Genomic DNA, 862430 nt, shown 5'->3' on the forward strand with positions numbered 1-862430 from the left:
GTCTAGAGCATGGCTTAGTGCTCATATATTAAAAAAATGTGTTTCCTGCTCCATGCCTTCATTACAAAGGACCTTTTATTGTCCTTATTTCAGGAATTCAATATTTATCCTATTTTCCTTCACTTGTAGTCTTAAGGACTTTTTTTATTTGCTAAACAGTACCAGTTCCTGTTTTTCTTCACATGTATTTTGTGAATACACAGACTGGGCAAGGTCTCTGAATCTATTGTATCTGGAGGCAGAAATTTAGATCCAATTATGTTTTTAGTTGATGACTATTACACAGAAATTCTTTGCTTACCACTAAGGAATTAACTTGATCTGAATTTTCTGGGATATTTGGGAAGGCTGTATGGTTGTAGTTTTGAAAGAAGAACTTTTGAAGTGAGCTTGGAAAGGTCAGTTATCACTTCTGAACTGAGATACTGAAGCAGGAATCTGGTTAAAGGGTCTTTTCAGAGAAGGCTAATATTACAAGTGATGGTCCTATTATGTCCTGTTTTTTCGACTCAGTTTTATATATTTGAACTTAGGTGTTTATTGTATTTATTCTGTGCTTGATGGAAAACTTAGCTTAAATAATAACTTAAGATACTGGAATTCATCTAGTATCATAGGTCTCCTAGTTGACCCCTTTGACCCAAAATACGGTTTCAAGATCTCCTAAAAAATTTCACATTTCATTGTGTCTGAATTTCTGCTTCTGACTCCTCTTTTATGTCTACAGAAAGATATGAATTACATAAAGGTTATCACTGGGTAATAAAATGACTCATGGGTGGTGATGTGATGTCTTTAATGTTGGGTTGTTTTCTCTTGTGCCAGGACTGCATCAGCCTGGGCTCGGGAGAGCCGAGCAGGAGTGCTTACCACTCGTTTGTGCTGTACCACAACAACAGCCCTCGCTGGGGGGAGATCATCAAGCTGCCCATCCCCATCGACAGGTTCCGCGGCTCCCACCTGCGCTTCGAGTTCCGACACTGCTCCAGTGAGTGCCTGCCCTGAGCAGGGCAAATCCACAAGGCCTCAGCTCTTCCCATGGCCAATTGAAATCTGTGTGAGGCTGGCACTGGGTGGAAAGCAGGAAAGAGGGGCCAGTGTAAATACACTGAAGGAGTACTGCTAACCACCCTTTCTCTGAATTTATCCAACAGTGCACTAAAAACATGGTGAACAATCAGTGCAGGGCAAAACACTTTGTAGCTGTTTGTCCCTGATGGTTTTTTGTTGTGTTTTTCTGTAGAATGTTTTCTTCGCAGGATATATTGTAGTTTATATTTTGCTATGTTTGGCATGTCTGTATTTGATTTGAAGCTTGTCGGTCCTTTACAGAGAATTAGAAAAAAGAAATTAGAATTAGAAAAATTGTTTGTTCTGTAAGCTGCTTGTTTTCTTCTAGGCACATGGAGAAGTTGGTGAGTAATCTTGTATATATTGACAGACAGGGTGTGTACAAATACAATTCCTTCTTTCTATCTCTTGCTGCAGCAAAAGACAAGGGAGAAAAGAAGCTCTTTGGTTTTGCATTCACCCCATTGATGAGAGATGATGGCACGACCTTGTCGGATGATATCCATGAGCTTTATGTTTATAAGGTACCAGTTCTCTGCAGACTTTTCACTGCTTATCTCTACTTCATTACTTAAATGAGTAATGGTCATTACATTATCCTTTTACCCCTTATTAGAAGTGTGTGAGGAACAGATTAATAGTAGTTTCAAAATTTTATACATTCAAAATCACATGGTTTGGCTAGAGCCTTCTATTCTAGGTGCAGCTCACCTTTTCCATCCAGATGATGATGATGATTTATCTGCTGTTAATCCCATCCATTTTGACTTCAAACACGCTGGTGTTCAAGACCATTCAGCACTTCTGCCAGCCTAAGGCATTGCTCTGTGCCTTTGTAAGATGACATTGTGCTGAACTCAAATGCCTCATGTTGCAGTGCCACAGCTTGGCAGCCCTGCAGCAAGAGATTCGAGCTTTGGGGTTTTTCCTTCCTGCTGATTCACCTGGGTTTATTCCTTCAGCACAATTTTCAGGCAGCAGCACTAAGTTTACAGTTGGAAGATCTGGTGATCTTCTAACGAGGCAGTGGTTAGAGACCACTCTGTAGAGCTGGGGCTGTTCTGGGCATGTCCAAGGTGCTTAAGCACAGTTTTTCCTTAGAAGTGTTTGTGTGCAGCCACAAAATCCCAACACATGCAGGGTTGGGCAGCTGCTGGCAGGCTGTGGGCATGAGATGGACAAGGTACAAGCCCATCCCTTGTATTGTCCCCTCAGTGTGACGAGAACAGCACTTTCAACAACCATGCACTGTACCTGGGGCTGCCCTGCTGCAAGGAGGATTACAATGGCTGCCCCAACATCCCCTCCAGCCTCATCTTCCAGCGCAGCACCAAAGAGACCTTCTCAGTCTCCACACAGCTCTCTTCTACCAAACTGACCCAGAATGGTGAGTAGCTCATCCCTCAGAACTGCCCAAGGCAGCAGCAATTAGGAAAGAGAGCAAAAAAAAATCAGTTAGCAATTCTACGCAATCCAAAGTTTGTTGTGTTTAGCTTGTACAGAGTAGCTAAGTAAATAAGATTTTTTTACAGCAATGTCCCTGAAGCACAGGCAGACAGGAGTGGATTGTCCACAGTGCAATGTGAAGTCACACAGGGAAAAAGACAGCCTTTACTCTTTTTTAAGCATTTGGCCATTCCTCCATTCCTTTCTCTCTTAGCAGTATTAACTCACTCTGTATTTTCCTTCTTGTTTTCCATTATATGTATGTATGTAATTTCCCAAGAAGTGTGAACTGCAACAAGAGGTGAAGTGCAATGTGATGAATCTCTGGTGGGTCTGGGGTTGTCATTCTTCCCCCTCTGTGCGTGGCTCTAGCTCTTCCTCCTTCTCTCTGCAGTGGATCTGCTTGCCCTGCTCAAATGGAAAGCTTACCCAGATCGAGTGATGGATATTCTGGGAAGACTGAGACATGTCAGTGGCGAGGAGATTGTTAAGGTACTGCATGAAACAACAGCCTTTGGATGTGTCTGTGATAGGCAGTGAGTTCAGACCTGTGGGACACTTCTGAATGCTCCCTCTCACCATGCTTTTTGATTCACCCTGTGATCTTCCACCCTGTATGAATTAGGATTTTATTACAATGCAAAACTGGACAGGAAGATACACATAAGAAATCAGCGCATAGTTAGTCCTTGGGATCAAACCAGAGCTAATCCTCAGCCAAGTTCTCTCAGCCACACATGCTGGGTCCCCAGCACCAGTAGTTCCAGCCTGCAGCCCCACACAGCTGCTGGTGTAGACACAGCCACTGGCAGGGGCTCTCTGGTGCATCCAGCCAGCAGTGCACCAGTTTTGTGTCTCCCAGCCCATAATTTCACCAGGTTTTGTAACTACTTTGTTCTACATATGATAATCTTGTGTGGTCTGAGCTTCTGTAGGTCTGAGGAACTTCTAACTGCATTTGAATCCTTGTGGTCTCAGCAAAAAAAAGTGCACTCCAGATAGGCCTCTGACAATCTGAGGTGTGTTGGGAACTCTCTCTAAAATTTATTTCTATAAATCTGGAAGTAAAAGATGATTTCTAGCACAAACAACCAAGGGGAAGAAACTGAAGACAAATCCCATCACTTAATAAGTAGTTTATCATTAAAGCCACTTCACTGTAACTCATTTGAATGTTGCCAAATCTGGAATGTTACTTGTCATGATAACTTGGTAACAGTAACAGGGGAGCACAAATCCATTTATATTGGAATTATTCAAGAATGCCATGTTTTGTACACTTTGTTTGTAGGGCAGTACAAGTATCTGTTTTTCATAGAGAAAGAAAAAGAAAAATATGGATTGAATTATTTCATGGGGAAAAGTAATTGATTCTCCCCATAAATCAGCTGTCATTTGGCACTGGATATGAAGAACAGAATGTAATAATTCAGAAAAAAAGGCATTTTATCATTTCGGAGACTTCATAAATTGTTATAATTTATTTCTTGTTGTCCACATCAGAAATATAAGTAGAATAGATTAAAGAATCATGAGAGAATGTGCAGTTAACGATCTCCAGCATTCTCCTTCACACTCATCCTTTTGGAGACTGTGCTTTCAGAAAGAAAATCACTGAACCGTCAGTGCTCAACAGTGGAGTTAAGGGTGAAAGAAGCAATTGGCAACATGCAACTTGCCCCAATTAATGCTTGTTAGGAAAGCTTTACTTTCTGTCACATAACAAGTTTCAATATTCAACATAATTTAATGTACTGCCCAGCCTCAGATTTGAGGCTGAGCAGTTACCTGAGACACTCCAGTGATTTGAGAATGAGAGCGAGTTGTTTTGCCACTGTGTTGGGCAGCACTTCCAGTCAGCTTAAAGTGAAAGGAACATTCAGTCGAAATTACAAATCAGGCATGTAGTACGTATTTCTTTTTTTTTGTTATTTCTTTTTTTTTTTCCACTCATTTTTGTTTGAAAATATTCCTTGTAAAGAGAAAAATTTTTCTTAATAAAAACAAATTAAAATCTGTCCCATCCTATGGGTGAACCTGAAGTGATCTGTTCTTGGCACATGTTTCACAAAGATATTAACATGTATGAACTAATTAAAGCAGGAGAGAAATAACCTTTTGAATGCAATATAAGTTGAAATTCTTTGTTCATGTCATTTTAGTTCCTACAAGATATTCTGGACACATTGTTTGTAGTTTTGGATGACAACACAGAGAAGTATGGTCTGTTGGTCTTTCAGTCGCTGGTAAGCTGCTGGATTGTTATTTATCTCATGCTCAGTGAGTTTTAAGTTTCTTATTATCATGTTGCTAGTATTTTACTTCCATAAAAGATGAAATATTCAGCTGGATCCAGCCATATGTTTTCAGTAATGATCTTGGGTGAGGAGGGCAGGATGACCTTAGCACATCCAGGGGCAGCAGTACTTGCTCTCACATGGGAGAAGCAAACAATAATACCTGCCTGATAAGCCAACTGTGACTGTTTAAAGCAGCTCATGTATTTGAATGCTCCTTACCTTGAGTAAGCTGTTTGTAGACACTTGGCAGCAATGTGCAGTTCCTTCAGATTGGCTTCCCCTTCCATGTCCCCAGGTGTTCATCATCAACCTGCTCCGTGACAGCAAGTACTTCCACTTCCGCCCTGTGATGGACACCTACATCCAGAAGCACTTTGCAGGAGCTCTGGCTTACAAGTAGGTCCTGTTTGTCCCTCTATTTGAAAGATGGCATCACCAAGCTTGGGAATGGTGGCACCATTAGGATCACAATCTTCCTGGCAGCAGTGGTCCCCAAAAGCAGAGCTGCTCACCTGGAAGTTTTCCAGCACAGCTGTAGGGAAAAGCTGCTGAATGTCACCTATGGCTGAGCATGGCCATGCTGGGCATTTCTCTTGCCTTTCTGGACTGGCAAATCTTTTTTTTTTTTTTTAATTTTTTTTAACTGAAGAGAGACTCAGCAACAACTCATTACCAGTCTGTACTAATGAGCTACCAAGAGTACATGCATTCCTTGTCTTAAGGATGTTGGGATACAAGACTTGTGTGAAAGCTTAGAGAACTAATTGTAACCACCTTTTGCAAACTAGATAGGTATTCATGTATGATATTCTGTTTGTTTACAATTTAATTTCAGTAGATCAGAAATTTTAATTTCACTGTCAATTTGAAGATTCTGCCTTATTTTCTAGTATTCAGAAGAGTCTTGCATCAGAGAATGGGACAAATTTTTTTAAAGCAGTAACAGTTACCCTTCAGGGTGTTGTTTTTACTTTCTTTTACACCATTGCTTTTGTATATTTGAGCATATTCTATCTTTGGCCACAGTAAACTATTAAAAACAGCTAATAATTGGTTTTAACTTTCTAAGCAATTCACTTTTTGTGTAATTAAAGTAAGTATAAAAAATACTCTATCAACAGCAGGTAAAAACCCATAGATACTATATAACACTAGAAGACACAGTCATGTTCAGAGGGTAAAAAGGTGTTCTGCTTTGTGTTAATTAGCATTTCTTTCAGACAAAACAAATGTTTTTTGGTAGTCTGATGTCTGAAATAAAACATGATTTTAATATACATTTGTAACTTAGTCCAGATGGTATCATGTACTTACCAAAATAGATGCAGGTATTTTCTTTGTGATCTCAATTTCTAAAAGCTTCTTACTGAGATGAGAGCTGAGATATCTTATTAAAACAAAAGTATATTTTGGTCTTAGAACCATGCCTTTATCAAAGCTGTCTCTCTAATAACATCTTTTTTATGTTCTCTTAGTGTTCCTCATGATCCAAGTCAATTACAGAGAAGAAATTATTTTCTGGTTTTGAAAAATAAATGTAAATGCTATGTAAATTCAGCATCCAGGACAGCTGTAACTGACCGCTGAAATGAATTGAAATGAGACTGGTTTGGAGATCTCTCCCTAAAACCAAAATGTTTGATGCCTGTCTAGTTTTAAACTGGTGCTGAAGGTTCCTTTTCACTGTCTGTTCCCCCAGGGAGCTGATCCGATGTCTGAAGTGGTACATGGACCGCTCGGCCGAGCTTGTGCGCCAGGACCACATCCAGGAGGCAATGAGAGTAGGTATCCAGTGGGAGTACTGGCTGGCTGTTCAGCTGGGCCTGCAGAAGGGCTGGGAGAGCTGGAAATGAAATCAAGAGTAGTGTGGCATTGACTTATTATTTAACCAGATTTTTATACAGCCGTATAGCTACAATTTTAGTTTTAGGCAGCAAATCACTTCTGTGCAGAAAAGATTTGAAGAATTATGTTCCCTTAAGCCCTTTTGCAGCCCTGTGGAGAACGTAGTGGGACTTACATCCATAGCCAGTGCATAAATACTCCACTGATGTGGGCTACACCTTGCCCTCCAAGCAGCAGTAGTTTTGAATGTATCAGGCACAGGTGCTGTGGATCAAAGTTCTGCTCTTCGTTTCTGGCTGTGACACAGCTCCATTGTACCATGGGTTGAAGTTCTGGAGTATTTTAAGCAGCAGATAAATGAGCCTTTAACTGGATGGAAATCCTTTGAAGTAGCACAGGACCTGACCTATGGTTCTTTGATGGGAGCACAATGTCCCAGGGAGGCACAGCTGTGAGAAACACAAGGAATGTTTTGGTGCTATTACAGAGAAATTGGAGAATAAATAAATATTCATTTTACCATGTGTAATGGGAAGCCAGGAAAGTAGTGTGTCAAGTGCATAAATACAAGATGCCAACATTTGCAGGAAGATATTTTTCTTTGAGTGAATGCCCACCTGCACCTTCTGCATCCAGAGGGGCTTGTGTCCTAACAACTGAGTCTGGGCACCTGAAGAACTGAAAGCAGTGGCAGTGATCAGCATTTGGGTTTTGTCACTTTTAAATACAAACAGGTGAAACATCTCCCAGCTAAAGGACACTGCCAATGCCATCTTCTCACTTTCCAGATCCCCTGCTAGGATCCTATTCTGATAATACAAGGGCATTACACCAGTGCTTACTTTGTCCCTGTAGATATTTACATGCTCAGAAACATCTTATTTGTAATTTTCAACCACAGATTCAAGAGGAATGGTAAAAATAGGGCAAAGATGTCTTTTCAAGAAATTATCAACTTTCTTACTCTTTTTTCCCTATCCTTCCTTTTTTTTCCTTTTAATTGCAAAGAAAGCTATTAAAGTTATGAGATGAGAGGAAGATCTCTAGCTGCAATGACTTCGAGGAGGTTTTCTTGCCTCTCAAACCACTCATTAGTGCTTTATGCAGTGCAGCAAATAGAGATGTAGGATATTGTCCCTATGTGATCTTCATTTGTTGAAGCTCATAGCAGTGCTCTTTAGAAATAGCAACAACAGGAATGCTGGAATGTCTTTCAGAAGCTGGGGTTAGTGAAATCAGTTTGTGAATATGGAACTTTCTGTCTCAGGCTCCAAGGCAGCTCTTTGCTTGCTGGGGCTCTCAAGTGCTGGTGCAGAACATGGCTGCTCTCTCTGTGAGGGAGGTCAGTTTGCAGACCTGACAGCCCAAGCCTTTCCAAGCACAGGAATTAAAATTACCACCAGAGTTTGCGCAGACCTGACAGCACATCCTCTGCCACCCACACTGCTGTCACATCTTATTCAGACAGTTGCCTTTGCAGGTATCTCTTGCAGACCCAAATTCTGGTCTTTAGCTTCTCCTGTTACAGTGAAGTGATTGATTCCCTTCTTTGTTTCCAGATTTTATTTCAGGCATTTGCAGCAAATTTGTACCAAAGCCATTATCATTGCTAATGTGTCCTTACTAGTACCAGATTTTACTGTTGGGGATTTCTGTGGTCTTTGATGTGTTCACCACACTCTGCATTAGTAGTTCTTTGACTGAGAAAACAGGATAGCTCTGTATCCCTTCTTCCCTGAATTAGCTGTTCAGTGTAGTACCCTACAGCTGGTGCTGAAATACCTCGGCACTCCTATGGTTCCTGCTGCTTATGTGCATTCATGGTGGACATACAGGCATTTCATAGGATTCTAATTTCCAACCCTGGCATCAGCAGACAGAGTTCTAGAGGATTTCTAAAATTTCTTATCTCCCTCAAGACTGCTCTTAATTCTCAAAAACTCCTGTGCACCTTGGAGGAGCTCTAACTAAAAGGACATTTCTACGTAGATCACAGTATCATGCTCCTTTATGATGCTCTATACCAAGCTCCATGAAAGCTGCATCCAGCAACAGCTGCCTGTGCCTCCCAGGGGACTTTTCTAACCACATGTCCCTGAATGCTTCCACAGCCAGTTTTGTTGTCCCTTAGAAATAGAAGACTTAGGAAATGTCTCTAGGAAATGCCCTTCCAACTTCAGTTATGTTCCAATAGTAGAACTATTGGTGGGTTTTGTCTGGATTGAGAAACCAACAGCAAAGGCTTTTCTCCCTCTGGAGGTGTTCCATAAGTATTTATGCTGCTGATCATAGGGCAAAGGTGCTCACCTGTTACATGAACGTGCACATAGACTGCCTTGGTAAGGGACCTCCTTTAATGTGACACTGATTTTTTTATATCATGCCAAACATCACTGAAGGCTGGGATTTTATGTCCGTGCAGCTCTATGTCTTTAGGCACAAACAAACATCATATTTGTGATGTCGTAGGCAGCAAGAGCCAAAGTTAGTCCAGGAGCTGACTTGTCCTACCAAGAATTGGTTTGTGTTTTTAGCATCCCAGCCACGTGTGCAAACACAGGGAACACTTTGCTTCACTGCCTGTGTGGGCTCATTGTCTGTGCTAAGGAAGTGCAGTGTTTTGAGCCCTGCTATCTCACCTTCCACAGGCAATTATGGAAGTTCACACATAAATGCTCTAATTCACTGCAAAACATAACCCTCACATTGAAGTTACAAGCCTTCAAGTGAGAATGATGGTTGTGTGTACTGAACTCCTAAAGCAGCTTATACAAGCACTGCATGTTCTGGGTTTGGTGTCAGCACAGGGATGTCAGCCCTGGAGAGCTGACTGGGAACCAACTGGCCTTTGTCTGGAAACAAGCCAGGAATCCAGCTGTAATTTCCCAATGAAGTTCTTCGGTGTAAGGACATTCCACTGGGAGATGGTTTAGAACAGTATAAACAATAACTGCTTAATTACCAAAGTTGCCATAATTTCTGGGGGGAAAAGGCTGTAAGAGTCAATGGGATTTTGAAATTCATGATGGCTTTATGAGGAATTTCACATTCCCATTCTATATCCTTAAAGCTGTGGTATTCTAAAGTTTGCAACATAGCATTACATATTTGTGCATATTGTGGTGGTTCAATGAGAGACATCTTATGGATGCAAAAATATCTTTTGAGATCAAAATTTGTATTTGAATTAACTTTCAGTTTCCCAGCATTGAACTGAGACAAGTATACTTTCCATGGAATACCGTGGAATATTACTAAGGTTGCTGTGTAGCCTGTTATTGCTGAATCTCCAGCCTGTTGTTTTTCTGTGCTGGGTTTTGAGGATATCATCAAACTATGTATTATATCTTCCCTTAGTCCTTCTTTGCTGGTGAATCCTGTTAAGCACTAAGGGAAGGAGTGAAGTGTGATGTCCCTGATATCTGGTGCATTCTGGTGTTGACAGTTGTGCACAGCCAGTATCAAGGAGGTGTGTGAAGTGTCACCTTGCTGGGCTGGTGGCTCAGAGTTGTTGATAGGGCAGTGACTTGTTACAGCTGCTCAGAACAATGTGTTTTCTCCATTGTCATCGTTGCCAAATAAATGCAGTTCTAAATAATGCCATTTACAAAATTTTGAAAGGAAACAGTAGCCTCTTCAAACACTTCAGTCACTGTGCCAAGTCATAAGAAAACCAGAAGTTTCTTACCTTGACCAAGATTTTCCTCAAATTATGTAATTCAGATTTGTCTCTTTGATGTAAATGCATACTTTTTTTGTTAGTGGGACTTGCAAGTAACAAAGATTATTGGTTGAGAATGGGTACTTGCCTAAGAGTAGCTCTTCCTCAACTGAATTATGTAACTTATAAAACCTGTTTTTCATTCTCCTTTCTAAAGCTCAAGAATTTAGTTATTATGCATGTAGAGTCTTTCCTGGTTCTCTTTAAAGCTCCTTTATTTTTCTTTCTCTCTTTTTCTCTGTCTTGATCTCCTTCCTCTCCTGCTCCTTAAGGCCTTGGAATATCTTTTCAAGTTCATTGTCCAATCTCGGATCCTTTACTCCAGAGCTACTTGTGGAATGGAGGAGGAGCAGTTCCGCTCCAGCATCCAGGAGCTTTTCCAGTCCATCAGATTTGTGCTCAGCTTGGACAGCAGGAGCTCTGAGACTCTCATCTTCACACAGGTTTGCTATTTCCTACACTCCCACTGGCAAACCACGAGGCAGCTGTTCCTGCACGGGTAGGAGGTGTGGGTACATGGGGATTAAATGCAGGTCAGTGGACTTTTTCCCCCAACAAGCTGATGATGCTGGAAAATGAGACACCCATTAATGGTATTAGACAGTAGCTTTGCACAGGTGAGCTGGACTGGGGGGTCTCTAGGGGGAAGTGACTTCTCACATGAGAATACAATTTTTGCTATTCACAAAAGTAAACTGCGTTGCAAACTGTGTTTGTATTCCTGTGTCTTATGGTTGGCCTCAAGAATTTCTAAATCCTTCATTATAGTACTTCAGATCGATACTTACAGTTACAGCAGCATCACAGTGAGAGGTTCAGCTGATATATTTGCACTCAGATGAACTTAATTCCAGCATGTGGTAAAATTACAGTGAGAATGTGTAGCCTGACCACAAACAGTTGTGATGCCCATACTCATATTTAATGCATCATTTTGAATGTGGCCCAGGGGACTTCGTGAAGATTCCGTGTGGGCTGAAGACAATACTGAAAGTGAGTAAGGATGCTGCTGAGTTTTGGGTTCAGTTTTAAAGACCACTGTACTGCATTACATACTCCTGCATTTAAGTTCTAAATGTCAAACATGCTGCGTTGTGCCTCTACTCAGGGAATGTCAGGATGGACCACCCAGAGCTCCCTGGTAACGTGAAGGTGGTTTGTAATCACTAATGCAGAATTACAGATGTTTGGAACACCTGCTGTATTTTGCCAAAGAAGCAGCTGCTGTGAACATTGCAGCCAAGCAATGACTCTGCTGGTTCAGGAAGCTGCCAGTGGAGTGATCTCTTTCTTAAGGAGCTGCTCTGAAAGATTGTGAGAACAGCTGTTCTAATCTTTTATTTAATCACCCATTAGTCGGTATAATAGGATGAGCCAGGAACAAGAGAAATCAGTGCACAGAATTTTGCAGACAAAGTGATGGTGAATGGAAACAGCATCTGATAAATGTTTTCCAGTTGTGTTGGTCCCAAATACAGAAGGAGACTCGCATTGAGGATGGGGGATTTTCCCTTTTTCTCTTTGTTTCTCTTTTTAATTTTTTCCTCCTTTCTCTTGCTATGGTATTTCTTACTTTGGACTTTTGTAATTTGTAAAGCCTGTCCTTGTTGAATCTTTGAAAAGTTTACTTTTTGTTTCCCCCTTGCCACTGTGTTGCCCCCTGATCCCATTGCCCCCTAGGCCTCCCAGCCTGGAGGGCAGGCGAGCGGAGCCGGGACAGGTGCCCCACAAAAATGTGGGGGCACAACAAGGCCGACATTTAATTCTGTAAGTAATGATCCCCAGGACTGCTCAACTGTTTCGTTGTGGATGTTCCCAGTTAATCTCTTTTCCTACCCCAAACACTCTTTTCCTGCATATAAACCTGGAGTTCGATGTCTTAGTGGCTGGTACTTTAAAACTAGGAGATGTGGAATATTTCAGTTATTAATGGAGCAGTTTATGGCATCCCCACGCTGAAGAGACAGTACTGAGGGAGTGCACAGGATTATATAAGTCAAATTGTTCAGGGGAGCCAAGCATTTGTTTAGTTTTTGATTATTAGTTCTGGAATGTGGACAGTTGTTAAATACCCACCAAAAATGCTTGAGGCCCTGGCAAACAATTTCCCTTACACTTGTCCTCTTCTCCCAGGGTATTTGAGAGGTCTTGGTATCTCAGTTCTTTCCAGCAGTGAGAGTAAAACTTATTTCCATCCTCCCAGGCAATTAGTTTGACATGAGTAATGTTCCAGCATATTTTAGGGTGTTGTGCAATAATGGACCCTTCAAGGAACTGTTGAAACGATGTCACCTCAGGACAGCTCCAAATCTTCCTGAAGAGATCCCATGCCTGCCCTCGGATTGCTGTGGGTTATACAGTAATCCTTCAGCTTTATAAGTAACAGAAAGTTTAGGAAAATTCCTGTAAGGATTTGTTGGGCCAATATTGTAATTTCACTTGTATTATCCCAAAGGTAAAGACAGTGACTGGATTTGTGGTGTTACTGCCTTCCAAGAGTACTAGGAGCTATGGAAATGATTTATAATTATTTAATTTGTTAGTACATTGTAGGTATGTAGGAACAAATAAGTGGCAACACCCAGGAGGCCCTGTGGGGGTTTGTGTAATCTGAGTTGATTGTAACAAAATCAGATGTTGAGAAAGAACGAGCGGAAGAAGGAGGAGGAAAATTTATATTCAGAATAATTTAGTGAGCTCTACAGTGTTAGTTGCAAAAATAACTTAGATTTTTCTCAAATACTATTAAATATATTTCACTGTTGAAGGAAAAAATACTTGGAGCAAAGACTTGGCAAAAAAGGAGGCTGGGATTATATGGATTAGGAGAGTCATGTCAGAATAGAAGAGATACAGAAATGTTTATGCAATGAGAAAACAAAAAGTCTCTGAGGAAAAGGAAACATGACAGTGGTGAGACTCTGGAATTGCAAAGCTGAACAGAGATCTGCAGTAAAGTCTGGTAAATCTGAACTTGTGCAGGAAATCACTGGGGTTTGTGAGGAGAGCTTCAGGCAAGGAAGGTGGAAATGGCAGGAAGGGAAGAGTGGAGGTGAGGCTGGTTCAGAAAGCAACCATTCAGGAATTTAAGTAGTTATAATAAGGAAACAGGTATGGAGCTTGGGTAGGATGTAGAGGAAGAGAATAATTTCAAAGTATTAGAGGTGGTGGCATTTGTTTGATAGGACACCAAGTGTGCAGAACTTGAGCACAAATAATGCATGGAATTCTCATGAAGAAATAAATTGAAAAATAGGAAATAAGAGATGAGGCTTTTTTGCCATTGTGCTGACACTTTCTGCACTTTAAGAAGCACTTTCAAGGATAGCTCCAGCTTACTGGAAATATGTGTTACTGCAAGAATCACATGCACACTCACATGATGTGATGCCTCTTTCACATGGACTCACACCCCACCCCTGCTGCAGAAATCCTGGAATGTCACATGGCAGAGCTGCTGTGGTTAAAGGTCTGTCAGCAGGTTCTTCACTTCAGAATATTTTCTGAAGAGTTTTAACTGTCTTAGGTAGTTGCTTAGTACAACCAATTGGTGAGGAACTCTCTAATCAGAAGCAAGTGTTGTATTAACTGAAAAAAAGTAAATCAACAAAAATGAACTATTTTCTGTTTTGATATCTCAATTTCTGTTTTATAAGCTGTGTCCTAAAATACAGCCTTTTGAAGCTGTATCTATGTGTTCAACTTATCCAAAGATTTACTATTGCAGCAGCACTTGATTTTTCTCTAGTACATGTGACTGGTTCACTGGGAGCTCCAGGTATCACAAACCATGAGCACCAGCCGTAGCTCAGTCTGTAGTAGCTTTGTGCAGACCCTTCATTCAGTGTTCCCGGTGTTCCTGTCTCCCTGCACTGAGCTGCAGTCTGGAATTGCAGGCGCTGAGCTCCCTCTGTATCCGTAGGCCGCCCTGCTGAACTCGTTCCCTGCCATCTTCGACGAGCTGCTGCAGATGTTCACGGTGCAGGAGGTGGCAGAGTTTGTGAGGGGAACGCTGGGCAGCATGCCCAGCACGGTGCACATCGGCCAGTCCATGGACGTGGTGAAGCTGCAGTCCATCGCCCGCACAGTCGACAGCCGCCTCTTCTCCTTCTCAGGTGACACTCAGGGCTCAGGCCTGCTGCTCGCTGAGGGCAGCGACTCCTTGGGTTGTTTTTGCAGTGGCTTTGTTGCAAACATTTCCTTGCTGAATGCCAATAATGTTGGTAATTATTTCTCTTGGCAGCATTGTTGATAAATGTATTCATTAGCTCAGCTGGTTGGAGCAGGGTGCTAATAACCCAAACACTCTGAGTTTGATCTCTCTTTTCACAAGTAGCTTTCACTTCAGAGTTGGACTCCATGATCCTTGTGTGTCCCAACTCAGAATATTCTGTAACTCCATTAACTCTGTTCGACACAACACTTTACAAGTTTCCTTGTGGTAGGAGACATTTATAAATCCATCATAGATAAATTGTAGTTAACTAAAGGTTGATAAACATACATTTAAAAAATCAAGTCAATTATTAAAACTGCCAAATCTCACTTGACACTTAGCTATGCTCTTACCATGGATAGGGAGAAAACCTCTTTTCCTGCCAGCTTATGCCTGAAAAACAGAGGGGAAAGTCAAGTGAGAAACCCACAAAATTACTTTAAAATATCTTTATAACTTTAGTATTTCTTTAGCTCAACACTTTAGTAATTATTTAAATCTTAAAATTTTACTTAAATATATTATTGCTAACATATCCTTTAAAAATCCAAAATTTAGAAAAAAACTTTAAGAACTCAGTGGAAAATGGGTGAAGATTGTGAGTTTATTTCATAAAGGTCTGAATAAAAGAAGTTATGAAGTGGAAGACAGAAAGCACCATTGGGTTTCTTTTCCCTGTAGTGAGGACCTCAAGTTAGTGCACTTAAATTATTGTACTCAGTACAAGGTGAAAATGATACCACAGAATTTTGCTGAAACCATCCATTGTAATTGTTTGTAAATATTTTTCCTTAAATTTGAAATTATTTTCCTTCATTCAGAGTCCCGGCGTATCCTGCTTCCTGTAGTCCTTCACCACATTCACCTTCACCTACGACAGCAGAAGGAGCTGCTTATCTGCTCTGGGATCCTCAGTAGTATCTTCTCCATAATCAAGACCAGTTCTCTGGTAAATCTGCTGCTTGACTTTAATTTTTTATTTGCACCACTGATTTAGTAAAATGAAGAGTGAAAGATTTTTATAGGTTAATACAGGTTTTTCAAAGGACCCTTTAAAAACAGAATTGTGCTGTCAGCAAGAGAATATCTGAAATGAGGGTCTGGCTCTGTGTATGTGACTCAGAGCATCCTGATAACACAGTGTTCTTGCTGTTAGGAGGGGGGAAACGCACATGCCTCCAACAGCTTTGACACTGTTTAATTTTCTTCATGCAAGCCCAGAACTTAGATGTCAGTGGAGTTTAAAAGTTCTACACAGCTCAAGGACTCATAGTTCTGCAAGAGACAGTAACTAGCACTTTGTGGTTAACATTAAAAGAATACTCTAAAATTATCCAATCAATGAAATCCCACTTACTTCTGGAAATTGCTGCTGAGTTTCAACACCCAGCTTTGACGGTCATAATACTCTGATCTCAAATGGTAACTAGATCATTTAAAGCAATGCTTACAAAGAGGGGGTGGTGAAGTTTCCCCACCTGACTAAAGTAGGAAGCTCATGCTGCTAAATATAATTCATACCAATGTCTATTTCCAATTACGAGTCATGGTTCTGTGTGAGAGGAATGAGATGAAAGGTATCATGGAAATAAGCTAAAATAATACTGCCATGGAGTAAAGGTTCCTGAACATAATCTGATCCTGTTGTGTTCTAGACCTTTGATTATAGACTAACCTTTTATGGCTGTGACCCTGAATGTTTCCATCAGAGGCTGGTGAGATAACACACACACACATGCACACTGACAGAACAACAGGATCTGGGACCAATGAGGAATTTGACTGTACTTCTTTGAACCTGTTACGGAGCTTTCTGTCCCAGAAAGCCTGTGGTATGGCTGACTCGGCAGAACTGTCTTTACCAGTTCCATCTCTCCAATTTCTAACTGTATGTTTGCTCACCACTTGCTGTAGGAGGGAGATGTCGTGGAGGAGGTTGAGATGATGGTGGAGAGCCTCCTGGATGTGCTCTTACAAACTCTGCTCACAATCATGAGTAAATCGCAGTCTCAGGAGGCGGTAAGAGGGCAGCGCTGCCCGCAGTGCACAGCAGAAATCACTGTTAGTAACTAACAATCAGTTTCTATTTCCTGCTTCTCTAACCTCTGGTTCAGTCCCTCACCACCACTGGCACCTCATCATCATCTCTGCTGCATGAATGCCCAGAGCTTTGTCTCTTTCCCTTAATAAGCCACAAACCCGTTCCTTCCTCCCTGCACTAGTGAGCGCTGCAGGAAGCAGTGGAGCTCAGGAAGCTTTGTGGCTTTCCAGGTTGTTTTCTTGTTTATCTTTGCAGCTGGGATTGAGAGTTATTGATTAAAACTGGAGGTGCTGGGGAGCTGCCTGGGGCTTCACCCCCAAGGTGGTATCACCAAGGGCTACATGAGTATCAATCAGGCTGTGATACCCAAGACTGAGGATATCACAGTGCTCTGTGGTTAAGTCCCTTTGCTAAGCACCCTGGAGAGTTTCTGCCTGGGGTGACTGATTATTTCATGCAAATGAAACACAACATACTTTTTCAAAACAAATAAACAGATCCTAAGTCAAGTGAGCTGTTGAGCTTGGTGGGAAGAGTCACCATGTTACCCAGGCTGCCAGTGGTAGCCACAGGGAAGAAATTTTTCTTTGACATGCAGTGGAAGAGAAGAAAAAGAACGGCATTTTGCTGTTCAGCCTTCTTCATTCCTGGATTTGTGCTCTTTTCTATTCTAGCCTATTTTAGTCTATTTTTGTTTGTTGGAGACTCTAATGCAGCTTTTGCACAATGTAGGATGTTAAGCTGCTGTTCAGAACATCCTTTTTTTAGACTTGTTTTTTTAGCAAATGGCTGAAATCTCAGCAGTGCTGCTGGTGGCAGATGAGCACTAAGGTGCACTTCTCACACAAGAGAGAAGGTTGGATCTTTCCTTGTCAGCTCCGATAATGAGATGTTCTTTGATACAGGACAAGAAAGGCACTGGCTTGCAAATGTCTAGTAATATTTCAGTTTCCTCTTACTGCTGTTTACCACATGCCAGCCCACATAGAAGAGCACACCTTTCTTCCTAGTGGAGTTCAGCCCTGAAAGTTTATTGGAACAATCTGTGTCAAAGCTTCTGGGTAGGTGCTTGAGCCAATTAGACAAACAGTAAAATTGAATAGACAGTCCCTTGGTTTTGCTCCTCAATTTACATTTCACAGCACAGTGATATGTGTATTCTTATTAGATACATCACAGATTTGTTTATTTCCCAAATTAGTTGTTCTTTGTTGCAGAAAAAAAACAGTGTTGTGCAAGAGACTGGCAGACAACAGACTCAGTCCTGATGTTCTTGGCACCACCTTGCTTGTTTTCTTGGACAGATTGCTTAACTTCTCTGTGCTTTACTTTCAGATTTGTAAAATGGGGGAGCTCCTCTTTGGAAAACACTTTGGGATGCTGTGGTAACTGGTCAGGGTGCATCTGCTTTGCAGAATTACAGAAATGTAATTGTAGCTCATGTAGGCTTACCCAGACTGCTCAGGAAATCTGACCGCAGTGCTGTCAGTACTGGAGCTTTGACAGCACAGAACTTGGTGAACACTAATAAGCCATATATTTACAAGCTTCCAGACACCTTCTGTAGCCCAGCCTGATCCCAAGCTGTCACTGCTTTACTGGTCTGAGTCAATTAGTTCAAATAATTGCTGGTCTGCTGGCATGAGCTGCAGTCACACCTCTGACAGACACTGTATATTAAGTACCTGAAAAAGGTATTGTCAAAACCTGCATGCTTGGAGGGCGATTTGTTAATGTCTGTTTTAATAATTTTAAATTATTTTTCATCAGACTACAACTTTGGTTTTATTTAAAACTGGCATCTGTGAAGGAACCTTCAGGAGGTGTATCCCTGTATTAAGAACAATTCAGGAACTGTTAACCTGCAGTACTTCCAATCTCTGTGCATGTCAGCTGTCCCCTCATAGGCATTGGGGCCATTTCAGACCCCTCCCTTTATACCTTCCCTCGGGTTAAGCTTTGTATCTAGGAAATTTCAGATTGTCTGAATGAAAGAGTTTCTCATTTTGTCAACAGGGAGAATATGTCTCCTGCCTTTTATCTTTGCTTCGTCAGATGTCAGACACTCACTTCCAGCACTTACTGGACAACTTCCAAAGCAAGGATGAACTGAAGGTAGAAAAGGACATGATGTTTGTAGGGTGATTCCCTCAGAATGGGAGAGCAGAGGGGAATTTCTCCAGCATCACTTGCCCTGTTAAACATTCTCATCCACTGCACTCTGTTCAGGGACCTTCCTTTCACTGTTATAATCATTGGTGTAGTGTTGCAAAAAAACATTTAAGACCACAGGGCATCAAATTATCTTTATAACAGCAAATAAAGTACCAGGATGGATGTTGTTAGACATAAAGGATATTGTAATTGTCACATATAGAACACAGGCAGAGGAAAATGGTTTTTTTAATCCTGTGAATGTGAAGTCAGTTGTATAGCATTTTACTAGATGCTCAGTATGCACTGGAGCTTTCTTATAAAGGGTATTGATTTTATGCCAGAAGAGAATTTCAAGCCTTTTGGGGGATACAAATGTCTCTAGCAGAGGAAATCTTTTTTGGAAAGCTGTAACCTTACTACTCCACTTGCTATATGCTTCTTTGTGAATATCAGCTTAAATTATGGCTCTCCATAACAGCAGGGGTTGGTGAGGGGTACAGACCTCTGACATTTTGAAATGGCACATCTCATATCTCATATCAGCAGAAACTTTTTTACCTCAACTTCCACAGGAAAAACGAGTATCTCCCACAACAGCCTGTTTAAAAGGCAGACTAATGTATAAGACAAGCTTTTATATAAAATGATTTTGTTTAGCATGGTACTCAATAAAAGATGCACAATAAGAGCAATGTAATGTGGCAGGAACTTCTGTAACCTTAACAAATGAAATGGAGAGGAATGGAGAATGCAGTAATAAGTCCTTTCTGGATAGACTTTCAGCTTTTAAATATGTTGTGCGCATATAGAGAGGCTGAATAAATCGGGGAGATGAATTTGGGATGATAAAATTCTTATCTTTAGGTGACAGGGTTCAGTGTATCTCAGGTTGATTGTTATCCAAGATTGCTGCTTTTCTGGTAACTTTCAAATTGCTTGGAGGAAAATTATTTGGTAAATTAATTCATAATAAATTTTAAGATATTTTAAAAGCCATCTAAACTATAATTCTTACGTCAGACCAGTGGAAAGGTCATTGAACTGAAATTTGTCTTTATGCCCATAAGAACTGTTGTATCTCTGATAATCTGAGTTTATGTTCCAAGACTATCACAAAGGTTGAAGATTTTATATATTACTCTTTTTTTCCCCTTCAAATATTGCTTTAATAATATTTCCAATACTACTTCTGGCATGGAAAGGCATTTTGTTCACTTATCACTGTTACACTTTGGGCAAAATGAGGCCAACAGTCAAGGAGCTTCTAATGCTTTACTCTGAGCTCAGTTACACCAAGATATGAATCACACACCCCCCATTAAGGCATAATGGTAGGATGGTTTTGAATCCTGCACTGCTACTTTCTCTGCTATTTTGATTTTGTGTGGAAGAAAAACAAAACAACAAAATCATAGTTTGCAAGGCCAACAACTTGTCGTGTTTGATTCTCACTGTTGCTCTATGCAGACATGGGGTGCAGGTTATCAAAAAACAGAAATGTCTTCAGGTTTGGGGGTTTGTTTTTGAAAAACAAGAATTCAGCTGAATGTGTCTAAGAGCTCCTTCCTGCTGTGTATTGCCAGAAATGGGTTTTCTGTTACTATTTTAGAAAGCATGTGTAGGAGTTTTATTGGGCTGGGGGTGTGGTTGGTTCTCAAATTGTGACGTAAGTCCAAAGAAATTTGGACAGATAAGTTAATTAAATGAATGCATTAAAAACTGATTATAAGTCCAGTATATTTGAAAATAGCTGCAAATTGACACAGGAACTCTGGGTGATAATATGAGAAGTCATATACAATTGTGCTCGAAGGGAAGCTTTTCATCTCCCTGTAGAAGTGAAGATTTTAAAGAAGCTGCAATTTGCATATTAGATGCAAACAAAAGTAACAGAGCCATATTCCAATGTATGTTGCTTCCATGTTTCCAGGCAAATGGCCTTGCAAACTAAGCTCAGGTAGAGCACACTTACCTTCATAGTCTTTCTTACAATCAAGAAAATAGATTTACCTACAGCTGCTGCTGATTTTTTTAAAATTATTTTTCCCTTTGTGACAGGAGTTCCTCCTGAAGATTTTCTGTGTGTTTCGGAACCTGATGAAGATGAGTGTCTTTCCTCGAGACTGGATGGTGATGAGGTTGCTCACCAGCAAGTAAGTTGAGAAGCAGGTGTGAGGTGTTGCCATTCTGTGGCAGTTAAAGCCTGGGGCACAGAGTCTTTCCTCAGACTGAGATGTGAGGGTCAAGACAGGAATTCTGGAGCGCTCATTCTCATTCTGCTGTTAACACTCTGGACCAAACCTGTGTGTTCATGGTGTTTGTTAAACTCTACTGGTATTCTCAGAGTCAGGAGTTGAAAGCAGAGCTGAAGGAGCTGCCCTGAGAGTGAGAGGCAGAGGGGCCCAGCAGCTCAAGCACACAGGGCAAGAGCCAGCTCCCCACACCAAGGGCTGTTAATGGCCTCTCCCTCCTCCCTTGCCAGGGAATCCCTGCATTGAACGTCTGTCTCTTCCCATAAACATCCCTCCTTAGCTGAGGAGGAGGATTCAGGTATTTTGGAAAAGGGAGTAGACCCCAGCCATGACACCAAAGCATTACATAAAGAGTTCTTTCTCAATTTAGTTGTCATCTGCCATTTTAATGCTTCGTTTTATCCCAGTTTCTTGCTTCTGCTGGGTTAAGTACTGTGCTCTTTGGATTGGCAGCACTGTTGAACACAGGGGGGCTGGAATTATTCACTAGTTTTCTTAGCTAAACTAGCTATGGAGTTCCCACTGACTGACTGACAGCTGGAGGGTTCCCACTCTGAGGAAACACCATGGAACTGCTACTAAAGGCTGCCTGCTCCGCTGAGCTGAATGCTCTGTGAGTCCACCCTGCTAATGAGAAGTGAAAGAAGTGGATTTCAGTAATTCAAGCATAAAGATTCAATGAAGTGCTGCAGGAAAAGAAAAATCCACCTGAAACAGTAGCTCCCTCAGATGCTGCAGGTTACCTGTTCCCTTGGGCACAATTTTGCCACAAACCTTTAGACTGACAGTTGCATTTAGCAGTTTTACTGGAGTATTGCTTGCATGTGAATCAGAGATGTGCTCTTCTTTTGATACTATTGTTGCCTTATCTACATGCCATTTATTAATTCCTCAGTTTACCATGTGCCTCGATTGCCTTTTAAATACCTTAGTGGTGTATTTAGCCACCAACAAAAAAAAACAGGGAACCAAAAATTGGTAAAATACTTGCAAATATGTTGAGTTGAATGTGAGTGAGATAAAAGACCATTGTATAGCCAAGAACAAGGATAATTGGAACTTTCTGAGTTACTCTTCTGTGGGGAAAAAAAAATCTTTCTGCTTAAAGTAGGAGGAAAAGGAGCGTATTATTCCATTTCACTGGCGATCATATGGCCCAGCTAGGCAAAATAGACATGATTTTAAATGCTCCTGTGTAAATTCTGAAAGTTGCAATAATAGTGAAAGTTCATAATGTTGCATCAATTAGTACAAATGTTCATTAAAGCATAGAAAGAATGGTGGCTTCTGTGTAAATATCACAGTAATTACACAAAGAATGCTCATCTCTGTCCCTGTAGTGAAACCAGCACCACCAGTCTCTGTAATACGTTGTATTGCAGATTCAAATGTTCTCTTTTTGTTTTCCTCTATTTGTTTTTGGTTGCAGTATCATTGTTACAACAGTTCAGTACCTGTCTTCTGCCCTGCATAAGAATTTCACAGAAACGGACTTCGATTTTAAAGTAAGAATTGATTCAGAAAATGTTCTGACATGTTTTCAAACCAGCAATAACAAAGGAACAGGAGCTGCCCTCTGCATTAGCTGATGATATTTGCAGCATTTTATTAGAGTGTCTGTCAGGAAGATGACCTAACTGATAAAGGACAGGAATGGAATCTGCTGTGGAATTGATGGGAAGTAGAACAGATACAGTGTGAGATCAAATCAGGAAAATTGAGTCCCTGGTAAAGGAAACAAGTAATTCCATAAGCAGTGGGGCTAATGGAGGGTGCTGTCTTCCAGGCTGATGGATAATGCAATGTAAACTCAGGCAATGCTTTTCCTGAAGTTGGGGAATTCATGACTTTCCTCTCCCAGAGGTCTCTCTGGCTGATGCCATAAAACCTGGAGGAAAACAGTATCCTGGGGAGTGTTGTCCCTGTGTCTTATGTAGTTGGAGATGGGCAGCAAGTTCAGTGTTAGTCAGGAAAAGCTGCCAGACATGCACCCAAGGGCATCTGCATGCACCAAGCTGGCACAAACCTCATCTCTTTGGGAAAACAGACCAATTTATAGGGTTCTCATTCATGATACAATGTGATCTCTGGGGATTCTTGACAGATGAAATCTGTTTAGCCTACAGAAAAAACAATTTAAAAGTTTGCTGAAGCCACCAAGTTTATTCCTTATTGAGGTCTGGTGCAAAGAGGAAAACCCAGTGGCATTGCTTTTGTGGGGGTTTTAATTTCAGTTCCTGCCACGGTTTACATAATCCATTTGTACCCTAAAGAGTTAATTTGTGTCTCCATAGTAAGAGACATATTGATGAAGTTCTGCTTTGATTACAAAAAGGAGTCTGTCTTTCCACACTTCTTTTCAACTTACTCTTGAAGTGACATTATAAAATGTAACATTATAAAATTCCTTCCCTTGTCACAGGTGTGGAACTCTTATTTCAGCCTGGCAGTTTTGTTTATAAACCAGCCAAGTCTCCAACTAGAAAATGCCACACCACCTAAGAGGAAGAAGATTCTGGATAAGTAAGGACATGTTTTGTTGGGTTCCCACCTCAAAAAAAGAGCCTTATTTTCCTACCATAAGTCTCTGTGATTTATTATGAAACCTGGGATGTGGAAATGCCTGGGAAATAAATAAGTACATCTCCCAATATAGCATTCAGTGATTAGTCATGTTGTTCGATATTCTTACATTGACATAAATGTGAATTGAATTTTTTTTAACAATTTGGTTATTTTTTCACATCACTGCCTTGCCAGTTTTTGTTCCCTGGGCAATTCTGTCTCTGTTCTCTCTCAGGTATGGTGATATGAGAGTGATGATGGCCTATGAGCTCTTCAGCATGTGGCAGAACCTGGGTGAGTCTTGCCCTCTCTCACGTGACAACCAAAGCCAAAGGAAACCCCTGTTTCTGTTAGATTTTTAATTTTTTTTAAATGTTTTGTGGCATCACAGAATCCTTTGTTTCTCTGAAAAGAAACACTTCTCCCAACAAAACTAAGAAAGCAAAGGAGTGACACAAGTCAGATTGGATAACTTGATAATGTGGGTGCAAAATATTCACAAATACAAACATTTTACGTGTAGGAATATAGGTAGAAAACAAAGACTACAAATGTACCATGCTGATAATCAGCTGAAGGGGAGCAACCTGTAAAATGCCATCAGTAAAAGACATTTTGTAATCTTTGAGAAAATAAATAAGAATCTGGAGTAAGAGAAGAGGAACCATATTACTCTCGCAGTGTTTTTCATAACTGCACTTGATTCTAGATTACCTTGCCCAGTCTTGCTTTCTACAGCTAAATGAAACAACAAAACACAAAAAGTCATCAAGCCAGGGCAGGTTGGACAGAGTTCAGACAACAGTCAGGAAGACTACAGAAGCAAGAAAACTGAATAAGCCTGATTTGTCCTGTACAACTAAAATGGTACAGCCAGAGCTGGTCAAGTTCAAAGGATCTGTGTGGAGAACACAAGGCCTCCCAAGATAACAGAGATCCAATACCCAGAAAATGATGCTGAGCAAACTCAGCTGAGAAGTGAGAAGCCAGTTTTAGATGTCTAGATGCAGATCACTGCAGATAACTGGATGCTGATCCAAATCAGGCTTTGTGGAGTTCTGCAGTATTGAGGTTCAGAAGAGATTGTGAGCAAAGTGCCTCAGGTTTCTCCTGGAGCAGATCCATTTGGTCCCAGTCAAGGGCAGTTAGGAAAGCTAGACAGTGCTGAGGATCAAGAGCTGTTCTTTGAAATCTAAATGTGCTCTGTTAACTACCATTGTTCTCACCAGTCCTTTCAAAACCTTTTCCTTCATGAATTAGAAGTACCTCTGGCTTCTTTTCCCCCATTTAGTATGCTGTAGTTCGGTTACTTTTGACAGTTTGAATTCCTTTACAAATAAAATGTACTGACAATTTTTGCTGAAGGCTTTCACAGTGAAATTAAAAATGCTCTTAGAGACTTTGCAACAAATGGTGCAAAGCAAATACTGATTTTTCATCCCTTTCAGGAAAAGAATGTTTGCTTTTGTGATGCTCATACCTACTACTTTGTACATGTCATTATTGCAAGGGTTCTCTGTTTTCTCAGTCACAGATAGCAAAGGCTTTTCTTTAATTATGGTTGTTTTGTGTTATATAGGTGAGCACAAGATTCACTTTATTCCGGGAATGATTGGCCCCTTTCTGGGTGTTACACTTGTTCCACAACCAGAAGTCAGGAATATCATGATCCCAATCTTCCATGACATGATGGACTGGGAGCAGAGAAAGAATGGCAACTTCAAACAGGTGAGGGCACTTCCCAAGCACTCCTGCTCTGTCTGTCTGCAGTGTCCAGCTGGAAGCAAGGAGTTTGTATTTGTTGGTCTGTTTCTGATTGTGAAGATGTCATGTAAATATATATAAAAACAGAATATTCGAGACCTAATTCACAAAACTATCACAAGACCCCCAAGATAGTTTAACCCCAGTGCAAACTGCATTTCCCATGAGCATGGGAAAGAGGAGGGATGTGCTCTGCACACCACAGATGGGGAAATTTTGTAAGTGCTGAACTGTCACTGCTCCCACTGGTTTCTCTTAGATTATTAGTCAGCCATTAAATGGGTCAGACAGAGAACCAAAAGCAGGGATGTAAAGATTTAGCCAGTATTTGTGAAAACAGTGCTCTCTGCTTCTCTGTCTTCAATTTGCATCTAGGAAGTGGCATTGTATAATTAAATCATTATACCATGCCTTGAAACAGACTTCTTAGCTGTTTTTCTTTTCAGAAATTGCAGCAGCTCTCCTGGAAGGGTTAAGTCCAACAAGAGCTCTGCAGTTTCCACCTGCTGTGAGCTCTGATTGCAAATCAGGGAGAGAAATCTTCATCATTCTGTTTCCCAGTCATGGTCAGAGAATTGCTTAGATTTTCCACTGCAAGCCAGATCCCTGAAGTGCAGAGCATTGCTAATGAAGGATGGGTTTGGACTGGATTCTCAGATGACAGTGTTTCACTGTCATTTTGCTGGGGCAATACTGGGGGGAAGTAGCTGCAAAAAAGTGCTCTGAAGGAGTAAATCACCATTAAATTATCATAATTAATGTGATTAATTATTCACAGAGTCATTAAAATGCCAGATCTAATCTATCATTCCAGGAGAATTGCAGACCTTTCCCATAACCTGATCTATTAAAGGCTGTGTGGAAAAGTATTATCCGGAGCTTATTTTTCTTCCTCTTCAACTCCTGTGATTTCTACAATTATTGTTATTTACTATTATTATTGCAATAGCATTTTGATCATAGCCCTCTTTTCACTTGTTTTTGCATAACAATAGAACAGTCTTTCTCTGGCATTTACAGTTATAAGCACCTACAGTCACCTTCAAGTTTCTGGGCCTATTTATATTTTCCGTATCAACATGAACTCCTCATAATCTTCATTTAATTTTTATACTCACTAATGTGTTCTAAACTACAGCTCCAAGAATATTTCCTAAATTACCTGTGGAGCACATTTCCACACTGTTTTATGAAGCATATATTGTAACTTTCTGAGGTTAAAGATGAAATAATTATCTGTATTAGTGAGAATAAAATAAATAGTTAAATACCACAAGAGATAATAAACCCCATTAACATTATCTGCTGGAACCAGGGAATTATTTACTTTCCAGTATAATGCTGGACAGCTGGACACAGGCATTACTGATTTCTGTTGTCACTGTAGATCACAAACAAAGGGAGGGTTTTTTAATTGTGAGCTTCTTTTCACCTTTTGAATGTTCAGTTGTTTATCAGAAAATATAAAAATCCTGAAAATTCTTTTTCAGGCCCTTTTTTGTTTTCTTCAGTAGCTCATGTTTTAACAAGGTTGTTTTTTCAGCAAGACTGGATAACAATGCAGTCTGATTCAGGGATGAAATCAGGTCTCCCTTTAATGATTTCAGCAAGCCAGAGTACCAAGTCCATTTGTGTGCCACTGGCTGGTTTGCTTTTGCATCCCATCTTTACTTCCTTTGCAATTTGGCAGCTGAAAAACGTAGAGAAGCTCAAACTATGCTTGTCTTTAAATAAAAACAAGCCATATTTCTGCAAATGGTTTCAACCTTTAGAAATCTCTATCTTCAATAGCAGTGAAACTGTGTCTTCTGCAAGATTTCTGATTACATGAAATTGCTTTGTTTAATGTTATATAGAGTGAAAGAAAAAGTAAATGTCATGTAATCATAGCGGAGCTTAAAAAGTGGGGTTTAACGAACAAATGATTATAATGATGCCTGGGTGATTGCAAATCAATTACCCACCAGCAGAACCACCCCAGCAGAGCAGTGGTGTTGTACTTCAGTATCCAGTTTAGCTGATGTGCTGGTTCATTGGAAGTGTGTCTGAGTGATGGGTTTGGTCTCTTCTTCCTGCAGGTGGAAGCCGAGTTGATCGATAAGCTGGACAGCCTGGTGTCCGAAGGAAAAGGTGATGAGAACTACAGGGAACTCTTCAGCCTGCTGTAAGCTTTGCCAGTTTGTGCTCCTTGTGTTGTGCAGGGCCATTGAGAGAGTCCAGGCACTGATCTGTGGAGCCACAGATGCTCAGAGGGGGCAGGAAAGGCTTCCTGGCAGGTTTCTGTGGAATGGCTCAGCGAAGTAATTCTGAAAATAATTTAGGAACTTAAATTCTTCTTTGTCTTCTCTCTGTGACACCTAATAAAATGCTGCACAGGTTGTCATCCCCTATCAAAAATTCATTTGCTAGAGGAGCCAGTGACCTTCTCTTTCCACAGCAATGAGTGAGATTCTGGCCTCAGGATTGTTTAGAGAGACAGTGCACTATCTACCAAGTCAGGCCTTGTTAGAGCAAAGGAGATTTTCCTCAGCATTTTCCTTTGCTTCCTCCTATTTTTGAAGGCCGTGTTTTGGTTGGCTCAACAGTTGCCAGTTGCTTCCTTCAGAGTCCATTGTGACAGTGTATTTCTAGTCCCTTTCACACCAACAATTTGTACTCAAAAGGATAAACTTGAAGATTTTATGTCTGACGTTACACTTTACTACCTCTGATTACTGATATGTTTCCAAATTTCATTTCAAGTGTTCCTAGTTTATTTTGAAATTATTTATTTTGAACTCTGACAGTCCAGAGCAGTTAACCCAATTTTTTTAATATTCCCTAGCAGAATTTTAGCCCTACATTCCAGACAATTTTATGTGGCCTCCAGTAGCACACTGGCTGTTTGAGGCATAAACCTTTGTTTTGCTGGAACCAGTAATTCTATTTCTGAATTTGCAATTGCACCTTAATTCATTTCAAGCTGGATAAGCCTGCCCATCCCATGCACTTATCCTCAGGAAGTATGGAAATGTATTCTGTTTGGATTTGTGTATATTCAGCCTTGGGAAGTCTTGGATCTTTTGTGTACAGATAATGTAAGTCTATTTCAGGGATAAGGGAAAGGAAATATCTTTCTTTTTTTTTTTAAATTCACCTGGCAAGAGGAATAGTGTGCCTTTGCTCCAGTTGAAGACATTTGTTACCTGAAATGTTAATTCAAGGGCTGTAGCTTTTTCCTTATTTTTAGATTATAGTGATTGGATGTATTACCAAGAAACACAGCCTGGAATTCCAGCAACCATTTAGTTTATATTTGCCACTGACTTGTCTGAGAACAATATAAGGAAACTATTTGAGGAAACAATTCCACAAATTAGTAAATGCTGTGTGAAAAAAACAGTTGACCCTGAATCCTACTGTCTCAATTATACTGCTGAAAAGGGAATGGCTCCCTCAGCTGCAAGTCATCCCAGTACTGGAGAGTTTGGTTCTTCTGAGGATGTGACACCCAACAGAATTTCTTTATAGAAGTGACAAGTTCTTTGACTGGAAATCCAGTTTCAGGAAACTGGCGTGTACATTTGCTTTCTTTCTTCCCTTTTTAAACACAATGTTTATTGTTCTTGTTCCACTCTTCTCCTTCACAGTATGTGAGATGGGTGCTCACTGTATTGTCTATGCTAGGCAGGAACAAGTTGCTTTTATTTCCAGTTTAAATGTCTTGTGGTTTGTGGTTGGTTGGTTGCTGATTAGAGATAAAAATTTATGGAGGGATGAGCAGAGAAGAAATACTTGCAGTAGGTTTGGACTCTTCCAGTTTCTGACTGCTGTAGGCAGTGTTTAAGCTACAGGTAATAATGTGGGAATCAAGTATTGCCATGAGTGTTGCTCTTTTTCATATCTGTGAAATGGCAATGTGAGGATATTTTTCCTTCTCCTGTCAATTCTGTAATTTCCTTGTCTTTGCTTCATGCTGCCTGGAGTAGAACCCAACTCTTTGGGCCTTATCCCAGGTAAGATGGTAATTCTTTTGGAATTTATTTCATGAGGGAGAAACCAAGTTGTCTGTATCAGCCTGCATGCACTGTAGCATTTCCCTGGAAGCTTCACCTGCTGTCTTTCCATCTCCAAACAGTTTGCTGGAGAAGATTGAGCAGGAAACTTGGCGGGAGACTGGAATCTCTTTTGTCACATCCGTCACTCGTCTCATGGAGCGTCTGCTCGACTACAGGTATCTGGCACCAGCAATAACATACTCTAAGCATAAGAAGTCTGTAAAGATACAGTACCAAATTCCTACAGGGAATATTTCTATTGACTATCAAGCTGCACACTTGCAAGCCTAGCTCATCACTGCTGGGCTCTGCACAAACATCCAAAACCCTCACCTCTAGAGCTCTAATTCTGATTGCTGTGTGCTCATTTCTCATAGTTTTGTACTATGGTTTATTCATGTTGCTAAAATATTAATTCCTTCTATCACTGAAATTATCTCACCTAATTCAGCAAAATAGATGGTAAATGCAAGAGTGATCCCCAAAGCCTCACTGAAGCAAGGTGTGCTGAATGCCTCCTCCAGTCCTGCAGGGTTGGAGAACTTCCATCTGGGAACTCTGACATGTCAGCTGGTGGCTCATGGACAAGATTTCACTATAAATTAGGCAGCCGTCATTTAGTTTTCGACTGCAGTTTGCAGGTCTGTTGTGTCAATGCAGCTGAGCTTTGACTCAGTTAGAAGGAAATATTTTAACTTTAGATTTATATATATACACACACACTCAGAGGGGTTTTCTTTAATAATAGACAATTTGAACCTATATAGAACTGCCCCAGATATTTCTATCTTTAGCCTACTGACAAGAGTTCAAATAGTTTTTTCTTCTGCTGCTGCTCATTAGAGGTGAAACCCTCTGACTAGACTGGGTGTTCTGCAGTCCCATATCCTTTTCTGTGCATTTTAGTTTGCTCTTTTTGTTATCCCTACCACTTTGATCCAATCTCCTGTTTTTGTCCTGGCAACTGCTCTACAACTACTGTGCACAACCAGGTACTGGAGACGCATTTAAAGGGAATGCAGGGGAGCTGATTGGGGTTTTTTGGTTTTGTTGGGGTTTTTTTTGGGGGGGGGCAAGGTGGGGGAATGTTGTGTGGTTTTGGGGTTTGTTTTGTTTTTTAATGATAAACAGCTGCCAGCTTTGACACACAGATACACATTTCTATGCTTGAGAAACACATACCAGTTTTTAATTGATTTTCAATCTGCAGCAGATTTTTCATTCCCAGAAGAGAACAGGGAACTGGAATGTGGCACTGGAATTTGGAAATACACAGTCATCCCTTACAGTCCAGCTGCCAGTCAGTAGTAGTAGTAGTTCTCAAGATAGTTTGCTGTATCACTGCTTTAAAAATTTAATCTCTTGTACTGTTTGAATAGAAGTAATTTCTAAAATATTCCAGAAAGTAAAGATAAATTTTGTCATTCAACTTACCTATGCAAAAGTTAGAAATCTAGTCCAAATCACTCAGGTTGTATCTTTGTGTGCCACACCACACTGCAGAGCTGCATTTATGGAAGCCAAGCCTTTGACTAGCACTAAATGTTTACATCTGGATAAATGGGAGTTTTTTACATTTATAGTAGATCTTGCATTCAATGATTTTTGACCACTATTGTCCGATTTTTATTCAGATTCTTGTAAGAAATGAAGGAACAGTCATTTCAGGTGCTTTCAGATGCAAACGTAGGGGACACTCAGTTTTCACATCATTGTATCTATAACATGGAAATTTTTCTTAGAGGAGCTTTAGAAAATTAAGTATATGATTATCTGTTTGTCATCCAGGGAAACTCTGGAAGATCAGATAGCTTCAAATTTATGTTTAAAAAACTGTTTTTGCAGATGTTTGTTTCAACATTGCTCTGCTTTCTTAGGGACTGTATGAAAGGAGATGAAACTGAAAACAAGAAAATTGGCTGCACTGTTAACCTTATGGTAAAGATGTTTCCTTTGTCTCTTTGTGATACTGTGCAATGTTGTTGAAATTGGGATGGGAAAGGCTTGGATAGGAATCTGTGTCAGGCAAGTGTAGCTTCAGAATCCAAGCGCTGGGAGGATGGAAGAGAAAGATGAGGATTGTGAAGATCCTCTGGAGGTCCCTGGTCCAACTCAATGCTTAAAGCAGGGCCAGATAGCTCAGGCTCCTCAGGGCTGTGTCCTGCTGAGTTCTGTGTATCCCTGTGACAAAGATTCTACAACCTCTCTCACCTCGTCTTTCAGCTTTTGACTACCTTCATTTTGAAAAAAAATCATGCCACAATAAAGTTAGTGGGTTAGATCAGTGTTAACGAGAAAAGCATTGTTACTTTCCCACTCAGAACATACTCTTTTCAATAACTTTGCACATGCACAGATGCTGCTGAGCACTTGAATGAAGGAAGAGTCTCAAGAGTAACGATTGTGTTTTTTCTTTCACAGAATTTCTACAAATCTGAGATTAACAAGGAGGAGATGTACATCCGCTATATCCACAAGCTGTGTGACATGCACCTGCAGGCTGAGAACTACACAGGTGAGGAAGACATTCCACAGAGTCTGCTTGAAATCCTCATGACATTTTTTAAACTCTCCCAATGTTATATAATACCTAGTTCATTCTTTTGGAAAAATTTTGCATGAATCAGTTATGGCAGTTGGGAAGACAAGAAGCTGAGGCCCGGCTCCTTCCCTCAAGTTAAATACTGTCTGTTTATACCCACATGATCACATGATTATTGGATTACACTCCAAATTTTACATTAAAGTGTTCTTTGAAGAAGATGGATCAAAAAAAAAAATCACAACAGTGGAATGAAATTTAGAGGAAGATTAGCAAAACCACCATTATATTTATTCCCTTGCATTGCAGTGCTGAGGGAGCACTTGGAACATGCACAGACTCTAATGCTGTGTTGTCCAAGCTCTGTTTACAGCTGCAGGCCCCAAATCTAGTTACAGATTTGAACATCTGACTGTGCATTTAAATCAAGTAGCTGGTAAAAAGAAACTTGACAGATTTGTACCTAAAAATCGTGTGCTGTTATTTTAAGTAATTGAATGCTTTAATGGCCCTCTAAGACTTGAGATTTTTTTCTCAAACTGTAAATCAGAAATCGCAGACTGTTCCAGAAGTAGGTGTGTGACCTTTCAGTATTGGCTGTGTTTGTTTGCTGTCATTGATTCAGTGTTCCATAACTGCCTTTCCTACAGAGGCTGCATTCACTTTGCTTTTGTACTGTGAGTTGCTTCAGTGGGAGGACAGACCTCTGAGAGAGTTCCTGCATTACCCATCTCAGTCAGAGTGGCAACGTAAGGAAGGTCTGTGCCGTAAGATTATCCATTACTTCAACAAAGGGAAGGTATGCCAACTTCTTCTCTCTTCCAGCAGCTTCCTTCCCTTTTCCTGACTGACTTAGGGCTTGCAAGCCACCATCTCAGTTCAGTAGTCTGGAAGTAAATTTGTATCAAAAGGATTTATAACATGACAAATTGGCTCTCTGGACAAAAAATCAGATGAGAAAAGGTATTTCATTATCTGTGGCATTTGGAATGGGCTAGGGAGACCAACAGGACAACACCAAAACATTTTTATATCTTTAAACCAAGCCTTGGATCAGCTGATGTGGCAGAATGCCAGTTCCTCAGCTTTTGGGGGGTGGGATTGCATTTTGTAGCTGTCAATGCAAACTGCTGTGCTATGACTCACTTTAGGACTTGTTTTGTACTTAACCTACACAAGGAAATGGCAGGCAAAGTGCTGTAGGGGTCTCTTTATTAAAAAAAATATTTAAGTCCTTTCAGTGTCACTGTTATTTTAAAATGATTTTCAGCTATGATGCAGTTCCATCCACTGCACAAAAAGAAAATCAATCCATTTCAATTTCATATATTGAGTATGGGTTTTCTACAGTTAATTATATTTTTCTTCAATCACTGCAGAGGTAGATGTTTTAGTTCCTTTTGTCATGGCATTTTGGGAATGTTTCAGAGGTGAACCTTAAAAGTGATATCATCTATTAGAGTATTTTCAAATTTTTTCCTTCTCTAGGAAAATTCCTGCAGCTTATGTTCTTGGGAGATAACATCTGTATGTGTGCCTCAGGGCTGATTTTGCCTGTGATGGCAATGACAGTGGTATTTAATACAAATGTGAGTTGGTTCATATGGGGTTGCCATTCCAGATAATTCTTTCCTAGCCCTGATAATAGAGAGTTGCATATGGCAGAAGCATTCTCTGCAGAACCTGTGAAAGGAAGTCAGATTCCTGTGTGAAGGAAGAAATGGCCCATTTATGAGGAAGTGATTAAGATTTTTTTGTGTGTCTGCCAGAGTTTCTCTTTTGTGATAACACTGCATATGGTTCTGCCATTTCAAAAATTTTCAGGGGTTTTCACACTGCACTTAAAAATAAATTACTGGCTTGTGCAAATATTGCAGTACTGTACTGTCTGGCTAGACAAAGATGATAGAGACACTATGGAAAGCAAGTGAGCCTTTATGTTTGAAAAAAACAGTGAATCCATATACACAGTGAAGGAGAGTAAAAATTGACTGATGTAATTAGGCTATAAAACTCCTAACAGATTATAGAGTGTTAACCTCTTGAGGTTTCCTCCCCACTGGATGTTTCTGGAGTTACTTGATTTGTGTTTTAATCCTCCTTTATTACAAATGGTAGCCAAATGATTAAATAATCCATTTAAGCAGTGTGTATGTCACTCAAACTGTGGAAGTGAAAGATGCTGAGAAGCCAAATCCTTCTTTTCAACACACTTGCTGTGTGACAGGGAGCAGCTCAGGGAATGGAAGAAACCTGCTTTCCTCTACTTGTGTGTGACAGCTTCTTTCTGCACTACCCTGAGATGGTTCCTCCTCAGGTTCTGCAGAGTGGGATTTGTTGTTGTCCTTCAGTTGCATTTCCACCATTCCATTTCTCATGCTGCTCCTGGCCTCTTCCCCCAAGTGAGGGTGTCAATGCAGAGTGTAAAGGGTGTAAAATTTTGTGTTTGTTAATAGGACAATTTTCTCAGCACAGGAATGGGAGGAAAACTGGCCACAAGGGTGTCTTGTGACATGCCAGTGGCACAGCCTGTGGCAGGCCTGGGGTGCTGCAGTGGGTGCAGAACTGAGTGACTCCCACTCTCAGCAGCATCAGCAGCAGCCTTGTGCTGGGAAGGAACATGGTGTTCCAAAGCCCTTATAGCCTTCACTGGTCATGTGCCCTTTCCTGCTGAGTTATGCTATGCTGTGAATTGGTTTATGGCTCAGCTGGCAGCATGTGCAAGTATATAACTTAAAATGAAGATATTTTTAACTCATAGTTATAATTTTGTCTGTTAAAACTCAAAGTTCTCTAGTTGAAGACATCTGTGAATGGAACAATTTGATCCCGACTGACTGTGTTTCTGCACAGCAATAGCCTGAAAACTACACAACCCTTTTCTGTCCAGATCACTGCTCAGTTTATTAACTGACAATTCTGACCAGCTCCCACCACAGCATCGCAGGGTCTGTTCTCCTTAGTGCCAGCCAAGCATGCACAGAGACCCAAAACAGTGCTCCTAAAACACTTAGGTTTTGATCATGTGCTCCATACCCAACACTTGAAATCATTTCTCTTCTGTACCCTTATGGGAATCATATTTCTAAAAGAAATCTGCACGTTGGGATGTCAGTAAATAAAGGCTGGCATTCAGAATGGTTGATTGTCTCTACCTGTGCCTCCTTGTGTGCAGTCAGCTGAGAGTTGCTGGTGCCATAGGAGAAAGCTGCAAGAAATATCTTATGAATGTCGCTTTCAAGTAATACACAACATGCAAACACATCAGAGGTCAGCAAAACAGGAAGTACTAATGAGGGAAATTACCAGCAGAGACATCAGAAGTTACTTGAAGAGGGAAGTGATACTTGCATGTCACTTGGAATTACTTATTAAATATCTACACTGTGAAGATGCTACTCGTTAACATCACAGATTTTAAAACTGACGCTCCCAGTGACTTGGGTATCCATTCATTCCTTTTCCTTTCAAATACCTGCAAACTCTTTTCTCTTTAAGAAGTTACCTGTGTATTGTTTGTCTTCACTTCTCTAGCTCATGTTGTATCTGCAGAATACTCAGCTAGCACGGTGGAATTTCTTGGTGTGGAAACTGAAACAAAGAGAGAGCCTGAGTTAGGATGACAGGAATGGTGTCGAGGTACATGTAGAACAGGTAGCATAAAGAGAAATCAGATGTGGTTACATGTTGTTAATTTAATTGACATCAGAAAAGGAGCATGAAAAGATTACATCCCTCAGATCACCTGGAGGGAAAACAGCCAGTGAGCTTTCTGCTGCTGTCCAGAACACAGATTAGAGAGTTAGGTAGGCTTTAGTCACAGCATCCCACTTGGAAGTAAGACTGCTCACACTCTGTGTGGAAAAAAAAAAGCCATTTATTCCTGATGTTTTAGAGAGACTTTTCTTTTTCATCCTTTCAAGTGAACATCGATCAGCTGAGGACTGAAAATCTATGTATAATATCTCTGTTAAGAATATTGCAACATATAAAAAATGCAGTGGTGTTTGAGTTTGCAAATACAAACACTTAACTGGCTATTGCTGATCCCAGTTCAGTGGATCAGTTTGTTTGTCATGGATTTTGACAATCCATGGCAAAAATCCTTTTAATTTGAGATTACAAATACCTCAGTAATATTTGGAGTAGTCAAGAAACTGGTCTTTCAGTTCCTTTCCTATTGTATTTATTGTTTTGATCTAAATAAATCTCCCATTGGCCTCCCATTCCCCCAAACTATCAGAATATCCAAATTGATTCTGATACAGTTCATTATTTAGCAGGTTTTTATTGAAGTTTTTGTAATTAACTGAAGCTAAAGAGTCATAGAAAGGAAGTGGTAGCAAGGATGAGACAACAGACACTACAAATGTGGGTTTAAAGGGAAACACTGTAAAGTACCTCATGCACTAATCAAACAGTGTAGAGATTCACTTTTTCATGTGAAGGTACATGTAACCAGAAAAACTTATTTCCATATTAACTGCTAATATTTTACATAATTGCTGTTAATGACTATTACCAATATTTTATTAATTATTTTATTTATGCTATTAATAGTCTTAAAACTAAAGGTGATAGTCTAACTCACACATTAATCTTGTTTTCACTACAGCAGAGTCCCATGTAAAACAACTGGCTATTTAGCCCAGTAATGCAGAATAAAAATTAATCCAGTAAAGGTTCAACTGAGATCTTGGTGTTCTAAATCCTTTACTATAAGCATGGTAAGAAACAGCCACTCCCCCAAATTATTTCCAGTCTGTGCAGGTAAAGAGTGATGGAAGAAGAGATTTCAGTGGAAAACGAGCTCTCTAAAAAGCCACATGAGGTAACAGGAGAGTCTTTCAGTGTGGGTGTGCCCAGAGTGGGTCCCTCCCTCCTGACCTCTGTGATGATGAGTATGGTGTGCTAGGGGAGATTTAGTGGGTGGGATTGGAAGCTGAAGAAATGAGTGTGGCTTTCTGAATATGGATATTGACTCACTGCAGTAATGCAGGTCAGTTCTGAGGATGTTTTGTCTGTGTGTTGGAATGTTCCCACTGCCTGACAGTTTGTGCTTTCAGTGGGAAGGAACAGCCTGGGAAGGGGAGCACTTTGCTGGGGAGTTAAGGCCTAACTCTGTACTCCAGGGAGTTCTAGTGCAGGAAGCAAAGGAGCTGTTGGGGGTGGGTTGAAGGGGTGTCTAGCAAGAAGAAAAATTGTTAGGTTTATTATCTTTCTCCCGATAAGTTCCCAGTCTCATAAATGAACTGTCAGAACAAGCAGTATGTGTGTGTAATTTCCACGGAACATATGCTTCTGTTCCCATCTTTTAGAAGGAATTGATCTGCTATTTAATGGAAATGGTTTCATCGCATTGCATTTTCACATCTAATCTCTGCCATTTCATACCAAATGAATTCCCCGAATTGAGTTTCCATATTCCTCTCAGCTGAGCTGGCAGTAGCATTGTGTTTGCTGTGAGTGTGATTTGCTTTGGCCCCGCAGAGCTGGGAGTTCGGCATCCCGCTGTGCCGAGAACTGGCCATCCAGTACGAGAGCCTCTATGATTACCAGAGCCTCAGCTGGATCCGGGTAAGTAGCAGCACTTTCCCTCCATGCAGACTCTTAGATCATTCCCCCAGAGCATTTTGCTCTCCTGTCAGAGCATTCTGAATTTAAAAAATAATCACATTCTCTGTAGAGCTCCATACACTCACAGTGAATCCTTACCATTGATTCATTTTGATGACTTTGTAGGTCCACTGAAATAATTCCAAAGTCTGGTTGCAGTAAAATTCCATGAGTCTATGGAGACAGCACACACAAACAGGAATTGGGCTTGCTATTGCAGTGGCATATTTACATATATTTTTGCATTAAATATCCTATTTTTTAATATATATTTCATTTTAATTCTGAAAGAATCAAGGACAGCTTGTGCCTCAGTGAGCTAAGATGAACAAGAGAGAAAGAATGAAGAAGGCAAATGTTTATGGCATTCTTATCAGTTTACAAGGATTTGATCCTCTGGTACAACCAAACGTGATGAAATCAGGGCACATTTGCAGCATCGTGCTCTAATCAGAAAAAGTTGAAGTTCCTGTTTCTTAATGTGAAAATAGTTCATCTCCTGTCCCCTGGGGTAGCATTCATGTATCCAAATTTGAGATTTATGCTACATGGATATATCCTTATACACAGTGGTTTAAATTCTCTGTCAAAAAAGTCCAGTTTATTTTTATCTGAAGGCACCTGTCTAGCAAGGTCTGATAAACTGCACTTCTGAAGAACCTGTTTTCTCCAAAGTGGCCCCAAAGAGAGCACATGACCAGGCTGGCTGTGCACTCTCTGTGCCATTGACATCACCACCACATTCCTTGATGCTTCCTGCAATCATTTTGGGACCTTCTCCTTTCTACAAAAGGAGTTAATGTGTCTGAGAAGTGAGCACAAACCAGGATGCAGTATTCCAAGTTAAGGTTCCCTACAGTGGAAGCAATGGTGTCAAACTGGTGGTTCTTTTTGAAGAGCCATCTTTTTTCTACAGGAAATTCCTGTGAGCATTTCAATTGAGGTTTAGTTTGCCAAAGGGTCTGGAAATCCCATTCTTGATCTGTGTTGGCACAGTGCCACAAAACTAGTTATTGGAACTAGAGAAAAGTCCTTTTCCTCTTTCCAGCTGCCTTTTTCTTCCGTGTTAAACCTTCTGGTGCACAGAGCTGTAGAAGATTTAATTTTGTTTCATCCTTTTTCATGCCCCTCAACTCAATTAAGGCAAACCCAATTAGATGTAATTTTCCAGGCAGTGGTATGGATTTTGATCTGTAGGAGAGAATAGAACACTGTGAGCCAGGCAGTGTGGATCTTAATCTTGGCTTTGCCATTAATTTCGCAATGCAAAGAAAATTACATGCAAGACCTGTTTAATTGAAAATAAGATAAACCAGGAAAAATTCATGTCATCTCCCAAAATGTAAAATTGGTATGGTGATATTCTGCTCTGTTCCACCACATAGACAGATTTAATTAATATTTTTTATCTTTAACAGAATGTTGGTCTTTTCATAAAAAATTGTGCAAAAGAGCAAATGTGGTATTTTAATGAGTATTGAGATGTTAATGTTTTAAGTGCAGCTTTAAGGGTCTGATAGCAGCTACCTCTTTCCTTCCTCCACAGAAAATGGAAGCTACCTATTATGACAATATCATGGAACAGCAGCGCTTAGAACCAGAGTTTTTCAGAGTTGGTTTTTATGGTCGAAAATTCCCATTTTTCCTGCGGGTAAGCCAAACTTATACAAGATGTGACAAACAGGCTCGGAGTAGCTGTTAAAGCTTTGTATTTTTGTTTTGTGGAGGTATGGTATTTTTTACACCTGAACAAATAAAAATAGTTCGCTGGCTGAACTGAAGGATGCGGTCCACTGGGAATGTTCTTGGGAACAGAGATCAGAAATTTGACTCATGCTGCTGTGAATTTTTGATGATCTGCAAATGCAGCACAAATTGCCTCTATATTAAGCAAAATGCTGTATTGCAGCAATGTTGGGTCATTACAACTAATTTTCATCATCTCAAATTATCACACTTTAAAAAAAGTCTCACTTGACAGAATTCTAATCCCAGCCTGATGACTGTTATGCTATGTGCAAGTGAAAATTTCTCCTCTTCAACAAAAAGCCAAACAGCTTCTTTCGACACATCCTCACTTGGAGCTCATTGTCTGCTGGTGTACCAATCCATTTAAAAAGTGAAATTTTCTTCTTTTCTTAATGAGAAATCAAACTTTAAATGGGGACTTGTTTATAAAAATGTCTTGTTACTAGTTCAGAGAAAGGAAGGAATATAATCTGACAACTGCTCCAAGAGCTGCCTGGAAACTGAAGGCAGATGCCATTGAATGTGACAGGACAAGGTAACTGGAAGCTTTCAAGGACTGGAGGTGCCTGGTTTGTGTTCTCTTTGAAGGAATGGTTTGACAAGAGGTGGCACCAATTGAGGTACACTGGATGAAGCCATACAAAGCCAAGCCATTCTGAAAGGTGCCCTCTCAAATGTCCCTCTGATTATGAAGTTGCTGGGTTTTTTAACAAGGATTTCAACACTAGGGTTTAATTACAGTCTTTTAATGGAAATACAGGCAGGGGCAATAAAGGCAAGTTGAAATTAGTCAAAGAGAAGAAAATACCAGTGAGTAAAGGGTGGTGTCCTCATGTTATTTGAAGGTGAACAGTGCCAGAATCAGAGAATCACAGAATCATTTAGGTTAGAAAAGACCTCCAAGATCATCAAGTCCAAGCTTTGACCAATCACCTCCATGTCAAACAGACCATGACACCAAGTGCCACATCCAGTTATTTCTAGAACACCTCCAGGAATGGTGACTCCATCACCCTCCTGGGCAGCCTGTTCCAATGCCTGACAACCCCTTCTGTGAAGTAATTCTTCATGATGTCTAACCTGAATGTCCTCAAGCCTGCAGCTTGAGGCTATTTCCTCTCCTCCTGACGCTTGTTCCCTGGGAGCAGAGCCTGACCCCCACCTGGCTACCACTTCCTGTCAGGGAGTTGTGGAGGGTGTGAAGGTCCCCTCTGAGCCTCCTTTTCTCCAGTCTGAGCCTCTCCTCCCTCAGCTGCTCCTCACAGGATTTACAATGCAGCAGCCTGAAGCAGTGTGTAGAACACCCTGCAGGGGTATTCAAGGAAAGGATAGGTGCTACAATGTGAACTGGGAGCTGTCCTTTCATGAACATCTCCAGAGAAAACTGACAATTCCTTTTTTTTGTATCTAACCACAAATATTTCAGCAAGTGAGTGACAACAAAGTCATGTTCCTAACATCTGAAGTACTGTCAGTGACTCGAGCCTACTTTTTTAGCTTGTGGATCCTCACTTTTACCTGGGATCCTGCATGGCCGATGTTTATGACACTGCTTGAGTTTCCTGTGCTCAGCGCTGACTCTTTGCAAAGTGCTGTAACAATGTGGATCCTTGGCTGGAGACATTACCAGCGAACACGAGCATACATAATTATAATCCTTGTTAATTCTGCAATTATATTTGGTAGCACTGCTTCTGATAGCAGATTACTAATGTAGCAATCTCATTAAAAGTCATCCTCCTCCTTTCTCTCCCTAATGATCCATACAGCACACACATTGTGGAGCACAGACTAAGCCCATTAGCAGTCACATCAGCATGGATCACACTATAAAGAGATTGGAAGCAGCTATTCTAGAGAAGAAAAAGATTTACATGGATTTAAAATCTTCAAATGGATGCGGGAGTGATTTAAAGTGATCAAATAACTCCAAACCTTTTTCTCATGTATTTTTCTATTGCTGTATAGCTTAAGACAGAAAATTGCCATTTTTTTTCTACATCTTTGATTTTTGAAGACCCTTTGTCTAGAAAAGTCATTGTTCATGTTTCTGTGAATTCTGCATTTATTTCTAGCCTTCCTACATAAGTAAATTTTAATTAAAACTGTCCATATCTTCCATCTACCAGAAGTTCAAGTAAGGCCTGACAAACCATATTTTGAAATCTTGTCTTGGCATCTGTCTGAAAAGTCTTATTAAATTTAGCTTTGAGGTGTTTTCAGGGCATTATTTTTAGAATCTCAGTACCTTTATTTATAGGCTTAGAGTTTTCTAGATTGCTGCAATCAAAAGCTAAAACAGAGAATGCAGTAAGTGTCATGAAGAGATTCACCTTCAAACATGGGCTCACTCCAAATTTAATAAGAGCTGCAAAGTTTGAGCATTACAGACTGGACTGTCAAGATTCATCATGCGATTCTTCTCCCAGCCCATTGGTTGCTGTGACTGATGCATACAAAGTGACACATGTCACAGCCAGAACATGAGATCCTTTCCAGAAAGTTGAAATGCAAAGCCAAAGATAACTGAACTCCTTGGCTGTGTTTTATGATCCAGTTTTGCTACTTTCTCTTTGATTTTGCTACAAGATCAAGAACTTCTTGGCCACATCCCTTTTCCAGAGCAATTAAAAAAGCATTCTTGAATATACTGCAGCTTTTAAATGCAAGAAATAAAAGGCTGTTCTTTGATAGATTTTCTAATTGTTTTATGAAGGTGAAAAACCTCCCCTTACTTCTAGTTATTATGTATCTAAGAGTTTAAACTTCCAGAATTAGAGAATTTGCCTGCTGTGATTGGTCTTGCACCCGGAGATATTAACACTAATGAAAATGGTGGTTTGTGAGGGTTAAGACACTGGAATACAATCTTCAAGACACTGAGGACTTTAGAAATCCTGTATTGTGCTGTTCAGAGTTAAAGACGGCTCAAAAAGCATCCAGGAACTCTGCACAAGTGGTTTAATGCCTCAAGAGTCATATCTAAATGCAGCTTTCCATTATTAGCAGAAATGAAATTTTGTTCATCAAGAGGAAAGTGCTTTTAGGGCCGAAGGGGAATTTGTTAAGTGGCCATTGAGAATTCTTGGTAAAGCTTTTCTGTATTACTCCACTATAGACAGGGGAGTTCCTGAGCATGTATTGTTCAGCATGATCAGGGCTGGGTTGTATGGCTTTGATAATACAGCAGTGATTAAACAGTGATTTTTCTGAACAGTTTGTTGCAACTTCTCTCTAAAGAGAACTGATAGAATGATAAACATGTATCTCCCTCTGTTCTGTGAGATCCTCAGGACTTCTATCCATCTGGTGTAAATCGTATTTGACAGCAGCTTTCCCAGCGTAGAACAGCAAAGCTGGTGACTTAGTTGATACGTTTCAGTATAGTCCAATGAAAAACAGTGCCTTTTCTGAAAGGCAGGTAAGAAAGGACCACAAGACTGAATACTGTGTGTGCCTGAATCAGAGGCATTGTGCTGCTCAGAGAATGGAATAGTCTCCTCATTCACCACCTCTTCATGAAATACATTGTAAGGGAAAAGGAAGGGACAAAATATATCTACTGTGTTAAATGCACATTTTACTCTCACATTAGCAGATTGCCACTGTCATTTATCTTTGGTTTTGAAGTAACATTTAAAGTCAGATAAAAGTCAATAGAATTTAAGTTACTTTTAAGGACACTAATTTGTGCTTGTCCTCCTTGCAGAACAAAGAATATGTGTGTCGGGGCCACGACTACGAGAGGCTGGAAGCCTTCCAGCAGAGGATGCTGAGCGAGTTCCCCCAAGCCATCGCAATGCAGCACCCAAACCACCCTGATGACTCCATATTGCAGTGTGATGCCCAGTGTATCCTTCTGTGACAGGGCAAACTCTCACTGGAGCTTGGGCAGAGCACAGAGGTAGAGCAGGGTATGGACAAAACCAGACACTGTCTGCAGCAGACAGTAACTGGTTCATTGCGGGATGTGGTGTTGGAGAGAGCAACTTTTTATTTGGGGAGTAATGCAGGTCATGTTCCATGTAGAAGGGAAAGGGCTGTGCTTGGTTGCATCCATGTTTTAATGCTGTACCAACAGCACTGGCATCACACACAGTTTGTGTCTTGAAGAGTATTCCTGGTACCTTCTCTTGGCCAGTATTTTGTTGGGAACAGATAGTAGTTCCAAAGCACTATTTTCCATTCTGATTTTTTTTTTAGTCAGTATTTTACTTTTTTGCAGTTTCCCTTTCTTTAAAACTGCTGAACCCTTTTATACCCAAGGCTTTGAATCTTATTCTTCTCATTGGCCACCTGTACTGGGATTTGGTACAACCAATACAATGCTCAGTGCACTGAGCACTGAACCACATCACATTTAAAGGGACTGCAGGGACTTTGGAGAGCTTAGTCATGGAACCTGCACTGTTTGGCTTCTGGGAAAACAGCAAGGATATTGTGCGGGACTTGAACCATAAGGACACTGTCAGCAAATGGAGCATCCTGCCATGGATTGCTGTTTCCTACTTGTGTTTCCTAACACATGGATCAAAGCTTTCTTTGACTGCACAATTAACAGATTTACAGATCTATGCAGTGACTCCCATCCCAGACAATATAGATGTGCTGCAAATGGACCGTGTGCCTGATCGCATCAAGAGCTTTTACCGCGTCAACAACATCCGCAAGTTCCGCTACGACAGACCCTTCCACAAGGGCCCCAAAGACAAGGAGAATGAGTTTAAGGTAGAAGGAGCAAATGAGCAGTGTTTAAGTGTAATCTCTTCAAGGGGAATAGTCTGTTGTTATTTTATGCTGATAGAGCTTTCAAGTAATCCTGAGTTGATGGCCAAAGATACCACAGTAACTCAGGTTACAGGTTAAGTCCGTGGTCTGATTGAGTCCTGACCTGATTAAAGCATTGTTCAGTTTAAAGGTGAGTTATTTTAGTGCCAGGAGAAATGCACTTGGAAGCAAGGATGGAGCGTTCTTGTCTGGCTGGACTTCTTTTTTATTACTGACACATAAGTCGGTCTTCTTGGGTCCCACGACACAATTGGTGGTCAAATTTTAAAAAGTAATAGAACTGTTGAATGTGTTTGAGCACATTGAATTCCTGGTTGTTTAAGTGACTTTCAGGAAGGCCTTCTACAGAATTAATGCTCAGGAGGTTAATGCATTCTTTTCTGAGCTTTACCCTCTTCGCACCTATAGTAAGAGTACAGATGATGTGGTTGTGATTCACTGTGTTCCTCACAGCCTTAATTACTCCTTGCAGAGCTTGTGGATTGAACGTACCACTCTGACCCTGACTCACAGTTTGCCTGGGATCTCTCGTTGGTTTGAAGTGGAGAGAAGAGAACTGGTAACATTCATAGTTCCTGTAACTGGGGTTTGAAACAATGAGTTACTGAGGATATGAGACAGGCAACTTAAAACCTGTTGGGCTGAAATTTTGCCGTTTAAAATTATGTTTACCAAGGATTAAATACATCCTTTTTCTACTACTTCATCTAAATAATTGCTGAATGTAACCAAGCAAATCATATGGAGTAATAGTATGATGGAGACAGTGGCAAAAGGATGGAATAATTGCATTGCTGCCATGTCTTCAGTATACAGTGACCTGAAATCCAGCACTACCAACAGTGGAGTTTGTTAATGTAGCTAATTTTCTACAAAGCAGTAAAAGCGAAGGGAGAGCACTGAACAATCCTGGAGTATCATTTTATTACAAGGAAGATAATAAATCTCAGTGAAGTGTCCACGGAATTAAAGTATATTTTTTTGCCTTCAAGGTTGAAGTAAGTCCTTTGGAAAATGCCATTCAAGTGGTTGAGAACAAAAACCAGGAGCTGAGGACACTGATAAGCCAGTACCAGCATAAACAAATGCATGGCAACATTAATCTTCTCAGCATGTGTCTGAACGGAGTGATTGATGCGGCCGTTAACGGGGGAATTGCGCGGTACCAGGAGGTGAGCCAGGCTCTGCTTCCCATTGAGTATCACCCTTCTTCCATTTTATTTGCATTTCTGTTTCAATGACAGTATGTCTTTATAAGATAAGAAATTCTCATGTACATTATCTGAAGATGGAGTTATACCCCCTAATTGGTTATTCTGCATCAGTGCTTGCACAGCCACATGTCAGGAGGCTCCATAGGTAGAGCTGGGAGCTCACATGGAAGTAGGTAATGGTGGCAGTGGGGTTTCTCCAAGATGACACCTGGCTTGCCTGGAAATCCTCACTTGGCAGGTAAAACAGTGAAGCAGCTTTTTTTATACTGCTGACATTATAAATTCATTTTGCAATAGAGGCTGTGGGACTGGTAGTAACTGACTGATTGGGTCTGGAATCAAGGAAAAACCACTAATTCATGGTATTGAACCATTATCTTTGCTGATGGGCTAATTTCAGACTTGCTGTAGAACTAAACTGATCTTAAATAGAATATGTTATCTAGCATAATCTCTGGCAAGCTCTTACTTTAACTGAGCATTGCAAAAGGTAGATTTAGGGTAAAATACTGAAAAATGGAAGCAGTGGTTCAGGAGCGTGAGATGTGTCTTTCCAACAGAGCCGTGGAGAGAACGCTCTTCAGGTTTTACATTAGTTGCCAATTTACTCACGAAATTCCTTTAGCTTTAGACAGTTATGTGAGGGAAACTATAAAATTCAAATAACTGGAAGATACAAGGCTTAGTGGTATTGCTCATCACTGTTACAGGGAGAAACTTGATCAGAGTCATGGTTCAACAGAATCGTTTCAGCTGCCAAGACCATTTTCTCTGCATGCCAGAGTGCTAAAAAACAAAAAACTTAAATTGTGCTGTTATCTTAATATATTTTGTTTTCCTAATATTTTTGGACCTTTTCCTCTCATCCTTTGACTCCAAGTTGTGATGAAATACCTTCCAGTAAGCAAAAGGCACTTTTTTTTCCTTTTCCTGCAGGCCTTTTTTGATAAGGATTATATCACAAAGCACCCAGGAGACGCAGAGAAGATCACCCAGCTCAAGGATCTCATGCAGGAACAGGTACTATTTTTCAGGTGCAGAAGAACATTGCTACATTGTCTGGATTCATCAGCAATCAGTCTGAACAGCAGATCCACCTGATTCAATCAGAAGCAAAGATTTTGGTACAGGAGATCTAAATATATTCAAACAAAAAACAAGAGGGAGGTGGGCAAGGAGATTATGACAAGTCATTCACCTACTGGGATGTGAGGTGAAGCTCAGCTGGAATTACATTAATTTTGTTTTCTCCATTTATTATCCAATAGACAACTTGCAGTATTTCAAACCTGCCATTTGTTTTTGGCATTTTGAATTATGTCTTCCAAGCAAATTCCAAAGATAATCAGAGGAAGGACAGGCCAGGCTTGAGATTAAAGTGGCACAGGGACATATGAAAACTTAATGCCTATTTATATTATCTGCAGTTTTATTTTTCCATAGTGTCTCCATGAAACATCTTGGTAGATAAAGCTGCGGGATGCTTTGATGGGAATGAAATCAGATAATCACTTCTTCTTAACTGAAAGTTTGGCAAGATACACCCCATTAAACAATGTGCCCAAATCTGAATAGAGCTACTAGACCTGTTTCTTCAACAAATTACTGAACTGCATTTCAGATTCCCCATCTGTAAAATAATGCTTATCTCCCTTCAATCCTCAGGAGATGTTTGAAGATTGATTAGTTATTGTTTGTATGGACTTTAGATCATGTAGGGAATGACATACATCTTAAGCCTCTTATCATTGCTATTTTCTTTCATCTGAGAGCTCATATAATCTCATTCAATCATTAATATTATATGTTTGACCTTTGAAAAAGTGATCTTTAGAAGTAACTAATGAGGAACAGGAGGAGTGACTGCGTGTGCCACACTGCTGCTGTTCAACTCAATTATCAGAAACTCCTTTTAGAAGTCTCTGTTGGCAGCTCCAGCCCCATCCCTGGCACTGAGAGAAGGCATTCCTTTGTCGCAGGGCATTATCCGTGTGAGGGCATAATGCTGTTCACTCTGCAGAGAGAATCTAGCTGGAATCTAGAATCCAACATGACACAAATGTGCTTGTCTCACACTTAAGAATGTGTTGGAGTAGTATGAACTTGCCAGGACTCCAAGGCTTGCTTAATTATCAGCAGTCTTGTAATGGACAGTGGCATATTCCTTCCACATTGCCCGAACTGCAGGACAGGCTTCTATTCTCTCTCTTAGACACAATTTCTTTGGGTTTGTGATGTTACATTTTCTTTTTCACAGGTGCATGTCCTAGGAGTGGGTCTGGCAGTCCATGAGAAATTTGTACACCCCGAAATGCGTCCCCTGCATAAGAAACTGATAGATCAGTTCCAGATGATGCGATCCAGCCTGTACCACGTAAGCCACTATTCACTTTTCCTATTTTTGAATTGTATGATTAAACATCTGTCAGCTGCAGTAAGATTCACAAAAGGACTGGGTTGATAAAGCATTGATTGAACCTACTGGACTGCCAAATTACCAAAGTAATTCTTGATTTTTTGCAAGAAGGCAGTCGTAGCAAAGATGTTAACTTGGCCTTTAAACAAGAATTGTTAATATTTGTATGTTCTTTGTTGTATCAAAGAGTGATTGTAAAGCCTAACTTTCAGCTGATATCTCACATAGCAGAAAATTATGTAAGACAGAGGAAGATTAACAGGAGGTGTTGGATGTTGAGCTCTTCAAAAGAACTGCCATAATTCGAAGTAGCATGACATGAAGAAAACTTGCAGTTTTCCATGACTGACTTAGGTGAGGTGTGTTTGCTCTGCAGGAGTTACCTGGTTTGGATAAGCTGAGCCCAGCCTGTTCTGGCTCCAGCACGCCCCGCAGCAATGTGCTGGTGTCACACGGCCCCATGAGCCCAGAGAGCATCAAGCTGGTGCATCGACACAGGTACCTCCCTCTTCTTCCCAAACATCCAGAGTCCCTGCACACTGTTCCACCAAGGTTCAAGGATCTAAGGAGTGCTTAACAGTACTGCAGGAGGGGCAGCATGAGTTTAGGAAGAAGTGCCTTTTGTCTTCATTCAGTGCTAATTATTGAAGATTGAGAATTGGAATAGGAAAGTTGAGAAATCCAATTTGCAGCAAATGCTGAACACCTCCAGGTGTGACTCTATCACTTTACTTACTGTAGAGGCAAAAACACTAACCTGCCACTCAGTTCTCCAGACTCAATCTTACTTTGAAGGTTCCAACTACTCCTACTTCTGTTATGTTAACAGCAAATAACTGGATCCTTATTTACCATAAAAGGAAAATTGTATGGCATGTTTTAGAACCCAACTCAATATGTACCCATTTTGAAGGATCACAATTGTAAACATCATTATTTTTGTAATTCTGACCAAATCAGAAGCCAAACACAAGAAAGGCTGCCAAGGTGTTTTGATCAGAATATCAAAAAATGACTCTGTGGGTTCTTTTTCAAACTGAATGCCCATATATTAAATGTAAGGTAATGACAGAGGATAAAAATTGGGATTATAAGGACAAAACTGTGGTTTTTGTATCCAGCCAACATTGCTTATTTGAAAATTGCTAATTGCTCTTCTGTGTTTATTTTTCTTACTGAGTCACTATAGTTTAGCTGGTTTTAAAGCCTGGCATGAAAAGTTGTGGAAAGTTGGTCCATGAATCCAGGATGATGACATTCTTTATGCTATTAAAACTGAGTAGCTTATGCTGCTTCCATAGCTTAGCAGTTGACACACAGTGTCTGGGTGATAACATCTTTTTTCCTCAAAAGTCCTCCCTTTGTAAAGGCTTTTTTAGGTTTTAGGACAAACCAGGGAAATTCTATAGTGCACAATGTATTTGTGTGTATGGTTCAGAGTGACAAAGAGAAGTCCATTCCCTGAGGGAGATCAGGGTGGAGCCTGTACACTAGCTGGGCTGTATTAATTTACTGTCAGCTACAAAATTGCCTTCAACTGTAATGCTGAGGCCCAATGGATGCAGTAAGGAAAACTGGATTTTGATCTATGTATCTTGTGCTTGGATTCCTTTGGAATATTTTTTTAAGCTGCTCCCACTCAGCATTAAAAATGACAGTGGTTTTGTGTGTTCTGTTATAAACAAATGTGCACCCAAGGTCATGGTGTAACATTACCCTGGGCTGGGGTTCTGAAATTTGGCATCCTATATACTATTTTGTCTTACCTGTCGCTTCTTTCATATTGACTCGTATTTATAGATTTGTTTGAGCTTATTTGGCCTGATTTTTCAAAAGTGTTTGACATCCAGAGGTGACCTAAAGCAGCAGGTAACTGTAGGTACTTACTAGTTTGGAAAAAAATCAGGCTTCACAAACAGGTTCAAAAAATAATTATGCCCTTGCTCTGTCTGTTTTTTTCCAGCCCACTGAACTTGCTTGGTTCAGTCCGACACTCCTCATCCTCTCTGTCGTCCCACACCTCCAGTGAAACAGGAAACCTGGTTATCCTGACAGACAGTTCTGTGGGGGAGACTGCTGAGGATATGTACCACATGCAGGTACAGCTCCAGCACAGCCAGGAGCTGTTCTGGGAACAGCATGGAACATGTTCCAGAGCGTTATGCTTAGGAACTGTACCTGTATGCATGCTTGGAACATGCTTGGATCTGTCTGTGATATTTTTTTCAAAGAACTGAATAAGTAGAATCTAACATTGTTCAAGAAAGGTGACAGTAACTCACTAAATTAACTTTGGGAAGAAATCTCTTGTGTTTGTACAGTGACTATGATGCTGCATGCCAGTGTCCCACTGCTGCTTTCAGAAAGTGACATTTTTGTCCCATGTTGTTTACCTGCCCCATTGAACATGTGCAGTTAGCGTTGCTCTTGGTCAAGGGAGGTGGAACAAGTCCCACAGTCCTGAGAGCAGGTTAACAGTGGCCTGCATTGAAACTGGGCAGATGCTGCCCTGGCTCATCCAAGACTGGTAAATCTCTGAGGTACTAATCTGCTCAGGTCTCTCTCAATGGTTTCTCTGCCTCCTGCAGCTTGTTTACCCTAAGCCTGGGTACCAAGGCTCAGTCACCAATGTCTCTGTTTTATCTTCATCCCAGGCTAGTCCTTCCACCTCCAGCCTGAGCTCCACTCACTCGGCACCATCCCAGATGATTAACTCTGCCCCTTCCAGTGCTCGAGGTAAGCATGGACAGGCCTGAGAGAGGAGCCACCTGCAGGTGTTCCCTAAAACTGGCAACCTTGCTAACTTACTGGTGAAACACCACCTACACTGACATGTAACACTGTTTCTCTTTTGGAGATGTAAATGCCTCTTCAATACCTTTTCTTTACTAATGGTTTAATTCTCCATTTAAGCATTTTTTCATCAGTATTTGGAATGTATCTCTAATACATGCTGGTTTCAGGCAGTTGAATTTCATAATGATTTCCACTGTTCCACCACAAAGTTGTGGCAGGCAGTCTAGAGGAAAAATAGTCCTCAGTATAGTACTTAAAAGAGAGATCATGAATACAAAGGCAAAGAAATAATTTTACAAGTTTAGAGAAATTATGGCACAAAAAAGGACTTGAAAAATTATGGCACAAAAAAGGCAGTTTAGCAGAAACATATGTATACAAAAGTATACGTACAGAATGAATGTTGAAAGATATGAATTTTAAGTACTCGAGATAAAGAAGGGCTTCCCTGCTGGGAAATTCTTGAAGAAAGGAAAAATATAAAAGCGGACTCTGGGGTACCCATATTGTCTTTGTGTTACAGTGGCTGCTCTTGATATTGCTAATAATTTTCTTCCCAAGCTGAAGCAAAACCACTCCATGTGATCTCCTGACTTTCACAACTTCTCTTCAAGGTTTTGTTTTTTTTGCTCTCATTTTGCGTTCTCAGTTGCAGGTTCTACATCTCTTTTCACAGGTATCTGAAGAAGGTGTCCAGGATATAGTCAGAGATAGAGGCTGATATTTAAATCTTACCCCTTTTTCTATATAGGGGAATTCTGTGTCTCCTGATGGACAGGGAATATGGAGAAGGGCCCTTTCTCTCAAGCCATCTTGGGGCTGTTTTGCTCAATCTGGCAGTAAAATCCTAATTGACTTGCTGTTGTTATGACACAGATGCAGCAGAGTGATTTAATTGAGGGATCAGATGGAGTAGGAAGGTGAGAACTGAATATCTTCAAATCAAGGCAAATAGCTGCACTAATAACCAAGAGCTGGAAGAAAAATAATGACAAAAACAGTAAAGTAACCAGGTGAAACTGACATATCAGAAGAGGGAAGATGGAACTGAGGAGAGGGCTATCATGTCAGGAAGACGTCCCTAAGTGGATGTGCCTCAGCTGGCATGTGAATCTTTTGGGGGATCCTGAAGGGTTTGGTGCTCGTCCTGTTTCACGCTGTTTTCCACTTTAGAAGTCCAGTGACAGGCTCACAGTGACAGGCTGTGACAGTCTTTCTGAGCCTGATGACTGCACAGCATCACCAGCTTCCCTCTTTACGGTATTATTCACTGTTGCTTAGAAACCAATGTGATGAATGCTCCAAGGGGTCTGGGCTGCTGGGTGAGCCAACAGCACCTCCCAGGGATGGGACCTAGACAGACTTCAAATGGGAAACAGTAAGAGAAGTAATGAGTTTGAAAAATATTTATATAGCCTATGATACAATATTTCTTCTCTGCTGTTCTGTTCACTTTTAAAATTAGATGAGCACAGCATTCAGACATTACCTACTCATGGGATTTCACTTCTGGTAAGGTCCCAAGTGCAATCTGTGTTTCCCAGTGTTCCAGTCACTGTTCTGGTTATTACAACACTGCTATTGGGAATGGAGCTGCTCCTAATGAGAAAAAGCCTTTACACTTAAACTCCACTGTGGTAATGCAGCTTTGTTCTTCTCCTTGGTGATTTTTCCTTTTGTTTTGTTTTTGAACTGGGTGAATTTGATGCTTATGAAAATGAGACCATCACTGGCTGGAGCAAGGTACTTCACAGACATGACATGTGCAGCTCTGCCAATGCACCTCTATCCTTTTTTTTTTCCCTTTTTTTTGTATTTATTTATATTCTTTTTAATTTAGCGCTGGTGAAAGGTGCTGGATTGACACCACTGGAGGCAGAAGCCCTCTATTTACCCACAGAACAGATACAGCATGGGCGGCAGCCGTGCAAGTTCCCCCACGCTGCCCCCATCCATGTGCCTCATCTCTGTCCTGGAGGGACCACCTCTAGAGGTGAGAGGATAGTTCAGTCTCCATGACCCATCCAACCCTTGGCCTTTCTGCTGAGACTGCCAACAAAGCTACAAGAGTCACGATGCTGCAGCTGAACACTTGTCAGATGGGAAATGGACAAAGGCCAACAATTAATTTCATTCAGGCCACCTAAATTTATCAGCTTACTATCTTTGTCACCTGTGGCTTTAACCTGAGCATGGTTGGGTAGGATTTCTAGGGTTTAGCCTGATTTTTAAATACTTCTCTCATTTATTCAAATGATAATGCAGGTACTTAGACAACCTGTTTTACTGCAGAGTAAAACTTTACTCCTTTCCTGAGGAGACAGGTATCTTTATAACACAAATTAGTTCCGTCAGTGACCAAAGGAGGCCATGATCTTTTGTATTAATAATCCAGCAGAAATTTAAATTGTTCTCCACTTCCAAAAAATTTTCCTTTCATGGACCTTTAAAATAGTAATACTGGCATTTATTCGGCTTGTCCAAAGAAAATAGCAAAGCTATTAATCTAATATTAATCTATTAATGGAATTTTTAAAGGATACTCATTAGGAAAGTAGATCAATTAATTTGATTATTGAACTGGAGATTATGGCATCAAAATTTACACTAGTTATACACAAGTTAGAGCAGAAGTCTTTAATAGAACTGAAATCAGAATGCTGCAAGAATTTGCTAATTCTATGCTAACAATAATGACATTAATAGTCACTCATTGTACAAGTATGTATTTCTCAATTTTCACCTGGCTTGACCCTTATGTATTTTCTTCCCTCAGGGAAGCACCACTGTTGTTGTGTAAAGGGTCAATGAGAAATTCAGTTTGGTTTGGCTTCATTTGAGGTGGCTCATGAGGCAGTGCTGTAACTTTACTGGATCTAAAAGATTAGAAGAGCCAGGGTTCAGAAAGCAAGAAACTGTAACTCAAAAAGGCCTGGAAAGAGCTAGGAGTGAGTTAGGTTTTTTCAGTAATTTAAAATACAGTTGGGACTCCTCTGATGCACTCAGAAAGCAATTCCCACTTGACACTTGACTCCCCTCTAAAGGCATCTCTACTGCTTCCTCAACACTGCCCCTCATTAAGGTATAGAAAATGAGTCCTGGTGTCTTATTCAGCACTTTGCAAGAATTCATATACTTACATTAAAACTTCCTTTTAAAATAAAAAAGTAACGATTTGGTGCAGGAGCAAACTATTCATAACAGTAAAGAAAATGATGGATCAGAAGAAAAGAGTCAATGAGTTTAAAGTTTACATTGATGTTCTGTTTCATTCCTTAAAATTAATACCTTTCACAAGTGGATTAATATATTTATAATTAAAAAAGCAAAACTAGCACAGGTTTCCCTTTCTCATTAGCCAGTACCTACAGTGCTGCACACATCAAGTGCAGCAAGCTACCTGCTAAAAGGAGTAAGCCGTGGCACATGCTGCAGCATTTTATTATGGCAACTGGTTGCTCTGGAAGCTTTAAAAGCTTTTTTTGACTTTGCTTTTTAAGTTTTGCCAGGCCCTGAAACGAGCCATGGTTAGTCTGCTCTCTATCTGTCCAAAGCAGCAATACTTAATTTTGTTTGCAGACTAGACACTTGGCATAATCTGTTACCATTTTTATAGCTATAGTTAATTACAAATTTAGGGTACCAAACAGCAGAGCTGTTTTTTTAAACTACACTTTGCCAGCACATGTGGGTCTTTTGAAGCTGTAATCCCATATAAACTGACAGCACGTAGAGGTAGTTTGCGTCTTTGATACAAAAGAACAAGGATGACAAGGTAAATAAAAAGTGAAGAGTTTACAGTGTAGGTTGTGCTTTGCTGTAGTTCTGGGCACACCTAAAAGTTCAGCATCTTTACATATGTCCTGCAGAACAGGACTATCTGTGACCTGTGAGGAAAATTCTCAGCACAAAGCGTTAACACTGTGTTCTCCAAGCTGATGTTGTACATAAAAGCAAAGAATGTTGTCTACTTATGTTTCTGTTCTATGTCTGGGGAGAAAATGAGTTCGGGACTAGAATGCAGATACTTTGTCACTGTTCATGTCAGAGTGGGGGTGTAGATTAATCTGGCATCTGCCCCCCCAATGGAATTGTTGCAACTGTAGGACTTTATCCTGCATTCTGCTGGACACATTATTCCTTCCACTGTGTGCTGAATATTAGTCCCCAAAACTGCATGTTTGCTTTTGCTGGGGTAAAAGCTGCATCAACCAGCACCAATGCCTTTGCTCATATGTTGGAGTGCTGTCCAGGTAACATGTGTGGTTGTGGAAGTTTGCCAAAGGGGGCATGTATTCCCCAAAAGCCGGCATGGCTCTGTAATGCGCTGTGTGCTGCCATCTGTTCAGTGCGTGTTTGTGACGCAATCAAACAATCAGTGCAAATTACAGCTCACTTCAGCAGCTTCACAACATCAATTCCTGCCTAATATTGTGCATCCCAAGGGTTGCGTGTATCAGTAGTGTCAGACTTCAGGAAGTCACTAATGAGAATCATTTTTCTGGCAAATCCATTGTCAGCTGTTGTACATCAGAAGGAGTATTGTTATGTGGCACTCATCTTGAAGGACATGAGTCCCAAGTAATTCCACCTGCCAGGAAGCTGTTACTTGAAATACCCCAGTATCCTAATTGACCACTATACAGATAACTAATAGATAAATCAAGCTCATTATTCCTACTATGAAACTCTAAGCAATGGTAAATGTCTGATGTCATCAAAGGGCTCAGTATAGCAACACAGTAGTAATCATCATTACAGCAGCATTGTAAGCAAAGTGCCTCACATTTATAGAAAATGCTGTTTATTATTGGAATTTGATTTGCTTTAACAAGAGGAAGCTGACCAAGATAGCACCAATTAAATGGCAACATTTCTCTCTATCCAGAACCAAGCAATGAAGTATTTTCCCACAGATTCCTGCTTTAACTGAATGGTGTATCTCAAGCTTTTATCCCTTTCTCCCACATTCAGTCCTAAAATGCACAATTTTACGGCATTTCTGTAACTCTACAATACTTTATGGGGCAAGGGACCGTTAGGCACAGCCACATCTTATTCCACACAGATACCCACTTCTTTTTATGTGTAAAAGGAAGCACTTTGCAACATACAACTAGGGACACCTACATCTTACACCCCCTACATGGTATGTCCTTAATTGTATATAACAAGACAGTTCTTACTCCATCCTTGTGCTATGCACCCCACCAACAGTCAGCTGCTTAGTGGGCTCAGCACCATGTTTTCTTGAGTCCCATGAGCTCATCCGTCCGAGCCAAGTGCACAGGAGGACTGAGATCCCTGGGCATGCAGAGACATGGCTGTTGTTTGTCCCGTGTACGTGATTTTTCTCACTTGTTTACAGGCTCTCCCTCTCTACCAGATAAGTACCGCCACTCTCGGGAGATGATGATGTTGCTGCCAGCCCACCGGGACCGACCGAGCAGCGCCATGTATCCTGCAGCTATCATGGAAAATGGACAGGTAGCAGCTCTAATTTCTTCTATGTCAGTTCAACCACCTCAAACTGTGGCTTTATTTTGACTGGCTTTGACCACCTTAAAGCTTTCTTTTTTAATTTTTGAAAGCGCAGCAGCTTAGGATCGTTTTCAGAGGTGACACAGAACTTTTCCTATTAATTTTCCCCTGGAGCCACCCAGTGTGGCAGTTCAGTGATACAAATTGTAGTGACTGTTAAAACTGCAGGTATGTCCTGTGAAAGGGATTCACTTCCCAACTTTATCCTATGAGCTGTGGACTTTGCAAATAGTCACACAATTTTATTTATTTATTTAGAACCATGGCCATCCATCTTGCAGTCTAGCCTCCAAGTTGATTCTAAGTAACTTTATTGGTGATTTCCAGAGGTATCAAAAACCATGAGTGACTGAAATAATATGCTGATACAGGGTCTCCAAAAAATCTGTGCCCTAACTCATTTCTCTGCACAAATTGAAAAGTGTGCCTAGATGTAAGCATTTAAATCTCACCCTGACCTGCACTTTTGAAGGGAATCTCCGGATCCTGCCTATTTATCACACTTGAGTTTGCATTGGAGAGCTCTCTCACAGCATGCAAAGTCAATGCTCAAACTGAACCAAAGATAAGCTTCAGGGGGCAAATGATGCATTCCAGCTGATAATGGGCACAAGGCCAGGCTAGAGCTAGACTGAAATAACTCCTCCAGAGAGCAGGAATTGTGGGCCCTCAGCACTGTTACACCCTAGAGATCCATTCACATTGCACTGCAGTACCTGCCATTGTAGGCACAGCCTAAGGTTCCAAGGGAACCGTCAGTTAAAAAACTTCTTTGCTTAAAAAAAAAGGAACAGAAAGCACCCATGTTGCCCCGGCTGGTGTGTAACTATTTTTTTTAACGCTTCTTTGCTGACTTTCTTCTCCCTTAGCCTCCAAATTTCCAGCGTGCTTTGATCCAGCAAATGATTGGACCATGCAAACCTTGCAGTGATCCCAACCTGTCTGTGGCTGAGAAAGGTACTCCTTTTCCTGTTTAGCTTGCATGCTTGCAAAAATATTATTCCTTTGGTCATGCTATAGCAAGTAACGAATGGGCTTCTACATTTCCTGGCAGCATGCATTTCTCTCACGCTTTTCTAATTAACAGTTTAATTAACTGGGCTTTCTGCCAACCTACCGTTATTTCAGAGCCTTCACAGAAGGGTGGGGTTGCCCAAACCTCTCTATTTCAGAAAGCTTTCTGAGTTTAGCATTTTGTTATTGAAACAATTCCTGCAGCCTTTGTCAAGCAAACTTGCAAAGCAGCAGATGAGGCGTTATCTAAGAAGAGTCCAAGACTGGACCGTATTTTTTTAGTAAGGAGATGTACTGGTTTAAATATATATTTACTGCTCAAAATACAAACATTCCTTGCAATCCCTCTCTGAGGTAGTTTTATATTTATTTATCATTAGGAATATATGCTTTTTTAACTCACTGCTTTGAAAAAAACAGGCAGAGCCCCTGAAGGGAAAAAAAATCTGAAACAGGAGAAAGAACTTGTTTGGTGTAAGAGAAAAGGAGCAGCCTGTGAAAGGGGTGCCATGGACAAAGCGATGGGCTCAAAAATTATTTAAAAGGCAGCATTCTGAAAAAGCAGAATAGGGCAAAATTCCTAAATCAAAATCTGAGACAAGGAGGCTGCCTAAGCAAGCAACAGTCATGTATGGCTGGGAAAAAATGGTATCTTAAAAGATTTTTAAGGCCAGGAAAGACCACTGCAACTCTCTAGTCTGACCTACATCATACACCCAGATTTTTATCTGTCTTTTTGTTTCAGTAACTGTGCCAGAACTATACTGTACCTTTCTGGGAAAAAAAATCCAAATTTTATTTTAGAATTTCTAATAAATCACAATCTCCTATTTCAACATGAGCAGTCCAGATTGAAACCAAACACAACATCCACTTCTGAATAAATGGCAGAATGATGACTTGATAACAATAATGAGTGATGACAAGAGAGTTAAGTCTGGGGGATGAGGGATTAAGAGCTCCATCTTAGCCATGTTAGTGTGAACCGAACATATGACAGAGATGGTGAGATCTTTATACTGGACAGGAGAAAGATCCAGAAAGGGATGGTAGATAAATATGTATTATCTGTCTGGGAAAAAATACTTGAATTTTTATTGGTGGGTGACATTAGGCAGGAGTGTCATATTCAGTGCCAAGAGATCAAAGACAGAATCCCAAAGAAACCATGAAAGACACAGGTGATGTTCAGTAGTTGTTCGCAGGGGATGGTGAGATGGGAATCCCAGCCCTTGTGCCTGGCTGGTAGCAAAACTGCAATTACAGGTGCTCTTGGCAGGCCTTGAACCCTTGTCAGTCTTTGAAGTCAGGATGCCATCTGCCTTGGATTTTGTTAGAAGTCAGGGCTCTGACTTCTCCCACCCCCTCCTCGCCATGTCAGAAGTTCCGCTCAGTAATTCCCAGTGACAGCAGTGGCATCAGCTGCCTGGAGCAGAATGGTTCAAATGCAGCTTCCCTTCTAATTAAACTTGGCCACCAAGCCTCTGAACAGTCACAGAGAGAGACATTGGCTAAGTCAAAAGCACTGGGAGCTCCCTGCTTAGGTTCTTCCCTGAAGCATTTTGGCTAAAACACTGGTTTAAACAGACAGCAGCCACTCTTCAAAATCATCTGACCTTCGGATGGTTTCCAACACTCCTAAATACTCAAAAAGCTGTGAATGAGGGAACACTGAGAAAGCATAAATGGACTTTTCACTGGGGTACCATGTACACATTCTCATTTTGCATCTCAGTGTTAAAAAAAAAAACAACAAAAAAAAGCAAAACAATAGTTTTACAGGCCAAGCAAATCACATTTTCTGCCCTTTTCACTTGATGCTGGGACTGCTGTGCATCTTGTCCCTCTATTTTAGCCCTTTGGCATCAATTGCAGTCGTGCAAATTAGAGCACTCTGGGTATGTGCACAGGGGAAATCCATCTGGAGCCACATTATTTGTATAGAGATGTAGCTCCTCCTTTGAACCTGCTCTCTGTCAAGATTCTTGGTGTCTTCTTCATGTGCTATGCATTTCTCAGATTCTCAGGTTGAGAGTATCTCTTTAGAAAAAAACATCTACTTTCATATTTTATGGGGTCTGTTCTGTCTTATGAAGCTGTCACTTGATAATCTTTTTTACTTTAGGGAATTTTAGGCCTTGGGGAGCCTGTGCTCATGCTAACTCATGAACTAGAGAGACAAAAAAAGAAAAAAAAAAGAAACCTTTCAAAGTCATTTTAGAAAGAAATGCAACAAAAATGGCTGCAGGCATTTTAATTAAGGAGAAATCCTCTTCAGATGTCAAACTCCATGTTTATTTCTCCAGGCTTCCATTTTCCAAACTGAAGATGGAAAAAGCTATTTTTATCTCAGTTCTCTTTGGCAGGCTCAATTAATTACTTTTCTTTTTCTTTCTTTGCTAACCTGAAGAAATTGCAGTTGCTTATTTGTTTTTAAATAAACATAAATTTATTGTACATCTCAGAATAAATCAAGTCTTGTTTGGAAGGAAGGTGCATTTTAATAATGTTCAAGGTTGACAAAATTCTCAATATCTAGAAAAAGGTTCATGTCAAGAAGCAGCTTTTATTTCTATGAAAAACCAAGTTCACAAAGATCATATTCACACTCCGTTAAATGCAGCAAGCATTGCTTTCTCTATACTTCCTGATTCACAAAGTATTGATCTCTTCTGGAGACTTTGTAATACAAGGAGGCCAAACAGCTGGGTTTAAATATTTTGTGATCAAAGTTCTTGATCAACTCTGTAGCTTAGTAAAACTTGGAGCTTTCAAGTCATTTCTCTTGCAACAGATTGAGGTGCAATTTCCTTCACGTCCTTTATTCAGTCCTTTATCCAGTAATGCAGCCCCAGGCCATCCTGCATTTCCAGACGGTTTTGCCATGTTCCCTTGTCACCACTCCCCACCAAGCAGGACAGTTCACCCCTGAGATCCAGCCACCATTGGCATTGCTGGGATTTCATTTTTACCTCCACACTGATTTGCAAAAAAACCTGCCAGAGTGCAACTGTTCTTCAGATTGGCTAGAAATGAGCCCAGGGATGAAGGGGAGCTGGGCAGACTAACCCTGTGATCACCTAACTCTCACTGCCTTAACAAAGCATCTCCAAACTTAACCCACTGTAGCCTAGATGGTGCCTTTCTGTGCTTTCAATCCTGCCATTCACCGAGTCCCTGGAATCTGTCTCTCTACTGCTGAAGAGCACACTGGAAAGCCAGTGCTGGCCCCACCAACTCCCTGTCATGTTACCCGAGTTACATCTGTTTCAATCCTTCAGCTGTGCCAGCAGCACCCAGTAGCTGGAGCCTGGACAGCGGAACCCGAGAGGCCCTGCCATTCCTGTCTGCCCACGCTGGGAGCATCCTGGCCCCACCAGTGCCTCCCCGAAGCCTGCCCCATGGTAAGGACATGCCCAGCAGGCCTGCTGCAACAGCCTGCAGTCACGAACACACAAAGCCAGACAACCTAACAGCTGACCTTAGCCTTTCCTCCCCACCCCTGTCAAAACAGTCAGAAACAAGAACCCCATAGTCTTTCCTGGTCTGATAGGTTTACAGGTCTTTTTTCTTCCAAGTCTTCAAATTCTTGCAGTCCTTAAGCAGTGTGGACTTGTGTGTACTTTGGGACTAGAATTAAATGTGAGAGTGCTGAAGCTTGGTCTGGCTTGTTACCAATGACCAACTTCAGCAGTAACTTAAGCTTACAAAGCTATTAAATGAAACTTCAAATTTCATTGTTTAAGAGCCTGTTGCCTTGCCATGAGATCCTTCATAACGGGGCAGTGAAAAATCTATCTCTGCACTTACTATCTTTTTAGCAGCCTATGTGTGTGACAGATGTACTCTGCAGTATCCATCACTTGGGCAACTCTAGGTCAGAGTTAGCAGCATTTGGAGCTGTTACCTGGCATTATAGATCTAAACCCAGCTCTGTGGCTGCAATGAAGTAGTACAAGTCTGCATTTCTGACCCTTGTCTCATTCCAGGACACTACTCACTGCACTTTGATGCCTTCCACCACCAGCTCAGTGATGCTCCTCCGGCACTGCCTGCACGAACGTTGCGCAAGGTAATGGCAGGAAGCAGAGAGGGATGTAGGACAACAATAGGCTCCTGAAAGGTGGTTCCTGTAAGGAATCCCCCTCCTCTGCTCCCACCAAGCAGCTTCTGAATACAGAAACACTATTTTTAACATGTGAATTACTTGCACATGAGAAAACCCTCTGAAACCTCTTAACCTATTCTACAGCTGAATGCTACAGAAATAACTTATGTGTTGTAGGTCCTTCCCTTTTCCTTTTTTTGCACCATATGCTGTGATTTCAGCACTCTGATCATCACCTCAGCTACTGTTTCTCTAACAGCTCTGGTGGTGTTGAGTGCACTTGTCTGCCCACAAGTGGTACTTCCATACATGTAAACCAATAATCCTTGACATTTTGAACACAAATGGAACGGCGCCGTTGTTAACAGCACTGTCAAAAGCAGAAATGGGGATCAACACACAAGATGGCAGTATTGCCTCCTTTGTCAATTTTAACCTGGTTTTGTTTCTCTCCAAACAGTCCCCTCTTCATCCCATCCCTGCATCGCCCACCAGTCCGCAGTCTGGTCTAGATGGGAGTAACTCCACTTTATCCGGCAGTGCCAGCAGTGGTGTCTCTTCCTTGAGCGAGAGCAATTTTGGACATTCTTCTGAACCACCTCCTCGCACAGACACCATGGATTCTGTGCCCAGCCAGGCCTGGAACACTGATGAAGATCTAGAGACACCCTACCTCCCTGTCAGGTACAGTCTCTCTGAGCCTGATGTCCTGGAGTCGCTCAAATCCCAGCCATGCCGAAGCCACTCTGCTCCATCTGGAGTCATTCCTCAGGACAACATGGACCCTCCTGCTCTACCCCCCAAACCCTACCACTCCCGGCTGCCAAACATGGAGAATGAGGAGGGGATGATAATTGAAGATGATGACAAACACCGCCCCTTGCATCGTAAAGTGTCCCAACCAGTGAGTGGTGGAAAGGAAGAGCAGGCCAGGGTGGCATGGGAGCACGGCATTAGCGAGCAGTAGGGACAGCTCCTGGTACACAGCTGGCATTGGCATTCCAGGTCTGGATACAACAGAGAGAGAGCAGGACTCGGAGAACAGCAAACCGATTTTCTACTGCCACAAGGTTATGTCTGAAGCCCTCAAAAGCAATTGGGCCAGCATGGCAGGTTGCTGCTTTCCTTTTTAATTTCTTTTTACACCTTTCCGTTATGTTTTTTAACTTTCTGTGCAGTGGACAGTTAATTCCTTCTGCAGTTTCTTAACCACATCATACGGCACACGAGCCATAGAGACTTGCAGAAGCTGAAAAATACAATTTTAAGCGGAGGGGAAAAAGGGGGGAATGTGGCAAGTTGATTTTGAACCTGCTTTCCTCCAGTTCTGAGACGCACATGAGTAGAAGCAGTTGCACTAGGGACATATTTCTTTGCTGTACAGAATTGAAAGCTCATTGCTGAAATCAGGGATTCTATGAACTGTCAGGCTGGAAGGTGCATGAGCTGCAGGCAGTGGAAAGATGGCAATTCTAAGAAGAAATTGGCTCTTTTGAGAGCAGGATTGTACATATCTGTGCAGTGATCTCCCTGCATTGGTTCATAGGTGCTGAGGCAATTCTAACCAGTGCTGATGCACTGATCTCCAAGATATCATTTCCAACAAACTCTGCCTCCTTTGTTTTTTATGTACTGTTTCATTTCTTAAATTTTGCGTTCACTGGCTAAGCCAACCTGCTTTCTCATGGGAATCGTGTTATTCATCTGTGCTACAGAATGAGAGGAGGTTGGTAGCTACTGGAGCTACAACCTCATTGTAGGCCTTTCCCATGCCCAGCTTTGGGCAGGCTGTTGACACCAGCATTTCTATTCCAGATTAAAACAAAACCAACCAAATTGAGTTTCTCATGCCACGAGCTGGTTGATGACCCAGCCAGTAAAGAAAAGGTGGCTTAAATGCATCATATCCAATAATCCTTGCCTCAGGGCTGAACATCATAATTCTCACCAACTTCCATCACCCAGGAGCTGAGATTCATTCCCTGTTAACTCAATATCCTCAGTCCCTCCCAACAACTCACTGCAGCTGGTGTGCAGAAAGAATCTCCCATCTCTCAGAGCAGACAGAAAACACCACGATGCGAGCAATGCCCGGTATCCAGTGTACACCCCAGAGTCAGGGACCTTAAAGGCAACCTGTAAAGAACAAGTGTTTGTTTCCTCTTTTGCTTCTTTAGAATGTGTGGTGAGAGCTGCTGCTTCTCTCTTCTGGAAGGTTGATTTCTTTTTTCTTTTCTCCTCAGGCAGCAATATAGCCTTTCCCCATCCCACATTTTTTTATTGATAAGCTCCAGAAAGGGCTGGAGAACACTGAGGGGGGACACTAAGCCACACCACACAAACCAGAACTGTGCAGAGCTGAAGACAGTACAAGTCTATGAATACAAAACATGCCTTTTAATCTTGTGCAGTACTTGCACAGTTCAGGAGAAAAAAATCTGTGGGTAATATTGTTCTTTACATTGTTCTTTACAAAGAAAGTATCTTGGCTCTAAGAAATCTTTTATTCCTGTTTTCATATTTTTCAAGGAACTTTCAATCAAGATAGTATCAAATATTTAATGTTTTTAGATAAACAAGCCACCTTCCTTTCCTTTGCCACACCCACACACATTTTAGCCTTCCATACAACCCTTTCACCTGCAGACTGCAAAGCACACTCCATAGGATGGAAACAGCCCCCTCTCTTTCCTACCACTGAAAAATCTGAAGCACATTCAAATAAAACCTCCACCATATAAATTAGTGCCAGAAACAGGAACAGCACTCAACTCACATCTTGAATTCTTGCCTAACTGCTCAAATTCTCCTACTAAAAACACCATAAAGAAGCAAAAAAGGATTATTATAAATCTTTTACAGGTCACCTTTAGCACTACCTCTAAATACAGTGACTGGGCAGAGTACATGGTTTCTGAACTGGCTAAAGATGGTCTGGCTATATAAAGTCTGGACTCAGCAGTTGTATGAAGGGGATTTTAAGAGGATTTGTTTTCTTTCTCAAGCTCTAGCCCATGCAAAACTACTAAGTTATGGATTTGTTTCTTAAATGGCCTATTTGGCTGGAACAAAGTCTCTCTTGCTTCCTCTACTTTGTTACTAACACAGGCTGCTTGTAATCATTATATCCTTCACAGTTTAAACAATGATTATAAAATCTGGCCTATAGTGGATGTTTCATCTTTAGCAGGAAGGAGAGTTTTCCAATGCTAGGACAGTCTTAAATTTTAACAAACCAAGCTGGATCTCTGGTATAGAACAAATGTATGAAAACAACTGATGTTTTCAGTAAAGGTAAGTCAAGGTAATTCCTTAGAAAAGGGTGAAATGTTTTCACATGCTATTCTCCAATCCCACTGAGACTCTTCCAGTGAAGTTCTCAAAAGAGCTAAGTTTAAATTCCATCTCCCTTTCCCCTGGTTTCTTTTTTTTTTTCCTGGCAGCAAGACTAAAAGTAGTAAATGTAGTGACTTATGAAGCTTCTTTAATGTGAAAAACCAGCAGGTCTTGCAAATAAAACTTTGCAGAACCAAGAATGCAATTACCATGGGACTGAGTCCCAGGCAGTTGAAAAACCTGCCCACCAGAGCTCTAATCAGTCTCACAAAATGCAGCATCCTGCTCTGATTAGAGAACTGGTACAACAGCAGTGAGTCCATTTGGGGAGTCTGGCATTCCTATGTATTTGGAAAGGTTTGAGGATCAATCAGGTGATGTATACAAATACCTAATTTATGGCAGGTCCACATAAAGAAGGGTGGAATAAATTGCTGAATTTACCAAATTTAAGCCTCTCTGGAGTTAAATTTCTGTTATTGTTCTGATATCTACCAAGTATTCTGTCTCCCTTTTCAGTGTTTGCCTTAAAAGGGACTGAAGGTAAAAAGACTATTATTAAGATTTTGTGAATCTTGGAACTAATATTGCCTGGAACTACTATTTCTCTGTAGGGTGAGGTGTCTTTTAGCGTAGTACAACTCCAACGTCAAGCTCAGTCTTGGAGTAAGTGGAAGCAACAGCAGTTGTTGCATTTGCCCAAGGATTTGAAGATTCCTTGTATAAACCACAGCAACAGGATGTTTTGAACAGGACCTTGACATTCTATACCTAACTCTAATTCAAACGTCAGCGACTTGCCTTCATTGGGTTTTCTTTGCATAATAAAACAGCATGTGCATTCCTGAGAAAATTGGTGGAATTCTGCTATAAATCTCTCCATCGTCAGTGTACCTGCTGGCCCCATCTGAAAATTGAGAAGGAGCTACAGTGGTAGAAGAAAAGCAATTAAAACAACTTCTTTGAATCCTACTTTTTTTTTTTTTTTCCCCAATAGTTGGGTTGGTTTTATTGCTGTATGCAAGACTCAAATCCTTTTTTGTCTTTTCCTCTGTTTGGTTTTTAGCTTATTTACCCTTTTTTAGATAAGGGATATTGCATATCCCTTCTGTGGGAGTATCAGCCAAAACTGGGGAGGCTGGAGAGAGCAAGAGCCTTTGGGAAACAAATTGTGATATTTAAAATTTCCTCTGATCATGCTTCTTTGTAAATACCCCCATTTGAATGCTGTGTATTTGTACAGGAAATTGAGCAAAAAATGTATAGATTGTGATGTCTGACTGGTATTCTGCCCTGTAAATGTGTTTTTAACCTCTGGCATTCTGTGCTTATTTAAAAAAAAAAAAAGGCAAAAACCTCTAACCACTTCTCTTTTGTGTATTCATGTTTAAAATAAAATGAAAACAGCTATCTTATCTATAATGGAAATCAAATTCAAAAGGAAAAAATTAATTTGTACAAGTGTCCTAAAGGTACTTCATTGTATATATTGTGATAGCATGTTTCCAGAACCAACAAATAAGTGGTGTGAATTTTAGATGTAAATATCTGCCGTTTGTTTTGGGTTCCTTTCCCTTACCCATTCACTCGACTGCTGTGATGTGGAATTAAAGATTAATACCTGATATTAAAACAGTACAGCTGTATGGTCATTGCTGTCCTCGAGGCAGGGCTACCCTTGGGCTGCTGCAAACCTTCACAAGGGACAGAGGAACAGCCTTCACTTCCCACCTTTGTGTGAATGAGGAAAATGGGGGGCAACCAAAAGGACTTTGTGTATGGTGGGGGAACAGCTTCCATGTTACTCTTTTAGCAGACAGTGTGTTATTTAATAGCGACTTCTTGAAGCAAGCAGCCGGACATCCCCCTCCCGGTCTAGTCAGGTAAACTATGTACATACAACAGCCCCAGGCACAGTTTTGGGGCAGTACTTTCAGAGACAAAGGGAATGGAATTAGCTCCTCCCCTAGGACAGCTGTGGAGTGGTTCTGTGACACTTAGTTACCAGCTGGGGTTAAACCACCACTGCCTCGCTGCCTAAAAGATTGCTACTCTTTTATTACAATTGTACTTAAGTAACAATCATTTTAACAGAGTAGATGTGAAAGAATAATAGTTAAGAGATACAGAACACAGGATTTGGGAATTTAGGGCTATGGTGACTTCCATGTGCTCCTAATTTCAAATTTTCTTCCATTGCCACTGTTAAACCAGGTCAGCATACAGGAGACAAAATAACTTATTTCTTGTCTTGACAAACGAACCAAACTTCTGAAACCTGTCCCAAAAAACATTTAGCAGCAAGTCTGAGTCTCCAGCTGGCCCCAGAGTGTACGTGGATCACCAAGGCACCCTTTACACACACCACATACAAATACTGAGAAGAGAAATTAACACGGTATTTCAATGCGCCTAAAATACCAAAGCGTGGCTTAGCTAAAGTGTTCACCTGACACCTGAAGAAGTCTGTATCAGTCATGAATAGAATCATAGAATCATTCCGGTTGGACAAGATCTGCAAGATCATCAAGTCCAACCTTCAGCCAAATACCACTCTGTCCTCTAAACAATATCATGAAGTGCCATGTCCGGTTGGTTTTTTAACACTTCTGGGCTTGGTGACTCCACCATTTCCCTGAGCAACCTGTTGCAGTGCTTAACCACCTTTTCAATGAAGAAACTTTTCCTAATATCCAACATGAACCTCCCCTGGCACAACTTGAAGCCCTTTCCTCTTCTCCTGTCACTTGTTCCCTGGGAGAAAAGGCTGACCCATACCTGGCTACAACCTTTCAGGTAGCTGTAGAGAGTGATAAACCTCCAGCCTAAATACCATGGTACCCTCAGCCACTTCTCTTAGGACTTATGCTCCAGACCCTTCCCTGTATCTTCAATCAGACCCTTTGAGACTGTTCCTAAGCCAGTTTATTAAATCTTAGCTAAGTAAATATCTTTTTTTTTCAGATAAAAACTATTTATTAACCAAGCACAGGAAATAAAAACTGTATTTGGCACAACAAAAGATGTATGACACCCTCAGCTTTAAATAGGAGTTTAAAAAATAGTCTAGTTTCTGTTAAAACCAACAGAATATTTTTCTTCAGTGCAAGTCCAATACTTTATTGAAGCTGCCACTAGCCAGATTGAAATCTAAATTCCATGTCCAAATACCTCTCTTTATCTAAATAAGAAAACTTCAGCACGGTTTCAATATACGACTTGTCCGACTCAGTATAAAGTTCATTTCAAAGCTGGTAAGAGGAGAAATTAAGCCTCTAAAAATTACTCTAACCTGGCTGATAAAAGATTCAGCCTTCTACACCCTATGCATAAATGTGCCTCCATTTGCAGATGATTCTTAACAAGTCATGGACACAGACACACAGTTCACAAGGCAGTGCTCTGAGCTCAGGTCTCTTATGAGAAGGTTCACACACTCCTTTCTCCCTTTTGATGGGCTTTATTGTCAATCTCACATAAATTAAAACCAAATTTGGAATAGTAGATCTATTACACTTCATCTTCTATTCAGCATTCATTCACAGCAGCACTGCATTACATTTTCCCTGTTTCCCCTCCCGCTGACAGAACCCAATTCTTTGTCCTCACAGCCCAACACCTGAGGCTGAGCCCCTTCATCCACCCCCCACCACTGCTGTAACAGATTTGTGTTCTCAGACTGCAGAGCCAGCACAACTCCAGCCCCCACAGCAGCCTCACCATGAACATCCCCCATTTGCCTTCACTTCCCAGCAACTCCGAACTCCACACATCCACCAAGCCCAATTAACTCTCCTTGCCCACTCACTGGCTGACTAGCCCAGAGGACAGAAGGCTCTGGGCAGACCTTACAGCCCCTTCCAGTGCCTAAAGGGGCTCCAATAGAGCAGGAGAGGGACTTTGGACAAAGACCTGGAGTGATAAGGATGTGAGGGAATGGCTTGATGCTGACAAAGACCAGGGTTAAATTGGATATTAGTTAGAAACAGCAGCGAGGACCAGCAGCAGCTCTCCATCTCCCAGGTCTCAGACAGGACAAATCCCTAATGCTCCAGACAGACAGTGCCTGGAGGGTGGTGAAACCAAGAGAGCCCCAAAAACCTCACCATGGATCAAAAAGAAATGTAAGGTAAAATGCAAGGAATCCATTCTAGCTGCTGAATCAAAACTATAAATAAAAAGAAGGGGAAAAAAATCAAAAGGAGTCCTTTTCTTTCTCAGACCTATTTGAGGATCCCATATTGAAATACAAAGGCTCATTTCCCAATCCAAAACCAAATAAAATCACTCCTGTTCTACCAAAAAAAGTGATATTTAAAATTTATATTTTAAATTTTTTATTTTATTTTTTATATTATATTTATATAAAATGTGATATTTAAAATTCCTGCTCCGTTTGGACATGTTTCATAACTGCACTATTTTGGTAGGTAAACTCTGTCCTTATTGTGAATCTCCTAAATTCTCCTTAATCCAAATTTAAGCCCTATTTCCAACTAATTAATAAGACACTTCACCTCATAGTTCTTTTGGCCACTATTCTGATAAGAAACAAGGGCACTTTTAGCCAGCACTTCTCTGCACAGCTAAGTCACTTTAGTGGACATTTAGCATAAGTTTAGAAAAGCCAATAATCTTCCTAAAGTACATTGATATTGGGTAATTCTGGGAATCATTATGGACTGACTTAATAATATTAATATTGATCTTAATAAACACATACGAAGAGATAACAAGATCTAAAAAGGTGCAAAACCACCTCTCCTAATAAACACATGATGTACTCTCACTAGCAATTAGTGTCCTAATTACTGCTCACCTGCTAGGACCGTTCCTGAATCAGGTGCTGCTCCTTCTCCCTCTCCCCGTACTGCCTGTATCACCTCGTCAGGCTCATCACTTGCACCTGATGACCTACATGGACAATTCTGATTAGGCACTGCCCCACCAGACTGCCTCAAGAGCCCACCTGTGCAAGAGAGCCCCCCAAGCTATATGTGGGCTCCCCTGCTGTAGCACAGGGCTGTGTGACTTTGCCTCTCCCTTCTTTCGCTGGAATGGTATCCCAGGATACATAGTTACACGTAAAGCCCCCAGGGAACTATCAGCAGGTGTGTGCTCCTCTTCCAGGCTCAAGGGATTTCAGTTAGAAGCTCACAAGGCTGGGGATTGTTAAAGGTAGTTAGCAGTACAAAGCATGAGGGCTTTGGGAAGAGAATCATAAAATATTCTGAGTTGGAAAAGATCCACAAGGATTATCAGTCCAAGTCCTGGCCCTGGCACAAGACAAGCCCAAGAATTCCATGTCCCTGAACAAAAGGTGATAGGTCCAGCAATTAGGATACCAAGTTGGAATTTAAAAAAAAAATTCTTCGACTGTGCAAAAACACTCACCCAAGAAGCGGGAAACAAGCTGCACACCGTTTGCTATTCTGACCGCTCAGCTCTCCGCTGTCCCAGCTGAAAGCATGCAGCCCTTGTACCTGCCGGGGTGTACCCAGAGCCACCCGTGCCGGGCTGTGCCCGCGCTGGCCCTAGCCGCTCCCTGCCGCTCCCACCCTCACGGCTCACACTGCCCACGAACCGCCCGCTCTGCGGCTCCTCTGCCCCGCTGACCTCCGCGACACCCACACACAGCCCCACCGACCCCACGCTACTCGGGGGCCTCGAGCAACCCCTCAGCCTCACCTTGGCTGCCCGCTGCCGCCCCGCCACAACCGGGCAACGAGCGGAGGGCGGAGCCCGGCCAGAGCGGCCCCGCCCGCCCGCAGGTGCGAGGATCGGCCCCTTTCCAAGATGGCGCCCGGACCGCCCTCAGGGAGCGCACGCCAGCGCCTTGCCCATAACAAAGATGGCAGCGAAGGCGGGGCGGGTACCCGCTCCGCGCGCAGGCGTTGCGCCGCCTCCCCCCAATCAGCGGCCGCCAACTCTCCCGTGGAGGCGGTGGCGCGGCCAATGGGAGGGGAGAGCGTGGCGGCCGCGCGGGGAGCGGGCCAATGGGGTGGCGGCGGCGGGGGCAGCCGGCGCGGGGTGGCGGTGCCGGTGGTGCCGGTGCGACGGGCGCTGCCGGGCGAGGCGGGATGCGGGCGGCCCACGGGCTTTGCGCGGCGCTGGCCCTGCTCTTGCTGCCGGCCGGCGGCCGAGCGCTGCGTGACGGGGACTGCGAGGGTGAGTGCGGACGGGCCCGGCCCGCGGGCACGGTGGGGGGAGGCCGCTCCTCGCCGCCCTCTCCCGCAGTCCGGCCCGTCCGCCCGTGTGCGGCGCCGGGACGCGGAGCAGCTTTGGGGCTGTGACAGCCTCGAGTGACAGCCCGGCCGTCGGGGCTGTGCCGGGCCGGCGGGAGCGCTGCCTCCAGTGGCAGGAAAAGTCTCCCAAGTGTGGCCAAGTGCGGGCGGGCCAGGTCGGGCGAGCGGCCGGTGCCGGGGCGGTGCTCGGGGTGTCCGGGGCCGGGGCGGTGCGCCGGGCGGCCCGCGGCGCAGGTGGGACGGGACCTCCCTTCCGACGGTGCTGCATTCTGCCGCGAAGTTGCCGGTCCCCTTCCACGGGGTCAGCGGTAGTGTAGAGTCCCCACGGGAAAGAGGAGCGACGTCTCGGGAAGACCGGACCGTCTCCAGGCTGGGAGATCAGCACTGGTGGGGCAGCGCTCCCCACCGGCTCTCCCGGCCGGGTGACGGTGAACAGGGCAGGGAGCAGGGGAACGCGAGCACCTCACCCGGACCTCGCCGGGACTCCCCCTTAGTCATCACAGCACCACGTTGACGGACTGCTCGGAGTACTCTTAGTGCGCCCAGCCAGGAGCCGTGAGCAGCTGATCCAAATCAAGTCGGGCCCTTTGTGTACCACGGAAATACAAACGCCTCGAGGGTGAAACCTGTTGAGCTGCACGGCAAATTAAGCTGCTGTTGTGCAGCGAACTGAACAGATTCCCCAAGTGAAGCAAGAAGAACTTGAGGTGGGCTCTAGTAGCTGATTTGCAGTTTGGGATACTAATACCCCTCCTTTACAGTAAGACAGAATGAGGGGAGGGAACTCAGTAAATCAAAACTTCCACCAGCTGTCCCAGCACTAGACTGGAAACTTGTATTTATCCTACTGTGGCCATCAGTGTCACTGCCTGCAGCAATTTTTATCTTCCCAAGGTTTTCACTTCCCAACAGCTTACAGTGGACATCAGCGTGTCTGTGACTGGAGACAGACTGGTGGGAGGTAAATAAGGGTGCTGTATGCCTACAAAAAATGTTTTCTAAAATGACCCATCTTATAATTAGTTCTAGTTTTGATATAATGACAGTAAGTTTCTACTCAGTTCTGTGATGGCCATACTCCATTTCCTGTCCTGCCCAATTACTGTGCCATGCATTGTGTTCTGAGTTGAACATTAGCAACAAGTTGCTAATGGCAATAATATTTGCCAGTCCCTTCCTGCTGGGGTAAACAAATCCCGTAAAAGACGTAACTCATGCCTGTTCCTTAGAGGCAGAATAGTTCCTTGCAGTCGTTGGGAAGGTGTGAGAATCACCAGGTGCTGAGCAGGAATTGGTAAGGCTGCAGAGTGCTCAGTCCAGGTGATGCTGATGTCCACAGATGAGCTGTGAGCAGCAGGATGACCAAAATCTGACCCTCAGGGTGTCCCTCAGTCATCCCATGGGTTGTCTGCCCTCCTTCCCAGCCACACACAGAGCTGCTACTCTTTGGAGCACGTGCGGAGTGACTGCTGCCAAGGGAAGGAGCAATGCCCGAGCTGTGCAGCCCTTCCCACAGGCAGGAGCCTGGATCCATCCTCTCAGCTGCAACTGCACTTGTGGGAGTTGTGTTATGTCTAAGACTCTTTCCATCTGAAACTGCATCAGAAGCTTGTGGAAGTGAAAGAAGGAGAAAGGTGCCACATGGACACAGAATGGGATCACAATTCTTCTTTTCTTGGAAGTAATTTCAACTGGAGCAGCCTGGTAATCAGTGATACCCTGTTACTGAAATCAGCACACGGGAAGTCTCAGAGGATTATGTACAGAGTTGGTTTTCTGTCAGCACTGGGTTTGACACCTGTGTTCTTAAAAGTTGCTTCCCAAAGCAGCAAGACAAATTTAAATTTACATTTTTGCATGGGCGTGGTTTTGTACCCATCATATGATCCTGTGCTCACTCAGGACAGTGTGCAGAGGCCCCTGGACACTTCCATGGATCTCATTTCTCAGATTGTCACAAACCCACCAAAAGTACGAGGGCATGTTGTTGATTCACATGTGCTCTGAATGACTTTTTGAAACATGGGTGAAGTCATTGACTGCTAATGCAGATTCTGAAAAGTTCTGTTATCTAAACCCCCTACTCTATTTTCCTACAAGTGTCCTCTGAGAGCTGCCGTGAGATTACTGCTCTGGCTGATAACTCCATCCATCTTGCCTTCCAGTGTGTGTCACATTCCTGGGAAGGTTCTACCAGAGTCTAAAGGACAATGATGTTGAATTCACACCTTCCAGTATTGAAAAGGAGCTCTTGAAATCCTGCAAAGAAGCAAAGGGCAAAGAGAACCGCCTGGTAAGTAGAGGGAGTCAGTAATATTTGCCTCCTGCAAATGAGGGGAAACTGGTGCTTCTGAGGTTGTATGATATGGCTTCCCATGGGCTGTTCTTCCTGGCTCTGTGGCCAGTTGGTCCTGTATTTTTTATAAGAGAGGACTTGAAAAGTTCAACCTCTTCACCTTAAAAAAAAAAAAAAAGGAAAAAAACACCACTCTGACAACAGAGATTGGACTAGCTGTCCCTATGTCTCACTGGTACTGAAGCACTAGAAATTACAAAGCTTTTGTTTGCTGTAGGGGCTTCCCTGTTCCTTAAATGGTATTTGGGGTGCTATATAAGCTGTTAAAATATTTATATTCTTTGGCTGTTTAGCTGAAAACTAAATAAAGGAAAATGAAATTGCCCTAACTAAAAACCGGAGGCAATTTGTGAATAAAGAGCCCCAGGGAAAAGGCCCTGAACTCTCCTCACAGAACTGCAGAGATCCTATCTGACAGGCAGAGGGGAAACACTTCATAGAGTCTCCTTGAATGAAGGAGACTTTATTCCTAATCCTGTTCAGTTTTTATAAAGTTAAAGAAACAAGACCTCCAGCCTCAACAGCTGTAAAATCAGTGCAATGGAAAACACCTGCTCAGTATCCTGGGCTCAGCGTTAAGCTCCTTTTGCCTGGCTCTAGCAGTCCCTTGGGAAGGTTCTGTAACAGTAAACATCCAGCTGCAAAACCAGATGAGGACAGGGATAGCAAACTCTGCTTTTAGAAGCTTTTTTGCCATGCATCCCCACTTCACTTATTTTCTTCCCTTTAGTGCTATTACATTGGGGCCACAAGTGATGCAGCCACCAAAATCATTAACGAGGTATCAAAGCCCATGAGTCACCACATCCCCGTGGAAAAGATCTGTGAGAAGCTAAAGAAGAAAGACAGTCAGATCTGTGAACTAAAATACGGTGAGTTGCCTGCACAGGAGGAAAGGCCCATGATTTGCTGGGGTGTGGATCACAGTGGGGTGAAGCAACATCCTAAAACTACTCAGTCTTGAGTTCTGTAGCCTAGTTAGGTTGCACAACCTGGATTGCTCTCCATGAACATCCTAGAGAGTTTTATGGAGATGCTTAGGTAAGATTGTTGGCTGCTAACCCTTCCTGGCTTCTTCCGAGACTCTGATCAGCCCTGGAATAACTAACTCGCAGGTGTAGCAGCACTGTTGCACTTAAATTGTTTGGAACATAGTGTTTGGGATGGTGTGTGGTACAGCCTGCCCTGGCAGCGGGCAGGGGTGTCGCTGTGGCAGGGCTCAGGCCCTTGGCTGAGCTCTGCAGTCCCAGCTGCTCTCCTGTTCCTAGCAGCGGGGTGATAAATGCTTCTTTCTCACCTCCCCTGGTGTCTCCTCAGAGCATTCCATTCTGTTTCTTACCACCTTCCTTGAACTCTCGAGTTCCTAGATAACTCCTCTTCCTGCAAAGACTAATACAAAAAACAGGCATGGAAATGCCTCCTTCTGCTTTCCCTTATTGCTGCCCTTACATCCCTTGGAGACATCCTTTGGAGACACCCCTTGGATTGTGGGTCTTTATATTTCTCATTTCTCCTACTAATGTTGTGTTGCTTCCTGAAAAGCTTTTTGTCATTGTCATTTGCTTTCTTTCCTTTGAAATCCCTGTGCTACATTTCTTTTATCCAGTGAAAGTGTTCCTGCCTGTATAATAAAGGGGCTTTCAGGGCTATCGTGGAACTCCTGTATCTAAGCTGCACCCAAGCTTTCTGTTTTCTAACAATTTTAAGCATTAAGAGCCTTATCTGCTGTCCAAAACCTGACTTAGATGTTCCTTCCACCCCCGTACCTCTCTCCCTCTCGGGTTTTGGCTTCCTCGCCCAGCTGGTGTGTCTGAGCGCAGCTCTGCTTTCCCCGCAGACAAGCAGATCGACCTGAGCACCGCCGACCTGCGCAAGCTGCGCGTCAAGGAGCTGCGGCGGATCCTGGATGACTGGGGCGAGGTGTGCAAGGGCTGCGCGGAGAAGTCTGACTTCATCCGCAGGATCCACGAACTGATGCCCAAGTACGCGCCGAGGGCGGCTGGCGCTCGGGCAGACCTCTGAGGGCCGAGACCGGGGCGAGCCTGGCGCGATCCCGGGGCTCTGAGGGGCGAGACTGGGTCTGCGAGGGGACTGTGACGGGCGGCCTCGAGGCTCTGAGGGGCGACCCCGGCCCCGCGCTTTGTACGGGACTTTCATTAAAGTTCGCCGGTGTGTACCGGGCGGAGCCGTGCCGTGTGACGTGATTACGAGACACACACCCCCTCCACCCCCGTGCCGCCGGATCCCGGCACTCGCCCGTCCCTCCTCTCTCCATCGCGCACCGGCCCCGCGCCCCTCAGCCCGCCGCGGGGTGGGGCTTCGCCGCCCGCCCTGATTGGCCGCTCCGCCGTCGCGCGCGGGCGGCGGGAAGCGCCATGTGACGTCACGGCCCCGTGACGCCGGCTTGCGGCGCGGCGCGCGCGGAGCGATGACGTAGGGCCCGCGCGGCGCGGCGGCCGGAGCCGCCTTCGCTCCCTTTTGTCCAAGATGGCGGCGGCCGCCGGAGGCGCCTCCTGAGCCGCGGGCCCGGCGCGATGAAGCGCGGCAGCGACCGCGACTCGAGCCCGCCGGGGGCCGCGGGCGGACGCGCCGCCGCCGCCGCCAAGCGGCCCCGCGACCGCGACCGCGAGAGCAGCAGCCGACGCGGCCCGCACCGCAGCTCGGGCGCCTCCCGCAGCAGCCGGGACAAGTCCACGCCCGGCGGCGGCGGAGGAGGCGGCGGCGGCACCACCACCAGCGGCAGCAGCGGCGGAGGAGGCGGCTCCAGCTCCCGCAGCCACCGCGGCGATGAGCGCGCCGGCGGCGGCGGCGACTCGAACCACCGCCCGGCGGGGAGCGGCTCGGCCTCGGGCGCCCGCGGCGGCAGCCAGGCCGCCCCCTCGTCCTCCTCCTCCTCCTCGTCCCGGGCGCTCGGCGTGCCCAAGGCCAAGGCGCTGCCGGGCGCCGTGGTGGCCCCGTCGCTGCTGCTCGCCGGGCCGCCGCCGGGCGCCGCGCCCTCGCTGCTGCTGGCGCCGCTCGGGGGCTCGGCCGGGCTGGCCGGGGAGCCGCCCGGCTCCTGCGAGTACAAGACGCTGCTGGTGAGCGGGCTGAGCGCGGCCCTACCCGACCAGCTGCTGGAGGACGGGCTGTTCCGCCTCTTCCAGCGCTTCGCGGGCGGGGGCGCCGGGGACATCAGTGTCAAGCTCTCCCACACGCCCGAGCTCGGCCGCGTCGCCTACGTGAACTTCCGACACCCCGGGGACGCCCGCGACGCCCGCCGGCACGCCCGGGCCCGGCAGCTGCTCCTCTACGACCGGCCGCTCAAGGTGGAGCCCGTGTACCTGCGCGGGGGCCGGCGCAGCCGCACGCCGCCCCCCGCGCCCTCCCCGGAGCCGCTGGGGTACCTGCCGCCCCTGCACAGCGCCTACCAGTACAAGCAGCGCTCGCTGTCGCCGGTCACCAGCCCCTTGCTGCGGGAGCCGCGGCCCCGCCACGCCGCCGCCGCCGCCTTTGCGCTGGAAGCGGCCGCCATCGGGCTCTCCCGGGAGCGGGAACGGGCCCTGGATTACTACGGGCTGTACGATGAGCGCGGCCGCCCGTACGGTTACCCCATCGTGGCCGAGGAAGACCTGATGCCGGAGGATGACCAGAGAGCCACCCGCAACCTCTTCATCGGCAACCTGGACCACAACGTGTCGGAGGTGGAGCTGAGGCGCGCCTTCGAGAAGTACGGCATCATCGAGGAGGTGGTGATCAAGCGCCCTGCACGCGGCCAGGGTGGCGCCTATGCCTTCCTCAAGTTCCAGAACTTGGACATGGCTCACCGGGCCAAGGTGGCCATGTCAGGCCGCGTTGTGGGCAGAAATCCCATCAAAATTGGCTACGGGAAAGCCAACCCCACCACCCGGCTGTGGGTGGGGGGCCTTGGCCCCAGCACTTCTCTGGCCGCCCTGGCCAGGGAGTTTGACCGCTTTGGCAGCATCAGGACTATTGACTACGTGAAGGGCGACAGCTTCGCTTACATCCAGTATGAGAGCCTGGACGCTGCCCAGGCTGCCTGCGCGCAGATGAGGGGCTTTCCCTTGGGCGGACCGGACAGGAGGCTCCGAGTGGATTTTGCCAAAGCAGAAGAGACGAGATACCCACAGCAGTACCAGCCCGCGCCGCTCCCCGTGCACTACGAGCTGCTGGCTGACGGGTACAGCCGGCACCGGAGCCTGGAGCAAGACTTGAGGGTGCGGGATAGGACTCCTCCGCATCTCCTGTACTCGGACAGAGACAGGAGCTTTGTGGAGGCAGAGTGGGCCAGCCCTGCCAAAAATGCCGAACGCAGGAACAACCTGGAGAGCTACAGCCGGTCCGTGCGCAGCCGGAGCGGGGAGCGCTGGGGCAGCGACGGCGACCGCAGCGTGCCCAAACCGTGGGAAGAGAGGCGGAAACGCCGGAGTCTTTCCAGTGACCGCGGGAGGACTACTCACTCGCCTTACGAGGACAGAAGCAGGACAAAGGCCAGTGGGCCAGCTCTAGACCGCAGCCCTGACAGGGCTCGCAAGGAGAATCACACTACAGAACCCGGAGCCGAGAAAGAGCAGAGTAACTCCCTCCAGAACAATCGTCACACGGCCGAGGAGAAACCCCATCGCGAGCCAGCCGATGCTCCCCAGCCCAAAAAAAGGGACAGCGAACGCAATCATCGAACTGGTGAATCGGAATCAAAAACTCACGAGGAGCCAAAATCTGAGACCAAAAAGCTAAAGAATTTATCAGAATATGCTCAGACACTGCAACTTGCTTGGAATGGGCTTCTTGTGCTTAAAAACAGCTGCTTCCCCACCTCTATGCACATCCTGGAGGGAGACCTGGGTGTCATCAACGGACTCCTCAAAGACCATTCATCCGGCGGGAAGCTGACGCAGCTCAAAATCGCTCAGAGACTTCGGCTGGACCAGCCCAAGCTGGATGAAGTCACCCGGCGCATCAAACAAGGCAGCCCCAATGGCTACGCCGTGCTCCTGGCCACCCAGTCCGCCCCGGCAGGGGCAGGGGCCGAGGGGACCTTCCCTGTGGTAGAGCCTGGCTTGCAGCGACGGCTTCTCAGGAATCTGGTCTCCTACTTGAAACAGAAGCAGGCTGCTGGGGTTATCAGCCTGCCCGTGGGAGGGGCAAAGGGCAGGGACAGCACAGGCATGCTTTACGCGTTCCCTCCTTGTGAGTTCTCTCAGCAGTACCTCCAGTCAGCACTAAGGACATTGGGGAAGTTAGAAGAAGAACATATGGTGATAGTTATAGTCAAAGACACTGCCTAGCCCACACTGTCTTTTCAAATTCCATGTTTTCTTTGTGTGTCACACAGCCCAGTTGTTTTTAAGGCTGATCATTTTGGTTGAGGCTCAAAACACCTCGATCAAAGTGGTAAGATTTTTAGTTTCTAATTAATTTTAATACCTATAATATCTATTAAAATTTTAAATAGAGCCCATTTTATTCGTTTTTAATATGTGACACTGTCCGCTGTTGTTCTGTATTTTTATTTTTTAACTGTATGAAAAGTTGTCAGTAAAGCCTTGTTCACTGATGGATTTCTAAACTTGTGCAGTATCCGAGTTCTTACAGCCCAGGAAGGGTGAGTTCCTTGTGCTGCGGGAGCAGCCACGCCAGGTGAGGCCCCAGCTCAGCTCAGTTTCTCAGATCCCAACCTCAAGCACCTTCTTCATCTTTATATGTGTCCTTCAAGGTAGGAGGGGGAAGGGGGGTTCTTTGTGCTGTATTAGGGACTGAAAGGTTGGTTCTCTATTTTTTTTCTGTCCTGTTTGCCTTTTTATTACATAAATTTTCATCTGGATGCTTTCCTGTTGAGTCCCGATTCAAGGATAGAAGCTTCCTAGAAAGCCAGCTACCAAGGAAGCAAATCCTGATCAAGAATAAAAGTATTTTTCACACACACCAAAAAAATACAGTTGGTACTTGGCAAAAAGTTTGCTGCTAAAGAATGAATCCTGTATTCCAGGTGGTGAGGTTTGAGAGCACCTGGCACATGTCTGTGTCATAGAAGTTCTTGGATAAAATAAAAAGGTTTTACATCCTCGATTTTTATACAAGGAAAAACAAGCAGAAGAAAAAGAAAAGTGATTTAAGGGGGAACCCTCTTGGGCCCATATTAGATGTGGACAAGCCAAGGGCATGACAGTGTTTGAACTGGAGGTGCTCATTTGCAGTCAATCATGTCGTACTACCTGAAATCCTTTATTGAAAGATAAATGGGTAATTTTTTCCTAAAGTTAAAATTTGCTTGCAGGCTTACAGAAAAAGAGAGAAACATATCTGGCTGCCTGAGAAAGTGTTATGTTACCACGGGTGACCTGTGACTGAGGAGCTACCAGAGATCAAAATCTGAGCTCTAAAATGGGGTGGATCCATCACCTTTGGTGTCTGTGGTCTGAGGTGGTTGTTTGGGAGGCCAGAACCTCTTGAGTGCTCAGCAACATAAGGATGTGGTAACAAGTCCAAGTTGAAGTTAAAATCCGCACTGTTCTGTTTGGGGATATTTTTATTTTTTTAAATGATGCCTGTAGATGTTAGGCGGCTTACAGAAAATTGTGTGGGATTAAAAATGCTACATTTTAAAGTTTCTTTAGATTTGCAGGTGGTTTTTTGTTGTTTTGGTGGTAAGCAAGTGAACAAATTCGTGGGAGAACCAGACTTGCCTTGCACCAATCTCTGTGACCAGCAGCTCGCTGAGGGCTGACAAAAGCGCTTCTCAAACTGCTCTCAGGTATGAATGGTGTCACAACCAATTTAGCAGGGAGCATAACTCTGTCTAATGATGCTTTTATTTTTCACTTTTTAACCCTGCAGCTGTAGGGACATCATCAGCTGATGATGATGTGTGAGAGGTTGCTGCATTTAATTATATCAGCAAGTGTGAGTTGGTTTGTTTGGGGCTTTTTAAACATTTAACGCTGTGATTATATTACAGGTAAATCTAATGAGTTAGTGTGATCACTTGATGCATCTTCTGTACCCCAGAAAATCATTCTTTCCTTAAAGGCCCAAGTGCAGCCCCGAGGCCACAAAGGGTGTTGTCCATGGGGTGCAGGCACGGGTCAGAGGGGAGCTGGCTGCTCCACTGGGAACAGCAGGGCTCCGGGAATGTGCTGTGGTAGCGGAGGAGCAACTCCACTGCCCCTAGCAGCCAGGCTGCACGGGTGGCACTGGGCTGCCCCGGTCTCACAGGGTTATAGGGACACCAACTTCACCTCCGTGACAATGCCCCTGATGCTGCTGTAAGGCAGACAGCGCCAAAAGTCAACAGTTGTAACGGTTCAGTGTTATCTGAAACCAAGTGCTATTAAATACCCTTCGTGGCCAGTCCTAGAGCAATTAGAGCCTTTTGTGGGAGTATCCTGCTTTGGAGGTGTCTGGGCAGCCTGAGGCAGAGCAAAGTGGTGCCAGCACAAGTTGCCTGCCTGGAGGGTGGTGCCAGAGAGCTGCAGCTTGTGGTGCTGTGGCTTGGCCTTGCGTGTGTTATGGTGTGGGAATGTTAGGAAGGGAAGGAAAAAAAAATTACAAAATCTGCAACTCTTTGCTGGCAAAGGCAAGGAACAGCCCAAAACCCCCCCATCTCCCACTTTCCTTGTGAAATAAGTAAATAATATTGTAGGGTTGTTTAGAATACAAAGGTTGGGTAAGATCTTTAAAGATGGGATTTCTGTTCCCAGAGAGGTGGCTGAGAAGTCAGAGAGTTAAGGAAAAACACCTGGGAGAGAATCAGGAGCATCCCTCTGACACAATGACCTGAGCCTTCCCTGTTTCCCAGCATGCAAGGAAGCCCCACCATGGCTTTAACAGACTGTGCCAAGGCCAAAGGCCCCATTCTGGACTCGGGTCCACCATCCCATCCCTTCACACATGTGCTCGTGCTGATTCCAAGAGAAACAGCCCTGAAAAAGGGTTGGCAATTACAGCAAAACAACTCTGCATCTGGATCGTTCAGCATCAAAGACTTGGCCCTTAAATTGGGATGGGTAGCAGTTCTGGGGAGAAGATAGAGGGGGTGGGAGGCCTGAGCCCCTCGGTGATGCTGGAAGGTGCTGGGCAAGGCAGTGCTGGGGGCTTGTTTTGGAGAGGATGGCACCTTTCAGCCCAATACAGGGGGGCAGTAAGGTGATCATGGCAGGGAAATGGTGTCTGGCTCCTAGGGGTGATCTGAAACTCCAAGGGGGAACAGGGTGTGAGATGGATGGGCTGGGCTGAGTGTTAGTGCTCAGACTGAGCTGCCCCATTCTAGGCACCCATTCAGCAAACATTGTCTTACAAGGCCTCTTTAACAGCAGTTGCTGGCTGTCTCTCCTACTGAAACAGGGATGAGGGCTAGCCCTGGGCATGCTCTGACCAGTGCTGAGGTAGCCCTTAGCTACCCTTGTACCCTGCTCTCCTAGCCATGGCCTGTGGGAGATTTCTTAACTGCAGCCCTGCAGGGATGTGCTCCTCCCTGTCAGGGTGCTGGCAGGGCATTCCACAGGCTGTGCTCCATGGAAGGGTGGTGCAGTGCAGCAGATGGGCCAAGCAGTTACTCAGGTCCAGACCAATGAGAACCACGTTGACAGGAGGGCACAGGCTGTGCTGGGCTCCTCTGCTCACATCCTGGGAGGAAACAGCATCCTCCCTGCTCCCCTCTGGTGCAGAGAGGTAGCAGTATGTCTTAGCCAGCTGGCAGGACAATTAAATCTCCTTCCACCTCCTAAGCCAGGGTCTGTAACTGCTGCATAGAAGAAATACTGTATGGCACCACACCAGCCACGTGCTGTGAGTATTCCAGAAGATTATGGGATTCTTTCCAAGCAACATGCTTTTAAATAGATTAAATCATGATGCCAGGGTGGCAGGTGATTTTCCAAATGCTGAGCATTCTCCCCATCCCAAGCAGCTGCAGAATTATGGCCTGACAAAAACAAAGTAATCCCTGCTAGTTCCCAGTTCTGAACCCCAATTTGTACCCAGGCTGGTGCAGTCACCTGTTCCCCAGATCTCTTCAATGAGACCCCCAGAACTAAGGCAGTAGCATGGGGTGCAGACAGCCTTCTCAGCTGTGTATTTAACTTCAGAGAGGCCAGGTCTGCCCAGGACAGGGGCTGGGGGGGCTGCTTCAGCAGTTTTGGGGGGTGACCTGCAGGTTCTGCCTCCTTCCCCCCAGGGTAAGGCCCAAACCCACTCCCTTTGGCTCTGTTCAGTGGAGTCAGGGCAGGTGAGGGAGGGGAAGGATGGCTCACATACTTACAGCACTTCAGGTTCAAGTCAAATGCATACACAGGAGCTCCATCCCTGGTGTTTTGGTTCTGTTCACAAAACTAGCTGGTAAATTTCTCCGAAAGAGCCAGGCCCAAACCAGCAGCAGATGCAGCTGATTACAGCTGGGCCAAAACAAGATATGGACATCTGGCACTGCATCTCCCTGGGAGTAGTGGCTGAGTACATGCTTTATTTTTTTCCTCCTCCTGAGCTGCATATTTTTCTAGGGTGAAGATGGGTAGGATGGCTTCTGATAAGGCAGAGGCTACTTCCACAGCTGTTGGGTGGCATATCTGATTTTCAACCCCCTCATTTAATCAGAATGGTGCTCCACTTGGTCTTAAATGCTGTAATAATCACAACTTGTTCATCTTTATTGACTCTGTAGGGTACAATTATCCATTAGAAGTTGCAGCAGAACCTTTCTTTTTAATTATTAACAAGCAGCCCTGGGTAAGTACATTAAGTAGATGCAATGCTGGAGGGAAAAAAAAAAAGCTATCCCTTCTTTCAGTTAAAAAGCAAATCCTTCCTCTTCAAGCAGCAAGACCTTGAGCCTTAGTTGAAACAAGCAGTTCTTGTTGGAAAACTGGTTGTAGTGTCAGAGTGAGAAGTCTCCAGCTCCCTGTTCTGCCTCAAACCCTATTCTGAAAATGGTCAAAACAGAAAAATGGTTAAAAGGTGAGTGGAACACCTGGGAATAAACAGCACAGTGGCTTTGTTCAGGCAAGCAGTGAGCACACTCACCTGCCAGTCTGAGCACAGCACCAAGCTGTGCAGTTGGGTGCAGCACTGTGAAGTCAAACACTCCACTGCCATTTCTTCCTCCTGTTCTCAGGGCAGGGCCTTTTGTCATGTCCCAGCAGGAGCACCTGATTTGCCCTCTGCCCCAACAGCCACAGGGCAGCCTGGGCAATGCCAAACCACAGGAGGAGGCTGGTGCTGCTCCCAGCCCCTGGCACACACCAGGGCATGGGGAATTCCCTGCCTGAACCACAGAGTGCACACTCCAGAGCTCCTTCCCACACAACCACAGCCTGGCACCACAGCCCTTCTCCAGCTCCCACTTGGTGGGGTGAGAATGCCACTGAGAATTCCAGGCTGTCAGGCATCCCAAGGGATCAGACTGGAACCCACAGCTGCTGTGTGATGTCCATGCTGTGCTCCCAAATCCCATGTTTCCTTTGCTCTTCCTTACTGCAGCCAGGTTCCAGCTACACCTGGCTGCTCTCAGCCAAGCCCTGCAGGCACATGGAGCACTGCTTTTGCATGGCTACAATTCACAGCCATAAACAGAGACAGGATTTTTATTTAATTTTTTAATAAATACACTTTACTTTACACTTTTTATTAAAGAAAAAGGCCTTCAATTTGCAGTTTCCACACAGAGGGCAAGAGAAAAAAAAAAAAGAAAGAAAGATTAAAAAACTTGAACCACAAAGGGCAGAGGGGAGAAAAAGGGCTCAAACTTCAATCCCAGATTCCCATATGTTCAGGAATACCAGGCTCTGACTAGACCCAGCCAGGATTTCAGCCTCCCGCTATAGCTGGTATCACAGCGCGAATCTACACTAGCGAACACCCCAGGGGCTCTTCCCTGGAGGACAAAAGCATCTGGAACACACTGGTGCATTAGCAGGTATAACACCTGTAGTTCTTCTTTTCTAAAAATAAAATCATATTTAAAATAAAAATATTCTCACTCCTCAACAATATTAGAAACCATGATCCTCTTATTCCACTTAGTAGTTGCATAAATTTTAATTTCTTTTAATTTTAAACAATTTTTCTCCCCAAACCTACCCCATGGTAACAAGGTACTACAGGAATACAAAGGTCTCCCTTCTTTACTAGAACACTTGCCTTTTTTTTCTTTTTTTTTTTTTTTTATAAAACTATTTCTGTTCTTTAGGAAAGAACTTTATACAAAGAAAATATATTGTGAAATATCTTCAGAAGTTTCCTTGAAGAGAAGAGTCATCTCAGCCTAAAATAAAAACTTAAAAAAAAAAAAAAAAAAAGAAAAAGGCAGAGAGAAATGAGGCCTAACCCCAGGTCTCTTTATTGAGACTTAGCCCCAAGCCTCAAACTGACTCAAACCAACACAGCCGATCAGCAGGAGTTCCTCAGATTTTCCCAGGAGAAGTCGGGCTGAGGTGCTCAGAGTTGGTTTCCGATTTGGTCTCTGGTCTTCTGTTGGGAAGGTAGCATCTCCTCCTGCCCACACCCCACCCAGCAGCCACTCCTCACTCATTCAGAGACAGGATGATGTCGTCCTCCAGGTCGGAGTTATCGGAGCTGTCGGCTGCAAAGGAGACAGGGGGTAATGTTTGGTTTGTGCCAGAGGCACTCGGCCAGGCACAGGAGATGGTCAGCCCTGCACGAGGCTGCAGCTCCCCGGCACAGACAGAGCCAGCACCATCAGTGCTCCACACCACTCAAAAGCAGCCAGGAAATCTGCACCACAGCTTTCCTCCCCTGCTTAAAACAGAGGCTCAAGGAGAGCAGCTTTAGCAAGTGCAGTTCCTATGGACTGGCAGGTTTTTCCCCTGACAAGATGGGGAGGACACCAGTAGAGAGCTGCCTGCACAACCTCCTGTGCACAACCAGCAACAGCTCTTCAGGCCAGGGGCTGGACAGATGTGGCAGTCACTCCTCATAGCTGGACAGTTCCACCAGCCTGGCCCCTGTGAAATGTGCACGGGGTAATTCCTTGTGCTGTGAGCTGGACCCCACTGAGGTGGAAGCAATCCACACATTCACAACTAGAACCTTTCTCTAATAACTCAAAGGCTTCTGTGATAATTTAACTACAGGTCACTTACTAAAGGTGACCTGCAAATTGTGCTTTTCCTGGTTTTCTTCATTGTGGAACAGAATAAAGATATGAAGGGGTTTATCAGAAGCAGTCACACACACACACACACTTTTTATCTCAAAACATGAGATCTCCTCCCTCAGCTGTGCAAGAGGGAAGTGGTAGCAGCTCTGGCAGCAAGAGGGCTCCTGCCTTACCTTAGAGGTGATGTTGGCTCTTTTTCTTATGCGATTTCATTGGATGCAGCAGATAACTGGGTGTTAAAAATAGTTATAAAAGAAAAAAAAAAAAAAGACACCAAGACTTCCACTTAGCTATCTCAGTAATGGTGGATCTCTAAAATGCCTGTTAAGGTAAGAAAGGCCTTCTGGAAGGTTCATCCCTTCTCAGATGCTATCCTTAGGGGGAAAAAAAAAAACCACAGGCAAGCAGAGAGGGCACCAACCCTTTCCCCCAACCCTCCTCCCTGAAGATCAGCCAGCTGCCTTTGCACTGTGACCAGCAAGGGATGCTCCATCTCACCATCCAACAGACTGAGCCTAAGCTGAGGGGTCATCAGTGCTCCCAGAACAACCACAGCCACGTTGGGGAGTTGAAAAATGCCAGCCAGTGCTGCAGCAGCAACACTTACACAGTAAGAGGCAAAGCACAAGCAAGATAACCATCCAGAAACTCTGGAGAAGAAGAGAAGCTGGAAGAGTTGGAGTTTTGGAGGTTTTTTGTTGTTTTGTTGGTTTTTTTTAACCCCAAAGGAAAGCTTTGAGGAAGGATCTCCTCACTATTCCCCAGTTCACCACATAACCTTCCAATTCTGAGCTCTATGTCTGCAAGTAAACCTGACTGCAGTTAACTGCTTGGCATAGTTAGTTTGCACAGACCTGCCTGGAAGTTGCCATTTGGGATTATAGAAGAAAAGAGGAATCAGAATCAAGAATCAGCCATGCTGTTGCTGAGAATTCCATATATTTCTTCCACCCTATGTCACATGTGCATTTCAAAAATTATACCCAGCCAGCCCAGGAGCAAGCTCTTGAAAGACCTGCAGAATGGATGAACTGCTTTGACAAACAGATCTAATGTCCCCAAGGTGGAAACAAAGGGGGAGGAAGACAAATTCATACTTTAAAGGTTCTCCATGGATTATTTTTAAAAAAGGAATTAGAACCTCTTCTAAAGCACAAGGGACTAATGCCACTCACTCCCCTGTTTCAATTGTTCTCTGACTTATTTTGCTTTGAAAACACCCACTGTATGTTACAGAGGTTCACCCACAATACAGCAAGAATCTGCAGTAAGGAGCACTCTAAATGCACTCCATGCCTCAGATCTGTACTCTGCTACAGTAGCAGTGCCCTTACAACTTTTAATTCTGAAACAAACAAAAGCAAAGAAGAGGAAAAAATTTAATTGCTCTTTGCCTGGTGAGAAACAGAAAGAAGTCAGATGAAGCTGAAATCATAGAGAAGCTGCCACAGAACCCCACTCATCAAACCCATCAAGGACCATGCGTGCATCAGCCTGGCAGAGCTGCACTCCCTGCTCTGAATTCCCAAAATTGCTGCTAAGCAACCTAACAGCCACTGTTAGAGATGGACTGGCTGCAGGCTCACAGCCATACTAGATGTAAGTTCTACTCAAGTGGCTCTATCCAATCTACAGATGTGACCACTTCGTAACACACAGTGCTCTGCACAGCACACCTGAAATTGCTGTCAAGCAGCACCAGGCTTGTTCCAGGAATAGTTATTGAAATGGCCTGAACACCTGGCCATTCCCCACCTTGGACAATTCACAGCACAGCACTCCAGGTGCTCTCTGAAGAGCTTCTGGCCCTGCATTCCCTGAGGAAACACAAGCGGAGTTATGTCACAGAGATCCTGCTCACTACTGGGACACAGAAGTTCTCTGTAACCCCAAAATGTTGCACTGTAATATGCTGAGCTGTGCAAATGTCTTATATGGCCCTACAGTATAAACCTATGTCCTTCTAGAGAACAGCAGTGACCCCACAGAGTAACTCCGGCAACCTGATGTGGCCACATCCTTAAAAATGACCGAGCTACGTTCCCACAGAAGACATGGATGAGTCTGCCAGCCACATCAGTGCCAAAGAGAGGCCTGGCATGCTTAATCCTCCAGCACACCACAGGGAAGACTGATGTGAGAGCTGAGATGGGAATCAATCTCCTATCACTGCAGGACTTCAAACACCTTGCACACAGCAATCACTCATCCTTACCAACCTTTTAAGGTAACTACATTATCCCCATTTTTACAGCTTGAAAATTAAAAATAACTAAGTGGTTTGGCTGCACATACTCAAAAATTGTGCTGCAAAAAAGGGAACAGAATCTCATGTCACTAACCCCAAGCCTGATGTTATCCTACTCACCTCCTTTCTTGTGAAGCATTTTTCCAAATCTTACTGCTACATAAAAAGTTCAGACCTTTCTTTCACACACACACTCACACACACACACACACACACACACACACTTTGTACTTTCAAATCACTGCATTTGTGGACTGCCAGAAAAAGAGAACAATTTAAATTGTTTAGTTATGCTGGCTTCAGAATAGTCTAATAAAGGAAGTGAAGTCAGAAATGCCATGTTGGCTTTGCACTTTAAGCAATTACGAAAGAGAAAAAACAGCACCAAGGACCAAAAGTGCTTCTCTATCCTTACAGGCTCACATGAGGCAGAGAGGACAGCTGAGGTAACAGTTAAACCTGTGTCCCCTTGAAGGGCAAGACAGGCAAGCAATGAGACAAAGCTTCTTCACATGGAGTTCTCACACACACGCCTGGAAGCACTTGAAGAAAGGAGATACCTCCTTTTCCAGAATGCACAGTTGTTCTCTCACGTAACAGCTGCTTTAACCAGCAGATTACTGAGAGAGGCCACAGGTGAACAAGCATGATGATGGTCTGTGACTCATACCAGCAAGAGGCAAGTCAGTTAAGTAATTTCAGGGGAAATTTAGATGTTGCCTCTTTGTCAGGACCTTAAGCAGCAGACAAGGTCACCAAGGTGGGCACACACTTACTATCTCCAAGAATCAGCTCAACTTCCTCATCAGCATCAGAATCTTCATCTTCACCCTCATCTCCCTCTTCCAGGAGGTTGGCAATCTCCTCATCATCGGAGGGAGAAAAGTCATTTTCTCCATCCTCACCAGCATTCTCGTTGTTTTCATCCTCCTCCAGCTCAGCCTCCAGCAGCTGGTCCGTATCTAGTTCATCAAGGTCATCTGTGTCATCATCATCTTCGTCATCATCTTCTTCCTCTTGCTCCTCTTCCTCCTATAAAGACAGCAAAAATAGTCCATTGCAGACATTAAGATAAATGTAAAATGGAATAAGAGTAATTAAAGAAAACCTATAGTTTCCACTTCTCCCCATATCCAGACATCAGACATTATAAACACTCTCCCACCATCCATCTAAACACTCTCCACAGCTACAGAACATCACACATGCTAGATCACTTGCAGGCCTGCAAAGTCTTAACTGCAAAATGCTGGTGCAAACAGGTACCATTGGCTCAAGCTCCTCTCCAAGACTGGCCACCAATACACGTCACCACAATACACCCTTGAGAACGACATGCAGTAAGACCTGTTAATCCATGGCTTTGTTGCTAGTCTTGTGCAAACTGCTTTAGTTTCAGCAGGACCAAAACCTCCACTTGCCATCAAACCACATGCACATTCAGTCTCTGTCATTCCCATTTAGATGAGGTGTAAAATGTAGAGAAAGATACTTTCAGCCTAAGCCAATCTTTGAATAACTCAGCTTCAGATGACAGAACTGTTAAAGGCAGCTCAGAAGTCTCATCTTTGGTATTTACCTGTGGATCAAGATCTTTCTCTGTCAAACCATAAGAATTTGCATTCAGTAAAGCTCCTCATTGTACAGATGAAATCCAGAAATCTGTGTGTAGTAGGTAAGACTGAGTGGGAAGGAGCTGTAACAGTTCTATCCTTCTTCCAGACAAACTGCCATCACAAGCCAAGCTCCAGGAGGTTCCAGGACTGAAAGGAAAGTTTCAATCCACCTGCACATCTCCTCAGTCACAGCCTGTTTCTCTAACAGAATGCTCTCAACTCATTCAGTCTTAATTGCCTTTTTGTTTTGGGAGCAGACATATTTTTCAAAATTAGGAAGCAATTAAGATAGATATCTAACAACCCACTTCAAGGGCTCCTTTGGTCCTCAAACTCTCCACACTCCCACTGAGCTCTTTAGACTGCTGCAATTTTAGATCTAAAGGGACAGAGGAAAGTCCTTTACTGTCATCTCCCCAACCTACTTTTTCTTCAGTCAGTGCTATAAAAAACCACCACACCCACACAAATGCAACATCTGTAACAGGCAAGAGAAATAAGGAAAGCCAAAAAGCCTGAGTAAAATGTATTGTTTCTTCACTTGCAAGAGGCAGCTAAGTCTCCACTGCTGACCACAAGTGCCATGTTATTAAATGCAGATTACAGTATAAAAGCAATGGTTTGCTACATACAGTTTCCTTCATGAAAGAGCTCATATTAAATATAAAATTAAAACCAACCTGTATTAAAGCCTGTGCTTATTTCAGGCAATTACAACTTTACTTTGAGTCAATGAGCCCTCAAATAAACAGATGTAAGTGTATACACACTGGGAAAGGAAGTATCTTACTTGCAGTGCCATACTGGGTAAAATTTTCCATAAAATATATTGAATTGAGTATAATTATTGCCTTAATAATTTGTATTTATTTTTGTTCTATGCAGTATCTGCAGAGACCAATGTCTTAAATTTTATTACTCCATTCAGAATTGAAAAGTTGATAAAAAATTGGAAAGGCAGGAGAGTTTATTTTCCTTTTTCAGTGTATAAACAACTTTGAAGCAGAAAAGAGATATCAATTTATTCAAAAATCTTGGAAAAATTAAGCCAAGTTTCTCAGTATCGGGAGATAGAGACACACCTGTAGACATTAGGAAAAAAGTGTGTTCTCCACCAGATTCATTTAGAGTCCATGCAAGTAAAACTTGAAGGACTCGGAAATGAGTTAGGTCTCCTCTTTGTTTCTGCATCTGTGGAATTTCTGAAAGTATTTTTTTTCCCTAAATATCTGGTCCACAAGGACTCAAAATGGCAAAACTACTAAATTTGACTATGCTTCATATGTAATGTATTTCTTGGAAATTGAAATGCTGTTTCATCAACATTCTAATTCAAGCTTAAGGCAAGGCATTTATACCAACATCCTTCAAATACATGATGAAATGAAATATAGTTGTATAGAGTTAAAAGTCCCTTCTGGCTGACAAGGGTAAGAGCCAAATTACACACAAAGGTTGTATATTTAGCTGCAAATTAACTTTGAAGGGTTATACCAACCAGGGAGGAAAATGTAATTTGTGAAAATACAAACAGAAGAACTGAAATGTTTCCACTTTTACAGTTTAAATTACTTAATCTGAAGTTGGTGATTAGAGTCAGGCCACATTCATTTAAAAACCACCTAAGAACAGTAAGATGACATCAATATTATACCTGTCCTTGGTAAAACAGAAAATAGCATGTAAATCAGGCTTCAAGAAGTCACATGTGCATGTGAGTGTGACACACGCAGTGACATCCTTACAGAGCTGGAGGGGCAACACATGACAGGGTTCAAGAGGAGCATCTTCATCACTGAGGAGGAAACCTGTACCTTGTCATGTATGAAAGAACCCAATCAGTAACTCTGACACTGTGAGGCTTCTGCTAATCTACAGGCAAATAAATTCTGCCTCACCTTCTGAGCCAAGCCAAGCACAAGCTCTACAGGCCCAGTGCAGCATTCCCAGCTGGAGCTCACAGCTTCACTCAGAGCCTGGGAACAGCTCTCCCAACAAGGCACCCAGAGCTTCTGCTCCCAAACCCAACGCCTGGGACACACAGCTGGCAAAGGGGTGAGGGAGTGCCAGTTGCAGTCTAACACCACCACATGTAAGTGATATCCAGGCTGTTCAGGAGGATCTAGGATGAATCCTCACAAGACACCACAACTGTCTCATGTAAGGATCCCTACGTAGATAGAAAATGGCACACCTCCCTAGGGACTCAAACACTCTGAGTAAGAGCAGAGAAAAAATCCTTGTGCTGTGTCACAAGGCAAGCCAAGACAGCTACTCCAAACCATATCCAGGTTTGTGTAGGAAAAACCTGCCAAAGAAAGCTCCTGCCTACTCATCAGCGGTTCGCAAGAGCTTTGGGCAGTGACACAGGTGCTGCTGAAAGAAGAACCAGCATGCACATCCATGCAAAACAAGGCACCTGTGCTCATCTTCCTCACTGGAGTAAACTGATCCACAGAACCCATGGGCCAACACCCTCTTAACAGCAAGGAATTGTTTCAGCCATGAGAAACTCCTTCAGATGCCTAAAGATATTCTTCTGTCTGGAATGTTCTCTGTAAAAGCTACTTGGATCAGAACTTGAACTGTTCATGGAGTATTCACATTCCTCCTCTGCTTCCTTAGAGAATATTCTCTTCCCACTCCAACAGAAGTCCCTTCACAGCTGCCAGTTCCCTTTACAAAAGGTACTATAGAATCCCAAACTGACCACCTCATAACTTTCCCTCTGTAAAAGGTTCTACCTCCCTGTGAGCACTCTGACTCTTGGTCTGGTATTTGTGTGTGCCCTGTGCTACAGTGAGCACATGGTACCCATGATTGCAATGTAGCCACACCAAACACCCCTATTCTCATGGAATTCATGGAAAATTACAACCAACCTCAACCTGATGCAGGGGGGGGAGAAAAAAAAAAAAAAAAAAATCTACGGGCTGCTTCTTTAAACATAGAGCAGGCAGAACTCAGAAGGCCATGGTGGAGTTCAGCTTTTGAAATAGGGATGTTACACTGCTCTCCATTTTAGTTACTCTGTGATTCGGGTATATTAATTACCTGTAGATACTTAAAACTGGATTAATTTAAGGAGTTTTACCTTGATAGATGCCAAAAGTAGAATTAAGTAGAGTACTCATTGACCCTTAGTAAGACTCAAATTTGTAATTAGATATTACAGAGATACATATTAATGTTATTAATTAATGAATATGAACACTAAGGAGTTTCTGTGTTATCCTCTCCATACTGTACCAGTGTTACCCCTCTTTATCTCCAGCACACACAATGTCACTACATAACAACTGACATTTTGGTATCAACATATCTGGATGGCCAACTCTTTCTGCTCATCAAAAACACAGTGTCATAATTACAAATAATGGAATTTTCATCTATGAAACACCCACCCTATTTCATACACAAAACGGCTTCCTGGTCTCACTCTCTGAAAAAATACTGACAGATTATTTCACCCTAGATAAAGCAAAAAGGCTGCAAAAATAAGGCAATGAACAATGGTGACAATTTCAATCAAACAAACAAAACCCAGTTATAATAATAAGGGGATAGCAAAGAAGAAGAATGCAATTTTCATGTGGAATAGCTATCCACAGGATAGGATGTCCACACAGGTACAGGCCCCATTATAACTTACAAATTGTTTGACTCTAGTTAATTTGATTCAACTCATAAAGACTAGTCATACATCATATATATGTATAAACAACTATACAAAAGGGTTTGTACCAGTTTAACTCAAAAAGCCTTTAGCATGTAAGTTACTAACATACAGAATCATCAGTTATACATGTTAGAGGAACTATCACTTCTTCCAGAACCAGGCTTCAAAATGGGACAATATTTTAAATGTGCACCTTAAGAGAAATTTCTCAACATTCACTAAACTCACCCAAATTCATTAATTCACTTACACAGCAGCACATAAACAGCTTCAACACACAGTCCATGACCCTGGAGCTGCTTTGAGGATGTTTAAGAGGGCAAAAGTGCATCAGCTTTCTAACACACCTGCATACATGAAGATTTACAGAGATTTAACAGTACAAGAAAACCTGGACATAAACTTAGAGAATCAGAAAAGTTGATTACACAGCAAAGGATTATCTCAAGATCATCTCAAAGCAAATTACTGATAACTTAACTGTACTACCAGTTTGCTTCCAGAAAGCACAGTAGATTTGGTTCAATGAATTTATCATTTATAACTAAACAACATCCCCTAAAGGAATAGCAGATACTGGGATGGCTGCACTGGAACAAAAAAACCCCCAAAAAACTGCCTGACCTAATTCTTTATACGGCCAGTTTTTACAGTCCTTTCAGAGCTTAGTAAATACCCTTTGCATTTGTTCAAGCATTATGTGTTTTCTGCCACATTGTTCTTTGATGTTTGTTGGCACTCACTTGGTAAGCTTTCATCATCATCATCATCATCGACTTTCTTATCATTCCCCTTTGCCAATCATTTTGCACACACAAAATTCACAAATCTGTCCTTTTTGTGCAGCACAGCTTATTGATACTTAACATACTCACTGGTGTTCATCTCTCAAAAATCATTCAAAGTCTCAGGAAAACCCCAGTATTTCACTTATTTAAACTGATGCAAAATAAGTGTTAGCTGAGCAGAATTTAAACAACTTGATTTTAACATATTTCTGTAATGTATTCTAACATTAAATTAATATATGGACAAAGTGCTGCCAGAAGTATGACATACAGCTCTGCTGATGTGCAGTATATAAAAGTAGACCAGCCTGCTTTTAAGTACTCTCGAGAGTTTCCTATAGAGGTTTTTTACATTTCTTGAATCCAAACATTTTTTATGACCACATGACCAGAATTTGAGACTTCTCCACTACAGATTACATAATCTCTCAAATTTAAGGTTGGTTGGCCTTTAGTCACCAAAGGAAGACCCCACAGGTCTTTTTCAATTGTTGATACTTGGGTTGGACATTTTGATTCAGTTTTGACACTGACACGTCATTGATTCTGTGCTTATTTTACATGGTTTCTGCTATTACAGAAAGCTTCATTTGTTTTGTCTCACACTTCATTGACTTTTTCTTCCTCTACCAGGAGCTAATTCACAGTGCAAAACCAGGCAGCACATCAATAGTTCTGCTCAGCTTCCTGGGACTGCTCCATGAACTCCTTCCCCAGCCCCTACTCACCTCCCATCAGCATCTGCAAGGCAGCACCTCTCACCTCCAGCTGCTTTCCAGCAACACTTCCTCCTCCAAAAACACAATCTCTATTGCACCTCTCAGTCTGAATCATGCTATATGGGATTACTCTAACTACTCTTATTTTCATCTATGAGGCCGCCCTTTTTCTACCTGCAGAACATTTAATCCAATACTAGTAAAGCTTTTCCTACTATTTCAAATGTTTCAGCTTGTATTTAATTCACTTCTGGTTACTTTTAGCCAAGTCAAATTTTCTGCTGGTAACATCTGCTTCTAGCAGTTGTTTCTTTCATCTAGGTTTGTTTTCTTTTTAAAGAAATCCATGTTTCCCATAGTGTCATTATTTCGGTTAATTTATTTGCTTTTGCAATAAACAGCCTACTGGTTTACTTCACCCTCCTTCCCCAAGTTTCTTCTACAGCAAATTTGTAACTTCAGTAATCTGATCCCTTCCAGATTATCATTATTGTTTCAATTACTCCCTATTTCCATCTTGGAAAGGGGCTTTGCTTTCATATAAAAGGACATATGATCATTGCTCAAGTACAAGTTCAGTGAAGAATGTTTCACCCAGAGGACTAAGTCTCTCCTTCTTCTAGTAATTTATCTTTCTCCACACACAGTCCCCTTGTCATATCTTGTGACAATTCTACTCTTTGCTGGGTACCATGTTGGTACTTTCTAGGTCTTTGCTACAGTATTCCCAGGAGTGACAATGTCCAGTTTTCAGTCACTTCAGAGATTCTATCCAATTCCTCCCCCAATCACTTCTTAACACTCCTGGACAATGGGCAGTGGAAAAAACTTAAATATAGCAAATAGACTCCCTGGTCAAGCATGTAAGGAATTTCACATCCTAGATTACCTAGTGTCCATCCTTCCCCTCAGCTAGTGAACCCATTTCCCATTATGTACCATTAAATTAATTCTAAGTATTCATCTCATTCACACTACAGGGCTGCACCTACTTTTACCTTCTTGGCTACTTCAGGGTTAGAATTTCTACTTCTTCATAGCCATTCATCACAGAGCTAAAAATGTAGAAGCCTGGGAAGGTGCAGAAGTTACTATATGTACCAAGCAAGGAATCTTACCATAGGCTTCTATGCAGGTGTAGGTATGTGCAGATTTAAAACAGGAAACAGCACACAGCGTACAGAATGTCACAGAGGCAAAACATGGAGTGAAGAAATAAAAAGCAGTTAATCTCTTGGTCTGTGTAAGTAGGTTTAGCTTGTCTAACAATGACTACTTACCTGCGATGAATGACAAACCATCTATGACACAAAAACCCAAAAGCTTTAAGGGAATGGGCTTCACATGGATTGGGAGGTTAGGGTGGGGCTCTTTTGATCAAACTCTGGTTTTGCCTATGAAATGTTTCCACTTCAACCTGACTGTATGCACCTGATGATAATCAACATGGGTCCAGTCACTCTCCTCTGAGGCATGTGCAAACCACCATTTCACAGCTAGTACTTAATGCTTGGGATAAAGGGGTTCTAAGGTGACTTATATTATCTGAGATGCAGGACTCAGAGGTAATTAAGGGGTACAGAGCTAGGTACAATTTCTCAATATACTTCTCCTCCTTCCTCTCACTGATCTCACTCTCACTTACAAAAATAAATTCATTCCTTTAATTCCATGACAAAGAACAATACTGCATAAAAGAATTTCAAAATTTGGCAGGTAAATGAACTCTCTCTCTATGGACAAGAATTTGTTCCTTTATTTTCTCAAGCTTCTGACTGGCATTTCTCATCAGAGCTGAGGCAGCTTTTATTTTCTTCAATCCCAGCTACTGTGGGAATTCTAGAAAGATGTGTTAGGTAGGAGGAAGGACATCTTTGATTTATGTCACTGAACAGGCAGAATATGTTTTCATCTTTGCTGAAGCTGTTTTACTCCATAATACTAAGTTTGCCCTTCTGGAAACCCCAAATACTTATCTCTTTCCAAGAATTTCCTCTGTTTCACTGCCTCAGAGCTACTGAAAATAGATTCTGAAACAGCAGAATAGGCTAAAGCAGTCACAATTATTTGCTACTATCTAAAATGTGGTAAGAAGTACAGGCACTGTTCTTTTAAATATCTGTTTTGAAGGATGCCTGTTCAAAAGATGTGTCTGTTATATAAAAAGGTCTTTTATAGAAACCACTCTTTACTCAGCCCCTCTAGGTGCAACTAAGCTCAAAGATTCCTATGAAGGTGTGCAATAAACACATATTATCATTTGAGACATTTGTCTGAAAACACCCATTCACAACTATTATTCTGTAAACCATTTTATCCTTGAGTAAGATTTGAAATCAAACCACATCTTCAAATATTACATGCACAGCTCCTGAAACAAACCCTTACTTAAGGGTCCCTGATGACATAAATCATTCTACTGAGCTTATAGTGGCAAAGCACCACCATGGTCTGATGATTCCCAAATACTTGTGTCGATATGGATTAAGGTTTGTGGCGTTTTTACCACAGCAAGTAAGTATCCACATGAAAAAACCAAACTAACTATATCAAACAACAGCAATAAAGTACAGTGGAGTTGCTGTTATAATTACTGTTGTGGGCAGACATGGGGAGAATCCTAAAATACAAGTAGAAACTGGGATCACAAAGACCACATAGAAAGCTGAGGAAAACATTCTCCACCCTGGATAAATATGTGTTAGAACAGTGATTATCTTTCGAGTCTTTATTGCCTTATCACCAAAGCTTATTTCCCATCACCTAGAATTTTCTAAACCAATGCAAAAAGACAAATTACACACCTACCATCAACCATTTCGATAGCCCAGAAGCACTGCAGGATAATTAACAGTTCTTCAGGTCTGGCAAAAGAAGTAGAACACACTTTATAGGACAGGGACAGCTAGGTGAAGCAATGTGCTGCTGAACCCATAAATCTCTCAGAAAACTGTAATAACTGAGGACACTACTTGAGCCTCACAGATGCAACATCACCCACACATACCACAAAGAGAAAAACAGGCCTTAAACAACTAATATGGAAAGAAAAGCTAAAACAGGGAAGTAAAAATGCAGACTGAAAATCCTAAAACCCACTCAGAAAATCACATCATCCAGACAAGAGTTTCACAGTTTTGAGTCTACTCTGTGTTCCCTTGGTTTCAGCTTTTCTGAGCACATAATATTTCTGCAGTCTCCTTTTCTAGCCCGTAGCTGCTGCCATGTGCCATTTCCTCTGAAATTCCTGGCCTGCCTCACTACAGAAGACAGTAGATTAACAAGTGAAACAGGGGATACGAATCAGCCAAGAAAGAGAAATAAGTAAGAATAAAGCAAGCTAACAACTAAAAGATAGTCCAGGATCTGTACCAGTAGCTCAGGCACCCAACTTTAACTAAAGGAGTGTATCAGAACAGCGGCAAATACAGGAGGAAAAGGAGGAAGATCTTACAGCCAGACTGAAAAATAGGAAACCCTTACATATTTCCCCATATGTTGAACATAGTTTTGCAAATACTTGTGAGTGAGACTGCTGGTCATTGATGGACACATTTGAATACTCACCCAGTAGTGAAATAATTCACAAAACTCATGGCAGTTTAAGGCAGGAACACTGGTGTTTTTGGAGTAAAACACCCACCAAAAGAGCTTGCAAACAGACTCTTTGCTAAGCATCTTACATCTCCAGTGTCCCTCAGTACATAGTAAGAACAGACCACAGAGTATCAATATTCATTAGCATTTGTTCTGTTTTTAACAAGGCTTGACGACTCTGATTACTGGCCACACTGAGGGAAAGGCAGCCTCCCAGGGATCTCACTGGAAAGGCTGGTTCAGAAGCCAGGGAAGAGCCTGACCACAGCAGTGCTGTCCTCAAGCATTTCAAACAAACCCACAAACATTTACTGAAGTAGCTCCATGCTCAAGCCACTGAATCAGCCCCATCATTTAATTTGAGGGCAATTTATGTAGCACATCAGTTAATCTTACAAGGTTTGTATTACGAAAGAGGAATAACATAGTTGTTTTGTTTCTTAAATTACAGAAGGAATTGAAAGATATCTATAGGCCAAACGTTCCCACTAGGTTCACTTTACAGACTCTGAGTCTTCACTTTTTGAAAAAGCTGTCATGGAACCATCAGCTGACATTTGTCAGAACTGACAGCATGAGGCATCAAAATTCAAGGTAAAAAAAAAAAGTCAGGCAGATATTTTTCTCCACAGCTCTTGTCTCTTAGCACAATTTTCTAAGCAATTTTATTATGTATCACATGACCTCTGAGCAAGGCTTGCCCATCAGCCGCCCTTCTATTTGAGTACTCACTACCTTCTGTACAGGCAAAAAAATGGACCCATGGACCCATGTAGGTCAGACACAAAAATATGCATCAAGTCAAAGTGTGAAGAGACATGCACCAAATAGATTAGTTTCTGCCTTTAAAACCTTGATTAAAAAGATACCAGATTCATGTCGATTCATGTGGATTTCCCCCCCACCACCACTTTCATGAAACATCAGAAAGCATCCTCTTTCAGCCAGAAGAGGTTTTAGAGTATCTGTGAGAAGTTCCAACAAGTTTGAAATGTTATACCCAATTCTTCAAAACCTAAATCACAGAAATTAAATAGGCAAGTACTGAACACTTAGAAATGTCTGAGGATATGCATACAAAGAAAAATCCATTCATCAGAAAACCTCTTTTTGATCTCAACAGACAAGCGTACCAGAGAGATTCTGTCTTTATTCAGGAAAACCTCCATTCTACTTCAACGCTGGATGTCTCTATAGAGACAAAAGCTGTATTTTGTAAACCTAACACTAAAACAAACCTGAAGAAAAAGCACAGAACAGCTATGGGACAGAGAGCAAGTGGCTTAGTTTATGTTTGGTTAGATATATGAACATGGAATTGAATTTGGGTTCATAAGTGTTGTTTATAATAAAACCCAATCTCTGTTACGTAAGAAACTTGATTATAACAATCCCTAAAAGTTGCTGTCTAGGAAACACGTACAGACCCCAGAAATGGAGACCATAAAAAGCTGCAGTTATGCAATACCAACTAATCACTCTTAGCTTGCAAATCAATCCAGGAGCAGCTTTGTTTGAACACTCCATCAGCTTCATAGAAAAGCTTTTAGCACACTTAGATTCTTCCTGGGGCCACCTCTATTTGTAAGACAGAAAGTGTCCCCAGTCACATATGATGGATGACAGATCCCTTACCTCTGCAGGGTACCTGGTGTTGCAGCCTGGAACCATTGACTGCTTTGAACAAACACAGATCTCCCTTAAGTCAACACTTACCAGTGATTTTGCAAAGCAGTGCCCTGACAGCTGCTAGTTAATCATTGTACAAGACAAACCCCATTTCTGCTACAAACTATTTCTGGAGATTTTATAATGAAAATATGAAATAGTTTGCTAAAATATATATGGAGTGAACAAAAACAGTGGAATTAGAGATAGAAATAGTAAATATTGCCCAGGGCAAGCACTGGATGGCTTGGATGTAGAAAGGAAAGAAGGAGCAATAATCTCTCCTCCCTCTTCATTGCTTCCCAAGAAATTCTATTCTTCTAATCCATCCAATCTAGGGCTAGAAAGTGACCAATGACTTCAAAAGAATGCTAAGACTTCAACTGCAACCTTGTAGCACATTCAGTGGCAAGGAAAGCAAACTTCACACTCAAACCAGAACTACTGCTTTACCTTCAGAATTAGAGTGGAAGTGTAATAACGACAACAACTCACTGTAAAGAAAATTACTCTTTCCTGAGACCTGCTCTCCAGTCTTCTGAACTGGAGTACAAGTTTTAACCAAGCAACAGGAAGAGTTAGAGATAGAAAGGGTAGCACAAATCCAGCTTTCCACACAGTCTGGAAAAAAAACCCACAAAAGTATTACCTTCTGGCATTCTTTGGAAAAAGGTGAAGTCAGCTTATCTCACAGGAGATACAAACGTATGATTTACTAGAATGCAGACACCAAAGAGCAAAGAATAATGCATTTACAATCTTTAGGAAATTGAAGCATAAGATTTTTGCCTGTCCAAAAAACCTCCCAAAACACCTGACAGCCAGAAAGTTACAAATTGATTCTGTGGAATTTTAATTCTCACTTTACTGTAGTAAGCATTCTGTGCTACTGTGTATTCTACCAGCTGCACCCTGAGGGGCACTTACTGCAGTTCTGAGCTCCTTTGTCAAGTTGCCAGAGATCAAACAGCTGATCTGAGAAGGAAAACCAACACATCCCAGTGCAAACCTACATCTCTCTTTACAATTCTTTAAACCTTTTGCCGTTCAGAAGTACTGTGTACTTCTACATTAGTCACAACCTGTGTCTCTTTCAGAAATTGGTGATAAGTTATATCCAAATATGGGACTTGAAACTCGAACAAGGAAAACCTCAAGCACTACTGTCTATATTGGGGATCAAAATACTTTAAAACCAAAAAAAGCAGAACAAAAAGCAAAGTTTCTGATCAAGACTGAATACTTAAGGAAATTAATAAATAAACTATAAATTATTGTGTTAGTTTGCAGTGCACAGAGTCACTGTTCACACAGGTTCTGCATAGATAGTCTTAGTTTACACTGGCAGTAAAGTGATCTATTTCACATTAGGCAAGGCCATAAGAGGCCTCTGTCCTTTCTGGGTAATAAATGATCACATGTAGAGGGCTAACAGCTACTCTTAAACACCCAGGTTAATGCTATGCTTCTCACCTGATCTTCTTCTTCATCCTCCTCATCTTCTGCCAGCCGCTGGCGGCCCACTTCATAGAGCCTGCAAACCGTATCCATGTTCATGGCATCCATGCTGCCTTGGTTCTGCAGGGGAGATGCCCACATGGAAGTTAGCCCCAGAAATTGAACTCAGCATTTTCAATGCTACACCTGATCTCAATCACAGCAACATTTCCAAACCCTTTACCTCCCATTTCCCAGCAGAAGGTCAATTAGCACTGAAAATGAGGTTTTTGATTTCAAGACATGCCATGTTCCCTGAAGTAACATTTCCAATTACTCCTATAAAAGAAAATTCTCTTAGTCTCACAACCCTTGTCATCTCCAACTTCAGTAGTTAAACATGAAGTTTGCCCTGCTACAAATTCTTGACTTTCTTTTGTGGTCTGTAGGGATCAGTGGTTCACAGAGTATAAAGTTGTCAGGATTTTACATTAGTCACTGCATGTGCATAACCAGGCTTAAAAAAATTGGGTTCTGACAACATATTATTGAGCAAAGAACTGCATCCCTAACAAATCAGAAGCTTTGCTCAGGATTTTTGATTCAAATTCTTAGCTTCTGGGATTTTGATAGGAAGACGTGTAAAAGAAACAAGAAGAGATTCACAAAAAAGTTACATGGGAAGCCCCCGAAAGATTGCATTTCCCAGTTATTTGGTACAGTGCATATTTTAATTTGAAATCACAGGAAATTACTGCTACAAATAGGAAAAAAACATATTTCTCTTTGTGCTCATGAGAAGGAAAACCTCTGCACGTTTTATTGTGGGGAGAGTTTGAAGAAGAGAAGCAAACGTGTTTGGAAATTTAAGGAATGAGAAGCAGCAAAACAAGACTGCAGGGGGTGCAGAATAAAAAGCTACATAAACAGCATCCTTAGCACCATTAAAACACCACCACTGTTTAGGACATGAATTTAACAGTGGGAACTACAAAAATGAAACAAGCATTGCACTGAAACCACATCTACAGAGACCAGAGTTTATTTTAGCTGCTTTACCTCAATGACAGCCAGATAGCAGTCCTTGCTGTCTGTGCACAAGTCAAAGATATTCCGCTTTACATCTATGGTAGCTGAAAAACATCACAAAACATACTCGGTGGTTAACTGCAGGTTACTTACTGCTCAGTGAAAAAAAATGGTCTAAAAGCAAATAATATATACTTGGGACAAGAGAAAACAGCTGTAACAGAAGTGAAATGAATGTCTGTAGGTAATTCAACAGTAATAAATAAAAAGAAATGCTGGAGACCATTGTGAAAAACAGCCATGTAAGCTCTTAACCTGCTCTGCACAGCACCTCCTCCCTTGATAATACATAGATTGGTTTCCCTAAGCACAGTAAACAACAGTTCATCCTTCAGAATAGGTGGCAACAAAGAGACTGAATGTGACCTATGTCTCCTTTCAATAGCAAAAGCCACATTTGTTTATGTCCTCAGCCGCAATTAGCTTAGCTACAGGAGCTAAAAAAAGAGCCCCATCTGAAATGAGACCAATGCCATGCTGGCCAACTGACCTACTGTCTCAGATTATGCCTTACTTGGAAAGAAGATAGGAAATAAAGCCAGAACTGCTGAACAGTAGTATGCAAGGCAGTCACACACGGAATGGGATATGAGACTTGAAATAATTTCAGCGATAAACCCCACTCTTGTGCTTCAAAAGGATATAGCAGTTTGTTTCCTCACACATGCAAAGGAGAGAAGTGAATATTACTAAGCAGAACTTCCAATATACCTTCAAACCTCCAGACAAAGCTATTGGCTTCTCTTACCTATAGGTTTATAATCAGTTGCATTAAATGTCCTGAAAGAAGAGCCAAAGGGACTTCTCATTCTCTCCTCCAGAAGGTCATCCTCATCATCTGCCTGCAACATAGCTGAAACAAGACAAGATTATTCCACAAATCTGACTTCCATTAGTCACTATCATTAATCACCTTCAGATCAAATCAGACTCTGACATGAATTTTCTTTATATATAATAGCTTGGCAAGACCCATTTAATATCTGCTCTTCCAGAGATGCCTTTATTGATACTACAGATCATCAAAACTTAATACAGAAGACAAAATTATTTTCTCAAGCATCACCAGACCTGCCCATTATACAATAGGTTGCTTTTTAATCTCACAGATTAGTTGTGATATTGCTGGTGTTACAGAAAACTGTCTTTGTCAGCAATAAGTGTAGCATGAACATCCTGGAAAAAATCCAGTTCACACATGCCAGTAAGGCCTGGAGTTACACAGTCTCTGAAGCTTCCCATTTCACTGAACAAGCATCTACTTAGCTTATAAGAAGTGACCCAGGAGAGTGATGTAAGGGGAGAAATCCTACCTCCATACATCACTGTGCCAGTATAGTTGAAGACCACACGACACTGATCCAGTGCAGGTACTGTGTGTAACAAATGGAAAGTGCGGAGGTCCCACTGAAAAAACACAGGCTAAGGAAAAACAAACAATTGAAAGTCTCTACTTTTCAGTGAAGTGGCAAAGAACTGACTAATTGCATTCAAGAAACCCCACTGCCACTCCCAAAATATGATGGAACCAGGGTTGGATTCTAGCACTACAATTACATTCCCTGTGTTCAGAATGAAAAAGCTCTTACTCAAAATGCCATTCCCAGTCACGAGAGGTTACTGCAGTATCTTCAAGATTGATCTTGTTAAAACATGGGAAGAGAGCTGAGGTGCCATGAAGTGTATCAGACAAGAAAATCTCTTTTGCACTCTCTCTGTATTAAGTATTTTCTCTAGGCTATATCAAAGGCAGAATCTAGATTTAAATTAGCTACCTGCCAAACAGTCCCTACTTTCTTGATTCACAGACGGGAACTCCTTTTACCACATGCAACATGTAACACAGTAGCCCATTAACACAACCTTGCAAACAGCCACTTGTTCCTCCCTACCAGTTCTGTAGGTGCTAGCAGCAGTTACCACAGAGGCTAAAGGATACAATTTCAGTGTTGACTATGACCTCCAGCCCATTGGGATGGAAAACACCACTGATAGTCATGTTGAATTTGTCAAACTTGTGGATGGCTTGTGCTGATCTGACATCCCAGAGGACACCATCATTTAGGACAAGGTCATCAGTGGGGTTAAAGGTGGCACAGTTCTTCTTGTAGTTGTTGGCAAGATCTGGGTTAAACAGAGTCAATAGCTTGTTGCCAGTCTGAATATCATAGATCTTTTAGATTAAAAAGAAAAAGAAAGATTAGTCACAATTTGTAATATACCTGTGCCTAAAATCATCCCCTGTTCCCCCTTCTAGAATGCTTACAGAATCACCCCATTCCCCATTTCACTTTTCCATTTCATGTGACAGCATTCCATAAATAACCCTTCCTACCAGCCCTTTAATAGTTTTTCTCAGCTGGAACCAAGCCTCACAACAGGTTTTGGCCAGTGCTTGGCTTACTGAAGGTTCACTGACATGTTTCACTACCATCAGGATGAGTTCCAAATAAAATAACCCCACTATGAGGAGTGGGCTGGGAAGCTGCAATCACAAGGTACTACTTAGCCAGAAACTATTTCAGAAATGGAACTGCTTTCAGAGCAGATGGTATTTACAAACATTAAAACTCCAAAGCACACAGTGAGGGAAAAAAGCCAGAAACTACAGAAAAGGAAGTTAAATTCCTGGCATTTACATTGAAAGGCAACTTTGCGCCTCAGCACAAGAAACTTTTGGAATATAAAAAGGGTTTTAAACTAGTACACAGGGTTTATGATCAGCTCCTCAGATAAATCTGATCTGTAACATCCTTCAGAGTCTAGCTCTTGTTCAAACTTACAGAGGAAAATATTCTCTAGAACTGGAAAACAAATCTGTTTACCAGATAAACACAATACACAAATTGATCTGACTTCCAGCTAAATCCAAGTTGAAAACTGGGCAGGAATGGAGAGTTTACTTAAACAAATCAGAGTAACATGTAAAATTATAAACAATTTGAGTAAGTTATATTTCATGACAAGTTTTTACACAAATTCTCCTTCAAGAGAGACAGGGCTTGTAACAAATGCAAATTAGCCCTGCAAAGCAGCAGAAGCTCTCTGAAGCCTTGTCTGTCCAGTTTGCAGGTATTCATCCAAAGCACTACAACAGTGCTCTCTGAAGGTACGGTGGTGAAGCTAAATTACCCAAAAATAAGCTGCAAATTTGGGGGGGAAGGGAGAAGAGGACACTTCTAATACGTCATTTCCCACAGCTGTTGACTGAGATACTGTTTACAGCAGAACTTTATTATTATTACTATTACTGAGAAGTAAGGCTAAGAAAGCAACTCCAGAGGGGAAAAAAAAAATCCTGCATGATCTCTCTCAAACGAATAAAACAAAGCAGACTACAGTTGCCCAGAATACTTTCCCAAAGAGGTAACACATCCACACTGCTTGTGCTACAGCTGGTTGGGATGGTCAAGATTATACCCTCACGAACAGGGAGTTTTCCTTCAAAGCTTTCCTCTGAAGCTCATCAGTTACACAGATTAAAGCACTCACATCAGTCAAACATCCTACGGAGAACTATATTCCTGCCAGAGCTTCATAGCTATGAGCTTTCCTGGTACTTACATGTGCAATGTCTCCCTTTGTGCCAATGACCCTGTCCTGAGAGTGCTTGCTGAACTCCACATACTGGTCATCAGGGAAGGAATGCCTGCAGATACAGTTAGTAAAGAAGTCAAGGAATTACAGATTCTACACAACCCAAACGACCCAAACACTTCCAGCACAGGTTTCAACAACAGAGAAAGGATGCAGAAAAACCTCTCTTTTGCCACTGACCACAGCATACTGCAGTAGCAAATTCAGACCTGCCATCAATAGGGCCTGCCATAAACATAACACTCTTTGGACAAATCAACAATGAATGGCATCATGAACATTGGAACACATACAGCCTGAGGAAGTTAAACCTTTCCACTGAAGAAAGGCCTCCAGCTGACTCCACACAGGTCACACCAAAACAGTTGCTTATAACTGAAGAAGACAACAACCAAACCTTTTAAAAATGAAGAGTCTTCCACTTGTTTTTGTTATGGAAAGGAACAATTGCAGATACTGAAATAGATTTTAAAGAGCTTGCATGCAGGTCTGACAATTTCACCATGCAAACCTCCATGCTAGTCAAATTCTGAACTGGCTGCAGAAAGATTACCAAGGTAATTTACAAACATGAATAAAAACACAAACATGTTTCCTTGCCTTCAGGAGTAAGTGACTTTACTGATCTATCTTGCATTGAACATGACTTCAGGTAGAAATTACTTAGAATTTGCTCAGTACCAATTAAAATAAGGAAAATACCACCCTAAGGGATCACATTCTACTTTTCACAAGTAAAATTGTGAGATCTGTGCTATTCTGTTTTACAGAATTTATTCCTTTATCAAATGGTTCTTCCAATGGCAGCACACCCCACAGCTGAATCAGAGTGTACCTACTTCATATCAAAGACAGATTTCATTCCCCACAAGGCAGACAGAGGTTGGCTCCACGTAGCAGATGTCAGTAATAAAGATCCATCCTGGATTTCCAGATCGGAGTGGAGGAAGGGAAAAGAATACCAGAGAAAACAGAGGTTACAATTTTACCTGTACACTTTTAACTTTTAAGCTTAATTCAGGAACTAAAGAGCAGATTTTTCTGCCTCATACTACTCCTACAGGGATAAAATCTAATACTATGTATAACATAAAGAGCCCTTGGCAAACAAAGTAAAATTTTACAGATAACAATGGGAACAATCTATGATGTTAACAGTAGATCAAATGAGGATAATCCATGGCTGAATTTTGATGCCCTGTGAGTGGAATTCATTCTGCTTGTAAAACTTTTATTTCTTCCTAGAATCATCCCCTGAAAGACGTTTTTTCTCCAGAAAAAGGAGGATATATGAACTCTGGTATCTTATCTCACATATAAATAAATGTGTGATAGTCAGTTTAAGCATTTTTCCACTTCCAGATATGTATATTAATTTCTTATGAAGGCACATAACCACTGTGTATCTTATTATCTTGGGAAGAAAAAAACCTAAAAGAAGAACTAACAACAGGGAGAATATGCAACTATTACAAGTGCTTTCATGACAGGCATTGCAGGCCAGCCAGTGGGTATATTTTAGATGCACATATCCAGAGGGACCCAAAACATACCAGGGCTTAGGCAGTGAGAATTGCTAAAAATCAGAACAGGTCTGTGATTCCTTACCCTGGATGGTTCAAGGTGCGTGATGGCAGAGTTATGGCAGTTGTAACTGGCCTCTTCCTGTCCACTGAACACGTTATAGAGTTTCAACTGCCCTGTGCAAGTACCCAGCATTAAGAATCGTTCTCTTGCAGAAAATGCGCAACAGGTAAAGCCACTCTCATCCTCATTTGCTTCCCTGAACACAGAAATTGGACGGAACCTAGACAAGGCAAAAATACATAGGTAAACCAAAAGAGAGAAGCAAAACTGTAATGCTGTGTGATGATATTAAATCCAACCCTTAAAGATTACATAGGTACAAGTTACAGCCTTCTTCCAGAGCAAGTTAAGTGTCAGTTTGAAGACTAGTGCTCCAGTATTACAAGAGTGCTTGCAATCCTTGAGGGCTTGTTTTCCACTACATGGTACTTCTGTTAAAGCACATCATTAAGCTGAAACACTTGAACTCCATCTTCAAAGCTGGATTGAAGGAAAGTCTGTAATGTCATCACCTGGATAAGTACAGAGAGCTAGCAAAAAAATTCGTAACAGTTCTGAAACACTAAACACAAGACAACATCACATCAGCCAAATAACCTCCTGACATAACTTCCCATGGTGACACTGCTTTCACTGTGAAGATGCCTTCACGAACGTGTAGTCTTTATTTTGATAAACTTTTCATCCCCTTTCAGTGTAACTTCAGGAAAGGCCATATAAAAAGGTAACAGGTGCTGAAGATTCAGTTGCAAGAAAAAAAATACAGATTCTAACAGCCAACCATCCTCCATACTGTGCTGCACTCTCATGTAAAACTGGTGTTACATACTCACCTTCCAAAGGAGAACAAAGAGCTAGAAGCTTCATTAATCAATGTTGCTACTGAAAATAAAGTGTGTTTTGCGTACTAAGGGTCAGCACTGAGGACAAGACAAACAGAACTACTGAAAAAAGCATTTCAAGGCTCTCACTGTCACTGTGAATGAAAACTCTTTTGTCTCCAAGGATACTCCACTGTGGGACTGCACAGCCTGAATCCAAGTAAGGCTTTTCAGCACAGCATACATCCTGAGAGGGATCACAACACATTTTTCTTCCTTACCTGCTAAATATAAGGTGTCTATCAAAGCAGCCACCATCCACCCCTCCGTACTTCGGAAAGGCCGCCCTGCGGGTCAGCCGTGAGGTAAAGTTAGTGGGCGCCTGGCGCCTCTGTTTTGGCTCAGGACACTGGTGGGGAGTAAAGAGAGAGAAAGGGGGACAGGTGGCAACAGGGTTCTTGCAGCGGGCATGCTGCTCCCTAAGGTACTCTGTGATTATACTGTCCAGCGTGGGTGGGGAAGGAAGGTGTCTGTCCAGCTGCTTTTTGATAGCTGGGCTCTGGCTGTAGGCGCCATGGTCCGATTTTTGTCGCAACACTCTGATTTTCCTGCCGTTGCAGGGAGACGGCCTCTCCCTGACAAAGCTAATCCTGCCAATCAGAGGAGAGTTGCTGGCGTAAGAAGGGCCTGGAAGGGCAGGTGGACCTTGGGACACAGACGGCCTTGCCTGAGCATGGACAGAGGTGGCAGTGGAACCTACAGCAGTGTGGGTACTCAAACGGGCTGAGATGCCATTAGCTATGCGAGGAGTGCGAGGCAGAGTCACCGGAGAGGCTGCAGCTGCAACAGGGGTGAAGGCAGAAGAGTGAGATGCTGCAGTCATGGGCAGGTCAGCCTCCTTCGTAAGGACAGACGCAGTTTCCCCAAGGCCCTTAGAGATGAGGTGGTTCCGAATCAGCAGCAGCAGCTCCTTCTCGGGAAATGTGATCCTCGACTGGGCCACCACATCCGCCTTCTGCAGCCGCGCCAGCGAGACGTCCGTGCCAATGAGCAGGGGCTTCCCCGAGACGCGCTCGATGAGCTCGGCGGCGTATTTGCAGAACTTCACGTGCTCGCTGCGCTTGTCCTGCAGCACCGGCTCCTTCATCAGCTGCTGGATCTGACAGCTGCTGAACAGGGGCAGCTTGCTGATAATCTGCCGCACGGTGCTGCTGCGTGATAGCCCCACCAGGGCTTTGCAGGCCAGCGCCCGGATCTGATCTGCGTCAGTGATCGGCATCTTCACAGACAGCAACGACAGCAGCACCTTGATGCCGTTGTTGGACTGCACCACGTTCCACATCTTGGCCAACGTGTGCTCACTGCTCTTGGGGGCCTGAGGAAGCTTTCGCCGAGGAGTCCCAGAGATGAATTTTCCGATACTGGAGATCCGGTTATCTGGGCCACACACGCAATTGATGATGATCTGAAGGGCTGATTTCTGAATCTCGGCATCATGGATGAAAAACTCACCCTCAGCAACGCCAAGGATGATACTAATACCTAGTGAGGGAAAGAAGTAGTTTCTTTAGTACTCTAAAATGTGTCTTACACAAGTTGATCAGACAAGTAAGGGAGGCTTCCAACAAATTTGAAGAAAGTAGGTAATTCCCTTAATTCTGGAAATTCCTGAAATTCTACTAACTAGTCTAAGACATATCCTTCAACCTCCTGAGCAAAATGTTTTCCTGCACTGCTGGTCCTGCACTTCATCATCAGTGGGAAGTGTTGCACAATCTGTGAGAAGTGGTGATCAAGCACAGCCCAGGAGTGCAAAGTCTAAGGTATCAGAACAATGATGCACAGACATGCTCTGACTCTTGCTGCAGTGAGCAACTCTCCTGTATAAACACTAACAAAGTAAACACTCAGAGAAGGAGGGGGACCACGTCATTAAAGAAAAAATAATCATATCATAACTTTCAAAAGGAATTAGGCAAAAAAGGAACTTTCAGGTTATTTTTTTTCCCCACAGGAATTCTGTTAGTTTAATGTCTGCTTCAGAAGACCCAAACCCTCACAGAATTGTTATTTGCCTACTGAGTTTTTGTGGAAAAGAAACTGTCTTTTGCCTGTATCTAGTACTCTGCCTGCCTTTTATTTTCATTATTCTTTTCTTAAAAAAAAAAAAAAAAAAAAAAAAAGTGAGGCTCCAGAGGCTCCAGGTAAAGCAGAAGCCTTGGATCTGATCCAGGCACATCTCACTCATTTACATGCTGAACCTGGAGGTAACCAGTTAGAACATAACTAACACAGCAATAATTGTTCCTCTCCCATACTCTCAAATGCCATATCCTCAGGGGAACTAAATTTCTGGGAAACCAAGGAAACATAATAGTCCCATTATAAAAGTATATTTGCCTCCACCTGTATTTAACGAGCTCTTGAAAACAAGTGTAAGAGGAAGACCTCTGAATTTGTAACCCAATCACAGTGCTAATCATGACATAATTTTAACCACAGTGCACTCTCCCATTTGTTTGCAACCTTGACAGTAACTCTGAGTACGTGAATTATTTTAACCCTTGCCACACTGTAGGTGAGGAAGAGCCAGCCAAAAACCACGTAGCAGAAGACAACTGATAAATGTGTAAGGCATCAGGACCATTCAGCTTACCCACAGTGGAAACAGTAGATCCAGCTTCATCTAACACATCCACAGGTTCTGCCAGTTGCAACTGGATTTTAGGAACTACAGTCAGGATGGCCAGTACATCCAAAGCATATCGTACTGTGTCATTCCTGGAAGACAACAACAGAAGAATTTCTTAGAATTGCATGTCCAGAGTTGTTTCAATAACATAAAATAGTATTCAATCTACTCTACTCCAACAAAAGGAAGTAAATCAGTCACATCTGCTGCATCTCATGGTGCCTTTTGATTTTAGAATGAAAAGGGCTGGTCTCCACAGAAGGCACTGCTCACATGTACACCATTGCATGAAGTCTGCCAACATTTATCCCCACAAGCTCCTAAAAGCACTGTAATTTTGTACTTATAAAAATAAAAACATTAAGACTTACTCACAAAAGCACTATAAATTAAGCTTCTAATTCTAATCTTACTCTACATCTTAGCTAGGAAACACTGCTGTCCAAAATACTCTGTCATAAGTCAACTAGAAAGGATGTTTTTCTGAAGTCAAAAGAAAGTGTTTAGCAGCAAACCAGACAACTCTGATGGTCAAAAAACCACCAACTTGGGCTCCAGTTTAAGAGAGACATAGGTGTGTGGAAGGTGAAAAGGGATGTTCAGCAAGAGGTGAGAGAGCAGAACAACACAAAAAAAGAGGAGGTCTATAAGCCTGTGTGGAAAGGTAGGAGTTAACCCAGGTAGTAATTAGGAAACAGGTGCAGAAGGAAAGAAACAAGAGAACAGAAACTACCCAGGAGAGTGCAACCTGAGAGACGGAGGTAGGCAGGGAATTGCAGAAGCAAAACAAATTTCAAAGGCTTTCAGGTTAAGTTAAGCAAGGACCTCCTGCAGGCAGCAGAAATAAGGAGGAAGGAGTCCTAATCCTGGAATCAGGTGGACTAAGTTATGTTTTGATTTCACCCTCTACTTGGAGCATTTTCTAGCCTTTCTCTAAACAAATTTTGAGACAGACAGAAAGTGGTGCAGCACTGCAATTAAGCTTTCCTGAGAAATCAGTGTCATAGTTAAAGGCCTGAGGCATTTTGGCTCTTCAGAAATTTCTTGACACCCCTCTCTCTGCCTCAAAATTTTAGTCCTGCTTTCCCCAGAGTTAACTTTGATAAGCACTGTGTGGCTCCAGCATAGGCCCTAACAGCACTAACCAGCATGTGCCTGTTTTAAATGCTATCAAGATAGAAAATCTGGAAGTGTAAAGTCCTGCCCAAGAGCCCCAAGTGCTGCACTCAAATATAACACTACAGCAAACAGCTCACCTTGCATAGTATGTCTTCCAGTTGCAGGCAATGGAAATGAGCTGAAGCATGAGTTGGACACAAGACAATTTGAGAAACACCTCTGCTGGCTCCCAGTAGAGCTGTGCTGGACCATACTCAATCAGGAACTCCATCATCTCTACAATCTGCTCATGAGTATAGGAGCAGGCCTGCAGGGAAGAGACACCATTAGACCACAAGGGTTACAAACTTGCATATCAAATCCCCCACCGCAGGGATTTAACTGAAAACAGCATCTACAAGATTAGACTACCACTGTGTCTTGCAGATTAAGTATTTACTTTGTGGTTTATTCCCCAGTTATAAAAGAATACAGCAACTGTCACTATAATATACAATAATAAGCTTATGGATAATATCCTTTAAGTTTCTTTACAGTGTTAGAAAGCTTAGGCCAATTTAAGAAGAAAAGTTACATTAAATTAAAATTCTACTCTGCTTTTAAGATACTAATCTAGTTGCTATTACACCATCGTTGAAAATATTAAAAAAGGTTGTTAAAAGTATCCAAGTACAGTTTCTAAGTTTTGACTACAAAACACACTGAATAAAAAAAGAAATTCCTAGCAAGTTGACCTTTCAATATTTTTAATTACACAGGAAAGCAACAGTTTATATACATTTCTTTAGTTACCGAAAATAAGTGATTTCTGCAGAAGAAAAAAAACACCCTTATATTTTCTTTTTTCAGTTCCTCTAGAAAATCATTATAAATTTAATCAAACCACAGGTGAATGTGCTCTCTCAAACCAAGCAGTCATAAAATCTGGTTTAAAAAAAAACCCAACAAATTGACCAAAAAAATCCCAAAACAAACCAACAAAACCAGCTTTACAGAGAGAAATCAGAAAAAAAAAAATGGCCAAGATTATGGGTTATTATCTATCTGGATCTCCCGGGTAATTTCTAAAAACAGTGGAGTCCAAAAGACACATTTCAGTTATTATCAAATCAAACTTATTTCCAAGTTTTTCAACATTATGCACCTCTATACACATACAGATTTTCATTCTTTCAGAGATTCAAAGCATAGGAAACTCCCCCAAGTATCAAAAACAACCTGCCTTTGAGTTTTTGAGAGATGGAAAGGGAAGCACAGCACATGAGCAGGAGCCTTAATCAAATGTAATTCAGATGAACCTCGAGGGCTCTTCTGCATTTTCCTATTGCAGTGTCATTCCACACGACAGGAAAAAAGCACAAATAAAATGATTGCACACTGCCTAGTTATTGCACTGACTTCAAAGGATATCTATACATATCTGCAGCTTGGAATCAATTGAAAAATGCAACAACCACGTGAAAAGATTGCAATGCCCTCCTCACCTTGTAGGGGGGCTGTGGATGGACCAGGATGCCACCCTCAGTGCGCTGCAGCGACTGCTTCACCTGCTCCAGTTTGATGGCAAGGTGAGCCTCGAAGTACCGACGCAGGGCCATGCAGGTGTGCTTCCCCGTCTGGCGACTGGCAAAGATCTCATCATCACTCAGGAGGGCTCCTTGGTCTTCCAGGTTTAAGATCTCTAGAGTGCTTATCTTCAGAAGGAGATTGGGTGAGAGAAGAGAAGTTTCATCAGCTCAGTCTTCAGGAAATAAAGCACCTACAACTCTCAGTGGCTCTTGTACCAAACACAAACACAATGCCATTGCTGTACAGGACATGGAAGCACACTGAGAGCTGACAAAGGCTGTCTGAACAAAAAGGGGTCTGTGAGGGTAGATAGCCTAAATTGAACCATGCCCTCTCCTTCACTATATATGAAGACAGAAATCCAGATGTCACACCAGTGTAGATCTGGAGGCAGCACTGTGCCAAGTACTATTACGCCTTATATGGCACCATACAGTGTTCTTGCACCCTACAGCACTGATGTCCCTAAGTTAGACACAGCCCAAGCTGCAGTAGTGCACAGCAACACCCTGCAGACATTCCAGCTTTTGTACATGAACAGTGTCACTCATGCCCAGAAAGTACAGTGGTTACTGCAGCATACACAGTTGCTCCTCTCCTGGAACAAGGCTGCATTTATCCATATCCAACAGGGTGCACATGTATGTACAGCGGAAAGAAACATCCGGACTACTCCTAAGCCACCACTGCTTGAATGAGTACTGCTTAACCCAAGAGTTGTACTAAAAAAGCTCCCAAAGGGTAGCAAGTCTCTAGACAACAATCATAAAAATAATAAAGATAAAAGGATGCATGTGAATATTACTTAGAAAAACTCAACTAACCTCTCGACCTCTTGGGAACCGAGGAGGAAAAACCCCAAGCAAAACCAAACAGAACAAAACTCTCCACTGTTGCACTTACAGGATGCAGAATCTGACCCTAAACCCATTTCCTACTTAAAGCCACATCCCTTACCAGGTTAACCAGACGTCGCAGCCCATCGTGCCTGTCAAAGAGCTCCAGGACAGCACGGAAGGAGAAGCAAATAGAGAAGAACATGGTGGCATGGCAGCAGCCCGAGGCATGGGAGCACTCCATGAGCCACAAGGTGTAGTTCACTACATCTGAAAGCACATTATGGGGGTGCATGCACACCTAGAAAGCAAAAGAACAATCCTGAGGAGGACTTCAAACACATTGCTGAAGAGAATTCATCTGAGGAGAATGAGGGCTCTTTCAGAAGCCAAGGACAAGTATCAGTTATTCCCAGCTTGACTTGGGACATCTGAGACACGAAATGAAAGTCCAATTTCCAGACCAGTAAAAGAAAGCTGCTGTGAGATTAATAAAGGCTATGATTTGGCAATGCAGGACTAGAAACTGGTCCATTCCCAGAGCAAAGTACAATGAATACAGCAGCCTTAGTGTAATATAATTCCAGAGAGTCCTTCTCCATATCACTTCCAGATATCCAAAGAATGCTTTGCTAGAGGCAGACAAGTTTCCACTGCAGAAACAAAAATTCTGCTCAGTGTAACAGAACCATAAGCTATGCTGAGATTCTAGCAAACTCTGGCAGCACTGAAGCCTAAGGGAATTGCAAGGATCATCAAATGCAAGTCTAAAGCCTGACTTTTCTCTAGAAAGAGCTGATCTTCTCCTGTTCCTCAGACCCTGCCTCCAAGATGTGCAGACCATGTGCTCAGAACTGCATGTGTGCATATGTCTGTTAATTCCTACTGAGGAGGAACTGGGAACCCTCTGCCAGGGTCAGTGCCAAGAGGAACAGTACAGAGCTGAAGTGCTGGCACCAGCTGCTGTGTGCCAATCTCTGCTGGTGTTGGATGTACTCACAGAATACAGCACCATCAGCTTCAGACCTGAGGCTTTGCACAGACTACCTGACAAGGGACTGTACCCTGAAACAGGCTTCCTCTGAAATCCAAAATGTACCACAGACACCTGCTCTACCTGGTATCTGTACATATTGGAGGTAACATCTGGAACCATGCATGGTGAAAAACAATCTCACATATAGGAGTCCATTGGAACAGATAGAAAGACAAATGAGAATGGAGGAAGGTTTTGTTGGGCTTTTTTGAGGGAAAGGGGGAAGAATAGGATGGAAAGGGTGATTAAAGTACTGAGACAATGCTGACAAGGTCTTCAGTTACTTCCCTGCATGTATCAGTCATGCACATAAATTTGCTTTTTAGCTTAGGAGATATTTATTCACTGTTTGAACACAGGTAGAAACACTGAGAAATGATGGGAATCACTGCAGTTACAGTACAAGGGCAACTCTTACCCTTTCCATAGCATCTTGATTGTACGACAAATAATACAAACACATGGACACTCCTGTTGCTGCCATGGAAGGACGAGGAATCTCCAGCAACTTTTGCACTCCTCCATGAGCAACAAACTCTGTTGCAAACTTGTTGTGCAGCAGCAATGATGCCAAATGCTAAGGAAGGATAAAAGCAAATAAATTAGACTGGAATTCTTCAAACTGTCATCAATGCCATCAGTCCCCATCCCACAGAAAAACAAAAGGCAGAAAAAGCAAGTGCTCTGTGCTTTGTCCACCTCATTTCCTCCCCCCATTACATTTAATCCAGAATGCAGTATTTATCCCAATGACAACAGCAAAAGAGGCACTACCACTCTTTTTTTTTGCACATCTTGCAAAAGAAATACAAGGCAGAGCAACTTAGAAATTATCCAACAGGCCACATTAAGGTCTTTCTATTGTCTTCAAATTTCAAAAGAACTTTCCATTATCAATAAGCACTATTTAAATTTCCACTAATTTTTTGATTATGACATATTGCTGACAAAAGGAATTTTACAAAATGAAGTGTAAAGGCAATTAAAGGGAAGCCTGCAGCTGCACTTAAGTTTACTGCACACTGTTTTGCTGTGTTACCTACATCTTAAGAGGAAACAGTAAGAACCACTGTAAACCTCACTCCACTCCCAACTGCAGTAACCTACAACTTCTGTGGGGACACTGCTCCTTTGAAATAAATCCTCAAACAAATGACAAAGATAGAGAGAGGAAGACTGGAGGATCAGAGGCAGAGAAGTTATAGTGAAAGAGGAAAGGAATGCACAGAAAGTTTAACTTGTGCTGCTGCATTGCAGATTTGGCTTGAATAAGATTATTTTGTGTGGCTTTGTACCTTTGGGAGGTAACCTTAAAGATTATTCACACAAAACTAGTATCTCAACCACTGAGCTCAGAGATGTCATGCTGGAGCTTCTGGGAGCAAGATGTTTATGCTCCTTATCCCTCACAAGTGTCCTTTGAGATGGCAGCCAGTGGAACAACTCAGGAATGCTATCTAAGGGCAGCAGGAACACAACCATTTGACAGAAAAAGAAGTTTTTATCATCTTCAAATAGGCAGATGAAAGATGAAATTAACGGCCCTGCACTAATAAGATCTCTTTATTCCCTCCTCCCTTTCCTGTTTTTTTTTTTTTCATTTTAAGGGCTTGAGACTTAAAAAAACAAAACTGAAAGGCATTCCAATTGAGTGGAAGCCAATTCCAATCCCAGGGAATGCTGCGAGAAACAGGCCTAAAGAAGATGAGCACTTGCCTTTGACATATAGCAAGCATGTATTCAATGCTTTTGTAATGTTTATAGTATATTTTATGTATTATGAAAGTAATTTACCTTAAGGGCTTCAAAAGTGAGCAGCACATCATTGGTTCGCTTCAAATCGATGTAGTACATCATCAGCTCCCTTGATCCCAGTTGCATAAAGATGGGTAGCAGCTGAGAAAAATAAAAATGGGACACTAGCTGAATGTTTCATGAGAATTACAAGGTCTCTTTTGGTTTATACTCTCTCAAACCCCCAATTTTCCCCTATTAGCAGATACCTGTTATGAGAGGTCAGTGGTAACCAGCTCCATCCATAGGAAGCAATAAAGGTTAACAGACCTCTTGTAATACATCTGCTGACTGCAGCAAGGTGCATGGCAGCTGCCACACGGAAATCTTAAGACTCTCCTTCAAGTGCGGCTATGGAAGTCCACACAGATACCACCCTGGAGAGAGGCTCCACCTTCCATCTGTGCAAAGACAACTACCCAACAACTGAACAGAAAAAACAGGAGAGCAGGGCAACAAACCAAAACCCTTTGCATCATTCTTTGTAACACCTTTATGCTATTAATTCCTATTTTTATAGCCTGTTATTGCTGGCATATGAAGCAATCCAGTCAGCATGCAGGGTGTTATGTTAGGGGGTAATGGTTTCTGTGGCTCTCACAGAAGCAAGGCACACATGTGCACACACATTAATATATATCACAAAGCAAAACTGTGTTGCTTTGTTCCATTACAAATGAAGCTAACCCACCAAAAAAACCCAAAAAACCCACTGGTAAATCTGACACAGCCACACTATTTTGTCCCTTTAAGTAATACCAGCTTTCAAGAGCATCTGCATAACATGGGTCCTGCCACTTCTCATCAGAACTGCTCCAGAGGTTACACAAAGCACTTCATTTAGAATTTAAAGTTCATTATTTCCTCAGACTTTTAATTGCAGGAATCTATCACATCCCCCATAGGAAACAGGAAAAATGTCTGCATTTCAAACTAAGTGACTCGCCCTGTGCCATGTAAACAAGCAAATTCAACAGAAACACAGAATAAAATCCTCAGGGCCATGCTCCAACCACCAGACCATACACCTGCTAGGTTCAGGTTTGAGTATTACCTAACAAGTAATATTCAAACTCATGACTTCATCAATCTGAAAGTCATCACCAGCTCAGGAAAAGTTATCAATCTTAATCATGACAGGAAATACCAGAGTGATATAACAGTTCTGCCAGTTTTCCCCCACAATTCCATTTGGCTTTGTTTAGAGAACTAGAGCACAGAGTGCTTCCTCCCCCACTTCATATGCTCACCTCTTGGTACTCGCCCAAGGGAGTCAGGTACTGAAGAATCAGCCTCTGCTCTATGGCAGGAGTCAAGGGGTAAAGTGTGTAATTAGTGCCAATCACCCACGGGGACATTTCTGACCAGCTGCTGTTGGACAGTTCAACAAACATCCGCTCTGGTTCCGAGGTGGAGAAGCCCAGTTTTTGCTTGGCCTTGCGGAAGCCATCTCTTTCATGCTGTTTCCCTGATTTGCCTTTTCTCAGTCCCCCATCATCTAGCTTTGTAGCAGAGTTTACTCTGCTACTGGTTTTATGACTTGAATCAAGATGAAAGGAGATCTCCATATCACCAGAAACTTCCTCTTGCTCTCCATCTACTGTCATCTCCCCGTAATCCATATCCACAGCCTCCTCATCGAGGGGCAGCAGAGGATCCAATGGCACTTTCCGAGGACTGGGGCGCTTGTTTTCCTGTTTTGTGGTCATTTCAGTGACCTGCAACTCTCGCAGCCGACGCAGCACCAGAGCCACCTGTCCAGAAAAGCAGCACTCATGAGAACACACACCCTGCTTCGATCATACAACTCACCTCAGCCGTATTTCTTGTTACCATCATATAAACCCACTTTTGCTGAGTATGCTGTGGTGTACATTTGCCCAGAGAAATAACAATTTCAAAGTGAATGAGAGAACTCAAATACATTTTGTTACAGCTACTTTCATTCTAAAATTTCAGCACCATGACTCCTCTGTGAGAGTAGCTTGAAAGCCACTAGGAGCAGATGAACCATATTGATGCTAACAGAACCACACACCAGCTTGCAGCACCCTTCCATTATCTCTGCCCAGCCTGGAATAAAGGCAACATTCCCTTTCCAAGCAGCAGCTCTGCTAAATTGCAGTTCCACCAAACCAAAGGTCATGCTTTTACTCTCAATGTTTAGAAGAGAAGTGAAGTCATCACAATTCCAACATAGTTGTCTCCATGTTGACTTACCTTTCATTTTAACACCTCTGTCTGGTGGGCAAATTACAATGTGCAATAGTTACAGATGTAAAGCTTCTGAAAATTCTTCTTTAAGGGAAGTATGAATATAAGTCTCATTAAAAAGTGAAGTATTTGACTTTTTAGGTTTCCATTGGCATTTTTAACACAACTGCTGTTAACAGAATAATCAGGCCATATGCCCCAACCTCAGCAGACACAGAGTCAGGAAAGGATGGAAACCATGAGCTACTCACTCTTACAGATATTACAACCACTGTAAGACCCATATATTAATCCATGAATGTGAGCTCCCCATAAATAAATATGAAAAACAAAAAGGTAACTGTCCTCTACAAAAGAGAAGTGATTGAGAGATCATTACCAGTTGTGAGTTCTCATCCCTGTAATTTGCAGCAATGTCCTGGTTTTCCATAGCTCCTCCCAACAGACCCGTTGCGTATGTCCTGAGTGGCTGATCAGCCTCTCGTGCCCACTTAAAGAGATTTTCAACTATGCCTTCCTAGAAGGGAGAAAACAAGAAACCAGTTCCAGCAGTTACATTTCATCTTCAGCTTCTCAGTCCCAATGAAAGCACCTGTTGGGAGGAATTCTAGCTCTAGCAATGAACAGGATGGATTTCCTACCAAGCAAGTAACAAATAAAAATACCTGGATTTAAAAAAAAAAAAAATCTAAGATTTCAAGCTGCATGAAACTATGCTCAAGCAGATACTTGGATTTGCACACCTGCAAAAAGCAGCCAGTCAAGGTACTTCCCAGGAAACAGCAAAATACTACAGGTATGAATTAGTCCAAACAAACAAGCCCAAAGCTCCAGTCAGTTTCACTAATAAAAATATCCAGCAATGTAGCAGATTTCAAAGAAACTATGTTGAATTTACATCAAGTAGAATGAAATCTGACTAAATTTAAAAGTCAATTGAAAAGACAATGGTTTACAATGAAAGATTATTTTGTTTCCTCTAAATTGCTACTGGATTTTGAAACATTAACAGTGCATCATTATCATGACAGGAATCTTGCACATAATTTGAATTATAGGTACAATACAATAAAAGATTAGTGAAAAGTAATAACAAAGAGACATTTTAACAGAAATGCTCAGCTTACAGATTTTTAGAGTTGCCTGCTTTATATTTGAAGACAATTGTATTACTATTTCAACGCTCTTATGTAACCAAAAAGAAAAAAAATCTAACTGACGGGATGTGAAATCCCTTGGTCGCTAGAGGGCCTCTTTGTGACCAGAACAGCACCCTCTTCCCAAAGCTTCCTACATCAAGGAGCCCTAAGTGTCAGAACAGAGCTCTAAATAGTCTCAAGTCAAAAGGAAAAAAGTCCTTAAGTGCAAAACTTAATTTAATTTCGGTTTACAGAAAGCTTTGGTCTCTGGAAATAGCTATATTCTCCACAAATGGGGAACTATTGTTTTGGTTTTAAATAGTTTTTTGATCAAGGCTTCTCAGCCTCAGCTTTTGGAGAGATCACAAAGAGCTCAAATTAAATTACATCTTTCACAAAGGGTGCACATTATTCTTTTCTTTTATCATGCTTTAGAGTTCCTATCCATATTTCCAATGGTAGAGAAATCACTTCCAAACTTTTACATAAAGCGCTACCTCATTTCCAAACTTCAGAAAAACACTAATTCTTACAGATGAGGAAACTGTGGCTTAAGTGAAATTCAGTTTCTCCTCACTTTGCACTCTGTGTGCATTCCTTCAGAACAACCCATTTGTCAACATACGGAAGTCTGATTCAGCTGTCCATCACAGTTCCAGATAATCCTCACAAAGCGTTTGGATTTTAGACCGCTTAGTTAAAGTATGACTTGCTTATCACTCAGCTCTAGTAAAGCTATTGCTCTGCTGGAGCTGGGGATTACAGGGCAAGTCCTCCATGTTCTAAACAGCCATTCACAGGCCTATAAAGCAACAATTCAAATTATAACATTTCCCAAAACATTAGATTAAATTCCAGCTCCTCTGTTTTAATCAGTCATATCACACCTTAAAAAGCTATGGAATACCCAAGATTTGATTAACTGAACAAGCCAAGAGCAAAAAGCCCCAAACTGTTAGTAAGACTGAACAGATTGGCTCCCAAAGACAAGACTTCAATATGGCTTTTTACTGGTTTCTCCTTTGGGAAGTCTTGTTGGAGTACAAAATATAGCAAGCTTAAAACCCAAGCTTTAGTACAGGTGATACCTTTTCCTGAAAGACAACGGCTGTTTCCAGTCCTGGCATGATGTCCAGAAGAAGTCTGCAGGCAGCAGTGTTCAGTGGAGGTTCTCTGCTTGTCATCACATAAGCATTCACTAGCTGGAGAAGATCAGGAACAACACTGGCTTGAAATTCAACTCTGACCAAACCCAGAGCAGTGAAAGCCCTACAGCTCCCACAGCAGCAAAACAATAAAGTAAGCAATGCCAGTCTAAGCCCTGGATCTCAACATGACCAGCCTTTAGCCTGCTCCCTTAGGGCCTTAGAAGTTGAAATTACTTCTCAGAGAAGCAGACAGCCTCTGATCTGCTGTTCACTGAATAAATATCTATCTTGAACTGACTTGTAAAGACAAATGCCTTTAAAAACTGTAACAGTAACAGCACAAATATGAAAAGATAACAAAAAAATTAGCATAAGAAATTGCACATTTTTAATTGTACCTGTATTTGCTTACCACTTGCAGTTTAAGACAGAGAGAAACATGCAAGCAATCTGTCAGAATCCTTACAGCAATGTGTACTGATACAGGTGTTTACAGGGATGCAAATGTAACAAAATTCTAGCTGTTAAGTCATAGAGGCTAGCAACGCAAATGGAAAGCCAGACTCTTGCTTCCTGATTCTCTGCCTGAGTCTTCTAGAGCTGCTCTTGTGCTCCTACAGGCAACCCTGAAGTTCCAAGCATTCAGAAACAAGGCACTGGAATTAGTGGTATTCATTTCCGTTACAGAAAGAAATTATGCTTTTGGACTTGTGTTAGAGGAGCTACATTTTCTTTAAAAAGACTGATAAACCTTGAAAACAGTTAATTCAATTGTCGCTACACACATTCCAACGGCTCATGAACTCCCCTTCACTTGAGCCACTTTGTTAAAGTGGCAAATGAGTTGCTCTTAAACCGATTTTAAAAACCAGTTACAGAAAAGAGAATTCTGACACCACTAAAATAAATATTAAACAAGTACCAAGGTCAACCAGCACAGAGCAAATAAAAGCCATAAGGTGATGTGAGGAATTGACAGAGAAAGTTCTCAGAGCAAACCTACCGCATTCATGAAATCATCATTCTTGAAGAGTATCCTCAGTAGGTGACCAAGCATACACTCTGGGTCTGCCCGACCTGCAGGACAAACAGGAAAACACTCATCCTTCTACCTCAAGATGCCAACATTAATATTGAACTGCTACCTTCAAACTGACTGTGCGATGCTCTAGTGTCAGCACCACAGAGCACAACTTCCCAGTGCAAAAGCAGTGTCAGACCTCCATCAGCAGTCAGCAATTTCAGGCTAAAAACTGTTTACTTTTAACTATGAGCTACCAGGTAAGCACTGGGACAGCTGGTACTGCCAAAAGCACTTGGGGCACCTTACCTGGGTGTCGGTCATCAAACGGGTCTGGGTCCCCTTTGCGGTACTCCTCGGTCTCCTTCTCAATCAGCTCGGACATTCTGCAGAAGGAATGACATCAAGTCAGCAGAATTCACACTCAGCCTGATGGAGCACAGCTCCTCACATTCACCGATCTGTCACAGCACTGCAAACCAGCCCATCAGCTTTCACCCAAACAGTGTTCAATGCCACCAGAGGATTTCTGACTGTCCACAACAGGGGGGAGAGGAAAGACTGGCCTCTACCATCTCATCTCATTTTTAGCTCCAAAAACCCACACACTGAACCCATAGCAACCCCCCAGAGATGCACAAACATGACACCCAGAGGGGCCAACACCTTTTATTTACTGATGATAGACTCCTGGTGGTGTTCTACAACACAGTGTAGAGAACAAGAGCAAATAAAGTCTATTCTATAAAGTAAATAATAAAGTTTACTCTACTGTGCTGGTGTTCTCACCACCACAGTGTCTTTCTTTTGCAGCAGAACAAGTCCTGAACAGGTGACTTAAGTCTTCCTCCCTGCTCAGCCTGTGGAAGGGCAGCTGTTCAAACTGCCTGCACAGTTTTTTGTTATTTTACACATTAAATTTCAATAATGTTGGCTAATTAAATATAATTATAAATATTTAATAAATATTAAATACTATTAAGTGCTGTGTAACCTCTCTTCAGTTATCAACCTTTTACCATGTGTCAACTACCACCACGGATAAGACAAGGAGAAACTCAGCCAGCTCCCTGTTCACAGACCTTCAAAATACATTAGATGGTCCTCTGTATCAGAAAAAAAAAAACCCCTCTGAGTTGTTTTGGAGCTATGCCTTCCCCTAAACTAAGAAGCAGCCTCAGCAGACACAAGAAATCATATGCTCTAATTTGTTTAGAATGCTCAGTAAGAGAATGAATAATTATTTTTATTTAAATAAAATCAAGAAGAAGAAAATTATCTCATGGTCAAGCAATACATAATTCCATAGTCATCCACTGTACTTCTCCATGTAATGTTACAGCACAAATACACGCAGTTTGATGTGAAATAAAGAGCACTCAATTCAATTGAAAAAACATTAGCAAATTAAATCTCATTTCCTTGGTATAAAACATTATTCCATCCCCTCTACCAATGTCCAGAGTGGGAGGCAGTCTATGTGCAACACAGCATTTTAAAACAAGGTCTGAATACCTCAGAGTAGTTATCTAGGCAGAGTTTATTATAGGAGAAGGAAAACTGCTGGAAGGCTGCAGTAATCCCTAGAAAAATATTTGTCTTTCACAGGGGATTTCCCTTACAGAACACTGCTGACTTCTACTCCATTCCTGCTACTTTCCAGAAAATATCCAGTATTCCCAAGCATGATTAGAGGCAAAAATGTACTTAGTCCTGCCTCTGTGAACTACACTGACTTGCCAATGTAACAGAGGATGATGCCTGCCAGATTCTAGGAACAGCAAATTAGGTCATTGGGAATGAGCAGAGAACTTTCCTGCTTGCCTTTGATCTGACAATTATCTTTCAACAAACTGTTGATCCTGTGGGGTTCCAATATTTACTTTTATAAGCCTGATTGTGAAGGGATGCAAATTGTGTCCCTTTTTAATAATAGGTGGCACAGCGTGAGCTCTCAAGAAATTCTGGCAAAAGCAAGTTACTTAAATACTCCACTGCCAGCTCCTCATTTTTTTCCATGAGAACTAATAGCTTGAGGGGTGCCTGCTGACAGAATACTCAGACAAATGGGGAGCTGGGAAGCAGCACCCTCGCCTTGTCAGGTCTTTTGAGGTGATAATTAGCATTTTGGTGACATGCCAGAAAGGACAGACAAGCAGCATGGAAAGTGAGCACAACACTCTGGCCAGTGCATCCTGTCTGGGTAGGCAGCCAAACAGCGAGCCAGCTCCCAGTGCTTTCAGGGACAGCAACATTATCACAGGCTCAATGAAACACCAATGTGAATCACTAATTATGGAGGGTTTTGAGACAATTATTCACAAGTGTTTGACCAAAATAAAATTTAAAAAAAAACCAAACCACTGCCTTTTAAAAATTTATTTTCCAAAAGAAAAAAAAGAAAGAAAGAAAAATCAAGCTTGCTTACAATACCCTTCTTTTAACTAACACATACAAAGGTGTTTTGTGACGTGACTTGGATGTATCTATCTAGATCAACAGCTTTGTCAATTCTCAATTGAAGCAACAGGAGTGTCAAATAACTACCAAAGCTCATTCCTGCCTTCTAACATAGGCACCTGGAACACAGGGCTGTAACTAAACACAGTTCACAAAACCACAGAACTTTTATTCAGGTTTCAAGACTTCCTTCATCCACTTGGCATTATACTAGTTCTCCACTTCCAAGTTTGCAGACAAGATGTAGGATTTACATGGAGCCATTTACTTCTAACTAATTATTTTTCTCTTTACAACTGTCTTTGGAAAGTTAGTCAGATCCTCATTTTCACTTGCCACAAACTGAGCTCACCTTGGGAGGGGGGAAGGAAGGGACAGGGGTATATAGAAAAGTATGTCAATTTTGCAAGGCTCCCAGTGATCTAGATGGCATAAAGCCATCCTAACCCTGCCCTGTGTCATCACTTAGCATTAATGACCAACTTGAGCCTTTACAGCAGATTGCAACAGCGTAAGATGCTCTAGGATCTCATACCAAAATACGGCTGGTTTGTAGAGATGAGGTTATGATGTTAAAATGTTGATTTACTCCCTTGATGAAAGAGGCTCCTGGGATGCAGTGAATGATCTGAGTCCCAGGATTTGCCTGATTGGCTGAACATGACTTGCAACCAGTCTATGAAATAATGCTCTTGCAGGATCATTTCAATTCACAATATTTTTGAAAACCACTTGTATTTATTATCTGCAGTTTGTTGACAGGCTTTCCAAGCAATTGCTTCAGTTCATACCTTCTAACACTCAAGTGTTTGTAAACCCAGAAATCCAGCTTTGTAGAAGTGACAGGTCAGTTGTGGTCTGTAACTGGTGCCATCACTGTTGCTGTCCTTGTCACGTTACTGCACTCTCACCTGTGCCACCTCAGCACCACATTTAACAGACCCCAACCCACACAGGGAAGTCTTCTTCCATTCAGCTCACGAGATGGAAGGAAGTTAGAAAAATAACTCACCAACAAGCGTGACCACAGCTCCCTCTGCCCTAAGACTGAACCAATATGCAAGGGCATTACTCTGCCTCAGGACATTGGCCAGTGCATGTTCCAGTTGGTAAGGATTCCTGGGGAGCATCTCTACCAGCAAATTCTAAATATCTAAACATCTAAAACTCTCTCCTACAAACAGAAACACAGCTTTCATTGATACCAGAAGCACTGTAAATCCAATATCCGCCAAAGCCAGTAGATCCTCATGCCACCTACCTTAAATAAATCTGTACTATCTACTCTAAAGCAAAAATACCCAAGCTTTCACCATTCATAAACATTCTGCTGCACAGAAACCTTGAGAATCAACAGAGTTATCAGGCTAGTCTGAGCATAAATAATGTAGGGAGCTCAAGGAGCTGAGCAGTAGCAAGAAGTGCCAGACTGCTACAAACACAAGACAATACGTTTCATCCAAATGACTTTAAATTTCTTAGAATACAGTAAATTTCTGGTTATGCCTACAAGAAAAAGCCTTGAAATAGCACATATGTTTCCTTCAGACAACACACAAATATATACCAAGACCCATCTCATGATTTCCAAGAAACCCACTAATTTTCAAATGTTTAGGATTGGCTTTCTGTTGCTCATCTCCCTCTTCTGTGCTGCTACTTTTGAAATGCAGCAAGAACAGCCATATAGTTGTGCCCAGTGGGTGAGACACAGCACAGACCTGAGCAAAGAAGCTCCACCAGGTTCCTCTAACTTCCCCGCAGTGCCAGCCCCAGCTCTGTGCACTGATTTGTCTGACCCAACAAGGCAGAAGAGACACCTGGATTGCTCCCAAACTACAGAGCAATTCAGCCCTGCACACACAAGGCAGGACATGGGTCTGCCAGCAGTGGTGTGACAAGGAATTGGAGGAATTTCTGCAAATTGCCTCTTAAAGCAGGACTGAAGACCTCAAAAGAGGTCTGGCTTGGGAAACCATAAAAGCAACTGATAATCCAAATCTCTCTCTTGTACTAGATACTGTCTTAACATTAATGGTGTTATGTACACAGCTCTAAAAAATTTATTGGTCCAGAATATATTTTTATCCCAATACAATGCCAGTCAATCATCACACAGCTTAAAAAAGAAATCAATCAGGTTTTAAAATTTCACTATAAACATGCCCTTTGAGCTTCAATAATATCTTCTCAATATAGTTCCTCCTACTCATCCTACTCTTATCCTTTCATTTAATCTGATCAACGTCACTGCAATCTCAAACCCCTCACACATTGCTTCCCATCTTGATGTTTTACAAGATTCAGGTGAAGATACCGAAGTTATTTCAAGTATTTAATGATACTCCTGACTTCTATTATTTCAGAGAATTAAATTCACTTTTTAGAGACAGTTTGTGTAAGATGTCTTTGTAATACAAATTTCTTACTAAAAGTTTATATTTAAACACCACATTAAGAGTTCAATTTCCAGACCAAGAAAATTAATTACAGGTTATCAGGTATGTGAAAACCTCAAGAAAACATATGGTAAAAGCCGCTGCCAACTAACTTTAGATCCTCAACTTTAGGAACTTCTTAATATATCTTACCTGGTGAGAATAGGGACCATGTCTTGCCCGCTGCCATGTTCTTTCTCCCATTGCTCAAGCAAAGTGGTGAGCTCAGCCTTGGAGTCCACATGCCCAGATCCTGAAGTCATGGCTTAGCCTAAGGCAGAGGTAACAATCAGAAAAAAAAAGGCATACAAATAAGCATACCCTTTCACTACATTCATTGAAATAATCTAAACCAAATATTACAAGTAATTTGAAAGAGGCAAATAATACTCAGCCACAAAGACTGAGAAGATAAAGTGACATAACAGTGCTTTCAAAGGTGAAAGTTTCTTTCTGGTACTTTGCCTGCAGACCAAAGAACACGTGCACCTCTGAACACAAGTCCTGACTGGTGCTCCCCAGCCCTGACCAGGCTGGTTGGAATGCACAGCTCACCACAGCTGTGTTCACTGCTGAGCCTTTTAAAAGCTCTACCTCAACTCCCTGAGCAGACCTGAGTTACCCTTTGTAGTGATTTACTCAAGAACCAACCCAGCCAGGGCAGCAAGATTGTGATCAGTGTCGTTATCCCTGTTTAACACCCTGCAGCCAGCGGTGGAAGTGCCTACAAACTCCTCAGGTCCACAGTGTCGAGGAGCAGAGGCAGCTGCCCTGAGCACTGCGGGCAGTGGGAGCAGCCCAGGACAGCCGTGGCTGGGAAAGAGCTGGGCTCTTGTTCAGGGTTCCCACTTGTTCAGGGTTTCCAAGAACAGCCAGTGGCTCCAGTAGGAAGGAAGGATGATCACAGGAGGGAGCACTGGAGCAATTACTTCAGATTTATCAGCCTTTACTGGCATGACAGCAGCTGACAGAAGATTTATCTTCCCATCCTCAAAAGTGAGAAACTCCTGCAGTACTGAGTGACTTGTTGAAGTACCATTTAATGAAGAGAACTATCACTGTAGGTTCTGTTTAAGCCTTTAAATTTCCAGGTGTCAGCTTTTGTCAATCTGATAAAAATCTACTAGAAATATTAACAGCCTAAACTAGAAGAAAATCTGTCTCAAAATACTGCTGTGCCCTTAGTTTCCAACCTGACAGAGGGTGATTGCTGAAAAGAGTTGTAACTTCTGGAGGAAGGAATACCCAAACCTAATTTAAACACTGACTTTGTATTGGAGGTGGGGGAGAGTAAACACAGCAAAAGAGATTCCTTCACATCCAAAAACACACAAAGATTTCCAACATTTCATTAGCTGTAATATAGCCAGTATCTATCTGCCATGAGTTTAAATACCCATATGTCATAACTGACCCAGAGAAAGAAGATTTCAAACCAATATTAAAACCAGAAGTGTTTAAGACAGTGACATACACATCAACTCCTGAAATACATGTTCAGGAATCAGTCAAATGACAGACTCTAAAAGAATCCATAGCATAGATTACATATGCATTTATAGCCTAAGTTCTCTCTGAGAAACATCACCACAATTTTAACTTCGTGTGTGTTGGACACTAACTGTTTTAAAACCTTTCCTCACTTAGGGAATGGATGAACAATCCTACAGTTCTACCTCTTGTCTCATAGGTGCTTCTGAATTAATGTACTGTGACTAGTTAGTTAAATGAGGAGCATGAAGTTAAGATCACTGGCTGAAGATTAAACTGGCAGAAGCTGCACAAAAGTCATAGCCCAAAGACCACAAAAAGATAAACCTGTGACTACAAGAACACCATTTTGATACTTACTATATGAAGTGGACATATGCTAACAAAAAACTACCTAAGCATGACAAAAGATTATGTTTTCTGAATCACAAGTAATTATGATTTTATCTAGGGCATTCATTATTCATTCATTCATTGCAGAACTACATCAGGAAATTCAATGCAAATGCATAAATTGCTTAGGAAGAAACACTACCTAGATGCAGGCAAAACCATAATGAGATTGTACACACACACACCCCCCCAAACACCCTTGAAAAGAAAAACTATTCCAAGCTCATAAAGCTCCATTTCCTTTTTCATTAACTGAACATCACTTGCCAGCAGCACTTCGGAGCTTTTAACCATCACAGAAAAACATTCAGACAAATCCACTCTGGGCTTCAGAATGCAAGTGCTGTAACAAAATCTGCATTTAACCACCGCAGACATCCCCACCTTCATTCTGTACCCAACGGATACAGAAAAAAAGGGCCCTGTGACCTCAGAGCTAGTCTAGGGCCTGTGCAGGCTCTCTGCAATCTAGAGAACAATTTACTTCCTCCAACAACCCTTAACTGCTCCTGCTGGAAAATAAGAAAGGTCCAGCAATACCTGCAACAGGTCAACGAAGTTTCAGTCAGGAAGGCCACAGGAACTGCTCACACTGCCCTCTGGGACACCCTGTGCTATACCAAAAGCACGTGAAAACAGAAAAATCCCAGCTATCCCTAGAACCTGGAGAATTGCCTCAGTAAAGCACATTATTGATCTAAATAACTAGTGCTGACACAGAGCTGTTTTTTGAAATAAAGTTACAACATAAAAATGCCACCCCTTCTACTGGGACACTGCAATGATAGTGAATGTCTTGCCAAGGCATCTCGCCTCTTCCACAGCCTTATCCCTCCCAATTTATTCAAATAAATCCAACTATTTTAGATGGCACCACAGAAATTCCTCCTGGGCTCACTTTTTTTCAAGAATTCCATCTTAAATCAAAGCGAAGAGCTCTGCAGAGAAGACAAGAACATGAACAATATGAACTAACCTGTAACTATCAGCAACACACCTGGTCTGATGGAGAGGAAACCTGGGATAACAGCTCTGACTTTCACTATTTCCCCTGGAAAAGTTGCTGAACGAATTCCATCTTAAACTGCTCTCCAAGAACCAGCAGAACTGATCATATTAAATTCAGGGGGGCAGGGGGGATGTAATTTTTTCTCTTAGTAAGTTTTGAAAATCATGGCCTGCTACAGATTTCAGTTTGAACATCTAATAAGCTAAGGAATGGGATTTTTCCCCAAAAACACCAGTTTGGCCACTGCCACTGAAAACCCACATGCTTTAATATTAAAGACTACTTGGTATTCCTGTATCACAGCAAAGGGTTTATGGGCGTTTTATCCTTCTGAGCTCAGATGTAAAAATTTGACAGAAAAGGGAAACCCAAAGAAGTACTGAGACACAGATTCCTCAAGGTACTCACATGTTTTTGAAATGTCAGACACTTTAGTGCTTGAGTCACCTTAGTGAGACATCTCTGAACAGAGAGGACATAGAATTTCAGTGACCTCTAACCACAAACCTTGATTCAGTTCCTGGAACAGCTGGAGCAGTTCAGCTCCACCCTTCTGTCCATTGACACATTGGAGCCTCACTCCAACTGCAGCACCACTACAGCTCATTCCCTCACTGACGGTGTGCTCAGGGAAAGGATTAGGAGGTTCTGAACACACTGACTTCCCACTGATAAACATTTTAAAGCATGAAACCTCCTAGTGAATATATAGATACTCGTAAAATCTGAAAATCAACAGATTGGTTATCTGGGAAATGAATGCAAAAGCCCTAAAATAGCAATTTAAATGGAAAATGAAAGAGCCACATAATAATACCAAAAATTATACCTCAAGCAAAAAAACCAAAAAAACCAAAACAAAACAGAAAAAACAAACTCCTGAAAACTCCAATTTTAATCAATTTTGTAGAAAGACTGCACAGTTAAATTAATGTGCACATTAAATTAATGGACAAAAATTACAAGAGAATTTGTAATTCTACATGCATAGGGGCAACTCAAATTCTAATAACTGCTCTTTGAGTCAGCTTAAACAATCAAGTTCCACATTGCTTTCAAACGTGATTCTAAGTAAGGCTGAGGACGCAATGTAGAGGAGAAGACAAATGTAAAAATGTAACACCACTAATGCATTACCATAGTTAACCACAGTTAACCATAGTTAAATGCCCAGCAAAGCTGAGCAGTGTATCTGTAGGTTCTCTCATAATAATGTTTTAACACAAAAAATTCCTTACTTTAAGAAAAGGTAAAATTCTCCCTCTCATCACAAATATCCTTTAAAGAGGTGAGGTACCTGACAGCTATTTGTCCAAACCTATTGAGTCTTAAATAACCATGTGGAAGTTAAAGCTGAAGTATCACAAACCGTCAACACTGAAGTTCACTTGTGGAAATAATACACCACCAAGTAACAAAAGCCTCACAATCTCTGAAGCACAAAAACGTGCTCTGGTGTCTTACACTGAGGGAAACTCTGAGGGAAGTCCTCGTTTGTTCAACTTCCCTGTTTCACAGAGCTCCAAATTGCCTGTTACTACTGAACATATCCCTAACGTTGCTTTTAAGTATTTGTTTAAAAACTCTTTTTTTTTTTTTTTTAAATCAAAACATTTTAAGGACAGGGAAAACCACAAGGTTATTCCGTGTCCTGGAATTTCTCCTTTTACAAAACAAACTCGGAACTACGTTCTGATACGGCAGGACAAACCTCAAAAACAGGAACAAACTTCTGCTGTCTACAAAATAAGGGGGGGGGAGGGGAGCGAAAACAACTGCTCCATTTCAACATCAGTTTCTCTTCGCGCGGCTGAAGGGGAAACACGCGGGCCGCACCTCCCGGGGGCGGGGGCGGCCGGTGACAGCTCCCCGGGTCCCGCACCGCCCGGCCCGGCGGGACGCACGGGCCGCCTCAACGTTTAAAGGTCGGCAGAGGCCAGAGCGGGGGGGCGGAGAGCCAGGGAACCTCCCGCCCGACAGGCCCGGCGCAGCAGGAAGAGCCCGGCGGAGGGGGCGGGCCGGGCGCGGGGGCCCGGGGCGGGCGGGGCGGCGCAGGCCCGGTCCCGCCGGGGGGAACGGCACGGGCCGGGGGCGCACGGGACAGGCCGGGACAGGCCCGCCGGGCCCCCCGCCCCGAGGGCGCCCCCTAGCGTGGGGGCGGACCCGCAGCCGACCCCGCGCCCCTCAGGCGCCTGAGGCGCCCCCCCCACCCCGCGCCGCTGCCCCTGCCCCTGCCCGGCGCGGAGGCCGCGGCCGCCAACCGGCCCGGCCCGTAGAGGCTCCAGGGAAGCGGCGGCGGCGCGTCCCGCCCGGCCCGGCCCCGGTTACCTGCGCGCTGCCCCGCGGTGCCGCCGCCACCCCCGGCCCCTGCTGCCGGCCCCGCGCACCCCGCGGCGGCCGCGATCGCTGTGGAGGGCGCACACTTTTGCGCGTCACCGCGCTGCGTCACAGCGCGCGCGTCACGGCCGTGAGGGAGCGGGGGACGAGCCAGGCTCTCGGCCGGCCTGCCGGGAAAGGGAGTTCGCGCGGGACGCATGCGCGTGCGGGAGCTGCCGCCGCAGGGGCTGCTGGGAGCTGTAGTTCCCGTTGCGCGCCGCCATTGCCCAGCGCGGCGGTGCGGGCAGAGGGGTCCGTACCCTCCTGGCGTTCTCCAGGGAGAGGGGCCAGGCTGTTGGCTCTGCTCCTTCCGGCGTGGCACGGAGGGGCCGCAGAGCAGCAGCTGCCGGCGCTGATACGCGCGTGTCCGCCCCGATAGCGGCGTGTTGCTGGGCACGCCGCCACCCGCCCTCCAGCCCCACAGCGCAATATCCCCAGCTGCGGCTGCTCTTCCTTTCTCAAGGCTGAATGTTGTTCGCTGTGTTGTTCACCTGTTAAGGTCACCTCCAGCTGCACAGCGAGGTGTTTCAGCGGGAGGACAGCTTGCAGGAGAGCTCGGATAATCCCCCTTCAGAGGGGTTCATCCTCTTATCTCCCCCTCGGGAACATCGTCCTGCTTCTGCACACCTTAACAAGGGCTGATTTTGGCAGCTGTAGCTAACCCCACAGCGGAACTGAACAGCCACCTCTGCTCTGTACCACGCCAAAGGAGGAAGAGGAACCTTGGGCTCTCCTGGCTATCTCGGGAAAACTCTTCCCACGTTCCCACCCTTCTTCCAGCTGCTCATGATGAGCTCTGGGGAGGTCATCCACTCCCCATTCGTTGCCTCTATCACTCCAGAAGTTGTGCACCTGCATGCGATGAGAGAAAGTCTGTGTGCAAAGAAACCCTTCAGCACTGCACAGTCCCATCCCTGTGTGCTTTCCACATGAGAAGCCTTCCATTCCTCTGGGATTGTTTTTCTTTGTCTGTTGGTTCCACAGTGGGAATATCCCTACTCTTGTGTGCTTTTACAGTGGTAACGAACTGTTATTCTGCACAGCCCCCTGCCCCTGGTGTATCAAGTTACTCACTGAGAAGATCCACATCCTCTCAGCAAAATTACCATTTCTGAGGGAAGGAAGATCTGGAAAAGTCCACTCCTCACCCAGGCCCTCATGGCTGGTTGGAGCATCAAAAGTATCAGACCTGCCTGCAGCATTATTATCCAGGGAAGATCATCACATCCATGGCTGCACCTTCTCCCCCTGCAAGGCACCTGGGAGCCTCGAGGCAGCCACCAGCCTGTTCAGATGGAGCTGCAGAGCTCAGCATTCCCACCCCTCACCTCCAAGTTCAAAGGGCTGAGAGCAAAATTAAGGTATCCAGTTTCTGCCATGGCTATGGTGCACTGGAGACAGGGTCTCTACTCAGAGATAGTGGGGTTCAGTCCCCAGCTCACCTGAGCAGGTGAGGAGGCTTGGAGCTTGCTGCTCATTGCCAGAGCCTGGCACACTGTTGGCATAGGGCACAACTTGCAGCCACCCACTGGCTCTGCCACAGCTCTGCCATAGCCTCCTCTACAAGCTGCCTGAAATGCTCAGGCCTCCAGCTCCTGCATTTCCAGACCTTAGGTGATATTTGGGAAGGATTCAGTCTAACATTCTTGTTCCTCATAGGGCAGGTGAAAGTACTACTGGCTCACCTGTCAGGAAGAAGACAGCATGAAAGCAATGAAGTCCCAATTTGTGCTGCTGTGCTCTAGTAATTGCCTGGGTACTGGCAAAATCTCTTCTCATAAAAGAATAAATATTAATAAAATGATTAAATAAGGGGGAAAAGGGTCCTTCCTCTCAAGGAAAAACTTCATAAGCACCGTTCCTATCTAAGATGCCCTGCAGTGCCCACGTTAATCCACCTTCTTTCACTGCAACTGTATAAATCCCTGCTCCAGGCAATGTTTGCACAGGTAGAAATCCTGCTACCACACTTACAACATTTGACTGTCAGTCTTGGTTAACTCCAGGATAACGAGTGCAGCAGCGAGAAGCACTGGATATAGTGAGTAAGCCCCCACTGTCACAACAACACTTTGCTTTAATGATGCAATTGGAAGGGAAAAAAAAAAAAAGGGCCATGGATTGCAGAGCAATAAAAACAAGAGGCCAGCAGTGAGGTGGCGCTTCTTGCCCTATGGGATCTTGTAGCTGAGAGGCCTGTGGTGTGCAAGGAAGGGAAGGTTATCTCTATGTTTGCTTCCATGGGCTCCCCAGAAGAACAACATATTCCACAGGATGGTCAGCTGATAGTAACCATGACTTGTGATTGAATCGCAGATTGAGGTTCCTTGAACAAAGTAACCAGTTCCCCCCACTTCCATCACATCCCAGGTCACCTCACAACACTGTGGTTTACCAGGAGAGGATAAACCCATTTCATTTAGCTCTAATAATCTTCTAGACTTACAGACAATTAGTTGTGGGATCAGAGGAGGAACAGTACTGGTAGGAGAAGCCAGGAAGACACAAATTTGGGTTCCAAAGGATGCCTTGAGTACAGCTAGGGGTGGAAGCATGTGTGTTCATTTCTCACAGCTGCTAAGGCAGAGTGTCCCAGACGGAGGCTCCAGGCAGCAGCTTCACCTTCTGCCTGAACAGACCTTTGCTCTGAGAGTGAGAAACAGGTCGTGATCAGAAAGCTCACAACATTCAGACACTCCATGACATCTGCCCTACAAGGAGTGGAAGGATTCTTTAGGCTTTTAGGGGTGTTAAGTGCTCACCTTGACCTCCAACACAGATCTATCGTGATAAAGTTTGTTGGCTTCCTACACTTAACCTTTCTTTTATTGTGCCTTCCCTCGTGGGAGTCAGTTTGCTCGTCACCGTGTTCCTCCATGCAAGCGAGTCTCTGTTGAAGGGCAGCTGTGACAGTGGTTACTGACCGAGCAGTACCAGCCTCTGCAGCATAGTTTTGCTGCATGACTCATAGCAGGTGAGTCGTGAGCCCAGTAACAGAGTTCAGTCCCTTCCCAGCACTCTGTATCATACAGCAGCTGCAACTGCACCCAGCACCCAGCTGGATTTCCCAGCAGCATCCAGGGAAGGATACAATGCCGGGACCTGAACCTTTGGGAGGGTCTGAACCTGCCTGCTCAGCTGCTTGTAAACTGGCGGGTGTTTCTTTGCAACGCCCATGCCCCGGGGGACTGCAGGAACCAGGCTGCAGGTCAGACGTCTGGGGAGCTGCACCTGGGAGCAGAGCGCGTTTTCCAGGGGAGCAGAGGAGGTCAGCCGGCTGCCATGCACTTCTCTGCTGAGTGCCTTTCTCCTTTCCATCCTGCCAGGCTCCTGCGTGCCTCTGGGAATCTGGGCAGTGGGCAGCAGGCACAAAGCCCTGACAAAAAGGCCTCAGCTCCAGCCTCAGGAAGGACCATCTATTGCTTTCCCAGCCTGAATCTGCCCAAATAGTTCAGAAGTGGTTTCATGAGGTGTGAAGCAGATAAATATTTGCAGTGATATCCCTCATGCCTAAAGGGCTTTAAACACTGTCTAGGCTCCCCCAGAGCATCTGATTGACATCTATCTAATGCTAAATTTTCACATGGTGCAAAAATATTGCCTTATGGATTAGATTATGGCCATGGGTGAGCTGCAAGCTGGCAGCCAGCACACCTCAAATGATCTCCCATTTCTTGCCCACATCAGAGAGACAGCAGATAATACAGTAGAAAGAGATATAACGGAAGAAAAAAGGTACGAAGTGAAATAAGCAGGAAAAAGCAGTTCAGTGGGATTCCTTCTGCCTGGACAGACGGAGCAGAGCCGAGGGGCTGCAGGCATTGCCACAGGTTACCTGCAATCCAGGTAACTGTGGGTAAATGGGGCCAAAATACGTGCACTGAGTGCCCCCGATAAATGATGTGCGACAAGGGAATAGCTCAATCACTAGGTGGCACACCGGCATCATCGCACCACACCAGCGTCCTCTTGGGAGTAGAGGAAAAAGCTCAAAATAGCCCAAAGCAAAAATTAACAAGCAATCATCCGGGGCCGAGGTGCTTAGAGGAGCCATCTGTGTGCTCACACACACAGAGTAAAGCCACCCAGCAACGGGAGAGAGACATCAAATGTAAAAGGGCAGGCAAGATGTGTTCATTCAATCGAATTCTGCCTGTGCTTGTTTGCTATTTCTGAGTGACAGTGGAAAAGGCAGGGGAGGCCCGTTCATGAATGGAGTGCAAAGAGGAAATGCACAGAGGGCAACAGAGGTGGACACTGATCCAGGGAATGCAGTTGCCGCCTTTTCTGAGAGTTACGCCTGCTCTTGTGTGTGGAGAGAGCATCGGGGTTTCCTTCCAGCAGAAAAGGCCAAGCAAAGCTCAACGAGAAATTTCTCACAGAAACAAAAAGACAGAGTGGGGAACAGTGACAGCAGGCTGATGGCACCTACTGCAAAAAGAATTCAAGGGTAGCTGTTTGCAGGGAGAGGAAAGAGTGAGAGGAGAATGAATGATAGCAACACTTCTGGGCTGGAACTAAAACAGCAACACAAACTAAAACCAGCTCAGGTATTTATGAGGAGGGGGCAGGGAGAGACCTACATTTTGGCAGTGGCTGAGCTACCACTGTGTATTGTTTTACTAGTGTAGATCAGTAGAAATAGTTCACTCTTGAGAGTTTCAAGGACTGTACCATGGCCAACTACACTAACTCTTCTGGACACTCGCAGGATCTGCAGGACTTGCCTTCAGGCAGGCTGCTCCCCAGGCTCTCCAAGTGTTTGCATAGATTCAGCAGTGCAGACACAGGCTCTCCAGCCAGCTCCCCCTGAGCATTTAGCCCAGACTGAAGAGAGAAGCCAGATCTATATCTAGGGACGTGGAAATGCAGAAGAATGTCGTTCATCAGCTCAGATACTAATGAGAACATGAGCAGGCAAACAGCTCTCTTCCAAACAGGCTGGTGCCAAAACACTCCATTCAGACACTCAGTGCAATGCCAAGAGCACATAACTGCCTAGCTGAGCATCTGAGTGACAGCACATCTGTGTTTGCAAGCTGAAAGTCAACAAAAAAGTTAAATAATACAAAGTGATCAGCGTTGCATGAAGTATACACTGACATACACCTCTTGCTTTCTTGCAGCATGGCCCCTGAATCCTGACCATGCTGCAGCACTGCTGCTATTGCAGTCTTGCTCAGAGCTTTTTGCTCAGCTTCTCACACACACCCAGCAACTTCAAGCAGATTTTTGTACCTCTCGTTTCTCCCAAATTAATGAAAAGGATGGTTATTGATGTGTCCTGTGATATAAGAGCTATCCAGGAGTATAAAGCTATGATCCAGCAACTGGGAAAGAGCCTAAGGGAGAGTGGAAGTGCACAGTTAAACAAATGCACAGAGAATATACAAGGGAGAACATGAGAAAAGTAGGGGACAGTTAGTACACAGAAAGTGGCATCATGGCAACAAGGCATTGTTTCCTGACTAAACTAATTTCTCTAACTGAGAGTCAGTTAAAAGTTCATTTCAGGCTCCACACAAAATCCCTTGCTAGTTTTTGTGGTTTAACAAGGGGTTTCCTTTTTTTATCTGTTTTTATCTGGTTTTTTATCTGTTTTGTTACTATAGGAAACAACCAGCAAAGAAAACTTCATACAGAAGGAAGCAAGAAAAGACTGTGCACAGCATGCTGTGAAATGCCTGCAAGACACACACTGGGAATACAAACAAATTCTTCCTTATGTTTTCCAGCAACAAGGATCTTAGGGATTACTTGTAACAACAGCAGCTTTGAAAAACAAAGACTAAACAGAACCAGGGAAAAGTACAATTTTAAAACTACTAGCGTATTTAAGAGGAGAGTGGGGTTTGTTTTGTTGGGGGTTTTTTCTGGTTTTGGTTTTGGTTCATTTTTTTCCTTTTTATCAGGCCTTAAGTGCAGGTTATATATCTGTTCTTTTCATGACTTCTCCCTACAGGAGTTAATTAGGTCAAATGCATTTATGTCTCAGTTTTTGATGCACATGGAAACAATAAGCAAATTGATGAAAGTGGGCTATAATGGTGCCAGGCACATGTGCAAACATGTTAATTTTGTGTTCATGAGTTGTTTTATCACAACTGTGATGGATTCCATCAAGGGTCTTAATAACAAATATGTGGTATTTGTCACATGCAGTATCTGTATTTGGCAAGCCTAATCTTTAGCTTGTCCATGGTGGTGGTTATGGCTCTGGGAGCTCTGCAGATATGAACTCCCAGCAGCCACATGTGTTGCAGGCACTGCCCAAACACTGGGACCTGAAGCACTGTAAAGTCTGAACACTTGGTTCTCACATTCAGCCATACCTAGGAAGAATCTCAAAGCTCCCTTAGTAACATAAAGCATCCAACAGCATTTGAAATGGGGAAAATCTCCAGCTGAAATGAGGTAATGTAAATTCTGTGCTGGAATTCACCCAGGACTCTTGCCCTGAGTTTTCCTCTCCCATGAAATAGTTCATGTTTTTTCACCCAGAAGGAATGACTTCCTCTGGCAATACTTCTGTCTTGCTGCCCTGACCCTGAACAGCCTGTGCAGCCCCAGAAACATTCTGGGACTGGGATGTTTTAGGGCAGCTTCCTGAAACACTCAGCACCTCCAAGCCCAGGTACCTAGGAACGCAGGTGGGCCTTGGAGCATGATGCTACTGGTGCAGACTTAGATCCCTGACATTGTGGTGACTTAAAGTTCAGTCTCTGCTGCTGAACTGAAAGTGCCACATCAAGACAGCATCAGCAGCCCAAGGCTCTTTGCTTCCCTCTTCCACTTGTCCCCTCATGTAGATGACAGTGTCTTTTCTTCCTTCCAGGAGCTTCAAATCCCTGGTCAGTGGAGAGGGAATATAGCAAAAATGGAGCTTCATAAATTTCCTTTGCACAAATAAATCAGGAGTACCTGACAATATGGCAGAAGGGAAAGGGAAAAGCATTGAATTTTTAGGAATCAAATTGGATGCCAACCCACAAAGAAGAAAAATCCCACTGCCTCCCAGGGCACAGCATGCTGTGTTAGTAACTGCAGGGACATACCCATGGGCTTTGTTCTCCAGGGACCCTTGTTTGTGAACATTTAGCTGCATTTATAGGAGTGCAGGGTATTTTATATAGCAGTCTATTCCTTTTGGGATGTAGATAAGTGCTGGGTCCTTATCCTTATTCTAAAACCAGCACTAATAAATGATAACCAGAAAAATACCTGACTGTCCTCTTTGCTTCTGGAGCTGGGGTTAAAGGCAGCTAGCTGTGCAGTAATGGCTGCAAACAACAGTAAATGGCTGATGCAAAGCTCTGCATTTCCATTCACTTTGAATACCAGGCATATGTGTAACACACACACACACACACACACACACAACTTTCCCTGTAGTGGAAGAGGTTTCTGAGTAAGACACATTTGTACCACTTCTGGACACAAAGGAACAACAAACTATCAAAATACCAATTTCATCAGTGAGCAGTTGCAGAGAAGTGGATAGCATTCAGAGCCTGGGAGTGCACTTGATTCAAATATTGCAGGGTGCATTTGCAACAAGGTGTCTGTATCTACCTGCTGCAATATGATTGTTAACTTGCAATAAAAATCAACTAATTATGAAATAGGGACATGCTGGAAGGATCATTTTGGCATTCTGCACTGAAGAATTTTTTTTCCTGAGATTTTTTTATCTTGCATCTTTTTTCATCAAGTCTTCTCCAGAGAAAAAAGATAATTTTCAGTTATTTGGTATACAACAAATGACTAGTACAACTGGATAGGATCAACAGGAGTTTTCCAAGTATTACCTTATTTCACAGTCTGTGTTTGTGTTTAATGTAACATTTGTGTGCTTATCATAATTTCATTACATTTAAAGTAGTACCTAGGCAGCAGTCTTTAGTGTAGTCTGGGAGGAAAACAATGCTTTAGCCCAAAGAGAAGTTAAAAAGATGGGAGGACAAAATGAGAGATGTTTATGGCTTTTACAGGCTGTTTGGACAGCAGAACTCACAAGAGATTTTAGCAATAGGGATACAAAGCTTTAAGCCAGGAAGGAAGAAGAAGGCGTGTTTAGCCACTCTTCAAGGCTAGGATGCTATTTTCTATAAATCAGAGTTTTGCACTGTGGCTGAGAGTACCAAGATTTATTTTGCTTTGTCTTTGGATCGTGGGAGTAAAATGCTGGTCTCCCTGAAATATGTGGGATGTTAGCGACTAAGATAATAAAGGAGAGATTTCACCATAGACATTTTGAATTATCTTCATCCCAGCCTCTCCCAGCAGGCTGGCTGGGATTGTTCCCAGCCTGTTTTGTAGCAGACAGGTGCATCAGGCCAGATGAGCTCCTTGAGACACAGCCTTCTCCCGCTACTTCCTTTTAACTGCTGTTATATTCTCCTGCACTACAGAAAACTGCCATGAGCGAGGAGAAAATCTCCTGGAAGATGGATCCCCAAGGGAGAGCTGCAGGGAACAACATTGCCTGCTGTGGAAAGTTTTACAAGCAAGCTGCGGTTACCCACCATCCAGATGGTGAATATTCAGTGTTTGCTTTAGAGCAACATTTCCAGATCCAACCATGCAACTCCTCATTTCTCCCTTGCACAAAGAGAAAAGGGAGTGCACAGATCCGGCTCTTCTGAACTAGTTCCTCCTTGCCTGGACTTGATCAGCATCACTCTTCCAAGAGCCTTGGAAAATGGCAAAGGAGGAGGAAGAAAGCTTTCTTCCAGGCAGGTTCACAAAACCTTTTCTCTTGCTGGACTGGTTGCAGAGACACCCCACACTTACAAAGAAAAGTTTTTGCTGCTATTCCTAATGCTGCTTTCCTCTTTTTGTCTTCTCTGGCTGAACCTTTGCCAAGATTTTGATGACACATGGATTTTGAAGTTGGTGGAGTTGTACCCCTTATCATTTGCACAGAGGAGAAGTTGTTACCCTGTAGGCACTATCAAACTCCAGAGCCTGTATGTTCTCTCTTAAGGATGTGTGTCTGAGGCAGGGGGGTTTGCTCAGTTAAGAATTATCCCCAGGAGGGATTAAGTGCTGACTGAAGAGGGTTTGCTGGAGGGAGAGCTATAGCTCTCCTCTTCCCCATGCAAGTGTCAGATGCAGCATCCACATCCCTGAGCTGTTTTTTTCTGGAGGATTCTTTGACTTCACCCTGTGCTTCAGCCACAGTCACAGCATCCAGGTCTGTTAGCTCTGTTCCCATCTCCAGTCAGTTGATGCTGGGAAATTGCTGGGAGTACTTGTGTCCCCAACATCTCTTGGGAATTCAGCAGTCTCCTTCCCACGCAGACACCAGCTGGGAGCAATCCATTCCTGCTCAGCTCTGCACCCAGACTGTACACAAGCAATTTTAAATCCAGGGTGTGGACTAGCTGAAAATGACTAAGAAAATGAAAGATGACTAAGAAAAACAAGTTTGTGTACTGTGGAATTATCTCCAGCCTGAAACAGCTGAAGAGCTCTGCACTTCTCCTGCAAAACCCTGAGAGGTGCACAGACCTGATAACATCAAGGCATCCCAAGAGCCAGAGTCCCTGCCTCCAGCTCCTCTGCCAGCAGATGTGCCAAAACACCTCCTCTGGCTGCTGGAGTCCAGGAGTCTCTATCAGTGGAAAAACCTGCTCTGCCCACTGGTCTTCACTCCTGTGGAGAACAGGACTGTGCAAAGGAGTGAGCAGGGCTGTCAGCTCCATGTCCTGTCCATTTGTGACTCTGGCAAAGCACACTAGGGCTGTGGAAGCTGGTGGCAAGTATATGCAAACTTGTCTGGGTAAACTCCACTCCTACCACTTGACTAATTTCTAACCCTCTGCATCTACAGTTCCTGTCATTCTCTGGCTTCTTCTGTCTCTTCTTTTGTGTTTTTTCTTCAATTTTGCCCCAATACTTCACATGATTCTGGTTGCTATGCAGTGTTTGCAGGCTGAGCCACCTGTAACAAGCCCTCTCCATGGGTGTATGCAGCTTGGCTGCAGTGAGGACATTTTGCTGATTAATTTGCCCTTTTTTGTGTAGCTATTTTAGTTGCTTGGAAATAAAATTAAGCTGTTACTAATACCTTCCCTCTCCTAATGCCAATTAACTTCAGCAAATTAATCTTTATCAAAACCATCCTTTATGTGATCTAGACCAGGGTGCAGACAGGAATACAAACGGTATGGCTTAATTTACTTCCCATTTTTGTTCTCACCAGGGCCATAAGGTGGATGGAGAGGGGCAAGGAAGCAGCACAGTACAAATGCAAGTTATGAAGGATATATTTGGACATGTGCATGGGTCCTGTGCTGGGTCACCAAACAGGGTGATGAGGGGAATCCCAGAGGCTGCTTCCTCTACCAGAAGCTGGAGAAAGGGAAGGATCTGAGTCTTGTTTCCCCACATGCTGAACACATGTCCCTGCACTGTAAAAAGAACCATTTGCTGTTTCATAACTCTTTGGTAGTGCCTGAAAGGGAGCCCAGTACAGTTTCCAAAGGTCTTACAACAGGTATGTTGTCACCTTAACTGCTATTCTGATCTGTAAATGGTAAGTTTCCAAAAATAATTGCCCACCCTCTTGATTGCATTGTCCTCCCCTCCCTCCCACATTGGCCTAGCTAGCAGATCTTGTTGCATTGGAGCAGGGAAGGTCATTCACTATGACTCTAGCCATGCAGGTGTAGAAATCATGTGTTAATAGTGCTTCCCATTTTATGCATGAGGACATTTTATGCATATAGGCACGCCCAAATGACTTCTTTCATGTATACAGTTCCATGATTTCCCTATTTAAATACATCCACCATCAAAACTGTCTAGGTAATTCATGCCCCAGAGATTGAGCCTTCTAGGAATGAACACGTGCTTTTGAAACAGAGAAAACTTCCTTGAGCTCCTAAACCTCAGAAACAATTGTAAAGCTAGCAGAGTCAATGAAGGAGAAAATTTAGTTTAGTGTAGTTTAAACCGCTGCTGTTCAGGGGCTGCTTTTCAAAAGAGTGAATTCAGTTATTGTGGAGGAAAAGCAAACTACCACGATGTAGTTGCCTATTTCAAAACTCAGATACCACCCACTGCAGAAAGACAGACTGCAGGGAACACTGAGTTCCACCAGTGTATTCCCACTGAGTGAAGAAGCAGGAATAACTGCTGTGAAGGACCCCTCCCAAAGACAAGAGGTGCTGGGATGAATGGCATAATGAATTGTGGCTTTCAAGCATGCCAGATTTTGTCATTAGTATGATTACATCCCTCTAGAACAACTGGCTCTGTGTGGTGGATAGTGGGCAATGCCTGCAAGGCTCCAGCTTTGGATACCAGGGGTATGTAGGGAAAGGAGCAGCCCCTGGTGACACTCATTGCCTGAACAATTATGTGTATGACCAGGGAGTCTCACATAGTACATTGTTTCAGGATTATGATACTAAAATGAAGCATTACTGCTAATAAGGGAAAAGTGAAATCAACACCGATCCCTACATATGGGCTGTTAAAGAATTTGGAATTATTACAAGTGTTCTAATAAACAAAAGATTAGCTCCCATGTGAAGAACAAAAGAGTAGAAAGCATACTGAAAAGCAAAGAGAAAAGTTCTCTACCTTGTTTTATGTCTGCAGATTAAAAATAAATCCTGGATGAGTCTACAGATTGAAGAAACAAATGTAGGTCTTACCAGCATTAATTTGAAAATTGCACTAAATTCTCTTCCCAAACCTTGATAATCCACTCATAGGCCTTGTGTCTATTGCATATCTACTCAAAACCAGAAAGTCTTTTGTTATTAGTCATTTAATTACATGTATTGTTCTCATCTCCTAAAAACCCCTCCTTTTTGTGCCACCCTCACATGTAAGGAACAGTCAATTAAAACACAGTTGTGAAATGAGCAAAACAGAAAAATCTTACTCTTTGAAGCAATCTACAGCCTTCCTCCCTGGTAAAGCCCCAGGGTCTTCATCAACACACATTCTGAGGGTGAAGGTCAACAGGTTTAACCACATGGAGAAGAGGGGAGAAGAGGTTGAGTAGTCCCTCACTTCTCCATCAATAGCAAATACCCAGTGCTCTTCAAAGGGATAAGAAATCAGGGATCCCAGGACCAGCAGGGCAGGCGTCTCCCCAGTCAGTGCTTGAAGAACAACACCAGGGTCAGAAGAGCCAGGCAGGCTGAGGGATAATAATTAGCATCACCGAGGGTGCAGATCATCAGACAAGCTCATGGTAATAAGGCAAAGTGAAAGTTAAGGCGGGGGGAAGGTCTACAGGCCAGACCCAGCAAAACAAAACAGGCATAGACTAAGTGCCCAGAGCTGAGTTTAAATTGAGCCTCTGCGCTAAGGGGCACTGCTGGGTGTGTGGGTAGAAGTCCCAGGTGAGGCTGGTCAGGGCATTAGGGACACTGTGGCCCTGACATCTGCAGCCCAAGGAGGACAGTGTCATCACACAGGGGAACCCACCTATTATGGACTGTTGTCAAAGTTAATTCCTCAGGAAAAAGCTCACTGTAGCATTAAAAAGGAGGTATTGGCAGAGCACTGACAGTAAAAACCTATTCACCTTGGTCATAGATTGTGTCACCTTCCCTGCCCAGAACTAATGGCAGAAAAGTAGAGCTGGCTGTAGGCAAAAGCAAAGTGAACAGCAGCCTCTCCCAGCACCGTGACCCAGCTCTTCTCTTGGCAGGAGGTTGCCTTGCCTTTTTGGAGTGTTGTAAAATTGCTTGTGCCTCCAATAAGGACCAGCCAAGAACTGCCTACTGAAAAGACTTAACCACTTGATGCCTTCTTCTTGTAGCTTCCAAAGCACAGCTGGGAGCAGGGCAGTCCTGACCAGCAGGTGGTTTGTTTTTCACTAAGGAAGGTAAGGGTGTGTGTGTGTGATTTTTTTAACTCTGTGCTCACGTCATGTCCTAGGTGAGTGAAAGGTCCTGGGGTGCAGAAAGCCCGTGTTGGCCAGGAAGGGATCAGCAGATTTCAGGGGTGGTGTGAGGGTGGATGTTTTTGTGCTCAACTTGTTGCACCTCTTTGTAACCACCTGACTGGGAAGGAGGGCTTAAAAGGAGCAAGCTGAAACTAGAGGGGAGTGTGGAGATGTCTAGTTTCTTAGACTGGGCTTAAAAGCAAGCAGGGTAATGCCTTCTTGCAAGACTGTATTTTGCTTGTTTACTTCTCAGTTGCATCACGCTGTGGTTCTGATAAAGCAGAACAAGAAGAAAGCTACATCAGAATATTTTTGATTCTGCTGTGAATTTGCTAGTGGGCCTTCTCAAGGTAGTTTAATGATGCAGTTGCATGTACTGACAGTGTGGGTTTAACTTTGCTCTCTCCTGTGGGAGGTCTGAGCACTGTGGGTGTCTGGGTTCATTGCTGGCCTCAAAGACATCACCCTTGGAGTGGCTTTCTAAGCAGGGTGAGCTGGGGTTTAGCCAGTACCCTGCTCTGCCAGCAGCAGCTATGTGACATTTTCTGCTAAGGTATTGCCTTGTATTGTTTAATAAACTTGTTACTTTTAACTATTTAAATATACTACTGCCACTTCTATGAGCAAAACACCCTGTCTGGCTCTCTCTCCCACTTGTTATATCATCATATCTATGCTATTTCCTTTACTTGCCTGAAATTGTAAACACTTCCACCTTCCCTTGGAAGAGGTGGTGCCTTTTTTTACCTTCCTGCACCCAGTTCCACCACCCAGTGTTTGAAAATTGAGTGTTGAAGACTGAAGAGTGTTTCAGGTTAGCTGCGCTGAGTTATGCAATGACATTACAGCGTTTCAGTACTGACATCCTCCCCAAAGCAGCTCACCACAGGGTTTAAGAAACCAAGGTACCAACTTTTCAAGCAGCGAGATCTTGCTTTGTAGTGACACTGAATCCTTTCTGAATTGGGTTAGTGTGGAGCCTAACATGGAGAGAAGTGTTCAAGTAGTTTCATGCGGTGGAGTTGCCTTGAACTTGTCCCTAACGGGAGTCCCTGTTCCTGCCTTGCAGTGGCTGGTTCTTAGCCCCGTCTAGCGGGGAAGGAGGACGCTGCAGGCTGAGTGTTGAGGTGCAGGTGAAATCCAACCTGGCTATCATGACGCTGATTAAATGCCCGAGAGGCTGCAGAGCCACAAACCTGGCAGGCTGCTCTGAGCTGTGGCTCCCTCGTGACTCCTTGATCAAGTCCTTCAGCACGAAGCTCGATGATACGTTGTGACATTAGAAATCGAGTGAACTTCTGCTTCTGATTTCCACTTCCCCCTGCATGGCTGCTTGAGCCCTTCTCTCAGGATGGAAACAGCTCGGCAGCACGATCAGGTTTCCCTTCCTGTAGCTGGGATGTGCTCCCTGTGAGGGACTGGCTACAGTGTGTCCCTTTCTTTCACTATGGGACAGTGCAGCAGCAAACAAAGGGACCAGTGAACAGCATCTGGAACACCAAATAGAGAAATGAGGAATATCAGAGATTAGTAAAGGCATGTGGAAGAGGAGGCAACTCGTTGTTAATGGTGAATGGTGGTATGTTACAGAGCACTGTGTGACGTCCCTGGCACTGAAGGTCTCCAGGGAGCACAAGTGGTGGCACACTGATATCTGTGACTCTTCAGTGTCAGGTTATGTAAGGTTAGACCCCACATTCGAAAGAGAAGGATCTAAGAAAGGCCATGTCCACCAGCAGTAGGAATTGTGCTGTCATTAGAGTACTTGAGAAAAAGTTGCTGTGATTTATGATCCCCTCAAACCCACACACTTGTGCCAATGGTGCTTTGAATAGGGTGTCATGTGCTGACTTGCAGATGCTTGGGTTGCAGAGTGAAATTCAGACCTACTCATCTGACTGAGTCTCTGGACTTCACCTTGATAGTATGTGCTGTTTCCAAGCATTCTGTCACAGGCTTTCTGTTCCAGAACTCTTGGTCAAAGCTTAGGATGAAAGAATCTAGAGGTATTCTCATGTAAGTAGGATATGTATTTTTTCTCCTGCTCTAGAGAGAGTTTTCATAGAGCCTTGTCCTCTGGCTGAGTAGTTTAGGAGATGCTTCTATAACTTCCATGGAAAGCTGTTGCAAGGGCATTTTGGCTCCCTATGTGTTTTGTAGATTACACATTTCAGAGCATTTAATCAGGGGTGTGGAGTGCTTTTCAAATCTTCCCTTTTGCCTCTTTTATAGATGCTGCTACAGGGAAGAAGGCCCAGATTATCCAGAACAATACTGACCTGCCAGTCAGGACACTGAGTATCAGTACACCAGAGTTACTCAGTTGACACTTTTATCTGGGTACAAAACTCAGGACTGAAGTCTCTATACATTGAGATCAAATTTGATGCTCTGATCAGAAAAGCCATGGAAGTTACCACTTTGAAAGTGCTTTTTCCAAGTGGAATAAAACTTCATAAATTGTGCTCTGCTGGACAAGAACAACACAGCCAAGTGCAGAAGTGCTCATGGTTATGAGAGAATCAATTAGGGCATATCTATGAATAATGCATGTGCAGCTTAGGAGAGATGGATGACATCGGTTTTATTTTTGTACTGTTAATTGAGTGTGATTCTAGGACAGTAAAAAGCACAAAGGGAAGATGGGGAGATTCTGGTCATAGCGTAAGAAGCTGGAGGCTCATCAACAATGCTTCCTGTCCATTAAGCTGTAAAAACCTCAGGAAGAGGAATTGTACTTATGTCCTCTACAGCTCCTAATCCATGTAACTGATACTGCCCAAGAACCCCATTCAGACTGTAAATGATATGAGCATTTAAAGAGTTAGAAGTTGAAACTGTTGCATTGCAATCTGATGGCCTTCTTTGTATTAAAATAATGTCTGCTTTGCTCTTTTGGGATCCAGTTGTAGGTCATCATTCAGCTTTATTTATCCCTAGAGGTGTGACTCTGCTGTTCCTTGGATGTACAGGGACCTCCAAAGGAGAGCTGGTGCAGTGGGGTGTTGGAGAAAGCCTGGGACCCTGGTGGGGAATGATCTGTTGCTGCTCACATGTGCCATCCCCACATACTGATGTGCAGGTCAAAATCAACTTCTCTACAGATCTTATGGGTTTCCCCTTGGGTCCATGAACTGGTTGGGTTTGAAAGAGCAAAGTGTCAGCACTGAGTGTGAAATAACTACTGCAGGTTAGAACAAGAGCCTGGCAAAGCAGGAGGAGTGCTCCATGTCCCTTTGCTTTGGTGCTTCCCAACACCCAGCTACAGGAATTTCCCAATGCTTGGGTGCCTGCCCAGCTCAGAGCAAAGTCTGCTGCAAGTGTCCAGTTGTATTCAGCTCAGGTGAAGGACAGAGGGCACATGCTGTGGTGAGCAACCAGCCACTGGCCTGAGGAACTCTGTTAGTTTGTTGTTTGTAGAGCACTTCTGCTGATGGCTGATGTGTGAAAGGCTGCAAAAGCACTTGGGAGGTTGTGTAGGTAGCTGCTCCACTCAAGCTGTAGGGCAACCACTGATCCCACCTGGAAGATTTCAGACCATTGCTTTATTTGCTTCTTCTGGGAGGAGTCACTGCTACAAACTAATTCTCCACAGAGGTGGTAAAGGACAGCTGGTACCTGTTTAAGGAGCCAGAGCTGATGTGTGTGGTGAGACTTGAGGGTACTTCCTTGAGAAAAAACACCTGAGTTTGCTACCTCAGTTCTCTCTGGATGGTGCAACTCTCAGTGTTGCCAACCAGCAGTCCTAACTCACTGCTTGGACTGAATGTTTTTGGTTGTGGCATCTGTGGGTGTCCTGAGGCTGCACCACGAGCTGCCTGCTGGGGAAGCGTGGGAGATGTGGAGCTGTGTGAAGGGATGAGCACTGCAGTGGGACTGTGCAGGCAGCTCCCCTGTGCAGACCCAGCCCTGCATATCTGCCAGACAACTTGGGTGTCCAACTGCAAAGGTTCAATGAATGTGAAACATAGTGGCTGTACATCTCTAGAAGCCAAGAATAATCTTCTAGGCTTTCTGCTTTAGCTAACTTTATAGAAATAAGGAGGAGGTTCTTAGCTGCTGGAGTGTTCAGAGGAGTGGCCTGTGAAGCAGCCATCCTTAGCTGGGCTGTGCTGGTCTATGTTGCTGTGGGGCAAATGCCTGAAGCATAGCATGTTATAATGTTGTCATATAGAACAAAAGCCCATAAGGACTCCTCCCTGCTGGAGGCATTCTGCCTGCTTTAACTTGGATTTGTTCCATTACTTTTGAGGTCTCTGCCACCAGCCCTCTCTCCGAAACTCTCCCCTGCGTGACAGGCTGAGTCAGGGAAGGAAAACCTGGACTTTCATGTCAGGTTTAACAGCAGAAGGTCCCATAGAGGATTTGGATGTGTCTAGGTGGGGAGAACGGTAAAGGGTTACTGTGACCCCTCATGGTTTTGCCAAGTTCCCTGAGGCACACTGTGAGATGGCTCTGTGGTGCTATGGCCTTTTTATTTTGGATTAACTCCAGCTTCCCTGAAACCCAGGAAGCCCCCAAAGTACTCACAGTTGAGTTACACTGATGATGCTCCATATCCATTACCAGACACCAGTCCACTTATATTTTTCTTGCTCTGGGTATTTGAGTACTGGCATGGGGAACCAGACAGGCACCTTCTCTGCTGGCATTGTTCTTTTTCTTCCCTGTAACATATGAAAACTTGGAACTTGTGCTGCTGTGCAGGCTGAGCAGCTCGGTGTGGTGTCAGCAGTGTCCTGGCAGTCACAGAGCTGTGAACATGCTCGGGTGTCTGTCTGTGGGACCATGGCCAGCCCATGGAGGTGACTGATGAGCTCACCTTTTACTCAGCACTCCCCTCTGAAATGCTGCTTGCTCTTTTGGGTGGCCCTGGTTTGTGAGACCTTGAATTTAAGAGTCCTGAGGAGGCTGCAGAAAGGTTGGGGTTTAACCGGCTGAGGAAGTGGGAATGTCGAGCTGGCAGAGGGTTTGGGTGGACCCAGGTGATGGTTGCCCAGCACCTGTGGGCAGGGCATGGAGACAGCAGAGCCAGGTTCGTGGCAGGAGAACAGGGAACAGCGGCGGTGAACTTAAATGGGTGCAGTGTCACTGGGTAGGAGGGGGAAGTTCTCTCCTGTGAAGAGCCAGCATTGGACTGGGGGCTTAGAGCCCGATGGATTTTCATGCATATGGAGGGATTTAACACCTGGCGAGATAAGGCCCAGAGCTGAGCTCTGTATTGTACCTGCCTTGAGGGCGGCTCAGGAGGCCCCCGAAGCCATTCGGCCTTAACGACCGGGGTCCCTGTGGCTAATTAGCAGCTTTCCGCAAGCGCTGGGGGTTTCCCCTCGCAGTCGCTCTCCTCACAGCCGATGGCACCGGCAGAAGCAGCCCGGGCCCGGCTTCCCGCCTCACCCCGCCCAGCCCCGGGACAGCCCCGGCACCCCTCAGGCCGCGGCACCCCGCGGGGCCGGGGGGAACCTTTCTGCGCCCTGCGGAACCTTCGCGGCGGAGGCGCCTGTTGCTGCCCGGGGGACGAGGCGGGCGCTGCGACGGGGGGCGGCCCCGAGCGGCGGCGGAGCCCGAGGAGCGGCGGAGGCGGGAGGAGGCGGCGGGGCGGCCGCAGCTCCCGGAGCTCCCGGGGCGGCCGCAGCTCCCGGGGCCGCCGGGCCGCAGCCCCCGCCCGCCGCCCAGGTGAGAGCGCGGCGCCGCGGGGCCGCCGCCACAATGGGAGCGGGCCGGGCAGGGGCACGCCGGCGGAGGCCCGCCCGCCCCGCCGGGGGTGTGCGCGGAGCGGCGCGGGGCGCCCGGCCGGCCCGCGGTGGGCAGCGAGCGGGGGCGGCGGGAGAGCGGCCCCCGAGGGCCGGGGGCGTTGCGGGGGCGGAGGGGCGGCGCTGCCGGGCCGCCCGGGGGGCGGGTCCCGGTGCGGGGCGAGGAGCCGGGGCTGCGGGGCTGGGCCCGGGGCTGAGGCTGCACCCGCCACCGGGAGCGGGGCGGCCGGCCCGGGGCTCGCCAGGCCGAGCTCCGGGGCCTCAGCGAGGTTCTGACTGTGGGGGCGCCGGGGGCTGCGCCTGCCGCCCGTGGGGTGCCGTGGCTCCCGGGGGTCCGCCCGTGCCGGCGGCGCGGGGCTGAGAGCGAGGGGCCTGGCGGTGCCGGGCACGGCGGCTGTCCCGCTCTGCCGGGGCCGAGCAGCAGTGATCTGTGCGGCTGGGAAACACGGTCTGTGGGACTGGTAAACAGACATGCAAAGTCATAATTTAATGTCTGTGTGAGACTTGTTGGTGAGCTTTGGGAGGGGGAGCCTCGGTGTGCTGAGCTGCTGCCCCTGATCCTGTCACCTCTCCTCTCCTGCTCCTGTCTCACGGCTTTTTAACTTGCTCCCTCCGAGGAATAGTTTGTGGGTGACTGGATGTTTTGGTGTTCATGTTTGAGAGATGCTCATAAACTCCACTGAAATCCCCTGCTCTTTGTCGATTGGTACAAAACTGGTGCTTTATAAAGTTCCTACTACATCCCTCCAGTCCATGTGCAGGTGGGGGAATTTTGATTAAAAAAAAATCCAAAAAAAAGCCCAAGTAGTAAAAGAAAATAACAGTGTTCTTTTCTTCCTTTTTTTTTTGTTTGTTTGTTTTTGTTTTGTTTTTGTTTTGTTTTTGTTTGTCTTTGTTTTTAATGCTAATAAGATGGTTACATTTGTTTGTCTTTATAACTTTGTTCATTTTGGATATCCTTTGTATGGTTATGCAAGCATCACATTTGGTGAATAATCACTTAGCCTATAGCAAATCACTGCAGAAACTTCTGTGTTGGTTCAAGATGTTCTGCTGCCTGGTTGAAGGTGGTAGCTCCCCTCCCTGACTTAGAGGAGTGGGCCTTGTGAGTGGTCTCTGTGTGCTTCAATGCAGAATCAATTAATTTAGAATAAACAGCCTTTGTTTAAGTAGCTCTGCTCTAGGGACAGCAGCACCAAGCAGAGAAATAAAAGCATAACAGTCTGCTTAGACCACTGCAGGTGGTCCTGGTGGGAGCTGGCATGGGCTTGGTTTGCTAAGGGAGGCTTCTTTTCCCAGGTGTGGAGCTGTACATCCTGAATATACAGAGAGAACAACTCAGCTTCTTACCCTGTGACTGTACAGCATCCAAATATAGGGGTTGTTCCTTAAGAGTAGGTGCTAAATGTGAAGTTTTGAAGAAATACGCAGTTGGTACTTTAAGGAAGAGCTGTTGTGGATGTGTAATGTTTTCTGGGTTGAGAGTGCCTCAGAGTAAACACCACCTTCTCCCGAAAAAGCTCTGAATGTGTTCCACTTGCACTGCACCCAGGTAACTTCTGTGCCTCTAAAATCTCTTGGAATTCCAGATTTGATATTCAAGAGTATTGCAGATCCTGGGTGGGAACATCATGTGCTCTTGTGAGGAGAAGAACCAAACAGCACGGGTTTTGTCTCATCTCAATAGTGATTGCATTTTAGTGAATATTTGAAAGGTATAACCAGCCATGGAAAATTGTGACAGGACGTTGTGGTGTTCTCTGGGATCCAAGTTGACACTGTGGAATAATTCAGACTGGAAAGGGCCTCAGGAGGTGTCTAGTCCAACCTGCTGCTCGAAGTAGGATCTACACCAAGGTCGGACCAGGGCTTTGTTCATTCAGGTCTGCAACTCTCCAATGACAAGGGTTCATCAGTCTCTGTGTCCTTGTTCTGGTGCTTGGCTGTTCTCACCAGGAAGGAAGGACCTTTTCTCTAGGTCAGGTCACACCTGCACCATTGCAGCTTGTGTCTGGTGTCCTGCTGTGTGCCCCTGTGCAAAACCTGTGCACAGACCTCTGTGCAGGTCCAGGAGATCTGCTGTCAGCTCCCCAAAGCCTTTTCTTCTCCAGTCTGGACCCCCATCTCCCACAGCCTCTCTTCACAAAGCTCTGTCCCTCTGAGCATCTCGGTAGTCCTCCACTGAACCCACTCTGGTTTATCAGTGACATTCTAAATAATACTAAGTTATTGATCAGTATTTTGTATGTGATAACCAGGAAATGCCAAGTGCACATGTTTGCTGACAAAACTGGTATGTCTGAAGTTGAAACAAGTTTTGAGGGCAAAAAAAACGGTGGAAAAGTATATATTGCTTTCATTTATGTAGATGTAAAACTGCATAAGAATAACAGTAAGATTTGTTACTTTGCAAAATATCTCAAGGTATAGAGAATAAGCTTTCAGAAATTCTTAAAGGTCAGATATACCATTGACTCAATTTATGCCTGATGTGGAATAGCAAAATTTCTGTGCAATCCTGTGAGCAAGGCTGATTCAGTGCTATTGCAATCTCAGAGCAGCTGTGGTAATTGAAATCTTGCTCTTACTCAGTGGTAATGCTGGAGTTTGGGTCAGACTGACACCTCCAGAAATTTTGTGGCATTTCAAAGGTATCTAGGACTTGCTTGAAATGTTACACCTAATCACTTAGACCTAATAGCAGTATTTTCAGCATGCTCTAAAATGTGCAAGTAGGAGCAGTGATTTGAAGCCCTCTGGGATGGTGTCAGTTTGTCCCAAAGCTGCTGTTCCCACAGTGTATCTGCAAGTTGAAATGCACAAACAAGGAAGAATGATCCAAGTTAGGTATTAGTGACAGTCAGTTATTCAAACATCTGAAAAGATGTAAAGGCTGGTATGCACTTGTCTGGAGGAAGTATTGATCCTGTGCTGGCTAAAAGTGCTGAATAACTTAATGACTGAAGATCTCATTCAAAGATGCAGAAATCTTTAGGGGAAGACTGGTAGCCAATTGCTTCAAAACCAGGGTGAAGAAATCTGTTAGATGCAATTGGCATGGCTTGTGGGATAAACACAGAGTACAGCATTCAAACTATGCAAACAGTGCCCTCTACTACTGCCCTAAATCCTAGGAGGAATTTCTGAGCTGCCAAGTGCAGTTACCATTTGTTTCTTGGACACCTATTTGAAACAGAGGAGAGTTGAGATGAACCAGCTTCTTGCTGACATGACTTGAGTGACTCCCTCCTCCTCTTCCTCCCCCCTACACATGCACACACAGTGGTACTGGTAGGACCCAGACAAGAATTAAGCCTGTTAACAAAATTTTTTTTCTGCCACTGTAACTGCTTCTGTGCTGGTGGACCTCTGATGGCACATAAGTAGAAAACCAAAGGTGGAAAAACTCAACATGCTGACATAGTTTCTTGGGTTACAAACACATTGGATCTTGTGCTGAACGAGGAGGACTTTGGTCAAGTCATGTGCAAAACAACATGCTTTATGTAAGAGGCACTAAACTTATAAATGCAATTAAAGGGGTTTTGTAGTGATTTGGCAGAAAACTTTACTCTGGTGTTCTCTGTGGCAAACCAGCTTGATCTAATTAACAGAGGAGTGGAGCTGTACAAGGGCAGAATTGACCAACAGAAAGTGCAGAACCTGGCTGGTCAGGTACAGAAAGTTTGTAGGGCAAGCACAGGATGAGAAGTGAAACATGGTGGAAGGAACATAATTTTGCTTCGTACTTTCTTCTCTTCACAATGAAAATTGTTATCTAAAATTCTTGCAAAGAGAGCTTTTCTAGCCCAACAGAACTGTTAAAATGATATTTTAGAGATGTCGTAATTTACCAAAGATTTTCTCCAGTTTCTCAAGTCTTACCCAGAACATCAGTGTCAATGAAATGTGGGTTATTATATTTGGAGTTGTTGAGTCCAGAAAAAATAGGTTGTTAAAGTGTATTGATCTTATGTGAATTGCTTTAGCTGTTTGTTGCTGATACAACAACAGCCAACCAAACCCCAAACCAAACAAAATCCATGGACCTGTCAAAGCCTGGAAGTGGATTGTGGAGCACAGGTGCTCACACTGCCTGCCTGAGTCAACATGGAAAGTGCAATGTTAATCCAAAAAGAATTGATTGAGGAGGGCTGCTGGTGGGATTTACTCAAAATTAGTAAAGCAGAAGAGGCTGTTACATGGCTGGGGAGTAGCAGTGCTCTAGAAGATCAAAAAATTCTAATTAAATCTCTTCTATCAAGCACATACTTACAAATGGGATTTGTGTGGTAAATTGTATTCCCATGACTGCTTCAGTCAATGAGGGCGTTGTTGAAAAGTGAATCTTGTTCAATAGACACAGTTTCATATATGATCTGTGAGCCAATACCTGGATTAAAAACAGTAGATGTGGAAAATAGAATATGAATGGAGGGTTTTTTCAGGGATTTATAGTAGGTCCAGTGTTTTGTAGTATTTTTGTCAGTGGCCTGGAAGAAAACATGAAATTAGAGCTGTTCAAATTTGTGGATTATGTAAAGGTTGTGCCTGAGTGGTGAAGCATGAAGAAGGAACAGCAGCTGTACAGTGTCCTCTGAATTGTTTGGGTAACTGGGTTTAATATGGCCAAATGTTTTTATAGAGCTGGAGCATGTTATGTGTGTTATGGGAAAGACTGGAAGCTGTAGGTTTAGAATACAGAATTGTGCTTCCAGAAACTAGTGACCTTGGAAAAGATGGCAGGAGCAGAGCAGATATATGTGAGTATTCAGAGCTTAAAATAAGCTAATTAATTTTTTTAAGACTAATGTACATCCATAATAACAGGAAATACTCAATAAGGACAGAGATGAAATCAGTGGGGGAGTATTTTGACAAGATTTAGTGTTCATATTTTTAAAGAGGTGTTCAAAGGCAACAAATATATAGTGTTCAATGTTACTTGAGTAATTAAATTGCTCATTATAAAACTTTTTCTTGAAGTGCTCAATCGGTTTAGCTTATCTCAAGGTATTTAAGTTTCTCAGTTTTCTTTGGGCAGAATAGGCTGTGTACCAAAGGGCTCTTTAATTTAGTGGAAAAAGATATAACAGCCAGTGCCTAGAAGTTAAAAAGATTATTTCAAATTAGGAAAAAGGCACAGATTGTTAACAGTGAATATGATCAACCACTGAAGACATTAGGAAAATGCTTGAAAGTATTAAGGAAAATTAGGATGTCTCCATCTCTCAAAGTCATCAGGTGAGGATGGAGTATAATTTGAAAGATACGCATGAGGAAAGGCACTGTAAATGTACGAGTGTACCTGCCACCATGCAAGTGCAGGGGCATTTGCACATGCCAAACAGATCTCACCCAGTCATGTTCAGACCAGGTCCCTCTTCCTGCCTGTGCTGGAGTCAGTCAAATGATCTCATGGTGGGTTGTTCGTTTATAGCATTTCTTTGAATCTATTAAATATATATTTTCTCTCAAGGGAATAAATGTGTTCATATGAACCATGTACTTAGATGAAATCAAATATTTGTGAGCTCTTTTTTTGGGAAGCACTGTCATTTTTGGTGATGGGGAGAGGAAGGGGCTGCGTGGGGAATGACAGGGATGGCTGTTTCATTTCCTGAGCAGGTTTGAATGTCTTCCCCAAGTGTTTTTCCTCCAAAAATCTAAAAATGTGCTCTTAAGAAGTTTACTCCAGTAGTGAGTAGTCTTTACATTCTGTAGAAATTGCTTTTTTCATTGGAAATTGTATGTGCTCTTGCTGGCAGAGGTGAATGAGTGTGAATGCATAAGGGTGTTGTGTCTTGTGTGTCTCTGCCAGTATGAAATCAGTGAGTCCCTTGTCCACCAAAGGAATGGTTCTGTTGTGTCCTGTCTGCTAAAGTGTTGAAGTGAGGAAAAAATTCTGGATGTAGAGAGGAAAAAACCTGTGGGTCCTCTTCTGCCTTGGCCATTCAGGAGATGATTGGTTGCCTGTGGGTTCTCAGTGGACAATTGGTTTGGGATGTTTTCCTAAACCCTTCTGAATTACAATGGGAACTGCTCTGGTGGTGACAGCAGCTTGTGCCTGTAGGCACCTTTCCAGACATCCTGATCTCTTCCCCATCACAGCACGGGTGCATGCCCAGTCGTGTCTCAGAAGAAGGGCTGTGGGAAATGCAAGAGCTGGATGGTCTGCTCCTGACAGATTGTCCTGGATGCCTTTCCCCAGGAGCTCCCTCAACTTCAGCAGGGAGTGAGCGCTTATACCAGCAGCCCCTGTGCAGAGAAGATGTTTCCAGCAAGCACCAGATGTAACCTGTCTGTTCAGGACCTCTGGGTTTGGGGAAGGGTCAGCATTGTAGCGACTTCTTTTATCACTGAGATAGGCTGTCCTGCTGAAAGAACTTACCTCCTTGGAGCATTTTCTGGCCAAGTGTTGCCTTTTCCCCTCTATTACTTATTTTAATATTTCAGCAAGGTCTTGTATTCTTTTGTTTGCAGTCCTGGGCTGGCCTGGGCAGGAAGTCTTACAGGTAAATCCTTCTGTTGAGGGAAGTTGTTTATCTTTGAATTTTCTTGCAGCTTGGGCAGGGTAACTCTCCTCTGCATCTCTTGCTCTCCTTTCTGTTATCTTGTCTGACCCATTTTGCTGACAAAGAGAAGGCAGTGAAGAGAGACAGAAGTGGTTATAAGTGAACAGTTTCTTTACCTTCCCCCACTCCCCTCCAATGATCTGATAGCTTCTCCTTGCAGTTGCTTTATGGCAGGGAAGATTGAAGGTGAACAGAGTTAATTGTCTGGGAATCTGTGTAAGATTTTGGGGATTGAAGAAGATTGTAGAACTCAGGAGATAAGGATTTCAGTTTTTTCTGTTTCATTTGGTCTTAATGTGCTGGAACTCCTTCTATATCCTATACCACACAGGTATCTTTCTCATGGTTGCTGAGGGGACCTTTCTGTACTCTTCTCACTTATATCTTTGCTTAACTGTGACATTATTTAGTATAAGCTGTAAAACGTGAGAAAGTTTGCCTGTGACATGGGTCAGAAAATTGAGACCAAGAGCAGCAGTCTCTGGAGTGGAAACTTCATTCTTGTGAGAAGAAAGGATGAGAGAAGACTTTTAGGATCTCCTGCCAAGGGTGTTTATGCCTCCTTGAACAGTTTGGGTGAAGTTCAAGTGTTGAGTGAAACAAGCACAAAGCAAACACGGGGGATGTGCATGAGAGGCTACATACACCAGTATGTATTTATGGCCAGAGCCCCACAGTGACTCTTGGTTGCATCTTGGGGAAAGGTCTATGTTCTGGGACAGCCCAGGAATATCTACTTATCCCAGATATAATAAGATACAAGTACTTATTCAAGTACTAAAAATCAGCCCTTGATCTCAGGCAAGGCCATCATGGCCAAAGTGAATTCCTCTTCATGAAGTCAAAGAAATTACCCATTTGTTCTCATGGTACAGATTGCATCACTTCCCTTTGTCACCCCGTGGAGGTGTTTCTTTAACAAGTCCCCCAGAATACATTTAGGAGGGGACATGCCCTGACCCAGAGAAGTTTCTGTCAGCGTTGGTTACCAGTTTCTCAAGGTCAGGACAGCTTACCTTCCTCTTCCCTAAAACATGGCCTTATCCTGCCTTTTCTAGTGTACATGTATAATTGCAAGGACCTGTTCATAGGGGCTCTCACTAAAGCTATGACAGGTTAGGGACTTACATGAGGAGGTCTATTGGTATTTTGCTTTGAGCTCTGGGCAGTTTAAAAGTATTTGCTGTGGGGAGAGAGATGTGCATAGCAAGGGTGTCTGACTGCACGATATAATTTATGATACTTCTGCCCTCTGAGTGGCAAATGCATTTTTTTTTTCAATTTAAAAAGTCCAGCAAAATGAACTTCAGAAACAGATAGCTCCACACAAACCATATAGTGATGCCATGACCTATTCAAAGAAAGAGACAATTGAGAAGATTCTCCCCTTGACTACATGCACCATCCTTTTGGCTGGAGTTTTGAAGACAAGGAAGCTTTGTCACAAGGACCATCTTACTTTCTCAAATTGAAATGCTGTCTGTCCCCTGTACTGGAGCAGTATCTGGCTGCTTAGAGCATGGCCTTGGTGCCAGTGACTCCAGCTTGATCAGCCCATACCCTGCATGTTCTTAACTTCTCACTCGTTTTTCTTTGTGTCTGCACAGCTGTTTATGCAACTTTGAGGTAACTCACATTTGGAAACTGAATTTTGCTTCCAGGTAGGTTTTCAGCTGAATCAGTTTGTTGTCCCACCACACAGAGGGTGGTGTTGGCATGGTGTGGGAGCAGTGTGTGAGCAGGGAAGAGCAGCTGCTGCAGAGAATGTGTCCGAGGCCTGGGAGGCTGCAGTCAGCAAGAGGGAAAATAGGTAATTTAATCAAGGCCAAATGTTTATTACCCTTCTGGTGCCTGTGAAATCTGAAAACTGTGTGTCATTGTCAAGGCATGTCTCTGTCTCTCTAATTGGTGGGTTTGGCATCAGGGTTTGGTTGCCTTCTTCTGTTTATTGTGCTCTTTTAGTCAGTCTTTGCATTTATTATTTGCATCACTCACTGATGGAAGTGAAAGGAGCAGCAGTCCCAGGGTAATGTAACTGTCCAGAGGTTTGATTACTCTTGCAGCATTGCTACTTAACACTTGTGTGAAAAGACAGCTGGCTGTGGCTTCTGCTTTCCAGAAGTAGTGCAAGAGCTGTATATTCCCTCCTTTAAAAAAGTGCCAGGATTATGGAATGCACCTCAGCAACCAAACACAAGCTTCCGGGCATAGGAAGTAAGAAAAATCAGCTTGTTTTTGTAGAGGAGATAGCAGGAACAAAGAATATATTCTTGTATCGAGAAGTTGTTGTAGGAGTGGTGACATCAGTTGGATTTTAAGTTCTTTGTCCATAGGTGTCAAGGAATTTAGGGAACAGGACTGAGAAACAAACCTTACAAGACCAATACTTTTTTGTGCTTAGTGTATGAAGCATAACACAGGCTCTAAACAGGGAGCAGCAGTTGCCTTGAAAACTGGGTGTTAAGGTGACTGTTGTGTGGAATAGACAAGATTTGGAGTTAAAGAAGAGCTTTTGAGATCAGGTATTTGGGGAAAAGCTGCTATCCCAGAAGAGATTTTTTTTTCCAGGTTTTCCCCTTAGTCTTGGGATATGGTCCTGTTATCTCTGGAGGAGAATTTTGTGGGAAAGCTGGTTTTTTTTTTTTTTTTTTGGTGGGGAAGCTCTTAATTCCGGACAATAAGATTTACCCTAGCCAGCATTTTTAAGTTTCTGTGAGTGTAACTTAACATCCTGTTCTCCAATGAATGGGAGTAGCTCAGGTCTGTGATCAGAATTTGTTTATTTTACAATGACAATAGTTAACTGCTTGAGAGAAGAAAGACCTACATAATGAGTAGAGAACACTGGAGAAATGGGTGATCTGCTTAGTCATGCAGGCTACGTCGGAAAATGTCTTTTTTTTTTTTTCTGTTTCTTCCTTAAAAAAAAAAAAAGTTTAGAGGTGCCTTTTCCTTCCTCCTGTACTTACCATAGCACTCACAAAAAGCAAGAGAGGAGATCTTATATTTCAATTAAATCAATACTTCTGGCCAGTGAAATGCTTATTTTAACAGAATAAGATACTTGGCCTTTGTGCTAGTGTGGAACCTCCTTGAGAATATCTATCCTTTTATTGTGATGAGAAAGTCTTTAACTTTTACTATTTGCCTCCTTCATTCCTAACAAGGGGGCAACTGTGTATGAAGTAGATTGAGATTTTTACAGCATTGCCAGTAAATCTCCTTTAAAAGTGCAATGTAATTAGTTTTCTCTGTTAAAGAATGCTGTTGATTGTACCCCAAATCTCCCATCAAAATAAGAGTTGTAGTTACCTACACAAATTCCTATTTCAGCCCAAATCAATAATAATCAAGAATTCCTACAATTAGATAAATGAGCAGGTTCAGTTAAATGACTGGGCAAAAAAACTGGCCAAGCCCAGAGTGTTGGAGAATGGTGCCACATCCAGCTGGGCACTAGTAGGGTTCCCTAGAGTTCAGTACTGGGGCCAGTCCTATGTAATATCTTTACCTATGACTGGACATGGGCATTGAGGGCACCTTCAGTAAGTTACCAGGTGACACCAGTTTGGGCAGGAAGGCCACAACAATGCCCTGCAGCATACAGGGTGGGGCAGAGTGTCTGGAAAGCTGCCTGGCAGGAAAGGACCTGGGGTGTCAGTCAGCAGTGGCTGAACATGAGCCCAGGTGGCCAAGGAGGTCAATGGCACCTGGCTTGTAGCAACACTGGTGTGACCAGCAGGACCAGGGCAGTCACTGTCCCCTGTGCTGGACACTGATGAGACACCTCAAATCTTGAATTGAGTTCTGGGCTCCTCAGGACAAGAAAAACATTGAGATGCTGGAGCTTGTCCAAAGAAGGGAATGGAGCTGGGGCAGAGTCTGTAGCACAGGTCAGATGAGGAGCAGCTGGGGGGGCTCAGCCTGGAGAAAAGGAAGCTCAGGAGGAACCTTACTGCCTGTGCAACTCCCTAAATGGAGGTCATAGCCAGGTGGGGCTTGGTCTCTCCTCTCAAGAAACAAGCAACAGGTCAAGAGAAAATGGTCTCAAGTTATGCCAGGGAGGTTTAGAGTGGATATTAGGGAAGATCTCTTCATTGAAAGGGTTGTCAAGCATCAGAACAGGCTGTTTAGGGAAGAGGTGAAGTCACCAGCTCTGGAGGGATTTAAAAGATGCCTCAATGTGACACCTGGGGACATGGGTTAGTGGTGAACTTGACAATGCCAGGTTAGTGGTTGGACTCTGTGGTCTTAGAGCTCTTTTCCAACCCAAACAATGCTGTGATTCAAGACTAATAATTCAATAATCTAACTAATAATTTTAAAGGAGGGGAGAAAAATAGAGATAAGGCAAGAAATTTCATTCCTGTTGTATTTGGGGGGATAACAGCATCTGAGTGTAGGGATGTTGACTTCCTAGGACATGCGGTCGCCTTCACTTGGGATGGTAACAAAGCCAAGAGGACTCAAGAAGACCTGGCTGTCCTGCTGTTCCCTCTGTTCTTGCTCACTGGGCATGGCTGCCAGTCAAGCAGTATTTGCAAATGTTAAATGAGCTTTGATGGAAAACGTGGTCATTTGGGGAAAGCACTTGACTGAGACTTGCTCTTAACTTTGAGAGAAAAAATACCCAAAAGGTTGTGGGTTTTTTGAAGATCACAGCCAAATGCTCTTTGTCATTCTGCTTCTGAATCTTGGAAATGTAACATTTTGAATTCTGCATGGGTATGAATTTACAGTATTGTGTGCTTGGTAAGAACAAGTACTGCAAAAGACGTTGCTAGGATTAATAAAAGTTAAGTGAATTTATACGCTTGGGAGACAGTGACGTTTTTACTCTAAAAGAGCTGTGTTTAGTAGCCAGCAGCTACTTCTCTAGATGACTGTTGTGGTGCTTATTTGTCATATGGTGTTTTACAGTAATTTGTTTTATGTCCCTTTTCAATTGCACCTTCCTGGTTTAACACTGGATATGCCTATGCTGGTTGGTAGTGAATATCCTGTTTGGCATATATTGGGACAGGACAGTTGGATATGTTTACCAAAAGGGTATGGTGTCCCTCAGGATATATTATCTTCCTGCTAATATTTGTGTATCTCCTTAGTCCAGCTTGTATTGTGCTGCTTTTAAAGCTCTTTTGGAAGTAAACTTTCGTATGTAGAGTCTTATATTCACAGTTTTATAAGCTAAATGCATAATATGCATATCATGAGACTCATAGCTCTGTTTCTTTTGTAAAATAATATTTATTAACTCCATTGGGATAATTTTTGTTTATATGCAAATGATCCCCTCAGCAGCGTGTTGGGTTGTTTGTGCTGTATGGGGGGAGGCAGTAAGCTACATTGTTTTCCCTTTCAGACCTGTCCAAATCATTGGGAAGTTTTCAACCAGCAAAACACGACTAAAGTGGCACTTCCATTACTAAGGACCGAACCACAGGAGGCTCCTTCATACAGTTGCTTTCCATGTGAGCTGCCTATAGCGTCAATGTTAAGTGTTATCCAAGTAGATGTATTTGTGCAGGATAGGTAAGGATCAGTGTGAGTGTTTCATTTTGACCTGTTTAGTGGGAAAGGCAAAGAACAACAGGTTTTGGTGACTTCGTTCTCAAAACTAGCAGAAAAGTGACGCTTTAAGTTTTTCCAGCACTGTGCAATGTTGCAGGGAGGGAATGGCTTTTGGAGGGAATGACTCTGAAAGAAGTTTATGATAGTTTTTAATCATTTAATGGATTTTTAATCTACACTAGAATCCAATCAAAATTAGTTTAATGTCTGATTGCTTGGCAGCAAATTGGGTCTAACATATGCTAATCATCATCTTCATATCACATGAGTTCAAAACTGTTTATTTCCATTTCCTCCTACTTCAGGATTTTTTGGGCTTCCTCTTTCTTGTTTTTGCTCATGTTCAAGTTTCTTTGGTAAACTGTAGGTGGCATAAGTAATACTTCCTTGTCCCTGGTGTAATTATCATTGCTGGAGGTGGGGTAGGGAATAAAGAGGAACAAACCCTTGTGGAATTCTTCTATTTTCTACAAGCTACATAAACCAGAACCTCAGGTTTTAAGTCCAATTTTGAAGAGGGAGAAGGATGAGGCATCAAAACCAAGCTCCCAGACCTCTGTGATTCTTTGCCCTGAAATGCAGACCTATGACCACAGGCAGAGTTAAGATGTGTTTACTTTGTGGTCTGGTGATGACAGTGTGCAATGTGACTGGTGTCTGTCTCACAGGGGATGGTGGGCTGCCCTGGACTGCTGCTGATGAGAAAGCTCATTTCCTGAGCAGGGACACAGCTGAAGGCAGTGAATCATTCCCCTGCAAGGAAATGTGCTTCTCTGGGAGGCAAAGAGAGATGAGCGTGTGGATGGGTGTTACTGAGAAAATAGGATAGAAATTAGGCCTTTTAGCATTTGGAAAAATTGCAATTTTCCTCATCCTGAAATGTGAAAACGGTGTTTATGAGCTATCCCAGTCTGTTTCTTAGGGATACCCTTCAAGGAGGTAAGCCATAGTGTTAGCATATCTCAATGACCAAGGCCAGAGCTTGTCTTTGTAGAGTGACAGTGACTGATCTTTCCTTGAGGGGGGATTAACTCCATGCCTTTTCATTCCTCTCTGTTCCACTGCTTCTGTTTATGTAAGTTAGTCTTGGTTTATTACATAACTTCTTCTCTGGCACCTATGTATGACAAGAGCTTAAACTCTAAAGGGATCTTCCAGTTATCTGTATCTTTCCTGCTTGGGAATTGGCTCACATCTTGACATAGTTTGGGTGTTCACAAAGAGAAGGCTTGGCACACCTCTCCCATGAGCTGATTTTTCAAACCTGTCTTTTGGAATTTGAGAATGGTTATCATTAATGCCAGGTAGGCAAGTCTTCCTCAAATTAATCTGGTGTATAAAATGTATTGAATATAATTCAGAATCCTGACACACTGTGCCATACTATTGAGTTTTCCTCAATATTTAAATTTCCTCATAATTTAAAATATTTTCTCAGGATTTTACTCCTCACACAGGTCTTGGTTGTTTTTCTATAGCTGTAGCACCATGGGCAAACATGTAAAAGCACACTCAAAAGTGGCTTTTATATTGAAATGCTGTTTGCTTTGAAAGAAACAGTGATCAGGGAGGGAGGACTTCCTTTTCCCCGAGTTTTCTTTACCAGGGAATGCAAGTGCCATTTATGTAGAAGTTGACAAAGCTAAAAACATAGATGGAAATTCTGTGAAGTAAGAGAGAAAATTTTTATTTTGTGATGGTGTTAATCCAGATGAATTTCAGTAATTACTGGAAACAAAACTGATCACATGCTTCTTACCTCAGGTAGCCTGAACTTTTATGCAGTACAAAACAAACTGCTCTTGTATGGTGGTTTGCTGGTGAGGACATTTAGAGTATTTGAAAGGAAAGAGTTGATCTGTAGGAAGTCAGTTTCTGCTTTAATATGATTAAACAAAATTGCTTTTAGAAGCAATGCATCAGTGATTAGACAAATAATTATATACATATAAACACATACATATTTACACACACAAAAATATTTGCCCATTTCTGCTGCTCTGTCCAGAGGTGAAGGTCCTCTCAAAGCCTGTTGGGAAGGGAGCGCTGGCATCTTGTGGAGAGTTCAGGTTTCCTTTAAGGGTTACGAAATGTTGCCGCTGGTGGCAGTAGGGTGTTCCCACATCCCTCCCGAGCCGCAGGAGGGAAGGACCCTGTGGCTGGCGGGCAGCTCCCGCAGCAGGTGATGGATGCTCAGGTTGTGTAAGGAGCTGCAGATGCTGCCATTGACTCACGCTGGCTCTTTTTGTTCGGCTCGCAGTGGGAGCCAGGCCTTATGTAATGTTCATTGTCACATTCTCGGTGCCAGCACTGTCATGTCAGCAGAGGGGAAGGATTAGCTCTCCCTTTTCTTTCTTTATGAGTTGGTTTTAGGATTTTTTTTGTTTTTTTTTCATTTCTCCCACCCTTCTTGCAGCAGCTTTTGTTGTTTATGTTGTCAGGGAACAACCAGTTTCAGGCTGGTTTTAGTTTTGTGGTGCCTTTTAGGAGGGAGGTTAGCCTGGAGGGAATAAAAGAGCAGGTCCTGCAACTTGCACAAAACTGATATATGGATGTATTTTTAAAAGCAGTCTGTTACTTTTTTCTTTCAATCCCTGCTCCACACAGATCCCAGTGGGCTCCTTGATACTCATATCCAGTGTAGGTGAAGATTAGATCCATTGTCCAATATTTGTGTGGAGTGGGGAGAAGCGCACTTGCCTTCCTCAGAAGGCTGGTTCAGGACAAACAGATGCTCCCCAGTTTATGATTTTACAGGCTGCTTCTTTTTCCTTCCGTTTAATATTCCTGTGGAGAACACATTGCTTAGAGGGGATCAATGCCACTTAGTTTGTTTGCAATTTGAACAAGATGAAATGAAGGAGAATTGTTTTCTTCCTTCCCAGCCAGCAGCGTGTGGCCACCAGTTAGCTGTGAGTCAGAGCAGAGAAACTGCGTAGCTTGAGTCTCAACAGTCTCAGGCTCCAAAGATTTAAATCATGAAGTAATCAATTAAGGATGGCTTTAAATGCAATTTGGGGGGGAATAAGTTCCTGTTGATTTTTCAGGAAACACCTGTTTGCTTGGTTTAAAACATATAAGGGTCTGCTGGACTAGTATAGTACAACTTTTGGCTCCTTTTTGAAAAAACATTTATCCTTTTAGGTGATTCCCCCCACACCATAATTTTTAACTTAATTTAATAGAGGTGTTACTGTGTTGCATAGTGTAAATTAAAGAAATTCTAGTGTTTGTTAGAATCAAACTGTTAAAACCCACTGATCTCAGGTTTATTTCTTACTAGGCTTTTAAATTGAACAGAGAAGTATTGTTATTTTGCAATAACATTGAAAATTATCACTTGCAAGCTGTTACAAGGTTTTTGTCATAGAGAAGCTTAAGCTTGTGATTCTTTTACTGATGCATCTGTGTGCTTTATAATAATATTGTGCTAGATACTGAAGGCTGCCTATGAGGTGCCAAAATGGTGCTGGTAGTGATCTAACACACAGATGAGATTTCCTCCTAGGAACCAGCAGCTACCTTCATACACATCCAGTTTGGAGTGTTTGTTTGTGAGCTGAGAGTATTAAGAAAAATATGCCCCCAAACAACCGTTTTACTCTTTTGCTGCCGAACAAAAAAGAAAAACATAAAAGGAGATTATTATTACCATAAAACATCACTGTGTAGCAGAGACTGAAGAGCATTATGTAGTAGAGAGTTAGAAATACCTGTTTTTATTAAACTGTCTGTGCAAATCCTCTTGTGATTTGCCAGTGTGCTTGATCCTGTTTCTATGGCCAGGCACCACAATGGCCAGTGTGAAGTCTTGGTTACAAAACAGGCTTTAAGGGACAAATCTTGATGAGTCCCAGATATTGGGCTTGGCTGGAGGTTGGGGAGGTGATGGAATCCTCTTTACTGTTCAGCACTGGAGCAGCATTAGTGTTAAACCTGCCCTTTCTGAAGGGATTTGTATGGGATGAATGTGTACTCGGGAATGAGCATGTCCTGTACCTAAATCACTTGTGTTGTACTTCTGTAAAGTCACTTTGGCTTTTGTGGCTTTCTATAGGTACAGGGGAACCCTGCTCCTCCTCCCCATGTGAGGAAGGACTCCATTCTGCTCTATCCTGCATCCTTGCTTTTTACTCAGTGTTATTTGTAATAGTTAATTAAATAATGGTTTAGTATTTACAGTGCTGGTAAATGATGAAAGTGATGTACAGAAATGTCCAAAGTCCCCACATCCCCTGATGACTGCAGTTTCTCTTAAGAGTTTGGCTCGTGGCATGCATGACTCTGCTGTGAACAACTCTTGTCTAGAAGGGAAATTTCACATTTCTCTCTCAGCTTTATATGTAAGAAGTGATTTTAAAGATTGCACAGTGAAAGAAAAACATAAGCACAACAGAAATGTGTCCAAATTCTCAAGGTCTCCTCATCTAGAAGTGGACCTCCTTTCTGTGCAGGCTGGGGAGGAGGCATCAGCACATGGCATTTACTTACTATCTGAAGTGTTCTACCTTAAAAAAGCAAAGCCCAAAAAACTTCAGAACTATTTTTATCTTTGTTGAAAGCCGGGACATAATACATGAGAGAGACTGTCTTGGATGTTAATTTAATGTGCAGTTGATTGCAGGGTTTAACTTCTGGGTAGGATAAACATGACAGCTCTTTTCTCCTTCCTAAGCTAGAGGATTTTTTTCCAAGTGTTTCCCCCTAATATCCCATCCCAGTTTCTCAGCAGCCTCACCACTGTTGAGGCACTGTGCTGGAAGGCTGTCTGGCTATCTGCTGTAAGGGTGGTGCAGGGGCTTTGATTTGGATTTCCTGAAGCTGTAACCCTGCTCAGGCTCACATCCTGCTCGGGGGGCAGCTCCCAGCCGATCCAATGCAGGCTGGGGAGAGTCCGGTGGCAGGTAATCAGTTTATCTCTTGCAAAGTGCCCTTCCTCCAGCGATTAAACACTGAGCACAGTGTGCCTGCTTGTGCAAAGGCAGGAGATGGGGCAGGTTGGAATAAGTCAGCCATAAAACAGTAGCGGCAGCCACAATCTGGCCCTGTTGTGTAATTCCCCTTGGTGGGAGGCTCCGAACTGGGTCAGATCGGTGTGAGAAACGAGGGCAGGCTCTGGGCTGTGCACTGTGCACCGCGTACCTGCTGGCAGGGTGGGAGCTCTCCCGACACCCAGCTCGGGCAGCGGCAGCCAGCCCAGCACGGGGGAGGAGAGGGAGCGACATAAACAGCGGCACGACAATAGGCACAGAGGAGTTAACCATCTTTGTTTCAACCAGCTCTGCAAGGTTTAATTAAGTCTTTTCAAAAGCTTCTGTTTAACTCTCCCGCGTATGGCCAAGGCTGCCGAGCGGGTGTCAGGAGCTGGCTTATACAGAATCTGTGCTTACTGCTCAGCAAAAATAAAGCTTAGATTCGAGCCTTTTTGTGCTCCAGTCTAAGAGAGAGCTGCTCTCCATTGGGTTTGATTTTATCTATAGCAATGCAAGGACCTATGTCCTTACCTCTAAACAGTTTTCAGAGATTGTTTTGATTTTTTTGGTTTTTTTAAGGTGCTGGGATGAACAACGGAACATGAAAGGATGACATGCAGGAGGGTACTGATGGGAGAAACTGTATCATGTGTCGTTCTTTGACCTGGAGCATTTAGTGACATTACAGCACTTCTGCTTTTTCTGTTTGTAGATGAGAGTTCATTCCTGCCATATTAGCAGTGTTTGTGTTTCTTCGTTTGTTTGGTTTGGTTTTTGTTTTGGTCATGGTCAGTTTGGTGGGATAGTAAAACTTAGAAATTTTAAAATATGCTTCTGTGGATGTGGTTTCAAAGTGGTTAATAGCACAGGATGGACAACGTGGGAATACATAAATCCCCTTGAAATCCCAGGTGACCCACAAAGGTGACCCTATTGACCATTTCCTCCTGAAATGTAAGGAAACATGCAGCTTTGCAAGTTACAGATTTGAATATGTTTATTTTCATGAGGGCTGAATAGCAGCTGGAAGGGAACATTCTTGCTATGTAAAAGAAAAAGTAAGCCACTGTTTTGAAATACACGTAGACTTTAGCACAACATTTGTCAGGAAGACTTCTGATAATATGTGGCTTTGTGTCTGCAGCCCTTGTCTGAAGTCACCAGACATCAGAAAGCAAGTGATGCTGGAGGTCACTGTATTGCAGCAGCCTGACAGCAACTGTACCTGCCTACCAGCAGACCACAGAAGCTGAATTAATATCTTTGGCTTGTGTATGCTGGCACAGTTCCGCTTGAGCTAATTCAGATTTTGGCCTTTTCTACCATCTGCTTGACTGAGCCAACTTACTTTGTGTGACACATGTTATAGTGTAGGTACTTCAGTTGTCTCTGCCTGGTGGTAAAGTGCACCTGGGACTGAGTGGTGAAAGGCTTCCTGTTCCAAAGCCATTCTCTGCAAAGCCTGCTCTTCACCGTGTTTACTTTCTTTCAGACAGTCTTCAATGTTATTGAGGAAGTGAGAGGGGCAGAGCAGGGCTGATGACTTCAGCTGGAATAATTCAGCACACTCAACAGCTAGATTTTCAGCCCTGCTACAAGTGTGTTCAGTTGTCATTAACCTTCAGGTTTCTGAGTTCATCTGGTAACTGCAGAAACACAGCTGGAAATTAAATTTCTCTGTTTCTTGAAGTGTTTATAGATATTTGAACTGCCTTATCTGCTTAGAAGTTGGGGTTTTAGTCTTTTTTTTTGTTTGTTTGTTTTTAAGTGTCTGATTAGTTCTCAAGTATTTTATAGTTTGCACTGGAAATGTGGAATGAGTAGGGAGCAGTGGGAAGTGAGTGATGAGGAAATGTTTTTTTCATCTTTAAAGCTTTCTAGAGAATATGTGGGTATTAATTCTTCTGCAGCTTGATCTTTGAACACATCCTTTGCTTATGTTCCTTGAGATCAAGATGCTTCTTTATTTTCCTTTCTTGGTTGTATTTTTTTCCATCCATCTTACACATCTCCTTTAGGATCATTATGTGTGTATGGAAGAGAAGTGCTCGGGAGTACCCATCACTGTCCAGAAGTGACAATGCATGACCTTAACAGATAAACTTGTGGCTTTGTGATTGCCCTGGTCCTCTCTTTGGGTTTTATTTTTGTGTTCTACCACAATTTCTGCTGTGATGCACTGGAGTGGTGTGACACAAGTTATGCACAGCCAGCCCCAGTCCTTGTCCTTGAGAGAAAGGAAATACAAATTTTGTCTGATCAATCCTTCCTTTGTGTTTACTTTTCTTCTTGCCCTGTTTTACGAAGGGAGTCCCGCCTTTAGAAACTGGATCTTTGTTGTCTGCTGTCCAAATTATGAAGGTAACAGTTTTTGTTGTGTGGCTGGATCAGAGAGTTCAGCCAGGCTGGGATGAGGAGCTGGGTGACCCTTGCAGCAGGTACAGGTTTTTGTCTCTGACCCACACCTGCACACTGTGATGGTGATTGCAGGGATCAGGGTATCAGGTATCCAGGGGAGACTGATCCTTTTTTCTATGCTTCATGTTTGGATGGGAGTGTTCTGAAATTGTTCACATAATTTATTAATTTTTGCATCTCTGAATAATCAGACATTGATACCAGGAATCTTTCTGCTGTGTGCATGTCAAGGATACCAGTGAAGAGATGGAGAGTCTTCAATGCTGGCCTTGTATCAGTATGATCCATTTCTTATGGCATATGTTTTCTACACAGGATTTGGTGCTTTGTCTGACATCTGAGTCTGTTATTTAAAAGGCTGATACTGTTTTTTATGTGCAGTAATCCTGCAGTGATGTTGAGCCTTGAGGCCCAAAGGTTGTGATTTGCTGGGCTCATGTACCTCTTCTCTGTCCTTTCAGGGCTGCCTCACGGTAGAACATGAGCAGGTAATGCACAAGGAGCACCACTGGGAATCATGTCAGACGAGTCAATCTCAGGGAGTGATCCGGACCTGGACCCGGACTTGGAGCAGGAGGATATGGAAGAGGAGGAGGAGGAAGATGAGGAGGAGGCGATGGAGGAGGACAATGATGGGGATGACGAGGAAGACTTACTTGATGAAAGTGGTGAGTGAATGGGGTTGGGAATATACATTGTTATAGAAAACTCGCTTTGACCCTTCGGGAGACTGTGTAAGGGTTAAGATTTGTCCAGCTCCTCATAGAGAGAAGTGCTTATGTGGCTGTATAACCTAAACAGGGATTAACATATGTTAAATATGGACTCCTGGCCAAAAAGTATTTCAGTCATGAAAACAAGCCACAAGCATAAAGTGTGAGGAGGATAGAATTTTTAAACTAGCTTCAGATTTTGGGGAAGCAATTATATAAAGAAGTAAATAAGTCAATTTACAATTACTTGTATTATTTAAAGAATGTGGTGAAAATAAATATATTTACATTGTTGGCTTGCCCCATACATAAACAATTTGATGGATGCTGTGGACAATCATTGCTCATTCTCAGTAATCACCTTTAACAGCTGGAAAACGTTCTTTTCTGGCAGCATCCAGGTTGGATTCTCCTTTGTTTGTTTTACAAGATGAAAGATGGAAGTGCTGACTAAGTAAGTTGTCACCTTCCGTCCTCACCTAGTTCCACCTGCCCTACTCTCCTCTTCAGGAGAGGAACAATTCAGGTTAGGAGCAGTACAGCTGTTTGTGTGCCTGTGCTGTGCAGGTTACATCTGGGTGTTATTAGGTAACTGTTCTGGGTCGTGGCATGATCCTAGAAATGTTTCTTGGTCCAGCAGAAGGGCTGATGTTCTTGGGCACATAGACAGGAATGCAGAGCTCAGGTGGGAATTCCCCATGCTGAATTTGCCATCAAACTCTTTGTATCACAAAACTGTAGCCAGAGCCTAAGGGGATGCTCTATTTGTGTCCTTCAGAATTGCAATTTTTAATAACTTCTAAGGGTGTGCAGGTATTTGAATACATCTACCTAAAACTACTGAGAGTAGTCTTCCTTTTCTTAGCACAGAATGTCTTAAAACCGGATACTTCTCTCTTCTTCTAGTTGCTAAAGAATTTTTGGCTTCAAAGTAAATTGTTGTCCTCAAGTGTTATTTTGTTCTTATGTTCTTTCAGCCATGTGCTACTTGAAGATGCTGTTTTGATTTTAAGTGCTTTTATAAAAATATTTACACAAACAAATTGTATCCCTCTTTTTTTATTCATGTGATGGCTTTTTCTAATGAGAAAGTAGCAGAAATGGAAGTGTTAGTCCAGGTAAGAAACAAGGGAATTCCCAGTACCAACACAGATAAGAGTTACAAGGTCACAGATTGCTCTGTCTCAGAGACTAGTGGTGATGTTGTCACTTTGTTCAGGAGACCCTGCACCCAGTGGAGCAGTAGGAAGTGTGACGTGGTTGCCAAACTTTTATTAACAGAAGGGAGTGTCTGTATGTCGTGTCCAAGTGGGTCATTCCCCATGGTTATTTTATCATAGACTTATGTACTTTATCATCAACATCTATGTTATTGTGAGTAAATACTCAAAGTTGTTTGTCAGAATTATGTTTTCCAAAGCAAACGAGATCAAAGTAGGTAAACATTGTGAACTGCTAATGACAGCTGTTTATTTTCATGTTAAAACACTAGAAACATGTTTATATTCTGTATTTCCTAGTGACTAATTAAAAATAAATTTTAACAAATGTAGAAAATAATCAGGAACAGTAAAAAGAGAATTTACGTAAAACTAACGTGAAATATTTTTGTGGTTGTTCATCAGGTACAAGAGAAAATTCCCTTCCACAAGCTGAGCAAAGCTAGATTGCCTCTGAGGTTTCAGATTGTTCAGCTTTAATTCTGTCTGCCACAATATCAGGATGCTTTCTGGGTGCTTAGATGTGTAATTCTTTTCTTCTGTGGAGGTGTCCAGTCTACTTTTCCTGATACCTCCTCACAGCTACACACTGCCTCTGAAATGTCATTTGGCATCTATATCACCTTAGATGTAACATAAACCAGTCTCCTGCTCTGTGGCCTATGAAATATAACCAACTTCAGAATTAAGAAGTTCATTTTATTTTGCCCATTTGATGTTTGTAGTCCTGCCTCTTTGTCGATTAATCTCATTTATAAGTACCATATTGGGAACAGACAGTTTTATTCATAAGAAGGGATGCAGTGCTCTAATGTTTGTATTATGAAGCTTTTAAAAAGCTTAATTTTAATAATTTCTGTTAAAACTTTGTTCTTCCTATTCCCAGCTGTGCTGTTCTCCTCCCCTTCTGGTATTGTGGTTGTTCTGATCCCACTGGAGGTCCTGTGGGGATCTTTCCCTTGTGGATGGGCTTTTGCATATTTCTAGCACTACAGGCTTTAGATGATTATTAATTTTTCACAGCTATTTCTTTGGAAGGGTGACAGGCTCCATAAACATTTTCTCCAAACTGAAACTGATTTCTTGTTTTAAATAATAGTGATTATATAAATTACAAATCTAACATTTTTACAGTTTGCCTGCAAAATAATGGCTTTGTTTAGGATTTCCACATATTGATGGTGACTCAAGAACTTTCCAGTGTTAATGTCACATTATTCACACTTGGTGGTGGTGGATAGTATAATCTCAGACTTAGCAGTGACTTGTGTTTTGCATGTTGAACCTGTTTTTGTCTTTCTGATACATGTTATATGTGGGGTTAATACTTGTCATAGTTTGTTTCATAGTCTTGGAGTTCTTTTTACATTCTGGTACTTGAGTGCTATCCTCAGTTTTGGTGCCTTTTTCTCATTTCTGCTCAGTTTTGTTTGCATTTAGTATAGGCTGTCCTGTAAGTAGTCTAGAGTTTAGTTTGGACTCATATGGTACAGGCTTTCAGTCTTGGTGGAAGCAGCTCTTCAACCTTTTCCCCCTGCCCTCAAGGAAGGAAAGGAGCATGGAAAGCTAGTTTTTTGAATATTTCGGAGTAAGTAAAAGCTAATAACCACATAGCTTACATCCTTTATCCATTTCTTTAGTCGTGGTCAGCTGACAAACCTTAGCATCAGGTGTAGGAGCTCTTACAGCTTTAGGTTTTGTTCTTTTTGTAGAATGCTCCTTCCAGAACATACCTACCCTGACACTTGCAGCCCCTTCCTGGGCTGCCAGACTGCACACCCATCCCAGCAGCACGCTTCAGTCCTAGCCGGAGGCTGCCACTGCTTTGCCAGCCTTCTCATCCCTGCCCACTTCATCTGTTTTCTCATCACTTGTGGGTTGCAGCACTTGTTTTATCATGTTTGATTTTGCGATAGCAATGCATGACTGCTAAGAACTTTTTTTGTTAAATCCCTAAATCTTTTTCACTAGAAATGTGATGTACTGATGACTGTAGAGATGAAGGGCTGTTTCAAGTCCTGCACTTTTTCTCTGATCCTGGATGTTGCTCTGGGCTGTGTAGGACTCCAAAGGAATAAAAGCTAATTTGAGCAAAGAGGAAACAAACCTCCAATATGGATTTTACAGATCATTTCAAATGCACGGACTGTTCATACCTCAGAGCTTTCCCGAGGAAAGCTGCTGCGTGTTTGAATGAATCCCACTGTACTGTTATGTTTTTCCACTTTCTGAGTGTCTCTGGATTATTCTGATTGATGTCTCTGGAATTCATTATCTCTTATTCATACATATTGCTGTAATTCGGTTATTAATAGTGATGGAAAGTTGCTTGTTTCTTACCTCTGAGTATATGGGTTAAACAGTTTTTTAAAGTGCCGTTCAGGGGTAAAAGTGGTTGTTCAGTTCTCTGAAAGATGTCTTAATGAGCACAAGCATTCAGACATTGCCCTCAAAGGCTCCTAGTTGTTTTTGCATTACAGGGTGCATGGTACAGCAGACAGGGTTTGGAATTAGTGCTTTTAGGGCATAGTAGTGAACAATTTTCCAGTACTACAGTAGTGCTGCGGTTCTCACTGTACAAAGATACCAGGCGATACCAAATAATGTCTTAGGATGCTGCTGTCGTGAAAAGACAAACTCCATGGAATTGACCTTGTCTTCTGCCCTATCTTGTGCACTTTTTCTCCTTTCCCAACTTTTCTTTCATTCCCCAGGGCTGGGAGTGTGCTTGCTCTGTGGCATCTCTGTTTGACTAGCGGAGAACTGGAGGAGCTCCCTCTCCCCAGCTTAGACTCATACTGTTCCTTCTGCTCCCTGACAAAGTGCTGGAGCAAACTGAGACTGGTTTGTGTGGGGTTTCTGTGGACATACAGACTCTTAAAGAGGAGTGGATGAGGAGCATGGTTAGTGGTACAGAATAGCAAGTCCAGGAGAGGAGGACATGGGTGCACTGATCCTTTGCACTGCAGCTCCTTGGTAGGGTGAGGGTCAGGGTTGAGTCTCAGAACCTCTGAGAGTTGGCACATGAGGTGAGTGAGGGGGAAGAGAGAACCTTTTTCTCACCCTAGCCTCTTAAAACTGTGCTCATCCTGCTTATGACATCTGATAGCTCAAGCAGAGCTACCTTTCCTATCTGGAGCTTGATCCACAATGTGTTTTGGGAGTTGCTTCCTGCTTGAACTTGAGCTGCCACTTGGTACTCAGTTTTGAGTTTCCCACAATGCTAAGGCAGGAGTTCTTGACTTCAGATGGTAGCCACTGCTGATCCAAGCTTGAAAACATCTTTGCTTTCCTTGAACCTTCACTAGAGGAAAGCCTGTTCATTTAAAGGGGTCCTGTTTGATCAGCTTTTCCTACAATTTTCACTTGGTTGTTGAGGGGAAAAAATGTTGGCATGAAATTACAGCAATAATATATATTTTTGTTTAATATGATGTTCCTTTGTGGCTCTTTGTGGGTCATCATTGTGGGGTGAAATTACATTGAAAGGGAAATCAATTTCTGGCTGCCTGGGTAATTTCCTTGTCTAATCTGATAGGAAAAATGAGTAGTTAAAATCATACTTAGTAGAAAGTTCATTAGCACTTTGAGTTATTAAAGCTAAAATTATTTTGGAAATCTGTTTTTAAAGTCATGTGGAAGTGTGGGTTAATATTTCTTTGAATGATACATGAATGCATCCTTGAGGCACAGAGATCTACTGCTCACTTTGGAGATGGTGTTATTCATGTGCTTCCCACCCCAAATCATTCTATCTTTTCTTCTCCCCAACAAAGTGCTAGAACAAAACAAAACTGGGGTGTGTGGGAGTCCCCAGCTGGATGTGTGTGGTTGGGAACAGAGCAACTTTTTGTCCTTACAGGGGAAGAGAGGAAAGTCTTTGGTATAAATCCATTCATTTTGCGGGCTCCTCCTGCTCAAATACATGAGTTTTTGCTTTTTGACAGTAGTTATAAATTAGGTCATATTATACTCACCTGTATGAATCTGAGAGAGAGGCAGAGTATGGAGACAGTCTTGCTCTTGCTAAATGGTATTCTATTCTATATCATTTTATGTCCAGATTTAGAAAGGCCCATGCTGCTGGAGATAAAAAGGAAAAGAAAAAAGGAACTGCTGTTAGAAAGTAATTTCCCTGTACTTTTTACTTGAAATGAATGATCCTGCTTGTGTCGGTAAATGAAGATTTGTCCCAACAACTTGAAATCTTTTGCCTTCTACTTTTGACCAGACTACACAGCATTTTCTTTTAGGGTACACTGGTTTTAAGTTGTCCTTCCCATCTACTAGAAAAATTAATTTATTCCTTGAGAGGAGGAGCAATTAAATACTTACTACTTCAATCTCTCCACTCCTTTCAGAAAGCTGTCTCTCACAGCTGTTTCTCCAGGTGGCACCAAGGGCAGATGGGCATGCCAAGGTCAAGGCAGCCTCAGAGAACATAGCTGATCTTTGAGAAACCCTGCTTCCATCTGCTGCAGCGTGTGGCACAGTGGACTTGGTTTCTACCGTGCTTTCTGCCTCAGGCTGGTGACATGTGCTTTGATCTCCTGTCCTTGTTTAGCTGGAGGCAGGTGCCAGGGGCTAGGGAAAGGCACAAGCCCATCAGAGTAAGCTTGGCGTGGAGAGAAGGCTCTTTTTGTTGGTTCAAAGTGGATGGGTTGGAGCAAAAGGTGTGGAAAGAAGCAAAAGTCAGGGCTTTCCTAAATGTAGAAAAGCACTGAAGAGGATCCTGAGGGAGGCTTTGTGAGCTCCTCTGTGTTCTGTATGTACCTCAGAGTGATGAGTCCCCTATAAGTTATAATCCTGTAGTTTAATCTGTAAGTGGATGTTTGCAATGCACAAGGTGGATTTCTTAGGGACAAGGGAAGAGTGATGATTGACATATCTCACTTTTTCCTTCTTGATAGGTTTCCCTATGTAGATTCTTTATTTTGGTTACTGGTAGCTGGATGCAGCTCCCTCTGGAGCCCATCAGTACTATTTCCAAGGAAACTGGAAAAGCATATCCTGGGGGAAGCAAACCTCTGCTCAGGTATAGGTTTGTTGTCTATGCAATTGCTCTGGTCTTATGAAAGAGCCAAACCTGACCTTCCAGGTACCACTGTGCACTTTGATGTTTTTTAAATGCCCAGTGGGTTTTCATGCTTGTAGTAACTTTATGTAGACTGTCTTCCAAGCCAATAATTGCCTGAAAAGAGGATGGCCTGCGTGGTACCATAGAGGTACAAAAACAATAATTACCTGTAAAAGAGTTGTAAGCTAATATCCTGTCTATTGACATGTGTTTAAACTTAATCAGATTGTCATAGGAAACTGAATTACATTTAAAAATGATCCTGATGGATCAGAGTGTTTAAATGTGCTTTATCAGGTAGGTGTGGGGCTCAGCCTCACGGTTGTGGGTAACTCAGTCAGTAAATGTGCATTCAGTTGCAGATAGTGGATGCATTTCTCAGGTGATGTACTATAACTAAGAAGTTGAGGGGGTTTTATTGTTACCTCAGTTCCTGAAAGTGATAAAAGCTTTTTGTCTGTTCAGCATACACTCTTTGCATCCACAAACCTTATGTTTGAAACTTGTTTTGGTTTCCTATGACCCAGAAAATTAGGAGCTGTCTGACTTCTATGTTTCCACAGTCCAGCTGAATAAAATATAAAAGATGAAGTTAGTATCAAAGGGGGAAAGAGACTGGATGGTAGCATTTGCAGTTTTAGCAGTCCTGGTTACTGAGTAATACAGAAAGGTTCCATTGAAATTGCAGAGGAGGTTTGCCTCTGATTTAGTCAAAAGCCCCACTGATTTCTCTGGGAACTTTGCTTCATTACAGAAGGCTGCAGATTTTACCCATTATTTTTTTCCTGGCAGTTTCCCGGGAGCACAGTGTGTGTGTCAGAGCAAAATGGTGTTAGTGTGTGCAGTCTGAGGAGCTTGGTCCTGCCCAGCCAGCGAGAGGCTGTGCCCCAGCACATTGTGTAGACCCTGTGACAGGCACCCTGCTCTCTTGAACTGCATTTACTGGACTCACTAAATGGTGATGTTAAAGAAAAATCCTCTTGGGTACTTTGCTGGGAACAACCAATGCTGGATGCTTTGTTGTCTACCCCTCTGCCGATTCAGAAGCTGCATATTGCCTGGCTGGGCATGTTGTTGTGTTGGGGCAGTTTGGGTTGTGGGAGGATGGTAGAGGTCCCTTGCCTGCAGGCAGTTTGCCAGTAAATCTGGGAGGAATGGGGAGGAGTGTGGGAGGAGTGGTGCCTGAGGTTCGGGGGGGCTTAATGACTGATTCCAGCATTCTAACTAACCCTGTGAACTAGGTTATTCTCAGCAGGGTGAGGTGTGGCCTGAGGGCTGCTGTGGGAAGGAAGGATGAGATCCTGAGGAGTGCTGTCCCCCAGCCCCCTGCGCAGGGGATTGCGGACTGCCGATGTTGCCGGTCAGTGCTGAGCCTTTTGCCGGCTGCCTGCTCTGTCCCAAAGCGAGAACTCTTCCCTGGTCTCCTCGGCTTATCCCGAGCAGGGGGAAGCTCCAGAGGAAAACGTCGGTGACTCCCCTGCCCGCCTCCCAGGCTCTCTTCCTTTTTGAGAGGGTGGCATAAAGTCTGGCATAGTCTGAGTGTTATATAACCTGGAGTAATGACTTGCTTTACTTCTTTAAAAGGAGGTGATGACGCCAGAGCTCCGCTTCCTTCAGAGCCGCCAATTGGGCGCAGGGACTGGCAGATCTCGTGAAATGATGTGGTGTTATAACCAGCTACGCTTTTTTCCCCTCTTTCTCCCTCCTTCCCTTTGATCTGTTGCGTATGATGGAATACAAAATAGAAATCTTTCTATGCAGTTCAAGAGCAGCCCACATTCATGGCTCTGCATTTTCTATATATATATATGGAGTTTTCCAAATGTTTTTTTGCCTCTCTTTTATCTCTTCTCTTAAAGCTGTCACAAATATGAGAATTAGCATGAAGGTGTGGGGGAGCAGGGTCAAGGAGTGAGCAGTTATTAACTGTGCAAAGAATTACTCCAAGTTGTATTCCTGCTTTTCTGATAAGCTTTGCAGGATATAGGGGTTGTGCTTTATTGGCCAAAAACTTGCTTTTTTCTTTTCATACGTCAGATAGAGAATCTCTAAAAAAGGAGAGTCGCTCTTGGTCCTCTGTCCTGTTTTGTGCCTTTTTCCCCATATGTGTTTCCAATTGTCAGCTTTGTACCACGCCTGTTTATTGCTAATAGATACTGTATTCCCTCATCTGCAGCTTCTGAAACAGTGATGAAATCACACGGAAGCTAATTAGCAAATTTGTAATGTGGTATTTTCTGTCTTGAGCAGGTAAGGAGTGGCGAAGTCTCTTTGCCAAGTTCACTTGATGAGTGTGAGGAAGCTGAAGTGAAAATCCTCTGGTTTACATTTTAGGCAGCACCCCTTTTATGTTCAGATGTACTAGGTGAAACACTTCTTTGATTTTCATCTGAGTTTAAAACCATGCAAGGGGTCTTTAATTTCATTTTCCCCTAATTTGTGTGGTATTGTGCTGGTTTTAGAGACTGGTTGAATAAAATGTGCATGTAGCTATATATTTTATAAATAATAAAAGTGTGGAACGAGGTGAGGAACTGTTTTAATCAAACTAGAAGTATTCTTCCAATTTTAAAACACAATGTCACATCACAGTTACTTCCTTTGTCTTTTAAACTTCTTGTTTAGCCTGTAAAGAACCTGCAACACCAAACTTTCGGAAGTATCAGGTTCATCATTTAGATCAAAGTATTTTTTTTATTAACAGTATTTTGTACTGCAGATGTTTCAAATGTCTTGTTCACATTTTCTTCAATATGAGTTCACTGACTCAGTCTCAAAAAAATTCTAAGTAGGAGTCAGAAGACTTTATTTTCACTTGCAAATATGCAAATAAGAATGAGACAGGAGAATGCTACAAGATAAAATCTTTTTGGGCTAGGTGAACAGAAACTTCTAGTTTAAATCTCTGTCAAAACAAATTTTGCAATTAAAACATCTGCAGGTAATCTTCATCTATGTAAAGTATTTAAATACTTGAACTGCTAAACACAATTTTAAAATGGCGCTTTTATGTACTGTTAGCTTGCGATTTATGTCAAATTTGCACATAGCTAAAAATGAATGGAATCAAATTCAAGTTGTACAAAAAACTCCTCAGTGGTGCACAAATACATTTTGTCATCTACAGCAGCAGAAATCTATCAAGTTATAGAGATGAGGAATCAGTTTCTTGAATGTAACTGGGATTGTAAGTCCGTGGATTTAATTTTGATTAAAATGATGACAAATGTCTATGATATAAATTCTTCAATCTTAAATCATTACATCTTGTCTAGTAGCAGCTTGTTTTCTTTGGTACATTTAAACAACCTTTGAAAGCCTTGGAATCTCAAGCAGTGTGTTTTGCCCACAGTGCCAGTCTGAAAAGCATTTGCAAAAGGCACTGCATTGTGTCACTTCCTGTATTTTGTGCAATTAGATTTTTGTTACATTATGTACAACCCCTCCCCCCCGCCATGAATTAGATGTGTTTGGGAAAGAAAATACACCAAGATTTATAGGATTAAAAATAAAATGAGAAAAAACAGATTTATCAAGTTTTATGCTGTATGGTTCAGTCTAAAACTCACTAAAGTCAATGGAAAAACTCCTCTGATTTTCCATGGTTGGTTTAGATCTTATAAAAAAGAATTTTTATTTGCAGTGCAGTGTTTATTTAAAAAGCAAACAATTCTCAAAGCCCAGCAATACTCAGTTGCCAACACAGAGTGTTGTGGAGTCCAAGTGTGATTTTGTCTGAACTGTTTTGGGTGGATAAACAGCACCTTATACCATGTCCAACTCAAACCTGGTATTCTTGTGTGTTTTCTGTGTTGCTAAAACAACATGGAAACTAGGACAGGGAAAGTGGCCCTAATTATATGTGTATGTGCTCCTAGCAGGTGCTAATCAAGAGTGAAATATGGCTTTCAAGCCTAGTTCACATTCAATAACTTACAAACAATTTGGGTTAGTAGGCAGCTTTCCCACAGAGTAGAGGTCAGTGGGGTGTGGAGAAGGAGCTGGTGGATGTGGAGGATGGCTGGGAGAAAGCTGTGGGATGGGGAAGGGACTGTGCAGCCAGCATGGAGTAGTTGAGGGTGGGCAAGTGTGTTGGTTTTGCTTAGCCCAGAACATCAGCAAGGTGGTCATCATCAAGAAGGTCTCTTCTGCTGTATGGGGTGGTGATGAGGGTGAACAGCTTGGAGAGAAGGGAACCACCCCAGTTTGCAGGGACCTAGAGAGGGTGGCACATCACAGATCCATGCTTCTCTCTGATGCAGTCCTTGGTGTGTTTCATCAGGTCACTGTTGAGCAGACCCAGAGCTGCTCAGCCTGCAGAGCTCAGCAAGGGAGCAGGGGGTTGAGAGAACCAGGTGGATAACAGGCATGGGGAAGTAGGTACTCCAGCCTGAAGGTCTATGTGTTTTGGGATGTTTCGTTGGAATTTAGTTAGTTTAACTAACTTTAGTTTGATAATGTTCTCTGCTATACGGAGGAACTAACGTCCTGAAACACTTTATGGTCAATTTTCTTGTCTGTATAGACAGGTGTCGGTATGAGTTTTAATGCTTGTGAATTTGCAATGTTCAGGGATGCTGATATTGCTGCTGAAAAGACCTGTCAGTCAAATGAAAAGCATATTCTGAAAAGCCTTTATCTTGATATTCTGTGAAAATACAAACTTTATAGTGTTGTTTGGTTTTTTTAACAGGTAATCTTTTAAGTTGTTTGCAAGGGAATCTCTCAGTTGACAAGAGTTTTTTGAGAAGCCTCTTCTGATATATAGCACAGTTTGTACAATTGCAAAGAGCTTGTGGTTTCAGACATGGAAGGTGAGGTGTGACAGCTGGGCAAGATTTCAGACTCTATAGGGGAGGGAGATCATTGTTCCTTACTGGTGAGACTGGCCTCACGGAAAAGCTATTCAGTAAATGGACTTATCTATAACAAGATTACCTTCCATGAGGAGATAATTTTATAAACTGACTGTTTCAGGCAGATCTAATTCTTGGCTGTGTGAATATGTATTTATCCTGGCTAACAGTGATGGCCTCGCCATAAGGCTGTTGTGAGTAGAAGAGCTAGAAAAATTCCTTTTCTGTTCCACACACTAAGGTGAAGAAGGAAATTCCCTTTTTATTACTGTGTGCAGAAGGACAGGTGTAGGTTGCCTGTTTCCCCCAGTGTATTGAACTTCCATTTTTCTCATGCTTGACTGCTGTAATATGGATGTGTTGTGGTTTAACCCCAGCTGGCAACTCAACCTCACACAGCCACTCATTCACCCTCCCCCAGTGGGATGGAGGAGAGAATTGGAAGGGTAAAAGTGACAAAACTTGTGAGTTGAGATAAAGGTAGTTTAACAGCAAAGCAGAACAAGGAATTAATCAACTACTTCCCATGAGCAGGCAGGTGTTCAGCCATCCCCAGGAAAGCAGGGCTTCATCACAGTAACAGGGACTTGGGAAGACAAATGCCATCAGTCGAGACATCTCCTCCTCCTCCTCCTCCTCCTCCTTTCCCCAGCTCTGTATGCTGAGCGTGACACCATATGGTCTGGGATATACCCTGGGTCAGGTGGGGTCAGCTGTCCCAGCTGTGTCCTCTCCCGATTCCTTGTGTACCCCCAGCCTCCTTGCTGGTGGAGCAGTGTCAGAAGCAGAAAAGGCCTTGACTCTGTGTTAGCCCTGCTCACCAATAACAAAAACATCTCTGTTATCAACACTATTTCCAACACAAATCCAAACCATAGCCCCATACTAGCTGCTATGAAGAAAATTAACTCTCTCCCAGCCAAAACCAGCACTGCATGCTTTGCAAAGTACCCAGCTGTATTTACACAAGTATTTGTTTTTAAATCTTGCTTTCCAGTTTCATAAATCTTTTAGGTCAGATGCTGAGATCATGTTTGCTTATTTATTCCAACCCTACAAAGTCCTTATAAGGCCTGTTGCAAGATCCTTGGCTATGTATTTCTTAATATATTTGTCCCTCTTTTCCCCCTTGATAAACATTGTGTACCAGCCAGGCTGTTTAAATTTGTGACACAGGTGAAAGGCTGTCTTGTTACTGAGTGTCTTACTTGTAACACAGTTCATATTTTTTTGTAAAATTTATATAGCTCTAATTATGAAAAATCATCTTGGGTTTCTTCCAAAGTTATGATGTATCCTAAAACACTGAGGGTATTTTGATGGCAGTAAGCATTCACAGTGCCCTGCTACCCTCTCAAATGAAAGGTCAAATAAAAATGGTTGGAGTCACACATAGGGTAACTGGGCTCTGCCCTAGCTGTGCTTGCAGACCTTTAGATCAGCCTTTGCTGTTGAGTGCAGCTCATTGTCCTGCAGGTCTGTGCCAGGGCTGTCGGACACAGCCTTCTTTGGGTTTCTTGTGCCTGTCCTGGTTTTCCCAGCACTCCCTCACCAGTTGTTTCAATAAACAGCTGACTTGTTACATGGACAAATGCTCACTACCAGCGAGCTCATTTCATTACCTGTCTCAGCCCAGGTTTGCTGTTTATTACTGGCATTAGATATGCCTGTGAAGGGAATTGGGCATGGATAAAGTATAAAGTCTCTGTAACAATGAAGAAGGTTAGGCAGGATGGATGGACTTTAGGGGTTCAACCACAGCATTAAGGGACTTGTTCTGTACTTATTTATTCTCTTCTGTGCCTATCCTGGTGCAGATGAATGATCGGGACAAAGCTTCACTTAAAGTAATCTCCCACTCCACAAATTCTGACAGGTTGCCTAAAAACTGAGAAATTTCGTTCATAGTCCATTTGCTGCACCAAGAGCCTTCTGCAACTCACAGTGCTCTACAAGCTGCTGATTTAACCAAGCAAACAGGATGCTCTTTCACCTGTTACTGTGCAAACAGGTTGCCAGCTCCATCAAATTGCTCAGGTTTCAGTCTCAGTTGTGCAGGTTTCTTGCAAATTAGCAGGCATCATGTAAATAGCTCATAAAATCACAATTGTTTTCAAAGCCAGAAAGGCTGTACGCCTTTATGCATTTCATTCCCACCCACTTTTCCTTATGTGCTCTGGAACTTGGAAGCAGAGTTACGGTCCTGCATGTCCCCTGCTCTGAACGTCCTGTTGTCTGTTGGGATTCCCCTTGCGCGGGGCCCCACCGGAGCCTGAGCGGTTATGTAAGGATTATTTTATTCTCAGTCTTGGTCTCTGCCACTAGTTGAACTGGATCACGGGCTGAGTGAATGGGATCTGATCCGTACGGCGTGCAGCTCCGCTGCTCCAGAGGAGAGACCTCCCCCATACACACCCACTCAGCCGCCCTGCTCCTCTTGTCTCCTCTAAAACTCTTTTTCCGGGCATAACTGAGGTTGCTCCCGCTGATCGGGAGCGCGTATGGAAGCCAAACTGTCCCGGCAGCACAGCTCCAGGCATCGGTCCCCAGTGGAGCAGCAGCTACCTCGGGCAGGGCTGTGTTGTTTGACTCTCCAAGCAGGGGAGGAGATAGTGACAATTTTTATTTAGGCTGAACACGAGGCATATTTAACTAGTTATATAACAGTGACCCTGGTCCGTCTCGGCTGGGTGCAGGGAGGATATATACGTACTGATTCCCGTCACACCAGCTGGGTGGATTCAAGCACTAGGAGCTATTTACCAAAGTTATTTTCAGAAACCTTGAGTGGAGGTTTCCCTGCCTGTACCCTGGACTGTTTTATCAGGAGTCTTTTCCCGCCTGCGAGCTGAACAGCCAGTGAGAGTGGATTTAGTGCTCGCTGGGCTGTGAGCAGAGATAAGGAGTTGTCGGGAGTGACTGGAAACTTTTGTCCTGAAGACGCTGAGACGAGAATAGCAGAAGAGCTGAGTGTGTGGCCACGTTGAACAAGTGTGCGGGCAGAGGGCTTGCCTCAGTGCACTGAGCAGCATGCTACTCTTGGATGAGTCTCAGCAGTTTCCAGGTAGGACTCAGGTGTGGGGTTTTGTGGGTTGATTTTTCTTTTCTTTTCTCCCTTGTTTTCTTTTCCCTCTTGCCTTCCTGTAACAAGCCATTCATTTTCCCACTCTCGTGCTGGAGCGCCTCACTCAGTGGCTAGTAAAATGCGTCAGGAATCAAGGCTCTTCTGTGGGGCTCAGGTTTTAATGTGCTCTCTACCAGGCAGGGATGGAAGAAGTTGAGTTTTCAGTCTGCCATTGCCTGTTGGCCTGATGGAGGGGACATGAGAAGGAAGCTCACTCTTCCTTTGTGCCTATAATTCTATAGTCTTGGGTGATGTGACATTCTGGGTCTGGCTGTTACTGTTTCCTCTGCTGTTGAGTTGCAATGAAAGTTACTTTCTCCAAGAGAGAAGGCAGCAGTTAATAGCAGTATCATTTTATATCCACTTTCCTCTCCCCCACCCCTTTCAGCTTTGTGTGTATTCTGTCCCTTCAACATCCTACTTGATAAGAGTTTCAAGAGTTTCTTTTGTCAGTGAAATATTTGGTGACTTGCTGACCGGGCAACAATCTGGGCACCAGGCAGAGCTGTTGGTGTTTGCTCCAGATGCCCTAATTAGTGCCTAAGAGACTAAGAGCTACTTGGCCTTTTTCCCCCTATCAAATGGAAGATGCTAGTGAAATCCTAACTAGAGTTTACTGTTTGGGGATGGCTGCCCCTTAGTTTGTTTGCTGGTGGGAGGATGTTGTGTTTTGGAGAAAAAACACAGATTTGGTCAGATTTGAAGAACTTTCTAAATTTGTAATTTAACTTCTTACTTTGAGGTCAGTTACTTTGGGATGCCAAGCTTCTTGCACTTTATTCATGTGGCAGATACCTCCAAAGTAATGCTATGAACTTAATAAGCTGATCAAAAATGGTCCCCAAGAGTTCCAGCTCTGTATTCCTGGTTTATTATAGAAGAGCAGTGCAGTGTGGTCATCATGAGGAATTTTTACAGAAATAAGTCATGCAGTATTTGTTGCCCGTTAGTGGGAAGGGGGTTCTAGACAAAAAAATCCATCTTATTTTCCTGGTTGTGGTGGCAGGACAAAGAAGCTAATTCAGGGAGAGTGTGAACTGAGAGAAGAAAGGAATTACAATAGAAAATGAGTTTGGATAAATGAGGAATCTGGGTGATGGTACAAGTGGCTTATGTAACTTAGTCTAGATAATAGGTATAAAAAGAGAAGATGGAGAGGGAAAGATGCTTTTGGAAATGAGACTGTAGGTCATAGATGGAGGGAGAATACAAGGTTAGAGGCCTTTCAAAAATTTGGGGTGGAAAGGTATTTGTACAAAAGAAAGAGAGCTGGAGTGCAGATTAACTCCTCCTTGTACTCATCCAGTTGTAAAGTCTGGGGCAAGGTTTGTCACGGTCTCTATCAAAGTCTCTGCCAGCAGAAAATTATCTCTTTGAGGAAGCTTTTTTAACTGATCTAATGAGGTTGTGTTCTGGCTGGTGGATCCAGGAGAGTCTCCGTCACACTTCTACACAACCTTCCTGTCCCCAGAGAGATGATAAACTGCACAAGGTCACTGAGTGAGTCTGGGCGGAACTTACACATCATGTTCTTCCCTGCTTTTGTGCTTCAATTGCTGAGAGAGGTTTCTCTTCCTCCCTGGTTTATATGGCTTTTCCTCACTCCAGGTGCCTGAACACTTCTTTGGGGTCTTCAGTGTAGCAAGCACCTGTATATGCAGTGCTGTGATACCTTCTTGTTATTTTTAAAATCTTACTGAAAAGTTATAACAGATTTTAATTATTTTCATAATAGTGTCCACTAGCTAGTAAATCAAGGTTTGTTGCAGCACATAATCTATCCCCCTTTTCCCCTGCAAGAAAAAGGTCTTTTATGTAAAGATCCCTGTTTCCTCCTGATATACACATATATTTCTTTTTTGACCGTAGAGGTAATTGTACTTTTAGGAGCCCTACAAAGGAACCTGTTTCTTTTCCAGGCTGCAATGTGCTTAGCTTTTGGGGCATTGTGTATTTTGGATGGGGGTGTCCTTGTGACATTGTGGCTTCAATTTATGTGAGTCTGATTGCCACAAACAACTTTGCAGCCTTTTGTCAAACTTCTTTAGCAGCACCCAAAGCAGCACCAATATTTTGGAAAGGAAAACTAGAAACAGATTGTTGTTTCAGCGATGGTGTCTCATCCTGGTCTTATTAACTTTCTCCAGTGCTCTCGGTCACTTTTCTGGCTCCAGTTGATGGGAGAAGTGCCAGTGGAATGCGGTGGCACACAGGCTCAAACTCAACAATTTGAATTTTTCTCCCAAGTGATGCCTCCCTCATTAAACAGAGTCCTTAAAAATTCCTCTGAAACTACTTTAGAGACTGGGGCAGAAAAGGGGAATGCAGCTGAAGTTCTGTGCTTTGTTATAGTTCTAAAAAAAATCCACAATTGTGTTTTGTTTTTTTCAAGTGGGAAATTATATTTAAGGAGAAGAAAGAGAGTTGGTGGTTAAAGCATAGGACAGGGAGCCAACAACTTGAGACTTACTCAGCACTGATGCCTGCCTAAATGCTTTGCTTTAGTTTCCTCCTCTGCAAGATGGACAGGAAGGTGTTTCTTGCATGAGGTTACTGTGAGGAGCTTGTCATGCCTGTGAGCTCCTTTGACACTGTCTGGAGTACAAATGCCACTTCTATAATTTTGAAATCACTTCTCTCTTTTACCACTGCCATCAGGAGCAACAACAAAGGAGCACTCAGATGCTGAAGGATGCTTTATGCTGGGATTATTTCCCATGCTGCTCTTTTAGATTAGCAGTGAGTGTCACCTGTCTTGTCCCTGTTCTTATTAACAGGTCCTGAGCAAAGCTATGGTGAGAGCTGGAGGCAGATATTAAAGTTCGGCTGGTGTTTATTGTTTGTTTGCCATTTTGATGGCCTTGGAAGTGTGTGGCAGCAATAATCCTTTCTTTGTTATTTCTCATTGTTCTGAGGGTATGCTGGTATAAAGCTAATACCACAACTCCCAGCTACCTAGTGTAAATTAATGCTTATGTAATCATTGCATAATGCAGAATGCTTGCTCCCCTACTCGTCCTCTTTTCTTAGTCCCTGAAATTTATCCCTAGAAGAGTCATGGTAGCAGCCAGCTAGATTCCCTGTGCTGGGAATGTGTCAAGCCCCCATATGCATCTATTTTCTGAAGTTGGAAATGGGAAATTTATCTTTTTTACCTAAATCAACATTTAGCCATCTCAGTAGATTAGATCATATTTCTCTTTTTTAAAAAAGCTTTGAACTATTATGAAAATAAATAAGGTTAAATCCGGTTACTTGTGGTTTAGATCCTCATGGTAATTTTTGTAATCTGGCTGACAAAACTCTATTCTGGGTTACTAGTTAACTGGGATAACCAGAAAGGGGAGGTTTCAGTTCCCTCCTGCGCACAGCTTGTTGAAAACTTCCCAGCACTCAGCCTGAAACACTTCCTGACTCCAGAGCAGTAGCTTTATGTAACTCATTGCTCTCGCGCACCCCTGGCTAAAGGACAAATGTGACCCATCCCTGCTTCCCTTGCTACCTTAGCGGGTGGCTTTTGTGGCTTTGTTTCCCTGTCTTCACTAATGCCCACAGCCTCTGTGCAAGAGAGGGAGCATGGTAGGAGGGAACAGTTTACTTTTTAGGTTTGAGGACTTCTATCGGGAAAAGTAGTTTTGATTACGTATCTAGAAGAGGGATGTCAGGTAGCAGCATTCTGTATTTCTCCAGGTGTTGCCATCTCAGAGCACTATGAAAATGTTTGATTTGAAATTTCACAACCCTCCTTTGAGCATACTGAAGCTGGAAATGGATACAGGATTGCCCAGTGCTCCAGAGTAACCCTGAACCTGTGGTGACTGCGAGAGGGAGGACGACCTGCCGGGCACCTCACCTGGGCTGCATTCGGGGTCTTGTGCAGGGATGGGTGCTGGAGCAGGTACCTGCCACACTCCGGTGACAATGGGGTGCCAGTGGCTGCGAGCCTGTGCCATACAACAGTTATATAAGTGCTCTTTGGTGTTTATGTAACCCGGGTCTCAGCGTCCGCAGCATTGAGGCCCAGCCAGAACAAGATCTCTTGGGTATTTGGGGCCTGGTTCTGCTTGCATAATCCAGGGTTAGAAGATATATCGCCTGTCACCAAAATTGGCTGTTTGATATTCCAGTTTGCCTCTCGGCTCTTCTTGGCTGCTTCCTTTCCCTTTGGTTTCTGGGTGGTATATTCCTTGCTCCTGCCCTTCAATTCTGCTGCCTTTTGTTCCTGAAGGATTCCTTCAGGCCAGGAAAGGAGTTTTATTCTGCAGCATAACCTCATCAGCAACTGATACGCTGAAAGACATCTGAAGGAAAAAAGAAGGGCAGTGCTGCCTTTTAATTGTCTTTTAAAGTTTTCCATTGATTTGGGCTTACTTCTCGCCAAAGGAGACTGGAGATGAGTTTGACTTGTGTGTGTTCCTGGTCTGACTCCCTCCTCATGCTCTGGCCCACAAAGTGAGTGCTGGTGGCCTTTTCTTCAGAGCTCATTTCTTCCCTCCATCTCCTGGTCCTGCGCTGGGGACAAAGGCAGCCTGCCATCCCTCACCAGCAATCTGCAGATTTCACATAGGTGTCTTGAACCCACAGAGAGTGATCGCTTTACTGATACTTAGAAAAATGAAAAACATGTTACTCAGACTTCAAGCAGCGCTCTTTGTTATACCAACATGACAGACTCTGTGTCTAGTTACAGTGACAGGTATGAACGACAGACCTGGGATGGTTAACTCCTAGATAAATCAGCAACCAGAATGAAGATGTGCGTGCTTTTTGACAGCTGAGGGAAGCTTCCCCTGGGAGCAGGCAAGCTCGGGCTGAGCAGGCTCAGCCCGAAAGATGCCTTTGTGCCTGGCAGTACCGTGGCTGTGACTCAGCAGGACACCGGGCAGCGCAGCCGGCAGCAGAGCTGGGGCAAGAGCTGTGCCCGGAGTCGGTCAGTGCTGCGGTCAGCGGGCTGCGGGTCCGGCTGCCCGCTTGGCCAGGGCGCAGTGCCCTGCCTGGGAGCTCCCCCAGCCGTGGTCCTGTGTGGACAAGCGGACAGAAGGCTGGTCCCGGCTGTCGCGCTGGTGGCCGGAGAGGGCCGAGGGGCGGGCGCGGGGTCTGCCGTGCCGGGGGCAGCACGGCCGGGCGCGGGTGCCGCGGCTGGCGCGGGGGGGCAGGTGTGCCGGGTTATATAATACTTACATAATTAGGGCTTTGTTAAGCGCTGCTGGCTGGGAGGGGCGTCCTGCCGTCGAAGACTGAGCCCGATTATTTTCCGAGGAGAACAAAGTCTTGTTGCTAATTAGCTGCCCTAACAGCAGAGAGCCCCGAGTTCCCCGAGGGACTGTGTTCTGCTCTGTCCCTCTCCGACCCCCTCTGAGGTGGCTTTCCCAGTGCTTTGGAGGGAAGCAACCAGGTATTGATGTGAGCCGGCTTTGTGCCTCTCCTGGGTGTTGCAACAAGTAAAGGCTGGAGGAACGGAGTCTGAGCTTCCCCCTTACTTTCACCTGCACTGTACTTGAGGCGTTTCACAAGGAATTTCCTGCCTCCAGCCCAGCCTTGTGGTGCTCAAATGCTTTCACACAATGCCACCTCTGTGAGAGGTGCTCTGTGCAGACACCACTTCTCCCTTCTTGCATGGCATCCATGCAACAGCTGCACCAGTTGCGCACAAAGAATATTCTGAAAATATTTCATTTATATTGCACAGCTGAATACAGGGTGAGCCAGAGCACTCTGGCTGTTGCTAGCCTCCGAGTTGATTGCTGTGCCACAGTTAGAGAATTGCTGTTCTTCAGAAGCCAGGTACAGTTGCACTCTGGCATCACCTACCCACAACTCCAGCACCCAGTGCACTGGGGAAACATCACATAACCTCAGAGAGCATTTTCTGGGTTGTCAGAGCCTTTGCAGTCAGGCTTGCTCTGTGGAGTCGCTCCTCCAGCCTTTGGCGCAGTTGTAGTTCAGTGTGTCAGGGACTGAGTTGCAGTTGGAGCTGTGCAATTAGACTTCTTGTGCCATCCCTCAGTGCTCCTCCCATTCCTGCTTTGACAGCTCAGTACCGGCTGTAGTAGCACTGGCTAGTATTAGCTAGTCTCTGACAGGCTTTTGCCCACAAACTGCATAGAAGTTCCCAGAAGGCCTGCAATAATATTTAACTGCTCTTTGTTCTTTGTGCAGGACAAAAGAAAGCTCCCAAAGTAAGAATTAACTGCTCGCTGCTCTGCATGCAGCTACCGTCCTCACCATGCATGCACATCCCTGTCCTTAGGGTAGGAGATAACACCCAAAGACTCAGCAGAATTGTCCAATTTGGTGTTCTGAGTTTCTGTAGTGAAAATGATCTTAGAAATAAACGAGTGTCTCGTTTTCAGTGTGATGTCTTTCCTGGAGTCACAGAAGTTACCCTGGCAGTGAAATGTACCCTGGCAGCTACACTTCCCAGGAGGTGTAGCTCTAGCTAGCCCTGTTAGCTAGCTGGCTAGTAACTGAGCAGGCAAGGAAGTCACCAACTTACACACAGGAGTGGTGTGGCTACTCTTGGATCTTCTTATGCCCCAGCCTCAGGTAGGAGACCCTCAGATCTTCCGAATGGAAATTTCTGTACTCCAGGAGTGCTAGAGCCAAACTGTGGATGCACAGACACTTGGACTTACTGAAGTCTGCCTTTAAGCATGGAAACGGGCTGTAACACTGTTTTTCACTTACCTTGGTGTCAGAAGACTGTGTTAGTCACACAAATGTCACACCTCAAAACAACCTGCTGCTTCATGACAAGTTGCAGCAACCTGAGCCATTTTGCAGAGCAGGCTGTGTCGAGAGCAATTCGCTGCTGAATTGATGATGCTAGAGAATATTCTCCAGGCTGAATCCTGTGCTGTTTTAAGGGAAGCTTGATAAGGAGGTGGTGAGATGAGTTTTATAAATTTGGCTGCAATAGGAAGCACCTTACTGGGGGACAAATCTTTTGCTGTGTTACACATCATGAGTCACAGCTGTGTGCAGTGTTTAGGGACAGCTCTGGCAGTCACTCCACATAGGGAGCATCTGAAGCACAGTTACACACAGCAGTCACGACTCTCTTTCTTACAGACATTTCTAAACTGCAATACTGTGACAGCAAGTGTCGGTCAAGAAACCAAACACCTCCCTCTATTGGTACGTACAGCTGGGGGTGGTGGTTGCTGCTGCTTATTGAGCAAAGAAAACTGGCAACCTCTGGCCTGCAGCACAAACCAGAGCCATGCTGTAACCAGGTCTGTTAGGTTTTGAGTGTGCAGACAGCTTGCAAATCGCTAAAGTGCATGAGAGAAGGTAGTTGTGCCCCTCTTGGTATTCAGAGTACCTTGCAGGACAGAGTGCCTGGGTGTGTGCAGGTGTCCATAACCAAGAACCACGGGGAACTGTTTGAGGATTTCTCAGACAGAGAGCTATAACACACCTGAAGGAGCAGCTGCATTGTTGCTACCACCACTTTCCTCTTTGTAGATCTGGTGAGGACAGTGCGAAACATGGAACAAAGCTGGTTTGAACCAGCTGATTCTTGGTGCCCACAGTGTCTAGCCATGGGATGGGTTTACATCCTTGCCAAAAGCCATGCCTTACCCATGGGTGTCTTCTGCTGGGCAGACTTGGGCCTGCTTTTTCTGATGTGGCTCATCTCGCTATGCAGGGCTGTGCTGGGTTGTCACCCCAGGCTGGTGGCAATGCTCTTCCCAAGGAGGCAATGTGGATAACTGCCCAGGTCTTCCTAGAGTGCACAGCAGCTCCAGCATGATCAGACAGTTGTCAACATGCAAACGTGGCTGATGAATTTTTGTGTTGTGTAAAAAGCTACTTGTATAACCATGCCAGAGGAGCGTGTTGAGCTCCTGTTACAAAACCATAATTGCGTTTCTGTTGTAGATGTAGGTTTGGCAAAATTGGGGCAGGGCTATTCCATTGATTACCTGATGGGACCTGTTCAACGAGGCAGTTCCCACACTCCCTCCAACCCAAAGATCTGACCTGTTCTTATACAAAATAGCTGCTTGTGTGTATAGTTATTGTGTCTTAATGTGTTTCTGTCCCAGTGTGGGTCCCAGTTGCACAGCTTGGAGTTCACCATCCTGGAGCGCAGCCACAGGACTGCAGTGGGGAGCCTCGCTTTTCATCTGGGTTAGATTTAGGCTGTGCACATAATCAGGAGTCTAATACAAAGCAGCAGCAAGACAATTCCTGCTCATAACTGCCAGCTCATGCCACAGGTGTGGTGGGAGCTGTTGCAAGGTTAGACTTGTGGTTTTATCATTGTGTTAGTTAAGCTCTTTGAAACGCTTTATTCATGGTGGTGGCAAGGATGGGAAGCTGGCTGTCCCCTGAATCCCACTGCAGCTGAATCAGTGAGATGTTTGGAAGAGTGAGAGCGTGGAAGAGCTCTCTTGATGCATATGTGTCAGGAATGTGGGCTGAGGCACAGATTGTGTTCCTCACCTCAGAACTTGTATTGGCAGGACAAACACCAGCCTGAGCAGACATGGCTGTGGCAGATGAGGGCTTGTACTCAGTGCAGGACCAAATTTACCATCAAATTTTGGGCTTCAGGCATCTGGTCAGATGATACTTACATTAAAAAACCCTATCTGATCCAGCTGTGTGTAGGTTTCACCAGAGCTTGTATTACATATGATTAAGAGGAAAGAAAAGGTAAAATGCAAAAATGGAATGAGTCTACACAGGGATTGTGCAACATATATGAAAACATAGAGAAGACATAATAATTTGGGCTACTGAGCCTTTATGTTTTGTTATTATCACCCTTGTCCCGAAGAGACCATTGCCTGGCACAGTGCAGGTGGCAGGGTGGCTGCTGCAGGAGGTGACGTGGGCATTTGCTGGAGTGGGGGAGGGAAGCACTCCCTCTTCCAAACAAGCATGACTTAGTGCTCTCTGGTGCCTTGTCAAGGTCCTCCGGGCCCAGGGTGAGATGGCAGCAGTGTAACCATGGCAGTGTTTGTCTCCCTCCGGTTTAATGACTCATCCCGGAGCATGTGATCACGTGTGCAGCCTCCCTGCTTCCCTTTGCCCTGTTTCATCCAATCTTTTGATCTAGTTATATAACCAGGAGTCAAGAGGGGTGGGGGGAAGGAAACAGTGCTGAAGAATTGCAGGTGATGTGACTAAAATGTGTCTGTAGCTCAAATAGCAGAGTTGTTGTCTGGGAAGCCTGAGAAACTGGGTTTATTCCCAGCACAGTTCTCTGTCTGCAAGTGAGCTGATGCTTGATATCTGAGCTTGTAAGTCTAAAGAGGCATGGTGGGAGGACAGGGCTCCAAGACCTTGGCTGTGGTAGGAGAACTGCTGTGCTTGTAGCAGTGAACTCCTTTGCCTTTATCTTCATACGCATAACTCTCCTTGCATTCATCAAGAGATCTGTTTCATCCCATAAGCTGTGGATACCTGGTTTTCCAGTATGGGTAGGACTTGCAGAGACAGATATTCAAAGAAATGTCTCAGCTGTTTTGCTGGTACTGATCCATGGTGGGCTGAGCTCTGAAGTCCTAAATGTGTTCTGACACAGACTTGGAGCAAGTGCTGGGGTGGGTCTGGTGGGATGTCTGAAGAGGAAGTTTGCAAAGTTGGTGCTTTTGAATGAGGTGTGAATCTCCTTCTTGTCATCTCAATTTTATGATGTGATACTGGAGATAAGGTTAATTTAATGGGCATATCAACATGACAGCTGTAGGTGCAATGTGCTGTACTGAAGCATCCTTCATTTAAGCTCCCAGCATTTTGAGAAGGAATGCTCTCTGTCTCCAGATCCCTCAGAGTCACAATGTGATGCTTGTTGGTTCTGTATTACTTCATCTGCCACATTCTTCTGCACTGATGTCTTCTTTCCTTCAAAGTTCTGTCTAAGTGTCATTTCAGTTCAGTCATTAGCTCAGATACACAGTGTAAGCAAAAAAGCTGATTACAAGATGAGGTTCAGGGTATCTCTTCGCCTGACACAAGGGGACAAGGTGCTTCAAAGAAGCTATTACAACGCTTGTCAGAAACAGTTTGCTTGAAGGGAAGCTTTTGAACAGAAATATTTCCTTTCTTTACTCTGGAAGCAAAGATTAGCTTGGTCACTGGCAGCCTGTTGAAGAGCCAAGTGTGCCATAGAACATGGTGTCATTTCACGTTGTGGTTTAAGAGTGGAATCAGACACTAATGGAAGCCTGAAAACAGGAGAATGAAGAGAAAAAATGAATGCATGTGATTTATAATGTAGAAAAAATATTGCCACTTATGTTTTGTTTTTGAAAAAGCTTATTGGAAGTTACCATTTAAATCATGAGAATGAAGTCTGGTACTAAAACCACTGAGCTGCCTGCTGAGCCATGACCCAGTGTTTGAACCAGATAACCTTTTACATACTGTGTTCTGTTGACCTGGGAGATGGTTACACGGGTGTCATATAGCTGAAAATTTCTGCCCTGCTTGAATGATATGAAACAAAGAAAAAGAGAATCAAGTTCCTTGTTTTAATCAGAGCTCATCAGGCCCCCATAGGAAAACAGACTCTTGGGATAGCAAGTGCTCCACATGGACCGAAATAATTTTGCCTAGTTTTCTTGTCAGGACACTTTTGGGCTGTGTTGAGGGGTGTTAGTCTTGGCTTTCACTGGGGACAGACCCTTCACTGTAAAACTTTTTAACTCTCCTTTACTGTCAGAAAGGACCCCAGTTTTGACCCTCAGACTGACATGCTTGCAAATGAGTGAGAGTGGGGCTTGTCTGTTCCCATACAGCTCAAATCCTGCTGAATGCTCATGGAAGAGCCAGCTGGCAGCCTGGCACAGCTGTTCCCATGTCATGTTGTTCCCCTTGCAGACCAACCCCAGGAAGCCGTGTTCAGCGGTGACCATGCGGAGCACGCGGAGGATGGAGAATGGCAGCGCTCGACTTCAACTACCTCATCTCAGAGTGAGCGGGCAGAGCAACTCTTGCAGAACCAGCACAAGAGCCTGGCCTCTGAGGACACCAAAAAGAAGAGGGCTCAGAAACCGTCTCACATGCGGAGGAACATAAGGTAAGCAGCAGCAGGACAGAAAGAGCTCGGGTCACATATGGTGGTGAAAACAGAATCTCTGCACTTTGCTTGTGAGCTACGTTGTGCCACTGCTGGCAAACCAGATGGTTTTTCTTTTCCAAAACCTTAGGATTTCACCAGTGGGAGTAGAGTGATCTCAGACTGGAGTGCTGCATGTGGGTGCAGACTTGTTTGGTATTTCAGAAGAGTGAATATTTGGTTATGGAATATATTGCAAAAATTGTGTAATTGCTGCTGTCTTCTAAGAGATGTAATTGAAAAACAGTACCACCGTTAAGTAAATATCAGTTTCAGATATTTATATTCAGAGGTGAATCCTATTACAAACAGCCTAAAATACAGTCCTTTCCTATGCTATCCTGGGTACTTGTTGGCAGGAATGCTGATGCTATGACTGGTGACTGAAATGTTGGAAGTCAGTTTCACCTGGATTTTATAAAGCAGCAGCTGAAAGAATAAGCATTGAATGGGCCTTGGAAAATGATGCTTCATTAGGATGAGGGAGATGTCCCTGAAGTGTGGAGTTGGGTGGTTTTAAAGGCTCATTTGAGGGAGCTGGATGTTACCATTGCTTGTACTGCACCTCTCCTCTGGCAAAAGCACCCTTATTTCCAGGACTGGTCATGGGACACTGAAGCAGGCAAAAAGCAACTTTTGGAAGTAGGTAAAGTTACCTGTAAAGGGAAGGTGCTTTGAGAGCATTCCCTGAAACGATTGTTAAAGCCATTAGAGATCCTAGCTCCTGAAAATGCTGCCAGAAGAGAATCAGGGTGGTGACTTTTTGTGGGGGAATTGATGCATTTTCTTCCCATTTATCCCATATAACATGATGTTGTGCATTTTGTGTTTATAAACTGCGTATCAATAAAAAACATCCTTTCAGGCAGAGCTACTCTCTGGTAACCTAGCTTAAGTATGTGCTTGCTCACTCACATTTTTCCTCCTTTCATTACTTTGGTTCTGTCAAACTTTTGTCTTTTCCTTGACTAATAGCTGAGAAGCACAGTGTTGAAACATCTGTAGAATTTGCCTATATCTTTTCGGGCATGATGTTCCTGCTCTGTGTGGCTGACAGAGTACCTGGAGCTTGTCAGTCATCTTTGCTGCAGCTGGGCAGCCATTCATGTTTTTGGAAGAAATTGAATGTAACCAAATCATGATTGCTTCTGTGTTCAGAAAGCTGTTGCGTGAGGACCAACTGGAAGCCGTGACAAAGGCAGCCCAACAGGAAGAGTTGGAGAGAAGGAAACGGCTTGAGCAGCAGCGGAAGGATTATCCAGCCACTATACCAACTGTACCCCTGGAGTTTCTTCCTGGTAAGCACTGGGAGATGCCAGCCAAAGCAAAAGCTCTAAGGATGGAAGCTTAACGAAGAAGGTAGTGCCATGCTTGTTCATGTTAGGACAAGGGGTAATGGTTTTGACCTAAAGGAAGGTAGATTCAGGCTAGGTACATGGAAGAAATGCTTTACATTGAGGGTGGTGAAACACTGACACAGGTTGTGCAGAGATGTGGTGAATGCCCCACCCCTGGAAACATTCAAGGTCAGGATGGATTGGGCTTTGAGCAACCAGATGTAGTTGAAGATGTCCCTGCTCAGTGCAGAGGGGTTGGACTGGATGACCTTTGAAGGGTTTCCCTCCAACCCCAAACATTCTGTGATTCTATGCTGTACTTGGACTTTCAAGTTTAAACTCTTGGAATAGCAGTTCCAAACCACTTGTAGGTTCAGTACAGACAGTTCCACTTCTGAGCTTGTTTTGTATCAAGATACAATGTCTGCTTGGTGAAAAGTGCCAGGTAACATTTGTTGAAGATATTTTGACACATTAACTGTGTGTAGGGGGATGCTGGAACAGAGCTCTCTTGTCTTTTGAGCTGATATGGGAGCTTAAACCAACAGGCTTGGTAGAAATGCCAGATCTTGTTTGTCCTGGGAATGGTCTGGTAACTGGGGATAGTGGAAAAACAGACTGGGTGCACGTATGTTCTTTATGTAACCTTGGCCTTTCTTGCAGGTTTCAGCAAGCAGTGAGTTGCAGGCAGTTTAAGTGGTTAAGCATCACCCATGTCTTTGGGCAAATATGTCATCTTGCATTGTTTCCCAGCCTGGATAATTTTGTTGATTTAGTTTATAGCATAGCTTCAAAAGGTGTAAAGGGCAGAGAAGTGCAGCTGGATGTTGTGTCAGGGGTAAGGAGCTCTCAAGTTGGCCTTGCCTCTTGAGGAGATATATATTCTCCCTTTTATGCAAGTGTTAAAAACACAAGTGTGGGAGAAGCAGTAAGAGCTGTTTAAAACACTTTAACTGTTGCAGAGTAGGTTGAGCCCCAGAAGAATGTTGCTGCTTGCTGTGTCACTGCAGTGGTGCTGTTTGGCCCCATTAGCCTCTCTCCCCCCGTGGCAGCACTAAAAACATACAAACAAATGCTCTCGGATCAGCAAAAGTTGTTTATGACATGTGGGATGTAATTATTACAGTGTCCCTAGTAACAAAGGGCAGTTATCATCCCTTCAGCAGTTGGTACTTTCTCTGCTAGATGAAACAGCTTTTTCTGAGACCAAAAAAAAGAGAAACAAAGAGCTTTAGCATGTTGCATGGTCAGTGTGCCCCAGTCAGGGCATGAAACAGAGGGTGCCATCAGCAATGGACTATTGTTTCAGCATATTGAGAAAGGAGGAGAGTGTGACCCAGGAAGCTGAGTCATAGCAGTATTGTAGACAGTGAGAGTCTGTTATGGAAAATTCCAGGACTAAGTTATTGGAGCTAAAGTGGAAGGAAATACTGTCTGGTTTCTGAACAGTTTTGTCTCCTTCCCCATTATTATGAATTACTTATTGTTTGTAATTTATGTTTGTAGAGGACATCGTTTTCAGAACAGCAGAGGCGACCCAGCTCCCCCCTCAGGTCCTGGCTGAGGAAGTGATCTGCCTCGACAGTACCAGCAGTGGCAGTGAAGATGATACTAAAGGAAAAAATAGCATTAAAGATGGTAAGTGACCAATTGCCTCAGCCTGCTCTTCTCACAATATGCTGTTTATTCAGCCACAAGTCTGTTTTCATCTGGTCAGATGCTCCAGTGGTGAATCACTTCAGATTTTTGTAGGCCTATTGGTTTCCAATTATATGGGCAGTTCTGGCCTGTGAGTCCTAAAGTGACATTTATAAAGTGGCCTGTCAGGCCCTCTTGTGAACTTGTGTTTATTTCTGCTTTATAAATGCATTTAACTTTGCTCAGTGCATTGCTGAAGAATGCTTACAGGAGATGTGGCATCATTTGCTGTGTGTGAAAGGAGCATCCAAGAATTCAGATCTGCAGCTGAAAGTGCTTTTTGTGTCACTTGTCCCAGATGGATCTAACCTGACTCCTTGGTGATCCTTAGGCATTGCATCAGTAGATAAATTTCATGTCTGGGTTTGGGAATTAAGAGAACATGTGGAGGAGAATGTAAAACACTCAGAAACTGTCTCATGTTCTCTTTGGATCAGACCAAATTAATGTTCCCTGAAACATTTGGAGGCCAGAGAAGCTAATGCTTTCATGTGCTGGTCTGAGAGGCCTGATGTGTACCTGTATCATGCCTGCTTGTTCAGGATATGTCGTTAAGCCAGTGTGGAATTGCAAAAGGTGGGGCTAGCCTTATTCCCTGATAGTTTTTTTCCATTCATTATAAACTCTGACATCAAGTTAACTTTGTCCTTATTCACTCCTGTTTTGGTTACTTTACAGAAGTGATTGAGCTGAGCTCAGGAGAGGATGATGCCCTCCAAATTGTGGACAGCAGTGACTCTGGCAATGAAGGGGAGGAGGATGGCAGTGAAGAGAGCAGTGGCTCTCATGTGAATGATGCCTTAAATCAGTCAGATGCTCTGGGGCAAGTCATTGTCAACATCAATCATCCACCAAATGAAGAGGACATTTTCCTGGCTCCCCAGCTTGCACATGCAGTAAAACCTCATCAGGTAGGCTTTGTTAGCCTTGAAAATGCAATGAATTCAGGCAAGCCTGCCTTGGAATCTCAGCAGAACTTCTTTGGTGAGCTCTCTGACCAGTCTGGTTGTGGTGATGGCTGTTGTGGACAGTCAAATGATAAGGCTGAATTAGAGGAAGGCCAAGGCTCTCTATAACTTTGGCTATTGTGATTATCAGACCTTTGTATATTTAGACAAACTTTTTAAAAATAAAATCATTAATAAACTTATCAACCCCAATTCAGATTCTCTGGCTACAAATTAATTTTGATTTATTGATATATTCTCAAGAAATTCTATGAGCATTTAAAAATACTGAGCTTCTGAGCCTTCCCTAGATTAGAATACTTTAGTGAACTTTAAACATCAACCCCTTTATATTTTCACAGTTCTCATGTACTTGCCACTCTGTAAATACATACCCATCTGGGGCTTTTTTTTCCTCCCATCATTCTAATATCTGTTCTACTTTTCTGCCTAGATTGGTGGGATCCGATTCCTTTATGACAACTTGGTCGAGTCCTTGGAGAGATTTAAAACCAGCAGTGGGTTTGGGTGTATTTTAGCACATAGCATGGGCCTGGGCAAGACCATACAGGTCATCTCTTTCTTGGATGTACTTTTTCGGCACACGGAGGCAAAGACTGTTCTTGCCATTGTACCTGTAAGTAGCCACATGAAGGGGCTGGCTGAGGGGCTTCCTTGCACTACTTCTTTCTTTACGTAGAGAAGGTTGATTAGTGTCTCATCACACATCAAGCTCTATCACATCTTTGCTGCTCTTCTCCCTCTATCATTCCCTGTGTTCCTGAGTTTGCATGCTGAGAGCTACTTCTTCCATCTGGGCACAGCTGGGTGTCATTCCCTATTCTCATTTTTGCTCTTAAAATCCCAAGAGCAAAAATCCCAAAAAATTTGCTTTTAAACTGGAATTTTAATCCTTCCATGGCTAACTTTTTCAGGTGAATACTCTCCAAAACTGGCTAGCAGAGTTCAACATGTGGCTCCCAGCACCTGAAAACCTTCCTGCTGATTATAACTCCGAAGAGGTCCAGCCCCGCACCTTCAAAGTCCACATCCTGAATGATGAACACAAGTAGGTGCCAGTAAAAGCTTTTCTGAGCTCTTGGCTCAGGGACATCTTCTTCTTTCTGGCTCATTTTCCTTGCATGGATCAGGACAGTGCAGTGGTCCTGGGGAATTCTCAGTTCATTAGCTGTGTTCATACACCTACATGTTGAGGTCTTCATCTTCTGTGTGGGTTATATTTGAATCTGCTGATGCTACTCCAGCCATGTGTTTACTATTGGCCAGGATCTGGTGTACTCTGTGGTGGGTTGAGTGAAGACAGTGTCTTGATCTGAACCAATTCTGAGCAGGCTGGAAGGGAAGGAAGGCTGGGGGACAGGAGCATTGGAGGAGACAACAACAGGGGATAAACAACTAGGAGATTACAACCATATGCATTGGCAGCTTGTTCTGAAAATGGTTTTTCTGAGGCAGACTCAACAGCTCTTCAAAAAGGGAGCTCTTGAGTTTCATATGCCTTTGTTCATGGCAAACTTCTAGACCTCAGTTCCTGTAAGGATTTGTCATTCTCAACCTTGCTATCCATGGCACATAAAAGGCTTTCTTCCCCCCTATGTATCAGTTTGTTTTCTAAAGAAATTTCATTGTATCCCTCCCATCTGTTTTGATGGGAGAAAAGTGCTTTAATTAATTGAATTGGTCTTTTTTCTCAGCGGATTCCAATTCAGTGATTCAACTTGAAACTGGAGTAAAGCTTACAGTTTATTTGGTTGTTTTGCAGGACAACAGCTGCACGTGCAAAGGTGGTGAATGACTGGGTGACAGAAGGTGGTGTGCTGCTGATGGGATATGAGATGTACCGTCTCCTCTCACTGAAGAAGTCCTTTGCCACTGGCAGGAAGAAGAGAACAAAGAAACAAACTGGCCCTGTCATTATTGACTTGGATGAGGAAGACAGGCAGCAGGAGCTTCTGAAAGGTGGGAAGTCAGCCCTCAAGAGGGAGAGTGTGACCCTGCTGTCCAGCTGGCTGTCAGCTGTGGCAGCACAGGGAGCAACCTATAACTTGCTTTTAGCATCACTGACGTGATCGAACTTTGCTGGTAGGATTGTGTCTTTGGGAGGCAGAAGGTTGTTGAGCTTTGTCTGGGTCATTAATTTCTTGAAAGAGCTGCAAGTGGAATTCAGTGCACTGAACTCTGTGATTTGTCATTGTGATATTTGCCGTTCTGATCTGATGCAAGACACCCAACTTGATGCAGTGCAGGTCATCGAGCAGAAATCAAGGGACAGTCATGTTTGCTCATTGCCACATTTTGCCAAATCAGAACTGCTGTATAGTTGTATGTTATCTCCTGCATCAGCCTTGGTCTCTGCACCCATGGATACTGCCATTTTGTCTTTCAGAACTACCCCTCTTCTGTGAAGCTGGGGACCTTATAAAACCAGAACTTAATCTCTAACTAACACTTCATATTCCTTGTCCTCAGGAATTGAGAAGGCTTTGTCTCGCCCCGGCCCAGATGTGGTTATTTGTGACGAAGGACACCGGATAAAGAACTGCCACGCCAGCACCTCCCAGGCGCTGAAGAACATCCGCTCACGGCGGCGGGTGGTGCTGACTGGATATCCACTCCAGAACAACCTCATTGAGTACTGGTGCATGGTGGACTTTGTCCGGCCCGACTTCCTGGGCTCGCGGCAGGAGTTCAGTAACATGTTTGAGCGGCCCATCCTGAACGGGCAGTGCATTGACAGCACCCCGCAGGACGTGCGGCTGATGCGCTACCGCAGCCACGTCCTGCACAGCCTGCTGGAGGGCTTCGTGCAGCGGTGAGTCCACGGGGGTTTCTCAGGGGTGTAGTCCATCCAAACAGCTCCTTCATCCCAAGTTGCCTGGCTTGTTTGCTGGGTTTTTGCAGTACAATCGAATCTTCCTGCCTTATGGAATCGTTTAGCTTGGAAAAGATCTGTAAGATCATCAAATCCAACCATTAACCTCATACAGCCACCACTAAACCTTGTCCCCAGGTGCCTCATCTATGAGTCTTTTAAATCTCTCCAGGATTGGTGACTCCACCACTTCCCTGAACAGCCTGTTCCAATGTCTACTACCCTTTCCATGAAGAAATTTTTTCTAATACCCAATATAAATCTCCCTGGCACAATATGAGGTCATTTTGTCTTGTCCTGTCACTTGTTACCTGGGAGAAGAGGCTGACCCCCACCTGGCTACAGCACATTTCTAGGCAGTTGTGGAGAGAGGGAAGTCCCCTGCTCAAACCTCCTTTTCTCCAGGCTGAACCCCCTCAGCTGTTCCTCATCAGACTTGTGCTCCAGACCCTTCCCCAGCTCCATTGCCTGAATCTGGACAAGCTCCAGCTTCTCAGTGTCTTGGAGTGACAGGTCCAAAACTGAACCCAGGATTCAAGGCATGGCCTCACTGGGGGAGGATCACTGCCCTGGCCCTGCTGGCCACACTCTCTCTTATGACTCTTTTTTGCCTTAGGGTTAGAAGTAAAGTTGGTTTGCTTTGGTACCACAGATTCTGATAATAGAGAGCAACACCTCTAAATGCCCCAGAGTGACCTCAGATGTATTTTGATGGCTTAATAGTTAATTTGGACTTGCACTTTTTGGCATCTTCTACCCAGGGATCCAAAAGTGTTTCATGAAAGTGATAAGAAAAGTGACAGTGACTTCAGTCACTCTGGAAAAAACTCAGCTTTTTTTCTGAGATGAGGATCCTTAGATGCTGGACTGGAGTGTCTTAATTATTGGCAGAGCTGAAAATAGATTTTACATTTTATTTCTGTTTTTCAGCTACCATGGAAAACAGGACTTTCATCACCTTCTTAACTCTGTGACCTGTGCCAGAAGATTGTAACATTTGAGATCTTTGTAATTGTGTTTAAAGTTGATATTTGGCTGCAGGAGACTATATTGGAAGTGTCCTGCATTAGAGAAGCATGAAATGTAGAGGTCCTTCTCCCTGCAGCTGAGTGGACAAAAAGTCAAAATCTTACCCTACAGGCAGTCACAGGGAGATCATATTGGGAAATTCCCTTCCCTGTATTTATCTCACTCTTTTTATTTCCTCCACAGGCGAGGCCACAACGTTCTGAAGGTTCAGCTCCCGTCGAAGGAAGAACATGTTATTCTGGTCCGTCTGTCCAAGATCCAGCGGGCCCTTTACACGGAGTTCATGAACCGCTTCCGAGATGCAGGCAACAGTGGCTGGCTGGGACTGAACCCACTCAAAGCTTTCTGTGTGTGCTGTAAGGTAGGCTTAGGCAGAAGATGCAAAGAAATATTCTGGTATGTTGGGGAAAGGGGAATATAAGTCAAAAGAGGAGGTGAAAGTGTGGTTGACCAGGGACATCATCTCTTCCCAGAGTGCTCTGCAGTGGTTCAACAGTATTGTTACCTTTGCTTCCAGAACTGGGGTGCAGGGATGTTAAATGTCTCTTTCAAACTGTGCAAGAAGCCTGCTGCCATCAGCTGAAACAGTGTGGGCTGATATCTTAAACTGCATAACCTCGGGTGCTGCAGTGAAGACAGGCAGTTTTCTCTGCCTTTGTGCTGTGTGGAGTGCACAATGGCCTCCTGGTTTGTTCTCAAGGAAAGCATTGGGCACATTTAAAGACACGAGAGCCAGAAGTAGTATTAATTCTTTCCTTTGAATAGCTGTGGGGGCTTTTGGGTTGCAATCATTGGCAAGCAGCAGACCAGTGAAGGTCTAACCACTTTCTTTCCTTATCCCTTCAGATCTGGAACCATCCAGATGTGTTGTATGAAGCTCTGCAGAAGGAGAATCTGGCAAACGAGCAGGATTTGGATGTGGATGACCTTGGCACAGCAAGCACTAATTCCCGCTGCCAGCCTCAGGGAATTAAAGTGAAAACAGAGAGTAATGCTTTGGCATCACCAGTTGGAGAAGCTACTAATAGCAAGTTCCTCCAGAGTGTTGGCTTCAACCCTTTTCAGGAGAGAGCAAATCAGGTCGTAACTTACGAGTGGGTGAGTGTCACTGCTGGAAAACTCTTCATTTGGAGAGTCTGAAAGACTGGACCTTTTTGTTAGGGCCGTTTCCTGAAGCAGAGCGAAGAGAAGACTCTTCTGTTTGAGTTGTGTGTTTCTCTTACGTTTTCTTTCACAGAGCACCTTGATAAGCAGATCTTCAAGGTGTAGGAGGGGTTTGTGACTCTCATGAGGTAGAAGTGCTGGCAGCATTCTTATGCCATTGTTCTCATCTGATCAAAAACGCTGTGGATTTCATTATTCTAAATAAAGGTGTTGGGATGAAGTTTGATCTAAATAAGATGGTGGTAAATCTAGAAGGATGGAGGATTGCTCTTGAAATAAAAGAATCATGAGAGGTTAAGAGGACATTGATTCATCAAAGCAGTTTGTCATTTGGAGCTTCTGGAATGGGAGGTAGCAGCAGTAGTTGGGAGTAACATTGTCACCTAAAACAGCTGGATGTAAATAACCTCGTTGCCATGATTTATTTCTCTCACCTTGGGGCAGGGTTGTTGAACTAAACAGGGAATGAACAGCTCCACCTGTAATACTCTCCCATTTCTCGGTAGGCCAAAGACATCTTGTGTGATTACCAGACAGGAGTCCTGGAGAACTCACCCAAGATGGTGTTACTTTTCCACCTAATTGAGGAAAGTGTGAAGCTTGGAGACAAGATCTTGGTCTTCAGGTAAGCAGAGTATCAACAACTGATCCTACAGTTATTAAATACTGGAGTAGTTGGATCGCTCCTGGTACTAGGAGGTTCTTACACCTCCTAGTGAATGGTGTGGCTTTCTTTGTTGTATTGATGTTGATTTTCATCCGTGGATTTTACACTTCTGCGACTGTTGTGTTTACTAGTGAGGGGTGTGCTACACAAACAGGGTTGGGCAACCATCAGCATTGTCATGGTTGGGAAGGATTCTGATACTCCACTTTTGCTGCTGTGGGGCGTTTTCCTGAACAGAGATCTTGGTTTTGCAGCCAGAGCTTGTCCACCTTATCTGTCATTGAAGAGTTTTTGGCAAAGAGACCATTGCCAAGTCCTCCAGGCTCAGATGGAGGAGTTCATAACTGGGTCCGAAACATCAACTACTACAGTGAGTGCAGCCAGTCCTCCTCTCCTTTGTGACACTGTTTGATCCTGTACAGGACTAATTCCTGAAAGTCTCCCACCATCTTCTTTTAGCTGTCTTTGGGTGCAAAAATACTCTGCTGAAGCATGCTTCTGATGAACCTCTTTCAGACTGTTCTTACGTTAGTTGTTTTGGAAGACAGTGTCAGTTGGATAGCAACTAACCAGTAATTTCCAAATCTTCTTTTGACATCTTACTTAGAAGATGTTAGACATCTCACACACTACTGCTTTTTTAAAGTTGCAAAAGATAGTTTTTACTTCCTGTTGGCTATTTGCAAGATTTTGCTTCCAAAACCAGAATCACTGTGGAATGCTTTCACTTGCTCAAGGCTGTGAATTCCTCTCCCTTCTTCCCTGGCTTTAAATCTTTTTCTGGTATGGGTTGTTGCTTTGTGTGGCTACTTTACAGGCCAGGAGTGAGAGGAGTGGTAGATATGGTGTTCCTCATTTTTGCAGAGCTGCCAGAAGTAAGCTGCTGCCCAGGAACAGGACATGACACCCCCTGCACTCCTTTATACCAGCACTCTGTGCTCAGGTTTAGTTTCCAGGGGTTCGCCAAAGGCTTTACAATTTTGCTTTCTCTTGATTCCTGGAGCTTCCTGCATACACAGGACCTTTGTTCCTGTTGTTTCTGCTCGCTGTCCATCTTTCTTAAAGCAGAGCCTTAATGGGCTAAATGTGTTGTAGTGCTTCCAGGCCTTGACAAGCTTGAGTAATGTTTTACTTGATCTTTCAGCTGAACAAGTCCCACCCTGGCTGGCTGCATTGCACCTGCCTGGCTGGGCATATTACAGTTACAGAGTGGTCCAGTTGAGATACTGGAGTCCATGACTTGAGAAGGCCCAGAACTAGTTTGGAACCAGTTTCAAAGAGCAGTGTTTGGAAAGTGGGTTTGTTCTGATGGAAATCCCCCAAACATACAGCGCTTTTAAAAGTGTCTTTAATTTCCTTCTCAGGACTGGATGGCAGCACCTCTGCCTCGGAAAGGGAACGTCTGATTAACCAGTTCAATGATCCCAGCAATACCTCTGTTTGGCTCTTCCTTTTGTCCACACGGTGAGTTGGCTGGAGCAGAAGGGCATGGGGGAGAACTCATACTGGTGTTCTGGATGCATGTGGGTTTTCAGTTCTTAACTTCCTTTGTAATAAGCTCTCTGTGGTATGGTAGTGCCATCTGCTTCTGAATTCCCTAGGGATGTAGGATTCCTTAGGCCTCTGGAAAAGCTTAACAGTCTTGAAAACCAAACTTGGGTTTAAAGTTTGACTGGGGAAAACTTTCCATAGACCCTTTATGCACTCTTGGCTGTAATGGTTGTCCCTGCCTAGAGGTTTTGAAAATTGGCCAAGGGAGCAGTTTGAAATTTGCCTTGATTTTCCAGTGCTGGGTGTTTGGGTGTCAACCTCATTGGAGCAAACAGAGTGGTGGTGTTTGATGCTTCCTGGAACCCGTGTCACGACGCCCAGGCCGTGTGCCGGGTGTACCGCTACGGGCAGAAGAAGCCGTGCCACATCTACAGACTGGTTTCTGATTACACCCTGGAGAAGAAGATCTATGACCGTCAGATCTCCAAGCAGGGCATGTCAGGTAAGTGTGGGTGAACACAACGATCCACCCTCAGCTTTCACTCCATTCAGCTCCTGTAAGTTCTGTTTCTCTGGGTTTTGTAGCTTCTTTTTTTAAGGTTGAAAACCAGACAAAGAGGTGATAGACACTATCTCAGGGCTATGTTTGATGTTTGAGTTGGCAGTGTCATGAGATTCTGTAAGAAATTCATGGTGGTAGAACCAGCATCCTGCAGCAAGGTTGTGGTCCCAGACACAGTTACTTTCCCTGCATCTTTTCTGGCTGCTGCAACAGACTGGAGACTCATTTTTGAGTTTTGTGTATTTGTGTTTTTGAGTATTGTGTTTTCCCCTCTGCCTGGGTATTGCTTGTCTTAAAGTGGGTGTTACTACTTAAATAGTTCTGTCGCTCCATTTTTCCTGAAGTAAGACAGAGAAAATAGCTAAATTAAGACATATACTGATACCTTGGACTGATAGTGTTTACTTTGGAGCCAAGACTAATTAATTCATTGCAGTTCTGACCTGCCTTGGTACCAAAAGTATCTTTTGTGCTGGCTTGTGCTAGTTGTCAAGCTGCTCTCATAGAAAATGCAGCTGAGGGGTTGTGGCAACCCAAAGAGAGCTCTGTGTCCTTCTTTGCTCAAAAGCCAACTCCAGAGGCAGCAGCCCAGCATGATCAGCTCAGTTTGCTGTTGTGCACTCAAGGTGGAGTCCCCTGGCAGCTGGCCTGGCTCCCAGGAGAGTCCTGGATAGAGGTGTTTTCTCCATGTGCCCCCATCTGACCTGCGTGCAGGAGGGAATGTTCAAGGAAAACATTCAGGCTCTTGTGAGTGAGGAAATGTGACTGCTTTTCTGAACTTTCAACTTTAGTGCATAGTTATTAATTTGAGCCTTTTTGATGGGATTTGTGGGAGAACATAAACTGATGTGGCTGCAGTTCTGCCCCAGGACCTGTATGTTTACAGCCTTGTTACATGAGATGGGACACCATTGGTAATTAGTTTTGTGTTCCTGTTTGCCAGGAGCTCGGTGACCTGCACAGCTTTGCTGTGCAGTCTGGAGCACAGGCACTTGTCAGCCTGACTTGGTCAAACAGGCTCAGCTCTGAACTTGATGATTTTTCTCCCTGCCCTGATATTTACAGAATACTTCTGAGGATTGTGTAGATTGCAAGGAGGGACCAGTGTTAAGACAGAAGTGTAGGAAGGGCAACAAGCAAGCAGTACTGGTATCTTCCTTTCTCTGCTCACTCCAGTCCCTCTCTTTCCCAGATCGGGTGGTGGATGATCTGAACCCAGTGCTGAACTTCACTCGACGGGAGGTGGAGAACCTGCTGCATTTTGTGGAAGAAGAATCTGACCCTGCTCAGCTCTCCCTCAATCCGAACAAGATAAGGGAGTCTGTTCTACAGTTAGCCTGTCTCAAGTATCCTCACCTCATCACCAAGGTAAGACCAACCTGCTTCTTTGCTGGCACTGCACTGCCCAGGTAGGAGAGGGCCTGGTGGAGTCTGGCAGTGTGATGGGGCTATGGTGGCAAGAAGGATGCACCTGGGTGCTGGTGGGAATAGGCAGGCAATTCTCTAGAAAGGACCAAAAGATCCTTGCGCTTCCCTGTGATATCTTCCACTCATCTAGAAACACCTCTGTCCTGTACAGGTTTGGGGGCAGGTTGTCAGGCACCCCTTTCTTCAACTTGTTGCTGGATACAAAGGCAGCAGTGGAATATCCCAACTTCCTGCCAGCTCTTTTCCTGGGGTGACTTTAAACCAAAGCTGGGACAGGCAGCACTGGCCTGTGCTGTCAGGAGTGTCACTGGTGGGGTGGTGCTGCAGAGTGGGCCTGTGCCAGGTGCTGTGGGACTCTGGGCGCTGCGTGACATCATGGCAGGCTCAGTGCTTGTGCTCTTGGACTGGCCAAAGCTCCTGGGTTTTGCTGTGTGCTCGTGGTAAGTGATGGCCTTGGCTGGGCAGGTGATGGCGTTAGCTGACTGTCACCCTTCAAGATGAGCCTTGGTCGCATCCACAGCGCTGCCCCACATGTGCTTTGCCGTGGCCAGCTCTGCCAGCCTGGGAAGGAGCCAGGCTGCCGCAGGGAGCGAGTGGCTGCCGTTCGGGGTGTGCTGGTTCCCTCTTGCGGTGTGTGGGTGCCAGAACCGCGGTGCTGTGGGGTTGCAGGAGCCTTTTCAGCACGAGTCACTGCTGATCGACCGGAAGGAACACAAGCTGACCAAGGCAGAGAAGAAAGCAGCCAAGAAGAGCTATGAGGAGGAAAAGCGAGCATCCGTCCCCTACACCCGGCCGTCCTACGCACAGTATTACCCAGCCAGTGACCAGAGTCTGACGAGCATCCCTGCCTTTAGCCAGAGGAACTGGTGAGCACCTGCCCCTTCCCTTCTCCCCATGCTGTAGACATGAAATGAGGGGGCAGAGGATGCTTATCCCTGTGGGGTGGGCGCTGCACTCTTCTCCCTCCTCTCTCGCTAGGCGACCAGCCCTCAAGGGTGAGGACAAACCGGTGGCAAGCGTCCGCCCAGTTCAGTCCACCCCCATTCCAATGATGCCCCGGCATGTCCCCATGGGCGGTGCAGGATCAACCTCAAGTTCCAACCCTGCTGTCAACTTTCCCATCAACTATCTACAGCGAGCTGGTGTCTTTGTGCAGAAAATTGTTACCACCACAGGTGAGTTGCTGCTGCTCGCAGTGGGTTGGGTTGTGATGCCCATGGTAAATTGAGGATGTCTGTGGTGAACTGAGGATCAGGGTGAGTTGTTGATGCCCACATGGGCTGTGGTCAGATGGGCATCAGAGCCAAAGATACTGTCTCTCTGTATTTGAGTGGTTCCCCTGTGCCTCGAGGACTTTCCTTGCAGGTGTGCAAGAGCCACGGACCTGGTGGATTGTTAGGAATGAGCTTGCCCCTGATAGGACCTTCAGTTCTGTTGCTGGTGGTCCTGGAGATACTGTGCCAGGATAGCATGGCTTTTGCTTCCTTGGAGCCTCTGCTGCCTTCCTGTGCTGTGCAGAAATAAACCCAGGGTTTGCTTATAGCGCAGCACATAGGAGAGACAGCTGCACTGTAAAAAAGGGGTTGGTGGTACACCTGCCCTCTCCTGGCTGCAGCTGGAGTGTAGTTTAATGGACACCATTCTGTTTCTTTCCCCACTGCCAGATATTGTGATTCCGGGTACAAATACATCCACTGATGTACAGGCAAGAATCAGTGCTGGCGAGAGCATCCACATCATCCGAGGGACAAAAGGTAATTCTGTCCTGCTGAGACTTGTGGATAGGGTGTTAGCCAGTGCTAATTAGGAAAGAAAATGATGTAAAGACATGAATCCATCCCTTGAGAGAAAAAGAAACAAGAAGGGGAGGAGGCCTAGAATTTGCAGTGACTCTGTTGCAGCCCGTGTTCTGGGTGTACTGATGCTGCAGGGCTGTTGCAGCTGTGGCTGCACCTGTCCCTGAGAGGAGCTGCTGAGCTTTATGGCTCAGTTCTTCCTTCTCACAACACTCCCTCACGTCCTGAGGCAGCCAATACTCCCTGGTTCTCCCAGAGCTAACTGTTTCAAGTGTGAAGTTCCACATTTCCCACCAGCGACACACGGGGAGGGAGTGATCTCCAGTCCAGGAAAGCTGAAAGAGTGGAAGTGGAGTGAGGAAGGGGGTAAAAGCCCTGCACTGATCTCCCTGCATGATCTGGGCTGGGCCTATGCAGCACTGCTGTCCTGTTTCTGCCCAAGCAGCCTTTCAACCTCACAGATCCAGGTCCTGAGACTGGAGTTGTGATGAAGTTGTTGAAGGAAGTTGTCCTGCTTCTTTTCCAGGGACGTACATCCGGACCAGCGATGGTCGGATTTTTGCTATACGGACCACTGGGAAGCCAAAGGGCAATGAAGACCGTCGGACAGCTGCCTCAGGTAGGGGCTTATGGGTGCTGCGTGGGGATTGCACATGAGCTTTCCAACTGGAGTGTCTGGAGCAGTATTCCCTGGTGTATTCCATCGTGTCTGTGTTTAGAGCTGATCCCGCCATCTCCCTGAGATATTCCCACCTTCCTTTCCACTGCTGGCTCTTGGCCCGCAGGTTTTTCTCCGAGGTCGTCTTTCTCACCTGCCCCATCTCCTTGTTTGCAGGCTCCCAGAGCTCTTCGCTGGAGTCCACGAGCAATGGCAGACACAGTGCCTCATCCCCGCAGCTCCCCAGCGCAGAGGAGCTCACTCGGCCCATCTCCCCCGACAGCCCCGAGATCATCAGCGAGCTGCAGCAGTACGCGGAGGCGGCGGCCGCGCGCGAGTCCCGCCACAGCTCTCCCAGCACCAACGCGGCGCAGGGCCACGCCGCCCGCACGGACAACGCGCCCGGCGCCGCCGCCCGAGGAACCGAGCAGCGTGTGGGGGTTCACTGCATGGCTCCCTCCATGTCCTCGGCCCTGCCAGCCACCAGCCAGCACGGCGACGCCCACCCGGTGTTGGACTTACGGGGCAACAAGCGCAAGTCGACGTCGCCGTCGGCTTCGGAGGAGCAATCCCGGAGGCAGCAGAAGAAGCGCCAGTTGCCATCGTCCGTGCAGCCGTACGAACACGGGTACCCCGTCTCTGGTGGGTTCACCATGCCTCCTGTCTCTTTAAACCACAACCTAACCCATCCATTTGCCTCCCAGCCAGGAAACTCCTTGTACATGGGCACTGGCTCCTCTTATTACCAGCTGCCCAATTTACTCCCAGACCCTCATCTGGTGTTCCCTGTGACTACTGACCCTCTGCTGACAGCCGGCACCGCCAGCTCTTCTGCTGCTACCTCAGCCACCGCCAGCGTCCCCTCATTCATGCTAAACCCTTCTCTGGCAGGGGTGCTGCCCAATTACTCGCTTCCCTTCACGCAGTCACTCCTACCCGAGCCCAGGATGTTTGCTCCTTTCCCAGCCCCTGTCTTGCCTAGCAGCCTTCCCAGGAGCATGGCATCTGCCTACCCTGGCTACATGTCCCCTCACTCGGGTTACCCGGCTGGGGGTCTCCTTCGGTCCCAGGTGCCTCAGTTTGAACCCCAGGAGGTCCCAGAGGTGGGATGCAGCTCTAATGACGAGGACAAAGACGACGATGTCATAGAGATCACAGGGAAATGAAAAGGCCCAGCTCCTGCTCGGTCTCAGCTCCGCCAGGAGGCAAAAGTTGCAGGACCTTTTTGGGAGTCAGGATTTCCCCTCTGGGCCACGGCAGTGGGTGGAGAAGGATGCAAAGGGTGTGGCGTGGGGGTGGTTTTGTTCTTTTCGTTTTGTTTTGTTGTTTTTTAGCTGTCAAGGGTAAGAATTGTATTAGGGGCTGGGACATGGGAGAGGGATAGAGTGGACCTATGAGGGCTGGGGAAGCAAGAGCCAGGGGAGGAGGGAAGCAGCAATGCAAATTGTAGGAGTGCCTCCCCCCACGCTCTGTCTGTCTGTCTGTCTCTGTTCTCTGTCTTGTCTGGCCATGGAGGCTTGGTGTTGTGAGTCACTGCCCTTCTCAGGCCTGGAGGCGCGGGTTTGACCGCTGGCAGGGCCGAGCTCCCTCTCACATGAACTGCCTTATCTGTGAACTTCTCTCACTGCGAGAGGGGTGGGCCAGGGGGTGACTCCACCAGAGGTTGGGGACAAAGTGTTTTTTATGGGGAGGGAGTGGGGAGGCTTCTACATTGTGTATGTTGGGGCAGGGAGGGAGGGGATTGATGTCAAAAAAAGAAGAAAGAAAAAAAAAAAGAAGATAAAAAAAAGAAAATACCCCACAATTTGTCACCCTCTTCAAATTCATATGAGACTAGTGTGAGGGCTCTAGGCAGGCTCCTGTGCCAGGGCTCTGGTGGGGGGCTCCCCTTGGCCCTTCTGGAGGGTCCCATTCAAGGTAGGTTGGCCCTGTGGGTCTGATGCCACCTCATGCCAGGCCAGATGAGTGGAGCAATCCCACATGTATTGGTGGCCATCAGAGGGGAATCCTGGTGACTTCCCCATCTCCTGCCAGCCTGTGTGAAGGCCACGTCTCACCCTGCTATGGCCCACCAGATCCAGGGGTGGGTGAGCTTACTGCTGCTTCTGAATAGCACCAGGCAGTGAAGAAGGTTGGGAGGGGACACTGGACCAGTGCCAGTTGCTGTTGAATCTGTGACTGGAGGGACTTTCCCCTGCACAGAATCTCTACATTAATTTATTTCATGAAGGCATATTTATTTTCAGGGGGAGTTTCTTTCTACTTTTAAATTAATTTCCATGTTAAAAAAATAAAAAGCTGGCCTCCATCATGCAGTGGTCGCTTGTTGGGTTGTCTGTGTGGGGAGAAGCAGCTGGTTGACCAAAGCCCAGCCTAGGAGCAGGGCCAGCTGTGGAGGTGGCCTGTAGCTGACCCAGGGCGCAGCGGTTGGATGTATCCCATCAGGGGTTCTGCCAGAGCAGGAGCTGCTCTGGTTGCTGAGCAGCCAGAGGGAGGATGGAATCCTCTTGTCATGGGGCAGGTGGAGGAGCATGTGTGGAAGCCTCCTGTGCTTGTTCCCAGTGAGATGGAGGAGGGCTGTGAGGTGTGTGGAGCTGGGAAAACAGCTCTTGCTGGGGAAGTGCCTTTCCTCATACAGGGAGTGCCCCCCTGCTCAGCCCCACGAGTACAGAGCCTGGTCCTGGTCCTGGCCCTGCCAGCGAGCACACTGGCTGCTCCTCAGGGCCAGGGCTCCTAGGGAGAGGCTGGGATACCCAGGTGCAGCTGGACTTGGACCGTGTGACTGCGTGTGTGAACGCACTAGGATGGACACTTGAAATCCAGGAACCTCCGTGTCACGTCTGGGTGTCACCATGCAGGAGCTGTGCTCGCCTGCGTTGGATGTCCCTGGAGCTGGTGGTAGCCTGTAAGGGACCCCTAGGCCATGGAAGCTGCAGTCACTGGTGTTTGCTGGGACCAGCTAGATGTAGGAAAGGGCAGGATGTCCTGACATCCTCCGCCAAAGGGCTGCTGGAAGATGGGGACCTCCCTTGCTGAGAGAGAGAGGGGTGTGTGTGCACGCGTGTGTTACGGAAACATAATAAAAAATGTTATGGGGCTTTCCTAGTGTCTTTTCTCTGTTTAATGGACATTGTCTGTCAAACATTGCCACACCATTCATAGAAGCCTTAGATCAACAGTTTAGCTATGCAAATTATTTTAATTATTTTTTTTAAAAAACAAACATTAAAATAGTGCTTTCTTCTTTAACATATCCTAGGAGTTGAAAACCGAGGGGTTCTGAGCAAACTGCTGGACAACTTGTCTTTGGATGCACCATGGAAATAAAAATCAAACCCCCCCACAAAAGTAACAAAGCAAATTAACTGATGGTGTTCATGCAAGTTTCTCCAAAGACTTGACAGTGCTGCATCTGTGAGTCATGCCCTCCTGTGCTCTGTGTGTCCACCTCATGCACTACCCTGTGACACTGATTGTATGACCAGCTTGCCCAGATGTCCGTTGCATCCCTGTGAGGCTGTCAGTTTTCCGGTGGATTTGGGGAATGGACCTAGGCAAGGGCTTTCCTTGTCGAGAGTAGCAAGTGTTGAGACCTGTGGGCGCGTGTGGGAGGTGGGAATGTGAGCAGTCCCCCCAGAGCCCTGTGACAGCCCCAGCCCTTCCTCAGGGCTCAGGGTAGTGGGGCTCATCCAAGGGACCCTCCCATGTCATCTCTGAATGGGGCCCGTGCTGGGACAAGGTGTGAAGATGTGGCCTGGGGCAGTCAGCACCATGGTCTGAATGTGGTAATGGTGACTGCACACCATTTTCTCTGCTGGTTGCCTCTCCAGGAGAGCACCCAGGGCTTCCAGAGCAGGCCTTGGCACATTCCTGTGCTGCCACCTGATGTTCTCCAGTGGTTCCCCAGCAGAGCCTTGGCCCTGTGGCTGTGGGAGCTGAGGGTGGCTGGCATCCTGCTGCCACAGAGTGGAGAATGCACCCTGGGCTGGCTGTTAACCCAGCACCAGGATGAGGTGTGAGGGCTCTTCTGGCTCCCATGTGGCCATGGCAGCTTGGAGACTTCTTGGCACCGTCCTGTGCTGTGGGTGTCCTGGCTGTGGTCTGCTGCTGGCAAACATCTTCAGCCCTGGGCAGCTGTAGCACAGGGGCCCTGCACAGCAAGTGCTCAAGTGCAGCCCCAGCTCTGCCCCACCCGCCAGCCCTGGGCAACCCTTAGTGAGGGGATGGGTCTCCTGGGCCCTGGCAGAGCCTCGGCTGAGAGGTGGTCATGAGATGGCTGTGATGCCTTGACCACAGGGTTCCCATGGGAGCTGGCAGTGGCTGGGGTTGCTCTCCCATGGTGCCATGGGAAGGATTTCCTCTGCCCCACAGAAGACACAGGGGCATGTGGGTTATCCCAAGAGGGGGTAGCTCTCCAAACCCTTAAACTTGCCTCCTGTGGGACCTGCTCTTCTCCCTCATCTGCTCTCTCATCTGCTGCAGAGGGTCCTCTCTTGGTTTTCCTGAGCCTGGAACAGGGGCTTTCCCTGCACGGGTTAAATTTTTCTTTTGCTGCTGAATTTGTCTCCAAATGACCTGATGGGAAGCAGCTGCCAGTTCTCAGAGGGGCTGTGGGTGACACTGAGGACAGCAGTGCAGGACTCTGCAGAGGGTTTTGGACAGTAAGGAAGATTCTGAGCACAGCCCAAGGCCGGGGCAGATCTACAGGGCCTCAGAAATGGTCAGCTGCCCTCCATGCTGGCACCCAGCCCTTGGCCCTTCCCTTTGGTGGGAGGTTTCCACTCCTGGGGACAGTCAGGTGAAGGCTGGGTACCACTGTGGGACAGTGCCATGGGCATGGGAGGCTGCTGCTGCTCTGTGTCCTGGGCTTGGTGGGCCTGTTGCCCTCACTGTTGATGCGGTTCTTGGGGCTTCCTGAGGGTCTGCAGGGTGGGGGAAACACAGCCCTGCTTAGCCCATTGTTGGGCAGGATCTGCTGCATATTGTCCTCCTGGAGTGTCTGGGAGGGTAGGGGGGTTGGGTGCAGCTACTTGGAGAAGTCTAATATTCTGGCAAACAAAGGGTGGGATTTCCATGGCTTCATTAGAAATTATGTGTATTTTGACTTAATGATGTCAGTGAATCATACAATGGTTTGGGCTGGAAGGGACCTAAAAGATTGTCTTGTTCCAGCCCCCCTGCCATGGGCAGGGACACCTTCCATTAGACCAGGTTGCTCCAAGCCCCATCCAGCCTGGCCCTGAACACTTCCAGGGATGGGGCATCCACAGCTTCTCTGGGCAACAAATTCAAGTGGCTGAATGCATGAGAATTGCTGCTGGTTTGGGGGTGGCTTCCAGGCCAACAGAGACAAGTCCAGCAAATACCTTAACAGCTGGTGTTTCTTGCCACTCTGGAATAAATTTTGTTGATCTGGTCTTGGAAGGAGCTGGGGTGGGGGAGGGCTGGGGTGGGGGGCAGAGGTTGAACAAGGACCGTAGTCCAGCTCAATTACAGTGAGGGATGGCTTCTTGCATCTCGGAGCAAGCGCTCCCTGCAGAGGGACAATGGGGCAAGTGAGGGAGAGCAGCCTCTGCCACCTCCTGGACCACCACCACTGCCTCAGCTGCTTCGTGGTACCCGGCTTGGAGCTGGAGTCTGGCAGATTCATGGGAGCCTGAAGGAATCCATCACTGAGTCTCATTGGGGTTTTCCGTTGGCTTGGGTTTCTTTTTGTTTTGTTTTTTTCTTTTCTTTTTTAACTATCGCCTTAGTTTGTGGCCTGTCTTGTTGTGGTTGGAAAGAGGAGTATTGCTAGCAGGGTGGGTTGGTCAGTTGGCCCCACGCATGATCATGTGCTTCCCTCTTCTCTCTGTCGAACGGGATGTGTTCGCCTGATCTCCCAGAACAGAGACTTTGAACAATTTGTTGTTTATATGATGTATTTATTTTTACTTGTGTTTCATGTCATTTTTTAAAAAAATAATAAATTGTAAGTTGGTATAACTGCCTGTTGCTTCTCTTTCTTTTTTTTTTTCTTTTTTTTCCCAGTAAAATAAATGTCAAAATTAAAAAAAGAAAGCGGTGTGGTTTGAAGTGGGTTGGAGCTGGGCTGGGCATGAGCATCTCTGCACACCTGGAGCCCAGGCTCAGCCAGCAGCTGTGTCGTGCTGCCTCCAGCGGCGCCTGGGCTTCATCCACACGTCGGCAGCCACCCAGGAGCATCCTGCCGCCTCCAGAGTGGAGGGAGGCATCGCAGGGCTGGCCGTGCCTGGGCTGGGTGCTACGGGTGCCAGGGAACCATCGGGACAGCTGGGTCCTGCCGCTCCCTGTCCTCTACGCTTATTATTGCTGCTGCTGGTCAACAGTAAGGCCCAGGGGAAAACAAGGAAAATAAATATTCCGCAGGTAAATAGCTCTGAGTCTCGGAGAGCCAGCGCGGGCTGTGTGCCCTGTCCCTGTTGCCCCTATTGCCCCGTGGGGCGCGGAGAGGCCGCGGGGCTGGCGGGGATTGAGGTAGTAACAGCGAGGCGGTTCTGCACGGGAAGGCGAGAGGCGTCCCGGAGCTGGTGCCGATGTGCGAGAAGGGCCCTGGAGAGACCGGGGAGGGAGCTGTGGGCAGCCCCGGCTCCCTCTGCCCCTCACAGGCGCTGGGGGTGCCTCCGCACCCTGCCGTTCTTGCTGTCCGGCGACGAGTGCTGCCACTTGTGCCAGGCTCGCTGCCGCTGCCGCTCCTGCAGCCGCAGGGCATTGCAGTAGGCGTCCAGGCTGGTGCCCGGTGCCCCCAGGGCCCGCGGGAAGCCCTTGGAGCCCGGGTGCAGGTCAATCCGGGGCCGGGGGCTCTGCTGGGTCCCTCCCGGCTCAGCCCCCTTGCTCCGTTTGTACGGCGGCAGCTCCATGGCCTCGTGCCTGATGACGCGGAGGCTGTACCGGGTGAGGAGCCGGGAGAAGGAGCGCTCCACCGCCTGGCACTCGTAGGTGCCCATGTCCTCCCTCGCCAGCTGGCGGATCAGCAGGCCTTGCTCCAGCACCAAGAAATGTCCGTTGTTCCTGACCTGGAGCAAAGGCAGAGCCCTGGGTCAGTCCTGGGGGATGGAGCCATCCCTGCTCCCCGTACCCGCTGCCCTGTCCCCGTACCTCGCTCGGGGCTGTCCCCTCGCCGTGCCGCACCAGCCACCGGATCGTGGTCTGCGGGGAGCGCGCAAGGCACTCGAGGAAGGTCGAGTTCTTCTCCACCCCAAAAACCATCTTCTCCACCGCAGCAGTCCCTGTGCAGGGGAAGGTGTGAGTACCCTGGGTGGGGGCTGTGGGACAGGAGAGAGGCAGGGCAGCCCGCGGTGGGGGCACTGGTTTCCCAGAGCCGTGCCGCACCCCTCCCGGGCATGGCACTCCCTGGGCACAGCTGGCTGCCCCCGCCGGGGATGTCGCTCACCCTCTGCCGTGTCCTGGCACTGGCTGAGCGGGTCCGCCTTCAGCAAGTCCTGACAGCGGGCATGCCTGTGAGAGAACACACAGGGCAGTGATTGTCCCACCCCTGGCTGTGGGACCCATCCGTGGCACTGCGGCCAGGAAGGGAGACCAGGAAAGGGTGGGGCACAGGCAGGGTAGGGGTTTGGCTGATGGATAAAACTCCAGGACTGACGCTCGCCCTTCCCTGCTCTGAACAGCATCACTTTCCAGGGGGATGCAGGGCTGGCGCTGGCACACACTCACCTCTTCTCGGTGAGCAGGTGTGGGGCGCAGCTCTTGCTGTCCCAGGTGCAGTAGGGATCCCTGGCCAGGCAGCAGTCGGTGCAGGTTTTTCCGTAGAGCTCGCAGCGGTACAGGGAGAGCTGGAGCAGCCCGTGCGTGCTGCTCACAAACAGCTCCTGCTGCTCGGGCAAGTGAGACAGGGGCAGTTAGCGCCCACGGCTGGAGACCAGGGCTGGCAGGGAACAGAGCCCCTGCCCCGTGCTGCGGTGGGGGCACTGGGGGACAGCAGGAGTGCGAGACAGAGCATGCCACCCCCTTAATGCCCTGGCAGGATCCCATTCCCTAAATGTGCACGCCCTGGGGCCAAGGGACCCGTCAGGGTGGCTGGGACCAGCTGCAGTCTGTCCCTGTCCGTGGGCTGCTTTAGGGGACAGCAGGAGGAAAACTCACCCGCTTAGGTGATAACTTCATGTCCAGGATGGGAGAAGGCACCTGGAGGGGAAGGAAGAGGGTACTGCAGCCATGGCAGTCGCTCCTGGACGCCAAGTAGGATTGTGTTCCCAGGGGTTCCAGGGTGCAGGACCCTGGGCCGGGTCCCTGGTCACAGCTCCACCTGCTCCATGCAAGGAGCCTGGGCTGGCTGTGCTTGGCGTGGGCTGCCCAGGACAGCTCTGCCCAGCACCCCTGCTTTCAAACCCGGGCTCAGCCCTCCCATTTCAGCGTGGGCTCCAATGTGCCATCCACATCCTTCTCACGGACAGCATGAGGAGCTGGAGATGACTTTGCTCCAGTCCCACTGGCTCCCCTCGGTGCTTGTAGCATTTCCCACTGCCCAGGGCGGGTGGGAGCCCCCAGCAGTGAGGTGAGAACCTCCCTGAGAGTGGTCAGTGACTTGGGGCAGAGCCTGCAGGGAGGGTGCCACGGCCGCGGGAGGCTGTGTGCTGCTCCAGCCATTGTGCTCCAGCCCCGCGGTGCCACCCTGGCTGCCTGTACCTTAGTGACGCTGATCTCCTCCAGGCTGATCACCTCGGGGCCACGGCTCCCCCCGCCGGCCAGCCCCACCTTCAGGACTTTGCCGTCATCTGCGAAGGCAGCGGGAGGAGGAGCAGTCAGGGCTGGGAGCTTCCCCGGGCCGGCAGAACCAGAGTGCCACACCATCGCCCCGCGGTGATCACCGCAGAGCTGGGGTGAGCTCCCACCTGTGCCGAGGAAGAGCACGTCGTAGTGGCGGCTCTCCATGTCCAGCCGGTGCACCAGCAGCCGCCGCAGCCGGTAGGGCACATTGACCCGGACCAGCACGGGCTGCCGGCCCTGGGGGTACACGGGCTCCCACATCAGCTGGTGGCTGCGCATGAAGCTGATCACCTCGTCGGGGAAGTCCTTGGTGGACTGCAGGAGGGGATCGTACGTCTCACTGGGACACTGTGTGACACAGGGGCGGCATTAGGACCAGGACAGTTTGTCCCATTCTCCCTCCAGCTGCTCCCCGTTCCCTTACCGTGCCGGGGCGGGGGTAGGGGACACGCCCTTTGTATTCTACCCAGCGGTAGTCGAATCCCTCCTTGTGTGCGAAGGGGCCGCTGAAGGCAGCTCTCACGGCAGCCATGGAGTAGACGCAGACGGCAGAGCCACTGAAGACACCACTGCCGGGAAGCATGGGGCTCTCAGTGTCCCGGCTGCTCCAGGGGGACCAGGTGTATGCACACCCACACCCCTGAGCCCTCGCTGTCCCCTGTCAGCCCTGGAGCCATGCACAGCACCCCGGGGGTGACAGGAATCCCTCTGGCACAGCCAGTCCGGCCAAGGGGATCACTGACTGTGCTGATGCCGAAACTATCATTTGACAATGTGCTGGTGAACCAGCAGCAGGGAAAGCGGGGAAATGCTGGTGGCCCTTCCTCAGCCAGATAGATGGGTGCAGGTCCTGCCCTTCTTCCCCCAGAGCTCCCTGTGGAGCAGCACTGCTGGGGCCCTGGGGGGCTGGACTGACCCACACGGGGGCTGATTGAGGGTCCTGCTCACCTGGAGACCGTGAAGAGCCCAAAGACAAGGGGGTTCTGGGGGTCTCGGGTGCGCAGGAGGAAAACATCCTCTGCAAAGAGAGGGGTGAAGGTGAGGCACCCTAGAGCTGGAGCACCAGTCTAGAGGACGCAAGTGGGCATCCTGGGGACGTGCTGGAGGGAGCAGCTGTGATGGAGCTGTGAACTCACCCAGCTGGTCAAAGTGGGTCTCAGTGCCCTGAGGCCCAGGGATGGAGCACACCAGGCGGGCCTTCAGGAACGTGCTCCAGCGGTTGATGAGGCTGCGCTTCCCTCCAACATCATTCTGCCAAGCACCAAAAGCTGGGATCAGTCCAGCCTCTCTGAGTCTCCCCTACTGCTGTGCCCTCCTCATTCCCACAGAGGGACACCCTCAGCCCTGAGCCTTCTGCCCTGTGGTAGGTGTGCAGTGACACCCTCACATTCCTTTGCTTGGGATGCTCCTTGGCCCAGAGTAGGTGAAAACCCACGTGGTGGGACAACTGGCCACAAGGTGCTGGTCTTGGCAACTGACCTTGCAGACCCTGGCCACTCTGGCATGGATGTGCCGCTGCTCCCACTGCCCAGCTTCCATGGCCGTCTCGCGGAAGAAGATGTAGACTTTGTCATCGTGGGGGTTGTAGGTATCAGGGATGGCATAGGCACCGACGAACGCAGGTTCTGGGGAAGAGAGGAGCAGCACAACATGGCCCTGTGCCCTGATCCCACCCTGTGGTCCTGCCCTGAAAGCCCTTGGGAGCAGTGTGAAGCACTGAGGGGCCAATACAGACCTGGCTACCCTGGAGGCAGAACACCATTCCCAGTGCTCAGGTTGTGGAGCACATGCTGGAGCATGGGTCCTACCAGGGGTTTCATCACTGCTTCCCCCCAGAGTGGAGAGGCGACCCAAACCACAGAGCTCTGTCTCCAGTGCTGGCCCCAGCTTGTCCCCAGAAGGAAGGAAAGGTCCCCATGCCCCAAGGGTCCCCCTGCTCCTACCGTGTAGCCAGTGGTCCTGGTTCTGCTCCGTGCGGATGTAGCTCTGCTCGGCCCCGTTGACCCAGGTCCGGAAGAAGGCAGCGCTGCTGCCCATGAAGTCGCTGGAGGTGCCTGAATACAGCTCCCCATCTGCAGCGTCAGGGGGGTGTGGGTGGGAAGCAACACCTCCCAGCACAGATTATTCCCAGCATTCCCACTCCCAGCATCACTGTGCTCCACGCTCGCTCTTACCGATGAGGAGTCCCGTGAAGGGTTCATGGGGGCTGTAGGGACACCGACCTCGCCCCGATTCCAAGGAGTGGGTCACCAACTGCATGCGGGGAGCCCCAGCACCCTGCCAGAGCCAAGGGGGAGATGTCAGCCCAGGGGGAGTCTGGGAACAAGCTGGGACTTGGGGGAAAGCGTGGGAAGGAGGCTGGTGTGTCTGTGAGGAGTGGGCTCCTCAAGGGGGATGCCAGAACCTGGTCCCATCCCCATTTGGACGCTGACACTCCCCAGTCAGAGCTGCTCTTGCCGTGTGAATGCCAGGGAGTGCACCAGGCTGGCTGCCCTCCCCAGACTCTGGGGCTCCCTCTTCCCCTGCTCCCAGGGACAGGGGTCTCTTAGCACCTTCTGCCATAGGGATATATCTGTCCAGGGTGTCCCTCACCTTGCCCCTGGCTCCCAGCTGGATGAAGGCACAGACAGGCTGGTAGGAGCCGGTGCCACAGGCGAACACGTGGCTCTGGTTGAAGGGCTGGAGCAGGCGGATGAAGTTGGCACACTCTGTCTGCACAGGGGAGATGTTTGTCAGGGCTGAGCTGTGATTGTGATGGGGGTGCAGAGCCTGGCCAGACCCTGCCCCGGCAGTTGGCCAGCTGGGCTTGGCTCCGGCTGGCTCCACAACCCCATTCCAGACAGACCCCCAGGCTCCCCTGCAGGGTGATGGGGTTGTTTGAAATCCACGGTGAGCTGCCAAAGGCGGCGGGTGGGGGCTGCCAGCCCTGCTTACCTCCACGTTCTTCCCTGCCAGCTGGCAGTGCTCGACCTGCTCCCTGGGGGCTGGCCAGAAAATCTGAAACACAACGACCCCATGGATGCAGCCCCTGCTTCCCTCAGCCTCCTGTGGCACCAGTGGGAACAGACTTGGCCAACAAGTGCTGCCAGGCTCAGGTGCAGGGCAAGGACATGGGATTGCTCTGCCACAGGTCTGACACCCCCTGAGTCCCCAGTGGGCAGCCTGCCAGATCAACTCAGAGTGAACCTGGCGAGGGGACAGAGCTGGGGTGTGCCGTGGCCCACCCAGGCGGTGGGCAGGCTCTCCTGGATCCCAGCCCGTGGGAACACCAGGCTGTAGCGCCTTAATGGGATTTTCTTTTGTTGGGCTCAGGCCGTGCACCCTGCCAGCAGGATGTCTTGGGATGACATTAGTGGACTTGCTGCTGGAGCTCTTGAGGCAGCAGCAGGGACTAGGTGTGACAGCAGGGCCCTGGGCACTGCCCACAGTCCACCCAGGTCACCTCTCTTGGCCAAGCCACCCTGTCCCTCTGGCGTCAGACCTTCCCAGCAGGGCTCAGCTCCACCAGGGATGGGCTGACCCCACTGATTGAGACATCCTGGTGTAAATGTGTCCCTGGTGAGGTTAGAACAGCCCAGTTCAGAGCACATCCACCTCCACACCCTGGTGCTGGGACAAGGAGGGGTTCCCAGAGAGGAAGAGGCCAGCCTGGCCAGAGCCACCCTCTTCCCAGCACTGACCTTCTCAGGCTCTCTGTTGGGATGGTCCAGGTGGAGCAGGAAGATATGGTTTTTTGCTCCCACCATTAGCCAGGCCCTGTCTTCATCCACCAAGAGGGCTTGGAAATCCATCCCATCCCCTGAGGCCAGGAGCAGGTGAGAGCTGTTGGATTTCAGCAGGTCTGAGGAGCACAAACAAGGTGGGAGAAAGAGAAACCCATCCATGAGCAACACAACCAGCAGCCAGAGGCTCCATGCCTCCCTCTCTGGGGCAGCTCTGGTTCCCTATCCTTGCTCCAAGGCTACACAACATTCCTGCCACCACCCTCAGAGCCCCTGAGCTCATCATGGAGCTTTCTCCATGTGCCTACCCGAGGGAAAGTCACTCCTACAGAGAGCAGAACTGTGCTGACCTTGCCTGGCTGGGCTGGTTTGCAGGGCACAGGGCAGGACAGGGGTCAAGCCCCAGTAGACCAGGGCTCTCAGCTTCTAGCCTGCCTTCCAGAGGAACTCCTGGAGCCCCAAAACATCTGCACCCTGAAACTGTGGGCAGAGAATGGAGCAGGGAGGTGACTTGCTTGCTGTGACTCCTGGCATGTTTTCCCTGGGTTTCAGATCAAGAGAGTTTACATAAAAAAAGGGTTTTGCTGTTTGCTGGGGCAAAGCATCCCTCCAAGGAAAGGCTGTATGGAAACAGAGCCAACACAACCTGGTCTGGACACCCTCTGCACCCACTCCTAAGCCTCTGAGTCTGTGAGGTGGCTGCTGGGCTTTACCCCACACACAGCCTCAGGCAGGTGGATGGATGCAGTGGAACAGACCCTTGTAGGTGAAGTCCCCATCAGTGCCCCGGGTGCCACCCCAATGCAGCATCCCACATTGCCCATTCTGTGTCCTGAGACACAGCCTAAACCCAGCATTAGACTGGCTCAGGGGAAGATCCAAGGGCGCCATACACCCAGTGCACTCCTCTGGGAGCCGAGAGAGGGCAGTGGGAAAGGTTCTGCTGCTCTGGCTGCAGCTCCTCCCATGCAGCAGCCGGGGCGCCTCGCCTCGCCCTTCTGGCACAGTTGTGGCCATGTGGGTGTGTGAGGAGGACAATAAGCTGTTGTCTCTTGGTTAAAACTCCGGAAACAACATCCCTGGGGGCAGCATTGGTCCGTGATGTGCAGTGCCAGGTTTGGGGGCTGTCTGTGGGGTGAGCATCCCCCGGTGCCGCCAGAGCGGCGGCTGCACCAACACGGGACTGCAGCTGCTGCCACCCCCCAGCGCCTGCTCCCAGGGATCAAGGCAGGGCAAACCAGCATCGAGGCACTCCTTGGAGCTTCCAGAAATCATAACATATCACTTTCCTCTCCAAAAGTGACAGGACATTGCTGGGGACAGAGGGCTGGCTACTGTGGCAATGCTGCTGCTGGCTTTGGTGTTGTGCAGGGTAACAGGTAAAAGTGGGGCCAGGGAGGGGGAGATGGAGATGGAGATGGGCTGCCCTGGATGGGGGCTGAACGGAGCTGGAATGTGGCTGGAAACTCAAGGAAACCCATAAGACCCGGGCTGAAAACCTGCCCCAAAGTCACATGGCGTGAAGCAGAGTGTCAGGAACGAAGGGAAGGAGATGGTCAAGGGAAGCTGGTGCTGGCCAGGTGGATGGAGTGTGGACGGAGCGCGGGCGGACGTGCTGCCCCGGGTGCAGGTGGGGTGGACGTGGGCACAGGCACGGCTCCATCCAAAGGGAACCCGCTGACCCGGGAGGTTGTCTCACTTCCTTCCACCCCTTTTCCAGGGCAGAGGGGAAGCGGGGCCAGTGCCTGCGGGCTGGAGACGCCACTGACGTCCGCTGGTCCCTGCTGGGACAGGCAGCACGGGGTCCCTGACTGGATCCAGCAGCCAGGCTGGCTCCCAGCTGGCGCTTCCATTTCCCCTTGCTCTGGGGTCAGAGCTCCAGTTCCAGGGGTGACACAAATCCTCCTCTGCCAGCAGCAGCTCCACGCTGCATCAGGGAGCTCCTGGCTCTCCTCCTGCTGCCACAAAACCTGCACAGCCCCACTGAGCTCCCCACCTTCCCTCCGGAGCCCAAAGGCTCTCCTCTGGCTACCAGAGACACAGGGCAGAAGGCTTCCAAGCTACTTCCCACCAGCTGAATGGGATTAACAGCTGAATTCCTGTCCCTGCCTGAGGGCCATTGTCCCTGCTGGCTCTCCAACAGGGTGCGGTGCACCGATCACCCTCCTGTGTGTGCCAGCGCTCCCAGGACCTGCCTGATCCGGGGGAAACGTCAGGCAGGACTCTGGGGAGGGGGATTGAGGTGGGAAGGCAAAGGCTCATCCAGTACACGAGTGTAATTACGAGTAGTGGAGACAAGACTGGTCCTAGTGAATGTCACTTGCTAGGCACCCTCTGAGCTGCATCAGCCCTGTCTGAGGACAAGGTCAGGCAAGGAGGTGGAGGAGCACTCCCTGCTGCCTCTGGTAGAATGTGGGAGAACCCTGGAAGGGCTCCCTGCCCTGCATTTGCACTCTTTGGTAGGTTAATGACCAGGAGGGTCTGATCCTGACCCCATGGCTCTGCTCCCTCACCAAGAGGACATCGAGTGCTGGGATCCAGACCCAGGAACCTGCTGCACAAAACCCAGCCTCTTCTCACCCTCAGATCATTAAATCCAAACCTGACCCTGGAGACAGGGAACCAGGGGGGCTCTGCAGCAGCCGTGCCGTGGCCAAACTTATGGATGAACCCAGAGAAACATCCTCTCCTTTGTGTTCACTATCTCCCAAGGCCATGGTGTTTGTCTTTATTGCTGAGACCACTGTAACTGCCTTGTCCCATCCATCATCTCCGCCTGCCTCTCAGTCACAGCATCCTCCGTGCAGGGCGACCCCGAGCTTCCTGGGGTCACAGCCCGGCTGTGCCATGGGCTGCCCTCTCCCCTTCCCCCTCCCCAGGCTCAGCAGCCCAAGGAGGAGATCCCTGAAGCCCAGGGGAAGCTTGGTGCTAAATCGGGCTCTGACCCCTCACTGCTGCTGGCTGATAAGGGACGTGCCAAGGCAGCCCTTGGTGTGATAACCAGAGCCCCATGACCTCCCTGTGCTCTGGAGCACTTGCTGTGTGGTGGTGGCCTCTAGGTCCTGGCTGGCTGGTCTGGCTGCACATCAAAGGCTGGCAGAGGATCCGTTTGCCAGTTCCTGGGATATTCCCGCAGGAGGAGCTGGCAGGCGTGCTGTGCTTTCACTGAAGCACAGCCTTGGGAAAGAGAGGCTGAGCTCGGGCAGTGCTGGGGCTGACCCAGGCTGACCCAGCTCACCCCCAGCTGCCTCTGTGTGCTATTATAAACCTCCTCCTCACCTCCTCGGCAGGGTGGGAGCCGCTGCTGTTGTTCCTGGCCCCGTGCCCTGTGCCCCATCCTTCCTGTGCTCTCCCGGCCCTCGCTGCTGTCATTTCCTTCTCTCGACCCTGCTTGCGTCTTCTCCCCCCGCCCCACCGAGGGCTCTGCCTGCCACCCCCATGCTGGGATCTGAGGGCAAGGCTGATCCCTGGATGGACTCTGAAAGGCCTCCTTTTATTTATTTTTTTTCTCATAGGGTTTTCGAACCTAAACTTCTCAAGGCATTGTGTCCTTGAACCTGCCCTGTGCTGTCCATGAGTCACATCCCCTCGCCATTGTTCACCTCGTCCTTGAGCCCTCCTGATGCTGGGAGCTTCCTCTGCTGCCTCTGCCCAAGACTTGAGGGCTTTTGGCATGCCTGGCCCTGGGACACTGGGGGGCTTTGAAGTCAGCAGTCCCTCTTCTCTTCTACTGCCCCAGCAGCTCCATCTGCCTCCTCTGGGCCCAAGGAAAGGCAGACCCTGCACTGTGTTTCTGAGCTGGGCTAGCAGCAGAGACATCTCCTCACACAGATATACTGCATCCCTAGGAGGTCCAGAGCTCTCCAGCCACAAATGGGGGGCATCTTTCACCGTGCTGGCTGTCCCTGCTTGGAGAGCAGCTTCTCAGGGTGATGGAGCAGGCCAAGAGCATGGCCCTGGAGCCAGGAGTGCCATGCCCATGGGAAAACTGCTCTGCCTTCTCTCAGGTGTGGAGAGGGCTGGTCCAGCCCTCACGATTGTCACTTCCAGGGCAGCACTGGGGATGTGCTGAGCTGGCATCCCCCAAAGCAGCTTGCTGTTTTTCACATAGGAGAAACTGAAAGCAAGTCAATTGGCCGTGTCCATGCTGCAGGTTCATGGCAGGGTGAGAAGCTGCCAGGCTGGCAGGGTTCTGTTCTAGCTGCTCAGGTCATTCCCCTGTAGACTTTCTCTAGGTACTCCCTTTCCACACTTCTCCTCTGTGCTGTGCTGTGCACCTGCCACTCTGCCCTTGCTGCATCTTCAGGTCACCAAAGCAGCCTCCTCTCTGCATCAGGCTAGAGAGGAGCAAACAGTGCCTCCCCTGAAGAACTCTTCATCTAAACAGAGCAGACAGATGCAGGGGGGAAGGGAAAAGCACAGCAAGGAGATGATCTGCACAGGGAATCAGTCTCTCCTGGAAGAAGAGGAGGAGCAAAAGCAGAAGGGCTGAGCTGGGGTTGGACTGTGCTGGTGAGAGGCAGAGGAAGAGGCTGGTGAGACTGTCCTGGGGCTCAGTGTTCCCACTGCACTGTGAGAGGAAGGCAGGGGACATTCCCTGGGGGTTCTCAGCTCAGACCTAGCCCAGGACACATGGAGAGATGTCCAGAGTGAGTCTGAGCACAAGGAGACATCCCCTCTGGTCCCAGTGTTCCACTGGATCAGGGAAGGGCATTTCCTGCTTAGCCTCCTCTTCCAATGCCTGCAGCACTGGCACAGCATCCTCAGGGACTGGGCTTGGAGCTGCACCCCTGAAACGTCCCAAGAGCCCAACGTGTGGGCTACAGCCACAGCCACTGGGCTGTCAGTCTCCCCAGGCCCTGGCCACCCCTTTGCTCCCTGCAGGATGCTCTCCCTGCTCTCCCATGCAAGGTGCAGACCCCAGGAACCCCTTACCTTTGTAGGTGAGGCGAAGGCGTGGGGCGTGCTGCTTCCATGCCCTGCTGCTGCCCAGCTGCTGCAGGAGGAGGCAGAGCAGGAGTGTGGTGAGGGTCAGCCAGTGGCCAGGGGCAGCCTGCATGCTGGCACAGGGCAGTGGGCAGGGTCTGCTCATCCTCACAGCACCATGGTCCAGCGCCGAGATGCCAGTTCCAAAGCTGGCTGCAAGCAGAGAAGGGGGAAGGCTGCAGCTGTGCTCAATGGACCAGTTTGGGCACTGGAAAGGCAGCTGTGGCTGGGAGACACACTCACCACCCACCCCTCTTGGAGTTCCAACACATTCCATGTCCAGGGAGTTCAGCAGGCCATCTATTCCAGCCTGCCTGAGGGAGGTGTGCAGGGTGATGCCAGCATGCCCACAGCACGTGGTACCTGGGAGCACTGGGATTTGGGTATCCTGGAGATGACTGGTGTGAGGGCAGGGACTCTCAGAGCTTGGGCATCCTCTACTAAGTATCTGCTCAGATACCAACACTTGGCAGAGCCTGGCGAAGGATCCTTAATATTCATCTGATCTCAGCTTGGGGTTAAATCTCATCCCTTTCACTGAAAGGGGAATTCATGTTTTGGAGCACTGTCCATAAATGCCACTTCTGTGATCCCCACAGTATCATCTGTGGCTCTGTGTGTGCATGACACATCTCTGGCCAGGATCTCTGCAAATTGCTGGTCACCACAGAGCTCTCTGGGGCCACCAGTATCCGCTGGCTCCAGGGTGCTGTGGATTAGAAGAGGTTTTTAATACATTATCCTAATCAGAGGCATACTGAGGTTCACAGCCCTGTCCAGCAGCTCCCACAGTTCCTGCTGGGACCAGAGCTGGCCTTGCCAGCTCTTACCAAGTAATCCAGGTTATCTAGATGCTTCTTCTCCTCTTAATAAAAAAATCTGGTCCCCACATGGCAGCTCTGACTAACTCCTGCTCTTGCTACATATTCAGTTCTTCCCGTCCATGACTGAAAGATTTAAAATCAGCTTTTTGGCTCATCCCTGGCCAGAGGCTCTTGGCACAAGGAGCAGGGGATTCCTGCCATCCCAGTGAAGGGCTGTGGGAGGAATGGTGGAGCCAAGTCTTTCCAACTGCCTTGATCTCTGCCTTGCACAAGAAGGAGTTCTAGCTCTGCCTAGGGAGGAGGTTTCAGGCTGATGGAGTTGGGCTTTCTTTCCCTCCCAGCAGCAAACTGTGGTTGGGCTGGGGTGCAGCACCTCAGGCTGGAGTGCAGCTCCTTTCTTGCCCCTTCCCTGCCCTCACTTCTGCCTGGATCTCACTCTGGTCAGCACAACCTGCTGCTCCTCCTGGGCCTTTCCCTTTACCAGGAGACCTGGCACCATCCTGGGACATGGATGTGACCTCAGGGTGGTGGCTGTGCCATTCTCTGTCTGTCTTTAGCTTGGGGCTGCTCTCTCAACCCAGCCAATCCTCCCTGGGCACTTTTCAACATGTCAACCATTGCCTAGGGAAGGGGAAAAAACCACCCCACAAGCGTGATAGATTTAGCCAGGTTCAGATTGCTCCTGGATTGTGGAGAGGGGAGGGTTCTCTGTTAGGAACCTATCAGCCACATGGGGATTCACAGGCAGTGCTTCCCTCACTCCCACAAACACCTTCCCAGCAGACAGCAGTGACGAGCTGCTCCAGACATCTCAGCTCTTTCCTTGCTCAGCACCTGCAGTGGAGTCTCCCAGAGCTGTGCTGTGGACTCTCAGCCATGCCCTGAGTGAGCCCTGCTGTCCCAAGGGTCATCACAAGGATGGGTCTGGGATTTGACAGGGATTTTTTTCCTTTGCCAAAGTGTGTTGTGTTGCTGAAGGACTTGGGAAAACACTGTCCTCTAATTGAAGGTTTCTATAAATGAAGCCTGGTCTGTGCTGGGCTTAACTTTGGCCTAAGCCAGCCCTGAAGGGATATTTCATGACCCAGGGGATGCCAAGGCAGGCTGGGATTCTGCAGGCAAGGCACTGCTCCTTTCTCGGGACACGCTCACACATGGGGAGCTGTGGGGATGCTTTGCATGCCTGGAGCAGGGGCTGTGGGACAGGAGTGTGCTCCCTGCACCGCTCGGTTATACCACTGCTCCATCTCCTGCCCTGCAAAAAGCAGGGCTGGGGGCAGCAGGAGCCACAGCCATGCCCAGGAGGATCCCAGAGCCCTGGCAGAGCTGGGCACAGGCACAGCAAACTGAGGGTTTTGCTGGAGGATCTTGCAGCAGACAAGGAAATAAAAAAACTGCCAGAGGATAACCTCCAGTAAGAAACATTTCTCATGGGTGTCATTCTTTCATGAGCACTTTGGGGCTCCTTCCCATGGTGTCCAGGCAGTGGTGAGGCACATCCACCTCCTGACACCCAGCTCAAATCCCAGCACAGCCTTCTGAGCTGCTTGTGCCCACAGCCCCTGGCACAGGGACATCCCTCACTGTGCCAGTCAGCGCAGGGACACAGGGAAACAGATCTGCTGGAGGTGAGGAGCTCAGCAGAGTTTACACAGAGAGGGGGAGCTCGGGTGCCTGGTGGATGGAAACAAGCTGGGAATGATGAATCCAGAGTTAAATTAAACACTCCCGACAGCTTTAAATAATCAACTGTCCGGGGCTGCAACGATTTCCATCTCAGTTTGGAGAGGGAAGTGCTGATGAGGGCGGGCTGCTGGAGAGGGGATGGCTGGGGGTTAACATTTCATACTCCAGGCACCACAGAACCCACAGGGGAGGACTGGGGGGATGGCAGCCTTGTTTTGGGGGGCTGGCAGTCACCAGGGGTGCCAGGCATAGGTGACACAGGTGGTGACACTGCAGTGCTGAGCTGAGTCTGCCAGCAGTCCACCAGATGCCCTGGTTTCCCTGTGCCCTCCCTCCCCTTCCATCAGAGACCGGCAGAAGTGACAGAATCATGAATGGTTTGGGCTGGAAGGGACCTTAAAGATCATCTCGTTACAACCTCTGCTGCCATGGGCAGGGATGCCACGCACTGAGGCTGCTCAGAGCCCATCCAGCCTGGCTGTGAACACTTCCAGGGATGCGGCATCCACCACTTCTCTGGGCAGCCTGTGCCAGGGCCTTACCACCCACACAGTAAAGAATTTTTTCCTAATATCTAATCTGCTCTAATCTCTCCTCTTTTAGTTTAAAACCATTTCCCCCTTGTCCTATCACTGACTGCCTGTGCAGACACTCTCCCTCGTTTTTATAAACTCCCTTTAATTACTGGAAGACTGCATGGACCTCTCCAGAGACCAGAAGTCTAGCAGGTCTGAGGTTCTGGGCTGTCACACAAAATCCCCTGGAGGTTTTTGCCAGAGAGTGAGCAACCCAGGGAAAAGGCAAATCCCTCCTGTCTGAGCCATGACTACAGGAGGGAAGCGTTTATCCATGCAAGCACCGATTTCCTCCTGAGCAACTCCTTTGTGCTGCAATGCCATGGATAGTGTAAACCAGCCCAAATTTCAGAGGGGGAAGGGCCCTGGCAGTGGGTTTATCAGGCTGTAGATTATCTCTGAGAGGGAAGAGCATGCTGTACGCAGCTCCACAGCCATCCAGCAGCACGAACGCGTTGCCATGTGCTCGGCTGGTTTCACAGCCCCGATTGTATCCCAGATAATCCCCACGCGCCGTTGACAGCCTGTTGCCTTCTCCAGTTACACGGCAGGGCTGGCAGGGCCAGGGGCAGGAGGAGAAATGCTGGTCCCCAGCAGCTGGGGGACCTCAAGGGAGAGGAACGGGGGGAGGAAAGGAGCCGCACCCCTGGTCAGCATCCATCCATAGGGATCATCCCCTCGGGGGGACAGAAGTGCTGGGCTAGAGCTCGCAGTGAGAGGAGGGAGCCTCGGGGAGCCAAGACCCCCTCCATGGGGCTGGGGCTTCCCAAGGCTCTCAAGCACCCAAGCCCTGGCTCCCAGACGTGAGCTTCCCGAGACTGTCCTGCCTCTCTCAGCAGAAGCTCTGCTGTGGGTGGTTCCTTCTCTGCCGCTTCTGGGAGCCAGCAGAAAGGAGTCCCACCCTGGCAAGGAAACTGAGGGGCAAAGCCAGGGCAGGAGGTGCAGCAGACTCAGTGCCCATCCTGCACACACATCTGTGGGCCAGCTGGGTGCCTGCCACATGCTCTGTGCCGTGGGAATATGGAGCCACGCGTGAGGGGAGCATGCACAGCCGGAGCTGCTGGCCCTGCGCCTTGGCCAGCACCCCTGCCCGCAGCTGTTCCTCTCCCTAAATCACTGCCGGCCCCCTCCCTGCTCAGCCCAGGGCTGTGCTTGTCCCTCTCCATCCCGTGGGGATGATGGATACCCTGGCAGCTGCAGGGAGAGGCAGCTGTCGACTTTCTCCAGTGGAAGGACAAAGGCACCAGGGTGAGCCCTCCCTGCCTTCCCCCTGAGCTGCCAGGATGAGGCAGGGCCAACCCCTGAGGGAGCCTGTGGTACTGAGTGATTTGTGGGAGGAGGACGTGACTGTCCTCCCTGACATCGGAGTTGGGACCACAAAACCGAGTGGCAGAGCTTGGGTGGCATTGGGGCACCACGGTGTGCCCTGTGAAGTGTCAGGGTCCCCCTGAACCCCTCAGTAACAAGGTCACACATGCCCATGCAGAGATCGAGGGGAGGATTTTTAGAGGGGTTGGATGAAGGGATTGCTGGGCAGCAGCAGGAGGCTGAGGCTGCTCCAGGTTCAGCCACATCTCTGCCATCACAGAGCCAGGGGCCACAGCCTCCTGTCCAGCCGGGACATCTCCCGGCAGCCTCCCACATTGCCACCTCCTGAGAGTCAAGTCCCCTGGCTGCAGTGAGCCCCAGACCACCCTTTCTTGCCAGACTACCCTGCTGGATTGTGCCAAGCACCACAGGTGGGGATGAAGGCACCCAGCTGCTGCTGGCACACCCTGCTGGACCCTGGGGTGTCACCCCCTGGGCAGGGGGCTCCTTGCTCAGGGGTACTGGGTGACAATGGCAACGGGGCAGGGACAGCCGTGGTACTATCAAGGGGACCTCGCTGCCATGGTGACAGAGCACAAACACAGCATCTCCTCTAACAGTGTTTGTCTCCCTGAGGTTACAGTAGCTTAAGGCACACTCCAGTTGGGACCACATCCTTTGAAAGCAAATGGGGAATTGCCAAGCCCGAGGCTGGCCAAGGTATTAATAACTGTTTATTGAAGGGATAAGGAGCTGGCTTCCCTTAACATCCTGCTAATCCCTTTCTCGGGAGGCTGCTGGCTCATCCTCTACCTTTCCCTTGCTACTGAGAGCAGTGAAGCCTGACCTGGCCTGGCTCTTGGGCATCTGGCTGGGAAGGTGGCCCAGCAGTGGGCTTGTCTCTGGGCACAGTGATGGGCACAGTGAAGGGCTGGATCAGCCCCTGCTTTCAGCCCCTGCAGGACTTTCAGATGTTCCTGAATGTGTTGCTTGAATCAGGTAGTGCTGGTGGAGGGACCTCCACTGTTTCTCCCCCTAATTTACCCCAAGGGCATCCAGGGCCAAGGAGCCAACAAGTCCAATGTGCAGAGAAAGCCGAATGGAGATACAGCATTAATTGCACCTTGCAGGTCTGCTTTCACCTCAAAAGCTGCCAGAGCACAGGCAAGCTTCCAGCACAGAGCAGTGCCACAGTCCTGCTGCCCACCCCGGGGCTCCTGGAATGGGCAAACCACACAGGGACACCAGTGGGAAGTGACAAATTCCTAGTGGATTGGGTTCCTCCGTGGACAAAGCGGAGGTGGGACAAGTATGGGTTAACTTGGTTTGTTAAACTCTGGGCTGACTTGGCATAGTAAATTCCCAATTTGCCTTCTAATGCAATTGAGAAGCTTAAATTTCTTTCACAGAATAACAGAATTGTTGGGGCTGGAAGGGACTTGTAGAGATCATCCAGGCCAACTCCCCTGCCAAGGCAGGGTCATCTGGACCAGGTTACACAGGAACATGTCCAGGTGGGTTTGGAATGTCTCCAGAGAGGGAAACTAGACAACACCCCTGGGCAGCTGCTCCAGTGCACTGCCACCCTCAATGCAAAGAAGTTCTTCCTCATGTTGTGGTGAAACTTCTTGTGTTTTGCTTTATGGCCATTACTCCTCATCCTGTTGCTGAGCACCACTGAAGTGAGTCTGGCACCATCCTCCTGGCACCCACCTTTGAGATATTTATACTCATTAATGAGATTCCCTCTCAGTCTTCCCTAGACTAAACAGGCACAGCTCCTTCAGTCTCTCCTCATAAGAGAGATTTCACATTTGGAAAGGGCTTGCCACTCTCTGATATTGTGTTAAAGTACCCAAATAAGGCAGAGAAGAGGCTCTGTGCTGCCTGCTGATCTGCCAGGCCAGCTCCCCAAAGCCTCAGGGGTCCCCAGAGGCAGCACTGAATTCCTCAGAGCCATTTATACTCCAGTGCTGAAACCCACCCTTGTCACCTGTCTGCCACATGGCCTGACATCCAGCACAGCCCTGCAGAGGCTTGGGAGCCCTGCACCACTCGGGAGCTGTTCTCTGGGCTTCTTCAGATTTTCCAGGCTGGGTCTGGGTGAATCCCACACGTGCTAAAACCTGGCAGGGGCTCCCAGGCCAGGAAGCAGCATGGACTCCAGCCAGGGGCAGGTTTGCCCGTGCTCCTTGCCACAGACTGGCTGTAAAGCCTCTGCTGGGATGAGGACTAGGTGACAGCCAGGGTTTCCAACACAGAGCTTGCCAGCCTTGGGTCACTGTCTGGAACCTAGTGTCATGGGCTGCTGCTCTTTCAGTGGCCCCTGGAAAAGAGGTGGTGGGTTTGGTTGGGGTCCTGGTGGGACCCTTGTGAAGAATCCCAGCAGAGACCCAAGGGCTGAGGGGGACAGCTCCATCCCCAGGGGTGTCTCCGGAGAGAGGTAGCCCTTGGAAAAGCATTCCTGCTCCCTTGGCAGGCTGCAGCTTTTCCCAGCACTCCCAAGCCAGCACTGATATCTTCCTGAAGCTGCCAAGGCTTTCCACAGCAAATCCACAGGATTTGCAACACTCATTTTCTTCATTCACATTGGGATTATTGTTTCCCTCCTCCAAACCTCTTGGACAGGGATGATCAGCACCTCTTAGTGAGCTTTTGGCTCTGTCACATCTCCCCAGATAACATCCCGCAGCCATTCCAGGCAGGAGCTGGCCGTGAAGCCCCTGGTCTGCTGCTCAGTGACCCGGCTCATGAGCCACTTCACCACTGCCAGCCAGCGACGCGGCTGCTGGTGGCACTCCCGGGGCCACTGGCTGTCCCAGCTGGGCCACCCGCCTCCCCCGAGACTTGAAAGCTCGGCAGTGTTTTCTTTTCATCAGCGGGAGCTGTGCTCCCGGCCGCTGCGCTAATTGGAACAGGCTGGGCAGGCGTGGGGGGCTCCGCCGGAGAAAGTATTTTAATGAGGATGGAGGGTGCCTGCCCTGTTATCTGCCTCTTCTCAGAGCCTCTTGGCTGGGCTCCTGGGGAATTACAGCGCGGACTGCCGGCTGAGATCTCTGGCTCGCAAGGCTCGGAGCCCCGCAGAGCAGCACGCTCCGGCAGCATCCCCACCGGGCAGCGCTGCGCTCCGGGCGCCAGGGACACGGCTCTGCCAGGCGCCCGAGGGGCTGGCACCGCTGCCATCCCACCCCAGCACCGCCGCAGTGGCCAGGGGAGCTGCCTGCACCAAGGCTGCAGCTTTTGCGCTGGGTGTTTCCCAGGTTCAGCGACCAGCAGGGACACTGGGATGGACTCCGGGCCGTTCACCCCAGCCAGCTGCTCAGTCCCTCTTCCAGGAGACTCCAGGTCGGCTCCAGGCGGAGCTGGAGGTGCAGCGCGGCTGGGAGGGGCTGGGGGCGCTGGGCAGCTGTCACAGCATTGGTGTGACACGGGAAACCAGGGCAGCAGCAGCAGGATGCTCCAAAGCACACAGCTGCCCTGCTTTCGGTCATTTCCCTGCCCTACAAACACAGGGAGAAGCCAGCCCTGTGATGGACACCAGGCGGGGTCAGCCCTCCCAGCACGGCTCCTGTGCCAGTGTCCCCAGAGGGTGAGAAGCAGCCCCACCAGGTACCATGCCTGAGGCACTGCCCCCGGGGCACATCCCTCTTGCCCCATCCCTGTTGCATGTGAAGGCCTCTCTGTCCCCCACGTACTCGTCTGCACAGGGTTCTGCTGTGGAAGGCCACCGTGGCTGTTGTTCTTGTGGAACTGAGGCACAGCTGGACCTGCTCATGGCCAAATGGGAAGCCCAGCAGGGCAGGGATTGACCCCAAATGTCTCATCTTCCCCCAAAGAGAAGCTCACCTTCCTGGAGCACAGACCAGCTCAGGACTGAGCCTCACTCCATGCACGTGGCTCTGGCACATGGTGGCAGAGCTGTCATCATGTCACCGCCCACCTGCGTGGGAGCACACACCGTGGGAAGGCCAGCTCTCCTCTCAGAGGACAAGGGACAGACTGAAACCGAAAGCCCTTGTTTTCCTTTTCACATTACAAAGTGCTCAGGCCAAGCTAGCTGACATCAGTGGTCTCCTCCTAGAAAAGGGGGAAATCAACCTGGACCCAAGGGGAGAAGCAGGGGAGTTCCTGCACACAATAAATGGCAGCTCGCCAGCACATGAGAGCAGAACAATAACCCCACACGGCTGAGTGTTTGTGAACAGTGTCGTTCCAGGGAAACCAGATCTTCGGCAGGCTCTCAAGTCAACTGGGGCTGATGCTGGCAACAATTGTGCTCCATGCCATGTCATCCCAACAGTGGAGTGGGGTTGTGCTGGTCTGGAGCACATGCATGGCACACCTGCAGGTACAGTGGAGCCAGGGGGAGATCAGGGGGACACAGAATCTCAGCTGGGCTGGGGATAGGCCAAACTTGGAGGAAGTGGCATCTCCAAGAATCTGGGAGCCAAGGTTTACCATAAATCTTCATGCTTGCTGTAAACAGCCCCTGAGAGGGTGTCACAGGAGCACAGAAGAGAGCAAGACAGCAGAACCCCCTCTGGAAACTCTGCCAGCCCCACAGGCTCAGGCTCAGTTTGGCAAAGAGCATCATTGGCAGAAGCAAGAGCTGCCGAGGACCCCAGGCTTGGTTCCAGATCCCTGTCCTGGAGCTGGGTGCTGCTGGATGCTGCTGCTGGCAGCACCACAGCCTGGGCATCACCTCTTGTCCAGCCAGACAAGATGGCTCAGGCTGTGGCAGACACTCTCCTGTCACAGCTGGTGACAGGCACCATGCTATTTGGGAGAACATCTTACATCCTTGGGGGTTTCCTGTTTAATTCTCAACCAAAGGAACTGCAGCAAATGATCCCTGTCTTGCACACTTGTGGAATTCAGGGAGATTAGATTAGGGATGAATTCTTCCCATATTTCTTATAGGGCTGATATCTCTGCCCTGGCTTTCAGATTGACTTCCCCGTCCCTGGCTCATTAATCACCGGGGTGTTTGTGTCTCTGTCGTTTGCAATACTGTTAACTCGGCAGGAGAAATCTATCTGTTGCAGCAGCCCATCGTGCTGAGCCAGTGACCCGTCAGGGCTGCCTGACCCCCTCCCTTTGAAGGCTGAGCAAGGAGTGGCCGGCAGAAAGCCGGGACACGCTCCACTTGGCAAACAGAAAGCTCCCCATGGCTCCTGCCAGGGGCGCGTGGCCGGCATGTGTGCGGGATGGCCGCAGCTCTGGGAGCAGATCTCCTGCAGCACTTTCCCTTCTTCCCTTGGGCACACGGCTGCAGAAAAAAATGCTGGTGTCCAGTTCAGCAGAAATTTGTTGCCAGTGCTCAGCAGCTAAATAATTGCAGTGGTTCTTTGAGGGCAATAAACTGCATAACTAAGGGCAGGCTCACCGGAGCTGATTTCCAGTGGGCAGTGCATCCTGTGGCCCGGTTGCCTTTTGGAGCTGTCACAAGCTCAGGAGCCATGATTCATGCCAGGGGTGGGCTTATCTCAAGGATAGGTAGAAATAACCCTCTTTGTCTTAGTTTAAGATCTTTAAGTGCTTTGTTTTTTGTTTCTGTACATAAACAACCATTCAGCCTTCTCCCTCTCCCTTCCCCTGAGCATCAGCCCCCTCACACTGAAACACCCACCCATCACTTTCAAGACACTCAGGCGTGCAAGGCTCCCAACTCCCCACCATGCATACCCAAGCTCTGTGATACTTCCAAGCAGAAAGATCATTAGTTAAGGGACTCCTTTGGAGAGCACCCAGCATTTCTCAAGCTCTGTTTCTTTTCTGCCTGCTGTATCGTTTGACCCGAGTTTCCGAGAGCTGAGGCATTGCAGAGGGAGGTTGAAGAAACACAATTTCCCTGTCCCAACAGATTTCATAAGGCCCAAGCAGAGGATACTTCCCCCACTGACCAGGGGGCTGTTTTTTTTCTCCTTAGATCAAGGGCGTCACAACTGTTTTGGAGGCAAATGATTGATTTTTATCTGGTGAGGAGGGAGAAGCCTGACAAAGTTATCTCTGAGTAGTGCCAAAGCCCCCAGCATGGGCTAATGACAATTAGCCCAATGTGGGATTTGGGGCTGTTAAACCTTAGCAGCCAAGCAGAGCATTGAAGCTGAGAAACCCTAGAAAAAACAGTCCTGGAAACAAAACTTTACTGTAGTAAAGAAGCACAAAACCTCCAGGGACCCAAGTTTACAGCATTAGTAGATACAACACAACCATAAAAGATGGTAGCAGGGGGCTGGAACAAGGTGATTTTTAGGGTCCATTCCAAACCAAACCGTTCCATGATTCTATAAAGATTCATAGAACTTTTCACGGCATGCTAAGGCAAGCAGAGTGGCAGAGTGAGCTCTGCTCTCTCTGCAGGAGCCGGGATAAGACCAGCCACTCAGGAGTTACTCTGCACAGAGCTGTAAAACATAACGGAGCTGACAGTGAAAGCAGAGGAACTCACGACTGATTAACTCCAGCTCAGCCTCCTGGGCTGAGCTGCTCCCCCTGGGAATGCCACCCCAGACAGCTCTCACAGGAGGGAACCAAGGCAGCCCGGAGCAGCCTGGGCTGCCCAAGCTTATGAACAATTAGACCCATTGCTCATTACTCACCGGCCAGCGGGATCCCAGCGCCGATGCCCACCCTGCCGCCAGTCCAGCTGCTCCAGAGTCTTCTCCCAGGGAACCCAGAGCACCTGGAGGCTGGAGGCGGCAGGAGGAGCCGGAGGCTGGGAGGAGAGCCGGGGGCAGCCCCTCATTCATACCCAGCCCCGGCCGGGAGCCCTCCGTCCGGTCGGTCCCTTCCATGCACACACCGCAATTGCCATCTAGCGGTGTGCGACTGGTGTAGTCGGAGCTGCCGGGCTTTCATGGACTCACAGGGAAATACTCGACTTTTCCCGGGATGGTCCATCCCTGCAGCTCGAGGCCACCTCATGGAGGGGGATAGGACAGCACCGGATGCAGAGCTCCTGTTTTAACTAGTGGATTGGGAAGCCATAGTGCAGCAGGATGGATGGGAGAGGTTCATGGACAGAGGGATTGGTTAGAAAGGAAAGCTCTGGTCCATGAGCAACTCTAGAGTGAAAGGTGATGGGAAGGGAAATCTGGGAGGATTTGGGCTCCAATGCACAAGCACAGTGCAGCAGGAGCAGACACAGACACCCAAGGACGTGATGTATTAACCATACGTTTCCCCTCAAATCCTGTGTTCAGATTTGGGCCCCTCACTGCAAGAAGGACAGTGAGGGGCTGGAGAATATCCAGAGAAGGGTAATGGATCTGGGAGCACAGTCTGATGAGAAGGGGCTGGGGAAGCTGAGGGGGTCAGCCTGGAGAAAAGGGGGTACAAGGAGTCCTAACTGCTCTTTACAACTCCCTGACAGGAGGGTGGAGCCAGGGGGGTTCAGGCTCATCCCCCAGGCAAAAAGTATATTGTTGTTTAATCAGGACAAGAGAATGGGACAAGAGGAAATGGCCTTCAGTTTTGCCAGAGAAGGTTTAGATGAGATATTAGGAAAAATTCCTTCACAAAGGATTGTCAGGCATTGGAACAGGCTGTTCAGGGAAGTGGTGGAGTCACCATCCCTGGAGGAATTTAAAAGTCATATAGAAGTAGCACGTGGGGACATGGTTTAGTGGTGGGCTTGGCAGTATTAACAGCTGGACTCGGTGATCTTAGAGGTCTTTTTCAATCAAAATGATTCTGTGATTTACAAGGTGGTGTTTAGCTCCAGACAGGCTCTGGGCTGATCCTGCAGCCTGAACGCCCATCAGTGGCTGGGGAGCATGAGGTGCATTCCTGCAGCATATTGGGTTTGGTTTCATCTGAATGGAATCTAGTTGATACTGGCCCAAGCCAGACCTCTCCTGAGCTGCTCCAGGACACAATCCAAAAGTGGGGGAAGTTGTGAGACTGATTTCAGAAGTGCACCCCAGAGCCAAATTAATGGATCAGGCACAGCCCAACAGGACTTGGGGGAAAGGGACTTAGCTGTCTATGCAAGAGAGCTGCTTGGCCCCTCTCCTATGCCCCAGCAACAGAAGGACCCAAAGGAGTTACCTAAGACCCTGTTGAGGCCCTGGGGACATGAAGTGGCCTCAGGTGAGCTCACATCCACCCACCTGCTGGACTCCATTTGAGGCCAGGTCAGAGCTGTGAGCACTCTCTCAGGCTGTGCTGCAGGCCCAGCCTGCTCTCCTGGCCAGACTTCAGGCTGAGGTGGGCAGCCCCATCTCATGGATGGACCTCGGACAGGACTTACAGGCAACTTTGTTGCCAGCTTGTTGTGACAAGCTGGAGTGACCCTGTTCCTGCTGCCCCTCCTTGATGGGAGTACAAACCACCTCAACACAGGTGCTCCAGCTCCTCAGGCTGGTCGTCTCCTGCCCTGGTGGTGGAGCCCAGCATAGGGAAGAGAGAAGTCCTGCTGTAGGTTGGCAGAGGGATGTCCTGGGGCAGGAGATGCTCACCAGGTGTCTGCAGCAGCAGCAGTGGCTGTGGGGTGATGGCTGGGGCAGCTCCAGGGGTGAGCTCCAAGCTGTTATCCAGCCCTCTGCCTTTTCTGGACCAGCCCATCCTTCCATTGTGTGGTACAGGGGACTCTGTCCCTGGGGGACAATGCTCACATTCCCAGCTTCCTCACAGCACTTCGAAGCACTCCACAGGGAAGGTGGTGCACTTTAACAGCTGGACAGGACTGGCCTTCCCCAGGCTGCAAAAGGGCAGAGCAGCACATGCACAGAGCCACACACCCACCAGCAGCAGCTTGACCACACCACAATCCCTTCAAAATGTGCTGGCAAGAAAGATCCACATGAAGCTTGGACAAGGGCTTGTGTCCGTGCTTATCCCAGCTATTCCGGGCACTGTGTGACTGACTATAGTGTCATTCATCTTCCTTTGAACCTTTGTGCTACTGAAAGGAAGTCCATGAAAGTGCAGCTTCACAAAGATTATACTCGGTGACATTTGAAAGCATAATGCTCCCAGTGCAGGAACAAAGAACAGAATGGTCTTTGTATGGATATGGATAAATAAGGAAATGGAGAACCTACATTAAAATGGGGGCATGATTTGAGCAACAACCTCCTCTGAACATTGAACTCCTGTTTGTCAAGTCTTAAAACATGAAATGAGTAAAATTGTTCATCATACTCATCTGGTATATGAGGGGCAACCCCCAGGCTCATCCTCCTTCCAGCAGCCCTTCTCTCCCTGAGGCAGGTCACTGCTGCAGAGGGAAGTGCCTTCCCTGAGTGCATTCTCTCTCTTCTTCCCTTTTACAAACACTTCCCTCAGCCCAACTTACCATTTCTTTCTATTTACAAAGCACAGCTCCAGCTCTTTACATAAATGTTTCACTTAAAAGGGCCTGAGTCACTGCTGTATCAATATTAATATGAATAAATATTGGAAATCAAAGACTATCTACTTGCTTTACATTGGGAAAGGAGGGGGGAAAGCAGCTCTTGCTCCAGAACCTGTCAGATATCTGAAGCAACCTCCTGCATACCAACCTGTGTGACTGACAGAGCTCAGAGACTGACCCTCCCTTGGACAGGGGTCCCAGTGCCTCCAACCCTCTAAATGGTGGATTTAACCTCATCTCCACTCTTAGTCCAAGGCTCCTGTTGCCTGTTCCTTTCAAATAAAAGAATCTCTTTAACCCCCTTGTTCTGCCTTTTCTTCCTAGGCTTTTTGTACACACAGTTCTATTCATCCCAACCTTAGTGCTGCTTATGGGTCACCCCAGTCCTCCTCCTGTGTGTAACATCTCCACACCAAGCAACTGCTCCAGCACAGGACTTACCATGTGAGTTGTTCCAGTTCACTTGTTAGGACCTTCAAAAAATAAAAATGAATTGTAACTTGAGCCATACCCATCGCCACAGGATGGCACACAAGGCAATGTGCTGAACACAGCCACAGCAGCAGCATAGCAGTGAGTAATCTCTGATATAAAAGCAAAATAGATGTAAGATATAAAGGTAGCTGCAATTCAGCTGTTGCTTTGGGTCACCATCCTTTTAAAGATACTAAAGACATCAAAACCACTGCACCAAGGATAAATAGTTGGTATTTCTGCATCACCAACTACACTGCTGTTTCCCCAAGAGAATATTATGTTTTCTGGCTTGGTGCTTCTTTGTAATGCTTGTAGGTTCTCACTCTATTTATCTGTTTCAGACTGTTAATAACCTCATTCCAGTCACCTCAACACAGCCCCAGCAGAGAGCTCCATGTTCCCTAATGCTGCATATCCCCCTGCAGATGCACAATGTGGGTAGATGCCATGCCTACGGAGATCTGCCTGTAGAGTCTATACACACATAATCTCCAAGGGAATACACAGGAGCTCACACTGGGTTACCTTGGGGAAGTGGAATTTTGAAGAATTAAGTCAGTATCTATCCAGGGGACACCTTGATTTTCCATGGGCTGGCACTGGGATACTTCCTGCAGTTCAGGTGTTCCCAAGCCACATACAGCACATTCCCAGAAATCCCACAGTTCTGGGAGTAACACTGTGTTGCTCTGACCTCTTGTGACACCAACAATATTCCTGATTTCCCATAATTACTTACAATCCTCAAAAAAGTAGAAGTAAACACATCAAGTATTTTTATGATTAATACAATTGATGGGATGTAGATCTAGCACCACAGAGAAATAGGATTTGTCTTGATTGGAGATGACATTCTGCAAGTAGATATTTTTAATTAATTTTTCCCCCTGTTTTCACAGCAGAGTGTTCCTGCTCCCCTTTTGTTCCTGACTTGAGCCCTGGCAATGGGCCTGCAAGGAAAGTGTTGTGTTGCCTCTCCTTTCACACTCGCACATCATGGACTAAAAGCAAGCAAGCACATGACTAAGCCAAGGAACATACATAATTTAGTGTGGTCCATCTGTCCAAGGGAAGCTGCTCTTAAATTTATCTGGTTTATTATCGTCTAATTAATCACGTATTATCAGTCGCTAACAGGCTTTCACTAAGATTCATGTACCCACTTAGCAAATTAATAAAATCAGCTAATGGGTTCCCGCAGTTGGCAGCTGCACAGGCTCCCTCTGGTTGTCTTGGGAATGATGCTCTGTGGGTGCTCATTTTTGGCACATGCAGGTGCAGGATAGCCTGTGCAGCAGCTACTGATCTGCACTCAGATTCCCCTCTTCCCTCCCTGAAAATGATGTGCCATCACAGTCATACTTCTTCCCCCTTTGTGCATGGGTAATTTCCAGACTTGACAGCACCAGCTTGTTATGCCAGCCCTGGTTCCACCACCACTGCTCCCTGTGTGGGAGTTCATCCCCAGGAGCCCTTCACCTTCCCCACCCATCCCTTACCTGCTTGGGGCTCCCAGGAGGACTGAAGGCTCTCACCCTCATGTACTCACCACCAGCACTGTGATGGCTGTGCCCACCTCCACCACCCCTGGGTGCAGCACCAGGGCCTGCAGTGCTGCAAGCAAGTCCTCCATGCTCCTCTGGCACTGTGTGTGCCAGAGACAAGGAAATGCAGCTTGGACAGGTCTTTTGCTGCCTTTGGAAGTCATCAGCTCTTGCAGGTGGCTCTTCACCTCCAAATCCTACTGTCTTCAGCTTCCATGTCTCCTGCTTTCTTTTCTTTGGTGTATTTGGAAGCAATGCTAAGGCCCTGCTCTCTGCCAGGTGAACTGGAAGGTGGTGGAGGGTACCAGTTGCTCACTGGGCATGAAATCTGCTCCTACCAGCCACTGCCACTGGCATCATCCTTATCCCTGCAGGCCACACTCAGCTTTGTCACCCATGGGCCCTGCTGTGCTCACACACACAAACTTTCCTGTGCTTTAGTCAAACTGCCCCTCCTACACATTCCTGCCAGGGAGCTGCCTCCATATTCTCCCTGGGACAGGCCAGCAGCACCTACTCGGCTTTTCCTCTGCTCCTGACACCCTGGACCAGCAGGGTTATGTCCCCATGAGGGTTCCCACACAACACTATTACCAGATCCAGCCCACCCCATGTGGAATGCTGTGCCCTGGTTGGGTGCCAGATGACACCCAACGTTAGTGAGCTCACCTTTAGCCATTAAGCTCTTGCTATTAATTGAACCCCACTGAACTCACCAGCAGCCAGGATGAATCCCACAGAGAGCATTCTTGCTCCTGAATTCCTCCCAGGCCTTGGGGCCATCCCCTGCTCCCAGCTCTCATCCTGACCCAGGAGTACATGGCATCAGGAGCATCTGTCCCTGAGATGGGAACAACAGGGAACACACAGCAGGACAGTGGCACTGCTGGTAGGGTCTCCAAGCTACCAAACCTCTTCCAGTCCCACTGACACAGCTGCAACTCCCAGGTACCCCATCAGCAGAGAGCAAACAAAACATGATGGGAATCTTTCAAAGCATCACATGCTTTTAAAACACACCATTTTAGTCACAAGACAAGCACTGACAAATTTTCAGTTTTATTAAAAAAATTCTAGCAGCAAAACCTGTAACAATTCAAAAAAACAACAAAAAAAGACCAAACCTTCAAAAGAACATGACACAGAGAGAAAGAGACAGATCTGGAGTTCCTCCACCGTTCACTCAAGTTCCTTATAGCGGGCAAACATGACCCTCCGGACGGCGTCGCGGTAGGTCTCGTTGGACTGCCTCTTGGGGGGCTTCCCTGGGGCCCCCAGTCCAGGGCCCTTCCTCCTGTTTTCTGCCTGCAAACAGACACAGCTTGTGTTAGTGATTCCTCCTCCCATAAATAAAAAGCTTCCCTGGGCTGCTTCAGGACTGCTGACTGCTCCCATGTGGATCAGCGAGCAGAGGAATAGCAAGTGCTCTGTATTCTTCCAAAAGCTGTTTGGGAAGAACTACAGGCCCTTTGTGGGCAACAAAAGCAGCCAGCAAATGCCCGTTGGGAATCAAACCCCAGGGATCAGCTGTGGAGGAGCATACGGAGGAGTGGGCAGCCAAGAGGCAGTGCTGGCAGCCGCGGGCAAGCCAGGATCGAAAGCGAGCAAAGGCAAGCGCCAGCAAGAGCTGGGCTCCTGGGGAGCTGTTTGCCTTTAGCCTGCATTGGCACAAACTCAGCTGTTCTAACAGAGCTCCCATGAGCACTGGTACCTCACTCGGAATTTCAACCAGTTTTCAAGGACTGGCTTTTGCAGCCAGAGTCTGCATTATTCAGCAATACCCGCCTGGAGTCAGCCCAGGAGAGCAGGCCTGAGGCTGGAAGTTTCTCTGGCTTTTTGGTCCAACTTACCTGAATACCAGAAATCTCAGCAGTTGGGCCAAGAGATCAAAGTGGTGTGGGGTTGAGATGGTCACACGGCTTTGCCCAGCATGACTGGGAAGTTAAAGGCAAGCACATCTCTTTTGGCCTTTTTATGAACTCTATGAGGGCTGTGCTTTGCCATCAGCTCCCCACCCAGATGGGGAGCCCTGACAGGAGCTCAGACCTCCCACGGTGCAGTGCTGGAGCTGGCTCTTGGACAAAGCCTGTTTTATGGGCACAGGGACCTCACCATGAGGACTGAGCAGCAGCAGGGACTGGTTCTTGCTGTCTGCACTAAAGAGGGACTCTTGCCTCGTGTTTGTGGTCTCAAGCAAACATGCATCACAAAGCCTCAAGTATTTCCTTTAATGATCTACTTGACTGCAGGCTGGATGTCAGCCCATGAGGCCTGCTCCAAGCTGTCTGTCCCTCAGCAGAGCACGGACACCATGGCACCTGGCCAGCCATGAACCTGCCACCAGTACATAGCCCTGGGCGAGGCAGAGCAGCACCTGCCCCAGGCTGCTTCTCTGATAAACCCTCTGCAGTACACTGAGGTTCCACTGCCGCAGAAGGCAGGATCTACCTGACTGCCTACCCCTGACATCCTTTGCCGATGGGACTCTGCTCCTCATCAAGTGATAAATCTTGGTATTATCTTCTGACGTCCAGAGTCTGCAATGGCAGCAAGAGCCTCGCAAGTGCTAAGTGGAGCAGACAAGGAGCATCTCGTGCCCTGCGGCTTTGCTATGCTCACATTTCCCCACAGGAAGTTCACCTTTTGCCCTGGGTTGCAGAGAACCGAGCTGGTGACCTTTTCAAACCCCAGCTTGACTTTGAGCAGGTAGTAATGAGATGCTCACACCCTTCCTGCTCACTGTTACTCTATTTTCAACACCTCCAGATCCGTATAAATTCTAACCTTGTTCTACAGCCAACATACTTGCAGCCCCTCCCAGCCTGCAAAGTTCATCAGTGCACACATATTATTCTATCAAGCGGGTGCCGAGACTTGCAGCCTGACTCTTGTTTCGGCTGGGAACTCCCCCCAGCTCTCCTGGGAAACATTATGGGCTGCAGGACAGTGGTGTGCTTCGAAAGGCAGGGAAGACTCACCTCCACTGGTGATGCTGTGCCCTGCTGGTTGTGGCCAAAGCCCTTCTTCCACCCTGGAGACTGCACCATTCGGTTCCCTTTGTTGTTACTGTCAATCCTTGGGTCACAGTCACTGCAAAAGAGCCACAATCAATTGTCCAGTCTTGCAATGCTTCAAACACATGCCACGGATTTTTAGTTCTGCTAGCAGAACCTTCACTGACATTTCAGGCTCTCATGAGTGATATCCAAGTTTCTTGCCAGAAGCGAACCACCTAAGGAAACCACCATGGCAGATTCTGTGTGCAGGGCTCACACACCTTTGACAGCAAAATTTCTTGCCCCACCTCAGGGGAAATACACCAGGGCACAGGAAATGAGCTCAGACTCCAAAATATTTACAGTATAAGCAAGCCAGGAGCCTTCTGTGCTTGTATTCCTTATTAGAATCTCAGCAATAGCAAGACAGCGAAGTCTAATCCCTGCTGCTCAGTTAGATCTTTCTTTTCTCCCAGTGCTGTGGTCATGGAGCTCAACAGATGCAGTTCTGATTTGGACACCCTTTCTCCCACCTGGTCATTACTCATCCAAGACCATTGACCAAAACCTCCAGTTTTGGTCTCTCAGCATAAAAGACTCTCCCTTCATACAATTCTTTCATACATTTCATGTTCCCTTCATACAATTTCTACTTTCTGGCTGCTGGTGACACTGCATACAAACTGTTTTAGTTTATCTACAAGTATTCCAGGAAAACAGAGGGAAGAGAAGATGTGGATGTTTAAACTGCAAGACACAGAGGAAAGGTCTCCTTCTGAGGTGCTGTGCCAGAAGGGAACAGGCACATAACCAGTTCTATCTTCAACACATGCCTGGCCGTTCCTCAGCCCACTGAACACGCGAGCTCACAGCAGGCAGGCCTGTCGAGAACTCCACACAGCACGCACTTTCTTCCTCCACCTACTCTGAACGAGATGGAAACAGCTCCCAGCGTTCCTCTGAGTCAGGGAACAGATGAAACACAGCTTTGCTCTTTCTTTCGATGGCTAGATGCCAGGACAGGAGGGCAGCAAGTGCCTTAAGGACGAGGTGGATGGAAACAGGCTGCATTCTTTTCTCTGTGTCCAGACACACTCAGATCCCCATCTCACCACCTCCAGCACCAGGAAGCTTGTCTCTGCTTTGCCCTAAACCCTTGTTTCCTTTCCTGACCTCTCATAGATGTCCTGCAGCACAACAGGTTCACACTTCAAGGAATTCTGTCTCAGTCTGTTTAGTTGTTACTTTGCAGATCCACCCCACTGGCCAATTCCCAGTCTTAGTCTGCCAGCAGCACACATCCCATCCCACTATCAGCATCCCCAAAGAGATCTAACCCAGAACAGCCATCACCTCTCTGAGTCTCGATCATATCTGAGTCGTTTCCTCTCTGGTGAATCCATCTGCTGGAATTTCTCTCTCCGGTCATTTCCTTTGTCTTTATGTCTCCCCTTCACAACAGAAAGAACAAAGTTAGTATGGAAGATATGAAGGATTCAACCTGCAGGAAACTGCTTTGCACCCAGGTCTCATCTCAGCTGGCTGGAAGTCCTGAGGACTCACAAATACTGAATGCTCACATCCCACAGTCCATTTGCTCAGTTCAGATGGCATCTGTTGGGCTGACCCAAACATGTGGTTGCAGCCTTCCAGCTACAGCACCAGGAGCAGCTCTGTGACCTTCTGAACAATGGACAGGTACAGCTCTCCTGTCCCCAACCAGGCAGCAGCAGCCCATACACCCCATCAGTTTTATATGGAAATCTGTGTCCCACTTAGCCCAGAGCTGGCTTGCAGGACAACAGAACGACACTAAGACCCTTCTGTGAGGAAGGAGATCTGCTCTTAGAAGATACAGAACTACCTACAGGCCCCAGTGCAGAGTGAGCCCACAGTTCACTTTTGGGAGTCATCTGATGCCTGGTGCCTAAGTGGATGCCTGGTGATACCTGGTGCATAAGTAGAGGGTCTGCTGGGACTACCACCCCCCCAGTGCAGAAGCACAAGCAGCTGCCTGCCCACCACCACAGACCCACCTCACGCTCTCTCTTCTCCAAATACGCCAGTTCCTGCTCGGATCGTTTAATCTTCATATGAATCTCTAGGTTTTGCTGGAATGAGGAAGACAGAAGGCAGTGTCAAGCAGAGAACACAAGCTGTCAGGGTCATCTGCTCCACCCGCAAGGAGCACAGGTAAAGCAGCATGTTCTTGTACCTGCACTATACCAGGCACAGCAGCCTCTCCTGCAGCCCAGACTACCTGCTCCCCCCTAGAGGCCTGGAGCCCTTCCTCCCTGCATTAAGGAAGGCAACCAGTCCTATTTTAACCCATGTGCAGCTTGGCTCTCCTAAAAGCAAGAGCTCAAAGGCAGCACAGAACATGGGGGTACACGTGCCAAGTTCTTACCGCTCTCACATCGTGTGTGCCAGCACCCCACTCTCCCCTTAGCTATCTCACTACAGCTTACAAAGTCACACCTTGATGTTATTATAGCACTCCCATGGCAGGAACAAGCAGTTCACACAATGCTTTGAACAGAGCTTTGGGGGAACTTCGCCTGCCACTGTGTCAAATTCAGCACAGCTGCTCCTCCCACCCAACCACTGCTTTTTCCCTGCAGCTCACAAAGCCGTTGAGCCAACGGCAGCTCCAGCACATCTGCAGCCCCCAGCTTCCCCATACCTTGTGCAGGTTGGAAAGCTGCTGGTGCTTGATAAGCACTTCCTTGTTGGGAAACTGTCTCCTGCACAGCAGGCAGGCCAGCTTATTCCAGTCAGTCAGTTTGTCGTCGCTGGCCTTGGCCTTCCGCAGCTGCTCCTCACGCGGTGCCGGAGGATGAGGGGGAGGCGGCAGCCACTGAGCCTGGGACTGCTCCTCCTCTTCCTCCTCCTCTTCATTGTCACTGTCTCCTCCATACTCTCCCAGAAGTCCTATCAGAGGGTTCACCACCTTGGGCTGAGGGAAGTGGAGAAAAGTGTGATAATTTGTAGTATCAAACCTGCTTGGCGAGCAGGGCTTTGCTTCCCCAACCCATCTCCCTGTGAATCCTGTCTCTGTTCCAGCCCAAGAGGCAGAGTGCTGCTTCCCAGCAGCACAGACAGGGAACAGAGAAGAGCTGGCTGGTTTCTTTCCCTTCACACCACAGGGTGGAAGCCCTTCTGCTCTCTGACAGGCTGTGCTTTGGTGCCAGGCTTTTCCAACTTGCCACACACCTGAGCACAAGAAGCCAACCGAGGCAGTGGCTATTTGGCAGGGAGCTGCTGTCATTCACTTCCTCTAGAAATAGAGATCAGTGAGATTTGGCATGCCTCAGCCTGAGATGGCTGGAAAATTTTCAGCCTTAGGACTGGTTGAGTGAAGAGATCCTGCTTAAATACAAGTATCAAATTTCCCCATGCTAGAAGCTCACAAACAAGGTCAGACTTAAAAAAAACAAACTGCTTTCCATCCCAAACACTCCCTCCTCTGGCATGAGAAACATCCCTGGCACCTCTGGCACTCAAGGCTGCAGCCAGGATGTGCTGAGCCTCCCCAGTCCTATACCCAGGCTCAAAGAGGGCAAAGTACAATCCTATGGAGACACTTACCGGGGCTGCACTCTCTTCCTTTTTCACAGAAGGAGGTAAAGGTTTTTTAAAGACATCTTCTGCAGTGAACTTCTCCTCTCCAGTCTCGGTCTGAAACAGTCAAGATCAGGTGTTGAGACTGCCATAGCATGGACTCAGAGCACACAGCAGCTAAGCACTCATTCAAAACAGGCCTCCAAGGAAACCAGGTGGTGGCAGAAATGAGGCAGTGGTTTTGGTGGGAAACACTCCCCTTCTGGGGAATCCAGAGCTCTCCTAGAGCCATACTCATGATTTCAGAGACAACTGCAGCAACTCACCGTGTTGTCCCAGCCCACCCCACTCTCACTCTCTGCTACACTGTGATGCTGACAGTGGTCTCAGCCATGCCTCAGATCAGTCAGGGTGCTGGGACAGAGCCAGGTCACATTTGAGCACCTCTGTGTATGCACAAAGCACATGAAGACCAGGTACAAAGCCACCCCCACTGCCAGACAACACCAATTTTCTCTGCTGTGACTGTGGCATAACATATGGCCAGGCTCAGCCAGCATGGTGGGGTTTCCAGGATCTTCCTTATCCTGGACAGAGGGCACCAGAGACTGCAGTCAGCACTGCAACAGGATGAGCCTGTGTTGCTCAGCAGTACAAACTATAGGCTGGGGTGAAGCTTTACTTTCACACATTTTACAGAGAACTGGGCTGAAGCCCTGGACAGGCTCCAGTTTAGTAGCTCATGAGTTACTCATACTTGACCAGAGAGAACAAGTGTAACACCTTACCAGGCCTGTGTTCTCATCCTTCTTCACAGACGGAGGTAATGGCTTCTTGAAAACATCTTCTGCAAAGAATCTCTCCTCTCCAGGCTCATTCTGAAAAATCCAAGACTGGGCATTACGGAAGCAGCAACACAGGGGGCAGAGAGTGCACAGAGCAGCCAGGAAGCCACTTCTGAGCATCCATGGGAAACAGGCAAGTGGAAAAAACAATGGAATGATTTCTGCTGGAGATGCTTTTACCCTCCATTCAGACAGGAACATGTTTCTCCCAGGTGAGTGTCCCTGAAAGCCTCCATACCAAGGCCTGTTACCAGCCTCAGGGACAATTACAGCCCTCAAGTCCCAGCTGCCCAAGACTGCTCATGCCAAAGAGCATACCCAGACTAACAAGCAAGGAAGAACACAAAGTTTCTGCATTGGTGGCTAAATAACTTCTGCCAACTCTCCTGGCATTCCTCAGGCCCTGTCACTATCACAGCCCTGGACTGTGCTCAAAAACTGCTTTGGGTTCCTGCTTTGTTTTCTCCCCACACTGGGGAGACAGGCTTTGCTCACTGGGGACAGCAGGGAAAGGCATTGTCCTAGGACTGGGGGTGGCAGAAACTGCAGTTAGAGGAGAGCTGAGTCTCTGTCATCATCTGACTTGGTGTGTTTAATGTCTCTGCTAGTTTTTTTGTGTCTCTCTTACATTAGCTGTATGCTTCCAGCAGTGTGAGTGAAACATGTCTTGTTACCTGGATGTGTCTGAATCCTTCACCTTAAGGAAGGGATGAGAAGCCCTGGATTTAATGTCAGGAGAGAAAAATCTCAGGAACTTACTCCCACTTGGCTGGACAACCACCACGCTCCTGTCCAGCCACTGACCCCAATGTCACCTCCCTCCCTTTTTGAATCCTCTAATTACTCTCTATTTTCTAACCTCTCTTCCCTCAGCCTCCTGGCCTCAGGTCATTCTGATGCCTGGAGGGAGTTACCTTAGCAGAAGTACTTTTCCCTTTGTCCTTCTTGTCCCTGTTGTCCCTGCTGTGTGGCTCCTTCCTGTCACTTGTCCATTCTTGGCTCCCGTGCCGCCGCCTTCTGCTCTCCGTCGGGGATGAGGAGGCTTCCCGGTCTATTGTGACTTCCCTCTGAAAGAGGCATTTGGAGCAGGCTTAGCCCAGCCCCTGCAATCTTCTTACTGGGCTGCTTGTCCTTGCTGAGCTGGGGAGACCAGCACAGTAAACAGGGACTGCAGAGGGCAAAGGCTTCAGAACTTTGCTGAGGCACAAGACAGCTGACCACAGCCAGGTCACCAGATCATTGCCCTGCTCTCCCACAACATGCACATCCCCAGCATCATGAAAGCAAGATTATAGCTCCAAAAAATCTCGGCTGACAGCTCCTTTTTGGCATCCTTGTAGCTATTGCTGGCTAGAGTCAAGAAGCAAAGAGACCACAGATGAAAACAGAGCTCTGCTGTCTATTCTTTATTACAGACAGTCACATATCACATGTCTACAGCAAAATTTAGCAATGATGCTCTGCCCCTAAGTCTACTCGAGGAAAAGCAGACCAAAAACTCCCCAAAGGCAGAGCTTCAGAGGACAGAGGCAGCTACAGCTGGTTCAACACACAGCTAATGGGTTCCTAGCCTCTCATTAAGTTGATATTTTGCAACGTGTATCCCTTTTACACAGGTCAGAGGACAGAGGGAAAGACACAAAGATGCCTCTATATTGCCCTGTGTTGGCTTGTCTTCAGGATCTGGCTGCAAAATCTTTCCAGAGAAGGGCAGTTTGTGAGAACATATTGCATGTAAAGCTTCCTTCCCACGCACTCACCTGAGTTCTTGGGTCATAGTATGTCCCAGCTATGGGATCATAGTAATTCCCAGTGTCAGGATCATAAATGTATGTGGACACATCTGATGGTGCTGAAGAGAGAGACAAGGGTTAGCACCACAGGCTTCCAAAGGCAGAACTTGTCTTTTACAAAGACAAAAGCACAAACATACATTACACTGGTGAAAGGATCAAGAGTGGAAAAGAGTAATTTTGTTCTCCTGGCAAGAGAGGTATGAGTATCTTCACATCACTTGACCTACATCATCTTTTCTTTAAGGAGTAAGAAGGGTGATAAGTTTTCACAGTTCTGGTTTAGCACTCTGGCAAAACTTCCACATCAAAACAGATTTAGAGGGGCTGTGTTGAGATCACAAGACCACAACACTTGGTCATGAAATTCAGTAATTTCCCTAAGAATGGGGTAATGAGTATCTACATCCACCCACCCTTGTGAACAAGAAAAAGCTGTTCTCTCTCAAACAATATCCTGTTTAAAGGGATGACACTCCCCACATCCCTTTCACGCCATGGATGCATGAAAGCTCCAGAGAAGAAAAGGGAGTTAACTATTTCTACAGGAAAAGCCAAAGGCCTTAAGGGTGGTGAGCCCATAATGTCAGGAATGCTTCTCATTTCCAAAGTGTCCTTTGATAGACCTCAGTAATGCTATATATAAAAACAATCAGAAGTGCTCTTCCAGCTACTGGCATTGCTGCATCAAGTGTATTTCTTCTGTCTCCGCTAGTAACTGCCAGGCTGATTTTATCCCATCAGTTTTCCACAACAAGGAAAAATAGGCAGCAAGTTTCCTTTATCTGCATGTAGTTTCACGCAGTGAGAATAGAGAGAAACACATCATCAGATAGGAAAATGTGACTAAACAAAGTTGGCAAAGGAACTCACAAGTGGGTGTAGCAAACAAACCTACTCTTAGCCTTTAAAAATATTTTTGGGCTGATTTCTACATGTCAGTGCCCTTTTAAGGAAGAAAAGTCTCCACAGTAGGAGTGAAGTAGAGTTTAACTTACACTGTGCTCTGGTGCGTCGCTGTGATTCGCCACCCCTCCTGTCTCTCATGCCCCTTCTGCCCTGGAGTAAGTGAACAACACAAACAGATCAGAGACTCCTTAATAAACATCATATTGCTTCTCCTCCCTCTCACAGGCCCCAAGTTCAGGAGAAGGGCTCATTTAGCCACCCTAAACAGAGCACAAGCAGACATAGCTCTTCACCTACAGAGCAATGGACAGTGTCACAAAGCACAAGATCTCTGCAGACCCCATTAAAGGTGCTCATAGCAATCCATATGGAAGCCTTCACTCATCCAGTATATGGGAAGAGTCCTGTAGTCTAAGTAATAAGCACTAGAGAAGAGATATTCACTCTGGGAACTGAGATCAGTTATCAGTGAGATCACTCTGCAAAGTGTGGTATCAAGTAACCCAGCCCAGAACTCCCTCCAGCACCACCTGCACTCTGACTTGCATTTCCATGCACATGATAAAGAGCATGAGGGGCAAAGCCACAGTGGCAACATCTGAGCATCATCGTCCCATCTTCAAACGTGGTGAAACATGTTCTGCAGTACTTCTGCAGCCCAAAGGGAAAAAGCCTAACACAGCCAGGCCCAACACCCCCAGCTCTCTCCCTTCCAGTGACCTGCAGGGAAGATGTGCAGACCTACCGGGCCATAGTAGGAATTGTCACCATGCTCCCCATAGTCATTCCTGTTAAAATAATGGCTTCAGGTTAATGTCAATTTGGCTTTATATTAAGCTATATATATGTCAGTATATTCAAAATGATCAGCAGGACCAATAAAGGCAGAAAGAGCATCTTTGCTGGCCACATGTTGGACTGAGTCCATCCCAGGAGACAGACTTGGCAGATCACCATCTCCACAAGAATTATAACCCCACTCTGCTGTGTCTACAAAGATGAACCTCTCCAAACGCTTTTTAAAAAGCTGAACCCACTAATTCCCTCAGAATGGGATTTGATGTCTGGACAACAAGATGCAGTATGATCACTAATCCCATTCTGCTCAATCACTGAAGCTTCTTCAAGCGCCAATGCCTTCACTTTTCCAACACATTTTTTGGTTGTAGGAACATCTGTGCTAATTCCTGTGCCAAACTTTAAGCACCTGCTCTGACAACAGAGCTCTAGCCTCACGGCACATCACAAAAAGGACAAGCCCACTGCTACATCTGTCTGTACCTTCTCCTCCCTGTAGCAAGATTCACTTCCAACGTACGCCCATCAATGCAGATCGGGGGATCCAGGTTCTGCAGTATCTTTAGCAACCTCAGTGCCTCCTGTAAAAAGAAAAAGAATGTCACTTCCACGAGAAGGGAACAGCACATTTTCCAAATCCAGTCTGCCTGAAAGGATGTTTCATGCTCAGCAGGACAAGAAACACAACACTAAATATTAGTGAAGGGTATCTAGGATGCAACAAAAGGGACAAATGCAAAGTGAGGTTCTCTGCTTGTGCTACAACCACTTTCAGCAGCCAGCTGGGGACTGCTATCTCCTAGGGCTGCCAGACAGTGCAGCACTGTGGCTGCTGCTGCCCCAAAGTGTTTTGGCAAACACCCCCTGGACCAACATCAAAGAACAGCCATGGAGTCTGGGAGCCACTCAGACACAGAAAATGCGAACCCTCCAATATGGGATGGTCTGTTAATTGAGACTCTTGCCTTCTACAAATAAAAAAAACTGAATTCAAGTTCTCTGCAAACAAAATATCTATGCAAGAAGTGTTCAAGTTTAGGAGTGTCTACAAAGAAATGTACTGAGGGGAGAAACTCAATCAGTGTCACAGCTTGTGACAACAATCAATCTTGGACTCCTAAAGCCAGAGAACAACAGTTGTACCAGTCAATCCCTGTACCTGGCCAGACAAGCAGAAGAGAGGACTCACTCCAGCAGAGCAGCCTCACAAGTACAGAGATTTCTTGTGTTTCTGTGGTTTCTCTACTTGCACAGATTTCAGATGCCAACAGGAGGAGCAGGTGAAAGCAGGAAACTACTCACAGCATGAGATTCCAGTTCAATGAAGCCATAGGTCTGCCCCATCCGCCCAGCCTTGTTCTTCATGATGCGCACGCTGGACGTGGACAGACGGACATAGGGGGCCAGGAGCCCCACGATCACCTCTGGTGGGGTGAACCGAGTGATTCGCTTCAGCATAATTGCTGAGAGACACAATCAGGGAGGTGGCCCCAGAAGAAGTAGTGAAAAAAAGAACATTTAGAACCAAGTTTACTGTGACAGAACCCACTCAAAGCAACAGCACAGCTTCTTGTAGTCGAATCTGCTTTTTTTAATCCGCTTTGCAAGATGTTTGGAGTATCGCCTCCAATTGCTAACCTTTCCTTCCCAGAAAACAGAGCAGAAAGTCTTCCCTCCTTAGAGCTCAGCTCAGAGTAACTGCTGGCCCAAGAGACTTTTAAAGCTGTGCTAAGTTAACTACACCACCCTGAAGCCAGCTCAGCCTGATTTAATTTTCCTAAAGGCAATTTGTCAGCACCTTTAGAGCTGGACAGCCCTCCATTACTCGATGCCATGGATTTGCACAACACAGAAATAACCTCCAGAGGTTTTAGTGAAATATTGCCCTTTCTGCAGATGGCCTCATGGAGTGCAAGCAAGAGGAATCCAAAACTGGGCCTTGTGTCACTCACTTCTGCTTCCTCCACCATCTGGTGGCGTGGCTTCCTCTGCTTCCCTCTGAGAGGGTGGCTCCTGGTGCCGGTCCATGTCCCTTCTCTTCTCCTGTGAGGGCCGACGTTCTCTCCCTTCATCTCTCTTCCTTGGCTCCTGGTCCTGAGGCTGACATTCCTGCTGTGGAGCAGGAACTGAGGGCTGGAGAGGCTGCTTTGGAGATCCTGGTTGACCTGACAATTCTTGCTCAGGTGTTTCAAGCTTTGTCTCTGCTATAAGAGAGGAGAAATGAACACATAAGAATGTTTTAGCAGGTATTTTTCTTCTGTCTTCTGGCCCTTGCAGCAATGCTTCTTATAAAAGACCAACCTGTTCTGCCCATTGTATATCCACTGTCCTAACATCTGGCAGACATAAGATTTGTTCAGGATAAGTTAGGTACAGCTCATCCTTCCACTATCTTGTTTTGTGTTGGGCTCCTTTATACAACTTTTCCACTCAGAGACAAGAGGCTTTTTGACCTCCTTTAAGGATTGCCTCTTGCCTGGACAAACACGAATCACAGACGGGTTTAGACACATTCCTCCCATATTCAGGACAACCTATATGGCAGTGATATTCTCACTATGCATGAGGTACTCCTGATCATCAACAGTTGAGCAATATCAACTAGTAACTCTCACCCTGTCTCTATGCTAGAGGAAAACTGCGTTCAGACCCCCTTGGTCGCTGAGTGAAACACATTATAATACAGTCACAGATTTTATCAGGTGCCTGCTGACCACAGATGAGGCAGAAACATTGTGGGAAAATCCTATGCCATTCAGAGAAGATAAACCCCAACAAGTTTCTGTGCTTGAAGGCCTCTGAATGGCCTGGCTTCACCGCAAGATATCCCTACCTGAGCTTCTAACACTGCTGGAAAGGGAAGCCAAATCTGTGAGGCTGCAACGGCAGACATCACCAGCCCTGCACCTGCTGCTGAAGCCTCTTCCCACAGAGAGACAAACACATGAGAGTGCAAGACATGGCACAGTGAAGCTTCCCTCTAAAGTCTCTGAGAGCAAGTCCCTGCTCTCATTCTGTTTGGGCAGTGGGCGGCATGGCAGAACACACGGTAATTTTGCACACAACTGTTGGGAAAGCTGCACACTGCTTTGCTTGGCTGCCAGCACAGCTCACCTTGGACAGGCTTGTACTCATTTGTCTGCAGTTTGTAGCATGCAGAGTTTTGGCTACAGAACCTCATGTAAAACTTGCACACGAAACCAGTTTCCACCAGTTTCTGTGTGCAAATCACACAGACACGAGCACAACCCCACAGATGGGGAGGGCAACTCTCTTACTGAATTCTTGCTCAGCCGACGTGTCCTCTCCCTCAGCACCACCTCTGGACTCTGGGCCTGCTCTGCTCCCTGTAAGAGAGGCACATTAAAGTCCATTTCACACCCATCAGTCACAAAGCATGCCAGAACTCATACAAAGCTGCAGTAACCACTGTAAAACCCTGGAGAGTTGTTTTGTTCCACCCAGTCATAGAGAGGTTACCTTATTGCGCCCTTTTCCAACCAAGAAAAGCAGGCCAGTAAGAAGCATTCACCACAATCTGTCTTCACAGCAGCTTAAAGGCTCTGTTTAATTTGCTCCTGGGCAGTTTCATTATAACCCACAGCTGTGCTGGGCCAGCTGTGAGAATTTTGCCTTCACAGCACTGATGGAGGAGCCACAGAGCACAGAAAGCACAACCACAGGGACCATGCTTCAGTAAATGAAGATCTGTGCACCAGCAGTTGATGTATTGCCCTTCTGCCGGGAGTAGGAGGGCAATACAGAGAAGTCTGCTCAAAGCTACAGAGTCAAAGCTTACACACTGGCTGGAATGCACAGGCAGTGCCAGAGGAGCGTGAGGGACTCACTCGTGGCACTGCAGCCCCTGATGCTGCACCCAGGGATGGTGAAGGTGGGCACAGCCATCATCCCAAAGAAATCAGCTCCTCAAAGAAGCGTGTTTTGGCTCTTGTGCCCTCTCATTCCAAAAAGCAGGGGTGTTGCTGGGGTGAGGAAAAGCTCCTGGAGAACTTGTCTCATGCATTTTTTACAGCCAGCAAGGTGAGTTCAGCAATTCCAATCCTGGATTCACCTCTAATTTCCTCTCCCAAGAAATAAGTGATAGTACAAATGGAAATGGCCTCAAATTGCCCCAGGGGAGGCTTGGGTTAGATATTAGGGAAAATTTCTTCACCAAAAGGGTGGTGAAGCATTGGAACAGGCTGCCCTGGGAAGTGGTGGAAGCACCATATCTGGAAGTGTTCAAAAAACTTGTAGGTGTGGTGCTTAGAGACATGGGTTAGTGGTGGACTTGGCAATGACGGGTTAATGGGTGGACTTGATCTCAGAGGCCTTTTCCAACCTTAATGATTCCATGATTATGTGATCCTAATCTGAAAGTCTCAAAAGCGAGGCAAATCTGAGATTCTCTGAGTGACACTAAAAATATGCAGCTGCATCTCCCAAGGAAGGTGGGTTGAGGGGAAGCCATCTCACCTATGGTCAACAGTACCAGTTCGCAGTCCCACAGGACACACCCACAATTCTGTGGATGAAGGACAATGCCAGAGCAATAGGAGGGAAAGGCTGTGGGCAGTAAGGTACTTCTCCACCAAGCCTCACAAGAGCAGAGAATCTGACAGCAACCCACTACATGTAACATCTTTAGTGTGGACAGGCAAAAAAAGTCTAAGTGAAGCAAAATTAATAATCCTCCTACACAGTGCTAAGCTAGTCCACCAAGAGGGATGCCATGGGAAGCCAGAAGAGAAACTTACTTGTCAGGGTAGATGAAACTTTTAACCAACCAAGCTCAGGGCACCAGATATACTCACCATCTCTTGGGAGCTTGCAATAGGAACAGGAAGATCTGTAGCCCACAGTACACACTTTACACTGCAACGGAAGATGGACAGCATGAGGAAGTCGTGTTTTGAAGGCAGTGGGTACAACCTGCTCCAGAATTCCAGACTCTGCAGTGTGCTTTCAGAAATTAGCAGCCATGAAAAAGTTACAGTGATGGGTAATGGCAGCAGGGGCCTCAGCTGGAATGGCAGGTAAATGCTCATATGACTCACAACTGGGACTGCCTTGGGAACAGGCCCTTCACACAACTTCTCAGCACAGATTTATTCACTAGTCCTTGAGATGAGACTCTTCCCCCCTCTCAAATGATGCTGGATCAAAAGCTCCTTGCTAGGCACAATGTTGATTCAAAGGGACCAAAGTTACCATGGCATTCTCTAACTTCAACTCACCCCTCAAGCAGTGACAAAATCCTTATCTGAGCTCAATTGTAGATACTGATGTAATTTGGAGAGTTAATGATGAGGTGTCTGCTAACCAAAAGGCAGAGCTGTACAGGCTTGGATGGTTATCCCACCTAGAGCCACTGTGGGAAGAGCCAAGTGCCCCATCTCCACAGCTCGCTCCAAACACAGCATTCCTGACTTCCTCCTTAAGCTCTCTGTAAATGCAATGCTTTTGTTTCGTAGCAGTTTTTTCCTATAACTGAAGCCTTGTGAATGCTCTGGGGCACAAGGAAACTCCTTCAGGCCACAGTTACACACAGCAACAGCAGGAACATACAGTGCAGCCTCCTCAGCGCACTGAGAGCTGTTCGAAACCACTGCCTGAAACTTGTGTCTCCATCTCTGGAGCACTGCAAGCACAGATGAGGCACTGAAGCCAACAGCTCTACTTGCAGCTGAGTGCATCCAGTCAGCTGGATGAGTGTCTCTGTAGCCCAGGGTGGTCCAGTGGTCAAGGTGGGAGTTTTATTAGCACTCATCCCTTCATGTCCAGCTGCAACCTCTCAGCTTGCAGTAGGTAGGAATGCAGGCAACAATCCTGTCCTTTCTCCAGCAATCACCTCCAGCCTGCTGCAGCCACAAGTTTCTGCTCTGGGACAACCTTGGGAACAAACTGACCTTTGGGCAACTGAGCCTTCACAGAAACAGGCCAGTTCCAGCTTGTGCTAACTGCTGCCTAGACTTGGATCCATTTCCGTGCTTCCTTCCCTGCTGCAGTTACTACAGTCACAGCTAGACCACAGGTTCCTGTGTGAGGCAGAGGGGTGGTTACACACATGAACCAGAGTGAAGCCTATTCCTTTCCGGCTGGCGGAATCACTGTCTCATTGTGGTTTTGAAGGAGAAAGGATCCACACGCTATTTTCCCCACATGTTGAAAAGATCTACTGCATAGGGAAAAGGCTGCTCTGTGCAGAAAAACTTGGCTACCTGTATCAGAGCATCATGCACTCAGAGGTGAGACCAAAAACAAGGCAGGGGAAAGCACGGTTTAGAAGAGGCAAGAGCTTCAGGGCAGGTATTAGTTGCTCTGAAGGATTTTGGCCATCAAGCAAATATCTAAAACTCCACTGGGCTGTCACTGCCACGAGTGCCAGCAGGGGAAGCACAACACAGCTCTGAGCACATACTTACACGTTTGCAGCGCCAAAACTCTGGGCACGGAGTGTATTCAAGGGTCACTTCTTTGCCACCGATCGTAAGAGTTCCCTGTTGAGACATGGGGGTAAATGACGAACATGCCCAGCACATACAAGTTACTCAGAGGCAAAGAAAGGGGTGAAAGCTCTGGTTCCTACAGGTTTTGCAAGTGAAACAGGGTGAAAGTGAGAGAAAGCCTCCCAGTTCAGTTAGCTGGAGCTTTGCCATGGAAGTGGGAGGGAAACAGCCTGTGCCCTGCTCTAGCATGGGGCTACAAAGCTGTGTTAGCTAGCTCTACAGGAACCAGGCAGGAGAGGCCTTGCCACCTCCCAGGAGAGGGCAGAGACAAGTAACCAGAGTGGGAAAGTGCTTTAACCTGCTTTTGTCCAGGTGCTGACAAGGGGCAGCTGGACAGACTCCCTCACACCAGCCACCACCAGGCTGGCTTTAAGGCAGCTACTCGAGGAGGAATATGTGGAAAAATCCTCCCAGGTGAGAGAATTTTCATACTTGGGTTAGTCTTCATGCCACTCATGAAACCATGGCTTTTCTTCAGAGAAATACACCAGAAATCTGCCACTGGCCCTGCAGCCAGCAGAGCTACTGCTCTGTAGCCAGTCCTTCCTCGCTGAGGCTGGCCTCGAGCACCTGAGCAGCAGCACCTGAGGGGCTCCACTGCCCACAAGACCCACTGCTTCCAGATCCACACGTGATGCTTTGGAGAGGTGTCAGGAATTCAACACACCCACAAGCTTTGCTGAAATGCAGATGAAATGGGTCATAGGTATGAGTCCTAAGGCTCCTGCCTGGAGCAGCCCATCAAAGCAGTAAGCAGGGAGAATTCCCAGTGGTTCCCACCTGCCTTGGACAACAGGCCATGCCTGGGCATGCAGGATGCAGGCAGACCAAGTCACAGAGGCACACAGCCACGAGACATCTCTGTCACCGGAGGCACTGCCAGACCACACAGCCTGGATTGCCCAATACCACAATACAAGACTCAGTATCAATAGAGAGACACAGGCCCAGGTCTCCCAAGTCTCAGGAGAGCAACTGCCTGATGGCACAGTCGGATATCAGGAAGCTGTAAATGGTCCCAGACTATTTGGGGACCTCTGGTGAGTCAGAAGATTCTCAGGTACTCTGACCTGACCTTTACTCATCACATAAAAACCCCCAGTTCAAACCATGAACACGAGAAAATAAGTTATTCAGAAGTCATGATACACCCATGCATAAACTGCTGTGCAGAACGTGAGGGAGATGCTACGGAATATGTAAAGTGGGAGTGAAGAGTTCATAGGAGGGAATCACTGAGTGGCAGTACAACAATCCTCTAACTCCTACAAAGGAACACAGCAGGGTTCCACCACCTCCCCTCTTCACATCATGCCTTTCACAGACCAAAGCCATCCTTTCCTACCAGGCCTACTTATGCTGAACATTTTGAGGAGTTCCTTTCTGCCACCCAGCTGCTCAAGCACTGCTTTCCAATATGGATTTGCCTTTGCCTGGCAGAAAGCCAAGCCATTCCCAGACCTTGCTGAAGGCTGGTGTGTGCACCCAGAGCACCTGCTGCATCTTTGGAGAATCTCCTCAGGGTCTATTCACAGCAGGGAGTATTGCCCACTTCACAGGTCTACAGGAGGGTTTGCACTTTCTTTAAGGCACATGAGGAAACACAAGTGAGATGGGGAAGTGGAAATCAAGGCTGTCCCATCCCACTGGGAATGCTGGTCCATCTGAGACAGACATGTTCCCTCTCCCAAGCAGGGCATCCATCAATCCCAGCACACACTGAAGAGGGGGGACAGTGCCAGGAGAAGGCTAGAAATGTCTGTGTGTGCCTCAGGACACACTGAGCAGAGGCAGGAGGAGAAGGCAGGGTGCACATCCTCACAAGCCCAGAGAAGTTCTTGGGAACAGCAGCCCCTCAGCAGGCAGCTGCAGCCCTGCCTACGAGCTCAGGAAACAAAAATCTCGATAAGAGAACACCTCCTCTGGCAGGGCAAATCCATCACAGAGCTTCATCCTTCTACCAGCCACTGAGGACAAACCTTGCCAGAAAGCCTTAAGATTATTTTTGGTTTTATGGAAAATGGTATTTAAGTGCATGTTGTGCTGGCGGTGCTGGTCCCTTCCGCAAATTCCATTTTCGGAGGCTGCAGAAAGTGTCACTTGCATAATTACTCCCTAATTTCCCTAACACCCTGCTGATTGCCTGCTCACTTTTTCAGCAAGCTTTCTCTTACTGACTTCTTCTTGATAAAGTAATTCTCAAGGTTGCAATCATCATTTAACTCTCCAAAATGAGTCCTTCACTTAGGACACGCATTGTCAAGATTCACTGGCTTTGAATTCTTCATTCTCCCATTTTGTTACTAGACTCTATGGCAAATATTTTCAGAACCTTTATTTCCTCTAGTGCCTGTCTCTGCTTACTCTTCTCCATCTCGATCTTCCTTTACTGTGCAAAAGTTTTTGGGTAATACTCTAAATTTCAGTCCAGCTGAGCCTATTTGAATTGAGCAGATCTTGATAAAATCACAAAAGATTTTCTGAGAATTTCAGGGAACAATGTTGGGGGATGAAAAGAAGGCTAAGCTTAATGTATGCCACATGTAGTGTCTGGCACCATATCTCTTCCACATTCAGGCATTTTATCCTGAACGTTTTCACCAACCTGCACTATGTCCGTTATTCCTCTGTATTTTTAATATCCTGTATTTCAGAGCAGCTTGGCTTTTTCCAAGTCAGAGTGATACGGAAATGTCTCTCTGGTCCTCCCAGTCAGGAACCTCCCCCTCAAAACTAGCAGTAAACACAGAGTTGACTCACCAGTGAAGGGTTTAAAAGGCAGCACAGCTTTGCAGTACTAGGACAGCAAGCTCTCAGCCATGGAAATGCCTAGATTTCCAAGGGCATGAATAGATTCTACTGTTTTCTGAACTGCCAAATTCATCAAAACAGAGCATCAGGATTTTACTGCTGGCAGCAACGATTTGTGCTACTGTTTAATACCTTTCAAATACAATTATACTTTTTTTTTTTGCTTAGAGGTTGGTTGGAGATGCAACACTGGGTTCTAATCTAAGTGGTACAATTCAGTCCCAGCCATTTCAGCTACTAAAAAATCTGCCCTATGGCCAAGTATGTAAATACTCCTGTCAGCAGACTGATTCATGGAGCAACCCCACCATGAGATGGTCCTAGAGAGCTGTGCCAGGAAACCATAAAGCCTGCTTGCAGAGAGCACACACAGCGCAGCCACATCTCAAAGCTCTTCACTGAGCAGGGACAAACCCCACAGGAACAGGTTGCTTTTACAGAGGGAAAGAAAAAAAGGAGAAAATCCCTTAGCCACAATATCCACAGGTGATACAATCCATCTGAAAGCACTTTGCAGATTGTGTCAGCAGGGCACAGGGCTTCAGCAACAAAGCTAGTTTTACTAAAGCAATTTCCAGGCTTTTTGTCCCCAAAAGCATTACCAAATACCAGGAAGGTAGGCCTACCTGTGAGAAAAAAGCCAGACCACACTCCTAGGACATGTCATGCCCACTCATGAGGCTGGGTTTAGCTCTCCTCTAGCTCACCCTGTTTGTAATAGCATTGCTCTGCACAGAGCCCAGCGTGGCTCTGCAGGGAGCTCTACATGAGCACTGAGCACTCTGATCCCACTTCCAAGGGAACCTATGGAGCTACTGCCAGGGCCAGGAGACAGCCTGCTGCAGGTCAGGCACAGCACGAGCCACCGCTTCAGCTGCTTGTCTGTCAATTAGCATTTACAGTTGACACACTGGGATTTTTCATGCTTGTTGACAGCCTTTTAATGATGATGACTGGGGGTTGAGGAGGGGGAGAACTTGCCAAAAAAGTATCTCTTTGCTCTCAAGACTGAGATGACAGAATACAAATCATCAGTGTCAAAGCTTTTGCTAACTGTTTCTCTGAAAAAAAATTAGAGCATCCAAGAGTGACCTAGAAAATTGGAAATGTGGAGGGAGAGCTCTCAGAACACAGTCACTCCCTCAAATCAAACCAGGCTTGTGTTTTAACTAAACTTGTCCAAATACTAAAACCTTCAGTAAAATCCCACTTTGGAGCCTCCAAACAATGCACTGACAGCTCTCCAAGTATTTCACCCCACAGGTCATGCTTTGGCAGCTACCACAGGGTCTGTGAAACCACACAGAGATGTGGATGCAGCAACCAATACCACCGTGGACTGGTGTGGAGGAACGTGCTCTAGTTCTTCCAGGGGGATGGCAACAGCATGCCATCCCTGATCACAAGGAAGACCATGAGTGCCTTAGTGGAACAGCAATTGTCAGTATCAGCTTTACAGAGGACACACCTGGGGTGGCACACGTCACTTTTGGAACAGAACCAAGGCTCAGCTACAAAGCACCCAAATCCACAAAGATTAATAAGCCAAACTTCTCTTCTTGGCCACAACCCCAAGGCAGTGCAGGAGGTGCCTCCACCACAAGTGAACCATCTTCAGACCTCCTTTAGCAGCTGGCTCATGCACAAAACCAAACAACACTTCGGCTAATTATTTCCTTATATTGTTCATGGTCTGATTAAATGGAAAATATCCGTGCCGTGAACTGAAAGGTTCAGGTACCCTTCTCGCTGAATAATAACCAAGTTGGAAGACCAGCATGGTTCAACATGCTAAAAATTAACTGAAAATATCACTTGTAAAAAACTGCATACAAAGATTCTGACAAAAGAATGCTTATGGGCAGCACAGCAAAGCAGTCACATTAAATACCAGAACTAACCTCATTTACATTATGTTAATTCATCCCTCTTATGCATATTTACTATAATTAGGATAGTTATTCAAAAATCAGTATACATCCATCATTTAAAAATTATTTTAAATGATTAATGACAAGTGTTTATTGCCTTGGGGATGCTCAGACACCACCCCAGGAGGCAGTCTGGGAATGCAGTGGGTGCCCCTGGTCCCAGCAGCACTTCCCAGAACAAAAAGCTCTTACCATCCTCAGGGTATATTCAAGCCTTGGCCTCCAAATGCACTGGATGGCACAGAACAGGAGACAAGGGGCTGACGACACAAGCCAGGTTATCTAATTGGAACTGCAAATCAGAATGTTTTCAGGTTCTGTTCCTATTTGAGTATGGATTAGAAATGCAGATTTAACAACCCCCAACTGCCACACAATTCAAGTTATGTAATGGCATCCTATTCCACCGGCATGCACCATGCAGAGGATGGGTGGGAGCTGGCAGGAAGAGCACAGGGCTCTTTCCCTTAGAGGATTCATCTTCAAATTAGGCAGGTAGGTGGAGTCAAACACTAAAGGTCTCCCTAACTATCCACAGCTGCTCATGGAATTGAGGAGGCAGCACCTTCCTGGGACGAAGCAGAGGGCCAACACCTGGGAGGATAAGAGACCAGCTGGATATATTTGAGAACAAGATAATCTCAGCCACAGAAACTGGCTTCTCATCCCCTGTTTTCCATATGCTGAAGCTTTTATCTCCAAATTCATCAGCAGCTGTTGAACAAGGGACTCAACTGCACAGGGCAACAGGCAATACATCTGCTTACCTCTGACAAAAAGCAGATGAGAAAAGCTGTAAACCCACAAACCACAATCCATCTGTAATTAAACAGTTAGAAAACAGAGCATGACATGGAGCTGAAGAAACAAGAGCAAGCCAGGTTGCTGCAGGGTACTGCAGCAATCTGGCATTTCCTACAGCAGGAATAACTACAAGCAAATTCCTCATGAGGTGGGATTTTCCCCAAGGCTCTCAGACTCTTTCCCTAGCTCTCAAACCGTTTGCAGCCCAGGGATTTCTTTTTATTGGCCTGATCCAGCACTGTGTCCAGCACTCTACTCCGGAGTGGCTGACAGCCAAGGTAGAAGGTTCAAGATATACAGAGGAAAAGTATGGCCTGGAAAGTGGTGGATCCCTGAGGAATTGTTACATCACCAAATGGATCCAAACAACTTTGATGTGGACTATTATTACAGATTTCTATCAAGACTAGCACTGACATGACAACTGACAACATAAACATTGTGTTAGTGGTCACCCAAAAAGCAGGATATTTGGCTCTTGGGCATCAGAGATGCTATGGAGCTGAAGAGCACGTGGCATCACCTTGAAGCATTTAGCAGCAAGGCATTTATTTCAACAGTGATCCAAGGCTAACCAGCATGGCATGCTCACAGTCTTCAAGGTCAGGGGAGGCCTGAGACTGAGAGCCCAAAGCTGTCACCATCCATCCTGAGCTGACAGAACACTGCTTCAGGCACACCACTGATGGGCATGTCAAACAAAACTGGCACTAACACAGAACTCAGGCATTAGGAGGATAACTGAGAGAGTCCTAAAGATTCAGTAGCTAAATGTAACAGATTAAGATGCTATATAAGGATCATTTTATCTCAGATAGCTCCCAGTACCTCTGTTTCAAACTCCTTTTATTCAAAACCCATTACCCACTAGCACTGGGACCATCCACTGTGACACACAAGCTCCCATTTCTACTTGCTCCCTCCTTGGACCTCCCTTCCTGCCTGGTTATCCAAGCCATTTGTCCTTTAGCAGAAGGTGCCAGTCTGCATCCTTTAAGTACCTTATTTCCACAGACACCCCAGCTAGCCTGCTGAGACACCTCCAGTTTTCTTCCTACGATTTCTAAATTCCCTGGATACCAGCCATACTCTTTTTAAGCAAGTCCCAGTATCTTTCTACAGCTCACCTCCCCCCACTGATATCCTTTTCGCAAATACACACAGAAATTGCTTTTCAGACTATGCCAGCTCTCTACATTTTAATGCGTGAATTTTGAACTCCAGTTCCAAGTTAGGACTCTCAAAGTGCTTATCTTTTAAACACAGCATTTGCTTCGCTTGTCAGCACTCTCAGCCCTGCTCTGAGAGCACCAAAATGGTGGGCACAGACAAGCTCCCAATTACAGCTCCAGGAAGGATAACAGCGATGTGCCACAGCTGGGGAAAGCACACAATGTGCTCAGGACCTCGCATGCTCAGGGGCCAGCTTTGGGCGGTAGGTGATTATGAATGGCTTCTGCATTTCACCCTGTAAGGAGATTTCAACACATCTGAAAGTTTTCTTTGATCCAGTGAAGCCAAGTGGACTTTCACCTGCCACTCAAAGTCCTAATGCATCCCTGCCTGGCTAATGCCGACCTCCAGCTTGCCTCACTCCGCTGAAGAGGGCATCTTTTCAGATCAGCTTATAGGATCACTGAGAAAAAAAGTGGAAATTTTGGAATGAAAGCCTTTCCTTTACAGCACGAAGGAGTCAGAAGAAGATTTCTAGAGTTCAGACAGTGAGGATCTCAGGACAACAGCTCAAAGAGGGACAAGTTCTGTGCTCTGGTGTTACTGGCTGTGCTTCCACTCCACAGCTAAAGAGAAGCATGGATGGTTAAGGCCATATAACGGGGTAAGTGGAGGAGGCCATGCATATGAGTTTCTTTAACAATTGGACTTGATCTTAAAGGTCTTTTCCAACCTAAATGACTCTAAATGGAACACTTGCTTTCATGCTCAGAAAAGTATAAATTGGGTTGAATCCTCTATTTGAAAAATATACTTAAACTATCAAAACTTAACAGTTTTGAGTATCATTATTCATAGACAGCTCTAGGGAAGGATCCACATGGCTCTGCCACATCAATATTCCTTGACTTATCAGGGGCTATTGCATGGACAATGTCTGAACAACAGCTGCTTCACAGACTCCCTTCTATCCCAACACAACAACAAGGACTTCCCTTCTCTCCAAAATGCTGCTCTACTGCCTGAACATATTTCTCACTATTTTTTTCTACATGGCCACCTTTTTCCTCAAAGGTCATCTCATTCCATCTCACTGTTAAACAATATGAAGCTTAAACACATTAGTACAATGCACTAATCCAGTCCAGGACCTTCCTATGCACCTCCCTCAGGGATACTTTACAATTAGCAATGGCCATAAGGAAGCTGGGAAACAATGAGGAAAGACCCAGCACCTTAATCATAGGTTTCAAGCACGACTATCAAAACCCTAAAAAGCAATCCCAATGCAAAATCATGTTGGTAAAAAGGTCAGGCTGGAAAGCTCTGCCTTAAAGGGGTAAATTTATTGCTAGACAAGTCAAGCTATTTAATTAAGTACTTAAAGACCCTATACACAAACAAATACATGTCCTTTCGCTGGAGCATGTCCCTGTGGGATTACACACCAATTCCAAGACCTGCACAGTGAACAGAACTCAGGGTGCTCTGTGCAGCAGCAAATGTTTGCTAAGAACACACCAACTGCAATGGGGCAGGGCGTGGTGCAGAGGCTCCTCCAGACACGCCTCCACACTCCCTTCTTAGGCACTCAGGGCCTTCCCTAGCAGTGCCTTCTCTGCAGCCAGGGATCAGGCAAGATCCCTGCAGGACAGTCTCTGCTCAAAGGAAAAGACTCAAAAACCCTGGGAAAAGGAAGCACCTCTAAAGAAAAGAGGTTTTGTCCTTAGAGACATCATTTCTCAGCATCCCTAAATTCCCAGCTAATGACAAAAGTGGGTGTGTAATACTGACTCTCCCAGGATAAGAGCCATACCATTTGCCACCAGCAGTGCAACAACTTACCTGTGTCATCCCAATGATGATTCCCAGCACATCATCGTGACCTTGAGGTGGCCTGACCAAAACCTATACCCAGATCCTTAATGGTCAGACCTGGACAGAACCACAAGGCAGCTGGCCCACCTTCAGGCTGGCACCTGTATGGATTTCTGTGTCTCAGCAGGTGTTGCTTCCTGAGAGCTCTTCATAGGAGCTGACTTGGAAAACAGCTGCTTCAATCTCTTGGGTCAGCATTTGCCCAAGAAACCTGGCACAGCATGAGAACAGTTATCCAAGCCTTTTGTAGGGAAATTATTTTTCTCTGTCAGCCTGGCTTGGGTGCAATGTAACACCAGTGGGTGTCACAGTTCCCTGTGGGACCCAGCACCTCCTCCTTTACAGGGCACTGAAATTTAAAAGGTTCATTCAGGCAACTGCACTGCAAAATGTCCAGAGGTAAATTCAGATCCTTCCTTCCTGCTCAGTTCCCGGAACTGCTGAAGAAAGGAATTTACTTGTCAGGGTGCAGAAGTTGTGACTCTCCAAGCTCGGAGGCTCTGGTGGCTGACCTCAGCTCTTTGGGAGGGCAGAGCCAGAGAGGTGAGTGCTCAGGACAGCAGCTCCTATGATAACCCTGTTGCGTCAGAAGTGCCTCAGCATGGCTGAATTCCTGAAGGATTGGGAAGGGGAAACAGCATGCACAGACATCTCTTTAAACTGTCAGATAAGCTGCACAGTAATGGGTGGCTCAGATATTGTCACTTAAACCCCCTGTGAGACTTCAATAGCTGGGGATTTAATACCTGGTGGCTCAGGACAGAGACTGGCCCGTACAGACCGAGGGCAGCCAGGCACAGGGTACTGCCTGCAGCTCCCTGTGCGCTGCTCACCTCTCTGCAGCAAGCACTGGAGCACCAGAGAGGTGATGCTTTCAGCTGCTCCTCTTAGAATCAGATGGATCAATCATTTGCCTGTCATTAGGAGGTGTCTGTGAAACTTTCTGGAATTCACTTCTTACATTTAGTGATGTGCCCAGTACACACTGGAAGAAGAAAAAAAGATGAGCTCAGTTAATGGAATGGACAGAGAAGGCAGCAGTGGCAGAGGACACACACCAGTCCCACATGGACCAGGCACAGAACAATATCTTGTCAGAGGAAAAAAAATCCAAACCACCTCAGCACTCTTCTCCAGTGATATCACAGGCTGGGAAGAATCAATCAGGCTTTCAAAAACTTAGGGCTATAAACAGTAAAATACCTTAGTCATCATATCATTAATGTACAGCTTTGCACCATGAGAAAGCTTCTTAGTGAGACTTCTCAACCTGGTATTAAGTGTATGAAAATATATCTTGGGATTCTTAAGACTTAAAATTACTTTCTCTGTTAACTCTACTCCTGAGATCCTTGATGGAAAAGTACATCAAATGTTTGCTTGGGCTTTAAATGCCATCCTGGCTCAAATGTGGTTCATGAAGCCCATCTGAATATTGCTCATTTCCTGGTGAGACATGGACTGTACATCACAAAAAACTAAGATTTCCCCTGTTGTCTATGAAAACAGGAGAGAATTACTTTCATTCTCTTGTTCTAAAGAGAAAGTTTCACAGTTTTAAATACTCAAATCTCATGTTTACAGCTTTATAGCTTTGACCCTCACTAAAAATGTAATTCTTTACATCACAGACTTGATTTTAGACCCCTGTCCTTCGGAAGCTGTTTGATCATCCTGTGGAAGGCATAACTAACTGAACTTATAGGTGGCCTGAAGCGATGGAGATGCAGGAGGACACTTGGATGCAACATCTGGTAGCTGTCAACACATACACAGTGCAACAGCAGCACAAAATAAACCTTCAGGCAGAATGCTCCTTTACATCTGACAGCTTTTGTTCTGCAGAAGCCAGGAAGAACTTCCCACCTCCCTCCTTTGTCTCCTTGTACAAAACAGCTTCAGGATGTTCCCACACAACCCTCTTCTGGAAGCAATTGTAGCCAGGATTCAGTAAGTTGGTCACACAGTGGTACTGAGGACCTGTCAGTGGCTGTCCCATTCACAGGTTCCCTGGTATGATGGAAGAAGAAATTCTCCCCCTTACAAGAGAGTACTGGGGAAGTTGGTGCCTTTCCTCAGCAATGCAGAGGGATTTGCCTGCCAGCACTCTCAGTGCTCTTCCACCTCGTGTGTTTCCTGGTCCCACACAGATGCAGAATGACAGCAAAGCTCCTGGTCTCTGATCCTGTAGCACACAGTGTTTCTTATGCTCTCCGTAGGCATTAAAGCTTTAATAAGAGTGTAGAAGGTGCCCTGTGGCTTGCAGGGGAATGGGGCAGATAATAACTCTGTGTCCTCCTGTGTTAAATACCTGTTTCCTCGTTGCCTGTGATTGATGGATAATGACACAATAGCCCACTTAGGCGTGCCACCCCCATTTTCCACTGTAATAATTTCATTTCTAGACAAGAACGTTAACAACCCAGTTACAGTCAAATGGAAACAGAAATTCGCAAATAAAAGTTGCTGACTGCCAGAGCTTTGATCTTGCATCTTCAAACCTGAATCTGAATTTAATCTTTTACTCGTGCGAGTCTCACAACCTGAGCAGAAAACAGCAAAATTCAAGGTTCTCCTTTTGAACGAATTCCAAATCCAGGTAGCCAAACTTCCATTATTTAAATTGAAAAGGTCCAATACAAACTCAGCTGGGAAGAAAACAGACTAAAATCCACATCTGAAGGGAATTCCAGCTCTCTCTCACTATCAAAATCATAGATATACATAAAACATACTTAATTTCAACAGAAAGGTAGGCAGGCTATCTCTTTGAAGAGAAGGAAACAGTGCTTCTGCCTTCTTCCTTAACCCCAGGGAGTGTGCAGCTTGTTTTTTTTTTCCTCTTCTAGAATCAACCTTTTACCTTCCTGTTCCAGCAATCCAACACCAACAGTGCATCAAGGAATGGAAAAGCAATCACTGCTAAGATAGCACAAAAGCATGAACGAACAGTTCTGAGGCTGAAGCTCACAACAACGACTCATCAAGTGAAAACTGCAACATTTTGGTATGCTCCCACTTATCAAAACAGTCCAGATGGAGTTCTAGCGTTATAATCTGGCTCATATGCTTGTAAAACATATCTGGTGTTCCCCTCGACACTGCTGGAATTGGGCTGAGGACTTGCTGGACTCAGCCCAACAATTTATGTCTCATTCTCAGTGACAGGTCTTGTGCAAACTATTATGGCAAAACTGTGATAGAAAATGGTGTCACTCTGGAAATGAAAGTTATGGTGCATGAGATGTCTTGATTCTGACATCTGAACCCGTCCAGACATTTCACTCTCACTGCCTGCTCATCTCCCTTAAGACACTTCAGTCGTATAATCAGCACTGTCCACTTCTGAGAGTACAGAGGGAATTTCTGAGTGCAGCCGCAGTTTGGTTAGTCACCAGCCTACTTAAAGGATGACTTCAAAAGCATCAAAGCAAATTAGTGGCATGAGTCTTACTACTTTCATATAGGAGCCTGATCAAGGGATTTTACATCCTAATCCAAAATCCCCTTCTGACCATATACACAATCAATTGCAGCACCACACAATTTGTCCTATACCTCATTTATCACGTTCCTTTGAAGCAATTTGAGGCTACAAGATACATACCTTCCAAATGGTTACACAGGGATATATTTAGAGTTTCTACAGATCTTCACAGAAAATCAACTAATGAGGAATGCAAACACAAAAAAATATACAGCCTGTGAGAAAGAGCAGTCAGCAGTAAACCATCTCTCTTTGTTTTAAGGTGAAACTGCACTCATCTGTAGCATCTATGACTAAGATTTCCCCATTGGCGCACAATTATTCCATTAACACATTAGGAGGAGAGGACCTGACAGCTACAGAGAGAGGGTGCCATCTGTATCCTGCCCATGCATCCAAAGATTACTTCAAATCCTTCCTAGCTCAAGGCAAGATCTCACCTAGAAATGAATTCAAAAGATGAGTGTTCCAGATGCCTCATCACTCAGGAAAATGCTTTGCGTACTGAAAATGACCAAACCAAAGCTATTTCTTAGGGAATGCTCTGCCAATGAGTCCTCTACAACAGAACTGTAGCCCCATGGAAGGGGCAGAAACAGACTTACCCATGGTACACATTGCACTTTGTATGCACAAGTAGAAATTTTCAAGTACCTCCATTTTTACAACCAGTGCAGCAAGTAACCAACCTTTTCCTGCCGAACAGCAGTGAGTGATGCAGCACATGTACTGATATATACACATTATACAGTCAATCAGCCAGAGAGGACTGGACACTTATCTTGTCAATCACTCACAGATCAAGTTTTTTAAACAAATTTCAAGAAATCACAATTATTTCCTCCAGCTCCTAGCATTGTAAAGAGAACATCTCATCCAACAGAGAACTTGATTAACAAGGCATTTATAATCTATGGGAAAATAATAGTTATTTCAGAGTTACATCATCACACAGATTTGTTAATGTCAATGGGCAACAAATTACAACAAACCCATCACCAGAACAAAAATGCAGGGGCCAGAGGGAGAGCAGCTTCATTTTAGAGAAGGGTACGGAATGATGCTTTATGTGAAACAACCTATTTATACAGCAGCCCAAGCCAACCTCAGCACACAGAATAGATAATTCTGTAATATACAGCAATATTTGAGTCCTGAGATAACCCTGCTGGGCCACACATCCCCAGCAGCAACTAGAGATACTGAGGACGTCTCACTTAAGCATGTGCTGCATGCTGCAGGTAGCTCACCCGGAAGCTGTCCTCTGGGACAATCCCATTGCAGATGAGCAGTTCAGCAGCAGCAGTAAAAACATACAATCCCCACCACGTGAGGGTGAAGGAAAAAGGAGGACAGGATTTTGGAATATGAGCAGGGAGGTGGAGGGACATAGCAAGCTGGGAATCACACAAGTAAAGCAAGAAGATGCAGCTTCACAACTCTTCCAGCAAAAAGTGAACTTATTTTAAAACACATTGGGTAGCATGGTTTGCTTCCCGAAGCAAGGCAGGACAGAGCTGCCAAGAAGGAGGTTGTAGATTTTTTTATCTGGGTAGGGCTGGAGAAAACACATTGATGGGAAGCTACTATTGGCTGAAAGGAAGAGTGTGTGAAGTCTCTGGCAGAAGTTCTCTTACAACCTTCTGTGCCAAAGGAAGAGGGACTAAGAGGATTCACACGGCTTGGAGAGCTGAGATGACACAAGATGTTGAGAAGACAGGAGAGAAAAAGGTCCAGAGAAATATTTTCAGTACTTTTGAGCAGTTACATTTTACAACAAAAGCCACCCTTCTCTGCACATGGAAGGTCTCTGCAGTACACAGAGATTAAGTCAGTCCTTCCAAACAGGCAGTGCATTTATCACAGCTTCATGGCAGGATACACACATGTACACCCACGCACCCAGCCCTGTCACAGGTCATTGCAGGCAGATCCAACTGCTTATTCACAGGCAAGTGTCTGCCCAGCTCCAGGAGCTTCCCACTGCAGGTTTCCATACAGATCTCAAAGGTTTACAACTCCATCTAAACGCCGGTACAATGTGGTGGTTAGTGAGACACAAGAGGGAACGAACAAATTATTGACTCAACATATCAGGCCTCTGTGATGTAAAATCAGGGTGAGCTTGTGACAAGGTCACACACTGAATCAGACACAAAAATCCCCAAATCAGCTCTGCTGCCTGGAAATCCACTCATCCACTAGCCTGTGGAGAGAACTTTCCATAGGTCAGGTGGCTCATAAAAATTCCTCCACAATGGGCATGTTTCCCAAACCATTACGATGTTTACAGAAGAAACTGCCGAGGTATACAAGCCTTTTACCTCACTCAGAGCAGAAGACTCTAAAAGCAGATTCTAGAAATCCAAACAGTCAAAAGCAGGACAGGCTTCATGGGGGTGGGAAAGAGCAGGGGAAAAAGAGGTGTGCTAATGATACAACTTGAGCAAAATCCACACACCTAACTCGCAACAAGAAAAGCAGAAGATAATGTTAGTTATAGATCCTAAGAGGACAGATCAAAAGCAAGGCTATCTCCAGCACCTTAGCCTAACACACAAATGGATTTCAGCATATTTGTGGACATGCCACCACCACCCTCAACTGCAGGTTAAAGAGATAGAGTGACATTATAAAGTGAATAAATGATGGATACGAGACAGCCCATGAAAATACATTTGAGGCAGGTGTCATCTTCCATTATAGGGGGAATCTGGTAGATTCTAGAAAAAAATGCCAGACTCCACAATTAGGCACATTCTACCAAAAGGAAAGCAATTATTTTTGATGCTTGGACACACATTTTCTCTTACAAATTGCAACACACTCCTTGTACCACAGGCTTCAATAAATACTCCAAGGCTACAGGTCACAGGAGAACTTCCATTCTCAGGATAACCACATGCTCCTTCTTTATTTAATTGGGAAGCCACACGGAGTTGCAACTTGTTACTGCAAATGTTTTCAGGACAGAAAGTCCTAAGCTTTGGCTGCTTGTCACAGCATCTTGTGTATTTTAACACCAACAGTTACAGTGAAAAGCCTGTGAAGTCTGATCTGCACCAGAAACTCTGTTCACACAGAATACAGACAGGCACTGCAGCGAATGCATACAGGGGAATGGGCTCAGAGCAGGAGAAACACATAGTTAATGCTTCCAGTTGCACAGGAGTGGGATGCACTCAAGTGAGTACCCACGAAATCCAGTAAGAATCCCTCTTACTCTCTCCAGTAAGAAACAAGTAGGGGAATGGAGATATTGCTGTGCTCCACAAGTTGAATCAGGACAGTACTGCAGGGAAACTGCTCTGACAAGTGCCAGCCTCAGTGCAGGATGGCACAAGAGCAAGTCTTGGAACAACCAAGCACACCCCTGGAAACCTGCACAATAATTCACAATGTACGCATTTTTAAAAGTTCATGCTATAGCTTGCTTCTTGCCCTCTTTCTTAAGAAACAGGAGGAAAGAATTACAAAGTTGTTAGTTACTAGCAACAAAAGCTAGGAAATATTAATGCAGCCAGTGTTGCTACGTTTGAGGCCTGAGAGGATCTGGAGACAATACTACATAGTCAGTTGAGACAAACCATTTGCTCTTCAGCTTAAAAAGTGCTCTTGCTTCCACATGTATAATGACCAGCTCCACCTCAGTGAAAACAGTGAAATGTGCAGGCAGCAGAGACAGCCTCCCTCCATTTCTCCTCCTCCTGCCTTTATGACATACAACAGTATACAAAGGGTACTTCATTTCCCACCTGATTTTCTCACACCAAGTAACACGCTTGTTATGTCTGTTCTCTTCTACACATGAAGGAAGAATGCAAAAAGATCCCATGTCTATGGAGAAGAGCAGCTATAGGATGTATTCCCAAAGGTGCTTCCAAGAAGCTAAACTGGTGCCCTCAGACAGGAACACTACTACACAAGAGGCTACACCAAAGAAATGACACAATCTGAGCCAAATACCACACCACATCCTTTCAACACTGACAACAAAGGAGGGGAAATTATTTAGGAAAAATAATGTGTCTTAGCAGACAGGAACCCTATTTTCCATTCAAAATAACTTTCTCCCCAATGGGAAAAGCAGCTCATCACAGAGAGAAAAGAGGTCTCACAACTCAAATGACAGCCAACGTGAAACAAAAGGCCACCAGGAGCATCACCAACCACGAGGCTCCTAGAAGGGCTGGACCTGGGCTCTGCACAACAAATCAACAGCTCATCTGCCCTGACGGAGCAAAGAGTCCCCCAAAGTCAGGAGAGCCAGCATCTGGCACTTCACTCATCCAAGCCCTGTGCCCTGGGGATAACAGTGACCCAGCACCTTTCATGCACATTAGATGGGACCCTGGAGCTGGAATAAGTTGCCAATGCAAGAATCAACAAGTCAAAGCAATTAATAAGGGGCCTGTTGCCGTTACTTTAGCTGTGGCAGTTAATACACGTGGAATGAAACTCTCCTGCAAAATCAGGGCAACACAGAAGATGGGTGTTTCCTTATCACTATATGTAACAGAAAAGCCCCCTCAAATCTCAGCAGTCACATACACATGCTAAGACTTACTGAATGGAGGAAGTTGAACCTGGTAAATCTGTAGCCTGCAAATCTGGCAATGATCTTAAGTGGGTGCTGGTGTGTGTTGAGTAAAACAAGAAGATTTCACAATATCAGAATTATACAATATAGGGATGTAGCAAATTGTTCTTCAGGCAGGGTCAGTTCAACAGGCACTAAACAGCATCAAAAATGCTGGTTTTGCACAAGCTATTTATTCCCAGACTGCAGATGCCTGAGAAAGAGGCAGGTTGACTAGTGAGGGACCAGGATGTCACTTGCTATTTATGCTCTCACAAGTGACTGAATTTGACAGGGACAGTTGATAACCTTCTGAAAATAACTGAACTATCAAAGAATCTGCGTCTTAGCTACCACAGGATTTTGGTTTTGCAGCTTGCAAAAATGCAGACTGATTCTCGGTCTAAGGAGATGATCTTGCAACTCTACCCTGGAAGTCACTGAAGTGGAATATCTATTCTCTAGGGACATCTCATAACTCCCTTTCTGAAGATGTGTATTTGTCTCTTACTTAGAATTTAAGAGTCACCTATTTCCACTGCAGTATGTCAGGTATAAATTGGTAAAATCTTGCCAATTTTTTTGTATAGGTAATTAGAATGCCTCTTTTTCCATGTTAAATCAAAAGCAGATGAGACAAGTTGACCTGTGTGGGGCAATCCAGAGGTTACAGCTCTCCTGACCAAATGCATGTAGCTTGGGTCACCCCAAACCCTAACTTCACTCATTACTAACACCTGTAGGTCTACTTAAACATGATGAAGATTGGCGTATGGAGGCTTGGGAGACAATCCCTTCCAAGCACTCTATCTTCCAGCTTTCTTCTGCACACACAGACAGCCAGGTATAGCAGGAAGAAAACTGGAAGACTTTCATACCCTGTCTGTTTTTAGCACATCCCAGGTGTGCATGGCTGGACCTCAACTCCTGTTGCTAGCAGGGTTCTGGCAGCACCCTGCCTGAGTTTTGGAAGGGAACCACAGGAAAACACTCCCCAGCCTGAATGCCTGCTGTAACTGCTGCTGGGGAGGTCAGTGTAAGCAGCAGTGGAACACCAGCTAGAGCTTTTTCCCATGCATGTGTGCGCAGTGATTTACTGGGCACCTGCAGGCACTCAATTCAGTTTAAGGATTGGTGTCTACAGGCTCTCTGCTGTAGCAATGGGCCTAACTTGATCAAGTCAAAACACCTGCCCAATTCTATATATTCCAAATGGGAGAAGGGCAGAGCAGGCATCAACAATCAGAAAAAGAGGGATCCCCAAATTCCCAGGTACTTGGGAATTGCTCTTGCGTAGGAAGACGTTATTTCATGTGAGCAGAATGGTGGAGAGAATATGGAGAGGCATTTGGTTAAAAGGAGTGTCATCTATAATTACAGATTCCACAGTGACAAAAAAAAAAAATTGGGAATTGTAGAAACACTGAAGGGGAAATAAAAGTTGTCACTGATGGTAAAAGTAATAATTAATTCTGGAGCCTTCTCTCTCTCTGCTCCTCACCACCACCTCGGTGGGAATGTGCCAGGCTCTTTCCCAGCAACAGAATTATTTCTGTAAAACATTTTTGTAACTTGCAATACCTCTGTAACTGAAAATAGAGGCAAATGCGAGTGCTTAGTGGGACCTTTGAAACCCCAGCTGTGAAGACTCATTAACTGTAAGTACATTTTTGCAGATGCACAGCTCTGAATCTGACTCATAACTCTCCTCCCATGACAGCAGGACCCGGGATTCAGGTAAAAAGGCTTAAGATAATTGATATGGATTCTTACTCAGGCAAATTAGGAGGAAGAAAGCAGCAAAGAGGAGACTTAAGGGATATGGTGAAGGAAGGGGGATCAATCGTTTAGTTGGGTCTGTTGAGTGATCCATCACTTGAGTTCCAAGGCATAAGGAGGGTGGTATGAGATAGGAATCTAAGTCTGATCTAACAAATTTTATGTATCTTGCTCTTGTATGGTGGTAAACAGCTCTAGCTTCAAGTATCAGGTCAGAATAAAGGCCCCTCTTGAGCAGTTACTGGGGATTTCAGCCATTTTATACTTTTAAGGACTGGAAATGCTCAGGTTTACCAGGCTCAACTGCAGGTAGGGTAGTCTTTGTGTCTGCAGCTCTGGGTTGCCAAAGGACAGGATAGATAAGGGGGAGATGCACAATTAAGCATCTCTCCCACACATAAGGCATATGGCAAAGTGGAGCAGTCAAGTCACAGCTGACTCAGAGCTGCACACGAGGGTATGCACCTACAGTCACATGTGCATGTGTGTGTGCACACACTGCCGGGGGAAGCATTTACTGCCAGCACAGCTCCTCCCATCTGCATTTCAATGAGAACAAAAACAGCAGGGTCAAAACCTGCATTAGGAGTCTGTCAGCCACCAGCCTCTGACTCCAGCCAGTGTGCTGACACACCAGGGAGGAGGGCAGACCATTTGGTGTCCAGCAGCTCTTTCCCACTGGCATTTCTAAGCCTGTCACAAGATTCTAGTAACGACAACATTTAAACCGCGGTGTTGTGTATTATACAAGAACAGACCTTCCTTCACAAAAACCTCATTGGCTTTCCACCACCCCACCAAAAAAGAAAAAAAAAATTAAAAATCTTCTAGCAGCATTGACCGAATTGTAAAGCAACCTGGTTGGCTTCCATGCATCCGATGGCCTCTTCCAAGAGTGAAAACTCCACGCAGACATAGCCATAGTCGTAACCTGGGGACAGCATTTAAATACAGACGGGAGTCATGTTAGTGCCTTGTCATAAAGAAAGCCACATTAAATATTAAATTTCCCTTTCCCTCCAATGACAAGCCCTCTAACCACCACCCCTCTACTTCAGAATGAAAAAGAAAGAAACCAGGGACTAGCTGGATGATGATTAACTGTGCAGTTTACCATGAATGTTAATAGTACAGTGTTCCCACTTTCCCTTACACAACCCAGTGACAGTCACACCCTTTCTTAGGGCAAGAAAGTAATTGCTTTGCTGTTTATTTTTTTTAAGGCATAGTGACTTTCCATTGCCAGTTTCACATTTTGCGCTACCTTGGAGGCAGCACTCTCCAAAGTAAGTGTTGATAAATCATTTCCAAGTACCTTGCTGCAGATGTATTTTACACGAATAGCCAGCATTTTAATTGGACAATATTTCAGAAAGAACTAACGCAATTCCTTTGCCTTTGCTATTTTTCTTTCAACACCTGCTTACTTTTTGAAGTCCAATCTCTTGCATTATGAAAAAGTGTAGCTGAACAGGAATGAGAACTCCCAACTTTCTCATTTTGGTAGAGATATCATTGCACATATAACAAGAGGGCGTGGCAGCTTTAAGCTTAGATTCAAGAAATTAGAGAGCCTTTACTCTTCTCACTCCTTGGAAAGCTGTCATCTCAGTCACTGCAGAAGGGATCAACTGTGTACTCTGGTTACCCACCCCGAAATATTATGTCCCAAAGCAAAGTGCAGGGTGAACACTACAAAATGTATGACCAACTCCAGACCCATCCTTGATACTGAAACTATCTCAAAGAACTGGAGCGCTAAGGAACAACCTGAAGTCACAACCTCACCCTTCACATGTCAAGACCACCACACTCCAAAACAGTGCTTTCCAGATGATCATGGACCGAGATGCTCCTACTTGCCCTACATGGGCACAAGCAGTGAGAGAGCTTGGCTCCCTCCTCCTGCTGCTCTTTTGGCTGGTTTGGAGTGAGAGGAAAGCTACTCTGCATGTGACTTGTGCCATTTTAGGCACCTAGCTATGCTGGTGATGAGCTTGTCTTCCCTCCTACTAAAGATGCACATCTCAATTCTGGTATCTTCAAACCAGGTGCATATCTGGTTCCTAGAGCTGCAGCCCCTCATCTTCCATGGAAAGGTAACTCCATGCACGCTTCTCTCAGGCAAGGCATTCCAGCCTCCAGGAAAACAGCCCCTATCTCCCTCAAGCCTATGCCTAAGAGCATTTACTGCACTTTCTAGTTTTTCCTTCTCTGTCACTATACCATCTTTTTACTTCACCACATCAAAGACAGGACCACATGAAACAACTTCATCATCAAACCCTACTGATTTTTTTTCTTTTTTTTTTTTTTTTGTGGGAGCTCTTTGCATGCTGTTCTAACAACACAATCCTGACTTTGCACCTTTGCCTTGAATAACAAGACTCCAGTTTTAATCTAGCACTTCTTCCACCTCACATAGGAATTTATTCCCCTTTCCCATGTTATCTTAGTCAATATAATTATGCTAAAGGGCAATTTAGCAATCCATGTGCTTTTCAGCTCAGTGGAAGATAAAGTCCAGCAGCACAACATCTGTGGTGGAAGGCAGCTAAAGCCACTTGACACTCTTACATGAAGTGGGCTCCTGGAACTAGAGGTGTGGTTTCAGCTGCAGGATTGACAGAACCAAATTGATCCAGCTGTTCCCATAGCATCCATTCTGCTCTGCAGCACAGCCACACCGGATCACATTTTGAAAATGAAGGAGTTCTTCTCTCTGCAGAAGGCAGCTGCTCTCCAGAAGCAGTGCTGCCCCTTGCTGGGAGACTGCTCTGCATTCTGGGCAGACACCTCTGCTACTCTATGCACAGTGTTCAGCCTCATATGGTACATTTTAAAGCCTTACTCAAATTCAGAACTCTCAAGTCACTTCTTTCCCTCCTGTTTAGAAAAGGGCTGCATGAATGATATTTGTCAGCCCATAAGGCTCCTGATTCCCCTTCAGAGAGGATTTTTTGAAAGCTGCTGTAATCAGTAAGGCAGGATCAGAGCACTGTCTTACTTCCATGTGTAGGAGATCTCATGAGAGACACAAAGCAAGATTGCAAAAGTTTTCATTCTATTTGCTCTGCAATAAGAGGACGTTTACATCCCAGTCCTCATGAAGGGAATGAGTAGTTTAGACATGGATTTAATCCAGCATGACACAACTGAGAGCGCAAGGCTGAATGTTATACGGAGATACAAAAGCTCAGATGCTTGGAGGAACGTACGCCAGCAGATCATTCCAAGCACTACATGGAGACAGTTAAGGTGAAGCCCAGCACGTTTCTCCTTCTGCACTTTTCCCACCTCTGCTCTCCCGCACCGAATTCATAAACATAGCAGCAATAACATGTACAAAAACAATAACCATGGCCCCACGTCCTGCCAAAATGCAGCTCCAGGCCAAACATTCAGCTCTTGTGGTTGGCTCGCAGAGGGATGCAGCTTTCTGGAATTCACTACAAGCTGTCCTTGCACAGACAGCGCCGAAGTAGTGATGCAAGAACAGAGCAGCCTGGAGCCACTTGCTGAAAACCACTGCTGAAGATGTGTGGGGGCTTGACACTTTTCCCCTCCCCCAGATCCAGAGCTTTGCATGGATCTGACAAGCACACTCAGGATGCGAGAACTAAGGAGTAACATCAGCCTTGGGCGGCACACAACCCCTGCCCTGCCCCCCTGCCCCCAGCTCCTCCAGCTTCCATTTCAGACCATGGCAGGGAGGCGACTGAAATGGAAGCCTGTGGAGCAATGGCACCACACCTTCAAAACGCGATGTCTGCTGCTTTTTCCACCATCGGCAACAATCACATTACCCAGAGAACAACACCTGAAACAAAACCAAGTGGCTCAAGGCTGGTTCTTAGGGGGAAGCAACTACAGAGGCTCCTGCCACCAACCATTGTGCCTCTTCCCTGCCTCCTCCACAGGGCTAGTACAGGTCTGTGTAGCAGCTGCTAAGCTTGGATGTTTTTGTTTCCAAAGCCTTCACACAGTTTGCCTGTCAGAATGCCAACAATTTAGGTGCTGTTACCAGAGGCAGGACACGGGATTTTGATGGAGGGATAGGGACAGGCACCTAATGGCAAGAGCTGGTTCCATAGACATCCCAAGGTAAGCAGTGCTCCCCTGTGAGTGAGAGCTCTTGGACACCCTCTGGTATTCTTCAGGTCATAGCACTAAAACCAAAGCAATCAAACCAGCAAAGCAAAACCACTGCTGAAGAACAGTGTGCAGTTTTTGACCCAAAGAGGCCTAACTTCACATGCAAGGTTTCACATGAAGATATAAACCCTGGTATTTTCACCTATTGATTAGTACATTACTAGTTTCAGGATCCACAAGAAATTAGAATGGAGTAATGATTTGCAGAAGTATATATGATCAACACAGACTCTGTCAAAAAGAAAAGAAATCCTTGTGTGGTATTTCCCCCACACAATCCCTGAGCATGCTGCAGCACAGCTACACTGTCCAAATGATCATTCCAACAGGAACACTTGAACTCACCCAGATTTTGGCCCTAGCACAGCCAAAAAAGATGCATGTCCTCATCTCCCCCCATTTTTAGGTCAACTGTGTAAAAGGACTCTTGTACCTTATTTAGCTACTTCCTTTCAGCTGTGCAAGTCTACAGCACCACAGGCTGTGTACGACGGATGAAATCAGAACGCAAGGAGAGCATGCACATAGATTTCAGAGGACTTCTGCTTTCCCTTAAGTGCTTCTATGTATACACAACCCTTTACGGATGCTCCCAAAGCATGCTCGGCTGTCTTCTGCACTGAAAATGGCACAAACGCTTAATACTTAGGAGTAAGGACACATTTAGAGCTCCAGGAAGCTGCTCTGCAAGCACTGGAATAAGGAACAATCTGCCTCTGACACAGACATGTTTCAGCAAAGTGAATTTTGACACCAAATGGAGGGTCCCTGCTAGCATGCAATAGTTTGGCTAAAAATCCTGAAAGCCTGCCTTAAAATTACTGTTCTTTGGCTTCAGATATAGAGATCAAAGACTTGGGATTTAAAATAAGACTTGTTTCTATACAGACAGTTTCTACTGAACAACTGACACACAGTAACGTGTTACTTCACCATAGTTTGTTATACCAAAGATCTAAATAAAGGAAAACCATAATGTTGTTCTCATAGGGGCTGTAAGCAGTGTGAAGACATAAAAAAAAAATCTCTAGAGTTTTAGAAGACCAAACGAAAAGATCCTGTAGTGACAGCAGCCCTATCTGTGCCAAAGTAAAGATAGTTTTGGAAAGAAGGCAGGATGGCAACATGACAAAGGCATCCAATCCGAGAGGCGACCCAGCTTCTTGATTCTAGGCATGAGCGTGCAGTCAGTCATGCTACTGCACAACCACAACGAGCTTAAGGCATTAGGTCACCTCATGAGGAACAATCACCTGCCTTTGCAAAAACAACTGTGACAAACCCCCAGCTGCTCTGGTGCAACACAAAGATATTCCCTCTCCTCCAGAATGGGAAGAAGATGGTCTCTCCCATTAAAGGATCTCCATGTAACAGCTCACCAAAGGACACTACACTAACCTGGGCAGCTGGGCCACCTGCCAGCACGGTAAAGGTCCCTGCATCTGCCAGGTGGAGCCAAGCAGCCTCACAGCAGATGGACGCAATGTAGTCTTCATGGGCAGAGAGCTTCCCCACCAACAACAACAACATGTCACTTGTGTTTTTTCCCTTAAGGTAAGACAGAGCTACCACAGAGGAAAAGCATTTGCAGTTCTGGGGACTTCTAGAACTTGGAGAGATGGTACATTAAAGCAGAGTCATGGCCAGCAGCTGAAGCAGGACATTCTTGCTGCTTGCTCCCTCCAAAGACAACTTGGTAGTGCAGGGTGCAGCTGAGGAAACTCTCCGCTGAGTTTTACCCATGCTAGAGAAGAAAATTCTACTGCTCTTCCAAGGGCAACTACAGCATGGAGTGATGATGAAGGACTTCTACATCCCTGAAGGAATCTGCAGTCTCACACACTAACCTTTGGGGAGCTCAGGTAATGGAGACAGGGATTGTGCACCCTGTTCTCAGAGAATCTGCCATTCCCTGGTTGAAAGAAAGATTTACCTCATGAGTGGGAGATTTTGGCAATGTGTCCATGACCCCAGGCACAAGATTTTCCCTTCCTCCAAGGAAAGATGCAGATGTAGGTCATCCATACCAGAATGAATACCTCATCACAAGAAAATACTAGAGAACACAGGGCTTTCTCTGGATCTCTGTGCTGTTACACTGGACTACTATTAGAAGGCATCATACACGCAGTGCTTCCAAGAAAACAAGAGCTCCTGGACATGCTCAGGAGTGGCTGTACCTGTGCCTACTCAGCAGGCACTGACCTTGCAAGTGAGGATGGGCACCAGAGTAGTGCCTTTCAAGGCAGGCAGAGGAAATAAATCTGTCCACACAGAAAAAAGCTGAAAGGGCACCCCCACAGCACGGCAGGGACAGCAGCAATCTATCTATGCTACCACAGAAGCCAAAATCATGAGCTCTCTCAATACCAGCTGGTGGATTCTGAGCATCCATAAATTTGTCAGATCTCTTTACTGCACAGATAAATTGGTCTTCAGAGCTACTAAAGCTGAAGTACTAGAAAACACAGGACAATCTGCAACAAGCCAAATCCCAAATTCCTTTCAAAGCCTGAGCATTTACAAGCCACACCTGCTGCTGGGAAAAGGCCTGTCACTTCCTACTGTCCCTCTGTGTAAAGAAATACACTCTTATACACTCATTCATGACAGAGAACAGCACCAAAACCACAGGAAATGAAACAGAGCTGTATTCTGAAAGATAGAGCACTATAGTCCATCCTCCTCCCTCCATCCTGGAGAACAAGACACAGAAAGGACCTGCCTGAGGCACCCTCAAAGGTGGACACCAAAAGCTCCATAAACTACAGGAACTACTACAGTCAGAGCCCCAAACGTCTGTCAACCCTTCTTGGCCCAAGGAAGGTAGTTTATACACCAGCACAGAGGAGAGGAGGGAAAAAACCCCAATGCTAAGATTGTACACACTAATTTTATTAAAGACAAAGCGTTGCATTATGTTTGTACAGAAACCTGGAATCTGAAAAGGTCTGAGGCTTTCACTTAACTCCATGAGAGGACTGGAAGCTGCTTACCTGAGAAGGAGTTCTATCCAGGAACTCGGTTTTAAAGTGCTGCTAACGTGAACCTGGTCTCCAGGATATATGACTTGTCATTTAGCACAAGTCTCAAGGCAATCAAGGTAACGTCAGTACACTGTGCAAAGCCTTGAAGTTTTGCTCCAGAGATGCAAAAGGAACGAGCACCTTTGTAAAAATGGATTCTGCATGTCAAAAAGGCTGTGAGCACATTCTGTGGATGAATGTGTTTGTTGCCTTTGCAGAACAGGCCTTATAACCCTGAACCAAGGTCGATCACTATCACAAACACTGACTTAGACCAGACTCGTACTTCCTATTTCCTAAGCCACCAACATCACAGATGAGGAAAGAGGAGCAAGAACACCTTTTGCTTCCAAGAGACAGTGTATTACTGCCCTGAAACCAAGCAAGGCAAGCCAAAAGCCTACTGCCCACACAGCTAGGAAAACTGGCAAGGCAAGGACTGCTGTTGATGATCATGGACTAATTCCAGCTAAGTGTATTTTTTGGTTCTTGGCAGACTACAAACTAGAAATAATTGATTCATGTACATCAGTGCTGAAGATATTTCCATAGGTTCTGGCAGGTGATCCCCGCAGTCTGCAGAACTCTTCTGATGACTAGTGGATCTGACCACGCCTCAAGAGGAAACTCCTCATGTCCTACAGCATCTTGTGAGCTCATGGATGATCACCTCAGGTCTCAGCAAGTGCCCAAGATCTGCATGGCTGATGCAGCAGAGTGGGCCATACAACCTTCGCTGTGCAAAGCACTAAACACAGCAACAGGAGATTATTCGTCCTGTGGTGCATCAGCAGCAGCCTTGATGGTGAGCCAAACTGTCTTCTGTATAATTAGCACAACAGGCCAGATGCCCCTCTGCACCACAGCGTGCGCTAGAGACATCCCACAGCAACCCACAGTGTGTTCTTTGTACCAAACCCAAGAATCTAAGCCCTTGTGGGACCTAGTCCTCATCTAACTCCAGAGGGTTGGTGCCAAGCCCTCTATATGGGGAAGCCACTAGCAGGCCACAAATCCACCCTCCAGAGGGGTTTCCCCAAGGGCACTGCAGCACTCCACAAAGAAAACAAAAAGGTCTCCATTTGGCACAGTTCCAGAAACACTCCCTCCCCGTGCAGAGGAACAGCTCACCTCTCCAGCCCTGCCTAAGGCCAGGAGCTGCAGCACAATGGCACCCATGGAGCAGTGGCATCTTGCCAGCATTTCTGGCCTCCAAGAGCATGCCTACCCAAACACCTCCCACAGCAAGGAAGCTAAAACCCTGTTATATGTGGGCCTGACAAATGCACAGCCATGTCTGCCTTAAGGGAGAGGAGATCTCACTGCCTTGGAATGCACTCCAGCCATGGAAAATGGAGAACTTATCCCTACAGCAAAGAGGTGCTTCAATTTAAAAAAAAAAAGGTGCTTCCATTTAAGGAAAAAAAAAAAGAGACACCAATTTTTCCATCATGAACTGGAAATTTCTGGACCCTCAGATTATAAGTTTTAGCAAAATGTAACACTGAAAAATACAATTTTGAATTCCAGAGGCTTCCTGATATATTCCTGAAACCAATGATTCACTGTTGTGATATACAAGATAGACTGCACTTGGAGGGAAAAAAAAGCAGCACCTTTTAAAGATTTATCTAAGGGGCTTATTAATATTTAACAGGGCACCAATGCGGCAGAGCTTAGAGAGAACAAGCAAGATAATCCGGTTTCTTGTAGGACTTGGCCGAGGCAATTTTAAGTTTAACACAGGGAAGGATAAGGGGAGCAGTTCCAAGCAACACATAAAGGGAAGGTCTGGAGAAATGAAACAGAACATGAATGCTAGGGCAAGAAGGTGGCTGAGCAAGCAATAATGCACATTTAGTGGCAACAATACTTGCTAAAACAAAAGCTTTTCAAAATGGAGCAGGCAGCTTTTTTGAAATTTCAGCAATTTCTGAAGTGCTGCACTAATTTAGAGGGTACATGAAGGGGCTGGGGTAGATCTCACTGCACCTGCTGACTGCCACCCAGCTCATCTGGTCCCTCCAGGTCCACTTCAGAGCTCCTCTCTGCCAATGCTCCTCTCCACCCCAGTAAGTGTCCATTCTCCACCAAGCTCTCCCAGCCCAGAAAACACTCCTCTCAGTTCCCCAGATGGGCTTCTGGAGTGAACTAGAAAAGTGTCATGGGCTGCCAGCAATTTCTCAGGCTCACTTTCCCTGAACAGCTGCTGGTACCAACACTAACAGGAATCCTGGTTGGAAAACACATGTTCCAAGCTTGTCCTGCTGCATGCTGCATCCAGGAGAACAATTTGAACAGAAGGCTCAGAGTGTGCTTTGTGCTTTCACTTACTACTTTAAACACCACTGTAGTGTCTTTTAAGAAAAGCAACCCTTTAAGATGAGGCTGGCTCCACGTGCCTCCTTCTCCAGGGTACACGTGTGTGGCTCAGCCAGAGTTCAGTGCATATCAGACCTCCAAGATGAGATCTCAGGCTTATGTCTGACATTAGTCAGGGAAATAGAAATAAAGCCTGATGAGAATCAGGCAGGAGATAAGTTTAAAATATGATCAAAATCAAAACCAGGGCAAGGTGTGTTCATATTAGACTCCTTAAAGGTCAAAAGGTATTGGCTTCAAGTTCCCAGCAGTAAGCACTGAGGTGGGAGCATGGCAGTAACAGGAGGATGAGAGATCCCACACCATGAACAGCCAGTGCTGTCACACACTGCACTAACACCTTCACAGAGGGGACACCACTGTGTAAAGCCACATGAAAGCCCTGAGCCCAGCAAGCAGAGATGAGCACCTTCAGATTGGACAGCAGCTCCCTGGAGCTGCTGACAAGTCATCATCGCAAGCATCTGTAGGAGCAGTGGGACACCCATGAGCTGCCTCCGCACGAGGCTCCAGGACATAGTGCACACCAAAGCAGCTGATGGACTCTGAGAAGGTTCCACTGTCACCTCAGGGTTTGCTCTTTGCAAAGATTAATTGGACAGACATGACCAAACACACTGGAGGAGGCAAGCTGAAAGATTTAATACAGTTATTTCCACCAAAGCTTACACATCACATTGGAAGAAGCCCTCTTCCCCCCAAAAATGGATTTGGCACTTTCAGTCTGAACATACAGGCATCAACTCAAAAATCTAACTGATGGAAATTACAAGTTAATGTCTTTTAGGGTAATACTATAAAGTCTGACTTTGACATTTTATCATTGTAAATATCTGCCTCTTTGATTTAAATAGAATTACTATGCCACTTCTTAAGGTCTCTCCTTTCACTGCCTCATTTAAAATCTAGCCACCATTTCAGTTTGTGGGCTTCAGAGACAAAATAATCTAAAGAATCAACAGCTTGAATGCATACCAAAAATCACACCAGGTATATTAAGAACACTGTTCCATTCTCAGCACAGCCTTCAGTGAAAATAGACTTTCCTTCGCACATACACAGTATGTAAAAAAAGGGGCTTTATAAAGAAATTGACTGCCTTCTCCAAGAAAAATCAACCATATATTTTTCCCCAAACCAGAAGGAGTCTTGTAAAAGATCATACAATGGAATCATTACACTGAAGCTGCTGAGATAAGCTTTATGATAAGCGTTATCTTTTTGACAAACCGATCCAAACCTCACTTATTTCGAGTTAATTGCGTGTTATTTGTTACGGCTGTTATTGTTCCCCCACAGCTGCAGGCATTCTTCTCTCAAACACACTCAACATGCATACTCATGATTAATGTTATTTTAACATTTCTGGACAGCACTCAAAAATATACAACCCACTCAGACTGGCTTAGCACGTGCACTTCTGAGCCAGGTTGTCATTGTCCCATCAAGCTGATACAGCAGTGCAGGTGTAACCCAGAGACATCAGTAACCCAAAAGGTTTGCTTTTAATTCTCACGGATATTTATATACACATCCCATCACAAAAGCATCATTTAGCCCATGACTGGCCCCTAGTTTCAAAGAGGTTTAGCTTTTCAGAAGTTAATACTAATTCAATTCTATACACTTCTCTAGGAGGAGCTAATGTGAAAAGCTGGATTAATTTTACTACAGCTTCTAGTTACACAGTTTCTAAAAGAAGTATTCACAATTCAGGAAGCTTTTATTGCCCTAGACCTATCCATCTTGTGCAAGAAGGATCAGAGAGCTGTTTAAATGCAGCCTCAGGACATAATGCAAAACAAAGACTTTGCGGCCTCCACGTAACCTGGAACAAAGCTACACCACTTAAGTGACTGATGTTGACTGGACAGGGTTAAACAACAGCTTTACACAGCTCATAAAACACGAGCTAATTTTAACTTCATTCTTTGCCTCCCCACAATTGCCAGAAAAACTTTTTAAAAAGCCAACTTTGCAGCTGAAGAGACAGCCTGAGACAGAATGCAGCTTTTGGAGAGACAGCAGAAAACTGCAACCCTCACATCACATGTGACCACCTGCAGATACCAGAGCTTCTGCACATAACTTCAGACACTGTGTCTCATCCTGAGCAGCTTTTGAAATGGGGAATGGGAGGAAGAAACAGCAGGTCTCTAATGAGGGCAGTAAGTCCCAGTAACGTACATGGGAAGAGATTTACGAAGAAATTTCCAGTTCATGTTAATTTATTACTGAAGTGACATGTTTCAGAAGGAAAAAAACCCACAACAACTGACTAATCACATCAGCACAGGCAAGAAAGGAGCATGTTGCAATTATTGTGTTGCAGTGAGTGCTGTGTGGGTGACGACAGCCATGCTGAACTATGCTTAGAAAAGAGGAAAGGAAGCAAGAAAGACTGACTGTGCCCCTTAAGCCCTGCTTGTTGGGCCAGATTACGTGACACAGGGATGTTCTTTAGTTCAAAGGTTCCTGAGAAGGTTGTGAAATCTCCTTTGACAGCTTCCAGAAACAAAAATACACTTGAGAAATACCCCACTGCCCCAGTTTCTCTCCCCGGTTACTAAACACATTGGAAGCTTTTATATAATGTATTGACACCAAGAATTCCAGCTGCTTCACATACAATCCATACTGGAAATAAGAAAAAGCACTGATGAATGTAGAAGCTTCTGCTCTCCTAGGTTTAAAGAAAAAAAATTAAAATAAAATACCAGTTTCCAGGTATTTCCTACTAGTATTACTCACACCAATCCCCAGGACTCACCCTTCCTACCATCGCACATCTTTGATCCAGTACAACTTTCTCACAAAGCAGCTTTGTAAAATATTTCTTTCTTCAGAATCCTATACACGCTGATCAGAAGTACAGCAGAACTTTATTCTTTGAATGAGGAAGAGAATCCAGACCCAGTATTTGGATATTTGCTTATAAAACTTACTTTGTCTTTTTTTTTAACCTGTCTTCGTACCTAAGCAGGGTACCAGTTTCAGGTTACTGAAGGAGAAATGTTAGGACAGAACAGGTTTCCTGAAGACACTATTTGTGCAGCATTTGTTCCACAGAAACACCACCTCAGAAACAAGATTTAGAACAATCCAAAGGACTTAGTAATAGTTAAAAACAGCTATGGAGGAATTAACCTGCTGTCCCATGGCTTTACTCTTGATGGCTATTAGAAGTGCTCTTCCTGCTGCTCCTGCATCTCTCCAGAGGCAGCTGGACACATGCTTTACCTCTGAGGCAGCAGTGAGTATAGCCATCAATTCTGAGGACAAGAGGAGAAACTACAAAACTCAGTGGGCATTTTCATTCAAAAATACCTGCAATTAGGGCACTTAAAGACTTTAACCAAATTGCCTAAGAGGGTATTGGTGTAAAAAATACCATGTTGTGACCTTGAAACGGGAAGCACTGAAAAAGCATTCTCACCTGAGCTGTAATCTTTCAGTCGCAGGTCCTTCACAGGTGTCCCATCAGGCCCTCGGAAAGCATTGAGAATCTACAAGAAAAACCAGATCCACTTTATCTCCAAAAATCAAACCTCCAAAACCAGGTATGTGCTACTGCACAGTTCTCTCTCTCCAAGAGTTCTTTCCTTTCTAGGTTAAGTCTGTTACAAACTGACACACTTTCTTAATTAAGTTCCAGCAGTACCCAAGAATTGTTACCGAATTTTGAGAAGTATTGTTGGGTTTTGTTTGAAGAAGCGAGCACCATTTACACCACAATTCAACTGTTCAAAGGTTTATTACGCTGGTTTCAGCCAGACAGCTCAACTCAGATCCTTATTTAAGGTCAAAGATGTCCCACTGCCTTTAAGAAAATCAAAGTACAAGGACAACTGCTCTGAGTCTTATCATCCTCTGAAGGACAAAGTTCCTGCTGTGAGTTCTCCTGTATCAAGCCTCAGAAGCTGATAGCTACAGCTAACCCTAGCAAAAACTGCTGCATGTAGGGGTTGTCATGCCTGGAATTGTCACCAAACAAACAAAAAACCCCAAAACTAAAGTCCTAATTCATAGCAGAAGCTTTAGGAAATGGAGCTACTTTCACTTTGTAGCCTAGATTATTTTACATTTTTTTACTAAAACCAGTAGGAGCAGTAGACATCTTTTCCATCTTTGTAAGATCTCATTTAAGCAATTTCAAGTAACTAAGAACAAACAAGTTCACTTAGACACTACACGTCTTCAGAGCCCAAAATAGTAGTAACAATATTTGGTATATATAAAGCCGTGATGAAGTAAGGCATGTTACAGAGTCTGGAGTCAAGGCTTCTAGCTATCAACACCCCACATGCAACCACAGAAAAACTCATCACTTCTAGAACCCCCAAAAACCCAAAATAATCAAATAACAGGTAACATTGCAGTGACTTCTAAATCTGGATTTTCCCCTGGGGAAAATGACAGACCATCTGATCTACATTAACCAGACTTAAAAGCGGTTCTTTGGAAACCCTCAACAGAAGTTTCTGGATGAGAAACATCCCACTTACATCATCCTTTGTGGCAGTTTCAGGCACTCCTCCTAGTCGAATGAGCTTGCTTGGCTTCACATACTTGGGGCAGGTCCGGTAATCTTGGTCCTTGAGTTCACACAATCAAGATGGTTTTACAAATGAGAAATGGTAGCTCACAAGATACACAAGCAGTAGCAAAATAAAGCAGAGGATAATTCAAAGGCAAAGGCCCATAAGCAGCCTGACTGAAAGCTTTAACCCCTGTCTGAGATTCAGGGAGGTCTGGAGGAGCCTTTCACATGCTCACTGAGCTGTATAGTAAGAACTAGCTCCAGGAAAATAAAATGGGCAAATCATATCTCTCTGCTTTCCATCAGTGGGAGATTCAAATTCAATAGTAGTTATTCAAATTCAATAGCAGTTATTAACTCAGTAATTATCACTACCTTCAGATTTCCAAGATAACTCTGAAGGAAAACAATGTACAATAGCAGTTGTACACAGACCCAGCCAAGGCAGGAGCTTCTCTCTGATACTGCTCATAAGCAACACCCAGGAGAAAATAACAAAATAAGTTTTATCTGTAACCACTTCCCCCAACACTCTCTGTCTGGTCATTCTCAATTTGGGGACTTTCTGAACCAAATCTGGTTCTACATATTTAGCAACTCTCACTTGCTGAACTGCACTTCTCTTGAGAAGTGTTTCTGAGATAGAAAGGGTGCCTATTAAATAACCTGTAGCAGAGAATGATCCCAGAGAAGGATGGTGAATTAGAGTAGAACTCAAGTGGTGGTATATGGATGAAGACTCCCTCCCAACTTCTTCCATTCTTTGGCCAATACATGTTTAACAGAAACATCAACTGACAAAACCACCTACCTGAAGGTTCTTATAGGGCCTAGAATCTTTGCTGGGTTTTCCTTCCGAAAAGGACTTGCCATGTTCGTAATCAAACATCTGGTGCCCTGGCAGCCGGTGATCTACATCACGATATTCCATGTTCCGGTAGTCTGTATCTTGCCTCCCAAGGAAATCCAGGTCACCTTCACCCTTTAACCCAAGATCAGAATCGGATCTTTGCTGCTCCCCCCCAGAAAGCTGCTGCTGTTGCTGCTTGTTAGCAAAGGTCTGAGGTTGCTCTTCTTGGTCCTGAAGAATAGGAAGAGGTCCGCGGCTATTTTGGAAATTGTGCGAAGTGTCATCTTCAAGACCCAGTCCCAGGGACTCCTCTTCTCTGGCTGGTGCTTCCGAGTGTTGAAATTCTCCTTTTTGGCTACCAAAAGGAGTTCTGTCTAGACCAAGTGCAGACTCATCTCTTTTGCTGGTGCTTAAACCAGTGCCCTCTCTTTCTGCTAAAGGTACAGTAGATTGGTTGTGCCTAAAATCTACAATGTTTTGATCCATGGGAGGCATTTCCCTATCTGAAAAGTCCATGGGAGGAGCCACATCTCTGCTCCTAAAATCCTGATCAGATCGGGACCTGTGCCTATTTCTGACGAAGTCTGATGACGGTGCATTCCTGTTTCTGAAGTCCAGATCAGAGGTGCCCACACCCCTGAAGTCCAAATCAGGTACATCCCTATTTCTGAAGTCTGAATAGGAATGTTCTCTGCCCCTGTAGTCTAACTCAGACATGTCTCTTGCCCTAAAATCTGAATGAGGCCCATCTCGACCTCTGAAGTCTAAATCGTAAGACCCCCTTCCCCTGAAGTCTGATGGAGGCTCATCCCTGCCCCTGTAATCCACATTATGTGCTTCCCTATCCCTGTAGTTCATCCGGAACGTGTCCCTGTTCCTGTAGTCCCCTGAAGGAACGTCCCCACCCCTAAAGTCCATCGGGGGCCCTTCTCTGTCCCGGAAGTCTCCAGAGTACATATCCCTGCCCCTGTATTCAGAAGGGGGTGGCTCCCTACCTCTAAAATCCATCTGAGACTCGTCTCTGCCCTGGAAGTCAGACGGTGGGAAATCCCTGCCCCTGAAATCATGGTGCCCCTCCCCACCTCTGAAGTCACTACGTGGTCCATCTCTAGCTCCATAGCTGAAAGAAGGTTCCTCTCTGTTGGCAAACTGAGGATTGAGGAGGCCTGAGAGTGCCTGGATATCAAAAGGAAGTGATTTTCTGCCAGAGAAGTTGCCAGAGTGTCTTTCTTGAGCAAGACTATCAAGGGAAGGAGGATATTCCCTGTTCCACCCGGGAGCAAACCTTTCTTCTTGGCTCCCACTGTAGAAATAAAGACAGTATTATTCATAACGTGCTTAAGAGTCTGAAATCTACACAGCAGCACATTCTTCTCTAAACTTTTATAGAGCTGTGTAACAGTCTAAGATCCGCAGAAGATATTGATGTTTGGCAGTTTAAGATGAGGCAGCATACGACAGATGTGAGAAAGTAAACTTGGGTGCTCCCATTTCAGCACAATTTCCAGAAGCACTCAACAGGGAATACCTGCAATATTAATGGGTTAATGATGGTAGCAATCCACATAGTCCTGCACTGCACACAGCTCTGCAGCTGTCCAGGTGCCAGCAGCTGGTGTGTTGGTTCATTAGCATCACCAGCACACACCTCTGAGGAACCCAGGAGCTTAAGCTCTCTGGGCAGTATGGAAACAGCTAACCTAACACATCATCCTGAGGCACATGAAAGCGGAGGTTACCAAACAGGCTTTATTGACATGCTACAAAGACTCATTTATGCTTCCTTGTGCTGGAGTCCAAACAGGAAAATTCTGAAAGCCATCAGTTCAGAAATTGAGGGTGCCTCACAGGACTATGCCAACAATCAACATCCAAGATGTCCCTGTGCTCGTGCCTCCAGAGTGTCTTACAGCAAGTTCACAACACTACAGCTATGAGCTCTCCCAATAGCTCCATAAAAAGACTCAGAAGGAAGTTTCCTCTTAAGGCAGTTTTTCAAAATCCAATGGGGCGTTTTTCTTTTTTTGAGATGGAGCTACCTGATTTTTTATCTAAACAAGGCTCCAATACATTTTTAAAAAATAGAATAATACAGTATCAACACATTTTAAAATAACACCAAATGCTACCCAAAGCAGGGGACTTTTCCTTAGCAACTACAGCAAGTCATGTTGTCCTCTGAGTTTCACTACAGAATCACTCACCAAGATTAATTAAAGCATACACAGATTTCCTAAGTTACACGGTCCATTACATCACCATGTAAAACAGCAATTAAAACTTGGATCAAGATCAGCATTCCCCACCCAATACATTAAAGAATGATGCTAATAAAATCCACTTAAAAACCATCAGAACAGGTAACTATTGATGCCATCACAAGACACAATCACTCACTCATCAACAGTGTACTGATTTTCATCAGCTTTCTCAAACATTACAGTAGACAATTATTTGAAGTATTCTTATGGCAGAAACCTAAGGTATGCCATGAGCAGTACCCTTATCATGCTGATTTTCAAGGAACTGAGGTGCACACAAGAGCAAAGTATGAAAGAAATATGCACAACAAAGGAAAATTGTAGATTTTGGTGGCTTCGTTTTTATACCCAGAGCTCTCTTGCAAACACAGGCCCCACTAACAACCAGAGGAACATAAGCTAAGAAAAATATTGTGCTGTGCAGGTGAGCTGCATGTGAATCTTTAGAACAATTGCAGTGACATTCAAAAATGTCTTATGAAGGAGTATATGGGGATATGGACATTTTGCAAGTACATGTAGTGGTAGGACAATGGGGAATTGGTTCAAACTGAAAGAGAGCAAGTTTAGATTAGATACCAGAAAGAAATGCTTCCCTGTGAGGGTGGTGAGGCCCTGGCACAGGTTGTCCAGAGAAGTTGTGGATGTCCCCTCCTGGAAGGGTTCAAGACCAGGTTGGACAGGGCTTGGAGCAACCTGGGATAGTGGAAGGTGTCCTTGTCCATGGCAGGGGGCTGGGACAAGATGGTCTCTAAAGTCCCATCCAACCCAAACCATTCTGTGATTCTATTATATATGGACTTACTAACCTCGTGGAAAGAATTAAATTCTCAAAATTTTCATAAAATCAATGAATGTGCCAGTATTCCTGAACTTATTTTCTTCTCTTACAGGTGTTAACAGCACATAACAGCAAAAGCCATATGGCATATCACCTTAGCTCACAACAGCTAATCTAAGCATCACTAGAAAAGGTGGTGTGGGGAAAGAACAGAAATATTAAAACATGCTGTTGTTTAAAAACTAAATTAAAAACTACACAGAAATGCAAAACCAGTCAATTAACTTGTCTGTTCTAGGGCAATCACAACTAGCTCCACACAGACCTCACAACTTCTACCAAAGCAGTAAACAGAGTGCTCCCATGGCTTACTGTATTTAAGCCACACTGTACGTTCAAGTGCTTACCGAAAAGACCCCATTCTGTTGCCTTGTCGATGGTCTCCCCACATTTTGATCTTGTCTGGTAGGCTTTCAGAAGTGGTTAATTCACTCTAACAACACCCAGACACCACAACCTGTTGAATAAATGACACGACGATAAGCCAGGAGGCAAAGAACACATATGACATGAGAAAAACACTGCTGGTTAGAAGGGGAGTGTGTAACATCTGATCAGGATCCACAGATATACAAGACCACACTTAGGCATGAATGAACTGAAGTGTTGCATTTCTCCACATTCAAATCTGTAAGCGTCAAACGACTCCTGAAATCAAACTGTCAATATGGTGGGCAAACAATTCGATATCTGCTTTGATTAACATAGAGCTTTCCAACATACTGTGCTGTCTGACACTATTCAGGGTGCAGCTAGAAATGTGAGAACATTGCCATCTATAAACAACAAGAACCACTGCCGAACAACAGTTTGCAATTAATGTTTAATCCAAACTATTTCTGCCAAAAGCTCTTTGCTGTTCAAGGAAATGATCACCAGTCTTGGTCTACCATGGGTATTTTGCCCTCAGAAATATGTAGATAACACAGGAAGTTTTGCCAATAAATCATGACAGGCACTGTTCTCCAACGCTGCCCTCATCAAGTGGAGTGACGCAAATAACACTTGCCTCAACAGAAATCTAAAATTTCATCCACTTCCTCCCACCAGCAGAGAAGGTGAGGATTTCCTGGCAATAACCAAAGCCAGGACTTGAAATAGGAAGTACTTCCGTCTTTCCAAAAAAAAAAAAAAAAAGGAAAAAAAAAAGAAAAAAGAAAAGACTGCAGCAGAGCATGGAGGAAATGGAGGGAGATGAGGGAGATGGTGGCAACCTGATGGCCAATCCAGCTGCAGTGCTGCAGGAGGAGGGCTGCCATGCCACCAGACCATGGCCAGGAGACCTGGGGCTGGAGCTCACACACTGCTCCAAACAGAGATTATTTAACTCCAGTGCTTCAGGGGACAGAGGACAGTACAGATGGTCACTGCCAGGCCTGGCTAGAGCAGCTCTCGTCAAAGAAAAGCTTACAAAGTCCTGTTTGTTCTCCCTTCCAAAGGTCAGTGCTGCTGTACCAGAGGCAGGTCGACAAAGCAGGTTATGACAGACCTTACACCAGGGAGCGATTCCGGATGCTGCTGCTGGCAGCTGCCTGTGCCAAGGAGCTGAGGGAGCTGCCGTGCCAAGAGAAAGAACATGCTCTTGCCAGTGTCCACCACCTGCCAGGGAAGGCTCAGGTGGGAGCCAGGGACAGCAGTTTCTGGCAGCCTCAGAAACCAAGCGTGCAGAGGCTGAGGAAGCAAACCTGTGCCATCACCCCAACGTCACTTCCAAAGAAACAGGTTCATTCAGTTGGCCACTCAAGTCAGAGTACTGGGTCTGCTCACCTTTTACATGGCTCTTGATAAACAATCACGCTGGTCCCAAGGATTTCCTCCATCTTTCTGGGAGGTGAATCTAAAAGCACCAAGACTGCACCCCCTTCACAGCAAGCACAGGCAAAAGGAGATGGTTTCTGTTGTCAGCCAGTCCTTTCATCCATGATCTTTTGTAGTCCACAGACCTGGCATTTCTTGCTCTTCCCTTCTGGACTTCCCTCCCCCACTCCATTTCTCTTTAAGCCAACAACCCTACCGACACTTAAAAAAATAAAAATAAAATCCTTTGCCAGCTGGGAACTGTTTAGACAGAATATTCAAACTATCAGACAGGGAAAAAAATACTGCTGGACAGCTATCAGGCCTGGCACAGATCCACTGAGCCATGCAGCAACCTCCGGGAGTGTAGGTCATGGCTCAATAACACAGGGAGCAACACTGGCTCCGACAGCCCCCACTCAGCCTGATCTGCTCCCCGCCTCTGCCTTTGGCAAAGCACTGGGTGTAAGTGGTGCCAGCTTGTGCTTTTCTGGGTCTGCACCACGGATGACCCTCAGAAGAGAGTTATATTTAACCCAGGTCACTTCAGTGATATGCTTTACCACACAGCTCCACAAACCAAGGTGACAGCACACTGCAGGACAGGGACAGAAGGGTCTTAGCCTGGCTTCCACTGACACCAAGATCTCCTGAAGGTACGCCCTGCTACAACTGCTCCAAAAAAAGCATACCATGATGAGACACCATGAGGATTCACCCTTCTGCCACAGGCAGGTACCTGCCAGCTCAGCTGCCACCTCCCAGCTCACAGGTAAACGCTGGGAGACAAGTCAGTGTAAGTGAGGCTGTTTGCCAAAGACACCCCAGGCCAACAGCAAATCATGGCAAAAATGCACCTGTGTGCTTGGAACTGTGTTTTGTCACACTCTGGTCACAACCAAATGTTCAAGGAAATGGAAATGGTCCGCTCACTCACAGAGCCCAGACAGCTCTTTAGGACAATAATGAGCTGTTACAATTACCCTGAACATTCAGGAGGTAATCTTTCCCTCCTCCTATCCCAGCTAGCTCTACTTCCTGGTGGCAAAGCCTCAGCCCCACTGAAGATACAGAAGGCACAACAAAACAAGGGGAAGCTCTTTTGTGGTTTTAGTTCCTCCAATGACTGGTCTCTCCCAGGAGAGACTGGTGGAGCTCCGGATGCTCCCTGGCAATTATACCCAAGGACTTCCCCAGGACCGTGCCCCTGCCCTCCCCCGTGCTTCCCCAGATGACTCTGGGGAGGTTCCTGACTGCACTTCCCAAACTGCACGTGCCAAGCCTGGCAGCAAACTCTTGGATCTCTTATTCCAGTTTATATCCTATGAAGGTAGAAGAATGGCTTTGATCATAGGAATTGAGCAGCTAAGCCAGACTAAGCAATTGGTCTTCTTCAGGACTAAATAAAGACATCTGTCAAGGGGCAGAGTGGGAAATGCCAGCACAGCCCTTAAGCATCTCCTCACCAACTTACACCCAACTTCACACCTTTTTTCCAAATATGGGGGAGAGAAGGATAATTGGTGACAGACTGGGTGCTATTTTCAGAAAAATACTCTGATATTCACAGCTTCCCTCCAAACAGATTTTGCCAAGACTTAGTATTTATAGAGCACGAGGAAATCAAACACAGAGCTACACATGAGAACAGAGGAAGTAGTTTGCTGGGGAACAACTTTCTGTACCCACTAAAGTTTTTGTAAGGCTGAAGAAAGGAAAAGGCTTCTGTGAAATTCAAGTACTGCAGGTGGTACAAGAGAAAATGTTTCCCCAAGCTACAGAAACTGCAAGTAGCCAAGATAGCAAATTATATCCAATGTTAAAGTTGGAGATCAGATTCAGAAGAAATATCAAAAGCATGTCATTGAGATGTGAAAGTGAAGGGAGAGGGGAGCCATTTTGGCTCTCGTGGGTGTCAGGCTGGAGAACTTCAATTTAAAAAACGGGATGTGTGTGCTTTTCATCTGTATGATGCTTCTAAAAACAAGCATTAGAGACAATTAGGTGAATTTCTGGCACAAACCCCACTCCATTACTATCCTGGCCTTGCTTGTCTCAAAGGACTTCACAAGTGCATTCAACCAGGGAGTGTTGGGAACAACTCTCACATCACCAACACCCTGCTGGGACAGGAAAGTGGATTCCACCTTCAGCAGTATTTCCAAAACTAACACCACACGAGCAGCAACACCAGATTCTTATGGTGCCAACTATTTTAAAAAACAGCATGGGAGGTCACTGTCATCACTCCCAGCTGTTCCTGACCACTGCCTTACCTGGCCTCCACCAGAGGCAGACCACATCCTGCCTCCACCTAAGCTTTTATTTACAGCCCAAAATCCCATTTAACCCATCGTTTGGGATCGCATCGGTTAACACACAGCTCCCACCAGCTCCCTCTGCATCCCAGCACGAACCCAGCCCACTTCGGTCCATCTCCTTTACAGCCACAAGCATTCCGAGATAAACGCACATATGATCTGGTGCAAAAAAGGCCCTAATCTTGATTAAGGCCTCAGAACAACACGGATACCCAAAAATACCACAGCCGCTGACAATAATACACGTGGCAGGCCCCAAAACAACCATGTGGGACACCTTATCCTGAGCCAGGGGCCGAGCTTCCCAGCCTCACAGCCCGCATCCCACTGGGGCGTGGGGTCCTCATGAGGACACCGAGCCCACGACAAGCAGCTGCGGGCCCACAGCGCCAGGACCTGCTGCTTCACGGCCCGCAAGGAGCCGCACCCAGCCTCATTCCATCCCGCCACCTCGTGTGACCCCAAAACAGACAACCTCCCCCCATCCTCATGGACTCCGCAGCCTCCCCTCCTCTGTCCCGGACAAGCCCACCCCGGGAGCCCCTCAGGGCAGTCTTCACCCCTCTCACTCCACTGAGCGAGACCCCCTTTATCCCAGGCGACCCCCTTTATCTCCCGGGAGATCCTCATCACCTCCTCCTGCTCTTCCTCCTCCTGCTCCGCCGCTCCCGCCTCGCACAGGCCCCAGGGCCGCCACGGCGAGAACCCGGAACTTCCGGCTCCCCCAGTTCGCGGGCGCGCAGGGGTTGCTGGGAATTGTAGTCTCTGCCTCCCTGTCCCTGCCGCCCCCTCTCGGTCGTGGCCTCGAGGTTCACAGACTACAACTCCCACGAGTCCCCGCGGAGCGCACCGCCTACAACTCCCATGATGCCCGGCGGCGGGTCGCCGCGATGGCGGGGGTGTCGCCGCGGTCGGGGCCGGGACCGGGGGTAGGGCGGGAGGTGACCGCCCGCCGCCGGCCCCGAGCCCTTCTCCGACCCGCCTAGGCCGTGCCCAGGGGGCTGCAGGGCGGCCCCGGGAGGAGCCGCGGAGGTGGGTCCCTGCGCGTTGTCCTTAGGGGGTCCCGGGCCTGGGTCTTGCCGGGGCTGCAGGAGCGGTGACACTTCAGCGCTGATGGGGACAAGGATCGGGGTGGGTCCGCGCTGGCCAGGGGAGGGTCCTGGGGTGAGCCTCGCCCACGGGAAGGTCAGCTGGATGGGGAGGAAAGGTGAAGACGGGGCCCTGATCCACTCCTCGGCCCCCTCAAGGGTGTCAGAGGAGTTCAGTGGGGTGTCTGGCTCCCCCAGGTGCGGACGGGACCTCTGTCAGCTCCCCGGCACTCTCCAGGGCTGTTACAAGCTCCCCTAGACGAGGACAGAGCCCTTATCTGCTCCCCGGTCCTCTCCAGAGGTGTCCCAGGATTTTGCGGGGGGCATCTAGCTCTCCAGGGGAGGATGGAGCTTTGACCAGCTCCCCAACACCGTCCAGAGCTGTCACAGGTTTTGGGGGGAGGCTCCATGAGCTCCCCCAGGTACGGACAGGGCCCTGATCCACTCCCTGCTACCCTCCAGGGTTGTCACAGGACTTTGGGGGGTTCCACTCCCCCAGGTGCGGTGTTAGTTGGGATTGGGTTTGGGAGCATGGGGCAGAGCTGGGGCTCCATCATCTTCCCTAGCAGCGTTCAGAGGCACAGGCTCCCAGCCAGCCTGCTGCCTCCTGTTGCTTTTGCCTGTGCTCATTTTTGGGCAGGTTTTCCTCTAGGGAATTAAGGAAGGCAGGAGAGGGCTGGAGGCATGGCCTCTGTTGGAGAGGGCACCCAGCTCCCTGGGTGACACCATCTGTGCCAGCTCAGGAGGAGTGTCACCAGCCTTGTCCCATCACAGCCACCTTGCCCAGGCCAAGGAGGGTCATAAACCCCTCCCTTTGCAAACATGAGGCCTCTGATATCTCAGGTATATGGAACAATCCCCATCCAGGGCCGTGTCCCTTCCCCCTCACAGGGAGGCTGAGCAGCTTTCACGGGGGAAATTGGGGCCAAGCCTGGATGAAAGGTGCCAGGGCCAGGGGACTGGAAAGAGCTGGGGCTGCGTGAGAGAGGAAATCCTGCTGGATTAGAGCAGCTTTCCTGACGTCTCACCAGGGCTCCGTGCTGCCTGCTGAGCCAGCAGGACTGGACCACGGGTGCTGGCCTGGCCTGGCCCCACTGGAGAACAGAGCATTTCAGGGCCACTTTGAGGGTGAGGGGGCACAGGGGTGATGCTGTGGGTCACATGCAGGTCCTGCCCCGAGGAATGGCTGCGGATGTTCACAAGAAGAAGAGCTGGGAAGTGCCCAATGGGTCCCTGGCGCCAGGAGATGGGCAGCACACAGAGCGGTCCGAGAGCCCCACGCCAGGGCTGGCACAGGGCACGGAGCCAGGTATGGAGCACAGCTCACCAAGGGGGTGAGTGAGGGGGGAAAGAGCTGCTCCTCATGCGGGCTGGGACCTCCACAACCCTGTGGGCAGGGGGAGATGGGCCCACTGATGACTCCCCACCAGCAGGACCTACATCCATGGGGTGCTGTGCGACGGGGAGAGGAGGCAGGTCTCCTTTGCATCCTTCCCCCAGCACGGGGGGCACGTGGACAGATGCTCCATGGCCCGTTGTTCCCAGGGGCGGGCCAGGAGGGAGCCATGTTTGTGCACACCCGCTCCTACGAGGACCTAACCAGTCCCGAGGACGGGGCGGCCACAGCACAGAGCCCAGAGGAGAGGCGGGGGGAGCCGGCCGAGCAGAGCAGCATGGAGCAGATCAGCAAGGACTTCAGCGAGCTGAGCACACAGCTCACGGGCATAGCCCTCGACCTGGAGGAGGAGATGAGGCCGGGCAAGGAGGGAAAGCTGGAGCCATCCCCGCAGACCACCCGCCGCGACTCGGTGCTGTCGGGGAAGGAGGAGGAGGATGTGACCATGGACGCCTGGCGCATGCACCGGAAGCACGTCTTTGTGCTGAGCGAGGCGGGCAAGCCCGTGTACTCCCGCTACGGCTCTGAGGAGGCCCTGTCCAGTACCATGGGTGTCATGATGGCCCTGGTGTCCTTCCTGGAGGCTGACAAAAATGCCATCCGGTCCATCCACGCAGGTACTGCCCTGGGGGGGATGGGATGGGGGGGTCACGGCCTGCTTATCCGTGCACCTGCCACCGTGGGCCATGTTAGCTGTCCCCAGGGGCAGATGGGTTGCTGGGGGGAGAGGCTGCAGCCTGGCTGTAACCCCAGGGAGCCAGGCTCACAGGTCTGTCCCTGGCCCCCCGGGGACTCCTTCCCAAGCAGATGGCTACAAGGTGGTCTTCGTGCGGAGGAGCCCGCTGGTGCTGGTGGCAGTGGCACGCACCCAGCAGTCGGAGCAGGAGATTGCCCATGAGCTGCTCTACATCTACTACCAGATCCTGAGCCTGCTCACCTGGACCCAGCTCAACCATATCTTCCAGCAGAAGCAGAACTATGACCTGCGCCGGCTCCTGGCCGGCTCCGAGCGCATCACTGACAACCTGCTGGACCTCATGGCCCACGACCCCAGCTTCCTGATGGGCGCCGTGCGCTGCCTGCCCCTGGCTGCCAGTGTCCGGGACGCTGTCAGCAGCAGCCTGCAGCAGGCCAAGGCCAAGAGCCTGGTCTTCTCCATTCTGCTGTCTGGGAACCAGCTGGTTTCTCTTGTGAGGAAGAAGGATCAGTTCCTTCACCCTATTGACCTCCATCTGCTCTTCAACCTCATCAGCTCTTCTTCCTCCTTCCGGGAGGGTGAAGCGTGGACTCCCATTTGCCTCCCTAAGTTCAACTCCAGTGGTTTCTTCCATGCCCACATCTCCTACCTGGAGCAGGAGATGGACCTGTGCCTGCTGCTGGTCTCCACTGACCGTGAGGACTTCTTCACCGTGTCCGACTGCAAGCGGCGCTTCCAGGAGCGCCTGCGGCGGCGGGGGGTGCACCACGCTCTGCAGGAGGCCCTGCGCACTCCCTTCTACAGCGTCGCCCAGGTGGGAATCCCTGACCTCCGGCACTTCATCTACAAGTCCAAGAGCTCCGGGCTCTTCACCAGGTGAGGCCCCAGGGACCCACTGGGCCAAGGCCATGGCATGGGCCAAGCCCCTTCTTCAGGGGGTTAACGGGGTGCTGTGTTCCTGCAGCCCCGAGATTGAGGCTCCCTACGTGCAGGAGGAGGAGAAGGAGAGGCTCTTGGGGCTCTACCAGTACCTGCACAGTCGGGCCCACAACTCTTCACGGCCCCTGAAGAACATCTACTTCACGGGTCCCCGCGAGAACCTCCTGGCGTGGGTAAGGCCATTGGCGTTTGGTGAGCCTGTCTTCTCTGGTCCTGTGTTGTGGGGAAACAAAGTAGTGACACTACACAGCACCAGCTCCGAGGTCCCCAGGGAGGTCCTCAGCCTGTGCATGGTCCTTTTGGGGATGATCCTGCCCCTGTGTGAGGGAGGAACAGGCAGGGGTAGCAGTGGGAGCTGGTGAATTCCAGCACCAAGCGTTGTGCCATGTGCTGTCGTGAACTCAGTGATGTGGAGAAAACCCACTCTGGGGCAAATCCCAGGGCTGCATTCTCCCACTTCTAAACAAACCAGATGCCACCCATTTTGGGTACCTCACTGCCACTTCATGTCCCTTCACTAGAACCCCTGTGCCCATTCCTGGTAGCCCATGGCGGGGAAAATGGAGTGCCAGCCCCAAATGGGGCGCAGTCCTGTTGCCAGCATGTGTCCTGTTCTTTCTCCCAGGTAACCAATGCCTTTGAGCTCTACGTATGCTACAGTCCCCTGGGGACCAAGGCTGGCGCCATCAATGCTGTCAACAAGCTCATGAAGTGGATCCGCAAGGAGGAAGACCGACTCTTCATCCTCACGCCCCAGACATACTGATGGGCATCACCCAGGGCATGGAGCCAGCTGGGAGAGCCCCCGCTGTGCTGGGGAGCCCATTCCCAGGGATTCCCGGGCCGTGTGTCCAGGGGAGAGGGCATGGTGGGACCCCAGAGCACAGGGGAACCCCACCTGTGGGACTGTCCAATCTGGGTGTTAGAGATGGGATGCAGAGGGAAAGGGAAGGGGATGAGCAGGACTTTCTCTCAGCTGCAGGCAGTGCCCCAGCTGGGGGTCTGCCCTTCCTCTGCAGTCCCCAGCTCCATCCCCTTGTTGTGGGGGTCCTGCTCCCTGCTCCCTGACACCTCCCTTCTCTGACATCCTGTGGCTGTGCCAAGGGTAGGGGTCCCCAGGGGAGATGTGGCAGCACTCAGGGGACCCCTATGTTGCTGTGCCTGCAGATGGCAGGTGAAACTGCCCAGGCTGGGGACAGGGCTGGCCTGGGGCACACACTACTCCTCTCCCTGCCCTGAGGGAGCTGGACCCCCCAAGTGCCAGGGAGCCTCTGCACTCCCAGAGCAATTTTGCCCCCCTGGCATCTGTATGAGCCTGGACCCTTCCCACTGTGGCTGTGAAAAGGATGTCCCTGGGGATGCTGGCAGGCAGAGTGGGTCAGCCTGCCTCAGCTGGGACAGCAGGGTCCTGTCCATGTCACCACACGGACACAGAGAAGCTCTGGAGAGCCAAGGTGTCCATTAGGGTGCTTGTGGGCTCATGGTTCTGGCTGTGGGTAGTGGACCCTAAAGGGGCAGCTCAAGCACAGCTCCTTGGAGATGCCCCTGGTACAGGGCCCTGGTGCCCCTCAGCCCATGGAAGGTTTTCCCCTTGGCATGGGAGGACCTGTCTCCCAAACCCAGCCCTTCAAGCCAGCTACACTGAGCTTTCTGCACCTCCCCAGCCACCCCAGGCACTGGTGTGGGGCTGAGCACTTGTGAACGGCCCAACTCCATGTTTTGGGGCTGTCTGAATAGTGCTAAAACAGGTGTTGGAGGAGGGACAGAGCCATCGGGGTGACACCCCGGTACTGAGGGAGCTGGGAAGGATCCGGCAGGGCTAGCACAGGGATCTGCTCCTGTATTTATGCTCCTGCCAGAGTGTAATCGCTTGTCTTTGCTCATAAACATTATCTGGACCCAAAGTTAAGTCTTGTCGCATTCTTGTATGTCCAGTGGAAGGGGGGGATGACCAAGCTGGGGGGGAGGTTTGTTCTAAGTTTTTGTACGGTGCAGTCCAGCCCCGGGGACCCGCTGGGAGGCAGGAAAGCTGCCAGGGAGTTGTGCGAGGCCGCCGGGTTTGTGCTGGCAGGAGGCGGCGCTGGCTGGAGACTGGGAGCGGCAAAATCCTCGGGCTGAGCTGGCCAGGGCCAGCTCATGTCGAAACCGAGCAGAGGCGCAGCCGGAGGAAGGAGCTGTTGGGTAAGGCCCGGGGCCAGCGGAACTGCCGGGCCTTGCACAACACGGGGCGGGAGCCTGGGAGAGCAGGGGCTGGCCAGGCGGCAGGCACAGGGCATTTTCGGCAGGTTCAGCCTCTCCTGGGACCAAAGTCCCCTGCACCCTGCTCACCTGGAGGAAAAGTCCACGTGCAAAGCTGGGATCCACGGCCCCAGCGTCTGAGAGCAGCAGAGCACTTGGATGGCGAATCCATGTATGGATCGGGATTCCTGCGTCCCTAGGAGCAACAGCCACTCCCAGAGGTGCTAGCACCTCCTTTCAGTGCGTGCAGCCAGGGAGGAAAGGGGCATGAGACATAGAACGAGCACATCAGAAGTAACCCTCATACCTGCCTTCGCAAAGCTTTTCTGCCTCAGCCCTGCTTTTTTCTCCCAGCTGGGAAGCCTGGTGCTGAGCCTGCCACACCCCCAAAAGCTGCCCTGCTGGCCTGGAAGCGAGCAGCAAACGCAGTGCCAGCGTGGGAGCTTTGGGGAAGCGGCAATTTCAATACCACGTATCGGGTGTCTACCGCCCCTTCGGCAGTGGGGCTGGGAGCTGCGCCTGAGGGGCCAAGGGTACCAACATGCAGGACCCCATTCGCACCCAGGGATGCTGCTGGCAGCCGCGGGGATCCCCCGACAGCCACCCGGACCTGCAGCGGGCACCCGAGGCACTGTGCCAGCCGTGCACCCGTGTCCCGATCAGCGGCTTCGACTGCCAGCCGTGCGTCTCTTGGGCACCGCGCCCAGCCGTGCCTGTACCCCCGGGTGCACAGCGACCCTCCGGGTACCCCGATCTCCGTGTTCCCCCGAGCACCCCGTCCCCCGGGCTGCGTGTACCGATGCCTGCCCTCGGGGAGCCCCGGGCGGTGCGGGGGCAGGACCCGCCCACCCCGTTCCGCCCTGTCCCGCCTCGCCTGCTCCGTCCCGGCCCCGCTCCGCCCTGTCCCGGCACGGCACGGCACAGCACGGCACGGCAGGGCAGGGCAGCGCCCAGGTGAGCGCCCCGCCGCCTGGCAGCGCTCAGATCGGACCCGACCGGACGGATGGGGGTCAGCCGGACCCAGTGGAGTCCCCGAACCCGGTGAGCTGAGGCGGGGCCGGGGCTGGAGGCCGGGAATAGTTCGGGGTCCCAGTCCCGGGAGGTTGGTGGGGCCCTTGTCCTAGTCCTGCAGGGATCCCCAGTCCCCGTTGCTGTCCCGGGGGCTGGCAGGATCCCTACCCCAGTCTCTGGAAGGGGTTATTGCAGGGCAGAGATGCCCCAGGGTGACAGGCAGCGTCTGTAGGTGGCAGAAGGCAGGATTTGTCCCTCTGCCACAGGCAGCTAGGCATCACCTCCCACTCATGGTATTTCGGAAGAAGTTTGGTGTGACTGATCCTCCCTCAGCAGTACCCATCATCATGTGGCCCGTGGCAACCCTGGCACCCCCGGCTGACACCCGGCTGTGGCAGTGCCCGGGGTCCTTACCTAAAAGCAGCGGGTAAAACCCTTCCTTTTTTCTTTTGGCAGATGCAATGGTAGCCCATCCTCCTTATGTCCTGAGCCTGCTGGGTGCTGAGCACCGTTGATAACCCCTCACCAGTGGCACTGCACAGCATGGGCCCGTCATGCTGTATGTGCCTCTGGCTGCTGCTCACCCTGGCCCCGCTGGGTGCTAGTGCCTGGCAGTGCCCCCGTATCCCTTACAGCTCCACCAGGAACTTCTCTGTCCCCTACACACTCCCCAGCTTCGATGCTGGCAGCCCCATCCAGAATGTTGCTGTCTTCGCTGATTCCAGTGGCACGGTTGCCATCTTTGTGGCCGTCCGCAACCGCATCCTGTTGGTCAGCCCTGAGCTGCGCCTGCTCTCCGTCCTCATCACTGGCCCAGTGGGCAGCCCCAAGTGTGAGATCTGCCGCCTGTGCCCATCCACCACAGATGGCCCTGAGGACACAGACAATGTCCTGCTGCTGCTGGACCCACTGGAGCCATGGCTGTACAGCTGTGGCACAGCACGGCATGGACTGTGCTATCAGCACGAGCTGAAGGTGCAGGACAGGAAGGTGGCGATCACAGAAACGAACTGCCTGTATTCAGCCACAGGCAACAGCCCTGCGTTCTGCCCTGACTGTGTGGTCAGCCCGCTGGGGACCAGTGCCACTGTGGTGGACATCTTCCACTCCTCCTTCTTCTACCTCGGCTCCACCATCAACAGCAGTGTGGCAGCACGGTACAGCCCACAGTCAGTGTCCATCCGACGGCTAAAGGGCACCTTGAACGGCTTTTCAGATGACTTCCAGCGGCTGACAGTGCTGCCACAATACCGCGACAACTACACCATCCACTATGTGCACTCTTTTGCCGACGGGGACCACGTCTACTTCCTGATGGTGCAGCCAGAACGGCCGGGATCAACAGTGTACCACACACGCCTGGCGCGGCTCAGCACCCATGAGCCTGACCTCCGCCGCTACCGCGAGCTCGTCCTCGACTGCCGCTTCGAGTCCAAGCGCCGGCGCCGGCGCAGCAGCGAGGAGGATGCTGAGAAGGACATCGCCTACAACGTGCTGCAGGCAGCCCACACTGCCCGCCCTGGTGCACGCCTGGCCCGTGACCTTGGCATCAATGACACCGACATGGTGCTCTTTGGTGCCTTCGCCGAGAGCCAGCCGGAGAGCCGAGTGCCGCAGAAGAACTCAGCCGTCTGCGCCTTCCCCCTCCGCCTCCTCAATCAGGCCATGAAGGAGGGCATGGAGAAGTGCTGTGGCACGGGGCACCAGCCACTGCTGCGGGGGCTCAGCTTCTTCCAGCCAGTGGAGTACTGCCCACACAATGTAAGTGCTCCACCCTGTGCCGCATCCGGCCTGGGGACCCTGGGGTTTGGCTGGGATGTGGGAAAGTGGGTTCAGGATGGTGGGAAACACTGGTAGAGCGGGATGGATGGTGGGGTGGGGTGGGGTGGGGTGGGGTGGCGTGGGGTAGGGCCGGGGGAGAGCAGTATCACCCAGGTGTGAGTCAGCCCAGCAGCCACCCACCACCTGGTGGGCTGGGGCTGTTGTGTTCTGGCAGCCCCAGCTGCACCAAGGAGGCTGGGTACAGACAGGGATCCTGCTGAGCCCCCTACCTCACTGGCATATGTGCTGGCACATGGGCATACCGCCGCATGTCCTGCACTGGGCCAGCTCCCCTCCTGCTATCGCCTCCCTGCGAGCCTCTGCTCTGGCCCCCGTGGCGACTGTCCCTGGACCCCAGCCACTCTCTCCAGCTTGTTTATGTGTGGGGGGGCAGGAAAGAGACAGGGCCTCGGTGCTTCGCAGCCTAGATATGTGAGGTGCTGGCTGCTCCTGCCTTGTCCCCCAGGCCCAGCCACCGCCTTCTCTGGGCAAATAAACCGCAGGCGGAAGTGCAATTAGTCACCGGGGTTCCTCATCTGCCGCAGCCGCGGGGCAGGAACACCGTGTCCCAGGTACAAGCCTCGGCACGGCCAGGATGCAGATGGGTGGGCGCCCCGGCAGGGCCCCCTCATCCCAGCAAATGACATGAGTTTTGGTGTTCTCAGCCAAGGCACAGGGCAAGGTGCAGCCAAATCCCCTCCTCTTCCTGCACGGAGCAGACAGCTCACTGCTGCTGACTCACACTGTGGCAGGGCGAGCCCACAGAGGACCCCAGCCCTGTGCCTTGAGGATGTCCAGTGATGACCCTGTGGCTCCTGGTGTCCCTCTTCAATCCCAGCCCCTCGCCGAGCTCCAGGGGTCAGGGAGGACTGGGATTGGAGTGTGCATCCTGTGGTGCCAGCACTAATAACTATATCCAGATGGGGTGGGAGGGGAGGGCAGGATCTGACGCCACACAGGGACTGCGGGAAGGCCTGCCGATGTGTTTGTTTCCCCATAATTTTCCCAGCCTGGAGGGGAACTTGAGCAATCTGGCACTGCCCCAAAATATCTCACAGCTCAAGCTGGTGCCTACCTGTGCAGGTGTGGGAGTCGGTGCCAGGGCCAGCTTTAAGTCACCCACCCCATGTTTGGCCACAGGTGAACCTCTCGGCACTGGTGGTCAACACCAGCTGCTGGAATCAGCCCACCCTCATCCCTGCTGCCTCCCACAAAGTGGACCTGTTCAACGGGCAGCTGACAGGTGTTCTTCTCACCTCCATCTTTGTCACCGCCATGGGAGATGTCACTGTGGCCCACCTGGGAACAGCAGAGGGACGCATCTTCCAGGTGGGATGTGGGGTCGGGTGGGGCGGCAGGTCCTGGCAGGCTGGGAGGTGTGCTCAGCCCCCTGCTCTGCCCGGCTGCAGATGGTGCTCCAGCGCTCCAGCTCCTATCTCCTGACCTTATCCAACTTCACCCTGGGAGAGCCAGGGCCAGTGCGAGGTGCCGTGGGGCTGCAAAACCACTCACTGGTCTTCACTGCTGGCAGCAAGGTGAGTGGGGGGTCTGAGGGGCATAGGGCAGGCATGGAGCTCCACGTGCACCCCTCACCGCCACTCTCCATCCCCAGGTGTGGCTCCTGAACATCACCGGCCCTGGCTGCCGACACTTCTCCACGTGCCAGCGCTGCCTGCGGGCTGAGCGCTTCATGGGCTGCGGCTGGTGCAGGGATGGGTGCAGGCGCCGCCACGAGTGCAGCGGCAACTGGGTCCGGGACAGCTGCCCGCCTGTCCTCACCGACGTAGGTCTGCGCTGCCGTCCCCCTGCTCCTCACACCTCCCATGCACCTGGATGGGGCGGGATGTGACAAATGGGGTGGCATGTGGTGGGACCCCTACCTGGGATGGGTGTTGTGCCCCTCGAAGAAGGGGATTTCTGGACCTACCACAGTCACTGGACTTTGGGGTGACACAGGTGCCTCTCTCGCAGTTCCACCCCCGGAGTGCCCCACTGCGGGGTCGGACACGGGTGACACTCTGTGGAATGACCTTCCGCTCCCACTTGGACCCTGACCCCAGCCGCAGCCCCCCCACTCCCTACCAGGTGGCAGTGGGACGACGAGGCTGCACTGTGCGGCCGGAGGAGGGCGAGAGCTACAGGTGTGCAGTGGTGCTGGGAGGGATCAGCAGCAGAGAGGGGTCCGGGGCTGCCCCCCGACCTGGGGCTGATCCGCCATCACTGTCCTACAGACCCCTGCCCACCTCCCGCCGCAAGGAGTTTGTGGATGTGCTGGTGTGTGAGCTGGAGCCGGGGGGTCCGGGAGCAGTGGGGGGCCCGGCCGATGTGGTGCTCACTGTGGAGGAACCTCCCAGACCCTCTGGCTTCCATGTCTTCGGTTCTGCCACTCTCGGCGGCTTCAGCTTTGTGGTATGGTCCCACACCGGCAGGGCCCCTGGCAGGGTCTGGGGGGGTTGGCTCACTCACCCACCCCACTGACCCTATCTCTGCTCAGGAGCCCCACGTCAGTGTCCTGCACCCTCCGTTTGGCCCCCGGGGGGGTGGCACCCACCTCTCGCTCCATGGCAGACACCTGTCGGCGGGGAGCAGCTGGCGGGTGACGGTCAATGGCTCCGAGTGTGCCCTGACTGGGCAGCCCAGGTAAGGCCCTGCCCTGCCCCACCTGGCACAGCGGCGTCCCCAGCACGGGACGGGCACGGGGAATCCCTGCAGTCCTGCTGTCCCCCTCAGCCCCTGCTGCCGTGTCTCCAGGCAGGACAACGGGACAATCCGATGCACGACTCCTGCTGCTGGTGGCCTGGGCACAGCCCGGGTGGCCCTGTGGATCGATGGGGAGGAGTTCCCGGCCCCCCTGCCCTTCCAGTACCGCCCTGACCCCGCTGTATCCGCTATCGTCCCCAGCTGCAGCTATGAGTGAGTGCATGGGCTCCCTTCCCCTGGGTGCGGAGGCAGCCCTGGCCTCCCGCTGCTCTGGCTGGGCTGGATGAGGTGTTGGGAACCGCAGGCACGCTGGGGACCATGTGCATCATGGGTCCCTGATCCCTGCCCGCCGTAGGGGCTCGCTGCTCACCATTATCGGCACCCACCTGGACTCTGTGTATCGCGCCAAGATCCGCTTTGAAGCCGGTGGTGTGATTACCCAAGCCACAGTAAGCATCGTGGTGTGAGGCCATCGCCTCCCGGCCCTGCCCACCCCACCCCACCCCAATCCCCTGGGCACCATTCCGTGCTGGTGCTCAGCATCTCCCTGCCCACAGGAGTGTGAGAACCCGCTGGCACCGGAGCGGCTGCTGTGCCGCAGTCCAGCCTTCCCCTTCGAGACCAAGGTGGAGGTGGTGCTGGGGAACCTGAGCGTGCTGCTGGACGGAGCCGACGGCCGCTGGCTCTTCCGCCTCCACTACTACTCCCGTCCCAAGGTCTTCCCCTTGGAGCAGGAGAGCGGGCGCCTCCGCCTCAAGCCCGGCGATGATGAAATCGAGGTGCACGTACGTGGGGCAGTGGGGTGAGCCAGAGCAGGGGGTCTCACTGCCAAGACCCCCGGGCTCACTGTGCTCTGTCCGGGCAGCAAGTGGGGCTGGATGCCTTGGCCACCTGCATGAACATCACCATGACGGTGGGGGGCCGGGACTGCCACCCCAACGTCCTGAAGAACGAGGTGACATGCCGCCTGCCCCGCGAGCTGCACCTGCCCCCCAGTGGGGCCCCCGTGGAGGTAGGAACTCCCCCCGGCGGGGAAACACCTGCCGCAGTCCCCCACCCCAACCCTGATGAGCCCTTGCTCCTCCAGATCTGTGTGAACGGAGCCTGTGAGGCGCTGGGCTGGGTGCTGTCTCCCCCCTCCTCGTTGGACCTGGCCGCCAGCCTGGCCCTGGGCACTGGTATCACCTTCCTGCTCTGCTGCATCCTGGCCGCCGTGCTGTTCCGCTGGCGCTGGAAGAAGAGACAGGGTGAGTGCCGTGCTCACGGGGCACTCTGATGTCCCCCAGTCCCCTGCCATGCCACCCTCCACTCACCCCACTGCTGCCTGCAGGTACGGAGAACCTGGAGCTGCTGGCACAGCCCGGCCGCAGCGACCCCCCTGTCACAATCCAACGCCCCGGCGTCGACTACAGGGAGGTGTTGGGTAAGTGGGTGTCACTGGTGGGTAGCGGGGTGGTGGGTGCTGCCAGCCCTCACCCTGCCTCTGCCTGTCCCGGCAGTGCTGAACTCAGCAGGCACTCCCGGCCCCGTGGTGCCCCGCACACGGATCATCAGTGCTGGTGTCAATGGCAGCGCCGGTGCCGCGGGCGGCGGATCCCCCATGCCCCTGCTCAGGGCCACATCCTATTGCCTGGAGGATCTGCGGCCGGAGCTGCTGGAGGAAGTGAAGGATATCCTCATCCCCGAGGAACAGCTTGTCACCCACCGCCACCAGGTCATCGGCAAAGGTGACTCTGCACCCCGATTTGGCTGTGGCATCACCTGCCCAATGAGTGTGGTGCCAGCTTTGTGCCACCTGTCCCTGTAGGGCACTTTGGCAGCGTCTACCATGGCACCTACACGGACCCACTGCTTGGGGACATCCACTGTGCTGTCAAGTCCCTGCACCGTGAGTAGCTTCCCCTCCCATGCATGCCACCATGGCACCACAGCGGAATGTCCACAGCTCAGCTCTCCACAGGCATCACGGACCTGGAGGAGGTGGAGGAGTTCCTGCGTGAGGGCATCCTCATGAAGAGTTTCCATCACCCCCAGGTGCTCTCACTGCTGGGGGTGTGCCTGCCCCGCCACGGGCTGCCCCTTGTCATCCTGCCCTACATGCGCCACGGGGACCTGCGCCAGTTCATCCGCACCCAGGAGCAGGTAGGGGGTACCCCGGGGGTGGAGGGTGCTGAGTGCCAAGGTCTCCCTGCTCACTGCTCCCATCTCACAGAGCCCTACAGTGAAGGAGCTCATCGGCTTCGGGCTGCAGGTGGCCCTGGGCATGGAGTACCTGGCCCAGAAGAAGTTTGTGCATCGGGACCTGGCGGCCAGGAATTGCATGTGAGTGTGGCTGTGCCCTCCAGACCTCTGCCGCAGGATCACCACATGGGTCTGGGAGTGCCCAGGAGTCCCCACCTCAACCCGGTGTCCTGCAGGCTGGACGAGACGCTGACAGTGAAGGTGGCTGACTTTGGGCTGGCACGGGACGTGTTTGACAAGGAGTACTACAGCATCCGGGAGCACCGCCACGCCAAGCTGCCCGTCAAGTGGATGGCGCTGGAGAGCCTCCAGACCCAAAAATTCACCACAAAGTCAGATGTGGTAGGCATGACCCCATTTCCCGTCCCCCATCCCTATCCTGCCTGCATGCCCACAGCGGCTCTCTGCTTGGCAGTGGTCCTTCGGGGTGCTCATGTGGGAGCTGCTGACGCGTGGGGCATCGCCGTACGCCGGGGTGGACCCCTATGACATGGCCCACTACCTGCTGCAGGGGAGACGCCTGCCACAGCCCTCCCACTGCCCCGACACCCTGTGAGTGGAGCTGGGGGTGGGCAGGGTGGCAGGGGGGTGTCCGGGGGGGCTGCCAGCACTGACTGGGGTGTTGGGACAGGTACAGGGTGATGCTGAGCTGCTGGGCGCCGGTGCCCGAGGAGAGACCATCCTTCACAGGGCTGGTGGGTGAGTTGGAGCGTGTCCTGGCCACGCTGGATGGTGAGCACTATGTCAACCTGGCTGTCACCTACATCGACCTGGATTGGGACCCCCCCTTTGCCCCTGCTCCCCCGGGGCAGCTACCTGATAGCGAGGATGAGGATAAAGACAATGAGAAGGAGGAGGAGGAGGAGGACACATCTGTGTGCTGATGGGATTCCCTGCACCATGGGGGCTCCCAGACCCCCACATACCATAGGCACACTCCCTCGAGGAGGGATACAGCATGCAGCCAGATGCTACAGGGCACCCTCCCTATGGGATGGGTGCTGGGAGGCAGCTCGGTGCCGTGGTGTACTCTCCCATGGCTTACACCCAGACCCTGCTGGCTGCTCCCCAGGCTTGGTCCTGCACCACAGGGTGCTGGGGGCTCAGTCCTGTGCTCAGCCCCACTGTGATGAGGCTGTGCTCTTGGGCCTGGGGCTCAGTCCCACAGTAGGTGGGTGCTGTGGTGCCCCAGGCTCAGACCCAGCAGGTGCTGTTGGGTGGCCTGGCCTTTCCAGGTCTCCCATGGAGTTTCCAGTCTCTTGGCTACTCAAATAACTCATTAAAACCTAATTATGTTTTTTTCTCTCTGGCTGGGGCTGTGTCTTTGAGGGGTCCATGCCCCAGGTCGGCAGCACCCCCATGCACCTGCATGGGCAAGGTGTTTCCCCACCCACACCGGGGGCACCCAGCTTGTGGGAGGCACTGGCAAGGGGACACCCACCATTGCTGTGGCCATCCTGGAACCATCCCCCGGTGCATCCTGTGTCCCACCATGGCCCTCTGACCTTGGGGTGTCTGGGAGGTTTTTCCTGAAAGTCCTGCTCCCAGCCACATCCAGCCCTTGGTCTGGGTGGCTGTGGGGCACAAGGTGTGTGGGAAGCACTGTGCTCCTGGACCTGGAGCAATGATGTCCCTGGGGTCCCACTACCTGGCAGGCACATGGATCCTGCTGTCCCTGGGATCATGGCATGATGGATGCCTGGGGCATGGAATTGCAGTGCCTATGGGATCGTGATGCTCCTGGGATGATAGATGCCCAGGCATCAGATCAGGATGTTCTTGGGATCATGGGTGCCCAGCCATGGGGTCATGGAGCCCAGTGCATAGGATTACAGAGTCCCTGGCATTGAGGTGCCCATGGGACCATGGTGCTCAGGACATGCCACAATGAGGACATGGTGGCATCCAGCCCACCTACTGCTCCTCACCGTGTCTGCCTGCACAGGGTCCAGTGGGGCACACTGCTTCGGGCTTGGGGCTGCTGCCTAGTGACCAAGAGTCATTACCAGCTTCACTTAATGACACCTTTACCCCTTCAGTACTGCCCGTGCAGAGGATGGTGCAGCTCGTGCCTCAGGGCATGCCCAGAGGTGGGCATGGGGCTGTGATGCTTGCTGCCACATGAGCTGGCTTTCTCTATTCCTTTTGATGGAAGTGGTGGCAGATGTAACATTTGCAAGGAACTAGTCCTGATGAAGAGGTCCTTTCTGCCCCAGTTTTGGGGCAAAAATTGCCTAGAACAAGACACTGGAAAAGAGGAGGGGAGCAACTATGGGCATCTCTCCCCTGGGTGCAGGTCCAGAGCTCAGAGCAGGGCGCAAAGGCAGAGTCTGGGATGGATGGATGGATGGATGGTCGGTCAGGGGATGCTGAAACACACACGGTCCATGGCCATGGGCAGCACTGCTCCTGCTCCTTGTCCAGCCACCCAGGCCCTGCCGCCAACACTGGCTTTAAATAAAACCTCCTCGGCTGCTCGTTAAGCAGCGCCGGAGCCCGGGGCAGCGTCAGCTCCCATCAGCCAAGCTGTCCGTCTCCACCGGCGCCTCGCACCTGCACGGCTCCGCCACCGCGCGCCCGAGGGTATTTTTAGTGCAGCTGGATCCCAGCATCCCACGGTCAGGGTGGCTGCCAGAACTGTGCCTCAGTTTCCCCACTGTGCAACTGCTGTGCTTCTCTGGCCTGGCTTTTGGGGTGACCATGACCTCCAGCGTGGGTGCTAACCTTGCAGATGTGAGGCCAAGCAGCACCATTTCTGCTCCGCTACCAAGTTGCTGTGGCAACAGGAAGGGCCCAGCACTGCCTGGTTATTAGGCTGGATCAGAAATGGGAGGTGCTGGAGGTGCTGGGCACTGGTACTGGGGGATGCTGCATGCCTGGGGAGCAGCTGGGGTGGCTGATTGGGGCACCAGCAGCTGATGGGATGCAGTGATGCAGGGATGGATGGAGAGATGGATGGGCGGATGGGCCAGTGGATGGATGGATGGATGGGTGGATGCATGAAGGGATGGGTGAATGTATGGACAGATGAATGCAGGGATGGATGGATGGATGGATGGATGGATGGATGGATGGATGGACAGGCACCCTGGCTATTGCCCTCCTCAGCACACAGCAGAGTGGGTGCCCAGGGCTGTGGTTGGGTGGCAGAAGTGTGCCAGGCCTGCTGTCTGGTGACATTGACATAGAAGACAGCTGTGGGAGCACCCAGTGGGAACAGGGTACCTGGTGGGAGCAGGGCTGTCCATGCCGGCAGTGAGGCGGCACAATGAACCGCTCGTTAGCTGACGAGTCTGGTGTGGTTACAGTGACGTGCATGAGGGCGGCCCCTGCTTTAGGCTGCCCCCCTCCCCCCGCGAATGTGCTTGCAGAGATGACAGATTTCATGCTAATCCACATTTATCCTGCCCTAATTACGCTGCGGGAGGTGAGGAGCAAGCGCCCAGACTTCCATGCCAAGGGCTGGCATGTGCCCACCCTTGTCTAACACTGCCCAATGCTGCTAGCTGGGACCTGGTGCTGGCACTGTGCCCACTGCCATGGCACCCGGGACAGGCAGGTGACCTTTCAGAGTGGCACCTTGCATGGCACCTAGCACCTCTGCCCCAGCTGGGGTGTGTCGTAGAGGTACTACCTGGGCACCCACAGGTGGGCACTGGGTGGTGGCACCCTGAGGTGTGGTGTGGCTGGCATGGTTGGTGGAGCACCGGGCTGAGCTGTGGGCCGGATGAGGCCGTACCCGGCCATGCCACGCTGTGCCATGCTGTGCCATGCTGTGCCATGCCACCTCGTGCCGTGCCCACCCGCCACGACTGCGGCAGAGCACCCGGCGTCCCATCCCGGCAACGCGCCGTGCACACGCAGCATTTTAAATGTTTTATTTGGGGAAAGTGCTGTCGTTAGCAGGGATTAATTATTAAAATCGGAGCCATCTATAAAACATGAGTGGCCGCACGCGGGGCTGCGGGTGCACAGGCAGAGCCGGGCACGGTCCCGCCACCGGCATCGCCCGGGGATGTACTGCGACGGCGTTTGCCTGTCATGCCGCAATGGCACCTCGGCAGCGGGTCTGGGCTCCTCGTGGCAAAGTGGGTGCAGGCAGCGGGTGCCACGGGGTGGGGACTGGACTGGGAACAGGCAAAATTGTACTAAATCAGCGTTTGGGTGAGGCGGTGGTCTCCGGTGCCAGCCGTCCCGGTGAGAGGTGGCAGGAGGCAGCAGGCAGCGCCGAGCTGTTTTTAGCGGCTGCCGGTGCTGGGGAGCGGGCGTGAAGAGCAGCCGCCGCGGCACCGACGTGCCATTTTTAGAAACCGGCAAGTTTTGCTAATGATGCCTGAGAGCGGCGGGGGGGCTGCACCCCGGCACCCCCAGTCCCTGCTGCCCGCACCCCTGCCCAGGCGGCCAGCCTTGTCCCTCTGCCCTCCCCACCTGGCTCTGGAACCTGGAACCGGGGGCACCCGCACAGCCCGGGGCACCCCTGCACCCTTCTGAGGCTCTGATGGCTCTCAGGGAGCTCTGCTGGCCCGCGGAGAGGTTTGGTGGGTTTTGGGGAGTTTCAGGGGCCCCTGGGAATCTTTGGTAGCCCCTGGAGATCTCTCCTGGTCTCTGAGGAGCTCTGGTGGCCCTTGGGGAGAGTCAGTGGTTCCTGGGAATCTTTGCTGGCCCCTGGGGATCTCTGCTGGCCCCCGGGGGAGCTTTGCTGGCAACCGAGGAACTCTGCTGTCCTCCAGGAAGCTTTATTTTACCCCAAAGCCTTCCAGGTTATAAAACACATATTTTTCTCCTTTCTCTGCCCCTGACAGAACACCTACCCTCAGCTGGGGAGGCTCGCCCCCTCCCAGTACCCATTCAGGACCTGTGCTAGCCATGTCCCAGAACCAGCCCTAGTCCTGGTCTTTGTCCTCTCCCTGGGGGCCAGTTCTCTGCCTTGGGGACGGTTCTCCCCCTGAGCTCTCGCCCTGAGCAGCCTCCCTGCACCCTGGCCCCTACGGCTGCAAATACTGCCATATGGAGACCCAGGGGACCCCCAAAGCTCTTTCAGTGGGAAGGAGAATCAAACCCTGATGCCACACTGTCGCTGTGACGCAGGAGCACACTGTGGAAACCAAGCCCCCTTTCCCCATCAGGGCTCCAGGGACAAGAGCCAGCTCTGGATGTGACAGGGACCAAGCCACTGGAGAGGTACAAGGCTTTGTGTGCTGTCATCTACACAGGGACAGACCACATCAGGAGCAGGCTGGCCAGGGACAAGCAGTCATGGTCAGGGGTGCCCAACCAGGTGTGGGGCAGCCCCGTTCTCACCCATGGTGTGATTACCGACTGGGAAGGGCTGGTGGAACTGTGGCACTGTCGGGGACACCATGCCTAGCGGCCAAGCCGGGTGGCTCCCCAGCTGTCTCCCTTGACGCCTTCAAGGGCACATGGGTGCCATGGGACACCTACGGGAAGGGCAGCCCCACCACTGTGCACCCCCACTGCTGCTCATCCCAATAAAGGGCCAGGGGTGCCGATCGGCAGCTGCACCGCCTCTTTTTCTCTCTTCCTTGCTCCCCGCCGGCCCCCCGAAAGGAGGGATGGGGTTTATTTGGCCCCGTTGCCGGGCCGACGTGCGCAATTATCGCTGATTGCCTGGCGGTTGCCATGGCGATGGCAAGCACGCAGGGATGCGGTGCCGCGTGGTGCTTGAGTCACGGACACGCCGAACACCCCCCACTGCACCCCACTGCACCCCACTGCACCCCACTGCACCCCACCACAGACATGCTGAACATGCATCCCCCTGCACCCCAGAACAAACATGCTGAGCACCCCCCTGCTGCACCCCCAGCACCATCTGGGCTGGCCCTGCACCCCCTTCACCCCCCTGGGGCAGGGAGATAGAGACAGATGTCCTCCAGTCGAAGCAGGGTGTATGTCCAGGTGTCCCTCACCCCGTGTCCCCATCCGAGGCAAAGGTGTACAGCCAGGTGCCCCCAGCCCTGGCAGCCCCACCTCGGACATGCCAGGCTCACTTTCTCCAGAGGTCCCTAGGAAAAATAAAACCAGCCATGCCACCACACATCCAGCTCTGGGCTGTAGTGGGAAGGAGATGGGTGCATGGGGCAGTGGGACATGGCACTGCAAGGACAAATGCCATTGGGCTCAGCAAAGCCCATCACTCCAAAATAGGGCACAGAGTGGACCAAGATCTGAACCAGAGTCAGGACCAGGAGGGGACCAGAGCACAGTGATAGGACCTTGTGGCAGTTCTGCCATGGGCAGGAGGAGGCTGGTGCCAAAAGGTGACAGGCATGAGCCGGGGTCAAGGGATGATGGAGAAGTGCCATCACATCCCTCAAACTGCAAGCCACTACCAGGCAGCCCCAAGCCACACGGGCGCCTGCCAGGTAATTATGACTTACGCTCCAGGTCCCCACAAGGTGCAGAGATTAATAACCGTGGCGCGCTGCTGCCAGCCGGTATGATTAAACTCTTGATTAGAAGCTCAAACTACAGTGCCCTGCTAATTCCCCCTGCTCTCACACACCCTTAATTACCCAGCACGAGTGGTGGTGGGCCCGGGACTTGCGTGGCTCAGAGCCACACAAGGGACTGGTGCCCGGGGTACCGTGGCTGGCTCTGCCTTGGGGTGCTGGCTGGTCTCCTGTGAGCAGAGGGGAGATGCTGGCTTTGGGACCCTGCTGTCCCCCATCCATGGTCTGGGGGGACAGTGTGTCCCAGGAGTGGATGGCCACATCTCTGTGGCAGCTGAGGACAGTGCAAGCCAGGTGGTTTGGAGAGCTGGGCTTTGGTAGGTGCAGGGGCGGGAGGGGAGAGAAGTGGGGGTGCAGTTCGGAAGCGGCACCATATGGGCCACAAATGCCAGCATGTGGCATGCAGCCGCTGGGGAGGCTCTGCACACGCGGCTGCACTGCGTGAGGAGCAGGGGGTGAAGGGGCTGGGGAGGGGGCTGGCATCCTGCTGTGCCCTGGGGGCCATGCTGTTCCACTCCAGGCTGGGTCTCGTACCTGGGCTGTGGGTAGAGATAAGAGAATAAGGGTGGCCAATTTCTTGTCCCTTTCTGGCTCCTTGCCCCAGGCTGTGGGGCAAGGACAATCCCTGTCATGGGAAAGTGAGCAGAGCCTTTGGCCCTGCCGTTGGAGGAGAAGTTGCCTGGTTCCCACTGGATGATGGCAGTGGGAGGGAACGTGTGTCTACCCCAGTCCTTTTAGTGCCCTCAGGGGACAGACACCTGTGATGCTGAGCCCACTCTCAGCTTTGCTAAAATCCTGCTCCCATCCCGTCCCGTCCCGTCCCGTCCCGTCCCAGGCCAGTGGCCACGGCAGAGCCCAGGGAATCCTAGTTCATCCCAGTGGGGACAGTGTGGGGTCCCATGGGGTCTCTGGTGCCATGGGGGCCCCGGTCCTCAGGGCGTGGCAGTGTCCCAGCTCGGTGACAATCCCCGAGGGACCCGCCCGCCTCGCCCTCAGCGGTGCCAGTCGGTCCCCGGGCCACGCGTGACCCGTCCCCACGGGCGGGGCGCGAAGTTTGGCGGTGACGTCAGGGGAGGGCGGGGCGTACACGGGGGCGTGGCCCCACGGTCCCGCCCCCCCAACTTGCCGCGCCGGGCGCGCGGGGCCGCGCCGCGACGGACCGACGGCTCGGCTGGGATCGGCTGGGATCGCTGGGATCGGCTGGGATCGGCTCGGCTCGGCCCGGCTCGGCCCCGGCCCGGCGCGGGAGGGCGGGCGGGAGGGGCGCGCTCCCCCCGAGCGGCGGCCCCGGGCCGCGGCTCCCCGTTGCGGTCGGAGAGGCGTGCAGGTGAGCGCCGCGCCGCGCCGGACCGGGGGCGAGGGGGGCCGGGCCCGGCGGGGGGGCGTTGCTGGCATCTGTCACTAGCTGGCCCGGGGCTGCCCCCAACTCTTCTCCCGCCCCCGGTGTCCCGGGACGTCCCGACGGGGCCGTGCGTATCCCTGTCCGGTGCGTGCGCGCCCCGACGGCTGCCCGCCGCCGCACTGCCCCCGCCGGCACCCCGCGTCCCGCAGACCCCGAGCCCCGACGGACGCCGCGGGCACGGCGAGCTGCCGGAGCTCTGCTCCCCCCGCGCCTCCCCGCTCGCCCCCCCGGGCCGCTGCTGCCCCGGTGCCGCCCCCGTCTCCGCGCGGAGCCCGGAGAACCGGGCTGGCACCGCGGCAGGGGATGCCGCCGGGGAACCTCTCCCCGTGCTCCCGCCACCGAGTATCCCCTCCCGGACCCCGCACCTCTCTCTCCCGCAGTCCGCTCCCTTCCCGCTGCCGCAGCGCTCCGAGCCGGCCAAACGCAGACCTCCCTGCGGTGCGCGGCCCGGGCTGTCCCTCCGCACGCCCCGGGCCGGGGACGGTGGGACTCCCCCAGCCCTGTCTGAACCCCAGCCCGGGGGTTCCGCGGGCAGCGCTGGGCCGGCTGGCCCCTCTGCCTCCCCTCCGCCTCCCGCTGCCTGCCCGCTGCCTGCACTAGCAATATTTCGGTCCGTCTTAGCCCGGCTGCGTTTTCTGCCTCTCCTCGGTACATCCTTCCCCCGGGACGTGGGGGCGGGATGGCAAGGGGGACACCTCACGGACATGTCCAGGGCAGCTGCAGGTGGAAGCAGGGCTGGAGATGAAGTACCAGCCAGTGGCATGGGGCAGAGCTGGGGGTCGGGGGGTTGGGGGGCCCCGCTGGCGAGGGCTGCACGGCTGCGTCATCCCTCCGTGCCATCCCCACCCGGCCACCCACTTCCCCGCTATTGTCTTACACCCGCTGTTGCTTCTGCTCCCAAATTAGACACTTGGAGGGGGGTGCTGGCTGCGTGCGGGTGCCAGCGCAGCACCAAGCCTTCCCCCCGGCACCCCGGGGAGGGAGAACTCATCCTCTCGCCCACTTCTTGCCTGGGTGCCCCTGCCACGGTGGGGGTGCTCTCACCTGTGGGGTGCAGGTGATGGCCCCGATGTGGGGCTGGGTGCCAGCCTCCCTTGCAGGGTATCCCAGGTGCGCTGAGCCCCCCTAAAGCCAGCCTGGGGTAGGGGAGGGTAGCAATGCTCAGCCCTGGCAGGATGGGTCCCTATTAAACCAACGGGAACTAATTTTATGAGCGCAGATTAGCTGAGCGCTCCCAGAGACAGCAATAAAATCCCGATATATCATCCCACCCGGGTCCCCTTCCCGGCTAATCCTGGCACCGTGCCGCCAGCGCTGGCAGCCTGCCTGCCCGCCCGCAGGCCAGCCCTACCCCTGATGGTCTGTGGCACTGAGCCCACCACCACACCGGCAGCTGCCAGGAGAGCCCTCATTTCCCTTGGCCAGGTACAGTAGCACGGCAGAGCCAGTGTCGTATGGCATGGGGACACAGAGGTGCCAGGCAGGACACGTTTGCTGGGGAAGCTGCTTGGATGAGTCAAGCGTAGGCTGGAAAGCCTCACCCAGTCTGTGGCACAGGCAGTGGTGTCCCATGGGTGCTCTGCTTCTCTTTTGGGACTTTGTGCATGCTGAGCGGGACGGGGGCGGGTTCTCTTGGCCAGTGCAGGCTTTCCTGGCAGGATGTTGCCTGGGTGCCCTGCAAGCTGGGAGCACCCATCCTGCAGGCATCACTCTGGCAGGCACGGAGGCAGGTCACCCCAAGGGATGGAGGCAGGAAGGAGCATCCCCCCGTTCCCTGGCTCACCACACTCATGTCCCACCCAGGTTTGGGTCAGTCGCCCCAGGGAGTGCTTAGGTGCGTGCCCCGGGTGCTGCAGGCTGCATGCCTTCATCCCAGGGCCCGCACAGCAGGGATGGGGCCGTGCACCTGCAGGCGGGTCGGGTGCTGCCGGGTGCTGCCCGTCCCTGCCCCCTCCAAAGGATGTGCCGCTTTCTGCATCTTCAGCTCCCATTGCCATAGCAACAGGCTCAGCGCTTGGGTACCCGCGATGCCGGCTCCCGCATCCCGCAGCCATCCTGCCCGCAGCCCTCGCCACCGGGCCCCGGGCGCTGCCGGTACGGCACAGCCAGGCCCGCACGGCACAGCGTGGTGTTTGGGGAGCTTTAGCACTGGGCAATGGGTGCCTCCAGCATCGTGCCAGCTTCCCATCACAAGGTCCCGCTCAGTCCCATCCGAGAGGGCTGCAGGGCCCCAGGCAGCTCTGTCACCTTCTGAGCTATCAAAAAATAATGTCAGCTGAAACTTCTTCTTGGTAACAGGGTGGGAAAGGGAAAAACATCACTTGATGTGACCAATTTTTTTTCTGGGAAGCTTTCAAGAAGGATCTGGTTTTGAAGGGTTCCCAACAGGGAAGCAAGGGGCAAAGCATCCTTCCTAAAGAGCTGGAGAAGCTGGCGTGTGCCAAAGCTGGTGTTCTGACCGCTGCCAGTGGCAGGAGGGCTGGCACCTCCAAGCTGCAGTGCCACCTACCTGGTGCCACAGTCAGGGCTGGTAAGGGATGGGAAGCAGAGACTGGTGTAACCCACTGCACATGTGACAACGTGTGACAATGCTCTGCCTGGGGAGGCCCCGTCTGCTGAAATGTTACCGTGGGCAAAACTGGGCTGAGAAACAGAAAAGGATCCGTTCACCTCCGCTTGCCTCCCCAGTGGGTGCTACAGGCACTGTGCTAACCTTGACTGCTAATTAATCATTAATAATCCACAAACGGGGGACAGAGGGGCCAGCTCGTGGCTATGCTGGTGGCCTGAGCCCAGGCAGAGAGGCTGGACACCACGGGGATGGATGCACATCGGTGGGGCTGGGCACATGGCGGCTTGCAGCAGCTGCAGAGCACGAGCAGCCGCTGTGCTCAGGTTCTACGTTAATTACCGCAGCTCGGGAGGGTCTGCTGTGGCTCCAGGGGGGCTGGTGGTGCCGGGGCACTCACTGCCTCTCCCTGCCCTGCCAGCACCGGGCCCTGCGATGCCGTTTGGCTGCGTGACGCTGGGAGACAAGAAAGATTATAACCAGCCGTCCGAGGTGACCGACAGATATGACCTGGGCCAGGTCATCAAAACGTGAGTTGGTCCCTCCACGGCCCCATGGATGCCCCGGGGAACCCCAACCACCTGTGTGGAGCTCTTGGGGTGCTGAGTGGCACAACACTGTGTGTGGGGACTCTTGGGGTTCTGGTCCTGAGCTGCGCTGGGATGGCAGGTTGTGTTTTGGGGTGGCTGTACTCTAATTAGTCCCTCTTGCTCGTGGGTGCATGGGAGGTATTCACAGCTAGCTCTGAGGAGGGCAGTGAGCTTTCCCACTGCTGCTGGCTGCAGCTGGGCAGCTCCCTGTACCCCTCCCTCCCTCCCTCAAGATTTGCAGGGATTGGAGCAATTCCACATGATCCTGGCTCCCCTGAGTGCTTTGTGAAGCAGGAGGGCTCTGCAACAGCAAAGGAAAAGGCAGATGTCACTTGGGGGGCAGTGGAGCACTGCTGCTTCCCCCACCTTTTATTGCTGTGCTGGGGAACCTGTTAGGATGCACTCCAAAAAATGAAGCCCTCACACCCGTTGAGAGCAGCTTGACCGCAATATATGTACCAGAATTTTTTCCATCAACTTCCAAAACTCCTGCTGGGCCCCAGGTCACGCCTGGCAGGGTCACTGTGGGTGGCAGTGGGGACCTTGGTGCTCTCAGATCCTTGCTCCATCCTCTGGGCAGCTTGTTCCAAAGCCCACAGGTCACTGTTCCCCTCCACCCAGGGCAGCGGCCATGAGGATTTCAGCATGTTCGAGGGGACTGGAAAGCCAAAGGCTTTGCTGGAGCAGTGCTGTGTGCCCCCCAGGGGCTCCCCTGCAGCTCCAGCCTGGCTGATGGGCTCAAGCACCATTAATAATAGAACAGAAATACCGCAGCTACCGGCACATCTCCCCCCCTCTCTCCCTGACTGCTGCACTGATGTTAATGTCGGGGTGTGCTGCTGTTCCACCTTGGCACAGGTGGCTTTGCAGTGGGTCTTACCCCTACTGTCATGAGGAGGAGGCTTTTTACCAGCAAATTTTCCCCCTTCCCTATCAATTTGCTTCTTCCATATCAGTTGCTTCTCACTGCTGTGTTTTCCTTCCCCTCCAAAGCGGTTTTTAGCCACAGCTTTCTTCCACTTCTGTGGCATCTCCCCTGACTGCTGGGATCTGGGGGAATGCTGGTGGCCCCAGGGACTACCCAAGCACCCCAATCTCAGTGGTCCCCAGGAAGGGGGTGATGGCTGGGGGTAACCTTGCAGGGAGGAGTTCTGTGAAATCTTCCGGGCCAAGGAGAAGACAACAGGGAAGTTGTACACCTGCAAGAAGTTCCTGAAGCGGGATGGGCGGAAAGTGCGGAAGGCAGCCAAAAACGAGATCATCATCCTCAAAATGTGAGTGCTGGGGCTGGAGGGGATCCTAGGCTACTGGGCAAACTGGGAACCCCCGCTCATGCCCATCTCTGTGCAGGGTGAAGCACCCCAACATCCTACAGCTGGTGGATGTCTACATAACCCGCAAGGAGTATTTCATCTTCCTGGAGCTGTAAGTTTGGGAGATGTGGGGTGGGTTGTGGGGTGGCCCCATCTGGTGGGGTGGGTCTCAGCAGAGCTGCGGTCTGCAGGGCCACTGGCCGGGAGGTCTTTGACTGGATCCTGGACCAGGGCTACTACTCAGAGAAGGACACCAGCAATGTCATCCGGCAGGTGCTGGAGGCTGTTGCCTACCTGCACTCACTCAAGATCGTCCACAGAAACCTCAAGGTGGGTGACAGGGGAATGGGAGCACCCATGGGTGCTGCCATGCCCCCCATCCTGGCACTCACGGTCCCTGCTGTGCCGGCAGCTGGAGAACCTGGTGTACTATAACCGCCTGAAGAACTCCAAGATCGTCATCAGTGACTTCCACCTGGCCAAGCTGGAGAACGGGCTCATTAAGGAGCCCTGTGGCACCCCCGAGTACCTGGGTGGGTGAGAGCCAGCCGGGTGGGTGACAGCCGGCCGGGTGGGTGTACAGGGATGGGCAGTTCTGGCTCCCAGCAGGTCCCTGCTACTCATTACAATCCATTCCTTACTATCTGCTGCTGCACCTCCCATTCCCCATCACCCTGGGTGCTGCTCCTGGGTGCTTCTAGTGGGCCCCTCCCACTCCTCATCACCCTGGGGGGTGATCCTCGGTGCTTCCTCTGGGTCCCTCCATTTCCCCATCACCCCAGGGCCAAGAGGCTGGGGGACTGGGGACCCTGGGGCAGAGTTGCTCTTCTGTCCCTCACAGCTCCGGAGGTGGTGGGGCGGCAGCGGTACGGGCGGCCAGTGGACTGCTGGGCCATCGGTGTCATCATGTACATCCTGTGAGTGTGGGGTGAGGGACAGGGTAGCTACAAGGGCTCGGGGCTGGGGCTGGGGCCGGGGCCCAGCTGAGCCTCCCCCACCATTACACAGCCTCTCGGGAAACCCCCCTTTCTACGAGGAGGCAGATGAGGATGACTACGAAAACCATGACAAGAACCTCTTCCGCAAAATCCTGGCTGGGGACTATGAGTTTGATCCACCATACTGGGATGACATCTCGCAGGCAGGTGAGCCCCACACTGGGGGGCACGTGGGGTCCCATGTTGTCTCCCACCGGCACTGACTTCTCCCCCTGTGCCCCCAGCTAAGGAGCTGGTGACGCGCCTGATGGAGGTGGAGCAGGACCAGAGGATCACAGCGGAGGAGGCCATCTCCCATGAGTGGTGAGCGGCAGCAGGGTCAGATGGGGAGCCGGGGGGGGGAGGGGGGCTGGTGGGGGCTGCTCACTCCTCCCTGCCTCCCCAGGATCTCTGGGAATGCTGCCTCTGACAAGAACATCAAGGATGGCGTCTGCGCCCAGATCGAGAAGAACTTCGCCCGGGCCAAGTGGAAGGTGGGTGTGGGTCTGCCATGTCACAGTGTCCCCTCTCAGCCAAGCCTGGTCCCCCATCGCGGGGTTACGAGCCTGGTGGGGCTGCCAGTCCCTGCCCCTCCGCCAGCCCCACGCGCTCTCTCCTCTCTCCCGCAGAAAGCCGTGCGAGTGACCACGCTCATGAAACGACTGCGGGCGCCCGAGCAGACGGAGACGGCGACGGCCCCGGCAGCGACGCCAGCCCCGGCAGCGGCTCCGGCAGCAGCCCCGGCCCCGGCAGCAGCCCCGGCCCCGGCAGCGACCCCGGCCCCGGCAGCGACCCCGGCCCCGGCAGCGACCCCGGCCGCAGCAGCAGCCCCGGCCGCAGCAGCGACTCCGGCCGCGGCCCCTGCCCCTGCCGCCGAGGCCACGGAGCCCGCCGCCCCGGCACCCGCCACCGACACGGCCCCGGCCCCGGCCACAGCCACGGAGCCCGCAGCCCCCGCCGCCACGGCCCCGGAGCCCGCAGCCGCCGGCACGCCGCCCGCCGCCGCGCAGCCCCCCGCCACCGACACACCGCCCGCCACCACGTGTAACGAGGCCGGGGCCGCCGCCGAACCCCCCAGCGAGCAGAGCGGCTGAGCGGCCCCGCGCCCCCTGTACATAACCCCGGCATGGCCCCTCCGCCCCCGCCTGCGCCCCCTTTTCTACGTGCCCCGCCGGAGAGCCGGCCGCGGGGCAGAGCCCTGCATGGCGCCCGTCCCCCCATGTCCTCCCAGCTCTCTCAGTCTGTCCCCCGCCGCCGTCCCCTCCCCCGGGGATGCCCAGAGACGCGAGGCAGCCCCCTCAGCCGCACGCCCCGCAGCGCTGGAGGGGCGCCGCGGAGCCCCCCGGGACACGCCTGCATGTGCGGGACCGCAGGCGGGGCCGCGCGGGACGGAGCGGGGGCCGTCCCGGAGACGCCCTCTCCGTCCCGGGACCCCCGAGGGGGGACACGGGGACCCCCGCTCGGGGGCAGCCACACGGCCCCCCACGAGTCGTGCCTGGAGGACCCCCAGTGCCCCCCCGTGCCCCCTCCCCGGTCCCCGCTTCCCCCCTCGCAGCTGCATGCCTGCAGGGCCGGCTCTGCCCGCGGCTGCCGCCGCCGCCCCGCGCCCCGCCGCTGTATCTCTGGTAAATAAAGACCCCGCTGAGGACAAACTGAGACAGCACCAGCGCCGCCTGCCCGGTCTCTCTGTGGGGCCGGGGGTCTGCCACGCGTGCCGGCAGCACGGGGCTCAGCGAGACGCGGCGGGCTGGAAGCGGCACTGCTGCCCGGGCAGCGAGGGCAGCGGGGACGTGCGGGCGATTGTCCCGGGAAGGATGCCCGGTGCCACCGCTGGGCTCCGCGGGACACAGGGCGGGCGGGCGCGGGCACCGCCCCACACACAGGCCCCGCCCCTCCCATCCCGCCCCGCCCTTGCTCCGGCGCCGGGGCCCTGAGGACACTTCCGGGCCGGGCCGGAAGCGGCGGGCTAGCGGTCGAGTTCAAACCGCGCAGGGCCGCGCGGCGCTCCGGCCCTGGGGCCGCGACCGCCCGGGATCCTCCCTTTAGCCGCCGCTGACCGCCCGAGCCCCTCTCCAACCCCCCGGCCCCGCCATGCCCATCCGCGCCCACTGCACCATCTGCTCCGACTTCTTCGACAACGAGCGGGATGTGGCGGCCGTGCAGTGCGGGCACACCTTCCACCGGGACTGGTGAGCGCCGGGGCGGGCGGGGCTCGGGCCGGGCCGCGCGGTGTCAGCCACGGGCACCTTCTGTGCCCCCGCGCGAGAGCTCTGGGGAGTTCCCGGAGCTGCCGCAGCAGTCCGGGCTGTGCTGGGTATACATTTGAATGGACCGTCCCGGGAGGTGGTGGTGTCGCCGTCCCTGGAGGTGTTTAAGGAAAGACTGGATGTGGCACTTGATATGGTGGTGCTCGGTCATAGGACTAGATGATCTCAGGTCTTTTCCGACCTAATTGATGCTGTGATTCTGTCACTCTGCTGCCTGCAAGCTCCCTTCTCCAGAAGAGCCAGTGTCACAGGGTGTTTGGAGGGAGCGGTGTTGGATTATGGTGAAGCCTCCCTGGCAATTCCATGCTTTTCTAGGACTGTGTTACAAGTACCTGTGTTGAAAGGAAATGGTTCTTCTGAGGAAATAAACTTTATGTGGGGAGAGGGTGGGCATTTGCTTTCCTGGCTAACGAGCTTGGAGAGGGACCGCGGGTGTGATTGTCACTTCTCACCCAGCAGTGCTGCTCGGGCCCGCTCTCTTCCAGCAGCCAGTGGAGTAGGGAGAGCTTCCAAAGGTAACCTGCCAGCTCCAAATCATCACACTGCTCCCAAAATAAACCTTTCCCGTGTGACGTGATGGCTTGGTTGCAAAATGCATTAGTGGCTCTCCTGGGGAGCCCGGCAGGTTTGCATTCATCATCTCAAGAGCAGAGCCCAGGCTGGTGCTCCTCGCTCCGGAGATGCATGTTCAGCAGCACCCCTTGGAGCTGACGGGGCTGCGATCTCAGCTGTCACATCCTGATAGAGCAGCTCTCGTGCCGTGCCGTGTGTGGATCCGCTTGCTCCTGAGAAGCTGTGGCTGTTCAAAGCCTGTCTCCCAGAGAGATCTGAGCTCTGCAAAAGCTCTGCCCTGTTAAAGATAAGCTCACATGCTAAATTCAGCCAGGAATTGTCTTGGAGGTGCGGGTGGAGCATGCGTGTGGAACACGGGGCTCCTGTCGGCCACACCGCTGGACTGAAGGTTTGCTGTTCTGCTTTAGTGTGTGACGAGGAGTCACATCCTGCGCTCTCCTGGGGAGCTGGGGGGTGGCCCCTGGAAGCAGTACTCCAGGATTTTAGGGATTTACTGTATGTTTTCCTTTTCTTTCTCAGCCTCATCCAGTGGTTTGACACTGCGCCGAGCCGGACATGCCCACAGTGCAGAATCCAGGTAAAGCCATCCCCTGTGCACACTTGTGGCACAGTGCTCTGCAATGGCACTGAGGAGCTGTGGCCTGGGGTGATGCCAGAGAAGGGCTCATGGTAGAAAGCAGAGAGACTTTCTTCCACTTGGTTCTCGCCAGAGGCTGAGAGGGGGAACTCCCCTCCACAGCCCTTCTGGTTGTAGTGGGTTGGGAATGCTCTGCCACTGTCTGTACTGCAGCTCCTTTAGAAAGGGGCTCTGGGTTTTCACAGCTTTTACTTAGGCTGGGTAAGTATTGGCACAATGGCAGAGAGGGCTGCAAGGACTTAACAGGGGCACCTGGCTTGTGTTTCTGGAGTGCCCAGCCCATTGCTATCAGGTGAGCAGCCCATTCTGCTGCACATGGGCCTTACAACCCCTCCTGGCTTTGCAGCACTCAGCCATCCCTTGAGAAAAGCAATGGCTGGGGAGGGAAGGAAAGATGTGCTCTACTTCTGAGATAGGAAGCTGAGGCTTGGGTTTCTATTGGCTTAACTGGGACCTGAACTTATTTGAAGTCACTCGTGTCACCAGCCTTCATGCTGCCAGCAGGTCTTGGCGCATAGCGGCTGCAGGAGATGTTTCCTTGCTCTCAGATGTAAATTTTTAGCCAGCTGCATCTTGGGCTTATTCTGTGTTCGTGCTTCTTTCCTCCTCTCAAGGTCTTGGCCCTTGTTCCTTCCCTGACTTGTTGATTCCTTCTGTTCTTCTCTGCCTCTTACATCTCTGGGTTACCATGGAGTTATCGCGAAATAACATCTTATGTGGCAGTAACCATGCAATTAGCTGGTGTCATGACTGTATATAATACTTAAAACACAAAGCTGTAACTGCATGGGGGAGGTGTGGAGAGCTATCAAATTCAATTACAGCACCTTCTGCCTGCAGAAAGCAGCACGTACTTCTGTCTTAGGATTTGGCATCATGTTAGCTCAGCATCAGCTGCTTGGGCCTGAGCTGCCAGAGAACAGACTGCGCTCGATTCAGAAATGTCTGAATCTTTCTGCTGCGGCTCAGGAGCTTGGCTGGAGTCACACTCCCAAAAACTGAGTGGGGGGTCTGCTGCTGTGCTGTTGAGCCAAAGCAGAGCATCGCCACTAATGGTGTCAAACACGTGATCTGATTTGCCTTTCATGGCCTTGTCACAAGACGGTACCTTCTCCCCCTCCATCTGTCTTCCATATCCGTTGTTTCCCTATTTGTTCCCATCAAACTCTTCTATCTTCTGTGTTTAGGTCAGCAGAAGACACATCATCCATAAGCTGTTTTTTGATGTTGCCCTGGAGGAGCAGGCAGCACCGGATGCTGAGGCCTTGCAGGTAACTTGACTATGGGGTTCTTTCCTCATATGATGCTTCAGCCTCCTGGAAGTGTGGCCTGGCCTGCTGGTCCTCTGCCAGCAGGTGCTTCCCAAACTGGAGCTTGCTGTGCTCATGTTTCTGACCTGAAGCACATCAGTTTCTGTGGTGATTTAGCATTTCCCTTGACCAAATCCCATGTGGCGACTCGAGGAGCCTCCTCTACTTCCTGCTCTTCCTTCTGCTTCTCACTTTACCTGGAAACCTCCTGAAGCAGCATCACATCAAACTGCTGAACCTCCCTTGGGAATGAGGGTACAGAGTTGTTCCCGAAGGCAAGAGAAGGGAAATCCCAGATGCAGTGAATTGCTGCTGGTATCTGTGGTTTGTTCGTGTGTGAGCCCTGCTAATCCCTCTGGAAAGAAAGGACTGTTGGAGGAAGTGCCCCCACCTCCCTTCTGTGCAGGAAGGTTGTACAGATTGAAGGGTGTGGAGCAGAGTGATGATAAAGTCATGATTCCCCAAGAGAGATTAGGAAGGGGACTTCCTGAAGCCACACCAGCACCTGTGAACAACGTAGAGGCTGGGTCCTGGCAGGATCCTGTCTGGAGCTGGCATGCTGGGTGCTGTGCTCCAAGTGCCACCTTTGGGTGCAGAGAGTTGGGGGTTAGTAGGGATAAACACAGTGGCTGTTCCATGTTCTTCTTTGTGCCATGTGGATGAAAAATGGCTCCTTCTGTCTTGGAATTATCTGTTCCAAAAAAAAGGGTGGCCGGTTGACCTTGGTATAATGGGACGCTTGTACCCTCTTGTGTTTAGAAGCAGCATGTGCAGCAATTACCATAATTAGCAGTTGCCATGACAATTCTATATGTACTTCGTATGTCTTTAAAATAAAGCCAGCCAGACTAGAATGTCAGCAGCACCATCTTTCTCCAAGACCACCAATAATGAAACTGAAGGCCAAAGTGTGCTGAGGAATTGAGGAGCATCTCTGGGCACTGGGAGTTGCATGCCCTCGGAGCGGATAAATATTGCCTTTTGTACATATTGAGATCTGTTCTCACAAGTGTAATGAGATGAGTGACTCGGAAATGGGTTGCCTGGAGAGAATTGCCCTAGAAAATCTTCCTTTTTTTCTCTCACCCCCACCCCAGGATCCAAAATGGGTTCCCCCAGCCTTCTGCTCCAGGCAGGCTGTGCAGAACTGCTCCCTTGCTCAAGGGACTGTGGAGCTGCTTCTCCACAACAATCTTAATGGTAATTTCTCCTGCTCCTGTAAATCTTGTGTGTGTCTGTCAAAGCAACATCTAGCCCCAGTGTAGAGCCTGCTTAATGAGGGCACTGAGGTCACCAAGAGAAAGAACCAAGTATTTTTCTGTGTAAATCAGTATCATTAGCTTGTGTGGGTATTCGCTGCTGTGTGCGCTGGTAGAGGTTACTGCTGCCTTTGTCACCAGTTCCGTATGCTGTGCTGCCTCGTTTTTGGAGGACGTAGAATACCTTAAGAACACAGGTGCCTTGTTCACCATGGGTGAGGGACCAATGTCTATCAAGATGGGAGGTCTATCTCTGATGGAGTGTCTCATTCTGGCCACTAAGAAGTTCAAAGCAAGCACATGATGGGCCAAGCCCAGGCTCTTCAGAGGATAAGAATTGCTGGCATCCTTAGCCAGAAGCAATTTCACCGGAAAAAAAAAATCCAAGGTTTGTGATGAACCACTGCTCAGCCCTCCAAGAGTGGCGTTCATCTGTAATCAACTGGAGCTGTATCTGTGCAACCCACAGCTGTCCTGGAATGATCATTTGGCCTCCTGCCATGAAAAGGATGTGCTAGAAAGCGAAATGTGTAGCTGTGGTCTGCTAGTCATCTTGAGGAGACCAGCCTGGGATTCTCTTCTGAGAACCAGTTTTGGCACCCAGTGAAGTGGTCGGAAGAGCTCCCTCATGATCTGAAACCCCTTCCTGTTGTTGCAGAATTAGCCAAATTATCTTTGAAACAGTAATTGTCTTTGTTGCTGTTCCTCACTCCTGCTGCTGCTCTGAAATGTTTACAGCCAAAGGAGTTCTGGGGCTGCTTTGCTTTCCACCCCCAGGCTAAAACTTAAACAGAAAAACCAGAGGGAACCTGGGTCCCTGGAGTAGCTGCAGACCACAGGCTAAATGTCTAAGCATTTCTTTCATTACTGAACCTGGGTTTAGCCTATATTGATTTTAAAGATGGTTCTTAGTGAGCAGAACAGTCTCCATGTGGCTGTTCCCAGAGCAGGAAGAGGGTGAGTTTTGGGGTGTAACACCTCAGTGAGTCTGTCAAGAGCTGCCTGTGATCTGGGGATCGGAGAGTTCTTCTTCCAAAGGAGATTTCAGCTTGGTGAAGAGGCGGTGGGGGGAGGAATCCTGCCTGTAAACCTGTTGGGGAAGGTAGAAGCTTTGGAGGACAGCTGTCTGTGGTCAGGATATACTCGTTTGATCTTGAGAAAATGTGGTCTTATAACTCAGCCTGGCAGAGAGAGGAGAGCTTCTCTCAGAGGAGAGAAAATTGGGAGCAGCCTTTAGGAGCCTTGGTGGAGGATGAGGGATTTCAGATTAAGTTGATGAATGAGGTAATGTTACATAGCTGCCCGCAGTAGCCCAGGATTTCTTTGCTATCATGATAATTAGCACATCTTGTGAGCTCACTAATCGTTCCTGAATAGGACTCGGAGGAAGCTACTTCAGAATAGTTCCTGCAGCAGAGTTAATTCCACGTTAGCCCTCCAGCAGCTGTGCCCCTCGGGGCAAATCCCAGACAGCTCTGCTAGGCTTTGCATTTAGTCCCTTCTGCTTACCAAGCTTTACATCCCACATTCTCTTTCCTCCCTTTATTGTCACTAGCAGAGCCTCGCTCTGGTCCCGTCAGAGCCGTGGTCACTGCTGGTGCTATTCTTGGCTCAGATTTGCATGTAGCATTCCGGGTTGCACAGATTTGTGTGCCTGTGTTGGCATTTTATTGTGGTTTTATTCCACTGCAGTTCCTGCCTGACTTGTTATGTGCTTTCCTCTGCAGTTCTCTAACACAGCTTCTTAAGTCATCTTCTGTTGCCTCTTTCCTGCATATATTTATCTCTCTGGTTTTTATTTTAAATATACATATAGATACATAGATATAAATAGCCTCTCTTTTTAACCTCTTGATGTTTCCTTTGGCTATTTACCAGTGTTAAATTATATCACTTCGTTATCTCTAATTTAAACTACAGGGCATTTGCTGCCTCTTTCTTCTTAGCCTTGATGAAGGCATTAGAAATATTTGATGTTCCTCAGACCCTTGTGGTACCCAGGAGACGTTGTGAACTCTGTTTGGTGTGGTATGGATTGGTTTCTCAGTGATCTGTTTCCAGCCGTTCGATTGAGCTGTTAGCTCATATCAGCATCCTGAACTGCAGTGACTTCAGTATCTGTCAGCATGTTTGACTGCATGCTTGGTTACATTTTCAGGTGTTTGGATAGGCCCTCTTGTCTCCCACCTGCATCTGATTAAAGTTCACTTCAGTTTAAAGAACTCTCAGTAATCCAGTTAGTCTGGCAACATCCCTGCCTTATTGCCTTGTTTAGGTAAAACATTATAAAAATTGTTCCTGCCTGACTTCCTGTGTTTCCCTGAGAGCCTTCCAAAATTATTCAGCTAAAACAGGATGACTGACAGTGTGAGAAACACAAGGTTGACAAGGCTAACACAGAGCTGCGATCCTTTCTTCTCCCCCTGAAGAATGCCAGTTGGAGGTGCTCTTTCCGTTCCCTGTGATAGCCCGAGCTTGTAACTCTGTGCTTGCTGTTTCCATGTTCCCTCCTTAGCACCTGCCTGGTCCAAATGTCCTGACGAGAAACTTTTTAAGATTTGGTGGAAACATCTCTGCAGGGCATTTCCTAATAGAGTTCTCTGTGTTGTGTTTCAGAATGAACTGGACAAGGTGAAGGCCCAGCTCTCCTTGAAAGGTGAGTTCCCACTGCCTGTGGGGGATTGGCAGCCCACAGTCAGCAGGTCCTGGGCTCTACCTGTGCCAGGTGGCTTGCCCAGGTCTGGGGAACCCCCATGCAGGGGCCACCCCTCTCCAAAGCTGAGGGCATGGTTCAGGCTGCAAACTGTTTTGCTGGAGCAACTTCTTCAGAGCTTTTTTTGAGGTGAGAACACCTAAATCTGTGCAAAGCTTGTATGACAGAGCCTGGGTCCACAGCCTGGCCCAGCTCTGCTGTAACTCAGGAGCTCACTGTGAGTTTAGATGCAATTTTTTTGCCCCCTTCCTAATCACAAGCTTACAGAATTGCAGCACAGCTCTATCCAGGCTTGAAAGCAAAACCCTTGGTTTGCTCACTGGGAAACTCACAGCTGCATATGGCAAGGGCTCATTCCCTCCAGCAGATGAGAGGGCGAAAGTGGTGTCCAAAAACAGCAGTGGGAAGGCTTTAGATTTGTTTGGCTGTTGCAGTGCCACATGTGCCGCGCGAAGAGCAGACGGAGTTCAGTGTGTGCGCACTTCCATCTTCCCATCTTTAATTTTAGAGGATGTTTGAGGGAGGCAGGAAAAGCAAAAGCCCTGGAGACTTGTCGATGGGTTTTAAGCATCGTCTGTAGGCAGCCTGTCATCAGAACATGAGTCATGAGCAGCAAAAGGAAAATGTCAGTCTAAGTGACAGAAATCCTAAAACATGCTAGCAGAAGGGGAAAAAAAAATGTTTAAAGAATGCTGGGGGCTCACCCACGCCCCGAGAGTTGTCTTTCCTCTGCGTTCCCTGCATGCACGAGACAGACATGAATAGCCAGTAGATTGAGGATTTGGTCCTTAGCCTGAGAGCAGAATTGGATGGTCTGCACGTCTCTATTCTGAGGCCTGTTCTCCTGCCAGCTTGGTTGAGTTTAGTGACTTGGTAGAGAGCCAGATCTTCTGGGGAAGGTGGCTGGGATTCTTGCTAGGATATTCTCCAAGAAAAACTGCTTGAAGGCCTGCTAATCTTCTCAGCTTCTGGTGAGTAGAGGTTGGATTTGACATCCCCTGTTCCATTCTCTTTTCATATTGGAAATGCGAAGCTCCTTCCCACCTCCTGCCTCCTTTGCTGTGGGTACTCTGCTCTCTGCTGGTTCCTGTGTATAAGTTCTCCACGTGAAGCTGTGCTCTGCTCTGCTCTGTGTGCTGCAGAGGAGCTGTGGAGCTGCCAGGCTCTGATCAGCCTGCAAATGGCTCGAGAGGTGCCGAGCTCCGAGCAGACCCAGCAGGCTCTGTGGGAGGCACTCTGAATGAGCTGAAAACTCATTCCTGCAGCACAGAGGGGTTTGATTCCTGCCATCTGCCTCTGGGCAGCTGGGAACGGAGGAGGGGGAAGCCCTAACTCTTTTGGTGGGTGTGGAGTCCCTGCAAATGCAAAGGAGCGTCTCTAGGCACTGCCTCTGGTGAGAAAGGGTTATTCAGATCAATGGAGAAGCCACCCGCATGCTTCTGCTGGAACACATTCCTCTCTTGTACCTTGGTCCCACATGGCTCTTCTACTCCCTGACTGAACAGTGAAACTTCACTGAAGGTCATGCTTCCACAGGATGTGGAGGCAGAATTTGAAAGTGGATGGCTTGCAAGGAGAACAAGCTTTTTGGAAAGGCACTCTTTGACTCTCCACTATTGTCAGGCTGGAGCCACAGGTGATTTTAGAAAGGACTGAAGATGCTGAGCTGAAGATTTTACTCTGCTCTCAACAGGGTTAGGTGGAGGGGTTCCTGCTTTCCCTCATTACCCAACTGCTTTGAGCTTCTCAGCGATGCTGGCTGCTCCCTGCATAGGTCTGGCGGCTACTGATGGTGGTTTTTGCTTTCTGAGCTGTTCTTCCCTTGTCTCCGCAGAACAAATTGAAATCTGGTGGTGTTTGCCACCACCTTCTCTCTGGTGGTCAGAGGCATGCACTTTGCTCCTGGATTGCCAGGGGGAGGGACAGCAGGACTCAATGGTTTTATGACCTGCAAAAAGTGGGCATTCAGGGAATCTTCTTACGCTGTCATGTGTCCTGCAGAGTCCCCAGTGTCACTGCCTCCTGTCCTTTGATGTAGGTGCTGTGATTGGTGAGGGTGCATGCAGCAGATTGGAGGACCACTGCATACAGCTGCCCAATGGCCCCCGAAGGGGTTCCTGATGCATAAGGTTCCATGTGGAGAGGATGGGCTCAAAGCTCTGCTCTCCAGCTCTGTTACAATTTGGTGTAACTCAAGAGGAATGATTTCCTTGTGCAAGCCTGGCTTTGAGAAAATGCAAGAGTTAAGATACATCATCTTAATGCTAGCAGGGCTGGCACTGGAAAGCTATTAAAGGGATTTTTTTATCTTTAGTAAAGAAATCTTGAAGCCTGCTGGCGCTGAGAGAAGCAATTGCTCAGTACAGACCCTGGTGCAGACAGCACTTAAAGAAATGCCTCTCTCCAGGAATGGCCACATCCTGGCAGCCTGGAGCTGAGCCTGCAAGCAGTCTTTGTGCTCCTGCTGCTGGGGTGCAGCTGGAGTTTAGGTTACCAGGCCATGACCTTTTTCTTTCTTCTTTTCTTCTCTAGAGAAAGAAAAGCGGGAATGCCAGGCTGTTGTTGATGGGCTGAGGGACACTCTGGATGTGCGCAATGCCACCATAGAGTCGCTCCAGAAGGTGCTGGGAGAGACAGAGATGCTGTGCTCCTCTCTCAAGGTACGATTCCTGTCCCCAACAGGACTAACCACCATGCAGTCTGTGTTAGTTCTGTTGGAGATCTCTGCAGATCTTACTAATAAAGAGATTGTGCTGGTGGGATTTTGGGTCTGGTGCCTGGGTTTTTATTTTGGTTTGATTAATTGATGTAAGTGCTGGTGCTGGACTTGAGGTCCTGTTTGTGCTCTGCCTGGGGTGATTCACAGGCATAAAAGCCTACAGGCCTATGGTTTGTGTACAGGTGCTCAAGGCAGAGGTGTCCCTTGTGGAGGAGAAATGCCAGCCCAGCCTGAGGAATGTGGCTGAGCCTCACTAATGAAGTGGCAGTGCTGGTCATAAAGGTAGTAGCAGGAACCTAGTGTGGGAACTAGCCCCAGCGCCCCGTTGCTGAAACACTGGCTCCCTGAGGTAGAATGTTCTTCTGAAATGGGTTTAGGCCAGGCGGGATTCAAGGCAAATTAGTTTCTTAGTTTGATTGGGGGACAAATCAAACTGAAAAATATGGAGGGGGAGTTGCAGGCTTCAGCTGAGTGGGATCTGATCCAGCTAACTCTCCTGTCTCTGTTCTGTTGCCAGGGCTTTGCCTCAGTTAGGTTAGTAATGTTGTGAAGTCCAGGGATCAAATATTCCTGTTGTGTTTCAGCATGCAGTGACTCAGTGTGTAGTCATGTACTGTGCGTAAACAGCTAGAGGAAGAGAGTAAGAGCAGGAGCAGCTTTGCTGGGATGTCTTGGAGCAGCTTTGCCTTGGTGCTGGGCTGGGCAGTCTGTGCTGTGTGAAGGTGATGTGTCTGTCTCAAGAAGGTGGGGTGCAGGCAGGTGGGGTTGTGAGCTGCAGACTGAAAGGTGGAGTACAGGTCTACTGCATTTCCCAATCTCTCTGATCCAGTATGCTAAACTGTATCGTGTTTCTTGACCTGCGAGGCCAAGTGGCCCAGAGAGAGATTGTAGATGTGTTGTGGTGCTGTCTTGCTATATGCCCCCTGCAGCTGGACTCTTCTGGGGGGAAGCACCTGGGAGGTCTGCCTGACACTAGGACAGATAGAGTAAGGAATTCATGCCAGGTAGGCCTCTCTGTGAGCCAGCACAACTGTTTTTCCCAACCATGGGATTATATCCAATCTGCTTGCATGTAAAGGCAGTCTTGATCTTGGCCATGCTGTAGATACTGGCATGATCCTGGATAGATCAGTGGCAGGATACTTCTGGTGCCCCCTACTCCAGCAAAAATAATTGTGACAGGGGAAGCTGGTACTTGCTGCTCAACTCAGCATCTCAGTGCTTGGTTTTCCTGACTTGACACCTCTGGAGGAGGCTCTGTGCTTATCTTCCCTGTTGCAAAACCCTCTCTGTATGCTTAAGTCCCTTTAATGAAAGCTGGGCAGGGCAGAAGGATTAGGGACCTGGAGGTATCTTTTCTGTGGTTATGGGGTTTCCCAGCTGACTGCCAAGCACTGTCTTCAACTGCATCATTAAAGATTAAAGCACTAAACTTCTGCAGTGAAAATACAGGCTTAACTTGCTGTGATGCAGGTTAAGGCTGCGAGCTGGTCCTGTCTTCTGCTGGCACTGTCAGCTGCTGCTGAACCTCTGGGTGAGAGTTTGCTGCTGTTTCAGGCTGGCTAAAACTGGGGACTGTGCTCTGACTGGGCACAAAATACTGCTGTGGGGTTCTGAAATGTTGAGAGTTCTGCTTAGGGAAAAGCCAAAGACAGGCTCTGGTTAAGCAAGAGTAGCACATGAGCCTGCCACACTGTTCCTCCTCAGCTTCCCAGTGGTTTCACAGCTGTTTGGTTTCTGTGGCAGGAAGTGGATAAAATCCTTCAACTTCTGTGTGGGAAGGAGCTTTACAAGGCAATGGTCTTTTGCCAGGCCTCTCCCAGGAATCAGCACTGTGCTGAAATGAGAGCCTTTCAAAGTTGCTGTGCAAGGTGCCCAGGCACACACAAACCTAGACAGCACAGATGCATCAGAATGGTGCTAATTCAACTCTCCCCATCCTCTGCCACACTGCAGATGTGTGCATTTCCAGCTCAGCTAAGGCTCTCTGTTACTGCTGGAGAGGCGGTGGCTGTAATAGGCTTGCAGCAGGTGAGAGTAGTGCCCAGGTGGGTGTCTGGTTTGCCTGAGGTCTTGCAGAAGAGACCTGCTGATTCCTATTTATGCTTTAAGCAACTAATGGCAAGGGGAATTGGGAGGGTGAAGAAATCAGCTGTGCACAGAGGGGAAGATGATAGGAAGGTTTGCTTGCTGTGGACTCCTTTGCTTTTGAAAAACAAATTGTCACCTCTGCATACAGGGCCCTGGGCAGTCCCTCCAGTGCTCCCAGCAGAGAGAAGGGGCTATGACATGGTTTCAGCTCCAGCCTCGCCTTGTAATATTAGCACAGAGACCCTGCTGTGCTCGTGGGGAGTGGAGCTGGGGGTACAGTGGGAGGGAGCTCAACTCTTCATAATCCTGTGCTGCCAAGGTGGTGATAGCATTTAGAGCCAATGTATGCTCTGAGCTGCCTGCAGTGCGCATAAGCCAGGATGTTTCTCCAACAATCCCTAGAGCCTTACTAATGGTCTGTGTGCATCTACTTCCCTGCAGAAGCAGATGAAATTCCTGGAGCAGCAGCAAGAGGATAGCAGAAGTTCAAAGGAGGAGGCCCGCCGGCTGCGAAACAAGCTGAGAACCATGGAGCGGTGAGATCCGGGGTGCTCCCTGGGCCTTGCAAGCTGGGCTGCACACCTCTGCCCTTTCTGAGAGGGCAGGAGGGGTCCTGCTGGGACTGCTGCAACACCCATCTCCATGTGCTGGATCACATTCCCTGTAAGGCTGGAAACAGCTGCATTAGCTGCCCTTGCCTGCCTGCGCTCTTGCCCCTGCTGTTTCCAGACAGCTGCTCTCATTAAAGAGCAGCAAAGCAGGGTACTGGCCTCATCTGTAGTGCACTGAGCATGGCTGTGTGCCATTCCGGTTATCAGAGGATGCTGGGGCAAAATGCCAGCCTAGGAACACAGTCAGCCACAGGGCTATAGGGACCAAGAGCTGGGCATCAGCTCCATGTGCAGTGTCTGTGTGCAGCTGCCCCTTCTCTAGTCCAAGTAGTGCTGCTTTTCCCCAGTGAAAAGCCCTGCTTGGGGTGAAGCAGCTGTGTTTCTTCTCCGCTGACACCCAGAGTGCCTGCAGCAGAAGCTCAGGCTGCATCAGCCCTTTGAGGGAGAAGCAGGGCTTTTGTCTCTTTCCCAGGTCTGTTTGTGTGTCATGAGCTGAGGGTATGTTTTTGTTTGTGGTTTTTTGTGCAGGATTGAGCTGTTGCTTCAGAGCCAGCGCCCCGAAGTGGAGGAGATGATCAGAGAGATGGGAGTTGGGCAGGCAGCAGTGGAACAGCTTGCGATCTACTGTGTCTCCCTAAAAAAGTAGGTGCTGCAGGCTTGGCACAGCTGGCTGGTGCTGTCCTGGGGGTGCCCAGGGAGAACCCTCTGCCAAGCACCGAAAGGCACATTGGCCTTGCGGGGCTCTCGCCTCCCCTTTGGGCTTCCACTGTTTTTTACTGACGGATCCTGGGGACCTACTTTGGAGCCTGTCACACTGAACTGTTCCTCTTGTCACTGTAGTGACATGTGTGTCACCATGGGAACTGTCTCCAGAGTTGTCAGTGCACCTATGAAGTGGTGATGATTATTCCCTCTGCTTTCCTCTCACGCCTGGGGGAAAGCAAGCAGATGAGGAGCTCTGGCTTGTGCCCTCTGCAGCGCTGCACTGTGCAGCTGTGGCCTCTGGCATGCTCTGGCAAAGTGAGCCTGCACTGCTGTCCTCCCCTACCTGGATATCCATCTGGTCCTACTGGGAAAAAACACAGGTTTTTTTTTTGTCCATCCTGATGGCAGCTGAATAACTGCAGCTTTGGTACAAAGCTGTAACGAGGCAAGTGTCCCTGCGGTGTAATTTGGAATAAATGTGCATGGCCAGTAGTATGAAGTCTCTGAAAAGTCACTTAAAGCAAAGTCCCCTGTTTGCTGCCAGCATGGAGGCTGTGCTCTGTTGTGTGTTTTTTTCACTGGCAACTAAAATGTCTCTGGCTCTGCTGCCCAGTTTGCTGGTGGAATCAGGCTTAGTATCCCATGCAGGTTTTTTCTGCCCCATGGTGTAGTGGAATGTGTGACACAATGTTGGTTCACTTATCTCTGTTCCTTAAAGGGCTTTCTGTCTCCTGGGTTTTCTCTGGTGGCTCTGCAGTCCAGAGCTTCAATTTAAGGGTCTTGGCTTGTCTCTGAGAAGTTCTGGCTCAGCTGTCTTACAAACAGCGTGACTCTTTGTGTCTCTTTGCAGGGAATATGAGAACTTGAAGGAGGCTCGGAAGATCTCTGGTGAGATGACAGAGAAGCTGAAAAAGGAGCTGTTTTCTGTCAATAATAAGGTATAGTGTGAGTTTCTAGGGTGACATCTGGTCTTTAGATCCCTGTCCATAACTGAGGCCCAAGGCCTCTGCAGTGACCCCTCCCACGCTGATCAGTATGGGTGTGTGGAAGGGTCAGGCTGGGGTTTCTTGGTCAGGATGTGACGTGGTGAGCAAGCAGCTCGTGGGCTGTTGTCAGGAGGGCAGTCTCTGGGGACAGTGCTGGGGCAGCATGCGCAGAGGCAGCCAGAGTTTGGCAGGAAGCCTATGCTGGAAGGCAGCAGCACACAGGTGCTCCACTGCTCCACTGGGTTCTGGAAGTAGCAATTCCTTCATCCGGCGACACTGCTGAGCACTCAGCTGCTAGCCTCTCCTGCTGCACAGCTGGGCCCCTAAGGAAGGTGGGAAGGGATTTGGAGCCAGTAGCAGTTGAGCAGGGCTTAGCTCTGGCTTGGCATAACCAGTCACACCCAGCCTTGTGCCTTCAGCCAGCTGAACTGGGCCAGGACTCCCACATCGTGCTGTACCCAGGCAGGAGAGGTTTCCAAAGCACAGTGAGGACATGCAGGTGGTCCTACACACAGCCTGCCTGGGCAGGTCCTGAGCTGGTGCAGAGCTTGGGGATGCTGACATGCCTCTGCTGCTGTGCTCCCATTGCTCCAGGCCTGGCCGGGATCTGTTAGCTCAGGTCAGGCAGGACTCACTTTGTTCTGCTAGCACATCCCTGTGAAAAGTGTGTGTGTGTAGCCTCACACCCCAAGGCACAGGTGGTTCCCTGGGGCATCCCGGTGTCTAAGCCAACCAAGGGAGAAGCTGTGGGTGGATTTGGCCTACTTTTGTTACTCAGCCATAGCTGTTGTCCCTTCAAATGGAGAGGGAGATCTTCAGATTGCTGTGCTGTGCTCCCCAGAGGAGTTAAGCCCTACACAAGGTGCTGCTGCTGGAATTGGGCTGCTCCTGGCTGAGTCAGAGCCAAGCTGTGATGGCAAGTGTGGGTCAGGAGGATGCGAGTCAGTGCACAGGGGGCTCCAGGCTTGGCTGACAGAAAGCTGACTGTTACCCACAGTCCGTGGGCTGGCCCGGACTCCCTGACCCACAAAAGTCTCTGATGTGGTATCAGTCTGCTTCCTGACCCCTGCCACTGGTATGCTTCCCTGTTGAATCAGGCTTGTCCATGTGCCAGCACTGCTGATGCACAGCCATCCTTCAGCCTGTGGTTTGTGATTCCTGTGCTCTGGTGTGTCCAAAGTCCTGCAGGAATTCAGAACACAGCCACCAAGTGTTAGACCAGGGAAAAGCTGTTGCCGTGAGGTGTAAATGCTGGGTACATGCTGGGCAAGCAGCCCTGGAGATCCCTCTGCAGGCAGCTTGTGGAATTGGGTCGGGATTGGATTGTGCTGATACAGGAGAGATTGGTTAGACTGACACAGGAAAATTGAGCCCTTAAACAGGGGAAATAGCATATGGTGCAGAGCCCACTGCTCTCAAAGGGCTCTGCAGTCCCCCTTACCCCAGGTGTTTTAACCCACACTCTGTTGTGTTCTGCAGCTGCAGAAAACGACCTCAGAGCTGGCGCAGACAAAGGAGGAGTTAAAAAGCACACAGAAAGATCTGAAGAATGCAGACAAGGAGATCTTGGTGAGAATATCATTCCTCATGGCCAGCTGCCAGTTACTGCAGACTGGTCTGCAGCTGTAAAGCCAGGAGTTAACACTGGCTTTTGCTGAGTGACTAAGTTTCCCAGCCTACCTCTGAGCTCCACCTGATGCTGATATATGGAAAAGGGGCAAAGTATCTACTACTAGATCTTTCCTTATCTCACTCTCTGCTTCCCCTTTTCCCTCTAGAGTTTGAAGAAGAAAATAGACATCTTGCAGGATACTCTGAAGGTCCCATCTGTAACCAGGGAAACACTCAGTCGGCTAGTCCTTGAAAGGTTAGTAAGCTGCATCCAGCTGCATGCAGGCCAGGGATGGAGGTGACAGTTAAACTGTCAGCTCTTGCTTTGGACCTACTGAGAAAGCAGAGATGTACTAGTCTGGCAGGTGTTCCAGAAGTATTTGTGGTTGACAAGATGATGTTTGGTTTACATGGAAAAAGTGTGTGTCTCAGAGGGTTTGGGTCAGGAGGGGGTGGAGAAGTGGCCTGGGTTTTGAGAAAGTCTTTGTCACTGTGTCCTGCCAGGTAAACATCCCTAAAGCTGCTCTTCTCGTTGCTGTGGAGTTGGCCTTCTGATGAGTGTGCTCCAGTGTATGGGGACCAGAGGTCTTAGCTAGGCACAGGAATCTAGCCTGAAAAATGACGTCTGCTTTTATCCAGCCTTTTGTGAGGAGCCTGTGCCATTACCCCAGCAGAGCAAGCTGGATTCTGTCCATAGAGCAGCAGTGTGCCAGTGTGATTCCTGGGCTCTAGGCTCTGGGTGCTGCTGTTGTAGTGCCCAGCACGCTCCATTTGAGGGGAAGCAGTAATTTGGGACATGGAATTTAAACTTTAGGATTCAGGTTGTCCTTTGATGCATAAGCAGAATGGGGTTCTGCTCCTGGTCCCACTGCTGTCTGAGCACTCAGTGTCGTGGGGTGCAGCTCTGCCTTCCCTGGGGTGGCAGGCAGCGGCCTGGTGGCTGATGCTTTTCTTGGCCTTGCAGCCCTGCTCCTGCAGAACTGCAGCATCCAAAGCTCCACCGCCCAGCCCACAGCGATGAGATCAATCTAGATGCTACTTTTGATGTGGACACCCCTGAACACCAGCCCTGCACATCTCCCTTCGGCACTGCGAAAAGGCAGAAGCTGGATAAAAAGCCGTGAGTTTTCCCTCCTCTTTCTGCTTCTAAAGGAGATCAAAGTCTTTCTGCTTTGGAAGTTGCTGTGTGAGATCAGATAACTCTCCAGCTGCCTGACGGTGTGCTGCAAGCTTTGTCGTCATTTGCTTGGCCTTGTCTGTCCTTGCCAGCTCCACTTGAACAATAAATCTCTGCTGATTTGCTCCTTGGGCTCCTTACAGGCCTCCTGTGGTAAATCTGGCGAAGAAAGTTCTGAAGGAAACAGTGGAGGTAAAAGGACTAATCTTGATTTTTCTGTGTTGCCTCTTTGATTCTGCTGTTAATAAGCTTGGGATAAAGAATCTATTTTCTCCATTGTGGCCTTAGACTGGCCCATCTATAGAGCCACAGTCTATAGTCTTCAAAGTGCTTTTGTTGATGGTCTCCTAGAAACACGCTGCCTCAGGCCTCCTGGAACTGAGCAGGAGAGGGAGGGTGGGGACTCAAATGCTTCTTGCTGATGCTTCTGCCCCAGATGTGCTTCACAAACACCACATGGAGCTGACCACAAGGGCTGTGGGGTCAGCTGAGGTGGCTGTTCTCTCAGCCTTGCTTGGGGCAGTATCCTTTCTCCTGGGCACTGTTCCACATAAGGCCCAGTGGGAGGTTGGAAGCTTCTGGTTTTCAGCCTGACATGGTATGGCAGTAACCATTACCTTAAATAGCTGTCTGTGTTGTTAGTGCTGCCTGTATGTGGACTCCATTCAGCAGATTGTGCTGGTTAAAGGGCTTTTCTTGTTATTTTGTGGGACAGAACTGGGCAGATGATCTGGAGGATGATGCTCTTAAAGGACTCTTGCCAGCATTCATCAGGAACTCTGTTCACTCCAAGAAGCCATCTTCGGGCAGTTTGCTGGGTCGCCACAACAACATAGGCACTGTGAGTGTGATTGTCCAGTTGGTGTGTCCAGGGCTGGCACTGCCACCTCTGTCCTGAAGTGACCCTGCTAGAGGAAGCAACCAAGGCTTTTACCTTGCCACATACAATGTGTGGAAAATAAATCTCAGAGCACAACCTGGCTACTTCCCAGTCCTGCAGAGCTCCAGGGATGACAGATGCTTGTTCCCTTCCTGGCAGCAGACTGAGTGGCTCTCAGTGTCCTATTCCTTCACCTTCTTGGAGCTCAGGGTATTCTCCTTGTATTCCTCAGTCTCAGCAACAAAATCCTCAGCCTTCCTCAGCCTGTGTTAAAAAGTGCCCAAAATTCCCAAACTTTATTAAGACTCATGAGTCTTTTTCCAAAAGTGAGGGCTTAGTGCAAGTGTTTCCAGGTGCCTGTGTGTTTCCAGGTGCCTTCAACCCCTCTCCAGAAGCTGTGGTCTGCAAGACTCCCCCTTCCCCATAAACATCATGAGGAGAGGTAGCCAAGGCTGTGTGCTGCTGCTCCAGGCTCATTTGTTTCTCTCTCCTAGGTGAGGACGGGGTACGATGGCATGGGAGGAAGGACAAAGTTCATACAACCAGTATCCTTTCCTGCAGTTTATGTGGCAGTACTGATGCTGTGGGTGCCTCATTTCTGTTCTTCCTCTTTGGTCTCAGTGAGCAAAACATGGACTTGGGATCCTTAAGGAATGGTCTGATTTGTCTCTCAACAAATCTGAGCTCAGCAAAGGCATCAAGGACCTGAACTTGCTGAGAGCACTTGTGGCTGGTTCAGAGGAGCACATCAGCTAGACATCAGTGCAATTTGCAGGGACTGCCTGTGTCCTTGAGATCTTAGAGCAGCAGTGTAGCACAGCCTCTTCCTGGCTGTGTGCCTGCCAGCCCGTGCAGCCGGAGCCCTCATTCCTGCAGGATGCTGCTGCTCTGCTGTGGTGAGGAGTGGCTGGGCTGAGCTAACCTTGTGGGTGTAGAGCTGCTCCTGCCTTGGAATTGCTCTGTCATGGGAGGCAGAGCATGCTCTGGCTGCTCTGCCTTTACCTGCACAGTGTCCTGGCTCAGGAGGTCTGCAGCTCAAATAAATACACTGTTAAAATGCTGTTTTATGTGTGAGGGGATAGCATAGAATCATAGAATCATTCAGGCTGGAAAAGAGCTCTAAGATCAGAGTCCAGCCATTAACCCAGCGTTGCCGAGCCCGCTAACCCGTGTCCGTAACTACCACATCTGCATGGTTTTTGAACACTTCAAACGACTTCCACCAGTTCCCTGGACAGCCTGTTGCAAAGCTTGATCACCTGTTGTGTGAAGACATGTTTCCTAATATCCAATCCAAACCTCCACTGAAGTGGGAGATGTCCCCTCATTTGTAGGACAGGAGTGTGTCCGAGCTCTGCTGCTGTGAGAAGGTAGCAAAGCCCATCCTGTCCTGCAGGGAGTTTTTCCTTGAATGCAGATATATGGCTGGGTCCCAGGTCTATGGTTCAGGCTGGACTGCAGCAGGTATTGGATCACCTGTGTTCCCAGGGCACTGATCTGTGCTTTCCTTGACAGTTTTACCTCCAGACAAACTTGGCAGAAATCCGTCCATTAGCAGCGAGGATCAAGAAGAAGGTTTCCAGACCAGCTTCATCTTCCTCCAGCAGCAGCCAGGCCAGACTGGACTCTTTCCTACAGTGAGAGCCCCTGGCTTCCTGGGAGAGGCTTGGAAGAGGCTGCAGGGCAGAGCACACTTGCCCAGAGTCTGGCATGAGGTAATGTGCAGCCACCACTGCCTGGGGTCCTGTTTGCAAAGCAGTGATGCTGCCTTGTGGGTGAGATGAGCTGCCCTGTGGAGAATCCTGACCTTGCAGCACGGCAAAATGAGACCAAGCCTCTGGCTAATGCCTGGACTGAGTCACCCTCCTTGTTTTACCACTCCTTTCTTCCCTTTTTCATGCAGAAATAACAGGGTTTTCTTGCCTTCTGGCCTCCTCAGAGCTCCGCAGTCACTGCTGCTTTGGGGTCTCTGACACCAGGTGGAACTGCACTTCTTGGATGCAGCCACAAGCAGCAGGTGTTGGAAGGGTGTCTGGGATGTCAGTGTGGAGAGAGCAGCAGGGAAAAGGGACCTGGACCAGCTCCATAGCTGGTGTAAGTAGTTCCAAGAAAGTTTACTGGAGGAAGAAGTGTGTAGAGCAACTTGTGTGACTGTGGAGTGTCTGTATATTTCTTGCCAAATTAAATACATTCCCTCAACCACAGGCTTGGGGGGGGCTGGGGAGACCCACAGGTGGGCCTGGGGGCTGTGTTGCCCTGCCCTGTTTTGGACCATGAAGTCCACAGTGGTCTTGCAGGCTTGGCACTGAAACTGCTGACTGGGGAGGAAAATTTTGGGGTGACCCCCTGCTCCACTTGGAAGCAGAGATAGATGTGCTGGTGTGACCTCTGTGCTTGGCAAGTGTTGATGTGAAACTTATTATTTTCTTTTTTTAAATAAGATTTTAGAGAATTTTTGTTATCTTATAACTATTCTGCCTCCTGATTAGAGGGTTTGGAATGGCCTGGAGAAGTGCTGAAGAATGGCTCCCTTCAGGGAAGGGGGAGACTGGTGGGGCTGAACCTGTCTGGGGTTCTTCAGCTTGGAGCCCTGGAACAGGAGAGCCACATGTGAAGCAGGGTTGTCCAAGCTGCAAGGAACAGATGTGGTGAGGCACCTAATAAAGCACTCTACTGTACAAATCTGAATTTTCCTATTTCCAGATGCTTCAGGCTGGAATCTGTAGTACCTGGTCTGGCTAAAAACATATTTTTTGGGAATAAAATATATTGTTGTGCACACTTGTTGACACAATTGGCTTCTGAGCATTTTCCACCTTATTGCAGCTCAGGGTGAAGGTCTGAACTTGGGTGCTGAATGTAGGGTGATGGATGTGCTCAACCCTTCAGAACCTTTGAGGTGCTAGCCCTCGGGAGACAGGCCTCTTGTGCAGGGAAGGGCTGTGGTGGTGTGAAGCCATGGGGAAAGTGATGTCCATCCCCAGGGAAGTCAACAAGGCAAATCCCTGCAGAGCATGAGCTGTGTCTCACCTGCATCACCTGAGGCCGACTGCAGAATTAAGTGAAATGGGGAGAGTTTGGAGGAGCAGAAGAGGGTTCAGAGGGCTGGAAAAGAAAAGCTTGGAGGGAAAGGAGGGGGGACTTAAGCAAAATAAATTCTGTGGAGGAGAAGCCTGGGAGAAAGCCTACAGAGAGCCAGCTGCATGCTCTTCCTGTCCTTTCGTGGTAGGTACTAAGTGTATGTAAAATGTGAGACTTGCTCTGAATCTCTCCTGTTCGGGAAGACCCTTTTAAGAAAGCAGCAGTGGAGGTTTGGGTGCGTGGCTGGTGGGGAACATGGGTTTCCATGTTGGGGTGCTGGGGAGGTGGTGCTGTGTCTGCCCATAAAGGGGGAGCAGATCCTAGCCTGCAGTGCAGGGGTTGAGAAGGGTTTTTGGCGTTGTGTTTTGACATGATGGCAAGTTTAAGCCGAGGTTTGAGCACCCTGGCTGGGCACCACCTGCACCAGCACTGCTGCTGGCAGCTGCTGCAATGTCTGCTGGATTTAAGGTGCATGTTTTGAGTCTCCTGTGTTTGGCAGACTCTTCACATCAGGAAAAAATCTAAACAAAACAAGCATTTTTGGTGTGTCCTGGCCCTTTTCATCCACTCCTGCAGTCTTGCATTCCATGGACTTGTTTCTGGGATTTTTCTGGTGTTTTTGATTTTGATTATTGCACGTCTGTTGCCCCTGCCCAGCACTGAAGCTGTTTTGTTCTCTCATTCAGTACTTTTAGTTCCTCTAAAGCTCTCTTCCTTCCATCTTACACCTTTTGCACCCCACACCTCCTCCTGCGGGGACTGCAGTGACCTCTAGTGCCAGCACACCCTTCCCTGGGCTGGGGGATACAGAAGGGCCAGGGAAGGGACTGAGGTCCCTTTTTCCTGGGGCAGCTTGCAGCCGGTTTCTATTTCGGTGCGCTCCGAGGTAAGGCTGGACCCAGTTTCAAGTTTATTTTAGGATTTAGCGCGTGTGTGTTGACTCACAGCCCATAAAAAGCAGCCGCCAGCACTGCCCGGGCTGTGTTGTATCTCGGCTCCGGCGGCGCTGGCGCTCCCGGGGCACTTCTCGGTCCCCACTGGGGTCCCCCCGGGGGCATCGTCCGGTCCGCGGGAGCCGCAGGGTGGCAGCAGGGGACCGGCGGTGGCAGCACCTCCCTCCGCCCACGGCTGCGGCCACCGTTAATTGCCGCCCCTCATTAACGGCAGGCGGCGGGAGGGAGCCCCGGCGCGCTCCCACGTACACCGCTGCTCTCTGACGCCATGGGCAGCCTCTGACCTCACACACAGGGAGCGTGTCCATTGGCTGAGCGCTGCGTGACCTCATGGGAAGAGGGGTGATGGCTGGCTGAGCCTGGAGCTTAGGGAGAGCATGAGCCCATTGGTTTGGCCCTGTAATGTCATAGAAGAGCAATGGTGGGCTCTGGGTGGTCGTGGGAGGGACTGGGTGGCTATTGGCTGAGGCTCCATCACCTTACCAGAGAGCCCATGACCTCACAGGGAGCGGTGTGCTCCTTGCCCAGCTGAGAGTGACTCCTAGGGTAGCCCGTGATCTCATGAGGCAGCAGGGTGCTCACTGGACAGTAGCATGTGATATTGCAGGGCTGCCTGTGACCTTACAGGGTGCAGGACAACCATTGACTGGCAGAGTGTGACATCACAAGGCAAGGAATGACCTCACATGAGTGGGAGATGCTCATTGGCCTGCAGCATGTGATGTTTGGGGACAGCCCATGACATCATGAGGGAGGTGAGTGCTCATTGGTTGTCAGGCTGTGACGTCCAGGAGCAGCACATGACTTCATGGAGGAGGGGGCACCTCATTGGTGTGTGGTGTGTGACATCCTGCAGCAGCCCGTGACCTCATGGGTGAGGGGGCGCTCATTGGCTGTCGGGTGTAACCTCATGCGGGACTGCGCGCCCATTGGCCGCCGGGACGTGACGTCACAGCAGTCGGGCCGCTCATTGACGGCCAGCGCGGGAGCTCGTGTAGCGCCGCCTGGCGGGCGCGAGCGCTGGCGCTGCGCGGCGCCGATTGGCCGGCGGGCGGGGCGGGGCGGGGCCGAGGGGCACGTGCCAGCGGGACCCTGCGGGGCGGGCGGCGATTGGCCGGGCGAACGCGCGCGTGCCCGCGGCGCGAGCGGGCTCTAAAGCGGCGCATGCGCCGGGCGGCGCGGGCGGGCGGCGATGGCGGCGCGGGGCTGATGGCGGCGGCGGGGGCGGCGCTGCGCTGAGGGAGCGGCCCCGGTCCCGGTCCCGCCCGGCCCGAAATGGGCAACGAGGCCAGCCTGGAGGGCGGCGGCGACGACGGGCAGCTGCCGCCCGCCGCCGCCGCCGCCGCAGGGGCCCCGCCGCCGCCCGCCGCCGCCGCCGCCAAGCCGCCTTCAGCACCGGGCGGCGGCGGACAGCTCCCGCCCGCCGCCGGGCCCAGGTCAGAGCGCGGGGCGTGGGCCGGCGGGGGGCGCTAGGTCAGGAGCGGACCCGGGGAGCTGTGGGGCGCTGTCAGGGCGCGGGGCAGGGCTGGGTGAGGGTGTGGGCACAGGTGCGTTGGGGGCGGTGGGCGCGGGTGTGTGTGTGGGGGCACGGGTGTGTGGGCACGCGGGCAGGAGGGGCAGGGGTGTCGGGTGCAGGGCTGAGACGTGCCGGGGTGCGGCGTAGAGGTGCGATGGGTGCAGGTGTGGTGGGTTCGGGGCTGTGAGGGGGGCGCGCGGGCAGGACGTGCCGTGCTGTGTAGGTCTGTGGGGCACCTGCAGGCAAACACAGGCAGGTGAGACAGGAGTGTGCACGGAGTGCGAGCCGAGGGGAGAGTCGGTGCGGCTGTGGGGCGTGGGCAGCAGGGAGAAGGCAGGTGAGGGAGGTGCAGTAGGGCTCAGGGAGGTGATGGAGGCATCCGAGGCAGGTCACTGCTGGAGGGTGCAGCCTCAGGGGAGCCGGCAGCTCCGGAACACCCGTGGATGCTGGAGAGGGCAAGGGTGCGGTTTGGGGCTTTGTGAGAGAGGGATGGAGTGCCCTCGGGGAGGAGTGTAGTGTTTGGGGGGCAGGAGAAAGCGGGGTGCTGCCCGGTGGGCAGAGGTCCAGCAGTGAGGGGAGAGGGATAAGAAGGGAGGGATGTGGTTTAGGGTTGGTGGGTCTGGTCAGGGTGGGGGGATGGTGCCTAGCAGCACACGGCTCAGGGGCATGTAGGCACCCCAAATGTGGCCACCCCAAATGTGACCACTCCCAAATTGGCCACCCCAAGTGGAGCCAGCACCAAACGGGAAAGGTTGTTATGTAACAGGAGGGACGTGCAGCCCTGCCAGGAGTCGTCGGTGCAAAACCTCGCAGGGAACCGCACCGAGCCATTCTCCTTCTGCCAGGCAGCGCCGGCTGGGTGGGAGATACTTCGGAAGGGGGTGTGGGATAAGAGATATTCCTTTAAAAAAAAAAAAAGTCAATCCCAAAACATCATTCTGTCTGAAAAAATAAAGGCGAGGAGCAGAAAGTTGCACAGAGGGATGGAAGGGACTTGGCGGGCGGTTTGCCCTTAGTGTGTGGCCAAGGCAGTGGCATTCCGAGCTCTCCATCTCGCCTGGGCAGTGATGAGCGCTGCTGGTCTTGCCAGTCGTGTTGCTTCAAACAGGGAAAATCCAGGCAGGAGCCTGACAGGGAGGCTGCAGTCTTGCCTGGCAGTGGGCTCCGTCTCGCTGGGCTGCAATTGCTGCTCACAGGCAGCACCATAACATCCAGCAGGATTCAGGGATGCTATAGGGCAGCTGAGCTGCGGGCGGGCCTCGCTCTGTAAGATCCCTGTGAGTTTTCACACAGAGAGTGTGAAAAAAATACCTCTGAGTGAAATCGTGCTCATTTTCCTTTACGTTTTTCTCAGTTTCCCTTACTAGAGAGTCACAATCCCTCTGCTTTGGATTCTGCCAGTTAGAAGTTGTTCATAGCTGCTTGAACAATTTAAAATTAAATACCTGCGGGGCTGTTTAGGCTGCTGTAGCGAAAGGAGTGAGGAAGCCGTGCAGGTCTGCTGTCTCTGTGTGATTTTGGCACTGCTCCCCCATTACTGCCAAGGGCCTATGTTTGCTGTTGTGCAGGACTAGGGGTCCCAGGGGCTTTTAGGGTCCTGGAGCACATGGGGCTGCTGGGTGGAGGAGCACAGTCTGGCAGCACCGGCCATCCATGGTCCTCTCCTGCCAGAAACACTGGGTTGTTTTTTCCAGCCATGCTCCAGCCCTCACACACTGAGCTGATGCTCCTGCGCCTCCTGGGAAGCTGCTGCTGGGGAGCTGCCCTCCCTTGCAATTAATTAATGCAATTAAAGAGGTGGGCCAAGCGAGGCTGTGCTGTGGAGCAGCGGTGGGATGGGGATGATGCTGAGCTATGCCAGTGTTTAAAACCTGAGCGTGGGAGGGGTGTGGGGGGCTGAGATGACACTGAAGGATTTTAATTCAAGGTAGCAAAGTGGCAATGAAGGGAAATCAGGCCTCAAAAAGAAAGTTGCTTTTATGAGGTGCAGGACTGGGCACATAAGACAGACCATATGTTGTGAAAGGTTCAGCGGAGCACAGGATGTGCTGGCCAAGCAGTGAGTATGCAGTGCAAAAGGTGCTGCTCCAGAAATCCCAAGTGACAGGGGGAAGTGAGTTTCTCTCAGTATCAGAGCAATTATTTTTCCCTCTGAATTAAATAACCTAAATTCACATGCAAGCCAGTGAAAACTGTAGTAGTATGACTTTTCTGTGGCATTTTTTACAATTTTCTTTGTATTACCTAGAGAAATAGTCTGAATACCTTCCAGGGAGTACCCTGGATTTCGGGATCCCGTGTTTAAATCCATAATAACAGTTTCTAAGGAACTGTGTGTAAACTATGAAGAGACTTCAGAGAGTAGAAATCATACCATAGAAGTAGGATCTTCTCACCAGGTTGCAACATCTACCGCTATTTATAAACTTTGATTTCCTGCTTGCGTGCTTTGGCAAGGCACTGGGGAGCCAGAGGTTGGAGGGAAGCTGGGAGCAGGGCTCAGCTGTGTGGTAGTTTGGCTCTGCCAGCAGGATGCAGCTCTAGAAAGGGCCAACACGGTGCAGGGCTGCATCAAGCAAGGTGTTTTCAGTGCAGACCTCACCCTTGTGCAAGGTGCTGCTTGGAATCTCATCTGAGGTGGGTGTGCCTGACTGGTACTCCAGCAAGGAGAGATTGAATCGGAGGAGGGACAGAAGGGTTGTTCTTGGTCTGCCTGGACAAACAGAGCCTCTGTAGCCTGAAAGGAGGTGAAAAGCTGGAGCATCATTAACCTGTAGGATCAAAGGAACCCAGATTGGTTGCAGATGCATTTGGACAGAAAGCTTTCGCAAGTCCTGGTCTGTTCCTTCAGAGAGACCCCCTAAGCAGAAGGGACAAGTTCATTTCACAGTGCAGCTTGATGGATGGATGAAAAAGGCTTGGATGGCAGAGCAGGGATGATCCCAAGTTCGGAACTGTAGCTTGGGGCACAGTGCTTTAGATGGCTGGTTTTCCTGGTAACCTGCAGAGAGACTTTATTGCTGCTTCTGATTGTGCCTGATTTATGCTGGATTCATTCAGGTTTTTGGTCTCCGCTGCTGAGCTGTGGAGCTTGTAAAAGGCTCTTTTTGACACCTGGATGCATGAGCTCAGGCTGAAGGATGGGAAAGGGGAAGAGGGGCAGTCTCTCAGGAAGCATTGAGGACCAGCTACAAATTCAGGGAGCAGCAGTGTTTTCAGCACCACTGGTCCTCTGGAGCTGGGAGATGAACATTGCAAGCAGCCAGGCTGGCTGCAGGCTGCAATGCCGGGAGGGAGCTTGCTCCCATGGAACACTAGCAGGGATGCCAGGACCTTTATTTTTCACACTTTTTGAAGCTTTTTTAAGGGTCTTTTTTAGGCTTCAAGGTATTTCTTAAGCTCCAGAATAGGCTTGCTGTGAGCTGAAGGTCTTGAAGCAAGCGAGAAGGAATGTTTCCAGTACTGTGTGGTAGCACCTTTGGCATGGGCTGTGAGCTCCCCCAGAGCATTCTCTTGGCTTGGAACAATGGCAAGGCAAGTGTTGATCCTGTTTACCCTGCTGTACAGTCAGCATTGCTCTGTTTGGCAGGTGGTGGAGCCTGAAGTAAAAAAATCTGGTGATAGGGAAGAGTGTAAGACAAACAGAACTGATAGAAGGAGCCCTTTAAATAAGAGAAACCTGGGACAAACCAGTGCAGTTTGGATGCTCCCTTTTACCCTCTTTGTAGCTCTCTTGAGTGTGCTTGTTTGCTTGCCATAAGTATCATCACAATGAGAGGTAAGGAGTTTATACATGAAGATAATTTAAAAAAAAAAAAAAGCAACTTCGCCTATTTCTTTTTAAATGGGCACTTTTCCCAAGCTTGCAGAAATGAGCAGTCGATGTCCATTTTCATATGACTGTGCTAGAAATAAAACCAGGCTGTGTGATGAGAAGTCAGGCTGTGGAGAGGGCTCATGCTCACCTGGAGCGCCAGCTCCATCCTCGTTTCGGTGCTCGGCTGTTCCCAAAGGGTCTGAGCCCTGCACAGGATGGGACAGAGGCATCACCATCAGAGGCATTGCTAGGAATTTCCTCAAATATTAAGACAGTTTTTCCCTGGCTGAGCCATGGACTGGCACTCTTGAAAAGCCTGCCATGCTTCTGCACTTATTGAGCATTGCTGCAAGACATTTGGAGGGTCAGCAGGGAGCTGAGGCTGGGTTTAAGTGAGAAGGGGAAGAACAGATATGCAATGTTTTAAGCTCATCAAACTTGTGTGAACAAAATAAAGAGTTAAAGGAGTAGAAAATGGTGTACATGATGGATCAAGTCAAAATATTTGCAGTGTTAAATACCCCACTGGGCTTCAATTCATCTTCCCCCGCGTGATGGGCAGGCAGTGCTGGCTGTGACACAGTGCTTTGCATACTTGTGATTGCTCTGACAGCAGCCATTAGGCCACTGAATCCAGACGGCACAATTCTGGGTGCTTAAGTAACTCCAAAACCTCTTCTGGGAATGTGCTCATCAATATTCACAGTGTTTGGCATCAATTATTAATGCCTTTATTTCCAAAACAAATACACAGATTTGCAATCTGCTTTGCAGGTCGGGGTTTCTCACTGCTGGAACCAGTCTGGGTGGTTCACTGTGGGTATGGATCTTTACCCCTTGCTTTTGCTGGGCAGGGGGCTCCTGGGGATGTTCCTGAAGTGTCCACTTCTGCTCAGAAAGGATGTAGAAGAATTTGTAAGGATTGATGTCCTTTGGTGTGTTGGCTTGTGCTGATTGAAAAGTTGGAGGAGTCCTTGGCTTCTTCTGGTACAATTTGAAGCTACGGCAGGGCTGCTTCCTTTGCACTGGAAATCTGAGTGCTGATGGTCAGCATTCTGGTGGAAGGTGTTCCTGCTCGTGGCAGGGGATTGGAACTAGATGATCTTTAGGGTCCCTTCCAACCCACACCATTCTTATTCTTCTGCTGATGCTCAGTAATGGAGCCACAGCTCAAGCGACCACATCTACTGGGGCCAGCGCATCGCTCCACATTGTTGTTCATGTTGAGCTGGTTTTTGTCTCTCCACTTCTGCTTCTCCAGCATGCCAGAATAAAGCTGTTTCTTTTCTCTGCTGTGTGTATTGAGCACATATTTGATGTTTCCCATCATGTTTCCAATTCAGTGCAAACAGATAGTCAGTGCTGTGGCATATTCCTGCAGTTTATATGAGTTTGGGGAATACTTGATGTGCATCTGGACTGGCAGAACACCACAGCCTGCCTGCCACACAGCCTCTCTGCACAGCCATCTTCACTGTTTCCCCAGCTGGGGCTGGCACCTCTGGCCAAGGGGTTTTTTTCAGCAATCTTTTTCCAATATCAGGCTAATTTCCTAGCATATGAGGTGCTCCTTGGAAAGGATGGGACAGGCAGTCAGGGTGTGAAGAGCACTTCCCGAGAGCAGGTAGCTTAGTAGGGTGAAGTGCTTTCATGGCAAAGGCATTCTGGTTTTTCACTAAATGTGACTTTGCTGATGAGTGCCGCTGCTCTGGGATGTTGCTCAGGTTTTTTTTGGCTAATCAGTGACAGCAAGTACTGATGGTCATCCTGGTCCCACTCATTGTAAACTGTTATTCTTCTTGAATTTAAGATTGTTGCTGTTGAGCAATCACTGTGTTTTCAAGTGTCTGTTTGAATGACAGATTTGTTATTTTTGTATCAGTCTATGAGCACGACTGTTCCTACGAACAAGTTTTTTTGTCTTTTTTCGTGCCTGGTGGTGCTAAGCTCCGGCATGACCCCGAGGTGCTGCTGTGCAGCCTGTCAGTCATCGCTGAGCACGTTGTACTGCTTTTCATGTCACTGATGCTGGAAAGTTTCTATGAATGCAGTGAGCTGGCTCCTCACTGAGAGCACCCAGCACCTCCAGTGTGCTATTTAGGAGGCTGCAAGAGCAAGCAGCATCGCTGGACCCTATTAACACTGGCTTGTGCTTTATGGCATGGCTGGAAGGCATGTTCATGAGGTGCTCTGCTTGTGTTTGATACCAAAGATGACTTAACTACACTGATGGTGGCGTCTCACTGACTCATGGCCTCTTTGTAGCTTTCCTAGTGTGTGTTTGATATGGAAAAGAGACCCCAGCACCATTAACAGACTGCGGACAGTGGGTTGTGGGGGAGAGGAGACAGCAGCTCCCTGCCCGTGTTGAGCTCCCCAGAGACAAGTCAAGAAAAGCATCTCTGAATGCAATTTTTATTTTGTTTTCTCTTATTATTTGTTTAAGTGCCATGGTTTGGCTGGAGATGAGGAGGCAATGTGCCCTCCAGCCTGGCTGGTGGCGCTGGGTGGTAAAGATGGTTATGATGGCTAGCAAAGACATATCTCTACAGTTCAGAGGCCCAAGCTAGCCAAATGGTAATGAAACATATGTTAACTGTGAGCCTAAATAAGTGTAGAAGCAGTTTACCAGAGGGCATAATGGGATATATGATCACAAAAGGTTTAAATAAAACCCTACTTCTGAAAATACAAAGTTACCTTCAGTCCAAAACTATAGTTTCTGTGATGAGCAGCAGATTAACTGTTCTTACTGGCTTCATTCCCCCCTGAAGATGTGATTAAAGACTTTGGTGCATTCTCTTTTGTCGAAAATGATTTAGTTGTGTTTCTAGGTCATTGTGTATAGAAGAAAAATGTGCATATATTTAATGCAGTAGACTGCGTTAGGCATCTTTTAAGACAAGCTACAGCACAAACCCCTCTCCTGCCCAGTCAGTCCCCAGACCTCTCTTCTGTCCGTGTCCTTAGCCCAGGGAGGAAGAGCCTCTACACCTTCTCCCTAGAGCAACAAGATGAACATCTCTGTGTGGAGACTGTTAATGCTCCCTGAGGTGGGCATGGTTGTCCAAGAACCAAGTGACTGTAACAGGGTGTGCAAGGTCCTGTTGGGAAAAGGTGGGAACACAAGCCTGCTGGAAACCTCTTGGCCATTACCTGCTGGTAGACACCATTAGACACCCCATCATATCATCACTAGTGAGGTAATGAGTAAGATCTTAAATGAGACACTCTTCTCTTATGGCCACAGCCTGAGAGAGATGGGGATTGTTCGGTCTGGACAAGAAAAGGCTCAAGGGAGACCTTAGAGCCACCTGGACTTCTTCTGCTGGTCATGTGTAAGTCCTCATGAGAAGAGCGTCTCCTGTCCTCTCGGAGGGTTTCTCCTTTTTCTTGCTTAGAGTAACAGATGCTGTGTAGAAAACACATCCATGCTGCTTGAGAAATGCTCCTGAATTTTGAGTCGTTTCGGGCCTGTGTGATTGACTGTTCTTCACTTGGTTCTGGGACCTGACAGGGACCACACGCTCTCAGACATGATAAAGCAGTTTCCCACGCTGAATAGCTTTCAGATGAGGATTTGACAGCTCTTCTGAAGGGCGTGGAAGAAGAATCACTGTGAATCAAAATGTCATTCAGTGCAGATGTGACAAAATCCTGTGTTTCAACCAGGGTGTCCGGGGGTGGCAAGCCCTTTTCTGTCCAGCCCAGAGTGCCAGAGGCACAGACAGCTATGTAGGTCTTACAGGGCAGGGACACTTGCATAGTCAATAGCTAAGCAACCCCTGAACCTTTTTTCTCTCTATTTCCTTGCCTACCAGTGCAATGTTGCTTTCTAGTCTGTCTTGAGTATTTTCTGGCCATGGGGGCTCGCAGGCTTCTCCAGCTGCTGAGAGGCTCAGAGCCCAGTTCCAGAGGACATCCCTTAGCAGGACCAGTCCTGGGGGCTATAGCATCGTGAATAGGGGGATTTATTTTTTGCCTTTATTTATTAAATTTGCCTTTATTTATGGATTTTTAGCTCTGTTAGGAGATGCTTGGAGTATGCAACCTCTTCTGGCATGGTCTTAGGGTGCTTCTTCTCAGGGTGCTCCATCCTTGGAAGTTCTATGTGGGTATGAAGTCAATGTGAGACATATCTTCTTCAGCTATTAAATGAATCCAAAGGGGTTTGGCCTTATCAACAACCACCTGAGACCCAAATGGGTCTGCCATGGGCTTCCCAGTAGAAGAAAAAGTCTGTTGGTAGCTTGTGCTCCTCCTTCATCAGTCTAGACATGAGGAGTACGAAGAGAATTTGCCATATTTAATGTCTGCAAAAGGATGAAGTTGTGCGTGGGAATTACTTTCAAAGATTGACATGTTGTAGCTGTTAACCACTCTTTTTTTTTTTTATTTAACCAAAAAACAGATTGCAGCCTAGGAAAAACAGCATTTTTTTTTCTTTCATCTTCTAAAGAAAACATTTCACTTATAGATATGTGAATTTATGAGTTATAAAATAGGAATGGTTGAAAATTGGAAATGTATAATAAGTTCTTAAGGGACTTGGTAATTTGCCTTCCTCTTGTGAAAAAAACCCAAATCAACTGATAATACAAAGCTTATGAAAGGCTGGGGAAAATGCAGGGCTGAACTAGATCTTTTTCCACGTTGAATCTGAACTGTACTTTTTCTTTTGATGAAACATGAAATTACTTTTAATTTATTTTGTTTCAATCCTAGTTACATAAACTATTATTTGATTGTACAGCTGGACTGAAAAACTGTAGGAGGTCTCACATTTAGGATTTTGCTGCCTGTCTCTCATTAAGCCTACAGCCTGATTTCTTTAAATGCACCTATTAATCTTCTTAGGGAGACAAATTGTTGTTTGGTTGGGGTTTTTCTCTCTCTTTTTTTTTTTTTTTTTTGAACACTAACCTCCTGGTTAACTGGCAGAGTAAACCCTGCTGGTTTGCAGCCTTTGCAGGTAGCGCTGTGCTGCAGCTGGGCACCGCAGTGCCAATGCCTGTTGCTTTTGGTAGGCTGGGTTTGGCCTGCTTTACTTAAACACCCGAGGTGGTCACAGCCTGAACCATTCTTGTCGTGGTCAGCAACACCCTCCAAGTTGACAGCAAGGAGTAAATGTATTTTTTCCATTTTAATTTTGCTGTAGGCTACTTCAGTAGTTCATCTGCGGTAACTTGCCAGAGAAGTGGCTGCTCCATCCGTGGAAATGTTCAGAGCCAGGCTGGATGGGGCTTGGAGCAACCTGGTCTAGTGGCAGGTGTCCCTGCCCATGGCAGGGGGTTGGAATGAGACCATCATTAAAAAGTCCCTTCCAACCCAAATAATTGTGTGTTTCTGTGAACTTCTGTTGTGTTTTTGATTTCCAGTCTGATACTCACGGGGTTTCAGGTTTGAGACCCATGGATGTAAGACCAGCAGTAGGACACAAAGGACCCCGTGTGCAGGGGTGCACAGATCGCTCCCGTGTTTCCTCTCAGATGCATGAGCTTTGTTGTCTCCTGCCCACCGACGGTAAGCCACCATATTTGGGTTTCTTTTTCCCCGCTCATCGCAGGATTTCACAACACTCTGGGCAAGTGTTGGTAACAGCCCTTTGGAATGCTGCTCTTTTGGACCTTTTCCACTGTCCTCTGCTGGGAATGGTTCTTGGGAGGGTGGGAGAACCGCTGTCAGTGTCAAACACATCCGTGGGCTGCACCAGCTCTAATATGAACTTGTGAGATGTCTGGAGCAGATAGTGCTGGAGCACATTGTGTCAGGGCCAGGCAGCAGCGGCAGCTTTCCGTAAATACTCCTGACGCCGGCGTACGTGAGGAGGTGATGCTGGGTGATGCTCTCATCCCTGTAAATCAGTCCATCCTTTGTATTGAGGGCAGATCTGTAGTCCAAAGGAGTGAAAATATCCAAGCCTTCTCCTTTTCCCACCTGTCTCTTCAGTCGTGGATGTTTTGCTTGGGAATCTTGTAGCTGAGGAGCACACCAGGAAAAGAGGTTGTTTGTGTTTATACAGAGTGTATTATATAGAACCTTTTGTGATGGTGGTGATTTTCAGAGCAGATAAAGCCCATTTACCACTGTGTTAGATAAGGTTTTCACTGGTTACACATTGCAGTTATGACACAACATCAGTTCCTGTTGGAGTGGAAAAGATGATCCCTATCACTAACGTTATATGCCAGCAATTACCTCAACCTGGCAAAAATAAGGCATCCAGAAACATCCTTCTGGGAGGAAACTCTGAAAAAATGTCTCCTTAGGCATCCCTTTTCTGCTTTATTTTATCTGCCTTCCTTATCTTCCAGTCTCTCCTCCTCCTACATTGTTAATGGATGTTAAGTGCTGGTTAATGGATTAGGATAGGATTCCTCTTGGCCGTACAACTCAGTTTCATCCAACCCATGTCCATGATCACCAATTTAATTTTGATTTATTATTAATTGAAAATATAGGCCCAAACACTCTGAATTGACAAATTACCACACCTTTATTTTTCTTCGAAATACGCAAACAAAAACCAACCAGCTGCTCTGGGTAGGAATAAAGTGCCTTCTGCTTCTGAACATGTCTAAAATCTGCTTCACTTACCGACTAAACTTCTCAGCCTTAAATTTTACCTGCTGCCATTTCTGCCAAGCTAAGCCTTCCGAGGGTTCTGCAAGGACAGATACATCAAATATGCAGATGCTTCCATCTCTTTGGGGACAAATGTTCTGAGCTGAGGTACGTGCAGAGGAGAAATGCAGGCAGAGACAAGGCACCTCAAAGAGTTGCAGACACTGGAGAAGTGTTTTCCTTTGATCCTATAAAGAATTTGGCAGGGGAATTTCAGACTCTCCTATTTCAAAAGTACATTTATACTAAACAGCTTGAGATATTGAAGTTGATGACGTCTCTGACAGTATTGATAATGTATTTTTCCTTGGGTTTGCTTTACCTTTCCTCTTGTGAATAATGAGTTCTACACACAAAAACATAATTCTGAGTTTGGTTTGCCATTCACATTTGAGGCTCCAGTTCAAATCTCTGAAAACCAGAAAGTGCAAATCTAAGGCATACATGCACTAATACTGACCCCATCCAGTGCCAGCCCTAGGGCAGTGTCCCACCTTGCAACGTCAGTCTTATCTTTAATAACAGACATTGTACCATGTGTGCTGGTGTAGGGAATGTCAGGGAGGGAGAAACCTCTACAGCTGAGAAGTGTTTTCAGAAACACAACCTGATGTGACGTTTTTGTTAAAAGGCATGTGGCCACATTGGCCACAGATTTCTCCTCCTCACAGGAAAGTGTGGGCTCATCAGTCTTTCCATGTACCCCTCTACATGCTCTGTATTTGGAGCTCTTCATGGGGAATCAATTGATAGCTGTTTCCTCAGTCCCTGCCCAAATGATCTTCTCTTGTTTATTCTTCCACACCTTGGATATCTGCTCTCCTGGTAACCTGAAGCGACAACAAAAAAATAGAATTAAGGACCTCGGTGGCCTGGGGAAGAGTTAAAGGGACAATTGTGAGATATCCAAAATACATAGAGGCGCAAAGACATGAACAGCAAGATGGATAAAAATGCTATGGTTTATCACAGATGAAAACAAAAAAACAGGTCTCGTGTTTCATTTGCTCAGGTTCAGACAAATGAGGGTGTAAAGTCAGGATTTTTTGGTTGCTGCGCAGTCACCAGGAGCCACTCATCTCTCTGCAGTATGGCACTCTGATTTCCTCTCCTGGAAATTGCTTTTTAACTGTGTTTTTCTTTGCTTTTTCTAAACATACAAACCAGTTTCTTTCTGGTCTGTCATTACTGCCTCTTTTTTAACAGCACTTCTCTTTCTGATGGATCTTCCTTCTTTTTTATGCCTGGAATGAGTGTTGTTCTTCGTTCTGGGCTGAGTTTGGTTGACTCAAGCTGTCATGGAGATGGATAATGATACATTTTTTTGCATCAGCTTTTAATTTTGGAGCATGGGTGGAACTCATCCAAAAAAAAGGGCCCTGCAGACTTCCCAGCTTCTTAATGGTTGAATACCAACTTCTTGTGGGTGGAGGTTTTGTAGAAGTGTGGGCACCCTTGGGTGGTGTGGACATGAGCAGGGATGTTGACGTGGTGGAGCCAGACCCCTGGACTGACCTCTTTTTTCCCCACCTGTGACAAACAGTGCTCATGTTGGAGCAGTTTCCTGCAGCCAGCCAGCACCTGCAGGAATCCCTCCAGCTCCTGGACAGAGTCAAGCCTGAATGCAAAAGGGAAAATTGCAAAACCAGACCTTGGTGCCACTCTTTGTGGGGAAGGAAGCCAGAAGCAAGTCAAGAGAACGGGCTGCCTCTGCTCTTCTCTTTGAATTGCTTTCCAAAATGCATTTTTCCCAAAATAACTTAATTGTGTATTTTTTGGGGTGGATTGTTCTATATTTGTTGATGAGCATTAAATTGACGTTTTCTGAGAATGGTCCAACATGGCTTGCAAAACTCTTTGCAGAGCATCAGTGTCTCATTTAGAACCCATCACTGTGTGTGGCCGTGGTTGTTCTCTGTGCCTTACTCTGCATTTCTTGACCTTGGATTTCTCCTGCCATGGTGTTTCAAGACATCCAGTTCAGGAGTGCCTTCTACAGCTCTTTGCATTCAGATTTAGCTTTGAATAGTCTGAATAAATTTGTATGGCTCAGCAAACTTGTCTTTTCTTTATCTCACTCCTTCCCAACCCATTTATGAATATCCCATTTATCCCATGGCAAGATCCTGCACCTCTACTTGTGAAAACTTTACCATCTGCCTCTACTCTTGGTGTCCTAAATCCTGATCAGTTATTAACCTGTAAAGATTCCCCTTATTTCTTAATCTTTTATTACTTCTTTTTTTTTTCTTCCTTTTTTTCTAGATTTTTATCCTAACATTTCTGCTACTTGAGATGATTTTTCAGACTAAGTATTGCCTTTTACTCCTGTAGCTTGGTTGTTTAATGATATTGCCTTGTTATGGCCTTGTCTTAAACCTTTTCTTGACAGTGCATGTTTTGCTAACAGGTGCCATGGAAACTTTCCCTTCTTACCCTTCCACCTGCTGCTTTTAATTTCTTTCTAACAAACCTTCTCACTTTTCTTTTTTTTTTCCAGTTGTATCTGAAAATTATAATAATCACGTGAATTTGTGTGTTTTTTCAGTCCTGCAAATAGATTGAAGCCGTCTATTAAAGTCACTTTTACTGAAAATTTGTGTGTCAGGTTTGGCACCTCAGAGCAGGCACCATTCCTGTCACAGGATTTAGTCCAGAGCAGGTAGTTTCATTCTGCATTGCTTTAGGGAATAGTTAACGACCTAAACAAAAAATTGTGTCGCTGCTAATTAAAATCAGAGAGGCTCTCAAGGAGGGCAGGCGTGGGTTATAATCATAGATTTACAAGATAAGCTTTCACAAGCCGTGTGCCATAAAAATTCCTTAGCTTCATGCCATGGTTTATCTTTCAGCTTTGCTGGCATTTCATAAATACAGAGCAGTAATTCATGGTGTTGGCTTTCCTGGGACAAAGGCCTTCAGTTAAGCGTGACTGCAGCAATCAGCTCTTCTACCCTTTAATTGCTGGAGCTCAGATGTAAGATGTGAGTGGATGGAGGCTGAGGGGAGCGGCTGCTCCTTGCCTGGGGTGCTCTCCCCATCATCTTTGTCCTTTCTGCTGCCCACAGTATTTTCAAGATTGTCATGGCTCTTTTATGTAATTTTAACACACATAAATGACTTGCTCATAGCAATCAGTTGTACCAGGCAAGGATACGGAGGCGACACATCGAGTAGCTGAGTGGAAATCAGATTGGAGAGACGGCTCCAGCCCACACCTCACTGTGGCTCCTGGGGACGTTTATCCCCGTTTTAGCTATTTCCCTATGTGCTCCTTGGTGTTGGTCGCAGAGCCATAACTCTGTGGCACAGCTCTTCATCATTCCTTGCAGACCTTCCAAGTCCTGCAGTAAAGAGGAGAGGAGCTCTGCAGGCAGCAGCTCGCTTTCCTGTCCAGCCTGCAGCATGGCCACCCTCAGCATCACCTGAACGAATGCTTAACAAGGCGCATTTAATGAGCCCAGACCTGCTGAGCATCCTCGCCTTCAGCAGAGTCCTTCGGGCCAGCAGGTGGGGTGACTGATGCCTCCTGTCCCTCCAGGTCTCCCCAAAGACTCCAAGGCTTCACCTGCACTGAGGGTCCAAAGCTGACCTTCCAACTGCATCCATTCACTGGATGAGGTAATGTTCCTTCTTGTCTTGGATCTTCCAGATACCTCCTAAGTGCACAGAAAGAGGCAGAGAGGGATTAGGTACCCCATGGCCTTTCCAGGATCTCCATGTTCATCCCAGGCACAGAAGAGCCCTGGCTCTGCACCTGCACTCTCCTGGCTTTCATCATTGAGCTGTACAGCTCCTCTCATGCCATGCAGCTGATGGCATTGTGATCAAGATCAGACTTCTACTCTCTCTCTGGAAGATTTACATGTCGTTTTCAGCTATCACAGAGGAAACAGATTTTTTTCTGTCACTGAAGCAGAATGAATATTGGACACTGCACTTATCCCTAAGAGATTTTAATGCTTTGAAGTTCAAAATTATTAATGTTCTCAGCAACAATTATGTCATTTTAAAAGGAGACCCTGTTCAACCCTTTGGACCTTTATAGTGCCTGCTTCTGTAAAGCTATCTGAGAAGTGATCTCTTCTCTATAGGACTGAGATCATTGGCTGCCTACTCTTCTGTCGGCCCAGTTTGCCTTTGGCTCTGAAGGGCTTGGCCAAGATCCTGACAGTGGTGGCCACATGTTTCAGGCATCAGCAGCTGAAAGAGCAGCTCCCCAGAGCAGGATGTGGTGGTCTGCAGGTCGCTCAGTGACCTTCTGGCTTGTGACAGCTCATGTGAGAGATGCAAAACTCTGCCCTGACTCCAGTTCAGGTCTTGGGGTTCATAGAGGCTGCTCTGGACTCTATAGGGATCAGTTGCCTTGCATTTAATTGCAGATGTTCATCCTGGTCTGTATAGGGCATCTAATAGACATCTGACCTTGGGGTTCTTTGGAGAGGTCTGGGGATGTTGGACTGGTGGATGGGAACAGCCATTGCTCTGATTTTATATTGCAAAGTCTTCTAAGGGAAATTGCTCTTTGCTCAGCCAGTGCCAAGTAAGGTGCAGATTAAGTATTTACTTGCCACATAGCAAAATTACAATGGTAAAGTACAGAATAGAATAAAATAGGGTAGAAAATAAAATATTTCGAGTTGGAAAGAGCTTGAACAATCATCTAGTCCAACTGCAAATGATAATGATTCACAAACCTTTACAAAAAGGCAGTTGTGCAGGAATGAAAATAAGCAAGTAAATGCTTATTTAGAGCTTAAATCAGTCATAAATCCCTCTTCTGGTGTGTAGGATTCAGCTAATAAGATGGCAGATGCCTCTCAACAGCCGTGCCTGACAGAGCAGCAGTGAGAGTGAAATTGATGTGTTCTCCTGTTGCTGATTCTCAGTTGAACTAGACATGGTGCTGACAGAGAATAACTGGTTTGTGGTAAGTGTGTAAACTGGGAATCTCCCAGTTCTTGTTACCTTTCCATGGAAAGACCTCTGCGTTTTAAATGAAGAGAAAACCCAGCAGCCGCTCTAGGTGTGTTACCTCCTGCAAAACCAGAGCCAGAGGAGGAAGCTGGCACATTATGCATACAGCACTGCTCACCCCACAGCAGCACCATCCTCCTGGGCAAGGTCTTTGGTGTGTTGGTTGCCAGTGGCTTGTGCCACAGCCTGCCTAACAGCCCCTCTTTGAAGTCCAACCCCAGCAGGGTGTAACAGTGAGGCAGAGGACTGAAGAATTACCACATTTCTCTGTATTTATGAGAACAGGTATGAGGGTGGAGGTTAAGGACCCGAATGATTGCCCAGCTTGGGTGGAAGCCTGGAGCAGGAGCTCAAGTACACTGTCAGAATCGGGAGATGCGCATTAGGGATGCCTCAGTCACCGGGAAAATGCCTGACAGAAGCTGCATCTTATTTGACGGGGATAAGGCAACCCTGGAGCACAAAGCTGCAGGAGAACAGGGTTTTTCCACTGCTCACAAAAGCAAGTCATTAAACACTGTGGCTTTTCACAAGAGTGCTTGTGTTGCCATCTAATAAAATACTCCCTGACAGTTTCTAGTCACCATTTCTATTTTGATTTCTATTTGGATTTTGATTTCAGAGTATTTTCTATTTTGATTTCAGCTGTGTGGCATTCGCTGTTTTTAAACCATCCAGTACACACATTTCCAGCATGATCCTCTTCCTGCATGGACATCAGTATAACTAATTTAGGGGCACTTGGATTTAAGCAGGTGTTGTTTTTTAATTCTCTAGCTGCTGGGGTTTTTTTTGTCAAAGCAGAGCCTGATGCAGGATTCCGTGTGTTGGATGTGGGACTTTTAGAGCTACAAAGCTGCCCCCTATAAAACACCCAAGCTCAGGGTATATCTGAGCGTCACTAGTGTGAGATTTTCAGTACACGGAGCTGAAACCAAAGGCCCTCCACATTAGAAACTTCTTTTCCTGTTTATTTATTAAAAGGTTGCATGTCCTATTTTCTAGTCAGACTTGCTGACAGGCAATATATACCAGCTAACATTTGATATTATCCCGTGCTGTTCCTATGCCAACCCATAACTATTCAGAATGATGTCTTTCCAAGTCAAACCCAGTGCCGTTTTGACCTAGAGTACAACTGCCTGTTTGTTTAGCTACCTGTTTTTTTCTAAATAGGTTATACTCAGTGATTCTTAAAATCAGTCATGTGGATGTTCACATCAGGTTTCAGTCGAACCAACTAGGTCAAATCTCTGCTCGTAGCTGAGCAGCTCTAATTCTTGTTGGTCAGCCCAGCATCCCTCTTTTGGGTTTGAGCCTCTTCATATGTCTCTTTTCATGCCTTATCTTGAGTTGTTTGCTGCTCATCCCCTTGATTTTACTGCAAGTAAGCAGTCATTTCCCCTTTTTCTATCCAGTTTTCCCTCTTTTTTTCTGCTAACAGAAAAGGCTTGCTTATCCTCGTTCTGCTGATTTTTGATCCAGATTTGAAGCTGGGGGCTTCCTTCCATGGACAAACATAGTTCTTCTTTGGAAAGCCTGAGCAGGGTGTGCAGTTTGTAAAACGATGGTGACACTACCACTTATTTTCATGTTTTTTATCTACTACAATGCAGTAATTAGATCAGTTGCCCAGTGAGCAGGGACCCGTTTCCCTTGGCACCAGGTGGAGGAAGGGATGCAATCTAGGTTTTTCAATTGCAGAGAAGGGCTGCAGCTCCTGAAGGATTTACTCCGACCGCAAATACCAAGCTCCTGTGGATGTGAGCACTGCCAGAGTCTGGTGGCAGCTGAGCAGATGGATGTGGCCAGTGTGCTCAAGGCAAGGATGTGAAATTAGACAAAAACCAATAAATCAGGAGAAAACCAATGCTGTCTCTTGAACTTTTCCACACAAGTCAACAAGACTTGATTTACCAGCTGTGTGTGTATATTTTGTGTAATATCATTATTGCTTGATTTTGTAGCAGAGACATTAACAGTGTTGGCATTTACCTTGTGATGGTTATTGCTCCCAAGCTAGCACCTTGTGTGAAAAAGGGCCTGTTGACATCTCTTGGGATGCTAGCTTCAAGCCTGGGTCTTGCCTGTAAAATTTAGTGGCACTGATGAACCTACTTGAGTTAAATTAGAGCAAGTCCCTCCTACAGACCCTGACTTTACCTGGGAATTCCCAAATAAGAAGGCTGTACCAATTTACTGGCACAGAATTTTAAACAAGTGCTATGTCATTTCATTGCTTTTATCTTCCCTGAAGTTGCTGACATCTTTTCCCTGGTGCTGCTGTGGCGTCAAAAGTCTGGCTTAGGACAAATCATGTTTTTTCTGAAATTAAATATTAACCAGCAAACAGTCTAACATTTGTTTAGACTGTAAGTAGGACTTTGTTTTTAAAGCTTTTCATATTTTTGTAATTTTAATGAAAAAAATGTCTTTTTTACATTAGGGCAAAAATCAAGCATAAAAAATCTGAGGTTCTTGTGACATCTTACATTGCTGCGCTTGGTTTTGTGGTGAATAGCTTTGACCCTTGGTTTTCCTTGTGCTGTTCGTGTTTCTGATCATCTTGGGCAGCTCTTCCCTCCCAGTACTTATCCATCTCCTCCCAGGGCATTGCGTCAGCCCTAAATAGAAAAGCTGGTTTCATATCCGTGTCTGTTTCCAAGTGAAACAAGGGAAGTTCTCGGCCTTTTTAATCAGGAGAAGTATCTGATGGAGAGGCAGAGCTGGGTATGGATTAATGTCTCAGGGTGATTTTTAGTTCTGGGCTCTGTGGCAGCAACCTTGCAGCTTTGCCTCCTCTTTCATGGAACTGAGGGTTAATTTTTGTGAGTGCTTGCTTAGCTTTGTGCTGGAAAATGGAGGGAATTTTAGAAAGCAAAAAGAAAGACACCATTTTTCTATTTAAAAACAATGAAAAAAGAAAGGAAACAGCATCTTCCCAGCTACCCACCCTCCCAGTGTCTGTGGGCACGTGAGTAGAGCTGCCTGCCTGCCCTTCTTGTGATACAAAGCATTCATAGACAGCATATCATAAATGAAAACCTCAACAGTATAACTGTTAATATGCTCAGTCAAACACACTTGATATTCTTTAGTTGTACAAAATTATTACTCTGTTGGTAATGGAGAGTGCTGCTGAGTTTGGACCCTGGGGAGATCTTTGACTCCATATCGCCCAATATTTCTAATTCAGCAATTAGGGCGGTGGATAATCAATACACCCCCCATCAAACAGGGGAAATCCTGCATTATTAAGGCATTTCAAATTGTTAATAAACACTCTAGTGGAATTGGGGGGAATTCCTTTGAAACCAGTTAGCAGCCCGGTGCTAGTTAACTATCAGTGATAAAGTCTGTAAAAAAAAATGGGCTGAGCTGCAGTTTGGGCTTTTGTAACAGCAAAAAACAAGGATTCATAGATGGGTACAAGTCATACAAATATTGGAGCATTCTCGCAGAAGATGCAGTGAGCGTGGGCCTGTGTTTGATTCCATATGACTATTCTCATGTTCTTTCCTGAGGCATCTCTCCTGGATTGAGTTACTCTGTTTGACAGACCAGATGATTTCTTCTGGTCTTAAAATTTCACGGGTATGTTCAACTGGTGCAAGTGAGAGACAGCCCAGCCTGTATCACAGGGAGGCTGAGGCATCCTGGATAATTATAAAATAAATAAATGCAGTGTTGGTAGAAGTGCACAGAGTGAAACTGCTGCTTGGAATGGGGTGGAGGTGGTGCCCAGCGTTACTTAGCACTTGAAAAAGTGCAGGGAGCTCAGAGGGAGCTCAAGCCCAGGCTAGGAAAGCATCTCTGGAGCAGCACTGACCCACCATGCAGTGAGCATCCAACCACCTTCCTCTCTCTTCTGTGCCAGGAATGATGCTCAGGGCAAAATAACAGCACCTGCTGTATTGTTCCTCATGGACCTTTACATTTTCAAGAGAGCCACACTCTGTTTTGGGTAGGAAATTTAGTGAACTTGTCTGTGTGTTGTCTGAAAGCTCCTTGATGGAGTCAGAAGTCGTACTTGTTGGCAAATATTTTTTCATATCAAATGGGGGAAAACCCCTGAATTTTGAAATTTGAGGTGGAATACAATCACAGAATCACAGAATGGTTTGGTTGCTCCAAACCCCATCCAGCCTGGCCTTGAACACTCCAGGGATGGGGTAGCCACAGTTTCTGTGGGCAGAATAACCATTCTGCTGTTCCAAACAGCAATTATTTATTTGTCCCTATGTACATGATTTTTTTCAAATATTATTTCAAAGTTGTTTAATACACCATTAGGAGAGTGTGTGTCTCATACATAAATACTGGGGTTTTTATAGCGATTATATTTAAGGTGAGAAGATGCATTTTGCTTTCTGACAGTACTTCCACCTGGTGTCTGGGCTGAGCTCTCCAATCTCCACCAGCTACAGATAGCTTGTGTTTTATGGGGCAGCAGCTCTGCAGCCCTCAACATCAATAGGCAAACCTCAAATCTGGACTCAAGGGTCTCAGAACTAACAATGGAGGAGCAGCACATGTCAACAACATCCATTGCAGGTGCCTACTGCAGGGCCAGGAGCAGTTTTCTCTTCAGTCTAGAGCAGATCACTCCCTCCCTTAGTGCTTTGCTTTATTATTATTGTGTGATTCTTCCTTCAGAGAAGTGGGTTTCAACCTGCAGCCGGAAAGTATTCCCAAAGTGCTATTTTACTATTTATTTTCATCCGACTTCCTATTACTGTGGCAACATGCACTTTGAATTTCATTACTTTTATGCATTTAAGTTCCCTTTTTAAACCTTTATAAGGTCAGACCCTGCTTGGTAAATCAACAATGTATTAAATTTGAGGATCTGAGTAATACTTTTCCTTAAACAGCTGTAGATCACACATAGTGAGGGCATAAGGGTTCCTGCCTTTTCGAGAAATATTTGTGGGCATTACTGATAAGCACATGGAACAAATTATTCTGTAATTAGATAAGTATCTTCCATCACAGATTTGTTCTCGTGCACTTGTGGCCCATCAGCAGCACATTACAGGGTGCCTGCCCTGAAACCATATGGGAGGAAGGTGTGCAGGCTGTCATGCTGTGCTCTGCAGCACAACAGCTCAAAGCTCTTGCAGCTGGAGCTGCTCCAGAGCTCCTTGGGCTAGCCAGGAGCATCTCTCAGCATGATGGGATGCAGGCTATGGGACTGCTGCTGGGGTCCAGCGCCAATCTCAGTGTTGCTCCTTCTAGTAGCTCTGGTTTCACAGCAAGGTTTTGCCATCCTGTCCTGATAACCAGATTCACCCCAGCTCGTTTTTTTTGCCTGGCCAAGATTCACATCACCCAGAAGAGGGTTCAGCTGGGGGCAGCCAGCCCACAAAAGTCCCTGTTGCGTGTGTTTCCCACTTTGGTACTGATTCCTAAAGCAGAGCCAATGCCCTCTCTCTTGATTTCCTACTGCTGTGGCATCTGGGAAACAAACCCTTAGTTGATTTCATCTGTGACTTGCATGGTTCTGCCTAAGAGCTGAGAAAGTATAAGTAATTCTCCTGCCATCATTGGGCTTCTGGAAGGATTTTCTTTTAATAAATAGGGCTCTTTGTAGGCTTCTGGTTTCACAGCCCCTCGTGAAAGTAGGCTGTGAGAAGCTGGTTTAGCACGCGTTGGCCGTGTCCCTGCAGAAAGGGCCCCGCAGGCTGCGAAGCAGAGTCATGGCTGCCTCTTCTAGTGAGTTTGTGCTGAAGTTTGTGCTGGAGAAGTGCTGGGAGCCCCGGCTGGGAGGAGGCTGAGCTTCCCAAACTTCTCACACACATTTTTATGTGCAACTTTCTGACTAAAGTTCAACTCAGAATACACCGAATAATTCAATTACATCTCTGCCTCTGGGTTATATAAGAGAAAGCTGAAATCGTGCCTCGTTTCGTAAGGTGAAATGTATCCTTCTGCTGATCTGAGCAATTTGCCTGGTTTGCAGTGGGGTTTTGCTAAGCCTTCTTGGCCGAGCTAGGATTTTGAGGGGGAGAGGGTGCTGTAACAGTTGTCTACATTGACTGGCATCATATGAACGTTTGAAACCTGAGCTTATTGTGTGTGTTTTGATGGTGTTTCAGCACGCTGAGGAGACCGGAGCAGCTGGACCAGGCCGCGGGCCAGCGGTCACCATCCCCCTCCCTTGCACAGACTGCACCCAGCTCCCAGAGTCCCCGGGAGATGAGGGGCCGGGGCCAGCCTGGACCGGCAGCAGAGGGGCCGCGGAGGACGCTGCAGGTGGACGCCAGGAGCCAGGGCTCGGGAAGGTCTCCCTCGGTGTCGCCGGACCGGGGCAGCACCCCTACCTCTCCCTACTCGGTCCCACAGATCGCCCCCCTCCCCAGCAGCACCCTCTGCCCCATCTGCAAGACGACAGAGCTCACTTCCTCCCCCGGCCAGCCCAACTTCAACGCCTGCACCCAGTGTCACAGCAAGGTCTGCAACCAGTGTGGCTTCAACCCCAACCCACACCTCACCCAGGTAATGCTTCCTCTTCCTCGTGCAACCCTCCTGGCTGTTTTGGGTGTCTTCTTGCAAGCAGAGAAGTTGCACCTTTGCTTTTGGCAGCTGCAAAGCATAGGGCAAGGGTTCTGCTGGTAATCAGGGAATAATTGTGATAATGTGAGCTTGGATGAGATGGGGGGAGATAAATTAATTGAAGGGGATTGGTAGACTCTCAGGGCTCAGTCACTGTTGTTGAGATGCCAAAACATGTAGCTGAAGTCTCCACTCTCAAAATTGTCCTGGAATCAAAGGACTGGACAGCAAGGAGGGGAGCAGAAGGGCTGCTGTTCCCCCAACGTGTGAAGTGTCTCCCTGACTCACGGCAGGTTCTGGTGGGTTCCAGGCAGCATCACACTGGGCGGAGGGAGGGAAGTGCCAGGAGCTGTGCACGACACGCTGCGGTGCTGGGGGATGAGCGTCTTGTGGGATGTGTGAAATGGATGCTCAGGGTTCCGGGGGTGGATCCGGCAGCGGTGCCGGAGGTGGGTGCTGGGGCTGGCTGAGGTTAGGGGCTGTCTGTGCCAACCTCTCAGGTCACAGATCTCCACACAGGGTGGGAAATGATTGGATGATTTCTGCAGCTGTTAAGAGCCAAACCACAGGGGTTTCTAATCTTAGGCTTAAAACAAAAACTTAAAGCCACACTTTAGAAAGTGACTGTGCCACTCCAATGCATGATAAGACAGGATTTAGGCACTGGATACCCAGGATTTATTGCCAATAGCCATTGCTGGTAAGTGTGCAATGCTTGTTCCTGACACAGTGGTGTCCAATCATCATTTTGATGATTTTCTAGTCTTTTTTCCTGATGGAAGGAATTGTAGAATTATGGAACAGTTTGGGTCGGAAGGGACCTTGAAGATCACCTAGTTCCAACCCTCTGCCATGGGCAGGGACACCTTCCACTATCCCAGGTTGCTGCAAGCTCCATGCAACATGGCCTTGGACACTTCCAGGGATGTGACATTCACAACTTTCCTGGGCAACCTGTTCCAGTGCCTTACTACACTCACAGTAAAGAATTTTTTCCTAATATCTAGTCCGAATCTACTCTCTTTCAATTTGAACCCATTCCCCTGTCCTGTCACAACATGCCCTTGTAAATAGCCTTGCCCCATGAAAGAGATAGCCCTGGTATAATGACGTGTAATTAGCTGGTTCCTGATTTTACTCCTCAGGTATTTACCTCTGGAAAGGTCCGAATAAGGTCTCAGATCTTAATAAAGGACCCTGAGATGGAAATCCAGACTCCTGCAAAGAAATGCCATGGGCCACTTTTCTGTTTTGCTTATAAGTTTCACTTTTAATTATATTTGCCAAACATTAATTTTGTTGTTCAAGCATTGCCTTGAAAGTTGTCCACTTACTCTGAATAGTATCAGTTAAGCAGGAAATAACAAAATAGAAATGCACCAATTTCACAATTTCTGGTCTTGTCTCTTCTGCCTTGCCCCAAGAGCTTACCCACAGTGGGCTCTACCCCAAGTCTCTCTTGCAGATACCAACATTAACATATGTGTGTGCATGGAGATTTTGCTTAGCAACTCTGGGCCATTTTGCTCTTGGCATCTTTAGGTCTCTGTGCCCTCTGAAATGTTTGACAGCACAGCACTTTTAAACATCAAATCAAAAAAACTGGACCTGAAATGGAAAAAGATGTTGGGGTTTTTGTCTGTCCTGGGATTAATATGCATTTCAGCAGCAAGCAACCTTATGACTTGTAAGTAGGTCGTTGAGGGAGCTGGGGGATGAAAACAGTTGTCCAAGAGAAGTGTTTGCAGCTCGTGTTGGCAGCCCGTGTGATGGGCTGGCTGGGGGAGCAGCGGCGGTTGCTGCCTTGTTGGAAGTGTGACTCATTTTCCTCAACATCATTCCTTGCGCTTCTATTCTAGAGTCACACAGCGAGGTGCCTGAAGCATCCTGGTGGTGTTACTGGGGGGTAATGGAAGGCAGCTGGGAGGGTGTTCTCTGTCTTGATGGTGGGAGCTGGGTTGGGAAGGATCTCTGGAGGTGACCTGTTCCAACCTCTGCTCAAAGCAGCTATCAAGGAAGGGATCTTCAGGCTGTACCCCATTGGGTCCTGGAACCTTCCAATGGTGGACATGCTGGTCCCACCTGCTCCACTGCCTTCCCTCATGGGGAAACATCCACCCAGTCTGGTCCCTCCAACCCAGCAGGTGCTGCAGGGCGGCTGCATGGCATTGCTAATAAGGTGTTATATTTTCTATTTGCGTTTCCTTATGAATATATTTTCATGTGTATAGTTGATATTGCCATTTTGTGCTGCAGTAGATACGCATTTGTAACTTCTTTCTGCTTTCAAGGCTCTCTAGAAGGATTAAATCATCAAAAATACCACATTCTCTAAGAAAATCAAACCCAAGAAAAACAGAATTGTGTTTTGCTTGGTACATCCACTCCTGTGCAATCTGTGTAACTGCCAGAAACTGGCATGGTGAGGTGGGAGCCCCAGGGCTGGTTTAGCATAATGATTTCTGAAACTGTTTTGCGAGTTGGGGTTTAAATCTTATATAAACACTTTCTTTTCATGAGTCTTTTACTTGTATATATATACATGGTATAAAATAGCTTTTTGTAATATATATTTAAAGAAAATAATAGACTTTGTGTATGAGCTGTATTCCATCAAGCCCCATCTTGCCACTCACAACTCCAGGAACAGATTTTTTCAGAGGAGGGTTAACTGCACCTCCTAACGAAACACCTTCACTTTGTAATTAGGTGATACCTTCTGCTCAGAAGCACATACTTCCCTTTGAAAACCTATTTTTCTTTGGCTGTTGTGTTTTATTCTTTTCATGTGGCTTGATGGTCATTTTATCTTAAAGGCAAGTCATGAATTTCTGTGCTGACGAAGCAATCAGCTGCTTTGGCATCTTGAGTTGATCGCTTGCTGAGAAAAACAAAATATCTTTTTGGGTTTTTATTTCACTGTCTATTTATTCCTTTGAGCAGCAGCTCGTTCGTGTTTCACGAGACTGGACAAACAGAAGTTCCTGTCTGCTGCTGGTGTCACTCATATTTTACATGTAGATAATCATATTGTTCCCTCTGTTCATCTCCATGCACCGAAATAGTTGCTGTCATCGTTTTCAATTTGGTCATGTGCTGGCGGGCTGCTTTCCCCATTCATTCACTTATTCCTGAAGGTCAGTGCTCTTGCCATAGCGTTATTTTAAGCAAGAAAAGGGAATTATCAAGCAGGGAGCGATGGTGGCACCATTAAAGACAAGGAGTTTTGAAGTAATGTGCTATAATCTGGCAGTTTGCTTACAGTCCTTGCAGGAAATAGGTTTTTGAATGGAAATGTGTTATTTTAAGTGCAACATTGCAGCTTTCACATTCCAGTAGGATTTTTAATTTCCCATTAAAACTTTTTTTCTAGTTTTCCTCTGTGTTGTCTTTGAGGGGTTTTTTGGACAGCTTGTTCTGCCAGACCATACCAGTGATGCTGTCATCTCCTCCAGGGAGAATAGCTCAGTTTCAAACCAGTACAATAGGTTTAGAAAATCCTCTTTTTATGCATCTTTCACTTTGTTCTGCCGCTCCCGTGGCTTTTGCCTGACTGATCCAGCAGCATGTTCATCTGATTGGATTTGCTCTGTTTGGTATCATAAGGAGTAACCTGCAGGCATCCTTTCTGCTTCTCTGGGGTTTTTGAAGTGCTGCAGCACATTGCTAATTTGATAAATTAATTTCTTCTTCAGTCTTCTCTTAAAATTTGTTGGGTTTCTTTTAATTTGTTTTCTCCCTATCCTAAACGCTAAACTGAAAACATGAGGAACTTGAGTTTGATTTTAATCAAGAGCAGCAGCACAGCATAAAAACGTGTGCTTTAGTTAGAGCTGAAATGAAACTCAAAATGCCTGGCTGCCTAATAGGTCTGTTTGGAACCACTTGGGATCATAGGAAACCGTTCTTGCCTGCCTTACAATTCTATTGTGCTTTTTTCAATTTAAAGTAGTGTTTATTAGAGGCAGTTTCATAAGTATTCAGATGCACTGCCCTGAATAAAAGGAACATATTTATACATATGTGTTCTTTACCAAATTAGTTTCTTTTTGAAGGCCCTGTTTTTGTCCCCAAGCCATCTTGATTGTATTTGCTATATTTGTGGCTATATTTATGACTGATAGTTGTTAAACTTCAGTTCTGCCCCACGTTTTTAGCTTCACTTAGGGAGAGTGAAGAGGTTCTTTGTACTTTTTATGCTATGAATATAATGAATTATGAAATATTTAAAATATTTGAGAGCAAACCTGTTCCCTTCGTGCTCTGTGCCATGTAAGTTCATCACAAACCTTTGATCACAGACCTTCAGCAAGCAAAACGTAAAAAGTCTCAAGGAGGATTAAAAACTTGCTGGTTGGTTTCCCAACAGCGGTCAGGGTTGTTTGACAGGAGAAGAAAATTCTCAGTGGCTCTTGAGTTATCCGTAGCCAAAGGAGATAGCCACAAAATCATTTAAAGTTTTTAGGGAAATGTTTAAGTTGTATTAGTGGAAAATAGACAATCAGCTGAGCAGATGAGACTGAAACAGTGTAAGTGTTGTGTAGGGTTGTGTTTATCCTGTCATAACCTCACAGCAGATGGTTTTCTGTTCAGTAGCGTAAGAAAATTTGGGTAAAGTGGAAAAAAGAAGACAAAGGAGTTGGGGGAAGCTGAGGGGTGACACAATGCAGAGCATCTCTGGTGGCAGGAGTGGGGCTTGTTGGCACTGGAGGGATGGTTATGTCCAAAGCCTTTCCCAACCTGGCTGTACTGTCAGGAGTGGTGCCTGCCCACAGCATCACCTCAGTCATTTAGCAAAGGACTGAAAAAACATCAAATATTGAAATTATGAAGCTGTTCATACACTGCTTTTCAGAGAAGCCCATTTCTCATTTGGTTCATTGTCCCAGTTTTCCACATTGCAGCATATTGGTGTCCAATTTTTTGCAAAACCCATAATATTTGTGAATTAGGGGCCCAGTCTAACTTATTTACCCTTCAGGAGGCTTTGGCTTGACTTATGACCGTAAGTTCAGAAACCCTGCAAGCCAAGAGCTGTGCTTAGGATACCAGGGGGCTTATTAGTTCTACATTAAACTAATGGCTGTTATTAATGGCAGTGAATCCCCATCTCTTCCTCTCATCCATCTCCTCTTCTGCCTGTCATTCATTCAACATCCAGACATTTACAGGTCTCTGTTGCTGTGCAAGTGTGGGTAGAATCCTTGTTGGCATCAGTGCTTTTACCCGGGCCTGAGCACTAAAGGACTGGATGAAAACTGTGATCTACTTGCTGAGATAATGAAACACGAGTTTTACAAGAAATTTGGTCTCCCTTGTCTCTCCCTGCCTTTTCAAGAAACCAAAGTGTTCTTTACCTCCTTGGCTCTTTATTGAGAAGCTGTGGGGCAATGCTGGCATGGTATTTCCTAAATTTACAAGTTTCCTCTGGGTGCATCAGCTCCCTGTTGGATGTAGCTCTTTGTAATGGGAGGGATGGCAGAGGATAAGCTGTGACAGTGATGTTACATTTACACAGTCTCTTCTCTTACTAAACAAGGCAAAGCCAACGAGGTTTTCTCCTGCCCATGGGACCTCACTAACTCTTTGTCTTCCTGGCCATGAAACACCTCCAGCCCCTGCCATTGGCATGTGTGTGGCCCTGCATCTCCTGTATCTGTATTATTGTGCTCATGGAGATATACAAGGCTAAGTTTAGAAGTTATAGCTCCCTTTCATTTTGAATAATGGGTGTTGGGTCTGAAAAATAAGTGTTTCTCTGGTCTGGCATCCCCTGGGATGTTTCACATGCTGGTGTGATGCTCATGGTGTCTGTGGGTAACTGGGAGATAAGGCTGGAGGGCTGGCTCTGTCAGCAGTGTCCCTTCCTTCTGTGTACCTTTTAGCAAGTTCAGAGGTGTGCTTTTTCCTCCTGTGATCAGAACAAACCCCCAGACACCCTTGGGCAGGCAGTGTTTGTGTTTTGCTATGGTGTTAGACAGCTTTTTGTTTGTGTATGTGGTAGGTTGTACCCTATGTCCAGCCAGACCCCTGTGTTGCTGAGTCAAGTTGCCCATTTTAGAATGATTTGTCTTTTGAGATCATCCTCCTTCACCATATAGCTGTAAAAATAAATCTGTCGTTAGCATTACATTGCAGATCTGGGAGAAATTTTCCATTGGATCATGCTATGCAATAGGAAAGAAATGCATTTTTTATTCCAGTTTTTTCTTTGGTTTTAGCAGAACGTCAGCCAGCAGTGACCTGCATGTGCAGTGGGTGATGCTGTTTGCAGGAGCTGGGGCTTGGCATACCCGCTACCTTCTCATAAGGATATAGCAATTTGGGGTTCAGCTGCCTGGGCAGGGATGCTTGGCCTGATCTGCTGCCACAGGCTGTTCCCATCCCAGTCAGCATCTGCCCCATGGACTGGTGGGACCAGTGTTGTCTGCCCTACAGGTCTCCTCAACAGCATCCTGTGAGCTGGGCATTAAAAATCTGCTCTTTGTGACTGCACTGAATTCTGCAGGGTTTTCTTATGGTGAGAAAATATTGATAGGAACATGGGATTTATCATCCTAGACCAACAGTTTGTATGTGTATGTATATTTGCCATCTTTTAGCCCTTCCTCACTGTTGCCCTTCACCTCTTAATCCCTTTATCCTTACACCAGGTGTTCCATCCCTCCTGGCATCCTGTATCTGCAGCGCTGCAGTGAAGGATGTGTCTGTTATCCCCCAGCTGGACTTTTATTTATTTTTTTAATGGAATGATTAACACTGAATAAAACAACTCATATGAAGCTGGAGAGTAGCACACTTGCTCTTGCTGAGTCTTTCTACCTAGAAATGGCTTGTTTGCCTTTTTGGCCCCTGCTGCAGCCTAAGCAGGAGCTTCTCCCAGCTATCCACAGTGATGTGCAAATCGTCTGCTTGACAGATCACAATTTAAGTTAGAGCCCATGAAAAGAAAAAGCTCATGAGTAATTCTGGCTGTTTCTCCCAGTGTGCCGCCTTTTGCTGCGTGGATGATTCAAATAATGCAAAATTTGCTGGCAGAAAATGTCAAAAAGGATCTTGGCTAAACGGTTGCTGGTGACTAAGGGGGCTGGTGTTACTCAGGGTGGGTCCTCTTCAGGGTGGTTCGGCTGAGCCACGGCAGCAGGGACACAGAGGGGCTGTGGTGTTAAATTGTTCAGAGAGGATGGGAGAGCGTGGCTTCCCGCAGGCTGGAGCAATGCTGCGGTGCAGAGGGGTAATTAAAACAACTGCAAGTGAAGAGGAGTCCTCCCGAGGGATGGGAAGTGGCCTCCTTTCTGCTTTCTGCTTGGCGTCTTCTGCTGCTCACTAAATCCCGAGCCCAGCAAGCCGCACGCGCTGAGCCGCCACCCCCTGCGCCGTCCTTCACTCGGTACATTAAGTTACAGCAAGCTGTTTGCTTGGAAGAGACATGGTTTTCCTCTGGCTTTCAACTCCCAGATCACTTTATCATTAAAAAGAAAAGCCAGCTGAGGATCAGAAGTGGCTGTCAGGCTTTCCATAGTGGAGCAGGGTACCAAGTCAGAGGCTTCCTGTGTTATTGAGAGCTTTGCTGTGGTGGCTGCTTGCATTCCTTCCCTCCCTTGAACATCCCCAGGCAGAGGGATAAGATCCTTTACAGCTCGTGGTGGTGGATGGGGATATTTTGCTCACACAGATGCTGCTTCAGGTTTTCCTACCGGTTGAGCACGTGAAATCACACAGTGGTTGTGTCCCTCAGCTCCCACTCAGTGCACACACAGCAGCCCAGAGAGCAGGAATTGCACAGGGCTGTACAGCCCTCGCCTGTGTGCTCTGGTTTGCGATGTGTGTTTGCTGCCGGAACGCTGCGCTGCCTCGGGGAGCGCTTAGGAGGAAACTTCAAGAGCTTTCAGTGCTTTGATGGGGATTGAGTTAATCCTAGCTGAATTCATTCCTATTTACTGTCTTTCTACAAGCTGAAGAGAGCAGGGTGGTTGTAATGGAGGGTGTCAGACATTCCATGTTAGCACCCACTCTGCACCCACTCCTATGGAGCTGTCCCAGGGGCTGCATCTCAGGTGCAGCAAGGGGTGCTCAGTGGGAGAACCCCCATGAAGATGATGTTGTGACATGGCACTTCACACCCTGGATGGTAGTGACATGCCAGGTCTGTCTGGTCCTTAAAGACAGAGGTGGTGGCACCTTGTCAGTGTCTCTTGTAACCTGAATTTAGCTGGGCACCAATGCTATTTATAGAGCTGTGTGGGCTCCCACCACCAAAAAGCAACTTGCTTCTTCCTGACCCTGTCTCTTGTCTGTCTCTTGGCCATGGTCACGTTTAGATGCTAAAAAGGGATTTACATAGTGTGATGGACTGAAAAGCCTCAGAAATTTCTGAAAGCAGCCCTGTGAATGCAGTGAGGTGTCTGTGGAACAGCAGTTCATGCCTGCAGAGGTCTTTCTCACTATCTTAATTCAAGCCTTGCTCCCAGACCTCGCCCTCCTGCTGTACCCAGCTCTTTTTAGAGACATAATACACAGCTGTGCTTCTGGACAGCCCGGATCGGAGGGGTATGGTGCTGATGGACTATGAAAACTGATTATTTTAACTCTGATTGAAATGGTGTTTTATCTCAGCTGCAAACCTTTTGATCAAGGACAGCCAAAGGGGGGATGTTTCCATTCTGGAGTCAGTTTATGTTGTAAATAGGCTGTGCCAGTGGCATGGCTTTCTGCTCTAAGTAAATCAAAGCCAAATTGTTGGAATGGCTCTGCAAATCCAAAGAGCAAGATGTGATCTTAATGGAATGGGACTAGACTATGCAGCAGGTTGGTGAGATTAAAGGTTTGTCAGAAGGAGTTAAGGCATGTAGATAACATGGCACTACACCAGCTAGAAGTTGTTTTTGAAGACTGAACAACAAGTGTGTCCCTCCCCTTCCTCTCTTGCTCCCTGCCCTGCCCTCTTTGATGCCCATCTGCTGCATCTTAATTGAGCCCAGCTGCTTGTGCAGCAGCCTTGCAAAGCACCTTCAGGATGAGTTTTAATATTGACTTTTTGTTCTCACCCCAGCTCTGCCACCCTCTTGCTATGTCCATACTGAGGGGGCAGACTGACTATACCCTCAAGTTGAAGACCTCCTTGGAAGAGACCTGAGTGGCAGGCAGGAGAGATGTGCCCATCAGTCTTGTGCAGAGGAAGTTCTGGTGCCCTCCTACCTCCAACCGTCCTCTCCCCTTTCTGATGAGCACAACACAGTATTCCCATTAGACGGAAACAGAAGCACAAACACTCGGGCTCATCTGTTCAGTAAAGCCTAGATTATTCTGAATCATCCAACATCCTTATCAGAGCACTCCAGCCGGTGCTTGCATCCGTCACAGCGCAGGCTGGCGGACTCAGTGGCAGTGTTCTGCCCGTTTTAATTGCCACGAGCCAGCAGCTATTTGAAGCCCTGCCCCCAAAGAGCAAATGAGCTTGTCACTGCGTGTTGCTCGGCTTTGCAGGAATCACGGGATCAGCAAGCATTCCCCATTAAAACCTGCTAAGGATGCAAATGGATAGGGGTGCACGTGTATTGCAGCAACCAGCTGGGTGTGATGGAGTGGGGCACTGCTGGGCTTGGACCTTGTAAGGAATGTAGGAATGGGAGCTCCCCTTGGCATTTTAGTTTTGGGGGTATTTTCCGTCTAATTGCAGAATACCCTAGAAGCTGGAAAAGCCATGTCTCTGTGACTCCTTGCATACAAGGCTCCTCCAAAAACAGCTTTGTCACAGCTCTGAGCTGCTCATTGGTTCTGTTCAGCCTCTCCTATTCTCTCAGGCGTACCATGTTGCCTTTCCTCCAGACAAGACATCCCATGTCTCTCCTGATCTTCTGGAAGGCACTGCTTGCTGCCCCTTTTCCCTGAGAACCTCTGTTCTCAGTATGATGCCCACTAGATAAAATACCAGGTCTAGTGGAAAAGTCTGGCTAAAAACTAGCTATCTGTGTTAAAATTACTGTGGAGACCTCAGAAAGGATTGAATAACTGGTATTTCTGGATTCCTCTGAAGTAGGGAGCGTACTTACTGTAGGAGAGGCCTGCCTTGAGCTCACCTGCCTCTGTTTTGCCCACATACTCTATGTATTGCAAAACCTTTCAAGCTTTGAGAAAAGCAAATACCCTTCGTGTTTGATGGGGCACAGTGTGCTAGTGCAAGACCAGCAGTACTGGGATCCATCCCCAAAGGTGAAGCCCAGTTAGAGTGAGCCCTTGTGCCCAGGCATGGTGCTGTCATCTCATCCTTAGCAACCTGCTCAAGGGACCTTTGGCAGACTGGGACATGAATCCTGATTTTTCTTGGAGTAGCAAGTCAGTACGGAGATGCTGGGCCGGGCCAGATAATGCCCTGGAATTTGTTTTTACCTTATGTTGTGACCTGCCATATTAATTTTCCAGCTGATATGATTGTGGCTTTCAAATTGGAGAGCAGTTTCAGAACTGTCCCCAAACAGGCATGCTGCTGCTGCCATCTGTCTTTGAGCTGCTTCTGGGATCCCCCTACTTGCTCTCAGCAGACAATTGTTATTAGTTTATTGAATTAGGAAGAAAAAAAATTCAGTATTCTGAAATACTCTTTTCCATAACTAATTCCAGGTGCTAAATCCCTTTTGAGACCCAGGGGACATGTTGAAATAATAATGCTTTATGCAGATCCTGGGTGTAAAATTTTTGCAGTTCTGCCCAAAAAAGTCTCATGATCTGATGGTTTTGAAGGACATGTCATTTGGAGAGTTCTGAAGAGCCCCAGCACCACTGCACTGAGGGATCTCCAAGCCATGGTGCTCAACCAAGAGCCAAAATTGGGTGATGTTACTCTTTGTAAAAAATGAATGCTTCAGTGCCCTTCCTAATGATTTGTCTGGTTCAAGCTGTTACCCCAAGTTCTTCTTCTTCTCCAGCCAACCCCTTTTCCCATGTCTTCCAGCTGCAGGCACTTGTCCAATGCCATCCACTATAAAGCAAAGGTCTTGGTATGACAAGACCCTCTACCTGTGGGAGTAGGTCACTGTGCACCAAAGAGCAGCATCCCCATGGATGGTATGCTGTGCCGCATCCCAGTGCCTGCTGCATCCCGTGCTTCAGACCTGCTCCTCTTTTCCTTTCTCTGCAGTGTGCCAGGAGTCAGCCCACGCCAACAGACAAGGCTGTGGGCAGATAAAAGCTTATGGGAAGGTGGTGTTTATTTGGATGTCAAATGTTTTTCCCTCCTGGTGCATGGTTCCTGCTGCTTCCCCCTTGCTGGCCAATCCATGCTTTCTCTGCCTGGTTTGAGGCAGTTTGGTGCTGATTGCTCTTAGTCAGCATGGCTCCCACTGTTCAGCTGGATATTTTGATGCATGACACTTGAAAATCAAAGGCAAGATCTCTCCAGCTGAATCACCGGATGTGGAGGGAGCAGTGGTCACTGCTGGTATCTCACCTGCAAAAAATGCCCTGTAGGTCATCAGAGTCAGTCCCACGGCTGGTAATTACACACGAGTCACCTGGGCTTGCAGCTGGGGCATTATAACAAGATTTATTGTTTTTCTTCAGAAGTGGTTTCTAACTGGCATTGGAGCAAATCAAAGCGGGGTGAAATCAGCTTGAACTGTGCAGTTTGCTCCTCTGTAGTTTCCTTGGTGTCTGGATGGACATGGAGCTCTACAGCTGGCACTGCTTATGTGCTGCTTGTTGGAGAGCTTTCAAAGAAAAGCTTAGAAGCCGTAGAAGGGCATTTTCTTCTGCAATACTTCATGGTGTTTTACCTGAGTGATTTATCTTTGAATGTTTTCCTCTTTTGTAGCAGTTTCTAGTCTTGCAGTTGAGGACTTGGCCCTTTATTTGAGCTGAACTAAACTGGCTTTTGTTGTAAGCTTGCCCAGGATTTTCAGTTGGGCTGAGGGGTCCTAGGCAGGTTGCTCTATGGTGATCCTCTGTGCCTCCCTTCAGGAGGGCTCCCGAGAGCTCCCTGAAGGGGGTAACTTTGTATTTTGGCTTGGGTTGTGACAGAAAAGACAGCCTTTCAAGTACCAGAATTCTTTTTCATTAAGAGTTTATTCACCTTTCTGGTGTATTGGTTTAGATCTCAGTGGCAATGACTTCAGCTCAGAAAGCAAAACATCACAGAATAGAATCCCAAAATTATTTGGGTTGGAAGGGACCTCTAAAGCTCATCTCAATCCAGCTCCTGCCATGGGTAGGGACACCTTCTGCTAGACCAGTTACTCCAAGCTCCATCCAACTTGGCCTTGAACACTTCCAGGGATGGGAGGTCCACAACTTCCCTGGGCAACCCGTTTCAGTGTCTCACCACCCTCACAGTAATATATCCTCTATATCCCTGCTCTCTTGTCCTGCCCTCAACACTAAAGCTGTTCCTTGTTGTCCTGTCACTGCACTACACTGTCCTTGTAGAAGGTCCCTCTCCAGCTCTCTTGTAGCCCCTTTAGCTACTAGAAGGGCTCCCCAGAGCCTTCTCTTCCCAGGCTGAACAACTCCAACTTTCATCAAATCATTACTTGAATGACTGATTTTAATCTTGCTTTGCAACTAGCTTTTTTTCTTGATGACAGGGTGATTGCTCTTGTAGACTGGCTGGGAATGAAGAAGCCCCTTCTTCCTGGCTAAATAATAGCTGTAAAAACCCAATTAAAAGTGATGTAGCTCTACTGGTATCTGTGCAAATTCTAATAGTTTGCAGATTTTTGTGTAAATTTTATTTAGTAGATGACTTATGAGCCAGGTGTATTTGGATGTCCAGGCATATTTGGATGGCGATAGGAATTCCAACACAAAAAAACCCTATTCTAATTTATTTAAAATAAGTGGCTGGTGACTGGACAAGCTATTTCTGGGATAGGGTGCCCAGGCTGGAGAAAATCCATCTAGTGCCTCTCCTCTGCTTCTGAGAGAGTCATAAAGATGCATGAGGTTTGTGGTGGGGTCCTGAGCCCCGTGGGAAAGCCTTTTGCATTTGTCTGGGGTCCCTGGAGCCAGGAGCTGGTACCTGCCCCTCTGACTGGTTTGTCACCCCTTTGCTGTGGGAAGGGAGCTGCCTGGGATGGCTCTGTCATGGGTTTAGGATTAAACCTCCTTCTGGACTCCTTCCAGGTTGCTTTCTCAGGTCTCTCCTATCCAAGTGTGGTAAATTCCAGCTGGATGGGATCTTTTCCTCCCTCTGGCAGTGCTCCTTCCCTTACCTCTTCCTCAACAACCTGAGTGTTGTCCCTTGTGGCAGCGTCTGTGGGCCTCCATCCTCCAGCACTGCCTCCTGCTGTGCCTCACTAGCTCTTCAGCTCATCACCATCATATAATGCAGTTCCTGACGAAGCCAGCACAGCCAGCTCCCAAGGAGGGCTGTGAGGGACACCCAGCCTGTCTCCTCCAAGATGCACACCTAAACTTTGTACCTATTTTATTTGTAAATAATTGCATTCTCTGAGCAACACAATAACGCAGATGAAGGTCCAAGCCACCCAAAGGGTTTTGTGGAAGATCAAACCTACCCTGAGCAGCCAATGGCTCCTTTGGCCAGTATTTGGTACCCAGCAGGGCATCTTGGGATCATGGCATCTGCTTGCATTTCTTTTGCCGCAGCCATAGATTTGTGTTTCACAGATTGTGTGGCTAGCTGGATTATAAATTATTCATGACAGGCAACTTATCGTGTTTATCTGGAATAATTGAGCAATTAAGTCTGTTTAGGTATGTAAAAAGATTGTGCAGTGGCTTGTCTATCTTCAGGCCCTGAATTCTGCAAGAGCATTTGTTACATATTTAATCCAGAATAACAACAACAACAAAAAAAAGGCAGAAGATACACTGTGCTTGGATGCACTGATCCACTATAATGTGTTCATTCACACAAGTTTTTCATTCCAGTGGCTTCACTCATAAATACACACTGGCCCAGGATAAATCAGACTTAACTTGGCTCCTTCAGTCTGGGGAAGGTGTGAGGCCATAACACCAGGTCTGCAATCCTGTCTCTGAGAACACTCTGGGCTATTTATGCCAGCATCAGAATTGTTTTTAGTGTTTAAAACCCTCCATCCTAGACATGTGGGTCAGAGGATCGTGCTCCTCTCCGCCCTCATCACTGCTGTGCTGTACTCAGATGTTGATGCTGCCAAGGTAATGGAAAGTTTGGGGGTGAAAAGACCTTTAAATATTCAAGAGTGCTTAGTTTAGTCCCTGAGCTACAGCCATTATCTCTCATTGCTGTAATTGTCCAGGAGGGTTCCCAAAGGAGCTGGGAGCTCATGAGCAAGGCTGCAACAGGGACAACTCAGGGCTGAATAAATGTGAGCCATGCAGTAAATGGATGATTTTATTCTGTGTTACTAATAGGAAACTGGGCTGCTCTTAAATTAATCTGTTATAAGTCTGTTTTCTGGGAGCAGCCTGTGCTCTTTTACAGCATTATAGCTGTGAATTGCATCGCTGCTGCACATGACACCCTGAGAAGCCCCGTGGCCTCATGTATTCCACTTCTTTGAGCAGGAGATACCAGGGAATGGAAAGTTTTGAGCTCCTCTGCTCCCTCGCAGGCTGCTATTTCAGTTCTGCAGGAGACAATGAGTGAGCAGGACCGGAGGCTCCTGTTACTCGGGACGGCTGTCCTTCGGCTGGCGGCAGGGCACGGGAGCAGCAGCAGAAAAAGGCAAAGCGAGCCATTAGGCTTTCCTTGGCTGAGAGGGCTCCCGTGGAAGTCCCACATTACGGAGCGAGAGAGACCTGGGGCTGCACTTAGAGCACCTCGGCGTGCAGAGCTCGGGAGGTTAAAGCCCGGGGTGAGCTCTCTGCCATGCTCCCTGCCCCGGCCCAGGGGACAGCGTCCTCCCAGCACGTACAGACGTCCAAACCTTTCATGCGCTCCCGCGGACGGGGAACAAAGGCTGTCTAAACAGGAGCTAGTGAGGCAGCAAATCGCACAAGAAACCTTCCTTAATGAACTGGAAGGACTTGTCCCTTTGCCTCGGGCGGCAGCACTGCCGGCGTGCTTAGCTAGGCAGCGCCTTGTTTGGCAGGGGGACCCGCGCTTCGGGGGGAGCAGAGGAGCAGTGCTGGGTCTGGCGGTGGAAAGGTTTCCTCTGCCCATCTGCTCCTCTCTCGCCAGCAAGGGCGAGCAGTGAAGGAGGGGATGCTCTCACTTCCTGAGGAGCTAGCATCTCCATCGCTGCCTTAGCCATGGGGGATACTGCCAGGGAGCACCGTCCTGCCTGTGACAGCGGATCGAGGTTAGTTGCAAAGCTGTTGGGCATGCAGTTATTTCCTTTGATCATTCACTTCATCCCTGTGTCCGTGGTTGCGTGGTGTGGGGAAAGATGGACCAAGCAGCGAGGTGCAGGAGCTGGAGGTTGTCTTTGAAACCCAGGGGGTCTGCAGAGCCTTGTGGGGGTCAGTGCCTCCTGACACGTTTTGGGGAGAGGAGATGTGCTCAAATTGGTTGGTTCAGGGAGTGCTAACCAGAGAGAGGAAACTGATTGAGAAGTGACTCATAGGATGAAATGGCACTGTCTTATTCCGCAGCTCGATTCTCTGGACAAACGTGGTTTCCCATCTGTTATTTGCAGAGAAGGAGATGAGTTTGGGGGTTGGTTCCTCTCGCTCGCCAGCAAGCGAGCAAGTTGATTATTTTCTGGCAAGCATTAGTAGGATGATTACTGACTGCTCCGGTGGCTTCCCCTTCTGGGCAGGAGTGCCAAGGACTGGATTTTATTTATATTGAGATGTTTGAAGATAAAGATGAGCATAAGGTGGCCTTTTTCACAAGTGACTCGGTGTCTCAGTGACCAATTCCCCTGTCAATTAAGTGCTGAAACACTCCTAATCGCACATTTTCTCTGGAGCCCTGGGTTCTCCTCAAACTGTGCTTTAGATTTGGACCAGGAAGCTTCAACCCACGCTGCCTGCATGTTTGCATCCGCCTCCTCTCCACCTGGATGCGGGCGTGAATTCTGGTGATGTCTTGACATGCAGCCCGGCCCCGGGCACACAACAACTCCCGTGCCTTGGGCTGCTTGTGGTCCTCCCAAACCACCTCAGGAGACTCCATCTCCTGGTGCTATCCATCCCCCTTGGCTCAGACCCTGGCTGATATACCACATCACAGCCTCCCACAGGATGCTTTTAGACTCCTCACTGCATTTGCATGTAGGCTGTGCACTGATCCAAACAACCAGGGCTGCTTTTGCTGCCCTCCACACACGAGCTCCATGGCAAGCTGTCCCTGCACTGCTGTAGGAGAACTCAGTGACAGAACCATAGAAGGGTTTGGATTGGAAAGGACCTTCAAGATACCTTGTTCCAATCCCCTACCATGGGCACCTTTCACTAGATAAGGTTGTTTGGGGCCCCATCCAACCTTTACCTCAAACACTTCCTGGGATAGTTTAGTTCTGCTTTAAAACAACCCCAAAACTTCAGAAAAAGGCATGTACTGGCATTTGTCATAAGCTTTACCAGCCAGTCTGGGATAGTATGGGAAACCTGATCCACACAGTACCTTTAGTTTTTTCCATGAATCAGTAGCTCCTCCAGGATTTGCTGAGCTTTCCTTGCTCTCCTGCAGCCATTCCCACCTCCTGCCTTCCCAGCAGTATCCCAAGCTCCCCACCACAACTTGCTGTTCCCTCTGTTCTCTAGCCGAGGGCTGCCTTCTAGCACTGCCTCTTCCCTTAGATCAGGATGTTGTTTAATTGTAGAGTATGTAGCTTTGGCAGATTTCAGCGTGACAATGTAAAACACAAGACATGCCCCCTGGAGAGTTCCTCAGGAGTGGATCCAGGAGGCATGGAGGGAAGAGACATTTTGCTGACTGGCTGATTTTGTGAGACAACAGTTCTTCATGTGCAGGCAGAGCTGCTGAGCAGAAGACACTTAAGGACACTCTCAGGCAGGACACTGGCAGCTCTCGGGAGAGGCCAGGTTGTTGCAATATTCCTCCAGGATAAGCCAATAGGAGCCATGAATGAAACCTTTCTCCATCCAGTCAGTGATCCTGGTGCTGAGCCTCTCTATTAGCCTGATTAACACAGTACCTTCGTTACCCAGTTCCAGCTTGGGTTATTTTTATACTCATACTGGTATCTGCAAAAGACAGAGGGAGCTGTGACTGTGGCCTTTGGGTACATCTGCTGGGGGGTGGCTTCATCTGTGGGAGCTTTGGGGAAGGGGCCCACTCAGTGCTCTTGGAATTGAAGAGCTGCTGCCAGAGGTGCCCTGTCAAGCTCTTCCCAAACATGTTTGGGAGCTTTTTGTCAGGATTTCCAGTTTTGTAGAATATTAAATATACATGTTTTGGGCAACTCACGGAAAAGCCACGTTCCTTTTCTGTTCTGAATTCCCATCAACTTGGCTTCTTGTTTTTCAGGTTGTTGTACATCTTGTCTCATGCCAAAGGATGAGTGTGGATTGTATCTTCTGCTAAACAAAACTCCTTTCCTCTGTCCTGTTCAAAATGGGCACCCTTGGATGGGATTGATAATGTTGGACTCAAGATAACTTGCGAGCCGTTCTTCCCAGTCTAAAATAAAAGTAATTTAAAAAAGGTCAGATGGACTGAACCCATTGGCCTCCTCTGACACAGGGGTGTGTAGCTAGCAAGGTCAATGGCTTTGTTTGCAGTGAGGTCTAAATGGGTAGAGCTGGTGAGGAACTATTCCATCTCAAGTCTCCAAAGTCATGAATATGGTGATCTAAACACGGTCTCTCCTTTTTGGTTTTATTATTTTTCTGTAGTAGGATAGCATCCTGGGTGACCTCCAAATGGTCCAAAATAACCAACGCTCAGCAAAGACAGAATTACTCTTTATTATAATCCTAAATTTTGGCATGAAAATATCTTGGATGTTCAATTACAATGTTTTTCTGCTTACAGGGCTCATCTTAAAGCTTCTGCCCACTGCAAAGTCTGAACTCTATACTTGAGATACTTTTAGAGCTGTATTGTCTTACCTCAGGAGAACAAAATAACCTGCACATAACCAGTGCTCCCTCACATCTCCTGGTAACAAATCCTGGGTATGGGCTATTTTCACAGTCTCCTAAAATAGGTGGTGTTAGAATAACTTCAGAAGCCTTATAAACTCAAGCTGTGTCTGCCATTTCAGTTCCTTTTTAAATGTATACTTTTCTTAGTGTTTTTCTAGATGGTTCAGAAGGTGCAGTGCAGTGCATGGGGATGGATCTTGGTCCCCCTTATGTACATGCTCTGCAGAGGGTCACAATCTAGCCCACCATGTCTGTAATTTTATATATGTGTGTGCATATATATATCCAATCTATAATTCTTACCAGTGTTTAAATCTGCACTGGGCAGAGCCAGCACGTGCTGTGGATATTGCTGCTGCAATTTTTTAAAAGAAAACGCTGATTGGAAAGTTTTCATTCCTAATGGGATTTGCAAATGGTCGGTGCTCACAGGACTGCATTGAGGGGGGAGGCACATCTGGCAGCTGTGACCTAGCAAGTGCCACTACTTGCTGACCTACCCATGCATTGGGGAATAACAAGATTTGGAAGGGGATTTTGAGGAATATTCTGGGGTGTTGAAAGGGTCGGTGGTGGGAATAGTCAAGCTGGTGGTCATGGGTATGTTGAGCACTGCATGTGAGTCTGGGGCAGGTCAGGTATCGAATACAAACATTCCAAATGTCTGTACAGATGGGATGGTTCAAGCTATCAAAGCTTGTGAGATCAGAACAGGCATAAAATACCCCATAGATTAAAGGCCTGCAAGCTTTACCTCCCCGAGTCTTCTGCTGAGCCCAACAGCATGTGTATAATTTGCTTTAATGGTTAGAAACATCTGCTGTTAAAAGTGATGCTTAATATATTTGGCTTCCATTTCCAGTCATTAGTTCTTTTTATGCCTTTTTCTGCCTAATTAACAACCTTTTAGTACCTGATATTGTTTCCACTGAATGTGCTGCTGTATCGTAATCAAGTCACTTCTTAATCTGCTCTTTGATAAACGAAAAAGATCAACCTCTTCAATTCTCTCACTTCAGACATTTTCTGCATCCCTAGAATCACTCTTACAGATCCGGTCTGTATCTCCCGCAGTGTTTTACTAATCTTCTTAAAATGTCGGTGTGGAATGGTTGAGGGCTCTGGAAGGAGTCCCTTGGTGCTGGAAGAGGAGGCTGAGCCACCTCCTCACTCCTACTTCCAGCTGCAGGCTTCCTGCACAGAGTGAGTACAGGTTTGCCAAGCAGTAGAGACTCATCATCATCGACATTTAAGATATGGGGGTCTGGAATGAGATGATCTTTAAGGTCCCTTCCAACCAAAACCATTTTGATCTGTGGTTTTACCAAAATCCACTGTGTGTGAGTGGTGGTGGCCACAGTGAGATGATGATATCTTGGCAGTGGTGAATTCTCAATTGCCCCCAGTTCAACCAGGTAACCAGTTTGAAATCCATTTAGCATATTCACTATTCATATTCTATAGTGCTTTTTATTTTTGTCAGCATGTCATACATTACTAGGTCAAAACACCTTTTGGACATCAAGGATATTGCTTCTGTGCATTATTAATATCAGATGTGCAGAGAATAAAATCAGGTTTGCTTTGCCGTGACCTATTTTTCCTAAAACCATGTTGATGAGCATATTTGTGTGTCCTTCAGTTCTCTGCACTGTCTTTCTGCCTTGGACAGATGTCTGGCTCCCAGTCCCCTTCAGGCCATACCTTTGCCTTCTTGGATATTCAAGCCTAAGACTCTTCCAACCTCCTAAAATTTCCTCTTATAAATGAACATCAGCACACAGCAGTTTTCTTAGTTGTCTTTGAGCTCTTGGATGTGAAATTATTCAGTTCTGCCAAATTTAAATATCTTTTGGTGCTGGTAGATGTTGAATGTTCTTCTCAATTGCTAATAAGATGGAAACACATCATCCTTATGACGAGTGTTATCCTGCTTTTTTCGAAATGTTCCAGGACAGTGATTACAGCATGTCCATCATATCTGTCTCATTAACAGCTCTCCCATCTCCACCCAGTGATGGACCCCTGTCCTTCTTTCTAGGAAGAGTCTGGGTATAAATGTTTACTAATCCAACCCCTGAAACTTTTGCTTTGGTGAAGAACTGGGCAAACAGGACACAGAAATAGATGGAATGGGATTATTTCATTGACTTGCATCACCATGCTCTAAATGCTTCTCTTCTTGCTTGCAGACTCATCATGCAGGGGGAAGATGCCCAGAAAACAGTAGAGAGAAATAGTGGAAAAGAGTATTAAAAGAATAATTTATCCTACTATTTCTTTATCACCCAGGCTTTTCCCTTCTCTTTTCTCTTTCCTGGGGGAAGGATCTTTGGCGAGACAACTCAGCTCTTCCTCTTTGCTATCTTCCCTGCAGCATCCTTTAAGTTGTCTTTGATCTGTGTAACCCACACAGTGTGTCATCAGTTGCATCAGTGGAGGCCGGCCAGGCAATTTGTGATAATCCCAACTCAATTTACATTTCAAATGCTTGCTCTGGGAGCTCATGCCCCACTGTATTCCCTGCAGCTTTCTCCTGCTCCTCAGGACAGATGTTCCTCAGCAGTTGCTCACCACGTCACCAAGGGCAATTGTATGCTCCTATCCCATCTAAAACACCCTCTGGCTTTTTCCTATCTGTGTTGTAGGTTCATTGTGAAAAGTGAGAAAGCTACAAAGATCCCATTGTTTCTCAGCCCTGAGCTCAGGGAGATCCTGGTGGGCTTGTCCATGAGCCCTACACAGCTCCTGTGGCCACAGAACCCAAGCCACAGCCTCCCAGTGCCTGGGTTTTCCTGGAGGAGCCTCAGCCAAGGGCAAAGTGAGCACTGTGTGTGGCACAGGGAGGGAGTGGATCTCTTCTTCCCCCAGTTTCCACCTCACTACGGGTCTTAAAGTGCGGGTAAGGAGATTATGCGGAGAGGGAAGATTTGAATTTCTTGCATCCTGGGAACAAGAACCTGAATAGAAAGGATTGGTTCTCCCTTAATTTGAGCTGATGGGGATGGTGGGCAAAGCTGATGGGATTTTGGTAGACACTGTCTTGAAATAGAATGGTGGGAAGAAATTCCAGGGGGTGTGAAAGCAAAAATAACGCGAGAAATTCTGGATGTCAGAAGAGAGACTGCAAGACCCTAAGAAATTATAAAAACTGAAATACTATTTTCAGGAGCTAAATATAATGTGGTTCCTTTGGAACAGCTTGGAGAAACAACAATGTAGCGCAAAATTGCTGGGGAAAATTGAGGCTGTTTTCACTCTGAGTGAAGGACTCAAGTGGAGGCTGGTGTAGAGGGTGGCGTGGGAGCTCAGCAAGCACAGGGAAGACTGGGAAGAGCACAGAGCTGACGTGCAGCCAGGTTTGTAAGGTGATGGGAAGAGCTTTGCTGGAGGCAATGCCGAGCCTTGGCATCCAGCAGGTGCTGGGCAGAGAGGGGAAGGGGCACGGTGGGCAGGTAGAGGTTCGTTCATCCACCCCCCCCAAATTTGACTACATCTTACCCAGCTGATTTGATTTCCTCTGTTTTTAAAAGTTTATTATTTGAAGGCTGGCCTTGACAAGAACCCTTCTGGGATGGGACTTGTAAGGAGGCGTTTATCTGCCTCGCCTTTAGAGGACTTGCCATCATGTCCCATCGTGAGACTTACGATAACACCCAACTGTATCTGCAGGCAGCTCCTGTGAGCAGAAGAAGGTTGAAGTGTGCCTGCTGTGTGGCTGGAGTGTAGGGGGAAAAACCCTATGGCCAGGTTATGAATCACCTGTGCCTCCAGCTGTAGGACCAAGCAGACCTGGAGCTGTGGGGCTAGGCAAGGTGATTAATGTCTCTGCAGTGGGGATTAAGCTGAGCCTTAGAGATGATCTGTAGCACTGGAATGAAGGGATGGCTTCTGGAGTGAAAGGCAAGAAAATCCACACCTCGTGCAGTGGGTGCGGGCCTGTGGAATGTGCAGCTCCGAGACAGCGCAGGGACCAGGAGCTGTCAGGTGCTGCCCTTGCCAGGCTCTGCATCTGCTTGTCCTCGATGCTGCTCCAGTTTTTTGGGAATGTTCTGGTCGTTTTTGCCACCTTAATTGCTTGTCTTGGAGAAGTCTTTTGCAAGCAGACCTGGCTATCCTGCTGACTGTGCTGTATATTAATACTTGTGAAGCCACTGAGCATCCTGGTGATTTCTCATATGGAAAGGCTCTACAGCCTCTTTAATTAACTTAATTTAGACATTAGTGTGTCACAGGGAACATCTCTCATGGGGAAAGTCTTTCGTTTATCACCACTTAGCCAGGGAACGTTCTATTTTTCATTTGCATTCAAAAGTTCACTGCGGTGAGAGTGAAAAATCAACCCTTTGCTCCCCAACCCGCACTTTGCCTTCCTAGAAGTGCAGATGCATTGTGCAAGGAGCAGCACTCTTTGCTGTCCCTTATAGCATTTCAGTGCCAAATTTTGAGGTGCAATATCACAACCACTGCACTGATTCCAGAAAAGCCATCTCTGCCAGCCCCAGGGAAGCATTCGGCATGACACAGTGGTATTTCCTCTTTTGGCCATGGCTATTCTCTGTGCTAGTTCTGGTCACCAAGCAGGAGGAAAAAAATGGGTTTTGGGGAGGTGATGGGACTAGGAGCCCTCGGAAATGCCCCTCTTTCCCCAGGAGAGGCAGAGCCTCATGGCAAGCAGTCGCTTCGCAGCAGAAGCCTTGGAAACAGACCAAGGCTAATTAAAGCTGGCGTTCACGCCGGCATGCTGTGCCGTGGGTACCTGTGACAGATGGGGGCTGCTTGCCCTGGCTGCGAGGTACTGCTATTTGAGAACATGGTACAAAAATGTTTTTCAGGGGCTGATGGCTGGTTCCTATGGCTATGTGGGGTCTGTTGAAGGGGAGCTAAGGGTGTGCTGGGGCTGCCTGCAGGCAGCTGTTACCTGCCCATCACTCACTGCCCATGTCCTCTCTTTGACTCACAGGTGAAGGAATGGCTGTGCTTGAACTGCCAGATGCAGCGGGCGCTGGGGATGGACATGACCACCGCTCCTCGCTCCAAGAGCCAGCAACAGCTACACTCCCCTTCGCCGTCCCCCTCCCAGTCCCCAGCCAAGCAACCACCTCCCCCAGCTGCAGATAAGACCCCACCAGCCCCCCGCCCCCTGCAACAAGAGCCACCCAAACCTCAGCCCACAACGCCTCAGAGGGAACCGCATGGCCAAGGACAGCCAAAACCTCAGGAGGCGGCCAGGTCCTCCCCACAGCATCAGGCCAGGTCCTCCCCACAGCATCAGGCCAGGTCCTCCCCGCAGCATCAGCAAGCCAAGCCTTCCCCCTCCGAGCAGAGAAAGATGCCAGGAGATGTGGGGGCAAAGCCTGCTGCCCCGGCCCCCGGGGCTGGAGCACCAGAGCAGCCCCAGGAGGGGCTCACAGGGAAGCTCTTCGGCTTCGGGGCATCCCTCCTGACCCAGGCCAGCACACTCATGTCTGTCCAGCCAGAGGCCCCTGCTCCAAGCCAGCCGTCTCCTGGCAAAGTGCCTCCAAAAATTGTCTTCAGCGATGCCAGCAAAGAGGCTGGTCCCAAAGCCCCTGAGGCACAGGGCCGGGCTGGTGCCGCACCAGCAGGGAAGCCGGGCAAACCGGAGCAGGGTGTCAAGCCAAAGGAAGTGCCGAAAGCAAGGGTGTCATGCCCCCTCTGCAAGGCGGAGATCAATGTGGGCTCCAGTGAGCCCCCCAACTACAACACCTGCACAACCTGCCGGCAGCAGGTCTGCAACATGTGTGGCTTCAACCCCACGCCTCATCTTGTGGAGGTAAGGGGGCTGGCAGGGGTGGGTGTCTTCTGATCCAAGGGTGCATGCTCTCTCCGTGCTTAAAATGGAGAAAAGATGGAGTGCTTGTGTTCAAAAGTCTATAAAAAAAGCCTTTAAGGGATTGCTGAAACCAAGCTCCTCCCAGGGGAAGCCAAAGGGCTTGAATCCACCTCTTGGCAAAGACATGGATTTCATGAGTATACACCAATTCCATGGTGGTTTCATGCAAGGAGCAGACCAAGGCATAGCTGCTGTTAAGGGCACTCCCAGTAGGGCCCTCTGCTCCCCAAAGGTGTCCAAGAGTGCAGAAATTGGAACAGGTCATGCAAGTGCCAGAGTCACCAACTCGCATCCTTCTCCTGTTGCTGTGGATGGATGCTTTGGCCAGACTTAGGATGAGGCTAGTGGGGGCTGTTCTGCAGCTCCTGCAGTCTCAGATGGTGAGGCTGCAAGGAAAATTATACAGAGGGAGAAAGTGCTAGGGCCTCAGCAAGAGGAGCCTGGGCACAGGGCAACAGAATGGACTTAACATGGGGTGGATGTGAGAATGTCCAGTGTTGTTTGGATGTGAATTGGATGTGTATCCTGCAGCCCGCTGAGATGGAGTGCAATGACAGGAGAAGGGAGGTTGAGATGGTCTGCAGACCACCCCATCTTAGCTGTTGTAGTTGAGAATGTCTGAATTGTTGTGATGCCCACCCAGATAATCTTTCCAAGCACCACAAAAGCACCTTAGCCAATTCTACCCACTGGCGTCTGGAGAGGAGAGTGGTGCAACCAGTTCAGATGGAGCATCCTCCTACCCCTTCTACATTGGAAGCTAGGGAGGGAGATCTTCCCGACCCTTGGAGAAGGCCTCTGTTAAAGCCTAGACCTTTACCCCTCCTGTACAAGTGATTTGAGACCCTGACCAGAGGAGGCCCAGAGCTTGCTGCTGGAAGTGCTGCATCTCACAGCCAGTAAGACATGGAATTGATAACATCAGCACATGGAGAAGTTAATGGGAACTTGAAATGACCAGAAGTAGGATTGCTAATCTTGGCTCCATTCCACAGCAGATAATTACATTTTATGTCCCTAGCACCTCCCTGCAGTTTCAATTACACCCAGTAATTTTCTGTTCTTCCTGAAGCTGCTGCTGCTGCTCACGGTCACGGTTGCAGTGGTGGAGACGCCTTCCCAGAGTGTGTGTGGCAGTGCAAGCCCCCCATATGGCCATCTCCACATACATAATGCTGTTTTCAATGCCAGTGCTCTGCTCCTGCTGTTTCTCCCACCACTGCCTCCTCCCTGCCCCGAGGGCTTGGGTGAGGAAAGGTGTCCAAGTGTTTGTTCTTTGGGTAGGGCTGAACCCCGTGTTGCCATGCCCCTGGGCAGGCATGCATTCCCAGGCTCCAGAAAGCTCATGGATTGGTGAAAAGGCTTTAACAGGCTGCTGGCTCCTGGCTACTAATTAATTAATTAGAGAATTAATTTGGGGTTGGGTTGTAGCCAGTAACATGGTGATCTCTGCATGTACTGGGGAAAGGTGAGCTCTCCTCAGTGTTTGTCTCCAGGGTCACTAGCTGACACCTGGTATTAAATTTCAGATTTTGAAGGCTGGACTCTGCCTGGGTTCCCTCAGCTCTTGAGCAAATGCCTTCAAACACCCTTGGCAAACCCACCCTTGCATGTATGTCCTTCTTAGTGTTTCTTGCTGCAGCTCATCGCTGCAATTTCTATGAGCCTTCACATACAGAGTAAAGACCCACAGCAAGGTCTTACCCAGGCTTTGTGCTGTCATGGGTTTTGTTTCCCTTTACACTGAACCTTTATCCAGCTCAGCATGGTTGGGTTGGTTTATGGGATTTATTTTTATAAGAGTTGAGAAAGAAATGCAACACTTGTGCTGTGAATGTTTTTAACAAAAAACTTCCTGAGGAAAGGAAAACATTGCAAGGTCTGTTAATGCGGTTGGGCTTCAGGTTTTGTTGATCTTCTGGGAAAATTGCTCTGTGGTCTGATTTCTTTTTGCCTGCAGCTCACATGGGCTTGTCCCAAGCCCTGAGATTCATGCAAATACCAAAACTCACTCTTTGAAGTAGTGAGGCTTGATCCATTAATTACTTGATGAATTAGGACCTTGGCTATAAGCTGCCTTTGGAAGTTGTGTGAAAACTAATGAGGGACTTGATCCCGAGTCTGGTAAGTGCAGAGGAGCATGAACTGTGGGTGAGATGAGCAGCACACTCTGTATGCACTCCTGGAGCCTGAACAAGGCTTCAGCCTGGCTCGAAACAGCCACAGGGAGGGAGAGGGCATGGCCCACAGTGGCCTGGTTTTTAGAGGAAGGATGGAGGTTTGCAGGAAAATAGTGCTAAAACCATGCATTTCTTGCAAATAAAGTATTGCCACTTCGAGAAAGCGAGGAAGACTGTTGCCCCTATTTGCAATCCCCTAAAACTTCTGATTTCCCTGAAAAGATGTGTTATTATACCCATGATATTTTCATTCCCATCCCACTCCTGATCTAAAGATGGAGTCGGAGGCTCTGTGTCCCTGCCGTCCCCTCCCACCCTCTGCAGCTGCCTGGGGAGGTATCCAAGGAGCTGCCTCCTCCCCAGCACTCTGTTCAGCCAAGTGCACTCAAACCTACCAAAACACAAAAAAATACTAAAAGTGCTGTTTTGCTGTGGACCTGCTGGATGAGCTGCATAGGTGCTGAGCCACCCAAAGAAAAGGGTAACTTGTGCTTCCCTTATTCTCCTTGCACCGCTATAGACTGATGCTTATGCAGGTGAAGAATGCTTCCAAGAGTATCCCACCTAGGAGAAGTAGGGTGGTGCCTCTGAGCCCAGAGTTTCCACAAGATCTGCCAACAAGGCTGGCTTTCCTCTGGCCTTGGGTCTTGGTGGGTGTGATCAGAAGGTGCTGGTGAGGACTGGAAGCCTAGGGCATGTGAAGAGTTTAGGGACAAGAGTGGCATTTTGGCAGTACATCCCAGGAGAAGCGTGGGGACTGTTCTTGTGGCTCTGGAAGCTGTGGGTGATCAGCAGAGGAAGTCCAAAAGTGTGCATGACCTCCACTTCCTCTGCTTCCTTGCCGTGGTACACATTACCCAGCTTTAAATAAGTTGTTTATGTGAACTACCAGGAGTACAGGTGTCTGGAGCTTCCTCCCACCTCATCACACCTCCTCCAGGAGCTGGATCTTGGGAGCGGTGCTATGAGGTGTTCTCAAGCCAGAGCTGACACTTTGGGACTCTTCCAAATTCCCTACAGCCTCATCCCAGTGCCATGCAGGAAGGGAAGAGGTTTTTGTTGCCAGAAGACCAAGCACTGGGTCATTTCACTGGGGATTTAGGAAATCACTCCTGTTCATGGCAGAGTCTGCTGAGGGAACAAGTGATCTGGCATGAGTTGGCTTGCAGTGTGATCGCCCTGTGCTTGCATTATGTTCTCCCAGTAACCCCGGTTGACCCCAATTGACTCCAGGGGTTTTGTATTAAGGAACAAATGAACTATGTATGTTGTGTTACTAAATAAACATGGCAGGATGCCCCTTTGCCTAATTAACCAGCCTGAAACAGGAGCAGTGACAAGTTTCATTGCAGAACACTGCTGATTCCCAGGTACCAGGCTGCGACCTCCAGTGGGCACCTGACCCTCAGGAGGGTCCTCTTACTGGTTTGTGATACTCACCATACGCCATCCAGATTCCTAAAACTTTTTTTCCCTTGATTTCCCCACGCATTGTGAAAAACATCCTATTTTTATAATGCTTGTGTTGTCATGGGAGGTGCTGCTGTGTTGCCTCGTCTGGTCTCACTAGTTAATGCTGTTGGGTGCCTTATTACATACATTACATGCATATATAATATAGTATATGCCTATCATATGATGGTGAGACACTGGAACAGGTTTCCCAGAGAAGCTGTGGACTTCCCATCCTTGGAAGTGCTCAAGGTGAGGTTGGGTGGGGCTTTGAGTAATCTGGTCCAGTGAATGGTGTCCCTGCCCATGGTAGGGGAGTGGAATGAGATGAGCTTTAAAGTCCCTTCCAATCCAAACCATTCTGAGATTATCCTGGATGTGATATCACAAGGTATCACAGGAGCAGTGTTTGCTTGAGCCATTCATGGGTTCCCTTTCTGCTGCTTCCCTTATACCAGCCAAGTACAAATCAGCCCTTTCAGATGGATTTCTTTCAAAGAGCTTGTGAATCACTGTATCAAATACTGTCTGGAAAGCCCCGGACCTCTCTTTTCATCATGATCCAGGAGCTCCCACTGGATAAAATTGGTCCCTTAGCAGAACAGCTCCCCAGGGTAGGATACTGCCCTGCTCAGGTTCAAGATGCTGAGGATGGGGCTGACCTGCCCTACTTGCAGAAGCAACGGTGGCAGTTTCTGCACTCAGCTGCAGGGAGGAATGCCTGGGAAAAGGGACTTCAGGGAGATGAAAAAAGCTCAGTGAGATCAGCCCTTGTGCAGAACAGGGTGTCACTGCCGGCAGCCGGAGGGCAGGTTAGAGAAGGAGAGCTGAGGAAAGGTTTTGTGCCAAAATTATTTTGGTGTCGGCACATAGGTTTCAGAGAAGAGCTAAAAAGAGAGCAGGGAGGAGCGTTGGGCTCTTGCCTCACCTGCCCTCGCTGCGGGGTGGGGGGGTGGCAGCCACGAGCCTGTATTCAACTCCCGGTGTGCCGTGCCTCCCTGCCCCCTTCCCAAGGGTCCCTGCTCTCGCTAGGAATGTAATTAGCTCCTAGCCAAAGAGGATTAGCCGGGTTAAGAGAGAGCCTCCAGCTCAGCACTGTCCTGGGGTAGAAATCCCAGCCCCGGTCTGGCGTCTGGGGCCATTTCCCCCTCCTTCCAGGCAGAAAAGCAGGATATCTATGCCTTAAGAAGAACTTGCCTCCTGTTCTCTGGAGCACAGGTAGTGTCTGTGCTGGGGATCCAGCAGCTCTCCATTTCAGTGAGCCCCATGTTCTTCCTCGGTGCCATGGTCAGAAATGCTTCCTAAAGAGCCGCCTGCCTGCGTGGGGTGACAGGGAGGGTGGGGTGCAAGCAGGGACAGGGGCTTTACGTTTTCAGGCCTCATTTTTCCATAGGAATCCAGGTCCTCTTATTGTCCTGTTATTCCTACCAGGCTCAAAGGGCAGCAGGGACACGCTCTGCAGCTCCTCATGGAGCAGGGAGCAGCTGTTGTCAGTCACTCTTTTGAGGCTGTTTTCCCTGAAATCGAGTGTCCTGCAATGAAAGCTTGGCACTGTCCCTGGAGCTCAGATGGGCGCTAGGATGGCCCAATCCCCTTTCCGGGGACAAGATAAAGAGCAAAGTGCCACTCTTGAAAGGTGGACAGGGGCTTGGACCCTGGAGTTTTCTGCAGGAAAAAGAGGTAGCCAGAGATGCAGGCCACAGGGTGCAGCAATTACTGGGTTTCTCCGAGATTTTTGTGCAGAAATAATGATTTTAAACAATACCCCAGCCCTGAGGGTATGAATATTTGGGTCAGTCACATAAACTTAAGTCAAACTGAGAGCTCTGTGTAGAGCAGCACGAGAGAGGAAGGTGGTTTCGCTGGCGTGAGCCCTCAAATCCTGTTAAGGGCTGGTAATTAACAGCTCGCTGTGACTCAGGCGTTTTCTGTGCTGCTGAACCTGCTGTAATTAAGCTGGTTCCTGCTGCTGGGCTGGGCAATACTGGGCTTCCCCACCAGCTTCTCCTACAGACACGGGGCTGGAATGGGGCTGGGGTCACTGTAACCTCACAGATCAGTCTGAATTAAGACTGGGGTCCCACCTCATGGGTTATGCGCAGCATCTGTGGGTGGTCCACTCATGCAATCTGTGTTTCTGTGCCAGACCCCACTGCTGGGTTTTCTGCAGAACCCCATTAGATGTTAGCACTGTGTCTGCTGCTGGCTCTTGTCTTCTGCTGGTTGTGGTTTTGGAGCTTCTAGGATTGCTCCACACACTGGGCTTTGCCTTGCTGAGCCTGCTCTCAGCTTCTGGCCACTTTAAAATTACCTTAAGAACTGCTGTTCCTTTCTTTAATCAGTAAAAAAGCCCAGAGCTCCAGGTTCCTTTCTTCTTTTAGCTGCAATTATATTATTAAGGGACAAATGTCAGCTGTGTGTGGACCCTGCTGATTGATACTTCGGAGGCAGCCACTGCCCACGCTGCAGATTGTTTTCAATGGTTCATAAAACTGAACTATATTTTCAGAGGAGTGGCAGTGGCTGAGCAAAGTAGGGGATTTCTGCATTCTGAATGATGATATATTTGAAGTGAATGATGCTTCCCCGATGCCAGGCTGGTTTTCCAGAGCACATTTGCTGTGCCCTAGGACTTGGAGTCACTGCCTGTTGTATTGCTGTGCTCCTGGGCTAGCAAGCTGCTGGGGCCAGCAGTGCCAAGGTGTTTCCAGAGCTGTTTTGCTGGGAAGCAAGTGGGTATGTCAGGATAAAAGCCTGAGTGCTCACCATGGCTCAGGCAGTCAAAAGATTTGGGCTTACAACAGGAAGCCCATTGGCATTGGGGAGGTCAGTATTGCTTCTGGGCCAGGTGCTGGAGGTGAGATGGGCACCAGGGCAAATGTGATCTCTGAGTCTCCATTGTAGATGTCTTTCTCAACAGCTTGTGAGAGCTCTTGGAGTCATCATCTCGCTGTGGGTTCTACTTTAATCGATGAAACTTCATCTGTGTGGTATTGATCATGGTGTTTCCTAGAAAGTGACAAGGAAAAATTTGGGGAAATGCTTTTTGCCCATATAACATGAATATGTCTTCATGGCAGCTCTTCTCCCCTGCTAAGCTTTGACAGCTTTTCTCAGGGAGTGCTTATTTTGGTAGGTGTTGCAGATCTGCTTCTCAGGGTTGATGGTATTCTGTCCGTGAAACTTCCATCCAACAGACTCATCCTTCAGAAAGTCTCTCAAGCCATCCTTGAGTAGACAGACAGGTACTGTGACCTTGCAGCAGGGATATGGACACAGATGTATGGGGTTGTCAATGTGAGGGCATTGGATATTCTCACCAGTTAGGTGCCATGAATATTAAAATTCAACAACATGGGAAGGGCCTGAGTAACTTTCCATCACCTGACTGAGGTTTCACAGTTTGGAACAGCTCCGAGAAAGGCTGAGAGAAGATCAATAACTGCCCTAATGCACCTTGTTAGGGACTTTCTTGACCTTGAGAAGCTTTGAAAAGAGTTACTGTTGTGCACATGAAAGGTTGAAGGCAACAAAAATAGTCAAAGTGGAAGCAGAGAGAGGAAGCAGGACAAGCTAAAGCTGCCATAGTGTTTTATGGATATCAGAAAGCGTTTCATATTTTTGTACTGGAGAGCGAAAAAAAACCAGTTCATTCACAAAATTCAGGTCACCTGGTTCTTGCACAGGGTTTTCTGCCTTTGCTGTTCAAGTCAGACCCAGCAACCATGCTGGTGAGGCAGCCCTGGAGCTCTGTACCTCGAGGAGCTCCATGCCTCTCTCCTGCTTTGGACAGTATCCCTGATGTCCACTGCAGCACCAATCCAGAGATGTCCTCTTAGCCCCTTGCAGGGAGCTGGTGCAGACCTCCGTGGACACCTCGCTCAGGCACACAGTTGGCATGGAGGAAAAGTGAGGAGGTTCCTGTGTCATCCTCCTGAAGCTGTGCCAGGTGCAACAAAGAGCAGGAGATGCTGGAGGAAGGCAGGTGAGAAGGAGGGCAGTGGTACAGAGGAGGCATGGAGCTGTCGGGGGAATGGGGATGGCCTGGACATTCATTCCTGCTCCTGCTGTGTCTTGCGTTGAACAATGAGTGTCTGAAGAAGCTCAGAATCAGTCCCCAGTGCAGGGAATGGTACCCAACATCAGCAGGTTGTTGCCATCTCTACCCTGGGAGATAAAGGGCAATAGAGGGGTGTGGATCACCCTTGGATCATGTTGGTGACAGTCAGCTTTATGGGATGGCTCCTTGGGGTCTGGTAGGACATGGCAGCACTGACCCCCGAGTCCAGGCTGCTTGGTGGAATGTGCAGGCTCCTGTGTCCTAGACCTCTCCCTTGCCCACAGAAGGAGCTGCTGGTGGAAGTAGTGGTAGACACTGCTCTTACAAAGGCAAAAGGTCTGTGTGAGGGGTTGGATTGAAGGGAACCTTTGGAGCAGTGTGCTCTGAGGAGCACCGTGGGGACTGGTGGTCCCTGAGCAGGTGCTAGCAGCAGACGACTAGGCTGGTGGGACCACCTAAATCAGAGTCTTGGTCGGAAGCTGTGATGGGCAGACAGAGAAACAGCTCTTTTAGTGGGAGATGGCGAGAGGATTTGGCTGTTCAGCTGCTGTTTCCACCCCTGGGAGCAGGCACAGCTTATCCTGATGTGCTCACAGGCCGTTATACAACCTGGATCTTTCTTCTTTCTATTTTTTTTAATAACATGCCATGTTAGTGCTTTATTTGGGAACATGTTGGGACACTTAATCGAGCGTTTAATTGGCTTTGTAACAGTGGATTTCTGAGTGGGCTCAGGAGCAGGCAGCTTTAGGACTGGGCTGCAGAGGAGATGCTCAATTTTCCAGCTGCGATGGGAGCATCTCAGACTGAGTTTGGTGGCGTTGATCCACCTTCCAAAGCACCATCATTTTTCCTATTGAGCCCAGGGGCATTTTGCAGTTGTATCCTATGGATTTTAGGATCTGTAAAAGTCTCTGGAACAAAATGAGAGTGAGGAGAGGGGCTGTCAATGGTGAAGCATGTGGGCGTGCTGTGAAAGAATCCAGTGAGAATGCTGATGATCGGATGTGATTGTTGGGGATGGGTTTTGCTAGCTCAGGCCAGGCTCTTGTATTGATTCCCTTCACTTCCAAACTGTGCTGGTGAAGTCCATGGGCAGTGCAGCTTGTGTGCTGGAGGGACACTGGGGCTGTGCTGCTTAAGGAAGTCCAAACCTTTATCACCATGTCTGTGCTATTGAAGGCTGTGTCCTTCTGCAAAGATCAGCAGGACCTGAAAGACAGTTTGTGGTATCTACAACTCAAACAATGCAGGGATTCACCCTGGTTTAGTAGTGTTCCACATATGGTGTAGTTCAGGATTCAGCCCTTGCTGTGTGCTGGGATGCCCTGTTTTCCTGATTATGCATGTGCTGGGGTGAGCCATGCAAGGTGAGGACTAAGATCCCATCTCTCAAGGAGTACATTGGGTGTTGGAGAAAACGCTGCTGGGCAAGGGAAGAAATTCTATTTCTATCTGCAGAAAGAAATGGTATTATCAGTGTGTTTACAAATGACTGCTCAGGAGGTGGCCAGCTGGCTGTTCCTGTTCTTTCTCCATTAAATCATAGAATCATCATAGAATCACAGAACAGTTGGATGTGAAGGGATCTTAAAGCTCATCTGGTTCCAATCCCCCAGCCATAAGCAGGGGTGCCGGCCAGGGATGATCAGGTTGCTGACAGGGCTTTACTGGAGGGAAACAAGCAGAATATATGGGATGGGGAGCTGGACCCTCACCAACATCCATCTCCTCAAGTGTCTCTTTGCAGCATAAACTGTTCTCCTGTGAAACAAAACCTTCCTCCGTGGTGGAGAGAGAAGCTTTGTATAATTAATGCTGCCGGGGGAATGGGGGTTCTGCAGTGCGGCAGTGCCCGGGACTCACCTGCACTCCAGTGCAGCATTCCCTGCACACAGCCATCCTCTGCCAGGCCGTGCAGGCAGCAGCGAGGAGCAAGCACTGCGAGCCAAGGCACTTCAGCCTCTTTTTTCAAAGCACAAAACCTCACAGCATGTGAGAAGGCAGAAAGCTGAATGGACCAGGGAGGTGTACTAAGGAGCTGGCTGTTCCTACCTCCTCCTCCTGGCCTGGTTACTGGCTGATGAGCTGGGGAAGGTGGATGGCACCAGCCTGAAGCAAAAATAAACACCGAAGTGAAATAGAAAATGAAAGCAAGCTCATTCTTTGAAGCACACCGAGGCTCTGCGCCTGGGAAGGTCTCTGAATGGATATTTTAAGCAACATTTCATTCTTACATTACCCAGGCTGGTTTTCAGTCTCTGTGGTGGAGCTATTAGTGTGGCCTGTGGCCACCTCACAGCCACCTTTCCAATGATTTTTCTGTCAAAGGGGTCAGGGATTGAGTGGAAACACATGATTGAATGCCTTTTTGGTTGACATTTGCTATGTAAGTTGAGAGGAAAATGTTTCACAGGGACAGTTTGTCTTCTGGAGGGGTGAGACCCTCTCAGAAGGTGGGTCCCCATGTGGCACCCCAGGACAGGCGCTGGGTGGCAAAGCCCCAGATGCTAGAAATGGATTTATTTTTGTATATTTATACTAATTTTCTGTTCTCCCAGAGGAAATCCTTGCGTGGCTTCTGGGGACCTACAAGGAGGAGTTGGGCACCAAATCTTTACAGGCACTTTGACCCCCTCCAGGGGGTTCATTTGCCTCTTACCTGCTTAAAAGCCTTGTCACAGGACCTTGTAAACCCTGGCTTACTCCATCTGCATTTTCTCCACAGAGCAGAAGAGGGAATGACATGTCCCTCCATTTTCCACTTCCTGTTCATTTCCCAGCCCTCAGTCAACCCATTCAGCACAGATCATCATCCCTGCCTCTGTCGTTGAATCCAAAACAGCTTCATTTTCCTATGTGTCCCTACCTTTTTGTGTCTAAGAGTAGCTGCTCCACCGGGCAGACAGAAACTATGCTGTAGCTTCCTTGGTGCTGAGACAGGATTCCTTAAAAACCCCGATGCTTCCACAGTCTCATTCTTCATTTAAGGCTGTAAACTAACTCCTTTCCAACGATTGGGAGCGTAGGAGGGATTAGCCAGGAGGTGCCATTATTAACGTAAGTGATTGTAATTGTAAGCCAGGGCATTAACAGAGATGCTTATGCTTGATCCAGCAGTGATTGCACTCTTTTCCGTCTTCGATTTTTATCCCTTTCCTGCTCCTGTGAGCAAGTGGAAAGACTTTTCCAGAGCTCAGGCTTCCGCTTTTCCTTCCCTCGTGTATTCACACTGCAATATTTAGAAGGCATAGGCAATATTTAGAAGCCACCAGGGGATAAAATGCTCCATCAAATGTGCAATCATTCCCTGAGAAAACAGGGAGTTTTTAGGAAATGTCCCTTGAGAAGCTGACAAAGCTAAGGAGGGTGCCAGAGGCTGAGCTGGCGAGGGCTCCAGTGCCTCTGGGGGCTTGCCTGCTTCTTAAGGACATTGATTGCTCCAATACAAACTGTATTTCTCTCTGCTGTGAGGATGGTAAGATGCTGGCACAGATTGTCCAGAGAAGCTGTGCATGCCCTAGCCCTGGAAGTGTTCAAGATAGGTTGGATGGGGCATGGAGTAAACTGATCTAGTGGAAGGTGTCCCGCCCTCAGCAGGGGGTTGGAACTAGATGATCTTGAAGGTCCCTTCTGACCCGAACTGTTCTAGAATTCTGTGATTTCCTAGAAGGAATGGCAGTGTCTGCTTGAGTCTGATCACCTCCAGCATCAGGGGTGATGATAGGGGGTTCCACTTGCAAATGGCTGCTCTGCCACCCAATTAATTTTAGTTTAAAATCCCCCAAATTTTACAGGCAGTCCTGGCCAGGCATAGGAACATGGATAAGAAATGAGACACAAAATAAAATTTAAAGAGGGAGTGTACCTGTGGCTTGCCATACCCTCAGGAGACTGAGCAGGAGCTCATGTGCCTGCCCTCTGGCAAAAGGACATCCAAAATTATTTATTACTTTGTACTTTGCCAAGAGTTTCTAAATATGTTGCTTGAAATGGCACCTACAGAAGTGAGATCTTCTAGGCAGTACACAAAATGAGCTGTTGTAAGTAAGCAGCCCATTAACAGAAATGCTGGCACCTTCCCTTTGAAAAAAAAATCCTCCTTTTGGGTTATAAATTTGTTTTTTGCAAATTGAATGCTGGTGTTTCTATAGTCCTTGTACTGTCACAGCCAAACACAGGTGTGCTGAGAGCAATGGGGAGCTGGAATTCCTGGCGAGGGCAGTCCTAGGAATCAAATGTGTCCCCAGCCCGAGAATAGCAGCTTGAGAAGCTCAGTCAGGGAAGCCTTCTGCACAAACAGAAGGGAATATCAAACTTTTTCTTAAAAATTGCTTCAATTCTTTGTGTGGTAGAATGGAATTTGCTGGGGGTGGGGGGTGGGTGGGGGAAGGTGAGCAGAGCTGTAGCCCAGTCCTGAACTTGCTGCCAGGAAGCTGAAATGCATTTCCCTTCAGAGGCTGTTCCTAGACCTGATTTTAAAGTTGTTTTGGCACTCCTGGAAAAGATTCCCCAACAAAGCAAATTGTTTTAGCTAATTAAGAATCTGATGAGAAAGCCCCAGGCAATATTTTGCAACTTAAACAACTTTCTGGGGTGTTTGGAAGAGAAACAATTTGAAAGGTGCAGCTGCTGTAGTTATATTTTGTGTGTTGGAGGGCAAAGTGGAGGCACAGGGATCTGAGGAACACATCTGTGGTCACTGCTGTGCTTTATCCTGCTGGTCACAGTGGTTGTGGAGCCAGGTGAAGAGGACAGGAGGAAGCTGGGATGTCATGGCTGTCTGTCATCCACATGGTCCCACATGGATGGTGTCTCTGAGCATCCCGGTGGCTGTGCCAGTTCAGCCTCTGGGGTGCAAGGAGGCTGTGCCAGCAGGTGGCACAGGGTGGCTGTGAGGAAACCATCTTCCCCACCATATCCTGCAGTCCAAGCTCAGTGCTAGACTGGTCCCTGTGTCCTGCTGTCACGGTCCCCAGCTCTGCAGAGGCTCAGAGATGCTGAAAACCCAGGGTGCTTTGCAGAGTATCCCCTGTGTTTCAGGCAGGGAAGATCCAGCCCTGAGAGATGTTCGGGCTCAGCCATGCAGAAAACCATGGCTACACTGGGGAAGGGAACAGTCCCAGCTTCCCCCAGCCCCGCGGGCAGGAGCCGGTGGAGCCCAAGCACCCTCGTGCCAGAGCTGGAAGGCTCTGCCTCCTTTGCTCAGGATTATTTCAGTTCTGTTTGTGCCTCACTGAGGCCATGCCGAGCCAGTGCCAGCTGTCCCTGTCTGTGCCAAGCAGCATTTGAGAACCAGGGCAGGCTTTTCCCTCTCTCCTCTCCATGGCTATAGGTCCCCCACCAGTAAACCCTTGAGCTGCCTCAAAGCTCATTCTGGCTACAACCATCAAAATGCACCAGACCCCCTCAGCAGAGCATGGGGCTTTATTTCCAAAGCGTTCTCTTCACTGCTGCTTTGCCTCCTCATCTTCCCACTGCCATCTGCTCTGCCTGCTAAAATAAGGCAGCGTGCTGCGGGTGAGTGGTGCTGTGCTCAGGGAGCCTCTGCACTGCCTGGACTGCTCGGTACAGGGACCCTCTGCTGGGCATGCTGCAGCCTCCGGGAATGGGAGGGGAGGGTTTGTCTCCCCTCTCTGCCCCCCACCCTCAGTCTCAGGTTTATCTCTCCAAGCTGATGGAGAGAGTGGTACCCACCCAGCATGATGCCTTGCAAGGGATTTGGCTTCTCATCCTGAAGATGTTCATCTGCCACCTGGGGCAGATGGTGCCTTGCTGAGACTGGATGCCCAAGTTTTAGAGAGTTAAGTGAAATAAACCTTACATTAGAAGGCCTTATGTCTGTGGAGAACAGCCCAGGTCCTTCATTCTGCTCTTATCCCTTGATGCCCTCTCCTGTGTTTTGCTCATGAAGGAATTACTGTAAGGAAATAGGTATAGGACCACCTCCACCACCCTTTTTCCTGGAATGATGAAAAGCCTTAAAGGCAGATATTCTGGGGGCTTCATTGCACCAAAAGAGTTCCCAGGACAGGGTAGGATGGGAATCACTCTGTACCCTGACACACGGCAGAGCATGGTCCTTCATAGGCTTTTGTGTTTCTCACAACGCAAAACTAAGAAGAAAGGTGAGGCTGGGAGGTGGGAGAAGATGTTTTGCACAGTTAGCCCAGAGACCTCATTGCCATGGGATACTGGAAAAGAGAGTACAAAAAACCACTGGAACACAAAGGGAGGATTTGGGGCAATTGGAGACACCTTTGGGAGACACCTCTTAAGAAAGAGGGCTTTCTTAATTTAGAGATCTGTTTTGAGCTCTTCAGCTGGGATCACTGAATGCTTTGTATTTTCCCATGCCACAGCTAGAAGCCTTTGGCCATTACTTGTGCCATGACTGGGTGATAAGTAGCAGTCTCTGAGCTCTGACACAAGGGGCTGTTTTAGGGCCAGGGCAAGGTCCAAGCTGTGGAGCTGGATCCTTGGGATGCACATGGCTGAGTGCTAGATCTGGTGAGGGAGCTGTGGCAGCAGATCCCACTGGCTGCTGGGAATCAACACCCGCACTCAGGTCTGCGAAGGAGCTGTGAAATTCCCCTCTTTACATAATTTCCTGATTTACTCTGAACTGTTAAGTATGACCAACAGTCATCTGTTTGCCAAGAGCAAATAGGACATGAGGAGAAGAGGAGCAAACTAGAGCTAGGCAGAAGTATTTTTAACAAATCTGGGTTTTTCTTAACGCTGGAAGTCAGGGGAGTGTTGCCAGCCTTCAGAGGAGAAGGTTTCTGCAGCGGCCCTGAACTGCTCTTAAAGTGGAGCTTCTTAAATTACTTATAGAGTTTATATGAGGTGGTTCCTCCTGTGGTTTCAGGAGCCACAAAGTCCCACAGGCATCTGTCTGTCTGCAGAAAGGGCAGCTGGGGAAGGAAATGCCTTCACAGATCATATTAAATCGAGTAAATACATGATTCATATGATTTTCTAATTTTTTTTAAAAACAACCATTTTATGTGGACTTCACCATTTCATTTCCTTTTGGCTTCTCAGCTTCATTCTTGCTGCATTTACTCTTGAGATGGAAAATCTCAGCTCTTCCACCCCAGCATCTGTAGCCAGTTCCTACCTCCCGGCTGCAGAGAGACTGGGCACTACTGTTGGGAGCATCCATCCAGGTCAGGGTCACCATCAAATCACCCCATGCTGGCTGGGGGGCTATCAGTTATTCCTAACAAAAGTTTAAGTTTAAATAAGGTGGTTTTCAAAAGAATCTTAAGTTTAAAATCAGTTCTGAAGATGATGAAAATTGCAATGGCCCCACCAAGACACATTATCCCTCTGTAGGCAGCTCATGATTCCTGACTCCATCAAAATGCCCAAAATGTGGGCTGTAAGGAGTCAGGAAACACTCAAGATGAGGACAGATGGTGAGGACGGGGGATGTGTTTCTAGGGAGGATGACTGGGAACTGTACCCAAGCAGGTGGGAAATGCTGGCCGTACCACTCCAGCTCTGCTGTGGGCAACAGGTGAGGGGATGGGAGACAGAGTAGCATGAGTGTGGAAAGATGCTGCTGTGTATAATTTGGGAAGTAAAATGGCTCATCCATCTCCTTTGTAACAACTCATGTTTCTAGAACGTTTCCCAGCCTTTTACTGTAATAGTTTATTGACCTGCACAGCAGCATGAAAGATTATGGGAGTTAATTTTTCAAGCTTATCACTTGATTTATTCCATAGAGGTAGTTCATTTAATTAAAATATTTCTGCTGCTGGAATTAGGACTCACAGCCTTGAAGCCTGGAGCAGAGTGTGTGGGCTTTTTTGAAGCAGCAATCATTTAATGTGGTCAAGTACTGCCCACAGAAACCAAAGCATCCAGTCCTCTAGGAACACATGCATTTCAGGGCAAAAATCATGGATGCAGGTGTCTCCTCTAATGATGCATCTACTCACCATGGAAGGACCGTGAGAAGAGGGATTCCGTGGGTCTCAGCACTGGAGTCCTCAGTACCCTCAGCCGCCTCCATGTGGGGGGTTTTGGTCTCTGCGACCATAGGGCTGTCTCGTAGGAAACTATAAGAAAATATACCTATTTTTAAAGCTTGGAAAGCTTTATGTGCAGGTACTGTAGGACACTGGTTTGTGATGTCCTCAGCTGCCAAGCCATACCACTGATGGCTTCTCAACATGCTTTGAAAATGATCCCTTGGGATCATGAAAGAGGTTCAAACCCCATTTGCTGCTGCTGAAGTGCTTTGTGGTGGGGGGACAGGGAACTGAGCAGCTTATATTGAGAGGAAGCTGAAGCTCCCAGAGATGTTGATTTTCTTCTGGTTTAGAAATGAGTGGCTGATAGACACTTGGGGCTCTCTGCAATTTAAAAGAGAGCAATCAGACAGCTTGAATCTGCTTTTATCAGATGCAGCAAATTACTGGTTGGATGGCTGGATATTTTAGTCAACACTAGTGCCTATGAAAAAAGAAGGTTTTGGTTAAATAAGACTCCTCTGATAAACTTAGCTTTTCTTAGATTTTCTTCCATTCTGTTGGAAAAACACACAGAATAGTATATTTGTTTTCTGTAGAGTTGGCCAGGTTTCCCTTAGCAGGCATTATTTTTGTTGCAAACTTGAAATCTTCCCCATGCGGGTTCAAATGGTTCCTGAGGAGACACAGTTACTGCGTCAAACGTGTGCATGAAATAGCGGTGTGGCCACGGGGAACACCTTGCACCTCTGTCACACCTGCTGCAATGGGACTGGGGGTCCATGGTGACCAGATACAGGCTCTGCTGGACCTGCTGCACATCTCCTGGGCGTTATTGTTGGGATTATTATCATGCAGCTGGTGTTCAGAGATGCTTCTGCTGCTGCTAACCTTGGCTGAGAAATACATCCTGATAATGGGGACTGTTAAAGATAAGGCTGGTTGGCAGGCTGATAAATCTCGTTAAGGAGTACCCGATCACGGAGTAAATTACAATGCACAGCCGGATCGATTCAGACAAAAATGAACAATATATTACTTCTTTATCAGCTGGGGAGAGTAGACTTCTGGCTCAGTGCTAGTAGGTTTGGGTGCTGGATGGGGAGCTGTGCTGGATGGTACTGGAGCTTGCTGAGAAGATGCAGTTTCTCAGTGGGTGCATCCCTCACAGTGCCAGAGCCCAGCAGGGTCCTTGGGGTGGGTGCACTGGGAACAACTGGTCTGTGTGTGGGTGAGAAGGGACATGGAGCCTGGACATGGTGGAGGACAAGAGCCACATTCCTCTCTTCAACATGGTTAGATGATGGTCATCCTAGTCTGGTCTGCAATGACTGTAAATGATCCAGACAGCTCTATAAACGTCACATTGGAGCAAAATGGGAAAATTGGAGCTTGCTGTCCTTGGGACAGCCATAGCTAATGTGTGAAAACCAGACCAAACCCTCTGCTGCTTTAATACCGTTGGCTGGATTTTATTGTGAACTGAAAATCTTCTTAATTCTTCATCCATTTGGATCCAGTCTCTCGGAACTGAGCTGGTAGTTAATTTAGCTCTTTCTCTGAAATGAAACAGAGAGGAGTAGTAAGGCTCAGTGAAAAGGAAAATGAAATGTGCTTTCAGCATCAGATTTGCTCTCTTGCTCCTTCTATTTTCCTTTCTCTTAAATAATAAGTGCGTGCTCATGTGTCACCTCCCATCATTGCACCTCCAAGTGTCCAGCCTGGACATTACATTTCTCCCACTCCTCTGGAAAGATGCTCCATCTTGAGTCCATTCCAGGCCAGGGGCAGTTTTATCTCCACCTGCTTGTTGCAGAAGGAGACATCAGGTAATGGTCAAGGTAGCAGAAGATGTGTGGTGATAGCCAATGGCCAGGGAAAAACAGGTGCACATCCAGATTGGAAATAACAACAGAGATAAATGAGTGTCAATGCTGCTGCCCAGTGGTGACAACTATGGGAAATCAAGGGTGAAATGTGAAATCTGGACCAAAGTGCTGAGGGGTGACCAGGTACAGGTGGGAGTGGCTGATAGTAACAGAGAGGATGTCCTATTGGAGGAGGTTGGGGATTGGCCTCCATGTCTCATCTCACCATCTCCAGGTAAACCCACTCACGTTCTTTTCCACTACCACTGCCCTGCCTGGGAGCTGACATCTCTGCTTCCTGTTCCCAAAGGCAGCTGGTTTGCTGCTGGATGTCTGTGTTAGTCCAGGAGCATGGCAGCAACACCGCTGCTCAGCAGGCTATTCCCAGGGCAATGGATGCTCACCTGCAGCCCTGGGAATTGGTGCTGTGGCTTTTAGACAAGCCAAAAGCATCAAAGTGCTCCCCTCAATATCCTACTGATTATTTAATTTTTTTTATCTAATGAACTGGAAGGAAATATGTTGAGTGGGGAGGGATGTCTATAAATATTCTGCAAAAGCACCAGTTTCCAAATTTTGGACAGCTGTGTACCCTTTTTTAGCAGCCCCTTCACACAGCCCACACAGCACCCAGGCTCTTGCTATCGGCTCGCTTGGAAATACGCTTCCTTGATTGCAAAATAGTTTAAATCCTTTGACTTAGAAACATTCTTGCTGTTCAAAAAGGATTTTTTTTTTTTAAAGCTCCAAAAATACAGAAGGTGCTTCCTGCCACAGCAGCTGCCCTAATTTTGGAGGGAATGGAAGATGGCCAGGGATAAGCAGGGGCAGCATGGCTCATGGCTACAGCCACACAGGGATGTAGGTGATGAGATGCTTCCAAGGTGGGAGCTGCTGCCTGTGGGAGCTTTAGCTGGATGCTAGAGCCAGGGCTTTATTCTGGGGTCCCAGCCAGACAACCCAAACAGGTTGTCCAACTGGTCCCCTGGCATTTGGGTCAGTCAAGGTGAGTTGCTTTCCCAGCACTGTGGAATAAAATTTTTGGGGTTCAACAGTGAAATAACAATACAAAAAAGTAGTCTGAGCTTGACTAACACCATAGTTCCTAATAAAATGAAAAACGGGTAGCATTTACCTCGGCTTCTGTCAAGCCAAGTTTGGGAAGGACCCTGACTGGGGGCAATGGGACAGCCCAGGAGACAGCAGAGCAGGATACCTGTTCACAGGTCAGCACCACAAAAAATCCATCCATTTACTGCCAGTTTGGGCAGCAGTGCTGTGGAAGGGTCTGGAGCACAAGTACTGTGAGGAACAGCTAGAGGAGCTCAGCCTGGAGAAAAGGAGGCTCAGGGGCAAACTTCTCACTCTCTACAGCTGCCTGAAAGGACATTTTAGCCAGGAGGGGTTGGTCTGTTTTCGCAAATATCAGGTGATAGAATAATGGAAACAGCCTCAAGTTGTGCCAGGGGAGGTTTAGATTAGATATTAGGAAAAATGTCTTCACAGAAAGGGTTGTCAAGCACTGAAACAAACTTCCCAGAAAAGTGGCAGAGTCACCACCCTTGGAGGGATTTAAAAGACATGCAGATGTGGCACTTGGGACGTGGGTTAGTGGTGGCCTTGGAAGTGCTGGGCTAACAGTTCGACTCCGTCTTAGAGCACTTTTCCAACTGAAACAATTCCATAATTCTATGATTCCACCTCCACTTCTGCCGCAGGAGGTACTGCCTGGGATGGGATGCCCTGACCCAAGGTCACAGCTACTGGGGTTTGCAGCTGGGCAAGTTGCTGCAGGTGGTCCAGGCTGGCCATGGTGGTGACAACCATATCTGCAGCTCTCCTACAGCCGCAGAGGCTCACGCTGCTTTTGCCGTGGCGTGGCAGCATTCAGTGGCCTGGCCATCGGCTGCTGCAGTGGAATAAGCTGGACTTGGCAGGAGCACAGCTATTCCTCGAAGGCAAGCAGAGGGGAGCGTTGCTATTACTCATCAGTCAAAGACTTTCAGCTGGAATAATCCTCTGCTGGCTATGTGGAGTGTCGAGCTGCAGGGTGGGAGGCTGTGAGCCCCATGGGAGCTGTTTTGCTGACCCTCAGGCTCTGCCGTGGAGGGCTGGTGCATCTCTACTGCAGCCAGGAGCAGGGAGCATAATCCCTGGGATGAGACGTGCAGGGGGAGGGGAGAGCCAAGGAACAGGACTGCAATGGCCACTTCAGCACCTGTCTGTTATCCGGCTGCCCATCTCCACTTGCCTTCCCCTTTCCATAGCACCAGTAAAGGGGGTGGGTTGTGGAGCTGACAGCCTGCTCCTGCTCCAGGTCCCCTCTGGGTAGATTTGGGGACGGGAAGGAGCACTGGTGCAATACACATCATCTTCCCTGCGGCTATCACAGAGCCAGGACTGGGAGATACCTCTGCCCATGTCCTTCCCTTCCCTCCCAACACGCTGACAGTAGATACAGTGCTCAGCCATTGTGTGCAGTTTCTTCCATCCTCTATTTCTGTGTCTATTTTCCACCTGAGAGAGGTCCCAGCACAGAGGAGGGATGAAGTGGAGCAGATGGGAGGCGGAAAACAAGCCCTGTGAGGCAGAGCTCATCCCAGCGAGCTCATTACCCTGTGCTGCTTTTAATCACATTATTGCGGTGTGAAGGCCATCAATACACCACACACATTTAAAATAGAGCTGAGGAGGGGCCATCAGCTCCATCAGCCCGAGACAGGCCACAGGAACAGATAAGAATAGTCTGTTGCTGGAAAACACATCACTGGGTTGCTTAGTCAAATGCTATATATAGCAAGAGATTGAAATAACTGTGGTGGCTTTCGGGGAGGTTGCTCTGTGAGCCTGGGGTTGCGCTAATACTTGCCCAGTTGATAGTAATGAAGTCAATTAGTGTGGAGCAGTTGGCAGCTGAGGAGACTCAGCTGCCCGAGGTGTGTGCAGTCCCCTCTCTGCCTTTCCCTGCAGATGGACGTGGGAGCCCATAGCTTGACACTGGGGAAGCACTGGCTCTGCAGGTGAGGGAGCCAGGCAGGGGGAAGGATGCATGGGGAGCTCTGCTTGCTCCCCCAGCCTGGCATGCATCAGAGTGTGGCCGCTGGGCTCGAGACATGACCTGCTCTGCTTACCACTGTTTTGGAGTTCCATTTAGTGCTCCTTTTTTGTTTACAGATTTTATATATGTATATATTTATATCTACACAGATGCTAAGCTTCAGAAGCAGCATTGCAGTTAGCAAGCACACATGCTGACAGTTCTGCATCTAGCTTGAGTGGGATTTTGAGGTGGTTTTAGAGGAAAAAAGGTGCAATCAGGGTAATAAAGTACCCCACACTTTCTGCCCTGTCCTGGAGGTTGCTGTCAATGGTGGTGTGGGACACACAACCCCATGCTGTCGCCAGGGCTGCCCTGTCTGCCCACTGCCCCTAGTTTCCCTTGCTCTCAGTCCCTTCCTGGTACTGGGGAACCTGAATCCCCTCTGATCTGTTCCACCACAGATGCAGATCCCACAAGCACCTCCTGCGTGTGCTCCATCTCTCCTCCTGATCTCTGGTGCTTCCGCCGTCACAGCGCAGTTTTGTTTCCTTGCCCTCATTTCAAATCCCATCACTGCCTCAGCCTACTAGGAGAGATAAGAGCTGGGGCGGAGGTAAAACCAGGCCCGTGGTTGTCTGCTGATGGCATGTGATGTTCAAAGCACCCTTTGTGAGCATGGCCTGGTCAGACCATGGTGTACATACTCCCCTCTCTAATCAAGAATCCCAGAGAAGAGCCTTTGGCACTGGTCAGCACCTGCCCCTCGCCTCCCAAAACTGTGGCAGCTCAGTCAAAGGTGCTTGGCAAAGGTGTGGGGAGGGGATTTGGAGGGGCTCTGGAGAGTTCAGCTGGGAGACTGAGTATTGACCAGTGCTCGGGCAGTGGCATCTGAAATGAGTGAGCACTGGGGTTGCCCAGGGAGAGGCAGCTGGCAGAGAGAGCATCTTGGCCGAGAGAGGGGAAGGTCACAGGAACACTTAGAAGGTGGGGAACCTGCCAGCCAGACCCTCAGCATTGCCCAAGGTGGGTCTGGAACAGCCCTGGCAGCCAGTGATCAAGCATGACTCAGTCCCTTGCCTTTAACAGTGTGCTAAAAACCATGCACAGCACGAACAGAGCTGCAGTGTTCTTAGCACAAGGATGCAGAGTGCTTGGGAACTGGGATCACACGGTGAGATGCCCCCATTTCTGCTGTGGGAGGGTGTGTGGAAGGAGTCTGGTTGTCAGGAGCCCTCCTAAAGGGAGCTTTCCTGCAAGTGGGGCTGAGAAGAAGGCCTGGGAAGTGATTTTATGAGGTTCTTGTTAATTTGGATCTTGATTCAGATACCAGAAGTGTTTTCCATATTTTCCAGGCATCCATCTGTCACAGTGATGAGCCCTGCACAGTACTTGTCAGCAAATAAATGAAATATTCTGGTGAGATTCACTGCTTTTAATGCTGGGAGATGAGATCTGGCTTGTGAGATACTTATACCTCATGCCGCTTATCTTATTTTGTACAGATTTTTGTCCCAGTATTTTAATAGATACTGTTTTGATTGTGTAAAATAATACTGTAGAGCATAAGTAACTGGGCAGAGTCCCAGGGGTGAGATTATGGGGAGCAGTTTGCATGGGGATGAAGACCATGGCTGAGCATCTTCCAGGCACCAGAAAGGTTGCAGCAAGGGGTCTGGGGGTTGATAGGGATGGTGGGACTGGTAGCCAGGGGCCACCTGGGGAAGCTGGGAGGGCTGTGGCACCCCTGGCTCCCACCAAACCTCTCAGACCTCCAAGTCACTGAACAGGATTCATGTGCAACTGTGATGCTGAAGCTCTCTGACTCCATCATTAAAAAAAACCAGCAGCGCTGGGGGAATTCTGCATTTAATTAACTTGCCAAGTGGTAACATTGACCAGAATTATGCAGGAAGACTTCTATTTTAGTTAATTACAGTTTTGTTGTCGCCCATTAGTAAATTAAAACAATTGCAGGGTAAGACCTGGTGGAGGTTGGTGAGTGTGGCTGTGGCCACCTGCCAGCCAGTTTCGGAGCTCCAGGGAGGCTGGGTGCACCCGCATGCCTGCAGTCCCCAGTGCTGAGCCCACATATCACCCACCCCGCCTCGCATCCCAGGAGGGAGCAGGAGCAGCCATCGGCACAGCAATTGCCATCCCTTCAGCAGAGTCAGCGGGAGTTGTGGCCACATCTGGCATCCTTTGATGCTGCTTGCATGGTGTGCAATTGAAACCTGGGATGGTCATTCCCACTTAGGTACGATGCCTTTAACGAAGCTGCCTTCCCTCGGTCCCTTGTGCCCTGAACCCAGGGCTCTGTCCTGCCTCTTATGACCACACCAGCACAGATTGTCTCTCCAGAAACCCACTTTTTCTGTAACTCCTCTGCAAATCCCAATGCTTTGGAGGCAAGGAAGGCAGGGAGCCCGAGGAATCAGGGCAGGGACCCTCAAAGGCTGTAAGCTGACAACCAGCTGCACTGGGCAGCCCCCAGCACCCTCACTCCCCTGCCTCAGGCTGGCTGCGTTCCAGTGTGCCCTGCCATGCCATGCCTCTTCATTTCAGATGGCATCTCAGGCGCACTTTGGTTTCATCCCTCTTCTTAATTATTGATGCTATCCTCCTCCTGGAGTCTGCTCTGCATCCCAGCAGTATTGCCCATCTTCCCTGCGTGCCAAAGCCTTCATCAGCCCCAGCTCCCCATCACCTGTGCTCCACATGGTTAAACCCCCCTGTGCCCACCACCACAGCAGTTCTAAGTCAGCAAACCTCAGTACCAAGCAAGGCCTCATCCCAGTCCTGATCAGGGCCAAGGTTTCCAGCATCTTTAAGTGCAGAGACTCAGACAGAAGCTGCCATGCCTTTGCCATAAGCTCCTTACCCACTTTCTGCCCCAGCAAGGGGCACCCTGGCTTCCTGGGCAACCAAGGGTTTGTACATGTAAAGCACTAAATACAGCCTAATTATTATTATCTTAGTGGGATCTGGTTAATCTCAATGGGGATTTACAAACTGTTAGCAAAGCAGCCTTTCCTCGAATGTTTGCATTTTTCTCAGGGGCAGCTTAATCCCCTTGGCTGTGTTCTCTGGGAAATGCCTGAGGCCAAGTTATATGGAGGAGGAAGCTGCTTCAGAGCCAGTCCCTCTGAGAGGGAGCGGAGGTGCTGTGGGATAACCAAACACCGAGCTGATAACGCTGCCGGAGAGGGACGGATCAGATCGTTTGTCACCTGCAGAGCGTGGGGCACTGGCACAAGGCTGGGAGGTGCCTCAGCTTCAGCTACTCCTCACAGAGTCTCTGGGACTTAGACCCCAGACACATGACAGGTGTCAGTGCTGGGGTTGATGGGGCTGCAGAGGTCTCTTAAAGATGGAACCAAGAGCTCAGAATGGTTTACCGGAGGCATTCCCACTGGCACGGGCAGCTTTGCTTGCCTCTGCCTTCCTGCAGCTGCCGCAGGCAGGATTTCTCTCTCCCTTGTGTGCATGTGGGAGCTGGGCAGCTCACAGCTGCTGCTGGAGTGTTCACTGCAGCCAGTGCGGGTTGTGATGGCAAATGCTGCGCTGGCTGCTGCAGCACGGTCTGTGCTCACACAGCTCCACGTGGCGCTGGGTGTGACAGGAATGGGGCTCTCCCACAGCTCGGGAAAATTCAGTTATCCCTTTGCTACTTTTCTACCATAACCACACAGTGATTTTCCACAGGGGTTCGGACTGAAGCACAGGGTGCTGGACTGCCACCAGGATCTCTTTGGCATGGAAAACCCCAGAGGTGCTGAAGGAAAAGTCAGTAAGAGAAAATGCAAACTCAGCATATGCCAGTCTCTCATTTTGAGTGTCTCTGGGACTTGGCTGGCACCTCTCACAGCTGGAAAAGCCTAAGGACCCCCTCTGCCTGCCCTTCCTTGGTTCCTGTCTTCCCACTGTACCCAGGCCTTCCTGCCTGCTTTGAAAGACAAGGGGCATTTCAGAGTGGAGCTCCACAATCTTTTTGGCAGGGCTATTTTTAACAGAGATTGTTCCCTTATCCACTTCCCAGTGCAGTCCCATGAAGAGTCGAGCTGTGACATCTACGAGAGTGGGATGGCAGGGTGAGCTGCTCAAACTGGGGCAGCTGCCTAGAGGAATGGCAGTGGAACCATGGCTGGGAGGAACCTCAGGGAGGCGGCTCAGATCAACCTGCAGAGACATCAGATCCCAGAATCATAGAATGGTTTGCATTGGAAGGGACCTTTATCTCAACACCTCTACCATGGGTAGGGTCACCTTCCTCTAGACCAGGTTGCTCAAAGCCCCATCCAGCCTGACCAGGAACACTTCCAGGGACTGGCATCCCCATGGAATAGGTCAGTACTGTGCTTGTCTGGTTGTGGAGAAGCCCTAAGCCTTGTGCTGATGAGATCACACCTGCAGTGACACCTGCCTCTCAATGGGCACAAGAGTCACCTCCTTGAATGGGATCTGATTGGCACTCAGCATCTGCAGTTGGTACCTGGTGGCCAGTGTTGGCCTTCCATGGTCTCTTTCATGGGCTTGAATTTTTCCCTGGAAGTGCAAAAGCAGTTGTGCCATCACAACAACAATGCAGAGCTCCTCAGTCACCACAGTGTGGCAGGTTGGGACATCACAAGGATATGCAATGCCCCATTCAGGGAGGGAGTTAAGAGTCTGGATGAGGCAGGCTGGGTAGTTCAAGGCGAGCTTATCTCCTGCTCCTTGAGGATCATGCTGGGAGCTGGTGTGATGGTGTGGCAGACAGGTGTTGGCAGGAGCTGAGCTGAACTTTGCCCTGGCACATCCAGCCCATCCCCTGTGCATTGTGCCTTCCCCTCACTGTCTGCATTAGGGAGGGAGCTCTGGCTAAGGAAAATGGGATTCCTGAACGAAAAATGAAAGGTCGCTTATTTCCATGAGGCATGGTTTCAGTTTGTGTCACACAGTCCTTCTGTGGTCTGGAATAATTACACAGCAGAATTGGGTGAGCAGATCTGATTCAGAGGCATGGGAAGGGGAACGAGTTCTGAAATAAAAGAAGACAAATGCAATCATTAAGATACAATAGGTTGCACTCGCCCCTTAATTAGACTTTCTCTTTGATTAAGCAGTAATTAAATATTACCGTGCTGAAAGGGATTTTTTTTATGGCCCTCCAAAGCCCTAATGTATTCTTAAGATGTTTGTGTGAAGAGGAGGGGCTGCCGCAGGGTGCTGGGGGTGGGAGAATGTTTTACACCTGCCCCTTCCCTGCAGGAGCAGCCCTCCTGCCCCTCTGCTCCCTGGAGAGCGTGGGCCAGATGACTGCTCTTGGGCTGGTTTGCTGCAGGAGTGAAGAAGTGTCCATGGGAAAGCCCTGCTCCTCCTGGCCACCACCAGCTGCAAGGCATCTCCAACATCTCATTATAACCTGGAGACTCCTGGAATGTAGGTGACACGGCTGCCACAATGCTACTGTCCCATAGGTATGGGATTTAGAGTCATAGAGTAGAATAATGGAATTGTTTAGGTTTGAAAAGACCCTTAAAATCATGGAGTCCAACGATTATCTTGGCACTTCCAAGCCCACCACTAGACTCTGTCCCTAGAAACCACATTTACACATCTTCTAAATCCCTTCAGGTCTGGTGACTCTACTGCTTCCCTGGGCAGCCTGTTCCAGTGCTTGACAATCCTTTCAGTGAAGAAATTTTTCCTAATATTCAATCTAAAGCTCCCCTAGTGCAACCTGAGGCTGTTCCCTCAATGTCATTTTGATGAACCTTATCTTCTCCAGGCAGACCATGGCCTCTGTGGCCCCAGGGGACACAGCTGGTTCACAGCCTTGGCCCCAGGCTGGTCCAGCTGAAGACCAAGACCACCCCTCTGACAGCGTGACAGCTCCTCAGGGCCAGCCACCCCTTGAGGTTGGCTACCCTGAGCTTTTGGAGCCATGGATCAGCAAAGGAGAAGTCTGGGAAAAGAACCTGGAGCATATTCTGCTGTTAGCAGCAAAACCAAAAGATTTAAGATGCTGAAACATCTAAAGGGAAGGAAATATCAGGCCCCTATTCCTGGACATTTCTGGGTGGGTAAAAATAGCCCTTGGGCAACCCGGGGGAGGAAAGCACTTCTGATCTCTTAATGCAGAGCCCCTGCCGTAGCCCTGCGGGCTCTCTGCCACTTGCAGCCCCGCTTGCCTTTGCTTTTTCCAGGCCATAAAACGACAGCTCTTGCTGAGAATTTCACTAGACGAGATTGTCTTGTTCTTTTCCTGCACAGCGTGTACTTTGGGTAATATCTTTGGGAAATTTTGGCATACTTGTGTACCCAGTATTTTTGTTAACCTAAAAAAATAGACCCATAAGTGTTATGATTATGCTATTAAACCTTTATTGTATCAAAGAATAAAAATCGGAGCAAGAGAGGAGCTGTATGGAGCTGAGAAATGTTAAGCTATGGTAGTAATCTGCCTTTGATTGTTTAATTTCGCTTAAAACCCAAATACCACAAGGCTGGAGAATTAAAGAGTTGGTGATGCTGAGGGATTGTGGGGGAGTGTGTGCAATCCCTGTGCCGCAGCCATGGTCCTTCTGGCTGGAAATCTGGGTTCTGGACAAGGGTAGGGGTGCGTTGAAGCTGGATGTGGATGGTTTGCAGGGTATGGCTATGATGGTGCACACCCCTCTACAGCTGGTTTTTTGGTTTGGATGGGGCGAGTCCTTTGCACCATTGCCATGTGTCCCATCAGCAGAGCTCCTCCATGAGTTCCCTTCTGGGATGAAGCTGCCAGAATTTCAACAAGACTTTTTCTTCCACTCTTTTGCAGAAGAACGAATGGCTGTGCTTGAACTGCCAAACTCAGCGTCTGCTCGAAGGGAGCCTTGGTGACCCTGCCCCAATGCCACTGCCTACCCCAAAGCCGCCGTCCACTGGCTCCCCACGGCACCAGCCGCCGTCCACTGGCTCCCCACGGCACCAGCCGCCTGCCGCCGGCCAGCAGCAGAGAGCACCCACGCCAGCACCTGCCCCTGCCGAGCCAGCAGCACCCCCTGAGCAGCAGCCCTCGCCTGCCAAGAGCCTCCGGGCTGCCGAGCAGAGCAGGACCCCAAGTCCTGCTCCAGCAGAGAAGAAGCCCCCAGCGCCAGCAGAAAAGAAGCCCCCGGTGCCGGCAGAGGACAAGCCACTGCCCAAAGCTGCCCCGGAGCTTTCCAGAGCTCCTGAGAGCATCACTCCAAAGGGAAAGAGCATGACCCCCAAACCGGAGGTGGAGAGCAAGGAGAGCCGGGCACTCCCCGAGGCACCGCGGGCAAAGGAGCAAGAGGTGAGCTGTGCCTCTGCTAGCAGCTGTGCCCACAAATGGGGAGGATTATTCCAAGTTAGAGCACAAACCATGTTGTCGAGGCCTTTTGCCCTGGGAAATGATATTTTGGGGGACACTAGGCTCCAAACACTGTTGCCTCAGCACTCCCAAATGCCTTAGGACCTTCACAGGCTCCATGGCAGTATGCTAGTATTTGCCTTCTTTTTTATTAGGATTACATCTATTCGGGCATAATGCGATAGTTCAGGTCATCTCTGGCCTTTGGATTTGTTTTAAAATAATATAAGGGTAATTGGGATTTGATGTCAAATGGAAAACATATTTTCCAACATTCCACGTTGCAGCAGTGGGTGTTTTTCAAGCTGCTCATCCCACCTTTTCTAAAATTCAAAACAATTTGGGGAAACATTTGGCTGCCTTGGGATGGTGTTCCCCCACAAGCATCCATCCAAGCAGCAGCCAGCAGAGCCTCCCATGGGGAAGGGACATGGCAGAAGGTCCCCACTAGCCAGGAGGGAATGGCTGTCCCCCTCACTGCTGTGCAGCCCCCAGGAAAGATGCTCCTTGTGGCCCCCAAATCAAGTTGTCAGTGGTGCCTCTGTGCTGGCAGGGTGACAAGTACTGCCTGTAGCACCAGGGCTGGGTGTGATGGCACAGTCCCCATGGCTCAGAGGCTTGTCCTCCATACTGCCTAATTGTCAAGCCAATTAAAGGGGCTTTTTATTTCTACTGGCATCTAACAAGGATCCTGGGGGCAGCCCTGCTTCTGAAGGGTGCCTTGGGGACTGGGGACCCAGTTTTTTAAACATATTTATTAGTCCCCCAGTGTCTTTATCCCTGAGACCATTTGCTGTACCATCCCCTGCTTGCAGCACACCCTGTCACCTGCCTTTTTTAGCACAGAGGAGCTGCTGATGAGCCACTGAACTGGGGGACACTGGGCAGCCCCCAGCCTTTGTGCTAGGCTGGCTCCCAGTAGTGCCCAGACTTTCTGTGTGCTCCTTGGGAAAGAGTTTGGGGGGAAGTAGGAGCAGCAGCTCTGGAGCTGCCTGAAACTGACACTGTGCTCTCTCTTGCCTGCAGGACGGGAGCAAGCCTTACCCCCCAGACCTGTCCCGCAGTCCCCAGAGCCTCAGCGACACTGGCTACTCCTCTGATGGCATCTCCAGTTCACAGAGCGAGATCACTGGCCTGGTGCAGCAGGAGGAGGAGAAGCTAAGCACCACTGGGCTGGCTGGGCAGAGCCCCCCCAGCCCCTCCGAGCTCACCAAGCTGGAGAGCAGCATGCGGCCCCTCCTGGAAGGCCGGGGCACACCAACAGAGTCCCCCGAACGTGGCAAGAGCCGCACAGAGTCAAAGGAGGACCAGCGGCAACAGCAGCGGCCACGGTACCTCTCCATCACTCCGGAAGCCTTTGACTCAGACGAGGAGCTGGAGGACATCCTGGAGGAGGATGAGGAATGGGACAACCAGCGGGAGCGTCGGGAGAGTGCAGAGTCCTCAGATGAGTTTGGCAGCAAGCTGCGGCATGACTATGTGGAGGACAGCAGTGAGGGGGGCTTCTCCCCAGTGCCCCCCCGGCCCAAAGACCAGGAGGCAGAGGTGACTGATGAGGAGTTCATGCGGAGACAGATCCTGGAGATGAGTGCTGAGGAGGACAATCTTGAGGAAGAAGAGGAGGCAGGCTATGGGCGCACCAAGTACAGCATCCCCAAAGCTGGGCAGAAGACCGAGGCGGAGAAGGGCAAAGAGCCAGCATCGGCCAAGCGGCGCCTGCCACATGGTGCCAGCAGCATGTACACGGAGGAGAGCAAGGAGGTGGAGGCAGTGGAGGGTGATGACTTGAGCACGGCCCAGGGTGGACTGCGGCGATTCAAGACCATTGAGCTGAACAGCACAACTGGCTACGGCCGGGAGATGGAGATTGCCCAGGAGCCAGATGCCAGTCTGGACCGGGAGCCTGAGCTGGAGATGGAGAGCCTGACAGGCTCCCCCGAGGAGCGCTCCCGGGGCGAATACTCCTCCACCCTGCCAGCCACAACACCCAGCTACACCTCAGGCACCTCACCCACCTCCATCTCCTCACTGGAAGAGGACAGCGACAGCAGCCCGAGCCGCCGGCAGCGGCTGGAGGAGGTAAAGCAGCAGAGGAAGGCTCGGCATCGCTCACACGGCCCCTTGCTGCCCACCATTGAGGATTCATCTGAGGAGGAGGAGATGCGGGAGGAAGAGGAGCTGTTGCGGGAGCAGGAGAAGATGAGGGAGGTGGAGCAGCAGCGCATCCGGAGCACAGCGCGCAAGACCAAGCGCGACAAGGAGGAGCTGAGGGCACAGCGGAGGAGGGAGCGCTCCAAAACCCCCCCCAGCAATCTCTCCCCCATTGAGGACGCCTCCCCCACAGAAGAGCTGCGACAGGCGGCCGAGATGGAGGAACTGCACCGCTCCTCCTGCTCCGAGTACTCGCCTTCCATCGATTCTGAGGCAGAGAGCTTTGATGCCGTGACCTCCAAGCTGTACAAGTCAGGCAGTGAATACAACCTGCCCACTTTCATGTCACTGTACTCCCCGACAGAGAAGGTGGAGAGTGGCACCAGCCAGCCCACCAGCAAGCCCCTGAAGAGTGCCGAGGAAGCCTACGAGGAGATGATGAGGAAGGCAGAGATGATGCAGAAGCAGCAGGTCCAGCAGGCCCAGCCAGCCTCTTCCTACAGCAGCACCTACCAGCAGGTTGGCTACCGCAGTACTGAGGGCCAGAACGGCTTTGATTACCAATATGGTGAGGAGTACCGATACGACAGCAGCCTCACGCACCCCTCCCAGCCCGACTATCCCAGTGCCCTGCCAAAGGCGGGAGCAGTGTACGAGGAGATCCTGCAGACTTCACAGAGCATCTCCAGGATGCACCAGTCCTCTTCCTTTGACCTGGCCCTCGAGCAGGGCAAGAAGGTGAAGGGGCAGGTGGAGGGGTACCAGGAGAAGCACTTCCTCAATGCTGAGAGTGCCTATGCTGACCTGTTGAAGCAGAACGGTGGCCCGCTCACCCCTGGCACCAGCCCCACACAGCTCTCTGCTCCTGTCTCCTTTGCCAGCTCTGACAGCAGCACCGTCAAGACTATTCCTGATGTCCGGGTCACCCAGCATTTTGCAAAAGAGGGACAAGACCTAGCCAAGCTCCAGAGTGTCCCGGCAGCAGCACCCAGCCCAGTATCCAAGGCTGCCACCACTCCTTATTCTTACAGCAAAGGCACCAGCACGGTGACGACAGCGGCAGGCAGCCCTGGGAGTGCACTGCGGAGCTACAGCTCACCATCTCCAGAGGCCCCATCCATAGCTGGGAGAAGCTACACTCCATCAAAGAGCACTGTCAGCTATGGCTCACAGACAGAGGACATCAGCAGAACCAGGACAGTGGAGATTAGCGTGCAGACAGCCAGGGAGAAGCTCCCAGCTGCAAGCGACAGCAAGCCCACACTGCCCAAGACATATACCTTCTTCAAGAGCTCCAGCCCTCCACTCTCACCCACCTCGCCCACACAGAGCCCCACCCGCACCACAAAGGCCACAGCAGAGTTTTCCACGCAGACACAGAGCCCCGTCCTCTCATATGAGGGTCCTTCTGCTGCTGGTGCTGGCCCAGACACCTCTTCCCCCATGGTGGCGCAGGGGACTCAGACGCCGCACCGGGCGGGCTCACCACGCCTGACCCGGCAGGCCTCTTCACAGGACTCCCCCTTCATGGTGATCACACTGGCAGCCGATGCAGCCAGCCAAACCAAACCAGTCAGCTCCGGCGCCTTGACGTCCCCCACTTCGTCCCCTACCAGGCCAAGCCGGCAGCTGCTGGCACATGGCTACACCCAGACACCAGAGCCAGAGCAGCCAGCAGGTGCCTACATCAGGGCACAGCCGGTGAAGGACCATGCCCAGAAAACACCTGCTGTGACTTCAGCCGCTGATGGCATCACAGGGCTGTACAGCTGGGGAGCACTCCCTGCGGAAAACATCTCCCTCTGCCGCATCTCCTCCATCCCCGGCACATCCCGGGTGGAGCCAGGGCCTAAGGTGCCAAGCAGCAATGCTGTGGACTTACGGACCGCATTGAAGTCTGCCCCCATCATCATAACAGATCAAGGCATGGATCTCACCTCCTTGGCCACCGAGGCCAGGAAGTACTGCCTCACCCTGGACCACATCCCAAACCGGCAGTCCACAGCCATCCAGCCCTTGATAATCAACCTCAATGCCCAGGAGCAGCCCCACGCCATCATTGCAGCAGCCAGCACTGCTGGCCTGGCCATTGCCTCTCCCGTGATCCTCTCGCAGTCCAAGCAACCTGTAGTCTATGGAGACCCATTCCAGAGCCGTGTGGATTTTGGGCAGGGGACCGGGAGCCCAGTGTGCTTGGCACCGGTGAAGCAGGTGGAGCAGGGTGTCCAGACAGCCACTGTCAGAGCCAGTGGGGTGGCCAGTGGCAAGCCTGAGCCCACCGCTGCCCCCCAGACCAAATTTGCAAGGTATGGCATGCCGGGTCAGATGGTGAAAAAGGATGTGCTCCTCACACAGACTGGTGGGGCACAGAATGCTGGTGGTCTCCCACAGTCCTTCCCGCCAGAGCCAGGATCAGAGGTGTACCGGGCGGTGCCAGTAGAGCTGAAGACCCAGAGCCCTCTCCTTGCCCTGGGTGGCAAGAAATCCCAGGTGATGATGGTGCAGATGGAGGAGGCAGCGACTGGCCCAGTGACCAAAGTGCTGAAGGAGGAGGTGCCAGCCAACGTTCTGGACCTCACGGGTGTGAAGCCGGAGAGCCAGGTGGCCTGCTGTGACATGGTCTACAAGTTTCCCTTTGGTGGCAGCTGCACCGGCGCTTTCAACCCCACCTCCAAGATGCCAGAGAAGAAAGCTGGGGAGGCAGCAGTGATGCCTGGTCGGAAAGCCAGTGGGCCAATGTATGGCACCAGAGAACCAGAGCTGCCAGAGACCTTCCCTTACCGGGAGCAGCCAGCCCCAGCACCTGCACTCTACGAGGAGCAGAAATTTTACCCAGCCAGCGCCTTTGGACGCCTTTACTCCTCCATGTCGGACACGAACCTCTCAGAAATTGGGATGAGCTACTACCACACAAAGGGGGATCAGCCCTTCCCTGCCCCAGCAGGCGATGCTGCTGTGGACCTCAGCACCATGAAGCACTCCTACAGTGTGGGCTTTGCTGAGGGGGGTTACCTGGGCCAGGGGCTGCAGTATGGCTCTTTCTCTGACCTCCGCCAGCCGGGAGAGCTGCTGAGCCACCCATTCCCCATGCGGAGGTACAGCTCGGCCTCCAACCTCTACTCCGACTACCGTTTCTCACACCGGGGGGACCTGGCCAGCTTCCAGGAGTCCAGCCTGGCCCACTACAGTGCCACCACGGCACGTGAGATCAGCCGTATGTGTGCTGCCCTCAACTCCATGGACCAGTATGGGGGCCGGCACGCTAATGGCCCTGATGTGCTCCCTTATGGCCCCAGCACTGGGCAGGGGGGCACAGGGGGGCTGGCAGCTCAGCAGCAGGGCCCTGTACCCCCCAAACCCAGCGGGATGTACAACCCTACCTTCCCCGAGGGACGGCAGGGATTCAGCAACCTGGCACAGTACAATGTTCCTGGTGTCCGCCTGGGCGCCATCCGGCAAATGCTTCCTTCCACCGCAACCGTGCGGGCAGCCGACGGCATGATTTACTCCACCATAAACACTCCCATTGCCTCCACGCTGCCCATCACCACCCAGCCAGCCTCGGTGCTGCGGCCAATGCTGCGTGGGATGTATAGACCCTATGGCCCAGGCGGTGTGGCAGCAGTCCCACTGGCCAGCTTGGCCAGGCTGCCAGTTGTCACCCCCCGTGTCCCACTGGCAGCACAGAGCCTCTACCGCTACCCAGCCCCAAGCCGGCCGGCCCCAGCAGCCTCTGTGATGGAGACACCCGTCTATCTGGGGAAGCCTGTCACCAGCACAGCACCGGCAGCAGTGGGAGCTGCTCCTGCCCCCAAAGCCCCTGCTGCTCCCACTGCCCCCGCTGTCCCTGCTGCCCCCGCCGCCCCCGCCAGTAGCTTGCAGAGAGCAGAGCCGCCACCAGCTGCCCCCCGTGCAGAGGCGCCGGCAGCACCAGCAGCCCCCAAGGAGAGCGGGCCAGTGGCTGCGGCACCCAAGCCAACACTGGATGGAGCTCAGCGGGAGGAGCGGGAGCGGGAAGAGGAGCGTCAGCGCAAGCAGCAGGAGCACGTGCTGCAGCTGGAGCGGGAGCGTGTGGAGTTGGAGAAGCTGCGGCAGCTGCGGCTGCAGGAGGAGCTGGAGCGGGAGCGTGCAGAGCTGCAGCGGCACCGGGAGAAGGAGCAGCTGCTGGTGCAGCGGGAGCTGCAGGAGCTGCAGTGCATCAAACAGCAGGTGCTGCAGCAGCAGCAGGAGGAGCGGCATGCGCAGCTAGCGCTGCAGCGGGAGCAGCTCGCCCAGCAGCGCCTCCAGCTTGAGCACATCCACCAACTCCAGCACCAGCTGCAGCAGCAGCTGGAGGAGCAGAAGCGGCAGAAGACCATCTTCCCCACTCCCATGGAGCCCGCTGCCCGCCCACCCGAGGGGCCCGCTGAGGCACCGCGGGTGCTGCCACACAACGGACAGGCATGGCCCCCACCAGGCCAGACACCCCCAGAGGGGCCTGCCGGTCCCCGCTACCCTGTGCCACAGCGGCCACTCAGCAGCTCGGCCTCAGACATGTCACTTCAAGTTGAGGAGTCCTGGGAGCCTGGCCGGGGCATTAAGAAGAGGAACTCAATGCCGCGGCTGCGGGATGCCTACGAGAAGGAGACCTTTGCGGCACGGAAAACAGCGGACAGCAGTGTGCAGACGGATGATGAGGATGGTGAGGAGCGGTACATGCTGTCACGGCGGCGGCGGACACGGCGCAGTGCTGACTGCAGTGTGCAGACAGACGAGGAGGACAGTGGGGAGTGGGAGCAGCCCGTGCGCCGCCGGCGCTCCAGGGCCTCACGGCATGCTGAGGCCAGCGCTGAGGGCAAGACGGATGGAACAACCCGCACAGCCAGCGTGGGTATCCAGACTATCAGTGACTGCTCGGTGCAGACAGAACCTGACCAACTCCTCCGCGTCTCCCCCTCCATTCACATCACCACCCATGACCCCCGAGTGGAGATCGTGAAGTACATCTCAGCCCCAGAGAAGACGCAGCGGGGTGAGAGCCTGGCCTGCCAGACAGAGCCAGAACCAGCTCCCCAACCTGGCATCGTGGTCCCACAGCTGACAGTGCCCACCACCATCCCACCCTACTCCACCAACCTCCAAATAGTGAGCACAGGCCCCCTGGACCCCCACACTGTCCGGCAGCAGACCCTGGGCAAGTTTGAGAAGAAGAAGCCAGATCCCCTGGAAATCGGTTACCAGTCCCATCTGCCAGCCGAATCCCTCTCCCAGCTGGTGACCCGACAGCCACCCCGCTCTCCCCAGGTCCTCTACTCACCCGTCTCCCCCTTGTCCCCCCATCGCCTCCTGGAGTCCTCCTTTGCCACCAGTGAGCGGCTGAACAAGGCCCACGTCCCCCCACAGAAGCACTTCACCACCGACTTAGCCCAGCGCCAGCAGACTCTGCCTCGCCCCATCAAGACCATGCAGCGCTCCTTGTCTGACCCCAAGCCCATCAGCCCTACTGCCGAGGAGGCTGGCAAGGACAGGTTCTCCCTCTACCAACACCCGCTGCTCCCCAGCTCACAGGTATGTCACCACAGGGAACAACCTTCCCCTCAGGGAACAGCCCTGGGAGGCACCTCGGGACATTTCAGTTTCATTGGCATTGTGGCAATTAATATTTCAAAAGGCCAGCTCCCTGCGGCGGCTGATGGCAGCCAGAAGGCACAGACATGTGTGCCAATACCAGCAGCTGGAGGGACGCCCTGGAGGTCCACTGGCTGCATGAGCCTGTCAGCAGGCAGGAGATGCTGCAGGTTGGCAGCATCAGGGCTGTCCCCTGCTCCACATGGGTCCCCCTTCTCTCTCAAGGAGCCACCACTTGCATGGCTCCATTTAGGCTCTTGCTCACACTTTTGTCCCCACGCACCGAGGTTGTCTTGGGCAGCCAAGTGCCCACCCAAGAGTCCCGGGGCAATTCCTGGGGCAGCAGCACCCCTAGGCATTCTCCCAAGTCCCTCTGCCAAGTGCCTGTGGACAGAAAGCATTTTTTGCAGCAGAGGGTATGCACGTGGCCAGCTCAGCACTTGGCCGGCTGCCACCCCCGGTAATTACTCACAGAAAGTGCCCTGCCTGTTACTTCCATCCTATTTATTGCGCTTTTACATAAACGCCGCTTTCTCAGTGCATGGGGGAACACGTGCACAGCGGGACGCCTTACCCCAACCCCTGAAGCACAGGAGGAGCTGTGGGGTGAGATGTGGGGGGACACCTACCTGCCCCCCTCACCAGGTGTTCCCTTGGCTTTGCAGGTGGGGGGACTGCAGTCAAGCTCGCTGGCACGCAAGGTGAAGCGGACACTGCCCAGCCCACCACCTGAGGAGCCCCACGTCCCCCTGGCGAGCCCAGCTGCCTCCCAGCTCTACCTGAGCAGCCTGGCCCCCAAGGCCACCGCGCCTGTCACCAAGGCCAGCCTGCTGAAGGAGCTGGACCGTGACCTGAGGCTGGTGGAACACGAGGCCACCAAGCTGCGGAAGAAGCAGGCAGAGCTAGACGAGGAGGAGAAGGAGATCGACGCCAAGCTGAAGTACCTGGAGCTGGGCATCACCCAACGCAAGGAGTCACTGTTGAAGGATCGGGTTGGTGGGCGGGACCACCCCTACCTGCGCTACCCTGGGGATCGCCGCGACTACCTGTCGGACAGCGAGCTGCACAGCCTGCGCCTTGCTGCCTACGACAGCGCCGGCCTGCGCCCTGCCGGGCAGTACCCCGACTACACCGCCGCTGCCGCTGCCTCCTATGGCGCTTACCCGTACCCTGCCCCGCAGGGCCCCGCCGCCTTCCCGCCACCACGCCTGCAGCATCCCCAGTACCCCACAGCCAGCACCTCACAGGATGGCTTGTCGGCAGCCCCACTGCCCACCTTCACCACACCCGGTGCCTTCCCGGCCCCAGGCACCACATACCCAGACCTGGGCACCCCAGCCCAGCCAGGCTTCCAGCCACAAAACCCCTACCAAGCCCCGAGCGCCTTTGCTGGGGCAGCCACCGTGCCAGCAGCACAACCCACCCTTTACCAGAGCCCAGCAGACATAGCTGGCGGGCACCAGAAACCAAGGCAGACCTCTCTGGCCGACCTGGAACAGAAGATCCCCACCAACTACGAGGTCATCGGTGCGGCCACCAGTTCCTCCGCCACGCCCGATGTCACCTTCAGCACTGCACCGGCAAGCGGTGGCTACGAGCAGTACAAGGCGCCTGAGACCCGGCCAGCCGAGAGAACCAGCACGGCACCAGGCCCCTCAGCCAGCTACTCTTCTGAGTCCCTCTACACCAGTCTGGAGCAGAATATTCCCCGTAACTATGTGATGATTGAGGACATCAGCGAGCTCACCAAAGAGAGTCCAGCAGTGGATGGGCAGAAAGCAGAGCCAGTGGGCACAGGCACTGACAGCCGCCACAGTAGAGAGAAGAGTGATCTAGGGGACACTGAGAGCTCCAGCCGTCCCTGTTGCTACAGCAAAGCTGAGGAGGAGTCTGAGGAGGACATCTATGATCACCATGGCCCCGACCATCGTGGGAAGAACAGCTACTACCGGGGCACAGAAAGTAATGGCAGGGTGTCAGGAAGCTCCACCAGCTCAAGCTACTACTACGGGGACAGCGAGTACCGGCACTCCTCACGGATGGACAAGCATGGCTCTGGCACACCACTACCGAAGCATTCATCCAAAAACCTGGCACCTGCTGTCATCTCCTCCAAGCGCAGTAAACACAGGAAGCAGGGCATGGAGCAAAAGATCTCCAAGTTCTCCCCCATTGAAGAAGCCAAAGATGTGGAGTCAGACCTGGCCTCCTACTCAACAACCACCTCGATTGGCAGTAGCAATGTGGCCTCCAGGGCCAAGAAGCTGCAAGAGGAGATCACCTATGGCCTGAAGAAGAACGTCTATGAGCAGCAGAAGTACTACGGTGTCTCCAGCCGGGATCTGGTGGATGAGGAGGAACGGGTCTACTCTTCCAGCAGAACCCGCTCCTCTGGCTATGGGGTGGAAAAGTCCTCCAGCCGGGAGATGGGCAGCCGGAGCAAGTCCTATGAGCGGGAGAGCATGGAGCGCTCCCAGAAAGTCAGCTCCAAGCCCTCGTCCCTCAGCATGAGCCAGAGCCGTGGGCGGGCGCCCATGCGCTCACAGCCCTCGGAGGAGGAGAGCCCCGTCAGCCCCATGGGGAGGTCAATGGGGGGGTCACGCACTGCGGGAGGGCCGGGCCCCCAGTCAGCGGGGGACCCCTGCTCCCAGTTCTGCTCCAGCCACTCGTTGCCTGATGTGCAAAAGCACATCAAAGATGTGCCAAGGAGTCACTCGTACAAGCACGAGGAGGGCTACGGCATGGATGATGCCCATTGCGTTGTCTCGGACAGCGAAGGTAACGGCTCCCCATGGTGACCACCCCAGAGCATGGCACTTCCTCGGGGCATGCCCGTCTGCTCGTACGCAGAGACACTCTCACCGCCTCAGTTTGCTTGACATGTGCCTTCCTCCCCCTGCCCTGGGTGTTCAGTGTTAGCTGGTCCTGCACGGTGCCCTGCCACGCCGCGTCCCATCCCCAGGCACGTGCTGTCCCCCGCGCGCGTGCCTGCTGCTTGCCCCTCCCACTCATTGCATGGCTTCCGCCCGCGCAGCCTCGAGCGAGAGATTGACTGTGGTTTGTTTTTGGTTTCCGAAGCCTATCATTTGGGTCAGGAGGAGACAGACTGGTTTGATAAGCCCAGGGAGGCGCGGGCAGAGAGGGTCAGGCACTACGGTGGCCACTCTTCCTCGCAGAAGAGACCCCCAGTTAAGCACACCTACCACGATTATGACGAGCCCCCCGATGAAGACCCGTGGCAGCACGATGACTACCCCCAGCACCGCGAGCACCGGCACCACAGGGAGTATGATCGGCACGCTGGGTCCTCCCGGCATGCCAGCGATGAGCCCCCACGCCGCTCGGCAAAGCAGCACCCACGAGAGTCTGGCCGCCATGAGCCCCGTGGCCATGGGCCTTCAGCCAGCACCAAGAAGGCGCAGCAGCCCGAGTCCCGTGCGCCTTATGGCCCCAGCTCTGCTGAGTATGCCCCGTCATCCCGCTCTGCTGCTCACCACCATGGCACTGAGACCCCCAAGGCACAGAAACCTTCCCAGCCGCACGGGCCGGCCACGCCAGCGCCGAAGTCGGAGACCCTCACGCACCCACAGCAGCCTGCGGCCAGGCAGCAGCAGGCAGGGCAGCCGGCAGCACGGCAGCAGCCAGCAGCACGCCAGGCTGCCCAGCCAGCAAGCTCAGCACAGCCCGAGACCAGGGGCAGGACACAGGGACCCCCCTCATCCCGGCCACCACAGCAGCAGCCAGGACCGGCCCAGGCAGCAGGGAAGGCACCGGCCACACTCCACGCACAGCCGGGCGGACATCCACCACCGGCTGTAAGTATGGGCTTGGCTGGCCAGGCTGCCTCCTGACCCCACAGCTCCACCTGGGATTGGCACAGTTGGCTGTGGCCAGGGGCTGGCAGGGGAAGGGTTGGGGATGGGAGCCATGGGGCAAAGTGTATCCCACTCATATACCCACTACAGCCGCCCCTCGGTGCTATGGGAGCTGCCATCCCCTCCAGGGGACCCAGGAGGAGACTTCAGTATGTCCTGGATCCCTTGCTGCCTCTTTTGGGGTTTTGGAGCAGTGTTTAGGGGCTTCAGTGTCCCGCCTGGCCTGGACCACCAGTAGAGCACCAGTAGAGGATGCTCTACTGGGAGGGTGAGTCCTGAGAGCTGTTTTCCCCTGTCCAGACGAAAGCAGAGCCAACGGACACGTCCAAACCTGCAGCAAAAGTGCCACAGCAGCCGGGGAGAGCGCCATCAGCACAGCCCCTGGGAGCAGCAGGTCAGTGAGCCCCACTGGTACTGTGCCATCTGTCTCCCCTCATGTCAGCTGCCTGGCACCCCGAAGCTCAGCCGAGCTCCCACAGCTGGGCCTGTCCCTTGCTAACAGTGGCTTCGTTTGTCCCCCAGCAGACAGCAAGGCCGGTCCGAGGGCGGCCGGGCCACGTGGTCCCGCGGGCATGGCCACAGGGCAGCCTGGTGGGGAAGGAGAGAGCGTCTTCTCCAAAATCCTGCCAGGGGGGGCAGCAGAACAAGCAGGCAAACTAACTGAAGGTGAGACCTGCTCCCAGGATGGGGACAGGGTGGTGATGCTCTTCTGCATCAAGACAGAATCTAGCACCTTGGGAATGGCTGGGTGTAGCTAGTGGGATGTGATGCTCCCAGTTTGGGGTCTAGGGCGGTGGAGGGCCAGGGTCACTATGCCATACTGACCTCTCCTGGTTCCCCCACAGCGGTGTCAGCTTTCGGTAAGAAGTTCACTTCGTTCTGGTGAGAGAACGGCACAAGGTGAGTGCAGCCAGCACCAAGCGCTGTGCCATGGGCTCTCCCTGCCCCAGCCGTGCCTGATGCCCCTCTCCTCCCTCCCACTGCAGGAGTTTGGGAAGTGAGTGAAGATTGAGTCGTTGCAGTGGAAAAACCTATGAAGAAGCCAATGAATTCAGCACGCGGCGCCAGACTCTGAGTATAACGGTGAGTGTGGAGGGCACACCTGCACCTAAGTCCCCTTTGCCATGCCAGCCCTGAGGTTCCAGCAGCACCACTGTCCCCTGGGCACCTGCTGAGCCCTGCCTTGCCACACTCCCAGTCCCCAGGCTGGGAAAGATGTAGTGCACCATCCCCATCCTGCTGGGCCACTCATTTCATCTTCATCCCCACGTGCAGGCCCCAAGCCAAAGCATGGGGGCTTGGCCTTGGTCCCCAGTCTGGGCAGCTCTGGTGCAGACCCTGGGTTTTCCAGGGAAGGTTTGGGCAGCCCAGGCTCTGCTCCGGGAGCCCGTCCAGGGCGGGGGCGGGCGGGGGCGGCAGCAGCTGCTCCGCCGGCAGTGCTTCTTGGCTCTCTGGGGCCCTTTCGCTCGGGCCCGCGCTGCTGCTCAGTGGGGTCCCTTCCGCAGGGAGGGGCTGCTCGGACTAACGCATCTCCCTCTTGTCTCTCGCAAGCTTTTGAAAGCAGGGCGATCCCTGGATGCTGGACCAAACGGCGGCCGAGCAGGGGCCCGGCGGACGCCCCGGGGCGGGTGCCCCCCACGCCTGGCGAGGAGCTCCGGCACGGCACACGGCGAGCCCCAGCAGCTGCCCCGAGGGGATGGGCCTGATCCGGACCGTCGGGTCAGGCCCCGTAGGTGGGCTGCGGCCCTTTCTCAAGATTATACGCAGAGTTGCTCCCTCTGAACCCCAGCTCTGGCCTCTTCATAGGTTTTTCCCCCCCGCGAGCCGAGGGCTGGGCGCCGTGGGCGCCACTCCTCCTTCCCGACCCCACCTGCCCCGCCGGGGCCGTCCCCGCGCCCCCTGCACTGCGGCCGCTCCCAGCCCCGCCGGGGAGCCCCGGAGTGCGTCAGCTAGGACCTAACACTGTTTCACTACCGAAATACGAGGCCATAGGACTCTGACAGGCGGCGCGGCCGGCGGGGCGCGTGTCCCGAAGCCATTGGAAGCATTGAAAGGGCCGCGCTCGCCCTCGCCACGCAGCCAGCGCGCCTGCCGCCGGGCACCCCTTTTCTTTCAAGAACAGCCTTAATCATCCCACTTTGATTTCTGTGTATACCTCATCCGCACCGGGGGGTGGGGGGAGGCACGGGGCGTCGTCAGGGGGGGTCCTTTTTTTTCTCGGTTTCTTTGGGTTCATTTTCTTTTGGTTTCGGGGTTTTATTTTTCTAAAGTTTATACCAAATCCTCTTCCCTCTTTGCTTTGTGCGATGAGTTAGCACACGGGCTGTCGTCTGTAGAAGCAATAGAGTGCAGGAGGCTACAAAAGAGCACAAATCCCGTGGAACAAGATCAGGAGAGCTTTGCCTCCGGCAGTATCCTTCCTTTTACTGTGCAATCCAAGTCCTTCTCAAGCCATTTTGCGGGGACGGCCGGTGCAGCGGCCGGCGGCCAAAGCCCACTCGCCCTGCCAGGAGGGGATTCCCGGGGGGAGGCAGCCCGAAGAGGGGGCTCGCCCGCGCCCCGCCGCCTCCCCGCGCTGGCAGCGCCCCGCCGGCACCCCCGTGGCGGGGGGCAGCCGCCCGCTCACCCGCCTGATGTTCTATGCAACGAAATAACACGACTCCAGAACAAGACCTGTGAATAGCTAATCAGTTCAATGTCGCGCCTAAGGGTTCCATCGCAAAGCGTGCCGCCGAGCGACCCGAGAACTATTCTGTACCGACCACCCGTGCGTATGAATTCGTGGCATGTTCGACCCACGGAGGGCCACTTTGCCAAAGGGCAGCCCTAGCGCCCGTGACCGTCTGTCCCGTCGTAGAGCATGGCTTGCTACTTCTCTGCACGGTTCCACCCGCCTTTCAGTGCTTGCTGTTCTTTGCCTGGACTTTTCTTTTTTTCTTCTCCATCAGTCCATCGCTGTACTGAAAGCTCTTAGCAGATTTATGCACTTGTGATCGAGGACCCGGCTGCCGCGGGAAGCCCACGCTCTGCGGCAAGTCCCTCGCCGGGAGCTCTGCCGGTGCCCAAGGCTGGGGGCAGGCCGGCGGCTGAGGGACGGGGGAATCAGTGTGACGATCCCGGGGGCAGCCCCACGGAGGAGAGCCCCGGCCCCGCGCACAGCCAGCGCCTCTCCCCGCCGATGACAAGTGCAGAGCCTGAGGGTGCCTCCCGCGGGCCGCCGGCCCCGCCACTCCTCGCGCTGTAAATACTTGTACAGTGTGTAAATCGCACGCGGGACCGAGACCCCCGCCGGGGCCAATCTCGCCGCCCGAGCACATCCGCCACCTTGCCTTCGTGCCTGCCAGGACCGGGGGCACGCAGACCCCCCCGCCGGGCCGGGCCCCCAGCCCGAGTTGTGGCAATCTGCTGGACAGGGCGGGGGGACGGGGGGATGCAAAGACCGAGGGCCGAGCGCGGCTGGGCGCCGTTTCCAGCGGTAAGTGCGATGCCGGGTGCGCTCCCTCTGAACATTGTGACGGTGTGCGTGTCTGCTGTGCTCTGTGCCACCCGTAGTGACCCCGTACCGTGCCGTACCGTGCCGTACCGTGCCGTACCACCCCCGCCGCTGTGTCGTGACTCCCTCCCAGAAGCTGCCCCCTCACCAGGTGTTTCTGTGGGAACAGAATAAAAAGGACTTGACACAAACCACGGACTAGCCCCGATTCTTGCCTGCCTGCAGTGTGGAGGTGGGGGGACGGGACCCCTGGCATGGTGGGGGTGACTGGAATGGGTCTAGTTGTCACCAAGCACTGTTGAGCTCTGCCACCCACACCTGGGCTGCTGGGATGGGGGTCCCTGTGGGCATCAAGAACCCGATCTCCCCTCCCTGACCGGGCTGCTGGGTCCGCTGGGCTCCCAAGGGCCCAATCCCCGTTGGCTGGGCTGCTGGGATGGGGGCCGCTGTGGGCACCAAGGGCCAAATTCCACCCCCCGACCAGGCTGTTGGGTCCCATGGGCCCCCAATGGCCCCACCCTCCCAGGCAGCTGGGCTGGGGATCCCTGTGCCCCCCCAAGGGCCCGTTCCCCCCGGTCCTGCGCATGGAGCCCCTGTTCTGCAGCCACCTGGTGGGTAAGCCACCCCGGGGCGATCCAGAGGCTACGGGGCCGCGGCTTGTCCTCCGGCTGCGGCCTCAGAGGGGCCCCGCGGGCAATTCGGTGTCGGGGGTTGGTCGCCGGCACACGTCGGGGGCGCGGGGGATCCCAGAGCCTGCGGCTGCAGCGCCGCCCGTGCCCACGGGAGGGCGCCTCAACGCGCGCGGTGTCCCGAGAGCCGCAGCCAATGGCAGGTGCCGCAGGCCGGCGGCCCCGCCCCATCCCGGAAGTGCCGGCGCTGGTCCCGCCCCCTGCCGCGAGGACATGGAGCCGCCGGTGAGGGGCTGGGGGGAGGAGTGACGTCAGAGCCCCGGGACACCCCACCTTGTCCCGCCGCCTCCCCTCTTTCCCCTCCCGCCCCCGGGATCCCCGTCCCCCGCACTGACCCCGCCCCGCCCGGCGAGCCCGGTATCCCCCGACCCCGCTGCTCCGCTGACTCTGCGGCTCGGCACACCCCGGGAACTGCCGCGGTAGCCTTCTATTCCCCCCATAGACCCCAATAACTGTCCCCAGGACCCTCCTAGGTGCCCCTTGCACCCCAGGACCCGCACCCAGTATCCTGGTACCGACTGGTACCCCAGGAACTGCCCCAGTACCCTCCTGATCCCCCCCCACACCCCATAATCTGCCCTCTAGTGCCCTCCTGGTCCCTGGCACGCCAGTAATGCCCTGGCTCTGCACCCCAAGTACTGCCCCAGTCTTGCACTAACCCCTCTACCCTCCTCCCCCCATGTACCCCGATAGCTGCCCCAGCTCCTCACTGCAAGTGCTGCCCCCAGTACCCCCCAAAATCCCCTCCATCTATACTGGTGCCCCAGTAAGTGCCCCCTGTGCCACATCACTCCCCGGTTCGTGCCCTCCACCCTTCGCCCCACACGTCCCCACCCCTCCAGCCACCCCGGCGGGTCCCGCAGGTACAGCCACGTGCGGAGGAGCTGTCGGAGCTGTACCGAGAGCTGAGCCAGCACCCGGGACTCAGCAGCGCCTGCCTCGGCCCCGACCTCACCACTCAGTACGGGGGCAAGTACTGCAGCCTCTACACTGGTACGGGGGTGGGGAGGACTGGGGGGGACCCCGAGGGGTCCGGGGAGTCCCTGCCTGCTCGGTGGGAATGCAGCTGGTGTCCTCACCCTGCTTCCCGCAGAGTGGTCACAGCGAGACCTGGCAAGGGCTGAGAACATCAAGTTCTGCCGTCAGTACCTCATCTTCCACGATGGAGCCTCCATTGTCTACTCAGGGCCCGCTGGCACCTGCTCTGAAATCAAGGGCGAGTGAGTCCCATCCTGCTCCCCACACGGGGTCCCTTGGGGTGCTGATAGTGAGAGGCTGATGGACACCCACCCACTCACACACAGGCTGCTGAGCCGTGAGTCCCCCAGTGGGACACTGAAGGCCGTCCTGCGCAAGGTCCCTGGCAAGGAGAAGGAGAAGGAGAAGCAATTCCTGGAGGTAAGGAGGGGTCTGGGGCAAAATGGATACTCACTGGGGCTCGGGGCTGCATCCACACTGTGTCTTGGGGCTGCCCTGGCATCTCTGTCCCCAGGTCTGGGATCAGAACCGCAAGGTGAAGAGTATCGACCTGACAGCGCTGGACAAGCATGGCAGCGTCTATGATGATGGTGAGGGGCTGGGGGATGCTAGGGAATGTGGGGTTCTAGGGGACAGGATGGCCGTTGCTGACCTGCCCCTGCAGACCAGTTTGGGTGCCTTGCCTGGTCTCACTCGGAGACCCACCTGCTCTATGTGGCGGAGAAGAAGCGTCCCAAGGCTGAGTCCTTCTTCCAGAGCAAAGCCCCCGAGCTGGGCACGTCTGACGAGGACACGGGGCACCCCAAGAAGGAGGAAGCAGCTGTCAAGGTGGGGCCGCCCCACCCTGGGTCAGATGGGGGCTGGCTGTGTGGCTGTGGGGCTGACCGGGCTATGCCACAGGGAGAGCAGTTCGTGTACCAAGACAACTGGGGGGAGACGCTGAGCACCCGCAGTGTGCCTGTCCTCTGCGTGCTGGACATCGAGGGCAACAGCATCTCGGTGCTGGAGGGCATCCCGGAGCACCTCTCTCCCGGCCAGGTCAGGATGGGGAGCTACAGGGAACCAGAGAAGGGAGGTGTTGGGAACCAGCAGCATTTTAAGCTGCTTTATCTCCCCTGTCCCCACAGGCTTTCTGGTCACCTGAGGACACCGGCGTGGTGTTCGTGGGCTGGTGGCACGAGCCCTTCCGCCTGGGGCTGCGGCACTGCACGAACCGCCGGTGAGTCCCCACAGGGCACCCCATAACCCAGCCCTGCTGGTAAGACCCTGCAGGGCACCCACCCCACAGCCTGGCCTCCCGGCCCTGCTGTGACACCCCTATGTGCTGGTAGGTCAGCGCTCTTCTACGTGGACCTGACAGGCGGAAAATGTGGTGAGTGGCACACACCCTGACCCTGCTGGTGCCCCAGCTCCCTGCAGCCCCTCACTATCCCTTCGTGCCTGTGCAGAGCTGCTGTCTGAGGACACCAGGGCTGTGTGGTCACCGCGACTCAGTCCCGATTGCTGCCGCATCGTCTACTTGGAGAACAACGTGCTGGGTCCCCACCAGCAGTGCAGCCGCCTCCGCATGGTAAACAGCACCAGGGGGACACTGGCAGGCACCAGGGAGGTGCCAGAGTGTCTGTCTTGGGGTGGGAGCTGACAGGAGGGCGGTGGTGCCCCTTCCCTGTGGGGGCAGGCAGGCTGAGACCCTGCAAAATTTGACCTGTGCCGTCTCCCCCGCAGTATGACTGGTACACCAAACACACCAGCACGGTGCTGGACACTGTGCCACGGCAAGCATGGGGTGAGTACAGCTCTGGGGGTGTTGGGGAGGACTCAGGGAGGTGCTGAGTGCCACCAATCTCATCACAGGTTCCTTCCCGGGAATCTACTGTGGTGCACTGCCAGGAATGTGCTGGGCGGCTGACAGCCGCAGGATCCTACTGGACACAGCCCAGCGCAGCCAGCAGGTGAGAATGAGGGGTGGCAGGGGACATATGGGGGCCTGGCTGGGTCAGGGCTCCACTGGACTCTGCTCTTGTGCCCCTAGGATGTGTTTGTGGTGGACACAGCGACAGGCACCACCACCTCGCTGACAGCTGGTGAGTGACGGGCCAATGGGGCCATGCTGGTGCCAGGGGTGGGGAGAGAGTCAGACCTGCAGGTCTGACCCCCCTCCTCCCCAGATGCCCCCCAGGGAAGCTGGTCTGTCCTTACCATCAACCGGGACCTCTTGGTGGCCAGGTTCTCCACCCCTAGCTGCCCCGCCATGTTGGTAAAGTCACTTCCACCTCCCCAGTGCCCACCAGTCCCTTGGCACAGGCACTGACCCCTCTCCCCAGTGCCCACCAGCCCCTTGGCATGGGTACTGACTCCTCTCCCTGCACAGAAAGTGGCCATCCTGCCCACCGCTGGCCATGAGGCACAGACACAGTGGATCTGCCTGCAGGATGCACCCCCTGTGCCTGGTATCAGCTGGAACATCCGCACCCTGCAGCCCCCACCAGAGCAGGAGCACCCCCAGTATGGTGAGTGCCCAAGGTGGGGTCAGGTTGTGCTCCACCACCTTCACTGATCCCTGACACCCCCCTCCCTGCCTCCACAGGGGGCCTGGACTTTGATGCCATCCTGATGCGCCCAAGCGAGGGTCCCACAGCTCAGAAGCCCCCCTTGGTCGTAATGCCCCATGGTAAGAGCTTGTCCCCACCCCACTGTACCCCAGCCAGGCAGCGTCACACCCTCTTTGCCTTTACCCTTTGCAGGGGGTCCCCACTCCGTCTTCACGGCCGGGTGGATGCTGTACCCAGCAGCGCTGTGCCGCGTGGGCTTTGCTGTGCTGCTGGGTGAGTGACACCAGGGCTCTGGGTGACACAGCACCCATGGAGGGGCCAGGGTGGGGGCACGAAGAAGGAAGTGCTCTGACTCTGCTCCCCATGCAGTGAATTACCGTGGCTCGCTGGGATTTGGCCAGGACAGCGTGGCCTCCCTGCCAGGCAACGTGGGCACGCAGGACGTACGTGATGTGCAGGTACGGCCTGGAACATGGTCCTGGAGCACCCTGTGCTCCTGCGGGTGCCCCAAGTAGGGAAAGTGTGCCTGCCTGCTCAGTGTACGTTCTCCATGGCGGCAGTTCTGCGTGGAGCGGGTGCTGCAGGAGGAGACACTGGATGCCAGCCGGGTGGCACTGGTCGGTGGCTCGCATGGGGGCTTCCTGGCGTGCCACCTCATCGGGCAGTTCCCTGACACCTACCACGCCTGTGTGGTCCGCAACCCCGTGGTGAACATCGCCTCCATGGTGGCCAGCACTGACATCCCAGACTGGTGAGTACTGCTACCCCCAGCCTCCCAGGCTCCCTGACATCCCGGCCACACACATGCCCCCAACTATCTTGCCTGCAGGTGCCTGACAGAGACAGGGCTTCCCTACAAACCTGATGCCCTGCCAGACCCAGCCCAGTGGACAGAGATGCTGCACAAGTCACCCATGCGCTATGTTGACCGGGTATGTCCCTGTCCCCATCCCTGTCCCCAGCAGCAGTGCCAGTGCTGAGGCTGTGCTACTCCTGCAGGTCCGTGCACCTGTGCTGCTAATGCTTGGGGAGGATGACAGGCGTGTGCCCCCCAAGCAGGGGCTGGAGTATTACCGTGCCCTCAAGGCCCGGGGAATGCCCACACGGTGAGTGGAGTGCTGGGGGCTTGAGTTGTGGGGTGTGGACACAACACTAATCCCTATTTCCCTTCTAGGCTGCTCTGGTACCCAGGGAACAACCACGCGCTGGCTGGTGTCGAAGCCGAAGCTGATGGCTTCATGAACATGGCACTGTGGCTGCTCAAGCACCTGCAGTGCTAAGGGACTGCCCTGCTGCTAACCCCCAATAAACGATGTAGCTCAGCACCCCAGTGTCTCTAGTGTTAGTCCCACTACCAGAGTCCTCTCCACTCCTGGTGGCCCAGGAGCTAGTGGCCACTGGGCCTTTCACCTGCCCAGATGGGCGGTTGTGCCGCCAGGAATGTGTTGGGCCCTGGGAAGGATGACCCATGCCTGGCTGTCCGGGGCGGCGGGGAGCAGCTGGAGGGCTGGCACCGGCCGGAGCGCTGGCGCCGGACTGCTCCGGCATGCCTTGGCAGGCGTCCCACCGAGAGCGGCAGGCGCCGGCGGCCTAGCCCAGTAGAGAGCGGCCCCATGGCCACAGGGAGCGAGAAGGGTGTGGAGGTGGGCAAGGAGGCTCGGGGAGCTGTGTGGGTGGGCACAGCCCCGTTTCGGGCGGTGGACAGGGGCAGGCCGGTGAGCTGACCCCCGTCCAGCATGCCCCTTCTTTCATCCAGGCGGCCGCCGGCCCTGCTGCCTGCTACCGGGAGCTGAGCCGCTTCTCTGCCGTCACCCGTGCCGCCCTCAGGGCCGCGGCTGGGGGACAGAACTTTCTGCTCTACACCGGTGAGTGGCGGACTCGGCTAGGCCCGCGCCTTTGGCCCGCGGGAGCGCTGTGAGCGGGCGCTGACGGCTCCGTCCCTCAGAGTGCAGCCGCCCCGACCTGGCTCGCCGGCGGCTCCTGCGCTTCGGCCGCCACTACAGCCTGCAGCGCGCAGCCGGCCCTGAGGGCCTCGCCGTCAGCCGGACCGCGCTCAGCGCCGAGCTCCACAACCAGTACGGCACGGGCGGGCTGCAGGATGGGACGCTGTGCCCGTGGCATGGCCAGTGTCTGTGGAGTTGCCAGTGCCCACAGCACGGCCGGTGCCCACGGCGCTTTGCCCGCCTCAGCCTCGCTCCCTCCCGCCCTCAGACTCCTCAGCCAGGACTCGCCCACAGGGCAGCGCCGCGCCGTGCTCAGCCGCTGCCCGCGGCAGGGTCACGAGCTGCTGGAGGTAATGCGGCTGTCCCGGTCAGTCACCGCGTGGCTGGAGTGCTAGTGCAGGGTGGTGGGCACTGTGGGCACGGTGTGCCAGTGCTGACCCCCATCCCCCCAGGTGTGGGACAGCGGGGGACGCAGCCATAGCGTGGATCTCACGGCGCTGGGGAAGCACGGGGAGGTCTATACGGAGGGTAGGTCCCCTTCCCCATGGCCCCTGCCCACGGCAGGGGTGAGCCCTGGTGCCTGCCTGGTGCCAGCTGTGCCTGTGCCAGGCTGGACTTTGGCACCCTCATGCCATGCCAGGGCCCTTTGCCTGCCTGGCCTGGTCGCACTCGGAGACACAGCTCCTCTACGTGGCTGAGAAGAGCCGGCCCAAACAACAGCCCCCCTGCCCGTGGGATGTACCGGGAGCAGCCTGGCCAGCAGGAGAGGATGAGGAGGTAGTTGCCCTGTGCCTCATGGGTGTGTTCAATGCACGCCCTAGCACTGTGAGCATGGCATGTGCTCCGTGGGCACACCATGCACCCCCTGAGTATGCTGTGCACCCCATGAGTGTCATACAACCCATGAGCGTGTCATGGACAGAGCTCTATGCCTGGGGCCACCAGCCATGGTGCTGATAGGTCTGTGCCACAGGGCAAGCAGTTTGTGTATCATGAGGACTGGGGGGAGGCCCTGAGCACACGCAGCGTGCCCGTCCTCTGCGTCCTGGACCTGGCGGGCCTCAGCCTGTCGGTGCTGGAGGGAGTCCCGGAGCACCTCTCCCCTGGACAGGTCAGGATGGGGGTGCACTGGGAGCGCTCCAGGGGACCCAGCCTGGGGCAGTGGGATGAGCCTGGCTGTCACACAGGCCCTGTGGTCCCCAGATGACCATGGCGTGGTGTTCGTGGGCTGGTGGCACGAGCCCTTCCGCCTGGGGCTGAATGCTTGCTCCAACAGGAGGTGGGTCCCAACCAGCATCCAGTGCCATGCTAGGATGTCCGTGCAGCATGGGGTAGGGTCCAACCTGACATACACTTTCCCCCCAGGTCAGGGATTTTCCACTTGGACTTGGCCAGCGGGCGCTGCGGTGAGCACTGGAGCCCCTGGGGGGTGCCCTGGGGTCCCTGGGATGCTGACCCCCTGCCTCCCACAGAGCTGCTGTCAGCAGAGAATGGTTCTGCCTGCTCCCCCCGGCTAAGCCCTGATGGCCAGCGCCTGCTCTACCTGGAGGGGGTTGTGGGGGGGCCCCACCGGCAGTGCCTGCGCCTGCGCATGGTGAGTTGGGCCCCACAGGCACTGGAGATGGCTGTACCACCCTGTGCTGCCAGCACAGTGCCCAGCCTGGGTGGCACAGCCTCTCACAATGCCCAGCTAGGGGAGGAGTGTCCTCAAGCCTCCCTGCCTCAGTTTGCCCTGGTATGGGCCCATCCCTGACTGCTGGCTCTCCCCAGCTCACCTGGCAGACAAGGCAGACAGTGACAGTGCTTGACGTGGTGCAGGAGCCCACAGAGGGTGAGCATGGCACAGTGGGCAGGGATGGGTGCTGATGGGGGGCTGGGACCACCCCCTGCCAGGTGCCTATGACCCCGGCTCACGAGCCTGGTGCTCTGCCCCACTCACAGCCTTCGCTGGGCTCTACGCAGAGGTGCTGCCACCGCGGTGCTGGGCAGCTGACAGCCGGCGAGCCGTGCTGGGCACCCCACAGCGGAGCCGCACTGTGAGTCCTGGGGATGGCAGGGCCAGGGATGTGACCCACACAGACCATGGTGACACCACTGTCTGTGCTCTGCACCCTCACAGGACCTGCTGCTTGTGGATGTGGAGGTGGCCACCATCATCAACCTGACAGCAGGTACATGGCACTGGCCCACCCACAGTGCCCTAGTGAGGAGCTGTGATCACCAACATGTGTTCTGTCCTCAGGGTCACCTGAAGGGTGCTGGGAGCTGCTCACACTCCAGTGGGATGTGCTGGTGGCCACCTGCTCAGCCCCAAACCACCCTCCCAGCCTGGTGAGCAGAGCCCTGGCACTGTGTGGCACAGTGGGATGTGGCACAGTGGGATATGGCATGGCAATGTGCAGCCAGGCACAGCACAGTGTGGCACATATGGCATGGTGTGCCGTGGCATAGGGAGGTACAGCGTGGTGTGGCATATATGGCATAGTGCGGTGTGGCACAGCCACATCCAATATGACACAGCCTTGGCATGGCACAGTCTTGTCACAGCACGGCCCCAGTGCCATCCACTGTCTGTGCCCAGGTGGTGGCCGTGCTGCCATCAGCAGGCCAAGAGCTGCACCTCAGCTGGGTGCCAGTGGAGGACACCCCAACAGTGCCTGGTGTCACCTGGAAGACTCTGATAGTCCAGCCACCCTTCAGTGGGCAGGGCCCCACTGTGCAGGGTAAGCCCCGGGGGGCCCCTGCTGCACTTCAGTGCTGCCTGGGTGCTGGGGACCCTCGGGAGTGGGGGGTGGGAAGGGTGCTGGGTGCCCAGGGTGGTGGCTGCTGAGCAGGATTCCTTTCCTGGCACAGACACCCAGGCTTTTGAGGCCCTTCTGCTGAGCCCCTCAGATGGCACACCACCGCACCCCCTCATTGTGTGCCCCCATGGTGAGTGAGAAGATGGTGGGGACACCCTGGCAGTGCTGATGGCATCCCAGGTGATGTCCGTGCTGGTCCCAGGTGGCCCCCATGCCGTCTTTGATGCCCGCTGGCGCCCGAGCATGGCTGCACTGTGCCGGCTGGGCTTCGCTGTGCTCCTGGGTGAGTGCTGGAGAGGTCAGGGACATGTGACCCTGTGTCCCAGTGGAGACATGGCACCCACAGCCCTGTCTCCTCAGTGAACTACCGTGGCTCCCTGGGCTTCGGCCAGGCCAGCATCAGCTCCCTGCTTTCCCGTGTGGGTGAGCAGGACGTGGCAGACACCCAGGTGAGTGGTGCTGCGCTGGGGGTGCTGGGAGGATGCTGCTAGGAGGATGCTGGTGTTTGGGTGACAATAGTGGGTGCCGCATGGGTGCAGCTGGCAGTGGAGCAGGCGCTGCGCAGAGAGCCCTTGGACCCGCACCGCCTGGCCCTGCTGGCTGGCTCCCACGGAGCCTTCATTGCCCTCCACCTCCTCACCCGTGAGCCCAAGCGTTACCAGGCCTGTGCCCTACGCAGCCCTGTCTCCAATCTGGCTGCACTGCTAGGCACCTCTGACATCCCCGACTGGTAAGTGCCACCCCCATCCTGTGCCGTGCCACACCATGTCCCCATGACACCATCAGTGTCTCCATGCCGTAGGCGCTACACCTCCCTGGGGCTGCCCTACTCCTTTGAGCGGGTGCCACGTGCTGAAGAGGTGGCCACCATGCTACTGCGCTCACCAATTGCCCAGGCAGCCCAGGTAAAGCAGGGTCAGGATGGGGGTGGGGTGCCTGGTGTGGGGTGCCAGGCACCCACTAAGGGCAGTTCTGCAGGTGCAGACACCGGTGTTGCTGTGTGTGGGTGCGCGGGACCGGCGTGTCAGCCCCATGCAGGCACTGGAACTCTACCGGGTGCTGCGGGCCAGGGGTGTGCCAGCACAGTGAGTGGGGTGCAGGTGGAAGCAGGGAGGAAGCTCTGGGCTGCTGGATGAGCATCCCCCATCCTGTGCCTCTCCACAGGCTGCTGTGGTACCCAGAGGGCAGCCACGCACTGACTGGTGTGGAGACAGAGGCCAATGTCTTCGAGAACTGTGCCCACTGGCTCCTCCGGCACCTGGGGCAGCCCAGGCGGGATGGGACAAGCTGGCACAGCCCTTAGTGCCTGCAGTGGTTCTGGGCTACGCCAGCCCCAGGGTGACTGCTGGCCCTGGGTACCACACCAGGATCAGAGGCAGATGGAGCAAGTATAGCCAGGGGCATGTTGGGGTGTGGGTTGGGTTTTGGTGTTAAATAAATGTGAGACCCTGTGCAGTGCTTACCCCCGTGGCTATGGCTGCACCTTTATTATGCAATGGCAGCTGTGCCAGCCTGGGAATGTTGGCTCAGCCCATCTTCATCACCTTGGAGATCCAGTCGACATAGAGGGAAACGCGGATAAAGAGGGCGGGCTGGTCAGTGCGGGCACAGACACGGGAAGGGGTGATCACCCCCTCCAGCACCCAGCAGTCAGCGGTGAGGCAAGCCAGCGGTCCACCATAATCACCCTGTGGCATGAAGAGAGCAGTGTCACCCTGGTGCCAGCACCTGCTGGCTCCCTGGGGTGGGTGTCCTCAGCCTGGCTCACCTCACAGGCGCCCACGCCGGCACGCAGCGGGGCAGTGCACAGCTCGCTCTCCTTCAGGCGCCCACGCAGCGCCGCATTGCACTCGCTGTGGGCCAGCACTGGCAGCCGTGCCACATTCAGCACACTGTCATCCGCTGTGCCTGCAGGCAGAGCATGGAACAGTGGGCATGGGATGCACCGGCAGAGATACAGGGATACAGGGGAATGGCGTGGACAGCGGGTACTGTGGGCAGAGAATGGCAGGGACAGGAGGATGTCATGGCAGGGGGTTGTCAGATGTGGAAGGGAGGTGTGGAAGAGGGATGCCTTGGACAAAGTGATACCATGGGCAAGGGATGCTGTGGGCAGGAGGATGGAATGGGCAGGAAAATGCCATGGAAGGGAGATGCTGTGAGCAGGGGTATGCCAGGGCACTGCTGCGGGCAGGGGATCCTTCAAGCAAGGGATGCTATGGGCAGGGAGATGCCATGGACATGGCGCTGCTGTGGGCAGAGGATGCTGCAGGCAGGGGGATGGAATAACATGGGCAGAGGCTGTATTGGACAGGGAATCCCCTGGCAGGGGCTGCCCAAAGCAGGTACCTCTGGTTTCCCCCCAGCCGGCAATCTCACAGACAGTGCCTGCAGGCACAACGTAGCGCTCGGGGGGCAGGCAGATCAGGGCCACACGCTTGGTCAGAGTGGCTGGCCTGTGGCAAGAGGGGCAGTGTGACAAGGTGCCAGCCCGGCCAGTGGTGGAGAACAGCATAGGCCAAGGCATGGCTACTCACCTCGCCAGCTTCAGCATCACCAGCTGGGACTCAGAGGGGCCACAGACGATACGCATGATAGGGATGGTCTGTTGGTCAGGGTCCCCAGGGCCAGGGTCCTTGAAGAGTGTTCCCAGCTGCACCTCATAGCCCGTCAGGTCAGCATCACTGCAGGACAGGGACATGAGGGCACAGGGGTGTCCCAGCACCCCACTCCCCAGCCCCAGCCTTACCAGGAGGAGAAGCACTGGCGCGTGCTGATCACCCACTGCTCCTTCACCAGGGACCCCCCGCAGAAGTGCACGCCGGCCCTGCAGGGATGGAGGTGAGCTCTGAGGGGACACTGACCACATGTCAGTGCAGCTGGGGCACCCACTCACCGGTTGCGGATGCTGACAGTCCAGGGCGAGTTGCCGGGCTGGCCACCAACAATACGCCCCTTCTGCTGCAGCCTCTCGTCTCGCTGGCCACACTGCTCAAATGCCACCACATCTGTGGGCAGGGTGGGCATCAGCCGGGGCTGTGCCACCAGCACCTGCCCCAGGACACCTACCCAGCACCTGCAGGCCCCCACCTGCATTCTCCATGATGGAGGGCACCGTGCTGCCAGCTGCAGTGAGAAAACAGAGGGTGGCACTGGCGCAGGATCCAGCCACCCTGAGGGGACCAAAACCACCCTGTGTGTGGCCAAGGTCCCCTCTAGCTCTACAGGGATGTGGGTAGGGGCTCACAACAGGGCTTGATGGCGCAATAGTCAAAGGGGGTCCGGGGGTCCATGGTGTAGCACCAGGGGCCGTGGCTGTCATTATCGGGGTTGCGGCAGTAATTCTTCTCCAGGTGTGCTTCAGGGTGGGTGGCAGGCGAGATCCTGCCAGGAGGAAGCGACCATCACTGTCACCATCCCCATCGTAATCTCCATCCCCACCCCTGTCCCCACCGCCCCCCCTCACACACTCACTGGGGCACGTGGGGTGTCTGGGCAGCCCAGGGCTGGCAGGTGATGCCCTTGCGTGTCTTGCTGACAAGGCCGTGGTAGTGCTCGCCGTGGCCACGGTAGCATTCTAGGGACAGGCAGGGAGGGCTGACACCCCTGTCAGGGATACCAGGGTGGGCACCCAGGGACAGGTACCCAGGGTGGCTCACCTTGGGCATCCTGCTCATCAGGGCACCGGCGGATGTGGAAGCAGAAGGCAATGCGGATGGTGGGGCGGGAAGTGAAGCACCACGGTGCCTCTGAGCCGTCAGGGTTGCGGCAGTAGTTCTCCTGCAGGTCCCTGGAGGAGGGGCCAGGCGGTTGTCCTCTCTCAATCCCACACCCATGGGTGCTGCCCATTACCACCCTCCAGGCATGCATGGCCTCCCCCTTACTTGCATGGATACTTGTCAGGCACGAAGTGGTGATTATGGGGCACCTGGGAGTCCCAGCGCTGGCAGGGGATCCCCGACACTGTGACGTTCACCCGGCCACGGTAGCCTTCACCCTTACCCCTGAAGCAGCCATGGGTGATGTTGACAGCTCGTGGGCGTTTTTCTGCTTGTGTGGCCAGAGAAAGTGGCATAGCAGCAGGGTCAGCATGGCACCCAGGACCCTCAGGCCCAGCTATACATGATCCTGGTGGGGACTTACTACAGATGCGGATGCGGCAGTATTCACGCTCCCGCCCAGGGTCGGTGGTATAGCACCAGGGCCGCTCAGAGCTATCGGGGTTGCGGCAGTAATTGTCATCCAGCCCCTTGTCGGGGTACCTGGGCCAGAGACAGGGAGCAGCAGTTGAAATGGTACCATCACCCCAGCACCTGGCACAGCCAGGGCACTGCACTGCTGGGGGCTGGGGGTTGGTACTTGTTGGGGTGGTAGGGGTGCTTGTGTGGATGCTGCAGGTCCCAGCGCTGGCACTCCAGCCCCGACTCGGTGTGGTCCACAGTGCCACGGTAGTCCTCCCCATTGCAGGTCATGCAGACAGCTGCCAACAACTGCAGGGCTTAATGTGGGGGTAACATACAGCACAGGGTGACCCTGGGATGTGGCACTCACCATCCTCACACTTCTTTATGCCGCAGCTCTGGTGCCGGACATTGGGATCGACAGTGTAACACCATGGGCCCCGCTTGTCCCGGTCGGGGTTTCGGCAGTAATTCTCCTCCAGCCCATTGCGGCGGGATGGCAGGAACCTGCTGGCAGCAGAGTAGGTAGGAGGGCTGCCAGGAATCCTTTGCCCAGGAGTGGGCACAGCCAGGATGATGTGCTACCTCTGTCAGTGCCATTGCCCCCAAGCTGTCCCCATTGCTTCTGTGCTATCCCACAGTGTCCCCATCCCATTCCCCATTGCCCCATGCTGCCCAGGGTAACTGGCAGGTGCCATAGGACAGCCAGGGACACAGGGGCACCTGTGGTCATGCGGTGTTGTGGCTTGCCAATGCTGGCAGCGCAGCCCCTTCTCCGTTGTGGCCCGTGTGCCGCGGTAGCTGAAGCCATCGCCCACGATGCAGTCCCGCAGGTAGTCTGAGCAGAGCCGGGCACCTCTTCAGAACCCCAGCGCCAGGCCAGGGCACATGGGCAATGAGGAGTCCTGTGCTGGGTAGCCTGTGCCCAGTCTGTGGTGTCCCCATGCCCACCCATGGCACCAGCCCACCTTTCTTCTGGTACAGGTCATAGCGGATGTTTTTCTGCAGCTGGATGTGGGGTGAATGCTGGGTCCAGCGAAGCAGCTGGCACAGCTGGCTCTGCTGGTCATGGTGGAAAGCCCTAGGAGGCACAGCAGGAGTCTGGCATGGCTCTGTGTGAGGCCAGGGCCCGTGGGACCTGGGTCACACACATGAGCACCCAGTATCCAAGTGCAGAGAGTCACCCAGTGTTGTGGCCCCTGCAGTCCCACCCACCCTGCGGTGGCACTGTGTCCTGCTCACCGGCAATCCAGGCTGGTGGCACAGCGCTGGGCACACTGCTCCGCAGTGCCCTTCTCTGGCAGTGGTGGCGGTGGGTCCACTGCCAGCAGCTCGGTGGCTCGCAGGCGCTGGAAGTCATTGAGGGGCGAGCGGTGGCCTGGGGAGTGTGACAGGAGCTCAGCATGCCCATGAGGGCACAGTGTGAGCAGTGGGGCCCTGTGGAGTGTTGGATCCCTGCCCCATGGAGCAGGATATCCCTGTCCCACAGAGCATGCGCTCCCTGCTCCACAGAGCATGGGATCCGTGTCCCATGGAAGAGGTGATCTCTGTACTATGGAGATGATCTCTGTCCTGTGGAACAGGGGATCCATGTCCTATGGAGCAGGGGATCCCGGTCCTATGTCCTGATCCATGTGCCGTGGAGCAGGAGGGTCCTTGCCCTACATCACCCGCTGCACTCCCCTGCTTCCGGCTGCCCCCCTCTGCTTTGGGACAGGGCATGGCCCGCAGGCTCCCGGCCTGGCCCCTGACCCTGCCTTGGGCCCCGCACTGCCCCGCGCCCTCCAGCCCCACGACGACCCAGGCTGGGGCCCTACCTGAGGCCAGAGCCGCGGCCAGGGCGAGCAGGACCCCCAGCACAGGCTGCATGGCGGCGGCCCCGCGTCCCCGGGCCGCTGGAGCTCCGGGACGGCCCCGAGCAAATATTTGCGGTCGGGCGCGGGGCCAGGCGGGGCCGGGGTCACCCCGCGGCGGGCACGCGTGGGGCGGGGCGTGGCCGGCCCGGGGGCGGAGCGTAGGGTGTGGGGGCGTGGCCTGGAGCGGAGGGGCGGGGCCAGGAGGAGCCGGGGTCACCCCGGGGCGGGCACGTGCGGGGCGGGGCTTGAGCGGAGGGGCGGAGTCTGGAGGGGCCGGGGTCACCCCGCGGGGGACACGCAAGGGGAGTGGTGCGGCCTGCGCTTAGGGGGCGGGGCTTGTGGCGGCGGGGACGGGTCCTGCGGCAGTGAGGCGGGACCTGGGGGGCGGGGCGGGGACCTGAGGGAGGGAAGGTGGGCGGGGCTGGGCGGTGGGCCCCAAGGGAGCGGGCGGGGCGGAGGGGCGGGGCGGAGGGGTGTGGGCGTGGCCGCATGGCGCGGCCCCGCGGGGCGTGGCGGAGGGGGCTGTGGCCAGCGCGGTCGCCGGGCGCCGATTGGCCGCGGCGCGCTCGTGCCGCCGGTTGCCAGGCGCCGAGCGCGCGCGCGAGCCCCGCCCCCGGGTACGTGCCCGCGCGGGGTCGCGCTCGCGCCGCGCCGCCCGCTCGGTGCGTCGGGGCCGCGGAGCCGGCGGGAGCGGGGCCGGGCCCGGCGTGCACGGTGAGAGCGGGGACGGGGGAACCGCGACCGGCCGGGGCGCGGCTGCGGCGGCACCTCCCGGGCCGCCCTGCCCTTGGCGTTGGGGAGCGGGGCCGGCGGCGGCGGCGCGGCCTGGGCAGAGGCGCGGCGGGCCCGGGCCTGGCGGAGCGCGGGCGGCGGGGTGGCTTTCCCGGCGCGGCGCCGCCTCAGCCTCGGCGCGCCCTCCGCGGCCTGCGGTGCCGCTTTCCCGCCGGGCCGCGCTCCCTCAGCGCCGCTTTCCCGCCGCCGCCCTCGGCCCTGGGTGGGCGCCGCGCCCGAGAGGGTTCGGCGGGGCCGGGCGGGAGGCGGAGCGGGCCCGGGGCTTCGAGCGGTTGGGCCGGCCCTGTCTGTACCGGGTGAGCCGAGGGGCTTCGCCGGGAGCGGCCCAGGTGCTGTCGGTAGCGGCAGCCGGCTTTGGCTGTGACAAAACCCGTGTGGGCGTCCCGGGCTCTCCCCGCTCACCGGGACCGGTCGGCGCCGTGGGAGCGCAGGTGGGTGTCCAGGTAGCTGGCGGAGTTGGGTGCCCCTTGGGGACAGGTGTCTGTCCCAGGCAGGGTGGCCGGGCAGCGCCTCGGCTCTGCCCCTGTGGGGCTCCGTGGGCCCCACCACTTCCTAGGGCTGACCTTGGCTCCGGGCACGGGGAGCGTGACTAACAGCAGAGGCTGTTCCAGGAGGTACAGACCTACAGGCAAACTTTATCTTTAGTCCCCGGTGCAGGTGACTAAAGGCAAGGTAGTAGTTCTACCGCCCAGAAAGGTGTAAACGCTGGATATTCCTTGTGGTCTTCCTGGCTGCTTAGAAGCAACAGGCTGCAAAGTGGCTCTCCCAAGTTTCCAGTGCCTATCAAGTCAGCAGGCCAGGATTTGCTGAGTTTTGCCACAGGTTTGAAGTTGGCAAACGTGTGTTTTTGGAGTGTAACTAAGTCCTGCTGCTCAGGGTGGGAAGGTGTGGGCAGGGGGATGTGGGACCTGGCTGTAGGGTTTGCGGTTGCTCCCTGAGGTACTGTGTCTCCCTTGGTCCTGGAGCTTTGGGTTCCTAGGCTTGGCAAAATGCCATCAACGTTCACCTGTCCAAAATGAGATTAAAGTCTTCTTTTTGTCCCAAGAGGTCGCCTATTTCCTCTTAGCCCTTCCAGCCAGGAGTGGCTTTCCACCACCCATTGCTGTTACATGATGGACCACCAATGCCTCTTGCCTTGAGAGTACTGTTCTTAACAAAACTTGCTATTTAAATTTCTATATGGAATGCTCTCTCTTTCCACCTTTAGCTTTACAGATTCCTCACTTTAGGAGTTCCTAATTATTAAGTTTCTTTGCACAGTCTCTGCTGCTATACTGAGCATCCTAAACCACTTATTCATTCTTCCCGATGCTTGTCATTGCGCTCTTCTATCCTAAATATAGGGTAGTATGCCAACGGAAGGAGCTTGAGAGCAAGCTGAAGTGCTGGGAACACCACTGTTTACTCAGAGGAGTAATCAGCAAAGCCTGGCTGATTCCAGGTCGCGCCGACTCCTTGCTGCAGGAGTTCATGCTCACTTCTTTGGGAGCTAGCACAAATGCTCCAATAACTGGGAAACTGGGAGATGTTGCTGACAGTGCCTGCTGGCTTAGACATACCCATTTCTTTAAGCATTGTGTAAACAGAGTAGTAAATTGTGCTTAATTGTTGGTATCAGACCTAGAGAATCAGTAAGAATTATGGGGCTGATAGCAGTAAAGGTGTTTTGCTTTCACTGTGTACCAGTAAGTTTTGTGTGGGATTTCTTGACCCTAAGTATTTGTCTGCTTTTAGAAATGCTGGTACTTGTTGGTAACTTACCCACTCTGTTCTTGTCTCCCAGTGCCCAGAGTGCTGAGTTCAGCTGCTCTCGGAAGCAAAGGAAGATGTGTGACAGGTAGAGTGGGACACTTTGCCAGCTTCAGCTGCAAAGCGCCTGGTCAGAGCTGGCCCAGCGCTCTGGCCATGACTTGTCTTCCACAAGCGGCTGCTCTGGAGGAATTCTGGCCTGCCTCTCTTGGGCAGAGCCATGCCCTACAGTGAGAGGGTAGTGCCAGAGGGAGCCCTGTTGCATCCTGGTTTGTGTGAGTGTGCCAGTGGACAGGCCTGAGAGGTGCTTTGGGGCTCTGCACTAAAGACCAATGGTCCTGCTGGGGTCTAAGAACTGTATGGTTGCAGCACCTGGATCCTACGGGAGTTCTCATGCTTTAGTGTCTGCAGCACAGGTGGGAGGTGTAGTGCATTGTGAGCCTGGCAGAGAAGGTGTGATGGTTCTGCCCTGGCAGGAGTGTTGTTGCTCAACAGTAGGAATAGTGTCTCCTTGCCTTTTCCGCGTTTCTTGGAGAGATAATGAGACAAATTGGCCTGGAGAGATAGCAGGGTGCTGTGCCAGCCTGGAGAGGAACTCCAGCTGATGGAGTAAAAGTCTGTCTTGTTCTGTCTGTAATAGTTATCTGAAAAGTTTTGTGGGGATGATTTTGGGTGATTTGTGCTTTTACTCCTGTTAGCTGAGGAATAGTACTGAGGAGTCAAGTCTAGTGATGATTAATTTGAGTGAGGAAAATGCAAACGCTGAATTCTTCTTAGGCAAACAGGGGTCATGTAAATAAATGCCTCTGGCATTCTTTGTGGTGCTTGCAGACTGTCTACCAATTACTTCTGGTCTCTTGCTGAATCAGTGGGAGGCTGTTGCTCCTTGAGCTCCGAGTACTTTGGCGGTGATTTGGGCGAAATACAAATAAACACAGTTGGATTGACCTAGAGTATCTGAGCTCTTGGTATGCTGAAAATGTTTGTTCTTAGGATGTTTGTGCAGTCTGTAGAGCTCTGTACCTTAAACCTAGTCCTTAATTTGCAAAGGACTGTGACCGTGTTTAAGCTGTGAAAAATAAAATATCAACCCGAAGAACCTGTGTTTTTAGGGCTTGTTCTGTGAGATTGAATTTGAGCAAGTTACTAAGATGCTGCTGAATGGAAAGTTAATGTATTAACCTGCGTGAGCACTCTAGGCAGGTGCACATCCTAGTCTGGTGCCTTCTTCTATCTGTGTATCTCCCTGTGCTTATCTGTTGGCTGAAACTGTCTCTGGTTCAGCTTTTCTGGGATAAAATTTTAGCTTGCCAGCAAGAAAGATGGTTGTATATGTTTGATGTTATCAATACTTTTGTCAGTGGATTTTTCATGAGCACCTGAACTGATCTGCTGATGCAGCAGTGTCTGAAGGAGATGATCCAAGTCCCCCCAGCTAGACAGGCCCACTCCCTGTGCAGTGCCTGAGCTGGTCACCCAGGAACCAGCAGAAAGCTCCCTGGCTCTTGTGCCTGAGTTTGTGAGCTGTCCTGTACAACAGGAGGAAGAGACGGGGCATGGTGAGTGGCTTTGACTGGAGTTGGGGAGGCAAAGGGGGCCTCCTGAATGCCGTGTCCTGCTCAAGGTCACTTCAGTGCTGGTTTCTCGGAGCCCTGAGGCACCCTAGGAAATTCCCTGGAATCTCTGCCCATGGCAGCAATGCAGCCTTGCAGGGTTCTTCCACGTCTGGGGTCCTGTCCCTGGACAATGTGGTGGACCCAAGAGCCAGAGGGTGCTGCAGGGCTACCTGTGCTCCCACAGCTCCTCACTGTGGCCCTTGCACATGTCTGTGGAGAGCTCACAATGGTTCCGAAACCTCAACAAAAATGGTGTTCAGCCATGTGGCCCCTGGCTGTGTCACTGCCAGGCTGTTCCAGTGGTTGTCCCAGGGTGAGGCACAGCGAGCAGCAGAGGGTTGTGTGGGAAGGCTGAGTGGGGTAAGCCTCACTGCTTTTTGCAGCAGAGAGATCAGACCCTATACATGCCATTGTGGTGCCTGCACTCATCTTGCTCAGCTGCCCTCTTTTGTCCCTGGGTTAACTTTCTGCAGTTTAGTAACCTGGATTGTCCGTGGAATGTTTGTAAATGCCCCAATGAAGAAGAGTTTGTCAACAGCCCAGCAGTGCAGGGGGAAAGGAAGTGAGGCCTACCCTGCAGGAGGAGGTGGGCACGGTTCCTGTGGTGGGTTAGATCAGAGCAAGTGGTCACCTCAGCCACCCTTACAGTTTGATGCTCTTAAAAGGACCCTTCTCTTTCTCTGCTTTCAGCTGTGCCTCGTTTGCCTCCTCCTAGGGGCCAGCTGTGGTGCTGAGCTAATGGTTTGACCAGCTGATTCTGCTATATTGGCATAAGTTGGTGTTTTTTTCAGCTTGACCCTTTATTCACTTTGCAGGGCTTTGCAAAGGTAGGGAGTTGGACCATCCTTGGAGGCAGGAAGCCATTGGATCAGCAGAGCTCTCCCTTTGTAATGGTGCAAGGGCCATAACAGATATTTACTTTTTCAGGGTTGAGTTGTCCCCCCCATTTCACTGTCATGCAAGTATCCTCTAGGCCTGGAGAGTCATTCTTGGTGGGATTCAAACTGCTGTGTGACTTTGACATGCAGAGGGTGAGGCTTGGAAACAGCAGTAAAATTTGTCCCAGCCCCACAGTGTTAATCTTTGTTTTGGGTTTTTCTTTAGAAAACCAGGCTCACAGCCTCATCTGATCTGTGAAGATGTATTTGAGTGAAGGTTTCCGCTAATAGTTCTTTTCGCTCCTCGTTTCTCATGTTGTGGTCTCACCACAGTGCTTTTGCCATCACTGCAACCCTGAATAAGGGTATGGCGTGCCTTTCCTGCTGTGCTTTTTGAGAAGGGCTCAATTCATAGAGAGTTTACATGGGCAGCTGCTGAAATATTTTGTATGCTGGTTTCTCTGAGCATTCCAGCAAATTGGCTCAGAATCCCCTTCCTGCAGTACTTGATGGTGCAGATACTCCTCGTTAGGGACCTGACAAGCGGCATTCCTGCCCTCCCTCCTCGGGGGTGAAGAAGTGGTTACGGAGAGGTTTCAGTTTACTCTCACGCAGTTACACGTCACACGACTCCTCCATGTGTGAGCTGAATTCACACGGGCTTCTCTCTTTTTTTGAACTAGACTGTGCATTTCGACTTCAGAAAGCTTAATCTTCTGTGAAGTGTGTTCCTTAAGGGTGGGGATTAGCATTCAGTAATTTTGATGAGAGTTTCCAGTAGCAGATACTGATCATTTTATATCAGTCCCAAGGGCTAGCGATTGATTTTTGGATGAGCTTGAGTGAAAGTTTGAACCAGTGGTTTTCCACTGGAATGTTGAATCACGACAGGTGATGTGAAAGCTTTGTGCCACTGTCACAACCTCAGATTGTAATGTGGGGACTGCGTGCTGCTGATCCTTGCTAGGCTGGCTCTGATTGCCCCTTCCCTCTTCCCAGAGCTTCCACAAATGTCTAGAAGGATTTCCTTGCGTGTGTGTCTCCTTTGGGACTTTTCAATTTCAGTGGAGAGGGACCAAGATCCCTATCCCTGTCTGTAGTGCCCAGTTATTCAGCAGTCCAGCATCCTGTACAGACTCCACTTTAATAAGGATGGAAATAGTTACGATTTTTTCCAGTATCCCTTCTGTGCCTCTCCCATAAACTTTTTTTCTAAAGCAGCCCTTCAGTACTGGTTTCTAGCTGGGAGTTCCCTCTACAGCATGAAGTTTCATCAGGTTTTCTTTAAGTATTGCTGAAGTGTAAGGTGTGATCTTTGTGTTGTGGCACTTGGGATTCCTGCAGGAAGGCTTTACACAGGTGTGGACTTCTAGGTGGGGAATGAGAGGGATATTTGAGGCTGCAGTGATTCCCTGTTCATGTCCCTTAGGCTTTCTGCTTAGGTCTTGACCTTTGTGGAGTGTGAGCTCTCTGTGCCGTAGGAGCCAATTCCTGCATGACAGACCATGCATGGTGTTTCTCCACCCTAAAGGAAATATTTCTAGTGGAATTTTTATGATAGTGCCTGGGGGCCTACATTAAGGGGATAAAAGGTGGTTATTCTAAAACCTTCTCTGAATTCAACTTCATAGGATCCTACCAGGAAGCTACACAGAATCAGTGGAGCTGTGTCACTTTTTCTCTGAAAATCAGACTTCTGCTTCTACAGGTACAGGTAAAGGCTGGCTGGAGATGAGGGTAGGACTGCACCGATTCCAAGGGAGAATCTTCCTCTAGTATTTTTCCTAAAATTCAAAATCTCCTTTGCCTGTCTTCTCCTGAAAATCCTTGGCATTTTTCCCTTCTCTTCCAGCTTTAAGTCATGTGGGAAAGTATAATTTCAGAGGTACTGGCATCAAATGAATTTAATGGGCACAAACAACTTGTATCATTGATTTCTTTCATTAATTCTCAGTTTGAGTTGATTGAAACCTTCGCCATTGTGATGTTTGTGCACAGAATAGCTGTTGTATGGGGTGTGTAAGAGGTCCTGCAAGTTCTGGAGCATGGTCACAACACAGATCTGTCCATCCTTTGTGAGAGAGAGCACCAGGAATAGGGGAGTCAGCCTTATTTTAATGAGTGTCCAGGACAGATCAGGTGTTTTTCAGGCTGGGCACTAATGGTTGTGTCTATGGCAGTAATACAGAGTGATTGGACTGACACTCTGATGCAATCTAACATAAAGGTCTGTGCCATGGTGCTGTGTTTCCTTGCTGTTAGTTCGCTTCTCCAGGGTGAGATGTGGGGCCAAAATGTGAAACTTTGTGGCCTCATTGGGGGGCGGAATTTTGAGTGTCCAATGGCGTTTATAAAGCCAGTGTTTCATGTCTGTCCCTATGCCTTGTGCTGGTTGCTCTTTCACAAAAGAGTTATCACATCTTAAAATAAGATTTTGTTTGAATATCAGGGGTCAGCCTTTACAGGGGTTGGAAATTTGGTCTTCTGGGAATGACAATTGCTGAGATAAATACAAATCTTCAGAAATGTCCAGAGAAAGCTAAAGCAATGTGTTGTAAGGGTACTGCATGCAAAGCCCATGAACCCTTGGCACTAAACTGTAAGACAAGTGTAGGAATAGGGCTTTACAGCCCCATGAAGACTTTGTAGTCAAAGCTAACATGAAAAAGGGCTTCATTTACTATTGGAAATGATGTAAAATAGAATATTGAGAAATTAAAGCCTTGAGAAGGCAGCAGTGATGGTGATAAGCTGGGATAAGTTGTGTGTGATTCTGTGTGCTGAACGTGATAGAGGGAGGGACTCCGTGATTGCCATGGCTAATTTGGGCGTGAGAAGGTGTGCTTAAAGCCTCAGTCAGAGGTGGACGAGCTCCTGCACCCTGGAAGCACTATTCTAGCCTGTGATGTGGTTCAGTCACCACCCTCCCCTCAAACCAGTGTCCCAGCACCGGTACCATTGCACTGCACACCCATTATTCCTGAAAAATGGAATGCTAACCCTCCTCTTCCTTCTGTGCTGCTCCTCCAATGTCGTAGTCATTGGGTCAGGCGGGTGTGGTGCAAGTGCTGCTCTCCTCCGCCTCCTGCTTCCCCTGTTGGAGCCAGGTCCTGCAGGGGCAGGTAGGGACGTGCATCTCTTGCCGGCGCCTCGGTGACTGGACGTGGCTGTGTGAGCTCAGCCTGGTCTGGCAGTTAGCTGTGCCTGGCCTGTGGATATCCCAGGGGAGAGGGGTCGTGGTACTGTCCTGCCGTCACAGGAAGAAGCTGTTTCCTGCAGACCTCTGTGCTGCATCCTGGTGCTGTGCGCTTTGCTCCGGTGTGACCCAGCTCAGCCTCCAGAAAAGCCTCCAGCCTTTTTCTCTTTCCTGAATGGCAGGCTCCTAAAGCCTCCCCTGGAGGTGCATAACTTTGTATAGGGAACTTAATCCTGCCAACTCCAGGTAAGCCTCTTCGCACTTTCTATGGATTTCTTACAGTCTGTTCACATGCTGGTTCAAAACCTTTGCCTTGATACGATGCTTCAGGAGATCCTTTGAGGCAGCTTCTCCCCTGTGCCACAAAGAAAGGCAGAGAACAGAGGAGGCAGTGGGATTTAGGGTTTGATTTTTCCTGAAGTTAAGATGAAGTCAAGATACTGCAGATAGGGGCAGTTCTGAAGGCATACTTTGGCCACACATACCTGTGTTTTGTGATGAGTTGGTCAGCTCACATCCTGCTGGAAAAGCAGTCCATCACCAGCATGAGGAAGATCACGGAGAGCAAGGCTGGGTGCAGAGGTCTGCCCTGGGAGTGTCTTTTGGACTGGTGTAGTGTGTGGCTTGGTCACTCCAGCTGGGAGCCCAGGAAAGATTGCTCCACATGCTGAAGTCCTTGTTTCTGGTCATATATGGGAATTGAGGCTGGCTAAGCCAACTCCCTAGGCAAGTGTTTAGGGATGAGATTCTTCTTTAAGCAGTGACTAAGACCATGATTATTAGTGAATTCTGCACAGCTGACTCTGAGCCCTGTTTGGGACCAGCAGTCGTAGGCTGTGCCAACTGGAAAAGGTCAGCTGAAGCTTGGAGCTGCCTGGGCACACGGCGAGGTGTCTGGTTTGGAGCAAGGAAGAGCCACCCTCAGCTTCAGTAGAAGCAGATGGCTCAGCTTTGCCGCCTGAGCTCATCCAGGAGCAGACACCTTTCATTTCTCAGTGTCAGTGTCTACTCTGGTTTAAGGCAGACACTGGCATGTATGGAAGCTTGTAAGCACACAGGTCTGCATCTCAAAAGAGCTTTTCTGCTCCCCTCTGGGAGTTGAGGAAGAGTCTTGATGGGAAACTTGGTGATGTAAATCTACTCTAAGGAGCTTGAGGATCAGCTGAAGTGGCCAGTGTTCTGCTTGGGCTTTGTGGCAGCAGCCATCTGAGCTGATTTGCAAAGCACTTTCAAAGGCAGTTGTCCTATTTACCTCCTCTCCTCAGTGGAGAGGAATTACCTGTGTCAGCAGAGCTGGGAAGTTATTTTTTAGTTCAGGCTTGGTGGGGAGGAGTATAAATTTGAACTCTGGGTATAACTAGTTAAAGATCTTTCTGGAGCAGAAACACAGCAAAACATTGCAGCTCTCCATCTGGGTGGTAATCCTGAACGGAAGCACAGCCCTTTGGGGAGAATGGTACTACATTAGGAGCTGATGCTGCCAAGCATAATGCTCCAGGTTTTTATCTTCAGCTGGTCTCCTGGACTCAACAGGTTGCCAATGTAGAGGCTGTTGGTGCAGGAAAAGAGGTCTTGCAGTGGCATCTCATTCCATTTGTGGTTGGCAGGCTTTAGAGCAGTCCCTCGCTTAGAAAAGTCACATGAGAAAAGCATTTCATGTATTTTTAGATGTCTTTTAAAGTGGCTTAGTGGCTGAAAAGAAACCTGCGTCAGGTCACTCGCCTGCATGCTGCAGTTTGCCCAGAAGTGCTCGAGTGGACTATTAATGTGGAATAGATCCAGTCAGAGACTTCTGCTGTAAGGGAATTGCTCTGCCTGCTACCAGGATGCAGCTGGCTGTGGGAGGTGACCGTAGCTCTCAGTATGTGCTGCTTAGATGCTGCTTAGGACAATTGTGGGAAATGAATGGGAGATGTCCAGCTGAACTCAGTTTAATTTCTCTTTATCTTTGGAATTGTTTGGGTTTTCCTTGGTGTCTTTGTGTGGTGTTCTTGCCTGGCACAGTTTATTGCAGTGTCCAAGCTTGGTGTGCTCAGCTTCCCAGTTGGTTTAAACTGGTGCTGCTGGCAGAAGAGGTCCTGCCTTTCCCTTGTGCTGGTGCAAGGGAGAAGTGGTCCCGCAGACCCCACATCCAGCCCGGAAGCTGAGTCAGATGGAAACTGGCCTCTTGTTTGTCTCTTGTTGCATTCTTTTAATGTGTGTCAGTTCCCACATCCACTTCTCTGTGCATTGTAATTCTTATACCAACACAAAGGGAAGAGAGGAGTGGGATGGGAGAGATGGAAATGCTTCCTTGGGAGGTTACACCAGCTTAAAATTATGAGCTTGCCTGTAATGCTGCCGTGGATCTTCTAGCAGACCAGGTCACATTGCTCTGTGAGGAAGAGGCAGGGAGAAAGCTCAGCCATTACTTTCTCTACAGATCTTGCAAGTCTTTGCCGATGTGGGCTGCTACATACAGCTTGCAGGCCCCATGTTGAGTGATCCTTGAAATCTTTGTGAGCCGCTGAATAGGAGGAGAAGTTCACCGATGTAGGGAGGAAGCATGATGCACTGCCCTGGAGGGTGGAAGTACGACCTGACATCTGGGTTGCACATGAGGTGAGGTTATGGGTGTGTCAGGTGTTTGGTGGCTGGGCTGTCATACCACTGCCTGCCAGCAGAAAATTTTTTTCTAGGAGTCTTGCCCTTTCAGAGTAAGCTGAAAGAATGGGAAACAATGGCAAGTGAGGAGAGCAGGGGACTTGAGAGAAGCCTTCTCTAAAAGCAGCAGTGTTTATGCAACAGCTAACACCAAATATTCATGTGAATAAGACAAGCTGTGATTTTTACCTTGAAGCATCTGGTGAGGTGACCATTCAGTGACAGTGTGTAGGCAGGTGGGCCAAGAGGGCTGGAAAGCTGCAGTTCACTCTCCTTGTTCTCTGAAACAATTTTGACCATAAATGATGAAAGTCTGTGTATAACAAGAGGAGGAGGCAGCCAGACAATATAAAACCCAGGAAAGGCCTCTGTTTTTCCTTATTTACTTGCTAGAGTGCTTACTAATAGAAAGAAGTAACTGAGGGGAGACTGCGGCTTTTCCATCTCTCAAAGCCTTTGACTCAAGGTGCAAGATAGACTTTAATCAAGAGGTAGAAACTTCAGGGACCTGTGATCAGGTCTCACTAGATGCTGGTGTTCAATATGATGTAGGCATGGTTAAGGACATAATCTAAAATACAAATGTTGAGCTTTTTGGTGTGACCAGCTAAACTAAATGAGTATTTAGCAAGTAAATTTGTTTTTCTTGTCCCTGTCACTTAAAAGGAGCGTGGTTGTGTTAAGAGCTCTTCCAAGATGTCTCTGCATCTCACCTAAACCCCAAAGTGCTGCTTAATTTATGCCTCCTCCATTTGAGCCCAGGTTTGTGGAGATGAATTTTAACGGTGACCCTGGAGCCTGACCATGGTGGTTGGTGGTGGGTGTGGCTGGTGAAGGTGCTTCCTGGGGACCCCACAAAACCAGTGCCTTGCCTTGTGTTGCCTGGGCTGGGTTGAAGGCTGGGTGTGTGCTCCTGGACTGAGGCAGATGGACAGCTGCATGTGCCCCTGGCAGGACTGCCTTGTAGGGAGATGTGCTGGCTGTTTCTGGGAAGGCTCCTGAGAGCCTGGCCCACGGGGCTGGGGACATGCACGCCTGGCCTTTTCCCTGGGTACCTTTTAGTGCCTGTATAAATACCAACAGGCTTCAGATGCATTGCAGATTCTAGCCCTTTTTTTAAGCCCGAGTCATAAATAGGTTGGTGCTTGCTTGTGGGTCCGACAGAGCTGTCATTAGAAATGATGTAATGATTAAACTCGGCGTTGTGACGGCTTTCCTGCTGTGCTGCCCTCCTAGGTCTTGTTTTTCTGTTCTCTTCAGGAGCATCACAGGTGCCAGGTGAAATACATTTAGGCCCTGGAAAAAAAGTTAATTTAGCAGAACTCGCTATGAAGTGGTGTTTCTTACGGTGAGACAGACCAGCCACAGTCTGTCTTCTCCTTTTGATGCAGACACTGATTGTGCTCGCTCTGCTTCCCAGGGAGCCCGTCCCGGCTGCAGCACAGCTCTGCACTAGATTTTATAGTTAGTGCTCTTTGGAATAAGTGTCATTTAAAAAGTATCCAGCCAAGAAAGAGCACAAGATGTAATTCCAGTGACGTTTGTGGATTTTTTTGTTTGGATTTTTTTTCTCCAGAAGGACAGTGGTTTCTATTAAAGGGAATTGGCAGCGCCTGGCCTTTAGCCCTGGGCGGGAGATGAGCTTTGAGGGTTCGTCCCTTTGCTGTGGGGCCGAGGTGGTTTTCTGAACTCCTCAAACAGTGTGACGCTCAAATCAAGTAATTCCTTGCACATCTGATATTTTTGTAGTTAACCTGTGAAGCTTTTGTGTACGAAGCAGAGGTCCTGGGAAGGTATGAGAAACAAGCTATTTTTACTCCATCACAAATAGGGCTTGGCATGTTTATTTTAGACTCCGGAGCTACTCAGGCCACTGTGGAGTTTTTTATAGTCTTCTACTGTTACTGTCAGATTAAAAAATCAGCTTGAACTCTGGAAATCACAGGAAAACAGGGTGCCCTGGTGTACTTGGCTCCAGTGAGGCTCTGAGGAAGCTGCAGGGAGGAGTCTCTTGTGTCATGCAGTGTACCAGTCTCGGGGTCTCCTGCATATCAGAGAAGTCTTTTCTGAGCCACCAGCTGTCCGTGGGCTATGTGCCCTTCTATTGCATCAACTGCCCTGCAGAGGAACAGTTCCCTTGCTGGGTGTCCTAACTGGGTCTGTAGAAAGTCCACAGCTGAGTAACTTAAGGAGCTCTGGGGGCAAGAGCAGAGTTTGGCCATGAGGTGAGCAATGCTGCAGCAGGTCATTTGTGCCTCCTGCTCCACAGAAGGTTTGAGTTGCCAGGTCGCCAGCATAGCTTTGAATTTTTTTTTATTTTTTTTTTTGCTGCAGACAAGTTCACGAGGCAGCAGGAGGTGAAATTAATGAGACCGGCTCGTTTTCCTCCTGCCACCAGAGTCTGAAAAGGGAAGGATTTAGGTCAGTCCTGCTCAAAGAGTTGGAGAATGCATGGAGGGCTCCGTCCCTGTCCCTGCATGGCCAACTCCCTGCTCCTGCCAATGTGGTGTGGTTGAGGAGTGTCCCTTTAATTGCAGATGTGCTTTACACATGCACTTCCACCTTCTAAACTCTTTATCCTGATTTATTATTAGAAGTAATGAAAAGTGTGGCCAGTGGTGTGTTCACGCCATGGTGGTGGCATGCATGGTGTCCAGCGGTGGGTCAGCATTGTGCAAATGTGTAACACAAGCAGCACAGGTTGTCTCTGCCCACGCAGGCTTAACCTCACCACCATGGTGCCTGGTCAGCAGCCAGCCTTGACCTCTGGGCTGGACTGGGCTGGGAGATCCTGCTGAGGCCTGAGCTGATCCAGCCCTTTGGGGTGCAGGCTGGAGCCACAGCCGATCCAAGAGGCTGCAATGTATATCGTGAAGCAGCACTCCACCAAGAAGCCAGTCGAGTTATTGACTGTTTAATTGATTTGCTAATAAACAGCACTGATACTAATTTACAGTTAGAGCATTTTTCACACTTGGGATTCTAAAGCTCATAATTATTACTGCTAAATCTGACAAATGGCACTGCTGCTGAATGGCAGATCTGTCACCCTTCCTTCCCATGGCACTCTGTGTTAGTGTACAAATCCACCCCAGTTTGCCCTCCAAAAGCAAGTCTTTTGGCCACAGACCAGATGGAGAGTCCAGTGGGTTCTCTGGGGCATTCCCTGGCATCCTGGGATATTCAGTCTTCTCCTTAGGGTCATGGCTGTCCCTAGGTGCCCCTGCTCCTACAACAGGAAGGTTGACCCTCCTTTGTTTTCTACATTACACCTTGTTCTCCATTTTTTTCCTATTTCAGGACTCATCTCTTCATTTTCACTTTCCCTCCCCTTCTTTGCCCAGACTCCTAAGTAACAGGCCTTCATTACTTTCTGCTCATTGCTTTAAACTCTGCTGCATCCATACCCAAACCTGGTGTTTGTGCTACATAGGAAGTTTCATCTCTCAGCCTTACCTGACTCGATGTCACCTCGGTGGCCTTGCCAGTCCCCACACTCCTACAATTATGTGGTGTGTGTTGGCTACCCTACATCAAAGACAAAAGTCCCTAATACAAATCACTGCATTTCAGCCTCAATTCCTCTCCCCGTGTCCAATTAAGCAGTTTCTTAGGTGCAATCTGCATACCAGTGTAGGAAATCAACATTTTTCACAGTTTTTAGGTTTATCCTGCAGCTGCCATGGCTCCTGGTGGAGATCCCAGCTAGCCATGGCCAGCAGTGCTCCACGAGGACCTCCTGCTCACAGCTGTCCCTGAAGAATTTACAGCCTAAGCTGTAAGGATGGAAAAGGAGATAGAGGGGTCATGTAGCCCTGATGAGCAGTCACAGAGCTCCTCCAAGCTGATTTAGCTGATAGTGGTGAGGAACACTGGCAGGCACTTACCTGCCCCAGGTACCTGGCCTGGCAGGCATGTGTTCTCCCCAGCTCCCCACAGCACTGATGGAGATTACTGCAGTACCCCGGGGCTGTTTTCCCCCTCTCAGTTTCAAGAGCTTGATGAGCAGGAGGAGTTTGTGGTGAGGATTGGGCTGTCAGCTTGGTTGTTATCTGTTCGGTTGACTTAAGTCTGGCTTTCAAAAATAGGTAAGGCAGCCAGGCTCGGAGTGTCTGGTGTGTTCTCCAAACAAAACATAAGCTTGGCCACAGCGCTGTGTGTTTTGGATCAAGCAGGCCTGAATTTATTTGTCAATATTAATATTTGTGTACTGTAAAGCGCCAGTGGAAGTCTGTGCTCTGAAGGTTAAGCTGTGTTTTGTTGGTATCTGGTGCTCAAGGACCTATATCCATAATGGGATGAGAGCTGGGGAGCAGGATCCGCCCTTAGCCATACCCTGCTGTTTGCTGATGCTTTGGACCTTCCAAAAGCACAGCTGCTGTGTCTGGGTTTTCCCTTCTGCAAGGGGTTCAATATCCCTGTGAATACAGTGTGTTTGGATTGAAGTGCATGGCTTGAGGTCTCTGTGCAGACAGGATACCCAGCCTAGGACAGAGGATGATCCATTTTCCCTGTGCATGCTTCTTTGCCATGTCTTTAGAAGAGCAGGACCTTTGGGGAGCTTTGGCATGTCTGCAGTGTAGTTGGCTTGTTACGTGCAGTACTTGTGTCCTGGCAGCCCTGTGCACTGCTCAAATGGAGCTCCCAGAAATTGCTGCCAGTGGAACGTACTGTGGCTTTGTCCATGACAAAAATACCTAGTTCTTGAGAGAGTTACTTTGCATGCAGAGTTACTGGTGTATTTTCTTTTGCTTATTGGCCTGTAAAAAAAGGGGGGGTTTGGAAGATAGATTTGAAAATAAACCCATTGTTGTTGATGTGTGAATAAAAATGTTTTAATCCACAGGACTTGATGTATTGTTAGAGACCTGATATTATAATACAGAATAAATGTGTTTGTAGAAAAGTACCTAAAAAAAACCCAACAGTGTTTCTGTGCCATACCCTTAGTAGTGCAGCACAGTTTTAAAAATCAGCAGCAGTTTTGACTGGCAGCCTGCAGGTTTAAAATGTGAAGCATTGCACTGAACTTGACTAATACAATAAATTTTGAGGCAAAGTGATTTAAAATATTTATTTATAGAAAATATTCTCAGGGGCTGGAATGCAACTACACTAACGCTTAAAATACTGCTGGAAGAATTGTATGGCTGGTCAGCGTTTGTTTTTCAAACTCTGTTTTCAACTCTTCCAAATGTTTCCATAGGTGTTTTGGACAGCTTTTCACTGGCGTGCTGCAGCCCTGAGCTGCTGCCAGCAGACTGGGAGAGCCAGTGTGACAGAAGGGCTCTGTGCTGAGCCCCCCACCTCAAGAAACTTGCTGCTCTTGCCCGACAGTCCCCAGGATCCAGGGAGGGCTGTGCTCTCCTTCCCCACCTGGCATGGATCCCTTTCCCCGGGACAGGTGCAGCTGTGTGCTTCACCTTTGTTGCCAGAAGAATTCAGCCCTTCTGCCAAATGGCCTCATTCTTCCTTTCCTGGGATGATCCAGCCTGTCCCCTGCTGAAATGGCCCTTCCCAGGGTTCTCAGTGCCATGGCCTCTCCTCCCATGGCTCAGAGTGGCCACACTTGTCCTCCTCATGCACTCTTGAGCAATTTGCTTTATTTCTTTTTATTTTCCATATTTGCTGTACTGGCTTCATCCTGGCTTTTCCCATCCTCCTGATTTCCTCAAAACTGGGAACATGTCAGGTGCATTTTTTCAACAGAATAGTCCTAAGGGCAACTCTTAAGTAATCCTTTTGAGGAAGAGGAAACTAGAAGGGTTGGGGGAGAGTGTCTATAACCACCTTATCGCTTGCAGCCTCGAGACCTGGCAGGAGCTGAAATCGATGTGTGTGTCACTCCCGCAGAATAAACAGCCTTGCGAGGACTTTGGCAAGTGGAGCCAGAGCCGTCTTTCTGAGGCCATGGTGTAGTTTGTTTTCTGGGACAAGACTACTTAGACATCTGGATTGCATTGGGGATTTTAGGGGAAAGTTAAATTACTAGTTTGCTGTGAATGGAGACTGACTCTGATTGCTTTGCGAGTATGCTTTTGCCAGCTCACTGCTGCATGGGCTCAATCCACGTTCTCGTGCTTCAGAAAGACAAACAGCAACTGTGGAGGCTGTTGGCCATGTCCTGGGAACAGGGGGCTGAGCAGACCTTTCCTGACCTTCTGGTGCACTGAGAAAACATGCTCATTTTATGGGCAGTTAATTTATAGAAAGTTCCTGTTTAAATTTCCTCCAAGGGCCGTAAAAACAGAGGACAGCTGCATGCATTACCCGGCTAATCAAATGCTGCTCACCCCTGGCTTGCCCTCCCCCTCACCACCTCTAACTTCGGGCTCCTTCATATGAGAAAGTGTGGCAGCTTTGGGAAATACCCTCAAAAACTGTCTGGGAAGCTGTGCTGCAGAGAGGTGCCTGGTGCTCCCAGGGTTTGGGGTGTCCTTTCTGAGCCACAGCTCTCAGGCCTGGGCTCTTCCCCAGGAGAATCCAGATCAGTCAGATTTTGTATCGCACTCCCTGATTTATAAAGGCTCTGCTGCGCTCTCTGCCCTAAGGAGTGGTGCTGCCTGCCGTGGAAATATCCACCCTGGGCTGAAATAAAAACTATGTTCACATTTTATTCCTCTTCCAGGCGTGGGGAAAGCTGTGATTGTTTCCTGCTGCCTCCTCCCTCCTTCCCCAAGGACTGCAAATAAGTAGAACCTCATAGATTTGTTTGCAGTTATGTGTGAGTTCACCTTTTGGTGAAAGGAAATCACTTTAGATGGGCTCTGGGGCACCCGAGCTCTAGGAACCTGACTTTGCCTTGGCTCCTTGCAGCAACCAGCCTGATAGGATTTCAGTATGGGTATGTGCTCTCATAAATTTGATCCTAATAGCTAATTTTGATCTACTTTGACAGAGAGGTTGGGAACTTAGACACCGAATCTCTTGAGAGCGCCTCAGAGCTGCTTTTTCCTCTTCTGACAACAAGCAGGCTCATGTTCCACCCTCTGCTGTAATTGTACCAGTTTATTTTCCGTCACCAACTCACTGTGTTAAAACTAGTGATGAAAAGGAGAAACTTCTAGCCTAAGTCCAGGACTGAAAACCAGAACTAAACTCCTGTTCTCCCAGCAGTATCTGCTGCTGCTCCAAACAGCTGTCCTGCTCGCTCTCCCTGCTGCCTGTGCTCGTCAGCTGCAGGGAAGACAGCAGAGCCATCTCCCTTTTGGAGAAGCCGGTGTGTTTTCACCCTTATCTCCCTTGTGTTCTAGGGAGTGGTTGACCAGTGAAGAAAATTACTTTGGCTGTGTTGCTGGAGGCTGCAGATTTTTTTGGAGCCCCCTGCTTTATCTGCCAGGAATTTAATAGAGGTACGATGGCAGAAAGAGCAAAGGTGAGCACGTAACACCCATTACAAGTTTCTTAACCTGCAAGGGCTCCTGCAATAAACCCCTTCAGCAGATTGCCCAGTGTGATGCAAAAAAACTGGCCTGATGTCTCTAAATTTTGTTTAAGCTGGGGCCTGTTTCCCTTCCTTTAAATCTCCTCTGCAGCAGTTGGGGAAAAAATGCTGCAGAAAGAAATGCCAGGAATGTGAACAGCAGGTGGGGACTGGCAGATGTACTTATCAATCACGACAGGCTGACGAGTGGTTTATTCCTCTAAAGAGCTACTGTTTGCCTCCAGCTTGGTTTACTCCTGTCCTGTCCAACTCCCTCCAGTCTTCACCAAGGTTCAAGTTAAGAGCAGGGTGGATTTCCCAGTTTTCTGGAGCATGCCATGCTCCTTTCAGGTCTCCCTGCTTCAGGAGGCCAGAAGAAGGGGAGGGTGGGGGCAGACCCTGTAAATCACACTGGAAGAGTTGCAGCAGCACACCTCATCACTAACATGCTACATCTCAGGGATGGGATTTGGGAAATCTTGCTTCAATGGTGTCCAAGCAGAAGACAGACTCAATTAGTTAATTGAATTTGCTGCACTGTTGCTTTTCAAAACATTACTTCATATCTCAGAGGAGTCTAGAGTGATTTCAGTGGACAAAACTGTATTTTAAGGAGGTGTTGCTTTGAGATCACTTGCATTTTTGACACTGGGATTGCAGATCTGCACCTGTGAAAAGGCGAGTAGGTTCCCTCTGGTCATCGGGGCTTCAGAGAGATTGAGCCATGGTTTGCTGTGGCTGCTCCTGATTTTTTGAGCACTTTTCACTTCATATGGAAATGCCTCTTTGTAGCAGGGCAACCGTATTTACATGAAATAACAGGCTGAATGGCGAAAGGCCTTTATCTGTTGATCTCTAAGCAGCTTTCCGGGGAGTGTTGGCAGTGTATGTTACAAGCAGAGCAAACCTGCCGTCGCAAACGACATAATGGATGCTTTTCCCTCCGAGCTTTCATTCTGGCTGTTGTGCTTGTGTCAGAATACGTGTGTTCTCCCAGTGCTTTGGATCCCCTCCATTTCTGTGCGCTGGTCCTTGCAAAGCCCAGGATAAGCTATAGGCTTGCAGGTGATGTGATTAGACCTTTCCTTCAATGGCTTGCAGGTATTTTCCCTGGCTACTTCAGCCGGTGTGGATCTTGCTGTTGTCTGCAGTGCTCCAGGCACACAGCTCCAGTTCTCAGTGATTTGCCTTTGCAGGGACGTTGCTGATGTAGATAGTTGATATCTTTAAGAAAAATGAAGCCACATCTGCCCCAAGCCTTCTTATCAGTCTTTCTTCAGATTGTTTCTTGGTTTTGTGAAAGAGCAGTGGAAGAAAGAAATAGTTTTCCCAAGGAATAAGCATAGTGAGAATAAGGGAGCAGGCCAGACTATGGCACAGCATAAAGATCTCAGAAACATCGCCTTTTCTAGCAGCAAAATGCTGTTTTCAAACTCTGCTCACAGGACACCACCTTGGGTAAAGGGGGCTTGTGTTGGGAGGTGCTGCCTTCAGGTTTTACAGCAGTTCAGCAGCAGTTGAAGCAACAATTCCAGTCACAGTGCCATTCCCATTGCTACCTGACTGCATCCTGCCTGCATCCTGCCTGGAGCACCTTGCCCCTGGTCTGTGGACTCTGGCATCCAGCCTGCTCCCACTGCCCCGTGCAACTGCAGCCCTGCCCAGCTCCCAACGGGAAGTGGGTCAGCTGGTGAGGAATGTTCCCATGGAGCTGCCTTCAAGGGGAGTTGTCGAGCGGAGGCTGTGCCGGAGCAGGGCGTAGCGGCAGGAACCAGCGAGCACAGCACGCACCTCCAGATGCCACGAGCCACACAGCACATTCCCGAGGAGCTGCCTCCCACTTGCAGTGATTTGGCCAGAGCTCCCTCGTGCAGGATTTTCCCAAATCAGCTCCCATTTGGAATGGATTCAGGCTCATGTTCTGGGTGTGGGGTGGCCTGCTTTAGCTGCTGAGGGAGTTTAGCCTCCACAGGGCTGCGTGGAGCAGCAGTGTCTGGGTGGCACCGGTCTCACTACCTGCCACTGAGACTGTCTGGAGTCGAGTTTAACTCTTGAACTTAACTGCTCGCACTGGAATTTCCCATGCCGAATTTCCATGCTGTGTCCCAGCCTCAGGCTTTGTTTCAGCTTTTCAGCAGAAGCAGTTCAGCCATTTCCAAGAGTTAAAGGATTTTTTAAAAAAGTTTTATTTTGTCACTATTTAAAAACCAAGCAGCCCCTAGCTGGTTGTGTTTAGAGGTGCTTGGGCTCGCACAAAGGCTGCATGGAAGGTGGCAGCCCCGGGCTCTGATTGCAATGGATGTGCCATCTCCCCTCCCAGCAAAATGCCCTATATCTTATGGATCTTATCAGGTTACAGGCGTCTGCAAGGCTCCCAGTTTACCAATGCTTTGTAGACTGGTTTTCATAAATCCTGTCCATCCAGGACCTCCTCCAGCCTGGGGCCAGAGGGGCTGAATGATTGCTGGGAGCGGGAGGGAGGTGCTGCCACTGCCACCATCCCAGTGCTGGGAGCAGGATCCAGTCTCCTGGTCTGCTTGCTGACAGTCATTGATGGGTGATGTCTCAAAGGCAGAGAGAAGCTGGAGTCGGGTGGAGAAAAGCAGTAAACTGTGATACTTGCTGGGACCAGGTCACAGACAACCTTAATTCTCAGGTATTCTGACTTTTTAACTCATTATTTGTAGCCTTGAAGTTTTAGGTGTTGCCTGTGTTACCTAGAGCAGCGTCATACTCTGTTGAGAGAGGTGGTTTTAGACTCAACCTACAGCAGTGAGCGATGTTCCTGGCTGGCATAAGGTCTTGAGGAATTAGTGAGAGGCAGTCTGATTGCTGTTGCATGCAGTAGGTGCAGTAGGAGGACTCGTCATTACCTTTGAAAGCTTTTTTTTAATTATTTCTGTTTGGAAGGTGTCTCAGATTTGTAACCTGGATTTGTTTGCTCTGAACAGTTGACTGCGGTGATGCTGTGTTGTGGACACTGTTGTGGTCCCTGATCAGAGAGCTGCTAAGTGAGTGCTTGGTGACTGTAACTAATAAGCCAGGTTATTTTTGGCATAGTCTCTCTGCTTTATAAGGGATGGACTAAGCTGCTAAAACCACATTTTCCCCCAACAACCCTTTATGAAGCTCAAAAGGGGCTAATCCAGAGATGCTCTTCAGAGGTGGGCTGTGGTGGAGATCCTGGCTATGCTATAATTCAGTTTTTATTTTTGAACTTCAAGCCCAGCTCCTCCAGGTGAGGAAATGAGGATTATGACCAGGCTTTGTAGCTGGCTCAGCCAAATTACTTGTAAGTCCCCTGCCCACATCTGGACCATTCTGTATCCTCCAAACGCTGTACAAGGTGGAACAAGGTCCTGCAGGACTGACCTGATCTCATCACTGAACTAACAATCTGCTAAAGACAGTGAGCCAAGGAAATACTATATAAGCACTGAAGTTAATAAAAGCAAAGCAAAGCTTTGGTGCATGTCGTTGGGTACCTAATTGCTGCGCTTGCCACCTGGGGATTGCAATTGCTCTCCCGGCTCTGGAACCTGAATGGGATGTACTGTGATAAGCAGTTTAATTGTTTCCCCACATCTGCAGCAGCTCTGTGAAGCGAAGGCAGGCTGAACACACCTTCAGAGTTTCACAGTCTCCCTGCAACTCCAAGACTGCCTTTTTTCCTGAGGTGCTCGTGCATCTCTCTCCATACAGCCCTTATGCTCTTACTAAACTGTTTATGTTCTCCTGTGCTGTTTGATAGCAGTGAGCCCTCTGGTTTTTCTGGGAAGTGTTTCAGACTTACAAAGATGTAGGTGCAGCCATAGGAATGTGACTATGAGGACAGCAAGGATAGTCCAGTGGTACTAAGTAACGTGATGCCCTCTTAAACTAATTACTGGGATTTGGGCATCGCATTAGTAATGAAGGTCAGGCGAGTGCTGAGCCGAAATCAAAGTGAGAGTGACTGGGGGGGTGGATTCAGAAGTGATTAAGGACAGATGCATTTGTCTGCTGTTACAAGCTCTCAGGAACACTTAGGACTGTTGTGGGTGGCTGTTGGCTGGGAAGTGGGGCTGTTGTCATTTCTCTCCCGAGGTCATCAGCACAGACTGTGCCTGGGGCTGGGCTCTGCTCTGTTCTGGGTGCCTCAAGGCAGAGAGGGTGTTTCTGTGAGAGCTGAGCTCCAAGTAGTGGAAATACGAGCATAGAAGCACTGCTGTTACAAAGGGTCAGAGTACATCTAACTTGGCTAAGATGTGTAGGTGAGTGTGGGTTTTGGATGTCCAAAGCACACACAGTGAACAAGAAAAGATGATGCTTGGCTCAGAGAGGATCAAACTATTACAAAATCCAGCTGAGTGCTGGTTTAATTTTCCGTGTTGCCTCAGAATGGCATCTGACTGTTTTCCTTGAGCATACATTGGAGCGCTGATGACTTTGCCCCCATTCTTGGGATTCTTGCAGAAGGAGTCATCCCATGCTCCACTGTGTTTCTTTGCACTAGGAAAGAAGTCAGTACAGGATTTTTCCCATTTTATTTCATTTTCTCTCTTTATAGCTTAAATTCATGTTTTAATCTGTCCACTTCAGTTGCCACAGCTGCTGCCATCTTGCATGTCAGTGTGCAGCTGTGAGTCCACACTGCTGTCCCTTCACAGCCATCCAAATTGTCACCTAGGAAGCTGTGGGACACGGTGTCATAGGGCTGGGCAAGCGGCTTTGGTCTCCTGTGTAAACTGCAATTGCAAGTCAAAATAGGGGGTGCAGCCTGTGCTCACACTATTTGAAATACACTGTAATTTAGGGCTTTTTTCCTCATAAACATTCAGGTTTTGCTTCCAACATCTCTGACCTGTACAAGATGGAGGAGGGGAAAACTTACTGTTTTTTTCTGCTGTGGCTAAACCTCAGGGCCATTTCTTGAGGTCTGATACCAGATACCATGCCAGCTGCTTAACTGTTGCAAATGTGTTGCACTGTGCAGGCTCTCTGCTCACAGAAGGAAAACTTAAGTTTTCTTTATCTCGTCCTTGCAGTTTCTCTACCTCCTCTTTCTCCTGTGAATGCTCTTTACCCAATTTGTCCTTGGGTCCCAGTTTTAAATAACTTGTCTGGTGTCTGAGCAGGACAGTTTGATCCTATTTTTATGTCCTTTGGACTTTTTTGTTTGTGGAATTTGGGATAAGGGAATGGCAGGATGTTTGTGTTGAAATTGCTGCAGGGGGATTGCTTGGAGCAACCCTTGAAACTTCTTTGTGTGAGAGAGGAGCAGGTTACCCTGCACAGTATTTAGTCAACCTGGCTTTGTGCTGTCAGGGTTGTTTCTCATTCAGGCCAGATCCTGAATGCATGATTCCTTGTGTAAGGAATGAGTTTGAGCTGTGATTGAATGTGTCCTGTTATCTGTATGGATGGGGCAGAATGTTAGTATTTTAAAAAAAGCCTAAATCTCACTGATACTCATTGCAGTGAGTAAGTCTGGTCTCGCCTTGACATAAGTGAACTTGTCTCTTGATTTCTCAATTCCAGAGCAGGGTGGGGAGAAAAGCTGGAGCTATGATGAGCAGCTCCAGTCTTCCCTGCTCCTGGCTGAAGCCATTGAGGCCATGGTCAAAACCAGATGAGGGTTATTTTATAATTACACAGTGGAGGTAAACAAGATAATTTAGCTCAAATATAATGCAGTGAAATTAATGCATCAGGAATGTGATGCAGACTCTGTTAGTGTCTGGTCTTTTAAGGTGCTCATTTTGCTTTTAATTTAAATCAGTCTTCCTGCACCAGAGCAGGAAGTTGGGAAGCAGATGGACCTGTGAAGCCATGCACTGTCCTTCTGGCTCAGTAAACTTGTGCTCTTGGAGATCTCTTGCTTTTGGACTTGCCCTCTGAAGAAAAGGGTGGCCAGCTTGGGCCAGAGATGACTGTGAGGAACAGACAGTGTCAACTGAAGCAGTCCAGCCCTTCACTCCTGGTCTCCAGGAAAAGAAGGCATCTATAAAAATGTGCACCTGCAGGAAGAGGTTATTCATGTGATGGCTTTTAGTGACTCCTGAATTTCTGCAGGTTTAAGGGAGTGTGTTGCCCAGCTGGAAGCTGCTGATCTTCAGAGAGTTAATTCCTCCTTCAGAAGCTTTTTCTGCCTCTGTGACATGGGAGCAATGCTGCTTCATTTTGTAGCTTTCCCATTTTATGGTTGATGGTTAAACTTGGAACATTTCTATCTCCTTCTGCCAAGAAGCATTTAGAGCAGTTTTCATGAGAAACATTAAAAGTTGGAGGTCCACAGCTGATGCCCTGGCTGCTCTGCATCAGTCACTGGGGGGTAAATATATTTAAATGAAGAGCTGTGGCAGTTTTGCTAGCTGAGTAATAAATCAGGGCTGAGAAACTCCATGAAGTTGAATCTTAATGCCTTGGCTTAGAGTTGCAGGGTGGGGTGGTAAAGCTGATGGAATGGCGGGATGTTTCTAAACAGAATGTGCCTGCCCTTAGTTACGCTGCCACAAAGAACATAAATACTGCTGCATACGCAGCTGAAGGCTGAAAATGGCTTTTTGTTGGTGCTGCTTTCCTTGGTTCCTGTCTCCGCTTAATGTCAGTTGTTTGTGCTTTACATCCCCTTGGTAGCAGCAGCAGGTAGGGGAGAGAGCCAAAGCTTTGCCTTCCATTCCTGTGTTTAGTGCCTCAACCCTGGCACTGTGACACCAACCTGTAGGAAATTATAGTGCTTGAGCACTTTCAAGGACCTGCTAGAAATATTTCATTATCTGAGGAATTTTGTGGAATACCCAGAAGGTGATTATAAACCCTTGGAATGTGGCTGTGTCTCCACAAAGCACTCCAGCCAAACAGCATTTTGAAGTGACTGGAGTTGAAACCTCCACCAACACTTTCTTCTTTTCAGATTTGGGTTTGGTGCCTGCAGCCCTCAGGCTGTGTGTTCCTGGCACTGGAGGATCCCCTGCCCAAGCTGCCCACACTTGAGTGCTCCTGCTTCAGTACCATTAACAAAGCCAGTGCTTGCGTGATGGCTGTAGTGCCAGCATGTCTTAGGGAGGCCCAAAAGCTTTTCTAGTGATAAAAAAGCACAGGCAAGGGTCCTGCCTACAAGCTTGCTGACCAGGCTCAGGTGTAAGACCAGAGATGGAGCCTCAGGATGGTTTCCTTCAGAGCAGGATTTTGTAGTTTGATCAAGTTTCCTAAGAAGGTGATTTGCAGAACAGCCCTGCTTGTCAGTGTGTCTTTCACCCCTCTCGTAGCTTCTGTTTGGTAATTTGACAGAAGGGAACTCGTACCTTATTTATTTAAATTAAAGAAAGAAAATGTAGACAACAGGTGGGTGGAAGAGTCTTGGCTAAAAAGAGACTGAAACTTACCTCCCTCCTCTATGTGACCCATTCAACATGTAATATGCTCCAAAACTCCAGATTTCCTGCCTTGCTGAACTTAGGAGTTTATCCCTCAGGGTCTTTCTCTTTTTGTAAGGATTCTTTAGTACTTATTAAAACAAAATGTCCAGTGGAACCTTCCTCTCTAGTTAGGATATTCGTTGTTTCTCTTCCATGTGGATTCTCTGAAGCCTCATAAAGGGTTTTGTTCAGCCTTTAATTCAATTAAGAAATCAAGCAAGAGATGTAAATCTTTTTAGCCTCATTGGTTTCAGTGCTCATGACTACAGCTGTAAAGAACATCTCCTGCACGGTACAGCTGAGCAGCTTAGGGAGGGAGTGTTTTTCCAGTCTGAGATTTCAAGTGCTGCTGGAGGCTTGTGACTGATTTTTTCCCTTTGGAGCAAGGGGCAAAGGAAAGGCTGCAGTCACCTGTCGGTGGTGGTGGCTTGGTTTCAACCTGTTTCTGAAGCAGCAGAAAGCTCCTCTTTGATAGAAACCCACTTTGCAGCTCGGTGACTTCTATCAAAGGTCATTAACGGGTGTGAATTAGACTCGGAACAGCTGGTGGATGGTGAGTGATACCAGGGGACAGGACACACAGTGGTGACTGTCACGCCAGCTGCTCCTGCACATGTCCTTTGGCACTTGCTGGGGAGAGACCTGCCTGCTCATGGGCACAAGGTCGGGCTCTCATGTCTCGTAGTCCTCACATTTAAAAGTGACATCTTGTGTTTTACTTCTTGTGTCCATGTGCTTTCTTGCCTTGTCACCAGGTGCCTCAGCTGTCAGCCCGGTGTCTTCTGTCCCAGCTCTTCTGCAGGGTGGGATGGCTTCTGCTAAAATGCTTTTCTGTATTGCCATGGCCTTCATTGCAGAATGAGTGATGAATTCAGCATGATACAAAACTTTCCTTATTAAAGAGAAAGTTGGAATCAAAACTCTGTATTTTATCTTGGTGCCTTGAGCTCTGTTTTTTATTAAACCTTGGAAACATAAAATATTGCATGTGTGTGTGTGTGTATATATAGATATATATACACAGACATCTGTTGTGTTTATCTTCAAAATATGCATTTTAATGCAATTTGTATGGAAGGAGATCTTAGTCCCATCTTTTTTTTTCTATAAACTTTTCTAGTTTAATTTCCTGTGGATTTTAGTACTAGCTTTAGCTTACATTCCCTTAAACAGAGAATGAAATATTAAGATTTTTACACACTCTCACTGTTTCCAGACAAAACCAGGAGTTATAAGCAGAGTTTTAGGGGCTTGCTCTGGCTGGCTGTGCACTGGAAACCCAAGTGAAGCCAATGCCATGTTAGAGTGCGTGCCCTGAGGCAGACAGACCCTTGCTCTGCCCTGCTGCAGATGTATATTTAGCCTATATGCCCTTTCCAATAACAGCCAGGAGAAGATGCCTGGAGAGGAATGCGAGTCATCATTTCCCTGAATGCCATCCCGGGATCAAGTACTGCTTGAGCCAGAAATGCTGCCTTGGTAACTCTGCCTTCTATAAAATTGTCTGCCCCACCCCTTTTTTTTTTTAAACCCACATAAAGTTTAAACCTTTATGTTCATGACCCCATTGGATCCTTAAGCAAACCCATTTTGTTTGGGTTAGTTTGGCTTCTGGTCCTTTTATTAGAGGAGAGCGTGGGTTCTTGTTCCCCATCTCCCTAGTGCCCCAGTGCATCCCACTTTGTTTTCTTCCAGCTTCCTTCAGGAAGGATGCATTTTATACCTTTGATTCTCATCACTTTTCTCAGCCAGCTTTCCCTTGAGATGGGGCCAGCTCACAGGATACAGGAGGTGTGAGGTGGCACTGGTGAAGCTGTCCCCCCGCTTTGGCTTGGTGGTGGATGTTCATATCCTAATTTTTCCTGGATGCTGGCAGCAAGCAAATGACAGTTCTACCTGGCTGCAATGTTTGTAATTACAGGGGGAAAAAAGATCTCTGAGGCCTTCTAAATACTCAGATAGTATCTGAGTTTCCTTTCAACTGAATGCACTTGAAGATACGATCTGAGTTGGCTGTCTGGGAATAACAAAGTGGAGGAAGGGATTGATTGTGGTTACTGAAACTTTCATCAAAGAGTCAGGAGCATTGCCTAGCCAAAATCTGCAGCTGCTGGCCACTGCCACAGGTCAGGCACAGCGGACACTCAAGACATGGCTCGAGCACAAGGCAAGCAGCACACAGAGGCTGCAAGGGGCTAGTCCAGCAGGGTGGGTGAGCAGGGGACATCCAGATGGTCTTCCAGCAAATCTGTCAGGTCAGCATGGAAATGGTTGAGAGGCACTTGTGGGTACCATACTCATCCCTCCTGCCTCCCTTCCCCAGGGCTGCAGGAGGCTGGGGAAGGTGCTGCCTCCAGAACAAGTCTTACCATAGCACCTTGCACAGGAAATGTGCCCGTGTTCTGTGTCCAGCTGGCAAAAGGGGTCTGGTGTCCTTTGTGCTTCTGCTGCTGCTCTGCAGTGCCCCTTGCATGTACCTCAGTACAAGTGCCCTGGCTGGGGATTTTTGCCAGGCAGCTTCCTTCCCTGCGCAGCACTTGCGGAAGTGCTTACCGGAGCATATCCTCAGTACTTACCTCTTCCAGGAATAGAAGCTTTTCTGGGATGAAATCCCCAGCTGGGAAGGGCAGCATAGTAGCCCAACTTCTGGACAAACAGATGCAATACAGGGACAAAAAGGAAAATCAGGCTCTTTGCATCTTTTCTCACTACCTCAGAGTGGTAATGAAGGTAGCAGAAAGCTTCTTCTCAGCTACAGGAAAGTTGATATTCTTGGTGCTTGCTCTAGCAGAATAAAAACCGCTGTGAGGTGTCAATGGCTGTGACCACTTCCCGCACAAGCGTCACAAAGCTGCCTGAGGCCTCTGGGACTTGAAAGCAACAAGTTGGTGACAGTTCACAGCTGAGCTCCCCATCAGCAGGAGGGTGCTGCTTGTTTCCCTGCCCAGCGCACATTTTTAGCACTGCTGTTTCGGGTTTGAGTTTGTTTTTTTTCCCATAGATTGTTTTTCAGCGTCAGGGTTTCCTGTTACTGACACCAGATGTGCTGGAGACAAGTAACGCAGAAATACAAGAAGGGACGAGGCTGAAAAAGCAGCTCTTCTTGTGCATATGTCCTTTGGATTGGATGTCACTTATAGGCACGTTCATCACGTTTAATGTGGCAACAAAACATGGTGAGCACAGTGTGTTGAAATTAGGTTTTAAGGTGAAGAATTGAGTTCAGCTTGGTTGGTACCTCCTGGGCTGATGGTGGCTGGGGTGGGGAGAGGGTGGAAAGGGTTTCTGGGTCCTCAGAAGCACTGATTTGGGGCTCCCCACTCAGGCAGATCTCTCACGGTCTGATCTCTGATCATGATCTGCTGCTGCTTTGGTTTTGGTGCACACATGAGCAGGCAGCTGTGAGTGCAGCACTAAGCCAGAAACTGTGTATGTGCTTGTCTTCCAGTCCCTGTGAAAGGCCACCATCCCCAGAGAGGCCTAGTTAGTGTTGTGCAGGACAGGATGCTGTCACTCAGAGCACTGTGGAATGGGGAACTATGTCTGGTGGTGAATCTTCTGTCCTCTGTCTGGCCTGTTCCCCCACGGCAGCTGCCTGCCCTGAGTCTCTGTGTGGCCAGTGTGTCTCTGTGTGGTTGCTCTGTTCTACATCCCTGTCTGTAACTCACCCCATGTGCAGCAGCGTCTGGAGCTTGGGTCATCTGTGAATGTGTGTGGCTGAGGCCGCTGAGATTGGAAATAACTCCCAGAGACTTCCTATAGCCTATAACATAGTCTGTTGGAAGGGCTGCTGCCTTTGTTTCAGGGTATGTCCGGAACAGGGCAGGCACAGAAACTCTGACTGTTTCCTAAATTTCACGCTTCAGGGTGTTCTTTGTGCATATAACATCTCAGGCTTGCAGGCTGGCATGCTCTTGGGCTTGAAGAGATTATCTGTTAGTTCATAACTTGGTGATGGGCTGCTATGCCCAGACATGCTGCCCCCGAGCTGTTTGTCCCTCCTGCCCACCTTCCCGGACTCCCTCAGCACAGTGCAGACGTGCACGGAGCACCAGCCGCCTCTGCCTGGGCCGTGCCGCCAGGCTGGCACCGGGGGTGCCTGCTGTCGTGTTTTGGAGCGGGGAGCACGTCCGGCAGAGTGCCATCTTTGTGTGCCTGGCCGGGGACGCTGGGTTTCATCATTCCTGCTGCTCGCTGCCTTGACACGCAGGCGCGCGATAGCTGACGGGACTTGCCCAGAGATCCTCCTGTGGAAACACGCACAGGAGATCTTTGCAGAGACAATAGCTCTGTTCTGCAAAGTTGCGCCGACTCTTTTTATCTAAGTTTGCTTCCTTAGAGAAAGGCCACTTGTTTAATGCTTCCTTTAATGAGGATATTGGTAAATAAGCAATCAGGTAAGTGGGATTCCTCCGAACTCCTAAATACCTTCTTAACTGGAGTCAAGAACTGCACGGCAGTTACTTGAGCTTTCTGCTCGCTCGGCTCAGTGGCATTAATATGCTGGTGGTGATTAATTACTGCAGCCCAGTGATGTGATTGTGTGCTTGAGCAATTGGATTAGATGCAGCTGGACAGAGATTTCACTTTCACTGGTTCTTGCTGAAGTGGTGCCATAATCAGCCAGAGAGGAAGAGTCATTTCTAGGACAGCCACCCTCCTCTGGCTGGGATGCTTCCCCTGGCCCCATGCTCCTGGGTCTGTGATGGGCAGAAGGAAAGGTCTCTGGGAAAATGTGTGGCTGGGAGTAACTACTTTGTCCTGCTCTCAGTCCTTCCTTTCAGTCCCATCTTCTGCCTGCGCTGTTCAGCGTTCCTGTATAACAAAGGTACAGCATGCCCTTACCGTGTCAGTGGGTCTCATAGCTGCACAGAGGAGGAGCAAGTTCCAGCATTGCCTTGACAAGTCAGCATCATATCGAGTGCAGCATCATAACTTCACCAAGCAGGCCCAGTTCTGTGTCTCTGTGAGGGGGTTTGGCACTGGAGATCAGCAATCAACCTTGGCACATGCACCGAGCGCTAGGACTGAAGCAGATGTTGATACTGACTTTGATGTTTCATCCAATGCTCTGGAGGCTCGAACTTGAGACCAAAAGAACTCTCACAGAAGTAGGAGAATAAAGAGAAAGTCGGTTCTTTCAGAAGATCAGACAGAACGAAACATCCTGAAATTCAGGACTAACCTGAACCTTTGTGTTTGTTCTGCAAAACTGGGCAGTACAGATCCTGCTGGAAGGAGGAGCACAGTGCCATGTAGAGAAGCTGGGGTGGTCTAGCCTTCCCTCATAACTGGAAAGTACTGTCTAAGTCAGTCAGCTCTATGGCCTGGTGCTTCCCAGAGGTTAGCAGAAAACCGCCAGTAGAATTCCATCTGTGTTTGGGTTTTGGCTCTGATTTGAGTTTGTGGGAAACTCTGTGAAGCATTGAGGTTTTTGCTCCTGGAGGGCTCTAGCTATGTGCCACTCACTGGTCATGGACAATGACCCAGAACACTGACTTTTTCCAAATAGAGCTGGGATAATTTCTGAGTCAAGTCAGGGTTGTGCCTGTGGCAGTGCTATGTGAGGTGGTGTGTGCTCTTGAACCAGAGAGAAGCACCAGGCAGGTCCCCAGTGCTCATTCCAGCCTTGCTGCAGGTAACATTCGCTCTTCTGCAGCTGCATCCAGACCCACAGTGCTGGTGGCCAGTGGACTTGCAGAGCAGGGCTACTGGCTTTAGGCAGGGGATCTCCTATCCCAAAAAGTGTTCTACCTTGCAGTGATAGTCCATGTGGACCTCAGCACTGCAGAGCAATGCCTTGTACAGCTCTACAGATAGCTGGAACCACCCTGCCTTTCCTCCTTCACACACTGTGAGAGGCTGGCAGTGTTTCAGCTTCTGTCCATTGTGTGATGAGGTGGAGCTGTGTTAGAAGATTTTTTTTTTTTTGGTGGTGCAAGTTTGTTCTCAGCTCTTCTGTTTGTTATCAGCTACTGAATTCCTCCTATACCTCCTCTATGCTCCACTTCTATATGCTGAGGCTGTTCCTTTGTTTCCCTAAAATGAAAGTTTGAATTTGCAACCTGCAAGTGTCACACGAGCACCTAATGGGCAGTTGCTGGGCTGAGTGGCACATATTGGGCAGTATTTGTTGTCAGCTCTGATAAGTGTTTCTGAAATAGGTGATGACTTCATCTTCCTCTCCTGCTTACCACAGATATCAAGAACCAACTCCTTTCTGCCTAAATGCTCCTCTCCATCCAACAAAAATGCCCCAGGCTGGATCACGTAATTTGGCTGAGCACCCAGAGCTGCTCCACACTTATGCATGAGCTCCACTGCAGTGTGACAGGGCAGAGGCATGGGCTGGCCTGAAGCACCTCTCCAGCTGTTTTTACACCTCTTACAGTTGTTCACTGCGTGTCTCGCTGTTTGGGGTGTTTGTCCTCTGCTCAGGTGTGGATGCTCAGTGCAGCAGTGAGAGGCAGCTATGTTTCCGTGATAGCATCTCGCCACGGGGCTGCTGCCACACTCCTCCCCTGGCTACGAGTCTCTGACCCTGCCCATGTTTGCTATACACATCAGGACTTTCCAATGAGCAGGTTTCAGGGGAAGTAGCACATGGACAAGGCATCACCGCTGCAGTGGCCATGCTTCAGGTTCTGTGGAGGGTGAAGGTAGTTCTTTCAGCTTTTTAAGGCCCTGTCCAGGGACAAGAGTCCTCCGATTTCCCACCATGATGATCAGTGACTTCCTCAGGGCCTCTTGCAGGTGTCTGCTTCATCTCTGTAGCTCATTCACACAGTCTGTTTTCTGTTCTCCACCAGACATCTACTGTGGTACTCATCTACCTGCTGAGGTGACTCTGTGCTCATCCAAAATCAACTGCTGTGTGTCAGATGCTCCTCTGACCACACAGGGAGCTGGTAGGAGAGATACACCCTGCAGGGAGTGTGACTTGTCCTTACCTGCCAGCCACTTCATGAGGAAGGATAACCTGCGGAGAAGCAACTCAGGCACCTCACTCCGGGTGAAAACCACCCTGTACTGGTGGTTTTTCACCCAGAGGGTGGTGGGGCACTGAACAGGTTCTCCAGGCACTGGTCACAGCCCCAAGGCTGACAGAGCTCAATAAGCATTTGGACAAGGCTCTCAGGCACATGGTCGGATTCTTGGATGGTGCAACACCAGGAGTTGGACTTAATCATCCTGATGGGTCCCTTCCAACTCAGCATGTTCTATGGTTCTGTGTTCTGTTGCCTTTGGGAAGAGCCTGGCTTTGCCTTCCCTGTTGTTTCATCTGGTATATTCCCCTCACAGTCGGCTCAGACAGTTGGAAGCACAAGAGCAGCAGGGAGTGGGCTTTTTTGTAGTGCTGACCTTCTCACCAGCCATCCTCCCATCTATCTTGTGGTTCCCAGCAATGTTATCCTGCCTCTGCTGTCTCTTCTGCCTTTCACTTGAGACAGGTTCTCCACAGAACAGCAGTCAGATCGGGTATCTGCCTCGTGGATCCTGTAGCCAGAGGTTATTGCATTCGGCTCCTAATTCGTACTACCCACAGCCCTCAGTGCTGGCTGCAGCTGTGCCCTGGGCCTGTTACCTTGGGATGGGAGGTATCAGCCCTTCTCTGTGTGAGGTTTATTGTGAAAGGCCCATCGAGGGGTGCGGATGTGCAGGTCCTTGCACGCTGCCTCTCAGCTTCTGTAGAGCTCAGGCTTTAGGGTTAACAACCAAACTTTATCTCTCCTGTTATTCCTAGAGCCCACTGTAGTAGCCTTGGGCTTGTGTGCCTGCATGGGCAGACCCTGTGCCTGCTTCTGCAAGCCTCTGCTTTCTGGCTACAGCACAGCTGGGCAGCTGAGCCCTGTTGTGCTGCTCCAGGAGCTCTGCAAGAGCAAGAAGCAGTGGGATTTCCCTTCCCACACAGACTGGCTCCAGGGTCTCTTGGGACATCCTGATGTGCATCATATGGCGCAGATGGAACAGGCTAAAATAAATCAGACTGGGAGCCAGTGGTTAGAAGCTGTGCTGGTTTTCTCTGGGAATTTGGAACCACTTCTCTCTCAGCCTGGTAAAAAAGGAGTTGGTTCAAAGCATGAAGGAACCTAGTCTTGTGTGTTCCTGGCACTGAACAGCACCTGCTTAGTCTGTGTGTCTGTCCTGCCATCCTGTGTAACCCACCGTTCCACTTGTTACTGCAGATTAGTTACCAGGGCCTGTGCTGGCTGCAAACCAGCAGGCTGCAAACCCACTCTGGGATGCCAGAGTGGGCAGTACAGCTGCCCCGGGGTCCCAAATGGCTGTGTCCTATTCCGTGAATCCATTATTCTCCTGCAGTAGTCTGTGAAGAGGAACATGGTGGCACAGATCTGTGACTGTGCATGGCTGAATGCAGTCTGGAGGGAGAAGTAGGTGGAGAAGTGAAGGAAATAATGAGCAAAGGAACAGAGGAGAAAAGGGAGATCCAGGGAAGCTACCACCAGGTGGGAATGTTGGGGAGGAAGTGAAAGAATGAAACAACAAAGTGAGAGAGAGCTGGAGATGTGTCTTAGCAGAGTGAGGGGATAGGCGAGCTCTGCAAGCAGGAGAGAGCTGGATGGCCGCATGAAACACTGTGTGTGCACAGCTCACACAGTCTGATTTGGCACTGCATGTTGCAGGCCCCCAGATCAAGTCTAAACACACTAATACATAAAGTGGGACCTGAGAGGAGACCTGGCTTGAAAACCAGGCTCATGGGTCAGAGGAGCAGAAGCATCTGTCATGCATCAAGCCATCAGGATGGCAGCTTTGGACTTCTAAAGGTTTCTTGGTATCTTTCCTGCTGGGTAACTGGCATTTAAATCCAGTTGATGTTCCAGCCTGACTTCAGCTTGCTTTGAAAGGTCAGCTATTAGTGCTGTGCTCAGTCTCAGCTTTGGTTGTATCTCCCCTGTCTCCCTACCTGTGGCTATCTCAGGATGCTGTGTCTCCAGAGCAGCCGAAACACAGCTGTGTGCATGGAGAAGCAGGAGGATCTTGTTTCTTTGGAAATGCTGTATGTCAGAAGAGGAGCTGAGAAGCTCTTGTGCTCTCTAATGGTCGTGGTAACTTGCAGTTAAATTGAAAGCTGAGGCACAGAGAGTAGTGTGGCCAGTAGCCCTCTGCCTGTTGCAAGATCACTGTGAGTTGACTCGCTGGCTTGGGTATCTTAATTAATGTGCTGATTGGATTTTCTATGTCTAACCAGGTTCCCAGGACTCCTAGGATGAGGCTGCTGTGAAGGATTGGTGGATCCCCTGCCTGTGCTGTGGTGCCTGAAGGTTCCCTGTGATCCCCTTTGCGGCTGGAGCACCGTTGCCGAGGCCGCTGGAAAGAATGACTGTTGGATGCCTACTGCAGCCCCCTGTCCTGGGGAGGACTTGGCTCCCCGTGCTGCTGCTGGCAGCCTCTGCTCACTGCCACTGGCCCAGCGAGCCAGCAGAAGTGGTTCGGGACTGGGAAAACCAGCTGGAGGCCTCCATGCACTCTGTGCTCTCAGACCTCCGGGAGACTGTGCCAGCTGTGGTGGGCATACCTGACAGCTCTGCAGTGGTGGGGCGCTACTTCAGAGTCTCCATCCCCACAGATTTAATTGCTTCCAATGGAGAAGTTGTCCAGGTGAGAAACACCATTCCCCAAGGATTGTTTTTGGTTATATTCATGCAGGATCGAGCGAATCACCCCACTAATGGGCTGGGTCATGAGGGTGGCTGGGAAACAGCCTTACAGTTTTGTAGGACTACGGGAGAAGGATTTTTATAAAAAAATAGTCTCACCTCATTGCAAAGTTCCTCTCTTCTGTAACAGAGAAGACTTCTCAGGGATGACTAACTGGGTTTGGTTTGTTAGCTGTATTTAAACTATGAGATACTCTGCCCCTGGAACGATGGGCACATTCATGAGGAGATGTTGCCGTGGGATCTGGAGAGCCATGGATTCCCTGGGACTGCTGCTCAGGCTTGAGAAGTTTGCTTCACTGTGGTAACAAAACATTGCCAGACAAGCAGACCCTGCCAGCAGGGCTCCGGGCTGCGTGTGACACTGTCTCTCCTGACCTTGCCCCTAAGTTCCCTTGGGAAAGACAGTAGCCTTTCCCCTTATCTGACTTATGCTGCTGGCACTGCAAGGACCTGGAAACTGAGTTTTGGACTCATTCCTGAATGCAGGAAAGGGTTAGAATAGCCCAGAGGAGGGTAGGGACATGGCCAAACACAGGTGTGCTCATTGTTAGTCCTTTCCTGGAAGGGTTTGCTTGCATCACGTGGAATTCAGAAAGTTCTGTTCTTAAAAAACAGAATTCCCTTCCAATTTCAGGATTTCTTTTCAAAGAGCATTATAAAGCATCATAAAAAGACAAGCTTCTGGTGTGTCTCAGAGATCAGAGGGAGATGGAGAGCAAGGCAGGAACAAGTCTGACATCTCGGTTTCTCCTTGCAGGCAGGTTTGGTTTAGCTCCTAATCCGAATATCAGGATTATCCCAATCCTGATATGTCATCCTGCTGGCTCCAGTGAGGTTGCCAGACCACGATGTGACAGGGGTGGGCAGAAAATCTGAAGAATGCAGTTGTTATGGACAGAGAGTCAGACAGGGGGAGGAGGGCGGTGGGCAATCCCCTGGCCAGAGGAGTCAGGGAAGGGGACAGGCTGGTCTTGGTGACTCCAAGCTGACCACAACCAAGGTCCCTGCCTGGCCTCACCCACAGCCTGTGCTGCTCAGAGCACAGGGCACCTGTACAGCACTGGCCTGCCAGAGCCTGGGCGGGTGTGGTGAGCCCCAGATCTTGTGTTACAGAAATGATAACTTTGGTTTGGGATTTTGCATCCGAGTGGCTTGTTCTGGTGTTGTCTAATAGCTGCTTTGATTGCAAGCATAACTGTCAGTGTTTATATAACAACACAGCTTCTTCTGTTGTCTTTTCCTGGCGTAAAAGTCATCTGTGATAGCTGCAGGAAAATACTGATGGATTATTTCCACCTCATCTGATGGCTTCAAATTATACCTCTGCCATGTAGGTGTGAGGTGTGTTGACCAACACCAACAGGCCTGGAGAGCCTGGAATGGACTAGGCTGGAGCAGAACCCAGCAGCTGCTGGTTGTGTGTAGTTCAGCAAACTCTGGGAACAATTTTCATGCTCATCCCTGGGTTTAGCCTAGTGCATGTTGCATCTGTTTACCTTGAAATTGATTTTGAAAGTGCACCAGACTCTCACTTAGCTGCTGTCTCTGGAAGGGTTCCTCTTGCAGAGAATGCATGTTGGCTGCTGAGCACAAGCTGACCTTTGCTATGGGGATTTAATTCCTGGCTAGTGAGAAATGCGTAGGCATTTTTGGGTGCTAGGGTGCATTTTTGTTTTAATGGTAAGTTTCAGGGCAAATTGCTCTGGTCTTTTTCTCAGGCTGCCTGGCATTTCTCTGCTGGAGCAGTAAAAGCACAGTACTTCTGCATTTTGCTGTCTGGTGTACTTAAACCCTACTAAGAAAGAATAAGGGCTGTGCCTTCTGAGATGGGTCATTTACAATGAAATGTGGTTGTATATACTTATTCCCCTTAAATTTCAAAGAAATCAGTTATAATATTATTTTTTAAGAAAATGCTGACGGTGCCCCCAGACTCCCAGGAGCTTCCCACTGGACCCTGGAGAAAGTGCAATTGCTTCATTTCTAGATGATTCCCACCGATTTATTTCTAGAATTGTGGTGGGGATCGCCTTGAAGCTCTTTTCAGATCCTCTCCCTGCTTGTTAGCAGATTCCAGCCAGCTGTAGACAAAATACTTTTCTCTGCAAACTCGGTTGTGGGATGGAAACAACGCCAGGCATGTGCAGTGTGGCGGAGGAGTGCCCCGCAGGCATGCACTCCTGCACAGTCAGGTATGTGCTCCTGGGAGCAATCCCCAGCCTTTCACTGCCACCCCCAAAGCTGCTGAATAACAGGTGAGATTTTATGGCTAAGGACAAAAGCAAGTTTATTTGAATGTGCTCCAGCTGCAGAGAAAAGAAGTAAAAAATCTACTACATGTCTTGATTTCAGAGTCTGTTTCCATGTTGCTCAGAGCCAGCTGCCTGCAAGGCATTGTGGCTGTGGTAACATTCTTCCCCTGTGCCTTGTGTTCCCAAGCAAGTGCCTTGGTCAGGCAGTATCATGTCCTCTGAAGAGCAGCTGCAGCTTGCAGGTATTCCAGCTGTTGGATTTGGCAGCATGTAAGTCCAGATGCTGTCCTCTAGCTTCCTCACCACAGCAGGGCTTCTGGCTGCAAGACTGCTCTCCTGATGTCTGGAGGTGGCTTGGAAATAAAAACTCCTTGCTGTGCATTCGTAAAAGGCACCTTGCAGCCCTTTCTGCCATGTATGGCACCAAAACATTGGTATTCTTACAAGGTTTGGGTTCAAACACTCAGTTTCCCCATACCACGTGGCTGCTTTGCCATACAGGCAGTGTGAGGGTGTGCAGGTTCCCACTGGCTCCTGGTAGATGCTGGCTGGGACAGAGTAAACATGGGCATTGGTGCTGGTACCCTCACTAGTCATCAGCTCCTTACTCCATTTCCACTGAGGACTGCGTGGAGTTTGACCTGTTACCTCTCAGCTGTGTCCTGTCAAAGAACAGATCATGGTCCGGTCAAAGACCCGTTGGATTTCCTGTTCCTGCCAGTTCCATTTGAAGCTGCTCCAGAATTTGGCTGCTCTGATTAAAAATGCAGCTTCTAGCCTAAATTTAGAGATGGCTAGAAATATTTATATGTGCTGCCCTTTAGCCTAAATCAATTCTACCTTCATAATATTTACTTCTCTTATGTATTTATAGGTGACAGGCATATTCCCCATCTTGATTTTATTAGGTTAAACAAGCCAACCTCTTTAGTCTTTCTCATAAAATAAGCTTTCTTTCCTTCCTCTCAGCTTTGCAGCTGTCTTCTGCACCTCCTCCAGCTTGAGTTTATTTTTCTTATGTTTGTATGACCACAGTGATACAAAACATTCCAGACAAAATTTTTTACCAGAACCTTTTATAAAAGCATCAAAACTTCCTTTTCTCTTCTATAAATAACCTTGTTTGATATATCCTACGATCGTTTGCTTTTCCATGTCTGCTTTGCTTTGTTTTGGACATCTTCCTCTCAGCTGAAATAGCCAGGTCTGTAGGTTTTGCTGCTTCCAATCGTTGAGTTCTGAAGAGGGTATAAGGTGAGGTGCATGATTTGGGGTGGTGGCTGTTGCCAAACGTGGCTCTCCACTCATCCCACCAGCCAAGATACGATATCACCACAAGGATACAATACCCACTAGGAGTTGAGCTCTTGCAGAGTCTGGTATCCTAAATGCATATGCCCACAATACATAGAGACACTATTTAATACCTTTTGGTTAAAGATGGATCTGTAAAGCATGCTGGAAAGAGAGAAACTGCTGCTGTGTACTGCTTCCCAAGGCACATCCCTGCCAGAGCAGAAGATTTGTTGTGTCTTCCTTGAAGGTCCTTTGAAGCTGCTGATTTGTCTTCAATCCTGGTAGTGTTCAGGGTGGGATGGATCCCACAAAGCAGATCTGCACGGGTTTGTAGCCAGTGCTGAGGAGCTCAGGTGAGCATTCCTGGCTGTGTCTTAGCCCCTGATTGTTTGTGGGTTTGAAGTGCACGCTCTCACCAGAGCTTTGGGAAGACAGGTAAAACACGTAGCAGAGGCCCCGAGAAGCTGTCTCTGGAAGCAAACATAGCTGGTGGGAAAGTGATTGGAACAACGGAATTCACTCAGATTAATTACACAGTGCAGCTGTGGAGCAGGTTTGGAGGTTATCAGAGACTGGATATCCATCTGGGGAAAAAAAGGAGTCTTGCTTTCACAGAATCACATAGTTGTTTAGGTTGGAAAATACCTTTTAGATTATCAAGCCCAACCATTAACCCAGCACTGCCAAGTCCACCACTAAACTCTCCAAGCAGGAGGCTGAGTTTCCAATGGTTGTTCTATTTGCCATCTGCTGAAGTGGCTTTTATTGAACAGCTTTGCTCTCATCAGATGTCAGGGACCTTGATTTATAAACGGGATCCACAGAGATTGGGTTGCAGAAGTCGTGACATGGGTATCTACTGTCAGGGCTGTGCTGCTCACCTCAATCCTGCTCCAACCCTGAAGCCAAGGGCTGGATGTTGGCAGCCAGCCTGCAGTGCCAGGGCACGCTTGGTTTCAGGGAAGAAAACCACAAAATACTGACGTTTTTTTCCTCTCTTGCAATGTTCTTTATTTCAAAGCATTTTAACTGAATGTGAAATTTATTAAAGTGGCATTTCTCAAAGGAAGAAGAGAAGCAAAGAGCGCTCCCGAGGGGCTGTGTCATCAGGTTGGGTATCTTAAAAGGCTCTCTGTGTCAAAGCATTTGAGCTTCACCTCCTCCCTGGGGTCCCCAGTTTTCTTAGACTAACTGGGAGGTGCAGCAAAAGCCGCTATTTGCAGGGGAGCACATGGGGATAAATGGCAGTGCCTGGAACAGGCCCAGGCAAAGGAGGACTTGGGCAGGGCTTTGCTTGGTTGCCACCAATCTAAGCGATAAGATGAGCTGATAAGATTCCTGTGGGGAGGCCAAGGGGGACGCTTATCTTTTTCCTGCAGCGAGACCGAGTCAGAGAATTTGGCATTTTCAGTGCACACTTAGTAACAAGCTCTGAATTTGGAGGAGTGGAAAATGTGACTCGATCTAATTATAAATTGGCTTTTCAGACGGGCTGGGAAGTTCCTTGTTTTGTCCTGCTCTTACAGGTTGTTGCTCTGAGCATCCAGGGAGACGGAGGAATGCAACGGTAATGAGAATCCTGCGAAGGAGCAGACCTGAGACTGCAAGATCCGGTCTGCCTTTCCTTGCCATGCTTTTGAAAGCCAGCTTTCCAGCAATCTGCTGATGGCAGGAATAAATTGCCAGGGCTGGTTAGCTGTGCGGTGGCAGCACTAAACCCCCAGCACTTGGCATCCCTACTTTGTGGTATTTTTGCTTCCCTTTGGCCTTTCGCTTATAAAAAGTCGCGCTGAAAGAAGAGCCCGACCAAACTTTTTTTTTTAAGCTGTTTGAGGCTTTTCCTGCCCTGTGCTCGCCCCCCGGACAAGGGATAAAGCAGGGTGTGGGCAGCCCGTGCTGACCCCAGCCCTGGCGCGGGCGGGCTGCGCCTTCCCGCTCCAACAATAAGGCTAAACAAATCCTTCCAAGCTGCTTGCATGGACCGATGAAAGGAGGATTTCTTGGGACACTCAATGTTTTGTAGTGACCTCCCAGTGAAACAGCTGTTGTGTTCCCTTGCCCAGGCAGAGTGGGACGCTGAATGGTGTCCTTATAGCCAACACAGAGGCGCATCTGGAAAAGAAGCCGTCATGGCAGGAGTATGCGAGGGTGGCATGAGCTGGGCGTAGCCGCGCAGCCTGCACCGTTGTGGAGCCATTTTACTGACGGTAAAGAAGCTGGTCAGACAAAGCCCAGCTCGTGGGGAAGGCAGGGTGAGTCCACAACACAGCCCTACACCCACAGGCACGGAGGAGGAGGGGCTGCTTTCTGTGTGTGAGGCTTCACTCACCCCTTGAATGGCTGGAAAATACAGATTAGCAGCAGACATGTAAACTTCTTGTTCAGGTTTTCATGAACATGTAAAAGAGAAGCTACTTCGAGTAGCTTTGCTACTTGGTCCTTCAGAGGCTGAAGTTTGAACTTGAAGATGAGCGCCAGGACCAGTGATGTGGCCTCTGTAAGCCTTACTCCCCCTTGGCTCAGCTTTCTGGGCTGGGAGGTTTGATTTGTTTTTCTAAAGCAACAGCTTCAGTGCACGGAGATATACAGGAAGAGCTTTGCAGGGCTTTAGCTGGGACCAGCCCAAATGTGTGGTTAGTTCAACCATCCTGACCTACCTGTGCACAAAGGAAGCACCAATTACCCGCTGTTCTCATGTAGCTTTTGGTCTCTGAACAGAGGTGGTGAGTTCCTGCTGGTAATGAAGGCTTGGGTCACCAAGGCTGATATACTTCTGAGAGCCAGTGGCGTCTCTGGGCTGTTTTTAGACTTCCAGGGGCAGAGGCATCTGCAGGAAATATCCCGAAGTAGCTTGTTCTTGTCCATGAGTTCCTGGGCCTTTTGTGCAAGGCACACAGCAGCCCAGGGCAGCAGTGTCTCCTGAGGATACCCAAAAGCCCTGGCAGGTACTGCAGTCCCCTCCACAGGCAAGTGCCTGTGCTGCCGTTCCTCCCTGCTCACTGTGCCAAGTGCAACTTTGCTTTGTCCAGCCTGAGCTTTCCCATAGCACAGCACTGCAGCAGCACTGTTGCTGTGCCCAGTGAGCAGAAGGCTCTGAGAGGTGCCCACCCTCCTTGCACCACTGTTTTCTGGGCTTTGTGTTTCTATGCACGGCCTGTCTGATGCCCTAGTTTGCAGTTCTGTTGTGTTTGAAGAAAGGAGGTGGGCAGTAAGATTGGAGGCTGCTTCATACAGCCTCTCCCAGGTGCACACAGGGAGCACACAGCCTCCTTGACTGGGCTGTTCCTTGGGGCCAAAGGCTCACAATTTCATAGAATCATAGGATATTTGGAGTTGGAAGGGACCCACAAGGACCATTGAATCCAAGCCCTCGCCCACCACAAAACAATACAAAAAATCACCATGTGTCTCAGAGCATTGTCCAAACACTTCTTGAACTCTGGCAGCTGTTGTGGGCTGAGGGCTGTCCAGCTCCTGCCTTGCACCATCACATTCTGTGACCTAGCCTCTGCTGCCTGGTGCTGTGGTGCCTGGACAGCTTGGTCTGCAGGCACTGGTGCAGCCAGGTGAGGAGTGCACCTGATGGATCCACAGGCAGAGCCTAGCTCCCAAAATGAAGACTCCATCCTCTGACCCTGGAGCTTGCAGACCCCATGCTCATCACTTCTCCAGGCTTCAGTCTGGCTGTGCCAGCACCATGGATCATTGCAGTGCCCACAGTTCCAGCAGCACTGGGGTGAATCTGAAACCAGTGTTCCCACCCCCACTTGTGTGGGACAAGGCAATGGGAATCTGGCTGCCCATGGATCTGATTTGGGGCTGAGGCTGCTTGTTGCTTCTGCTGCCAGCACTGCCCGTGCTGCAGCACTAGCAGGGGGTTAAGATGAAGCTTGGGCTTAGGCAAATAGCTTAGGCTTGACTCTTTCTCTGCAGTTATATTTGCATTTGAATTGTGTTTGAATTTCCATTTTCTTCCCCTGCCTGCTGGTTGATTGCTTGCAGAAGCCTGAGCCTGCAGACTTGGTGTGACACTGGCTGGGTCAGGCAGTTTGGCACAGCTCAGCTTGCCTTATGGAGGGCTCAGCTGGGCTATTCCTCATTGCTGGCCATGTGTGTTGGGGTGATGCTGAAGGAGTCTGGCTACAGTAAATTGTCATCAGTAATTATACCCCAGATAAAACCCCTGGCACCAGGTCTGTCTCTCAGCAGCAGCTGGACATTGGGAGGGGAAGGGGGCAGTGGGAGATCTGGCAGAGATCTGTCCATGCTGACTCTGCCCAAAAGCAGTCAGGGGGGTTTTAGGACTGATTTGAAAGGAGCCGATGTGGGAGCTGCTGCTGCCCCTGCAAAGGTCTGGAAACACAGACAGGGGAGATCCCAGAGGATGCTTCCAGGACTGGGAAGATCTCATAGTCATGTTCCATAGTGGAGACCTGTGGCAGGATCCTACAATACGTGTCTCCTGGCAAAGGGCTTGCTGCCTTCTTTTGGGGGGATTCATCAGGAGGAGGAGAACTAAATACATGGAGGATTAAAGGGCACTCGCATAGGCAAGAATGTAGTTTTTGCCTGAATTCCCTCAAGGCAGCAGTTTTGTTCACTGCTCCTTTGCTTATCTTTGTCTTGCTGGCTACAGGGCTTTAAGATCCAAGTTTAAAAAAACAAGTCAAACTGAGCTATCTTCTTTCATGAGCTGACTGCTCTTGGCTGGCCTAAAAATAACAGGCCATGTCTATCTGAAAGGATTTTGTGAACAAGGTCTTCAAAACCAGCCAGACCACTGTATGTATTTTAAATCACAATCATGGCTTATTTTTTAATGGTCTTCGTTACACTGCCAGGCTTGTGTAATCTTTAGCCGATAAGCATTCATTTACAATTATCTCAAATAATGGGAAAACAAAGACAGTCTTTTTTTTTTAAACTTAGGCAACAGAAGAGTTATTTTGAAACCATACCCCTTGAGGGAAATGGCAGGGCTTAAGGCTGATACTTACTGCATACATAGAAAACTGGGCAACTTTTAACATGAAAACTAGAGATCCCAAATCATTAACTATGTGTAGTCTTAACAAATACCCTTTGAAGCAATATTTGAAGGAAACGTTGCTAGAACAGAGTCCAGTTCTCCCTGCTCCCAGTTTTGCACCACCACGAGCACAGCAGTGACGATGAACAGGACAGATCCACGCTAAGGGCTCTGCTGGTCAGCGTTTGTTTAGGAACAAGTATTTTTATCCATCCTGATAACAGCTTTATTTATCTACTCTAATCTTTCTGGGCTCTTCCTTTGTCACATGAACATGGGTGATTTCTGCTATTAGGTTAGTTGTGTTTAAAGCAGTGCAGAGGCATCGAATGCTTGTGACTTGTTGCCTTCTCAAAGATTTCCCAGGGGAGGTACAGGCAACTTCATGGGCTTCATAAGAGTAATCCACATAAATTTGATTTTCTTCATCATCTCTTGCAGAGCCTTTAGAAACAGTCCACATCTCCTCGCAGGCTGAATACAGCTGAACTAGCTCAGCTCTTTTTAAATCAAGTTTAAGTGGGTTTATAAATGTTTTGCAACTGTCGCATCCCTGCTAGAACAAGTCATCCCAGTCAGTGATTGCTTGGCCTGTTTTTGTTTTTCAAGAGAGCCTAGTTTTTGGTGTGAATCTGTCTGGCTGCAGTTTCCTTTTCTAGCATGGGCCTACATGGAAACTGTAGGTCAAAAATGGTTTTCCAAGCAGGAATATTAAGACTGGCCCGTGCCTCTCTTGCTGTCATTTCTGCATGTGGGGTTGGCCACCTTTCTGAATTGAGTTTGGCTGTCAAAAGCAGAAGACATGACTGAAGGAAGAATCACTTTGTGACATGAGACTGGGTAAAGTACTTCTGCTTATAGGTCTCCTCCTTAAGTCATGCCAGTGCCCAGGGAGGAGGCAGTAGCAGAAACACCCGACTTTCAGGAAAGCTGTATGGAGTGTGTGATCCTGTAATTAAGGGCTTTTGCAGAGTGCACAGAAGGGGAAGATTTGTTCCAAATGTAGCCTAAAATTACACATTCAGAGTGAATTTAACCACTCAGTATTAGTTTTTATTCTTCTTGATTGTGTAAGCCTCAATAACACTGTGGCTTTGTCCTGGCTCCCTATGTTTCTGTTCCTGATGTGTGCCCAGCCCAGCCGTCCCTCCTCCACAGTGGGCAGGTTAGTGGCTAATTTTGGCACGAGAGGATAAAGAGTGGCACCATCCAGCTCCTGCTACTGTAAATGCTGGGTTGCACGGGGCACTGTCCTGGTATCTCAGTTTTTAGGGGGTGTGATGAAATTACACTTTTTTAAAGGAAGACAAGGGCAGGTCAGTCCTTCTGTCTAGGTGGGAGCAGACCTTGCCTTTGTTCTCTCTTGGCAGAAGAAATGCCAAGGAAGTACAATTTGGTCCTTTGTTCCTGCAGGAGTGAGGCTTGGCTCCCTGCACCCAGTTCAGGTGAAGGACTGCCTTTCCTTTGGGATGGCTGGGCTAAAAGCAGCTTCTGTTCTTGCAGTGGAGGGGGAGCAAATGCAGCCACAGCCCTGCCAAAGCCTCCTGTCCTCTGCCAGACACGTGGGTACACAGCAAGGCCCAGGGGAAGGATGCTCACGTATTGGTGCCTGTCTAGGTGGTGTATATTGAGGTATGGGTCCCTTGGGACAGCTTCCTCCAGCTGTTGTAAACAGGAATCTGAATTCCCTGCTCCGGGATATTGCTGGTGAGGAGTTAACTAAAGCTGTGCTGAGAGCTTTAAACTGCTCTATAAACTGTACTGAGCGTGTGTGTCATGATGTGCTCTCCAGCATGTTCAGAGTGGCTGAAAGTGGGGCTGGTCCTTCACAGAAGAGAGGAACAAGGGTGTTGCCTGTGTGATCATGGCTGAAACCCTCTGCAGCTCTTGCACAAAAGCTTTCTTGTGCTGCTCTTGCCAAAAGACTTTTGGGTCCTACGTTACCCTGTCAGAGCTGTGCATCCAGACCCCTCAGTGTGCTGAAACCCACAGTTGGAGGGCTGAGCCCCAGGGTGCTGCCTGAATCCTGCCTGCAGCCGTGGGAGTGGGAGAGGCATCCAGGAGTCACAGTGTGCCCAGCCCTGCAGCACCAGGGATCACTCCTTGTCCATGCAGGGGCTTTCCCCAGCAGGACCTGCAGTCTGGCTAGTCCAGCTCTGGCTCTGCACCTGCTGCTGGATGCAGGAATGCTCCTGCCAGGCTGATTTTCTTACGAAACTCCTCTCCCAGCTTTGCATTTGGGTAAATTATGAAATATGTAAAAGCTCTACAGAACTGCAGAGAACCAAAGCACCCTTTCAGGAGGAGAGCTAGAGCCTGGCTCTGTGTTGGACTGCAGCAAGCCCAGAGCCTTGACCAGGCTGCTGTGCCTTGATGGGCCCCAAAGCATCCTGTTTGCTCTGAGTGTCAGGGGGAGATGCCTCCTGGAGTTCTGGAAGGCCCATCCACAGCACTTGCCAAACGCCTCCGGGCCTGGGAGGTGATGAAGCTCAGGTTACTCACCCTGGAGTACCTACAGCCCCGGGAAATGTCACAGCCCACCGAGCTGGCAGCCTCACCCCTTCCACCAAGCAGCCCGAGTGGCTCCCCTGTGCCTCGTGATCTGTGAGCGGTTGTAGTGCAGACGGATGTCAGCTGCTGGGAACTGGGGGGGCTTGGGGGTTTGCACCCAACCTCAGCTGGAAGCCAGGGTGGGAGGCAGGAGTTCCCTGGCTGAAAGAGGTGGTAAAGAGTGTGCTGGAGTCCTGAGGTGCCTGTGCTCTGAGACAAAGCCTTCCCTTGCAGCCAGTTGTTACATGAAAGTGAATTCATTTTAAGCTAAGCCTGAGGATAAAGCCAGGCTGGCATACCATCCTGTATGATGTCCAGCGATTCCCCAACCTGTGCGCCACATCTCTGCCTGCCCACACTGGCCATCATGTCAGGTCTGCTCCCCTCCTTTGCCCCCAGCTGCTGTTACTCTGGCAAAGCAGGACAACACCATGTAGCTTTTGGGATTTCCTGGTGCTTGTTGAGTGCTAGTATGCACCAGCCAGGCTGGGGACTCTGCACCATAGTTTGCCAGCTTCCAGCCTTCCCTTCTGGCTGATCCTGACTCTGGAGACAGTGGGAAAAGCTGAAAGTTAGTGGAGAAAATACATGTTCTGCTGAGCTGCTGGAGCAGTGGGCTTGATGTGTGTAGGGTGGGCAGGGTGTGATGGGTGAGGAAAGGAGCAAGATGGCGAAGTTGGGAGAGGAAGGAGTGGGAAGAGGGCAGTTGTTGGATCAGCTCTGCTGTACAGCGTAACTTTGCTCTCAGCTTTGTCACTGTCCCCATGACGTAAACTCTCCGTCTGCCCTCAAAGAAAATGAACCACTTGTGCTTAGTAGTTGCACAGCAAGTGTTGGAACACTTGCAGGCGAGGGGGACTTGTGGGACTGTATGACCTCTTGTGGCTCCTTTAGCCCTTTGGGTCCAGTGCCCCCTGCAGAGCTCGTCCTTGCCAACATGCGGAGGAGGCAAAGGCCGCTGTGCTCTGGCCAGGATGTTCCTTCCCCAGTTGTTACATTTCAGATTTTTTTCTTTAATCCTTGAAATTAAGCATTACTGTTTCTAGAATCTGTCCTAATGCTGTACTTCTAAAAGCATCTTTTTCTTTTTTTTCGTTTTTTTTTTTTTTTGGTAGATCTCTGAAGCTGGGAAGGACTCCTTGCCATCTTGGTTGCACTGGAACACGGAGAGCAGCTCCCTGGAAGGGCTGCCCCTTGACACAGACAAGGGTGTCCACTACATCTCGGTGACCACGCTGCAGCCCTACCCAAACGGGAGCTACGTCCCACAGACCACAAATGTCTTCTCCGTTGAGGTCCACCAAGAAGACCACAATGAGCCTCAGTCGGTGCGAGTGGCCGTCCAAGACACAAGTGACACAGCACCGTTCGTGTGCGGCTCAGAAGAGCCTGTCACTATCCTGACTGTCATTTTGGACGCCGACTTAACAAAAATGACACCAAAGCAGAGGATTGAACTCTTAAACAGAATGAGAAGCTTTTCAGAGGTGGAACTTCATAACATGAAGTTGGTTCCTGTTGTAAATAACAGACTCTTTGACATGTCGGCCTTCATGGCTGGACCGGGAAATGCAAAGAAGGTGGTGGAAAATGGGGCCTTACTCTCATGGAAACTGGGGTGTTCCCTGAGCCAAAACAGTGTCCCCAACATCAGCAAGGTGGAGGCTCCAGCTAAAGAAGGAACCATGTCTGCCCGCCTTGGCTACCCTGTTGTTGGTTGGCACATTGCTAACAAGAAACCTCACCTCCCAAAGAGGATGCGGCGGCAGATCAACGCCACCCCTACACCTTTGACTGCCATCGGGCCGCCCACCACTGCCGCACAAGAGCCACCCACCAGGATTGTCCCCACCCCAACATCACCTGCCATCGCTCCTCCCACAGAAACGACAGCACCCCCTGTCCGGGAGCCCATTCCACTGCCGAGGAAGCCAACAGTCACCATCAGAACCAGAGGCCCCATTGTCCAGACACCCACACTGGGGCCGATCCAGCCAACCAGGGTAGCAGAAGGCACGGGCACAGCCTCCGTGCCAATTCGCCCCACTATGCCTGGGTATGTAGAGCCCACGGCAGTGATCACACCGCCCTCAACTACCACCAAGAAGCCGAGAGTCTCCACCCTGAAGCCAGGCACACCGTCCACAACAGATTCCTCCACGGCAATAACACGAAGGCCTACTCGAAGGCCCAAAACGCCCCGTCCAACAAAGCCTCCCAGCACAACCAGATCCCCCATCTCCAAGCTGACAACGGCCTCTCCGCCATCCCGTGTGCGCACCACAGCTAGCGGGCTGCCCCGGCCCTGGGAGCCAAATGAGCCACCCAAGCTGACAAACCACATCGACAGGGTCGACGCGTGGGAGGGCACGTACTTTGAGGTCAAGATACCATCAGATACCTTCTATGACAAGGAAGACACCACCACTGATAAGCTGCAGCTGACCTTGAAGCTGAAGGAGCAGCAGATGATTGAAGAGAATTCGTGGGTGCAGTTCAACAGCACCAGCCAGCTCATGTACGGCATGCCAGACCACAACCACATCGGGAAGCATGAGTACTTCATGTATGCCACCGACAAGGGTGGGCTTTTTGCCGTGGATGCTTTTGAAATCCATGTCCACAAACGCCCGCATGGAGACAAGTCTCCAGTGAAGTTCAAGGCCAGGCTGGATGGGGACCACAATGCAGTGGTGAGTGACATCCATAAGAAGATCATGCTGGTGAAGAAGCTGGCTCTGGCATTCGGTGACAGAAACAGCAGCACAATCACAGTGCAGGGCATCACCAGAGGCTCCATCATAGTTGAGTGGACAAACAACACACTGCCCCTCGAGCCCTGCCCCCGGGAGCAGATCCGGACTTTGAGCAAAAAAATTGCGGATGACTCTGGCAGGCCAAGCCCAGCTTTCTCCAATGTCTTGCAGCCCGAGTTCAAGCCTCTGAACGTGTCTGTGGTTGGTTCTGGCAGCTGCAAGGACATCCAGTTTGTCCCCGTGACCAAGGATGGCAAGGTGATCTCGGAGGCAACGCCAACGGTGGCGGCAGGCAAAGACCCTGAGAAGAGCAGCGAGGATGATGTGTACCTGCACACCGTCATACCTGCCGTGGTGGTGGCCGCCATCCTCCTCGTGGCCGGCATCATCGCAATGATCTGCTACCGCAAGAAGAGGAAAGGCAAGCTGACCATTGAAGACCAGGCCACCTTCATAAAGAAAGGCGTGCCCATCATCTTTGCTGACGAGCTGGATGACTCCAAGCCCCCGCCGTCCTCCAGCATGCCCCTCATCCTCCAGGAGGAGAAAGCCCCACTGCCCCCTCCAGAGTACCCCAACCAGAGCATGCCAGAGACCACGCCGCTCAACCAGGACACCATCGGGGAGTACACTCCGCTGCGGGATGAGGAAACCAACGCGCCGCCCTACCAGCCTCCCCCCCCCTTCACTGCACCCATGGAGGGGAAAGGTTCCCGCCCGAAGAACATGACCCCGTACAGGTCCCCACCACCCTATGTGCCCCCTTAACAAACGGGAGGCTCTCGGGGGAGAAGGGGCCTCCAGCTCCACACGGTGCTGTCTGTGGGCCGGCAGCCCCCTCGCCAGCCGGGAACACAAAACCCCAGCCCGCTCCCCAGCAGGCTCTCCCCGGCTGCGCCCGCCGCACCGGAGCTCTCGCGGGACTCGGGGGACACTTGTTTTATTTTTGCCTAACAAGCTTTGGTTTTATTTTATTCATAGAAAAAAATTCTCGGCTCAAAGACGCCTTCCCGGCGGCTGGGCTTCGGCCGGGGCCGGGGCGGTGGGCAGGGAGGGGGGTCGGGATGGGTCGGGCCGGGTCGGGAGGAGCAGGCAGCACTGGGGTAGCACTCTGGGTCTCCGCTGTTTGCCTTTAACACTAACTGTACTGTTTTTTCTATTCACGTGTGTCTAGCTACAGGACGTAACATGAAAGGTAGCCTAAAAATAATTAAATTCAAGGGACTTTCTGAAGTCAATGGTTTAAGTTTTTACATTTAATCTGCTGTTTACCTAAACTGGGATGTGTAGTTTTTGGGGAGGGGGAGGGCAGTGCTGTGCTGCAGGTGAGCTCCATGGGCTGGTCAAGGGAAGGCCCTTGGGGCCAGCCAGCCTCCTCCTCCTCCTCTTGGGGTGGATCAGCTTCTTGGTTCGGGGTTTGATTCTTTTATCATTTTTATTTTATTTTTAATCAAAGAAATCTTATCTTTCTCACGCATCATAAAATAGTAACGAGTTGGGTCAGCCTGGCCTGGGGTGCCCATGGCCGAGCGCGGGGTGCATCGTTGTGCCAGGGAATGCTCACGGGAGGGTGAGCCGAGCCCTCTGCCACAACTTCTCTGCTTCCCAGCGAGCAACGGGGTTGGGGGGGGTCGATTTTAAGCAAAACTCCCACCCCGAGGGGTGTGGGGTGTGTTCTCTGTCCCGGCTGCTCCTTGGGACCATGCAGGAACAGCCTCGCTGGCCTCACGCTGGCACTCTGGCCTGGACACTGTTGGAAAAGATAAAAAGTTTAAAAAAAAATAAAAAGAAAAGGAAAAGAAAAAAAGCGCGCCAGGAATAGTTAATAGAAAAAAAAAATCAGTGAACTCTCAAATCTAATTTTTTACTAAATTTTTGATACAGACTCCGATTGTTTTATTAAAAAAAAAAAGACTTACAAACCGGTGTGCGGCTGCCAGCAATTTGTACGGGCTCAGCCCTCTCGGGCCGGCCTCCGGGGACCCGCCACGGTACCGCTACCGTCCCCATCCCCTCTGCTCCGCGCCCCGCCATCCCCAGCCGGGATTTGCTTGTGTGCGCCCCTGGCGGAGGGCTCACCCCGCACACCGGGGCCGGACCCGCCGCTTCCCTCCGGGACGGCGCTGCCCGGGCGCCGGGGTGGCCCAGGGAGGGGACTGGGGGAGAGCTAAACCCTCGGCTCCGGTCTCGGCGTCGCTGTGAGAAAAATAAACCCGCGCGGGGCTGCCGGTGCCGGTGCGGGGGAGGCGCTGGGGTTGTTGGTGCGGGGGATGCCCGGAGCCAGCGCTGCCCCGGGACCGCCCTGGGACGGCGGCGGGGCGGGGGCGCCCCCTGCCGGTGCCCGCGGGCGGTGACGCCATCGCCCGGCCCGCCCCGGCCCCGCCCCGGAGCGGCGGCCGCGCGGCGCCGCCATGTCGGGAGCGGCGGGGCCGGGTCCGCCCGCCGGGCCGAGCCGCTCCCCGCTGCCCTGCGCCCCCCGCCCCGCCGCCCCCCTCCAGCTGGCTGGGGGGGCCGAGCCCGCACGGCCCGGCGTGGCCGTCATCGACCTCCGCTTCCCACGCGGCGCCGCCGCCGACGTGAGTGCAGCCGCGCCCGCGGCGGTACTGGCGTGGGGGGGTACCGGCGTGGTCCCGCTGGGTCACAGGGGGATGCCGGGGGCGGTACCGGCGGGGGTTGTGCCGGGGTGGCCCCGGGGATAGACAGAGGCCATGCTGGGGGCGGTGCAGGGCCGGGGGAGCAGGGTGTGGTGTCGGTCCCGGGGCGGGAGGGGGGATGCCGGCGGCAGCAGCGGGAGCGGGGTGGGTGGGGATGCCGGTGCCGGTAAGGGGCGATGCCGTGGGCGGTATGGGGAAGATGTTAGGGGCGGTCCCGGGGCGGAGGGGATGCCGGGGGCGGTGCCGGTAACGGGTGGATGCCGGTGCTGGGATACCACCCTCACCGGTGCTGGGCGGGATGCTGGAGATGCAGTGCCCGTCCCAGTGAAGTGGGGGATGCGGGTGCGGGTCCCGATAAGGGGCTGTGCTAGTGCGGGTATGGGTGGCGTGCCGGTCCCGGTATGGGAGGGGGATTGGCGGTGTCCGTCCCAGTATTGGAGGGACGATCTCGGTGTCAGTATCGGGGGGGATGCCGGTGCCTGTGTGGGGGAATGTCGTTGTGGCGCTGAGGCCGCTGGTCCCGCAGGTGCAGGAGATCGTGTTCAGGAACTTTTACACGGCGTTCCTGAGCGTGCGGGTGCAGCGGCCCGGCCCCGGCGGGTCCCGGCGCTGGGTGACCTGCCTGCGGGACCTGTGCCTGATGCCCTGCCCGCACACCGAGGAGGGCTCCCAGGACTACTTCTGCCTCCACCGGCACCAGGTCAGCACATCCGGATGGGGCCGTGGCATCACCCACCCCTTTGGGGCTCACCCCTCTTCGGCCATACCCCGGCATGGCTCCTGGTCCTGGGGGTCTGGTGCTGATGCCCCCATGGCTGTGAGGGTCCCTGTGCCCTGCTTAGTGCAGCCAGCTCTCACAGGATGATGCTTCCCTTGGACTCCTTCCATGTGGGGCGGGTTGGGGGTTTTGGGAGGATACCCCAAAGCTGCCCCCAGTCAGTGCTGGCCCCAGTGGTTACACTCCCTGGCCCTTGCCCTGCAGATGCTGTGTGATGTGGACCAGGTGACAGCAATGCGGTTCATCCTGCGACAGCCCTCCCCTGTCTGGCTCCACTTCACCATTGAGGACCTGCAGATTTTCCCCCCTGGACAGAAGGTGAGCGGGTGCCAGAGCTACCCCATTGCCAGGCGTGGGCAGGGGGCCAGGACAAGCCATTGTCCCCAGCTCTGTACCTGGCATTTCCCCCCATAGCTCTGGGAAGCACACACAGGGGTGTGGGTCCAAGTCCTGTCCTGTGCTGGGGCACTTGGGATCCACTTGTGCTCCAGTGGTGCTGGGGAAGAGACTGCTCCGACAACCGCTCAAAACACAGAATTCCCTACAAAATTCTCTTTAAGGGTAGTAAAGTGACACATCTATAACAATATCAGTAGGGGTGGGCTCTAAACCCCAGCATGCTGCCTGGTGTAAAGGATAGAGGTAGGGTTGGGAACACCCTGTGTGACCTTCTGGATCTTTTTCAGAGTCCCCAGAAGGATTTCCCCTCCTGGCTCTCCCAGCTGACCCCCCCGGAGCAGCCAGCCAGCCTGCATGGGGTGAGTAATCACCGCATGAGGTATTGGGGGAGGGAGGGACTTCTGTGGGGTGCCAGCCATGAGCATCCCTCGAGAGGCTGCCAGGCCCATGCTTGCCTTGTTGGCTCCAGGCTTCCACCAGGAATAGCTGTGGAGCCCTGAAATAACCCGCCTTGTGCTGAAAGTAGTTTGCAGTGCTAAGAAGAAAATATCTCCATGGGGATGTGCTATTTGAGGTGACACTTAAGTCTATCTGCCCTCTAGTCTGGGGACAGGACTCAGCCAGCAGGTGGGATGTGACAGGATGGGGACAGGAACAAGAGCATCCCCATGGGAGCAGTGGGTGCACAGCAGTGGCAGGTGGGACATACGGGGACAGGGATGGGGACATTGCTGTGGGAGTGGTGGATGGGATGTGTGGGAGCAGGGGCAGGGACATCCCTGTGGGAGCAGTGGGTGCACAATATCACTCAGTGGTGGGTGGGACATGTGGGGACAGGTGTGGTTCCCAGCACTTTGCAGAGGCTGTGCTCTGGGGAGCACGTTGCCCAGCCAGGACAGCACACGGGCAGAGGGGGGGGGGTCACAGCCCCGGCACGTGTTTACAGATTCCCAGCCACATCTGCCTGGCTGGTGGCCTTTGATGGACAAAGTCCAGGCAGAGCAGGTCCAGGATGGGAGCTGGCTTGCCCATGGGATCCTGCTGAATCAGCTGGAGGTGCTGCTTGCAGAAGGGTGGCACATCACCCAGACCTGCTGGGGCAGTTCTGCTACTGGGCTTCCCTGCTACAGTGCTCACACTGCCTCAGCAGTGAGGCTGCTGTTCCCAATCCTTGCTCAGCTGTGTGACAGTTTGGGGAGGGCACCCCACTCCCTTGCTGACTGCTTGGATCACGTTCCCCTTCGCAAGGTGTGTCCAGGGCAGATGCCAGAGGTTGCTCTGAGATTGGCTCTTCCCAACATCACCACAAGGGATGGATGAGCCCAGTGCAACAGAGCTGTGCCCCTGTGAGAGCTGTGCCCCAGCCAGGAGAGCTGCTGCTGAGCCCACAGGTCCCACCTGCCTAAAGGTTCTTGGGGTGTACCAGCACCTGCACAAAGGATTCTGCACCCAAGCCCAGGGAGCACTGCATAGTGAGACTGTTGGGAAACTGGACTGCGCAATTAGGTTTTTAATCATTAGCCAGCAATCGGCTTTCTGTCCTCGTCCTGGCCACCTGCCAGCAGAGAAGGGCTGTGTCGGCACCGCAGCACCCAGGGATCAGGGTCACTCACCCGTGTCCCCACTGACTTGTTTTCCTAGAGGGGGCCCTGCTTACCTCATGTTGGGAAACCACCGGCAGGTTGGGAACGCAGGCACCATCATGATAGTACCTGGCTCCCTGGGGGGCACAGCCATCCAGCCACACCACTGCCCAAAACTGGGGTGATCCAGCCCATCCGGGCCATCCCTGCTCCACAGCATTGTGCCCACTTCTTTGCAGGAGCTCCCTGACCCAGAGAAGGTGTCAACAGAGGTCCAACAAATGTGGGTGCTGACAGAGGTGATCCGGGCCCGCCAGGCAGCTGCCCGCATCGGGCGCTTCGACGTGAGTCCCACCACCCTGCTCACAGGGACCCCAGCCTTGCCACATGGCTCAGGAGCCCTCCCAGAGGGGCTGCTCCCAGTGGGAAAGGGTTGGAGTATCCTGGCAGTGCTGTGCAGACAGTGACAGTCACTCTCTTTCCCAGGTGGATGGCTGCTATGATGTCAACCTGCTTTCCTACACCTGAGCGTGCTGGTGCCAGCTGGGGAGAAGTGCCCCTTCCATGCTCCCGGGGCCTGAGTGGACTCCTGCATTCCCGCTTCGGCCGTCAACCCCGCGGCCCCGAGGGGGTCCCAAGCCCTCCCTGTTCCCCTTCCCTGACTCTCCCTGTGCTGCCTGGCAGTGAGGGGCAGCACTACCACCCCAGAGACCCCTGTGAGCCTCTCCTGGGCATGTCCCACGGGCAGAGCCCGTACCCTCACCCCACATTGCAAGGGGGTGCGGGGGGACCAGGGGGTGCGGGGGTGCTGGAGGGGCACCTCGGTCTCCACTAAAAGCTGCTACGTTGGCCCTGCCTGTGCCCGCCTGTCTCTGGGGGATGGGGGTGGCCGTGCCGGCAGCCCCGGGGAGGCGGTGCCGAGGGCGGGCCGGGCCGGGGGCGGGGGCCGGGGCCAGGGCCGGGCGGACTCCATGTCCCAGGCGCCCCGGGGCCGGTCCGAGCCGTGCCGGGAGGGAGGAGGAAGAGGAAGATGCTGCGGGCGGGCTGCCGCGCCGCGCTGTCCCGCCGCCCTCCGGGCTCGGCGCCGCGGAGAGGGGCCGGGGGGACCGGGACGGGGGCCGGGGAGGAGGGGCTGAAGCAGACGCCGCTGGATGCGCTGCACCGGGCCCGCGGCGGGCGGATGGTGCCGTTCGCCGGCTGGACCCTCCCGCTGCACTATGGGCCGGGACACCTCCAGTCACACCTGCACACCCGCCGCCACTGCTCCCTCTTCGACGTCTCCCACATGCTGCAGGTAGCGGGGTCGGGGTGAGGGGGCTGGGGCAGGGGGGTACCCGCACCACCTCACAACCCCCCCGGCTCCTTCCAGACCTTGGTGTATGGCCGGGACCGCATCAGGTTCATGGAGAGCCTGGTAGTGGGGGACATCGCCGAGCTGAAGCCAGGACAGGTACTGGGCACTGGGCGGGCACCAGGCATCCAGCGGTGTCAGAGGTCCCTGGGATGCCCTGGGAGGGTCCAGGCAGCCTGCCCATGTTTACGTGGGCCGTGTCCCGCAGGGCACCCTGACGCTACTTACCAACGAGAAGGGCGGCATCACGGACGACCTCATTGTTACAAACACGTCAGAAGATCACCTCTATGTGGTGTCCAACGCTGCCTGTGCTGACAAGGACTTGGCCATCTTGAGGGTATGGGGCTGCCTGAGCCCCGCGGGAGATGGGGACATGCAGTGGGAATGAGTCCTTCTGCCTTTTGCTGACACCCGTGGTTGCGCAGGGTGAGGTGGCCATGGCCACCTGTGGGGCTGCCACCAGCCTGGCCCCCATGCTAGCAGCCCACTGTCACCCTGGCAGGACAGAGCGGCACAGCTGCAGGCCACCGGCAGTGACATACACCTGGAGGTGTCAGACAATGCGCTGCTGGCTTTGCAAGGTAGTGGGGGCCCCACGCGGGCCTGCCCTCCTCTGGGTCCTTGCCTGGTGGATGTCACCACCCTCCCCACATCCTCCCCCTTTCCCTGGACATTGCCATCTTCCAGCCACCGTCCTCCCCAGGTCCCTCCATGGCACGGGTTCTGCAAACAGGGCTGTCGGATGACCTGGCCAAGCTCTCCTTTATGAATAGCATCAGCACAACTGTCTTCGGCGTGCCAGGCTGCCGGGTCACGCGCTGCGGTTACACCGGCGAGGATGGCGTGGAGGTACCCTGGGAGTTGCACCAGCATCCCCACTGCAGTACCGATGCAGGGCAAGGCCGTGCCCCACTGACCCTGACCATGTCCCCGTGTAGATTTCGGTGCCTGCAGGGCGGGCGGTGGAGCTGGCTGAGCAGCTGCTGGGTGTCCCCGATGTGTGGCTGGCAGGGCTGGCAGCCAGGGACAGTCTGCGCCTGGAGGCCGGGCTCTGCCTCTATGGCAATGACATCGATGAGACTGTCACCCCTGCCGAGGCCGGGCTGATGTGGACTTTGGGTAAGTCCACCTCCATCTCCTCCTTGGGGCAGGCAGAGCAGCAAGGTGACCCCAGGGGGTACAAGGCAACCAGTCAGGCATCACTGACCCTCACCCATCTCTGCCCCACAGGGAAGCGCCGGCGTGCAGCCATGGACTTTCCTGGTGCTGCTGTGATCATGGCACAAGTGAAAGAGAAGCCGAGGCGCAGGCGCGTGGGGCTGACGTCGGTGGGACCCGCTATCCGGCCCCACATGGCCATCCTGGGCCCTGAAGGCAGGCCTGTGGGTAGGTGGGGGCAGTGGGGCTGGCACAGGCATGACCCTGAGCTGTGGCCATGGCATGGGTGGGGGCTGGCCAGTCCCCCCTCATCTCCCCATATCCTCACATCCCAGGTACAGTGACCAGTGGCTGTCCCTCGCCCTGTCTGGGCAAGAACATCGCCATGGGCTATGTGGAGGCAGCACACAGCCGGACCGGCACCGAGCTCACCGTTGAGGTGCGGAAGAAGCAGCATCCTGCCGTCATCACCAAGATGCCCTTTGTGCCCACCCAGTACTACATGGCCAAGTGAGGCACAGTGCCCTGGCCCCAATAAACACCCTGTCCCATTCCCCTGGCCTCGTCTCTGGTGATGGTGGCGGTGCCAAAGCAAGGGGCAGCAGGTGGGCACAGCACTTTAATGGTGTTGGCAGTACCCAGCCGGCAGTCCTGGCGCTGCTCACTCCCGGTGCGTCTTCATGGGCTCTGCTGCTGGGCCATCCCTGTGAGGGAGAGGCAGCGTGAGCACGGCTGGGGCAGTACCCGGCATGGCACCCCAGCACCAGGGCAGGCACCTGCCTGTCTGTGTGGGGAGGGTAGAGCTGGGGAGCACTTTCTGGGGCATACTGGTCTGGGGTGCAGCTCGGGAGCGGGCTCACTAGTCTGTGGGCACAGCCTGAGGGGCTCACTGGGGGGCAATTGTCAGAAGCCACAGCTGGGTGGGGGCTAACCAGGGCCGGAGTCCCTGAGGATCCCATCTGGACAATACTGGGCAGGCGGGCAGTCACTGGTGCAGGGTGCAGGTGGGGGGACACTCACTGCGGGACACTGGGCAGGGGTCGCTCACCGGGCTGCGCTCCGAGAGCGCTGGCTGGACGCGGGGGAAGCCAGGTAGGCCCGCGGGGAATCAGCGGGGGGATCAGCGGTTTTGGGCCCGGTAGCGGTCGGGACTCACCGGGGCGGGCAGTGCCGCTCGGCGGCGCCGTTGCGTCCCGCCGGGCCGGCGGGGGACAGGGAGTGCGCGCGGGGCCGGGCGGGCGAGGCCTCGGAAGCGGTGCCGGGGGAGCGGCGGCCGGCGGGGCCGGTGCGGTAGCAGAGCGCGGCCACCGCCCCCCCGTAGGCGCGCCAGGCCAGGCGGACGCCTAGCAGGCTGATGCCCAGCCAGAGCAGCAGCAGCTGGCACAGCGCGGCCCGCACGTCCTGTGCCGCCCACTCGGCAGCCAGCTCCCGGCCCAGCGCGGCCAGCGCCCGCCACGGCGGCTGCCAGCCCGCCGCCACCGCCGCCATGGCCGCGGGGTACCGGGGGCGAGGCTACCGGAGGGGGCGGTGCCTCCGTCGGCGCGGGGTACCGGGGCGGTGCTACCGGAGGGGGAGGAGCCTCTGCCCGCCAGCCCGCCCTCTGCCTCCCCAGCGCGGCGCGGCGGGCGGAGCCTCCTCGTCCCGCCCCTCTGCCTGCGCTGTGGCTGCGCGGTCTCGGGCTGCGCCGTCAGGGCCGTGGCCTTGCGGGAATGGCTCCTCCCCGGGCGGGGCGGAGGGTCAGTCGGTGGGCGGAGCTGTCATGGCGGGAAGCGCAGAGGAGTCGCGGTACTCGCGGCAGCTGTGCGTGCGGGGACCTGCACCGTGGACGGGAGCGGCACAGGAGCGGAATAGGGGTGGGGACGGGGCGCGAGGCAGCGGTGCCGGCCCCCGCTGACGGTCCCCGCCCGTACCCGCAGGTACGTGCTCGGCGGCGGCGCGGGGCGGCTGCCCGGGGCGGTGGTGCTGGTGTCGGGGCTGCGCGGGACCGGAGCGCAGGTGGCGACGGCTCTGGTGCTGGCGGGGACCGGGCGCGTCGTCCTGCACGACCGCGGTGTCGCCTGCACCGCCGACCGCACCCATCAGGTACCGGCGGGGCCGGGCGGGGCTGCTGGTGACAGGTGCGGGTGAGGGTTCACTGTAACAGATACAGGTGAGGATCTCATAACAGAAACTAGTGAGAATGCCGGTAGTGAGTACGGATATGGGTGGGGATCCTGATAATAGGTACAGGCAGGAGTCCCAGTAACAGGTGGAGGTATGGGTGGGTGTCCCGGTAATGAGTATGGGTATGGGCACAGGTCCCACGGTGCAGGTATGGATGAGGGGCTCCATAATGTGTATAGGTCCTGGTAATGGGTACAGACTCAGGTGGGGCTGCCAGTACTAGATACGAGTATGGATGGGGATCCCCGATAATCGGTACAGACGGCAATCCCAGTAACAGGTACAGGTATGGATGGGAAGGCCCTATAATTTATAGAGGCACAGACAGGGGTCATGGTACAGATGCAGACTCAGGTGGCAGTCCCGGTACCAGGTACCAATGGGAGTGGAGGTCACAGTAATGGGTGCAGGTGCAGTTGGGGTATGGGTATACCTGTTTGCAGGTATGGGTATGGGGTGAGGAGCTCCCACTAACAGGTCAAGTTGGGGGTCCTGGTAAGGCACAGGGTGCCCTTCATGGTGACAGGTAGGGTCCTTAGCAGAGGCCCCCTCACCAGTGCAGACAGGGCCTGTGAAGCACCTCACAGTGGTGAGCTGCACCCCAGACCCACGGGGTGCCCCACCATGTGTCCACCCTGCAGTTCCTCCTGGGGGAGAGTGATCTGGGCCAGAACCGTGCTGAGGCATCCCAGCGGGCCCTGGCTGAGTTAAACCCTCTTGTGGTGGTTGAGGCTCACACCGGGGAGCTGTCGGAGGCCTTCCTTGCCTCCTTCCAGGTGAGCCTGCATCCCTGCACCATGGGGACCCCCTGGGATGGCAGCGCTCACTGACAGACCTGGCACAGGTGGTGGTGCTGACTGAGTCCCCACTGGAGGAGCAGCTCCGCGTTGGAGACTTCTGCCATGCCCGGGGCATCTGCTTCATCGTGGCTGACGCCAAGGGGCTGGCAGGGTAAGGGGTCTCATGGGGTCTCAAGAGCCCCCAGCCTTGCACTGTTGTCATGTCCCCATTGCGCTGGCAGGGCTGCTTGGCCCAGGCAGAACCTGGCAGTGCTGGGGCGGCTTGGTGGGGCACCTCCTCTGGCAAAACCCATTGGTCCTCTCCAGGCAGCTGTTCTGTGACTTCGGGGAGCGCTTTGTCATTGATGACCAAGCAGAAGGGGATCCAGTGTGTGCTGCTGTGCAGCACATCTCCCAGGTAGAAGGGAGGACAGCCCCTGCAGGGTCCCCCAAAATGTTGTGGCCTCCTCCACTGGCTCTATGCCACCCTAGTCCAGTGCCCCACTCTCATATAGCCTTCCCCTCCTCAGGGCAACCCAGGAGTGGTGACATGCATGGGGCCAGAAGACAGCCATGGCCGCTTCTTCCATGATGGTGACCTGGTGACATTTTCTGGTGTGCAGGGGATGACAGAGCTGAATGGCCAGGAGCCCATCCCTGTGCAAGTGCTGGGTGAGACCTCTGGTGCATCCCAGCTTCCCTAGCTAAGGGTTGAGGAACTCACTGGGTCCTTGGTGGTTACCATGATGTGACATCCCTGCTGCTTTTGTCCCCAGATGGCTTCAGGCTGGAGATTGGTGACACCAGCTCCTTTGCGCCCTACCGCTGTGGGGGCCTGGTTTTGCAAGTGAAACAGCCCCAGGAGCATTCCCATGTAAATCCCCCTCAGCCTCATGGTGCTGCCACCCGGGCCAGGGCACTGCTGTGTCATGCCGGACCCCAGGGAAGCACTTACCCAATCCCTGGTGCTGTGCTGGCAGGAGCCCCTGCGCCAGGCACTGGAGGAGCCCAAAATCTGGACAACAAGTCCCGAGGAACTGCCATGCAGCCGCAGCCTGCACGCTGCCTTCCAGGCCCTTCACGCTTTCCGCAGGGAGCAGGGCCGCCTGCCCCGGCCCAGAGTGCTGGTGAGTCCCTATCCTTCCCCTGCCTGGCCCTGCTGACCCCTACCACCCTGCTGGAGGCTGCCCTCTCCCTTCTGCCTGCAGGAGGATGCCGAGCAGGTGCTTGAGCTGGCGCGGAGCCTGGGAGCACAGCGGGGTCCCCTGGATGAGGACCTCATACGTGCCTTTGCCAGTGTGAGCGCTGGGGACCTGTGCCCCGTTGCCGCCGTCGTCGGGGCGCTGGCGGCACAGGAGGTGCTGAAGGTGAGCGGGGCGGCGTCCCGCTGGCCATGGCTGTCGGTGGCATGATGACCACGAGAGGGCACTTGCTGCCTGCTTGGGGACGCCGGGTCCGGCAGCAGGGCTGGGGTGCCGTACTGGGGAACAACCCGCTGGCCACCAGCTGACGGGCTGTTCGCCCCAGGCCATCACTAGGAAGTTCCTGCCCCTGGACCAGTGGCTGTACTTCGACGCCCTGGAGTGCCTGGCGCTGGCAGGGGCTGCGCAGCTGACAGAGATGGACTGTGCCCCGGTGAGACCCTGTATACAGCCTTTCCCGGCTACCTGGGGTGCCGTGGCTGCTGTGCTTACACAGCTCCTTCTCTCGGCAGAGAGGCTCTCGCTACGATGGCCAGATTGCCATTTTCGGGGCCAATTTCCAGGAGAAGCTGGGCCACCAGAAGTACCTGGTGGTGAGTGGGCAGAGGGAGGTTGCAGGGCATCCGACCAGCAAGCGGAGAGCTGCAGTGACTCTGCCCTGGCAGGTGGGAGCTGGTGCCATTGGCTGCGAGCTGCTGAAAAACTTTGCCATGATGGGGCTGGCGGCAGGGCCAGATGGGGAACTCATCGTCACCGACATGGACACTGTTGCCCTCTCCAATCTCCATCGGCAGCTTCTTTACCGCTCAGCAGATATATCGGTGAGGCAGTGTGAGGCATGGGCTGAGCTCCCCCCAAAGGGCATCTTGGCTGTCCTGGGGGCTCCCCAGGGCTGAGGGAGTGCTGCCCACCTGCTCTCTGCCCTGGCAGGAGCCAAAGTCGGTGGTGGCCGCAGCAGCTGTGCAGCGCATGAACCCTGATGTCAGAGTGACAGCTCACCAGAACCAGGTGGGACCTGCCACTGAGATGCTCTATGGGGACAACTTCTTCCGGCACCTGGACGGTGTTGCCAGTGCTCTGGACACATTAGAGGCCTGTGAGTGCCACGAAGGGCAAAGGGGCCAAGCCCCTGGACATGCTCCCTGGGTCCTCAGCACCCCTGGCTCCCTTCAGGTGCCTATTTGGAGAGCCGCTGTTTCCGCTGCCGCACACCGCTGCTGGACTCAGGCACAGAGGGGATGCAGGGGAACGTGCTGCCCATGGTACCTTTCCTGACCAAGCCTCTGGTGCCAGCCAGCACCCCCAGGGATGGCACCTTCCACCTCTGCACCCTGCGGTACTTCCCCCGCACCATCCAGCACACACTGCAGGTAAGCTGAGCGGCCCTGGCCACATCAGCCAGTGAGGACGCAACGGGACCTTTGTCTTCCTTCCCCATTTCCCCTCCAGTGGTGGGCCACAGGCAGGATACGGCCCCAGCTGCTTCCTGCTGGCAGTCTGATTGCTGCTGCTGGCCCTGCCAGAGCCTCCCCCTCCCCCTGGGCTTGGGGGCATAAGGGGGAGGTTCTAGTGCTCAGCACCAGTTCCCCCTCCGCAGTGGGCCCGTGATGAGTTTGAGGGGCTTTTCCGGCTGCCTGCAGAGCAAGTCAACCAGTTCATCGAGTGAGTAGGCTTTGGGGGCAGTGACGCTGGGAGAGGAGCTTCCAGCTCTGTCAGAGCACTGCGGGGAATGGGGAGAGGGTGCCAGACTGCCACATCCCAGCCAGGTGTCTCACAGGATTGCTCTCAGGCCAGCATCAGCAGTGCCTGGTTTTGCAGGGACCCAGCTTTCCTGGAGCAGCTGCCATCGGGGAAGGTCCTGGAGCAGGTACAGGACAGCTTGCGGGAGCAGCCGCAGAACTGGCAGGACTGTGTGCTCTGGGCTCGCCAGCACTGGCAGAGCTGCTACCATGATGCCATCCTCCAGCTGCTGCACATCTACCCTCCGGAGCATGTGAGCCCACTCCCCATGGGGTGGGCACCCCCTGCACCCCCTTCCCTCCACCAACCACCTCGCTGAAGTCAGGGGCACACATCCTTGGGCCTGACTCTTCTCTCCCTGTGCCAGGAAACCAGCCCGGGTGTCCCCTTCTGGGCAGGGGACAGGAGCTGTCCCCATCCACTGACATTCAACCCTGACAATGTGAGTGCAGGGAGAGCTGGGGGGTCCCACATGGGAATGGTATGGGCACAGAGAGAGCCAAGCCTTTGCTGGGGGAACAGGGAATACTGAATTGTAGTTGTGCTTCATCTGCCACAGCCTGTGCAGGGCTGCCAGGTCCTGGGCTGGGTCTGTCCCTGTCCCCCAGCCAGTGAGGGCACTGCTGGGCGCAGCATGCATGTGCTCTGCAGCCAGAGGAGGAGGAGAGTGTCCTCCAGCTCCACTTTGGGGCAAAGCCAGGCAGTTCTACCAGCTCGGGGCAGTGCTGATAGCCCTTGGCTGTGTGGGACCACCCCAGCAAGGCACCCCATGGCCACCCCCATTGTGCCTCACAGGACACCCACCTGGACTATGTTCTGGCCGCTGCCGACCTCTTTGCCCAAGCACACAGGGTGCCACCATGCAGAGACCGGGTGACCATCCAGGCCATCCTGCGCAGTGTGGTCCTGCCACCCTTTGCACCCCAGGAAGGGCACCAGATCCCCCTCACAGAGGATCCCACAGAGGAGGCACAGGTTCCCACAGGTGAGGTTCCCTGAGGTTTCCAGGCGTGTTCCCAGATCTAGCCTGGTGGTGGTGTGGCTGTGGCATCTCGTCCCTGCTCCAGCACCCAGGAGAACCCAGACCAAAGTGGGGGCATCCCTGCAGTGCTGCAGTGCAGGGATATCAGCCCAGGGCTGCCTGTGCCCCCAGATCGCAGGCAGCTGACAAAGCTAACCGAGGAGCTGGCACGGTGGAGACAGGAGCTGCTGGGGGGTGAGGAGGCACAAGCACCCCTGATGGAGCCCATCCACTTTGACAAGGTACCAGAGCCAGGCAGGTGGCCCTGCTCAGCTTAGGACTTTGATGTGCCTATGGGATGCAAATGTCCCCACACTATTCCCTACAGGACAACGATATCCACATAGACTTTATCACTGCAGCATCCAACCTGCGTGCAGAGAACTATGGCATCCCCCCTGCCAACCGGCTGACGGTGAGAGGGGCAGCCTGTGGGGTCAGGAGTCTGTCCTGTGTAGGACAGCTGGTGATGCTTCTCCTGTTCTCAGAGCAAGCGGATTTCCGGGCGGATTGTGCCCGCCATCATCACCACTACGGCAGCCGTGGCCGGGCTGGCGTGCCTGGAGGTCTACAAGCTGGTGTGGGGGTGCCAGGACCTCAGCTGCTACCGCAACAGTGACATCAGCCTGTCCGACTGCCTGCTGCACCGTGTCCAGCCCCTGCCACCCCCCACCTACTTGGTAGGACCCTCTTCTTTGGGACAGTGCAGGTGGGGGACACCCAGGGGCCAGTAGCATCCACTGTGGGACAATGTCAGGGGGACCCAGGAGAAAGGAGGTGGTCATACAGCAAGGGTAGCCCTGGCCATACCACCACAGAAATGGATCTGGGTGCCAGGCAGTGAGGAACCAGCTCCTTCCCTGGCTACCCCCCAGCACTGAGGTGCTGCCACTGTCCCACTTGCCCAGCTTCAGGCCCAACCGTGATGCTCTGGGGTGCCCCATGGCGGGCCCCACACTGAGCCCCACAGCCAGGGGCGGGAGGCTGCTGCAGCCACACACATCTGGCTTATGGAAACCAGCTGCGGCAGCCAGAGAGCAGCTGGCACCGGGCCGGGAAGGGCTGCCCGGGGGAGCGGGGCCGGGGGTCCCGGCGGTGGGGAACCAGGGAGGGAGAGCGGGGGCGGGGGCAGGCCCAGATTGAGACCGTCTGGGCTATAGAGGCCCCTTTGTCTGGGGGTTTATGGCGTGCAAGGCAGCCCTTCCGGCACGGCAGGAAGCGCCGATTGGAACCAGATTGGCCCGGGGGGCCCAGGGCCGGGGGCAGGAAGAGGGGGAGGGAGGCGACTCCACCGCCTTGTGCCGGCTCCAGCACCACTTCGGGCTGATGGCTGCCCCACGGCCTCCTCGAGCCCCATGCCCTGTGCCATCTTGGCTGTAGTGCCCCTGGGTTGGCACCAACCCTGGATGGAGGATGCTGCTGGGTCTGACCATACCCTCAGGTGCCCACAGCAGCACCGAGCACCTCCATGTCCCAGGGCGAGGACACCTGGCGTGACATTTCACACCCAGCTGCTTGGCTATGGTGGGAACACATCCCCAAGGTCTGATTGGCGTGACCTATGTCCCCACAGGGACCTGGGGAGTGCGCATTGGAGGCCAGTCTTGTCCAGAGGGATATGCTTCCCAGGGCCAGAGGGGTGCACTTTGGTGGTGCAGGGCCAGGCCATGGCATTCCCTCTGTGCAGGGCAGTTGCCGGCCTGGTGAGGATGGAGTTAAGCCCTTCTCTCCCCCAGTGGGATAAGTGCAGGCAGCAGAAGGCGGAGGTGAAAAGGCAGCAGAAAGCAGAAGGGAGAGTGACCAGGTGTGAACACCCCTCCCGAGTGGGGCCAGGGCCAGGCGGGCAGTGCTGGTGCTGCCTGCGGCGAGGGCAGATGGCCGGGTAGCCCTGCCAGACGGTGCGGGGCTGTGTCCGGCACTCGGCCCCGGGCTTGGCGCCATGCTGGCCTCCTTGGGCCGGAGCAGGGGTCGTGGGGCCGCAGGCATGAGAAGAGGTGATTGTGTGGGGCTGGGCAGCACTTCAATGGCCTTTTGTGTGCCTGTCCTGGCCTGGGGCTAGGGGCAGTGCCAGCCCCACACTGACACTGACCCCTGAAGTGGACCCCAGCAGTGCTGAGGGGACAGCTGTGTCGTGCACTGCCCCTAGATCACCATGGTGTCCCCATCACCCTGCCCTCTGGCTGGTCCCTTTGCCTGCCCTGATGTCCCCCAGTCCTTGTGCTGCACCAGTCCCTGCCCCATGGGGCTGGGCAACCAGGATATGGGGTGCCAGTGCTGGCTGCTACCCCCTGGCAGTATGGTGGGCAGAAGTGGAGCTGCTGGGACCGGCTGGAGATGCGGGCAGTCAGCGCAGATGGGCAGGCAATGACAGTGCAGGAGCTGCTGGACTGGCTGCAGGTGAGCCTAGCACTGGCAGCAATCAGCCAGGTCACTCTGGGGGATGCAGGGCCAGATCCTGACACCCATCTCTTGCAGAAGACACACGGCTGGACTGTGACCATGCTCCTGTGTGGTGACACCGTGCTCTATGACAGCAAGGCAGATGAAGAGACACGGGCCCGGCAGCAGGCGCAGAGGTAGGTCTCTGGCTCCAGGGCCCAATCCTGCCCCGGGGGGGGCTTCCAGCCCCCACTGCCTCAATCCTGAGCCACTCCAGCTGCAGTGCAGCTCCCAGCCAGCTGCTGGATAAACATCCTGCCGGCAGCACTTCCCGTGGCAGGACCCCTGCCCGGCCCCTGCTGTCGGCCCCTGCATCCCACCAGCCTGGCCGGACACCCCTGAGGGGCCCAAGGCAACCCCAGGGCACCCAGCCAGCCTTGGGGGACAAGCCAGTGCCCCAAAAACCCCCTTTCCCTGCTACAGGTTATCGGAGAACTTGGAGGATGGGGGGATGCTGCAGCAGCAGTACCTGGAGTTGCTGTATACATGCGAAGGAGAGGATGCTGAGGCTGAAGATAACCGTCCCCCTCTCCTGTGCTACCTACCCTGAGCAAGGGGCCGGCACCTTCTGCCCCATGCAATAAAAGCTGCAGGCTGCATTGGCCCTCGTTGCAAAAACTCCCTGCTTGCCCCTGCCCAGAGATGGGGTGTAGGAACCCCCTTTGATAAACTCTGCTGGGCCCAGACCGTACAAAACGGGGGTTTATTTACAGGGTGGGGGTGCAGGCGGCAGCAGCAGGGCTAAATGTAGCCGATAACGTCGTTGCAGATGATGGGCTGGCGGCTGCGGCTGTTCATCAGGGCAGTGAAGCGGTGGAAGTCCGTGGCCAGCTGGGCGATGTTGCTGTGAGACTGATGGAAACAGGCGCCCTTGGGCTGTCCCCCCAGCCCCAGCGGACAGGAGAAACGCTTGGTGCCATCGCGGCCCCCCGGGCGGGCACCGTCGGCCCCCCGGGGCCGGGCCATGTTAGCCAGCTTACGGCGTACGTTGCCCGAGAGGCTGAGCAGGAAGGCGGGGGGCTTGGCCAACCGACGGGAGGGCTCGGCAGGGGCTCGGCGACGCGGTTCGGCGCCCACCTCGGGCAAGTCCATCCAGTTCTCCACCAGGTCGGCGAAGCAGTTGTCGCCTAGCACCAGGGGCTGCCGATTCCGGCTCTGTGACAGCAGTGCTACGGTCCAGTCCTGCGTGTCGGCGGGCTCCAGCGCCCGCCACTGCTCCAGGCAGGCGTCCGAGGTGGATTTGGGGCGGACACGGCGGGCGGGGGCGGGCGGTGGGGCGGCAGGGCCGGCAGAGAGCCGGTGTGCCCTCTGGCAGGGCAGCAGATGCCGGCGCCGCACGGGCACCTCCTCTTCCCTCCACGTGCCCCCCGACGCCTCCGAGTACCCCGAGTCGAACTCCAGGCTGCGCTCGCTGGCCGGGGGGGAGCGAGCGGCCGGGCCTCCCCCCTCCTCTTCCTCGCCACCTGGGTCCAGGCTGCAGGCCGAGTCCGCCGCAGAGCCGGGGCGCGGGGCACGGGGGGCCGGCCCGGGAGCCCTTCCGGGGTGGTGCGGCGCCTGCCGTGTGCCGTGCATGTGCGCCCGCGGCGTCGGCCCTGCGTCGCGCCGGCACCACTGGAGGGAAAGGGCACGTCAGCACGGTTGTCCCCACTGCCCCCCGCCAGCACCGCGATCCCCCGTCCCACCCTCCCCGGCACCCCGCGCCTCCCCGCCCCGGCTCGGTGGGGGCTTCGCTGGCGCAATGGGCGTGCAGCAGGGTGCGGAGAGCGGGGCTCAGGTCCCGGCTTGCCTGCAGCCCCGGGCCCCGCTTTCCTGCGGCTCCTGCACGGAGCCGGCCGGCGTGCAGCGGCTTGTCGGGTGAGCAAGCAGGCACCCAGCCCCGGCCGTGCCTGCGGGAAATGACAGAGGGCCACGGCACGTAGGAGCGGGCGCCCCACTGCCCCCCCGACAGCCCCTCGAGTGCTCCCGTTCCGGTGGGGAGGCAACCGGGAGACCCCTCCGGCAGAGTCCCACTGGGTGGCACGGGGCCAGCGGCAGCCCCAGGGCACCCGCGGGTGCTGGGGTGGGGCTCTCCCCCCGTGCGTTGGCAGGGCCACCCACCCACCCCGTGCCCTCCAGCTGGGGACACCCCAGGTGACGTCAGGGTGCAGCCAGGCCTGCGCCCAAGGCCCGGGCCCCCCAAACGCCGGGGAGTACAGAGGGCCAAGGCAGCCAGGGCTGAACGGAGCATGGCCGGGCGGGCGCTGGAAGGGACTCCTGGCTCCCGCAGCCGGGCCGCTCCTCGCTCTTGAATTTCTATTGTCTGAACCCAAAAGCAGGGTGTTACGTCCGCTTTCCTTTCTGCGCTGGAGTCGCGGGAAGCTGAGTGTGCAGGAGGGATTGCTTCCAGGACTGATAATTCTCTCCCCTCTGGCTGGCCCTGACAGAGCCGCTGGCAGGATTGTCCTTGTCCCTGTCCACGTCCCCGGCCCAGTCCCTGTTGCCCTCCCCGGTGGCTGGGACCCTCTCATCCAGCCCGAGTGGCAATGTGCCACCACTCCGAGCCGCCCAGTCCCGCCGCTGGCCGGGAACACTGGGGCAGCCGGTTGTAGGGTGCTAGGTAAGCATGTGGCAGGCCCAGGAGAGCCGAAGGGCCACCCTGTCATCGCCGTCCCTCGGGGCAGCCCAGGTGGGTGGCTGGGCGGCAGCTCCGGGGGGACGGTGCAGCTTACCCCTTGACAGCTGGACACTGTGGCCGCTGGCCACCCGTGCCCCCAAACCTCCAATGTCCCCACCGGGCACCCAAGTCCCCCGCACCTCCTTGGCCTCGCGTGTAATGTCACGGCACTGATGTCACCGACAGCGCCCGGACGTCACGGCACTGTCGGGGCGGCGGGGCGCGGGCACGGTGGTCCCATCCCGTCCCGTTCTGTCCCATTCCCTCCCCGTGCCCGTGGCGGCACTCACCCGGTCGGCGCCGAGCTCGTCCGGGCGGGCGTTGTGCATGCCCGGTCCTGCTCCCCCGGAGCCGCTCCCGGCCCCGCTCCCAGTGCCGCCGGTGGCGGAGCAGCAGCAGCAGCAACAGCGGACAGAGCGCCCGGCCGTGCCTGCCGCCTCCCGGCCCTGCCCGGCGGCCCCGCCCCGCCCCGACCCGGCCAATGGGGCCGCCGTAACGTGAGCCCGGCCCGCACCGGCACCGGCACCGCCGCCCCGGGGCCCCGCCCCGCCCACGGACCCCTCCCTGCCGCCCCAGGGCCCCGCGCCGGGCACCAGCCGGGCACCGCCGGGCCAGGCGGGATCCGTGTCCCGCCGGCAGCACCGCAGCCCCGCGGGGTCCCGGGGCCCGGTATGCCCCGGCGGGAAGCAGGACAGCCCCAGTACAGGGGCCCCGTGGAGGCACCCGCCGCCGGCACCCCCCGCCACCGGGCTGCCAGAGCCGGGCTGTGCGCTGGAGGAGGGAAGGGAAGAGTGACCCTGGCCGCAGCGCCCGTTAATTGGGAACTAATAGAGCGTAATGGCTATTAATGGGGATCCCGGGAGAAGCGGCGCTGGTTTGCAAATGAACGAGAACACGGCCAAAAATTACCTCCCAGCTAATTTTCCCGGTTCCCGAGCGTGCCGCGTGGTGAGGCAGCGTGGGGTGGCAGCCAAACCCCACGGAGCTGCGAGTGGCGAGGGGCTGGGAGCGGCGGCGTGCAGAGCTGGGGGCACTGCCGCCGTGCCTTGTCCCTCCCCTGCCCGGTCACCACGGGTGGGGATGGACGACGTGACGCCAGGCCAGGGTGGTGCCCAGCACCCCTGGCAACCGGCTGCAGCTTGTCCCAAACACCCAGCGAGCCATGGGCATGCACGGACACCTCACCTTCCTCCTCCTCAGCCTCTATGCCCCAGGTAGGTGCTTCAAGGTCACAGTGTCAGGGGCCCCCTTTGCCAGACCCTGGGTGGATGACCCTGCGTGAGGAGGGGGACAGGGGAAAGGCTCTCCTCGGTTGCCTTCACATGCCTGGGGCTGACGCCAGGAAGGGTATAGGGACTGGCAGCTGCCTGGCTGGGTTGAAGCATGGAGAGGGCATCACTGCAGTGTCCACAGGGCATTGCCAGGGTGTCCTCAGGGAGTCTTCAGCATTGCCAGGATGTTACTGGGGTATCTTAAGGGCATCACCGTGGCATATCCACTGTCCCACCACTGGGACTTCTTCAGAGCATCACAGAGGGAATTCTGGGGTCCCCCAGGGGAATTACTGGGGCACGCCTGGCAGGCTGAGGTGACACTCTCCTCCTTGCAGGGACTTTCATCAGAGCAACAGGTAAGAGTATGATGCCCTGGGCCCTGCTGTGCCTGACAGGAAGACCTGTGCCTGCATGGGTGCTTAGGTGCGGGAGCAGAGCTCCATAAGCACAGCTGGATGAGCCATCAGTGGTCCCTGGGGTCTCCCACCAGTCCTGCCTGACTTTCAACATGTGGTGACCCTGAGTGAGGACACAGTGCCAGGCACCCCTGTGGCCGAGGTGACCGTGTCCTGCAGCAACTCAAGTAGAAGCCCCAATGTCACCCTGGACAGCACTGAGCCCAACCACCCCTTCAACCCCATCGCCATCAGTTCTGACCCCACGGATGCCACCATGTTCCGGGCAGAGGTGCGGCTGAGGAGCAGGGAGTAGGGCAGGAGCCCGCAGGCACCCTGCTGAGTGATATGTCCCCCATGGCAGGTGACACTGCGTGCTGGTGCAGAGCTCGATGCCCGCCAGGTGCCCCTGTACCCACTGATCCTGCGTGCTGCTTGTCCTGGTGAGGACGAGGTGGAAGAGTGGCTCTTTGTCCGGGTGACAGCAGGGCAGGTACTGCACTGTGACATCCCCCTTGCCAGCGCAGGTAGGAGCCAGGGGCACAGGAGAGTGGGGGCAGTGGGTGCCAGCCAGCACCAAGCTCCCACAGCCGTGTTGTGCTCCAGAGGGTGATGTGGTGCAGGTTCCTGTAGATGTGGCGCCCCGGACACGCCTGTATGCAGTGCTGCCACAGTTTGGTGGGCTGACGGTGAGTGGCAGCTCCCCAGGGGCCCACACCCCCACAGAAGGGCGCAGCCTTGGGGACAGCAGAAGCCCGGCTGTGGAGGAGTGGGTCAGGGTTTCCCATCACCCTTCTCTCTGCAGTTCAGGCTCCGAAACCACAACACACCGCTCACGCTCACCCGCCAGGGGTTGGTGCTGGCACCTGACAATGGTTTTGACCCCAGCAAGGACACCCAGGTGGGCACTAGCAGCCCCTGGCTGGTGGCAGCCACCTCCCAGTCCACTGGGGCTTAGTGCCTCACTGGCACTGCCACTCCACATCCTTCTCTTTCCATTAGGCTCCTGTCTCCCCCTGGACCCTGGAGTGCTCCAGCCCTGTCCGTATCCCCTTCTGCATCTCAAGTCCTGTCCCTATCCTCATCCCTATCCCAATCTCTATTCCTGCCCATTCTAGTCTCCAGCTCATACTCATCTCCATCTCCACCCCACTTTTCACCTCTGTTCCTACTCCAAGGCCCATTCTCATCCCTTGCCCCCTCTCCTTTGTCTCTGTCCTTGTTCCCATCCCATTGCTATTCCTGTCCCTGTCTCTATTACTATTCTCATCCCTATCCCTGTCCCATCCCCGTTGTTGTTTCCACTTGGGGCTGTCCCACAGCTGCTCTGGTGCTGTCCCACAGATATTCAGGTTGGAGATTGAGGTGATGGATCGTCATGGGCACAACTGCAGCAGGGCTGTAAGGGTGAAGGTGCTGCCGTCACGCCGTCCCCGTGTCATCTTCCCGTGAGTGGGGTTGGGCCAGGTGAAGGGTGCTGGTGGCACCAGGCCATGCCACATTGCCCACCTTGCATGCAGCGAGCCACACCAGGCTGTGATGGTGACAGAAGGCATTGGCCCCTGGGAGGTGGTCACACAGGTCCATGCCAGAGGTGATAATGTCCACTATGCCATCCTCGCTCCTGTGGCACCTGCACTCTTCACCATCGATGAGGGTGAGCAGTATGTCAGGGGTCCCCACAGACACCCTGTCCCTGTGCCCAGTGCAAGGCCATGCCTCCTCCTGCAGTGACAGGTGAGATCCGCAGCACCCGCCGGCTGGAGCTGATCCGTGCCCACCTCCTCATCCGGGCTTACAATGCACTGCACCCCGATGACCACGCCACCATCACAGTCAACATCACCGTGCAGGGGACAGACCATCGGGCACCAAGATGTGTCCCAGCCATCATTGTGTATGGTTCAGGGGAGAGTGGGGTGCATGGGACTCTGCTGCACCCGGGACATGGGGCAGAGGCTGAGCTGCTGGCTTCCCTGCCGCAGGTCCCAGGTGCATGAGACGGTGTCCCCCGGTGACACCTTGGTGACACTGAGGTGCACTGACTCCACCAGCACTGATGGGTGTCTGCACTATGCTCTCGAGGGACCTCCCTCCTCCCTCTCCCGCTTCTGCATGGAGGGGCCACAGCTGAAGGTGAGCAAGGCCATGGGCAGTGCCCAGGTGGATAGCAAGTCCAGACCCTGGGGAGCCCAGTGGGACAAGTGGGACCCTGTGACATGTGCTGTCATGCCAGGTTCTGGGTGAGGGCTCTTCAGGGCTTCCTGCTCCCCAAGGCCTGCTTGTTCTCCTCCCTGGCTCCCTCCTGCTCCCCTGGCATCACAGCCTTTTGGGACACACTGGCTTCGCGGGATACTCTGCCTTTGCAGGGCATCTTAGCTTTGCTGAGCACCTCAGTTCTGCCTGACACTCCTCTCCTGGCTTAACAGGTCAACACCACCCTGGACTATGACTCGGAGGCTGTGGCTGCTCTGGGCTTCCAGTTCACGGCCACCATTGTGGTGACAGTGGGAGGGAAGCCCCTACAGAGCAGTGAGTGCCCATGTCCCTGGGATGGGAAAAGCCCTTTTCCAATCCCAAAATCAGCAGATCACAGAGGAAACATTCCTCCCTTGCTGCCCCAGATATGTTCCCATGTCACCCAGCCTGGCACGGGCTGTGGGGTGGTGCCAGTATGGCTGAGCTATTGTGTGCCACACAGCCCGTGTGCCTGTGCTTGTGACGGTGACACCTGTCAATGAATTCAGACCAGTGTGCCCCAACGGTGCCACCTTCACCGTGCCAGAGACAGCAGCTTTCGGAAGCATCGTGGGGCGTGTGGCTGGCACTGATCGCGACTACCCACAAGACAGCCTTGAGTACAGCCTGGAGGGAGGGTCTGGCCCTGCACAGCCCTTCTCCATCGACAGGCACACTGGTGAGCATCCAGTCCCTTCTCCAGCCTGTGCCACACCCCATGGCACCTGCTGGTTCCCAGCAGCTCGTGCTGCCCCACAGGTGAGATCCGTGTGGTGGGACCCCTGGACTCCCAGCAGCAGAAGAGCTACAGGCTGCTGGTGCGGCTGACGGACACCCACAATGACCTGGACCTAAGGAACAGGCAGAGCTGCTGGTGTAACGTGTCCGTTCGCCTGCAGGTGCAAGGGCAGCCTGTTCTGTGAGCTGTGGTGGGTGCAAGCACTGTGGGTGCCCTACAGCTTCCCCCTGCTCCCAGCAGGCTGTGCTGGACCAGGTGCCAGTGTGCATCCCTGAGGTGCAGGAGCTGCGGATCACGGCTGGGTCCCCAGGCAGCCGCCAGCCTGTCACCCACCTGGGGTGCCGCAGCAGCCTTGACAGTACCGTGCTGACATACACCATTGTTGGAGGTGAGGAGTTGCCAAGCCACGGCACAAACCAGCCCTTGCCATAGTGTGGCACTGAGCCGACCCTTTCATCCAGGCAACGAGGATGGGCGCTTTCGACTGGAAGGGAACAGGCTTGTCTACCTCGCCGATAATGGAGCAGAGTCCCGCACCTTTGTCCTACTGGTGGAGGTGTGGAGTGGCTCTGGTGCCCGCCACCGCAGCACCGTGGTGGCACTGGTGGTGCACGTTACCCCCTGGAGCATCCCAGTGCCACCCAGCACCACCACCCAACACACGGTGAGCAGAGCCCATCGGCCAGGTGATGCTCCAGGGTCCATCAAACTTCCCATGCTCCCTCACCCCACTGCTCTCACAGACGCTGCAGAAGGAGCCACTGGTTGTCACACGGACAGAGGCTGTGTGGCACCCGCCGGCCTGGTTTGTGGCAGTGCTGACCATCTCTGGTGCCCTGCTGCTGGCCGCCCTGGGCTGCACGGCCCGGAACCTGCTATGCAGGTGAGCCCCGGCCTGCTGCATGGCATGGAACACTGAGCAAGACTAGGGGTTCACACCTGCCTTCTGCTCCTTCCACAGCAACCGGGGCCCTGGCAAGCTGTTCCTGAGCAAGAGGTGAGTGCTATGTGGCCAGGGTGCTTGTACTTGCAATTGTACTGTCCTTTCAGGTAGCCAGGGGGACACAGCACAGGGGGGATGTTTAATGTACCCTGCATTTGGCCATGGTTTGCTGTCCCAGGGAGCCATCTCTGCCCAGGGCAAGGGCACAGCCCTGATGGGAGCTATGGGAGCAGAGAGAGTGATTTGGCCAGTAATGTCAGCGGCCAGGCTGGGACACAAACTCTGCAGTGGACAGGGTGAGATGGCACAGTGTTGGTGCAGATGCCTGCTGCAAGGCTGGGTCCCGACACCAGGGCTGAAGTCACTGGGAAGCCTCTGCTGGACAGACATGAGCCCATTTGTCAGGGAAAGCTCCCAGAGAGGAGGTGAGCAAGCTGCTCAGCCCCCCGGAGGATCAATGATGGTGACAGGTGACAGACGAGAGAGCCTCAGGAGATTCTAGACCAGCCTGTGTGAAGTGTCTGCACAGCAAGGAGGAGTCATGCAAGCCCTCGGGCAGTATAACAGCCACCTCCAGTGGCATAACTGCCCAAGGTGATGCACAGCCGGATCCAGGGTCATTGGTGAGGCTGGGGACACAGTGCTTGGTGGAACTGCGGCTGTAGTGACCATGCAAGGGAGAAGACTCAGGCTCAGCCCCTGCAGGTGGTTTTGGCAGCAGGGAGACCCAGAGCTACAGCTCTCCCAGCACAGCATCCTCCAAGCACAAGAGTGGTGTGTGTCAGCACATGGGGAAACAAGCGGATGTGGTGGCAGACCTGCTTGGTGATCTCAGGCACTGGTGAGAGGTGGTGGTGCTTGGGGGAGCATGGCTTTGCCACAATCCCCTTCTGTGCCAGGGGACAATCAGGTAGGTGGATGATGGGCTCAACTGGGCACAGCTGGAAGGGCAAAGCCTGGCTGGCCACTCACTCCCAGCAGCATCTCTAAGGGTTGAGACTGGAGACCAAGCACTGACAGCATGCCGTCCCCTTGCTCTCTGCCTTCTGCAGCTCCTGGGATGTGGTGGAGCACAGCAGGGACAAGAAGGAACAGGGACATCCACATGCCAGCAGCCCTGTAAGAGTGTGCCATGGCAGCAAGGGTGGGTGGTCTGTAGGGACAGCAAGAGAAGCCCTGGGCCCCTCAAGCACTGTCTCCTGTCTCTCCTCCACACAGGGGCAGTTTGATGGCCGTGCTCAGGACCCACGTGAGTGCCCAGTCCCACAGCCCCAGTAGCCCCAACAGCAGCCTTGGGCTGTGTCACCCAGGGCAGAGGGGTCTGGGAACAGGATAGATGGGCACCAGGCTGTGCACAGGGCAGTGACTAAGTGCTGCCTCCATCTCAGGCACCGGCAGGGACTATCTCTTCAACAGCGTGACTCGGGCTCAGCACTGGATCTGAACTTGGTGAGGGGCTCCTTGTGATCCACAGCTCTACGTGGGCAGTGCTGGGTGGAGCACCGGCCACCGGCAGACACCTGGTGTGTCCCCCAAGGAGACCCATCCTTTGTGGCCAAACCTGCTGCCCATGGGGTGCAGCTGGATTCTGAGCCACCTCAGCCAGCGCAGACCTAATAAATGGTGTTAGAGATTGCACACACTGCTGTGATTGCCTTAGGGAGTCCCGTTGCTGGGCAGTGCCACTGGTGGATGTCCTGCTGTGGTGGTGATTATCACCGTCTCGTCAGTGATGTGAGTGGTGTGACCCAGGACAAGGACAGCAGCGGGCTCGGCACTGCAAAAAGTATTATGAGGGCTTTGGCCAGGTCTGCTTCGGTCACAGAAGCATCTCTGAAGCCTCTGGATGTGACCCAGCCAGGGCAGTCCTCTGCAGGGAGGTTGTCTGGGACAAGAAAACTCAGCCACGGGTAATTTTGAGAAACTTGTGCCCCGAGTCTCATGTCCCCCTCAAGCTCTGCTTTGTTCCAGCGCTCGCAGGCGCAAACGGGTGGGATGAGCAGCTGGTCGGCAGAGGGGAAGGGTTGATAATTGGGGAGAAAAGTGAATTAGCGTGGGCGCAGGTGAACGGGACGCCGCAGGAGGAGCTGGGAGCGGCGGGAGGCTTTGAAGGCGTCAGTCAGCGGGAGGTGCGAAACCGGTTATTTGAATTTCAAAAGGAGCGCGCCACGGGACGCCTCCCTGGCAGCTCCCGGGGAAATGAAGCGCTGGCGGGATAAGAGGGAAGAGACTAATTTGGGGAATAGGTGACTAAGGGGAGGGAAGGGGGACAAGGGCCAGCCGTGAAATTTCACAGTGAGAGGGGTCACCTGTGTGACTCTGCCTGAGGGGCTCTTTTGTCGTGAACTCACGGGAACCGTGACCGTTCGGGAAATAAACCCTTTATTATACCGGAGTGGTGCGTTAGCATGTCCCGTTGGCGAGACCCCGCTCGGAGAGGCAGCCGGGCAAGGCCGGGGCCACGGAGCGGCAGCCGGGGAGGTTGGGACGGCTCGGAGCGGCGGTCGGAGGGGAGTGCGGAGCCGCCCCGGGAGCTCGGGGCGGGGAGCTCTGAGTGTAGCCGGAGACCGCGGGACCGGCCGGATGTGGGCTCGGAGCGCGGAGGTGCCGGGGGTGGGCTCAGAGCGCGGAGCTCGGAGCGCGGAGGTGCCGGGGGTGGGCTCGGAGCGCGGAGGTGCCGGGGGTGGGCTCAGAGCGCTGAGCTCGGAGCGCGGAGGTGCCGGGGGTGGGCTCGGAGCGCGGAGGTGCCGGGGGTGGGCTCAGAGCGCTGAGCTCGGAGCGCGGAGGTGCCGGGGGTGGGCTCGGAGCGCGGAGCCGCAGCCCGGCGGGGCGCGCCCACCACGCGCGGGCCGCGCCCATTGGCCGAGCGTCCCCCCTTCTTCGCGGGCATCCAATGAGGCGGAGCTGCCCGCGAGGGGGCGTGGCACTGGCGGGCGTCACGTGTGCCTAACGTGCGCTGCCGTCCGCGCTCGGAAAAGGGCGGGGCGGCTCTGCGCTTGAGCGACATCAAGCTTGACCTGTCAGAGTTCAGGAAGGTCCCCCGTGAGGCGGGACTCGGGTGTAGATTGGCGCCGGGGGCGGCGGGGCGGGCTTTGGACGGCGCGGTTGCTATGACGGCCAGCGCCGGGCTCCGCCCGCTCGGGCGCCGCCATCTTGTTGTTGATTCGGGCGGCGGGGAGCGGCGGCGCTGGGGCTTCGCGTCCCGGTGTCCCGGCCGGGCAGGCAGCGCCGGCCCCGGTGAGCCGCCGTGGGCGGGGACCGGCCGGGCTGAGGGGCGGGGGGCTGAGCCGAGCGCGCTGCCATGAGGCGAGAGCCGGGTGCGGCCCCGTGAGGGGAGAGGGGGAGCACAGGTACAGCCCCGCGAGCAGCCGGGGTGAGGGGGCAGCGAGCACCAGGAGGGGTCCGTGGTGGAGGGGTCTGTGCATGGCCCCGTGAGGAGGGGCTGCGGAGAGCCCGGCACGTCCCGTGTGTGCGTGGGTGAGAGCCGGGTGCTTTCCCCTGCGGGGCCTGCCTGGGGCACGGCCGGGGCGGGGTTCCTCGGGCTGGGCAGCGCGGTGCCGGGGCAGGGCCGTGCCCAGCGGGCACAGCGAGCGTCCTTTCCCTTTGTGCCCTTCCTTCCCTTCCACAGGAGCTGCGCGCAGGAAGGAGCTCGGCAACCGCGGCGGTAACATGAAACCAACATGGTGAGGAGGCTGGTGGGGCTGGGGGCCCGTCCGTGCTGCCCCCCGACAGGGCAGGGGGGCGTGGGCTGGGTGGCCCCTTGGTGCGCTGGGTGCCCCGCTGGGGACAGCCGGAGTGCTTGGCGGTCTCCCGAGGCAGGTGTGCTCATGGGTCTGCAGACCTGGACCGAGACCAACCTTCCCCGGGGTTTCCAAGGAGGGGTTGGATTAGGGTAGGTGGTACCGACTCCTGTTCGTTTTCGAACTACTCTGAATTTAAGCTTGCCCCAGAGTCCATATTCCTTCATTTTTAAGCTCAGCATCAGCCTTCTTTTTTTTTTTTCTTTCCTGAGCAATATACTTTGGTATGTGTTGCCTTTCTCATTTCAACCTGTCTTGCTCTGTTTTTGCTCCATCTGCTTTTCCTCCCTTCAGGTTCACCTGGCTTAACTTGGTATTCAGAGCTTCCAGAGCTGGATTCCAAAACTGGCTTTTGCTAACGAAGCACTGAATGGTGCAGGAATGGTGTGGGCTTGCATTTGTGTTCCTTCTTAATGTAATGTTTCATTAGGGCTGTGTAAACATAGTTAGTAGCTTGTCTCACAAAACAATATGCAGTAGCGTCTTGAGAAAGTCGCACTGTAGTGAATTGTCACCTGCAGCTGATATGCTAATGCTTGTGTGTATGGTCAGGCTTTTGATGGAGAAAAATAATGGTGTCCTTGTTATATATCACTGAGCTAAGACTCTGATTTCCTTTTTACAGAAATTCTGTCAGGAGCTTCAGAGTGTTTTAGAATTAGATGTATCAGTTCTTCCATGTAAGAACTGTGACCCTAAATAGGTCTTTTAGGTCTGTCCTAATCCCATGTAACAATTTCTTATTATTGAGACTCAGTATTTTTCTGTGGCTGGGTTAGTTTAGCACTGGCCTACGGTAAGGGCTTTGTTTTGGAGCTGGAAGGAAAGTGAAAAGATTTAGCTGTGGGCTCTATAAAGCAAGGTAACATTGAGTTGCTGTTTCAACTGCATCAGACTCTTATTTTTTCAATGTTTTGAATTATCCTATTGCTAAATTTTCTTATTCTTTTTCTTTCTTAGAGGGTGTTTTGTACCCTCCTAGCTTTTTCAGTACAATCATTTCCAGGTGCATGGATGAACAGCCGATGCTGTTCTGATTAGAGCCTGTTAGGTTGATCTGAAATGTCCCTTTTCATGGCATTGCCTTTGCTTCCTGTCTGATAAGGACTTTTGGGAGAGCAGGGGAAGTGATCCTTGGCTCCTAGAGGGGGAAGTTGTTGTATACGAGGTTATTAGCATAGGAATCTCTGATGGAAAGAGTAGGATATGCTGGTAGGACCCTCTCCTGGACCCTCTGGTTATTCATTAGGCATTTTGCAAAAAACATGCAAAATTGCCACCTAGAAGGAAGAGCAAGTGAGCACAGTTATCTGTTGAGATGAGAAAGGGGACAGTTTTTAATATCTGGCTCTGATCACCAGTGTCACGTTCCTTGTGTGGTTTCCCAGGTACTTCAGCTCATGTAAGTATAGACTGCAACCCACAGGAGGTTCTTGCCTTGTTGCTGGTGCCTGTGCAGGTGAGAATCAGAGTTCCCTGACTTACAGACTGATCAAGCTGAAGACAATCTGACTAGTTTTTTCCCCAGCTTTGTGGATGCTTAAATGATTTTGCAGGTGCAAGGGAATTTGGGCTGGTGCTGGAGTGGAGTCTTATCCAAGTTCAGGGTAATCTGCACTTTGACTGTGTAACAGTGCAACAATATTTTTTACATATCTGTTTTCTTATATATAAATATAATTTAAAACCACATATTTACATATATTTAAAAAACTAAATGAAACAGTAGTGCCCTTGCTTCTCTCCTGATTTTGTGAATCACTGTGTGCCTCATCATCAGGTTGACAGTGCTGGGCCTGTCCTTCTTATAAAAATATTTTAGAAAGGAAACTTAGATGTGCTTTGAGTTCCCCTCTCTTGGCAGATTGTGCAAGTCAACTGACTTGGGAGTTATTCTGTCTTGCACGTAGTGAAAAGTCAAGGTTAGCAAGCACTCAGAGGTCAAAAAGTGCCCAGGCTGGAGTAGTACCTGTGCCCTTAGTCAGCTAATTGGCCTTCTAAACAAGCATTATGATTTCTTCTTAATCATGTAGTTGTGAACTCTCCTCATACCGTCTGAGCTGCCTGGTTTGTTTCTTTCCTTCTCTCCCACACATACGGAGCTTATTCATTTTGGGTAAAATGACCAAACCCTGAAATGTGTCCTTGTTGAGCTTGACTGGTGCGAGATAGAGAGCCCTGTACAGGCTCGGGGCTATTTGTTGACCATCTGCTTACAGGACACAGTCTCTTTGGTCCCGTGGATCACCAAATGTTGGAAAAAGGTTTGATCACTTCTGAGACTTCAGTTTTTAGTTGACTTCTCCATGCCTAAAGGTTTTTGTGGATGTGGTGAATTCTGGCTGGCATACTGGCTATGGGGTGGCACTTACTGTGCTTTCCATTGGGATAAGAAATGTAGGTGCTAAGTTTGAAGTTGGATATCCAGAACCCATGCTCTAGAGGACGTATGGTTCTTCCATCAGTGGTTGAAATGCAGATACTGAACTGTGGAAAATCTGACAGAGGCCTTGATTATTGCAGTGTAACCCAGGCACTTCACTTGCTCTCGGTAGATTCCCCCAGTCTGTCCTTCAGGAATTAGCTTGTAACATGTTGGATATGTGAATATCATAGTGGAGTGTTGATGCTGGGATTTGTAGGCTCAGAACTTAGTACTGACAAAAAGCTGCAGCCTGATTTGTTTACTCTTGCATTTGATAATGTCACATTGTCAATTTTGGTGCTGGACAGGGTTTAGCTTTGAACTTGACTTGCAGAGTGTGTGTGTGGCTTTCTGCTTGCTTGTTTATATAATGGGACTTGCCTAGGAACAACTGCTTTTTTTTCTGACCTCTCAGTCTTTGATAGGAAATGCATCAAAAACAAGTCTAATAAGTACAGAAGGTCCCTAGTGAGCTCTGAAATGGGTGAGCTTGAGAGAAGGAGCAAAAGAAAAGAAAATGTGACAGAACCTTCTGCAAGAATCAACTAATTGTGTTATGTGCTGTAAACTGAAGGAACCCTTCAGCTATATGGAGGAGTCTCCCTCATTTTTATTCCTGATGTGACAGGAATGGAGAGCAGGATGCTGGCCAGTGTGTAATATCAGGTTTGTTGCTGGTGTTGTGGAGGTGGTGGGGGGAGGAAGAGGAAGTGTGTGTGCGTGGCTGCTTAGTTTCTGTTTTGCAGGCATTGCCTGTGCACAGTGTTGTGCCGTTCTGATGTGGCAGCAGCTGTTATTTTTGGTTTTCCCAGTGTTCTGTTCGGGTAGATGTGCTTGCTAATAGATGCAGCTCTCTTAATCAGTGTGTTGGGCTGCCTGTGTGTCCTGTGTAGTCCGTGTTGGTGTGAACCACTCTGCAGATGGTACTGAGGTGCAAGTCCTTTGCCTTCATTTATTTCCATAGGCTCCTCTATATGCATTTTGAGTGGCATTAACTGTGTGTAAAAGACGAGCTTCTTAAGCTTGCATTTAATTTGCATCACCCTGTCAGTATGTGGTGTCATTAATGTTTGAACCCCTTCTTCAGGAGTAAAGGAATAAGCTTTGCTATTACAGGGTGCCTCTCTATCTGTGTAATTGTCCACAGTAGTTAAAATGGGTGCACCTGTTTTGTTAAAAAACAACACAGTCATAGCTGCCATAATTATATTAGTAGAAGATCTGTGTCAACCAAATCTGATAAAAGCAGTGAAAGGGGTTATGAGATGGATATGCCTATCCTGGTAGGACGTCACTACACGTGTTTGGGAGCTGCAGTAGATAAGCTGTCTCTGATTTAGCTTTTGTAGTTAGAAAGGTTATCTCCTTCACCAGCTGTCCTGCTTTGCCAAACGCTACCTCCCTTGTACTGGGGCCTACAGCAGGCCCTGTTCAGCTGCTGTGATTTAATATACTCTGCTTCAACCTTTTTTCCCTAATACCCATCTCTGCCTGGTGAGGAACAGTCATGCATCCTGCTGGCTGGGAATCTTCAGCTGAGGGTGGCTGAGGCAGCTGGGGACAGTGTGTCCCCTCAGCCCCACTGGTGGTTTTGTAAAGAGCATCTGTCAGAGCCCACAGGAATGAGTGAGAGTATTTGCATCCTTAAAGGAACTTGCTGTGAATTCCAGTCCCAGTCTCTATGGAAGGTATGCTCTCCAGCATTCTGAATTGACAAGCAAGTAAAGATCTAAATAAAAGCTAATTTAGCATTCGCTAACTCGTTTGCGTACAACATCTTGCAGGCTGACTTGCTTCTGGGGTCCTGCTCCCTCTTGATTGCAAGAAGTTGGCTCCATATTCCAGTGACTGCTCAGCCAAAGGAGCTTGGGTGACATCTCTAAGGTAACTTTTTTCTGTTTTGCTCAGAATAATATGCAGCCACCTTAGAGAAATCATGCAAAGAAAAATAAACTGCTTGCTTTTTGCCTCTATCTTTGTAATTTTACCCTTCAACTAACAATATGTAGATAGAGTTTGTGGGAGCTTTGTTTTTATCTTTGAAGGATACTACAGGAGCACCAGGTAAGTGCACAAGCACAGAGTGAAAAATTCAGTCCTGTTCATTCACCAAATTGGTGTCAGTACTTTGTAATAAGAACTAAAATTCCAAGGTTTGGAGGTCTAGTAATTTTGGCCATTTAGATGGCTGATTTGCAGCTGAATCACCTTACAATGATGTCAGAACTCTATTGTCTGCTTTTTTCCTTTCTGTTCTGAGGTTAGTTTGCTGAAAGTTGATAAGGCTGATCTTCCAGTCTTTCAGTTTCAAAGGGGTTACTTTGTGCTGTCCTGAATTTGGAAGAAAGTCTATCATATCTGTTTTCCCCCAGTTCTTTATCAACAAAGATATGACTCAGTATACCTGTGGTATAAACAGACTCAAATGACCTTGTTTTCTTGAGACATGGTGTGTTTAAATAGTGGTTGTGTCACACAGTTCACTTTTCTGGTGGGGAGGTCCCTGATCTGTGTGAATAATGTTCTTCCTTAGTTTGAAGTGCAAGAGGTTATGACCAGAGAAGCTGAGCTCTACAACTACCTTCCTGGAGTACAGAGAGGAGACAAGTGATGCCTTCTCTTCAGGGGATGCTCCTGTGCCTGTCACTGCTGACTTAAGTGCTGATCTAAAGCTGAACAACTGTACAGTTTATATATGCTGCTCTGACATTTCTTTTTCCTCCCTATGGTTCTGTGCTGAGCTGCATTTTCCCCAATGTTTTAAACTTACAGAGTGGGTTAATGTAAAATGTCACATGATCTTTAATTCCAATTAACATTGCCCACTGTTAGTATTAAAGTATTGTCAAGCATTTCCAAAAGTGAGTTTAGAAATCTTAAAAAGGGCACAAGAAGATAGGGCTGGCTGTTTGTTCTGTGTCCTTTGACAGTACTGTCTGAGCAGCTTAAGCACGTGTGGGGAGCAGTCATGATCTCATTACAGCTAACTATAGGCGATAAGCAGCTTTGAGCACCAAAATCAGTGCACCACGGAGTGCAGATGTCAGTGAGTTATTTAAAGCAAGAAGGATTTGGGAGAGAAGCCTGGGGGCTACATAGTCCCATGTCTTACTCAGTGTCTGAATCAAACCATCGAATAACTGCCATGAAATTGCTGGAGCTACTGCAGAAGATGAGATATGGTGCTCTTGCATTGGTTTGTTGGTTAAAAAAATGGTAAAGTCCTGGGGCTTTGGAAGACCCTCACAGCACTTGCTGCTTGGTGAAAGGTTTATTCCACTTTCCTGAGCTGTGGTCTTTATATAAAGCTGTGTGATACATCTGAGGAATAGACCTGTTGGATTCATGGGGTTTGACTCTCATCCCACAAATACAGAAATAAAAAGAATTTTTAATTTCAGTCTTTTGAGTCTGTCCCAAAAGAATTGTTGAAGCAGTCTGAAGCTCAGTTTGTGTTGAAACAATACAGATGGAGGTTTTTTTAGATATTTCTTAAACACCTCCACGCTTCCTGTAATAAAGCCCACACCATGTTAATCTTGAAGATGTGGATTTTACTTAGATTAAAAGTGACACAGTAGAAAATGTTTATGGATCTCCTTACTTTTGCAAGTAATGGAGTGGTTTGCTATATTTTCCATTAGAACCAAATATTATGTGTTTTCTTACGCTGAGCAAGTGGCATTTCCTTTACTTGGGCATAAATCTTCTTTATGTAATTGAGGTCTTAATACTTCACAGTTCTTACCGCAAGTGTTGACCTGAATACACTTATTAAAATTTGACAGTAAGCTAAATGTGAACCAATAAGCATTATCAGGCATGCTTTATGCATCTTTTATTTTTATAGAACTGAGGAAAAACCTCTAACTCTATTTTAGTCAGACTGAATAGGTATCACTGTTGTCCACCATGCAGAGTGTGAATAGTTTTCACTCTTCTTCAGGTGTTCTGCACACTGGTTGTTTTGTTGTTGTTTTTTTCTTGTAATAACAGCACTTGGGGGCTTCTGTTTTTCCCCTTAATTATTCTTAGCTTTAGTTAAGTAAGATCACAGAAATTTCCTTTCCTGTGGTGTGTATGTTAGTTATGTAGCATCCTTAGCAGTGACACTTCCTGTAAATTTCAGCAGCTTAGAAAACTGAACCTATTAACAGTTTGGTTCACTTAAAAAACAGTAATTTTAGAAATTAATTCTGATTTGTGAATGCAGCTTGACTCAAATATTCTTAGTTAAAATAGTTAAGTGTATTGTATCATTCACTAGCCAAAAGTGAACCAAGGTCTATATTCACTGCAGTTAAAATACCTTCCTAAAACCTGGCAATTAAAGGTCACAGGTTAGATGGTGAAGTGTTTGAGACTTTATGTTTTTTGGAGTTCATCCCAACCAGAAGAAAATTCAAAACCTTTTAAGAATTCTGCTAAGGATCAGTATCCCATGGTAGTGAGCTTGCCAGGTTGACTCTTATGTGAATGCAAGGCACTTTCTGTTTCAGGTTTCCTGTCATTTGCAGTTTTTTTATGATTCTCAAGGAAGAGAAGTGTGTGTTATTTTCCACCCATAATGCTTGTTATTTTGTGGTTTTCAGCCTGAGATGATACACTTTTGGCACCTGTTATCACACTGTATTGATCTGGAAGAGAAAATTAAAGGGAAATTGGCTTTCCCTAGCTATACATGATGTATTGTGGCCCTGAGAATACATGTGATTTAGCAGACCAATATTTTGTAAAAAAACCCCAACCCAAACCAACCTGCAACATGGCCTTCCAGTGTCTTTAGAAGAATTTAAAGCGTGAAAAACTAAGGTAGCCATTACACACTTGAGAGAGAGACCTGCTTTTAAAAACAAACTTGCCACAGTTTGTGTAACTTCCAGATGAGTGTGCTGTGCTTTTTTTAGCATATGGGGCAGAAGAAATTAATTTTTTTATGTATATGCAGGTGCTGGATTTAATTATTTACAAACCAATTTGACAATAGATCAGGTTTAACATACTTTCTTTTTGCTTTGGCTTTACATCTCTTATGTAACCAGTGGCCTCAGTGGTTGTAAGTGGCACACTAGAAAGCCTGTTGGAAGGAGCTTTGAGATCCACTTCAGCAGCTTAACATTTAGATAAGATATTGGGAATTTGTGACCTGTAGAGAGTTTACAGGGACTTGTTTACGACTGCTTCAGTGAACAGGAAGTTAAATATAGGCTTTGTTCGTCTGATTCTTCACTTCAAATTAAGAGGGGGAGTTTCTTGTTTCAAACATTGAAACAGAGCAGTTTGATGTGGTAGAGCATTTCAAGGGGTTTGCTGCCTAGGGTTAGTATATACAAAGGTAGTAATGAAGATTTGGAATATTAAAGGTCCTGTTGGAAGGTGCTTGAGAAATACAGTGGAGTGAACTGTGTTCAGGGACTGCTGCCTTGGGCTTCTGTGCGCTCCTTTCTTGGATACTTCCTTTTGCAAAGCCAGGTTACACTGGATCCCTTGGAAGTGTGAGGTTTGCTAGAAGAAGGTACCAAAGGATGGTTGTGCTGGCTCCTGATTAGGTAAAACAATATTGCAGACTTTTTAAATGCCATTTTTAAATGCCAGGTTTTGGGTTTTGTCCTTTAAAACATGTAGCACCTTGCCAAGCTTGTAGTTGTGACTATCTGACCAATGCATGTGTCTCCTGAGAAGAGGGCCTGAGGTTCAGATTGCCCTTCATTTCCACTCAGGTGGCTGGGCCTCCTGCTAATTCTTTGTCCTTTACCTTCCAGAGCATGCTGCAAGCCACAAAACAACCCCAAGGTATTTTAACAGCTTTAAGATTTTGAGTATGAGCGATTGAAAGCCTTGCAGATTATGTTGATCCTCAGGAGAGTAACAGGATAACAAAGGCCCAGATTAAAATCCCCTCCATGACCCTGACTTGTGTGTCATGTGTGTTTTGCCATATTGAATTTTTTAATGTCACAATGGATGAGAGTATTGGATGAAATTCTCTTTAGGGTTTTATCTAATTTCAAATGAAATTACTACCTTAGCTTTTAGTCCCATCAGATATTATGTTATATATTCTTACTTAATTTAAGTACTAGATTTAGTACACTGTCTTTGTCTAAAGCATGTCTGCCATGACAGACCTCATTATTTCTCATTCCAAACCTCAAAAATGAAATGTTGCCCTTTATCCTTGAATTTTCCATGGCATTGTTTACTTTCTTGCAGCACTTGCACTGAGATTTCTTTTCCCCCTAAAGCAGAGCTTAGTTTTTTCTCTTTTCTTCTCTGTGTTTTTAGTTTGTTTTTTTAAGTGGGTTTACAGTACAAGAGAATGTACTGTATACAAAAATGTACCCTCCTTTGGTTCTTTCTCATGGGGAAAAAATTAAAATGCAGTGTCAAGTTAAGAAGTTATAGCTCATGTTTTCCTGCCTGTGACCCTCAAGGGTCACCTCCTTAAGAAAATTAAACTGGTATCAAGTAGGGGGCATGGATTTGCAACGTGATTATGTGTCTTTAACTCCCTGTGGACATGCTTATAAGGTTGTTTTTTTGCTACAACTGCTTTGGACAGCTGCATTAATCAGCATGTTCATCCTTACCTAGTGAAGCTCTGCCAGTGGAATCCTGAAATGTAGATACAGTGACAGTGATAAAATGACACTTTTATTTTAAAGCTTGTTTTGCTGGAGGTGTTGAGAAGGTAAAGAGTGAGGAGTGCTTTATTTGTCAGTGTAACTAGTGCTTTTTTCAAGGAAAGAAGGATTAGATGGAAAAGTAGAGGCCCAAAATATGTCTTTTCCAGCTGAACTATTTTTTTCATTGGCAATGTAGAATTAGAAGGGCTTGCAGTGGGAGAGGAGGGTATCCTCTCTCAGTTATGCAGAAAAGATTTTACCTATCCATACAAACCTTGGTATATTTATTCTGGAATGGGTGGCTACTTGAAATCACAGGGCAGTCTGCACTTCCATTTTCTCATACAGTAAATTAAGTGTTGTCCTGAGCATTGGTATTATCTGGGGTACTGTATAACTGACTGCATTGCATTTCTCTGACTTTTCTCTGATGTTTAAGAAAGCCCCAAGTTTTGTTTAGTATCGATGTCTCAGAATTACAGTAGCAGAACAAACCACTAGATAACAACTGCTCCTTGTGCTTTTGGCACAAGAATTTGTTTCCCAGGGTGAAGTGAGCTTGTCTGGATAGTCTTGCTTTTATTCTCTTGAGTCTTTCTGTGGGACTGATGTGTTCCTAGATTGTATTTCTGTCATATGAGCAGAAAAGTTGCTCAAGGGTTTGGGTCTTCAGCCAAACAGCACCACATCCACTTGAAAGAGGTGCCCTAATTTGAGTCTGTATTAACAGAAACAATTCGGCTGTTGATGTACTAGGACACAGGTTCTTTAAATTTCAAGAATTTAATTACCAGGTAAGACTCAGTTTAAATGAAGTGCAAGGGGGTCATGGAAAGTGAAATGATCACCAAAGTGCTGGCTTTAAAATACATATAGAAGTAGCAGGATAGTCAAATAAATTGTGCCTTTCTGAAAAGCTGTTTTACAGCTGGCTGAAGTACACCAGGACTGAATGGTTTTACCAATGTCATGGAAATATTCAGCGGAAGCACCAAAACCAGTAGCCTGTTCCTGGTTCTTTCTTTTCCATTTGGATAACCTCAGGTAGATTATGGTTATCTAAAGAATTTGTTAACCAAACCAACTGAGCAGTTTGCTGACCTGTTAAGCTTCAGCAGAGAGATGTAAGAGTTGCTGCATTTCTCCTGGCTGTAAGTGTTTTACCAGTGTTCAGACAGAAGTTGTGCTGTCTGATAAAACCGCAGGATGCCATTAGGGGCCTGCCAAATGTGAGTGTTTTCTGCTTCTCCATGTAGAAAAACACAAGTGTAGCTAAGGCAAAATGTTTGTTTAGCTTTATCTTCACAGTTAGAGAAAATTCTGATGCACATGCTCCTCCATTCACTCTCAAATGCTGTTGTAACTGCCAGAATGCCCTGGTGTATCTCTGTCTGCATATGTGAGATTAAAGTCCTCTTGGGTACTGAAATTCCAGCTCACATGAGTCTGTGAAGCTGTTAGTGCCTTGCATTCCATGGAGGGGTAGGTGGAGCTAATGCAGACAACATATTAAAAGTAAGAGTGTTAATCTTTTTGTTCAGAGCTCGTTGCTGTTTGTGTATCACCTGCTGTTTTGGCACAATGTCCTCAGGTCAGGATGCTGCTCTGATACAGTTTGGTGATGACAAGAGGCAGATGTAGAGCCCAAGCCATGGCTGAGCAGATGTTTGTCTGGCCACAAGTGAGAAGATAGGCGTAGTACCAATGTTTGCTTGTTTGGGTCTTAAGCTCATTCTCTAACAACATGAGCTGTACTGAATAGGTATTGCCACAGATTTCCTGAAGGCAGAGATCCTGCAGTCCTCAGCTCCTTTAAAATAGCCAGTTGCCTGGTATCCCCTTATCTAACACTGTTCATTTCCATGTAATTAATTCTTAGACAGCTCAGAAAAAGGGCAATGTATAGATCTGAGGAGGAGATGGATCAAAGTGGTGTCATAGCCCACAGTGTATCATAGGAATTGTAAAGCTGCTTTACAGTGAGGTTGAAGTGAACCAAATCAAAAACTGGTTTTCAGAGGCCAAAAGGGTGAGATTAGCTGGCATGTGATGGTTCTTCGTGGCAAGTTTGTGTTTGGCTTTGATGCATAAGTCTTAGACTTGAAAGGTTTAAATCTGTATGTTGTCCTAATTCCTAAGGAAACAAAACATTTGTGCTGCTTCCTGAGTACTGGAGCCAGTTTCTGCTCCTTACCAGCTGACTTTGCTTTCCCCTCCCTTTGCACGGGATGTGTTGTTGTTCACAATGTGCTCTTTGGAGTGTCTGGATCTCAACTGTGGGGTCAGTCTCTTCAAGATGAGAAGCCTTTCCCTTCACAGATCCTAAATAGCTGCTTAGCAGTAGCCATGCTTTGAGAATTCTCTTCTGCTTGTTGCAGATGGGAATGGGATGTGGGGTCTTGGCTTAGCTTTCCTCTGCAGCTTACGTGCAAAGCAAAGGCAAAGTGTTGAATGTCTGTTTAAGTTTTCTGAGTAGCAGAGTATTGCAGGATTGTGAAGGTAATGTGCAACCTTTTTTTTGTTTTCAAGCATTGTGAAATGGAAAATTGTATGTATAAACAGTAGCATGATATTTTCCTTGTTAGCAGCAGTAGGAAGAGGCAGGCAGGAGAGCTTTTCTCCTCTGGCCCTAATGAGGCCAGTTTGTCCTTTGCATTTAAAGTGTCAACATAAATACATGGGGTGGCAAGTCACTGCAAAGGGATTTTTGCTTAACTCAGGTTTCAGTCAGCAGCTTAATAGAATGTGGTTTCTGTGACTTGTGAAGATTTATGAGCAGTTAATGTGTATAATGCAAGTTTTGCTGCAGTTGCTATTTTTTCTATGCTTTCTTTTTTATTTTTTTTTATTTTGGGGAAATAAGTAGGGGAGTTACTGGGGTAAGGAACAGGGAGCCTGCATTGCGCATGTGCATCGTGACCTGAGGAGTGAATCAGCTCAGTCATAAGCATTGAGCTGTAGTGAGTTGTCCGGCCATTTTCTGGCAGGCAAGAGTTCCTGTCAGTGGGTTCAGTGTATGGGTGAAGAAAATCCATTTTGAGTCTGTCTCTGCTGCTGAAGGAGATGCATTTAATAAAATCCATGTCTTTGCTGAAGGGACTCATGCTTGAGGCGAAAGCTCTTTCTGGTTTTCTGTGCTGTTTGCTCAAGTAAACAATTTTATCATTGGAAGAAGATACTGAAGTTTTCAAATCCATGTTGTTCCCAGAAGGGGGCAGGGGAGACTTGCGAGTTGTGGAGTTTGATAAAAAGTACTTTTGTTTGGTTTTGTGACACTTCCGTGCTGGCTTTCAGGCTCGGCAGGCACTGCCGCCGCTCTGGCAGCGGGAGCGTGGCACGATGAGACGCCTGCTCAGTGCCAGGAGCCTGCAGCAGGGAGCTGGGCTGCAAGCCTCCCATGTCTTGGCTTTCCTTTTTCTTGGGGAGCATTGCAACAGCTCAGAGTTCTCTCCTGCAGTTCCCCCTCGTCTGATACACTGAGATGATATGCATGTTAAAGATGTGAGAAAATGGAGTCATCACAAAACATCCCCAGTTCAGTTCAAGAGCAATCTGGACAGTTGGCATCTACCTGGGTGAAAATCTTAGTTCCGGATTCTGTCATCTAGATTTTTATTCTTAGTTAAAGCTGGAAAGAAGCTTCTCCATGAAACTTTCTTAGGAATTTTCAGGAGGGTCTAGGTTTGCACTTTACAGACCTAACTTCCATTTGCTAAATACACTCAGCCTGGCCAACAGTGAGAAGGGAGTTGTTTTGCCAAATGTTTTAGAAATGGGGTCATGCAACTCCAGCGAGTTTGTTTTATGTCTGCAAAGTGACCTGGGGTTTCTTTGACAACCTGGAATACAGACAGAACAAACTTGACCATGTTAGTCTGCATTTCTGCCTTTGAGATGGGGAAGCAGCTACTTTCTCACAGGAAGTGCTAATTGCAACATCCCTGATAATTTTGACATAACTTCTATCTCTGCATTGGTAGTAAAAGGGTAAACGACGACTCTACTGAATGTGGGGGCTGGATTAGTGATGCACAGACTTGCTTGAAGTACTTGGTGCTTTTTCTGCCTGAGTCTTCACTTGCAAGGTCTCCTGGCATCTGTGACTAGAGACAAGGTTCAAAGAGGAACCAGTAGTCAGAAGCAGATGGAAACAGTGGGGAATTACTTGAGAGAATTTGAGCCATGGGAGCCTATGGGACCTGATGGTGCTAAGCTGCCTGAGTAACAGTGGTGCGAGTCTTGGCCGTCTTGAGAAAGTCACAGAGGTGCTGGCACATGTCTTCAAAATAGGTCCAAAGGATAATCCAGGGTGGTCAATCTCACTTGAGTCCTGGGGACAGTCATGAGTCAGGTCCTTCTGGTACACCTTTCCTGTGTGAAACATGTGAAGGAATGTGACTGGGAACAGTTAGTATGGATTTACTGGCTGTAAGTTGTGTCTGACGCACCTCATTGTCTTCTGTGATAAAATAATCGGATTTATGGATGAGGAAGAGCACTAGAGGCCATTTAGCTTAAGTTTACTGGGTGTTTTGACACTCTCCCACAGTATTCGTGTATGCAAGTTGGGACATTACAGACTGCATGGGTGGAGTATGAATTCAAGCACATCAGGGAATTCTGAAGAGTAAATGGAGTCAGAGGCGGATGAACGGGTGATTCATAGAGCTCTTTCCACACAGCAGGACATTAGCTTCTGAAAGTAGGCTCTTAATCAGTCTTTTTTTCCCTCCTGAATGTCATTCTTTGCCACAATGTGATAAGACTGGATGGAAGGCAGTATTTAAGAGGCTGTCTGGTTGAAATTTGTCAGTCTGGCTCGTTATCAGTGAGGAAGATTAATCTGTCTTTTCTTGGGAAGAAGTGGGGGTGTTCACATGTGTGTTCTTCAAGATTACCTTGTTTTGTTTTTCATTCAGTTGGGTGTATGTGTGATTGCCACAAGTAGTTCTGTTTTCAGCAGGTTGCAGCCTCTTTGAGTTTGACAAACTTGTTAGTATAACAGGTGAGCTGGAGGTTTTCCATCAGTCCACACCTACTGTGCACTTTGAATTCTCTTCAGTGTTCCAAAAATACTGTGGAGCATCTGATAATCTTTTTGGAATTGCCAGTCTGGAAAGGACACTGTTTCATTAGATCTGGTCAGGCTAAGGTATATATACTTGTGCCCAAGGAACTGTAATTGCAAAATTCAGTGTATGGTGTTTGCTTTGGGATTTTTTTTCCTTTCCAGTACTGCTATTACTGCCTTGCTGCAGCCAGTGGTATGCATTTGCATTAAGAATTCAGTTTAAGCTATCTAGTGTGGTAGTGTGCTAAATTAAGGCACCAGTTATGAGCAGAGAGGTTAATGGTCTTACATAACATTGGTCTTGAGGTTTTTTTGTCACTGCCAAATCAAAAATAGCAATTAGAAGTTCATTTTTTGTCCTAGTTGTGTATTTTTCTGTGGGGATCAATTATCTGTAGCAACTGACTTTATAACCAAAGCTGTTTTTTCTGTTTTAAAAGCATCATAATTTAAAAGTTGAGAGCAGTACTAAAAATCCAAGTTCACCACAGGCTGCTTACATCTGCCTTTCAGTTAGTGGTCTCTTGGAAAGCTATAGATCATTCTTATTTTATCAGAACTGCCTAAGGAATGTAATTTTAGCTCCTCTACGTTTATGGCTTTTGTAATAATTCTTCATGGGTTCAGCTCCTTATGGCTTTTGTGTGTCTGTGGTTAACCCTGTAGCTTCTCTGTACAGTTACTGGTTAAAACTCTTAACTCTTGGCTGCACTTTACTATTGCTCTGTGTAGTCTGAAACAGCCAAAACCATAGAGTGTTCTTACAGATACTTCTCAAAAGATCTTCTGTTGTGTTAGCCAGTATTTTTTTTCTTCTGAGAATACTTTGCCATTTGTCCCAAATGGGAGCTGACTGTATCCATTAGGATTAGCTTGTATGTGTGTCTAATCTCATCCTAGATCTCCATTCACAGAGATGCTGGCAGTGTGTTCCTTCCTGTTAAGATTTCCCTTCATGTCTACTCCCACAAATTTTTTAATTGTGGAATTCATGGTAACTTTGATTACCTTACAAAGAAAAAATAGATATATTCACCTCCTCGGCAGCAATCCATCTGTGCACTGTTAAGAGGAAAGGGAAATGATTCCTGGTTATGTTGTCTAGGGAAGATTCAGGACTTACTTTGCAGACTCCATTTAGAAGTGTCCAAATGATGTTTTGTTGGAAGGTGAAAAAAACCCAAAAGAACAGGGGAAAGTTGTCTTCAAATTCTTGGCATCTGGTGTCTGTGAAAAAGAAAGATTTATGTAACTGAATGTGCTGCATTCTGCTCCTTGGCTTTCCCTCTGAGGTGGCAGCGTGTTCTTGCAGGGCATTGCTGCTCCTCACTTCCTGACAGCCCACCTGGGCTTAGTGCCTGCTGAGGCTCTGGTTTGGTACATGAGCTGAGGAGCTGTGAACCACGTTCACTAGACTTGCCCTAATTTTTCAGCATATGATGATCACCGCTTTTCAGTCTTTCCTTGATGAAATGTCTGCTTCCAGGGTAGTCAGCAGCCTGCATGTGCAGATAAGCTGAATTGGGATTTGAGCAGGGAAGCACTAAGCAGATCTGCAGCTGGGTGTGTGACAGCCACAGAGAAGAGTCCCCTCCAAACACCACTGGCTGTGGCTTTGCCTACTTGCGTTAGAGATTGCATTAAAAGTCTGGTCTTTAAGCAGTGATCTTATATATCAGCTCTTACAAATTTTTCTAATATCTCTCTGCTGATAGGAATGAGGAGACAAGACATAGTATTAATGTGTAATAGCAGTGGGCTGGTAGCTGAGCAGAAGTCTCCCAAGGGTAGGATTCATAATCCTCTTAAAGGAGAGGAGAATCAGAGGCTTGGAAGGTCACCTTTTGCGGGGTGAGAAACAATCCCTGCACAAAGCTCTGTTGCCTCTGTGATCAATTCCTCTCCCATTTTCATATTTCATCTCACAGCAGCGGAAAATAGATCTAGATGAATCCTGCAAGAGTCTTGACCCCTGTAAAACTCTCACTGCCTCGGGTTTGACTACCTGCCAGAAGACAGCTGTGTGTATATGGGTTGATAATCTTGCATGACAGAGTTATGAAGTCTCACTTTTTGGAGATACTGCTCTGTATTTCATGAGACACTCTGAGCAGTCTTTGGTCTAAAGGAGACCACAAGCTTCTGCTTAACTGCTCTGCAGCTTCACCACAGTTTTACCTTTGCCTTATTTTTTTGCACCTGTGTTTTGCTTGTGTTGGAGAGTTGTGAGAAATTCAGATGTCTAAATGCGGTCCTAAATGATGGCTTTGCTAAATTTTCTTGATGTTTAAAGACCCTGTAGTATGTGTATTTGATTTTTAAACTGCAATACTTTCAATGTTAGTGACTGTCAGCGGTCAGAAATTTGTTAAGATTAACTTCTTGCATGTGATTTATGATATTTTAGTGATGTGTTGTGACAGAGGTGTAGCATTTACTCATGAACCTAGAGTTTTCTTTGAAAAACCTATTTTTTGCAAGATATCCGAATACAATGAAAACTTGTTTATTATTCAAGAAGCAGCCACAACTTCATCTCTGAATTTTGGAGGAGTGAATTCTGTATGGAATTGGCCCAAACTGTTCTTCAAGTGTGCCGTTCTCCACGTGGCAGCAAGATGGCAAGTAGAAATTGTTTTTTCTGCATCTCTGAAGCAAAGCTGGGCCTTCCAGGAATCCCTGTTTTGATGAATGTCAAACTCAGTGTTTTAAATTACTTCAACACTACACGTTCAGAGTGTAGGTGTTACAGGCAGTGATGAGAGCTTGCTACAGCAGATATTGACCATGAGGAAATGGGTGTGAGGCTAAAGTCATGAAACAAAGCTCAGTGAAATTCTCCTGAAGAAGACCCTACAATGTCCCTGCCATTAGGGTATTGCTGTGCGCAGCCATGGGTGACATGTCTGGTCTGTGGGAGATGAAGGGTGCATACATAGGTGCAGCTTTTGGAGCTGTGTTGGCACAAGAGCCCTTTCATGGTGAGACAGGGGCAAATGACTATTCCAGCATCAAGTCACCTTCAGTGTTGTTGCAACTTGACTGCTTCACAGAAACTGCTGCAGTGGTTTCCTACACAGAGCCCTTTAGATGGATCAACTCTTCCTTCCTAAAAAGCTTCGTTGTGCAGAAGTGGTCAGCCTTCTGAAGTGACTTTCTTAATAGTTTAACCAAGGTAAAGAGAACCTTGGATGTTACCCAGGCAGCAGTTTCTAAGAATTCTTTGTTGTTCATGAATCAGTGTTTTTTGTATAATGTTGTTGTCACTGTTCCCCCTGGCTTTGCTCCCCAGTACTGCTTGTGCATGCTGCTGCTGTTTGTCATGCCCTATTTAATCACAACAGGCTGTTCCTCACTCTCCTCTATATATTTTAGCAACTCTTTTGCTCTGAAAGTAATGCTGGTATCAAATAAATTTAAGATTTATTTTTGAGGAAATAGGGCATTTTAAATATTAATGGTGTGTTTTGGAAGATGAAAACATGAAGATTTAGGTTGCAGATTTTTTAATGTACAGTTTAAATCCTTTGAACCGAAGTGGTTTTGTATAACTATTATGTAGTTATGTTGTGATATTTTATCTATGTTGAATGAGAGAGCAGCTTCACAGTTGCTTGGAGCTGGACTTTTGCTGTGTCTTGGTTCCCACTTTATCTCATCTTTTGATGCTTGGGGATTGTTGGTCAGATGTATTAGGGACCTGAAAGCTGAAGGCTTTTTGTTTTATATATTGCTGTTTTGGTTTCTTACTAGATTGGGTACTTAATCTAGCTGTCTGCAGGAGTGCTGATGCTGGTGTAAAGATGATGTCAGAAGATGTGAAAACACTGAATGGTCTTTCTGCTGCAAGTGACATCTCAGGTCTCTTTAAAGTCAGGGTGAGACTGTTTTCTGAGTGTGTCTTTGCAGGGCAGCTGGAGCTGAATGGAATTGGCTCTGCTACTCTTGTGCCTGCCCTTGCCCTGCTCAATGGTTGTCCCCTTTTACTTTCGTTGGGCACTGGCACTAAACCAGTTCAGGAAGCCACATTGGCAAAAACAACTTTTCTTTTTTTCCGGGTCAACTTGTTTGCCAGGCTGGTTTCTGAGCAGGATCAGTGAGTGCCAGTGCTGACTCAGGAGAGAGGATAGGTTTGAAGAATGCTGACTTAGATTTACTTAAGCTGTCATGGAACTATAGCCTGAGATGCATGTTAAGAAACAAAGGTAAGGTTGCCAATTAGCAATTTTTTCAGTTTTGTGTGTCTTCATGGATTGATGTCATGACGTCTACAAAAATGATTGCTAAACAGCTTAAGAGACTGATCTTTTTTTGCCTTCTAGAGCAGACCCAACAGAAACTGTAGAAAGCTGTTTCATTAACATGCCTCCTGCCCTATTCTAGAAGTCAGACCTTTATGGTTATTTAATCTTTTGTGCCTTGTTTTCAATGAGAAGGCCTTTCACGATGGTGTGTGTCTGATGCAGGTACCTGTCACCAGCAGAGAGCCAAGTATTTTGCAGTAGGCTCCCAGGCAGCCATCAAAAAAGGAGGTATTTTCAGTTGGTTTTGTTTCAAACAGTATTTGAGCTGGTAATTTGGGAAAAACTTCAGTCTGTTTCTCTCATGGTTGTTTCTAAAGCGTTCTAGCATGGCATCATTGCTTAGTGCTTATTCTGGTTTTCAGTATTTCTGTTTGAATTTCCATAGTCAAATAAAAATTCAGCTGCAATTTGAAGAGTTGCCAAAACTGTAGATAGGCTCCTGTTCCCTCTTTGAATGTCAGTCTTCAAATCAGTGGGAATCTGCACATCACGTAGGCTTGTGTTTCTTGAATGGAAGATCACCAAGATAGTTAGTGGTTATGCAATTTGTGGGAGAGTTTTGTTTCAGAACTTGGCCCAAAGCTGTTATTTCGCATTAGTGACTTGGTTAGTCATGTTTTTATGTTTATTTCAGCATGCAGACTGCAAAAATGACATATAATTTTGGACAAGCAACAGCTCGAGGGAGCTCAGTAGGCATGCCTTAGTCGTAGGATAGACATCAGTGTGACCTCATTTTGTCTCATTAAAGAGACCCTCCACAATTGCAGGCAGTGGCAGTAAAGTCCCCTACGTGTTCAGTTCAGTCAGTGATCCTGTTCTACAGCAGCCATGAAACAAGAGGTGAGCTGGGAATGCAAACATTGGCTTTAGGCACAAGGATAACCATCATCAATTCAGGCACCTTATGCTGATACAACTGTTTGTACAGCTGCACAATAGATTGGGGATCTGACCTGGGTTGAAAAGTAATCCTTAAAAAAAACAAAACAAAGTGCTGGTTTATTTTTAACTGTGATCAGTTCCCTAGTTTGATTCATGGTGAGGCTGCAAACAGTTGTACCAGTGCAGCAGAGTTGAGTGGGAGGGTGCTGTTCATGCTGTTCCAAGATGTCAAAGGATTGCCTGTGTAATCATGGTCTGAAGAAATAACTGAAGTTAGGGTACTGGAGTTAGGGAACCTCAGCATATTATTGGGTGTTTTTTTTTAAAGCCAGGCCTTTGGATGGCATTGGTTCCATTGTGGAGGATCACTTTATAGAGCAACCAAGAGAAGTAAGCTTTTTTCAACCCAAAATCTGCCGTTATTTACCAACCTAAAGAGAACATGGTGGATGAATAAAGTATAAATATCCACTTTTTTCTTGGGCAGACCAAGCTTCTGATGTATATGTTTTCACTTTCATTTCCCTATCAGAGAGCTGGAGGCCTAGGTGTTCATGTGAATATTTTCCTTAATTCACTGGTTTTACACATTCTGAAAGCATTAAAAAAAAAATTAGGTAGATTAATTTTTTTTTGCTTGACTTTTAACTTCAAATAGATCTTACAGTTTGGGATTTTTTTTCTCTTCTGCGTTTTCTCATATCTTCCCTTATTTCTTATAAGATTGTGGAGGACAAAGAGCCTGAAAACATCCATTCTTTCTCTTTTTTGGTAGCCCACATAAGGTCTCAAACTGTGTGTGGCCTTGCTCTTGAGTTGGGGGTGTTGACTGTTTTTTCTGTTGCAGAATCCTCACTTTGGCACCTGTGCTTTGCTTTCTCTGTGTGACAGGTGTAAGGTGCAGCACATTGATTATTCCTTTCAGTTCCTGTCAGCCACCTTCTGAAGCCTGAAAACTGCTTTGACTGCTGCACCGGTATTTCCTTTTTCTGGGACTCTGGTGCTTTTGCTGGAAGTTTCTTCTTGTTTCCTCTCTATAGAAGCTGGAAGGATTGTGTCCCATTTTTCCACCGGCTTTCTACGTGTCTGTACTGTCTAGGAGTCTGGACACAAGGCTTCACAACTTTGGTGCACAACCATTTCTCCTTGTCCAGTGTGTGTGGAGGTGTGAGTGGGAGCTCAAGCTCCAGAAGTGTTTGTGCATGTGGATGACAGCAGCACCTTTCGGCTCAGGGGCCAGCAGTTACTCTGTAGGAGAGTAGGCCAAATTGTTTTCCTTGGCATCTAACGTGATGCCTCCAAGGTCTCCTGGGGTATTTTTAGCCAGGAGAAGATGAGGTAAGAACTTAGGAGGTGCCAGTTGTTCTCTTTACCCCTGCTGTAGCACAAACCTTAGACCTGCTCGCCTGATTGCAGTGGATTCTCATCATTTTGGTGGGGCAGCTCCCCAGTGCTGAGCAGCCCTTCCCAGTGCCATCCATCTGGCTGAGCTCTGCCCACGCTCCCACAAAATCACACCTCCCTCTTCCTGCCAGCAGTGCTCACTGTGCACTCTGGTTCAGCACAGCCATCACAGTCAGAGCTCTGACTCATTCCCTTGCTGTCAGCAAGTGTGGTGCATTTACCTGCTCATCTGTCCTGCCTTCTGATACTGTTGAGGTTGTAGAATTTGGTAACCTCAGCTGACATGAAAGTGCAGTTTCTGAATGGACTCCTCCTCATACTGAGCTCAGTGTAGTCATTCCATCATCTTGCTGCTGGGGAGGCATTTCGGTGGTTACCTGGATGATTGTGCAGGACTTTCTTAGGGATGTAGCTGCCTTATTTAAGCCTCACTGCTGGGGAAGAGGCCAAGGTTTGTGACTGAAGAGTGGGTGTGCTTTATTTTATATGAAAACTTTAAACATCGGATTTTTTGAGACAGAAGGTAAAATTGCTTGTTCAGTCCATAAGTTGAGTTACACATTCTGTCTGAGTTAGTCTTTGAGCCAGTCTTCTTCAATGGGAATGGTGTGAATCTTCTTCCTTTCCCCCCATCCTGTTTTGAATGCAAGGACAATATTCTGCCTGTTGATGAGTTTCTGAGCCCCTTCACTAACGTGAATTCAAAAAATGTCTTTTCTTGGTGGGTCAGGTTGATTCGTTGTGGCTTTTGACTGTTGAAACTATGTTCTTTCTAACTGTCTCTGACCATGGGATTGGAAAGCTGTGCCGAACGGCAGCTTTTGCACTGGAATAATTTAAAAATAACCTGTGGAGACTTCTTCCTTTGTAAATTATGTGAAACCAGAAATTAGCTCACGGAGAGCTGAGCAATGAAGCCTCACAAGCATTGATCTTCCCTAAGCCCTTCTCTAGAAAGCATGTGTCATAATCTCATCTCTCCTATAAAATGCAAAGCCGATATTGGATGACCCTGCTCTCTTAGGCACAAGCTTGGGAAAAAGTCTTCTGGGCTGGTACTGATAAAGCAACCTTTTGTTGTACATGTTCTATCAGGTCTTGCTGCTATGGAAACTCTCAGGCTTGGACTGCAGCCAGTGCTTTAGAACAGAGAAGGAAGGTGCCCTTTTCTACTGAGGAAGGGTATATTTGTGGCAAGGTACAGCAGGAGGGTTCAGCAGCTCAGCTCCCTCTTGCTCATCCTCCCTCCCTACTGGAGAGGAAAGAGTGATGACTAGACCAGGGCTGGTCCTTCTTGCAGCCTTTGCAGTGACACTGATAGCAGTGACAAGGACTGGCAGGTCCCTAGGCAGCCTGTGCCCTCCTGCCAATGTGCTGCATTTCTCCAGTGAGGAAGGGGAAGCCTGGAGAAAAGAGCAGCAAGGGAATTAAATCATATCATCCCTGTTATGTGCAATTCTCCACCACTCCCCAGCATGATGTTATCACAGTAGTGCCAGCTTGTCCAGCATCAGGCCAGACAGGAATACAAGCTGCACGAGGCCATTTGAGTCCTGGCTTGGGTTACCCTCACATACAGACAGCTGCATGACAGACGTTCACAAAACATTGCAGAGTACCTGCTCCATATGTTGCTGAATGTGACAGGCCTTCCCTGTTCATGGTTGTGTGCTAACAGTTGGCTTAAAAAAAAAAAGAGACAAAAACAGGCAGAGAGGCTACCACTGTAGCGTGCCAGTGTGAGAAAATGGGTATTGTCTGTGTCCTGGGTCTGAATCCCTAACGAGGACTCCCAGTACCTCATCCCTCCCGGAAAGCATGCAGTGCTTTATGCGTAGGTGACAGCAGAAGGGCCTTTGCAATTCTTGCTAATCTGGCCTCTAAGAAAAAAAAAAAGCCTTGTTTAACCCCAAATCTAAGCACTGGTTTTAGCAAGTGGTTTTGTCATTCCAGCCAGAGTTAAAAGTGCATGGCTCAGCCTCTCTTCAGAAAGAGCTGCAAAGGCTTGGCTTCCGCTCCTTTCTTAGGAAAAAAAGAGGAGAAAATTCTTGGTCTCACAGGCTACTGGCAGAAGTGCTGAAGCTTTGTGATCAGTGTGATAGAAGTATGGCACAAATAGTCTGTCATGGTTTAACCCCAGCTGGCAACTCAGCCCCACACAGCTACTCATTCACTCACTCCCTTCCTTGTGGGATGGGGGAGACAATTGGAAGGGCGAAAGTGACAAAATAGTGTGGGATAAGGTAAAGACAGTTTAACAGGTAAAGAAAAAACTGCATGCACAAGCAAAGTAACACAGGGAACTCATTCCTCACCTCCCATGGGCAGGCAGGTAGGTAGGTGTTCAGCCATCCCCAGGAAAGCAGGGTTTCATCACAGTAACAGGGACTTGGGGAGACAAATGCCATCACTCTGAACATTTTTCCCCCCCTTCCTCTTTTTTCCCCCAGCTTTTTATGCTAGCTTGACACCATGTGGTCTGGGATGTCCCTGGGGCCAGTTGTGGTGTTGTCTCCCAGCTTCTTGTGTACCCCCAGCCTCCTTGCAGTGTCAGAAGTAGAAAAAGCCTTGATTCTGTTAGTCTTGCTCACCAATAACAAAAACATCTCTGTTACCAACACTGTTTGCAGCACAAATCAAACCACAGTCCCATACAAGCTACTAGGAAGAAAATTAACTCTCTCAGCTAAAACCAGGAGTCATCTTTCTTCAGATCTTTAGCAGACAGAAACATGGGGTATACCTAAGTAGTTGTACTGTAAGCTTAATTTTATTTCCCTTTCTCTAGGCTCAGTCAAGTCTATCTTAGACTAGATCAGGCGCGTTCCCTGTGCACTCTTCAGCCATTGGTACATTTCCCCTCTGTTGTTGAGGCAGGAGGAGGATTGGTGAAGGAAGCTCAGCTCATGGCATAGGGTGGAGCGTGCCTGGTGGTGGCTATTGTCCTCCCCAAGCTCTTTTTCACTGCAGTTCCTCCCCAGGCCTCACTGTTGGCATTCTCCTCCTCAGCTGGCATTCTTGAGCAGCTTTTCCTAAGACTTTGTTTTCACTTTGGATGCATGTGTATAGATTGTATTCTACTTCCTGGCCTCAATCTGATGAGCCACACTTGCATGGTGAAAGCAGCCTGTCCAAAAAGTAGTATTTGGTAGTAGTTCAAGTGTTGGACAAGATGGATGAGAAGGCTCAGGATTCAAAGCTATGAGCTTAAGCAGGCTAGGAAAGTTTCTAGCTTCCTGGATACCATCAAGGCCAAATGTTTCTGGTTACATCCTAAGTGTTGCTGCAGGTTCCTGGACAGTTGTGTTCTCTGCCCAGGTCCCAGGGCTCATCTCCATTTACTGCTGACTAGACAGACATGTCTCAAACCTGTGGGGGTCAGCTTTTGTGCTGGGAAGTTGATGTCATAGCACAGTGGGAGATGCCTTTTTTTCTTTTATTTTTAAACATTTCTTAGACTGGATTTTCTTCTCATACCTCATCCAGTCCAGCATGAGTAGAAACAACCCTGCTTTTCAGCACAGATGCTTCTGCTTTTGTTTGTTAATCAGTCTAGCTCACCAGGAGCCAATTGACCAAATGCTGTAGTCCTCTTGCCTGCTATACTGGTATTTTCTATTCTTGTGCTTTGCTCCTGGGTGCTCTGGGATTGTTTAGGGAAAGTCCAGCTTCTGTCATCGTGACGTTGAGGTCTGTATTTATCCCTCGCCTGTGGCCCATCTCCAGAGTCGTCAGTGGCCATCTGCCTTAGCCCTCGTCACGGCAGGGCCTGCGGGCTGGAGTCGGAGGAGAGGCGGTGCTGGAAACACGGATGGCCAAGCTGCTTAGGGCAGTCAGTGTTCTTGCTGTGTGATATATCACAATGTAAAACATTTATTCTCCTTTTTATTTAGCAAAGTAGCTTTACCAGTGAGCCCTGAAGTGTTGCCAGTGTTCCTGTACAAGACAGCTTATAGAGAATAGGGACATGGTCATCATGGTGTGCTCAACAGTAATTCTCACACCCATGGCAGTGCAGCTGCCTGCCCTCACCTCTCATCATGTGGTGACCTCCAAGGCTAAGATTTCTGTCCCCTTAAGTTACACCCTCGGAGGGTATTATTCCTGTTGTTGTTTCTGTTCTCTGGCAGGAGCATCTCCTTGGGTCTGATGCTGGTCTGGTAAGACACCTGTAGTCTTCAGCCAGCATTCAGTAATGTTAAGGAGGTCTCTGGCGGGGTCTTCAAGAGCACAGCACTGTTTCTGTGGAGGGACATATTCCCTGCTGGAGGGTGTTGTTGGTTTTGGGGGCAGGGTGTACCCCACTTACTGGGCTAGGAAGAGCAGAGTTACCTTGAATGTCTTGCTGAATTTTGTTTGGAAATATGTGTTGCTACACGAGAACACATCTTATTGCCAAGACGTGTTTGAACAGTGAAGTATGCAGATCAGACTTGGAGCAGATACACTAACAGATAGGTGTCTAGACTTAAATATTGTAGAGCAAATTCTATTCCAGTTCACAAGTCAGTTACTGGGGAGGATAATGAAATATGGGGTGTGGTGTGTCTGTATAGTCACGGATAACTCTGCTTCTGAACCTCACCCCCCACCTCTCCTGAGTCTGGCTTGATGGGCATTTTCTCAATAAGGAGAGATCAGTCTGTTGGGAGGGGGAGGCTAAACTGGCCCAGGTGTTTTACTGCTGTTTGAGCTATGGTGGTGGTGGTGGAGGGGATACCAAAGGATCTGTTTAAATGAACTGGTCTCCCTCAAGTTATTTCTTGGATTGTGCACTACATTTTACAGTTTAATTGGAAGGACTTTGAATTTTATAAGCCAGCTAAAATAGTTGAGCTCATGCCTTTGTTTAACAGATGAAGGATGAGTAATATTCAGGACTTCAAATAGTTTTCTGCTTGATATTTGTTTGAAACTGCTGGGATTCTTCTGTCTTTATTTGTGGATAGTGTCCATGTTTAGTAATAACCCTTTACTTTGAGTTAGATGAAAAACACTAAGCTGTATCTGAGCTGTGAAATGTCTGTTTCTCAAACCCTGTGGATATCTTCCTCTTTAAAAATGTTGCCTCTGAAATACTGCTTGCCACAAAATACTTTTTTTCTCACATTCACTTGTACATGGGAAAATACTGCCTGTATCACTGTTTCTTTAGATTGTGTGGAGAAATTATATCTGGCTTTGGACTGTGTCCCCAGCTGATGCCCAGCTCCTTCTCTTGTGTCACAGCCTTGGAATATTTTGTTTTTATGGTGGTCACTTCCCCCCAGGGAGCCTGCACATCCAGAACTTCTCATGTTGGGTTTTCTTGGGGATGCTGGGGTACTTGGCAGTGATCCCAGGACACTTGGTAGCTGCAGCCACTTGTCAGGAGCGCTTGGATGACTGCAGTCCTGAGCATCATGTGCATGTTTCCTGAGTGTGATAGCAACTGTCACACAGATAAATCTTGTATTTCTCTTGTCATATGAAGTTTAAACTACAGGAAGGTGTGAAGTTAAGCTTGTCCTCTGTATTGTTTGGAGTAGCTGAAAGTTCTGCTTTAGTCATTGGCAAAATAAAAGAAATTGAATCCAAGACAGAGCTGCATCAGGAAGAGGAGACATAAGTCTGTGAAACATTTGTCTGGAATCTGTGAAGTGCTGACCTGTTGCAGATGCTGGCACCTTGCTTGCTCTTGTGTATTAACTATGTTAAACCCAGCTAAAACATCTGTGAGTGCCTGGTGCTGAAATTTCTTCTTTTTGATAAAGCAACTAAGAGGGAGGCGAGAAATCTACAACATGTTTTTGTTTGTGATACAGCTTAGGGTCTGAGTGAGTTTGGGAGACAGACTTTGAGGGATGCCTTGAACAGACTGATATGAGTTGCTACAGAGAGGGACCATCTGTGTTGTGGGTTGTTTTCCCTTCTCTTCCCTGGCCCCTGCCTTAAAAGCCAGCTAAATATTCACATTGTTCCCCTTGCACTGAATGTGGTTGTGTGATCATGTAACCACAAAAGGAAATGTTTTCCATGGGATCAGTGAGATGATTCAACTCAAATGTACGTACACTCATACTATCCCAAAAATCCAGTGCAAGCAAGCAGGAGTGAGCAAACAAGGAGAGAGAAGCATTGTCCTGTTTTGGGGAATTTGGGATAGATTGGGTTAAACATGTCATGAAGTATTGCTCCTCCTTTTGAATATCTTGAGCTTCATCTCTGACATGGTTGAATTGGAGCGGGGGAGATGAGCTGCTGTTCATCCAGAACTTCCCCCGGCCTGGCAGTGTTGTGTAGCTGCAGAGACATCCCGTGGCCAGATGAGGAACAGCCTGAGCTGTGTCCCTTGCTGAGGCCTCCAGGATCCCTCAGTTCTTAAATTACTGCCCTTGGCTGTCGCTGTGCGAAGAAACTGGAAATTCGATGCATTCGGAAACTGTAGTCACCACTTGGTTCTTGTACCAACATTTGGATAACTCATCATTGCAAGGAAATCCTGTGACATTTTCCCCAGCAGCCTCAGGAGCAGCTGTGATCTAAGCTGGAAAGGGCAAATCATCTGGAGAGAATTTCAGCAGCTTTACTTTTCCATCATCCTGTGGCTGTACCGGTCACTCTGCAAACACTGAAAGAGCATCTGCTTCTCTAAAGCACTTGTAATCTCATTTGGATTTAGTGGTATATCTTGCTTACCTCTAGAGATCAGGGACTTGTGCATATAGGTGCTGTGAAAGCATCAGAAAATTGTTGTCCTGAAAGGCTGGGAGTAATAAAGGACAGAATCTGAGTGGAATCCATTCAGTTTTAGCACACACAGTGACAGAATGACTGTCTTACTTGGAGTCTTTCATGTCAGTGCTTGAAGAGAGGTGAGCACTAATGGAGGAAACAGTGTGACAGTAGCTGGTGTAGAGGAATTATTTAGTCATCTAGATGTTAAAAATGCAGAGGTATGAGGAGTAGAATTCAGATTCTGGAAATGTTTGTACTGCCTGTGTCAGTCACCATTACCGATAGGCAGGTGTGGGTTATACTGTGCTCCATTGTCACATTGCCTTATGAATAAAATGAACAGGGAAGGAAATAATATTTTCTAAAGATGGGAGGCTGAAAATAGCCATATCTCCTCCTTTCCCTGTCTGCTGTCAATCCTATTGGAGGAGCTCTGGATGGGACAGCCTCTGAATTAGTGTGTGTTTACCTGTAGGATTAAAGAGGTGGAGAGGAGCATGCTGGAACAAGCAGGATGTAAACAGAAAAGGTTACAGAGGATATGGATATAAATACCATAAACTTTTTCCAAGCAAACAGGGAATGAGTGCAAATGGTCCTTTACTAACAGGAATCTCCGTTGCTTTTTCAGATCGCTGCAAGGAAGCAGATTGCCAGGATTTCCCCCCTGTGACTGCCTGACTGTTGCTGAGCTACCCCTCCCAGCCCATGTGGCTCTCCCCATGCTCCAAGAGTGCAACGGGTGCCCAACGCAATGTGTGTTTGTCAAACCATGGAAGTGGGCAAGTATGGCAAGAATGCCACTCGATCCGGAGACCGGGGGGTCCTGCTGGAGCCTTTCATTCATCAGGTGGGCGGCCACAGCAGCATGATGCGCTACGACGACCACACTGTCTGCAAGCCCCTCATTACCAGGGAGCAGCGCTTCTATGAGTCCCTGCCCCCGGAAATGAAGGAGTTCACACCTGAGTACAAAGGTGAGGCCTCTTGGCATTCCAGAATGCAGTTACAGCCCTCAATTCCCCTTCCATTTTCCTGCAGCTGCTGCTGTCTTTTTGGTGTCATTTTGCTTGTTTTAAACTCTTTTGTGGGCTGGTAGTTTGATAGCAGCATGTGGAAAGGAGGAAGTTTTTTCTTTTTGTAGGCACACTGAGTTGAATGTGCTCCTCTTTCTAGATGGAGAAAATGCAGTGTGACAGTTGTAGTCCAAAGTTTAAGGTTATGGATGTGTAACCGAAGCAGTTTTATTACCAAGTTATTGTCAATTACTGCCTTGACCTTGAGCTAATGAAGCCAGATCATAGACTGAGCATTTGCACGTTCCAGTTCCGTAATTTATTGCTTCTTCGTCCCATCTTTTTTATGGATCTGTAGCAGCAAGCTGCTAAAGCAGGAAGTATGGCTCTCCCAGTGCTGAGGTGCAGCCTTGTCCCCAGCTGCTTTGAAGGAGTGGAATTTTCCAGTCCTGTGTCATTGTAGGAGGTTGGCCGCTCAGCTGTGTCTTTCAGAAGCTTGATAGGCTTCTGGCCTTGTGCATTTGTGTTCAGGATGGTGATGTGGACAGGTAGCCTTCTGGGGGCCTCAGCATTCCCATTCCCTCTGCTGCTTTGTCTCCACGTGGCACTGGGAAGATGGTGCTTTACAGACAGCTGGGACCACCATCTGTTCAGGGTCTTGCCTTTGGATCTGGCTGCAGCCTGACTGTCCCAAAGCAGTGTCAGCTTCCCTCCCGGTGTCTGCACACAGGTCATGAGTGAGGGGTGTGGTCTGCAACAGATGGGTCCTCTCTTACCCTCCAGGCACTCTTGAGGCCACACAGCACTCTAGTATCCCATCAGAAATCCCCCTGAAGCCTGTGTAGTTCCGAGAATCCATATGATGTCTTTCCTGGGCAGGTGTGTTTAAAACCAATGTAGCTGATAGTCCAGATGGACTCTTGTCTTCTTGGGATCTGATACTTCCTGATACTCTAAAGGCATGGGATGTATACCTCCACCCCAGTGTAAGATTTCATCCTGTGCAGTTTCCTGCTAGTCCCAGAAATCTTTCCTTCTGATCTGGGGAAGAGGAATATTGGGTATGATATTTTCTGTCTGAGCACTTGCATATTACTGTAAGACTTCACAGAGATACCTTGAAGAGCACATCCAGGCAGCCAGAGCACTTGGAGTGGCATTTATGTAGCGACATTCTGGGGTCCTGAGCTGCTCTGGAGTTGTGTTTGAGCCACCTGAACCTTGTTAGCATTGTCCTGTGCAGATAAAGGAAGGACAGGAGCAGGATGGCCTGCATCAGCTGAGCAGGGCAAGGTTTCCTCACGTTTGTGATGAATCATGTGATTCAGTGCATATGTCATTTGATACTCCTGGCAGCTAGTCAATACTAGTGACAAGCTAATGAAACATTTTGTCATTGCACATCAGGAGATAGGCTGATGGCCTCATTTTCACGGCTGGGGCAGTCCCAGAAATGAAGATGTCAGCCCTAACTGGAGCTGTCAGTAGTCCTGCTGTGTGGCTGGCCAGATAGGTATATTCTGAGTCTGTGCTGTGAAAGATCTGTAACTTCCCTTGGACTGTGGTGCTTTCCAGGAGCCTTCAGAAGGTAAAACTGGACAGGACACGTGGTCCTGCGTGCCTGCACCTGGCAGAGGTGGTTGTGCTTCCAGGGCCCTCTGTTTTTATTGCCAGGAAGCCCTGGGCCCTTGCAGGTCCCTTTTCTGTGAGACTGGCTGACTTGTGATAAGAGTGGCAGGTGTCACCTCAGCCTTAGGGCTCTGTGCTTCATTGCTCTGATGCTGGAAAGCTCTTTTAGCAGAGAAAGCAGAGTCCTGCTTGGCCAGCGATGTCCCTGTCAACAGCAGGAATGCTCCTGCAGGACACAGGTACTTACCCAAACAAACCAGATATTATTTCATATGCTTTGCTCCCCTCAGCATCTTGGCAGACTGTACTTGACTCTCCCCAGTTTGACGACATTTGCTGCAAGACTGAAGGAAGGAAATAAATCACACCCTCAGCCTACCAGCTGCACTTTTGTCCTTATTTCCTGTGGTGGCAGAGCTTCCCCCTCCTTCATTTCTTTGGATTTGCTTTGCTGCTCTGTGAGCTACATTTTCCTCTCTCCTGCTGAACATTTGGGTTGAACATCCCTCCCCCAGGAAACAGAACTGACGTGTCACTTCTCCCTGGCAGGTGTGGTATCTGTCTGTTTTGAGGGAGACAGTGATGGCTACATTAACCTGGTGGCCTATCCCTATGTGGAGAATGAGGCTCTGGAGCAGGATGATCTGCCAGAGAGGGACCAGCCGCGGCGCAAGCACTCGCGCCGGAGCCTTCACAGGTCAAGCAGCGGCACCGAGCACAAGGAGGAGAAGCCTGGCCTGGCCAGTGACAGCACTGAAAGGTAAAACTTTGAGGACCCAGAGACAACACAAAGAGCAGGAAATCTCTCTTCCCTGTTCCTTTGGTTGAGGATGTTTTGCAATTCCTTAAGGTGGCCAGGCTGGCATGCACTTGCTAGCCTGGCACATTTTGGCACTGCAAACTGTGCCAGGAGTTTTGCTGGATTCAGGACCAGCTCATCCACATGAAATGCTTCTGACACAGGATAGCCCTTGGCAGTTTATCAGATGTGGAACCAAAGCATGCAGAGCAGATTTGAGCACTCTTCAATTCACCTGGTTCTTAACCCAGAGGTTTCTTACCAGGGTATTTTGTATATGATTCTCCACCTCCTCACCCAAGCCAGAGCTCCCAGAGAAACAAGTGTTCCTACTTGCTCTGTTACCAGAGTACAGCCTGGCAGAGATATTAGATAGACCAGATCCTGGGCCATGGGTCCACAGTCCAGGGTATTGGTGAGGATTTGCTTTTAAGATGATTTGTATTGTGTGCAGCAGGAGAAGGAATAGGAGATGGTTATGTGCCAGGGGAGGATGTGACAGATATAAGTATGTGAAGAACTCATTGGATTCTAACAAGCAGGTTTGTTCTCTCTTTACACCAGCAGCATCCAGGAAACGAAGAGTCCCAGGGTGGACTTGCACATCCACTCAGATGTTCCATTTCAGATGTTGGATGGGAACAGTGGCCTGAGCTCTGAGAAGATCAGCTATAACCCCTGGAGCCTGCGCTGCCACAAGCAGCAGCTGAGCCGCATGCGGTCAGAGTCCAAGGACCGGAAGCTGTACAGTATCCTTTGGGAGGCAGAGCTGGGTGTGTCAGGCTGCTGCTGCCCTGGCCTTACCCGTTTGTGCCTGAGGCAGCCAGGCCTGCATTTCCCTTTGCATTTCTGTCCTTCACATAATCACAGCTGAGTTACATGTTCCTTTTTGCTGTTCCTTCCTGCTTCCTATACGGTGACACTAATGAATCATAGAATGGTTTGGATTGGAAAGGACCCTAAAGATCATGTCATTCCGCCTCCAGGCAGTCTGGCTGACTTCTTCATCTGGCTGAAGATGGGTTTGTTGTTTCCTGTGCCTTCGCAAATGACTCCTGCTTTTTGCTGAACTTGCCAGGTTGTGGGGTTATTTTGTTTCACCTGGATTCTGTTTTCTTCACATAGAAACAAACTTACTTTTAGTATCTGTATGCTTCATAATTTTAACTGCGTGGGCTTCCTTCTCCAGTTCTCAAGTGTGCGCTTGGAGACTCCAGCTTTTATTTTTAAATAGCTTGCATCACTTGCAGAGAAGTCATTCTCTTTGGCTGTCCTCTCCTTTTTAAGCACACTTCCTTTCTTTTATGAAGTTCCTCTTTTGAAACCAAGCAGAATTTCTCTCTTGCAGGCTTAATCCAGCTGTGCTCGGGTTACCATTTCAATGTTAACATGTTGGTCTGTGCCCTGCGGGACTCCTTAGGGCAAACTTTTGGGGTTTCTTTCCCCCCTTTGGAACAAGTTGCTGTACAGAGGGCCTGGGGTGTGTTCTCAGTGCTGTGCCCCAATTTGGGGGGTTGCCCATTGTGTGCTGGTGACAGAGAGCACCCATTACCATTCTGTTTCCTGGCTTTGTCACCTTCCCAGTTCCCCCCCCAGGTACTGGGCAGTGCTCCTGTTCTGGACATGCCAACCCTGCCATTACTTGAGCCTTGAGTTTTCAGTCTATGGGGATTGTATTGTTTATCCATATGGTCAAATGGCTAATTTGATTAGACTTTAAGCTCTGTCTTAATGGATCAGCAGTTCCTACTGGCATACTGTGTCCTTCCTGACCACCAGTGTTTTGCTTTTCAGGTTCCCCTGCTGAATTTCCAGTATGCCTGCATGTGACCTTCCTGCTGTTGGCCATTCTACTTTCTAGGCTGTTTCCTTCTCCCAGCTGTTAAAACCTGGGTTCACTGTTTGGGTTTTGTCGTTTTCTTCAACTCACCAAGCTGTTTCTTGTCTGTTCTTTGGTTCCTATTTATTTGTTGCCCAACCCTATGTCCTGCTGGCCCACTGTAGTGGCCCTGGGGTGTCTTTGGTGGGTTAGTTCTCCTTGACACATAACCCAGAGTTCCTTTTGCTGGAGAATGTGGTGCATCACTTCAAGCTTCCCTGCGTGCTTGATCTGAAGATGGGGACCAGACAGCATGGAGATGATGCCTCTGAGGAGAAGGCTGCTCGGCAGATGAAGAAGTGTGAACAGAGCACTTCTGCCACGTTGGGTGTGCGTGTGTGTGGGATGCAGGTAGGGATCCACCAGGCTGCAGATGCTACACCTTCCTTTTCACAGCTCCATTAAGCCTCCCAGTTAGTGTTTCCTGCTGAGCACTGAATTTGAGCCTCCCACTGCAGGTAGGTACATGAGCATTCATGCTTTTGTCTTCATTTCTAAGCCTAAAACAGGAACCTGCTTCTCCTGAGATGGCCTACTTTGTCCAGTGCTCTTTTGTTCACAGACAATTAGGGGATTTTCTAATAAAATTATTTTTGTGGCTTAGTGTTCAGCCAGAATCACGGTGCCTAGGGATGGAGGTGTCTGACATTTCTTTCTGTACTGCACTGTTTAGAAGTTGCTTGGCTGTGTCTGGGTCCTGTGCCCAAGGATTGCTGTTGGTGCTGCTGTTCAAGAATCAATCCTTTCCCCACCTGCCAAAGTATTTTGTAACCCAGATCTCTGCTCACAGGCTCTGAAGCAATGAGGGCTTCTCATTAATCACTTGCCACATAATGGCAGTAGGTGTTGGCAGTTCCCACTGCCAGAGGGTTGTCTGAGTTGCTGTAAGACTTCGCTTTTTAGCCCTTGGGGTCAGTTGTGCCATGCTACCTATTGGGTGTCCTGGGAGAAGACTAGTGCTCAGGCATCCTGACTATGCCCATGGGATGCAGCCATGAGCTGCACTGGAATTCAGGGAATGGGCAGAGCTGTGTCCTGCTCCCTCTCGATCATGATGGGGACAGGATGAGCTCCCCCTGGCTTGTCACTGCAAGACAGCTCAGGGTTCTCTGCATGGCCTTAGTCTCTTACTCCCACTTGATGTGCATTTCCTTTGGTGTTCCAGGTCTATCAGCTGGACACAGGGCATTACTTATGCAGGAATAAGTACTATGGGCGTGGCCTTTCCATCGAAGGCTTCCGCAATGCCCTGTACCAGTATCTCCACAATGGCATTGAGCTGCGCAAGGACCTCTTTGAGCCTGTCCTCGCCAAACTGCGGAGCCTGAAGGCGGTTTTGGAGAGACAGGCCTCCTACCGCTTCTACTCCAGTTCCCTCCTCATCATCTACGACGGGAAGGACAGCCGGGCGGGGATGTTTGTGGATCGCCGGCCGGAGGCTTGCCTGAAGCGGGTGGACGGCTCTGTTCCGGAGAGCCTCCAGGACGGCGGCAGCTCAGAGCCCAGCTCCTCGGCCCAGCCCAAGGTGGACGTGCGCATGATTGACTTTGCACACAGCACGTTCAAAGGCTTCCGCGACGACCCCACTGTGCACGACGGGCCCGACATGGGCTATGTGTTCGGGCTGGAAAGCCTCATCAACATCATGGAACAGATGCGTGAGGAAAACCAGTAGCCCTGGGCTGCAGCCTCGTAATCTTGTCCTGGTGGCAGGAGCAGACAAGACCACCTACTACCACAGGAAAAACACAGACAAATTTGGTTTTAAACAACTGTATTGCTCCGTTGTTTTTTAAATGTACTTGGATAGAAGAGCTGAGGTGAGGCAGGATGGAAGAACTCATGCTGACCAGATGGTTCTGACCACACTCGCTCTGCCCTCTGGAGGAGGCTCTGTAGATGCCTGCTGGGTGTCGGGTGTCCCGGTTCTTCACTCATCACGTGTGCGTTCTGGAGGGAGGAGCTGGACATAGGGAATAGGAAGCAGGAGAGCCCAGGGCTCTTCACGAGGCTGGAGCTCTGGTGTGAGGAGCCTCCTGCTTGAGGAGCCTGCCCTTTGAAATTCTCCTGAGTTACTTGGAAAGGGCGCTTGCCTAACGGTTGGCAGCGTCTGTGGGGCCACCGGTGAGAAGTCAGGTGCTGGTCCCTGTGTTCAGTGTTGCTGGCTCTGCCCTGGGTTTTGCCAGTGAGGCTTTGCTTTTGATGCTGCCTTTTTCTGCTGTTTGGGCACTGTGAGTAGCCACCCCAAACACGGAAATGAAATGACCAAATGCAACCTCTGGCAGAGCTGCGGCCAGGAGGGAGTGCCGCACACCTGGAGCTGTGCTCAAACCTGAGGTCTGCTTGTTTCCTGATGGCATGGCATGGGCAGGCACGGGGCTCTGCAGGTGTGACTCTGCCTTGGACCACTGACTTGCAAGTACTCAGCTCATGGGCTAGCAATAGTATCTGTAGCAGTTAACATGACCCCAGCTGTGCAGCGGGGCATTTCGGACCATTTCAACCCTTCCCCTCCTGTAAAGTACAGATTCTGTCCCTCCAGCACAAAGCTGCCCTCTTCCCCTGGGGACCCTCCACTCCTAAGCCCTGCTCTTCCAACAGGTCTGGGGGTGGTGGAAGGGGAGGCTGAGGTGTAGGGCTGCTCCCTGACTCCTCCCTGAAGGTCTACAGGGGCCAGGTGAGGAGTGACCTGGCTGAGCAGTGAGTGCCACTGTCTTGACTGTTCAGCACCAGTGCCTGACTGTTCAGCTTTGCTTCACGGAGTCAGTCGTTCCCAAAATAACTGTCCCCCACCCTCCTTTGTTGAGGAATTAACGTTTGATACTGTGGCCTGGTGTTACCGGACCATACCCTGCTCCACCTCAGCTCCTGTTTCTGTGCTGGGGCCCTGGCTGCTTCCTCCTACTCTCACTGACTTGTTCCATGGCGTTACCATATACCCTGCGTACACCCCAGGCCAGGGTTGCGGTTTTTTTAAATTACTTCAGGAAAGCTTGTTTGGGGAATACTCGCATGTCGCATGTGTGCCGACTCCATGTGCACAGGGCTGCCTCTGCAGCCATGGGTCTGTGGCACTGGTGTGGAAGGGGACAGGAGCGCTTCCCACTTTCTCTGCCTGTCTCCCAGCTCCTCAAAACTTGCCCAAGCCACTACTCCCCTCCCACCCTCTGGACAAGGACTTCTACCATTGCACGCTGCCCTGTGCTGGGTTACTTCATTGCTCCTGTGGGTCCCTGCCTTGCCAGGACTCGCAGAATTTTCAGGGGAGGGAGTGAGGCTGGGTGAACGCTGGGGTGTAGGTACCCACAACAGCCATGTTACTCTGTGGCCCTGTCGCAGCGTGGCCCATCGCCACCCACGTCTGCATGTCCTTGTCCCCGTGGGCTGTGCTCGGGCAGGCCAGGCTGCACCTCCTGGAGAGCCCCTTGCTGTCCCCCCCGCGCTCATTCCTGCCGTTCCCCACCTCACTGGGCCGTGACGGACGGGCCACGCTGCCGGTGCTCAGTGGGAGCCGCTTCCCCCTCTTCGGACCACCGCGGTGGGACTCCACAGCTTGTACATAGCCTTGGCCCCGTTTGTTTTTACATGAATAACCACCCTGTTTGTGCTTCACAGAGAACCAAAAACCATTAAAGGATCTGTTTTTGTCCGCGGTGTGCTGTGCCTGCCTCTCCCGCCGTCTGAGCCCGGGGAGGGATGGGGGGCTCGGGTGAACATCCCCGGCCGGTGCGGCCGCGCCGCTGCTATCTCCTCATCGCGGTCGCCCCGTGGCTACTGCGGCCCGAGTAGCCCCGGGTCCGGGCAGAATGCGGTGGCTGCAGCAACGACCTGGCCATGGATACCGGGCGGGCGTTAAGTCCCGGTTGGGCGGGGAAGTGTGTGGGGCGGGCACTTAGATCCCTGCGGGCGGTGTTTACGGGGGCAGGGGGTGTGCCGGGGCGGGCGGTGTTACAGAGGCGGGGCGGTAGGACCCGGGCGGGCGGGAGGCAGGGCCGGGCGGGCGGGGCGGTGCTGCGCGACGGTGACGCGCCCGGCGCGCCCGGCGCTGACGTGTCGGTGCGGGCGCTGGCGTGGGACGCGGGACGCGGGGGATGCGGGCGCTGATCCTGGTTGGCGGCTTCGGGACGCGGCTGCGGCCGCTGACCCTGAGCCGGCCGAAGCCGCTGGTGGAGTTCTGCAACAAGGCGGTGCTGCTCCACCAGCTGGAGGCTCTCCGGCAGGTGGGGGCGCGGGGCGCGGGGGGTACGGGGGCAGCCCCGCCGCCGGCTGACCCGCGCTCCCGCAGGCAGGCGTCAGCCATGTGGTGCTGGCGGTGAGCTACATGTCGGACGCGCTGGAGGCCGCCATGCGGGAGCAGGAACAACGGGTAAGGGCCCTTCCGCCTCCCCCCGCCTCCCCCCGCAACCCGGCGTGTCCCGCCGCTAACCCTGTGCCCGCAGCTCGGCATCCGCATCTCCATGTCCCACGAGAAGGAGCCGCTGGGCACCGGTAGGATTCGGGCAGGGGCTTGGGGCTGGGGGCGGGCGCAGGCAGGTTGGAGGAAGTCCGGGGACAGCAGGGTGGGTGCTGAGAGGGGGATACCGGGGTGGGTACGTCAGGGCTGAGGACTCTGGGAGGGGGACACCGTGGACATTGGGGTGGGTATTGGTGGGTAGGGCTGGGGGACACCTGGAATGGGAAACCATGGGCAGCAGCGTGGCTATGGATGGGTAGAGACGGGAGGAGCAGGGCCATCGGGAGGGGTATGCCAAGATGGACATGGGCAGGACCAGGGACAGCGGGCCGAGTGAGAATCCATAGGGACCAGGGACTTGGGAAGGGATGCCGGGACGGGCACAGGTGGGGCTAGCAGGACCCGGGCGCTGGGCTCACCGCGTCCCTGCGTCGTCACTCACGGCCGCGCAGCGGGGCCGCTGGCGCTGGCACGGGACCTGCTGGCCGAGGACGGGGAGCCCTTCTTTGTCCTCAACAGCGACGTGATCTGCGAGTTCCCCTTTGCGGCGCTGGCCCGTTTCCACCGGCAGCACGGCGGCGAGGGCTCGCTGGTGGTGACCCGTGTGGAGGAGCCTGCCAAGTACGGCGTGGTGGTGTGTGAGGCCGACACTGGCCGCATCTGCCGCTTCGTGGAGAAGCCACGCGTCTTCGTGTCCAACAAAATCAATGCTGGGCTCTACATATTTAACCCTGGCATCTTGCAGCGCATCCAGGTATGAGCCAGGGTGCCAGGCTGGGTCAGGCTGGGGGGTGCTGTGCCCCCTGCTCAGCCCTGCGCCCCATCCTCGCAGCTGCGCCCCACCTCCATCGAGAAGGAGATCTTCCCAGCCATGGCACAGGACGGGCAGCTCTACGCCATGGAGCTGCAGGGTAAGGCCCTGTGCACAGTGCAGACAGCATTGGGGGTCTTGCCTGCACTGCCACCCTCATGCTGGGGGCTGTCACCATGGCTCTGTCCCCACAGGCTTCTGGATGGACATTGGGCAGCCAAAGGATTTCCTTACGGGCATGTGCATGTACCTGCAGGCGCTGCGGGCTCAGCACCCTGAGAAGCTGCACTCGGGGCCTGGTGTCGTAGGGAATGTGCTGGTGGTAAGTGCCAGCCCCCAGCACACCAGCCTCAGGCATGTCATGGGCTCTCTGCATTGTCCCACCGCTGCCCTTGCTGCCATCCTCAAGCTGTGCCCTCCTCTTCCCTGGCTGGCCAAGTGATATGGGCTATGCCAAGAGCTGTCTGCCCGCCTGACCCTGGCACAGCCCCTCTTCCTTCCAGGACCCCAGTGCCAAGATCGGGGCAAACTGTGTCATCGGCCCCAACGTGACAATCGGGGCCGGTGTGGTGGTGGAGGACGGGGTGCGCATCAAACGCTGCACTGTGCTGGAGGGAGCCCGCATCCGCTCCCATTCCTGGCTGGAGTCCTGCATCGTGGGCTGGAGCTGCTCCGTGGGGCAGTGGGTGAGGAAATGGGTGCCCCCACAGGGAATCAGGGCTCAGCTTTTGCCCTCCCACTTCCATGGGCTGCGTCTGCAGGGATGTGGTCCCTGCAGGCAGGAGCAGGAGCCTGGCACTGGGCCCTGAGGCCAGGGATGTGACAGGGCCTCTCTGGGGCAGGTACGCATGGAGAATGTGACGGTGCTGGGCGAGGATGTCATCGTCAACGACGAGCTCTACCTCAACGGGGCCAATGTGCTGCCACACAAATCCATTGCCGAGTCCGTGCCAGAGCCACGCATCATCATGTAGCAGCCCCCAGCAGGCTCTGCGCTCCCAGCTCTTCTTGTATTAAATATTTATATTTCCATTTAATATTAAGCATCACCTGAGTGCAGCCCCCACACCGGGTCACTCACCAGGGCCAGCCTGGCTTCCCCTTCCCATCTTTCATGGCACCACATAAGGAAGAATAATTTAATGCTGCTTTTCATGAAGTCAGCCCCCAGCCAGGGGCAAGTTAACAGCCCGAACGCCCAGCCTGGCCCCTCTGCCCCAGCCCCGGGGCTGCCATGTGTTCCCAGTGCTGCCACAGAGCCGAGGCCTCGGGCTCCCCTCCCTGAGAACAGCCCACAGGGCAGAGAAGCTGCCAGGCTGCTGGCCTCTCCCACCCTGCAGCCCTCCTGCCCCACGCTGCTGCCCTATGCTGGGTCCTGACCCCCTGGGTGAGGGTCCCACAGCCCTGAGCAGGGCAAGAGTTTGGGGAGAAGCTAGCATGGGGTGGGGGGGCTGCCCCGCTCAGCTGGGGAGCCCATGGTGTGGGGCTGGGCTCTATGAGCTGGCTGGCTTGGTGAAGTCATCCACCCCTGTGATGGTGGCCTTACAGAAGAAGCAGTCCTTGTTGTTCATCAGGTGCTGGTTGATGCAGGCTCTGGGACAGAGGAGGAAAGAGCATCAGCCCCCACCCACATGGCCCAGGGCAGGGCTGGGGGCTGGCAGTCATCCTGGTGGGGGTCAGACATGGGAGCTACTCACTTGCATGACTTGTGGGAGCAGGGCCTGAAGATGGCCGAGATGGGGTGTGCGTAGCAGATGGGGCACAGGTCTTCCTCACTGGTGGGCTGTGGGGGTCACCAGGCGGTTAGTGATGGCAGCCAAAGCCCTGTGTTCCAGGCCTGCTGTTGAGGACTGGGGCAGAGGGAAAACTCACCAGTGTGGTAGCAGCCGCCTGCTTGGACTCCTCACTCAGATGGCTCAGCATCTTTTCCACCTTTGCCAGCTCCTCGGCACTGATGTACTCTGTGTCTGGGGGGTAAACTGGGTGTGTGTGGGGTGGATGGGACCCTCAGGCTGCCCTGAGGCTGCTGAATGATGCACAGGGGCTGCAGCTGCCCCTAGAGACCAGCCAGGACAAGAAGCACTGGGCACTGAGAAGGGCAGAACTACTGGCTGCCACTGGATACATCCCCATCCAAAGTGCAACTGCTGGAGTGGTGGAGTAGGGCACAGACACCTGTCCCCAGGATAAAAGGGCTGGGAGATGTTGCAGGGTACACAGACACCAGCAGCCCCGTTCCTCCCTCCCCAGCTGCGGGTGGGTGGTGAGCACAGCCCATCTCCCAGGGCAGTGCCAACACTTACAGGTGTGCAGGGAGAAGTGGCGCTTGTCCGTGGCTGGGGCAGCTGCTGCCAGGGCCGAGGGCTCAGCGTGGCCCAGCAGGTACTGGATGGAGCGCAGTTGGAAGCAGGGATCTGCCAGCAGCACCGCAGTCGCGTGCTCAGTCCTGCCAAGGGACACAGACCTCAGGCCACAGACAACCCACCCTGTGCTCCCACACCAGCATCCTCAGCTGGTGTCCCCCCAGCCCAGGGGAACGTGCTCAAATGCAGTTAAAGACCAGCAGCCATCCTCCTCCTCCCTCTGCCACCCTGACTCAGAGGCTCCGGGGATCAATATGGTGCTTCAGCACTTGCTGAGGCTGCAGCCCTCAGGCCAGTGCCTGGGTTGCTGCAGGGCGGCTGAAGCACCCAGTGCTGCCCTCAGTCACAGCACCACAGGGGAAATGCTCTGCAGAGCCTCATGCCAGGGGCTGGGGCCCTCCTGCACCAAGTGGACAGATCAGGTTGCCCTCAGGGCAAGAGGGTCCCCCCACAAGGCAGGAGGGAGCAGTCGTGGCTCTTCCTGGCTTCAGTAGGGACAGCCAGCACAGATGAAGGTCACCTTTATGAGTGTCTTCATCAGGCATCAGTGCCGTGGCCTGGTAACAGCCCTTGACAAGGAGCAGAGCTGGCTCCGTGGCCAGCCCAGGAGCAAGCAGATCCACCCCAGTGGCAGGAGGGGCAAGGGAGCAGCCAGGCAGCACAGGCTGAGCCGGGACACAGGGGGTTAACAGCCCCTTGACTCGCAGCAGCCGCAGCCGCCAAATTAGCTTTTTGCTGCCCTAATGGAAACCAATTCCCCAGCTCTCCTCTTCCCACTAACTGCCTGAGCTCTGGATAATGACATTCCACTGTGTCCTTCACCCTTTGGCCACTCCTTCCCTGCCAGCAGCCCGCGGCTCCCCCTCTGCCGTGGGGACCCCGCCAGGCTAAGCCCCCCGTGCTCACCCCAGGGCCGGGAGTGCTGGGGGGTCCCCAGCTCGTGGTGGTGCTGAGGGTCAAGGCAGCGAGAAGGACCACGGCTGGGAGAGAAGCAGCACCGGGGTGGTGACCGCCATCCCCACTCCCAGCCTAGGTGCAGGATGGGACACGAGGGGCTCCCTGAGGTGACAGATTTATTCCAGCATTCTGCCTGAGGCTGGGCACTGGCGGAGCAGCAACTTCACGGATTACAGCCGGTCGCGGCTCTCCGGTGGCTGCATATCGGTACGGCCGAAGTGGTCCTGAGCTCCCCGGGGACAAGCGACCACGCAGGGTCGGTGCTGGCTGCGCATCGCTCTGCCCACTCACAGGGAGGGCCACGGCCAGGGACGGGGACAGGGAGCGGGCCAGGGCCAGCGCCGCGGCCACCACTCCCCGCGCCGGGGCCAATGGGATCCCGCCCGGCCCCCTCACCGCGCACCGCCCGCGCGTAAATAGGGGCAGGAGCGGGACCGCGCTCCCGGAGCGCGCCCGGCTCCCGGAGCTGCTGCCCGGGAGGCAGCCGGACGGGGCCCCCCGGGAGGTCGCAGCGTGCGGACGTGCTCCAGCGGCGCTGAACCCTGAGAAACTTCACACGCCAGGGATGAGCAGCTCCAGGAAGCAGCGAGGCGCCCAACCAGCCCGACACGCAGCCCCGCAGCGCCCGAGCGCCTCAGCCCCCTGATGCTGATCGCCGGCTCCCACCCGACCCCCGGCAGCCCGGCCGGCCGGAGCACAGGTACGAGGCAGCCTCGGGTGAGCCGCGGCAGAGCCGGGCAGGGCGATGCCGCCCTTTAGCTCTTTCCAAGCCCCACGGCTGGAATCGGGATCCTCTTTCGCGGGGTGCAAAAGGGCATCTGTGGATGCTTGGTAGAGCCAAGCCAGCACTGGGGGAGAGACGCGAGGACGGCGGCAGGTTTTGTCTCGCATCTCATCGAGCCTGGTTGTGCCGCCGGGCTGCACAGAGGCTCCTGCCCGCCACAATGTCCCCGCCGGTGCCCGCGGACCCGCTCTGGCCGCGGGTGGCAAAGCTGCTCCTGCTGCTGCTCCAGCTGTGTGCCGCCGGCCGCACTCCCCGAGCCTCCCCGCAGTCCCACCGCTGCCCCGCCGCCTGCATCTGCACCTCTGACCTGCTGAGCTGCAGCCGGCAGATGCTGCAGTGGGTGCCCCAGGCACTGCCGCCGACCACCACCACACTGGACCTCAGCCACAACGCCCTTACCCAGCTCCACGACCGCTGGCTGGCTGCCCTCCCACACCTCGAGGCCCTTCACATCAGCCACAACCAGATTCGGGACCTTTCTCCGCGGGCTTTCCACAATGCCTCCTTCCTGCGGCACCTGGACATGTCCTCCAACCACCTGCACACCGTGGAGACGCACTACTTTGAGGCACTGGTGAGCCTGGAGGAGCTGCTGCTCTACAACAACCGCATCAAGCGGGTGGATGAAAATGCCTTTGCCAAGCTGAGTGGTCTTCGGAAAGTCTACCTGAGCTGGAACAACCTGACCACCTTCCCCTTCCATGCAGTGCAGGGGCTGGGAATCTACAACCTCCGCACACTGGACCTCTCCTCCAACAGCCTGAGCAGCATCCCCGTGGAGGTGCTGGCGGCTCTGCCCGAAAACATCGGCAATGGCTTGTACCTGCACAACAACCCCATCACGTGCAGCTGCCCACTCTACCTGATGCTCCAGCACTGGAATCAGCGAGGCTTCAGCTCTGTGAAAGATTTCTTTGAGGAGCACACCTGCAAGGTGTCTGACAATGTGCCCCGGTCCCTGATCAAGTTCCTCAAACACAGCCACATGTTTGAGAACTGCTCGGCAGGCACTGAAGACGCACACCTCTCGCACTTGGAGGGGATGGTGGACCGGCCCATCCTGCTCACCTGTAACACCACTAACACCAGTCTGCCGCACACAGCCACCACCTACATGTGGATCACCCCTCACCACGAGCCTGTCAAACACCCAGGGAACAGCAATCGCTCCCTGGAGGTCTATCGCAATGGCAGCCTGAGGATCGCCGTAGCCAAACCCTGGCTCTCAGGGGTCTATGTAGGCTTGGCCATGAACAACCCCTACAACTTCAGCAAGATGTGTGAGTTCAATGTGACCGTCCTCTACCCCAAGCCAGCTGGGGAGACCTTCAGCACCGGCCTCACAACCCTGCTAGGCTGCATTGTGAGTCTGGTGCTGGTGATCATCTACTTGTACCTCACGCCATGCCACTGCCTGGGCTGCTGCAAGAAGCCGGCTCCACTCAGTACCCCGCAGGAGTGCAGCGCCCAGTCCTCCATCCTCAGCACCACTCCCCCTGCCACCGATGGGCCAAACCGCAAGGCCAGCGCCAACAAACACGTTGTCTTCCTTGAGCCCATCAGGGAAACACAGAATGGCAAGATCCGCCTGGCCCTTGGCGAGGACTTTCCCGACCCCAAGCACCCCAAGGTCCTGCAGCTCAAGTCGGACTCAGAGTCCATCAGCTCCGTCTTTTCTGACACCCCCATTGTGTCATAGCGGGGCAGAGCTGGGAGCAGAGCTAGGGTCTCCCGAAAGCTGGTCTCCTCCATCGCCGCTAGAACAGGATTATTGGGCACCCCGAGTTGCCGGCTTGACCATGACCCATGGGAGCGACCAGCATCACCCACAGCTGCTTTAGCCATGGACTCCTGGTGGGTTTTTGGCCACAGGCACATTGGTGCCCAGCGAGAGCTACTTGCATAATCCACTGGCAATGGCCTTGTTAGCACAAGGGTAATGCTGATGAACCCAGCATGCTGGAGAAACCCCCCTTCATTTGGGCACCCACCCTCCCTAATGGTGACACTGGGGCTGGGGGTCTGCCATGTCCCCAGGCACGAGATGCCCAACCTGACACCACCTCCACAGATGCCCCCATGCCAAGGAATAGCTGTGACAAGTGGGACACTGTCCTGGCTCATGCCACGACCCTCAGGAATGGTGATGCCAGTCCCCATCAGCATGCCGTGGCTGGAAGTAGGGGAACTGTTCACAAGAGGGGATACACACCCTCTCCCCAAACGCGGCCACACAGGAGGGATGGAGCTCAGCGCCTGATCAGCCACGCAGCCAAGCAAACCTTACAAGCTTTTGCTTCCCGAGAAGCTGTAAATCGTCACGGCAGGATTAGGTGACAAGACACAGCGCCCCAGCCCGCATTGCTCAGAGCTCCCTGTGCCACCAAGGACACTGAGGTCTCCGATGCACCATGCACTCCTTCGCTGCTTCTCCTTGAGGCGGACGCGCACTGCTCAAGCTATTTAGGCAGTAACCTAATCAGCCTATCGATAAATGTGAGTAATCCTCCCCTCTCCTGGGTCATAATTCTCTAGTTCCATTGGAATAAAAATGCCTATTTTTTTAAGCTCATGCTGGGCTGAGTGTCTCCTTGCCCTTGCAGCAGTGTGCAGCCACCCCGCAGCTCAAGGGCATAGCGGTGGGAGGCTGAGGTCTGAGGGAGCCCCGAATTCCTGCACGGAGCCAGGCAATCTGCACTGGACTGGCAGCCTCTGTTCCCATCAAATGGCCTTCAGGTGGCCCTAGCCAGGGGGTTAAATGTGCCAGTGGTCTGGTGCAAGTGAGAGAGAAGTATACAGTAGTTTGTCCTTGGGCAGGCAGGTCCCCAAAATGATGCCTGGGAGCTGGGGAAGGAGCAGCACCGACTGACACATCCAGACCCTGAAAGGAACAAACATGGTTTAGATGCAGGGGAAAGGCACTGCTAGGGATGGAACTGGCCCTGCCTTTGGCTTAGTCCTGGTGCTCCCTGCAGATGGAGCCCCCCATGTGTGTCACCTGCACTGCCTTCCCTGGCACCCACCCTTGCCTCTTCCTGAAACAGGGAGTAGCTCTGCCCCCCCAAAATGGTTGTCTGATCCCACAGAGAGATAAAGGTATCCTACCCATCTGCCAGTCACCAGTATCCCATCCACAGCTGGAGCAGGAGCATGTGGCTGTCACATGCAGCACAGGGGAGGCTGGGGCAACCCTGTGGGCAGGAGCACAGCTCAGACACAACGGGGACCAGGGCCCTTCAGAGACCTGCAGCCCCCTCCCACAACCAAGTGCCTTGGCCCCAGGAGCTGCTGGCTGCCCTATGGCCAGTGGGAGGGGAAGAACCCTGTGGCATCAGGACCGCACTAGCACACGTCCTTCAACTACTTTGGCCAGGAAACATGCAGCTTTTTTCTGAGCAAAAACTGATTTTTGTGCCCAAATAAATAGTCAAAACCGCCCCCCCCACCATCCAAAGAGGGGCGAGTGTTTGGGAGAGCAGCTCTCCTAAGACAGCCACAGCCACCCAGCGCCGTTCCTTAGGGTGACCTTGTGCAGCTCCATGCGATCTGTGCCCTGCGGCTGGCCAAGCCGATGGGATGCGGAGCGACAGGCCCCACTGGCCTGTGCCCTCGCTCCCCCACACCCGCCGCCGCTGGCCCTGTCACCTCGCGTTAGCGCAGCGTCCTGACGGGCCCAGGACGCCGTGTGGCCACAATGGGTGCTGCCAGGGGGTGACGAGGTGCATCGGTGTCAGACAGAGGTGAGTGGCACCTTGAGGGTGGAGCTGAGGTGCTGCCATTCTCCCCTGGCTTTGCAGCCAGGCAGGGATCCCATGGGAAGGAAGGTTTGAATTTGACCAGACATAGAGACACAGCTGAGTGTGCCCAGGTCCAAACCAGAACAGGGCACTGCTCCCTGCACCTGCCAGAGCATGTACCATATCCAAGCACCACATCTTCCTCCAAAAGGAAAGATGAAGTGTTGCTGTGGGCCCCAGCGCCCGGAGTGGGTGTTACCCACCCATTATCACAATCTTTGTCTGTCTCCTCGCTAAGCTTCCACTTCCCCATGGCTAACACCAGCTTCCCAGGTGTTACTGCTCCTGCAAACCTGCGTCCTCAGCTGAGGATAATGACTGAAGCTTGGAGAGAGCTCAGGGAGTGTAAGAAAAGCTCCCAGAGGCCTTTCCAGGGACACACCAGCCTGAAGAAGCCCAGGAGAGCTCTTCTAGGCTGGCTGCAGTTCTCCTATCCCTGCAGGAATGCTGAAGCTTTCTCTCTGGGGACTTGCTCTGAGGTTTGTATCTGTGCTGCCCTCAAGGGATCCCACTGCCTTTACCCAGGAAAGTCCTGAGGCTGCTTTTCACACATTCCTGATGCTCAGAAAGGATCCCACACCACACTGCTGATCCAATGAGCACTGGGAGGTGGTTTGAACTGTCGAAGCAGTTCATTAAGCAGCCTGAAAGGCAGAACATCTCAGCAAGGAAAAACAGCCAGGAGCACAGCCTCTCTGACAGGCAGGAGCTAGGAAACCTAATGGATATACCCCAAGGAATACACTGTCCTCTCCTGGCAGCCATCTCCACCATTACACTCCTGGCTCCCTGCCAAACCTCCCTCCTGCTCCTTGACTCTGCAGGATAAAGTAATGGATCAGCACAAAGCTCGGTGGTCCTGGCACACAGGGAGCCTCTGTGGGGATAAGGACTAGCTTTGGGATAAGGAATGGCTTTGGGGACCAGTATCCAGAGCTGACTCCTGTCTCCCCTGGCACTTCACACCTCAGCCAGGACAATGGGGGTGTGTTGAATGCCAGTCCCATCCTGTTGCCAAGGATGGACACATGATGAACATGGCAGGGCCTGGATCCTTTCCTTACAATGCTCATAGTTTCCCAGACAGCTGAAATCAGCAAAGCCTGGTGCTGGCCAGCACAAGCCCTGCTCCTGCCTCCCAGCATGTGCCTGACAGCCCTGAGGGGCTGGGAGAGCCCAGCCCTGGCAGTCCCATCACTCAGGACACAGCACTTGGAGCTGGCAGCTTGTAAAAGCTGTAAGACCAGACTCCTTTTTTAACCATGAAACCTAGGTCAGAGCCAGTGATTCTTCCATGTTCTGGCTCATGCTCATGCTGGTATGTTACACACTGCAAGACTAGAGTATCAGAGCAAGGTAGCAAGGACCCCTTTAGACTGTGTGGTCCACAAAATGTCTACTCCTGCCCCTCCTTCCACCACAGCTTGCTCATCAACACTGTTGAGGGAGCACTAGTGTTTAAGGGATCAGTAATTACAAGGTCCTATGGGAACTATGCAGAAAACTACCATGTCCAGAGGGAACAGCCAAGCCCCTGAGTCCCAGCAGTGCTGGAGCACACAGGTGGGTGGTCACGCTGTTAAGGAACCTGCAGACCGGGATAGTCTGATCTTTACAGTGGAGGTGATCCCAAAAGCATTTAGCAACTGAGCAGTCTTCTTAGCCTTCCTCTCCCACCAAGACTTGTGCCTCCTTACCCTTCTACTCACCAATGTGTTACTTCTGCCCTGGGAACCTCTCTGTCTCCTCCCAGACCATCTCTCTGCACCCATCTGTAGTTTGCAGAGACCCAGATAGAAACATCCCAACACCCCCCCAGCTCAATGCTGCTTCTGGCAGGTCCCACTGCCTCCTCCTCAGCATCTCATTGGCACAGCACAGTTGTTTCTAGCCCAGGATCCCTGTCCTGTGCTCTGATGGTTGGTACCACCATGTTCCTGGTGAGCACAGTGCTTTTCCTTCCGTCTTCTCCATCTTTCATGCGGAAGTCCATGGGAGATGCACCTTGAAGGCTCTTAAGGACTTGTCCCGTACAGACTGGTTTGCTGGCTCCTTGCATGTGCCCTAATCCTGTCCTCAGCCTGAGAACATCAACTCCCTGCCTCAGAGGGGCTGGAGGGAGCATGGGGGAAGCCCAAGGAGCAGAGCAATGTCCAAACCCCAACACAACACAGCTCATCTCCACTCTGGGATGGCCACTCACTTCCCAAAAAGCCAGTCCTAATTACAGTGTGCCCTCACACACAGGGGACCACAGCCTCACCTCTGGGCTTCACCCCTTCCCCTGCTGCTTGCTCTTGCCAGGATCCTGACACCAGCTCTGGCCAGCACCGCTCCATTAGCTCACTCTGAAAGAGGCTTAATAGAAAATCTGCTCAATTATTTAGCAAGCAGACAAACGGGGGGATGATACTGCCTGAAGGCAGCCAGGGTCTGTGGTATGGATTCAGCCCAGCTCCTGGCACAGCCTGGCAGATCCTGCCTTCCCTCTCCTACCTGCTCAGTCATTAAGGCTGGCAAAGGGAGCATAGGGACATCCCTGCCCTCGGCCCTGCCAGCCCCTGAGATTCCACAGTGCTGTCCAACAGTTCTCAGACCTGAGGGCTGGGAGGAGGCACTAAAGCTTTGCCTCACCATGAGCAGCACCAGCCTGTCCTGCCCGACCCAGCAAGAAAATGCACCTCTGTTCTCTCAAAAGCCCAGCCTGCTGCATCCAGGGACTACAGCAAATGATGGATCAACTGTCTCACCAACAGTCCATGCTCCCTTTCCTTGTGCTTAATGGCTCTGTTTGATGCCAGCAGTCCACATCAGGAGGACTTGATGCCTGGATAAGCATGCTGTGCTGGGAAAGGAGCAGCCGAGGCATCTGATTGCAGCCTGATAACGCGACTGCATAAGTTGGCAGGGCCCAGGATTTACTCACTTACTTACTTACTTCCCCACTGGAATGTTTTGGTCCCATAAATGGGACTTCATTCCTTCACTACTAGATGAGCCCATTCTCTATGTCCCAGGTGTTTGCAACACCTTCCAACCAAGTGCCTGGCACAGTGTCTGCTTGCTGGGTTAGAGGCAACCAGAAAAAACACAGAAGCCATGGAAGTCTCCCAAGGTTCTTTCCCCATCCTCATTCTCTGGGGCACAGCCTCCTCACAAAGAACCAGGCAGGGTCACCCTGTCTCTAGTAATTCCCACAGAGATATTCCTACATGCAAATGTGGGTTGGAAAATCTATCTGTTAAAGATGTCTGGCAATCTGGGAGTTACCAAATGGGACCTGGCAGAGATTCCTATCAGCTCCCAGCACTACCCAGGCAGAATGCTTCTGTGGAAGGACAGAAGCCCATCCTGTTATCCTGCTCACTGTACTGAGAGGGAGAAAGGAAAAAGGAAAGCTGTCTTCACATGAGTTCACACCAATTGGTCTGCTCTGGAGAACCTGGTTACATACAGGACCCGTTAAATCACTTCAGCCATGGCAACCATCTCCCATAGGAGTATACAGGCACAAGGAAGGTTTGAATTCTCCTTTTCCATTCCTCTTACTCATGTATCTGGAGACAGATACTTCCCATTGCTGTGCTCTGGGCCAGCCATCATTGACCATCACCATCTCCCTGGGTTTTGGGTGACCGTTACCCCAGCTGCACCTCGCAGTCTTCAGCACCCTGTGGTGATGGTGCCTTGGACAGAGAATGAAACCAGGGCTGAGTCCTCGAGGAATGCAAAGGCAGCAGAAAAGGCTCAGTGGTTCCTCTCACACCTACTGGCTTTCTCCATCCCATCTCTGTTTGCCTTTTCTCAGTGTGGTCGCATGGAGCAGAACTGCTCTGTAAGTGGGGTGTAACACCCAGTCCTCAATGCAGAGTGCTGCAAAGAGGGTGGGGGGCTCAGTTCTCCCTTCCCCATGATGTAGTCTGCCCTTGGTCTCTGCCTGGTCTCTGCCATCCCCTCTGCTTGGGCAGCAGTAGAGGGTCTCCAAGCCACCTGCCTTGGTTCTTTTGTCTTGATTGACCTCACTGGCTCCCCTGCAACATTTGCTTGCCTTTTATAGATCACTGACGTATCAAACCTCAGTTTTAGTGCTTGGCTTTGCAAAATCACACAGAAGAATTTTGGTTTATGGATATTTTTCCCTGGGCTTACTCCTGTTCCACCTTCTGCTTCTCCTGCACAGTTAGGTCCACCTTAAGGACATGATGCTTTTCACGCATCATTCCACTATTTTGCATTTATTTCTCCCTTCCAGTGCTCAGGGAAGTGACTACAAAGCCCCTGAACATCACAGACTTGCCACCTCCCTAGAGCACAGTGCCTCTGGTTTGTGACAGACCAAGGTGTGAAGGATGCTGTTGGCACACAGGGGACAGTGCCACTTGATGATGACACTGGTTGCCTGGAATTAACAAACGCAAAGCACAATGGGCTTTTCAGGGAAGGACAGAGTCTGGAAGCTTTCTGTCTCCCTAGGACTCCCTGCAGGTTAGGACAGATGTGACTGATATCCCACTACCATCTCCCCAGTGCTCTTTGGGGTTTGATAACCTGAGGGACAACCCTTCCCCATTTTGACCTGACAAGTGACCTGGCCTGGGACAGCTGTTCAAGGAAGAGACAGTCAGGGAAGGACTTCTCAACCTGGAATGCAGAGAACTACTTTATCACCTCCCTCTCTCCTCCAGGAAGAAGTGTCTAGTTGTGGCATCAAATTCATGATGTCTGCCCTTTCCATGAAGCAAGGTTCTGGGGGAGAGTAAAATCCATCCCTGTTCACAGCCCAGAAAGGCCACTGATCAATGACCTTGTGCCCAACTTTTGGCACTGTTGCACTTGGGGCTGTGAGACTGGTGCAGCAGCCATGGGAGGCAGGTTATAATTAGATATATTTGTGTACATCTTTGAGTCCTTGAGAGAAGAAGCTGAAAGACTGGCTGCAGGGCTGAGCCGCTCAGCCAGATGGGACTCTGCTCTCTGCAAAGCCAGAGACTATTGTGTTCTCCAAATATGAAAACAAGCAGGATGTACAGCACAGACACAAGAGCCCCATCTACTACACCACACAGTGACCAAGCAAGACACCTGCAAATGATACTGGGAGACAGAAAAGGCAGGGTTGCAGAGTGTCAGAACAAGTCTATTTGCAGGACTCGATACAAGCAGACAGAGACACATAAATGATCAGATCAGCTGTGGCTTTGTCCAGCCACATCACTCCCCCAGTGCTGCCTCTCTGAATAATCAGCTATGATAAAGACAGGATTTGTTTAATCTTAAAGTCAGCATCACCCAAGTGCCTGGAGATTGGTCTCACCTTTGTGCCACAGATCTGGGCAGACAGAGAGCTCTGCACACATTCTGATGCCTTCCTGAGAGGGGTCCAGGGCGAAGGAGCTTCAATGAGCTTCCTTCCAGCCATCACTGTGTGCTGCAGCACTTTGATGTGTCACCACATCAGCACTGCTCTACCACATGCAGCACCCACAACTTCCAACAGCAGCTGTCCTGTCACACAGTGCCAGACCCCATCCCAAGGAAGAAGGTGCTCGTGTGCTGTCAGTACAGCATCTCAAAGCCACCTCTCACAAGGGTTTTCCATCACCACAGGAAGGGGCTTTGCACCCAGCAGTAGCACTGGGATGCAGCTACTACAGGGAATGTGGCTCTTTGGCTTCTGCCTGCTCCACACACATCAGTCGCACCTTGCTTTGGTCCCCACACCCCCACATTGCTTCTGCAACACCTCCCATGGCACCACTGCAGCACCAGAGCAGTGCCACACACAGAGACCCCATGCTTTGGAAGGCAAAAGCCACTTACCCCTGAACATCACTGTCCACCAGCAGCCGGACCAAGATCCCTGTCACGGCCACAAGGATTGGGTAATGGTCCACGCTCTCCAGCCCTATGGAAGCAAAAGAGGAAAGTGAGAGCTTCTGCCACTGTGTGACAGGCAGAGCAGGGCAGGTCTGAGGTCTGATCCCATCCAGCTCTGCACAGACCTTCGGTACAAGTCATCCCTCCCTTCCCAAAATGTTTTCCGTGGAAAGGAACAGAGAGTGAATGTGTGGACTCACCCGGCAGACGCAGGTTGACCACTCTGTCAAACAAGTTCCTTTCAGCTGTCACACGGTTCAGCACCTGGTTCAAGAGCTGTGTAGGGAAAATCAGAAAGAGTTTGTATTTTCTGGATGGGCCTTCCTGTGAGCAGCATCCAAAGAGCTTTGGGGCAGCATGTCCTTATAGTTTGGGCTGAGTACCTGAGAGCACACAGGGAGGCTCGCAGCACACACCTAGATTTGCCCTGGCATGGAAGGAGTGCTACCACATCACAATGGTTGTACCAGACCAAAACCTCCCAGGGAAGAGTCAGTCCAAAGTCAAGACATCTGAATGTCAGCACCTTCCACCTAAATCTGAATTCCCACCAACAGAAGTCAAGCTACTTCTGCAGATAAAAGCTCCTGGCAAGCAGAAGCTACAGTCTCCAAGACAGACACAGCCTGTGAAGAGTGAGCTGGCAGCCGTGGGCAAAAGCAGCATCAGCAGGGTGAAGCACAGTCCAGGTCCTGCCCTGCCTGGAGCTGGCAGCAGGATGGACCTACCAGCACTGAAGCACAGGGTGAATGCAGAGAGCAATCTGCAGAGATGGAATCAGCTGTAAAGACACTTAATTAGCCACCATTAGCTCTCACCCAAACCCCCAGTGGGAGGAGTGGGGACTGCTCCAGGCTTGACACAACTGCTGCAAACTGAAAACCATCTCTCAAATGCAGCATCCCTCTTCCTGTTGCTCCAACGAACAGCAGAACCCTGCACCTCTCTGTGGGCATGGTCAGTGGTGGGGCACAGCTTCATAGCAGCACCAGGCAGCAAGGGGGAAGCTGCAGTACCCCACGCCCTGCTGCACATTCCCCAGCTTGCCCAAGCCACCTGCTAAGGGCCCCTTGCTTTCCTCCTTTCTCAGCTGAGCACTTCCCTCACGAATGTGGTACCAGACCTCACTACCTCTTGCTTTGTTTCATCTGCTCAGAGCCCTGAGTCTCAACCTTTGTACAGGTAAGGTCCATCTGACTGCTCTTCACCAGTCCAGCTTATACAAGGGCAGCCTGTCCTCAGGGCTTTCCAGGATTGCTCAAGCTTTAGAAAAGAAACTAATTTACTGGAGCCTAAGGGATGTTGTGAGTTAGACTGGGGCTGTCCCAGTCACCCTGGCAGGGAAGTGGAGATGTTTGGTACTATATTCTGTGACTGAGAGATAAAGGACCAAGATGCCTGCCCAAACATTGGAGTGTGTGCCCTGCAAAGCCAGCTATACTCTCCACAGCTCCTTGCCCAGATGTACCACACCTCTCTCCAGACTTCATGACACTGCTTGTCACAGGAGAATTCAGCATTTACTGGCCCCTCTGAAGATTTAACCAGCTGTCACCCTCCTCCCAGTAGAGGCAGAAACCAGACCAGTTGCAAAGGAAGGGAGCAGTCAATATGTAGAGATGTTAGGGAGCACCACCTATTCTTCAGCAGCTCTAAGTAATACAGCACTTGCAGCAGGAGCCCCCAATTCACCACATATCTGGAGAGTGGGCAGAGGGGTCCCCACGCCCCTCCAGATGCTGTTTCTTCACATAGGATGATACCTGGGCAAGCCTCCGAAGCAGCAGCTCTGACGATGGGCGACTCCAGTCGAGGAAGATCTCCGGCGCCAGTGTGACAGTCATTTCCAGCACCCTGAGCAGGCTGACCGACAGGTCAAAGCAGGTGGCACACACCTTCAGCTGGCGGCTGTCCACGAAGTTCCTCTCCAGGCGCTCTGCTGCCTGCTGGATCTGCCAAGCAATGGGAACAGCTTAAAAAGCTGCCCCTTCCCAAACGGAGGGCCATGACCCCCAGCCCAGTGAGTTGTGCCTTGAGCCTTTGCTGTGTATAGGACACAGCACCCACTGAGTGCAGCATCCCACGGCCCTGGGTGCACACCCACCTCCTGAATCATGCCAATGAACTCGGAGAACGCCCAGTTCAGCTGGTTCAGGACACTGTTGAGGAAGCTGGGGGCCAGGTCACGGTCGCTGCGGAGCAGGTCTGCCATGTGCCGCTGCAGCAAGGTGGAGGGACACGGCTCTGAAACCAGACAGTGACAGCTTCAGTGGCCTGGTCCTGGGGCAACCATGAGTGAGGGGCAAGGGCAGGCTGAGAGACCAGTCCTGGGCTTGGGAAATGTTGGTTTGGGCCTTGCTGGTCTGCCTCTACAGTAAGCAGAGATGGCAGGGCACTGGGAGCTGGTGCAAAGACTATTCTGAGCAGTGATCGTGCCTGTTGGCCTCCAAGCACTTCTTTGCAATGCCAGCCTGAATTAACCAGGGAAGAGCCCTCTGTGCTCGCTGCTGCCCACATGCACAGGAGCACTGCCCTGCAGCTCAGCATCCCTCCTGCTCAGCTCTGTAGAGGCCCATGGTCAGCTCAGCATTAATTGCTCCTGATACCAGGGTGGCAGCAGCTGCCTGGAGCCAGCACAGCCACCCTGGCCTCACATGGCCCTGCCTGTCTGCCACTGTCTGGGGAGGAAGGTATCCAGTATACCCCACTCTTGACTCTGTATGGAGCTGGGGCTGGTTCTGACATTAGCAGGCTCAGGCAGAGCTGCCCACACTCCCCAGCCAGGTTCAGCCCAAGCACAGACACCTCCCCTTGGTTACATGGCATCTCATCTCTGGGCTTCCTCACTATCAAGATCACAGATGGGGTCAGACGAAGAAGCTGGGAAACACAGTCATGACTGTGAGGGACAGCAGCCCCCATGGATGGGCAGGGAAAGGAAGGGGGCACAAATGGGACAGATGCTTCTCACCAGCAGAAGGACTCACTGTCAGCAAGAGACTCTCAAAACATTCAACACAAAAAGAGAAGGGTACTGGTTCAACCCAAAATTCAGCACTTGGAAAGAGAAACTTGAGCAGATTTACCAATTATAGGGAAAACCCCCAATCTAACTACATTTTCCTCTACTAGAAGCTATTACTAAGAGCAGGTGGAAACTCTGGCAGCACCAGCACTGCCAAGCCCAGAGGAACAAGCTGTGCTGCAACTGCAGAAGCTCTCTAGGGCTGCAGCCTACTCTGAGGGCCACCATGGGCAAAGCAAACACAGGACAACTTCCATCACATCCCTGGGGATCAAGAAGCAAGGCATAGCTACAGGCAGATTGCTAGCTGGGATTAGCAAAGCCAGAGAGGGATGACAGGAGACCATCATCTGAAATGGGAACAGGATAAATCATTCTGTGAATACCCAGTAGCAAGTGCAATGAACTTCTGTTATTATGGAGGACACGCACTGAATCTCACAGCGCATAATCACCCCAGGCAGGCCAGTGCCCTGGCTTTGATCCTACCTAAAAGCTCATTTTGGGGAGGGATTTCATCACAACAAATGTCTTTGATGTCCTACTCCTACCCACATGTACTTTGTCAGCCTTTGGCTACACGTGGCTCAGGGACTGGCCAAGCCAGACGTCCTTTTTACATATTTATTGGTCCTCTGGGGATTTCTTGCCCAGTGTCCTCTGAAACTGTGCAAGCCTTTAAACATGTCCAAGAGCAACATTCCACAGTTCAGTTGTGTGTAGCAGGAGGAATTCAGATTGGAGCTTTGCTCCTACTCACTTTATTTGTTAATATTTATTCTCTGTAACCCCTCCCTTTTGGTGGTAGAGAGCAATATGCTCCTCTCCAGTCACTTCGTCCAGCTAGCCGTGATTCCAGACCTTCATGACAGAGATCAGTTTCTCACACTGAAACTGTCCCATCTTTGTTCCTTTCATCACCCCTCCCTGAACCCCAATGTCTCTCACAGGTTTTCTTTGGAGAGGTGGAATCAGAAGCACACACAGCATCCAAACCACAAGTGTGTGGCAGATTTGCACAAAGGCATAATGTGGTTTTGGTTTTGTTCTGTTTTGCTTTCCTCATAATTTCTGTTGTGTAATTTGTTCCTTGGATTGGACATCAAGCTGCTCTTCTCTAAAAGATTACAATAGGTTGCCATAGGAACTGGTCCTGAGGCACAAGTGGAGAAGCCCAGGAGTCAGTGATGGAGCACACCTTATCTTTGTCAGTGATGGATGAAGGGGCACAGCACACTCTTCATCACACTACACCTGATGATGCTGAATTCCATCCATGTTTTCTTTCCCAGACATTCAGAATTGGAACACCTTTTTGCAGGGCTTTTTGTGCCTTCTTTTCCCCACCCTCCTTTCAACATATGAAAACTACTTTTTATTAAAACTGCTGATGTATTAGCCCCTTTCCAGCCTTCAACTACTAAAGCAGTTCTGGGCAGGGATCAACACTCCTCATGGAAGAGCTCTGTGTGTTGTCCTGCTGGTCTGTTGCCAAAGCCTTTTACTAACATTTCAAGTCAGGACAGACCTCAAGATGAATTGCCCAGTCAAAGTCTACCTCATTCGAAGGCAGCTTTGGCTTTTTGAAGGATGTTCCTATGCTTGTAATAACATGCTTTATCCTGACTTTTAGCCAATGACTATTTCCTCATGGTCTTTTTTTTTTCAATAAGTGGTGTGAGTTTACTCCAAACCTGCAATTCTGGGTTCTTAAATGCTTTTCCTGCTGCTGGCAGATTGTGCCAGACTATAAGAGCATTAAAAACTGGTGCCTTTTGTCAAACCTCTCCACAGGTAAATAGGTTTATTTAGGGTTTTAAAGTTAACACTAGGAAACAGTGATTTCCTTGGCTTTTGTTGCTCCCAAGAGGATTCTGAATCTAAAGATGCTGAGATCACTGCTACTCTTTGAAAGCAACATAAGGAACAAGCCCTGGAATACAGCAAGAGCAGCTTCATTCCTTGCATGAGTTCCCAGATGAGGTAATCATTACTAGTATCCAAAACCCTCGTGCTGTGTTCATCTTTATTTGCAATATGTTCACCTTTGCTGGGACATTCCCACCCACCTCAGTTACCACTGCCCTCCTGGGCAATGACACATCCCTTATGTGCCACTGCAGGCAGTGATGGCATTTCACAGGCAGTATGTGGATACTCAGTGATGGGGTTACTTTCTTCATCCTGGCACTAGTAAGTCATTAATATTTCTAAAATTTGTACCTCCCTAATACAAATGCCACTCAATCTTGGCTTAGCTTTTGTTATGACAGATAAATATCAGTCATTGGAACAGAAATTGGTGGTTTTTCAAGGCGAGAAATTTTGACCTCAATACATTTAATGTGGACAACAGAGCGTGGAACCACGGAACAGAACAGAAACTTCCCTGCAAAACTTTCCACAACAGAAACTTCCCTGCAAAAATATAAACAAAATAGAGGAAAAAATCCAGGTGGGGGAAACAATGAATAAAAACACAGAGTTCTTCAAGAAGATTATTAGGGAGCCAGAAAGCCCCAGTGGTCCAAGCAAGCACCTGGGTTAAAAGGGTCACTGAGAGCATGATGAAGCAAAGACATAAGTTAAAATATAAGAGGCAAAGTGAGGGTAATCAAACATAGGCAGTGGTAGACAAAAACAAAGAGAAAAGGGGTAATAGATGGAGAAGACATAAAAAACATCCTCAGGTAACCATGGTATGCAAGGTTTTTTCAACTATAAGAAAATATATAGCAGAACTATTTAACAGAAGTAGTAATGGCCGAAAGTCTAACAGTAGCAGAAACCCATTATTAGAGAGAGTTAAAAATTAATAAAGCAGATGAAGTGGAAGCCTTCAATAAGTGCTCCTATTAGATAATGGTAAAGAAGCAGGGTCACGTACTTTCATCACAGGAAGGTAATTATGTTCTTTTATAGTTTGCTAATGACCCAGCAAGATTTATAACAGGGCTAATTGTGAGACTTCTCGGTCAGCAGCCTGAGGGGGTCTCTGGACACAGCAACATTTCCAGTAGAGCTGTGAGCACAGAAGGGAAAGCCCCAAATGCACCAGATTCAGAAGCAAACCAGCTCCACCCAACGCTCATCTGAGTTTTTGAAAGGCTCCATTTGTATCTGTGAATCCAGTCAGTGCACCCACTTGGAGGTGCATTTAGAAAGGACCAAAGGGAAGGCTGCAGGGTGAGGCAGAAGGAAAGCAGGCAGTATTTGGGGGATGAGATATCCATATGGTTGTGTGAGGATGGCTCAGTGCTACTGCGATCTATGTCTGCCTCCAAAGCAAAGCCCTGGCAAACCAGCTAATGCAAGTTTTGGCTCTGTGACCAGCACATCAGGGAGGGTTCCCACCAGCATGACATCAAAACCTCTGGGGCTTCTAAAAACATGGCAAGGGTGAACATGCCACAGGACTCACGGAAAAGCAAAACCCCTTCCTGAATAAGGCACAGAGGCCACGTGTTTTTCACCACTGAAAAGGACCAAGAAGTGAGTTTACCCTGGTACAAAAGTGCTTCTGAAGAATAAAATGTTGTAAAGCAGAGAAAGGCAGAGCAGCAGCAGTGGAAGACAGAAGTGGAGGTTAGGTATGGGGAAATGGTTTCAAACTGAAAGAGAGCAGGTATAGATTAGATAACAGACAAATTCTTTACTGTGAGGGTGGGGAGGCCCTGGCATAGGTTGCTTAGAGAAGCTGTGGCTGCCCCATCCCTAGAAGTGTTTAAGGCCACAATGGGTGGGGTTTGGAGCAAACTGGGATAGTGGAAGGTGTTCCTGCCCACGGCAGGGGGTTGGAACAAGATGAGCTTTAAGGTTCCTTCCAACCCAAACCATTCTATGATTCTATGACTCCCATCAGGAATCAGAAGTGATGGATTTATTTCTGAGGGCAAGTGATCACCATCAGAAGGGCCTGGACAGTTCAACTACTACGAGTTGATACTTTTGGCGTTGTCAGATCAAGGCGGGATCTCCTCCTGTAGCTTAGGCAATTTGCTGGACTTGGGAAAGGGACATGGGTGAACTCTCTGGCCCATGTTGAGCAACATCTCAACTAGATGATCTCATGGTCCCACCCACCTTCCCTCCACCACTTGATGGGTGCGTGGGCAGAAGGCCTGGGGCAGAGGAGCCCTGTAATAACAACCTGAAGCCACCCTGTAGCTCTTGCCTTTCCAAGCCAGGCTGGGCCCGGCACAGGGCCACTGCTGCTGCTCCCGCTGTGCTTGCTGGGACAGCACCCAGCCTGGCCTACAAGCCATGGTGAAAGCAAAACAAGTCCCTGCAGCAGCTGCTGAGCACAACCACCCCAGTTCTGAACACAGCCCCATCTGCTCTCAGGAGCCAAACTGGAGGCAGAGCTCTGCTTCCATGAGAGCCACTCAGTGCCAGCAAAGCTAAGGAATAACTCTGGGAACAAGCAGAGACACAGACGGCCTTTCTGAGCCTCTGCCCCTCTTGGGCTAAGCCCGGCAGCATCCATTGCTCACCTTTGGTGAGCACAGGCAAAAGGCAGTGGAGGAGACCAGGTGGTCTGTGCTCTGTGTTCCATGGATGCTGTGAGACAGCACCAGCAAACCTTCCACACCTGTGCAGAGTCCTCCAAGGAAGCATCCCAAAAGCAGGACAAGGCTGGAGCACCATAGAAGAGGCATTTGCCCACACTTGTTTCAGACTGGCCTGCAGCAGCAGACCCAGGCAAACAGGGATTTCCTTAGCTCAGCAGTTTGTCCTATTGTCTCTGCCAGTGCTCAAATTACAACAAGGTGAAGACTGATGGGTGTGAAGGCTGGGGGAGGTCATGTCCTCCTCCTTCCCTGGGCAGCATCTCAAGGACATCTCTGAGTCCCCTGTCCTTCTTCAATTAAATCAGCATTCATTATTGATTTGGTTCAGCCTTAAAATAGGCCTCCCAAGAGCAAGTCCCTAGTAGCCAGCACAGCCCACTCCACGCTCAGACTGTGTGGAGCCACACAATGTGTAGAGTGAGGCCTCAACAGCTGAGGAACTCTGCTCCTGCCCCAGAGCTCCCCAGGATGGGCCAAGCTCGGTTACCATCCCACAGGACTGGCAGCAGCCACTCGAGGGATTGGTTGTGCAGTAGGAGGGAGAAGGGACAGCCATGAGGTCCCTCCTGCATGTGTGCCAAGACTTCTCCACTGGCCTCCAAGGATGAGAGGAACCCAAGGCTGGCACAGCTTTTTGCAAGGCTCCAACCCCAGAAGTAATCCCGGTAAAACAAGTGCAAGAGTAGGTCCATGATGCAGCCTCAAAGACTGCTACATGAGCACCAGCCCCCCTGGCTTCTCACAGGGATGGAACTGAGGAAAACAATCACTTGTGAAGCTCTCTGCCCGCAAAAAAGGGTCTCTCTAGGCAGGAGAGGGGAAGCAGGGAGCTCTCTAAAGCTACTTCACCAGACAAGAGAGGGTCACACAACAAACTTACTCTGGAAACTAGCAACAGAGAGATCTCCTGGGCACCACAGGCAGGAGAGAGAAAAGAGAACAAGAGTGCTGTTAGAACAGACAGGCTGCTCCTTGGATGGGGCTTAGCACACATCTCCATGTGCCACCTGCCCTTCTGTCCCCCATCCCAGTGCAGCTCTCCAGGAGGAAAGTTTGGCACAAAGCCTTTTCTACAGCAGCAGGAGATTAGGAATGTATCCACACAGGTCTAGACCCTGCAAGGATGAAGCTTGTGATATGTTCTTCAGCTCAAGAAAGGCAACTTCTCCTCCCCCCATCTTTCCCAGCCGCAACAGAGCTGAGAAACCCCTCAGCTCAGTGACAGTGCTGAGAACCAAACTGCGGTCCCAAAGACAAGACTCTTCGCCAGGCTCTGAGAGATGCCAGGGTAAAACACTCCCTGCTTGTACACTTGTTCAGCGTCCTGTCCCCCTGGGCACCTGCTACCTCTCAGGGTACCTGCTGCTTGGCAAACGTGACAACTCTTCCCAACAGCAGCTGTTCACTGTGGACATCACAGAGCCTTCTCCCAGGGTAAAACCCTGGTAAGGATGCAGTCCTGGGCCCCTCTCCTCTCCTTTGGAGTCCAGAACCCCTATTTGTGATGGATCTAATTCACCATCTGGCATGCATGAATTATCAGTGGAGAGGCAAGGGATGGCCAGACTGTAAAAACTAGGCCTGGATATTTGGCAAGGAACACCCTACTCTGGCCACTCAGCCATCTCAACAGCTGGCCTGGCCCATAGTAAGGACAGCTGCTGGGGAAGAGGGTGGTCCTCCCTGACCACCCATCACAGCCCTGAATGCCCATCCCTGCCCCACTCACTCTGCAGGCTGGGGAGACTGGCATCCTCAGGCTTGGTTTTCAGCAGGTGTGGGAGCCGTGTGTATCTGTACCCAAAGCCACAGCCCTGGCAAAAGAGATAAGGAAAGATCTTAGAGGCTGAAAAACAGTTGAGTTTTGCTGCTACTGGAAAATGAAATGTTCAGTGTCCCATCAGCCCCAGGTGCTGAGAGGGGCAGGGATGCAGGATGCTCACCCGCCACAGCCTGACAAGGATCCAGTTGGTCTGTGCCCAGGGTCGCTGCTCATAGGGAGCCAGTAGGTTCTTCATCATGGAGATCCGCCTGTCAGACAAGGACATAGGTCAGCCCACAGAGTTTGGGAACAGGGGATTCAACAGGATACAGTAGGACTCGTGGAGCTGGGGCAGAGCAGAGCCACTGGTGTAAGGGAGACAGAAGGCTCCCAGATCCACTGCACCACTGCTGCAACTCCTGGACCCTCAGCAGTGCTTGGTAGCCCTCCTCCTCCCTCACCCAGCCCTGCCACCACCCCAGCCCTGCCCCAGCTCCCCAGCAACAGGCAGGGCAACACTTACTGCTCTTCTGGGATCCTCTCCACAGCACGCAGCGAGTGGGGATAACAGACATAGCTGGCCAATGCCTGCATCAGGGAGTCCCGGATGTCTGAGGAGGAATGAGAAGAGACTAGGCCAGGCACCCAAGGACATGCAGCACACCAGGGAGCACCTGAATGTAAGCAGTCCAGAAGGACTGGCCCTCATGTTGAGGCACACTGCTGACATGGAGAGTGTGCTTTAGTTCAGGCAGCTAAGGGATAACCCCAAACTGCACGTGCAGGTAGCAGGGACATGAGTCCTGCTCTCAAAAGAGTATCCTAGGTCATGTATCTACACCTGTAATAAGCAGGATAAGAGCACTGCCCAGCCTCACTTTGTATGTGGAGGCATAAGAACTCAACAGTTTCAGCAGACAGATCCCAACAGAAGCCTGGTGAGCCACTGGCAGTGGGACTGGCCAGACCTGCAACATTATCACCCCAAAAGAAGAGGAATGCAGTTTTACCTGTGCCCACAATCCTTGAATCAGCAAAATGCTTGGCCAGGATGGCAGCGAGGCGCATCAGGGTCTCTTCGTAGCCTGCAAGAGAAGGAGGGAGCAGGGGTCATGGCACTGGCCTGAGGGGCAGCCCTGTGGTCCCAGTGCTCCAATGGACACAGCACAGGCCGTGGAATTAATTTCTGCTACAGTTAACTGCAGCTTTGTTGTGTGTCTGCTTCTCAGAACAGAGAGCTGGGAAGATAAATTCACTTCCAGGAGAGCATCCCACCTCAGTCTGCAGAGTCTGAAACAGTTATTCAGAGAAAGACAAAACCATGCAATCGAGTTAGATGGCAACAGAGAGGTGCCTGGTGCAGAAAATGCTGAGCAACACAAAAAACACCCCAGGTCTATGCAGAAAAGCCATGTCCAGCCTGCAGGTCCTGAAGAAATCTGCTACTATTCAATTCTGCTGCTGCCTGAACAGCAGGCACAGCCCCCACTTATGGACGTGAACACTTCAGCTACATCCTGTTGGTGGGAAGAGAAGCTTTTCTCACCTTCGTGGGCTCTGGAAAGCACAGAACTATTTGCTAAGAGCTTAGCACAGTCATATAGCCAGGAAAGCACAGAATATGCACAGACAGAATCCAGGAATCAAGTGGGTGGTCATTCCTATAGGAACATCTCCAAATCCCAAGGGAATGCGAAAGCAGTCCCAGTTTCTGCACTCATGGCACATCTTCTCCCACCCAGAAACCAGAAGGCCATGGTAGACATTGCTGAGGCAATTACATTTTACAGCATCCCAGCCTATTCCTGCTACCTCCTCTGAAACACAATCCATAGCTGTCAGTGATTTTCACTACAGCCAGCCCTGTGACAGCTTTGGGCAAGGCATGGGCTCCCTGCCTGAGCACAGTGACCACGGCTCACCAGTGGGTATCTGCTCAGGGAACAGCCTCAGCACCTGCCCCATAGCTCAGACAATGCACTGGTGCAGCACATCACAACCAGGAACAGACACAGAAAGGAAGATGCACAACTACTGCTTCACCCATAAGGATGGGGCTTGCTTTAAATTTTATCAGGCCAGAATCAGGAAGCTGTCCCTGCCCCCTCACCTGGAAGTTCCTCCATGGTGTTGACAGGGCTGAAGTAGTTCTTGAGTGCACTGTAGCTGTTCATAGCCACGCTGAGGTAGAATTCCGGCATGAAAGCGAAAAGTGAGCCCGTCTTGTCGCCGTGCTCGATGGTGCGGATGCACACTCGCAGCAGCCAGTAGATATCCTGCATCTTCTCCTGCCCAGAAAGAACACAACAATCTCCATTCAGCTGACAAAGCTTCTCTTTGGAGAAACAGCAACCAGCATCACACTCAGACCTCAGAAACATCCCCATGCTGGAGATGTTGCTCAGGCTTCTTACTGCTCTAAGTTCAGTAACCAGGTCTGTGCCATTTGGTCTTTCCATAAAGCCACAGAAGTGTCAGCTGGAAGAAACAATCAGAGATCTCTAGACCAACCTCAAGCTCAGAGCATGACTGTCACCAATATGATGGTTTTGCTTCATCAAGCCTTGAGACCTCCAAGCACTTTTCAGGGCATATCCAACCACACAGGCCTGGCAAATAAGCATGTGAGTTTTGATTCCAAGGACACTGCTGAAGGAAAGCACGCACTAGCACTTTCCAGAAATTTGCTGGAAAGAAAGCTGGTCCATTGTAGGGACTAAATGGGAACAGGCTGAAAGCTCACACCAACTCAGATCTTTGCAATAGGCGGCCGCAGCCTTTCAAGTTCTGTGCCAGCCATTCAACCAGATTTACTGTCCTCAGCCTCTTGTCTCTCTAAACAAAAATCAGAGGGTCCTAAATTAAAAACAGGAAATTAAAGGGCATGTCCATAACTTTAAGCTATAAAAATGGGCGCCAACAAGGCCATAAAAAGAGGAAATATTATTTCATATCCTGCAATGCCAAGAAATAGCATTAGCAATAGCCACTTGCATAAAAATAGATTTAGAAGGGTTACACTTCTAATCTAAGAAAAAATTAAAATCAGAGGTGTAGATAAGGCATTTAATTTGCTTAATGGCTTTTCCAAAATATGTTGTTACCATCTTCAGGAGATTTTCATGGGTTTGTTCTGTAAATTAGACTGAACTAGTGCAAATCAACTAAACTGACTAACAGACATCTTTTTCTCAACACCAACACAAATCTCAGCCAAACTGTTACTTTCAAGAGAAAAAGCAACTGTGCAGACAACATTAAGGTTAAAAAAGTTGCATTTGGCTTTATTAAGGTTAAAAAAGCTGCATTTGGCTTTATTAAGACTTGATAACCTCAAACATCATTTCAGGTATTGCCAACCTAGAAAAAAGGCTACACCAAGAGGACACAAAGATGTGATTACCCGGTGTGATAGATAAATACAGTGCTGTAATAAAATAAGCTGTAATTCCCACCGGGATGTTTAGAAGGCAGAATTATGTGCTTTGAAACTAGGAGTGTTTTGAAGCTGTAGCACTCCCTTTTGTCTAACATTGAATCTCTTGGCTCAGAATAAACCAGTGGCTAATTCCCTTGAGGAAGCAGCAGCTTCTGCCATGCTCTGACACCTCAGCACAAAGCAGGATTTCACCCCTAGACAGAACCAGGCTCTTTCTGTCCAAAAGCAGCAGCAGTGTCTGCAACACTCATGCAGATGTGACCCTCCAGAGCACACAATTCCCAGGGATGCAGGAGCCGCTGGATGGATGTATCCATTGGGAAACAGCAGTGACCTGTCATGACTGTGAAATGGAGCCCTGAAGGCAAAGGTTCCTCACTGCAGCCACATTTTGCAAACTCACTGGGCTCCTGGGGCATATTCCTGCTCTCCCTGAGGGCTATGCAGGCCAGGATAGTAGCACAAGTCACAAGCAAGGAAGGCTGTAACCTTCACTCCCAGATGCTGCTGATTCATCAGGAAAGGTGACACTGCAGTTCTGGTTTAATATGACAATGGATCATCTAGAGACATGAATAGTGTTTCTGCATGGGCCAGCACAGTGATACCTGCAGTGCACCCTGGTGATGCCCCTCAGCCTTTCCAGAGTAGTCTGGGAAGAAAGGATTATTTTCTGGTGAGTATAGGCTATGCTAATGCAGCTGGAAAGCTTCTGCCTTGCTCAGGAAAGAAGGGGAGGATGAGCAAAAAGCTCATGAGCCAGGATCAGCCACTGCAGTTCTGCCAGGCATGTTCATAAGAACTCTTCTTCCCTTCCTGTTTACATCCTGGGACACACAAAAGCCACAGAGAGATAGGGCAAGGCAATTGTGCAAGGGAAATCAGGAAAAAATTGGCAAAGCTACTTGTGAGAAAACAGTCCAGAGACTTTATCCTGGAAAATGGTGAATTTGGGGCAAAAGTGACAACCTGTGCAAACAGCCACTGCATTAGTAAATGCAGAATACACTCTCTGCATGGGAACCAAGTGAAGAAGGGGAGAACACCTGAACAAGAACCCCTCAGTTTGGATCCCACAGATTCCAGGAAGAACTGCAGCAGTGAAATCCCTGTGACAAACAGCACAGCTCAGGGAAATGGCTCACAGTAGCCTCTATCCTCTGACATGTCCTGAGAACCGAATCTCCCTTCGATCTGCACCCTTCTGTCTGCAGTGCCCAAAGGAAAAGCCTACAGCACCATGCACAGCTCAGATCAGACTGGGCTGCGTCCTAACAAACACTACGGGACCAAGCCTGGGACAGGAGAGGGGCCAAGCCTAGGAAGGAGTCTCTGATACACAAGAAGGGAAAAAGAAGCCTCAGAGATCATTGACATTGTTTCAACACCAGGGAAAATGACACCTGTGATATGTGAGCCAAGCAGCAGAGAAGCAGAGGCACACTGGTGTCCTTTCAGCTGCTCGTCTTATGCTCCTGCCCACCTTTGAATAAATGGTGACATTTATCCAAGCGAGGCGTCGGCTCAGGTGGTTGAGCTTCTCAGAGAAGACCTTTTGGCTCTTCAGCAGTTCCTCGTGGATGTCTCTCCTCTGAAAAGAGTGCAGAGATGTGAGGGCAGATGTCACTGCTATTCATAGCATTCTTTTCAGTGCTGGACAAACAATGCAAAAGCATATACCACCTTGGGGCTAGCTAGGGAGTACAGGCAGTGGGCAAAGGGGTCAGCAGCCTTTCTGGGGAGGGAGTGGGGAATCAGTGCTATAAAAAGCCCTAAAAAGTCTCAGTTGAAGCCCACAATGCCTGTGCAGATGCTGGTACAGTTGGGCAGCAGCATGTCACCCTTTTTGCCAGTATCTGAGGCTCTACCAGAGAAGGAAGCTGGGAATCCAGAGACACTTACCCTCTTTGGGCAGCGGCTGATTTTTTCCTCTGTGTCTTTCAGTGCCATGGCATATTCATTCACATCATCTGACACACCAACCATCTGAAAAGCAGCAGGTTTCAACAAATAAATGAGGGTTTTTTTTCCACTAAGCATATAAGCATGCAACCAGATCCCCAGTGGAAGTTGGCAGGACAGGGCACACACAGTCACTAAATAAGCAGAAAACAGAGTTGGTGTAAAAGCATGGATGCTGGGGGAATGGATTCCTGCACAGCACTTGCCACTTACCTTACCAAGCTGCTGGTGGACACTGAGGTTGTACATCATCACTATCCCATCCAAGACTTCCAGGAGAGAGTTCTCAGTGATGGGCTGGTCTGGCTCCTCTGGGGGTCTACCCAGTAAGAGACCCTCGTTTCCATGGGTGCCTTCAACTGCAATGCATTCCCAAGACGGGAAAGAAGTTTTCAGCAAGGCAGTTTGGCATCTCAGCTTCTGCCTGCACCTCTCTGAAGTCAAAGCCCTGCTGTGCCTCTGTAACATGGAGCTCCTTCCCAGCCCATGTGATTCACTAGATGCCATACTACCACACCATTCTCATCTTGCTGCCTGCATCGGGTTGACCTCTCAGGTCTGTTCAGACAGACCTAGGCCATGTGAGTTACACTTCCTCAAGCTCTGTACATGCTTCAGAGGCCTGCCTGGTCCACCCCAACAGCAACAGTGCTGCTACTGCACACTTCATCCTCCAGCTGGTCTGTCTTCAGAGCAAGTACAGCTCCAGCTGCCTCTGAAACACCTCCCTGCAAAGTCCCACTGCACTTGCAGGAACCAAGGCAGCATCTCATTATGCACAGAGTGACAACATCACCAGTGTCACGTTCAGGACACCAAAAGGGTCTTTTGGGTGTCAGCATGCCCTGGGAATGGGAAAGAGCAATGCTGGCAGTAAGGAGACTGCATTCCTCTGAGGAGCTGGAAGATGCTATTTTGCCAGAGCCCACCTGGGTCACGCCAGCACACAGCACTGAGTAAGTACTCACTGTCCTCCTCTGTGCGCTGCTCCACGCTCAGCGTGCGCACTTTGATCTTCTCCAGGGTGCCCAGGGGTCGCCGCGGGTTCATCAGGCTGACGGCTGCCGTGCTCAGGAACCGGTTGGCACGGCCCAAGGTAGGGGAGCTGAGCCAGGCAGGCCTGGCGAGAGCTCCACCAATGGCCAGGGTGGCAGAGGGACGCTGGGACTGAAAAGAAATGAAGGGAGAAACAGTTCCAGCTGCGTTTGGCTGTCTGCTGTCCCTCCCTTGCCCCTGCAAGGATGTTGGTATAGATGCACAGCGGCCACTTGAAGATGAGCAGACACCCTTCCTATCATGGCTAGGCCAGCAGGGTAGCAAATGGATAAGTCCTTCCTCCAAGGGCACGTGCCAGGCACAAGCAGCAGACCTGCACAGCAAGAAGCTGCTCTGTCTACAGCTGCCTTGCACCATTCCAAATGCAAGCCATGGAGGGGAGGGACGTGACATATTCAGATCAGTGGGTAGTTAGAGAGCAGAGCACAGAAAAGTTTGCTGCTCAAACTTGGTGCACTCAGGACCAGCCTGATCCCCAGGGACTCTCATGCAAGGGCAGCTATTTATCTGGTTGCCCATGGACTGGTTACAATCCTGGCCCAACACTGTCTTCCTCTAATGCAAAGCCTTTCTAGACAGAGGCTAAACTTGCTGCACCAGCACCAGGGCCCCTGCAGGTGAATAACACAACTCACCTGTGCTGCTGATGTTGCTGATTCCTCATCTTCATCAAGATCATCCATAGTCACTGCCTGCAGCTCTGCAGGGTCAATCAGGACATTGGCTTTTGCAGCCAGGTCATCTGCACAGAGCACACCAAAGCAGCCATGAATGCAGGAGTCACTCTTTGCTTCCCATGACAAAAACTTATCCTCTTTCCTGCTTCTCAGCAGTAGAGAAGGAGCCAAAAAAGTTGGATGCTGTATCAGAACAAGCTCACCTGTCCCAAGCTTCCTTACATGGAACAGATCTGCCCTTACTGAAAGAACAGAGACCAAGCAGCAAGAGGTGCTGCTCTCCTGGGACCCATTTCTGCTCCTGGTCCTACCAGCTACAAATAGGGTAACAGGAACCAGGAGACAACCACTAGGGCCAAACTGGCCTAGTGCAGGAATGGCAACTCCCTGATGGTCTTAAAAGACCATCTTTTAAGCATCCAGCTCTTCACTGCTGTCCCATGATGTGTCCCTCAGACCCAGAGCATGGCTGTGCTGATGGCTACACTGTACAAAGCCTGAAGAATGTGTTCTTTAGTCTACAGCTCTATTTTTAAAGCTGGCTAGGATACCTTGATAAAAGACCAGAGGAGATTACATGGTTCTCAGGTTAAGTAATCTAATTTTGAACAGCTAGGGATCACCCTGAGACAGAGAAAATAGTCCTAATCTTGCAAACACACCGGAAAAGGAGAAGAGACATCTGAGCCAAAAGCAAGTGCCACATTAGCCAGAAACCAGAGCCAAACCAAGTCCAAGGGAATGGCAAGGGGTTTCTAATCCTTCCACAATGGAGGCTTTGGAAGCCTTATGCCAGAGTGGTGTGATATACACAAAAACACAGCTACAGTACATACACAGGGCTGCTCTGCCCTGCCCAGAGTGGTACAGCAAGTAAATCGTGGGAATTCTTCATGCCCAGCAGGGCCTGGCTGATGGTCAGTGCTTGGACAGCTCCCAGCCCATGGCTGTGGTGCAGCAAGAGCAGCACACCAGAGGACATTACCAGACTATCCCCTTCCCTCCAACTGCCACATGCCCAATTCAGGAATACAAACACTAAACTGCTAACATAAAGGACACTCCACCCAAGAGGAGTGGCGTCCTCTCCAGAGTAACTTGAATCTCATTAAAATTCAAGTCTCCTCTCCTTGAATTTAATCAAAATTCATTACCCACAGCTCCCTCCCTGTAATGTCCCTTGGGTGAATTTCAGCCAAGACCTGGATTCAGGTATTGGCAATGAGAGCACTTACCTTTCAGAGTCTTCTTAAGATGAGACAGAAGACCTCCAAGTCGCTGAAGGTCAAAATAGTCCACCTTCCCATTATAGAAGAGTTGAGGAGGGACATATGCTTCTAAAACAGAGGAGGAAATTTGGTTTCTTCCACATGTCCCATGCACAGGATCCACAAAGACATGTAAGGACTCCTAAAGCAGACCCCAGGACCCACATTCAGGACTAACACTTAGGGACAACTTTTGTTGTAATAAAAGCACAGGCCATTAAGGCAGAGGTGATTTCCACAATGGAGCAAGCACTAGATCCATGCAGAGACAGGAGCAACCAATGGCCATCGACAGCAAGCCTGCCAGCACTTCCTCCCTCCAGCCACAGTCACTGGGGTAAACTGCAAAAACTTGGCACCTCTCCACCTGGCTACTCCAGCTCTGTCACTTAGTCCCACGGGGATCAGAAGGCACTTCCTGAATCTACAGAAAGGGTCAGCCTAAAATAAGCAAAGGGAATGCCAGGCAGATCATGGCAGCACAGGCAAGTTGGGGTCTAAGGGTGGGAAAGCAACTGGCACTTAGTTTCCCCTTAATCCCACAGTATGGGGAACCACAAAACCAGGCAAATACCCTCCCCCAAACTCTGACTATGGGATCACTGAGCTGCCCTTCCACAGACCCACTGTCAATAGTGGACTCTGGTCCAGAGCAGACAGGCAATGGCAAACAGTACAGGTGTCCCTTTGCAAGTCTCAAATCTGGATGTTAACTGGAATAAATCTGCACACAGCATTTCCCAGGGTGACAGAAGGCTCATTAGAGACATAAAACTTCCAGCATCGGGGAAAGCACTGCCAAGAGGCAAACCTTGTCCTTACCACAGACATGCCTGCAAAGCCTCTCCCCCAGGCCTCACCTTCACTGCTCAGTGCAGCTGGGGTCTTTGCCTTGTGGCCATCCCAGAAGAAGCGCAGGGCAGCAATGAGCCGGTGCAGGAAGCACACCATGTACTCTGGTGGGCACAGCACAGTCAAGTTCTAAGGCAAGAATGAGAGTCCAGCATCAGGGCAGGTGTGAAAGTGCATCTTAGTCCAAAGGGCTACATGGACCAGGCAGAAACTTTTGTGTTCTCAACCTTGCTAGCATCTCTAGCTTCCAGCTCTGGCAGAGAGCCCAGACATGATGGTGGGCAGCAGCTTCCACCTCCAGGAAGTCTTTGACACTTAAACAACAAGCTAGTCTGACACAGAAAGAGGGATCACTCATACCCCACCACAAAAGATGGGGCTGATGATGAACACAGAGATGTAGGTGAAGGAAGGGTTTCCTACAACAGTGGATGCCTGCCTCACAAAGCTTCAGGCCTACAGCCTGATCCAGGGCCAGAGAAACAATTCTCATCCAGGCAGTAAAGAGGATGACAGCAGTCCCACTCAGGCAGAACACCCCACAGCCACACTCCCCGAGGGACATTCAGCTCCCACCTAAGACTTCCCAAGGACCACTTTCCTACAAATCACTCCATAGGACTTCACTAAGTTGCCTAGTTTCTAGCCTCAGATCTTCCCCTCCTTGCTTGTTGCTGTATCTAGACTCCAGTGGATCAACCACTGGAAGAAGCCCAGCCAGAAGGTGCAGAACTCCCAGCCTCAAGGTGCAGAGAGCCCTCAGGGTTAGGCTTACAGGAAGGCTGGCCCTCTGACTTACCCCTCTGTTGCTAGCATTTTCCTGAAGAAACTTGCGGAATTTGTTTAGGAAGATGTATCTGGAGGCTTCCCCCTGGCAGAAGGCAAATCAGGCAGTAAATCTGTGCCTTACAAAGCACATCACATGAAGACACTGCTGCAAAAGACCCACAGAGCACTTACCCCTCCTCTGTCCTTGTTGTTCAGCAGCAGCTTCAGAATCTGAACCTGGAGACCTTCCACCACTAAAATGAGGACACACATCTGCCATCAGAAAACAAGCACTGGAGAGCAACTACCCCTCTTAACCCCAACTGCAGTACCCTTCCCCCAGGAGAAAGGCTACCTCCTCAGCAGAGGGGGCCCAGGAAGAACCAGTGACAGCAGAAAGCTAATCCCACCGAGATTTTTCTCCTCCACCACCTAGGAATAAATTGATCCACAGCTGCAAACAATGCCCCTGAAGGGAGTTTTGGTACACTCATGCCGCACGATGGGATGCTGCAGATCTGTGCAGTGGGGTCCTAGCACTCGTTAACGTGCCATCAGAAAATAGCATGGCTGGCCCCCACCTGTGCAGCACAGCCTGTTCTGGCAAGAACACAGGTGTACTTCAGGTAGTGAAAGGGATTTGGAAACAGCTCCTGGCTGCACAAAAGGTATGGGATCTTGGCAACTTCCCTCCTTCCTCACAAACCTTCAATGCGTTTCTTGAGCCGCTGGCAGCCTCTTTCATATGCCCGACGCCTCAATCTCTCCTCAGCACTCTCCTCCTTTACCTCCTTACTCTCCTTGCCCTGGTTGGAGGACAGACACTGATTAGCAGGAGACCACTGCACAGGGAAAATGTTTTGCGAAAACAGCACAAACTGCCTAAAACAATGTGCCAGTGAGTGACTGCAGCTGGCAGCACACCTAAACAGACAACCTCCAGCCTTGTAACGAGTAAGGAGATCTTTTGAGGACACCCCAGTCAACCCAGTAATTCCTTAAATACTGTGAGATTGCCTTCCAAATATGCTGCCACAGAAAGCTTGTCGTCCCCCCCCGTCTGAGCATCACACCTCAAACATCCCCTTTAAGGGGACAAAAATGATGAGAGGGCAATGGAAAAGCTACAACTCTGATGCAGCTCTGCAGCACCCTAACATAGCTGGAAATACAGGCCATCCAACTTCCTCAGCCAGATAAAGATGCGGACAGCAGGCCACATTTCCTCAGCCTCCTCGGTGGATATGCCTGTACTCACCTCCTTGGTGAAGCGATTTGGCCACCACGTGGTGGGAATGAGCTCCTGCAAACCTGCCTCTTCCACACGCAGCGGGCTCTTGATGTAGAAGAACACAACGGAACGAAGCACATCGAAGCTGTGCTGGAGTTAAAGCAAGTACAGAAGCTACAACGGGAAAAGGTACAGGGCATGTCTCCTGAGAGGTGAGAGATCCCTTTCCAAACTACCACTGCAAGATCCAGACGCCTCTTCTCCCTGGAGAAGCCCCTTGCAGCTATCACAGTGGCTGCCCAAATGTTACCATAGAGCTGGACTGCTCTGAAAGTGGCTTTGCTTTAGGGATATAAGAGAGATCAGTCAGGTAGAAATGAGCTCCTCTGTGTTACTAGGATGTGAACTACAAAACACTGCTCCCTCTCCTCAGAGCAGGACTCAGTAGGGAATGATGTCAGGCAGAGGAAGCCTGAGAAATGACCTCTCAAGACAGGAAGGCTTCTGCCTCCCCAGACCGAGAGGTCCTTGAAATATCCTTGGCTGCATTATTGAGGGAAGGGAAAACTGAGACAGGAGGAGACACAAAGGATACAGAACATTGCTGAGTAGGTATTTCCTAGATTTCTCATGCTTCAAGACTGCAATGGTGAGCCGGAGGTAGTGGATCTAGGAAAACAGGAAAAGCAAAAGTGACTCCATCTGCAGAAGATAAAATTCTCCAATAGCTACAGTGTGACAAAACTGCCATCTTTGGATCAAACAACTACAGAATCCAAAACATCATGTACCTTTGGACAAGGGGACATAACAGAAGCTGGCTAGTCACAGATTCCTGGGGATTCAGAAGTGCAAACTCACTTGTAATCCCAGGTCTGGGATGATGGGGGAGAACCTGTAAGCCCGCAGCAGGGACATCAATAGCTGCTTGAGGCACTCATGTACTTCATACTCCTGAGAAAATAAGAAACACATTGAAGAACAACAGCTAGGAGTCAGGAACAGCTATAGCTCCCAGAGTGCGACCTTGGAAGGAAGCATTCATTTATGAACTGAAAGAGCAGGTGCTCTGAACCCACAGTGTCCCTCTGACTCCACAGGAGAGAGTCCAAGCAGAAGTTGGTGGCAGTGCTTTCCTACAGGGAAACAAGTTTCTGCAAAACATCCAACCCAAAAGTCACCTACAAAAAGCCAAAGTCCCAGGCCCTATTTGTTAGGCAGTCACACGTCCTCATATTCCCTGACTCTACGTAAGGCATGGTGTTGGTAGAACCAACCCAGAAAGGAAAGAAGTTACTCTTGTGTAAGTGTGATAATGGAAGAGCTGTCTTTTTGAATCCAACTCACAGGCAACCAGCAGGATGAGAGCCAACTCTTCCACAAACACAGCAGCCCTACCAGAGGGTCCAGTTTCACTGCTAAGATGGTGGGCCTGAATGAGTCATGACATTTTTCAATTAAACTTCTCATGGCAGCTGGCTGGGCCAGTGCCCACATCTGTTAGCTGTTTCCCCAAAGGGTAGGCGTGCTGTTTCCAAGCAGAACCCTGGCAGTGACTGATTCTTTGTAACCACCCAAGCACTCCAGCAGCAGCAGCTTCCCAGTGCTTAACAAAGGCTGCCTCAAACAAGTGTCCCAGGAATGAGTGAGCTCATCCAGCATAGACAGGAAAGGAAGTTGGAGGAGGCTTTTCCCCAGCAGTGCTGGAGGTGGTGAGAGTACACTGGACATTTCTACCCCAGTCCTGCACACTCTGATCAATCTCTTCAGCACATGGCAGCACTTAAGACCTCCACAGTCACATACACATTAATAACAATTAAGAGACCATTCCTATTGATAAATTTGACGTTTCCAGAAGCAGAAACTTATTCACCATCATCAGTTTCTTTAGCAGTAAAAGAAGCTTAGAAACGCCTGGTTAACTCATCGCCAGTGTCTGCATTCAACCCTCAGTGCCTGGGTGTGCAGGAGCAGCCAGATGAGCTAATTGAGAGGGTGGTCTACCACAAAGAAAAAAGAAGAGAAAGACACTGAACACTACCAGCATTTTCTAGGGAAAGTTCCTGTTCTTAGACTTCCCAGGGTCTCCCTCTGATCATTAGGGAGGAACCAGCACCCTAGCAACTCACCTCCATAAGAAGCCACATGAGATCTAGCAGCTGTTGAATAAGAGGGTGGGCTTCCACTGCCCCTCCTCGCTCAAGGATGCTCAACAGGAAGGTCATGAGAACATCTTCCACCAGGTACACCTTGCACTGCAGACAGAGAGCCAGGTCAACATTCCTCCATGGCACAGTCACTTCCCAGCAAAAGCTGGGGTTTACTTTGCCTTGCAAGAGCAGTAACAAGCACTACAGAAGCTGGCAATGGACAGGCAAAACTCACCATGAGAGGGGAGAAATAATTGAAGATGTGAGCTAATGTAATCAGCACTGTGGGTTCTCCCTGTAGCTGCCACATGGACGTGTCCTTCTCCACCAGCTTCCCCTCCTGTAATGAAAAACATACAGCTTGGATTCAGCCCAATCCACCTGCTCACCAACAACTGAATGAACCACAGGCCTGGAGCAGACATTGTTGCTGTCCCATGCCTGACTGCAGTAAAAACCTTGAACGTGGGAATTTAGGATGGCAAAGAAGCCAGGCCTATTCCTCTGGAAAGCTGTAGTGCAGACCAGATGTCACTATCAACCACATGCAGGGGCTTTGACAATGTTTTTCTAAAAAAAGGTTTAAGTTTACGTGGTAATTTGTAAATGGGAACACTTACAGAGGAGGACAACTGTCAAATCAAGCCTCCATTCAAACCAAGACCATAGCATATGGCATTCCCTATGCTTTCCGCATAAAGAGATATCTCTCGCCCTGGAGGAAAACAGCATTTCCAGCAAACAGTGCAACAGCCAAAATAATCCTCAAGGCAGACCTGCCAGAATTTCACCACATTAGTGAACAGGACATTAGTAAAAAGTTTAGGATATGAACAAACTCCTTTCAAGGGTGCAAAATCAAATAAAGCAGATCTGACTCTGACAAATATCACCTCTTGAATACTGGCAATGAAACTTCATAGGACTGAGAACAACAAAGCCCAGTATGATTTAAATTAAGTCCTGGAACTAGCAGGAAGCCCATTTTGCAAGCCAAAGAGCTCCAGAGACACGCTCACCCCATGGGAAAGCATACAAGCATTTAGACTCTCGGGTGTACGGAAACATCTGAGCTGGCAGCATGTGCCAGGGAGGGCAGAACCACATTTCCCAGCATGGTGCCCCTCAGATCCACCCAGTGATGTCAGCCTACCGTCACGTCTATTCCAATATGGATCACATTCTTCAGGAAGCCCAACAGCTTCCGAGCCTTCACCAGGTCTGCCACAGGAGGATCTTGCAAGGGCCGATAACCTTCCACTGGATAAGTAGGGAAGTGTTAAGGGAAAATGCAATCTGATCCTTTCAGAGCTTCTTTTGTCTGTGCAAGGAAAAGACTCTGTCTGCTTGACTTTATACCCCGTCACAGTTCAAACCACAGTGCCTTCTGCAGGAATGATAAGCCATAGGCTCTTATCCCCACTTCCTCAATACTGCAAGCAGCAAGTATTTCACACCACACTTCTGCTTGGTGTGAAACACTTTTCTCATCAGAAAGACCAGCTGGAGCCCCCTGCAACCATCAACAGGCACTGCCAGGACTGCTCTGACAGGAGCTCCAGGCTTCAGTGTTCACACAGCAGCAGGCAACAGTAATACCACGTCAGAGGTCCCATATGGCTGGGAGGTAAAACGGACCAGTGACCAAAAGGCTCAGCAGCACGGCACCATTAGGGTTTCCAAAACTGCAGAGTAAGAACTTTGCAGGATCTGAGTGCCTGGGAACAGGCAGCCCCCAGCTGTAGCAGCAGCTGCTGACTCAGAGCTGAAAGCAATTCTTGTTTCAGAAACTTGTGTTTGTGTCCTGCAGTTCTGCTCCAGCTGAGGAGGTATCTGGCTCTTCTCTCCTTGACTAGGCTCTACACACAACTGCTGACAGCAGAAAGTGAGCTGCAGTCAGGTGTATATACTCTAGAGCTTCCAAAGATGGCCTCAGGACAGGCACTTCTCCCTTTAGACCTCCTCTCCCCACACCTAAAGGATATCGGAGTGGACGGCTTCCAAAGTTAAAAGCAACAGACTCCTTGAAGGAAAGGCTGATGGCAGGGAAATAAGCCATTCCAGCACCCCTTGTGATGTTATCAAAGGCAGTTCCCAGAGATATGCCATTCCTGAAAGAAGGAAAACCCACAAGGTTTTAGTCACAGCAGGAGGGGTCTGAGGTCAGCTGGGCAATACTTGCATTCCCCTTTTAGCAACTTGCCAACATGGACACACCAGTCAGTCATGCCTCCTGTCACTCTTAATCTGGCACACATGCAAATGTCACAACTCTGCTGAGTAACAGCCATGGGAAGCACAGAGGCACTCCCATTTTCATAAGAGCATGGGAAGGCACTGGAGTCTGCACAACATGCAGAGCCTACTCAGCTTCAAGGGCAACCCAAATCCCTGTGAGATAACTAAAGCAGTAGGACATTTTAAAGCATGTGACTTTTTGGCCTCATCTGTTTGATGTTTGTGGCAATGAAGGATAATGCTTTCAATTTACTCCTCTATAAAAGATTTCATGGACCATCTAACTGTTCTTAATTTCAACTGACTTGTTGCAGGCCATGGCCAGAGAACAATTCTCATTGTGCATGGGAGCTGGAAGCTGGAAATTTATCACCCTTTCCACAGCTCCTTGTGAATTTAGGATGGGCAAGGTCTACACTGACCACAAAAGCAATCAATTAAAGCCAAGTGTGACATTAAGCATCACAAGAGATGCCCTTCCCTCCAAAATCCTGGCAAACTTTACAAAGACTTTGTAGCTTGAACATCTTCCTGCCAAATGTTCTCAACTGAACTGAACTGAGACCCAACAACCCATTCAGATGGTTTCTGAACACAAGGCAGAAAAACAAAGGCCGGAACTACCAAGTAACATGAAGGGGACAGGGCAGAAAGAAGGCTCAGCAACCTGCTGAGCAGTGAGGAAATCTTTCTGTTACACACAGATACAAACAACGCAGGGAATGGGGCAAAGATGCTTACAAGCAGAAAGCAATGGTGCCCTCATCAAGGTCTATCAGACAGCTGACGATGTCTCCTGCTGCCCAGGACTGCAGGAAAGGAAGAGAAGAGGTTAAACATGTTTCCAGGGTCTTCCCACATCACAAGAAAGACTGCAACACAACCAATCCATTGTGAATCAGGGTTGAAGAAGAGACAGCTCCTTCTCCCAGCAGCTCACTGCATTTTCAGGCACTTTTGGAAGCTGCACATAAAGTCCCTGATTGGGATGGTTTTTTTTCCCTCTGGCACTAGGAATTTGTATTTATTGCAACAATGCACCATGCTCTGAGGTGCTAGAGGGAACCAGAGCCTTCCAGAGACCAACAGCAGAACTGTGCTGGGCATCAGTCTGCTGGGGCTGCTAAACAAAGCACCCAGACAGCGCATCCAGCACCCCTAAAATACAGACAAGTGCTGGCACACAGCCTCTCCAAGAGCAGACTGAAGCAGGAAGGAAGGCTTGAGGCATTTCACAAGGCCCAGAAGAATCCAGTGAGCAGAAGGAGCCTTTCTCCCCCTTTCTCTCCATCCCATTCCTGGGCGACAGCTACTCACTTTGCCATAGTTAGTAGTAGTCACATTCCACTTGCGCACTCTGTTTCCATCATAGGCATATGAATCTGGTGTGTCCCCAACTCCTTCCTGCACCAAAGTACAAAAGAGGAGACTCAGACCAGACCAGGCATAGAGGATTCCTCTCATTGCAAGAGAACCTTTAAGATGTACACCAGCAGGTAAGGAGAGCAGCTGACAGCACACATGCTCTGCCTGGAAAAAGCCCTCACTCTAGGAATAAATCCAGTGGCTTGTGATATTTGGTTCAGAGAAATACACCACTCCCTACTTATTTTGGGGTCAGAACAGTATCTCTGACTGGCATCTGACACTTCCAATTTCTGTCAAAAGTAGTCCCTGAGCATGCCCATTACCTCCCTTCTCAGATGTTGCAGAGCGACAAGTTAGTGAAACTCTGCAGGTGACATTCCTTTCCAGCATTAAACATCTCACTCAGTGCCTGAGAAGAGCTGGCCTGGGCCTGTTTCTCCTGGGCAAAAAAGCCCTGTAGCACCAGCTGCTGAGGGCCATCCCAAGGGACAGGCTGCCAGCACTGCAGACACACACACTGTTTGGGCTGAAAGTCAACATGCAGCAGTGGCTACGTGCAGCAAGAGCACAGCAACACACCCAGCACAGGCTTTCACACTGTGCACCATTCTGTGGACACAGACTAGAGTCTTGTAAAGACTCTTAAAACAGCAGGCCTGGCATTCTGTATGTGTGTGTGTGTGTGTGTGTGTGTATCATTTCTGGTGTGAATGCCAGCAGGACACAGCACCAATGCAATGCTCCACACTGACCTAAAAAGCAGTGGAGAAGCATTACCCAGAGTTGCTACACTACCTCCTGATTAAATCTGCAGTTGAGAGTACACCAGCCAATCTGCATGAGTCCCTGGGAGGAGATGAGCACCTCATAAATCCATTTCCCTGAAAGAAAAAGAGATACCACACAGTGAATTCCTCTTCCCTGGCTTGCTGTTAATAGAAGCTGAACCTGACACTGCTCCCACAGAAACACATGTGGCACACAAAGGAGGTTCAGGACATCCACAGGATTCCCTTCCCACCCCTTTACTCCAGCATCACACAATCCCCAATCCTTCTGAGCCCCAGGAAAAGCCAGTGGATGAACTGGGGAAGAGGGTGTTCAAGATCTGGAACATATTCAAGATTTCCTGAGCTATCTAATTGTCTAACTCCCCATACACTCTTCCTAGGGTCTTTTGTCAAAGCCTCACGGGTTTATCTCCTTACCTTTATACACACACGTTGTGGCCCTGATGGACCCAAAGTTACTGTGGCCGATCACCTGGATCAATAAACAAAAGATATTTTTTAACATCAGGCAAAAAGATACGCTTGTTCAGTCCTTGCCATTTCCTCTGTCCTAGCCCTCAAAACCAAAGCAAGATGGAGAGCTATTCAAAAGGACAGTACAGAGACAAGGAGCGACATCTTCCCCACCCCAGCAGCTGTAGTTGGAGCCAGCTGGCCCCAGGGAATCATTCAGGTCCCTCCTACAGCTCATCTATACTTGATAAACCCCAGTGAAGCACCCAGCATGGCAGAAGTACAAGGGCAACATGGTGACAGACAGGTTCCCACTGAATTGGGGCAAAAACGTACACAAAAGTGATTATGATATGGGGAAGATATATGAATCCTGCACAAGTTAGAACAAAACTATAGATTCAAGGCATCCAGACTAATGGCCAGGATAACACACTGTATAGAAACTGAACTTTGTTAAATCCTGACTCTTGCCATCTTGGGACAGACCATGAAGAGGAAATGATGTAGGAACAAGGAATTCACAGACAAGCCAGTCCAATCCATTCTGTGGGTCAGTTCTAGGTACAGCCAAAGTAAACTACAGCAGGTGGTTAAAGGGAAAGGGGAGACCAGGGCAGACTGCTCTGTCAGAGGCTAAAAAGCAGGCATAGATTAAGGAGGGAATGAGCTCAAGAGCAGGGCTGAGGTGCTTGCTCAGTGAAGTGGTGAAAGGAGTGCAGAAATTACTGATGCAAGAAAGGGTTAAACTCCAGTGGACTCTTTCAGCTGACTTTTTGCATGATGAACATCAGCTAAGGAGCAAGTAGGTAATTAATGGAAACAAAGGAGAAAGGAAAACTTCAGCTTCAGCCTCTTTCTAGACTTTTAAGAAGACCAGAAGGAAGGAAGAGGCAGTCTGCTGGAGGGAGGGACAGGAAAGCTGGCCTCTCCTCTGCTTAGCCAAGTGAGCCCCTGGGCCGGGGTAATCCTTCCACTTCCTCACAGCCCCACTCAGAGCTTGCTGAGACTTAGTGGTACTGCTAGACCTTTTCCAAGGAGAGCTCATTTCCTCCAGGATCCTGCAGCTTTTGGGGCAGGCTCTGTTCACACACACTACAAAGCCACTGACAGGGATTGTGTAAGAACAAACCAAGAAGCTCCAAGTACTTTTAGTCCCACAAGACCATGTTCTGCTGTGCCCAGCAATATACTCACCCCAAGTAAATCATCATCGACCAGCAGGAGCCCCTCAAAGCCACTCGTGTGGTCCAACACCACAGTGGAGGGACCGAGCCGGCCCTCTGCTACCTGATCTGAAACAAGAGTTGCAGAAAACCTGTTAGGGAGAGTTGTGCAGGATTTAACAGTGCACCCACTGAGTGCTTCCAGCCAGACTGTGACAGCACCTGGATTCTGCTACAGGGGAGGAAAGTTAAGGTAGTGTTGCCTATGTTAGACCTTGAGGACCTCAGAAAAGGTGAGAGATTTAAAAAAAAGTCTTCCCAACAACTCAACTACGCAGTATTTGGGACACATTAAGTCTTCCACATCACCTGAAAACTTTACTTTGACAAAATTCAAAGGCTAAACTCTGTGCCAAATGTTTGGCCAACATGTCAGACTTTGCTCGCAGCCAGCAAGAAAAATTTGCCTTTCTAGGAGGGGAGCAAGGTTGTATCTTGCCACATCCTGATTCATTCAGAGAAATGATGCTAGTAAGAACACAGGGAACAGCCTGAGACTCAAAGAGAATACCTGCAGTGGAAACCAGCATGTAAAAATTGTCAACAAGCCTCTGCACCTCCCACTGAGGATAGCACTACACACTCCTGGTCAAAGCAATGTCTCTGCATATCATTATCAGTAAAATACCGCCAACATTTGCCCCCAAACTGCTTTTCCAGACATTTTAGCCCGGAAATATGCCTCCATCTGCAAACAGACCAGCTGCAGGGCTGGCTGATGAACCCCTCACAGGCAGGACTTAAAGGTACAATAAATTAGAGCACAGGGAGGCAGAGCAGCGCTCACTCGGGGAAATGCCTTTAATGATGTAACGTGTCCTTCCCAATTAAGCAACACAAGCAAGAAGCACAAATTGAACAGGCCCTCAATATCTCCTACCTCTACTTTCTTCAGAGCCATTCTCCTCTGCCAGCAAGCGCTCAAGGTGCTCCTGCAGGTTCTGGAACGTCAGATGCTTCCTAGGGAATAAACACACAGGAGCTCTTCAAAACACTGTCTCCAAATTTTTAAGAGTTGAAGCCAAGACACGTGTCCTGCACTGAGACATGATCTGTGAAGTTCTGTCAATCTGTTTCATGTCATGAATCTAAGGAATTTGTTGCCCATCTTGCTGGGACAATGAATGAAGGATCAAAACACAGCAAGAACAAGCCAAGTAGTTAACAAAGAATCTTACACTCTTCACTGTGCTCAAGAGTGATTAGTGGCAGTAAGAAAACTGTGGTACTAGGCAGCAAGAAACCAGCTGTACTATCAACAACTATGGACCACGACTTTGCTGCAGTCAGCATCAGACAAACATGGCGTAAGTCAGGATTCGTTTTTTTCCCTGAAGTATTTTGCAATACAAAAGAAGAGTGAGGACCACAGCAGCAGGTGTAGCAGTTCAGACAAAGGCCAGGCTAGTCCAGCATCCTCTCTGTGACAACAGCTAAAACCATTTTGTTTCCATACAGAAGAGCCCCTCAAGCACTCCTTTGGGCCAGTGTTCTAGAGAACTTACTGCCCTCCCTCAGTTCTTTGACAGCTACTGGGCTTTCTACCAAGTAGCCACGTCCAGGGAAAAAGGGTAGAAGGCAGGAAAAAAGACAGAGGGGCCAGTCCAACAAACTATCAGTTCTGTGCATTCAAGTCATTAATCACCAGACAAAGAAATCAGAAATATTGAAAACCAAAATGCTCAGGCAGATGGACTGTTCCAAGGCTTGCTGGCAGGAGAGCTTGTGGTAAAGTAACATGACCCACTTTGCCTCCCCCGCACCATCATCCCAGCTCACCAAGAGCCAGAGGGCCAAGAACTATTTATAGCAGCTCTGAGCTCACGCTGGAGCTGGCAGGCCTAAGTATAGCCCGTGGAATGTGACCCCAGCCACGCTGCAGCACTGCCAACCACCAGGAGCCACAGGCCTGCCCTGCTCTGCCACACTCCTACCTGCCCTGAACCTGCCTGACTTGCCTCTGGCAAAAGAGATGCAAGAGGAATTCTTCTCATCCAATGCTACAAGTTTCTGGGATACAAGGTGAAGGAGAACTGAAAATAAATAGGTAAAACACAGTCACCAAACAAGAATTTTGTGTTTCTTTTCCTTTGGTGACTCCTAATAAAAGTACCAGCAGTCCCACAGCCTGAAAAATGTGTGGTATTGCATGGATTAGTAACAGCCTTGCCTTTAGTTTACAGGGCACTAACAATGTATTTTTAATTTCTGCACCTGAAACCTGTGCATTTTGCACTTTGTTACAAGCAAAGGGGGAACAGGTACAATCAAGCAAATGCCTACTTAATTTAAAAATATTGTCTAGTGATGTTGTACATGGGATTTTTCATGAAATAAAAAGAATCCTTCCTAGCAAGCCCCAAGTTTGAAAAAGGCATTAAAAGAGCAGACCTCAGAGTTGCTCCTGTAACATGGAGCTGCTGTGCTTTTAACAAAGATCACTGTGTGGCACTAAAAGATCTTTCCTTTCACACAGTGCCGTTTATCTGGAGGTAGCATCGCTTTTCACCTGGGCAGTGAGAAGTCTGATACCTGTAAGCAGCTGCAGGCTGGTTCCCATCAGCACTGGTAAAGACTCGATGCAGATAATCATTCAGCAGCCTGCTGTTCACAATCCCTTGGGAAAAACAGAAAGGAAATAAGCTTAGAGAGTCTGGGGTAAACTCAAACATTAATTTCATGTACAAGCAAGAAACTGGTAACTATGGGAAAATTAAGTTCAGGTTTGCTGATCAACACAGTGGAAAATGCAGCCTCAAGCAGTCATTCATCACCTTACTATCCTCACTAGCAGAACCAGAGTCCAACGTGCATCTCCTCAACAAAGGCTCTTTCCAATTTGAGCTGCTCTGCCATAGCAACTGGGAGCCTATAAATTGCTCTACACAGGTGGAAGTACACCCTCAGGAATCCTGCTGTACTACTTCCTGATAAAGTAACTCCAAAAGCTGGAAGTAGGAATTCAATTTTATTTTTAAAAAAAATCTTAGCACTGCTGCAATTCCTGGTGTTCTATTCATATTCAGGATGTCTCTTAACCGCACTAAAAGATGCTGAGATGGAAAGGCTGCAGGTGCAGTTCACCTCGTGTAACCCTGAACCGTCTTTAATGATGTGTGCCTCACCTTCACTGAACAGCCCCTAGTGTCACACTGATGCAGCATTCCTTGTTTCTGAGTGCAACAGTGCCCTCAAATGCCAGATTTGTGGTCTCATAAGCACACTTGTGCTGGATTGATGACTCCAAGAAAAAAAACAGACTGCCTGGCAGACACCAGAATTTCCCAGAAAAGGATTAATTTGAGAATCTGACAAGCTGCTCATCCTGGAAGGGGAACTCCCTCAATCAGATGAGTCTCAAATCACATGGCAGGCAGGCAACACAATAGTCTCCAGCCTTATGAGACAGGGCTGTGTGCTGAAAGAAACGCTCTGTGACACGAACTTCTGGAGTCCTTAGTACCGAAGGAATGTCCGTTCCAAAATCTTGTGGCTAGCACAGTTTTTCCCATGGGAAGTTTTTTTTGTGTTTTGTAAATAAAGATAGAGTTTAGATGTTTTGGAACAGTGTCCCAGAACTTGGGCAGTGCAGGCCTGGCCAATCAGGCCTGGGGGAAGGCTTCTGACTGACCAATCTGGGTGACTTTTGAGAACTCTATAAATGTGATAAAATCAAAACAATAAAGGTCATTCCTTCTTGCCACTGAGAACCGATGCATTCATTACTCTGCTAGCTGCTCAACAGCGACAAAAATCTCATCTCACTTTGAGGATTTATTCAGTTTCAGCCCCCCACACCACACACTAGCAAGGTTAACTGCAACTGGAAGGCAGCCGATCTCAAGCAAGGCAAGGGATGCTCCCTGGATCCACAGTGCTCCTGATTTCACATGGCATGTACAGACACTTACCTGTGACCTTGGACTTCTCTGGCTCAGTGCTCAGCCTGTAATTCTTCCTTGAGAAAGCAGTCCCAGCACCTCTCGACGTCATTCTTCACAGGCACCACTTCCAGAGCGGACATAAGACAGGCAGATGCTTAGAACAAAACCTGGGAAGGATGCTGCCTTTAGACTTTTCCCTTTTTTGGAGGTTGGTTTACCTGAATTAAACAACAGGGATAAGCCAAAAAATAGCCAGAGTCCTTGCATATCCTAGTGACATTACACAACTAACTGCCAACCCTGCACTCAGTCCCACCTGTCCAACAGCTCAAAACCTTCCCAAAGCAGACAAACCATTAAGCCACACTCCAGACAGCCACACAAACCCCAGTCCAAACAAAGGCATGCCCACAACCCAGCCAGAAACACAGACAATCTTCACACCCGGCTTGGGCCAGAAGCACCGAGCCAGCACAGGGCTACAGCCACCACCACTGCCAAACACCACTGAAACTGAACCATGTCACACTGCTGCTCATGTCCTGACAAAACACTTCTGCCTTTCTCTTCCACTCTGTATTCTTTTCGACAGCAATATGTGCCTGGTTAATGTTCTCTTTAACAGGTGTTTAGATTATTCCACTATCCAAAACAAAGAGAAAGGAAGAGGGAATGAGACAAATGCATATGGACTGGACTACAATAGAATACCACTGACTACAAAGCGAAAGACCCAGCTATCGAAGTCACGGGGACAAAAGCCGACACAGGTAATAGTATGCAATAGTGTTTACAAGTGAAAATCTACCATGAGACGACAGATTCAGGAGCCTTCCTGACTAGAATGCTATCAGAGCTGACGTGCCAGGACAAAAAGAATACATTCAAATGGCTAGTTCCATCGAGCTTCCAGATGTTAGGTTATACCCCTCTCCTGTTTCCAGCTGGCCCAGTAGCCAACCATCACTGGAAGACTCTCCCTGGGTATTCATCTGTCAAGGCAGTTTGTGACAAACAGAGCAACAGGAAGATGCAACAGGAGCAAGGGCTGCAGGAATTAAACACTTGTTGATAATCTCATACAGAGCACAAACTAACGTGAACCCAAGAAAAGTTATGACTCCAGAAAAGGAGTGCCAAGTGATACAAGTGCTACAACAAGCCTGATCACCTGAGCTTCAGCTAGACTTGGGAAAGGGGTTCCTAAGGCCCCTTCCCTCAGGACCACCCCAGCAGCCAGCAGTGGAGCAGCACTGTCCGGCCTCCCTCCTGCAGCACTGCTCAGCAAAATAGTGGGAACAAAGCAAAAACCAGCCTGGATCAAAGGCCCTGAATTACCTGCGTCAGGAACCCGAAACAAGAGATAAAACAATAAACAGAAACACATTGTTTACTACCAAAGCAGAGCAGACAGCACAATGTGTACAAAGCACTCGAAACATGACATGATTTCACCTCTGTCAGGACATGTCAAAAACACCCGAGAGCAGTCAGGACTGCCCACAGCTCTTCAGAAGGGCAGCCAGCCTGGTGACCAGCACTGCTGAAACAGCCTGAATGCCCAAAGCAGAGCACACAGCACGGCGACACTGGCACCACATTAGATGCACTGCTGCAGTGCCAGGGTGGTTGTTGAGTTGGAGCAGATGCTGCTTTCAACAGGTTGAAGAAAGGGCAGAGCAGGGGGATATACATCTGCCCCACGTGCAATTCACAGAAGCAAAGATGTCCTGCAAAGAGCCTGGCCCCAGGCTGAACTCCCTTCTCTGGCCAAAAGCAAGCAGCTTCCAGCAGCAGGGCAGAACACACAACACAGGGGAAGACAGATCTTAGGTAGAGGCGACTGGAGGCAGGCAAGGAGGCCGAGAAGCCAGGCCGGCCAACACAACTTTGTCTGGCAGCTGCCGGCCAAACCCTGAGACTCGCAGCAGGCAAAGGGGAACAGCACAGCCCCGCACGGATCACAAAACCGCCCTGCACTCATCCCAGGCGTGGGTCTTAGTGGCACCCCAGCCTTCCGGCACCCCCAACCCACAACAACCGAGCAGCACTGCCGTGCTCACACCCAGGAACCGGCCCCAAAGCCGGGCTCACCCCGCAGCCCAGGCAGGCAGCACGCCCCGAGCCCAGCGGCACCCCAGAACCCAGAGACACCCCCTAAACCGGGCGGCACTCCCTGCAGCCACAGACAACCCCAAACCCGGAAGGACCCTCCGTGTTCACAAACACCCCAAACCTGAGATCCCCCTACACCTGCCCACAGCCCGCGAGGCGCGGCGGCCACCCCCCGATCGGGCACCTCCCGCACAGCCAGACGACACTCCCCGAGCCGGCCGTGCCCCGCGCTCCCCCCCGCGGCCCCCGGGGGAGCCCCCGCGCTGCCGGGACCGGGCCCCGCGGCCGCCGCACTCACCGCCGGCCCGGCCGCGCCGCCGCCGCCGCCGCCGCTACGGCGACCCGCGAGGGCCATGGCGGGCGGGCGGGACGCGTTGCCGGGAGACGGGCGGGACCCTCTCCGCGCTCAGGCAGGGCCGGGCCGGGGCGTCCTGCCCGGGGAAGGGCAAGGGGCAGGGACACTGCTGGTGCTTGTGTGAACTTCTCTGGAAGAAACCGAGCAGGGGCCGGGGCCGGCGAGAAGCGAAGCTCTCGGCCATGGAACTGGGCAATCGGCCAAGGCCAGCCCGCAAGAGGGAGGCCGGGCAGGTGCTGCCGACCCCCGGGGAGACAACAACCCTCTGGCCCAGACCCCGAACGCTACCCCTGGAGGGAGAAGAGGAGAAGGATGAAGCTGACACATGAGCGTGGAGCCTCCCGGTGCATTTATTGTGCCGGTGGAGTGGGATCAGGGCCAGCACTGGGGGACGGTGCGCTGCAGGTCCTGCCGCGGTGTCCAGGCTGGCGGTGGGGATTGTGGGCCCGATGTTGCAAGCGGGAGCGGTCTGGGATCCAGGCAGTGCTGGACCCTTCCCACAGCTTGCTGGCACCCAGCTCCAGCAGCCCCAGCCACCACCAGCCAGGTACCATGAGAGTCCTCTTGTGTCTCCCCAGATCGAGAAAGTGTCAAACGCTCCAGCACTCCTGAGCCCGTGTGGATCCAAGACCACTCCCTGCTTCAACGTCGGGCCCAGAGTCCCCACAGCCGGGCCAGATGCCGCTGCAAGACCTGCTGTGCACTGCCTCCCAGTGCTGGCCCTGATACCACTCCACCGGCACAATAAAGAGCACTGGGAGGCTCTCTCAGAGCTGACAGAAGTATCTGGCCACAGGACCATTACAATGGGCCACTGGGAACAGAAGGCTCTATGTCCTGACGTTTGACCTTGTGTGGCTTCTCCTTGCTATGTAAACCCAGGCCCCTTACAGTGGACTCACAGAAATGTAAAGGTTTCTGCCTGAGAAACAATAACTTTGCAGTCTTTCGCTCTCCTAAGGTATGGGGCAATCACACCACACAATTCAGTCACTCTTTCCATCTTAACACCAGACACTGGGGCACAGTGGAGCTGCAGACTTGCTGAACAATTCACTTCTGGAAAGCAACAGAATTTCCCCACTTCTGCCTCTGTTTACTTGTCTCTGCAAATATGACAAAAATCTACTTGATACAGTTCTTGAGCTCACATACAACCTTCAGGTCAGGTATGGAAAACAATCCACAATTCACACGTGCATTTGGTTATAGCATTGGTGGAGCTCAAGAAATAGCCGTTTCCTAGAAACCACCTTGGGAAAGCTCTTGAACTTGGGAGAGCTTCCTTCTAGTCACAAGTCTGGACCTACTCAAGTCTTTGGCATACACGGCACCTGGGATGACACAGAGAGAGCAACCATACAGCTGGACATTTCCTGCCACAAAATGGCTGCAGACAACAGGATTGTCCCAGGTATGAAATGCCTGTCAGTGACTGTGGACTTATCTAACACATGGTCAAGAAACGGCCCTGGCTCTTCAACTGGATCCAAACAGACTGAAGAATTTACGTGAAGTAAACAAGGGATTCTCTGTGGAAAAGACCTGTGCCAGCCTTTGGATTGCTGACCATTCATCTCTGCCAAGGCTCACAGTCATCTCCTAACACACCTGAGCTTCTTCTCCTTCTATGAGGGAAAGATTCTGCAATAGCCTAGGAAGCAGGTAGGGTAGGGGAGACTGAAACCTCGCATTGAGACACATTCTGGAAGGCCTGCAAGGATGTCATGTGAAGGAAAAAAAAGAAACATGAGGGAAATAGAGCAGAAGCCATTTACCCTCAGAAAATTACTGGGCAGCCAAGGGGGTTGCTTCATCAATTGTGGCATTCTGTAGCAACAGTGCTGCAGCACTGATCCAGAGGCAGGAGCAGTCCCCAGGGGAAGGCAGACCAGGCTATGGGCTCAGGTGAGTGCCCAGGCAGCAGGAACATTTCCTTAGCCAGCACCAGAGTCCACTACTGAACCTGCCTGGACAAAAACCAGACAATGTCTCAGGTACAACCAGAATACAAAAAAAGGAATGTGAAATCCAGCCTTGGAGAATCCAGGTCTGAAATGCAATTCAGGATCTGGGTAGAAACCTGAACCGGCCAGATATCCTACAACACTAGGTGTGTGACACTGCTGTGAGTGACTGCTTCCTTTACCTCCTGCTTTTAGTGTCCCCAGTGATCCTCTTTTACTGGCCACCTTCCAAGCCAAACTCTGGTGCTCAGGGTTTTCTTCTCACCAGGCTTTCTGTATTTTGCTTGCCCTTCCGAGGCCAGGGCATGACGTAGCTCCATTAGCTAGATGGTGACAGAAGTGATTGATGCCAGGGGGAACAAGCACCTTGGCAAGACTGGACGTGGCACTTGGTGCCATGGTCTGGTTGGCATGGTGGTGATCAGTCATAAGTTGGACTCGATGATCTTTAGAGGTCTTTTTCAACCTAAATGATTCTGTGATATTGCGATGTCTCCCCTCAGGGAGAAAGAAGCCTTCAGCTGATACTGCAGCAACCGTGTTGGGGAACGGGAGCCGGATCCTCAGCCGGGAAACAGGGAACAGGGATGGGGGAATGAGGAACTGAGATCTGGGATTGCCTCAGCGCTCTCCCGTGCCGGGGCTGCCCCGCCCCGCCCCGCCCGCTGCCTCCGCTTCCCGCTGGCCGCCCCTCCCTGTGCACCCCGCAGCGCGGCCGCGCTCATGGCGCTGGGTCGGGGCGCGCTCGGCTTCTGCCTCCTCGGCTTCCTCCTGCTGCCGGCGGCCGGTGAGCGTGGGGTGGAGGGGGGGTGCGGGAGCGGCGAGCCGGGGGGCTCCGGCATCTCTTTCGGAGGCGGTTCGGCTGTTCCTTGGGGGCAGCTTCCCTCGGGGAGGCCTGTCCGAAGCCCCCGGCGTGGAGAACCCCAGGCAGCGAGCTCAGCCCCCTCAGCTCTGCCCGTGCCGGAGCGGGGGCTGAGCAGCGCCTGCTTTGGGGAGCACGTGGTCCCGGCGGCGGGAGGCGCACAGACAGCGGTTTTGGCGCGGAGTTGGGTTCGCTGAGGGGAAAGTTGTGCTGAGGGAGGAGCTCTGCCGAGCAGAGGTGGGGTTGTGTGGAGCGGTGGTGTCGGCCAGCAGTAGGTAGTGCCTAGCAGTGGTTGCGGAACCCCACCTGATGATACGGGCTGCTGGTAACTAAGGTGTACTAAGGTAACTAATGATGTACCCAAGTGGCTGCCGGTCATTCTTGAAGCTTCCCGTTAAAAACCTTCACCTTTTCTTCACCTTCAGCTTTTCGCCCCCGACACAGTAAATTCTGCCCTTTTACGGGAAGGTAATAGAAATACTGAGGCAGTAAATGATGATATCACATAAACAGCATTGCGTATGTAAGCTTGTTTGATAATTGAGTTCATACATCAAATGCTGTTACTGATAATTGGTTGTTTTTTTTTTTCAGCAGCCCTATATACAGTTATTAATACAGGGTATTTTGTTGTTGTGCTTAGAGGATGGACCGTGTGGTCTTCCCCAACTCTGTCGTGTGGTTAGGAGTAGCAGATGTGATCATAGAACTTAGCTGGTGAAGTCTCAGAGGAGAAGCACTCTTTATATTGTATGTATCAGCGGTGTCACTTGATCAGAGGGATCAAATTCTGCACAAACATGTGCAGGAAAGTTGATTGTGATGTGCAAGGAGACATTTGATTTGGTCAGAGTAATACAGGATTGCTGTTTGTCTGGGGGCTGAGCTGAAATCAGTGTGGCTGAAGTGGTCAGGGTTTTATCTGTAAGTACTTCAAGGGATGAGCACCAGAAAAAGAGTCCTTTCGGCTGACTCACCATGAAAGTGCTACAGCAGTAACTGTATACAAGCTGGTCTTGAATAAATGGGCTTGGAAGTTAGTACTTATTGGAGTGATTGGGGACTGGGTGGGAAGAGTTTGGCAGCTCTGCTCTCGAGATGGAACTTGGTCAATCGTTAAAGGTTTTGTGTGGTACTGATGGTGTGAAATCATCATGCTGCTGTCCTGAAGGATAGAATGAACCCTTCAGTAGCTGCATTGTGGTGGGTTGGGTGTGCACGGTACCTCTTCTCAGGTGATTCAAATAATTAACTCATCAAAAGAAAACAGCTAGGGAAAAAGGTGCCACCAGTTGATCAGCTGATAAGCTGGAATATTCAGTCAGTTGAGGAGGAGCCTCATGGATGCCACAGCTGATGGAAGAAGAGAGGAACAAAGAAGAGGCACCAAATTCTCCTTTGGTGTGCTCAGCCCTTGTTGGATCAGCTCAGCCCAGCCACCTGAGAACAGGCCTAGTCCTTTGGTTTTCCTTGATATTTTATTGTGCTTCAGTAGTACAATTGTGAGATAAAGTGAGGAATTTTGTTGGTTGCCTTGCTTTGTAATTTCACAAGGTATTTTGGAATTTGTTTCGCTACCTGTCATTTCCTTGGTAGGGATAGAGAAAGGAGGGAGGAGTCAGGTGGTATTAGGTGTCTACAGAGGAAAAATTTGATCAACCACGTGTAAGCACATGTAAACCTGTAAAAAGTACTGTGGTATTGGTACAGAAGTTCCTCTTTGTTTCTGTTTAAAGAACCTCTACATCTAACCTCTTACAAGATTTTTGTTTTTATTGTTGGCTGTGAGGTCTAAATATTTTTATCTTTTTATGTATTTTTCATATATTTGTAACTTCAAAGACTGTTAATACATAGTTATAACTTCTAGTACTTTTCCTGCCCTCCCCCATAGTTTACCAAACCCTTACTAATACGTTCTTGAAATTCGGTTTAGTCTTGCCTTTAATCTAGCAAGGACACTTTGTTTTGTGCCATACATCGTACACACAATAAAGTGTAGGGCTAAAAGATTGGGGGAAAGGGGGACTCCTCCTGGGGGGAAATCACCTAACTGCTCTTCTTACTGGACAATATTTGGTAGATATAAGAATCAACTAACCTTATAAAAATTGTAGAAATACTGTATTGTGTGTGCATATTACTGTATTGTGCAGCATGAAGACTTTCAATTAAAGACGTTCTTTTATATTATCATTTTAACATTGTTTGGAAAGGTTTAGTGCTTTATTCCAGGCCACAGCTGGAGTATTCAGGTATTTCCCCATGTTAGAGAGTTGAGACTGAATTTTCAAATGCTGAAGTTAGTTTAAATACCCCAGGAAATACCTCTTTCCTACTGAAGGAACAGGATTTATTGTCTTTCCCTCTTCCTGTTTGCTTTCTCTGAACAACTACACCTGAAGGAATTTGAGCTTTTTGGATGGAGTGTGGTTTAGGAGCAAGATGCCAGGGTATGTCTTGTTAACGCGATGTGATAGAAAGGAAAATGATGAACAGAACCCAGCTGACTGCAGCATTTATCACTGAAAAATTAAGTGATACCCTTCTTGGGAAATGATTTTTGCTTAAGCTTTGAGAAGTATTTTTATGTGGCAGTTAAAAGCTTTTAATATGACATTGTTATGGTGCAGTTACTCAAGCTTGGGAGTGCAAAGAGAGAGAAAACAGCCAGTCTCTTAAGGAATGTATCAGCCCAAAGCAGGGCTGAAAAGCGTGGGATGTCCTCTAAAGCAGCCATCCTCGTACATGAACATCTCCATTGCATTACCATTGTAGCTGCACCAGGTGGGTGCAGTGGGAATGCCACTAGAAGGATTTCAATTCTAAGAATCTCTGTTTTATGGCATCTCTGTTTTATGCCATTGATTATCAGGATTAGGATTTTCTGTGAAGTAAACAAAGCAACAGGTAGAAACAACCAAGTTGAATGGAAATCCAAATCTACAGTGAATGCAGTGGTGTTGCACCTTTTGCATCAAGTAAAATCTCTAGGAAAATTTAACATTTTCTTCTAACTGACCATAGGGCTTTTTTTTTAACCTGTTTGGCAATTCATGTTGCTCTTTGAGTCTTTACAGTAATTTGGTAGCTACTATCAGATGTAGTGAAGAGCGTATCATCAGCATCTCCTATTTTCATGCAGTTTAGTGCTTATGCCTGTGTGAACATTTGAGTAGAGGTGCTTGATGGAGATACAAAGGCAAATACTTACTCCTCACACACAGAGTTATACACTAAAGGAAGTATTTGGTTTGTGAGACCTAACCAAAATACTTCTAGCATATTTAAATATTTACTTAGGTGAGCTGGTCAGTATGAGAAAAAGACTTTGTATGACTATTTCTTTACTTACTAACTATTGGTTTGTAACACTTTTCAGTTTTGGGTGAGGATTGTCCTGCATATACTGATTATTCTGGCAAAACACAACCTGCCAAATCCTGTCCTGCCTTCTGCTGTGGATTTTGTATGCTTCGATACTGCTGCTCTAACGTATTCCTAAAATTCGATGAACAACGGTCACGGTGCATTCAGCCTGATAAAAGGTATGAGGCAAACTGAATGTGTATAACACATTGTAATTCTGTCATCAAATGAGAAAACCACACTGTTAAATGGTTAAATCTTCCTGAAGGGCCTTTCTCCTCTATATCTGGCTCTACCAGGGATCAACATTAATGCTTGTTACTTACCTGTAAAGTGGGAACAATGAGGCAGATAAATTAATGCATGAACTGATGCGTGTCTTCTTGAGCGTTTTCAAATACTTGCACTCTGTTTAATTTTTCTGAGGACGTCTGACCATGAAGAATCTCTAGAAGCTATAAAGAAGCTTGGAGAGTACCGCAGGAATCTCCGTGAATCGCGGTCCAGCAGCTGGTTGGGATGAAGCTTTAATATGCTTTTTTTTTTACCCTGGGGGGAGGGCTTCAACATTGTAATGTTCGTTACAATGACTGTTCTTGTCAGTATTACTGTATCATGTTTAAAGTCCTTGTTATTGAAAAATTTAACTTCACACTTTAGAATGCTTTTAGGACACCAGGTATGTACCACTGGTACCTACTCAAGATGGAGAATGTTACCAAGTTTCACTTAGGAACAGAGAGGACACTCTTTAAATCCACATATTGTGGGGTTCAGACTGTAGTCACAGAAACCCACAGAGAGGATAATGTGGAAAATTGCCAGTCTTGCTGTGGAGAATCAATGAGGCTTGTTGAGCGAAAACATGAGCTGAGCCACTTGCTTTATCTTGCACCTTACCAGGGCAGGGCTTAACCACTGCATGATATCTGGGGTGGAACACTGGCCTCAGCTTGATGCTGCCTCTGTGAAGCACAGCCACATCTCTGTAGGGAAAGTGAGCATCACTCCCTCCCTCTTACCGAGGTGTAAGAGGCCTTGTTAGAACTACAGATCTGGTTCTTGGACGCTATGATGATATGCAGTTGTAGTGGGAGCAGACTATCAGGCAGCAGATGGCCTTTAGCCAGATGGAGGAGGGAGTGACATCACAATGTCACACTTCTGTTCTGCCTTTGGTTCAGCCATGTGTGCTGTAACTCAGTTTGACTGAGGGTAGCAGAACCCCTCGTTATAAAATTGATATTTGGTTTTCACCATGTAGAGGATGAGAATACAGCCCACTTTGTGGACAAGTTGCTTTGCTTGCTCCTCTCTCCTCCCCAAAGCAGGGATGCCTGTGTCAGAGCATACCTGGGTGAAACCAAGCTTAATTAATGGTGAAAGTGAGCTTAGTAAAAAGCTAAATTTGTTAATTTAATGTGAGTTGTTAATCACTGGCTAACCTTAATTACTTAGGGCTAATGAGGTAAATGCATTTATCCACAGTTGCTCCAAATGTATGTATGGTGTATTTTTTTGGATTTTGCAAAACTTCCTTGGAATGGCACTGTCAAGCAATGTCAAATACATACTTTTAGCACCACAGATGACAAAATGAATCTCTCTTTTTAGTGTACATTACCTTTCACAAGCACTTGAAATGTCGCCAGGTAAATTGAATAAATCATAAATGCAATTTTTTGAGATGAATTCTCATGTTGCAGGGTCTCCGACACAGACTTTGATGATGACTACACTTCTGGTCCCGGGTAAGCCATGCAAGCCTTTAAAATGGAATTTATTTAGAGGTTCTTTATTGTGTAATCAGGACATGTGTACTTGGCAGTGCTGGGTTAACAGTTGAACTTGGTGATCTTAAAGGTCTTTTCCAGCCTAAACAATTCCATGATTCTGCGTTGATTGAATGTGAAAATAGAAATATTATTTGTGTGTTAAGAGTGTGGAGCACTCAAAATCTGTGTGCATGTTGGAAGGAGAGACATGAGGAGGAGGCTGGATGTTGCTATTCAGACCATAACAATCTCTGTATGTAATAATCTGTATCCTCCCTGCTGAACAGGAGGTTGAAGCATTAGCCCAGAATCACAGAACAGTTGGGACTAGAAGGGACTTCTGGAGATCAGCCAGTCCAGCCCCTCTGCCTAGGCAGGGTTACCTGGAGCAGATGACACAGGAATGTGTCCAGCTGTGACTTGAATGTCTCCAGAGGGCAGCCTGTTCCAGTGCTCTGCCATTCTTAACATAAAGAAGTTCTTCCTCATGATGAGGTGGAACATCCTGTGTTTTGGTTTATGGCCATTACTCCTTGCTCTGTATTATTAGAAAATGCACAGTGCCTCTGGAAGAAAATCTGCTTTTGTTTGAAGTATCTCCTTGGTTTTCTAGCATCTTTTGGAGTTAGTTTTTATCAATATTTCTCCTTCTGTTTCAATCTTGGGAAAAGTAAATTCCTTTAAGCCTATATTGGTGATGACAGGAGTCCTGCTGTAAAAATATGTCAGTTTTTCACGGTGTGGAAGATGATGACTAGAGGGGAGGGGTTAATCACAGAATGTTAAGGGGTTGGAATGGACCTTAAAGATCATCTATTCCCAGCCTCTCCCCTGCCATGGGCAGGGACACCTCCCACTAGCCCAGATTGCTGAAGGCCCATCCAGCCTGGCCTTGAACACTGCCAGGATTGTGGTATCCATAACCTTCATGGGCAATCTAGTGTGTCACCATCCTCACAGTAAAATCTTTCTTCCTAATATCTAACCTAAATTTCCCCTCTTTCAGTTTGTACCCATTACTCCCTGTCCTGTCACTCCAGTGCCTGACAAAGAGTCCCTCTCCAGTTCCCTGTAGCCCCTTCAGATCCTGGAAGTTGCTGTGAGGTGTCCGCACAACCTTCTCTTCTCCCAGCTGAGCAGCCCCAACTCTCTCAGCCTGTCTCCTTAGGGGAGGTGCTCCAGCATTCTTATCAATATCCGTGGCTTCCCCTGGACTTGCTCCAACACTTCCGTGTGCTTGTTGTCCGTGTACGCCGGGGACGGCCGAGCTGCCGGCAGTAGCGCTGAGCGCTGGCTGATGGATGTCTCTGCGTAGGTGTGGGCGATGGGGATGGCAGGGGCGGCACTGGGGCTCCCCTTTAAGGGGCGGTGCGGGCGGCGTGACGTGCGCGGGGCCGGGCGGCGGGCGCGGGGCGAGCGGCGGCGGCGAGCATGGGGTAAGCGGCGGGGCTCGGGGGCTCGGGGCGGGATCCCGACAGCCGCGGGGGGACCCCGACAGCCGCGGGGGGAGCCGGCCCGGCCTTCCCGGTACGTCCGGCGGAGCGGCCGCTCCGCGCGGGCTCGGTACCGGCTGCGAGCAGCATCGCCCCCGGGAGCGGCGGGCAGGGTTTGGGGCCGTGTGCCCTCCCCGGCACTGCCGGACGGAGCCCCCCGCGCTGTGGAAGTCCAGGCACATCTTTTCCTGCCGGGGAGGAAAGAGCCGCGCTAAAGGCTCGGAAACGTAGCGCTGTCTTGGCTGTGTGAAGGGAATACATGGATGTATTGGAGCCTTGGTCTGTTTTGGTGAGGTCTTTTCCACAAGGAAGGGGTTGATGTAACAAATATTTTGGATGTTATATTGGAGATGCACCTTCTTCTCAGCCAGGCTGGTCTTCTTGTCCTCAGATGTGTGGTTCCAGTACAGCAGGCTCGAGCTTTATCTTGCTGTCAGCGCTTGCTCTTTGTAAATGACAGAAAAAACATTTAGGAAGGAGCAGTTGGATTGTTTTAGTTATCTTTGTTTTCAGCTATGGAATGTCTAAAAAGAGGACCATGGATGTCTCAGCTTGAGAAGATGGGTGACTTCTCTTTTCCCTTTCAATTACATTGCAGCTTTGGAAAATTAGTGTTATGCAAGGGCCTAGACTCAACATCAAACTTACCTTCTTGTTAAGCAATTTTATTAGAAAGGTTGTAATTACTCACAGGAATACTGTCCTTGAAAAGCCACCCGGATATGACTGTGGAGGAAAACCACATCTCAGAACTTTCCAAAATGACTTATGAGTGAGGTATCCCATTTAGGGTGTTTCAACACTGGGAATTGCAGTGAGTGGCACTGTCTGTGACTGCAGCCAGTGGGACACCAAGTAGGTTTTTGTTTAGTTACAGGCAGTGTCCAGGCTTTCGTGTTGTGTATGTTGAGGTTTCTGTATTTTTTTAACCAAATAGTAAGCTGTATTCCTTCTGAAAGAGTTGTCCCTGGTTCCTTGCTTGCAAGGTATACTCCACCCTCTCTCTCCATGCCAATTTCTTTTAAAAGGCAGGTTTTGCCTTGTTTCTTGATGACTATGTTTAATTCTTCACTGTGTAGAGAAAAGGGCTGATGTCAGTTGGAATATTTGTTTTTATCTTCAGCAAGATGAGCATACTCTTTGAACAGTTTGTAACATGACAGTAGGCAACAAAGGGCAGCTTCCTTTAGTGCCCTGTTCTTTCTTAGGAGTTGCAAATATTACCTTTGACACTGCCCTTGGAAAGGAGGTGATGGTTTCCTGGCAGTATGGGTCAGAAAGCATTTATTTCCCTATTCTTGCATCAGGCTGATTTCTAGATTGAGTTATCACCCCGGCACACTGCTCAGTAAAACTTGTCTTTTTAAGAGAACATCCCATTTCTGAGGGCTAGTCACAAGCTACCTGTGGACTTGCTACTGGACTCTGGTCTGGGTGACTCTTCTCCCTGCTTGGAAAACCTGCCACAATTACACCCTAATTCCAAGTACAGGGTTAGGGAAGGGCTACTGGTGGAATGTTTGTTCTTTGTTGTCTTGCCCAGCTGAGGAATTTCTAGTTTGCTTGTACTTTTGCTTTTTTACTGTGTTTGTTCTGAGATCTTCTGCAGCAGTGCAAGCAAAGCAGCAGTTTTTAGTAGGTTTCTTTTTAGTATTATCCTTTAATATTAATGTCTTTCAGTATTTATATTGAGTATTGGGTGCTGTTGAGGCAGGGCTGCACTTCGGGCAATCCTTTTAAGTGTACTTCACACTGCAAGCAGTCCATACCCTATAATCTTCAGACATTTGAAAGAGAATACAATAAACTCCATTGGAGTGTCTTAATAATGCACTTCTTAAGTACTTGAAAGCATTTTGATTCCCAGAGTACTGCATTTGAAAGCAAATGTAAGCATTCTAAGAAAAGTACAAAAGTCAGGGTTAACTCAGATTCGGGCTTTTTCCTTACTTGATCAGGCCTTAAAGATCATGTGGAGCTTTTAGGTCAGGGTGTAGGCATAGGTTTCGTTTTGCTGAACTTGATACATTTGTCAGCATTTTTCTTCGACCATAAGCGATTTCTGCAATTTCTGCTGCTAGTGAATGCGTTGTGGCAAGGGTTTAGTACTGGAAGGTGTTTTAGGAATTTTTTTCCCCATTTTGATTGGATCACTGAGTTTTTCCCTGCTTTGCTCTGGTTTCAAAGACGGATTGTGAGCAGTAAGGTTAATGTAGTTGGTTTTCCCTTTTCATTCTGCTGTACATAGTATTCTTGTTGTAAGAAACTCTGCAGAAAGCAGAGCACTGATTCACCAGGACAGCACTTGTTATAATTTTCATTGGTAATATGATTACTTAGCCTTGGTATGCCAATTTTCCAATAGTGACCCTTACTGGAAAAGGAAATTAGATGACTCATATGCACAATTCAACTAATTGTGAAGTATTCCAGTGTTTAAGGAGGTGGAGCAATTTAGAACATCTGTGTTAGAGTTACAGAAGAAAATAATGTAGTTAGGGCAGCTGATACCAGGCTTTCTAATTGGAAACAAAACTTCACATAATGTACACAGTTAATTGGGCTCTGTTTCTGAATTAATTTCTGCCAGGAAGTTACAGCATATTGCGTAACAGGTACAGTAATGCTTGAGGAAAGCCTGTTCCTCCTTATGAGAAGAGCGAGGCAGGATTTCCATCTTCCTGGGAAGCTTTGGCTGGCAGAGACAGACCAGCCTTGTTGCATGGGGATGTGCTCATTTGGGGTTTGAGCCATGTGTTGTCTTGTGGCTTCATTGTCCTTTTGTGATATGGAGAAAATCCATGTCATTCTGCCCGCCTTTGGCTGAAATGTGGCATCTGCAATGGTCTGCTCCAGGCCTAACTTGGCAAAATGAGCGTATTTCTAACAGTGAAAGATGTGATTATCCTAATTTGCTTTGTCTGGTTTAGATGTTTTCAAGCCCATGTTTTCTCCACAGACAAGGTCAAAAATACCGTGATACTGAACTATACCCCATTTCTCCTCTCTTGCTATCACTATCAGGGACTCCAGTTTACACTTTCCAGTGTATTTGGTTACTCCAGGATCTGTAAGAGGTTGCCAGTGGTAAGAAAATTAATCCTGAAGATTATTACAGAAACACAGAATTGTTAGAGTTGGAAGGAACCTTTGGAGGTCACCTAGTCCCACCCCCCTCCAAGGCAGGGTCACCTAGAGCAGGTCACACAGGAATGTGTCCAGGTGGGTTTGGAATGTTTCCAGAGGGAAGACTCCACGAAAACTGGAAAAAGCTTCTAGAAATGTAAGCAGTCTCTGTTTGATGAGCAGAGGATTTCTTTTTCCAGTACTGGTCCTTGATATTTTCTGTAATAAATGAGTTAAACTGCATAGAGCCTGTTCTGTGAGGCTTGTGTTCAGGCACAGGCTAATCTCACGAAGGAATGTAAGCTTTTTGCCTGGAAACAACTGAGATTTGGATTCAAAGCTACTTCAAAAAATGGTCTATGCTTTTTACTAGCCTTAAGAGTAAATATCAGCTTTCATTATTTGTAGTGGTAACTCGCATTGTAGAGCATTTGGTTTTGTGTTCACTGTGTTCTTGGTGAAGAAGGTGCTTGAAGGTGGCAGATGCAGTCTGAGCTGCTGCTGCAGGCACTGGGCTTAGGTTTCGTTTCCTCAGAAACCAAGCAGGAAAAAGAGATTAAAAAATGCTGCCCTGGCACAAGAGGCAGATGTGCATGGCTGGGTTAGCATGCTCAGCTAACCACAGAAGGCTGTGTGACAGCAACAAACAAGACAACCTGGCCTGAGCATACAAAGACACAGCAAGATTGATCACTTGGATTTCGTTCAGGAGTTAATTTTGCTGTGGCTGTGTGCTTCATTGACTGTATATACCTACCAGGGTAGAGTGTTCCCTCTAGCTGTAGATTTTGCTGTGCCTCTGTGTAACTCCGCACAGCGTAACTCTGAAAACAGTGAATTTTTAACGTATAGGTTGACTCTGGAGAGAGCTTTGAAAGAGACTAGTGAAAGTGGTCACAGGTAGGGTAGCCCTTAGAGAAGGATCCTATAGCCCAAGAAACAGAGAATCCTTTAAAAACATGTTTAAAAGACCACGATGGCTATTTATTAGGATCTGTGAAAGTTTGAGCATGTGGGTTCCAAAGGTAGCTTCAACTTTTCGTATACTGCCATAAAAAAACCCCATGGCCTGAGGTGTAGCTTGATATATTTGCCACGGATTGTGTTGTAGATGTATTATGGGAGGAGGACAATACCCTCGAGTTGCCAAGCCTTTTAAAACTGCAGCTGTAGTGTCTTCTGTGAAGTAAACAAATTAATTTCAGGAAGTTACCAATTGTGTAAGGATCGGCCTTTTGACAAAATATTTTTATCCAAAACATTTTATACCATTAATTCTTCATGTGATATGCTTCTGTTTTTATTAGCAAGATCTCTGGCTCTCAGTTCCACTGAGAAGTAAACTTAAAAACCTCTATTTTTTTTTTTTTAGGTTGTAAAAGGAACCAGTCATTGAAGTCACTTTTGTGACTCTTTTGGTGAAGGTCTTGTTAATGATTGATGCCATTTAAAAGGAGAAATAGTGGTTGGCCAGATGTGACCTCTGCTGCAGTGGTCTCTTCTCATTCGTGCAGTGTTAAATTTCCCTTGATGATCCTTGTGCTGGATGAGTAATATTCCAGAAGAGACAGGGAATGTGGGGCAGGATATAATTTCAGAGTAGTACAGGATAATTAATATACGTAATTTAAACTTTACAAACACTGTGTTCAGGCAGCAGCAAATTTTATATATGTGATTAGTAGTGTGGGTAAAGAAAAAGGTGTGTTTCCTGTAAAAGCTGGGTTATAAGGCAAGCAAAGAAGGTGGGTGTAACCTAGTCCAGATTTCCTTTTACTGCAATTTCAGTGTGTTTTGAAAAGTCATACAGCAGGTTACAATTTGCCAGAACACAAAAATCCTTTAACTCTTTAGCCAAATTAGTTTCTAATTAGTTGCTTAAATCTGCTTTCTAGAGTTAGTGTGGTATTTGCAATAGCAAATACATAATATTGCAATTTCTGTAGGGAAAATTTTTCTGTGGCACCTAATTTTTTTTTCAGTTAAACTTGTTCTATTAATACAGTTAACTGTGTAAGAAAAATCCTTCCCACTACCCGTATGTTGGTTCCAAATTTTAATTCAGGTGTGAGGTTAACATCCTGTGTCCTTGAAGTGGGTGGGATCCTGATGGTAGGAAGGGAACTGACTCATTTTGTTTGCCTGAAATATCTGTAATCAATCTACATTCTCTTTTTTGCCACTAAAGGAGCATTTTAAATTTATTTACCACCTGTAGAAGCAAATGCCTTTTATTGTGTTTAAGGACAGTTTATGTGCTATGGGTCCAATGGACTGAAAATTTTCTGGAGGCCTGCATGAAGCTGCAGTGTTAATACTTGCACTGTTGATGAAAGACTTCAGTCCCACTGAATGCAGCCTTTACTTTTCCCCTTGTTATGTGCATATTTTAACGTACCAGTTACTTATAGCAATTACTCTCAGTTGTCTACAGGGTGTACAATAATAGATTTCCTGGAAAACTTCACTGAAAAGATGTATTTTTAGTATGTATTACAAAGGGATTTATGTAAATAGACGTATTTAGTACAAGTGCACTCTTTATGGACCAAGAAGAGATGCTTGTATACATATTCCATAATAACTTGTTGATCTGGGTGTCAGCTGTCTGAGTAAAACCACAAACTCCAGGAAGTTCCCTCCCTGCCACTTTCTCATAAAGGCTGTTTAAGAACATGTTGTGCTAAACATGTTACTTAAAAAAAAGGAGAATTTAAAAAATAATGTAAATATAATATAAAAAATAGTAGTTAGCTTTATTTCCAGTAGGTCTTTGTATATAAAATGAAAGTTTGTTATTTTGGGCTTAAGGTAACCCACATCAGCTTCCTATTTGAACTAACAGCTAAAGGCTCCATTCAGTACATATTTAACAAACTTCTTCCCAAAAGAGTCTTGCCTTCTCTTTTTCTGTAACACTCTGGCAGTTGCAGGGTTTCTTGGCTTCCCATGGCATTACTGTTGTTGCTTTAGGTTGTTTCTCATGCCAGAGCTGTGTCCCTGGGCTACACTCAACTGTGGACTGGGGAATATAGCTCTGGGCTGTTTATACTGCAGGTAAACAGGAGTTATTTTGATGGGGCTCCTGTTGCAAACTCTCCTTTTAGGGGCGTACCCAGAAATAATTATGGAAAGTAGTGCTGAGTTTTAGGGGTTTTCATTTAATCTGTGTCCCTGCTAGAGCAGTTTGCAGTTAGTGATGGCTTGAGCTGGTGCTGCGTGAAACCCTTTTCTTGACATTAAGGGACTATATGTGGGCAGGACCTCAAGAGGGACACTCTCCAGTGCTAAGCTGAGTTAACATTTGTCTGAAAGACCAGTGCAGGCATCACAGTTCCAATCTACACTTCACTGCATTGCAGAGCTTATAAAATGACTTTGCAGTTACTCAAACCTGCCAGTCTGATGAAATGACCAAGATTTTGTAAAATTGAAAGCATGCTCTTCAGACTGAGTCGTAGGCTGCCTGTTGCTTACCACAAGAATCACTTGGAAACTTCCTGATCATGTAGAGATCTTGTTTTGGGGAGGTGGCCAAGGCTGTAGTAGCAATTACTGTGATCGCACCTGGACTAGGAGGCTTAATTATGGTGTATATTTTGATTGTCTGCTTGTGCTGAAACTCCTAGTTGTGCTAAAATAGGCTGGTCACTCTTTCAAGTGTTAAAATCAGGCTGATGTTTTCCTGTGAGTTTGCTTTCTGACTAATAGTAAATTATTTTCTTTTAATGTTTAAGAAAGTGGTTCTTATGTTTTGAATTGTTATGATAAAACATTAAACTGAGGAAGTGTGTTGTTAGTAAAGTTATAAAAACTAATCCCTCTGAAAGGCTCTTGGGAATTCATATTGCTTTTTAAAAAATAATTTATCCTTTATTTTCCTGCTAAACTTTAGCGGCAGTATGTGGCATTGTATGGCTGTGACTAAAATGTTAGGTAAGCATCTCTGTCTGGGGACTTGTTTGGTCATGCCCTACATCTGAGTCAGGGCAAACATGGACATTTACCATTGCATCACATTGCTGGGAAATGGATCCTTTTCTGGAGCAGTAAAGAATGACATGCATATACTCAATTTTTTATTTTAGTTTCAGGAATGGCTTAAATTATCTTCTGAAGTCTTTCCAGACCACCCTGTGTTACAGCCATAGCTCAGTATTTGTAAATGTTTGTTTTTAAAAGCAGCAGAACCCCGCCAATGTGTTTCTTGAAGCATTGAACAAATCTTGGAATAGATTAAAACTTGCACAATAAATAGGCTGCTTAAACTAATTTTTCAGAACTCAGTGGTCTCATTGTTCATTGGATTTTCTTTTCTGTCTTTGGACAAATTTGCGGTGTATCCTGCTCACGTGAATGCATAGATATGTGAAAACTTTCTTTATATCAGTTTGCAAAATGTCACTGACTTAAATGATTCTAACGATTAAGGAGAGTTAAAAATACATTGCTGGAATCGAAACTTTGATATTTGAAAATGCTTTAAATAGACTGTACTTTTTTTTTCCACTTGACGGTGTTCAATATAGACCTCAAGATAGAGGTCTCCAACATGAACAACTGTCTTGAGAATTAACTTCTACAAATACTATTATTTAGATCCTGGGCTTAAATATCACATTTGAGTATGTCCATTGCATCTCATCTAGTACTGAAAGGAGTATAATAGGCAAGTAACTCACTTTATGTGAGCTGGTAGATACTTTGATTATTAGACAGCTTTAGAGTTGAGTCTGTGAGACATTCTCATTACAGATAGACTTCAGTGCTTTCCAAAGGTGAGAGGATAGGGGTAGAAGTGGAGGTAGGGTAAGGGCAGTTGAGAGGTGGTGGTAGGAAAGCACAGGGTATTGTCTCTCCATATTTACTAAATGGAGTAAGTCTCTCCATGTTTACTTTCCCATACATTTTATGAGAAGTTGCAGTTTATCCTTGCTACAGTAAAACTGCTGTTAGGTTTATGAAATCACTGGCAAAAGTTCCCTTTTATGTGAAGAGAAAGAAGCAGGAAATGTCAGTGAGTGAGCTCAAGCTGTTTATAACTGTGTGTGCTTTATTTAGACTATGGTATATATAATGTGGAAGTCTGGAAACCTGGATTCTGACTGACGCCAGCAGAGCATTCTGAGCTGGTGCTGTGGCCACCCTGATTTCTGCACTCTGACGTTTGTTTGCAGAATTCAGGGGTCAGGTGTGCTTTCAGTTTTGGTTGGCTTTTGTTTTCTTGTGGTTAACCATTATGGGGAAGAATCTGTAAGCAACAATCCCTCATGTCTGTTCTTTCTCATTTATATACAATGCTAATTAAATTATCATTTAACATCAATATGATTTTTTTCCCAAATATTTTCAGAGTCCTTTAGGCAGATTCATCAGGTGAAAGCAATCAAATGAAACAATTTTTGTCTAAGGAAGGAGTTAGCACACTGCAAGAGAGTCTTTATGCAGTACATGCAAAGTCTTGTCTGCTGAAGCTTAGATGGTTCACTGAGTAAAGTATGTTGAGCACCATTCTGACCTCATCTTGACTACCATCAGTTAGTGGCTGCCTTCCTGCACCTTTTTCAGTAGTGGGATGTCACTTAAATGCTCAAGAAGTGCTCAGAACAGTACTGCTTGGGCAGTAAAAAGACATTATTACAGTAAGGTAGTGACTGACCACACAGAAATTCCAAAAGAGTATTGCTATTTTTAATTGTCAATAGAAATAGAAAAAAAATTCTTGAAAAGCTGCAGTGTTGATGACATGAATTACAAGTTCGCAACACTTACTGTTTTTTCTGTAAATGTCTCTCTACTTAATTCTCTTTCAAGGCATTAGTCTGCATGAGCCCAAGCACTGGCAGGAAAATTATCTGCTGTGAAGTAGGTGATAAAAATGCCTGCCAGTAAACAGTTGTTGCACTCCTTAGAGAACTCTGAGAAGAACCAACTCCTCTCTGTTATTTCACTGACTGAGGTGTTTCTGAAGGCTTATAATTTTGGTCTGCAGCAAACACACAGTGTTTCAGTGGGTAGGACTGGATTGTAGTGTTTGCACACACAAACACAGAACTCTAATGTGTACACCTGACACACCTGCACTTTAAATATGTGTCTCCATTTTAACTCTTCAAAAGGTATATGCAAAAATGTCCTCATGCTATGGCTGTGTCATTTTGCCAAAGACACAAGTGATTCAAATGCACTGGGTGACTCTAACAACTTGGTGAAAATAAGGTTTTTTAGCTTTGCTTTTGTTGTGTTCCATATTAGAGCTAGCAGGTAAGAGATATGTGCTTTACTGAGCAGAAAACTTTGTTAAAAATAAACAAATGGAACCTGGCCAGTGTTTTTATCTGTTGATGGCCAGCTTGGCTGCAGATGGGCTTGTGCTGTTTTCTTTCTTCATATCAGAAATTAATTTAGTTGTGAAAGATAAGGGGCTATGCCAGTTTCTTGCTGTGCTCAGTAATTTGTGATGAGTAGATGTTTCTCTGCTTTATCTCCATTTCTTCGTTATTTTTTATTTTGCCCAGCCTTTGCCAAAGTTCATTGTCTGTAGAAGTGAGGAATTTTAGTTGTGTTTGTCAGCCCTAATCTCTTTCCTTGGCAGAAGAATTTCTTTCCTTAGCATAGTTCACTAGCAAAAAGGGGTTTTTTTTCCCCCCTTATTAGGGTAAAAGCCTGAGGAAGAACCTAGAATACTCCTTTCCTTTGTTGTTTCTGGTAATGTTTAGGACTGCATGTTTAGGTCAGCATCTGAAAAACATTCTGTAAGGATGCAAATAAATGTGGTAAAACATGCATGTGTTCCTCGACACATTATTTGCACCTTTACATCCTGTAGTTGTGCTACAGTAATTCATTTGCTTTTCTGGCAGTGTTTCTGACATGGTTCCTGTGACTTCAGGAGGCTGCAGCAGTTCCTGCTTCCTGTTTTACATGGAAATGCTTGGAATGAGTGTAGGCAATCCACAGTATCTCAGTTAGTACTTCATGGTTGTATCCATAGTGCTGTATTTAGTGCTTCACAAAATCAGCGCTCAAGTTAGATACAGTTACAGTTTGATAAAATCGTTGCTAATTTTTTTCAAAGATACTTGACCCAAGCTTTTTTTCTAGTTGTTGCAGAAACAGAATAAAATTAATGGAGCCTATCCTAAGGGAAAAGATGCATTTTAAATTGAGCCTTTTTTATTTGTAAGTGCTTGCATTCAGTTAGTGCTCAGCTTATTAAGGGTCAAGTTGCTCTAGAAAACACTGAGGTGAGGTCTTTTAAATTTAGGCTAGGGGTAGAGCATTTTGCAATTCTTTTTGTCAGTGATTTAACCTTCCAGTGTTGCTGATACTCAAATGCAATTTTCACATTTGGTGGGTGTTTGGTAGCCAAGTGAAAATTGCTGGAGGGTCTGGAGATGTGTCATTTTGTTTAAAGCTGTTAACAGGAAACTGAGCAGGAAAAAAAACAAAGAGAGCTTTGTAGCCAGAATCCCTACCAACAAGTAAAAACAGGATGGATGTGAAACCAGCTCTGTGGTTGTTGTTTTAGAGCTGCTGGTTCGTTAGAACTGACTTCCTGCAATTGTTCCCAAAACTGATGCATGGTGTGTTTTTTAAGAAATAAGAATGCTGGTGACTTGGGCTTCCATGGAAGAAGGGCTTTAATAATGTCAGACAGTAGGAAACAAATAGTTTCATTTAAGAATTTAAAGGGAATTGCCACTAGCTTTACTGTGATACCTTTTCTTCCCTGTGTAATAAGTAGAAGTTGTAAAGTGTCCAGAGGTAGCTGGTTTTGTCTGCCTCCATCATTTGGTGCTCATCACAGAGGTCAAAGCTAGTGTAGTCTTTGGCCTTCCTGTACTAAATTTTGGAGTTTTTGGCAGTGTTTCTGTATCCCATAATGTAGCCTGGCATACTTGGTGTTGCAATAAAGTCAGAATTTCAGTTCTTCCTAACTGTGTGAAACATGTCTTCTGAAACAACTGTTTACAGATGCCAGGGAACCTGCCAAGAATCTGTTCAGTGCTGAGATTGTCTTGAGTTTGGGACTGGGAGGTCTTAGGAATGTGGGAAGAGCTTGCTGTCACCCCAAAGCCTGGGGTGCTTCATTTTGGGCATGCTCTGAACCTGTGTGTTCACTAAAACAGCAAGCACAGTCACACTAAAATGAGAGGAACCAAAGACCCCTTGGCAGGAGGGTTCAGCTTCCCCTGGCTTAGCAGACCTGACCTCCTGCAGCACTGCTTTCTAGAGTTGTTTATTAGTCCCATAAGTACTGAGAGATTGGAGGTGGAGCAATGTGTTTGCTACAGAAGGTATTGTTCAGGGGTGACAGATGGGTTAAGGAGTGACTCTCACCAATTCTGGTGGTCTCTCTTGCAGTTTTGGAACCCTTATTGCCATTGGAGTTACTGTTTTTGCAGTGATTGTAGTCACTATTATTCTGTGCCTCACCTGTTCCTGTTGCTGTCTGTACAAAGCATGTCGAAGACCACGGCGTAAGTACCTCTGGATTTATTTTCTTTTGAACATCTTTGAACAGGATTTTTCCCCCTCACCACTGGAAAATTGTGTTCCTATAAAAGGTGAAAATACTCTGTTCAGAAGTTGCAATACCTAAAATATTTAAAATAAGTGTTTATGCCACTTCATAATGTGAAGATACAGAGAGATATTTTGAAATATTTTCTGAGCATTTAGAAGTTTTTCCCCCCCTCACTATGTGGGTTGTCTGGGAATTGTTTGGGTTTTTTGTTTAGGGACCCCCAGCACTAACCATGTTCCTTTCCCTTGCCTGTAGCTGTGGTGACCACTGCCACCACAACAGTGGTTCACGCTCCCTATCCCCAGCAACCAGCAGTGCCACCCACCTACCAAGCAGCTCCATATCAAGGCTACCAGCCCGTGGCTATCCAGCCCCAGCCAGGAATGCCAGTGGCTCCTTACCCTGCACAGTACCCTCCCCCTTACCCCATGCAGCCAGCGGGACCCCCAGCTTACCATGAAACTGTGGCAGGTAAGGCAGCACTGAGTGCTTCATCTCTTAAACACACTGTTGCTTTGGAGGAAATCTTGTGTTATTTACATTTATTGTCTTCTGTGGCTATGTTAATGTAAATGTAAAAAAAAAAAATGTAAAACTCAAGTTGTGGTGGATGCTGTTATTCACCATGGTGGAAATTTCCCTATCACCATTTCTATGTTAAGCATTGCTAGAGGAGGTGTGATCTGGAGATGTATTGGCAAAGTTTGGCAATGTGTGGGACTGATAGGGAATCCAGCAGAACGTTTTACTAATTTAGCTGACATTTCATATTAAAATCAAAGCCAATTAACATTTATACACACACACACACATATATACATATATGTAAACAGGAGTTGGATGTTTCTACATTCCCTTTCTAATCTAATATTAGCTAGCTTTATTCTATAAGAGCATCTAGTAACAGGGCAAGGGGGAATGGATTCAAACTAAAAGACAGTAGGTTTAGATTAGTTATTAGGAAAATATTGTTTACTGTGAAGTTTGTGAGGCCCTGGCACAGGTTACCCAGAGGAACTGTGGACACATCCCTGGAAGCGTCCAAGGCCAGTTTGGATGGAGCTCTGAGCAACTTGGTCTCATGGAAGGCATCCCTGCCCATGGCAGAGGATTTGGAAGGAGCTGATCTTTAAGCTCCCTTCCAACTCAGGCCATCCTGTGATTCTGTAAGATGTTTCAATCTATATGCAGATGGTATTTTCTATTAGTTTGTCACTATTTTTGTAGAGTAGCAAGTCTTTAATGAACTTCAGACAAGTCTGTTGACAAATTGCAGTTAGAATTATCAGAATCTTTTTTCTTCAGATTTCCTTCTTTCACAGCATTGTTTTCATGCAGCCTTATTGTTGCAATGAATAATTCCCACTTTTGCTGGCAAGAGCTGTTCTCTGAACAGTTGACTCCTGGCTTTTCAGAGGGACCAAAACTGGGCTGTTACCTGTAGGATCTTCAAGTTCTCTTACAAGCTTCACTGTTCATCCTTTTAAGCAAAGTGTAGTCCTAACTGGTAGATAATGCCCTTAGAAAGTAACTTTCAGGACAACTCAAATATAAAATGGCTTTTCCTGGTCTGAAGCATTTGCAAACCAGTTAGAAATCGCACATTAATAATGTGCAAACCAGCCCCACATGTGAAAACACTGACTTGGCAGGACTGTTGACTCTATTTTTCTGTTACAAACACCAAAGAAGCTGTAGGTTTTATGGGATTATGCTAAAGTGCTTTGGCTTAATCTTTTTCATAAGAGGGAGCCAGTAAACTAGTAATTTTACTTCTACTCTCTGGTTTCTCAGACTGTTGCTGGTTTGTTAGTTCCTAAAACAGTTGGGGTTTTTTGTTTTCTTCTGGGAACATACTAAAGCACTTTCCATGTTGGCAGCTGAAAATACCTCACAGTGAGAGTTCTTTCCTTCATTTCTCCTGTCTGTTAACCAAGAAACAGGCTCTTAATTAGGTCACATGCCAGGGGAGAATACCTGCTCTGCCACAAAGGAGCCAAACCCACTCACTTTACAAGATCAGCAGAAGATAACCACACTTACACTTTCCAGGGATCTGATCAGGTGCTGCTTGAGCAAACTTGTGCTGTTTGACAGACCTGAAAATGAAGATGCCACTTGAGAGCAGCTTTTCTCAGAACAGTAGAAAATAAGGATCTCTTCCAAGGGATACACTTTTGGTGTATAAGTCAAACTCATTCATATGCTCAGTAGTGGTGGTATATTTTTTCCCTTTTATTTTACTTTCTTAGTTAATTCTCCAACACTTACCAGAAAAGCATTTTCCCTGAAAGAATTCTAAGATAATTTCTCTAGTCCTTTTTCTTTTCCCCAGTGGTTTATTTTTTCAGCACACTATCAGTTATGTCCTGTTGTTTGTGCACCCCTGACTTCCACTGGCTATTTTTTTGGACCAGATCTGTTCCTTTCTTTTAGACTAGGTTCTCCCCTGAAGGCTACTCACATACACTTAGCATCAAAAAAAACCTCAAAGCCAACAAGAACAAAGGTTTTTGTGATCTTTCTTCTGAAATGCAGGTGTTTATGAGTGAGCAGAAGCCATTTTCAAGTCCAGTTAAGATACTGGCTAAGTTGAACATCTTAACCGTGTGCTCAGAATAGAAGTTTCCATTTTATATGTAGAATTCAGAATGTATATTTTACAAATCTGTTTTCTCTTGTATTTTGCAGCTGGTGCTGGAGCCCCTTACCCCACCCAGCCCCCTTACAACCCTGCTTACATGGATCCTCAGAAGCCCACCTATTGAAAAGCTCTCCTACTGTGCTTCTGCATACAAAACTTTTCAAAATATTACTTGTTCTGTTTACACCATGCACCTGTACTATATTTTTCTGGAAGGCAGCAATCTTTTGTGTAAGTAAAGTGAAAATTATTCAGTATCTTTTTTTTTTAATGTTCCAAGAAAGGGGCATTTTTCTTGCAGAAGTTAATTTATACCTCAAGCGAAAACAAAAGGAGATTTTGCTCTAGATACAATGACAAAAGCATGAAGAAGGAGTATTTCAGAAATAGAGAACCACAACAAACATTTGCTGTGTAGTAATTTTGAAAGGAATGGTCTAATATGAGCATTGTCAAATACCCAAAGCTGTAGCAATCTTTTGCACAGTATTAAAGTGTAAAAACCTCAGAGAAACTACCTGATACATGTTCTGTAAGTTCTGCCTGTTTTGAACTACTATTGTTAGGTAAGCTACCATTTAATACATTTCATTTACCATTCAAAAGGGAATTTTCCTATTTTTCAATACATTTGCCTTTGGTGAGGGGTAGCAAACATGTTTAATTGTCTTTGGACTAGTTCTAAATAGCACGAGCTGGTAATTTCCTTGTTTTCTGTCCCAATATTAAGGCTTAAAAACTGTGCCTCCACGGGGTGTTATAGCTAGAAATTAACAAACTGTCTGCCACTTAATGGACCAAATAGATCATAGGCTGAAAACCTGAACATTCTTCATAAAAAATATTGGACCAGTATTTCTTGTTCAGGTATTATTGGACAAGCTTACTTCAGCCATCTGTTGTTGTTGAGTTTGGAAAATAAATCAGCCCCTTAATCACATGTTAGGCAGAAATACTTTGGCAGCATTCAGTCCTGCCTCATCACAAGGAAGGAATTTATTTTACAGGAGAGATGGGATGTCAGCAGAAGACTGGAGTTTTCAAATGCTGAGGGTTTTCCACTGTCTCTAGTGGGAACTGTAGATGGCAGGAACCTAAGAATCAGAGACATTTATAAACCCAGTCTCCATTGGAATAACAGTATGCTGGCTGGAGGGACAGAGTAGGGATTAAACCTCCCTTTTGTCTTCAACATTCCCATAAAGCTGAGCAGAGAATGAGAAGTCAGGGAAAGGAAGGATTTGGTCACAGTCAGGTGATGTATTTTTAAGAAGGTAATGCTTTCAGTCATGGAACCTCTTGAGACATCTTCATGACTATTACCACTGCTGAGGCTTTAGGCTCTATGAATCTTTTATTGCTCAAACACATAAGGTGGAGGGGTTTTTTTCAGTGTCCTCAACAATTTTGTAATTTCTGACATTGAAATGCAATTCGTTGATATTCCTCATAGAACTATCTAGTTTTTTGTATGTATCACTGTGACATGATCAGTGAAATAATTTTAACATATCTTTCACAGTGATTTTACTTTTTTAGAGAGGCCATTGAGCCATTTGTCCTGTGGTTCTACACTTGGGGTATATTATTGTTTGGTGGCACTGTTTTACCTCATAGAGTGGATGGAAATTGCTGCTGTCAAAAGCAGCCTTGTTCCTCCTTCTGATTTTTCAAGTCTGTTTCTGGGTTATTCCAATTCTTTTTTTAAGTTTTCAGGGCATTTCAGAAGAAATGCAGGAGGTTTTTGCATGGGGGTTCATGACAACCTGTGCCCCTCTGTCACACCTCTGAGTGATGAAGTTAATAGCATGAAATGGTGCCAAGAGGCACTCACAGAGCATGTATCCATGTATCCTGTGTCTGTGTGCTCCTCTTCTTTCCTGCCATGTCAGCTGAGAAATTGGGCAAAGCTTCATCACACTGTTAGGTAATGGGAACAACAAAAAATGGATGGTGTCTCCTGTATGGAGCAGGAAGTGTTGCCTTAGAAATCCAGAATGTTTCTGTGTGGGAGGGCACTGGGTAACTGCAGAAAAAAATCCCTTGCTATAGATCCTACCCCTGGTGTTTATTCATGGAGAAGGAAGGCAGAGATTCTTCCAGCACCTTTGTTAGCCTGGGTGGAGCCAGGCCAGGGAGGGCACAGGCACAGTGTCCCCGTGTGGGACTTTCTAAGGTTGTTACTGTGTCCTGTTCTTCCTGTCCTCCACCTGGTATGACAAAGGAGCAGTTCATGGCAGTCAGTGTGTTTCTGTTGTGAAAGGGAAATCTGCAATTTCGTGGCAGCTTGGTTCAGTCATCATCTGTCAGGAGATGGGAGAAAGTCAAGTGGCAGCAACAACAGACATTCCCAAATGTGAGGTTTTGGTGTGGAAGTTGTACAGACCAAAAAGGTTGTCCTGAATTGTCAATGCTCTGTGTGTGGTGGGGCGAGATGAGGGGTAGGGTTAAAGAGCCTGAAAATTGACAGCTTTCCTTCAGGGGATGTGTGCAAATGATAACTATGTACAAGTAAAGAGATCAATCATTAATATCCAAGGAACTGCCTTAGCAGTACTATTACTAATCTGGTTACAAAACTCATTGAAAGAAGAGAAAATGGTCCAGTTCACAATTTATCAGATGTTTTCTTATTGTTAGTGCATTAATCATTGTTAACAATGAGGCGTTGGACCAAATTTTATTTGGCTCTTGCCCTGCAGCCTTGTTGAAGTTTGTTTTCAAATGCTGAAGAGAATGGGATGGTTACAGAAAAATGGAGATGCTCCGTAAGTTTTCAGTTTAAGCACTGCTGATGTGTCAATCCCTGTAGCTGTTGCCTTCACATCACACTAGTTCTCCACAGTGCTGTAGGGAGGGGGGAGGGAGCTAAGACTTTAAATGTTCATATATCTTATTTTTTTTAAAATTCTGTAAGTGCCTTTGTTTCAGAAATGTTTTGTGGAATTAAAGACAGTAGAATATTGAATTTAGTAGATAATCATTGTTGCTTTTGTTAAATACTGTAACCTTGCTTTGTATGTTGTTTGTAGGTTAAACATAAGTATTCAGACCAAATGGCATAAACTCTATGCACCTTTGTAATAAATGCAGTGTTTGAAGTACATTCTGTCAGCTTGATTTTCTTAGCCTCATTTTGAGTATTTAGGGGTGTATCTGCAAAGCTACATTTTACTTTATCGTGTTTGACAGCTCCCATTACTGAGTGTATTTTAAGTCACTTTGTATCATTGATATCACTTTTGGTGGCGGCGACTAACCAAAATTACAGGTCACAACGTCAAGCAAGGACAGCGTAAACTCCTGAATGATCCTCTGACAGGATGCTGCCAAGCAAATCCAAAAGGATTGATTCTAAAGCCTTGCCTAAGGAGTTTGTTAAATGCATGAAGTTGAATTTATTGGCTGCCAAATCCCAAGACACTTGAGAAGCCTAGTATAGACAAGATGGTGGATTTCAAAGAAGTTGTAATTTCATTAAAGTTTAATCTTCTCAACCTGTTTAGACTTGTGTGTTGAGTATTATGCCTTATTTATCAACTTGACCAATTCAACATGTGGTACGTGATACTTTCTACTCTGTATGAAAATGTTTTGGCTGATGTGTTTGCGTATTTAACAGTTTCGATAAAAATGCTTTAGAAAGGTTGTATTCACACCCCTGACTCATTAGTCTTTAACTTAAAAATATTTTCTTTGAGCAGGTCAAGAATACTCTTTATATAGCACCATGCAGCAGTGAATTGATGTTTAGTGTATCATCATGATTACCTTGAATTGCCAGCTAAGTTCTAATGTAGCATTTAAAAGAAAAACAAAGGGAGAAACACAGAAATCAAAAAAACACCAGAAACACCCAATCAAAACCCCACAATAATTGGGTAGTTTTGTAGTGTTACTTCTTCAATTAGTTGGAGTCTCAGCTGCAGGCTGGTAGTGTGTTGGAGGTGCAGTATAGATAATTTCCAGTTTTATTTCATGTTTTCTCCTAGTTGACTGGGGGCAGCAGGCAAAATGTATGCTCCTAAAAACCTAAATTTAGAAAAACCATATAAATAATGTTTGGGCTAGAAATGACACCAGGAAGGTGCAGGTATTTGTGATTATTTTATTGCCCCTGCTTTTTAGTTCATCTGTTTCTCTTTTCCCATGACTTTTAGCAGGTGCAGCTGTGCAGTATGGAGAAGTGACATGCAGAGAAATAGAGGAAAGCTGTGTGCCTTCCCCTCTCTTTGCACGCAGGGCTGAGGAGCAGGAGCTGGTGTTTTGATTAAAACCTGCAAATTCCCTTAAGGATCACATAGGGTTTCAAAGGTACCTTCATCCTTCGTTGCAGCAAACTGTCATACAGGAGAGCAAACTGCTGAACTGAAAAGCTGAGAACCGAGGGTTAGGTGAGGAATACTGCCGGTTATGTTTTCATAATATTTAATCAGCAGTTGTCTATGGTAGTGTGAATTTTTCCAGAACAAAACTTGGCATGCATTTAAAACCCATGGCAGGGTTGTGTGGGAAGAGCTGGACACACAGGAGGGAAAAACTTTAGCAATTATTGCCAAACAAGCAGTTCTTGCCTATTTATTTTTTCCGAGTATGGAAACTCAGTATCATATCTCGGCACTTGTAATAATTCACCAGGTTTGCTTTAGCCAGTGGTTTGGGGTCTATTTTTTTCCTCTGGTTATTATTTGACCTCATCTAGTTGTTTTTGCAGCCTATACCCCAGGAACTTGGTCAGATTTACTGCTTTTCAGTGAGCCATAAAGGAGGGGGCTCACACTTCAGACTGTGATGGTGTTGGCACTTGCTCTCTGAAGCACTTTGATAAACTTCAGCCACAGGGGGTTTATAGATCTTTATAAAGCTCACAGATACTTATCAGTCTGCTAAATTACAATCAACAATATACAGTTTTTAACAATTTACACTGGAAATGGAAGTTTGCATTTGCTGTTACATTCACAGCAGATAACACAGTCTGCAGGCAGAACTGCTGCATTTGACTTTAATTGTAACCATTTGGCCATTATTGCCTTAAATAATATTGCACATTGTAACATAGTAACATTCAATGGTTAAGATTACATTGTTCTAATTGTAGCACAAGCTTTGAAGCAGTAGCTCACACTAGTGGGATTAATACGAATAAATTCAGGTCAGGGATGTTGTGTGCTACAGGATGATGTATTTTGTATTTGCCACCTTCACCTATTTCAGCTTGGTTTAAGAAGATGAGGTTTTGAGGCCTGACATGACACAAAGCAGTTGTTTGGCTTCTCTGTGGGAGTTTCAGCTGGCAGCTGGATGAGCTGCAGAGGCCCCTTCCAACCTCACCAAGTCAATGACTCTGCCGGGTGTAGAAAGTACAGCTCATTGAGCAGGAAAAAGCATCTCTGGTGAGCTTAGCTTTCAGCCGAGGGGAAACTCTGGTTGCCCCTTGGGCAAGGAAACAGATGGGTGGCTGCTGCTGAGGAATGTGATAATCATGTGTAGAACATGCCTAGTGGCTTTCCTTGTTGCTCAATACTTCATTGTTCAGTCCTGTGACTGTGCTTGATGCCAGAGTAAATTGCTTTTCTCAGTTCATACGGAGGCACAGCACACTCTAACATCGTGGGGAAATGCAGAGTGGAAAAGCTGCTATGTTGGGAATTCTTCAGGGAGTGAAGTACTGATGATCAGGGATAATCAGCTGTTGCATACATGTAGAAAGGGAAGAATTACTGAAGGTCAGCACAATCTTAAAATAGTCCTGGTAAGACTGGTCACTGTAAATGTCTTAACAAATAATGACTTATGTTGGTACTGTAAGTACATTTCTTTCTGCGTTTTCTCTTTAGGAGTACTGCCTCATTTAGGAATGAGAACTTTTCAGTTACAGAAAATGCCTTCAGTTTTAAAAACTGTGGTTTAATTTCACAATACCATGATGTTACTGTAATTTCTGCCAGTGAAAGTGTAGTTTTGGGTCTGTTTGGTGTATAACCTAGGCTCCATACTACTTTAAAGTCCAGAGTTGGGAGTAAACTCAATGAGAGTGTAAATGTACATGTTTGGGTGTTGTCTTTTAGAGGGGGTGGATGGGAGGGGATCCAGAGCCAGGAGGGAACAGTTAGGGGTTTTCCTACCAATTTTTTTCCACAGATAACTCTTCTGTTTATATAAAGTTTAGCAATAATCCACTTCTCCCTTTTTCCAAGTTGCCATACACACACCCTTTAGATGAAGCCAAAAATTTTTTTGAGCAACTTTTTATGACTGGATTGCTCCAACAATTTGGGATTCCTGAATTGATTTTTGTCCAAACTCTTCTTAACAGTTCATTTGGTCTGTTCACCCAGATGGGTTAAATGTCTCTTATCTCTATAAACTCAACTTGTTTCGAGAAAGTAAATGGTGAAAACGGTTGAAAGGTGATGGCAGATCACTGCATTTTGGGATATTTGAGATAGTGTGACTGTCATATCTTTGTTAGGACAGCTCTAAGCTTGCCCCTCACAGCAGGCTCACAGCCAGATACTGCTTTACCACAGCTGCTCATTGGGCTGTTCTTAAAGAATTATCTTAACGTTTATGTTGGTTTTGAGGAAGGAAAAGGCTTTTACATGACATCTTCCAGCTCTGCTTTCTAATCCTGAAGACCAGGAACTGCTGTTTGGTGGTTGATTTTCCCCTTTTTTTTGGGTTGCTTTCTGTATTTGCTTATTTATTTAATTAACATGGACAAGTCAAATGTTTTTTGTCACATCAGCCTCTGCAGCATGTCTTGCCCAGGGCCCTGGTGACAGTTCCAGGGTCATGACCATGTAAACACAGACAGACTCAGAAGGCTTTGCTGCTAAGACCTGTGCATACTTCCTTGCTGCATTTCAGCAGCAATGTGGCAGTTTTCCAGATGCTACAAGGGACTTGAAACCTGTTACTGAGAGGAGCAGTTGGCAGCTTGTGTTTCACAGAAACGATCTGGGCCTGCCTGGTGCAGCTGCTACTCAGAGAGGAGGAGGTTGAATGCAGGCTGGGGGCGAGGAAGGAGGTTTGACCCTTGGGAGATGCTGATTGTCTTGCTTCTTCTGCATAGCCATTTCTGGGAAAGTTCTCTTGCAAAGCAAAAGCCAAGCCAGGAGCTTGCTGAGCACACTGGAGGGGGCTCTTTGCTCCAAGGCAGGTCACAGCCTCTTTGGGCATGACCAGGCAACTGAATGCTTCCCAGTGGGAAGGAAGCCCTTGGAAAATTGGGAAGAATTGTCTCTTGTACTCCTGGTACCTGGATCCAGGCTCTTTCTTAACCAAGTCCCTGCTGAAAATTGAAAAAAGGTCTCCCATCTTAAAATACAAACACGTGGGCTCATTTTAGTAGCACTCACACTTCTCTTTTTTAGGGTGTAAGGCTCAGTTGATGACCTGCAGCCCAGTGTGACTGAGGATCATGCATACTTGAAAGAGCAGGAGAACAGCTCTTCCTCCAATCTTAAGTGCTGAATCCCAGAAATGAGATGCTCCTTCATCTTCACTATGACCAAAAAACTTCCAGTCCTTCTGCACACATTTAAACATCCTTCTATTGCCTAGGATGCACTCCTCATCAGTACCATCTTGCTCTTTTTAAGGTGAATTATAAAATGAAAGTTCTAGTATTTTTTTGTTTTGGCATCTCAATAGTTATATTTCCAGCAGATTCATGAAACTGAGTGAACTCAAATGACCAGTCCTCAACAGGAAATTCAAAGCCCTGTAGTGAACTGCCAGCTCTTAAATTATTTCTAGAAGTGTTTTTAAAATCACCTTAAATTGTTTACTAATATCAACAATATGAAAATTCATGTAGTCTCACAAGAAAGTGAAAGCTACAAAAAAGAAAGCTACAAAAGAAACAAGTGTGTTAAAAGGCTTCCTATGAATGCAGTGATGCCAAGCAGCTTGGCACATTCAGCATCATAAATTCAGTTGTAGTCACAGTAAAATAGAGAACAGAGAGAAATTTCCATTCACAGCAGTTTCATAGAGGATGAAATTCATAACCAGAACTAGCAATAAGGCATTGAGTGGGTTTGAACAGCAGTATCATTCTTTCATCAAAATTCCTTTGCTTTCAGCTACATTTAGATGGCACTGAAATAATTACAACAAAAAAATGTGTCTTAGTTGTGCTGTGTTAGAGTGCAACCTACAATTATCACTTAGAAGGATGATTTAAAGTTCACATATACATTGGCAATGATGATTCAGAAGAGGAAGAACAAAGATCTTTGCTCTTTGATGTTGGCTAGCCGGAGTCCATTCCTTGGTCTTCTGGCTCAGGAGGATACAATTCATCCAAAATCAACTCTGCAACAAAAAATCACCATGTTTCAGAGACTATTTTTCCACTTGATACAGTGTAATTATAGCTGGTATCTGCGCTTTAAAACATACTGACTGCAGAACAGCAAACAGCCTTTTTGAAGGTTCCATGCAAACAGGTTTTTAGATTTGTGTTTTATCACACAAACTTCTCTCCCTCTTTTCTTTAATGGCTTTTTTAGGGACAACCTTCCACTATCCCAGGCTGCTCCAAGCCCTGTCCAAGCCCTGTCCAACCTGGCCTTGAGCCCTTCCAGGGATGGGGCAGCCACAGCTTCTCTGGGCACCCTGTGCCAGGGCCTCACCACCCTCACAGGGAAGAATTTTTCCTAATATTCAATCTAAACTGCCTCCAAAGGTCTGAGCAACAACCATCCATGGTTCTTGTTAAAAGAGAAAAGTGACAGACATGAAATTTCTATTTCATGGAAATAGAAAAAAAAAAGCCAACACTTGACTGATTTTTACCTTCAGAGGCACTAAGTTTTTGAGCCTTTCTGAGAATCGCTCTTATGCCCGGCATGGCTTGGTCATATTGATGGAGAACTTCCAAACAGTGTTCATGGAACAGTTTATCTTTCTGAGAGAGGCTGTGCAAGAGTAAAACAGCATCCCGTAAAAACTGAATAACTTGTTCCTTATGGGCACACAAGCTGGTCTCAGATCTTCTGATCTTCATCCACTGTCTATGCAACATTATAATTAGTGCCTTAATCACCTGCAAGGGAAAAAATAGTGCCTCAATACACAAAGTAAAAATACAGAAGCAGAAAACTTATTTCAAGATGAACTTTACTGGTTAATCACTTCAAACTTAAAAATTTCAGAATATTTTCTAGCAAGCCAAAGCAAGCTTGCTAAAAGGTAGCATCCTCTAAAGTACAGGACATTTCTGTTTGACTACAGCAAATAAAAAATAACAGGGGTAAAAAGCAATTTCAGCATTAAGTACTTTGAAATTCTCAGCAGGTTAAACTGGGGGACTGTGGCCAACATACCTCGAGGTTGCACTGACAGTCTGTGCCAGGAAATAAAACTGCTGGTCTGGAGCACCGCATGCAGCGTGTCAGGAGCCTGACTGTCTGTTACAAACACAGGTTGTGTCAGAGTGAATGCTAAGTTATGATAATTCATTGCTAATTTGAAATATTCTTGGGGTATTTTTTCCCTTAACAGTTGATGTCTTTTACCCTCAAAATTATACAAGTTTTTCTCCCCTTTAAAACTTTACAGACATAATTTGCCTTGCACAGAAACCTTCTCAACTTTCTGATGAGCGATGCTGACAAGGTCAGTGGGCCTTATTTCACTGCATACAAATAATGTGTTGACTCTTAATAATTCAGGTAGAGGGATGATGGAAATGGTTCAAAATGCTTTAAAATGAGGGAAGTAGAGCAAATAGAATCAAACAAGTTACTTCTGTCAGTACAAACAACACAAGTTTAAAAGCTATTCTTTCTATGTATAACCATAACTATTGGACAGCATTTTTATATTTATATTACTGCATACAAATAATATAAATACTAAATCATTACAGCCTTCCTTTTAGATGTAATAAATACAATCAAAATGGAACACAAATCTTGCTTCTTTTTACTCTTCTATTGATCTAAAAGAGCAAACTAAAGCTTAGTGTTGAAAATCTCCAGCCATCCTAGGATCTTCCGTGGTTTTTTCAGTGACTTAAAATACTCTAATGAGCAATGTTCTCTTTAAGGATAGTTACTGATTCAGTTTCAAGCAGGTCCTTTCAAAAATCAATGTAATCCCTTACTGCAGGCTCATACTTGCAGTTTTGTATTTCAGCTACAGAAAGAACTTGTTTCCAGACAATTTGTGTGTTGTCCTGCTCCTCCCACTCCCCCAACTGGAAGGAGAAGGAAAGAGCATGTGGACAATCAGCCGTGGTTACCTCTTGCTCCAGCTGAAGCCATAGCATTTCAGATGCTGATTTATCTGGTCTTGATGTTATGTACATGTAGAGGGCGAGGAGTAGGCAGGTGTCTGAAACAGAGAGAACTTTGTTCTTTTCCCAACCAGCCACTTGCTCAAGACAAAAATTAATTCCATCAGACAAGAAAACATTTTGAGTGCTATCCTAGGACTCGTGGTACAGGCCCAGCTTCTTCCTTTATTTCATACATCTTTAGCAATGCTGAGGAGATCAGTATCCCTCAACTTTATATATGCTTTGTGGTAATCCTGTCCTGGTTCATTCATAGGGAACTGGACAGAGGCCATTTGTCATGCAGCGTACTGCAAACTCTAAACAGTGCCACGAGTGCACATAAATTTAACTTCAAAACTCCTCAAAATCCCTTTTTTTCCTCATCAACCTTAAATACACAAACTAGAAAGTGGTTTTTAAATGGCTATCAAAAGCACTGCTTGTAGACAGATACTGTAAGACAAATATTCTCCAAATAGTAACTAGAAAACAAGTTTTCAGGTAACACAGCAGTCTTTTTGCCTTTTGGGGTTTTAGGACCTAGGAGCAAGGCCTGTTTGCATTACTTTTAGTCACGGTAACAGTTCTCTGTGTCCTGCAGTCTTTTACCTGAATGAGAACAGAGTTGAGTAACCAACATGTGGTGCTGAGCAAGAACACACAGGAGTCTCACAGTCAGGAGGACAGCAGGCAGAGGGGTCTCTGGACACAGACAGCGCTGCAGTGTCTGGCTACTCAGTAAGTGCTGGAAACTTCAAAACAAAACTTGGTTAGAAATGGGGAGTGCAGTGGTAAGTTGAAAATACACTATTTTTTGTAGACAACATCATAATTTGTGCCTTTTTAGCTATTCAGAACATACCTGATCTCATTATCTGTCATGAATACAAAGTGTATTGAAAAACATTGTTACATTTGGCAGTCATTCTGCAGTTCACATTGTGGTTCACATTCATCAGCAGGCAAAATGTCTCACTTTGGAGTGGCATTTTACCCACCACAATGAAATCCTGTGCTCTCCTTCCTTATGCACCTCCCAGCAATAACAAAACATCCAAATCAATGTTATAAATATTCTGATCCACTGCATGTGGCCTTAAGAAGCTTCCTCACTTTTCATGAGGCAACAGCATCTGCTTCATATGAACATCATCAGCAAACCTTGTTACAGATCAAGGATGATTATTACACTCATTAGCAGCAAAGGCAGTAGAAAGATCTTCAGCTGCTTCTCAAAGGTGATCTCAGATGTAATTCTCTCATACATGGCACAACCTCTACTGAAATCTACACACCTGAGTTTCAACAGAGAATGAAAACTGCTGAACAGCAGGGTCTGAAATAATTTTAAAACTATTACTGACTTACTTTATTAACAAGTCCATTGTTGAATTTTCAGCTAATTTCACCAAAACCTTTAGGCTTTGGCTCAGGATATTGTCAGTCTGGGAGCCCCTGGCAGCAGAAAAAGCTAAAATCTGAAGCAGCTTTTTAAACAAAGAATGTTGAGTTTGATCATTATTAGGAGGATCCTGTGGAGGAGCTGCAGGCAGCCCTTCTTGTGTCCTGCTCTCTTTATTATCACACTGATTGTCACACACCACGTTTTTGTCCATCTTGGAAACCTGTTCATCTCCAGCAGAACTTTTTTCCAGTTCAGCAGACAGCAGTGTGTGAACAACATCCCAGCTGTAAAACACCAAATAATAAAGAATCCCCAGTGATACAAGAGTAGTTTCTTCAAGAGACACCCTGAAGTCTTCCTTGCTTGACACCGTGTTTGTGCTGGTTCTGGAAGAAGTAGCTGAATGGGTTCCACAAGTTCCATTCCCTGGCATGTCCCCAAGCTGCTCCGCTTGGCAGAAGGCACCAACATGGTGCTCCACCAAGGGCAGGAGATGCACAGCACCTCGGATCCTGCTCTGTGTGAGGGGCAGGAGCCCTCCCTGGCCTTCTGCTGGGCTTCCCTCAGATAATCCTTCATCCAGAGCAATCAAGTTCAATCCTGTTATTGCCAGTTTTTGAGCTTCTTGCAGGGATACAAGAGGAGCATTTCCTGCTTGAGTTGTTGGGCTGCTGGGGAGTTGTGTGGGCTTCCTGTGCAAATGAAAGTAAAAGGGAAATGCTTCACAAGAAAAGGCAGAGAACAGAGTTGAAATCTGAGTTACCCAGATTTCATTATATTACTCATTATAATCACTATATTACTCAATATATTATATTACTCAATCATATATATATATGAGTAATATATATATTACTCAATCATTATATTACTCAATATAATGAATTGAGTAATAGAAAGGCCAGAGTAATAAGAGATGTCAGTTCCCAAAATAGAAAAAAAAGGGGGAAAAATCATCCTACTCCTTGAAGTACCTGTGTGGAAGAGCAATTTCAAAGCATTCCTAGGTTTCATTACTAATGAAATGATCTATCAGAAAAGTAAAGGTATTTCAGGAGCTACAGTCTAATTTTGTAAAGTGAAAAATTATTATAATTAATATCCAATATTCATATTTAAAATGCTTTACGAGGAAATAGAAATAAATCTTGGAAAGTTGCACACAAATTGTTTATTACAAATTGTGTATTACAAATTGGACACAGTTTCTATTTTGAAGATATAAAACTGACTTTTAATCACATTTTCAACATTTTCTTCCCCCTTAACTCATTATCTTGTTCATGTACTTCCCTCATTGCAATGCAAGCTGCTAACAGCCACTCCCAAGTTTAGTTCTATGCCTTCCCCTAATAGATAATTAACCTAATTTATCTCTTAGCGATGTTCCCCTGTTTTGTATCTGTGATAATCAAAGATGCAGAATTATATTCCAAATTCTGCACTAAATGGCCTAAGCACAGCAGGATTCACCACAGGGAATGAGCTGTTCTGCATGACCAAGTGTTTCTTAGTGCGGAGAATGCCACTGTACTGAACATAGCATATATAGTTTAACAAAGAAAATAAAACTTACATATCCAAAGAGCTGGGTGGCAATGCAGCTCCAAGTAGAGGCTCAGAGTTGCTACTAAGAAGGTGGCAAAGTCCTAGAAATGACCCAGGGACAATGGGTTGCTTCATCAGTGCATTCAGCAAGATAGAACCTGAGAGGATACAGAATTTTCTTTGGAGTAGCTTTGCTGTCATCAACAATAAAGGATTTAGTATTTCAAAAGATCAGCCTTATTTAGAGTGCTCTCAACCTCAAAATGGTTTTTTTTACTGTGAGTCTTTTTTCTTACCAAGAGGATGACTTTCGGAAACATTAATTTATTATTTAAATATAAACCAAATTATATTTAGAGTTATTTTAATTATGATACTGTATTAGCAAAATAGCTTGAGCTAAGTAATCACATATACCAGCTGTCCTAGTGACTTGCCCTCTATTTTCCTCTCCAGACATGAAAATTATGTGATGCAATTCTATTGCCAACTGGAACTAAGATAGTAATCTGAAGAATTCCTGGAGCTGACTGTTGAAAATGCTTTATAGTGGGTTTTTTTTAAGTACATTTTTCCTGGTTTTATTTCTGCATTAACAGAATTAAGTTACCTTGTGTATTTCGTTTGGGGACAGAGTTGTAGGAACCGTTTTTTCCTGTTGCTTTGTGCTGCTTCAGGGATGAAACTTCAGGAAGGGTTATCTTACTATCTGAAACAAACAGTGATTGTGAGAACTGCACTGCTTATAGATCTGCATCCGTCCTTTACACACACTCAGCCACGTGTTAGATAATCTTTTAACCATCTCTGTGTCACAATTACCAGGCAAACTAAAGCCAAAAGCCTTGCAGGGTACAGAAGAAAAGTAAACAAATACGTTTTTTCAAACAAATAGGTATATTGAGTGCTGTTGCCGTAACAAACAGTAGCAATACTAATGCTTTAAGGCTACTGCATGTTTCTTTTTGCTGGAGTTCCTACTGCCCATATTTTCAGAATGAACAGTGTAACTGACAGCAACATCTCAGATTTTTCATGACTCTTCAAGTCAGGATTAGTTGATGATACCTGAATTTCTTCCATTTATTATTAACCAATCCTATACAAAAATCACTAATTTTGTTTCATATTATACCAATCTTCAAATACCTGCAGATATTAATTTTCTAAGCTTTACTCAACGAATTTCAAGATACAGTTTGGTGAGAACTACTGCCCTACACATTAAAGAGGAAATGAGTGTATTGCTTCAGTTGCTTCTTTCAATATCACTAATATGTACCCTTTAAAATCCAATCCCCAAAAAGGTCAGCTTTAAATCCAGAACAAGAATACAAAAAACGCATTAGCTGACTAGCAGACCAATTCAAGAAATAGGCAAATTATTTCCTATTCATTATTCAATGAGAAAAGACAGATGAACAATTTGGATGTTTTAGTTCATCACACAGTAAAGTTTTTTATTGCAGCCACTGGCCACTTCATCACTGACACCTTGGCATCTGGTACTAAGGTGTGAATTAAAATTATCTTGATGCAAATTTCAGTCATGGCTATTTAACTCCAGTTGGTATAAAGTGGAAAGAAATTTAAGCTAAACCAAAATAAACAAGTAACTGTGAGCTGACTGCAACTGTTCAGTCACATGGTACCAAAACCCTTCTCTAAGGCAGAATGTTCACTTGCAGCTAAAAATGTTGCAAGCTAGACATGGGTTTACCTTCTTTGATTGAAGTAGTTGGGGCCATCAAATTTCCTGAAGAACATGACAGCCTAGTGGACATTTCAGCATTGAAGGATTCCTTTGTAGGAAAAGATCTTCTTCCAGGCTGTGGAGAGCATCCTTCTGATTTCACTTGTACCGCAAGATTCTTTTTGGGGCTAAAATAAAAAGATGAATCAGTATTTCTTTTGTAATCAGAAATTAATTTTCTTTGCACTGATGTTTGAAAGGTACTTCACTATAAACTCTGAATTTCTGTCACAGATTCAAGGAAGGCCCTTTTTGAGCAAATTCCATCGAGGTCAACAGATATTTTTTGCTGTATTTTTCAAAGACAACAGAACTAAAAGTTACATGAAGAAAGAAAACCTCTTTAATAATTCAAGCACATCTCTTGCAAAAATGAACACAAATTCCTTTTCCAACCCCCCTACCTTGTTGTTGGAACTGCCTGAGAAACGTGTTTATTTCTTTCACAGTTCTGAAGTCGTGTTCTTAATTCATTCATTTCTGCATCCTTGAACTGCAGCTCTGAGTGCAACGACTGTAACTGAAACAGAAGTTCAGGACAGTTTTACTGTTACCAATTCAGAGGTGTTGTAACTACAGGGTTACTGAGTTACCATAAGAGCTCAAGATCACCAGCTACTTACTGTGAACTCTGCACAACATCTCCATTTTTCTGAATGGTATTCTAATTAACACTGAGAACCAAGTGGCAGGAGTTCAGGCAAGAAGCCTTTGTGAGTGGCTAAGACAGACCAAGTGCCACGCAGAGCATGGCTACAGTGAGGCTGTAACTGCAGAGTCAACTGCACAAAAGCAGCCACTGTCCTCTTCAAGACTTGCACAAAGATGACTGCAACAGGAATAGCAATCTGGTCAGAGCCACAAAGCATGATCTGTCACTTTTTCCCACTGTAAAATACATTCCAATTGCAGTGTTCTTGGAATGGCTTCAAAAAAGCAACAAGTAAATGAAAACCTCTACCACCTGAATTTTACACCTTTATTTTATCAGGGGAAAACCCTCAGTGAGTTCTTACAAATGCTTTCTTCTAGGTAAGAAAATTAAAGCATGCATTGTGTGGAAATTTCACATAAATGTTCCTCCTTTGACTAAATGGTCTGTGACATCATAAATTAGCTTCTGCGTGGGATCTGCAGGTAACTGACCTATTTACAAACCTTTTTGGAGAACTCTTTTTCTTTTTCACTTAAAATCTGAGATTTTTGCTGTTCCAGTAGCAGGTATGATCTTTTCTGTTCATCCATAGCATGCTCCATCTGCAGCATTGAGTCACGCAGAATTTTAATTTCTCCGTTTTTAGTGAGAATTTCATCCTGCATTTCTTTCAGCTGCAAACAGAGGAATTCCATTAAGGGATGGATATAACCAAAAGTATGTATTTGCATCAGTAAGTGGTTGAAAATTAAGGGAGGGAGGGGGGATGATATCGCCAACCTTCTGTCTGACTTCTTCATGCTGTGTCTGCAGCACTTCAAACTGGAATGCATCTCTTATCAGATCATCTTCTGCTCTGCTTCCTGCTGCAGGGAAAAGTCAAGATCTGAAGCACAGATGATGTATGTACATCAATGGTGACTCAACACTAAGGTTTTGTTGTTTGTCATTGCATACATTTGAATATCTTAGTATTTTACTGTCATTACAAACAGGTAAACTGTCTCATCTAACCACCACAGGAACTTTGTTAGTGCTTGTGCATCGATTCTTATAACAGAAGAACTACACCCCCCCTTCACACTTCTAATCATAGAATGGTTTGGGCTGGAAGGGACCTTAAAGATCATCTCATATCTTAAAACGGCAAGATGATCCACAGCAAAAGCAAGCATTTCCTCTGAGGTAACTTTAGTTAATACTTAATACTGAAAACTTGTTCATCTGGAGAGATGCTAGATGTCAGCACTGCTAAAACATACTTACATTATTTAAGCCCTCTAAGAATCTTTATGAGGAAACTCCTGCTTTTGTTTTTTTCAAAGTAAACCTGAAAGTCAGCTGTTAATACAAGGCGTGCTGTGCATTTACTAGTGGAAATTAAGAGGGGAAAAAATCTGAAAGCCAACATGCTACCAGGATATGATACTTAAAGCATGTTAATGGTACTGTAATTGATACCTAAAGCATGTTAAAAGATTATGAAACTCATTCTTTTGGCAGTTTTAACATGCAGCAGGGGTACCACCGTGGGGTCCTGGTGGCCACGGGGACAGGTAGGAGCAACTGCTGTAAAGGAACTTACAGGAAAGATGGAGCAAGTCTGTTCACAAGAGCCTGTGGTGACAGGACAAGAGGGAGGGGCTTCACGCTGACGGAGATTTAGGTGGGATATTGGGAAGAAACTCTTCCCTGTGAGGGTGGTGAGGCCCTGGCACAGGGTGCCCAGAGAAGCTGTGGCTGTCCCGGCATCCCTGGCAGTGTCCAAGGCCAGGCTGAACAGCGCTTGGAGCAACCTGGGACAGTGGAAGGTGTCCCTGCCATGGCAGGGGTGGCACTGGGTGAACTTCACGGTCCCTTGTAACCCAGGCCATTCCGGGGTTCCTAAAGGGACTCCAAGCCCTTTCGCAGCAGCAGGGCAGTGCTGGGCAGCCGCCGGGACACACCAACCTTGCCGCCCGCCCCGGGGCGGCTCCGGGGCTCCCCACGCGTGTCCCGCGGGCGGATCCTGCGACAGCGCCTGCGAGGCCAGGATGTCGATCTCCTCCAGGTCGTCCGCCGTGAAGTCATCACCGTCCCCGAAGGGGTCCACGATGCCGGTCGCGGCGCTCTTGGGGCGCTTGTGCGGGGGGAGGCCGTTCCGGAGCTCCGGCGGGGCGGCCGCAGCCCCGCTCTCCCCGCAGAGCGCGGGGCCGCTCCGCTTGCGCGGCCCCGGCAGCGCGGCCATGGCGGGACCACGACCCGCGGGCCCCACACGCCGCGGGGCTGCCCCGGCCACGCCCCCACCGCGCGCGCCGCGCCGGCCGCCAATCACCGCCGGGCAGCCGTCCCAGCACAGCCAATAGGATGGCGGCGGCCCCGGAGCTGGCTGTAAGCGTCCCTAGGATTGGCCGGGAAGAGCCGCTATGAAAGCGCCTCGCTGACTGGTCGGAAGGGCGGCGGGAAGGTTCGTCCCCTCAGAGGTGTGCGGGGAGAACGGTGACGTCAGGCTTCGAGCGATGACGTCACAGTGAGGGTGTCCCGATAATGTCACACCGCCCGCGGTGCTCTGAGTTCATCCCGGGCAGGATGACGTCACACGGCGGCTGGGAGGGCGGCCGTGACCCGGTCTGTGCGGCCATGGCACTGCCGGCCACAGGCACGGCTGCCCTTGATCGATTGGGACCTCTGAGAGATAAAAGCGTGAGGGAAACGCAGTATTTTCAAAAGTCCTGTGATAAAGCCTCACTGTTAAATTTGCGGCATTAACTCGCTTTTGTAATCATATATTGCCTGTTTTTAAAAATGAACTGAAAAATAGGCTTTCCAGCTCAGTGTGCCTCAGGTGGGTGTGAGGTCACAGCTGTGTTGATTAGATCTTTCAGGTGGAGACTAGACCATAGTCTTGTAGCACATTGCTAAAACAAAGTAACTAATTATTTTAATTTCCATAAATCAATTTACAAATCTCTGCATGGTCTTTCAAGTGAAAACCACTATGTTAGTAGGACATATTTCCAATTCTATCAGAGAATTCTCATTTCTCTTGCTCATCTCATTCCATTTCCCATCACACGCAGGGAAATCAGATCACCGGAGTGTAATTTTCTCTATCCTCGCACCGCACGAGCAGCCTGTAAGCAACCAGAAAGGCCCGAAAATAGCCCTGAGGGTAATTGTTGCCAGCTGGGCTGAAGTGGCAGCAGGTGATGCCAATGGGATCAGCAGTGGGAGCAGCTGCATCTCGTCAGCTCAGGTGCACCGAAAACGGGCAATCCCAGAGGGAAGCAACGCTTGGAGCACTTTAGTTTTGAGGTGCTGGCTGAAGGGTTTCTTTTTGTTTCTCTAAGAAGTTGTGTTTTATCAATTGTGTACCAAACTGGGGAAAGTGTGGTTGGATTTGATGCTCAGACCATTGAAGGTACTGTTTATGTTTAGAATTATTATTCTTTTTCCTCTAGGGGGAATAGTAATGTAATGTTTGTCTTTCTAGTCTAGCCATAAAGAAAAGGTAGTTCTCAGTTTTAAGAATGGGGTTTTTTTTTAATGTTTAGAGAGAGATGCTTCAATGAGATGGAGGTAAAACCAAATTTGTTTTATTTGTTTTAAACATTCTCTTCCAGTTTCTAGTGCTGTTTCCACTGCCTACGTTTATAGAGACATGTATTAAGAGCTCAATTTAAGTAATCTAAAAGTGAACTTGATTTAAACATTACTTAATCTTAATTCTGGGATTGTTTTGGTTTTTGGGTTTTTTTTTGTTTTGATTTGTTTTTTTTTTTGTGATAAAAGAATAGGATTCTGCTTTCATTAATATTTTTTATTATTGTTGCCTTTAAATAACAATATGCTGTATGAGTGATATACCTTCAGTTTTATTTTTTTTCTCTTCCTCTAGCTGAAGTTAAGGAAAAATAGCATGGTAGAATACTTGCACAAACTTTATTTTTAACAAGATAAACCATGATACTGACTCTGCTTTCCTCTAATTCAGATGTTCCTGCTGAAGAGAAAATTATTTGCAGATGATCAGAATAACAACAAAGTAAGTCTGAGCTACAGGATTTGCTTTAAATACTGCTGCTTGTGGAACTGTTTTTGGGTAGGGAGAGAAAGTCAAACAGTTATATATCTGCTGATTTATTCTTGCTTACATTGAGTCTTAAATCTGAAACTCACTGAGGAGAAAACAAGAAATCAAAGCGTAACTTCAGCATTACCTGGCAACTGTGACATCTTTTGATTTTTATAGCCAGAATTTCTTATTTCAATTGAGTGTTCCACGTAGGAGTAATGGATCCAGCTGCCAGACCTCAATCCGTGCAAGCATTGCCATTTGACTCTTGCAATACTTTTAGCTACATTTCATTTGCTTGCTTTGAGTTCTACTCAGATCCTTACTTTAGTTTCTCACAAGCAAGTTACATCCAGAACCTTTAATGTCTGTCTTGGCTTTAGCAGGATCTTGTCTGACTGACTTAGAGTAAAATCACTGGGATAACTGGGAATTTGTGCATTTACTCATATGAGCACACACCTTGTGGAAGGGGGGGAGGTCTTTAACATAATTAAGTTTAATACCTTATGTCTTGATTTGGACAGTTCTTAGTGCTGTTAATTATATGTTTATTCTCAATGCTAGCAAGAATTCCATAACTCCAATGCAAGTGTTGTTTCTTTGTCCCTTTTTTAAATGAACCTGGCCATTAATGGGTTTCGTGCTCTGATTCTCAAAACACTGGATAAACAAAAACTGCTCTAAGTGGATGACTGAATCAGTCCAGGTACCAGCAGAGATTAATTTTTTTAGGTTAATTTCTAGAGCATGAGGTACTGAAATGCAAATAGGACTTCAGTGAAATTTTTTTTATAACAAAACAGCATCTTGATCCAGGTCTGAGAATTGGTTAAGAGAGGAGTAGTCTGGGTTTTGGGCAAGTGTCAATACTTTTGTTATTTGAGGGTCTTGGATCTGTTGCTTGCTGGTAGAGGGGAAGGGAAATCCCACACTTAAAGGATGACCTCGGAGTTGTATGTCTGACATGGTGGGAGGTTTCTAGACTGCGCTTGTATTGATTCCTGAGAAATGTGAGGAGAAAAGATAAAGGCAGGATAACGGCGATGTCTGCCCGAAACGTTGGCAGTGCAGCTGCTGGTGGGATGAGAGGAGCTGCCGCCGGCCTGGGCTAGGAATGAGGCGCCGGGGTAGAGCCCAGCTGTGAGCGCGGAGCGGGCCGCGCGTTCCACCCGTTATTTCCGTTGGGGTCAATGAGAGCCGGGCCGGGCGGAGCAGGAGGCCGGGGGGGATACCTTCAGCCCGGAGCCGCCGAGCGCTGCCCGGCGCGGCGAGGGTGTCCGTGCGTGGGGCTGTCCGTGCGGCCGCGCCGGTCCCGCCCCACCGCCAGCACAACAAACCCGCCCCGTCCCGCCCGCGCCGTGCGGCTGTTGCGCGGAGCCGCCCCCGGCCGCGGGGGCCGGGCCGGGCCGGGCGGCGCTGGCAGCGGGGCCGGGGCGGACATGAGGACCGAGATCTCCACGGCGGCCGCGTTCGTGACCCGCCTCCTGCGGGCCGCCGGCGGGGTCGGCGAGGAGCAGCTGCGGTGCTTCCGCGAGTGCCTGCAGGAGGCGATGCGCGGTGAGTGCGGGGGGGGGCATCCCCTCCATCCCTTCCTTCCATCCCTCCCCTCCGTCCCTTGCATCCCTCCCGCATCCCGCGGGGTCCGGCGGAGCGCAGCCCCGCGCTGAAGCTCCTCTTTGTTCCCTCCCGCAGAGCACTACAAGCACCACTGGTTCCCCCTGGTGCCCTCCAAGGGCTCCGGCTACCGCTGCATCAGGATCAACCATAAGATGGACCCCTTGATAGGAAAGGCGGCGGGGATGATCGGACTGAGCCACGAGAGGCTCTTCCAGCTCTTACCCAGCGAATTAACACTGTGGGTCGACCCCTTCGAAGTGTCCTATCGCATAGGTGAGGATGGGTCTATCTGTGTGCTGTACGAAAGCCCCCAGCCTGGGGGGAAGGCGGCCAAACAGCTGGAGAGCAGGACCAGCTGCAAGGAGGAGTGGAGAATTGGCAGATCCAGCCCTTCCAAGAGTTACAACATGATGACGGTTTCTAGTTAAAAACAACTCTTCCCTGTACAATGTTGTATGTATCCCAACCTCGTGGTAAAGTTAGATGTAACTCAGCCTTTTTGTTTTTTAATTTTTTTTTCACCCTGTAGTCATTAAAGTCGTGGTAGTACTGCCAAGTTCTTCGTGGGCAAGGGCTAATGTATAAAGCAGTTCTTTACACTGCATGTTATTTTCTGGGTTGTGTCCTGTAAATGCACTGTACAGTCTGTGGATCGTTTTACACATTTATATTTTCGAAGAAGTTTTGGCTATTTGTAATAAAAAGCAATATTGTAGCACTCTTTATGATGGGTTTTAGTCAAAATTAGCACTTGCTGAAAAGAAAAATCTGCAATTTGCAGAGCAATAACACAAAGAGGGGTGGGAAGCAGATATAACAAACTACACATAAACCTTTCCAGTGATTTGTCAGCACAGACTTCTCTCAGGGTCATTCAAGTTTGACTGTGAGGCACAGATCACAAAAATAATCCTTTATTTTTCCTTTTTCAAAGCATGCATTTATTTGAGGGCTGGATTCCATTGCACCCCAACATTTTAGCAGGAAGAACTGGGGAATTAGTTGTTTTGTTATTTCTAGTTAATGGGAGTAGAAAAATAAAAACTTGCTTAAACTGCTTTTGACTTGTTTTGTTTTTTTGTTTTGTTTTTCCCCCAGGCCTTTAACATTGCTCTCAAAGCTTATTCTATCAATTTCAAATAATTGCAGAAAGTTCTTTTGTTAAAGAGGTGTAGCTGCGAACATCCATCTTTATTTCAGATCACAACAAAACACTTTATTTTGGGAAAGCTTGCTGGCTTCCTGTCTAGAGCTGAATAATCTGTGTACAGCTGGGTGGGTTTTTTGGTATTGAATGGAAGCAAAAGTACTCTTCTAATATTTGATCTACTGAAAAAAAAAAAAGCTTGAGATTTTTAGGAAATGGAGTTTGTGTTTAAAACTACAATTTAACATCATTTAGGAAGCTTGAGTGAAAATGATCATCAATGCTGTAACTACCTTATCTTTTCTGGAAGGTAAAAACCTGCTGTTTCTGGCTTTGAGTTCCTTATTTTTGTCAGGGTCTCTAATACTAGTTGGGTACAGGTTTTACTAAAAGTATCAAATAGAGTAGATTTGATGTAATAACAAAACTTTGTGTTGCTGGTTTACATGAAGATTCTTAGTGTTGATGTTCTACTAAAGGATTTAATTTAGAGATCTTATGATTCCTATTTTAAGAAGCAGTAGTTTCTAATCCAGCCATAGAAGGCTGTCTGGCATTGCTGTTTTCTGTAGCCTGGTGTTGGAGCATGGTTGAACACTTGATGAAAGGGAGCTTTGTCTGGTGTGAGTATGTCAGCAAAAAAACCCTCCTTGTGCTATGTCAATAACATGGTAGAACATACAGCGAGAGAAGGGGCAAGTCTGGGCAAACTGGAAAGGGCAGAACTCCAGCTCACAAAGAGATTTTTTCTTTGTTTGCCTTAGAAAAAGCTGTGGCTTGTTTCTTGCTGTTTGCTTATTATGTCAGAGGCAGGCTTGTCTAGTGGTATTTGCTTAATCTGGAGGAAATGCATAGTGCAATTTTCTTAGTAATTAAAACTCAGTAAAAATTGATTGTGTGTTTCTAGTCTATCACTCCAATAAATAAGTCTGGGTTACTTTAACAAATGGATGTTAAAGGTCTGGTGGTAAATTGCCTTTTTATTAGATAAGATTGGAAATCGGTTTCTCATGACATTGTTTTAGTCTCTTGGGCAGATAGTAACACTTTCCTATTCCTCTCTGAATAATCAGTGTGGGTAATCCTATTTCCTTGGGACCTCTGAGGGATGCATTTGACACATTTGTCAGTAATTGAACAGAATAACTTTAAATCTGCCAAGGGTGAGGTGCCTTTTTTGATTAAATTTCATTTGAAAGGTAATTTGCCTTGCTGCACATTATATTAACAGGCTGCTGGAAAAGATGGGTATGAGGTCTTCTGCTTAACAGCAGGTTTTCCATAGCAGGAAACACCTGAAGTGGAATTGAAGATGACTTGGGAGACAGGATATGATTTCCAGCTGCTGGGTGGGGTTTGAGGCAAAGGAGGGTATAGCAGGTTTGTCAGATGTTCTTTTCTTGCCCGGTGACTGTCCATGTAGGAGCAGAGAAAAGCCTGAATTAATCCAGCCATGATGGATTCTGTTGCTTTTATTAATCCTCCCCTGAGCAATGGGATATTTCAGATGTTATATAATACCATATCTCCAGTATCATATGCTCTCTGCAGGTTTGATGTCTATCATTGCATGGACAATTTAATGCAAGTTAAGTTTCACATATTTAAGCTACTGGCATAGAGTTGAAGTCACTCTGCAGAGAAGCAAGTGGGGATCACTGGGGAGCAGAATAAAACCCACTGAAGCAAAGAAAACACCTGAGCTACAAGTGCACACACTGTGATATGTGTGCCATCTAGAACTGCATTCCTTTGCTTTCAAAAATGTCAAAGATGTACTGACAGCACAAAGGCTCTTCTGTGGGAATAGAGTGCTTGGTAGTAAGCCAGGGAGGCAGTTATTTGGAGGAGGTAAATAAAATTAACTTTGTGTTAAGGTGATAAGAAGGTGATAAGTTTTGTGTTCTGCTGTTGCAACAAACAAGGCACAATCTTAACATCTTTAAAATGACACTTGTGACACAAGATAGACCACATGTAATCAGTCTTGACTTAGAACAGAATGGTTTGGATTCTGCAGGAAGGGTTATTGCATGCTGGCCTCCTTGAAGCAGTAATAATATATGGAGAAGAATCAGTATATGCTTGTTTGGATGAGGATGGGTTAACTGTTGGATAACTAAAGCTGAAATAGAAGAAAAAACCCATACGTTTGCCTGTTTCTCCACAATGTTGCCTTGCTGCCAAATTAATTACATAACATTTGTCTGAGTGGTAAAATCCACCTGAGACAGAAGGTTCTGCTAGTTTCTACAGCCTGACCACTTCTGTACTGCAATTATTGTGTATCATCCTCCTGACACATTACTTGTACCTAAGAGATGTATGGTTTTGATATGAGAATTTCAAGAGATAAGGGAGCGAATTGTCTGTACTTGTTTCAGATTCTATTGCCTTTAGTGCTAGGTAAATTAAAATAAGAAATTTGGAATGTTTAGGTTTAGTTTCTAAACACTGGTGTCCTTATTTTTTTATCCTCAAGATGAAAGGCTTTTCAGTGTGTAGCACTTTATGTTGCAATCAAATTAAGCCTGTTTTTTGTATTTAAAGGATTAAAAAGACTAATCTTTTTAAGTTTGAGTAGAAATAATTTTCTTTTAACTGGGATTTACATACATGCTTTTTTGGCCAACACTTGTTCCATTTTTAATATGTGCCTGAGAATGTGTTCCCAAGAAATGAGTGCAGTGAACCAGCTGATCCGGATCGCTCCGTTCCCACCACGATTTGCTCTTCACCAGCACTGACAGTGCTGTGAGCTTCACTTCTCTGAGAACAATGGAGAAGTACTGACAGAATCGCTAAAAATATGAGGTCTTTCACTTAACTCATTTTTAATTCCTGCAATGCATCCTTCACTGCTATTTTGTCTAGAATGCCATGTATTTTAGCTGAAGTGCCCTGTTAAAACCTAAATAATGAGTTTGTGCTTGTGAGTGCTCACACAAAGGACAAATCCCAGGTTTGTTTAATAGCTTTCTATAAAGCTGTGTTGATTTCCATTAATGATATTGTTCTCCTTTGAATTATATTCTTATTATGAAGTGAATTAATACCTGATTAATTAACTTCCTTTTCACATTTAATCCATGATTAAAAGTCTTGTTAGTCTCCTGTAATTATTAGCTGTTAGTTTTTTTTATATTGAGACACCTACTGTGGAGAAATTTTCTATTTGTTCTCACATGCACTGGAAAATAGACATTGGGGTCCCACTGATATCCAAAGGCAGTTCTCTTGGGCATTTTTCTAGACTTAGTGGTTATATTTTTCCTTATGAAATCCTAAAATTTATTATTTTTATGTTTTCTGGTCTATTGAGAAGTATATTTTCATTATTTCATTATCTTCATGCAGTACAAAGTCACCAGCATTATCAAATACAGGTAGGAAATGTTTATTGATCACTTCCAGCATTTTGCTGATCCCTTTAGCAATTTTACCATCTTCATCTTTTCAGAACTAGAATTCATTTAAATTACTGATGTATCTTAAAAGGTCTTTGATTTTCTTAGCTGTTTTAACCATGGGCTTTCCTGTCATGTTTTTAGCTTCCTTCAGATTTTTTTTTTCAACTTCACAATAATCCGTGGATGTTGGCTTTTTTCTGTTTCACCTTAGGTTTTTTTGATTGTGACTCAGAATTTGGATCTAATTGTAATCTCTGCCTCATGTTGTCTCAGTGTAGCAGTACTCAGCCATCACTTTGGCTGTGTGATTCCTTCAGGCTGATCCATGTTGCCATGGCAGAGTAGGAAGATTTGTATTCTTGGGTAATAGAGGTGTGCTGGTTCTTGACTAGTGAGGTTGATACTTTTTATAAATTATTTTTCTCATGGTGCCAGAATTACTCATGGTAATATTTATGCTATAGGAGTAATATTTATTTTCATGGTTTTCTTGCTGTGGAGTGAATTTATTCCAGTAATAACAAGTGATAGTTTGCCTTCTGTTAGAAGGCTATGTAAAATTTTCATTGAGAAGTAAACTGCTGATTTTAGCTTGTAATTTGGGTAACTTTGGGGGGCAATATATTTTAATTGAGATGGAATTGCATGGAAGGATCTTTGATCTGCTTGGGAGAGTCCTTTTGCACTGTGAGATTCAGCTGCCCATCATTTGCAATCAGCAGGACTATCAATGTCTAAAAGGTGTCAGGAGGCAATGAGAGGGCAAATTAAATTGTGATTTGTGACCATCTTGGTTTTATCATTACTTTAAACTACTGGGCTCAGGATTATTGATGGTAATGTTTGCATAACCTCATTAGGAGAAGCTGCTATGTTATAACAATTATTCTTCCCAGTAGTTCTTAAAAATCCAAAGAAATAAAACCTGTAAAAGACAATAAATATCTGTTCAGCTAAATGAAACAGCAAATCAGTATTAAGCCACTGAAAGACAAAGCTGCAAATATCTCTCTTGATAAAATAACTTCAAAACATAGTAGGAAGAAGAAAAATTATATCACCAAAATATTCTATAATGTTTCAAGCAAACCTGCTAAATAAATGCCAATCTTAGAGAAATAAGTTTGAAATTCTGGGGATATGCCAAGGAGGAAAGCTCATCTTTGAAACAAAACACATTTTTAGAAGAAAAATGCATATATAAAAGTAAATGTAGTCTTTGTAGATGCTGTGATGCAGCATGTTTCAATATGAACTTTTAGAGGATAAATTCTCATCAACTTTATTTGTAGTTCAGTAGTAGTGAGTACAATGAACTTCACAAAGCAGTTTTTACTGTAGAATTGTGGTGCCTGCAGGATGATGTTTGGGATGAAGCAAGAGCCCAGTCATGCAAACTAGGCTTAAATTGATCATTTCAATGATCAATTAGTAACTTTGGCCTCAGATGACTGATGTTACTTATATAACTCCCAGGATTTTCTGCTACATGAATGGAAAAATGAACAAACACACAAGAAACTGAGGGGAAAAGTAGGTTCTACCAGAAAATACTTCATGATCTGTCTGGGCCCTGGTTGTTGCAGCACTTCTGGGTAGGCAGAAGAGAATGCTGCAGAGAAGCAAGATTGTTATGTCATCAAATTTGTAAACTTCATTTTACACTCAGTGCCACCAAGGAACTTGCTTTGTTCCACTGAGACTCTGAGGAGGAAAGGAACTTGCCTGTTATTTATAAATATTTACAAATACTTAGAAATTACATTGCCTGCAAGACCTAAGCTTTATTTTGCATGCTGCGTATAGGTGAGTAAAATACTAATGAGAATTCATAGTGTTCTGCATTTTTATATGAAATTCTACTTTAATAATTGTACATATGTATGATATGAATATGCAGTTTGTGGCTAGCACAGTTTTTCCCATGGGAAGTTTTCTTGTGTTTTTGTAAATAAGGATAAAGTTTGGATGTTTTGGAACAGTGTCCCAGAACTTGGACAGTGCAGGCCTGGCCAATCAGGCCTGGGGGAAGGCTTCTGACTGACCAATCTGGGTGACTTTTGAGAACTCTATAAATGTGATGAAATCAAAACAATAAAGGTCATTCCTTCTTGCCACTGAGAACCGATGCATTCATTACTCTGCTAGCTGCTCAACAGCGACAGCAGTTAACACTTTGCACTAGTCCCCTACATATTATTTATACAACATCATTAGCATCAAAACTGCATTCTGTAAATGTTTCTGTTGCGAATGTGCAACCTGAGGGTTAAATTTGCATAAAGACACATGTAGGAGTGATGGAAAAGAACATAAGCTACTACAGTGCTTAGGCTTTTATATGTTCTTGGAATAGATTACTACAAAAGCTGACCCCTTAGACTTGCCTTATCTCATTCTGAATTTAGATTATCAAGAATAAATGGGAACCGAATTCTCATAATGTGTATGATGACATAATGTTTTATTTAGGGCTCAAAATAATGTATTACTCATTCAAATCCTCTCTTCTGGGAAGTGTGTTTTTCTGTATGTAACAGAGGTCACATCTCTCCTGACTGCATGTTAAGGGATGATACAAGAGTTTTGTAAATGAATTTTTCCTGTGGATAGGAAAAAGATGCACAAATGTGTTGGGAGAGAGTTGTTTTCTTCTTTTTGCCTCACCGTATATGATGGGCTGATACTGAAACCATTGGATATTTTGATGTTGCTTGTGAGATAATTTTTGAAATGTTGATGCGTGCATGCTGAGTCATCAATTAAGGGTAATTAAATATGTACTTGAATTTAGTAGTTGTGCTGAACATTTAATGTGGAATTAAGTATTTTGATGGATGGAGGTTTTGCTGAACAAAATTAATTCCGAGTCATGAATTGCGATATTTATGCAACACTTGATTTTATCATTAGTCTTTTCACTGATGTTTAGCTAATGTCTCTGACAGGCCTTTTCCAATGACTCAATGCTATGCTTTTTAAGTTGTTGCTTCTGCAGAAGTCAGTGGAATCCCTCCTAGCATTAAAAGCCTTTTGGCTCAGGGCTGGATGAACAGTTGAGGTATGTGCACTGTTTAATTCAGCCCTGTGTGGTGCATTCATGGAGCTGCTTCCAGTTGCTCAAGAATCAAATGAAGATATTATTGTAGCTGAAACCTTAGCTGTTCTGTGAGTCACCTCAGCAGAAAGGAAAATAATTTGTCTATGTTGTGTCACAACTGTACACGGGCACCATATGGCTTGATGGTATATTCAGGGAAAGCTGTATGTTTTCTAAAGAATTTCCTTTTCTTTCCACAAGTCTTTAATATTGATTCTTTTCCTAAATGTGTTCTAAACCACTGAACACTGAACTCCCCAAAAGGGCTTCATTTTAGCTGTGATCCAGAGGGGGCTGTGCATCTGTCTCTGTTTATGACTAGAAATCAGCAGAAAAGCACATACCAGGCAGCTTGTTGCCCTTTCCCCTTCCCTTCTTCCAGAATTGGTCTTTCTCATAATCTCTTCTCATTAAATTTGTTAAATGTTTGCATTGACATGAAATGAAGAGATTAATCTTTGTTTATTGGCAGACACCATGTCTTGACAATGAATGTGAAATTGGGATAGAAACCAGAACTGGATGAAAAGGGAAGGTGAATCCAGAGCTTCCATGAGGCATTTTTTCCAGCCTTATTACAGCTCCTGTTTTTGTACCAAATGTAACACAATATTGCAATGAGCGTTTTGTAGTCTGTTCTTACTGGCAATAAGCCACTGGAAGCTCCTTTTGCAAAGAGAATTATATGTTTCACTATCACTTCACAGGGAACCATGGTTGGGAATACTGAGATCTGGTGTCAGCTTTGTTAACTGTGTGAGGGCAAACAATTATGCTTTGGAAAAAGTTACCTGTAACATATTCAGCATATCAGACAGGATCCTAAATACTATTTACTTTTTTTTTTTCTTTTTTCGTGTACCTTCTGCTAATAGGTTTTAGAATATTTGGAATTTTACAGCAGTTTTTCCTTTGGTGGTTACTTCAGTATTTCTGAAGATTGAATTTGGGTGACAGTGCTGGCTTATTGTTCTTGTTGTAACTTATCTCCTGGTGTGGGATCACTGCTTAAAAACTAAATATTTAACATGTTGCTGTGATGAATTATTTGCACTGCTTCAGGCACATAATTAAACAAATTAAAGCTGGAACTCCATTTTCAGCATCTCAGCTTTATGCCTATCTACAACTAGTTTTATTCTTATTTAAAACTGCCAATGAAGTAGTAGCCCTAAAATATATTGTTAAACTGTGACACCCAGTAAGTATTCTTCATTTATAGTACTGTTGTCTCCTGTTTCATGGCATTTTTTTTTGTTTGAATTCACTGAATGTTACTTATCTTTCCTTCTGTTCCCCCCAAATTTTTAAGCACTGTTTTCACAACAGAATCCGTGTGGATGTAGTCAGAACTGTTCTCTAGTTTTTTCCAATATTCTTCTTTCCTACCTGTGTCACATCAGTGATGGCTTTTACCCTGTTCCACCGACGTTCTTCAGTAGCTGTTGAGTGTTTTCCCCGTTTCAGAGGAATGGGAGACCTGTCACCCAAAGGGACAGTGTGAAAGGAAGTGTTACCATTTACAGGCTGTAATCCTGTGTTCTGACAAACATTTCACTGTGCTGCAGAAAAACAGAGGAACTGAAAACTTTGTATGCAAAATCTAAAGGTAGTTGCCCTCTTTATAAAAAGACAAGGCTGAGCTTTTTAATGATTAACGGTCTTGGGGGATTTTTTTTTTCTACCCGCATGGTTTATTTATGGACCTGCTATTTGCATCTTTGTTTATACTTTTTGGAAGTGAGACTATTTTTTATATTTTTATGTAGTCCACTTGGTGCCTTTGTGGGCATCTTCATGTAAAACCAAATAAAGCAGTAGATCAGTGTTCTTTATTTAATGTATTATATAAACTCCCCATTCATATAAAATGGTTCCTGTGTATTTGTTTTAATTGAATGACTTATCTAATAACTGACTTACCAGTAACACTTCCTTTACTTTAGACATCTTGTTTGGAATTATTGCTTTAGGAAATCTGTAGCAGAAGAATGGTTACTTTTGCTGAAGGCAAATATTTGTTAGAACCAATTATTCTTGTTTGATTCTGCAAGAGTTAAAGACTAAAATATATGTGAAATCAAATGGGTATTTTAAGTTGGCAGTAATGTGAAGGAGTGGGCCTGAGACTTTGATAGCAGGAAAGGACAATTAACTCTATATCATGCATCATGGTCTAAAAGGACAGTATGACGCTTGTGAAAGTTTGCTGTCATTTCACTTTATTCCTAATATGTACATGGGTGTGCTTGTTTTGAAGATCCTGTGAATATCATCAAGATCTTGTAAAGCTTATATATGTACAGGGATAACAAAAAACCCTACAATACAACAACTGTCCTTCTAGAACGTGGTATAGCAAGAATGCTCCAGCAGGAAGGGAATTATAGCTCATAAAGTGCAGCATCTCTGGTTATGAAATAAAGCATCACTTCCTAAATCTACTGCTAGTAAAGGGAAATTCCTGATAGATCAAGCTATTTATATGGGTGTACTGGGTTTTCCAGTGAGGTCTTTGCTCTGTCCCAGTGTTCCAATGATCTCTTCTCTCAGTAAAGTGGTAATGCTTGAGCAGGATTATTTGGCATTCAGCAAAACATCCCGCAAAGTATCCCCTGTGGGAAGAGCCCAGAGTGGTGAAATGATGCCTGCAGGCAGATGAGGGGAGTGGGGGCAAAGGTGGAAGTGATGGGAAATGAAAGGGAAATTCAGGCTTTTCTCAAAACTCAGAAGGACCCTTGGGAAATGTTCATGAACTGGAAGGAATGCATTTGGGGAAAAGCTAAAAGCTTGGAGGATAAAATCTGTATGCTTGTCCTACTTTAAATGATCATAGGATAATTCTTGTACAAGAACTTTCTAATAAATAATTTTTCCACCTCTCAGGGACACTGAATTGTCCAGGGAGGTTTAATATTATGTATAACTGTACAGAGAACAGTTAAGTTCTGGTTAGGCTGTTCCTTTTTTGAAGTAATTGCTGTGCGCAATTTTTGGTGAGCCAGATTTTGGCAGATAATATGGGTTATTCTGAAATGGCATTTTCTCCTTTGAATCAAAATTAATCTAATCTCCTTTAAAGCCTCTTTATGCAATTTTGGTTTAACGCTGTGTCTTTGATAAAGAATAGTTATGGTATGATTTTCACATCATGATAAATTATGTTCTAGGACTAACCTCTGAAATGCAATTTGCTTAAAATAATAACAGTTCAGGCTTAGGACCTTTGATATTCTGCACCTTTCTTGTTTTATTTGCATCTGTTTTCCTTTCTTCTGTGTTTTGACTGCATCTTTACAACAGCCATCTGTAATCCTCACTCCTATTTTAAGTTTTTAGTTTTGTTTATTTTCATTGACTTAGAACCTCTTCTGGTGCACTGAGACTAAAAAGACAGCAAAAAATACATGCTTAAGTTCAGGGTGACCTGTTATCCCATACTGTTTCCCACAAAGTTCTTCATTATTTTTTCAATGCTAATGCTTTTAAACAAAAATGTTAACAAGATAAATCAGCATATTTTTAATTAATTTTATTTCAGAAGTTTTTTTTTAAAATTACCTTTTTAAACAAACAAAAAAAACCTCAACAGCAAAAATGTCCATCAAACATTTCTGTTTGAAACAAATAGTGGTATGGGATAGCTGATTTAGGAACACTGTGAAGCTTCAGTAAAATTAAAAGAAACTTAAATGATGGGAAGTCTTTGAGCAATCTCCTTAGATGTGTTTCTGTATTAACCAGGAGCCAGAAAGGAGATTCAGAGCTGCTCCTTTCACTGAATTGTTTGGGATCTCCCAATCATATGAGGAGTGTTTGCAAATGGCTTTGCTGCTGAAAAAAGACCCCTAAAATCAAACAACCCCAAAATCCAGTTCTATAGATTTTATTCTCTGGGATCTGGGAGATGTACTTGGAGAGAAAAAAACAGTAATACGCCTGATAGTATCTCCTCAAACCAGCAGATGAGGCTGTTTCCCATTTTATCTGTTTTGCAACACTGAATGCCTGGAAACCTGTAACTGCAAGTAAATCCTTATCTCCAGGTATGATTTGGTAAATGCCTTTTTTTTTCTCCCCCCACTGTAACACAGTGTCACAGGTTCTTAGATAGGTTCAGAGCCAGCCATCAAGAAGGACATCAATGTATATTTTCTTAATCTATAAATTCATGCCAGATGGATTTGTACCTTTCAAGGTGCCAAGCTTTGGGTGAGAATGGGCTTCACTGCTTTTTGGGCCTGATTCTGTTTTAACAAGTGTAGAACTTAATTTAGATTTTATGCTCACTCAATCATCTTAAATTTAATTCCTTACTAAAAAGCTTTGAGAGATACATGGCGTATAAGTGTGTATCTATAGATTCATATTCCAGTATTCATCTTCCTGTCACTGTTAGGAATAGTTTTCTTTTCCAGGCAACTTGGATTTTTTTTTTCCTGGAAATCTGTTGGAAAGGTGTGAGATTAAAAGAAATAATAAATATTAGTAATGAGCATACAAGTGAGACACCGCCATAAAGATTTTTATTGCAATGGATATTGCACTTAGTTTTGGCAGACGTTCAGTCAGGGACAGCTCATAATTACTTGTTAGGTATCCACTTCATTCCACCTTAATCAAGAGAACTGTAGATTGTCACCTTTGAAATAGCTGTTTTAAATCAATAAAGTTCAGTGGAATGTGTGATCATTTGATGATGCAGATTCCTTCAATTCTCTTTTATAAACTGGGTAGACCGAGCAGTGAGGGCATGGGAGAACTTGAATACATGTGTTTTTCTGGGGGAGTAAGGAAAAAAATACCCCAAAAAACCCTGTCAGTGACAGCTCCTGCACTGCTGAATGAACCATAGTTCTCTCTCCCAAAACATTTCCTCTTTGTTGTGCTTTCTGCTGCTTTTTCAGAGCACACCCAGAGATATCTGTTCCTTCTGTGTATTTTCTCCTTTCCTTGGAGGGGCCCCACGTGTTCGCCCTGCCAGGAGGCTCTGCAGCTGCTCAAAGTGCAGTTTCATAATCAGCTTAGTGTGGTCTGAGAGTGAGCTGGCAGCAGAATGGCAAATCCTGCGCTCCCGAATGGTTTGGGACGTGTTCCCATTCCTCCTCCAGTGACGGCTGGAGCACTTGTGTGGCTGTGCCGTGTGTCACACTGCTTTGCTGAGTCAACTAAACTATTTTTTGGGAAAGAAAAATCCCACCAGAGAAAACTTGACCATTCATTTGATGAATAGTCTGTTCTAACATGCCTTGTGGGTGTCCATATGCTAAGGGCCATGGGAAGAGAGACACAGGAATATCCAGCCAGATTTGGAATGGAGAATAAGATCACCCTTTTGAGATTCCCTAATGTTTATATTAGTGTCTCTACTTCGGAAACTCCATTTTATCTGTGTTTATGTGTTTGAGATGACAGATAATGTGAGGTTTAGTATTTGAGAAGTTGTCTCCTGGCTATTTATAGGTTCTGTTTATTGATATCAATCGATTCCAGTAAACGGGGTTCTTCAAGAGAGCTGGCTGGGGGGAACATTAATTTTTTATGGTGCCATTTGAATACAGAGATCACTCCAAAATTGTTAACACTACAGTCAACAAAATGTGATGTGTATGAATTTAAGGAGCTATCTCTTTGAAAGTATTTGATAGCTGTGCCAGGTAATATAAATCTGAATTTCTCAGTAAGTACAAAAGAAACTGATGCTCAGTCTGTCTGTACCACTCCCATGTACTGCTGTTTGATGTTTCCAGATATCAAGTGGAATGTTAACATGTGACTAATTCCCACCAATTTGTAATTTATCTTTGGGAGACCTTGTACTCGGTGAACTAAAAGTTCTAGTGGGGAAGGTTTCAAGGTTTTCCCACACAAGTCTGTTGCCAAATGACGGAGGTTTAGCTGAAAACCAGGTTAACATAAATGTCCTCTTCCCAAAGAGGCTGACACAGGGCTTGTGTCAAAAAGAAATTTAATGCTGTCCTTTAACCATTAACAGGTCCAAGGGCTGAGCACAAGGCTGGGGTATGTTTGCAATATGAGACAATAAAGTGTTTCCCCAGGAGCAGTCACAAGAGGTGTTTGATCGTAGCAAACAGTGTAGCATTAACAGCCAGGTACTTGCACTGGGGAGTGTTGGCCTGGCCTGAAAGCAGCACCAGTCCTGTGGCTATGTGACTTGGGCCCAAGCTACAGAACTGCTCTGCTTTCCCCTCTTTGTTGAAAGAGTATTTTGGTTTTTAGTTGCTGGTAAGTCCTTTAATACAAGGCAAGACCTAAAAGATCTTTATCCCTTCATCTTTCCTTCCTTGCCCGAAGATTAGAGGCTGTAAGAAAAGATTTTAAGGAGGTGTTTAGATGGGGATGGTCTTGTTCCCTTCTGCCTCACTAACCTGTCAAAGCTACTAGGATTTCACCATAGTCTTCTGCTTTAACGACCTCTTACAGTTTATCTTCTTTTCCATGTATTTTCTCTTACCAGCCAAAAAAATTCACCACAACATTGTTTTTAATTTGTTTGTGTTTTGGGTCATGCCCCCTAGTAAACAGTTGTGATTTTTTTTTTTAAATAAACACACTCCTGTGTCTATACACAGGACTCCTGTGTATAGAAAGTGTTTTTTAATTGTCTTGTCTATGTGTAAAAAATTTTGTCTGTCCTGGAAATTTGTTGGACTTAATATATAGTAGAATTCTTCTTTATACTGTGTTTATAACTTTATAACTCCCTCAAACTGTACATAGCTATTAAACATCTTGGTAGTTATAATGTCTGTTTATCCACATCCGTGGAAGTTTGCGCAAGCTCTTATCAGTTAACAATATAGATGTGGTTTTATCTTTATTCACCTGAAGTCATCTTTCTTGCTACTTGCAGCCCTATTCTTGAAGCCATGACTTCCTTTATTTCTAAAGTATTTTACTGTGGTTTGAAGTACCACATATGCTTTCTAAAAAAGCCACTGAATGACACACTCCAGTCCTATTCTAATATTTTTTTCTTTGGAGGGTCAGTGATTCTGAGTCAGTGTGAGATTGTGAAATCACAGTTGGAGCATGAGATTTCCTGCACTTTTAGTATGTGTGTGAAGTTACGTAGCAAAACTAGGGATTCAAGAAATAACAGTGGCATGGAGCAGTGGTGTTGTCCTGATATGAGGAAAAAACAAAGCTTGAACATTTGAATGATGTGTGAGTAACATAAGTATATTCCATTTCTGCTCGTCTGAGTATTAAAAAAGTATGAAACTCAATCCTATTTAAGTACAGTTCTATCTTTTTAAACTGAAAATGGTGTAGTAGTTTAAAACAAATAGTAATAGTATTTTGTGGCACAATTTCACTGTGGTATAATCAAGTCCATTTAATATTCTTGGACTCACTGCCTTGAATTTGTGATTTTTTTTTTTTTTTTAAAACCTGATTTCTTCAGGCAGACATTTCTAGGTCACAGGATAGGATCTTTTGTGTCATGATTACTCTTTTCATAAAGAACAAAATACCCTTTCTTTTATTTGGAAGCCTTTCATTTTAGGAACCCGGAGAACTAAGATGTACCTATTATAGCAAAAATCCTTCTCATGAGCTTACAAGACCATTGTATTATTGGCACCCAATTATATCATGTGTCTGAGGTAATGCTTTTTTTTTCCCCTCAGATGTAGATTTAATGAACTTTTTATAGCAAAGATTGTTAACATGAAATACTTGCCTGATACTGATTTTTTTCCTCCTCAAAGTGAATTGTGGACTGTTCTTACCATTTCATTCTCATTACCTGCTTAACTTACAAATTGCAAAAGATGGCAAATGAGGGAGTCCAGTGTCGATGGCTTCCTAACACTGCAGAATCCTAAGAAACAGGGATAGTGCAATAAAGCACAATACAGTTACAGGACTCTGAGGAAATATATGTCAGGCCTGTGGTGTTCTCCTGACTCCTTTATGTTACATCAAAAAAGAACTGCTGAAGGGATGAAGTGGGAGCTGTAAAAATGAAGGTATGATTACATTACACATTCCTGCTGCAGTTTTAAACTCGCTTATTTACATACTAAAATACCACGGGATACCTGGCCATCTGCTGAAATCCCCAGGTGGATTTTGCAGGTCACTGAGCTCTGTGCTCACAGACCTCAAGGCACCTAATTAAAACCCATCCAGGTATGTCCACACCAGCTGTAGTTACACCACCTGACAGGGGAATTCCAGTTAAGCAATAGCTGAATGTCATTAATGGCACCAAAGCTTCTGATACGTCAGTCCAAGCACATTGTAGATAAAACCTGAAGTGAGTAATAAAACCTGATAAAGCAGGGAGAAATAGCATATGTTAAATAGGCTTTTGTTCCTCCAGGTTTAAGTTTTACCAGTGTATTTTCAGAGCACCACCTCCCATTGCCCAAGTGGTAGTTCTGCACCTTGGAATGCTAGAGGAAAAGGTGGAGAGGGAAGTCACCTTCTAGAGAGGAGGAGTATGTTAAAACTTGGTGTTCTCAATCTTGTTTACCCTTGCACTCAGAACCTCCACTTTATTTTTAACTCTGTAGGTGTGCATTTTTCAGAACTATGAAAGAATTTGCTGTGCTAGAGTTCCCTTTAAAACTGAGACAGATTAGTTTTGCCATTGCAAGACAACACATTGGTGTTATTTCCCTTTGCATTTTTCTCCATGTAAGCCTAGTAAGTGTTCAAATTCTATTTCCCTGAAGTATAGTTATTTTTAATGAAAGTATCATAAATACCACAATCTTACAGTCCTGAGTGAAACTTCTGTGCAGCACTCTTAAAAGTCAAAATAGTATGGTTAATTATTGTATGTTAGATATGCGTTTCTAGTTACACAACATAGAGAAACTTTGCAAACACAGAAACCTACTTTAAATATATCAGTCATTATTTTGATCAAATGGCCAAAGGAGCAAGAATTTCCTTTTTCATGTAGGCATCTATAGAATGCTAAAAAGAGGGAAAGTGATTATCAGTCAGTATTTTGGCATATATTTTGTCTAACCCCCATTTTTTTAAGTTTAGTGAAATTGGATGCTAAGTGTTTAAGTTACACCACCACACACATTAAAAAAAAAAGATCAATGACTCATTGCAGATTTATGCAGGTTTTATTTTCAGCCTTTTAGGTGCATCTTCTTTCTCCATTAAAAAGGCACAGTGTGTTTTCCTTTGACTGCCTTTTGAAAAGCTGCAATAGAGAGTCAAGTTTGGGTACTATCCAAATTATACAAATGCTCATTATACAGAGGAAAACTTCTGAGTGTTAATTACCTCCTTTTGTGTCAGCCTGTCCCCTGTCATGAAGAGCCTTGTGAGGAAGCAGGAGAAAAAAGGGGGAATTTCAGAGAGCCCCAGGGATTGTTTTAAAATGGTCATTAAAATGGTAAGTTTCACTGTTTGCGGTCAAAACCCATAGTCACAAAAATTACTGGATTAAGGGTTCTAGAATTTGATCCTGTGTTTTGTGCAAGGGAGTTTGGACCTTTAGATTATTTTCTATTTACAGTAAATCATGTATGTGTATATTCATACTTGGGAGGGTCAATTGGTAGGGGTAAGGAAAACAGCTTAATGTTTGATTTTTAAAGAATGTTACATAGATGTTCATATTTCTGCTTGTAACATTGGATATTTGAATGACCTGGGGCATTGGAGCACAAGACTAATTAAACAGACACTTGACTGCAAGAGAAAACATCTGTAAAATTCAGACCAGTGTAGCTGGAAACTAGCTGAAAAGATATTGGCAGGGGCTGCCCAGGTGGATGGTGGAGTCCCTGGAAGTGTTTAAGGAAAGACTAGATGTGCACTCAGTGCTCTGGTCAGGTTTACAAGGTGGTGTCTGGTTGTAAGTTGGACTTGACGGTCTTGGAGGTCTTTTCTAGCCTAGTCAATTCTGTGAAATGCAACCCCACAGGAGTCAAACCCTCCCTTTTTTGGGTGTTGAACCATGCGTGGATCCTCTGCTGCAGCTGCGAGCTCATCTTGCACACAGCGAGTATGTTATACAGGCACCCCGTACCATAGAACAAGCTGGGTTGGAGGGACGCATCGCGATCAGAGTCCAACTCCAGAACACCCCAAAATCCCACCCTGTCCCTGAGACAGTTGTCCAAACTCCTTGAGCTCGGTCAGCCTCGGAGCTGTGACCATTCCCTGGGAAGCCTGTTCAGTGCCTGACCCCACTCTGGGTGGTTCCTGACACAGATGAGGTCTCTCCTCAGTCGCCTCATCTCCAAGCCGAACAAACCAAGTGCCCTCAGCTGCTCCTCCATAAGGCTGTCCCCTCTCGATCTTTCTCCATTATTATGGCCTCCTTTGGATGCTCCCTAACAGCTTAACCCCTATTTTACAGCGTGGTGCCCAAAGGTGCACAGAGGACTCGAGGCGAGCCCACAGCCGGCTGTGCCCGGGCGGCGCCGGAGCACTCTCGCTGCAGGGCGGCCCTGCCCGGCCCCGCCATGGCGGCGGCGGCGCTGCCCGGCTCCAAGATGGCGCCCGCGGCGGGCGGGACTTCCCGCGGCTGAGGGCTGCCGGCGCAGCCGCGATGGTGGCGGCGTGAGGCGGCGGGGCCGGCGGCTGCTCCTGCCCTCCGCGCGGCCCGGGCCGGGCATGGAAGTGGAGAAGATGGATGAGAATGAATGGAAGTACCACGGGGAAGGCAACCAGAGCCTCGTCGTCGCACACTGCCAGGTGCGGGGGAGCCCCAGCCCGGGCCCGCTGAGGGGGGTGGCCCGGCGGGAGCGGCCGCTCGGCCCCGCTGCCCGCCCTCGCTGCTTTCTCTCCCGGAGGAGTTTTCCATCGCGGGCAGATCGGGCCCGTCCCGTGGGGAAGATGAGCGGGCGTTTCCCCGGCTCCTCCGTCAGGCCGGTGCGGATGGAAGGGAGAGCAGCCGATGGCCGGGCAGTGCCGCCTGGAGATGGGAGCTGGGAGGAAAAGTGCTGGAAATTCACCTTTTCCATTATCGTTCCCGGGTGTGGGTGATGTGACAGGAGAAAGCGAGCCGGAGAAGGCGTTTTTCCCTTTGTCACCGGCTCTGGCTCTGTAAGGAGTTGGAGCACTCGCTGCAGTGCTGGGCCAGGCTCTCGGCTCTAATTTCGGCTTTTGGCTTTGCCACAAAGCTGCTGCGATGTGACCCCAGCGGGCACTTCATCCCCATCCTCCCATCTACCTGTTGGTCTTGTTTTTTGTTTGGTTTGTTTTTTTTCTTTGTCTATTTTTTTTGTGGGGGGAGGTATGGGGAGATGGAGGTGTGTTTTGTTAAAAAATTCCAGTAAAATAGATTCAGCACTTAAAGCAGCAATAATTAAACAAAGCTGAATCCAATCAAGCAGACTTTGTCAGTTTACACTGGCACTGTATTCGTGCCCCACTTACACATACATTATTTACTTAATATATTGGTATATGTGCCCCTTGAAGGATTTTATTCCTTTTCTAAATGGTGCCTGTGCCTGTTTTTGTGCTTTACAAATGTATTTGTATTTCAGTTTAAAAGCTAGTGTGGATTTGCCACAGAATGTTCTTGATGATTCATAGATCAAAACTCAGTAAAGCCAGAATAATGAAATGTAGGCTTTTTGTAGAAAAAGATCTATCATGAGAGTTGAATCTTGAGACCCGTTCTTAAAAATGATGTCTAAATGAATGACTGAAAGTACTGGATTCTTCTAGTGCCTGTTTTCTGCATTATAAGTATGAATTAGATGTAAAATATTAACAAATACCAAGTCTGAGAAAATGCTAGAAATCTTATGGTGCTCTCCAAACTTTAGGAGGGGCACTTCTGTAGCTCTGGCTTTTCCCCCTCTTTTTCTTTATATAAAATACTATTTAAAAGCTATTTTTGGTACAAGAAGAGTGTGTATGATTTTGTTTCCTGTCACATTTTAGCTTTGAAAAAAGCAGTTTAGAAACTACTCAGTCACTGGATGACGGGAATCAAGATAACTAATGGATTATTAGTGATGTAACTGTGATATATTTGAAGATGTGGAAAGTGAGGAAGTCAGCCAGTGATTCAGAATAGCTGCTGAGTGTGCCAGTTCTCTTTTTAACAAGATGCTAAAACTTTTAAGACAGAGTGAAAGCGAAATAGATACAATTTTTCCTTTATAGACCACTTTGAAACAGTAAAGCTTACATTTTGGATCTTTGTGTCTACTGATGACAAAGTCTGGTAAACTTGAAGCCTATAAAATACTGTTTAGATGCTAATTGTAACTTTGTGCCTCTTACGAACAGGACATACTTGCACGATTAATCATCGTTCTCGTGATCCGGTGTTAAGTTATTCTCAGGTTTGTGTGAGCAGATCAGCAGCACAGCTAAGACATTTTGACTATCCTTGTATCATTCTCTAGCTTCCCAGTTCATGTTTTTTGTGTATCAATGCCAGAGGAAGGGATAGGGATTTGGTGATGGCTGGAGAGATACAAATGGATGCTCAGATACAAGTGAGAGGCCAGATTGGAACAGTGTATGTGCTTGTTGTTTCCATGTTCTCCCTTTTGATGCATAGTGGTGCTTTGGAATATGGAGAAGAAGTTTAAGAAGTTTAAATACAAAATTACAACAAAAAAATGAATCCCTGTCCTTCTGGAGAAGAGGGCACGAGAGCTGCTTTGCCATTCACGAAGTGAGGTCCAGGATGTTGTGTTTGAAGTCCTGCTCTCTGCACCTCTCCCTGGAGCGCTGATAACAGCCCTGTGCAAGGTCATGTCTCCAGCACACAGGGTGTGTGGGCTCGGGTGGGCAGGCAGCCTGGATGGACACTCCTGTTCCTGGTTGTGGCTAGGTTGGGGATGGACAGTAAGAGGAACTCATGTCATGAGTTCAGGGTGCTCTCCTGTGTTTAGAGCTCTGCTTATTTCCTGGGGTTGCTCCATTCCCGGTATGTTGCCCTTTAAGACATGAATGTAACGCATTGTTAATCCAGTACAGTACCAAATTAAAAAGTTGGTCATGGAAAAGTCACATGCCCAACAAAACAGCTCTGCTGGCAGTGAGCTGATAAGCCCTGGACGCAGGCGACACGCAACTGCTTTTCCAGTGCGTCCAGACAAAGGTTTGTCTGGCAGTGGGATGCTGGCATCCTATGGAACGTGCTCTGTTGTTTCCATGAAAGTGCTGTCAGTGCTCACTGTGCTCTTTCCTCGTGGTAGTTATTAATCCTGCAGAACATAACAGTGATGGCAGTCTCCCTGTGTGCTGAAATCACTGCAAGTGCATCTCTGTTCCTTATCCCTCCATTGAAGGATAAGGATCCTGAGGCATGGCATGGGCTAAGTCTCTTCTTACAGTGATAGGTTTACAGAGTCACTTTAATTAGTTTGGCAGCAGTTAGACAGTGATCCGGTGAATAAAGATGGAATGTCTGCCGAGCATTTCCAGTTCCCATTGTTATCACTGGAGCTGAGTGCTTGCTTACTTGATGAACACTCAAACTTCTGTTTTCATAGATTTTTAAAGTTTCAGTTCTGGTGAGTCTAAAGTTCCAGAAGATGTACAGAACCGTGGTAGAAATTTCTCTGGTGATCAAGGTTTTCCTTTTGGTTTTTATTGCAGCTGTGAATGAATTAATCCAAATTGAAACTGAATTGTGGTCAAAAGGCCTTTGTGTAGTCTTGCAGTCTGCTGAAGTGCTAGAATGAACAGACAACTTTCCTACCTCATGATTTTAGTGTGAAATACAACTGGTAACTCTTAAGAGGTGTTGGTGAGACGTTCATGCTGCAGGACAGATGCTGATACAGCTCCACAAACCCCCAACCAAACACCATCAGAGCCAACCAGGTGGTTTAGAAAGGAGGGTTTTTTTCCCCCGAATTTTTAGTGGAGAGTCGCTTCTTCTGCTTCAACTTTGCCTTCAGATTTAAAGAGAGCTAAGAGGTGCTTTCCCTCCTCCTCTCTACTCATGAGCAGTAGGGAGGGTTCAGAGGAGCTGCTGCAGAACAGTTATCTCCTGGTAAGCTGTTGTGTCTTTCTGCAGTGCAGATCCTTAGCTTTTCAGAAGCAAGCTGGATATCCTCCTTTGGAGCTCTGCACTTTAATCAGTTGTTTGCTCTTATGGGCACACTTAGCATTTCATTTCAAAAGGCTTCAGTAGATGTTTGTAGAATGTAGTGTAAGAAACTTTAGGAATAATAACTTGGATTTCCTTTTGCTGTTGAAACATGTGCTTGCAGTCTGCAGTCGCTGCTTTATGAGATGAACTATGTACATTCCTCCTGGCCTCTGTTTTAAAGCTTGTGTGTTGGGACATTGTGGTAACCAAAAACCTAATTTTAAAATACATTTGAACATTAAATTTGTGTTTCAGGGTGACTGTAGAAAGGTGGAAAATAGGAGGGCTTTTTCCCCCAGCTTGTATTTTATTCAGTGAGATGGTCTAGAACAACCTTGGCATGTGTTTGCAAAAGGTTGTGGTTTATGTCTTTAGATGCTTGGATTGTAGTGATCGTCTACTTCATATCTTGGAATATTTGCAGCTCCAGCAGATATCCTTGGGTTTTGATACAAGACTTAATTAGTAAATACAAAAACCATCCCCAGAGCATATGTGAGCTTACAAATAGGACAAGGGGAAGGAGGGGAGGTGGAGAAGGTTAGTGAGGTATAGCTGAGGAGACTGGATGAGGGAGTCAAGCCAGGTAATCAAGCTTGCAGAAGAATCTCAAAGTTGGTGCCTGTAGTAAACAAATTATATCTGTCTCTTCTGTGTGATAGACCAGTGCTGCTTTTGCAGGCATCCTTCCCTGGCTGCACAGGGGACTGTAGTGAGCAGAGGTGCTGGGAGAGAGGGATACCTTGTGTTTTAGCAGCAGTCTCTGATCTCACTGCATCTGTAGCTGCTTCTGCTGGCATCTGCATTATGATGGCTGCAAAGCATGTGCAGAAAGTCACTTTCTGCTTATGGGTGAGAGGGATTTGGTTTGGGATTCTGAAATGAAGTAACTACTTTATGAGATGGGGCTTTGTGTCAAATCAGGGTAGATAATTTTTCCTCATAGCGCCTTTGCATTATGAAATAGTTTTCCTGTGGCTGGTTGATTGTTTTGTTTGTAAGAATAATGATAAACTCAGTTTTGTTGCAATAAACTTACTTGAAGAGAGGACAGGGTTGCGTATTTAGACAGAAGGGTGTTGCTGAAAGAGTGGAAAGCTTATGTCTGGAATGACTTAGTTAGCTGCAGCTTTCCTCTGGTCTTGTTTGGCAAAAAGGGATGATGCTGATTATTAATTGCTGCCTTGTTGAGAGAATCTTCTCAAGGTGCTTTTTCTGATGATGTCATTTTGCACAAGTCCAAAAACTTGTGTGTCCTGTTTCTTCTTCTGTTGTTTTTCTGTGTGGAGTTGCCGGAATCTGTTTTGTGCTATTAAAATTTGTGTAAGTACTGACACCCCCCAAACTTCCAAGTCATTCCTGAAAAATTCCAGATCCCTGACTATAAAGCAAATTTTTTTCAGTCGTGTTCTGTTTTCTGTTCTGTTGTGTTCTGATTGTTTTTTTTTTCCCCATTAATGTTTATGAATGTCCTGATTTCATGGAAATACAGAACAGGCTCCTGATTCCTGTATTAAATAATCTTCAGTTAGGGAAATTCTGCTGTTCTTGTGGTTATAAATATGACAGTTTATTAATAATGACCTTCTCTGAATATTGCTCTGATTAAGTTCATAGGGTATTTCTTTGACCTGGCTTCTCCAGCATTGTTTTTTTGGGTGTGTGCATATCTCAGCAGTGTCTAAACATTGTTTAGGTAAAGCCCTACACCTGCACACCTGTTGCTTACTTAGACAAAAGGACAGGAAGACAGCTTGATGACTAAAGGTAAGAGTCCTTCTTTCTTAGTTGCAATTGCTTTTCATTTTTTAAAAAAATTTATTTACTTATTGTAAACAAGTAGAGGAGCTTCTGCCCAAATTGACTGAAGCAGCTATGAAAACTAGTTGAAAAAGCCAAGTATGTGATCAGGGTGTGTCATCAGTGAAAAAGAAAGGAAGAGATGCCTGTCTTGCTGTAAACAACAATGGAGTTTTTAGGAACAGAGGGCAATCACCAGTTTGAGTTGGAATTTGGGACTCTTTGTGACACCTGTATTAAACTGTATGATTCCTTATATTGACCTTGGCTAATTGATACTTAGGTACACATCTATGGTCAGTGGATGAAAAATTTGGTTCTTTGGCTAAACAGGTACACTGTGACTGTTGATGCCATAACTAACTGGACTAACTCTACTTGAGTACAATCTACAAAGCTTTTACTATAAACAAAGAATTAAAAGTTTGAAGTACTTCCAGTTCTGTGAATTAGCTGTGAAGCTTTTTATTGACACACGCTTCTTCCAAGTTATTAGATTGAGTCAACATCAAGGAGTTTTAATTCTGTATTGGGATTTCCATCCATATTGTATCAGTGGAGTTTAATTTGTTCTTGTCTTTACCAAGTTTCTGCACTGAAAGGGTGCTCTGAATGCAGAGCCTTGGTTAAAAATGATCCTGGTTTTTTCTGTTTGAGTGCAGTGCTAGCTCAAAGTTGAATGAGTTCTTTTTGCAGTTAAGATCATGTTGTTATCTTGAAAACATTTTTCGTGTCTGTTGTAAGTGCTTGTAATGCAGTGATGGAGTTTCTGTGCCTTTTCTGTGCTGCTTCTGTATCTGCCCTCAGTCAACGGCAGCCGTGGGTTGTTGCTTTGGATAAAGCAGCCTGGCTGACCCAAAGCTGTGTAGGAGTGCTCAGTCTAAGAGCCTATTTTATTCACTCCTTTGGTTCTTTCCTCCCTTCCAGCTTTTCAGTTGCTGTTCCTTTTGCCTCAGTGTATTTGTCTGTGACATGGAATAAAGTGTCAAGGAGGTGCTCTGACCTCATTGGACTGTTGTCCCTGACCTGCTTTTGCTCCGGAAGGAACAGTCACTGGATTCCAAGGGGGCACAAGGCTTGCTTAGGTGCCTTCTAGCTGAGTTGTTCTGGATGCTGAGAATTATTCACTTGTTCTAACTCTCCATTTCATTATTTAACTTCTCTTCTAATCCCTCTTGCTCTTTTGGCTCTTTATTTCCTTCCCTCATTAATGATTTCCTGGAACGCCTGGTTTCCCTCACATAACATCAGATGACTCGGCAGCTTAATGCTGGGAAGTGTGTGTTGCTGATAGAGGGGGCTTTAGGGCAGCTTAAAGGAAGGAAGCCTAGGATGTGTTTTTATGTTCTGATTGGTACAACTCACCTCTTTGACAGATGGATGAGGTATTTGATACGCTGTTAAATGTTAAGGACCATTTTTTCCTTGTTTCACAGCAAGGATGTCAGGGCCATGTGCTGTGCTACCCAGACAGTGCTAATGCACACTGAGGGCCAGGCATCAATGGGTTTATTCATCCTGTTCTCTCTCTGGTGTGTGTTTCCACCTGGTACCAGTGGGTGTATCACTTGATATCGTTTCAGGTACTCTGATTAGCTGGTTTGGCTGAAGGGCAGACATTTCCTTCTCACTGAGCACAATCATTAAATTCTCTCAGAATTGGTACCATCTGTGTATTGCAAGGTTATAGAAGCTTAGCTATAAAGTGAAAACTGAGGTAGTGCTTAACTCTCATGGGAATTGAGATTATAACCAAGCAGAAAAAAAAATGGAATGAGCACCTGAAGTCTGATGCAAGCCATGAGCTTTGTGCTAAAGAAAACAAGTGTCATGAGGGGTTTGCTTTCAAATAATGGTTTGCCATATTGAATGGTGTCAAGCCAGATGCCATGCCAGAAATCCTTTATTCATGTTAAGAAATAAAACCATTGTTCTTCAAGGACTCCTATGCTAAATAAAAGAGTATTGTTCCAATTTCTGAATGCTTCTTTGCATTATGTGTGAGCAATTGCTAAACTTCCTCCATACTGGCAGGAAATGTAGCTTTCCTCACTTTGTTTTGTGTGATCTTATCCACCTTATACAGAGCAAAACTGGGCTGGAAAACAATTGTATATGATATTACCAGGTATATTTCATTTAAAAGCTGCAAAATTTTCTAGCACTTAGTTTGTTGATAACATTTCTTTGTCCATTTTTCTCCTTCCCAGAAATTGCATTTGAGGGATGTTCAAATCCCTCAAACTGGAATTGGAATTGAAGGGGTTGTGGGATGCCGATTTGGAATAAAAAAAGTCAGATTATTTTTTTTAGTTGATATACTGCATGCAACTTCCAGTGTGCTACTGCAGGAATAGCTTAATATCAGCTAAACAGTTCCATAGTTCATGTAGATTACCATTGGAACTGTCATTAATCAGTATTTGCATATCACTGAGTTAAGTTTGTCTTCCTCCCTTGGACTGAAAATCAGATAGAATGTCCTTTCTGTAGGTGTCGTTGCTGTACGTTGCTGTAAACCCAAGATGATTAGGTAGCACTGAATGTCCACAGTGGTAGAAGGCCTGGCATCCTTAGAGCTGTGTTTGGTGAGTTCTTGGTAGCTCCTCAGGGTCAGCAAAACAGTGAATTAAATAACCAGTTTTTACTTTGTAAAGAAATTTGAGAGCCTTTACAAACACTATTTTCTCTAGAAATGTTTGACTTTGTACCTTCATCTCCTTTGGCAGTGGTTGTTGTTGGTGTGTGTAATTAGTTGCAAGCAACAGTAGAGTAAGAATTGCAGAGAGAGATTTGTTACCAGTCTTTGAGGGTGCTTCCCCTTATGTTTATGGTTGGAAACTTGCAACTTTTGTATGGACAACTTTAAAAGAAAGTTGTGGGTTTGTTTTTTGTTTCTGTATTGTTTGCCTTTTTAAACAACAGGTAGGTAACTTTGTGATGTAAAACTGCAGATAGTGCTCACAGAAATACTGGTGAGTTTTTAGATGCTGGAATTTAAAAATTCCAGCAATGAGGTTGTGTGGAGTGAGGGAGATGATGAGTGTGGGAAGAGGGGTGGAGTTCCTGTTGCAACTTAAAAAGTTGCTTCTGAAAGTATTTTGTTTTCTGCCAGTAGATCTTGCATATTGGGAATCAACACGATGAGAATCTTTTCCAGTGTGGAAGGAGATGTCAGAGTAGTGCTTTGCCTCCAGACAAAAGCAGTTAATGTGTGCTGCTTAGAATAATAATAGAGTAATAACAAATGACGTGAACCTGCTTATTTGGAAAAGGAGAAGCTGATGTTTCCCAGGCTTTGTGTTTGGACAGGCTAATTCTTTGTATTTTTGTAAAGAAGCTTATTTTAAACCCACGTGAGAAGAGGTGGTAAAAACAGAGGGAATACACACATCTTTTTGTAATTCTAAGCAATTTTACCAGCAGTTGAGCTAATTTTTACATAAACTTTGCTATTTCTTTCAGTGCCACCAACTCTTATACAGATTTTTGTTACTGATGTAACAAGGGACCTGAAAAACCCCTCAGTGATGCAAACGAGGTTGTTCCCTGAAGGGGAATATCAAGATTATAGATTTGCCCCAGTTGTGTTTAACTTCTAAAAACTCTCCAGTTCAAGAAGCCTGCATTTTGAGAGTGAGGTCATATAATAAGGTCAATATCAAACACCAAGCTTCAAAGAAACAAATGTAAGCTTTTATCCTGGTTTCATAATGCTACTGCCTAATCCAAAGTACCTGGATTGATGCCAGTCATATTTTGGCCGAGCTACCAAGGATTACTTTGTTTTTTGGATTTTATTGAGTAAGATTAATACAATAGCTGTAGTAACTGCTTCGGAGAATAAAAATTCTTGCAGGTAAGCTTTTGGGGACTAAACCCACGACACTGTTTTTTCCCAGGACACATGAGCACAAGAGCTGTGTGTGTTCATATCCCTCTGGTTCTGTGATGCCACCGACTTCTTTGAGTATTTTCACAGCTCCTCCCACAGCTTCTTGTCTCCTCATTGGCAATCTTTAACTTCGTTCTGCTCTAACCCAAACAATTGTTTAGGGTGCTAATGAAGTCTTGGTGGGGCTGTGAACTTCAGGCTGCAGACTCCAAAGCTGTGGCTTGGGATAGAGCTCCTCTGGAACACTTCTGGTTACATCATCTCCGGCCCAGTGCCTGTGGACGTGTTTTCAGAGATGCAAGTTTTGCTATCCTTGTTGCTAGTGTTTGTTTTCAGTTTTCCATAACAATTGGAAATGGTCGTTGTTGTAGCCCCTGTATGGTCCTGGAGCCACTAAGAACATTATTATCTGCTGTAAAGCTGCTGTGCTGTCATGTGAGAGTTGTCCTTAAATTCCTTATTTGAGAGTAAGAGCAGTAATGTTTGATGTTCTGATGGGTTGGTTATTTTTAGTCTTTTGTCACTAACTAGAGACTGAACATATGCAGGATTAAAAAAATTGTAGAGAATTCTTCCTTTGAATTCATTATTTTTCTAACTTATCTTACTTCAAAAGATGTGAAGTCTTTTAATGTTTCATGTGTTACATTTGGCTAAATCCATGCATTGTTTCTTTTTTTTTTTCCCTTGCAGCCTGCTTTTTTAATCTTTTTATCTCTCTGGGAACGTTACCCAGCTAACTAAATACTCTGGTGGTGATAGTGCCTTGATGGAAGTGGTGTTAGGCAGCTCTGTAAGCCCTTCCACTGACTGTGGAGAATGAAATTCAGGGAACATTAGGTGCTATTTGATCTGATTCTCAAAGTGCTAAGGAGTAGTGACAACCTCTTCAGGGATCCGTTCTCTTTGGCATTTGGGCCATTCTTGTGTGAACAGATAAGCATGGCACATCTTTGGTGTTCAATCTGTAAATATAAAAACTTGAAGGCGTTTTAAGATAACTGACAAACCCCCTCATGGCAACAACCACCTACAATAGTTCCAAGTAAAGAACCAGTCAAGTGAATCAGAAATGCAATAACATGAAAAATGTGGGCCAATATTTTTGGTGGTGATACTTCTGAAGCAGTTGGCATCTGTGACATCTGATGGGTTAACCTTGGTGCTGTGGAACTGGGTATGGAAATGCACAAAGGGATGGATCTAGCTGAGAACTTGCTCCCAAAAAGGAAAGAAGGTTTTGGTGGTTTTTTTAGGTTTGTTTTTGATTTTTGGGGTGTGGGGTTTTTTTGTGTGTTGTGGGTTTGTTTTTTTTTCTTGTGTGTGTGTGTGGGGTTTTGTTTGTTTGTTTTTGTGTGGGTTTTTTTGGGTGGATTTTTTTTTTAATAATTTCCTCTAATCATCTAATAGTCTTAACTAAAGTGTAGTGTGGGCTGGCTGGTTTAAGTGCATCTGTGAAATTTTGTTTGAACAGTGCTGTGTTTCCTTTTGACATCTTTAGACAAGCAACATGTTCTTTGTTTGTCATTATAATTTTGGTCATTTTGCCAGATCAGAAATGATTTGGTGATGAACAAATACTGTCCTGAGTCCTGTGAGAGCAATCAGGTTTTCCAGAGAAGTGGTCAGAATCTTGGTTGGGAACTGATTAAAAGATAAATGTATCTTGAAAGACTACAGAATCATGTTTCGGAATGGATTAGAAGTGATAATCAGACCATTCCATCACTGATCCACTTGCTTATGAATAATTAAAGCAGGAGATCCAAATGGTTGAAACACTCTAAGAATAACAGACTGCACACACAACTACCTCAGGTCTGGGCTCTGTTATCCATGTGTGGGGCATAATGGGAGAGAGAGAGAGGAAGTGGCACCAGGAACCTTGTCAAGTCCAGGTGATTGTAATTACCACTCTGGTAGCATCTAGTTTGCTGCTGGGACACTCATCTTGCAGGACAAGCCAAATCAACAGCAAAGTGTCCTTTTATGTGAGAGTGTTTTCCAGATGTGGGTGAACGATGAGATTTATGATGGTTGAGAGACTTTTCAGATCTGGGAGGGGCTGTGTCTGGGTTTCAGTGGCAATGTCTGAACCTGGACCTAGTTTTGTTAGTGTTTTGGATGTCGCATTGTCATCAGTTTCACTTGTTTCCTGCTCTTTCTCTCCATGTTAGTAATTAAAGATATCTGCAGATCTCTCCCTCAGTCTGTCCAGAGACAGCTTTCAGTGTTGAAATACGGAATAGGTCTGGTGCTGTCATGCTATGGGAGGTTTTTTAATGGCAGGTAATTTGGTAGGAAAGAAGCTTGGATTTCATAAACCGGAACTGCAACTGGGATGTTTTGTCTGCATTGTCTTAGTCAGAGAATCTCAGTGTACTTCTGTGGCAGTGCTTTAAATGGAATGTAATCCTTTTTGGTGTGCCTTGGAAAGGTCCAAATGGAGACAGAGTGGCTAAGAGATAACTCTGGAAAATAACTGTTTGTCTCTACATTCTGTGGGGCCCAGTTGTTTCACACCAGAACAGGCTGAACTAATCAGTGGGAGTAAATATCTGGAGGATCAGATATTTAGGCTGACCAGCCTGAGGCAGGGCTGTGTGTTGCCTTTTAAGGCTGCAGGTTCCTTAACACCATGTCAGACTTTGATTTTAATATGTAAAGTCTCAAGCTTCTGAATTGTTACAAAATCGATAAAAAACTGTAAAAATTACAAAAATTAATGAGTTTTTCTATGGTTTTAAGGTAAAATATTTGGAAACCTATATTTGTTCTTGTGTTGTGTATTTACTCTGTGGAAGTTCATAAGTAGCAGGGTTTAGTTTAGTGTTAAAACACAGCTGTGAAGCTGCTGCTGGTCTCCTTAATAGTGTCTCCTTAATAATTTTTAATGCTGTGCTGATACTGTAAGTGGAGTGGGCCTTGTGTCTCTTTTCCCCTTTGGGAGCTTTTTGTTCACAAGTGCCAGGGTCCAGATTTCAGAGCAGTGCTCTGGTGCATTTGGTGACTGGAAGTGCAGTGTGGCTGCCTCGTTAAACTGATGGCAAAGCTGGCAGCAGACATTGCTGTGTTTGATTTCAGCTGGTGTATTTGATTTCAAGTTGAGTGAAATAACCATCTAAAATGTGCTTTTTTTTTGTTTTTTTCTTCTTCTCAGAGAGGTAGATTGGGGAATCAGACAATTGTGCTCATAAATGCTAATGAAACTCTATTCTTTCCTATCTTCCTCCAGCGTTGTGTGGTGCTGCGGTTCCTGAAGTTCCCCCCCAACCAGAATAAGGTAAGATTTAAACATGTCCTGTTGCTGAAAGCCTTTGGGTAAACTAATAGCCAGTGTGAGAAGAAACAAGAAACCTGTGAAAGAGCTGTGACTGGCAGGAGTAAGAATAAGGGGATGTTTTGAAATGTGCCTGTGTTTCAGGGGGTTTGGTAACAGGAGGAAATTTGAGGTTAGTCTTATGTAACTAAGATGATGTGAGTGCTGATACCAAGAGCTCTGTGTGGGGCAGGGAGTGAGACTGCCTTGTGTTAGAGGGTAGAGCTTTCTGTAAGGGCAGCTGTGGCACAGAGACAGCACTGGTGTTCCAGAGCCATGGATGGGAGTGCAGAGATGCTGAGGAAGAAAGGAGTTTTACTGACTGTAGCCAGGTGGGACAGAACAGGAGCAGCACAGGACGTGGGGTCATGGTAAAGGTCTGCTGTTGACCACCTGTTCAGTAGCTAAAAAGCCATGGAATTTGAACAAAGACAGGAAATATTCACAGAATCCCCTCTGTCAATGGGTGATTTTAGTGTCCTGTTTGTAACAAAAAGAACATGGCAGGTCACAATCTCCCAGTTTCTTCGATGGTACAATAAGGTTTTTCTACTAAAGAAGGAGCTGAAGTGAATTGGTTTAAATTTCTTATAACAGGGATAAAAAATGATCAAAAACCAAAGGTGGAGCATAAACACAGTGTTCCAAGGGGAAAAAAAATAAAAGAGAGCACAAGGTTTAAATTCTTTCATTTCTTTGACCTTGACAGGAGTCTTTAGAGTGTGTTACCTGAGAGATACAGAGAATGGTTTGAGTTACAGCAGCTCCTGAACCACGGCTTTGTGAGGTTCAGTGGCACAGTGACATGTTCTGATGAGGGAAATACAAAAAGCATTGTGGTTCTACTGAGAACTGGTGTGTGTGCTTAATTTTAGGAAAAAAGAAACAAGGATGAGTAAACATGTAGAAAGGGTATTTTGATGCCTTAAATCATAAAGATGAATGTGAAAAGCATTCAGTTTAACAAGGGAGAAGTTGCTAAAGTAGAGGAAGGCAAAACTAATGAACACAGCATATGTGTGAGTTATTTGATGGCCTTTCTGTTACTATTTCACTTGAAAAAAGGTCTGGTAAAACTAAAGTATGATTCAAGTTGATTTTTGAGCTGCTTATATTGGCAGGATTTCAAAAATGTATCTTGTGCTTCTGTACTAGCCCAAGATAATGTTTAGTGTTAAAAAGAACAGTGGAGTCCAGTGCCTCACAAGAAAGGAAATAGTGCTTATCTCAATTTTTAGTATGGCAGGAGAGACCTAGACCACAACTTTAAGTAAAAAATCAGTCTGTTGCAGTTTATTTAGGAAAACAGAACACTGAGTGTCTGTCCTTTTTCCTTTTAAAAAAGTTTTTGAAGTTCAAAGAGATGGTTGTGTAGTAATTGTCTTAAAAAAATTGACAAAGTATGAGAGTCACAAAGGAAGCTAGGAAGTGACTTTTCAGTTACCCACCACAGCATGGAGGCTGGTGATACATGTTCCAGTGCTGCATTTTGAGGAAAGCTGGCTCCAGTGTTCTGCATTTGTCTTGCATTGGACCTTGTGATACACAATTCCCTCTAAATAGAAGGTTTTGTAATTTGAATATATTTACTTATTCTAGTGATTGATTTCTTTTAAAGGACTGCTTTTTCTTGGAGCAGAACAGAAGACTAAATATTTTATCATCTGATCAGCAAACAATAAATCATGGAGAATCAGAGTTTTAGGATGAACTCACACATAGCAACAATGACATAGGAGAAAATGGGTTTTTTTAGGAGTAATTTGTATTCCTGACTAGTGCAAGATGAGTTAGGCTCTAAAGTGTTCTGTATCTGTGCATGAGATCACAAGTCATTCAAGGTGAACAATGCTGAAGGGAGCAGTTCAAGCAAAATATTCTCTAATAAGACACAATGAAATTCAGATGTGAACAAATAGGTCTCAGTGTCTTCTACTCAGGTCCTTTGGGAAAGATAAAGAAGTCTGGATGCTGCTTAGTATTTTTAATTATCTGTTCAATTATGAATTTGGGATTAGATAATCTAGTAGTTAAACAAGGTGGTGTTTATTGTGAATTGTAACTTTATTGTTATGATTGAGAAATCTCAATAATGTAACTGTGGGGTTTGCATTGCCTGAGTAGAAAGTCAAGTGTAAGGACTCATGGAGTGCTTTTAATTGCATATTGCTATTTTAGTATATTATATAGTCTGCATGAAATAATTTAAAAAATTGCATAAAGTGTATTTGAGTTTTGGTAAATGAGCTGGCAGTAATGATGGGTCCTTCAAAAGCTTTTCATCTTAGTGGTTTTTGATGTTAAAAGGTGATGCTCAAGTAGCCTGTTAGTTGTGTTTTTTGTTTCATTTAGATACATCAAACATACTTGCTCTTAAAAGGTGTTTTAAGATTGATTTATAATTTTATAATTGTATTGATATTTTAAACTGGTGAGTCTTTCCATGTAGTAAAAGTGGCAGCAATAAATTTTTATGAAATGCTTATTTCTCAGTATGTATGTGAGTCCAACCAAACAAAACACAAACCTGGGGTGCTGTGTACATCAGAAAACCAGGTTAGAACCATCTGTAAATGGGAATTAGGTGAGATTTCTGTTACTGGTGAGATGTTGTAATGTTCTTTCTCCCCACCCAGAATTTGTGTAAGTTAAACGAGGGGCTGTGTTTTCATTTGTTATTAGTGCTAGATGTGGTCTTTCCTTTCTCTAGGCTTTGGCAGTGTCTGAGTGTTGTCCTCTAGTATTTTATTTTCTCTTTTTCTGCTCTGTTTTTATTTTTTCCTCCTGCTCTTGTTTTTCCTCTCTAAGTCCTGTCCTTTTTTCTGTCCCTAAGTGCTGCACTTTCTTTTCCTCCACTTAGTCTTACTGTGAGGATTTAAGTGGGTTTTTTTTGTGTGTTCAAAAGGACAGAGTAGCTTTGAGGTTTTCTATTGTAACAATAAAATACCTTGCAGGGAACCAGAGTGTGCTGGAGTGCTGGGAATGGGATAATATTGCTGTAAAGCTCCTTTGCTCCCTCTCCACGAGCAGGAGTCTATCCAAGTCTGACTGTGCAGTTGTCCCTGTCCTGCTTCCAGTGCTCACTGAGCTTCCTTTCCAGCTTGGCATTTTGTCTTGTAGAAGAACTTTGTGTTTCCTTAGGAAATTACAGAATCTCACATAGAGTATGATTTTTCATTGTCTGGGGCAGGATTTGGGACAGATGGCAAGCTCTGCACCTGTTCATGCTGAGGTTTGGAATATGGCTCAGTCTTTGCAGCCATTCTCTTCCCAATCTCCATGATGCACTTTTGTAACACTCCAAGCCTCTCCTGCACTGCAGCTGTTGGCAGGAAGGCATGTTGGGCACCTCTTTGGGCACTGGAGTTCTTTGAGCTGTTTTAAGAATAATGCTCAGAGCAGACCTTGAGCAATCTCCCCCTCTTGCACCTTTGTTACTTTCTCTCTCCTTTTTTCCCTGAAACCTAAGAAGAATCATGTTTTCGGAGCATTTTTCTGGTTGTCCCAGCCCCTGAGGCAGCAGTAGGGCAACAAATTTAGCACGTTTGAAGTCTGTTTAACTTCAGTGTGCACTGACCTACCAAGCTCAGCAATTAAGCTATTTGCTAAATCACTGACCAGGATGTGTGTGTGTTCTGGAGTGTTGTTCATCACTATTTCAGAATTCAATTACTACATTTCTATCTTCCAGACTCCAGAGGAAATCCTACACCATCTGCAAAACATTGTAGACTTTGGAAAACATGTGATGAAGCAGTTCTTTGGGGAGAACTATGTTCACCATGGGGTAAATGTTTTGTTTTTAAAATAAATGGCTTATGCATTGTAAACACTGAAGTGTTTGGGGGAACACTGAGTGCCAGTGAAAGGAACTAACAGGGTTTGCAAGATACACACACACAAGAATTGTTGGATGAGAACAGGGATCCTGCTCTGTGCTGATGAGGTGATTGGATTGTACTCAGTGATTTGGCTATTTCCAGCTACTGATGAAAAGTGTGATCATTTCTTTGCCTTGTATGAGGCAAGAGGGGGGTGTGTGTGAAAGATTTTTAGACCAACTGCAAAACAAGGGGAGAAACCTAGTTCATATAAATTGTTGAGGTGTCTGTGCAGTCAGAGGTCACCTTTTCCCTTGCTCTGTTCTTCAGGGCAGCCAGATCTTGTTTACTGAACATCAGATGAGTGAAAAAGTTACAGTTTCACCTGGAACTTGAGTTACACAGGTCTGCCTTGGAAGGGTGGGATGTGAGACAGGACTTTTTCATTTGTGGAAAGGACAAAATGATGCAGGCTCCTTCACACACATTAAGCTTGCACTGGAAATGCTCTTTCTCATGCATTTGTTTAAATCAGTTCTTGGTTTTTATAGTGGAGCAGGTGTTACATGTGATTGCAGGTAGAGGTGTTCACAGACAATCAGAGGGAGAAGCTGCTGACTGCATAGCTCAGTGTACTTTGTGTAACCCACTGAACTTTGCTGTTCCATTTTAAGACTCCCAAACTAGGTATTAATTTTTGCATTAAAATGTCTTCTTTTCTTTCCTCCCTGCAATAGGAAATTATTCAACTGCCTTTAGACTTCGTAAGACAGCTCTGTTTGAAAATCCAGCCAGAGAGGCCAGGTAGGTGCCAAGGGTGGCATTAAAAGGGGGCTTCCTCAAGCTGTAAAGCATTTTCCTTTATTCTAAAGTAAAAAAGCATCATGCTTCAGAATATAAGGAACCTTTTTTTAATACTTAGACAATGATAAATTGAAAATTTGTTGTGGAAAAAATGGGTTGTGTTTTAGAATTAAAAGTAGTATCTGATAGCTCTAAAATGGGCAAAGAGATGGGCCCTTGTGGTGCTTTGCTCCCAGATGTTCCTGAGAATGGCCAGAAATGCCTGGTTTAGTAAATCTTCTTGAACATAAATACTTAAAGTACTGTAGTCAGTGCTTTGATCCAGGAAAAAAAATGGAATTAATTTACATGTAGTGAGCATAGGACACTCCATTGTTGATTTTTCCTCACCTGTTTGAGAAGCAGTTCCACAGTGCCAGAAGCCAGCAAGGAAAGTTAATAGTGTCTAATAAAAGTTAGAAAGTCAGTGATGCTCTAGTGGAAGTGAATGATAGAATTTATTTTATTTGTCAAAATTAAGCTTTGTGTGTCCATAGCTGCTGGGCACTGAAATGTTGTTGTGAGGAAGTGTCCAGGTGCTTCACAACAACAAATCTCACTGTCCATTTTTTACAGGAATCTTTTTTATACCTCAAGGAAAGAATTTCTTTCAGTGTTACCCTTCACATAAGCCTGTGTAACATGCAAAGGAGCTTCTCTAATACTTCAGATTTGTGTCTTTCTAATTTGGCAAGTGGCTTTCAGCTGTGAAGGTGTGAAGGATGTACTTTTGCATAAATTTAGAAAAAGAAAACAAATCTCAACATTTTGTTGGAGACAGAAGGCTTCTTGCTCATGCTGGTGAAGCAGTATGGCATGGCAGGCTGGTGCCTGAGGCTTTGGTTTCTGAGATTTATTTTTTCTATTGCAATATATTTTTCAGAGTGGGCATTTTTCTTAGCAATGGAAACTGTAGCAGAAATGTGTGTCCTGCATCTGTTTAGTAACACAGGTACTTGAAAATCTGGAAGTATATGCTCTTGTTAACTTGGAACTAAAATCTCTCAGACTTTTCTCTGCCCCAAAGGATGCATGTGGAGAGAGGTTATTTAAAGGGTTTTTATGCAGAATGCCTCTTAAGTTTGTGACATTCCTGCCAGTTTTCAGATCCTTTTGACTCAGCTGAGGGATGGTAGGTGATGCTTAGTAAGCAAAGAGGAGATCACATCTTTGAATAAATACACTGAGTCACTTTACCTGTTGTTGGCCAATCCATTTCCTTGCTGTTCTATGCCTCACCTTTCTTGGTATGAGCTGGGAGCTGGCCATTAACAGCAGCTCTTGGGACACTCCATGTGTCTGGGACAGTTTTGAGGAAACTGAAACCAGGCGTTGATAATGGGGAGGGCAAATTTGTGCAAGTGCATAATTGGCTAAAGCTGATAAACTGTGTGTCCTGTCCTTCCACGCTTGTTCCCACGCCCCACCTGGCGAACGAGACTGCTCCAGAGTGAACAAACATCCCCACACCTAATTTCCCTGTTTGTGTTGTTTTTCCCCTGCTGTCCCAGAGTGCCGCTGTGACAAGGACATGGACACGCTGAGCGGTTACGCGATGTGCCTTCCCGACCTCACGCGGCCGCAGACCTTCCGCTTTGCCGAGCACCGGCCCATCCTCTGCATCGAGATCAAGGTGTGCAGGGGGACAGCAGCCTCACCGCCTGTTGCCATTTTCACTACACACTGTGCCCAGCAGTTTTTGAGGAATGCAGCAGTGGGGGAAGGCAGAGCTCACTGCTTTCACTGTGACTCATAGGAGGAAATAGCTCCCTCCCTATTCCAATTCCCAGTCTTTTGAAACTTGGGAAATTTCTAGGTGTTACTAGGTTTTTTGTAGGCCACAGCAGTTTGGGAGTAATTCAGTTTTTAAGTGCTGGAATCTTTTTATTATTTTTCAAAATTTTCCTTTAACTGGAAAGATTTTGCATATTGTGTGCCTTTCTATTTCTATATAGAGAGACATTTATATTTACAATCTTCTTTTTTTTTGTTTTAGCCAAAGTGTGGCTTCATCCCTTTTTCCAGCCATGTTTCACAGGAGATAAAGCACAAGGTGTGTCGTTACTGTATGCATCAGCATCTAAAGGTAATTATTAAATCACCCTGCTTTGCTTTGGCTGTACTGTGCTTTATTTGCTGTTCCAGGCTTGCTTTCCTGTTGAAACTTGCTCAAATCTCCGATATGACTAAAGCTGGTAGGTGGAGACACAGCTGAGTCGCTGGGTGTGAATTTGTTTAGTGAGAGATGGAACAAGTTCTGTGGGAAGCTGGAAGCAAACAAATACAATATCAGCCTTTGGGGACTATGAACGCTGTGATTGGTTAAATTCTGATGTGGAACTTCCTTCCCAGATCAGCTCACCAAGTGCATTCTGTGACTTAAAACAAACAGCCCGTAACAGACACAGAGTTCATGGACTTGTGGCTGCTGTTACTCTGAAATGGTGTGATTGTAACTCTCTGGGATTTAGTGTGACCTTTCTCCCTTGTGAATGCAGTTTGAGTGACTCGAGTTAAAAGTGACCAGGAACACCCACAGTGGTCATGAATTTTGTGTTCAAAGGGCTTTAAATGCCCTGACCTCTGAAGGCAGGATGTCAGTGCCACAGAGCTGGCAGTTAAAGTGAGAGAGCAGCTATTCCAGGTAGAGTGGGTAACTGCAGTGCTCTGTGTTTTCCACAGGTAGCCAATGGAAAATGGAAGCGACCAAGTAAATATTGCCCGTTGGATCTTTTCTCAGGGTAAGGATTCTGTGTTTTTGCCAAAAAAAAACCCAAAGTGCATGACAGATTTCTTACTTGGATTACTTTGCCTTTCACTGAGGTACTACAGATGATCAATGCTGGCTTGTCTGACCTTTACAGGGATTATTTCTGGTGCTATCTAACCCTTTACACCTATCTCAGCAATCAGAGCTGCCTTTTGCAGCATAACATTGCACCCAACAGCTGTTTCGTTTACTCAGAGCCGAAGTTCACTTTGCCTTTGCAGTGACCTCAGTGTGAATAATGTGCCCAGTGTATGTGCTCATGCCAGGTGTGAACATTCAAAGGCTGTGCTATAAAATTCTTAAAATATAAATATAAAATTCTGTGATACAAAATTCAGTAAAACATTCCTGGCTTTATTTTGTTTTCCCTAGAAATAAACAAAGAATGCACTTTGCTTTGAAGAGTTTATTACAGGAGGCACAGAACAACTTGAAAATATTTAAGGTAAACAGTTAAAATTTTTGCTTGCTTTTTTTGCCTTGTTTTTTAAACAATTTGACTTCAGCATCTAAACAGTCAAGATCTTACTTCAAACCTACCTAATCAGCACCATCACTGTTGGACCCCATAAAAAGAAGGAAAAGGGAAAGTTCAGTTAGATTCTAGGTTAGGACAGATAAATAATAATTTCCCAGTATTCACAGACTCACAGGATATCCTGAGTTGAAACAGACCTATGAGGATCATCCAAGTCCAACTCCTGGCCCTGCACAGGGCACCCCAACAATCCCACCCAGTGCCTGAGAGCATTTTCCAAATGCGCCTGGAGCTCTGGCAGCCTTGGGGCTGTGACCATTCCCTGTGGAATGAATTAGTAGGAAAGAATCACTGAGGATCAACTAATAAGAAAGGACTCTTAAGGTGACCAGAGTTTTAAAACTTTATGTGCTGTTTCAGGAAGAAGATGGAGAACTTGGCATGTTGCTGCAAATACTTTTTAAAAAATTCCTATTAGAGCACTGATACAGGCCCAAGGCACAGCAGGCCTCACTGAGGAAGGAAAAACTGGTATTCCATGACATTCATGTAGGAATAATATGAAGCAGTATCTGATGATTTGTGGAGATTTTCACATTAATTCTAAGAAACAAGATTCTTTCAATTTATTTCCAATATTAAATCAACTATTTGAATTACTTCTATGACCTGCCCTATTTTTGTATTAGTTACAGGTAGCTATCACACCTTTTTTGTCCCCTTTGCCTTCCCTTTGCCATTCTGGGCTGCTAAAAGAAGGGTGTTTCACATGGTGCTTCTTCACTCCTGCCATTATTCAGAAAGAAGTGATAGGAAAATGTGTCAAGTATCATTCACCTGTATTGTTCTGATTCCTTACAGTTCATTAAGTTGGGAAAGTAGCACTTGATTTAAACGGTAGATTTGGTTCTCCTTCAGAGGTTGTTACTTGTGGGTTCTGATCAAACTTAAGATGTCAAATTTGTAAGAGATTGGGAATGTTGTGTATGTCTATATGCAGACTGTTAAGCTAATAACACTTTTCTGTGCTTAAAATATTAAATCTGATACTTTGGGTAGCTCAGTATGAGTAATTTGAGTTCCTGACGTGCCTAAAGACTTCCTTTTTTCCTTCTTGCAGAATGGGGAACTAATTTATGGCTGTAAGGATGACCAGGACTGTGTCTCTGACTGGAACGAACTTGCTCGTCACTTAAAACCTTTCTTTTTCCCTTCCAATGGGTTGGTCAGTGGCCCCCACTGCACAAGGACAATTGTTAAGGAATTAATCCAAGTGATAACCATGACGCTACTAAGTAGTACTGATACCTGCAGGGCAGGTGACATGAAGACAGTTCCCATTTCACAAGGGAGAAGCTACTGTGAAGCAAGTGCTTTTAATAAGGAGCTAGTAAGAAATGGTAAGGGATAATTTTGTAAAAACTGTTAATAATTAACTGTTCATGGAATCCCAGCATGGTTTGGGTTGAAAAGGACCTTTATAGGCTTCCTATTCCAGCCCCCTGCCACGGGCAGGGACACTCTGCTCTAGACCAGGTTTCTCAGAAATTGATATAACAATTTAGATCTTTGTCTCTTGTTTATTAATACTGCTATGAGAATGGAAACAGAGGAATTCTAATGGTATTTGAAAAGAGTTCTGAGCTGTGTAGCTGCCAGATAATTGTTCTTAATATGACGTTGTAGTGAGCACTTAGAGCACTGTATCTAATAACGGGGGTAAAAATGAATTCAGGAGGTGGTAGAGGAAAAATGGAAGAAAATACCAGTTTGAGCTGATAATAATCATAGGTATTCCAAATGAGTGGGGAATTTTATGTTGTATGTGATGATGTTGGGCTGCTTTGGTTGGTTTATTATGTGACACCTGTACTTTGCCTTTCCCTGCCCCTCCTGTCAGCCCTCATTAGGGCACAGCTCATGTTCTTTTCTGCAGCTGCTCTTTTGGTAAAGAGAGAGGTCTGAATAGCAGAGGGAAAAGGAATGGGAAGTGAGAGTTGGAAAACTGTAAATGATGTTAGTTCCTCAGTGCATAAGTTCTGTAAAGCTCTAATTATTCAAAATGCTGCCAGTTAACCTAAACAGCACACTTCTTACTCTGCTTTTGAGGAAGACCTTTATCATTGCCCAAGATTTGTTGTAGTGTCAGAGCTGTCTTAGAGAAACTAAAGCAAATACAAATTTCTTTAAAATGTATAAAAAAGACCCCAGAACTGAAATACTAAATTATTCTGTCAGCAGTTGATATTGTTCAAGTGCATTTGTGGTGGCTTCAAACTCAGATGAGAAATTTCTCTTGTGGACTCAAACAAGTAGATTGCAGTGGATGTGGTTGTGTTTTGGTGTTTGTTTTTTTAGACGGTCTGTAGAGCTGTATCCCAGGTGCTCTATTCTGCTGTCCAAGATGAGCTGTTCAAATGTGCAGCTCAGTCCCTGCACCTGGCACTTTAGTGTTTGGAAACTGAAGTGTTTTAAAGATTCCCCCTCCCTGTGACTGGATTAAAAGTATTTGGACTTTTGAACAAGCACATGTAATGGCAAATTGAAGCTAAGACTTGTATCTGCCTTATTTTAAAATGCATTTTCTTCTAGGTAAACATAAATTGGAAAGCTCTGGTTTACCGAGGGGTTGTCTCCTTTACAAAACCCTTCAGGCTCAGATGCTTGACATGCTGGATATTGAAGGACTCTATCCTTTGTACAGTAGAGTTGAACAGTACTTGGAGGAATTTCCCGAAGAGAGGTAAGGCTTGATGGCTTTTCTTTTCAGTTCTGAGTAGCCAGGACTGGGGACAGGATTGGCTCTGTGCACACTCTCTCTTGTTGTGTGGTACAACCTTCCTTCACGGCACTGCACATTTTGAATTTGTAATTGAACTGCCATCTGATGTTGGTCACTTTGGCCTGAATTTTTAACTAATGAATGTGGAAAGTTGACAACAGCCTAAGACAGAAAATGCTCTTTTTCTTAGTAGTGAAGGTTGTGTATTTGCAGAAAGGTACAGTAAAATGGGTGGTTTCTCCTGCCCCAGTACCTGCACAGCTGGGCATGTCTGCAGGGATAATGATGTTTTGCAATGATGATTGCAAGCCGCTGTGGTTTTTTCCCCTCAAATAAGACTTATTAGTGTAATAATAATTGCTACATGAAGCCTTCACTGGGGTGCTGTTCCTCTCCTGTGCTCACACGAGGGCACTCTGGCTTCACTCAGGAGTTGCTGCAGCTTGTGCAGTTACACAGGAAACAGAGCACTGGAAAATGTGTTCTTTGATCTGCAGGGGGTTTGTGTGGGACAAACCCCCTATGAGGGTTCAGCTGCTCAGCAGGGGCTCAGCTGTTCAAAGGGGGAAGGAAGGAGGCCAGGACACCCCTCATTAGCACATGGTCTGGAGCAGGGCACTGTCAGATATGCCTATGCCCCCAGTTTATACTTTTTATGAACAAAAATAATATACTATAATACACACATAAGAATAGATATAAATATATTTCTTATATATATTTTTCCAGCATGGCTTCTGGAACTCCTGCAGCCAGCTACAAATTTTGAAACTTACTCATTCTTTTGCAAAAAACACTTCTTGTAGTGATACAGAGCTGGCAGTGGATTAAGAATAAGTCATGTTTATAAAGCCCCACACAACCCAGCAGCAGTAAATCTTGAGTGATATGAGAATAACAGGGACTGTTGTGATGTTGGTTGGCAAGGGGTTATAATACTTGGACATGTTTATCAGTTGTTGTTGGGCTGTTCTCAGTATCTGGGCTGCTGAAGAAAGATCACATTGAAAACCAGTACATCATTTTGGCTGTCTGTAAATCTTCTTTTAACATTTATTTAGAAGTACATTACAGATAGATGGACCTTACAATGAAGCATTTTACGAGAAGCTGCTGGACCTTTCCCTGGAAGATGACGGGACAGTGGCATTTGCATTAACAAAGGTACTTCTCAACTTCCTTGAGGGTTGTTTGGTCTGTCAGTGTTACTTAACCACTGTCTCCCTGAAAGGGCTGGATAATGGATGGAGGCTTGTCAGGGTCCGTACCTGTTAACTAGTTAAAGTTCTTCATTCTGCCAGGGTGCATCTTTATAGCAGAAGCAGTTAACAACAAGCCTGTAAGCACCAGTTCTTGAGAGAAAAATAAAGCCTGTTTATTTGCTTTCTAGACTGAGGAAGCATTTGCAGGAACTGGTGCTGTTTGGCCTTTAGGAACATGATCTGCAGGAAATAAACATGATTCTTATACAGGATGCTGCAAAAGCACCTGCTTCTGCCAACCTTCTGTTACAAAGAGAATTTCCAGCTCTTAAAGTGCCAACATACTGGTACAGGGAGTGCAGTGCTGCCTTTGTAAGGAACAGGATGCTTTACTCAGGCAAACACTAATCAGTGATAATGTGTGTTATTGTCTGTTGTACAGGTGCAGCAGTACAGAATAGCAATGACTGCTAAGGACTGCTCCATCATGATTGCCCTTTCCCCGTGCCTGCAAGATGAATGGTAAGAGCTGCCTGTACCTGCTTTAGAATGGCTCCAGTTGTTTAGAAACTGGAGATGTTTGTACTGTTCAGGCAATTCAATCACTTTAAAAAAAGGGGGGGGGTGTGGGTTGGTGTGTCCAGATATTTGGCTGTGAGCATTTTAGTACAGTTCTGATTTAAGACATTTATGACCAATGCCTCTTTCTGAACAGTTTTAAGTTAATCAAAAGGATCAAAGTTTTATATTTCTTCCCTTATAAAAATTCAAATTTGAATTGACTGTTCTTAGTATTTGATTTTAACTTGGTACAATTTTTCTGCCTTGGTGTTCCCATATGAGAGATTTTTCAAGCTGAGTTGCCTTTAGTGGCCTAGTTAGAATAAAACCAAGGCAATGATCAAGAGGTGACAGTTTTGGCTGTCAGGCAGGAGCCTTTGCCACAATATTATCCATTTTGGCTTATATCAGCAGTGCTAATCTGTTCTTCTGCAGGGGGCTTTGCTTTACCAGAGTCCTTTTATTTTTAGAGAATGCTGTTTTCTGCATTTGTCCTGCAGTTCTCCAGTGAAGTGTTAGTGATGGACATGACTTGTGCAACGGCTGCCTTCAGACCTCCTCCATCCCTCAGCATGCTTGGACAGCAGTTCCCATACTAAATGTTTTATTACCTTGAACCTAAGTAGGAGTTACTGTCACTTCTCTGCTTTTGCTGGTTAATAAGGCTCTTGCTTTGTATGCACCACCTAGAAACAGCTTAGATTTACTAAATACAGTAAGTGAGAGTAATGTTTGACTTCAGCTGTGTGGAAGCTGAAAGGAAAACGACTGGAAGAGGTGCCAGCAAGGTCCCATCAGGACTGGTTAAGCTGGAGCTATAGTTTCCTAAGTGCTACATTAGCTGAAATTTATTTTCTTAGGCTCCCATGAAAGCTCTAAGATAAACATTAGAGTCACTTTTGCAAGGGGACACATAAATTTAAAATACTGGTTTTAGTGACTCAGATGTGCAATGTGGTTATTTTTTCCAGCTCTGAGCAAAGACCTGTGGTACTGACATCCAAATCCAGATTCACCTTCTCTGTTTCTGTGCTGGACCTGGACCTGAAGCCCTACGAAAGCATCCCTCACCAGTACAAACTCGATGGTGAAATAGTCAACTATTACCTGAAGAATGTACAGGCCAAAGAGGACCCCGTTATGTCCAACCTCTTCAAGGAGAATGAAGACTGCACATTAGTTCTCCATAAAGTGTAACCATTCCCTTAAGGTTATTTTTATTCAAACACATGAGAAAGTGAAAGATTATTGGAATACAGTTATGGTGATTTTTTTTTTTTTCTTTTCTATTGTGTTCAGTGCATTTTTCAGCTGTGAATGTTTTTGCTTTTATGAAATGATTTCTAATGGGTAATGCCTTCTCAGAGACCTGGGATAGCACTAAGCCACATGTTTCCTAGATAACCTTAATGAATGTATTTAATGTGACAGAACAGGTAACGTGCCATACCTTGGAACTAGAGGACAGATCAAATTAATATGAAAAGTCTACTTCCTTAGAATTGAAAGAGCACAGAATTAAAAGTTTCCTGAAATATTGCACTAACATAGAAAGCCTGATTACTAACAAGAGAATTGCCTTGGAGCCTGTGCTGAGTCTCCCTCATCCCTGCTAAAGGAGGGAATGCTCTGGCAAAACCTGATACAACACTTTAGCATTAATCCACTGAAAATATAACCATGCAGTGGCTGATCTGTGGAACTGCCCTCCCACTGTAGAACACTTAAGTACTAATGCATGGACTAGGAACACCAGGCTGCCTCCAGAAGTTGTGTGATCACCTTATATCTACCTAAATCTTCTGAAACAAAGTGCAAGGGGTTAAAGGTAAGCTTGAGTTTTACATGATAGCTGGGCTTAACTCACCTGCCATGCTGGTTTTTTATTGCCTATATATATGCTGCTACTGAAGGTGAAACCACAGCTTGCTCTTGCCTAATTTAAATTAACCTATAAGATGATGTTCTGAATTTTACAGATGATTTCAGGTCTTTCAGATAGTGTCAAACATTGGCATTATTACACTGATGCCCCACTGACTGCATGGCATGAGCAGCTGCTTTCAGTGACATAAAAAAAAAGGTGACAAAAAAGAATCCAATTATCTTCCTTGCAGCTGTAGTGGGTCAGTCTCGTGCCAGGGTGAGTTTGTGTCACTGCTGCAGGTGAGCAGTGCTCTGTGCAGCTGAAGGCTGGGGAGGTGCTGCAGTTAAAGCCATCCTTGGGGAAGATCCTCAGTTGGAGACTGAAGGATATATCCAAAACTGAGGATACTATGATAAAATCTACAGCTCCTTTTCCCCCTGAATGGTGCAGAGATGCTCCTTAAGCCACAGTGAACAGCTCTTACCTGGATACAGCCTGTACTTACCAGTAATGGTGTTCAGGCTCATGTAGGTTAACTCCTAAATATAGATTTAATACTGGGATCTCAGTGTCACCTTTGAATTGTTCCACTTTACCTGAAGTTCAAAAATAGGAACCCATTGTTGTACCTTGGCACAACTCAAGGAAAAGTGAAACACAGAGACCTGAGCTATGAGACTGCAACAGTGCAATAAGCTGGCAATTGCACTTATTGCAGGAATAACACCTTCTTCCCAAAGAAAACCTGGGGGGAGAGAGAGCTACTTACAAACCCAGAAACCCTCCAGCTATTAGAAAGAGGAGGAAGGAAGGACGCTGCACAGCTGGGAAATTTCCAGGTTTTTATGCTGTAACTTTACACATTTTCACATGCAAACAGAAGTGTCTGGGCTGAGCAAACAGTTTCATTTTCAGGCAATGAGGAGGGACCTAAGATGAACTGAAGTAAAGGTTACACAAAACCAGCTCAACCAGTTCCATGTCAGAGGATAAGCAGCAATGAATTTTGCCTGTGTACTGGATTCCAGACTTGAAATGAGCCTGCCTTATCTAACAAGGCAGAATTGCTTTCATCAAAACCCAGTCTCTGGCATTGCTCAGCTGTGGAGTCTGGCAGGAACCAGGCTGTTGTCTGTTGGTTTTTTCGGACTACCAGAACAGTGGGAGACTATTTCAGTGATCAAATAGTGGATTATTACATTTATGGGATTATAAACAGACTGTTGCTTTAGTTCTTGGTTTCTCCACCTGTTTCCCCATTGCTGTATGGAGCAGGGGGTTGCTGCCAAGGAGGCTCCAGTAAGTCTGGCCTTGGAATGGAGGGCTCTTCCTATCACCTGAGAGCCCAGAGCTGGTGGATTTGGGCTCTTGGTTCCAGGAACTGCTACTCCCTACCTGAGACTGACTTCCAGTCCCATCGGTTTGGTTTGGATACGGTCATTTAGTTGGGGGGCAGAGCTAGTGCAGAGCAGGAACTCCTGAAACACTGACAGTTCCCAGAGGGGCACATGGCACATCTGATGGAAGTGAAGGGAGAGGCAAGACATCCATCTGATCTGTTTTGTTTCTTCAGGGATGAATGTGTGAAATGTGATGTTTGGTAATGTGTTATTTACCGGAATTTCCTCCTGGCAGTCAGAAATGAAAAGGAAGTGCTGCAGTGGGCAGGAGGTGACTTACCCACCTTTTCCCAGGGGTGTCATGGGCCTCTCTGGGTTAGGTTAACGCTCTCTGAACACTCACATTGTGGAACAAAGTTAATTCATGCAGTTACCTTTGGGTTTTTTAGCATTGTATGTCTTTGAAATCTCTTCAAATTGTCTTCTTCCACCCTAATTTAATGAGAAAGCTGTTTAACTCTTTGTTCTAGGAGTCTCTTACTGTTCTCTTGTCATTTTAAAAATCACTGTACTTTTACAGAGCTGTGAAATGAAATGGATTTTTATGGACTTGATTTTGACAGTGCATGATCTTTTAACAATTTCCAGGTATCTAGAAAATGTTAAGAAGATAAACCACTCTGGTACATTAATGATTCAGAAAGATAAATTTATAATGAAATCACTCTGTACATGTAACTATTTTATTTGGCATTTTTGTATTTAAATGGCTGTATTTATTTTCATGTCATGACAATTTATATATAACGTGCCATAATTGTACAGATAGCATGTTTTATGAGTATGGTTTCTAAATGGAAAATAACTTAATGTTTATATTCAATAAAATTATAGACTGTGTAACACAATATCTTAATTAAAACTACTTTTGAAATTGCTACCTGGTGTAAGTAATGCTGCCTTTCATTTTCCCGAGCCCAGCACTTTGATCAGGTTCTCGATGGCTGCCTCGATCCCGAAGAGCCCAAGCATGCTGCGGAAGCTGCTGGGGATGCTCTCCACACTTGTCATCCTCTGCTCCAGGACTGCAGGAAAAACAGAGCAGTGCAGGTTATTTTCCAAGACATGCAGCACTGCTGACAGCAGGTGGGTAAAGCAGGATACCTGCGAGCAGACAGGGTTTGTAAGCCCTTGGAAATTACACAGGAGGTGAAGTGTAGCTGCTGCTGAATTTGGGTGAGTTTGTCTGGTTGGGCTCTGGGAGGTGGAGCTCCATGGGATCAAGAGAAATGCTGGCCAAAACCAGGGCCTGCCAGCTCAGGAACAGTCCCTGAAGCCACTGAGGTTACCTTGCTCTGGTACTTTGGTCAGCAGGTCCAGGACAGGCGTAGTGGTCCCTTCTTCATCAAGATGGATCTTCCAAACAATCATTAATTCAAACCTGGGCCAGGTGCAAGGGAAAGGCAGTTCAGGGTTAACCAGGCTGCTATCTTTAAGGTTACTTCAAAGCAGAAAGTGCAGCAGTCCTGAGGCTCAGCCTCCTGCTCTGCAACAAAATTCGCCTCATTAATGTAAAGTACCATCTCTGGAACCAGGAACACCAGGAATTAATCCAAGGAAAATCAGTGGACAAGGAAAGGTTCTGGGTACATCCAGATTTGCACAGTGCAGTGGGGAAAAGTGAGAGGAAAGCAAAGGAGAGCACTCCTCTGGCGCTAACCCGTCACACAGTATGCACACTCAGGATCAGGTGCTGAGAACAGGAAACTTGTTTCACAAGTGTTTGCATAAATGGTGATGTGCTGGGTTTGGAATAAGAACCACCCTGCTATTCATGGCCTTTTTAGACTAATGGCAGGTATACATCTATCCAAGGCCTACATTCCTGCAGTTGTTTGCTTTTAATTAAAAAAAAAAATCTTAACAACATCATAACTTCTTTAGGAATAGTGTTTGTGATTGTGCAAGGCCAGTCATGATTCCCAGCTTTTGCAGGGGGATGAGATCACTGCACCATCCCAAGAGAAAGGTGAGGCAGGAGGTGAGTCCAGATCAACATCCAGAGCTGAGTGCTGCTTTACTACTTGCTGTCTGCTTTAGTGCATCTTTGTTCCCTCCAAACCTAGCACTCCTTGCTGGAGGTAAGGCTTTCCTAATCCAAGCCTGGTCTGCCCAGTGAGTCACTGTGAGGAGAAAGGTCCCTTTCTCAGTGATGTTCAATCCATCATGACTAAAAGTTCCCTTCAAATGTGATTTGTCAGCCTTTTGCCACTTCATTTTTATAAATCCTTTGGGAATTTGTGCAAAGCTTGTTCTGGGATTTTGCAAACAAATTTCTATGCCAGTCTGTTTTCTACCAAGTCAGTGAAATTACTTAATTTCATGACTGTGGGTGAGAGGGAATGAGGGTAATGGAATTGGCACCTGGCACTAGAGGAGAAACTGTAAAATAAAGCAAGTTATTCCCTATATGGGATAGTCTAAGAACTATTCATTCCTGCATCCCCAGGTTAAAGCACTTAGTTTTAAATGGCAGATTTGACAGCACTGTCAATTAGGGTTTGTTTGCTAGTTCCACACACAAACATAATGGAGTAGTGTTTCATTTCCAATTGTTTCTATATAAATTAAAGCATGCTAAGGCAAGGTGTAACAGAAGGGAATGGTCTGATCCCTTCACAAAATACTTTTCTTGGTGCTTACAGAATTCCTGATAGTGATAGTTACACCATCTTACATTTAACTGTAAAAATTTTTTTTCCTCTATTGAAAATCCCAAATGTACTGGAACATTGCTCACAGGGAGCCCAAATAAACCCCATGTGCCTGATAGGTAATAATTCCTTCATCTAACTGCTTTCCTTCTAAAACAATGGAAAACTACAGCCACCTTCACTTCCAGTTACATGGTAAACACCATTTTCTTTCTGTTCTTTCATGGTAAGACACCAAGGAATTGGGCTTTGCTGGGATGGGACTGGGATCCCTGCACCTCCTGCCACAGAAGGAACTCAGAGCTGCAGCAGGAGGCTGCTGCCCTGCCTGTGCAATCCCTCACTTATGTAAATATAGAAATGCATTTATTGGCTTACCCAGAAACTTTGGGGCTCCTTAGAATTATAAAATCTCCCAGTAGTCCTTCCGGAAGGGTCACAATGTCAGGATACTTGGCCTGTGAACAAAAAGGTTCAACTGGGTCATAAAAATAGATAAGGTGGTTTCTGCCCAGTGCTCCCCAGTCACAGTGGATTGCAGTAACAGTAACAGTAATAATTCTGACTCTGAAATTCTGACCAGTTGGTTTGTATTTTTTCTAGAGATTTTGCATAAAACCCAAGAAACCTTGAAAGAACATTTTTATTTTAACTAAGTTTGTTAATTGGATTTATTAACACCTTCTAATAGGTGTTAATAGGTGTTAATGTCACCCCCCTCCCCTCTGTGAGTGAAGGCACCTCACTGGTACGCTCTGGTTTGCGATGGTCACTGAGCTCCACACAGGGCTTTGAAAGCATAATAAAGGCAATGAGATACCAAAATAACCAATGTTAGAAAAATGTGGCACAACAGAAATATGATCAAACATAAAAATACTGTCTCCTATTAAAATTCCATGTTTCTGGGAATTATTTTCAGTTACTACAATGTGCAAAGGTTGACGGTTGCTCCATTACTTTGTTAGTCCATGGGATGTGTTCAACGCATGCCTCGTGAATTACCCAAGACTCAGAACTTCAAAACTATTTTAAAAGCATGTCAAATAACTCATAGCTCTGTATGGATCCTGCAGGTGCCAGGTTACTCAGAGAATGAGGGGATGCACAGACACCAAACACCAAGGAACAGCATCCTGCAGGGAGGTACTGCTGGGAAAGGAAATGGAATGGAGCCACAGACTCCAGGGCTGTGCCCTGGTTGTCCTGCCCCGTGTGCTGGACACAAAGCTGTGTTCCAAACCTTGCAGTTTATAAAGTGTGAAAAGTCTCCCAGGCTGAATCATTCCACAGAGCTCCCAGGACAAGCAGCAGGTCTTATGGAAAAGGAGCAGGAGAGCTCAGATTCGAGCAGCACTGGAGAAAATGAGTTTGGTTTTATGGGATTACGCCTCATCTGGCAGAGCAAAATTGCTACCAGATGTGACCTTGCTCTGGTTTAGGAATTTCTGACAAATTGAAGGGGGGCTGTGCAGCATGCCAAATGACATAAAACACATGGAATTTGCTCATTTTAATTTCTACCCAGTATTCAGTACTGTATTTACTGTGAGGATAACAACCACCATCTATCCTGGGAACACAGACACAGAAGGGAGGACACAGAGCAGGGCAGTTACAATGTTGGAAGTGTGGCTGATCAAAGGTCACTTATCTGGCAGAGCAGGGATCCTTTTCCAGTTTTACTCCCTGTGGAATTATGCCCCTCTGATAACAAAATAAAACAAGTTTTCCAGGTTTTCCTCCTCAATAACTCATGTCTGATTTCCATTATGAGCTGTCAGAGGCCTGGGAGGATCGAGTGATCCTTTAGCTCCAGGCTGTAGATACTGGGAATGCAAGATTAGCTTCTACCTGGAACTCAGCTTGTGCATCTCTCATTTACAAAAGATCCCAAGTATCCCATAGCAAAACACCAAGTCACACTTCATCCACCCATACCCAGACATTTGGGAATCACCAGAGGAAAGAGATCACAGGAACCAGGTAAGAGTTGCAATTTCCAAAACACTGAAATGCTCCCTGGGCTTTCTCAGGAGTTCCTGTGCAGCTGCTGTGACTGACACATTCCCCCCAAGCTATGGAGTATTTATGTTATAGGGAAGCCAGAGCAACTGAAGGAAATCCCAGTGTATGATTTTCTGTGGAAAAGCTTCCCTGTACCTGGGAGAGGGAGCCCCGGTGCCTTCCCTCAGTGCCAGGGCTCTGGAAACCAACCTGAATGCCGTGAGAATCTGATCCTGTGTGAAATTCACAGCATTTGGGATAAAATCCAGCTTTTCAGCAGGAAAGGTCGTATTTTAGCTCTCCACAAAACACACAAAAAGCCAAACCACAAATACCTACATCCCTGTTTGCTATAAGCCAAGCCCTGGCAGTGGCTCAAGGCAGCCCCTGCCCAGATTGGTGTGAGGATCCTGGCTGCCATTCCCACCTTACACCAACGCCCAGCAGGAGCAGGAAGCAAAGCTACTGCACACCCAGGGTTAAGCAACAACCTTAAACACTGGCAATTTCGGGAATGAACTCTGGGAAATGCAGTCACACAATCAGCTTCTTATATTCCACATAGAAAATGTAAGGTCTGAATCCCACAGGTAAAATGTGAGGATATGGCAGGTGACTGAAAGACCAAGCATAGGGTGAGCACAGACAGATCCCCAATTCCAAACACTCTGGGTACCACATTATCGCCTCATCTTCTTGCTGAGCAACTTTCCAAGTTTTCTTGAGGAAAAGCTGAGCAATAAAACCAGAGTAACAGAACGAGCTGAGCCACTGAAAGCTCTCTGGGGAAAGTCAGAACTCCTGAGGGATTTTGTAAACTAGAGCCAAGGCAAGGGAAAGAGATTCCATCAAGTACGTGACAGCAGATGGGAAGGATCAGCTACAACTGCATTAAGCAAAACCTGACTTTAATCAAGAAATATCTTTCCTCAGATGACTTTTAAATGTCAGTTTATGATCAAAACCAAAAGCCCAAGCTATTATTACTTCTAGACGGAAATCGTTTTTCCAGCTCCTTCAGGAGTCAAAGCAGGGAATCTTATGGGAACTTTTGTCTCAAACAGGAATAGTCTCAACCCACAAAGGGACTGTGGTGATGGAATGCACAGCTTTCCCCTGCTCCCATGACAGATTTTACACACACACGGAGCCATCCCAGGGAATACACTTGTAGCAGCTATTTCTCAACAAAATATATTATTCTGCAGCTGTTTAAAGCTGCACTTCAATTTTCTGCACACAAAATCTCTGCTGAGGAAAATATTATAAATTGTTCAGCTTAAGAGCTGTGGCTATGAATGCAAAGCAAAACTGGTAAGGGAGATGCCAGATAAAAGCAGATAAATTTGCTTCTGTCCCACTTAGCAAGAAAACACATGACTGCTCCCAGCTGGAACAACAGCTCCCTTTTACTGCTAATTCTGAACTTGTTGCTCTGGAAGAAGGACATACATAAAGAGTTATGCTACCACGAGCCCCTCTACAGGGACGAGCAATTTCTAAATTTACCCAGGAGGCTCCATTTAGGCTCTGATTCAGGTGATTTCACTGTATTGTTTGCTCAGCTAAGGCCACGTTATCACCTGCTGAAATCACATGTGATGGGAGCACCAAGACCTTAAACCCCAACATTGACGTAACACCAGCAATTTTTGAAATGAATTTCGCTAAAGCAATAAAAGCATATTTAGAAAGTTTCTCATTTTGTGCAACTATAGGAACTATAACCAAGAAGAGATAATAATGCACTTTCACCCTTCAACTAAATTACACCACATAGAAACACTGTATTTTCAGAATGGATTTATGAAGCTTCACCACTCATAATTAAGTCTCAGAATAAATACAGCTCCCATCTTTGCATCTTGAGGGAAAGTTCCTCAAGCAAACCAGTCCTGCTACTGATCCCTGTGATGCCAATCACGCAAACCTCTGGCGCCAGCGGAACAAAGGACAAGAAGAGTGCAAGGAAAAAGTGGTTTTGTCTAAAATGACAAAGTGGTTTTGTCCACGTGGCAGTCACAGCCCACCCCCCATGCTCAGTCAGGCTCAGTCCTCTGCTTTTAAAATTAAAATCACAAGTGACACAACCAGCACACAGGTTTCACTTTTTAGAAGAGGAATAAAGAATTTTGGGAGCAGATTTGAGGGCCTATGATAAAAGTCTGACAATGGCAAGTAGTGACAGGACAACAGGGAATGGCTTCCCACTGACAGTTGGGATATTGGGAAGGAATTGTTCCTGTGAGGGTGAGGAGGCCCTGGCACAGGGTGCCCAGAGAAGCTGTGGCTGCCCCTGGATCCCTGGAAGTGTCCCAGGCCAGGTTGGATGGGGTTTAGAGGATAGTGGAATGAGAGGATCTTTAAGGTCCTTTCCAACTCCAGTCATTCTATAAATAACAGTTTGAATGCCACCCTGGACAGGGGAAACCTTTGCAAACATTTACCAAAATCTCTCCCAAGCTCAGGGCAGGCCTGGGCTCCTTCCTGCAGCACAGGCACAGCTGGTTGGTTACTTGGATAAAAAGTGCTCTGCATCCACCTGGTTTCAGACTTGCACGTTTTATCAGCCCGGATCTGGAATTAACTCGAGTCATTGATCAATCTTGCAACTGCCTCTTGTAGGTAAGTCAATGCTCTGCACAAACATCTGAAACCATGGACCAACAGTCCTTAATCCAGTGGCCTTTGCTCATTGCCAGTGAAATCCCTTTGCTTTGTTCTTTCTTTCCTTTTCTCTTCATTTGATTACAGCTTCGCTCTTTTGGCCCCTGCTCTATTTCCATTGCCGCTTATTTTCCTCCTTCCATTTTTCCATAACATTATTATTTTTTGTGCTTGACTCAACCAGGAGTCTACATGATTCAGTTTGTCACTATGCTCACAATGTGACCAATAATTTTCCATAATTTTTGTATTTTCCTAATTGGATCTAAGCTGTAGGTCTACAGAAGAGCCAACCCAGCATTACCAAGGCCCAAGTACACAAAATACCGTGTCTCATTTCCTTTCAATATCACTTTGTCATATGGTAACCATGTGTTTATCTGCAACTTAATTACAGCAAACTGGGAATAAATTAAAATACATACTGGAGGTCTGTTTTTGTCAGGAAAAATAGAATTAAATGAACATGAAACCTCAGAAAAAACAGGAAGGGGTTGATCATAAACAGGGAACACAAACACAAAGGTTGCAGATGCCTTTCCTTTTCTTTTTTCTTGCTGGGCAAGAGACAGGTCTTCTCTCCAGTATTGCTCTTTAAAATTGTTGAGGCAAAAGATCTCCACTAGCTTATGAACATTTTAAACCCCACATTTTTCTAGCTTAAAATTCTTGGGCTCATTTACCATTTTATTCAACTTTTAAAATACACTGTCTTAACACTAAGCTGGCTGCAGAACCACCCCCTGGCACGGGGACAGGCAAAGCTCAAGCCCAGGGCATGGAGATGGTTGGGATTTTGTGGGAGAGCACTGACACTGCTCCTGGACATCTATTTTGGTGGAAATTCCCAGAAAACCAGCAGAGCTCAGCAGTTGTGTTCTTCCTCCACAAGTTTCCTGATAAACTAGTTTTCATTCTGTTGTATTTTGAGCCCCCTGCCCTCCCCTCTGCAGCTAAGTATAATTAAATATTTCTTGATGATAAACTTAACATACGGTACTGTGTGGAAGTCAGCAGAGATGTCTAATTTAGCAAGAGATACTGAGCAGCCAAGGACAATACAGAGATGAAAAATTATGGAAGGAAAAAAGATGTCATATTGCAGAGCAGCATGAAGTATCAACAATGTGGGAAGAAATAATTGTGAGCCAATTTTTCAGTAATCTGAAGGAAGTAGACTTCAGGAAAGGCATTTTTAGTACAGAAATTATGCCAAGTTTATGTTTTCTTCCATTACAACAGAAGCAAGATACCTAATAGATCTTTTTTTTCTGTATAGAAATTGCTGCAAGATTCTCTCTAAGCCTTTTTGATGTCTTAATAAAAGGGTCCAGAACTGCATAAAGTAACTGGAATTGGAAATACCACAGAAAAGTTGATCATCAAATGTGGCCCAACTCGCTTTTGCACAGTTTACATTATCAAGCTCATCCAGACAGCACAATTTAAACATCATCTAAATAAAAGCATCTGAATTTAGTCAATAACTTGGCTCTGAAGCTGTGTTAGTTTCTTTCCCAAGTAGGCAGATTAATTTAAAAAATAAACCATGGGACACGAAGAACACCTAGTTAATCTAAATTAGCTCCAGGTTAGACATTCACTTTTTCAAAAGTGTGATTAAATTAAGTTTTTAGACAAGATACTCAGCTCATATTCATCATTTACTGATGTGGCTATTTTATCTTTCCTCAAAGGTCTGAAGAGTTATTTGCTTCTATGTGGGCAAATTTATCTTACGTGGACATCTGTGTGCACAGACCCACCTGGAATATCCAAAATACCAGTTTGCATTTCTCACCAAGAGCTATAAATTGATTAAGAGGTCAATCTCTTATTACTTAGAGATAAGTAATAGCACAGCACAGAGGGGTTTGGCCAAAAATCTGTCAAATCTGCCCATGCTGTCCCCTTGGTATCCCAAGGAGCAGCTGCACCCTGACCTTCACTGCACAGCAGTCACAAAGGGGGAACCTGTGCTGGCAGAACAACCCCAAAACCTCCTGGGGGACTTGCACTCGAAATACAGCTGTGCTCCAGTTTTAGTTCCACCCAGATTTGATATCAGTGGATGAATGTCCACAGCACAACTCCTGCTGAATCTGTACAATAATAGCCACTTATCCAGCCTTCATAAGGACCAGATTTTTCATTAAACATACACAGGTATGTACAAATGCATCCTCCTATAAATCAGTGCTCCTTTTCACAAATATCACTGCAGTATTTCTATTATTCTTCCTGAGCATTTCAGAAAGGTTTAACACCTGCATTAGGTAAAAAGAGAAGCTGTATCGATAGATCTACATTTTCTATCAAACATATGCTGTAGATACACTGAAGTCTTTCCCACAAGACATCCATCCTCTTTTAATGGTTCTACAAAGCATTACATTTTGGACAGACTCCACAGAAATTTGCCACCCAGTAACTTTCATTTGTCTGGTTATTTACAATTATCAGCTGCTTATGTGAAAATAAATATTAACATGCAATGCTGAAGTGCCTGTTGCTATCAACAAGAGCAGGAACAGGTCCAGCTGAAAAGCCCTTGAAAGCTTTAAACCCACTGAATTCTTTTCCTGTAATACCCAAATACAGTTCTTTAGATCTGGCTGTCAACAACATGACATTTCAGACTTCTAAACACATTCTTAGCACAAACAAGAGTGACACGGGAAATATTCTTGAGAAGACCCAAACATCTGCAAGAAGAGATTTACCAATTTATAATTATTGTGCATGTGAGGGTGTAAAGTTCTCAATCCACTGATAAATAATAGGCTTGCAAAATCGATCAACTATCCTCAAACTTTGATCTACTCAATGACTTCCATAAGAAAGCTGCAAAACCTCCCAAAAAACAAAACAAAAGCAAAAATAAGGAGCACTGGAAACCTGTAACACTATTCAGTGTGCAAACTGTTCTATACTTTTGACCAAATCTCTCACAACAAATTGGATTTTGACTCACATATCTGTGTACTGGCAACTAGGAAAGAATCTAGGGCAGTGAGGAGAATTCTTTAGTGCATCCAGGAGAAAAAAATCACAGGGAGCTGCCAGGCAAAAACATATCCTTATGCTCCATCTTATTTGGTTTATAAAGGCCAAAGCTGCACTGCCCAGGAATGTTGTGTGATGCGTGTGGATAAATATTTGTTTCATTGCTTAGGTACTGCAACAACACAAAGAGTGCTGACAATACCAACAGCAGCTGCCAGTGCAATTCATCCACTTTCAATGCAAACTTGAAGCATTTCATAATTTGAATTTTAATTGCTGGCCTGGCAGAAACCTTTGAAAACTGTTAGTAATATGTTTTGTTCTGGTAGAAGTCCAGTTGAAAGGAAGTAGTTAATACTGAAACTTTCTCTTTTTCCTTCAGTTTCCCAAGCAGTGTGTTTAGTTCTCTTGTGTTTTTAACGCTCTAAGGAAGTAAAGTGACCCAAACATTCCTGTGTGCAAACCTGGTGAATGTTTAAAGTTTTCCTTGTGTACTAACCATGAGATTTGTCTTAACCCCACAACATAAAGGTGTGGAATAATGCCTACTGCAGCCTGGATTCTGGAGCACTAGCCTTTCCCAGCCTTTCATACAGATGGACTTGGGGAAGGAGCCCTGAATCCTCCCGAGAAAAATAGTTCAAAAGGAAATTAAAGCAACAGACAAAAGGAAGATTTCCATTCCCAGAATTTAAACATGGAGTTATCCCCAGCTGGTATAAAAAGATGAGGCTGTAACATTCAGGCTGAGTCTCACAGCAGGAGCTATAAGGTATATACAGACAATCCCATGGAAAAATCCAAGAAGAAAGGCAAAGCACCATAATGTTATTTAAAATGGAGTCCTGGATTACTTCAGTATTCATTTTTCCACTGTACAAAGACCTCTGGATGACTCTTTGCAAACACACCGGGCACTAACATCGAAGGCCTCCAGCATATTCTTCACCTTTTGCTTTTCCTATTTTTCCCCCCTCTCTGTTTTGGACTCAGCTCCTGCATTAGCAGTTCTTGCAGCTGCCCCTGCCAGTGCAGAAGTAGCACTGTCTAGACTATGCACATATTTGTGCCTCTTAAAACCTCTTAAAATAATTCCAGTTGTAGCTCTGCAGCTCTTAGGCCTCCAAAATCGCATTTCTCATCTCTAGCATATCCCTATGAATTCAGAATTATTGTCTAACAGTTCAATCCTTATTAACTCACAGAATCTTTCCTGCTGATTCCCATGAGACAAAAATATCATAACACTCAGTTACCAAAGTACTTGCTATGAATGGATCTTATAAAATGTCCCAACTCGGGAAAAAAAATCCATTTAATCCGCCTTGGACAATTCATATAATAGAAGTAAAGGTCATGAAATACAGAAAAAATAGCAAATAAACATGGAATAATAGAATATCCTGAGTTGGAAGGGACAGAAATCATTGAGTCCAACTCCTGAAGGATTAGATATCAAAGTCTGTGCAAGCATTCACACAGGGACAGTCCAAGAGGGAAGCTGGGATTGTCCAGCACAAAGGCTGTGTTGACAAGACAGGAATTACATGGGAACACATCTCTCTCCCCAGCACCAAACTTCTCCTTGTCTTGTATCATGAAAACAAAACTCAGTGTTTCAGAAATAACTCTACTCGTTCTCCAGTCATTTGATGATTCCTCCAGTTCCCAAAGGAAAGGGAACACACAGGATTTAATGTGAAGAACAGAGAGAAATCATAATAAAAATGTAAATTGGCAAAGTCTGTCCTAGCTCTGGGAAAAACCCAAACACCACCAGTGTTCTCCTTCAACAAGACATGTTTATAAACCATACACAGAGCCATCCAGAAAAACATAACCTGTTAAAACAGAGGTCTTTTTTTTTGTTTTTAACATTTCCCTCCTGGAAATGACACAGGGAGGAGTATCAGGAGATACACAGCTCCTGTTCTTTGGAGTTGCCCAGGTTTGGCCACAAATGCTAGGCAGATCATAAAGCAAATATAATTAATCACTTTCAACTTGTACTCAATTCTGAATTTTGCACACTGTGGAATGATAAACCTCTAGAAATGTGCTAATAAAAATATCAATATGATATTAAAAGTTAAATTTAAAAATTAGATATCTGTACATACACACATCTATCCTGCCATTTTCCCCCTTTCAACTCTCACTGATAGTTGCAGAACTGCTGTACAAATAACTTTTGCCATTGTCCACTATTTCACCCAAACAAACCATTTGACGCTACTGTTTGTAATGGGAAAAACATGAATCAACAGGCAAAGACAACTAGTTTTTAGATTTAGAAGGAAACCACAGGCAAACTTTGCTATTGTCCTCACAGTGTCTTCTTGTCCCAGCTGCCAACAAATCCTTCGTTTTGACTAAAATGCTTCAAAATATTTGTGTCCTCGGTTTGCATCTCCTTCCTGAGACAGTCTCTCAGTGGAGAAGCATCCTGTTACTAATTCCTGCTTAATATTAAAAGCAATGGGAAAACATCTGAGCCCACAAACAACAGGGATATAAGCAGCAGGTCACAAGAACCCAATCCACGTCTCTCTGGTGACATCTCAAACCACCAGTTTGATCTGTAAGATCAAGTTCAATTTTCACATGTCACTTCTGATACAGTCTGAGATGGCAATAGTGCACAAGAGAAGCTTATAAAAAGATGTATTCACTTTTTAGAGAAGTACAGAGTGTTTTATGGGGAAATGGAAAGTGCAACCAAGCATGACCAAGCAAATGGAAACCAGATGAAAAGGCAAACAAATAGAAAAAGACCATTAGGATAATTACATACTCTTATTTTCTCTATTTATTATATTTAAAATACAGACTTTCCTATATTTAACTTGTTCAGTATTTCCTGTATTTAAATTATATATTTCTAGATATAATTATTTAAAACACAGAATTTTCCGTATGTTCATTATAGCCCAATCTTTACTTAAGAGAAATACTGTCCCTTTGCTCTGGTGTGATGTAGCTGCCCTTTGAAGAAATGGAACTGTGTTTAAGAAGCAATGACAGGACATCAATGAAAGCCTACTTATGGCTCATGCTAGAAGGTTAAGAACTGCTGAAAACCACAATTATTTCAGAAAAAAGTTGGAAACCTCCAAGCTCTGTTGATGAGTAACAATGCTCAATACTGGCACAGGAGGAAAACCAAGCCCCAAGCCGAGCTCGCTGCGCTATTTCAGACACACAGAAGATGTGCTGAGTTGTTGAGATGAGTATTTTGGAAAAACACGAGTCAGCAAATAGCCAAAACAGAACTGCCCAATATACAGGGAAGTGTCACCATTTGAACCCCAAAACAGAAATGATATTATTTGATAGAAAGGTAGGAGGACAGGCAAACTCTTCCATTTTTCCTTACAAGGTTTAGAGCTGTATTTATTCAAGGTAGGTGGGCACTTGCTTTGGAACACCGTAGGGAAAAGCTCTAGCTAATGATACAATAAAAATTCAACTAAATTTCTTCACCAGTGCACATTGAGGCAATATATGAAGGCTTGAATTGCAGGTAGCTCCGAAGAAAGCGACAAATTACTTCCATCTGTCTGGTCATTGGCATTTTAGATACAATGTGAGAAAAACACCACGCAAACAAAAACTGATGCTGTGGGATTGAACAGAAACCTAACCAAGAGGCACGGATTTGTGGCAATAATTACTGTCCTCAAAAAGTTAGTACTAATGAATATTAACATTATATTCTGTTCACTGCAGTAAAGAACTGGAATTAGGATGAAGTTGAAAATGAAGCTTTTTATAATGTAAATGGATCCCAACTACACACACCTCATATTGCAATTTTAGGCTTTTTCCCACCTAAAGATCTACCCCATGCTTTTTGCAATGTAGTGTTAATATTTTTAAATATGTGCAGAAAATCTGTGTTTAAGATCTCAAGGTTTACCACAATATTTTGTCTTTTCCTATATTTTTTTCTGCAAGAATATCCGTGACCACTGATTACAGAAGGAATGCAGTAACTGGTACAGGTTTCAGAAATGCAGTGTACTGCCAATCCCAAATTCCCCATCTTATGTTTTGTGCTGACTTTAACGGTTATAAATTCTTTTTTCCCTATTGCTACTTTTTTCCAACTATAAACTTGTGTGTTTGATTTAAAAAAAACTAAACCACATGAGTAATTTCAGATCTTAGGATTCCATCTTTGTCTCTGATCAAAACCAACCAGCAACTGCACAGATTCATCATGACAACTAAGAGTAAAGCAATTTTAAAAAGTCATTCTGTTCTTATATTCCATTGGAAGGTTAAAAAACCTCTGCTACAATTTTCAGTATTGTCTCTTTTCCTTCCAGTTCCTGAATAAAGCAGAAATAGCCTTACATTCCTGAACATGGATGTGTTTTTTGACTCATTGAAATAATATTTTGATGAGTGTTTTAATTAAGTAACAGATCCAACTTCAACATAGTCCTTCTGTAAATAACAAAGCAAGCCAGGAGGCATAAGTAATATATCTATTAATGATATAATGTGAGAGAAAGCTATTAAAAATAAGGATGACTGTGGAACATTTAAAGCTATAGAAAGTACTCTTGGTGCCAGGTGAGACATGATAATAGAGGATAAAGTACAGAGATTTGGGGTTCCCCCATTCCCAACAAGGAAATTGATATTTTGCAAGCATATAAAGTTATAAAAGGTCTGCATGTGGCTACTGCTCTCCTGTGGCACCACGAGGGAGAGATCACAAAGAGTTTCAAGACAGATAAGAATGGAAAAATCCTGTATGTGCAGGTAGGCACTGCCCTGCTGTGCCCCTAACCAGTCTGTAACACGAAAAGGCAGACTATTTCAGAATTAAAAAGAGAGGATGGGTAGTAGCATTTTTCCTTTGATGCTCAAGGAAAAAATGATAGGACAACCATATTGTAATTATTAAATTAAGGTTTAAAGTCTGCAAAACTGAGTCAGCAGGGAAGATATAAATCTTGGCAGGCTGCATATTTTGAAATGACTGAGAAAAGAACTTGTGAGGGTGAAAGGGGAGGAAAGACAACGAAGGAATAGAAGGTAAAGCAAATAATGAGATCTGAGCAGCCAAGAGAAGTTGACTCTGTCCTTGCTGCCTTTCAGAACCAACAGAACAAAGCCCTGCTCTGGATTTAGCCTTGGCCTGCTCCAAGCAGCAGGTTGGACTTGCTGACCTGCACAGCCTCCTGAGCACACTCACAATGAAAGGTCAGGAGGGAATTCCAGCAATCCTGCATGTTACCAGTGGCTGACTAAAGTAAACACATTATCTCCTGTACTGTGATAAGCCAGGCTATACCTGCCATTACATTGGCTCAGTGAAGGCTATCCTTCTCTTGACCTGTTTTTGTCTGACCATTATGCACATAGAAGATCCCATTTTAAAATGTATGATACAGAACTGAGTTTCATTGTCCCTGTGTGCTGTGATCATAAACAGTTACTTCAACTCTTTCCATACACTGAACTCTTTATACTTTCTGTACTTCTTAAGTTAGCCGAATTTTTATTTTTAATATATCCTCATCATATTTCTTCAGCCTCCTGGCTTTCTTCCATGACAAAAGTATTACACTGCAGGCACCTTGAAGGTGTTTGAGAAACAGAAGTTATTCCTCCTGTTTCAGCATTCTCTATGCATTTAAGTGGCCTTAAAGACAGAAGTTGAAAATCTATAAGCACTTTTCAGCACCACAGATTCTATTAACTTATATGTTAATTTTACCTCCTCTGAGGTTTACAACAGGCGCATAGTAGTGAATGTTTTTCCTCCCTACAGAAAGAAGCAAGATTGATAAAAAGGAAAACAACAACAGTATTATTGTACACTGACTAATACTTGTTGTCAAAGGAAAAGAGAAGAATCCATGCCAGAGGCTCCAGGCTTCCACAGCCATTTCTCACATCCTATGGCGCTTGCTCAAGACACAAACCACCTGTGGCAGTTTGCCCTAAGATAAAAAATCATAAAAAGTTATTCTAGTTATTAGTCACTGCTGTTTACACTCTGCCTCTTCTCTCCTCAAAGGAGACAACTGCACATTAAGGCATCTTAACAGACCATAACATTCCCCTTGCACAACTCATTCCAAGGACTGGCCATGGGATGGACAGGCATAACACGGCTCGCAGATGAAGCAGAGATTGGCAACTTGCTCTGCTCTTGGATGAACTATTCCCATAAACACAGAAAACACTGGATCCCTGAGGACAAGGCAGTGTTTGCACTCACACAGAAACCACCTGAACTTGTATGTCTGAAATCATTTGCCATCCTAGTCTGAACTTTTAGCAGAATATACAGCATTGTTTCTTTAGTTATTATGACAGGCAGGTTTACGTGGAAGATTTTAATGTAAATAACAATAATAAAGCCAACATCTAATTATTAATCTTGCTCAAATTTAAATCTTACTGAAAGGCAGCAGATGATGTCCATCTCAGACACATTTTTTTTCCAATTAAAACCCCCAAACCCTCTTGATACCAGGCAGGCAGAGGTTGCGTTTTAACAGCTCCTACAATTTTCAAGTGTTACTGCTCATTGCAGGGCAATACCATTTTCATGAAGAGGGAGCTGTGTCTTTGCATATCCCTCAGGTTTGCCTTTACTTCCTCCTTAATAAAAGTTGAAAAGATGATAAGCAAGGGCCTCACAGACATAGAGTGAAAATCCTAAATCCTCTAAGCTGACTGAAGGATCTCTTAAGGTGTGTCTGAATCTATACATCACTAATGAAGGTGGGTTGAAAGAGTTCAGGCTGTTCAGCCTGGAGAAGAGAAAGGCTTTGGGGAGGCCTCAGAGCCCCTTCCAGTGCCTAAAGGGGCTCCAGGAGAGCTGGAGAGGGACTTTGGACAAGGGCATGGAGTGCCAGGGCAAGAGGGAATGGCATTAAGCTGAAGGAGGGCAGGTTTAGATGAGATATTAGGGAGAAATTCTTCCCTGTGAAGGTGATGAGGCCCTGGCACAGGCTGCCCAGAGAAGCTGTGGCTGCCCCTGGATCCCTGGAAGTGTCCAACGCCAGATTGAACATTGGGGCTTGGAGCAACCTGGGACAGTGGGAGGTGTCCCTGCCCAGGGTAGAGAAGTGGAACTGGGATGAGCTTTAAGGCTCCTTCCATTTGGATGTTTGCTCCATTTTTGAAGTGTGACTGTCTCTATTCCTTTCAAACAGCTCCAGATAAATTACCAAAGTTTAATATTTCTTCTTTTGTCTTTGCAGAGCAGAGCACAGTAGGATCTGAATGCCTATTTTAAGAGACAATGTGTTCTCACAGTATCTTTCCACCACACACCAGTTAACAATTATGGTTAACTCAATGGTTATACCATTCCATGACTATCTGTCTAAATATTCCTCAGAATGTGAGTTCAAGCAAACGGCGAATTTTTAATGTCAGCAGAACTCAGAGAACTCCGTCTCCCAGGTGAATTTGTCATTTTGAAGCTCAGCAGACCCACCATCCCATCACCCTCCCGGACACTCCACAGCCACGCTATCTGGGGATGCAGGAAGAGGCTCTGCTGGCACTCACAGGACTTGTGGTAATGTACCCTTTATTCCCTCCCTTCCCTCACACTCCCTTCTCCTCTCTGGATCACCAATTTCCCTGCAGCTTATGCAGAGCTGAGCTTCAGGATCATGTTTCAGGATGTAATTAGCCTTACAAAGAGAAAAAAATGAAGGGAAAGTGCTTCGCTCGTTTTATTTTCCATGCATAAGCTACAACTTGCAGTGAAATCATCGCTGTATATGGACAAAAGAAAAACTTTCCATGCTCTAACTTCAACAAAGAGGTTTCCTGCTTATAGATCACAGGCTTTGAGTGCAGGAGGGGATTAAGAAAACATGAATTGAAAAAAGAAAGTTCTAATTTTAATAAATGTTTTTATGTTAAGGCTATGTTTGCCAAAATGTATTACATCTTATTATTTTAAATAAATCTACATTAAAGTCATGCCGCCTGGAAACTAAACTTCTAAATCCATAATCCAGCACAGAATAAAGTACACATTTTTTTGTTTCTTTTGCAAACACTCCACTTCCCTGTTCCTCATGTGTCTGTAAGTACTGGAAAAGGATTTCCAGCTGTGCCTTGTCAGCCTCGGGACCGAAGGCATTGTGCTGCTCCTCATTTGCCCGAGTGAGGTTCCAGTGCTGCGAGCACCAGCAAGAGCTGATTCTCTGCACACAGAACTCAGCCCTGGGTCCCCAGGGGAAGAAGCTATTTCAGACTTAACTAAGGAATCATCTCACATGTTTCAACAATCCCTACTGTTTCTCTGTTTGTTTTAAAGATATCACTGAGATTTTGTTTCATTTGCAACGGGAGACTAAATGACAGCAAGCAGAATCTGCTGTTAGGTTAGATTACAAGGTAAAATGTTTTACATTTTAAATTACTGCTTAAAGCATGGTGTGGAATGGCTTAAACTTCATGTTAACTTTGCAAATATGTATGAAATAATGTGGGCTGTATTTAGCAATACTGAACAGAAATGCTTTTCTAGTTTGCAATACCCGTTGAGCTGCTTTTTGTTCTGTCGGAATGTTTGCCACGCACATCCAACTTAAACTAACGGAAAGTGCAACTGGTCTGCCTGCTGTGGATAAATGTAACTAATTTCTATGTGATGCATTTAACAAAGAGTAAGTGAAAAATCTTGGTAAAGCACTTTAACCCCTGTATGTCAATGAAAAATAATGCTAACGTCTTAGAAATGTGTTTGAATTTAGTCTGAATGCATAAAGATCGATTATTTAATAAATTCTGGTACTCTGGTATTCCTAAAGGGGGTCTCCTTCAAAAATTAACTATTTCCATTAACATAAACAGCAAACTGACAGATACTGAGCTTACTGAAGATAAACATTTTGAAAGCTACAAATTACTGAACACATTACATGGTAAAAGTAAAGGTAATAAAGATGCTTTCTCATACTGTGCCTGACTTAAATATTATGGTAAAATGAAAGAAAGGTGTAGCAATGCAGCCCTGTCGAGAGTATCTGGCGACACAGTTAATAACTTCATTATATTGGCTATGTATAATTACTATGCAATAATTTATTTTAGAAGTCATAAATTGAAAAGGCTGAATTTTCCCCCAATTAAAAGTTGGCTGGCCCTGTAGAAAATACAGCCTCCTGAGAGAGAATCTGAGGATCCCAGTGTGGGCAGGAGAGGCCCAAAGCACCCAAGGCCTTTCACAGTTTGGACCTTAAAATGTGAGGCAGCACTTGTTAAATAAGCCAGGGAAAGGAACTCACAGCACAGTGTTTTGCATGCATAGAACACCATTTGGTTGAAAGTAGCAATATTAAGCTTTCAGTACTGAAGAGTTAAACTGATATCAAAACATTGCATATAAACTCACATATGTGAACAGGATTAGTTTATAAAGACATTGTTTGGGGGTGTGGTGTGTTTTCTATTGTTTTGGTTTTGTTGTTGGCTTTTAAAAAAAATTTTATTTATAAAGTATTTTATGAAACCAAGTTTCACTTTAAAATAATTTCATTCACTACAGAATTTTACTCTTTAAAACATCTTTTGTACTGTTAATGTTATATAATTCACCCTATATTAGTCCTGACTTTTAAAAATAGAGGGAGAATGGAAAACTATTTCATTGATGCCATTATGTGCCTCTGGTCACAGGAAGAAATGGTTAAATGTTAAAAAACCCCCAAGTGTAATGTAGCAGCATTGTAACTGCACAGCCATGGTGTTATTATAGAGTATCCCAGAAAAATGGGACCATAATTAAGATGTCAGAAACTTGACAGAATGAACACACATGTTCAAGCCTTTCCTTTGTACATCCAGTTTGCCCCGAGGGCTCTTGGTGTGTTTCAGTCCAGCTTGTGGAACAGAAGTTTCCTGTGTAATTTTAAAAGCAGTAATTACCACGCAAGTCAGAAACCAAAGGCATTGGGTCATTTGTCCCGAGGCACTCAGCAATGAGCACTTTCTGAGCAAGAAAGGCATTTTCAATGCAGAGGACAAGCTTCTGCATCTATCTGATAAATTAACTAACAGTAATTTCTGTACATAAAAGGCTATAGAGTCCATATAGCATTTTGGAATAACTGATTTCTGCGGGTCAGAAAGTAGATAACTAAAGTTTGGATTTATTTCAGAATGTGCCATTCCAGGAGATGCTGTGAGGATTTGTGTGAGACACTTGCATCTTAAATTCCCTTTATATGGAAATAAAAACATTAACTTCAAATTCTGCAAATTAATATCTAAATTTGCTAAATTTAAAATAGTTGAATACAGAAACTACAGCATTAAAAAGAAGTAAAATGCATTCTCTTGAGGTTCTTTACTACAACTTCCCATTTTAAAACACAAGAATAAAAACCATGAAAATTATGATGTGGAAAGCATGCTATCAATCATGTGCCCTATGCTAAAGAACAGTTAGGCAATTGTACCAATAACTTGACCTGTTCTATAAATCAGAAAATACCAAGATGAACAGGCTTTTAAACAAAATCTAATTCAGGCAAAAACACAGCTCAAGTTCCTGAAATAATACTGTCCAATATTTATAAAACGTAATTATAATAATATTAACTCCAAAGTGAAAGATGGCATATAAAGCCAGGCTGATGAACATTAAGAAAAAGCATTTTCTAATCCTCTCAGAACTTCCTTAGAGAAAAAACCATGCACATGCTCTAAGCCTTGTCTTGGCCACACAGCCCAAGTGCTCCAAGTCTCAAGTCCTTCACTAATTCTCACCCTCCCAAGAACACAAATGTCTCCTGTCTCTGCTGTCTCAGTTAAATAGGCCATGGGAAAAGAGCATTTCCTTTTTGAAAGAATTATGCAACAGAGCTCTGACAAATCATTAATAACCCTGGACATTCAGGGCCTTATTTCCACACTGGTACAGATTATCCTCTGCTGGATATGCTTCCTATGCACACTCTTGAATCCTGACTGCTGTGTTTTGGAATGCCACCTATTGGTGACAATAAATGTAATTTTTCTGTCACACGCATAAGGAAGCTCAAGATAGACAATTATTTTGAATTTCTTAATTAGTAAATGCAGAACACAACCCATTATAGATTGACCTTTTTAGATCCTACACTTAATAAAAAGGTTCACTGAAAAAGCAGATGTGGGATGGCACAAACAGCATAAACTTCCCACAGGTGTCCTCTGCAGAACCAAGCAGACCCTGTTAGAGAAGAGGATGGCCAGAAATGGAAGGAAAAACAACATCTCTTCATTTACAGTGAAAAAATGCCTCACACAGAAATACCAACCCAAAAGCACCTGGGGCAGCACACCACAGATGAATTGGGCATTTTTCTATTACCTTGCCATTCCCACGTTCAGAAGTTACAACACTCTGGAAGAAATACTAGCAATAAAATAACCCCAAAAAACAAAAAGGAAGGCACACCTTACAGAAGTCCCTTGCTGGAAGCAGCAACAATTACTGAACTGCCAATGCCTGCTGGCTCTGCAAATCTAAACCACTCTTCAAATGCAGTCCCAAATACAAACCAGCACCTGTTTGAATGTGACTGTTGAGAATCACTAAAATCAAATGGGTCCCTTTAGCTCTCAGAAGGTAATTTCTTTCCAAGGGGAAGCTTGGTTATATTAACCTACCATGCGTGGGTTCACCTGCCTTGAAAAGTGCTCTGTGTGACTGATGTAGCCCTAAAAGCTCTCCAGGTACCTAATTTCCCTCTTTTTTCCCTTTCCAGGGTACTCTGCAGGACACGCAGCACCATGCAGGCACCATCACTAGTCTGTTATTTCCTGCTTGTCTCGCTGTGCACTGATTTTTGCCCAGCTGAGGCCGGCGCTCCCGGCAGGAGGCAGAGGAGGAGGATGCAGCACAGAGGGCTGGCAAGGAGCCCCTGGGCAGGGCACAGGTCCCCTAGGACCCCCGGGATGGAGCTCTCAGCTCCCGGTGCCACAGGGCTCAGCATTCCCCTCATCAACATCGACGACAGCGTGGTTGGGGTCTTTGACTCCCTTGTGGGGCTGGGGGAACACGAGAGCACATACAGTGTCTTACCAGGTGAGAACAAAGCCCCTCTGCCCCTTGCAGGGGGCTCACTTTTCATTTCAAGCATATAAACTCATTTAGGCTTTCTTCTAGCTCTACTTCCCACACATACCTGCAGCCTTCCACGGTAACTTTGTGGTTATCATATAAGGCTTTTAAATTGAATCCTCCTTTGCAGGTAACAGCAATATTTCCTGCAATTTTTCTGCGTTATTATTATCATCTGAACTAACAAGAAATTTGTTGGGATACTTTCATAACTGCAAATGTGGAACAAGTTTGAAGGCAATTTTTCAGCATTTATTGCTCAATGTATCTCCTACGCCAATTAACATTTCACTGAGGCACCAATGCCAGTAGTAATTAAAATGGATTTGAGTTCTTTTCGTTTTATTTTACAGCCTGTATTTTTGAAAAGCAGTATTCAAACTATGTCTACATGCAAACTTTCAGGAATAATTCTTGATTTCGTAAATAACTTACTAACACATGGTAGTAGTTACACTATAAAAGTTACACTATAAACAAGACCCTTTGACAGAAAACTGAATTAAGAGCGAAAAACCCCCACTCACTGAACGCAAGATCACTCTTACGCTTCATCTATATTGAGAACTCAGATTTAACAGGAGTTCAATAGTATGATTTATATAAAACTTGCTTTTTTTCTGATCTAGAGGTTTTCACATTGCTGTACTAATATGTATTTTATGGTTTATGAAGGAGAGATAGGATAGAGGAATTGATGTCTTAAGAAACAAACAAGCAAAAAACCCATAATTTCATTGATCTTGACTGAAACCTGTCTGGGTGATTGCTCTGGGCCTTTCTAAATCTCCTCCAAGAATACAAGACCAGACAGGGTCTGAGTACTGATAGTTGTCAGCGTGTCTTTGGTCCTTAGTGCAGTAAAGGAAGGGAGAACTCCTGCTCTAGGATGCTCCTGATTTTATGTCTGGCACCACAAATGGGAAATTATGACCCACAAGAGTCTAAAAATCAGTGATCCATTCAAAAAATAATTATTTCTGAATACCACTATCAATACTTTTCAATTTGAAACCACAGTCACTAACCAACTGAAAATTATTAAATGTGGTAATGTTTCAATTGTTTTCATAGAAAGAGGTTTGAAGGTTGAAGAAAAGACAATGGGATGCTGTGAGGAAGCAATAAAAGGTTGTGTCCACTCTATAGCTAATAAAGATATAAACATTTCTGTTCCAGCACTAAGAGATCACACACTAATAAAATCTTCATATGCAATGTGATGAATTCTATGGGGAAAAAAAAAAAAGAATGCCCTGATTACAACTATTCTACACGAAATGATAATAATCTATTTTTATAAGCAAAAACGGAAGACTTTCAGTGTGTCACACAAGAGATATGAACACTGGGTTAAGAGGTCTGAAATAGCCAAACATAATTTAGCCACATTTTCTCCACAATTACTCTTTGTTTTTTTTCAGAAAGGCTGAACCACTTCAAATCAAATATTGTAAAGTGAGTAGCTTGAAGAGGAAAGCAAGCAAAACTCTAGGCTATGGCGTTTCCAGTGTTTATTACAATATTATACATATTACTAACGTCAAACCTTTAATTTAAAAATATTTTTAAAATTAAACAGAGGAAAATACCACGTAAGTAGCATGCACTTCATGTAAGATATTCCAGAGTTTCTGTCAGGACCATCAGTCATGCTGAAATAATGCACAGCTCTTCCCCCTCCCCGCCCTGCTTGTTTCTTTCTATCTGGACTTGCATCCAAAAGCTGAGCTAAAACCACTGAACTCATTTTATTTGGAACTGCATGCTGAATTTACACCATATTTCCGAAGGTTAAAAGTCCTATGCTCATCTGCCAAAGACTGGAACCGCAAGGTATTTTTTTAGTCTAGCTTTTAAAGTTCAAAATTTTTTCAAGTTAATGTCAGATTTGGAAAAAACAGAGCCTATTAAATAATAGAACACTATTATTAATCATGCTTCAGAATAGAAGAAAATACAATCCAAACATTAATTTCCATTCTCTTAGCTACTTGTTTTGCTGTTAGTAGACTAAAAAAAACCCACCCCAATTTACAGATATTTGCAGGATGAAAATGAACAGTTAAATGGAAGTTTAACAGTAACCAGACATATCTCCTTCCTCCAGATAAGAATCATGGGAATATTTAAATTAAATCAAACAGTTGGCCACAACATAAGATAATTGGCAGTTGTCTGTGCATTAGGTAGAGCAGAGTAGGATGTTCCCTGTGGTACCATTTCTAATCTCTCTTGCCCCCCACTTCTCCCTGCCTGTACCACCAAGCTGAAGTGACTCAGGGCTCAGGAACTTGAAGGAGCACCTCAGCACAGCCTTTGTTGTGTCCCACTGGGATTCTGAGAATCCCAGCAGTGCCAAAGAGCAGCTCTGCAATGCACCAAAAGGGTAACCCTTCGAGCACATACTGATCCTGCCTTTTATGCAACTCTCATGCACACAGAAAAAAAGGATAATTTGTTAAAAAAGCCTGCAGAGGCCAAGCCTGATAACTCATATCTTTATGCTTATTCGGACAAGATTTGCACCAACTTCAGCTACAGTATAGTAGCTAAAACAAAAGAAAGAATTTTAGGAAGCACAGAAGAATTTCCTTCTCAGGCCAGATTATGCTCCTCTGGAACAGCTGATGTTTTATTGTTTAACATGAGAAAGTGCTGGATTCTTTTGGTGTTTCTTTTGGAGATTATTTAAAAGAAATATTGTAGCCTATTGGCAAGCACATAAACCCCAAAGTGAGGATCCAGCAAGCAGCTGGACTGCAGATACCTGGGTAGAATGACAAGGGACTCAAAGCCAACTAACACTTGGCCTGGGCTAATTCCTCTCCTCCTCCAGTTGACACGGTTGGTGTTGCTTAGAGCACAATTTTATGCAAATGAAATTATGCAGAGATGTCCCAGACCTTTCAAAAAACAAGATGCAGCTACTCAAAACAGTAATTTCTTGCCTTTTCTATCCTAAGAGCAATTTAAATCAAAGAATTTTAAAAAATATACGGAATATAGAGGATCATCCAAACGGGATGATTCTGATAATTTTTGTTGTAGAAAACAGATTGATATGCAATGGTCTTTAAGTAGAAGGACAAAAGAAGAACCTTTGTTATGAAGCTATGGTAGTCTTACTATTTTGAAAGACTTTGCAAAATGCCTCATTTTGAGACAAATATTAATTCCAGAAGCATTTCAAATCAAATATTTGCAATAGTCTTACAAGGTTATTTAAAGGCTATCCTGAATATTCTTACTAAAGAGGCATGGAGCAGGGTGGAGTATGGGAAAACAAACCCTGCAAATGACCCCTCTAAAAGACCTTTTGTGTACTACAAATGAAAGTCTTTTGGCATGCAAATTCAGGTGTGAGAAGATTTTTCCGCTCTATTAACCTTCATCTGAAGGTGGAAGTCAAACTCAATGGGAAAAGAGGAAAAAACAAAGTAACTTAGAAATGGGTTTTCACCTTGAAACACTTCAGCAATGAATTCTTAAGTTGAGTAGAAAGAGGAAAAGGAAGGTGTGGAAGGAGTTCAGATAGTCAACAAGATTTTGGAGGTACACTCAAAAATAGGAATATTTGCATGGGATGAAGAATCTCAACCTTGGCTTTCCTTCTCACAAAACAGGAAAAAAACCCCAAAAACCAAACAAAAAAACCCAACCAACCAACCAACACCCCCCAGAAAACCCAGAAAAAAGCATCATGCTAATATGCAATGTTTACACTGGAGTTTGGGTGAGAACTGCCCAGGGAAACTTCTGCTGAGGAAAACTCCAGCACTGGAAGGAAGGGGAGACTTGGATTAGTTTCCTTCCCATGTCTCTGTGCTCTCCAAATCACTTGCCTACTGAATAGTTGACTACAGCTTAAAAAATTACATTTCTTTTTGAAAATTTCAACTGGTACCCTGGGGAGATCTCAATCTTTTGCAGATACGTGTCCAGAAGCTTGAGAGACAGAGTGTTTATTAGCACAAGTTGTTCTAGATTGCTTCTTTTCTAGCAAAGAGGTTTTTTTCTTCAGATAAAACAAGTTACAGGGAAGTGGAGATTTTTGCCATCTCATCAGTCATCCGAGAACGTACTTTACTTCCACCAAGCCTATGAGCAGTCACTATAAACTGAATATTGTTCCTCCTCCCTATGGAACCCTCCCAGTTCCATAGGGCCTTAATAAAAATTTCTCATTTAATGTGTAAGATATTAGAAAAGATCTCTAGTGCACAAAAGAGGAATAGAAGAAGGTCTGGAAAAATATTCAGGTTTTGCATGACTGGAGATTACTAATAAGCTGAAGAAAATACAGTTATGAAAAGTAAGGAATAATACAATCCTTAGAATAGGGTGTATTTTACATATTTTCAAAATGAGATCAAAATAGCAGTGCTTCTTTCCAAAGTTTTAAATGAACACTGTTGGTTTTCTTTGAGTTTCAGCTGTTTAACTCCAATTTCCTATTTTCTGTTCCTAGGAAAGAAGGGGCAGTGCACAGCTAACGGGATGATCATGTTTGATAAAGCCGTGTGGTCTCCCAAGCCCTGCGTCACCTGTCTCTGCTCCAAGGGAGAGGTGATCTGTGACACAGCCATGTGCCACCCTCTGAAATGTCCCCACACCATCATTCCTGCAGGAGAATGCTGCCCAGTGTGTTCTGAGACCGGTATGGGACACCACAGATTTACTGGTTTGAAACTGCCTCGTTTAAAGCCTAACAAACACTGCATTTAATGTTCCCAAGAGCTGCAAGGTACAATTATCCTGAATTCCAAGATAAAAGCAGCTCTTCAGAGCTTCTACTCAAGTTGACCTCAGTTTCTCAGAGTACTTCGTTAGATAAGTTTGATATAACATTTAAAGTAAAGATTATGCTAAGCATGCAATAGTAACGGCAATTATATTTTCTTTTGTTATTTTCCCCTTTCTGCTTCCCTCCTACCTCTACAAAATTTAGTAAATGTGTGAAGAAATAACATCTATTTATATTTTCTATCTCACTTCCATTTACAAAGGATCAGTCAATAACTACTGGCCATTATAAATGTATTAGACATACAGAGTGCAAAAACATGCAGCTATTTGATGTAAATCAGGAAAGTCAACTCATAAGAGAAGCAACAGAACTACAATCTTGCTTTTGCACAATAATAATCATCATATAATAAAATCATTACCTTTAAAAACAAAAGGAACGGAGGAGATAAATATGAGATGTGATTTCCTTTGTTTCCTTCCCACACTCCCAGTCTCTTATACCTGCTAAGTACTGAACTCAATCTCCTCTTACTGTAAAAAATATTTTTCCTTGTGTGTATTGAATGTGACACTCTGAGATGAGACATCATAGGAATTAGCTGTAGAATTGTAAAAGTCATGTTGACTGAAACGTTTAAAACGCCTTTTATTACAATTGTCCTATTATGGAAGTAGAAACTGCATTTTGGTAATGGAGTTAATGCATTTCCCTGGTGAGATCTCCACCTGCAGACAACTCCTCCCCTGACAGTCCCTTCTGGAGGAGAACAAGTCTTGACCTTTGTGAATTTTTTCCAAATTACCTCCCACTCCCAGACACATTCTTTTTCCTCTTTAGACACTTCCATCAACACAAAAACCATAATTAATAAGTCAAAAAGGAAGATAATGAAAGCTATATTAATTTTTCCACCTTTTTTCTGGAGTTGTCATGAATCATAGCTCTGTACAAACTGCTCTGTACGGATGGCTCAACCATTTCTCAGTAAAGTATGTCCCTTTTGTCAAGCACTAATCTAAGACCATATTTGTATTCCTTCAAACCATATTCCAGGAGGAATATTATTCTATAGCCATAATATTTTTAATATGTGTGGGAAACAGTGCTTGCTAATGTTTTAGTTTCTTATCAGACTCTTTTGTGTTGTTTTGTTTTGGATTTTTTTCTCACTGCCTCTGCTTAGCCTCCCCTTTGGACTCCAGTATAATTTCACTGGATGACATCAGTGAGTTGTCTGGCGATTCCCCAGAACCCAAGGACCTCGACAACACCAACGTTCTGCCATCAGTACGAACTCAAATGGAAAAGGATGAGCAGCTTCAAACAGAAGTGATAGAGATTAGAGACAAAGAGGGTCACAAAAGAGGGGGAAAGAAAAGAAAAAGGAAAGGCAAAAAGAATCGCCAGAGGCACAAAGGACATCGGAGAGAGAAGCTGCCTGCCCCGAGAACAGGAGCTGCAGAAAGAGATGTGCAGTATGAAAGTGATGAAGATGATGATGACGATGCTTTCAGAATTCCATCTCATTTCCCAATTCCTGTTCCACCCATAGAAGCTCCTCCTTTGCCATCGGGATGTTCCACCTCAGACACCACAGTAAGCTGCATTAATGCCAAACTTACCCAAATACCACCCATCTCAGATCCAGACCTAACAAGTTTAGACCTTTCAGGTAATTCATGGATCTCCTTTGCATGACTTTGGTGATATTATCCACCCTCAAATGCAGTCAGCAGCACTGTTAATGCTTTGTCATTCCTTATCATACAAATGTATTTGAATCAATTTTACAGCTAAGCCTCTAAAACAATAAATTAAAAACATTAGATTTGCACAATAAGGTGAATATAACTACATGCAATTATTGTCCACGATGCAACTATTCTTGTGACATATTTTCTATGTGCAATATTACACACCTCAGGTGCGGACTGGATTTCATAACTCAAACTTTTTTCTTTGCTTCTGTCCTAGGAAATAGCATCGCTGCTATCTCAGATGAAGCATTCAATGGGATACCTAACTTGGAATGGATTGATCTGAGTAAAAATAACATTACCTCTCCTGGCATAGGTCCCAAAGCATTCAAAGTAAGAAAGCCTAACTCTTCTGCTACCCTCTCAATACTTACTGCTTAAAGGAATATTTTTGCTTTTCAATTTATGGATCTAAACCATTTTGCACCTTGTATAAGTAATCATTGTATAATTACAGTACAGGCAAACCTGGCTACATCAAGAAATCTCTCACCATAATCAAGAATTAAAATTAAGACCTGATAATTTTTCATATCAATTTTTAAGCTGCTAAGCAGAAAAATCCTCAGTTCCTGAAACAGTTGCTGTCCTTCTGCCTGAGTAAATTTGCTGACCTACAGAAAATCATCAATTGGCTCACCAATGAAGAAGATAAGCACAATTTCTAACTGTATGTACTTTGAACCCCTAAACACTGCATAATGTAGTGAGGCAGAACCTCCATGACTCTCAGAGAGCAGCAGGAATACAAACAGTGATCCTGGGGAGCTGCAGCAGGGCTTTGTGGAAGCTCTTCCAGTTACACATGACATTAACTGGGACTTTTGTTAATATTTAGCAGAAATAAACCAATTATTCAGACTGATAGGAAAAAAACATTACTACTTATTCAGAACACTGGATACTACTGCACTGCTGCTGAAAAACCTCAAAAAGAGTGTGTTTAAGAAAATCTTAACTATGATTACACTGTATGCTTAACTGCATATTTTGCACCTTGATAATCTAAGTTCTCTTCTTCGTCCCTATGATCAAGATCCTGAAAAAGCTGAAACGTTTGTATTTGGATGGAAATATGCTGGTACACATTCCCTCTGAATTGCCACCAACTTTGGAAGAAATAAAAATAAATGACAACCAGCTTCATGCCATTGATGAAGATGGCTTAAAAGGTATTTTAAAAACTAATGTCAATAATATGAAAAATTTAAAATAAATTTGAAAAGCAGAATGTTCAACCAAATGCTCCTGGTTTGATGTAGTCAGAAAAATAATTGATACCTTTAAATGCCCTGTTTTCAAATGGCAACAAAAGCTGAAAGATTTGCATGACAAAGTATCTGAAAATTACATTTTCCCTTCTTATGCAATTGCTCCTCTCCCAAAGCAGTTTATATTTAAGGTTAAGAGGTGTATTTGAAGCATGTTGAAGACACCTACTATCCTGACCTGTCATCTGATAGCTTTATGTGTGGTGAAACTATATTATTTTTCCATTGCATGGAAGTGAACAGAATTTGATGTGCATGAAAAATAAGGGAGAATATAACTGGAGTCAACCATGATCATTTTAAGACAAGTTAAACACAGGATGAAAGAAAAAAACAAAAGAAACAAGAAAGTGTATCATCCATGTCAGAATTGGATGGACTTGTTTTTTATCCCTTTCCTCTCCTGCCAAAAGGGTCCAATCTAAACTGGATCAGCTGCTGCCCTTTCCATTTGGACAGGGGAAGGAAACTGTAAATAAAGCTGTGGTCAATCTCTAAAGCTCTACAAACTTATAAACAATATAATTCCATGATTATGAGATAATAAAATCAGTTCGCTTTATTTTTTTCATTGCTGTGAACTGCTCTGGGTAGTATTTAAGATTGTTAAATTATGAACATGTATTTCAACATGACATAAGATGGCATTAATTAACTGAAGTGAAACTTTTTTCCCCTAGATTTAAAGAACTTGGTCACCCTGGAATTAGAAGGAAATAAACTTAGTGAAGCGAATGTCAGTCCTTTGGCCTTTTATCCTTTGAAAAGTCTTTCTTATTTGCGACTGGGAAGAAATAAATTTAGAATTATCCCACAAGGTCTTCCTGCCACTCTTGAGGTAAAAAGAAAACAAAATAACCAAAACAGAAACCACCACCACAAAACACCCTAAAAGATACAATTCCTTCTATTTCACCTTTCAAAGCAATCTCTATTCTCACAAATGAGAAAACAAAACAATTGCTTTGAAAAATGGTGTTTCTGAAGGTCCCACTCCAGCTACAAACTGCCTCTGGCTCAGATTCAGAATTAACCAGATAATACAGAGGACAGGTAATTGCTCCATTTTGAATTTGCAATGGGGAAACCCATCCATTCTGATCTCACACATTTTCTTCCCAAATGCACTTACAGGAGTTATATCTTGAAAATAATCAAATTGAAGAAGTCTCAGAAATTTGCTTTAACCATACGAGAAATATCAACATCATTGGGCTAAAGCATAACAAATTAGAAGAGCACAGGATAGCACCTTTGGCTTGGATAAACCAAGAGTAAGTACAAGACTTTTAAAATACATTTATTTTATTTTTCTCTGTTATTAGTGAGTCAGATAATGAAATATTTGCACTTCATTACTTTTAACTTAAGAGTTGTAATTATAATTTGATTTGTTTTCCTCTGTCAATTTTTCTTAATTTCCTTTGCCTGATTGTATAATCTAGAAAATACTCAGTCAGCTGTCAAATAGAAAGACCCTTTACCTCAAATCTGTACCATATTAACATAGAAGTCAATATTTTTTCTGACCACCCATTCAAAAATGAACATTAATTATAAACAATACTACATACAATAACATGGTAATTTAGTATTGATACATAATATCTCCCAGGTAATTTAAGAATAATTTAATACTATCCTGGCCCTATTTATCTTTGGATTAAAATTTATTAAAATAACTAAGATGAATTATTAAAATAAATAAGATGAAGGGAAGGCTGTGCAGCTGCATTGTGTAAGAGCAGAATATAACCAGAGCAAGCAATGAGAATGTAAGGAGCAAAAGATGACAATGCTTTTGATTTTCCTGCTACAAATTTGCCAAGCTGAGCAGTGTACCTGGCCATCACTGGCAGCTGCAACTCTATCCCTCGATTCCCAAATTTGTAAATTCCTTGATCTGAAAATAACCACAGTCTAACTACTGACAGCATCTCTCATCCCTGGAAGCGAAGCACATGGGAATGATTAATTCACACAACAATTCCATTTTAAATGGGCTTTAGAACAAAGCTTAAAACTCCCTGTTAATGGGATAATGACTGAACTCCCAAGGTTATTTCAGTTCTTCAGTGTAATTCATTATTGCAGCTGTCACAAATTAGTCCCTTGGGATTCCCCTGTTTAGCTCTCCCCTCCCATTACTGAACATCTCTTCCCATCAACAAAATCGTTGTGCTTGAATGGTAATTCATTACTTCAGTTCTTTCTATTCCCAGAGTAATTATGCATGAGCATGTTCCATAAAATGCATTCTGCTCCACTAACAGAAACAAATTTCCCTTGGAAATGTCATTCCCTTGTAGCAGAGCCTTGTACAGAACATGGCATTGCCAGGGCAGGAGCTCAGAGGGGTTTCAGACTTTTTTTTTCTTTTCTCCTTTAATGCAGGAACTTGGAGTCAATCGATCTCTCTTACAATAAGTTATATCATGTCCCCTCCTACCTGCCAAAATCTTTACTCCATCTGGTACTTATAGGAAATCAGATTGAAAGGATTCCAGGCTATGTGTTTGGTCACATGAGACCAGGGCTGGAGTATCTCTACCTGTCCTTTAACAAACTCACTGACGATGGCATCGACCCTGTGTCATTTTTTGGAGCTTACCACTCCCTGAGGGAGCTCTTTCTCGATCACAATGAATTAAAGGCTGTACCCTTTGGGATTGATGAAATGAGAAAACTACGTTTTCTAAGACTGAACAATAATAAAATAAGGTAATTTCCAAGCTCTTTGTTACATTAATGATATAAAAATAAGTGTCATAAGACATGCTTTGGTTTAGCAAGTCATTACTTTCTAGTAAATATTCTTTCAAAAAATTCTGAAGAAGCTGAATCCTGAGTTTTCTTCTGCAGCATTTCTTAATAGGATAAAAGTGAGATTTCACCCTCCCTTACAGTTACTGAAAATGCTCACAGAGATGGGGTGCACCAGTTCTCTCCAAGAAATTCACCTGTGACAGTGCTTGGGCCACATTCCCTGGGGCAGCTACAGTCTGACTGGCACAGCCATCACCAGCTTTCTCTACTCTCAAAACATTAGATTGGGCTCAAAACAGAGCCCAAAGTGATAACAAAGTCATGGGAAGAGTCAGCATCTGGAGTCACCTGGTGAGACGTTTCAGCCAGCCCCAGCTGTGGAGCCAGGGTGGGGTGCAATCCAGGCCTTCTGTGCTGTTTGCAAAGCAAAGGAAGGACAAAGAGAGGATCTTCCCTGTGTCAGACAAAGTTTTCATTCAGCAACACATGGCAACACTTTCCTCAGGAAAAATAAGCGTATGACATAAATGAGAAAGCAATGCAAGGAGAGGATGTTAAAGTCCTCAATAAATATGTAATTGAGAAAACTCAATGTCCTGATAAAATGAACATTTTCAGATATCTAAATAGACAGCAACTCTAAAACAAATGATGAAGTTAAGAGTTATCTTGAATAATTATAACATAATTCCTCCTCTTGTCACAGGACTGTGCCCCCTGAACGCATCTGCAGGGCTCAGAGCAACCATGAGGATGAGCATGAGCACAGTGAGGAGGAGAATGAAGATTCCCATTTGGAACATGTTCACCTGGAAAACAACTACATCAACACAAGACAGCTCTCCCCACATTCCTTTCCATGCATAAGATCCTATTGCAGTGTTGTTCTTAAACCACAGAAGACCAAATAAAGCCCCAAATTATCATTGCATCCCCCATCTCTCAAAATGCAGCTTTATTTATTCTCTGCTACTCACTGGTCTGCTTATTTCTGATATAAACCCTTCCTACTACTATAAATATGATACTGTATATTATATACTGAAGTAAGGTACCAGTGTATTTCTTCATATCGTTTCATTATGAAAACATTAAATGTAAAAATTGAAGCTTATGATTGTCACCAATTTTTATTTCTATTAACACTATTCCACTTAACAGATCAAACTGTGCCCCCAGGTATGCCCTCTACAAAAGCAGATTTTAGGATGTAAGAATACAACTAAACCCTCAGCTTGGTCCTGACTTATTTGATTAATTGAATTTAAAACTTTTTAAACGGTACCACCAGCTGTAAAAATTGTACATAAAAGCTAAAAGCTCTTGAGCTGTGAACATTATAGCAATGCAGGAATTAAATTTCTTAAAACACACACTGTATTTTAAAATTTCAGTTGGTAGTGAACTTACAAGAAAAATGTTAAACTGTTTATTTTTGATGACACTAAAAACTTCCTGTATTCAAACACAGATTCTGATGAGTTTGAGGAATGAGCAATGAGGAATTTCTATCTGGATGCCTTTTTTTTTAAAGTGTGTTTTAGTTTTTAAAAATTATTTTTAAACTCACAGTAACAGGTTCTATTCATTTGTATCATAGTTTGTGAGATTTTTATACTCTACAGGATCTGTAGTCTTACAATAAATTAAAGCAAAACACCATATATCATTGCAAGTATTTTCATTCAAATAGAATTCTTCTCTTATCAAACATTCAGACTCATAAGACCCACGAGAAATTCTCCACTGGATTTGAAGGGGATAACACCACTAAAACACACATGAATACAGACTTACTGTGACTACTAACATATTTTTTCTCCAAGATGTGCTTTTTCACCATTAAGATATCATAAAAGTAAATTTTATGCAAGTAATTTGTCTAAGATTATTCCTTTGGGGATTCAATACAATGAGTATCAAGCTTGCCTGACGTTACTCTGTTTAAGTTGTTCCTATGAGAAGCCCTCAGTAATGGAAAATGACCTAAAGTTAAGTGCCAATGTAATGCCCCAGTAGTGACAGAGACTGAAGGAAAAATGTTTTGGAATTGGAACACAACAGGAGCAGATGCAGAAGACCAAGGAGGAGAAAGAAGCCAAGGAATGAAGGGGATGCAACAACCTGGTGCTTATTCAGAAATACATGGGCAATTAAACCTGCACAACATTTCCAAATGTCAGATGGAGACAGCTTAAATCCACTCTTCAAATATCAACTGCTTTGGAAGTGGAATGAGTTTTCTTGTAAAAACTCTCATCACTTTTAAGCAGTGAGCTTGAAAGGATTTTATAAACAGAGTAAATGGGATTGTCACCATTTTACAGCTTGTGACTCTAAGACATAGTGAAGTGACCTGAGCATTCTTGGTCAAAAAAGCCATGAGAACAAGTTCAGAATCTTTGGCCACCAGGTAAAAATATGCAAGGATCGCTCAACACAAACCCACTATAGTTAGTTTATTCTCTAAAATATATTTGAGCAAATAATGAATTATTGCAGGCTTACGCTGGAAATGAATACACTTCAAGAAGGCCATTGGATTGAGAATGGAATAGTAGCTCTGCTGAAGTGTTTTCAGACTCTGAAGTCTTATGAAATAGTATATCTAAATATAAATACTGGGAGACCCTTCATGGCAAGTCCCTGATGAGAACTGCTTTGAGGGAGATCCTGTTAAGCCAATCCAGGAACACTTCTGCCAGGTAATTGGATTTGGGAGGTGCATAGCAGCATTCTCATTTCTCCTGTTCTCCAAACAGATGGAGCTGACTTGTATTCACAGATAAATTCAAGAGAGAATCAGCTGCAAGTTGTTAAGACTGCAGAGATGTACCATCAGAATTTTGTAAACATTTCAGAGAGGAAATTACTTACAGTACAGCAAAAACCTGAATATGATGTTTTCAGTAATGCAGCCAGAGACAAATATAGGTAAATGGATCTGAATACAAGATGTGAATGTTGAAACTACAAGAGGGAAAGATATTTTACAGTCAGTAAGAGACCAGAATAGGAGAGATTAGGATTCAATAGCCATAGCAATTCTAGAACAACAATGCTTTGTGGCATAAGAGGAATTTTGGGGGCTTAGACTCTGTTAGATATCTATGTTCTGACTTGCATTGTTGGCTCATGTATCCCACATCAGAATTTTGACAAGACTTGCTAAATCCCATTATAAATTGAAACATAGCAGAAGACATCCTGTGGTTATCACCATACAGAGGAGGATCTTTCCACTGCTTAAACGATGACAGAACGTTGAGGATCTGCCTGAGCTGTTTTGTGCACAGATTGCAAAGGTATCCAACAAAATAAGGTTGTTTCCATGGAAGCTTGGGTAGCTTTCTGAATTTGAAGGAACAATTTGAGGCAATGTTTTCTCTAAGCAAGGTAAAAGATCTTAGGAAAAAACCCCAACAAAAACAACAAAAGTCTCAGAAAAAAAAAAAGGCATCAAAGGCTTCCCAAAATGATATTTTCATTTTTAATGTCCGTGTGTTGAGGCTGTTAGAACCTCAGAGACCCCAAAAATGCTGAGTTCACATATATACGTGTCTCCATTTTCCATTTCAATTTAATAAAGAACAGAGATCCCTCCATGACAAAGCTACAAATCACCCAATTTTGCCACAAAAAGGAGTTGCTTTGTGACCACTTGCTTTCTATTTGCCCATGACAAAGTGAATTTGTCAGTTAATTCACTAGTACAGTAACATTATAGAAGAGTGACTAATGTAATTTCTGAATTTCAATTCTCAAACATGCATCATGCTTGCACTTACAAAAACCATTTAGAACTCTGAAAGAAAATAACTATCAGAACTAGGAAGCATAATTTTAATATTTCTCTACCACAAATCTGTGCTTTTACTGAAAGAAATCAATGAACTTTTAAGATCTCTCAAGTCACAGCTCTATAAACAGTTGCATCACAGCAAAAAGATAAACAGTTTATAATTTCTGTTGTGTGATAATACCAGCATTAACTGGTTAAAACTCTCCTGAGAAAACATTTTCTAATTTAAGTGCTATGTTTATGTTCCAATGTATACAATTTTCAGACAAATCTACAGACAGTAAAATAGTAGAATTACAAGTAAGTACTACCAAAATAATTTTACACAATAACTCTGATAGCTTTCTGTACGAAGCAGTTTGCAGAAAACAAGTCTGCAGACTGTGGGTTTGTAGACCAATACAACATCTGGTGTTCTGGAAGCTTCCTTAGGAAGCTTCAAAATCTCTGCTCAGTTGGAAGTGTAAACTTAGGGACCTGCTTTGGATTTACAGCCTCAACCAATGTCAAAACAACAAAGAACTTGCAGTACCAACATGTGTTAAAATTTCTACACCACCTCTCCTCGCTGAAGTCATGGATCTGGTTTTGGAAGACCAAACTTGAGGTCAAATCACTGCTCTAAGGGGGTCAGAACTACACCATGACCACCTTGTAGAACATCCCAACCACAGAGGTGAAGCCAACGCTTTGGAAACAGTGAATGCTTTTAAAGAGATTTCCTTTAAAGCTGGTTTTGGTTGCGGGAAGCATTGAAAGGTTTAGTGAACTGTGTAATCTACTCTCATTTAGAGGAAGCCCTGCATAACAGTCTTACTGTCTTCTAGTAAAGTGAAAAAGGTATAAACAACCATGCAAAAAGACTTATAATAATATGTTGGACTTCCTCAGCAGACACATTTCTGTTTCCTAATGAACAAAAGAGATGCCTGCTTTTATTGCATATTTAGTAACATGACCCTTCCCTTATAGTTAGTTAGTTAGACCCTTCCCTTATAGTTGAATCACAAACTCTATTTCAAGGCTTTAATTTTACTTCTCTTGGCACACTATAGACCATTTTACATGGGGGAAAAAAAAAGCAGACATGAAATAAGAGCTCTGATTTAAAGATGTCAACAACTTCTGTTCAGTCTCAAGGCCCCAAAGTATTGTGGAAAAATGTTAAAACACTTTTTCCATCTAAAAGTAGCGAAGACGTCACTTAAAAACCTCTAAAATGTATTAAACAGATCTCCTTTTCCACATTAAGAAACAATCATATGATCAAAATGATTCTAGCTTTTTATTCTCCTAATATAATAACATACTACTCATAAGTTTTATACCAATTCAGGTACCAAGCAGCTACACTCAAATGCCTGTGAGCATAACTTTAGCAATTTTGTTACAACTGCTATAATGAAATTCAATGGAAATATAGTGTTTAATGTTCCAAATAACCAGGTTACGAAGTCTCATTACAGATGTAATGTTCCTTGCTAACAGACACCCTGTTCTACATTAAAATTCCATTAGGAGAGACCCATAAAGACTTAGCATTTTTTTTTCCTTTTCAGTTTAAGAAGTGAAGAGAGAACATCAAGCAGAACTCTTCATAAAAAACTTCCATTCAACATGATGCAAGAGTTATTAGGTCACTAAATTACCTTTGAGAACACATTCTGCACCCCTGAAATAACTTACATAGTCAAGTACTGCATAGAATATTTTCATCACATCAGAAACCAATTAACAACAAATTATCATCCTTTTTATGATAGTGAAATACTCCAGTTAGTAAAGTAAAAGTAAAGCAACAGATTCATTACCTCTTTGGTGTTAACTTTTTCACTGTGCTTATCTCAACTGGACAGTGTTTGATCAGTCTCAAAGGGATCACAGAATCACAAGATATTTGGAGCTGGAAGGGACCCACAAGGATCATCCAGTCCAACCCCTGGCCCTGCACAGACACCCCAACAATCCCACCCCAGGCATCCTGGGAGCATTGTCCAAACCCTCCTGGAGCTCTGGCAGCCTCAGGCTGTGCCCATTCCCTGGGGAGCCTGGGCAGTGCCCAGCATCCTCTGGGGGAAGAACATTTCCCTGACATAGCTCCAGCCATTCCCTTGGGAATGGCAGAAAAAAGCCAAACTATCTCAGGAAGAATCTCGAAACTAAATGAAACGTGTCTCAAAAACACAGCTTTACTTTGCTTCAATGAAAGTGAAAGCAAAGGAAGCCCAGAAAGAGCAATGCCCTTTCTCTGTGGAACAGTTTGTGGTCACTGTCAAAGTGGGGGACTGGGCTAGCTGGGCTCTGCCCTGGTCCAGGACAGTTCTGCTGATGCACTTCCTGCAGAGCCCCACCTCATCCTTCCTCATCCTGCCTAATTGCTGCTGGCCAGAATCTTACACATTTCCATAAGTACTCACTGATTTATCAGCCTGTGAACAGTTCATAAAGTTTCCCAACACACAATCTGGTCATTGCTCTGGAGTTTCTTGGAGCAGCACATGACTGCCTCTGCTCTGCAGTCACGTCTGGTAAAAATTCCCACCAGTGGAGTGTCCCAGGGTAATACAGGACACAAAAGGGAATCTCAGGTGAACAGAGAGGTGGGCTGGAGGCTGAGGGCAACTTCACTTTATGCCATGGCCCAGTAGCTGAACATTGCTCACACAAACTCACACAAACCATTCCATTTCAGTCCCTCACTAAAACCAGCAGCAGAGTTTGATCTCTATTTCCTACAGCTCTATCCTTCATTGATGCCTCTATGTGGGAATCCAGGGGGCTACCCCCAAAACTCAGCTGTCCTGGTGACTAAAATTAGTAATTTCTACTTAATTTCACTTGGGAGCTCTATGGGTAATAAGGTTTGGGGCATTGACTTCAAAGCTCCGTATTCAGAAACTGCAATTTTTCCAGCTTGTGCACTACAACCAATTGGAAGACCATATTAATGTCAAGAAAAAAGAACAATGTCTCTTCCCCAGATGGCAGCTTCATTCATAAACATTTCTTTCTTTTCTACAAGAGCATAAAAATGCACAAAACTATGCTGGTTATTAGGAGCAAGGCAGTTGTGGGAAATACCTGAATATTGCTTATTTATTATAAGGTCCAACAACTCTTAGGCTGGCCTCAAAACATCACCTGGTGTTTGGGAGGTACAAAGGCTGTGCTATTCACTTTTCCCATTAAGGCCAGCAATGTTTCTGATCTGGACTTCATGACCATTCTTATAGCTTTGGCAGCCACAATGGACACAAACATTCTCTGTAGTCTCTACAAGTGAACAAATAGTCAAGAGCTGACTGAATTTCCCCCAAAAATATTCTTCCAGTCTGCTTGAGCCATCCTGGCTCCGTTCATTAAGTAGCCTTTTTCCCCCAAGGATTTAAGGATTAAAGTAAATTAAAGCATTCAGAGTTGGTTTATTTAAAAGGTTCATCTTAAAAAACATTTACCTTGTAATTTCTTCTTTAATAGTCTGTTATGTAAGGAACTTCCTACAGCCACTGAGTAAACAACTTCTGTAGTTTGGTAGAATTTCCATTTCTTTGGTGTTTAATTCTTTGTACAGGATGCAGATTTCCACACAGTTACTGAATGCAAACTTCAGATTCATTGCTTCTTTTTTAGGCTGTTATTTATATTAATATATCTCTGATAAAGTGAGTTATTCAGACTAGCTCATAACATACTCTTTCCTACAAAGTACTTTGAAGTGGTTCTGTTAATTCAGTGAAAAGAATTTCATTCTAAGAGTGCGCTATTATATCACAGAAATCCGTAGGTTTTCCATGCAATATTACTAAAACAAATCTATGCTTCTGTGTGAGAACTTTTCATATGATAGAAATGCATAAAAGCTGACTTATTTTTTCCACAGGACAGATATTTTTCTCAAAGGAATAATACTGAACACAGCTGTGGAAATATTAGATCTCCAACAACACTATCAACAAAGACAAGAATCTTCTAAGTGGGTTATGTAATGGTATTTTTAAAGGATTAAAATTAGGAAAAAGGATTAAAATGTACTTATTTTTTTCACAGCAATTTCTCCAAGCCCCTGAAAGTTGGCTATGCCATTACCTTTCATCCTCTGGGCTCATACATTCTGTTCCTTAAAAACTGACAGGGAATGACAGCCCTCGGGAACATCTCAAGGCTCTCATCCCTTTTTAACTGTTCTCTATAAACATCTATGGCTTCCCTCTAATGCAGGATGGATCTGGACTTACTCAGCAAAGGTTCACTACCAGTCTTCCAAGGAAAGCTCTTTCTCCCTTTTTTTCCAGCTCAGTTTGGCTCTCATTACAAAGAGCTCAGGAAACACAACTTTTCCTCTTTCAATTAGTTCAATTACTTTTTGGGTCTATATGAAACATTAAAATCCACTTCACTTTCTTGCACATTTCCACAGCTGAACTATAAATGTTTAATGAGGTATTTCCTTCTGTATTGAACCTGCCACCCACTGATTTCTTTAGTGTTGGTCTAGTTTTAGCATTGGAAACATCAGAATTATTACTCTCTTGACAACATCGGGGTTCAAATTAATCTGCATTGCCTGTATTCTGTATTTATTTTGAAGGCTATTTTGAGAACGTCTGGTAAAACCCTAAATGACAGAAACAGTGATTGATTCTCCATTTCAGCTGAATTAAATTTCTTTCCAATCTGAGCAAAGAACCTCCTCTGGTTTTATATGAGGAGATGTGTGTCTTATACATTAATTGGAAAACATAGAAATTCTAATAACCATGAAACAAAAGTATAGTCAAAGTATGAATCAAATGCTGAAAAATGTCTATGGCAGGGGGGTGGAACAGGATGATCTATAAGAAACCATTCTATGATTCTATGAAATTAAGATATAATTTGTTTGTTTAACAAAATAACAATTATTCATTGGTAAGCCACTTTCTAAAGTCAAGGCTCCTTTGTTCTGCTGCCACCAAGCCAAATGGAAATTACCCTTTGTAAAACACAAGTGTTCAAGAAGAAAATAATACCCTCTACTTTTCAAACTGTTCTACAAAAGAGATCGCCTTTTCCATACCACAAGTTAATATGCAATTATGACATATGTTCTCTTTAAATTTACATAAATATTTCCACTGAGTGGTAAAAGCAGCTTCTGTCATCCAGTGGATTTCTATCTCTGACAAAAAGCAGTGCAAACCCATCCATAGTACCAAGCTTCTTAACAAATACACTCCTGTATTTCCAAACAAGTACCTTTAGAAACAGTCTATTAGGACATCTGTCTGACACTCTTCCCTGCTACTTTGTATGTGGTCTTTTAGCTTAATTTAGAAGTTTCTACCTGCCTATTTCTTTGATTTTTTCATTAGAAAGAAAGATAGTGATAAGACTTACTAGTGATTTTCTCCTACAGGAGAAATGGAAAAAAATGAATGCTAAAAATCAACAAAACACTTTATAGTATAAAAGTAATTAAAGCAAATTTAATTGCCTTTTTAAAAATGCCCACTTGAACATAATATAGATTACACAGTACCTACAATTTAATAGTAGCATAATTATGAGAAAGTAATACTAAAATGGTAGCAGCAATTGTTAACTAAAAGTAAATCAGACTTTTTCAGAAGGCTCCCAATTTCTTGGGAGTATTTAGAGCTGGACCAACCCTGCATGACAGATTTACTTCTTTTGTGCTGATGAGAAACAAATGAGACCCTCCCAGAAAATTCCCACGGATAAAAACATCTGAACACAGGCTGAGTTAATTAATATGATCGGGAAATCACTTCTTGAATATCCTCCTTTTTATTAGTAATGATGCTAATGATTAGTAATGAAAGAAATGCTTTCATTTCTACTATTCCAAAGTAAAAAACTGTGTTTCAAAACTTGCAAACAAATTGAGTTTGGAGACCTTCCTAGAGGTCTTGCTACTTTTTCCATCTACAAAACAGATGTGCTTAAAGTACATGCAAACTTTTACAGACCCAGATTCTTCATTAGACAAAGAAGTGCAAATTGTAGTTAATTACTATATTAGGAATGTGATATTCACTGCTTCCACTTCTAATAGGCTATCACAAACTGAGTCACAGTCATCTTTTGGGCCTTTGAATTTCTAATTAATAAAAATCACTTCTGTTGATAAGTAAAGTTAGGAAAAATTAATACCAAATAAAATGAAATTATCTTTTCCTTCTTACATACTATATATATTTTTTTTGCTTTTTTCTGGTCTAGATGGCCACATTTCTTTTTTCCTAAAACTAACAACTCACTGGAAGCTGATGACAGTCACCACTTTAAGCATTGCCTTTATGTTCTGAACAGTAGGAATCTACCCAAAGGCTGTCTAACAACACACATTCATCCACATTCTATATTATTCATACTCTTTGTTAAAACAAAGGGGGAAATGGGGGAAATTCAGCATTTGCAGGTAATCAAGGTTTAGGGTTTTTAAAAGCATTGTTGAACTCAGGCAGAGTAAATATTTGATACTCCATGAGGAAATGTTGTTCTCAGTCCAGCTTGTATTCCGGAACAAAAAATTTTCCTTTAGAACTTATTGTTGGAGTGATTCAGTAGTTTGGCACTGGCTGCAGAGTTTTTCATTTTAACTACTGTTTGATTTTCCATGAAAGAATGTCTGGTGTTTCCAATGTCTCTGAGGCAGATAAATACCCATATTCCATAAAAATGCCATGTCACATTATCCAAACTTGTGAGCAGCATCACAAGCAAGACCAACAATGGACAAGTATGGATGCCAAAACTAATTTCAAGACCTTCACTGATCAGGCAAAGCAGTTTCCTGATCCAGTTTGGTGCACAAACCTTTGCAAGGAGAAGAGCATCAAGGTGGGAATAAGCCAGCTGGGGGCTTCTAAAATCAGCATTCCCACATGGAGAAATTTGTATTTATCTGTAGCCTAAGGTAGAGCAAAGTTAAGTGACTCCCCAGAGGTGACAGAAGCTGTCTGCAAGGGTGAAAACCAAGATGTTTCTCCAGGTGACATTTTGCCTCTCCAGCCATTCCAGACCACCACATCCTTGCATCCATAAAAGTCATTATAAGCCTGACAATCACATGGATCTATGTTCATGTACACTTGATTTTATAGCTCTTTTTGTACACAACCTCAATTTTGCAAATTATGACCCACCCTTCAATATTGCTGTGTTGCTAATAAACATCAGGGACTGAAGACTTTGACTCCAAAGGAAACTGTATTTTGTTGCAGTTTCTAGGTCAGCTGCCAAAAACGTGGTAAAAACTATGTTTCTATTAACAAGCAAAAGTTGATTCATGCATGATTATTAAAAAAAGAAGAGTTCTGATATATTATATTTATATATAAATACTGAATAATCAAGCTGAACTACAGAAGCTGAAGGGCAGATTTTGTATACTCAGTTGGTTAAATGGCGTAGTCCAGCCCGAGAGGAGCCAAAACTTAGCTAAAACCAAAATATGTGACCACACTGCACATGGACTGGTTGTGAGCACGAAAGGAATATGTCATGTTATTAAAATGTGATGGGCAGGCTCCAAGGCAGCTTTGTGCAGTTGATGTTAGATTCATCACATTATGTAAACCACATTTGTAAACAGTTCTAGAAAATGAAAAAGTACTTAGTTTGTCTCAGAATAACAAATGTATACAAGGCTGGTTTAAAACAGAGATTACAATGTAAGCATTAGCCACATATGGCAGCATATGTTTACTCTCTCAACATATCAAGTAATACAAAATATAGTCATTTTCAAGAAAGAAATCGAAGCTAGCATTTTATATCACTGATGAGAATGTCAAATATAAAACACCATCCAAATTCTGTTTTCACTCGCATATTTCACCATAGTGAGACAGTATTCTGAACCACATATGTGTTGGATATACTTCTACTCTTTGCTCTAAATTAATCTCCATTACTCATAAATGTTGCATAAGTATTTTAAGGCAAGACAGAATTCTAATTTTCAACCAATTCTCTCACTGGTAGAAGCAGAAATCACTGAAAAGGTCTAAGCAAACAGTCTGACCTTATATAATCTATTAGTTATTTAAACACAATCTTTCATTGGAAAATATACCAATATTTGCTTGCAAAAAAATACCCTCAGACTACTATTTGAGAGTATCTCTCTTCATTAAGCCCCCAACATCATGGATTAAAAACCTGAGACATTGGAACTGTGCTGCAAATACTTAAAAAACCAGGTTCATAAAGTGGGTTGAGAACCACTGGTTGAGTTTTAAGTATTGCTATCAAGAGTAACATCTAAAGTTCAGAACTAAGTAGTCAAGAGACCCAAGAAGATGATTTATGGGCATTTTATCTTAGATTTCAATCTATATTCTCATCAAAATACTCGATCCACGTTTTGAGATATTAAACAGTTTCATTACAGGAACAGCATGTGAGCTATATTTATTTCTGCCACATTGATACTGTATGTTGTACAAAATTGATGGATAATCCATTTTAAGGTAAGATGGTTACATATTTTCCAGATAGTACCACTTTGTGTGTCACCTTCGTTATGTAATTGGCAATGACACACTTTATACACATAGGAATGTGTTCCTGCCACTAGGATCAACTAACAAGAGAAAATAATAATAAAAAAACCCGAGTATTCATCCAAAATTGAGATGTTACTAAACCTCAAGAACAGTTTGCTGCAAAACCAGGGTGAGCTGAAACTGCTGATTCAACACTTAGCTACTGAACAGAGTGAAAAAAGAAACCAGTACATTTATATCACAGCCCTCAGGCCCTGCTCTCTTTTATTAAACAGCCAAGAAAGCGTTGGAGGGTTTTTTAAAACAACAATTTAATACTAATTTCCTCAAGTAAACCCATCCAAACCAAGCTATTCAAAACACAGGGGAGTGTTTGCTTAGGAAGCTTTGGTTTCTACTAGCAGGCAAGAGAACGCAGATATATGCAATTTGAGATTTCAAAAAAGTTTAAGATCATCCTTCAGATTTTTCTGTGGGAATGTGATTACTTTTGAAACTGTAATTTTATTCCTTGGGAAAAAGTGATAGGGAGACTCTTTTATCATCATCCATCAGTGCTACTGGAACTGGAACACATCAAAAGCAATGCTGCAGGTAATACAAGTCTTGTCTTGGTTGATATCACAGCACTAGTTTTAATTTTTGGCATAGAATCTTTTTCTTCTTTAAGAAAGTAACAGCAGACAAAATAACTATTATGCAACATGTACAGGCATTTTGCAAACAGCACATTACATGCATAATAAAAAAAAAGCCCAAGTAAAATTTCCAGGCTTTTTTTTTTTTCCAAAGCAAGAGCAGACTTTTAACATAGAAAGAAGCTAATTAAAGAAACAGATGAAGTCAGATGAGCACGGAACTGGATGTAATGTATTGTAAACTTAAAGATACAAACTGTTTCCCTGATGATGAAACTTGCTTTAGGTAAACTTCATTAATTAAACACTTTTGAAGTTTACATAAACAGAGGTCTATGAAAGGTAAACAAAGAATAACCCCAGTTTCTAAATATTGTGATGTGCTCGTCAGTACAAACTTTGTAACAGGGCACATTCTCAAAGACTTGGTTTTAAACCCACAGCTTCAATCACGGCATACTGCAAATATTGTCTCTATTTTAATGAATAGATATACTTTATTTCCCATACACAAGAGACAGAAATTAACTATACTGACTAAAAATCTGATCTACAGTTCACATACTTGAATCACTGTCCCTAGCCTGATTGCTGCCGCCTGAAAGCAGAGCTAAAATTTATCCACAGCTATGCAATAAAGTCCTAATTTCTAACTTCAGAAAAGTTTGGCAGCATGCAGGTCACTACAGGCTACTGGTTTACTCGACCACTGGCTAAAGTTTTATAGTTTTATTCAAGTCCCACTTTTAAAAGAATAGTGGCTAGTGAAATCATAAATAAGTGGGATTCCACAGCAGGAATGACCTGAAATGGACCTCACTGTACTTCCAATGGCCTGATGTCAACTATTATTAAACTACAGGTTTTACAAAGTCTTCCACTAGACGTCTAGAGTTAAGCCAGAAGTTTTGGCTCTCATACAGGCAGTGATGAAAAACATATGAGTGGTAACAAGTCGTCTTAATATCATTCTTCAGTACTAAGATGGGCTAATCTGAAGCAGCACTTTACTCTGGTATCACCCACGGTGCCAGAAGGATCAAGAAGCTTGGAAGTGGATCTTTTCTTTAGATATACTTTTCATTTCACAGAACTCAGTCTAACTTCCCTTTTCCTTATTTTTTTGTAACATGAAATAACTGGACATAAGGACCTTAGGTGGATTATCCCAGTGCTTCAGGAAGAACTTCCAAACCTGCAAGGTATGTCCAGTTTGAATACCTATTCTATATAAATAACAGCAAGGAGTTAAGGGTGTCAGGCACTATGTGCAGATTAATAATGTCAGATACTTTAGAATTAGAAATACCACTTTTTTAATGGAACACTTGATAATTTACTTGCAGCTGAAATACTTCTGAGTTTACTACATGTGAGCTGAAAAACAAATAGAGCTATAAGTGAATTATTTAACAATCAAAGACTTGTCAGAAAGATGTTATAACTGACCATAACACTCTTTCTCAGTTAGAACAATCTATGAAAATCTACTCTACAATTACAGCAGTTCTTACAGTAACAACTCAGTGTTAACTTTCTGTAATTTGGTATTTGTATTTGGTAGGTTGGTGGGTTTTTTTAAGTACATATCAGCAAAGTAATTAAAAACAACCCACAAAAGAATGAACTGTAGATGAACTACAACCTAAAAATGCTCATAGATCATTCAGTAACAAGAGTCAAGCAGCTCTCCATAAAAAGTAAATACCCAGTGAACACAACTTATTTTGTAAACAATCCTGTTAATTATTACTGCTCAGCTTCAATGTTGGACTATTTCTGACAACAGACACATTTCTACAGTAATCTTACTAACAAAAAAACATCCTCCTGCTTTTCTTCAGCAATTCAAGTAAATCGATGGAGTAGATAAAGAGTTAAACATAAACTCCTTTTATTTCTGGAATGGGACAATGACTAATAGAACCAGAACTATTTTTAAATATAGATTTCAAAACAGTTATGGTCTTGCCTTTCTTTGGACAAAATCTGTGCACAGAGCAATGATTTGTGTTATTAATGAACACAGGGACTTTTCTTTGCCTCTGTAAAGACCACCACTGGGTCATTTAAACATTTCCTTTTCAGAAACAATACCATAGGAAATTTGTCTCTGTACACCGGTAACAGAAGTGATTTCTAAATATAAATTAGAGTATTTTTAAGTCTTGAAACTTTATGTATTAACTCCTTCAGTATCATAACTGATAAGACAACAAAGACCATGTTGCTGCAGGACTGGTGTGCAACTGCCAAGGAGTCCAGAGTTATCGGTTGTTGGGTCTCTTTATGCACTCATCCCACACTAAAAACACAATTTCTGTCCTCATTGAAAGGGTTTTTCTTCCCATAACTCATGTTTAGAATTTTCACATCACAGAAATACAGGAATTTTCTACATAATATCTAAAGGATTTTAATCAAATTATACTGTGACATCACTTGTCTTTAATTATTTATAAACTATAAATACTAGCATAAGAAGTGTCTATGTTCCCTGTGTTGTTTGGCAATATGAGTTTGGGTATAGATAACCATATTACTGAGGACAAGTGTGTCCCAGACAACCAGTGCAGTGATTTTAGCACAGTTACACACCTCAGGAAAGCACCTTAGAGCATTTTTCCATGAGAAGTGCACTCTCCACTCTCAGTCACCTCACCTTGAGGTGGCTCATGTTACAGGGGAAAAGGTGCTACTCAAAAGCTTTTTGTGCTGAAGGATAAAAAGGATTGACATAAAGAAGGTGCAATGGAGCTTGAATTCACCACACTCTTTGTCAAACTCATTTTCAGTGTTCTGATCTGTTAAAACAAGAATGGACAAAGCCACGCTTTGTCCAAGTGACAACCAGCTGCTCAGGGGATTATTTAACAGAGCACTTGAGCCTGCCTAACAGTTTGAATATGTCAGGAATGGCTGTCCCACTGCTCCTCCTTCCTTCTCTTTCCATTTAATGTTCCAGCCCTGTCAACCAGGGTGTTCCACCCATTGTTTTGTGCTGGTTCTGGTACTCCAAACTGACTCACTTTCTTCACTTGAAAAGAATATGTTGGGGTTTTTTGTTGTTCACAGTAGTTTTATGCTGGTGTAGTGAGTTCCATCAGCTCAGTGAACAGCCTGAGAGGACGAGCTGGTACCACAGAACTGGCAGGGAATACACTGAGAAGAGTCAGGCTCAAGTGGCAGCCAGGGACCATTAGCACAGCTGGAGCTGAACGTTCTGAAATGGTATTTCATAAAATTCTCATGACAGTATTTTCAAAAAGATCACTAGGATCTTGGATTTTAGGCTTTCTTTTAATTCTTACTCTTGAAGTTTAAGGATGCAGAAAGTTCGTATAAGTTCTTTGAGAAGAGCTGAAGAGTCAGAGCATTTCTACAGAGTCATATCAGCATCTCTTTACTGGGAAACTCAAAACCTCAGGCAGGGAAAAAACACCCCACACCTTCACACAACTCAGTTCTTTAGGACCCATTCTTAGGCATTTCTTTGTCCAGAGCAAAGCTGGAGTCAAGCATGATTATCATTCTTAACTACAAGGCCAATAAGGATTTCCTAATGGAAAAATAGGAAGATGAAGCAAGGATGTTTTCCTTTAAAATAAAAATAAACGACAACTCAGGTTTCCTTACACAAAGGGACTTGTTTTCAAGAGATTTAACTCACAGAACCAATACATGTCATCAATAATACATTTCAACACTACTTTTCTAGAACTTTGTAAGCAACACATGTTTTTCAAGAGTTCAAATTGGCCACTACTCCAATCACTGCCTGAATATTTTAATACTTTGAAATTCTAATTTTTGGCAATGTGAAAGGAAATATGCAATCAATTTGCTGCAGATGCAAGTGTGGGAACAGATTTTTAAGTTGTTTCATAAGACAATTTTCTAGCACCAGATGCAAAAGAACATTTCAGGAACATACATGAAAGTGTGTCTTTTAGGTCCAGCAAACTGCACATCCAGAGCCTCTCACAAACAGAAATCAGCAGGGTCTTGGAAAGTCCACATCCTAAGACATCATCATGCTATATTTGATATCCTACATGTGGAACTGGTACTAAATAAACCACATGGCATTTTGTCACTTCATACCTAAAGAGCCTGGGAAGAACAGCCTGAGAACCCATGTGTGCCAGCCCAGCCATTAAACCACTTGTCCAAGAACAAGAAGAACTTGGAAGCCTGAAAGGCTTCAAACTCCTCATCTCTTATTTAATGGCATGACTAAAGTATTGAAGATTTTGACTGCTTTTTGAAGCTGAAATAGAAATCTGAAAAGACCAAATATTGCAAAGGTGCAAAGCCAGAGATAACAATTCTAAACAAACAAACAAACAAATGCTCCACATCTTCTTCCCAGTACTGTTTATATTCAAAGATTCTTTCAAGGACGCACATTGCTCGGGATTGCAAAAACAACCACAAATTCTTTCTAGGAACGTTATTTTGAACACAAAGGAAAATATATGGGAAAAATTCATGTGAAGATTCTTTCAAGAGATTGTTAAATCAGTAAAAGTATGTGCCCTACTCAAATGAGCATGCAACTGGAATATTATGGGAAATATTAAATTTAGCTATATGTTGATTACCTAGAAGGTACGAAGTACCTTGTGATTCTGATATCAGGGACACATTTAGGGGAAAGAAGTCACTGCATTCTTTTTCTCTAAACACTGTAAGCTTTCTTCCTTTTATACTCCCTGAAACAGACAGCTGCAGGAGCAGCAATGTAGGCAGGATATTGCATTTAATGCTGTTATGAACCCCCTCCAATAAATATCAAAATGACTCTGCACAAAAGACGTGGTACAAACAAAACCTCAGTATTTTGAATAAGCTGACTCAATACCCTGTACAAACCTGTGCACTCCTTTTTCTGCAGTAGAGGACCAATGACAGAATGCCAACATATAAAGGCATTTTTCATCTCCAAACAGATTAGCAAGCATTTAATTAAGTGATCAAACAAGAATTGTCATCCGTTTAGTATTTCCCTAAAGAGGCCTATGGTAGTCTAAATAGAAACATTTTTATAAACAGGATATGCACAATAAAATTTACTGCAGCCCCTCTTGGTTTGTGGAGCACATTTTCAGTTCCAAATGACTTCCGGATTTGGGCTTTGGAGGGAAACAATGTTGAGCTGAAGGCTGAATCTACACCATTTTCTTAATTTGCCACATTATGTGGCAATTCTCACTATATCTCCATTCTCCTGTGCATCTAGTTTTATAGGAGCAAGAAACAAAAAAGCCCCAACCTATGTTTACTGAAAAAATTCCCACTAAACTACTCAATTTCAGATTTTTTTTCTGTAGGTAACTTAAGTTACTGATTTCCACTTAAATGGACCCTTAACCTGCAAGTCCTCCTCAGATAAAAGAGTCCACTTCAAACAGAAGTTAAGAGAGAACTGGATTTGTTCAGCCTGAATAAAAGAAGCTTTGGGGTGATTGAATTGTGGCCTTCCAGTACCTGAAGGAGCCAACATAACAGACAGAGAGGGACTTTTTACAAGAGCCTGGAGTGACAGAACAAGGGGGAATGGATTCCCACTGCCACAGAGTAGGTTTGGATTGGATATTAGGAACAATTCCTCCCTGTGAGGGTGGTGAGGCCCTGGCACAGAGTGCCCAGAGAAACTGTGGCTGCCCCTGGATCCCTGGCAGTGTCCAAGGCCAGGTTGGATAGAGCTTGGAGCAAGCTGGGATAGTAGAAGGTGTCCCTGCCCATGGCAGGGGTGGAATGGGATGATCCTCAAGGTCCCTCCCAAGCCAAACCATTCTGGATTCTACAATTCCGTGAAATGCATTTGCATGCAGAGGTGAACTTCTATCAATGGCTATAATAAACAAATGACTGGAACATGGGAAAAGCTGTTGTCAGGACTGAAAACTTCTGATTAGACTAGGAAGAGTTTAATTAAAGTGTTTAGGGAGTTGAATACCATGTGTTTAGGAAGTATCCTGCTGAGTGCATTTTATGCACTGCTAATCAAGTACTTCCCAATTTTATAAGCAATGCACATATGCCAATGTATCCCACTAAAAATATTTTTTTCATTGAGAATGAATAAAATAAATAATATTCCAAGTTCTGGTAAAGTTTACTACAAAAATTACATTTCAAAGCTTGAAGTAAATGATGCTATTATTTGTAAAAGTCTACTAAAATAATCTGATATTACATTAATGTCTAATAAATATAATATTCTTATGTGTAATTTTACTGCATTAATTTATAGTTAGAAGAACGTTTTTATATTATTCATCCTTTATATAACTTATTAAATCTCAATATTCACAATAGACTATTTTTCAGGACCAGAGAGTGTAGCAGTGAATGAAGTAAATAGTTCAATTCCTTTATTTGCTATTTAATATTCACTAATTCTGGTGTTGTTTTTTGTTCGTTTTTCACTTTCCAAGATTGGCTATCCTGATTAAGAAGATATGAAAGAATACACTCTCCTTCTCTTCTTGGCTTTGTGCTCTGCCAAATCTCTCACTGGTCCTTCACATTTTACACTAAAGAATACGATGCTCCAAGACATGGAAGATGACGACGATGATGACGATGATGACAATTCCCTATTTCCAACCACTGAACCATTTCTACCACTAATTCCTTTTGATCTGTTCCCAACATGCCCCTTTGGATGCCAGTGCTACATGAGAGTTGTCCATTGCTCTGACCTGGGTAAGAATCAATTTGTGTGTCTGTTCTCCACTGGATTCCCCTTTGCAGGATTTGGCTTTTAAAGGATGAATTACTATGCAAGCACACAAATGGGATGCAAACTATTCCCTCAGCTGAACTTCTACTAAATTGAGCATCCCCAGCCAAAGGCAAATGTGCCCCCCTGTCAGTGCTGCAGGTACATCAAAGTCCCTAAAATGAATTCAGTGTTAATTGTGGCAATTTGAATCAGTGCTCATTGACGTTTTCCTATGATTCAAGGCAATCAAAGGACTGTGGTCCCATTACTAGCACAGTGACAATGACATTTGTTCTCATCACAGCCCTGCCACCTTTCTAAACTTTATCTGGACTGCCCATGTCTTGGAAGTATTGTCCATACATAAATTGCTGGGGTTTCTTAAATATGTCATTATTAAGGAGCCAAAATAAACTTTTGCTGGCAGCAGCATACTGTGGTTAATATATCTGATCTACAGATTACAAACTGCTTTACATGATACTACACATAGAAAAATCCCACATTAATAGACTTCATCTTTAGATAACTGCAATCTATTAATTACAGAATAATTGTATTCTGCATTTAGAATTTCATGTCTCAGCATGTCTACTCAAAAGAAAGTTACTGTCCCTGTTGTCTTTTGTGCTGATTTAGGATCTCAGATGGCCTGAACTGCAGTGGGTTTGTAACTGAACAGCAAACTTGGCTGAGGGATTTCTGGTACTGGTACTGATTGATATTACTGATTTATGGTAGTGAAGTACTGGCAGTGGGAAAACATCATTTGCCCACATTCACCAAGAACAGGTTTCTCCAGCCTTCCAGAAACAGAATGGCTCCATCAGCAACAGCCCCAGTGCCACAGACAGGGCAGAGCAGAGGTATCAAGGAGCACTGAGCACAGAGCAGAGACCCCTCAAACCACAGCCCCGGTCCTCAAGAGGGAACCAGTGCCCCTGAGGGATCCTTTCTCCAGGGACTGAACAGTTGCCCTGCAGGACAATCTGTGCCCTGAGGTTTATTTCACAGATTCAAAGAGCCTGCAATGAATGGGCCCCATTTAGGCTTTCACAGTCAGGGGCAGAAGCAATTCCTCCCAAAGCTATCTGCACGTTCATGGTACATTATTACTTCATTAGTTTCTCCCACTATCAAAAATTGCCTTCTACCCTTTGCTTCATGGCTGTTCATATTTTCTTCCCCACCATATTCATCAACTATCCTATTGTGTTTTGCTGTTTGGCAGTTCATTTCTTTGGACTTACATACAGCCCATAATGTTTCTGTTTATGTCACATACTTATGTAGGTTTGACATCAATTCCTCGTAACATCCCGCCAGATACTCGTATGATTGACCTTCAAAACAATAAAATCAGAGAGGTCAAGGAAAAGGATCTCCAAGGACTCACATCACTTTATGTAAGCTTACTATTTCTCAAGTTTGAAGTCTTATTTAGCAATCTAAAATATTTAGATATGTTAAAAATACAAATGGTATTTCCTTCTCTAGTAATACAGATAAAAATAGTCTAATGTCTGCATATTCAAGTTCTCCCACATAGTGAGAAAGAAATATCTTTGAATTGTAAGAACTACTTTCTACAACATCCAGAAAGTGTACCATATGCATCTCACTAAAAAGATTCTCAAGATTTTTCAGTTCTTAGCATGCACAGAAACACTCCCTACATCTTAAAGGCTGCAAGCTTAAAGGCCTACATCTTAAAGTGCTCCTTTTTAATCTGCTTAGCTGGAAAATAGCAGAAAGAATCTCACAGGAGAACTGGAATGATATCTTCTGGGGGTATTTTCAAAAGAATAGAACATACAGCTAACACATGCAGCACTGAAAGCAATGCTACAAATCCAACTGACCCGAACAGAGAACAGAGAAACAGTGAATTACTGGAAAAGTCAGGGGCTTTACTCCTAATTTGTTACTGTGCTCAAGTATGCACATAGAGACAGGCTTTGAAAATAAATATCATTGGCAACTGATAAATCGACATGTTTATAGTACACAATAATCCCTTTTTATAATGAAAGAAAATGAGAGTCTCGGAGGACTGGAAAGTAGATTAAATGTGCTTTAGAGTATTTATTTCTATTGGATGTCACCCTAGATCCAGTATGCAGATCTAGTTCCACTAATAAATACTGTCAATTTTAAAATTTTCACTGTAAAAAAACAAACCTGTTCCATAAATTACAGCAAATTAATTACATTCTATTCCACATTAGAAAGACATGAGAAACTAACATAAGAACATTCCTAACACACTAGGAAGAAACTCTTCCCTGTGAGAGTGGGAAGGCCCTGGCACAGGGTGCCCAGAGAAGCTGTGGCTGCCCCTGGATCCCTGGCAGTGTCCAAGGCCAGGTTGGACAGGGCTTGGAGCAACCTGGGACAGTGGAAGGTGTCCCTGCCCATGGCAGGGGTGGCACTGGATGGGCTTTGAGGTTCCTTGCCAACCCAAAGTCATTCTGTGATTCTGTAAGACAAATCCTTTCAGTCATATTTGGTTTCTGAGCAAGATCTGAAAATTTACCAGATCTAAGTGTTTATGAATGAGCCTGTTAATTATTATGGCTTAAGACAGAGCAGGAAAAATAGGAACCATATATATTCATAGCTGGCAACAAAGTTTTCCAATTCCCTTGTCTTGTGTCTGGCTGCAGAATGGTCTTAGCAGCAAGCAAACAGTAAATGCACAAACTGTGGTTCATATTCTGTGTAGAAGATCTAAGAGACTTATCTCTGACTGAGAGAGCCACTGGAATCCATCAGCAATCACCACATTATACACCAGAGTCACCACTTAATTATGTGATAGCTGAAGACATTGAGCTGCTTTGCTTTTTTTCCTCAGTTCATTTGTGGCAAGGCCGAACAACATTTTCACTGAGAGCAAAGTTTACTTTGTACAATTTGGCTCGGTCCTGCAGTCTGTTTAGCAAAGGCACAGATGGCAACTTGGATTAGGAAGGAGCATTTCCTGTTTATTTCCTTGAGCTAACCTCATTTTTTTTCTGGGAAAAAATAATTCTGGTTTGCTCTACTTTTTTTTTCCCTACACAATTCCTGAGGAGAGATGACTCCAAGAAGTAAAAAAGGAACAAAAATGAATAGCCTAAGTATGAAAAGGCAGAGATGTGATTTGACATGCAAAATCATTTCAGATAACTTGTATTTTGTTGTCCACAGTAACTCATTACAAGTTCTCTGATAACACAGAGCAATGAGGAAAAAAAAGCTGCCCCCAAAAGACTAGTGTACTGTAGAGAAGAGAGAAACGAAAATTCACTGGGGATGGAAAATAATGACAAATAAGATATAAATTCATGTGTCATATACAGACATTAACATCGAAGAAACTCAGATTAAGCACTTCACTTTTATTTTGCACCATTAAGTTGAAATAAAAGGTGAAATTCTGAGTATCTGTCTACATTAAAGAACAATAACAACAAAGTATATAAACTCCATACAATCCCACAAAATATTTGAATACAAACATATTGTTTTGCCAATTCTTATGATCCATTGGCACCTTGCCAGCTCTACCTTCTGGTAAATGCTCCAGTTTTCAGGTACTTCTTTGTTTTTCACATTCAACTGAAACACCCAAAGCATATACAAAGTGCTGAAGTTTGGTAGTATGGAAAAAAAAAAAAGTTTTAACTACTTTATTGATGAATTATATATCAAATCCATGACTTCAAACTGATAATCATTAACAGTCCTGGATAAAGAAAGATTTCTATTGTTCTTCTGATGTCTCATAGGCACTGGCTTTGAACAACAACAAAATATACAAGATCCATCCCAAAGCCTTTCAATCAACCAAGAGGCTACGGCGACTGTATTTGTCCCACAACCAATTGACTGAGATCCCAACAAGTCTACCCAGAACTCTGACAGAACTCAGAATTCATGCTAATAAAGTTAAGAAAATCCCTAAGGATGTATTTAAAGGAATGAAGTCTCTACATGTTTTAGGTAAGTCCAATTAAGTAGAACAGAAAATGTCTTTACCAAAAATGGAACATATTATACATCATTTCCATTCAAACATTTCCCCAAGGTGCAGTTTGCTCTTAAAGACATATCCATGCTGTGGGAATACCCTCCACAATTTAGTTTCTGCGTGAAGTTGCTACAAAGGTCGAGTTTTGGGCAATCCTGCAAGCCAAGTAATACAACTTTATTCACTGAGAGCTGTGACAGCCACTCCTCAGAACTGACAATCAAAGCTAAACATTAACGAGTGCTTAGCACATCAGAAATCTTAAAGAAAATTAAATCAGCTCTTTGTAACTTAGTCTAAACAACACAAAATTCCTATGCCATAAATGCTTTTCTTTCTTTCCCCCCTTGGGCAGAAATGAGTGCAAATCCTCTGAACAATGATGGAATAGAGCCAGGGGCTTTTGAAGGAGTAAATATCTACCACATAAGAATTGCAGAGGCGAAGTTAACTTCAATTCCAAAAGGTAGGTATGCTTTCCTTTTCTAGTTTACTTATACCAGTATACTCCTTAATAAAATTCTTCAACATCTGAATGATTATTAAATTCATAAATTGTTTTGTATTTTCATGACTACCAAACCACCTCCAAGACTACATTTCTTTTTGAACTTAGTATCCAATTCCCCACACCAGAAGAGATCAGGAACATTCTGCTGCCCATGGTAATGTTCCCTAAAACAAAAAAGCCCCAAAACATTCTAGTATCAGCATAATACCTCCTCTTGTCACTTTGCACAAAACCCCCCCAAATAAAATTATTCCAATTTTGTCTTTATTATAGAGAAATCTCCTATAAAGAAACACAGCATGAGGTCCAATATGTGGTGTGAGATAAATAAACAAACCAAACCTTAACAGGATTTCATGGTGAACTCATTCACCACAAATGGAAACTAAGCCTGTAGATGCTTCTCTCTGCAAATATTATAATGGCACAAAGGTTTAAAAAAACACAGCTTATAAAAGGCACGTAAGCTGTGCAATGGACAGGTGGGTGGCCCTCCCTCTGGATATTGTCACTCAGGCCCCCAGAACTGTGAACTGGAATGCACACTGGATCAAAGCCCAAACAAACAAACACAGCCCAGCCGTGCCAAGTGGAATAAAGGCAGGCTGGGAAGCAGCCACGTCCTCTCATAGGCAATGAGAGCAGAGCTCTGCCACCCCGGAGAGCACCGGGAACTGCTCGGTGTTGGGTGCCCTCTAGACAGAGGCTGGTAAAACTGAGCTGAACATCAGCAAACAAATTCAGACTGGGGATGATCTCTCCTTGCCTTCACTGAGAGGATATTGTGGAAAGATTCACCACCTCCTGGTCCATTCATTGGCAGTCTGAATTTGGAATTTTTGGAAAGATAAGAGAAAACATTCTGGCATGGAAAAAAGCTATCAAATACCAAATTTTGCTTAGAGGACTACAAAAGCTTTCCTCAAAATTACATACTAGCAGCTGTGACAACTGAGCAATTATGTAGAAAGAATTACAGATCTTCAAAAAACTGTCCCTGGTTCCACAGGCTCTGACTACAGACTCTGAGATAATTGCACATAACACAGGATTTACATCTTTGACAAAGCCATGAGAGTCATTATAAAGCAAGCTAGGAAAGTTACAGAATTTCGGAACTCTTATATCTCATAATTAGCATATGTCCTTCCACATCTTAATTTTTTTTTAAAAGTTACTATTTTAAACCAAATTATATTGATGATTTTTTCATTAGCAGACTTACATCTGATACCTATTTCTTTGATGCAGACAACCTCCCCAAGGGTCTTCGCCCTATTCTAAACACAAAGGAAAGAAATAAAAAATGTTCCAACAAAAAATAAGTGGGCTTCTTTTTCTCACACTGTGTATTTGTTTTTCATCAGGTTTGCCCTCCAGTCTACTGGAGCTTCACTTAGATGACAATAAGATCACAGGAATTGAAGTAGAGGATTTTAACCGTTACAAAGACCTTCAAAGGTAAAATTCCCAGGCAGAATCCTTTTATTTGTTGAAATGTCATGCCCAGCAAGATCTCTTATTTGATAATTCTTGTTAATATTCTTGTTAGTGGGAGAAAAGAGAATTAAAAATTGTGTTTTAGTAAGAATTGCTGTAAAGAATAGCTAACTTTTAAACCCAAGCAAACCCCCAAACCCCCACATTAGCCTTATGTTGACAAAAACATGTTTTGCCAAGAGTCTGCAACAGAAAAGTAGGATAAGAACAAAATACAACCATCCTAAATTCTTATAATTCTTATAAATTTATTCTCATAAATACAGCAGCTGGCAAAGAAAACAACTTGATAAGTGCTTTCAAATGCAATGGGGTTTAAAGAAAAATGTGTCTTTCTGAGGAATGTATCGCTGGTGTAGGGCAGAAGGAAGTTCCTCTGCAAGGCTCAGTTAAGAACTCTGAAAATATGGCTGAACAGCACTGAATTTTGGATTTGGCAGTAGAAACTACTGAACTGCCTTTAGATATCGACTTCAGTTTCTGAGGAAAATCAGGAAAGAATGGGGAAAAAGGAGATGGCAGGATGGGCAGAATGAGCAATTCCAAATTGACCTATGTCCCCAGCTCCTGAATCACCTTCTAAGCAGGGCAGGCTGAAGTCTTAGAGCAAAAAAATCTAAGGAAAATCTGAAAATAGGAACAAAGGCAGTCCTGCTTATAAAAAGCCTTTATATTTTAAAAATAAGCTGTACATTAAAAAACACCTTTCTATACAGGACTTACTGTTTGGCTATTTATTAGAACAGCACTTTTTATTACTGTGACTATATTTTGCAGCTGTACTACTTGATAAAATGACATGACTTATTTCACAAGTAGCTTGATGTTTATAATTTAAACACTTGCCACTATGGTTAGAAAAGCTGTATGCACAAGTGAACAATTGCTTACATCAGATAACTGACAAGAGCTGTGAACCAATCTTCTTTAAGTGGAGATTAAATTAAGAAGTAAAAAGTGTTAGATAAATGGTGATTTTTTCCTATCAAAGATAAGATTTCATCCTCTTTCCCCAGTTCTTTTCTTCCCCTGTGTTTATTTCTGTGTATGTCAATCTTAAAAAATTATGCTCTTCAATGCTGTTTTGAATCTCAATTATGAATGTTCCTTGTACTATTTCTAGGCTAGGCCTTGGGAATAATAAAATCAAAGATGTGGAAAATGGAAGTTTCGCCAACATCCCAAGTATACGTGAAATCCACCTGGAAAAAAATAAGCTGAAGAAGGTTCCTCCTGGATTACCTGAACTGAAATATCTGCAGGTGATATACTGAACTTAATAGACAGCTCTGGGAATTCTGAGTGGTTTGACTTTGCCACTGTCACACTAATTAGGTCACAACCAAAAGGCATAATTAAGTGCCACATACAATGCCATGACTCTCCTACTAGGAGAGCCTGAAATCATAAAAGATTTCATGCCAAGGAAATATTTTTCCCATTTCCATACTAACTCTCATGTTCTGTTGCTCCTGTTGCTGCAGGTGGTCTTCCTTCATTCCAACCATATTGCAAAGCTGGGAGTGAATGATTTCTGCCCAACAGGACGAAGGAAGAAGAAAGCCCTGTACAGTGGCATCAGCCTCTTCAACAACCCTGTCAAGTACTGGGAGGTTCAGCCTTCGACCTTCCGGTGCATTTTAGCCAGGAACAGTGTGCAACTTGGGAATTTCCTCAAGTGAGACCCAAGTTGGTTGTTTCAAAAAGCAACCTGTCCAAATCAGTTTTACAATACTTGAAATTTGCTGAAAAATGCCGATTTTACGCTATTTAACCGTTTACAAAGTATTTGCTATTTCAGAGGTAATTAATTAGAAACAGTATGTTAAGTAGGATCCATTGTATTATTTGACAATGTTCAACCTACATTTGAATAATTTAAACAAAAGTCTTTATATCTTACATGAGGACTCTCAGAAGTGGAACTGGAAACTGTATTTGATGTTTCCTATTATAGATGTTAAATTCCTTCCTTAAATCACATAGTTTGGACATACTCTTTCTTTCAAATAAATTCTAAAAATCACGTGGAAGTGATTTTTCCACACTAAGGACCTTTTTTCTCTCCCAGAAAGTGTAGTAAGAAAAGCTGCACAACCAAGAATTACCAGACTTCAAGGCCAACTTCTTGTGCCATTTTTGATAATGTGCAAAGATGCAAAAAAAAGTTACGATATTGTCAGGTTGTTGTCTCTAAGCTAGAATATATTTTTACAATCTTTTAAGCTAGATACAGGCAAGTATCATATCAAGAACAGACAAATAGCCTTTAAAAGTTAATTTAATTTAAAAGTTAATGGTAATTTTTCCTTGCAACTTAAAGAAGAAAATGTCCTTCAACGTTTTGTTATCAATAGAATTGGATGCAGTCTGAACATTAAAAGTAGGAGTCAAGATTTATCATATGCTTCAAGCTTAATAGGAATGACTATTAAACTCCCTTTAGGCCAGCACAAACATTTTCTTTTATCTATAACAACTGTAATCGTGTTTTTCACTTTATTCTTTTCCTCTTTCATATTTTGACATCACACGGGTTAAGGATCCCTCCTTAATGAAATACCTTACAATTACCGAAAACAAGCAGCTGGAACTTGCCTGCTCTGCTCTTCCTATGCAGGGCAGCACACAGATTTCTCAATACTGACAGTACTGTATAAAATGGATATTTCAGATATCTATGTAGTGTATATTTGCTATTGGGATTCAAAATAAATTAATAAACTTATAGAATACCTGCATGAGTATACTTTATTACATGGTAGCTCACGTCAAAACGTTCTGAGATTATAACCAAGCACCTTTGTGACTCTTCTCTAGATATTTCATCTAGTGCTCCTTTTTCCAAATCTATAGAGCTTAAAGGTCACTTATCACTGCTGGTTTGCACAAAGTTAAAAATCCAAGACTTGGAAGCAGTTATGGGAAATTACACAGGCTCACAGAAGAAAATACTACAAAGAAATCAACCAATCCCCAATCTCTCAGCCTTCCTATCACCTTCCTATGTACACTATGCAATAAGCATCAAGTCTAATACCTGATTTCTTTTCACGTGTTTGGTCTCCTTGTAGTTAACATTTTGTTAGCACCACCATGCTGCTGAGACACAAAACTACATGAAGAGAGGAGGCAGAGCAGACCAGGGGAAGCTTTCACTGAAGAACAATTCTTGCAAATAGAAATTCTGTAAAACACTTCAAGGCAGAATAAAAACAAAAGACTAAACAGAACATAAAACCTGAAATCTGTTGATGACCAAACATCTTTCTATTCCTGGCTTCTGAAGATGTTTCTAGGGAGTGCATTTCATAGCAACTCCCAACATTCCCTTAAGGACAGGCTCCCCCACCTTACAGTACCATAAATAAAAAATCTCCAAAAGATTTTATCATCAACTGCCTAGGTCTGGACCATCCTCAGGGCAAATTCAGCCAGCTTAGAAGCTTAAAAAAAAACCTCATCAGTGACTTAAATTATACTGAAAATTTTGCATTACAGCAGGGAAGTATCAAATGGTTAATTTAAACCATTTCCTATAGGAGTTATTTTTACAGAAAAACAGTAATTTCCTAGATCACCTCATAAACTGATAATATGCCTGTCACTTGTGAGAAAAAAAAATATGCTCAATGACTTTCCACCAATTTCAGATATCACTCTTCAGCTGGCATTTGTGGGTAATAATAATTAACCATTTACACAGCTTGCATCTTTGGTATACTTTAATATAGCCCCAGGTAGATGTGTCAGTGATGCACAAACATTACTATATAAAATGCACATTATGCAGTTTCAGGAATGATTTCTGAACATGGACAGCAATGCAATTAATAGAATAGTAATTAACTGACGATAACACACTGGTGTTCAGTGGTCTTCCCACAGAAAAGGCAGTTCAGTATTGGAGATGGAGAGAAGATCTGTCAAGAAATCAACTCCACCTTGACATTCTCCACAAATGTTATAGGAAAAGGAAAAAGGGAGAAAGAGAGACTGGACATAAATCCTTCTAAGAGTATTTTCTTATTACTTATTCCTTATTCTTCTAAAAAACGTATTAATATTTATTTTCCATCTAAGATTTTCAAACTTTAAAGGGCTTCTCTCTTTTTAAAATCTGCCGGGTCCCTACACAACAATTAACGATTTCACCAGAGGATGGCAGCCTGTAGCTACAAATAGAAGGAAAAGTCATTCTAAAGAATAAATAGCCAAGACTCTTAGAGCACAGGAAGAGCCCAGTAAACGTCACAACCACTGATTAAACAGAGGGGCCTGTTTGAGCACTAAAGTACTATAGGAGTGTTTCTAACTTCTGCAGTGCTTCTGCATTCTATGTCCTGCTCTATGCCATTAAATTACCAAAGGACAAAATATCCTCATTCTTCCAAGTCCTCTCCCTGCATCTTTCCCCAGTATTAATCTACTTAATGCAGTACTTCAAACACAGCAGTGAAAAGAATAATGCAGTATTAGTAGACATAGAACAGCAAACTTAATAAAACAAAAAATTTTAAAGAATATCAGATATATCTCTTAATCATTATTTTAACTTCCACCATCAGCTGTGGCAAATATATACAATGTAAATCAAAATTTACCTTCAATAAAGCACATTTTCTTTCATATCATCCAGGTGCTTTCTCCTGCTGCTAAACTGAGCTAAAGGTGAAGAAGTGTTTATTTTACTTCCATTTTCTAGTATTAATAGTGTCTTCCTGCACTGCCCAGGATAAGACCTGCAGGAATTCAGTGTATCTGACAAACTGGCTAGAAATGTCAGGAAGGAGAAACAGGCAGATGGACAGAGAGAGAGCACAGCTATTTGGAGTTCACAGCACGATCTTAAGCACAAAGAGTTGCAAAATCCTTAAAGCCCAATGAAGTTTGTGCTGGATGAACAGGCAGTGAGGTGGACTGAAAACTGGCTGGAAGGCAGGGAGCAGGAAGAGGCCACGTAGTGAATTCTAGCTGAAGGTCAGAAACTGCCAGTGTACCCCAGGGGTCAGTGCTGCCTCCAGCTCTGTTCTCCGGCTGACAGGGCAGATCACCCCCAGCAAGTTCACTGATGACACAAAAGTGAAAGTGGTGACTGATCTATGACTCCCTGGGGTTTTGCTGCTGCAGAAATGGCCAACAGGAGCTTGTGCAGCTCAGCAAAGGGAAACCCAAAATCTTGTAGCTAGTCAGGAATAACCCCATGCACTGGTGACTGATGGCTGACCTGGAAAGCAGCTTTGCAGGAAAGAATCTGGGGATGCTGCTGGACAAGCTGAACATGAGCCAACAATGTGTCCCTGTGCAAGACAGCTAAGAGTATCCTGGGCTGCTTTAGAGGGATAAAGACAACCTCTTCATTCCCAGGTTTGCTGTCACTAAGTTATTCCAAGAGCAAAGAAGCTACAGAAGCCTGAATTCCTATGGATTTGAGTTGAACAAGCCTCAGGTCCTTCCAGCTGCTCTCTAGCTCATACCACAGCACCTCTGTGCTGCCAAGGGCCAGAGCCAGCTGTGTGCCAAGCTCTGTCCCCTCCTGCCATCCTAAGCAGGAGGATTTGGAACTGTCCCTTCCCCAGCTGATGGACCTCTCTGGAGCACTTTCCTTTGCCCAGCTGCTATTTTTCGCAAGTTGATATGATAACAAGTACATAAATATTTCCCTCTATCCTGCATCAAATTTTAATTTCCAATAATGATTAAAAGATATTGAGTGAAATAAGAGACAAAGATAAAAGGCTCATTTCTTTTAAAAAATCAGGACGAGAAAGTTCAGCTATTTTAAACATAGTGGAATTTTCCAAAATGTATCACATGAGTATCCCATTAGGAATTCCTGCACCTGCATTTCCCAAAAGTGAGTGAAATTACTTAGACCAGAGCAGTTGAAAAATAGTAACTAAGATGTGCAAATTTTTAACCCTTCATATTTGTTTGCTAAAGCAGAAAAATATTTCAGCTACCTAAATGACGTTGTGCATAGAAAATCTGATATGAATTCACTGTTAAGCTATTTTAGAATAATTTAATGTAATCAGAAAAAGCATTTACCCATGTCCTAAAAAGCAATAGCTGTTATCTCTTGAAGATACTCATTTCTTATCCATTCAATTGCCAGTTAAAATATTGCACTATTTACATAGAAAAACTATGGTACACCACAACACGCAAAATAGACCTTAATATTTTCATTTCATTTTGATCAGAATTTAACAGCAGCATGATAATAAAAGCAATGGTAAACTAGAAATAATGAAACTATGTTCTGAAGGCTATTTTTTTTCTCATTCTCTATGTTTAGAATTTAACACTGCTTCTTGGGCTTGTGTTGGGGCTTTCTTTTCCCTCCTTTCTGGGGAGACTAGAGATTTGAGAACAAAGCTGCTAATAGGAAACATATGGAAAAGTTCTGGAGTAAATGAAAATCTGACTCTAATTCCAAATGCCACGTATCACATACCACGGTCTAAATTATCTGCTAAGATAAATGCAAGACTTACCCTCCATACTCAATGAATCATGTGAGATGGAAGACATGTTATATATGAAATAAACAAAAAGAAAGACTTTCCCAACATTTAAGAGATTTCAAAAACTAATCAATATTTTGAAGCAAGTTGGGATGTTTCTCCAAGCTTGTGTGAGCCAGTAAAAGATTGGTTCAACAGAACATGCTGCCAACAGACAGCTTTGCTGCAATTTTTCATATAAAATATGAACATTCCTACCCAAGTGAACAATGAGGCTCTGGATTTAACCACTGTGCTGCTATGGTTGCAGTGGGAACCCCACACAGCCAGGTTTTCCTATGCATGAACACTTTCCTGTCTCAAATCGTTGTCCAGAGGAAATGTGAAGATGATGAGATTTCTGGCACAGCAACGCTGTGGACTAAGTTTTGATGAGAATCTCACACATTTTCACAAGCAGCCAAGTCTTGCCCCAAACTCCCTGTGCAGCAGCAGGGAATTTAACAAGCCTGGATGCACCAGAGTAACCATATGTACAGAGAGCCCCTGGAGAAGTTATTTACACGCCAGGTTCATTACTTGTGTACTACCCATCACCTACACAAAGGTTTCTATCAGAATCAGGCAGCAACTCTGAAATGAACAGGCTCTCTTCACAGTTACATTTGCAGGACCTATTACAGAGTTACAGTCTCTGCTAAGAATGGAAAAAATCTCTAGCTGACAGGTTGCCAGAGGATGGAAAATTTCCAGAGGGACAGACAAGGAGCTAGTCACGGACACAAGCATGGACTTGCCTCTTAATTCTTCAGCTTGCATTATTTCCAAAAGCTGTTTAGACATAAAGAAGACCAATAAAAATATTTTTTTCCAGAAACACTCTTCAGAGAACACCTTAACTCATTTGTGGAAAACTGGCCTGCCATTCTAAAAAATATTATTTTACCAAAATTTATATCCTCCTTAGGCCACCAAGAACATGCACTCACTGTATTATCCTTCTCCTGTCAGCTCTGTCTTCTTTTACCTTCCTTCTATTCCCCAGGGTGAAACAAGGAATAGACTGAACAAGGGACTCACAAGTCAGTAAAAGGGCCTAATTTTTTAGCATGAAGAAACCACTTTTGTATTAACCTCATGAGAAGATGCCCAGATTCAGGAAGTGACAGAATAACCTAGTATTCTGCAAGAATAATAAAAGCAACTGTCTACTCATTTCTCCAGCAGCAATACTGTGATGCAGCATAATTATTACTTGCTCAAGAGAAATTTAGTGATTAATAACTATCATTAAAGCTTACTTAGCTTCTTGGAATGCACATTTTTCGTTTATATTTTAAGCTAATACATACAATTTCCATTTAGATGTTCCCCCTGTAAATTAATATTTCTAGTATCTTCTATTTCCTCAAATACTCGATTTTACGAGGAAAAGACCTTTAACTTTAAAAATGATTAACATAGAAAAAAAGCACAACATAACCTTAAATATAGTGAAAGCAAATGTAGTACAACAATATAATGCTTTAGACCCATATTCCCTGATTGCATAATGCTGTCCTTTAATAACAACCAGCAGAACCATCATGTTAATAGGATGAATTTTGAGATGAAAGAATTAGAGTACTTTTACAAGCTATTTTCCATGCAAGCACCTACCTAACCTGGGCAGTAAGGGTAGTGATGTCCCTGATATACTATGTTCCTGTATAGTGGCCTATAAATTTGAGATATTTGATATGAAGATGAAATCTATTGTGATACCATAAAGAAGGAAACACTTGAAACCTCACGCCACCACTATCACACCCAGACCCCATAAAGCACTTTCTTAAGCAACATGCCAAGAGATCCCTTGTTTTTCATGTCAGGAACACTATTAACAATTAGCATTTACAAGCCCACAATCTTTTATTTCAAAAAAATAGAAACTAAATCTGATCTAAACCCAATCTTCAACATCCTTCTTACTGCTTCCATCTAATAGAAAGAAAGGAAGAAAAAAAGGAGTTACTCTTTATAAAAGCCCTGTATCATTTATTTATGATAAAGCCACAAACAGAGTGAGTATTTTAAAAATATAAAATATTTCTTACCATTAACTAACTACACATCTTGGTGCTGTTTTCCTTGAGCGCGTTCCATTGGAGCACACATGTGTAAGGCAATATTTCATTACTCCTGTTTCAGGAATGCTTTGCCTTAGCAACACTGTGTTTTATAGATTCATACTGCTTCTAGTGCCTTGTGCTTAGGACAGAAAGGGTAATGTATGCTTCCCACTTGAACAGTTCCCTCCCAAAATTAGAATGCACAGGAACCTGAGAAGAGGAGAAAATGTGAGCATGGAAAACACATCTGTCAGATGTGCAACTGCTTTGTGAAGTCACTGTTCCGTCTTTCTAAAAAGTACCTTTCCACTCAAACATTTCACCATGGGTAAATCCAGTATCTAGTTCACCCATTAGCAGCTCTAAACAACTACCCTAGTCCCCATTCTGGGGCTGCTTTCACAACACACAAACTTATTTGGAGGTTTCAGCATCAAGCCAAGTGTTTGGCAAAGATGTGAAGGGAGATCTGGACAGCTGTCTTGCATTAAAACTGACATTTTTAAAGGGAGCTACTACTATCGGCTCAATTCTGTATAAGTTTACTCTAATCACTCAAAGCACTGTTTTCATGCCATTCCCTCACTAAGATCCAGTTAATATTTTTTAATAATTGATTTTTTAAAAACAAAAACATTATGGATGTTTGTATTTTGTCTACAAACAGCTTTAGGCATTTACTCCATTGAATCTTCAAAAAGCGATAGGACAAGGCAAGAGAAGGTGTCAGAAGCAAGACAGTACAAGGACACTTGCCAGATTCCCATGGAAGGTCTGTAATGCCCAGATCAACTTTCCCTCGTCAATGAAATGGAAAGAGCAGCTGTGGCTGCCACATCCCTGGAAGTGTTCCAGACCAGGTTGGAAGGGGTTTGGAGCAACCTGGGATAGTGGAAGGTGTCCCTGCCATGGCAGGGGGTGACACTGGATGAGCTTTCATCATTCTGTGATCCTCTGAATGCTGGTTTAAGTGTGAACCTTGATCAAGCCTTCACCTGAGGCCTTTTAAGGATCCCAGAACAGGCAATAGAAGAAACAACTTCCAGTCAGAGTGATGGGAGCAAAATTAAACCCTCTCTGAGCTCTGCCAAGAAGCAGCTGTGACTCCCAAATGATTCAAATCATTTTTGGTTTGATTTTTGAGCTGCCATAAATCAAAAAACACAGTTATTTTATGTCAGGGAGATTACAGGTGCATGCACAAGCATCACTTCCAAGAGAAAGTTAATATTAAAGAAAATCAAAACAAAATGGAGCTAAAAATGGAGAGTAACTGAAGGAAATAAAGCATAGAGAGATAATATCTTTCCTTAGAAGACAATATGCTAGGGTACAGATGAATGACGTGGAATAGCACCTGGGGTTTCTGTGAAAGTTTCCAAGTCACACATTCTGGCTGCATAAAGAACTGCACTGCAGAGCACAAATGCAATGTGATGCCTGCTTTACAAGGTCTTGTTCTAAAAGGAGAGGATTTATTCTCTTTAGGAAAGAGGGGATAATAAAAATTAAGAACCATTTTAAGGCTGATGTCCAGTTTCCAGAGCATAGGAGAGAGCTGAGAGGCTACCTGGCAAAATCCTCTGCACCACCAGGCTAGAGAGTTGTATTTGTTTGAACACTCCCAGAGCAGCAGGTATTTAAGAAAAGAAACACATTCTATAGTCATTGTAAAATCACGGCCCATCACTCTTAAGCACTCTTAAAAGGGTGAATAGGAAGCACTTTCCATCACGTACAAGGGGAAAATGCTGCTAATGCAAAACATTTTCCTATGCATGATCATTCAGGAATTCTTTGGCAAATAACTGAGACAACTACTCTTATCCTTGCCTGAAAGTGCCTAAAAAGGCTTATAAACATACAATTTCCAGATTGGATTCGAACCTGTGAACAACCTGAAGTTGTAGGCACATTTTCTAGTTTTTTCAATAAAATTGAAGGAAGTCCTAAGCTATAAATGAATGAAACAAGCTAATAAATAAGGTATTAACATAAATTAGTGTGGTAGAGTTCACACAATCTCTTTTAGACATCTACCAGCTTAGGGCACTAAAGTCAGCAGTGCTGCTCAAAACAAATGAGTAGAAGTGCCTGCTTTGGAATAGACAGTCAGCTCCATTATCTTCCTCACTTTCCTCCATTCCAAAATGCTGTGTTCTTTTAGTTTGATGTTTATTAGTGAGTGCAAGACACCTGTCATATACTGTGATCGTTTATATAATTCTATATAAGACACAAGTCAGGCAACTAAAGGCTCTGTTAAAGTTTGAGATCCAACTGCTAATGCTGCCTGAGGAAAATTAATATACCTGCACCAGTAAACAGTGCTTGCAAAACCAGACAGCTATTCCCAGAACTCCACATGGGAGGAAAAACACAGCCCAAAGTCATCTTGGAAAAACCAAAGCAGGCTGTATAAAAATACAGAGTATAAAACAAAGCATATTTATTAAACAAGCTATTCAATTACTAAAAACACAAGTGTCAGCTGACAGGTGACTCTCTCTCAGCAGACATTTATAATTTTGCACAACAGTTCAAGGTATTTTAGAGTAACCAAACACTATTTGCTACAGATAATATTCCTGACATCAATTTTCAACTTGTTTTATTATTCCAGTATAAACTGCTTATGACTACTTGTTATTGTGTGAGTAGAAACACTACACGATGAAGACTATTTAGATGCCCCTACTGTAAAAAGTAAAATCCATCTATTTAAAGAAAAAAAAACCTCTCTGAATATATTATTAAATCCTTTGAAGGCTTCTAACACAGCAACATATTCAGAAAAATGTTATAACCCTTCTCCTCTGTCAGTCTTTCAGATTTCATTATCCTCTACTGTAAATTGATATTGTCATACAAAAAAACCTCACTCAGCCTTCCTTATCCTCCCTAAAAGCTTAAGTATTATAAATTTGGACATGCCAGGAACTTGATACCTCGCTTTTGCAATACCAATTGTTCCTTGCACATGTTCCTGCACAAGTGTAACCAATCATCTAATGAGATCAGGGCTTCCTAATGAATTGCTTCTAGATGCAAAGATGCTTCCAGGGAATTCAGCCCTAAAAATTCAGTGTATTACTGTTCATTAGTAGAAGTTACTCAACAAGTGCCTATGAGATTGTATTAATTCCCAAAGTCAATAAGCTCAACTGTTTCCAGTTGCTCAACATGTTCTTCCCAGGAGCTCTTAACAAAACAAAGCAAAACATTTAAAACAGGCTGCACAAGATGTGGATTGCCAGAGTTTTGATCTCCTAATACCACCTCCTAAATGGGAAATAAATAGGGACCACACAACAAGGCTCAGATCAGAGGCAACAGAAAGCCCCACACAGGGCAGAGCTTTGTCCTCCTTTGGTTTTTCAAACAGATTAGGCCTTGTCTCAGCTCTGCAGGACTGCTGATATGATTTGATGGTCCCTTTTCCATAACCTTTAAAAACACACATTCCCACAGGGACATGCTCCTGGAATGATTTCCATTCCACGCAGAGCAGAACACCACCAAGTCTGTGATGCTCTCATTAACTGAGGGCTCTGGCTGGGCTGCAGGCTCTGCAAGAACAAGACCTTCAGGATCTCAATTTGCTGAGCTCTACATTGCAGTCACTGAATTTTCAGATGAGTTTTGGCACAGGATAAATAAATGCAGCAGCCAGTGCAGTCACAATATTCAGTCACCTCTGTTGATGGCAAGCACGAGCAAGAAGCACCTTTACAGATTATACATGGAATTCCCACAGACTGCAGGTGGCTGCTGACAGCATTGGGCTGCCAGCTAAGACCTGGAAATTGGGATGCCAAGAGCTTCTGTGCCTACAATGTGACTCTGAAGTGCAGCCCAGCCGCAATGACATTGCCTACAGCTGTTTCCTACTTCAGAAACCCACAAGCTTTACCAGGAACCAAATTACAACCTTCACAGTTCCTTGTTATATTTGACTATGCACTCCCTTTTTTACTGTACACTCACTCAGAGGAACAAACATTCTTATCTTAAACACAGAACACAATTCTTATATCAAACACAGAATTCCTTCCAAGTTGTCAACTGAGGATTTTAAAATTTTGAGCTTGAGGCCTTTCTTCAGACATCTCATAGCAGGGCCAGACCTTTGGTGAAGCACTGTCCAATTCTATCAAGATCATGTTTCCAACACAGTCCTCAGGTCTAACTTCCCCAGCTTGGCTTCATTTGAGTTCCCTAAACCCTCTATAAACAACATGCACTTTTTTTTTCCTTTACACATCACATGGATCATTATAAGTTTTGGAGGGAAAAGGAAAAGAAGCCACTAAGAAAAACCCACCAAACACAAAGAAACCCAAGAATCTTTTACAGTAAGACAGTAAGGAAAAGGCCAAGCAGTGTAATTTATACCCTCCTGTTATCAGGGCCAGTTTGAGTCACCTCAATGCCACTGGTAATCTTTTCTACTTCATTCCAAGAATATATTGACTAAAATTTGGAAATTTCAAATGTGTTAAGTTGAACATACTCAACTAGCTAAAAACCCCGAAATTCATAAATTAGAACAGTCTCCTTTCTTGTGCCTTCAGTTCAGAAACAAAGCTGAAAAAGCTGACAAGTCTCATGAGTTGAATGCAGTTCACGGACATGGTAAAATTCCATAGATTTTAATCTATGAAAAGGTCCATCCAAGTTTGGCTAAAGAAAATAAATCAGCTTGAATCCAACTCAGACTTCTAGCTTGACATACATCCCACTTTGCATCACAACTGCATAAATGAAATTATGAAAAAAATTTCACAAATCAACATTAAAAATAAGTCTGTCTCTGAAGCATTCTTAAAACTGAAAAACTAAACATGCTGAAAATTCAATACATTTTCACAGCCTTTGAAACAAGAAGTCTTACATGAATGATGCTAAATTTAATCCCCTCATTATCTGCCTTGTAAGGAAATTCCTGCCACACCACAAATGAAAATGAAGATCAAACCACACAACTTGACCAAGATCACAAAGTATGGACTTGTTTGTCTCCAAGACAGCTCTTGCAACAAAACAGGAACTGAGGCTTAATATATTCCATGGCCAGAGCTGCATCAGCCTCTGCAGCTCAATATGCTTCAAATCAAGGGCTTTACCACAATTTTTCAAAAGGACAGACTCTTCCATCCTGCCACCATGGATTTTTAAATGCACCATGAGATTTTAGTTCTCCCAAGAGCTTAAGAGACTTTGGGACACAATCAGTAGTAGAAAACAATAGGAAAATATCAGGTATGAAATTGGAACTCTAATTTTTATCTTTAGATAAAAGTTTTATATATACTTTATTTAGAAATGTTACTAGAACAAAGCTTCCAAAAATATGCAACATGTTCTTTGTCTTGTGCTTAGAAAATACCCCAACTTTGTAGCAGCCAGTAACATTTTACTAACTGGTCATAACAAACTTGGTGGGCTTTTTTCCTCTCTCATTGTGAATGTATTCATTTTTAATTTTTTTTTTTTAATTTAGTGGTACAGTGCAGCTATTCAACTATTTGTGGTACCAATAATCAAGGATTATGGAGTTCTAATTTCTCTCTTTTAACCTCTCCTTTGTAGTCTATATTCTCTGCATAAACACAGGACTGCTTTAGTTTAGTTCCAGTATTGCCAACTCCTACAATATCATTTTAGTCATGACTTCTGGTGCTTTTCTCTATACCTCAAATGTTAGAATCACCTATGATTTATCTTCTTAAACACATTCTTGTCCTCAATATTAAAGAAGAAACTTGAAAAGGTCAAGCAAGTCATTAGCTTCATGAAGCTCAAAAACCAAAGAAGTAAACCTTACCTTTTTATTGCATTATTTTTTCAAATATTAATAGCTTTAAGACACTTTTTAAGAAGAATCTTTAAGAACCAGATTCTTCCTTGTGAACAAATTTTGAAATAATGTAATTCTTTCACCGAACCAAAAGCATAATTAAATGCTTTGGATAAATCATACACTTAAATCACTTCACCAAAAATTGTCCATTTTCTCCATTTTTTGCACATATCACAGCTATTTAAGTACCATAGAACAGCAAAGGCAGATAACTGTACCTTTTTATTTCCTCTTAAAACCTACGATAAACTTTTTTCTCAAGTAAAATGGTTTATGTTTCATGTTGTACTTGCCCTTTTCATAAGATTTATGTTCTCTGTATATAACTTAGCAAAAAATATGTTGTAAAGTTACATTGTGGAGAGAAAAAAGTAACAAAGATGTTTATAAGAGCTTTTCTATAGCACATGCTCATCCTTGATTTTGGTAAGGTTAATTTTTTTACTGTTTACTTCATCCTCAGAGGATAAACCCTTTGCAGAACTGAATCACTGCAGCTGAACCCACACTATGAACTAATAACCTCTGTAATAATTTTTAAAGTTTTATTCTTTTGTTTTTTCAAATGGGAGTTGGTAACACTGAAAGAATCCTGCCAATTACATTGAAGCGATTTTAACAAAAGAAGGAATTGCTTCACAGCCTTATGACACAGCATCTACAGCAAGTGATGATGTGGCACAAAACAGTTTTTTTAAAATTTTACTGGCAAATCAGAAGAGGGGCCAAGGGTGTTATTTTGTGTTGCCTTCCCACAAGGCTCCTCACCACAAAATATGGCTTAAGACAGACCTTTTGTTCCTCCAGCTGGGGTAGGCTATGTCTCAGATGATTTCACCAGCATAAGAACTTGCTGCCCTCTACAACTTGAACTTCTCAGACTTCCAAGGAGTAAGTTTTCTTGGTAAGCAGGAATAAAATGAACCTATTGTGTTATTTTTTCAGTGAAGAGTGATTCATGCATGTTATATAATATTTAGCTTTCAGCTAGTAAACTGCTTACAAATACAGTTACTGAGCTCTGAGTTCCTTACAGATGGTAGAGAATCAAGCTTTTAAGATTTTCTATTTTTTTCAGCACTGTAATTACGTGATTTGTTATATTGTCTGTGTCTGACTTGCATCTCCTGTTATTAAGTTTCACCTGACGTGACTGTTTTAAAGCTAGCTGGGTTCTTAGAAATATTTTGTGAAGAGGTGTCAGTGCCTCAGTGCTTTGAGACATGACCTGCAAGCCTGGCAGGTTACTATTCTACCAATAAGTGACTCAACTACAGCCGAGGTAGAAATGGTTCCCCCCCAAACCAGCTGTCTCTCTCCATAAAACCTGGGGAGACTTTGGTACCTAATACCTCTTGTTTATCATTCCACCTGACATGATGGGAGCTCTCTTCACATTGTCCACATGTCAAGTGGATCAACCCCATAAAGGCCTAAGAAAGCTTTTTCATCAAAGTGAACAGACTTTCCTAAGCTGTTCCTTCTTATTTCTGAGGACAATTGTGGCACTGAGAACAAAAATTATTAATTGGAAATTTTGTGGCATGGACTCACAAAAGTGCTGAGAGACTAGAACCAGAAGGTGAAGCTCAAGTTCTAGACTGAAATTGAAGAGAGTGGAATCAAGAGGAAACAAAGAGCAAAGGGGATAGGTTGTGTAAGGCTCTTTGCCGCAAAACCAGAAGGCAGTCACAGGAGTCAGAGACAGATTTTACATATGTAGGCACAAACAGGACTGATTTGAAGACCGTAAGATATTCTCATGTTCTGATACACACTGCCTGAAATCTGAAGCCAAGTGAATCCCTCCCAAAGCACAGCCCAGCAAGTGCCTGCACAGTTTATGGGCACAGTGCATTTAAGCAGCACTGGCAGTTTGAGGCTGCTCTGTGACTCTGCTAATTGCTTAATTAGCTCAGACATCCTGCGATGCTGCAGGGATATGGAGTCCCTGGCTTTGCTAAGGACCTGCCTAGAATGGAGCTCCAAACAACTGATGCTACTCAAATCTCTTTTTAAGGTTTTAATCAGTTACGAAGCTTGATTACATTCAAATGTAAAGTTAGATATCCAGGTTAGGCAATGCCGCATGGTGACACCCAGCCACTGGCACACACCAGCTCTATGCCACACAGTATCGTTACAAGGATGCATTAAATTCCAAAAGTTTGTTACTACTTTTCTCTTTAGAATTCTCTTTCTCTTGTTCAGTTCATAGAATACATCATGCATTAGGTAATCACCACTAGGAATCATCAGAAATGACTACTTCTAAGTCTCATCTCCTTTGTTACTAACAGCATTCTGTAAACAAATACAGAGACTGACAAGGGAAAAAAAGAGTCCCTTAGGTTAAAACATATAGGAAAAAAACAATATCTGCTTTTCTCTCTCTGCTTCAGGGTTCTTGTGCTATACTGAACAAAGTCTCTTAAACTTTTCCATGATTTCTGTGGTTTGACCTGCAATGTAACATTTTGACTCAGCTGCTGTTTAAGTTGAACAGCTTGACATGATTCACAACTCATTCTGCCAAATAACAGGGTTCTTCTGACTGCACAAAGTGCTCTAAAATGTTAGACTGGCTTGGAGCATCAGAAATTTGACCTGCAAAATTATTTGCCTTTCGCAGCATCAGGATTTCATCTCAGAAGGGTACTTGGAAGGTAAATTAGTTCACATCTGTAAAGAACATTTGATTACAGAAGCATAAGAAGGTTACAAAGAAAACTTATCACTGGAGATTTTACATCATGTGCAGTGCACGATGGTTGAATTGTACTGGATTTAAGTAAATGTGTGGATTGTATGGATTTAACTAAATGATGAGAACAGAAAAATCACATTATATCATCAACACAGAGTACTAAGTCAGTTATGTTTTGTGGAAAATAGAAAAACAACACAAAATGCCACAGAACATACAATTTGCAAAGCCATGTAAATGTCTATTTTACATAATATACAATATTTCCAAGTAATCTACTTCAATGTTCTCTTTATAGAGCCAATCCTGTTGTGGTACTCCTCTGTGCCAAGCACAGCACAGGTATAAAGCTGTTCCTTGTCTGAAGCAGATCAGAAATCCTCTGTTTACTTCAAGGACAGTAAATTTGTTTATGTTTTTTACATGGAAAGTACAGATCAAAACTTGAGTTTGCTAATAATGTCACACACAGTGTTGTCAGAAAAAGGCATTATTCTACCTGCTTAATTATACATTGCTGTTTCTTAAAACTTTTATGTCATTTACTTTATGACTATCTAAAACTTAGTGTTTCTTCTCATCAACAGGTCAAAACATACAAATTTAAATATGGGGGTTCTGAGCCAGGTATTGGTCTTTCACCTCCTCTGGGCTGCTCTGGTCTTGTGTCAATATGAAGATTATGATTTTGAGGATGAATATGGTGGGGAGCCAGATCATCAACCTCCATATTATTTTAGCCCAAACACCCAAGTTGAAGTTCCTCGTTTTCCTTTTCCAGTTGAGTGTGCCAGGGAATGCTTTTGTCCACCAGCTTTTCCGTTATCCATGTACTGTGATCACCGGCAACTCAAGACAATACCAAACATCCCCAGTCACGTGCAACAACTTTATCTGCAAAACAACAACATTGAAGCTGTGCCTGCAGGACCATTCACTAATGTTACCTTCATAAGGGAAATTAACCTCAGCTACAACAAAATTAAATTCCATATGATTGACCATGGTGTTTTTGCCAAACTTTCAAACTTAGTGCAACTCCATTTACAACATAATGAATTAGAAGAAATTCCATTTCCTCTGCCGAGCTCTCTAGAGAGACTCCTGCTTGGTTTCAATAAAATTTCCCAGCTACCTGGAAATGCACTGGAAGGATTGCCCAACATGACCATGCTTGACCTTTGCAATAATTTACTTGATGACTCAGTATTAAAGGAAAAACCCTTTTCCAACATGAAAAATTTAATGCAGCTCAACTTATGTAACAACAAATTACGGACTATGCCTCCTGATCTACCATCATCCCTTCGGCATCTCTCTCTTGAAAATAACTCCATTTCTCATATTCCAGAAAACTATTTCAAGAGACTTCCCCAAATCATTGCTCTAAGAATGTCCCACAATAACCTGCAGGACATTCCACCCAACACCTTTAATCTACCCAACCTTCTAGAACTTAAGCTTGGACATAACAAATTGAAACAAGTATTCTACATTCCAAGAAGTCTGCAGCATTTGTACATTGAAGGCAATGAAATTGAAAGTAGGTTGATACTTAAATTTTGTAAAAAGCAATAAACATAGTGGATTTTGGCACTGGTCATGGGAGGAGTGTGGGGAAAATATCATCCTATATTCAGGATGCAATATAAACACATCCTCAGTCATTTGTGAAAAATTTGAAATTAGAGAGGATTTAATGTTTAAGCTTATCCCTAATTTGCTATTCTTTGTAAAAGTTAATACCAGTTTTTCATATAACAAGCTAAAATCCTTTTGAAAATTGCTTCTGATTTGGCAACTCATAAAAACAGAGAAAAGGAATTATGAAAATATTTCATTCATATAAAACAGTAATTAAAAATTGAATTGGTAGTCGCATTTATTTTTTTCTTTACCTCACAACCTTATACTTTGCAAACCCCCCAACTGCTACCATTTTCATTCACAAAACTGATTTAAAACACAGAGAAGGGTTATACTGCTGTGCAAAATATATTTTCCATTTTAGATTTGAAAACTTAAGTATCACCTTTGTAATAGGTCTTAAATATAACCGCTTTCTGCATTTTAATTAACATTTTTCTCTCTTACAGACATCAATGTGACGTTGATGTGTCCAACTCTGGACCCACTGTACATCCATCAGTTAACTTACATACGGGTGGACCAGAACAAGCTCACGAGCCCAATCAGCACCTACGCCTTCTTCTGCTTCCCTCTCATCAGAACCATTTATTATGGAGAGCAAAACGTCACTGTCAACAGATCAACTGGGCTCAGAACACCGGTGTTTCGGCGGTTTTTAACACCAGAGGAATTCCAGGAAGCGGAAGACAATCATGAAACACTCGATGAAGGAACTGAAGAAGATCATGAAGCAGAAGACAGCTATTTTGATCCTTACTATCACTGAAGTCATCATTGTTAATAAGTACATACGGAAACTTTTCATTAGTCTGGGTAATTCATGTCCATCCTAGAACAAGTGGATAGTTCAGGATATTCAAGACCCATCTATAAAGTGGAGATAGGACTTTGAAGTAGGTAAATGTCCTATTGTTGGTGTAGTAAAAAAACAACATTAGGAACAAAGAGCCCTCATCTGAGCATTAGATAAAAGTCTGACACATAACCTGGGTTGATGATGTGCTCACCTTTGGGTGAGCAGCCTAAGTAAAAGAAAATTGACCTGAAAAGATTCTGTTCTAAAGTGATCCAATTGTAAAAGGACTAAAATAAAAATCAGTGTCAGACTCAGTAGGAACTAATGATCAAGGCCAAAAATCCATTCAGCTCTACATCCTACTGCTGACAGCAGAAGCAGAGAGACACACTAGAGAAGAGGACAAGAGGACAAGATCACAGAATACTTCCACACAAGGTTCCTTCACATCTCCCAGAAATACAGATGTTTCTTCTTCCAATTTCTAATTGGACAAGAAAACCACAAATGTGGAGCTTCAAACCTTCCCCACAGTGTTTTAAGTGTCCTGGCAAGGTGTATTGTAATATTTGCTTCTCTGGCTGTACCTCAACTATCACAATCTTTCAAATGAGATTTCAGCTTATTACTAACACAGGCAATAAACAATCTTTCATCAAGCTGCTGGGATCTAGGGAAAAGCATGTGCATTAACACAACTTAACCATTAGCATTTATATTTTCCCTATGCTTCAGCCCATGTTATTTTAGAAGACACATAGAAATACAATGTAATCTTTTAACTTAGAATTATTCATCAAGTAGAACAGGAAGAAAGCGAAGCATTACAGATTATTTAAACTATTAATTTAACCCATCCCTCCGCACAGCTAATACTAATTAGTTGTATTCTGCTTCAAAGTAGAATCAGCATTGCTTTAAGTAACCTAGAGAAAACTTTAAGCTATGCACATTTTTTTGTCATGTCTTATGCCTAGAAAAAGATCCAGAAAACTACAAGGGAAGACAACATTATAGAGCACTTTATTGCTTTTTTTAATTTCCCTTATTTATTTTTCAGCACTTTTTCCCTAACAGAGCTTTCTTAGCTGTAAGGAAAAATCACCATTTTCCACAGCAGTATTAAATGTTTGCAAGTAATAGATCCATACATCATACTACCAACGTGGCATAATTTTATGTAGTCTTTTTAATTGTCCTACACTTAGAGAACAATGTAATCAGATTTCTATTAGAATTTCTAAGAAGTCAGGCAGGTTTCATTTTTTCTCTTAGAATTTCAGTTATTTTTTAACCCCATCTTTATATATGTGGTTTCTGATGTATTGACTGAAATATTAACAAAATGAAAATACTTAATGACTATTTTTTAAGAGAAAGAGATTTATTGTAAAGTTATGGATATAAACTTTAAGAATAGATATAATCTTTAATGACAACTGGTTGTCAGAATTTGTGGGTACAAAATTAATTCTACTGTGATTAAGTTGTGGATCTTCAGCCAACAAACTCAAATCTATTCATCCCTCCTTCCCCTTTTTCTTATCTGCATTCTGAACAAATACAGTATTAATAGAAAAATATTTTATGTTCACCCCACAAATTTATAGTGCCACAGAATTTGTCTTCCTCTTTAAAAAAAGAAATTAACATTTATCACCCTCAAATACTTCTGGGTTCATCAATAAGGAACATATGCCTGTATTCATTCCTTCATTTAAGTACTCAATAACATATATGAACAGTATATACAAGAATTTATATATATCTATACCTTTATAGCTCTATTAATATACACATGTAGTATATTAACCTTAGGGAACCTTTCAACTATTTCAGATTTTAGGTGAATAGTGCACAAAACGCAAATCTAGAAGGAGCTTTTTTGAAAAGCTTGCTCAGCTTTAAAAATAAAAGAACACTATGCAGCCATAGTATGAATATTACATCTTTTATCACAAACTTTCTGCTTTTTAAAAACATTTATGAAAGCTTAGCTGTAATTTTAAAGTAGAATTCAAGGTATTCACTTTGCTGCAACTTGTTATATGCATTTTTTAAGTCAAACTGGAAATTATTGAAAGCTTCAGAGCTGTCTTACTACACTTATTCAAGTGGAACATGAGATTTGTATAACGAACAGAACTATTATAACTCACTTTTTTTTCAATCAATATTATCAGATCTCATCTGTGGCAAATAGGACACTTATTCCAGAGAAGCTTTTACAGTGGACAGGGAAGCAAAGATTTGGTAGCCTAAGAGAAATGAGAATCTATAATAAAATTCTGGATTAATGGATATGTAGCTGAATGCAATTTGCTCTGGGTAACACTGGGGATGTCTTCTGGAAAAGTCATGATGTTTTTGCCTTGCAAATATCTTGGAGTTCTCTAAGGGAATTGTGAAGAATATGGAAATGGGAGATCCTGGTCCAAACAGCCTACAAAAATTTGTAAATGTTTTTAAGGAAATTAAGCTGCCACAGATTAAGAGGCAACAGTATGAACAAAAACTAAATAAAATATAAGAAACAGCCTAAGAATAAATGGTCAGTTCTTACCGTGGAAGGGTTCCCACTGGTGGAAGATTTGCAAAGGGCCTGTGCTGGAATTTATTCAATTTAAAATGTTAGCAAGTGATAGACAAACCAGGCTGAGAAGTGAGATGCCAACAACTGCTAAGTGTCGCTGAAGAATGGCTGTAAAAGTCCTCAGGATGCTAAAACAGGCAGTGAAGCTCATCGCTTTTAAATGAAAAGTGATATCCATGGAAATGACAATTTTAGTTTCATATTAAAACTAACAAAGGATGACCTCACTAACATCACTCAGGAGGCAAGACTCGGAAGTGGTTCAGCAGCAATAGGTGTTCAATGGAAACACTGGGTTAGTCTCAGTCATCATAAAAAGGAAACTCAAATGTAGTGAGTAACTAGAGAGAAATGGAAAACGAGACATGAAGACACTGCTATAAACCTGTGGCTCACTCAGACATTACACACACTATTGATTTCCAAAGCCTCGTGTAGCTGGTGTAATTACATAAGGCATGATTAGAAAAGGATTAGAGAAAGGTAACGAAGTCACCAAAGGTAAGGAATGGCTTCTGTATAAACAACATGGAATGAACTAGGACTCAGCAGCTCATCAAAGAGATGGCTGAGGGGGGATACAGAAGATACCCACAAAATTATGAGTCACATTGACATCAAGGGTCTGGGGATTGCCTGCTCCAGTACAAGGGAAGGAGCCATCAAGTGAAGCCCATATGTCCTACTGAGGCCACAGTGAATGCAGCAGCAAATTTAGACATGGTGTCAAGAAAAGAATGGAAAAGTAATTGTATTCCTTGGAAGAGATCCATCAAAGGTTGTTAAACAAGGCACAGTAGGTGCAAAAGTGCTGAGCTGAAAAGCTGGAAAATGGAAGAATATTTGAAGACAGGCTAGAGACAAAGATCGTAAGTGATTTTCCAATTCTCAGTCTTCCCAAAGCATTTGTTTATGGGCATTGCTGGAGACAGAATATTGTACACTTTATTATTAATTCCACACCCAGTTCTATGTTCTCACTATCCTGAACCATGATAACACGCTGGTACTGCTCCTCACTACTACTGCCCTGATACAGTATCAAAACATACTTGCTTCATGTTTGCTCAGGTATTTACTTTCAAATTAAACAATATTTTTAAAGGAGGAAATAGATTAATAAAATAAGGAGTAAACGATATTTATTTCATCAGTAACAGCAAAACCTAAGAAGCATCAAAGAAATTAATGAGTCTATTACAGCACAGTCACAAAATACAGAAACAAAGACTGATCTGGAACTATGCATCTCCACGAGCAATACAAGTGAAGCTGCAGCCACAAGAAATTACTGTAAAAATGGAAAGAAAAACAGAGAAATAATAGTAGTTTAATCCAACTGTCTACATTTCTTCCTTCAGCCTCAAAAAAGTGAGAAGGTATTTTGCTTTTTCCCTGATAACTGTTTTTTACATTTTGCTCCAGTATTCTGATAATAAAAGTAACATGGATGAGGACAAAAACTCCCTTATAGAAAACAGATGTTTTACAGTTCATGTTTTGTGATTTCATTTAACATATTCACATTCCACTTTTACAATATGAATCCATTTCCTTCTTTGTTTCCCAGCCTCATCATTGAGAACAATAATCATAGGCATTTCCTACCTAAAAAGCAGCAAAGGGAAACATACTACATTTTTAACAAAAAAAAAAAATTCACTGAAGACACTTCACAATCATTTTTCAGAACTGCTGCAAGAGTATGATCTATTCAGCAATAAGCTAAATTGTGTATACACTATTGCAAGTTATGGAATTTCACAAATACAAACATTTTTAATATTTTAAACTATTTTGCCCAAAATTTATATTTCTAACAATCTAAACAATTTAAAAGGAAAATAAATAACTCAATCTCATGATTCATCTCATTAATTCATAATCTACAGAGAAAAAATAATAAATCAACCTTCCCCTATGATAAAAGTACAACACAAAGAAAACAGATAAATGTGAAGAGGAGCCATGAACACAGAGAGTAAAGCAGATGCTATGAACAACACAAGGAACAGATGACTCGAACACTGAAGTAAAATATGGATAAGGCCAATGATTCTTGGAGCTCTGACTCAAGTGTCCCTGCGGACACAGTAACAGCTCTCAACAAATGATGATATTGTCATAAGGAAGTAATGCCAATTCTGGAAGGAATTCTAAGAAATTGTAATAAATTGCAGTAGGTTGGCTTTTGTTTCAGGATATAACTGATGTTATATAGCAAAGTTCAAGAGAACATGTGTTCGACAGAGGGGTCTGGGTAAAAAGCACTGTTATTCTGGTTATCATTTGTATGTGTCAACCACAGTTTGATTTCTGTTTAATACTGTGCATGATTTTTACAATGTGTTTTATTCATTTATAACACAGTAACTGATAAAAGGAGTTTTTCTTTTCCAGAAATGCAAGAAATAAAGGTGATGCCTTCAGCCTTAAAAAATTCTGATTATAAATCAGAAACATATGGAAGGATGTTCATACAAACACTAGGTCATTTTTCAGCTGTCTGCATTTTGCAGCTGGTGGCCCTAACAGTGACCTAAATTAATTTAATTCACTGAGCCTTGGAAATTGTTACAACTTTTCATGAAAATACTGGAGGCGTTTATGCACAACTATTTCACCTCAGGTACTTTTTTTGGTAATTCTGAATATTGATGAACGTTCTATGTTTTCTCTCTAAGACATGACAACATTTAATTGTACCTCTGAACCCTCCTCCATCCCTCAAGGATGCTGCGTTGAAATAGACTTTGCTTTACTCAACAACTCTTCTACAGTATCTCCCTTCAGTCCTCAAATCAGCAAACAAACCAGGAGATTGCTCCCTCCTCCCTCTGGGATACTCTTAGTTCCCAGAATAAATGCAACCCCATCATAAGCACGGGCATTAAACTGCCTTAAAACTATTTTTACTCCCTGTATCAGGACCACAGCAAAAAGCAGAGGGGAATGCAGGAGTCAGAGAAGTTTTATATCACACATTTTTGCAGCAGCACCAAAGAGATAAAAGTTTTAGGAAGTAGAATTAATCCCACACAAACATCAAGCAGAAAAAGCCTGTGTTATAGAAAATAAAACTTGTGTGAGAACCATTCAAAAAAGTTATTTATTTTAGTAAAGTAATAAAAATAGAACCATTGAGTTCAGTTTCAACATCAAATAATGCTTTTGCAGTCTAACAGTAAATCTATGTCCCACTGCTTGCGGATTATTCTGTACATATTATCAGGCTGGTGCAATAACTGTCTTTTCCTCTATAAAACCTTTCCTATTATAAAGATTCCAATCCAGAACAGCTGATCAACATTGTGAAGTGTTTAAATCACACTTTGTACAAGAGTTACCCCAAGGAAACTTGAACATGTTACCTTCCACATGGAGAAAAAATACCACACACAAAGGAAAATTCAGCAGCGTGCCCAGGTCAATAAATGCCCAGGAATCTTTAAAAGCTTTCCTGATTTGTCACTATCTCATTCTGTCCCATACAAATGGGCCAAGAGAAGGCACTGACTTTTGAGCATTCTGTATAAGTGATTCCCAGCATTCACCATAAACACAGGTCAGCTGAGCAATAATCCATACTATTTTTTTCCAAGAACGCTTATAAACAGTAAAAACTCAAAATACATAACTTGCAAATATTGTCCTTATAGACTATGATACAAGATGAAAGCCAAGGTCTTTAAGCAGCTGCAAAATACACTTTCTTTGCCTAAATATAGAACAAACCTGAGTTATTAAAAAAAAATCACCTCTTTGGTTTATTTTATAAGGAATATCTTGATAGCAACTTTATAGGACTCTCCCTAGTGCTGCCTCATAGCCCTATTAACCCTGGCCCCCCAGAGATAAGGCCCTATGTTTTTTCCTTCCCATTTTTCTTTTACCAATGCTCTGCCTCCCGTTGCACAACCACAAGTTTTTATATAGGCAGTGCCAGCCCCTGCTCCCATGTAATTCCTACAGGCACCTTGGAGAAATCATTTCCAACCAGTCTGACACAGAGGAAATTCTACCCCTCTTTTTATTGACGTATAAACAACACTAAATACTAGATTCTTTCCCAGATACTGAAGATTTAGTCACCAATGTGTAGTTTGGATAGTTACTCTCATTTCTGTCTTGCTCTCCTATGCTTTTCATACCTCTGCCATCCCTATCTAACTTCTCACTGTTTCCAAAAAGCTCTTCACTCTTCATTGTCTAACATGACAGAAGGCAACCCTGGGGAACAAATTCTACACCTACTCTGCATGCAACTCTTTTCACCCAAAGTTAAGTTTTTCTGAAAGCAGAATCCAGAGTGTCCCTGTTAGACTGGCTTGGGTTCCATCCTCTACAAGAAAAGAAGTCTTGTGGTTCATTTACGCCTTATACACAGCTACACTTCATATCCTCGTAAGTGTATACACTAGATATCCTTACAGGGAAATGACTGCTGTTCAAATTTAAGCCATAATTCCGTGTCAACAAAATTTGTACAGACAACCATTTCAAATGCCTAACACTCCAGGTAGAAGTATTTTGTGGGGAAAGCAGCCAGTGCAAATGAGATATCACAGGGAAATCAAAAAACATACCATGAACATGTTTTCAAGGCCCTCGTCAGAAGCTGGTGCTCAATGAGTTAATAACACAACAGGCTTAGGTTTCCAGAAGAGAAACCACCTTCCAAGTACATAGATCCTCATAACCAGAGTCCAAGCAACAGACACTTATACATCCAACTTTCAATCACTAACAGTGCCTAGAAAGCTCTCTCTGCTTGCCAGGGTATTTCCTGTGAGCTCTCCTACTGCCAATGCATATGAACCACATATTTCATCTCACATGATTTGGATATTGTGGTTATTTCTAGTCACTCTGAGCAGGAATAATACTCCCGTTCCTTGTTTGCAGCCACTTCTACCATCCCCATCCCCGTGCTGATCTGAGCATCTGGCACATGCTCAGATAAAAACTGGTTTTCTCTGACATTATTTGCTGATACATTTTCTTCTTCCTGACACAAGGGATGACAAGGCAGACAAAAAACAGGACAAGACTTTACTTGGCACTGGAAGCTACCCTCTGATGACATCATGCCAGATGAACTACTTAACATCTCACTCTTTGAATGTATCTGGAAGGAAGTATTCATGAGTTTCTGAGAAGTGCTTGTATTACACTGAGTATACACACCACAGCCTTTTTGTGATAAGCACACAACCGCTATCTTGTGACCCTGATGAACACAGACTTTTCACAATGTTTTGTGCAGAAGCTGTTCCTGAGGCTGTCTAACAATTAGGAGCCTCTTCTCCCCTTGCAGCTCAAAACAAACGAGAGTTTCCTTGAATGAACACTTCCTGTATTTTCAAGGCTTCATTTATCTAGTAATTTTCCCTCATTTTTTTAAGCTGTCGTATATAAGGAAAAGATAACGCTATTCCTAAGACATTCTATGTACATAGCTGTGAAAGCTAGGATTTCAGTACTTATGAAATAAATTATCATGAAAATATAAAAAATATATTTAATATTTTATCTCTTGCTTTCAGCTTCAATACTTAATATTTTTTGTCCCTCAGAATAGTTATACTTTTACTATTCAGGCATTGAAAACAGTTGGATGCCCCAGAGACAGAGGAAATGTTAACCTGGATGTTTGGCAGAGGGGCAACAGCTGGAAAGGGTAAATAAAAAGCAGAGCTGTGTCACTACTTCCCAGACATGCATTAAGCCAGGAAGGATGGTAAGATGGTACTGACACTGCAACTTATTTAACCACTTCCAAACTCCTGGTGTCCTTATTGTTCAGGAGAATAGCATCCAATGGGATTCAGGGCCCAATTTCCATTATTACTGAGCCTCTTCCTTTCACATCTCCATTATATCATTACAGTATTATCCTAGAGCAAGCTTCAAGTCCAAACGACCACATTGTTAAATTTGCAAATGAACTAAACTACAAATATTTTTATAAAATCCTAATAACTTCAGAAACTGGTAGGATTATAAACCCAAAAAGATTTTAGAGAGTAACTGGCTGTAGTCACTCTCCAATCTCCAGATTTATTACAGACATTTGGCTGCCAAACAAGGCAGCACTTAAAACTAAACCAAGAGGTCCACAGTTTATCACCAATATTACTCTAGAAAAAAAAAAGGGACAAAAACGTATGACAATAAAAGAGAAATGTAAATCTGGATATATTCCCACTAGATTTTATTGCTACATACTTTTTAAAGACTTGAGAAAGCTACTCTATAAACTTTCAAAGTTGGTCATCTGTCTCCCATTTGTGCTGACTGCCAAAAATTCATAATGAGGAAAAGGATGGGGGAGGAAGAAATGCGTTACAAATCCAGAAAACTGCTGCTCATAGTTCAGATGGAAATTCTACACCTGGACAGCGTTTACTGAGCTATCTATAAAATTGAAACAGACCTTTACTCCAAGCAAGCATTTATTGTGGAACCAATTTTTCAATAAACTGTCTAATAAGTCAATTAATGAGGCAATTAGACAGTGATTGTCTAAAAATCAACACAAACACAAGTTCCAAAGAATATTTTTCCAGAACTCTTCAGACTGAAAAGTTTCCATTCCATAGGAAGGTGAAACTTCTTTAAAACATATACAACTTGTAATAAAACATTTTACTATTCACAAAATGTGACTAATACAGCAGACGTTGTGTTTTGGCTCTACCTCTGTCTCAGAAAGCAGCTGCTTTGTCTCTTAGCTGAAGCATTTCACAAAATGGATAACACATGCCTTATTAAACTTCCAGTTTGCACAATTAATATTTGATTTACAGAAAAAGCCTTAGCAATTATAAAGAGCAAATCACCACAAAGCAGAAAGCTGCCATTTTAACAAGGAACACCAAAAGGAGGATGATCTACACTTAGCATTTGCAAATGTTATGCAAAGCACAACCCCCTGCTCCAGGATATTACCTCTCACCCTGGGGAGAGAATGCTGGCAAAGCATTTATACCCCATGGAAAGCACTCTTCAGACTGTCAAACTTTGAGAGAGTATTCATTTCAACAATTTGGATCTAATTCATAACTTTAACCTAAAGTGCATTGACAAAAGAGTAAGTATAGATAAGGATATCTGTTTTTTCACTGAAGAGCTTGGAATCTGCTTAAAAGGTAGGTGGACTTTTTCCTTAAATGTATATTAACCTAGAACTTAAATAAAACTACAGTAAAGAGGAAGAAAATGCTGTGCAAAGGTTTATTTTTTTAAATATTGCATGCATATTTGTAATGTTTCAAAGATTATGCTTGCAGCCTCTTCCCCCTTTCCTGCCTGAGAAGTGCACAACCTGTAAAATATTCTGAGGATATAAGTTGCCTTCTCTTCTTTAGTCTCAAATGTAAAGTAAAAGACAATGAGAAGTTACTGTTACAGAGCATTTAGGTTTGAAAATCCTTGTTTTGACAATCAAGAAAAATGCATTTGAACCTCTCATATTTTAATCAGTTCACCTACATACATGCCAAATGTTTCATAAATTTACAAAATCCTCTTGCTTTTAACAAAGATAACATACTGGGAAACAAGCAAATACATTAAAGATAATATCTGCCTTATTAATGGGAAAATGTTTATTATTTCCCAGTTTCTTCTGATGTTAAGAACAAGCTTTATAAAGTTAGAGTCTAATTAAAGGATATCAAGAGTTAAAAGTTGTTCCATGTTCCTTATGTGTTAGAAACCCCTGCCAACAAGTCCTCTAGGCTTTAAATATTGTTTTGACGGATTGCATTTTCGTTTCCAGTCCCAAAGAAAGTGTTCTCCAGAGTCCAGGCACGAGCAGATCTTCACCAGCTCACTGAAAGCCACATACATTGTTCTGGGCAAGAATGGAGACTTTGCAGGCTACTATTTTTTTGTTTGTGTTTGTACCTTTGGTAAATCCAGCACCACCTCTACAGCAAGAATCACTCCAGTTTTATGAGTATGAGACAGATGTTTCCATGGAAAGCCTGACCCAACAGGATTATGAAATGCAATCCAAGGATATAAGAAAGGTATTATATTTATATTTTCATTTTAATGTTTTTAACTGCTAAGCATTATATAAAAGAGGTGTTATGTGCTTGCATGTGAGTTTTATGGAAAAGTCTAAGAATACAGGAAAACATACAGTGGGTTCAGACACAGGGAAAGCCACTCAAACTAAAACCACAAAAATATTGCCCTTGCTACAGTCTGAGTAAGCCACAGAAGGCAGGCTTGCACAAATAAGGCTAAAGCATCATTTTAACTCTGCTGTTCCTATGTGCCTACAGTCATAACAGCTTCAACAATAAGATCTATTAATTACTAGCTCAACAGTTTGAACAACGTTGTATGAACTCAGTAAGTTTGCTTAAAAACAAGTGATTTTTTAATGTCAAAGTAGTAATTGGAACCCCACATTTTATTGAACAGAACCTGCCAGTGTAAGCCACAGTTTCTCTTCTCTTCTGACTTGCCAAATTATCAGGTTTGTTGCCTCAGTTTTTTAGGGGTGGGTGGTTTTGGTGTTTTACAATTCAACACTTCAGCAGTCCTGAAGTTCTCTGGAATGTCCAGTGCTGCAGGAATCATCTACACCATTAACACTTTGAGGGGCTTAATAAAGGCAGTATTCCCGGTATCTCAGTGCACTCACCAGCATCTCCCAACAATGTTTTTGCTGGGTGCTCCACAGTCCTGCCTCTTAATTTCAACACAAAAACAGAAGACACAAAGCCAGGGGAGAATTAAGAGAAGTACCACAGCCTCAGCTGCCAGAGACAATTACAAACCTTGCACCTCTCTTCAGACCTAACCAGTACACATTGAGAGGAGATAAAACACTGATCAGAGAGAAAAACCAGCAGCAATTGTCCCAAGAGTATTTGCCAAGGAAAATACCACAGGTCCAAACCAAGTGGTAACAGCCCAGTATGAAAAGCTCAAGGAGGTTTTCATTAGTATTAACTGTACTTGCTACAATAATGAAGTCTGATAAGCAAGAAAAATAAGACAGCAGCAAAAGATAGTAAAAAATTGCAGACCAAATATAGAAGAATCACTTTTGTATACTTTTTTAATGTTTCCAAATTCTATCTAAAGTACAGCTTTCCACTGTTGAACTAAAACAGCTACATATTTATATTTTAAAAAGTCTAAACTATTTTAAAATCTGCCATCTGCCACAGTGATGAAGTAACATGTTTTCACAAACCCATGAAAAAGGCACTATATAAATGACTCTCAACTAATCGGTGACTATCCACTCAGAACTAAGTTTTTAAAAAATAATAAACCTGCTAACTTTAACCAGCTAGGCACAGAATCAGATGACACTCATTAAGAAATTGTTTGCAGAAGATTGCTGCTTGTTTCAGTAGAGGAACAACAAGGAGTATACCTACATGGAAATGGTGCCAAGAGATGTGCCACAGACAAATCAAAGTCCTCCTGGCAGTGCTATAAGCTGGAGGTCTTCCGAAGGCCAACAGTTCTGCTTAGGATAATTCTAGGAACGTAGTTGGTCATTATTTCCATCAGGTCAGCTCTCCATTGACATGTTTTCATTGCAAAATTATAAATGAGTTCCTTATGTGCAACAACTATGTCGATACAAGTGCCAGGGTTCCCTGTTTAAATCATGGGGTGCACAAACAGATCTTCTATTCATTTATTGTACAAATTCTACTCCCTCAATATTCCAAGTGTTAACTGGAACTGAAATGCGTGCCAAACGTTTCCTCAAGCATGCCCAGTCAGAAAACTATCTTGCACATAAACTTAACTCCTTACTGTATGCTTGAACATGCAGTTAGAAAAGGTTTTCACTAAAAATACCAGAAGAAATTTATTACTATAATTATTTGAAACCACAGTCACTCCAGTCTTGAATAAAATTTTGGCAATTTAAACCACAAAATCTTCATTTCCACAAGAGAACAGAACGACCCAATTAGATAGTGTCTCACATCTGGATTAACTCATTTCATTGAGTATAAACTACCAGCTTTACAGATCTTTGTGTGATAAAATGAATCACTTATTTTGCAGAAATTTGAGGATGGTTAAAATATTTACATGTAAAGTGTTAGTGTGGCTTTCTATGGGTAGTTCTTGTCTGTGAAGTGCAAGAGGCAGGTGGAATTTAAGTATGTAAGTATGCCAATATTCCTTCAGTGCATTCCTTACATATGCAAGTAATGAACTTGTGGTTATAATCCAAACAATCTTCTGCACTGATACTCCATGGTTAGGAATTTCCGTAGCTGATCAGCAAACATTTTTTAATTTCAAGATTTTAATGGTATTGTGCAAATTATCAATTTTCATTTTTTCTGACACTTCCTGCTGGCAGAGATTAGTGGTACATTGCATTCTGCTAAGAAGCACCATGCAGACTCTTTGATGGCTCAAGTAGGGACTGTGCTGGAAATCTACACCTGGGACAGATAAGCTGTGTCAGCAGATGTCATTAAGTGTCCCTCAGCAGCCAAACCAGCTGCAGCCAAACAAGTGCAGCTGTTCATTACCAGTCCATGCACTCAGAAGTCTCTACTGGCACAGACACTTCGGTCCTCAAACTCCACATCTTCATGTGCCTAATCAACACACCTATGTGAGCTAAATCCTCCTGCAGAAAGCTGCTGTAACATTTGCTGTCGAGCTGACACCCCCAGCTTCTCTCCACCCAGCATGGCCACACTGCTGCCAGCATCCTGAGAACCTAAAACTCCACTCGGGCAAACCAACCTAGCCCAAACAAGAGCCAGAGTCTGGAGAGGCAGACGCAGGGAAGAGCCAAGGGACGGATGATTCACAGGCTAAAAAGGGGTCAAAATGACAGAGGCTGGCCAAGATATTTGTTTCTCAGGCTTTCTGTCAAGCCTGAGGGGTTTGTTTTGCAGAATACAAAAATTCCCACAGTAAAGTATACGCAAGCAACAAAATACCAAATCAAAGACAGTATCAGAAGTAGCTGGAAAGCTCTTACTTGCACACTGCTCTTACAGATGAACTATCTGTGTGCCTGAAGGAGGGGAGTGTGGAGGGACTAAAAAAACTAAAAGGGGTTCACTTGTCAGCACTCCCAGCATACAAAGAGCTCTCCAACAGAGCACTGGGCTCCTGCCAGGGCCTGATCCTTAAGTACATTTAAAGCAAAACATCTTCCACATCTCATAATGGTCTTTCCTGCATGTGTTTCCAATAGCCACGCACACCAAAAAACATATTGTCTTGTTCCGTCCTACGAATACTCCCCATTAAAAAAACAAAAACCCGAAACCCTAAACCAATGATGCAAGCGAAAAACAACTGCCACAGTCAACCTGAAATCCCATAAACTTTCATACATGCAAATCACAGTATAGGCCACTGTAGCTATATTTTAATTATAGTGAGAATAGGTAGTTTCTAAAATTCCTCCAGCATACAATAAAAACCTAACTGCTGTTCCCAGCATCACAGAAAGGAGGCCCTTTCTGTTAGCAGCTCACAGACATACATGCAGTTCATGGAAACAAATTACTCAATTTCAGCCAGTACCTGCAATAAATTGTTGATAAACTAAGTTGTCCCGCAAGTGAAAAGATGCAATGAATATCTTCAGGGGACATTGTGAATAGCTTTAAATGCAAGGACCTCTCAGTCATTTTACTGAGATTATTTGGGTAAAACAACAACAAAACACAAACTCACAAAAATAATATTGAATTTTGCATGATATGCAAAAAATTGATCTTCAAAACTCCACTGCATGTAAACACCTACCATTTACATATTCCCTCCCACCATGTAGTCTATATTTTCTATTTTTATTTTGTGTCTTTTGTCCTTTCCCAAAGAACTTGAGTTTTCTAAAGAGCACTGGCAGCACCTTCCCTTCTTGCCTTCCAGAGTGCATAGTTCATGCATGAAAGTGACAATACATCAACATCAGTAACCTGTAAGAATATTTTAAAAATTGGGTGCCATAAGGAGTTATGTTGTAGGAAGCTCACTTTAAAAAGATGTTATTTCAGATCCTCCTAATGCTCTGTGGCTTTTTGTTTGGGGTTTGTGTTTTAAAGTAACATTTGCTCTCTCACAAAGGATGGAACAAACATTTCTCTTGACACTTCCCTAAGGCTGAAAAGGGATGACAGCCAACTCGATGTCCCACCAACAAAGGATACAAGTAAGTTAACTGATATGAATATTGTCATGTCTAAGCTCTCCAACAGAACATATTTTAATATGCAAATCTAGTGTGTGAAGGATAACAAATGCTATAGAATTAATCTTTTCATTTGTGAATATCTTTCATATCTCCTGTGGAAAATCTTCTAACTTCTGATGAAGCAGGCAGAAAATTTTAAAGGATCCTCAGGTAAACTCTGAATATACAAAGCACAGCTTGTAAGAATCCCTCCAGACTTACCCAGTCATATTTCCCATTGAGACATACCCAAGTTAAATAAGTTAGGCAAGACAAACAAGAAAAACAAAATACACCCCCCCATTAAGTTCCACAGTTTACCCAAATGATGATGAAATAAGATATGTTGAGTTTTTCAGTAGATTTCTCTCAAGAAGTGGCTATTCTCAAAGTTTACAGCTGATGATCAGGGAGGTCAATGTTGAAAACAGATCAGGAACATTCTTCACTAGCCAAAGTTTCCTACAGGCTCTTAGGTAAATGTCCAGGTTTCTCCTAACAAGCCCCAATGCTCTCTACACATGAAAGGAACAAAGTTTCTCTGCCAAACAGAGCAGTGAGAAAGACACACATATTTTGTGTGTCTGTGATCTAAACTTCCAAAAATAATTGATGATTCAGCAAGACTACTGGACTGTTAGTCTACATCAAAGTGCGCATTCAAGGGAAATTATCATCAAGCAGCACCTGTGAACAAGGCCCTGTCAAAAGCTAAACAAGTGTCCAAGAATGTCAGAGCTTCTAGACAGACAAGCATAAAAACTGCTGTCTTTTTAACAGTGACAACATTGTTTGACAAACATTTTCCATTTCCTACAAGAACATATGAAAAACAAGCCAATAAATAAAAAACCCCAGACAAGTAGGGCAGTATTCTGAAGCCTAAAAATGATGATATTCACAAAGCTAAACCTCAAAGTCTTCATTCTGTTCTCTGCAGTACTGCTGTAAGAAAAAGAGAATTACTGTAATGTACTGGGTTGGCATCCCAGTATTGACCAGCTGCTTCTGTAACTCCTCACTGGTTGTAGAAGATCCTATTTTGCTATGTAGGGACAACTACCCAGGGGAATGACCCTGCTGTCTGCACTGCAGACAGACCAAGGCGGAAGCCAACCAAAAGTCTCAAAATACAGAACACACAGCACAGGACACAGCATTGGTGACAAAACTGGATTCAAAGCCCCAGTCATTATTTGTATTTGAATACTGCTGGCATAAAACACCAAAGCAAAGCAGAAATTACTAATACTTTACTAATGTCCACAGGGAACAGGACAAGCCATGTTGGTCTTAAACTGCATTGAAAAAGCTTCTCTCTTTTAATTAAAAGAACAGCTGTAAAAATTTCTCAGCATAAAACTGATAGAGATTGTCCACAGGGCTCTAAGCACCCTGGTCTAGTGGAAGGTGTCCCTGTCTGTGTTAGGGGGTTGGAAAGAGACTATCTTTAGGATCCTTTCCAACCCAAACCATTCTATAGTTCTGTAAAAATAATATAAAGACATAATTGCTGGAGTTTTTATCAAAAGGTTTAGACAAAAGAGTAGCTAGGAATAACAGAGAATAGATAATGTGTGACCTGCCAGAAATGCTCCAATGCAGTTATAGTCCCAAATGCATGCACTGCCAGCTGTTTCTCCTTGTGGATTTCTGTTTTTTAAAGAATGGTTCCAAATGAGATATTTAACATGGTCATAGACTTGCAGCTGTCACGTTCACAATACTCTTAGCCAACTAAAGACTTAAACTGAATTCAGGTTGATTAATAGCATTTCACATGTTCAGATAAGAACAGAGATTACACACAGGGAAATCATGCACAATAAAAAGAACAAAAAGCCCAAGCAGTTCAGAATATTACATATTTTCAGAACTTGATACAAATAGAATCTTTGAACAACCTAACAATGGGAAATCTTAAAAGATACTAGAGAAAACTCTAGTTTAGTTTGAATAATCGAGCTGCAGTGACTTGAGTAAGTTGTAACAGTTTGCTCAACCCCCCTTGCTCTCAGACCTGCCCACGTGTTTGCTGTGTGTTTGCCTGAGCGGCTCTGTGTACTGCGAGGAGATCGACATCGAGGCTGTGCCACCCCTGCCCAAGGAAACTGCTTATCTTTATGCTCGCTTCAACAAGATCAAAAGGATTGCAGCCTCAGACTTTGCTGACATTAGTAAGTGGCACCCCAATTTCCATTTCTGTTTCAGAATAGGAACTGTAGGCAAAATGGAAACACTACTTGAACCATGTAAACGTCTTAATGCACCCAAACAATTGGGGAAAGAGCAGATTGCTAAAAATAAAATTCACTTCTGCATCCCAGCCAGTCTTAAATGACGAGGGCATTATTTTTCCTTCAAATGCTCCATGGACAGCTACCCTAGCTATCTCACTCTACAGCATGACAAATTCTACAGATATCGGAAATAATAGTCTTCCAAGACAAAAAAAAAAAAAGATCCAGAGTATTTCCCCTTTCTTTTCTTTTCTCATGGCCTTAAATTGAAAAACCCAAATGACAGTTTAATCCATAGTTTAGTAGTATTTGCATTTGTAGATCACAATTTGGATGCTGCAGCTAACAATATATCATTTAACATATACAGCCATACACATTTCACATGCCATGTCATTAATAAAGTCAATACTTAGCTTTCCATTTCTTTTGTAAAGCTACCTTGAAAAGAATTGATTTTAGTGGAAATAGGATAGAAGAAATAGAAGATGGAGCCTTTTCAAAGCTTCTGCTGTTGGAAGAACTTTCTCTTGCTGAAAATCGACTTATGAAACTTCCTGTTCTACCTCCCAAACTAACAACGTTTAATGCAAACCAAAACAGAATCAAGAGCAGAGGAATCAAAGCAAATGCTTTCAAGGTAAGGGAAAACCCAATAATTTAGGTAACCAAAGTAAACAAAACTAGTAACCAGACTATTCAGTCTGCCACCACATTATTTTTCTGTATTTTTTGTAATCTAAGAAGCAAACTACAATGAAGCAGCTTTCCAGCTTTTGCTTTGCTTTTAAGGCACTCTGGAATATCAGTTATTTGTGCACTGACTCTCATGTCCTTCATGTAAAAAAGAATTTTCTATGAAATATCTCTATTTCTATGAAATACCTACTTCCTTTCTGTCTTACATGGAAAAAAAACCCCAAAAATGATGGTTCTAGTACAGTTCTGTGCACCACAGAAATGCTAATTAACAATATATGTAGTGCTTTATAGTGGTCTCAAATTTTATAACCAGCATGCTGACACTGATATTTCCCAAACACAGAAGGTCTGTTCTATGAATTTCTTGAAAAAACAGAACATAACATTCACAGCAAAAGAATGTTTTTTGTTACATCAGTCTACAGACTATGTGATAAGAAAAAATTACTGGTGTCTTGTACCAGGCATGAGTTACTTTACCTCAAGCAATACCAGCATTAGTAACCTCTCTTTCTTTTTAACAGAAGCTCACAAATTTGGCCTACCTCTACTTAGGACACAACGCACTGGAATCTGTTCCCCTGAACTTACCAGAGAGTCTGCGCATTCTTCACCTTCAGGTATTCCCAAAGGATTTCCTTAACGTTCTCTTAGGAAAAGCCCAAGTAGTTACACACTCCAAACCAGACTTACTCTCTTTTAAAACACTTCCCACTACAGTTTTCCAATGCTCCTCAGAATAAAACCTCTAATCTATAAGGCTACGCCATCCAGAAGTTGCTAATTCCCATGCAAGGATTTATTGTTGGTTTCTGTGTGTCAGGGATAGGAAACGGCAAGAATAAGCCATAATCTTTTACCAACAATGCATTGAACATATGCGTGTATGTATCTGTTTATTAAAATGTTTTCTTTTGCAGTACAACAACATCACCACCATCACAGATGACACATTCTGCAAGTCCAACAACACGCGCTACATCCGCACACGGATGGATGAGATAAGGATGGAAGGCAATCCCATTGTCCTGGCAAAGCACGTTAATGCCTTCAACTGCCTGAGGATGCTGCCCGTGGGAACCTACTACTAGCACTGCTCGTGTAATTCCACACACCAAAACCCAGGCATGGTACCAAGAGATCATTTCTTCCTCTGTTTACAAGTTCATATTCTCTCCCTTACTAATGCTCTTTTCCCTGTGTACCCAGGACATTCTGCTATGTTGAAATGTAGTTGTCCTCTGAAATACCCATTTCAAACCAGTCACTTTAGTAGTTACAGTGTCCCTCATGCTTTCAGAATCTATTCTGTTAATGAAAGTGCAAAAATAGACATATATGCACACACATCTTCTCAACTTCTATTTCACCATGTAATCTTTAGGCAAAATCACACAAAACTGCTTGTTCTCATTCTTTACCAGCACTTAGAACAATCACCACATTTTACTTTCAGATAAATGCAAAATATTTTTGAGCAAGCCAAAGAGGAAAAATACTTGTTAATTCCAATCTCACTCTTTTAATCTGAAATTAAGTCTTTTCAGTTGACCTTCAAGAGTGTATTGGATGAAGATGCATATGAGAAAAGCTGTGTCTAGAAACAGAACTCTGAAAGCTTAAATTCATTAACACTCCTTAAAAATTTGATTTGTGGTAAATGAGAATAACTCCTATTTAGGTTTAGTACACCAAGCAACATAGCAACTAGAACTTTTCAAAGATGTTTTAAATGTCCTTCTACTATTTTGCTTTGAAAATATGTTTTATTTTTACACAAGGTATTTTAAAGTGAAAGATTTATGCTCTGCTGAGCTGTTCTTACAAGAGCTGTTTTTGCAACACCAGCTTCCCATTTTAAAACAACGGTCTAACACAGTCTAGTAGACTCAAATATTTTAGTTATTAACTAATGATGTAGATCAATCCATGGCTCCACAGGAAATGTCCCAATACAACTAACAGCAAAGCTAAATTCATGTTTTTAGCTGCAAATAAGTATGACTTCATCTAGATGTGAGTGCAAAGAAACAATTACCCTTGTACAACAACACTCCTGATCATCAGGGAATAATCAAAACAGATTTTTAAATTAAAAAGAAAAGTCTAGTCTATCATTAATCTGAAATCAGGGTTAACTTCAAACATCATTTCACTCAACTACTTTAAACTACGCAGCATATTATAAACAGAAATTGACATGTGCAGGCCTTGACAGTCAGTTTATCTAAAACTAGACATAACTGAAAAAGGGCACAATGTTTTTAATTCCACAACTATACATTTGACATCCAGTTTCTCCCCTCAAATACCTACCACAGGTGCAAACCCTCTAGACAAATGAATGCCAAAGGTGTGCTAGTTACTATTACCACATCAACTTTGTACTAATTTTGAAGCTAGTATAGATTCCTAATTTGTAGAAATAGTTAAGCATCAAATGCATGATAACGTATCACTACATCTAGAATATTGATTTTACAAGATATTTTGTATTAGTTTTATCTTATTTAGCTAAGCCTTGATTTCTTAGTGCTTGTGCTATGGGGAATTGATGCCCACTTAATTCTGAACATGTATTTTTGCCCTGAATCTGTTACCCAAGAAAACCATAGCAATTCCCAATATTTTCCATTTAAGTTATTTAGTGTAACAAGAAGGAAATTCCATTATCTTAATTGAGAACAAAACCAAGTCCAGCAGCAATACTTGGTTTTCATTTTTCCACATAAATCATAAAACTTTGATGTTTCCAGATTTTTAGCAAAACATACAAAACAACTTCAAAGCATGTAAAAATACATTCCAATGTCAAGCCAAATTTCTAATGGGAAAAAACTAAAACTATCAATTCTCTCATGCCTCTAATGATAAATAACTGGAAAAAACACAGCTTTAAGCGTAATAATGTTACATAAGCAGCAGCCTCTGATCCTATTCTCATCACAAATCATTACTACTAAAACAAGCTATTTCCAGTATTAACAGGACCAGTAAATATCACCAAAAATGCATATAACAAATATATGCACATTTTTGTAATATATACACACATGTTAACATTCTAAGACCTACCCACTACCACACTATTAACTTTACATTAAAATGTTGTATATATTTTTGAAACACACTATCATCAGTAATGCTAATTAATGCTCTTAATACTTTGTGAGCAAACCAAAGCAGACAAGTAGTACCTTCTGAATGCCTCATGCAGTCACCAAGTTATCTGAAGTTTTACTTCCCTTTCCCCATTCATAGCAAGTTAATCAAAACATGAAGTGAGAAGGACTTCAGTAGGGAGGATTTCCACCTCCTATTTGTGTGACCAGTACTAATATCAAGCTGAATGTAAACCATTCTATTTTTTTCCTATCACTCATTTCTGTTCTGTATTTCCAATAAAACTTGAATTTTTTTCTGGTTTATCAGTATCAGCTTCAACAATCTGCTCTTCCAGTATTGCCAGCATGTTTCAATTGTTCAGCCTTACAGCAGACTAAGATTAGAAGATTATTTGCAGATGTAAATCCATTTTACAGACATATTTATTGCGACAATAGCAAGATCTGCGTACAGAATACTGGGAGAACATTTCATTTGCTCCTTCAAAATCTATTTAAAGCACTACCTTTAATTGTCATTAGTCTCAAACGTTCAATATGACTTGAAGGATTCATTCACTTCTACATTATCCCTTTCTTCTCAAGTACCAAAACAAGAAAGAAAACATAAGCTACCTTTGGTGTTTTTACACTACATTCTGAAGAAAATATCAGAAACACTGTCTATTTCTGTTTAGAAGCCTTGGCAGTTTTCTTTTAAATAACAGATAATTAGAAAAGCTAAAAACCACCCCAAACATTCTTCTCTGCAAAACAGTGTAGGGTTACCTGCCTATATACTTGCAGTCCAGAGAGCAAGTAGGGGGAAGAAATAAATACAGAGGTGACAGACTCATTTTTAATGTTGTATGAGTGTGAATATTAACAGGATAGACACTTGAGTTGTTTTTACGCATATATTAACATACATCTAATTGTTTTCACACAATTTACTAAAAACATTAAATGACAAATACATATTCTCCTTGGCAATCTAGTTATATTTGAATTGTCAAATCTGATCTTTGAACCTTTTTATTAGTTCTCTTACCTGAGGATGTCTTCTGTTTCTAAAAGAAATCATTAGTAATGCTAGCTGAAATAAGAAGGCCTAAAATACTCTTCATAAGCACACAGTCTACCATATTTGGTAAATGTTCTCCCAAATTGGTTTGCCTTTCAACTTTATCCTTGTCTTTGTCCATGGAAATACAAATACCTTTAGAAAGAACATCTGTAATATTGACAAACCTGTAACATGCTTTCAGTGAATTATCTTCACACATCTTTTAGCAATTAGTAGATAATTTAATTGTTTATACTCAACATTTGAACAAATACTTCTAAAAAACTGCTTACATAACAATTTAAAAATAGTCTCCAAACGGTTCTCCCTTTCATTTTTTTCATCTTTTATTATATTTTAAAATTATAAATATTTACAACAGTTCACCAACTCACTGTCCCAGAAACCACAGTGCTTGCTGAACTAAGGATCAAAAAGCATCAAGTGAAGCTGGAAAAAAAAAATTATAAAGCCCTAAAGCCCTTGGTACTCTACCTTTTCTATAGAAGGATTAGAGAAAAGCCCTTATACAAAAGCCAGCAGGATTAACAATGCCAGTTTATTGCTCAGCTGAGGACTGGATTTTTTTTAACATTATCAGAAAACAGAACTCTTTTTTTGTCTATTCTGGTTGATTGGATAATAGAAATAGATTGATCTGGCACAGAACTGAAAGGCCTAAAAGATTCAAAAAATAGAAAACAATGCAGTTCCCACTTGATACTACAGCTGAAAACTAAAGAGAGTGTTGACTTTAATGACAGTAAATTCTTGAGGTAAATAAAACTCAGCTAACAAACCACAAACAATTAAGCTAAACATCCTCCTCTAACAGAAAGCATCATGTCAGATGTTCTGTGTCTGCAAGACTGTAGTATTTTTACTCCAAGGATTAGCTGTTTATCTTAAAACCAGCACAAAGCCAAAACAAACAAGCCAAATACCGATAATTTGAAACTAAATTCAAATACTATGTTCCAGTTAGGAGGGAGGAAGTTTATTTCCCATACCAGTAGAACACTCCAGAACTGAAAGTGCTGTGGCCCAACCACATGCTGACACATCTTCAAGAGAAACAGCTCTAATCCTTCAAAAACAACACTTATGTGCCAAAGACTACAAGTGTTATTTTCTTTTAATTTCTTCTTTTTCCCATTTCTTTACAATCAAAATAAAATATAATACCAATGCAAACTGTCTTACTCCCTTTACAGAAAGGCACAGTCTTATTTTCCTCCACCCATGAGAAACATAGCAATTGCTGCTCAATTGCCCCTTGAACACAGCACAAATTTTTAGCTAAAATACTCTTCACCATCATGTACCAAATGAAGATCCCATATTCTGCTAAAGACAGCTAGTTTCACCTCCAATGCTCTGTCTCAATGAACTACTTAAAGCAATAAATATTGTACTAATAAATAAAGGCTTGACAGACACTACCTTGAAATGCTGGAAGGTGCATCTGCGATGTTCATGCCACTCAGCATAAGTTGAAAGGCTTCTGAAAAATGTTAGAAGATTTCCATGTTCTTCAGTTCTAGAAAACAGAAATATATTGCTTAACCCAGTCTTAATCAGATATATCAATTCTACAGCCTAAAATTCATATTTTTTTCTTAATTTGATAGTATTGTTTGAATGTGAAGCCAGAAATCACCCAAAATAATAATGACAAAGCTGAAAAAAAGGCTGTAGCATAATTATTGAAAAAGAAGTTGAAGAACACATTTCTAAATCAGTGCTTACAATGTTGGACTTACATGTAAAATGTGGGAACAAAGTCATCACCTGCAAAATCTTAGTTTGATTTTATTCTTGTTCACTTAATTTTATAAATAAATTCTAAGATGTTGCAAAGTATAGCTTGAACCTGCAAAATTGGTAAGATTTCATGAACTGCATCACTAACTTTCAAATATTCCCAAAATCTTTGTCCTATCCAACTAACTCTTTACATAACATGTTATCTGCCTCTGCCCACGTGACAGTCAGATTTTCAAGATTAACCTTGCACCTTCAATAGGTAAGGAAGCCTGATCACACAGGGAATCTAAAGCAATACTTTTGTTAGACAGTTAAATCTTGATTTGATCTTCTCTTCAGAGCAGAAGTTTCTAGTAATGTAAGGATCAGGATGGAGAAAGGAAGAGACAATGGAAGGTGACAAACTGTCAGGCAGCCAAACATCCATCCAGTGTTTTTGGGGGAAGGAGGAAAAAAGATTGTAAAGGGTGTGCAGCTTTTACTACACAAATGCAGCAAGAATGCAAAGGATGCAAAATTCCAGAAAAACTCCATGTCAGAATACCTGAAGCAACACGATTATTTAATCATAAGTGAAAAGCTTTATGCCACTGTCGATATAAAGCCACAGTCAAAGGAAGCAGACTGTTAGTCATCATCAAAGCACACCTGGCAAGCACTGCTTTGAAAGTACAAATATTTATTTTGGATACTAATACAGGATTTTACAAGTTTAAAAAACCTGACTGAGGAAGATACCTGACTAATATTTGGGAGTATTTCAGGAAGGTAGAGTATTTAAATTGTAAGTCTGACTTTTAACATCCTTACTGTTTGAGATTAGCTATTATTTTTGGATTTTCAGAACAGCTGAGAGCAGAGATTTGAGGCATTTACAGAATGGCTACAACAGTGTATTAACAAGTCATTTCAGCCTCTCCAGGGAGAACTGTGCCTCCAATGCACCTCTATTTAATATACAGGAACAGCAAACCTTAACATCTTACACAAAGAAACTGGAAAAAAAATACATTAAGGTCGTTCAGATATTGAAAATTAAAAAGAAAAGCCAAACAAATTTTATCCTAGCCTGGAAAGAACAGCATCATTAAAGGAAGTTACCACAGTAGTCATAGCTGCCAACAAAATCAGGCCAAGATGAAAAAAAATGCTGGCAGCACTGAGAAAACTGAGTCCCTGGAAGGACACAGACACACTGATTTACAATAGCTCATTAGCTCTGGTCTGGGGAGCTGTTTTTAAGCCCAGCTCAGAATTGTACATCTCAAAATCTACACATTCTATAGGAACTGTGGAGACTTGGTAACAACTGCCCACATCTCCATGCCTGTGAACAGATTCCACACAAGCTGCACTGGATTTTTTCAACCTCCACACGTGGGACAGGGCAACACAAAGTTTTGTTGCAAAACTACATACTTGAAATTCTTTTGGGAAAACTTGGCAATTTTTATTAATATCCACTTTTATTCTATTTAAAATACTATCACAAACATTGTAACCTTGTTTTAGCTTGTCTTTAGTTTATTTATTTTTTTTGCCTCTCAAATTCATTTTTAGGTGATGCAGCAGGTGAAAATTTTCAAGGCTAAATCATCAACATAAAATTTTGGCTAGAATCTCAAAGAACTAGTTCCAAATGTAGAAGTTAGTCAACCAAAACATCGGAGTAGGTACTTTTTTACCTTCAATGGCTAAATTCAAGATAGAAAACAGGATTCAGTATTTAAAAAGGGGGAAATCTGTGTTGGCAAGAACAGCTGCATGTAAATCCATGCCTTTTTGTATTGGCAAAAGAGTAAGAGACTGCGGAAGAGCACCAGTGAACTGTCTCACAGCATTTAATCTACTCATTAACAGTAATTCCTAATTAGCATAAATGAGCCCTAATTCCTCATGCTGAAGTCACCTACCAAAAAATCTAAAATACCAAGAAAACATGGTATAAAACAACAAGGTAATAAGAGAATGGATGGTAAAATTCAAGATTCAATTTTTTTTATGTTGAAAGAATTTAGCATTACAAAAATCCACTTGAAGCAGAAAACACTCATCTCCAATGCCAACATCCATGTTACAGAGAAGTCATCCAAAACCAGCTAAAAGGATATTCAGGCAGAGAGTAACTCTATCAGGTTAAAATCATGGACTCTTCATCCAAACACCCTTTCACTTTCTCAATATATCAACAAAACACAGAACTATGTAAGAAATTCAACTGTTGTAAAAGTACCTAAGCCTCCTTTAATACATTCCTCTAGCTATTTTGAGAGAAGAAATCTATTTTAACTCACTGCAGAATGCAAGACTTCCTACATTAGCATGGAAAACTAAAGCACAACTCAAAGCTGGGGCTAGAATTCCTGCTTCCTTACATTTCCAAGATACCTTATCCATGCATCATTTAATATAATGCACATTTCCTAAATCCTGCATTCTGACTTACAGATTATAAATAGATAGTAAAAAGTAAGAGCAATTTTCATACTGCATAAAATCTCCTATTTGCCTAAGTAATCCATGCAAAGGTTAACTCACCCAACAATTAATGGGGTGTCAAGTAAAAAAAAAAAAAAAAAAGGGGAAAGAGCTTACTAGAATTTTCTAGTTTTCTTAGATATTGTGGTTCTTGACACCAGAAAAGTATAACTGGTGCAAAGGGGTCACAAGTAAAATAAAATAAAAAAGACAACTAAATATTGTGATTCCATTTGCATACATCCCTTACTTTCACAAAATATTTAAGAAATTATATAAAAATGTACCCATTTTTAAAATATGTACTGTTTTTATATAGAGATGTACCACTTCTTTATTGCAGCAATACCTACAGACTGCTGAATTTTGCTTCTTTTAAAAAGATATTGCTCAAGTGTTCTAGTATTCTCCTGTTTTCTTCCAAAGCAGGAACTGAATGCCAAGTTTTTAACTCTGCTACTCTTAAAGACCATTTTCTGACACGCATTATGAAGAAAAAATGAAGCCAAAAAATTTAAAAAACTGAGGAGGAAAAAAAAAAATCCAGCCAGGAGATGAGACAGAACAGAACTAGATAATGGATTTGGCAAAACTGGGCCAAGGAAGCAAAAGAAGACATGGTAGGGAGGCTGAAAATGAACAAAACAGCAGGAGACCAGATTTAGCTGGTCAAGAGTGGAGGGAAAAAGAAGGAAGAGGTAGGAAACCAAGACTTTAGGAGCAGACTGAAGAACAAAGGCCTGGTTGGGAAAAGTCTGAAACCGAACATGAGGGGATTATAACATGGAGAAAGAAATAAGAATTGGCTTAGCAAGAGGATTGAGAAAGCAAGTCATAAAGAGAGATCACAGCACCAGGCAATGGAACAGTGGGGTGCTCTCAAAACAGTCATTGTCAGCATCAGCCCCACCACAGTCACTGCCTTACGCTGGCAACACACACTGTGGCCAGCACAAGTCACACAGGAAAAATGACATCTGAAGGTGTTGTTGTGGGGGAACAAGGTTGGGTTGTTCCCCATCCCCCAAAGTATTATTTCAGCCAAATGACCCCACTGATCCTATTGGCCAAGTGGCTGCAAGGTATCTCTAGGCACAAGGCAACAGATGGCACCTGCAAAGAGAGGCTCAGGAGAAAGCACTGCTTGCTTTACAGACATCTTCTACCATTCATGAAATCCTGTGTTTATTTATGAATACTGGCACAAGGTGAAAAAGGAGAAGAGACAGGGACAAGACAGCAGTGCTCCAGCCAGGATGAAATAAAGTCTGCCACTACTTCAACACATTCCTTTCCAGTGTGACTATTAAGTTCCAATACACTTCTACTGCCATAAAATACTCATGAATAAAACAGAGCAATTTCCTCTTCTAAATCCCACTACTTGAGAGCAGTCAACTACTCTTCCCAGTTATACCACTAGCTTTAGTAGATTTATTTGGAAATCTCAAAACCCCTAAGTAAAAAAAATCAGTTTTCAGTGCAGACTCTTCACTCATCTGTTGGCCCTCCCTCTCCCCTCCCCACGTCCAAAAAATAATAGCAAACAAAAGAAACGACTTAAAAACCAGGATTCAGATTAAATCAACTACCCAATAATAACAGATTTCTTCTCATAAAAGCTTGCTAGCAGAATTCAGTGGAATACTGCAGACAAATAATTTGATAATTTACTCATCAAATTAATACGAGAAGTTGGCATACTCCAGCAAATGATAAAAAATAGCATTCATTCACACACGTAAATTTTAGTACATACATTTTCTTAAGCCATTGCACAAATACACTATTCCAGGTTTTTAAATCATATTGTTTTTAAGATATCAGTGAAAAAAATCCTGATTCCAAGAAGAGGAATGGAATTGAGAGCTGAGAATCAGAAACAGGCAAATACTGGAGAGAGGTTCTGGATGTGCACTTTAGGCATTACCCACACTGCACATCTGCAGCTCACATACATATCTGAGGAACAATTAATACTAATTAAAATGCAATAGCTGAGATTACCATGTTACCTTTCTCTTCAAACAGCTAAACCACATAATCCAAAACCTGGCTCTGTTTAACGTTAATTTTTAACAGTCCTTCCAATTCTAAAAATTATACACATTTCATCTTCTCTCCAGGATACAGATAAGCAGTTGGAAGTATTTAGGTTGGGCTAAGCGTTCATCGCATAAAGACACTGACTACCAGCAATTTCCATGAAAGCTCAGTGTCCCATATACCACACATTAACTTTCCTTGAGCAAAAAAATTCCACCTTACCTTGACACAAACTTGCTCACATCTGAATCTTCTCTGGATTCCATTATAATGCTGAGATCACTAACAACAGCAGACACTTTCTCATTGTTCTAGATTGGAGAAGTAACAACAAAATATTTTAGAAATTTCTCTAGAAAAGATAAAAACGTGTTCATTTGCATATGAAGTAGAAAAAAGTATATATAAATGCTGCTAAGTACTATAATCCATAAATGAGCATATTTTAAACTACAGCTTGTGTGTGTGAAGAGTTTCTTTCATTTTAACAGTAGCATTATTATCCACACAACAAGGCTTTTGGAATAATACCTGAGTTTGTCAACATAGAGAACAGATATGCATAAAGGAAGGTTCGTTATTTCCTTTCACATCAGTTCTGTTTCTTTAAGATTCTTCTCATATTCCAACACAACCTTCAGCTGCCACATATACCAGAAAATTCAATTTTTTTTTTTTTACCAAGTCACTACAAGCAAATGGGAATGTCAAGAGAGGAAAGCAGGCAAGCAGGAGTTAACTGCTCAGATTGCAGCAGTTCCTGTACTGGTTGGACAGAAGCACTGCTAACACTGCCATAACAGATGGGGAAAAGCAAAGCAAGGCACTACAAAGATTAGTGGATTGACTAAGTAACATCAGGAAAAACCATTTTAGGTTTAGAGCAAAAGGTTCAACACGGGGATGGAGTTGTGGAGAAGCTGCCAGCAGGCATAAGCTAATGTGCCACCTTCTGAAAGGACTGGTTTGCCAATGGGTGGGTTAGTAACATGCCAAAATGCCATTGTGGGGTCAAATAAAAAGATTTAAAAGGAAAGCTCCTGCCAGGAAAGCCTTTTCATTGATCCCAAGCTTTCCCCAGAGGCTTAGACTTGTTTTGGCCAATTTTCAAGCTCACTGTACATGTCCTTCTCCTCTAATACCATGGAGCTGAGTTAACTGTATCCTGACTTCGCTACTAGAATAAATAGTTACAATTAACAGTGTGAAAAAAACTATTCCTTATGTTCTTCTGCATACCAACAGATCTGTTAGGGTCTCTCCCTAAAGGAAAATTTCCTTTAGGAAAATTTCCCTAAAGGCCATTCCCTAAAACCAGCTGTCACCTTTTACTTCTCAAGACAGGTGAAACTGGTGATAACTGTGCACTACCTTGCCCATGCTAATGTTAGTGCAGGTTATTTTGAATACAATGTACTTCTAGCAAAAAAAAAAAAAAAAACCCCATGCAAAAATTAGTTCAAAACTATTTTTATAGGTGAAGTGGGTGTTTTCAAGTATACATACACCTGGTATTCCCTATCTCTTTCACTGGTGATCTCATCAGTGCTCAAGTAGCCCAAATTTTAGGCATTAGGCAGCCAAGTGCTGCCACTCAGTGGCGCAATGGCTTTAAGCACCAATGCCAGTGGCAGTAAATTTAACACCCAGTTACTGCTCTAAGCTCCACTGACACCAAAAGATGTCATCATCCTGCAGGAGATGCAGCTGAGAGAGAAACATTCATCTCACCAAGCAGCAGGATTGGTGTGGGCCATGTCCCCACTCAAGGCTAAGTGGAGTTTTATACAAGCAAACGGTAAAGAGGCATCACAAAGACCACAACTCTCAAGTCACAAATGGCCTTCAGAGGTTGCTCATTCAACTGAACTCTTGCAGTTACAAAGGATAAAATCCACATGTCACTACCTAAATATTCAATTCCCAGATTCATAATATGGCTTTTCTAAAGAACAGGAAAGACATCTTGACTGTTTGCTCTCAGTCCAATCTCATTAAATGAAAAAAACCCAAAAACTTTAAAGCTGAGCTGAAAGTCAAGTTTTCCTGATGTTAGAAATAGTATTACAAAGTACCATAGTGTTAAAAAATACTGTTGCAAATGAGAGTAGTAACTGTTTTCCACTGCTTTGCGTCTTGAATTCTGTGCTAAGAATAGAGCCTTAAGAAAGAGCTGCCTCCCAGAAAATCTGTAATCATTAGTGTAACTTGTGGGTAGTGCTGCAATGAGTACTCACATTAGCCAAGCACATACAAATACAACCAAAGGAAAAAAAAAAAACCTAAAACAACCAGAGCTTCTCAAATTTGTAGTGTTTTAGCTTTTCCTCAGTTTCTTCAAGAGAGCTAACATTTGGCATTTTCCAGTTTCCAGAATAAGATATGTGACCACAGGAGAAGGTGTTGTGTGGGATGAAAGCTGTGCTGGGTCAGCATGAGCCCTAGTAGGTACCTGGCAGAGCTGAAGGACACCAAGTGCTGTTACGGCTTTTTACTTCAGTGTTAGTCTGCAAGAGCATCATGTAGGGAGTACATTTGGGGAAGAAAGAGCGATAGGGACTTGCCAGTGCTGGGTTAACAATTAGACTTGATGTTTTTAAAGGTCTTTTCCAACCTAAATAATTCTATGGTAACCATTTTGTGGCTGTACATTAAATCTGACCTACAGAACTATCTTGCTTGGATGCACATGGAACTACAAAGCTGGGTCCTGATGCTAGAGTGAAAACAACCCACTGAAGCTTAGATGAAGCAGTTAAAGGTTACAGCTAGAAAAGAAAGTACTGACATTTGTCCATCTGAAGTTTTGTTTGTTTGCTTGGTAGTTTGGTTTTCTTTTAAAACATACATTGACCCTTACCTGCATTTGAAGAAGCTGGAATTCCAGTTGAAAAGACATGGAGTGACACTTCCCTGATAATCTGTGTTTCTGCACCGTCCTGTCTCTAGCTGTTATAAAATCAAGTTAACAAAATAATAGATTACAATTCTATTCAATGACTATTACATTTCTTCTCTTAGTCATATTTAAAGTACCATCAATACAATTCATTATGTAAAGAAGTTTAACGTGTTTAAAAACCCCAACAACTAACTCCACTTTCCCGCTATGTCATTTTCCCACTATGCAAAGCACAGTAGTAGTCTGTCAGTTTCCTACTATGCAAAGCATAATATTTACTCAAACTATTTTATTAATGAACCAAATCTTATTTTAATTCAATCAAAGTAATTGTCTTTCTGCTAACAGTGAAAGTAGAACAAAGGTTTGCAGATGAACTCCAACCAATATGCTTAGTAAAGAGCACAAAACTACTTACTTTTTTCCACTGTTTTCTTGGAATGACTTGTGAACTGAAAACCAGTAAATTTCATTAAAAATGAGAGATCTGTTTGAAGACTTTCCAGCTGAGCTTTAAGGTCTGATGGAGATTCATGTCCCTTGGTTTCTCCCTGGAATGATTTTCTAGAAAGGAAAAAGGAAAAGTAAAATCAAAAAGACAAAACACCAGACATAACATGTTTTTTCATGTCAGTACAGCAATACCGTTAAGTAAAAGGTATTAACAGTGGGATCTGATGGTTTTCAAATCCAAATTAGTTTTCAAGGAGTCAAATTTCAGTTGGATCACATTGCCAGAAACAGTAAACTATTCTAACTTATATAAACTCTTTCCATTCACTGCCAGGTAGACACAGCTTTTACTCCAAGTCTGGAGGTGCAAGCATTCATTTTGAGAAAAATGCAAAAACATGCAACAAAAGGGAGCTAAGATACCTTTACTCATCTAAGTGACTTATTTTACCCACAGAGTATACATTTGCTAATATAAAGGAAATCCTAACATAAAGCAAAAGATTATCCCAAACTATATTGACAAAGAAACATTATTAATCTAACACATGAAAAGAAGACATACATTGACTTCAGTATCTCTTCATCAGAAAAAAAGGTGGATTCTTGTTGGATATCTTCATACTTTTCTCTCAAAAGCTTAATTTCTTCTTCCAGTGCCTGGATTTCCTCTTCATAACCTTGGCAAATGCTGTCATCCATATCTCAGAATCACTGTTACCAGATAAAACAAAATAAAGGTTTTTCTCAGGAACAAACAAACAAGGAATTAATTTTTAAAAAAAAAGCAAACACAACATTAAGTAACTGTTTTAAGATACAGACCACTGCACAACCTCTAGAAACAGAAGTTAAATCAGGAATCTAATGAGGTTGAAGGCTTTAAGAAGCTTTTTAATTAGCCATGATTTGATCCAGGAGTGCATTCAGCTGATTTACATTTGCTGTCATAGAGCAACAAGCTGCTCTACAGGTAAAAACCATTTGCAATCAGATATAAAAATGGAACTCAGCTGTGACCAATTAACCTGACTCAGCTGGTTAGACAAGGCACAGCTGCTCCTAACACAATCTGCCTTCAGACTAAACAGCAGCAAAGAGACACAAGTTGCAAAGACATTTCACAAATAAGTAAAAAAAAAAACCAAAAAACCTCAGTTTTCAGGAAAAATAATAGTCTGACATTCAGACTAGTTACAACACATTCAAAAGTCTGTGGAAGATATTATGCAGCTCAAAACTAATGTACTAATACTTTCAACCAGGAAAACCCCAACATTTAGTTTTATGTGTGTTTTTAAACCACCCCTACTCTATGTGCAAGTTCCACACTAACCTGTACGGTAAAAAGGGATGAGGGCGAAGTAAGATTTTGTTTGTTTATTTCATAAGAAACAGCATCTTTGTAACACACATAAGAAAACAACATCCAAAACAAACTTTGCATTAAAAACTTGCTTAGTAAATAAAGAAAGTATATGCATTTAAATAATCACCAAGATTGAATTCCAGTCATTACCAGATTTTTTTAAACTAGATATAGAGAAGAAAATAATGGTCATAATAAAGAGCATGGTGTGAACAAGAAAAACGTGACAACCACCAGAACTTTACCCCAGATGATTCCTCTTTTAACTGCAGTAAGAGAAAACATAAACTACTTACAGCTGCTTGAACTCAAGGCTTTCAGTAGACTGCAGAAGACTCAATCACTAGATATGACTTCAAAGAACTTTATATCTACAAAAAAATACCTACACTTTTAATTAAAACAAAACTCTTAAAAACAAGCCCTTCTCCTCTCATATATCATATGTGTGTATATACTATATATGTGTGTATTCATAAACATTTGTGCATTAACAGCATACGTTTCACATTTCTACATACCTGCCCGTTTACACCGCCGAGTATTTGATTTTATGCTGCCACAAGAGGAGCTGGGAAGCGCCTGGGAGAGTTTGTGAGAACCGAAGTGATCCTTGCTCGCTGCTCCGCTGCAAACCTTCAGAGCTGGCAGGGCGATGGTGACACCGCGACTCGTCCGACGAGCCTCTGCTGACCCGCACCGAGACTCGCAGGGGACGGAGGTGCCCCGGGGCCGGAAACAGTGTCCAAGCAGCCCAGCCGGGAGCCCTGGCACCGGCAGTGATGGAGGAGCGGGCGGAGCGGGTGCTGAGCGAGAGCGAGGGCTGCTCGGACGCGGCGCTGGGGGAAAAGGAGGAGAGCGCTCGGAGCCGGCGCTGAGGGAAGGGCAGAGAAGGGCACGGAGCGCTCCGAGGCAGCGCTGAGGGAAAAGCGGCGCTCGAGGCAGCGCGCGCGCCCCGCGCTTTTCGAACCGCGCGCCGCGGCACGAGCCTGAGCGCTACCACAGCTGCTGCCCGAGCGGGGGGCGCCGGCCGCGATTTCCTTCCCCTCCCTGTCAAACAACACAGCCGCTGGGGGATAATGCCCTAGTTCGTTACTATAAATCAAAGGAAAAAGCGTTGTTTTGTCGACTGTTCCTGTATTTACATTAATTTTCGCTCGCGTCTTCCGGAAAACACCCCTCCTTTTCTTCCTGGTTAGTCACTTTCAAAGCGGCCGCTCCGCTGTCACACGACCCAGCCCCTGTGCTCCCACCACACTTGACCGGCCGGAAACAGGAACCCGGCAGAGACGAGCAGCCGATCAGAATTCAGCGGCGCCAGGAGGCGGAACCCTTTTTTCCGAGTGAGGGTTTGGAAGAGTTGCGAGGGGGAAGGTAAATTGTGTGGCGCTGCGAGGCTCGCACATGGCGGTGGTGAGGAAGGGCCGGGGGCAGCCCTGGCACCTCTGGGGTGGCGGGTCAGGGGCTCCTCAGGCCGGGAGCACCTCTGGGGTGGCGGGTCAGGGGCTCCTCAGGCCAGGGATCTCCCGGGAGGAGAAGGTTGGGCTGTGGGCGGCTCACGTTTCGTCCATAGGGAACCCTTGGGTCATATCGCAGAGAGCTGTTTGCGCTTTTTCTTACGCATCCGGTTATGTGGTTCAGGGTTTTTTTAAAACCCCAGTACCTGAGCCCTGGTTTCCTGCAGCAGCGCGGAGTTTGCTATCAGCGCTGGAGCAGAGCGTGTTGCCTACTGCAAACCAAAGGAGTGCTCTGCTCGTAGGGCTCTTCATGGCTTTCTAATGCGGTGATTTGTTCACGAGTCGTTATTCCAATCACATTAACCTCTTCCTCTGTTTTGTTTCCTTGCAGAGAAACAGCGTGTGTGTTCCGAGTGTGACTCCTTGACTTCTCAGCATGGAGAAGGAGCAGGTTTCCAAACGTTTGTATGTTGGAGGGCTTGGCCATACGGTTTCCAAGGCTGAGCTGGAAGAAAGATTTGGAAAGTTCGGGCGTGTTTTGGAAGCAGAGATTATTACCAGAAAGGATGATCAGGGTAACAGTTTTCTTTTATTTTTTAAAAGTTAATTGCTTTTCGATTTGGAGTGGGAAATGGAATTTTTGCTTCAGAGAAACTTCAATTTTAAAGGAAATACTGAAACTGCGTAGAAATTAACTTAATGTTTGTCATTGATCAGGGAACCCTGTGAAGACTTTTGCTTACATCAGTGTCAGTATTTCTGATGCAGATCTTAGAAAGTGTAAGTACTTTTTTTTTTCTTAGTTATGTTTTTGAGCCAAGTTGCATTGCTGATAATTCATCCAGCGTTGTCACATGTAGTTGTGGTCACAGTAGAGCCTCTTTCATTCTCTTGTCAGATTGATCCTGTTTTCTTTAAGGTGCAGTTTTATGGAAGCTGCTTTGCTGAAGTTTTCAGAAATTGCTGTGAGCAGGTTGAAAAGATTCCTTGTGACTGAAATAGGTGATTTGAGAGTTTCAGAGACTTGTAGAGTGGTCTGGCTTGGAAGGGGCCTTAGTGGTCATCTCACTGCACCCCCAGCCATGGGCAGGGACACCTTCCACTATCCCAGGTTGCTCCAAGCCCTGTCCAGCCTGGCCTTGGACACTGCCAGGGATCCAGGGGCAGCCACAGCTTCTCTGGGCAACTTTTTTGTTTGTTCTGAGCCTTTTGTGAAAAGGTGTAGAAAATGTGCTTCAAATGCTTTCATCAGATCTATAAAACACTGAAACTGAATTATGTGAGAGGAAACCCAGAAGGAGAGCTGATGTAAAGCTTCTGTTGCAATGTGCCTCTGTGTCTGGGGAAGGCTGCCATGAGGCACTTTCGAAGGGAGAACTTCAGCTTTGGATGGAGACCTTCTGGTTTAAGATTTGGATATTGAACCTTTCATGTACAGCCTTACCCCAAGAGAGCACTGAGGTGTGAGGTCATGCTGAGGAAACCTCATGCTGTCATAGGAGGAGTAGTGAAGTCTGTGGTGTGCTTTTTTTTAACATAGAAAACTCTCATTTCCCATCTCTTTTGCAGGCATGTCTATTTTAAATAAAACAAAATGGAAAGGAGGGACACTGCAAATTGAGTTGGCCAAAGAAAGCTTTTTGCACAGGTAGAAACCGATTTCGTACAATATATGTTGTTAATAAAATTTTTTTTTTCTACATATCTGATAACATTATGGTTATATTTCATCTTCTACACTCTTACTCTTTCAGTTTGTATAGACTCTGCTGGGCTGTTGATGTAGGTTTGGCACTGCAACATGTTTTGCGTCATTATTTCCTTAAAGATGATGAGTGTTAATTCCCTGAGTAGTGAGTGGTTGCTGTTCTGTGGGAGGGCATCACTGCCAGCTCTAATTCTGCCCTTGGGCAGACCTTTTTCCATCTGTGATGTACTTTCTGGTACAGGCTTGCCACGGAGAGGGAGGAAGCAAAGCTGCAGAAAGAAAAGACACAGAAAAATGACCAAATGTGTCTGTTGGAATCACTGAAAAAGACTGGAGTTGTGGACTTTCACATGAGAGCAGTACCAGGTACAGAGGTGCCAGATCATAAGGTATGGTGGGGTGGATGCATAAGAGAATTAAAACAACAGCAAGCATTGCTTCTAAATTCATGCCAAACTTATGCTTTATGTAAAGAAATTTAATTATTAAGGGTAAAAGTCCAAGTTGTGAAAAGTACCCTGAGGAAAAACCTCATGTGTAGACATGGAGAAGGCTCCTGTCATTCTGTGCAATGACTGGAAATAATCATGATCATACTGTCCTCTCTTGCCATGTTAAATGAGGAAATGCTTTGTTCCTCATGTATATTGGGAATATTGTTGTGTCACCCTTAAAAGCTTGTGAAGAGAATGTGTGACTCATTTCTATCCACCATATAACTTCTGGTGGTTGGGTTGTGCTTGAACACAGGATCAGGGTCTGCACATGCTTACAAAAGTAAGAATAAAGTCACTAGACGTGAAAACACAGGCAACAAAATTTATATTTATCACAAAGTTTTCACCAGTGTGCTAAGCACAGGATGATTTTGGAGGGATTTTTAAATTTTTTTGTGGGAAAGGGGAAAAGAGGAAAATAAAAGTAATCCTGTCTTTGTAGTTAGCACTGTTAATTCATAAACCAGAAGTCCTATATTAAAAACAGCACTTGTAAAGAAATTTAGTTCTGCATTATCACTCTTTATTTGTCGGTTGTTAAAATTTAGTTTTTTGGTTGGCTTTGGTTTGTTTTGTTTTTGAGAAGGAAGCTGGCCAAGTTGCATGGTAGGGCTCACTAAAGAGAGTAAACAAAAAGGAATTAATCACATGGGGTTCTTTATTAGTGTTTTTGTTATTCAAGAATAAACATTTGTTTTATTCTGGAGTTACTTCCACTCTTTTTTTCTTTTTTTTTTTTTAACATTGATTATTTTTCTTTTCTTTTAGAAATGGGTTGTTGGAAAATTTGGCAGAGTCTTGCCTATCCTGCACCTCAGGAATCAACAAAAAAAGAAAATATCCTTTTCCTATTGCTTCGGCTTGGACACAATTCCCTTCCTTCTTTTGTCATATGGAAAAAAAGTTGCTTAACAGTCTTAATTTTTACTCCTCTGTCAGACTTAATTTACTGAATTCCCCAAGTAAATCTTGCAGTAAGTTTGTGTGACTTGAATAATCATTTTACTCTGCCAAGTGAGTTGCTTAAAATCTTATGAAAAAGGCCCCTTTGCTGTCCTTTCCTGCAGAATTCAGCCTGTTTGTAAAGACTAGAGTCTGCTGCAAGAGTCAGGGTGTTTTAAATCCTTAACTCAGACTAACGTGGTGAAATATGACCCCTCGAAGTATTGCCATAACCTCAGGAAGCTGGAGCCAGACCTGGCACATGTAGCTCCTGTATCTGAGCTCACCTGGCACCTGGAAGGGGGAGATGACAGCACAACCAGGAAGAGGCAAGGGGAGTTCCCTGGGATCAGGAAACCACTGAAAAAACAGAAGCAGCTGGGCAGTGAGGCCCTGAGTGGAGCAGCTCTGTCCTCTGGGTGCCCATCGCATCCAAAACACTCAGACTCACCACAGCTCAGCCAAAGATCTAACCCCAAACCTAGTGAGGAGTCAGAACTGCCTCCAGCAAGGAGGCTTGATAAGAAAATATCAGGGAGAGGTTTATTATCAGATCAAAGCAGTGCTAATGGAGTTACAGCCAAAAATAATCCAAGCGTTTCTGATAGTGACATTGATTCTGAGGAGGAGATCAGAGCAATGGTAAAGAAAGAGGCAGAAAGACAGAAGGCTGAAAATGTTGAGACTGGAAGCGAGCACTTGGAAATTGTTGGGGATAATTTTGAATTAAAATACAGCAGTCACTGGTCCTTAAACAATTCAGATGCCATGAAGAAAGCTATCAAAGGAAGTAACAGAGAGACAGAGACTATGGAGTGTGATAATGGCTATGATTCAGCAGATACAGATGAAATTATTGCTGAAAGTAAAATTCCAGAAGATTCTAAACAGGGGAAGGTGAAAAATAAAGAAATACTAGCTAAAAAAAAAAGTGGTTTGGTAAATGGCTCCTCACTGAAAACATGCAATTTAAAAGAACACATTGAAAGAAAAGAGAAAATTAAAAAATCCAAAATTACTGCCGTGCAGAGTACAGCAGCCAACAGTACAACAGAGACACGTGACAGTGACAGCTCTTCAGAGTCTGAAGAAGGGCAGTCTGATATCAGCTCTGATTATGAGTCCATGATGCAAAACTGTTACCGCTTAGACCTCACCTTGGATGACTTAAAAGCACTGGCTACAGAAAACACTGGGATACCAGCAGAGGGGTCAGGCAGTGCACAGAGTTCTTGTCAGTCCAGTGTTGAAGATAATCCCAAGGATGGTATTGTAAATAAACCTAAACTTTCTAAATTGCACCCTGCAGTTAAAAAAAAGAGCATCTGTCCTGAAGATGTGCTGGCTGATATTTTAGCAGGGGAGGAGGATGCTGTTGAGGAAAGCTCTAAGGGACAAAATAATTCACATTTGAAATATCAGCCCTTCAGGGGATTGGGATCCCTTTGTGTAAAAGAGTCAAGTAAGGACAGCACTGGGTTAAAGAAGAGGTCTGTAAAAAGTTTGGGACTTGAAGCTTGTACATCTTACCCTGGGGAAGAGTCATCTAAAAATCAGCCAAAGACCCATCCATTGTGTTCACTTGAAGTCAGCAGCAAAAAGAGACAGAAAGTGCCTTGTGAACAGCATGAGGAGCTATCAGCTGCTGCCTCCTCAGTAGGTCAGAGACTTCCTGGTTCCAGGCCTCACTTGCAAGGGAACAACAGAGGTGTGAGTTCTCTACAAGACCAAAATTCAGAGCATGGAGCTGCTGCTGCCAATACTGATCAGAGTGATGGGAGCAGTGACACGGACAGTGATGCTGCAGCAGCCCAGGAACACATAAAACAGGAGCTGAAGAGTCCAAAACTGCTTTCCAAAACATTAAAGAGGAATAGAAGCAAAAAAAATCCAGAATGTGAAGGTAATAAAGGTGAAAATGGGAAGACAAGTGTTCTGGAAGACAAGGAGCTTTCTCTTTGTGCTGCTGCTTCAAAGAAGCCCAGTACAATAGCAAAACAGGTCCAGGACAACCAGAGGAGGCTGGCAGCCCTGGAAGAGAGACACAGAGAGAGGGAATTACAGAAGAAACTCATTCAAGGAGCTCTTTCAAATCTGGTAATTACACTCACAGCTTCTACCTGAATAGTCCACAGTACAAGGGAAAGGGTAATTAATACATGTGGAGTAAGATGTTTTAAAACCATAAGTCTGGAATTTCTGATGACATTGCCTGTTTTCTTTTGAGAGTATAAAAAATGCTGCATACCTAATGCCTGGGATACCTGTAGAGTTGCAAGAAGACTAGCAGATTGCTCTTTTTGTGTCATTTTCAGATAGTCATGTCTGAGTGCAGCAAGTATTTGATGTGTTTGATTTGACAGTTGACTCTTTCCTAGGATAGACAGCCAGCAGGAAAGCACAAACACATCATATTTGATTCCGACGTGGAAAATGAAGCTGAAGTGGATGAGATGTTGAAAAAAGATGCAAGTTTGGGAAATAAGCATGGAAAAGTAAGTGTTACTAGGAAAAATTCAGTATGACATAATCAGAGAGTTGAATTTTTATACTGATCTATCTCATATTGTAACACCTGAGTTACCCTTAACATGGATATTTTGCCTATGGTAAAACTGAATAGTCACAACTGTAAAGCAGAATTGTACAAGGTGTGGTACAAGTTACGATTTGAAGCATATGGATCAGGAAGGGAGCAGGTTGTGCAGGAAATCTGCTTTTTCAGCTAAACAGGAGAGCACATGAACAAAATTGGTAGTGATTTATATTCTGGAACTTACATAAACAGCTGCTTTTCTCTTCCTTTCTTTTTGTGTAATAAAGGATCAATCTGCTCCCAAACCTTCGGGCAGACTGTTTGATAGCAGTGAGGATGAGCAAGAGGATACAGACGACGAACGATTCAAAATTAAGCCCCAGTTTGAAGGCAAAGCTGGTGAAAGAGTGAGTGAAGCCATTACTGTAATTTAGTTTTCCTTGAAGTCTCAATAACAGCACTTCACAGGACCATAATTTGTATATTTTAATTCTTGCTGAATATTATTTTTATGAACTTAAAATAGAATTCTCTTAATTGGAGGAAATAATGTGTGGTGGGGAGTGGGAGGCATTTCTCTGACCTTGTTATCTTTGTATACAAAGAAATTAATGGAAAAGCTAAAGGTAAAGAGTATATTGCCATAATTATAGTAAAAAAAAATATATAGTTACTGAATGATGATTTCCTTCTCCAGTGCATAATAACATCTATTTGGCTTGTTCAGCTCTTGAAGCTCCAATCTCGCTTTGGCACTGATGAAAGGTTTCGCATGGATGCTCGATTCCTTGAGAGTGACAGTGAGGAAGAAGGTAAAGCTGATCACATTTCCTGGTTACTGGTAGTCATAGAGCTTTTCATCAGCCTTTCTTTCTTTACTGGTATCTTATGTAGAGCATCTGTCAGTGGCAGAGGAGTTACACAGTTGTGTGATGCAAGCAGGGAACAGGTTAAATAAATGCTCTGATTTTCCCATGAAAGAGATGCCTGTGACATTTCTAATGAAAGGTTTTCTACAGTGCAGGAGAGAAAACCTCTAAGTGGCTTTAAGATGAAGGAAGTGATGTGTTTATAGACATCAGCTCTTGTAGTACTGTAGCAAATGTTATGTATCCAACATTACAGGCTTAGCAGAGAAAATAGAATGTATTTATTTTTCTCTTACCAGAGAAAAACAGCCTGAAGGCAGATGAAGAAGAGGAGCTTGCTGTGGAGAAAAAGAAGAATCTGCAAATACTGGGAAGCCTCCTGAATATCAACCTGGAACAGCCCAAGCCAAATAAAACGGCCATGAGTGTGAAGAAATTCAAGTATGAATCATCTTCTGTCAGTAAAGAAGGAGCTTTAGGAAGGCTAAGGTGTTTTTTAGGAAGGAAGCTGAAAGACTCTGAAACCTTTAAATTTTGAAAGAAGGGCATAATGGGTTCTTGTTTGTAGTTTTAGGTGTTTTACTCCTTTGGACCATTTGAATTTATGCAGTGTTCGGTACTAGAAAAAATATATTCATATCTGTATGGTTAGCTGTATTTACGTAGCTCCTCAAGAGAGTATTGGGTGCAGATATAAACTTACTGCGTACCACACAAATGAGGACTATGTTTTACCACAGTTTAATTAAATCCACTTCTGCTTATGTATTTCTTAATGCAGACACTGTCTAGAGAGTGCTTTCTCACTGCTAGTTACATTTTGAATCTCTTTGAAGCTTTTTTAGTAAAGAAACAAATGTGAATTTGGGTCTGACTGTAAAGGCTTGGGGTAGCTTTCACTTAGGCATTTAGAATGTACAACGATGTTTCTTTTCTTTTTATTTTTATAGAGATATTAATGCCCTCCGTTATGATCCAACAAGACAGGACCATGCAGTTTTTGAAAGGAAACCAAGTGCTACAGAAAAGGAGAGGTAGTGTTACAGCATGGTAATTACAGCTGTGGTATTTCTTCATGTAGAAAGGTGGTTGTAGGAACAGACTGAGTTTGCAACAATGCAGATTACTTTGTTTTTAATTTAGTTCTCTCTATGGTTGCTAAAATCAAGATATAATAGGAATTGTGACCACTGAAACCAGAAGGTAGTGTCATGTTTGCTTTCTAGTCCCTCCGTTTTCTGCATGCCATTTTCTGTCCTTACTGAAGGTGAGAAAGGTCAATTCAGTGACGTCGAGATTTGCAGGTCTGAGAAAAGCATAAGAAATCTGTGCTAAATGCCTTGATTTCTTTGTTATCATGTAGTAAGTGAAAAGTCACTTAAGGATGTGGCTGCTTAAAAAGGACACTTGTTGCTGCCTTGAGACTCAAAGCTCTCATGTTTCCCTACTGCTTACCCTTGAAATCAAACCACGCCTTAATGTGCTTGGATACATTTAGGGAGATATGAAGAGCAAGGTGGCTCTTAGGGAAGCTTTCTTTGAAAAGGACATGTGCTATGATGCTATCCTTGAACAATCTGATTTCAGTAAAGCCAAAAGGAAGACGGAGGAACAGAGCGAGACACTGCCTCAAGTATCTGAAGAAATCTATTATGATATTGCTGCTGATTTAAAAGACTTGTTTGGATCGTCAAAGGAGAAACCAGAAAAAAGGGAGGAAACACCCTGGGACAAAGAGGATGCGGAGGACTCTGTCCCGTCTGCAGCTGACCATTTGGGACCTGTGCCTGGGAACGATGTAGCTCAGGAGTTGAGTGCTTTCAAGTTTTCCTTCTTTGGAGACACAGAGGAGGCGGGCACCAAAGAAGGTAACAGCATAATGTATAAGAGATCCCTAGAACAAAGTGGAAAATGCAGGAGCAGAGATGTAGCTCAGATAATCTGGGAAGAGAGGTTTCTGTCATTAAATCAGTCCTCTCCAATGTAAGTATTTCACTTGTAAGTACGAATTTTTCCTGGCAAGCACAGGAATAATCTGATTTGGGGGTTTTTCTCTTGGGTGGTTTTATTGCAGAGCCTTATATACTTGAAAGAATAAAACCTGTAAAAGTCACATGGCAAGAGGATTCACGTTTCCAAGACAGCAGTTCTGAGGATGATGATAAGCCTGAGATATCAGACATGGAAAAGGACCAAGAAATGCAAGTTCCATTTGTATTTGTTGTCTACTTGGCTGTAGTAGGTGCATGCTATGGGAGTACTAATGGCAGCACTCAGGAAACGGGAAACTGACGTTGCACACCTCGGAGCAGTGGAAGTCGTCTTGGAGAACCATTTGTGCTGAAAAAGCCCAGAGGCCCATTTGATGTGTAGTTGAACGTAGAAAGAGGGAAGCTGAGCACAAGAAATGAACTGGGTCACTTGGGTTTGACCACAGCCAGTTTTGAGTTTGGCCAAAAGCCCAAGACACAGTCAGTTTTCTTTCAAGAAGTGGGGTTTTCAATAGAAGGCTGTATTTGGTTACTCTGCAGTAATGCTCTTCAATGCATACCATTCCTCTGAAGCACTACAGCCTTCACTTGTGTTCGTGGTAATTTGACAGTACCTTTTAGGATGCTAAAATCCCTTTCTGTTTGTCTAGGTTTCTTTCTTTACCGCACACAGATAGTGCTAGAGTTTTCTTCTTCTCCAAAGATGATGAACGCCTAAGAGGTACAACAGAACTTCTTCACCCCCTTTTCTATTTTTTCCTGTTTAAACTTGTGTTGAGATTCAGTGAAGAAAAAAAGCTGCCTGGTTATTAATGTTTTGTAGTCAAGATTTGCCACCCTTACTGGTGGTCTGAGTTGGGGTTGAAAGTCCTGCGAGAAAGTCCTGGTGAAAGAAGGCTGAGCACCTGCCTGGCTTTCTTTTCTTTCAGATAACTGCCCAATAGATGTCAGGATATGTAGTGCTTACCAAAAACTAATAGTCGCTTGAAAAATTACCTAGACATTTTGGATCCTTTCAGGCATATACATATTCTTAGTGCCCTGCAATCTTCCAGCCTATCTGACTTACAGGGTGTGTTAAAATGGAGATCTCAGCGCTGAGCAGGCATCAGTCTGCGGGGAGCTGTGGCCTGCTGGTGCTGTGCTTTGAATGAAACAGCTGCTATTCCACTGCAATGTAGATTTCAGCACGTTCAGGAAAAGTGCTGCTGCCTTTCATTTTCCTTACTACACCAGGCTGTAGTACAGAAGAGCTCTGCTGGAGCCAAAGTGTGGTGGGGGGCAAGAGAATAGGAAGGACGTCAAGAGTGGAGCTCCTGACTTTATGGCTGTGTTCTTCATGGGTGTTACAAACAGCAGCATAATCAGCAGTGATTAACCCTATTATTTGGTTCTTTATTTTGTGCAGAAGGCCCAAAGTTATTTTGCAGATCTGCAGACCACAGTGAAGAGAAAGAGGGTTGGGAAGACAGACGTAGATTATTGCTTGAGGTGAGTATGTAACCTCTGCTCCCTGGTAACTGTGGCTGAAAGCTCAGCATAAGGAGGGAACACAAGTATGTCTTCAGTAGACTTGAGTGTATAACATCTTGTTGTGATGTCCAGTCAGATAATCCACTAAATCCATGTTACAGGAACAGCTCATTAACTAGAAGTAACTAAAATATTTAAGAGAAAAAGTGAATTTGGAAACTTCTCGTAATACTATGTTATATCTTCATTATTTCAGGAATGCCGGAAGAAGCATAAGGATGCCAAACGGAAAGTGAAAGCAAAACAATAAATCTTCTTTTACTCGTCAGAACCATTTCATGTTTCTTCATTCAAAATTTGCCAAACAATGTTACTTTCAAACTCCTTTTAACGATCTAAATGGAAAAGTTGTTGGCCAAATCTGTTAAAATGTGTTTCTTAACCGGAACATGTTTCTAATGTCAATTCAATGTTTGTACCAGGGTTTGGGGGTTTTTATGTGTTTGGTTTATATGGGAGGTGTTCTTTGCAGAATTTTTGATAATTTGATCATGTAACAAAGACAAGGTATTACTGTGTCCTCCTGTCCAGTCCTGAACAGGGCTAAGAACGAGCAGGTAGCTTTGTGTCTCTATCTAAATGCCATTCTGCCCAACACTCTAATAAGAGGTCTTATTTCAGATCTCTTTTGAAGTATTTAGAACGCATTATTTCCAGTGGAAACTATTCTCACTGGAAGTTGATGAAAACCCCTGGGGAAGCAAAGAGGGTTCCCGGCACTGAGGGCAAAGTGTCCACAACAGGGGACATTTTGATATCGGATATTCCAGCCGAGCTCTTCTTCTGGCTCCTTCTGCTTCGAGCCCTTGTCGAGTCACGCGTTCCCTGCAGAGCTGCGGGTGCAGCTTCCCAACTTAGCCCTGTTCCTCTGCCTCCTCCCTGCCTCCTGGATAAAGGCACTTGTGGGCATTGCAGCGGCTGGGCCTCTCATTCAGTGAAGGCATCAATGTCCTCCCACGATGGGTCTCTCACGGAGACAGGAAAATCTATGAGCTCCTGCTTCACCAGCATCAGGCAGCTGTGGGGTGTCCCTCCTCCTCCCGCCTTGCGCTGTTTTCCAGGACTCGGGCTGATTGTTCTGAAAGTCATTGATCTGGATTTTCCAGGAGCACGTTTGCAAAGACACCAATGAGAAAAGTCTAAAAGAACTGCTTGTGCTTCTCTGCTTGATTTATTTCAATATATGTGCTAGCAGAAAAACATGGACCAAAGTGGCAAAGTGCCTTTTATGTGTGAAAAGTCTCCTCCTGCATTGGACCTCTGAGTTGAGGACCATTTCCAGCTCTCCAGGCAGATGCACTCAGAAAACTCCCATTGAATTCTCTGGGTTTCCACCAGAGTCAGTTTTCTCTGGAGCTTAATACTAAATTTGCCATTTAATATCAAATGTCAAATTGTTTATTCAAAGGATGGCAGGAGAATTGAGGTTGGGAGGCACCTATGGCGGTCCCCAGTTTTATCTCCTGCTCCAACAGTGATCAGCAGGGGCATCGAATCAGGTTCCCCTGGCTCTGCCCCTGACAGATTTTGAAGGACAATGTAGGTTCAGGCAGAGCAAGTTTTGAATCTCTCCAGTGCAAGAGACTCCACAAGCTCTCTGGGCAGCCCGTTGCCAGGGGCAGGAGCAGAGGTTTTCCTGGGCCAGAGGCCTGCAGTGGCACAGCCTGAACTGCACCTTTCGGCCACAGTGGCACCCTCGATGGCTGCCCCGGGGCCTGGCGTTGGAGCCTGCAATTGCCGCAGGAGCCCCTGTCCCGGGTCCCTGCTGCCCAAAGGCTCGGACCCATCTCAGAACCTCGGTTCCCGAGGGGGCTGCCTCAAATGGGTGGCGGGGGACAGAGGCCACGCCTGTCGTCCCTGTTTTGGCTGCACGATGCTGATGTCATAGTGGCCATTGTGACCCGTGCGACCAAGGCCACAAAAGGGATAGCCGGGCTCAGGCCCGGTGTCAGTGCGACCTGACAGCGGGAGGAGAAGGCAGGGCAGGGACGGGGCTCGCTCGGGGACGAGAGGGGCCCCACACCTCGGGGCTCTGGGCCTGTGCTGCAGGCTCATCTGCCTCTCCCTTCCCAGAATCAGCGTAGCAGCGTCCGGAGGAGACGGCAGCGTTCCTCGGCTGGGCGACGACGCGAGGAGGAGGCGACAGGACTAGGGCTGACCAGGGAGTAGTGCCCTTGAGGCTCTGGGCCTGGACTGCCGACTCCCCATAACTCTTCTTTCTCCCGCAGGTCGAGCAGACGAGCACCTGGAAGAGACGGTGGCGTTCCCGACGAGGGACTCACTTCTTGGAGGTGCCATGGAGAAGAGAAAGCAGGAGGTCCCTGAGACCAGGGAGCCAGGTGACAGCAAAGCAGCCCTCGTGCAGCTGGGCCCAGGGGCTGTCGGGGCACCCAGCGTGGCGCCCAGAGCGGTGGCAGGGGGAGGCAGGAGCTGCCCATCCATGCTGGGGCTGGGAGCCTCTTTCCTCCCCGGCTAGGGCCCAGCTGGGCCAGGGGGCAGCTCTCGGGACACGTGTGCCTGCAGTGCAGTGTCCCCTGTGCTCCAAGGCCTGCAGGGCTGCCCATCAGCCAGGCAGGCAGGGACAGAGCAGCCCGTGGGGCCGACGCTGCAGGCTAAGTGGAGCCCTGCAGAAGTGCTCACGCCCGCTGCCCTTGGCTCTCTCCCCTGCAGCATGCATGCTGTGTCGCCAGGAAGAGGCTGACCCGGACCTGTGTGGGGATAAACGGGAGAAGCATGGGCTCTGTGCCCACGTATTCTGCCTGGTGAGTTTCTCTGCGGGCTCCCTCCAGCTTAGGGACCGGCACTCCCTGCCACTCTCTCCTCATTGGCTCCTCGTCTTTTCCACAGTATTTTGCCACGCTCCTTCCTCGTCAAGAGAATGAGCGTCTGGGAATCCTGGGCTTTCTCCCTCGGGATATTCAACGTGTAGTGAGCCGAGCGGCACAGAAGGTGAGAGCCTGACAAGAGCAGGGAGATTTGTGCCAGGCGAGCTTTGCCAGAGGCTAGGCCACACCCCAAGAGGGAAAGGCCGTCCCTTCCAGGCGGCTGTGGGACAAAAGGCTGGCTCCCGGCAGCTCCACGGAGGCTCTGGCACATGAGCCTTGTCCACCGGCTGGGTGTGTGGGGTGAGGCCCAGCAGCGGCCACATCGTGCGCCCTGCCCGGAGCCCTGGGGCTGCCTGGGGAGGCGCCGAGGCTGCCGCTGATGGGGCTGCTTGGCTCTTGCTAGCACTGCTGCGTCTGGGGCCGGAGCGGGGCCACCATTATGTGCTGCGAGGGGAACTGCGACAGATGGTTCCACCTGCCCTGTGCCAAGGAGGGTGGCTGTGTCACCCAGTACATCCCAGAGTACAGGTACCTCCTCTCCCCTCCTGGCCACCCCTGGGGAAGGAGCCAGCACCTGTCACTTTGCCCATGCCTTTACCCCCAGCTCCTACTGCCCTGAGCACCGCCCGGAGCAGGACGTGCAGGCGACTCCGGAGCCGGGCACCGACTGCCCCATCTGCATGGAGCCTGTGGAGGACAGAAAAACCTACACCACCATGGTGTGCCCAGCATGCAAAAGGACCTGGTTCCACCGGGACTGCATGCAGGTAGGAGCCGTGCCCTGAGCCCCAGGGCACAGCAGGTGCTCAGCAGCACCAGGGCCTCGCTCACAGTGCTTCCCTTTGCTCTGCAGGGACAGGCCTTGCGCACTGGCCTTTTATGCTTCCACTGCCCCCTCTGCAGAAATATTCAAGAATTTCTGCCTCAGATGTTCATCCTGGGGATCCGAATCCCCTTCAGGTTGGTGTCCTTCTGCCTGGCTCACGCTGTGCCGTGCCAGGCTCTGCCCCAGAAGTCCTGGGCCTGCCCAGTGCCATGAGTGTGGGCTTCAGCTTCACGCACCACTTGGAAAAGCACTGGATGAAGGACAGGGACATGAAGGCGGGGCAGCAGAAGCTCATCAGTTTTTCCTTTCTCCATCAGACAGCCAACATGGGAGGACAATGATGCCTTTGCGGAACTGAATGAGAGGCACAGCCGCTGCAATGCCCGCACGTGCCTTTATCCAGGAGGCAGGGAGGAGGCAGAGGAACAGGGGTAAGTTGGGAAGCTGCACCCGCAGCTCTGCAGGGAACGCGTGTCTCAACAAGGGCTGAAAGCAGAAGGAGCCAGAAGAAGAGTTCGGCGAGACTATCCACTGCTGTGGAAACTTTGTGCTCAGCGTCAGGAACCCTCTTTGCTTCCCCAGGCCCTGGGAACTGCTCCTGTGCTCCTCCTGTGCTGCTGAGGGCACCCACAGACGCTGCTCTGGCCTGAGAAACAGAACACCCAGCTGGGAGTGTGACAGCTGTGCTGGCCTGGGCACGGGTAGGAGGCAAAGCACCCCCCGGTGCCTCTGGGCTGGGCTCAGTTCCCAGGCTGGGCTTGGCAGAGCCCGTCTGCTCCTGGAGGGCTGGGGGCACTGCTCTGGCCTGGCCTGCCTTGGGCCTGGGTGGTCTTTGACCTTCCTGCTTCCCCTGACAGCCCCCACAGATGAGCCGGAGCTCAATGGGCCCAGCGTGACCAGACCAGTCCGGAGAGGACCAAGAGCTCAGAGGCCCAGGCGCAGAGAGACGGCATCAGGGACGTCCCCCAGGCGCAGCCGCTCTCGCCAGCAACGCCAGGCCTCAAATCCACCTGTGCGGTCGAGGAGTCGCCGTGACAGGAGCCAGAGAACAGAATCAAGTGCTCAGAGGCCCGGGCGCAGGGAAAGAGCATCAGGGACGTCCCCCAGGCGCAGCCGCTCTCGACGGCAACGCCAGGCCCCAAATCCACGTGGCCCGTCTAGCAGTCGTCGTGACAGGAGCCAGGGGCCAGCACCGAGTGCTGGCAGGCCCAGGCGCAGGGACTCAGCATCCCAGACCTCCCCCAGGACAAACCGCTCCCACCGGCAACGTCAGGTCCCAGCTGGGACCACTAGAAGCAGCATGTAGTGTAATTTTTTCTTTGTAGTCCGTCTGTCCTCTGCCATAACAGAAGGTGAGAAAGGTCGATTCAGGGACTTTGAGATTTGCAGGCCTGTGAGAAAACCACATTAGCTCTTGACATTTCTATTGCCAGGAAAGGAACCTGTGCTAAATGCCTTGATTTCTTTGTTACCATGTAGTAAGTGAAAAGTCACTTGAGGATGTGGCTGCTTAAAAAGGACACTTGTTGCTGCCTTGAGACTCAAAGCTCTCATGTTTCCCTACTGCTTACCCTTGAAATCAAACCACGCCTTAATGTGCTTGGATACATTTAGGGAGATATGAAGAGCAAGGTGACTCTTAGGGAAGCTTTCTTTGAAAAGGACATGTGCTATGTTGCTATCCTTGAACAATCTGATTTCAGTAAAGCCAAAAGGAAGACGGAGGAACAGAGCGAGACACTGCCTCAAGTATCTGAAGAAATCTATTATGATATTGCTGCTGATTTAAAAGACTTGTTTGGATCGTCAAAGGAGAAACCAGAAAAAAGGGAGGAAACACCCTGGGACAAAGAGGATGCGGAGGACTCTGTCCCGTCTGCAGCTGACCATTTGGGACCTGTGCCTGGGAACGATGTAGCTCAGGAGTTGAGTGCTTTCAAGTTTTCCTTCTTGGGAGGCATGCAGGAGGCGGGCACCAAAGAAGGTAACGGCAGAACCCGTCCAACAGCGCCGTTTCTAAGGAAGAGCTTGTGGCATGCACTGTAGAGCAATATGGTGCAAAGAAGGTCACAGTCCAGGGGATTTTCAGAGGCAAAAGTCCGTAATCAGTGACACAAACTGGCTCAGCTGTGGAACTCCCAGCCTCACTGCCTACATCCATGGGACTTTCACATGAGAGGCAGCTGAGGGGGAGTCACAATCCATCACAGACCCCCCAGAGTGCTAGGCCTGGCACCACAGGAGTGCAGGTGATGCAAGCAGAGTCTGCTGCAAGAGACTGCCCCTCCCCTGGGGGGACATGCCTGGACATTGCCCCTGGCCTGAGTGTACATTAACCCATGGCATTCTGTGCTTTTGGGGGGACCACCACCACCAAGAAGACCGGCAGGAGAGGATCAACGCAACACCGTTGGGATCTACGGATAGTGATATTTTCTCTTTCCCTCTTTCTGTCCCCCCCACTTCTTTTCTTACTTCTCTTTTTCTCTCTTTTCTTCTCTCTCTCTCTCATATTTTCTATCAAATAAAGCCTATACTATTGATTGGCATATGGTCTCGTTTGTACCTTAATTCGGGCAGAGGTATTTCCAAAGAACCTTAATAATTGGATCATAACAATCAGGCAGAGGCATTTTGATCTTCATTTCTACTTGCCAAGGTTGCGGTAGATTAATGAGAGGTAACTCATGCTTGCATGCCAGGAATTGGGAAAGCTGTGCTTTGAGGAGGCATTGGCTTTTTTGCAGAGTGGTGAGAAAGCTTCTTGTCATCCCCTACATTTCTCAAAGAGGGAAAAAGGTGACACACCAGTCAAATCAGGTTTCACAGAACCCAACCAGATTTTCAAGACAGTGGGTGTTAAGGTAGTGTGATGAGCAACATGCTGGGGTTGACCCCAAGATTCAAGAACCTTCTGAACAACTTACTGAATTCTGTTCTTGTACCTTTTGAAAAAGGAAACTGAATGACACGTGATCATTGGAGTGTCCTAACCTAAAATGAGACCCTATGAAATGACGATGAGACAATATTAAATCAAGTCACGGAAATGTAGGAGAGGAAAGAAACCGTGTGAAGTTACCCGAGACATGAAAAATCCAAGTGCGACGACACAAAAGCAATAAGATGCCCCCCCGGTTCTGCTGAATTCAGAAGGTATGTATTCAGAAGTGTCTTCTGAATGCAACGATGAGACGGTTTAAGAGATCCCTAGCACAAAGTGGACAATACAGGAGCTCAGAAACTCTGGGAGGAGAAGATTCTGGTCTTCTTAAATCATGTCTCCTCCACTTTAAAGTGTTTCACTTGAAAATAGGAATTTGTGCTGGCAAGTAGAGGAATAATCTGCTTTTTGGCTTTTTTTCTTCTATGGTGCTCTTTTGCAGAGCCTTACATACTTGGAAGAAGTAAAACCCGTAAAAGTCACGTGGCAAGAGGAGTCACGTTTCCAAGACAGCAGTTCTGAGCGGGATGATGAGCCTGAGACGTCAGAAATGGAAAAGGACCGAGCAATGCAAGTTCCATTTGTATTTGTTGTCTACTTGGTTGTAGTAGGTGCATGCTATGGGAGTACTAATGGCAGCACTCAGGAAACGGGAAACTGACGTTGCCCACCTCGGAGCAGTGGAAGTCGTCTTGGAGAACCATTTGTGCTGCACACCGTGAAAAAGCCCAGAGGCCCATTTGATGTGTAGTTGAATGTAGAAAGAGGGAAGTTGAGCACAAGAAATGAACTGGGTCACTTAGGTTTGACCAAAGCCAGTTTTGAGTTTGGCCAAAAGCCCAAGACACAGTCAGTTTTCTTTCAAGAAGTGGGGTTTTCAATAGAAGGCTGTATTTGGTTACTCTGCAGTAATGCTCTTCAATGCATACCATTCCTCTGAAGCACTACAGCCTTCACTTGTGTTCGTGGTAATTTGACAGTACCTTTTAGGATGCTAAAATCCCTTTCTGTTTGTCTAGGTTTCTTTCTTTACCGCACACAGATAGTGCTAGAGTTTTCTTCTTCTCCAAAGATGATGAACGCCTAAGAGGTACAACAGAACTTCTTCACCCCCTTTTCTATTTTTTCCCGTTTAAACTTGTGTTGAGATTCAGTGAAGAAAAAAAGCTGCCGGTTACTAATGTTTTGAAGTCAAGATTTGCCACCCTTACTGGCGGTCTGAGTTGGGGTAGAATCCTGCGAGAAAGTCCTGGTGAAAGAAGGCTGAGCAGCTGCCTGGCTTTCTTTTCTTTCAGATAATTGCCCAATAGATGTCAGGACATGTAGTGCTTACCAAAAACTAATAGTCACTTGAAAAATTACCTAGACATTTTGGATGCTTTAAGGTAGGTATATCACCTTTAATGTCCCCCTCTCTTTCTGGTGTTACCATTAAGAATGTGGAGTATTCTTATCAGCCCCTCCTATGTCCATGTGGTTCTTCATCCTAATGAATCTGGGTTACTGTCTTCTGAATCCAGTGAATTTTGTAGTCAGAAACAAAGAAAACAACAGCAAAAGAAAACACACGCAGCGCTAAAAAATTCCACAGGCCACTGAAGAATTGCTTGTTATGTTTTATAGAATGTGGTATTAGGACAGGCTTAAGTGATGTTCCTTTCTTGAGGCTCCTTAGGTAACGATGATGAAACGTATTGCTGTGTTCATACAGTTGCTGCCCTGCAACCTTCCAGCCTATCTGATTTACGGGGCGTGTTAAAATGGAGATCTCAGCGCTGAGCAGGCATCAGTCTGCGGGGAGCTGTGGCCCGCTGGTGCTGTGCTTTGAATGAAACAGCTGCTATTCCACTGCAATGTAGATTTCAGCACGTTCAGGAAAAGTGCTGCTGCCTTTCATTTTCCTTACTACACCAGGCTGTAGTACAGAAGAGCTCTGCTGGAGCCAAAGTGTGGTGGGGGGCAAGAGAATAGGAAGGATGTGAAGAGTGGAGCTCCTGACTTTATGGCTGTGTTCTTCATGGGTGTTACAAACAGCAGCATAATCAGCAGTGATTAACCCTATTGATTGATTCTTTGTTTTGTGCAGAGTTATTTTGTAGATCTGTAGACCACAGTGAAGAGAAAGAGGGTTGGGAAGACAGACGTAGATTATTGCTTGAGGTGAGTATGTAACCTCTGCTCCCTGGTAACTGTGGCTGAAAGCTCAGCATGAGGAGGGAAGATGGCTGTGATTTTGCTTGAGAAATGGATTCATGGCTGCAGAAGGCCTTGAAACTTTGTAATTGCAGGGAACAAAAAGTCTTTAGTATACTTGAGTGTATAACATCATGTTGTGGTGTCCAGTCAGATAAACCACTAAATCTCTCTGCGTTACAGGAACAGCTAGTTAACTACATGTAAGGAAAGTATTTAAGAGAAACAGTGAATTTAGAGACTTCTCCACATAGTGAATTCAGAAACTTCCCCGAGTAATACGTTAGATTTTCACGATTTTCTGGAACGCCGAAAGAAGCATAAGGATGTCAAAAGGAAAGTGATAGCAAACCAATAAATCTTTTATTGATAAGAAGCGTTTCACGTTCACTCTTTGAAGAACTTGCCAAACAGTGTTCCCTTCAAAATCCTTTCAACTGTCTAAACGGAAAAAACATTGTCAAAACCTGTGCGGCAGTGTTTCTGAGCTGGGGCTGATGGTCTTGGGGCCCTTGAGCTCTTGGCTCATCCGTGAGGGCTGTGGAGGGGAAGCAGGAAGGTCAAGGGGCGACCAGGCCCGAGGCAGGCGAGGCCAGAGCAGTGCCCCCAGCCCTCCAGGAGCAGATGGGATCTACCAGGCCCACGCTGGGAACTGAGCCCAGCCCAGGGCCAGCCGGGTGCTTTGCCCCATAGCTGTGCCCAGCCCAGCACGGGAGGAGCACAGGAGCAGTTCCCGGCACCCGGGGAAGCGAAGACGGTTCCTGGCACTGAGGGCAAAGTGTCCACAACAGGGGACATTTTGATATCGGATATTGCAGCCGAGCTCTTCGTGTGGCTTCTTCTGCTTCGAGCCCTTGTCGAGTCACGCGTTCCCTGCAGAGCTGCGGGTGCAGCTTCCCAACTTAGCCCTGTTCCTCTGCCTCCTCCCTGCCTCCTGGATAAAGGCACTTGTGGGCATTGCAGCGGCTGGGCCTCTCATTCAGTGAAGGCATCAATGTCCTCCCACGATGGGTCTCTCACGGAGACAGGAAAATCTATGAGCTCCTGCTTCACCAGCATCAGGCAGCTGTGGGGTGTCCCTCCTCCTCCCGCCTTGCGCTGTTTTCCAGGGACTCGGGCTGATTGTTCTGAAAGTCATTGATCTGGATTTTCCAGGAGCACGTTTGCAAAGACACCAATGAGAAAAGTCTAAAAGAACTGCTTGTGCTTCTCTGCTTGATTTATTTCAATATATGTGCTAGCAGAAAAACATGGACCAAAGTGGCAAAGTGCCTTTTATGTGTGAAAAGTCTCCTCCTGCATTGGACCTCTGAGTTGAGGACCATTTCCAGCTCTCCAGGCAGATGCACTCAGAAAACTCCCATTGAATTCTCTGTGTTTCCACCAGAGTCAGTTTTCTCCGAAGCTTAATCCTAAATTTGCCATTTAATATCACATGTCAAATTGTTTATTCAAAGGATGGCAGGAGAATTGAGGTTGGGAGGCACCTATGGTGGTCCCCAGTTTTATCTCCTGCTCCAACATTGATCAGCAGGGGCATCGAATCAGGTTCCCCTGGCTCTGCCCCTGACAGATTTTGAAGGACACTGTGGGTTCAGGTGGAGCAAGTTTTGAATCTCTCCAGTGCAAGAGACTCCACAAGCTCTCTGGGCAGCCCGTTGCCAGGGGCAGGAGCAGAGGTTTTCCTGGGCCAGAGGCCTGCAGTGGCACAGCCTGAACTGCACCTTTCGGCCACAGTGGCACCCTCGATGGCTGCCCCGGGGCCTGGCGTTGGAGCCTGCAATTGCCGCAGGAGCCCCTGCCCTGGGTCCCTGCTGCCCAAAGGCTCGGACCCATCTCAGAACCTCGGTTCCCGAGGGGGCTGCCTCAAATGGGTGGCGGGGGACAGAGGCCACGCCTGTCGTCCCTGTTTTGGCTGCACGATGCTGATGTCATAGTGGCCATTGTGACCCGTGCGACCAAGGCCACAAAAGGGATAGCCGGGCTCAGGCCCGGTGTCAGTGCGACCTGACAGCGGGAGGAGAAGGCAGGGCAGGGACGGGGCTCGCTCGGGGACGAGAGGGGCCCCACACCTCGGGGCTCTGGGCCTGTGCTGCAGGCTCATCTGCCTCTCCCTTCCCAGAATCAGCGTAGCAGCGTCCGGAGGAGACGGCAGCGTTCCTCGGCTGGGCGACGACGCGAGGAGGAGGCGACAGGACTAGGGCTGACCAGGGAGTAGTGCCCTTGAGGCTCTGGGCCTGGACTGCCAACTCCCCGTAACTCTTCTTTCTCCCGCAGGTCAAGCGGAGGAGCACCTGGAAGAGACGGTGGCGTTCCTGAGGAGGGACTCACTTCTTGGAGGTGCCATGGAGAACAGAAAGAAGGAGGTCCCTGAGACCAGGGAGCCAGGTGACAGCAAAGCAGCCCTCGTGCAGCTGGGCCCAGGGGCTGTCGGGGCACCCAGCGTGGCGCCCAGAGCGGTGGCAGGGGGAGGCAGGAGCTGCCCATCCATGCTGGGGCTGGGAGCCTCTTTCCTCCCCGGCTAGGGCCCAGCTGGGCCAGGGGGCAGCTCTCGGGACACGTGTGCCTGCAGTGCAGTGTCCCCTGTGCTCCAAGGCCTGCAGGGCTGCCCATCAGCCAGGCAGGCAGGGACAGAGCAGCCCGTGGGGCCGACGCTGCAGGCTAAGTGGAGCCCTGCAGAAGTGCTCACGCCCGCTGCCCTTGGCTCTCTCCCCTGCAGCATGCATGCTGTGTCGCCGGGAAGAGGCTGACCCGGACCTGTGTGGGGATAAACGGGAGAAGCATGGGCTCTGTGCCCACGTATTCTGCCTGGTGAGTTTCTCTGCGGGCTCCCTCCAGCTTAGGGACCGGCACTCCCTGCCACTCTCTCCTCATTGGCTCCTCGTCTTTTCCACAGTATTTTGCCACGCTCCTTCCTCGTCAAGAGAATGAGCGTCTGGGAATCCTGGGCTTTCTCCCTCGGGATATTCAACGTGTAGTGAGCCGAGCGGCACAGAAGGTGAGAGCCTGACAAGAGCAGGGAGATTTGTGCCAGGCGAGCTTTGCCAGAGGCTAGGCCACACCCCAAGAGGGAAAGGCCGTCCCTTCCAGGCGGCTGTGGGACAAAAGGCTGGCTCCCGGCAGCTCCACGGAGGCTCTGGCACATGAGCCTTGTCCACCGGCTGGGTGCGTGGGGTGAGGCCCAGCAGCGGCCACATCGTGCGCCCTGCCCGGAGCCCTGGGGCTGCCTGGGGAGGCGCCGAGGCTGCCGCTGATGGGGCTGCTTGGCTCTTGCTAGCACTGCTGCGTCTGTGGCCGGAGCGGGGCCACCATTATGTGCTGCGAGGGGAACTGCGACAGATGGTTCCACCTGCCCTGTGCCAAGGAGGGTGGCTGTGTCACCCAGTACATCCCAGAGTACAGGTACCTCCTCTCATCTCCTGGCCACCCCTGGGGAAGGAGCCAGCACCTGTCACTTTGCCCATGCCTTTACCCCCAGCTCCTACTGCCCTGAGCACCGCCCGGAGCAGGACGTGCAGGCGACTCCGGAGCCGGGCACCGACTGCCCCATCTGCATGGAGCCTGTGGAGGACAGAAAAACCTACACCACCATGGTGTGCCCAGCATGCAAAAGGACCTGGTTCCACCGGGACTGCATGCAGGTAGGAGCCGTGCCCTGAGCCCCAGGGCACAGCAGGTGCTCAGCAGCACCAGGGCCTCGCTCACAGTGCTTCCCTTTGCTCTGCAGGGACAGGCCTTGCGCACTGGCCTTTTATGCTTCCACTGCCCCCTCTGCAGAAATATTCAAGAATTTCTGCCTCAGATGTTTATCCTGGGGATCCGAATCCCCTTCAGGTTGGTGTCCTTCTGCCTGGCTCACGCTGTGTCGTGCCAGGCTCTGCCCCAGCAGTCCTGGGCCTGCCCAGTGCCATGAGCGTGGGCTTCAGCTTCACGCACCACTTGGAAAAGCACTGGATGAAGGACAGAGACATGAAGGCGGGGCAGCAGAAGCTCATCAGTTTTTCCTTTCTCCATCAGACAGCCAACATGGGAGGACAATGATGCCTTTGCGGAACTGAATGAGAGGCACAGGCGCTGCAATGCCTGCACGTGCCTTTATCCAGGAGGCAGGGAGGAGGCAGAGGAACAGGGGTAAGTTGGGAAGCTGCACCCGCAGCTCTGCAGGGAACACGTGTCTCAATAAGGGCTGAAAGCAGAAGGAGCCAGAAGAAGAGTTCGGCGAGACTATCCACTGCTGTGGAAACTTTGTGCTCAGCGTCAGGAACGGTCTTTGCTTCCCCAGGCCCTGGGAACTGCTCCTGTGCTCCTCCTGTGCTGCTGAGGGCACCCACAGACACTGCTCTGGCTTGAGAAACAGAACACCCAGCTGGGAGTGTGACAGCTGTGCTGGCCTGGGCACGGGTAGGAGTCCAAGCACCTGGGTGCCCCTGGGCTGGGCTCTGTTCCCAGGCTGGGCTTGGCAGAGCCTGTCTGCTCCTGGAGGGCTTGGGGCACTGCTCTGGCCTGGCCTGCCTTGGGCCTGGGTGGTCTTTGACCTTCCTGCTTCCCCTCACAGCCCCCACGGATGAGCCGGAGCTCAATGGGCCCAGCGTGACCAGACCAGTCCGGAGAGGACCAAGAGCTCAGAGGCCCAGGCGCAGAGAGACGGCATCAGGGACGTCCCCCAGGCGCAGCCGCTCTCGCCAGCAACGCCAGGCCTCAAATCCACCTGTGCGGTCGAGGAGTCGCCGTGACAGGAGCCAGAGAACGGAATCAAGAGCTCAGAGGCCAAGGCGCAGGGAAAGAGCATCAGGGACGTCCCCCAGGCGCAGCCGCTCTCGACGGCAACGCCAGGCCCCAAATCCACGTGGCCCGTCTAGCAGTCGTCGTGACAGGAGCCAGGGGCCAGCACCGAGTGCTGGCAGGCCCAGGCGCAGGGACTCAGCATCCCAGACCTCCCCCAGGACAAACCGCTCCCACCGGCAACGTCAGGTCCCAGCTGGGACCACTAGAAGCAGCATGTAGTGTAATTTTTTCTTTGTAGTCCGTCTGTCCTCTGCCATAACAGAAGGTGAGAAAGGTCGATTCAGGGACTTTGAGATTTGCAGGCCTGTGAGAAAACCACATTAGCTCTTGACATTTCTATTGCCAGGAAAGGAACCTGTGCTAAATGCCTTGATTTCTTTGTTACCATGTAGTAAGTGAAAAGTCACTTGAGGATGTGGCTGCTTAAAAAGGACACTTGTTGCTGCCTTGAGACTCAAAGCTCTCATGTTTCCCTACTGCTTACCCTTGAAATCAAACCACGCCTTAATGTGCTTGGATACATTTAGGGAGATATGAAGAGCAAGGTGGCTCTTAGGGAAGCTTTCTTTGAAAAGGACATGTGCTATGATGCTATCCTTGAACAATCTGATTTCAGTAAAGCCAAAAGGAAGACGGAGGAACAGAGCGAGACACTGCCTCAAGTATCTGAAGAAATCTATTATGATATTGCTGCTGATTTAAAAGACTTGTTTGGATCGTCAAAGGAGAAACCAGAAAAAAGGGAGGAAACACCCTGGGACAAAGAGGATGCGGAGGACTCTGTCCCGTCTGCAGCTGACCATTTGGGACCTGTGCCTGGGAACGATGTAGCTCAGGAGTTGAGTGCTTTCAAGTTTTCCTTCTTGGGAGGCATGCAGGAGGCGGGCACCAAAGAAGGTAACGGCAGAACCCGTCCAACAGCGCCGTTTCTAAGGAAGAGCTTGTGGCATGCACTGTAGAGCAATATGGTGCAAAGAAGGTCACAGTCCAGGGGATTTTCAGAGGCAAAAGTCCGTAATCAGTGACACAAACTGGCTCAGCTGTGGAACTCCCAGCCTCACTGGCTACATCCATGGGACTTTCACATGAGAGGCAGCTGAGGGGGAGTCACAATCCATCACAGACCCCCCAGAGTGCTAGGCCTGGCACCACAGGAGTGCAGGTGATGCAAGCAGAGTCTGCTGCAAGAGACTGCCCCTCCCCTGGGGGGACATGCCTGGACATTGCCCCTGGCCTGAGTGTACATTAACCCATGGCATTCTGTGCTTTTGGGGGGACCACCACCACCAAGAAGACCGGCAGAAGAGGATCAACGCAACACCGTTGGGATCTACGGATAGTGATATTTTCTCTTTCCCTCTTTCTGTCCCCCCCACTTCTTTTCTTACTTCTCTTTTTCTCTCTTTTCTTCTCTCTCTCTCTCATATTTTCTATCAAATAAAGCCTATACTATTGATTGGCATATGGTCTCGTTTGTACCTTAATTCGGGCAGAGGTATTTCCAAAGAACCTTAATAATTGGATCATAACAATCAGGCAGAGGCATTTTGATCTTCATTTCTACTTGCCAAGGTTGCGGTAGATTAATGAGAAGTAACTCATGCTTGCATGCCAGGAATTGGGAAAGGTGTGCTTTGAGGAGGCATTGGCTTTTTTGCAGAGTGGTGAGAAAGCTTCTTGTCATCCCCTACATTTCTCAAAGAGGGAAAAAGGTGACACACCAGTCAAATCAGGTTTCACAGAACCCAACCAGATTTTCAAGACAGTGGGTGTTAAGGTAGTGTGATGAGCAACATGCTGGGGTTGACCCCAAGATTCAAGAACCTTCTGAACAACTTACTGAATTCTGTTCTTGTACCTTTTGAAAAAGGAAACTGAATGACACATGATCATTGGAGTGTCCTAACCTAAAATGAGACCCTATGAAATGAAGATGAGACAATATTAAATCAAGTCACAGAAATGTAGGAGAGGAAAGAAACCGTGTGAAGTTACCCGAGACATGAAAAACCCAAGTGCGACGACATAAAACCAGTAAGATGCCCCCCCGGTTCTGCTGAATTCAGAAGGTATGTATTCAGAAGTGTCTTCTGAATGCAACGATGAGACGGTTTAAGAATACGTAAGAGATCCCTAGCACAAAGTGGACAATACAGGAGCTCAGAAACTCTGGGAGGAGAAGATTCTGGTCTTCTTAAATCATGTCTCCTCCACTTTAAAGTGTTTCACTTGAAAATAGGAATTTGTGCTGGCAAGTAGAGGAATAATCTGCTTTTTGGCTTTTTTTCTTCTATGGTGCTCTTTTGCAGAGCCTTACATACTTGGAAGAAGTAAAACCCGTAAAAGTCACGTGGCAAGAGGAGTCACGTTTCCAAGACAGCAGTTCTGAGCGGGATGATGAGCCTGAGACGTCAGAAATGGAAAAGGACCGAGCAATGCAAGTTCCATTTGTATTTGTTGTCTACTTGGTTGTAGTAGGTGCATGCTATGGGAGTACTAATGGCAGCACTCAGGAAACGGGAAACTGACGTTGCCCACCTCGGAGCAGTGGAAGTCGTCTTGGAGAACCATTTGTGCTGCACACCGTGAAAAAGCCCAGAGGCCCATTTGATGTGTAGTTGAATGTAGAAAGAGGGAAGTTGAGCACAAGAAATGAACTGGGTCACTTAGGTTTGACCAAAGCCAGTTTTGAGTTTGGCCAAAAGCCCAAGACACAGTCAGTTTTCTTTCAAGAAGTGGGGTTTTCAATAGAAGGCTGTATTTGGTTACTCTGCAGTAATGCTCTTCAATGCATACCATTCCTCTGAAGCACTACAGCCTTCACTTGTGTTCGTGGTAATTTGACAGTACCTTTTAGGATGCTAAAATCCCTTTCTGTTTGTCTAGGTTTCTTTCTTTACCGCACACAGATAGTGCTAGAGTTTTCTTCTTCTCCAAAGATGATGAACGCCTAAGAGGTACAACAGAACTTCTTCACCCCCTTTTCTATTTTTTCCCGTTTAAACTTGTGTTGAGATTCAGTGAAGAAAAAAAGCTGCCGGTTACTAATGTTTTGAAGTCAAGATTTGCCACCCTTACTGGCGGTCTGAGTTGGGGTAGAATCCTGCGAGAAAGTCCTGGTGAAAGAAGGCTGAGCAGCTGCCTGGCTTTCTTTTCTTTCAGATAATTGCCCAATAGATGTCAGGACATGTAGTGCTTACCAAAAACTAATAGTCACTTGAAAAATTACCTAGACATTTTGGATGCTTTAAGGTAGGTATATCACCTTTAATGTCCCCCTCTCTTTCTGGTGTTACCATTAAGAATGTGGAGTATTCTTATCAGCCCCTCCTATGTCCATGTGGTTCTTCATCCTAATGAATCTGGGTTACTTTCTTCTGAATCCAGTGGATTTTGTAGTTCGAAACAAAGAAAACAACAGCAAAAGAAAACACACGCAGCGCTAAAAAATTCCACAGGCCACTGAAGAATTGCTTGTTATGTTTTATAGAATGTGGTATTAGGACAGGCTTAAGTGATGTTCCTTTCTTGAGGCTCCTTAGGTAACGATGATGAAACGTATTGCTGTGTTCATACAGTTGCTGCCCTGCAACCTTCCAGCCTATCTGATTTACGGGGCGTGTTAAAATGGAGATCTCAGCGCTGAGCAGGCATCAGTCTGCGGGGAGCTGTGGCCCGCTGGTGCTGTGCTTTGAATGAAACAGCTGCTATTCCACTGCAATGTAGATTTCAGCACGTTCAGGAAAAGTGCTGCTGCCTTTCATTTTCCTTACTACACCAGGCTGTAGTACAGAAGAGCTCTGCTGGAGCCAAAGTGTGGTGGGGGGCAAGAGAATAGGAAGGACGTCAAGAGTGGAGCTCCTGATTTTATGGCTGTGTTCTTCATGGGTGTTACAAACAGCAGCATAATCAGCAGTGATTAACCCTATTGATTGATTCTTTGTTTTGTGCAGAGTTATTTTGTAGATCTGTAGACCACAGTGAAGAGAAAGAGGGCTGGGAAGACAGACGTAGATTATTGCTTAGGGTAAGTATGTAACCTCTGCTCCCTGGTAACTGTGGCTGAAAGCTCAGCATGAGGAGGGAAGATGGCTGTGATTTTGCTTGAGAAATGGATTCATGGCCTGCAGAAGGCCTTGAAACTTTGTAATTGCAGGGAACAAAAAGTCTTTAGCATACTTGAGTGTATAACATCATGTTGTGGTGTCCAGTCAGATAAACCACTAAATCTCTCTGCGTTACAGGAACAGCTAGTTAACTACATGTAAGGAAAGTATTTAAGAGAAACAGTGAATTTAGAGACTTCTCCACATAGTGAATTGAGAAACTTCTCCGAGTAATATGTTAGATTTTCACGATTTTCTGGAACGCCGAAAGAAGCATAAGGATGTCAAAAGGAAAGTGATAGCAAACCAATAAAGCTTTTATTGATAAGAAGCGTTTCACGTTCACTCTTTGAAGAACTTGCCAAACAGTGTTCCCTTCAAAATCCTTTCAACTGTCTAAACGGAAAAAACATTGTCAAAACCTGTGCGGCAGTGTTTCTGAGCTGGGGCTGATGGTCTTGGGGCCCTTGAGCTCTTGGCTCATCCGTGAGGGCTGTGAGGGGAAGCAGGAAGGTCAAGGGGCGACCAGGCCCGAGGCAGGCCAGGCCAGAGCAGTGTCCCCAGCCCTCCAGGAGCAGATGGGATCTACCAGGCCCACGCTGGGAACTGAGCCCAGCCCAGGGCCAGCCGGGTGCTTTGCCCCATAGCTGTGCCCAGCCCAGCACGGGAGGAGCACAGGAGCAGTTCCCGGCACCCGGGGAAGCGAAGACGGTTCCTGGCACTGAGGGCAAAGTGTCCACAACAGGGGACATTTTGATATCGGATATTGCAGCCGAGCTCTTCGTGTGGCTTCTTCTGCTTCGAGCCCTTGTCGAGTCACGCGTTCCCTGCAGAGCTGCGGGTGCAGCTTCCCAACTTAGCCCTGTTCCTCTGCCTCCTCCCTGCCTCCTGGATAAAGGCACTTGTGGGCATTGCAGCGGCTGGGCCTCTCATTCAGTGAAGGCATCAATGTCCTCCCACGATGGGTCTCTCACGGAGACAGGAAAATCTATGAGCTCCTGCTTCACCAGCATCAGGCAGCTGTGGGGTGTCCCTCCTCCTCCCGCCTTGCGCTGTTTTCCAGGGACTCGGGCTGATTGTTCTGAAAGTCATTGATCTGGATTTTCCAGGAGCACGTTTGCAAAGACACCAATGAGAAAAGTCTAAAAGAACTGCTTGTGCTTCTCTCCTTGATTTATTTCAATATATGTTCTAGTAGGAAAACAGGGACCAAAGTGGCAAAGTGCCTTTTATGTGTGAAAAGCCTCCTCCTGCATTGGACCTCTGAGTCGAGGACCATTTCCAGCTCTCCAGGCAGATGCACTCAGAAAACTCCCATTGAATTCTCTGTGTTTCCACCAGAGTCAGTTTTCTCCGAAGCTTAATCCTAAATTTGCCATTTAATATCACATGTCAAATTGTTTATTCAAAGGATGGCAGGAGAATTGAGGTTGGGAGGCACCTATGGTGGTCCCCAGTTTTATCTCCTGCTCCAACATTGATCAGCAGGGGCATCGAATCAGGTTCCCCTGGCTCTGCCCCTGACAGATTTTGAAGGACACTGTGGGTTCAGGTGGAGCAAGTTTTGAATCTCTCCAGTGCAAGAGACTCCACAAGCTCTCTGGGCAGCCCGTTGCCAGGGGCAGGAGCAGAGGTTTTCCTGGGCCAGAGCCCTGCAGTGGCACAGCCTGAGCTGCACCTTTCGGCCACAGTGTCACCCTCGATGGCTGCCCCGGGGCCTGGCGTTGCAGCTTGCAATTGCCGCAGGAGCCCCTGTCCCGGGTCCCTGCTGCCCAAAGGCTCGGACCCATCTCAGAACCTCGGTTCCCGAGGGGGCTGCCTCAAATGGGTGGCGGGGGACAGAGGCCACGCCTGTCGTCCCTGTTTTGGCTGCACGATGCTGATGTCATAGTGGCCATTGTGACCCGTGCGACCAAGGCCACAAAAGGGATAGCCGGGCTCAGGCCCGGTGTCAGTGCGACCTGACAGCGGGAGGAGAAGGCAGGGCAGGGACGGGGCTCGCTCGGGGACGAGAGGGGCCCCACACCTCGGGGCTCTGGGCCTGTGCTGCAGGCTCATCTGCCTCTCCCTTCCCAGAATCAGCGTAGCAGCGTCCGGAGGAGACGGCAGCGTTCCTCGGCTGGGCGACGACGCGAGGAGGAGGCGACAGGACTAGGGCTGACCAGGGAGTAGTGCCCTTGAGGCTCTGGGCCTGGACTGCCAACTCCCCGTAACTCTTCTTTCTCCCGCAGGTCAAGCGGAGGAGCACCTGGAAGAGACGGTGGCGTTCCTGAGGAGGGACTCACTTCTTGGAGGTGCCATGGAGAACAGAAAGAAGGAGGTCCCTGAGACCAGGGAGCCAGGTGACAGCAAAGCAGCCCTCGTGCAGCTGGGCCCAGGGGCTGTCGGGGCACCCAGCGTGGCGCCCAGAGCGGTGGCAGGGGGAGGCAGGAGCTGCCCATCCATGCTGGGGCTGGGAGCCTCTTTCCTCCCCGGCTAGGGCCCAGCTGGGCCAGGGGGCAGCTCTCGGGACACGTGTGCCTGCAGTGCAGTGTCCCCTGTGCTCCAAGGCCTGCAGGGCTGCCCATCAGCCAGGCAGGCAGGGACAGAGCAGCCCGTGGGGCCGACGCTGCAGGCTAAGTGGAGCCCTGCAGAAGTGCTCACGCCCGCTGCCCTTGGCTCTCTCCCCTGCAGCATGCATGCTGTGTCGCCGGGAAGAGGCTGACCCGGACCTGTGTGGGGATAAACGGGAGAAGCATGGGCTCTGTGCCCACGTATTCTGCCTGGTGAGTTTCTCTGCGGGCTCCCTCCAGCTTAGGGACCGGCACTCCCTGCCACTCTCTCCTCATTGGCTCCTCGTCTTTTCCACAGTATTTTGCCACGCTCCTTCCTCGTCAAGAGAATGAGCGTCTGGGAATCCTGGGCTTTCTCCCTCGGGATATTCAACGTGTAGTGAGCCGAGCGGCACAGAAGGTGAGAGCCTGACAAGAGCAGGGAGATTTGTGCCAGGCGAGCTTTGCCAGAGGCTAGGCCACACCCCAAGAGGGAAAGGCCGTCCCTTCCAGGCGGCTGTGGGACAAAAGGCTGGCTCCCGGCAGCTCCACGGAGGCTCTGGCACATGAGCCTTGTCCACCGGCTGGGTGTGTGGGGTGAGGCCCAGCAGCGGCCACATCGTGCGCCCTGCCCGGAGCCCTGGGGCTGCCTGGGGAGGCGCCGAGGCTGCCGCTGATGGGGCTGCTTGGCTCTTGCTAGCACTGCTGCGTCTGTGGCCGGAGCGGGGCCACCATTATGTGCTGCGAGGGGAACTGCGACAGATGGTTCCACCTGCCCTGTGCCAAGGAGGGTGGCTGTGTCACCCAGTACATCCCAGAGTACAGGTACCTCCTCTCCCCTCCTGGCCACCCCTGGGGAAGGAGCCAGCACCTGTCACTTTGCCCATGCCTTTACCCCCAGCTCCTACTGCCCTGAGCACCGCCCGGAGCAGGACGTGCAGGCGACTCCGGAGCCGGGCACCGACTGCCCCATCTGCCTGGAGCCTGTGGAGGACAGAAAAACTTACACCACCATGGTGTGCCCAGCATGCAAAAGCACCTGGTTCCACCGGGACTGCATGCAGGTAGGAGCCGTGCCCTGAGCCCCAGGGCACAGCAGGTGCTCAGCAGCACCAGGGCCTCGCTCACAGTGCTTCCCTTTGCTCTGCAGGGACAGGCCTTGCGCACTGGCCTTTTATGCTTCCACTGCCCCCTCTGCAGAAATATTCAAGAATTTCTGCCTCAGATGTTTATCCTGGGGATCCGAATCCCCTTCAGGTTGGTGTCCTTCTGCCTGGCTCACGCTGTGTCGTGCCAGGCTCTGCCCCAGCAGTCCTGGGCCTGCCCAGTGCCATGAGCGTGGGCTTCAGCTTCACGCACCACTTGGAAAAGCACTGGATGAAGGACAGAGACATGAAGGCGGGGCAGCAGAAGCTCATCAGTTTTTCCTTTCTCCATCAGACAGCCAACATGGGAGGACAATGATGCCTTTGCGGAACTGAATGAGAGGCACAGGCGCTGCAATGCCTGCACGTGCCTTTATCCAGGAGGCAGGGAGGAGGCAGAGGAACAGGGGTAAGTTGGGAAGCTGCACCCGCAGCTCTGCAGGGAACACGTGTCTCAATAAGGGCTGAAAGCAGAAGGAGCCAGAAGAAGAGTTCGGCGAGACTATCCACTGCTGTGGAAACTTTGTGCTCAGCGTCAGGAACCCTCTTTGCTTCCCCAGGCCCTGGGAACTGCTCCTGTGCTCCTCCTGTGCTGCTGAGGGCACCCACAGACGCTGCTCTGGCCTGAGAAACAGAACACCCAGCTGGGAGTGTGACAGCTGTGCTGGCCTGGGCACGGGTAGGAGGCCAAGCACCTGGGTGCCCCTGGGCTGGGCTCTGTTCCCAGGCTGGGCTTGGCAGAGC

The 862430-nt window shown here is 47.1% G+C and overlaps 39 protein-coding genes and 2 long non-coding RNA genes across 108 annotated transcripts in view; 30 read left to right on the forward strand and 11 right to left on the reverse strand.

Annotated features, from left to right (window-relative positions):
- The window catches only part of DOCK3 (dedicator of cytokinesis 3), a 184152-nt gene extending 117979 nt beyond the window's left edge, over positions 1 to 66173 (forward strand). Inside the window, exons 16-56 of one of the 10 annotated variants that reach the window (XM_085072932.1) lie at positions 826 to 988; positions 1489 to 1595; positions 2287 to 2458; positions 2912 to 3009; positions 4680 to 4763; positions 5113 to 5213; positions 6517 to 6598; positions 10656 to 10826; positions 12064 to 12150; positions 14306 to 14498; positions 15421 to 15548; positions 16514 to 16660; positions 18657 to 18755; positions 20856 to 20950; positions 22479 to 22554; positions 23472 to 23572; positions 23850 to 23908; positions 25194 to 25342; positions 27457 to 27542; positions 29347 to 29373; positions 29496 to 29591; positions 31293 to 31353; positions 31837 to 31930; positions 32608 to 32756; positions 37448 to 37534; positions 39120 to 39224; positions 43032 to 43173; positions 43884 to 44050; positions 44583 to 44669; positions 45103 to 45282; positions 46261 to 46344; positions 47582 to 47698; positions 48117 to 48238; positions 49704 to 49839; positions 50395 to 50476; positions 52377 to 52529; positions 55905 to 56023; positions 56947 to 57034; positions 60373 to 60495; positions 61081 to 61163; positions 61660 to 66173. In XM_085072932.1, coding sequence (XP_084929058.1) covers positions 826 to 988; positions 1489 to 1595; positions 2287 to 2458; positions 2912 to 3009; positions 4680 to 4763; positions 5113 to 5213; positions 6517 to 6598; positions 10656 to 10826; positions 12064 to 12150; positions 14306 to 14498; positions 15421 to 15548; positions 16514 to 16660; positions 18657 to 18755; positions 20856 to 20950; positions 22479 to 22554; positions 23472 to 23572; positions 23850 to 23908; positions 25194 to 25342; positions 27457 to 27542; positions 29347 to 29373; positions 29496 to 29591; positions 31293 to 31353; positions 31837 to 31930; positions 32608 to 32756; positions 37448 to 37534; positions 39120 to 39224; positions 43032 to 43173; positions 43884 to 44050; positions 44583 to 44669; positions 45103 to 45282; positions 46261 to 46344; positions 47582 to 47698; positions 48117 to 48238; positions 49704 to 49839; positions 50395 to 50476; positions 52377 to 52529; positions 55905 to 56023; positions 56947 to 57034; positions 60373 to 60495; positions 61081 to 61163; positions 61660 to 62166 — 5007 coding nt within the window. In that variant the 3' untranslated portion in view covers positions 62167 to 66173. The remainder of the gene's footprint in view (positions 1 to 825; positions 989 to 1488; positions 1596 to 2286; positions 2459 to 2911; positions 3010 to 4679; positions 4764 to 5112; positions 5214 to 6516; positions 6599 to 10655; positions 10827 to 12063; positions 12151 to 14305; positions 14499 to 15420; positions 15549 to 16513; positions 16661 to 18656; positions 18756 to 20855; positions 20951 to 22478; positions 22555 to 23471; positions 23573 to 23849; positions 23909 to 25193; positions 25343 to 27456; positions 27543 to 29346; positions 29374 to 29495; positions 29592 to 31292; positions 31354 to 31836; positions 31931 to 32607; positions 32757 to 37447; positions 37535 to 39119; positions 39225 to 43031; positions 43174 to 43883; positions 44051 to 44582; positions 44670 to 45102; positions 45283 to 46260; positions 46345 to 47581; positions 47699 to 48116; positions 48239 to 49703; positions 49840 to 50394; positions 50477 to 52376; positions 52530 to 55904; positions 56024 to 56946; positions 57035 to 60372; positions 60496 to 61080; positions 61164 to 61659) is intronic. The other 9 variants (XM_085072926.1, XM_085072923.1, XM_085072924.1 and 6 more) reach the window with 9 other exon arrangements.
- LOC146431834 (uncharacterized) lies at positions 6536 to 70364 on the reverse strand. Its single transcript, XR_014854783.1, has 4 exons — positions 70224 to 70364; positions 35463 to 35548; positions 14953 to 14992; positions 6536 to 6660 (listed from the first exon to the last, which is right to left on the reverse strand). It is a non-coding gene; the product is annotated as an uncharacterized LOC146431834 (long non-coding RNA).
- Positions 70365 to 70536: 172 nt separating this feature from the next.
- Positions 70537 to 75317, forward strand: MANF (mesencephalic astrocyte derived neurotrophic factor). Its single transcript, XM_085072934.1, has 4 exons — positions 70537 to 70703; positions 72946 to 73073; positions 73867 to 74008; positions 74974 to 75317. Exons 1-4 carry the CDS (start codon positions 70616 to 70618, stop codon positions 75156 to 75158), a joined length of 543 nt encoding a protein of 180 aa, XP_084929060.1. The 5' UTR covers positions 70537 to 70615; the 3' UTR covers positions 75159 to 75317.
- A 258-nt stretch (positions 75318 to 75575) lies between these two features.
- RBM15B (RNA binding motif protein 15B) lies at positions 75576 to 78702 on the forward strand. Its single transcript, XM_085072933.1, has one exon. The coding sequence runs from the start codon at positions 75671 to 75673 to the stop codon at positions 78419 to 78421; it is 2751 nt and encodes a 916-aa protein (XP_084929059.1). The 5' UTR covers positions 75576 to 75670; the 3' UTR covers positions 78422 to 78702.
- A 5005-nt stretch (positions 78703 to 83707) lies between these two features.
- Positions 83708 to 132918, reverse strand: DCAF1 (DDB1 and CUL4 associated factor 1). 4 transcript variants are annotated; one of them, XM_085072937.1, is made up of 25 exons: positions 132779 to 132918; positions 127711 to 127828; positions 122969 to 123045; positions 122642 to 122715; positions 121579 to 121692; positions 119731 to 119868; positions 118388 to 118891; positions 117138 to 117239; positions 115762 to 115920; positions 114429 to 114608; positions 113387 to 113596; positions 112040 to 112209; positions 110748 to 110872; positions 108373 to 109633; positions 107292 to 107490; positions 106523 to 106605; positions 105651 to 105735; positions 104026 to 104259; positions 103400 to 103493; positions 102835 to 102939; positions 102057 to 102130; positions 101034 to 101138; positions 88270 to 88525; positions 85419 to 85474; positions 83708 to 84708 (listed from the first exon to the last, which is right to left on the reverse strand). In XM_085072937.1, the coding sequence occupies exons 2-24, from the start codon at positions 127818 to 127820 to the stop codon at positions 85455 to 85457; spliced, it is 4479 nt and encodes a 1492-aa protein (XP_084929063.1). In that variant the 5' UTR covers positions 127821 to 127828; positions 132779 to 132918; the 3' UTR covers positions 83708 to 84708; positions 85419 to 85454. The 4 variants fall into 4 exon arrangements, 3 of the variants coding, with proteins under 3 accessions (XP_084929063.1, XP_084929062.1, XP_084929061.1); XM_085072936.1 differs by lacking the exon at positions 85419 to 85474 and adding an exon at positions 130255 to 130379 and having other exon boundaries at positions 132779 to 132886; XM_085072935.1 differs by lacking the exon at positions 85419 to 85474.
- Positions 132919 to 138419: 5501 nt separating this feature from the next.
- Positions 138420 to 151277, reverse strand: LOC146431838 (uncharacterized). Its single transcript, XR_014854787.1, has 3 exons — positions 150270 to 151277; positions 144726 to 147229; positions 138420 to 139674 (listed from the first exon to the last, which is right to left on the reverse strand). It is a non-coding gene; the product is annotated as an uncharacterized LOC146431838 (long non-coding RNA).
- On the forward strand, positions 151257 to 218748 carry RAD54L2 (RAD54 like 2). 3 transcript variants are annotated; one of them, XM_085072940.1, is made up of 23 exons: positions 151257 to 151415; positions 171491 to 171697; positions 196856 to 197054; positions 198252 to 198391; positions 199937 to 200068; positions 200807 to 201039; positions 201530 to 201712; positions 202011 to 202144; positions 202859 to 203055; positions 203566 to 203908; positions 205181 to 205358; positions 205844 to 206095; positions 206668 to 206786; positions 207083 to 207198; positions 208193 to 208292; positions 208616 to 208821; positions 210074 to 210249; positions 210979 to 211175; positions 211288 to 211484; positions 211974 to 212063; positions 212632 to 212724; positions 212941 to 213405; positions 216023 to 218748. In XM_085072940.1, exons 2-23 carry the CDS (start codon positions 171547 to 171549, stop codon positions 216088 to 216090), a joined length of 3969 nt encoding a protein of 1322 aa, XP_084929066.1. In that variant the 5' UTR covers positions 151257 to 151415; positions 171491 to 171546; the 3' UTR covers positions 216091 to 218748. The 3 variants fall into 3 exon arrangements, with proteins under 3 accessions (XP_084929066.1, XP_084929064.1, XP_084929065.1); XM_085072938.1 differs by lacking the exon at positions 216023 to 218748 and having other exon boundaries at positions 212941 to 215863; XM_085072939.1 differs by lacking the exons at positions 151257 to 151415; positions 171491 to 171697; positions 216023 to 218748 and adding an exon at positions 185241 to 185959 and having other exon boundaries at positions 212941 to 215863.
- LOC146431840 (semaphorin-3D-like) lies at positions 218473 to 241404 on the reverse strand. 2 transcript variants are annotated; one of them, XM_085072941.1, is made up of 18 exons: positions 241212 to 241404; positions 230166 to 230365; positions 225189 to 225349; positions 224443 to 224505; positions 224101 to 224220; positions 223683 to 223785; positions 223452 to 223580; positions 222988 to 223133; positions 222645 to 222759; positions 222457 to 222526; positions 221933 to 222077; positions 221634 to 221856; positions 221428 to 221516; positions 220885 to 220926; positions 220456 to 220613; positions 220175 to 220239; positions 219880 to 220010; positions 218473 to 219797 (listed from the first exon to the last, which is right to left on the reverse strand). In XM_085072941.1, the coding sequence occupies exons 1-18, from the start codon at positions 241355 to 241357 to the stop codon at positions 219384 to 219386; spliced, it is 2520 nt and encodes an 839-aa protein (XP_084929067.1). In that variant the 5' UTR covers positions 241358 to 241404; the 3' UTR covers positions 218473 to 219383. The 2 variants fall into 2 exon arrangements, with proteins under 2 accessions (XP_084929067.1, XP_084929068.1); XM_085072942.1 differs by having other exon boundaries at positions 230166 to 230369; positions 241212 to 241281.
- Positions 241405 to 247031: 5627 nt separating this feature from the next.
- Positions 247032 to 304760, reverse strand: RBM6 (RNA binding motif protein 6). Of its 2 annotated transcripts, none has more exons than XM_085072943.1 (23): positions 304651 to 304760; positions 300247 to 300356; positions 296759 to 298100; positions 295913 to 296002; positions 294844 to 294913; positions 282702 to 282775; positions 263319 to 263393; positions 261708 to 261768; positions 260172 to 260240; positions 258846 to 259097; positions 258196 to 258356; positions 257377 to 257474; positions 256841 to 256883; positions 256185 to 256245; positions 255154 to 255245; positions 254308 to 254460; positions 253337 to 253426; positions 252576 to 252665; positions 251671 to 251943; positions 251024 to 251098; positions 250341 to 250438; positions 248970 to 249081; positions 247032 to 247296 (listed from the first exon to the last, which is right to left on the reverse strand). In XM_085072943.1, the coding sequence occupies exons 2-23, from the start codon at positions 300288 to 300290 to the stop codon at positions 247171 to 247173; spliced, it is 3549 nt and encodes a 1182-aa protein (XP_084929069.1). In that variant the 5' UTR covers positions 300291 to 300356; positions 304651 to 304760; the 3' UTR covers positions 247032 to 247170. The 2 variants fall into 2 exon arrangements, with proteins under 2 accessions (XP_084929069.1, XP_084929070.1); XM_085072944.1 differs by lacking the exon at positions 304651 to 304760 and adding an exon at positions 301667 to 301882.
- A 118-nt stretch (positions 304761 to 304878) lies between these two features.
- Positions 304879 to 309184, forward strand: MON1A (MON1 vesicular trafficking associated A). The gene is made up of 6 exons (XM_085072945.1): positions 304879 to 305049; positions 306273 to 306414; positions 306651 to 307118; positions 307309 to 308074; positions 308163 to 308310; positions 308763 to 309184. The coding sequence occupies exons 2-6, from the start codon at positions 306288 to 306290 to the stop codon at positions 308901 to 308903; spliced, it is 1650 nt and encodes a 549-aa protein (XP_084929071.1). The 5' UTR covers positions 304879 to 305049; positions 306273 to 306287; the 3' UTR covers positions 308904 to 309184.
- A 1246-nt stretch (positions 309185 to 310430) lies between these two features.
- Positions 310431 to 319451, forward strand: MST1R (macrophage stimulating 1 receptor). Its single transcript, XM_085072954.1, has 21 exons — positions 310431 to 311416; positions 311843 to 313147; positions 314348 to 314536; positions 314617 to 314742; positions 314820 to 314990; positions 315179 to 315348; positions 315439 to 315616; positions 315702 to 315847; positions 315959 to 316120; positions 316263 to 316356; positions 316465 to 316692; positions 316773 to 316919; positions 316995 to 317154; positions 317238 to 317330; positions 317407 to 317634; positions 317715 to 317795; positions 317868 to 318049; positions 318120 to 318229; positions 318325 to 318490; positions 318564 to 318700; positions 318780 to 319451. The coding sequence occupies exons 2-21, from the start codon at positions 311930 to 311932 to the stop codon at positions 319030 to 319032; spliced, it is 4239 nt and encodes a 1412-aa protein (XP_084929080.1). The 5' UTR covers positions 310431 to 311416; positions 311843 to 311929; the 3' UTR covers positions 319033 to 319451.
- A 6280-nt stretch (positions 319452 to 325731) lies between these two features.
- CAMKV (CaM kinase like vesicle associated) lies at positions 325732 to 333128 on the forward strand. The gene is made up of 11 exons (XM_085072948.1): positions 325732 to 325948; positions 329014 to 329122; positions 330325 to 330456; positions 330533 to 330607; positions 330687 to 330825; positions 330908 to 331028; positions 331337 to 331412; positions 331504 to 331640; positions 331718 to 331796; positions 331879 to 331966; positions 332102 to 333128. The coding sequence occupies exons 2-11, from the start codon at positions 329028 to 329030 to the stop codon at positions 332564 to 332566; spliced, it is 1407 nt and encodes a 468-aa protein (XP_084929074.1). The 5' UTR covers positions 325732 to 325948; positions 329014 to 329027; the 3' UTR covers positions 332567 to 333128.
- Positions 333129 to 333335: 207 nt separating this feature from the next.
- On the forward strand, positions 333336 to 353792 carry TRAIP (TRAF interacting protein). Of its 2 annotated transcripts, XM_085072947.1 has the most exons (15): positions 333336 to 333661; positions 334832 to 334889; positions 336137 to 336220; positions 340135 to 340174; positions 342764 to 342891; positions 345483 to 345577; positions 346181 to 346294; positions 347208 to 347295; positions 348823 to 348912; positions 349122 to 349210; positions 349919 to 350074; positions 350275 to 350323; positions 350847 to 350972; positions 351506 to 351556; positions 352539 to 353792. In XM_085072947.1, exons 1-15 carry the CDS (start codon positions 333564 to 333566, stop codon positions 352650 to 352652), a joined length of 1380 nt encoding a protein of 459 aa, XP_084929073.1. In that variant the 5' UTR covers positions 333336 to 333563; the 3' UTR covers positions 352653 to 353792. The 2 variants fall into 2 exon arrangements, with proteins under 2 accessions (XP_084929073.1, XP_084929072.1); XM_085072946.1 differs by lacking the exon at positions 333336 to 333661 and having other exon boundaries at positions 334552 to 334889.
- A 2423-nt stretch (positions 353793 to 356215) lies between these two features.
- On the forward strand, positions 356216 to 445644 carry BSN (bassoon presynaptic cytomatrix protein). Of its 4 annotated transcripts, XM_085072951.1 has the most exons (13): positions 356216 to 356481; positions 378078 to 378477; positions 401498 to 402328; positions 429773 to 429863; positions 429894 to 430267; positions 431351 to 438022; positions 438748 to 440860; positions 441161 to 441897; positions 442258 to 442351; positions 442480 to 442623; positions 442803 to 442857; positions 442944 to 443040; positions 443509 to 445644. In XM_085072951.1, exons 1-11 carry the CDS (start codon positions 356321 to 356323, stop codon positions 442841 to 442843), a joined length of 11658 nt encoding a protein of 3885 aa, XP_084929077.1. In that variant the 5' UTR covers positions 356216 to 356320; the 3' UTR covers positions 442844 to 442857; positions 442944 to 443040; positions 443509 to 445644. The 4 variants fall into 4 exon arrangements, with proteins under 4 accessions (XP_084929077.1, XP_084929075.1, XP_084929076.1 ...); XM_085072949.1 differs by having other exon boundaries at positions 429773 to 430267; XM_085072950.1 differs by having other exon boundaries at positions 429773 to 430267; positions 442483 to 442623.
- A 650-nt stretch (positions 445645 to 446294) lies between these two features.
- Positions 446295 to 450994, forward strand: LOC146431847 (acylamino-acid-releasing enzyme-like). 2 transcript variants are annotated; one of them, XM_085072976.1, is made up of 22 exons: positions 446295 to 446364; positions 447003 to 447132; positions 447233 to 447359; positions 447444 to 447537; positions 447632 to 447707; positions 447782 to 447945; positions 448018 to 448155; positions 448245 to 448336; positions 448449 to 448489; positions 448566 to 448687; positions 448843 to 448903; positions 448972 to 449069; positions 449150 to 449201; positions 449286 to 449374; positions 449489 to 449627; positions 449705 to 449788; positions 449862 to 449942; positions 450039 to 450127; positions 450230 to 450420; positions 450499 to 450601; positions 450669 to 450775; positions 450844 to 450994. In XM_085072976.1, the coding sequence occupies exons 1-22, from the start codon at positions 446353 to 446355 to the stop codon at positions 450947 to 450949; spliced, it is 2196 nt and encodes a 731-aa protein (XP_084929102.1). In that variant the 5' UTR covers positions 446295 to 446352; the 3' UTR covers positions 450950 to 450994. The 2 variants fall into 2 exon arrangements, with proteins under 2 accessions (XP_084929102.1, XP_084929101.1); XM_085072975.1 differs by having other exon boundaries at positions 446338 to 446364; positions 446982 to 447132.
- Positions 450995 to 451086: 92 nt separating this feature from the next.
- Positions 451087 to 455873, forward strand: LOC146431848 (acylamino-acid-releasing enzyme-like). Of its 8 annotated transcripts, none has more exons than XM_085072982.1 (22): positions 451087 to 451312; positions 451405 to 451534; positions 451615 to 451744; positions 451881 to 451962; positions 452065 to 452140; positions 452253 to 452389; positions 452586 to 452723; positions 452800 to 452891; positions 452978 to 453018; positions 453085 to 453206; positions 453383 to 453443; positions 453554 to 453648; positions 453732 to 453783; positions 453855 to 453943; positions 454194 to 454335; positions 454466 to 454543; positions 454616 to 454696; positions 454774 to 454862; positions 454953 to 455143; positions 455216 to 455318; positions 455392 to 455498; positions 455578 to 455873. In XM_085072982.1, exons 1-22 carry the CDS (start codon positions 451088 to 451090, stop codon positions 455714 to 455716), a joined length of 2400 nt encoding a protein of 799 aa, XP_084929108.1. In that variant the 5' UTR covers position 451087; the 3' UTR covers positions 455717 to 455873. The 8 variants fall into 8 exon arrangements, with proteins under 8 accessions (XP_084929108.1, XP_084929111.1, XP_084929104.1 ...); XM_085072985.1 differs by having other exon boundaries at positions 451426 to 451534; XM_085072978.1 differs by having other exon boundaries at positions 455216 to 455498.
- MST1 (macrophage stimulating 1) lies at positions 455865 to 460618 on the reverse strand. Of its 5 annotated transcripts, none has more exons than XM_085072989.1 (18): positions 460412 to 460601; positions 459837 to 459972; positions 459563 to 459675; positions 459318 to 459432; positions 458965 to 459101; positions 458773 to 458893; positions 458557 to 458675; positions 458298 to 458460; positions 458073 to 458203; positions 457888 to 457990; positions 457661 to 457797; positions 457504 to 457539; positions 457310 to 457421; positions 457163 to 457240; positions 456951 to 457097; positions 456763 to 456869; positions 456182 to 456321; positions 455865 to 456101 (listed from the first exon to the last, which is right to left on the reverse strand). In XM_085072989.1, the coding sequence occupies exons 1-18, from the start codon at positions 460461 to 460463 to the stop codon at positions 455940 to 455942; spliced, it is 2109 nt and encodes a 702-aa protein (XP_084929115.1). In that variant the 5' UTR covers positions 460464 to 460601; the 3' UTR covers positions 455865 to 455939. The 5 variants fall into 5 exon arrangements, with proteins under 5 accessions (XP_084929115.1, XP_084929114.1, XP_084929113.1 ...); XM_085072988.1 differs by having other exon boundaries at positions 458298 to 458463; XM_085072987.1 differs by lacking the exon at positions 457888 to 457990 and having other exon boundaries at positions 457504 to 457797; positions 460412 to 460605.
- Positions 460619 to 461037: 419 nt separating this feature from the next.
- DAG1 (dystroglycan 1) lies at positions 461038 to 510949 on the forward strand. Of its 5 annotated transcripts, none has more exons than XM_085072971.1 (4): positions 461082 to 461164; positions 467117 to 467199; positions 495362 to 495771; positions 508076 to 510949. In XM_085072971.1, the coding sequence occupies exons 3-4, from the start codon at positions 495490 to 495492 to the stop codon at positions 510482 to 510484; spliced, it is 2691 nt and encodes an 896-aa protein (XP_084929097.1). In that variant the 5' UTR covers positions 461082 to 461164; positions 467117 to 467199; positions 495362 to 495489; the 3' UTR covers positions 510485 to 510949. The 5 variants fall into 5 exon arrangements, with proteins under 5 accessions (XP_084929096.1, XP_084929097.1, XP_084929098.1 ...); XM_085072972.1 differs by having other exon boundaries at positions 467117 to 467193; XM_085072970.1 differs by lacking the exon at positions 467117 to 467199 and having other exon boundaries at positions 461038 to 461164.
- Positions 510950 to 512109: 1160 nt separating this feature from the next.
- NICN1 (nicolin 1, tubulin polyglutamylase complex subunit) lies at positions 512110 to 515753 on the forward strand. Its single transcript, XM_085072994.1, has 6 exons — positions 512110 to 512292; positions 512897 to 513070; positions 513353 to 513466; positions 513835 to 513906; positions 515370 to 515474; positions 515617 to 515753. The coding sequence occupies exons 1-6, from the start codon at positions 512128 to 512130 to the stop codon at positions 515656 to 515658; spliced, it is 672 nt and encodes a 223-aa protein (XP_084929120.1). The 5' UTR covers positions 512110 to 512127; the 3' UTR covers positions 515659 to 515753.
- Positions 515754 to 516096: 343 nt separating this feature from the next.
- AMT (aminomethyltransferase) lies at positions 516097 to 518195 on the forward strand. The gene is made up of 8 exons (XM_085072992.1): positions 516097 to 516424; positions 516500 to 516580; positions 516690 to 516821; positions 516987 to 517065; positions 517188 to 517333; positions 517423 to 517603; positions 517715 to 517870; positions 517978 to 518195. The coding sequence occupies exons 1-8, from the start codon at positions 516161 to 516163 to the stop codon at positions 518154 to 518156; spliced, it is 1218 nt and encodes a 405-aa protein (XP_084929118.1). The 5' UTR covers positions 516097 to 516160; the 3' UTR covers positions 518157 to 518195.
- Positions 518196 to 518248: 53 nt separating this feature from the next.
- On the reverse strand, positions 518249 to 519283 carry TCTA (T cell leukemia translocation altered). Of its 2 annotated transcripts, none has more exons than XR_014854790.1 (2): positions 518691 to 519283; positions 518249 to 518346 (listed from the first exon to the last, which is right to left on the reverse strand). XR_014854790.1 is itself a non-coding variant. In XM_085072995.1 (2 exons), the coding sequence occupies exons 1-2, from the start codon at positions 519128 to 519130 to the stop codon at positions 518304 to 518306; spliced, it is 375 nt and encodes a 124-aa protein (XP_084929121.1). In that variant the 5' UTR covers positions 519131 to 519246; the 3' UTR covers positions 518249 to 518303. The 2 variants fall into 2 exon arrangements, 1 of the variants encoding a protein (XP_084929121.1); XM_085072995.1 differs by having other exon boundaries at positions 518799 to 519246.
- Positions 519284 to 519325: 42 nt separating this feature from the next.
- Positions 519326 to 527892, forward strand: UBA7 (ubiquitin like modifier activating enzyme 7). Of its 7 annotated transcripts, none has more exons than XM_085072958.1 (24): positions 519326 to 519442; positions 519559 to 519724; positions 520447 to 520581; positions 520650 to 520756; positions 520912 to 521002; positions 521115 to 521256; positions 521361 to 521458; positions 521565 to 521711; positions 521793 to 521951; positions 522112 to 522219; positions 522299 to 522379; positions 522452 to 522607; positions 522717 to 522882; positions 522960 to 523156; positions 523384 to 523448; positions 523605 to 523779; positions 523894 to 523968; positions 524322 to 524511; positions 524680 to 524789; positions 524876 to 524962; positions 525036 to 525227; positions 526843 to 526944; positions 527023 to 527123; positions 527756 to 527892. In XM_085072958.1, exons 1-24 carry the CDS (start codon positions 519402 to 519404, stop codon positions 527757 to 527759), a joined length of 2895 nt encoding a protein of 964 aa, XP_084929084.1. In that variant the 5' UTR covers positions 519326 to 519401; the 3' UTR covers positions 527760 to 527892. The 7 variants fall into 7 exon arrangements, with proteins under 7 accessions (XP_084929084.1, XP_084929087.1, XP_084929081.1 ...); XM_085072961.1 differs by lacking the exon at positions 527756 to 527892 and adding an exon at positions 527410 to 527590 and having other exon boundaries at positions 520626 to 520756; XM_085072955.1 differs by lacking the exon at positions 527756 to 527892 and adding an exon at positions 527410 to 527590.
- Positions 527671 to 530066, reverse strand: INKA1 (inka box actin regulator 1). The gene is made up of 2 exons (XM_085072993.1): positions 529930 to 530066; positions 527671 to 528597 (listed from the first exon to the last, which is right to left on the reverse strand). The coding sequence occupies exons 1-2, from the start codon at positions 529966 to 529968 to the stop codon at positions 527728 to 527730; spliced, it is 909 nt and encodes a 302-aa protein (XP_084929119.1). The 5' UTR covers positions 529969 to 530066; the 3' UTR covers positions 527671 to 527727.
- Positions 530067 to 530208: 142 nt separating this feature from the next.
- CDHR4 (cadherin related family member 4) lies at positions 530209 to 536866 on the forward strand. Of its 7 annotated transcripts, none has more exons than XM_085072962.1 (20): positions 530209 to 530853; positions 531249 to 531269; positions 531489 to 531600; positions 531673 to 531835; positions 531915 to 531997; positions 532114 to 532209; positions 532311 to 532756; positions 532829 to 532965; positions 533040 to 533205; positions 533294 to 533444; positions 533738 to 533840; positions 534010 to 534225; positions 534306 to 534445; positions 534526 to 534673; positions 534747 to 534949; positions 535029 to 535168; positions 535247 to 535282; positions 536281 to 536347; positions 536447 to 536477; positions 536617 to 536866. In XM_085072962.1, exons 1-20 carry the CDS (start codon positions 530477 to 530479, stop codon positions 536670 to 536672), a joined length of 2892 nt encoding a protein of 963 aa, XP_084929088.1. In that variant the 5' UTR covers positions 530209 to 530476; the 3' UTR covers positions 536673 to 536866. The 7 variants fall into 7 exon arrangements, 6 of the variants coding, with proteins under 6 accessions (XP_084929088.1, XP_084929090.1, XP_084929089.1 ...); XM_085072964.1 differs by having other exon boundaries at positions 530212 to 530853; positions 532653 to 532756; XM_085072963.1 differs by having other exon boundaries at positions 530674 to 530853; positions 531404 to 531600.
- Positions 536867 to 538311: 1445 nt separating this feature from the next.
- IP6K1 (inositol hexakisphosphate kinase 1) lies at positions 538312 to 575432 on the forward strand. Of its 5 annotated transcripts, none has more exons than XM_085073002.1 (8): positions 538312 to 538465; positions 538857 to 538911; positions 543238 to 543337; positions 567092 to 567437; positions 569655 to 569865; positions 570469 to 570653; positions 571959 to 572134; positions 572949 to 575432. In XM_085073002.1, exons 4-8 carry the CDS (start codon positions 567215 to 567217, stop codon positions 573456 to 573458), a joined length of 1305 nt encoding a protein of 434 aa, XP_084929128.1. In that variant the 5' UTR covers positions 538312 to 538465; positions 538857 to 538911; positions 543238 to 543337; positions 567092 to 567214; the 3' UTR covers positions 573459 to 575432. The 5 variants fall into 5 exon arrangements, with proteins under 5 accessions (XP_084929128.1, XP_084929133.1, XP_084929132.1 ...); XM_085073007.1 differs by having other exon boundaries at positions 570472 to 570653; XM_085073004.1 differs by lacking the exon at positions 538312 to 538465 and adding an exon at positions 538480 to 538578.
- A 371-nt stretch (positions 575433 to 575803) lies between these two features.
- Positions 575804 to 578084, forward strand: GMPPB (GDP-mannose pyrophosphorylase B). Its single transcript, XM_085073008.1, has 8 exons — positions 575804 to 576003; positions 576069 to 576149; positions 576223 to 576271; positions 576689 to 576990; positions 577069 to 577147; positions 577242 to 577369; positions 577551 to 577733; positions 577890 to 578084. The coding sequence occupies exons 1-8, from the start codon at positions 575875 to 575877 to the stop codon at positions 578019 to 578021; spliced, it is 1083 nt and encodes a 360-aa protein (XP_084929134.1). The 5' UTR covers positions 575804 to 575874; the 3' UTR covers positions 578022 to 578084.
- An 88-nt stretch (positions 578085 to 578172) lies between these two features.
- Positions 578173 to 626119, reverse strand: RNF123 (ring finger protein 123). 2 transcript variants are annotated; one of them, XM_085072996.1, is made up of 39 exons: positions 625963 to 626119; positions 623577 to 623767; positions 622198 to 622282; positions 620546 to 620625; positions 619637 to 619734; positions 618404 to 618458; positions 617991 to 618076; positions 617145 to 617231; positions 616569 to 616636; positions 615575 to 615700; positions 614743 to 614857; positions 613825 to 613929; positions 613569 to 613694; positions 612298 to 612390; positions 612032 to 612105; positions 611464 to 611581; positions 610912 to 611011; positions 610398 to 610459; positions 610237 to 610308; positions 609446 to 609566; positions 608553 to 608654; positions 607276 to 607382; positions 606553 to 606751; positions 605798 to 605943; positions 605525 to 605608; positions 605106 to 605213; positions 602294 to 602471; positions 601194 to 601268; positions 600707 to 600794; positions 600365 to 600452; positions 600151 to 600235; positions 592930 to 593069; positions 592589 to 592777; positions 591026 to 591101; positions 590769 to 590853; positions 579351 to 579493; positions 578920 to 579014; positions 578745 to 578830; positions 578173 to 578640 (listed from the first exon to the last, which is right to left on the reverse strand). In XM_085072996.1, exons 2-39 carry the CDS (start codon positions 623656 to 623658, stop codon positions 578541 to 578543), a joined length of 3927 nt encoding a protein of 1308 aa, XP_084929122.1. In that variant the 5' UTR covers positions 623659 to 623767; positions 625963 to 626119; the 3' UTR covers positions 578173 to 578540. The 2 variants fall into 2 exon arrangements, with proteins under 2 accessions (XP_084929122.1, XP_084929123.1); XM_085072997.1 differs by having other exon boundaries at positions 625849 to 625965.
- AMIGO3 (adhesion molecule with Ig like domain 3) lies at positions 579488 to 583723 on the forward strand. The gene has a single exon (XM_085073001.1). It carries the CDS (start codon positions 581192 to 581194, stop codon positions 582848 to 582850), a length of 1659 nt encoding a protein of 552 aa, XP_084929127.1. The 5' UTR covers positions 579488 to 581191; the 3' UTR covers positions 582851 to 583723.
- Positions 626120 to 626787: 668 nt separating the features above from the next.
- SHISA5 (shisa family member 5) lies at positions 626788 to 652889 on the forward strand. 4 transcript variants are annotated; one of them, XM_085073011.1, is made up of 7 exons: positions 626788 to 627684; positions 632231 to 632396; positions 632644 to 632730; positions 633924 to 633968; positions 646979 to 647094; positions 647397 to 647612; positions 649833 to 652889. In XM_085073011.1, exons 2-7 carry the CDS (start codon positions 632320 to 632322, stop codon positions 649907 to 649909), a joined length of 618 nt encoding a protein of 205 aa, XP_084929137.1. In that variant the 5' UTR covers positions 626788 to 627684; positions 632231 to 632319; the 3' UTR covers positions 649910 to 652889. The 4 variants fall into 4 exon arrangements, with proteins under 4 accessions (XP_084929137.1, XP_084929136.1, XP_084929135.1 ...); XM_085073010.1 differs by lacking the exon at positions 626788 to 627684 and adding an exon at positions 627724 to 627927; XM_085073009.1 differs by lacking the exon at positions 626788 to 627684 and adding an exon at positions 628623 to 628773.
- Positions 652890 to 657326: 4437 nt separating this feature from the next.
- ATRIP (ATR interacting protein) lies at positions 657327 to 667712 on the reverse strand. 3 transcript variants are annotated; one of them, XM_085072999.1, is made up of 13 exons: positions 667391 to 667712; positions 666221 to 666303; positions 665944 to 666114; positions 665190 to 665305; positions 664753 to 664913; positions 663643 to 663741; positions 663061 to 663190; positions 661448 to 662176; positions 660689 to 660831; positions 660044 to 660135; positions 659124 to 659207; positions 658594 to 658843; positions 657327 to 658110 (listed from the first exon to the last, which is right to left on the reverse strand). In XM_085072999.1, exons 1-13 carry the CDS (start codon positions 667665 to 667667, stop codon positions 658049 to 658051), a joined length of 2397 nt encoding a protein of 798 aa, XP_084929125.1. In that variant the 5' UTR covers positions 667668 to 667712; the 3' UTR covers positions 657327 to 658048. The 3 variants fall into 3 exon arrangements, with proteins under 3 accessions (XP_084929125.1, XP_084929124.1, XP_084929126.1); XM_085072998.1 differs by having other exon boundaries at positions 666221 to 666306; XM_085073000.1 differs by lacking the exons at positions 657327 to 658110; positions 658594 to 658843; positions 659124 to 659207; positions 660044 to 660135; positions 660689 to 660831 and having other exon boundaries at positions 662086 to 662172; positions 663057 to 663190; positions 666221 to 666306.
- Positions 667713 to 668552: 840 nt separating this feature from the next.
- On the forward strand, positions 668553 to 718463 carry IPPK (inositol-pentakisphosphate 2-kinase). Of its 4 annotated transcripts, none has more exons than XM_085073020.1 (14): positions 668553 to 668840; positions 669414 to 669464; positions 701776 to 701823; positions 705551 to 705646; positions 706418 to 706484; positions 708035 to 708156; positions 708520 to 708609; positions 709206 to 709264; positions 709666 to 709738; positions 710892 to 711171; positions 712364 to 712514; positions 713615 to 713717; positions 714198 to 714277; positions 715288 to 718463. In XM_085073020.1, exons 1-14 carry the CDS (start codon positions 668823 to 668825, stop codon positions 715511 to 715513), a joined length of 1464 nt encoding a protein of 487 aa, XP_084929146.1. In that variant the 5' UTR covers positions 668553 to 668822; the 3' UTR covers positions 715514 to 718463. The 4 variants fall into 4 exon arrangements, with proteins under 4 accessions (XP_084929146.1, XP_084929147.1, XP_084929145.1 ...); XM_085073021.1 differs by having other exon boundaries at positions 668553 to 668734; XM_085073019.1 differs by lacking the exons at positions 668553 to 668840; positions 669414 to 669464 and adding an exon at positions 689288 to 689472.
- LOC146431864 (protein BTG1-like) lies at positions 670254 to 672172 on the forward strand. Its single transcript, XM_085073031.1, has 2 exons — positions 670254 to 671054; positions 671190 to 672172. The coding sequence occupies exons 1-2, from the start codon at positions 670688 to 670690 to the stop codon at positions 671540 to 671542; spliced, it is 720 nt and encodes a 239-aa protein (XP_084929157.1). The 5' UTR covers positions 670254 to 670687; the 3' UTR covers positions 671543 to 672172.
- On the reverse strand, positions 718216 to 830030 carry CENPP (centromere protein P). Its single transcript, XM_085073032.1, has 9 exons — positions 829320 to 830030; positions 827995 to 828143; positions 827395 to 827540; positions 826935 to 827023; positions 824297 to 824385; positions 819227 to 819323; positions 720616 to 720695; positions 718873 to 718964; positions 718216 to 718608 (listed from the first exon to the last, which is right to left on the reverse strand). Exons 2-9 carry the CDS (start codon positions 828129 to 828131, stop codon positions 718487 to 718489), a joined length of 852 nt encoding a protein of 283 aa, XP_084929158.1. The 5' UTR covers positions 828132 to 828143; positions 829320 to 830030; the 3' UTR covers positions 718216 to 718486.
- On the forward strand, positions 735363 to 751681 carry ECM2 (extracellular matrix protein 2). Of its 2 annotated transcripts, XM_085073017.1 has the most exons (11): positions 735363 to 735472; positions 736226 to 736305; positions 739665 to 739984; positions 744492 to 744680; positions 745957 to 746445; positions 746748 to 746863; positions 747567 to 747702; positions 748482 to 748639; positions 748936 to 749075; positions 750196 to 750522; positions 751274 to 751681. In XM_085073017.1, exons 3-11 carry the CDS (start codon positions 739690 to 739692, stop codon positions 751476 to 751478), a joined length of 2055 nt encoding a protein of 684 aa, XP_084929143.1. In that variant the 5' UTR covers positions 735363 to 735472; positions 736226 to 736305; positions 739665 to 739689; the 3' UTR covers positions 751479 to 751681. The 2 variants fall into 2 exon arrangements, with proteins under 2 accessions (XP_084929143.1, XP_084929144.1); XM_085073018.1 differs by lacking the exons at positions 735363 to 735472; positions 750196 to 750522 and having other exon boundaries at positions 736053 to 736305.
- ASPN (asporin) lies at positions 764395 to 779020 on the forward strand. Its single transcript, XM_085073029.1, has 8 exons — positions 764395 to 764722; positions 769964 to 770234; positions 771547 to 771659; positions 774027 to 774240; positions 774624 to 774734; positions 776147 to 776240; positions 777403 to 777541; positions 777764 to 779020. The coding sequence occupies exons 2-8, from the start codon at positions 769988 to 769990 to the stop codon at positions 777959 to 777961; spliced, it is 1116 nt and encodes a 371-aa protein (XP_084929155.1). The 5' UTR covers positions 764395 to 764722; positions 769964 to 769987; the 3' UTR covers positions 777962 to 779020.
- Positions 791483 to 798425, forward strand: OMD (osteomodulin). 2 transcript variants are annotated; one of them, XM_085073027.1, is made up of 3 exons: positions 791483 to 791627; positions 794018 to 794973; positions 795527 to 798425. In XM_085073027.1, exons 2-3 carry the CDS (start codon positions 794040 to 794042, stop codon positions 795844 to 795846), a joined length of 1254 nt encoding a protein of 417 aa, XP_084929153.1. In that variant the 5' UTR covers positions 791483 to 791627; positions 794018 to 794039; the 3' UTR covers positions 795847 to 798425. The 2 variants fall into 2 exon arrangements, with proteins under 2 accessions (XP_084929153.1, XP_084929154.1); XM_085073028.1 differs by having other exon boundaries at positions 791483 to 791614.
- On the forward strand, positions 805471 to 817031 carry OGN (osteoglycin). The gene is made up of 7 exons (XM_085073030.1): positions 805471 to 805620; positions 806253 to 806505; positions 810566 to 810650; positions 812690 to 812848; positions 813349 to 813551; positions 814138 to 814233; positions 814534 to 817031. Exons 2-7 carry the CDS (start codon positions 806338 to 806340, stop codon positions 814702 to 814704), a joined length of 882 nt encoding a protein of 293 aa, XP_084929156.1. The 5' UTR covers positions 805471 to 805620; positions 806253 to 806337; the 3' UTR covers positions 814705 to 817031.
- Positions 830031 to 830075: 45 nt separating the features above from the next.
- On the forward strand, positions 830076 to 840602 carry NOL8 (nucleolar protein 8). 3 transcript variants are annotated; one of them, XM_085073015.1, is made up of 17 exons: positions 830076 to 830172; positions 830647 to 830830; positions 830973 to 831035; positions 831825 to 831903; positions 832205 to 832352; positions 833229 to 833297; positions 833601 to 835499; positions 835781 to 835897; positions 836226 to 836345; positions 836666 to 836750; positions 837107 to 837248; positions 837758 to 837841; positions 838395 to 838675; positions 838882 to 839008; positions 839449 to 839519; positions 840207 to 840289; positions 840528 to 840602. In XM_085073015.1, the coding sequence occupies exons 2-17, from the start codon at positions 830692 to 830694 to the stop codon at positions 840579 to 840581; spliced, it is 3561 nt and encodes a 1186-aa protein (XP_084929141.1). In that variant the 5' UTR covers positions 830076 to 830172; positions 830647 to 830691; the 3' UTR covers positions 840582 to 840602. The 3 variants fall into 3 exon arrangements, with proteins under 3 accessions (XP_084929141.1, XP_084929140.1, XP_084929142.1); XM_085073014.1 differs by having other exon boundaries at positions 830161 to 830211; XM_085073016.1 differs by lacking the exons at positions 838882 to 839008; positions 839449 to 839519; positions 840207 to 840289; positions 840528 to 840602 and having other exon boundaries at positions 830161 to 830211; positions 837758 to 837857; positions 838395 to 838534.
- Positions 840603 to 842141: 1539 nt separating this feature from the next.
- On the forward strand, positions 842142 to 850316 carry LOC146431871 (E3 ubiquitin-protein ligase PHF7-like). 2 transcript variants are annotated; one of them, XM_085073024.1, is made up of 16 exons: positions 842147 to 842670; positions 843002 to 843093; positions 843179 to 843280; positions 843560 to 843684; positions 843761 to 843923; positions 844010 to 844116; positions 844300 to 844413; positions 844565 to 844683; positions 844840 to 845334; positions 845686 to 845966; positions 846940 to 847138; positions 847369 to 847496; positions 847946 to 848016; positions 848222 to 848311; positions 849013 to 849086; positions 849303 to 850316. In XM_085073024.1, exons 1-9 carry the CDS (start codon positions 842628 to 842630, stop codon positions 845286 to 845288), a joined length of 1314 nt encoding a protein of 437 aa, XP_084929150.1. In that variant the 5' UTR covers positions 842147 to 842627; the 3' UTR covers positions 845289 to 845334; positions 845686 to 845966; positions 846940 to 847138; positions 847369 to 847496; positions 847946 to 848016; positions 848222 to 848311; positions 849013 to 849086; positions 849303 to 850316. The 2 variants fall into 2 exon arrangements, with proteins under 2 accessions (XP_084929151.1, XP_084929150.1); XM_085073025.1 differs by lacking the exon at positions 845686 to 845966 and having other exon boundaries at positions 842142 to 842670.
- Positions 850317 to 851241: 925 nt separating this feature from the next.
- LOC146431872 (E3 ubiquitin-protein ligase PHF7-like) lies at positions 851242 to 858341 on the forward strand. Its single transcript, XM_085073023.1, has 16 exons — positions 851242 to 851507; positions 851839 to 851930; positions 852016 to 852117; positions 852397 to 852521; positions 852598 to 852760; positions 852847 to 852953; positions 853137 to 853250; positions 853402 to 853520; positions 853675 to 854169; positions 854521 to 854801; positions 855775 to 855973; positions 856214 to 856341; positions 856791 to 856861; positions 857067 to 857156; positions 857858 to 857931; positions 858149 to 858341. The coding sequence occupies exons 1-9, from the start codon at positions 851465 to 851467 to the stop codon at positions 854121 to 854123; spliced, it is 1314 nt and encodes a 437-aa protein (XP_084929149.1). The 5' UTR covers positions 851242 to 851464; the 3' UTR covers positions 854124 to 854169; positions 854521 to 854801; positions 855775 to 855973; positions 856214 to 856341; positions 856791 to 856861; positions 857067 to 857156; positions 857858 to 857931; positions 858149 to 858341.
- A 1745-nt stretch (positions 858342 to 860086) lies between these two features.
- Positions 860087 to 862430, forward strand: part of LOC146431873 (E3 ubiquitin-protein ligase PHF7-like) — a 3206-nt gene continuing 862 nt past the window's right edge. The window contains exons 1-8 of the mRNA XM_085073197.1: positions 860087 to 860352; positions 860684 to 860775; positions 860861 to 860962; positions 861242 to 861366; positions 861443 to 861605; positions 861692 to 861798; positions 861982 to 862095; positions 862247 to 862365. Coding sequence (XP_084929323.1) covers positions 860310 to 860352; positions 860684 to 860775; positions 860861 to 860962; positions 861242 to 861366; positions 861443 to 861605; positions 861692 to 861798; positions 861982 to 862095; positions 862247 to 862365 — 865 coding nt within the window. The 5' untranslated portion in view covers positions 860087 to 860309. The remainder of the gene's footprint in view (positions 860353 to 860683; positions 860776 to 860860; positions 860963 to 861241; positions 861367 to 861442; positions 861606 to 861691; positions 861799 to 861981; positions 862096 to 862246; positions 862366 to 862430) is intronic.

The sequence above is a fragment of the Lichenostomus cassidix genome, chromosome 12, assembly GCF_008360975.1.
Source record: "Lichenostomus cassidix isolate B80296 chromosome 12, HeHo_3.0, whole genome shotgun sequence".
Taxonomy (NCBI): Eukaryota; Metazoa; Chordata; class Aves; order Passeriformes; family Meliphagidae; genus Lichenostomus; species Lichenostomus cassidix.

Bases quoted from the DNA above. Each gene is read 5' to 3' on its own strand.
- MANF (XM_085072934.1), top strand. From the start codon at position 70,616: ATGCGGGCGGCCCACGGGCTTTGCGCGGCGCTGGCCCTGCTCTTGCTG. The intron at 73,074-73,866 runs GTAAGTAGAGGG...TCTTCCCTTTAG, and splicing joins AGGGCAAAGAGAACCGCCTG to TGCTATTACATTGGGGCCAC. The intron at 74,009-74,973 runs GTGAGTTGCCTG...CTTTCCCCGCAG, and splicing joins GATCTGTGAACTAAAATACG to ACAAGCAGATCGACCTGAGC.
- RBM15B (XM_085072933.1), top strand. From the start codon at position 75,671: ATGAAGCGCGGCAGCGACCGCGACTCGAGCCCGCCGGGGGCCGCGGGC.
- DCAF1 (XM_085072935.1), bottom strand. From the start codon at position 127,820: ATGACTTCAGGATCTGGGCATGTGGACTCCAAGGCTGAGCTCACCACT. The intron at 114,609-115,761 runs GTAAGAGTTGCC...TTTGCTTTCTAG, and splicing joins ATCAAGATGCTATGGAAAGG to GTGTGCATGCACCCCCATAA. The intron at 88,526-101,033 runs GTGAGAAGCATA...CTGTCTTTATAG, and splicing joins AGGATGAAGAAGAAGATCAG to GAGGAAGAGGAGCAAGAGGA.
- RAD54L2 (XM_085072938.1), top strand. From the start codon at position 171,547: ATGTCAGACGAGTCAATCTCAGGGAGTGATCCGGACCTGGACCCGGAC. The intron at 208,293-208,615 runs GTGAGTTGGCTG...TTGATTTTCCAG, and splicing joins CTCTTCCTTTTGTCCACACG to TGCTGGGTGTTTGGGTGTCA. The intron at 212,064-212,631 runs GTAATTCTGTCC...CTTCTTTTCCAG, and splicing joins CATCATCCGAGGGACAAAAG to GGACGTACATCCGGACCAGC.
- LOC146431840 (XM_085072941.1), bottom strand. From the start codon at position 241,357: ATGAGGGGCTGCCCCCGGCTCTCCTCCCAGCCTCCGGCTCCTCCTGCC. The intron at 222,760-222,987 runs GTCAGTTGCCAA...GGTGCTTGGCAG, and splicing joins GAGTGGCCAGGGTCTGCAAG to AATGATGTTGGAGGGAAGCG. The intron at 222,527-222,644 runs GTGAGTTCACAG...CTCTCTTTGCAG, and splicing joins GACCCACTTTGACCAGCTGG to AGGATGTTTTCCTCCTGCGC.
- RBM6 (XM_085072943.1), bottom strand. From the start codon at position 300,290: ATGTGGGGAGACCATCGACAAGGCAACAGAATGGGGTCTTTTCG. The intron at 259,098-260,171 runs GTAAGAGAGTTG...CCTCTCTTATAG, and splicing joins GTCGGCTGAGCAAGAATTCA to CAGAGACAAAGCTTGAAACA. The intron at 252,666-253,336 runs GTAAGGTGTTAC...TGACTGTTTCAG, and splicing joins AGGATGAGAACACAGGCCTG to ACCGAGACTGGAGAGGAGAA.
- MON1A (XM_085072945.1), top strand. From the start codon at position 306,288: ATGGCTGCGGATGTTCACAAGAAGAAGAGCTGGGAAGTGCCCAATGGG. The intron at 307,119-307,308 runs GTACTGCCCTGG...CTTCCCAAGCAG, and splicing joins CATCCGGTCCATCCACGCAG to ATGGCTACAAGGTGGTCTTC. The intron at 308,075-308,162 runs GTGAGGCCCCAG...GTGTTCCTGCAG, and splicing joins AGCTCCGGGCTCTTCACCAG to CCCCGAGATTGAGGCTCCCT.
- MST1R (XM_085072954.1), top strand. From the start codon at position 311,930: ATGGGCCCGTCATGCTGTATGTGCCTCTGGCTGCTGCTCACCCTGGCC. The intron at 314,537-314,616 runs GTGGGATGTGGG...GCCCGGCTGCAG, and splicing joins CAGAGGGACGCATCTTCCAG to ATGGTGCTCCAGCGCTCCAG. The intron at 315,617-315,701 runs GTATGGTCCCAC...ATCTCTGCTCAG, and splicing joins TCGGCGGCTTCAGCTTTGTG to GAGCCCCACGTCAGTGTCCT.
- CAMKV (XM_085072948.1), top strand. From the start codon at position 329,028: ATGCCGTTTGGCTGCGTGACGCTGGGAGACAAGAAAGATTATAACCAG. The intron at 331,413-331,503 runs GTGAGTGTGGGG...ACCATTACACAG, and splicing joins GGTGTCATCATGTACATCCT to CCTCTCGGGAAACCCCCCTT. The intron at 331,641-331,717 runs GTGAGCCCCACA...CTGTGCCCCCAG, and splicing joins GGATGACATCTCGCAGGCAG to CTAAGGAGCTGGTGACGCGC.
- TRAIP (XM_085072946.1), top strand. From the start codon at position 334,653: ATGCGTGTGGAACACGGGGCTCCTGTCGGCCACACCGCTGGACTGAAG. The intron at 342,892-345,482 runs GTACGATTCCTG...ACTTCCCTGCAG, and splicing joins TGCTGTGCTCCTCTCTCAAG to AAGCAGATGAAATTCCTGGA. The intron at 349,211-349,918 runs GTTAGTAAGCTG...TTGGCCTTGCAG, and splicing joins AGTCGGCTAGTCCTTGAAAG to CCCTGCTCCTGCAGAACTGC.
- BSN (XM_085072949.1), top strand. From the start codon at position 356,321: ATGGGCAACGAGGCCAGCCTGGAGGGCGGCGGCGACGACGGGCAGCTG. The intron at 402,329-429,772 runs GTAAGGGGGCTG...ACTCTTTTGCAG, and splicing joins CCACGCCTCATCTTGTGGAG to AAGAACGAATGGCTGTGCTT. The intron at 440,861-441,160 runs GTAACGGCTCCC...TGGTTTCCGAAG, and splicing joins CGTTGTCTCGGACAGCGAAG to CCTATCATTTGGGTCAGGAG.
- LOC146431847 (XM_085072975.1), top strand. The intron at 447,708-447,781 runs GTGAGGGGCTGG...CTGCCCCTGCAG, and splicing joins TGGCAGCGTCTATGATGATG to ACCAGTTTGGGTGCCTTGCC. The intron at 448,688-448,842 runs GTAAACAGCACC...TCTCCCCCGCAG, and splicing joins AGTGCAGCCGCCTCCGCATG to TATGACTGGTACACCAAACA.
- LOC146431848 (XM_085072978.1), top strand. From the start codon at position 451,088: ATGGGCGGTTGTGCCGCCAGGAATGTGTTGGGCCCTGGGAAGGATGAC. The intron at 451,963-452,064 runs GTAATGCGGCTG...CCATCCCCCCAG, and splicing joins AGGGTCACGAGCTGCTGGAG to GTGTGGGACAGCGGGGGACG. The intron at 452,892-452,977 runs GTGGGTCCCAAC...CTTTCCCCCCAG, and splicing joins AATGCTTGCTCCAACAGGAG to GTCAGGGATTTTCCACTTGG.
- MST1 (XM_085072986.1), bottom strand. From the start codon at position 460,463: ATGCAGCCTGTGCTGGGGGTCCTGCTCGCCCTGGCCGCGGCTCTGGCC. The intron at 458,204-458,297 runs GTAAGGGGGAGG...CCCCTCCTCCAG, and splicing joins CCTGACAAGTATCCATGCAA to GGACCTGCAGGAGAACTACT. The intron at 456,322-456,762 runs GTACCTGCTTTG...CTCTGCCTGCAG, and splicing joins CGGCTGGGGGGAAACCAGAG to GCACAGCGGATGACAGTGTG.
- DAG1 (XM_085072970.1), top strand. From the start codon at position 495,490: ATGACTGTTGGATGCCTACTGCAGCCCCCTGTCCTGGGGAGGACTTGG. The intron at 495,772-508,075 runs GTGAGAAACACC...TTTTTTTGGTAG, and splicing joins CCAATGGAGAAGTTGTCCAG to ATCTCTGAAGCTGGGAAGGA.
- NICN1 (XM_085072994.1), top strand. From the start codon at position 512,128: ATGTCGGGAGCGGCGGGGCCGGGTCCGCCCGCCGGGCCGAGCCGCTCC. The intron at 512,293-512,896 runs GTGAGTGCAGCC...CTGGTCCCGCAG, and splicing joins CACGCGGCGCCGCCGCCGAC to GTGCAGGAGATCGTGTTCAG. The intron at 513,071-513,352 runs GTCAGCACATCC...CTTGCCCTGCAG, and splicing joins TCTGCCTCCACCGGCACCAG to ATGCTGTGTGATGTGGACCA.
- AMT (XM_085072992.1), top strand. From the start codon at position 516,161: ATGCTGCGGGCGGGCTGCCGCGCCGCGCTGTCCCGCCGCCCTCCGGGC. The intron at 516,425-516,499 runs GTAGCGGGGTCG...GGCTCCTTCCAG, and splicing joins ACGTCTCCCACATGCTGCAG to ACCTTGGTGTATGGCCGGGA. The intron at 517,066-517,187 runs GTAGTGGGGGCC...CGTCCTCCCCAG, and splicing joins TGCGCTGCTGGCTTTGCAAG to GTCCCTCCATGGCACGGGTT.
- TCTA (XM_085072995.1), bottom strand. From the start codon at position 519,130: ATGGCGGCGGTGGCGGCGGGCTGGCAGCCGCCGTGGCGGGCGCTGGCC. The intron at 518,347-518,798 runs GTGAGTCCCGAC...TCTCCCTCACAG, and splicing joins GAGCGGCACTGCCCGCCCCG to GGATGGCCCAGCAGCAGAGC.
- UBA7 (XM_085072961.1), top strand. From the start codon at position 519,402: ATGGCGGGAAGCGCAGAGGAGTCGCGGTACTCGCGGCAGCT. The intron at 522,608-522,716 runs GTGAGGCAGTGT...CTGCCCTGGCAG, and splicing joins ACCGCTCAGCAGATATATCG to GAGCCAAAGTCGGTGGTGGC. The intron at 524,963-525,035 runs GTGAGAGGGGCA...TCCTGTTCTCAG, and splicing joins CCCCTGCCAACCGGCTGACG to AGCAAGCGGATTTCCGGGCG.
- INKA1 (XM_085072993.1), bottom strand. From the start codon at position 529,968: ATGCACAACGCCCGCCCGGACGAGCTCGGCGCCGACCGG. The intron at 528,598-529,929 runs GTGAGTGCCGCC...CTTTCCCTCCAG, and splicing joins ACGAGCTCGGCGCCGACCGG to TGGTGCCGGCGCGACGCAGG.
- CDHR4 (XM_085072962.1), top strand. From the start codon at position 530,477: ATGGCTATTAATGGGGATCCCGGGAGAAGCGGCGCTGGTTTGCAAATG. The intron at 531,836-531,914 runs GTAGGAGCCAGG...GTTGTGCTCCAG, and splicing joins CATCCCCCTTGCCAGCGCAG to AGGGTGATGTGGTGCAGGTT. The intron at 532,966-533,039 runs GTGAGCAGTATG...CTCCTCCTGCAG, and splicing joins ACTCTTCACCATCGATGAGG to TGACAGGTGAGATCCGCAGC.
- IP6K1 (XM_085073002.1), top strand. From the start codon at position 567,215: ATGTGTGTTTGTCAAACCATGGAAGTGGGCAAGTATGGCAAGAATGCC. The intron at 567,438-569,654 runs GTGAGGCCTCTT...TCTCCCTGGCAG, and splicing joins GTTCACACCTGAGTACAAAG to GTGTGGTATCTGTCTGTTTT. The intron at 572,135-572,948 runs GTAGGGATCCAC...TTGGTGTTCCAG, and splicing joins TGCGTGTGTGTGGGATGCAG to GTCTATCAGCTGGACACAGG.
- GMPPB (XM_085073008.1), top strand. From the start codon at position 575,875: ATGCGGGCGCTGATCCTGGTTGGCGGCTTCGGGACGCGGCTGCGGCCG. The intron at 576,150-576,222 runs GTAAGGGCCCTT...CTGTGCCCGCAG, and splicing joins TGCGGGAGCAGGAACAACGG to CTCGGCATCCGCATCTCCAT. The intron at 576,991-577,068 runs GTATGAGCCAGG...CCATCCTCGCAG, and splicing joins GCATCTTGCAGCGCATCCAG to CTGCGCCCCACCTCCATCGA.
- AMIGO3 (XM_085073001.1), top strand. From the start codon at position 581,192: ATGCTTGGTAGAGCCAAGCCAGCACTGGGGGAGAGACGCGAGGACGGC.
- RNF123 (XM_085072996.1), bottom strand. From the start codon at position 623,658: ATGACGTCGAGAGGTGCTGGGACTGCTTTCTCAAGGAAGAATTACAGG. The intron at 608,655-609,445 runs GTGAGGCCTGGG...CCTCTGTTTTAG, and splicing joins AGCTGCACTGAGCAGTGAAG to AAGCATATGTCCCTCCTCAA. The intron at 600,795-601,193 runs GTAAAACTGCAT...ATTCCTCCTCAG, and splicing joins TTCAAGGATTGTGGGCACAG to ACATCCGGGACTCCCTGATG.
- SHISA5 (XM_085073009.1), top strand. From the start codon at position 628,710: ATGGCGCTGGGTCGGGGCGCGCTCGGCTTCTGCCTCCTCGGCTTCCTC. The intron at 628,774-632,230 runs GTGAGCGTGGGG...AACACTTTTCAG, and splicing joins CCTCCTGCTGCCGGCGGCCG to TTTTGGGTGAGGATTGTCCT. The intron at 632,397-632,643 runs GTATGAGGCAAA...AATTTTTCTGAG, and splicing joins TGCATTCAGCCTGATAAAAG to GACGTCTGACCATGAAGAAT.
- ATRIP (XM_085072998.1), bottom strand. From the start codon at position 667,667: ATGGCCGCGCTGCCGGGGCCGCGCAAGCGGAGCGGCCCCGCGCTCTGC. The intron at 666,307-667,390 runs GTTGGTGTGTCC...TTTTCCCTGCAG, and splicing joins GCCCCGGGGCGGGCGGCAAG to CAGGAAGCAGAGCAGAAGAT. The intron at 663,191-663,642 runs GTAACTTAATTC...GTATCCTCTCAG, and splicing joins CCCCAAACGAAATACACAAG to GTTCTATCTTGCTGAATGCA.
- LOC146431864 (XM_085073031.1), top strand. From the start codon at position 670,688: ATGAGAGCCGGGCCGGGCGGAGCAGGAGGCCGGGGGGGATACCTTCAG. The intron at 671,055-671,189 runs GTGAGTGCGGGG...TCCCTCCCGCAG, and splicing joins CCTGCAGGAGGCGATGCGCG to AGCACTACAAGCACCACTGG.
- IPPK (XM_085073019.1), top strand. From the start codon at position 689,392: ATGGAAGTGGAGAAGATGGATGAGAATGAATGGAAGTACCACGGGGAA. The intron at 708,610-709,205 runs GTAATTATTAAA...TGTTTTCCACAG, and splicing joins GTATGCATCAGCATCTAAAG to GTAGCCAATGGAAAATGGAA. The intron at 709,739-710,891 runs GTAAACAGTTAA...TCCTTCTTGCAG, and splicing joins ACAACTTGAAAATATTTAAG to AATGGGGAACTAATTTATGG.
- ECM2 (XM_085073017.1), top strand. From the start codon at position 739,690: ATGCAGGCACCATCACTAGTCTGTTATTTCCTGCTTGTCTCGCTGTGC. The intron at 746,864-747,566 runs GTAAGAAAGCCT...CCTATGATCAAG, and splicing joins TAGGTCCCAAAGCATTCAAA to ATCCTGAAAAAGCTGAAACG. The intron at 750,523-751,273 runs GTAATTTCCAAG...CTCTTGTCACAG, and splicing joins CTGAACAATAATAAAATAAG to GACTGTGCCCCCTGAACGCA.
- ASPN (XM_085073029.1), top strand. From the start codon at position 769,988: ATGAAAGAATACACTCTCCTTCTCTTCTTGGCTTTGTGCTCTGCCAAA. The intron at 770,235-771,546 runs GTAAGAATCAAT...ATACTTATGTAG, and splicing joins TGTCCATTGCTCTGACCTGG to GTTTGACATCAATTCCTCGT. The intron at 776,241-777,402 runs GTAAAATTCCCA...TACTATTTCTAG, and splicing joins CGTTACAAAGACCTTCAAAG to GCTAGGCCTTGGGAATAATA.
- OMD (XM_085073027.1), top strand. From the start codon at position 794,040: ATGGGGGTTCTGAGCCAGGTATTGGTCTTTCACCTCCTCTGGGCTGCT. The intron at 794,974-795,526 runs GTAGGTTGATAC...TCTCTCTTACAG, and splicing joins TGAAGGCAATGAAATTGAAA to ACATCAATGTGACGTTGATG.
- OGN (XM_085073030.1), top strand. From the start codon at position 806,338: ATGGAGACTTTGCAGGCTACTATTTTTTTGTTTGTGTTTGTACCTTTG. The intron at 810,651-812,689 runs GTAAGTTAACTG...CCTTGCTCTCAG, and splicing joins CCCACCAACAAAGGATACAA to ACCTGCCCACGTGTTTGCTG. The intron at 813,552-814,137 runs GTAAGGGAAAAC...TCTTTTTAACAG, and splicing joins TCAAAGCAAATGCTTTCAAG to AAGCTCACAAATTTGGCCTA.
- CENPP (XM_085073032.1), bottom strand. From the start codon at position 828,131: ATGGATGACAGCATTTGCCAAGGTTATGAAGAGGAAATCCAGGCACTG. The intron at 827,541-827,994 runs GTATGTCTTCTT...TTTCCTTTCTAG, and splicing joins GAAGAGATACTGAAGTCAAT to AAAATCATTCCAGGGAGAAA. The intron at 720,696-819,226 runs GTAGTGTCTGTC...TTTTGTTCACAG, and splicing joins GCACCTTCCAGCATTTCAAG to GCCAAGTATCCTGACATTGT.
- NOL8 (XM_085073015.1), top strand. From the start codon at position 830,692: ATGGAGAAGGAGCAGGTTTCCAAACGTTTGTATGTTGGAGGGCTTGGC. The intron at 836,751-837,106 runs GTAAAGCTGATC...TTCTCTTACCAG, and splicing joins GAGTGACAGTGAGGAAGAAG to AGAAAAACAGCCTGAAGGCA. The intron at 837,842-838,394 runs GTAGTGTTACAG...ATCTGATTTCAG, and splicing joins AGTGCTACAGAAAAGGAGAG to TAAAGCCAAAAGGAAGACGG.
- LOC146431871 (XM_085073025.1), top strand. From the start codon at position 842,628: ATGGAGAAGAGAAAGCAGGAGGTCCCTGAGACCAGGGAGCCAG. The intron at 843,924-844,009 runs GTAGGAGCCGTG...TTTGCTCTGCAG, and splicing joins TCCACCGGGACTGCATGCAG to GGACAGGCCTTGCGCACTGG. The intron at 844,684-844,839 runs GTAGGAGGCAAA...TTCCCCTGACAG, and splicing joins CTGTGCTGGCCTGGGCACGG to CCCCCACAGATGAGCCGGAG.
- LOC146431872 (XM_085073023.1), top strand. From the start codon at position 851,465: ATGGAGAACAGAAAGAAGGAGGTCCCTGAGACCAGGGAGCCAG. The intron at 851,508-851,838 runs GTGACAGCAAAG...TCTCCCCTGCAG, and splicing joins CCCTGAGACCAGGGAGCCAG to CATGCATGCTGTGTCGCCGG. The intron at 853,521-853,674 runs GTAGGAGTCCAA...TTCCCCTCACAG, and splicing joins CTGTGCTGGCCTGGGCACGG to CCCCCACGGATGAGCCGGAG.